The 1,153,433-nt window shown below is 44.2% G+C and overlaps 10 protein-coding genes and 4 pseudogenes across 29 annotated transcripts; 11 read left to right on the top strand and 3 right to left on the bottom strand.

Moving 5' to 3' along the window:
* The first annotated feature begins 71,837 nt into the window (after nt 1-71,837).
* On the top strand, nt 71,838-169,240 carry LRRFIP2 (LRR binding FLII interacting protein 2). Of its 8 annotated transcripts, none has more exons than XM_079712927.1 (28): nt 71,838-71,970; nt 89,937-90,023; nt 91,314-91,364; nt 97,407-97,463; nt 97,562-97,606; nt 100,934-101,002; nt 104,093-104,134; nt 105,590-105,655; nt 106,965-107,039; nt 108,563-108,610; nt 108,692-108,736; nt 109,582-109,629; nt 110,069-110,125; nt 112,589-112,657; nt 115,028-115,117; nt 121,137-121,181; nt 122,593-122,709; nt 125,449-125,520; nt 130,621-130,791; nt 144,045-144,137; nt 146,706-146,798; nt 157,644-157,745; nt 158,024-158,156; nt 160,108-160,157; nt 165,087-165,207; nt 167,756-167,835; nt 168,423-168,527; nt 168,973-169,240. In XM_079712927.1, exons 1-28 carry the CDS (start codon nt 71,881-71,883, stop codon nt 169,081-169,083), a joined length of 2,232 nt encoding a protein of 743 aa, XP_079569053.1. In that variant the 5' UTR covers nt 71,838-71,880; the 3' UTR covers nt 169,084-169,240. The 8 variants fall into 8 exon arrangements, with proteins under 8 accessions (XP_079569053.1, XP_079569052.1, XP_079569055.1 ...); XM_079712926.1 differs by having other exon boundaries at nt 108,560-108,610; XM_079712929.1 differs by lacking the exon at nt 100,934-101,002.
* A 2,314-nt stretch (nt 169,241-171,554) lies between these two features.
* MLH1 (mutL homolog 1) lies at nt 171,555-230,549 on the bottom strand (the record flags this gene model as incomplete). 5 transcript variants are annotated; one of them, XM_079713599.1, is made up of 19 exons in its annotated part: nt 171,555-171,838; nt 173,411-173,524; nt 173,824-173,916; nt 174,708-174,872; nt 178,308-178,371; nt 179,229-179,337; nt 202,821-202,969; nt 205,052-205,428; nt 211,741-211,894; nt 212,826-212,919; nt 215,764-215,876; nt 217,845-217,933; nt 218,074-218,116; nt 219,549-219,640; nt 220,751-220,823; nt 222,439-222,512; nt 227,202-227,300; nt 228,323-228,413; nt 230,434-230,549. In XM_079713599.1, the coding sequence occupies 19 exons, from the start codon at nt 230,547-230,549 to the stop codon at nt 171,671-171,673; spliced, it is 2,277 nt and encodes a 758-aa protein (XP_079569725.1). In that variant the 3' UTR covers nt 171,555-171,670. The 5 variants fall into 5 exon arrangements, with proteins under 5 accessions (XP_079569725.1, XP_079569727.1, XP_079569728.1 ...); XM_079713601.1 differs by lacking the exon at nt 173,824-173,916; XM_079713602.1 differs by lacking the exon at nt 174,708-174,872.
* A 489-nt stretch (nt 230,550-231,038) lies between these two features.
* On the top strand, nt 231,039-232,859 carry EPM2AIP1 (EPM2A interacting protein 1; the record flags this gene model as incomplete). Its single annotated transcript, XM_079712618.1, has 1 exon — nt 231,039-232,859. One exon carries the CDS (start codon nt 231,039-231,041, stop codon nt 232,857-232,859), a length of 1,821 nt encoding a protein of 606 aa, XP_079568744.1.
* Nucleotides 232,860-255,824: 22,965 nt separating this feature from the next.
* Nucleotides 255,825-256,891, top strand: LOC307059442 (induced myeloid leukemia cell differentiation protein Mcl-1 homolog; annotated as a pseudogene). The gene has a single exon. The product of its transcript is annotated as an induced myeloid leukemia cell differentiation protein Mcl-1 homolog (transcript).
* A 30,509-nt stretch (nt 256,892-287,400) lies between these two features.
* On the top strand, nt 287,401-354,241 carry TRANK1 (tetratricopeptide repeat and ankyrin repeat containing 1; the record flags this gene model as incomplete). The annotated part of the gene is made up of 23 exons (XM_079712398.1): nt 287,401-287,537; nt 292,031-292,157; nt 296,179-296,329; nt 298,640-298,758; nt 301,327-301,410; nt 302,004-302,142; nt 303,892-304,023; nt 305,964-306,134; nt 312,815-312,976; nt 313,517-313,771; nt 315,542-315,718; nt 316,366-319,254; nt 325,973-326,172; nt 326,454-326,591; nt 332,690-332,836; nt 334,165-334,321; nt 336,939-337,027; nt 339,344-339,447; nt 339,556-339,688; nt 345,853-345,998; nt 349,087-352,136; nt 352,996-353,094; nt 354,144-354,241. The coding sequence occupies exons 1-23, from the start codon at nt 287,407-287,409 to the stop codon at nt 354,239-354,241; spliced, it is 8,898 nt and encodes a 2,965-aa protein (XP_079568524.1). The 5' UTR covers nt 287,401-287,406.
* Nucleotides 354,242-370,173: 15,932 nt separating this feature from the next.
* On the bottom strand, nt 370,174-372,302 carry LOC307059039 (transportin-1-like; annotated as a pseudogene). Its single transcript has one exon. The product of its transcript is annotated as a transportin-1-like (transcript).
* Nucleotides 372,303-376,726: 4,424 nt separating this feature from the next.
* On the top strand, nt 376,727-422,467 carry DCLK3 (doublecortin like kinase 3; the record flags this gene model as incomplete). Its single annotated transcript, XM_079712555.1, has 5 exons — nt 376,727-376,808; nt 406,403-408,252; nt 417,837-417,969; nt 419,245-419,412; nt 422,274-422,467. 5 exons carry the CDS (start codon nt 376,727-376,729, stop codon nt 422,465-422,467), a joined length of 2,427 nt encoding a protein of 808 aa, XP_079568681.1.
* A 29,389-nt stretch (nt 422,468-451,856) lies between these two features.
* Nucleotides 451,857-564,516, top strand: GOLGA4 (golgin A4; the record flags this gene model as incomplete). 2 transcript variants are annotated; one of them, XM_079712032.1, is made up of 25 exons in its annotated part: nt 451,857-451,949; nt 465,031-465,120; nt 481,724-481,789; nt 490,976-491,290; nt 494,902-494,949; nt 496,197-496,253; nt 505,865-505,963; nt 506,809-506,938; nt 508,417-508,604; nt 508,892-508,975; nt 511,199-511,346; nt 522,003-522,181; nt 525,967-526,095; nt 528,610-528,765; nt 530,443-534,668; nt 535,231-535,352; nt 535,754-535,884; nt 542,209-542,322; nt 544,488-544,508; nt 544,688-544,756; nt 546,272-546,347; nt 548,353-548,456; nt 553,408-553,494; nt 560,603-560,665; nt 563,816-564,516. In XM_079712032.1, exons 1-24 carry the CDS (start codon nt 451,878-451,880, stop codon nt 560,630-560,632), a joined length of 6,741 nt encoding a protein of 2,246 aa, XP_079568158.1. In that variant the 5' UTR covers nt 451,857-451,877. The 2 variants fall into 2 exon arrangements, with proteins under 2 accessions (XP_079568158.1, XP_079568159.1); XM_079712033.1 differs by lacking the exons at nt 560,603-560,665; nt 563,816-564,516 and adding an exon at nt 477,617-477,715 and having other exon boundaries at nt 553,408-553,518.
* Nucleotides 492,506-493,052, top strand: LOC307059828 (ATP synthase F(0) complex subunit C2, mitochondrial-like; annotated as a pseudogene). The gene has a single exon. The product of its transcript is annotated as an ATP synthase F(0) complex subunit C2, mitochondrial-like (transcript).
* A 23,152-nt stretch (nt 564,517-587,668) lies between the features above and the next one.
* On the top strand, nt 587,669-941,230 carry ITGA9 (integrin subunit alpha 9). Its single transcript, XM_079713622.1, has 28 exons — nt 587,669-587,873; nt 604,424-604,551; nt 606,758-606,864; nt 617,085-617,208; nt 630,634-630,701; nt 636,623-636,752; nt 639,290-639,375; nt 642,015-642,083; nt 647,295-647,432; nt 650,526-650,631; nt 651,402-651,496; nt 655,450-655,540; nt 657,748-657,793; nt 663,877-664,031; nt 673,674-673,834; nt 763,598-763,747; nt 785,716-785,792; nt 810,872-811,022; nt 862,551-862,637; nt 866,009-866,088; nt 873,195-873,284; nt 875,384-875,492; nt 880,767-880,874; nt 906,295-906,420; nt 908,185-908,304; nt 912,391-912,492; nt 929,244-929,363; nt 940,735-941,230. Exons 1-28 carry the CDS (start codon nt 587,686-587,688, stop codon nt 940,831-940,833), a joined length of 3,111 nt encoding a protein of 1,036 aa, XP_079569748.1. The 5' UTR covers nt 587,669-587,685; the 3' UTR covers nt 940,834-941,230.
* Nucleotides 756,005-756,650, top strand: LOC307059566 (ubiquitin-conjugating enzyme E2 D3-like; annotated as a pseudogene). Its single transcript has one exon. The product of its transcript is annotated as a ubiquitin-conjugating enzyme E2 D3-like (transcript).
* A 35,858-nt stretch (nt 941,231-977,088) lies between the features above and the next one.
* On the top strand, nt 977,089-1,108,168 carry CTDSPL (CTD small phosphatase like). 3 transcript variants are annotated; one of them, XM_079713717.1, is made up of 10 exons: nt 977,089-977,190; nt 1,073,546-1,073,700; nt 1,083,267-1,083,299; nt 1,090,295-1,090,396; nt 1,093,498-1,093,554; nt 1,096,923-1,097,015; nt 1,100,852-1,101,037; nt 1,104,570-1,104,687; nt 1,106,395-1,106,465; nt 1,107,899-1,108,168. In XM_079713717.1, the coding sequence occupies exons 1-10, from the start codon at nt 977,112-977,114 to the stop codon at nt 1,107,905-1,107,907; spliced, it is 903 nt and encodes a 300-aa protein (XP_079569843.1). In that variant the 5' UTR covers nt 977,089-977,111; the 3' UTR covers nt 1,107,908-1,108,168. The 3 variants fall into 3 exon arrangements, with proteins under 3 accessions (XP_079569843.1, XP_079569842.1, XP_079569844.1); XM_079713716.1 differs by having other exon boundaries at nt 1,104,570-1,104,691; XM_079713718.1 differs by lacking the exon at nt 1,096,923-1,097,015 and having other exon boundaries at nt 1,104,570-1,104,691.
* A 1,880-nt stretch (nt 1,108,169-1,110,048) lies between these two features.
* Nucleotides 1,110,049-1,132,552, top strand: VILL (villin like; the record flags this gene model as incomplete). Its single annotated transcript, XM_079712825.1, is given in 21 exon segments — nt 1,110,049-1,110,134; nt 1,118,601-1,118,667; nt 1,118,834-1,118,908; nt 1,119,238-1,119,443; nt 1,120,715-1,120,823; nt 1,122,092-1,122,202; nt 1,122,506-1,122,705; nt 1,123,088-1,123,166; nt 1,123,270-1,123,368; nt 1,124,071-1,124,209; nt 1,124,425-1,124,525; nt 1,126,469-1,126,606; nt 1,126,712-1,126,870; nt 1,127,403-1,127,582; nt 1,128,159-1,128,304; nt 1,129,291-1,129,435; nt 1,131,189-1,131,362; nt 1,131,366-1,131,374; nt 1,131,542-1,131,613; nt 1,131,806-1,132,054; nt 1,132,308-1,132,552. Coding segments are annotated over 21 exon segments (2,658 nt in total). The 3' UTR covers nt 1,132,422-1,132,552.
* Nucleotides 1,132,553-1,132,877: 325 nt separating this feature from the next.
* PLCD1 (phospholipase C delta 1) lies at nt 1,132,878-1,152,145 on the bottom strand (the record flags this gene model as incomplete). 2 transcript variants are annotated; one of them, XM_079712733.1, is made up of 16 exons in its annotated part: nt 1,132,878-1,133,236; nt 1,133,371-1,133,520; nt 1,133,597-1,133,729; nt 1,133,822-1,134,000; nt 1,134,399-1,134,515; nt 1,134,711-1,134,870; nt 1,135,105-1,135,263; nt 1,135,354-1,135,503; nt 1,135,580-1,135,724; nt 1,135,872-1,136,073; nt 1,136,663-1,136,894; nt 1,136,996-1,137,125; nt 1,140,956-1,141,184; nt 1,144,215-1,144,379; nt 1,147,130-1,147,321; nt 1,152,112-1,152,145. In XM_079712733.1, 16 exons carry the CDS (start codon nt 1,152,143-1,152,145, stop codon nt 1,133,151-1,133,153), a joined length of 2,463 nt encoding a protein of 820 aa, XP_079568859.1. In that variant the 3' UTR covers nt 1,132,878-1,133,150. The 2 variants fall into 2 exon arrangements, with proteins under 2 accessions (XP_079568859.1, XP_079568860.1); XM_079712734.1 differs by lacking the exon at nt 1,147,130-1,147,321.
* Between the last annotated feature and the right edge of the window lie 1,288 nt (nt 1,152,146-1,153,433).

The following is a 1,153,433-nucleotide window of genomic DNA, read 5'->3' as shown; positions in this document are numbered from 1 at the left end:
GAGTATAATTGATTTACAATGTTGTGTTCAAAATGTGGGTTTTAAAGAATATGGAATAGCAAGGGAAAAAATGTGTATATAACCCCTGCAACAATGACGTGCAGCCAATACTTAGGTTCTCTTGATGTTCACCTACAAGCTGACACTCATGGTTTGATCAGCTCTGGGCATAACGCCACCCACCATTAAAGCTAAGAGAGCATGTATTTATACCCCAGCACTCTTCCCCTGCCCTGGGAGAACCCTGCTGAATATTTAATACTAGTGGGAGCAAGGCACTCAAACTGACGTTGAGCATCATTGTGCTGGTGCTTCATACCTGGGACCATTTCATCCTCGTGACCTGCGTAAACGTTACTAGTGCTATCATCACCTTCCAGATGAAGACACCAAAGGTCATGGTAGGCCTGGATTTGCTGAATGTATATTAAATTTGACCTGCAGTCCCAAACCCAACACAGATACACGATTGAGGAGGTTGACATATGGGGCCTTTCTAAGGTGGTCATAAAGGAATAAATAGCTGTGAGCACAGTTAATGACCCGTTGAAATATTGATCAGTGCAGCCAGAGTTCAGAGAGGGGTTGCATTGCGCTATGGAAAATGATGAGAAACCCAAAGTCCACAGAAATCTCACAGATGCTCTGTCTGCAGCCTTATTTAGGGCCAAATTATGGCTCTCGATTTATCTGATGAACTCAAGTAATTGTTCAAGGTCAATAACCAGCAGCACACTCAATGTCACAGCTCTGTTGTCCCTTGAATTGCAACAGAAGAGAATTGCACCACATCCATAGCATCTTTGGAAAGTAAAAAAATTATGATCAGCAAAACTGAGAAGAATGTTACCCCCTCTGCTCCCCAAATCCCTCAGAAAATGCTAAGGATCAGAGGAACACAGCACTGCACAGAACAGTAAAATAACTCAAAAGCATGATTTTTATATTCAGGTTGATTAAAGACGTCACCTTTCTTCAACAAGCTTCAAGAAGTTCCCAGATGGATCCTTTTTTTTTCTCATGACTCATAAATTACACAGTTTGCTGAATCCATAATTCACAGAAACATATCGTGGTGTCAGCCTTGTAAATGCCAATGCCAAGCCACCAGCCCCTTTCATTATATGCCATGATTATGGATTAAATGATTTCATAAGCATATTGGTTGTTTCATATTTGGCATGAGGCTACCTTAGAGCTCCTACAATCTGTCATCACTGTTAATGAGATATTGACCTCCTTGTAACCCAAACAAAGAAAAGTTCCCCTTTGAATGTCAGCCAAGAAGAAAATCCACTAGAACTTCTGCAAACTCTGCAAACCCCTCTCAAACACCATATCTGGGATGGCCTCAGGGGCAGGGCCAGCAGCGTGACCAGATGACAAGGGCCACATCTGTACAATGTGAAGCATAGGCATTAATGATGTCTGGGGTCCTTTCTCTCCCATGGCAACAAGGACTGCCAGAAACAGGGGAAGCCCTAGAGCAGGTTTCTCAGACATTCACTGAACACTCCCTAATAGCAGAAAATGCTGAAGTCAACACCCAGTGGGTCTGGAGGCACAACTGCTGGCTCCTACCACAATTTCAAACCTTCCTGGAAGTCTTGTGTGATAGCTTTAAACTTTTATTGTATATCTTGCATCCTATTTCACAGTAGGTTCAGGCTTCGTTTATTTATTTTAATTTTATTTGATTTATTTTTTTATACAGCAGGTTCTTATTAGTTATCCATTTTATACATATTAGTGTATACATGTCAATCCATTTTTTAAGTGAAACTGATATTTCAGGAAGTGGAGCCATGTCTCTCCTGGGCATTGAGTAGGCTGTGACCTTCACCCACACAAAAGCCCCAAGGATCCACATGCCCCACTTAATCCTCAGTCTTAGGGAGCTGTCTTTTTTTTTTTTTAATTAATTAATTAATTAATTTAAAATTTTTGGCTGCCTTGGGTCTTTGTTGCTGCGTGTGGGCTTTCTCTAGTTGCAGCGAGCAGGGGCTACTCTTCGTTACAGTGCGCGGGCTTCTCATTGCGGTGGCTTCTCTTTTTGTGGAGCATGGGCTCTAGGTGTGCGGGCTTCAGTAGTTGTGGCACGTGGGCTCAGTAGTTGTGGCGCACGGGAGCAGTAGTTGTTGCTCCACAGCATGTGGGATCTTTCCAGACCAGGGCTCAAACCCGTGTGCCCTGCATTGGCAGGCAGATTCTTAACCACTGCGCCACCAGGGAAGTCTCAGTCTTAGGGATTTTTCTAAATGAGCTAGTCTCAGTTGAATATGGGGAAATTGATAAGATGGAACATAGTTTGCAGTTACAGAATATTCTAAGTGTTTCCTTTCTTAGGTGAATCAAGCCCATTCCCTTCTATTCGTGCCAGATTTCATAAGAAATGTTGCCTTTGTGTTACTGTTAGTAGATCATGAGGCAAAGATATAGATAATTGGAATATACATATACAAGTTGAGTGGGACATCATGAAACAAGCCCAGAAAGCAGATCAGATGCACTGACCCTCACATGTAGAACAATGCTTGGACTTCCGACTTCAGGGTCTTTAAGGGTCTTTGTACTAAAAGGGTCTTTAAGATATACTCCTGTTCTATCTACGGTACAGTCTTCAACCTTCTTATTCACATATACCCTAAGAGAAATTTGGAAAACAATGTACATAATCACACACTTTTCTTCATAAATTTAAAGAATTGCAAAGGATATAGTATTCAGCATGTAATAAGTATTGATATTTTTGAAATCAGACCATTATATCACTCATTTAAATAGTTCTAGACCTAGAGGCAGGACGGGAATAAAGACGCAGACCTACTAGAGAATGGACTTGAGGACACGGGGAGGGGGAAGGGTAAGCTGGGACGAAGTGAGAGAGTGGCATGGACATATATACACTACCAAATGTAAAACCGATAGCTAGTGGGAAGCAGCTGCATAGCAAAGGGAGATCAGCTCGGTGCTTTGTGACCACCTTAGAGGGGTGGGATAGGGAGGGTGGGAGGGAGGGAGATGCAAGAGGGAGGGGATATGGGGATATATGTATACGTACAGCTGATTCACTTCGTTATAAAGCAGAAACTAACACACCATTGTAAAGCAATTATATTCCAATAAAGATGTTAAAATTTTTTTATTTTTTTATTTTTTTTTTTGCGGTATGCGGGCCTCTCACTGCTGTGGCCTCTCCCGTTGCGGAGCATAGGCTCCGGACGCGCAGGCTCAGCAGCCATGGCTCACGGGCCTAGCCGCTCCGCGGCATGTGGGATCTTCCCGGACTGGGGCACGAACCCGTGTATTGGCAGGCAGACTCTCAACCACTGCGCCACCAGGAAAGCCCTAAAAAATTTTTTTTAATAAAAAAAATTAAATAAATAATAAATAGTTCTAGAGGAAATTATGTATCGCGTGATTTGATAGCAACTATCATCTCATTTTTAAAAAAAATACATGAACAAGCTCTTCTTGTATTTTGATGCCTTCTTTTTTATATAAATTTTTTAATCGAAGTATAGTCGATTTACAGTGTTGTGTTAGTTTCAGGTGTACAACAAAGTGATTCAATTATATATACACATATATATCTATTCTTTTTCAGATTCTTTTCCCTTATAGGTTATTATAAAATGTTGAGTATAGTTTGCTGTGCTATACAGTTGGCCTGTGTTGGTTATCTAATTTATATATAGTATTGTGTATAGGTTAATCCCATACTCCTAATTTATCCCTCCCCCTTTGCCCTTTGGTAACCATAGGTTTGTTTTCTATGTCTGTGGATTGATTTCTGTTTTGTAAATATGTTCATTTGTATCATTTTTTTAGATTCCACATCTGAGAAATATCATATATTTGTCTTTCTCTGTCTGGCTTACTTCATTTAGTATGATAATCTCTAGGTCCATCCATGTTGCTGCAAATAGCATTATTTCATTCTTTTTTATGGCTGAGTAATATTTCATTGTATATATATATATATATATATATATACACACACACACACACACACACACATATATATATACCACTTCTGCTTTATCCATTCCTCTGTGGATGGACATTTAGGTTGCTTCCATGTCTTGGCTACTGTAAATAGTGCTGCTATGAACATTGAGGTTCATGTATCTTTTTGAATTAGAGCTTTCTCTGGATATATGCCCAGGAGTAGGATTGCAGGATCATATGGCAACTCTATTTTTAATTTTTTGAGGAACCTCCATACTGTTCTCCATAGTGGCTGCACCAATTTACATTCCACCAACAATGTAGGAGGGTTCCCTTTTCTCCACACCCTCTCCAGCATTTGTTATTTGTAGACTTTTTAACGATGGGCATTCTGACTGGTGTGAGATAGTACCTCATTATAGTTTTGATTTGCATTTCTCTAATAACTAGCGATGTTGAGCATCTTTTCATGTGCCTGTTGGCCATCTGTATGTCTTCTTTGGAGAAATGACTATTTAGGTCTTCTGCCCATTTTTCGATTGGGCTGTTTGTTTTTTGTTGTTGAGTTGCACGAGCTGTTTGTATATTTTAGAAATTAAGGCACAAGGGTACATGAATCAGAAATACTTAGAAAAGTTTAGCTCTATTCATTCAATGTGTCATGGTATGTTTTTGCTCTTTATATGAACCAAATTCAAACATGAAACATTGTGGTATACAGACACAGATCTCTGCTGGTAGTTTATAACTGGGTAGTTCTAGTAGAAGAAAGTTAAGACCAATGAAGATTAGAATGAAGATTTTGGAAGATTCTTCAATTTCACTGATAAATATCCTCTCCTCCACCTCTTAGGCACAGCTGTGGTTGCCTACATTGCGAGCCAGCAAACTCCATATTGTTCTGTCATTTCTGGATCTGGGAAGCTGGCACAGGGCTCCTTCTTTTTTTTAAAATTTATTTTATTGAAGTATGGTTGATTTACAGTGTTGTGTTCATTTCTGGTGTACAGCAAAGTGATTCCGTTATACATATGTATACATTCTTTTTCATATACTTGTCCATTACAGTTTATCACAGGATATTGAATACAGTTTCCTATACTATACAGTAGAACCATGTTGTTTATCCATTCTATATGTAGTAGTTTGCATCTACTAACCCCATTACGAGTAAGTACAGTAGTAAATGTAAGACAGAGAAATTTAATTGGATTAGACATTTAACACAGATTTTAATAATGTGACATTGCTAACCTTATCTTCAAGGGAACAGAGACGCTTACTACATCTTAACAGACACTCATTTAAACTGCCTTTTGAGAACTGCTTACTGGCAGAGTTTTGGCATGATGTCTGATTTCGTAAAGTAGCAAAAAAAAAAAAAACCTCTTAAACTATCCCATTTGTCCTAGACACGTCCTTAAGAGAATAGTCATTCTTTGCATTAGAATTGTGGCAAGATAACATACACATATGTTAACTTGTGTTTGCTTTAGCTACTGTTGGACACCTGACACATCCAGAATGGGGGGGATCAGGAAGCTGGAATACCACAAAGGAAGTGGCTACAAATGCATCACTGACTAAACTGTGCTGGAAAGTGTGAGGTCATCCCTCCCCCTCCCCCTCACTCCAGACAAGAAAGAGTCCCATGTCCATTGGCTTCAGCTACTAATTTTAGCTTTTAGAATCGATCAATAATGTGCCTTTGCTCTCATCATTCAAAATCAGTAAGAAACTTACTGATGACATCACTTCAAATTATGACTGCTTTTAGGGAAATGTGTCCTGTTTAAATGAGTCACATTAATGCAAACACCATGTAGAAGGGGTCAACATATAATAATAACTCTTACTAACCAAGTTCATTTGAATGTTAGCCCATTTGAGTTTTAGCCTCTCTCTTTTCACCTCCCAGTCCCCTGAAGGAGGTGATAATCAAAAAACTAAATCATCACTTTCCAGTAAAAATATTTTTTTGTAAATATATTTTGTATCTATTTCCAATAAATACAAAGATTTGGATATAAGATATATGGTCGTCTGCTACAATCTTGGGTTCTGACACAGTGAGAGGTGAGATGGGCAGCCCTATATTTCCTTGTAAGTAAAAGGAAGCATTGGACTGGTGGTCTCTCTCCTGAGGAACCATGCAGATATAAAGTAAATGTGTCTATCTTATAACGAGTATGGGGAGGAGAGGGACATAACCGCAGATCAGGAGAGAGAGAAGAAAATGGAAAGGACTGTCACGGTGGTGAGCCCTGCTCTAGCTGCCTCCAGTACCATGCACTCAATACATGAGACTCCAAGGGGACATTTGCTGTCAGTGCTCCACCCAGATGCCCTGGTTGGTTACGCGGGCCCTGCTCCAGCCTCTGCACCCTCACTCCTAGTGGTTTACACGTGCAGATCTCTTCAGAGAGCTTCTCTTAGGCTACTGGAACTGCACTGCCACACATAGGTAGACAACCAGAGGCTCCCAGGAGTTTACATCCCCCATGTGGCCCATGGCCATCACTGGCAGGTGTAGGCGTGTAAGAGCCTAGTTCCCTGCCCTGGAGGCTGGACAAGCTCTGCCATGGGGTTAACACTCCAGAGCCCCCCTCACAATTAAGCTTAGGCAACGACTTCCCTGAACTCACACCTTTGCTTGGCTTCCCACACTCCCTCTCCAGCTTCTCCTCGGAGAGGTTCCCTCATAAATCACTTGCACATGAATCCTTGTCTTGAAGTGTCTGTTTCTGGACATCCAAGACTCCATTCTAAACTTTTTTGGAGAAAGAAATCTAAAGTTAAATGTTGTAAACCTCAGGGGCATTTCTGATGAAAAGCTGAACTGATTGAATTTTGTGTGCAAAATTTGGGGCCTGAGAACACAGACATAGCCAATAAGCCAGTGTAAATTGTTGAGGGTACATTTACACTATGTTTTTTTAAAACCACACACAAAAAATTATTATTTCAGTGGAAATAGGCATCCAGTGGTGAAGAGGCAGAGCTTCAAGAATTTTAGATTCATGAATTATTTTTCTGTAGATATTTTAAATGAGTTTTTCTTTATAGTTGCCATTGACTTTTTTTTAATTGATGTATAGTTGATTTACAGTGTTGTGTTAATTTCTGCTGTACAGCACAGTGACTCAGTTATACACATATATACATTCTCTTTTTATATTCTTTTCCATTATGGTTTATCCCAGGACATTGAATATAGTTCCCTGGGCTATACAGTAGGACCTTGTTGTTTATCCCTTCTATATATAATTGCATCTGCTAATCCCAAACTCCCCGTCTATCCCCCCTACATCTCCTCCCCCTTAGCAACCACAAGTCTGTTCTCTATGTCTGTGAGTCTGTTTCTGTTTTGTAAATAGGTTTGTGTCATATTTTAGATTCCACATAGAAGTGATATTGTATGGTATTTGTCTTTCTCTTTCTGAGTATGATAATCTCTAGTTGCATCCATGTTGCTGCAAATGGCATTATTTCGTTCTTTTTTATGGCTAACTAGAATTCCACTGTATATATGTACCACATCTTCTTTATCCATTCATCTGTCAATGGACATTTAGGTGATTTCCGTGTCTTAGCTATTGTAAATAGTGTTGCTGTGAACACAGGAGTGCGTGTATCTTTTTGAATTAGAGTTTTGTCTGGCTATATGCCCAGGAGTGGGATTGCTGGATCATATGGCAATTCTATTTTCAGTTTTCTGAGGAACCTCCATACTGTTTTAGTGGCCTTTCACTCTTGAACAACACTGGTTTGAACTGCATGGGTCCACTTGTACGCGGATTCTTTTCAATGAAAACGTACTACAGTACTACACTATCCATGGCCGATTGAGGTTGCAGGTGCAGGAACTGCAGATACGGAGGGCTGACTGGAAAATTATCCTTGGATTTCTGACTGCATGTGTGTTGCAGTCTACCTCCCACTTTGCTCTCTACCCAGTAGTTGCAAAATCAGACATCATTGAGTGCATGTAGGATTTTATTTCATGTGCAACTAATGCCAGTGTTTCCCTTTCACCAGCAGCACCTTCGTTACCCTGATATCCTCACACATTCTTATCACCTTTATCCTGCTTATAACCCGAGCGTGCTGGGTACTCCCCACCTTCCGCTCCCCTGCTCATATCCATACTCCCCCACCCTGCCCAGGACCCCAGAAGGCTGACCTTGGTGGAATGCATCATCTGGGCTCTTTTGCCTTCTAGCTTCTGGTTGGATTTGGCAAGTGGAGGTACCATCGTGCAAGGGGAGGGGAGAGAAGTTAGGTGTCCCGGGTTCCCTCCCTGCTAGACGGCACGTTGACAGGGTCTGCATTATTCCACCTAAGGTCACAGCTCCTTTCAGACAGTCCCTCTCTGACACCTGTAGCTGCTACCAAGTCCCCACCTCTTGCCCATCGAGGGAGGCGATGACTTCTCACTGCTTCTGGTCCTGCGGTGCCTTCCCATTCCTTCTTGGCGCTCTTCACCCTATCCACGCCTTTGCAAACACCTCACTAAACTCTCCTAAGCTGCCTTTGCATGTGCCACCGGTTTCCTGCACGACCCTGATCGATTCACTACCGATAAGCTCAACCAAGCACAGAGTCATTCCAGCAACGTTTTGAGTCGTGAGCGACAAATTTTTCCTATGTGCGTGGAGCAAGCACCACGTCAGAATCAATATCTGTCTCCTCACTGTAAATCAAGCTTCCTAATTAAACTACGTCATTTCCAACCCGCATTATGAAAGTCTGTGCTAAACAGAAATGTCTGTGTTGTGAAATCCTGCCACAGAGGGCTGAATCTTCATCAAGGAAGAAGTATCCCCACGTCAGAGGAGAACTGGGGGGCAGGGGTCGGGGGGCTTGCTGGAGGGAGCCAGCCTTCAGCACCTGGTATCAGGGTGGATCAGAACCAATCGCGAAGGGTCAGTTCGGGTTGTTCTGAACGGCCGTCCCAAGAAGACAGTTCAGGACAGGTGATGCCACAAGCAGTGGAGCCACAGAGGATCCTCATGGTGATTAATGAAAGTCTTGGCCCCTGACTTCCTTAAACTCACAGAGAAAAGGAAATTTCCCACTAGATCTCTTCCCCGCCTGGGGCCAGAGAAGCCTGATGTTCATCCCCTCAGGATGCAGGAAGGGAAAAGAGTTATCTCAAGGAAATACAATTACCTGGATTTCCAGGCTGGCCTCACACTTCTCTCCAACTGCCAAGGCTCAGCTAACCCACACCAGGGGCAAAGGGGGAGGGGGCCAACCTATGTGCGGCCCCAGCGTTGTGCTGGGTACCCTGCACCCTCTGCCTCACTTACAGTGACTCTCCATCTAACCCTGCAGGATGACTGTAGAAGAGGAGCCCTCTGGCCTTCCTGATGACACAGAACTCAAGAGGCAAAGCCACTCTAATATTCCAGGGTCGTGGAATAGTATCTTGCCTTTCCTAATCCGTTTATCCAGACAGAACAAGGGGGTTTGGGGGAGAGAGTGGGAGGCATAAACAGGTGAAGCAAAGGAGATGTTTAGGCTGGTGAAATCTTTCTGTATGAAACCGTGATGGTAAATGTCTTTATGCATTTGTCACACCCCATAGAACTGTATAGCACAAAGAGGGAACCTTATTGTAAACTACAGTTGTAGAGTAAAGGCATTCCAGGGGAGGGAGCAACAGGGGAAAAGTCCTCCTGAGATGAGACCCACAGGATGGAACGACACTATGAGAAGACGGTTTTTCAGCTCATAACGTACATTTCACTACCCATCACCTAATCAGCCCTGAGTGAACCAACAGAGGGAGCTCAGTGAGGCTGAGACTCAGGCATTGGATCAGAAGATGGATGGATCTGAGGCACCCAGGGTGGTGTGAGGACTTGAAATGAGCCAGTGACTTGCCCTGTCTCAGCCTCATCCTAACTGCAGTGTGAGAACCGAGGGGACAGGGAGCCCTGATGGCTGCCTGAGGTGGAAGCCCTGGCCTGCCCCCACCCCCTAGCGTTTGGAAGACTGACTGACTTTTCTTTGCTTTTCCATTCCCAGCTCCTGGCCAAAAACAATATAATATATTTACTGAGCACACCTACTGCATGCTGGGCACCATGCAGGCTGGATGATGGAGCTTCAGAGGTGCAGTAGATCTGTGCAACCCTCCAAGATCTCCAAACCCAGATCAGCAGCCAAGAAAGGTGAGTGATAATATAAGTTCGGAGAGGCAGTGTGCCAGGGGTGGAGCTGCTTGGAAGAGGCAGACCCTGAATTCCACTGTGAAACTGGGTAGGGCTTAGAGGCAAACAAAAACTAGACAGGGTTCCCCAGGCAAAACAGTGGACGTGTTTTTTTGTTTGTTTTAAATTTTATTTATTTATTTATTTTTGGCTGCGTTGGGTCTTCGTTGCTGCGTGCGGGCTTTCTCCAGTTGTGGCGAGCAGGGGCTACTCTTCATTGCAGTGCGCGGGCTTCTCATTGCAGTGGCTTCTCATTGTGGAGCACGGACTCTGGGCACGCAGGCTTCAGTAGTTGTGGCACACAGGCTTAGTTGGTCCGCGGCATGTGGGATCTTCCCGGAGCAGGGCTCGAACCCTGCATTGGCAGATGGAATCTTAACCACTCTGCCACCAGGGAAGTCCCTGTGGACATGTTTAAGATGTGTTATCTGGAGGCAGTAGGGGAGGGCTGTAAGAAGTTAAGAGAGGATGGTGCAGGAAAGCGTCCCTTTAGACTTGAGTGCCAGGCTAAAGGTAACACAGAGCATCCATGTTTTCTGAGCATTTCAGAGAAGTGTTTCATACACTGTGGTAGATTACATCAGGGCGCCAACTTTTTACCCCTCACTATATCCATTTCCCTTCCCAAGTGACTTTGCAGGTCAACCATGTAAGCATGAATGAGAGTACTTCCCCTGTCCCTTCACTTCAGGATCATCTATAAAACTTGCTTTGGCCAACAGGATCTTAGCAGATGTGACACAAAGTTGGCGTTTGCAGTGGGACCTTCCCTCTTGTACTTCTGCCACTGCCATAATAAAGAGACACCCTGGGTGGGTCACTGGATGAGACACACTGCCCAAGAGATGCTCAGCCTTGCAGGGAGAAGTGGAGCTTCCCCAAACACTGCAGTCAAAGCAGAAGGGCTCAGCCACACCCCACTTCGATCAGTCAACCCCCAGCCAACTCGGGATGCATGAACTAGTCCAGCTGAGATCGAGAGGCGTATAGCTGACCTGCACATGCAGGAACTAAATAACTGCTTTTTGTTGTATGCCATGGAGATTTTTTTGTGTGCTTGCTTGTTACACAGTAACAGCTGACTGATACACTCAGCACATTTCTTTTCCCCCCAAAAAATTCAGGGAATTTCGTCAAGGAGACTGGTCAATTCGTGGACAGTCGTGGACACCGATGAAACTAAAGTTGGGGAATATTTCTCTCTTCTCATGGAAGGAAAGGCAGGACAGTGCTGGGAACAACTGTGGAAAAGGCAGAGCTCTGGGTAAGATAATATGCACACATTCCTCCTATGTATTTGACCTGACCTAACTCTCCCTAACCTTCTAGAAGAAACAATACATTTTCCTGGAAGTTAGCAGCATTCTAGAGGTTCTAAGAGGCTTTCAGCTAATCCTGGCAAGCAAACTCCTCTAGAAAAGTACACACTGAATGAAGTCCCCAAAATTTAGACTCTCTTATACAAACACAGATACACACACACACACACACACACATACACACATATACACCTTCCAAACCTAAAGACTTCTCAGGCTTTGCAATATGCAGGGATTAAAAACACATTTTCATTATATAAAGAGAATTTCTTTTATAACAAATTGACCTTCTTCAACATATGAAAACTCAAATTTATGAAACTATAACCAACAGTGTGTCTTGGGCACATTTAACACAATTTAACTCTTTGATTTTAAAATGTTGGCTGACCTTAACTATTTTAGTAGGGTAAAATGGTGTAGGCCTCACAACTGTCAGCAACTCTGTTATTAGAAAAAAAAGTACGATTTGAACATTTCAGTCTGAGACCTTATCTCCTCTTCATGACAGCTGGTTCAGGGCAAGCTTGGGCAAAGCAGCTAGAAGCATTTATTGCTTCTCTAAGTCAGGAATTTGGTCTGTTAGCTGTTGAGAAAGAGAGTTAGTTGTCCCCAGGACTGACATTCAAACCCTAACAAACTTTCTTTTTCTCACAGACTGAGATTTGGGCAGACATGAACCCAGACTGCTTTGCACCCTCAAGTGTGCCCACAGGCCCCCAGCTGGCTCCAGGCCCCACTCACCATCCGTCAGAGATTCAATTCCTGCAGATGCCACTCAGCTCGCATCCTGGTTCATCCTGGGAGAGATGTTCCCATAGGCAGAAGCCGCCCATCGGAGGAATCAGGACGTCTCAAAGCAGCAATCTGACAAGGTTCTTCTAATCTTTAGGACATTTGTATCCAGTCTTTTATGGCATCTATAGCAACATGCACCTGTCAAAGTGTCAAAGCACCTTTTCACAATTTGCAAAGTGTGTGCATAAGCCCCTCCCACAGCCTCGCCCCATCCTTCAACCCTGTCCTCTGACCGCCCAACAGCCTCAGCTCATCCCTCTCCTCAGCCCCTGTCTAAGCTCCAGCCCATCCCTGGGCTTGGTCCATCCACACTCCCTCCACCCTGACCTCTAGGATGGGACGAAGCTGAGTCAAGAAAACTAGATGAGAATCAGGGGCAGGGCTGCACACTTTAGAGCTTATCTGTGAAGCGCTTCATTGCCATGAGCAAGAACATCTTGTTACAGTGACATAATTTTTATCTTGTCTGACAGAAATATCCCATTTTGAGAGACTAAACCTAGCAGGGCAGAAAATGAGAAAGATACCAAACCCAGATTGTGGAGGAAAGCATTTATCAGAAGTCAGTACAACTCTAATCCCTCGGGTACGGGGTCAGGAAGCAGGCACCAGGCCCAGGCATTGCTGCATCTTGTGAAACTCCGGTCACTGCCTGATCAGAGCCAAGCTGGCTCCCCGGCCGGACCGCAGTGCCCTGGAGACAAGAACCGATTTCCCAGTAATCCTGCTTCACCGGGAGAGTCTCAAACGTGAGGTTGCTGGCAGCGCCACCTGGTGGCTTCTTGGTGATGTGCCAGCCTGTGGAGCCTGAAGACACAAGCAAAATCTCACCCAGAAAGGTTCAAAAGAGTCAAAGCTTCGCTTGGCCTTTCATTCTTTCTCCCATCTGCTCACTCTTGTTTAGCTGTTAAGACTTTTCTCTTCCTGGTAATGAGCATGATGAGGAAAAACTCCACCAAACCTCAGTTCAATTTGAAGTAGAGCAATTTACTCCTTTCCTTTGCCGGCGTGCATAAGACATCAAACCAGCCAGAACCAGTGCCGGAATGTGCCAGCTCATCATGGAAGGCAGCACTGTATGTGATCACCCCCATCTTTCCTCCCTCCGATGACTTTGCAAGGCCAGGAAATGAGGACGGGGAATGAGAGCCTTACCTGGATGCCCCTGGGACTACAACATTGCCTCACCCTTCGAATGTGAACTCTCAGGGCTGTCCTCAGCCCAGAACAAATATCTATAACTGCCAGATTATTCCAGAGGCCACTTCTTGCCTTTTCCAATCCTCTTTCCAGTACATCAGAGCAAACCTCTCCGTATAATTAATGCTCATCTCAGTGTTTAAACACCATAGGGAGGCCTTCCCTAGTGGCGCAGTGGTTAAGAATCCACCTGCCAATGCAGGGGACACAGGTTCGAGCCCTGGTCCGGGAAGATCCCACATGCCGCGGAGCAAGTAAGCGCATGCGCCACAACTACTGAGCCTGGGCTCTAGACACGGCGAGCCACAGCTACTGAGCCTGCATGCCACAACTACTGAAGCCTGCACACCTAGAGCCCCTGCTTCGCAACAAGAGAAGCCACCGCAATGAGAAGCCCACGCACTGTAACGAAGAGTAGCCCCCACTCGCCGCAACTAGAGAAAGCCCGTGCGCAGCAACGAAGACCCACCACAGCCAAAAATAAATTAATTAAATAAATTCATTAAAAAAAAAAAGAAAAAACGTAGGGAGACAATATTCCAGCTCTCCCCAAAAATCTTACTGCAAGCATGAGAATAAGGGTGGGTAACTAAGCAACAATGCCTAGGACAGCTGCCCCAGATACGATAGATGGTGTTGTGAGGATGTGGTCTTCTGCTCAAACTAGTCCAGGAAGTGACTATTTCCAGGTAAAAATACTAACGAAGTCCCCGCTATGATCATCCTGATCATGCCAGAGAAATCACAGCATACAAGAGGGACACAGAATGTTCTGGAAAGTGAGTGACAGAGAACTCTGAAATATCATAAGCCAAACAGGCCATTAGGGTATTGTAAACATTGGGCAGAATACTTTTTTTTTTTTTTTGGAGATATTAACCCACGTTTTACTAGGTGCTGTTTGTATTCATCTTGGATTTCATGCAAGTAGCCTTTGTAATTCTTTGCCTCAGGGTATTTTTTTTGCAGAGCGGGATGCAGAAGCGACTTGAGGTCTGAAGCTTCGCCTTCTCCTGTTGCGTGCGATGGCTCCCTGTTGAGGAAATAGTAGGTGTCCCAGAGGCGGAGTCGAGAGAGGAGCGGCTGTGCTGGCAAGGACAGAGTGCAGGACAGAGTTGGGAAGATCGGTGAGTCCATGAGTCTTGGGGACAGCTCTCCAGGGGGTCACAAGACCTCAAGGGGACACTATGGTTGGGGGGCTAGACAAATGACCCAAAGCCCCCGGCCTCACCAAAGATTTTGGTGCTCCAAGCTGAACTTTAATAGGCCTGATGGGCTGGGACAATGGGTGGTCTCAGCATCAACCAATGTACAATAGACCCATGGCTCATGACTGGAGAGGCCTCCCCTTTGCTTTATCTCTATAAATGACCCCAGGACCTTTGCACGACCCCAGGGTAGAAAGATGCCCACAGTAACACCCAAGGTAAAATTTCCTGTCAACCCAGCAGAGTGGGACTCCAGCATCAGATGGTAAAGAAAGGTGATGTTCCCTGCCCACCCTCAATGACAGATTCAGATTCACACCACCCTAAACATATTGGCAGAAACAGACTTTGCAGAAACCTGCCACTAGAATAAGCGGGACCCAGGAGGAAACATAAAATGGAGACTGAAGACAAAGACTCAGAAATAAGGAACTAAAATTCAAGCATTTAAAGCCCGGAGCTACACAGAGTCCCCACAGTGGACCTAGACAGGCCTGGTGTTTGCTACGTTAGTGAAAGGTGACTCCCAGATCCTTAGTGAGGGCCCTGGGAGTACAGGTCAGAGCCTGTGATTCACACACAGCTACAGCTCTTGCGTGTGTTCACCTTGTCTTTTGAGATCTCAATAAAATTGGCTTACGCATCTTCTCCCACAAGCTGCAGGAGGTCCGGGAGAATTCCCAGGGAGGTACAGTCAGGGGTCCTGCCTCTCAAGAAGCCCTGCCTCTCTCCCTCAGATACAAATTGTGCTACTCCACCTGCCTTTAGACTTCATTTGTGTTCTCAGAAAGCAATTACTCGATTGTCAAAACTCATCACACTAAACACTTAAGATCAGTGCGTTTTATTGTATGTTAAATAGCCCTTGACATTAAAAAAAAAAAAAGCAATACTTGCTATGAGTGTCCCTAAAATCTGGAAGCATAGATAAATATATATGTCATCAAAGACATCTGCAAATTATAAAATGTAATATCCTATTGGCTATACTTCCACACTTTAGGACACCCCAGATTTGGGTTAGGTTAATGAAGACTAAATATATATAATATTCTCTTTCTAGAGTGTGGTCTCAGTTGTTCTCAACACTAGAAATTACCTGAGCAGGACAGACCCAGGTGAGAAGCCCCGACACAGTGCTGGCCCAGCAGCGTGCGTAGAGTTGGAGTGGCAATGGGGGAAAATATCCATTACGGATTTTTTTTTTCTCTGTTCCACTCCCTTTATTTTTGTTATCAATTTTGTGTGTGTATGTGAACATAACGTTTATTTATTTATTTATTTACATCTTTATTGGAGTATAATTGCTTTACAGTGGTGTGTTAGTTTCTGCTTTATAACAAAGTGAATCAGTTATACACATACATATGTTCCCATATCTCTTCCCTCTTGCGTCTCCCTCCCTCCCACCCTCCCTATCCCACCCCTCTAGGTGGTCACAAAGCACCGAGCTGATCACTACGGATTTTTTTAAACACTGCATTGCGAGAGAAAAGACCTGAGCTCTCTCCCTACCCATTGTGCTCCCTTGAGCAATTTTCTTTCTCCTCCCTGGGCATTAAACGTTCAGCTGAACAAGGTGGTGGCTTAAATTTTACGATTGATTCTGTATTTTATCTATCCTGAAGAACTCAGGGTGATTTTCCTTATATAAGTGAGGCATCCTGTAAGTGGCCATTCTTTACGAACATGCTGCTATTCCAAGTTTCCGAACAGAAAACCAAGGCTTAGAGTGGTTGAGGCCACAAACAAGTTGAAGATAAAATATCTTATGATCTCCACACGATTGAAGGTAATGCATGTTGCTAAGGGTAAAATTGCCACAGATGCCCTTTTAGAGGCCCCCTAGACTGATGGAAGAGCAGAGCAGAAAGGACTCACACCCCTGCAGATGCAGGGCTCTGGAGGAGACCAGCTTGGAGAAGCCGCCTGCCTGTGTCTAAGGAGGGTAGGAACTTTCCCAGCAAGCCCACATTGCTAGAAAAAAAAATAAAACGTAGCCCAAGGACCAAACAGCAGCCCAGTCACCAACCTGTGCTGCATTGGGCTAAATTTGGCTGACTCAGCCCAGATAAGGTCGTGCAGAGGGGGTGTTTTAAAAAGATTTTAAAACAACCAACTCACTGCAATGCAACACCAGCAAATTGTATCCGAAACAGACCGATGCACGCAGTACTGAGGCCCCCCGTGTGATTCTAAATGTCATGAGCGCCACCTGCTGCCCAGACTGTGAAAAGTCTGCTTTGTCTCTTTCTTTCTCTTGAGCAACATCAACAGAAAGCTTTAATGCGGTGGGTCCCAAACTGGATGAGTAGGCTGAGGATCTGACATTCTCGACAGGATTTCTGAACTCTTTGCACGTGTTTTTGTTTCTATGATAGCCTTAAAAAGTTAATACATACATATGCCGGATCATCAGCCTGATAAAGGAAGGGAAAATCATCAAACCAAATTCCAGGCCTTTGTTTTACATTTGTTAGGATATTGCTTGGTTGTGTCCAGGACTACTGTTTTAATTGTTGCCTGTTAGTGAAAAAGAACAGAGGTGGACTGACTTCTTAAGGAAGCACTTATACTAAGAAGTAAAAGCCAAAGGACTCAGCTGCGAGCTCCGTAGCGATTGTAGAGAGGGCTGTGGGAATTCCAGCATGGCAAGGCTCTGACACACCTGACCCAGAAGAATCTGAGACAGAACAGCAAGGAGCATAGGTGCAGTGCAAAGACAATTGAGTGGAAGCATCGTCCCTCCCACTGAGTTGATGAAGGTTATTGATGTAGCTTTATTTGAAGTTAACTTGTCATTTTGTTTTGCTTTTATGGTTGTGTATGAATTATAAGAATAAGAAATGTTTGCCTAGTATTGTTTGAAATATTTAAGTTTCGTTATATAAAATGATTTACTTCTTATAACTGGTCTTCCTGTTTCTATCCCTCCCCCCAGTACACATATATATACAATATTATTTGTTGAAGGACTTATGTAAAGCATACAGAGGGTATGCTAGAAATTTCTTTCTCTAAAATGGATCCATATATGACTCAGTATTAGTCAGGTTTTGGCTGCAATAGTACTGTGCTGTGTACCAAACAACCCCCAATTTCCCATGGCTTACAATAATCATTTGTTTTTCTCATCCACTGGTCTGCAGGTCAGTTGGAGCCACTCTGCTGTGGACTGCAGGCCAGGTTCCGGTCTGCTCCTGGAGTCTCTCATCTTTGAATCAGCTCATGCTCTTTTTGTGGCAGATGGCAGAAGCACAAGAGGCCAAGCTAAACAGGTAAGCACATTTAAAGCTTCTGCTCACATCATATTTGCTCGCATCCTATTGGCCAAAGCAAGTCACATGGCCAATGTCCACAGGGTAGGAATATGTATACCTCCCACGGAGGGTGAGGGAAGCCAGGACAAGGGAGGGAAAGTAGAGTTGTGGACAAATCATACAACCTATCACAGACCCACATTTTAGAAATACTGCCTTTAAGGAAAGGGATTATTTATATTCCCATTTCCCTTTAAAAAAGTGTAGAGTCTCCCATCCACGGGGTAATTAAGTCTATGCATTTAATTCTCTTCTCCCATTTCTGAAGTCTCCATCAAAGTAACTAAATGAACTTAGGGTCAAAAATTCTAAATTGCAACAGGAAACCAGAAGGGGAGCAAACACATGCCTAAAACTTAAAAACTGGAAAATTACAGACAAAGGGGACCCTAGAAGTAGTGTCAGCCTTTTCACTGTCTGCTAAACAGGCTTCTAAGAAGGGTCCAACTGGAAGTTAAGTAATGTGATCCCAGGAACCTGGCTTTCACCCAGCTTTTCACCCAGCTTTTCACCAGTCTTTCAACTCTGAGCCAGCGTGGCTAGAGATGGGAAAGGGGTACAGTCCTAGCAGAAGCAAGTCCTAGAAGAATGGCCCCTTACCCTGCTGCCAGGGCGTGATGGAATGTGGTCCTTGGCAGGGCGACCTCACTCTCCCACAGCGCACCCGTGCACTGAACCTGTGGGGAGCCAAGCTCAGGTGCTCGGGCCCTGCTGAGAATGGCTCCCGCATGGGCAGCTGGGCTGGTTGATGAGGGGACCCTGAGCCTGGAAGCTCTGGTCAGCTGAAGTGCATGGAGGGGAAACGCCCAACACAAAGCAGGCACTCCCATGGCAAAGGGCCTCCCTCCGTGGAGAGGGGAACCTGCCCCAGGGTCCAGTCTCCTCTATGAGGATGAGCAATCAGAATAACCGTGGGATGTACAAAACAATTCCACGGTGTAAAAGAAGCAGCCTATAGTCATTAAAACATGGTGGGGCTTCCCTGGTGGCGCAGTGGTTGAGAGTCCGCCTGCCGATGCAGGGGACACGGGTTCGTGCCCCGGTCCGGGAAGATCCCACATGCCGCGGAGCGGCTGGGCCCGTGAGCCATGGCCGCTGAGCCTGCGCGTCCGGAGCCTGTGCTCCACAACGGGAGAGGCCACAACAGTGAGAGGCCCGCGTACTGCAAAAAAACAAAAAAACAAACAAAAAAAACATGGTGACTCTAGCACATGGGTTAACAGGTTAATGAAACACAGTACAGATGGTCCCTGGCTTACAATGCTTCAGCATGATTTTTTGACTTTATGGTGGGGCATAGAGATATGCATTCAGTAGAAACTTATTTTTTTACTTCACATTTTGAATTGTGACCTTTTTCCAGGTTAGTGATGTGTGTGATGTGTGATAGATCCTCTCTCGTGATGCTGAGCAGAGGTAGCTCCCAGTCACCCACCTGATCATGAAGGTAGATACACTTATAGCCATTCTGTACCCAGACAAGCATCCCACGTTTCACTTTCAGTACAGGACACTTTCCATAAATTCCATGAGATATTTGACGCCTTATCATAAAATGGGCTTTGTGTTAGGTGAGTTTGCCCAACTGTAGGCTAATATAAGTGTTCTGAGCACAAGTAAGCTAGGCTTGGTTAAGCTATGATGTTCAGTAGGGTAGGGGTATTAAATGCATTTTCGACTTAAGATATTTTCCACTTATAATGGGTTTATTGGGACACAACCCCATCATAAGTTGAAGAAGATCTGTGTACTCTAGTTACAGACTTAAAGCCTAAGGAAATTTAGTATGTAACTAATGAGATACTCTTTAAAAGGAAAAAAATGGGTAAGTCAAAAAAGCGTGTCAGGACAGCTGGCTAGCCACCTGGGGTGGGGAATAAATCTGAATTTTCTACCTAAATCCTTGCATGAAAATTAATTCTGGATCGATGAAATATTTACTGTTTAAGTGTTTAATAAAGGTACACATAGGAAAATTTTTTAATATTTAACCATGGTGTGGGAAAGGTCTCTCTAAGCAATACATCAGCCTCAGAACCCAAAACAGAGAAGACCAGGGAGGTAGACCATCAGAAGAGGATCATTTTTCCTTGAAAGGGGAGCTTACCTGAGCCATGGACAGAAAGCAGGAAGCGGCATTTAGGGGTGGCGGCAGAGAGACCCAGTATTTCCTGCCCAGCCCATACCCTCCTCTTCTTAGGAAATCCCACTGTCCTCCCAAAGGGGCAGCCCTGTACCCTGTGACCTTCCACCACCGTCAGACACAGTGGCGGGGGCTTGATGTGAACCCCTGACCCACGCTGGGCCGATCCAAGGCCTTTCCCAGGAGTTTGGAAATGGACCCCTGAGAGACTGGCCCTGCTGGCTCTGAGGAGACAAGCTATAGGGTAACGGGGACCCGGGAGCCAGAGTGGGCGCCTTGACACCCACAGATGCCAGGCAGGGAGGCCCAGGAAGCTGGGGTGAAGCTAGCTGTATGCAGGAGGCTGGGGGGTGACACCCGGTTCAAGGCTGCTGGGCCTCAGAGAGACAGCGAAGCTGGAGACTCCGTGCCATGACCCCGGGTTTTCTCAGGAAAACCTCTTCTGTGAGCGCCCCCCATGACCTGGCAACACACCCCCTCTACCTGCTCACCTTGCTTGCAACTTCGTGACATTGGTCACAGATGCAGCTTCTACAGATACTTGGATACTTGAGTTAAGAAAAGTACCTTGGGCTTTCCTGGTGGTGCAGTAGTTAAGAATACACCTGCCAATGCAGGGGACACAGGTTCGAGCCCTGGTCCAGGAAGATCCCACATGCCGCGGAGCAACTAAGTCTGTGCGCCACAACTACTGAGCCTGCGCTCTAGAGCCCGCGAGCCACAACTACTGAAGCCTGTGCACCTAGAGCCCGTGCTCCACAACAAGAGAAGCCACCGCAATGAGAAGCCCACGCACCGCAATGAGGAGTAGCCCCCGCTCGCCGCAACTAGAGAAAGTCCGCGTGCAGCAACGAAGACCCAATGCAGCCAAAATACAAAAGAAATAAATTAATTAAAAAAAATAGAATCGAACTTCGCTGATGACATTTTGGGGAACGGAGACTCTTCAGGAAAAAGCAGTTTTGTTTTTGTTTTGTTTTTTTTGCCGTACGCGGGCCTCTCACTGTTGTGGTCTCTCCCGTTGCGGAGCACAGCCTCTGGACGCGCAGGCTCAGCGGCCATGGCTCACGGGCCCAGTCGCTCTGCGGCATGTGGGATCTTCCCGGACCGGGACACAAACCCGTGTCCCCTGCATCAGCAGGCGGACTCTCAACCACTGCGCCACCAGGGAAGCCCTGTTTTTGTTTTTTAATGAGTGCAAAAGTGCAGAGCAGCCCAGGGCCACAACCAGAAAGTCAACAGATGAGCCTCAGAGAAAAGAGGAAAAGGAAACTAAGAGGCATCCAGCAGATCAGAGACCACGGACATCTCTGCTGGGATGTTTCTAGCCAGCGGGCCTTTGTTGATTGGTGAAGAATCTGAGCTGAAAAGCAATTTTAATTGCTGTTGATGACTGAGGTGGGTGAGGGAACAGGTATCTCCCTTTCTGTACATCTGTCTATGAATCACCAACTGCCATCTCATCCTCTCCTCAGTATTAGAGGCACCAGGCATGAGAGCTGGAAGGAGCCTTTGAGACAGAGCCCAGCCCTCTGCTTCTGTGTGGCCAGGTAGTCTCCTGAGATACTAATTTATGATTCATCCTCCCTGCAGGTCCCCTCCCTCTTTCCCTCAATTCAAACTGGTTTCAGGGTACACAGCAAGACAAAAAGAAATGCAAGCCGTAGGATCTTCTTCTGCTTTTGTTTCCAAAATCCGTGGCCAGGATTAGGGTGAGGCAGTCTCTTCAGCCGCAAAATTTAAGGAGCCACCACAAAACTTAATAATCAAGATAATATTTTAATGCAATAGTTTTAAAAAATCAGAATAAATGCCCCCTAAAATCACAATTTGTAAGGTTGTACTCTTAAATTTAATGGCTGAGGAGAATACCTCATTCCCCTCACCTTAATCCCAGCCCTGCCTGAGGGAGAATTTGGAGGACCTACGGAGGTTATAGGGAGGGAGAAAGGAGTTTTCAGAGAAGGAAGGAGGAAGGAAGGGCTCCTTCAAGCCATACAAAGAGATTCTTCCTGGCTTGTAGAAACACAATTCTATAGGCCCTGGGAGCCCCAGGCTTCCAAGTAGAGACATGGTAAAAGGTCAGGACTCCAAAGAAGAATAATCAGTTGACCATGGAGATAAGAATATGGGCAGCTGTACAAAGGACTCCAAGGCCCTAGAGTGGCAAGGGGGCAGCAGCGAAGTGGGCTGGGATGGTGGATGTGTCAGCAGTGACCCCATGGGACCTGGTCACTAAAGGACACTCCCCGGGACTTGACTTCACAAGACCCTAGAACGGTGGTCCAGTGTGGAACAGATGGCTGAGGTCACTGCCCACCAACCAGTAGGATGGGGATACACACTCAAAACATAATTCAACTGACAGAAAATAAAAGCATGCAATAATTGTTGCACAACTGTGGTTTCAGACAAACGTTATTAATACCTGCCAGATCCAGACTGGGAATCCAAAGTCCAAAGGTTAATTAAGCAACTTGCATCAAGATTGGATTTTTTGTTTTAAAAGACCAGATGAATCTACATTTGTTGGAGAAACATCAATTTCAACATGTCAATTTAAAATGACATCCTTAGTTTTAGGAAGGATGTTTATTAAGAGCATATTTTCTGTTTTCAGTTACCTCCGTGATGCTCCTGCATAAATCTTCTCTCTCTGTCAAATGCCTGACAGCCTTTGGTGACAGCTGATGAGAAATCAGAGCGATCTGAGAACCATCTGTCTTCCCCTCCCCCCACCTCCCACCAAAAGTTCTTTTCGGAAGTTGGAACTGAGAGTTTATACAGCATGCTTCCTTCTATCAGATCAGGAGAGAGCCCAAGATCTCGCAACTGAAATTTACTTTCAGATCATGATGAAGTTATTGGCTTTCTGTTGACATAAATTACATGGGTACCACAATACACGAAGCATCATTTTCTCTGTGCTGCACGGTTTTTATAATAGCAGCTGGATTTCTCAATGTAATTTTTCTTAAGGTCAAATTTTCTCCTCCAAGTATATTCAGTGATATGAAACTTGTCAGAACAAATCTAGATATATTTTTATGTTCTTGTGTTATTCAATTCCCAGATCCTATCAGGAAGATAGACAAGGAGAAAAACAATATACCATTAACAACAAAATAAATATCTGATGCTGCTCTGTACAGTATCTGTGTAAAACAGAAAGAATACAGCCCAAGGGAAAGAGAGAAATTTCCACTATTTATTCCAAGTACCACTGCTTTCTGGAAACCAATACAGAGTTTACATTGCAATTTACTTCCAAATTCTAGGACACCATTACTGCAGGATACACCCTAGGTTTTTTTTTTTTTTTTTTTTCTTCCTTTGCGGCACGCAGGCCTCTCACCATCGTGGCCTCCCCCGCCGCGGAGCACAGGCCCCGGACGCACAGGCTCAGCGGCCATGGCCCATGGGCCCAGCCGCTCCGCGGCATGTGGGATCCCCCCAGACCGGGGCACGAACCCGCGTCCCCCGCATCGGCAGGCGGACTCCCAACCACTGCGCCACCAGGGAAGCCCCACCCTAGGTTTAATAAGAGCTTTCAAGAGGGAAAGGAAACTATGTTAAGTACTCATTAATTGTAAAATGCATTACAAGAAGCAAGAAGAACTACAGTCCTGCAGCCTGTGGAACAAAAACCACATTCACAGAAAGATAGACAAGATGAAAAGGCAGAGGGCTATGTACCAGATGAAGGAACAAGATAAAACCCCAGAAAAACAGCCAAACAAAGTGGAGATAGGCAACCTTCCAGAAAAAGAATTCAGAATAATGATAGTGAAGATGATCCAGGACCTCGGAAAAAGAATGGAGGCAAAGATCGAGAAGATGCAAGAAATGTTTAACAAAGACCTAGAAGAATTAAAGAACAAACAGAGATGAACAATACAATAACAACTGAAAAATACACCAGAAGGAATCAATAGCAGAATAACTGAGGCAGAAGAACGGATAAGTGACCTGGAAGACAGAATGGTGGAATTCACTGCTGCAGAACAGAATAAAGAAAAAAGAATGAAAAGAAATGAAGACAGCCTAAGAGACCTCTGGGACAACATTAAATGCAACAACATTCTCATTATAGGGGTCCCAGAAGGAGAAGAGAGAGAGAAAGGACCTGAGAAAATATTTGAAGAGATTATAGTCGAAAACTTCCCCAACATGGGAAAGGAAATAGCCACCCAAGTCCAGGAAGTGCAGAGAGTCCCATACAGGATAAACCCAAGGAGAAACACGCTGAGACACATAGTAATCAAATTGGCAAAAATTAAAGACAAAGAAAAATTATTGAAAGCAGCAAGGGAAAAACGACAGATAACATACAAGGGAACTCCCATATGATTAACAGCTGATTTCTCAGCAGAAACTCCACAAGCCAGAAGGGAATGGCATGATGTACTTAAAGTGATGAAAGGGAAGAACCTACAACTAAGATTACTCTACCCAGCAAGGATCTCATTCAGATTTGCTGGAGAAATCAAAAGCTTTACAGACAAGCAAAAGCTAAGAGAATTCAGCACCACCAAACCAGCTCTACAACAAATGCTAAAGGAACTTCTTTAAGTGGGAAACACAAGAGAAGAAAAAGACCTACAAATACAAACCCAAAACAATTAAGAAAATGTTCATAGGAACATACATATCAATAATTACCTTAAACGTGAATGGATTAAGTGCTCCAGTCAAAAGACACAGGCTTGCTGAATGGATACAAAAACAAGACCCATATATATGCTGTCTACAAGAGACCCACTTCAGACCTAGGGACACATACAGACTGGAAGTGAGGGGATGGAAAAAGATATTCCATGCAAATGGAAATCAAAAGAAAGCTGGAGTAGCAATACTCATATCAGTTAAAATAGACTTTAAAATAAAGAATGTTACAAGAGACAAGGAAGGACACTACATAATGATGAAGGGATCAATCCAAGAAGAAGATATAACAATTATAAATATATATGCACCCAACATAGGAGTACCTCAGTACATAAGGCAACTGCTAACAGCTGTAAAAGAGGAAATCGACAGTAACACAATAATAGTGGGGGAGTTTAACACCTCACTTACACCAATGGACAGATCATCCAAACAGAAAATTAATAAGGAAACACAAGCTTTAAATGACACAATAGACCAGATAGATTTAATTGATATTTATAGGACATTCCATCCAAAAACAGCAGATTACACTTTCTTCTCAAGTGCGCAGAGAACATTCTCCAGGATAGATCACATCTTGGGTCCCAAATCGAGCCTCAATAAATTTAAGAAAAATTTTTTTAAAAAGCATTACAAGTGGAGAAATGCTAAAATGTGAAAAAGTAGCCATCTTAGAATGAAGAAAAACAGCTAAGGAGATTCTATCTCATTGCAACTCAACCATTAGTACTTGCCCTAGAGGGTTGGCTGTGGTGATCCCACATGGGAACCAAAGGCAAGGTCATAAAACTTGGGATCAAGATACAGAAAAGGGGAGGGATGTGCTTTTCCAGGTTCCCTAGGCAAAGTGACATGGAGGGAGGAGCCATGCCTTTGGTAATTATGGGGTCAGATCCCAGCTATGGCATTCACTACCAGTGTAATATGGGTCCTTGGTCTCCTGGTCAGGGGAAATCAAGGACTTCTTCATTCATGCAACAAATATTTATTATGAGCTTAAAATGTTCCAGGCACTGTTCTAGACACTGATGATACCTAAAGGAACAAGACACAGAAGGTTCCTGCCCTCCTGGAGCTTAGATTCTAGCAGTGGAAGCAGAGGGGGCAGGGCACACAGAGAAGTAGACAAATGGAATAAGATCACTCCACACAGTGAGACATGCACAGAAAGAGATTAAACGGGGATGGGACAGCATCTCAGAGAGGCAGCTTCTCTGAGGAGGGATGCTGGAGGGAAGTCATTCCAGAGAAAGGAAACAGCCAGTAAAGGCCCCAGAGATGCTTGGCATCACTAATTATTAGAGACATGCAAATCAAAACCACACCTCTCAGAATGGCTGTCATGAAAAAGACCACAAGTTACAAATGTTGGTGAAAATGTGGAGAAAAGGGAACCCTCTTACACTGCTGGTGGGAATGTTAACTTGGTATAGCCACTATGGAAAACAGTATGGAGGTTCCTCAAAAAACTAAAAATAGAACTACCATAGGATCCAGCAATCCCACTCCTAGGCATACATTCAGAAAAGACAAATACTCTTATTTGAGAAGATACATGCACCCCAATGATCATAGCAGCACTATTCACAGTAGCCAAGACACAGAGGCAACCTAGTGTGCATCGACAGATGAATAGATAACGATGTGATACACATAGACAATGGAATATTCGTCATAAAAAAGAGGAATATTGCCATTTGCAGCAATATGGATGGATCTAGAGAGAGAGTATCATACTAAGTGAAGTAAATCAGAGAAAGATAAATATATGATATCATTTATATGTGGAATCTAAAAAATAATACAAATGAACTTATTTACAAAACAGAAACAGACTCACAGACAGAAAACAAAGTTATGGTTACCAAAAGGGAAAGGGGTGGGGGGATAAATTAGAAGTTGGGGATTAACAGATACGTATCACTATATATACAAAATAAACAACAAGGTCCTCCTGTAGAGCACAGGGAACTGTATTCAATATCTTGTAATAACCTATAGTGGAAAAGAATCTGATATATATATATATCTGAATCACTTTGCTATATGCCTGAAACTAACACTATATTTAAATCAACCATAGTTCAATTAAAAAAAAATAGTCTGTCTTGTTGTGGCTTCTAGGAAAACAGACTCTGATTTATCTCCTAACTCTCCATCCATTCTTCTGCTGGTTTCTTGTCCTGTCCCTGACCCGCTGATATTAGTGGGCCCAGATCCTTCCGCCCTTTCTCCCTGCAATCTACTTCTAATACAGCAGCCAGAGTTAGTCTTAAAATGTGAGTCAGATCATGTTATTCCTTTGCTTGGGACCCTCCCATGGCTTACTGTTTCACTCAGAGTAAGAGTTCTTACAGTCACCCTTGAGGCCCTTTGTGACTTGCCTCCCCTAATCTCTCTGACCCCAGCTGACTCTGCTGCAGCCACTGTCCTCTTTGCTGTTCCTCCCACACATTCAGAATGCTTCTGCCTCAGGGCCTTTGCACTGGCTCTTCTGTCTGCCTGGAATCCTCTTTGTCCAGATATCTCGGGGGTCAGTCTCTGAACTTCAAGTCTTTGCTCAAATGTCACCTTTCAGAGAGACCTTCCCTGACCACTCCTTTTTTTTTTTTTTTAACTTTTTTTTCCACTTTTTTTCCCCAAAAGTTTTATTGGGGGAAAAACTACAAAACATTTACAGTACAATGTTTACAGTCACAATTTATACTGAACTGATTCCCCAAATATATTATAACTCAACTTCACTTAACCTTGCTACATTTAAATACTTACTTCTCTCCAGTAGTAGTCCAGAATACATACATACATAGTGCTCCAACTGTACCCACATACAAACAAACTAAAGCTACTACTCGTTCATCTGCTGTCCAGGAAAGCATTCCTGCCTTTCCACATGGAAAAAAAAATAGTACAAGTTTTGGAATTTTCTGTAATTAAACAAGGCATATTCATGTACTACATACCATTTTAGTACCATCCATGTACTACATAGCTCTTCACTTTATTTCTATATAAAAATGTGGTAAAACTCTTTTCCTTTTGTGCAGTTGAACCCATCCTACATTCAAATTCTCACAAGCACTAATAGACAAAATATTTATTTGGTTGAGAAAGATTTAAGGCAAGTTCTGGCCCTTCCAAAGACACTGTAAGATTACCCTCTGCCCCCCATTATTGCTACATGTCTTTATATGCAGAGTATGTCACAGTAGAACTGGTGGAATAAGCAAACAAAAAAACATTTTTTGCTAATTTATAAAGATGGAATGAGAAAAGCATGCCACATGTAAGCCTGATTGCAAAGTATGGCTGACCACTCCATTTTAAATTGCAGCACTTCCTCCCATCCTGTTACCTTTTTCTTGTTCTTTCTTTTTAGTAGCCCTTACTACCTTTTAATAATACTATATCATCTACTTATTTGTTACATTTATGCTTTACTGCTTTACTGTCTCTTTCTCCCACCAGAACATAAATTCCACAGAGATGGGGTTCTTTCTGCTTTGTTCACTGATACAATCACTGATATAATCTTCGGATGATTCTAGATACATCCTGGGGTTTTCCCTAAGGGCTCCCTTCTACCTGAAGGGGACTGTTCCCCAGACCCTGGGTGCAGAAGGTCCCTCAGAGTCTACATACCCTGGAGATGATAAGGCTATCTAGGATATGACCTTGGATTTGAAGCAGACAAGGTAGATGTGGGGCTGAGTGGCCACTTCCCAGCTCTGTGATCTGGAGCAAGTCACTTCACCTCACTAAGATTCAGTTTCTTCATCTGTACAATGAGGTTAATACTTATCCCTCCTGCCATGCGGGAGTGTGGTGGGAAGTGTGGCTTTATACCTTAAATGCTTATGCCTCAGTGACCCAGGGAAATGGCCCACACGTTATCAGGTGATGACCAAAGGTCTATGTCCATGTGTGCCAATTGACCTTTGGGGGAAAATATCAGTTCTGGGGGAGGACACATTGTGTTTAAAACGCAGAGCTCCTGGGCTTCCCTGGTGGCACAGTGGTTAAGAATCTGCCTGCCAATGCAGGGGACACGGGTTTGAGCCCTGGCCCGGGAAGATCCCACATGCTGCAGAGCAACTAAGCCCGTGTGCCACAAGTGCTGAGCCTGTGCTCTAGAGCCCGCGAGCCACAACTACTGAAGCCTATGCGCCTAGAGCCCATGCTCCGCAACAAGAGAAGCCACTGCAACGAAGAGTAGCCCTCGCTCACCACAACTAGAGAAAGCCCGCATGCAGCAACAAAGACCCAACACATCCAAAAATAAATAAATTAAAAAAAAAAAAGACAACTCAGAGATCCTGAGAGCATCTGGATGAGGTGGAGGAGGAGTGAGATTAGGGTGTTCCAGACAGAGCGGGCCATATTCACAAGGGTGGAGGAGGGCCATGCCTGCCACAGTCATGGGACACTAACATGGGAAAGCCAGGCTTTGAGAGAGTGAATGCCTTCCCAGAAGTCCTCATAGACCTTCTGGTGACTCCAGGACTTCTAACTCCCAGACCAGCACTTGCTCCATCACTCCATCTTCTTGAAGAGTGATATATGCAATTATTTTAGTAATACAGTTTACCTTTTCAGGTCCAATTCCTCGGGCTCACAGGATACATCACAGATCCTTGTGCTCCTGTTCAGCAGCATGGGCTGTGTCTGTATCTAGTTTCCAAGAATCTTACCAGAACAGGAAGTAATCCTAGGTTATTGTCCTAACTTTGCCACTCACCTGGGTCCCTGTCCATCCCATAGATCTGTGTCTCAGACCACATTTCCCTTTTAACATAGTGGTACAAGTTTATGCCCATTGGATCTTTTATTTTATGATATCGTATTGGCTTTGTCTCGGGTTTATTAGTCTGTAATTTCAGGCTGGGCCCCAGGGGTATTTCTGAAATATAATTGTGTGTTTTGTATGTGGGTGGGTATGCAGGCATGGTCTGTGGCTTTGAATCTGAAGTTTAATTGGTAATAATTGATAATTAACAATTTGGATTAATAGAATAACATTTTAGTGATAAAAATAATAACACTAGTCATCCTTTATTAAGTGCTTGGTTTTTGCCATCCACTAAATTAAATTGAGGTAGGGAGTATTTAGGGGTGAAAAAATTGATCACACAATGTCAGTGATGGAGCCAGGATTCAAATGCAGGCAGACTGACTCAGGAGTCCCTTCTATTCTTTACAAGCAATCACTGCATTCTCATATTCTCCCCTCCTCCATTGCTCTTACATCTCTTCAATAATGGTTCCCAGAACTTCCCTGGTAGCACAGTGGTTAAGACTCCACGCTCCCAATGCAGGGGCCCAGGTTTGATCCCTGGTCCAGGAACTAGGTCCCACATGCATGCAGCAACTAAGAGTTCACATGCCACAACTAAGGAGCTGGCGAGTGGCAACTAAAGAGCTGGCGAGCCACAACTAAGGAGCCCTCGAGCCGCAACTAAGGAACCCTTGAGCCGCAACTAAGGAGCCCGCCTGCCACAACTAAGGAGCCCACCTGCTGCAACTAAGAAGCTGGTGAGCCACAACTAAGGAGCCCATGAGCCACAACTAAGGAACCCTCCTTCCACAGCTAAGACCTGACGCAACCAAATAAATACATAAATTTTTTTTAAAAAATAAAAAGAATGGTCCCCAACTCTTTGCTGCCCCAACTCACCTGGTGGATGAGGCTTCCTACAGAACTCACTTCCTTGGTGAATCTCCAATTCCTAATGCATCCTGCCCAGTTCTCTGCTGCTCACTGATTACGCCTCAGGAGTGACTGCAACAACATCATGGGGACCTCTGCTCTGGGAGAAAGGCCATACTCTGCAGACAAGCAAGAAAGGATTCTCCCACTCTAGCCCCTTCCCCATATCTCCCCACACCCTGATTTCTCACACTTCCTCCCTTGAAGTTTCCCCTTGAGTGAGGCCGAGAAGAGTTCATGAGAGGATCTGCTGAGAACATGCTCCTCACCTGGAAGAAGCTATTCTTGCTGGCTCACATCCCACATCCTCCAGGAACCCTCTTGTACAAGGCAGGGTTCTCAGGCTGCCAGCAACAGAAACTGACCCTTAAATGACCTTATTGGAATCATATGGGGAAGCTCAGAGAATTTACAGACTCTGACATGATAGGCCCCAGAAAGAAGAGGAATTAGGGTACCTAAGGAGTCCAGGTAGAAGGAGTTAGTGGGCAGCTCTTTAAGGATCCTCCATCAGGGTAGGTTTTCTACCCTTATCTTCCTGTGCTCAAGGTCCAAATTCCTTGAAGAAAGAGTATGAATGGCCTGGTTTGGGTCATTTGGTCACACGTACCCCTTGGCCATGGCACTTTAAACTCCAAGATTCTATGCAATGCGTTGGGGCAGTTTCCCAAGGATAATCAAGGTGCTCCAACCAGAAGGAGAAGGAAGGGATGCTGAGCAGATGATAGACCCTAGACCACAGCCTCCCCTCCTTTCTCTCTAACTTAGATCCACGTTTCTGTCTTCCCTCACGATGGCCACTCACCCATCAGTCTTGCTTAGGGTTGTTATTTAAACTGAGTGCAATGAAATCATGGTCATAGCCATCACTGGGCCTTACGTTGTGGCTTTCTCTCTTCTGAGAGGGAAATTTCTTCTCTTAATCTTCCTGTTTCTTCCTCAGAGAGCAGAATGTTTGCTTCTAGGGTACCAAACTTAATCTTCCTTAATGGTTTTGGGGGATCACAGATTCAAGTGTACACAGAAAGAAGCCAAGCAGGAAATGTCAATTGTGGCAGACAATAGGGAGTGTTGGGGACAGTGATAAACTGGAGAGCCGAGCCCTGTGTGGCCCAAATCAGACTTTTAAAAAGTACCATGTGGGCCAAACAAACCTCATCTGTGAGAGCTCTAAGACCAGTGGACCATCAGTTTATGGCCTCTACCAATCTTTAGGAACAAGCCAGAAAGACGTGTCAAATTTTCACCCTTCACCCTGCAGCATGGCTCCCCTGAGACCACATGACGGTCTGCTTAAGTGGAGGAAGGGGAGAGGAGGAGATGCCCGCTGGAAAACAGAATGTAGGTTAATATCTTCAAATATTATCCACCAAAAAAAATTATCCAGCTATATCCACATTTGGCTCAGGTAGAAACTTGTCTTGGGCTAGACTACATAAAATTGCTATAGAGGCACAATTACTGGCTCAAACAAAAGCTGCCTTTGACCATTGAGAGAGGAGAGTCTGGGTCAGAAGGATCAATTTTCTGATGAATCAGTGAACAATTCTGAGTGGAACTAATCAGGTTGGTGTTGTGTCACCCTTTCTTTATAACCCCTGGTTGAGTGATTTGAAATCCAACAACCCTCCTGCGATTTCCCCACCTCCTCTTTTTGCTTTCCTAACATGTATGCAAACATACTGCATATGTATGCACACACAGAGAGAATAAGAGGATGTAGAAAAGTACATTTTAGGGATAAGAAGGCTCAGAGAAATGCTAGAGGCTTCCTGCACAGGACTGGAAACAGAGAGAGATGCAAGAGAATGACGACCAGTGGAAAGAATTTAGCTCTCTGCCTCCAGGGAATCAAGAAGGTCTAGGGGAAACATAGCCCTGGGTAACAAATTAACTCCTCAGCAAGGCAAATTCCTGGAGGATTAAAAGATGGGGAGCATTCCTAGCAAAACTTACAGTTACTGAAGCCAAGGGAATAGGAAGGGTAATCAATTAATTTTTCCCTCAGGATTCCAACTGATGTTCTTCCACAAAGGACTGAGTCCTATCTCCAAAGCCATGTTAGGTCAGGCCTGGATTACCCATCATACTAGTTAAGGTTATATTGGTTTCAGGGAAGGGAAATGGACTTTGGCTGACTTGAACAGAAAGGGGGATCATCGGAAAGCTCCCGGGGTCTTTTATGAAACCAAAGGGAAGCTGAACAACCACAGCTCAGTGAGGGGAAGACAGTGAGCTCCAGGAGTGCATGGCTGTGTTGACATTGATGGGGCCGTCTCAGTGTGCCTAGGCTCTCAGCTCTTTGGGGAAAGAGGATCTTATGGGCCCTATGACTTACCTCGGTTTCCCTAGAAGCGGAGGGATGCTGGTGCAAGTGATTTATTGGGGGAGCGCTCTCAGGAGAAACCTGATAGGCAGTGAGGGAAGCAGGATGGAGCAGGAGACAGAGCTGCACGTCTAGCCTCAGGCTGATCCCACCCTGGAATCTGGAGAGTGTACAGCACTGCAGTTACCCCATCTCGAAGCATGGAGCCTGCTTTTGTACCCCCATACCCATCAGTTATTGACTGTAGGCTGCCTTTGGTGGGGGAGGGCATAGTTTCTCAAGCATTTCTGGGCAAGGCGATTCAAGAGAAAGGGCAGCTGTGAGCTGCTAGCAGCCAACATTCACAGCAGCTGGGGGATGGTGCACTGCCCAGGCAAGGGGATCAGGGCAGAGCCTCGAGTGCATCCACGGCGCCTGGTCTGGGTAAGGTGGCCACCCACAAGCAGTCAGCCGTTGAGAGAGAGAGAGAGGTGGAACCTTGAGGCCTAGACGTGGTCAGGGGCTGTTTGAATTTGTGACCCCAGGTCTTAACCCCTTAGGAAAATTTATGTTAGGTGTCTAGGTATGTACCTAGGTATGTACCCAGAAGTGGAATCTGTAGGTTATTGGGTATGAATGTGTTCAGCTTTAGTAGACATTGCCCTAGAGCTTCCCAGAATGATTGTACATTTGATACTGCTTTTAACGTGTGAAATTTCTATGTGCCCCACATCCTTACCAGAACTTCATATTGTCTGTCTCTTTCTGCTTTTTTTAAATTTTTTAAAAAAATTTTTGGCTGCACCATGTGGCTTGCGGGATCTTAGTTCCCCGACCAGGGGTTGAACAGAGGCCCTCAACAGTGAGAGCGTGGAGTCTAACCACTGCACTGCCAGGGAATTCCCTGTCTTTCATTTTAGCTCTTCTGGTGGACATGTAGTATTCTCTCATAGTGGTTTTAACTTGCATCTCTCTGATGACTAAGGAAGTCAAGCACCATTTCATATGACTTTTTCTTATTGACTTATGGGAACTCTTTATATATTCTGTATATGTGTCCTTTGTCAGATATATACCTAACAAATGGTATATGTGTATATATATATATATATATATATATATATATAAAAATAGATAAGATAGGTATAGATATAAATATAGATTTATAGATATACACACATATACACACACATACAAACACATACACATATATAGAGTTGGAGGAGATACATGTGATTTATATACAAAAATGTATTTGTTATATATTATTATAATTTTATATTTAATATAAACATCAACATATTTATATTAAATATATTTATTTAAATAAATATTAAATAAAATACTTAATACGAATATATTTTTGTATTTATATAATTATATATTACATAAGTTTGATGTATTATATATATAAATCACATATATCTCCTCCCACTCTGTGGCTTGCTTGCATTTCATTTTCATAAAGATATTTTTTAATGAATATGAACACTTAAATTTAATCTAGTTCAATTTATCAATTTTTTTCCTTTGTGTTTAGCATTTTCTGTGTCTTACTTAGGAAATCTTTATCCATATCATGGTCGAATAGATATTCTCCTATTTTTTAACTAAAAACTTTATTATTTTAGCTTTTAAATTTAGAAACATAATTCATCTGGAATTTATTTTTTGTGTTATGAGTTAGAAATTGAGGTGTTTTTTCCCCCTATGGATAGCCAATTATTCATCACCATTTACGGAAAAGACCATCCTTTCCCAAATGGACTGCTGTTGGGCCATCTGTCAAAAGCCGATGATAAAATATGTATGAATCTATTCCTGGTCTCTCTGTTCTCTTTCATTGGTTTATATGTTTATACTTGAGCCAGTATCACACCATGTTAATAACTATAGCTCTATACTAAGTCCTAGGGTGACTGACGTGTCTTGGTTTTCCCAGTACGTTTTGGTCCCCACCCAACATTTTTATTGAGATATAACTGACATATAACATTGCATTAGTTTAAGATGTACCACATAGTGATTTGATATATTTCACTTTCTAGGTTTTAAAACTGAAAGTATTGCATCTCAGAAAACTCCTGAGTCCCTGGCAAAGTAGGACAGTTGGCCATCCCAGTAGATGTGATATCTGGTGACCTAGATCCTCCAGCTTTGTTTTTCTTCTTCAAAATTGCCTCAACTATTCTTCACCTTTTGCATTTCTTTATAAATTTTAGAGTCAGCTTATCAATTTCCACCAAAATAAAAAGTCTTCTGGGATTTTCGTTGGGATTGCGTTAACCTATAGACAATTTGAGGAAATTGGCTCACATCTTTTGTTATATTTAGTCCTACATATTTAATGTTTTTTGATGCTATTGTAAATAGTACCATTTTTTAAATTTCATTTTATTTTTGTTGTTATTGTGTTGCTGATACAGAAATAAGATGAAATTTATATTGACCCTCATCCAGTGGCATTGCTGAATTCACTATTAATTGTAATATTTAATAGATTTTTTGAAGAGTATATGTATATAATCACACCTGTAAAAAATGGTAACGTTTTTCTTCACAACCTTTATGCCTATTATTTCACTTTCTTATCTTACTGTGCTGGCTGAAAAGTTTAGTGCAATGTTGAATAGAAGTGGTGATAGTGGTTACACAATTATATTTTAATTTGATCCTCTAAAAGTTGTTGTTCTTTAACTTAAAAAAATTTGTCCTGAGGGTGAGAATTTTATGTACTGTGGCCGAGGAATAGTTTTATGGCAGGTGGGCCTAATTATGCCCCTCCTTTTATACTAACATGAAATGGAAATACCCCTAACTGACCCCCAGTGAGATGACTTATTCACATTTACCCATTTGGTGCTGAAGTTGGGATTAAAGCCTATGTTTCCTGAGAAGCTCCCTGTGAGCACATCTGCTGGTTTTTGTTTGCCTGGCATCCCTTCCTCCTTCTTACCTCCTCTTTCTTCTTTCTTCATTCCAACCATGGAATTCCAGTGGGTTCCCACGCACATAGCTCCATTCCCTGGGCTCCAGGGCCATAAACTGGGCCCATCAATTTATTTCTCCCAAAAATTCAAATAGAAGCCTCCTGAAGTCTTGTGGAAATGCCCCAAGATCAGATCCAGGGCCTCTTGCTGCTGGTGACCTGGAGCTTACCAGTCTGCTGTCCTTCCAAAGGTCATGATCTCTAGCTCTTCCCTCAATTCTGGAACTGCTCAAGAATCCTCTTTCCAACGAACTTCCTCTTTCCCTTACTAAAGTCGGTTTCTATTGTATGTTAGAGAATAAATGTACTACTCCCAATTCTCTTTACTTTGCTACCAACATTGAGCAAAATGAGAACATATTTTTAAGGATTTAATTGCATTCCATTTATTTATATTTTACTTATTATATAACTTTTTCTTAATTGACTCAAAACCAGTCACTGTATATTAAAACCATAACTGTGGATTTCTTTTGTTGCATATACATTATTTGAGTCCATATATCCCAAGTTTATTTATCCTGAGATAAAAAGATAACAAATTTTTTTAATTTCTGTCCCTTTGAACCCTCTATTCTGGCAATAGGCAAACTTTTCTGTAAAGAGCCAGAGAGTAAATATTTTAGACTTTGTGGACCATGTATGTGGTCCCTCTCACAGCTCCGCAACTGCCATTGTAGCCACAGACAGTATGTAAATGAATGGGTGTAGCTGTGTTCCAATAAATAAATGGACACTGAAATTTGAATTTCATGTAATTTTCATGTGTCATAAAATATTCTTGTTTTGAATTTTTTTTTTTAATTTCAAAATGTCAAAACAGTTCTTAGTTTGCAGGCCATACAAAAATAGGTGGTGGCCAGATTTATGCCATGGGCCATAGTTTGCCATCCCTGTTCTTGTTCCCCAGTTTATTATATATTATTGAATAGAAGAAATATTGATTTATGAAATTGGGATTATAAAATAATAAGCATGATTCATGGAATATGTAGCAACTTATTTGTCTCCTAAATTGATGGGCATGTATTCAAGGATATAACTATAAAATATTAACTGGGCAAGATTTTCTTATTTCCAGGAATTCCTATGTAACATAGGAGAATGCAGAAAGATCATACTATACACTAAATTTCTCTGTAGTTGTTTCTTGACTATCTAGTTTTATAATGTACTAATTAAATATTTATTACTAGCATAGAATCAAAGAAATAAGAGGCTTTAAGATATAAATCAGCTAGGGGCGTCCCTGGTGGTGCAGTGGTTGAGAGTCCGCCTGCCAATGCAGGGGACACGGGTTCATGCCCTGGTTCGGGAGGATCCCACATGCCGCGGAGCGGCTGGGCCCGTGAGCCATGGCCGCTGAGCCTGCGCGTCCGGAGCCCGTGCTCTGCAACGGGAGAGGCCACAACAGAGAGAGGCCCGCGTACCGCAAAAAAAAAAAAAAAAAGATATAAATCAGCTAGTCATTTAAGGTCAGAATGATATTTGACGTTTATATCAAATTACATATTTGAATAGCATTTTATAGTTCACAAAAATTATAGTTCCATATATTATCTCTTAAGATCCTCACAACAGCCCTGGAGGTAGAAGGGCAAGGTATTATTATCCTAATTTAAAGAAGGGCGACCTGCCCAAAATTATGCAAGAGACAAGGAAGTGGGAGGAGCACTCTGGTCACGCCACCAAATCATGGTCAGAGTCATTTCCATGTAATACAATGATAGAATCATGCAATTCGAGAACTGGGTAATGAGTAAATCCTGCCTCACCAGCTGACAAACGCACAGTGTCTCACCATAGGGATGTCTCTGGTTTGTCAATGCAAGCCCCACACGTCTAGATCAGTTGGGAAACCCAGACCCCCCCTTCTCTCCTTCTCGCTCCACTCCTTCCCCTGTGTCTAGGAATCACAGCCATCACAACCAAGGCTGATTGCTCTGGAAGTTGTTACCCTAGTGCTGTAGCAGCTGGGAGCCTGGCGTCACTGCTGACTCTGGAACATTCCATAGCTATGCCCTTGGAAAGCAATGATCGTGTCAACATCCACTGCTGCCCACAGGATTTGAGCACACTGTCCTTATACCTCTTACGTATGCCCCAGTCTAAGATAATTGCACAACAACTCAGACCCCAGCCCCAGGTGTCAGGGAGGGCTTCAGCTACCACTCCTTTGATCACCTGTGGGTACACAGGCCGTCCAAAAGAAATGATTTGGATTGAGCTTCTTGTCCTCACTGTGGCCGTTACTGGTGCATTTCCCCTCAGGGGTTCCACAAAAAAGGAAGATGCTCCTTTCCTCAGGATTACACATTTAGACAAGTGCACTCATACTAACTGGCTCAGGGATCCCAATATTATAGTTTTTTGGATTCATTCACTCAGTCTCTTCCCCAGGTAACAAGTCAGGTGCAGAAGTAAGCTGCCCTAAAGCCTTCATATATGTGTGTATGTATGTACTGATTTAACTTTTGACTTCCTATTATGGCAACTTTAAAACACACACATAAAATAGAGAATATAGTATTATATCCCATCTCCAGCATATACCCATCACTCAGCTTTAACACCTATCAACCCTCGCCTAATCTTGTTTCATCTGTCCTGCCATTTCCCCCCTTCCCTCTAGAGTATCTTAATGGCAGTCCTGGAGATCATAGAATTTCACCCTTAAATTATTCATTATATGTCTATAACAGACAAAAGACTGTTCAAAAACATAACCACTGTATGCTGTGACACAATATCATTATGACACTGACAAAATTTTTAACCTTTAAATTAATAATAATTCCTTAATATCATCTAATATCCGGTCTTTGGTCAAATTTCCCCATTGTCTCAAAAACGTCTGTTTATAATTGATTGGTCAAATCAGGATCCACATACTGTATTTGGTTGTTAGGTGTCTTAAATCTCTTTTAATTTATTAAGGTAATTTCTTTGTTGAAGAAATCCTCTCATTTGTCCAGTAGAACTTTCCACATTCTGGGGTTAACTGATTGCATCTTCTTGGTGTTGTTTGACACTTTCCTATATTGTTCATTCTCCCTTCTCTCCATAAATTGATAGTTACATTTACAGGCTTGATTGGATTCAAACTCAAAATATTTTGGGGAGTGGCAAAAATACCTTATAGGTGATTCAGTGTATTTTCGATTGCACCACCTTAGGACGTGTAGATGTATGGTTGTTCAACTCTTAGTGATGTTACAATTGATTAGTGGGTCCAGGTGTCATAAGCCCAATCCATCCATATAACTCTATCCATCAATCTTTCACTTAATGGTTTTAGCAGCTATCGATGATTGTCATTTAAATCTGATATTTTTTTTGAGTCTCCGAAATGATGATTTTTTAAATCATTCCTTTTACATTTATTAGTTGGAAATATTTCATACAAAAGGACTTTTCCTTAACAACTCTTCGGCTACCCTAAAATACAATTTGTACAAGAAAGGCAGAGTAAATGTTTTATTTACCGATTACCATTAATGTATAATTTAGCAACTTACTGTAACAACTTATAGGTAACTTGTAAGTTCTTTCTTTTCTTAATATCACTATAAACTTGTGGATGTTAACATCACTGATGTGATAAATGATTTAGAAAAGTTCTGTAGGCAGTGGTGAACCACCAAAGGCAGTTCCCAACTTTCAAATGTAAAGCACACCTGCAAATGTATCTAACAATCAAACAATAAACTTCCTTGGTTTAGGAGGAATCCTTTCCTACAGAGCTAAAAAGTAAGATCGAAATCTCTAAACATAGCTAAGCTTTTACCTATGACATTGAACAATGAATATTTCCAAGATTCTGCTTGGTCTCTGATTTTCTTCTTTCCTTCACTCTGTCTACTGGCCTTCATTTCATGAATGTCTCATCGTCTGGTTGAGGCTAGACATCACTGCTTCTGGCACACTTAAGGATTTCATCTTTACATTATTCACACTACACTTATAAGATCTGCATTTCCTATAACTAGTATTTGTACTTTCATTTTTATAAAATAAGAGCAAGTAAATACTCGAATAATTTTTTCTTCTTTTTTAAATTGAAGTATAGTTGATTTACTATGTTGTATTAGTTTCAGCACAGTGATTCAGTTATATACATATATTCTTTTTCAGATTCTTTTCCCTTATAGGTTAATACAAAATATTGAGTATAGTTCCCTATGCTATACACTAGGTCCTTGTTGGTTATCTGTTTTATACATAGTAATGTGTATATGTTAATCCCAGCCTCCTAATCTATCCCTCCTTTCCCTTTGGTAATCGCAAGTTTGTTATCTACGTGTGTGAATACTCAAATAATTGAACGCTGCTCTAATAATTGAAAACTAGCGTGTGGACAGCATTGGGGATGAGGCTCAGACTGAAGCGTGGACCAGCAGTGAGTGGCACCATGGGAGAGTTCAACATGCTTGTCAGCTGATGTGCCAAGGCCAGAATTTATTCTGTAAAAGGAGGGTTGGGTATTTTGGTGGGGAGTGCATGAAACTGCTATTGAATGTGACACACTGGGTTTGCTGTCAGCTTACTCATTATATCTCCACTAGACAGTTAGTTAGTTAGTTAGTTAGTTAGTTAGTTAGTTCTAGGAGGGCAGAAGCCGCACTTGTATTGTTCATTTACTCCCAAGCATCCAGGACATGCTTTTTTGTTTTAAATGAAAGAATAAATGATGTATGCCAAGCAAGAGAAAAATCTACAATGGTTTTGAGCAGTGAGAATCATAATTAGATCTATTTTTCAGTTGTATCTGTTGCATCTTTTTGACTCTGGGGTATTGGTATTATAAACTATCTTTTCTTTAAAAATTAATTTATCTGGGACTTCCCTGGCGGTCCAGTAGTTAAGACTTTACCTTCCAATGCAGGGGGTGCGGGTTTGATCCCTGGTCAGGGAGCTAAGATCCCACGTGCCTCTGGGCCAAAAAAACAAAAAAAAAACATAAAACAGAAGCAATATTGTAACAAACTCAATAAAGATTTTAAAAATGGTCCACATCAAGAAAAAATCTTTAAAAATTAATTTATCTGAGACAGATGTAGTACATTTCATCTAGGAATATTTTGAAAAGTAAACAGTCAAGTCAAATCACTGATAATTCCATTTCTTAAGGTTAACATTTGGGTATCTCATCCTGTAATTCTCTATGTATAATATTAAGACTACTGGAATCATCCAGAACACATTGTTCAGTAACCTACTTTTAACATTTAAATACATGGTTAACACTATCCCATGTTACCTTTTCCTGCAATAGAAAATTTAAAAGTAACCAGACCTGGGCTTCCCTGGTGGTGCAGTGGTTAAGAATCACCTGCCAATGCAGGGGATTGTCAGGGACATGGGTTCGAGCCCTGGTCTGGGAAGATCCCACATGCCGCGGAGCAACTAAGCCCGTGCGCCACAACTACTGAGCCTGCACTCTAGAGCCCGCAAGCCACAGCTACTGAGCCCATGTGCTACAACTACTGAAGCCCGTGCGCCTAGAGCCCGTGCTCTGCAACAAGAGAAGTCACTGCAATGAGAAGCCCGCGCACCGCAACGAAGAGTAGCCCCGGCTCACCACAACCAGAGAAAGCCCACGCACAGACCAAAGACCCAACGCAGTCAAAAATAAATAAATAGTGCTTCCCTGGTGGCGCAGTGGTTGAGAGTCCGCCTGCCGATGTGGGGGACGCGGGTTCGTGCCCCGGTCCGGGAGGATCCCACGTGCCGCGGAGCGGCTGGGCCTGTGAGCCATGGCCACTAAGCCTGCGCATCCGGAGCCTGTGCTCCACAACGGGAGAGGCCACAACAGTGAGAGGCCCGCATACCGCACAAAAAAATAAATAAATAAATAAATAAATAAATAAATAAATAAAATTTAAAAGTAACCAGACCCAAATCCAATTTCTAAACATGAAATTCTGATGAACAGGACTACAGAGCAGTGATTCTGATCAGAATTGTGCTTGTTAATAAAAGCAGGCTATTCCATGGCACACACAGCTCCAGGATGTGAGATTAACTTCAACAACCATTCATTTAGATTTGGTTTGATTTTCGGTCAGTCTTATGACCAACTTGAAGCAGGTCCTAGGACAGAGAATGTTATGTTTGGTGTCCAGAGAAGCAGCAAAGTAGAGGAGCCACCCCAAATTCCAGGCGAATAGATAGAGTCAACATTCTCTTTATAGCAAAGTTATCCATTAACTGCAGCAAAATTTAAACTAAAATGTTAAAAATGCCACATAAATTAGGTCAGACATCTTGTGGGGAAAGTAACCTGTTAGTATAGAAAGGAATGGAAACGGTGAACCTGAAAAGAAGCTGAAAAGACATATCTGTAGATACATTTTGCTTTCAAGATTCTACACTATGTAAATGTCCTTCTAGAAGATGAATTTAGGTTGATTCATTGTCACTTGCTTCTGCAGTGGTTTTCCAGGCACCTTAGCTAGCAGCCACCCTGCCTGCAGGCTGTTGAGGGCAAATAAATACGTTTCAGGGAGACTGACAATAGGAAATAATTGTAGGACAAGAAACTACCTGCAATACCTAGGTGGGAGTATCCTGGAAAGTGTTGTGCTGAAATATTGACCCTTCCAGCTGGTTAACTTTGAGGTCCATGCATTTACTTTTGGTGAGGTTCACTCAGCAATAACAAGTGAATATATGACAGCCTAATGATTCATGGGGAAATAAATTATTACATACAGAATCGGAAGAGATTCAACATGAGTGCACGGCATCACTAACTTCTTTTAAAAGCTTAAGGAAGGAACAATGTTTAGGCCTTTTGAGTTACCAGGTGTAGAATGCATTGTTTTTTGACATCACTATCCAGTTCCTTATTCTGGTGACAGTGACCCATTTTTTTTCCCAGGGAACCACTCGTCTTCTATAGTCCATGCTCTTTGGGTGAACCAGAGGTGAAGCATATGACTCATATTTGGCCAATCACAGCACAGGATTTTCCTAGCTCAGTAATTTGTTAAGGGATGGGCAGTTAACCAGGTTGGTTCAATTAGTGAATCCAGGACTACTGGGAAGGATCTCTTTCTTGCCGGACTTGGACTGGGGTGGAGGTACACTTGAAGTTGTTGGGAACTGTCTTGCTATCACGTGAAGTTTGAGTATAAAGCTAATACGGAGGAGAGCTGAGCCTTTTTTTTTTTTCCCCCAAGAAGGCTCTCTCTTATTCATCCAAAGTGATATGGGCATGAGGGGCAAAAGACTGAAAATTCTAAGTCTACCCTTATTTTTGTAAGTGTAAACTTACAAAGCTACAAGTGTCCAAATTAAATATTTGTAAGAAAATTGATGCTTTATGATAACAACAAACTCTACATTCCAATAATTTATTATATGAGCATTGTAAAATGTCTTTGTGATATGGCATTGTGGAGTGTGTAAAAGAAAATAGATCTTTTCTCAAGAAATGTATAATCTGTTTAGATAAGACCAACATTAAAACACAAAACCCTTTAGAATGCAAGTGAATAGCAGATAGTGATGCATATAAATATTCTGAATGGTAATATAAAGTAACCGGTAACTACAAACAAAACTAGCCTAGAACAAAAAGCACGACAGGCTTTAGGCTAAACTGAGTATTTCCATTTAATTCTCAAGGCACTGATCTTTATATCTTAGTCTTTAGGTGGATTCATACATTTGTATTTCCTACCTGGATGTTTCCTGTGAATTACTGATTTGTATATTCAATTGCCTATTTGATGTCTCCACTTAGATGGCATCTAAGACAGGCATCACAAACTTACCTTGTCCAAAAAGTCTTTTCCTCCAAGCCTGTTTGAATAGACTGCCTTTCAGATTTCAGTAGATGACAACCCCACCCTTCCAGTGGCTCAGGTCTAAACCTTAAGTGTTATCTTTTTTCTCACATCTGGCAGCCATTCTATAAGCAAAGCTTACTGGCTGTATCTTCAAAATATATTTGGAATCTAACCACTTCTTACTCTCTTCACTACTATCTGAATTATTGCAATACTGGTCTTCCTGATCTCATCCTTCCCCCCCCTAAAGTCTATTTACAATCCAGCAGCGGAAAGTCTTCTCATTTTATTAGGAAAAATTTAAAAGATACAGCAAAGTTGAAAGACTTTACAGTGATCCCTCTGTATACCAGTAACAGAGCCGTCCTTTTCAAGATGACAGATTGTGTAGCTCCTCTACTCAAAACTCCTCAACAGCTTACGTCATTCAAAGAGGAAAAGCCAATTTCTTACCATGGTCTACAAGACCCAGCACGCTCTGGTCCCTACTACCATTCCTCTTCAGCCACACTGGCCTCCTCTTTGCTCCTCAAACACGGTAAGTACATTCTTGCTTTAGGGCCTTTGCGCTTGCTTTCCCTTAGCTTGGGATGCTCTCCCCACCACAGATTTGCACAGCTTGCCTCTTTCTTTGCATCACCTCATTAGGTCTTCTCTGACTCTTCCAAATATTATGTTGAACAGTATAACACTAATGTCATCCTACCAGGCTGTACCACATAAACTTACTATCATCCTGAGGTTAAAAAGAAAAAAGATGTAAAAAGATCAGTACTTTCATATAGTTCAAACTAATAAAATAGCAACAGCACCCTACCCTCTTATTCTTACCTGGGTTCCAATATTCTTGATAGCACTTCTCACCATCTTATGTACTATTATGTATTTTCTGTAAGATCCTCAAAGACAGGGAGTCTGTGCATTTTGTCCACCACTGTGTACTCAGTGTGCAGACCGGTACTTGACCTATAGTGCACACCCAGGTCATATTTATTTAAAGAATGGATTCTTTACACTGAAGCTAGAGTGATCATTTAAAACCACAAAGTCTGATCATGTCATTCCTACTAAAACCTCTTCAATTCATTTGCATTGCTTTCAAAACAAAGATAAGAATCCTTAGGAAGCCTGTAAGGCCCTGCATGGTGGGCCTTTGGTTCTCTAGACTCATCTCACATTATCTCCCTCATTTCTTCATAGTCCCTGAGACTCTGCTTATCCCATCATGAGGTCTTTATGTTCTTCCTTTCTTTTCCCCAACTTCTGCACTGAGTTCACTCTGAAGCAGTTTTAAATCTTGGCTCAGACCATCTCTTGCTAGGAGAAGTCATTTCTGATACTTCAAATTAGGTTGAGTTCCACTTTGATGCCCTTGATTCCTGTGGTCAAAAGCTGGAAGAAGGACCTTTGTGTTTTCTTTGAAGAAATAATTCAGCAAAGAGACCAAGACTGTGAAAAAGATAAAAGCATTTATTAGAAACAAAGTACGTGTGGAAGGAACAAAGTGTGTGTGAAAAAAAAATATGTGTGGAACACACAGTGAGCTCAGAGTGAGTTGCCCCCAATAGGGGCAGCTTAGATTGCTTATTAGGGGCAGTTTTCCAGATTGTCTCTGGCCAGTCATCTCCATATCTTGTCCTGGTGTGGGCACGCATCTCTCAGCCAAGATGGACTCCAGCTGGCATCTTCTCCCTCCTTTTGTCCTTCCCCTAGCCTGAGGGCCTCTTCTGCACATGTGCTGGGCCAGGAAATCCACAAGAATGCACCCAATCAGGGCCCAATGCTCCTGCTGGTTTCCCATCTCAAAGCATCAGCAGACCAGTTACAGCTGCTCAGCCTGGGGCCTGTCTCTCCTACCTCACCCTCATGCACCACATACCTACCCTTAGTAATACCTATTAGGATTATAAAGTTAATTTTGTGTGATCATTTGTCTCCCTTACCAGACAGTAAGTTTCCTGAGAGAAGGAAACACAGCTTTCTTTTTAACTTCTCCTTGAATCCCTAGCATCTAGGAAGTATCTTGGCACATAGTAATAGCATAATACTCACTTAAAAAATAGATCCTGGGCTTCCCTTGTGGCGCAGTGGTTGAGAGTCCGCCTGCCGATGCAGGGGACACGGATTCGTGCCCTGGTCCGGGAAGATCCCACATGCCGCGGAGCGGCTGGGCCCGTGAGCCATGGCCGCTGGGCCTGCGCGTCCGGAGCCTGTGCTCCGCAACGGGAGAGGCCACAACAGTGAGAGGCCCGCGTACCGGAAAAAAAAAAAAAAAAAAACCTGTTGTGTTCCTATGTTACTAGCGCCTAACTGGGGGCCTGGTATACAGTAGATGAGTAAGTTTGCTAAATGAGGTATAATATGAAGAATGTTTGATTACTCATTTACAATGTATATACAATGCAGAAGAGCCATCACTTGATTATCTGTGATTAGGCATTTATACATAAGTGATACCTACACGAATTTCCAAATTCTCCCTTCTCATCAAACTTTCCTCATCACTAAGTCTGAAGAAAGTAACTTACACTTCTTCTCTTTCCTTTGTTTGCTCTCTGGTGGAGTAAAGGATGAGCTGCTCTGGCTAGGAGAATCCATATGGAGCTAGAATTAGCCGTAAGTGAGATCTGGCTTCCAAACCAACAGACCACAGCATTCTCATTCGGATAGTTAGATGTTTACAAACTTTTTTCTTTTCCCAATCAAATGAGGACCTTTGCATTCTTTTACTTTAATAGCAATCTCTTTGAAAACATTTCAGTGGTCAGAGGATGTATTAAAACACACACATACGCAGGTTGTATAAATTTATAGGTTTATTAGGGCAGGAAGACATGGAACAATATAAGCAGAAAAAACAAAAATCTTACAAATAAATCACTTTTAAGTGTGTTGACCCACAGAATTTTTTAGTAAACTTGTAATTCCAGATGAGTATTGTGGCAAGCTTATTGATATTGTCATCTGCTAATTAAGGAAAGGGAGAAGAGCCAGATATAACAGAAATGAATTGTTGCAAAGTGGTAATTTTCTGATATGATGAAACACAAAAAGAAACTAAAAATCTAAAGATAGCAAGATGTCAATTTCTTAGTTTTAATAATGTATTATAGGTTATGTAAGATGCTGCCAATGGGGGAAACTGGGTAGAGTACACAGGACTTGTCTGTACTATTTTTGTAACTTCTTGTGAGTCTATAGTTATTCCCCTCCCCCACCCCCAAAAATAGGAAAGCAAGAAAAAATAGGAAATCTAGATAAGAAATAATGTTTGGAAAGAGAACTTAAAGCAAATATACATAGTCAGCAGTCACAGACTGTTGCTTTGCTAGGTTTCCATAGGTTTGTAAGGAGTTAACCAAAATTTTAAAAATTCTTCCAAAGTGTGCTACATATACACTTTACTAATAAAAATACTGGGCTCTGAAAAGTAGCATCCTATTTTTAATGTTTGAACTAATGTTTTCCAGAGATGTGTGTAGAGTGAAACATAGTATTGTGTTTGCAAAAGTCAATTTTGTGAAAGCCACAAAAATGAGTGTTTGCTCTTGAGAAAGGAAAATCTGTATTTCTTGACATCATCAAAGAAAAATGTGAAGGATCTGATATGAAATGAACAAAAATGTACAAATCCTACTACCTCATTGCTCAAAACCGTATAAACGCTTCCAAATTTTTCCTTCATCTATTAATATGTCCCTAGAGCAGACAGCCCACACAGACCTGGGGGCATTCACATGTCAGAATTATTCCATAAAGATTTGGGAACACATATTTTTGGCAGAAAGAATGTGCAGGGAAAGACTGTTGGGAAACAGTTCAGAGTGATGCATTTAGTCAGGATCCCCTTGTAATGACAAAACGTTAGTGTCATACTTTATAACATTCTTGGGAGCCTTCAAAAGACACATGCCATCATGAACTTTTTTTTTTTTTTTTTCGGTACACGGGCCTCTCACTGTTGTGGCCTCTCCCGTTGCGGAGCACAGGCTCCAGACGCGCAGGCTTAGAGGCCATGGCTCACGGGCCTAGCCGCTCCGCAGCATGTGGGATCTTCCCGGACCGGGGCACGAACCCGTGTCCCCTGCATCAGCAGGCGGACTCTCAACCACTACGCCAACAGGAAAGCCCATGAACTTTTTTTTAATATTTATTTATTTGGATGCGCCAGGTCTTAGTTGCGGCATGCAGGATCTTTAGTTGCTGCATGTGGGATCGAGTTCCCTGACCAGGGATCGAACCCAGGCCCCCCGCACTGGGAGTGCGGAGTCTTAGCCACTGGACCACCAGTGAAGTCCCCATTGTGGCCTTTAAAACAAGTGGAATAGTTTTTTTGGCAACAGATGGCAAATATCCAATAGTGGGAGAAGTAAAAATACAGAGAAGTTCCAAAATTGCCTCATACCACTCTACCTTAAAGTATACTCTCATAATAAAATTATAAGAGCAATATAGAAATTTGCTTGGCCGTACACTTCATTTATATTTCCTTTTTAAATATTAAAGTACAGCAATATAGCATAAAGTAAAAGGGGAATTAGGGCCAGAAAGACTAGAGTTTCAAATTCTGACTCTCAGCTACTAGTTTTGTTACCTTAGGCAAGTCATAATTGCTCTGAATCTCAATGTCTTTGTTACTAAAATGGGTATAATAATCCCCATATCTCAAGGTTGGTCCTAGTACTGAAAGGGATAATATACTTAATAGCTTAGTACAATGCTGTGCAAATAGTAGGTAGTCAGTAAGTGTGAGCTTCCTCCCAGTTTTCCCAGAAGATACGGCAAAACCTTTCTTTCTCTGTTAGTTTGCTATGAGCCAAAACAAGTGGCTAAGGAGTAAAATTTTAAAAAGCAAGAGCATCTAATCCTAATATTACCCAATCTTTCCATTAATTATGCAGTTACATAAACTTAAACTAATATTTAATAAACATTATTGGATTTATTGGTATTATTCAGGTACCTGAATAGGTTCTCTCTTGAAAGTCTGCTTTTTATTTTATCTTTAACTGATTTAGCAAAAATATGTCATTAATCCTTTTATTCAGATCATAACATAGTATGATCTTTTTGGAATATTAAGCCCCTCTTGATCCCAGGTGAAAACCATAGTTTCAGTGTTTGCTCACAGGTCTGAGAAAAATAGTGACATGGAAAGAGAAAGTGCGAGGTTAGAGATTTTGTCTTTCAAGGCTGATGGTATGATGATTCTCCTGTGGTGAAGCCACCTGTTGATGTCTCACTGCCTAGAGACCAAAGTTCCCTAATTCATGTCTCCCTCGCAGTGCCATACTCCAGCCCTCATGAACTCGAAAGGGAGAGCAAGCCTTCTGAAATCGCAGGGGTGGGCAGCAGAGAAACAGCCCTTAGAAGGCATTAGAGCCAGGTTCTTAACATGGAATTGTGGGCTTATTCAGGGGGTTCTGGAACCTACAGTCCCTGGATGTAAAGTGGTGTCGAAGTGTATTTCGTGCCTTCTTCCCAGGAGGCTGCTCAACTACCACTTCCCTCTAGAGGTCTTCTCCAACCATCCCATTCTGCCAGAGGTCTCGCCCACAAAATCTCTCATCACCTTTGTGTATTTCCTGCGGAGCCGCATCGCAATCTGTCATTGCCTTGTTTGCTTAAATCCGTCTACTCTACTAGAAGATGAGCTTCCCAAAGCGCAGGACCCTAGTCTTTCTCCAGGGCCTTGAACCTGGTGGATCTCGAGAGATACTTCCGGAATGAAGGACAGGTCCGTGTCCATCAGATGTTTAACGGACTCTGTATTCTTCCCCCCTCGCCCCCAGCATTCTTCTACGGAAATCATTTCAAAATCATTCATTTTGGAAATAAGGCTTTCAGCATTTCGACCACACCCACCCACCTTCGTTCCTACCGTTAGAACTGCCACCCGGGCCCACTCACCCAAGCCCACTAGGCCGGACAGTTTGGAGGTGACCAGGGCAGGGGCTGCCTCGAACGGGCACGCGCATCAATTTACATTCCCGGACCCGGTCCTGGGGGCGGAGGGGTTGGGTGGGCCCCGCGGGCCCGGAGGAGCCACCTCGGTAGGCCGCCCGGGACTCCACCTTACCCGCGGTCCCAAACCTCTTCCCCACAGGCGGTGCGCAGCCGGCCGCTGGGGGACAAGCCCGTCTCGCAGCGCGCGCCACCGCGACCACAACTGCTTCCGGGTGAGCGGGTAGTAGACACTGTGGTCCCGCCCCTCCTCCGCCTCTGCCGCCCGCCGCTTGGGCTGCGGCTCCTCCTGGGGGCCGGTTCCCGCTGTCTCAGCCGCAGCGCCGAGGGACATAGGCGTGACTGATCGACCGGCTGCCGGCGCCGGGAGCCGCCGCATCCAGCCCGGCCCGCTTGGCCGGGGACCCAGGACCGAGTCCCCCCCCCCGCGCCCCTCGCCCTTCGCCCCTCGCCCCGGCGGGCTCCCGGCCGGCGAGCTGCGCCCGGCCCTTCCCGGGCGGCGTCGCAGCCATAGCCCGCGCCCGGAGACAGGTAAGGGCCGCTCCTCCCGCCGGCCTGGAGGGGAGCGGAGAGCGGGGCCGCCTTCCCGGCCTCTGCAGCCCGGCGCGGTCCGCGCCGCCGCGGACTCCTGCTGGGGGCCGGGCCCCCAGGCGGGCCCCGGCGTCGAGGTTGCCCCCTGCCTGCGGCGTTCTCGGGCTTCGCGCCGGGTCTCGAACGCGCGCCTCGGTCCGCGAGCGGGGACGGCGTTACTCCCATTGTGGGCGAAATGAATTCGGGCCGCTGTCTCTCCGCTTCGAGTGCTTGGGGCTCCTTCTCCTGCTCCCCGGACGCGGCACTCCCTCGGTTCTGTACCCGTCCGGCCACCCCGGGGAAGGGTGTCAGGCCGGTGGAGGTCGTAGCGCTTTTGTGGGATTTTTTTTTCTCCCTCCTTGACCCGAACTGAAGCGCGGGCGTAACAGGCGCTTGTTAGGAGTGTCAGGGTTAATGCTTGACTAATGCGAGGTGTTATTCACACCCAGATTGTTAAGCTATATAGCTCCAGCCAGGCCTGCTTCTCGTGCCCGTGGATATCCCGCAGGAAGCCGGAGGACCTAAGGAAACCCGTGTCTTTTTCTTTCTTCGAGGGGACGGAAAAGTGCAAGTGTTTGCTCTACTTTTTCCACCGTGGGAGATACAAATATAAGGCTGCGGAGACCTGGCCAGGGAAATACTGCATCCTAAACTAACTCTTTGTAGCGTATTTTCTTTGAGTTTCCATTTAATGACTCAGCATTTCTGCCCTAAAAAGAAAAGCCGCAGCGTAGGTTCATTGATTAAAAGAAAATATGTAAGGATAACAGTGCCCGTTACTTTTTTATGGCATCACAATGGGAAGAGAATGTGGATACAGTAATGGAACCACAGAGATGGAGAGCAGGGTGTGGATGGATCAGTTCTTAATCAGTGTTTAAAATAACATTGTTTCAAGGTAAAATGTTTATTTGCGGGATGCTTCTGTATGAAGAGGTGCAATTGTTGGAAAAGGCAAAGTGTTGCAGGTAAGGGTTAGTTGGCAGGGACTTGACGTTTGCTGTGGTTTGAAGGTCTTGCAGAATTAACCCTGTTTAACAAACATCATGCTCTGTTTAACACATGTAGAGATGATGACCCAGTATTATACTCATGTAGAATAAGAATTTCGGAAAGTGTGATTCATTTAGGAAGTTAGGTCACTCGCTTTGTGAATCATTGATATGGATCTTAAACTTGGAATAGAGGAAAGCTAGAGGTTTGTTACTGCCTGTTTAATTAGATGCCTTTGCTCATAGGAGGTGTTGTATTGATGCTTTGTTAGGTTTGTTGCTGCATATTTATTGTCATGAAGTATGGGAAGGAAATAAAAAGTGAACTTTTGCAGAAGCTTTGGATTTAGAATAGTTTGTTAGTTCCTAAGTGGATTGTTGTGATTTTACCCACTTTTTTTTTTTTTTTTTTTTTTTTTTTTGCCAAATGTGGGAAGATAAATAAAGGAAGGTAAGTGTCTAGAAACAAAATAAGTATCGGTGAAAAGGAGAGCTGCATCTTTATCGCAGGAAAAACTTCACTGAAAGAATCTGCGGTACACAGAAGAGTCTTGAGTGAAAGGCCTTACCCAATTGGGGGAATCTGCCCTTAAAAATGTGCAATGAGACTATACTGAGCTCATATTTAAGTTCTGATAAAGAAGAAAGTGTGTATTGAAGTGGTGATTCATTATTGGAATGAATTCATTTTAAACTAGAAATAACTTTTTATTGCAGAAATGTAATTTGATCATTTTGGCTTTTAAAGTGTTGCTAAGCAAAATGACTGAATCACAGCGTTCTTGATACTCTTAGCCTTCTTTTCTTTTTCTTCTTTTTGGAAGTCAGCTTATTTTACCTTGATTTTGATTTATAAGGAACTTTAGTTAGTTATCAGTTGTAACGTAATGGTAAGTTTACCCTGTTGGTCTTGCTTACTAAATTCCTTTAATTCTTTGACTAAATTTCCGCATCTTATTTCCTTGGATATCCATTCTTATATTCAGAGCGTTCCCTAATGTTGCTTTTGATTTGTGTCCAGCTAATAGTGACTTAAGAGTTTCAGTTTCCAGTGAACAGCTATTCCCTTTTGGAAAATCCCTTGTGGAAACCGCCTGAACTGACAGCCCTGATAGGTAGATATGCAAGAGAAGCCTTCTTAGGTCAGGATTTAAGCATCTCCACAATGAAGGAAAAAAGTGATACGGGGAATATATTTGGCAAAGTAGAGTCTTTTTCTCTCAAAACAAAACCAAAAACTGATCTTTACTAGAAATGAGAGAGAGGGAGCAGTTTCTGGCAAAGCTGTTTGTGAATTGTTTACCCTGCTCCTAGTTTGAAGAGGAACAGAATTGATGATAATATATATATAAAAAAAAAAAACCTCCCTATAGCGTGTTGGGAATGTCGACGAGGATCACTTTAGAGGAAACACAGTTCTTCTGTCCTCAGCATAGAAGCACTTTCCATTGCGCCTACAAAGTAGAGACCATTTCATAGCCTTTTCCTTTTAGGTGGTTGCTTTCTCTCTGGAGAATCTGAACGGAGAGATGGTCCTTTAACAGGAAAAATGTACCACCTTATCCAGTTTGCAAATAAAGACTTTATGACCATCATTCAAAACTCAACTTTTAAAACTTCAGAAGGAAGGAATTGAGCAAAATTTACCCTGTGAGTAAAATAACTTTGGCTTTTTCTCCATTCTTTCCCTTAAGGTAATAGATAGGATACCGTTAGAAATGATTTTCTGTGTGTTGCACATTGTGCTTTCACTTTAAAAACTTTTTGGCCTACAATAAATTAAGCCACACTTAAAAGGAATCAAACACTGGGCTAAAAACTGGGTTTATTGTATGCTAATACTTTTTCACTTATTCTATTATATCTTTCTTTATTTTGGTTGGGGAATGGAGAGAGAATTCCATTTCTTGTAGAAGCTCTAAGATTTGCTCCATATGTATGCTTCTGTTTTGGTCTAGTGGTGGGGAGAGCAGTAGATAAGAGTACAGGTGGTTAAGAAGAGGGAAGGGACTTCCTTGGTGGTGCAGTGCTTAAGAATCTGCCTGCCAATGCAGGGAACATGGGTTCAATCCCTGATCTGGGAAGATCCCACATGCCGCAGAGCAACTAAGCCCATGCGCAAACCCAATGCAGCCATAAATAAATAAATTAATTAATTTAAAAAAAAAAAAAGAAGAGGGAAGAAATGGCATCCGTAGAAGGGGAGTGCTCACTTCATGGGTTCAGTAGATGTTTGTGGGACTTTTTAAAATTGCTAAACATTTAAAAAGAAAATGTTATACGGTGAAAAGGAAGTTTTCTTTCCACAATAAACTTCTAACCTTCTTCCCCCACCCCCTACGCCGACTACATAATCCAAGCAACCACTCTTAATGGTTTCCTGTGTATCTCTCTCCAACTTTTCTCTTGCATATATAATCACCTGTGTTTAGGAGAAATGTCCTGTACCTTTCATTCTTACCCTTGATATGTCTTAGAGATCACTGTATATTAGCACATGTGTCCATCTAATTTTTAAAAAGAGTGGATGTCCTGCCTAGTGTAGATGAACCATAGCTTGCTCATTTTCCATAATTTATTTTAACATTCCCTATTGACAGACATTTAGGTTGTTTTTAGCTTTCCACTAACACTGCTGTAAGGAGCAACTCGTATGTAAGTCTTTGCTCTAGTGCATAAGTGTGTATATGGAATTTATTTCTGAAAGTGTGAGTGTAAGTTTGGGAATTAAATTGTGAAATTTAAAAAATTTATTTCAAGCTTATATCGGGATTTATTTTATAATAGAAGTTACCTTTTTTCTTAACCTTGTAGGAGAAAAGAGTGCTTAATTGCTTTGTATTCTTTATCCTCACAATTTAAAAATATACTGTAAATATATTTTATAAGGTAATTTTCAACATTTTAGAGTGACAGCTGGGTAATTTTATTTATACCGGTAAAGGTAAAAGTACTGTACCTTGAAGACTGTGCTATTACAGGCGAACTACTTCATTTATATTTGGTAATACTAGTTAAATGAGTGCCTTTTGTAGTAGCTTGATTGTTTTAGGATTTGATGACCAATATCAATTAAAAACATTGTATATAATTTTACTTCTTGCCCTGCCGAAGTCTGCTGCCATATTATTAGTCACATGGGAAATAAATGGCCTACCTTCTCTCTTCCTTTATCTTCCATAGCCTAGTCTATTCCTAATAAAATAAACCTCTGTGGGGTTTGAGATCCAAAAATCCTTTTGCAAACCAAAGTGCTATTGATCGATTAATTTATCAAGGCAAAAGGTAGGTACAGATTTAGTCTTTATTCTTCAAAGTGTTTGTGAGCAGAATAAGGGAGGTTTACATTTTTAATTTCAATGTTATACAGCTCACTCATGACCGGGAGGAGGTTCAGGAATCTTTGCCCTTTTAAAATGAGAGAGACTAGTGGGAAAAAAAAGTGCTGAGGGACTAACATACGAGGATGAAGTTGGAACTTGTGAGTGGCAGTTTCCCTGGCTGGTGCCCAGGGTCTATTCTGAGGCCTTGTCAAAGCTCGTCTGACAGAACCCACCACATAACCACAATCTATCCTGGCCCCACTGCAAGTCAGGAAGGCCTGCGGTTTAGGAAAAGTGGCAACAACAGAAGAGGGAGCTTATAAAGGACATTTGCCTTCAGAAGATTAAGGCTAAGTTTCGAGGTGAAAATGTGCTTAGCATGCGTATCCTAGGATCCAGTTTTTTTTTGGTCTTCCCTTTTTAGGGAATGAGCATGATTAAGGAAAACTAACGAGGCCAGCATTTTAGAAAACTGTACACAAAGAGGAGCACAGGATTGTACCAGTATTGATGTCATGTCTGGTTCTGAGAGTGTTGGGCGGGGATCAGTCAAATGTTTTACAACAGGGGAAAGACATTACTGTTACGCACGCAGGGAGGTCATGCCCTGAGTTGAAATAGTCCAACTCAGAGACCTTCACACTTGTCCCTGGGATCAAAAGGACACTGGGAATGATGGGCTGTTTTACAGGATTATTTTGAGTTTATACAGAGAAATCAGCTTCTTCCCAAATTCTCATTCTCTTCTTCCCATAGAACTGTACAGTAGCATGTGTAATATCAGGAAGTTATCTCTTTAAACTCTTGCTTATTACCAGATGCTGTGTCCCAGCATAGCTGCCTTTCTGTACCAGGTGCTCTCTCATGAAAACCTTGGTCTTTCTGTACTTAGTGAATAAAGTACTTGGGTTTGAAGTTCTTTAACTGATCTCACTTCTTAGGCTAGAAAGCTGTTAAACAGCTTAGTGTGCCAGTCTTTTGATCAAGGTTCATGTCACCATATTTATCCGCAGCCTTGGATTAGAGTGGAGGTTGTTTGAAGAATTTGGCATACAGGCTTAATTTATAGATGCAAAGCCTGCAGATAGTTTCCTTTCTTTTGCCTTTGGTTAGGTTGGCACTCCAGGAAATTGAGTTTTTCTTGCCCTCAGAAATTTGGATTGTTAGCATTTGGTGATGATGATGTATTTAGTATTCAGTGTGAGGAGAAAAAATAATCGGAATATTTTTCTCTCTTCTCTATTCCTATTATCGGGCTTATTCCTATTATCTTATTATATCCCTTCCCTGTTTCGGCCTTGCCCTCCTCCTCCTAAAAGAGTGGGATTAGAACAGAGCAGAGGGGAGAGAGTGGAAAAGAGGTTGGGAAAACTTTGGAGTGCAACGGCTTATCAGGGTGTTTTTATTTTCTCAGAAGTAGATTATTACTTTAAAATCATAGTCATCTTTTTCCAGTGCTTTCAATTTGAACCCTCTATATCTTAGTTTTCTTTCATTATGAACACCAACATTTTAACTACTTTTGATACAAAATGTCTTTATTGCTTCAGGAAACAAATTTAACTTTTAAGTTACTTGTTCTGATGACTTTGTTATTCTTTCTACCTCTCCCACTTTCCTCAATAGAAACATTTTACCAGCTAGGAGCAGTTTTTTGGCTGTCTGATTTCTGCCTTAAGTAGAGTATGCTGTGTGCAGAGGATTAGGATGTTAAAATGTTTATTTCTCTGTTAAATGGTTTGATCATTTATGATAACAAACAATATAATTATTCTATTTATTGTAATATTTATTGTATAATTACAATATAATTAGTAAGCATACATGTTGTTTCTATTAAAAAAGAAAAAGAGAAGTATTCCAGTTAAGTGATGCATAGATTATAGGACTAAAAATAGGGGAAAAAAATTCATTGTAGGTTTAGATTAGATGTTTTTCCCCCATCATGGTTATCACTATGTTTAAGTAGATAGTCAAGGAAATGAGAGGGTCGCTGTCCTCCTGTCTTACTACAGTCATCTTTTGCTCTCTATCCAAAGTGGTTTTTTAGTTGTGGTAAAATACACGTAACATAAAATTTACCATTTTCAGCATTTTAAAGTATACAATTCAGTGGCATTAAGTACATTCACATTGTTGTGCAGCCATCACCACCATGCATCCCCAGAACTTTTTCATCCTCCCAAATGAAAACTCTGTGCCCATTAAACAATAATCCTCATTCCCCCCAGCCTCTGGTAACCACTATTCTACCTTCTGTCCCTATGAATTTCACTACTGTAGGTACCTTATATAAGTGGACTCATGTGGTATTTGTCTTTTAAAAGCTAGTTTATTTCCCTTAGCATAATGTCCTCAAGCTTCATCCATGTTGTAGCATGTATGAAAATTTCACTCCTTTTTGAGGCTGAATAATATTTCATCATATAGATATAGATATACAGCATATTTTGTTTATCCATTCACCTGTTAATGGACATTTGGGTTGCTTCCACCTTTTGGCTATTGTGAATAATGCTGCTACGAACACAAGTGTATATCTGTTTGAGTCCCTCCTTTCATTTCTTTTGGGTGTATATCCATAAGTGGAATTGCTGGATCATATAGTAATTCTATGTTTAATTTTTTGAAGAATTGCCATACCATTTTCCACAGCAGCTGCGCCATTTTACAGTGTACAGGGTTGTAATATCTCTGCATCCTTGACACACTTAATTATTCTTTCTTTCTTTCTATCTTTTTTTCTTTTTAAAACTAATAGCCATTCTAATGGGTGTGAGGTGTTATCTCATTGCGTTTGTTTGTTTGTTGTTGTTGTTGTTTTTTGCGGTATGCAGGCCTCTCACTGTTATGGCCTCTCCCATTGTGGAGTACAGGCTCCAGATGCGCAGGCTCAGCGGCCATGGCTCACGGGCCTAGCCGCTCCGCGGCATGTGGGATCTTCCCGGACCGGGGCATGAACCCGCGTCCCCTGCATCGGCAGGCGGACTCCGAACCACTGCGCCACCAGGGAAGCCCTCTCATTGTGTTTTGACTTGCATTTCCCTAATGATTAGTGATGTTGAGCATCTTTTCACATGCTTTTTGGCCACTTGTATATCTTCTTTGGAGAAATATCTATTCAAGTCCTTTGCCCATCTTTGAATGGGTTTTTTTTTTTGTTGTTGTTGTTGTTGAGTTTTAGGGGTTCTTTATATATTCTGGTTATTAATCCCTTATCAGATATATGATTTGCAAATATTTTCTCCCATTCCATGGGTTGATTTTTTTTTACTCTGTTGATAGTGTACTTTGATGCACAAAAGTTTTAATTTTGAAATCCACTTCATCTAACTTTTCTTTTGTTGACTGTGCTTTTGGTGTCCTATCTAAGAAATTATTGCTATATCTGATGTCAGGAAGCTTTTTGTGTATGGACAGTTTAAACTCTTACATTTATTTCTTTGATCTACTAAGGGTTAATTTTTGTATATGGCATACACTAAGGGTCCAACTTTATTCTTCTGCATATGGATATCCAGTTTTACCAGCACCATTTGTTGAAAAGACTGTCCATTCCCCATTGACTGATCTTGACACCCTTGTTGAAAATCATTTGACCACATGTGCCGGGTTTATTTTAGTGCTATCTATTATATTCTGTTGGTCTATATGTCTCTCTTTATGCCAGTACCACACTGTTTTGGTTACTGTAGCTTTCTAGTAAGTTTTGAAATCAGGAAGTGTGATACCTTCAACTTTGTTCTTCTTTTTCAAGATTGTTTTGGCTATTCGGGGTCCCTTTAGATTCCATAGGAGTTTTAATGTTGGGATGGGTTTTTCTGTTTTTGCAAAAACTGTCATTGGGATTTGATAGAGATTGCATTGAATCTGTAGATTTCTTTGGGTATTTGACATTTTAACAATTTTAAGTTTTCCAATCCATGAACCTGAGGTGGCTTTCCATTTATTTATGTGTCCTTTAATTTCTTTCAGCAATGTTTTGTAGTTTTCAGTGAACAGATCTTTTGCCTTCTTGGTTAGGTTTATTCCTAGTATTTTGTTCTTTTTTCTTATTGTAAATGGTATTGTTTTCTTAATTTCCTTTTTGGTTTGTTCATTGTTAGTGTATAGAAATGCAACTGATTTTTTTATGTTGATTTTGTATCCCTACAACTTTGCTGAATTCATTCATCCACAGTTTTAAAAGCAGTTGTATTTGTTTTCTATGTTGTATAACAAAGTATACAAATTTAGCAACTTAAAACAACACACATTTATTATCCTACAGTTTCTCTGGGGCAGGAGCCTGAGCGAGGTTTAACTGGGTCCTCTGCTTAGGGTCTCATGAGGCTGCAATCAGATGTTGGCTGGGCTGAATTCTCACCTGAAGACTCAACTGGGAGAAAATTTGCTTCTAAGCTCACTTAGATTTTTGGCAGAATTAATTTTCTTGTGGTTTTATGACTGAGGCTTCTTGCTTACTAGAAGTTACTTCGTCATCTAGAGGCTATCTTCAAGCTCTTAAAGGCTTCTCTCAGCTTTTTAAATTTTTTTTTTTCTGGGGAGGGGACTGCGTTGGGTCTTCATTGCTGCACGTGGGCTTTCTCTAGTTGCGGCGAGTGGGGGCTACTCTTTGTTGTGGTGCGCGGGCTTCTCATCGCGGTGGCTTCTCTTGTTGCGAAGCATGGGCTCTAGGTGCACGGGCGTCAGTAGTTGCAGCACATGGGCTCAATAGTTGTGGCATGCAGGCCCTAGAGCACACGGGCTTCTGTAGTTGTGGCGTGCAGGCTCAGTAGTTGTGGCGTGCGGGCTCTAGAACGCAGGCTTAGTAGTTGTGGCGCACAGGCTTAGTTGCTCCATGGCATGTGGGATCTTCCCAGACCAGGGATCGAACCCGTGTCCCCTGCATTGGTAGGCAGATTCTTAACCACTGTGCCACCAGGAAAGTCCCAGCTGCTCTCAGCTTATAGGGGCAACCTGAAGTTCTTGACCCTCTGGTGTTTCCCAGTCTCACCATTTCATCAGACCATCAGGGAGAGCCCAGAGCAAGTCTGCAGACTAGACAGCCTTATGTAATGTGACATAATCATGGGAATGACATCACATAACCTTTGTCATATTCTGTTGGTAGAAGCAAGTCATAAGTTCTGCCCACATTCTTGGGGAGGTGTTTACACAAAGATGTGAACAGCAAGAGTTGGGGGTCATGGTGGGGTGGCCACCTTAGTGTCTGTCTGCCATAGCTGGTTACAAAATAGCACATATTTTATAAACCCATTTTGTGTAAAAAACATATATATGCACTTAAAATATCTTCAAATGGTGGAAAACTTGTTTTTTTTATCATTATTTTGTGGTATTTCTTCACTGTTTCCTCCTACTTCCTCTCCCTGCAACATTCCAGTTTTGGAATTTTAAATCTGTGTTTTCATTATAACTAAATATGTATTATTTACTACTTAAGCCAAGAATTATATTGTAATTGTTTCCTTTCTTGTTTAACTTTCTTTTTTTCCCTGGGGGTTAAGGCCTTTTTTTTTTTAGCTTGGTTTTCTATTCACCTTATTTTTCCCAAATGCTCCAACAGATTTTTCAAGTGTCTACTCTTTCTAATTTATTTTGAGCAAAATAATGAGTGGTTTATTTGTGAAATACCTGTAGAGAAATAGAAAGCAAAAATACAGCTTCAGGAAGAATAATAAAATGAGCAGCTGCAGTCTTACTACCTAGGCCAAGAAATTGAACATTACAGTAGCCTAGAAGTTTCCTGTAAATATCCTTAAATGGCACCTTTTCCCCCTCCCCCTAATCATAATCCCATTTTACACGTTAATCACTCTTTTGGGACCATTCCCTGCCTAGCCCTGCAGTCCCATCCCTCCCTCCAAATATGTATTCCTAATCAATACATGGTTTAATTTTGAGAAACTGAATAGTTTGACCACCTTTTTGTGTCTCTTAGTCAAGTTAGGCTAACCTACTGTAACAAACAAACCCCCAAGTTTCAGTGGTTTAACACGTTAAAGCTTATTTCTCACTCACATCTCTGCTGTGAGTTGGGAAGCACTGGCAAAGGAGTAGTTGGTTCCACAGAGTCACCCAGGGACTCAAGCCCCTTTCATCTAGTGACTCTGCCATTCCCTGGGGCTCAAAGACTTTCACAGTTTCACTGAGCTGTCTGCGTCTGGCTGGCAGATTCTAAGGCAGAGAGGGAGTGTGGTAGATTCCATGGGAAGTTTGATGGGCCTGGACTAATACATACGTCACTTTTGTCCACATTCCATTGGCCAGAATTCAGTCAAATGGCTGTACTTAATGCAAGGAAGGTTGCGAAATGTAGCATAGCTGTGGGCAGAAAAGGGAAATGACCTTGGTGAACAATAGGCCAGTTTCTACCATAGTATGTATCCCTAAGCAGTATCTTTTTTTGGACAGTTTTGAAAACCTGAATGGCAAATATATACCTAGCTATGGACAGAAAGGTCCATATTGCCACTATTAAATGAAGGCTCACAGGAGAAGATAAGCTGAACAGAGTCTTCCCTGAGTCCTTTCTGTTAAGTCCTTGGCAAAGTTTGCTTATGAGTCCTGGGAAACCATAAGACTCATCACAATCAGGGCACCTGGCAGAGCTGAAGTTTTTACAAGGTACTAAATATCTAGAAGAAATATGGTTGGGGACGTACACTGCTCTTTCTAAGCAGTTCCTGCTCTAGCCGTTAGGAATAGGTAAAAGCAAAATGTGTCCGTGGTGTGAAATAAGGCCTCAGCCAATCTAGGCACCTGGGGGTAGGACAGCGGGAACTTCATCAACATGGGGTCAAGGGCTTCCCTGGTGGCGCAGTGGTTGAGAGTCCGCCTGCCGATGCAGGGGACACGGGTTCGTGCCCCGGTCCGGGAAGATCCCACATGCCGTGGAGCTGCTGGGCCTGTGAGCCATGGCCACTGAGCCTGCGCGTCCGGAGCCTGTGCTCCGCAACGGGAGAGGCCACAACAGTGAGAGGCCCGCGTACCGCCAAAAAAAAAAAAAAAAAAAAACATGGGGTCAAGACAAAGTAAATTCAGATAAAAACCTGGGCCAGATCAGCTCATATTAAAAAGAAGTCTTAAAGGCTGTGGGAATTTGGGTGATGACAGCCCTCTACTAGTCTCTTGAATCTCATTGCTTCCATCTGTAGCTTTCTTCCTGGGATGTCTCACCCTCTCTGGGTATCAATTCCCTTTGCCTTTTCTGTGTTGGATTTATTTCCTGTATGCTAAATTTCCTCCCTTTTGATTTTCTCTTTTATTAGAGATGTATCTTCTAGTAACTTATTAACAAAGGGTGTAAAAGAGGTAAATTTTTGAGAACTTCTGTGTCTGAAGTGTTTTTAATAATCAAGTATGAGAATAGAACAGTGTGGCTGGGAATAGGTTGTCTGTAATTTTCTTTCAGGAATTTGAAGGCATCACTCTATTGTCTTCTTGTTGCCAGAATTACTTTTGTTTCCAGAAGACTGAAAATTCTAATTGTTAATCCTTTATATGTGACCTGGTTTTTCCACCCCTGGAAGCTTGTAAAATCATCCTTGTCCCCATGTTTGAAATTAACTATATAATAATTCACTATGAAATACCTGTGGACTCAGGACTTGTGTTACACATTCTGTAGGCCCTTTGAATCTGGTGACTCATGTCCTGAATTTCTGAGAAGTTATTTTATTAATGATTTCTTTCTCTTTGTTTGTGTGTGTGTGTGTGTGTGTTTCTGTGTGTGTGTGTGTGTGTGTGTGTGTGTTGGGGGGATGGGGGTGGTGGGTGAACAGGTATGGGAGGGTCAGTTTCTCTTTATTTTTATAAAAAAGGGGCCACCAACTGTTGGTATTGAGTCTTTTCTGAGCAGAAGTGATGTGTCTAGAGTGGACCTCATTGCCTGTGTCTTTAGATTGGAGTAGCACTTGGATTAGCTACTGTCCCAGCTGTGCTGTCAGCTCTGCTCTCTAATCATTCCCTCATGAACATTGTACTTATATCGCATTGTATCTTGTTGACTTCTTCCTTTTATGAGCCTAATCGGTATCTTGCCTACAATTTCAGGGCATTATTTTGTCTTTCTATGTAAGACAGGTTTAAGCAACACAAACCTGACCAACACAGCTCAAGAGAGGGAAAATGCTGGCATCTTCCTTTCTGCTATAAAAGTACCTCATGTCACCACTATTTTTTTTCCCTAGTGGGTGAACTACATGGTGGAAGGAATCATACAGGTCTTCAGGGAAACCCAACAATTTTCGAGAATTTTGCTCTGATAATAAAAACTTGTAGACTTGAACATTGATGTTTTCCCCAAGACTTTAGAGGACATTAATGGTTGCTTCTTTGTTCTAACTTTGACCTGTTGATTTGAGTCAGAGTTTTAATTTTATTACATTTTTAAGGTTAATATGATGGTGTTCATTCTTTTTAAAATTAGCAATGTGTTTTTCATTTACTTTGATTATGTCCATAAGTGTATTGGTTGATGTGAAATCTGTTAGAAAATAATAGTTTTACCAGAGATGACCAACGTAAATTTTTTTTTTTTTTTGCGGTGCACGGGCCTCTCACCGCTGTGGCCGCTCCCGTTGCGGAGCACAGGCTCCGGACGCACAGGCCCAGCAGCCACGACCCACGGGCACAGCCGCTCCGCAGCATGCAGGACCCTCCCGGACCGGGGCACAAACCCGTGTCCCCTGCATCGGCAGGTGGACTCTCAACCACTGCGCCACCAGGGAAGCCCCAACATAAATTTTTATAGTCATACTTTGTAGTTGGTCTGACAGGCTAAATGAGACTTTCCCCCTTAAAAGCTTATTAATATAGTGTCAAAGTTGGTTATCCTTACAAGTTTTCATACTATGAAATAGCCACAGAATTGTAGCTTTTAGCTTAAATCAGTTTTTTGGTAAGGTGATTATCAACAGTATATAAAGCTTAAGAAAAAAGAAAATTCTTTTTTTTTCTTTTTTACATGATTGCCTTTGCCATTTATTATTCATATGTACAAAATTTTACATATTTTCAGTCATACTTTACATGCCATTTTGTCATCTTTTTGTACCTTATAGGCATGATATCAAACTTGTCCCTGTCTTTGCTTGCTTCCCATGAGTTTTCTAATGCCACAGTTTATTGCATCATGTTGACTGGCCTTGACTTAAAGCTGTTGTCAGTTTGGGTCATTTTCAGCTTAGTGTTTTGTTTTACCGTAGATTAAAAAAAAATTAAAATGATTGTCTTTATTCATGTAATTTTTTTCTTTTGTTGTATTATGTTCTAAGTTTTATTTTTGTTACTATTAGAATAGAGTTATGAGTATCGTCAGTAGAATTCATTCCCAATCAGAAGGAGAACCTAAGTTCTTCTTCCCCCTTTGGGATTTAATTCTGGTCCCTTCTATTTTATTATTAGTGGCAGAGGTTAGTTACATGCTTCTATCATTTTGATTTTCATTTCTTTTCATGGAAAAAGTATTTCAGTAATAATTCCACATACCTCAGAAAGAAAACACACCCTTGTACAGTTCAGTAAGAGATGTTGCTACGTATCTAGTTAATTGGAAATAGTGAAAAGTGCCTTCCCACAAAGTATGTAGGTCTGGTGTTGGATTAGATTTGTGTTTGAAAATGTCAGTTTCCCACCCACCTACCCACCTACCTGTGGCTCAACTAAAATTAACTTTAGCCAGGGGATTTACTTCTGAGTTTTGCTTTGCCACCTCTTTTGCTATTTTGATTTCAGATCTTTTGTGGGGTTTTTTTTTTTTTTTGGTGTCAGTTATACCTTATATTTCTGAAGCATTTTACAGTTTATAGAAACGTTTATATCCATTTGATCTTTAAAACGACCCTTGTGATGTGAGAAGAAATTTAATATGAGAAGTTCAAGACTTGTTCATTGAAAATCACAAAACATTGTAGAAAGAAATTAAAGAAGATCTAAATAAATGGCAAGATACCCCATGTTCTGGTTTGGAATCTTAATGTTGTTAAGATGGCAGTACTCCCCAAGTTGATCTATGATTCAATATAATCCCTATCAAAATCCCTGCTGCCCCACCCACTTTTTTTTTCCCTGCACCAGTTTTTGGTGCAGAAATAGTCATGCCCATCTTAAAATTTGTATGGAAAGATAAGGGACCCAGAATAGGCAATACAATCTTAAAGAAGAAGAACAAAGTTGGAGGGCTCATTCTTCCTAATTTTAAAACTTACTGTAAAGCTACAGTAATCCTGATAGTGTAATGCTGGCATAAAGATATACATATCAATCAATGGAATGGAATTGAGGGTCTAGAAATAAACCCTTTTATGGTCAGTTGATTTTTAACAAGGGTGCCAAGACAATTCAATGAGAGAAAAAATTGTCTTTTTAACAAATGGTACTTGGAAAAGTAGATATCCACATGCAAAAGAATGAAGTTGGATCCCTGCATCACACCATATAAAAAGCTAACTCAGAATGGATCATATAAAACCTAAAACTGTAAAACTCCTAGAAGAAAACATAGGAGTAAATCTTTGTCACCTTGGGATAGGCAGTGCTTTCTTAGCTATGCACCACCAAGGCCGTACAACAAAAGAAAAAAAAATTAGGTGAATTGACTTCCTCAAAGTAAAAACTTTTGTGCTTCAGAGAACACTATTAAGAAAGGACATGCAGAAATAGTATAAGTACATTCTCTCTGACCTCTTCACCATTTTAATTTTCCCATTATAGTCTTTTGCCTACTTATAAGGTAGTGATTAGTATGTACATAGTACCTTGCAAATTCTCAGTAGATATTTGTTGAAAAGGGAAAAAGTAAAGGTATATGATTTATTTTATTAAAATTTCCTAATTTTACAATCTCCATTTAATTACATTAAAAAATCATATCCTGGGGCTTCCCTGGTGGCGCAGTGGTTGAGAGTCCGCCTGCCGATGCAGGGGACACGGGTTCGTGCCCCGGTCCGGGAGGATCCCACATGCCGCGGAGCAGCTGGGCCCGTGAGCCATGGCCGCAGAGCCTGCGAGTCCGGAGCCTGTGCTCTGCAACGGGAGAGGCCACAACAATGAGAGGCCCGCGTACCACAAAAAAAAAAAAAAAAAAAAAAAAAAAATCATATCCTTATTGCATGCTTTCATATTTCTCCCTCGTTTTTGGTTTTATCTTTGTTTTTGTCACCTGAGCTTCTGTTAACCCTGGTACTTCTGCTGTTTTCTTGTTTTCTGCTTTATTTCACACTTTTAAATGTGACCTATCTTCAACAATATGTAATTTTCTCTCTCCCTTCCTTTCATTCTCTGAACATACGACCATGTATTTCTGAGATACTTTAAAAGGCGTAGGGAAAGGAGGCCATTTCAGTGGTACTAGAATATGGTTTACTTTGTAGGGCAAACTGAGAATGCAATTGTTGGTAAGAGTACATCTTCCTAATTTAGGTTCTGCACAGTTGATGAAGTAGTATTATAAATCATGTTGAACATGCAGCCCATTAGAGTTCATTTATTGAATAACATTGTTGGCAAGGAAGGAAGTTCATCACTGGCATGTCATCTTATGAGAAGAAGAAATGGAAAGATTATCAGTTGTGTTGTGTATATAAGAATACTATGTATTCAAAATATGAAACTTTAAAAAACATTTTTGGTAATTCTTAGGACTTCTGAATGTGGAAGTAGGAGATGTGATTATATGAGTTCGCTTCGACCCTTTACAGGCATTATATTTTATAAAAGATGAGTTTAAATTAACCATTACAGGTTCTGATACTTTCCTGAGATTTAGTTTGTGCTTAGCATCTACCTTTCCTTGTTCTGCCAGGCCATCCAGTGTTGACTCATGTGTTTTTTGCCTCATATATCTATATTTTTTATTTTTTACTTTGCCTCAAGTTCTAGACGCTTTTTTTTGGGTCGGTTTTGTAGGTTCTGGTAATGATTTATTCATTTTGTGTAATGGTCTCATCTAGATATTTGCAGAATTGATGTTTTTAACTATAATCCCTACCTCCCTTTTCCTCCCTCCCTTCCTTCCTTTCTTTTTCCTTTCTCTCCACCCAACCCTTTGCCCTTCCCCCTTCTCCATTATCTTCTTTCAGTCCAGGAATTCCTGTTCTCTCCTTTTCCTAATCTTTCTAAGGTATACATAACTATTCGTATTCTTCTGTCCTCTGGTTACCTCTGCCTTCCATTTTGTTTCAAATCAAGATTTTTTTAATTGCAATTCCCAGTTCCCAGGCCTATTGTTCATTTAGTCATCTACCTTTCTCACCGGTTACTTTTTTTAATATAAATTTATTTATTTATTTGTTTTTATTTTTGGCTGTGTTGGGCCCTCGTTGCTGTGCGTGGGCTTTCTCCAGTTGTGGTGAGCAGGGGCTACTCTTCGTTGCAGTGCGCAGACGTCTCGTTGCAGTGGCTTCTCGTTGTGGAGCACGGGCTTCAGTAGTTGAGGCATGCAGGCTCAGTTGTTGTGGCTCGCGGGCTCTCTAGAGTGCAGGATCAGTAGTTGTGGCACACGGGCTCAGTTGCTCTGTGGCATGTGGGATCTTCCCGGACCTGGGCTTGATTCCGTGTCCCCTGCATTGGCAGGCAGATTCATAACCACTGCACCACCAGGGAAGCTCTCACTAGTTACTTTTTTCCTAATACTTTATTATAAAAAATTTCAAACATACAAAGAAGTTAAGGGAACTCCCTTGTCGTCCAGTGGGTTAGGAATCTGCACTTTTACTGCAGGGGCCCAGGTTCGATCCTGGTCTGGGAACTAAGATCTTGCAAGCCTCACAGCATGGCCAAAAAAAAAAAAGGTTGACAGAGGTCTGTGAACACTCATGTACCTACCACCTATATTCTACTATTAATATTTTATTATACTTTGTCACCTATATATTCCTTTATCCATTCTTCTATCTATCCATTATTCTATCTTTTTTGTTTCTGGATGCATTTCAAAATAAGTAGCAGTTATAAGTACACTTCAACCCTAAATATTTCAACATGTGCATCATTGACTAGAGTTCAGTATTTGTTTAGAGGACTTTTTCTTTTGAGGTGGAATTTATATAGAATGATATGCACGGATCTTAAGTGTACCATTTAATGACCTATCTTTCCTTCTAAGTCAATTGTGTTCTAATTAGAGGACTGACACTAACTAAGAGCATTATAAGGCCATACTACCAAAACTTGTGTATTCATTTGGATTTTCCAAAAAAGACTTTGAATACCACAAAGTACCTTAAAACTTTCTTCTTATTTTTGTTTTTATTATGTAAATGTGCTACAGTATAATGATTATCGTTAAAAGTGTTTTTATTTTTTCCATATTGTTCCATGCTTCACCAAACATTCTTAGTATGGCCAATGATATCACATGATGCATGCTGGAATGAATAACTTGAGGATACTTTTTTTTTTTTTTTTTTTGTGGTACGTGGCCTCTCACTGTTGTGGCCTCTCCCATTGCAGAGCACAGGCTCCGGACGTGCAGGCTCAGCGGCCATGGCTCACGGGCCTAGCCGCTCTGCGGCACGTGGGATCCTCCCGGCACGGGGCACGAACCCGTGTCCCCTGCATCGGCAGGCAGACTCTCAACCACTGCGCCACCAGGGAAGCCCGAGGATACTTTTATTTAGTTAAAAATATGAAATTTTAAAGAAAAGCTAGGATGGCCCTTTTGTCAGCTTCATAAGCTAAATATGTAAAAGAGCTAGTTAATTCAAGACACTTTGAACATTCCTGGAGTGCTTTGTGGTCTTTTAAGTGCTTGCATTTATCTTAACTCATTTGAGCCTCACATTAGCCGTGTTAGGTAGTTGGGACAGTTGTTATTTCTGCTCTGTGGATGAAGAAAGCAAGGCATAGGCAGTGGGAAGGACAAAGCAGCAGTTGGTCGTACAACCAATTGAACTCGGATCCTCTCACTTTAAATCTTGTCCAGCGGCAACAACTACAATCACACTAATTCTTTAGTTCAGGTGCTATTCTGGATCCTTGGATTTGCTTATAAATAACTAACAAATGTCTTATTGTACAGACTAGGGTCAACTGTAATGCCAATGCTGACACGAAGACTTATGCCAATATTTTGAATTCTCTATGATGAAATATTTAGATATAAGGCAACCGCAACCATCAGGATCCAGACAGAATTATCTAAGTGTGCTATATTTAGAGTATGGCACACTGATATTCTGTTCTCACAAGAGTGAACAATATCATGATTGAAATGCCACTTAATGTGGCAAAATGCCTATTTTTCAGAAATGTATTACATGAGAAGCTTATTGGAGAAGAGAAAGCCTAATTGATATACCTATTTTGGAAGGTTTATATTCCACAACATCCTTTCTTTCCTTTAGGTAGACAAATACTTAATGACAAAACCATCTGGAGAAAATCAGCTTGACTTTGGGTAAAGGACTTAACAAAAACCAGTCAGTTTTGTTCTTGTCAGTGGATGTAAAGGTTTAGCTCTTGGTTTAGTTGATAGCACTAAGGAAAAGCTGGAAGAAATTAACATGGCTCCCCATGAAAAGTGTTCTTGAGAAAACCTCCTTGGAATAGAAACTTACTGAAAGTCCTTTAGAATCAGAAACCAAAACTAATTTATTCGAGGTCACCTTTGAGTCTGTACCTTTAATTTTGTTATTTTGTTGAAAAGTAGTTTTCTATCGACTGTGCCAGAAATCTTATTTCTTTTAAGGTTTCCCCCATCATTGGTGTAGAATGTTCTGGAGTTGTTAGAAGATAGTTGCATAGGAGCTGAAAACTAGATTTTTCTGATATTAGTAAGTGTGTCTGCTTACAGAATACAAATAATATAATTTTTTTCAAAAGTACTAGATTGTTTTTTGAAATAGGTAATGGTCGATCTGCCTCACGTGCAAATGAAAAAGGTGACAGGACCTGGCCAGTCATGCACGTAAACACCTGGGTACCCTTGTAGATAGGACACGGAGGATAAGGAAGACAGATGGGAAGTTCCCATTTCCTGCTCATTAGCCTGTGCCTCTGTCCCTTTCACTGGCATCTTTCTCTCAGGGTGGGTTAGCCTGGAGCTTGTTGAAACAGTTTTGTTTTTAGGCGTTTTTAAGAAAAGATAATTCTTTATATAAATCTGCGTGCTAGGAATATCCTGGCAGCTCTAATGTCTAAGACAGTGTTAGTTGAGAAAGATGGAAATTGGATTACAGGGAAAGAGGAGAAAGAAATCCTACATTCAAAAGAGCACCACCAGCAGTGGCTTCAGATTGCATGTCTCAGCTGTGTAGTATATTGAGCCTAATTTGGGTGTGATCCACTTTGGGGCCAGTTTATTCTTTGATATGAATGTTTTTATTTTTAAATGCATCTCTTTTTCCCTTTTTCTTTAAAATGCTGTTGAAATTTTAAAGAATCAAGAAGAAAATAATGCGTCCATAATCTCGTCCTCATAACAAAACTACTGTTAAGCTTTTGCTACACTTCCAGCCAAATCTTTCTTCTGTAATTATTTTTGTGTGTCTGGAATTAGAAAATGGCTGTTTTTGTGAAATGCCTGCTTCTGTGAAATGTCTTTTAGTGAGTCCTTGGAAAGTTGGCTGAAGGACAAATACTAGATGATACCACAGTGCATCAGCTAAATTGTCACTCCTGAAAATTCTGAAAAAAGTCCTGAAAAAAGTCTGAAAAGGAACTTTGTGTTGCATGCTGCTTTTTTCTCAGTGGGTGACTAATATTTGTAGAGCATTACTATTAAATAAGTGAATGATTTTTAAAATGATGCTGAAGATGAGGATGATGGGAGACTTCTGAAAAAACTCCTCTATGCTTTCCAGAAATTGTCTTGATTTGTGGCTAGAAGTTATCCACTGCTGCTTTCACATATACATTCTTTTTTTTCTTCAATTTCCATTTAAATGAATCCTTTTCTTGTATCAGATATATTTTCTATGGCAGAATAATAAACTGTCTTCAGTCTTCATTCTGATTGACAAATATACAAGTCAGCTATGTGGGAATAAAAATGGTGTCAGCTAAGATGGGAATGGCCTGAATTTTCATTGGAGAGAACTTTTTTGGAAGAATGGATTGATGAAGTGGTTCTGTTTTATTTTGCTTGAATCAAGTAAATTCCAATACATTAAAGTCACTTGTACTTTTCATATAGGTCATACTATTAGGATAAACTTACTTGAGATTTTCTTTGTGACTCACTGTGTAATGAAATTTCACCAGCCTATTTTGATAAAGCTAGGGAAAAAAATTAAGTTAATGGATATTTCACTAAATGAGCAGTACTTCTCAAGAATGTGTATAGGAGAGAAGGAGGTCATATAAATTGGGATGCATTCTCAGGAGTATTTTCTTTTTTTTTTTTTTTTTTTTTTTGCGGTACGTGGGCCTCTCCCGTTGCAGAGCACAGGCTCTGGACGCGCAGGCTCAGCAGCCATGGCTCACAGGCCTAGCCGCGGCATGTGGGATCTTCCCAGACCGGGGCACGAACCCGTGTCCCTTGCATCGGCAGACAGATTCTCAACCACTAGCGCCACCAGGGAAGCCCCTCTCAGGAGTATTTTTAATTTCATATACCATGTGTTAGAAAGCTTAGATGGTCCTTATCATCCTTGTTATTTAATCCTGGCAGATGAATTTTTCTTCTCTCTTTTGTAAAAATACATCTATCTTATAATAATAACAATAAAAATAGACCCATAGATATATTCTTAGTTGTTGGCCTGTGTCATTGCTGTTTTGTTCATCAGAGTATCTTTGGCACCTCCCATAGTACCTACCTGGCAATAGCAGGCACTCAGAATTTGTTGCATAAAGGGTGTTGGTTATTGCTAATTGCAGAATAATAAACCTTCATTTGTTTTTTGTTTTTTGTGGTTTTTTTGATGTGGTAATGGTTTAAGTGGAATTATTTCTTGAATTACACTAAAAGCCAACTTACCCTTGTAGCTTTAAGGCTCTGTATTAAGATTTCTTGAATATGTGCTCTCAAAGTTTTAGGCTGAATGACTTTTCTGAAATGTTTTTGACTTTCGAATGGAAATAGATTTTAGAAATAGCTGTGGTAACTTTAACCTGTTAAGTAGAACTACTGCTCTTTGCAGTTTTCTGAGGCTAATATGGTAATACATTCTGTGTTTAGCATGGTAAAAAGAGTTAGGAGGTTTAGTAATTAGTATAAATTTAAATATTCTAAAATTTATTGAAATAAATTGATAGTGGAGGACAAAGTGTTTGGTGACTAATTTATTTAATTTATACATAAATATATAAATATAAATATTATTTCTCTTTGTTAAAAGTGTAAATGAGCATTAAAAATGCATAAAGAGAAGCATCCTAAATTATTGTTTCTTTTTATTTCAAGGCTGAAAACAGTGGAGTCACTTTTCACAGTTAAAAGACTATTAAGAAGACAAGATGGGGACTCCTGGTTCTGGAAGGAAAAGGACACCTGTGAAAGACCGATTTTCTGCAGAAGATGAAGCTTTGAGTAGCATTGCCAGAGAGGTATGTCTGGAAGACCCCTCTCAACACTGAGTTGTACAGATGAGAATGTTATAAAAATTCCGGGTGGGGTTTGGAGGTATATACAGACATTCATTCATTAAGCAAGTTTCAGAATGTTTACTATAAATAAGATGTTAAATATGCCCTCTAAAATACTGTATTAGAGTAAAACACAGTTACTGTCTCTTTACTTGGATATTTATTCAACTCCTTTTAAATTAATTTTTCATTTTATTTTTGTGGATTAGTTGACTTCCAGGTATTTGTCCTGGTGTTTTGAAGTTTATAATTAATCTTCATTATTGAAACTTAAGGTAATTAGAATGTTGAAGATATGATAACTATATTACAAAAATGATCATTGGGCTCTACAGTTAATATATTCCAGGAAGCACTGTATAAATGTTAACAGAAATAATCCTTATTTGATGTCTGCTCAGATTCAGTGTCTTAGCTGTTTTTTGGATAATTGCAGTGGAATTTTTATGTCTAACTTTTAGCTAGTAATAGAGCTTCTGGAGCATTTTTGTTTTGGTTTGTTGACAACTGAGAAAAAAGGAAAGGTGTGTCACCTATCGAATCTCTGGCAGCATTTCCTGCTGCATATTGAAAATTTAAGATAACTCCCAGCTGTGATTTCTTAGTGAGGAGCCAACTTTGTTTCAGCCTCTTATCTGCAGCTGCAGACCTGACCATATACTAACTGGTACAAGAATTGTTTAGAGCATTTTAAAATTGTATTCTTTGGGTGAGAATTATTCCCTCATCACTTCCTCTTTGTTATTCTTAGTAAATAACTCATTTAGGACTAGTGCTGTTTCCTTTTGACATATTACACAGTCTTTTTTTGGATCCAGCTCACTGTTACCTTTTTCCTTTTATAAGCTACTCAGCTTTTGAATTAGAAGTCAAATTTTGTAGGAGGATATTTGAAGCAGAGGAAAGTTATCTAAAAACTGATGACAAAACTGTGATAATACTTTAACAAAATTACTTTTAAAAAATCAGTGAGATATTTTTAGATAAAAAGGTAAAAGATATTTTAAAATGAAGTAGTGGATGACACTTTACAATGGTCTTAAATATTTACCCGAATGAAATATTTTGGAAGCCACGTAGTTTTAGTTGAAAATTGAAACTACTCAAAATGTTTGCTTCCAAAATTGGAGGGATTTACATACCCAGATTTCTATAAGGGGAGAAAATGCCAGTATGTTTTAGGCTCTTTTTGTACTGTCACTGGGTACTTGAACTCTTTTTTTGTATGTGATGCTTCATTTACAAAATTGGGTAGCATTCTAGCATCCAACACTTGAGTGCTTACTATGTGACAAATACTATTCTAAGCATTTTAAATGAATTAGTTTATTTACTCTCCACAAAATTCTGAAATGGGTTCTATTATAGTCTCCATTTTACAGATGAAGAAATCATTGCATAGAAAAGATAAGTAACTTCCCTAAGGTCACATAGCTAAGAAATAGCTGAGCTTGGATTCAAACACATAGTCTCACTGTGCTGGGCTGTTTTCAGTCTTCTCCATCTCCTCCATTAATATTTTGTTTTTCTGTAGCTTTTCATGATTTTAAAAGCACTTTCACATCTTGATTCTCACAATAACCTTATGGGTTAGGTAGGATAGGCATTGTTATTAGCCTTATTTACAGATGAGGAAACAGATGAAGCTGAGAGATTAGTATCTGGAAGGTATCAGAACTGGGACTCAAATTCAGCTTTTAAAGCCATTGTTTATTTTTCTGTATCATACTACTTCCAGAAGAGCTGGACTTTTGGAGAGTTATAAGCATGGCTTTGAATTCTGGCTGTACTAGTTGCTGGTTGAGTAATCTTGTTAAGTAACTACTCTGGACTTCAGTTTCCTCATCTGTAAAATGGGAATACTATGGACCTCCTGTATTATAGGGCTGCTGTGACAATTAAAGCAAATAGTGCATGTAAACTTTACCATAGTGTTAGGCTTCCAGTAGGCTATTTTGTTGCTTATTAATAAGGTGAAATAGAAAGTAAGAATAGAAGTAAAATATTCTTCTTTTATAAAAAATGTATTTATTAAGATAGGTGTTCTAAAACGTGGTTGATCATCTGAATCTCCCAGGTTGCTTTTTCAATGTACAGATTCCCAGGTGTTACCCCATACTTGCTAAATCTGAATCTATGAGGTTGAGCTTATAAATCTGTATTTAAATACACACACACACACACACACACACACACACACATATATATACTCCTTCCTAGGGGATTTTGATGGCCAATCATGGGAACCATGAACCAAAGTACTCAGAAGATCCCATCCTGGATGGTCAGGTTTTTTTTTACTTACAGGTTATTTTTCTCCCTGTACATTATTATTTTGCTATGAAATAACTAAGTTTAATCCATTTATTATAATATTTAAAGTTAAAATAATTATTTTTATTATTAGAAAAGGTTTTAAGAGGCCAGTATTTCTAGTTTTTATTTCTGTCTTCAGAACTCTGAATATGAATATTCCAACTTTAATAACCTGGTCAGAAGGCTTAGCTTAACCTGAAACATGAAAGGGCTAGTTTTTACTTTTAAGATTCAAGACTTTATTTGATAGATAGCTAGTGGGAAGCAGCCGCATAGCACAGGGAGATCAGCTCGTGCTTTGTGACCACCTAGAGGGGTGGGATAGGGAGGGTGGGAGGGAGATGCAAGAAGGAGGGGACATGGGGATATATGTATACGTATAGCTGATTCACTTTGTTATAAAGCAGAAACTAACACACCATTGTAAAGCAATTATACTCCAATAAAGATGTTAAAAAAAAAAGACTTTATTTGCAGGATGAGTGCCTAATTTGTGGTGCAATAAAACTTTAGAGGAAATAGGTTTAGCAATCTTAATAATTCTTTCATATATTCCTTGTGATTTTTTCCTCTTTCAAGTTTTCATAGCCAGTTCTTAATTGTGCATTCATTCATTAGATGGTTGGCATTCACAGATAGTCCCTAATCGTTATTTTCTCTGATAGGATCATCCCTTTCTCACACACACACACACACACACACACACACACACAATTACCTTAAGTTAGGAATAAAAACTAACAGAACCCCCATAACAATTAAAAAGGACAAATAGCTTAATCTTTCTTTTTTTAAAGTTAAATCTAACAGTTTAATTAAATTAATTAATTAATTTAATTTAATTAACAGAAGTCTTTTCCTCACTTCAAATTGTTTTTTGAGGTAGACAGGGTATACCATAAATAAAGAAAAATAGCCTCTTTTTCCTCCTGCTTACTGTCTGCTGAAGTATCCATGCTTCTCAGTTGGCCCCAAATCAGGCAACTAGAGGGAATGAAGAGCAAAAGAAACAAAAGGCATGAATATGTTCTGCAAACTGGATAATTTGCATGCTAAAATGTGGAACCGAGTGCACTTTAAAAATTGTTGTAAAATACTCATAAAATTTACCACTTTAGCCATTTTTAAGTGTACAGTTCTGTGGACTTAAGTACAGTCACATTGTTGTGCAACCATCATCACCATCCATCTCCAGAATTCTTCTTATCTTGTAAAACCTGTTTGCATTTTTAAAAGATGTTGAAATGTTTGAAGATTGCTCCATGAAGGCAGGAATGTGGATGGATCTAGAAGTCCCGCCGTGTCTGTGATAGGCATAGGCATGTTGCTGCTTTGCTGGGTGAGCATGTGTGTCACAGCTCTCTGAAGACCTCATAAGAGCAGGTGTTGGAGGAGGTCAGCAGCAGGTTCTCTAGGGTATCAGAAGGCCAATCTGGATGCTTACCTTTCTCGCTTGTTTGACTTTGATTGTTCCACAGGTTTGGGGGAAATGCAGTTGGAGAGTTGACTTTCAGTGAAAATTACCCGAAAGCACAGAGTGTATCAAATGGAGACCCTTAGGCAGCTAGCCTCGCAAAAGGAGAAAGATAGGGATGGATGAAAGCCAGTTATGCCGCCTTACCACGGTCAGTTTGGTGAGTGTTATGAAGAGTGTTCCTATGAGAAGTAGAAGCCTCTTGGAGGGTTTGCAAGCAGTCTTACTATGGCCTCACTGAAGCCTGGAATATTCCTCCTTTCCTTATTGTAGAGCTGAAATTATAAAGAAAACATGTTTTCTGCACATCTCATCAAATGGAAGTCATCAGAATGTTGCTTATTTTTGAACCTGATGATCTGAAAGCCCTTCCAGTTCTAAAATTCTGTGATCTTTTTGGAGATTTAGGACCCAAAGAAAATTCATACTCATAATGCACAACTCTCTTGAATCTAAAGAATCAATGACAGGCATAGAAACCAATCATCTTCTATAGGAGTTAGAGTCTAGTAAGTGGAATGTTTGGAGACTTTTACGTTGAGCAGAATTTACATGTATACATATTTGGTGGGCAAACCTACTTGTAATAATAAGGAAGAAAAGAAACTATGGCTGTTTAACATTTGTAGCTGCTAGAACTTGGATTTCATTTTTTAAATAACTTTACTGAGATATAATTCACATAACATATAGTTCACTCATTTGAAGCATACCATTCAATGGTTTTTACATGATTCACTTTTAATTTGTGGTTAAAATATATATAAGAAAATTTGCCATTTTTAAGTCTACAACTCATTGGCATTAATTACATTAACAATGTTTTATAACCAGCACCACTGTCTATTTCAAAAATCTTTCATCACCCCAGACAGAAATTCTGTAACCGTTAAGTAGTAACTCCATTGCCCCCTCTTTTAGCCCCTGGTAACCTCTATTCTACTTTATGTCCCTATGAATTTGTCTAATTCTAGATACTTCATATAACTGGAATTATACAATATTTGTCCTTTTTGTGTCTGGCTTTTTTCACTTAGCATAATGTCTTCAAGATTCATCCGTGTTGTAGCATGTGTCAGAACTTCATTCCTCTTTTTTTTCCTTGTAAATAACTTAATTCCTTCTTTTATAGCTGATTGATGTACCATTGTATGTATATATTATATTTTGTTTATCCATTTATCTATTGATGGACCCTTGGTTGGATTTTATTATTTTGCTGCTTAAAGAGGTAGATTCCGGGCATCTGGAATGATGAGTAGTGAGAACCAAAAGTTTGTGGTTTTGATTATAGATTAGCAGCCTGAGAAGGATACAAAGGGAAGAACTGTGCTTAGTTTAAAAGATACTGTCCAGTGTTATTGTTTTATGGAATAATAATCATAATAACTTGATAGAGCTAATGATTTTCTCATAGTTATTTAGCTATTTTATTTGAGTAATTTATTCATTTTTAGGCCATGTCGAACTAAGGATAAAAAACTTTTGGCAAGGATAGCAGTTTTTTAAAATGCAAAGAATTACCATAATCAATAATAATTATGGGTAATACCATCTTTCATTTAAGAATAGAGTAGTTTTGGGGGCTTCCCCGGTGGTCCAGTGGTAAGGAATCCGCCTTCCAATGCAGGGGTCGTGGGTTCGATCCCTGGTGGAGGAACTAAGATCCCACATGCCGTGGTGCAACTAAGCCCACACGCCTCAACTAGAGAGCCTGCATGCCACAAACTACAGAGCCCACGCGCCCTGGAGCCTGTGTGCCACAGCTAGAGAGAGGAAACCTGAACGCCACAACTAGAGAGAAGCCCGCGCACCACAGGGAAAAGATCCCGCATAACTCTATGAAGATACCGCGTGCCGCAACTAAGACCCAACGCAGCCAAAAAAATAAAGAAAAAAATTAAACACTTAAAGAAAATGATTTTAAAAAAAGAGTAAGAGGGCTTCCCTGGTGGCACAGTGGTTGAGAGTCCACCTGCTGATGCAGGGGACACGGGTTCGTGCCCCGGTCCGGGAGAATCCCACATGCCGCGGAGCGGCTAGGCCCGTGGGCCATGGCCGCTGAGCCTGCGCGTCCGGAGCCTGTGCTCCGCAACGGGAAAGGCCACAACAGTGAGAGGCCCGCGTATCGCAAAAAAAAAAAAAAAAGAATAAGAATAAAGTGGGTTTCTTTTTTAACCGTGAATTTTGAATGTCATTCACTTAGTAAGTGTTTCTTGAGCATTTGCTCTCTGTAGGTGCTGTGTTAGGTAAGGAGGACAGGGAGTGGACAGGTCTAACACGGTCATTTCCCTTTTTGGAGCTTAGGTCCTAGAGGGGAAAATTGACCCTAAAAAGTCATTACATAATGGACCTGTTCTTTGATTTGCAGCTTCTTTTTTTTCTTCAAATTTAGTCTCTACATTTAATATTGTAGTTTCTGTCTTGAAAGCTGTGATTGTCAGTGTATATCACAACCAGTGGCATTATTAGAATTGAGCAAATATAATAATATATTTATTTACAACTGTACTAAGTGCTTTGAGTGAACAGTAAATGATTTCATTAAACAGTGTGTGACGGGGGACTTGACATTTTGGGGGCTTTGGGAAGGCTTCTCTGAGGAAGTGCCCTTCAATTGAGTTTTGAAGGAGGAATGCAGTGATTTAGGGGAAGCAGTTGTCAGATGCGGGGAGGAGCTTTACAGTCAGAGGGAAGAATGTGTGACAAGCTTTGAGGCTGAAAGAGTGTGGAGAATTCAAGGAGTAACAACAGCAACAGCTAACATTTGCTGAGCTCTTATTATGTACCAGGCACTATTCTAAGTTCTTTAAACAGATTTAATCCTCTTGTTAACTCTGTGGGGTGGTCTACTATTCTCATTTTATCCGTGATGAATCCAAGGCATGGAGAAGTGAGGTAACTGGCACAAGGCCACATAGCTAGAAAAGGGTTGGGCTGAAATGTGCACTTCGGCTCCTACACTCTTAATATTGTGCCTCCCATGATATCACTGTTAACTCTGACACGTACAGCAAGGAGGAGAGTAGCCAGAGAGGTAAGCAGGAGCCAGGTCACACAGGCCGGTGGTTCTCAACTGAGAGTGATTTTGTTCAGCTGGGGGCAGTTAGCAGTGTATGAAGATATTTTTGCCTGCCACAACAGGGGGAGGGGTGTGCTAGTGGCGTGTGTCGGGAGAGGCCAGGGATGTTGCTAAAAATGCTACAGTGCACAGGACAGTCCCCACAGCAAATGTCAGTAGGGCTGAGGGTGAGAACCCAGATACAAGATTTTGGTCTGTGTCCTAAGAGCAAAGGAGAAAACATTGAAGGGTTTTGTGTACGGGTATGACGTGATCAGATTCGTCCCTTCAGAGGATGACTTTCCTGTGGGTTGGAGATGATATCACAAGGAGACGTTAGTGGTTGTGGAGAGATGAGTCATGAGACTTGCAGAGGCATTGGTGGCCTGGCCTAGAGTGATGACAGTAGGGATGGGGAGAGGCGGTTGGAGTGCAGAGGTGGGAGGAGGTGCTCAGTGAGTGGCAGTGCTTGGGTAGCAGAGAGGGGAGGTTTGGGGTTGTGCATCCTGGGGGGTGGTAGGCAACGTTAGTGCGGGGAGGAGGTTTGGAGAGGGAAGACCATGAATTTATGTTAGGACGTGTGGTATTTAACGTGTCTGTGAGGCATCTAAGTGGAGATTTTGAAGAAGCAGTTTGGGGATTTGGATCAAGAGGTCAAAGGAGAAGTCTGGGCTATACGTACATATTTGAGACTTGTGCGCATGTAGAAAGTAATTGAAATCATGAGTTGTGGATGAGATTGTCTAGGGAGAAAGTGTAGAGTTGAGGATAATCACTCCTCAGGCTGAGCCCTAAAGAACTCTGATTTCAAGGCCATGTCTTAAGTCTTTCTTAATTTTGGCACTTTTTTGATCACCCTTTTGTGTTTGGTTCCGGTTGTTCTTTGCAAACTGGATTTGTCTGAAAAATTAACTCCACAGGAGGCAGAATTACTCTTATTTAATTAAAATGCCTTTCAAATGCCTTTAATGCACTCAATGGTGGTAAACAAAAATTTATAAAAGATTATGAAATGTGAGTTAATTTTTCAGGGTTATGAAAAATGAATGTTTTTCTTTCCATTTCTATCCAGTTAAAAGTTTTCTTTAAAAATTATCCCCCTGGGCTTCCCTGGTGGCGCAGTGGTTGAGAGTCCGCCTGCCGATGCAGGGGACGCGGGTTCGTGCCCTGCTCCAGGAGGATCCCACATGCCGCGGAGCGGCTGGGCCCGTGAGCCATGGCCGCTGAGCCTGCGCGTCCGGAGCCTGTGCTCCGCAACGGGAGAGGCCACAACAGTGAGAGGCCCGCGTACCACAAAAAAAAATAATAATAATAAATAAATAAATAAAAAAGAAATGCATCTCTTTCAAAAAAAAAGAATAATCGTAAAAAAGTATATCTAATTAAGAAAAATGGTACCTAAGATTTTCTACTAAAGGGAAGTTGCTAGGAAATTGAGTAATGATTTTTATTTGTTAATTTGGAAACCATAGCAACACAATAAATATTATGTCTCTTAATTTGTCTTCCAGTGTTCTTTTGGCATGAGTGTCACGGAAGAATAAACAAAATTAAACACAGTAAAGCCTTGAGTCTTTAGCTACCTGAATTAGTCATTTGCCTTGTTTGTTTCACTTTCTAGAATTTTGTATTTCAAATTTCTTGATATTAAAGTGTAGTCTGTAAAGGTCCAAATTATACCTTATTTTTCTTTCTTATGCCAGTTGCATGGATTTTATATTATGGATGTACACGCAGGCTGCAGTTCCATGTTTGGCTCAGTTCAGTGCATTTCTGTCAAATGAAATTTTAATTTGCCTCCCTTTAAAACTGTCACATGATCACAGCAGGACAAAAGTTTAAAAGCTAGAGGTTTCCCTTCTTTTAAAGGCATTTGAGTGTGTGTTATGTTCTATTCTTTTTGAAAAATGTTAAATGCAGAAATGTTTTGATAATAATGTCAGTACCCATGAGTCTACATTAAATGATGCTAACATTTTGGGACAGTTATTGCAGACCATTTCTTATAAACATCAGAAGGAAGGGAGAAGACATTATAAACCAAGTTTAGGGCCCTTTATTTTACCCCCAGGCCTATTTCCCCTTCCCCCACCCCAACAGGGAACCACTATAATAAAATCATGAGGTATCCTTCCTGTTCCTGTTCTAAAAGTTCTAATACATATCACTATAAACAGTATTGTTTTGTGGGTTTGTGTGTGTCACTTTCTAAGTGTTCTCAGGCACAGGGGTGTGAAACAACTAGAACATGTGGGAAGCTGCCAGAATAACAGCTCAGTTTGGCTGGAGAGAGGGTGGGGGGAATGGGAGATGATGCTGGAGAGACCAGAGGGGCCGATCAGGAAGGGATTTGTGTGCTAAGGAGTTCACGTGTGATTTCGGCAGCTGTGGGGGAGCCCTTGAAGGGTGAAACCTTCTTCAGATTTAGCCACCATGTAAAGAGTGACTGGTAAGGAGAAAACTAGTTAGGAAGCTTTGTTGTCATCTTGGTGACAGTTGATGAGAGCCTGAATTAAGGCAGTGATAGTGGGAATGGAGAGGGAAGTTTGGACTGAAAAAATAGTAGAGAGAGAGAATCTTGATGGGAACTATAGCTGAGATTTAGTGACTGGGTATGGACGGGGGATATAAACGAGGGAGGAAGGAGCCTTACGGGGATCCTTCATTTCAGTTCTGGGTAATGGGACAGCTGATGGGGACATAAAGACGAAGAGGAACTTTAAGGGAAAGATTATACATTCCATTTGTGATATAGCAAATCCGAGGTTCCGGTGGGACAGCCCCAGTGTTTAATAGCCAGTTGGATCAGGACTGTAAGAGAAAAGTCTGGGTTGGACACAAAGCTTTTGCAGACTCTCAGTATCACCCAGGGAGGGAACATAGAGTGAAGAGAGTGAGATGAAACCTGGAAGCTTTGGCTATATTAGAGTTTAAGGAGCTAGCAGAGAAAAATGAGCCCATGAAGGATTCTGAGGAAGAGAGGTCAGACAGTCAAGAGGAAATCCAGGAGAGACTAGTATTGCAGAAAGCCAAGAGAGGAGAGTTTTCAGAAGAAGTTACATGGCAGTGATATAGGAAGCCAGAAAGGACAAGTGAGATAAGAAGAGAAAAATTCTATTGGGTTTGGTAGTCAGAGGTCATAAGTGACTTTGGCATGAGCAATTTCACTGAAATGATTTGGGCAGAAGCCAGAAAGCAGTCATTTGAAGGGAGTGGGGAGTGAGGAGGGAGGTGCTAGAAAAGTTGGCTGTAAAGAGAAGATGAGGCAGAACTGAACCAGGATGGGACTGTTTGTTTGTTTGTTTGTTTGTTTGTTTAAAGATAAGAGAGACTTGAACCTACTTATGATGAGAAGAACAAACCAGTAGAGGAAGAGAGTGCAGACAGAGGAGAGAGATCAGATAGTTGAGGCAAGGTGTCCCTAGGGAGGGTGGAGTTAACATCATAGCACAGAGGGTGTGTGTCTCTTTATATATAGACACATCCATGTATGTTTTATATGTATATTATTATATAACTTTACATTTGTGTTTTATGTGTATATACATATATTTTATATTTATATTGCTATGTAACTTTATAATGAACTCTCTTGCCTTTGACTCTTAGGATGATGGATTCAAACTATTTTTTTTTAAGTGGATATAACTTTGTTTCCCCCCAGAATATTCAGCACCCCCAGAATAGTTCCAAATGAAATTTGACATGTGGGTGTTATTCCAAGGAAACAAAGGGCACTGTCCAGTGGATAGGATAGATCCTGCTTTACTTGTAGACCCACAGGACAGATAGTTAAAATAGGATTGGCCTTAGCTGAGTTTCTGATTTGGAAACTGATTTGGGCTGATTTTGTTTATTTTAGCCTGTTCTGTGTTTATTTGACCTAAGCAGTAACAGAATCCAAATTTAAAATTCTGAAAGTGTAAGGATGCTTTGGGGTATTGGGCATCATAAAGTATATTATGGCTAGTCAACCACTTGTTCCTTGGTGCAGATTAATTTAACAGTGTGTAATGTGGAAATAACATGGATAGGAGGAGAGTTGGGATGGAGAAAGTGAAGTTAGAATTAGGAAATAAAGTATCCTAGGTGAAAGTGTAAGGGCCTGCTTGGAAGAGGGGGAGTCTGTAGGAATGGATATTAAAGGTTTCATTTAAGGCATATTGTAAAGAAGGTTTAGTTAGGAAGCAGGAGTCCCTGAGACTGAGTTTTCAACAAGGGTTCCATTTCTGGAGATTGAAAAATAAGGAAGCAAAAGCGTGTTCACTGAGGGAAGATGAGGTTGCTTTTATTCACTCTTAGTGTATGACAAGAGATCCACTAGACAGTTAGAAATGTAGGCTTTGATTCTGGTCAGAGCTTGAGATGCTAGATTTGAATCATTCTCGTTGGCTGATAGTTGAAAATGTGGAGTAAACAGATGAGAGGAAAGGCTGTGTGGAGCAAAAGGAGAAGATTAACTACATTTGGGGTAAAGTCCTGGTCAAAGAAAAAAGGGAACCAGAATGGTACAGTTTCACAGAAAAGAGAGAATCTATGCTAAATTGAAAAATCACAGGTTAATTCGTCCAAAGTAAACTTTTATTATTTGCCTAAGGATATGTTCTTACACTTGGGGTATAAAGATATAAGTTGTGGCAACATAGTTTAAGAGCATTAACTGGAGTCAGATTCTAAGGATGTGGATCTCAGTTCCAATACTTGCTGGCCAGGAGATATTAGGCAAATTACTTAATCCTTCTGTACCTCAAGGGGTTACTTTGTGGATTAAAGGAAAGTAAGCACCTAGCTTTGCTAAGTGTTCAAATGATGTTTAATTTTATAAATATTAAGAGCAAGGGTAAGGTCCCCCCCCCAACAGAATTAGTACAGTTTGAATTGGGTCCTGATATATTGCCAGAGCTTAATCATTATTTCCCAAATGTGTTCCTTGGAGCATGACCCTTGAAGAATTACTTAGGGCTTATTTAGTAATGTGGTTAGTTAAGTCTGAGAAATGCTTTTTTATTTTACCTTTTTTTTGGCAATTCATAATGTGTATTATTAAAGATTTTAAAAAATTTAACCTGGCATTTTCCAGACTTACTGGATCATAAGATTCCCTTTCTCCCATTTTATATACTGAGTTTTATGTGTTGGAGTTTTACATATTTTACTATTTATTTAATTCAGCGTTATATTTTTTATTCACTGTGTCATTTATTTAAAATTTTTTAATTGTGATATAATTCACATACCGTAAAATTCACCATTTTAAAGTATACAGTTTTTAGTGGTGTTTAGTGTATTCAGAAGGATGCACAACAACTGCCACTTCCTAATTACAAATTAGAGACATCTCATCAGCACAGAAAGGAACCCCATACCAATTAGCAGTCACTCTCCATCTCCCCCTTACTCCAGCCCCTGGCAATCAGGAATCTACATTCTGTCTTTGGATTTTCCTATTCTGGACATTTCATGTAAGTGGAATTATACAATATGTGAACTTTTGTGTCTGGCTTCCTTCACTTAGCATAATGTTCTTAGGGTTCATCCATGTTGTAACCTATATCAGTACTTCCTTTTTATGGCTGAATAATATTCCATTCTATGGATGATACCACATTTTGTTTATCCATTCACCTGTTGATGAACATTTGGGTTGTTTCCATTTGGGGGGGCTATTATGAATAATACTGCTATGAATACTTAATGTACAAGTTTTTGTGTGAACACATGTGTTTGTTTCCCTTAGGTACATATCTAGAGGTGGATGCCAGGTCTTATGGTCTGTGTTTAATATTTTGAGGAACTGCTAAACCATTTTCAGTAGCAGCTACACCGTTTAACATCTCCACCAGCAATGTGTTCTGACCTCCACATCCTTGCCAACGCTAGTTATTTTCCATTAAAAATTTTTTTGTTATAGCCATCCTCGTGGGTGTGAAATGGTATCTCAGTGTGGTTTTGATTTGCATTTCCCTAATGACCAATGATGTTGAGCATCTTTTTGTGCGCTAATTGGCTACTTGTATATCTTCTTTAGAGAAATGTCTATTCAGATCCTTTGCCCATTCTAAAATGGAGTTACAGTTGACCCTTGAACAATGAGGAGGTTAGGGGTGCTGACTCTCCCTGCAGTCAAAAATCCCCCTGTAACTTACAGTTGGCCCTTCGTATCTGGGGTTCCTCCAATCTGTGGATAATGTAGTTCTGTAGTACTTACTATTGAAAAAAATCCGTGTATAAGTGGACCCATACAATTCAAACCCATGTTGTTCAAGGGTCAGCCGTATTTGTCTTTTTATTGCATCTCATGTATTTTTCTTTTTTTACATCCCCAAACAACATAATACAAAATTCTGATGGTAGAGGAAAAGACCCTAATGTAGAAGCACTCAAACCATAGTACATGTTTAGTCCTCATCTTTTCCATTGTATGGTTCCTAGTTATTAGTTGAGTGATAAAGTGAACATTCAACAAATTTAGAAGGTTTATGATTTAACACAATCTAAAGCGTTTATTCCAGGGGTGATCAAGGCCCATGGTTTTTGCTGTCATTTTGTTTTTCCACTTGCCCCAAGCATTTAGTGAGAAATATATTTAATTCTATCCAAACATATCTTTATTTTTTGTGTTTCCATTTTCACTGCTCTAGGAAGAATAAATTCCTATACCTATCCAATTACATATTTTCTTTAATCAGCTTTTATGTGCCTAATATTTGAAAGCATAATGATCAGAATAATGTTTAGAAACCTGGTCCAGTGCTTACTAGATTTCACAGGTAACTTCTGAACCTGAATTTCCAGTTCCTGAATTTTCCTATTAACTTTATTTAAAAGTTTGTGTCATGTCAGCCTAAAGACCATACAAATACTTAAATGATTGAGGCTCCTGAATACTTCTGATTTCATTCATGTCTTATGCTAACTTTTAAGTTAACTAACCTTTTTTTTTTGAGGTAAAATAAACATAACATAAAATTTATCATTTTTTAAAATTTATCATTTTAATCATCTTTAAGTATACAGTTCAGTAGCACTAAGTACATTTAGATTGCTGTGCAGTCATCACAGCTATCCATCTTCAGAACTTTTTCATCATCCTTACTGAAACTCTGTACCCATTAAATAATAACTCCCCATTCCATTGTCCCCCCCAGCCCCTGGAAACCACTGTTCTACTTTCTATCTCCATGGTATTTGACTATTTTAGATCCTTGAGATAAGCAGAATCATTTAATATTTGTCCTTTTGTGTCTGGCTTATTTCACTTAATAATGTCTTCAACAACATTGTAAAACAACTATACTCCAATAAAACTTTTTTTTAAGACTCAACTTCCTCATATATTTTATTTATTTATTTATTTGTTTGTTTGTTTGTTTATTTATGGCTGCATTGGGTCTTCGTTGCTGTGCGCGGGCTTTCTCTAGTTGTGGCGAGCGGGGGCTACTCTTCATTGTGGTGCACGGGCTTCTCATTGCGGTGGGCTTCTCTTGTGGCTGAGCACGGGCTCTAGGCATGTGGGCTTCAGTAGTTGTGGCATGCAGGCTCAGTAGTTGTGGCTCGCAAGCTCTAGAGCCCAGGCTTAGTAGTTGTGGTGCACGAGCTTAGTTGCTCTGTGGCATGTGGGATCTTCCTGGACCAGGGCTCGAATCTGTGTCCCCTGTATTGGCAGACAGACTCTTAACCACTGCGCCACCAGGGAAGTCCTCCAATAAAATTTAATTTAAAAAAAAAGTCTTCAGAATTCATCCATGTTGTAGCATGTGTCAAAATTTGCTATTAAATTATTATTATTATGTAGCCTTTTAAAGGCTATATAATATTCCATTGTGTGTACATAACACATTTTGTTTATCCATTCATCTGCTGATGGACATTTGGGTTGTTTCCACCTTTTGGCTATTACGGATAATGCTGCTGTGACCATTGGTGTACAAATACCTGTTTGGGTCTCTTCTTTCAATTCTTTGTTGTATGTACCCAGAAGTGGAATTATTGGATCCAGTGGTGATTCTATGTTTATTTTTTTTTAACCAACTTTGTTTTGAACTCAGTTAAATCCTCGTGGTCCTTTAGTTCTTTATCTTTTTTATTTTATATCTGTCAGGGTGGGTTAAAACGAATTTGCAGTAGCTCTTTTACGCAATAGTGTTCTGAGGGGAAAGTGCTAGTGTTGGTACTTAGAAGTATGCTTTGTGTACCTATAGTTTGACTATTTCAAAATATGTCAGTATAAGAATAGAGTGCACGTCTTGTCTTACCAGGTTGGAATCACCGTTAGCTCCGTGCTACTCCTTCTGTCAGGCATGTGGAAGCAATGTACAGAAAAAAAACAGATAAAGTAATTTTAAATCCTCTTTACCTTTTTAAAGCTTGCCTTATTTAATACCAACTCCAAGGGAGGTAATATCTGAGTTTTGCAGAAAGTTGGCTAAATAACAAAGAGAAGGATGTTTTTCTGGCTCTGAACCCCATGTTCTTTCCGTTATACAGCAGTTAGGTCCCTTCTTTTTTTTTTAATTTTTAAATTTAATTTTTTATTTTGGAGTATAGTTGATTTACAGTGTTGTGTTAGTTTCAAGTGTACAGCTAAGTGATTCAGTTATACATATATTATACATATATCCATTCTTTTTCAGATTCTTTTCCCATATAGGTTATTACAGAGTATTGAGTAGAGTTCCTTGTGCTATACAGTAGGTCCTTTTGTTGTGCAAGAAGTTGTATTAGAGAATAGATTTCAATTACCTATAATTTAGGTTTGGTGAGAGAAGTCCCATTTTAGAATAGATTGTGCAGAATTGGCCACAGATCTCAGGAGGATGAAATTGGCATTCTCAATAAATTTCTAAGGGAAGCTACAAGTGCAAAGCTAATATGAATGTAAATGAAAATTCCTACACATTGCTGTGGCTTTCTTAAATTAAAAAAAGAGAGAGATTTGAAAATTTTTCCCAGAAAAATGATACTTTGTAATTTTTAAATGTATTTGTTATCTGCTGAAGCATAGCTTAGCCTTGAAGTCTTTTTCTATAAAATACAAACTCTGGTAAGAAAATGATGACCATTCATAGGGGGGTAAAGAAGGTGGGGAATGTAGGTTTTTTAATGATAGAGGCCAATGTAAAATTCATGTGAGAACACTAATTGCTCTGGTGATGACAGTGTGAGAGCTTGCGGTTGGCAGATTGCAGTTCACTTTGCAGCGTTTTTGCTACTTAAAGGTCAGTTAAACAGAGTAGGAAATCGCCAAAATTGGGGTAGTTGAATAAGTAGTAACCATTAAACTGTCTCCTCTTCTTAGAAGCCTGCTGTGACCTTGCCAGGCAACACTAACTGCTCCTCCCTGCATGCTTCCTTCCCTTTAAACATTGTGTTTGTCTCCCTTGGCTAGTTTGTGAACATCTTCAGGGCAGAGGTGGCATGTCTTAACTCTGTATTTTCAGTGCTCAGTATAATTGCTTACATACAGTAGACCACTTTAAACATTGGCTGAGTCTCTTCCTAGTGTGAGACTTAGGCACAAATATAATAGCATGAGAAGAAGCAACTACTGTCATTATCAGAAGAGAGGGGATCTGAATCAGAGTTGGGATGTGGCCAAGAACCGAGGAAACCACCGTAAGAGAAACCAGAGAGAAGATTTTTTTGTTTCATGTGGTACATCAAGCTGTTTCGTTGGCTCATTTCCTCGATACTTTTTGGCCCATGACCTGAAAATCTCTTGTTTATTTAGGAGGCACTGAGGCATGAAATTTGTGGGGTGACAGAAGTATGTAATTTTAATACCATATAATACCATGTAGTACATTTAATACAGTGTAATAAGCCACAGTAGGCACATGTCCATAGGGTATTACCCTGTGAAAGAGGGACTGGGGGAACCCTTCACAGAAGGTAGCACGGTAGCTGAAGAAGAGAGAAGGGAGAATACCTCCTGCCAGCAGTCTGTGAAGAGAGGCTTAACCTCCCAGCACAGTAGATAGAGTCCAGGAGTGGAGGGAGGTGGATGCGGCTGGCGCAGGTGGGGCACGTAATGGGAAATAAGGTGGAGAGATGACTGGGAGAAACCTTAATCTCTGATTTTGCTTTTCGTCTCCTGTCTTCTCTTTGTGCTAGTCTATGGAATTTTTGCTTTAACCATGAGTAATGGGGAGCCACTGGAGTATTTTACACAACAGAATGATTGACATGATCAGAAACAAAGGCAGACTGGCAATCATGTAACCACATAGAGGATGAATTGAAGGGCAGAATCTGGAGTTGGGTAGATGGATTTGGAGACGGTTGCAGTATCCAAGCAAGAGATAAAGAGTTCCTATTGTATGATTTCATTTATATGCTACGTCCAGAAGAGGCAGATTCATAGAGACAGAAAGTAGATTAGTGGTTGCTAGGATCTGGGGTTGGGTAATGGGGAGTGACGACTGATGGGTACAGGTTTTCCTTTTGGGGTGATGAAAGTATCCTGGAGTTAGATAGTAGTGATAATTGTGCAACTTTGTGAATGTACTTGAAAACCCACTGAATTGTATGTTTTTAAGTTGTGGATTTGATGGTGTGTGAGTTATATCTCAATGGAAAGAGAGAGAGAGAGGAAGAGTTCCTGAAACGAGCAGGAACAGTGAGCATAAAGAAACCTGAGATGGGTTGGAGGGAAACTCAGTGGTCGAGAATTGACAGGACTTAGAGAGGGAATACTGGCAAGGTCCAAAGTGAAATAGAGGCTGGCCCTGCAGTTTCTAATCTGTATGATTGAATTGATGGGGAAGAAAATTCTGGAAAAAGCAAGTGTGTAGAAACATATAATGAATTGTGTGAAATGCTTTGAATGTGTAATCAAGGCAAGCAGTTGACGGTAAAGGCCCAGATTTCAGGAGAGACTCTGGGACTAGAAAAAGAAGTGAGTACGGACGGGATGTTGATGGAAAGTCAGTCAGGCTGCTGGTGGACAACATCTTGCCCCCCGCCCTCTTTGGGAAGTAATGTCCCATTGGCTCCTTGTCCTCCAAGCTGATTTACAGGTGTGGTGCTGATGGTGGTAGTTTTTAAATAAAGTGGAATCTTTTTATTACTTTTCAGGCAGAGGCAAGACTGGCAGCAAAACGGGCTGCCCGAGCAGAAGCAAGAGATATCCGCATGAGAGAACTGGAACGGCAACAAAAAGAGGTAATTTGGGTGTATAACCCTGATTTAGTGTTGGTCTCAAAAATATCAATACTTGGCTAGTTTCCATCTGAAGTAAATCTGGTTTCTTCTGAAACACTGGGAATAGAATAACCTGATGTATATATTTTAACAAGCCATTTATGTCAGCAAGTTAAATGCAATATTTGTTTTAAATCACAACAGCAAACACATACATAGCTCTTACTCATTATAAGTTATTGTGTAATAAGTGCTTGTAACAGCTAAAGTAGGCTTAGCGATGACAAAGTTATTTCCTATGGTTCTAAATGTCCTAGAATTTTGATTAATTATGTTATGATATCTACATAGTAAAACTGTGAAATCATACAACCTTACAGTTTGTAAGCATATTTAATAATAGAAGAAAATATTCATCTAAGAAAATGAAAAAAATAAAAGCACAACTGTAAGACAGGTGGCGAAAATGAAAAAAATAAAAGCACAACTGTAAGGTGGCACTCCAGTTTTGTGTTACAAAAACTAGTATCTGTATATAGGTCAAAAACTACTGGAAAGAAGTGATTACTACCAGTACTTTGGTTTATCTATGGTGGAATTATGATTGGTTTTATGTTCTTATGCTTTTCTATAGTTAATACATTTCAATATGTTTTAATTATCGGAAAGAAAAGCAAAAATATTTTTTTTCTAAGTAGGCATACAGAAATTGGGTTGCTTTAAAATGAAGCAAATACTCTTTTTTACTCTTTCCTTCTGACATTGACCTAGCTCCGAAAATTCCCGTAAAAAATATTTCTGATGTTGTATTAGTACGAAGGGGAGTGGAAAACCTGCAGGGCAGTATTAAACACTTTATTTTGAGGTTGGTGGTGGATCTTCTGTTAATGTGTTAAAGAGATCTGCATAGAGTCCATATTGTCACAGCTCAAAAACAAAACCAAAAGCAGTTAATATATTGCTAAATTTTTTAACCTCATAGCTTCAAATATGAATGCAATTCTTGGCTTGAAATGAAAATGTGACAATGTATTGTCTTTTATACTCCTAAAATTATAAGGATACAGTTATTAAGTATAAGTTTTATTTATAGTTCTCTAAACTACAGAGGACCATATATCTCTGTTATTGAGCATATTTAGCTTAGTATGTTCTGTATTTTGAATGTGTAACAACTTTGAATTAACAATCATTGCTGTTCAGGGCAAATGTGATTAATTTGTGATTATTGTGTGTATGTGATTAATTTAAGACTTTTCATAGAATGCAGTATGTTGGATGCTTTAGTTTATGAAACTTTTGCATTTGTAGCACTCTTATCATTCCTTTGATCGGAAATGGGGACAGATTCAGAAGTGGCTGGTAGGCCAGGATTGCCTGCCCTGCATGTTGTGATCAGTTGCTGAAATATGCAGTCTCAAAGTAAAACACTGACTAATCGTTTGCCAAGCAGGAGTGTTTGTCTTGTTTGAACCTAAAGGTCAGAGAGTGTCTCTTCTGCCTGTAGTGGACCAAGTATGTGCTTGGAGTCCAGCCATTTGTGTTGTAGTTACAGCCTCACACTCATCTCATGAATGCTCCTGACCAGGAAAGCCTGAGTAGATGAATGTGTTTTCTTCCAGTGGGTTTGTTCTTCTGTCCCTCAGATTTGTCCCTCTACCCCTCTCATTCCTTCCACTGCCCTCCACCCCGCCTCTCCTTCCCTGTTCCCTTCTTCCTTTCTCTCTTTTTTTAAAAAAACTAAGTCAGCAGGGTTTTCATTGAGGGATGATCCAAGTCATTGTTTCATCTCCTCTGAAAATTACTTTTTTTGTTTTACCATCACTCCCAAATTTGTTAGCTACAAGAGCAAATTGCAACCAGTAGAGTATTAGTTACTGTGAATCATTCCTAAATTTGAACTTTTTTCAATGTTGATAAGTCTCCCAGCTGCCTCCTATTGCAGGGGTTCTTAGCTTGGTATGTGAATAGGCGTGGGGGATGGGGCGTGAAGCCTTAAAATCTCAGGCAAGGATTTGAGTATATGTATGAAATGTGAAATGCCCACAGGCATTTTTATCATCAGATTCTCAAAGGAGTCTGTGATCCTAAGAGGTTAAGAACCGCTATGTAATTGTTGCTGAACAAGCAACTTTCATAAACAAATCCCTTCTAGAATAGCATTCTAAGGTATAACCAGAATGAAAATATTTATGACTGTATTGACCTACACATTTAAAACTTTATCATACTTCTCATTGTGATATTTTAGAAAAGAGAGAAAAAAGATGTTTGGTTGCTTAAAATTAAGCGAATCCTCATGTATGTGTTTGTTATTTGTCCTTTCTTGTTACTAAAGCTAGCTTAATTATTTTTATTTAAAGTGTCTTCTGCATGTAACTGGCTTAATATTACTGATGATGTCTTAAAAATGTTTGGTGTGAATATAAGAAATCGGTTTTACTTACAAAAATGGAAATATTAATTTCTTCTTTTAATTATGTATAATAGTTCTCAAATTAAATTGCCTAAGATTTTAATGTCTTAGGGCAGGCAGACCAAAACATTAAATAAGAAGAAAAGCCTAAGTTAGAAGTTTAATATTTGATTCCTATGTTTAAAGGCCATGAAGATAAACATATTTTTTATCTTTGTGAAAGGTGTGCAGGTCAGGCAGTGAACGTGCTAGATTTTATGGAAGGGGGTTAAAGGCTTAAAATGCAGGTGGCAACTAACCCAAGTCTTCAGTAATAGGTAGGATTTGGACATGCAGGGAAGGTGGGGTTTAGTTTCGGATGGGAATAATTAACACTCTAACTCCTTCTGACACTTGCTTTTACTGCTTTAAAACTGATTTTTCCTCTCACTTCTTATCTTATCTTTGTCTCTCTGGCTGCTTTCTGTCTATGAGCTTATAGTAGAAGTTGGCATGTGATAGTCACAATATAAAATATAAATTACTAATAAATTTATAATGAAATAAATAATGTATATACAAACAATTGGATTGTCAGTTATTAGAAGGAAGAATCTTTCTATATTAAAAATTTCTCCTAGTTTTATTACTTTTTCGTCTGGGGGTAGGCTGTTGGGATGTGAATAGGGAACCCAAGGGTGTGAGGCTCAGGAATGAAGCTATCTTTGAGTGCCTATCTGTGTGCCAACACTGTGCTCATGCTTTTTATATATGTGTTCCTTCCCCATTATAAGATAGGTACACTATCTCCATTTTATAGATAGATGATAAAGGATTGGTGAAGTAAACAACTTGCTTCATTGTGACAGACCCAGAATTCTAAGGGATGAGAGGGCGCCCCGTGTGCTAATAATGGAGTGGGAGGTAGAAGGACCGAGAAGAAAAGGGCCTGTGTCTCTCCGGGCTTCCAGTTGGTCTTAGGTTAGCCAGTGCTTCTGTTTATAAACTGGATGTCTGAAGCAGTGGCATGTTGGTGACCTGAAAGAGTAAATGCAGCTTCTGAAGTTTCCTAATTTAAAACTGAGGGAATGGCTGCAGCCTTGAATTAAGTATTTGTTGTCAGAGAAGGTGGCCAGGTGTATTCACAGGGCTTTGGGCTTTTTTTTTTTTTTTTTTTTAATAAAACCATCCTCACTCCAAGTGAACTTTTAAAAACAGAATATGTTTTATTTCCATTCATTTAACTTAAATGTATCAAAACATAATTTTCCAGAAAGCTTTAACAGATAAATATCCATCTTTAAAGGCATTGTCCTGTTCATTCAGCTTTGGGTCCTTTAAACTAATAAGGAGACTCCCAGGACAATGAAAATGTTTTGTTTTCCTGACGTGGAAGAGAGGGATACTCTGCCTTGTAATTGGTACCTAAGAACACAGTTTGCTGAAATTTTTTCTGTTGGCTTTCTGATGCTAGTAATTCAAGAAAAGCCAATTGGCAGTTTCAATACTACTCCAGAAATACCTGGGAAAGGAAGCTTTTTTTTTTTTTCTTCTTTTTTTGTATTCCAGAGGAGGAGAAAGCTCTGAGTAAAAACCGGGATACCTTGCCATTTTCTTCATGTTCTTTCTATGTAATCAGTCTGGATTTAGCCGGTATAGGTTCAGTGGTCTGGTGAGTCAGAAGATATGAATGCTGATCCCAGCTTTCTGACTTTGTTGATTGCTAATCTTTTTGTGCTGCAGGGGTTTTTGTACTGTAAAATGAAGGGATCAGACTAGATGATCTTTAAGAATCCTCTAGCTATTAAAAATAATTCTAGAGTTGGTGCTAGGGTCTTTTCTTTTATACAAGGGTTTCCTTCTGTTTCTTCCTATTTGCCACTGTGCAGAAGTATTCCAGGTAGAGGGAGTGATTTAAAACTACCTGAATACCTGCCTTTCTGTAGAAGAGTAGCACTCCATTGGCAGACTCTTAGTAAAATATGTGCTTTGAGTCTTTTTTGGTGTAATAAAAATTTGCTTTGAGCTTCCCTTACTGTTTGTATGGTTGCCACTAGCCGTATGTGGATAATTAGGTTTGGATTTAAATTGATTAAAATAAAAAATTTTGTTCCTCAGTTGTACTTCTAGCAGTTCAAGTGCTCAGTAGCCACATGTGGCTAGTGGCTACCATACTAGACAGCACAAACATAGAACATTTCCATTGTCACAGAAAGTTCTGTTGGATAGTGGTTGTTTAAGGGGTCGTTTATGACTATGGAATAAACTGTATTCTCTCAGTTTAAATTCCAGCCTGTATGGGTTTACATTTTATTCTGTAGTTCTTCTGAACTCTTTTTAGGCCATTTTTTTCAAATGGGGCTAAAAAGAAAGCTGTGTAAATCTAGGGGTATATCAATACTTAATAAGATATTGTTATTTAGGATTATTTTTATAATAGGTATAATTAAGAATAAATATGAATTCATCTGTCTGCTGCATCTTTAATGGGCTGTGCTCTTTAGAGGCAGGTTTTTAATTTCTTTTTAATTAATTAATTATTTTTTTATTGGAGTAAAATTGCTTTACAATGTTGTGTTAGTCTCTGCTGTACAATGAAGTGAATCAGTTATATGTATACCTATAGCCCCTCCCTCTCCCCCTTCCCCCACCCATCCCACCCATCTAGGTCGTCGCAGAGCACCAAGCTGAGCTCCCTGTGCTATACAGCAGGTTCCCACTAGCTATCTGTTTTACACATGGTAGTGCATTTATGTCAAACCTAATCTCCCAATTCGTCCCACCCTCCCCTGCCCCCACTGTGTCCACAAGTCCGTTCTCTACGTCTGCGTCTCTATTCCTGCCCTGCAGATAGGTTCATCTGTATGATTTTTCTAGATTCCATATATATGCATTAATGTACGATATTTCTTTTTCTCTTTCTGGCTTACGTCACTCGGCATGACAGACTCTAGGTCCATCCACATCTCTACAAATGACCCAGTTTCTTTCCTTTTTATGGCTGAGTAATATTCCATTGTACATATGTACCACATCTTTATCCATTCATCTGTCAGTGGACATTTAGGTTGCTTCCATGTCCTGGCTATTGTAAATAGTGTAGCAGTGAACATTGTGGTACATGTGTCCTTTTGAATTATGGTTTTCTCAGGGTATATCCCCAGTAGTGGGATTGCTGGGTAATATGGTAGTTCTATTTTTAGTTTTTTAAGGAACTTCCATACTGTTCTCCATAGTGGCTGTATCAATTTACATTGGCACCAATAGTGCAAAAGGGTTCCCTTTTCTCCGCACCCTCTCCAGCATTTATTGTTTGTAGATTTTTTGACGATGGCCATTCTGACTGATGTGAGGTGATACCTCATTGTAGTTTTGATTTGCATTTCTCTAATAATTAATGATGTTGAGTAACTTTTCATGTGTAGAGGCGGGTTTTTTAAAAGTGCTCTTGTGTAGTAGGTGGAATGAAAAGAAAGGATAGAATAAAGATTGAGCATTAAACCATGTATGTCACCCTAGTACCCCAAATAATACTGGGAGGGGGCATGTAGAATTAACTTGCCTGCGTAGCACAAGGCTCTTTATACTAACCAAGCTAACTAGCCTAGATCTGGTTACCACTTAATAAGCTGTACCTACTCTGCTGGGCTAACACACATGCTCCCCAAACTTTTGTGGTATATCACCTGATAATCAAAGAAAGGGAAGAAACTTGCTTGGCTCCTTACAGATTACATGTGTGTATTACATAACAAAAATGTGAATCGGTGATGAATTCCTAAAGATCGGAACACCATATTGGATATTGAATCATTGAATCATACTGGTGCTTATAAACAGACTTCTGAACAGATTTGATCAAATGCATCAATGTACACAGCACATGACAACCAAGAGTTTTTTGGACTTGTATTCAAAGATCATGACCAAAATAAAACATTAAATTGTGGTGTTTCAGTTGAATTACTGTTTCTGGATTTGAGATGAATGGTCAGGCATAGCTGTCTGCTCTGCCTGCATGATGATAGTGCTGTATCGTCATGGGGTGTTGAAGGATTGATGCATTTTGGAAAAAGCAGTGTTGATTAGCTATGAACTCAGCTGGACAGTTTTGTGTAGATTCTTAGGCAATGCAAATTAGTTTAACCCTTGGGACTTTGAAATTCTCATCAGAAGTTTCTTACACTTGATTAGGTTCTAGTGACTGTCATTTAATTTCACGACTCTGTACTTAATGCTCCAGTGCTAATAGCTGAATATGGAAAAGTTTAGAATTACATTTAATTAGTCAACTGGAGGTTTTCTTTTTTTTTGGTCAATTTTTTTTTAACAATCTTCATAAGGCATAACTTTGAGGTAACTTTATCAATTCTGAAATATTTATTCGATTTCTTCTAATTTTAAGTAGTTTTTCATATTAACAACACAGTCAGGGGCTATTTCATTTAGTTCTCTTCTTTTCCAGTTAGAGTGGTAAAAGAAAAAGAAAAAAATTTTTTGCAATGAGCACAAAATTATAACCCAAATCTTTTTAAAGCAACACATTGTCACCTTAAACCACATCTGTAATAAAATAAACATTTCTTCCTGCCTTGGGTAAACATCATAATGAAAAAATAGATCAAAGTCTGCTTTTAATGCTGACCTCAATTTCTGTTTAAGTATACTTGCTTATTTTTATCTTGGTATATTGAACTCCCTTGGTCATATATAGAGTACCTTCTGCAAGTGGTCAGATCTATCTATCTATCTATCTATCTATCCATAAATAGATAGATAGATAGATAGATAGATACATGATAGATACACACACACTTGTTCAAATAAAAACATTGCCAAGATTATTTCTACTTTCTTTCCAACTGAGGGACGTGGCTGCCCCAAACCCAGCTTTTGAGGCTGAGCTGTCCCTACCGCCTGCTGTGGGGAAGGTGCTGCTGTGCTCAACTGTTCTGACCGACAGCCCTCCTCTGAGTGATTAACTCTCCATGTACTTTCTCCTTTCCCAGGATGAGTTGGAAAGGGCCAGGTATTCCCACCGGTCCAGTCATCATCGTCCTTCTCTGGTTTGTAATAACCTACAAACTTGCCTCTAATACTTTTCCTCATCAACTTGCCATAGTCACTCACACACCTTTACTCTGTTTGTTTTTATTTTTATCAGGGAGTTGAGGATGCGTTGTCCATTCGAAGTCTTGGCAGTCACAGGGTTGGTATTTTAAGTTGTTTATACCCCCATAGCAAAGCTATCCCTTTGCCTTTTTTTTTTTTTTTCTTTTATTTGCGGTACGCGGGCCTCTCACTGTTGTGGCCTCTCCCGTTGCGGAGCACAGGCTCCGGACGCGCAGGCTCAGCAGCCATGGCTCACGGGCCCAGCTGCTCCGCGACATGTGGGATCCTCCCGGACCGGGGCACGAACCCGTGTCCCCTGCATCGGCAGGCGGACTCTCAACCACTGCACCACCAGGGAAGCCCCTGCCTTTTTTTAAAACACAGAAATATTGGCAAAGCGATTTCATCGGAAAATGATGCTTTGAGATTATTGCTGTAAGTAAATCAGTTCTAAAATCATGAATATTTTCATCTATTAACATATATATTCACTTTTCTATAAAAGGACCTTTGATTTTGGAAAACCATCACAAAATAATAAGGTTAATTTTATAGAATAACATCAGCATGGTTCTAACTTTCAGATTTTTCCTACTTTCATATTTTTTTAAATGACAATTTATTAAATAAAATTTATTATTTTGGGGCTTGGGTGACTAATTATAGTTTTATTCAGTGGGAAAATTGAGCTTCTGATTTTAAAAATGCCTGTCTTTTCATACTTATAGAAATTATCATGCTTCAACATTTTGATTAACATTTTGTAGTTTGTCTCAAGTTTTTAGCGTACGTCATTGTAAATCAAGATAAATGAGAAATCGCTCATCAAAGGCTTGCATATTGTGCCAGGAAACTGACTCTCTTCTTAAAGAATTGTGCTTTAAACCTTAGAGTAATGCTTTTTTAATTTACACATTGATAATATTGTATATGTACTTACATCTAGATTTTTCATCAGTAAAATTATCTTTCTTGCTAAGGTCTATATTTGTTAATTCTCCCCAAGTCTAGTTTTCTTCCTATCTTGTATAATGTATAAAAATACACTATATTAAACTGAGTGTGTCCTGGTATACTAATTATTGATGTGTTTGTATTCTTAAATAGTCTTTTACTCTGGTTATATTTCTTACTGGTAAATGTAATCTACTGTCTTTTTAGAATAAGTTAGTAAACTAATTCTTGAATCATAAGTATTTTGGTTAATTATAAAAATTTAGATTTATAAGAATATTAAAAAACCTTTATAGAAATCTAATCAGTAGTGTAAGAATGATTTTGCAGGGGAAATACTTTTTTTGTTTGTTTTTGTTTTGTTTTATTTTTTTTTAACATCTTTATTGGAGTATAATTGCTTTACAATGGTGTGTTAGTTTCTGCACCCCTCTAGGTGGTTACAAAGCACCAAGCTGATCTTGCCAAGAAATACTTTAAGAAAAACTTTTCATGCTTCTCCCTGGAGATATTAGTTTTTTTCTCACAGGGAGTTAGTCAACAGAAGCTTAAAAGTTGAGCCTTGGGCTTCCCTGGTGGCGCAGTGGTTGAGAGTCCGCCTGCCGATGCAGGGGACACGGGTTCATGCCCCGGTCCGGGGAGATCCCACATGCCACGGAGCGGCTGGGTCCGTGAGCCATGGCCGCTGAGCCTGCGCGTCCGGAGCCTGTGCTCCGCAACGGGAGAGGCCACAACAGTGAGAGGCCCGCGTACCACAAAAAAAAAAAAAAAAAAAAGTTGAGCCTTAAGGGCTTTGAAAATAATCCCATCTTTCCTCTCTTTAAAAAAAGTATGAGTTTTCCCTTTACTTTTTGTTGTAATGTTCATAGTGTGAAGTTTCACACAGTTTTTATCAAGCAGGTTATTTGTAAATTTCTATGGAAAACTTGATTATATATTAGTTTAACCTGATGGTAAAACCATCCAAGTTCAACCTAATTTAGGGGCCTTTAAAACATCTTCAAACAAAGAAAAAAGAAATCTGCAATTAAATGAATAAGGAATTGTTTATCCAGGGTGTCTATAAAGTAATGAGGTTGATTTTCATTTCATGGAAATTATATCATTAAATTTAAGATATAACTAGAACTCTCACAGTATTTTATTTCATTATGGTAATTATGAAAATTTGCTGTTATGGGAAAAAGAGTAAAGCTCCTAATTAAAAAAATCAGTATGCGAACTTAAAGATTAATAAAAAAATTTTACCCTGTAGAGGAGACTTTGGAACTTTACTGTGTGTGAGTGTACATTTAGCACATTTAAAATATTTAGACTTCCCTGGAAATGTCTGATTTGAAATGAAAGCTCACTAGTAACATAGTTTAAAAGAAATGTAATTGAGATAAGATTTTTTTTTCTTTTTTCTCTTAACTAGATAATATTGGGAGTTCTAAGTTTTCATCAGATTATTTGCTTTTTAAAGTAACTTTACCGTCTACATTAAACTGAATAAATATGTAGACAACTTTTGTTCTCTGTAAAAATAATTGTGATGGTTTAAAACACTGACCTAGGGCTTCCCTGGTGGCGCAGTGGTTGAGAGTCCGCCTGCCGAAGCAGGGGACACGGGTTCGTGTCCCGTTCCGGGAAGATCCCACATGCCGCGGAGCGGCTAGGCCCGTGAGCCATGGCCACTGAGCCTGCGCGTCTGGAGCCTGTGCTCCACAATGGGAGAGGCCACAACAGTGAGAGGCCTGCATACCGCAAAAAAAAAAAAACAAAAAAACACTGACCTAAATTTTATCGGGATTTGCTATATTATTTGGGGGGTTTTGGTATTTCTCTGCCAGTTTTTTTTTAAACTTATGAGCTGTATATTAAAATGTCTAAGACTTTTGGACCTTGTATTTGACATATGAACATTAGATACATGTACCTGGATATGAGGCAGATGTATTTATGGTTTTATGCCACATTCTTAGGACTTTGATCTTTCCTTTTGTCCAGTTAACTTTCAGGTACTGCTTTCTTGAAAGGTGTCCTGCCAGAAGCTATTTGGGCTGGAGATGGTAACAGTGTTATAGACATTCTCCATAAAAATAGAAAGAGCAAAGATAGTTCAAGACTGAATGGTAGGTTTGGGGAAGGAAGATTAAATCAAAGCCCTGAGTCTAGAATTGAAACAATCTGTGTCTTTAAAAAACATCTACCTTAAAAAAAAAAATCTTACAAAGTGCTTGGTCACTGCTTTATACAGTGAAATACAAGAAGACTATAAGGAAGAGATCCAAAATTAGAAAATGAGGTGATCTGGAATCAGAGTGGTAGAGATACACTGCAGTTTTAATTGGTGGAGATTTTTACTGTTGTTTTTATCAGTTCCCATTTATATATCAATTGCCTTAGTATAATTTTAATGAAGTTAATTTTAATATGCTTGCAATTTGTGTTTTGTCATTTACTCCTACACTGTTTAATTCCATGGAAGAACCCATCGAAGGACGTAATGGGGACACATTGGAGCAGAGCCAGTACACCCAAAAGGAAAGGCATCATGGTGTGTAGCCCAGAGAAATGTGCCGTGTTAGTGTTGTGCGTTCACTGTTGACTCACAGAGTCCCGGGGGCTTGAGTAATAGGTCCATTCTAACAGAAATGAACACCTGCTGAACTTTGTTTCTACAACCTTTTTCTGTACTTTTAAAAAATTTAATTTCCAAACGAAAACTTTGAGGTAACTTTTTCTGAGTGTTAAAAAAAAACATTTTTGGAGTGGGGAAAAAAGAAGAAAAAAAAAACATTTTTGGATAGATTATAATAGCAAGTTTGGAAACATTTTATTTAGCTAGAGCCCTTAATATTTTCAGTTCTCCCTCCTTTGATGAATCATTTGTTTTTAAATAACATAAATACCAACTGGCACGTATTGGAGGATTCTTTTTGTTTACTCAGTTGTTCTAGTAGCAAATGGGGTGTCCAACTTATGGGTTTTTTCTACCAGATTCAGCAATTTTTAAAACTACCTGAGGGAATTCCCTGGCAGTCCAGTGGTTAGGACTCCGCTCTTCCAATGCCAGGGCCTGGGTTCAATCCCTGGTTGGGGAACTAAGATCCCGCAAGCGGTGCAGCATGGCCAAATAAATAAATTAATTAAATTGAACTATATGAGCTCTGCATTGTATTTTGGAAAAGGAAAATCAAAATAGGTCAATTTCAGTTCAACTTGGTAAATCTTAAGCTTTTGCAAAAGGCCATTGGTGTTACAGAGAGGATGAGAAGAACTAAGACATGACTGATCCCTTCAATGAACTTAATCTGGTTGGGAGAATGGAATAGTTTATATGCAAGAATGTGTGACTTGAGTAATACATGTTTTGGTCATGGGTTTTTTTTTAAACAAAAAAGATATTTTGTTAACTGAGAAAAGACGTTAAGTGAAACTTCCATAGAGAAGGAACTTTATTTTCAGTGAAATGTTATTCACCACAGTGACATTTTACCATTACACATCATTTACCACCAAATGCACACCCTTAGGCATTTTAGAAAATTCTGGATAAACAAGATTTTTTTTTACACATGTAATAACACTCTTTGTATTCTGTTTTCAAGATAATATAAGAAAAGCATGCAAATGCAGATATTTTGCTCCAGCACTTTTTAGTATTTATTGCAATATCATTTTCACTGAATTTACACTGGTGGTAAAATTATGCCACTTAGCCTTATACTTATGAGGTATATTTTGGGGGGGTTCTGGAATATCTTTTGTAAATGACCATCTCATGGGGCATGAAGGGAGGGCCTTTGTTCTATCTGAACTATTATTTTAATGCTTTATTAGAACTACACTATATAATTTGATCTTCTAGTGTATTTTAAGCTTTTTAAAATTGCAACCTCTATAAAAGGAATGCATTTTGCACCATAATCCAGTATACATATGCAGACATATGCCTGTGTGTTTGTATGTATATAAGTATATAAAATATATTATAGAAACAGAAGTTTCACAAAATAATATTTACTCTTACTGTACATGATAAACTCTAGTATTTTCTCTTCTATTTTTATTTTTTTTAATGTTGGTTGAACCCATAAATTGATTTTGTGAACTACTAATGAGTTGCAGTCCACACTTAGGAAAACATTACTTTAGATCAGGTTTTTGAATAGTGTTCCCTAGAATCCTAAATGGGTATAAAGTTGCAAAAGAAAGATATTTTTACCAAACTACCTGAGGAACTTGTTTATTGCTTTTGTTTTATGTATTGTTTTATTGTTTTTTACATTGCTCTTCTGGGTCAAATTGCTTAAAAAAATCTGAGCTAGAATGCTTAAAAAATAAAGTTAGGGGCTTCCCTGGTGGCGCAGTGGTTGAGAGTCCGCCTGCCGATGCAGGGGACACGGGTTTGTGCCCCGGTCCTGGAGGATCCCACATGCCATGGAGCGGCTGGGCCCGTGAGCCATGGCCACTGAGCCTGCACGTCTGGAGCCTGTGCTCCGCAACAGGAGAGGCCACAACAGTGAGAGGCCCGCGTACCGCAAAAATAAATAAATAAATAAATAAATAAATAAATAAATAAATAAATAAAGTTAGGAAACCACAAATCTGAGTAGTTAGTTACTATTTAATTCAGTTTCTTGGATTTGAAATGTGGTGTTACACAAATTATCTTTGTAAAGACCCTACGTGAAATGTGGTTTTTCTGGTCTTGTCATAAATGTATGTAATCCACACTTTACTCCGGCCAAGTTTCTAGTTTTGTTCACTGTTTTTCATAAGGAAAGTTCTTGAGGAAGGAAGTTTTTCAGGTGTGTGCACAAGCAGATACAAGGGAACTCTCCCCACCCCCCAACCTTTTTTTTTTTTTAAATCAAGCCCTTGAGGTTACCAAGGACTCAACTTTTTTTTTTTTTTTTCTTGCGGTACGCGGGCCTCTCACTGCCGTGGCCCCTCCCACTGCGGAGCACAAGCTCCGGATGCGCAGGCTCAGCGGCCATGGCTCACGGGCCCAGCCGCTCCGTGGCATGTGGGATCCTCCCGGACCGGGGCACGAACCCGCGTCCCCTGCATCGGCAGGTGGACTCTCAACCACTGCACCACCAGGGAAACCCGGAACTCTCACCCTTTTGATGCTGCAATTGTTTTCTTGTTTGTTTGCTTTTTGTTTTTGTTTTTTTTGTAAGCTTTATTATACTAGTTATGTGATCCTTCTTCATTGCCTCTCCATGCCTTGCTTTTGCCATGTTTCAAATAATGGAAAACGATGGTGACAGACACAATAAGAAAAAGTAAAACATCTTTTGACTTCAGAATGCTTAATTCCTGCGTTTAAAGGCTACCTTGGGTGTTTTGTGCTATAGTGTACTGGGATGAATCATCTCACCATTACTGATTATAAATTCTGTTTTTGAAAGAGAACATGCAGTTTTTGCTGTATGTATAGTTTAGCAATAACCTATACTAGGAAAGAATGAGAGGGAAGAATATTCTTTAATTCAAATGTCACAGCCTTTGTGTTTAATAATTTTGGGCTTTTAAAATAGTGCTGGATTTTTAATAACTTTATGAATGTTACTTTTTCCCCTCTTTATATTTCTGATTTTGGAAATACAACCAACTTACACCTTTTCCTGAAATCCAGTATGATGCTTTCAAGGATACATCGTCAAGACTTTCATCATTAGTATGTAGTGCATAACTTCATGTTGAATGTGGAGTTTTACTTTATAAACATCTGATGATGCTAATCATAGATTATGACTTTTTCATAGGTTTGTTATAATGTTTGGGGGAAATATATGACTAACAAAGCAAAATCTAGTGTTGTGTAATTGTGGCATAATTTAGCACTTGAATAACTTTGTCTTTTAGAATATCAGGATCAGATAAAAATTATTTGCTTCCCTATTCAGGACTAAGATTGGTAGTAGTATCTTTTCTTAAAATAATGAGCCACCCAGCTGACACATACTCATTGCCCTGGAAGACATGTTTCCAGCAGTGTTTTGATACGTACTGAACTATGGCAGCACAGGCCCTACTGTGTTTCATGTTCTGTGTCACAAGCCAGCAGGTGTGAAAGCATCCAGCAGTGACAGATGACACCTGAAGCATCAGTTATGTCCACTCATTTTTTGCTTGATTTGGTTTTTTTATGGTATGTCATTTTGGCCAAGGAAGTTATCGCATGTTTTTCTTGGGTTAATATGTCAATAGATTGCCTGAGTTGCTAGACTATATCAGCAGCTCTTAAATGTTCAGGGTAATGTATAAAAGGAAAGCTATGCATATTCTGAAAAGAAAAATGAGTGTATAATTACTGATTCAGGATCTAGCTGTGCATGTTTCAGATGATTTGCGTAGAGCAGACTGTTAATAGCTAGGACCCTTCTAGCTGCACCTCCTCATTACAGGCCAACGGTGCATACCTAGATTGGACTTCTTGTCTACCAATTGACCTGTTTAGTAGTATTGCTGTCCTCTATCCCCTCACATACACTTGGCTCTGTACTCCTAGGAGAAGTTATGTGTTGAGATGGTGCTATCTCCAATGGACTCAGATGTCAGATTATTGTCTAATGATGCTGCTGCTACTCGAGACAATCCATACCACGTTGGCTGCTTTCCTCTGAGCAGCACATGCGGTGGGACCACTAACTTGGGTTAAGAGGACTGTCTTGGGCAGTACAATGTTATGTTTTCTGTTCTCAATCTTGTTTTGATTGATGCACAGGATTGCTTTTTGGCCTTTAGGTAAGGAGGACTGTGGAAGGAAGTAGACTCTCTTGTCACTCATACCTTTTTAAAAAAGATAGTCCCATGGGCAGGGGCTCAAATGAGGTGTGGGGTGAGGGTCCCCACAAATATCCTGCCTGGCTCTGAGTCCTAATTAAGTTTTTAGTTGACTAGACACTGAGCTGGATGGCACAGGGGAGGTGAGGGGGAATGCAGGTGTGTAGAGAGGCTGTGTGTCTTAGCCAGTCAAGGGCAGTGAATCATTTACTAACAGGTGGGAAATAGAGTGCATGTAGACTACTCTGTCTCAGGTGGATCTTTCTGTGTATGATTTTAAGATGAATTTTATTAAATTATTTTTAAACTTCACTATATGATCCTTGTATTCAATATTTACTTCCAGAATCATTCTTACAGTCACTCTGATGGAATGAAGAAGAGATCTTCTGGTTCTCATAAAGACCCACTGGTTAGTTCTGTTGTGTCTCATACCACAGTATTTTGTGTGGCTGTAAAATTCACTGATTACTTTTACGGAACTTAAGAATTAGGACTGCATTGGTGTGCTCTTAAGGCATTATTGAAACTTGATAATATACTGAAACATGACTTATCAGAACTTATTTAAAAATAATTTTGTTTTCATTTACAAGATTTAATATCAAATTAATATATCTAACCCTAGTGGCTAGCGTTAGGAAAGTGTCCTACGATGTTCATTAACAATGTATTTTCATTTATGAACTGTCCTTTGGAGGACTATACCTTAAGAATAGGCTTAGTGAGATTCTTATACCCATTTTAGAAATTTGAATTGATTTAGTTGTGGTATTATAAGTAGTACCAAAGTCACGTATAGGTTTCTTTCTGAATGATTGTCTTTATAGATTTTATAATTTTGGGAACTTGAAATTAATTTTCTGGTAGAAACAATAAAGTACGTAATGGCAGAGTTCCCATGCTGTCTTGCAGAAGACTCTTCAACCAATAATGTAATTAAACTATGGAACTAATAGTGCTCTCCATTCCAGCCGACCTTGCTAAACATTTCTGTGGAGGAAAAAATGTCTAGAATGCCCATTTGGGGTGCTAGGAACAACTCTTTCCTGTCAGGTTGCTACAGCACTGGCAGAGGAAGTACAGTCCTAAGCTCCCTGCTAACTCAAGGTTCCCATGGGCAGGGTTCTGACCATTGGTGGGGTGGAGAGAGGGTTGGGAGGCTTTGGCTGGTAGCAACGAGGAAAGGGGAGAGAATGAAATGGAGAGGACATTAGTGAGATGCCCTGGTGGGGGCAGTGTTGGGAGCTCTGGGGAGAGGTGAGTCCTGGTGCCTCGGGCAGGGCCAGGAGTTTTGAAAAAAATAACTTTAATGATTTCTGTGGCATTGCCAAATAGATTATAAAAGTGGTAATTATTCACTCATCCTGGGTTTTTCAAGGACATTCCTAAGTATGACATGAGAATAAACCATTTATTATTTCCATTCCATTTTGTCTGAGGGTTTATACTCTTGTTTTTAAAGTAAAAAAAGAAAAAAAATAGCAATGACTTGGTTTGAAAATAGTTAATATTAATATTTTTTAATATTAATCTTTAATATTAATCTTTTTTGAGAGACCTGAAATAGTTGTTATTTTCACTTTCACCTAATATGATTCAATGCTTTAAAATCATTGTTTTGGAGGAGAAGGGGTTTGGCAATATCCCACTTTGCCTCTGTGTTTTTAGGTTAACAGCATTTAACCTAAGAAAAATGTGTTTAATTTTGCTTTTTGCAGAGTGGCCTCTACTTTGACCAGAGAAACTATAGCAGTCTTAGACATAGCAAACCCACCTCTGCCTGCTATACTCGGGTTTGTCACAAGTTTTTTGGCTTCGTGTGTTTTATCCAACTTTAACACATTTCTAATCCCCTGTTGCATTTTGACTAGTTAGAACTAATCTGTGAATGGCTGTGTATATACTAGTTTGTGGTAACTGAATTCACATAGTCTGTGTGAGTGTATCTTTAAATAACGGGAACTATTGAATCACCATATTTAAAATGAGTACCATTTTTTTTTTTTTTTTTTTTTTGCGGTATCTGGGCCTCTCACTGTTGTGGCCTCTCCCGTTGCGGAGCACAGGCTCCGGACACGCAGGCTCAATGACCATGGCTCATGGGCCAAGCCGCTCCACGGCATGTGGGATCCTCCCAGACCGGGGCACGAACCCGTGTCCCCTGCATCGGCAGGTGGACTCTCAACCACTGCGCCACCAGGGAAGCCCCCGAGTACCATTTTTTTCCAGTTTTTTTAATGAAAAATATTTAACATACAAAAAAAGTTCAAAGAATTGTATAGTAACCACCTGCGTACCTACCACTCAGATTCTACAATTGATATTTTACTATATTTCCTTTATCATGTAATTATCTGTCCAGCTGTCCCTCTATCCATCCATCAGTCCATCTTTTTGGGGGGATGCATTTCAAAATAAGTTGTGGGCAGCAGTACATATCACAGTGTTTGCCCTTTTATTAAAAACATACATGTGAAAATTTAAACTGTACGTGGGATGAGAAGAATGTAATTATATTTAATGTTAGAATCTCTTGTTTTTTCAAGGCATTTGGCACATCATACATTTAAAACACATTTAAATATATGGAGCATAGTACATTTGAAATAATTCAGTTGTCAAAGCATAACTTAGATATTTATGTATCTTATTTTCCATGTCTGATTGGGCTTGGTGAAAAAAACTGAAAATTGTGTCCTGAGATGACATCAGGAAAAAGATTTAATTCCTTCTTTAAAAATGCTGTGCCTTGTTAGTGTGTGGATTCATTGTGACCAGTACAATTTATCTAATTAAACTAAGGCACTTGGTCCATGGCTTGTTGTGAAATACACGTTTTCTAATCTATTTGGGAGAGTGTTTATAGCAATAACTCAGAGTTCATTTACCTGGTTCCCCAATAATCAGGATAAGCCCATTAGATGTCGCAGGAGCTGCTGAGGACTGGGATGTGGACACTGTGCCATACTCCCTGTGCCATGGCCCTCTTTTCCTGAGTGTTTTCTTAGGTGCCCATCCCATCTCCTAACACTAATGTTCAAAGACCAATAGGACTTACCCATTTATAGGAAACTATTCCAAGTGTTTTTCTTTCTTATCCCTTAAAATTGGTATTCAAAGAGATTTCTAATGATTAAGTTTTTCTCAAATTGTGTGTCACTGAACTGCCTTAAACACTCAAGAATTACTAATGAATTATGGAGTATAAAATAAATATGTCTTCTACTTGCATGATGGTGAGGCTGATTCTCCTTTTCTTTTTCCCTTTTTTTTTTTTTTTTTTTTGCTTGTTTTGTTTTGTTTTGTTTCTTAGCAGTCTTCTTCCCTATACAGTGACCCCCTGGCAACATCTAAGAGCTACAGGGTTAGTACTTCCTGAGGAGTATGGTGCCTTCATAGCTATCAGTTGCTTTTCTTTGGGTTAAATCGTGTGCTTTCTCCATAGGCCTCCCCTACTGCAAATTCTGGTCTTCTGAGAAGTGCCAGTCTGGTGTGTATTTTCCTCTTCCAACGTGTGTACCCCTGGTGGGGCCATTGTCACGGTGCTGACTCTGGCTTGCCATCTTTCCTCCAGAATAGTCAAGGACACATGGCTTTAATGCTATGTGTACTGCAGACTGTGCTGCCTGTGCTTAAAATACAAAACTTTGGGGGAGCAAAAATGAGCATGTCATAGCGGTAGATACTGCTGGCTGTCGGTAGGCCCTTGCTTAGAATTGGCTTCCTGTAGAGGAGGTAGACTTGCATGGGTTGCACTACACTTGCATACTTTTGTGAGATGGCTGCCCATGCATGGGGTGTCATATTTTGGGGGGAACAGCTGTGGCCTTGGCCATGTTAATACTAGGCTCTAATGGAGCCAGCTGACTAGAAAGACAAAACAGTAGCTCTGTGTAATGTGCGAGTTGGAATTGGTTGATTTCCAACTGTTGTTTGTTGTCTTGTGGGCTGTTTTAGTGGACTGGGAACCTGAGGCTTTGTACTTAATTTTATCGTAACAGTGGGCAAAATGCTTTCTGTACCTCACTTTCTTTTCTGTTCTATTTCCTCTTTTGAGAGAATAAAGTCGTAAATGTTCTCCTAATTTCATAACATGATGATGAAAGGCAGTGCTGTAACCCGTGGTGCTTTTTAAATGAAGTGTGAGTTTGAAGTTTTAATGAGGCTGACAGAGGAATTTATGCATACATAAATGAGTGTTACCACCTTGGGAGGCTGTACACGTTAACACCATTCTTCAAAACTTTTTTGGAACTAGGTACTGCAAAGAATTTATGTCATTTTCAAAATAACTTTGATGCTGAATAGATAAATGGCATTTCCTTTGTTCTTTAGGCGTCATTGTATGATGGTGGATTATATAACCCTTATGGTTCTCGAACTGTAAGTCTAAGCAGGCAGAGGTGGTGAGGAGGGTGGTGTGTAGGTGGGCACAGTTTACTTACAGAGTCATTTAATCTGACCTATAATTACAAGCTGTGATCCATCAGCTTGCCAATGGTGGCTCCCACCCAAGCTGTGAGAAGGCACCTGCTGGAAACTGTGGCTTAAAGTACGAAGGCAATACAAGTAGAGAAACCTCTTTTCTGGCTCAGTTTCTCAGGAAGAGGCTGGGAACAGCGCTTCTCAGGGCCTTTCTTCTCCCTCCTGCCGTGGGCTGCTGGATGGTGAGGGTGGGAGTGAAGGAGAGTTCAGGCCGGGGAGGAACAGTTATCTTCACCTGGGAGCCAGGGGCGAGTTAGGTCCAGGGGCCCTGATGTATTCCCAGCAGGAAAAGGAGCTAATCGTTCTTGTAAAACTTTTCTTCTTGGAAACTTTATAGCCATCTGAATACAGTTTTCACTCATCAAGAACAAGTTCAGCCCGAAGCAGTCCTGTGGTGAGCTGTCTAGTCTCTTTGCATGCTTTATAAACACTTTTGATTGTTTCATTAATCTGTACTCACCATTCAGAATATTGAGGATGTGGTGTGTTTCACTCTATTGTGCATGGATTATCATTTTCCTTCAGTACACAAACTCAAGAATTAATTTGTCCTAACTGGTGGTTTCTGTATGAATGTGACTTAAGCACGTAATTTCTTAAATGAGTCTGGAACCAGTGCCATTAGAATTTTTTTAAAATTTATATGTAACTGTAATTTGTGTGGAAATTCTTGTCTTCTCAGTGGTGATAATTTAGACTATGAGTTGGTTGCCTGATCCTTTTCCTTTCTCCTTTTCATCTCTACTTCCTACATTGAACCATTTCACTTGCTTGCCAGCCTGTCAATCAGTGGAGTGGTAGGAGAAGAAATCAAATAAGTCAGCTTTTAAAAATTGCTACAGGGCTTCCCTGGTGGCACAGTGGTTGGGAGTCCGCCTGCCGATGCAGGGGACACAGGTTCGTGCCCCGGTCCGGGAAGATCCCACATGCCATGGAGTGGCTGGGCCCATGGGTCATGGCCGCTGAGCCTGCGCATCTGGAGCCTGTGCTCCGCAATGGGGGAGGCTGCAGCGGTGAGAGGCCCGCGTACCGCAAAAAAAAGAAAAAAAAAATTGCTACAGAAAACAGAAAACTGGGACAATTCTAATCACCCAGTCTTTCTGGAGTATTAAAACATTTTTTAAAATTTATAAATGTAATATTAGCTTAAGGAAAGTACAAAATAAAAGTTATCTGACCCTTTCCTCCTATATCCATTCCCCAAATGCAACCTCTGTTCTTGTATATCCTTTCAGAGATATTTCATGTATATATGAGTGTCCTTTATTTGAACAGTATGTAAATGACTTGTATACATACTGCTCTTCAACTTGTTTTCTTTACTCAAAGTATCTTTTCAAATCAGTATATAAAGATCTATTTCATTTTTTTTTGTCAGTCTTTTTTTTTCCATTCTTTTTTTGACATTTAAAAGATTTTAAAGAGTAAACCATGTCCATTACTGTTTCCACTGAGTGCCTCTTGGAGATAGTTTTATGTCAGCACATTTTTTTTTAATGGCAGTGGATCATTCCATTAGTGCCTGAGCTGTAAATTTGAAAAATTGCTCCCGTTTTGATGGACATTTAGGTTGTCAGAGTTTTGCTACTACAGACACTTGTAAAATGAACATGCTTATGCAAGTATATTTTTGTGAAATTGTATGAGTAGATCTGCATGGTAAATTGCTAATCATGAAATGATGGGAATCAGAGTATTTACATTTAAATTATGCTATATATTGCCATATTACCCACCCAAAAACTCTAGTAATTAACATTTTCAATAACAAATGATGACTTTAGGAACTACCTTGTTATTCTTGACAGTGTCAAAATTGGAGAAATTATTAAGCAGTTTCTTAATGGTCAACATAGGGTACTTTGTGGAATGGAATAGGTGAGATATATGGACTTTCTTCTACATATGTATTTGGCTCATTTCTTCTGCCATTTCCAAGTGGCACTTATCAAGAATTCTACTCTAATAGCTGACAAAAAGTTATTACAGGGATGTTTAAGGAGATAAAAGTTATTACAGGGATGTTTTCACATAAGGAGGAAGTTTACTTTTAACCCACCGGGTAATAAAATTCCACTTGGCAATTCTTGGGCCTGGTAGCATTTTTAGTGTCCCAGCTGTGACGGTCCCTTGCAAACAAAATTATGGTAATATTTTCAGTCAAGTGTAGAATCTTGTCCGTGTGTGCTGGCTAAATGCTCTTTCATTTGCAAGTTGGGCTCAGAGGTATTATCCCAGTGATGCCAGAATGGTTTCTTAGTGATGTCAGAATGGAGGCAACCTACATATATTGAAGATGAGTCTTCCACCGCTGGTGAAAGAGGAAGAAAACTGTGTGGTGATATTAGAAATATCTCCACCTGCTGCATAGGAATGAATAAAAGACAGTAAGAATCATCATTTCAGTGTTCTTGCCGGTAGGAAATTCTGTCTTTGACTTATATTATTTCAGTTAAGAAGATTCTTTTATTTTCTCTCCCAAACTAAAACATTAAGTGTATTTATTGACCCCTGATAGGACCCCAAAGGGCCTAGAGGTTTAAAAATCATGAAGTCCCTGGCTGGTTTTGGCCAGTAGAGTCATGCCCCCCACCCCTTTTCTTTCATTTAACTTAAATAAAAGATGAAGTACTATTTTATTCTTTGTGCTTTTTGGAAATATCTTTTGGTTTTTAATGATCGTTCATTATGCCTTGAAACAGCTTTTTGGTTTAATGGTGCACAATAGATGTTGCGCATTATTATGCTCATGGAGAGTGTTTGTGTGCTTCCCAAAGCCTTACCTCATGTGCCTTCAGTCAGGGAAGACCTGTAGTGAAACTGCATCTTTTTCATTATCTGCTTTTAATATCTATAGTTTATCGACGATGACACTGCAAGCATTGCTTCTTCTGGTCGTGCCAGCCGTGGGCGAAGGGAGAGTGTGGTGAGCGTGATTTGCATGCAAACACATACGATGAGTTTTAAAATTGCAACACTGTGTGATCACGTGAAATCTGTTGGAAAATGAAATTTGCACTTGACAAAATGAGCGTTTTCTTCAAATTTAGTTTATATGAATAACTTGCCTTCAGAAATGTATTCCTGAGAATACATTTTCTTAGTGGGCTATGTAAGCTTTCCTAGTGACACCTCTTATGTGCTAGTCATTGTGTACTTGACAGATTTTCACTTTTAATTTTTTGTTGCTATTTTATGCACGTGCATGTATGTGACCAAAACCAAATTCACCAAAACCAAAAAATTTCTCAAGCAAAATTAATGCCTCCACATTGTTTAAAACTCATTACTAGAGTTTAGAAATGGATTAGAAATCATGCTGCCATTAATTAGTTGTTTTCTTCGCTGTGTATTTAAATTTAACCATAGTTTATACATCTTTTAAGGCCCACGAATACTTTGAGTTGCTGATGGCAAAATTTAAAAATTTTGGTCTTAGAATTCAATTAGAGTTACAATTATAGAGGTAACAAATAGCTATGTTAGAATACAAATTATATAATTTCAGGTTATTCTTTTGATGAAGCAAGAAATTTTACAGAGGGCTGATGACATTTTTGCTATACTTAAAAATTGATTCGAAAATTACATTGGTGAGGATGGTATGTCAGCTTAGAGCTAAAACAAAAGAGCCCAATATGTAAGAGGCTATAATTCCTTTAAGAAAATAGAAGGTCATTTAATATAAGTCATGTTTTGTGAAAGATTGTAGACACAAAGTTTTCATAGAAAAGGGGAACAGCAAGAGTTTGTGAGCTTTGTTGCCAGAAATCCAGTGATCTAATTAAGACAGTTGTGGTCCATTGGCAAGCCAGTTAATGCTCATACTCAGAGCTGCAGGAGAAAGAACAGTCCATGACACCTGAAAGCACCCCAGAAAGTGATGGAGTGGAAAGGGCAGGGGCTCTGAAATAATGATGCCTGGGCTTGAACCGTTTCTCCAACCTGTTAGTTGTGTTAATAGCGATTTCTTTTTTTGTACAATGGGCATGTAATGACTATCTTTGTAGGTAGGCTTAATATATGGATTAAATGAATTACTATATAGAAAATAACTATCAAAATTCTGAGATAGTGGGTACTGTTATATTATTATATGTAAATCTAAGTTGTATTACTGTGAACAAGAATACTATTGCTTGATTATCTCAGCTCTTAGCAAAACTTCATATTTGTAAGCCTTAAGGAAGGCATCTCTGTGGATGGGCTTCCAGATTCCTTTCTGGAAGAGAAGAGATTTTGAGCAAGGTAATCAGACAGAGCTGAGGTAGAGAACAGCTGATGAGTGAGGTAAAAAATATTCATTATTTATTAATTCAACAAATGTGTATGGAGGGAGTACCTGTTATATGTGAGGGACCATGTTAAGTGCTGGGAATAATGTGGTAAGCCACATAGACCAGATTTCTGATTTCATGGAGCTTATATCCTGGTGAAAGAAATAGAAAATAAACTGATAAAGATAGGAACAAAAAAGAAAAAGTAAACCCGGTGACTGTGAAGAGAAAAAGCAGGTGATATTATAGAAGATGTTGAGTGGTGTGTATGTTTGTGTGTGTGTGTGTGTGTGTGTGTGTGTGTGTGTGTGAGACAGAGAGAGAGAGAGAGAGAGAGAGAGATCCCTTGGATGGGGTGATCAGAGAAGGCTTCTCCAAGGGAGTTGACCTTTGAGCTGAGAGTTGAACTGCTTGAAGAGCTGCTTGAAGAGCTGGGAGGAGATCTTCCTAGGCCAGTGCCAACGGCGAAGGTGGGAAGAGACTGGGTATGTCTGGGGAACCAGAAAGAGGCCAGTGTAGTTCTTTCATTATTTTGTTCTACAGTTCTCAATCCTGAGGAATATGAAAAAGAGGGAACTGTGGAAATTGGTAAAAGGCACAGTAAATACTCTGCAGATAGTTCTGCATTCAGGATATATGTGCTAAACAGAGCTGATAGCTATAATGCATTATACATTTGTGAAATATAGTAGAGGCTTTAGGTAAATGCTATCCTAGAATCCCTCATGGTGAGGGTGATGCTGGTTCTCAGGCAGTACATGGATGATCTCTATAGCATAGAACTCTAGCTAAGATGAATAATAAGAGCTTATTTTAGGGAGCTGTGATGTCATTTAGGAACCCTTTACATTTCTTTCTCACCTTCTTGAGTAGGTAAATCACAGCAGTTTCCTCATTTCATTTCATGATACTTTATCACACACCAAAAAAAACTAAATCCCCCATATGCCAATGTTCTTATCTTTTTATTCTCTCTCTTCTTAACTTTTAAAGCATCTCATTTTTTTCCTGACTGAAAGGTTTCTGCAGCTGATTATTTCAGTCGCTCCAATCGTAGGGGTAGCGTGGTCTCCGACATGGATGATGTCAGCATCCCAGATCTGACCAGCGTGAGTGCAGCGCATGGGGATTCACTGTCTCAGGCTTGTGACTAACAGCTAACAAAATAGCTATTTTTAAATTAGGAACTTAATTTACTGCCTAGGAAATATTTATTTCAGCACACTAGCATAAAATACAGTTATTTGTTTTGTTTTGAAATGTATATATTGATATGTTCTGATTTTTTAAAACATTTTTCCTGTGGAAATTTTCCCCCATAGAACCCATCAGCAGCTCCAACAATTATCAATATTTTGCCAATTTTGTTTCATCTATTTCTTCCCCTTTCCCTCTTTTTTCTGAAGTACTTTAAAGCAAATCCCATACATCATGCCATTTCCCAATAAATACTTCAGTATGCGTCTCTAGTTGAGAACTTTTTTCTTTATTTACTGTGCCATTATCATACCTAATGAAATGAAAAATAACTCCTTAAAACCATCTAATACCTAGCCCATATTTAGATATTCCTTATCAGTCTTAAAATTATTCTTCCCTTTTCATTTTGGAGAATCTATAAATTTTTAGGTAAACTTTGAAGGTTGAACAATAAAATATCCTACTTAGCAAAGAGTAACTAATTTATAGTAACTGGGAAGAATCTGAATAGATTTTGAACATTTGGATTATGGCATTGTTTTGAAGAAATGCCTATCTATTGCTTTCACATTCACTGGGAACTGAATTTAGGAAAGCCTGTCCAGTAGAAATGCCTTGAGGCGTTTACCTTAATGAAGGAACCTAGACCAGCAGATGTCTACCTGCCTGATGTATGTAACAGCCTGATTTTCTGTCTGTGATGTCTCTCCGTAACTGGCATTAGTGTTGTTTGCCCTTGGACCAACGCTGTCCTAATTATCAAGCGCTTTGAAGCAGATGAGGCAGGGTGCCTTAACAAAAAATTAGACGGTTTTTTAATGAAGAGAGAATTATTTATATTTAGCACATCACCGATTGTATTTAAATAGCTATTTCTGGATGACTAATCCTAGAAAACAATTTTGAGTGTTGTCCTTAAGTATTCCAGATTGTTGGCACTCAAAGCTGGCTGGCTGAGCAACAGTCCCATCTTGACCTTGGTCACATCAACAGTCTCTCTGCACACAAAGTTAGAAGAGTGGCTCCCAGGTCCTTCTCTTGAAATATTGCCCATTTTATTAATTTGCTTAGTAACCTATTTTTTCATAGATATAAACAATTTAATTTATTGTGTACACCTTTTCTCTTAAAAACTTTGAATTCTTTTAGCATCTAATGTGATGTGTCAATTACTGACTATGTCCTCCTTACGTTTATTTCTTGGCAATTTATTTTAGTAACTACACAGGAATGAAAAGGTTGACAGTTTTTTTTAGTCTTCCACTGCCTCTACTAATTAAATAAAACTCTTTTCTTTTGCCAGGTAGTTATTTTGATTTGTCTACATACTTTAATAAAAAGTATACATATTTAAGGTATATAGCATAATGATTTGATATATATGTATATAGGCTGTGTATATGTATATCGAATCATGTTGTATACCTTGTAACATAAGCACAAGCTTCTCTAGAGCAGTGGTTGGCAAATCTGGCCAGCCCCCTGTTATTTTATAGCCTACCAGCCAAAGTTTTCTTTGTTTTTTGTTTTTTAATGGTTTTCTAAGTACTTATATAATATCCTTAATTTTACCTCTTGGCAAAGCCTAAAATATATGTTGGGCCCCTCTCTAGAGCAAAAAAATTTGGAATAAAATACATCTTTATTTCTAAACAACTCTTTCAAATGATGGTATTAAAATGTGTTCACGGGGCTTCCCTGGTGGCGCAGTGGTTAAGAGTCTGCCTGCCAATGCAGGGGACACGGGTTTGAGCCCTGGTCCGGGAAGATCCCACATGCCACGGAGCAACTAAGCCCGTGCGCCACAACTACTGAGCCTGCTCTCTAGAGCCCGTGAGCCACTGCTACTGAAGCCCGCGCACCTCGAACCCATGCTCTGCATCAAGAGAAGCCACTGCAATGAGAAGCCCGCACACCGCAACAAAGAGTAGCCCCTGCTCACCACAACTAGGGAAAGCCCGTGCGTAGCAACGAACACCCAACGCAGCCAAAAAAAAAAAAAAAAAAAATGTGTTCACAACTAAAATTCTGTTTCCACTCAAAAAGGTTCAAATTGTATTTTACCATTTTAGTAGGATAAAATTATCTGTCAAAATAGCCATTTGCTGAAACGAAGGTCAAAGGGCCTCTTAATCAGAGAATAAGAAATATCTTTTAAGAAGAAACCAAGGGTTTCAAAGATTTGACAAGATATGTATTCTAAGAAATATTTCTCATGTACTAATTTCAACAAATAATCAAAGAGTGTAGATTTAAAGAGAAACAATCTATACTCTGATGTCAAGAGCAAAGCATTTTCAGATTTCCCAGACATAAATAAGGCAAAGGCATTTATCACTGAAATATGGAAAAGATGATATTTAAGACTTTGTTTACGAGTTGATAATTTGAAATTCTTAAAAGAAGCATAAAGTTTGCCATCATGTGCTCTTCTTTGTGCATTAATACGAATATGAAATATTATTGATATAAGCCTGTCAGCTATCTTTCCATTTCCAGCTATCAAGGGAACCCTTTTCTTTCTTTTTTTTTTTTTTGCGGTATGCGGGCCTCTCACTGCTGTGGCCTCTCCCGTTGCGGAGCACAGGCTCCGGACGCGCAGGCTCAGCGGTCATGGCTCACGGGCCCAGCCGCTCTGCGGCATGTGGGATCTTCCCGGACCGGAGCACGAACCCGCGTCCCCTGCATCGGCAGACGGACTCTCAACCACTGCGCCACCAGGGAAGCCTGGAACCCTTTTCTTGATTGGAAAATTACCTATTTAATTATTGAGGAGTGTAATGGCATAATATTTACTTGAAAGTTTTTGAGAATAGTAGGCTGTAGGCAGTATTCATGAGCAAGTCCTGAGGGCTTTACTAAGGAAAAAAGCCTTGCTTTCTGTTTTGTTGTTGTTTTATATTTTAGTCTACCATTTTGTTTAGCCACTTTTTTTAAAGCAATTTGATGACTTATTTTCCGTATTTTTCTCTATCTCAGTTTAATTTGCTTGTTTTACAGAAGTGTGACTATATAGTACATATAACCTTTGTTTTCTGATTTTTCATATTATTGCATATTTATTTTTTCCATGTTATTCATATATAACAGTTTTTAAAAATCAGCTGTAGTCACCATGTTTTACATTAGATCCTCAGACCTTATTGATCTTCTAGCTGAAAGTTTGTACCCTTTTACCAACATTTCCCTCTTTTATACCTTAGTATATTAAACATGATTATATCTTATTCCACTTAAGAGCCTTTTGAGGATCTGGCAGACTCTTTTGGTCATCATTTTGAACACTAGCTTGTCGTTGCAATGCAGCTATGTAGACCTCCCAGGGCTTTTAGAATACCAGGTTTCAACTAGCTCTTCGTCTAAACGGAAGGCTGCACATAACGCAGCACGAGCCTGAAAAGTGAGCACTGAAGAGTCTCTGGCCAAGTCCCTGCAGCGGGGCTGATCTAGGCATTTTTGCTACCTCCACAATCCCTGAAGTCTGGCACATGATCAGCTTGGGCAGGTGCGGCAGTTGGGATCTGTCAGGAGATAGTGAAAGCAACAGAATCAATCCTGCAGTGGACTGGGTCAGTGATGCAGCCTCTGAAATGTAAGATTATTCTCAGGTGACTGTCTATTAAAAAATGGGTGGGTTTGGGGGTCATTTGTGTGAGAGTGGGATAAGAGACAGGATTTCAAATGGACCTGGAAGAATGTTTCTGAATGCTGCTTGTTTTTCTCTGTAACTCATTAGTAGAAGAGAGTTGGAAGATACTCTAAGGAAAATAAGTCAGTTTATTTAGATATGGTATTTCTTTCACTCTGAGGAATAAAACATTAAATATTAGGCAATATATTTTACTAGTATAGATGTGAGGAAGATAATTCCTTTTTATGGCAATAACTGCCAATATTAAAAACTATTGTCATCGCCTGTTTTAAAACATTTCATATGTGGTTTAAAGAAGTCAAAATGAACTAAAATCAGTTCCTTTTTTTAAGAGTATTACAGTAAGAAGTAGCAAAAAGAATTTGAAGTCTGAGATAGTATTTATATTCTGATTTGGTACTTATAATAAAAGGTGTTTAATGAGACAGAAAATGAACACAAATAAATGTGGGTGATAAAAAAAACAGAAAAAACTGTCAAATATGAGGAAGTTAGAGTGAAGTGATATGAACTGAGCCAGAAATAATGACATTTTGTGTTTTAATAATTAACTAAGGAAGGTTTTCAAATCTCTTCTTGAGATTGGGCTAGGAGGGTTGGTCTAGGAGTTGGAATCTGGGTATATTTTCATTTAGTTAAATTTTTCTGTGACTTTTTTCCCCCAGTGGTAATTGGGACAGTATATACAGGTAAATAATAAGAAAAATTCACAAAACTGAGGTCTGGATTCAGCTCTGACGTTTAGTAGTTACGCATGCTTCAGCAAGATCTTTCACCTCTGAATTTCTCTTTCCTCAGCTATAAAATCAGGGTTTTAGACTAAACCTTTAAGGTACTTCCCTTCTTGAAACACCAACTAAAACAACCGTAAGGCCTATCTGCAGAAGATAGGATAACTTAATTATGGTATGTCCAGATAATAGGGTACTATGCAGTTGTTAAAATAAATGAGGTAAGTCTATAAGTACATATGGGATATAATTCATTTATTCGTTCATCCAGCAAATTTTGAGTCCTGTATGCCAGGTGCTATTCTTTTTTTTTTTATTATTTTTAATTAATTAATTTATTTTTGGCTGTGTTGGGTCTTTATTGCTGCGTGCGGGCTTTCCTTATTTGCGGTGAGCAGGGGCTACTCTTCGTTGCGGTGCACGTGCTTCTCATTGCGGTGGCTTCTCTTGTTGCGGAGCACAGGCTCTAGGCACACAGCCTTCAGTAGTTTTGGCTCGCAGGCTCAGTAGTTGTGGCACACGGGCTTAGTTGCTCTGCGGCATGTGGGATCTTCCCGGACCAGGGTTCGAACCCCTGTCCTCTGCATTGGCAGGTGGATTCTTAACCACTGCACCACCAGGGAAGCCCCAGGTGCTATTCTTGGTGTTAGGAATACAGAAAAGAACATACAGACATAGATCTTACATTAAAGAGAGAGAGATCAGGCAATTAATAAATAAGTTTATTTATTAATAAATAAGTTAATAAATATCATGGGGTCAGGGAGTGATAAATGCCATGAAGAAAAATAAAGTACTTTCTCTGATCTCTGAAACATGGTAAGGGGAAAAACAAGATATGGAATGTATTTGGGACACTACTGTTAGAATTTTTTAAAGACTGGGTGTAGGTTGCCCTTGAAGATCTGGGTATGGTGTACCTCTAGAGAGAGGCTTACTTTGCATACCCTTTGTGCTGTTTTTTTCTTTTTTTTGGATACGTGAGCGTGTATTACTTAAAAAGCAAAAACGAAAACCAGGCAACCAATTCCTTAGTGCTGTGGGGAAATTTTTTTGATGATATATTTCACATGCTGTAGTCCAATCTGAACTTTTTTGGCTAAGTGTGCTAGTCTTAATCTGTGTGTCCTGTGTCAGTAATGCTAAGATAATAAAGTTTTTTGGCTTTTGGTTTTATCAGAATTTTCTTTTTGATGTATACACTTTTGTGTGTGTGTGTGTTAACTTTTACAATGATAAAATTTAAGTTTATATATAGTTTTCTTTAATATGTTTCAAATACCATGAAAAGAAAATCTGTGTAAAAGTTCTAAATTTTTCATAAGGACAGCTTCCTTATACCATATCTTCCTTAGATAAGAATTAAAGTTCTTAACATCTTGTTTTATGTGTCCCAACTTTTATTTCAGTTTTAGTATGTTTGCTTTTAGGTTCCAAATATCGATTGAACTTGGAGAACTCAAATGAGGTCACTTCTTTTTTTTCCCCATAAAAAAATCAAAATGCTAAGCATCTTTTCTGATTTTTATCTCTGTTCTTTTCTAGTTGGATGAAAAATCTGACAAACAATATGCTGAAAATTACACAAGGGTGAGTATCTAAATTCCTAAGGAAATTAAGTTCTCAAGGTCAATAACTTACTGTCTACTACTATTTTATTCTTGATTTTACAACAGTTTAACTGATGGAGCTACTCTTCCTCTCTTCATCTACTTCCTGTCTTTGACCCCCAGATTCCTCTGTGGTTGAATCATGTGAAGCACTGGGAAGAGAAAAGACACTGCATTTTATTTCCTTGAATGTCACCTCTTAAACTTTTGGCTGCTCTTTTGATTTTCATTCCTCTAGAATTTAATCCTTAGAAGAAGCCATTAAACACTGAAAATGAAGAAGTGTCTTTAGGAATGGTGGTGACAAACTCTGAGGGTTTTGTTTTTTTTCCTATTAGAGATAAATTATTCTTCGAAGTACAATAAAATAACTCCTTTCTAGGAGTTGCTTTGTGTTTAAAAAATTTCTAATTTTCTTCTAGAAATATTTTTAGAAAGTCATCTTAGGGAAATTATCAGGATTAATTTTGTGCTATGCCCCCAAAAAGTGTACCAGTTCTATCCAGCAGAAATACAGTGCAAGCCACAAATGTAAACCACATATGTAAGTTTAAATTTTCTAGCAGCCACACTAAAATAGTAAAAAGAAACAGATAAAATTAATACAAATAATATATTTTATTTAACCCAAATGTCCAAAATATTTAAACATAATCAATATGAAAAGTTATTAATGAAATATTTTACATTCTTTTTTCCACACTAAGTCTTCGAAATCTGGTGTGTATTTTACACCTAAAAAAAAAATTCTCAATTTGGACTAACCACATTCCAAGTGCTCAATCACTTCATGTGGCTAGTTGGCTGCCGTATTGAATAGCACAAATCCCTGCCATTTATTAATTCAGTAGCATGATGTCGCATTTAAACTCATTGTGGGAAGAGCAGTCTAAATTCATAGTGATACACGGTATTATTGCTGTCAGCTGCAAATAGTATCTCCAACTTTATCAGCAAAGTATTAGGAGAAGAAAAAATTCTGAAGAAACAGCTTCAGGAACTAAATAGGAGGACTGCTAATTAGCATACCAACTATAACATTCTAAAACTGTTTAAAATCAAGCTGATGTACTCACCCCAGTGCTGTTTACAATACAGCAAAGATAAACTTAGAAAACAGACAACTTTCACACGACCCATTTCCTTCTTAGTTATTATGAATTCTAGATTCCAGTAAAGCGAGCGAACACAGTTGTGCTTAGTATGCCTGGGCCCATCTCTGGGTACCCTCTCCCCAGAGCCAATCTAAATTGCCTGTGGATTGCATTCGGTAACTTCTTGTCCACACTGTGTTAGATCTCTCCCCACCACCCTGGCCCACTTTTAGTTTGCACAGCAAATATATTTTTAAAGAAACAAGACTTAAAAGTGCCATATTTCTTTTTCTCTAGCCTTCATCTCGAAATTCTGCCTCAGCAACAACCCCTCTAAGTGGAAACTCATCCAGACGAGGAAGTGGGGACACCAGCAGCTTAATAGATCCGGACACCTCATTAAGTGAATTGCGGGTAAACCGTGATTTTTGGTTTGTTTTTTATAAACAATTTTTTGGCTTCTTTGTAGTCTACTGGAACTATTTAACATTTAATGTGTCTTGGTAGGAAGAAAAAAGTATGGTATGAGTTCTTTAAAAAAAATTGTTAGTGCAGTTCAAGAATGTGACTAGGGTCTGGAGGGAAGGAGATTAGTTAATTCTTCCATTCTCTTTCCTGAACATTTGATGATATTGGAATGAGTTCTGCTAATTTACAAATGCCAAAAAAACTTTCTAATGTATATAAAAGTAATTCTCTCAAATAATTGGCCATATTTTAAATGGAAAATATGTGGATGTATAAGGAACCAGATTTGGGGAATTATTAGTCTTTTGAGCCGTTATGGTGTTACTTGGCTGCCTGAATACAGTTATCTCTCAGTGTTTCATGATAAGATAAGTATAATAATATTTGGGATGACAGAAATACCTGAGTAATGTAAGCTCGTTTAACCCACTAGTTGAGTCTCCATTCTTATTAATAACCCTTTCAAAGTGTATTTGAATGTCTATTTGCTGAACGTGCTCTTTTTGAGGAACGAGGGAAGGGCAGTAATAAAAATTGCATTCATTCATTCTTTCAGCATTGTTGAGCACTTGGCCCCACAGAGTCAGGCAGTAAAGCACACTTTGGACTTAAGGAGTTCGCTGTTTCATAGGGAAGACAAATGGGTATAAACCAGTAAAACCAGGTGGTGTGATGCCATGGTAGCAGCAAGAATAGGGCTGTTAAGGGAATTCAGAGAAGCATCATCTAAATTAGACTAGAAGAAGAGATTTTTAAAAAGGCTTTTCGGAGGAGACAAGGGGTGAAGGAAGAATAAAAATTAACCAGGCAAAGAAGCTGAAGGGTGAAGGCTTTCTCAGATAGTTAAATTCAGAGACCCACAAGATTATCTGTATAGCAAAGTTGCCAGAGGGTAGGATGAGAAGTGAGGATTCGCAGTGGGTGAGAGAGAAGGCTGGAGGAGTAGTGATGTCAGGTTTACCCTGACAACTATGGGATATTAAATAGCGGAGCAGTACTATCTGATTTGCATTCCTAAAGATTGACCACAGACTGGAAGAAGCATTGGAGGCAAGGAGAAGAGTTACCCTGTGGTTGAACAATGGGGATGAGATGAGCAAGTCAAAACTGTGATGGGAGAAAATGTAGGCAACTTGCTCTGAAGAGAGTATTGGAGAATGGAAGTTGTTTGGTCAGTAGAGAGAGAAAGTTAAGAGGTTTTTGTGTTCTTTTAAAGGCAGCATTAGTTGTTGTTTTCATTGGTTGGATTGAGCCAGTAGAGAGAGACTATGAAGGTTAAGGAAGGAGAAGGGGTAGCTGACTGAGAAAGTGCCTGAGTGGGTGAGAGGAACGTCCAGGGATCAGATGGATGGAAGGTGGCCGCCCCTTCCCACTGACCCAGTAGAGGAGGAGGGAGGGACCGGTGGGGACTGAGTAAGATTGTGGGCGGGGTAGGAGCAGGAGTCTGGCTTGTGAAATGGGCAGCTCGTAAAAGTGGGCTGAGGGTTAGGAGAGGGTGAGGATTGGAACAGCGGCAGCAGCACTGCAGAAGGAGGCCCAGGTCAGCCTGGCTCTGACTTTGAAGGGGTCAGTGTTATTGAACTCTTCCTAAGTACCAGGCATAAGCACAAGGGTGCAAAGTTGAATAAGCTTAACTCTTGCCTTTAGGTGCTATTTTCTAGTGGGACAAAAGGATGGGGCATTCCAGCCTCAGACTGAGCTTGTACTCGCTGTTTACTTGTATTTCTTCTTTGAGAGAACAACCTCCCTGAAGGAAATGAGATTTTTGTATCCTAGCATTTGGCTCTTAATAGGCACTTTATAAATCTCTATCAAAGGAACCAATGAATAAAAGACAAACCTACCAAGGAAGGAATGAAGGGGGCAGGGGAAATATATAGAAACTCTGTGTAATGGGCCTTTGACAGTTGATCCTGCCTGTTAATTGTACAGTTATGTTCAGGGCCCTGTAGCAGTTATTTCCCCCCTAAATCAACCATCCAGAATAGACCTCATGTAGCAAGGTCAGGTACAAGGGAAACAATATTTTCCATTTAAAATTTGACCTGCTTCACTTTTCTTATAAGGATTATGGTAACATTTGGAGCAAAGGCTCTTCTCATCATTTAAATGATGTCCTCAGGATAGACTCTCTCATTTGACATTGTGTTTAAAATATTTGTTTAATACCCCTCCCTTTACTTATCTTTCTCCGAAATTAATTGTGGTCAGTAACCAAGTCATTGAAAGACAACTTTGTTCGTATGTAGTTTTACGTTTTTAAAAACTTCCGCATGACTCAGTAGAATCTTCAGCTTATAATTAATTTGCTGCATATTTTACTAGTTATCGGTGGAGTGTTATGCTAAAAATTATTTGAATGATTGATACAGTTTTTTAAATTGTATGTTAAAAAATGTTATATAGCTTTTGTACACAGCCCCAGCCCCATTTGCTAATGTTTTTTCCACAGGAGTTAATGTCAAGGAAGTATTTGATATGTTAGATTGATTACTCCAGGCCTTCCCCAGCCCCACTATCACCTGCCTGTTTGCCCCTTTTAGCCGTTTGCAGTGGCAGTTACGTTTGTGTACCTCAGTTTCTCTGCTTTTAGTCTAGAATATGCAAAAGTAATTCACATTTCATCTGAATCCTTTGAGACTTTGTGTGTGGTTTTATGCAATGGTTCATTCCTATGTCCTGCAGGATATCTATGACCTTAAGGACCAGATACAGGATGTAGAAGGGAGATACATGCAGGGGCTTAAGGAACTAAAGGTATCAGGGCCCATTTTGCAGCCCAAGCATGTTCTCTGTACGCAGAAGTGTTGGTAATGGTGGTTTCACAAATTCTATTAACCCCACTGCACATAGCTTTACTAACAGTGTTTGTCTTTCAAGCATGTGCTTAACCTGCAATGCATAGGAAAGGTGAACTTCCGATCTCTGCTTATGTTTAAATGTGTACTGTAGTTTTTGGAATATTCAGGAAAAGATATTATGCCTTACAGTTTTTAAACCTTATAAAATACTTACGTATCCCTTGTGTCTTAGCCTTACAAAACTGAGTTGGGCAAAAACCTATAAAGTGTTCTAAGAATATTTTTTATTGAGAATTAGACCTTAAAATTCTTCCAAGATAAATGAAAGAGCATTGCCTGTTTCTGTCACCAAATTCAGTCAGTATTAGGAGTAGAAGGAAGAAGCATCTAAGAGAAAGAGCATTATTATAAATATTCCTTCTGGAGGAAGGACCCTGAAGCATGAGGACTGTGTTTTCTTTTTGTTTTGATTGTTTTTCACATAGATCAAAAAGGGTTACACAGATTTGGTGCCTTAAAGAATTTGGAGGTAAATTTAAATGGGCCTTATTTTTTCCAATCAAGGATGGCTACCAGTTTTCAGTAGAAGTGTCCATGTGAGGCAGACATTTTAGTTGTAAATGGCACTTGATTATCATGCTCTTTCCTATGTTTTCTTATGAAGTTCAAACCTAATATTATGAATTACTGTAAGTTTCTCTGAATACATGTAGGCCCCTATTTGAAATAGAAATAAACACCAGGCCTCTAAAAATGCATCAGCAAGGCATTCAGAAAGGTGACTCAGGATATGCTCAAAGGACAGAGTGTAGACCTAATGGTCAAGGCTTTGCTCAGCCGCCCAGCATGATTGGACTAGCCCAGCTACCAGCCACAAACTTCATGCAGGTGATTATGGTCCAGAAAAGGTGGAAGGCCTATGGAGAGCACCCCCGGAAAGCCTGGACGCTGCTGACAGCAGTGTGTGGTTGTTGGTAAACATCAGGAGGATCCCAGAGTTAGTGAGCTGATGTGCTCAGTTAGTCTTACTGCTCTCATCTTCAGGATTTAATCCCCCTTTTAAGGTTTTAGAGATATGAGTTGGAAATATCTTAGATCAATGGAACAAATCCAGTACATTCAATAAATACATTCATTTTAAAGTCTCGTACGTAACATAATGTATCAGGAAAGCAAGTGATTCAAAGGCATTCTTACTCGTTTTTTATTTTATCTTAAGTATTTTCTCCTTACCTTTTAGATCTACCATTTATTTCATTTTTTGAAGGATACAAAAAACAGATTAACCTTATTTGAGACTCTGAACAGATAAGTCCCCTTTTCTTAATTCATGGTTAGTGTATAATTGAACTTGACTTCAAATTATGTTTATCCTTGAAATGACTCTTTTAAATGGAAAAAAAAATCTTAAAAAAAATTATCTGGGGCTTCCCTGGTGGCGCAGTGGTTGAGAGTCCGCCTGCCGATGCAGGGGACACGGGTTCGTGCCCCAGTCCGGGAGGATCCCACATGCCGCGGAGCAGCTGGGCCCGTGAGCCATGGCTGCTGAGTCTGCGCGTCTGGAGCCTGTGCTCCGCAACGGGAGAGGCCACAACAGTGAGAGGCCCGTGTACCACAAAACAAACAAAAAAAAATTATCTGGTTGGTGGTCAAGGCATGGTGGTGTGATGTATCTATATTCTATTAAAAAAGGATGCTCGGTCTTGCTTATGACATTATTCTTAAGTATGTCTGCCTTTGAGGTGCTTTTTCCCCCCTCTACCCTCCCTCCACAGTCACCTGGGTCTTGTTAACACAGATTGCTGGACTATACTCCCAGATTTTCTCATTCAGTAGGCCTAGGATGGGGTGGTTGAAAATTTGCGTTTTTAGCCAGGTCCCAGATAATGCTGTTGCTTCTAGTCCAGCACCTACACGGAACATCACTGCCTTAGACACATTTAAGTAAAATTCATTCCTTATGGATATCACTGTGTGAGCTAGATTAAAATCATTAAAACTACCTTGAGGGAATTCACTGGTGGTCCAGTGGTAGGACTGCGAGCTTTCACTGCTGAGGGTTCAGTCCCTGGTTGGGGAGCTAAGACCCTGCAAGCCGTGTGGCCAAAACAACAACAAACTACCTTGACACTTAAGTTTAAAATAGTCTTCTGTGGTCTTTTGTTTAAAGGAAAAAGTACACTCCATACATTTTATGTCACCTTTATTATGTTATATATTGTGTCCTTGCAGCTGCTGCTTGAACTGTCTTACATTCTGGTGTTCATGCAGTCATGCCCCATTTTGTATGGGACTGAGTTGTGAGGAGGACTTTTTTTTTGCTATTAGTCTCTGAGATGGATCAGAATCATTCTAAATTCTGCATTGTGTTAAGACACCTACTATATTTGAACCATTATACAGTTAACTGGGCTTATATTCTTTATTTTGGGTGTATTTGTTCTCAATCATAATATAAATCTTACCTGTTAATACAGTCCTGGGTTGTGAAGAATTATTAAGTGTATGCATATGTGTTTGTGTGCATCTTTATTGAGATATAAATCACATACCATAAAACTTACTCATTTAAAGTGTACAATTCAGTGGGGTTTTTTTGCATAGTCACAGAATTGTGCAACCATCACCAATTTTAGAACATTTTCACTACCCCCAAAAGAAACCCCATACTAATCAGCAGATGTTCCCCACTCCTCCACTCCCACTCCTGCACCTAGCCCTGGGTAACCACTAGTCTATGTTGTCTTTCGTGATTGGCTTTTTTTTTTTTTTTTGCGGTATGCAGGCCTCTCACTGTTGTGGCCTCTCCCGTTGCGGAGCACAGGCTCCGGATGCGCAGGCTCAGCGGCCATGGCTCACAGACCCAGCCGCTCCGCGGCATGTGGGATCTTCCCAGACCGGGGCACGAATCCGTGTCCCCTGCATCGGCAGGCGGACTCTCAACCACTGTGCCACCAGGGAAGCCCGTGATTGGCTTTTTACTTAACATAATGTTTTCAAGATTCATCCGTATTATAAAACACATCAGTGTGTGTGTATATATACATATACACATATATGTATACATATGTGTGTATACATACATGTATATATATACACACACACACACACGTGGCTGAGTAGTATTCCACTATATGGATTTACTACATTTTGTTTATCCATTTGTGAGTTTGATAGGCATTTGGATTGTTTCCAGTTTGGGGCTATTATGAATAATGCTGCTGTAAACATTTGTGTACAGCTTTTTGTATAGACATATCTTTTCATTTCTCTTGGGTAGATTACCTAGCAATAGAATTGTTGAGTCATATGGTAATTCGATGTTTAACATTTTGAAGTACTGCCAACCTGTTTTCCAAAGTAGCTGCAGTATTTTACCTTCTTCCCAGCAATGTATGAGGAGTCTAGTTTTTTCATATCCTCACCAACACTTACCTTGCTTCTCGTTTTTTGATTATAGATAATAGCCATCCTAGTAGATCTGAAGTAGTATCTCATTATGGTTTTGATGTGCATTTCCCTAATCACTAATTATATTAAGAAAGTTTTTGTATTCTTATTGTCCATTTATACACCATCTTTGGAGGAATATCTGGTCATATCCTTGCCGATTTTAAAACCGAATGATGTGTCTTTTAATTACTGATTTCTAAGTGTTCTTTATATATTCTGGATACAAGTTCCTTATCAGATATAAGATTTACAAATATTTTCTCCCATTTTATGGGTCATCTTTTTACTTTCTTGGTGGTATTGTTTGTAGCATAAAAGTTTTTGATTTTGTTAAAGTCTACTTTTTCTTTCATTGATTGTTTGGTATCGTATCTGAGAAACCATTGCCCACTCCAAAGTCATGAAGATTTACTCCTGTGTTTTCTGGGAAGGGTTTTATAGTTTTAGCTTTTAATTTAGGTCTCTGATCCATTTTGAGTTAATTTTTGTGTTTGGTGTGAAGTAGGAGTCCAACTTTATTAGCTTGCATGTGGATCTCAATTGTCCCAACACCATTTATTGAAAAAACTACTCTTTTCCCACTGAGTTGTCTGGGCACCCTTGTCAAATATCAATTGATCATAAATGTAAGGATTCTGGACTCTCAGTTCTATATCACTGATCTTTTGTTTGTTAAACATTTGCATTAATATTTTAAAATTTTATTTCCAGGGATTTCCCTGGCGGTCCAGTGGTTAAGACTCTGCACTTCCACTGCAGGGGTGTGGGTTCAATTCCTGGTTGGGGAACTGAAATCCCACATGCTGCATGGCCAAAATTTTTTTTTAAATAAAATAAAAATTTACTTCCAGAAGTGATGACTTTTTCTATGTGAAATGTTTTTCTTTTTAGTTTTAAAAATACTGCTAGGTATTAGTAATCTACCAAAATAGATGTAGTTATTAAGAAACAGGCTGTAAGCTATTTTAGGCAGAAAACTTTGAAGTATATAAAAATTTAGGCATTGAGTGGTAGCTCTTTTATCTTAAATAATAGTTTTTATATTGCTTACTTACTTAAAAATGGCTAATATTTGAATTTGCTAGACAAAATGTTTATACATTTAAATTAATGTTATGCAGACCGAGAAAGTACTGAAAACGCAGGTCCAGGAAGTGGTGCAATTCAAATAAGTATGAAATTTACTTGAGTAAAGGGAGGCTGTCTTCTGTTGTATCTGTATTCTGTTGCGAATAGCTGTTGTTAAAAACTACAGAAGTAACATTTCTGAAACCATTAATGATTCTGTATTTTATGATTTTTACACTATGACTCTTATATGTTGTCTGCACACCTTTTCATCTTTCAGAGGCAACACTGCTGCTTGAATTTGTTTTCTTGGATAGCAGAGAGCCCATAAAGTGCTTATAATGATGCGTTCTTGGCTTATTGTCATCCTTCTGTTTTATGTGCATGTTACTAAACAAAGAGTTCCCCAAACTGCTTTTATTTTGCAAAAATGCATCTTTATGTGTTTGTGCCAGTGCTATAGTTTCCTGTTATATGACATATAGGCAATGAACATATTTTAGATATTAGGCTGATGACTTTGACTTTCATTTAGGAGTCTTTGTCTGAAGTGGAAGAAAAATACAAGAAAGCCATGGTTTCCAATGCACAGTTAGACAATGAGAAGAACAATTTGATATACCAAGTAGATACCCTCAAGGATGTTATTGAAGAGCAGGAGGAACAGATGGCAGAATTTTATAGAGAAAATGAAGAAAAATCAAAGGTAATTGCTCATCTTACATCATGCCTTTCTCTGGGGTCAGAAAATTAAAACCTGCCATTTAAGAAGTACTGGGTTTGATGGAAGAGCACAGCATCCCCGGGAATGATATTTCCATCACAACTGATTGGTGCAAGGAAATTGACAGAACGTAAGATTGCAGGTCCTGAAATATTTTCCTTTCTTAATTTTTATTAGATTTAACTTGTTTTCATAAGGGGAAGTTTATGACCTCCTTTAGTTTCTGAAAATAGAATACAGCTCAAATTTTATCTTTATTTTCTATCTCTTAATTGGGACAATTACAGTGAATTACTTCTTCCTGCTATAACTGGCTGGAACTCCATAAAACTCCAAAGGCTTTCAGTGAGGTGGTTCATTTTATTCTCTTTTCTTTTCTTTTCTTTTCTTCTCTTTTCTTCTCTTCTCTTTTCTTTTCTTCTCTCATTTTTCAAGAGAACCTGTTTTCTAAATGGTTGGAGAGACGTCTTTAACCAGTTATTTAAAAACTGCAGTGTGGAGACGTGGGTCAAAAATCAACAGATGTTTTCTTTAGAGGTTTGTAAGCTATATTGTTAAAATGTGCAGATGGAAAATAAAAGCCACTGCCCAAGGCCTGGATTTGCCTTTTGACAACTGCAGAAAACAAGTTGGGTTCTCTTAAAAGCTTACTGGATTTTTAAAAGCATTTTAGTCAGTCCAAGCAGAGGACAAGTGGATATTACTGTCAAGAAATGAGTTGCCAGTACATTGCAAAAGTTTTAAAAATAATAATAATAATTTAGGAAATGAGCTTTGGTGAATTGTTAGAAACAAGAACAATCTGTATTTGTACATAATAAAGGGAGAAAAGCTGTTAATATAACCTCTAAGGGACCAGCATTATTACTGTAGACTCTGTAGGGATTTCTTTCCTTGAGGACCAAAAATGCTCATTCCAGCCTGTTTTGGTCACTTTTAAAAAGTGTTAGGAAGTATTTGTAGTGGGTTTGGGGAAAGGAGGGATGAAGAGGCAGAGTGCAGATTTTTAGGGCAGCAGGATACTATTCTGTATCATAGTATAATGGTAGATACATTATACATTTATCAAAACTCATAGAATGTACAGCACTGAGAGTGAACCCTAATGTAAACTATGGGCTTTAGGTGACAATGATATGTCAATGTAGGTTCATTGATTGTAACAAATGTACCACTCTGGTTTGGGATGTTAATAGTGGGGGAAGGCTGTTCCTGAGGGGTGGGGAGAGGAGTGGGAGTATATGGAAACACTGTACTTTCTGCTCCATTTTGCCATAAATCTAAAACTCCTCGAAAAAAAATAGTGTCTATTAACAAAAATGTTAAAGTAAGAAAACTTGTGTCTAGATAAAGTGACAAAGAGGCCCCTGGGTATTTTCATATTGATGACAGTGGCTCATTGAAGATTTGGTGACAATAGATGTTTCCTCTTTGATTCTTCCTATATCTCATAGGCCAATTGTGGAGTGTCTGAGCTGTCATACTTTTCTTAGTCCTTGGACTTCTTTTTTGCCTTCGCACACATTCTTCATAGCTATTTCTGGCTCTTTGCTTCCAACAGATTAGAAGAAAATCTCATGCTAAGTATTTAATGACCAGTCCTAAAACAAGTTCTTATCTTTCCATCTTCTCAAACGTCCTTGAGCATTTTTAAAATAAAAAAAAGTCCCTATGATAAGCTATTTTAACCAACTTCATTTTTCCCTCCTATAATTTTCTAAGATGCAGAGATGTCTTAGTATACAGAGAGTTGTGGCTTTTCAGTTTGTTTTTGTTTTTAAATCTTGTGCTTTTTGAATTTGAAAAATCTGTATGCTTTTTTTAATACCCTGGGGATCTGCGTCAGGTACTGCGATGCAGAAGACTTTGTGGTCATGTCTCTCTCTGCTGTACCTTTACCCTGAGTTCTCTTCTCCTAAACAGATATTGCCTCGTGCAGTAGATGTTCCTGTTCAGAGACATACAAAGAGGTCAGGCACTCTGGTATGTTTCATTATAGCAGCAGATGGTGAGGGTAGAGAATGATATTCATACCATTTTTCAAAATGTCTTTAGTGTTTTCTGCCAGAATTATGGTAACTGCATCTTAAATATTGTCTCTATACCTACTTCAGGGACAGAATGCCTGATTAGGAATGTCTCAGGTGTATTATTCTTTTCTTAATAGCTATTCATTATAGGAGGGAATGTTTTTCCTCTTTTTTTTTTTTTTTAAGCTTATCTGAGATTTAATAAAATCTTTTTTGGCAGATTTTAAGCATACAAAAAAAAAAAAAAAGAAGAGTATAATAAACTCTCCTGAACCCATTACCTACCCCTAACAAACCATCAATGTATGGCCAATTTTGCCCTGTCTACTTCCCCCACTCACATTATTTGAAGCAAGTCCTAAGTACCCCATATTTTAATAATGAGTTTAATATGAATTTAAATGATATGGACTCTCTTTTTTAAAAATATAACCACAAGACCATTTCACATCTGAAAAATTAATAATAATTCTTTCTTGCTACATATCCTGTCATGTTAAAATTTCAGTTGTCTCAATGTCATAAATGATTTTTCTTTTTCGCACTTAAAAAAACAATCAGGATCTAGATAAGTTCCACACATTGGAATTAGTTGTCATGTCTTGTAAGTCTGTTTTTATTTATAGGTTTCCTATCATCTCTTTTTTTCCCTTGCAATTTATGTGTTGAAGAAACTAGATTGCTTTTCTTTTAACAGTTTCTGACAGTCTTGGGGATTTTGCTGTTTCATTACTGTCGTTCTTTACCATGCTCCTTTTTCCTCTGTATTTCCTGTAAATAGTTAGTTAGGTTTAGAGGTTTAATCAAATACAGGTTTAGTCTACTTCATAGAGAAGTAGACTAAACCCTTCAGGAGGCCCAGATGTATGGCACCTCTCTCCGTGATGATGTAGCTGGATACTTATATCCATTAGTTGATTAGGGGTTGCAAAATGAGATATTCTAATTTTATCATTACTGTTTTCTTTCATTTTCTTTTATTGTTTTAAAACAGCTTTATTGAGATATAATTCACATACCATACACTTCATCCATCTTAAGTGTACAATTCAGTGGTTTTTTGGTATCTTCACAGACAAATTCAACCATCCCCATAATTTTAGAGTATTTCATCACGTCAGAAAGCAACCCTGTACCCTTTAGCTGTCTCTCACTCCCCTCAGCCCTGAGTAACCACTATTCTACTTTCTGTCTCTATAGGTTTCCCTTTTCTAGACTTTCATATTAATGGAATTATATAATTTGTAGTCTTTTATAATTGGCTTCTTTCACTTTGGTTAATATTTTCAAGTTCACCTGTGTGGTGCATGCATCAGTACTTCATTGCTATTTATGACCTAATAATAGTCCATTGTATAGGTATACCACATTTTGTTTATCCATTCATGTGTTGATGGACATCTGGTGTTTTTTCACTTTTTGTCTATGATGAATAATGCTGCTATAAACATTTGTGTACAAGTTCTTGTGTGGACATAAGTCTTTCTTTCTTTTAAATATACACCTAGGAGTGGAATTGCTGGGTCATATGGCAACCCCATGTTTAACCAGTTGAGGAATAACCAGACCCTTTTCCAAAGCAGCTGCACCATTCCCTCCAGCAAGTGTATGCAAGTGTAAGCAGGTTCTGATTTCTCCACATCCTCACCAACACTTGTTTTTATCTGAGTTTTTTCCTAGCCATTCTAGCAGGTGCAGTTTTGCTTTGCATCTCCCTGATGACTAATGATTTCAAGTATATTTTGATATGCTTACTGACTCTTTGTACATCTTCTTTGGAGAAATGTCTGTTCAGATCCTTTGCACATTTTTAAATTGGATTATCTTTGTGTTACTGCATTGTTAGAGTTTGTATATTCTAGATACAAGTTCCTTATCAGATACATGGTTGGCAAATATTTTCTGCCATTCCATGGGTTGTCTTTTCACTTTCCTCTGCTTTATTTATTAGTGTAAGTCCATCTTTAAAGAGAAATTTCCCCTCATCTCTTATTACTCAATGAAACAGTTTACATAGGAAAGGCAAGATAAAAACTTGATTCTTTTCCTTTGTTTACAAGTTTTCAAAATAAGGAATTGGTTGTTTGGCATCTTCTCATAGTGCCCAATTATTTTTTAAAAAATCATTATGAAGGCAAGAATTCAAGCATTTGATGATTTCAATCCATTGTAGCTTATATTCTTATTGATTTTCAGGTTGTCCCACCTTTAACTAATGTGAACATCTTCAGGTTGATTCCCAAGTAATTTTGATCTGAGTCTAATTGGTTGTGATAGCTTCTTTGCTGTCTAGCACAAGAAAGTGTTCTGGACTCATCTGGTACATTTCCTGCTCCAGACCTGAAATCAGCTGTTAGTACAAGGAGCCCTGGTTCTCTTTTAGTGGAGCAGTGTGGGTGCTAGGGGGGCACTTGCCACCAAGATGGTAACTGTTTATAGACCTTTTTAGTGGTTATATCAGGGAAATATGTATATGGGGTATTTTTTTTGTTTTTAAAGTCAAAATATGTTATGCTTATAGTTCTAGTTTATATTCAGGACGTAGGGCTTTTACTTGACCTCCTTTGTCTTATACATGTGTATCTCCTTCTTCCCACACTACCACTCCCAGGTCTCAGAGTCACTAGGGATGCTAGTAATTATGTTATAGTCTATTTTCATTCCTTTATCCCACAATACCTAGAATAGCAATACCAACATTACCAACAGTATAATTACTGAAAATAGTTAAAAGTTTTTTTGTTTTTTTTTCTGTTTGGTTGTTATTTTGCTTCTAGGTTATGTATAGTACAACCATTGTTTTTAAAATTTACTTGAAATAGTTCCTCTGTGCTTTTACTACTAACTGGACGTATATAGCTAGGTTCACTACATTTTATTTTCAGTACTTAGGAACTGCTTTTTAAATTTTTATTATGAAATTACTTTTAATTCTGGTAAAAGCATATAACAAAATCTACCACCTTAACCATTTTAAAGTGCACATTTCAGTAATGTTTATTCACATCGTTGTCTAACAGATCTCCAGAGCTTTTCATCTTGCAAAACTGAAACTCTGTCCCCATTACACACCTCCCCATTCCTCCTCCTCCAGCTCCTCACAACCACCATTCTACTCTCTGGCTCTGTGAGTTTGACTCCTCTAGGTACCTAATATAAGCAGAATCATATAATATTTGTCTTCTTGTTACTGGTTTATATAACTTACCATAATGTCCTCAGCGTTCATTCATGTCATAGCATGGGTCAGAATTTCCTTCCTGAATACTATTCCACTGTATTTATGTACCACATTTTGCTTATCCATTCATCTGTTGATGGAAACTTGGGTTCCTTCCACAATGAATTGCTTTTAAATTTACTTTTGTTTTACAATTTTGTGAATTATTTACACAGATCTCAATCAAATCAATAAAGAAAATGTATTCAAAGAAGTCAGTCTTTTGTCTCTTTCTCTTCATCCTGATTTCTTCCTTAAGGAAAATTTTTTAACATATTAATTGGAGTATAATTGCTTTACAATGGTGTGTTAGTTTCTGCTTTATAACAAAGTGAATCGGCTATATGCATACATATATCCCCATATCTCCTCCCTCTTGCGTCTCCCTCCCACCCTCCCTAACCTACCCCTCTAGGTGGTCTCAAAGCACCGAGCTGATCTCCCTGTGCTATGCGGCTGCTTCCCACTAGCTAGCTATTTTACATTTGGTAGTGTATATGTGTCCGTGCCACTCTCTCACTTCGTCCCAGCTTACCCTTCCCCCTCCCCGTGTCCTCAAGTCCATGCTCTATGTCTGCATCTTTATTCCTGTCCTGCTTCTAGGTTCTTCAGAACCGATTTTTTTTTTTTAGCTTCCATATATATGTGTTAGCATACAGTACTTGTTTTTCTCTTTCTGACTTACTTCACTCTGTATGAAAGTCTCTAGGTCTATGCACCTCACTACAAATAACTCAGTTTCGTTTCCTTTTGTGGCTGAGTAATATTCCATTGTATATATGTGCCACATCTTTATCCATTCGTCTGTCGATGGACACTTAGGTTGCTTCCATGTCCTGGCTATTGTAAATAGAGCTGCAGTGAACACTGTGGTACATGACTCTTTTTGAATTATGTTTTTCTCAGGGTATATGCCCAGTAGTGGGATTGCTGGGTCATATAGTAGTTCTAGTTTTAGTTTTTTAACTGTTCTCCATAGTGGCTGTATCAACTTACATTCCCACCAACAGTACAAGAGGGTTCCCTTTTCTCCACACCCTCTCCAGCATTTATTGTTTGTAGATTTTTTAATGATGGCCATTCTGACCGGTGTGAGGTGATACCTCATTGTAGTTGGTTTTTTTTTTAATTTTTGAATTCTATTATATTTATTTTTTTATACAGCAGGTTCTTACTAGTCATCAGTTTTATACACATCAGTGTATACATGTCAATCCAATCTCCCAACTCATCACACCACAACCACCACCACCCCGCTTTCCCCCCTTGGTATCCATACGTTTGTTCTCTTCATCTGTGTCTCAATTTCTGCCCTGCAAAACGGTTCATCTGTACCATTTTTCTAGGTTCCACATATATGTGTTAATATATGATATTTGTTTTTCTCTTTCTGACTTACTTCACTCTGCATGACAGTCTCTAGATCCATCCATGTCTCTACAAATGACCCAATTTCGTTCCTTTTTATGGCTGAGTAATATTCCATTGTATATATGTACCACGTCTTCTTTATCCATTTGTCTGTCGATGGGCATTTATGTTGCTTCCATGACCTGGCTATTGTAAATAATGCTGCAATGAACATTGGGGTGCATGTATCTTTTTAAATTATGGTTTTCTCTGGGTATATGCCCAGTAGTGGGATTGTTGGGTCATATGGTAATTCTAGTTTTAGTTTTTTAAGGAACCTCCATACTGTTGTCCATAGTGGCTGTATCAGTTTACATTCCCACCAACAGTGCAAGAGGGTTCCCTTTTCTCCACACCCTCTCCAGGATTTGTTGTTTGTAGATTTTCTGATGATGCCCATTCTAACTGGTGTGAGGTGATACCTCACTGTAGTTTTGATTTGCATTTCTCTAATAATTAATGATGTTGAGCAGCTTTTCATGTGCTTCTTAGCCATCTGTATGTCTTCTTTGGAGAAATGTCTATTTAGGTTGTCTGCCCAATTTGGGATTGCGTTGTTTCTTTTTTTAATATTGAGTTGCATGAGCTGTTTATATATTTTGGAGATTAATCCTTCGTCCGTTGATTCATTTGCAAATATTTTCTACCATACTGAGGGTTGTCTTTTTGTCTTGTTTATGGTTTCCTTTGCTGTGCAAATGCTTTGAAGTTTCATTAGGTCCCATTTGTTTATTTTTGTTTTTATTTCCATTACTCTAGGAGGTGGATCAAAAAAGATTTTGCTGTGATTTATGTCAAAGAGTGTTCTTCCAATGTTTTCCTCTAAGAGTTTTATAGTGTCTGGTCTTACATTTAGGTCTCTAATCCATTTTCAGTTTATTTTTGTGTATGGTATTAGGGAGTGTTCTAATTTCATTCTTTTACATGTAGCTGTCCAGCTTTCCCAGCACCACTTATTGAAGAGGCTGTCTTTTCTCCACTCTATATCCTTGCCTCCTTTGTCTTAGATTAGTTGACCATGGGTGTGTGGGTTTATCTCTGGGCTTTCTATCTTGTTCCATTGATCTATGTTTCTGTTTTTGTGCCAGTACCATATTGTCTTGATTACTGTAGCTTTATAGTATAGTCTGAAGTCAGGGACTCTGATTGCTCCAGCTCCTTTTTTTCCCCTCCAGACTGCTTTGGCTATTCGGGGTCTTTTGTGTCTCCATACAAATTTTAAGATTTTTTGTTCTAGTTCCGTAAAAAATGCCATTGGTAATTTGATAGGGATTGCATTGCATCTCTAGATTGCTTTGGGTAGTAGAGTCATTTTCACAGTATTGATTCTTCCAATCCAAGAACATGGTATATCTCTCCATCTGTTGGTATCGTCTTTAATTTCTTTCATCAGTGTCTTATAGTTTTCTGCATACAGGTCTTTTGTCTCCCTAGGTAGGTTTATTCCTAGGTATTTTATTCTTTTTGTTGCAGTGGTAAATGGGAGTGTTTCCTTAATTTCTCTTTCAGATTTTTCATCATTAGTGTATAAGAATGCAAGAGATTTCTGTGCATTAATTTTGTATCCTGCAACTTTACCAAATTCATTGATTAGCTCTAGTAGTTTTCTGGTGGCATCTTTAGGATTCTCTATGTATAGTATCATGTCATCTGCAAACAGTGACAGTTTTACTTCTTCTTTTCCAATTTGTATTCCTTTTATTTCTTTATCTTCTCTGATTGCCATGGCTAGAACTTCCAAAACTATGTTGAATAATGGTGGCGAGGGTGGACATTCTTGTCTTCTTCCTGATCTTAGAGGAAATGCTTTCAGTTTTTCACCATTGAAAATGATGTTTGCTGAGGGTTTGTCATATATTGCCTTTATCATGTTGAGGTAGCTTCCCTCTATGCCCACTTTCTGGAGAGTTTTTATCATAAATGGGTGTTGAATTTTGTCAGAAGCTTTTTCTGCATCTACTGAGATGATCATATGCTTTTTCTTCTTCAGTTTGTTAATATGGTATGTCACATTGATTGATTTCCGTATATTGAAGAATCCTTGCATCCCTGATATAAATCCCACTTGATCATGGTGTATGATCCTTTTAATGTGTTGTTGGATTCTGTTTGCGAGTATTTTGTTGAGGATTTTTGCATCTATGTTCATCAGTGATATTGGTCTGTAATTTTCTTTTTTTGTAGTATCTTTGTCTGGTTTTGGTATCAGAGTGATGGTGGCCTCATAGAATGAGTTTGGTAGTGTTCCTTCGTCTGCAATTTTTTGGAAGAGTTTGAGAAGGATGGGTGTTAGCTCTTCTCTAAATGTTTGATAGAATTCACCTGTGAAGCCATCTGGTCCTGGACTTTTGTTTGTTGGAAGATTTTTAATCACAGTTTCCATTTCATTACTTGTGATTGGTCTGTTCATATTTTCTTTTTCTTCCTGGTTCAGTCTTGGAAGGTTATACTTTCTAAGAATTTGTCCATTTCTTCCAGGTTGTCCATTTTATTGGCATAGAGTTGCTTGTAGTAGTCTCTTAGGATGCTTTGTATTTCTGCAGTGTCATAACTTCTCCTTTTTCATTTCTAATTTTATGGATTTGAGTCCTCTCCCTCTTTTTCTTGATGAGTCTGGCTAATGGTTTATCAATTTTGTTTATCTTCTCAAAGAACCAGCTTTTAGTTTTATTGATCTTTGCTATTGTTTTCTTTGTTTCTATTTCATTTATTTCTGCTCTGATCTTTATGATTTCTTTCCTTCTGCTAACTTTGGGTTTTGTTTTTTCTTCTTTCTCTAATTGCTTTATGGGTAAGGTTAGGTCATTTATTTGAGATGTTTCTTGTTTCTTGAGGTAGGATTCTATAGCTATAAACTTCCCTCTTAGAACTGGTTTTGCTGCATCCCATAGGTTTTGGGTCATCGTGTTTTCATTGTCATTTGTTTCTAGGTATTTTTTGATTTCCTGTTTGATTTCTTCAGTGTCTCTTGGTTATTTAGTAGTGTATTGTTTAACCTCCATGTGTTTGTATTTTTTACAGATTTTTTCCTGTAGCTGATATCTAGTCTCATAGCGTTTTGGTCGGAAAAGATGCTTGATATGGTTTCAATTTTCTTAAATTTACCAAGGCTTGATTTATGACCCAAGATAATGATCTATCCTGGAGAATGTTCCATGAGCACTTGAGAAGAAAGTGTATTCTGTTGTTTTTGGATGGAATTTCTATAAATATCAATTAAGTCCATCTTGTTTAATGTATCATTTAAAGCTTGTGTTTCCTTATTTATTTTCATTTTGGATGATCTGTCCAATGGTGAAAGTGGGGTGTTAAAGTCCCCTAGTATGATGTGTTAGTCTCGATTTCCCCTTTTGTGGCTGTTAGCATTTGCCTTATGTATTGACGTGCTCCTATGTTGGGTGCATAAATATTTACAATTATTGTATCTTCTTGGATTGATCCGTTGATCATTATGTAGTATCCTTCTTTGTCTCTTGTAATAGTCTATTTTAAAGTCTATTTTGTCTGATATGAGAATTGCTACTCCAGCTTTCTGTTGGTTTCCTTTTGCATGGAATATCTTTTTCCATCCCCTCACTTTCAGTCTGTATGTGTCCCTGGGTCTGAAGTGGGTCTCTTGTAGACAGCGTATATACGGGTCTTGTTTTTTGCATCTATTCAGCCAGTCTCTGTCTTTTGGTTGGAACATTTAATCCATTTACATTTAAGGTAGTTATCAATATGTATGTTCCTATTACCATTTTCTTAATTGTTTTGGGTTTGTTTTTGTAGGTCTTTTACTCCTCTTGTGTTTCCTGCCTAGAGAATTTCCTTTAGCATTTGTCATAAGCTTGTTTGGTGGTGCTGAATTCTCTTAGCTTTTGCTTGTCTGTAAAGGTTTTCATTTTCCGTCAAATCTGAATCAGATTCTTGCTGGGTAGAGTAATCTTGGTTGTAGGTTTTTCCCTTTCAACACTTTAAATATGTCCTGCCACTCCCTTCTGGCTTGCAGAGTTTCTGCTGAAAGATCAGCTGTTAACCTTATGGGGATTCCCTTGTATGTTATTTGTTGCTTTTCCCTTACTGCTTTTAATATTTTTTCTTTGTATTTAATTTTTGATAGTTTGATTAATATGTGTCTTGGCATGTTTCTCCTTGGATTTGTCATGTATGGACTCTCTATGCTTCCTGGACTTGACTATTTCCTTTCCCATATTAGGGAAGTTTTCAACTGTAATCTCTTCAAATATTTTCTCAGTCCCTTTCTTTTTCTCTTCTTCTTCTGGGACCCCTATAATTCAGATGTTGGTGCATTTACTGTTGTCCCAGCGGTCTCTGAGACTGTCCCAATTCTTTTTTCTTTATTCTGCTCTGCGGTAGTTATTTCCACTGTTTTATCTTCCAGGTCACTTATCTGTTCTTCTGCCTCAGTTATTCTGCTATTGATTCCTTCTAGAGAATTTTTAATATCATTTATTGTGGTGTTCATCATTGTTTGTTTGCTCTTTAGTTCTTCTAGGTCCTTGTGAAACGTTTCTTGTATTTTCTCCATTCTATTTCCAAGATTTTGGATCATCTTTACTATCATTACTCTGAATATTTTTTCAGGTAGACTGCCTAAGGAAATTTTTTTAATTAAATTGTTTATCCTTCCATTTTTTTTAATCTTAAGAAGACATTGTTTTACCATTCAAAAATATGTATGTGTGTGTGTATATATATGTGTATATATATATATATATATATATATATATATATACACACACACACACACACACATATTTGTATCCCTCCATTCTTAGAAAATGGGAGAATACTCTATTGTTCTGCATCTGGATTTCATCACCTGATGATTGTAGTATAGAGAGCTCTTCCTCGTTCTTATCACTGTACACTTATTCCATTGTACTATAGTTTATTCCACCAGTTCCCTTTTAATGGACGTTTGAGTTGTTTGCAGTCTCTTGCTGTTAAAAATAGTCCTACAAAGACGAATGTACTGCATAGGTCTTTCTGTATTTTTGCTGGTATCTATGGGAGTCAGAAAACTGAGTTTGCCATGTCAAAAGGTGTGGTAATCCTGCTAGATATAACAAATTCTCCTTTGTAGGGGTTATACAATGTTGCATTCCCACAAATGAGAGGGTCTATTTCCTTCTCCACACTACTTTTCCCTGAGTATAATGTCAAGTTTTTGGACTCTTACTGGTGTTTCAGTGAGAAATACAGTTTTAATTTACATTTCCCTTAGTATGGGCATCTTTTCATATTCAGAGCAATTTGTTTCTCTGTGAACTGTCCATTTTTTTAGCCTATTGTTCTACATAATAGTGGGTTTTTTCCTCTTTATTTCTAATTTTAGAGGCTCTCTATATGGAAAGATAGTAAATATAAATTGTAAAAATTTTTTATAGTCATTTGTCTTTTTGCTTTGCTTATAGTGTTTTTGGCCATTCAAAAGTCTTCATTTCTAGGTAGTCTTATTTGTTACCCCTTTGCCCTTCTTGCTTGTGGATTTTTGAGTCATTTTTTGGTAATTTTTACCCATTCCTTGGTTATAGCAGTTCACTCACCTTTTCTCTAGTAACTGTATGTTCTTACTTCCTTTCTTCTTCTCTGTCTCTCTCTCTCTGCCTGTCTTTCTCTCTCTCTCTTCTTTCTGTGCATTTGTTCTGGTGTATGGTACAAAGTTTGGTTCCAGTTTTCTTTTTCCATGTGTATATCCAGTTATGCCAACATTACTCATTTAAAAGTCTATCTTTTCTCATTGATTTGAGCTGCTCTTTTTGTTTTGTTGTTGTTTAATGTACTTGTATATGTAATTGGGTCTATTTCTGGATTTTCTATTCTACTCCATTGGTCTGTATTTATGAGCCATTACAACATTGTTTTAATTGTATAAGCCTTATGTTTTAATATCTAGTAAGGTTAGCTTTCTTTGTTTTCATTTTGTGTTTTTCTAGCTTTTTTTTTTCTTGTTTTTCTTCCAAATAAACTTTATAATCAACTTGTCTTACTCTGATGAGAAAAAAAACCTGATGGTATTTTTATTTGGACTGTATTAAATGTATAGATTAATTTAGGGTGTAACAGGTATTTTTGTGATGCTGAGTCTTTTCATCCAAGAAGATGCCTTTCCATTTGTTCAGTCCTACTTCTCTGTCTTCCAGGAATGTTTTATATAATTTTCCTCATATCGATTTTGGGTATATCTTGTAATTTTACATGTATGTATTTATTTTATTTTTTGATATTATGTTTATTATATCTTCTCTCTACGTTTTATTTTGATCTGTGATGATTATTGAATTTTGTATGTTAATTTTATAACCTGTTACTTTACCAGGTCATTTCATTGTTCATAGTAATTTTGCCATTGATTAGTTTGGGTTGTCTAGATGTATAATCGTATGAGATGAAAACTGAGAATTTTCTGAGCCTTTCCAAAGAATACAGAATTTTTCTAAGTTAACAATACATGGGCAGTGCAGGTGTGTTTCTGGAGATCACACTTAGCTGCTTAATGGTATGTTGTAGATGTTCCAGTCTGTCATGTGCCATGATCTGTGTTAACTGTATCATTTGTTTAATAACAGGAGTTAGAAAGGCAGAAACATATGTGTAGTGTGCTACAGCATAAGATGGATGAACTTAAAGAAGGCCTCCGACAAAGAGATGAGCTTATTGAGGTATGTACATGAACTGTGGAAATACTTAATTTTGGAAAAAAATGCACCGAATTGGATGAGGGCATGTGTGTTGGGAGGGAAGGGAGTTAAAATTCCACAAACAAACTTGTCTCTTCACATTTGGCTGTACCCTAAAATCTTACAAACATGAAACATGAAGGCAGGCTTAAAAAATTAATACTGTGAACCCTATAAATATTTCACCTTTTAATAGCAGAAGCTTTTATAATTGTCTTTTATTCCTAAGCACATTGTTTCCTAAAGATATCTTAAGAAATGGGCAAAAGGAAACATTACAGAGTACCATGATTCTTTGGAATGTAGTGAATGCTATATTTGGGGACATGATTCTTGGGGAATAAGAAGTTTGATCGTCGCTCAGGTAGGTGCATTTCTGAGATGGCTAAATGAAAAGAAGAAATTGTGTCAAGACTCCTGGTAGTAGACAAAAGGTGAAGGTTGCCCGGGGCTGTGACTCAGGTTCCTGGGGTGGAGGAGTTCTGAGGGCCACAGCAACATTCTAGGAGGCAAGGAGGAGTGTGGGCCTCCGAGAAATCTTTGAAAGCATGTATCATCCTTTTATGCCTGCCAGCGTGCATGCATCTCTGTTTTTCTTTAAATGTGGTTTTCCTCTTGAGGTTGTCATTTTTTATAAATATGGGGTGAGGTTTGTTGGGAAGGGGTCATGCTCACTTTCTTGGTGAGGTTATCAAGCATGTCTAATGTTAACTTAGTGTTGATGCCATGGTGATATCAGGAAGGCAACTTTTTTTTTTTAATAATCTATTTCTGTTTCATTTTTTAAATTATTTTTTATTTTTTGGCTGCGTCAGGTCTTCACTGCGGCACACAGGCTCTTCTTTGTGGCGCGTGGGCTTCTCTCTAGTTGTGGCATGCGGGTTTTCTCTCTCTAGTTGTGGCACGCGGGCTCCAGGGTGCATGGGCTCAGTAGTTGTGGCACGTGGGCTTAGTTGCCCCGGGCATGTGGGATCTTAGTATCCCGACCAGGGATCAAACCCGTGTCCCCTGCATTGAAAGGCGGATTCTTTACCACTGGACCACCAGGGAAGTCCCAGGAAGGCCAGCTCTTGACAACCCTGGAGATGCCACATGCATCACGCTCAACTCAGCCCTGTCCCTCGTCCTTTAGAACCACCCCCCTTCCCTCCCTCTTTTTCTCTTCCCCCATGGGCCTGCCTCACTTGATCTCTCCCCCTATAAATGACTTTAAAGACCATTTAATAGAAGAAAAGAAGTGACTCTTTTTGTGGATTTGTGTTACTTTTTTTGTCATTCTTGAGAATAATTGAATTGAACATAGCCTGCTGAAAGCAGATAGAATTTGTGAATTCTAAATGCAAACACAGATAACCCTTTGAAAATATCAGATTACATGTGAAGTTAGTTGTCTTAGTTTTTCCATATATGGCAAGAAGCATATTATCCAAACTCTGTATCCTGCTGGCAGTTAAAAATCACATGAATTCTCCCTTTTTGTCCTCTTTTTTGTGTGTGTCAATATGCCAGCCACTTGTTATTTCTTTTTCTAATTAAAATATGTACTTTTCCCCATATGATTTCCAAAGAATAATAAAACTACTTTGGGAGCTGCTTCTCAAATTCAGTAACTTATGTTAGAATTGGTTAAGTGTTCTAGTTTTTAGTTTGATGATTGCATTTAAGAGCTATTTTAATGCTTGATTTTTACAATTTGTCAGTATGGTTTCCAATTTAAAAGTCCAGGGTGCTGGGTATACAAACTTTAAAAACCTTAGTTTTAAGTATTTTTTATGTTTAGAATTAACATCCTTCAGATGTTAATATGCACATTTACTTATAACTGAAGAATCCTGACTCTGCCAAAATAATGTTTTTTGGTCTTTAGAATGGAGAACCACGTGGTAAAGTAGATGAGAAATGTATGAGTAGGGAAAGTGGAAGATGATAATTTACCAGTAATGCATAAAAGAACCTGCTAAATATAAGAGAGTATAAATTGAGCATCAGTGCCTAGTCAGAAGAGTTAAGAATTGCTAAATGCTAAAAATCTAGTTTTTCTAAAAACTGTGAAATGTGTAATTTATGATGTTCTTGCTATCATAGATTCTGCTAACAGGAATTCAGAATGATTGAGCTATGTCCCTCTTGTAGTTTTTTAGTTCTTCTTTAAAAAATAGGGTTCAAAACTACTGCATGTTGTCTGTGATAAGGATCATTTGTTCATAAGAAAATCTGAATTTCCCTCTCTAAAAGTGTAAGTTGTCCCGTGTTTGGGGGAAAGGCACTTATGAGAAGAAGAGTACATGTGTGGAGCTGGGTGTACACAGAAGCCCCAGCTGGCTTGCTGCCTCATAGCTGTGGTTGGAGCAGCTGCCCCCAGTCCCCTCGCTTTCCGTCATACCGACACGGCGCCAAGACGCTGGATGCCATCTTTCCTGTTGATCACAGACTTTCTGCTTTTCTTAAGTTTCTTTATCAGCTTTATTTTTGTTCTGTTTTCCTCCCTCTAACCCTGTCCTCTTTTTCTTTCTGCTCTTTTATTACTTCTCTTCCCCTCTTCCTCTGCAGGAGAATCAGCGTATGCAGGAGAGAATAGACACCATGACAAAAGAGGTGTTTGAACTCCAGGAGACACTGCTTTGGAAAGATAAAAACATTAGGGTATGAGATCAAATTGGGCTTTGGCCCAAAGCTCATTGATGAGGAATAGATCAATGTAAATTTAACGTAGAGATTCCTAAAATTCTGTCCTTTGACTATTTTTAGAGCATTTATACTGAGTGAAATATGAATAAGCAGAAGACAGAAACTTCCATGGGAAAACCTGATCCTATGCCTGGAAAGAACTCTTCTCTCCAGCTGACTCTGGGCTTGTAAAACCTACAAGTAGGAACTTTCTAAGGAAGTTGTTCTTTATTTCCCCAGGATTTTTTATGCAGAAATAGCCACAGGCATTTAATTCAAACTCTCTGGGTAATTTGATATCCTTACATTGTAAGAATTTGGATAAGAAGCAAGAGGATAGGGGGTGGGGGGAAAGTTATTAGCATCCCATAACTCTTTGGTGAATAAAATAGGAAGAGATTAAAATCATTTTAATTACGGAAGTGGATAGGAATGTAAGATTTGCTGGAGCTGCCAAACTATGATGTCACCTCTAATCATATCCTTGCAACTCCCCAAAGCAGGGGCCCAGATGAGGAAAAAGTCTTCAGTGCCTTTTTGCTAAGCCCTTCAGGTAGATTCCAAGGACACTGGAGCTGAAAAAATCCCTGCCAGTTCATCCCATGTGGCCTTTTGACTGGCAGCCACCTACACCTCATGGCATATGAGCTCTCTGTTCCACAGAGGCTTAACTTGTCAGGGAAGGGCAGCGTGGAGGGAAAAGAGAGAAGGAAACCCTTGGCCTGAAGACATAGTTAGGAAGCCTCCGTTCTACCTGAGGTTAGGTGGGGTAGGGAAAAGCTGGCCAAAATCCCTGAGAGCACCTATGGTGGACAGGCGTGGATGTGAAGCCCTCCGGATCACACCCTCCATAGTTAGGGGCATTCTGGTATCCAGGTCGTTTCACACTTCCAAGGACCCTATCCTCTCAATAGACACTTGGGAAACAAAATTACTTGTTAAAGTGTGGTAGACCAAGCAGTTTTAAAGAAACAAAGCTACCATTTATTGTTTGTAGATTTTTTGATTATGGCCCTTCTGACCAGTGTGAGGTGATACCTCATTGTAGTTGGGTTTTTTTTTGAATTTTTGAATTTTATTTTATTTATTTTTTTATACAGCCGGTTCTTACTAGTCATCAGTTTTATACACATCAGTGTATACATGTCAATCCAATCTCCCAATTCATCACACCACCACCACCCCCCCGCCCGCTTTCCCCCCTTGGTGTCCATACGTTTGTTCTCTACATCTGTGTCTCAATTTCTGCCCTGCAAAACGGTTCATCTGTACCATTTTTCTAGGTTCCACATATACGCGTTAATATATGATATTTGTTTTTCCCTTTCTGACTTACTTCACTCTGTAGACAGTCTCTAGATCCATCCACGTCTCAACAAATGACCCAATTTCATTCCTTTTTATGTCTGAGTAATATTCCATTGTATATATATACCACATCTTCTTTATCTATTCATCTGTCGATGGGCATTTACGTTGCTTCCATGTCCTGGCTATTGTAAATAGTGCTGCAATGAACATTGGGGTGCATGTGTCTTTTTGAATTATGGTTTCCTCTGGGTATATGCCCAGTAGTGGGATTGCTGGGTCATATGGTAATTCTAGTTTTAGTTTTCTAAGGAACCTTCATACTGTTCTCCATAGTGGCTGTATCAGTTTACATTCCCACCAACAGTGTAAGAGGCTTCCCTTTTCTCCACACCCTCTCCAGCATTTATTGTTTGTAGATATTCTGATGATGCCCATTCTAACTGGTGTGAGGTGGCACCTCATTGTAGTTTTGATTTGCATTTCTCTAATAATTAGTGATGTTGAGCTGCTTTTCATGTGCTTCTTGGCCATCTGTATGTTTTCTTTGGAGAAATATCTATTTAGGTCTTCTGCCCATTTTTGGATTGGGTTGTTTGTTTCTTTAATATTGAGCTGCATGAGCTGTTTATATATTTTGGAGATTAATCCTTTGTCCATTGATTCGTTTGCAAATATTTTCTCCCATTCTGAGGGTTGTCTTTTCATCTTGTTTATGGTTTCCTTTGCTGTGCAAAAGCTTTGAAGTTTCATTAGGTCCCATTTGTTTATTTTTGTTTTTATTTCCATTACTCTAGGAGGTGGATCAAAAAAGATTTTGCTGTGATTTATGTCAAAGAGTGTGTTCTTCCAATGTTTTCCTCTAAGAGTTTTATAGTGTCTGGTCTTACATTTAGGTCTCTAAATCTATTTTGAGTTTATTTTTGTGTATGGTGTTAGGGAGTATGTAGCTGTCCAGTTTTCCCAGCACCACTTATTGAAGAGGCTGTCTTTTCTCCACTCTATATCCTTGCCTCCTTTGTCATAGATTAGTTGACCATAGGTGCGTGGGTTTATCTCTGGGCTTTCTATCTTGTTCCATTGATCTATGTTTCTGTTTTTGTGCCAGTACCATACTGTCTTGATTACTGTAGCTTTATAGTATAGTCTGAAGTCAGGGAGTCTGATTGCTCCAGCTCCTTTTTTTTCCCTCCAGACTGCTTTGGCTATTCGGGGTCTTTTGTGTCTCCATACAAATTTTAAGATTTTTTGTTCTAGTTCCGTAAAAAATGCCATTGGTAATTTGATAGGGATTGCATTGCATCTCTAGATTGCTTTGGGTAGTAGAGTCATTTTCAGTATTGATTCTTCCAATCCAAGAACATGGTATATCTCTCCATCTGTTGGTATCACCTTTAATTTCTTTCATCAGTGTCTTATAGTTTTCTGCATACAGGTCTTTTGTCTCCCTAGGTAGGTTTATTCCTAGGTATTTTATTCTTTTTGTTGCAATGGTAAATGGGAGTGTTTCCTTAATTTCTCTTTCAGATTTTTCATCATTAGTGTATAGGAATGCAAGAGATTTCTGTGCATTAATTTTGTATCCTGCAACTTTACCAAATTCATTGATTAGCTCTAGTAGTTTTCTGGTGGCATCTTTAGGATTCTCTATGTATAGTATCATGTCATCTGCAAACAGTGACAGTTTTACTTCTTCTTTTCCAATTTGTATTCCTTTTATTTCTTTATCTTCTCTGATTGCCATGGCTAGAACTTCCAAAACTATGTTGAATAATGGTGGCGAGGGTGGACATCTTTGTCTTTTTCCTGATCTTAGAGGAAATGCTTTCAGTTTTTCACCATTGAGAATGATGACTGCTGTGGGTTTGTTGTATATGGCCTTTATCATCTTGAGGTAGGTATCCTCTATGCCCACTTTCTGAAGAGTTTTTATCATAAATGGGTGTTGAATTTTGTCAAAAACTTTTTCTGCATTTATTGAGATGATCATATGCTTTTTCTTCCTCAATTTCTTAATATGGTGTATCACATTGATTGATTTCTGTATATTGAAGAATCCTTGCATCCCTGATATAAATCCCACTTGATCATGGTGTATGATCCTTTTAATGTGTTGTTGGATTCTGTTTGCTAGTTTTTTGTTTTGTTTTTTTTTTTTTTGCGGTACGTGGGCCTCTCACTGTTGTGGCCTCTCCCGTTGCGGAGCAGGCTCCGGACGCACAGGCTCAGCGGCCATGGCGCACAGGCCCAGCCGCTCCGCGGCATGTGGGATCTTCCCAGACCGGGGCACGAACCCGTGTCCCCTGCATCGGCAGGCGGACTCTCAACCACTGCGCCACCAGGGAAGCCCTGTTTGCTAGTTTTTGTTGAGGATTTTTGCATCTATATTCATCAGTGATATTGGTCTGTAATTTTCTTTTTTTGTAGTATCTTTGTCTGGTTTTGGTATCAGGGTGATGGTGGCCTCATAGAATGAGTTAGGGAGTGTTCCTTCCTCCGTGATTTTTTGGAAGAGTTTGAGAAGGATGGGTGTTAGCTCTTCTCTAAATGTTTGATAGAATTCACCTGTGAAGCCATCTGGTCCTGGACTTTTGTTTGTTGGAAGATTTTTAATCACAGTTTCCATTTCATTACTTGTGATTGGTCTGTTCATATTTTCTTTTTCTTCCTGGTTCAGTCTTGGAGGGTTATACCTTTCTAAGAATTTGTCCATTTCTTCCTGATTTTCCATTTTATTGGCATAGAGTTACTTGTAGTAGTCTCTTAGGATGCTTCATATTTCTGCGGTGTCATAACTTCTCCGTTTTCATTTCTAATTTTATGGATTTGAGTCCTCTCCCTCTTTTTCTTGATGAGTCTGGCTAATGGTTTATCAATTTTGTTTATCTTCTCAAAGAACCAGCTTTTAGTTTTATTGATCTTTGCTATTGTTTTCTTTGTTTCTATTTCATTTATTTCTGCTCTGATCTTTATGATTTCTTTCCTTCTGCTAACTTTGGGTTTTGTTTGTTCTTCCTTCTCTAATTGCTTTAGGTGTAAGGTTAGGTCGTTTATTTGAGATGTTTCTTGTTTCTTGAGGTAGGCTTGTATAGCTATAAACTTCCCTCTTAGAACTGCTTTTGCTGCATCCCATAGGTTTTGGATCGTCGTGTTTTCATTGTCATTTGTCTCTAGGTATTTTTTGATTTCCTGTTTGATTTCTTCAGTGATCTCTTGGTTATTTAGTAACGTATTGTTTAGCCTCCATGTGTTTGTGTTTTTTACTTTTTTTTCCCTGTAATTCATTTCTAATCTCATAGCGTTGTGGTCAGAAAAGATGCTTGATATGATTTCAATTTTCTTAAATTTACTGAGGCTTGATTTGTGACCCAAGATGTGATCTATCCTGGAGAATGTTCTCTGCGCACTTGAGAAGAAAGTGTAATCTGTTTTTGGATGAAATTCTTATAAATATTAATCAAATCTATCTGGTCTGTTGTGTCATTTAAAGCTTGTATGTCCTTATTAATTTTCATTTTGGATGATCTGTCCATTGGTGTAAGTGAGGTGTTAAAGTCCCCCAGTATTATTGTGCTACGGTCGATTTCCTCTTTTGTAGCTGTTAGCAGTTGCCTTGTGTATTGAGGTGCTCCTATGTTGGGTGCATATATATTTATGATTGTTATATCTTCTTCTTGGATTGATACCTTGATCACTAGGTAGTGTCCTTCCTTGTTTCTTGTAACATTCTTTATTTTAAAGTCTATTTTATCTGATATGTGTATTGCTACTCCAGCTTTCTTTTGATTTCCATTTGCATGGAGTATCTTTTACCATCCCCTCACTTTCAGTCTTAGGTGTCCCTAGATCTGAAGTGGGTCTCTTGTAGACAGCATATATATGGGTCTTGTTTTTGTATCCATTCAGCAAGCCTGTGTCTTTTGGTTGGAGCATTTAATCCATTCACATTTAAGGTTGTTATCAACATGTATGTTCCTATGACCATTTTCTTAATTGTTTTGGGTTTGTTTTTGTAGGTCTTTTTCTTCTCTCGTGTTTCCCACTTAGAGAAATTCCTTTAGCATTTGTTGTAGAGCTGGTTTGGTGGTGCTGAATTCTCTTAGCTTTTGCTTGTCTGTAAAGCTTTTGATTTTTCCATCGAATCTGAATGAGATCCTTGCCGGGTAGAGTAATCTTGGTTGTAGGTTCTTCCCTTTCATCACTTTAAGTATATCATGCCACTCCCTTCTGGCTTGTAGAGTTTCTGCTAAGAAATCAGCTGTTAACCTTATGGGAGTTCCCTTGTATGTTATTTGTCATTTTTCCCTTGCTGCTTTCAATAATTTTTCTTTGTCTTTAATTCTTACCAATTTGATTACTGTGTGTGTCGGCGTGTTTCTCCTTGGGTTTATCCTGTATGGGACGCTCTGCGCTTCCTGGACTTGGGTGGCTATTTCCTTTCCCATGTTAGGGAAGTTTTCAACTATAATCTCTTCACATATTTTCTCTGGTCCTTTCTCTCTCTCTTCTCCTTCTGGGACCCCTATAATGCGAATGTTGCTGCATTTAATGTTGTCCCAGAGGTCTCTTAGGCTGTCTTCATTTCTTTTCATTCTTTTTTCTTCATTCTGTCCCATGGCAGTAAATTCCACCATCTGCCTTCCAGGTCACTTATCCGTTCTTCTGCCTCAGTTATTCTGCTATTGATTCCTTCTAGTGTAGTCTTCATTTCAGTTATTGTATTGCTCATCTCTGTTTGTTTGTTCTTTAATTCTTCTAGGTCTTAGTTAAACATTTTTGCATCTTCTCGATCTTTGCCTCCACCCTTTTTCCGAGGTCCTGGATCATCTTCACTATCATTATTCTGAATTCTTTTTCTGAAAGGTTGCTGATCTCCACTTCATTTAGTTGTTTTTCTGGGGTTTTGTCTTGTTCCTTCATCTGGTACATGGCCCTCTGCCTTTTCATCTTGTGTCTCCTTCTGTGAATGTGGTTTTTGTTCCACAGGCTGCAGGATTGTAGTTCTTCTCTCTTCTGCTGTCTGCCCTCTGGTGTATGAGGCTATCTACTTGACTTTTTTTTTTTTAATTAAACTTTTTAAAAATGTTTGAGGTCATTGTAGATTCACATGCAATTGTAAGAAATAATACAGAGATCTTGTATGCCCTTTTCCCAGTTTTCCCAAAATGTAACATCTTGTAAAGCTATAGTACAACCAGTGTATTGACCTTGATATAATCAAGGTGCAGAACCTTTTCATCACCATACAGGGTCCCTCCTGTCGTCCTTTTATAGCCATATCTACTGCCTCCCCTTCACCATCCCAGGTGCTGGCAACTGCTAATCTGTTCTCCATTGCTATAATTTTGTCATCTTAAGAATGTTATATAGATGGGATCATACAGTATGCAGCCCTTTGGAGTTACATGTTTTCACTCAGAATAATTCCCCTTAAGATTCATCCAGGTTGTTTCATGCATCAGTAGTTTGTCCCTCCTTTGACTTAAAAGAAATTTTTTAAATTGTGGTAAAGTATAAAAAAATAACAGAAAATTGACCATTTAAATTTGTGTAGAGTTTGGTGGTATTAAGTCCATTGACATCATTGTGCTACGTCACCATCATCCATCCATAGAAACCTTTGTATCTTGCAGAACTGAAACTGCCCTTTAAATAGCAACTCCCCAATTCCTCCTCCTACAGCCCCTGGCAGCCAGCCTTCCACTTTCATTTCTATGAATCTGACTACTCTTGGTACCTCATAAAGTGGAATCATACAGTATTTGTCTTTTTGTGACTAGCTTATTTCACTTAGCATATATCCTCATGGTTCAGACATGTTGTAGCATGTGTCAGAAGTCCTTCCTTTTTAAGAATGAATAATATTCCAATGTATGCTTGTACCACATTTTGTTTATCCATTCATCTGGACACTTGGTTGCTTCCACCTTTTTGCTATTGTGAGTAATGCTGCCATGAACATGGGTTTGCAAAACTCTCTTGGTGATTTCTTTTGGGTATGTACCCAGGAGGGGAATTGCTACATTATATGGTAATTCTATGTTTAATTTTTTTTAACTGAGTATATGATAGAATAATGATGGCAGCTGACATTTATGGATTCTGTCCTAAGCTGGGGGTTGCCAGGAACAGAGTCAAATTTGAGGACACTTCAAGGAGTGGGAGTGTGTGACCAGGTTGCTGGGGAGGGGCAGTTATGCAGCAACAAGCAACCCCCCCAGCATGGGCTAAGACTCAAGAGTGCTTTGTTCTGTGTCTGACCACCATATTCCCAGCTTTCAGCTAAATCGCCTCAACTTGGGTTTTCTGAAGGCAGGCACAGCTGCAAGACACAGAACAGGGGCTTGGAAAGAGGAAGCCCTGGAATCTCTCTTCTGATCAGGGACTCACATTTTCCTTGCAGCACCACACTCTTGAACTTGATGGGGGAGGGGGACTTGGCCAATCAGGGCACTGCATTCCTGACTGTGTCATTGGTTCAGGGGTAGGCACGTGACCCAGTCTGGACCAGTGAAAATCCTCTGGAGTTGCTAAGCTGATGGGAAGAGGTCTGGAACTAGGAGGCCATCTTGCCACTCAGGGCGACCTTCCTTAGAGGGAGGTCCTCTTGTGGGGGGGAGCCTGTGTTTAATTTTTTGAAGAACAGCCATACCGTGTTCCATAGCAGCTGCACCATTTTATCTTTCCACCAGCATTGTACAAGGGTTCAAATTTCTCTACATCCTTGACAACACTTGTTTCCTCTTTTTTTCTTTCTTTCTTTCTTTTTTTTTTTTGATAGTAGCCATCCTAATGCGTGTGAGGTGGTCCTCCCTTGACTTTTAAAGGACACATTTTTAAATATGACCTGTGACTACCTAATATATCACTTGTCTCTAGCTTCATTATCAAGATTTAAATTTAGTAACTCCATGAAGAAACATGGCCATTATTCTCATATTAAAGTTCAGTTTTCTTTAGTTCTTTCATTGATCCTAGTGGTTGTACCTCTAGCACCAGTGTAGTTCTGAGCACCCAGTGGTCATGCGTATAATCAGTACATATGAAGGGCTTGTATATCCCTATAGCCCAGCACAAGGCTCACTCCCATTCTGACTAAAGATATTTGTGCCTGTATGTAATTATAACCTGTTGTCCAAAAGTTCAGCCTTTAGGCTTCTTGACACTAGAATTTGAGGTTAGGTCAGGGGTAAAGAATTATTTAGATCTCCACAAGCATGTACTTTTTACCCTCAAAAAAAAATCTGTAGGAACAGTTATGGAATACAAACACAAGGGTAGTGATTATATGGTCAGGTAATACAGAGGATTTCAGATCCAGTGTGAATACATTTGGTCCAATTATAAGGTACTTCAGTAGTCTTCAAACTTTGTGGTGAAATGGAAGGATTTGCAGGATGTATTTTATTTTCCCATCCATAATTATGGGAAGATGAAATTTAAAAGTCCAAAAGTAAAGATAAAATCTGCTATGAGATTGGGAAGAGGAACAAATGGCATGTACTAGCATTTGCTAGAATTCTGAGTTTCAAATTGGTCTGTTCCTAACGGGTCTTTTATCTCCAGGGGTGTTTCTACAGAGCATGTTGTGACAGTGGTTGCTGACCAAGTTACGTGTGGTGACGCATGGCACGACTATGCACACAGATACCATAACCCAAAATAGCCAACGCAGCAGCGATGAGAGTGGCTGTCAGTAGATGGGAGAATATTGCTTGGGCTTTGTTGTCCTAACGTTACACTTGCTAGTAATGTAATGGAGTGTTAATATTAGCTTGGAGTGGTAGAGTTAATGCCTTATGGTGCTAGAAACGCAGATTGTTAAATTACATACAGACTCTAGACACATCTTATGAATGTAAATTGTTGAAAGGAAGTTAGATGTTCATGTTGCAGTTTGGACAGGTAAGGAATAGGACTTGCCCTGTGAACTACTTTTCCAGTACTATCTGGGATGACAATAAGGGAACATAATTGTGGCCTTCATGGGGTGACGATAAAGAGTATGCAAGGGCTTTGGAACCAAAAAGAACTGGATTCATTTTCTGGCTTTACCAGTTACTGTGACTTTGGGTAAAAATGTAGCCTCTCTGAACCTCAGTTTTCTGATCTGTGAAATGGGCATAAGGAAAGTACAGGGTATATAAGGGAGAAATTAAATTAAAAATATATGAGAAATTATATGTATATTTAACACCTGGAGCTACACAAATGGCAGTTGCTATCATCCATTATTTACTTATTGGTTGGAAAATAGGATTATAATGATTTAAAAAGTTGTCCAGCTATATAGCAGTCAGTAACTAAGCAGTTAGCCCACTTCTAAACTCTGTAAACCAAGAGGAAAGTTACCCATTGTAGTTTAACTTCTTGGATTAATGGGAATGCTGGAAGAAAACATTAAATATAGGAACAAATGTGCAGAGAAAGGCTTTTTCACATAGCCCAGCTGTCAGATACCTGCACAGACTGCTTATCCTGGGTGGGTGCTGAAGTATGGGGTATTTTATTACATAGAGTAACAATATGTCATTGTTGACCAAACGTGTGTTCCTGCTTCTGCACTGCTGTCCTGAGCTCTGACAGTGTGAGATTTAGGCAATGGTGGGAAAAATGGAACCCAGTCTGGCTTTTCCTGAGCCTTGCTTGCATCTTACACACTGCAGGCAGGGTGCTTGACACTGAGTACTCCTTTCAGCCTGTGCCCATAGGATGCTGCTGTTATTATCCCCTTTTCCAGTCAGGAAACTGAGGCATAGGTCAGTTAATAGGTTCCAGGACTCAACGTCCTGTTTCCAAACCCATATTCTGCTACCTGCCATAGGTAGGCTGTATTTATTTTGTCCGTATTTTATTTTCGTTTTTCACATTTTGAAGGTATATCAGAAAACCAAATAACCCTTAGTTATTATTTTGTTAATTAAATTAACAAAAACAGATCCTTGAGAATTTTGGGGGGGAGATTAGCTATTTTTAATTAAGCGGTATCTGAGGAATATTTTACCATACTACTTGGAGAACAATTACTACGGCCAGTATTTAATTAAAATACCTTGTATATATACTGTTGTTTTCCTCCAGAACTAATTTTTATTTTTTTAAAAATCAAGTATATTCTCGAATGTACTTTAGTTTAACATGAAACATGGGTTTTTTGGTCTACCAAACGAACGTACTTAGGAGGTTTGTAAGGAAGACTTTATTTTAGTATTACTACTGTCTTCACTTCCTTTTCTTGACTGAAAAAGAAAGATTTGTTTTCTTGCCTGATGTGATAAGCATGTTTTGCCAAATTTATGCACGATTAACCACTTACTATTAAAACTTTCTTCTGGAGATACCCGTATAACTGTGTATTTCCTCCCATGTCTAACTGCTTGTTTCCAAAGCTTTTAATGCTTCCTTGTCTCCTATGCCTTTATCTTTTTTGAATTTGAATTAGGTACTTCTCTGCTACCTTTCACTTGCTCTTTTTCTGTGCCATTCTTTCTCTTGCTACCCTGTCTAAACCAGGCCCTAGAGAAACAGAAAGAATACATTGGCTGCCTTAGGAGTGAGCGGGACTCGCTCAGAGAGGAGCTGGCCGAGCTGAAGGCAGCAGTGGAGACGGGAGAGGTACGTGAGCTCCCCCGCGCGCCAGGCCCTCACTGCTTTGTTCCTCCTGCCTTCCGTCCTGTCCTCTTTCCAGCCTGAATACAAAGCACAGTGTTCACTCCTCAGCCCAGATTTGGTAGGTGTGAGTCCTGTCTCTGCAGAGCTAGATTCCGTGTAGCTAGTGCTGACCAGGTGTTCCCGTGGCAGGCATGTGTTGTCGCAGGGTCAGTTGCCTCACTACCGTGTCCTCCTTCGTTGGGGGCCGTTTTTTGTCATGGTGGGTTTCTTCCTCTCCGCAGAAACATGGCTTAGTCATCATCCCCGATGGCACTCCCAACGGTGACGTCCACCAGGAGCCAGTAGTCGGAGCCATCACTGTTGTGTCTCAGGAAGCCGCTCAGGTCTTGGAGTCGGCGGGAGAAGGGCCACTGGGTAAGACACCGGCCACTGTATTGACTTGGATTAATGCCGTCCTCTTGGACTTCCAGCTTGTTCACATCCTCTCTTGGAAAAGAAAAACACATCAGGGCTGTCTGAGCCTTATCTAGATCCCTAACGGGAAGAAATCTGGGCACACTGTTTTCAGACATCCTTGACCTTGGGAAACCAGCATTGGGGTGATTGACAGGCAGTAAGTGTAACTGTAAGGCCCCTGGTTGGAAGCACTGTGGGTGTATACATGTTGCTTTTTCACTTAAATACAACCTTCTGCAAAGAGATAATCCAGCACATCCGTCCGGGGGAACCAGTGGGCTGGTCAGCAGCTTCCAGAGTACATGTAAGTTTCTTCTTCCTGGAGCATCTGGTTTTCTGTTCTGCTACTCATGCCAGGATTCTGTAGCTCTTTGCCACTACATTTCTTAAGGCAACAAACAGACAACCAAGAAGATATCAGAGGAGTGTTATTCCAGAGCAGGGCTTCTGAGCCTCTTAAGGGCTAAGCCTCTTAAATTTGACCCCTTGAGAACCTAATGACACCTGTCTCAGGAAACCACTCAGATGCCCATCTATTGCCTCCACTAAGATTCCTATTCTAGAGAAGAAGAATGGCACAAGTAGATACTATATCATCAGCTCACTTTTATATTTATAAAAATGATCTTTTTTCCTTCTTTGTCTTATTTTCATATATATGTAGGTTTCCTAGAAGAATAGATATACTATAATATAAAGGGGGGAGGGCAGCCAAAAAAACGTTTTAAGGGCACATTCTCTAACGTACAGAATTCTGGAAGTGTAACTGTCGAGAACTTTGATAAAGCAGAGGATGCTGGCAAGGTGAGTGAGAGCTGCCATGGGGAATAGACTGAGTGTACAGCCACGGGCAGCTCACATGGTTTTCTCTGCCTGATGGGAGGTGCCGAAACATTTGGCCATGACCTTGGTGGATTGTGGGGAGTGCTGGCTGGGTGTCAGGTGCTTTTGTAAAAAACTCACCTGTAGGTGTCCAAGGGGCCTATTTTAATGCATGTTGGGAAGAAGCAGCCCTCCCCTCAGGCCAGGAGCGAGCCCTAGCAATCCTACTACCAAGGCTCAGATGGCTTTTTTTTTTTTTTTAGATGTTGAGGGTAGGAGTTTATTAATTAATTTATTTATTTTTGCTGTGTCGGGTCTTCGTTTCTGTGCGAGGGCTTTCTCTAGTTGCGGCAAGCGGGGGCCACTCTTCATTGCAGTGCGCGGGCCTCTCACTATCGCGGCCTCTCCTGCCGCGGAGCACAGGCTCCAGACGCGCAGGCTCAGCAGTTGTGGCTCACGGGCCTAGTTGCTCCGCAGCATGTGGGATCCTCCCAGACCAGGGCTCGAACCCGTGTCCCCCGCATTAGCAGGCAGACTCTGAACCACTGCGCCACCAGGGAGGCCCCTCAGATGGCTCTTGACGGCCCACACCTTACAGTTGGTCCCCTTCCCTCCCCTGGCGAGCTCTGTGGGCCTCTCCTCCTTCCATCATTGTGCCCCTCTGTTTTCTTTGCTCCAGCACCCCTCTCAGGCCCATTCTTAGCCCCTGCCTGCTCTCCCATAGTTTGTTTTCTCCTGCTAAGGGCTTAAGAGCCTGTGGGAGTACCCTTGGCTTCGAGTTGTCTGTCTACTGGTAAAACTTGCAAATTTTTGAAACAAGGAAATGATCTTTGTACTTCATTTTGTCGTCAGATGGAAAATCACTGCTCTTGGGAGCAAATGTTTTATTTAGTGCCCTGATAAATATCAGTTGTGTGGAAATATGTGTTGAATAATTAAGTACTTTTCCTTTCACCATTAAAGCCTTCATGTCTTGATATTCAGAGCTATGAACTATTTATCAGATAATGTTTGCTGTTTGTGAATTTGAAGAATTATTTTAAATTGTTTATATACTACAACATTACAAAATTTTCATTTGTTTTAGATGTAAGGCTACGAAAACTTGCTGGAGAAAAGGAAGAGCTACTATCACAGGTAAAGAAAGGTGTTCTTCTCATTGGAAGGGGATGTTAATTGTAACTGACTAAATCATATGGTAAAATGTTAGCAAACTAAAATGTACACTAGAAAGAAATGTGCTTGTTTCAAACATCACTACTCAAGTAAGGGTTGAAGGATAAAAAGATAATTCATCTTTGTTGTCTCCTGTTCTTTTAAAAAAAAAATTACAGGACACGAAGTTTAAGGAGTCAAATAGTTCTAAAAGCCTGTTCTGAAGACAGAAGTGCCCTGCCCTGCCCTCTCCCCGCCTCCAGCCCCGACCATCCCGTTTGGTTCCTTTAGCTGATTCTTGTGTGCACCGCCCTTGTATGCTTCTATATAACATGCTTATGTTGCTTCGTGATTGTTTTGTTTAAGGCTGCTCTGTTGACATCCCTCTATGGGACGTAAGGATTTATCTTTCCTTCATCCCCTCTCCCTACCACACGCATGTATACTTTCCATCCCCACATCCTCCTAATAAAGGAGCAGGGAGATTCCAGTCTGTTTACGTTATCAGGACTCTGTAAACACTGCTCACAGTGGAGCCATGGAGCATTCTAGGATTCATCTCCTTCACAACTCCTTAGTTCGCCTGAAGTTAGTATTGTGGTTTTTCTTGTCATTTGCTTGGTTTCCTATGTATTTGTTACTAATCTAGCTGCGGACTCTCCAATAGTCGTTTCAGTCCACTCTTGGTGTTTTCAGATGCATCAAGTATTCCCTCAGTTCCATCTCTTTTGGTTCTTGGTGCATCTGACTCACCCCTTGTGAACTTAGAGGCTCGCTCCCCCAGGACAGAGACGTGACCACCTTTCACCATCATCTAGAGTTTCCTTTGCCTGTGCTCCAGGCTCGAGCAGCATCTTATGCCTCCCTCCTTCTGTGTCCATTCTCTTATTCTGGTACATCCCCCAGTAGCTTCCTGAGGAAAGAGTTTTGGGGCTGTAAATTTTTCTTAACTTTGCAGGACTGAAATGTCTCCATTTTGTCCTCTTACTTGATTAACAGTTTGATGGGGGTATAGAATTCCTCATAGTAATCATTTTCATTCTTTTTTTTTTAACTTCTTTATTGGAGTATAACTGCTTTACAATGGTGTGTTAGTTTCTGCTTTATAACAAAGTGAATCAGCTATACATATACATATATCCCCATATCTCCTCCCTCTTGTGTCTCCCTCCCATCCTCCCTATCCCACCCCTCTAGGTGGTCACAAAGCACCGAGCTGATCTCCCTGTGCTATGCGGCTGCTTCCCACTAGCTATCTATTTTACATTTGGTAGTGTATATATGTCAGTGCTACTCTCTCACTTCATCCCAGCTTACCCTTCCCCCTCCCAGTGTCCTCAGATCCATTCTCTACATCTGCATCTTTATTCCTGTCCTGCCCCTAGGTTCTTCAGAACTTTTTTTTTTTTTTAAATAAATTGCTTCATTGTCTTCTGGCCTCCTGCACGGCTATTGAGAATTTCAAGGACATTTTGATTTTTGATCTTTTGTCTGTGACCCGTTTTTCCCTCTCCGGCAGCTTGTACCATACTCTCCTTTCTCCCTAGGGTTCTGAGATTTCAGTGATGTGGTTTGGAGTTTTGCGTGAATGCATTTATTGTGTGTGCTTCTCCAGGCACATGTAGCTGCATAGGTATAGGCATGGAGTGGGTAGAGAGATTTTACCAGGTGAGCATAATAGGGCAGAGGAAGTGAGGGCTTGTGCGAGAGTGATGATGATGGACATGGAGATTAAACTGGGTAAGGAGGTTTGAGGGAAATCCAGGAAGACATCAAGGCACAGCAGAGAGAAGATGGAAAACAGTGGACTATAGGTGCCAGTGGGGTTGAAGGATTTTTGGAGTTGGGTCCAGAGAGAATGAGCTGGAAAGATCAAGAGTAGTGGTTAGAGAGAAGATACATGGAACTGAATTCAGTAGGGACTGCTGTTGTCTAGTGGTGAGATCTAGTATATGACGGTGGGAGCGAGAGGCTGAGGGCAAGGTGGGATAGGTGGCAAGATCCTTGCTCCAGAAACTAGAGATCCGTTGTAGGAGAGATCCTACTTAGATGTATTTTGAATTTGCCAACAATTAAGGCAGGAGTAGCATGGAGAGCATGTGAGTTAGGAGCTAAAATGGTGACGAAAGAGTGGGGAGATGGCAATGATGAGGGGGGGGTTAGTACTTATAATCTGAAGCGATGCGATTAGGAACTGCATTAGGAATTCAGGGAGGCTAAAGGGAGAAGAGTTTGTAACAGCAAGGAACGCAAGAAGAAACCTGATCCATTCTCAGGCTCAGTGAGAGGAGGGCTGAAAGGACAGCCAGGCTGCAGAGGAAGCAGGCCCCTCAGGGGAGGGCAGGTCTCTATTAGAGCACGGATGGGGTAATGGGGATGCACAGAGAGGGGGGAGGATAGTCCAGAGGGTGCAGTGCAAGAGTATCAGGCTTTGGGAAAGGTGAGGAGATGAAGACAGAGTAGGGCTTGCACCGGGCCTTTTGGGAAGGAGTGCAGGAAAAGGGAGGACAAGCCTTTTCGAGGTGGACATTGAATAGGAATGATGGGGATGATGAGATTAGTCCTGGTTGACCCGAGGCAGATAGTGATGTCGTGGTTGAAAGGGCAGAGTTGTCTGGGAAGCACAGATTTAGTCCCAGTGCCCAGCTCACCCTTTCTCCATCAGGGGAGGGGCAGACCTGGTCCGAGTGCTGAGCTTTCCCTTTGACCCCTGTGGATGGAGCCGAGGACAGCAGGGAAGCCACCTGGAACTCTGAGCACGCAGACTCACCTTTGACCCCTGATGATGAAGGACGCAGGAGGCGCGGGGATGCTTGGTCTTGGTCTGGAGGTGGCCCCCTGTAGGAGAGGGCAGACTTGCTCTGATTTGTGCTCCTTCCTGGATCTCTGATGATAAGAGTTGTAGGCATTTGGAGAAACACTTCGATTTCTGATTTGGGGGTGGTGAGGGGGATTAGACCTCGGGACAGATATTCTTATTGTTTCTCTCCTGTTTTTCCATCCCTTTTCGTCTCATTTGTTCTGCTTTCTAAAAGATATTCTCAACTTTATCTTCTCATTTTTATTGAGTTTCTATTTCTGCAGTCATTTCAAGGATGCAGATATTTTCACTTATCTCAGAGGGTATTGATAGGCTGGTTGGTTTGCTTCCTGATTCTTTTTTTCTATCTGCATAGTTTGTTTCCTTCCAGATGTTCTTTTATGTATATTTAGTTGGTCTTCAGTTTAAAAGTAGAGGACTAAAATGCTGGTGGGCAGCTCTAAGCTTGTGGGTAGGGCTCGTCCAAGTTTCTGTGAAGCTTGATGTGGCTGGGTGTCTTATTGGGAACCTTAGATGTGGTTATGTTGGTCTTTTATTTTAGGCTAGTCAGAGAGTTCTAAAGAGAGAGATCCCCGTCCTGTAAAGAGAGAGATCCCGTCCTGTGCCTGAGCTACAGTCCTAGCTGGGTGTGCAGTTTGGGAACTGAGGGTGGACCAGAGGCCTCAGCATGCAGTTCATTTCTGTCCGTCTAATCTTATTTTCCACATGTGAGACCCTTGTCTCCAACTGGGCCTTCTTTTTTCCCAACCCAAAGTCCCTCCTAATTTTATTTTTTAGTTTATTTTGTAAATTAAAAAAAAAACCTTTATTAGGTTATAACTGGCATAAAGTAAGCTGCACATACTTAAAGTGTACAGATGTACATACCTATATTAGTTTCCAAGGGCCGCCATAACAAAGCACCACAAACCAGGTGGCGTAGAAGAACAGAATGTCCTCTCACCTCACAGTCTGGAGGTGAGAAGCCCTGTGTCAGCAGTGTGGGTTCCTTCTGAGGCCTGTGACGGGAAGTCAGTTCCAGGCCTCTCTTCTAGCTTCTGGCATTTTGCTGGCCATCTTTGGGGTCCCTTGGCTTGTAGATGACATTCTCTGTGTTAGCACATCTTCCCTCTGTGCCTGTCTCTTCATGTGGCATTCTTCTTATAAAGACACCAGTCATACTGGACTAGGGCCCCACCCTATTCCAGTGTAACTTCATCTCAACTAAGTGCCTCTACAGTGACTGTTTCCAAATAAGGTCAAATTCTGAGGTACTGGGGCTTAGGACTGCAAAATAAAAATTTGGGGGGGACAGTTTAACTCACAGCAATACCTGTGAAACCATCACCACAATCAAGATGGTGAAAATATCCATAACTTCGCCAAAGTTCCTGTGTCCCTTTGTAAACCTTCCTTCCCCTCCCAGCTCCCTCCCTCTGTCGAGGCAACTGCTGATCTGCTTTTTGTCCCTTCAGTTTGCATTTTCTGGAGTTTTTCACACAGCATATACTCAGTTTGAGATTTACCTTGTTGCTGCACGTATTAGTAGTAGGTTCCCTTCTTTGGCTAAGTAGTAATTCCATTGTATAAATCGACCGCAATTTACTTATCCTTCTCTTGATGGACATTTCAGTTGTTTCTTGTTTTGGGCTATTAATGAATAAGCTGCTATGAATGGCCTTTATTTTGGGTAAAATAAGGTAGATTATGTAGCCGAACTCAAAAATATATTTCCAGTTATTTCTGTGTACATTTTTTCTAAATAAGAATATTTAACCTAACTCTAAATAAGAAACTTCTAACTGCCCATGAATTTTCCATTTTTAATAAAAAATAACAAAAAGAAACCCCTAAGATGTACTTTTCCACAGACCTACACAAATAATAAAATACGGCTGTTTTAACTGGGACACCTGGTCCTGGGGCTTGCTCCTTTTGATAATTAGTTCGTACCTCTTCTCCAGCACCTGACCACAGCGTACCCCATGGCAGGCACTCCAGGAAACAGTTTCTGAATTATTTGTGGCCTTATTCTAAGATGTGGCCACCAGGACAAGCACCTGTTTCATATGAGACTGGATCTCACGGATAAGCCTTTACTTCCTCTTCAGATTAGAAAACTGAAGCTGCAGTTGGAGGAGGAACGGCAGAAGTGCTCCAGGAGCGATGGCACAGCAGGTGACCTGGCGGGCCTGCAGAACGGCTCAGACCTGCAGCTCATCGAAATGCAGAGTAAGGCTGGGCCCGGGCCGCCACTGACCTGCGTGGGGGTGTCCGGGGCGTGGTTGTGAGCAGGCTGTTAGAGCCTGTGGTTCTGAAGACTGGTTAGTTCTCAGCTGGACTAGAAAAGCCATTCTGGGCAGTCATGGAACTGAAGAGGTTTCTACGAGGCTGTGTGCTTCCTGGGGTGACAAGGCCTGAGAGGTAATGCTCCCCCCGCTCCTTGGCAAAGTGATTTCTAGAACATTTTGCAAATAGTGACATCATGACACTATCCTTTTCCACATCCCTGGGTCATCTGTAAGCACCCTTCCTAATGACATGTTTCTCTATGGAATTTATCTTAGATAACTGGAGGGGGATATTTGGAACTAACTCACACTACCCTGGAGTAGTTTCAGAATTTTCCCAGAAGTAGTCTTGTTAACCCAAATTAATCTTTATTAGATGGAATTTAAACCAAGGCCACAAAGTAAGCCTCCTCAGTTTACCCAAATTATTTCAGTTTTTCTGCCTTTCTACTTTTGACCCCATATTATTTTAAAGTGCCTACGGTATTCACAGTAATCCCCACAGCGGGGAGATTTTAGCAGCCATTCATATACAGTTAGATAATGTATAATCACACAGGGGAGACTCTAGTTTTCCAATTTGAATAAGGCTTTTCTGATAACTTATTTTAAAATATTGGTTATTCCATGGCCCTTTCATCTAAGTATTCTGAGTTAGGCCAAACAGACAAGCCTTTTTGGACCAGGCTTATTAAAACTAACTTATTACTACTAACTTTTGAGGTTAGTGTAATTTCCTCTATTGGATATCAGTTGGAACCCTTGTGATATAGTTCCTGATAAATATTTTGTTCTAGAAATACCAATTTGGCGTGGAGGGTAGATGAAAAGAGGGGCATAACAAAAGGTAGGCTGACTAGTTAGGACGTTGTGATAGTGACCAAAACAGTCCAGTGGCCGCCAACAGTCTTAGAGAGAGGGCAGTGCACAGATTTGGAAGAGTTTGGCCTAAAACAGCAAATTCAAAAGGAATCTTATTGAGGAGGAATGGGTGTGCACTGATGTGTGACATCTTCCCAGAGCAGGCACCACGACGGAGCTGGTGTCTGTGGCAGGCAGGGCAAGTGACCGGGGTGGGGCTGTGACCCAGGTGAGCAGAGCAGGGCCGGGCTGGGCTGGGCTGGGCCTGGCACGTAGCGACAGAAGCAGGCAGCTCCCCTGCGCCGGAGGCCGGGACAGGAACCTGGTGACTCTCAGTTCTGGACAGCTGTCTTGGCTGTAAGCATGGTGTTTAGGGATGGAATTTCAGAACATGCATGAAATAAATGGCTGAGACCAGGGATTTATACTTTTGAAAACAGGAAGGAATGAGTGGTTTGGTGAGAAGGAAGCAGCACATTTTGATAATAAGTTGCTGGAGTTAAGAATTAAAAAACAATATCCTAAAGCTTCAGTTTTAGGCCCAGAAATGGGAGTAAGTTCTCTTTCGCTACCAGAGATGGCTTTTGGGGAGAGGCTTTTATAACCACATTACTTTTAGGGTGACAGTAATTACCCAATTAGAAAAACCTTTTGCATTAAAGATTATGTAGGTAGTTTTAACCTTAATTTTATGGAAAAGTAGAAAAGTTCTTAAGTAGGGTAGATTTGGTTTATCTCCTGCAAGCCTTATGATATGATTCCTATTACAATGTAATTAGTTCAAAGTGACTTTTGTTAAATTTGGATTGCTGGAATTTTTCTCCCCCAGCATTTCTAAACTTCTCATTTTAAATGGTTTGCTTCTTAGGTCAGATATACAGCTAATGATTTATAGCTCTATCCTTAACACATTATCACAACATATTACTGAAAAGCATTTATTTCAGTAAATATTAAGTGTACATTACGTGCAAAGCACTTGGCTAGAAACAGAGGTAGCTTCAAGAAGCCAAAACAGGGCCCCTGTCCTTACATACCTATATAATGTTAGGAAAGCATGATGTCATAAGAGTCCAAAAAAATGCAACAAAGGAAGGAGAAGCTAGAGTTACTAAGGAGAGTCATGAAGGAGGTGAAAATTTAGCAGGACCTTGAGCAGGACCTTAAAGGTTGGTTAGACTTAGATCAGAGGTGGGGAGAAAAGGGCACTTGGGCCGTGGGGGGAGCAGGATTCCTGGGGAGATGGGAAGGTGCAGGGCTGGGGGCAGGGAAGCAGAGTGGGGGGGCCGGTCCCGTGGGCACAGAGGCTCCCTGGGCCATGGGGCTGCAGGTAAGGTTGGCAGGGGCCCTGCTGCGCTGACAGGGCTCCTTGCTTATTAAACCTCTACCTGCACACATCATGGCGTGAAAAGAGAATTTTCTTCTAAAATGCTGTTGCAGCGTGCTAGAGCTTCTTATAGCATAGATGCGCCAGAAACTGCGCTGCAGGAGATACCGCAGTTGCCTGTGTGCATTTGTGCTTTGTCTTCTTCCTCTGCACGGTCCTCTCCTGTGCTGCAGGGGGCCTCACTGCCTCACGTTCACACCTTCACCTCTGTGAGATGGTTTATTATTCTCTTCTGTTCTAGGAGATGCCAACAGACAAATTAGTGAATACAAGTTTAAGCTTTCAAAAGCAGAACAGGATATAACCACCTTGGAGCAAAGTGTAAGTCCTTCTTGTGTATGGTACCAAGTGATTTATGTCCCTTTTACAACACATCTGCTTCCTGCATCTCAGTGGTTAACCCCATGAATGCCTAGGTTTTTTGAGCTGCCTTTGCAGTTGAATCTCTATAAAAGCTCTAAAGTGGAAAAGCCAGCAGAGAACACCTGACAGGGCATTTCAGCCTTTTTTATGAATGGATGAGACTGAAGCTATAATTCTGTTTCTTGTAGCTATTTCAAGAGCCTTCAAGACAATTGTAATTTATAACATAATCCCTTACTGTACACTTCAGAAAGTCTATCGGGGAGTCTCCTCCTGCGATCTATGGCTTTTAAACAATATGGTTGTCGTAAAACTTAACATGGGAAATTGGCCCTATAATGACTCTACAGCTGTCATCCTCTCTAGGGACAGTTCTAGATGTATAAATAGCAGTTGAGTTCTGAGAGGACCTCTGACTTACCCTGAGGGTATTTGTTAGTGTTAGATTACTTGGAATCTGTCATGACATTGTATTTCCATCTTAGCTGCAAAAAAGTGGTGGTTCCTAGTGCCAGCACCAGAGGCCTATGTTCTCATATTTACAGATCAGCCGCCTGGAGGGGCAGGTGCTGAGATACAAAACCGCGGCTGAGAACGCGGAGAAAGTCGAGGATGAACTGAAAGCAGAAAAGAGGAAGCTACAACGAGAGGTACTTGCTTTTATTATGCTTCTTGGACTACTTGCCTAAAAAGAAAAAATCCTTTGGAGATAAAATTCTTTGCTGCATAAGGAATTTAATCCCGGCTCCAGTCTTAGTGAAACAGCAATGGAGTCACTGTTCTGTGTTGGTTTCTGATCTACACGGTGACTGCCATTTACTTTTATGTTTTGGTCAGATACTTTTATTATTTGGTTAAATAATAAGAAAAAGGAGAGTTTTTATTTTTGTTTTAGATGAGGTCTGTTTCTCCAGCTTCTCTATGTCCTCTCTGTGATTAATGTTCAGCACCGTTGGTTAACACCTCTGGCTGCCTGAAAAACAATGCAACTGCAGGATCACGTGCAGTGCTTCCACTTCCCAGAAACTGGAGAGGAAAGTAGCGCTGGGTTTCGTTTTTGACCATGTGAAGTGACCGAGCTCTTCCTGTCTCCAGTTACGAACAGCATTGGACAAGATCGAGGAGATGGAGATGACCAACAGCCACTTGGCCAAGCGGCTGGAGAAGATGAAGGCCAACAGGACAGCACTGCTGGCCCAGCAATAGGGAGGCTGCCCTGCCGCCCGGGCCCCGCCCGGAAGGACTGATCTTTCGTCCACTCAAACCCCTTTCAGGACTGTTTGAGCTTTGTCATTAAAATAGCCACCTTTGTATTTTATAATTTATGAGAGAATGAAACAGGTTTGAATCTTCATGAACACTTTGGATTTGTTGGTAGTTTGATTCTAGACTAAGAACTGGTCCATGCCGTTATTATTTTTTATTTCCATAATTTTAGAATCAAGTTCACTCACCATTTTTCCCCAGCTGCCTCAGTGACTGGGCACTCGGAGGCTTTGGCACGGGTTCTGGAGGACAGCGATTCAGCGCTCACCGAGGTACTTCCTGGAGACCTCAGAAAACACAAGTGCCTTCTCCACAGTGCAATTCAGACTTCAGTGATCTCCAGTGGTCAAAAGACATTTACCCTTAATATCAGGTAGCATTTATATTTTAGTGAAGAAACAAGTTCACAGGTGGGGAATATATGTTTCACTCAAATTTATATGTTTGGAGGAAAAAGCCTTTTTTTGTAAGATATTTAAATTTATATAAGAAAATGTTAGAAAAAGATATGGGGAGTGTATATAAAACTTGCTTTATTGCATGGGGCAGGGGAAGTCCAAGGCCTGTACTCTTAAAGTAAGAGTAGGGTCCTTAGTCTTCACATCAACTGTGCTGTATCTTGAAAAGTATTTCATCTGCTGCTCATCTGTGGAATGAAACCTCAGACCAGCCCAATGAGGGAGGGAGGGAGGGCAGGCCAGGCCAGGCAGGTGGGAAGTCGGCCTGAAGATTCTATTAAATACACCCTTTTGCTGACTACAGTTGGCTACTGACACATTCATTTTCTTAGAGGAGCCTTTAAAACTAGTCATTGGCAATCATGCCCGCCTAGCTCGCCCCTCTTTTCTCTCCTTAAAATAATCTCCTTAAGGAAAAATAATCTGGAATATAGAATTTCTTTTAAGAACTTTAGTTTCATCTTTAAAGGCACCCAGTTTAAGAGGATTTTATCATCGAGTCGTAGCCATGTTACAGTATTTGTGATTCTCTTTTGCTCTCAGAATTGAGGTGGTTTTATGGAAATGATTATTGTATCTTCAATGTGTTTACACGGAAAAAGTATGGGGGAAAGTCTAATGAATTAAGGCCACATAAGATAAAATTAGACTTGAAACTAGGTAATAAAGTTAACTTAAATATGAATAAAATCTCTAATAATTATTCCCTTCTTTAGAATAATTAGCTCTTTGTGTTTAAAACATGGAAACCAGGGGGCTTCCCTGGTGGCACAGTGGTTAAGAATCCGCCTGCCAATGCAGGGGACACGGGTTCGAGCCCTGGTCTGGGAAGATCCCACATACTGCGGAGCACCTAAGCCCATGCACCAGAACTACTGAGCCTGCGCTCTAGAGCCCGCATGCCACAACTACTGAAGCCCACGCACTGCAACGAAGAGTAGCCCCCGCTCGCTGCAACTAGCGAAAGCCCGGAAGCAGCAACAAAGCAGCCAAAAATAAATTAAAGAAATAAAATAATTCAGGAAATTGGTTTCCATACTTTGAGATGATTTCCTATAAGTTTTCTTTCAGTTGACGTGTGGGAGTGGGCAGTGAGGAGGCATGTTCTGAAATGCAGATTTATCCTGGAATCCCATACATACCTGGAACTGAAACATCATGTAGTCCACCTCTTGAGGCCTTGGAAGTCCCTCTTCCTCTCCACCCACGGTCAGTCAGCCTGTGCTCCTCCTGGAGCTGTCTGTTTTGTTGTCCCAGTCTTTTCCAAACGGAATGGTTCCACTTCTCGTAAAATAGACTCGACTCTTCTTTTCCACAGAACTTTCTTCACTGAGCCTTGTAATCTGGACTTTACCTCAAAACTATAGGCATTCTTCCTCCCTGTGCTGACTGCACATTTCTATTAACGCAGGCTAATATTAAGGTAGCTCATTTTAATGGTACTTACAGTTTCAGTTTGTATTTTTACAACACCCTTCAAACAAGAATACCTAGAAATTCCTTTATCTTAAGCTGGTAGTATTGATAGCCATTAACAAAGTGAGCTAACTTAAAAACTCATGCCTGTTTTGGACTGGATAAGGACTATTTTCTTCAAGTTTTTAAATTAAGAATAAATTAATTAGCTTTGGTTACTGAAGGTACAAATAGAGTGACTACGTAGAAAGCTGAATTGACAATATCATCAGCACCTCTTATAGGTTCAGGACCTCTTTTTTAAAAAGGCACCTGAACCAACATAATATTTATCACCTGATATTAGAAATCCACCAGAACACAAAGAATCGAATCAATGCATGATCTATAGACGTCTTTAAGGCCCTTTTAGAATTCTTATCAGACATCCAGGAGGCTTTCAAACTACACTAGGTGAAAATGGATCTAGGAAAATTTCAAGTGTAATGAAATTAAATAAAAAAACATGTTAGGACAAATTTGACTATTTATTTATAGTCAATCCACCATGCATGAAGGAGTGCTACTAGTTAGAATGCAAGTGTGAGTTCAACCTACCAACGTCGGGATACAGAGGAAGAACGACCCATCCCAGAGGCCATAGACGACCATAGTTAACACCTCTCGAAGACTTTATATAGATCGGGCAGATTAGCAAGCTGCAGGATGTTTCCATCTTCTGTGAAATGTTTCGGAGGCAGAAGGTGTGAGCGGAAGGCTTTATAGACGACATGCTCCACAGTCCACTTCCAGGGGTTTGGAGTAGAGGTGGGCACTTCACTCTGAAAGAGACATGTTAGATGTTCACATCCCATTCTACACTGGTCTCCTGGCTGATGTGCACTGGGCCTGGAGAGTCTTGGTGGCTTATAATGGGCTGTGTGACCTAATGCTTGTGAAGTATGTTTTCTAGGCCAGCATCTCAGGGATCCTACAGGCCTGAGCAGAGAGATGAGATGGAAGAAAAGAATCAGTAGTGGCTCTCGTGATGCTTCCTCCCGTGGAAGCTGTTTCCATTCAGGAAGAGCCTGTTTACTGTAGCAGGATCTAACATAATGTTTGGATGGCAGCAGTAGGAAGTACATTCCGTAATTACCACTAAATTTGGAGCCTCAATGTAGTTCTATTTCCTAAAAAGCTCCACAGGTAAGAAATGAAAAAATAAATGAGGACGATTTTACTCCACCCTTCCCCTCCTACATCTAAGCCTTAGGCTGCCTCATGTAAAAGAAAATGTTCTTTCCCATCCATCCTTCCTCACCTTGAAGTCAGTGTTTCCAATCAAACGGGATACTCTCAGCACAGTTTGGTAAGTGTGCTATCTTGCCGCCTCCATTGGAATGAGATGGTTCCAGGGGCTCTGGCCAACACGACCTGGGACTGGACCTCCGCTCCACCGCCCACAGGCTCTGGGAACCCTTGAGCATCCGCTGAAACTGTCCCTTAGCTTCCTCACCCATGAAGCTGGAGCAACAGCATGTCATCTCAGAGGAGGACCAGGAGCAATCACCGAGCCAGTTATGTGTATAAAGTGCCACCCTTCCATTCTTACACTACAGGCAGGCCTCAGTTTACTGCACTTTGCAGACTGTTGCGGGTTTTTTTTTTTCTTTTCTTTTTAAACACAAATTGAACGTTTGTGGCAACCCTGCATTGAGCAAGCCTATTGGCTCCATTTTTCTAACAGCATTTTTTAATTTAGCTATATACACTGGCTTTTTAGAGACAGTGCTATACTGTACACTCAACAGACTACAGTATATAGTATAAACATCACTTTTATATGCACTGGGAAACAAAAAAATTTGTGCAACTAGCTTTACTGCAGTGGTCTGAAACGGAACCAGTAAAATCTCTGAGGTACTCCTGTATTTCAGTCCCCTCTCCCCAACCCAGCCAAACCCTCCGAAATAGTTGTGGATTGAAAGAGCACTGTCATCTGACACAGAAACATGAGGAACCCAGGCTGGCCTTCCGTAAGAAGAGCTGGGGCCCTGACCCAAGTACAGCCGTGTCCTCCTGGCACAGCAGTGGTCAGAGGCAGAGTGAGGCACAAGCCGAAAGAGACTGGGGAGACTGACCCAGACCTGAAGGCTGGGGCTGCACACTTCCGGGCTCACAATGGGAGATACAGTCCACCCACTAGCCCTGAAACTTCCCATTTCTCACTGCGATGGCTTGTGTTTGTACATCTGACAGTGAGATCACTCTGGAGGTACCTTCTATATTTCAGAAGGAAATAAAACTCGTAAGAGCTGACCATTGTGTTTGAAGCTTATATGCAGCAGATCCTAGGAATTTAGAGAGGGCAAGATTGTGCCCCCAGTCCCGGGCACCAGTGCGCTCCCTCATACCTGCTGGCCTGAGAGGGTCGACTCCTCAGACACATACTGCTTCCGGATGGAGTAAAACATCGCACATTCTTTACCGAGGCTTTCAAAACATTCCTTTTCGTCATCCCAGTTCACCTGCTCCAAAGAGAGAATTCAATACCTCAACATAGGTATGTGCTTTAAACACATTTCATTTCTAAATGGAGATAACAGACGACTTAAAAACTAAATGTGACTTTTTAGGCATTAAAGCTAGCTGTAAGTTGGAACTACTGAGTATTGCTGGGGTGGGCGGGGATGAGAGGGGCCTTAGCCATGCTACCCTTTTCCTCTTCATCATTACAGACGACGGCAGGGCCATGTGCCCTCCCGACCCCCCATACACACACACACACACCCACAGGACTGTCATCAAGACTGGCTCCATCACTTGCCTCAGTGGCCAGTCGGAGAATGAAGATAGGCAGACCCTCCAAGGGGGGCACGTAGTTGTCGATCAGAAGGGGTAATCCAACCAGGTTCCCTTCCTGCTTGTGGAAAAAGTCCAGGACAGGGGACAAGAAATCATGCTGTTACAGTCTAGTTTAAACAAATTCTCCCTGGTGCTTCCTCCAGGTCTTGTCCTCAGACCTGCCGTTCTGGGCAACCAGGTGCTTGACCAGGCTAGGCACTGGGGGCAGCAGAACTAAGCACTTACAGCTTTCTGTCCTGACATGTAGCAGAGCCACCTTCTCTTTGGATCTGCTCACCAACCAAAGAACACATCAAGGAAGGCCCCAGAAATCAAGGGGTAAGAGGAAGAAACCTCTTAGGAGAGCAAGTGGCAAAGCATCATCTCCTTCACTGGGGCCTGCAGGGACTGTGGGATTCTGCTCTCCTCCTGCCTGGGTCCTGCACCCTGGGGACAGGAATGGGCACGAATGGATGATAAAAGTTGTGGAACCTAGGGCTTCCCTGGTGGCGCAGTGGTTGGGAGTCCGCCTGCCGATGCAGGGGACGCGGGTTCGTGCTCTGGTCCGGGAGGATCCCACGTGCCGCGGAGCGGCTGGGCCCGTGAGCCATGGCCGCTGGGCCTGCGCGTCCGGAGCCTGTGCGCCGCAACGGGAGAGGCCGCAACAGTGGGAGGCCCACGTACCACAAAAAAAAAAAAAAAAAAGTTGTGGAACCTAGTAATGCAAATAGGGAGTGAAGATGTCACAGAGGTCACAGGCTGCTTCTGAGAAGGGGCCCAGCCTTCTTGTCTTGATCCTGGACCAACTACAGAACTTGACTCTTATCTGAAGAATACAATGGAGGTATAAAAATAACCATCACCCACCTCATCAATCTCCAAAGAGAAGTAGTCTGCAAGCATCTCAGCCTTCTTTTTCAGAAACTCAACAATGTATTCGGCAAGTCCTTCTTTGGGACCATCTTCCTCTGTCCAGCCACTCTCAGAACTATCTAAGGCAAGCATGGCGAGGTCAAAGAGTGGTGCTGGCTCCTAGGAAGGATCAAAAACATTAGGGGTGAGCATAACAGGGCATCCAAATGCAGCCTGAATTCCCACAAAACCATCTTCACAACAGTAGGTGAGGAGCGACCAATGTAACACTCATTCCGCAGTTCCCCCAAAGAAAACACCTGAAAATCCACAACAGAAGCTCATCCTCCTCCTCAGCAATGGCCATTTCAACAGAGAAGGTGTGACCAACAAAAAGACCTGCTGAACAGGTGGGAAAGGCGAGGCCGTGAGGAGGCACTTGCCTTCTGTGTAGCTTTAAGGACCCCAATTTCGTATTTCTAGAAAATCACAAGGCAGACACTAAGCAGATCATTCATTTCTTCCTACTGCCTTACCCATAACTAAAGCAAGGGGGAAGGAGAGTACGTTAAATCGAATGACATTTCAGGTAAATCATCTGATTAGGAAGAAGACTATATAATCTATTGTGAAAAATAAGATGCCTAAATTTTCTTCCATTTCTCTCCTTCAGACATGGTAACTGTTGTCATACATTTTACTATTATAAACCCACAATACACTGTTCTTACTTTTTCATAACAACAGAGGAGTCAATTAACAAAAAGACCTAACAATCCTAAATGTTTATGCACTCAATAACAGAGCTTTAAAACATATGAAGGATAAAACAGAACTGTGAAGAGAAATAGACACAATTACATGGAGGCTTCAATATCCTTTCCCCAATAATTGACAGAACAAGTAGACAGAAAATCAGGATACAGAAGATTTGAGCATCACTATCAACTCGATACACCTGACATTTATAGAATATTCTACTCAACAAGCCCATTTTCAAGTGCACATAAAGTATTTACCAACATAGACTATATTCTGGGCCATAAAACAAGTCTCAATAAGTGTAAAAGGATTCCAATATGTTCTCTGCAAAAATGGAATTAAGGGGTTCCCTGGTGGCGCAGTGGTTGAGAATCCGCCTACCAACGCAGGGGACATGGGTTCGAGTCCTGGTCCGGGAAGATCCCACATGCCAAGGAGCAACTAAGCCCGTGCGCCACAACTACTGAGCCTGTGCTCTAGAGCCCGCAAGCCACAACTACTGAAGCCCGCGCACCTAGAACCTGTGCTCTGCAACAAGAAAAGCAACCACAATGAGAAGCCCACGCACCACAACGAAGAGTAGCCCCTGCTTGTGGCAACTACAGAAAGCCCACGTTCAGCAACGAAGACTCAATGCAGCCAAAAAATAAAATGAAATAAATAACTCTTATTAAATGGAATTAAATTAGAAATCAATACCAGATCTCTGGAAAATCCCCAAGTAATTAGAAACTAAGTAATATACTTCTAAATAATGTGAGGGTCAAAGAAAAAATCAAAAGGGAATTTAGAAAGTATTCTGAACTCAATGAAAATGAAAACAACTTATCAAAATGTGTGGGAAGCTGCTAAAGCAGCACTTGGGAGAAATTTATAGTACTTAACACCTATACTAGAAAAGAAAGATCTCAAATCAGTGACCTCAGCTTCTGAAACAGAAAAACAAATTAAACTTAAAATAAGTAGAGGAAAGGAAATACAAAGATCAGAGCAGGTAGCAATGAAATAGAAATCAGAAAATTAACAGAAAAATCAATGAAACAAAAAATCAGTTGAGATCAAACCCTCAGCCAGACTGATCAAGTTAAAACGATATAAATTACCAATATTATGAATGACAGAGTACAGTACATCAGTACAGATCTACAGACATTAAAAGAATAAAAAATATTCTGAACAACTTTATGGCAATAAATTTGAAAACTTAAACGGACAAATTCCTTGAAAGAAACCAAATACCAAGGCTCACTCAAGAAAAAGCTAACATGAATAGCTCTATATCTATGAAAGAAATTGAATTTTTAATTAAAAATCTTCCTGTGAGGAAATCTCCAGGCCCAGATGGCTTCACTGATGAACTTTACTAAACATTTAAGGAATAAACAATTCTACACAAACTCTTTTGGAAGATGGAAAAGGAAAAAGTATTTCCCGACTCATTCTATGAGGCTAGCATTACCCCATACCAAAACCAGACAAAGACAATACAAGAAAACTACACACCAATATCATTCGTGAATGCAGATGTTAAGAGTTGTAAACAAGGGACTTCCCTGGTGGTCCAGTGGTTAGGACTCCGTGCTTTCACTGCCAGGGCCCGGGTTCAATCCCTGATCAGGGAACTAAGATCCCACAAGCCACGCAGCCCAGCCAAAAAAAAAAGTTGTAAGCGAAATTTTGACAAATCAATTCCAGTAATATATAAAAAGGATAATACATCATGTATAAGCAGGGTTCACCTCAGGAATGCAAGACTGGCTTAAAATATGAAAATCAATCAATGTAATTCACTATATTAACAAACTAAAAAAAGGAAAACCACACAATTATCTGAACAGATACAGAGGAAGCATCTAAAAAAATTCAGCATCCATTCCTGAATAAAAACTCTAAGTAAACAAGGAATAGAAGGGAACTTCCTCAACCGCCTAAGGGTCATCTACAAAAAACCTACCGACGGCAGAAAGCATACTTCATAGTCAAAAACTGAATGCTTCCCCCAAGATCAGGAATAAGAGAAGGATTTCCATTCTCACCACTACTGTTCAACCTTGTACTAAGCTTCTTGCCAGTGTAATCAAGCAAGAGAAAGTAAGAAAAGGCATCCAGATTGGAAAGGAAGGAATAAAACTGTCTTTACTCACAGATGCTATGATCATCTACATAGAAAATCTGCTGGAGTCAATAAAAAAGCCACTAGAACTACTAAGTGAGTTTAACTAGGTTGCAAGATATAAGATTAATGTACCAAAACACTTGTATTTCTAGATACTAGCAACAAACAACTAGCAATTTATAAAAATGTCACTTACAATAGTATCCAAAAAATATGAAATACTAAGGGATAAATTAACAAAAGATTTTCTCCCCAAATTGATCCATAGATTCAACACAATCCCAATAAAAATTCCAGAGGGCTTTTTTGTAGAGTATGTCAAATGTAAAAAGAAGACATGAAACTACATAGATAGTAATGATTTTTAACTCTAAATTAAAATTAGGCAATGACAAGGTCTTGAAAGAAATGGACTAAACTTGTTAGCTGGAGTTGTGTTTGGGTCATGGGCTTTAAAGAATGTTTACTTCTATTTTTATCTCTTTCCAAGTTTTCTTAAGTAGATATGTATTAATTTCTATAATAATAATAATAAACATTTAAGTTGGCTACCAAATGACTGTTCTGCTTTGTATAAAACTATATGAAGATGCCTCCATATGCAAATCATACAATAAACTATTCTAAGCATATTTAGAAAAATTTAATATACTACAAATAAGATAATAAGGCAGAGCTATTTTCAGAAATGACTAGTTGTTGAAGTTTCAGAAATGAGAACCAGGAAATAAACTTACCGATAACCTCAGAACACCAAAATTGGCAAAATCATAAATGAGAATCTGGTAGAACAGTTCTTCACTGAAAATAAAAATGAAGTGACATTAAGGAAAAGCTAAATCCATGCTTCAGAGCCAAGCAGTAGGGACAAAATGGGAGAGATAACCCGAGACAGGTAGGACAGAATTGTGCTGCCTCGCAGTGGCCTTTCTAACAGTCCTGGGAACTCCTGCTCCACCAGGGCTTTGGCGGCCGGCCTCTGCACACAGGTCAGACCACTAAGACCATCTGCCTTGTCATCACCCGTGCTCTGTCCCCACCCCTCTGGTGCTGTAAAAGGTTCTAACACTCAGTAGTGATAAAGTTAAGAAGGAGTTTTTGTTTGTTCACCTTTTCCCCACTTGCAAAGAATCCTATAAATCACTTCTTTTACAACTCAACATTTAAAAAATATGGGCTGTATAGGGAGGGCAGGGACGTAACCCCGGTTTTAAATCCAATCAGTTGGATTTAAAGGGCTGAGAGTGGGCGATGCAGCAGACGTCCGCCAGAGCATCTCCCACAGCACCCTACTGTACACAGCACACGCTGCAGTGCTCCACCAGCACTAAGCCCTTTAGGGCTTTTATTGAGCACCGGGCATCTACCAAACCCAGGCGTCTCATGTAATTTTACCTTCACAAAACCCTGCAAGTTAAGTAGTAATAACCCAAATTTCTCATCTTACAGATGAGAAATCCGAGACGCAGATTAGGAAAGTGACTTGTCCATGGTCACATAAATGGTAAATGGTTGAGCCCAGGTGTGAAACGACATGTGACTCTAAAGCCAGGGCCCTTTCCAACTATGTCATCCTGCTCTCCCCCAGCTTTTCCTGCCTCTGCCTCCAGGACTACTCTTCTAGCAGCTCTGCTTTTTTCACATTCGCACCGATTTACCTAAGTTTGGTGGTGTTGAGAAGGTATAACTTGGTCTGATGCTGTGCCAAGGCCCATTGAGGATTCACACAGCCCACAAACGAGTGGTTACGCAGCACCTCCCGGAGAGCTGGAAAACAAGACACAGGTCAGTAACTGCACCCCACCAACACCTCTCTGCAGCCCAAAGCACCAGAACTAGAGACAAAAAACAGGTACCTGAACGGAACCTCTTGCTGAAAGTATACACAAAGAAGGAGTAAGATAGAACTAATCTTTCAAAATGCAACAAGGAATTGCCAAAAGACTTAGGAATGCTCAAAGATCACAATCCAAGACAAAGCAGGAAGCCAGAGAAGTAACAAGAGCTCTGAAACCAGCTTTATCCAAAGACACTGGAGGAACTGCAGGTATCAAGAACTTCAGTTTTTGCAGGCTCTGGGGTGTAGAGAAAGAAAAACAGAAGCCTAGGAATGGTGCGAAATGTGGACTGTAACAGGAGGCCACTTCCCCTCTTTTGCAGCCAGGATTCACACTAAGCAGGTTGCTTGACAACTTAAAGTGGAGATTTTAGTTTAAACTGATTCCAGGGCTGACTGTTCCTCCAGGTTCCTGATAGAATCAAATGCAAATTCTCTCTGCAGAAATTCATCTTCAACCCAGACTTCAAATAATTCCTCACAGATAAAGTACCAGGACTTAGTGGTCAAAAAGTTACAAAATACACAAAGAAACTAGGCACCAAGAATTAGAATCCAGAAGAAATCACAGAATCACATCTGCCAAGTTTTAGAGACTGGAAATACTGGCAAAGATGATAAAATAATAAGCATGTTCAGTATGCTTAAGAGATATTAAAACATTGAATAAGTGGCAGGAGACTATCAAAACTGATCAAGGAAAGACAAATACATGATATCACTTACATGTGGAATCTAAAAAATAATACAAATAAACTTATTTACAAAACAGAAACAGACTCACATAGAAAACAAATTTATGGTTACAAAAGAGGAAAGCAGGTGGGGATTAATTAGGATTATGGGATTAACAGATATACACTATATATAAAACAACAAGGACCTACTGCATACCACAGCAAACTATATTCAACATCTTGTAATAACCAGTAATGGAAAAGAATCTGAAAAAGAATATATGTATGTATGTATGTATGTGTGTGTGTGTGTGTGTGTGTAACTGAATGACTCTGCTGTACACCTGAAACTAACAATACTGTAAATCAACTATAGTGGAATTTAAAAAATAGAAAAAGGAAACAGAAATAACACCAATCTTACATAAACTCTTTCAAAAAATAAAGGAAGAATAATTCCTACCTCACAAGGTTAGCATAACCCTAATACCAAACCTGAGAAGACACTGAAAAAAGGAAAATTTTAGACCAATATCCTTTACAGTCATAGATGCAAAAATCCTAAACAAAACATCAGCAATTTAAATCCAGCAATATATTAAAAAAAAAAAGAATAATACAATCAAGAGATTAGCTCAGGAAAGCAAGGTGATTTAGCATTTGGAAAATCCCATCATATTAACAGAATGAGAAATACATGATCATTTTAGATATAGAAGGAGTATTAGACAACAATTTATAATTAAAAACTCTCAGCAAACTAGGAAGAGAAAATAACTACCTTAATCTGAAAAGGGCATCTATGAAAAACCTCCAGCTAACATCATGTTTAACAGTGAAATACTGAAAGTGTTCTTTCCACAATGGAGAACAAGATAATTAACACCCATGCTCACTCATCCTATTTGACGTTGTACTGGGGGTCCTAACCATTGTAGAGAGGCAAGGAAACAGTATAAAAATATGAAAGGAAAAAAGTAGAATTGTCTCTATCTGCACCTTTGGCAAGGTCACGTGATACAACATCTTTTGTATTTTAATATGCTAACAGGTGGGGGTCAAAATACCATGGTAAACAATGGGGAAAATGATTTTATTCTGACTCAATCTTAAAAATTTAAACCAAAGTTAATAAAAATAAGTTTATATTAAAAATGATCAAGGAGATTTCAAAAAAAACCAAATAAAATTTCTAAAAATAAAAAATATAATAACTGAAATTAAAAATCAAGATAGACTGAACAGAGTGGACAAAGTTGCCAAGGTAATTAATGGTAAGGTAGATCTAAAAAAATTATCTGAAGTGCAGCACAGAGAGACAAAGAAATGGAAAATATGAAAGATAACTTATGCAATATGGAGAAGAATAAATATGTAAGTAAGTCCCAGAAGGGGCAGGGGACAGGGAGAGACAGTAACTGGAGACTCTCAAGACAAAAGATCAGAGAATATCCCAGAAGTGATGAAAGACACCAAACCTCAGCTCCAGGAAGCCCAACAAAATCCACACCTGAGATAAGCAGGACACTAAAGAGATCTTAAAAGCTCTCAGAGAGAAAAGAGAGATGACCCACAAAGTATTAAAATATAAGACTGACAGCTGAATTTTCAACAGCAACAATAGAAGCCAACGACTGATAAAATAACACCTTCAATGCACTGAGAAAAAAATAATTGCCAATCTGGAATTTTAAACCCAGCAAAGAAACTTATCAAAATAAAGATGGATTAGACAAAGCAAAACTCAGCTTGCCATCTCAGGCCCCACAGAAGGAGGTGCTTAGGGCAGACCATGAAAGGTCTGAGGAAAAGAATTATGAGCAGAAAATATTGGCTAAACCCAAACAAACTGACAGTAACAACATAATATGGAACAATGAGATATTCACATGAAAACTGTGACTGTAACACCATATACCAAAAATTAATTCCAGGTGGACTAGAGATTTAAGTATAAGCATTTTAGGAGATAATATAAGAATACAGATTTAATTATCCCAGAGATAGAAAGAATTTCCTAAATAAGATTAAAAGGCTAATGTGTGGTAGAGGAGTGATCAAGATGGCAGAGTACTAGGACGTGAAGCTCACCTCCTCCCACACGTACATCAAAAATACATCTACATGTGAACAATTCTCCCAGGATATCTACTGAACACTGGCAGAAGACCTTAGACCTCTGAAAGGGCAAGAAAATCTCCACATAACCAAGTGGGGCAAAAAAGAAAGCAAAGAAAGAAGGAAGGGAAGGGAGGGGAGGGGAGGGAAGGGAAGGGAAGGGAAGAAAGCAAGCGAGAAAGGAATCGGGACAGGACCTGCATCCCTGGGATGAAGCTGTAAAAGAGGAAAGGTTCCTGTAACCCTGGGAAGTCCCGTCACCAGCGGGGAGATCAACCAGGACAGAGGGGGAGCCTCAGAACCTCAGAGAAGAACACAGCGACCGGTTTGCAGCAGTTAGAATAGAGAAAGACATGCACAGACAGTCAGTACCACAGCTCTGCACTTCCGAGCCTGAGACACCTGTCTGCCGATACAGGCGGGGGCTGGGTGCGGAAGCTTGAGCTTCAGAGATCAGACCCAGAGAGAGGACTGGGATGGACTGCACGGAAGCAGCCTGAAGGGGCTGGAGCCTGGTGCAACCACACCTGATGGTGTATGCAGAGGAAGCCTGGGCTGCCTTAGAGGCCAGGTGCCATTGTGTCAGTAGTGCGTGAGGGGAGGGGCAGGAACCACCATTACAGCCTTTCTACCCGCGCGAGCTCTAAGGCAACAATACACTGCCTACACGAGCTCCAGGAGCAGTCACGAGTCGCTGCTGCCCCCTGGACTTCAGGAGCAGTCTCGAGCTGCCCACCTTGCCCTCCCAGACTCCAGGAGCAGTCCCGAGCCACCTCCATTCTAATCATGTGCTCTGGGGGCAACACGTGAGCTGCCACTGCCACTGAGAACTCCACAACGAGGCACCAGCCACAGCATCTGCACATCCACTATCAAGAGGCAACGGCCAGCACACACTAAGGAAAGAGGTGGCAGGCATCCAGACTAAAAACAGCCCTCACACCAAAAAATCTTAAACCCACACAAGCTACACAGGGACACTTCCACATATAAATAGCCCTCCAAGACCACAGCAGATAATTGTTTCTCCTAAACTCATAGAGCAAGAGAAATATAAGTAAAATGAAGAAGCAGAGGAACCACTCCCAATTAAAAGACCAAGAGAATTCCCCTGAAATAACAATGAAACAGACCTCTTCAGTCTAATAGACACTGAGTTCAAAAAGGAGATAATGAAAATACTGAAGGAATTTAGAAAGGCTATTGACAGAAATGCAGAGTACTGTAAAAAGGAACTAGAAGCTATAAAGAGGGACCAAGAAAAATGAGAAAACTCATTTGCTGAGAAGAAAACTGAACCAAAGACAATGAATAGCAGAATAAATAATGCAGAAGAATGAATAAGTAACCAGGAAGATAGAATAATGGAAATGACCCAATCAGAACAGCAGACAGAAAGCCAAATGAAAAAAAAAAAAAAAAAAGAAAGAAAGCAACATAAGAGACCTATGGGATAATATAAATTGTGCCAATGTATGCATAATAAGGATTCCAGAAGGGGAAGAAAGAGAAAAGGGGATCAAAAATGTATTTGAAGAAATTATGGCTGAAAACTTCCCAAACCTAAAGAAGGAACAGATATCCAGGTACAGGAAGCACAGAGGATCTCAAACAAGGTAAACCCAAACAGACCTACACCAAGACATATTATAATAAAAATGGAAAAAGTTAAAGAGAGGATTCTAAAGGCAGCAAGAGGAAAACAAAGGAGGCAAGGGAACCCCCATAAGGCTATCAGCTGATTTCTCTACAGAAACACTGCAGGACAGAAGGGAGTGGCAAGATACATCCAAAGTCCTAAAAGGGAAACATCTGCAACCTAGGATACTCTACCCATCAAGATTATCATTTAGAATAGAAGGAGGGACAAAGAATTTCTCAGACAAGCAAAAACTAAAAGAATACAGCAATACTAAACCTATCCTAAAGGAAATATTGAAAGGTTTTCTCTAAATAGAAAAGAATCCATAGGAAAGAGAAAATCACAATCAGAAAGCAAATCACCTAAATAAGCCAGTACACAGATTAAAAAAAAAAAAATTCTGTGAAACTAATAATAACCACAATGAAACAGCAAAAGGATGAACATGAAGATGTAAATACGGACATCAAAATCATAAAATGTGGGGGAGAAAAGTAAGAAAATGTAGATTTTTTTTCATTCCCTAGAATGTGTTTGAGCCTAAATGACTACCAGTCTAAGACAAGTAGATATAGGAAGGGGTTAATATACTTGAAAAACGGTAACCACAAATCAAAAACATACAATAGATTCACAAAAACCAAAAAGAAGAGAACATAAGCGTAATACAAAAGAAAATCATCAAACCACAAAAGGAAAAACAAAAAAGGGACAAAGAAGAAATATAAAATCAAAGGGAAAGCAAAGTTTATAATGGCGATAAATATATATCTATCAATAATTACCTTAAATGTCAATGGACTAAACACTCCAATCAAAAGACAGTGGCAGATTGGATAAAAAAGCAAGAGCCTACAATATGCTGCCTACAAAAGACCCACCTTAGAGGAAAGGACACACATAGATTGAAAGTGAGGAGATGGAAATAGGTATTTCATGCAAACAGAAATGAAAAGAAAGCAGGGGTTGTAATATTCGTATCAGACAAGATAGACTTTAAAACAAAAGCCATGAAGAAAGATAAAGAAGGACACTATGTAATAATAAAAGAATTAATGTAAGAAGAGGATTATTACATTCATATATGCACCTAGTGCAGGTCAACATATATGCAACTAATACAGGAGTACCCAAATACATAAGACAAATACTAAAAGACATAAAGGGAGAAATTGACAAGAATACAATAACAGTAGGAAGCTTTAACATCCCACTCACATCAATGGACAGATATTCTGGACAGAAAATCAGTGAGGCAACAGAGATCCTAAATAATACAATAGAGGGAGGGGGCACCGGTGCCCGAAGCCGCGACAGTCGTGGGGACGGCGGGCCGGTCCTAAGTGCAAATATTAAAGTGATTTCTGAGAGGAGGGGAAGATGGCGGAAGAGTAAGACGCAGAGATCACCTTCCTCCCCACACATACACCAGAAATACATCTACACGTGGAACAACTCCTACAGAACACCTACTGAACGCTGGCAGAAGACGTCAGACCTCCCAAAAGGCAAGAAAGTTTCCATGTACCTGGGTAGAGCAAAAGAAAAAAGAATAAACAGAGACAAAAGGATACGGACGGGACCTGCACCAGTGGGAGGGAGCTGTGAAGGAGGAAAGGTTTCCACACACTAGGAAGCCCCTTCGCAGGCAGAGACTGCAGGTGGAGGAGGGGGGAGCTTCGGAGCCGCGGAGGAGAGCGCAGCCACAGGGGTGTGGAGGGCAAAGCAGAGAGATTCCCGCACAGAGGATCGGTGCCGACCGGCACTCACTAGCCCGAGAGGCTTGTCTGCTCCCCCGCTGGGGCGGGCGGGGCTGGGAGCTGAGGCTCGGGAGCGCAGGGAGAGGACTAGGGTTGGCGGCGTGAAAACAGCCTGAAGGGGTTAGTGCACCACGGCTAGCCGGGAGGGAGTCCGGGAAAAGTCTGGACCTACCGAAGAGGCAAGAGACTTTTTCTTCCCCTTTTGTTTCCTGGTGCGTGAGGAGAGGGGATTAAGAGCGCTGCTTAAAGGAGCTCCAGAGACGGGCGCGAGCCGCGGCTAAAAGCGCGGACCCCAGAGACGGGCATAAGACGCTAAGGCTGCTGCTGCCGCCACCAAGAAGGCTGTGTGCGAGCACAGGTCACTATCCACACCCCCCTTCCGGGGAGCCTGTGCAGCCCGCCACTGCCAGGGTCCCGGGATCCAGGGACAACTTCCCTGGGAGAACGCACGGCGCACCTCAGGCTGGTGCAACGTCACGCCGGCCTCTGCTGCCACAGGCTCGCCCCGCACTCCATGCCCCTCCCTCCACCCCGGCCTGAGTGAGCCAGAGTCCCCGAAGCAGCTGCTCCTTTAACCCCATCCTGTCTGAGCGAAGAACAGACGCCCTCCAGCGACCTACACGCAGAGGCGGGGCCAAACCCAAAGCTGAGCCCCGGGAGCTGTGAGAACAAAGAAGAGAAAGGGAACTCTCTCCCAGCAGCCTCACAAGCAGCGGATTAAAGCTCCACAATCAACGTGATGTACCCTGCATCTGTGGAATACCTGAATAGACAACAAATCATCCCAAATTGAGGAGGTGGACTTTGAGAGCAAGATTTATGATTTTTTCCCCTTTTCCGCTTTTTGTGAGTGTGTATGTGTATGCTTCTGTGTGAGATTTTGTCTGTATAGCTTTGCTTCCACCATTTGTCCTAGGGTTCTATCCGTCCGTTTTTTTTTTGTTTTTGTTTTTGTTTTTAATTTCTTTTTCTTAATAATTATTTTTTATTTTAATAACTTTATTTTATCTTCTTTCTTTCTTCCTTTCCTACTCCCTCCCTCCTTCCCTCCTTTCTTTCTCTTTTTCTTTCTTTCTTTCTTCCTTCCTTCCTTTCTTCTAATTCTTTCTTTCTACTTTCTCTCCCTTTTATTCTGAGCCGTGTGGATGAAAGGCTCTTGGTGCTACAGCCAGGAGTCAGTGCTGTCCCTCTGAGGTGAGAGAGCCAACTTCAGTACACTGGTCCACAAGAGACCTCCCAGCTCCACGTAATATCAAAAGGCGAAAATCTCCCAGAGATCCCATTCTCAACACCAGCACCCAGCTTCACTCAACAACCAGCAAGCTACAGTGCTGGACACCCTATGCCAAACAACTAGCAAGACAGGAACACACCACCACCCATTAGCAGAGAGGCTGCCTAAAATCATAAGTCCACAGACACCCCAAAACAAACCACCAGACGTGGACCTGCCCACCAGAAAGACAAGATCCGGCCTCATCCACCAGAACACAGGCACTAGTCCCCTCCACCAGGAAGCCTACACAACCCACTGAACCAACCTTAGCCACTGGGGACAGACACCAAAAACAACGGGAACTACGAACCTGCAGCCTGCAAAAAGGAGACCCCAAACACAGTAAGATAAGCAAAATGAGAAGACAGAAAAACACACAGCAGGTGAAGGAGCAAGATAAAAACCCACCAGACCTAACAAATGAAGAGGAAATAGGCAGTCTACCTGAAAAAGAATTAGGAATAATGATAGTAAAGATGATCCAAAATCTTGGAAATAGAATAGACAAAATGCAAGAAACAGTTAACAAGGACCTAGAAGAACTAAAGATAAAACAAACAATGATGAACAACACAATAAATGAAATTAAAGATACTCTAGATGGGATCAATAGCAGAATAACTGAGGCAGAAGAACGGATAAGTGACCCTGGAAGATAAAATAGTGGAAATAACTACTGCAGAGCAGAATAAAGAAAAAAGAAGGAAAATAACTGAGGACAGTCTCAGAGACCACTGGGACAACATTAAATGCACCAACATTAGAATTATAGGGGTTCCAGAAAAAGAAGAGAAAAAGAAAGGGACTAAGAAAATATTTGAAGAGATTATAGTTGAAAATTTCCCTAATATGGGAAAGGAAATAGTTAATCAAGTCCAGGAAGCACAGAGAGTCCCATACAGGATAAATCCAAGGAGAAATATGCCAAGACACATATTAATCAAACTGTCAAAAATTAAATACAAAGAAAACATATAAAAGCAGCAAGGGGAAAACAACAAATAACACACAAGGGAATCCCCATAAGGTTAACAGCTGATCTTTCAGCAGAAGGATCTGCAAGCCAGAAGGGACTGGCAGGAGGGACTGGCAGGACATATTTAAAGTAATGAAGGAGAAAAACCTGCAACCAAGATTACTCTACCCAGCAAGGATCTCATTCAGATTTGATGGAGAAATTAAAACCTTTACAGACAAGCAAAAGCTGAGAGAGTTCAGCACCACCAAACCAGCTTTACAACAAATGCTAAAGGAACTTCTCTAGGCAAGAAACACAAGAGAAGGGCTTCCCTGGTGGCGCAGTGGTTGACAGTCCGCCTGCCGATGCAGGGGACACGGGTTCGTGCCCCAGTCTGGGAAGATCCCACATGCCGCGGAGCGGCTGGGCCCGTGAGCCATGGCCGCTGAGCCTGCGCGTCCGGAGACTGTGCTCCGCAAGGGGAGAGGCCACAACAGTGAGAGGCCCGCGTACCGCTAAAAAAAAAAAAAAAAGAAACACAAGAGAAGGAAAAGACCTATACTAACTAACCCAAAACAATTAAGAAAATGGGAATAGGAACATACATATCAATAATTACCTTAAATGTAAATGGATTAAATGCTCCCACCAAAAGACACAGATTGGCTGAATGGATACAAAACCAAGACCCATATATATGTTGTCTACAAGAGATCCACTTCAGACCTAGAGACACGTACAGACTGAAAGTAAGGGGATGGAAAAAGATATTCGATGCAAAGAGAAACCAAAAGAAAGCTGGAATAGCAATTCTCATATCAGACAAAATAGACGTTAAAATAAAGACTATTAGAAGAGACAAAGAAGGACACTACATAATGATCCAGGGATCGATCCAAGAAGAAGATATAACAATTGTAAATATTTATGCACCCAACATAGGAGCACTTCAATACATAAGGCAAATACTAACAGTCATAAAAGGGGAAATCGACAGTAACACATTCAGAGTAAGGATATTTAACACCCCACTTTCATCAATGGACAGATCATCCAAATAGAATATAAATAATGAAACACAAGCTTTAAATGATACATTAAAGAAGATGGACTTAACTGATATTTATAGGACATTCCATCCAAAAACAACAGAATACACATTTTTCTCAAGTACTCAAGGAACATTCTCCAGGACAGATCATATCTTGAATCACAAATCAAGCCTCGGTAAATTTAAGAAAATTGAAATTGTATCAAGTATCTCTTCCGACCACAACGCTATGAGACTAGATATCAATTACAGGAAAAGATCTGTAAAAAATGCAAACACATGGAGGCTAAACAATACACTACTTAATAACAAAGTGATCACTGAAGAATTCAAAGAGGAAATAAAAAAATACCTAGAAACAAATGACAGTGGTGACACGACGACCCAAAAACTATGGGATGCAGCAAAAGCAGTTCTAAGAGGGAAGTTTATAGCAATACAATCCAACCTTAAGAAACAGGAAACATCTCAAATAAACAACCTAACCTTACCTAAAGCAATTAGAGAAAGAAGAACAAAAAAACCCCAAAGTCAGCAGAAGGAAAAAAATCATAAAAATCAGATCAGAAATAAATGAAAAAGAAATGAAGGAAACGATAGCAAAGATCAATAAAACTAAAAGCTGGTTCTTTGAGACGATAAACAAAATTGATAAACCATTAGCCAGACTCATCAAGAAAAAAAAAGGGAGAAGACTCAAATCAATAGAATTAGAAATGAAAAAGGAGAAGTAACAACTGACACTGCACAAATACATAAGATCATGAGAGATTACTACAAGCAACTCTATGCCAATAAAATGGAAAATCAGGAAGAAATAGACAAATTCTTAGAAATGCACAACCTGCCAAGACTGAATCAGGAAGAAATAGAAAATATGAACAGACCAATCACAAGCACTGAAATTGAAACTGTGATTAAAAATCTTCCAACAAACAAAAGCCCAGGAACAGATGGCTTCACAGGTGAATTCTATCAAACATTTAGAGAAGAGCTAACACCTATCCTTCTCAAACTCTTCCAAAATATAGCAGAGGGAGGAACAGTCCCAAACTCATTCTACGAGGCCACCATCAGCTTGATACCAAAACCAGACAAGGATGTCACAAAGAAAGAAAACTACAGGCCAATATCACTGATGAACATAGATGCAAAAATCCTCAACAAAATACTAGCAAACAGAATCCAACAGCACATTAAAAGGATCATACACCATGATCAAGTGGGGTTTATCCCAGGAATGCAAGGATTCTTCAATATACACAAATCCATCAATGTGATACACCATATTAACAAATTGAAGGAGAAAAACCATATGATCATCTCAATAGATGCAGAGAAAGCTTTCAACAAAATTCAACACCCATTTATGATAAAAACCCTGCAGAAAGTAGGCATAGAGGGAACTTTCCTCAACATAATAAAGGCCATATATGACAAACCCACAGCCAACATCATCCTCAATGGTGAAAAACTGAAACCACTTCCACTAAGATCAGGAACAAGACAAGGTTGCCCACTTTCACCACTCTTATTCAACATAGTTTTGGAAGTTTTAGCCACAGCAATCAGAGAAGAAAAGGAAATAAAAGGAATCCAAAGCGGAAAAGAAGAAGTAAAGCTGTCACTGTTTGCAGATGACATGATACTATACATAGAGAATCCTAAAGATGCTACCAGAAAACTACTAGAGCTAATCAATGAATTTGGTAAAGTAGCACGATACAAAATTAATGCACAGAAATCTCTTGCATTCCTGTACACTAATGATGAAAAATCTGAAAGTGAAATCAAGAAAACACTCCCATTTACCATTTCAACAAAAAGAATAAAATATCTAGGAATAAACCTACCTAAGGAGACAAAAGACCTGTATGCAGAAAATTATAAGACACTGATGACAGAAATTAAAGATGATACAAACAGATGGAGAGATATACCATGTTCTTGGATTGGAAGAATCAACATTGTGAAAATGACTCTACTACCCAAAGCAATCTACAGATTCCATGCAATCCCTATCAAACTACCACTGGCATTTTCCACAGAACTAGAACAGAAAATTTCACAATTTGTGTGGAAACAAAAAAGACCCCGAATAGCCAAAGCAATCTTGAGAACGAAAAACGGAGCTGGAGGAATCAGGCTCCCTGACTTCAGACTATACTACAAAGCTACATTAATCAAGACAGTATGGTACTGGCACAAAAACAGAAAGATAGATCAATGGAACAGGATAGAAAGCCCAGAGATAAACCCACGCACATATGGTCACCTTATCTTTGATAAAGGAGGCAGGAATGTACAGTGGAGAAAGGACAGCCACTTCAGTAAGTGGTGCTAGGAAAACTGGACAGGTACATGTAAAAGTATGAGATTAGATCACTCCCTAACACCGTACACAAAAATAAGCTCAAAATGGATTAAAGACCTAAATGTAAGGCCAGAAACAGACTCTTAGAGGAAAACATAAGCAGAACACTTTATGACATAAATCACAGCAAGATCCTTTTTGACCTACCTCCTAGAGAAATGGAAATAAAAACAAAAATAAAGAAATGGGACCTAATGAAACTTACAAGCTTTTGCACAGCAAAGGAGACCATAAACAAGATGAAAAGACAACCCTCAGAATGGGAGAAAATATTTGCAAATGAAGCAACTGACAAAGGATTAATCTCCAAAATGTACAAGCAGCGCATGCAGCTCAATAACAAAAAAACAAACAACCCAATCCAAAAAATGGGCAGAAGACCTAAACAGACATTTCTCCAAAGAAGATATACAGACTGCCAACAAACATATGAAAGAATTCTCAACATCATTAATCATTAGAGAAATGCAAATCAAAACTACAATGAGATATCATCTCACACCAGTCAGAATGGCCATCATCAAAAAAAAATCTAGAAACAATAAATGCTGGAGAGGGTGTGGAGAAAAGGGAACACTCTTGCACTGCTGGTGGGAATGTGAATTGGCACAGCCACTATTTAGAACAGTATGGAGGTTTCTTAAAAAACTACCAATAGAACTACCATATGACCCAGCAATCCCACTATGGGCATATACCCTGAGAAAACCATAATTCAAAAAGAGTCATGTACCAAAATGTTCATTTCAGCTCTATTTACAATAGCCCAGAGATGGAAACAACCTATGTGTCCATCATCGGATGAATGGATAGAGAAGATGTGGCACATATATACAATGGAATATTACTCAGCCATAAAAAGAAATGAAATTGAGCTATTTGTAATGAGGTGGATGGACCTACAGTCTGTCATACAGAGTGAAGTAAGTCAGAAAGAGAAAGACAAATACCGTATGCTAACACATATATATGGAATTTAAGAAAAAAAATGTCATGAAGAACCTAGGGGTAAGACAGGAATAAAGACACAGACCTACTAGAGAATGGACTTGAGGATATGGGGAGGGGGAAGGGTAAGCTGTGACAAAGCGAGAGAGAGGCATGGACATATATACACTACCAAACGTAAAACAGATAGCTAGTGGGAAGCAGCTGCATAGCATAGGGAGATCAGCTCGGTGCTCTGTGACCACCTAGAGGGGTGGGACAGGGAGGGTGGGAAGGAGGGAGACGCAAGAGGGAAGAGATACGGGAACATATGTATGTGTATAACTGATGCACTTTGTTATAAAGCAGAAACTAACACACCATTGTAAAGCAATTATACTCCAGTAAAGATGTAAAAAAAAAAAAAAAGTTTATAGAACTCTTCTCCGTACTCTGTAATGACGTATATGGGAATAGAATCTACAAATGAGTGGATATATGTATAACTGATTCACTTTGCTGTACAACTGAAACTAACACAACATTGTATATCAACTACACTCCAATAAAAATCAATTTAAAAAAATAATAATAATACAATAGAACAGTTAATTAGACTTAATTGATATTTTCAGGATATTACATCCAAAAAAAAAGAAATTCTTTCCAAGTGCATATGGAACATTCTCTAGGATTGACCACACACTGGGCCACAAAACAAGCCTCAACAAACTTAAGGATATAGAAATTGTCTCGAGCATCTTTTCTGACCACAACAGCATGAAACTAGAAATCAACCACAGAAATATGTGAAAAAAAACGATTACATGGAGACTAAACAACATGCTACTAAAAAAACCCCACCAGGTCAATAATGAAATCAAAGAAAATTTAAAAATACCTTGCGACAAATGACAATAAAAACACAACCATACAAAATCTATGGGATGCAGCAAAACCATTTCTTAGAGGGAAGTTCACAGCCATATAGACCTTCCTCAAAAAACAAGAAAAATCTCAAACAACATAATATACCACTTAAAAGAATTAGAAAAAGAAGAACAAAACCTAGTCAGCAGAAGGAAGGAAATACTCAAGATCAGAGAGGAAATAAATAAAATAGAGATTAAAAAAACAATAGAAAAACTCAATAAACCAAGAGCCGGTTCTTTAAAAGCTTAAACAATATCGACCAACCTCTGGCCAGGCTCACCAAGAAGAAAAGAGAGAGAACCCAAATAAACAAGATAAGAAATGAAAAAGGAGACATAACAACCAACACCACAGAAGTACAAAAAACCATAAGGGAATACTATGAACATGCCAACAAATTCAACAACCTAGAAGAAACAGACAAGTTTCTAGAAACATACAGCCCACCAAAACTGAATCAAGAAGAAACAGATAATGTGAACAGACCAATCACTACTAATGAAAGTCTATGACCAGATGGCTTCACAGGCAAATTCTACCAAACCTACAAAGAAGAACTCATACTGATCCTTCTCAAACTCTTCCAAAAAAACTGATGAGAAGAGAACACTCCCAAAGACATTCTATGAAGCCACCATCACCCATGATACTAAAACCAAAGACACCACCAAAAAAGAAAATTAGAGGCCAATATCTTTGATGAATATAGATGTAAAAATTCTCAACAAAATATTAGCAAACCAAATCCAACAACACATAAAAAAGATCATACACCACAGTCAAGTGGGATTCATCCCAAGTTCACAAGAATGGTTCATCATTCGCAAATCAATCAATGTGATACACCACAGAAAAGAAAAGACAACAACCACATGATCATCTCAATAGATGCAGAGAAAGCATTTGACAAAATTCTACATCCATTCATGATTAAAAAACTCTTATGAAAATGGGTATAGAGGAAACATATCTCAACATAATAAAAGCTATTTATGACAAATCCACAGCCCATATAATACTAAACAGTGAAAAGCTGAAAGCCTTCCCGCTAAAATCTGGAAAAAGACAAGGATGCCCACTCTCGTCACTTCTATTCAACATACTATTGCAAGACCTAGTCACTGCAATCAGATAAGAAAAAGAAATAAAAGATATCCAAATTGGAAGGGAAGAGGTAAAATTGTCATTATATGCAGATAACATGATTCTATATACAGAAAACCCTAAAGACTCCACACAAAAACTACTAAAACTGATAAATGAGTTCAACAAGGTAGCAGGATACAAGATTAACACACAGAAATTGGTTGCATTTCTTTATACTAACAATGAAATATCAGAAAGAGAATGTAAAAAAACAATACCTTTCAAAATCACACCCCCAAAAATAAAATATTTAGGAATAAACCTGACCAAGGAGGTGAAAAACCTATACACTGAGAACTATAAAACAATAAAGGAAACTGAAGAAGATTCAAAGTGGAAACATATCCCATGTTCTTGGATTGGAAGAATTAATATTGTTAAAGTAGCCATACTTCCCACAACAATCTACAGATTTAATGCAATCCCTATCAAATTACCCATGATATTTTTCACAGAACTAAAAAAATAATCATAAAATTCATATGGAACCATAAAAGACCCAGAATTGCCAAAGCAATCCTGAAGAAAAAGAACAAAGCAGGAGGTATAACCCTCCCAGACTTCAGACATACTACAAAATGACAGTAATCAAAACAGCGTGGCACGGGACTTCCCTGGTGGTCCAGTGGTTAAGACTCTGCACTTCCAATGCAGGGGGTTTGATCCCTTGTCAGGAATTAGATCCTGCATGCCGCAACCAAGAGCCCACATGCCACAACTAAAGATCCCACGTGTCGCAATGAAGATCCCACGTGCTGCAACGAACACCCAGTGCAGCCAAATAAATAAATAAATAAATAAATAAATAAAAACAGAACAACAACAAAAAAAAAACAGCGTGGTATTGGGACAAAAACAGACATATGGATCAATGGATCAGAATAGAGTGCCCAGAAATAAACCCATACACCTATGGTCAATTAATCTTTGACAAAAAAAGCAAGCATATACTATGGGGAAAAGACAGTCTCTTCAGCAAGTGGTGCTGGGAAAATTAGACAGCTGCATGTAAATCGATGAAGTTAGAACACTCCCTCTCACCATACACAAAAATAAACTCAAAATGGCTTAAAGGCTTAAACGTTAAGACATGACACCGTAAAACTCCTAGAAAAGCTCAAAGGCAAAACACTCTGACATAAATCGTACCAATGTTTTCTTAGGTCAGTGTCCCAAGGCAATAGAGATAAAAACAAAAATAAACAAATGAGACCTAATCAAACTTAGAAGTTTTTGCACAGCAAAGGAAACCATAAACAGAAGAAAGATAAGCTACAAACAGGGAGAAAATATTTGCAAACAATGCAACCAATAGGCCTAGTATCCAAAATATACAAACAGCTCATACAGTTCAATAACAAAAAAACTAAACAACCCAATCAAAAAATGGGCAGAAGGGCTTCCCTGGTGGCGCAGTGGTTGAGAGTCCGCCTGCCGATGCAGGGGACGCGGGTTCGTGCCCCGGTCCGGGAAGATCCCACATGCCGCGGAGCATCTGGGCCCGTGAGCCATGGTCGCTGAGCCTGCGCGTCCGGAGCCTGTGCTCCTCAACGGGAGAGGCCACAACAGTGAGAGGCCCGCGTACCGCAAAAAAAAAAAAAAAAAAAACCTACAATGAGATATCACCTCACACCAATCAGAATAGCCATCATCAAAAAGTCTACAAATACCAAATGCTGGAGAGGATGTGGAGAAAAGGGAACCCTCCTAGACTGCTGGTGGGATTGTAAATTGGTAGAGCCACTATAGAGAACAGTATAGAGATTCGTTAAGAAACCAAAAATAGAGCTACCATATGATCTAGCAATCCCACTCCTGGGCATATATCTGGAGAAAAACATGGTTCAAAAGGATACATGCACCCCAATGTTTATAGCATCACTATTCACAATAGCCAAAACATGGAAGCAACCTAAATGTCCATCGAGAGATGAATGCATAAAGAAGATGTGGCACATACATACAGTGGAATAATACTCAGCCATTAAAAAGAATGAAACAATGCCATTTGCAGCAACATGGATGCAACTAGATTATCATACTAAGTGAAGGAAGTTAGACAGAGAAAGACAAATATCATATCACTTACATACAGAATCTAAACAAAAATGATACAAATGAACTTATTTACAAAATAGAAACAGACTCACAGACTTAGAGAACAAACTTGGCAGGGAGGGATAGACTGGGAGTTTGGGATTGACATGCCCACAGTGCTATATTTAAAATAAATAACTAATAAGGACTTATTGTATAGCACAGGGAACTCTGCTCAATACTCTGTAATAACCTAAATGGGAAAATAATTTGAAAAAGACTAGATAAATATATCTACTCTTTAGATAGATATATATAACTGAATCACTTTGCTGTACACCTGAAACTAACATAACATTGTTAATCAACTATACTCCAATATAAAATAAAATGTTAAAAAAATAATAATAAAATTAAAAAGTTTAAAAAATATATGTATGGGGGGGAAGCAGTCATAAAAAAATACCACATGAGCCCCAAACTGAGGGAAGGTATTTTCACGTAACTGATTACTGTCTAGAATAAACATATAAAGAACTTCTAAAATCAGTTAGAAAAGACCAAGCACCCAACAGAAACATGAGCAGAAAGCTAGAACAGGCACTTAAGAGAAGAGGAAATACACCTACTCAGCTTTATCAGTGATCAGGGAAACACGAATGAAAACCACCATTAGACACCATTTCACAAACACCGAACTGGTGAAAAGTCTGACAATATCAAACACCGGAGAAACAGTGGAGCAAAGCAACTCTCCACACTGCTGGTGGGACCACACACTTAGTGACCTGTTTGGAAAACAAGCTGTCACTTTACAAGCCAGCAGTAACTCTAAGTGTGTGTCTACCCTGCACAGAGCTTCCCGGCCAGTGTGCCAAGCTCCTGATCTGCTCAGGTCCAGGAAAGGCTGGGGGCTGAGAGGCAGGGGTGACGCCCCTGGAGTCCTCCACATGTCCTTCCATAGCAGAATGAATGACTAAACATGTGGCAAAGTCAGGAAGTGGAATCTATTACAAGCAGCAAAAGTAAACCGGAACGTAGCAAGATGGATGAATTTTAGGAATATGTGTATACTTATATACACTGAAGAAAAACATAATTTCCTTTATACAAAGTTTAAAATTTGTACAAGTAAACAATAAATTTTGTAGGGCTACAAATATGGGTGGTAAGACTATAATAAAAGAAAGGAAATAATAATCACAAAATGTAGGGTCACAGTTACCCTAAGGGAGGAGGGAAGGGGCTGGACAGGGAAAGAGCACACAGGGCTGCACAGGTGATGGCAACGAGCTGTTCCATTAAGTTAGCATTCATTTGTTTTCTCCTGTAGATCCTACTTATGTTTCATAAGCATGATTTTGCATCTACTAATTTATCTGAATGTGTGTGTGTACGTGTACATACACATATATTTAATGGAAGAAGTAAACATACCACCACAAAGGGGGACAGGGGAGAGCGGGTGGAGACAGCAGGGCAAGGGTCTGGGGACAGCCATAAGCCTGTACATCACATTTTTACTGTACTTTTTTTTAAAGCTTGGACACCACACGAGTTCTCACATTGTTACATAAGTTCTGCAACACTCTCTGTTCCCCCCGCAGAAAGAGGCTTATTTTCCTCATTTTTAGAATAAGTGTTCCCCTCTGTTCCCACTGGAAACTCAATGTCTCTACAGGATGTTCTGCGTAGGTGGAAAATGATTATTTTAAAAGCTGGAGAACATCAAATAATCCTGAATAATGAGGCACTGGAGGAAAGAGAAGCAGTGTAATTTACTAAAAAAGGGTCAGAGGGGCTTCCCTCGTGGCGCAGTGGTTGAGAGTCCGCCTGCTGATGCAGGGGACACAGGTTCATGCCCCGGTCTGGGAAGATTCCACATGCCGCGGAGCGGCTGGGCCCGTGAGCCATGGCTGCTGAGCCTGTGCTCCGCAACAGGAGAGGCCACAACAGTGAAAGGCCTGCGTACCGCAAAAAAAAAAAAAAAAAAAGGGGGTCAGAGATTTTTCCATACAGATTTTTCATCAAAGCTCTGATGCATCCACAGGCCACCAAGACCCAGCCTGGCCAGGGGGCCGCGAGGGGGGCGCTGGCTCCCTGCAGGGGGCTCCATCCAGGCAGGAAGTCGACAAGGAGGACAGGCAGGGCTTCTCCTCCCTGGGCTCCGTGAGGCTGCTTGCACCCACTCCAGCCTCGTATCAGGACCTCTAGAACCTGTGCTTCATTCCTCTCCTAGTTATGCCCACAGCACTGGAGGTCTGTGGGCGTTTCCCTGCCATTCTGCCAGCAGCAAAAAAGGACCAAATCCTCTGTGCTTCAAAGCCAAACCACACATCCAAACCACACAACAGCAGCCTAGGGTCTCAGCACGTTCTCTGAGAAGCAGCAAGTAAAGCCACCTGAAGGAAGGGTGAGCTGTCCTCTGGTTCCTAAGGGCCACGTGTGGAGCTTGCTTCCTGGCAGCCCCCGGACGCCAGGGCCTCTGGCTGCTGCCTGAGCTGATCAAGCAGCTCTTCCAGGCAGATGTTACCCTGTCACCCTGGTGACGCGGCCTCTGTCTCTGTTCCAGAACGTCCCTCATTCTACCTTGTGTCACAGCCGGCGATTTACCAAACAACCCCCCCCAACAGCGTGGACTCCTTTAAGACAGGGGTTTGAGTGCATTCAATGCATTTTCTGCCTCAGGGCTCGGCGCGGTGCAATGTCTGCTGAACTGACTTCTGGGTGTTTTTTTTAAAGATTTTTTTATATTTATTTTTATTAATTATCATTTATTTTTGGCTGCGTTGGGTCTTCGTTGCTGCGCATGGGCTTACTCTAGTTGCGGCGAGTGGGGGCTACTCTTTGTTGCGGTGCGTGGGCTTCTCATTGTGGTGGCTTCTCTTGTTGCAGAGCACAGGCTCTAGGCGTGCGGGCTTCAGTAGTTGTGGCACGGGGGCTTCAGTAGTTGCGGCGTGCAGGCTCTAGAGCACAGGCTCAGTAGTTGTGGTGCACGGGCTTAGTTGCTCCGCAGCATGTGGGATCTTCCTGGACCAGTGACCCCTGCATTGGCAGGCGGATTCTGAACCAATGCGCCACCAGGGAAGCCCCCTAAACTGACTTCTTGAACCAAAAGAAGCTGTTACGTGGTGACAAACCATGGAAGAGTGTGTACACTTAAATCCAGGACTGTTCACCAAACATCAAGAAAATAAAGTTGTGGATGAAATGCTAAGCACATTTTCAGATTCAAGCGATAGCAAATAACTTATGACATTCCTCATCCTCCTTAACAGATCAAAATTATGTGACTGGCAATAAGTAACTTAGTCATTATTAATCCAGGATAAGCCTAATTCCACGGAAGGTGATGGGATACCAGGCCAGAAATTAACCTCGTTGGTTGCTCGAAACTGTCCCCAGGAGGACTGGGTAAATCCACAGACTCGAGAGTTGTCTGAGGGAGAATTCAACTCTGATGTCCCTCAAAAATAGTTTCCAGGGCTTCCCCTCCGAGGCGGCTCCTCCCAATACCTCCTTCAGCAAAGATCTCCTGAGTTCCCGAGCCAGGCACTCTGCCAGGTACCACGATGAAATAATCACACAAATAAGTGCAACTAAGAACGTAGTTAAAGGAAAGCATCTTACTTCCTTCCTGAGCCAGGGTCACAGCTCTGTGGGGGCACAGCCAGGCTCTGGCCTGCCTCCCCAGATCTGAGCTTCAGAGAAATCCCCGTAGGCATTCAACTCAGAGACAAGCAGCACCCCCGCTTGGGGCCGCATCAACAGATGCAGTGGGCAGGGCCCGAGGCAGCACGCCCCACCCCCACCTTGGCACATGGCGTCTCAGGTGTTCACCACAACAGCCCGGTAAGGGCTGTAGCAGGAGCACCATTTCACAGAGCAGGGAAAGGCCCCACAAAGGTGAACAGACTTCTGAGTGGCTACGGAATGGTGTAGCTGGCAGGGGCTTCAGCAGAGTCCTCCTGGCTCCAAAGTGCTCACCCCACTCCCCACACCAGGACTGGGACTCCCTCTGTAAGACCCTACCCTGCATGTCTGAAAACAGCCTCAATTCTGAGGGATCAGGGATCACATGCTGTGCTCATCCCAACACGTGATCTAGAGCAGCTGATCTAGTTTTGCACCTAAATACTGGGTTAGTGTCTCTGATGCAGGCCACACCAGTAACGACCCACCCTCCACAGGACAGGCACCCAGGCCAGTTTTGCCTTGTAGGGATGTTCCAACTAATCTGTCCTCTCCATCTTCCATTTCCTTATCTTTAAAACAGAGATAACAGCATCTGCTCTGCCTCCCTCACAAGACTATTCTAGAATTAAATGAGGTAGCACTCATGAACATACAATTTCAGATTTATGTGAAAATGAATTTAGATTCATCAACACTTCATCAATGAACTCCAAACCTGACCAAACTTGGTGCAGGTTAGCTTTGTACTGCACTGAAAATAGTTTGCAACTATTCAGAAATTTATTGAAATTATAACTTTAAATAGCCTGCTTTGCATAAGGAATACAAATCCTTAAAGAAAACTCAGTAAATTCCAAATCTGAGGGAGTCTGTCAATTAAGCAACTGTGAGGAAGGCTACTAAATAAATCAAGTCATGGCCCACCCTCCTCTTAATTATTTTAAATGGTTTTAAAAGCTCCCAGCTTGAAGGCCAATAACAGAGGGAAAGAGCAACGGGAGCAAATCTTAACGGAAACAAATCAGAAGCCAACTGGCAGTGCAGTCTGCAAGTTGCAAGGCCTTAGTCACAGGAAGCATGTAGCCTTCCAAGGAAACAGGCCCCCTATGCCTTTCCCCACATGCAGACAAAGGCCCAGAGTGCGAAGAAAAGAAAGAACAGGCAAGGAAAAGCAAATTGAGGCCTTCCTGCATTCATTCAAACAAGCAGTGACTGAGAGAGATGTAAGGGGCCTCTGAGTCACAGCAGCTGTTTAGGAGGCTAAGAGTCAGTGGGAAAGGCACTAAATTGCTCCCTGGCTACGCCGCACAGCTTGTGGGATCTCAGGTCTCTGACCAGGGATCAAACCTGGGCCCTCAGCAGTGAAAGTGCAGAGTCCTAACCACTGGACTGACAGAGGATTCCCCACTCATTTCTTTTTTTTTTTTTTTTTTTTTTTTTTTTTTGCGGTACGCTGGCCTCTCACTGTTGTGGCATCTCCCGTTGCGGAGCACAGGCTCCGGATGCGCAGGCTCAGCGGCCATGGCTCACGGACCCAGCCGCTCCGCGGCATGTGGGATCTCCCCTGACTGGGGCACGAACCCATGTCCCCTGCATCGGCAGGCGGACTCCCAACCACTGCACCACCAGGGAAGCCCCCACTCATTTCTTTTAGAAGTCCAGATTGTCATATTTTAAGATAAATTTCAACACTGCTATAAAATGTTAACTTGTTTAATCAAGAAATGTGTAGTAGGGCTTCCCTGGTGGCGCAGTGGTTGAGAGTCCGCCTGCCGATGCAGCGGACACGGGTTCGTGCCCCAGTCCGGGAGGATCCCACATGCCGCGGAGCGGCTGGGCCCATGAGCCATGGCCGCTGAGTCTGCGTGTCCAGAGCCTGTTCTCCGCAACAGGATAGGCCACAACAGTGAGAGGCCCGTGTACCGCAAAAAAAAAAAAAAAAAAAAAGAAATGTGTAGTACATGAATAATGGCAAGGCCAGGGCTAAACTGTGTAGACTCAAGTGCAGAGCTGCCCAGTGGAGCCCAGCAATGACGGCTCCACCTGGAGCACGACTATGACTCATCAAGTGGGGTCAGGACTGCTATTAGGGCCAAGTCACTATCACACACCTCAGTCCCTGTGTCAGTTCATCCCTGGGAGGTGATGAGCCCCCTTTCATTACTAAAACCATAAAGTTAGTTTTGGAGTAATGGGGACTCAAATGGAGTTCTATACTCAGGTGTTCTGAAAGCTATTTCTGAGGAAGATAATGATTTTTCACTTTATCTTTAGGATATAAAAATATCTATTGACTCCTTACTCTGTACCAAGTGTTTTACTTACATTTTCTCTCTAATCAGCACAATAATCTTCAAGCGCGAAATTAATCTCATTTTACAGATGAGGAAAAACTGAGTCACGGAAAAGTTAGGTCATGAGTCTAAGGTCACACAACAGAAGCAGTAGTGTCCAGATACAAACTAGGGCCCCCCAGAGCCTGTGCACTTTCAGCAACAGCACACCCAGGGCAGGCTGTGCTGCTTTTAGCTAAGACAGAAATCAAACTGAAGATTATTTAAATGACCACTTTACTCTGACTCCTCTGGTTTAACGAGAGTACCAATTAATTCTTACTAAAACCAGAGACTACTTTTTCCCTTCTCTCCCAGTTGAAAATTATTTTTCAGCTGCTGCTGCTGTGGGTTACTAAAGGAAGCGAGGTTTGCTCAGCACACTACAGAGGCTGTCTCAACACAAATGCTTCCTGCACTTCCCAAACCTTCACATTAGCAGTTCTGGCCCTGGGAGTTGCAGGCAGCCCTCAGCACTTACGTACTCTCATGTCCCCGCTCACTGATTTCTTCCTGGAGACTCAGAATGCTGGTGAGGTTAATGATCCTTCTCCGGGGGGTACAAGCTGCTGTCATTTCTTCTCGGGATGCATCCTCCACCATTTCCAAATCAGAGCCTTCCCGATGTCTCTTTCTGCAAAGTAAACGAGGAACTGGCAGCTCATAACTATCTTAAAAAAACTGTTTCAAACTCAGTCAAATTTTGTGCCTTGCATTTTGGAGAAGGGAGCAGCTTCTCTGTGCCGGCTCTCCACATCTGGGGAGGGCTCCCTGTGCTGGTAGCGGCCAGCCAGATCAGGATGTCCTCCCAGATACTGCTTCTCTGACACCCCTCAGGCCTTAGCAGTGGCCACTGCAGGCAGCAGGGCTTTGGAGTCTGGCTCAGCCCGGCGACCTGCAGGGCCTCAATCAAGTGCGCTGACCTCACCACATCTCATTCATTCAGCCCTCCATCCATCCGTCCATCAGGCACTGTTATAATACCAACCTCACACAGCCATGACAAAGTGCCTGCCCTCACCATGCTAGCTTTCTAGCAGGAGAGTCAAACAGCAACCGAAGAAAGATAATTTTAAGTAGCAACAAATACTGTGACGAAAATAAAACAAGGTAACAGAATGAAGGGGAAACGAGAGAACTTTAGATTAAATGGACAAAGAAAGTCTCTGGTAAGAGGCGACATCCAAGTTGAGACCTGGGTGACAAGAAGCCAGAGAGTTCCTGCGCCGAGGGACCAGCAAGAGCAAAGGGGTGAGAGTTCAGGGAGGTCGGGTCAGCAATGGAGCAAGCGTGGCCAAAGCGCCACGAAGGGGAGGAGAGTGATGAGCTGGGGGTGGGCAGGCTGGTTTCACCCCAAGTGCCGTGGGAAGCACTGGTTTTCAGCAAGGAGTGAGACACCCTGGTTCCTGGTTCAGAAAGATTCCTCTGCTGTGTGGTAAATGGCTCACAGCATTAAGTCCCCAAGTGATAAACAGAAATGTCACCCTTCCCAGCAGGGCTGTTAAGAGCATTAACTGAGATAATGCATATTAAGTATCTGGCACACAGTGGATGCTCAGTGAACTTTAGCATCCTTTATTATTCTCTGAAAACAAATCCTTAGAAGCCATCTCCCTAGACTAACTTGGAAATGAGCAAACTGGAGTTTAAAAACTCACCCAAGTTCCACTGGGCAATCAGAGCCAGGGTTTCAGTGGTCAGCCACCAGGGGGACGTGCGGCCTCGGGCAAAGGACTTCACCCTGAGCTCCGGGGTCAGTACCCGCACACACTGAATAAGGAACATCCACCTTACAGATGTCAGTGAGATGTCCTTGAAGCACCCACAGAGTGTACACTGAAGAGGCTCAAAATTAACTGACGGTCATTAGTACGGCTGTTCCTGCCCCCTCTCTCTAGCTCTCGTTCACCACTAGCTCATGCACTGCAGGGAGTTTCATAATTTGAACTGAGAAACTGTTCTTCTTCTGAGAGGAGTGAAAGTAGCTTGGAGTAGGATGGAAGAATCCTCCAGATATTTTAGGTCCCCCTTTCCAGACACCTCTGCTGTTGAGGCTTTATCAAAATTCAATACTAAAATTAAAGGATAAATCTTCTGATTTTTTTTCTGATGTGTTTTTAAATAATGTTTGGAATCACGGCCATTTAAGATATTGCAAAGGCCACTGTGATGGGTGACTCTAAAGCCATGGTCAAAGGCCAACAGTAGACCAGGCCAAAGCACCAACCCATTGGCGGGAGAGGGAGAATCAGGGAGAGAAGATGCAAGGGGTTTGTGACAGTCCAAGTTAGAAGGTAGTTTCATTAAAGAACGAAGGAGGACTTCCCTGGTGGCCCAGTGGTTAAGAATCCGCCTGCCAACGCAGGGGACACAGGTTCAAGCCCTGGTCCGGGAAGATCCCACATGCCGCAGAGCAACTAAGCCGGTGCACCTCAACTACTGAGCCTGTGCTCTAGAGCCTGCGAGCCACAATTACTGAGCCCGCGTGCCGCAACTACTGAAGCCTGCATGCCTAGAGCCCATGCTCCACAACAAGAGAAGCCACCACAATAAGAAGCCCGCGCACTGCAACAAAGAGTAGCCCCTGCTCACAGTAACTAAAGAAAGCCTGCAGGCAGCAATGAAGACCCAATGCAGCCAAAAATAAAATAAATTAAAAAAATAGTTAAAAAAAAAAAACGAAGGAGGCAAGCTGTGCTTTCCCACAAGGCCATACCTGGGGTTCTCGGGGCTGGAAGAGGGCCCTCTTTTCTCTGACGAGTCTGCAGTCCTCTTTGTTGCATCCTCCTCCAAGCCCTGATTCTTGGCAGCCACTTCAGCAGGAGCTGAGAGTTCAAGCATTTCCTCATCCTGCTGCCTGGCCCCGCTACTAGAAGCAGCTGTCCTGTCCTCTAGGACAACAGCCTGGGGCTGACTGGATAGGGCCTTGCTCACAGGCTGCAGGAAGGCATCGAGTTTCTGTTCCCGGCAATCTGTGCGGACCATCTGGTGGGCATACACCTTGTCGCCACTTCCAGCAGTAGATGAGAGGGTCACACCTGTTGTGGATTTAACCACTTCCCCAGAGGGGCCAGTAAGACCTGGTAGTAAAGTCTGTGTCAAAAAAGAAGACAGTGGGAAGAGCCAGTGTATGAAGGAGAGAAGCACAGGTCCCAAAATGGAGTAAAAGCTAGAACCAGGTATATCATTACAGAATTATTATAGAAGCAATTCTGACCAAAATTTGAAGTATGAAATTAAAAATACACAAATATAAAATTCAGCTAAATCCTTATAATTTAAAAACTGGTTTGAGGGCTTTCCTGGTGACACAGTGGTTAAGAATCTGCCTGCCAATGCAGGGGACATGGGTTTGAGTCCTGGTCCGGGAAGATCCCACATGCAACGGAGCAACTAAGCCCATGCACCGCAACTACTGAGCCTGTGCTCTAGAGCCCATTAGCCACAACTACTGAGCCCACGTGCCACAACTACTGAAGCCCACGTGCCTAGAGCCCATGCTCCACAACGAGAAGCCACCACAATGAGAAAACTGCACACCGCAACAAAGAATAGCCCCCGCTCGCCACAACTAGAGAAAGCCCGCACGCAGCAATGAAGGCCCAACGCAGCCAAAAATAAAATAAATAAAATAAATTTATCAAAAAAAAAAACCTTAAAAAAATAAAATAAAAACTGGTTTGATATAAAAATACTAGTGTAAAACTCTCATATTTTTGTCTACTTTTTATTTTTTTGCTGCCATAAGATATTTTTTTTTTTTATTGTGGTAAAGTATACATAACATAAAATTTATCATTTAACCATTTTCAAGTATACAGTCCTGTGGCATTAAGTACATTCACACTGTCGTGCAACCATCACCAACATCCATCCTCCCAAACGGAAACTCCCTACCCATTAAACAGTAACTCCCCATTCTCCCCTCCCCTCTAGCTCTGGCAACTACCTTCCTACTGACTATTTTTAAACATACATATTTCCTAGGTCTGTCCACTGGAAAGGCCTGAAAGCTATGACCCACCCAGTAGCAATGAGGTCCCCCGATCCCAGATTATAGTGTCTAAATGCCATTCCCCACTAAAATAAACCAGAGTTCCTTGGAAAAGTGGCCAATTCCAGGGCTTGGGCTGGGTAAGTACAGAGTGAGCCTACAAACATCCTGTCTCACCAGACACAAGGAAACTATCAAAAACTCATGGAATTGGGTCAAAAGGACAACAGCCCCAGCCTGAAGGGGCTTCTGCTGGCCAAAGGTGGAATAATTTGACTACAACTGATTGAATTATGATGCTTGTTAACAACTATGACAAAATACTAAAAGAGAGAAAAATGGAGAAGAAGCAAAAGAGGGAGGGAGAGAGGGAGAGACAGAAAAAAGTCATTAAATGTTACTGGACATTGCTAGGACACCAGCCCATTTCCCTGCAAATTGATCATCAAAGGCATAGAACTCAGCATTTATCCTTACTTTCTGGTATGAACTGTATTTCAGGATAACCTGATAGCTCTAACAAATGAGTGAAAATTTTTCTGTACAGAAAATTATAGCTTATTAATAAAGAAGAAATAATAAAATCAGAAAATCATAATCTTGCAATCCTAATGAAATAACTGATGCAGGCAATGGTCATCAATGAATGGTGAAACCTTTAAGCTAATCACTAATAGTGAACTTCATGGTGAAGGAATCAGGCTGTCACCAGCTAAGCCTGCTGAGAAATCTTAACACCAGGATGATAGAACAAGCCATCACACGCCTCCTGCTGGGATTTGATAGAAAGTACATGGCAGGGGCTTCCCTGCTGGCACAGTGGTTAAGAATCCACCTGCCGGGCCTCCCTGGTGGCGCAGTGGTTGAGAGTCCGCCTGCCGATGCAGGGGATACGGGTTCGTGCCCCGGTCTGGGAGGATCCCATATGCCGCGGAGCGGCTGGGCCCGTGAGCCATGGCTGCTGAGCCTGCGCATCCGGAGCCTGTGCTTCGCAACGGGAGAGGCCACAACAGTGAGAGGCCCGCGTACCAAAAAAAAAAAAAAAAAAAAAAAAAAAAAAAAAAAAAAAAAAAAAAAGAATCCACCTGCCAATGCAGGGGACATGGGTTCGAGCCCTGGTCCGGTAAGATCCCACATGCCGCAGAGCAACTAAGCCCGTGCACCACAATGACTGAGCCTGCGCTCTAGAGCCTGCAAGCCACAACTACTGAGCCCGCATGCCACAACTACTGAGCCTGTGCACCTAGAGGCCGTGCTCCGCAACGAGAAGCCACCACAATGAGAAGTCTGCGCGCTGCAACAGAGTAGCCCCCGCTTGCTGCAACTAGAGAAAGCCCACGTGCAGCAAAGACCCAATGCAGCCATAAATTTTTTTTTTTTTTTTTTTTTTTTTTGCGTTACATGGGCCTCTCACTGTTGTGGCCTCTCCCGTTGCGGAGCACAGGCTCCGGACGCGCAGGCTCAATGGCCATGGCTCACGGGCCCAGCCGCTCCGCGGCACGCGGGATCTTCCCAGACCGGGGCATGAACCCGTGTCCCCTGCATCGGCAGGCGGACTCTCAACCACTGCGCCACCAGGGAAGCCCCAGCCATAAATCTTTTTTAAAAAAAGTACATGGCATCATCTATCACAAATTCTTGCAAACATTTTTTTTAATCTGAATATAATCATACCTCTAGATCTAATTTTCAGTTTATAGGAAATATGGAGGATTGAAACAAGTTAAAGGACACTAAGAAGAAGCAATCGGCTAACCCAAAATGTGCATTTTTCTACAGGACACCTTCAAAATAAGCTAATAAGAACTATAAGCAAAAAAGGTAGGGTGATCTTCCTAGTTTCAAAGAGACATAACCAAATATATGAGTGGAACTTGACTGGATACAGATTTGAACAAAGCTACTTTTTTTTTTTGGCCGTGCCACACGGCTCGCAGGATCTTAGTTCTGCGACCAGGGATTGAACCTGGGCCCATGGCAGTGAAAGCACCGAGTCCTACCCACTGGAGTGCCAGGGGATACCGGAACAAAGCTACTTTTATAAAAAGATATTTTTTTGAACAATTGGGGTATTTGAATACGGACTGGATGTGAAATGGTATTATTACTATTAATTGTATTAGGTGTAAAAGGACATTGTGATTGTATAAGGAAAAAAATGTTTTTAGATGCATAATGCAGTACTAGGGGAAAAATAAGTGCCTGGAATCTGCTTTAAAATACTCCTCCCCAGGGACTTCCCCAGTGGTCTGGTGGTAAAGAATCCACCTTCCAATGCAGGGGACTTGGGTTTGATCCCCAGTTGGGGAACTAAGATCCCACATGCCATGGGCAACTAAGCCCGCGTGCCACAACTACTGAGCCCGTGCACCTCAACTAGAGAGAGAAAACCCACATGCCACAACTAGAGAGAAGCCCGAGTACTGCAATGAAGATCCCGGGTGTCGCAACTAAGACCCAACACAGCCAAATAAATAAATAAATAAATAATAAAAATTAAGAATTAATTAAAAAATACTCCTCCCCATCCCCCACCCTCAAGTGGGAGAGGGAGAGAGAAAACAAAGATGGCCAAGTGTTGATGGTTTGTTGAAACTGGGTGATAGGTACATGGAGATTTGCTGTATTACCTGCTTTTCTGTGTGTTTAGAAAGATTCAGTAATGAAGAGTTAAATAATAATTAAAAGTTACAGTAGCAACTCTGCTCAAAAAGGAAAAAGTCTCCTGGGACAGTTTAAAAAGCCCTTGCCATGCACTTACTTCATTTGCCTGTGCAACTTCCACACGTGGATTTTGGGAGGCAGAAAGTAACACAACTACTCTGCAGACAGTAATTTTAAAGTCCTGAAAAGTGAAATACCTTGTCCAATACGACAGAGTTGGAACAAACTGCAAGAGCCGCCAGGGTTCCCGATTTCCATACCAAATGGCCTCACAGCAAACCAGGGCTCTTACTGTATTAGCCCCTGGAGTGGAGTGCAAGGCACAAGCTGGGAAGCAGGACGAAGGTGACCCACAGCCAGAAGGTCAGGAGCCAGGGCAACCTGCTGTTGGCAGGGCAAGGTGTTCTGCTGACCCCACAGGAGCAGGGACAACCTGAGTTTAGAGCCCTCCACGCAGAGCAATGCACCAACAGAGGGAGGCCCTCTGATCCAGAAACCCACCTTCCTTCTAAAGACACACTGGTCAGGACGATGCAGAGATCTTTCGGGAAATAAAACATAATCTAACTAAATGAATCTGCCTCACGCAAGATCAGACAAAGAGGAAAATTGAGAGGTTCTTCTCCCAGTGGAGCGACAGACTCCTCCTGGATCTCTGGTGAACCCCTTCCTCTGGGCCTCTCCCCCAACTCCCCACCAGCCAACCCATGTCCAGGTGCTGGCAATTCCAGATTTTTAACTATTAGTGAATGGAGCCACGTCCTCTGCTCAGACCCCCTCCCCACTTGTCCCAAGTCACTGTGGGTTTCCATCCACTCTCCAGGCCACAGCCAGAGAGCTCTTCATAAAATGCAAACCAGGGCTTCCCTGGTGGCACAGTGGTTGAGAGTCTGCCTGCCGATGCAGGGGACACGGGTTCGTGCCCCGGTCTGGGAAGGTCCCACATGCCACGGAGCGGCTGGGCCCGTGAGCCATGGCCGCTGAGCCTGCGTGTCCGGAGCCTGTGCTCCGCAACGGGAGAGGCCACAACAGTGAGAGGCCCGCGTGCCACCAAAAAAAAAAAAAAAAAAAATGCAAACCAGATCCCATCAATTCCCATCAAGTCAAGGTCTAAACTCCTTACTCCTTAGCTTACTGATAAAAACCTCTCGATCTGGCCTGAATTCTGCAGTGAGCGTAGGCCTTCAACATGCAGGCTCCGCGTTGCTTAACCCCGGCTGCACATGCCAGCACCCGGCAAAGCTTTTAAAAACTACTGATGCCCAGTCCCCACCCCCTGAGATTGATTTATTGGTTTGGGGAGGGCCCAGGTATTATCTAAACGATTCCCAGGTGATTCTAATGGCAGCCGGCATAGAGAACACTGACTCAGCATGCTGAGCATTCAGATCCTCAACACCTGTTCTCTTGCACCCGCCCCGCCCCCCCACCTCTCCGAGGCCTGTATCCTCGTCCTTTCCTCTGCCAGAAACGCCCTGTGCACTCCTCGTCCCCTTCTGCCCACCTAATTCCTTCTCAGCCTTGGGGGCCCAGGCGCCACATCCCTTCTTTCACATCTCTAAGGCCCAAGCCCAGGACAGGAGCCCCTCCTCCCTCCTCCCAAGTCTCTGTTTTTCTCTCTCATGGGATGGAGACCGTACCCAGCAGCACCTTGCCCATGGGGGAGCCTCAGCACATATTTGGGGAGGGAGCAGTAAAGGATGCTGAGCAACAACAATGGATAAAAACCACCTGCCAGTTATGGAGCCCCCCCTGTGCAGCTCCTGCTCCAACGGCTCACACACACCCCACCCTCAGCCCCAGCAACCTCCAGGAGTGCGGACCCCAGGGCTGCCCCAAGTGCGTTCATTTCGCTGCTGGTCTCCCACCTAGGTTCTTTCCAGGTGGTAACCGTGAATACTCTTATGGGAAGCACTCATCTGCTTGGTCACTCGGAAAGTTTTCTGAGAAGCAGGGCTCACAGAAGCCCACTCTCTGCTTGCAGGACCCAGTGTAATTTAACAGGGAAAATGTTTCCATTTCTGTAGTTTTGGTGTCTGCTGTGCTTCTGATGAACCCATCCTCACTATGAATACAGTACAGAACTGCCCAGAAATGATGTCATCTCAGAACTGGGACAGGAGATCATATTATCAACCCACTATTTTACAGATGGGAAAACTAAGGCCCCAGAGAGGGGGAGCAGTTTATAATCAAAGCACTTAGAACCTGGATAATTGTAATAAGATGAACAGTGCCAGGTCCTGGACCACTTTCCATCTGCTGTTCACCAACCACTTGTAACCGTCCTTGGATGTGGGGGTGACCACTTCCACCTTTACTGAGGGGGACGTGGAGGCCAGGGAAGGTTAGTCACATGGCAGTAACCGAGGTCTGACACGAGAGGCCCCGCCCTTCCCCCTGCCTCTCCAGAGCCTGGCCCCTGCACTCTGCCCTAGGTATGCGGAATCAGCCTCCTCTGAACGTCTCCGGTGGAGAACGCAGGGGAGCGGCGCCCTACTCTGTCTCGGACAGCTCATTTTCCTAGGAAGGCAGTCTAAGGTCAGAAGGAGGCAGAGAGAAGAACTCAGGGCTTATGACTCCAGGCCCAGGAATAACGCCACAAAACCTTCACAGTTGGGTTCAAAGAAGGAAATGCTGCTGAAAGAAAGTCCTAAAGCAACCGTCAAAAACCTGGGCTCTCATGTGACAGGGCACATTTAAGGTGGCAAAGGCACCAGAGAAAGAGCTGGGTGAAGTGCCCCCACCTGGGTGAAATAGGTCCTGGAGGCGTTGGAGCCCAGGAGCCTACTCTCAACGTGCTGCTGCACCCGCTCCAGGATGCTGTCCTCGTGCAGGAAGTGAACTTCGTGCTTCGTGGGGTGCACGTTGACATCCACATTCTGGGGGCTGATTTCTAAACTGGCAGGAAAAAAGAGAAGAGTTACCTCACATGGTGAAGAATGGGGGCGGGCAGTTCACTCACGGTGTATGTGGTGGGTGGAAGACTTGAGGCCGAATGACACAGCGGTTAAGACTTCAAGGTCAAGTCTGAGTGACCTGGGTTCAAATGCTGACTCTGCTACTTGAGAGCTGAGTGGCTGTGGGTAAGTTACAGCATCTTTCTATGCCTCGGTTTCCTCACTTGTGAACTGGACCTAATACATGGTGGGGATTAAACTCGTGTAAAGCACTTCGCACATACCCGGCATGTTTATCAGACGTCAGCTGTTATTATCACCTCTCCAGAACTAGAGGAATTTCTCATTACATAACCCAGGGCCAAGGCACTTAACTTCTCTGGACTGGTGCTCCCATCTGTAACCATGAACCTGTCCCTATTTACTGCTCAGTATTACATGGAGATCAAAACAGTATATGTGAGAGAACTTTCTAACATTAAAATGTAATACAAAAGTCAGTTTAGAGGCTGTGCCAGCTATCAGCTTATTGCCTCAGGCCAAATTCACCATTCACTGCTGGCTCTGATAATGGAGCGTTGTAGTGTGGATCTTTGTAGGTAGAGGACACTGGACAGACCCTGGAGAAGGAAGGGTTTCTCTGCCAGGTTCGGGCAGGTTCCTCCTGGTGCAGGGGCAAGACCTTATTCACCTTTGTTTCACTAACACACTGCCTGGCACAAGGGAGCCTCTCAATGGGATTGTGCAGGAGTGAATAAATAAAGGAAAATTGTACCCTTTACCTGTGAAAAGGGAAAGAACAACCTGTGCCAGTGGGATATGGGATTCACTCTGACCAGGCTAATTAGCAAGTCCATCTCTTTCAAAGAGGACCGCTGGACAGAATTACTCTTCCTTGTGAGTCTTGGGTAAGGAGTTCAGAGCTGCATTACCTGAGGTACAGGAACGGGTGTGTGTTTTTGGGCAAATATGCTGCATACACCGTTTCTATGGCTTTTCTTAAGGAAGCTGACTCTACCAGACGATCTAGAAAATAAAAGTAATTAGCTCAAATCTGTCCCAAGGGGTGAGGTGACAGGTGCACACCTATACTATGCCATGACATCAGCTCAGGAAGAACACCTCTGGGGTGACATCCACATCAGCCCCCTTTACCATTACGACTCCTCAGCATCTCACTGTGGGATTGGGGCTCTCCTCTTACCCGAGTAGCAGGAATACGACAGGGCAGTCAATTCTGCCTCCCCAATCCCTTCCCCCTGCCAGTCCAGGTGGACCACGTGCCCTTGCTCAGAATTTCATTCTGCAAATACATCATGGGGACCTACCACACGTGCCACAAGCTGGGAGACAAACTCTGGTAAATAAACCTAATTCCAACTCCCAGCAGTAAGGACCACAGGGGAGGGAGCAGCTACCTCTGCTCAGGGACCTCCAACAGTGGGGGAGCCAAAAGGAGTACTTAAGGTTAAGAGTGCGTTTTCCAGGCATTTCAGGTGGTAGAAATATCTGAATGCACATTGAAGGTAATTTAGGAAATGAGGCAGGCTTGAGGGGGTGGAAAACAATAAAAGCTGGGAGAGATAAGACTAAAATCAGGGCTTCCCTGGTGGTGCAGTGGTTAAGAATCCACCTGCCAATGCAGGGGACATGCGTTTGAGCCCTGGTCCGGGAAGATCCCACATGCCATGGAGCAACTAAGCCGGTGCTCCAAAACTACTGAGCCTGCGCTCTAGAGCCCGTGTGCCACAAATACTGAGCCCACGTGCCACAACAACTGAAGGCCATGCACCTAGAGTCCGTGCTCCACAAGAGAAGCCACCACAATGAGAAGCCCGCATGCCACAACTAGAGAAAGCCCATGTGCCACAAATACTGAGCCCACGTGCCACAACTACTGAAGCCCATGTGCCTAGAGTCCGTGCTCCACAACAAGAGAAGCCACCACAATGAGAAGCCCGCGTGACACAACTAGAGAAAGCCCGTGTGCAACAACAAAGGCCCAATACAGCCAAAAATAAAATAAATTTTTTTTAAAAAGGAGCTGCTTTCAAAAAAAACGACTAAAATTAGAGGAAGATCTTCATACAACACAGCTCTCTTTTCTCCTCAGACCGATGACCTGCTGATGACCTGCTGTCCTGCGTTGATGGAGCCAAGGATATGCCACATCCTTTTATTTCCAATGAGAAGACCGGCCGTGATCTTAGCAATGAGGAGACTATTATTCTGAGTGCTCACTACATCACCCACAGCTGCCTCAATAATACACAGCTGCTGTACTGTGTAATCTGACAAAAGGACAGCTGGAGCCCCTCAGCTGAGATTTCTGAACCTGAGATATGCCTAAGGAGTGTTCTTTGTCCCTGCCACCTGAGTGAGCCTGCCCAGTGTGTAGATAAGTGAATGACACACATGAGAGTCTGACCTAACCTCTAAAAAGTCTACAAATAACAAATGCTGGAGAGGGTGTGGCGAAAAGGGAATCCTCCTACACTGTTGGTGAGAATGTAAATTGACACAGCCACTATGGAGAACAGTATGGAGGTTCCTTAAAAAACTAAAAATAGAATTACCATATGATCCAACAATCCCACTCCTGCGCATATATCCGGAAAAGAAGAAAACTCTAACTCAAAAAGGCACCCCAACATTCACAGCAGCACTATTTGTAACAGCAAAGACACGGAAGCAACCTAAATGTCCATCAACAGATGAGTGAATTAAGAAAATGTGGTTTAGGGACTTCCCTAGTGGTCCAGTGGCTAAGACTCTGCACTCCCAATGCAGGGGGCCCAGGTTCAATCCCTGGACAGGGAACTAGATCCCACATGCTGCAACTAAGACCTGACGCAGCCAAATAAATAATTTTTTTAAAAAAAGAAAATGTGGTGTATATATGCATATACACAATATTACTCAATCATAAAAAAGAATGAAATACTGCCATTTGTAGCAACACAGATGGACCTAGAGATTACCATACTAAGTGAAGTCAGAGAAAGACAAATATTATATGATATCACTTACATGTGGAATCTAAAAAATAATACAAATGAACTTATTTACAAAACAGAAAGACTCACAGACAGAAAACAAACTTATGGTTACCAATGGGGAAAGTGGGGAGAAGAATAGGAGCATGGGATTAACCAATACACACCACTATATATAAACAAACAACAAGGATTTACTGTATAGCACGGGGAACTATATTCAGTATCTTGTAATAACCTATAATGAAAAAGAATCTGAAAATATATATATAGATGTGTAACTGACTCACTTTGCTGTATACCTAAAACTAATACAATACTGTAAACCAACTATACTACTTCTTTTTTTTTTTGGCCGCTACGCGCAGCTCATGGGATCTTAGTTCCCCAACCAGGGATTGAACCCAGGCCATGGCAGTGAAAGCGCTGAGTCCTAACCACTAGACCGCCAGGGAACTCCCAATCAACTATACTTCAATTAAAAAAAACAAATACTGCCTGCACCTGAGATACCCCCTCCCTGTATCCTGCTGTGCAATTTCTGATGGTGGGCCTTGATATAAGGAGAGAACAAAGATCTGCCCAGGGCCTGCTGGTAAAGGCTCTGAGGCCAGCAGGCGAGCAGGCTGAACTGGCTCCCAGGGACCTGGGATACCGTCTCCTGGGCACCCTCTCACAGGCAAGAACCAGACTCTCCAACTGTCAGCCAACAATGAGCACATGTGAGAGGGCTGAGCAGACTAAGGGCAGAAATTAAACCACATTTCGGCATGAGGTTTCCCCGGGTGTAATCAAACCTGTCCATGAGGAATTTTTCCATGGCCCCCTAAGTTCCCTGTGGATAGATTTCCCCACGTGGCTCTTTCTCACTTACGATTGATGAAGAGTAAGAAGATGCACTTCTTCACCGAGTAGTTTGCATTGGATATGTAGCCATTCATTTTGAAGGCGAGGGTTTTATCCTCACACCCAACTTCTATCAATTCTCTGATTGGAAAAGAGAAATTTTGAGGCTTTGGGAAAAAAATGGAAAATTCACACTTTCTAAAGAATCAGAGTTGGAAAAATCAGGGCTCTTTCCCATAAACTGACTGCCAAATGTGGACCCCTGTGACTTGGTTCACTGAGATCCCCGGGGCCCTCCCATCCATCAGTCTGTCCATCCATCCACCCACCTACCCACCTAGCTAGTGTTTTCAAGCACTTATAATATGTTACATGCCAAGCGTCACCGTCACTGCTAGGACACAGCAAGTCCAGGCTCTGAGACCTTATTTTGCCGAAACTTTTATGTATCTTAGTAACTAAGTCCCAAAGATGAGATTCCAAAGAACTCATCTCTGCTGAATTCCTCACTCTGCTGATGGGCACCACGACGGGGCTCCTGTGTGGTGCTCCCCAGAGTGTGTTTATGGGGAGGGGAGGCTAATAGGTGAAAGGAGGTTCTCCCACAAGCCACATGCATTTCTGCCCGAGGGCCTCGCAAGTGCTGGTCCCTCTGCCTGGAAAGCTCCCACTGCTAGCTAATTAATTCCTCTTTATCCCCCGTAACTTGGGGACCACTTCCTCAAAGAGCCTTCTATGACAATCCCTCTCCCCAACCACAGGAGATCCCCCCACCTTATACTTTTCCTTTAAGGCATATAGCACAGTCACTAATGAATGGAATAATTATTTCCTGTGTCTTTCCAACTAGAATATGAGTCCTCTGATGGCAAGAATCCTTTCTGCTTTATTCCCTACTGAATATCTCTACCACACAGCACAGCACCCAGCAAGGAGCACTTGCTCATTAAGCACTTGCTGGATGGATGGAGGATGCTTTGCAGGCAGTGGTGTGTGCTCCCAATCTGAGTAGAGGGCACAGCTCGCCTTTCTTCCTTCCACCACACGGTGAACCAGCAAACCCTCTCTTCCCCAAAAAAGAGGCTGGTGTTCTGGAAACATATTTTGGGAACTGCTGCTCTCTTACAGTCCCTAGGAATTTCATAACAACTAATTCTGAGTCTTAAAATTTGGTCAATGAGCTCCTAAAAGTTTCACTGTACAACAGAGCTCCCTTTTTGCTCTGGGAGCACAGCTGAAAAAACAATTCCTTAATACTTAATTAGTAAGAAAAGGGTAATTAAAAGCAAATTGACTGTTCCATAGCTAGGAACATGGTTTTATGCCAAGAGTGAGTAATTTGTCCTTCAAAGTAGAAAACTGAGTTCTAGGACTATTGCTCCTGCTTTTAAGATTATTGGAAAAAGTGAAGTCAGGGGCTATCTAGTTCATCTGTGTACCCCACCCCACCCCCAGCATCTGGTGCACACCTGGCATATAGAAGGCTCTTAGTATTTTTCCCCTCAGATTATGACACAGGAACTTTGGGCTTTGCAAAGTCCTGAGATTTAGCTATGGATCTGTGATGGAAACCGTGGTTTTCACCCACAGAAGGGAGTGCCATGAAAAATCTATAATAATACAAGCAATTTTCCCACTTAGGCTTTCCTTGACAATGAAGGTTTGGTGACACAAAACTGCTTGCCACCAGACAGGCAAGTGTTTAAGGGCAGAAACATTTTATTTGTCTTTATAACCTTAACTTCTGACACAAAGACTGGAATATGGGAGGCAATTGATAAACGTTGAATGATAATAAATGCAATCCTAAAGTGATGATAATGAAAATACAAGGACAAGAGGGAGCACTGGAAGAATTCTCCTATACTGGAGATATTTTGAAGGCAGAGATCTAGAGAGAACACACTGATTCATAGCCAGAGCATCTAGGAGATGACATGCACCCAAGAAGGGTTGATTCCATGAAATAATCTGAAACATGACACTAAGCCTGAAGCATGAAAACAAGCCTGCATATTTGGTTAAAGCAAACTCTTAAGGCAGGTGTTAACAGATTCCAAAATAATGTGACGGAACGCAGAGTTTTAAAAATATAAATTATCAACATACCGGCTAACAGCATTTCCAAAAATGGAGCGAATGTTGTCCACGGTTGTGGCATTGGGCAGTGTCCTGACGTCGGCTACCGTCTCACCTTGCTGATAAACAGAACAGAAGATCCAACTTACTGTCTCACAGGGCTGACTGAAACACCGTAACCTCGTCTCCACGGGCAACTATAAAAAAATCCTTTCTTCTTTTACAATACATAACCATCCCCTATAAATCAAGAACTTACTTTTTTAACCGAGAAACTAATGCCTGAATTGTGTACTGAATACCTGGCAGAGAAAAAAACAAAACAGTAAAAAAAGAGTGGCCAAATGCAGAGTACATGCCCCATTTCAGTTAAACAAACCGGTGAAGTAATCTAAACAAATATATATACAAACAAAAGTATCTTTAAATGTCATATTTTACCCACAGGAAAATAAGCCAACAGAGACGACATGAAGATATCAATGCTAAATGTGGCAGAATCGAATAAAAAACAAAAAACTTTGCTTCTATACGTTGCTGACTAGACTCAAGGATATTTCAATACAATCTCCTCGTTGCCTACAGTTTTATTTTCACAAACTCAAAAGATCTGGGTTGCCTCAAAGACAGCTTGAGAATGTAGCCTGAACACCCCCTGCACTCTGTTGTTCTGTCTCAGAGTCCCCAACACACGCCCTCCCCACCCGCTTCTTCTCCCCCGAGGTCCTGTCCTAGTGTCTCCCGGCCTTTTCTCGGTTGGCTATCATTTACTATTCCTCCCTCCATGGGCCCCAGGACCTGGAGGATTGTGTCTAGCCAAACGCACTTATTCAGTAACAATTAGTTCACTTATCACACCTAGAACTAAAAACAGCCAACCAGAACTCCTCTATTTCCAGGAGCTAATTAATATTGTGATACTGATTCATACGATTCCAGGGGGAAAAAAGCAAAAAAACTTGATGTGTCTGTTCCACTTTAATAGAGGTAAATGTTTTACTGATTTTAATTTTTGTAGCAATACTGAGAAATAGTTAACACACCTCTGTTACAATTCAAGGACACGCAGGCTCAGAGAGCCATGCTGGGGCCACTGTACTAGCAGGTTAAGTCAATCCTGGACATAATGTTGTTTTCACCTGCCCTGAGTCCCTTCTCACTCTGTTAACAGCCCCTAGTCTTCCTTTGGGACACTACCTCTTCCCCATTTCACTTGATATATCCTTAGACTGCCAGTCCAGAAATCTTCTCCCCACAAATGTGGGCACACGATGGGGGGACCCAGGCTATGCCAATAAGATGCACTCTCCCGGGAGACAGGCTCTTGAGCAGAGTCAGGAAAGGAATGAAAACAGTTGGAGCAGGGCCACTGTATTAAATCCCTGAAGCCACCCTGCTTCTTGTTCTCCCCAAGGAGCAGCCGTCCACACACTTCTTTCCACTTGCTGAGTCACTCCTCGCCTTTCAATAAACGTCTTTTGGGCTCAAGTTAGTACAGTTTGTTTTGCCTGCCACCAAAGGACCCTCACTGATACAGAGACCAACTCCTGCTCTCTCCTGGGGACATGAAAGACAACCCAGAATTGGTGACTAAACCTTGACCAGAAACAATCTGTAGGCTAGTACTGCTGCTTACCATCTAGCTCAGCAACTGTTCTCAATTTCTAAGCAGCGGAACACATTCCTTTGGTGAGAGAGTGATTCAGAGACCCCCGCCCAGATTTTGGACTGTACCTGCCGACAACTTCCAGAATTTTCCCATACTCTTCACTTGGATTTTTTAAAGCTTTCCTCCTTGTGGATATGTTGTAAAAAAGGTCCTCTACCTGAATAGAAGATTAATTTTTCTTGTAAACTCACAGAAATAGATGGAAATAAAGCTGGGTCTTAAGGCAGAGAATCCAACTACATTTACCACCAGCACAGTTCTAAGCATTAGGGGAGGGACAAGAGATGGGGCAGCCTTAACAAAAGAAAGAAGGGATATTTCACCTGCCTCCCGCTTCACTCACTGATTTCTCAGATAGGTACTGGGGGCTACCTCCGTGTCAAGGCTCTTTGCCTTGTGCTGGGAATAAGAAGACAAATGAAGCACAGTACTGCCCAGAATAGCACAAGATTTAGTGGGGCAAACATAAACTTATAAACAATTACAATACCATATGACATTCAAACCTATTTTGCAAACTAAGAATAATTATCAGATCTTTTAGGGGTTCTTGGAAATTACACTGTGGTCCCAGGTACAGGATTCCCCCTTAACGTGCGCTGCGAAGTACACGTTCATTTCGGCCCCCACCACCCCCTCCACCTGCCTCATCAAGCCCAGGGCTTGGAACCTTCGAGGAGATGTGCTCTGGCTGGGGCTGAGGGTGGTAGGGTGGGATGTGTACATGACAGTGGGGTGCTTTATGGGATCTCGGAACGGGAAGAGACCAAATGTGGCACCACAGAAATAAGGCAGTGTAACAGACTTTCTCCTAATTAATGATACAATCTGTTACTCAGAGCCCTTTGAGTGGCAGATATTCTTCGTTACATCCTTCCTTGATAGATGAGCAAAGTGAGGTTAAGCGACATTAAATGACTTGCCTCTGGACACACAACCACTGAGTGGCAAGGCTAAGACTGACTTCTCAACTGGAGCCAAGCTTAAGGTTCTTTCAATGCCAGCTACCCTGCCACAGACTTCTGTGGTCTCAACAGAAGAAACTCCCAGCCTCTTAAAAAAAAAAAGGAGGCGGTGGGCAGGCTGCCATGCCACAAAAGTCAATAATCATTTCTCTTTCTTACAGGGTGATATCTTGGGGCTCCCATTAACTAGTAAATATTCATTTTTTTAATCCTTTGAGAACTCAAAGACAATTTTGTTTTTTACTTCAATATTTATACAAAGCTCTCTTTCAAAAATTTCCCCTCCCGTGTACCACTCTTACTGTGATCTGGGTCCCTTGATTGCCTGCACATGGTTTAGGTGGAGCTTTCAGCTTTCCATCTGAGTAATGTGCTCTATCAGAAAACATAAGAGATTACTGAAAGCTAACAAAAAAAAGAACAGAAACTTACCCGAAGAGTAAAAAAGTAAATTACACCAACAATAGATTAAAATATAGCCATGTTATAAGTTGTCTTAGTTACCGGTTTCCTCTATTTTTCCACTTCCATAACCATTCTAACTGGATACCAAAGGAGGGGGGAAAAATCCATTTTTTGTTTTTTGGGGGTTTTTTGGCACATATTGCTTTTTAGTTCCTGAGTTCTGGGCTACAAACAATAGTTTTGTCATTGCCTAAGATGACTGTAAAACTTTTTTCAATCATTTATTGAGGGGCTACCATGTTATCAGGCCTGTAAACGCCCTGTAATAAAGGCAGGCCTTGGGAGGTTCTTGATTTAGTGAGGGGATAGACTTTTCCCTTAAGTGTAGAACAAGGTGCTACATGATCCAGAGTAGGAAAACATTTAGCCTGGGGTGGGGGTGGGGGAAGTGTCACAGAAGAGATGACAATTCACCTGGGCTCTGAAGCAGTATAATCTCAGGTGGAGAGAACAGGGAAGACCATCCAGGAGGGGAAAAACATAAACAAAAGCAAAGAAGCTTTAGAATATGCAGCAGCTGAGGATGTGTGGAGGGGAGAGGCTGGGCAGATGGACTGAGTGCATTGGGAGGGTGCTAGTTGCTATGACAATGACTCGATTTCATCCTGCCACAGAAGGAGAGCTACTAGAGGTCCCAAGCAGGGGCATAACACCCCAAAGGCAAAGAAATGGAACCTGTGTCCCAGACTATTTCAGAAGACATTCACTCACAAGCAGCTCCCCAGTTTGTCAGAAGGGATACTAATCATATCAGCCCAGCTAGGTCCTAGGGCTATTACAATTTGCATCGAGTAAACCCGCCCTAGCACCAGTGCTGCAGACTCTGAAATGCTCCATCTTCCATTACTGCACACACTCAACTGTTAAAGAGGGCTGAGAAACAGGCAGAACTGCCCTTTGCTGAAGCTATTTTCTATATAAACTAACAATCTGTATGATAAAAAAAAAATTCTGTTTTTTGGCGTGAATTAGACACTCAGTACCCATCTTTCACTAGGGAATGGCCAGTGCTTATGAAAACAAAGGTGTGATTTTGATTCCCTGAATCCCCTTTTTGTTCTGTTCCAAGGTCATTCAACAGCCTCTGAAAACTGTGCCAACGTAAGAGACAGCCAGTGGCCACCTGTGGGAAGGTGCGGCGGGGGGGCTCAGAGCGGCTAAGGAACCAGCATCCTTCAGCACCCCAGCCACGGCCCCATAATCAGGCCAAGGCGACATCCTGACAAAGGGCAAAGGGGCAGAATGACATCACAGCTCCCACGGACTCAGAATTCCTCTGTGTAACAGACACCTTGCTAGGCACTTGTAATCTGTTACATCGTACCTTTCACGAGTCCATAAAGTAAGATTATTACCTATGATGATCCCTGTGGATTATCAACTAATCCAAAGGCAGGAAAGAAAAGTTACCCAAGATCTAGGCCAAAAAAGATAACATTGGTGTTCAGATAGGATTACTTTGAGATACAGGCAAAAAGCACATTTCAGGATGAATTTATACACATAGCAGAGGACAGCACTATACCTGTATGCACACTTCCCGTCAGCTGTTTTGGATGTAATGCTGACGTGAGCCACATGGCTTATGCTGGCCAAAGCCTAAGGAAAAAAAAGGAAATGGAATGAAAGAAAAACCCACTGCTGGGTCACCCCATCTCATCATTAACGGAGAAGTTATCTCAATTGCCTCTTCTGTTTTGTATTAACAAATGGCAACAATGAGCACTCGCTTTGATGATGTTTTTTTTTAAAAAAAAAAAAAAAGGAAGCTATTGAGTTGATTCTGTAGCATAATTACTTGAACAAGGGAAAAAATATATATATAAAAGTCCAAAAGGAAACATACCCAAGCATTTGTGTTTTGTTTTTTTTTTTTGGCTACACTGCACAGCTAGTAGGATCTTAGTTCCCCAACCAGGGATTGAACCTGGGCCCTCGGCAGTGAGAGCACCGAGTCCTAACCACTGGACTACCAGGGAATTCCCCACCCCCAAGCATAACGTTAACCTTAATAGCAATTGTGTTCAGGTGTAGAGTTATAGGTGTATTTAATAGTCTAAATGATTTGTCTTCTAACAAGTTTAAAGCCTGCCTTCAGAAATGGATAATGGAAACACTGCAAATAGATAGTGCTGTATACTATTATTCAAAACTGTTTTCTGTAAGCAATTTTATGTTTAGAAATATAAATTTAGGGACTTCCCTGGTGGCATGGTGGTTAAGAATCCCCCTGCCAGTGCAGGGGACATGGTTTTGAGCCCTGGTCTGGGAAGATCCCACATGCCGCCGAGCAACTAAACCCGTGTGCCACAACTACTGAGCCCTCGTACCACAACTACTGAAGCCCGCGCACATGGACCCCGTGCTCCGCAACAAGACAAGCCGCCGCAACGGGAAGCCCAAGCACCTCAACGAAGAGCAGCCTCCGCTTGCCACAACTAGAGAAAGCCTGCGTGCAGCAACAAAGACCTAACATAGCCAAAAATAAATAAAGTTTAAAATATATATATATAAATTTAAAATTATGCAGGGACTTCCCTGGCGGTCCAGTGGTTAAGACACCGTGCTCCCAATGCTAGGGGCCCGGGTTCGACCTCTGGTCAGGGAACTAGATTCCACATGCCGCAACTAAGATCCCACACCGGGCAACGAAGATCCCGCATGCCGCAACTAATACCCAGCCCAGCCAAATAAATAAATAAATTTTTAAATTATGCAATTAAGACTAAACAAATTAAAAGAAAAAAAAGACCATTTTTTTCCCCTTAAAATCAGGATTGTTTTGCTAGCCCTTTGGAATCTGTATCGCCTTTCCCAAGGACACCATAGCATAAAAAAAATGCAACCCAGGCACTGTGATGGGGTCTGTGTGACAGCATCTCAGGAGACAGTGAATACAGCTGTGGTAGACTCAGTTCATTAACAAGGACCATGGCTCAGGCTCAGAGATTACCAGGTCCTAGTTGGATTTCCCTGGTGTATGTAATTGAGCTAATTTTCATCATTAAAAATGTAAATGAGACTTCCCTGGTGGCGCAGTGGTTAAGAATCTGCCTGCCAATGCAGGGGATACAGGTTTGAGCCCTGGTCCAGGAAGATCCCACATGCCGCGGAGCAATGAAGCCCGTGTGCCACAACTACTGAGCCTGTGCTCTAGAGCCCACGAGCCACAACTACTGAGCCCACGTGCCACAACTACTGAAGCCCATGTGCCTAGAGCCTGTGCTCTGCAACAAAGACAAGCCACCGCAATGAGAAGCCTGCGCACTGCAACGAAGAGTAGCCCCTGCTCGCTGCAACTAGAGAAAGCCCGCACGCAGCAATGAAGACCCAACGTAGCCAAAATAAATAAACTAATTAAATAAATTTATTTTTTTTTAAATGTAAATGATTTTGTGACCTGTGGTAAGGAAGGACATTAAATACATCCAAAACTACAATGCTACCCAACACCAGGAAAAGAAAGGGCCACTGGCAGATGGTCCTGATGCTTCAGGGGCCTTTGTACCGGCACTGGAGCAAGAGGACAGGAACACAGACTCTGGAGTCAAACTGCCAGGGCTCAATTCCCCATTCTGCCACTTCCTAGCTGTGTGCCCTGGTCATGTTTCTTAAAGTCTGTCAGTTCCCTCATATGTACAACATGGTAATAATAATAATAGAACCTACTCTACGGAGTTGTTAAGAGTGAAAGGGTTAATACACACAAAGGGCTGAGAACCATGGATGGCACACAGCAATCCCTCAATAAATCTTCCCTATTTAATTACAAACCCAAAGATACCCTACAGCTGGGCTATGGCTCCAGGAGGCCATGCGCTTAGGAACTGACTCAGAAAGTTGCAAAGCCAGAATGAAACTGCTTTGCTAGGGCTGACCTGAGGCCTACTTAAAGCCAGGGGGGCCTCAGGGTACACAGTCTGATGTTGCCCCTACCTGGAACAACCTGGGGCTCACTGTGAGCCAGAGGGTGCTTGAGACTACCCGGATTTGATCGAAATTGCAGTGACTGGGTCACAGCTGCCTTTTAATTTAAAAAAATCAAACAGGGAATTCCCTGGTGGTCCAGTGGTTAGGATTCAGACGCTTTCACTGCCAGGGCCCAGGTTTGATGCCGTTTGGGGAACTAAGATCCCGCAAGGCGCTCAGAGAGGCCAAAAAATAAAATAGAATAAAATAAATAGATAAGTCAAATAAAAGTAAACTACATTCACATGATAAAAAATCCAAAAACTACAGAAAGGCCTAAAATGAAAAGTAATTGGCCCCATTCCCCTCCCCCACCCTGGCTCTCATTTCCCCCAAATAACTACTCCAAACAATTTCTCTGGTACCTCAGAAACTGAGGAAAGGAATACAGCCCTGCCAACACCTGGATTTTAGCACAGTGAGACCCAGTGACACCCATTTCCCCTAACCTCCAGAACTGTAAGATAACAAATTTGTGTTGCTTTAAACCACGAAGGTTGTGGTCATTTTGGGGGCAGCAATAAGAAACTAATACAAACTACTTGAAAAGGATACATATCTTTACTCACGAATGTTATTTCTATAAATTTATCCTAAGGAAATAACTGAACAAAACACATTGTATGTACATGAATATTCACCAGAGCATTAAACACGAAAAAAATGGCAAAGAGCATAAATGTTCAACAGGAAATTATATAAATAGACTGCAGTATGTACAAGTAATAGAACAGGGACTTCCCTGGTGGCGCAGTGGTTAAGAATCCGCCTGCCAATGCCGGGGACACGGGTTTGATCCCTGGTCCGGGAAGATCCCACATGCCGTGGAGCAACTAAGCCCGTGCACCACAACTACTGAGCCTGTGCTCTAGAGCCTGTGAGCCACAATTACTGAGCCCGTGTGCCACAACTACTGAAGCCCATGCGTCTACAGCCCATGCTCCACAAGAGAAGCCACTGCAATGAGAAGCCCACGCACCGCAACGAAGAGTAGCCCCTGCTCGCCGCAACTATAGAAAGCCCACGCGCAGCAACAAAGACCCAATGCAGCCAAAAATAAATAAGTTTATAAAAAAAAAGAACAGTATGTAGCCATTACAATTTATGTTGCCCTACATATATTGAATGATATCTTTATATCCACAGAGTATTGTCATAAAAATGTAAGATACTATTTTTATCCATTTTCTATTTAATATATCCCTATGATACATCATATAATTTCATTCACAGATATTTCAGAATATAGCTTAAAAGTTCTCAAAAAAAAAAAACGATGAAACTATTTTTATACCAAGAAAATTAACAGTACTTTCTCCTTAATACCATCAAATAACCAATCTGTGTTCAAATATCTGTCTCAAAAAAGTTTTAGTTTGTGCAAATCAGGATCCAAGTAAGATCAATACATTGGAGCTGGTTCACATGCCTCTTAAATCCCTTCTAATCTATGCTTCTTCCTCCTTTATCTTTTCTCCCCCATGCAGTTTACTTTACAGGAAACAAGTCTTTTATCATGTGATTTCCAGTCTCAGTGCCATTTACCATGCTCCCTTGCTCCTTGTATTTTTCTGTATATGGGTACTTGGATCTAAGTATTGGTAAGATTCACATTTGATTTTGGACAAGAAAACTTGGTAGATGGTGCTATCTTCTTCCATCAAGAGACCTGGGGGGTCTCTGTAGATACAGTTTATGGTGTATTAAGTGTTTATGGATAGGGAGGGTGGGAGGGAGGGAGACGCAAGAGGGACGAGATATGGGGATAAATGTATATGTATAGCTGATTCACTTTGTTATAAAGCAGAAACTAACACACCATTGTAAGGCAATTATACTCCAATAAAGATGTTAAAAAAGTAAATTAAATAAAATAAAACTAATTAATTAATTAATTTAAAAAAGTATTTATGAACAATTCTCAGTTTTGGAAAAATGAATCTAAGTTTGTTTAAATTTGCATATATTTAACAAGTAAAAAGTATCATGTCTTGGGCTTCCCTGGTGGCGCAGTGGTTGGGAGTCCGCCTGCCGATGCAGGGGACACGGGTTCGTGCCCCGGTCTGGGAAGATCCCGCGTGCCGCGGAGCGGCTGGGCCCGTGAGCCATGGCCACTGAGCCTGTGCTCCGGAGCCTGTGCTCCGCAAGGGGAGAGGCCACAACAGTGAGAGGCCCGCCTAACCGCAAAAAAAAAAAAAAAAAAAAAAAAAAAAAAAAAAGTATCATGTCTTATTGACCTGCTGAGAAACATATGCTGACAAGTGGCAGAAATGTCATCACAGGAGGATGTTTTACACATTTCTTCAATCCTCAGCTTACCTCACCCCGAAAGCCATAGGTAGAAATATGAGCTAAATCCTCAAAGGACTGCAGTTTACTTGTGGTGAACCTCTCACACACAATCTCCAGATCTTCTTTCTAGAAGGTGCAAAAAAATCAGTGAATAATTATGTCACTCGTTTTTCCAAATCTTTTTTAATTTCCCTTTTCTTGATTGAATCCAGGAAGACATTCCTCTTGGGAGAAGAGCTCTAAGTCAGCAGGAGCCTCCTCTCTGGACATCCAGAACTCCTCTCGGCCCTGCTGCTCCTTCTTCCTCTCTCGCCTCATTCCTCAGCCTCGTTTGCTGCTTCTGTCTCATCTCCCCTGAGAGTGGATAATTCACAGTTCCATCCCTGGACCTCTGCTCTGTCTACACTCACAGTCTTGATGATCCCACCCAGGCTCACAGATTTTACAAAAATCATTACTGTATTAGAAAACTTCTTTATTAAAAATCTATAGGTACAGGCTTCCCTGGTGGCGCAGTGGTTGAGAGTCCGCCTGCCGAGGCAGGGGACACGGGTTCGTGCCCTGGTCCGGGAAGATACCACATGCCGCGGAGCGGCTGGGCCCGTGGGCCATGGTCGCTGAGCCTGCGCGTCTGGAGCCTGTGCTCCACAACGGGAAAGGCCACAACGGTGAGAGGCCCGCGTACCACAAAAAAAAAAAAAAAAAAAACCTCTAAAGAGTATCCCACCTCATCCAGAGTAAAAGCCAAATATTTTACAACATCCTACAAGGTCCTACATGCTCAGCCTGGCTATCCTTCAGACCTCATTTCCTTTTAGGCTTCCACTCCCTCCACCACGCATTCTAGACACACCAACCCCCTTGCTAGTCCTTAAGCGTGTCATGCAAGCTTCCATTTCGTGGTTTTTGTGTGTATTGTTCTCTTTGCTCAGGACGCTCAACCTTTAAAGTTTCATGACTTGCTCCTTGACCTCCTTATTCTCCTGAACAGTACCCAGCAGGGAATAGGTACTCAATAAATATTTATTTTTCAAACAATCCCATCCATAAAAGCCTAAAGTTTCCAGAATAGGGAGAAGTCCTGCCACTTCCTGCAGATGTAGCACACGAAGCACACAAACATCCTGCTGCTCTGAGGTTTTCCTTACCCTGATCCCGGTGCCATTGTCTTGGATCTGAATCAACTTCAGGCCTCCCTCTTTAATAACCACTTGAATACTTGTGGATTTTGCATCTAAACTGGCAAATCAAACAAAAAATAATAATTTATTAGTCTGCAACTACTTTAATGCACATATTTTAATACGAGTCAAGGGATAAGAACAAATTCCAGACAAATATAAGACTCAGTGTGTCTTCCTTTGTCTCACAGGCTCTGTGACTACATTGTTATCAGTTTACATGCTGTGTGAGAGAGGGAAGGAAGAGAGGGATGGAGGGGGGAACCATCATTTCCAATAGGACATTCAGCAACATTTCTGTTCCTCTAGGAAAAAAAGAAAGGGAAGTTAGAAGTGGGACCTTTTAGCACATGCCTCTTTCTTACCTACTTTTTAACTAATTCTACCATCTGTTACTCAAACTTTATTCAGCCTCACGTTCCTAAATGACCCTTATAAAATGTCATTAAAAAAAACTCTATACGTTTTTCTCTACTATTTTCTTTATGCAAATATATTTATGTTGGGGGAAAGAAAAAATGGCAGTGCAGAAAATTCTTTAAGAAGTCAATACATCTTTTTATTCCTTCAAAGAGTAACCTACAAGCATAGAGCACCTACAGAGCTAGAGAAAATAAATCCAGACTGAGGCTGCATGAGAAAGAGAAGTTTCCTCCTCCTCACACAGAAAATTCTTTATTCAGAAATAAGATAGTAAGTTACTTAAATATTAAAGATCTTTCTCAGAAGCCCCTGAATTGAAGTTGTACTTAGCTGTCTTGACTTACGTATTAAAAAGAGCATAACTGGACTCCATACAAAATCTCTGCTTAGAGAATTATAATCCACTGATCTAGTATGTGTAGTGTTGTTGTAGTCTTCTGGCACAGTACAGTAACAGGCCCAAATCGTTCTGTCAGTTAATTCTAACACTGTAGAAACAAAAGCCAGCCTTTGTGAATTTAAAGTCAAAAGGAGAAACAGTCCCCAGTCTCCCTGCTCCTTCTTTTGTCTACCTTCTAATTCTCTTCCTTTCTCTCAATGGTCCTTTCAGACCCACTGTTCTTTCAGTCCCATTACCCACGATGGTTGTTTGTGTTTTCACAACAATCCCTTTACAAACCTACCAATCTTCGCTGGGACATTTTTTTCCTTTTAACGTATAGATTTTATTAACATCAATGCATTTTAACACAAAGGATCTGACATAACGTTTAGGTACATTATGAGCCTCCTTTTTAAAGTTTACACCCAACTTTCTTTCCACGTTTTTAATCTCTTCCTTCCACAAGGTTTGTGTGACAGTTCTAAACTTCAGAATCCATAAAATCAGATATCTTTAAAGTGACCCCGCAAAAAGTAAAGGGCAGGAAAATCCTAAGTGGGGTCAATCACTTGGCAATAGGGAATCACAAGTTAAACCCCAAGTCCACCGTCCTCTCCTAAAATCCCAGCAATTTATTTAGAATAAAACTCAAAATGGGGGGCTTCCCCGGTGGCGCAGTGGTTGAGAGTCCGCCTGCCGATGCAGGGGACGCAGGTTCGTGCCCCGGTCTGGGAACATCCCACATGCCACGGAGCGTCTGGGCCCGTGAGCCATGGCCGCTGAGCCTGCGCGTCCGGAGCCTGTGCTCCGCAACGGGAGAGGCCACAACAGTGAGAGGCCCGCGTACCGCAAAAAAAAAAAAAAAAAAAACTCGAATTGTACTTCTGAATGTAGATGGATGACTTCTGGAATAAGCAAGAAACTGATAACACATAGTATCCTCTGAAGGATGAAGGAAGTTTTTTTCCCTTTTTAAATTATAAAATTTTTATACATTTAAAAATTTGCACCTTCCGCATATATAATTTTTAAAGGACTTCTCTTAACGGCAACATGAAAATATTGTGTAACCCTCTCCTTGCCTCGCAACAATCCTAAAGTCTTGCGAGGGCGCTCGAGGTCCCGTGAGGGGCGAAGGCAAGACCCCCGGCCTCCGCCGCCGCGGCCCTGCGCCGCACACGCCTTGGCTCCGGGCAGGGAGGCGTGTCCGCCCTATCCTGAGCATCGGCCCGTTAAGTCGTAGCCTCTAAGGAAGCCTTGACTCCCTTCGTACCAGTTCTCTATCATCTCCTTGATGGCATTAGCCGGGCGCTGGATAACTTCCCCTGCCGCGATGCGGTTCACCACTGTCTCGTCCAGCCGCCGGATAACCCCCGCTACCAGCGACATTTTGGCGCCAGAGGAGCCCGAGTCACGGCGAGAAGCTAACTGGAAGTGCCTTCAGCCAATCCCCTTAGAGCTTCGTAGCCACATCTTTCCATCAACTCTGCTGACGCCATCCTGCCCCACCCTCTAGCGGCAGCGCCGCTTCCGGGACAGTGAGCTACTGATTGGGCAGCTTGAATGCCAGTCAAGTTCGTAAGTTCCGGTTCAGTTAGTCCCGCCCTAAAGCGGCTTCAGTTCACTTTGCGCTAGAAGGATGTGCGCCTGCGCACTAAAAATCGCTGTCCACTCTTCCTATTGGTTCATGTCTGGGGCTGAGGAATACGAAATCTCCAGCCAATAGGAACAGAGGTGTCGGAGCCGCAGGTTGGTGTCCCCAGCTGGGGTGATCTGGCGCAGAGTGGAGGAGGCGATTGCGGCTCGCTCCTGCTCCTCCCCTCTCCTTGCGGCCTCCCGGAGGTCTGCCCAGCTCCTGTGCTCTCCCGTGAAATGTGGATGACGCCCAAGAGGAGCAAAATGGAAATCGACGAGTCTCGGGGGTTCCGGGCCGAGTGGACCCAGCGGTACCTAGTGGTGGAGGCTCCGGAGGGCGAGGGCGCCCTGTGCCTGGTGTGTCGCCGCCTGGTCGTAGCTACCGGCGAACCCGACGTCAGGCACCACTACGAGGCCGAGCACGACTATTACGAGCGGTATGTGGCGGAGGGCGAGCGCGCAGCCCTGGTGGAGCGTCTGCGTCAGGGCGACTTGCCCGAGGCCGCCCCGCTCACTCCGGAGGAGAGAGCTGCTCGTGCAGGTCTCGGGCTCGCCCGCCTCTTGGCCTTGAAGGGTTGCGGCTGGGGCGAGGGGGACTTTGTGCACCGGTGCATGGAGGTGATGCTGAGAGATGTGCTGCCCGATCACGTAAGCGTTCTGGATGGCATTGATTTATCTCCGGAGATCACGCGGCAGAGGGTCCTGGACATTAACCAAAATCTACGCAGTCAGCTTTTTAACCGAGCCAAGGACTTTAAAGCCTATTCCCTTGCCTTGGACGACCAGGCTTTTGTGGCCTATGAAAACTACCTCCTGGTCTTTGTCCGCGGCGTAGGCCACGATTTGGAGGTGCAAGAAGAGCTTCTGACCATAATCAACCTGACTCATCACTTCAGTGTTGGTGCCCTCATGGCGGCAATCCTTGAGGCCCTGCAGACGGCAGGGCTTAGCCTGCAGCGGATGGTTGGACTGACCACGACCCACACTCTGAGGATGATTGGTGAGAACTCAGGACTGGTGTCATACATGAGAGAAAAGGCTGTAAGCCCCAACTGTTGGAATGTGATCCATTATTCAGGATTTCTTCACTTGGAACTGTTGAGCTCCTACGATGTAGATGTTAATCAGATCGTAAATGCCATATCTGAATGGATAGTTTTGATTAAGACCAGAGGCGTTAGGCGGCCGGAATTTCAGGCTTTACTAACTGAATCTGAATCAGAGCACGGTGAAAGGGTTAATGGACGCTGTCTGAACAATTGGCTTAGAAAAGGGAAGACTTTAAAACTAATATTTTCCTTAAGAAAAGAGATAAGAACATTCTTGGTTTCAATAGGGGCAACAACGGTCCATTTCACAGACAAGGAATGGCTTTGTGACTTTGGCTTCTTGGTGGATATTATGGACCACCTTCGAGAACTCAGCGAACTATTGAGAGTGAGTAAAGTCTTTGCTGCCGCTGCCTTTGACCATATTTGTACCTTTGAAGTGAAGCTGAATTTACTTCAGAGACATATCGAGGAAAAAAATCTAACACACTTTGCCGCCTTGAGCCAAGTTGTTGATGAGCTTGAAGGGCATATTCAAGACGACGAAAAAATACTCGATCCTGATAGGTATCGAGTGGTGATCTGTCGCCTACAAAAAGAGTTTGAGAGACATTTCAAGGACCTCAAGTTCATTAAAAAGGACTTAGAACTTTTTGCAAATCCATTTAGCTTTAAACCTGAATATGCACCTATATCAGTAAGGGTGGAGCTAACAAAACTTCAGGCAAATAGTAACCTTTGGAACGAATACAGAACCAAAGACTTAGGGCAGTTCTATGCCGGATTGTCTGCTGAATCTTACCCGATTATCAAAGGGGTTGCCTGTAAGGTGGCATCCTTGTTTGATAGTAGCAAAATCTGTGAAAAGGCTTTTTCATATTTGACTCGAAACCAACACACTTTGAGCCAGCCATTGACAGACGAACACCTCCATGCCCTGTTTCGGATTGCCACCACTGAAATAGAGCCGCATTGGGATGATCTTGTGAGAGGAAGAAATGAATCAAATCCATAAACTTTTGTAGTACAACATTGAAACACTCAACAAGAATCCAATTCTAAAAGCAAACATCTGTTTGATTTTCAAGTTTACTAATTTTGGATTGTGGGAAAGCACCACATTCATCCAAATTGATCACAATTCAAATTCTTCAGACATTTTTTTTTTCCATCTCAAGAGGCAGTATGGGACTGAAACATGCAGACACCTTTTTTTAAAACTTAATTTGATGGCAAAGTCATTATCTTTTGCTTTTATGATATAACTGTTTTTAAAGACATTTAGTACTAATAATGTGAGTTGAATTAGAAGTCTGTTTTTAAGGTGTTTCAAAGAAACTTTAGCTCTTATTTTAACAAAGTTAAAATTCTGATGCATATAGTCTGAAATTATCAACTGCTTAAATATATGTTTGAGCCAATTTGCAGAAACTCACATAGCAAGTGCAGAAGTTTCTGAAAAGGAGGAACGTACATACAGTGGAGGTATTTTGTCGAACTATCAGAATGAGACTATTTTTTTTAGACATATTTCTGAGTCTGAAGTAAATATTGACATATTTCCTCCCTCTCACGTCCCTCCCACCCGCCCTAGCGATAATAATATTACTAATACAAAAAATAAGCATGTAAAATTTTAGTCAGAGGAGCAAGAATGTTTTTTTAATTGCTAGTTTAGGAGGCTTCCTGCAGTCTGGAGGTCAGACTAACCAATTTTGGGAGGTTTCCCCTGAATTTTTCACAATTGGGTGCTGTTTTATGAGCTTGCCTACTAAAGGACTACGGTAAGTATAGACTCTTAGGGGTTGCCCACTAGTAATTCTTTTTTCTACTCTAGACAGTTTGGCCCTGTCAAAAAAGGATGAGGAAAAAAAGATGTTTGCATCCCAGGATCAGGAGGTGTGAGATATTTTAGCTAATTTGTCCTATCTGCATGAGTGTTGCAGCTTTATAAAGAAATCCTGCTTAAAGGAAACCCTTTATTTTAAAGTGATATAATATCAAATGTTGTTTGTTGCCGGAAATGGATTTATTATAAATTTGACACTATCCCACACATTTTGTATTTAAGACAGTGCACAAGTGGAAATATTTAACTCTCAAGAAGCAGCTTTATTTACAGATTGTAGCACTTCCGTATTTCTAAGTGAGACATCTGCTTTGTGCTAAAACAGTAATTTTCAAACTTACGTTAACCATGAAAAGGAAATCTTACAGTAAAGCCAAATATGTGAAATGATTTAAGAAGAGGACCCAACTTAGAGATCCTCTCAAGTACAATTTGAAAACTTGGGTTCAAGTCCTGTCTTAACTATTGTAATGCATTTTTCTGTGGCCACTAATTCAGCAAATTCAAGGAACCAGAATACAAACAAGAATTTAGAAGGAACTGAAGCCTGAGCTATCAAAATAGATGCCATAAAGAGCCCAAGAACCAAAATTCTGCCAGTGGTTCTCAACCAGAGACAGTATGCCCTCTTTCCAGAGGATGTCGAGAGACATAAAGGGGACTGTTTTAATTGTCACACTTATTGAGGGAAGTTCTGCTGGCATGTCAGCGTGAACGACACCCCATCCACCCCATCCCCCGCAGTGCATAGGACAGCACAGCACAATAAAGACTTATTCCTCCCAAAGTGCCAGTAGACCCCCCTGTGTAGATCCTCTTATATTTCGAGGGACAGGGCAAATTACCGGTAGAAGCAGAATTAGAAGGGCAAGTTGGGAAGACTGATAATACTTGATAAGGGAAACTAATTCCAACATTCCAAGTTTGGCTGGTAAGATGCAATCAAGGCCTTGCTAGGTTCTGGCAGCTCACAATAGCATTTATAAATCAGTAATTGGTATTGAACCAGATTAAAGGGCTCTGTTCTATTATACATAATTGGTTTAGGGCAGAAAAGAACGTAATACTAAGATACTTAGCAAGAAGGGTCAAGATTTGGGTTAACAGGAAGTAAACAAATATCTGGAAAAACAACATAGTGAAAAACGAAACAACAACAACAAAAGTCTACCGGTAATTTCCCAATAGTTTGGAGTATTCTCTTTCGTGGCAGGTACTTTATTGAAAGGATAATTGGAAGACCTGAAAGCTGCGTCTGCTTTCTAACCCCAGTTCCTTAAATATTGAACTCTTGTACATTTTGTGAAGTTCCACTATATATTTTGCTTAAGGTAATAATAAGATTAGATATATAGTCAGTGAATGTGGGGGAGGCATAAGCTAAGAATTTTAAATTCACCCTGAACAATAGAGAATTGCCATAAACTAGTCTTTGTAAAAAAGAAAAAAAGGTGTGTATTTTACTGTTTTCTGTACTAAGTAATTCTGTAACTGCATGGCAGTCTTTAAAATTTTCTTTTTATAAAATAGTTGTTACTAGTCCTGTTGTATCAGTGAATATAGTTAAAATAAGTACTATTTTTAAAAAACTCTATGTCCTCATATCTCCCATTCCTACTAGTATTCTTAAAAGATTTGTCTGTTTCCACTCTTCCCATATTGCTGCTGATACTGCTCTACCAAGCTTACTAAGTCCTTGTCAATATTCCTACCCTCTTTACACCACTGGCCACCCTTCATTAAATACTTGTTTAGTTTGGCTTCAGGGAGATACCATCTCCAAGTATGCTTTCTCAGTCTTCTTTGCAGGCACCTCTTTCCCTTAAACATCTGTGTCCTTGGGATTTTTTAAATTTGGTTTTACACTGTCTTATTCTACATCATCTCCGTAGCTGATCTCTTTTTTCTTTCATGGCTTCACTTACCAACTTTATGCAAATGACTCCCAAATTCATATCTCCTTTCTAGACCTTTCCTGATTCCTATATCTAATTGCTAACTTAAGTCCACTTGGCTGTCTCATAGGCACCACAACATGTCCTTGACCTTGCCCCCCAAACCTGCTCCTCCTTTCCTGGTCCCTCTCTCAGTAAATGGCACCACCACTGCCAACCATTCAGTTGCCCTGACCCAAGCCCCAAACCCAGTTAGCCATGACTTCCCTCTTCATCCATCGCATCCACTCACACACACCTTTCTGTTAAGCCTGTTGCCTAAACTTTTCTTGATTCTACAATGCTACTATCCTGATCAAGGCCATCAACCTACCTATATTATAGCACTGGCCTTCTCAGGCTCCATTTCTCTGGTTGTGATCCCTTTCACAGTGCAGCCAGATTTTTCCAAAAGACATATCTGGTCACATCACTCCTCTGCTTTCACCACTGCTCTTAGGATACGGCTGTTCAAGTTTCAGTTTATATGCTACTTCCTCTAGGAAGCCTTCATCAGTACCCTCTAGACTAGGTGCCCCTACTGTGCACTCCCTAAATACCCTGTTCTTCCCCAGCCATATACTTAGCACACTTTGTTGTTCCTTCTTATTGATCTGTGCTAGACTGTGAGCTTCACAAGGGCTGGGACCATATATATGCCTGCGCACTGCTATATCTAGTGCTTAGCACAATGCCTGACATTTCAATAAATGTTTGGATGAATAAATACTTGTATAGTGCTTTACGATCTTTACAGCCCTTTCATAGTTTCCTTTGACCTTCACAGTGGTCCTGCCTTACCTGCTTGCTGGGTAATTGTTATCCACATATTACAAATCAAGAAATGAAACTAAGTTCTTTGTGACTAGGGAATTGTATTCCTAGAATTTAGTTCAGTGCTTGGCATGTGGCTCAAATATTTACTATGTGAATGTTGTTGAGGAAACAAGCTTAGACTGCAGTTTGCCCTAGTAAACGTAAGTAGTAAAGCTGAGTATACTCACATAAATCCACCATGTAATATTGTCTTTACCTCCTTGATGTAGAAGTCTTAATTTTTTTTTAAAAAAAATTTCTAAAGGGAGGCTTGCAAAGGAACCTGGATGAGAAAGATTGGACAACTATTTAGTGGACTAAAACAATACCTCAGTAATTACAAAGTTGCATTCAGTATTGGAAAAAGATAATGCTGCTTAAGAGTTAATATCCATTTTCCTTCTGTAAGCATCAACCCTAGGAGAAAATGGCATCTTATTTACTTGCTCTTTTCCTTTACAGATAATTTCTGGCTCTTCTGGGATTTTAAAGTAAGTAAATTTAACAAAATGTTAGAAGAATGACTCAGTCAGCCCTTCTGGTCACTAGATATTCAGTTCACTTGCTTTCCTACCTGCAGAATGTCCTCATCACCTCCCCAAGGAAGGTAACCCGAAAGTGACATCTGGTCAATATGTACTTCTTAGATTTGCTATGTTTCTTTGCTTTCTTGTTCGCATGCCTCTCTGAACTTACTTTCTGGGTAACGGGCTTTCAGGCTTTGTGGGAGAGCCATACCCTTAGCCTCTTTTTCCCTGAGCCATTTTTTTCCAGTTTAAGGGATTAACCAGTGTTACACTCTTAGTTGGACTTTTAATCTGAGGCCCATTAACTAATTCAGAGGTTTTAACAGTAGGTGTGATAGTCATCCAGTGATTTGATCCTTGCTGCAAAAGTGGGTTTTAGTCAACCTTTGGCGTATAGGATTTCTCGCTTTTATCTCTTTGTAATTGAGAAGTAGCTTTTTCCTACCCAGTAAGTACTTGAGTTTGTGAACTCTCTATTCCCTTGCTTTTTTGCTTGCAAACTGATTAATTCTTTTCTGAGTTCATCTCTTTCCTGTCTATTTTGTCAAATGGGGCCAACAGCAACCATAACATATTTTGTTTTCTTGTCTTTTTTTTTTTTTTTTTCTTGAGTAAAGTATAGATTCTCTGCCTTCCAGGTTCTCTCTGGACAGTTTCATCACTCCATTAACATGCATCACCCCTGCATAAGTTATTTCTTCCATCTTCCACTAGCAATTTCCTGAATGCCTGCCAACTAAGCCAATGTTCAGTATGCTAGGTTTTTCGAAAACAGAACCAATTTCTGTATCACAATGGGCTAGGTTGCTGTGCGGTAACAACCCCCAAATCCCAGCTTTTCTCTTGTAGGTTGGCTAGGGGCTTTGCTCTAAGTCAGGGATTGAAGAACTATGGCCATGGGCAAAATCTGTCCTGCTGCCTGTTTCTGTAAATAAAGTTTTATTGGAAAATAGCCTTGCCCGTTTGTTTATGTATTGTCTGGCTGCTTTTGCTCTACAGTGGCAGAGTCGCGTAGTCGTGGAAGAAAGTATCTGGCCCACAAGTCTAAAATACTTACTGTGTGACCCTTTACAGAAAATGTTCACTGATCCCTGCTCTAAGTGGTCCTCATTCTAGGACTCAGGCTGACCAAGCAGATATCATGTATGGTGTGGCTGCTCATTTTGGAAAATGAAAAAGTCTGACAAATCACTTATAGGCCGGCCCTTAGAGCACTTTCACTGGCCAAAGGAAATCACATGGCCACACCAAAGTTCAAGGAGGAGTGTAATCCTTCCTCGTGCCTTGGAAGAGAACCTGAAATATTTGGAAGACAAAACTACCGACTACACATATAGTTATATCTCCCTATTTATAAAATTTCTTTGAAAATATTTTTTCTTTTTAATTGAGGTGAAATTACATTCAGTAAAATGCAAATATTTAATGTACACCTCAGTGGATTTTTTTTTTTTCTGCGGTACGCGGGCCTCTCACCGTTGCGGCCTCTCCCATTGCAGAGCACAGGCTCCGGACACGCAGGCTCAGTGGCCATGGCTCACGGGCCTAGCCGCTCCGCGGCATGTGGGATCTTCCCAGACGGGCACGAACCCATGTCCCCTGCATTGGCAGGCGGACTCTCAACTACTGCACCACCAGGGAAGCCCCTCAGTGGATTTTTATATACGCCCTTGAACCCATCACCCAAATCAAGATATTGAACATTTCTAGTACCCCAGTCAGTGCCCCATGCCCCCCTACACACACAAATAACCGCTGTTCTGACCTTTATCACCATGGATTACTTTTGTCTGTTTTAAAGCTTCATGTAAATGTAATAATTATATGTACTCTTCTGTTCAACATTGTGTCTGTGAGTCATCCATGTTGCTTGTAGCAGCAATTCGTTTTTTACTTCTGTGTAGTATACCATTGTATGACTTATACCACAATTTATGAATCCATTCTACCGTTGATGGAAATTTTGGTTGTTTCCAGTTTGTGGTTATTATGAATAAAGTTGCTATGAACATTTTTGTGTCTGTCAGTGAACGTGAGCACCCATTTTTCTTGGTATTCTCCTTGGTATATACCCTGCTTCCGTACTTCCCTCATAATTATTTGCACAGCAACTAAACTGATCCTTAATTTTAAAATATAAATCAGCATGCCAGTCCTCTGTTCAGAATCCTCCAGTGGCTTACTACCATAATTAGAATAAGATCCGAGGTCTATCATGGTCTGCAAGATCTGTACCCACACACACCCTTTTTCTTCCTACCCCATCTTATATCATAACCTTTATCCCTTCCCTTCCCCCAACTTGCTCAGCTGTGTACTAGACACTGCTGGTAAATTGGGGATTGAAGATAAATGGTTTGACCTCGTCCTTAAAGTGGTTGTAGTCTACATAGATAATTTTAACAAGCCATGACACTGATTTACGTTAAGTCAATTACTAGTTCTGTAGGGAATAAGAGGCAAATACGCCCTATGATTAAAATAATTAGTATAACATAATTTACAATAATATTTAACTCCTGGAAGGGATTTAGAGAAGATTAAAATGTACAACCCTGTTGATAAATTCAAGAAATGTGTAAGTTCTCGCATTTTAGTTCCACTGATTATGAATTAGAGTTCACCAACTTGGTTACGTTATTACAATTTACTATTACATGTTCACTTCCATGAGGGGTAGGTGGGGGCTGAGAGGGGTGAACACGGGTGAGAAGGCATTGGAATAAATAAATGCTGATATTAAGCACAGTCCAAAATAGCAGTCATAACAAAGACCTCCTTAAATTATTGGTACATTATTGGTTATTATAAAATAACTGAAAGAATTCGACTTAAGCACTTACCACATTTTTTATAACTGATGTATTGATACAATGAAGTAACAAACTGCACATATTTAAAGTATAAAATTTGATTTGTTTTGACATAAATGCATGAAACTCACCACAATCAAAACATTTCCTCACCTGCAAAAGTTTGCCATTTGGTTTTGACTAATGGGAAGGAAATTTCACTCCAATTTAAGGGGGAGGATGTCTCTCAGAACCACCACTGTCAACTTCCCTCCATTTGCCAGCCAGCCTCGTACACCTCCATGGCTCTCCATCACTACCCCACCCCAGGGCCATTGACCAACTAACCCAGTCTCATATGCCAGTTCCACATTTCCGGGCAGGAACTTGTGGCAGTCCAGTCTTTGATGTCTTCCCTGAGGCCAGAGTGATGATTGTGAAGGGAAGGGTCCCATAATGTATTTGATAGGGATTTCTGGTTGTGAGAACCAACAAGCACTAGCTTAAAGGGAAAGAAGGGAATGCTTAGAGAAATACATAAGTATTTTACAGAAGCCATGTGGGGGAATTGAATTCAGTGGTCATTCAGCAATTATTTAATGAAGGCCCGCTAGAGCCAGGCACTGGTCTGGACACTGGAGATTCAGATTTTGAAGCCAAATAAATTTCCTGCCCTCATGGATCTTGCGTGTTCCCTCTGCACGTCTGCTTCATTCTTCTCTCTGAACACCAGCCTCCACTGCTCATATATATATTTTTAATGGGAGAACACTGTTGTGACTGGAAAGATATTTTTCTTAAAAGGGGTCCATAACATACACTCCAGGCCCCCAGTCCTGCGGTTGGTGTGGGTTGAAGAGGAAGACTCTACAGAAGAGTTTGGGATGGGCAGACCACCAAAAGTTGTCTATCACATCTCTGGTGGTTAAGCAACCACTGATATTCAAAACCATCCCGATGGATTTATTGTCTCCTGTTATCAGAGTTCTCATTGATCCTTCTGAGTCAGAATTTATAGAACTGAATGTTAAAGAATCCATAGAAAGCTCATTTATCCCAACTCCTTTACAGGTAAAGAAATTGGGTCCCAGATTGGGGGCTAAGGTTATTCTGAATTACGCAGCAGAACCGGTTCCCCCTCAAGGGATACACATAACAATATCTTTGAGCTGTTTAGCAGATACTGAAACGCCCACCAGGTGGGAGAGGTTAAGGACGTTATGCCACCCACAAGCATGTAGACCCCAGGCTAGTTGGAACCAGAAGGTTGATGATGCTGACTCCCACTTACCTCACCACCAACCAATCAGAAGAATGTCCACAAGCTGATCATCCCCTCTTTGAACTATTACTATAAAACTTCTCACTACCCCTCTAGGTTGGGATACAGAGTTTTGAGGACATTAGCCCTCTGTGGCACCCTTTGCCTGGCAAAGCAATAAAGCTATTCTTTTCTACTTCACCCAAAACTCTGTCTCTGAGATTTAATTCAGTGTCGGGGGCCAGAGGCCGAATTCAGCTTCATTCTGAAACAGTTTAAATACTGTACATATTACCAGTTTCCGGAGGGCTTGGGTGGGGAGCAGGGCACAGCCTTTAAAAGAATGACAGAGGGCTTCCCTGGTGGCGCAGTGGTTGAGAGTCCGCCTGCCGATGCAGGGGACACGGGTTCGTGCCCTGGTCTGGGAAGGTCCCACATGCCGCGGAGTGGCTGGGCCCGTGAGCCATGGCCGCTGAGCCTGCGCATCCAGAGCCTGTGCTCTGCAACGGGAGAGGCCACAACAGTGAGAGGCCCACGTACCGCAAAAAAAAAAAAAAAAAAAAAAGAATGACAGAGCCGTTGAGGATACAACAAAACTGGTTAAAACAAACTAGGTCCAAGATGGTCAAAAATTCAACTTCCAGTAGACCTTGAGCCTCATTATGGGCTCACGGGAGCATATTAGCATATGCTAAATAACATACCCACAAGCACCATGACAGTTCCGAGCCTCCCATAAAAGGCTCAAAAGTGGATGGTGGGGCTTCCCTGGTGGCGCAGTGGTTGTGGGTCTGCCTGCCGATGCAGGGGACACAGGTTCGTGCCCCGGTCCAGGAAGATCCCACATGCCGCAGAGCGGCTGGGCCCGTGAGCCATGGCCGCTGAGCCTGCGCGTCCGGAGCCTGTGCTCCGCAACGGGAGAGGCCACAACAGTGAGAGACCCGTGTACTGCACGCACACACACACACACAAAAAAAAAGAAGGTATGTCCTTCTCTACCAGCTATCAAATATGAATAATTGTGGGTACCTGGAGGTCCTTCATCTTTTGTGTATGCTTGAAAATTCCATAAGAAAAAAGGTTTTAAAAAAATGAAACAAGTTTACACCCATTAGGATGGTTACTAAAACAATAACAACAAAAACAGAAAATAAGTGTTGGCAAGGATGTGGAGAAATTGGAACCCTTGCATACTTTTGGTGGGAATGTAAAATGGTGCAGTCACTATGGAAAACAGTATGGCACTTCCTCAAAAAAATAGAACTACCATATGATCCAGTAATTCCACTTCTGGATATATATCCCAAAGAAGTAAAAACAGAGACTTGAAGATATTTGTACACTCAAGTTTGTAGCAGCATTATTCACAACAGCCAAAAGGTGGAAGCAATGAATGAATGGATAAACAAAACGTGGTGTATACATACAGTGGAACATTATTCAGCTTTAAAAAGGAAGATAATTCTGAAATATGCTCTAACATGGATGAATCTTGAGGACATTGTGCTAAGTGAAATAAGCCAATCACAATAAGACAAATACTGTTTGTTTGATTACAAATTTGACACCTAGCAAATGAAGTTCATAGAGACAGAAAGTAGAAAGGTGGTTGCCAGAGGCTGAGGGAAGGGAGAGATGGGGGTTATTATTTAATGGATACAGAGTTTCAGGTTTGCAACATGAAAAGTGTTCTGGAGATGGATGGTGGTGATGATTGCACAACAATGTGAATGTACTTAATACCACTGAACTGTACCCTTAAAAATGGTTAATTTTATACTGTGTGTATTTTACCACAATTTAAAAAGAGAATCTAATTTGACTACCCTATAAAGTTAAAAATAACCCCTCCCCATAACTCAGAAATTTCACTCCCAGCTATTTACTCAAGAGATATGAAAATACAGGTGATAAAAATTTTCATTGTTAAGGAACGTTCATAGAAGCTTTATTCATAATAACAAAAAACTAGCAACAAACCAAATGTCCATCAATAGTAAATGGATAAACAGTATGTGTTCTGTTCATACAATGGGATACTATTCTGGAACAAACTACTGATACACATAACAATATACATGAATGTGAAAAACATTATCCTGAGCAGCAGAAACCAGACAACCAGACATAAAAGGGAACATACTATTTATATGAAGATCAAGAACAGAAGAATCCAAACTATGGTGTGTTTGTGTGTGTGTGTGTGTGTGTGTGTGTGTGTGTGTGTGTGTGTGTTATTGACTAAAAAGGTCCAAGAAGGAACTTTCTGGGTTGATGGAAATATCTTATATATTGTCTGGGGTGTTAGTTCTATAGGTGTAAATATTAATCACAACACTTAAAACTGTATACTTAAGATCTGTGCATTACTATATGTTATTTATACCTCAACATAATTTGTATTTTTTTAAGAAGTCCTCTCTCTGCTCTCCCCCTGGGGTCAATGAAACAAGTATGGAAAAAGTAATGTGATTTTTAGCCTATTCTCTGTGCTTTGATGAATATCATTTAAACAAAAGTGCTACAAATTTCTCATGAGCAGATTTGCTTGTACCAACATAGGGCGGCAGGTCATGCTGACTGGCATTAGCCCCCTTAGCCAGGGTCCCAGGCCACAGAGAGGGAAGTGAGAGATGGCAGGTGTGAGCTTCCTGCAGCTGGGCAGCTCACACAGGGGCAAGAGGTAGTTCAGAAAGGTGGCATGGCTCAACAGCTGGGTGAACAGTTTTTCCTCTGGTATCAGTGAAAAGCTGGTTTCCCTGGCAACCGGGGCCTACTTATTGAACGGTGTTGGGCTCAGACACATCCACAGCACGTGTACACAGAGAAAAAACACCTCTTCACCAAATACTCCCTTTCAGTCTGCATACTCAGGTCTATGGATTTTTTTGGTGGGGGGGCGCAACACGCAGTTTGTGGGATCTTCGTTCCCCTATCAGGGATGAAACCCAGGCCCCAGCAGTGAAAGCGCCAAGTCCTAACTGCTGGACTGCCAGGGAATTCCCTATGGATGATTTTTAAAAATCAGAAAATGCCAAAAGACATGATAGAAAGCTTTGGTGCCCTCACTCTGACCTCTCTCATAGCTAAACTGTGCTAATAACCACTTGTAATTTTTTCCTATATTAGTTCTTTGGGTTTCAGATGTATCTCTATATATCACTAACTCAATGTATTAACTCTAGACATTGTTTCTTTATTTCCCACTATGATAAGTAAGGACTTAGCAAATTGATAGCAATTCATACCACCCCATTTCTCCTTTCCTTCTCCTTGCCTCACTTTTTTATAGTTGTGCCATTGGTTTTTGTTCTATTCGTTACTTTTGCAGATTTAGATTTTATTCTTAAACTATGCGTTTGTCCTCTGTCAACATTCACCGTGTCTCTAGGCTCTGCTGCTGCCCTTGACTCCATCTCTTCTCACACCTCTACTTCCTAGTACCTCTGGCCATCCAGTCTCAGGTTAGAATTGAGGGGACTCCGCTCTCACATTTACATTGCCAAGGTTGAAAAATTTTACATTCTGTTCAGAAATAATAACTATTCCCTACCTTTGGTCTCTAGGTTGATGATACAAGTTGAAAATTAATAAATAGTAAGTGGTTATGACATATTATTACATTTTCTCCTATACTTAAAATGTCACGACTCTCGACCCCTCAAAGGACAGTGTTCCTAGAAAATCGTCAGATGGCTTTTCTTTTTTTTTTTAACTTATTTATTTTTAATTTTTATTTATTTAATTTATCATGGTTGCACCAGGTCTTAGGTGTGGCATGTGTGCTCCTTAGTTGCAGCGTGCATGTGGGATGTAGTTCCCTGACCAGGGATCGAACATGAGTCCCCTGCATTGGAGGGAAGATTCTTAACCACTGCACCACCAGGGAAGTCCTGGCTTCTCTTTTTTTTTTTTTTGTGGTATGCGGGTCTCTCACTGTTGTGGCCTCTCCCATTGCGGAGCACAGGCTCCGGACGTGCAGGCTCAGCAGCCATGGCTCACGGGCCCAGCCACTCTGCGGCATGTGGGATCTTCCCGGACCGGGGCATGAACCTGTGTCCCCTGCATCGGCAGGCGGACTCTCAACCACTGCGCCACCAGGGAAACCCCTCTCTGAATCTTTGTAGGTGTAAAAATGGCTTTAGTCTGTCCTCAATCTTGACTGCTAGCTTGGCTAGGCATAGACTTCTAGGTTCAAATTTGTTTTTCCACAGAGCTTGGAAGGTGTGCTCCACTAATTCATTAAAGACTTTGAAATTGTGAAATAGAATACATAGACAGAAAGGTGCCTAAACACATATGTATATCTTTTTGTTTGTTTGTTTGTTTATAGTGCAGGTTCTTATTAGTCATCAGTTTTATACACATCAATGTATACATGTCAATCCCAATCCCCCAATTCAGCACACCACCATCCTCACCCCACCACGGTTTTCCCCCCTTGGTGTCCATACGTTTGTTCTCTACATCTGTGTCTCAACTTCTGCCCTGCAAACCAGTTCATCTGTACCATTTTTCTAGGTTCCACATATATATGTTAATATACGATATTTGTTTTTCTCTTTCTGACTTACTTCACTCTGTATGACAGTCTCTAGATCCATCCACGTCTCAACAAATGACTCAATTTCATTCCTTTTTATGGCTGAGTAATATTCCATTGTATATATGTACCACATCTTCTTTATCCATTTGTCTGTCGATGGGCATTTACGTTGCTTCCATGACCTGGCTATTGTAAATAGTGCTGCAATGAATATTGGGGCGCATGTGTCTTTTTGAATTATGGTTTTCTCTGGGTATATGCCCAGTAGTGGGATTGCTGGATCATATGGTAATTTTTATTTTTAGTTTTTTAAGGAACCTCCATACTGTTCTCCATAGTGGCTGTATCACTTTACATTCCCACCAACAGTGCAAAAGGGTTCCCTTTTCTCCACACCCTCCAGCATTTGTTGTTTGTAGATTTTCTGATGATGCCCATTCTAACTGGTGTGAAGTGATACCTCATACCTATACTCTATGTATAGTAGTTTTGGTTTGCATTTCTCTAATGATTTGTGATGTTGTCCAGCTTTTCATGTGCTTCTTGGCCATCTGTATGTCTTCTTTGGAGAAATGTCTATTTAGGTCTTCTGCCCATTTTTGGATTGGGTTGTTTGTTTCTTTAATATTGAACTGCATGAGCTGTTTATATATTTTGGAGATTAATCCTTTGTACGTTGATTTGTTTGCAAATATTTTCTCCCATTCTGAGGGTTGTCTTTTTGTCTTCTTTATGGTTTCCTTTGCTGTGCAAAAGCTTTGAAGTTTCATTAGGTCCCATTTGTTTATTTTTGTTTTTATTTCCATTACTCTAGGAGGTGGATCAAAAAAGATCTTGCTGTGATTTATGTCAAAGAGTGTTCTTCCAATGTTTTCCTCTAAGAGTTTTATAGTGTCCGGTCTTACATTTAGGTCTCGAATCCATTTTGAGTTTATTTTTGTGTATGGTGTTAGGGAGTGTTCTAATTTCATTCTTTTACATGTAGCTGTCCAGTTTTCCCAGCACCACTTATTGAAGAGACAGTCTTTTCTCCATTGTATACCTTTGCCTCCTTTGTCATAGATTAGTTGACCATAGGTGTGTGGGTTTATCTCTGGGCTTTCTATTTGTTCCATTGATCTATGTTTCTGTTTTTGTGCCAGTACCATATTGTCTTGATTACTGTAGCTTTGTAGTATAGTCTGAAGTCAGGGAGTCTGATTGCTCCAGCTCCGTTTTTTTCCTTCAAGACTGCTTTGGCTATTCAGGGTCTTTTGTGTCTCCATACAAATTTTAAGATTTTTTGTTCTAGTTTCGTAAAAAATGCCACTGGTAATTTGATAGGGATTGCATTGAATCTGTAGATTGCTTTGGGTAGTAGAGTCATTTTCACAATATTGATTTTTCCAATCCAAGAACATGGTATATCTCTCCATCTGTTGGTATCATCTTTAATTTCTTTCATCAGTGTCTTATAATTTTCTGCATACAGGTCTTTTGTCTCCCTACGTAGGTTTATTCCTGGTATTTTATTCTTTTTGTTCCAATGGTAAATGGGAGTCTTTCCATAATTTCTCTTTCAGATTTTTCATCATTAGTGTATAGGAATGCAAGAGATTTCTGTGCATTAATTTTGTATCCTGCAACTTTACCAAATTCATTGATTAGCTCTAGTAGTTTTCTGGTGGCATCTTTAGGATTCTCTATGTATAGTATCATGTCATCTGCAAACAGTGACAGTTTTACTTCTTCTTTTACAATTTGTATTCCTGTTATTTCTTTATCTTCTCTGATTGCCATGGCTAGGACTTCCAAAACTATGTTGAATAATGGTGGCGAGAGTGGACATCCTTGTCTTGTTCCTGATCTTAGAGGAAATGCTTTCAGTTTTTCACCATTGAGAATGACGACTGCTGTGGGTTTGTTGTATATGGCCTTTATCATCTTGAGGTAGGTTTCCTCTATGCCCACTTTCTGGAGAGTTTTTGTCATAAATGGGCATTGAATTTTGTCAAAAGCTTTTCCTGCATCTATTGAGATGATCACATGGTTTTTCTTCTTCAATTTGTTAATATGGTGTATCACATTGATTGATTTGCATATATTGAAGAATCCTTGCATCCCTGGGATAGAGCCCACTTGATCATGGTGTATGATCCTTTTAATGTGTTGTTGGATTCTGTTTGCTAGTATTTTGTTGAGGATTTTTGCATCTATATTCATCAGTGATATTGGTCTGTAATTTTCTTTTTTAGTAGTATCTTTGTCTGGTTTTGGTATCAGGGTGATGGTGGCCTCATAGAATGAGTTTAGGAGTGTTCCTTCCTCTGCAATTTTTTGGAAGAGTTTGAGAAAGATGGGTGTTAGCTCTTCTCTAAATGTTTGATAGAATTCACGTGTGAAGTCATCTGGTCCTGGACTTTTGTTTGTTGGAAGATTTTTTTTTTTTTTTTTTTTTTTGTGCTGTACGTGGGCCTCTCACTGTTGTGGCCTCTCCCATTGCGGAGCACAGGCTCCGGACATGCAGGATCAGCAGTCACGGCTCACGGGCCTAGCCTCTCCGTGACATGTGGGATCTTCCCAGACCAGGGCACAAACCCGTGTCCCCTGCATCGGCAGGTGTACTCTCAACCACTGCGCCACCAGGGGAGCCCTGTTGGAAGATTTTTAATCACAGTTTCAATTTCATTACTTGTGATTGGTCTGTGCATATTTTCTGTTTCTTCCTGGTTCAGTCTTCGAAGGTTATACCTTTCTACGAATTTGTCCATTTCTTCCAGGTTGTCCATTTTATTGGCATAGAGTTGCTTGTAGTAGTCTCTTAGGATGCTTTGTATTTCTGCGGTGTCTGTTGTAACTTCTCCTTTTTCATTTCTAATTTTATTGATCTGAGTCCTCTCCCTCATTTTCTTGATGAGTCTGGCTAATGGTTTATCAATTTTGTTTATCTTCTCAAAGAACCAGCTTTTACTTTTATTGATCTTTGCTATTGTTTTCTTTGTTTCTATTTCATTTATTTCTGCTCTGATCTTTATGATTTCTTTCCTTCTGCTAACTTTGGGTTTTGTTTGTTCTTCTTTCTCTAATTCCTTTAGGTGTAAGGTTAGATTGTTTACTTGAGATTTTTCTTGTTTCTTGAGGTAGGCTTGTATAGCTATAAACTTCCCTCTTAGAACTGCTTTTGCTGCATCCTATAGGTTTTGGATCATCGCATTTTCATTGTCATTTGTCTCTAGGTATTTTTTGATTTCCTCTTTGATTTCTTTAGTTATCTCTTGGTTATTTAGTAATGTATTGTTTAGCCTCCATGTGTTTGTGTTTTTTATGTTTTTTTCCCTGTTATTGATTTCTAATCTCATAGTGTTGTGGTCAGAAAAGATGCTTGATATGATTTCAATTTTCTTAAATTTACTGAGGCTTGATTTGTGACCCAAGATATTATCTATCCTGGAGAATGTTCCGTGTGCACTTGAGCAGAAAGTGAATCTGCTGTTTTGGGATGGAATGTCCTATAAATATCAATTAAATCTATCTGGTCTATTGTGTCATTTAAAGCTTGTGTTTCCTTATTAATTTTGTTTGGATGATCTGTCCATTGGTGTAAGTGAGGTGTTAAAGTCCCCCAGTATTATTGTGTTACTGTCGATTTCCTCTTTTATAGCTGTTAGCAGTTGCCTTATGTATTGAGGTGCTCTTATATTGGGTGCATATATATTTATAATTGTTATATCTTCTTTGATTGATCCCTTGATCATTATGTAGTGTCCTTCCTTGTCTCTTGTAACATTCTTTATTTTAAAGTCTATTTTATCTGATATCAGTATAGCTACTCCAGCTTTCATTTGATTTCCATTTGCATGGGATATCTTTTTCCATTCCCTCACTTCCAGTTTATATGTGTCCCTAGATCTGAAGTGGGTCTCTTGTAGACAGCATATATATGGGTCTTGTTTTTGTATCCATTCAGCAAGCCTGTGTCTTTTGGTTGGAGCATTTAATCCATTCACGTTTAAGGTAATTATCCATATGTATGTTCCTGTGACCATTTTCTTAATTGTTTCTGGTTTGTTTTTGTAAGTCCTTTTCTCTTCTTGTGTTTCCCACTTAGAGAAGTTCCTTTAGCATTTGTTGTAGAGCTGGTTTGGTGGTGCTGAATTCTCTTAGCTTTTGCTTGTCTGTAAAGCTTTTGATTTCTCCACCAAACCTGAATGAGATCCTTGCCAGGTAGAGTAATCTTGGTTGTAGTTTCTTCCCTTTCATCACTTTAAGTATATCATGCCACTCCCTTCTGGCTTGTAGAGTTTCTGCTGAGAAATCAGCTGTTAACCTTATGGGAGTTCCCTTGTATTTGTCATTTTTCCCTTGCTGCTTTCAGTAATTTTTCTTTGTCTTTGATTTTTGCCAATTTGATTACTATGTGTCTCAGTGTGTTTCTCCTTGGGTTTATCCTGTATGGGACTCACTGCGCTTCCAAGACTTGGGTGGCTATTTCCTTTCCCATGTTAGGGAAGTTTTCAACTATAATCTCTTCAAATATTTCCTCGGGTCCTTTCTCTCTCTCTTCTCCTTCTGGGACCCCTATAATGTGAATGTTGTTGTGTTTAATGTTGTCCCAGAGGTCTCTTAGGCTGTCTTCATTTCTTTTCATTCTTTTTTCTTTATTCTGTTCCACAGCAGTGAATTCCACCATTCTGTCTTCCAGGTCACTTATCCGTTCTTCTGCCTCAGTTATTGTGCTATTGATTCCTTCTAGTGTAGTTTTCATTTCAGTTATTGTATTGTTCATCTCTGTTTGTTTGTTCTTTAATTCTGCTAGGTCTTTGTTAAACATTTCTTGCATCTTCTCGATCTTTGCCTCCATTCTTTTTCCGAGGTCCTGGATCATCTTCACTATCATTATTCTGAATTCTTTTTCTGGAATGTTGCCTATCTCCACTTCATTTAGTTGTTTTTCTGGGGTTTTACCTTGTTCCTTCATCTGGTACATAGCCCTCTGCCTTTACATCTTGTCTATCTTTCTGTGAATGTGGTTTTTTTCCCACGGGCTGCAGGATTGTACTTCTTGCTTCTGCTGTCTGCCCTCTTGTGGATGAGGCTATCTAAGAGGCTTGATGGGAGCGACTGGTTGTGGGTAGAGCTGACTGTTTCTCTGACAAATGTATACCTTAATGAATTTTTTAATACATTTATTTATTTTATTTTTGCCTGCATTGGGTCTTCATTGCTGTGTGCAGGCTTTCTCTAGTTGCAGCAAGCGGGGGCTACTCTTTGTTGCGTTGTGTGGGCTTCTCATTAGGGTGGCTTCTCTTGTTGTGGAGCACGGGTTCTAGGTGCGCGGGCTTCAATACTTGCGGTGCATGGGCTCTAGAGTGCAGGCTCAGTAGTTGTAGCTCACAAGCTCAGTTGCTCTGCAGCATGTGGGATCTTCCTGGACCAGGGCTCAAACCCGTGTCCCCTGCATTGGCAGGAGGATTCTTAACCACTGCGCCACCAGGGAAGCCCCTATCTTAATGAATTGTTGTAAAGTAAATACCCATATGACCACCATCCAGGCCATAAAATAAAATTTTGCCAAAACCCTAGAAGTCTACACCAACATTCTCACCCCCCAGCTTATACTCCCCTTCCTGATCACAATGCTGCCTTTCCCTCCTAGAGAGATCCATAATTCTTACTTCTGTGTACATAACTTGCTTTCTTTCAAAAAATAATGTTTTGGGAACCCCCTAGCAGTTCAGTGGTTAGGACCCAGTGCTTTCGCTGCCTTGGGCCCAGGTTCAATTCCTGGTCGGGGAACTAAGAGCCCACAAGATGTGTGGCAAAGAAAAAAAAAAGTTATCATTTAAGTATGCATCCCAAAACACAGTCTAGTTTTGCTTATTTTAAGCTTCATATAAATAGAAGAATATAGTATATATTATATCTGACCTCATTTGCTCAGTATTATATTTTGAAATGCATGTTGTTGCATGAGGCTGCAGCTCATTCATTTTCATTGCTGTATTCCATCAGATGAATCTAATACAATGTATTTAGCCCTCTACTGCTGATGCATATTTATGTTATTTCCAGTTTTTGTTACTGTGAATAATGTTGCTATAAAATATCCTTGTCTTGGAGATTTGTAGAAGAATTTTTTATGGGTTACTAGTATAGCATTGTTAAAATCTCCCACCAGCATTGCAAATTTCTCTTTGAAGAAAAAGTCTGACAACTTTTGCTTTACACATATGGAGGTAGTTACTTGGTACGTACACGTTTAGAATTGTTCATTCATCCTGATGACTTGAACCTTTTGTCAGCATGAAGTGGTTGTCTCTAATGCTTTTTGACCTAAATTCTGTTCTTTTGTTTTTTGTTTTGGCTGCATTGGGTCTTCATTGCTCCACCCGGGTTTTCTCTAGTTGAGGCGAGCGGGGGCTACTCTTCGTTGCAGTGTGCGGGCTTCTCATTGCAGTGGCTTCTCTTGTTGTGGAGCATGGGTTCTAGGCGCGCAGGCTCAGTAGTTGTGGCTCGTGGGCTATAGAGTACAGGCTCAGTAGTTGTGGCACATGTGCTTAGTTGCTCCGCTGCATGTGGGATCTTCCCAGACCAGGGCTCGAACTCATGTCCCCTGAATTGGCAGGCAGATTCTCAACCACTGCACCACTAGGGAAGCCCCTAAATTCTGTTTTGTATGATGTTACTAAAGCGAGACCAGCTTTCTTTCTTTCTTCCTTTCTTTTTTCTTTCGGCCATGCCGTGCAGCTTGTGGGATCCTACTTCTCCAACCAGGGATCAAACCCGGGCCCATTACAGTGAAAGTACTGAGTCTCAACCACTGGACTGCCAGGGAATTCCATTCTTTCATTTTTTAAATTGTGGTAAAATACACATAATGTAAAATTTGCACTTTAGCCATTTTAAAAGGTACAACTCAGTGGCATAAAGTACATTCACAATCACCACTATCTCATTTCAGAACTTTTTCATCATTCCAAACAGAAACTCTATACCCATTAACAACAACTACCCCTCCCTCTTTCCCCTCGGCCGCTGGTAACCACTATTCTACCTTGTCTTTATGAATTTAAGTGTTCTAGGTACCTCACACAAGTGGAATCATACAACCTTTGTCCTTTGGTGCCTGGCTTATTTCACTTGTTTTGGGAGCTTTAAACAAACTTGCTATAAGACATCATCTTCATATAAATACACTAAGCAGAGATTAAAAAAACAAAACAAAAAACACCCGCTGAGCGTAAGGTCCTGTGGTAAAGCAAAGATAAATAAAGCACTGTCCCTACAGCGAAGGGCATGATGGATTGTGAGATGAGTGGCGTGTGGTCTTCCTTTTGCTTGACCTCAGTTGCTGTAAAGAGGAGTCTGTGTATGACATTTAGATGCCACTGAAGTTGCATCCCTAAGCGTGCAGGGCCAGAGTTGTTTTCCCTTGATGGAGGTAAATCCTGAGTCCACTGCCCACGTGTAGCTGCTTGCTCCAGCCTCACGGTGGCGCATTTCCAAAGCAGCAAGGGTGCTCCTACCAAAGGAGGAAACAAACCCCTTCCCAAGTGCGGTGGCCGTCATCAGGGTGCTGCAAGAGCTTTCTTCCTCTCATGACGCCACCTCCGTCGTCCCTACACAACCCTCACCCCACAGTCCCCCTTTAAGAACCTTCCATTACAGTCACTGCCTTTCACCTGCGGTCTAAACATTTCCCCCTGCCACCCTCACCATCACAGCCCACCAGGGCTGTCCTTTGAGCCTTCAGTTTCATTTCTGGATTGTTCTTCTTTTGCTCCTCCCTCTGCCATAGGAGAATCGGTTTCCACATTGAATTGCAAATTTTTGGGCAAAATCCTGCTGAACTTTTTTTGTTTGCCCCACTCCTAAGCTCTTCAGATGAGACACTCATTGTCACAAATACCTACTTGGAACTATAGTCAGCAGCTTCGAGACGTGGGTCTCGTTACTGACATGTATTGTTTACTCATTCATTCCACAAGCATTGTGTCACTAAGTGCCAGGGAGCTAGCAGCACAGAACCAACAAGATAAAATCCTAGGGTTCAAGGTATGTGCTGACCAGGGATAAATAACAAGTAAACTGTTATAAAACAATGTGGTAAGGGCTGTAAGAAAGAATAAGCGGCAGTGAGCAGGAAGTGCTGAAGATGGGGAGGTGGGGCTGGTGGATGGTCAGCTTAGGCTTCCATGGGAAGTGAGGATGGAGATGAGTCATCCGGAGACTTTTGGAGTTTACCAGCTGGAAGAGGGCAGCAAGGCCATATCAGGCTGCAAAAAGAGCCCCTGAAAACAACATTATTTCCTCATGCCTGTCTGGAGTTCAAGAGGTCAGGGCAAACCACGTGTGGGGAGCTCCCTGCTTGCCTCGGCTTGCCAACTGGATCTGGCAGGGGTGTTTAGTTTTATTAGTGATGATAAATGTGGCTGATCTATCTGGCCCATATTGCTGCTCTCTCTCAGTATTTTTCATCTCTTGCGCACTACCAGTTGCCCCGCCGTCCACTCTAGCCTCCAGTTTACATTGCTGAGAAATGGTCTGGTACGGAAAATCGCTGTGGTCCCTGTCGGAACAGCTTTCTCACCAGTTGGGCTCAGTGGGAACTGGCCAGTCGACTATGGCTGCCATTGGGATAGGTGTCTGCCCACCCTTGTCCAAGTAGCTGTGTCCAGGGTTGGGATCTTGTGGCACAAACCATGGCCAGTTGTCCCAGAGGAAGCAGCCCCAACTGGTTTATTAGCAAGTTGCTGAGGGCAGGACAGTTGTCCCCTGCTTCTTCAAAGGCAAGGTTCCCCAGTCTTGGCACTATTGACATTTTGGGCTGTGTAATTCTTTGTCGTGGGGGACTGACCTATGCATTGTAGGATGTTTAGCAGCATCCCTTCCCTCTCTCACTGAGTTATGATAAGTAAAAATGTCTCCTGGGAGAAAACTCATCCCTGGTTGAGAACCACTGTTCTAAGGGGATAGGAGACTTCAGGATTGGTCCTTCCAGGTGGATGTAGTCAGTGGTCAGGACTGTGAGAATGAAGGCTACTGTGTATATACCTGCCCCTGCAGGGTTGGCTCAGAGGCTGAAAGGAGCAGCTCCTGCTGTGGGCAGAGGTCTGAATGGAGCATTGGTGGGTTCAGATGTGAACAGCTATGCTCAGAGTGGGGAAACCAAGACAGAGTATAGTGTGTGTGCGTGCATGTGTGTGTGTGTGTAGCTGCATGGATTTGAATGAGCATGTGCTTTGGTTTACTCTTTGTGTACCTATTTCTGAGAATGTGCAGTTCTCAGTGTGGGTGTACGTATATGCATGAGGACATAGATATCTGTGTTTCGAGGTTGGACTGTACATAGTCCACACTGCCCCTCCTCCTGTGTTATCAAGATAAATTAGTGTTATATATGACACTTAATTGGTGCTCTCAGAATGCTAAGATTCAGCTCTACTGAAGTTGAAATGAAACGTGGTTCGGAGTGGTTTTTCCTATTGTGTAGACCTGTCTATCTCTAGACATATGTAATGTGTAATGAATTGGTGATAACCCCAACGGTTTCCAATGACATCATGCTTCAGCACCAGAATCCAGGGTGGACTGAACTCAGGGTCCAAGAAGCACAGCCAAGTCCATTCTGAGCTCATCTGTGTTCTAGAGACTAGAGTCTCAGCCCTTTGACCAACTGGTTGTACAACAAACCAGTTAACTTTTCATTTCTTTAATTTCCCTTCTTGTAAAGTGGAGTTAATTAATATCCTTCTTAGGGGACTCTCTTGAGAACAACTTACATTATCATAAAGACTTAAAAAAATAGTGCTACATAAATGTTGAGTGAAAATAAATTGTTCTTCCTCATTATATAAGCTCCTCCCTTAAAAAGTCAGCTGACATTTATTTATGTACTCTGTGTTCCTGCTACTTTATCTAAATATTTGTCTTTCTTACTTGGTTAGCTATGTGGATTGGGTCTGTATCTTCATTTGGTATAGTGGCCATTGTGGCCACTAGTGACTCAATTGTCATTCATGTTCATGATGTTTTTGACAGTGATGATTCTGTCCTGCCTAATTCCCCAGATCATCAATCAATTTGAAATGAGTTCTTGGACACTTTCAAGAGAAAAGAGCTTGTATTCTTTCAACCAACCAACCAACCACATGTGAAAAGCAGAAAGATATGTGGGTCAAGACTCTGGCCCTGGCACTCGTTACTTCCGCTCTTCAAGATAGGAGTTGGGGCCTCCCCCATTTTTCTCAGTAGGCGGCGGCGGCGGCGGTTTGAGATGTTCGGCCTCAAGAGAAACGCAGTAATCGGACTCAACCTCTACTGTGGGGGGGCCGGATTGGGACCGGGTAGCGGCAGCGGCGCCTCCGCTCCGGGGAGGCGGCTTTTGGCTGCGGGAAAGGAGGCCACGGCCGGGCAAGAGGTAGGGGGAGGGGAAACCGGCGAGGTGATTGGCGGAAGCGCCGGCCCGAGCCCCCCCCCCCCCCGGCCACTCTCGCGCCCGACGCCCGGAGGGTCGCGCGGCCCTCGCCCATTGGCGCCGAGGGCCCCGACGTCACCGCGACCCCCGCCAGGCTGCTGTTCTTCGCGCCCACCCGCCGCGCCTCGCCGCCCGAAGAGATGGAATCCTCGGCCTCCGACGCCATCATGTCGCTCGAAGAGGAGCTGGACGGGTGCGAGCCGGAGCCCCTAGGGAAGCGGCCGTCCGTCCTGCCTTTGCTGGAGTTGGTCGGCGAGGCCAGTAACAGCTCGGGCAAGGACGGCTCACTCCCCTCGACGCCGCCCCCATCAGAGGAGGAGGAGGAGGACGAGTTGTACCGGCAGTCCCTGGAGATTATCTCTCGATACCTCCGGGAGCAGGCAACCGGCACCAAGGACGCGAAGCCACTGGGCGGGTCTGGGGCCGCCAGCCGGAAGGCGTTAGAGACCCTGCGACGGGTCGGGGACGGTGTGCAACGGAACCACGAGACGGCCTTCCAAGGCATGCTTCGGAAACTGGACATCAAAAACGAAGACGATGTCAAATCTTTGTCTCGAGTGATGGTCCATGTTTTCAGTGACGGAGTAACAAACTGGGGCAGGATTGTGACTCTCATTTCTTTTGGTGCCTTTGTGGCCAAACACTTGAAGAGTATAAACCAAGAAAGCTGCATCGAACCATTAGCAGAAAGCATCACAGATGTTCTCGTAAGGACAAAACGAGACTGGCTAGTCAAACAAAGAGGCTGGGATGGGTTTGTGGACTTCTTCCATGTAGAGGACCTAGAAGGCCGCATCAGAAATGTGCTGCTGGCTTTTGCATGTGTTGCCGGAGTAGGAGCTGGTTTGGCGTATCTAATAAGATAGCCTTTTAAGTGCAATAATTGACTCTTAACCAACTCCAGCCACCAAAACCACATACGCCTGCTGTGAAATCAGATGTATTTATGAAGTTGGACTTCAAGCTGCGCAGGCCATAACCTCCAGGAGTTCTACTCTAGCAGCATAGAAAAGCAAGCGGCAGGGGGCTTATGGCTAACAGGAATAAATACATGGGAAAAGTAATCCCTCTTGAAGAGTCACTGTCTGAAAGAAGTGGAATTCAGTTTCAGCAACAGGCAAACTTTGGGAGGCCACGGAGGAGGACTTTTAGATTTAGTGAAGACGGTAGGGTGGAGAGACTTTAATTACCTTGCCTAGAACAGGAAAGTGGCCAGTAGCCAGGCTAGTCATAGAGTTCATTAAATATGCCCACTGAATCCATTAACTTCTATAGTGTTAAAATAGAAGCACTAACAACGCCAGCGTTATGTGTAAAATGGATTTTAAGCTACAAGTAAGAGAACCTATGACTAGAAGCCTCAACACTGTACAACAGAATGTGAAGGGAAGCTTTATCCTCTATAATTAGCTTTCCTAGATGTGCTTCTTGAATAGAAAGTCCAATGCTCAGGATGTTTATACCTGTTCTCCTTTGGCTTGGTTTGAGTGATTCCTAGTTTATTAGCCTAGTGTCATGGCCAAGAATACTTGACTTAAGGCTCAATTACAAATCTGGAATATTCTGTTTTTAAGACAAAAACGTGTAATCGTCTGTAAAAATTGTATATATTTTTACAGAACATCTGTTTGTAATGTAAAGGGAGAAAAGTCTGAAATTAAATTAGTTTTTTCATACCCTTTGGAAATTTACAACTTCTGTAGTTAGGAACCTGTTTCTTATAGCTTTTTCTATTCTAAATTTTGTGCTAGTCAGTTCTAGATTGTATACAGAACCAACTGATGTAATTGTATGCAACCTGGTTGTAGTACAACAATTCTGATTCATAACTATGCAGGCTTTAATTTTCCTATCTGATTTTGGTAAGTATTTCTTAAATACCTGTTTGGGTTTTGTTTTTTGTTTTTTTTAAACCTGGGGCTGAGAAATTGAGGAATGGAAATTAATCCTTTCACTTTGTTACATGTGGGTTTTCAATAATTGAGTCAAGGTTTTAAGGATTTATTGGGAGGGCGGGGCACATGGGCTGATGACTTAGAAATAATGGGCTCTGATTGGGCAACTACTCATTTGAGTTCCTTCCATTTGTCTTAATTTAACTGGTGAAATTTTAACTGAGTTCATGAGCTCATCTTCAAAGCTTTTGCTAAAAGATTTTCAGCTGTTCCAAATGGGACTTATTAGGAGTATGTACAAAAAGATCACATTGGGTGGATGAGAGACATTTGATCCCTTGTTTGCTTAATAAATTGTACAATGATGGCTTGGAAAAGCAGGCTATAGTCTAACCATGGTGCTATTACTAGGCTTGCTTGTTAAACACAGGTCTAAGCCTAGTGAGTTAATAAAACGAATACTTATTTCATTTCTATTAAAAAAAAAAAAGACTCTGGCCCCGAAAACACGATAGTAAGGGACAAGGCACAGACTTGGAGGAGAGAGACCCATGGATGCTCTTGCCAGGTGACTTTCCTGCTCTTTTAAATTAATATTATTTTTTTTCCCTCCCACTCTATTGAGGTACAATTGACAGATAAAATTGTTTATATTTAAAGTGTACATGATGATTTAATATATGCATACTTTGTGAAATGATTACCACAGTGAACACATCCATCACCTTATGTAGTCACCGTGTGTGTGTGTGTGTGTTTGTTTGTGTGTGGTGAAAATGTTTAAGATCTATTCTGTTAGCAAATTTCAAGTGGTCATTGTGGGTTTTCTTTCTCTTCTTTTCTTTTCTTTTTTGGCCACGCTGCATGGCTTACAGAATCTTAGTTCCCCAAACAGGGATTGAACCCGCGCCCTTGGCGGTGAAAGCTCAGAGTCCTAACCACTGGACCACCAGGGAATTTCCTCAAGTGTTCAGTATAGTTAGTTATAGTCATCATGCTATACATTGTATCGCCAGAACTTATTCATCTTACTGAGGCTTGTATCCCGTGACCAGCATCTCACCGTTTCCCCCATCTGTAGCCCCTGGTAACCACCATTCTACTCTCTGTTTCTATGGGATTGGCTTTTTTTACTTTTGATTCCACATATAACTAAGATCATACAGTATTTGTCTTTTTCTGTGAAGCTTATTTCACCTAGCATAATGTCCTCTAGGTTCATCTGTGTTTTTTGCAAATGGTAAGATTTCCTTCTTTCTCATGGCTGAATACTATTCCATTATACTCTATCCATGTATGTATATATCTATCTATCTCATTTTCTATATCCATTCCCTATCTTGGCTATTGTGAATAATGCTGCAATGAAAATGAGAGTACAGATATCTCTATAACGTACTGATTTCATTCCCTTTGGATAAATATCCAGAAGTGAAATTGCTGGATCATACAGTTCTCTTTTTTTTTTTTTTTTTTGTTTTTGTTTTTGTTTTTGCAGTACGCGAGCCTCTCACTGCTGTGGCCTCTCCCGTTGCGGAGCACAGGCTCCGGACACGCAGGCTCAGCGGCCATGGCTCACGGGCCCAGCCGCTCCGCGGCATGTGGGATCTTCCCGGACCGGGGCACGAACCCGCATCCCCTGCATCGGCAGGCGGACTCCCAACCACTGCGCCACCAGGGAAGCCCACAGTTCTCTTTTTAAGTTTTTTGAGGAAACTGCATACTGTTTTCCATGGTGGCTGCACCACCTTACATTCCCACCAACATTGCACAAGGGTTCCCTTTTCTCCACATCCTTGCCAACACTTGTTATCTCTTGTCTTTCTGATGATAGCTATTCTAACAGGTGAGGAGTGATATCTTACTGTAACTTTGATTTGCATTTCCCTGATGATTATTGACATTGAGCACCTTTTCACGTACCCATTGGTCATTTGTTCATGGCTTTTTTCCATAGTAAATGCTACTACACTATCTGCAGTTGGTTGAATATGTGGAGGCAGAACCTCGGATATGGAGGAACCTCAGATATGCAGGAACCTCGGATATGAGGGCCAACTATAAGTTATACGTGGATTTTCGACTATGCGGAGGGTCAGTGCCCCTAACACCTGCATTGTTCAAGGGTCAACTGTAGTTATTTATTTATTTATTTATTTATTTATTTATTTATTTATTTTGGCCGTGCTGCACAGCATGCAGGATCTTAGTTCCCCAACCAGGGATCGAACCTGTGCCCCCTGCAGTGGAAGTGTGGAGTCTTAACCACTGGACCACCAGGGAAGTCCCCTGTAGTTATTTTTAATACTTTTGTTCTTTAACCTTTATACTAGAATTAAATGATTAACACACCACTATGTTACAGTATTAAAGTAGTCTGAATTTGATTATATAGTTACTTTTATTTTATATTTTCATATTCCTAAGTAGCATCCTTTCATTTCGGCTTTAGGAATACCTTTCAGCATTTCTTGTAGGGCAGGTCTATTGGCAATGAACACCCTTGGCTTTTGTGTGCCTGGCAAAGGCTTTATCTTTCCTTTGCTGCTAAAGGACAGACAGCTTTGCTGGGTAAAGTGTTCTTGGTTGGGGTTTTTTCTTTCAGCACTTTTATGTATCATCCCACTCTCTCCTGGACTGCAAAATTTCTGCTGATAGCCTGTTGAGGGTTCCTTTGTATGTGAGAATTTTTTTTTTCTCTTGCTGCTTTAAAAATTCTCCCTTTGTCTTTGATTTTAGACAGTTATATTGCAATGTGTCTTGGAGAAGATCTCTTTGGGCTGAATCTGTTTGGGGACCTATGAGCTTCATAAACTTGGATGTCTAAATCTCTCCCTAGATTTGGGAAGTTCTCAGCCATTATTTATTTAAATAAGCTTTCTGCTCCTTTCTCCCTTTCTTCTCCTTTGAGGACTCCAATAACACGTTGTTTTGTCTGATGGTATCCTATAATTCACATAGACTTTCTTCAGTTTCATTCCCTGTGATAGCTTCTTTGCTTTCTGGAACAACAAAGTATCCCAGGATCAACCTGTACATTTCTGCCCCCCAACATGGAATTAATGATTTTCTTTAAAGAGTCCTGGCTCCTTGTATTGATAGAAAGGAATGGTGTTTAGGGATCACCTCCTGGGTGTCAGGGATGCATGCTGTTATTAAACCCAGCAATAATGCATCACATCAAGGATGAATAGAATGTACAGAGCCAGACAATAAACTGCAAGTTCATACTGATATTTCCAATTTAGTTTTCAGATTATAGAATTTTCCCTAACTTCTTTGATTTTATATTTGTATTTCTTTTCTCTTACACTGAAAATCTTGATTCTGAATGAATTTACTATAATTGATTATTTGCTTCTTCTAACTTATACACATTACTGAGTAATAAAAATATTTCCAAGTAATATCTCTATATACATGTTTTTAAGAATGTTTGTAAAACATTCCAATATTACTTAGTAACAATAAGACTATGAAATTCAAGATTTCTCTGTTGATTCTTTCCTTCCCTTAGGGTATATCCTTTGGTAAACAAAACTGTGTTTTAAAGTCACTTGAAATAATTTTTGTTTGGTTGTGCTACCCACTTGATATACAGTTAAGTTCATTTGTCTCAGTATGGTTTCAATTTTAGGAACTACTCTTCAGAAATTAGATTTAACTTTTCAATTATATTAAAGGTTCCCATGGTTTCAAAGTCAAAACTATAAAACAAGGTGTATTTAAAGACGCCTAGCTTCCCTATCTTTCCCCTCTACTCTGTTCCTCCTTATAAGTAACTACTTTTCTTAGTTTTTGGTTTTCCTTCCATTGTTTCAGAAAATATAAGCAAATGCATAAAAATATCCACCTCTTGTTACTACTCTAAAGGTAGCATACTATAAACACTTTTTCCCACTTAACAGTATTTTCTGCCCACTAGCCCATTGTGTTTTATCCTACAGATCCTCCTCATGACTCAGTGCACAGTTCTCTATGGTGTGAATATATCATGGGGTTTATTCAATCATTCTCTATTAATGTACATCTGGTTCCCTCATTCTTAATCCTGAGTGGATAACCATCTGAGGAAAATCCATAACAAGGAAAACAAAACCAAAAACAGAAACAGAAAAAGGAACCGGGAGAACAGAGACTATGTAGAGAAAACAAAAACTACTATATCTGCAGGGAAATTAGAAAAGTTATGTAACCATGGAAAAGAGAACAGGGTACTCCAATGAAGGAATGCATACAGAATAAGAAAGAGCTCTTGGAAAAATCAAAGTGTGGAATCGAAATTAAAAAAAATAAAAAACCAGAAACTTCATTAAGAAGGATCAGAAGATAAAGTTGAGGAAAGCTCTCAGAAATTAGAGCAAAAAAACAAAACCCCATAAAGATGGAAAATAGGAGAGAAGTGATTTGAAAATCAGGGGACTACATCATAGAGATCAGTCCTGGAAGTCCAATATTTGAATAATAAGATTTCCTAAAAGAGAGAATAGGGAAAATGGAGGAGAAGAAATAACAAAATTATTTAAGATAATTTCCAAGAACCAAAGAGCTTGAGTTTCAAGACTGAAAGAACTCACTCAGTATACAGTGGATGGATGAATAGGCTTGCATCACAGAATATCATTGTACAACTTCAAAACATTGGGGAGAAAAAGAAGACTTTTTTAGACTTCTTAAAATTTAAAAAAAAAAGAGGTCACATAAGATGAGTAATAGGATGTTTTCAGAATTTGCAAGAGCAGAAGTGGAAGCTAGTGGTCACTGAAGTAATAGCTTCAAAGTCCTGAAGGAAAATGATTTCCAACCTAGAATTTTATACCCAGCCAAACTATATTGAGGGTGAAGGTTTTCAGACAAGCACATTCTAAAAAAAAAATTACCCGATGATGCATAAAACTGGAAAAAAATCCCCAATAACAAGAAGTAGAGTGTTATTTAGAGACACAAACACAGCCATCAAAACGATCAGCTAACAGAGGTAAAAGTGGTTGCCCCTGGGAATAGATCATGTAGGAGGGGGGAATTCTCTTTTAACTGTGAGAATGAGTAATTTTGATAAAAATATAAAAATAGCAGATAAAAAATATCAGAGAGAGAAGAAACAATTTTTTTTAAAAAGATGACTTTTGAGAACTGTTTTAAGTTGATGTGACTGTTTTGAAGACTATGATAAAAGATACAGAGGAAAAAGTATGACTCTGAGATGTTTATGGAAACTGGTTAAAGCATCAAAGTTTAGAGGCACCTTTTAAACCATCTGCACTCGCCAATCTCCTGGCTTGCCCTCCTTTATGTAAGAACCTGACTAGGCCTCTGGAAAAAGAGACTCCTTGCAGTTGGCAAAAAGAGAGAGAGAGAGAGAGAGACATGCTGGAAGAGGTGGCTTTGGCCTTTCCTAAATACAGAACTGGGAGATGTTGGGAAAAACACTGAAGAAAGGATATGTCAACTTTCTTAAAAGTGAAAGGACCAGTGATGCCAGGAAAATGCCAAATAGCTCCAAAGATTTGGAGACTAACAGTGTTTTCCAAATTTATTTCATGTTATAATCACCAGGGGAGCCTTTAAAAATCCTGAGGCCCATATCATACCCCATACCAATTAAATCAGATTAAGTAGGAGTAGGGGCCAGACATCAGTATTTTTTTTTTTTGGCCATGCCGCGGGACTTGCAGGATCTTAGTTCCCCCACCTGGGCCCTCAGCAGTGAAAGCATGGAGTCCTAATCACTGGACCACCAGAGAATTCCCCGACATCAGTATTTTTTCAAAGACCCTCAGGTGATTCCCGTGTGCAGTCAAGTTTGGGAACCACTGGGGTAGAGTGTGTGTATGAGGAGGATAAGACTGGAAGGATAGGGTAAAATTGTGAAGGGTCTCAAATGCCCAGCTACTAGAGGGCAATGGAGGTGCCACTGAAAGCTTTTGAACTGGAAGTGATGCAGTGTGGTATATGGGGAGATTAATGCATAGAAGAAGTGGGAGGAGGTGAGTTCCAGAAGCACGGAGAACACTGGCTAGACTGATAGTCTAGTTCTTAAAGTCAGAGGAAGCAGCACAGAGAAGTACGCAGGCTGTGTGCGCTTGGTGTGTCCACGGGTCACAGAGTCCTCCCTGCCTCATTGGAAACTACGGTTCCTCTCTCTCAAGCTCCACGGGGCCCGTCTGGTGTGGTGGTCCCCCAGATGGGTGGGAGAACCACCAGGAGGCAGTGTCGGCCAAAGCCCGGCCCAAGAGAGGGCGGCGAACTCCGCTCTCTGATTGGGCCAGATCCCCGGCGTGGAGGAAAGTGATCCCAGTCCCAGAGAAGTTGAGGATCAAGCAGGGGCGGTGGGTAGGAGGCTGTGCAGCTTTTTGCACCAACAGCCAAAGAGGCAATGACAGCCTGAGGTCGTCCTAACTGTCCCCCAACTCCTTAGGTCGTCACTGCCCTTCCAGGAGTTTCCTTGCTATTCCCGCCTGCGGTGAGAGGTTCACTCCTCTGCCGGCGCCATGAAAAAGCCAGTGAGCGTCTAGAAGTCGGCGGCCTCGCCGGCCTCTTCCCACCCGAATCCCCAGCACCCTTACAATGGAGGGCCGAGCGCACAGTAAGTACTCCATGTGCAAGGAAAGACTCAACGGAGGCAAACAGGAAGAGGGAGCTGCTGGGCACGAGGGGCATTGACCCCGGGCTTGTCCCCCTAGCTTCTTTGTTGTCAGGGACGGGAGGCCAGGGGCAGAGGCGGGCCAAGGCCGTGGGCTTACCGTTTCCTCAGTCCCCCCGACAATCGCGGCGACCCAGCTAGGGCGAGAAGTCACGGTGACCGAAACCTGTCGGAGGGGGGCTGTATGCTCGCCCGGTCTCTCGTGGTGACCGGCTCGAAGCACTCGTTTTCCAAAGGCGGCCGAGAGCCACCCCATTGGAGCGCTCGCCCGCAAGATGGGATACATCGAAACGCCTCTTTTGAACACACGGTGACAAAGACCCCCCTCCCACCCAGCGGCGACGTGCACGTGACAGTTTTCGGGCCGTCGCAACTACGTGGGAACTTGGAATAGGTCTGCGGCTGCACACAGCCGGGCGCCGGGGTCCCCGCACCCACACCCCGCTCGTCAGGGCCCGGGGGCCGAGCCACTGCGAGCACGGGACCCCCCCCGCCGCGCCTGTCCCCCGGGAAGCGGCTCCCGAGGCGGCGGCGCCGGACATGTGGGACCCGCGGGCAACCAGGTGCGTAGCGGCGCGGGAAGCGCGGGGGGCACCTCCGCCTTCCGGGCCCCGCGCCTCTTCCCGGAAGGAGGCGGACCCGCGCTGGGGCCGGCTACCCCCGAGGCGGCGGCCGGGCTGGCTGCACTAGCGCTCATCCAGGCGCAGACTCGGGCCTGTTGCGCGGGGTCGGGCGCGGGGGGCGGCTACGGCTTTCCAGGTGAAGGGGGACGGGGCGCGCGCTGCGATTGCGGCGGCGTGCGGCCTGCCTCGTCCCCACCCGGGCACCGAAGATGAGGCTCCCGGGCCACCTCCCGCCTCCTTCCAGGGACCCCGGGGCCGCGAATGAAAAGACCACGGAACGCGCCCCCGGGGCACGCCTCGGGCTGGCAGGCGTCTGGGAGGCGGGATTTGTGGGGAACTTGGGAGAGTGCTGGCCACTTCCCGGCCGGAGGAGGTTGGCGATTCCAGATCCAGGCAGGCCTCTCCCCCAGCCTGCTGGATCGTGAGCTGGGCTTGCCCGAAAGAGGCTTCACGGCCCACCGTCCTCGGCTAAACGAGTGGGGGGAGGGGATTGCAGTAGCGGCCCGGGGCTCAGAAGCAGAGTCCCCAGAAGCCCAGGCTTCTGCTTCTGAGCGTTTGCAAACGCGGGCTGGGAGCCCGGAGCCTGGGAGGCGCAGTCCGCCCCCTCGCCGCGCGCCCACTAGGAGCCCCGAGCATTTGCAGCCCGGTTGAAATTGTGCCTTTCTGCAGCCCCGCTCCCAGCTGGGGGCGTTTCTGGGAGGCTGCAAGCTTTGGTGCTTCCTAGGGAAAATTTTTCGGGAGATGTGCAATTTGAAAAAAAAACAAAAATTTAAAGAGGAGAGAGAATGGGGGGCTCTGAGGTCTCTAGTCCCCAGCCCAGTTGCTTGTGGTCCAGTCAGTCCATACTCAGGAAGAAAGCAGGGAGCCAAGGGCTTTTCGTTCCCAGCACCCAGGTTCTGCCCCCTGCCTGGTGCTGAGCCTCCAAGGTGGAAGACGCGTTTCTGAAGAAAGGATGTTACCCGGATGGCTTGGTCTTTTGTAGTTCACACTGTTTTGTGCTTTATAGGAAGTACTACCTTGTAGGAGAGTCAGAAGTTTGTTTCAACTGTTTTGTAGTCAACTCTGTTTTGTAGAATTGCAGGATGGATGCTTGAGTTCTAAGTACCCTGTGCCGGCCCTTGCATCCTCCACAGGGCATGGAGGTGGGATGGGTGTGTGTGGCATTCGTCCCTAGGGTCAGATCCCTCTGCTTCAGGCCTGTGATCTTTTCAGTCTTTTCCTGATCAAGATCCACAGTAGAGAAGCACACCCACCCACATACATCTATAAGTACAAAACTGCAAGAAGAGCTTCACAGGATATTTATTCTCTCTACAGGGAGAGGCACAGTGATATTTTCTATTCTATTTTCTGTTTTTTAAGAAAGCTAGTCATAATCCCTTAACTTGATTTGATGACTGACAAACCAATTCTAGGTGGCAAGCTTTCTTTGCGGCACCCAGAGGGGCTGAGGAGAGAGCATCAGCATTTCCCTGGGAACTAACTTTGGAAGGGATGAGCTGGTTGATGAGGAGACATGAAGGAGGCTGAGATTCAAACTTGAGTAAGGAAATTCATACTTGAGTAAGGAGAGTATTATAGGTTGTGGCTGCAAAGGCGGGCTGAAGGGTACTTCTGGTTACTCTGGCTCCATGTGTCTGGCCCCGCCAAGCTGGCCGCCTGCCATAAGCACGGTGAGTGGGGTCTTGTGTGAGTGGTGTGAGTGCTGGGGAGGTAGGGGAGTAATGGCTTCTTGCCATTTTGTCTTTTTTCTTTTCTTTTCTTTTTTTTTTTTTTTTTTGAGGAAGAAGGAAGGAGAGTGCTGAAAGGCTGCCACAAGCTCTGGATTCATAAATTGGAAAGGGGACTCAAGTCTCTGCGCAGAATTTCACAGCAGGGTCAGGAGCAGGGCTGAATATTTTATAGATGAAGAGCCTGAGGCCCATCACCTGGTAGTCATTATAGCTAATTAGTAGTAGATCTGGGGTTAGACCAAAAAGAGACTTTGTCTTTGTGGAATTCTTAAACTTCTCTTTGCTGACCAGTCCTGTTTTCCTGCACTTGCTACCGAAGTCCCATGGCTATGCTGTGTACCCTCTTCTTATTTTATTTTTGCTTCTTGGGATGAAGATTCTGTTAGCAGCCAAAGTAGAGCCTGCAAGCCCCATGTTTGGGTGGGGAAGGTAAGTGACCCTAAGGATGTTTTTAAAAACTGAAGTGGGGTTGGGTTGTGGGCCTCTGGTCATTGTCATGGTGTGGCATTGCTTTTATTGACCTCAAGGAACAAGCTCTCCTCTGCCTTTCCAGATGAAGAAGTGGAGCTGACAAATCAGTGCCCTGCCTCTGGGTTTCCAGTCAGTGACACAGCTGACTGTGGCTCCTGGCTTTTGTAATAAGTTTCCTTGAAGTGTAGCCTGAGGTTCTTAATGCCAAGAAATCTTTGTTATGAGAAATCTTTACAAGAAAGAAGACTTTGGGGGAAATGGACAGTCTCTTTAGCAAAGATGACACTTTACGTTACTGCTGAGATTGATGGTGTGGACAGTGGCAAGAGTGGGGAGAAAATTTGGGTTTAAACTTTATTTTTTTATTTTTTATTTTTGGCCGTGATACATGGCTTGTGGGGGTTTTAGTTCCCCGACCAGGGATTGAACCCGCACCCTCAGCAGTGAAAGTGTGGCGTCCTAACCACTGGACTGGCAGGGAATTCCCTGTTTGTTTGTTTTTTAATATTTGTTTATTTGGTTGTGCCAGGTCTTAGTTGCAGCACGGAGCTCCTTAGTTGGGGCATGCAAACTCTTAGTTGCAGCATGCATGTGGGATCTAGTTACCTGACCAGGGATCGAACCCGGGCCCCCTGCATTGGGAGCACGGAGTCTTAACCCCTGTACCACCAGGGGAGTCCCTCCCTGGGTTTAAACTTTTAAAAAAAGGTATTGAGCCAGGTAAACAGACATCCTGTGAACCCCAAAATCTCACAGTGCCCAAACCAAGAGCAGTGTTCTTTCTTCAGTTAGTGAGGTTGTCCATTCTGCCTGATCAGACATTTTTCTTTGTTTCAAATTTCCTAAGTAAGCATTGCCTTGTTTCCTTGATTTTGTGGAAAATCTGGAAGTGTGAATGAGCCTTACCTCTGACCTCCTGACCCAGCTTACCTGATCTACTCCATCTTTTGCCTGGGCGTTGAACATCAGCATCAGTGCCCACCTGCACCCCCGTGGCACATTTGTCTGAGCTTCCGTGAGCCTGGCGAGCTGGTGGGACCTCCTGTGTGTCTGTTGGAGACAAGACACGTCTGGGTTTAGCTATGTCTGTGTTTGAAGTTCCGATGACATCTAGATTGAGATATTTTTATCTTTTAAGCACTGAGTCCTCCGATCAATGGGGTCAGCACTTGGAAAGGGGGCGGGATTGCTAGGCTTAGAAAATGGTGATGACCTTTTGAAGGTGTAGGGGCAGAAAAATGTTCCCTTCTTCTCTTTTATGTTCTTTGGCTGGTTCTAATAATTAAATTGACATAAGAGATTAACAGGAAAAAAACAAATTTAATTTCCTGCATATGGGAGCCCCATAAAAATATGATACTCAGGGCTTCCCTGGTGGCGCAGTGGTTAAGAATCTGCCTGCCAATGCAGGGCACACGGGTTCGTGCCCCGGTCCGGGAGGATCCCACATTCCGCGGAGCGGCTGGGCCCGTGAGCCATGGCCACTGAGCCTGCGCGTCCGAAGCCTGTGCTCCACAACGGGAGAGGCCACAGCAGTGAGAGGCCCGCGTACCGCAAAAAAAAAAAAAAAAAAAAAATGATACTCAAAGAAGTGACCAATACAGGAAGCTTTTATACCTTTTAGGCAAAGAAACAAGACATTTGTGAAGCATTGACAAGACAAAGGGGCTTGGGGTAATAAATTGGTGAAAAAGTAACAAGGTTTGTTTACACAGCCCTCTTGGCCCTAAATTCCCTGTCTCTGGTGACAAGAATGCCTTCTACCCTCCTGGTACAGGGAGGGTGCCTTTCACATGGGAAATTTATTTTCTGCTTCCAGGGGGACAAAGGAGGGTCACAGTGTCCTTTTCACACTGGCTGTTTGTCAAGTACCTTTAATTCGAAATAATCACTATGCCAGAGGGGCATATTATTGGGTGGCATATTCAGAGGAAATCACGCCATTTTGGGGGAAACTGCACAACAACAGAAAATATAGAGAATTATGTGCTCTACTGAGCAGCTGGATTTACTGTGAAAAATACTCGGATCACAGCCTTGAACTGGGATGACCTTCATGTCCACCTGCGGCCCCTGGGGCTGTCTCCTTTGGTCACCCTCGGGCCAGCTCATCCTCTGCCATCAGAGTCCACTCCACCTGGAGGCTCCAAAATTGGTGACTTCCAAGGCTTATTGGCGTCTGGGGTCCGAACTTACTGTCCAGGTACTAAGGGTCCCTGTAATCTGGCCTCAGACTTTCTCTCTAATATACCCTTTCTTCTCCCGTCAGTATCTCACCTCTTTTTGCTTTTCTGTTTTCCAAGGCAGTTTCTCTCCTCATATACCTGAGGGCCCGTACTGGCCGATGGAGGGTATAAACACCCAAGACCTAGGCGCTGCTAACGGGGTCAGAACAGAGGCAGGGCCAGGCAGTCCTGTGAGAAAGGGTCTGCAGACAAGCCCTCCAGGAGGGTTCCCAGATCCTGAATCCTTACCAGGACGAAGTCTGGGAGGTCAGCTTTGAGCTGTGCCCGGACTGATGGAGGGCACTTCCGGCAGGCAGATTGAGGGGCGCCAGGAGGGAGAGGGGACATTCCAGGTAAAAAGGGAAGTTTCTTATGAATAATGGTGAGCACCGTTTCCTTACATACAGACTAGGGGTAATAAGACCTTGAGAGCGTGTTTGGAGGTTCTAACTGGGGAGCGCAGCTCCTTTTAAACCCTGACTGAAAAGTGGTCCTCCTCTATGGGGGAAGGGCGTCGTCGTCCACCGGGCATGCGCAGGAGGCCGTGAGGGAGGAGCCGCGACAGGAGCCGCGGCAGATGTCATTTAAGGGTACAATCTTGCAACTACTAGTTTTGGAGACCTAATGCACAGCCTAGTGATTATAGTCAACAGTATTGTATGTAAATCTCAAAATTGTCAGGAGACCAGATCTTAACTGTTCTCAAAAAAAATTATACTTGTGTGTCATAATAGAGGTATTAGCTAATGCTATGGTGGTAATCATATTGAAATAGATAAATATCGGGAATTCCCTGGGGGTCCAGTGGTTAGGGCTCCATGCTTTCAGTGCAGAGGGCGTGGGTTTGATCCCTGGTCCGGGAACTAAGGTCCCACAAACTGTGAGGAGGGGCCAAAAAAAAAAAGATAAATATCAAATCACAGTGTACACCTTAAACTTACAAAAGGTTATATGTCAGTTACATCTCAATAATTTTTTTTTTTTTTTAAAGAATAGTGGTTGGGGCTTCCCTGGTGGCGCAGTGGTTGAGAGTCAGCCTGCCGATGCAGGGGACACGGGTTCATGCCCTGGTCCGGGAGGATCCCACATGCCACGGAGCGGCTGGGCCCGTGAGCCATGGCCGCTGAGCCTGCGCGTCCGGAGCCTGTGCTCCGCAACGGGAGAGGCCACAACAGTGAGAGGCCTGCGTACCGCGTACCGCGTACTGCAAAAAAAAAAAAAAAAAAAAAAAAGCTTTTTCGGGAAAAAAAAAAAAAAGAATAGTGGTGAGCAAAAGGCCTTATACGCACCAATACAATAATAATAATAATGATAATAATAACAGGTGACTCTGTGCCAGGCTCTATATTAAGTGTATTTCATATATTATTTTATTTAATCCTCATAAAAATATTATAAGCAATCTCCATTGTACAGGTTTATCTGCACCAGAATGTAAGCTTCATGAGGGCAGCAGAGGTTTGGGTCAGTCCTGCTTATTCCCATGTCCCAGCATCCAGCAGAGTGCCTGGCACACAGGAGGTGCTCAATACTTGTTGACTGGCTGAGGAAAGAGGGAGTCCAGTCATGTAGGTGATACTGTCCCTGTTTTGCACTAAGGAAACTGAGGCCCAGGGTTAAGGGAATTGGCTACCTGACACCAGGCCTGGGAGAGCCCCGGTGGAACTGGATCCCAGGTTTCTGGACTTTCTCTTCTGTGAGGAGGAGAGACACTCCTATCCTCCCCGTGGTGCTGGCTCCGGCCCTGTGACACACTGTGCAAAGGCATGTGACAGGGAGGGAGCCAGATGAATTTGGGATCATGTGGTTACAACATGGAGAAGGCTGGAAAGGGAAGTTGAAAGGTGTGTGTGTGTGTGTGTGTGTGTGTGTGTGTGTGTAACAGCTTTGTATTTTATTTAGAAGGCTGGGAAAGTGGGTGAACCACATCTTTTCAGCCCGGCCCAAGTTCGTATTTTTTTTCAAGGCCAAGTGCAAAGCCCTGTGTTTCAGGAAACTGTCAGCTGGTGTTAGAACTTGGGCTAGACCTCAGGTCCCCCCAGCACTGCTAAGGGATCTCCCTTCGAGGGGGTGCCCTTCAGGGACACCTGTAGACTCTTATTTATGGGGAGCTCCTGGGCACCTCTAGATCCTTCCCATGCCCCAGTGGATGGTGTGTCAGGCTCTCCGCTGGGTTTGTCTTGCCTTTCAGACTGAGGGGAAAGCAGGTTGCTGTGGTCTTAGGGGTGGGAGGTGGGACAGAGGCCATTAATCTGCATCTAAAGTATTACAGAGGGGCTTGGGGAGGGATGCGGAGGTGAGCGTGACTGGGCTGCTGTTATCCAACTTGAGTTCTCCTCTGAATGAGAAAGCACTTTTGTTCATGGGCTGTCACGGGGGCGGGGTGGGGGTGGGGCTTATGCCCTGTAGGGGCTGCTCCAACTTCACAACCATCTGTAGCTCCCAGGTGTTCTGAGGGAGAGCAGGAAGCCTAAATAAAGGGATTGTGGCAGTAGTTGGGCAGCCTGTATTTAGCACAGATACTGAGTCAAGACTTATGAGCAGCCTGAGCTGGCCGATGTGTAACTTCCTCATTTATCTTGGGGCAGAGTGTGGAATGCCAGCTTTTCAGGGTTGCTTTTTTCCAGGTTTGATTTTAATTTTCAAGGCCACCCTTCCTGTTTCCCCCAGTCCCCCTGACTGCTTGTTCACCTCATCTCTCTGGGGTATTGTGAACACAGATTTTGGTATCAGACTTGGCTTTGTGCCTTGTTTGGAGAAGTCCCCTGTCTTTTTTTTTTTTGTCCTTTTTAAAATAAATTTATTTATTTTATTTTTGGCTGCGTTGGGTCTTTGCTGCTGCACTCAGGCTTTCTCTAGTTGCAGCAAGCGGGGGCTACTCTTTGTTGTGGTACGCGGGCTTCAGTAGCTGTGGCTCACGGGCTCAGTAGTTGTGGTGCATGGGCCTAGTTGCTCTGCGGCATGTGGGATCGTCCTGGACCAGGGCTCAAACCCGTGTCCCCTGCGTTGGCAGGTGGATTCTTAACCACTGCACCACTAGGGAAGCCCCCCCACCCCTTTTCTTTGATTAAACCTGTTTTCTGATCTGTAAAATTGGGATCATAATTATACTTCCCTCACTGGCATTGTCAGGGACATTTGATGAAAAAATGTCTGAGAAGGGCTTAGCATAGGGCCTGGCACATAGTAAGTGCTCCATGAATGTTACCTGTTATCACACAGCTGCCTGGGACTACTCTCATTCGAACTGAGCAGTACAAAATGGCCAATCTGTGACACACATGGAGGAGAAATTGTGCCCACCCCCAGCCACCAACTGGGAGGGTGGGGCCTCCTTATGGCCTTCCTCTTTGGAGGTCAAGTGATTGAGACTCCACTTCAGAGCCAGGAGTTGAGTTGCATCCATCTTGGCCCTTCAGCGATATTTCTTGAGCATCTTCCAGGGACCTGGTGGTTTTAGGTACTTGGAACATCTGCCTCTCAGGGTCCAAACCATCTGCACTCTATCCAAGACTAAAATGTGCTGGAAAGCTCTTAGCTCTTCCTTCCTTGAGAATGAATTTCTTTAGTCTGAGTTTACATTCTTCCTCCTATTTATATATTTATTTATTGGAGTTAAAATACCCCTTCTCTTGTGATATTATGGGGACAGCAGATGATACACCTTTATTTATTTCTTTATAAAGATGGTACACTTAAAAAAATGTTCTGATTTGGCAAATTAAGGAGTTGGCAACCTTATTTAGATTCCCTTCGATTTCTTTTCTGTGTGTGCAAATGTTACTGTTTGTCAGTTCCAAAAGTCTACCACTGATCTACAGAATTATTCTTTGCTTTTAGCATTTCTGAATCTCTGGGACTATCATGTCACAGGTGATACGTGGCCCTGTTTGCTGACTGTTGAATTTTCAACAGGTGCTTATAAATTTGGGTAAACATCTTTCTCCTTTGTTTTCCCCAAATTGCCAACAGCTTTGGCAGTTTTATTTTGGTTGCAGTCATCTGGTTGTTTTTGGTTTGTACTTTGTGTGGTTGGCTTTTGTTAAATTTGTGTCCTTCTCCGAGGGAACAATTGACATTTCTTGGCTTTCACGGAGATGGCCAGAAAGCCAAACCACCAGTGAAATCGGCTAGTTTAAATGAAGCCCCCCCAAACCTTTCTTCCTCTCCCATTTCTCCCGCTTAATCTGTTTCTGATAGGTAAAGAAAGCCAGAGAATCATTTATTCAGGCAACAACGCTGAGTCCTCGGTTGCAGAAATAATAAAACTTAGTAAAACTTAGTTTCTGCCTTAAGGGTTCAGGGTACTGGGGAAAGGCAGAAAAACAGTGTCTAGCATGGAGCTTTTGAGACCTAGCACAAGGCCTGCAATATCGAGGTTATGGGGGAAATACATGTTGAAAGAATGATTAGATCCTAACTCAGAACGTTAAGTGGTTATAAAAGCTACACACAGGGCCTGACAGAGGCGTTCAGAGCAGCAGTGGTGACTTCAGCTGGGGTGAGCGTGGCAGTTGACAGGTTTGCAGGGATGTAGAGTGTAGGGGAGAAGGTGTCTGGGGAGAAGGGCCACAGAATGTGAAAGTCCTTTGGAACTTTCATGGAACTTGTGCTTGAGAGGAGGTGGGGGTGGAGGAGGCCTCATTCATGATCCTGGAGGCTTTTTTAACCTGGGCACAGCACATGATCTGATGGATCTGGGGACTGTCTTGCTGATGGCGATGAGGAGGCTGAGCGGGAACTGGGTGAGTGTGGAGCAGGGAGCGCTAATTACAAGGCCGATATGGTAGCAATCCAGGCTGATGGGGGCGATGTCTCTGGAGGGTGTGTGTGAACCCAGCTTGGGGACACCTGTTCTGGGACCTGCATGCCTCTTTAGGGGAGACAAAGCTGAGGGTGAGGTGGGGAAAAAGTGACTTGCTGTAGGGCACTTTGGGTGTTCATGCTTGGATGCACAAATTGATTTGGGCCCAAGTCTTTGTTATGCAAACTAGGAATGGCACACAGGATTCATCTGGGGCATGAAAGTGTGGCCACCTAGAATGAATGTTGCCAAAAGGATTCTGAGGCCTCCTCAGGCCCTGCGGGCATGAGTACTGTGACCAGAGGCATCAGGTGGGAGGGGCAGCACCCCAGATAGGGACGCTTGCCTAACGCGAAGTCGTAGAGAGGGGTGAACTAGGCAAGCCATTCTCACTTCCTTCCTTTCTAGTGAATGAAAGAAAAAACTCCAACGACTTAGGCCAAAGATGGAAAGTTCTGGAAGGCTGCTGCTGTCTTTGGCAACCAGGGAAGGTGCAGGGCTCCTGCTGGGCCTCAGAGGCAGGGGAATGTGGACTTGTGGGGCCCCAGAAGGCCCTCCTCTGCCTCTCCTCTCTCCAGGTATAGGAACTGTCATCTTTCTCCCAGAGTGGTTTCTTCTCTGGGTTGGGGGTAAGGCCACACACACCCCTCTGGAGTCTCTTACCCGAGCGGCCGCCACCAGAGGAACTTTTCCCAAAGTTCCAGTCCAAACCCTCCCAGGAAGGGGGACTCTCTGGCCTGGAGGTCTGGCACCCAGAGCCCAGTCGAGGCCCTGGGCCTCCCTCCACGCACTTGGGCCCATCCTTTCAAAGGAGCAATCCCGGCTCCGCCCCCACGGGCCCGCTGGGAGGCTTAAACCACAGCCCCGCGGTGCGGAGGGCGTTGATGCCCACGCCAACACCAGGCCATGTGGGGGCTCCAGAGCGCGGCATGGAGGGGCCGGCCTAGCTGGGGCCCGTGGCCCTATGTCTTCTGGCTGCGACACCGGTCCTGCGCACGCTGTGGGGCCGCAGCCGCCGGACGGTGGGCGCCCAAGGGGCCAGGAGGCGAACCGGGGCCCCCAGGCGGGTGTGGGCATCGTATCTGCAGCCAGCGTCCTCGGGGCCGCGTTCGGGCCATGATCACCCGGTGAAGCTGCGCTGGGACAGCGCGGCCGACTCCTTCTCGCGCTCTGAGTACCTGTGCGCGGTGCAGGAATCGGTGCCTCTGCCCGCCGTGCCCGCCTCCCTGCGGGAGGGCCTGCTGGACTTCAACGCCGACCGCCTCCGCTGGGTGGACTGGACGCCGATCCTGAGGACCCTCTGCCTCTGAGCTGTATCCAGAGCTTCTTCCAGCCACGGCTTGGCGAGACAGGTTGTGTCAGAAATAAAGTTTACAGAAGTCGTGTTCCTGCGATAAGAAATAAAGATGTCACCTTCCAGTTGTGTAAAGCTCATAAATGCTGTGTAAGTGCGTCGGGTGCGCTAAGGAACATGGAGCTAAATGGGCTAGTTCTGAGAGAGAGAGACTTAACTATGTTAACAAAGGTCCATCAGAATTTCCTGTGACTGTGACAGTAGAGGGTCCTTCCTCCTCAGAAATCGAAGAGGTCGATGATTCCTCAGAAGGTGTTCAGGAAGAGCCAGAGATAATCAGTTTGAAACAAGAAGCACTGCAGGTACAAAGTTATCACTTTAAAGCTATAGAGAAGATTATTTTTCAAATGGAAGCCTGATTGCAACACGGCACAGCTTGTGTGAGGGTTCTGTTTTCTCCTCCCATCTGCATTGTATCCCCTTGAATGGTTCCTTAAGCTTAGACCAAGGTGAATGGTGGACATTTGAACTCTAAGAAATAAAAATCAAAACATGTCGTTAGTAAAAATAAACAAATAAATAAAGGAGCAATCCCAGTAGAGAAAGATTTGGGGCCATTTTCAGATGTTGACACCGCTGATCCCTCCCACCCTTCATTCAAGGCCTTGAATCACAGATTTTTCTCAGCTGCTTAACTGGTAATTTCAGGGAACCCCTGTGAAAACCGGCAAATCCTAGGGCTATGGTTTTGCCCCCCCTCCCCTCAGGGCTATGTATGTATGTTTGTGTGTATGTGTATATATATATATATTTTTTTTTCAATTGGAGTATAGTTGATTTACAGTGTTGTGTTAGTTTCTGCTGTACAGCAAAGTGAATCAGTTATACATACATATATATATATATATACACTCCTTTTTAGATTCTTTTCCCATATAGGTTATTACAGAGTGTTGGGTCAAGTTCCCTGTGCTATACAGTAGGTCCTTATTATCAATACTTACCTGTTTTAAGCCAGGACATGGAAGCAACCTAAGTGTCCACCGACAGATGAATGGATAAAGAAGATGTGGCACATATATACAATGGAATATTACTCAGCCATAAAAAGAAACGAAATTGAGTTATTTGTAGTGAGGTGGATGGACCTAGAGTCTGTCATACAGAGTGAAGAAGTCAGAAAGAGAAAACAAATACCATATGTGAACACGTATATATGGAATCTAAAAAAAAAATGGTTCTGAAGAACCTAGGGACAGGACAGGAACAAAGACGCAGATGTAGAGAATGGACTTGAGGACATGGGGAGGGGGAAGGATAAGCTGGGACAAAGTGAGAGACTGGCACGGACATATATACACTACCAAATGTAAAACAGATAGCTAGTGGGAGGCAGCCGCAAAGCACAGGGAGATCAGCTAGGTGCTTTGTGACCACCTAGAGGGGTGGGATAGGGAGGGTGGGAGGGAGGGAGATGCAAGAGGGAGGAGATATGGGGATATATGTATATGTATAGCTGATTCACTTTGTTATAAAGCAGAAACTGACACACCATTGTAAAGCAATTATACTCCAATAAAGATGTAAAAAAAAAAAGATGTGGCACATATATACAATGGAATATTACTCAGCCATAAAAAGAAATGAAATTGAGTTATTTGTAGTGAGGTGGATGGACCTAGAGACTGTCATACAGAGTGAAGTAAGTCAGAAAGAGAAAAACAAATAGTGTGTGCTAACACATATATGTAATCTAAAAAAAAAAGAAAAAATGGTTCTGAAGAACCTAGGGGCAGGACAGAAATAAAGATGCAGACATAGAGAATGGAGTTGAGGACACGTGGAGGGTGAAGGGTAAACTGGGACGAAGTGAGAGAGTGGCACGGGCATATATACACTACCAAATGTAAAATAGATAGTTAGTGGGCAGCAGCCGCATAGCACAGGGAGATCAGCTTGGTGCTTTGTGTCCACCTAGAGGGGTGGGATAGGGAGGGTGGGAGGGAGACGCAAGAGGAGATATGGGGATATATGTATACGTATAGCTGATTCACTTTGTTATACAGCAGAAACTAACACACCATTTTAAAGCAATTATGCTCTGATAAAGATGTTAAAAAATAATTATCTATTTTATGTACAGTAGTGTGTATATGTCAATCTCAATCTTCCAATTTATCCCTTCCCCCCTTCCCCCCGGTAACCACGAGATTGTTTTCTACATCTGTAGCTCTATTTCTGTTTTGCAAATAAGTTCATTTGTACTGTTTTTTTAGATTCCACATATAAGCGCTATCATACGATATTATTTGTCCTTCTCTGACTTACTTCACTCTGTATGACCCCAGGGCTATGTTTTTAACAAAATATTTTCTCTTTGCTGGGTAAACAAAGCAAAGGTTCTGTAAATGTTGCAGGGATCACCACGCCCCGTACTGCTAACCTGAACCTTCCTGAACTGGGGGCAAGACCAGGTTCTGGTCTTGGCTTTCCTGCCCACCCACAGGTGGTGTGGCCCAGGGTGCTGGGTGGGGACAGGAGTCAGCCCGGGTCTCACCCCTGGTGCTTACCCCAGTGTGACTGTGGTCAGGCCCCCGAATCTCTGAGCCTGGGGTTCCTTGCTCTGGAAAGTTTAGTCCAACCATCTCACTTTCTGAAATCCTTTCTCTTTATATAATTCTGGGAATATATTCAGAGAGGTGTTGTATTATGTTCCTAGGTCTGCAGGAAGTAGTTGTGCAACCGCAAACTGGGTGACTTGACAGAAAAGTATACTCTCCTAGTTCAGGAGCATCTTCCTCGTTTTTTTCAGATCCGCTCCTCAAAGATCACCACTCTTACTCATTTCTTTTTTTTTTTTTTTTGCGGTACGCGGGCCTCTCACTGTTGTAGCCTCTCCCGTTGCGGAGCACTGGCTCCGGACGCGCAGGCTCAGCGGCCATGGCTCACGGGCGCAGCTGCTCCGCAGCATGTGGGATCCTCCCAGACCAGGGCACGAACCCATGTCCCCTGCATCGGCAGGCGGACTCTCAACCACTGTGCCACCAGGGAAGCCCAGCCTTATATTTTGAACAACTGTAGTGTTCTCTACTGAGCTGTACATTCTTTATATAAACGTCTCCACTTGTTGGACTTTTGGATTTGTATCCTTTTTGCTTTGACAAAGAATGAGGCAATTAACATCCTCATGTACTTGAACGAAATAGGTCTGTAGAATAAATTCCGAGCTGTGTGAGAATTTTGTGCATTTCTGAAGACAGATGCTGCACCACTTAATCTTGCCATTTTAGCTGTATGTGAGAGTGATTCTCCACCCATAATCTTGCTACTTAGGGTGTTATTAAACTATTTTCAGGGCTTTTTTTTTTTTTTTTTTTTGCGGTACACGGGCCTCCCGCCATTGTGGCCTCTCCCGTTGCGGAGCACAGGCTCAGGACGCACAGGCCCAGCGGCCATGGCTCACGGGCCCAGCCGGTCCGCGGCATGTGGGATCTTCCCGGACCGGGGCACGAACCCGTGTCCCCTGCATCGGCAGGTGGACTCTCAACCACTGCGCCACCAGGGAAGCCCTTCAGGGCTTTTTGATGTACAGAAGTTTTAAATTTTTAATGAATTCATGGCTATCACTGTATGGTTTCTGCTTTTGGTATCATTAGAATGGCCTTCTCAAATGTGAAGATTACATACAATTTTTTCATTGCATTAAAACCTTTTGAATTTATGTAATTCAAGAATCAAAAAATACAAAAAGGTTACAATGAAAAGGCGGGATTAGGTCTCCCCGCTCTCTCCTCCATCCCATACCCCAATAAAGATAAATAATTTTATTTCTGGTACATCCTTCCAGAATTTCTTTATGCATATATAAGCAATTGCAAATATATATTCTTATTCAGCCCTCCCCTCTGTCTTTTAAAAATTTTGCACAAAATGGAACGTAATGTACACACTGTTCTGCATTTGCTTTGTGCAAATATATTTTGCAGATTATCCCAGATCAGTAAATACAAAGCATCTTCTCTCTTTTTTTTTCTTTCTTTCTTTTTAAAAACTTGTGTAATACTTCACTGTAGGGGGGAGCTACACTATAATTTATTAAACCAGTCCTCTGTTGATGGGCATTCAAGCTGGTCCCAGTCTTTTATTATTGTAAGCAATTTGACAGTGAATAAAGTTGTACATCTACCATTTCCTGTGCATGCAATCGGTCTGTAACATTGATTCCCAGAAGTGGAACTGCTGGGTCGAAGGCCCTATGTATGTGGCACTTGATTAGATCTGACCAAGTTTCCTCCTGGAGCAGTTGAAGATAATCTAAAGTTTGTAGCTGTGGTTTCTTTCTCTCAATGCTTTTTTTTTAAGGCATTGGTATAAAAAAATGAGATATTTGCATCTAATAAAAGGCACAGATTTTAAGGGTACTGTTCAATGAGCTTTAACCAATGTATATACCTGTGTGACCACCATCCCAATCACAGTAGAGAACATTTCCATCCCCCAGAAAGTGCACTCACACCCCCTTTCTGGTCAGTCGTCCTCCCTCCTTCCCTAGGCAACCACTCTTCTGCTTTCTTAGATATGCCAGTTCTAGAGCATCAGCCAAATGGAATCACACAGTATATAGTCTTCTGAGTCTGGCTTCTCTTGCTTAACGTAATGTTTTTGAGGTTCTTTGCATTGCTGTGTGTGCCAGCAGTTTCTTTTTATTGCTGTGGTGTCTTTTATTTTTTAACCTTTTTAAAAAAACATTAAAAATTTTTAATTTATTTTATTCATTTGTATTTGGCTGCATTGGGTCTTCGTTACCGCGTGAGGGCCTTCTCTAGTTGTGGCGAGCGGGGGCTACTCTTCGTTGCGGTGTGCGGGCTTCTCATTGCGGTGGCTTCTCTTGTTGTGGAGCACAGGCTGTAGGCGCGCGGGCTTCAGTAGTTGTGGCACACGGGCTCAGTAGTTGTGGCTCATGGGCTCTAGAGCGCAGGCTCAGTAGTTGTGGTGCACGGGCTTTGTTGCTCCGTAGCATGTGGATCTTCCCGGACCAGAGCTCGAACCCGTGTCCCCTGCATTGGCAGGCAGATTCTTAACCACTGCACCACTAGGGAAGCCCCTGCCATGGTGTCTTTTTAACACTAGCATTTTTTTCATTGACTTAAATGAATTTTGGTATGTGATGTGTTCGTTTTCTACGGCTACCATATTAAATGTCCACGAACAGTGGCTGAAAATCATGCAGATTAATTACCTCACAGTCTGTAGGTGAGACATCCGGGTTTGCGCAGCAGGTTTTACAAAGCTGAAATCAAGGTATTGGCTGGCCGGGCTCTTACAGGAAGGGTCTGCCAAGAATCCTCTTCTTTTTTTAAAAAATATTTATTTATTTATTTGGTTGCACCGGGTCTTAGTTGTGGCAGGTGAGCTCCTTAGTTGCAGCACGTGGGCTCCTTAGTGTCAGCACATGGACTTCTTAGTTGCAGCTTGCTGGCTCCTTAGTTGTGGCAGCCAGGCTCCTTAGTTGCAGCTCACCGGCTCCTTAGTTTTAGCACATGGGCTCCTTAGTTGCTGCACGTGGGCTCCTTAGTTACGGCTCCAGGGCTCCTTAGTTGTGGCATACATGTGGGATTTAGTTCCCTGACCAGGGATCAAACCCGGGCCCCATGCATTGGGAGCACAGAGTCTTATCCACTGTACCACCAGGGAACTCCCCAAGAATCCTCTTCTAAGCTCAGTCGTGTTGTAGGCAGCATCCAGTTCCTTGCAGCTATAGGACCAAGGTTCCTGTTTCCTGTCACCCAGGAGCCTCTCTCTGTTTCCAAGGCCACCTGCATTCCTCCCCACTATGCCTCCCCTCCATCTTCGAGGCATGAAGTGATGGGGCTAGTCTTTCTCGGGTTTCACATCTGCTGCTGCATCTCTCTTGCCTTCCTCTTCCCCAGCATCTTTCTGACTCCAGCCAGAGAAGGTTTTCTGCTTTAGAGGATTCATGTAATTAGATTGGGCTCACCCAATCCAGGATAATAGCCTTGTATTACAGTCTGTAATCTTGATTACATCTACAAAGGCCCTTTTGCTACACAATGCATTGACAGGTTCTGGAGATTGGGGCATGGACATCCTTGGGGGAGGGTGTGTGTGTGTGTCTATTATTCAGCCTATCAAATAGTATGAATTAGAAATTTGACTTCTTTTCCAGATATTTCACCAGTTGTGCCAATGGATTCATTCTTTCCCTATTTTAAAAGCTACCTTTTTCACACATGGAATTCTTTTATAGTGTATGTTTATTTCTGGATATTCTGTTTTGTTCCACTGATCTGCTTGCTTTCACATTAGTATCAAACTTTAAAAATTAGTTAAATTTTATAAATACATTTTAAAATGTTAGAGAAGGTTTTTCTCTTGATACTTTTCTTTTTGTTAAGAATATCTTGGCTATTCTGTCTTGTGTATTCTGAGATGAATTTGAGAATTCTTGCATTAATTTCTTTAAATATCCTGTTTTTTAATTGGAATTTTGTTGAAAATACATTAATTTAGAGAGGATTTGATATTTTATAATAGTGAATTTCTCCAGACAGAATAATGTTGAGTATTAAAAGTTAAAATTCAAGACTTTTTTTGAGTAAAGTTTTATTTGTTTTTTTCCATATCAGTTTTGCAATTTTAAGAGTGCTAGTGGCTATTTTATAAGATTTTTTTAAAGTTTCTATGAGAATTTTATGTGTAATATATACTTACATTTTTTTAGTTAAAATTTTTCTTATTACTCTGTTTTTTCTTTGAAAATCTGTGTCTGTTCCCTCAGGTTAGACAGATACAAGGTTTTTGTTTCTGCTTATTGGGGTTTTTGTGTTTTTTTTGTCCTATGTTAATTTAAGCCTGTAAACATCAAATTGTAAAGCAGTGTAAATATAACTGCCTTCCCAGGAGTCCTGCTTCTGCTTTTCTGCACCTAGTGACATGTTCCATTTGTAATCGAGAATTTAACAAAAAAAATGCTTTGAAGTACTGGTTAGTTGCAGGACAGGAGTGAGTCGATCTGAGGTGAATCGAGTCTTAATATGAATATCAGGGGAAACAGGACTTTCAGTTGGCTGTATTGACAGGTCTGAACAGTAGGGATCAAACTTGAATAGTGGACTAAAACTATTCTGTCCTCCTCAGACAGAAACAAAGCTGCTTCATGAAATCATGTCAGAACCTTTTCTTCTTTATGCTTGCTTCTCAAGGTCAATAACAGCTTAATTGACTTGTATCTTGCTTTTGCACATCTTTGCTCTGTTTAAGGGAATAAGTATGATGGAAACTTAAGGTTGTGTATTTATGGGGAAGCTATGGAACAGTGAGCTAGTTTCTAGTTGTACTACTGCGGCCACTAAACGGAGGATTTATGGCAACCTGTGACCCCACGTTCTATGCCGAATAGTGGTGCAGAAGTAATTCCATGAGAACTTAGCTCCTGATGGCAGATATTATTCATCCCAATGTGTTAGATGTTGTGTGGGATAGAAAGACAGCACGGTGCTCAGAGGTGGGAATAAGATAGTGCAAGGAGCGTGGAAATTGCACCCTTTCCCCCAAGAGAAAAACAAAGAAAAACAAAGAAAACAAATTGGAGTCCCCAGAATGAGTTCTGACTTTCGATATTTATCCCGGACTGTCTGTACCCGCCTTCCTGTGGGGAGCAGGAAGGAGTCGGTTTTAGGAATTGCTGTCTCTGGCCTCAGTCTACAATTGTCTCTGCACCCAGCTTTCCAGAGTTGATCTTGGATCATCCACTAATTTTGGGGTGTTTTGAAAGAATTGTAATAAAAAAAGAAACCACCACCAGAACCAAAAAAAGTAAACACATTTGCTGTTAGGATGTCAAGTCGTACCCAGAGAAGAGATAGGGGAAAAGCATCTCTCTGCCCCTTTCAGCTGCCCCGAGCCCACCCCAGTTTTCAGTTTTGCTCCTACAAGTCAGTTATAGAAAACTTCATGTGTATATACACAATGGAACTATAATGGAAAAGAATTGAAAAAAAAGATATATACATATATATGTGTAACCCAATCACTTTACTGTACACCTGAAACTAATACAACATTGTAAATCAACTATCCTTCGATAACCAAAACAAACATACACACACACACTCACACACACACACACACACACACACACCCCCCACACACACACAAAACTACAACAACCTGCATCTGCTTTGTTTCAAACTTGCTTGTTTCAGAACCTCCCCAGTGCATTTGCATTTTTCTTGCATCTACTTCCTGCATTGTTGCCAGGCAGCCCTGGCCACCTCCCAACAACTGGACCTTGAATCCTCCTAGGGACGTAGTGAAACTGAGCAAAAGACAACTCTACCCCTGTGAAACTGCCTTTATGTTCTAATCTTTTAGCTTTAGCCCCGCTGACAAAACTGAAAGTGCAGGGGTGTGATCGCTCGGTGCCAGCAAGTGTCACACTCTGAGGGGTCTGACTGCCTGCTGACCGTTTAGCTTCTGCCTTGGCTCTTCAGAGTGGAGTCGAGCTCCCAAAGTCAGCCCACCTACGTTTGGATTCCAGCACTACCACTGTCCCTGGGACTATGGCAAGGCATTTACCTCTCCTTGCCTCAGTTTCCCCATATTGTGTCAAATGGGGACACAGTCAAGCCCACCTCCTGGGGCTTCTTGTAAGAATGAAATGACGTGATGTTGTAAAGCATGTAGCAGGTGCTAACTACATATTCGTTCTCAAGGGTATTGACATTATGGTAAATTATTACCACTTGTATTTAACGGTTTCATCCTATAAATAGACTGCTCACTTGTTAAAAAGAAGACTCAATAGCTGAGCCCTAAGTATTCGAAGGCAGAGATATAAAGCATTCTCCCCTGCAATGAGGATGTAACTGTAAATAAATCCTACTGAGAAACAAAAAGCCTTCCCTGTGGTTGGCAATCTCCCTTTCCCCTGTCACGTGATTGCACCAAGAAAAAATAGAGATGTAAGTGGATTAATACATTTGATGTCTACTCACAACGTTAAGAGCTCACTCTTGGTTTCTAGAGGAGTATGAAAAAAAATTTCTGACATGAATAGTTTTTATTGTATTTGTAAGTACAGTGGAAAGGTTTTGGGTTTGAATTCTTCAATTAAGCCCTTAAAGAGTCTCATTTTAATAACATTTATGGTCTGATTATGAAGGTGGCACATTCTTGGGCAACTGGAAATTCAGAAAAGCATGAGGAGGAAGATTAAAACCCTGCCTAATCCCTATGGTGTGGCTGTTAACATTCTGGCATATTTTCAATACATTAGATGTGTTTAAAATTTAATTTGGGATTATACGCCTTTTTATGTAGCCCATATCTTTCATTTACTAACTTAGCCTATCATTAAGTGTTCTTTTACAACATGACTTTAAAAATAACTGTGTGGTGTTCTACCATATGGATCTTGTACAACTAATTCAAATCCGTTATACATTATGGAATATTTAGGGTTATTTCTGGTTTTTCACTGTGGCAAACATCCATGAGGCTAAAAATATATCAGCGATGTAGTGTATTTACCCTGTAAAAAGGCTATGACTGCTCCCACCATTTGGGGTCATTCTTTTAAGTATTTCCCAGTGGTACCTTGTCATTTTAATTATTCATCTCTTTGCTTACTAGTGACGGTGGACCTGGGTATCCACTCTCCGTGTATTTAGCAATTACTTGTATTCCTTTGTGAATTTTCTGTTTAGGGCCTTACGCATTTTGGTCAGGGTTGTTGGTCCTTTCTTGCAGTGAAAAGGTATTTATAAAAGAGGGGTATCGGGAATTCCCTGGCGGTCCAGTGGTTAAGACTCAGCGCTTTCACTGCCGTGGGCCTGGGTTCAATCCCTGGTCGGGGAACTAAGATCCCACAAGCTGAGTGGTGTGGCCAACAAAAAGGGGTGGGGTATTAACCCTTTGTCAATTGTTACAGCCATTTCCTTTTTCTAGCTGTCCAAAAATGGCCAGTTTAAAATTATTTATTGGACACACTGGCCTGCAATATTTGAAAGAGAAACATGTTTTTATTCTCTATTCAATCAATTCCCTAAATTTTTTTCATGTTCTACTCTGTCATCTCTGTATAAATGTGAGCCATAAAATTGAGAGATTATTTAATGCAAAGTCTAGGTGGAATTTCATATTCTGACTTGTTTAGTAATCACATGCCTCATTCTGGTACAGCTCTGCCTGAGGAATGCAGGAATGCAGTTCAAAAGCCCAATAAGCTCATATGGGCTTAAAATAAGCCACCACTTCTATCTGCTTGAGTCTGCTTCCCCAGCCCCAAAGCCTCTGGACAAGATTTGAAATAAGAACAATAAGAATTATTCTCTATCCAAGAATTGTGCTGGTGGAGAAGGCCTTTGGTAATTGTATGACCCCACAGGTGCAGGGCCTATGCAGCCACCTGAAGTGTCCTCATTTTTAAGACCCTCCCCACTGCCTTGCCTTTGCTGCTGCCATCTTGGGAGGAGAAAATTCTAAGGGACGTCTCTTCTGACCCCTACCTGTTTTTTGGCCACAGTGTGCGGCATGCAGGATCTTAGTTCCCCCAACAGGGATCGAACCTGTGCCCCCTGCAGTGGAAGCACATAGTCTTAACCACTGGACTGTAAGAATGAAATGACGTGATGGAAGTCTCTGAGCCCCACCTGTTCCCTGCCTCGTTGGCAGCTGCTTCTCAGGGCTCTCCAAGGCCTCTCCTCTCCACTACCTTGGTTCAACAAACACTTGCTGAGGCCCATCAGGTGGGCAGGGCTCCAGGCCCTTCTCTCCAACCACCCAGAGGCCGCACCAGAGAGAATCAGTAACAGAGAGTCTGTCTGAGTCTGGCATTCAAATTCATTACACCACAAATATTTAAGTACTTGTTCTGTGTTAGGCCACAGCATTACAAAATAAATAAAACAAGAGTCATGAAAGAGGCAGGTGCTTCCTGGGGGATGCAGACAGGTAAGTAGGCAGTGGCAGTCTCAGAGACAAATACTCCAAGGCTTATTTTACTAGTGTTTTTAGGAAGAGAGGAGGGTGGGAGAGGCAGTGGTGGTGGCCCCGTGTCCTAGCCCCTTGAGGCCTTTAGGACTGTACCTCCCCTCCCCTTTCCCTCCTTCTAAGAGAGTGGAAGGACTGTCAGCTCCTTGTATGAGTAGGTGATGCAAGACAGGGTCAAGGGCAGAAACTTGGAATTGGAGTCAGAATCGGGGAACGCCATTAGCAGATCCTTAGGCAAGTGACTTGAACCTCTTTGAGCCTCAGTTTCCTCATCTGAACAGTGAGGACAGAGCCTCCTTCTGGGCTGCTGTGATGGGTAAATCAGAGAGTAATACAAGTGGCGGTTATGGGAAGAGCTGCCACTACCTGCCAGCTTTATGTCGGCTTGTGCATGGAAGCAGCCTCCTTGCTCAGAGCCTAGCTGGTCATTAACACAGAATAAATGGAATCATTCTGTCTGCTGCTCCTGAGGTCAGAAGAGAACTGAGGAAGAAACCGTCTCATCAGAGCAGACACCCAGTCTGGTTCCCCGGTGGTGAGGGGTGTGGTCAGGGTGTAACCTAGGCCGGTGGGAGGGGCCAGGATGAACAACCTGCCTCTCCAGACTCAGCGATGCAGATGTGGAGAGGAAGGAGCCCTGTTTAGGCGGGCAGCCAGCCTTTCCTCCGTCTCCTCACAGGATGGACCCCATAGCTTACGCTGAGCAGTTGAAAGAATCTGGCAACCAGGTTTTTAAGAATGGGAACTTCTCTTTGGCCATCAGAAAGTACGATGAAGCCATCCAGATTCTCCTGCACTTATACCAGTGCGGGTAAGTGTTTGGATTTTCTCCCTGCCTTTTGTTTGTTGTTGTTGTTGTTTTAAGTAAAGGGGGACTCACTCTCTTGCTTTTGTTTTTTTCTCATTTGTTACCACACCACCTAGTTTCTGTTTCCTTTCTCCTCCCACTTTCTATTTATCTTCTCTGCAGTGTTAGCTCTGAGACTAGAGGATTTCAGGAAACGGAAAGTGAAACGCAGCGGACTGTTGATAAACATTACAAACTTCCCCTTCTGTCTGGTTCCAGGATCAGAGTTCCTGGGATGACTGAAGCCCCCAAGCCCCTCCCTTGTCATTCATTTCATCTTGTTTATCCGTGCCATCACCCCCCTGGCCACAGGGCACACCACCAGGAACTAAGCCTCACCTCTTCCACTGCCCCTTCAACTTCTAGCAGACCTGTTCCCAAACATTTCAGGATCACGACTGCTTACAGGGAGGACCCCAAAGAGCTTTTGTTGATGTAGTTTGTAACTATCAATAAAGCCCGTATGAGAACTCAAAACTGAGAAACATTTAAAATATGTATTTATTCATCTTTTTTAAAATAGCAGTAATAAACCCATGATGTTAACATAAGCAACATTTTTATGAGAAATAACTATTTTTCAAAATGAAAAATTTGATGAGAAGAGTTTTACATTTTCGCAAGTCTCTTTAATGTCTGTCTCAATGGAAGATGTCTGTCTTCTCACATCTGCTTCTGCATTTAGTCTGTTGTGATACCACACGCCAGGTAGCCTCTGGAAAATTCCCTGTCCACGTGTGAGAGAATGAGTGTGAAAAAGGCACACACTGTCTTGGTATTGTTGTATTAGTTTCCTGTTGCTGCTTTAACAAATGACCACCAATTTAGTGGCTTAAAACAATACACATTTATTATCTTACACTTCTGGAGGTCAGAGGTCCAAAAGGAGTCTTACGAGGCTAAAATTAAGGTGTCACCAGGGCTGGTTCCTTGTGGAGGAGACTCCATTTCCTTGCCTCTTTTACCCTCGAATGGCTGCCTGTATCCGTGGCTTGTGGTCCCTTCCTGCATCCTCAGAGCGCATCATTCCAGTTTCTGCTTCTGTCGTCACATCTCCTTCTCCTCTGCTGTGGCCGGCTCTCTCAGTCTCCCTCTTATAAGGACCTCTGGGATTGTATCGTAATCCAGGATAATCTCCTCCTCTCAAGATCCTTAAATTAATCCCATCTCCAGAGTTCCTTTTGCCATAAAAGAAAACATTATTTGACATATATACACTAATATGTATTAAATGGATAATTAATAAGAACCTGCTGTACAAAAAAATAAATAAAATTCAAAACAAAAAAAACATCATTTGGAAACCATTATTCAGCCAACTACAATTGTGAAGATATTTTGACCTTGGGAACTGCTTGAAATGGCCTTGGGGACCCCCAGAGGTTCCCAGATCATACTCTGGGGACAGCTGTAGTAGAGAGGAAGCAGAGGTTGGCATTTGTAGGGTGTATGCAGCCTAAACGTGCACCGAGGAGGGGCACTGACTTGAATTCCCGACACATGGCTCCCACCTCCTCCCTCCTTGGTGTCTACACTCCAGCTGGACTTGAATTGACTGTACTTGGCCTGAGCCTGTGTAGTTCTGTCATTCTGCCCCCTCTTGGTGCAGGTCAGAGCTGTGTCAGAGCTGGGCCTAGAGCTCCTCATTTGGGGGAAAACATTGACCTTTCTTGAAAAGTTAATGTTGTGTCGTGGTTGTGGCCATAGACTGACCACACTGTGAGTACTCAGATCTCAGCGCCACCACTTACAAGCTGTGTGACCACTAACGGGACACCTGCCTGCACCCTCACATGTCGCCTGTCATGGGACCTTCCTGACACAGTTCCCCGTGCCCATCACTGCCTTCCTGCTGCTGCCAGCTGACATAGGGGTTTAGGGACATGTGGTTAACTGAGCAGGTGCTCTCAGGAGAAGGGGACTGAGGGAGAAGCAGGATGGGGCAGGGATGGTGTCTCTGCTGGAGTCAGCTGCAGCCTGATCCCCTGGGGAGCGCTGGAGCCTGAGTTGTACTGCAGAGCTGTCCCACTTTAGGACAAGGAGGCTGACCTTTTAATTCCCATGTCAGTCAGTCACCGGTCATAGGTTGTCTGGCCCCAGGAGTTGTCTTAGGGAGTGGGGCTGGATTAGTCAGCTCAGGCTGCAGTAACGAATTACCACTGACAGGGTGGAACAACAACAGAAATTTATTCCTCACAGTTCTGGAGGCTGGGAAGTCCAAGGTCCAGGTGGCGGCCAATTCAGTTCCTGGTAAGTGCCCCCTTCCTGGTTTGCAGCCAGCCACATTCTCAATCCATCCTCGCATGGTGGAGAGAGAGAACGGAAACCCTCTGCCGTCTCTTATAAGGGCACTAATCCTATCGTGAGGGACCCACTCTCCTGACTTCATCTAAACCTAATCACCTCCCCAAAGGCACCCTCTCCAAATACCATCACTGTGGGGGCTGGGGCCTCAATGTATGAATTTGTTGGGGGAGGGACACAGTCCATAACGGGGGTGTAACTTTCTGGGGAGAAGGCAGCTCCCATTAGGCTGAGGATAAATCTCTGGAGAACGGGGCGTCAGGAGACCCTAGCTGCAGCCAACACTCATTCCTGCTGGGGTCGGCTGCACTGGCCAGGGTGTCTGGGCAGGACACATGGCGACTACTATGCTGTGGCCACGGCCCCATTGTCAGTTACCCTCTGACAGCCCCACTGCTTCTTCTGTGCTTCTGGGTCCTCATGCTTCACTGAGAGGGAATGATGGGCAGTGAGAGGAGCCGGATACACCAAGCACTACGGGTAGGGACGTAGTAGAGGAGATTTTTGCTTTGCTTTATTTTTGTGGGTATCTATATTAACTAACTTTTCTGTTTGTATTATTTTTACAGTTAAGGCATTCAATTAAAAAAAAGAAGCATAAGCCTTGCTTTTCCACCTTGTGTGTCTTGAATGCAACAGCACTTGAGCTTCTGTTGACCTCTTATGGTATATCTTGTGTTTTGCTTCTTGCACCCTGGTTTCAGTACTAACCTTGCAGCTGTGTGACCCCCTAGACCCAGGCAGGAGGGGCCCTGCCCTGCCAGGCTTTACAGGCCTGCTTTGGCCGTCCTCCAGCTGTACCCTCCCCACAGGTGGGAGTCTGGGGCCAGGGGCTTTACCCAGCCAGAGCCCTTGCCTCCTCTTTCGTCCACACTGTGGGTACCAGGCCCCTGGAATTCCTGTCCATGGACCCTGCTCCTAGGGCCTACACAGGCCTCTTACCCGCAGTCCATTCTTTGGAGCGCTGTCCAAAGTCAGGAGTGTGGACAGAGCTTGGGATTGTGCCTTCTGCAGTGCAGGATGAAGGCTGAGATGGAAAGAGAAGAGGGAGTGGGCAGGGGTGCCAGCTTGGCTCACCCTGCCCTGACAGTGCCTGTGTTCTAAATTTGAAGCTTGCCTTTCAGTTATTATGAAGTAGAAGGCTAAAAGATATTTTATTGAACATTTGTAAGCTTGAGTTATGGCCTTCAAATACTTACACTAGCACTACCCAATAGGACTTTCTGTGATGATGAAAATGTATCCAGGGCTTCCCTGGTGGCGCAGTGGTTGAGAGCCTGCCTGCCGATGCAGGGGACACGGGTTCATGCCCCGGTCCGGGAAGATCCCACATGCGGCGGAGCGGCTGGGCCTGTGAGCCATGGCCGCTGAGCCTGCGTGTCCGGAGCCTGTGCTCCGCAACGGGAGAGGCCTCAACAGTGAGAGGCCCGTGTACCGCAAAAAAAAAAAAAAAAAAAAATAGTTCTATAGTAGAGAATTTGGCTATTGAGTACTTAACAGGTGGCTAATACAACTAAGGTACTGAATTTTAATTTTTATTTAATTTTAATTAATTTTAATTTAAATGGCTACACGTGGCCTGTGGCTACTGTATCAGACAGGGATTAGCCACATGGTGTGAGGGCCTCCTTTTGCACTCTGGCCCTGGGTTCTGCACGCATTTGGGTGGCCCTGCCTATGTAGTAGAACAGCGTTCATCCTGCATCTTTCGCAGGGCCCGTGGGGACAGTGTGGTCATGTGTTCTGATGAGCTCTGCCTCCGTGCACGTGGGGTGGCTCCCACGGTGTCTGTTCTCTGCGAGGGCTCGGTGGGAACTCCCATCCTCTCCATCCTTTCGCAGCATCTTCTCCAATGGTCTCTAAAGGGTAAAAAGACCTGTGGAGATCAGGAGGAGGTAGACCCAAGGTGTTGAGAACATTTGTCACGAAAAGATGGGAACAGGATTTGGGAGTGAGGAAGGGAGATTGGGACATTGCAAACATCCCAGGCTTTCCAGGCTATGAGGGTCAGATGTCATAGGCATCATTGGGACACTTCCTGCTGAAACCCTATCACAATGGCAGCAACCAGCACCAGAGTGGTGGCCTTCAAGGTTCTGTATTTGCAGGACGAAAGAACTATTTACTGACCACCAGTTTGTCCTTTCTCACAGAGTTCCCCCCAGGGACTTGGCTGTGCTGCTGTGCAACAAATCCAATGCGTTTTACAGCCTCCGGAAATGGAACGAGGCCTACCTGGCCGCCAAGGAGTGTCTCCAGTGGGATCCAACCTACGTGAAGGTATGGTGACCGCCAGACGCTGCGGCTGCTGCCTCTTCCTCTTAATCTGCCTCCTTCCCTTCCTTCTTTTTAAAATGGAAATGCTAGGAGTGCTTCTCATTCAACTTTCTTTGCACTTAAGACAGATGTGCACAGAGCATCCGTGCTGTATCTGGAGAAGAGCAAGAAGGATGGTGGCCAAGTGTTGAAAGGCATTTGCAGGGCACAGTGCAGCCGGGCCTTTTGGCGGATGGAGTCCAGTGGAGATCCTGGTGGAGCTCATTTTGTTCTGATGTAGTTGCACCAAAATTCATAGTTTGTTCATGTTCTTTGCAGTTTGCAAGTTTCACTGTCTTCTTTGTGGCCATAAGAATTCTCCGGGAGAGGGGATTTATGGCAATCTATATTTCTTGGAGTTTCTGCTTCTAATTTTGGTTGTGCTGGGTCTTTAGTTGCAGCACGCAGGCTCCTTAGTTGCGGCATGTGGGCTCCTTAGTTGTGGCAGGTGGGCTCCTTAGTTGTGGCATGCAAACTCTTAGTTGCGGCATGCGAACTCTTAGTTTTGGCATGCGTGTGGGATCTAGTTACTTAACCAGGGAATGAACCCCGGCCCCCTGCATTGGGAGTGTGGAGTCTTAACCACTGTGCCACCAGGGAAGTCCCAGGAAGGCTTCTTTCTGCATCTGTTGAATCTCAGATGCCTTCAGCTCAAAAGAATCCTTATGCCAAAGTGTCACATTTTGGGGTGATGTATTCTGATCCCCTTCACCTCCCTCCAAAATAAAAGGTGAAACTTAGAACTGGGGAAGGCAAAGAAATGGGAAATTCTGTATACCAGCTTGCTTGGTTGGGGGGGAAAAAAACACAACACCTTTTTTTCTTTCCTTTTTCTGATAGTTATCTACTGTTTTAGACTTTTAAATGACGGTGAAAACAAATAAGTAAATAATCAGAGATTTGGTATTAAGTGGAATTTCAGGTGTTTGCTTTTTTATGAACCCAGTTGGTGAACACCTTGTGTTATCTTAGACAGAAAATTGTTTTGGTAGCTCTTGATACTGATTCATTTTTTTTTTTTTTTTTTTTTTAAACATCTGATTACAGTGTAATCGATAAAGAAACTTGGTTACAATAATCACAATTACGAATGATTACATTGAGCATACCAAATAATCCTAGTTAAATATTTATGGCTACCAAAAAAAAAGTAAGTCTTCCTTCTGTCTTTGCAACCAATCTCTTAGCGGATTGTCTGTGATGTGCATCACATTCTGGTTTGATGCTTATTTGATAATAAAACTGTTTTCTTTCTCTTCTCTCTATGGAGAGGTTTTCTGGGTTGGCAGATTTCATTTTAACTATGTTTCCCCAACAGTCTGTAACCTTAGGCAAGTTACTTTCTTTTTTTTTTTTTTTGCTTTATCACAAATTTAATCAGTTATATGTATACATATGTTCCCATATCCCCTCCCTTTTGCGTCTCCCTCCCACCCTCCCTATCCCACCCCTCCAGGCGGTCACAAAGCACCGAGCTGATCTCCCTGTGCTATGCGGCTGCTTCCCACTAGCTATCTACCTTACGTTTGGTAGTGTATATATGTCCATGCCGCTCTTTCACTTTGTCACAGCTTACCCTTCCCCCTCCCCATATCCTCAAGTCCATTCTCTAGTAGGTCTGTGTCTTTATTCCTGTCTTACCCCTATGTTCTTCATGACCTTTTTTTTTCTTAAATTCCATATATATGTGTCAGCATACAGTATTTGTCTTTCTCTTTCTGACTTACTTCACTCTGTATGACAGACTCTAGGTCCATCCACCTCATTACAAATAGTTCAATTTCATTTCTTTTTATGGCTGAGTAATATTCCATTGTATGTATGTGCCACATCTTCTTTACCCATTCATCCGATGATGGACACTTAGGTTGTTTCCATCTCCGGGCTATTGTAAATAGGGCTGCTATGAACATTTTGGTACATGTCTCTTTTTGAATTATGGTTTTCTCAGGGTATATGCCCAGTAGTGGGATTGCAGGGTCATATGGTAGTTCTATTTGTAGTTTTTTAAGGAACCTCCATACCGTTCTCCATAGTGGCTGTACCAATTCACATTCCCACCAGCACTGCAAGAGTGTTCCCTTTTTTCCACACCCTCTCCAGCATTTATTGTTTCTAGATTTTTTGATGATGGCCATTCTGACTGGTGTGAGATGATATCTCATTGTAGTTTTGATTTGCATTTCTCTAATGAGTAAAGATGTTGAGCATCCTTTCATGTGTTTGTTGGCAGTCTGTATATCTTCTGTGGAGAAATGTCTATTTAGGTCTTCTGCCCATTTTTGGATTGGGTTGTTTGTTTTTTTGTTATTGAGCTGCATGAGCTGCTTATAAATTTTGGAGATTAATCCTTTGTCAGTTGCTTCATTTGCAAATATTTTCTCCCATTCTGAGGGTTGTCTTTTGGTCTTGTTTATGGTTTCCTTTGCTGTGCAAAAGCTTTTAAGTTTCATTAGGTCCCATGTGTTTATTTTTGTCTTTATTTCCATTTCTCTAGGAGGTGGGTCAAAAAGGATCTTGCTGTGATTTATGTCATAGAGTGTTCTGCCTATGTTGTCCTCTAAGAGTTTGATAGTGTCTGGCCTTACATTTAGGTCTTTAATCCATTTTGAGCTTATTTTTGTGTATGGTGTTAGGGAGTGATCGAATCTCATACTTTTACATGTCCCTGTCCAGTTTTCCCAACACCACTTATTGAAGAGACTGTCCTTTCTCCACTGTACATTCCTGCCTCCTTTATCAAAGATAAGGTGACCATATGTCCGTGGGTTTATCTCTGGGCTTTCTATCCTGTTCCATTGAGCTATCTTTCTGTTTTTGTGCCAGTACCATACTGTCTTGATTACTGCAGCTTTGTAGTATAGTCTGAAGTCAGGGAGCCTGATTCCTCCAGCTCCATTTTTCGTTCTCAAGATTGCTTTGGCTATTCGGGGTCTTTTGTGTTTCCATACAAATTGTGAAATTTTTTGTTCTAGTTCTGTGAAAAATGCCAGTGGTATTTTGATAGGGATTGCATTGAATCTGTAGATTGCTTTGGGTAGTAGAGTCATTTTCACAATGTTGATTCTTCCAATCCAAGAACATGGTACATCTCTCCATCTATTTGTATCATCTTTAATTTCTTTCATCGATACTGATTCATTTTGATGGTTAAAGTGGGGAAAGCAGTACGAATCATTTTGTTCCTTCTCAAGAGTTTGACAGTTTGTATACAGGCAAAACTGACCATTTTCTTGTATTAATCATTGTAATTTTCCTCTTTCTCCAGAAACCAAAAAAATGTTTTGGCCTCTGGTGTATGTTGCCTATAATGTGGGGCTGGGTAAACCTCAGTGCTTGTCATTACCATTGGAAATTGTGTTTACTTTGATTGAAAGGAGCAGGGAACAACTCCTGTGCTGACATGACAATCTCATTCTTTTCCAGAACACTGTATTCGTAGGATTGGTTCATTCCTCCCTTCTTGACCAGGCTGCGATTTGAAGCATGAGTACATAAACCACACATGTCATTGGAACCAGACCTGGTCCCTTCTCTCTGGGTCCTATGTTAGATGCTGTACATGTCATGGACTTGAAAGGGATTTTTTTTTTTTTTTTTACGGTACGCGGGCCTCTCCCTGTTGTGGCCTCTCCCGTTGAGGAGCACAGGCTCCGGACGCGCAGGCTCAGCGGCCATGGCTCACAGGCCCAGCCACTCCGCGGCATATGGGATCTTCCTGGACCGGGGCACGAACCCGCGTCTCCTGCAACAGCAGGCTGACTCTCAACCACTGCGCCACCAGGGAAGCCCAAAGGGATTATTTTCTTGCCAGTTAAAAAATGGCAGGAACAATGTGGAAATCCTGTATCCAGAGCTTGTTAGAAATCTGTATGTACCTAGAAGTCAGACCCCTGCAGTCTGTTTCCTCACAGCCTCAATCTTGCCTTCAGCAGCAGGTCAGAAAAGATGGGTGTGTTAACGGTTTTGCTTTTCTTCGTTGTAGGGATACTACCGAGCTGGTTATTCCTTGCTGCAGTTGCTCCAGCCTTATGAAGCTGCTCACATGTTTTTCAAGGGTCTGCGACTCGTGCAAAGCAGCCAGGACCAGACCCAGGTTGCTGATTTCTTGGTGGGAGTCTTCACCACGATGGGCAGTAAGTCAGGACTGGGGTGAGCCCCCGCCCTCTTTCTTTCTTTTAAAGTGCTTGTGATTTCTTTGAGAGCTTCCTGGGGACTCAGGTTTCTGGGGAGATAATTACAGGGTGTTTTTCTTTGTGGCTTATTTATGTAGCTTGAATGAAACTGGTTTTTACACTAGAAAGCACATGGGAAGCTTTGTTGTATGGGGCCTTTGTGAAAACAGCTGGGTCTTTTTGCACAAATCACTTAAAGCTGTCCCAATTTTCCAGTTTTGTTTCAAACTTCTTAAGTTTTCTGTGTTGCTAACCATAGGGATTTCCCTGCTTATACTACGTGTTTTACGTGATTTTTGCATGTATCTCTCCAGTGTGTCGAGAAAATGTTCCTGTTTGCTATGAAAACAATCTGAAAAGGCTGAGGGAGGGGCCTGTGGAAGCTGACAGTCTACGAGGGACACACCAGGTTGGGCGGGGGGTGGCGGTTTGCATCACTTATTGGGTTATTAGTCTGAAGACCTGGCCTGTGAGATGGCTTTGTCAGTGGCCTGGAATTGGCAAAAATAGACAATTCTGAAACACAATGTAATATGCTCCCTGCCAGGGACAAAGGAGCTCTTTCCCTGGTTATCACAGCGCAGTCTAAAGTTCTGACAATGGTCAGGCTGTTGTTTTCAAATACTGTGTTTGGTCAAATTTAAGATTGCACTAATTTAAGATGCGCCACTAATATATGTTCTGCCATTGAGACAGCAACGATAGCAGCACATGCCCCGATTCTAGAGATGGTAGAATGTGAACAATGACACATGTTAGAATTGCTGGAAAATGCTCTCAGCTTCAGAAATGGGGAAATTACTGCCGATGATAGATTCAACTGATATAGATCCAGCTCTTCCCATTGCAATTGTGGGAAAGCAACTTTTGTGCTCTGTGGATGGGATCCTACAGATTTTTGGGAAGTTCGGCACAGAGAAGGGGAGAGAGCAGTGTCAGGCAGTGGGTGGGAAGGGGTTAGAGGTGGGCTCAGCTGTGTCTCCCGGCAGAGAAATAGGTGTCCAGACAGGTGCTAATGGGTCGCAGCTTTCCCGTCAGCCTTTTGCTGATAGTGACTAAAGCCTGCTTCCCTTTCCTCTGAACCTGATGGCTTGACCCATTCCCTACACTTCCTCATTGTTCTCTGTGTCTTTTAAAAGCCACTGTTCTGTCAGAAGCCAGGCCAGAATTATGGGAATTCCAGACAACTGTCTCTTGGTGACTGCCCCTCTAAGAAATCTGGATCCTGAGGGGGGCAATTAACAGGATTTTTAGGGTAATGCATCTCAGACTTTTCTACCAAAGTATACCTGTTTGGAGGATGAATGTTATGCCCATGGTCCAATTTCTAAATTTTGAAAAATGTATTCATGAACATTGTGTATCCTTTTTATACAATATATGTTTGTTTTGCTATTTACTCATTTTTGGAAATTGCTAGTCCTAGAAGAGGTGCCATGTTATTCTGGCCTGTGAACTGTCGCCTTGGATGTTCTCATCCACGAGTTTGCAGGGTCATGAAATGCAAAAGGCCACTAGCTTGAAAGAGTGCAAATTGACTCAAAGAGCTGCTTGACCTGGGTTCCCGTCTTGGTTTTGTCATGAACTACCGGCACGATAAGCCACGAAGCTTGATCTCATTTCTCATAGTTTCTCACTGTTGGATGAGAATGATATTTGTCACCTTTCTTTCTTTCTTTCTTTCTTTCTTTATTTTTTTGCGGTACGTGGGCCTCTCCCTGTTGTGGCCTCTCCCGTTGAGGAGCACAGGCTCCGGATGCGCAGGCTCAGCGGCCATGGCTCACGGGCCCAGCCGCTCTGCGGCATGTGGGATCCTCCCGGGCGGACTCTCAACCACTGCGCCACCAGGGAAACCCTAAAGTTTAAAAAATTTTTATACAGTTTTTAAAGGTTACTTTCCATTTACAGTTATTACAAAATATTGGCTATGTTCCCTATGTTGTACAATACTTCCTTGAGTCTATCTGATACCCATAGTTTGTACCTCCCACTCCCCCACCCCTATATGGCCCCTCCTTTTTTTTTTTTTTTTTGGCTGTACTACGCTGCTTGCAGGATCTTAGTTCCCCGACCAGGGATCGAACCCTTGCCCCGTGCAGTGAAAGCATGGAGTCCTAACCCCTGGACCACCAGGGAATTCCCAGTTCTCTTTTCTTTTTGATATCTTAAATTTATCATTTGTCTATGTGCGGTTTTAATTGGAGGACCTTTTCCTAGATGTTCTAGACTTTCCCTAAGTTAAAATTTCTAAATTCTGGAACTTTCTTTCAGGTGACCCTATTGTTTTGCAAAGTTTCTTGCCCTGCTTTGATTATATTTTCACTACTGGATTCTCAACTGAAGTATGGCAATCTGTAATGGAAAAGTTGGCAAAGAAAGGATTATGGCATGTAAGTGAAAGGAGATGGCTCTCTTGTGGGGAAAGTACATTCTTGCTTAAATGATTTCTTTCTGCTGGCACTGGGGGATTATAATTTAGTACTTGCTTATCTTGATGCCAAAGTAACTTTTAAACTTTAACCTCATTAAAGATGAAAAGTCACCGAGATATATTAGTTTGCCAGTTTCCATTTTTTAAGCTAGGAAAACAGTTTGTGGCAACCTCACTCTTTGTTGTGTCTCCACTGTCATCAAAGAAGTGTAAAGTCCAGATGCTAATGGTGATGTGGAATGAGGGAAATAAACAATTGCCTATTCATCTTCATAATCCTCTTTATGCGGCATTTGCTAGCCAGGGCCTGATAACGTGCCTGTGCTTCTCAGAGGGTTGCTGTATGATTTCAAGGGACTGTTACTCTCAGGTAGCAGCAAGGCTGTAGGACCTGAATCCAGAGCCAGGAATCCATAGGATGGAGGAGCCCAGTGGACTGTGGAAACTGGGCTTCAGTGCCACACAGGTGCCTCCCTGAATCCAAATCCTCCCCAGTCTAGTCTGGGCTAATTCCTTCCTCTCTGAGCCACATTTCCTCATTTGGAAGTTGCAGGATATAAACCTATTCCCTCCCGGTTGAGGTGAGGATTAGAAATAATGGACCAAAAGCACCTGATAATAATGTTCATTGAGGGTTTACAGTGTGCCAGACACTGAGCCAAAGGGGTTTAATAACACCTGGCACCTGTATGCTCAGTGCCCAATGAGTAGTAGCTGTCATTGATGGCAGCCTATAAGCGCCCTTGAGAATGGGCTGGCCCAGGCTGGGAGTTTGGTTAGAAAGGGCCTGCAGGCTTTTTAAAGCCAGGTAGTCCAGAAAAGTCACCAAAAGCAAGGGCAGCCTGTAAGGACTCTGGACCCAGGAAGGCTGGATGACTGTAGGATACAGGATTCTTCGGTTTTTGAGAAGGTCACAGGTGCTATTGGGAATCTAATGAAATCGATGGGACTCTCTTTGCACACACACATACACACAATTACGAGTGTAGCTTCAGGGAGTTCATGGGAACCCCCTAAAGTCTGGCCACGGGCTCCCAGAAGCACATCCCCATATTACAGTCTCGAGAACGTGGCAGTGAGGGGGCAGAAAGCAGGCTGCACTCTTGGGGAACCAGGAATCAGAAATCCGGGGCCCTGTTAACAAGAAATCTGGGATCTTCTCTTTTCCGATAAGATGGGTAAACTAAGAGATCTTTCTAGCTTTATTTTAAAAAGTGCTAAAATTCTGTGATTCCAAGTGTTAGGGTAGATCTGTGAATGGGAGGCCCTGGGCCTCATTAACAGGAAAGTAGTTCCTTTTACAGCCTCCAGGAAAGAATGTTTTACGTCCCCTCTTCCCCACGTGGGATGAACGTGAATAGAGCTCCGTAGTCTATGTGGGGAGGGAGGGACTGGGAGCCCAGTAGCTCCTGACGGGCTATCACCCAGCCAGCCATGGAGGCCCAGGAATCCAGCCCAAGTGGTGGTCCCATATCCTACCAGCAGTGGAGCCTAGGCCATTTTCAAACACTGCAGACGGAGGCACCTTATAAAAGCCAGGCCAGCCATCAGGGTTGTCAGAGCCCTGAACCTGTCATCTGGGAGAGTCTGGGCAGTGGGATCTGTTTAGGGTGAGCAGTTAAGAGTGGGCATCAAACTGAAAGAAGCTGGAAGCAAGATGTAGCCATAGACTGAGTTCCTGTGGTGCCACGCCCACCGGACAAGAACATATGTCAGGGATGTGGATTCTGAGACTGGGCCTCCAGTCATGGCCATGCCAAGCCTAGAACTCCTGGACCAGCTGGCGTACCTGGATGATCCCAGTAGGGGCCTCTCAGGATTTGCTCTCTGTGTGACCTAGGGAAAGTTGCTTAACTTCTCTGGGATTCAGTTTAGGGTCAGTGTTTTAACAATGGACTTTATGAGAAAAAAAAAAAAAAAAAAGTCCTGATCTGCGGCATTTGCCGCTTCCTGTAGTGTAAATTCTCTCGATTTCAGCGGCCAATTTCAAGCTGCTAAGTCGACTGGAGGACTCAGATTTGGGAAGAGATGTGCACAGTGAGCTCTCACTGATAGGAGCTGCCCCAGCACACCACTTGATAGGGTCTCATGGACCCCAAATAGCAGTAATGTGCTAAAGAATTAATTGGGGTGGGCTATTTCAAAAGGATTTGATTCTTCTACTTGCTAAGCTTTAAGAACTTTGCAGGAAATTACTTCTTTACCTCCCTGCTCCTGTACTGTCCCAATGCTGCCTGCCATCGGCTGCTCCTGCCATCGGCTGCTCCTGTCCTCAGCAGGCTTTGAGGAAAGGTGGAGAGAGCTTAGCTCTCAGCACCAACAGGAAGTTTGCCAGACAGAGACATTTTGGTTATCATGGCTCAGGCTGAAGAGCTTGGCAGGTGACTTAAAAAAAGAGACAGGGCTAGAGGGTGTCTTGTTCTGTTTTTTTGTTTCTGTGTTTTAAAGCTTAAGATTAATTTTGTTCTAATAACCCATGTGGAGACCATTATTGTTCCAGCTTTTTCTGTTTCTCCCCTTTCATCAGTCATTTCTACTTCTGTCAGCGAGAAAAGACCGGCTACCGAGAAATCTCCACGTCCCAAATTTATCACTGAAAAGTCTCTTTGAGGTAAGGTGGCTTCTTGACACATACGGTTTCAAGTCAGGCCACTTCCGGCCTGTGGTGTTTGGGACCTTCCCCTTCAGCCATCTCACTGCAAATTTGTTATTTATAGTAATCTTAGGCTGGTGCCACAGCTAATCAGGGTTTTACTGATTCTAAACTTCATGGGTGGGGGGTGGGAGAAGGGGGAATTGGATGAAGGCGGTCAAAAGGTAACCACTTCAGTTATATGATAAATAAGTCCAAGGGATGTCACGTACAACATGATGAATATAAGGAACACGGCTGTATGTTCTATATGAAAGTTGTTGAGAGAGCAAATCCTGAGCGCTCTCATCACAAAAAGAATTTTTCTTTTTTTAATTTAATGTTGTATCTATATGAGATGGTGGATGTTCACTAAACTTGTGGTCACCATTTCACGATGTAGGTAAGCCAAATCATTCTGCTATATACCTTAAATATATACAGTGCTGTATGTCAAACTATATCTCAATAAAACTGGAAGAAAAAGAACCCCAAACTTTATGGGGAAGGAGTTTGAAGTTTCATATTGATATGGCAACTGCCATAATTCTTCCTGTGTTTTTTTTTTCCAGAAATATGTCTTCATCGGACTTTATGAGAAAATGGAACAGGTGCCCAGGCTAGTCCAGTGGCTCATCTCCATGGGTGCAAGCATCGAGACCATAGGACCGTACCCTCTGCATGCCCTCATGCACCTCTGCATCCAGGCCAGTGAGTTCTCTCCTGATGGAACGCCCTCCACACTGCCCTCCAGCTCGGACCTCAGGGACTGCGCTTAGCTCAAGTGAAACCAGAATGTGGAATATTCAGATGATTTGAATAGTTCATGATTTGATCATTCAGATAAATGAAGGCAGCAGGGAAACAGCATCATTTTTCCTTCTCCTGGGACCTCATAGCCAGAGGCCCACACTGAAAGGATTCTGTGTTCTCAGACAGATCCTGGCAGCAGAGTGGAGCCCTGGGATTCAAGGACAGGCCTTGGGACAGACAGCCTTTGCTGGACAGAGCTCTCAGGGAAGCTGTGGAGGGAGTTTCCTCCCGGTGGCAAAGGCAGCCATGGTCTTTTTCCGAGTTCATTTTCTCTCGACTAGAGGACCAACTACTGTGGGGAGTGCGAGGGGGAAACCCCAAGGGAAACACTGGCTATTGCTGATACAGTTTGCTTGTGGTTCTTTTAAAGGAATCCTATTTTCATATATGTATATACAATTCTTCTTTTTTTAGTCTTCACCACCTGGCTATAGGATTTGAATTTTAAAACATTTTTATCATTAAAACACACACACATACAATATCCACATTTACACTTTAGATAGAAGTCTGTTTTTCTTTTCTAAGCATATGTAGCTTCACTGTTGGACACTGACCCACACTATCTTAGAGCCAGAAGGAGCCAAGAGAACTTGTCTACACTGTCTTCCTCTTTTAGGCTGTAGCATCTCCTCAAGATGGGAGTGGGAGTGGCCAGTGGCTTGAAGACCTGAGCCCCCATCTTTACTTCAGCCAGATTTGCCCTGTTATACATTTCATCTATTGGAGAATCCATAAAAGGTTTCACTCTTATACAGTGGATAAAACATTTAAAAGTATGAAGTCTGATTAAAAGCAATCTGATCCAATCCTCCCAGTTTCAAATTAGGCGTGCCTCTGGGTATGAAATTCACAATCCCTCTCTGTGTCTATTTTTTAAGTTTGCTCCTACGGTTAGAGGCAGGTGTGGATGAGATCAAGACTTCAAGTTTATCCCCGATTCATCTCTCAGAGGAAAACTGACATGGTGACAAATGGTGTCCACAGAGTTAGCAGAATTATGTGGCTTTCCAGGACTTACAAGGAAGGAGTCTGGGGAAAAAGTTTGAAATCTCTGTCCTGTTGATAGTAATGTAGTGGGGTAATGATTGTTGCCCTGCCCAGGTCCTCTTTATGACCAGTGCCCCCAGCCCCACCTGCTGCACCACAGCTGCCTCCTTTGCCAGGGAGCTGCTCTTTGCCAATAGGCACCATCTCCCTCTCTGGAGGCGGTTCTGTAGCTCTGGATTGATTGACACCGGGGTACAAAAGGTGTGCCCTTGCCTCAAGGTGGGTCAGCACTGTAGTGCAGTTCCTGCTCCACAGCTCCCTGTGGGATCAGGCTGAAGCCGACTCAGCTGAGGCCACATCTCTGCTTGCCTTCATCCCCTGCCCTGCCCTGCTTCCCTCCCTGTCTTTCTCCCTCTGTCAATAAATCACACATACAAGAATCCCTGTCTCAGGCTCTGCCTCTAGGGAATCTGACTCAAGTTTCCTATGAATAACTTTATATGACTCATCATTTCAATGCACAGACTCTGTGTCTCCACACCTGTTTGTGGCAAGTGACAATGTGTGTTGGATGCCCCTTGGGTTCCCTCGGTGTGGTGCACAGTGATTTGCTTTGCAGCTCTTCTGTGTGTTGAAAATAACATCAGTTATTTTCAGGGGAAAACCATCTTTTCAAGTGGTTAATGGACTACAAGCCCGAGTGGAAAGGTCACATCAACCAGAAGGACGAGGATGGCCGTACTGTCCTGCACGTGGTTGCCGCCCACTCCCCAGGGTACCTCACCAAGCGTAAGTGGCAGCACCACTCAGAGCTGTGCTGTGGGTGGAGTGACTTCAGGTGCTTGGGAACCCACACAACTGACCGCTTTACCCGTGCCATCCGTGACAGGCTTTAATAGTCAAAAATACCAAGTTATGCATTCCTTTTTTGGGGGATCATATTTTCAGTTTGCTTTTCAGAAAGAAGTTTACTCTAATATATTTTATCCTTGAAAGTCTTATCCAGTGATACTCCTCTTGAGCAAAACTACTTACGTAGCTTTAAATTTTAAAAAACTTTCTGTGGTTTAAGACTCTAAGCATTAATTTTTTTCTGGATTTAATTATTACAAAATTATCATTACTACAGAGATCACCAAAGCAACATAAATATATTAAATTTTCTGTAAGTAATTGTTAAAAAAAATAATTTGGGAGGGAGGTGAGAGAAGGATGTGTCATGGTGCCTTTTAAAAGGGGCTTGGCAGCTACGTAATTTTCCCTTAGGTTGATACTCTGGAGGTCAGGAGCTTTCACCTCCTTTGGGGCAATACTTTGGTAATTGCATGAGTTCTCTATACTATGTAACCAATCACCGTAAACTTAGTGGCTTATTATAATACTCTAACTCTGTGGGTTAGTAGTCTGACATGATCTGACTGAGTTTTCTGCTCAGTGTCTCTTGAGACTGTAATCAAGGTACTGGCTGAGGCTGCATTCTCATCTGGAGTTCCAGGCCTTCCTTCAAGCTCACATGATTGTGGCAGAATCCGGTTCCTTGTAGTTGTAGGACAGAGGTCCTGTTTTCTTGCTGGCTGTCAGCTTCTACAGACTGCACACATTCTTTGTCCTATGGCCTCCTCTGTCTTCAAAGCCAGCAGGGGAAAACTTCTTGCGCATCAGATTCCTCATACTTTGAATCTCTGCCCTCTTCTGTCTCTGACCTCTAAACCTTTGACCTTTAGGGCTCACGTGATCAGGCCAGGATAATCTCCCTACCTTAAGGTCAACTGCTTTGGGACCTTAAATACATTTGCAAAGTCTCATCATAGCAGAGTTTAGATTAGTATTAAATGGGTAACTGGGAGAAGGTGTGTGTACACCAGGGGTTGGGAATCTCAGGGTCTCTGAGAATTCTGCCTATCACAGTGAGGTACTTGATGGGTAAGAAGTATGACTTTTTAATTTTGTCTTATTTTTGTAAAATGGGAGAAAAGCAGTTGTGACTGGGGAGATGGGGAAGGAGAGCATCACCAGCAGGACGATACCTGGAGTGGAGGTGCTTTGTTAAGGTGGTGAATTTTAGGAAAGCACGGGTATGGAAGCTGGGAATTGGGCATTGATTCCTTTAACCCTCTGTGCTCACGTAAGTCTTGGTACCTCCAGGGATACACCTGTTACATTCTGAAATCTGTTGCACCTGTGATCACAGAGACACCTTGATGCTTGGCAAATAGATACGTCAAAGCAGCAAATGGAGCTGGCAGCCAGAGGTGGAGGTGCAAGGGTTGAAACAGTGACAAGAAGACTCTGATGCAAAAGCAATTGCCACTTTCTTCTCTTGTCTCCAGACAGGCTTTTTTTCTGGGAGTATATTCTGTTTCCTCTCTAGGGAATAAAGAAATCTGAAGTCACAGCTTGCTGTCATCCTTACAGCTGTAACTGTTGCCTAGTAACCAGATTCCCCCTCTCCTTGCTTGTTGCCAAGGAGAAGGGAGAAAGGTAGAGAGAAGCGCACTTCTGAACCTCTTAAAAGCTATTGTCCTTCCCACTCCACACAGGACTCCTTGCTCTGGGGACGTGGCTGAATTGCCCAAGGCCGTCAGTTTCTATAAGCAGAGAGGGACACTGGTCCCCTTGCCCCAGGCTGCTCAGGCCGGGAACTGGGAGGAAGTGCACTCATGGGGACGTCTCCTTATGGAAGAAGCCATGACAAACCCCACCCCGCTTCTCACTTTGGCCTGCTTTAGGACAAACAGACGATGTGCAGATGCTCCTGAGCTTTGGGGCAGACCCCACTCTGCTGGATCGACAGTCCCAGTCTGCCGTGGATGTCCTGAAGAGGAGCAAGAACTTCAGAGCCATTGAGAAAATCAACAGTCACTTGGCAAAGCTGGCAGCATGTTCTAAGGACCTCTCAGGTACAGTTTCCAGGGAATTAACTTTTTAGAGGGGGCAAAACTGGTTCTGTGCCATTAGGTATAAATCAGTTTATCTTTTCTTGGTACATGAAGATGGAAGTGAGCACCCCCCCCCCAATCTTTGGAAACCTTGTTTGCTTTTTTTGAAAGATAGAATGAGACAACTTTTACTGTGAGAGTGTCTACCACTTTCTGGAAACTTGGCAAGTCTACCTTTGGGCAGTAAGGGTGATTTTTTTTTTCCCATGCATGCACACAGTAAGAAAGAAAAAATTCAGACAGAACATGAGATAACAAAAATCAAGCCCACTTTTCAGAAACAACCATAGCTAACAATTAAAACCATACTTATAGGGCTTCCCTGGTGGCGCAGTGGTTGAGGGTCCGCCTGCCGATGCAGGGGACACGGGTTCGTGCCCCAGTCCGGGAGGATCCCACACGCCACGGAGCGGCTGGGCCCATGAGCCATGGCCACTGGGCCTGCGCGTCCGGAGCCTGTGCTCCACAACGGGAGAGGCCGCAACAGTGAGAGGCCCGCGTACCGCAAAAACAAAAAACTATACTTATAGCTCTATTTTTTTTTTTTTTTTTTTGTGGTACACGGGCCTCTCACTGTTGTGGCCTCTCCCGTTGCGGAATACAGGCTCAGGACACGTAGGCTCAGCGGCCATGGCTCATGGGCCTAGCCGCTCCGTGGCATGTGGGATCTTCCCAGACCGGGGAACGAACCCGTGTCCCCTGCATCGGCAGGCGGACTCCCAACCACTGCGCCACCAGGGAAGCCCTATAGCTCTATTTTTTGATCTGTCAGTTTGGGACGGCATATATGGACTAACTGCTGTATAAGGTAAAGTGCAACAAGTCAGCCCTCGTTGTTGAATTTTGTCTAGTAAAGTTATTTCTGTCATTTACATCCTATTCCTTAACTCTGGGTTTTCTGTGTTTCATCTATAGATTGATTCTGAACATTGAAAACCATTAAATCACATTTACATGGTAGTATGATTTCTACAAATAGTAGCATAGTTGGACCCATAAAAAAGAATCACCAAATGCCCCGAAAACTTTGCTCTTTAAATGTGATACTCTTTGAGCATCCTGGCTTGATGAACCATATACATACACATTATTGTATATGTGTATATATGTATGTACACACATATATTTTTAGACTTTATTTAGACTTTAACTTAGACGGTAGCCCCAGCACGTATATATTATGCTTCTTTTAGTTCTTGCGCTCATATGTGGCTCTTGTGGCTCACACTGTCTGTCTAGATTTTTCTCTTACTCTGCTAGGTACCAACTCCAGTAAGTTTTTCATGGAGGAGATATGCATAGTAGACTTATGGTGTTTTTGAAAATGTCTTTATCCTTAGATTGAGAATTGGTCTTCAGATAGGTATTGTATTTTATCGATCCTCAGTTGCACTTTCCCCCCACATTGTGCCATCTTTGAAACTGGAATGTGTTTCACAGTCAGTGACGTGTCACAGTTTAATGGCAGCGTTTTCTGGTGTGTCTGACAATCTGGGGTCTCTTAGACTTATGAAATACTCTGTAAAGCCTCTTTCCTTACAACTTTGTATTCTAGCCTCTGTTACTGATTAGATGTCAGTTTCATTCATTTTCCCTTTTAGAATTTTCTGTCCTTAGAGTTGTGGAATTTCCCTGGGATGTGTCTAGATGTGGGTCCTTATTCATTCTTCTTGTCTGGCACCTGCTGGCCTCTTTCAATCTAACTTTTTTTTAGCTCAGAGAAACTATTTTCTATAATTTCGTTCGCTTCCAGCATCTCTTTGTCACCACTTTCACGTGGATGAGCTTCCTGAATTTATAACATCTCTCTACTTTCCCTAACATTTTCTTTCGAGATCTTTAACTAGGACTTTAGCTTTTCCTTTTATAATTCAGCTTGCCTATTGCATTTTTTAATTTGGAAACTCAGTTTTCATTTCTAAGAACTCTTTCTGGTTCTCTGATTGTTTCCTACCTGTGACAACTTGTGCTTGATTGACATTTGCCACTTCTTCTTGAATGGCCTTTAAGAATGATGAGAATGGGCTTCCCTGGTGGCGCGGTGGTTGAGAGTCCGCCTGCCGATGCAGGGAACACGGGTTCGTGCCCCGGTCCAGGAGGATCCCACATGCCGCGGAGCGGCTGGGCCTGTGAGCCATGGCCGCTGAGCCTGCGCGTCCGGAGCCTGTGCTCCACAACGGGAGAGGCCACAACAGTGAGAGGACCGCGTACCGCAAAAAAAAAAAAAAAAAAAGAATGATGAGAATTTTTTTAAAGACCATTGTCCTCTCTTCTGTGAGTTATTTATGTTTTGGGGGGCCTTAGTTGATCCCTCTTCTTGCTTCTCTTTTGTGCTATTGCTTTTCCTATTTTATCTTCTGATCTTTGGATGGTTTGTATTTATGAATGAACAACTAGACTTATTAATACTTAATAGATGGTTAGTGTGCATTTATTGAAGTTATTTGGATGTGTTTCTCCAGAAACACTCCCCCACTGGAATGGGTGAGTAGGCGGCAGGTTGTAGGCAGCACATGGGGTGTGTGTGGTGGGGAGAGTGGGAGGCACCCTTCCAGGCTGGGGATCGTGGCAATTTTCAGGATCAGGAAAGTTTTATATGAGGGAGATTGAAGCTGCTTTTCCTTTAACACTGCCCCCTGTTTCCCCATCTATGTTTTAATTTTTATTCATTTATTTAAAATATCTCCTGTTGTTTCTGTGAGAACATGGGAATAAATGTATTTGCAGAGTCCTGTTTTTCTGGGATGTTCTTTTAAAGCTGTGATATGTCATGTTTAGTGTTTTTTTTTTTTTGCGGTACGCGGGCCTCTCACTGTTGTGGCCTCTCCTGTTGCGGAGCACAGGCTCTGGACGCGCAGGCTCAGTGGCCATGGCTCACGGGCCCAGCCGCTCCGTGGCATGTGGGATCTTCCCAGACCGGGGCACAAACCCGTGTCCCCTGCATAGGCAGGCGGACTCTCAACCACTGCGCCACCAGGGAAGCCCCATGTTTAGTTTTTAAATGACTTCTGCTTTAAGGAATTGTAATTCTGTGAGGTGGTGTAATTAATAACTTATTGTGAGAGGCCTCCTGAGAGCTTATACCTGTAACCTCAGTTTCAGGATGCTTTCTACTGTTTGAGAAATTGAAAATAACCAAACAGATTTCTCTGCCAATGAATTTCAAGGTTTTAAAATAAGCTTTTAGAGAAGGACCACCATTGAATGGTAGAAAATGGCTGATGCGCTTGCAAATTTATTGTTCATTAATTCTAATCTTAATTCTTAGAATGCTGTAGACTTTAGCATGTCATGCACTTTTGTTTTTGTTTTTAAAGTTTTGATTTTTTTCAGTTTCCTGGTATAATAGAATCTTAAATATCTGCTGATTCTGCCTTTCTCACTAGCTGCTGGGGGAAGCCAGACCCCACGGGGAGTGGGCAGGGTGGGGGTGTGAACCTGAGTGGTCAGGGTTACCTGTCTTTCCCGGCCTCTCACAGCCACCACTAGATGGCAGCATGTCCACCTTCTCCAGCAGCTGATGCTCGACTGTCCTCAAGACCAACAAGATTGGAGTCTTTGTTTTTCTCGTTGTTTGTGATTTTCTCTGATTCACTGGTGCGTGGCCTTTCAGAGTAAGAACGAATCCAAGCCTCTGAAGCCTTTCTCTCTGGTCCTCCCCTGGGCGCCAGCTGCTTTCTGCTCTGTTAAGGGGCCTCTAGCTCTGCACTAAGAGGACGCGAACCTTCTGTGTGTGTCTGTTTCCCAAATAAATGGAGCCTGTGACTCAGAGGCCATGGTGTGTCATCCTCAAATCCCTCAGCACCACACAATGCCCTGTTTTCAGTAAATGCAGATGTGCGGTATTGATGATACTTTTTCCTCATTATAAAGCAATAGATTATTTTTTAAAAAAGAAAATTTACAAAATGTAGGAAAGGAAAACAAGAAAATATTAATTCTGCATAAGCCCACCTGCCTGAAAAAATTAGTATAGTTGTGATTTAGTCATTTATTCTTATTCCATGCATTTATAGTTACACATTTTTATTTCTTTTATAAAAATGAGATGGTTACATAAATTTCAATTGATAAAATATATGTAATAAAACTTACCAGTTTCACCTTTTTTAGCTCAAAAGGAAGATTTCATGCAAAAACAAAATCTCTTTGAAATGATTTATTTCTATTTTCTAACACTTCTGAGTGCTTGCAGCTTCGGAAGATCTCTTGTAGTTTTAATTTTTAATTTCAAATCTGCTTGTATATATCTACTAAATATGATCATTGTAGAAAATTTGTAAAAATTTCATTTTATATAAAAACAAAAATGTATTGTAATTACACCTTGGCATATTTTTATCCAGTCTTTTGGTTGCTGTTCAGTACTTACGTAGTCATCTTTTTTAAAAACCTGTGATTATCATGTATAAGCAATTTTATATCCTGATGTTTCTTTTCTCTCTTATTAAGCTTATAGAAAATTTAGAAAAAAAAGAAAAAAAACAGACAAGTTCAGAGTAATAAACAAATCACCCGTACCTACCCAGAGATGCTGACCCAGGGCTACCATTGTCAGTGTTTCACACCTTTCCTTCTATGCTTTTTTATGTTGTTGATATACCACTCTCCGGTTTCTTCTCTGATTTCAGGACCCTTCTCTGATCTGACCGCCTTCTTAATTATTCTGAACCACACAACCATGCCTTTAGTATACAACTGCATCTAATTGTGTCTTTTGTCAAGCTTGGTATATTTCTGTTCAGTTTCAAGTGACTTTTGTACTAAACTAACTGCCCTGGTGGAGGAATGATGCCCTGAGGCATGAGGCAGGGGGACAAGTGGCAGGTTTGCATCTGCCTGGTGGTGAAGGAAGTTCCTCCTTTACCAAGCGTCCTATTTTCCTGATTCGTGAGTTTTCACTGTTTTCTGTGTCTTCATAGGCATTCTAGGATGAAGGTGGGATGCCGAACCCAGGGGTGCTAGTCGATCATTGTTACACCACACAGTTCATGTTCTTTGCCTCAGAATAGGCAGCTCACTGAGGTGATATAGTCTTCCTTTGCCAAGGTTTTCCATTTCCTTTTCTCTGGAGGTTAGTGCTAGGGTTAATGTTAGTTCTTGCTTCCATCTGGCACCGGAAGGTCTCTTGATTAGAGGGCAGTGGGCGTTTGCCCCAGAAGTTGGGGTGTGTGTGTGTGGGAGTGTGTGTTGCTGGTGCTCTGATCTGTTGAAAGGTGATCCAGGTGTGTATCGGAAAGCAAGCAGCTGACATCGGAACTCTGCTTGGGTCCCCTGGGTCCTTTCCCATTGTTGTGTGCTCCCTGGTGTGCCTTCACTTTGCAAAGCCAGCACCTAAGGCTCGTTCTCAAGGAGAACAGCCTATGGGTTTATGGAGCCTGTTTTGCTCAGGCTCCTTCAAACCAGAAGTGCCTGGGAATTTACATCCTCCCAAGGCAGGCTGTGGCCAGTGGCAGAAAGAGGTGAGAATCTGAAAGCCCGGTTCTCTTGCCTTGGATGGCACAGCTCTGAGGTGTGACTCATTCCAGATACCCCCAGGGGTCAGGCAAGGCACACCCCCACCCCCACCCCGTGGGACTCAGCCTGAGCTCACACCCTGCCTGGTTCCTCCCTGACCCTGACCTGATCCCCCCCACCCTCACTGGTCTCTTCCTTCATAAACTACTTGCACACAAATCCCTGCCTCAGGGTCTGCTGTGGGAGACGTGGCTGATAATGGGATGCTTTTATTTTTCCATCCCTAAAGTGTTCCTATTCTGTTAGAACTTGACATTGAACATGCGTTCACCTGTTCATCACATGATAGCACTTATGCTGTGGGCCAGGCCCATCTCATTGGGTGTGAAAACAGATGTCCAGTTATCTGTTCAGTAGGATTCCATTTTAACCAAGAGAGCTTTCTGAGTGTATAATCTGATACCAAATAAAACATTTGCCCTTTTTCAACCTTTCTTCAGTGGTTGATTTCTAATCATGACTACTTTCTCAGTAAATTGAACCAAGGGGATAATGTTTTCCCTCTTATGGCCAGAGAGGTGGCTCCTTACTCTTGGCTTTTTCCACTTGCCAGTTAGATGCATGGGTGGCTGGCATGTAGATGGATGTTGCTGCTGCAGTAAGCCACCCTCCTGCCATCACTTCCCTGAACTGTTGTATCAGTTATCCATTGCTGCATAACAAACAGCCCTCAAACTTAGTGGCTTAGAGCAACAAGCACTTATTTAGCTCATGATCCTGCAGCTCAGCCATTGAGGCTGGGCAGTTCTCATAGCCTTAACAGAACTCCTTCAAGTGTCTGCTTCTTGCTGATCTTAGCTGGGCTTTTTCACATCTATGGGGCTCAGTTTGGACAACTGAACTGATCCCTCTTTGTTTTATGATGTTTCTTATCTAGCCTGGACCTGAATAGAACTAAACAAGGCCTCTTGAGGCCCAGGCTCAGAACTGGCACAAAAATCACATCTGCTGCATTCTCCTGGTCACAGCAGGTCATGAAGCCAGGCCAAAGTCAGGGTCGGGGAGGAGAACAGGCACTTCAAAGTCTCCTGGCTCCACAGAGGAGTGGAGAGGTGTGGTCATCCTTGCAATCTACAGGGCTGTGATCTCTGCAGTCACAAGCATCATTCGGGGGTATTTTGCAGGACTGAGCAATGGCGGGGCACCAGCTAGTGAGGGCGACATTTTCCGGAAGGCCTCTGAGCAGCTAGTGACCTACATGAATTCAGGAAGCCCCTTGTTGCAGAAAAAATTTCTGAAGCAAGAAGTGGTTCAGAGGTTCTTGCGCCTTCTTTCTTCTCGGCAAGGTAAGGTTTCTCACAACCTTCAGTAGTGTTCAAAGATGCTCTATGCACCTTAAAACTCTTTTCTACTATCTGTTTAAACATTGATTAAAAAATAAATGTCATGATCTACATGTAAAACATTCAAACAACACAGAACATTCTTCAGTGAAAAGTCGATCATCCACCCCTGAACTTCAGTCTCTAAATCTCATCCTCAGAGGCAACCTCTGTTATTAGTTTTTCATGCAGCCTCCTGGAATTTGCATATACTATCCTATTTAAAATACCACAGATGTTTCTCTTTTCTGTTGGCTAGCACTCTACACTCCTTGGGTATTTCCAACCTTCCCAAGAAGCTCACACACCAGTGCTGACACTGAGGTTCACCCGTGGTTGAGTAGCATGACCCAAATAACTAAGTACTTGTTTATGGTTTCCCCACGTCTTAAAAATACTGATCTGTAACTTGGGGTGATAATGTCCCTGTGTGTTGGGTTTTGGCTGGGGACAGAAATCACGTGAATCTTTTTCTGGAGTGTGGTGTGTTCTTGTTTTTGAAAGAAATCCCTCCCGACCTGGTCTATGACATTGACCGTGACTGTGCCAACGCCTTCATCAAGTTTCTACTGGAAAAACAGAAATGGCCTGAAGTGCTTCTGCTGCTGACCCGCAAAGTGAGCGGGGAGCCACCGTTTGGGGACTGTCTCATCAAAGACTGTGACCTCTCGAACCTCGACCTCTGTGCCATCCTCCCCCACCTCAGCACCTGGGACCAGCGGAGGACCCTGCTCCTGGGCCACCTGATAGACCACGGAGGTGAGTCCCAGATGCTGAGTCAGCACCGGGGGGACATCCCAGGGGAGTCCAGGTGCTGCAGTTCATGGGGCTTTTCGCTTGATTTCAGAGACTCCTTTAAATTCTGCCTCATTCTCTTCCTCCTCCCTATCTTCTCATTGGAAACAGTGATAGGGTTGATGCATTTTTGTGAACTCTTCCCTTTCTCTCTTGTGTAAGAAACCTCAGGCCTGTGGAGGAGGCCTGGGCCCTGGTGTAGCCACAGCGGTCATTTCCTCCCAACCTCCGACTGGACTTTTCCCTGCACTCAGTATGCCGCATAGGTCCTTGTCAAACTCTGTGATATTCCTTTTTTTTTTTTTTTTTTTTTTTTTTTTTTGCGGTACGCGGGCCTCTCACCGTTGTGGCCTCTCCCGTTGCAGAGCACAGGCTCTGGACGTGCAGGCTCAGCGGCCATGGCTCACGGGCCCAGCCGCTCCGCAGCATGTGGGATCTTCCCGGACCAGTGCACAAACCCATGTCCCCTGCATTGGCAGGGGGACTCTCTACCACTGTGCCACCAGGGAAGCCCTGTGATGCTTGTTTTTTAAAGAAACAGCCAAATAATGGGTGGGTGGAAACATCTGCTGTTTTAATCGGCACAATCAGACTTGGCTGGATGTATGTCTGGAGTGTGCACAAGTCTTGCTGGATCAGGTTTTATTTTAAAACGAATCTGGAAGCACTAACCTCCTCCTTACTCTCCCCACTACCCTCCCACCACTTAGGCCACTACTAACTAGGCTTGGGCATGCTATTTATGCCTCGGTCTCCTCATTTATAAAATGGGAATGAAACTAGTCCCCCTTTCTAAGGGCTGTTTTGAATATTCAGTGAGTTCATGGATGCAGACTCTTGGTGGAGCGCCTTGGCTGTGTGGTTTTCCGCCTGCCTTGCTGTTTAAGGGGAAATGACCTTCAGAAGGAGTGATGCCACATTGGTCCCAACTCTCAAAGTGACTTACGCCTTCAGGCGTTGGCTCTACCCACGGGTTTCAGGAAATAGATGGAAGGCCGCCTGTGGTTTATGTCTTCAAACCCATTCCTTGCGTGGAGTGTTACTACCTTTGCCCAGAAACGATGGCGGTTAGGGAATTCCTCTTTTGTTCCTGATGAAGCAAGCACTTATTGAGGGCCTCCCCGGGGTCAGGTGCCAGGGCCCAAGGATGGACAGTGAACATATGGCTGCCGGTGGGTGGCAATGCAGGAGGGCTGCAGTCCTCAGGGGGTGGAGGTCAGGGAGCTTGCAGCGCAGAGGGGAGGTGTGGACTGAGCTAAAAAGAAGGTAATGTGGCAGTGGGGATGTGTCAGGGAACGTGGCAAATCAGGGCCGATGGGCATTCTCGGGAAGAAGCTTCCTAGAAGCAAAGGATGTGGGAAGCACGCTCACGTCCTGGTCACTGAGTGTATGTCCAGGACTGTGTTGGGCAAACACTGGGAGTTCCGTTGTTCATACCATCCCTACTCCAGTGCTGATGGTGGTTCCATGGCGGAGTAGGAGGGGGAGATGGAGAGACAGAGGAGGTGAGGCCCAGGGACAGGACACCTGAAGGGGGCAGGCTTTCCCTCCAAGGGCACTGGGAAACCCTTGCCTCCCAGAAAGGGGGCGTGGCAGGAGGCTCTCAGAAGTCAGGTCAGCACCCCCTCTTGATTTGGAATAAAGGGCAGAATCGGTACCGCCCCCTTCAGGTGGGCCCTGCTGACCTTGGCTCAGGGATGCTGCTCACCGGGCCCTTCTCTCTGCCTCCCCCAGCCTCGCCCGAGGGTCTCCAGGGCAGCCAGGAGCAGCCGCTTGCCATGTGCCTGAAGCACGGGGACTTTGAGCTGGCCTTCTTCCTCTTGACCAAGGGTGCGGACCCCCGTAGCATTTCTCTCACGGAAGGCGACACTCCTTTGCATGCCGCGCTCCATATCTTTCTAGATATCAAAGGTAGGCCTTTATTTTGGAAGCGGTCTTTTTCTTGAGGAGGAAGCTGGGTGTTAGAATGGATGCTGTGCTCCTTGGTCTTTCCTACTGGGAAAACTAACCATCTGGAAAAGGCCCATTTCTTGGCCAGGCCTGTATCTCCTGGCCCCTCACCCATAGCTTGATGGGAAGGAGTGACCATCACGGTGAACAGTCAGGGTGGGTTGATGGAGGAGGATTCTTAAGTTCCAAACTTAAGAATCGGCTGTCCATAGCTGCAAATACTTTCCATTTATTTACACCATTTCAAGGGTCCTGACCTAAAGGCTCTTACTGGAATATTTATGGTGATTTCTGGGTTTCTCCACCTTAGCACTATTGACAGTTGGGCAGGATAAATCCTTTGCTGGGGGCGCTGTCTTGTGTACTGTAGGATATTTACCAGCATCCCTGGCCTCCACCCACTAGATGCCAGTAGCACCTCCTAAACTGTGACAATCAAAAATGTTTCCAGATACAGCCACCTGTCCATTGGGGAGCAAATCGCCCCCAGTTGAGAACCACTGGGTTATCAAATCCTTGGGGAAGTTCTGTGTTCTGAGGACCCCCGGCTGGCATCTCTGCTGCCCAGAAAAGCTGTTCAGCACTCACAGGACTTTTGTGTCTTTCAGCTGACATCGGTTTTAACTTCCTCAGCCACCTGCTGGATCTGTTCTGGTCCAAGCCCACCGAGTTTTACTACCTCAACCCTAATATCCAGGACAACAGCGGTAACACGCTGATGCACATCCTCTTCCAGAAGGGCATGCTGAAGCGCATGGGGAAGCTGATAGATCTGCTGGTGAAGTTTGACATCAACCTCAACCTGAAGAACAAGGAAGGCAGAGACGCCCGGCACCGGGTGAAGAAGAACGACGCACTGCTCTTGGCCTGGAACAAAGCCCTGGGGGAGAGCAGGCGCCGGGGCCGACAGGACACCGCCGCCCACCCAGGGAAGCCCCCGCGCTGTGCAGCCCCGGCTCACACGGCTCCACTCAAGGGCTCCTTCAAGTCACTGCCCTGCAGTGGCACTGCAAGAGCCCCACCCAGAAGAGCCGGGGTCCCTGAAAGCTGGGAGACCCTGCCGGATGCCCAGACTACGAGGCCAGAGCCTGGGGCTGCCAGGCCCTGTTCACAGAGAGACCGCCTTGTGCAGGACATCACGGCTTTGATTCAGCAGGTGGAATTGGATCCGTCCCTCCAGGAGGACTGTCCACAGGACTCCGAGCCTCTGGAGACAGAAGCTGGCACTGCAGGAGAGAAACAGGAGCTACAGGGCGCCCCAGGGGCGGGGGGCTCTGACTGCAGCAGGAACAACCCCGCAGTCCTTGAGGCTGCAGAGGGACATGCACAGGCAGGCCTCAGGACCCCGCAGCTCGTGCCTGCTGGTCGCAGGGGGACAGAGGGCAGCGACGACCAGGACGACCAGAACATGCCGGAGATGGAGGCCTGCCTCCTGGACTTCGAGAACATGACGTGGGAGATCGAGTGCACTTCGGAGATGCTGAAGAAGCTGTCCAGCAAGGTCATGACCAAGTTCATGAAGAAGAAAATTATCCTCGCCATCCAGCAGCTCGGCAATGGTGAATGGACCAGGGGCCTGCGGAAGCGGCTGAAGAACTTGAAAGGAAGCATCCAGCTCTTTGAGGCCAAGCTGGACAAAGGGGCCCGGATGCTGTGGGAGCTCGCCATTGACTTCTCCCCGCGGTGCAGCGAGAACCCCGAGAAGATCATGGCTGCGGAGCACAGCGTGCACCCCACCGAGAAGGCGAGGCAGGTCTACACGGAAATCATCCGGATCTGGGACATCATCTTAGATCACAGCAAACTGTCGGACTCCATCAGGGCCATCTGCAGCGCCTACAACCGGGGCCTGTCCTGCATCCTGCGCAAGAAGCTGAAGGGTATCAACAAGGACCAGGTGTCCGCCAGTATGAAAATCCAAAAGCGGATACCCCGCTGCTACGTGGAGGACACCGAGGCCGAGAAAGGCGGGGCGCACGTGGATCCTGAGTACTTCCCCCCTGCCAGCGCGGTGGAGACAGAGTATAACATTATGAAGTTCCACAGCTTCAGCACCAGCATGGCCTCCAACATCCTCAACGACACGACGGCCACGGTGGAGTACCCCTTCCGGGTGGGCGAGCTCGAGTACGCGGTGATTGACCTCAACCCCAGGCCACCGGAAACCATCATCCTCATTGGGCGGAGCGGCACCGGCAAGACGACTTGCTGCTTGTACAGGCTGTGGAAGAAATTCCACGGTTACTGGGAGAAAGCCGAGCAGGCGGGAAGCCCACTGCTGGCTAGGCAGATCTGGCTGAAGCGAAGGTTGGAACTGGAACCCGGAAAGGAGGGTCCAGGTGGGGAGGAGGAGGACGAGGATGAGGAGGAAGGACCCACTGAGGTGGAAACAGTGGACAGCCTAGAAGAGGAGCAGGAGAGTGAAGCCTGTGCAGGAGGAGCCAGTGGGGAGCCAGGGGACCCCAAACAAGGGGTGGAAGGACCCACCCCAGAACAGCCCCACCAGCTGGAGCATTTACATCAGATCTTCGTGACCAAGAACCACGTCCTGTGCCAGGAGGTGCAGAGGAATTTCATTGAGCTTTCCAAGTCTACCAAGGCCACCAGTCACTACAAACCACTGGAACCCAATGTCCACAAACTCCAGGACCTGCGGGATGAGAACTTTCCTCTGTTTGTCACTTCCAAGCAGCTGCTCCTCCTGCTTGATGCTTCTCTGCCCAAACCATTTTTTCTGAGAAATGAAGACGGCAGCTTGAAAAGATCCATCGTAGGATGGTCCATGCAGGAAGAGTTGACCGTCACCAACTGGCAGGAAGATGAGGAGGAGGCTGAGGCAGACGGGGACTATGGTGAGGAGGAAACAACTGTGGAGACACGCCCATGTGACAGTGACCCCCGGGTGTACGTGACATTTGAGGTGTTTGCCAATGAAATATGGCCCAAAATGATCAAAGGGAAAACCTCCTACAACCCTGCCCTGATTTGGCAAGAAATAAAGTCTTTTCTGAAGGGGTCTTTTGAGGCCCTCAGCTGCCCCCAGGGGAGACTCACAGAAGAAGCATATAAGCAATTAGGGCGGAAGCGGTGCCCCAATTTCAAGGAAGACCGGAGTGAGATCTATGGCCTCTTCTGCCTGTATCAGCAGATCAGGTCTCAGAAAGGGTACTTTGATGAAGAGGATGTGCTATACAACCTGTCCCGGAGGCTGTCGAAGCTCAAGGTGCTCCCATGGTCCATCCATGAGCTCTATGGTGATGAGATCCAGGACTTCACCCAAGCGGAGCTGGCGCTGCTGATGAAATGTATCAATGACCCCAACGCCATGTTCCTCACCGGGGACACGGCTCAGAGCATCATGAAGGGCGTGGCCTTCCGCTTCAGTGATCTGCGCTCTCTGTTCCACTATGCCAGCAAGAACACCATGGACAAGCGGTATGCGGTGCGCAAGCCCAAGAAGATCTACCAGCTGTACCAGAACTACAGGTCCCACTCAGGTACGTCCAGGCCTTGGGCTCTCCCTACAGGGGAGGTGCTTGGGCACTGACCTTGGGCTACTTTTGAAGCTGTGGCCTAGCTTTTGTTGGGTTCTTGTAGCTAAGGATAATATTTTGGAGTTTGTTAGTAACTACCCACATGAACAAGAGATCTTATGATTTTTGCCACTACTCATTCTTTTCTTTTTTTTTTTTTTTTGGCCACTCGGCTTGTGGGATCTTAGTTCCCTGACCAGGGATTGAACCCGAGCCATCCGCAGTGAGAGCGCAGAGTCGTAACCACTGGACCGCCAGGGAATTCCCCTTTTTTCTCTTTTTTTTTTTATTGAAGTATAGTTGATTTACAATGTTGTGTTAGTTTCAGGTGTACAGCAAAGTGATTCAGTTATATATATATATATATTCTTTGTCAGATTCTTTTCCCTTATGGATTATTACAAGATGTTGAGTATAGTTCCCTATGCTATACAGTAGGTCCTTGTTAGTCATCTATTTTATATATAGTAGTGTGTATATGTTAATCCCAAACTCCTAGTTTATCCCCTCCTCCTTCCCCCTTTGGTAACCATTAAGTTCAGTAGTCATCACTACTCATTCTTAGGTTGATGATTTAAGCTGTGGTCGAATGGAAATGAACCCCTAAGTAATTACAGCTTAAGGTGTTGGCCATGACATGAAAACATTTCAGGGGAACATTTAAACTGCTTAAGAACTTTTGTTAAAGCACTTTGGAACCACCTGCTTCTAAAATGTGAAGTAATACGTCAATTATAAGTCATTAATCCTGAAAGAAAGCAGCTTTTCTTCTGAAGAGAAGCAAGAAAAGATCGGGGGGGGCGGGAGGTGGTGGGAGATAATGCACTCTCAGGTGCTTTTAATTTGTGCCTCACGTGTGCCCCTTCCCTGTGCCAGGCAGGATGCCAGGCAGTTGACATAGGTACCTGCTTTTTTTTTTTTTTGACCATGCTGTGCAGCTTGTGGAATCTTAGTTCACCAATCAGGGATTGAACCTGGGCCACGGAGGTGAAAGCCCGGAATCCTAACCACTAGGCCACTAGGGAACCCCCACGGGTACCTGTTTTTAATCCTCCCAAAAACCCTACAAGGTAGACATCATTCCCATTTTACAAAGGAAGAAACTGAGGCACAGAGAATACTTCCTTTGTGGTTTATAGAATGGTCACCAGTTCACCTCCTATGTCCTGCATGTGTCCATGAACAACATAGACTATTATTTTACATGTTTAAAAACTTTGTTTAATGGACTCATACCAGATGTACCTCTCTGCAACTTTGTAATTTTGCTTATAATAATGTTTTGGGATTTCTGCATGGTGATACCATGGAGCTGCAGTCCATGCATTTCTCAGTGCTGTTAGTAATCTAATTCATGACTGCACCACACTGTTATCCACTTTCCAGACAAAATTATTCTTCCTTTATCCCTCAACAAAAATATTTTCTTTTTTTTTTTACTTCTCTTGCTGACAACGCATATCCTACTTGCTTTACACACTGAAATGCTTCCCTTATCATTTTTACATATTACAGTTTTTAATTTAAAAGACCTTAACAAAACCAAGAAACAAGTAATTGAGCTGTTTGTTTATATCAGCATTTTCTGATTGGCAAGCTTAAGAACATAACATATTCCATAACCTCTAAAAACATATATTTTTCTCATAGCACAATTTCTCTTTAATGTGCTACAAGATGCTGTTTAAGGAACCCAAACTTCTTTTGTAGTTCTGCTAATTAACCCAAGGCTGAAGTCTCAGGCAAAGTGGGCTGTGTTTGTATTTCAAGGACATGATAAGAGTTAACTTCAAGCTTTCTCCTAGGCATATTTTTGTTCTCTCAGGGTCAGAATTCTGAAAACAGTATTTTATCAAGCTAGCTTTCTCTAACTGCACATGCAAAAAAGAACCAGTTTAGAGTGTCAGAAGAGTTTCATCTTAACCAATTTTCTCTGGAGTCTGAAGAATACTGTTGGCCCACAGTGTTAAAAAGAAAATCGTCTTTTTCTTAGTCATAGGTTCATAGCCAAAATTTTTCTTAACGAGTTGAACCTGAATTTCCCATTTTCCAAAAAGCAACAAGAATACCAATCACACAAATGGAATACACACTCACACACCAGAAGACAGAACTGTCACAAATGCACTGAGAGGATGACCGATACGGAGTCCCAGACAAACACTTCCCAACACAGATGGTCCTCAACGTCAGACACACGTCAGAACCAACTGGCAAAATGCCCAAATAGCACCTCATGCTCAAAAGAAAAGTTTGCCACATGCCCACCGGTGCCCTTACTCAGTCTTGGAGCTCGTCAGCTCGTCCAGGTGCATGTTTCCGTTGCACCAAGGAAAAGCATATGTTGGCAGCCAGTGCCGAGCAGGGAGGAAACAGGGAGGATCTCCAAAACAAATGGTTAGGGCAGCTGCTAGGAACATCCCCCCAAATCCCCCTCCCGAATCCAGTGACCCACGAGCAGTGGGCTCCTCACCGCCATCCCAGTGCTTCTTCATGGCGGCAGCTCTTCTCAGGAAAACCCCCGGAAGCCAGATATCGCGAGCGCACATCCTCACGTTGGGTGTCAAAAACTTCCTGCAAGTGGGTGCAGGTGCTCGCTGCTCAAAAGCCAGTGAAGGGCTTCCCTGGTGGCGCAGTGGTTGAGAGTCCCCCTGCCAATGCAGGAGACATGGGTTCGTGCCCCGGTCCGGGAGGATCCCACATGCCGCGGAGCGGCTGGGCCCGTGAGCCATGGCCGCTGAGCCTGCGCGTCCGGAGCCTGTGTTCCGCAACGGGAGAGGCCACAACAGTGAGAGGCCCGCGTACCGGGAAAAAAAAAAAAAAAAAAGCCAATGAAGAGGCAAGGTTGGTGGAAAGGAAAGTTTGCTTTATTTCAGAGACCAGCAACCCGGGGCTGGGGTGTCAGATTCACGTCCCAAGGCCAACTCCCCTTCCCCCCACCCTGCCAATCAGTGGGCAAGAGCTTTTATAGAGGGAGGGAGGAGGCTACATGCAGAAGCAGCACTGTCAGCTCTGACAGTCATCTTGAAACTGGTCATCGGTGGTCTGATGATTGTCTTACTTAAATCCTTCTGACCTGGGGTTAAGGTAACCTCCTATATAGTCTTTTAATGGTTTTAAATTGTGCTCCTATATTTAGGTAGGTGTCAAAATTTAGGTAAATTTAATTAATTCAATTTAAAATGTATGTGTGGTGTGACATTGTCTTTATTGAAATAACGCTTCTGTGATCTAATTTTCCTTTTTTCCATAGGGATAAACAGTTGTGCTGATGCCATTTACCTCATGGTCCATCCTTTCCCCTCATTTGCAATTCTTCCTTTTCAAATATCTGTGAGTCTGTTTCTGGGCTCACTATTTTTTTTTTGACTTGTCTAATTTGTCTATTTTTGTACTATTATCACAGTCTTATTTACTGTATTATCAAATTTCTCCAGTGACTCTTTGTAATTTTGATTGGAATTGAAGTTCTCACTCTTTGGGAAGAATTCACATCTTTACATTGTAGGGATTTCTGAACCAGGACCTTGGCATATTTCTCTGTTCAGATTTTTTTTTTACTGCCTTCAATAATATTTTATAATTTTCCCCAGACATTTTACACAGCTGTTAGATTTGTCCCAGGAACCTTATACTTTTTGTTACTATCATGGCTGCACCTTTTTTCTCTTTTTAAATTTTCTAGCCATGTCTTGCTGGTATAGAGGGTTGCTGTTGGTTCTTGTGTATTGATCTGATATCTCACAATCTTGCTGAACACTCTTACTACATTTACCATTTAGATTTTGACATTTTTATGCAGGTAAGGGCAGGTTTGATCTTCTCTTCTATACTTGTCATTTCATTTTTGTATTATATTTTATTGGTTAGGACCTTAAACAGAAACAGTAACAGGCATCCGTGTGTTATTCCTGAAGTTAATGTGAATATTTTTTTAACATTTCACCATTTAAGTCTGGTGCTTATTGTAGGTTTTTGATAGCTTCTCTTTTTCTGGGTGCATTTCAGGTAGGCTATGGTTTGGTGAAAAGAGAAAGCACACTCAGGCCACACACACGTACATACACATACACACACACATTGGTACTCTTAACACCCTTACAATGTAAAAGTAGATTAACATTCTGATTTGTTTAGCCAAGGATTCAGAAAACAATTAGAAGCCAGGTGGCTTCCCAGAGTGTAGCATACACCACACAGCTCAGCCCAGCTTTCCAGGGCTCTCACAGTCTTCCTGATGTTGCCCGTCAATTACAGGGTCTGCCTGGGTCTGAGCAGCTCAGCTTCTTGCTCTTCCATGACTTTCTACTTGTGCTGTGCAGGAAAAACTGGGACAAAGAAGTTTATGCTCTTAACAGGAAATACGAGATTTTATCCATTCAGGAAACATATATTGAACTCCTCCCCTACCTGGCACTGTGTGGGGGCTTGGTGACCAAGACGTTCACATTTCTCTGTCCCCAGGGGGTAGCTCCAGATGGCACCCCCTTTTTTGTTGTCGGACTCTGTAGAGGGGACCTGGCATGAGTAGTTGAATGAGCCCCTTATTCTGATGGTGTACGTGGGTTCAGCACCACTGGTCTGGGGCAGCAGCCTTTATGATCAGCAAGATAGAGTATGGCAAAGGGAATTGTCCTGTGAGCAGTTGTTTTTTTGTTCTTTTTTTTATGTAGTAAGCAACCCACCCAGATGAAATCTACATAAACTCCATTTTCCACCTCCTGTCAGGATAGAGGGAAGACTGTGCATAAATGTCTCTGTGTACAGAACCAGAAAAAGCCCCAATAATATGTATTAGATTTGAGAGACTAGAAAACACATAAAACATTAAAAAAAAAATTCAAGCCCCCTGTAAGGCTACTCACTACTCACATTTTGTTTCATTTCCTTCTGATCTCTTTACTGGCCATATACAAATATGCATTTATCACACACATTTATTGATTGATTATGTGTATTTACATAATCAATGTTATGATTGATTAACATTGTTTAATCAATCATAATTTAGTGAATATTTAATGAATATTTAGTGAATACTTCCCCCCATCTTTTATTCTTTTTAAATTGAGATTCACATAGCATAACATTCACCTGTTTAAAATGTGCAATTTAGTGGTTTTTTAATATATTCATAAGGTTGTGCAACCTTTACCACTAATTCCAGAACATTTTTATCATCCCCGAAAGAAACCCCATAACCGTTAGCAGTCACCCTTATCCCCTCCTCACCCCTGTCCCCTGCTCACCCCTGTGAACTACCAATCTACTTTCTGTCTCTGTGGATTTGCCTATTCTGGACATTTCATATAAATAGAATCACACAATATGTGACCTTTTATGTCTGCCTTCTTTCATTTAGCACAATGTTTTCAAGGTTCTTCCATATTGTAGCATGTATCAGTACTTCATTGCTTTTTATAGCTGAACCATCTTTTATTCTTTGAGCATGTTTGTATAAAAAATTTTATCTAGTTCCCTAGAAGGGCATTTAAGTGGATTCCAGTTTTTCACTGAAATGAACACTTCCATGCTTTTTTCTGATCCTCTCATTAATGTACATCTCTGAACCACAGTCGCAGCTGATCTGCTTAAATTCAACAGTTTCCACTTGTATTCTTGATTTCTTTATATTGCATAGTGTTAATAATAATAGCATTGGATAGTAAAATTTCCCTTTACTATTTGGTAATAGCAATGGGTACACATATGCCCATTTCATAGAATTCTAGCTGGTGTTGGGCAAAGGGCACATGGCCCCTAAGAATAGTGGGAGACCCAGGATGATCTGTATTCAGTCCAGCTTCTTTTGGAGGTGTTTACTAACTTCTCGGACCTTGGAGTCCCTGTTTGTAAAAGTGGGGTTGTCTGGTCTGTCTCACCGGGCTGTTGTGAGAATTAAACAGGTTAATCTTTATGAAGGTGCCTCTTGTTTAGTCGACATCATTGTCAGTGTTACTTCAGCACTTAGACAAAAATGGGACCCAGGGAGAAAGCTCTTTGGAAAATCCTTTATCCAGCTCTGACAATTATTTAGTCTACTCCTCTCTTTGCTGGGTATAAACCTGGTGGAAAACGGCAATGGAAGTCGAGGTTGCTGCCCCACCTAACATCCAGCTCTTACCATGTAATGTTGTTTCCAGTGCTCTAAGTACCAACGACAGGGGACAGGATAGTTCTTGTTTTTTAACTGTATATTAGCCCCTGTATTAGCATTCTAACAGCTCTAAGTGTTTAGTTACATTTCTGCCTTGACTCTTCTTCATGAGGTCATTTTCTCTCACATGAATGTAGTCCAGGAATGAGATTTACAAAACCTTCTTAGGACAGCAAACACATCTCTGCCTTTGTCCGTGGTACCCGGAGTAATACAGCTCGGAGCCAAAGTGATAATCTAACAGGATCTGGAAATTGGCTGCAATTGTATGTACTCTCAGGACCAATACTGCTTCTCAGGAGCAAAGCAAAACCAAAATAAGAAAACAAAATGCACAGGAGTTCCCTGGCGGCCTAGTTGGTTAGGATTCCAGGCTTTCATTGCCGTGGCCTGGGTTCAGTCCCTGGTCAGGGACCTGAGATCCCGCGAGCTGTGCAGCGTGGCCAAAACCAAAACAAAACAAACAAACCAAAAACCCCAGCCATGTTGGCGTGTTGTACAGTATCTGACTTTTTTTTATCCCAGGAATCCTCAATCTGGCATCTGGAGTGGTAGATTTACTTCAGTTCTATTTCCCGGAATCTTTTGATCGCCTTCCAAGGGATTCTGGCCTCTTTGATGGTCCCAGACCAATTGTCCTGGAGTCCTGTAGTGTAAGTGACTTGGCAATATTGCTTCGAGGCAACAAAAGAAAAACCCAGCCCATTGAATTTGGAGCCCACCAGGTGAGTTTCTTGAGATTGTATGTTTTAAAATAAAAGGCAGTTTGCAGTTGAAAAAGGGTTTGAGAAGCCGAGTTCTTCCACAAGGTAGAATTCAGTAGCCCCTGTCCCAGAACAAGGAAGTTTCAGAGATGGGTGAGTGACTAAGTGTTATTAATATTCCCACCACGACGGCCGCTCCTTTTCAAAGACATTACACCTCCCACAGAAATAGACTCAGCTTTACTAGATTTCTCTTTGTACAATGTGAAGTTTTTTCTCTTCTATCCCCCTTTGTTTCCTAGGTAATCCTTGTAGCCAATGAAATGGCAAAGGAGAAAATTCCAGAGGAGCTGGGATTAGCACTTGTGCTAACAGTTTACGAAGCCAAAGGCCTAGAATTTGATGACGTCCTCCTTTACAACTTTTTCACTGATTCTGAGGTATGTCATACTGAATTCTTTTTCTCACAGCGCATGTGTGTGTATGAGCTCTGCTTCCACTCCAGGAAAGAGAATTTTGGAACTGAGTAGATGAGAGTTTGTCACAGGTGACCGTTTCTCTTTTGGAGCATCATCCATTTTGTGTGGGGTTTTGTGTGTTTGGATGCGGCTTTTGACAATGTCTGTGGGTTGTTTCATAGTGTGTTGTGGGATGGCTCTCCCCGTGCCTTGCCCTTCCCTGTTTTCTTGTATTCATCTTTTCTGAATGCCTGGTACCCAAGCGCCAGCTCCGGTTTTCACTAGCTACTGTTATCCTTGACTCCCAAGGATCCTCAAGTTGGAGCAAGGTCTAAGGAGAGCCTTACAAATGAAGGCAAGGTTAGCAGTGTCCACCCTATGAGGACAAAACCAGGCAAGGTCATTCATAGGGAGACAACTGCGGGAAGACACATGAGCCTTGGTTCCTGCCCACAGGATCAGTTAATGCAGGGGACGAGAACAGCCATCCTGCCTGAGCTCCCTCCGGGCATGACTTTGCCACCACTGCTTGCCACCCTTGCCCACAGTGGCAGCAAAAGAGTCCCTGGACTGACCCCTAGTGACCTCTGTGCCAGCCCATTGTTTTGACTTGGCTCCTGAGTCCTTGTGATGGTTTTTCTTCCCGACCTCAGTACATTATAGGTAGAGCCGCCAGCTCAAGGCCATTGTCCTCAGTTTCATAGCCACTGCCTTCTCTTCACCACCGTCTCCGGTGGAGGCTCAGGTTGGCTGCTGACCATGCTGTGGGGTCTCCTTTGGGGACTTAGCTGGCTGTACCCTGGTCCCCGTTGCAGACTTCCCGCTGCGCACAGTGCATGCTTGAAGGGGCTGTTTTCATACCCAAGTCACGAGCACTGTTAGCTTTGACTCCTTAAAATCTGCCCCAGAACTGACCCTTTAAATGGAGTCCTTTGGGTTTTTTTTTTTTTCTGGTCTTTTTTTAAATGTCACATTTGCCTCGATAATACCTATGACTAATATTGCTATGGATGTTTTACAGTTTATAAAGTGCTTTTTGAAGGCATTGTCTCAATTTATCCTCCACCAACCCTCTGACGTTGTGTGTATTTTTATTACCCTCATTCTACACATAAGGCTGAGGGTCATGGAAGTTACATAAGTTGCCTGTAGTCGTAATGTAGGTGGCAGAGTTCGGAGATGAGCTCAGATGCTTTGAGTTCCAAATCTCAAGATCTTTCCACTGTACTCCCTTCCTTTTAATACCCTGCATGCAAATCGGCTTCCAGAACCTTCTACAGTGAATATATCATTACCATACCTTAAGTGCACTCCTTTTCTATTGACTTTTCTGATAAAATCAGATGCATTGGGGCTTCCCTGGTGGCGCAGCGGTTGAGAGTCTGCCTGCCAATGCAGGGGACACGGGTTCGTGCCCCGGTCTGGGAAGATCCCACATGCCGTGGAGCAACTGGGCCCGTGAGCCAAAATTACTGAGCCTGCGCGTCTGGAGCCTGTGCTCCGCAACAAGAGAGGCCGCGATAGTGAGAGGCCCGTGCACCGCGATGAAGAGCGGCCCCCGCTCTCCACAACTAGAAAAAGCCCTCGCGCAGAAACGAAGGCCCAACACAGCCAAAAATAAATAAATAGATAAAGCAAACTGTCAACAAGTAAAAATAAACACTATTATAAAAAAAAAAAAAAAAAAAAATCAGATGCACTCTCATTAATCCTGGAACCATTTTTAATCTCCGAGGACTAACTTTTTTTTTTTCTCATAATACATCCATTGGTCATGGTTGGACCGAGGCTCTCCTAAAAGAGGAAAGGGTAAGACTTTGTTGTTCATGTCCTTTATTAAGTGCCAGTTGTATGCTTGTGCTAGTAAGAAGCTCCAGGAGCTCTGGACTTATGGATCGGTAACTTGCGGTCAACTCTGTTTGTGAAAGAAAAATCTACTTAATTCTCTCTCACCTTGACCCTGGAATGGGACAATCCTGGATCCCTTGACCCTAAGCTCCCACCAATGGATCAGTGAGTTGCATGAAATTAAAACAATCACAAATTAAGTCTTGTGGTAACATCCGCTTCGTCCTATACACAGAATGAGAATTCTAAAAAGACTTCTGATGTGATGCTTCCCAATTACCAGGGAATGGAATCATGCATTCCCCAGCACAAAGCACACCCTCAGTTTATCATTTACAACCACAGGACCAAAAGGCACCAGTCAGCAAATGAGAGGAGATGCTACAATCAAAGGAGAGGAAAAACAGAGGTCACAGAAGTCCCCATGCGTCTGTGGTCTGGCTGTTCACTGGGGTTTCTTTTGGCGGTGACGGGTGAAGGCTGCTGAACAGTACTTGCTGTTTGACATGGGAGACTATAGAGGACTCCTCTCTCCATCCCTGGCCTCCTCTTCCACCCCCGTTTATGTGTCTGGCAGGTGCTGTGTGTGTGTGTGTGTGCCTTCTTGTTGCCCTGGCTTGTGATTTTTCTCTTCAGAGGATTCACTGTTAACCTGTTCAACCACATGGACACCAGGGTCATCTTCTGAGATGAGAAAGGAACCAAGGAATGGTTATGTCAAGGCCTTCTCTTGTAGGATTTTGCCTCATTTTGGGGAGGGGCAGTCATTCTCTGGTCACCTCCAAACTCTCCTCCTATGGGAACTTAGAGGGGTGCTTGCCATTGACACTCTGCCCCAGTGGGGAGTCCCTTCACACTCATGTGTGACCAGGACAGGAGAGGCTTTCAAAACCACAACTTTTAAGAGTTGCTGAACTAACCTAGAGAACAGGCCCCACAAAAGAAGCCTTGCTGGTAGAGTCTAAGTCCTTTTCCTTCATAATTATTAATCCCCAGAGAAGAAGCTGGAAGACTTCTAGATGCTTCTTCCTTTTACTGCCGGGAGTGCTGCAGGCCTGTATTCTTGCCGTAAACATATGTGCTCTCTCCTAGGAGACTCTGTCTTGAGAGTGAAATGTGTTTTATTCATGGAGACAGGTTAGTCGTGTGCCATACGAGCAGCTTCTGCATCTCCTTCGAGCAGTTTTAAGATACAGGTGCTTTGGGCTTCCCTGGTGGCGCAGTGGTTGACAGTCTGCCTGCCGATGCAGGGGACACGAGTTCGTGCCCCGGTCCGGGAAGTTCCCACATGCCGCGGAGCCGCTGGGCCCGTGAGCCATGGCCGCTGAGCCTGCGCGTCCGGAGCCTGTGCTCTGCAATGGGAGGGGCCGCAGCAGTGAGAGGCCCGCGTATCGCAAAAAAAAAAAAAAAAAAAGATACAGGTGCTTCACTGGCCCTTCCAAGTTCAGGCAGTCTGCACCTCCTGCTGTCTGCCGAACCTCCTCAGATGTTAGCATGTGTGTCTCTTGCCTGCTTTCTTTGGCAAACAATTAAGTTGTGTAAACAGCTTTACAAAGATGAAAAGATAGTCACAGATGTGTCCTGAAGATTTTTTTTTTAACTTCCAACTACTAAAATTGATTACATGACTCACACCTCTTCTCAGAGAGAAGAGATTAATTAATTCCCTAATTGGTTAGTAGCATAACCACTCTTATTTAATAGATAGTGTTTAAAGCATTTAAACTAATGTGGTTTTTTTAATTAATTTATTTTATTATTTAGTTTTGGCTGTGTTTGGGTCTTCGTTGCTGCATGCGGGCTTTCTCTAGTTATGGAGAGCGGTTGCTACTCTTCATTGTGGTGCATGGGTTTCTCATTGCTGTGGCTTGTCTTTGTTGCGGAGCCCAGGCTCTAGGCGTGCGGGCTTCAGTAGTTGTGACATGTGGGCTCAGTAGTTGCAGCTCACCGGCTCTAGAGCGCAGGCTCAGTAGTTGTGGCGCATGGGCTTAGTTGCTCTGCAGCATGTGGGATCTTCCAGGACCAGGGCTCAAACCCATGTCCCCTGCATTGGCAGGCAGATTATTAACCACTGAGCCACCAGGGAAGTCCCTAACCTAATGTTTATAGAGTTTACATTACAGAGGAACTGAAGGGAGGTAATGAACTGTATCCACTCCACCTTTCCATCATCCTTGAAAAGATACATAGGTGGCAAGTAGCACCATTTTACAAAAAACTGAAGGATAGGAGAATTGATTACCTACTCCCCCAAGACACACAATAAAGTATGAAATCTGAAATTTCATGGGAATTCTTCACTCTAGATACTGTGTATAATCTGGTCACGTTTGCCTCCCCAGGGTCTGCAAACCATGGCCTGGGGGGCCAAACCTAGCTCACTACCTGTGAGCTAAGAATGGTTTTTACATTTTTAAATGGTTAAAAAAATCAAAAGGAAAATCATATCCTGTGGCATGCGAAAATTTAGTATTAAATTCAATTTTAGTGTCACAAGATAACATTTCATTGCATCACACTTGCCCATTCATTTACTGTTGACTAGACCTGCTTTTGCTCTACAGTAGCAGAGTAGAGTAGTTGCAATAGAGACCATATAGCCCACAAAGCCAAAAATATTTATCATCTGACCCTTTAGCAAAAAAATTTACAGACCCTGATCTACAAGTCACCGTGGTTTTGCGGTTTGATTTGGGTAAAGGGGAAAATGGCTAAAATGTCAACTCTTTATCAAGCATTGTAGAGACACTTGACATTGATTATCCCCTTTTATTTTTCCAACAAATGTGGTTAGTTCTGTCATCCACATTTTACAGAACAGGAAAATGAGACCTAGAAGAGGCATTTGTTCAAGGTCACATAATAAGTGGACAGATTGGGATTTAATTTGTTCCATCTGACCTCAGAGTCCACCTTGCACAGCATACCCCACGGCTCCTGAATTTCACTCCATCCTTTTTTTGGGGGGACGGTGGGGGGGCCTTGTGGCTTGCAGGATCTTAGTTCCTCAACCAGGGATTGAACCTGGGCCCTCTGCAGTGGAAGTGCAGAGTCCTAACCACTGGACTGCCAAGGAATTCCCGAGCTCCATCCTTGATTGGATCACTTGGTTAGGAAATTTTGTCACGTGTCTTTTTTTTTTTAATCATAAGAAAATAATTTTAATTTTTTATTCTTACATTTTCTAGCATTCATATTTTCAGTGAAAATGTTTCAAATTATTTACACTTTGAATGCAATTACATCTCTTAATCCTGGGCATTTAATATAACACAAATTATGTGAAAATTCAGTTATAACACAGCTAGTAATTTTGCTGACATAAGGGCAAGACTCTATTTTATAGAATAGATGTAAAAATAATTTATGAATTATTACATCTTTATTACTCATCTAAACATGGCTAAACTATCCACATGTAACAGCAGTAATTATATTTTTATTATCTTGGTTATTTGTGACTCTTAGTCATATGAAACCCAAAGCTTAACACAAATTATTTTGTATTTACATTTTTTAGACTTATTTTTTATTGAGGCAACACTGGTTTATAACATTATATAAGTTGCTCGTGAAATACAAGATTGTATTTCTACTTCTGTATAGCCTACAGCATGCTTACCACCAAAAATTTAGTTTCTGGGACTTAGGGAACTAAGATCCCACATGCTGCGCGGCGTGGCCAAAAAATTGAAGGAAGGAAGGAAGGAAGGAAAAATAAAGTGAACCTTAAAAAAAAAATTTAGTTTCCGTTTGTCACCATAGAGTTGATATTTTGCAATTTGTGACAACATGGATGGACACCGTGGGTACCACCCTAAGCATCACCTGTGTCTTAATGACTGACCCTAAGTGGCATTTTTTAAACACCTTGTGAAAAGAGGTGAGGACACTGGTTTTCTCTCTCCATTCTGCTTGTGGACATTCTTTCAACAATAGGAACCTCCAGCCCCTAAACACTCATGCTAGAAGTGAGCATATGTGCCTGCTTCTTGGCCGTCTTAGCTGAGTGTCTGGGGGTCTTCTCGGTAGCTGCCCTGATCCCTGCCTGCACCACCTGGGCCCCAACCCCCACTCTGAGGCCATAGGATGTCCACCTCCTCACAGCTGGTGCTGAAGGCCTGGTCGCCGTGCCAGGCGAAGGGGGCTCGGTTCTCTGTGAGGCCCAGGGAGGCTGCGTGTGCACTGCAGAAGCATATTCTGCTGGTCTTTCATTTGTCTTTGTTGTTCAGGCTTACAAGGAATGGAAGATCATTTCCTCATTTATCCCTTCATCCTCTGAGTCCAGAGAGGAAAGCCGTCAGCTGATTGAGGTGCCCCTAGAGAAATGCAGCTCCTCCCAGGGCGGGGCTCTCATGGTGAACCTGGAAATGTACAAGGTGAGTATCAGCCACGGGTCCTCAGCCAGGGGTCCATGAGCTTGCTTGACAGGGAGCCAATAAGCAGGGCTTGGCCGATAAGATGGGGTTAAAGACAGAGCCTGTGCTGCGGGTCTTCCTGTCTGTCAGCACTGGGGGGTGGAGGATGGGAAAGGGAATGTGGTCGGCTCAACGCTGGCGACCCCCTCTTCTCAGCAGAGAGCCAGGCTTGATGTGGGGGGGGCGAAGGGGGAGGGTGGCACCTTCTGTTCGCCTCCGGAGCTCTGTTCAGAAACTCTGACATTGCTGATGGGGAACTCAGAAGTGAAGTCCATGACTGTAGTCAGTGGAGACCATTGTCTTCCAGCCTTGTCTGTGAAGGGACCCTGTCTCCCTTCCCCTGGGCGTCCCACTACATCACCGAGAAGTAGGCCAGAGCCGAAAAGCTCTGTGGAGTTCTAGACCAACGAAGGCCGACAGAGGCCTCAAGAGTGAGGGCAATGCCACAGAAAACCGAACCAGCAAAAACCAAAATCTTTGGGTGAAACTACTGTCCTAGTTTTATGTCTCCTACATAGTAGAAAACAAATAAACAGAAGAGCAGTTATCTGGTTATTTCTGTAACTACCTGAAAGGCTCTGTACATAGATATTAAATCATCGCCAAGCTGTGCAGACCTCTGGGTAGCCACAAATCCGTTGTTGTTTTGAAATGTGCATGATTTAATCAAGAGGTCCTCCCTGGGTCTAAGACATAGTCCCCTTATACCCAGAGTCCTCAGTCATGGGGTAGGTCAGGAGTAATATAGTGCTAATAATAGTCACAATAGCAGCGTGGGGCTGCTCCAACTTTTTTTTTTTTTTTTTAACTTTGGCCGCACTGTGCAGCTTGTGGGATCTTAGTTCCCTGACCAGGGATTGAACCCTGGCCCTTGCCAGTGAAAGTGTGGACTCCTCACCCCTAGACCTCCAGGGAATTCCCACTGCTCCAATTTTTAAAAATAAGTTACAGTAATTGCGTAGGATGTGACTTTTGGGGTAAACTGAGTGAAAGATACATGGGACCTCTCTGCAGTATCTTTGTAACCTCCTAGGGATCTATAATTATTTCAAAGTGGACAAGTACAGCAGATTCAAGGGTGGGCCTGTACTAACACTGCCCCCCCCTGCTAGAGTTCGCTTCCCTGTGCTGCAGCCGCAGTGGACTCCCCACGTCCTGCTCAGGCCTGGGCTATGCTTCATAAAACTTACTTTTTGAATATTTCTCCAAAATCAGAATAAGCCCGTTGAAGTGAGACACGTTGTATTGTAGCCTGAAGGCTCACGCCTTTGTCCTGATCTTGTCTTTAGCTCCTGAACGGGGAGCTGAAGCAGCTCTACACGGCCATCACCCGGGCTCGGGTCAACCTCTGGATCTTTGACGAAAACCCAGAGAAGCGGGCTCCTGCTTTCAAATATTTCATGAAAAGGAATTTTGTCGAAGTCGTGAAAATGGATGAAAATAAAGGTAAGCGCCCATTAAACTATTCTGGCTGTTGGACAGAAAGCATGTTACTCTCAGCTGCTCTATGGCCAAGGGTAAAGGGTATAGTTTTTGGAAAGCACTTTCTTTCCACATTCTTCTGAGAAATGAGTGTTCCTATTTATTGCTAAAGTGTGTGGGAGACTGAAGTTGTCATGAGATTGGGAGGGTTAACTCCTTCAGGGAAGAACTTTTATTTGTCCTAAAAGGTAAGGATCATGGGCAAAGAATAGACAAAATAGGCTTTGTTGGGAGAATACAAATTAACTGTGGGCTTTTGGACAGCTGTTTGGCAATATCTATCAAAATAAAAAATGCACATACCTTTTGACCCAGTAATTCTACTTATAAGGATCTATCCAGAGATACTCTTTTATAAAATCTCTAAGATAACATGCACAAGAGCACTCATTACAGCCCTGTTTGTAATGATAAGAAACTAAAAATGACTTACGTGTCCATGAAGGTGAAAGTGTCTGCAGTGGCTCCTCTGGTGCTGGGACCAGTGAGTGTGAGGTTGTTAACTAGATGTGGACCTCTTTTTAACTTTTCACCATTTTTGTGCTGTTTGCAGTGTTTTAAAAAAGAAAACCAACATCATTATGTATCGTTTTTTATAATTTACAAAGGCTAGCAAATTAAAAAATGGAATGAAGGTCTCCTGATGGGATAACTGGGAGATAAATAATCAGCCCTCACGAAGGAGAAAAGTGTTCTGTTTCTTGGGGGTTAGCTGTTGAGTTGGCTGCTCCAGGCCATGGTGAATTTCTCCAAAGTTGGGGGAAAGCCCACGGCTCTGTGGCTGCAGAGAGATTTGTTGGTTTCCTGAGCATTTTCCAGCCAGTTTTATGGAGACTGTTTCTGGTTACAGCCAGTGGCTCAGTTGGGGACCAGGATTAGAAGCTCTATTCCTGGGACCTGACTGTGGTGCTGTAATGTGAAAAGTCTAAGGCTTGGGGTTAACCTGGCTTCTCATTAGAACTTTCCACCTGTGCTGCCATGGGACTTAATTCAGCTACCACTTTCTCCCCCTGGGCCTCCACTTCCTCTACTAAAAGGAAAACGAGCGCGTTGGCCTACTGTGGTGGTTCTTATTCCTCCCCGCAGCTCCGAGTCCTTTTATTCTCACAATATGTTCTGGCAACCTATTATAAGAGATCAAGATTGACGATTTTTTTTTAATTTAAAAATTCAAAATGAAAAAGGATTACAATTAATATTATCTCTTGTTTGCATTAAGAATGCAAGAAAAAGTCCCGTCTTAATTGTGAGTTACGAGTTGCACGTAGTAAAGTCTTTGAGGGCATCTGTTCTCACTGTTCTGGGGAGCTGGGGATGAGTGTGGTGACTTTGCATTTGGGGGTCTCTTGAACGCGGCACCAGTAGAGGTCACCGGCCGGACACAGAGATACTGTGTGGGACTTTGCTGTGGGAATAAGATGTCACCTGGACACTCACAGTGCACACAGCACCAGAACAAGATGCTGCAAAGTCAGCTTTGCACACAGTGCGCGCGGAGGGCTACAAGGATTGGCGTGTGTTTTTGCACCACCTAAACAAAGCTGGCCTGTCTGCCTGGCCCCTCTGGTTGACATCTGTTGGCTGAGGGGACTCTGACCTTTCCAGCTCAGATTTGGCTTCCGCGTCGTCCTGATATTCAGCCTTTCGTGTGTTTCATGAAGCTGTGGCTCAGAATCCCCAGAGAGTGTCGCCTCCGCCCCCACCCCCAGCACCGCTGGTGGTGCTCGGGGGTCCTCGGCAAGGAGGGCCAGCACAGTCACCGCCAGCTGCTGAGGCTGACGGAACCAATAGCAGGTGGTGGCAGTAGTCAACGTCCACCAATCAGAATGTGTCAGATCGCTTGCTGTGATGAGGGCAAAGTCTGCACATTTGGAAATACTGTCACATCCTATCACCTTTTCCCTTGCTAAGGCCCCGGCATGGGAGTTTGCCAAGAGCTACATGGCTTTGGGTTTTCAAGGAGGAACTGGAAATTGCTGTCTGTCTTCTAATTCGTATCTCTAGGAAAGGAAGGCAGACCAAAGTTCAAAAATCAAACAGCATCTTTTCTTACCTCCACCTCCTTCTCCCAAAACCCACCACAACCTGGCTTGGTAAGCTACACTCTACCTTACGTGAACGCTAGACAGACAACATAGGTGTGTTCGTTTGCTCAGGCCACCATAACAAATACCACAGACTGGGTGGCTTACACAACAGAAATTATTGTCTCAGTTCTGGAGCCTAGAAGTCTAAGATCAATAAAGCTGTCAGTGGTTTGATTTCTTCTGAGGCCTCTCTCCTTAGCTGTAGATGGCCTTTTCTCTGTGTCAGCCCCCTGTGTCTCTTCATATGTGTTAATCTCCTCTTCTTATAAGGATGCCAGTCACATTGGATCAGGGCCCACCCATATGACCTCATTTTACCTTAATCACCTCTTTAAAGACCCTTGTCTCCAAATACAGTCACATTCCGAGCAACTGGGGGTTAGGACTTCAACACTTGACATTCTGGGTGTAGGGGAACAAAATAGAGCCCATAACAACAGGTTTCAGTGAAGGGATCCCCAGAGAAGCAAACCCACATTTCTCTTTCATTTTAGACCTCGATGATAGCATGTTTGTTAAAACCTCAACCCCTGCGGAGTGGATCACCCAAGGAGATTACTATGCTAAACACCAGTGCTGGAAGGTAAGGAGAGAGAGGTGTGGGTGACCTGTGGCCTCGTCAAGCCTCACCAGCAGGTTTCTCATCACTGCATTTGTCACCAGGATGGGGCGGGGTGCGGGGTCATGGTACTTGTGCTGCTGCCCCTTCTGTGACATCAGGTCACCCGCCATGCACCCCACTGCTCCCCACCACCCCCATGCGGTCATGACAAGCCTTCCTTTTGGCCAAGTGCCAGCGTGTGATCATAGGAAGAGGAAGGGTCCTGGCCTCTGCCCGCTGAGGAATCCTTCTATTGGGAGGGATGGGGAACAGGCTGCACTCCCGATGGGGGAAGCTGCAGAGTTGCTCCCTAAGGGGGCTAGGATGGATACAGAGAGGGGTGAAGGCCTGTGGTCACCCCTGCAATCAGGTGTAAGGGAGGAGAAAACAGTTTGCACTGTTGTGTGTTTAGTCGTGTCGGGATAGTGTTTCCATAAATATGCAGCTGCAGAAGGTGACTGAGTCCTGCACTGTATTCACTGCCCGTCCTTGTTGTAATTGGCAAGGAATACTAAACACCTGGCTGTTGTTATAAAACCAAGATTTTTTTTTTTCAGAGAGGGGGTCGAGCAGGACAATGTGGGCAGCAGGTGTGGGCAGCAGGTGTGGGTATGAAATTAGAAACGTATAAAGTCTTTCCCTTTCTCGCTTCAGAACACAGCTGGTGTTATACATATTGCCCATGGATTTCCAATTCTTTATCCCTTGAAAGATACCTTTTGAATGTTTGAATCTAAAATCTTTTGAGGGGAGTAGCACAGATGAGAATGTTATAAAAAGCCTCCTCCTCACCTGACTTTATTTTGACTCCGCTAAAGGGCTTTGGGACTCAGGAAGTTTATTGTTTTTGGCTGCATGTCAGTAAGTGTCTCAGAACCACCGTACAAGTGGAAACCCTTGAGATCCATTCATTCAGTATATCCTGTGGAGCTGTGGGCCCAGCGTTGCATTTAGGTCATGGGGATGTGACAGTGGGCAGGACAGGTGTACAGAAAAGTTCACAGTGCCAGCGGTTCCTGATGTCACGTGTGAATAAGCTGCCTCCAGAACCGCCTGTCCTAGACGGTGTGGCCAGGGAAGGCTACTTTGAGTGGGAGCCTTGATCTGAGACCTGTAGGGTAAATGAAGTTAAGCAGGCAGAGGAGGGATGGAAGAGCATTTCACTCAGAGGGAAGAGTGTGTGCAAAGGCCCTGTGGCAGAAAGGAGCATTTCGCATGTCACAGGAATGAAAGGAGGCCCACGGGGCTGAGGAGGCTGGAACAGAGAGCCCGGGGGCAGAGATGCCATCCTGTCTGTGTTATCAGTAAGTGCCACTTAATCCTTCTCTTGCCCACACTGAGGCCTAATCTCTACATGCTGGGCAGAACATGAACTTTCTGCCCTGTAGTCCGTACTTGGAGACATGATGTCAGCAGCTTTCTGCTGGTGGGGAGCAGGGAGCAGGCTGACTCCCCTGGGACACTTGTCTGCCCATCTTCTATTTGCTACATACAGGTCTGCATGTGCCAAGGATCTGGTCAGTCATCTTCTGGGATGTGTTGGGACACCATCTCTGTCCCCGTTTCTACCATAATAGGTGCATTGCTGCTGCTCCACCAACACTGCCCACTAGCCTTGGTTGTTACCAACTAGAGGAGACCTATGTTGAGCACAGAAAAGCCACTGGGCAACCTTGGGCCAGTTTCTCCATGTCCTTGACCTGAGGTTTTTACCAAATACATTGGGAAGGATGAAACATCTCACGCGGCTATTGAAGATCAGATGAGGGTGTTATTATGGTGACCTGTAAAAATATGTCCGATGTGCCTTTTCCATGGCTCCTAGGTGTTTCCAAAGGGAAGCTTTGAGTCCAAAGTGTTAGCTGGTAACACAATTAGGCTTTATCCTCTGGGGCTGTTTTCTCTTTTCTTTTTAAAAAATTTTTATTGGAGTATAATTGATGTACAGTGTTGTGTTAGTTTCAGGCACACAGCATAGTAAGTTATACACACACATATATCCACTCTTTTTTAGATTCTTTTCCCATATAGGCCATTACAGAGTATTGAGTAGAGTTCCCTGTGCTATACAGTAGGTCCTTATTAGTTATCTATTTTATATGTAGCAATGTGTATATGTCAGTCCCAATTGAGGCTGTTTTCTTTAGTGTTTCAGCACCTTCCTGCCCCTCCCTCTCGGATTTGGCTGGGGTGAGACCCAGTGCTTTGTCCGTGCAAACATGGAATGCATGCTTTAACTCTTGTTCCTGTGTCACCTCCGTGACCTTGCAGGAAACAGAAACCTTTGGTCTATTCCAGGTTGCAGCCAAGTGTTTCCAAAAGGGAGGTGCGTTGGAAAAGGAGAAGCTGGCTCTGGCCCACAGCACCGCCCTGAACATGAAATCCAAGAAAGTCAGCCCCAAGTAAGAGCCTCGAGGGTCATTTCAGGTTTGCTCTGATGAGAGAGAGCTGCCGGTTCAATCTACTGGTATCATATTCCATGGAAACTCTGTTCTATTTCCCCTTCCCAGGGAAAAGCAGGTGGAATATTTGGAACTGGCCAAGACGTATCTGGAGTGCAAGGAGCCAAAGTTGTCTCTTAAGTGTCTGAGCTACGCCAAGGAGTTCCAGCTGTGTGCCCAGCTATGCGAGAGGCTGGGAAAGGTATGTTTGGCCCACAGCTGCTCCTAGGAGAACTGGGCTCCGTGGGGCAGATGGAAGGGTGGCCCCCACCCTCTGCCTGTGTCAGGAAGGGCTTCCGTCCTCCCAAGAGGGAGAGGTTGGCCCTGTCAACTCTGTGGGTGGCCCTTCTTCCTCCATCTGCTCAAACATTTAGATGGTTTCAGGGACTCTGTGTGTGTGTGTGTGTGTGTGTGTGTGTGTGTGTGTGTGTGTGTGTGTCCATGTCCATGTCTGTGAATGTTTGCGACCCGTTATTAACCACAGGGAGGCCAAATGTTCACATCAAAGGGAAGATGGGTTTTAGAATATTCCTGCCTTTTCTTTCTCCATGTTCAGTCTGGAGTCAGCCTGGGTGGACGGTCTGGCAGTTACATGGTGGTTTCTCTGTGTCCCAGCAATTACTCTAGATCTGCACTGACCAATCTGGCAGCCACTAGCCACATGTAGCTACTTAATTAAACATTTAGGTTAACTAAAACGTAATAAAGTCAAAAATTCACTTCCGCAGTCTCACTAGCCACATCTCAAGTGCATGTTGTGATAGAGCATTTCCATTGTTCTAGAAGCGCTAGTGGACAGAGTTGCTGGTCCAGAGCACAGGGCTCACAGTGTGGTCTGCAGGCTGGCACAGGCCACAGACTCATATCATCCGCAACAAGATAAACTCCAAAGAGGAAAGTAGACAGATTTGTATGGCAATTTGGCATTGCTGTGACATCCGAGAGGTGATGATTTTCTTAGTGATTCATTTTTCTTCTTTTTATTGAGATATAATTGATGTATAATATCAAATTGGTTTTAGTTGTACAGCATAATGATTCAGTATATACATAAATTGCAAAATGATCACCGCAGTAAGTTTAGTTAATGTCCGTCACCACACATAGTGATGATCTTTTTTCTTGTGATGAGAACATTTAAGATCGTTTTCATTTACATGTGGAATCTAAAAAATAAAACAAATGAACAAAGATGACAAAACAGGAGCAGACTCACTGATACAGAGAACAAACCAGTGGTTCCCAGAGAGGAGTGGAGGTCGGGGCAAAATAAGTGAAGAGGATTAAGAGGTACAAACTGCCAGGTGTAAAATAAATAAGTACAGGATATAATGTACAGCACAGGGAATATAGCCAGTATTTTATAATAAATTTGTATAGCGTGTAATCTGTACAAATATCAAATAACTGTGTTGTATACCTGAAACTAATATAATATTGTAAGTGAACTATACTTCGATAAAAAATAATAAAACAAAAATAAATAAAAATTTTAAAAGATCTACTTTGTTAGCAACTTTCAAATATACAATACACTGTTATTAACTACAGTCACAATGCTGTACATAAAGCAGTTCATTTTTTAAATTTTAATTAAAAAATTTTTAATTGAAATATAGCTGATGTATAGTAATATGTAAGTTACAGGTGTACAGTATAGTGGTTCACAATTTCTAAAGGTTATATTCCATTTATAGTTATTATAACATATTGGCTATATTCCCCATGTTGTACAATATACCCTTGTAGCTTTTTAAAAATATATATATATACTTTTTAAAATTTATTTGTTTAATTAATTTATTTTTGGCTGCATTAGGTCTTTGTTGCTGCCCGTGGGCTTTCTCTAGTTGCAGTGAGCGGGGGCTACTCTTCGTTGCAGTGCACAGTCTTCTCATTGTGGTCGCTTCTCTTGTTGCAGAGCACAGGCTCTAGGCGCCTGGCCTTCAGTAGTTGTGGCACGAGGGCTCTAGAGCACAGGCTCAGTAGTTGTGGCACACAGGCTTACTTGCTCCACAGCACGTGGGATCCTCCCGGACCAGGGCTCAAACCCCTGTCCCCTGCATTGGCAGGCGGACTCTTAACCACTGCTCCACCAGGGAAGCCCCTATCCTTGAAGCTTATTTTTTACCTAATACTTTGTACCTCTTAATCCTCTACTTCTGTCTTGCCCCTACCCCCCACTGGTAACCACTAGTTTGTTCTCTAAATCTGTGAGTCTCCTCCTTTTATGTTTTGTTCACTAGTTTGTTGTATTTTTTAGATTCCACATACAAGTGATATCATACTGTATTTGTCTTTCTCTGTCTGACTTTTTTCACTTAGCACAGTACTCACCATCCATGTTACTGCAAATGGCTGAGTAGTATTCCCTTGTATATATGTACCACATCTTCTTTATCCATTCCTCTGCTGATGGACACTTAGGTTGCTTCCATATCTTGGCTATCGTAAATAATACGAAGCAGTTCATTTTTACCATATCCGTTATGGTGGGTTGGACGTCAAACCATCTAGTCCTCACCACGGGCACTGCTATAGGGTTCCTGGCTGCAGCTGCTGCATTTCCTCCTGCGTCAGGTGTTATGACCATCCAGTAGGGAGGGGGTTGTTCATGTCTGTATATGAACTGGAGGAACTCCTGGACCCTCAGAGCATCCTGGGCATTGGGCTGGGTGGGAGTGGGACTTCCTGGGAAGTTTGAAATGTGGCCCCAAGTCAGTGTCAGAGAAGATAAGGCCGTCCCAAGGCTGCCCTCCGTGCCCCATGTTTAGTATGGGATGTGACTAGTTAGCATGTGGAAGAAGGGGGTGGAATGGGGATTTCAGCGTGGGAAGGAAGTTTGGGTCATAAGATTCCGGGAACTAAAATGGTTTCTGAACTCTCCATGTTCCTTTGTCCCCCGGCCTCCATCTCCAAGGCACCCCCTTGGGCCCTAAGCAGTGACAGCGACAGGGGACAGGGCTGAACCTGTTGCTTTTCCCTCTTTGCCTGACAGCGCCCATCCCGGCTGAGCCAGAGCCCCCTTCCTTGTCTGCTCACCTTGCCTCCCCGAGGCCCACTGAGCTCCACCTCTGAAAGCGGGGTGGGGCCCAGCAGGCCAGATGTCCGGCCCGCGTTCCCTTCTCCAGGACCTCAGTGCCTTCAGGATATGGAGGCCTCCCTGGTCCTGGAGACACAGGCTGCCGGCCTTCCTCACATCCCCAGGGTTGACCACCGGTGCCAGCTCCTTCCGCCTTCTCTCGCCAGCACATTCCAGTAGCTCTGAGCCCCAGCTAGGGAAGAGTCTGGTCCCTTTCTTTGCTCAGGCCCCTCCCTGGCAGGATATTCAACCCTCAGACAGCATCAGACCTCTTGTGGTCATCCCACCAAACTAGCCAGTATGATTCAAGTTGACCACCCTTTGCAAAATCCTTAGGCCACACCGCCTCCCTGTTCACAGTCCCCAGATGTGTGCTGACCCTGGGGAGAAGGGTTTGTGAAGTGGCTGTGGGAGCAGAAGGTTTCCTTTCAGGGATTCCTCTGCCTTGCCTGCTTCCTGCCTCTCCAGAGGTCAACACTGGTTTCCCTGGAAACCTCTCAGGGCCCTTGCTCTGGGCGGCAGGAGCCCAGAGACCCAGGCAGGGGGCCTGCTTAGAGCCAGCCCTCCTCTCTCTCGACCCAGTTGGGTGCACACTTGCACCTAAGGGGGCCTGCGTTCACCCTGGGGGTTTTCTTCTGAGTAGTCAGCCTTGTCAAGGAGAGGTAAAGGTGGCTAGGGGTTATGGTTATGGGGTCTGATTGATGTGGCAAAATGGGTCTAGTAGCTCCCTGGTCTGTGAGGTCTCTGGACATAGAAGAACCTCACACCTGGATCTTGTTCGTATTTTGGCAGTTCGTGTAGCTTGTCTTGTTAAATAAAACGCAGCTGAGATTTATTAGAGAGTCTGGCTTATGCATTTTGTTTTGTTCCATTTTGATTCTGTTTTCTCTCTGGATGTCAGGTGCAGCCAGTCTAGTTAGGAAATGAAATATTCAACAAATAGGTAGCCCCCACGCTGCCCCCCCAGTGTGTACCAGGCACTGTGGGCGCGTGGCAACCAACAGGCAGCAGAGCAGGAGCCTCTGCCTTTGTAGTTTTCCTTTCTAGTGTGGGAGAGAGGTGACAGAGCCAATAGTACAGAAGATGTCAGCGGGGATGAGGGCTGGGGGAGGGGAGAGACGGTGTCAAGCGTTGCTGCTTTAGGTGTAGGCGGGGTCAGGGAGCTGACTTCTGCAGGGAGACCATGAGAACAGCTGCCTCCGGAGGACACTGCAGATAAAAGCCCCCAAGGTGGGAGCGTATGGGCGAGTTTGAAAAACAGCAAGGAAGCCAGTTTGGCCAAAGCAGAGTGAGTGGGGTCGAACGGGTAAAATGAGCCAGAGAGTGTGGCAGGAACAAATCAGGTAGGACCTTGTGGTCCATGGTAGGGACTGGATTTGTTCCGGGCTGAGGGGGAGCCAGTGGAAGGTTTTGACTGGAGGGGTGACATGAAACGAATTATTGGGATGCTCTGTGGAGAGCTCTGTAGGCAGCAAAAGTAGAAGCAGAAAGGCCAGTTAGGAGGGGTGAACAGTGGCTTAGGCTGAGATGCTATGGCTTGGATTGCCTCCATGGTGGTGGAGGGGCTAGGAAGGAGTCCTGTCTGGGAAATGTTGGGAGAGCCAAGCCAATGCGATTAACTGATAAGCTGGGCAGGAAACGTGAGAGGAAGAGGAGTGCAATATACTCTTCTGTTCACGCAAACCCACCATCGTTTTATATTCTTCATCCTCTTCCTCCTCATAGCCATTTCCATTCTCTTCTCGTTGGCTACCATTCCAATGCAGTTAATATATGTCCCCATCCACGTGCATAACTGAAGAATAAATAGTATTGTATTCTCTGTACATATTTGTTTCAAGCTTATCTAAATAGCATCTTGTTCTGTTTGCTACTTTTTCCACCCTCTGCTATGGTGTTAAGGTCCGGCCAGGTTTCTGACCACTGTTCGTGTTCCAGAATGGGCATCCACTGCGTTTGACTTACCCATTTTCCTAGTGGTGAACATCCGAGTCGCCACCAACTCCCAGCTGCCACACACAAGTACTATGACACAGCGCATCCCCTTCCAGTGCTGTGAACTGCTAGGAGTGGTTTTGCTGACCCCAGGGGGTGCATGTGTTTAATTTCACCAAGTGAAAGTAGAAAGCCACTTTGCTTTCCAGAGCAGCTGTACCACTCCGTGCATGAGGGGACCTTGTGCCCCATATCCATGACCACATTCAGAGGGTTCTGATTTTCTAATTTTTGCAGACCTCATGGATGTATCTCACTGTGGCTTTAATTTACATTTCTCTGGTTATTAGCAAGGTTGAGCATCTTCATTTATTTGTTAGTCATTTAAGTTCCCCCCACTGCAAACTGCCAGTTCATACCCTTTGCCTAATTTTCTGGAAAGTCTTTTTCGTGTGTTTGCAGGAATCCATTTTATGTTCTAGACCTGCCCACTCTAGTACAGTAGCCAGTGGCCACATGTGGCAATTTATATTAACATTAATTAAATGAAATCAAAAATACAGTTCGTCGGTTACACTATCCACACATTTCCTGTGCTCACTGTTCACACGTGGCTAGTGGCTACCATATTGGATAGATAGATACAGAACATTTCCATCTTCACAGAAGGCTCTGTCTGACAGTGCTGGGCTAGATGTTAATGTTTGTCTTCTCTCTGTTAACTTTAATTGATGTGCTCTTTGTTGAACAGTTTTGATGTATAGCTGACCCTTGAACAGTGCGGGTGTTGGGGCACTGGCCCTTCGTGCAGCTGAAAATCCACATATAACTTATAGTTGTCCCTCCATAGCCGAGGTTCCTCTGTATCCTTGGTTTCATATCAGGAATTCAACCAACTGCAGACCATGTCACACTGTAGTATTTATTATCGAAAAAAAATCCTTGCGTAAGTGGACCCGTGCAGGTCAAACCTGTGTTGTTCAAGGGTCAACTGTAATCAAATCCATCAATTTCTCCCCCAAAGTTCATGTGTTTTGAGTTTTGTTGAAGACTTTCTTTACCTCAAGGTCACAAAGATATTCTCATACATTCTCCACCAATAGCTTTCTCATTTAGACCCTTAACCCATCTGGAGCTTCCATTTGTGTATGGTGAGGTTGGGATTTCACTTTATTTTTCTCCCTATAAAGCAGTAGTTTTCCTAAATTACCTATGTTTTAGTGTTTTTCACTAGATTCTAATAAACCACAGACATAGGAACATCCTCTTTATTATTCATGGTGTTGGTTTACTTTGAAGATGAAAAGTTATATTATAAATACTCTGAGTAAAATTTTACTCTGTCCTAGATAAGAGATGCTGCCTCCTTCTATAAGCGAAGCCAGTGCTACAAAGATGCTTTCAGGTGCTTTGAGCAGATTCAGGAATTTGATCTAGCCCTCAAAATGTACTGCCAAGAGGAACTTTTTGAAGAAGCTGCTGTGGCAGTGGAAAAGTAAGTGGTTTTATTCTCTTCCTTTCTCCCCCACATCCCCCCAAGCCCTGCCCTCCTGTTGCTCCTTGAGGAGGTATTGTCTTGCTCTTCTGAAGTGACTTGACCCCGTCACCCTCCTTCCACTTGGGTGGTGGCCTCCGTGCTGAGTCAAGAACTCCTTGAATACAGCGTCATGAGGAGAAGGGGCACAAGAAGATGAAGGATGCGTTACGAGTGTCTATAACATGCCCAGCAATTTCGTGCTTACTGATAGTTCTGTCCTCTCCACCTTTACCTGCTGAGTTGACGATTTCACTGATGTGTGGATGGATAGAGGTCAGAGCACTAGTGGGCGGTCAGGATTCTGCTTCATCGTGATTTACTGGCAGATGCCCAGCCAGGCCCTGATACATATGTGTATGATATGTATGATATGTATATACACATGCCCTCAGTTGTAGGACACACAAGTTTCATACATGACCCAGTAGAGCCTCCTTGAGCCTTCAGCCTAACTGATATGCCAAAGGTGAAGTGCAGATGGGTGGGGTTAATGGATGACAAGGAATCTAGAAACAGCATGTGGTTGATGCCTGTTGGAGGTCTTCCTGGTGGAGTGTAACAGCTAGAATTGCAGAGTCTGCTGTTCTGTATTTCTGCTCAACAGCTCCTGGAAAAGTAGGCTGTGGCTTAGTTCTGTATTTTCTTTGCTTTCTACCAAATTATACATGTGACAAAATGAACATGATTGATCAGGTGTTCGAACTTTATATTAAAGTTAGCATTTATTAAAGTATATCATATATTTTTTAAAAGCATGTAATTTTCACAAGGTAAATACACTTGTGTAACCAACACCTAGATAAAGAAATTGAGTTTTATTTTTGGAAATGGAAAAGAAGGTGTCTAGTGCCAAGGTTGGTAATTGAGCATATTCCTTTATCCAGATCTTTGGTTCCATTATGTGGAAGATATACACAGTGTGTATGTATTAGTCAGCTCAGGCTGCCATAGTAAAATGCCATAGATCGGGTGGCTTAAACAACAGAAATTTATTTTCTCACAGTTTTGGAGGTTAGAAGTCCACTATCAAGGCTCTAGTCAATTGGATTACTGGTGGGAGCTCTCTTCCTGGCTTGCAGACAGCTGCCTTCTTGCTGTGTCCTCATGTGGACTTCCCCTGGTGTTTAAGCATGGAGGGAGAGAGAGATTGTGGGCGACAGAGAGCTCCCTCTCTGGTGTCTCTTCTTTTTTTGTTTTTACTTTTCTTTTTTCTTGTTTGGCCACACTGCGCGGCTTGTGAGATCTTAGTTCCCCGACCAGGGATTGAACCCGGGCCTCGGCAGTGAAAGCACAGATTCCTAACCACTGGACTGCCAGGGAATTCCCTGGTGTCTCTTCTTATAAGGACACTAATCCTATTAGATCAAGGCTCCACCCTTATGACCTCATTTAACCTTAATTACTCCCTTAGAGGCCTCATCTCCAATTACAACCACACTAAGGGTTAGGGCTTCAACATATGAATTTTAAGGGACACAAATTGTCATCCATAACAGGGTGCCCCCTGTGACATTGATTGGGCGCTCTGTACGCTGAGTAATCAACCAGGCCAATTCCCTTGTGAGTCCATATGACAAGACCACCTGAGAGGGTTTTATTTAGTTCAATTATTTAGTTAATCTGTTCTCACTTTTCCAGGAGAGCATTGAATAATCATAGATTTTCCCCAGAAACATTTTTTTGGGGTCTCTCATAATTTTGTTTATCTTTATCAGCTTTCCTGAGGTATTCAACTGACTCTTTTTAATGATATGTTGAGTTGAGATCTAATGTCGTCAGGATTAATTGGAGCCTCACACTTGATTTTTCTGAGTGTCTTTTGAATGCTCTACATAATGTGTGTAGAATTCAGTTGCTAACTGGCCTGACTCAAAATGTAATGAGGACATTTTAGATTTGAAAAGAAAATACCTAAGAAAATTTTCTTAGTTTAAGAATTTTTTTTCCTTTGGCCACACCACGTGACATGAGGAATCTTAGTTCTCTGACCAGACATCGAACCCAGGCCCCCTGCAGTGGAAGCATGGAGTCTTAACCACTGGAGCACCAGGGAGGTCCCCCAAAATTTTTAAACTTGCTGTAAATACCCCCTACTCCATCAGCCAAAGCTCACAAGAGAGGCTCATCCTCAGTTACACCCCTTCACAGAGGGCCTGTTATACGAAGGGATCTGATATTTGTGGGATGACCCTGGGGCAGCAGGAGGTCCCTGGGCACCTCTCTGATTGTGAGGAAATGTGTTTTGTCTCCTGTGAGAGTTCAAAAGTAAGCATGTTTCATTGGATTGGCCCAGTGCCTTGAAAATTCGTATGTGGGGTATACTCACTTTGATCAGCAGAGTCAAGAGGAGCTTGACTTTGGGGACTTCGGGGCTTCATTCATCTCACACTAACTCAACCGCATACATTCCTGGCAAAAGAGAAAAGTCACACGTTGGTTAATAAGAGGAAGATTGATGTAATGGCTGGTGTGTCTGCAGCCCCCATCTCCACTCTTCCTCATTAATCAGGTATCAGACTCAACAGGGTTGTGTACCCAAAGTGATTAGCAAGCTTTTATGCAAGTTTAAGGGATTTTTTTCAAGGATGATTTTGGCTATGCATAATTTCTGCCTTACAGATTGACTTTCCAGCGTAATTGTCACTTGCCTAGGTTGCAACTCCACTATATTTCTTTTTTTCTTTTTTGTTTATTTATTTTTGTTGTTGTTTTTTATTTTTACTCTTTTTTTGGCTTTTGGGAGGGGTTTGTTCTTTTGTGTGTGTGTTTCTTTTTTGTTCTTTTTTTTAGTATTTTTTCTTTTTCTGCAACGCCACTATATTTCATTAATTAAGCATACTATTGCTTGGTTCCTTCAAGGAATAAAGAATTAATTTTAACAGTGTAAAATGAAACCTTGATAAAGATGCTGGATAACTTTAGGTCCTATTCTGCAGGTCCTATCTACAAGTGGTCATTTTATGATAAGTTGTTCTGTGCTGCATTTTGTAAAGTTTCTGTTGGGTGATACTGAGTTGACATTGGTGATGTCTGTCTGTCATTGCAGGTATGAAGAAATGCTAAGGGCCAAGACCCATCCCATTTCCAAGCTCTCCTATTCAGCCAGCCAGTTTTACTTGGAAGCTGCAGCCAAGTACCTGAGCGCGAATAAGATGAAGGAGATGATGACTGTGCTCTCGAAGCTCGACACGGAAGACCAGCTGGTGTTCCTGAAGTCTCGGAAGCGGCTTGCAGAGGCTGCCGACCTGCTCAACAGGGAAGGTCGGAGGGAAGAGGCCGCCCTGCTGATGAAGCAACATGGCTGCCTCTTAGAGGCTGCCAGGCTCACCGCCGACAAGGACTTCCAGGCCTCATGTCTGCTGGCGGCCGCCCGCCTCAATGTGGCCAGGGATTCCGATGTCGACCACACCAAGGCCATCCTCAGAGAAGCCCTGGACCTCTGCCATCAGACCAATCAGGCATCCGGCATTGCCGAGGCCCACTTCCTGCAGGGGGTGATCCTGAGAGACTTTCCAAAGCTCAAGGACGCCTTCCTGAGGTTTGACACCCTCAACCACTCAGCAGGGGCAGTGGAGGCACTCTACGAAGCCGCCAGCCACTGTGAGGCCCAGCCCGAAGATGTCCTGGCCCTGGCTCCAGCGGGCCTGGAGGTCCTTCTCGGTCTGGTCAGGGCCCTCAGAAGAGTGACCAACAACGCTGAGAAGGAGATGGTCAAGTCTTGCTTTGAGTTTTTTGGGATTTCGCAGGTGGATGCCAAGTACTGCCAGATAGCTCAAAACAACCCCGGACCCATATCAAGAATCATTTCTGACCTGGATTTGAACTTGAGAGAGAAGAAAACGAAAGAGCATTTCTTGATAATGACGGACCAGGTGAAATTAGCCTTAAACAAACACCTTCTGAGCAGGCTGTGTCAGATCACACAGAGCCTGCTTGGGAAGACCTACCTGGGCGTCTGCACGAAGTTTATCGTGGGCTTAAAATGCGAGGATGGACACTGTGAAGATTTCCACAAGCCTTTGCGGCGTCATGAGGCCAAGTGTTTGGTTCAGACAAAAATACACCTGGTGGCAATCAATGGATTGCTTTTGGAAGCCAAAAAAGTATTCCCTAAAGTCTTAGCTGAAGAACTTGAAGAAATCGATTATATTTTGTCTCCGGATAAATATGGCCTTTGCAAATCCCTGCTGAATGTCCTCTTCCCTAAGCATTTCCATCAGAGAGTATTGTCAGAAAACCCCATGGCATGCAAAGAAGTCCTGAAACCACTTTACAGATCCTTCCGGTCCTACAGGTCTGCTCTGAAAGAGTACATCCATGTCCTATTTCAAAACGAAAGGGCTCAAAGCCGCCGGGAGTCCACGGACCTGTGGCTGAGCGCCATGCAGGCTTTCCTTCTCTCTTCTAGCTACCCTGATGAGCTTGAAAAGCTGCTCCACCAGGAGGAGGACCGCTACAACCAGGAACTCAAAGCCCTCCAGGCTGAAAAAGAGGAAAGGGGCAGGGGGAGAGGCAGCAGGATGAAAGGAATAGAAGGGAAATTTGGCATGCTGACACCCAACAAGGATGAGGAGAGCGTGGAGAAGACCCACCTGTGCTTCATCCGGCTGCTGGAGGATTCCATCCACCAGTTCTACGTGTGCAGGAACCCAGAAGACTACAAGAGGCGCTTTTTCCGTTTCATGAACGTCCTTGTCAAGAGGTGCAAAGAGCCACTCATCCCCAGCATTGGGAACACGGTGGCCCTGCTGGAGCTCCAGTTCATCCACTGCGGGGCGGTCCTGGCCCGCCTCTGGAAGAACGCCATCCTGTGCCTCCCCAAGAGCTACATCGCGCTGTTGCACTACTGGGAGTTCCTGTTCAGCAAGAAGGACCGGGAGCCTGGGGATGTGTTCGCCATCATTCAGGAATACAGACCCAAGGACATGACCAGAGCCATTCAGGATTTCCGGTTCCACCTGTCCTACCTCGTCAAGGTGCTCTGCGGCCGCGAGAACGAGAACTTCAATGTCCTGCTCGATGCCTTCAGTGAAATTGACTACGTGGTATCCGGGGAGGCGGAGCGGACCCTGGTGCTGTGCTTGGTGATGCTCGTGAACACTGAGGGGCTGCTGCAGCCGTCATGCAAGCCTCTTCTGTCAAGCCACTTCCAGGAGATCGAGGCCAGGCTGCAGCTGATGAGCATGGACTTCCCAGGCCAGGTCCCCGAGAGGCTCCTCAGAGTGGTGAAGCGGGTGCAGCTGGCGGTCAACGTGAAATCTGTGGCGGAGGCGCTGCAGGACCTGCTCTTTGAGCGGGATGAAGAGTACCTGATGGACTGCCACTGGCAGTGGGACAGCGGGCACACCAAAGGGACCACGGTCCGAGGCCTCTACCACGAGGAGGTCAGACTGAACCGCCTGTTCTCCGTGGACCCCATGGGCTGCTTTGTCGAACCCGAGTGCGAGGTTGGTCAGGACGAGATGGAGGAGCTGGCCTTGGAAGACCGGGACCACCTCCTTGCCACCATCCTGTCGCAGAAGCAGCGGAAGGCCTTCATCCAGCGGAAGCTGCGGAGGGCGTACCTGGTGGTGTCCCTGTGCATCAGCTGGATGAGGAGGGTGGGGGCCCAGGCCGAGCACTTCAGGGAGGAGGGCAGGGAACCCGGGGCTGGGAGCTTCAAAAAGGCCGATGTGGACAGGACCCAGTGCGACCTGTGTGGGGTGAAGTTCACCCGCGGGCCCGAGAACTATTTCAGCCCTGATCAGGCATTTGAGGGAGCGGCTCCTGAGGCTGTGGCCCTTTCCGGGGCCGAGCTGGAAGACGAGCAAGGTCGGGAGAGGAGCAATGAGTCTTACGAGCAGCACATCCGCCTGCAAAGCCACCAGAGGCAGCAAGCGGCCTACCAGAAGTACTCAGACTTTTTCCACAAGAAGGTGGACCCCGCTATTGATGAAGGCAAGCTGGTGGTGCAGAACATGGAGCAGAACGTGTGGGTCGGCAGCCACCTGGGCTCCAAAGAGCACAGCCACATGTTGCAGAGGAAGGTCCAGGAGAACCTCAAGAAGGTCTCGGACATGGTGGAGGACCTCTACAGGCGGAAGGCCTGGGCTGGCGGTAAGGGCCCTCAGAAGTGGGGTGCAGATGGTGTCAGAACCCGGGCTTTGAGAACACATGTCCGACTCCAGTCCTTTGTAGTGATGTCTGACCTGGGGATGATGGAATCTTGGCATTAGCAGAAATACAAGTGAGGACCATGCGTTCTCCAGTTACAGCAAAGCCCCATTGTTTGGACCATCCCTCCCACAGTTAACGATGTGTCATCATCTTGGGTCAGGATGGTTTCCCCTGGCACAACAGACAAGAAAAGTGTTTGCTAACCAATTCTATGTAGAGGATAGAGGGGGAATGTTTCAAGTCTGAGGAAACTCTTTAAGCGTCCCCTGATTCATTCATTCAGTGATCGTTTCTTGAGCACCTACTATGTGCTGAACCCTTGACTAAGATCTAGAGGTGTGTAGCTGGTCTCTTCCTTTTAGGAGGGTCCTCACACCATACCCAGTGTGAGCCTTTAATAAGAATTCTTATGTGGTCTGTGAATCAGATTTCCTCTGACATCCTTATTAACTACGTCTTAGCAATGCTGAATGAAAGTTATGTATAAAATCAGTGAAATTGCATATTTTTAAATCATTCTAGAATTCAGACACTCTGGTTTAAGATAATAACAGTTTGAACAAAAGCTTCCTCGAAAGGCTTGCTACTGGCAGTGTCTCCAGACGGGCAGGACTGGTAATCAGGCTGGCATCTACTTGTGGTTTCTGCTCCTGGTGGCAGACAGTGGTCTTATGCTGCCCCTCTCCACAGGGAAAGCAGAGATGAGCTCCCAGGAGCTGAGGGCTTTGGCTCTAGTACTGAGTGTCCTGGTCCCTACAGCCTCCCGTTCACTCAGAGCTCTCATTCTTTGGTTCCCTAGCGGAGGAGGTCATGGCTCGGCTGGTCAGCGTCCTGATCCATTCCGTCAGGGATGCGCGGGAGTGGCTGAGGAAAACAGAGCTGCACTTGAAGGAAGAAGGTGAGGAGTCCTTCACCCCAGGGTGATGCTCTGGGTCTTGTGGTCCTTGATTCTGCTGGCTCCCAGGTCAGTCTGAAGTAGGGCCGCCTGTGATGTGAGCAGTGGTCGCTCACCATCTAGAAGCACCGCCCCCAGTGACTCAAGTCAATAGTGATAGAGTGGCTGGGTTCCCCCATCTGACTGTGAGGGCTGTTATTCAGGGCTTGTGCCAGTTGCTTTTCCAAAAATGTTTGCCACTCATGAGCTGTTATCAGTGATGCTCTGTCACTACTCCCATGGTGGGCAAAGTGTTGCAAAGCCATCCCTAGATAAATGTTTGCCTGTGCAAACCATTCATGTAAATCCATGAATATGTATTGAGTGTCTAGAATGTATCAGTACTGTTCTGGGCTTGGGGATATAAAACAAATTTGTGAACAAAACACATAAAATCATTGGGGAAACTTGCATACATCTTCCTTCAGAGGGTTTAAGGCTGGTGTATAGTGAGTTGGGTTTCTTTCCTGACAGTCAGACTTATCTTGCCGAGTTCTATTTGATCTGGAAAGTCTCCCCCTCTTGGGGAGACCTTATTTCTTCTTCCTCCCAGTATCTCACCTGCCCCAGATTGCCCTTCTGTGAGTCCTCATAATCCAGAGGCTGCTGGAAAATCCAGACCCCCGAGCTGGGGAAAACTGGAAAGGACTTGACACAAATGTCTGTGCCAATAAAAAATCTTTAGATTATAGTCACTTCTGGCACTATGATTTTTGTGATTGTTTCAAACAGGAGAATATAACTGGGATACCAACTCAAGGCTGTGGTTGATTTTAGGCTTTGTTTGACAAATTTTTCATTTAAAGGGCCTCTAAAATAAGGCCAGAAGAACTAGCCTGTAAAAGAACATTCTGGAGAAAGGTGTTTACTTTGGCTCTGGCTGGGGTTTTTTTTCTGTAATTTAAAACGACGATTACAGAGACATCAGGTTTTACTAGGATGTTATATGTTGCAGTAGAGTGGAAAAGATCACCATCCTGCACTTCATTTCTGTTGTCTTGCTTTTTAAACAGGTGTCGTTCAAGAAGATGATTACGAAAATGAATTGGAAGACTTTGGTGAGCTCCGTCCCAGAAGGCGTTTTCGGAAATGTGCAAAGCAGAGAAAGTAGTAACATTCACACGGCTGCTGCTTCCTAAACCTTCAGGACCGTTCCATCCTGACTTAGAATCCCGAGTGCTGGGGCAGAGGAGGAGAAGAATATACATTAGCATAAGAAGTGGCGGGAGGGCTCTAACAATGTCTTTGCTTATCATTCTTGTTATTTCTCTCTCTGTGGTGGCTCAGGGTCTGACTGCTCCCTCAGAGCAGGGGCCTCTTAAGTGTTTTCCAAGTTCAAGTCCAGCAGTACTAGGTCCCCCTAAAAGAGGCTCAGGCGAGAGGAGTCATAGCTGGAGGGAACACTGGGATCCTCCCCCCGAGGCCCCCAGGTTCTCTGGCTGGTCATCACCATGACACTGGTCAGTAAGTAGCAGGGACATCCCTCGCCTCAGTGTTGCCACTGCCCTGGCCCAGGAACACTGCCCCTGGATCCTCTCATCTCTGTTCATGCTGCTGGCCACCCCCGACCCCAGGCCACACTCTGGTCATCTCTGAGCCCACCTGTGGCTTAAATCCTTCTGCTATATATGTTAGCCTTTTGTCTCGGTGGCAACGTTTCTGCCTGCCTTCCCCCCATTTTTTGAGACCATCCTCAGCTGCCCGTGCAAGTCGCGATTAGACTACCTCAGAACGTAGTCAAGAATTCCCCGTTGTTTTCTGGGCGGCCGGCCTCAGGACCAGCCCCCTAGAATGAAAGGCTGGGGGATGTTGCAGGGGGTTCCCAGCCTGTCTCTCCAAGGTTGTCCCAACTCTACCTTGGCTCTGGTGCAGACATTCCAAACAGTGTTTTGTATGTAGCCCTCTACATCTAGTTTCCTTGGGTCTCCCTGGCAAGTTAGCTGTCCTAGCTTAGCTTGACATTCCGATGAGTTTTCCCCCACTGAGCTCTCCACGGGAGCACTGGGACCTGCAGAGCTGGAGGTTGGGGACAGGTAGACAGAGGAGAAGCCAGCCTTTTGGTGCCCATCCATAAGGATTCGGCCATGAATCACTGCCCTGTGGCCAGCAGGCCTGGGAAGAAGAAGGGGCTGTGGGCCTGTTTGCAGGAGGCCGTTGCTGCCCACTGAGCCATCGGTATGTCCCTTTCTGGAAGCTCTTCCGCCTCTCTCATGGTCACTTCCCTCCCTGTCCCCCACCCTTCAGCCCGGCCTGGTGCCAAAGGTCAGGCTCACATTGGTCCGTCACTGTTTCATCATCACCACAGAACCAGCCTTCTCCCCATGCTGCTGCTGCTTTGGCTGCTCTTTGTTTTTTTCTTCATTGTCTTTCTAAATGACTCTGTTTCCTTGAAATGTATGGTATCTAATTTTTATTAGTTTATAGTTCTAATTTTTATTCCAGGTGTTTTTATAAACTTTACTTGCCAAGAAAAAAAAAACAATCAAATCTTGCTGTATTATCACATTTTTATAAAGTTAAATCATTTCTCTTACATTTCTCTCCACTTGTTTATTTCTCATCTCTACTTAGAGAGTAAAGAGGTAAATCATGGAGCAGGTTCTTTCTGGTCAGCTGGTGGACAGAAGCTTGCCGTGTCTTCTGAAACTGAGAAATCCAGGGGCCCACAGCTGCAGCTGACTGCACCATCTCTTGAGGGCCTGCCTGTGTAAATTCTTTCCCTTTGGGTGTTTCCAAGCAGGCAGGGTGTGGACTGGAAGGGGTCTTGTCCGTGCCCCATAACAAGAACATTTCCCTTGGAGACGGGAAACCAGGAATTGAATCCTGGTCCTGCCCCAAGGAGCTGTATAGCCTGGGACAAGTCAGACCCGGTCCACACTCCCTGAGGGCTAGAATGTGGCACCACCCCCGAGGGACTGGGGATCTGGTGTGGCAGGTTTGGGGCACAATATTTAATAACAACACAGCATTGTGCCTCCTGTGCTGGTCATTTCTCCTCACGCATCTGTCTCCTTCAGGGTTTTTGCAAGATGGGAATCTGGCATTCATGGGTTCTCCAGCTATGACACCATCTTAATCTCAATGCCTAACCTCTCCTCTCTCTCTCTCTCTCTCTCTCTCTCTCTCACACACACACACACACACACACACACACACACACACACACACTCACTCACTCACTTCTCCCTGGCTGTCTCCAGCAGGCTGACTCAGGGTCTGAGTTGCCTGCAGCATGTTCCCAGATCGATACCATGTAGTTGCCAGAAATCCACCCCTGGGTCGTCCTTAAGTTCCTGATCCAGAGGATGGGTAAATCAACACAGCAGGTGACGTTGCTCTCCCTCTGCTGCAAGTATCTTTCCTCAGCCCTGAGACTGTCTTTGTCCGATCCTGTCCCTCTAAACATGCTTCGGAGATTCTGCCTGTAGAGTGCAAGGCAGGTGGGGACACCAGGAGCGATCTCCCCACCCAGCAGCCCCCCGTAGCAGCCGAGAGGTCGAACGTCCACGGAGGGGTCTCCCTGTTGAACTTGACAGACCTGCCCACCTTACCACAGCAGGGACAGCAGGCCTGCCAACAGCAGTAGAGAGCTGAGCCTCACTCCCACCCGCCGCCCAGAAAAACGTGTCTCCTCGCCTGCTAAGGGGGAGGGAAAGCCATCAGCCAGGTACTGGGTGTTCTTTAGGTGGGTTGTTGTTGACAGACCTGCCTCCCGGTTCTGCAGAATCCTAACTGTACTCAGAATCCTATGTTCTCTGCTTAAGACACAGCATCTCACCCTCCTCAGTGGTGATGTGACCTGAGCATCTGATAGGACCTTGTGGGGGGATGGGCTGCACTAAAAGGAGAGCTGTCATCACGGGATCTTGGAAGTGAGCCACTAAGATTGAAATTTGGCTTCTTTTACTCTCCATGGGTGTTCAGACATGTTATTTAAAATCTCTGAGCCCATTCAGGCATTTATAAAATGGAAATAATGACACAAGCTTGGAGCTTGCATGTAATTACATTATCTTCCCTCCTCCCCTGCCTCCCTTCCCTAGTGGGACCAAGAATGCAAAAAAGATTCCAGGCATCTATTTCCGGGGCAGGGAGGGGTGGTCACGAACGATGATGAGCTCTGGGGACAGAGCTGGGTCAGCTTTGTGATGCCTGGACGGAGGTGGGGACATTCCTGAGAGGGCTTTGTTCCCAGGGGCCTAACCTTTTTAGAGACTGAGACTATTTTTAGCCCAAGTTTTTGTGATTCTGCAGGACAGCTGTTTCAGGCAAGTATGTCCACCACCCTGTGGTATTTGGAGTCATTTTAAGGTTCGGGAGTGGGATAGGGGAAGAGAATGAGAATAACTCCTGAGATGTTTCCTTTGTGGCTACTCTAGAGCGTCTGGAGGGGCTGAGCAGGTGAACACCCTTTTTTTTTTTTTGGCTGCGCCACGCGGCATACAGGAATCTTAGTTCCCTGACCAGGGATAGAACCCATGTCTGCTGCAGTGGGAGCACAGAGTCTTAACCACTGGACCGCCAGGGAAGTCCCCAGATAAACATCCCTTTTTACACTTCAAGTTGAGAGTCAATATCTGCCCTCTTTTCCATTTTTCTGCCATTCCGTTTGCCAAAACCAAATCATGATGGAGAAAAGATGGGTGACACCCGCCCTGATGAGGCTGTAGGAGGTGGGCCTACCCATGGCAGCGGGAACGAAACCAGGACGACCTTCCTGGAGGCCATGCCGACAGTATCTGTTAAGTTTAAAAACGGATTCAACTTTGGACCCAGCATTCCTACATTTTGTTTTTTAATTGCTATCATTTTTAATTGTGGTAAAATACACACAACACGCAATTTACCGTCTTCATCATTTTTCAGTGTTAAATACATTCACACTGTTGTGCCCACCATCACCATCCATCTCCAGAACTTTCTTACTTTGCAAAACTGAAACTCTGTACCCATTGCACAACAACTCCCCACTTTCCCTCTGCCCAGCCTCTGGCACCCTCCATTCCACTGTCTGTGTCTATGAGTTTGACTACTCTAGGGACCTCAGGGAAGTGGAATCATACAGTATTCGTCCTTTTGTGACTGGCTTATTTCACTCAACATAATGTCTTCAAGGTCCATCCATGTTGTAGCATATTGCAGAATTTCCTTCCCTTTTAAGGCTGAATAATATTCCATTGTATGTATATTACCAGCATTTTTACTTTTAGGGATTTTTTTTTTTATTGGTACGCGGGCCTCTCACTGTTGTGGCCTCTCCCGTTGCGGAGCACAGGCTCCGGACGTGCAGGCTCAGCGGCCATGGCTCACGGGCCCAGCCGCTCTGCGGCATGTGGGATCTTCCCGGGCCGGGGCATGAACCCGTGTCCCCTGCATCAGCAGGCGGACTCTCAACCACTGCGCCACCAGGGAAGCCCAGGGATTTTCTTTTTTTTTTTTTTTTGGCCGTGACTTGTGGCCTGCAGGAACTTAGTTCCCCGACCAGGGATCGAACCCATGCCCCCAGCAGTGGAGGCACAGAGCCCTAATCACTGGACTGCCAGGGAATTCCCTAGGGATTTCTATTAGCAAAACATTCCTACAAGTGCCCAAATAAATGTCCACTTCTGGAGCCTCAGGAGAGCACAAAATTGCAGACAACTCAAGTATTCAGCTGGGGTGTGGCTGAACATTGTGAATATGGGTCAGGTTTTAGAAAGATGGAAATGTGGCGAAGGTCAATTGCTCCCTGAAAACTCAAGCTATGAAGAGGAGGCTCTGTGGTTCAATCCACTTTTGTAAAACAAAAATTTAATTCCAAATTGTTGACGGTGATCTTGAGTACTCTGTAAGTGGGATTTTAAAAATAGTTTGGAGTCTACGTGTGGTCACAAAAAACAATAAAGATATTTATGGAGATCAAAACAGAGAGGTACAGGAGGGCAAATATTTGTTGCTCAAAGAGGCAGTCAGAGAAGAACTTGACCCCCATCGACTCAGGTGCTTACAAAGCGATATTAAGAGGTGATGATAATCCAGTAGGAAAGGATGCTCTTCAAGACACCCCTTGAGGCCTCACAGATCAACTCTGTCCTATGCTTCTCATCCAACTGATCCCCATCCAACTGGTGTGCATCTGCAGCCAGCAGTAAATAAGAGGGCACCTCAGCTTCTAAGGTTGTCCATCAATTACACCTTGAACTTTATCACCTGACCCTGCTATGTCCTATTCTTAGTAATCTTAATTCAAGGATCCTCCCCGAGAGCATCCTTGCCCTTTAGTTTCCCAAATGATGGCATCTTCCTGCTGCCTTCCTTGGCGTCTTTCCTAAGCTCTAAGGACACACTCACCTAGCTATGGGGCTTGAGACAGAGCAAACAGCAACAAGAACAGCTGTCGTTTAGTAAGTGAGTACTTCAGTGGTGGCTTATGCAGGTACCACCCTAGTGAGTACTCACAGCAACCCCATGAGGGAGATGTCATGATCACACCCATCACACAGGTGAGAACTGAGGCTCTAAGAGCTCCATCTAGCCCTGTCCCTCAGGACTCTCCTCTCCAGCACTAGCCCGTGGGGATCACAGGTAAGTTTGTTTGAACTGTACACAGATAAAAAGGGTAGAAGTTTTCTTGAAATAAAAACAGTTTTCTTCCATCTTCTAGTCCACTAATTTCCTCCTCCCTTCAGTTTTCCTTCATGCAGATGTCATCGCGTTTCCAATTTTCTGGGGTCCTTTGACCATTCTGACTGCTGATCTTTCAGGTGCTAATTTGGCAGCGGTGGGGGGAGCATCTGGTTTTTGTCACCGCTCACAAAGCCCCTTTCCCTGGGTGAGAGCTTCAGGGCTTCTTTCCCACCATGTCTTTGGTCTCATCGGCCCTGGAGTGGGACCCCGGGGCTAGTACAGGGCTCAGCCATATCCAAGGGAGGGAAAGAGCCTCTCACGTAGAATGTTCCTGACTTTACAGAGGAGGAAACACAACAGACCTGGTTGGTGACTTTTTCCGTTTTACTCAAAGCTTCTGGGTTAGAGCGAGGGGGAAACACTTTATCCCTCCCTCTGGGGCTGCGAGATGTCTGAACAGCTGGACAAAAGGGAGAAGATGCAGTGTGCCTGATGCCAAACATCGGAATCCTTGGAATCAACCACAGGATGGGTGACCTTGATCATCAGTTCTCTCAGCTCATCAAAACTCTGCTCTTAAGGACCCAAGTCAGGTTAGAGTTTTTAGGGACACCTGAGTTTGTAATTCAGGCATTTTCTGGAAGAACTCTTAATCTTCCTCCTATCAAGGGCTTTCAGATAAAATTTTGAAAGAAGAAGAAATCCTATTAGAATAAAAGTAGACTCTGGAGATGTTAGTCTGTCAGGCTGTCTGTGCTGCAGGAGGGGGGAATGTGGCCTGGCCCCAAGGGCAAAGCTGTGAGTAGGCAGGACACGTGTGTGTGTGTGTGTGCGCACGTGTGTGCGTGTGTGTGTGTGTATAGGGACCAGGACATGGAGGAAGAAGGTGCATGTGGCTGAATTTCTCATCCCTTCTGTTCCTTCTTTGTATTTAACTCAAAGGAAGAAAAAATGCACAGGCTGCCTGGGGGTGTCCAGGTGGAATGAAGCCACCGCAGTTTAGTCCAAGTGAATGGCAATCCGCAAATATATCTGAGAAAGAGTCTTTGCCAAGGGATGAACACTGTTTGTCTACCCTTTTTACAGGAGATATTTTAAAAAATCAAGTGAGAGCCTGCAATCTGAAGGGTCTACACACCCTTTTTTCACCCTGCACTGATAGGAGTAGGTGTGTGGGGTAGGTTCGTCAGGGAGGAGCAGGGGGAGTTCTGTGCACTGCAGAGGCGGCTGTCTTTTCTACATATGGAGAGGAGAACTAGAGCCCTTCTTGGCTAGGGCTGTCACCCCACTAATGATAAGCAGGTATATTAGTCTGTTTATATGGGGCTGCCATAAGAAAGTACCACAGATTGGAGGACTTAAACAATGAAATTGTATATTCTCACTTCTGGAGGCTTGAAGTCTGAGATCAAGGTGTTGGCAGTTTGGTCTTTCCTGAGGCCTCTCTCCATGGCTTGTAGACGGCCGTCTTCTCCCTGTGTCTACACATGGTCCTCCCTCTGTGCGTGTCTGTGTCCAAATTTCCTCTTCTTATAAGGACACCAATCCTACTGGATTAGAGCCCACCCTAATGACCTCATTTAAATTAATCACCTCTTTAAAGACCCTCTCTCTAAACACAGTCACATTCTGAGGTACTGGGGGTTAGGATTTTAACATACAAATCTGGGGAGGGGGGACACAACTTAGCCCATAGACCAGGTTACGGCATCAGCTTTTCTGAGCCACTCGAGGAAGAAGGAGTTTGGTTGAATCATTAGCCTCAGTTGTCAAGTCACAGAGAGCAGAGCCTGGGATGAAAGTTCTGGCTGAGTGAAGGGGACCAAAGGCTTTAGTCATCTGGTCAACTAGGATGCGGCATGTGCTGGAGGAGCTTGGACAACTGGCTGGCGGGGGCGTGGGAGCGGTAATAAATGCTGTCCTTTGAGCTCTGCCTTCTGCCTCCCTTCTGTCTTTTCTGATCTTACTCCCAAACGTCTCCATCACTCCTGGGGCCTCAGTTTCCCTGCTGTGCTCATCACTTCTCAATCAAGTCTTCCTGTCCCAACACCTCTTCCAAAGACCTGCTGATACCTTCTTAAAGTTCAAGGTGTAGGAGGTGCCATCTTTCTGGGAACCAAGTCTTTTGTCACTGATTATGTGTCATTTGCTTTCATTTTTTAGAGAAAGCCTTCTTTCAACCATGTCTTGACTTTTTCATTACCAGTAATTTCCATTTGTACTCTTCAACTTTTGTTTTCCTAAAGACTAAGATAGTGTCTGTTCCTGCAAGGCATTTGATTGATGTTAACCTTGTTTTGCACTAGAGATCTCTAGAGGTCTGAGGCACCAAGTTCTGTAGACAAGAAGGAATACAATGAATCCCGCCTGTCCCTTTAAACAAAAGTTATCTTGCTGCCAAGTGCTGTGGAATTATATAATTATCAGTTTTGCTTTGTTAGATAATTGTGATTTTTAAATGCTTTCCTGAAAATAGCTTTTAAAAAAATCTACATTTTTCTACCTTCTCTGAAACTTAGGGATCATTTAAGGTTGGTTTTTTGTTTTTTTTAATTATTTGTTTATTTTTGTCTGTGGTGGGTCTTCGTTTCTGTGTGTGGGCTTTCTCTAGTTGCAGAGAGCGGGGGGTCACTCTTCATCACGGTGCGCGGGCCTCTCACTGTCGCGGCCTCTCTTGTTGCCTAGCCCAAGCTCCAGACACGCAGGCTCAGTAGTTGTGGCTCACAGGCCTAGTTGCTCCGCGGCATGTGGGATCTTTCCAGACCAGGGCTCGAACCCATGTCCCCTGCATTGGCAGGTAGATTCTCAACCACTGCGCCACCAGGGAAACCCCTAAGGTTGGTTTTTTTTCCCCCAATTTTCTTGTTGCTAAAATGCTGCAAGAAATGACATTATTAAAAATGAACCAGAACAAAGTTAGGACATTTTTTTTCCCATCCTTATTCTCTTCTCTGACACAGAAGAGGCTCTTTCATTTCCCTGGGTCTCCTGTTCTCCACCTACTCTCAGTGTAAGTGGGATGGTCTAAAGATTCATGGAACACTTGCAAAATTCTTGAAATTTCAGACTGGGAAAGTTCTATACAAGTGTGAAAAACAAAGAACAGGACTACACACAGAACAATGGCTATCCAGACGCAGCCATGGCTGCCCTGCTTTCATAATGCAAAAATAGCTATGCTGCAGTGGCTTTTTGTTTGTTTTTAATATGCTTATTTGAGAATTTATTCTATTTTTAAATTTAGACAACTCATGGGAATTTGGATCACACCATTTACCAAATTTAGGTTCAAAAAAATCATCACAACTTTCAAATATTACAAAGCATGACATTAAAAACTCAAGATTAATAATAATAGTTTCAGATCACCTAGGAGAAGAGTATTTTTTTTTCCCTCACTAAGGTATCTATATCTGCCAGCTTGAATAGTAGGTCATGCTAACTCTCCAGCTGTTTCCTTTTCTAACTCTTTGCTTCTACTAAATCATAATTTTAGGCACACAGGACACCAGAAGGTGTACTGATAGCTCTGTTAATTGGTTTGGATATTGGAGCAATTTCTTACTGAAGGCTGTACTCCAAGGCTGCTAGGCCGACAGTTACACTGCATTAGGATCCCAGGAGGGTGAATGTTTGAGCCTGGAAGGGAACACTGCCTGCAGTCCTGTTCTGCCCTTGATTGACTTGGCCCAGGAAAGAATTTCTTCATGGTCTGGTACAGTGTTTGAATGTGACTTTTTAACAGGTTCAGTAATATATTGACTTCTTTCTCTGATGAATGAAGAAAATAATTGTTGAGGAAAAAATCCTACTTGGTGATAGAGTCTTTTGTACTACAGTTCAACCTCCTTGTGAAATTCTGATACCTCTTTTTTTTTTTTTTTTTTTTTTTTTTTGGCCATACCATACAGCATGTGGGATCTTAGTTCCCCAACCAGGGATCAAACCCGAGCCCCCAGCAGTGGAAGCACGGAGTCCTAACCACTGGACTGCCAGGGAATTCCCCTGCTATCTTATTTTCAATATTTACAATTGTGAGGTTTGAGGTTAGAAGCTCAACCGTCTCTAAGCATGTCACTGACACTTGCCACTTGGAATCACAGAAGAGGTCTTTCTTTACATTATCAGCGACATGAAAAAACCATTATTATAACCTCATCCTCCTCTCCATAATTTAATGGAAGCACACCTCTTCTTGACTGCTATCATACTTGAGTATGTTTCATATAAATCATGCAAAACAGATTCTTGTTGCCGATTTCTTCTCACAGCATGCCGAGAGGGCAGAGGCTAAGTCGCTGTGATTTGATCATGCTTGTGATTTTCAGTGGCTCACCTGACATGATACCCCGACCAGATGGCATGTTGATGACCACTGCCTGACCTCTGTCAATAAAGCTGTGTATGGACTGGCCTGCAGCAGCAGGCCCTGAACTGTACAGAAATACTCTTTTTTGCTTCAGGTGTGGCTGATGCTCCATTAACCCCGACCCAACACTTGTTTTCTAGTTTACAACAGAGCTGCCCAAACAATCTCTCCTCCTGCTCCATGAAAGTCATTGAGCGCTTCTCCCTTGTGTATGTGCCACACTTGTGTCAACAGTTAGATTACATTTTGCAGTGTTTTGTCCCAATCTAAGTTGAAGAAACTTCTATCATGCACACACACACAATACAGGCTGCTCCTTCCTCTTGTATGTCCCACCAATTTTACGAGACTTCCTATGCTGTCATTTGGTAAGGAATTTTGCCAATAACCGTCTCTTCTTTGTCTCTAGGAATAATTTTGTCCTGACTACTGTGGTTGATTTTACAAGATATTTACTCCTGTTTTTGCTGTAAGGAGTTCAAAGTGGAGTGTTGCACAAGAGCCTTAGTCTTTTTTTCAGCCATTAATTAATAATTGGTCAGTTTCACACTGGAATATGTGACTTATTCTGGGGTGAGTGGGGAGGATTTGGTTTACCTGTAACTGTGGTCCTGTCACTGTGCTTAGTTTGAGAATAACAAATGTATAGATAACTTCCTGCCAACTGTTTGACAGTTTCAAGATAGACAGCTCTTGAGCATTAGGGGTCAGTAGATTGCTGATGCAGTGATGATCAGATTTCACATATTCACTGTTGAGCCTCCTACTTGCTTATTTATTTAAATTTTATTTTATTTTTTGGCTGCACTACCTGGCTTGCAGGGTCTCAGTTCCCCAACCAGGGATTGAACCCGGACCCTCAGCAGTGAAAGCGCCGAGTCCTAACCACCGGATTGCCAGGGAATTCCCATCCTACTTGCTTTTTTAAAACAAACAACCTTTCTGACTGTGTGAAACCACATACCAGTCACTTGTTCCAGCACAGATTCACATTTGCTGTTTCTACTGGAATCTTCACTATTTATATATAAAACACTATTTAGAGTTGCAATGTGTATAATACTTTTTTTTTTTTACCACTTTGAGGATTCTATGAAAGGCTTCATACAGCTATGAAGATTCAGTGGAAAGAAATAATATAATCATCACTTAAGTAACCAGAGCAGCTGTTGTAAATTAAAGATGCTCTGTCAAGATTGTAAAATGAACTTCCAATATCTTCAGCATTAGACCAAAAAAAATTGCCCAAGACTACATTGAAGAAATAAAGACACCCAAGTTAGAGACTAGGGAATAGTGACTATGTATGTCATCACTGTCTAGTGGGTACCATGCCAACAGGACACCAGAATTAAGTCTGGTATTGTGGTTAATAGAAATTCAAAGGTAATCTAGATTTTTAAAAACTAAATTGGTTTGAGAAATTGCTTTAATTCATGAGCCAGGCAACTTCTCTGATATGATGTCAACAGTCTATATATTATGCTTATACTTCAGGGTTACAATCTAACTAGTCAACACTACATCTTTTAGGAAGATATAATCATGGAACTATCTTTCATAAGGATATGGATACTCTTAATTTTTTAATTAAATTATGGATTGAGGGGATTCTGACCTGTGGGAGGTCACATCAATCTTATTTGAAATGTAACCCTGGTCAATTCCTCTTCATTGCTTTTCGTGATCTTTGTGTCCTCGGGGTCTGACATAATGACTGAACATAGCAGATACCCCCAAAGTGCTCAGTGATTATTCACTGAGTGAATAAATGAATACATTGATCAGGCAGCAAGGTATGGTGGAAGGAGCATGTGCATTGGAATCAGACAGACCTGGATTCCAATTCTGCCTCTGCATATTATTATGCTATTGTGTGACCTTGGCTGAGTTTCTTAAGCTCTCTGATTCTCGGCTTTCTCAAGTGTTTAAAAACAGGAGACAGCCTCAGAAGAATGGCAAAAATGACCCCATCTCACAGAGTTCTGGGTTTTAAAAGAGGAGTCCCTCTGTGGAAGCTCCTGATAGATGGTTCAGAAATGTTCATCTCTCTTCCCATACTGGGCTTCTCCACTTGGTAGAGATTTTAAGAATATTCAGAGAAGGAGCTAAATCTACCAAGTGGGTTGGACGCCAAAAGGGTTAGATTAAAGCAAAATGACTGTCGCGAACCTGAGAATGAGAAACTTTAATTTTTTTCCAAAAAAGTTCTCATCATTATTCAACACATAAGGGAGTAAAATTTGGTGGCTTGCACTTCTCCATTTCAGCCAAAGACAGAACACAGAATGTGCTGACACAACAGCAGTGGCCTGCAAACTTCTCTGTAAAGGACCAGATAATAAATAGTTTTAGCTTTGTGGGTCATATGGTCTCTGCCACAACTATTCAAAAGCAGCATAGACAATATGTAGATGAATAGTCATGGTTGTATTCCAATAAATCTTTATTTACACAGCACCAAGCCAGATTTGGCTGCACTGTCTGTATAGTCTGCAGACCCCTGTCCCACAGCAGCAACTTTCAGCTAAATATAAGAATCAGGAAAGGTCTGTCTACTTTGTTTCTGTTTATCTTTGAGGACAGCACTTATATCCAAGGTGAACTTCTATCCTTTATATGATACTAAGACAAACAGGAAGAATTTATTTGAGGCCAACTGAATCACTAATATATTTATTTAAAATTTTTATGTAAGAGAATTTGAGCCCTAACTGAGGAATTTCTTTATAACATTCTCAGTTTCAGTGTGGCCCATACATAGGCATGAACCATACATCACATTTTGCAAACATGTTTGTGTATATGTACAGCTTTAACTTTGTGTGTCTATGTGTTTTATTCTGGAATCTTAGGACTGGATATCATTTACTTATTATCTCTTCTTTTTTTTGAAGGCAAGTCTGGTAATTCAAGAGAGATTACACATATTTTTGTACTACAGTCTATCTTTTTCAGACTTAAGCCCAATTTTTCTAGCTTTTATGCCTAATTATAGGCAGTGTTCTGAGAATGTCATGTCCTATGATACTTGAAATCTTGCCCTGAATCTGCTACTATACTGTAAGGGCTGGAGAATATTTCGGACTTGCCTTTTATTACCATTCCACATTTGAAGATCATTTAGTAGTTTTGCAAATGAGTTTGTTTTTATTGCTATAATACAGAAACAATTATCTGCATCTTGCTTTTTACCGCACCGAGTGCCATATTCTTGGGCATCGGAAGGGCCCAGATGGTAAGTTTAGCAGACATCGGAAATAAACTGATTCGTTTAAAAGCAGAGGCTTGTATCCAGAAAAAGTGGTATTGTATCTTTGATATATTCCTGAAATCATGTCTACACACAGCTGACACACAGTTATCTGAACCAGAGTGAGAAGAGTGATCGTATGCATCAATGTCCTCCACAGGAAATCCTTCATTTTATCTTAGGCAAGAGTTTCGACTTCTTCCTTGATTTTTGTTTTTTTGGCCATGCCGCTCGGCTTGCGGGATCTTAGTTCCCTGATCAGGGTTCAAACCTGGGCCCCAGCAGCTGAAAGCAGTGAAAGCGCTGAGTCCTAACCACTGGACCACCAGGGAATTCCCTGACTTCCTTGTTGAAAGAAGTCTACTGGAGTGAGTGGACTTGGGTCAAATGGGATGAGTCTGCTGAAGCCAACGGAGGCATTCTGACTGACTTCAATTTCGATAGGAATCACCGGCTGAATGGAATGTGCCACTGACTGGGTCACTTGTCAGTACGGGAGGGAAACCAGATTGACCACGATGCAGCCATTTCAAACACCCTACTTTCCTATCTTCCTGCTGGTAGGGAGTTAGGGCTTGAATCATGCATTGGCAGTTTACTTAGGGTGAGGAGATGATGACTGAGTAAGGGCTGCACAGGGGCAGATGGAGCAGTGGATGGAAACAGATGCTGCCCGAGACAAAGCAAGGAATTTGCACTAGCTGGAGCCCAGAGCATCCCCGGAGGACTGGCAGGAGGTGAGGGCTGAGAGGTAGACAGTGAAACTGCGTCCCCCTAAAATGGAGTTCCCCTGCTAAGTTTCTATCCAAAGCTTTATTCCCTTTCTTCTCCCGCCCCTGTACCCCTCAGGATGGAGGAGTATTAAAGAAAAGGTGGGGGAGGGTAACACTGAGCAGGTCCCTGTGGGCCCTTTCCAGATACAAAAGTCCCCTGGGTCCCCTGTTTCTTGTTTGCAGAAAAACGCTTTAGTCTCCTAGGCTTTTCCTGAGTTCCAAAGTGGACTCAAGCAGTTACTAATTAGGGACGTGAGGGAATGCAGAAACAAAGGAAAAGCAGTCAAGCAAGAAAAGTAAGGATAGCTTAAACAATAATTCAATGATAAAACAGAGCCCGGGTTCTTCCTCAAGGAATATATATAACAATCTGACGCATATCTGTTTTTTTTTTTTAACTTAACAATGATTTATTCACAGGAATACATGTAAGTAGAGAAAAATAACAGAAAAGCTAAACAAATGAAATGAAGAGGATCCAAACCAACTTTCACTCTGTAGCTTTTTACTTGCACCCTGTGTACATATATCTAGGGCACAGAGGGCCACCAACATGTGCTAGTACAGTGTAGGAACCCTGCATTACATCCATTAACTTAAACATATCTTTAAGATCATGCTTTGAACAAAAAAAGAAAGCTTAGAAGGCAATATGTTGAGTGGGAATAAACATTGAAATATAGCAATCATGTCTTCAACTTCTACAATTGTGTTTATGTGCCAACTAACATTTATGCAGCCTCTTACAGATCCTTTACCATGTAATTTAAGTTTTAGAAGTTTTGATAAAATCACTAGTAGTATATAGCCATGCAGAAAGCACATCACACTGACAGCACAGAGGCAAAGATTTTGCACAGGTTTATCAGCTTTCCACATTGTGCAGGTTACACGCAATACAATATCAATCTTATTCCTAACAGATCCTAAAAAGATATTTCAAGGCCTAGCTGTAAACTACAGTACTTTATATCTGTATTCTTAATAAAAATAAAATCCACAAATCTTAAAAAGGAATTTTAAATGCAGGGCTATATTGAATTGGTAAACTGCAACACAAACTGGCGCAACAGAGGTAACTGGATAGCAATCTCACTCTATGTGATGCAAGCATGCTACTTTCCCACTAATTTAAAGTACTTTCAATCACTGTGAGCCAGAATGCATGCTTGAACCTTAAACTGCACTTTAAAAATGACCTCTTGGCCGAGAAATTAAATCTAATGAAGTACAACCATCAAATTATATCCACTACATTAATGTCTTAATGCAAAGTCAAGATGTCAATCTTTAGTTTGATATGTCCAACCCCATTTATTCCTCCCTCCCTGCCCATCCCACAGAGGTAAAAGGAGTGACTCATTTGGCATTTCACAGGGTGCTTCATTGTTTAAATTTGTTTTGTTTTATTTCTAGCTTTTTGGGGTACCTTAAATTGTAACTTCCAAGAACCTACTTCTACTATGGGTAGGCAAGCTGATTTTAACTCTTATTAGCTTTCATTTGTGTAGTTCTTCATCAGTATGCAAAAACAAGTCCCCATCATGTGGGAAATTTTATAAAAACCTTTAAATTAAAAAAAAAAAACTTTACTGTTTTCTAATCCCCATTCTTAGGTTTCCTTTATTGTGCTATAGATTTTTTCCTCTTTCTCATCCCTATGCATCATTTATACGGTTCTTGTTTTGGTACAATTCCCCATAATATTCCAGGATGTATTGTTTTGTGAGTAGATTGAATAACTTTTTCTTTTTTTTTTTTTTTTTTTTGCCTCTTCACATCTAGTGCAGCGTTGTAATTGGAGACAGATTTCCACCCACAAAGGCTCCAGATGTTAAAACGTTTCCCAACAGCGACTTAATACAGTGACGGCAACACCTCCCTCCAGCCCCTCCCAGTAGGGCTGGGATTGTACTGTATTCCCTACTGGTTTACCCTTCCTCCCTGTAAAGGGTAACATCTTCCCTGGGTGCAGAGGCTCCCTCATAGTCTCCAAGACTGAAGGACCCCTAATTATGGGACTGCAGCATAAGTGTATGAGATTAAACACCATAAAAAGCTGCAAGACACTCTTTTAAGGGAAGTGGAAACTGGTCAGAGAAACACCTCCAATTTTCATCCCCAACTTGATTTTTAAATCCATGAAGGATCTTCTTACAGAACATGTCTTGCAGATCATCTTTTGGATTAATCCATGATGCAACAACATCACAAAAAAATATAAAATCTTGGATTACTCCACTGGGATTCACACTGATCATGGTACAAATCCCACAAAATGCTGAATCCTTTTCCTCATTGTCCCTTATGTTTCTCAGAGAGGTGCACCAAGGTCTTATAAACTGCTGTAGCATGGGGGCCACCTCTTGAGGACAAACGTAACCAAGACGACCGTCTTTGGTGTGTTGGGTCTGGTGCAAAACTGGTGCAACACCATAGGAATATAAGGCTGCATCTCTATACCCATTTGAATGGAGATTGCTCCAGTTGCCCATATGGCATTATTGCAGACTGAAATGAACTCTGGATTTAGGTAGGTTCCCAATATTGGCATGAAATCAGCTATACAAGGCTTAACATGCTGAAAGCAAGCTTTTGTCAGGTCACCTAACAGGGTGAAGGAATTCTGTCTAACCTCTGGCATTTTATCCTGCATGCACTGACATATTAGTGTTAGAATGTTACTTCGGGCTACTAGCTGTTCAATGTTGCCTCCAAGTCCTTCAGCCAGGCCACTGAGTAAATCAAGAGCCACTATCATAAAATCTTTATCTGGAGCCTCATACTGATCTCGTTGAGCATTGTTCAGCATTGCTTGTGCAAGAGTCTTCTGTACTAGGTTTACACGATGCTGATACACAGGTTCACAGTATGGAAGGAAGCCAGACTGCAGGGCTGTGGCAACTGAAGATAGGCACTCAAGTAAAAGGGAGAGATCTTTATCTTCATCCTTTAACATGTTCCATTTCTGGATCAGTGGAGGCATTAGCATCTGAATATATTCAGGTTTGTTTAAGTGACGTCCTTCTGAATCTGCTAACGTTCCTATGGCATCATAAAGAATGAGCAGGTTTTTATGCTGGTATTTACTAAATGCAAAGACCAAGGTATCAAGTATATAAGCAAGGTGAGGAACACTTTCTGTACAAGCCTCCTCTTCCAGGGTAGCAAAGGCACTGCAGGCAGCTTCTTGTACTCTCTTGTTGCTATCCAGGATACACTTTAGCAGCTCTGTCATTAATGGCTTCAGGTACGTGTCTGAGGGCTGGCTGACTACCCCGTGTGCATAGCGGCTAAGAGTCCAGCACGTTATGAAACACACAAGAGCCTTTTTATCAGAGAGGCACTGAATAAGGTGAGGAATGAGCTCAGGTCAGTATGGAATCATGCCCAGCATGCAACCTTCAGCAATTGCTCCTAAAACCAAGATGCCTGATTCTTTAACAACCCATTCATGATGAAAAAGTAATTCTTTCAAAAGGGGCAAAATGTGTGGCAAAAGCTCATCACGATACACATTTGCAAGAACATCTCGGGCAGCCGCAGAACATTTTCTTAGATTCCAGTCAGAAATTGTATCATCATCATCAATTTCATCATCATCATCTTCCTCTTCAATTCCATCTTTGTCATGCTGCTGAGCCACTGTCCTTGATCGATGAAAACGTGGCCTTGTATCCCGTTCACTATCAGGAATTGTTTCATCTTCTTCAACATCACCCTTAAGTAGGATAATATCTATATCTGAGTACTTCATGCCATTCACTAACACAGGAATCAACTTAGGAAGATGCCTTATGAGTACATCTTTGCATATTGGTTGCTCAGCCAAAGTAAGCCAAAATTCGCAGGCTTCTAAAACCACATTTTCACCTTGATCTTGGGGCCTCTGTAGCATGTACTCAACTATATTATGCATGTGAGGAGGCAGGTGATCCATTCAAACTTCAAGCAATATCCCAAGTGCCCGGCACACAGTTTTCTGTACCTCTGGTTCTTCATCACCAGCCAATGCAAAGAGATTCTTAATAAAGGAATCAAAGTGCAACATCAGAGCTTGAGTTCTACTGATGATAAACTGATTGACACATGCAACAACATGAGGCCTTATTTTTGGACTACTGTGCTTGAAGAACTGTAAAAATTTAGGAATCATGATGTCGAGAGGACGATCTAAAACATCACTATCTAAAATCTCAGCAGATAACACATATATATGGAATTTAAGAAAAAAAATGTCATGAAGAACCTAGGGGTAAAACAGGAATAAAGACACAGACCTACTGAGAATGGACTTGAGGATATGGGGAGGGGGAAGGGTAAGCTGTGACAAAGCAAAAGAGAGGCATGGACATATATACACTACCAAACGTAAGGTAGATAGATAGTGGGAAGCAGCCACATAGCACAGGGAGATCAGCTCGGTGCTTTGTGACCGCCTGGAGGGGTGGGATAGGGAGGGTGGGAGGGAGGGAGACGCAAGAGGGAAGGGATGTGGGAACAGATGTATATGTATGACTGATTCACTTTGTTATAAAGCAGAAACTAATAAAAAATTAAAAAAAAATAAAATCTCAGCAGAATCTTCACGAATCTTCACAAAGAAGGGCACCAAATGCTCCCTCACAAGTGTTGTAATCTTCATAATCCAGCAGGCTACAGAGTTTTGGTAGGAGGTCAGGCCAATTCTGCAGTTCTCCCTTGGAGGCTATAGTTGTAATCAAAATGCCTACAGTAGCTCTAATCAGAGGAGAGGAGTCACCAATATTGTTTAAACATTCAGTCTTAATAAAGTCTGTTATACCATTTGGGAAATACAGAAAGTGTGCTTTCACGTTATTCTTCAATATGAGACCACTCAATGATCTTGTGGGTTCATCTTCAGATTTTAATTTTGTAAGAACAAAAATCAGGTAGTTGTTAAAGTCTGGATATTGATTGAGTTGTTCCAGTTTCTAGAATGGTTCTCTGGATGGTGGTGTCGGGGGACTGGGACTCCTTCAGCAGCTGCAGGATCTGCTAAAGCCCTTGCTCATCAGGTTTCCACTCATACTCCATCTTGGTTTGCTGCCTGGGGCACCCTGAAGGAAGTCTGGGATGGTGAAACCCAGGGGAACTGATCCTAGCAGCTGGGCTGCCAGTGTCTGCTGCTGTTGCCGCCGTGGCCACCAAGCACAAGGAACCGACGCATATCTTTAAATTGTTCTGCAGAAACTGAGACCAACTACCCAGATGGAGGATGGTGACTACATGCTGACCTCAAGCAAGTAGACCCCAGATGGGTTGGAACCAGAAGGTTGATGATTAAGATTCCTGAAAAATCACCCTGTTACCTTACCACCAACTAATCAGAAGAAAGTCCACGAGCTGCAACCCTCATCCCAAATGTTGCCTTTGAAAACCCTTCCCTAAAAGCCATGGAGGTGTTCAGGTCTTTTGATCATGAGCTGCCCGTTCTCCTTGTGTGGTGTCCTGCAATAAACACTGTACTTTCCTTCATCACAATCTGGTGTCAGTAGATTGTCTTTGCTGCATGTTGGGTGAGCAGACCCTAGTTTGGTTCGGTAACAAAGGGAGGCTAGAAAATCTATTCTTTATTCTAGGTCGCAGTGTGGTCAGCTTAAAATTGGGGTCTGTTACTAGGTCAGAAAGGGAGAATAGGAGTAGGTAACTAGCATTTTCTTCCAGTGTTCGAGAAGATGTATCATGTTTAGGGACTTCCCTGGCAGTCCAGTGGTTAAGACTCCACACTTCCACTGTAGGGGGCATGGGTTCAATCCCTGGTCGGGGAACTAAGAATCCACACGCTGCATGGTGTGGCCAAAAAAAAAAAAAAAAAAAAAAAAAAAAAATGTATCATGTTTATCCCTCACTGCTGGGAGGTAATCTGATAACTTGAACTAAGTTGTTCCTTGTATGTTTAATGCGTATATATAATGAACATATAAATGATTATCTAGCCAGTAATTAAACATTTCTGAACTGCTGCTTTTCAAGAAAGAAAATACAAGTCATCTGAATTCTCCTCCATGAGAGTTAAACCTTTCCCTAAAACTCAGTTTTTAAAACTTTTGTTTACTCCTAAATCATAGGGCCAGGAAGAGTAGCTCCAATGGTTTCTAAAAAGGAAATATTTAAGTAGCTGAGGGGCACTTACCTCCAAGAGAAATTTCCAAATAGTTTCTTCCTTCAGGCTTTTGCTCAAATGTCACCTTGTCAGTGAGGCCTTTCCTGTCTGCCCAACTTAAAATAACAACAGTCCCCACTCCCTATTCCCTTCTCCTTCCTTTGTTTTCTCCATGTCATTTATCACCATACTTGCTATTTCATTACCTGCCTCCCCTTACTAGAGGGGAGCGACTGGGAGGCAGGTCCTTTGTCATTTTGTTCACTGTTGGTGAACTGGATTGCTGAAAATGGTCCTTGATGATCACTTTGGGTTGTCTGGCCATCCAACCAGCTGGAAGCAGAAGTTCCTTTGCACACAATGGCTTCCAGAGTTTGTTGCAGCCATTTTGTGACCCTGAGGCAACAGTCTTGAGTCTGAGGGAAAAAGGCAATATGTTGAAGGGGGCCATGTGGAAGCCTGGAAAGAGATTTATACCTAAGGTTACCCCTGAGATGCTGAACCAGCGTGGAATAGCCTTCTCCTAGACTTCTTGTTACGTGTGAGGAAGAGAAAGACAGACCCTGACATACGGGAGCAGATCTGGCCTCAGTCTTAGTGTTCTGCGGAACGTGAACAATTTCACAAAACACCAACATCAGACAAGGCCACTCTGTGACCTGATGGATCAAGGCAACATCAAGACCATTGCTGTAATCATGTCAGTGGCCATGTGGGGATGTGGATGCTGGGGAGAAACAAATTTTCCTCTACCTTCTAGGATCTTCTGGCTGGTCTCAGAATTGACATGAGACAGACTAACAGGAGAAAAATCAAGCTAAGTTTAATAACATGTATACATGAGAGAGCCCCAGAAAAACTTGAGTAACTTTCCAAATGGCTGAAGCCCTCACCTTAAACACCATCCTCAACTAAAGACAAAAGAGGATCTTGAGGGTGTAGAGGTTACCATGAAAAGCACAGTAAACAAGGGGAAGGTTGTGATGCAGATTTGTCATTGCTTTCTCCATTGATTAGAATTTCTAGGGAATTCCCTGATGGTCCAGTGGTTAGGACTCCGTGCTTTCACTGTTGAGTTCTGGGGCTCATCTAAGATCCCACAAGCCTCGCAGAGTGGACCAAAGGGAAAAAAAAATGTCTTTAAATACCTTTCCTTAGTTCTTGCACATGAACTCTCTTTTATTCCTTCTATAGAACCATTTCTTCATGATACATTAATATAACTGTGTGCTCAAATAATTTTGGAAAATAATACTTGCTCTATATCAAGGCCTTTTAAAAATGTTGAGAAATAACAATATATGTTTCATATAATAATAAAAAAATAAAAACTCAGAAACGAGGTGACAATACTCAGGAAAGACTTAGAAATGAAAGAAAAAAAAAAGAATTTTGAGAGATTTGGTTCTTCTCCTCTTCCAGGTACAGTGAAGGAGACACCTAATAAACGGAGATTTCCTTTACGATGTAAATGTTTCTTACACAGGGGTAACTCCTACTTGGTTTTCAGAGTTTTTCCCATGTCTGCTGTTTCTCAGAAAATAACCAGCTTAAAATAATATCCCAAAGAGACATCGTTTGGGGTGGCAAATTCTGCTCCCCTACATGGGCATGGTCTTCCCAGCATTAATCATCTCTCCCAGGAGGGGCCTGGGAGCCAGTCTTTGAGGAGATGGGATTGTGACTGCAGACATGGGGGATCTATCTGCAAGTGGGAGGATTAGATATGTGGTGGGCTTGGAAGGGGTAAAACAACGCAAGGGCAATTGAGCAGCTTTTAGATGGTACCAGGAAGACGTGAGGCTGGAGGGAGGTTTGCAGGCTGTATCTTTGAGGTCACGGGTGTGGACGGCGTGTGAGCAGTTCTCTGAATCTATGGGGCAAGCAGGATATAGGACGGCTGCAGGGTCAATGTGTGAGCGTAGCGGGGATGGCGTAGGAGGAAGGGATCAGTGAGGGAAGCCTGGTCTCTGAACGACCAGGAGGGGCGAGGACTGCCCGGGTCCTGGGGACGCCTTTGGTCCGCCACCCACAGAGAACGTGGGCGAGGCTCAGTTTCAAAGCCCGACCACGCCTGGCTCTAGGGCACGCCCTGCGAGCGGAGAGAGGCGGGCTGCGGAGGGGTCCCCGAGGGCCACCTCGGGCGCTCCCTGGAGAAGACTGGGGGTGCGGGAGCAAGTTCAAAGCGGGCCCCGCCCACCTGCAGCGCCCGGCTCGGCGCGCGGAGCAGGGAGGGGCGGGTGCGGGTGCGGGGAGAGAGGCTGAGCGGCTCGCGGTTGCTAAGCCGGCGCCCCCAGAGACGTTCCCTGTGGCTGTTGCCCGGCGCTGCGCGGCGCGGGGCGGGCGTCGGGAGGGAACGAGGAGAGAGGGCGGAGCGGGTTCCTCGCCGCTCACGCCGCGCCCGCCCCGCCGTCGAGCCGCGGCACCGCGCCTCCAAGACCCGCGCCTAGCTCCCGGGCCTCCGAGCCATGCCCGCCGCCGCGCCCGCCCCGCGCCCGCCGCCGCCCCCCGCACGACCCGCCCCCAGCTGCCCCGCTCGACCCGCCCCGGGTAAGTGCCATGGGCTCTGGCGCCCACCAGGTCGGGGCCGCCGCCGGGGTAGGGGGAGCCCTTCTGTCTTCCCGACTCGAGAGCCCGCTCCGTGCGCTGTGGGGCCTCAGTGCCGGTCCCGCGGGGGTGCCCGGAGCAAGCGCGGTGCGTGTGTGTGTGTGTGTGTGTGTGTGTGTGTGTGTGTGGCCACACCAGCTGAAACTCGCCTGCTTGGGGTCGGGGTTAACGTTGTCCCGATCTGGGTTCCTGTCCCTCGCTGTCCAGAGGGGTCAGCCAGGGAAACGCGGGGGCATCCTGGGAGGTGCGGTGGGGCTGTGGGAGAGGGAAGGCGCCCGCGAGGGAGCCGGGCTTTATTGAGCATGTCGGCATGTCAGGTGCTTTACCTAGAGTTGACCTCATTTCATCCATCCTCTCCACAGACCTTTAAGGAAGATGGATTTATCCCCATTTGTCAGATGAGAAAACGGAGGTTCCCAAGCTCACATGGCTTAATAGCGACCAAGCTGGGATTTGAACCCAGGTTTCCACAGCTCTTGTGACCCAGCTAAAGGAAAGGAAATTCTCCTTAGAACTAGATAAAGAAACACACAGAAGAACTAAAGACTATAGAGGAAAAGGCTAGAGGCAGAGCATTTGGGCATGAACAGAAAAAAGAAAATGAGTTCATGAAATATCCCATCAATAATTTCAAATACAGGACAGCATTTATACTGCCTTGGGCGTCTGGCTCTGGGGGCGAGGTGTTGTGAGGTGGGGAGAAGACTGTGCAGGGCTGGGCAGAGGCGTCTGGAGACACCTTTTCGGGGTATCCGCCTGCTGGGAGTCGGGGGTGAGGAGAAGTTGTGGAGAGAACTCTGCTGTTATTCATTTCCAACATTAGTTCTTCCTCTGTCTTACCCCCTTCCCTGTGGATTCCATCTCCTTTCATTTACTTGCTGTGTTGTCCAAGACGACAGCTGTCAACTTGAAGCTGGGTCCTTCCTTCCTGATTGTCTTGGCATTAAGTGGTCCTGGGCCTTTATGGTTGTGTTAGGAGCTGTGAAGTTAGTCCATGTCACTGCTCACAGCGGTGATCTGTTGGCTAGTGTTGAGCTGACAATCACAATCACAATGAATGGGGCATCTAGAGTAGTAGCCAAGCATTGTGCTTATCCTTAAGGGGCAAGGTAGCAAGAAACAGGGGCCCCAGGAAGAAAGATAAAAAGGAAAAGGATGTTGGGTTTGCCTGGCAGCCCAACTTCATAAAAGCATTTCAGTTTAATATTTGGATTGTTTTGGGTGGTGCCAGAAAATGCTTCCCTGGAAAAAGAACAGAGAGGCAGAAAACGATATCTGAAAGGTGCCCTGTAACTCATTCCATGAAGGTCTGAAAGGTCTTTGAGCCAGGTACATTAATGGTGAACTCAAAGAAATGTGAGAACCCCGTGAGGCCGCAGAATAGCTGAGATGGAGTCAGCGTTATCATGGTCAGGCTTTGGGCAAAACTTGGAGAAAGGAATACTGGACCCTGGACTGTCACAGGTACTTCAGTGTGACACAGTGTCCCCTCAGAGCCCTTTGTGCACGCTGGTACCCTGGGTGCTTTCACTCCCAGCCGCCAGCCCCTCCCCTTCGTTGGAGGATGACCATCTTTGTTGGGGCTGCTGGAGTCTGCTTGGTCTGAAGGAGCTGAGAGCAAGGCGGGCCTGGGAGTTGCCGTCTCCCCTGGGGGCAGCCCCTAACCAATGCCTGATGGGTGCCGGAGTGTATATAGTCTCGCTGCCTTGCCCTTGATTGGGACACAGCCAGGTGTGACATACTCTGTCTGTAGAAATCCACTGTGGAGTGGTGTCACATTGATCTCCAGGGGTCATTGCTGGGCTTGCTTCTCTTTCTGGACTCACTTCTTCACTCCCCTACCAGTTTCTTCCTAGGAATACTTCCCAATAAAACACTTTCCTAGGGATTCCTATCTCAGGATCTGATTCTAGGGAACCCAATCAAACATTTCTAGAGTAGGGCTGTATCATCAGCACTGGGTAGCCTGCGCTAGCCTGCAGAGTGCCTTGGTGTGAATTTTCACAAGGTGCCTCCTAGCAGATGGAGCCCTGTGCCCAGGCCATTAACTTCTCATCTGGGTGCCTTTGGCGGTGCCCAATGGGTGGCATGGTGCTTGGGTGTAATGGTCAGAAAAGCAAAACAAAATGGAGAGTTGCTTCATTGTCCCAAGATCTCACTCTTGGCTTCTCTCATCCCCCTTTTAACCAGTTCAAGGGAAATTTCCCTCCTATGTTTTCCTAAATATTTGAATATTTCAGGCAGGTGTGTTGGTTTTCTCTGGTTACACGTGGAGCTGATTAAATGTCTTAGCTTCTTTCTAAAGACAATAAAGGGAAAGAAAGGGCTGTCTTGATCAGTGGAACCACAATACCACAGACTCCAGGGAGGGTGGGTGTGTCTCCACCAGCCTGGCCTTCCAGGGGGCCTCTGCCTTGACATGGGGTCATTGTGAGGGGCTTGGACGGGCTTCGTTAGTCAGAGGCTCTTGCCTGATGATGTTTCCTTTCCTTGCATCCAGGGGGCTATTGTATCTGGTACCCAGAGTTTCCCACTTTTTCCTTTGGTAGCCTCCTGTTAATGCCTAAACCATCTGGTGGTAACACAGAGCCCCTTTTGAAGATTCGTATGTGGGGGAGTTCTTTGAAAAGGCTGGTCCATGGCCTGTTAGGAACCGGGCCGCACAGCAGGAGGTGAGTGGTGGGCCGGGCAAGCAAAGCTTCATCTGCCGCTCCCCATTGCTCCCCATCGCTCGCATTGCTGCCTGAACCATCCCCCCCCCGTCTTGTCTTCCATGAAACTGGTCCCTGGTGCCAAAAAGGCTGGAGACCACTGATGTAAAGCACTTTTCAGATATTATAACAAAGAGAAAGTATTGTTATTTTTTTCATGAGTTTTTTTCTTCTTCCAGTTTTATTGAGATATAATTGCATACATCAGCGTATAAAAGTATTGTTATTAAAGTTACCTTTCAGGTTGGAGCAATTCTGTTTGGGTGCCTTGGGCCAGTGCCTCTCAAATGTTATTGGGCATATGAATCATTTGGGGATCTTGCTAAAATGTGGATTCTGACCCAGGAGTCAGGATGGAACCTGAGGTTCTGCTTTTCTCACTAGCTCCTCAGGTCTTAAGTGTGGACCACACTTTGAGTACAAGGCCCTATGCTGCTCCCCTCGTCCCCCAACCCCACCGCCCCAGGTAAAGTCTGAGTCCTTCCTGGGGGCTGAAGAGCAATGTGTTTGGGGAGATGATGGGGTGGGTTCAGGATTCCTTGGCGTGTCTGGCCTGGGACTGGGGCAGAGACAGCTGAGACTCACTGGACTTGTTGCTGTTGAGTCAGGTGTTTCCTCCAGGGGCGTGATGGATCTAACTTAACTTTCTTCCAGTGCCTTAGGACCAGCCCCCTGGAGGAAGCTCTTCCTGGCCAAATGGCCAAATGCTGCCTACTTCTGCTGCATGCTGGTCTTGATAGTGTGGAGATGAATAAGCCACTGACCCTGCCACAGTGTGTTTGGAGGTAGGGTAGGGACAGGCATGTAAACATGTAATTATCACATGGCAAGATAAGCATTCTGTAGAGTTAATGGGTAATGGTGAAGGGGGGAAGAGGGTTGGAAAAGGGAGGAAAATGTCCTGGTGGTAATTATATCTGAACTAGGTTTTGAAGGATGAATCACAATGGCAGGATAGGGAAGAGGGCAGAAGAGTGTGGGGAATGGCATTCTAGGATTAAGGAGAAGCATGTGCAAATGTAAGGTGGTGCCATGAAACAACTTGATGTGTTCAAGTCATTGAACTAAAAGTTGTTTGCAGCCTGGAGTATGGTGGGAAGGGCTTGGTCAGTGAGGCAGATTGCTGTTCCTGAAGATGTATTAGTCAGGATAGGCTAAGCTCTGCTGCAGTAACAAATCAACTTCATCATCTAGTAGCTTCACACAACAACAGTTACTTCCCACTTCCACTATGTGTCCTTCATAGGTCAGTGGAGGGCCAAGCTGACAGAGCTTTCCCATCTTGCAGCCACACCATTTGGAAAAATTGGCCTATGTGGTCACCAGTGCAGGAAGAGATCGTGGGAGAGTTGCTCTCTGGCTCTTCTGTGTTTCAGCCTAGAGCTGATGCATCGTTGCTTATGCCACAGCCCATTGGCCAGAACCATTGGTGAGGGGGCTGGGAAACAATGAGGGGTGTGTGGATGAAAGTTCAGAGAATGTCACTGTCTCTCCTACGTATGCCTTGTTTTGTAGCTTAAACCTCATTCTGAAAGCCCGAGTTTCTCAAATGGGAGTAATATGTGAATTTATTTAAAGGAAAAAGAAATCTTATAGCATCTAGTGGTGGCTTAAATTATTTTTATTATAGTGCAATTCAAATATGTCTAAGCACTTTATATTTAGAGCTCTCATATGACCATAAAACCAAAACAAATATATGAACAAAATATCAACACAGCTACAAATCGAGTAAATTCAGATTAACTGCATGAATTTAATGTGATGGATGAAGTCATTCTTGCTAAAACCAAATCACTGTTTCTGGGTCTAAAAACAGTTGTTCCATTCTTATGGGAGGCTGTGTGCCGTACCACATAGGTTATATGATGGCTCAATTTTCTCATCAGTTTCCTTTGTCTGTATTAAGTCTGACTTGTTTTCTCATTAGCCTATGGCAATTAAAATAATAATAATAATCATATTTCTTATTGCCAACTATACCATAAATGCAGGAATACACACAGTGGAATTATGTGGCAGCACTTGGTCATAACATGCTCATTTGGATGTTCCAGAATATGTTTCTATTGATATTCTATTAAAAAGATGCTTATTGGGCTTCCCTGGTGGCGCAGTGGTTGGGAGTCCGCCTGCCGATGCAGGGGACACGGGTTCGTGCCCCGGTCCGGGAAGATGCCACATGCCGCGGAGCGGCTGGGCCCGTGAGCCATGGCCGCTGAGCCTGCGTGTCCGGAGCCTGTGCTCCGCAACGAGAGAGGCCACAGCAGTGAGAGGCCGGCGTACCGAAAAAAAAAAAAAAAAAAAAAGATGCTCATTAAAGTGAAAGCACAAAGTTAAACAAAAAATAATTTTGGAGAACTTGTGAACCCCCAGATATGTCTGAGGATCCCCCAGAATTTGAGAAACAGGTGGAAACCCACTGGAGTGTTTAGTTGGGGCAGGGGAAAGATGACCCACTTTATGGTTTAGAGACCTCACTTTGTCCAGGTGTGTGGGTAGGTGAGGGGTAGGAAGAAAAGCCAGAGACAGATGGTTCAGGTCCGACGTCATGGTGGAGGAGGGGGCATTCAAGCAGCAAGTAGTTAAGAGAATGGAGAGGAGGTGTCAGATTTGAGAGACATTTAGGAAGTAGAGGGAGTTCCCTGGCGGCCCAGTGGTTAGTACTTGGCACTTCCACTGCTGAGGGCCCAGGTTCAATCCCTGGTAGGGGAACTAAGATCCCGTGAGCCATGTGGCGTGGCCCAAAAAAAAAAAAAAAGTAAATGGAATCTCCAGGACTTGGAGTGGAGATTGACTGGATGTGGGCAGTGAAGGAAGGGAATGGGAGTCCCAGCTGACTCTTGGTTGGGGGGGGGCAGGGGACAGGGTTGATGGTGCCGCTGCCCAGGGGGAGGAGAGGGAGCACCACACGCATCCACGGGAAGAACAGATGAGCTTTAGGGCAGAGCTTTGTTCAGCCATATCCACCATCCCACCTTTGCTAACTGACTTGAGCCCTCCTGAACCAGTTTCCGAGGAGCTGTTGCATCTTGGGGTATCTGTTTTTCCTAGCCAGGACATTTAGTTAGGGTTCATTCAGATGCTCTGAGTTAGCCTGTCTCTGCTTCTGACCCATGGGAGAGGGCTCTGGCAACACTTTGCCTAATTAATCACACACTTTTTTTGTCTTCTGTATGTCTGAGGAAAGTGAAAAACATTTGAAAAATTGGGGATGGTTTTGAGATTGAAGCTGTCATCCCATATCATGTGAGCTTAGTGATCTGCCTTGTTTTTTGTTTGTTTGTTTGTTTGCGATACACGGGCCTCTCACTGTTGTGGCCTCTCCTGTTGCGGAGCACAGGCTCCGGACGCGCAGGCTCAGTGGCCATGGCTCACGGGCCCAGCCGCTCCATGGCATGTGGGATCTTCCCGGACCGGGGCACGAACCCGCGTCCCCTGCATCGGCAGGCGGACTCTCAACCACTGCGCCACCAGAGAAGCCCCCTGCCTTCGTTTTTAAGAGCACCAACGATTCACTTTCCACTCTGTGTTTTTGGACAGAGAAGCTCAAAATTCTCTGAGGAGAGAGCAGGAGTGCTGCCAGTTAAATGGTCTCTAGGTAATAACATAACAAGAAGTATGGAAACTGCACTTTGTTGAAGCAGAGGGCAGAAAACACGAGGCCACCCAAACACACAAGTAAAAATGTCACAGAAACAAATCTCTGGCGGTTAGAGTGAAATCTTGTGTTAATGAAAGTTTTCAGCAGTAATCAATTTAAAAGGTAGCTTGGTATTTCCTCTTTGTGTGAATTACTAACCTAACACACCAACGGGACCAAGCTGCTGGAAGTGGCTCCCATCCTGCCTGTCCTCATGCCTGACAAATTTCCACTTGTCTCTTGGCCTCTTCGTAGGCATCACCTTCATGGCAGCACCTCTCAGGCCCTCCAGGGATACATGTGCCCTTCCTCTGCTCCGTCTCTTTGGAACTTGTGATAAATGGTTTGTAAGCAAGTGCTTACCGGTCACCCCCAGAGACCACATACTACTTGTGAACAGGCTTGGAATCCCCCCAAACTTGTGGAGCATTTTTCCTAACAGCCATCTCCACACCCACAAACTAGTCCAGGGCACCCTTCAAGGAGCATCTTTGGACCTCAGGGCCGATTGGATGAGCAAATCTCCCAGCAATAATAGCCTTGGTTTTAGGAGTGTCTTTCCAGGAATGGGTTGGATGAAGCTGGTTGTTCAGTTTCATTCACATGCTGTGTTGGTTTCGGATTGGCTACAACCAGAATCCTCTGGAGCTTGGGTCTTTATATAGAGACAGCTGGTGCTCTCCAGATATCCACATGCTTCCCTTCTTTAGCAGATGCTATAAGTCCCTGCCCACAGTCCTCGTTCTGATGTTTCCCCTACAATGCACTGCAATCCGACTGGAGGGCTTTCTCTGGTTGCAGGGGCATGGTTGGACCATTCTTGGGGAAAGCCAGAAGTTCTGGGCAGTTAGTGCTCCTAGAAGCAGCCCTGAACCACTGATGGAGGGGAATGGGTGGATACATATCACAGTTTCCTTGCCCCGCTGGTGGGCCAACCCTTGGGCATGCTCTACTGTTCTCCCCAGAGGTTCCCAGCAGAGCTGAGTCCAGGTTGCTCACAGCAGTAACCTGCTCATTCATGCTGCTGTACTGCCTCATTTCTTTCGCCTCCTCCAGTACATCCCAGGATCAACTCCCCAATAAACCCAAATCCTTTCCCCAGCCTCTGCTTTGGGGAGAGTCGAACCCAAGACCTTTGGGTTGGTTGGGGCCACTAGACTACGGGTGGAAGTGCTGTGTGTCACTTCTCATGAAAGCAGGCACTGCCATTGTCTCTCCCACCACTGCGGCAACCCAGGAGGATGTGCTATGGAGGAAGGCTGCTTAGTCCACATGAGATTTCATAGGAACAAGAACCTTTTATTATGGTAGTCACTGAGCTTCTTGGCATTTATCAGTTGAGGCACCTACCTGACACATAGCATCAGCCCTGTCCCTGTGGGGTGCCAACACTTAAGTTAGCCCATCCTTCATTTCTCCATCCTGTTCTGATAAAGTATAAAAAGTGTAAAAATTTACAAAATTAGATATTAGGAAATCACAGATGATCACCAGGAACCGTTCTTTCACTTACCTTTATTAATTAATTAATTAATTAATTAATTAATTAATTAATTTATAATTTTTATTGGAGTATAGTTGATTTACAATGTTGTGTTAGTTTCAGGTGTACAGCAAAGTGAATCAGTTATACATCTATCCACTCTTTTTTTTTTTTACATTCTTTTCCCATACAGGCCATCACACAGTATTGAATAGAGTTCCCTGTGCTATACAGCAGGTTCTTATTAGTCATCTGTTTTATATATAGTCGTGTGTATATGTCAATCCCAATCTCCCAATTTATCCCTCCCCCCCATCCCCTGGTAACCATAGTTTGTTTTCCACATCCGTGACTCTACTTCGGTTTTGTAAATAAGTTCATTTGTACCCTTTCTTTTGGCTCACATATATTTATTGAGTGTCTACTATATGCCACTGTGGTAGGCACAGCAATTTTTATTAATTTCAATTTAAATTGAAAATAGCCACATGTAGCTGATGGCTATTGTATCAGAACAGACCTAGAGAGCTGGGGAGACAGATTAAAGCATCTGTAAATGTTGTAGAGCAAAAGCAAATGTTGTAACACCAATGGTGGTAAGTTTCCATGAAGAAGAAGCAAGATGAGTGAAGAAGGGAGGTGGAGCCAGTTGAGGGTCTTCATACGTGTTACATATACATATTCATACATATTGAGAGTGGGTTGAAGGCTTCTTGGAGAAATGATATTAGATCCATCGCAGACCTGAACAAAGATAAGAACGGTGTGTGAAAGAAATAGCTTGAAGACACTCCAGGCATCTCTGGGTAATTAATTGCCTTTTGTTTTTAATGAAACACAAGAGAAGGAATGCCTTCTACTTACGCATTCGGAAAATGCCACGAAACACAAAACACTTAGTGTTCATTCTTTTTTTTAAATTTAAAGACCTCTTGGGACTTCCCTGGCGGTCTAGTAGTTAGGACTCTGTGCTTTGAATGCAGGGGGTGAGGGTTCCATCCCTGGTTGGGGAAACGAGGATCCCACATGCCTCTCAGCGTGGCCCCCCACCAAAATAAAATAAAATAAAATAAAATAATAAAATATAAAGACCTCTCATAATTTGGGGCAGTGGTGTGGGTCTGTGTTCCCTAGAAACAGAACTTGAGATTGGGATTCTTGTGCATGTGATTTCGGGGGGAGGGCTGGCAGGAGAAGGGGGTAGGGGAGCGAGGTGAGCAGGAGACGCAGCTAAGCAAGGATGTGGTCTCAGCTGGGAGTTCTGGGGCTTGCACTGCACCAAGGAGCTGGTCTTACCGTGGGCTAAGGAGCCCGTCTTTTGTACCCTTCCTGTTGTCATCAGTCGTAAGAGCTGGTGAGTGGCAGCTGCCCCCTGGTAAGAGCATCTGGGTGGGCACCTGCAGGGTCCATGACTGTGCTGACCCCATAGTGTGTTGATGACTGAGTAGCTTTCGATAGAAAGCTACTGGGGGCAGAAACAGCTGAAAAATCCTGAGTACAGGATTTGATCACCCGGCACATTCTGAGGATTGTGAACTCAACTGCAAGGCTGTTTTCCTGCACATGACTTATGGATTTACTGGGTTCATTCATGCAATACCTGTTTATGGACGGTCTACCACACATGCCTGGCATCAGGGCTGGGTGTTTGGAATCTTGCCAAGCAAGGCCCATTTACTTAGTAGACTCCACCCCTGCAAATCGTATATTTTTGGGCAAACGCCAAGAGATAGCATTGCAGGGGATCCTGAAGAAGCTTAACCACAGCTAGAGAAGCCAGAACTGCCAAGGTCTACCCCTATCAAGGCTCGGAAGGCAGCAGTCTTTGTGGAAATATTTGTAAATGATGCTCTCAAAAAGCCTAGATGCAGGGCTTCCCTGGTGGCGCAGTGGTTGAGAGTCCGCCTGCCGATGCGGGGGACACGGGTTCGTGCCCCAGTCCGGGAAGATCCCACATGCCGCGGAGCGGCTGGGCCCGTGAGCCATGGCCGCAAAAAAGCCTAGATGCAGCAGTCGGTCTGTTTAAGTGAACCACCTAAGTTTCTGCGCACTGAGATTGGCTTCTTAATAGAAGAGCTGTAGCCTTGGTGCCGCCGTTGTCAATCTGATTTAACCACGAGGGACTGAATGCTTACTCTATGCAGGTGACCTTCTGCCTGTCATCTTGCTATGGTCTTTGTAGCCATCCTGGGAGGTGGGGCTGGTGGTGGCCGTGCAGGCTCCCATGGCAGTGAGGACCACCAGGTACTCTGCCAGCAGAGGTGTAGGAGAGGCCCCCCTTGGCTCTGGCACTCAGGGTGGATATTGAGGCCACTGGTAGAGCTTTACGGAACCTGTTGGATGCCATCAGGGTCTTGGCACTGTGATTTCCCCTACTTTCCAATGAGAGGAAAACCAAACCCAGTTTTAATTCCCTAAAGGAAGAAAAGTTTGTACCTTAATCTACTTTCCCCTAACATCACTCTTCTTTGTTTGGAATCTTAATTCACTTCAGGGAGTTGTTTTTTTAGATCATCCTGTCTACAGGGACATCAGGGACAAGCTCACTTGTTTATTGCCAGCTGCAGGAACACTGGGTGACTTTATTTTACCAAGTTGGGATGCTGGATGGCTTAATAATTGGAGTAAAGCTAAAGTGAGGCTGCTTTGCGTAGGTATTGTTGCCTGTTGATGAGTCTGAGTCCGGCTCTATTTCCTCTGGATGATCCCGTGAGCTTTGCTTTATTCCATGGTTACAAATGACTCCCCCAAACCTGTCTGAACCATTGCTCCAAAAGATTCAGGATCTGTGGAAGAATTCTTTCAGTTCTTACTAACTAGCCGTGTGGCCTTGGGCTAATTGCTTACTCTCTCTGGTCAGCAGTTGTATCTAAAAATTGAGGGTGTTGGGCTACCAGCCCTTTCAGATCGAACACGCAAAGATTTTCACCCACACAGCCTTTGCGTCCAACACACGGGTCCTTCTTAACATCCTCCTTTGCATCTTTCTTAGATTGGATCCATGGCATTACTTTTGTTTACAAAGGATGCATATTTCCACGTAAGCAATTCACCAGTAAATCCAATCAATCATGTAATGACCATGCCTTAAATATTTATGTAAAGTTCTTCCTCAGCCTGATGTTATCTAAACCTCAGATACTTAGGGTATTTATTTCTTCTTGAGTGAACTTTGATAATATGTATCTTTCTTGGGATCCATCCATTTCATTAAGTTGTCTTATTTATTGGCTCAAAATTATTCGTCATGTTCCTTTATTATTATTTTACATGAGCAGCCCCAGTGTTTTCCAAATGTGTCACTTCTGAATATGAATGAAAACCATGTATATTTTTGTAACATTTCCTCTTAAATTGTTTTACTCGCTTGCTATTTAATTATACGTTGTACGTGGAGGTTGTCTTACCAAGAAGTCAAAATCGTTTAAAAACCACTTTCTAAAGAATCCACAAGCTCTTTGCCTCCTCTGTCCTTACAATAATGGCAGCGTTTTGTTTTTTGTTTTTTCCCACACCACACAGCATGTGAGGTCTTAGTTCCCCGACCAGGGATTGAGCCTGAGCCCTTGGCAGTGACAGTGCAGAGTCCTAACCACTGGACTGCCAGGGAAGTCCCAATAATGCATAGTGGAGCTCTGTGCCTGCCCCTCAGATAAGCATCTGATAATGAGGGGTGAGAGTCTGCAGGGAGGCACGGGCAGATGGTGCAAATATTCCAGGTGTCTTTACATCAATCTAAGATCCGTTCAACCAAAGCATAGAGAAGTAGAAAAGAATGAGAAGTGCTCATCTCTCTACAAGAAAGATGATGGAGGAGTTTGCTTTTAGAATGATTTCTGCAACCTCACCTGGAGGGATGGAGTGTGGTAAAGCTCTGTCTAGCCCAGTGTTTGAATGTTGTTGTGACACAGTCCCGTGGAGATCAGTAGGCTGGTGAAGGCCTTGGGGTGTGATAATCAGACAGAAGAAGGAAAATAGGAAACCTTGCAGGCATCAAGTCAGCTGGAGACAGGTCCCAAGGTGGGATGTACTTTAGTGCTCCCTGTCCAAATAAACACACCCCCTTGAGGCTCCCTGAACAGTACTGAGAAAGGCAAAACTCAGCCCAAATCAAGGTTATTATGAATCTCTGATCTGTAACAGACAGTTGGGATTAAAAATCCAGATCATAGGAAACCACAGCCCGGCCTGGGAGCCGTGCCCTCTTGGAATTTTACTGAGTGAGTGGTGACATCCCAGGGATGCGATCGTGGGTGAGTTGGCAACTGTTGGGAGGAAACATTAAACCCAGGGGTCAGACCGAAAGAAAAGCTGTCCCCAGGGGAAGCCTCAGTCAAAGCAAACCGGTATCGGATGTCACAAAGGAGGACAACGTGAAGGACAACAGTGGCACCCAGGGCAGCAAAGCAAAAAGAGGAGTGTGAAGGCTTCGTGTGATGGAATAGTCAGAAGGCGGGAGAAGGGTTGATCTGGAGGACCTGCAGTTGGAGAGAAGGTTATTGTCATGGTCACTGGCATGTCCGAGGCCTCACCAGCCTGGGAGCAAACGAGGCCATGTTAATATTAATGCCCAGCGTGGAGTCCCAGCAGCCCCACCTGCTCTCACAGGACCTCAGCCCAAGTCCTCAGAGTCCCCCGGGGAGGACGTCACCTGTGCTCAGGTGCACCGTGGCTCCTCTTCTTCCTCCAGTCATGATGTCACTCCTCACTTCCCCTGGCCTTGCTGTCCCCTGGCTGCCGATGTGTCCCCAGGGCACCGCCTTGCCCCCTCCTGCTGTGCTGGGGAGGCAGGGGGCTGGTTCTCTGCTTACTCTGTTGTACCTCCGCATTTGGGTCCCAGTGCCTCACACAGGCTTTCAAAACACATCTCCCTCAGCGTCCATCCTTAACCCTGTGCTCCAAGGCTTGGAGGGCAGGGCATAGATGCCAAGCTGTCCCCTCTTTTGTCATTGCCCCTAGGCCTGATCTCCTCCCAGGTGTCCGTTATACCTGGGCACAGAACATCTCCTTTACCCCCTTCGCCCGCTCCCTTCCTGCCCATTTGGCAACTGGTGCAAATAGGTCCTAGCCCTGGGCCACTGGCTGCCTTGGATCCCAGTTTGGATTTGGTTGGGTCACACTGCCACGCTCTAGGGGTTAATCAAATGGACATGTACTAGTCCAAGGACCTTCGGATCCCTCCCGCTGTGCTCTGTATATTTTGGTTCCACTAACTGGTTTGATGAAGTAAGAGACAGTCCAAAGCAGTGCTCCTCAAACTTCAGTGTGCATCGGATCATCTGGGGACCTTGTTAAAATGCAGAATCTGAGGGCTTCCCTGGTGGTGCAGTGGTTGAGAGTCTGCCTGTCGATGCAGGGGACATGGGTTCATGCCCTGGTCTGGGAAGATCCCACATGCCGCGGAGCAGCTGGGCCCGTGAGCCATGGCCGCTGAGCCTGCGCGTCCGTCCGGAGCCTGTGCTCCGCAACGGGAGAGGCCACAACAGTGAGAGGCCCACGTACCGCAAAAAAAAAAAAAAAAAAAGCAGAATCTGATTCTGTAGGTCTGGAGTGGGGTCTGAAATTCTGCATTTCTAATGATCTCCCGGGGATACCGATGCTGCTGGTCCACTCTGGGTAGTCAAATCCTTCATCACTCCCTCCCCCGTTTCTGTTTGCTGTACTTGAAAGAAAACCGTTTGGCAAGGAAATCATGAGTGGATTTTGTGTTCCACTGCATGGGTGATGTCCTGTTTTGATTACCTATCACACATCACTTATCCGCATTATGAAAATAAAGATACTGTTTGTTATAATACTACTTTAGGGAATCGTTTATGGGCTGCTTTCAAAATGCTAATGGTTGACCAGCATTCCTGGAAGGATACTTGGAACTTCTCTCTATAGCTTAGCTCTATAGCTTTGCTTCTCAAAGTGTGGTCCTTGGGCCAGGAGCATTGTATCACACGAGACCGTGTTAGAGCTGCAGAATCTCAGCCCCACCCTCGACCTGGACTGACTGAATTGGGACCTGCACTTTAACACGGTCCCCAGTGGTGTGTGTGCACATTAGCATTTGAGAAGCCCTGCCCTGTAGAACACGGTATATCGGAAATGGGAGGTGCTGGCTTTGCCACTTTAGCAGGATGCTCAAAGGAGGCAGGTGAGTGACAACAGGGTACTTCGGTCGTCAGTCCTTTTTGTCTTGGTGTGACCTGGGACGTCTGGGGAGAGAGGAGAATACCTTTTGGCTTGCATGGAGCATGAAGATTCTTCAGACAAAATAAAACTAGCAGAGGAGGAATTGGAAACTGTGATGTGATTATGAGATGGGTAGCATATGCAAGACCAGATCAGGGTGAGCAGAAAACTGAGGGAGGGAGGATGAGAATTATTGAGGGTCGTCAGAGATTAGCTTTGAACACGAGGAACGACATGTAAGCTGGTTCACTTTAGAATCCCCTTGTAAACAACAGAGGCACTGCATAAAATGCATCACAATTTCAAGGTAGCTGGGACAGTAAAGGTCATCGTTAAATCAGCCAGTAGCTTAGAAAAAATGTATCAGGCATCTGTTGTAACAAGGACTGACAAACATCCCTCACTGGGAGACCATAGAGGGCTCTCGTGCTAACATGCTGAGAGGCACTTGGGGAATTGGCATGGGAAGGTCAGCAGATAAAAAACAACCCAAAACTGGGGCACCTCTGAGATGAGAACTGGAAAACATCTTTTTAATTACTCTGTTTCTGATGGCTTGGTTGATGTCCTGCTGGTAATAAAGAAGGTTAGGTAGCCATGACGTTAATTAGAGTGTCATCAGTGATGACAGACAATAAATAGCATGGCATTTCATTTTATTACCTTACCCTTGTTAATTTCCCCAGTTTCGATCAATACAGCCATTGGCCAGGCCTCCCAGTTATGAAGCAGTAGCATTTTCGAGGCTTAGTAAAGGGCTGCGTTCCAATTTTTTATTCGTTTAGGAAATCCTCCTTGGGATGTTTCCATAATCAAATGTAAGTTCGCAAATGTTTCTCCTGCCTCAGATTTGCATATGAGCAAAATGAGTTTGTTCCCAAACAAAGCCCTGGAAAAAGCCCAGGACAAATGATTACTCAGTGAAAAGGAAAATGATTTCAGCCAGTTCCACTCCATCTCCCACAGAAGAATGGAGGTGAATCGTCTCTTAGCACTGCCTACTGAGGCCATAAGTCTGATGACACCATTAAGGAATGAAAGGCTGATAAAAGGGAAAGTATTTCAAGTGGAGCTTCCCTGCTAGGAAGGGGGATTACATGTCATTAGATGCATTACATTGACTTTTATTTTCCAAGCATTTTTGTGTTGTTGCATTGCATATTACCAGATGTTTTAAAACACCAATTTCCATTTCTTTTAATACTCAGGATTAGTAAATGCTTAAAGAGTGATTATGTATTATTTATATCCTATAGCAATTTGGGTGTGATTCTCCCATTTCTTTTTCTAGCATGTTATTATAGGAGCCAAGTCAAGAATTCCAAAGTGGATGCTGACCTTGGAGGTAGTTTTTCTTTGTGGTGTAATTAGGCATATGGGTTATGGTTAAAAAATGACTAGGAAGGGGGCCTCCCTGGTGGCGCAGTGGTTGAGAGTCCGCCTGCCGATGCAGGGGATACGGGTTCGTGCCCCGGTCTGGGAGGATCCCATATGCCGCGGAGCGGCTGGGCCCGTGAGCCATGGCTGCTGAGCCTGTGCATCCGGAGCCTGTGCTCCGCAACGGGAGAGGCCACAACAGTGAGAGGCCCGCGTACCACAAAAAAAAAAAAAAAAAAAAAAAAAAAAAAAAAAAAAAAAAAAAAAAAAAAAAATGACTAGGAAGGGACTTCACTGGTGGCACAGTGGTTAAGACTCCACGCCCCCAATGCAGGGGGCCTGAGTTCGATCCCTGGTCCGGGAACTAGATCCCACATGGCATGCCACAACCAAGAGTTTGCATGCCACAACTAAGGAGCCTGAGTGTTGCAAATAAGGAGCCCGCCTGCTGCAACTAAGACCCGGCGCAACCAAATAAATAAAATAATAAATAAATATTTTTTAAAAAAATGACTAGAAAAAGGTACACTCCCTTTGTTCTGATGAAAGAAGATAAGGAAAAGATTCATTTTAGCAGAATATTTTCATTACTTTGTCTTGACCCTAAACTTGATGATGAGCAGCCTGAACAAAGGAATAATAAATGATTAGAAAAGAAACTGGGTTCATGTGATTTCCAGTCATTTTGGTCGCCTTTTCAGTGGAAAAACATAGAGATGACCGTTGTGAAACTGGGTTATGTTAATTCATCTGAATTGTGGTATCAGGAGGCACAGTTGCTAGGAGCCAAACCCATTAGAGGAAATAACAGCAAAATGCTTATGCAGTAACTGAGCTTATTGGCTCACACCAGTCAGGTCATTCTAGGATCAGTGAACGTGAAGTTTCTCTCCCCACAGGAGCCATATGCTTAGACCTGCCCAAGTGTTTCTCTTAATATCCTGTCCCTACTGGTTTTCTATTTCAGTCACTACATAAATGACAAATTCACCCTGCTGAGTCATATTTAGCATTGTGTACTCTTTGCCCTTGACATGTACGTGGATTTGGGGGAAACTCAAGGTTACAAGAGGTTGGAGAAGGAGAGGGAAGAAAATAAACACAGTCTGAGTGCCCATTCTATGCTAAGCAGCAGGCAGGGGTGAGGTACCAAATTTAGCCCATGTAGAAACTGAGGCTCAGAAATATCACATAATGTCCCCAAGGTCACACAGCTACTTAGAGCCTGGTAGGACCAGGATTTAAATTAGAGCTTCTGACCCCATGTTCACATTCTTTGTGCAACTCTAAAATGAAGCTTTCACAAAACTCTGAAGAAATACACTGCTCTTACCTGCCTGTATTAGCTGTTCTTGACAAATGCTACCTTGGCACATTTACTGGCAGTCAGTGGATATCTGTGATCGTGTTTTCTGTCAACGTTACTTGTTTCATCTAGTTAAGGTCTGTTGTGGGATGTCTACCAATGTGGAAACTAATGACACTCAATTATTTACAAGGAGAGCCAGAAGCCTGAGACATGATATATGTGCTGATGTTAGGACTGAAAATGGGTTTCCCAAATCTCATGTGCTTATCATATGTACTAGGACAGAGGAAGAGAGCTTGCATAATCCATAGTCTCTGCCTTTGGAGAGCCTGAATTTAGTTGAGAATACTTACACCTTTGAAGATAAAGTAACAGTGAGCTGAGGTGTGCAAAAGGAAGGGTCTCAAGCATTCAAATGAAATGTTTAATGAATGAACAGAGAGTCAGACGAGGGAGCTCTGACTGTGAACTTGTGAAGTCAGGGAGGGTTTGGTGGTGGACACGGGTCTCAGGTCTTACATGATGGTGAGGCTTGGATGGGTGGGAGAGTGACGGTGGAGTCGGGCTGGGATGGGTGAGGGGCCGCTGGATGAGGGAGCACCTTCCATGTCAAGGGTTTGGCCCTCAAAGCTGTTAATAAGGAGCCACCATAGGCTCTTGAGCAGAGGAGTGGCTTCGTGAAAGTTCTGCTGCATGCACGGGCTTGATGGGTGCTGGGAAAAACCCTGTAGACATTTGTATTGGGGGCGTTTGAGGCAAAAGCAGAAGTATTGTCAAGTTGAGTCAATTTATGTTGCTGTGCGAAATTAACCAAAAAATGATGCTACAAGAGCACCTATTTTATTTATTTTTTATTTATTTTTAAAATTTATTTATTTTTGCAGTACGCGGGCCTCTCACTGTCGTGGCCTCTCCCGTTGCGGAGCACAGGCTCCAGACGCGCAGGCTCAGCGGCCATGGCTCACAGGCCCAGCCGCTCCGCGGCATGTGGGATCTTCCCAGACCAGGGCACGAACCCGTGTCCCCTGCATCGGCAGGTGGACTCCCAACCACTGCGCCACCAGGGAAGCCCAAGAGCACCTTTTCCTGTACACTTTCCTGGAAGCTGCTGGCTAGTGGCTGAGTACTGGGAGCTAGGATGTTTAATTTTTACTGTCTATACCTCAATTAACTATTTATTGTTGGTGTAGGGACACAGGAGGAGTTATTATCCTAGATCATGTTAGGTTGAGCCCTATGAAATTTCCATTTTGGGGTAATTGGTAGAACTACTGGTAATTTCATATGGTTCCACTTAATTGATTTTGTAAGTTGTTGTTGGAGACGAGTGGACACAGTCAGGTTATCTGGGTAGGTCCTGGGATAGCGCTGCTTACAGCCAGCCCCAAAGGCCTTGAGGGTGCTGTTTTCCTTGGGAGATGGGACTGTTCCTGGAGACTGAGCCCAGGGCCCCAGGGACGTGCCAGGCTCTTCCTCTCCCTAACATTTGCTCTCCCTGCCTATGGACCAGGCATTCAGAATCTCCTGATTTTTTTTCTAAAGGAGAAAAATTTGCTCTGGACCAAGAACTTTAAAGGAGGAAGGAGGGTTGTAGAAGAGAGGATAAAAATAATTGCATCTTGGGACTTCCCTGGTGGTCCAGGGATTAAGACTTTGCACTTCCACTGCAGGGTGTGCGGTGGGATCCCTGGTCGCAGAATGAAGATCCCGCAGGCCCCATGGCGTGGCCAAAATAATAATAATAATAATAATAATAATTGCATCTTGAGGTTGTGTTTTCCCACGACTCCCCAGTAGCACAATGCAGACAGAGCCAGAAGTGCCATTCCTGTAGCTCCTAATTATGTTGGGAAGGAGAGGGACCGAGTTCTCACTCTGGCTCCAGATTACAGAGGCTTTAAGTGAGTTTGAGAATGCCTGGCAGTGTGGGCTGCGCATGCGTGACGGTGATGATAGAGGCTGAGCTGCACTGTCTTCACATCCTTTGTGTCCACACCCTGGGATGGGGCCACTCCTGTGGAGCGTCTCCTGGATCAGGGATGGAGTGTGCCCAGAGTGCTCTCCTAACCGCCGGGAATGAGGACAGCTTCTGAGCTAGGGTTTGCAGAAACTGGCTGGGCACAAGCATCCCAGAGCATGCCCATCCCTCCCCCCACCACTGCCCTCAGACTCTGGGTACCACAGGGCCTAGTCATCTGTCATTACAGTCAAACTGCGCAGTTTCACTATTTGGGACCCTGAGGTCTCATCACGACTTGCCTCTTTTGTCCTAAGTCACCACTCAACATGTGACCCACAGTGTCTGTTCTGTTCCAAGAGTACTGGTGTGTGTCTCCTGACATCCCATCTTGGACCTCCTCTGGGCCCCTCCTGAGCCCCCTTCCATGCTAAACTCTCCTGCATCCCTAAGTTATTCACAGAATATTCCTTTGTCCTCCTGGTTCTCCCCTGAACCTTCCCTGGAATAGAGAATTCTTTTCCCTTTCCTTAGCCTGACAAATATGTATTGAGGGTCCCACTTTGTGAGAAGCACCCTAAGGAAAACAAATGAGAAGACTTAGTCCCTTTGCACACATGCATCTGAAGGTTACCTTCCTTGGCATCCTTCCTGTTTCCTGAGGAAACATGAACTAGTGTGACTGCTGGAGACCTCTCTTCTCCTCTCTCAGCATCAACCCTCTCAGCCAAAAATGGAGGCAGATCAGAGAGACTATGAGAGGAAAGGAACAAGAGATGTACATAAATAAATAGTTTAACTGTAAACATGACTGGTAAGCTCATAAATCCTCGGCATGTGGGAAGATCAGTACCGGCCACCACTTGTCATCTAATCGGACACCTGTGTCTAGATGGAAATCATCTCAGAACAGATTGTATGTTATAATTAAAAACCAAAAAACATTCTGTGTCAATATGCTGGGCCAAATTGCCCATGCTGGCACAACTGGACTTTCTGCTACAATTCAAATGCACTTAAAAATTATCATTTTGGGGGAGACCTTCAAGATGGTGGAGGAGTAAGATGTGGAGATCACCTTCCTCCCCACAAATACATCAGAAATACATCTACATGTGGAACAACTCCTACAGAACACCTACTGAACGCTGGCAGAAGACTTCAGACTTTCCAAAAGGCAAGAAACTCCCCACGTACCTGGGTAGGGCAAAAGAAAAAAGAAAAAACAGAGACAAAAGAATAGGGACGGGACCTGCATCTCAGGGAGGGAGCTGTGAAAGAGGGAAAGTTTCCACACTAGGAAGCCCCTTCACTGGCGGAGACGGGGGTGGGAGTTGCCAGGGGGAAGCTTCGGAGCCACGGAGGAGAGCGCAGCAACAGGGAATGCAGAGGGCAAAGTGGAGAGATTCCCGCACAGAGGATCGGTGCCGACCAGCACTCACCAGCCTGAGAGGCTTGTCTGCTCACCCACCAGGACGGGTGGGGGCTGGGAGCTGAGGCTCGAGCCTCGGAGGTCAGATCCCAGGGAGAGGACTGGGGTTGGCTGCATGAACACAGGCTGAAGGGGGCTAGTGCGCCACAGCCAGCCAGGAGGCAGTCCGGGAAAAGTCCGGAACTGCCGAAGAGGCAAGAGACTTTTTCTTGCCGCTTTGTTTCACGGTGCGCGAGGAGAGGGGATTCAGAGTGCCGCTTAAAGGAGCTCTAGAGATGGGCGCGAGCCGCGGCTATCAGCGCGGACCCCAGAGACGGGGCATGAAACTCTAAGGCTGCTGCTGCAGCCACCAAGAAGCCTGTGTGCAACCACAGGTCACCATCCACACCTCCCCTCCCGGGAGCCTGTGCAGCCCACCACTGCCAGGGTCCTGTGATCCAGGGACAACTTCCTGGAGAGAACACTTGGCGCACAGCCTGTTGCAATGTCATGCCGGCTTCTGCCGCCACAGGCTCGCCCCGTATTCCATACCCCTCCATTCCCCCGGCCTGAGTGAGCCAGAGCCCCGTAATCAGCTGCTGCTTTAACCCTGTTCTGTCTGAGCAAAGAACAGATGCCCTCAGGCGACCTACATGCAGAGGCGGGACCAAATCAAAAGCTGAACCCCAGGAGCTGTGCAAACAAAGAAGAGAAAGGGAAATCTCTCCCAGCAGCCTCAGGAGCAGCGGATTAAATCTCCATAATCAACTTGATGTACCCTGCAAATCTATTCAGGAATACCTGAATAGACAACGAATCATCCCAAAATTGAGGTGGTGGACTTTGAGAGCAACTATAGACTTGGGGTTTGCTTTCTGCATCTAATTTGTTTTTGGTTTTATGTTTATCTTAGTTTAGTATTTACAGTTATTGTTCTAGGGTCTGTCCGTTTTTTGTTTTTGTTTTTTAGTATAGTTTTTAGTGCTGGTTATCATTGGTGGATTTATTTTTTGGTTTGGTTGCTCTCTTTCTTTTTTTTTTCTTTTTTTAATTACTTTAATTTTTTTATTTTTAATAATTAAAAAAATTTTTTATTTTAATAACTTTATTTTATTTTTATCTTTCTTTCTTTTTCTTCTCCTTTTTCTTCTGAGCCATGTGGCTGACAGGGTCTTGGTGCTCCAGTGGGGTGTCAGGCCTGTGCCTCTGAGGTGGAAAAGCCGAGTTCAGGACATTGGTCCACCAGAGACCTCCCAGCTCCATGTAATATCAAACGGCAGAAGCTCTCCCAGAGATCTCCATCTCAACACTAAGACCCAGTTCCACTCAATGACCAGCAAGCTACAGTGCTTGGACACCCTATGCCAAACAAGTAGCAAGACGGGAACACAACCCCACCCATTAGCACAGAGGCTGCCTAAAATCATAATAAGGTCACAGACACCCCAAAACACACAACCGGACACTGTCCTGCCCACCAGAAAGACAAGATCTAGCCTCGTCCACCAGAACACTGGTGGAGGCACCAGTCTCCTCCACCAGGAGGCCTTCACAAGCCACTGACCCAACCTTACCCACTGGGGCAGACACCAAAAACAATGGTAACTACGAAACTGCAACCTGCGAAAAGGAGATCCCAAACACAGTAAGTTAAGCAAAATGAGAAGACAGAAAACACACAGCAGATGAAGGAGCAAGGTAAAAACCCACCAGACCAAACAAATGAAGAGGAAATAGGCAGTCTACCTGAAAAAGAATTTAGAGTAATGATAGTAAAGATGATCCAAAATCTCGGAAATAGAATGGAGAAAATACAAGAAATGTTTAACAAAGACCTAGAAGAATTAAACAGCAAGCAAACAATGATGAACAACACAATAAATGAAATTTAAAATTCTCTAGAAGGAATCAATAGCAGAATAACTGGGGCAGAAGAATGCATAAGTGATCTGGAAGATAAAATAGTGGAAATAACTACCACAGAGCAGAATAAACAGAAAAGAATGAAAAGAATTCAGGACAGTCTCAGAGACCTCTGGGACAACATTAAACCCACCAACGTTAGAATTATAGGGGTCCCAGAAGAAGAGGAGAAAAAGAAAGGGACTGAGAAAATGTTTGAAGAGATTAAATTGAAAACTTCCCTAATATGGGAAAGGAAATAATCAAGTCCAAGAAGCACAGAGAGTCCCATACAGGATAAATCCAAGGAGAAATATGCCAAGACACATATTAATCAAACTATCAAAAATTAAATACAAAGAAAAAATATTAAAAGCAGCAAGGGAAAAACAACAAATAACATACAAGGGAATCCCCATAAGGTTAACAGCTGATCTTTCAGCAGAAACACTGCAAGCCAGAAGGGTGTGGCAGCACATATTTAAAGTGATGAAAGGGAAAAACCTACAACCAAGATTACTCTACCCACGAAGGATCTCATTCAGATTCAACGGAGAAATTAAAACCTTTACAGACAAGCAAAAGCTAAGAGAAATCAGCACCACCAAACCAGCCTTACAACAAATGCTAAAGGAATTTCTCTAGGCAGGAAACACAAGAGGAGGAAAAGACCTACAATAACAAACCCAAAACGATTAAGAAAATGGTAATAGGAACATACATATTGATAACTACCTTAAATGTAAATGGATTAAATTCTCCAACCAAAAGACATAGACTGGCTGAATGGATATAAAAACAAGACCTGTATATATGCTGTCTACAAGAGACCCACTTCAGACCTAGGGACACATACAGACTGCAAGTGAGGGGATGGAAAAAGATATTCCATGCAAATGGAAACCAAAAGAAAGCTGGAGTAGCAATTCTCATATCAGACAAAATAGACTTTAAAATAAAGACTATTACAAGAGACAGAGAAGGACACTACATAATGATCAAGGGATCAATCCAAGAAGAAGATATAACAATTGTAAATATTTATGCATCCAACATAGGAGCATCTCATTACATAAGGCAAATGCTAACAGCCATAAAAGAGGAGATTGACAGAAACACAATCATAGTAGGGCACTTTAGTGGGGTGCTAAAGATCATCCAAAATGAAAATAAATAAGGAAACACAAGCTTTAAATGATTCATTAAACAAGATAGACTTAATTGGTATTTATAGGACATTCCATTCAAAAACAACAGAATACACTTTCTTCTCAAGTGCTCATGGAACATTCTCTGGATAGATCATATCTTGGGTCACAAATCAAGTCTTGGTAAATTTAAGAAAATTGAAATCGTATCAAGTATCTTTTCTGACCACACCGCTATGAGACTAGATATCAATTACAGGAAAAAATCTCTAAAAAATACGAACACATGGAGGCTAAACAATACACTACTAAATAACCAAGAGATCACTGAAGAAATCAAAGAGGAAATCAAAAAATACCTAGAAACAAATGACAGTGAAAACACGATGACCCAAAACCTATGGGATGCAGCAAAAGCAGTTCTAAGAGGGAATTTTATAGCAATACAATCCTACCTCAAGAAACAAGAAACATCTCAAATAAACGACCTAACCTTACCCTGAAGCAATTAGAGAAAGAAGAACAAAAAGCTCCCAAAGTTAGCAGAAGGAAAGAAATCATAAAGATCAGTTCAGAAATAAATGAAAAAGAAATGAACAAAGCAATAGCCAAGATCAATAAAACTAAAAGCTGGTTCTTTGAGAAGATAAACAAAATTGATAAACCATTAGCCAGACTCATTAGGAAAAAAGGGAGAACACTCACACCAATAGAATTAGAAATGAAAAAGGAGAAGTAACAACTGACACTGCAGAAATACAAAGGATCATGAGAGACTACTACAAGCAACTATATGCCAATAAAATGGACAACCTGGAAGAAATGGACAAATTCTTAGAAAAGCACAACTTTCCGAGACTGAACCAGGAAGAAATAGAAAATATAAACAGACCAATCACAAGCACTGAAATTGAGACTGTGATTAAAACTCTTCCAACAAACAAAAGCCCAGGACCAGATGGCTTCACAGGCGAATTCTATCAAACATTTAGAAAAGAGCTAAAACCTAGCCTTCTCAAACTCTTCCAAAATATAGCAGAGGGAGGAACACTCCCAAACTCATTCTACAAGGCCACCATCACCCTGATACCAAAACGAGACAAAGATGTCACAAAGAAAGAAAACAACAGGCCAATATCACTGATGAACATAGATGCAAAAATCCTCAACAAAATACCAACAGCACATTAAAAGGATCATACACCATGATCAAGTGGGGTTTATCCCAGGAATGCAAAGATTCTTCAATATACGCAAATCAATCAATGTGATACACCATATTAACAAATTGAAGGAGAAAAACCATATGATCATCACAATAGATACAGAAAAAGCTTTCAACTAAATTCAACACCGATTTGTGATAAAAACTCTCCAGAAAGTAGGCATAAAGGGAACTTACCTCAACATAATAAAGGCCATATATGACAAACCCACAGCCAACATCATTCTCAATGGTGAAAAACTGAAACCATTTCCTCTGACATCAGGAACAAGACAAGGTTGTCCACTCTCACCACTGTTATTCAACATAGTTTTGGAAGTTTTAGCCACAGAAATCAGAGAAGAGAAAGAAATAAAAGACATCCAAATCAGAAAAGAAGAAGTAAAGCTGTCACTGTTTGCAGATAACATGATACTCTACAGAGAGAATCCTAAAGATGCTACCAGAAAACTACTAGAGCTAATCAATGAATTTGGTAAAGTAGCAGGATACAAAATTAATGCACAGAAATCTCTTGCATTCCTATACACTAATGATGAAAAATCTGAAAGAAATTAAGGAAACACTCCCATTTACCATTGCAACAAAAAGAATAAAATACCTAGGAATAAACCTACCTAAGGAGACAAAAAACCTGTATGCAGAAAACTATAAGACACTGATGAAAGAAATTAAAGATGATACAAACAGATGGAGAGATATGCCATGTTCTTGGATTGGAAGAATCAACTTTGTGAAAATGACTGTACTACCCAAAGCAATCTACAGATTCAATGCAATCCCTGTCAAACTACCAATGACATTTTTTACAGAAGTAGAACAAAAAATTGCACAATTTGTTTGGAAACACAAAAGACCCTGAATAGCCAAAGCAATCTTGAGAGAAAAATGGGGCTGGAGGAATCAGGCTCCCGGAATTCAGACTATACTACAAAGCTACATTAATCAAGACAGTATGGTACTGGCACAAAAACAGAGATATACATCATTGGAACAGTATAGAATGCCCAGAGGTAAACCCACGCACATAAGGTCACCTTATTTTTGATAAAGGAGGCAAGAATATACAGTGGAGAAAAGGCAGCCTCTTCAATAAGTGGTGCTGGGTAAACTGGACAGCTACATGTAAAAGAATGAAATTAGAACACTTCCTAACACCATACAGAAAAATAAACTCAAAATGGATTAAAGACCTAAATATAAGGCCAGACACTATAAAACTCTCAGAGGAAAACATAGGCAGGACACTCTATGACATAAATCACAGCAAGATCCTTTTTGACCCACCTCCTAGAGAAATGGAAATAAAAACAAAAATAAAGAAATGGGACCTAATGAAACTTCAAAGCTTTTGCACAGCAAAGGAAACCATAAACAAGATGAAAAGACAACCTTCAGAATGGGAGAAAATATTTGCAAATGAAGCAACTGACAAAGGATTAATCTCCAAAATTTACAAGTAGCTCATGCAGCTCAATATCAGAAAAACAAACAACCCAATCCAAAAATGGGCAGAAGACCTAAATAGACATTTCTCCAAAGAAGATATACAGATTGCCAATAAACACATGAAAGGATGCTCAACATCACTAATCATTAGAGAAATGCAAATCAAAACTACAATGAGGTATCACCTCACACCAGTCAGAATGGCCATCATCAAAAAAATCTACAAACAATAAATGCTGGACAGGGTGTGGTGAAAAGGGAACCCTCTTGCACTGTTGGTGGGAATATAAATTGATAGAACCACTATGGAGAACAGTATGGAGGTTCCTTAAAAAACTAAAAATAGAACTACCATATGACCCAGCAATCCCACTCCTGGGCATATACCCTGAGAAAACCATAATTCAAAAAGAATCATGTACCACAATGTTCATTGCAGCTCTATTTACAATAGCCAGGACATGGAAGCAACCTAAATGTCCATCGACAGTTGAATGGATAAAGAAGATGTGGCACATACATACAATGGAATACTACTCAGCCATAAAAAGAAATGAAATTGTTATTTTAATGAGGTGGATGGACCTAGAGTCTGTCATACAGAGTGAAGTAAGTCAGAAAGAGAAAAACAAATACCATATGCTAACACATATATATGGAATCAAAAAAAAATGGTTCTGAAGAACCTAGGGGCAGGATAGGAATAAAGATGCAGACGTAGAGAATGGACTTGAGGAAACGGGGAGGGGGAAGGGTAAGCTGGGACGAAGTGGGAGAGTGGCATGGACATATATACACTACCATATGTAAAATAGATAGCTAGTGGGAAGCAGCTGCATAGCACAAGGAGATCAGCTGGGTGCTTTGTGACCACCTAGAGGGGTGGGATAGGGAGGGTGGAAGGGAGATGCAAGAGGGAGGAGATATGGGGATATATGTATATGTATAGCTGATTCACTTTGTTATAAAGCAGAAACTAACACACCATTGTAAAGCAGTTATACTCCAATAAAGATATTTTAAAAATTATCATTTTTAACTTCTTTTTAAAGGAAGCATAAATGGCATATTGCTGCACGTAGGATATGACATACGGATCCTGTGGGGCAACTTTAAGAAGTAACTACTTTTATGGTTTAACTGAATTCCACATTCTGTCATTTTCCTGTTTCCTTTCCTGACCTGGACAAAAAAGGAAATTGAACCACTTTTGTCTCAAGTACAGTCACACCTTGGAGCTGTCATGGGTTTTGTTCCTGAGCACTGCAGTAAAGCGAATATCCCAATAAAGCAAGTTACACAAATTTTTTGATTTTGCAGTGCATATAAAAGTTTTGTTTACACTCTACCATAGTCTATTAAGTGTGCAATAGCATTATGTCTTAAAAAAACAATGTACAGATGGACCTAGAGAGTGCCGTACAGAGTTAAGTAAGTCAGAAAGAGAAAAACAAGTACCATATGTTAACACATATATGTGGAATCTAGGAAAATGATATAGATGATCTTATTTGCAAAACAGAAATAGAGACACAGACGTAGAGAATAAATGTATGGATACCAAGGGGGAAAAGTGGTGGGGTGGGAGGAATTGGGAGATTGGGATTGACACCTATACACTATTGATACTATGTATAAAATAGACAGGGAACTCTACTTAATGCACTTGTGGTGACCTAAATGGGAAGGAAATCCAGAAAAGTGGGGATATATGTATAACTATAGCTGATTCATTTTGCTGTACAGTAGAAACTAACACAACATTGTAAAGCAACTATACTCCAACAAAAATTAATTTAAAAAAGAAAGTATAAATTGGGAAAAAAGACAATGTACATACATTAATATAAAAATACCTTTTTGGTAAAAAATGCTAACTATCATCTGAGCTTTCAGTGAGTCATAGGAGTAACATCTAAGATCCCTGATCACAGATCACCATCACAAGTATAACAATAATGACCAAATTTGAAATATTGTGAGAGTTACCAAAATGTGATGTAGAGACACGAAGGGAGCAAATGCTATTTGGAAAAATAGCTGATAGACTTGCTTGACCCAGGGTTGCCACAAACCTTCAGCTGATAAAAAATGCAGTATCTTCAAAGCATAATAAAGTGAAACACAATAAAATGAGGTAAGGCTGGGTACATTTGACCAGGAAATACAGTCTTGTTTTATTCATTTATTCAGTTTATCAGGGAACACCATGAGAATGAGCACATTCTCATTATTAATATAATATTAATATTAATATGACCTTGGTTTCTTTCTTTCCTTTTTTTAATACCAAGAGGAAAAACCATTTGGAGAAGACCACCTTGTCATGTTGGCCCATGAGTTCCTTTGCTACCAAAATGAAATGATCATACAAAAGAGATATTAAGATCATAAGGACAGGGGACTTCCCTGGTGGTCCACTGGTTAAGACCCTGTGCTTCCAATGCAGGGGGCGTGGGTTTGATCCCTGGTTTGAGGAACTAGGATCCGACATGCCATGTGGCAAAAAATTTGACATAAAGTAATTGCAAAAAAAAAAAAAATGGGAAATAAATTTGAACTGTAGGAATAAAATCTATATTTAAAAAAATCATAAGGACAATATTAATAACTGGCTATCACTGTGCCCTTTCTGTGTGTCAAGCACTCCTTCAAGTGAATCGTAATCATTTTTCTCATTTACTCTTCACAAAAATCCTGGGAGGAAGGTGTTATCATTCTCACTTCATAGATGAAAAAAAAAAAAAAAAAAACAGAACGTGGGTAATTTGTCCAAGTTCACGCAAAGAATCAGTGGCCGTGCCAGGATTCAAATCCAGATCTGTCCCAAATTCTGCGATCATAACCTCTTCACATCTTGCCTCACCCTGAGTGGGTTGAAAGTCAAGCTGAGAAAACTGTTCTTGGCAAAGAAGTGGGTAAGATTTGGATTCTTTAGTGGTGAGGGGGAATCTGGAAGGGAATAGATACGTATATGTGCGTGTGCCTGGGTCACTTTACTGTGTACCTGAAACTAACACAACATTGTGGATTAACTATACTTTAATTTTTTAAAAATGGAAAAAATAAAGGCTTATTGACTTAGCAGGGGAAAAATAAAAAGATTTGGGTTTTTTAAAGTTCCAGAAAGTTCTGACCTCTTGTTGGTACTTCCTGGGCAGCAAATGTTGGACCTTTTATCTCAGCTATAGATTCTTGAAGCTCAGCCTACTTTAGGGTAGCGGGAGTTGCATCCAGGGTTAGGCCTTGCCTGGAAGGGGCCCCCAAGGCGTGGTCCGCCCTGCTCCCCATAAGGCCTGAGGAGGCACCTCAGGCCCAGTGCCAACTCCATTCTGCACTCCTGGTCTCTCTTGGCCTAACCGGTAAGGGCTCCACTGTTTCAAGCAGATCCTCAAAGAGCACACTTTTAACTTGTAACAGCATCAGTCATCTTTAGTAAAGGTTTGGTGAAGGTCAGAAGGCTCTTTTGTTTTTCTCTTTTTTTTTTTTTTTTGTGGTACACGGGCCTCTCACTGTTGTGGCCTCTCCCGTTGCGGAGCACAGGCTCCAGACGCGCAGGCCCAGCGGCCATGGCTCACGGGCACAGCCGCTCCGTGGCATGTGGGATCTTCCCGGACCGGGGCACGAACCCGTGTCCCCTGCATCGGCAGGCAGACTCCCAACCACTGCGCCACCAGGGAAGCCCCAAGAAGGCTCTTTGAACCCCTTGGACTAATACTGTATTGTCCTTTTTCCCCTGCAGGACATCGAGGTCTCTGTGAACATTCTCTAAAATGTTTAAGCTCGAGAATCACGGAGCGGAAGCTGCAGGGCACGTGGCTGTCTGCTGGCCGAGGGAGCCTGGAGAAACCATTCCTGGGGCCTCGAGGCTCCTTGGTGTCCATGTTCAGCCCCCAGGGTGGCCTTCACCCTGTCCACGCTGACAGCAGCCTGCTGAAGCCCAGGGTCGTGACCGTGGTCAAGCTGGGTGGGCAACCCCTCCGCAAGATCACGCTGCTCCTCAACAGACGGTCGGTGCAGACCTTCGAGCAGCTCTTGGCCGACGTCTCAGAGGCCCTGGGCTTTCCCAGATGGAAGAGTGACCGCGTGAGGAAGCTGTTCAACCTCAAGGGCAGGGAAATCAGGAGTGTGTCCGATTTCTTCAGGGAAGGGGATGCTTTCATAGCCGTGGGCAAAGAGCCACTGACGCTGAAGAACATCCAGGTGGCTATAGAGGAACTGTACCCCAGCAAAGCCCGGGCCCTGACCTTGACCCAGCACAGCCGGGTCCCCTCTCCAAGGCTGAGAAGCAGGCTTTATAGCAAGGCTCTGAAAGGGGGTCACCACTGTGGGGAGACCGAGACCACCAAGAGCTGTGGTGAGGCTGCCAGGTCCCAGGCTGCCGTCAGACATCAGGGGAGGACCCCCGTGGAGGACAGGGTGAGGGTCCAGAAGAAGTGGGTGAGAGGGAAGTGGGAGCCTGAACCCAGCAGCAAGGTGCCCAGGGATGCCACCCCGGAGAGGCATGCTAGCGGAGAGAAGCACCTGGGGGTGGAGATTGAAAAGACGTCGGGGGAAATAATCAGGTGTGAGAAGTGTAAGCGGGAAAGAGAGCTCCAGCAGAGCCTGCAGAGGGAGCGGCTCTCTCTGGGCACCAGCGAGCTGGACCTGGGCAGGTGCCCCAGCTATGACGTAGAGAGGCTGGTGAGGACCAGGAGCTGCAGGAGGTCCCCTGAGGAGAAGCCCCAGGATGGGGAGGAAGGTTGGAAGGAGGGCACCCGGAGCAGTCCCGGGCACCCGCCTCAGGAGCCGAGGAGACCCAGCAAAAGCACCGACAAGAAAGAGGCCCGAGACCCAGGAGGCCAGGAGGGTCATGGCCCAGCAGCAGCCAAGGCCAAGAGGGACGTTGTCGGGGAAGCCCAGCCCATAAGAGAGGAGAAAGACAGCAGGACCGTAGGCAGGAGCAAGCAGGGAGGCTGGCTCTGGAGGGAGCATCCTGCCGACCTCGACCCAGAGAAGCTCCCCAGGACCAGAGGGGATGCGCAGGAGGCGGAAAAGGAGAAAAAGCCGGGTGCGTCCGGAGGGAGGAGGATGGTTTCCCGAGATGAGCCGCCGGCCAGGGTAGAAAAGGAGCCCAAGACGAGGCCGGAGGAGAGCAAGAAGGAGCGGCCGGGCGGCAGGAGGCGGCGGCCCGCGGGCATCCTGGCGGCCGACGTGCGCAAGCAGTACGAGCCGGGCCGCGTGATCGGGGACGGGAACTTCGCGGTGGTGAAGGAGTGCAGGCACCGCGGCACCCAGCAGGCCTACGCCATGAAGATCATAGACAAGTCCAAGCTCAAAGGGAAGGAGGACATGGTCGATAGCGAGATCTTGATCATCCAGAGCCTCTCTCACCCCAACATCGTGAAACTGCATCAAGTGTATGAAACGGACGCGGAGATCTACCTGATCATGGAGTACGTGCAGGGAGGGGACCTTTTCGATGCCATTATAGAAAGTGTGAAGTTCCCGGAGCGCGACGCTGCCCTCATGCTCATGGACTTGTGCAAGGCGCTCGTGCACATGCACGACAAGAGCATCGTCCACCGGGACCTCAAGCCGGAAAACCTGCTGGTAAGCCCCGCCCTGGCTGCGGTGGAAGAGGGAGGTTATAAAACATGGGATACAGGAAGTCGGAACGGGCTCCTACTCTGGTACCCTTGTGTGCTAGAGCATTACCTTTATGGTTCTTTCTTTTTTTTTTTTTTTTTTAACATGCTCGTTTCAGTATTTAAAACTTTGGTTGTAGTTCATAAATTGCAGAGATAAATGGGTTTTGATTAAGTTATTGAGAAAGAAGCCTTCCTATTTAAACAAAATGGAAACTGTTTCCTCATGCCTGGGAGAAAAATATTTTCACCTTGACAGTGATCAGGTGGACTTCATTTCTTGGGCATTTGCACATCCTCTGGCCTAGGTGCTAGGGGTGTCTGCTGGTAGCAGCTCCCCCTGCAGGCTTTGAGCCCACCCTCCCACCAAAAGTCCCCCTGGCCCTTTTGCAGAAGAGGTCTTGCTGCAGGAATTCAAAAGGCTCAGTAGGCAAAAAACAACAACAAAAAACAAAAAACAAAACAAAAAAAGGCTCATTAGGAATTCCCAGTCGGTCCAGTGGTTAGGACTCCAAGCTTCCACTGCAGGGGGCCTGGGTTCGATCCCTGGCCAGGGAACTAAGATCCCGAAAGCCTCTAGCATCAGTCCTTTCACCTCTCTGGGCCTTTGTTTCCTCACTTATAAAAGAGAAATAGTAATAGTACCTGTCTTAGAAGGTTGAGGGAGAATTGAGCACGGGAGCTGGCCTGGCACACACAGCTCAGCTGTTCTGTTTTTGGATGTAAACAATCTCCCAAAGCACCAACATCAACTAAGGACACTCTAGGACCATGATGGGTCCAGACAAAAGCAAGACCTCTTCATCATCATGTCCAAATCCAGATAAGAACAAGATTGTCCAGACCACAAATGGGGCTACATTTTCCCTTTTGGGTGACTATGATTCACTGCCCCCCCTTCCTCCCACCTTCTAGATAAGAATTACCAAGATGCCCAATCATAGAATTACCCTCACTTCCTGACAGTATCCAGTTCAGAGCAAAATCCTGCTTTCATGAACCCTCTCCCAAATCACCTAACACAATCCACCTCTTACAAGTTCATTGAACACCCTCTCACTTAGATGCCTGGATCCCCAAGGTGTTGGGGATCTCCCTTATTGCAATGAGTCAGTCAATCCAGTGTGTTCCTGAATTTCAAGTGTGTTCCTGGTGGGCTTTGTTAGGACAGTGCACTTCACGTGTTCACTCTCTGGCCCCTTTGTCCCACTTTCTTCTTTGTAGCCCCAATCACTACCTGATACGTTCCATATTTATTCTTCTATTTTCTTTTTCCTCCTCCTGGAAAGTTCCATGACCCCAGGAACATTGTTTTATTCAGACTGTACCTTGAAAACTACATCAGTTCTGTCACATAGTGGAGATTCAATAAATATCAGTTAGATGAAAGAATGAATACAGACCCCAGTGTGCTGCCTGGCAAATAGCAAGCATTCCATCAGTGGCAGCTATTCTCATTATTACTATGTTAGGAATGAGTCTGATATTAAGGTGGACATCACGAGGAAGAATCCAAAGCCAGATTGCTGCACATGAAGCCGAGGTAAATGGAGACAGTGATCTTCATGAGCCAGTTTTTTTTTTTTTTTTTTTTTTGGTGGGGGAGGCGGTGGAGGGGAAAGGGGTTAACCTGTTTCCTTTAATTTCATGGCTGTAGAGCCAGCCTGGAAATATCATCCCAGTACATTCATCAGCCTGTAAGCTGCTCCCACAAGCAGAATGATTTCTGAGTGAGTCGAGCTAATTATCTGGTGAAGTGAGGTCTACATTGACCCCTAAATCAAGCAGCCTTGTTTTTGTCCAGATTCATAGAATTGCAGATCATTGACTGGTTTCCTGAATGGTCTGAATTACCAGGAAATAAATCTCCCTTTGAAGAATTTCATTTTTGTTTTTTGGGTTTTTTGGCCGCACTGCGCAGCTTGCAGGATCTTAGTTCCCCGACCAGGGATTGAACCCAGGCCCACGGCAGTGAAAGTGCCGAGTCCTAAGCACTGGACCACCAGGGAATTCCCTAAGAATTCCATTTTAAAATCGTATTTAAAAACAATTTTTTAAAATTTATTTTTGGCTCTGTTGGGTCTTCGTTGCTGCGCGCAGGCTTTTCTCTAGTTGCGGCAAGTGGGGGCTACTCTTCATTGCGGTGCACGGCCTTCTTGTTGTGGTGGCTTCTCTTGATGTGGAGCACAGGCTGTAGGTGCTCAGGCTTCAGTAGTTGTGGCACTCGGGCCCAGTAGTTGTAGCTCACGGGCTCTAGAGTGCAGGCTCAGTAGTTGTGGAGCACGGGCTTAGTTGCTCCGCGGCATGTGGGGTCTTCTTAGACCAGGGCTCGAACCCTTATCCCCTGCATTGGCAGGCAGATTCTTAGCCACTGTGCCACCAGGGAAGCCCAAGAATTCCATTTTTGCATGAGCTAAGTGTCCTCATCCTTTTTTCACTTGCTTTTTGTTTCTGTCTTTTGGGTCTGAGCCCAAGTTTTCCCCATGTGTGATGTGCCGGACCCTGTTTACAGTGGCACTTTGGAATCGTGACAGACCAGTGTTCTTTACGGATCCTCTGATGTTTTCACCAAATTGCGTAAGCAGGAGGAATTCTGACTAGAGGCCTGAATGGGTCCCATGAACAGAACATTTTGGGCCTGTGCTTAATAAAGCATCAGAACAGTGATACACGTTCTCGAGGATGTGGAGTGAGATCCTTTACCCTATAGGATCGTTTTCTTTTGGGGACAGTCATCTGAGCTTGCATTTTCTCCACAAGGTCCTGGAACCAATCTGTCGAGCTGGCCCATCTCTTGGGCAATAGAGACTCTCACTTGTGTTAAGGGACTGACTTGTCAGCAGTTTTTAAAATGGAAAAAGTCAGCACTTGCAGGTGGCATGGAGAGATTTGCTTCAGGAAATAAAAAATTGCAAGGTATACATTTAGTGTGGACAAGCTAGCTGCCTCTGAGAAGTCATTTGGCGACACCTTAATGGATTTAAATGTCAGTTCATATGTGTTTTAGTGCCCTTAAAGGCAGTGAAGTGTGTGTGTGTGTGTGTGTGTGTGTCCTGAGAGAGAGGAAAAACTGCAGTGGAGCTATAATTTTTCAGTCTAATACATGAGTTGTTTATTGGTGTTAATTGTAATTGATATTTTGACCCTTTTTTTCTGATTTTAAAGAAAGCCCACTTTTTTTATTGTATCATTTTTTTTACATCTTTATTGGAGTTTAATTGCTTTACAATGTTGTGTTAGTTTCTGCTTTATAACAAAGTGAATCAGCTATATGTATACATATATCCCCATATTCCCTCCCTCTTGCGTCTCCCTCCCACCCTCCCTATCCCACCCCTCTAGGTGGTCACAAAGCACCGAGCAAGAAAGCCTACTTTTTGTTTTTTTAAATAAAAAACTTTCCTTCGTGGTGGTAAGTCTCCTTCAGAAGCTGCAAAAAGCTACAGATCTGAGCCATCTTTGGTGGCATAGGGTAACATCTTTTCTCTCTTGTGGATAACCTGTCAGCTGGTGTTTTTCAGAATGAGTGGGCCTGTCACATTTCTAAATCGTGTCTGTCCTTTTCCCAGATGAGTAAAGTTGAATATATTGTTATGTCAGACTTTAAATGCTACCTAACATCAGTTTTTGGTGGTTTTTCAGACAAAGATCTGGGGAGTGTTGGATTTGACAATAGACTCATTGTCTGAGTTTAGAAAAGTGTCATCTCTAAACCTGTTGTTAGGATAATTATGTTGCAAATTGGCTGGTCTTCTGAGAGTTAATATTAGTAAATATCACCATGGTGACTACTGTCCATCAATTAATGTTCTTTAGTTGACTTTAATTTAGTGTTCCGCTCTTGTGCTGACTTTTGTATTATCAAAATAATTGTTTCTTCCTTTAATGGATGGCTACTGTCTGTATCAATACTTTGCTAAACTTAGGAGACTGATGATGTTAGAACTAACTTTTGATTACATGGCTGATTGTGGCTGCTTTTAGAGACTTCCAGAATGTGCTAGGAGCTCTTAATGGATCTAGCAAGCTTACCATGTTGTTTTCACCAGCAGAAATATTTATATCTGATAATTGGGCCCTAGAGTAAAATTTTAGGCCTGTTTTACTGAGCTTATCTATTTCTAGTGATCTCATTTCCTGATAAGATGCTAGTGCCCCTCTTCCTTTAGGGCTATTTAGACTCCTGAAATCTTGCAAAAAATTTTTTTAATTATGAGAATTTCCAGCTTGAAGAAATATCAGTGTTAATTGCTTCTTCTGCCAGCATGTGCTCCCTTGGAGAGGTTGGAATGTGCTGTGTGGTGTTGACTGGGCCCTGGGAAAAGCAAACGGGAGCCAGAGAGGTGATGATGTGTAGACACTAAAGGCATGTCACAGGCCAGTAATGTGACAGGTCCTAGGAAAACTTTGTCCCCACTGATTTTTTCAGTCATTCTTTGTATTATGCTATCTTTTGCTGTTGAAATGTAAATGGATTTTAGGCATTGGCATTTCCATGTGAATTGGTTTCTAAGATCATTTCCGTCCTCATGGCCAGTTGGAAATGGAAACTTGGAGGGAGAAGGCCAGAGGAAGTATGAAGGATCAAGTAAGAAGTCGACAAAGATAAATAAGCTCTACCCCTTTTCTTAGGGGGAGCCGCTTGCTGTTTGGTCTGTACTCTGCTTCCATCTGCTGTTCAGAAATGATCATTGAAAGATCACATTTAAATTGATGTGCCCTTGAAGGAGAAGAGGCTGTTAATGGCTCAGAAAAGGAAAGATTCCTTTTGAAGCTTTGAGACTGTCCAGATGTGATCTGGCTGCTTATGTAAATGTAGATTGTCTGGATTCAAAGCAGGGTACTTTGATGTGGCTAGAAAAGGGGATGATGGATGCAGATGGACCAAGAGTCATTAAAGTACCATGTAAATTAATCTCTAACACCCTTTCAGTTAGAGGGCAATTGAAAAGGAGCCCCAGAAGGAATGTGACCCAGAGCAGTGAATTTAGATAAACCTGTAGATAGGGAAACAGAGATGTGGGCTGAGGGCAAGGTCAGATGTGTGCCCTGGGGCCGTGGCACCGAAGTGGGTCATTTACTGGGGTCTTTGCCTTGATGGCCACCCAGTGCCTAGTCAGCTGAGGGTACTGAGGCTCACTGATTTGTTCAAATCATACGTGGTATATGGTGTTCATTTCTGGGCATTCTTTGTTAAAAGAGGCGTCAATGAAATAGGGATTATCTAGAACTTTACAGTGCACAAGAATCGCCCTGGGGTCTCATAGAGATGCAGTTCTGTTCAGTGGATCTGGGGTAGCCTGAGGTCTCCATCAAGCTCACAAGTGATGCTTGTGCTGCTGGTTCAAGAGCCGTACTTAGCGTAGGGAGGAGCGAGAAGGGGATGATGGGTCAGGAGACCTGATCCTATAAGGATAAGCTTGAGGATTCTCGGATGTGAACTTAGAGAAGCAGCATTGGTACCACCTGGGAGCCTGTTAGAGAAACGAGAAGCACCCTGGGGGGAATCCTGGTACTTGTTTCCCATCTTTGGAAGTGGTGTGTCCTTCCCAGAGGGCAGATTTAGAAAAAAGGGGTGGAGGTGGAATTCTGGATCAACGTGGGGTGAACCTCCTCACAAGTTAATCTGACTATGATCTGGATGGTCTGCCATGTGAAGCTATGGGATCTTTTCCATCTTGAGATTTCAACCAGAGGTGAACGATAGTCTGATGGGAAGATGTTGTAGACAAGTTTCCTGTTTGGGTGGAGACTTTGATGGTTTCAGAAGTTCCACACAATGTAAATTGGTGCAGCCACTATGGAGAACCGTATGGAGGTTCCTTAAAAAACTAAAAATAGAACTACCATATGATGCAGCAATCCCACTCCTGGGTGTAGATCCAGAAAAGATGAATTCTCTAATTTGAAAAGATACATGCACCCCAAAGTTCATAGCAGCACTATTTACAGTAGCCAAGAAGCAACCTAAATGTCCATTGACAGATGAATGGATAAAGAAGATGTGGTACATATACACAATGGAATATTACTCAGCCATAAAAAAAGCTGAAATAATGCCATTTGCAGCAACATGGACGGACCTAGAGATGATCATGCTAAGTGAAGAAATTCAGACAGAGAAAGACAAACATCATATGATATCACTTATGTGCAGAATTGAAAATATGATACAAATGGACTTATTTATAAAACAGAAACAGACTCACAGACTTAGAAAACAAACTTATGGTTACCAAAGGGGAAAGGGTGGGGGGAGGGATAAATTAGGAGTTTGGGATTAACAGATACACACGACTATATATAAAATAGACAACCAACAAGGTCCTACACAGGGAACTATATTCAAAATCTTGCAATGAACTATAATGGAAAAGAATATGAAAAAGAATATATATATATAATATATATATATATATAAAAAACTGAATCACTTTGCTGTACACCAGAATCTAACACATTGTCAATCAACTATACTTAAATTTAAAAAAAAAAGTTGCACAAATACCAGAAGGAAGAGTTATTCCAGGAGGATGTCAATCGTTTGAATTCAAGGATTAAGATAAGAACTGTTCTGAAGCCAAGAATGTGAGGTGCCTGCTGGAAAACAAAAAACCAAAACCAAAATTCACACTGTCAGTGTGTGACCCTAAATGTAGTTAAGCTGCCTATGTAGGCGAAGTAAATAAATCTCAAGTCACACTGACAGCTCTGAAAAATGTTACATAAATCCTGGGACTTCCCTGGTGGTGCAGTGGTTAGGACTCCACACTCCCAATGCAGGGGGCCCGGGTTCGATCCCTGCTTGGGGAGCTCCATCCCACATGCAGGCTGCAACTAAGAGTTCACATGCCACAACTAAGAAGCCCACCTGCCGCAACTAAGGAGCACGCATGCTACAACTAAGGAGCCCACCTGCTGCAACTAAGGAGCACACATGATGCAACTAAGGAGGCTGCCTGTTGCAACTAAGACCTGGCGCAACCAAATACATAAAATAAATTAAAAGATAAAATAAATTTTTAAAAATGTTACATAACTCCCGACAGCAGAGGCTGGAGACAGAAGAATTAAAACCACAGAACATTCTCACTTTCTGGAAGGAACAAATGACTCTGTGGATCCTAACCACCCTCGGGTTCTGCTATGGGTCTCATCATCCTGAGACTCAAAGAGGAAAGCTATGGAGACAAGAAGCAGCATAATATTATTTTAGGAAGGCCATCAAATAATTTTTAAAAACAGATTTGGTATTTGAAAATGTATCCATCAGCATCTGGACATTTAACATAATACATTTTCAAAATAAATATCATGAAAAACTTCAAAATAGATAGAAGACCAAGTCTCGATCATGTTTCATATGCTTCTGACTCAGTGGAGTTGGGTTTTGGAATGGGGGGTTGGGGGGATGGGGGGTTTGAGGAAGGAAATGCTCGTCCTTTTGCATAGGGATTCATAGTTAATTTTGGTGTATTCAATCAGCCAAATGCTTTTAATGCTCATCATTTGGTTGGGAATATTTACAAATATTTGTGAGGGACAGATTTTTTCAGCAGTCACCCAGCAAATGGGACTCATGTAGATGGTCCATCTGGAAACTTAAGGCAGCACACATTTTTTTTTGTCCTTGCCTTCCAAAGTAGATTTTCTAGTGTAAATTATTCTAATAATTACCTCTCCAGTCTCCTTTAGAGCTGTATCTGTCTCGATACACAGACCAAAGCAGAAGTGTGTTTTAGTTCTACATCTATGATTTGCATTAGGTTAGGTTAATTATGAAGAAATTGATTAGATTGCCCAGCAGTGACTTGGGCTCAGTAGTTAAGACACATTCTGCTTACAGAGATATAAACTCTCTGGCAGGAACCAAAGCAGGTTTGGAGCACTTACCCTTGGCTGAGGAGATCGGGGAGTGGCTGCCCGCCCTACATTTTCAGGTGTGGGTCTGATGCCGCACAGGGAGAACTGGAGCCCTGCCTAATGCCCTCCAGCCCCCCAAGTGCTGGTCGGTGCATTGGGAACCTTGGCCCCCGTTCTAGTCAGGATGCAAGGGCGTGTGCCTGCAGACAGGTTGATAATTTCTCCTGTAGCCCTGTTGGCTCCATTGAGTCTCACTTGGATGAGATCACCCAGGCTAATCCCAGTGAGTTTCCCATAGCGCTGAAATTAACCACTCAGCTCACCTTGGCCTGAGCCATCAGCTTCTACCATGAGATGCGGGCCCCGTAAAGCAGGGGAGGAGGATGGAGCCTTGACAGCAGAGGATGGACCAGGGCCATGCCTGGGAAGGAGGCTCTTGGTTTGGATGAGGAGATCCTAAAAGGGGAGGAGGAAGATAGCAAGGCTGACTTTCTGTATCAATACTTCCTATTTTGCGTGAAGTCAGTCCTGCTCTGCAGAGGTGAACTATTGTGGAGGGTAAAATTATGATATTAATTCATTTAATCTTGAAGCCCAGACAGCCCAGCAGATGCTCTGGAGGTCTTGGCCGCACAGCAGAAATGCTCCCAGGGACACGGCCATCTCTCCCCCAGGAGGGACCACTCCTGGGCCCAGCACAGCCTGAGGGATTTACTGCAAAAGCCCTTTTGGTAACAACATGGTAAAACTCAGGGTTGAGAATGGCTGGCTGTGCCCCGTGATGGTGGAGGTTTGCCTCTGGTCCACCTGCTTACGATTCTTTGGGGGGCTTTGGATGAGACCTCCTCAGCCTCCTGCAACAGAAATAACCCTTTGCTGGAAGATTCGGCATCATACACCAGTTACAAGCACAGACTCTAAAGCCCAAGTGTCAGGGTTCAAACTCTAGCTCACCATTTACTATGTAACTGTGCCTCCATTTCCTTATCTGTAAAATGCGAATGTGCATGGCCTTACAGGACTGCAATGACGATTAAATGAATTAATATTTTGTAAGATGTTATAAACAGCGCCTGGCATCAAAGAAGCACAACAGAAGTGTTTGCTAGGTAAATTATATAATTTTAGCCTCCACTGCTTATTTGTCTACTTTTTCATTCCAATTCCCACTTCTTTTTCCTTTCTTTTTTTCCTCTGCTCTGACTTTGCATTACCCACAGGCATTTTCTAATTCTCATTAAAGCTAGTCTGTGCTCAAAAATATCATTGATCCTTGCTCTAACTCAGTGCTGCCCAGTGGATTCTTCTCTACTGATGGAAATGTTGTAGGTTTGCATGATCCAATATAATAGCCCTTAGCCATGGATGGTTATTGAACACTTGAAATGTGGCTAGTGCATCTGAATTTTTAATTTAATTAGATTTTAATTTAATTAATTTAAAATAAATAGCCATCTGTGGCAATATGGTGCTACCATATTGGACAGCAGAGAAAATCTAACTCATTGGTTCTTTAGTGAGCACATGTCACTGAGATCAAGTTGGATTTGTCAGTGTTGGGTCAATCTATAAGCTCCTATGTTTTATTGTTCGCTTATCCTGAACTTGCATGGTTGTTGTCCTATTAGTTTTCCTTCTTTGTTCTCATCACAATTTTGGTCATTTGGGGATTTTGATTTCTTACAGGTTCAGCGAAATGAGGACAAATCTACCACCTTGAAACTGGCTGATTTTGGTCTTGCAAAGCATGTGGTGAGACCTATATTTACTGTGTGTGGGACTCCGACTTATGTAGCTCCTGAAATTCTTTCTGAGAAAGGTAAGAGTTACACATTGCTCCGTGGGACTCCAGCTCACTTACTAACCAAGGTTTAACTTTTAATATTTAAATTTTACATTTTTCAACATGGAGCAGTCGAAAGTCTCAGAGAGTTGGCACTAAGCTTGTACTTGGATGTTAATGGAAATATTTGAAATAGGTCTTCTTGACCAAAGCACGAGCACTTTTTCCTCACCAGGGCTGCCCTTATCACAGAGAAGGGATTGTGGTGTGTGTGTGTGTGTGTGTGTGTGTGCGCGCGCGTGCGCGCACGCATGCACATGTGTTGGCAGGATGGTGAGATGGAAGATGGTGGAGAATTGGGTGGGGAACGCAAGCAAGCAAGGCCATTTGGCCACTCACCCAAGGTTACCTCTAATGGAGACAATTGGAACGGTTCTTATGGTAATTGGCTTAAAAATTCCTTTACCAACCTTGCATTTAAAGGAAAAGGAGGTCCCATCTCAAGCCCAATGAATAATATTTATTACAGGCTCGTATATTGTATGAGGGTCCAATGGACTATTTTAGTGACACACTCTGTAAAGGATATACAAGGAAATCATTATTATTATTATTATTATTATTATTATTATTATTATTATTATATGGCTCCAAGTATGTGAATGCCTATTTAGCCATCCTTGCACTCCAGGAGAAATCAGTTTAGCCACCCTATGATGGCTAAAGATGGGAAGGCTCTGGATGGGTTGTAGGTCTGGGGGTAGGGAGGAGGGAGAGATTTTGTCCCAGCAGCAGAAGCATCAGGGAAGCCAACATGCAGAGACTAGGCTATGCATGGAGGTTGGGTGGTAGAGACATTGAGAAGACCAGCCTCAGTGGAGCAGAGGGAATTGCAGTTGGTTGGGTAGGTTGAGTCTGGATTCCCCACAAGTGAGTTTGGACTCGGTGTGGCCATCATAGTAGCTGTGGTAATGTGGTGACAGTGGGACAAGAGAGTACTGAGCGACTATAGACATTTTCATGGAGGCATTACTGAGCTGGATAAGAGAGGAATGAAAGCAAATAGTCTACATGAACTCTGGGAAGTCAGGATGGTAGGGCTCACACCAACTAACACAGGGAGTTGGAAAGGTAAGCTCTTTGGGGAGATGGGGATGGGGTGAGTTAGACTTTGAACACACTGACTCTGTAGAGATATTAAGATGGATACACAGAGTTGTCTGGTTGGCTGAACGTGTGCTTTTGAGACCCCTCGATACAGAGATGGCAGCCAAAGTGGTGAGATAATGCGTCTCTGCCTCTGCTGCACAGGTTATGGGCTGGAGGTGGACATGTGGGCCGCGGGCGTTATCCTCTACATCCTCCTGTGCGGCTTCCCCCCATTCCGCAGCCCAGAGAGGGACCAGGATGAGCTTTTTAACATCATCCAGCTGGGCCACTTCGAGTTCCTGGCTCCTTACTGGGACGACATCTCTGACGGTGAGACCTGGGGCTTCCCAGGCAGGAGGGAAGGGGATGGAGAGACGGAGCCCCTCTGGGGATCAGGTCAGATGCGTAAAACGCCACCCAGAGAACCCGCTGTGGTACCTGGGCTGTCAGCATCTTGTGCTTCATCCTTTATTTCCTGCTAGATTGGTGTAGATTTCCATAGCATTCCAAACACGACTTGCTTTGAGTTATAACGAAGGATTCTCACCACAAGTTGTAGTCACCAAATCACTTTTCCTGAAGCCAATTAAAGAACCTCAGAACTGAAAAATAAACTGAAAAATATCAGAAACGTGTAATCCTCATTTGGAAAGATCAAAGCCATCTCATTGGGAATTCCCTGGCAGTCCAGTGGTTAGGACTCGGCGCTCTCTCTGCCGAGGGCCCAGGTTCAATCCCCAGTTGGGGAATTAACATCCCACAAGACGTGCAGTGCAGCCAAAAAAAAAAAAAAAAAAAAGCCATCTGCCATCTCATATACAGAAGAGTTTGGGAATTGGACAGACTGGAGATGCTTATTTTACCTGTGAATAATCAGGGTCCTATGGGGGCATACTTGGGGCACAGGGGCTCTGGAAGGTCAAGGGAGAAGGTCTCAGGTACTTTTTAGTGGAGCAGAAGCATGTGTGGTCCTCCTCCTTTTTGGCCCTTTCAAGTGGAATTTTCCCCCTTTGTTTCTACTGATTTGTATGTACTACCCACTGCCCTTGTAAAATTGAGAACTAGATCATCGGGGGGTTTGAGTCTTTTGAGTCTTTAGCTGAAAAAGTCGAATAGGAGTGATAACTTTTTCCCCAATTTCCCCTAAACACATCATCTAAGATAAGTTATTCATCTGCCCTTGTCCTCAGCTCTGGCTCCTCATCTGGGGTTGGGGCTTGAGGGAAGGGAAGAGCTTCATTTTCTTCCACTTAAATAAGGTGGGCAGAGGGTAGCTTGCTGCCCGTAGGGTAAGGGTCTTGAGCTGGTCAAGGCAGTGGCAGTTTGGGAACTGAAGGACTAAAAATCATTTTAGAAAGTTCTATGCAACACTTCTTAGATTTGGTTATGGTGGCCCCTGCCCTGAGTCCCATGCCTTAGAGGGTCTGCTCTGGTTACACGTCTCCCCAGAAGTGAGGAGACTCTGGGGACAAGAGGCTGTGCCCCCCGCCAGAGCCCAGGCTCCCCCTTCTAGACCACTTAACCAGGACCCCAGAATTTCCTGCACAAATGGCCCAAGCCCACTTCCAAGGCTTGTGAGACCTCTTTTCCCAGCCCCTCCCCACAGTGCCCTAGGCTGCCAAGGAGCAGCTGTTTGGGGGGCGTAGGGGGAGCACAGACATATTGGTGGGGTGTCCACCTGTCCACACACAGGCACGTGAGACTGAGAATTCCGTTTAAACCTGGGCTTCTACCCCCTGAGTCCTCCGAGGACCTTGAAGGAGTGATGCTGGGATGAATGGGGAAGGGGTACATTGTGGGCGGAATCTGCCCAGTTTGAACGGGGTGGAGTAGGAGAAATCCTGTGGTCTCCATGCTCAAGAGGTGGCTGGACAGTGGCCATAGAAGCGGGGCAATTGGTGGGTGAACAGCTGACCTTGAACAAGAGGCATCCCCCAATAAAGGTAAATAAACATGGGTATCTTTTTCCCCATGCATTCTTTTTTTTAAAAAAAATATATACATTCATGCCTTTATTACATCAGGTTTTTTTTTTTTGGCCGTGTTGCACAGCTTGCAGGGACCTTGGTTCCCTGACCAGGGATTGAACCCATGCCCCCCTGCAGTGGAAACACGGAGTCCTAACCACTGGGCCGCCAGGGAATTCCCTCCCATGTATTCTTGAGTAATTGGTTAAGAGGCTCAGGGAGCCGGCCTGGGAGAGCCAGCGAGCCAGGGAGAAATCTCTTCTCCTCCCCGTCTGCCACCTGATCCACCAGCTGTCACCACATCTCTCTAGAATCAGTCATGGTCTTGAGCAAAAAATGAAATTCATTTTGAATTTGCACTATTTACTACTTAGATCTCTTTGCCCATGTTTTTCAGTTTTGTCAATCTGGAGGTATATTTGTCAATTTAGGAAGGAAGATTGGACATATTTTATTTAACAACATGATAGTTTGATTTACAAATTTAAAAATATGTAGACGGGGGCTTCCCTGGTGGCGCAGTGGTTGAGAGTCCACCTGCCGATGCAGGGGACACGGGTTCGTGCCCCAGTTCGGGAGGATCCCACATGCCGCGGAGCGGCTGGGCCCGTGAGCCATGGCCGCTGAGGCTGCGCGTCCGGAGCCTGTGCTCCGCAACAGGAGAGGCCACAACGGTGAGAGGCCTGCCTACAGCAAAAAAAAAAAAAAAAAAAAAATAGACATATGCTATGTGGCCTCCATGTGTCCTCTTGGGCTGGGCAGCGCCATGGGTGTTAGTTGCAGGCCTGACCTCATGACTCTATGTCTAACATGGTAGCCCTTAGCTGCATGTGGCTATTTGAATGTAACTGTAAATTAATTAAAAGTAAATGCAATAAGAATTCAGTTCAGGGAATTCCCTGGTGGTCCAGTGGATAGGACTCTGTGCTCTCACTTCCCAGGGCCCGGATTCAATCCCTGGTCAGGGGGCTAAGATCCCGCAAGCCACTTGGTGCGGCCAAAAAAAAAAATGTTCAGTTCATCAGTTGCACCAGCCATATTTCAAATGCTCAGTAGTCCCAAGCGGGTAGCGCAGATATGGAAAGTTTCCACCGTGGCAGGAAGTTCTCTGATCCAGCCATGGTGCTAATGGGAAAGTTTGTGTCCTTATTTCCTGTATGGGGAAGGAAAACTCCAAACCACCTGCATGCATCTCATTTTTCCATCTTTCTCTCATTCCAACAGCTGCCAAAGATCTGGTGAGCCGGTTGCTGGTGGTAGACCCCAAAAAGCGCTACACGGCCCACCAGGTCCTTCAGCATCCCTGGATTGAAACTGCTGGAAAGACCAGAAGGGCAAAGCTACAAAAGGAGGGGCCCCCCAGCAGCGAGAACCACATCCGGAGCCAGCACTCGAGGGCTGCAGAGCAGGCGTCATAGTCACGGCCTCAGCATTTGCTCAGCCCTTGGTTCTGCTTGAGGATAGATGTCAAGGAGAAAAACAGTGAAAAAGCCTTCCTCCCATAATTGGAGAATCAGGGGAAGGAGAGAAGACACTCAGTATATTTTAAAGCTTATTTTAAAAAATAAACTTGAGTCTTAATGTTAAATGTTGTAACATATTTTTAGATTTGAAGCCTTTAATACATTTTTGGGGGATGAGGGGGAGACTTGTTCTCAGTGAGGAATTTTTGGTAATAATGATGTGATTTGCTTCCTCCTTGTAATCAAGTTCATAGTATACTACATGAGTGGTGCTTACCAGGGTCTAAACTCCCCCTGTGAGATTAATAAGCTGAATCGTGGTCCTTCTGTGTTAATAAAATGTGCTCTGGATGACTGAAGTAACTGTATTCTGATTACTTCTTAATGCTGGTGATGAGAGCCAGGGAGTTATAATTCAGACATGCCTCCCGAAACCACTGTGACTACGTATAAATGTGCTGATGGACCCTTGATGAACTGGCCAGGTCTGTTTAGGATGTTCTGGTCTTGGTCTCTAGCATTTTAGCCTTACTGAAAATCAGATTTGGTACAGCCTGAAATGGAAAGAAGAAATCATTGGGAATTCCCTGGCGGTCCAGTGGTTAAGATGCCGTGCTTCCACTGCTGGGGGCATGGGTTCGCCTTCTGGTCAGGGAACTAATATCCTGCATGCCAAAAAAAAAGAAATCATTGATTTATTCCCACCCCTTCAGGACCCATTTAGACTGCGTTTCAGCCGATGATCCCTGAGTCTGAGTCCCGTCTACATGAAGTTAGGCACTCAGGTGTGACTGTGTTAACGTTTTCAGATCATGAGGGAACCATCTAGTGCATTACTATGTCAGAAACGCAGTCGATGTGTTACACCCGGGCTGGAAGGAGCTCAGAATGTTCAGGCATGTTCCTATCTGCAGGGCAGACTGTGGAGGGCATAGGACATGTTGGTTATTTCACTCCAGACTTCTGTACCAACAGATGACCCTGGGAGTACGTATGAGCTGATAGCAAAACATCATCCTGATATTTCCCAGCTTGACCTTTCTAGGTTATATGTAACCTGGTCAATGGGACACAGAATCAGCCCCAAAGTGCAGGTTTCTCACCCCTCCCATCCCTTCCCTCACAGTGTAGGTGTCATCTCAGTGGAGGAAGTGCATCCGACAGGAAACAGGAATAGCATGAGAGTTTAGTATAAGGAATTGCTGGAACAGGTGTTGGAAAATGCAGAAAGCACACAGGAAGTAATTCAGAGATGGTAACTCCTAGATGAGGAGCCAAGGGAAGAGACTGGGGCGATTCGAATGTAGAAGCTTGGAGGAGAAACCCTTGCAGCACATTCTGACTATGCCACCCAGATCCCCCCCTCAAGGCTGAAGGGAATGAGCTGCAGGGTGATGCTGGCTGATAGCCCTCAGCAATCACCAGGGACAGGAACTGCCCTTAGCTGGCAGGAGTCACCTCACCCAGGATCACACGCCCCTCCTGGGAATAGGCTGCATCCAATGATGGGTCTATATAGGGCTCGGCCAGACAACACTGAAGAGCCATCCAGCTTCACAGCTCCCCGTGGGGGTGGGCTGAGCCCTTTGCCCAGTCCTGCCGCTTTCCCTTCTCTTCCAGGCGTGATGGCCCTGAGATCACTCCCTAATGAAACTTCTGCATGCTAATCTCCATCTCAGACTTGGCTTTCCAGGGAACAGAGCCTGGGACACCCCCTAGGAACTTAGAACGACTGCAAAGAGGTACAAGATGGTGCTTTGATCTCATGGGTCCGAGGAGGGCCCCCATGGAGCTGGGACCCAGACACCTGAGGAGGGGGTGCTGTCCACAGGCAGTACAGTAGGACTCATTCTGGAAATGTGGAAAGAGGCTGGAAGCTGGAACCAATTGCTACTGGAACATCTTTTGATAGTGTCACCAAAGGCACTAAATCCAAAAGAGAATTTTCAGACCTCATAGGGCATCATTAGATTCTACTGACCTCTCCCTCTTTGAATCATTTCTCCAGTTGGCTTCCGTAAGTCATGCATTTTCCTGGTTTCCCCCCTACATCTCTTTTTACACCTTTGGGTCTTCTGAGTAGGTTTAGTCTTCCACTTGTTAAATGTTGTAGCTCCATTATTAGTCACTAGAGAAATGCAAGTCAAACCCACAATGAAATAGTAGTACACAGCTATTAGAATGGCTAAAATTAATTGCCTAAAGTAAAAAGATTGACACTGCCCTGTACTGGTGAGGATTTGGAGCAACCGGAACTCTTGTACATTGCTGTTGGGGATGTAAAAATGGTATTCCTTTTTTGGAGAACAATTTGGTAGTTCCTTCAAAAGTTAAACATACACCTACCATGTAATCCAGCTATTCCACTCCTAGGTATTTACAAGAGAAATTAGAGCATATGTTCACACACACACACTTGTACACAAATATTCACAGGCGCTCTATTTGTAGTAGCCTCAAAGTGGAAACAATCTGAATGTCCCTAAATTGGTGAGTGTAGAAAAAAATTGTGGTAGGTCCATCCAATGAATACTCTTCAGCAATAAAAAGGAATGACCTGCTGATACATGCAACAGAATGGATAAAACTCAAAATAATTAGGCTAGGTGAAAGTGTAATAGGGAAGAACCTTTGTATCCTCTTACAAGGTAATCATGAAAGGGATGTTGCCTGTAAGTTTAAATTATACATAATGGCCCATCTCTGGGAACCCTGCCTCCCAGGTAATGAGTGTTAAGCTAAAATACCCTTGTTTAACTCGCAGAAAACATCCTGACCAGACCCACCTGTGAATGACTGCAGGGAGGAAGAAATTAACACATCCCCTCCGGAGGCTGAGGGGAACCAGGAAATGTTTAACTTTACTCCCTCCCCTTTTAGTATAAAAGAAGCTTGAATTCTAACTCAGGTAAGATGGTTCTTGCGGGGTATGAGTCCACTCTCTTGTTGGTCTGCTGGCTTTCCTAATAAAGGCACTATTCCTTGCCCCAATAACTCGTCTCTCGATTTACTGGCCTGTCGTGCAGTGAGCAGTACAAGCTTGGACTCAGTAACAAATTTTGGCAAGCCAGCCAGCCAGGAGCCTTTCTACTCGTGGCCAGCTGGCCCTGGTGGGGAAATTTTCAGGTAAGGCCCTAGCAGCTACTGGGACCACTTGTCCTGAGGATTTTCCCTTCAGAATTCTCCAAAGCAGTACCAGCTGCCCCAGCTCTTGCCAGTTGGGGCAAGGAATCCACATTTGGTAGCTGATGGGCTTGATACAGCAGGGTAAGTTGTGCTGGTGTATACAGCCAGGAACTTTATTTCCTCTCCGTTTGGAGCTTTTTCTCCAGAAGAAGCCAATTTGTTCATGTACCTTGCTGGAAAGAAGAAAGAGTTGGACTTTTACCCAATTTGTGAACTTGTTCGTTTGTTTCTTTGGATGCTAGCATTTGTATGTGCCGTTCGTGTTTTATTTGTCTTGAAAAACAAGGAATGTTTCAACTATCCCTAAAGAAAGTCCTCTGACATGTGTTTTGGATGAGTGATCTGATTACAGTTATGAACCCATGGGTGAGAGGAAGATAGTACTTTATATCATTGTAACCATGTGTGGCCATAGTACCTGTTAGGATCTCCACAAGGGATTTAGGCAGGGTTACCTTGGGACCCTATGCACCATGTACCCTTGCTGTGTCAGTTACGTCATTCATGGTCTCCTGTGTCATCGGCATATGTAAAACCCAAGACCAAACTTGAGGGTTCATTTAGGATTTTGTCTGTCCTTTGGGGTTTTTGTTTCGTTTTGTTTGGTACTGTTTCTCCATTTACAGCCAAATCAGCTTTGTGATATTTTAAACTTTTACTAATATCAAATGGAGGAAAGAAACAGACAAAAAACCCAAAAACCTGTCTGTTCTTGACCAAGAACGGGACATTCCCAGGAAGAAGAGAAAGGTTCTACTTGGTTCCTAAAGTCACCAAATGCTACAAATAGAAGTATCTTTTCCCTAAATATTAGTAAAAAGGGTTTAGCCATCTGAACAGGTGACCTTGATTTGTCCCATCTGCCAGAAACCCTGTTTGAATCCAACCTCTTTTGTAACTGGTGGGTTTTACATTGCTGCACCTGATTCATGGCTGACACTTTGGAACGGGAATTGTGAGGTCCCTGTGTTTGAGTTTGTATGTGAGTTATAGATGTGTGACATTGCCAAAATTGATTTTGGGGGTGCTCTATTTGATTGGCTTGAGGGAAACTATGTGCTTATATTCATACTCAAACATGGAAGAGACCGACCAGAATGACTTTTGGGTTCACGTGATCTAAGAAATATTCAGTATTGCTTTAATATCTGGAGTTAAAGTTAGCTGAAACTTGTTGGTTTAATACAGATATGTCTTTAGAGTCATCAACATTAAGTATCGTACTTTCATTGTACCTAAGTTTACTAGAAATCAAATAAGACCTTTATTATTCCTGTTAAAAAGTTTGTCAGCAAGGAAAATAACAATATGAAAATCTTTTTAAAATATATTTATTTATTTATTTTGGCACACTGGGTCTTAGTTGCAGCATGTGGGACCTTCGTTGCAGCATGTTTAGTTGTGGCATACAGATTCCTTAGTTGCAGCATGCATGTGGGATCTAGTTTCCTGACCAGAGATCCAACCCGGGCCCCCTGCATTGGGAGCACGGAGTCTTACCCTCTGGACCACCAGAGAAGTCCCATGACAAAGACTTTAAGTAAATAAAATAGAGGTAAATGAGGTAAGAGTTTTAGGTAAACTGTATAGGAATAATTATGTTTGGGGAATGTCTATCTAAAATAGTCTCTCTAGATTTTTGTAACTTTGAACTAAGCTAAATGAAGATAATTCATTGACTATCTGGGTCATTTCAAATAGGATAAAATATTGGAACATTACTTGCTGGGCAGGTCTAAGTTTACCTACCTTTGCCTTCTCAGGAGAGGAAGACTAAAGCATAAGCTTGTTAGTCAGGAAATGCAGGTATGATAAACAGTTTACGATTGTTTGCTTCTTGATTTTCACTAGAGATTAAGGTTTCAAGGTTAAGAATTATGAGGGAAACATTTCAGTATGCAAAGATGTACGATGTCTGTTTTCAGCAAAGAGCATGAGGAATGAAAATGCATTTTGTTAAAGGGAAAAACGTGGTTTTGTCCTAGAGCTGGTTGTTTCTGAATGGAAAAGAAAGTGAGGGGCAGATTAATATGGACACAAAATTGTGGAAGGTTTGTGGAGGAGGAACACTGAAAGAGTCTTGTACATGGTTGGGATTGGCTAAGATGAGATTGAACTTAATTAAGAAAATGAATTTTAAAGGTAAAGTGGCACAGAACCTGAATTTGGTTCTCTAAGAAGACAGTTTTCTTGAAATACTGAACTGTGTTTGGTAATTAAGTTTCTTTAAGTGATCTGTATTTGTCATTGATCTTTTATCACTGGTTAAAGCTTTTTGATATTTCTGACAAAATTCCCAAAGATCAAACTCTAAATGAAGTTCATTTGACCTCTAGCTAATATTGAGGCTTTTCAAAGGGTCCCTGGAAGCCCTCAAATTATTTGTGTTCTCTCCATCTCAGAAATAGTAAACTAATTAGGCTTATTTGGTATGTTGCATTACATGGGAAGCATTGTCAAATAAGTGGCAGTAAAATTTCTTAGATTGTATCATATGGGTAAATGTCATTAACATACACATTTTAGAAATTATATGGAACTCCTAAAATTCTTGCATATCTTGGTAAATGATATCAGTCATAATTTTATTAATTATCTTAAATTGTTGTCTCACAGCAGTAATCAAGTACAATTACAGTGTAATGCCAGTGGGTTGATGCCAAAGCAAAAAGGCATCCTTTTTTTTGACAACATTTCTAGTTTTTTTTAATGGATTCTAATTTCTTTATAAATCTAGATTATGGAACAATGATTGTTGTTAACAATATTAATTCCAAAAGGCATCCTTTTAACGGTTAGAGATGATCAATTGCTATTTATGGTTTTACAGTGGCTTTTGGATGACTATAGTTATTTTGTGAAGAAGCAGGGAAGAAAGATGAAATCTTTTACGTGCAAGCGTTTGTACTATTATCAGAGAAAATAAGAAAAGGGAATGAGAGTGAGATTATGTTGCTTCAAACCTTCACTCCTCCAGCTGAGCTGGCTGTGCCAGCTGCTCTGGCCGCCATACCAATATATCTACCCCTTCATCACCTTCTGTTCCTATTCAGCCCCAATTCCTGACGCTGGGGCTCAGGACTGTCCCTGCCTATACGGATCAATTAGTAAATCCTGTGTTAGTTTCTGGGGCACAGGGACTTGGTCTGGTATTACCATCTAAGACCAGACAGGGCACCCAACTTGGGCCAGGAGCCACTCCCAGGGCAGGGAAATTTCCCTTCCCCCATTAACTCGCAGGGAACCTAAATGCAAATGATCAGCCAGCTGGGTTTCTCAGACTTGTTTAATTTGAAAGATCACGACCCTCCTTATAGGGAGGATCCTCTACACCTGAAGCCCACTTGGCAGCACCGAAATCTGAACCAAATTGGAACCCCAATGAGGGAGGAATGCCCTTATTAGAGCATGACTTATGAGTGCATCTTGGCCGGGCTTTGAAAAGGGGAACCAAAGCAAGAGTTTGAACAAAATTCAAGAAATTCAGCAAAAAAAAAAAAAAAAAAAAAATGAAAACCCCTCTGAATTTTTGCAAAGGATTTATCGGGCCTACAGACATCAACCTAATGCAGATCCCAAGGCCCCTGAAAATATTACAGAGGTTAAATTTGACCTTCTGGGGGCAAACTGCCTCAGGTATCAGGAGAAAGTTGCAAAATTTAGATGGTGCATTTGGAATGAAGCCCTCTCAATTGTAGATGTTGCTTTTAAAGTGTTCAAGAGAGAACAACAACAGAAGAAAGAAGGTGCAAAACAAAAACGCCAATTTTCTGGCAGCAGCATTGGATTCCCGGAAGGTGAATAACTCAAAGAGAGGTAAGTCCCCATTGGGGAAGGAACAATGAATGCACTTACTGTAAGGAGGAAGAACATTGGAAAACAGATTGTCCTAAAACAGCAGAACAATAAAAGACGAGAGCCTCTCATATGGTAGAAAGAGAAGAACACTGAATGAGGAGGCCCAGGGGCTCCCTTGGACTTGAGGTGACTAATGCCCCGCAGGAGCCCCGGGTGAAATTGTCAGTGGGAATGAGCTGATTAACTTTCTGATAGACCTCACCCTGAAGTTTTTCACCAGAACAGCCTGACCTCGGAGTCCCACCAGAACACTCTTTAAGCCTACAGAGGGCACCCATGAAAACTCCAGGAAAGGAGACAGAGCTCTTTCCCCCAAGGTCTGCAAAAAGATGTTAGTTTCATGTGTACAGCAAAGTGATTCAGTTATACATATATATTTTTTTCATGTTCTTTTCCATTATAGGTTATTACAAGATATTGAATATAGTTCCCTGTGCTATACAGTAGGACCTCATTGTTTATTCTATATATAGTAGTTTGTATCTGTTTATCCCAAACTCCTAATTTATCTCTCCTTCCCCCTTCCCCTTTGGTAACCATGTCTGTGAGTCTGCTTCTGTTTTGTAAATTAGTTCATTTGTATCAATTTTTAGATTCCACTTATGAGTAGTATCATATATTTGTCCTTCCCTTTCTGACTTAACTTCACTTAGTATGATCATCTCTAGGTCCATCCACATTGCCGCAAGTGGCATTATTTCATTCTTCGTTATGGCTGAGTAATATTCCATTGTATATATAGACCACATCATCTTTATCCATTCACCTACCAATGGACACTTAGGTTGCTTCCATGTCTTGCCTATAGTAAATAGTGCTGCTGTGAACATTGGGGTGCAAGAAAATCTTTCAAAGGAGAAAGTAGGTCCTATTCAGCCCTCTTGTGAGATTACAACTATAGTGAATGTTCCAAAAAGCAAATCAAGTCATATGATTAGGCTTAAAAACCTTAAGTGAATTACCACTGCCTCCAGGAAAAGTCTAAGGCAATTGTCAGGACTTATAAAGCCTTTCATGGATTGACCTCTGCTCACCTCATGCCAGGCCCTTCCCTGCTGAAGCATTTGCTGCTCCCCAAACATGCGGTGCTGTCTCTTCACACTGAGTCTTTGTGCTCTTCTTCCTTTGCCTGGAACACTTTTCTTCCCCCTTTCTTCTGGAAACTTCGCATCAGTGATTCAGGTCATGGCTGAGATGAGACATCCTCTTCGAAGTCTTCCCCAGGAATTCCCTGACAGTCCAGTGGCTAAGACTCGGCGCTTTCACTCTTACTTACACTGCTGTGGGCCTGGATTTGATCCCTGGTCAGGGAACTAAGATCCCACAAGCTGCATGGCACAGCCCCCCCCCAAAAGTCTTCCCAATTCTGAGCTCCCCGAGCCCCTTGAGCTTCCCCCTGTGCTACAGTCTCACCAGTGTGGTAGATGCTACCTGTTTACCTTCTGTTTAATCCAACAGAATTCGAGTCTGTTGAAGGCAGGCAATGTCTCTCCTTCATTAGAACCTGAAAAAAGTGCAACAGATATTTTTGAATGAATGAAAAAATAAAACTCAGCTTGGGACACATTGAGTGGAGGTGTTTATGTGACACAGAAGGCAAAGGCATCTGGTTGAACAGTGATGTGCTGATAAGTGGTTATCTGCTGACTCTTGACAAAGCCCTGATGGGTAGCCTTTGTGGAATGCCATGATGTAAATTGCATTTCAGTTTCCATGTGGCTGATTTCAAGCTCCCAATGTGACACTGCGAAATAGAGTTGGGAAGAGATGTGTACCATTGGCTCTCGTGAGTTGCCATGACCGGGCTCCAGTGCACCACTGCCTGTGGGCAGGTGGGTGTGGGGAGTGGGATGTAGGCTGGAGAGATGGATTTGGTGACCATCTGTGGAGTGATGGTCAGTGGAGCCGGGGAGCACCAAGATGACCCACAGAGTTGGCTCGAGGTCAAAAGAAGGAAAGAGGGATAGATTCTGAGGCGACACCAGCATTGACGTGGCCTGTAGAAAAAGAAGCCTCTTTGAAGAAAGAGGCAGGGAGGCCTGAAATAGAAAATCAGTAGAACTGGGTCAGTATTGTGTCATGGAAGCCAGGCAATGGGAACCAAGGAGTAGAAATTCTCAAGATCCCCACTGGCAAATAAAGCAGAGCGATTCAGTAATGGAGGTGCTACAAAATGTGTGTTGCATCTCAAAGTTAGCAGGTTGGTGTTATTGAACCAGCATTATGAGGAGAGCAGCCAGATTTGGAGAGGAAAATATTTGAAAAGAAATTGTATGTGGCCAGCGAGGCTGGCGTTTGGGGTGTTACTTTAGTTATTGATATTTATTATTTCATAACAAATTACTCTACAACTTAATGTTTATTGTTGTTTTAAACTACTATCTCGGGCTTCCCTGGTGGCGCAGTGGTTGAGAGTCTGCCTGCCGATGCAGGGAACACGGGTTCGTGCCCCGGTCTGGGAAGATCCCACGTGCCGCGGAGCGGCTGGGCCCGTGAGCCATGGCCACTGAGCCTGCGCGTCCGGAGCCTGTGCTCCGCAACAGGAGAGGCCACAACAGTGAGAGGCCCGCATACCTCAAAAAAAAAAAAAAAAAGATGCTGGCCGGTGCTGCTGTCAGCTGAAGGCTTGACCAGAGCTAGAGGACATGTTTCCAAGGCGGCACACTCATGGGATTGGCAAGTCAGTCCTGGCTGTTGGCAGGAGGCCTCAGTTCTTCCCCCATAAGGAACTCTCCATAGGGCTGCTTGAATGTCCCAACAGTATAGCAGCTGGTTTCCTCCAGAGTGGGTGATCGGAGAAGAGAATGGCAGAAGATGCAATGTCTTTGACATAGCCTCAGAAGACATATGCCATCACTACTGCAGTATCCTACTGATCACACAAACCAGCCCTGATTCAGTGGAAGGAGTGACACAAGGGCACAGTTACCAGGAGGAAAGTTCATTGGGGACCATCTTGGAGGCTGGCTACCACAGCATGGGACCAGGCAAGCCAGGGTTGTGAGGCCTGGTGGGATTAATTGGCCTCAGGGTTGTAAGAACTCTGTTAAATCTGCTTCATGGAATCACAGGTGTATTTGGGTTCCCTGACAGTTATTAGGCCCTCAGTGTGAGTACATCTTCCTGTAGACTTGAGGCTGGTCCCCAGCAATGTCGAGAATTTTTTCTGTGAGGACCACAAACCAGCAGAGGCTGAGGCCTAACATGAAGGCCCTTGGCTGAGTCTGTTTCAAACACACAGCCCTCTCTTGGAAGGTACACAATGGCTGGACCTAGAAATTTGTGTATCAAGATAAAAGTAGCATCAGTATCAGAATGTATGGAGTGTGTTTACCCTGATTCAGTGTTGTGTTTACCCTGATTTGTATAATCTTAATGATCAAGTTTTACCTCTTTCTACCTCTAAGATTTCAATGTTTTTAGTAGCAAAATATACGATTTGGGGGAAATGTTTTGACTTTGCAAGTTTGTGTGTCATAAATCTACAGGGGCTTATAATGTAAGCACAACACCTCCTATACTGTCTGAAGATCTGAATCAAATCTGTGGAAACAACCAGAATTTTCTATTCAGTCACCTTTGGGGGTGAATTCTCTGCTGCCATCTTGTGGCCACTTAGAATAATAACAACTATAGCGTTGCCTTTGGTCCAGTGAATCATCCATCAGACAATGTCCAGAATTCCTCCTCCCACGTCCCACCCAAATGTCCTCTATTCTGGGTGAATACTTCCCATGCAGGGTGCCAATTTGCAAATCAATCTATACCTATGTTGTAAAGTTTTGGTTATTAGTTCTGTCTGACACTCATCCAAATTCTGCCTGGGTCTAATTTCTATCCAAGCTGTCCTTTTTCTACTACTGTATTTAATTTTTAAATATTTGAAGGCATCTGCTCATCATATTTCCACACAATTTTTTTCCTAGACTGAATATTTCAGCTCCTTCATCATCTCTTTATGTGATATGTTTTCCAGAGCTCCTGTCATCCTTTACTTCTCTCTCAGGTCAGGTTCCCTAGTAGCAGATATGAGGCAGGGATTCTAATGCAAGGGATTTACTGGGGGAATGTCCTCAGGGCACACTTGTAGGGGCTTGAAGCAGGATGGGAGAGGGGAAAAAAGAAAAATGGAGAAGATATTACCAGCTCATTCCCAATGATCAGTGTCTTGTGAGTCTTTAATCATGGCTGTCCTTCCAAGTGTATGTCAATTGTTCTGTATGCATAATATTCATAATTTCTTTGAAATAACAATCTAGTAATATCTTAAGAACTCATTGTTCCTTTTATATCACCTGCCTTAGTTTGGGTTTGCTCAAAAAGCAGGGACTCATGAGCAAGCAGTCTTTTAGGGAGGTGATCGGGGAGCAGAAGTGATGGAGTGGAGACAGCAAGACAAGGAAGGGAGAAAAACTAAGACAGGAAGAATACAATGGAACACTACTCAGCCATAAAAAAGAAGGAAATTTTGCCATTTCCAGCAACATGGATGGACCTGGAGGGTATTATACTAAGAGAAATAAGTCAGACAGAAAGACAAATACTGTATGATATCACTTATATGTGGAATGTAAAAAATACAACAAATTAGTGAATATAACAAAAAAAGAAGCAGACTCACAGATATAGAGAACAAGTTACTGGTTACCAGTGGGAAGAGAGAAGCGGGTCAGGGATTAAGAGGTACAAACAATGAGGTATAAAATAAGCTACAAGATATATTGTACAACACAGGGAATATAACCAGTATTTTATAATAACTATAAATGGAGTATAATCTTTAAAAACTGTGAATCACTATATTATACATTTGTAACTTATAAAATATTGTAAATCAACTATACTTCAATACAAAAAATTTTAAAAAGGGAATTCCCTGGCAGTCAGTGGTTAGGACTGTGAGCTTTCACTGCCATGGGCATGGGTTTGATCCCTGGTTGGGTATCCCACATGCTGTGAGGTGAGGCCAAAACAAAAACAAAAACAAAACTAAGACAGGAACATCAGCAGTGAATGTATAATCAAGAACTTTATTTTATTTTGGCTGCACTGTGCTGCTTATGGGATCCCGACCAGGGATTGAACCCAGGCCCTTGGCAGTGAGAGTGGGGAGTCCTAACCACTGGACCGCCAGGGAATTCCCCAGGAATTTTATTTTGGATACACTAAATTTGAAATGATTATTTAGACATCCAATGAAGAAGTTAAGCAGGCACTTGGCAAGAAAAAAAAAAAGAAAGAAAAAGAGTCCTATTATTCACAATCAATAAAATCGAGCTGATCACTGTTTAGTTTCTCCAGCAACAAGTCCCTCTTCTGACGTAATGTCTGTCACCTCCCAGGCTTTCTTTTCCCTGGCAATTGATGTTAGTTAACTGGAGACGCAGCATTATGTAAGACTCTATTTAGAGTTATTCAAAAGATAAACAGCTAGCCTTTACTGTTGGTGGCAGCTGCTTTCCACATGCCAAAATCACCCCTAAGATCTTTTATTACATTAAAAATGGCCCAGGGCTTCCCTGGTGGCACAGTGGTTGAGAGTCCGCCTGCAGATGCAGGGGACACGGGTTCGTGCCCTGGTCCGGGAGGATCCCACATGCCACGGAGCAGCTGGGCCCGTGAGCCATGGCTGCTGAGCCTGCGCGTCCGGAGCCTGTACTCCGCAGCGGGAGAGGCCACAACAGTGACAGACCCGCGAACTGCAAAAAAAAAAAAAAAAAAAAAAGGCCTAGATGCTGCTTTCCACAAACTCTATCCTTATGTCTTCTTGGGTGTTTTTCAATGTGTTAGTCTACAGAGTGGAAGGCATTACCACACTCATTTATTTTTCATGGAGTGTTGTAACAGGAATCCTGGATTTGACAAGTGAAGCTGGAAGCCATATTAATGATGTATGTTAAGTACAGCCAATCAGCACTCCTGTCATCGTAACATCACGGAGAGTATCAGAGCAAAGAGGCACACAGGTGGCAATGTGGTCACGTACTGTATCCCTTCTGCCGCAAGATCCATAATGAAGTGACTAGAGGTGAATCTTTAGCTTTCAGCCTAAGTTAATTTTTCTCCAGCATTAGTGAGCCATCCCAGGGTGAATCTAACTCAGTGGGCCTCCATCTCTCCCTCCCTCTCTTCCTTCCTTCCAACAAATATCTCTTAAGCTCCTGCCATGTATCGGACAATGCCTTAGGCCTAGGAATCTGCATGTAACAAGCTCTGTAAATGATTTTCACATAGGTGGTTCACGGAACACATTGTAGGAGAAGCTGGCCTGAAGAAACCTGTAATTGGTACTGTGGTTGTCTCTCTAGCATCCATTTTATCCAGCCCCCCACCCCCTCACACAGATGTATGTTATGTTTAGGTGGCTCTGTTCTCAGCCATGTGCTTCGGGAGAGGCTGACCAATGAGGCATACATATCATCGATGAAAATAGTCAATAAACAATGTATAAGAGGAATAGAAAAGAGTTTCCTTTGAGCCAAAACTGAGGACTACAGGCTTGGAGACACAGATTCAAGAAGCCTTTGAATTGTGTTCTGCTGGTCTTCAAAATGGGGCGGGGGGCTCATAAAGACAAAAAAACTGCAAAATTACATAAGTTGTTTGGCAAGAATTAGGAGTGAAGCTGGCAAGAAGTAAGGGTGATAGTTAGCAAGGATTGGTCCAAATGGTTGCATAGTTACAAGGGGAGACCTTGAGACCAAAGAGTTGCAGCTGGCAGCAGCTAGCAGATATTGTTTTGAGACTGGCTGGTGGTGTCCTTGAGTCTGACAGAGTTCAGAAAATTCAAGTTCTCAGTAATGCAGGAACATATCTGAAACCACATCCACCACGGCCATCCAGCCCCATTTTGGATGCCTGAACCACAGTTACTCCATTTTGATTTTTTAAAAAATGCATTCTTCTCGTTAATGGTTAAAGCAGATGTACAATGTATGTCTGATAGGCCACAAAACAGGCTGTTCTGGTGAGCATAAAGTCTAAGTTAAATCATGTACAAGCCAGAATGTCTTTCTCACACCTCAGTATGTGAAAATATCTTTCATCAGTATGGCAACACAGTCACATACTGCATCTCTTATGCAGGGAGATCGGTAATGAAGGGACTAGAGGTGTGAACCCACAGGGCAGGTTTGGATTGTGCTAGGCAATCATGGTTTTCCCCTTTGTAGGGGTTGGTTTAACATGACCATGTGATGCATTTCAGATCAAGGAAACTGAGGGGAAATTTGCAAAGGGCTTCTGAAAGAGACTTTCTTGCTCCCAATAAAAGACACAGGAAAAGATGGCCTTTTTTTCTGGACATGGCTGTATCTAGATGTAAAGGATGGCACTGGGGCAGCCACCTTGTGATGGTGAGGGGGAGGCTAGCCCAAAAAGGAAGGCTGCCCACCAGGGTGACAGAGCAGCAAGATGGAAGAAACTTGGTCCTTGATGATGTCATTGAACTACTGAATTATCCAACCCTGGAGCTGTCCTATCCTTGGACTTCCAGGGATAGGTTGATCCCTTTCCTTGTTGTTTAAGCCAGATGAGTTTGGATGCTTTCTGCCAAAAACATTCAAACTGGTACTGACTGTGTATGTGCATTTTTGATTCGGGGCTTAATCTTTCTGTAACTTATTAAATAATTGCAACGTAATGTCTCAGGTGGGTTCCCGAGAAGCAGAGACTGAGATAGGGGTTCGGGTGCGCATAATTTATTGAGGTTGTGCACTCAGGAGAAAGCCATAAAGGAGGGAGTAAAATAGGATAGGAAGAGGGAAAGAAATGAGTAAGGATGTTATCTCAGGCCAAGTTGATTCTTGGCTGATCCATGGGAGGTTCTGGATCTGCATTGTCTAATATGGTAGGCGTTAGTCATATGAAGCTGTTAAAATTTAAATTAATTAAAAAGAATTAAATTTTAATTCAGTTCTTTAGTTTCACGTCAGGTGCTCAGTAGCCACATGTGGCTAAATGGCTACCATATTGGACAGAGCAGACATAATTATTTCCATCATCACAGAAAATTTTACTGGACAGTACTTTGGAGTGTCAATCATTACACAGAGTTGCCCTACCCTGATGCTTTAGCACGCCACTTTTGGGCAGTGGTTAACTGCCCCCTGTGAGGACTGGTGGCACAACCTCCCAGGAGATCCAGGAAGGTGGTTCTAATGAGGTGGCTCCAATCAGCTCCAAATTCATCATTAGGTAAAGGACTCTGGGTGGAGTTGTACCAACAGCGACTACACCATGGTGTCAAGTGGGCATGAGCTGGGATGTGGTGCTTTGGGCACAGTGATTAGGCAGCACCCCTTCCTCACTGATGCACATTGGGAATTCAGAATCTCCTTGGATTCCTCCTAGGGAGCACCTTTGATCCCTATCCACCCCAAGTGTTCAGACATGTACCAACTGTATAAGCATATCTGATGGATGGGTCACTCTAGTGATGCTCAGATTTCAGGGGGGACAAAGGAGGCTCAGAGAGCAGACTCTAAGGGATAAAGGGACACAGCCCAGTGAGTAAGACCTAGAAAAAGTGCTTGAATGTCACAGAAGGATGGTGACTCTGAGCAGAACGTGGAGCTGCTGCCAGAAGTGTCTCATCCAGGCTCTGTGTCCTGCTAGAAAGAAGAAGGTATAAGGGACTTCCCTGGTGGCGCAGTGGTTAAGAATCCGCCTGCCAATTCAGGGGACACAGGTTCGAGCCCTGGTCCAGGAAGATCTCACATGCTGCGGAACAACTAAGCCTGTGTGCCACAACTACTGAAGCCCGTGCACCTGGTGCCGTGCTCTGCAGCAAGGGAAGCCACCACAATGGGAAGCCCACACACCACAATGAAGACCCATCATGGCCATAAATAAATAAATAAAATTACTTTAAAAAAAAAAAGAAGGTATAAGTGCTCATATGCACTTTCCTGTGTTGTGTGTGTGTCTTCTCTTTGGTTACCTCTTCATATGACACCAGTTTTGTAATACCATGTTCCATAAAGAGAATAAGATAATTCAGTCTTTCCTCTTTGCATGGTTGAACAACTTTTTTAAAAGTATTATTTATTTATTTATTTATTTGCCACACCCCGAATGGCATGCAGGATCTTAGTTCCCCAATCAGGGATTGAACCTGCAACCCCTGCAGTGGAAGCATGGAATCTTAACCACTAGACCATCAGGGAAGTCCCAACAACTTCTTTTCTTAATTGCTACTTTATTTGTTTATTTTTAATTTATTTATGGCTGTGTTGGGTCTTCGTTGCTGTGCGCAGGCTTTCTCTAGTTGCAGCAAGTGGGGGCTTCTCTTTGTTGCAGTGCATGTGCTTCTCATTGCAGTGGCTTCTCTTTGTTGTGGAGCACGGGCTCTAGGTGTGCCAGCTTCAGTAGTTGTGGCACGAGGGCTCAGTAGTTGTGGCTCGTGGGCTTAGTTACTCCACAGCATGTGGGATCTTCCTGGACCAGGGCTTGAACCTGCGTCCCCTGCATTGGCAGGCAGAATCTTAACCACTGCACCACCAGGGAAGCCCTTAATTGCTACTTTAGAAACATTTCTTTTTGCTTCACAACTAGTTATGGGGAAATGACCCATCTTTACCTTCCGCCTCTATATCTTGATTAGGGGTTATTTCCTATGGGGGGGAAGTCCTCAGATAACACAGGCCTGTGATCACACTCTCCCTGGTCTCCCAACAGCTGCTGCCAAAGCGGCACGTCCAGCTGAGGCCAGGTCCTCACTGCCCTGATCCACCAGTGGCTTGGTCCCTGGGGGCAGGGTGATGGTGATGGGTGTTGGTGCAGGAGGAGGTGGTGTGGAGCTGAGTCATAATTGCCCCTGAGCAGGAAGCGAAGGAGCTTCTCATTCAGATTCTTCTGCTTGGGGTCAAAGATAGAACTCAGAAACTGAACGACACTGGTGGTGTTCCGCTCGTATCTTCTCAGTGTACATCAGCCCATCGTCCGACTTTTGGTACCAGCAACTCTCTCTGAGGCTGTTCTCTGACCACTGAAGCCCACTTTGCTCACCTGTGTGACAGGCGGCAGGTGTCCAGGAATTATTGTCCCTCCCCTCCCCCTCCCCCTCTCCCCACTAGCCTTCCACCAACAAATTTTTTTTTACGATTTTTTTTGATGTAGACCATTTTTAAAGTCTTTATTGAATTTGTTTTGGTATTTTGGCCATGAGGCATGTGGGATCTTAGCTCCCTAACCAGGGATCAAACCTGCACCCCCTGCATTGGAAGGCGAAGTCAACAAATGGACTGCCAGGAAATCCCCTACTAACAATTAATGGAAGTTAGTATAAATACCAAAGCTCCTCATCCCTCTGGGGGGAAATACCTGAGTGTAAGTCTACACTGGCTCCCAGAGTTCCCCATCATGACTGTGTTCCAGTTGTCTCCATGGTAACTGGCTTGATAATGTCCAAGTCCCCTTTATTTGGTTGCCTTTCCCATACGGTCTCACTTCCCTTCCTACTGGTGTTTCTTTAGCTTCCAAATGAACTACTTGCACTTGAGTCATTGTCTCAGCTTCTGCTTCTAGGGGAACCCAATGGAGATGCTGGGTGAAGTTGACCAGGGACAATGGTCACCAGGGACTGGGTGATGTGGACATAATGCTGGCAGCTGCCCAGCCCAAGCCCTAGGATGGTCATCAGGGTTCAGAGGCTGGGGCAGCATGCTGAGCCTCCATCTCTGCTAAATGATTAGTTTAATTCTGGTGTGAAGGTTATTGGCAAGTGTATGAGTCATGTAACAGGTCACTTACTTCATATCATTCTTAGCAGTTATGAAGCTGATACTTTGCTCTCCATCTGTCTTACTTTTGCGTTTATCTCTCAGTTGGCTCAGAACTTGAAAGGAGAGTAAGAGGTTACTAACTCAGCCTCCTGAAACTTACAATAAGCATGGCAAAAAGATAGGAATTCTAGATGAGCAAAATCCAAGGATCTGGGTCAGAGGGTGGTTAGATGCTGGCCACTGGCCTGAGGGATGGAGTAGATCTATGGTCCACAGAGGCAGAGGCAGAAGCAGAAGGGGGTCCTAGGCAGCATACCGGAATAAGAATTCAGAAACAGACAAGGCAAAAGCCAAATAATGAGAACACCTGGGGATGCTGGGATGTGATACTTTTTTTTTTTTTTTTTCGGTACGCGGGCCTCTCATTGTTGTGGCCTCTCCCGTTGCGGAGCACAGGCTCCGGACGCGCAGGCTCAGCGGCCATGGCTCACGGGCCCAGCCGCTCCGCGGCATGTGGGATCTTCCCAGACCGGGGCACGAACCCGCATCCCCTGCATCGGCAGGGGGACTCTCAACCACTGCGCCACCAGGGAAGCCCTGGGATGTGATACTTTTGATGAGACTAGAGCTCAGTGATCAGAACTGGGTCCTTGCATCCAGAATGGAGGAACACCATCCATTCTGGTCAGTCTGGAACTAGTCAGCTACCCCCATTATCAGGCTCTGATTGGACCTGGGAGCAGGAGGCTGGGCTGCAGCTGTGGACAGAAGGGAAACAACAGCCAAGGAAATAGGCTGGTACTGATGGATTTGCCACCAAATATTTAGAAGACTAGCTCAATTCTATCCTTGCTTGTAAAGGGGCAACACTGTGCTTTGTCAAGCCACAGAGAGGAAAATGCCATTGTTTATTCTCTTTTCTCAGATTTTGCAGACATTAGCCTTAAAAGACTTCCTGCCTGGAAGGTTCTTCTCCAGGACCATGGCAGCTTCCATGGTTTCACCCAACTCATCTTGGGATGGCTTCTGCATGTCCTGGAAGAGGACACAGCCGCTGCACTGGTTTTGCATCTTCAAGGATGCTGGGTGCCCTCACGCTTCTCCTCAGCCAACTTGAGAAAGAAGTGGTCCACACCCCCCAGAACCGCATCGTTGTGGCTAAAATAGAAGCCCAGGGAGAGGTAGGTGAAGGAGGCCTGCAGGTGTAGGTTGAGTAGGTGGTTGATGGTGACCTCCACCTGGGTGGAATAATTCTAACGAATCTGAGCTTATGGTTGGTCAATAAGAACCTAAGCACAAAAAAATGGTGTTGGCTAGTCCCTGAGGCAGAGGACAGCTGAGAAGATAGTCCCGGAGGTTGAGAATGGAAAAGAAGTTGATGGGTGGTCAGAGGCTGGAAGGAGGGGGCATCTCTGGTCTGTTCTGTCCAAGCACTTGAAACAAGAGACAGATCCTCGGGACGTGCAGGCACACTGCCTCTTCTATCTTCTTTATCTCTTTCTGGATCAAAACTTTCTCTCTCATGGATCTCTCCAATAAGTATTTACACAAAGTCAAGAGTCTCCCTAAATCTTTGCTTTCAATGTGTTCAGTGGACCAGCATCATCGACATCACCTAGGAGCCTGCTAGAAATGCAGAATCTCAGGCTCTACCCCAGTCTGCTAAATTACCTGCAGTTTAACATGATGCCCATGTGATGTGCATGCACCGTAAAGCTTGAGTAGTCCTGCTCTAAACCTCAACCAGGCTTCTCTTCTAAAAATGCAAATCAGTTCTTATCTAATCTCCCCTAAAAAACCCTGTTTTCCCAGATACTTTCCCTCCCTCCCTAGCTTCTGCAACTGCTAACATTTCCCCAAACTCGTTTTCCAAGGACCCTCTTTGGCAAACACTGGGCAAATGGGCAAAGTCATTGGTCCCACCTTGGAGACAGCACCTGACTCCCTTTCTCTGTGAATTTTGCCCTGGGCGAGGCAGTCTGACCAGAGTGTAGAGTCCACTTGTAGAGGATTCTGAGCTCTTATTTGTTGCAGAAGTGACCTTTTCAGAACGTGCCAGGATTTTCCAGTTTGTTCTCAGCCCCACACTCCACTCTGCGTATTGCAAGCGGCTGACCCTACAACTGTGTTTCCCAGGCTCCCTTGCCAACTGGGTGCTGCCGGTGGGAAAGCACTGGCAGCAAATTGAGAGTGGGAGGAGGGGAGTGTTTCCAGCGAGGTGGTACCACCTTCTTGGTTTCAATCCTGCTCCTGGAATGTGCTAACACTGCCTCCTGCTCTGGTTCCTCCAACCCCAAGGATGGTAGCGGCTCCCTGCTCTTGCTAATCTCCAGGTTGCCTTCCTTGTTTGGCTTTTTGGTTTTTCCAATACCTATATAACCAGTTCCCCATACCTGGCATGGATATATTTTCTTGAGTGGACCCTGACTGGTACATGGAGGTATCAGAAAATGGGGTTAGGGGGAGAAAGAACATTTGAGAACTTTTGTATGTTTGCTTTTCTATTCCAAGCAACATTTATTAAGGGTAGTGAATAGCGAGGTGTGGCAGGGCCAGGGGCTGCCCTCTGTTGCCAAACCTCAGGCTGTGTACAGGGATATATATACAGGGAGAGGGGCTGGATGTAGGGAGGGCACCATGCAGGGGTGACACACCAGTCTCAGATAGGTGAACTCTACTTGACTTGCTCAAGGCACATCAGGGAACATACTGGAAACCAGGAGGCAACGGCAGCCCACTGGTGTCATGAGCCCTCAAAAACCATCACTCTAACAGTGTTTTCCTTTGCAGTCCAATGTCCTCCACCCTAGGGATTGTGAGCAAGTTTTAGGAATAGAGAAAAAGGCCAGTTCCAGAGGGCAATCCATCTCTCTGCACATGAGTGGTTCTCTCTGGTGGTTGTCAGTTAAGTCACAAATTAGTCAGTGTTATTGGACAGCTGCTGGATGGGGGTCAGAGGAGTTGTCCCCAAGAGAAACCTCTTCATCTAGGAACAGGTTGGGGACAACTTTTTTTGGCCGCTTCCATGATCGGTCTTGGTTAGGCCAGCTGCTGAGTTGTCACAGTTGGTGACACTGAATGTCAATATTTTCACAGTCGTCCCACACAGCTGAGCTACATCTCACCCTGGCATCTGTCCCTTGGCCGTAGGAGGACAGGCAATTCTTTCATATATAATGGGAAACGATACAAGAGAGAGACTGTCTTTCTCTCAAAGACTGTTCGAGTAGCGGGCCATTGCACCCTGAATAATGCCCTTTCAAAGGGAGAAAGAATTGGATTCTAGAATCACACACTTCTAGGACATTTAGAGAGGGCAGTTTACTGAGTATGATTTTTGCGAGATGATTGTGTAATGAAATGTAAGCCTCAAAGTCTGAGAGAAAGAAAATGTATTTATTCAGAATATCTCATGAGTGTTTGTATATGTATGTTGAAACCCGTCACCCTTCAAGTGTCCTATGATCAAGACAGGGGATGAGAATTATACTGTGTCTGGAAGTGCAGACAATGCTGAGGCTGAGAATGCAAGGCAGGTGGGGATTCCACACCTGGGTGTCCCTCTGGGGAGCTGTGGAACTGGTGTGCCAGGGGTGGTCTGAGGTGAGAGGAATGCTTCTTCGCCTTTCAGCCTTTTACAAGCGAAGATGCAGCTTAGCCTGGAGGTGCAGTGGGTGGAGGTTTTGACTGAGTCTAGAGGTCCCTGGTGTCTGCCCAGTGTGAGGGGAGGTCGACCCAGCACCTCCTGGCTGCTGTCAGAGCTGTGGAGGGTAGCTGGCGGGTAATGACCCCTGATAGAAGGTGGACGCACATGCTCTTTCTCTTCTGAAGGTCTAAAAGGTGCAGCCGCGAGCATCCCGAACCCTCACAAATGTGTTCCACCTTTCCTTTTTTCTCTGGGTTGAAAAGCCAAGCCTGTTTCTTTGAATTATGCCTCATTCACTTTCATTTTCTTCATCTATTCCTAAAGGAGCCTAGTGCCTGGAACCCCTGGTTAAACTAAAGATCCTTAGCTTACATGTTGAAAACAAATCTCCATGGTTAAGAAAATGTCAGTAAAAAGTCTTTATTTTTTAGCTCTAATTTTCTTAAATTAGAAGTATGATCCTTGGACTTCCCTGGTGGCACAGTGGTTAAGAATCTGCCTGCCAATTCAGGGGACATGGGTTTGAGCCCTGGTCCAGGAAGATCCCACATGCCGCAGAGCAACTAAGCCTGTGCGCCACAACTGAGCCTGAGTGCTCTCTAGAGCCCGCGAACCACAACTACTGAGCCAGCATGCCACAGCTACTGAAGCCTGTGCACCTAGAGCCCATGCTCCGCAAAAAAGAGAAGCCACTGCAACGAGAAGCCTGCGCACTTCAACCAAGAGTAGCGCTACCCTGCTCGCCGCAACTAGAGAAAGCCCACGCGCAGCAACGAAGACCCAACACAGCCAAAAATAAATTTAAAAAAATAAACAAAGTATGATCCTTTCAGGATTATCAATGACAGAAAAAGACTTAGTGTTTAGAATGTCCTCTCTTTCTCCAAAGGAGGCAGTGCCTAGTAACCACTTTTTTGGGCTAAGTACAAAATCAACTTCCTGTAACAATTGCCTCTCCTGTCCAGGACAGACTTAAGTGATAGACGTGGGGATGGAAGACTGGGGATGTGGGGCAGGGGAAGCGCTGCTTCAGGAAAGGAGAGACAGATTGCCAGAGGCCTTGGAGCTTGTGGAGGAGGGTGGGGTCAAACAAGGCTGAGGTCGGCATGGGGAAATTAAGACACTGACCACAGAGCAGCAGGTAGGGTGGTTTGAGGAGAAAAGAGATGCTTAATAACATTATTTGGGGGGGCTTCCCTGGTGGCGCAGTGGTTGAGAGTCCTCCTGCCGATGCAGGGGACATGGGTTCGTGACCCAGTCCGGGAAGATCCCACATGCCGTGAAGCGGCTAGGCCCGTGAGCCATGGACACTGAGCCTGCGCGTCTAGAGCCTGTGCTCCGCAACGGGAGAGGCCACAACAGTGAGAGGCCCGCGTAATGCAAAAAAAAAAAAAAAAAAAAGACTATTTGGAGGAAATACTGTGCACTAGACAATGTAAACCATGACTTTTGCTCCCCCTAGAAAATCTAGACTAGAAATTCTAGATTCTGGAGTAAAATATCCACATCTTTGGTGCTGGGTGTTGTATATATTTAACATCTTAAATATTCAAAGCATGAAGAAACACACTAAGCAAAAAGCGATATTGCACTTCCCCTGTTTTAATTAATCCCAGTGTTCAGAGTTCACCTATCCAAAGCTAATAGTTTGATGTGTATCCTTCAATAGTTTTCTTAAGCATTTATGGACATGTACATGATTGATTAATAATTTGGCTCAAAAAAATGAGATTGATGGAGAAAAGGGAACCCTCTTGCACTGTTGGTGGGAATGTAAATTGAATCAGCCACTATGGAGAACAGTATGGAGGTTCCTTAAAAAACTAAAAAATAGAACTGCCATATGACCCAGCAATCCCACTACTGGGCATATACCCTGAGAAATCCATAATTCAAAAAGAGTCATGTACCACAATGTTCACTGCAGCTCTATTTACAATAGCCAGTACATGGAATCAACCTAAGTGTCCATCAACAGATGAATGGATAAAGAAGATGTGGCACATATATACAATGGAATATTACTCAGCCATATAAAGAAACGAAATTGAGTTATTTGTAGTGAGGTGGATGGACCTAGAGTCTGTTATACAGAGTGAAGTAAGTCAGAAAGAGAAAAACAAATACCGCATGCTAACGCATATATATGGAATCTAAAAAACAAACAAAAACTGGTCATGAAGAACCTAGGGGCAAGTCGGGAATAAAGACGCAGACCTACTAAAGAATGGACTTGAGGATATGGGGAGGAGGAATGGTAAGCTGGGACAAAGTGAGAGAGTGGCATGGACATATATACACTACCAAATGTAAAATAGATAGCTAGTGGGAAGCAGCCGCATAGCATAGGGAGGTCAGCTTGGTGCTTTGTGACCACCTAGAGGGGTGGGATAGGGAGGGTGGGAGGGAGGGAGACGCAAGAGGGAAGAGATATGTGTAAATGTGTATATGTATAACTGATTTACTTTGTTATAAAGCAGAAACTAACACAGCATTGTAAAGCAATTATACTCTAAGATGTTAAAAAAATGAGATTGAAAACAATTTCTCTTCAAAATTTCGAAGGTATTGCTCCATCAACTACTTTTTTTTTGCATGTTAAAATTAATTTTTGAATAGTAAGTACATGCTTGGGGGATGAATTTGAAATATAGAAAAGGATACCACTAATACTTCCAGCTGCCTTGTTTCTTGTCGCTGGTTTCTTATGTGTATTTCCAGATATATTCTGTAATATCTATGTGTTTACAAATATACATACACACATATGTTGAACCATATGAAATTGCCATTTTTGAAGTTAAAAATCAGCAACTTCATGCAATTTAACCTAACACACATATATATGAATATAATTTTTAATCACACTAATGATAGTGTGCTGTATACACTGTAGTGCACTTTGGTTTCTGACTTAATGAAACATCTTGAGATCTCCCCATAACTGTATGCATAGAGCTGCCTCATTCTTTTTTAATTTTGTGCCTATTTATTTGTTTTCATGGCAAACTTATTATTTTTAAATTTACGTATAGTAAAATTGAATTTTAATTTTGATGTACAGTTCTTTGTGTTCTAACATCTGTGTACCCACAACTACACTCAGGAAACAGAAATATTTCAAACATATCTATGTCATCACCACCAATGACAAAGAATACTACTGGCAGGCACCTCAAACCTCCCTCCCGATTGTTATGCCTTTTCTACACCCCAAGACAATATTTCTCTTGACTTCTAACACTGTAGGTTAGTTTTGCCTACATGAAGTAAAGGAGTATACATTCTTTTGTTTGCCTTCTTTGGCTCAACATTATGTAAGATTCATCCATGTTGTTATGTGATTACTATAGAACAATGAATTACACAATATTTCATTATTTTATAGCATTTTTTTGGCATGCAGAATAAAAAAAAACCTTTCATATAAACCTTGTTTGTAATGGTTTCTGGATTTTGTGCTATACTTAAGAAGGCTTTTAGCACTCCAGGGTTATAAAATAAATCTTCCAATGTTTTCTTCTAGTAATTTAATAATTTCATTTTTTCAGGTGTGAGGAATGAATCCAATTATTTTTTCAAGATACTAACTTATCCAAATATTCATTTAATCTTCATGGGAAATTTATGATGGATACAATGACACGTCTTCATTTTACAGATGAAGAAACTGACACATACAAAAGTTCAGTCATTTTCCCCCATCACTGAACTAATAAATGGCAAAGATGTGACTTGAACCCAGTCAGTTGAGTTTAATGCCTTTGTGCTTATTCATTATACTACCCAGCCTTTCCACCCACACAGTATCTTGAGTATGAGGCAAGGATCCAAACCTTTTCAAGAGTGAATTTGTTTACTTAGGAGTCTGATGATCACATAGTTATTCAGTAGGAGCAGAGAATTTGACACTTCACCTCCACTCCCTCAGCCCTTCTCTTTGTTACCAAGAGGCCTCATTCTTGAAATAAGATTTTTTTTTTTTTCTTAGCCCAGTGTTGGGTTTTTCCTTCCAAGGACTCTTCTCATTAGATTGTTGAGTCATCATCTGGGTAAACAGCCCTAGGACATGTGTGAACAATTACAAAACTGTTAAAAAATTGAGCAGGGTGTGTCTCAGAGAAGAGAAGGAAATGTGAAACATACTGCAGTTGGAGACCAGGATAAAGGGCAAGAAGCCTGAGGTCAGTTTCCACTTCGGTCACTGAGATCATATGACTCTGGGAAGGTCACTTTTTGGCTCTTCATTTTGCAAGAGCAATAATAATGTAGCCCTTCACTTTTCCTTAGTTTCCTTATTTCTGCCTACAATGGGAATTAAATTAAAAACAAAGATACCAAAAAAACCCAAAAATTGTTTAAAGAAAAGGCCCCAGGCTGAAAAGTAAGCTAAATTCCTGGGAGAGTCACAGTCAGCTTAGACACTGATGTGCAAACCTTTCTTCCATGGGAGGTCTTCCAACTGTTTTATAACTTTAATTTTTTAAATAAGTTTTTGGCCATGCTACATGGCATGCAGGATCTTAGTTCCCTGTAGAGTCTTAACCACTGGACTGCCAGGGAAGTCCCCATATAATTTTAATTTACGTAGCCATAAGATGTTCTTTTTTTTTTTTTTGCGGTATGCGGGCCTCTCACTGTTGTGGCCTCTCCCGTTGCGGAGCACAGGCTCCGGACACGCAGGCTCAGCGGCCATGGCTCACGGGCCCAGCCGCTCCGAGGCATGTGGGATCTTCCCGGACTGGGGCACGAACCCGTGTCCCCTGCATCGGCAGGCGGACTCTCAACCACTGCGCCACCAGGGAAGCCCAAGATGTTCTTTTGCAAAGTAAATATTAAAAACATACTGTGTTTCAAAGTGTTCTGGTGAAGTACATTAAAACAGGATAGGAATACAAGTATTTCAGTCTGCTCCAGATCTGTTTACTTGCTATAGCCAAAATAGGTATGCATATATATTATATACATATATATCCCCCCCCAACCTTACAAATGTTGGCAAATCTGGTATGTGAAGAACAACACAGCTGTAGCACTTTCACATTTGTGGATAAGTGCTCTCAATGTACAAAATATTTTTTCTTTTCTTTCTTTCCTTTTTTTTTTTTCTTTGCAACCATTAAAGAATATATGCTGGTGAGAACACTGGATATCAATCAGTAAATCATTTTGGAGCAAAGTATTGGAGAACATAGCGAAATCAATGTCAATGGTAGTCTATGCCACCATGGTAAGGGATCCAGAGGCAGTGTGGGTGGGTGGTGTGGGCATGGGCTTTACAGCCATGAAAGCTCTGGGTTCAAATGCTGCCTCCACCATGTCCAAGCTGTGTTACTTTGGGTGAAATTCTTAACCTCTCTGAGCCTCGGGTTTTTAATTTCCATTTTAAAGTTTTCATACAGTGAAGTTTAGTGTTTGTGGTATATAGTTTTCCAGGTTTTGACAAATGCACACAAAGTTGTATATCTACCACTATAATTATAATATGAACTGTTTCATCATCCCAAAGATTCTCTCATCCTGCCCTTTTGCAGTTAACACCACTTCTACCCCAACCCAGTCCTGGCCCACTCAACTCCTACCAACCACTGGTCCATTCTCCCTCCCTATAGCTTTGCCTTTTCATAATGTCCTATAAGTGGAATCTGTTGGGCTGCATCCCACAGGCCTGCAGGCCTTGTACTTGCCCAGCTTCAAGACCAAAGAGAGTCCAGAGTCAGCGACAGAGGTATCAGTGGTTTAATGGATGGGGGATCTTACATGTCTGAAACAAGGTCCTGGAGCGACACCCCACCGTGTGCAGCAGGACACGGCACTAGTCTTTGCTTCCAGGCAGAGGGGAGGTTACCAGTTATAGAATTGACTTCCAGTTGGCTCATTGGTTACCAAGGAAACCAGCAGAGGAGCATGCCCCACACCTCCCCTTTGGTAAACTATCATAGTGGCGAGATTCTGATCTAAAGATGAGAACTATCACTAGTTGGGGCTGGGGCAAGTATGCAGGCATTTACTGATGAAGGTCTATGATTAAGAGGGGAGGTCAGTCAAGTGAGTAGGGTGTAGGTGATGCAGGGACTGTACGGAGAGCAAGATATATATGTATGGCTTCTTTTGGGTCACTCAACAAAACTTAAGGAGATCCATTTAGGTTGTTATGAGTATCAACACTCTGTCCTTTATATTTCAGAGTAGCATTCCATGGTATGGAAGTACCACAGTTTGTTTATCCATTCATTGACCTAAGGGCATCTGGGTTTTGATAATTTGTGTCAGATATTCCCTTATAATATCTGTAGAATCTGTGGCAATAAGCCCTCTTTAACTCCTGATATTGATAATTACTGTTTTTCTTTCTATGAGTCTTACTAGGGGCTTACCAATTTTATTAATGTTTTCTAAGAACAAAATTTTAGTCTTGTTGGTTTTCCTCTATTGTCTGTTTTCTATTTCACTGATGTTTTGCTCAGTATCTTTTATTTCATTCCTTCTACTTACTTCGATTTTAGTTTTTTCTTCTTTTTCAAACTTCTTAAGGTGGAAGCTTAGATGATTGATTTTCAATCTTTATTTCCTTTGTAATACAAACACATAATACTATTATTTTCCATGTAAGCACTGCTTTAGCTGAACCTCACAAATTTTGCTATGCTCTGTTCTCATTGTCATTCTTTTAAAATATTTTCTAGTTTCCCTTGTGCTTTGCTTTTTGGCCCATCAACTATTTGGAACTGTGCAGCATAATTTCCAAATATTTGGGGACTTTCTAGATATCTCTGCTATTGATTTCTAATTTAATTACTTTGTGGTCGGAGAACACACTACATGATATTAAGCCTTTGAAATTAATTGAGACCTGTATTATGAATTAGCACATGGTCTATCTTGGGGAATGTTCTATAAGTATTCCGAAAAAACCCCGTGTATTCTGCAGTTGTTGGGTCTTTTCGAAAAAGATCAATTAGGCAAAGTTAGCTGATCCAACTTCTCTATATCCTTACTAATTTTTTTGTCTACTTCTTCTATTAAAGACTGAGAGAGACCCCCCAAGGACCTGGCACTTAGAATTAAAGATTTTTGAAGGAATATATGAAAATATACGATTTCTGTGAAATAAAAAATAAATAAAGGCGATGTCCAAAGGACTGAAATCTTACAATATCGGCCAGAAACATCTGGACCCTGGGAGCCCCGTGTCAGGCACTTCTTGAACCCTGGAAGAGTCCAGCGAAGGGAAGAGGGCCCCTCTGGGAAGCAGTAGGAGTACGAGACACTGAAGGCAGAGAATCCTAACCACAAATACTGAACAAAAGTACACTATCCTTCAGAGCCCTCGGCAGGTTCCCTGGGTCCCCTCTTCTCGCACTCCGGACACCCACACATGCGGTTCTTTGCGGCAGGACTGTTAGCCTTGCGGTCCTCAACAGAAGCAGCACCCTCCCCACCAGACTTCGCAGCGCCGAAGTCCTGATGTGCGTCAGCGTAGCGCTCAGACGAGCCCGGGCTCCGGATCTGAGGGCATCTAGGCACGCAGTGAGCATAAACAGCGCAAATCCCTGCATCTTCCGGGAGCGACCCTGGAGCGCGCATGTGCGGGCCCGACTCCAGCTTGTCCCCTCCGGCACTCCGTAGCGCTCCCTCGGCGAGCTCCACGTAGGCCGCGCAGGCGCCTTGGGCACACGCTCACCTGGTGCCGTTGTCGCCGCCGCCGCCGCCGCAGAGGCTGGATGGGGGGCCGAGGCCAACCGGTGGCACCTAGAAGAGAGAGACGCGGCGGCGGCGACGCCGACACCCGCAGGACGAGTGTGCCGACCCGCCCGCGAGGCCAAGGAGGAGAGGCGAGGCCCGGCCCCCGCGGTCCCTGGTGTAGAGAACCCTCCGTCGCCGCCGCGGCCGGGTCTCTCAGAGCACTCGCCCTCAGGTCGCATTCACATTCAGGAACCCGCGTTGCGCCATGTTCAAGAAACTGAAGCAAAAGATCAGCGAGGAGCAGCAGCAGCTCCAGCAGGCGCTGGCCTCTACTCTGGTACTATGGCCGCCGCGCTCCCCTAGTTCCCTGACCTTTGACCTCTAACCTGAGGCTTCCCCCAAACCCCGGACTGGGAAAGAGCTCAGGGCGGTCCAGGTCCTCCGTGACTCCTGACCCGGGTCCCCATCCTAAAACTCCGTTCTGGTTGGGGGTGGCTGGATTCGTGACACCTGACCTCTGGTAATTTCCCCTAATGCCCAACCCGGTCTGAGAGTAAGTGAGGGGGCTCCGATCTTGCATGATTTTTGACCCATATCGAAGGTTCCACCAACCATCCGAGACCCCACCTCAAGAGTGAGGGCGGAATGGGAAAACCAGGGTCCCTTGTAACATCTGATCTCTCGACTGAAGTCCCCTCTCTGATCCCCGACCCGAGATTGAGTACGGAGGGGCTCCTGGCCCGTGACGAAGTCTAATTCTAAACCCTGGTCCAGGCGTGAGGGCCAGGGGTCGAGCCATTCCTGCCCAGGCTGCTTGCAGGAGCATTGGGACCTGAAAGAGGTGGCGGTGTGGCCGGCGTCCAGCGCCCGAGGCTGTCACGAGTTAGGCACTTCACATAACTTGGTTGATCCGGGACGGGCGGAGGGGCTGACACTATGCGGCCCAGCAGGGCTTTGCGCCTGTCCACAGCTCGGCTCTGCTTCTTCAAGTCTCGTTAATGTTTGTTTTTCACGAACGCTGTTGCTTCAGGAAATGACAGTTTTCAGGAAAAAGGGGGCGTGTTAGTAGTGTTAATTTAAAGAAGCAGAAGCAGTTTCCTAAGCAGCTGTGATCGTGTGTTTGGGGGCTGGCAGCACGTGGTCCCTCCAGCAAAGGGGAGGGCGTCTGCTAAATTCCTTCCCAGCCTTTCAGAGTCTCAACAGATGGAGCAAATCTCTCTCTTAACTTTAGAGTTTCTACAAGAAAGGCTGAGTTTTGACTAATTTGGAGGCATTTCTAAACATCTTTAACATAACATTTATCGTATACAACTTTTAAATATAGCTAACGAATTAACAACTACTATATCAGACAACTTGAATTTATTCTGAAACTGTAAATTGAAGTTGTTCTCTAAAAATGTAAAGCTCCCGTAGAGTGAAACAGTGGTTGAGATACATAGGTACATGGGACTGAAAGCTTGTTCATTCTCCCAAGTGAAATGTAAATAGTGATTAAGATTTCAGTACTAAAATTTTACTTTTCATACCATTTACCACAAGCTTTTAAATTTTACAAAACACCCTTATTTAAGAAACAAAGGAAAAACTAAAAAATGAGGTACAGATGAGGAGTGTGGGGAAACAGGCGTGGTAGTGAATGTAAGGGACTCTATACATATCACTGATCCAGGATTCTACCTATAGAAATTTATTCTAAGAAAATTTAGGATGTATTAAGCAGTTAACCACATGGATTTTCACTTCAGTGTTGTTTTAATAGGTAAAATCTGGCCAAAAATGTTCAACGCTAGAAAATTGGTTAAACACGTTATATTGGATAGTTATTCCGCAGCCTTAAAAAAATGCCGTCATTTTTTAGGTTCTTCCTCTATGCTAGGCATTTTGCTTGTATTATTTTGTTTAATTCTCACATAACTCTACAACTTAGAGAATCTTTCATACATGGAATGAGGCTCAAAGGGGCTAAGTAACCTGCCTGATGTCACACAGCTAGAGTTAGAGCCTACAGAGATGGAGGCTCTAACTTGTAGTAAAAGATTGAAAAACAGGGCTTCCCTGGTGGTGCAGTGGTTGAGAGTCCGCCCGCCGATGCAGGGGACACGGGTTCGTGTCCTGGTCTGGGAGGATCCCGCGTGCCGCGGAGCGGCTGGGCCCGTGGGCCATGGCCGCTGAGCCTGCGCGTCCGGAGCCTGTGCTCCGCGACGGGAGAGGCCACAGCAGTGAGAGGCCCGCGTACCGCAAAAAAAAAAAAAAAAAAAAAGATTGAAAAACAGTGTGTAAGGGCTTCCTTTGTGGGGAAAGTATGTATATAAGTGTGTATATATATATACACACAGAAATAGTGAAAATAGTTTAAGAAGAATATGCTCCAAGGTGCTAATTCTTTTTCTTATTTGTAATATTATCTTTTTTCATGAGCTTTAACAAAGGGAGGTTGTCTTTAGAAAAATAGTAAAAGAGCTAGTTAAAAGATAATGTATTAGAGCTCCCAGTTTCTATGGGTTGATGCCTCTGGTGAGACAGTGCATGTGGAGCAAATAATATCACCTTGTATACAAAAGATTTAAAACATTCCTCTTTGATAACATATTTATTTATTCAGAATGCCAGAGTAAATTAAATTGTTAGTGATCAACTGCTGATAGAAACTTGATTCTTTTCTGGTCTTGATCCTCAGCTATTCAGAACTCTTCAAGTTGAGAAGTTCTGGATTTATTTGTTTATTTATTTATTTTGTTTATTTATTTTTGGCTGCATTGGGTCTTCGTTGTTGCGCGTGGGCTGTCTCTAGTTGTGGCGAGCGGGGGCTACTCTTTGTTGCGGTGTGCGGGCTTCTCATTGTGGTGGCTTCTCTTGTTGCGGAGCACGGGCTCGAGGCATGTGGGCTTCGGTAGTTGTGGCACGTGGACTCAGTAGTTGTGGCGCACGGGCTTAGTTGCTCTGCAGCATGTGGGACCTTACCAGACCAGGGATCGAATCCGTGTCCCCTGCGTTGGCAGGCAGATTCTTAACCACTACACCACCAGGGAAGTCCCGAAGTTCTGGATTATTGTTTTCAGAGTTAAGGATTTCTTTCAAGCATGAATTAAACAAATATTTTTTGATGGGACAGCCCTTTTATAACAGATTACACATATCCTTGTTTTCTTGTGCAAAGGATCCTGAATTTGTATAATATCAATGTCTTTTTTTTTTTTTTTTTGCGGTATGCCGGCCTCTCCCGTTGTGGAGCACAGGCTCTGGACGCGCAGGCTCAGCGGCCATGGCTCACGGGCCCAGCCGCTCCGCGGCATGTGGGTCTTCCCAAACCGGGGCACGAACCCGTGTTCCCTGCGTCGGCAGGCGGACTCTCAACCACTGCGCCACCAGGGAAGCCCTAATATATATATATATATATTTTAAGATTTATTTATTATTTATTTATTTTTGGCTGCGTCGGGTCTTGGTTGCAGCACGCGGGATCTTCGTTGAGGCATGTGGGATCTTTTGTTGCTGCCCACGGCTTCTCTCTAGTTGCGGTGTGCGGGTTTTCTTTTCTCTAGTTGTGGTGCGCAGGCTCCAGGGCGCGTGGGCTCTGTAGTTTGCAGCACACGGCTTAGTTGCCCCGCGACATGCTGGATCTTAGTTCTCTGACCAGGGAGCGAACCCGCGTCCCCTGCATTGTAAGGTGGATTCTTTACCACTGGACCACCAGGGAAGTCCCTCCATTTAATATTTTTCTAACAACAAATATCTACTTGGATTTTTAAATTCCTTACAGAATGAATTTGATAAAAATTATTAAAAAGTAATATAGAATACTTTCTAACTTCTTAGGATATATGTAGTGCCATGAGTAAAAATATTTTTTAACATTTTCAGCCTTTTTCGAATATTACTGAAACTTAAAAATTATAAAAAGCACAGGCGCAAATGGACAATTGTATGATTCCACTTGTGTGGGGTACCTAGATTAGTCAATGTCATAGAGACAAAACATAGAATGGTGGTTGCCAGGGGTGGAGAGGGGAGTGAGGAGTGGGGAATTACTGTTTAATAAGAACAGAGTTTCAGTTTGGGAGGATGAAAAAGTTCTGGAGATGGATAGTGGTGATGGTTGCACAGCAGTGTAAATATAATTAATACCACTGAACTGTACACCTACAAATGTTGAAAATGGTAACTTTTATGTTATGTATACTTTACCACAATAAAAAAAAAATTTTGAAAAAGCGCAAAATGTGGGCCTACCCCAAACCTGCAGAATTATAGCTTTTTTAGAGTGGGGCCTCAAAATAATAGTTTATGTAATAGAAATTTTTTTGTGTGTGTGTGATACGCGGGCCTCTCACTGTTGTGGCCTCTCCCGTTGCGGAGCACAGGCTCCGGACGCGCAGGCTCAGCGGCCATGGCTCACGGGCCCAGCTGCTCCACGGCATGTGGGATCTTCCCGGACCGAGGCACGAACCCGTGTCCCCTGCATCGGCAGGCAGACTCTCAGCCACTGCGCCACCAGGGAAGCCCAGTTCCCCTCCTTTTTAAAAAAAATATTTATTGATTTCTTTATTTACTGGCTGCGTTGGGTCTTCGTTGCTGCATGCGGGCTTTCTCTAGTTGCTGCGAGCGGGGTCTACTCTTCATTGCGGTGCACGGGCTTCTCATCACAGTGGCTTCTCTTGTTGCGGAGCACGGGCTCTAGGTGTGCGGGCTTCAGTAGTTGTAGCACGCGGGCTCAGTAGTTGTGGCTCGCAGGCTCTAGAGCACAGGCTCAGTAGTTGTGGCACACGGGCTTAGTTGCTCCACGTCATGTGGGATTTTCCTGGACCAGGGCTCAAACCCATGTCCCCTGCATTGGCAGGCGGATTCTTAACCACTGTGCCACTAGGGAAACCCTAATCATATATTTAGTTTCCACACTAGTCAACACTGGATAGTTATTTTTAGTCAGGTGCTTTCTTGGTGCATGTATTAACTAAATTAATACATGAAATAATAAAAGGTGTGGATTTATATTATCCCCATTTTACAGATAAGAAATTGAGGCCTAGGGAGGTTAAGTAACTTGTCTGTGGTAGACAGCTACTACCACACAGCTAAGTGGTAAAGCCGAGATATGAACCCAGTTTTGCTCTAAAACCCATTCTCTTAACCAGAGTACTATGCTTGTTGCTTTGTTTCAGTTTTTAGTAGCAGCTTGTGGTTTTAACGGAAACTAGAGCTTCTCAAAACTCTTGCAGGATAAGTGTTATATATTATACGTACATATATATTTAAGTTCTCTTCCTTGATTTATCTGATTGCTCTGGATTACTTGTTATACTTGTATTTCTTCATACTTGTCATCGTTTATCTTTTTTCTTTTTTTTTGAGAAAAATGCCTTGTTATTATTGGTTGTTTGTTTATATTTATGAAGACCTGGTGAGTGGTTTATTTCAGTAGCTAACATGGGTTTTCTCTGCTCTTACCTGCTACTCTCCTGTGTCGAGGGCCAGCCAGAACACAGAGTCCTGCTTTGAAAGGTGACCATACGATTTATTATCCAAACATTCTTATGAATGAATGGGGACGCTACTGGCAGTTATCTTGGAACATAAACTGGCATGAACTGGGTGGGACTGGGATTGCCTTGGTCAGACTGGGGCCTATTGTTACCCTGCTGCTTTGTGGTACCAGCCCCTGCTATTGGAGCGCTAACTCCTCCAAGGTGTTGCTCTTTGTATTTGGCTGTTACTGTTGTCTGGAGATCTATTTGGGTTGGGGGAGGCTGACCCCACGTACCTGTTTGTCTTGCAGACACTTAACACATTGCTGAGAGCAGTAATCTCCCTTTATAGTGTCTAAAACTGTGATTTTTTTTTTTTCCTGTTGCAGAAAGTTGCTGCTAGCCTCTCCCGCAGAGCTTCTCTGCGTGTTCAGGGTTATGGCTACCTTTGCCCTGATTTTTCCACCAATTTGAATCCTTTTGCCTTTGAGTCTTCAAAAATTTATTTTCTTTTTGCCTGTGGTGTTCTCTCTCTTGTTCTAGAGTGTTAATCTGTCTGCTTTTCTATTTTTTTTTAACCTTTATTTCAATGGCTTTTGGGTTTTGGGGAGGAAGAGGAGTAAACAGTGTTTATTTTTGCATTGTGCTGGACACCCAGTGGACGCTTTAAGTGTGGTGACTCCTGTGTTGGAAACTTTTAGGTATTATTTCTTTGATAATTCCCTCCCCTTTGTTTTTTCTCTTCTGTCCTGAAAGTCCAGATAGTTAGCTTTTGTGCCTTCAGGATAGATTCTCATTTATTATTTTTTACCCTTTATGGTCTATTTTTATTTTTTTGTTCTATTTTTGAGAGTGTGCTTCAATTTAACTCTTCAGTTGAATTTTTTGTTTTATATATTTATTTATTTATTGAAGTATAGTTGATTTACAATGTTGTGTTAGTTTGCTTCAATTGAATTTTTAATTTTGGCTACTCTATTTTTAAATTTCCCAAGGCTGTTTCTTATTGTCTTTTGCTTTTTCATAGCATTGCTTTTGACATACGATATATCTTTTCTCTCTCTGAGAATAATGGGGATTTTTTTATCTTTCGTTTTCTTTTAATCTTTATTGTGTTAGGGTTTTTTTTTAAATTGTTTATTTATTTATTTACTTATTTACTTGGCTGCGCTGGGTCTTAGTTGTGGTGCAGAACCTAGTTCCCTGACCAGGGATTGAACTGGGACCCCTGCATTGGGAGCGTGGAGTCTTAACCACTGGACCACCAGGGAAGTCCTGTGTTTGTTTTTTGGTTTTGGGTTTTTTTTCTTCTTGTTTTTGGCTCCCTCTTACATTGGAAATTTTCTTCATTCAGTGCTCTGGGCTATCTGTTCATATTTAAGGGCGAGGCACTAATAATCTGATGCTATTTGGAAGTAGCATGTGATTGACACTGGGGCTCACTGGTGGGTGACAAGCTGTAAACTGGTTTTATTGTTGGGAGAAATATCTACATGTTGGTAATCAGAGGCCTAGCTGCCAAGTTTCTGGAAGCAGGTCTGAGAAGGACTGCTGGAGGTTCCACTGTTCACTGTGCAGAACATCGCCTAATCCTGCTCTGTTTAGTCACGCACTTTGCCCTTCTCTCCTGTCTTACTGTGCTTGGTTTCACCCAGTTTGAAGTCTCATTGGCTCCAGAAAATAAACCTCTGTTTCCTCAGAGGCTATGTAAGGTGGGACAGGGGACCTGGGGAATCTTTCAACCAATCTTTCTGGTTTTGATCCTGTCTCGTCTTGCTTTATAACTTTTGCTTTAAGTCCTAAGTCTTTTTATGGTTCTGGGGATGAAAATAGGCTTCTTCTCATCACTATTCCCTTCTCATTACTATTCCCTTCTCCATGGGGTTGTAGTGGCTGTCAGCAGTACTGTTACTTTAGTATTCTTTCACTCACATCCAATCTTCTGAAAATTGGTTGAAATTTAACTCTTTGGGAGGGAGAGAAAATAGGAACATATAGAGCCAATCTACTATGTTTAACTAAAAGTCTCCTTAAATTACTTTTGAATGAGTGGATTTCACCATATTAAAGGGCTGTTTTTGAGAGGTAAGCATTTATAACATGAACAGCAATATTTCATTTCCGGCACTACTATTTAGATGTCAGGATATGGAAGGTACTTTATTACAGACATAATGGAAAGCTCTAATAATTTTGGTAACTAGTATACAGAGGTTTATGTGAAGCATTAACTCCCAGTTACTTTGGCCATTCCTTTATAGCTGGGATGTCGGATGGGTTTGGCAGAGACTTTCAGGAGTGCCGTGGTGAGGAGTCTACGGCTATGTCCTTGCCATGATTGATTACCATGGGTGTAGGAGGGAGAAGTGAAGCCAGGTGTTTGTTATGCTTGTGTAAGAATAACATCTCATCTATTGGGGGCATAACTTGAGAACTGAGTAGTGTCAAAAGGCCTCTAAGCAGCCAAAATGTTAATGTCACTAGCTTCACATTCCATAGTTAATGTATGTTGTTTATAAGAATACTTTAAAAAATCCCTCGCTCAGAGCTTCCTTATGCTTATTTTGTCTACAGTTCCAATAAATGTAGTTATCTAGTTTCTAAACTAGTAGCAGGCTAAAATGGACAGAGAAGATATACTACAAGTAGCATATTGATAGGAATGACAACTGACCTAGAAAATGTTAAATTATATTCAATTTCCTTTTATCTTTGAAAACTAGAATTAGTTATTTTTGGAAAGGTGAAACCTCATTTCAGAAAAGTGTAGATTCAAAATGGTTAAACCTCATTGTTATCTCCAAACCCCTTCAGGTATTAGTGAGGTTTAACCATCTTGAATCTATAACTGTAGATAGATATCTGTCTAACAATTCAGCTATTTTGAGTAATTCTTTCTATGAAAACTCCCAGATAATAGAGCCCCTTATGGAATAAACTATGATTAACATAGTTTTGACTTTAATGTAGAACTTCCCAGTAATGTGAATGTCCAAAATTTGTGTTTTTGTTATCTTTAGATTTTATTGTTCAACCTAGAATTAATGCTTTTTAATTTCTATTTTATGGTATATTTAAAATATATTAGATATATTTATATTTAGATATAAATATATTTAGATATATTTGATGTATTCTAGATTTAATAGTTAGTGGCCATGTTTATCAACATTGTACTTATACAGAACATGGTATGATGAAAGCAGTTCAGGTGGGTTGTGGAATCTGTGGATTGGGATCAGCTTTTTTTTTTTTTTTTTAATGAAAGACTAGATTAGGTCAAAATGTGGCATCTTATGTTGTAAAGGTTAAGGTTTCGTAAAACTTTTGTTTTAGAAGTGTCTGTGTGAAAAGGATGTTCTTGTTTTACTGTGGGTCCCAGTGAAAAAAATTTGAGAAATAGTGATCCAGAGAATACTGGGGAAGTGGATGAGGGGCTCAGAAGACCTGTTTGCTAACCCAGGTCTTGCAGTATGCAACCTGATCAAGCCACATAAGCACTGTGAGCTTCTTACTTTCTTGTCAGGAAATTGGGGATGATAACTGTCCTGCTTACCTTTCAGATTGGTTGTGAGAATCAAAAGAGAAAGTATTTGAAAGCATTTGTAATTTCAGAACGCTTCTTTATTTAACAGAGCCTGCTAAGGTGCTGTGCTGGTGTTGTATTTGTCTTGAAGGGTAGATGTAGTCTCTGTACCATAGGGTTGAGAGACAGTTACTCCTGGTGTGGTGGGAGTGTGAGAGGATCAGGGTGGCATCTGATAGAGTCTTGATGGGTAATGAAAAGTCATGGTGTTCAAGGCTTATTATTCCTAAAGGTGACTGTACTAATTTCCTAATGTTGCATAACACATTACCACAACCTTGCTGCGTAATAACCCAGTTATTGTTTCACAATCTGTATGTCAGAAGTCTGGCATGACATGACTGGCTTCTCTGCTTAGGGTCTCATAAGACTAAGATCAGTTATTGTCCAAACTGTGTTCTCATCTGGAGGTGAGGGTCCTCTTCCATGCTTATGTGGTCGTGGTAGAATTTAGTCCTTTGTGGTTGTAGGACAGAGGTCCTTATTTCTTGCTGGCTGTTGAACGGGACCGCTTTCAGCTCCTACGGCTGCCCACAGTTCCTTGCCACTTGGCCCCCACAGGCCTTTTGTTTTCTTTCAGGGTAGCAGGAGTACATCTCTCTGCTTTCTGCTACTGCCTCTGCACTCTGGACTCATTTGAAGGGCTTGTGTGATTAGGTTGGACCCGCCCAGACAATCTCCTTTCAATTAACTCAGAGTCAACTGGTTAGTAACCTTAAATATACCTGCAGAAACCTTTTTGCTATGTAAGGTAAGACAATCAGGGCAGTGATATCTCATATTCACAAGGTGAGGGTCATTTGGGGTCATCTTCAAATTCTGCATACCACAGTGACTAAAATGGGTTTTTTTATACTGAAGTTGAGGGCTATGGTCAATTAATAATCAGTTAGTTGGCAATAAAAATATTAATTGTGAGCCTGGTTATAGCCATCAGGTTTTTTTGGTAAATAGCCATGAGAAATCTGAAGACAGATTTCTAAGCTATGAGAATTAATTAGACCAAATTTAGTTTGAAGGAATCTAAATCCTTATATATTTTGAAGTGAGAGGTTAGCCTGTTAAAGATCCAGGACTTTGGGATAAACACTCAAGTACAGTTAGTTTTTTATGCATGTTTTATACTTTACAGTCATATCCATTCCCTCATGTGATCCTTACTTTTGCAACTCCAGAGGAAGACCTACAAGCCATCAGGCCAAACCTTGCCACGTGGTACTACTTTTTGGAGGACAGTGTGTGTTAGAACCCATTCTTTAACTTTATAAACCCCAACATTTGATTTTGCTGATTTATCCAGAGCTGATGAGGCTCCAATTACGATTAGGCTCACATGAGGCCAAAGTAAAAAGACATAGTCCCACTTAAAAAAATTCACAGTGGAGGTGTACTTTTCAAGTGATTTCAAGGTCCCTGTCTGAAGTAGCCCTGTCCTGGCATCTGGGCATTTGGAAAGCTGAATTATTAATCCCCAAATTTTTTGGATATGATGACATCACAACAGAGAGGGTTAGCTAAGAGCTATATCCTTTAGCCTAGTATTACTTCTCTAATTACTTTCCTAACTTTTTGCCCTCTCGGTGGCCCTTTTATTTTATTTATTTATTTATTGGTCTGTTTTTAAAAATATTTATTTAATTTTTTTGGCCGCGTCGGGTCTTAGTTGCAGCGTGCGGGTTTCTCTCTAGTCGTGGCACAGAGGCTCCAGAGCATGTGGGCTCTGTAGTTGGGGCACGTGGGCTTAGTTGCCCCGTGGCATGTGGGACCTTAGGTCCCCAACCAGGGACTGAACCCATGTCCCCTGCATTGGAAGGCGGATTCTTAACCACTGGACCACCAAGGCAGTCCTGGTGGTTCTTTTATTAAAGGAGATATTACATACAACAATTTAAAAGTAGATACAAATGGAGTTTCTCCTGGTCATAGTGGTAGCGTTTGAAACATCTACAGCCTTTGAAGCTGGCATGGTTTGAAGTTTATGGCTCTAGGTGTGGGAAGGGTTATTGCACTTCCCTCAACTTCAGTGAGAACTGTTTCTGAAGTGCTCTGAATACTTGTGATTTTTGTTTCAGTCCTGGGTAAACACTGTCCAGTAACTGCTTTCCCTTCCCATTTTCTAAGCACAATGTTGGCTTCATACATTTTCTAGACATTTAAAACATTGATAAGCTTCAGCTTTATTTCACATTCAACCATTTTGTTGCTTAAAATTTTAAGGCCTTACTGTTTCTGTTTTATCTTGATTGAGAAGGGATATCTTATCCCCTAAGGTAACTGCTGCACATAGCTAATTCCTTCTGTCACATGTTGATTTTTCTGGTTCATCTTTTAGAAGGTATGTGTGTGCTGGAATTCTACACTGTAAGCAACAGAACTCAGTCTAGCTAGTTAAGCAGAAAAGGGGTCTATTAATGAATAGTTGGTGACTTACAGAATTTTCAGGAGGGCCTGAAAGTCTGGGCTGATCGCTGTGCTCAGCCACACTTGGGGGGTTGCACTAATAATAAGAATGTTGCAGCCGCCTCAGTTTGGCAGCATTGCATCTTGCACTGGACAGCTCTTGTGAACGACTGCATGAAGCTCCGTGTCTCCATGTTCACCAGCTGATGAACTGTATTAATTTTGCATGTCTGTTTTCTCATATTACCCACTTATGGCTCAGACTCTCGTGTGGGTATGTTCATTGGTGGAGTTCAGGTCACCTGCCCTAGATGAACAGAAGACTGGGGTGGTGAGTTTTCTGAATTCTGACTTACAAGCACTTACAAGAGCTGTTTAGAAAAAAAGGTTATTAAACTTTGTCATGTTTTGTTGATGTTTTCCCCTCCTCCCAGTTAAACTATTCCTTTTGATTTCTGCTTCTGACATAAAAATCTCTTTCCCATTCAGAGATTATAGAAATAGACTCTCATATTTTCTCTTACATTTCAATTAAAAATCATTTAAATCTTTAATATAGCTTAAGTATGAAGTGAGGATCTGATTGATATTGCTCCCCCGTATGGATGGCCATTTGTCCCAGCACCGTTTATTGAGCATTTGTCTTGATTAGAAATTTTAGACTTATTGTAAACTGAATATGTATATGTGTGTGTAGAGTGTGTGTATGTGTGTGCACCATTCCTCGTGACCTCTCTGTTCTAGCATAGCCACAGCAGTATGTACTGACTTGACAGATTAGGGCTGCATTTGTTCATTCAATCATTTATTTAACAAATATTTATTAAATGCCTTTTTAGGTAGTGCTCTACAGACTACAGAAGGGTAAGACATTGAGACATTTCTTTGTGGAGATGAGTTAGGATCTGTCTTGTTATGGGTGATGGGGGGTCTTGAAGTTTTGGTTTTATACTTTTTGGACTGTTTTTAGCTCACCTTGGAGTACACCTCAGACTCCTAGTTTAAATTTGGGGCCCTTTCTCCTGTGGGTTTCTGTATAGGACTCATGTGTTCCTTTACAGAACAAATGGACTGGCATCTCAGTATTGGGCTATGGTGTGCATGGTGTTCTCAAAGCACGGCCCTTGACTAGAGAGATGTTTACCTGTGCAGTTCATTATATTGAATATTAGAGCTGGATGGCACTTCAAAGATTGAATTGACAACCTTATTTTTTATGAACTTTTAATTTTGGAATAATTTTGATTTATAGGAAAGTTGCAAAGATAGTACAGAGAGTTTTCGTATACTTCTCACCCGGTTTCAGTTTCCCCTAATGTTATCATCTTTTAAATAAAATTTTATTTATTTATTTTTGGCTGCATTGGGTCTTCATTGCTTTCTCTAGTTGTGGTGAGCGGGGGCTGCTCTTCTTTGCGGTATGCGGGCTTCTCATCGCGGTGGCTTCTCTTGTTGCGGAGCACGGGCTCTAGGTGTGCGGGCTTCAGTAGTTGTGGCACGCAGGCTCAGTAGTTGTGGCTCACGGGCTCTAGAGCGCAGGCTCAGTAGTTGTGGCGCACGGGTTTAGTTGCTCCACGGCATGTGGGATCTTCCTGGACCAGGGCTCGAACCCGTGTCCCCTGCATTGGCAGGAGGATTCTTAACCACTGTGCCACCAGGGAAGTCCTAATGTTATCATTTTATGTTATCATCATGACCTTATTTTTGAGGTTAATTTTAGCCCTCAAAATGTTAATTTAGCTAAGATCATAGTTCTAGTTGGTGGCAGAATCAGACCAAGGACCCAGTAGGTAGCCTGGGTCTGCTAGTTGATTATGTTTCAGTTATCCTTTTCTGTTTTTCATGTATTTGCTCTTTTCCTTCCTTTCACTGGGTTCTTTGGGCATGGACTGTGAGAAGGGCTACCTAGTACATAGTGCGCTCATCAATGTAGTCTTTCTAATTTGTGCAATAATTTTTAAATCTAGGCTTCCTCCAATTCTTCAACGCCAACGAGAACCAGGAGCAGGACGTCTTCACTTACAGAGCAGCTTGATGAAGGTACACCCAATAGAGAGGTAAGTTTGGAATTTCTTCTTCAATAAATCTCTTACAAGAAGCTTATTAATTTAAAATGTAATGCTACTGTTGATAACAAAATGGGAAATTATGTAATTCCTAGGTATTGTTTTTATTTTAGTAACAATTTTTGTTTTCAAATAGTAGTGTTGCTTTTGTAAAGTGTTTTCTTTGAATATCTTAATTTGAGAGGATAATATACTTTGCCTTTAATATTTGAAATTTTCAGAATGATTTGATAACAATTTGTTCAGCATAGCATTATGTGGGGAGAAGTCCTATATTTTCAAGCTAGTGATTGGAAACTGAAGTAACTCCTAATTCCATGTGACTTGGAGCTGGCACTATAACTCAGATTAGATTTTTTTCCAACTTTTTTTCTTTCTGTGAAGGATTATATGAGTCATGCAAGTAAAACATAAGTACACAAATCAGGGTAAAAAGAGGGTAAAAGAAAAAAGAATAAAAAATAAATGCATAAATCAGTGAATTATTATGAAGTGAATCCCTGTGTGACCACCACCCAGGTCAAGAAAAGGAACACTGCCAGCACTAGAGTGCTGCTTCCCTTCCCCACAGAAGAGTACCATCATCCTGACTTCTTGATATTTGCTTCCTTCTTTTTTTTAACTTTTTTAATTTTTATAGTACCACTTAAATATGCTTTCTGTTGTAAACCTTATAGTTAAACCTTTGGGTTGTCTAGTTTTTGGCTATTATGAATTATGGTGCTGTGAACATTATTGTATATTTCTTTTGCTACACATGTACCTGCATTTCTTTTGCTATGTACTTAGGAGTAGAATCACTGGGTTAAAGGGTATACATAGTTTTACCACTTTAGAAGATAATGCCCATTGTTTTTCAGAATAGTTGTAGAATTTTACCTTCCGACCAGGAGTTTATGAAAGTTCTTGTTGCTCTATATCCTTGCTAGTCTTTAATTTCAGCCATTCTGGTGGGTGTGTAATGTTCTCTTATTGTAGTTTTAATTTGCGTTTCACTGATGACTAATAAGATTGATCATTTTTCGTCTGTGTACTGATAACTTCTTTTGCGAAGTGCCTACTTAAGTCTCTTGCTCATTTTTCTATTGGTTTATCTTTGTCTTATTGATTTGTAGGAGTTCTTTTTTATATAGTGTGGATAGGAGTTTTTTATTGGATACATGCCTTGCAAATATCTGCTTCCACTCTGTGGCTTGCCTTTTACTCTCTTAATGGTGTCTTTTGAACAGAAGTTCTTAGTTTTAATGCATTCCAGTTTATCAATATTTTATTTTATGGCCAGTGTTTTTCATTTTTTAGTATTCTTTTCTTGCCCTTCAGAGTATTTCCCATTATTATCCTGTTTTACCTTTCATATTTGGATCTATACTCCATTTGGAGAAGATTTTTTTCAATATGGTGTGAGGTAGGGATCAAGTTTCACCACCGCCCCCCTCCCCACATAGCTATCCAGTTGTTCCATTCTTTCTATACTGCTGTACTGTGCTACCTTTTTTTCAGAAACTAAGTGTCCGTATTTGAGTGGATTTCTGGACTCTTGTTTCTGTTCTGTCATTTGCTTTGTCTTTGATCTGATCCCACACTGTCTTCATAACTGTAGTTTTATGTTAAATCTTGCCCTCATTAGAGTAGGTCTTCCCTGTCTTAGTTTTAAAACCAGAATTCCATAGACTGGGTGGCTTAAGCAACAGACATTTATTTCTCAAGCGTTCTGAAGGCTGGGCAGTCCAGGATCAAGATGCCAACAGATTCAGTATCTGGTGAGGGCCCTCCTCCTGATTTGCACACAGCTGTCATCTCATGATGTCCTAGCGTGGCCTTTCTTTGTTGCATGCACCTAGGGAGAGATGGAAGAGTGGGGAGGCAGCTCTCTTGTATCTTTCTCTTTTATAAGGACAGTAATCCCATCATGAGGGCCCTGCCCTCATTACCTCATCTAACTCTAATTACCTCCCAAAGGCTCTGCCTCCAAATACCATCACTAAATATCCTTGGGGGTTAAGGCTTCAATATATGAATTTTGGGGGACATATGCAGTCCATAGCACTCCTACCTTGTCCTTCTTGAATGTCTTAGTAATTCTTGTACCTTTCCGTATAATTCCATGTAAATTTTAGAATCAGATTTTCAAGTTGTACAAAACAAACTCAAAACAAAACAAGATAAAATATAGCACTGACAACAAAGAAACAAACCTGTAGAGATTTTTATTGGGATTGCATTGACTCTATAGATTAGTTAGGGAAAAGTCTCAATATTATGAGTCAAATTTTATAATCTTTTCAGTATTATAAGTAGTACTGGACTGAGCATTTTACATAATGCATAAGTTATAATGCTGTTATTCTTTAGGATAGATTTCTAAGAGTGGGATTGCTGGGTCATAGGGTGTATGCAAATTAAAAAATTTGAAAGATTTTTCCAAACTTCCTTGATGTTATTTTAAAACATAATTTTAAAAAACCTTTATTTAATAGATGTTGATAGCAAAATAAACTTAAAAACTTCATAGTAGTTTTTGCATTCAAAGTTAATGGCATATATACTGTGTCCTTGGTTTATGTATTTAAATGATCTGACAAAGTACATAAGAGTATAAAGTATATGCATACTTTCTTTGAGATCTTATTTTCTTATGCAGTATTTGCAATTTTGCAATTCTTTATGATTTCAAGTTTAATGTTGTTGAACTTAGTGTATATGTGTAACCAGTTGGAATGAAAGCTGCAGTACTGAGTAGTGAAAACACTTTTTGCAGTCAGTGTTAATGGCATCATTCCTACACTTACTATATTGATTGATATTATGGTATATTGGTTTACATATAATATAGTAGAAACCTTGAAAACAACTTGTTGATTGCTACTATTGCTTTTTTAAAAAAGATTTATCTAGGATGCTTTAAAACATTAAAATTGAATATATCTTTACAAAATAATCCTTTCTGAAAGGGATGGTTTGAGCATTCTTTTACAGCAGGCTAAGTAAGCTAAAGGTTAGTTTTTATTTCTTCCCAAATTTCAATACTAAAGGTCCTGTGCTTATAGGTATAGTTTAAGAAATGGTTTCTGATTGAAAGCCAAAGCAGTATCATCACTTCGTCTCCTTGCTTTTTTTTTAAAAAAATTAATTAATTAATTTATTTATGGCTGTGTTGGGTCTTCGCTTCTGTGCGAGGGCTTTCCCCAGCTGCGGCAAGTGGGGGCCACTCTTCATCGCGGTGCACGGGCCTCTCACTATCGCGGCCTCTCTTGCTGCGGAGCACAGGCTCCAGACGCGCAGGCTCAGTAGTTGTGGCTCATGGGCCCAGTTGCTCCGCGGCACGTGGGACCCTCCCAGACCAGTGCTCGAACCCGTGTCCCCTGTATTGGCAGGCAGATTCTCAACCACTGCACCACCAGGGAAGCCCCGTCTCCTTGCTTGTTAAGCATTTTCTAACAACTCTAAAAGATATTTTTGACCACAGAGTGAAATGTAAACTTTAGTTCAACTTATTTTACAGTAAATAAAGGACTTTTAAATTTCATGATTAACTTATAGATTAAAGGACATTACATAAAATTATCTTGTTACAGAGAATGGACCTGAGGACATGAGGAGGGGGAAGGGTAAGCTGGGACAAAGTGAGAGAGTGGGATGGACTTATATACACTACTAAATGTAAAATAGATAGCTAGTGGGAAGCAGCCGCATAGCACAGGGAGATCAGCTCAGTGCTTTGTGTCCACCTAGAGGGGTAGGATAGGGAGGGTGGGAGGGAGATGAAAGAGGGAGGAGATATGGGGCTATATGTATATGTATAGCTGATTCACCTTGTTATACAGCAGAAACTGACACACCATTGTAAAGCAATTATACTCCAGTAAAGATGTTAAAAAAAAGAAAAAAGCTTGGTAGATAAAGTCTAAGACAGATCCATCTTGTACCATAATCCACCTTAAGGTAAATGGTAAATACAGATGTATCATCTTAACCTAATGTAAAAATCCAGATTTACAAAACAAGTCAATGAACATATAATTTTTTTTCCTGTTGCAAGAAAAAGAAAAAAATTGTTAGTCACCGTGCTGCACGCCACCCCCACCCCCCGCCCCAGGTTTTTCATCTTGTTAAACCTCTAAGATGGAAGATACTCTGTCAGTGGTGGGATCCTCACTTTTAGTTTTAAGTTTCTTTTTAGCAAAATGTGGAAGTTTAATTCAAATTATAAATATTTGTCCCATCTCTCCAGTAGGTACAGTAAAGTCTATGCAATCTAGAATGCTTGGGAAGTAGAATGGTTTCATTAAGTTGAAATTAAGTTAGTTTCCATCAATTAAATGTTTTACCTATTTTCAGCTATTGCTGAAAATCCTAATGTCTATTTTCCCATATTAGTAAATATTATATGTAAATCTAAGTAAGTCTGTCTTTGATTGCAGTGTCTCAGGCTTCCTCATAGGGCTGTAAAAAATCATCTATATGATTGTAGACATTAAAGGCAAAGGAGCGTAGGGTGATGTGCACTGACCCTGAGATCTGCGGCTCTCTGGCGCTCTTTCATCCTGCACAGATGGCTGATCTGTCCAGTTGACCTGGTACTCTCTCCTGGGGATCCTAGGCACAGCCTCAGTACCGTCATCATAGGGCTTCCTTCCCCTTTGTGTTGCTTGAGATGAATCTTTTTTGCCTCTAGAGCGGGGTGCCTTTGAGCAATATGTAGTGTGGCATCATGTAAAAGGCTAACTAGGCAAATGACACTAACTGGCCTCCTGCCCTCTGCTCCACTCCGATTTTTTTTTTTAACTGAGAAAAAATTCCTATAACATAAAATTTACCATTTTAAAGTGAACAATTAGGTGGTATTTAGTACATTCACAATGTTGTGCATCCATCATATTTGTCTAGTTCCATGATATTTTCATTACCCTAAAAGGAAACCCCCTACTCATTAAGCAGTCACTCCCATTCTCCCTTTTCCCCAGCCACCACTAATTTGCTTACCTACTGTATGGATTTACCTATTTTAGATATTTCATTTAAATGAAATCACACAATATGTGACTTTTTGCATCTGGCTTCTTTCACTTAGCATCATGTTTTCAAGCATCATGTTTTCAAGGTTCATCTATATTGCAGCATGTATCACTACTTCATTCCTTTTTATGGCCGAGTCTAATGATTTTTCTAAGAGAATGAGAATATGTTTATTTGTTTGGAGTAAGATCTGGAATAGACTAGTGAGAAGGGGTTGGTTTTTGGAGTCATCTGGATTTGCTGGCTGAAGGATCTTTGAAGGTTGACTTTTCAGTGACTGAGGTTTTCTCATGTGTAAGATGGCAATAATAATGCCTTCCTTGTGGTGGTGTGGGGATTACCAGTAGTACAGCAGGTAACTCTCCTCACGTGGTGCCGTGCATGTGGTAGGTGCTTACTAAGTTGTTACTGGGGCAGCCACGGAAGACGGGAAGGGCTGCTCCACTTACCCTGCGTAGGTCCCCTCACGAGGGGAGGGAAACAGATGGACCATTATGCGGATTGGGGCCCTAGGGATGTTATTGCGCCATCTTTGCCTGCTGAACTTTTGAAGGAATGATATTTTCACTTTCCCTGCTACCCTGTTCTCTAGTTTGCTGTCTTGTGGAGGCACTTCCTCATAGATTGGGGGTCAAAGTAGGCATGTCCATTCTTTCCCTGGGAACTCATCTGTTCAAATTTTTCATATTATTTTAAAATTAAACTTTAGAGATCAGTTTATTTTCATATATGTTTTTTTTTTTTTTTTTTGGGGGGGGGGTACGCGGGCCTCGCACTGTTGTGGCCTCTCCCGTTGCGGAGCACAGGCTCCGGATGCACAGGCTCAGCGGCCATGGCTCACGGGCCCAGCCGCTCCGCGGCATGTGGGATCTTCCCGGACCGGGGCACGAACCCACGTCCCCTGCATCGACAGGCGGACTCTCAACCACTGCGCCACCAGGGAAGCCCCATATATGTATTTTGACTAAAAAATGCATAGAAAGAAATAAACTATTGTAGTTAATCGATGGATTCTGTTCTGTTTAGTAGATGTCTGTTCATGTATACTGTATGCTTTTTTTGCTTCCCTACATGCAGAGAGAGAGCCTGGAGTAGTAGAAGGATCACAGGATTCCATCCCTTACCTGCTGTGTGGCTTTAGGCAGCTTTCTTTAACTTCACAGAGCCTCAGCTCTCTCAACTTCAAATTGTAGTGAAATGAATATCTACTCTCACAGGGTTCTTGTGAAGGCAAGTGAATTCAGAAGTATGAAAATACTCATAATTTGTGTATCACATACAAAAGATCGTTATTATACAGAAAAGAAAAGGCTTCTTCTGTACTCACCAGCTCTTGAACAGCATGGACACTGCATTTTGTATTAAGAGTGACACTGTGGGGAAAGAAACAATGAAGTGTCAGGCTGCTTTGGAGTAGGTGCTTTCCCAGGCTTCAAGAAAGGTGTCCCTTTTTCTTTCTTATTCTCTTAATCTGAGATATTTTTCAGAAGCAAAATGCTGCCTCTTACCTTAGTGGTTGTCTTTGTATTTCCAAGTCAATTTTCACTGTTCCGTGTGATGACCCCTAACAGGGATTCTTGATACTCTCAGATTTGGACAATTCTTTTTTTGAATTTTGTTCGGTTTTTTGGAATTTATTCTTTGTTTCAGGGCTTCTAAAGGCATCGTTCTTTAGGAATTATTAAGAAGTATCTTCAGGGCTTCCCTGGTGGCGCAGTGGTTGAGAATCTGCCTGCCGATGCAGGGGACATGGGTTCGTGCCCTGGTCCGGGAAGATCCCACATGCCGTGGAGCGGCTGGGCCCGTGAGCCATGGCCTCTGAGCCTGCGCGTCCGGAGCCTGTGCTCCACAACGGGAGAGGCCACAGCAGTGAGAGGCCCGCGTACCGCAAAAAAAAAAAAAAAAAAAAAAGAAGTATCTTCAAAATAATGGGTGATAAATGTTTCTTCCTAAGTTTGGAATTAATTTTGCCCCTAAATGAATTGGCTTTCAAAGCTGGATATGCTTTTTTTTTTGTTAGATGTTAGATTATAACCTACTTACCCTCTGTCAGTTAATCAAAGGAAAAGCCATGCCTGTTAGATTGTCTTTGGTATCTATTCAACTCTCATATTTTTTCTTTTGATCTAATGATAGGACATGAATTATATTAATAGGTTTCCTAATATTAATCCAGTCATTCATTCCTTAAATCAACTCTGCTGGTCAGAGTGCATTTTTAATATACCGTTGTTCTCTGATACTCATTTTATTAACATTTTCTCTGACTCTATTTGTAAGGAGAGGGGTTTAATAAATTGGAAACTTTCTATCTTCTCTTCTTGCTCCTTTCTTTTCCTTCTCCTCCTCCATTTATTTAGGTCTTCTTTAATTTGTTTCAACAAAAGTTTATTGTTTTCAGAGTTTGTTTTGTACTACTTTTGTTAAATTTATTCCCAAATATTTTTTTCTTTTTAATGTTAATATAAGTTGAATTGTTTTCTGAATTTCATTTTCAGTTTTCTTGTTATTCTACAGAAATAAAATTGGATTTTTATAAATTAATCTTGTTATCCTGTAACCTTGCTGAACTCATTTCGTAGTTCTAATCATTCTTTCGTGAATTACTTAGTTTCTTCTTTGTACAAGATCAAGTCATCTGCAAATAGAGGTAGTTTTACATCTTCCTTTAATCTGGTTGCCTTTTATTACATTTTCTTGCCTAATTTTCCTGGCTAGAACCTCCAGTTGAATAGAAATGGTGAGAGCAGACATGCTTGTCTCTCATTCCTGATCTTAGGGAAAAGGCATTCAGTCTTTTTGTCATTAAGTATGATACTAGCCTTGGTGTTTAATAGATTCCCTTTCTCATGTTGAAGAAGTCCCCTTCTGTTCCTAGTTTGTTGAATGTTCTTAGCATGAAGCAGTGTTGGATTTTGTCAGATGCTTTCTTTGCATCTTGAGATTGACATTGTGGCTTTGTTTTATTCTGTTGATACGATGTGTTATATTAATTAGTTTTGGATATTAAACCAGCCCTGTATAGGATAAATTCCACTTGTTCATGGTGTGTAATTTTAAATTGCTGGATTTGATTTGCTAGTTTTTTTTTTTTTTTTGAGGATTTTTGTGTCTATATTCATAAGAGATGTTGGTCTGCAGTTTTCTTTTTTGTGTGTGTGTGATGTCTGGTTTTGGTGTCAGGAAAATTTTGGCCTTATAAAATGCGTTGGGAAGTGTTCCCTCTTGTATTTTGTGGGAAAACTTTGAAGATTAGTATTAGTTCTTTAAATGTTTGGTATAATTTACCAATGAAGCCATCTGATCCTGGGCTTTCTTTGTGAGAAGTGTTTTGATCACTAATTCAATCTCTTCATTTTTTATAGTTCTGTTGATATTTTCTGTTCCTCCCTGCATCAGTTTTGGTAGTATGTGTCTGTCTAGGAATTTGTCTGTGTTATCCATGTTGTCCAGTTTGTTGGCATACAGTTGTTCGTAGCATTGCCTTATAATCCTTTTTATTTCTGTAAATGCAGTAGTAATTTTTCCTCTTTTATTCCTGATATTAGTAATATAATATGAATCTTCTCTCTTTTTATTTTACTCTGTCAAACAAAATATGAACCAGTGTTTGATTCCACTTTCTTGATGAGTGTAGTGAGCATTCTCAGGATTGGAGTGGCAAGCTGATCTTTGATGACTTATTTTTCTCAAGTCCCAGATGCCCTGGGACTTAGCAGAAATTACTTGAATCTGTTTTGTTACTTTCCTGGTTTTCTGGCCTGATATGTGTTTTTTACCATCTTTATATAGCCTTGGTCTTTTCAGTGTTCATCAGTCCTTTTTTGCTATCTTTTTTGTTTAATGGCTGCTACTATAGGCAGTTTTTTTCTTGTATCTTCTGCTGAGTATATTGTGTACTTCTTAAGGTACACATTATTGCAAATAAGAAGGAAGTGAATTTGACTCAAAAAAGTAAGTGTTGCTACTAACAGCTATATATAACAGTGTCTGGGAAGATAGAAACAGGACCTCTTCTCTTCAAGGCAAATATACTAAAAGATACTAAACTTTTTAGGGTCCCTCTCCTAATAGGAGGTACATTAGTACATAGGAGACATATTAATTCATTACATATAGTGGATGCTAGGTAGCAGATGCTTTTCCGCTGGCATTAGGACTTAATTTTCTCTTTGAACTCTGGTTGAGAAGGACTAGGAGGGTTCTGTGCTGCCAGAGTTTGATTGAGTGCTGCACGCCAGAGGCTAAGGTGGGGCTCATGTCACTGGTGAAAGGAGGTTGAAAAAAGCGTTTCCTAGCTGATGCATAGAGCTCTCTGTGGCCCATTGTGAGAAGCTGCTGTCTCTAGGGAGGCTTCGTGACCAACAACTGAACCAAACCTCGCATCCACTTAGTGACTGAGTCTGTGGTAACCTCTGTGTTGTGATAGGGCAGGAAACCCAAACTGGGGCCCAGGGAATCAGATTGACTGGATAAGGAGGGATGAGCACAGGAGGAAGGAGAAGGAAAATACCTTCCTCAAAATAAACCTGTAAATGAAAATGCTAAAATAAATGCTAAGAAGACGGCCAATAAAAATCGGAATTGGGATATCAATTTATTCCAGGTGAAATTAGAATAATTAAAAGGGCAGTCTGGGGCTTCCCTGGTGGCGCAGTGGTTGAGAGTCCACCTGCCGATGCAGGGGACACGGGTTCGTGCCCCGGTCTGGGAAGATCCCACATGCCGCGGAGCGGCTTGCCCGTGAGCCATGGCCGCTGAGCCTGCGCGTCCGGAGCCGGTGCTCCGCAGCAGGAGAGGCCACAACAGTGAGAGGCCCGCGTACCGCAAAAACAAAACAAAACAAAACAAAAAAAAACAAAGGGCAGTCTGGATAAGACTTTGAAACAAGTATTTTCAGTAGGATAAATGAAGTAATAGTTTTCTTAAAAAGAACAGAGAATTGTGGGGGAAAAACAGGCCAAAAAATAGACTAGATAGATATGAAAAAGAACCAATTAGAAATCCTGGAAATAAAAAAAAATGATATAAGAATGTAAATCAGAATAAAACTCAGACTGGTCCCAGTTCAAGGGAAAATTAGGGAGTTTGAAAAGAATACTGAGTAATCCCACCAAAAACACAGAGTTAGAGATAGATAATTATCTAAGAGTAAGAGACATGGAGGATAGATTGAAAGCTTTCAACACATATCTGATAGGAATTTTAGGTAGTCGTCATGAATGTTGAGATACATAAAACTTTAGACAGTGTTAGTTCAACTGATGGGACCACACAGAAGAGGCAAATTAAATTCTTAGCAGATTTGAATTAGAATTTCAACGAAGTTTGAAAGAGTTGAGACAGACTTATTGAGGATATTTGAGAACTGAATCTTGGGAGACTTTGATAGGCATAAGAAGCAAATGACAAGGACCACAAGTGGGGAGGAAGCCTCCTTAGGCTTTGAAGTAGCTGTCAATGGAAACTAATTTCGACATACTTTGCTTTTTTACTTGGGATATGGCATGGAATGTAAATCGTTGTTTGGTAGCACCTTCTTTTGAAATGTTTGGTCAGCATGTGTTTCTATACTGGTTTCTATACAGCTTTTGTGTTTTTCTCTTAAAATTCCAAATCTACTTTTTAAAAAATTTTAATTTATTTATTTTATTTATTTTTATTTTTGGCTGTGTTGGGTCTTCGTTGCTGTGCGCAGGCTTTCTCTAGTTGCAGTGAGCGGGGGCTACTCTTCATTGCGGTGTGTGGGCTCCTCATTGTGGTGGCTTCTCTTGTGGAGCATGGGCTCTAGGCGTGCAGGCTTCAGTAGTTGCAGCACTTGGGCTCAGCAGTTGTGACTTGCAAGCTCTAGAGCTCAGGCTCAGTAGTTGTGGCGCACAGGCTTAGTTGCTCCATGGCATGTGGGATCTTCCTGGACCAGGGCTCGAACCTGTGTCCCCTGCATTGACAGGCGGATTCTTAACCACTCAGCCACGAGGGAAGCCCCAAATCTACTCTTAACTGTGAAATTTTAAATTATTTCCTTATGTGATATGAAGAATGACTTCATTTCAAAAATTAACTTTGGAAGCCTAAGAAGAGTGAATTTGTATAGCGTTTAACTTAAGATAACATCCACTCAAAAGATGACTTTTCTGAGTTTCCGGGAGAGTAAGATTTTCAGCAGGAGTGGAAACTTTGTATGATACCCTAGAGCCAAACAGGCATCTAGTGTATTTTAGTATACTACTGACACTAAATTTTAGGGTTTAGTATAAGATCAATTCTTGAATCCTACCCAAAGAGTACCAGTTATTAACATAACCAAAAAAGACTTTAAAAAAAAAAATTGTCTCATCTGTAAGGTGGCCTCTAATGTAGGACCAGATGAAGAGTTAGTGAAGGCTCTAGTCATTATCCATAACTCTAGAGCACTGAGATGAAAAGTGTAAGTTTTTAAACTTTTGCAGACATTTATTTTATGACATAATTCTTCATTATATATTATATAATATACATTAACAGCTAAGTTAATGTTGCAAAACTTTTGTTTTTTAAAGTTTTTATTTTGAAATAATCGGATTCATGGGAGGTTAAAAAATTTCTTCCTAGGGAGGCTCTGTGTACCCTTTATCCAGTTTCTCCCAAAGGTAACATCTTACATAACTATAGTACACTATCAAAACAAGGAAATTGACATTGGTAACCTCTCTGACATCACAGAGCTTATTCAGATTTCACCTGTTTTCTGTGTGTGTGTGTGTGTGTGTGTAGTTTTATGCAGTTTTATTACATATGTATGTTTGTGTAACCCCCACCATGAAAAAGTTCATTTTAATTATAATTTCTTATACACCTAATTCATGATAGCTAGTATTTTGGTGTATAGTATACAGGTTCTGAAAGAAAATTGAAGCTCAGAAGAGAATATATATCAAAAGACCTAGTATAATAGAATTTATCCTTAAAACTTATTATAAATTTGTTTCAAAAGTTTCTTCTGTATGTATTGGAGAAAACTGTATTTGTATATAAGTAGAAATAAATGATGATTTAAAGTTTTATGTGTTTATACTCCCCATAACTTTCCATGCTGTCTTTTTGAATATATAAAAATGAGTGGCTCAATATTTGTTATACTAAGGCTTTGTGTTCTTTACCATGTATTGTTCTTACTGGTATAGGCTCTCATACTGAATTGCCAGATGTGCTGTGGTGCCTGTTGCATATATCATTTGTATGCCAATAAGCAAGTTGTTTAAAGTTGAGTTTTGAGATCCAAAACAGCTCACCTCATCTCCCTTCCTGACCTTTCCCAGCAACTTACTATTTCTGTGGGTGGAGTGATGGGTGGCAGCAGTGGTGGTAGCACAAGGCCATTATAGCGTTGCGTGTGCTGTGTGGTGAGAACACTTTGCAACATGCCCTTATGATTTGTCTTTCATCCTTTGTTTTATTTTTATACCTCTGCTCATTACACTGAATGAGACAGCTCCTAGCCGGGATGATAGCAGAGCCTGCTTTTCTCTCTGAGTATACTATCTTTGCTTTGGATTCCTCCAAGCAGCCTAAAACCCAGACTGATGGTGTGGTGAGTCCTTCCACCGCTTTCTGCATTCCCTTTGTGGGGAAGCAAAGTAATTTGGTAATTCTAGAAGCACATCTCACGTTGCTTGTCACTTACCATCTCTAAAAGCATCTTCAGTGCCCTGTTGCTAACCTCCCTCTAAAAAATCGGAGAGTAAATTGCTGAATTCTGATGGCTGGTGTGTTTTCTGCTAGCTTTTTAACAGCAACAAAATAACACTGTTTTCATTAATGTAGTGAAGAATACTTTCACTTGGTCTAAACTCTAAGTTTTCTCCCTAGGGAATGTTTGCTCGTTAACTAAAAGAGGTAGGCATTGCTAGGAATCTCTGTTGGTAGGAGGCCAAGAATATTTTGAGATGTGACTCACATTTTTAGGAAAGAAAAATGCATTGTACGTAAATCCATAATTAAACAACATTGAGTAGGCAGGTGGAGTCTATACTGTAACAAGTAATTGCATCTTATTTTGGGAGAGTACCAGTTTTCTGTGTATTTTAAACATTTGAAAGGAAATAGTTACCTCTTTATTTTTCAACTGACTGAATTCATACAATTTTGAATCTTGTATATATTGATAATTTCACTTGGGGAAAGTAGACTTTCTTCATAAAGTATCTGAGTTCTTAATCTAGCAAATTAAAACTTAGAGATGTTTGATTGCCTAGTAAGGATGCTCTTGTTGTTAGAATGGACACCGACTGAACTGGGATTGAGGTTTTTTTAAACAGCGAGAATTGGGTTAATTTATTAAGTGGCTAGTAATGAAGTTAGAACACTTCTATATTTATCCATGCAGCCAGTAAAGACTTGGTCTGCATATGGCCAGTATCAATCTTATATTACATTCTAAACTTGGTTTTAGAAAAGGAAGCAGCTCAGAGTTCTCATAATGCCTTAGCTTGGCTCTCAGGTATAGTGGTCTCTCCTTGGTTCTGGCTACAAGTAACACCTCACTGTTTTCAGTACTGGTTTGTGAGGGAGACAGGAGTCCCAGTTAGAGATAACTTACCAACTTATTTTAAAAACATAAAAGGATATTACACTTCATGTAGTAGTAATAGAGCCTTAAAAAACCACAACAAAAAAGAGCTTCTCTCAGGCCCACTTCCGTTAGAGCATAAAATGATTTGTATTGAGTGCCTATCCTACTGTGAAAAATGTTAATAATTTTAGAATGGAGGCTTTAGAACTATTTAAAATAATTTAAGTAGGCTGAAAGTCTACATTAATCTTATTTAAATTTTGTTTTGTTCAGATAAAAACTTATTTCTCCTCACATAAAACCATAGCATAACCTATAGTAGAATAAAAATTTAGTGAGCGTCTAATTCATTATTTTATTTCACCAACTGCTGACTTTTCCTTAATTCAGTGTTTTGAAAAATGCATCTCTTTACCCCAAATTCTAAAAGTTGCTGTATCCTTAGTGCTCGGTAGTCAAAAGTAGTTGTTGAAAGATTGAACAAAACGTAATTGAAGGGAATTCCCTGGCGGTCCAGTGGTTAGGACTCAGCGCTTTCACTGCTGTGGGGATGGGGTTCGGTCCCTGGTCGGGGAACTAAGATCATGTGAGCCACGCAATGTGGCTGAAAATTGAAAACAAACAAACAAAAAAACAAAACACACATACACAAAACACCATAATTGAAGACAAATCTGGCAGGGAACCTGTGTGTGCTTTTAAGTTAAATGCACTTTAGAAATGTTTTCCTGTTATCTAAGAATTGCCTCCAGGAGAAAGTGTTGGTGACTGAGTAGTGACATGTGTTGAGCTAGTTCTTTAGGCTTCTTTCTTGGGGGAGGCCTTAAGAAGTCTCCTTACCCTGAAGGAAGTAACTGTATAAAGATTTAACAAGCAATTACTGAGCCTCTACTACAGTCAGGCAAAATGTAGGGTTTCTGCCCTCCGAGCGTTTATAGTTTAGTATGGAGACAAAGATGTCAGAATACACTTAACAATGCAAAGGAATTAAGTCTTCATAGAAGAAAATACAGGCATAGGAAATGTGTTAGCCCCTCAGGCCAGCCATATGCAGCTTCACAAAATAAGGGGCATTTGAAAGTTGAAAGACAAATAAGAATTTGCTGGGCAGAAATGGAGAAGGCATTACAGGTAGTGATAAAATCTCTAATTTTGCTTCTAGAGATTCCTAACATAGATTTACATGGTAACAGAGGCCAATACTTTCCTTAGCTGTCTTGCATTTATTTAGATATATAGTATAACAAGTAAATTGAAATATAGATGCAGAGATGAAAAGTTTTTAAATGTTATGCTGTTTGTTTGGTAGGGTGATATTTCAGACAATTGTAGAATAGCTTTTTTTGTATGACCACAATCATGTGTCAAGTAATTTACTTAAAATAGAATATGGACTCTCTTGCCACTCTTCTTCCTAACCGAAACATTTTATGGAGCCCTTTCATTTGCTTTCTCCATAATTTAACAGTAACTTACTTTTCGGTATACTGCGTGGCAGAGAGACTTGCTGATTTCTCTGAAGTATGTTTTTTATTTTATAGTGTGTAGTGTAGGATATTTTTAGGGCTGGAAAACATTAATTATGATGCTACACAAATAATATGCCATGTATACGACTTCTAATTCTTTGAAATGACAGAGAGCAGGAAGATAAAAGTTAATTCCTATGTTCCCCCAACCGTTCTCCCCTATGTAACTTTAAGGAAGTGTCTCGGACTGATAAAATTTGATAACTTTTTATGTCAGAGGGAGAAGGTATTTAAACTTTTATGAGGAAGAAATTCAAATGTATTGCAAGAGTGAAAATAGTAATGAGTCACATAAGATTTCTTCCCGCTTCCCCAGTATCCATTATCCAGTGTCAACAATTAATAAGTCATGGCCATCTTATTACCATCCCCCCATACCTCCCTAACCACACCACTCCCACCCTCCCCACACGTGCAGATACCCTCTGCCCATTCCTGTGGGATTATTTGAAGCAAATTTCAGATATCTTATCTAAATATTTTGGTATATATTTCTAAAAGATAAAGACTAAAAATATATAACCACAATACATTTATCACACCTAAAATTATTTCTTAGTATCAAATACCTAATGAGAGTTCAAAAATTTGAGAACACTTTTGCAAAGCTGAGTGCCTTCTCCACTTGTATTTAAGAATAAGAAGAGTCGTATATTTGACCCTTTCTTGGTTAGCCCTAGAGTTGTAGGGGAAATGTACTTTCAAGTTACTGAAACATAGTGGCTAGTATTTGGTTGAATGCTTTTGTTTAAAACATGGAAGTTATTTTATCATAAGCTGCTTCTATAGCTTTAATTTTAGTTAGACACTTAGTGTATTATGGATGCAATGTAGAATTTTGAATCTCGAAGAATATCATCCATTATGGAACTCACGCCGGCATGATATAGTCAGTAGAATGTTGTGTAACTTGGAGCATTTGTCATACCAACAAAAGAAAACAAAAAGCTTTCATATGTGGAAGAAATTATTTTTAATTATAAGTTTTTCTGAAAATTGTCATAATGGTTTCATTTAGACTGATGGCTTCAAATGAATGAGGCATTTCCATTTCTTGTTACCAAGATATTTTTCAGAGCTCAGCCCAAATAACTTTAAATATTATTTTACTGTAAGGAACAATTGACATTACTTTTTCTGGATAGTTTTCTACTTGAATGAGTTTTGCTAATTGAATCCCTGATGTTAACTTCATATTGAGGGAAAAAGCTGGGGAGATAGTAATGGGGAGAGGTATGTGATTAGCTTGAAATAAATTTGGCTGCATACTAATCTTTGCTATTTAGTTACAGATATTATAGCAAAATGAATTTTCTAAAATACTTACCATACTAGTTTTGCCTTGCATGAAAAATTCTAATAAGTGAACAATTACTAATTTTGTTTAACAGATAAATGTATCTAATAGGTTTTGGTACTTGGCCTTTCTTTGTTCTTAACAGTTTTAAAATTTTAGTTTTCTGATCCTTTCTTTACAATGTTTCTTTCTTTTTCTTAGACTGCATCTATCCAAGCCATGAAATCTCCTGACAGTGTTAATGGAAGTGAACCCACAACTCCTCAGGTCCGTTATTAATGTTATTTAAAAGAAAGAGCAAGTCATTTTAGGATGTCAGTCAATCAGTATTATTAGCATTTGACTTTACATTAAAACAGTGATGTCTGAACATTGATACAATGTCTATGGTAAATCCAGGTTTGTTGATGGTTTCTTGGAAAAAGTTTAAAATGAAAGCAATACATGTATATATATATCAGTCATGTAAGATTCCATTATTACTCATTTAAAAAACTAATGGCACTGAAGAGAAAACTTCGGACAAAAAGACTGATTTTATAGTAAAAGATTATGGAGTAAGTCATATTGAAAGACATGTTGAGTTACATATTCTGGAAGGGAGATGTGAAGAAAATGGGATTTCTTTTAAAGTTTGTTCTAATGCAGAATATCTCACTACTAGAGAATTTAGTTTATCTTTGATTTTAAAAAGTTATTTGGAGAGTGGGGCTCATGTAACATTCTGTTGACTCCTTCCAAAAAAGAAAGAAAGAAATTCATTTAAAAAAACCTTAATGGGGCTTCCCTGGTGGCGCAGTGGTTGAGAGTCCGCCTGCCGATGCAGGGGACACGGGTTCGTGCCCCGGTCTGGGAGGATCCCACATGCCGCGGAGCGGCTTGGCCCATGAGCCATGGCCATTGAGCCTGCGTGTCCGGAGCCTGTGCTCCGCAACGGGAGAGGCCACAACAGTGAGAGGCCCACATACCGCAAAAAAAAAAAAAAAAAAAAAAAACCTTAATGATAGCAGTGTCTGAGATGAACATTTATTTTCTTTGGCTTTAGTGATTATTATTATCATTAACCTGGCTGTTCTCAACAGTCTCTGTGTAGAGCAATAACATTTCTGATTCTGTGAACCTGGAGCAGGAACATAGGCAATTTCTGAACTAAATCATGTAGGTTAAACATTCTAAAGTATTGTCTAGCTTTCCAAACTCCATGAACAGGTTACCTGTGAGCTGAGAGTCTCATTCTTTTCAGGGAGGCGGGTCAGGTTCTGGGCATAGTCCATGTCCCTGGGCCTTGAGCAGCATCCCCTAAGTCCTCTACAAATAAATCATTTTCTATTAGTGCCTTGAGGTAGGGGTAAAATATTGGGAGGCACCAATTTAAATGGTACTGGACAGATCCAGTGATCTTGAAGGAATATTAATTAGAATTAATTAGATAACCAGCTTTATGATCAAATTCAGGAGAGACTTAAGTTTAATTAAGGTGAAGAATGAACATGGGTGATATTTAGGAAGTTAATTGTGTTTATTGAGTTTACTGTGTGTCAGGCATTGTTAAGCATTTTATGTATATGATCTCATTTAATTCTCATAACAAGGAGACACCTTCACTCAGAGACTGTTTACTTTTATACAAATTTCTGACAAGTTGGTTGTTGGTTATTGTTAGCAAATTAGGAACAGTGGGTATCCCCAAAGTGGGTAGAATGCTTACTGTGGTTGGGCAGCAGGAAATCAGAGTTGACACCAAGGTAGAAGAGATGGTGAAAAGCAAGCCCAAGAGTTTATAAAGTGTAGCTGCCCGTGACCCCCTTACTACTGGGTAGAGCATCCTCTGTAAACCAATAGATTTTGGCACACAATGTAATGATTGTGGTGGGGATGTCATTAAAAAGGGTTACTCACTGTCCTTATTTAAGAAGGCAGAAAAGTGCAGTATATCTATCTCAGAAAATTTTCTGTTAAATAGTTAACTCTTAAATTGTTTAATGCAGTACATAAAATTCAGCTAATCAAAATGATTCTTCATTCATTTCCAAAGGAATGCAGGTAGTTGACATTTTACCTCAAACAGACTTATAAAACTCAGATATTTGAAAATAATTAGTGTATGCCACCATGTAATAGAGAAAAATATATTTTGCAAAACAGATATGTGAGCATTCATCCTTATCTGAGAAGCTGTGAAATAGTTTTATTGGATCATAATTTTAGTGTTTTAGCAGTTTAGGATGAATCTAGGATCTAGTATTACCCTCTTACTGTATAGATGAGCTATCAGGCATGAAACTTTAAATTATTTGCCCAAAGACCAGTGGCTAGTTATTGATAGTGGGATTATCATAGATAGACAAAAACATCAGTCTACCCCACTATAATTTTTTGCTATGTATTGCCTGATTTAAGTTTATATGCTGTTAAAACAAAATGAGAATAAACTAGTGGTTGCCGGAGCTGAGGAGGGTGGGGAGGATGGCGATACAGGTGAAGGGGATTGAGAGGTACAAACTTCCAGCTATAAAATAAATAAGTTACAGGGATGTAATGTACAGCACAGGGAATATAGTCAGTAATATTGTAATAACTTTGGTTTGTAATCTATAAAAATATCAAATTACTATGTTTTATGCCTGAAATGAACATAACATTGTAAGTCAACTATACTTCGGTAAAAACAATAAAAAGTAACAACAGAATTTTGTTAAATTGAATAGAGCAAATCATAGGGATTTAAATGACCATTCTCATATGCTATTATTTTTTTTAACTATAGGAAAAAGTCTGGTTTTGAAAATCATTTATGATTTTTTTTTAAAGCAAGTCAACCTCTGTCAATTTTTTTAAATGTATTTATTTATTTTAATTTTTGGCTGCTTCGGGTCTTAGTTGTGGCACGCAGACTTCTCTCTTGTTGGGGCGTGTGGGTTTTTTCTCTCTCTAGTTGTGGCACATGGGCTCCAGAGCTCGTGGGCTCTGTAGTTTGCAGCACATGGGCTGTCTCCTTGAGGCACACGAGCTCAGTAGTTGTGGCACGCGAGCTTAGTTGCCCTGCGGCATGTGGGATTTTACTTCCCTGACCAGGGATCGAACCTGCATCTCCTGCATTGGGAGGCGGATTCTTTACCACTGGACCACCAGGGAACTCCCTATGAGTTTTTTAAAAAAGAGAAATTATAGTAGTATAATTAAAATTTGAAATTTCTGTTGCCATTTTTTGAATACTGCTTTTAATTTTATTTTCAACAGTTATGAAAAATTTCAATCATACAGAAAAGTTGAAAGAACTTTATAAAGTGAACATGTGTATACCTACCACCTAGATTCTATCATTGATATTTTACTTTTCTTTTCTTTTTTCTTTTTTTTTTTTGGCTGCACTGCACGGCACGTGGAACTTCCCTGACCAGGGATTGAACCCATGCCCCCCGCAGTGGAAGCGCAGAGTCTTAACCACCAGGGACCACCAGGGAAGTCCTGTACTTTTTTTTTTTTTAATCACAAATCTGTCCATATATTCATTCCTCTATTCATCCCTCAATCCATTTTATTTTTCTGATGCCTTTCAGAGTAAGTCGCAGGCCACAGTACTAATGTTTTAGTATGTATATCATTATCTAGAGTTCAGTGTTTGTAATTTCTATTTTGAAGTGAATTTTATATAAAACGAAATATACAAACCTCAAATGTACATTGAGTGATTTGTACATCGACACATACATTTGACAAATGTGCCAAACCCAGGCACAGGTTATAGAAGATTATCAACACACCAGAAAGTTCCCTTATGGTCCTCCCTCTCAGAGACAACGTGTTGTAATTTTTTTCCACCATACAACACATTAGTTTTGCTTATTTTAGAACTTTATATAAGTGACCTTATAAGTATGTGCTCTTTTGTGGAAGACTTCTTTCACTCAGCACTATGTTTTTGAAATTTCATCCATGTTGTGGTTATCAGTAGTTTGTTCCTTTCTATTGCTGTGTAGGATTCGTTTGAATGAATATTCTGCAGTTATTTACCTATCGATGGACACCTGGGCTGTTTCCAGTTTTCTGCTATTACCAATAAAACTATCATGAATGTTATTATAGAAATCTTATGGATGTATGTTTTCATTTTTTTCTTCTTGAGTGTTACTGATTATGTATTAATGCTTTTTGATGATGTCTAGAATAAGATATGCTATATATATAAAGTGATACATATCGTTTTGATCAAGCATTGAGTATTTAAAGATCTCCCATTAGATCATCATTATCATATTGCCAGTTAAGGTTCAGCTGAACAAATGTGTAATAACTACCTACTTTGTGGAAAGCACTGAGGCAAGACTACAGAGATAGAGAATATGAATTCTGTTCTAAAAGAGCATAAAGTCTGGGGTGAGGGTGTGTGTGGCAGATATAATGATAAGAAAATGTATTTAGTGCTTCCTGCATATGAGGCACTATTTTAAATGCTTTTGCCCATTTAATCCTCATAGCAACCTACTAGAGTAGTGTTGATTTATAGATGAGGAAATTGAAACAAAGAGGTCCTAAATCTAGTAAATGGTAAAGCTGGGATTCAAATCATGGAGTTTTGGTCAGAGTCTGAGTCTTAACCACTGTGCTGTATTGTCTCTGTAGTTGTTCTAAGGCATAAACAATTCAGTTAGTTGTTATATCAGCAAGTAAGTAACTAATGGTGAGTCAGAATGCAGTATGTGCTCCAGTAGTAGTCTTGGTAAAGTGCTTAGGCCATTAAGAAGGGTTGTTTCTGATGGGTGAGATCTGAGGTTTCCTGGAAGAGCAGAAACTTGAGCTCACTTTTGAAGGATGTCTGAGTTTCCACGCGCAGGGAAAGTTTGGGTGATAGTACAGAGGCACACAAGGATGCATTTGTTCAGGGAACAGGAAGTTACCTGTTGGAACTCAAGTTTTTGTTGCATGAAGGAGTGGTTTTACAGAGAAATGGGTCTTGGGAAGTGAGAACCTTGAGTATAAGCTAAGGATTTTGAACTTTATATTTCGTGGGAGTTCAGTTTAGGAATTGGAATGAAATGATCTGAATTATGTTTTAAAAAGACAATCCTGGTGACCATATGGCAGGGGCAGATTGGTAGGTAAGAGATTTGAGGCAAGAGAACAGAAGGCTGCTACAGATATCCAGCTGGTAGAGGCTAAAAGTCTGAACAGCAGCACTGTCGGGGAAATAAAAAGGAGGAATGCAAACAAGGTAAAGTTGGGGAGACAGAAAGGAGCTAAAAGTAACTCTGTGTTCATTTATTTTCATTTATACATTTCTCCTTCTCTAACCCCCATCAGCTTTTTAAAAAATAAGTTATAAGTCAGTGAGTGTCTTTGGTACCAGAAACCTGACAATAGTTGGAGCCAATGGGAGTTTAGTTTTTCACATAGCAGAAGGGCTAGAGACAGACAGTCATTAAAGACCCTTCTCCGTTTGGCTTCTTGTCCCCTCCCCCCTTTACCTTCTCATCCTCCCCACTGCCTTTCACCCTCACAGTTACAAGTTTGGCCTCCAGGAATTGCATCTCCATTGTTGACAGGACAAAAGGCATATTCCTTTTTATCAGGAAAATAATATCTCTCTTAGAAGGTTCCATCCATTTTTGTTTTTGGCCACACCACGCAGCTCGTGGGATCTTAGTTCCCCGACCAGGGATTGAACCCGGGCCCCAGCACTGAGAAGCACGGAGTCCTAACCCCTGGACCGCCAGGGAACTCCCGAAGGTTCCATCCTTTAGATTCCCACTTATAGTGTACATTATTGGCTGAACTTAGGCACAGGGCCCACTCCAGGCTGAAACAGAGTCTGGGAAAAGCTAATTTAAAAAAATCCTTTAATTGAAATGTAATAATATATCACAATGTAATAATGTATACAGAAAAGGATCATGTATTTCTTATACAATTTACTGAATTTTCACAAACCAAACACAACTTTGTAACCAGCACCCAAAATCAAGAAACAGAAATTACCAACACCCCAGAAGCCCTTGTGCTCCCTTCTGCTCTCACCTCCCCCTACCAGGGGTAACCACTATCCTGACTTCTAACTCTATAGATTAATTTTGCCTGTTTCTGACTTTATGTAAATGAAATCAATAGTGGTTATTCTTTTGTGTCTGGCTTCTTTTGCTTAATAACTCTGTTAGTGTTAGTGAGATTCATCTGTATTCTTGCTTGTGGCTGTAAATCTTTAATTCTCATCACTGTCTAGTATTCTGTTAGTGAGCAGATGACAGTTGACTTATCCCATCTGTTATTGATAGGCATCAGCAGTGGTTTCAGGTTTGGCGCTATTTGAAACAGTGCTGCTATAAACTTTCTAGCGTATATCTTTTGTTGAACATATTTATACATTTCTTTTTTTTTTTTTTTTTTTTGCTGTACTTTTTTTTTTTTTTTTGTCTCTCACTGTCGTGGCCTCTCCCGCTGCGGAGCACAGGCTCCAGACACGCAGGCCCAGCGGCCATGGCTTACGGGCCCAGCCGCTCTGCGGCGTGTGGGATCTTTCCGGACCAGGGCACGAACCCGTGTCCCCCGCATTGGCAGGCAGACTCTCAACTACTGTGCCACCAGGGAAGCCCTATACATTTCTATTGTGTATATACTTAGTAGTGAAATTGCTGTTCTGGAGAGTATGTGTGTGTTTACTTTTAGTAAATACTGGTAGTTTTCTGAAATGGAGTGTTCCACATCCTCACCAATACTTGGAATTTTCCATAGTTTTAATTTTAGCTATCCTGGTGGATATGTAGTAGTATATCATTATGGTTTTTATTTGTATTTGAGAAGGTGAATGTTTTAATCTGGCTGTATTGTCACCCTGCACGGAACTGGCATCTGGTGGAAAGGAAGAAGGGAGGATTGGATATCAGGTGATAGATAGTATTTATTGTTTAGCTCAAGCCAGTCATGATGCTAAGTGCTTCACATGTATTAATGTAGTACTCCTCACAAGTGCCTTACGAGATGAGTGCTGTTGTTTTCCCCAATTAACTTATGAAGAAACAGAGGCACAGAGGGGCTGTGTAACTTTCCCAAGGTCATATTGCCGGAGACTTGAGCCCAAGAAGCCTGGCTGCAGAGCCTGTGCTCTTAGCTACTGCATCTTATAACCAGAAGAGTCTGCCACATAAGCTTGCGTATAACATTCTTATTTGTAAGTTTGTCTTTTGTTTTGTTTTAGTCTTCTTTCTTTAATAATAATGATAATTGTTAATGTTTATTGAGTATTTGCTGCATTGTAAGCAATTTGCATGTACATATTAACTCATTCAGTCCTTGTGGCATCCATATGAGGTGGGTGGTATTATTATTACCATCATTATTATTTTTATCACCCCCATTTTAGAGAGGGGGAAACAAGACTAGCGAGGTTAAGTAACTTGGTCGGTGTCATGAACATAGTGGTGGAGCTGGGATTTAAACTTAGGCAGCCTTACTCAGCAGCCCACAGGCTGAATCACAACACTCAGACTCCCAAGCAGGGCTTCCCTGGTGGCGCAGTGGTTGAGAGTCCACCTGCCGATGCAGGGGACACGGGTTCGTGCCCCGGTCCAGGAAGATCCCACATGCCGCGGAGCGGCTGGGCCTGTGAGCCATGGCCGCTGGGCCTGCGCGTCCGGAGCCTGTGCTCCGCAACGGGAGAGGCCACAAGAGTGAGAGGCCCGCATACCGCAAAAAAAAAAAAACAACTCCCAAGCAGAGTAGATGTGACAGTTACTCAGTTTATGAGCTTCTGCAAATACATGTCTTTGAAATTGTTCATTACCTCCTGGCTCACCCTAAAATAACAACTGTTTCTAGTGTTATTCAAACTTACCTCACTTGTTTGTCCTAAGGCAGTTTGCAAGGAGATTGTCTGTAAGAGCTGAAAAGCACTTTTTGCATGGGTCAGAAGTGGATGGTAATGGAATAGCGGTAAAGTGGTTCTTCAAGTTTTTGAGCATGAGGGTCCCTCCTCTCCCTTAAGACTTTCTCTACCCCACCCCAGTATAAAGGTAAAACTTGCACATTATGAAAAAAATAATAATTGGAAAGTACAGGAAAATAGAAAAATGAAAATAAAAATCACCTAAAATCTTACCACCCAGACCCACTCACTGTTAACTTTTGGTGTTTGTCCTTTAACAACCTGATTCTAAGGGTGTTTGTGTAAACATGCATACAAATTCAAAAGTATATGTAACTACGTTAAATCAAAATGAGTTCACAGTGTATGTGTAATTTTATAACCTGAGTTTTCCCATTAATAGTATGTCTTGAACCTGGTTACATACATTGTGGTTTATATAATGTATCCTCTAGTGGTGAACATTTGGGTTGTTACCACTTTTTACTGTTATGAACGTCCTGTGATATATCTGTGCATATGCAGGGGGTGGGGCCCTCTTACTCCCACCTTGCCAAATACTATTATTAAATCTCTAAAATCTATGAGTAAAGTATTCCTGGTCTGAATTTTTGTTTTTTCTTGTATATTAAAGAGAATCTTTTTGTTTTCCTGTAATCTTTGCCTATATATGACCTCAGTCTCCCCTGAGCATTTCATTCCTGGCATCTTTGAGCTCTTGCAGTGATCCTATTGCACTAATGAGAATGAGTTTCTAGGAAACACCTGCAGTACTGACTGCTGTCACGTGAACAAAAAAATGCAACTTACAATAATGCAGGTTATTGAATTATTTTCCATTGCTATTGTTCAAAATAATGCATCATTATTAATATTAATATTCTAATTAAGAGAACAGCTCTTGCTTATCACTGTTTCTAACATCAGACTTACTGATCCGTGTAGAGGGACTCTAGCTCAGACTTTTTAATGGTCTTCCATGATTTTTTAATGCTTATTTTTATTGCCGGTAGACAGTGGTAAGTAGAGCAGAGTTGGATATCCCTAGTCAGCTCTGCCTGGCATTCTGTTATTGAGCAAAATGGGTTCACTAAACATTACCCTCTGCCCGAGAAGAGTGATGAGGAATCTGCGCAGGCCTTCATGCAGACTCCAGATGCAGCCACACACTTCACACTTCGCAGTACATACCCACATTTTAGGCACTGGGTGTATACTGGTGGTATAGATGACCACTGCCTCCAAGGGTCTTACAGTTTAGTAGACAGATCTCACAGCACACCTGTGAGGTTGGCTGGGAAAGTATGGCTTCCTTCTTTTTACAGATGTGCAAGCTGAAGGGAAGTGACTTAGTGAAGGTCATTCCACTGCTCGGTGACAGACCTGGGACCTACACCCCAGTCCTCTGACTCTAGGTCCAGCGCCTTTTCACAAATAAACAGGTGTCTCTTGTTTTTCAGAAAACAGTGTATTGTGTAAAATGTCAGGAATATAAATTAAATGTGTTAGCTTTCTATAGATTATTGCTGGTGATTAGGGAATTATAGAAGTCTAAATATGTATTTTAACCCACATGTTCTGATGCGTTTTGGTTGCAGTCAGGTGACATGCAGTCTCTTGCGCAGAAGCTCCAACTCCGGGTGCCTTCCGTTGAGTCTTTGTTTCGGAGTCCAATGAAGGAATCTCTATTCCGATCTTCCTCTAAAGAGTCTTTGGTACGAACGTCTTCTAGAGAGTCCCTGAATCGACTTGACCTGGACTCTTCTGCTGCCACCTTTGATCCACCCTCTGATATGGAGAGTGAGACCGAAGATTCACTAGGGAATTTAGACAGTCTCAGCAAAGAACATTTGATCCAGTGGTTGCGAAGAATGGAACGGAGGTTGAGTGGCTACAAAGGAAAATGTTCTGAGGTAAGAGCATGACTTTTTTGTTGGTATGAAAAGTTCCTCCCCGTATTCTCTAATTCATATTACTCTCTGGCCTTTATGCCTGTCGTTGGCTGAACTGTCAATTCCCTGGCTGCGCTGGATACTGATGGGGGATAGTTTGTGGCAGTATCTAATTAAAGACCTTCAGTGGTACTGAGGCCCTTTGACAATACTCTTAGTAAAATTTTGGAGCAGATTGTTGCCCTTAGCCTTTTGATTCTCACATTCTGTGCCCCTCTCTCCAGGGTTGCTTGGACACCCAGCTCAGAGTTCATTGTCTTTCCTCCTCACATCCCTTCCCTTGTTCATCTTCTAAATGTCGTGGCTCCAAAATGACCTCTTCTGCCAACCAGATTCCATTATTTCTGATCCCAAATATGTGCACATTTGGTGCATTCTCATTGGACCTACATTTACAATTTGCTTCAAGTGAATCTTTTAACTGCTGGACCCCTTCACAATGTTTGGTCTAAGAGAGGAAGGAAGTGGTGCTGCTTCTTCGCTCCTTTCGTTCCTTTAGGAACATGGCACCTTCCCTTTGGGCTGATTGTATTAGTTGCCTTCGCTGTCCTGTGCAGTTAAAACGTTCTTCCTCCGGAAAGCCTTTCTGGACAAAGTTGCCTGTGGCTTCCTTTTTTAAAAAAACAAACAAACAAACAAAAACCCATGGACTTCTCTGGTGGCGCAGTGGTTAACAATCCGCCTGCCAGTGCAGGGGATGCTTGTTCGAGCCCTGGTCCGGGAGGATCCCACGTGCTGCGGAGCAGCTGGGCCCGTGCGCCACAGCTACTGAGCCTGCGCTCTAGAGCCTGCGAGCCACAGCTACTGAGCTCGCGTGCTACAACTACTGAAGCCCGCGCGCCTAGAGCCCGTGCTCCGCAACAAGAGAAGCCACAACAATGAGAAGCCCGCGCACTGCAATGAAGAGTAACCCCCACTCGCTGCAACTAGAGAAAGCCCGAGCACAGCAACGAAGACCCAACAGCCAGAAATAAATAAAAAAAATAATAAATTTTTTTAAAAAACCATAGTATTTTATTGTCTTAATGCTGATAAATCAGCATTGTAGTTAATTTTAATTAATGAATAATAAAGTTCAAGGTTAGAGTATAAAGTTAGCTATTACTTCTATTTCCAATTTGGCTGTAATATGGGTAGTTTTACCCTGCAGCCAAAAACAACCAAAAAAACTCCTAGATGAAATATATAAAATATCTTTCTAAAAGTACAAAGTGCCCCCCTCTTTGTCTTCTCTGCACTGGGACCAGCTCTCCTGCCGTGGCCTCTCATCTGAAAACGTACGCTTGTTCCAAGTTCGTCTCCACCTCCTCCTCGATCAAGAGAACCTCTCCACTACTGAGCTGATCACTGTCTACAGTGATGCTGAAACAACAGGAGACACTGACAGATGAGAGCCACAGCAGCTTGGCAGCTGCGAGTCCCCTGACCACCTCACTTATTCCTAGGTACACCTTCCAAACCAGTGCCATTTCAAGGAACATTGACCCGGAAACCAAGTTCATTGGAGCTGGGGCTGCCACAGTAGGGGTGGCTGGCTCTGGGGCTGGAATTGGGACTGTGTTTGGTAGCCTCATCATTGGTTAGGCCAGGAACCCTTCTCTGAAGCAACAGCTCTTCTTCTGCGCTATTCTGGGCTTCTGCACTATTCTGGGCTTCTGCACTCTCAGAAGCCATGGGGCTCTTTTGCCTGATGTTGGCCTTTCTCATCCTCTTCGCCATGTGAAGGAGCCGTCTCCACCTCCCATAGTTCTTTCTCTTGTGTCTCGTCTGCCCTGTATGTTCCTTTTCCTGTACCTCCCCAGGCAGCCTGGGGAAAGTGATTGGCTCAGTGTTTGACAGAGGGAAGACAAATGAATACTGTATTAATAAGAGAGAAAAAAAAGTACAAAGTGCTGACAAAATAGGAAGGAATTATTAGGTTAAATTCTGTTGGCTAGCTGGAACCCAGAGATGTACACAGGGCATTAAGGTCATGTATCTCATAAGGCACATGTGGAATCAGGCAACTTTTTTCTTTAAATTAAAAAAAAAAATTTTATTTTTTATTTCTGTCAAAGTTAATAATGGTCCTGAATTTGTTTGTTTAGGTTTATGTTATTTTCACTAACCCATGGCTTTTAAGTTTGAAGCTTGGGCAGCCGTATAGTTAGTATTTAAATGTACAAGACACTATGCATTTTATGTGTATGGTGCCATTTAATTTTGCACCATCTCTGTGAAGTAGCTATTTATTATCTCTGTTTTGCAGAGTAGAGATTAAAGACTCATAGAGAGTTACTCATAGAGATTAAGTAACTTGCTTATAGTCACACAGGTAGCAGTTGACAGACTCTGCATTGATTCTAGGTCTTTCTGGTTGTTTCCGCTATTCTGTACTACCTCAGGTAAAGCTGTGCGGCTTTTTAGGGATGAAAAGAGCCCATCGTCTTTGTCTCCACCTTTCCTTGCTACTGTAGGTACTGAGGATGGTAGTGCTGTAAGTGCCATCTGATTGTTGTGTTACTCTTCCACTCCCACTCCTCCCCCGACCCCTCACCCCCACCTTGAGTACCGGTTTCCTAACTGGTCTTAAGTAATAAGAAGGGGAGGATCCTGGTTTAAGGTCGAATTTTGGTTTTTTACATCCTTATCCCTATCACTGGACTCGCCTTCCATTGCTGCCTGCCTCTTGACTCAAGACATCAGTAGACACATTCAAGGGCACACAGCAGCCTTCCAAGGAAAATGGCAAGGCCAGAATCGGGAGTGCTTTCTCCTGAAGCTGCAACCTGTCTCTTCAGAGCCCACTAGCACCTCTAAAGTGGGTCCAAATAATGCGGTGGAGCCATGTGCTTAGCCTTCCGATGAGAAATGCTATATAATTTATAGGTTTAAAGGTTAATTACTCTGTAATTTCATCAAGTTTTGCTAGAATGTTTAAATATCATTTTTAGGTTAAATGGTTAAATATCTCTTTAGGACCTAACATAGCAGTTTTCCTCTGTTGGTTGTGAGTTGCTTCCCTCAGATTTTCATAGAGCCACAGTCACAGGTCCTACACCAGAGGAACTTTTAGAGATCAGTTACATGATCTATTTTTTTGCCCAAAGCAAAAAATCACCTGAGGAGCTAGTCAAAACACACATTGTTGTCTCTCCGCCCTCCCTCTGCTTCTCATTCAGTTAGTTTGGGGTGGGGCCCAAGAATTTGTTTCTAGCAGGCTCCCAGGTGATGCTTTTGCTAATGGTATTGATCTGTGACCACAGTTTGAGTAACTTTTAAGCAAGTTGTCTCTAATCCCCACCTATAAATTACGTACTGAAATTTAAAGAGGTGTGTGTGTGTAAGGTGAAATCAAATGGAGATTTAATATCTTTCTTTATAAAGTCATTACATTTTATTTTTTAGAAATACATTTCCTATGTTATTTAGTTTCAACTGTATGTACATCTAACTAGGTTGAATTGTCTATAAAGGATTGCTTCGATTTATTTTCTGACTTTCATAATGAGATGTTTTAGCAGAATTTAGAATAATTAATTGCATTTATGTAGGAATGACTGATGTTATTAGTGATTTTTTCTTTATTTTAGCTTGTTACAGCTTATCAGACTCTTCAGAGAGAGAAGAAAAAGCTACAAGTAAGTGATTTGTTGGCTGTTATATTGATTCATATATAATTTTAAAAATAGAAAGGATCTTTTAATAAGATAGTTCTAACACTCACTTTTAATAATTCTTCATATGACCAAAGTATTTAAGCTGTTTTACCATTGGGAATTTTGATCAAGAGAATGATTAAGAAATCTCAGATATTTAACCTCTGGTAGGGCTGGGCTTCTTTCAGTTCTGGATCCCTGCAGTGTGTAAGAGGTTTGAATTTAAGGCATGTTTGCCTCTTTCAAGCATCATTCCTGGTGTGCCAGTGTGCAGGGTGCATCTTTGTTTTAGTGGTAAAGAGATGTACAACTTCGAAGCTTTCCCTTCTACTTTTTAAACACTTGCAGAGATCTCTGTTTCTTATTATATCAGGGTCCAAAAACAAGCATCATGTCTATTTCCTGAGGCTGCTGCGTGTAAAGCCCTTGGTTAAGTGTGTGGAGAGAAGAAGCTATTATAGCTCTTCTGGTGACTCACCTCCACCCCTCTATGTCATCCTGTTCATGACTGGAAATTTCCCAACAGGCATCTCAGGTGATAATTCACATGTCAGAGCTAAGGGGAAATACCCACTCCAGTTCACATGGTGCTGTGTTATTTATAAAATGCAGATAGTCTTATTTTTTTACAATAAAAGTCATTTAAAACAGTTAGCGTCTTGTCCCATTTAAAGACACTAATTATATAACCAAGAAGTTATTTGTAAAGTGAGATTTGGTCAAATTAGATTCCCCGTGTACATTATTTTAAAACACCGAATCTGCCATAAATATTAGTCTCCTTTGAGTACGACATTAAATTTTCTGGCTTTGGTCTGGAATATAATCAACTGAGAATGATAACACCAGTTACTTATTGCCGATTCAGTGTTCTAATTGTCCATAACAAGTGTGCAAATTAGATTATTACAAATAAAGTTTTTAGTTTAATATTTTCTTAAACATGTGGTCTATAGAAATTGTGGGTAGTTCTCATTTAATCCATTGTACTATTAATATTCCATAAATTCATTCTCAAAAGGTCATTTTATTCCTAAATTCTGTGAGTACTTTGCTTGTGTTTCTATGAATTGTCTTACGGATTTTTATTTCGAGATTACATAATTATACCACGAGGTGGTAAAGGGTGTTGGAGATAAAATTCAATGATTTGTGATCTTTTAAACTTGCTTTTCACTACTATGTCATGTGGTTGTTTGAACCAGCTTCTTTTTCCTTTTAAATTAAAGGGTATATTAAGTCAGAGTCAGGATAAAGCACTTCGGAGGATTGGAGAGTTAAGAGAGGTAAGTTGTGACTAGTACTTTGAGAAGAGTAACTAAATCTCTCATATTTATCAGAACTATTGTATGTATTTGGATAGTTTCATATCTACTACATTAGTTACAGGGAAAATTAACCAGTCCAAGCTACAAGAACAGGGATCAATTCTTATAGTTTTTATTTGTGTGGTTTCCCTAACATCTGTTGGTGGAATTACAGGCAGACCTAGTTGTTGTTGTTTTTTAACATCCTTATGGGTGTATAATTGCTTTACATTGTTGTGTTAGTTTCTGCTGTATAACAAAGTGAATCAGCTATATGCATACGTATATCCCCATATCTCCTCCCTCTTGCGTCTCCCTCCCACCCTCCTTATCCCACCCCTCTAGGTGATCACAAAGCACCGAGCTGATCTCCCTGTGCCATGCAACTGCTTCCCGCTAGCTATCTATTTTACATTTACTTGTAGTGTATATATGTCTATGTTACTCTCTTACTTCGTCCCAGCTTACCACTTCCCCCTCCTCGTGTCCTCAAGTCCATTCTCTACGTCTGTGTCTTTATTCCTCTCCTGCCCCTAGGTTCATCAGAATCATTTTCTTTTTAGATTCCATATGTATGTTAGCATACGGTATTTGTTTTTCTCTTTCTAACTTACCTCACTCTGTATGACAGACTCTAGGTCATCCACCTCACTACAAATAACTCAATTTCGTTTCTTTTTATGGCTGAGTAGTATTCCATTGTATATATGTGTATGCCACATCTTATCCATTCATCTGTTGATGGACACTTAGGTTGCTTCCATGTATTGGCTATTGTAAATAGTGCTGCAATGAACATTGTGGTACATGATTCTTTTTGAATTATGGTTTTCTAAGGGTATATGCCCAGTAGTGGGATTGCTGGGTCATATGGTAGTTCTCTTTTTAGCTTTTTAAGGACCCTCCATACTGTCCTCCATAGTGGCTGTACCAATTTACATTCCCACCAGCAGTGCAAGAGGGTTCCCTTTTCTTCACACCCTCTCCAGCACTTATTGTTTGTAGATTTTTTGATGATGGCCATTCTGACTGGTGTGAGGTGATACCTCATTGTAGTTTTGATTTGCATTTCTCTGGTGATTAGTGATGTTGAGCATCTTTTCATGTGTTTGTTGGCAATCTGTATATTTTCTTTGGAGAAATGGCTATTTCAGTCTTCTACCCATTTTTGGATTGGGTTGTTTGTTTTTTGATATTAAGCTGTATGAGCTGTTTGTATATTTTGGAGATATCTTTGTCAGTTGCTTCATTTGCAAATATTTTCACCCATTCTGAGGGTTGTCTTTTCGTCTTGTTTAAGTTTTCCTTTACTGTGCAAAAGCTTTTAACTTTCATTAGGTCCCATTTGTTTATTTTTGTTTTTATTTCCATTTCTCTTAAGAGGTGGGTCAAAAAGGATTTTGCTGTGATTTATGTTAGAGTGTTCTGCCTATGTGTTCCTCTAAGAGTTTTATAGTGTCTGGCCTTACGTTTAGGTCTTTAATCCATTTTGAGTTTATTTTTGTATATGGTGTTAGGAAGTGTTCTAATTTCATTCTTTTACGTGTAGCTGTCCAGTTTTCCCAGCACCACTTATTGAAGAGGCTGTCTTTTCTCCATTGTATATTCTTGCCTCCTTTATCAAAGATAAGGTGACCATATGTGTGTGGGTTTATCTCTAGGCTTTCTATCCTGTTTCACTGATCTATATTTCTGTTTTTGTGCCAGTACCATACTGTCTTGATTACTGTAGCTTTGTAGTATAGTCTGAAGTCAGGGAGCCTGATTCCTCCAGCTCCGTTTTTCTTTCTCAAGATTGTTTTGGCTATTCAGGGTCTTTTGTGTTTCCATACAGATTGTGCAATTTTTTTTCTAGTTCTGTGAAAAATGCCATTGGTAGTTTGATAGAGATTGCATTGAATCTGTAGATTGCTTTGGGTAGTATAGTCATTTTCACAATGTTGATTCTTCCAATCCAAGAACATGGTATATCTCTCCATCTGTTTGTATCATCTTTAATTTCTTTCATCAGTGTCTTATTATAGTTTTCGGCTTACAGGTCTTTTGTCTCCTTAGGTAGGTTTATTCCTAGATATTTTATTCTTTTTGTTGCAATGGTAAATGGGAGTGTTTCCTTAATTTCTCTTTCAGATTTTTCATCATTAGTGTATAGGAATGCAAGACATTTCTGTGCATTAATTTTGTATCCTACTACTCTACCAAATTCATTGATTAGCTCTAGTAGTTTTCTGGTAGCATCTTTAGGATTCTCTATGTATAGTATCATGTCATCTGCAAAGAGTGACAGTTTTACTTCTTCTTTTCCGGTTTGGATTCCTTTTATTTCTTTTTCTTTTCTGATTGCTGTGGCTAAAACTTCCAAAACTATGTTGAATAATAGCAGTGAGAGTGGGCAACCTTGTCTTGTTCCTGATCTTAGAGGAAATGGTTTCAGTTTTTCACCATTGAGAATGATGTTGGTTGTGGGTTTGTCATGTATGGCCTTTATTATGTGGAGGTAGGTTACCTCTATGCCTACTTTCTGGAGAGTTTTTTTTTTTTTTTTTTTTTGTGGTACGCGGGCCTCTCACTGTTGTGGCCTCTCCCGTTGCGGAGCACAGGCTCCGGATGCGCAGGCTCAGCAGCCATGGCTCACGGGCCCAGCCGCTCCGCGGCATATGGGATCCTCCCAGACCGGGGCACGAACCCGTATCCCCTGCATCGGCAGGCGGACTCTCAACCACTGCGCCACCAGGGAGGCCCTCTGGAGAGTTTTTATCATAAATGGGTGTTGAATTTTGTCAAAAGCTTTTTCTGCATCTATTGAGATGATCATATGGTTTTTATACTTGAATTTTTAATATGGTGTATCACATTCATTGATTTGCATATATTGAGGAATCCTTGCATTCCTGGGATAAACCCCACTTGATCATGGTGTATGATCCTTTTACTGTGCTGTTGGATTCTGTTTGCTAGTATTTTGTTGAGGATTTTTGCATCTCTGTTCATCAGAGATATTGGCCTGTAGTTTTCTTTTTTTGTGGCATCTTTGTCTGGTTTTGGTATCAGGGTGATGGTGGCCTCCTAGAATGAGTTTTGGAGTGTTCCTCCCTCTGCTATATTTTGGAAGAGTTTGAGAAGGATAGGTAGTAGCTCTTCTCTAAATGTTTGATAGAATTCACCTGTGAAGCCATCTGGTCCTGGGCTTTTGTCTCTTGGAATATTTTTAATCACAGTTTCAATTTCAGTGCTTGTGATTGGTCTGTTTATATTTTCTGTTTCTTCCTGGTTCAGTCTCAGAAGGTTGTGCTTTTCTAAGAATTTGTCCATTTCTTCCAGGTTGTCCATTTTATTGGCATATAGTTGCTTGTAGTAATCTCTCATGATCCTTGGTATTTCTGCAGTGTCAGTTGTTACTTCTCCTTTTTCATTTCTAATTCTGTTGATTTGAGTCTTCTCCTTTTTTTCTTGATGAGTCTGCCTAATGGTTTATCAATTTTGTTTATCTTCTCAGAGAACCAACTTTTAGTTTTCTTGATTTTTGCTATTGTTTCTTTTATTTCTTTTTCATTTATTTCTGATCTGATCTTTATGATTTCTTTCCTTCTGCTAACTTTGGGTTTTTTGGTTTTTTTTCTTCTTTCTCTGATTGCTGTAGGTGTAAGTTTAGGTGGTTTATTTGAGACTTTCCTTGTTTCTTGAAGTAGGATTGTATTGCTATAAACTTTCCTGTTAGAACTGCTTTTGCTTCATCCCATAGGTTTTGGGTTGTCATGTTTTCATTGTCATTTGTTTCTAGGTATTTTTTGATTTCCTCTTTGATTTCTTCAGTGATCTCTTGGCAGTATCTAGTAGCATATCGTTTAGCCTCCACGTGTTTGTAATTTTTACAGTTTTTTTCCTGTAATTGATATCTAGTCTCATAGTGTTGTGGTCGGAAAAGATACTTGATACAATTTCAATTTTCTTAAATTTACCAAGGCTTTTTTTGTGACCCAGGGTATGGTCTATCCTGGAGAATGTTCCATGAGCACTTGAGAAGAAAGTGTATTCTGTTGTTTTCAGATGGAATGTCCTATAAATATCAGTTAAGCCCATTGAGTTTAATGTGTCATTGAAAGCTTGTGTTTCCTTATTTATTTTCATTTTGGATGATCTGTCCATTGGTGAAAGTGGGGTGTTAAAGTCCCCTACTATGATTGTGTTACTGTCGATTTCCCCTTGTATGGCTGTTAGCATTTGCCTTATGTATTGAGGTGCTCCTATGTTGGGTGCATAAATATTTACAGTTGTTATATCTTCTTCTTGGATTGATCCCTTGATCATTATGTAGTGTCCTTCTCTGTCTCTTGTAATAGTCTTTATTTTAAAGTCTATTTTGTCTGATATGAGAATTGTTACTCCAGCTTTCTTTTGATTTCCATTTGCATGGAGTATCTTTTTCCATCCTCTCACTTTCAGTCTGTATGTGTCCCTAGGTCTGAAGTGGGTCTCTTGTAGACAGTATATATACAGGTCTTGTTTTTGTATCCATCCAGCCAGTCTATGTCTTTTGGTTGGAGCATTTAATCCATTTACATTTAAGGTAATTATCGATATGTATGTTCCTATTACCATTTTCTTAATTGTTTTCGGGTTTTTTTTTTTTTTTTTTGCAGTACGCGGGCCTCTCACTGTTGTGGTCTCTCCTGTTGCGGAGCACAGGCTCCGGACGCACAGGCTCAGCGGCCATGGCTCACAGGCCCAGCCGCTCCGCGGCATGTGGGATCTTCCCAGACTGGGGCGCAAACCCGTGTCCCCTGCATTGGCAGGCGGACTCTCAGCCCTGCGCCACCAGGGAAGCCCTCTTGGGTTGTTTTTTATAGGTCTTTTCCTTCTCTTGTGTTTTCTACCTAGAGAATTTCCTTTAGTATTTGTTGTAAAGCTGGTTTGGTGGTGCTGAATTCTCTTAACTTTTGCTTATCTGTAAAGCTTTTAATTTCTGCATCAAATCTGAATGAGATATTTGCTGGGTAGAGTAATCTTGGTTGTAGGTTTTTCCCTTTCATCACTTTAAATACGTCCTGCCACTCCCTTCTGGCTTGCAGAGTTTCTGCTGAAAAATCAGCTGTTAACCTTATCGGGATTCCGTTGTATGTTATTTGTTGCTTTTCCCTTGCTGCTTTCAGTATTTTTTCTTTGTATTTAATTTTTGATAGTTTGATTATTATGTGTCTCAGCATGTTTCTCTTTGAGTTTATCCTGTATGGTACTCTCTGTGCTTCCTGGACTTGATTGACTATTTCATTTCCCATGTTAGGGAAGTTTTTGACTATAATGTCTTCAAGTATTTTCTCAGATACTTTCTTTTTCTCTTCTTCTTCTGGGACCCCTATAATTCGAATGTTGGTGCATGAATGTTGTCCCAGAGGTCTCTGAGGCTGTCCTCAATTCTTTTCATTCTTTTTTCTTTATTCTGTTCCCTGGCAATTATTTCCACCATTTTATCTTCCAGCTCACTTATCCATTCTTCTGCCTCAGTTATTCTGTTATTGATTCCTTCTAGAGTTTTTTTTTGTTTTTTTTTTGTTTTTTTTTTTTTGTGGTTTGCGGGCCTCTCACTGCTGTGGCCTCTCCTGTTGCAGAGCACAGGCTCCGGACACACAGGCTCAGCGGCCATGGCTTACGGGCCCAGCCGCTCCGCGGCAAGTGGCATCTTCCCGGACCGGGCACGAACCCGTGTCCCCTGCATCGGCAGGCAGGCTCCCAACCACTGTGCCACCAGGGAAGCTCTAGAGTATTTTTAATTTCAGTAATTGAAATTGTGTTGTTCATCACTGTTTGTTTGCTCTTTAGTTCTTCTAGATCCTTGTTAAATGTTTCTTGTATTTTCTCCATTCTGTTTCCAAGATTTTGGATCATCCTTAATATCATTAATTACTCTGAATTCTTTTTCATGCAAGTTGCCCTTTTTGTCTTCATTTATTTGGTCTTGTAGATTTTTACCTTGCTCCTTCGTCTGTAACAAATTTTTATGTCATTCCTTTTTTTTTTTTTTTTTTTTTGATGGCTGGTGTTGTATTCCTGTCTTACTGGTTGTTTGGCCTGAGACGTTCAGCACTGGAGTTTGCAGGCAGTTGGATAGAGCTGGATCTTGGTGCTGAGATGAGGACCTCTGGGAGGCCTCACTCTGATTGATATTCCCTGGGGTCTGAGGTTCTCTGTTAGTCCAGGGGTTTGGACTCGGACCTCCCACCACAGGAGCTGGGGCTGACCTCCGGCCTGGGAACCAAGATCCCACAAACTTCGTGGCACAGTAAAAAAAAAAAAAAAAAAAAAAAGAAAGAGTAAAGGAACAGTACAATGTCAAAGAATAGAAGACAAAATAAAATTAGAAAGATAAAAAATATAAGAGGAAATAAAACTATACCTGAAACAACTGTAACAAGGTAAACTAAAACCACAACAGAACAAAGAAAAAAAGGGGGGGGGGAGCCAAAAGGAGAGATCACCGGTCGCTGGGGATTCCTCCTGTCCCCTTAGGTGTCCATGGTCCCTGACCGGTACCTGGTCAGTGCCCTAGTTGTGAGGAGGCGCGAATTCTGTGTCCTCCTAGTACGCCATCTTGACTCCACCCCACCAGACCTAGTTTTATTGCACTTCACTTTATTATGCTTCAGAGATCCTGACTTTTTACAGATTGAAGTTTTATGGCAACCTTGCATTGTCAGATGATGATTAGTATCTTTTAGCGATAAAATATTTTTTAAATTAAGGTTTGTACATTTTTTAAAAAGCAGAATGCTGTTGCACACTTAGTAGATTATAGTGTAAACATTACTTTTATATGCACTGGGAAACCAAAAAATTTGTGTAACTTGCTTTATTGCAGTACTTACTTTATTGTGTTGGTCTGGAACTGAATCCACAGTACCTCCAAGGTGTGCCTGTAATGATCTAAGAATGTCTTATTTAGCTATAGTGTATCATTTGCCTGCATAAACAGTCAGTGGCAACTTCTAAGGCTAACCTGTCCCTTCTATTAGGTATTTCAGGATCTTTTTGTTTTTCCTAACCAACAATCTTTTTGGTGAAGTAAAATGAAAATTATGTTCATTGTAATTTGGGGGTGGTTAACAGACTCTTGCAGCTATAATGGGGCTAGGGATAGAGGTGGTGAGAAATGGTCAGATTGCTATCTGCTTTGAGAGTTTGCTGTTGATTGGACATGGGGGAAAAGAGAGAGTCAAAATTGACCCCAAGAATTTGGGCTTGAGTGACAGCGAATGGTGGCATCGTTTACTGAGATAGGGAATAGTTGGAGAAGATTAGGTTTTTTGGGAGAAAAATCAGGGTTTGATTTTGCCTGGCTTCAGAGTTTGGAAGTACTATCACATGGAAGAAGGATTAGATTTGTTCTTAGTGACCCTAGGGGTCTAATCAGAACTTCCTGAAAATGGAAGGTAACCCCAGATACTAGGGTCTAGTTCTGGAGCTAGTGAGATCTCTATCATGGTGGTGTTGGACAGCTGGCTAGCCAGCCTGTGGGCTGTAGTCAGGATATAAGTTGACAGTTCTTAAGTTCCTTTATAACTGTGGTCTTTATTGTTTATGAAGTACTTATTGGTTGAATAGTTTAATGTAGCAGGAGGAGGGAGAAGGGGACATGATTAAAAGATGTTTCTGGGGAATTCCCTGGTGGTCTAGTGGTTAGGATTCAGTGCTGTCACTGCCATGGCCTGGGTTCAATTCCTGGTTGGGGAACTGAGGTCCTGCAAGTCGTGAGGCAAGGCCAAAAAAAAAAGATGCTTTTGTTGTATCCAAGGACTTCTTACCCTAAGATGAGGAGATGAAAACATTCAAAACCTGCAAATCATAATATAAATTGAGAAGTTTTTGTGGGCTGGTAGGGATGCCATTAACAGAGTCTAGTATGATAGAATGTAGAAAATTATTTGGAAGAAATGAATTGTAAAGAAAGTAAAGGACTGCATTGCTATTAAGGAGATGTGCAGCTGGTCCTTACTAAAGAATTGGCCTGTGCAGAGTCATGGGTGGGGAGACAGTGCTTTCCAGACTTTTGGATTTCAGGGACTGAGAAATTAATTACCTTCCAGTTCCTTCCAGAAATGGGGGAAAGGAGACTTGTCATAGGGCTACTTTTATTTTTTTCAAGTGAGGAGATTGAGAATAAGGAACCAGATTCTTTTATTGTCATTATTTCATGCAAGAAAGTTGTTTTTTTTTAATAATAAAAAAAGCTAGGAAGGACACAGTCTCAGAATAAAGTACAGTTGTTCAGATGAAAGAAATTTGGATCTAAGAAAAACGTGTCTTGATCTGAAGACCAGCATTTGGAGACTCCTACTGCCGGAGAAGGTCAAGCCAGGAGTCTGTAGTGAGAGGAACAGTAAATGTGCTGAGATCTTGGGGCCATGTGGGTGTGGGGAAGAGTAGAGGACAGTTAGTACCTCAGTGTTCTGAGAATTAGTAAGTTTGAAGCAATTCAGGAAGAAGGCATTGCTTATAAGTCCTTGAAAGTAGTGTTTGAGGAAAGTTTTCTAGCAAATGTGTGAGGGATGGATTAAATCAGAGGTAGACTTGAGGTAAGAATTCTCTCTAGAAGGCTACTAAAGGAAATTAATCATCAGAATTATTAGAGATTGGGATTATGGTTTTGGATGTGGAAAAAGGACCTAAACATTGTAGAGAAAGTAATGAAGGAATTTGGTTATATGCAGAGGTCAACAAAAGATAAGTAAAATGTGACTTTGAATATTTTGAGCTTAGAGAATTAGAAAAGTAGGAATCCCAGAAAAATTGTGGGGTTTTGATGGGATATCCACTATGTTCCAGGTGTTAATCTGCACCATTCTAATGGAGCAAGTGTAAGGGAGAAGCCCTGAGGACACAGAACTGAGCCCAGAGGGATATCTGCCGAGAGAATCAGTGAAGGGCACAGTGGAAACTCTGAGAGACAGGAATATACGTAGGAGCCCTGAAGCCACAGAAAGCAGGTTCCTCAGTTGAGGAGGTGATTATTAGTGACTGGTATAGTGGAGAGGTAAAGACCATTGGATTTAGTTAGGGAGGCTCATTAATGACTTAAGGAAAGCAGCATGTAAGGAAGTTGAAATTTCACTGTTTGGTGATCAACTAGGTCAACCTTTTCATTTGAGGAGGCCTCTGGTTTTGACTATTGATCACTTTCATGTATTGGGAGGAGGAAGTTTCTATTGATTATCTATTTAGTATATAACGATTCAGTTTTAGATCAAGTGAATATAAGATAGCACAAACGGTAAGATGTCTTAAGTAGGATAAAATTTTACCTTTATCTTAAGTAACTAATTTTTTAAATCCTCTCTACATAATTATCAATTCAGCAGTGATTACAGATCTATAAGTATACTTTTTCTTCTTGGATTTTCATATTCTTTAAGGAACAGAATTACTTGTTGGGGTAAGTACTAATGTTTTAAATGCTGATTATTCTTTAATTATTGTTGCTGATACCTTACCTTAAGAGTAATGCAAATCTGGATTGATCGGTTTTTAAACTTTGAAAATTTCAGGTTTGTATTTTTTGTTTTATACTGAAAACTGCTTATGAATCCTTTACGTTTTAGGAGCTCCAAATGGACCAGCAAGCAAAAAAACATCTCCAAGAGGAGTTCGATGCATCTTTAGAGGAAAAAGATCAGTATATCAGTGTCCTTCAGACTCAGGTAAAAAAAGAAGTGTGGAATTTTTGGATAAAGAAACATAAAGGGGTTTTGATGGGATATCTAATAGGTTCCAGATGTTTAAAAAATGGACTTAAAAAAATTTATTTATTTATTTATTTGGCTGCATCGAGTCTTAGTTGCGGCATGTGGGATCTTCACTGCAGCATGCAGGATCTTTCGTTGTGATGTGCGAACTTCTCTCTAGTTGTGGCTCGTTGGCTCCAGAGCATGCAGGCTTAGTTGCCCTGTGGCATGTGGGATCTTAGTTCCCTTACCAGGGATCGAACCCGCGTCCCCTGCATTGGAAGGCGGATTCTTAACCACTGGACCACCAGGGAAGTCCCAAGTGGCCGATTTTTTTTTTTTTTTTTTTTTTTTTTTTTTGCGGTACGCGGGCTTCTCACTGTTGTGGCCTCTCCTGTTGCGGAGCACAGGCTCCGGACGCGCAGGCTCAGCGGCCATGGCTCACAGGCGCAGCCGCTCCGCGGCATGTGGGATCCTCCCAGACCGGGGCACGAACCCGTGTCCCCTGCATCGGCAGGCGGACTCTCAACAACTTGCGCCACCAGGGAAGCCCCCAAATGGCCGATTTTTAAAACTCTTTGCTTTTCCTCAATTAATTTTAAGGATAAATTTTGATTTATTGTATTTTCTGGCTAAGATATCATTGAAAATAGCAAATATCAAAATCAGCAGCATTGGGAGTAAATTTTTTATTTTGATTTCCCCCCCTCCCACATTATAGCAAAAAGGGTATCTTTTACTCTATTCCTTCTCTGTTTCAAGGAAAGCACTACTGCCAAAGTTTCTCTTGGTTTTTTTCTAATGGACATTTTTTTTTTTAGGTTTCTTTGCTGAAACAGCGGTTACGAAATGGCCCCATGAATGCTGATTTACCAAAACCACTCTCGCAGATGGAACCAGAGGCTGAATGCGTCACTAAAGAGAACACAGATGGTGATGTAGAGCCAGTAGGTAAGCTTCAGCTTGTCAGAAGTTTACGTTAAAAACCAGAGGAGGATGGTGAGAGATTCTAGGGCAGGAAGTAGTAGACATGGACTGAGGTAGAAGTAAAGTGTCCCTGACCCTAATATTTCCAGAAAGATTCAACTGAGTCAATTTTAAAGATCTTATTGACTTAATTAAACCATTCATGAATCAGGCAGTACCCCTTCTAGCAGATAGAAAAGAGCTCCTGGGAACTGTACAAAATGAAAGACTTTCATAAGCAGAAGGGAGTGGGACAAGGAAGTTATAGTAGCAAAAAGTGGATTGGTTGTGACAAGGTCCCTTTCTTTTAGGGGATGCAGGGGTCTGTCAGGCATGTGACCTCCCTAGTTTGACCAGGTGATTCCTGATGCACTGGTTTCAGATTCCATTTCTGGGAGAGGCTGAAACTGTAATTAAGTCTCAGTTTGGTGATGCGGGGCTTAGCTTAAGCCTCCATTTTGGACCTATTTTTAGCAGATGCAAGAGTTTTGATGGTTTTTTGGGCTCTTTGTTTATTGTTTTCCAGGAGAAAGTGAGTAATTGTTTTGACACTTGAAAGTCTGTGAGTAGCACCACATTTTCATTGTAATTGAAATTCATTATATTATACTGTTTTACTGATAGCAGTAGCTAGATTTCATACAAAAAGGTTAAGTCTGCTCAAGATTAAGGAATATGCTCTTTGTCATTATTTGTCTCTTTTAGTTTTTAAGTATTATTGCTTACGTATTTCTACATTCAAAGATGCCAATATTTGCCCTATTATTTGCTTTGTAATTGTAAAAGAAGGAATAGTTAAATTATGTTTTAAAATCCAACTGTAGCCCTCCCTACTCTTTGAGGCTTTGTGGTACCTATTTAGTAAACTTCCCATTTTTTATTTACTAGCTTTATCACAAAGAGATTTGTGATAAACTTTTGGTCCAGCCAGTGCTGGAGTAAGGTGCTGAGCAGCCATTTATCTGAGCAACCAACCTGTAAGGGCTCCTGAAACACCCCTGGGCTATGTCATAAATGTAAGGAGGTGGAGAAAGCTGTACTTGCCAGAACTCCTCTCTGGATGAGATTAGAATGCTTTGGAAGGAATACTTTAGTGATCCTTTGGGGATTGGCGTGAAGACATGGGAGGCACTTGTAAATAGCAAAAGATGGTCATCAAACTGTCTTTGAAGGAGGGTGGATTCAGTTAACATTAGTTAACTCTTGAGTGTTGTGTGCCATTTGGGTTGGGGTTGAACCACAGAAGAAAGAGGTGAATGTACTACGCAGCTTCTTCAGCTGCAGATCACACAAATAGTGGCAGAGTAGAGGTTTGGAAGGGCACCCCTCTCTTCTCAATCTGGCTCAGAGTATAGCAGAGTATTGGAATGAGAACACAGTCCTGTGCACTAACAGAGTAGCTGTTCCCAGGGAGCCCTTAGATTCCTCACTGACTGCCCCTGCTTATGCTGCTTTATTAATAGTGGGAGATGGAGCTTCTGCTAAAACACTGGAAATACTTCAGCAAAGAGTTAAGCGTCAAGAGAATCTACTGCAGCGCTGTAAGGAAACCATTCGGTCACATAAGGAACAATGTATGCTGTTAACCAGTGAAAAAGAAGCCCTGCAAGAACAACTAGATGAAAGACTTCAAGAACTAGAAAAGATGAAGGTAAAAGAGAAAATGATTGTGGTTTAACGCAGCCCTGTGATGCTAGATCCACAGGCCCCAGCGTGGCCTGCACCTCCTCTGGAAAGCCTTCCCCCTTCCTCCGAGACAGCATGGAAAGGGCCCCTGAGTGCCCTGGGCTTCATAGCATTTACCATCCTTTTGACACATCCTGTGTTCTCTTCTCCTGTTAGACTTGTAGGAGTATTCAAATTAGAGAAAATGTTTAGAGTTCTCATATGAGGAGAAGCTTTATTAGAGATGGAAATGAATTTTTAAAATTTTTTTAGGAGCTTCATATGGCTGAGAAGACTAAACTTATCACTCAGTTGCGTGATGCAAAGAACTTAATTGAACAGCTTGAACAAGATAAGGTAAAACAACAAAACTTATGATACTAAAATTTGTCAAGGGGCACCCCAATTCATTTTTGGAAGCAATTGGAAGCATTCAGACTTCTGCTTTCCAAAATTATTACAGCTGCTTCCGTGAAAAATCTTTTTGTTTTCATTTCTAGATTTATATAACCATTAGCATTAGTTTTGTATCATGTGAAGCTGAATCTGTGATTTCTTGATCCCAGTCAGCATTTTGATTTATAGATTAGAATACTGTTGCAAAAGAAATTTGTTTACAGAACATAACTACTTTTTAGAGAAAAGTTAAATTATTTACAGTTAAGGCATTACTAAATGTGAATGATATAAGTATTGTCTTTCAAATATAATGGAAACAGATTAATCTCACAGATAAATTGCCTAAAAAGTAAAGAAGTGGTAATGTATATGTTAGCGTAAACAGAAATTTCTTCAAATAAACTTTAGAATGTATAAGTGAGACTGGCAGTTTAGAGTTGGAACAGCAACTTTAGCTATGGCAGCAAAGACAGCTAAAAAGTTCATGGGCAAAACAGTTTTGACCAAAGCCTTTCAGCACCGGGTTCTTGGGTCCTTTTTTTAAAAGTAGCTTCCAGTTAGTTCCACATCATCCACCGTGTTCTTTAATATGGTACTTTATAGCTGCAGTATTTTAAGTGGCCATGTAATTAAGAACATGTTAGAGCTGTTCTGCTATTGAAATGTATTGGCAGTTTTTTCATCCTATTCATTTTGCTGGATTCTATTCCATAAACTTCATGAAGGCCCTCTTTAAAAAAACAAAACAAAACTTTGTATTATGAAAAACTTAAAACATTTACAAAAGTACAAAGATTAATAAAAGGAATTCCTGTGAACCCATCACCCAACTTCAACAGTTAACACCTCCTGGCTAATTTTGTTTCATCTGTACATTCCCAGCCCCCAGTACCCTCATCCCAGGATTGTTTCAGAGCAAATCTAAGAAATCTTATCATTTCTTCCATGAGTATTTTAATGTATATTTAAAATAAAGGTCTTTTTTAAAAAATAAAAATATAACCACATTATCATGATCACATCTAAAAATTTAATAGCAATTCCTTAGTACAATCAACTACCTAGACAGTTTCAGATTTTCCCTTTTGTCTCTTACATTTCTTTCCCATTTTTATGAATCAGGATCCAAATGAGGTTCTTTCAGTACAGTCAGTTGATGTGACTCTTAAGACTTCTTTTAATCTATAGATTCCACCTCTCTCTCTCTCTCTCTCTCTCTTTTCCATTGTGCTTTGGTTTTTGAAGAAACTGAAGGCCCACAATTTTCTTTTGGAATTTTGTATAATAATGCCCCACTTACCGGGTTTTTAATCTGTTCATTAATATTAGCCATCTGGAAGAGTCATACCCTAAAGCAAAAGGGTTGACAAACCCTGGAAGTAAGGTAATACTCTGCTTAATGTCATAAAATAGCTGTCACAGAGTCTTATGTTTCAAGAGGGAAGTTGAACCACCCATTTTTTGTTAGTTGCAAATGACTGATTTAATAGATACTATTTGATTAATATTTTCTCCCTAGCGACCTTCATTTCTTGTGTAGATTATCCAGAGAGTGGGAAGACAGTAGCAATTAGCAAATTGGAGGAATGCCTCACTGACAGTAATAAGGAGTGGTGTTGGGACCAGAGACTGTCACAAGAGGAAAGAGAAAAACCAGGTAGCTCTGTACTGCAGTCTTGGTCCATCCAGTGTGGCAGCAGTAACCTTATACTCTCAGCAGCCTCTGGGACTTTCCCCATGTTACAGCGCAGTTCAATAATTGTAGTTCATGATTGGTTCTGAGCCAAGTACTAAAGGCTATATTTTGTTGAATATAAACTGTTTACTAAGTTAGGGAAAATTATAGTAAACATTTATAGAAAGATTATAAATCTTTTAACTAAAATGTGTTGTTAATAATTAAAAGATTAAAGATATTATTAAAATAATTTTTTATATTAAGAATACCCTGATATGCCAGGTAACTGAAGTTATTGTAGTAGATAGTGTAGTGTATACACAGGACAGACTAAATACTAAATAAACTAAATACTAAATACTAAAAACTAAATACTAAAATAATTCGTATGCTGTACTTAGTAAGAGACATTATGTTTTCTGCCCTTTAAAGTAAGTTTGATATGTGCTATTGATAATGCAGTTTTGTTACGCAAACGCTTTAGAGTCTGCACTTCTGTTTAGGGGATGGTAATAGCAGAGACAAAACGTCAGATGCATGAAACCCTGGAAATCAAAGAAGAAGAAATTGCCCAACTTCGTAGTCACATCAAGCAGATGACTAGCCAGGGAGAGGAATTACGGGAACAGAAAGAAAAATCTGAAAGAGCTGGTAAGAACTCAGGGGTTACTTGTTTTATGTTAGAAATCAAAAATCATGTAAAGTGCTTGACCAACCAACATTTAGAAAAATTAGTTAAATATGGATAAAAATGTTTAACTGTAGAGACTCTTTATAAAGACACTGTGGACTGTTCCTCAGAAGAGGCAGGGGTTGGTAAACAATGGCCTATGGGTAAAATGCAGCCCATGCCTGGCCTGTTTATGTAGAGCCCTGCAAAGCCTGAAGTATTTATTATCTGGCCCCTTATAGAAAATGTTTGCTGACCACTGCCTTAGACTATCAAAATTCAGGTTTACAACTTTGAAACTCCCCAAATAGGCACAGCGTGGTACATATTAAATAACTGCTACCTTTTGGATGCTCTAGGGTAAATAAAAAGTATAAGATGTAGTCTGCTTTTTAAGAGAATGATGGAATAATTCAGTGTTATACATAACTGCTTTATGTTTTGACCCAATAAATGCTAGACTGTAAAGTGTAGAGACCAGTATTCAGCAAGGTATGATCCTGAATAATGCTCAGAAAGAAAGTAGAGATGCTAGAAAGAGGAGAGAGCAGGGTGAACTGGTGCCTTCAGGTTAGTGAGGATGTGAGTTGACTTGGGCCTCAGATAATGAATAGAATGGGCCTAAACAGAGAGATGGGGGCAGCACATATTTCAGATTTAAGATCATAAACGGGCCCAGTGACCGTAGGGGGTGTGTGTGTCAACTGGAAACCATTCTTGCTGAAGTGGGAAATGAAGTTGGATTGTGAAGGAACTGACTGTTAAAGTCTGTAAAAGTGAGTAGCTGAGTTTAGACTTTGGTAAACAAGGAAACCAGTAATAGGAAAGCATAATGTGATGGAAGCCAGTGTTGTATGTAGAAAAGAAATGAAGTGGAAAGTCAAACTTAAAAGCAAGGGTCGAAATCCAGGCTTTGGGAACTGAGAGCTTTGGCGACCTTGACTAGGATGGTGGGTCTGGGGAGGAGAGGAAGAGTCAAATTTGCAGAATTTGGTATCCAGTTAACTTGGAGGGGCAGAAGAAAAGTAGGAGGCCAAGATGACGCCAGAGTTTTAAGGTTAGGAGACCGAATGAATCAGGTGAAGTCAGAATAGGAAGTCTAAATGGGGACACTGAGGAATAGAGTGAAATGGTGAGTTTGCTTAGATTCTTTGAATTTGGGCCTATCATGAGGTTTCCAGATGGAATTGACCTGTAGGAATTTGGAAATAAAAAATCGGAGCATCTTTTAGGAGTCGTTAGCCTAAGGTTGAAGCCTATGGTTCGATCTGTAGAAGAGGCTGATTTCTCTGAAAGATTGTTTTACTGGTAGTAGAAGTGGTGGTAGCCTTAGCGGCTGCTGCTGCTAATAGCCAGCACTTACTTTATGCAAGGCTCTGTCATGAATGCTTTGCTTGTATTCACTTGTGTATGTATTTGTATTTAATCCTCAAAATTTCTATGACTTGGGTATTACTGTTATCCTCATTTCACAAATAAGAAAGGAGACAAGAAAACCTAGGAACATAGAAGTTAAATAACTTGCTTACATTCACCCACAGAGAGTAAATGTATAGTTAGGATTTGAATCCGGGCATTTTGAGTCCAGAGCCTATGCTCTTAACACAGAGATATTGAGTTTGGCAAAGAGACATAAATGAAAACAGAAAAAGTAACCTGAGAAGTCATAGGAATTGCGGATACTTAGGCTTCTGGGGGAATATAGGAGGCATTTCCAAAAGTGGGGGAAGTAGGATGAAGATTTTTTAAAATGTCTTTTAATTTGCATGAGGATTTGATTCCCAGGATGCAGTTTCAGAAATGATTTTAGAAACCAGATTGTAAGGTTTAAGGAAAGGAGTGGGTCTGGATGAGAGAGGCAGTTGGTTGTGCTCGTAAATATCTCCTCATCTCCTTATAGTTGTTTTATTGACAAGTGGCTGGGAAATTTAGAAATTTGCTCCCCAAAAGCCTAAGATTTCCCTTCAGAGAGCATTAATGGGCAGAATCTCTCAGATTATAATCTCTAAAGATTTTGCTGAAGCAGCTGGAGACTCGTGAGACGCTGTTAAACAGGTTTGCTTTCCGTGAGCAGAAAACCTAATGCAGAGTCTCAGCTTCTCACGTCAAGCCTTTTCATTTTTAGGACTGCTTTTGTTGACTCTTGTAGCCAGCTGAGAGAAAATAATGCTGGTCAGGGATTACATTTCCTTTTAAAATTGAAGTGCATCTTGTGAGGAGGTAGAAACCCATGAATAACAAGTAAAAAGGGGCACATGATGAAAAGGCAGACAAAATATACAGTTAATTCATATGTAGGATAAAAATTTCCCAGGCTGCTGTTCCAGTCAACTCTTTTGTAATACAGCCTTCCTTCTCTTTCTTCTCCAAAGCACAGATGTATTTTGTCTTTATTTATTTATTTTTACAATTGAGGTATAGTTGATGTACAATATTACATAAGTTTCAGGTGTACAACATAGTGATTCACAATTTTTAAAGGTTATACTCCATTTATAGTTATTACAAAACATTGGCTGTATTTCTTGTGCTGTACAATACATCTTTGTACCATATTTATTTTATGCATGGTAGATTGTACCTCTTATGTATTTTGTCTTTAAATGTGATTTTCATAAAACTATATTTTTGTAATATTTCATAGCCTATTAGTTGAGAAACTTATCTGTTAATAATACTGTCAAAATATTTAAAGTTAATAAATACTTAAAGAGAGAATTAAGATTTACAGTTATTTAATAGATATATTTATTTTAGAAAGTCTTTGGATAACACAGTTATGAGTGCTTTTATAGATATTTTCAAAATTATATTTGTAGTCATAGTTATTGAGGTTTATGATAGGAAGTTGTAACAGACTGATTCCATATTGAAGATGTTGCCCTTTAAATCTATAATGAAAGTTAGTTTTGTGCATCAACTGAATTTCATCTAATGGCTTTAGTTGAGTCTGAACAGAATTGTTCTAATGTGATTCTTAGTTCAAATATAAAATGCATATGCCAATTGACAGAAAAGTCCCAATTTAGTACTAAAAGTAAGAAAAGGTCTTTGTAAAGGAAATAGAGTTTTCATAAATTTTTATAAACATCATTTGGCTCTTGGAGAATTCAATTGCTCTGTTAAATGTTTGTCTTTCTCTTTCTTAGATTTAAAATTCAAAGGCTAAAAAACACATAAGAGCTGGCCATGTGAAGGAAACACTAACATTAAAGTTTGTGGTTGTTAAGGTTTTTAGAAGTAAATGTGTCTACATAAAATAATTATCAAAGAATCTGAACTCTCCTGATGCATTTTTGATTGTAAAAAATTTAACTCATATATTTAGCAACTCTTGACATGTGGATATTAGTAAACAAATGGCTACTTTTGGGGGTTCACTTATTCTGGAGATCAAAGTGCGGCTCAAATATATTCCTCACTACTTTTCTTAGAAAACAGTCTATTGCACTGCTTCTCATAGTTTTTCTAGACAAAGCTGTGATGCTTCTCATATGTTGGAGGACAAAGGAAATCTGAGTGTCTCTGATTTTAAAAAGAATAATACTATCATAAAATACCAAGACTATGGGAATATGTTAACATGCCTACTTGATGCTGTATCAGCTTGTAGTACTTATTCTGCTCTACAGTGGAACTGGTAGGCATGTTTTCTGAAGTACGATACTATAGCACTTTTGTTAAAATTATTTCAGTGAATAAAGAAAACCAAAAATAAATATATTTGTTACAAGCATTTTACTACAACTGTTGATAGTATTCCTTCTAGATGTTACTTAAAAACAGATGGTCATATCTTCAAGTAACCAGATTTTAAATTTGGAGAATTCTGGTGATTCAGCTTAAGTATGTGATGGTGGTTTTTCAGGTACTAGGTATTATTACTAATTGTCTAGAATATTACCTCTTCAATGCAGCACCCATGCAGAATGTTAATGCTGCTAAAGTTCACGCTAGGTCTTGGGTATTCTTTGTGTGCATGTGTGTGTATGTTTTACCTGGGATAGGAGGTAGAGTAGCTGGCTAATCGTTAATGTAGTATATTACCCAAAAATTGGAAAATAGAGAAAATGAAAGCACGTTGCTGTTGTTTCAATACACTTCCATTTAGTCTTTTCTCAATCCTTATTTTATACGATTGCAATCATAATTGTCCATATAATTTTGTATGCTCCTTTTTCTTTATTTAGCATTATATTAGGAGTAGTTTTACATGTTGCTAAAGTACTAACATTTTAATGGCTTTGTCAGAATGCATGTACATCATTAACCATCTCCCTATTGATCAGCACCTAGATTATTTTCTACTTTCACTATTCTGAATAATATTGTAACAACTTTGTAATACAGCTTATTCCATCCTTGAATTTTTTCTCTGGATAAAGTCTTACCCATAGACTTTTAGTCTTTTTTGTTAATTACCTTTAAGAGATTTAAATATAGCCATTACAAAAAAGAACCCATATCATAGTATTAACACCCTGTCCTTAAAATGTTCTTGCCTACAACTGTGCAAAATGAATAAAATATTCTGCTCAGATTAGGAAAGTTTCCAGAGTGCACTGACTTTTGTAAACCCTGTTTCCCTTTCATGTACCCTGTCTTTGCTGAAGTTCTGTGTTTTATATGATTGTCTGCATTTTAAAATGTAGATTAACTCACAACATTCTTTGCTTTTTTATTGTCATGTTGTGTTTGTGCAGGAAATAAGTTTCTTTTTCATTTGTATAGTATAAACCTGATATACCAAAGACATTCAGTGGAACATTTATTTGAAGGACCCTTTAAAATAGAGTTTATTTTTAAATAATGTATAAGATTTATGCATATTTATATAACACACAAAAATCACCTGTGTATTTAAGTGCTTTGTTAGTTGTTGATAATTTATGTAACAGAGTTTTCTTGGAGTCTTAAGTCTCACAAAACATCTTACTTTTGTGCATCCACACATGCCAATAAGTGAATCATGGTGCCTTTCCCAAGCCTTGTATGAACAGGACTGGGGTAAGGGCTGTTTTTTCTTATCATGGGTACTTAGAATAAGCTTTACAAAGAAAATTCCATGTTTCTCAGGCAAAAGAGTGTGAATTAAAGTTGAATTTAAGTATGCCATGTTAGGTGAGTAGTATGTACACATTTTGGCACTGAATGAACACCTGATGGAAAATTTTATTATTTTAAATGGAATTAGATTTTAATTTAATACAGGTTTTTTATTTCATAGTCGTGTATTTGTAGGTGCTTGATACATTTCTACAATAGTAGCTGTACATACATACCTTTAGAAAGTCATTGTCAGCCTGCACTTATTTATGTCCCTGGCAATGTCAGTGTTACTGGAAAGCACCAACAACTAGAGGAACACATTTCTTTGCTACAGAATCATACTTTCCATTTAAGTAAATTTACTTAGCTTTAGCCTAATAATTTTCAAGATCATCCCGATGTTTTCAAAGTATTTGATAGTAAATTTGCATGGTTAATGTAAGGAGTGCATGAAATTTGGATAGATCTGTAAAAGTTTTAAAGGTCAAAGCATAGTTAATCCTTAGAGTGAATCCTGCTATGTATTTTGGGAAGTGGCTTGAAAAGTAGATTTCCATTGCACATGTGATATTTATTAAATTTCTGAAGGCCCCAACTTATAAGTATTGCAATATCTGGTTTATGCCACTAGGTGGTAGCATTATTTTATTTTCATTTATGTAAACTCAAGACCAGTGGTTTTCAAACTTTTTAATCCCAGGGATCTCCTTACACCCTTAAAGCTTACTGAGGTTTCCAAAGAGTATTTGTTTGTGTGGGTTATATGGATTGATATTTATTATATTAGAAATTAAAACTAAGAAATGTTTTAAAAGTTCAATTTAAAATAACAATTGTAAACCTATTACATGTAAGTATTGAATACTTTTATGAAAATTACCCATATTTCCCAAAACACAATTTAGTGTGAAGAATGGCATTGTTTTACATTTTTGCTTATCTTATTGTTTGGCTTAATAGAAGATAGCTGTATTTTCATGCCTGTTTCTACATTCAATCTGTTGTGATATATTATCTTGGTTAAAATATATGAAGAACATCTGCCCTCATGCAGATGTGTATTTAGAAACAGGAGGACCTCACAGACCCTCAGAAAGGGTCTCATGACCCTAGGGTTTGTGGACCACACTTTGAAAACTGCTGCTCTAGACTTTTGCTTTTATTCACAAAAGACACTTGATGATTGGATGGAAATTCTGATAAATCTTTGTGTTGTTTTTTCTGTTAATTTGCATTTCATTCATTTCATAGTACTAGCTGTGTTTTTTTGGTTTTATATCACATGCATTTTAGCAGCTTTTTTGCTGGGGTAAAGAAATAAGCACTGGCTTACTTATTCATTCTTGATGTTATTAATCAGCTTAGTTAATCTAGAGGTGGCAGCCTTTCCACATTTCTGCCTCTTTGCTTCTTCCCTGCAGGGGGAGTAGAGTGGGTCTTGTTATTTTTACAGTAAAGTGTCCCCTGGGACAGTGCAACAAAACAGTAATGCTGCCTAGAATCTCAATTCCGGCATTTGTTATTTATTATGATTGGTTAGGACATTGAGGATGAGGATGGGGAAAGACAGTGAAGTGGCAAAAGCAAATGCCACATTCTTCCTAGCTTAGCCTGAGGATTCGTTCTTTTATACACCTCCCCCCCACCCCACCCCACCCCGCCTGCCTTATTACTTCAACTGTCTTTTTGTGAAATATTTTCTTTATATCACCCAATGCCTAACATATGCTTGGCAGATGTCAAACATCTAATAAATATATGATGAATGAATGGTTGGATTATTGAGCTGTAGATTGCCAACCTTTCTCATGTAACTCATATAGTGAGCATTTGTCCATTTTCATAATTCCCATGGATGTGAGTAAACCTCATCTGAAGGGGAAAGTGATGAGCCAGCAATAAAAGGTCTGCCCTGTGTTTTTTCTTAACTGACAGGGGACCATTCTTAAGGTACATTCAATTTTTTCTAGAAATATTTTCAAAGTTTTTTGGTTTTTTTTTTAAAGCAAAAATTGCCTGAGATACATTGAATTTTGCTTTGGAAGAACACAACGTGTTCTTGCAACATTTGGCGGCAGTTCGTGCTTAGCCTTCCTGTTGGTGTGTGCTGTGACCATGGTTTCTCTGTGCACTCTTGCATGTTGGCAGAAGACTTGTCAGCTGGGGCTGATGCACGCTTTCTTTCTCCCCACTCACTTATCCTGTGTTGGTAATTGGAAGACAAATTATGTAGACATTCAGAACATACTTCTTTAGTACTCAACATTAAAATCCTAGCATAGTTTCATTTTGGAAAGAGTGGGGAATTCACTTGAGAATATTATAGGCTAAGGACACCACTTTACTATGTCTGGTGGTTGCAAGATTAGAAGGTGAGATGTTTCTGGTTAGTAAGTAAGCTCTCAGTATATCCTCCTTCAGCATTGAAATGGGACTCGTTGGACGCAGACTTCCTGTAAGGAAGTGGCTTCATTTGTGGTAGAGTGTAGAGTGGGTTTGAAATAAGTTTTCTGTATGTGGATATAGAAACGTGTTTTATTGCCTCTTTAAAATTTTATTTTATTTTGGGAGGACTTAAAATTTTCATAAAGCAAGATGGAGGTGGAAAGCAGTGAGTTTTTGTATGTCTGTCAGAGGTATAATAACATGCTGCATTTTGTTGAGAGTTAGAAGCCATCAGTAATTGATTGGTTCAGAAATTCTGGTTTAGTAAGGTATATTATTGCTCAGCTGAGCTTGATCAATGTCAGCATTCTTAGTTTTAAAAAATAATGCAAGGTAAGGATTGTTCCTTAAATCCTGTATATTTAAGTTGATTTATCATCTGAAGGAGAAGTTGGATGACTCAGTTCTTACATTTGAATGAGGACATCTCAAAGGTGTCTTTTTAGGTATAAAATTATATGGTTCTCTGACAAGGTGGCAGAAAGTAGGAAGAAAGGATTAAATTTAGATGAAAAGAACTTTGGAACCAGATCTGTCCTACCTTAATCATTATATGATGGATAATCAAGTGACTTAGGAAAGCTATTTTGGAGGATAAAACACTGAAATTAGAATATAATATAGGAGAATGTACTAAAATTTACTGAGTATGGTTAGAAAAGTTAACTATTAGAAAATTATATCCAAATAGGAACTTTGTGGCATAGATTTTTTTGTTGTTATTTGAGAAAGTGAGAGCACTACATCTATTTTTATACTATATTGGATTCTGGAATTTAAAGAAAACAATGAAAATTCACTTGGTATTGACTGTGTACAGTTTTGTTTTATTTTGCTTACTTGACAAAAGTTTTCCATTTAAAACTCTGTCTTGCTGGAAGAATATCAAAACTATCTTCAGGTTCTCTAGAGCCTGATTTAAGATATTTCTGTGAAGTGCTTAGAAGTGCTAATGTAAGTGCAATCTTACATGCCAAATATTAGCAGTAAGGAAAAGATTGTGATGACATCTAATAAGCATTTAAAAATATCGTCCTTCCATTTTTCCATGTTTTTCTTTCCCAGATTTAAACCTTCAGCTCAAACTAAGCAGTAAGCACTCTGTTACAGAATTTCTTTCCCGTAATTGATCAGTTTACTCCACTCGTTTTTGAGAAACTAGGAAACTAATTTCTTATTCCTAGCAAGAGGTGCTTCTTAATGCTCGACACCAGAATTTATAGGAAAAGAATATCTAACTAAAACAAAGAGCATTTCCCTTTAAATACTTTATTTACCAGCATATTTATGTCTAAGGATTATCATCTTGGTGTTTGCAGGCAAATATCAGTAAAGTTGGAGTAGGAATCTTTAAAAATAATTTCAGCTAATTAATATGCCTTTGAAATTTAGACCTTATTTGAGCTATAGTTTTATACTTTGTGCATATAAAATGAATAAATTGGGTAGATTTTTTTTTTTTTTTTGCTGTATGTGGGCCTCTCACTGTTGTGGCCTCTCTCGTTGTGGAGCACAGGCTCCGGACGCACAGGCTCAGTGGCCATGGCTCACGGGCCCAGCCACTCTGCGGCATGTGGGATCTTCCCGGACCGGGGCATGAACCTGTGTCCCCTGCATCGGCAGGCAGACTCTCAACAGCTGCGCCACCAGGGAAGCCCTGGGTAGATTTTTTTAATATCAAAAACATGGTTGCCAGAGAAGTGTTTTTGGTTTTTTTTTTAATATAGTGAGCAAAGTAAGTTGTGTTTCCTGGTTGTTACCAGAATTCAGCCTTTCTCTTGCCTTTTTCTATACCTACTACAGTTCATCATTAAGAAAGTGCTTTAGAATACGTGTTTGCTTCAGGTATGCAATTCCTTTGCACAAACCACTGTCTGTTAAGTCAAATTGTGGTTAATAAAGGGGCTTTTAAATGAGATATCATAGGTTGAAGTTCCACATTTCTTATACCACTGGGAGTGAAAATACTACACATGTCAATGAACCGTCACCTCTGCGTATATGTTTCTTAAAAGGATTAAAACCCATCTTGAAAACTGATGTTTTATTTATAGTTCGTCTCTTTGGTATAGCGAAGTCTCGTGTCTTCTAGTCTGTGAGAACTAAAGGAAATAGTCTAGGATGATAACAGCCATAGGATTTTCACAGGCTACTATTCTGTCAGTAGAGAGGGAAAGAAGGGGAGAGAGAGGGAAAGTGTATGTTTGCACACATATGTAGTGCACACATACAAACACATATATACACACACATGCACATACACACAAATATACATAAACACCCACACATATATTTTTGGTGTCAAGTTACCCAGCTCTTGCACCCATCATATCTGATTTTGTTTGATACTGGATGAGCTGTCCTTAAAGATCTTACTACTCTAGCCTAGATGATTGTTTTTTAAGGGCCTGAATTCTTACTTATTTCACCCAAGAACTCCCTGCTGGTAGTGCCTTTTTATACACGTTGAATCAGGTAAAAATTTCTTTCTAGTTAACTACACTAATTCAAAACTTACACAAGTAGTACGTTTCATATCAAAATACATTGTTTAAATATGTGATTCAGACAGTAAATATTAAAAAAAACCCTGCTGTTGTCATATGGTTAAGAGGTTTTTAAAAATAAGATTAGTCAAAGAATAATTTTTTCATTCTTAAAAATGTCCTAGTGAGTATATAATAGTATTACCTAGTTATAGATAATAATTAGATAATTATTAGATAATTGATAATAATTAGATAAGAACTCTATCACAAACAAAAAAGCAATTGGAATTATATACTACAGAAGTAGGTACAAGTCTTCATTTCTTTGAATTTGTTATCTGTAAGGACACTTGTGGGGAGAGTGGGCAATCTTTAGTAATTTAATATTTTTTCTAATATTTTTTCTAACTTCTGAGCTTAAGTTCATATAAGCAATCTTAATATCTGAATCCAGAACTCAGTGACAAATTGCTTTCAGTGACTGGACATTTCTGTGGCTTTTAACTACTCAAATATCTCTTGGCTTAAAACAGTGATGAGTTTTTTAACCTCTTCTGCTACTGCTGCTCTTAGTTCCCATAAATTGAATGTAAAACACTTTAGCTCAATGATAGTATTTCTTGAGATACTTGTTTTCTGCTGTTTTCATTATAGCTTTTGAGGAACTTGAAAAAGCCTTGAGTACAGCCCAAAAAACAGAAGAAGCACGGAGAAAAATGAAAGCAGAAATGGAGGAGCAAATAAAAGCCATTGAAAAAACAAGTGAGGAGGAGCGTAACAGACTTCAACAAGAATTAGGCCACGTGAAACAGGAGGTTGTTCATGTAATGAAAGTAAGAATAATTCTGGATTGAAATGGGCTAGTGCAGTGTTGAGACTTAAGTCTTAACGCTTTTCCTACATCTTTGATAGTAAAGAAGAGTTAATTTGTATTTTGTTTGAGACCTTGATCATTTCGTGATGTTTAGGATATAGGAAAAAAGCACTTTGATAGAGAAATGAATGTGTACCTTTTGGCTATACTTCCCAGAGATAGTCTCTGCATATAATTTCTTATGTTTTCTAATCCTCTCTTTAATTAATTAACTAAGTTATTTGTTTGGCTTCATTGGGTCTTACTTGCAGCACATGGGATCTTCATTGTGGCGTGCGGGATCTTCCGTCGTGGTGTGCAGACTTCTCTCTAGTTGTGGTGCACGAGCGCACAGGCTCAGTAGTGGCGGCACGTGGGCTTAGTTGCCCCGCGGCATGTGGGATCTTAGTTCCCTGTCCAGGGATCAAACCCACGTCCCCTGCATTGGAAGGCGGATTCTTAACCACTGGACCACCGGGGGAGTCTATTTTTTTTAAACACAAAAGATGGCATGTTGATCTGTATTTTGCTTTTCCACTTAATAATCTGTCTTGGAGGTTGTTCTTTATTATTGAGTTGATAATGATGCCCCATTTGTTTTAAAGACTGCTCAGGACTTCACTGTATGAATAGCTCATAATTTAATCAGTCTTCTGCTGATGGATATTTAGGCTTTCAGTTTTTACTGTTGGAAATTGTGAATATCCTTATTGTATTTGCTCACATCTGTGTTTCTTTAGAATAGATTCCTAGAAGTGGAATCTAGGAAAAAAGTACGTGTATTTATAATTATTGGATAGTTGCTACAAGCTCAATGGAGGACAGTTTATACTCATGAGCAGTGTATTAGAATATGTTCCCCCCTCACAAAGATGGTATTACCTGAATTTTTTTTATCTTTCCAAGCTAAGTTAAAATAATGACATCATTGTAGTTTTTTTTAATTAATTAATTTATTTGTTTATTTATTTTTGGCTGCATCGGGTCTTCATTGCTGCGCGTGGGCTTCTCTCTAGTTGTGTCGAGCAGGGGCTACTCTTCATTGTGGTGCGCGTGGGCTTCTCACTGCAGTGGATTCTCTTGTTGTGGAGCATGGGCTCTAGGCATGTGGGCTTCAGCAGTTGTGGCACGTGGGCTCAGTAGTTGTGGCTCGCAGGCTCTAGAGTGCAGGCTCAGTAGTTGTGGCTTACGGGCTTAGTTGCTCCACGGTATGTGGAATCTTCCCGGACCAGGGCTCGAACCTGTGTCCCCTGCATTGGCAGGCGGATTCTTTTTTTTTTTTTTTTTTTTTTTTTTTTGCGGTATGTGGGCCTCTCATTGTTGTGGCCTCTCCCGTTGCGAAGCACAGGCTCCGGACGCGCAGGCTCAGCAGCCATGGCTCACGGACCCAGCCGCTCCGCGGCATGTGGGATCTTCCCAGACCGGGGCACGAACCCGTGTCCCCTGCATCGGCAGGCAGATTCTTAACCACTGTGCCACCAGGGAAGTCCTGTAGTTTTAATATGCATATCTCTTACCAATATGACAAACATGTTTTTGTATGTTTACAGGAATTTATAGTTTTCCTTTTTGAGTCGCCCGATCAGATCCTTGATTCATTTTCCTCTTGGGCTGTTGGTCTTTTTCTTACTAATTTGTAGAAGCTTTTTACCTCTAGTAAGAATTAGCCATTGGACATAAGGTGCGTTTATCCATATATTTCCTCAGTTTGTTATTTGTTGTCTTTGTTTATGATTTGCTTTTGTTTTGGGTTTTTTTTGGCTATGCAGAAAGTTTTCTTTTCCTTAAATGCTATCTGGATTTTGTTCTGCTTTAAAAACACATTCTCAGTTGAGATTAAAAAAAATTTTTTTTTTTCCTCATCTAACACTTTTTTTTTTTTTTTTTTTGTATCGTTTGACCAACATCTTCCCATTTCTCCATCCCCAGACCTGGTAACTTTGCCTTCCATCACACCAAGTTTTTTGTGTGTGTGTGTGTGTGTGTGTGTGTGTGTTTGGCTGTGATGGGTCCTCGTTGCTGTGCACGGGCTTTTCTCCAGTTGAGGTGAGCGGGGGCTACTCTTTGTTGTGGTACGCAGGCCTCTCACTGTGGTGGCTTCTCTTGTTGCAAAGCACGGACTCTAGGTGTGTGGGCTTCCGTACTTGTGGCTCACAGGCTCTAGAGCCCAGGCTCAGTAGTTGTGGTACACGGGCTTAGTTGCTCCACAGCATGTGGGATCTTCCTGGACCAGGGCTCGAACCCGTGTCCCCTGCATAGGCAGGCGGATTCTTAACCACTGCGCCACCAGGGGAGCCCTCTCATCTAACACTTTTATGTTTTCATTTTTTATGGTTAAATCTTTGATCCAACTGAAATATATTTAGTGTGAGGAGTGAGGTAGGGATCCAACTTAAATTTTTTCCAAATGACTACCTAGTAGCCTTCAAATCATTTCTTTAATAACCCATGTTTTCCCTTCTGACATGCCATACTACCTTTATTACATACTAAATTATTATTATTATTTTATTTATTTATTTATTTATTTATTTATTTTTTGCGGTACGCGGGCCTCTCAGTGTTGTGGCCCCTCCCGTTGCAGAGCACAGGCTCCAGACGCGCAGGCTCAGTGGCCATGGCTCACGGGCCCAGCCGCTCCACGGCATGTGGGATCCTCCCAGACCGGGGCACAAACCCGTGTCCCCTGCATTGGCAGGCGGACTCTCAACCACTGCGCCGCCAGGGAAGCCCCCATACTAAATTATTGTAGTGCTACGTATGGGCCTTCTGGATTCTCTGTGCTGTTCCACTGCTTTGTCTGACCATGTGCTGGTATTACACTAATACCAGTTTTATAACATGTTTTAGTTTTATAATGTTCTACTATTTGGTAGCCTCTCCTTGTTACTTATTTTTCAGAAGAGATCAGCTATTCTTGCATGTTTATTTTGTCCAGTGGGCCTTCCCTCATTTTGTTTTATTTGATTATATTAAATTTTTGAATTTATTTAGGGTGATTTGACATTTTTATAAGATTGAGTCCTCCTATTCAAGAAAGAACAAGGTCAATACTTTTTTTAAAAATTTTATTTATTTATTTATTTTTGGCTATGTTGGGTCTTTGTTTCTGTGCGAGGGCTTTCTTTAGTTGTGGGAAGCGGGGGCCACTCTTCATCGCGGTGCGCGGGCCTCTCACTGTCGCAGCCTCTCTTGTTGCAGAGCACAGGCTCCAGATGCGCAGGCTTAGTAGTTGTGGCTCACGGGCCTAGTTGCTCTGCGGCATGTGGGATCTTCCCAGACCAGGGCTCGAAACTGTGTCCCCTGCATTAGCAGGCAGATTCTCAACCACTGCGCCACCAGGGAAGCACAATACTTTTTAATAAGTAGTAGTACATGCCTGGAAAGCTGGGCATAAATAGATGGGTGTAGCCAGAACACCTTGACCATGGTGGAGTGCCCTCTCTGAGAGCATCCTTATTCCCCCTACTGTGCTTCCCTATCCTGATTGGTGGGGAATATCTTTGTATGATGTGGAATTGGAGCTTCAACCCCATAGGACTGACCATTGCAGCTGCAGCTCTCCTTGTCTTAAATGAGGAGCAACACTTTACTGGTTTTTCTTTTAATTCTCAAGAGTTTGGTGACTTTTGATTTATGTGAGAAATATGTTCCAATTTTTCCTCTTAAGAAGCTATTAACTTGATTATAATGAAGTATTATATAGTTGTAGAGTTACATATTTTATTCTGGGTGTCTCACTTTAACTATTTGGTTGCTTTTCAGAAATCCTCAGAACAAATTGCAAAATTACAGAAGCTTCATGAAGAGGAGCTGGCCAGCAAAGAGCAGGAACTGACTAAGAAGTTTCAGACCCAAGAAAGGGAATTTCAGGAGCAAATGAAAGTAGCTCTTGTAAGTACCTATTTTGTTTTGGCCACATTATAAAGTTGTCAGCCCCTCACCCCTGCCTCCCAGCTTGAGGTCACACTACTGGCAGCCTTAACATTTGAGTATGCAGAGAGGGTTGGCCGTAGGCAGGAATGAGGCTGTCAGAGCTTGTTAATTTAGTATTATCTGAAAATTAAATTTTCTCATCTAACAAACTTTCATTAATCAGTTTGTTTATCATTCCTCTCACCCTGGCTGTAGGCTGTGTGATTAGGGAGAAGTAGAGGGGAACATAGGGTAACTGAAGCAGCAACTACGTAACTTAGGAAGAATGTCTAAAAACTCACCAGACTGAATGTATCAGAGCTTAAGGTTCAGAGAGTTTGCCTGAATGCATTTTAAAGAAGACAAAATGAAAATAACCAAGTAGTTTTCATTTTAAGTAGAATAATTTCAGTAATTTTCAATCCATATGATGTTTAAGAAGATAAAGTAAAATGAGAAAACTGGCTGAACTAACTAAAACAATAACCAGAAAAATGAAGATAAGAAAGATTTGTTGGAATAGTATAATTTGGAAGTTTAAAGCAAAAAATTTTTTCTCTTGAACTGTGAAGTATTAATGCTGAAAATGTAGTTTACTGTTTTTATATGAAGCTATTATCCATGAGGTAATATGTATAATTAAAAAATGCTTTTAGTGTGAAAGGATGAGAAATAGTTTTTATAATTTTAATCTCCATTTTTTTTTTTTTTTGGCTGCATCGGGTCTTAGTTGTGGCACACGGGATCTTTGTTGAGACATGTGGCTTCTCTAGTTGTGCTGTGCGGGTTTTCTCTCTCTGGTTTTGGCGTGTGGGCTCCAACGGGTGTGGGCTCTGTAGTTGGCGGCACGCGGGCTCTCTCGTTGTAGCGCGCAGGCTCAGTAATTGTGGCATGTGGGCTTAGTTGCCCCTAGCATGTGGGATCTTAGTTCCCCGACCAGGGATCGAACCTGCGTCCCCTGCATTGGAAGGCAGATTCTTTACTACTGGCCCACCAGGGAAGTCCCTTTAATGTCCTTTCTTTTACACATTTTTTTTTCACTGTCAGCTGGACCTGGGGCTCTGAGGATTTCCAGCAGCTGTGATCCTTGAACTGAGTCAGGGAGTTCTCTAATCTCTGTGGGGCCAACAGGCACATGGTTTGACAGTGCTGTTGGCTGAGGTTAGTGGTTTAGTCTGTAGTTGTGAAATGTACACCTCTACGGGTACATATTTGTATTTTGTTGGTCCAAAAAGGATTTAAAGTTGTTTACAAGAGTACTTAAAAACTATAACACGATAGCATACATTTAAAATAGGGACAAGGAAATAAAGGAACAAAGCGGGACGTTAAGGACCTAAATGAAGCTGGGAATGGTGCTAAAAATTCAAGTCATAAAGACCTGCTGTGGGTTTTCATGCTGGAGTAATTGGGGGCACTGAGCCTTGAACATAACACTGTGTTCTGGGAACTGACATACTCAGACATCTTCCCACTAGCGAGCACAGGGCATGAACACGTAAAGTACACATATGTGCACATGCTCTCGCCCCCTTCCACTCCCCTTCCTACCTAGTTTCTCAAAGGAGTTAGCTTGGAGTTGAGAATCAGAATTCTTCAGACTATTAAAATTTCCTGTTTTATATTTATGGACATAGATAGAGATGCATTTAACATACAGTGTACATTAAACAATATAACATTTTTAAATGATGTTTTTAAATTGATGTTATAGAAACTAATATTTTCTTATCAATCTACTTATAATATGGTACAAAATCTTTACTTAAGGCAATATGCTTCACCAGAGTGAAATGGACTGAAAATATTACTGTTGGCCACATGAACCCTAAGCAATAGGTATAGATAAGTATACTTAATTGGAGTCCAAAGTCACTAAATGTTAAAAGTGCTCTCTGGAGCTTCTCTTTTCAGAACAGTAAACAGTATTAATATGAATGCTGACATATACTAAGGACAGTCAAAGAAGAAGCTTGTCAGGGCCAGACCATCTGAAGAGTTATATAGGCTTTTATAAATGTTTCCTTGATCTAATCCATATATTCACATGTAATCTTCTGATTTTGATTTGCTTTTCTGTGTGGGGTTCCCTATTATAGTGAGGTATTTCTCATAAATCATATAAATTTCTCAGCCTAGAGTTGAAATACCAAACTGGCATGCAGAGAAGAGGTAGTAACAATTGTGTGACCCTGCACATTCAGTGACATTTTGCAAAACATGCTAAGTAGTGAAAAGATAGCAGACATATTAGGGTTACTGGAACAAAATTTTTCATATCAATAGTGATTGTGGCAGAGATTGGCCAGACCACACGGAAAAAGCCACAGTGCCTTATTTCTGCAGACCAGGGTGTGGGAAAAGAGGTAATGATACTGCCTATCTCTCGGGGCTGGTGTGCGGATCAAATGAAATGAATGATTCCTGTGGCAGTGCTTTGGGAATGCTGAAGATCTACGTGGGTCTAAGGTGGTGTTACTGTTTTTGGCACAGGAAAAACGTCAGTCTGAATATTTGAAGATCACTCAAGAAAAAGAACAGCAAGAATCTTTGGCCTTGGAAGAGTTAGAGCTGCAGAAGAAGGCAATCCTCACAGAGAGCGAAAACAAACTTTGGGACCTTCAGCAAGAAGCAGAGACTTACAGAACTGTAAGTTTAAATACTCTTCAGGTTCCACAGCTGTGGAACTGCTTGTATAGGAAAACTGTTGTTATCTCCACAAGTCAATATAAGGTTGTAGAGAAGCTTTTGTTTTAGATTTACATATACCTGCACTCCATTCATTGTTAGGTAGTAAGAGCTGTTCATGGGAGTGGTTTTGATGTCTGCTACATGGTGCTCCTGACCTGCCTTTAGTTGGCTGTATTTCTGTCAGCCACTTGCTCCGATTCTTTGCCCTCAGGCTGTGCAGCATCTTAGTTCCACTGCTTACTCACCTTTCATCTTTAGGAAGTGGCCTCATTTTGTATGCAGCACTTGCCCTGGCATCTTCCTGCCTGTTCAGCTTCATCTCGTGCCACGCCCTGGACATAATTCATTCTTTGTTTATATCACAGTTTAGTTACCCCATTGCTCTACTTTGACATTTAACTTTTCCCCAATTTTCCCATATTAAAAATAGTCCTATGGTGAGCATGTTAGTATATATGTATCTCCGTGTGCACATTTTTAAGGCCCTCTGTCCTTCCCCTGAACAGTGTATGAAATGTTCGACCTATTTTGAATATACTGACTGATGTTATTTAGACTTTTTAGCCTTTTTGCTCTGATTTAGACAGTGACACAGTCACACTTCTTACCCCTATTTCTAAACTGTATTTTAGTTTCCCACTTCCAACATTTCTGTAAGGTGGCATGGTAGAGAGGAATGGGTACTCAGGAGGCTTAAATCTTTCACTTACTAGCTTTGTGAATTAATTATACCTTAATTTCCTTACCTGTCACCTGAAGAGATTGATATTTGGTAATTTCTTAAGACCTTTCCAGCTTTGACATTCCTTGGCTCTGCCTTACATTCCTGACAATGCCTTGACATTCCTTAGCTCTTTTCCTTTCAGTCAAGATTGATATTTTCATGAGATAATCATTTTACTATTACTTTTTGTAAATTACTTTGGTAAAATTTGTGTAAGTTCCTTCTTTTTGAAAAATATCTTCTAAGTAATAATTTTTGGGGTAAGAGCCAGATACATTATTTTTCTTCCAGAATTAAGTTATGAAAGTAATAGAATACTATTATAGGCCTTTTAAAAAAACAGAAAAAAATACTCATCTTTCTACCAGCAGTTACTGTTATCTACGTTATGATTTATTTCTTTTTCACTGTCCATTCAGAATATTCTTGAAAAAACAGGTAGTTGAAATAGTTACCCAAATAGGTAGAAAGAATCTGGAATTGTGAGTTGTGTAAAAAATAGAATCTTTGGGGCTTCCCTGGTGGCGCAGTGGTTGAGAGTCCGCCTGCTGATGCAGGGGACACGGGTTCGTGTCCTGGTCCGGGAAGATCCCACATGCTGCGGAGCGGCTAGGCCTGTGAGCCATGGTCGCTGAGCCTGTGTGTCCAGAGCCTGTGCTCCGTAACGGGAGAGGCCACAACAGTGAGAGCCCCACGTACTGCAAAAAAAAAAAAAAAAAAAAGAATCTTTTCTTTATTATATGATTCGTTTAGGAATTGAGCACAGATTCTTTGTCCTTTCTGGTGTTTGGTAAGATATGTAAAGTTGTTTATCTAAATTTTAATCTTTAAGTAGGTGTAGACATCATGTCATATATATCATTGCTAACAAATATGTACTTTAAGAAAAACACATCTGTTTTCATTAACAGAGAATTCTTGAATTAGAAAGTTCTTTGGAAAAAAGCTTGCAAGAAAATAAAAATCAATCAGAAGATTTAACTATTCATTTGGAAGCTGAAAAAAATAAGCACAATAAAGAAATTACAGTCATGGTTGAAAAACACAAGACAGAATTGGAAAGTCTGCAGCATCAGCAGGATAACCTTTGGACTGAAAAACTCCAAGTCTTAAAGCAACAGCATCAGACTGAAATGGAAAAACTTAGAGAAAAGTTTGAACAAGAAAAAGTAACATTGTTTAATGACAGAGAGGTTCTCTTTCAGGCCCACATAGAAGAGATGAATGAAAAGACTTTAGAAAAGCTTGATGTGAAGCAAACAGAATTGGAATCACTATCGTCTGAACTGTCAGAAGTATTAAAAGCCCGTGACAAGCTAGAAGAAGAACTTTCTGTACTAAAGGATCAAGCAGATAGAGTGAAGCGGGAATTAGAGGTCAAGCTGGATGAACAGAAAAGTCATCACCAGCAACAGGTTGACAGCATCATTAAAGAACAAGAGATGTCTATCCAGAGAACTGAGAAGGCGTTAAAAGATGAAATTAACCAACTTGGGCTTCTTCTGAAGGAAAAGGACAAGCATTTAAAAGAGCATCAGGCTCATGTGGAGAATTTAGAGGCAGATCTTAAAAGGTCTGAAGGGGAACTCCAGCAGGTGTCTGCTAAGCTGGAGCTCTTTCAGTCACTGCAGAACACCATGCATGAGCAGGTAGAAACATATGAGGAGCAGTTGGCCCAGTTGCAGCAGAAGTTGTTAGATTCGGAAACAAAAAGAATTCTTCTTACCAAACAGGTAGCTGAAGTTGACACTCAAAAGAAAGATGTTTGTGCTGAGTTAGATGCTCACAAAATCAAGGTACAGGACTTAATGCAGCAACTTGATAAGCAGAATAGTGAAATGGAAGAAAAAGTAAAATCTTTAACCCAACACTATGAGTCCCAACTTAAAGATAATATAGAGCAGGAACAGACAAAGCAACTCTTAATGGAAAAGGAAAATGTAATTTTACAAATGAGAGAAGGACAGAGCAAAGAAATTGAAATACTCAAACAGAAGTTATCAGCCAAGGAGGACAGTATTCGTGTTTTGCAAGAGGAGTATGAAACCAAATTTAAAAATCAAGAGAAAAAGATAGAAAAAATTAAGCAGAAAGCAAAGGAGATGCAAGAAACGTTAAAGAAGAAACTGTTGGATCAGGAAGCCAAACTTAAGAAAGAGCTCGAAAATACTGCTCTGGAGCTCAGTCAGAAAGAAAAACAGTTCAATGCCAAAATTTTGGAAATGGCACAGGCTAACTCAGCTGGAATCAATGATGCAGTGTCAAGATTGGAGACAAACCAAAAGGAGCAAATAGAAAGTCTTACTGAGGTGCACAGGAGAGAACTCAATGATGTCATAGCAGTCTGGGAGCAGAAACTTAACCAGCAAGCTGAAGAACTTCAGGAAAAACATGAAATCCAGTTACAGGAAAAAGAACAAGAGGTAGCAGAACTGAAGCAAAAGGTCCTCATATTTGGGTGTGAAAAAGAAGAGATGAACAAGGAAATGGCATGGCTGAAGGAAGAGGGTGCTAAGCAGGATACAGTGCTGAAGGAATTACAGGAACAGTTAAACCAGAAGGCTGCTCACATGGTTTCTGTCTCACAGAATGAAGCTAAACTGAAAGCTGAACTTGAAAAGCTGGAGGTTGACCTGAATCACTCTCTGAAGGAAAATACTTTTCTTCAAGAGCATGTAGCTGAACTGAAGATGCTGGCAGAAAAAGATAAGCTTAAGGTCTCTGAGTTGACTGAGAAGCTGAAAAGCACAGATGAAGAATTCCAGAGTTTGAAATCTTCACATGACAGAAATAAGAAAAGCCTAGAAGACAAAAGCTTAGAATTCAAAAAACTGTCCGAGGAGCTAGCAGTTCAGCTGGACATTTACTCCAAGAAAACGGAAGCCTTATTACAAGCTAAAACAAGTGAGCTCATCAACATTAGTAGCAGTAAAATTAATGCCATTCTCTCTAGGGTCTCCCATTGTCAACATGACACAACTAAAGTTAAGGAGGCACTACTAAGTAAAACTTGCAAAGTTTCTGAATTAGAAGCACAACTGAGACAGCTAACAGAAGAGCAGTACACACTAAATAGTTCTTTACAACATGCTACACATCAGTTGGAAGAAAAAGAAAGTCAGATTAAGAGCATGAAGGCCGATATTGAAGGTCTTGTGACAGAAAAAGAAGCCTTACAGAAGGAAGGAGGAAATCAGCAACAGGCTGCCTCAGAAAAGGAGTCTTGCATCACTCAGTTGAAGAAGGAGTTATCAGAAAACATCAATGCTGTCACTTCGATGAAAGAAGAGCTTAAAGAAAAAAAAGCTGAGATCAGTAGTCTTAGTAAACAACTAACTGATATGAGCGCTCAACTTCAGAATAGCATCAGCCTAACTGAAAAAGAAGCAGCCATTTCATCACTAAGTAAGCAACGTGATGAAGCGCAACAGGAATTGCTGGATCAGGTGCGAGATTTATCTTTGAAAGTTGAAACTCTGAGTAAGGAGAAAACTTCTGCTCTTGAACAGGCCAACAAATTCTCAGAATGGAAGAAGAAAGCACAGTCAAGATTTACACAATATCAAAATACTAGTAAAGAACTGCAGATGCAGCTTGAGTTAAAAACAAAGGAAACCAGTGAAAAGGATGAGCAGATAACTTTATTGAAGGAGGACCTTGATCAGCAAAAGAAGAGAATTGAGTATTTAAAGGGGGAAGTGGAAGATAAGAAGAGCAAGATGGAGAAAAAGGAACGTAATTTACAGACTGAGTTAAAAACTCAAACAGCAAGAATTGTGGAATTAGAGGAGCATGTTACTCAGAAAACGATTGAAATTGAGTCCTTAAATGAAGTTCTTAAAAATTACAATCAACAAAAGGATATCGAGCGGAAAGAAATGATTCAGAAACTTCAACACATTCAAGAGTTAGGAGAAGAAAAGGACAACAGGGTTAAAGAGGCTGAAGAAAAAGTCTTAAGCCTTGAAAAGCAAGCATCTTCCATGAAATCTGAACTTGAATCTACGAAGAAAGAATTGGAACATGTGAATTCAATTGTGAAAAGCAAAGAAGAGGAGTTAAAGGCATTGGAAGATAGACTTGAGTTAGAAAGTGCTGCAAAATTAGGGGAACTGAAGAAAAAAGCTGAACAAAAAATTGCTGCCATCAAGAAGCAGTTGTTATCTCAAATGGAAGAGAAAGAACAGCAGTATAGAAGAGACAGAGAAAGCCATCAGAGTGAACTAAATACAAAATTGCAGGAAAGAGAGAAAGAAATTCATGTCTTGGAAGAAAAACTTAAGTCGGTGGGAAGTTCACCACAATCAGAAACATCAGTTGCACCCAGATCGGCAGAAAATGAGGCAGCACGTACTGAGCAAGAAGAAGCAGAATCCCCAGGCTGTGTGCAGAAGGCATGTGAAGAAAAAATCCGTGTTTTACGAAGAAATTTAATTGAAAAGGAAAAGCTATTGCAGAGGCTAGAGCAGGAAAAAGAAGACACAATTTCTTCTCATTCTGAAATGCAGTGCAAATACCAGGAGCTCTTAATAAAGATAGAACAGGCTGAAGCAAAGCAACACGAGGATCAAGTGATGATAAAGCATCTTCAAGAAGAACTTGAAGAAAAAAACAAATACTCCTTGTTGGTATCCCATCATGTGGAAGAAGAGGGAAGTAAAAATAACATAGGGGCAAAGCAGAACTTGGAGAATGTGGTTGATGGTGTCCAGAAAGCCCTCCAGGAGAAGGACTTGACCTGTCAGATCTTGGAGCAAAAGATAAAAGAGCTGGATTCCTGCTTATTGAGAGAGAGAGAAGGACATAGAGTTGAAATTGAAGCATTGACCTCAAAACTTGAAAGATTACAGGCTCTACAACAACAGATGGATGGAAAAAGTAAACCCATGGAAGTTTTGGAAGAAAGTGCTGAAGAAAAGTCCAAATCTCATGTGGTCCAACCCAGCTTGCTTAGTAACATGGAGGCTGAGCACAATGACCTGGAGTTTAAATTGGCAGGGGCGGAGCAGGAGAAGCAGAAGCTGAGCCAGGAGGTGGTTAAACTGCAGAAAGATCTTCGAATGTTGCGGAAGGAACATCAGCAAGAACTGGATATAATAAAGAAAGAGTATGAACAAGAAATGGAAGAGAAAATCAAGTAAGTTTTTTTCAGTATGAATATTTTGAAGACAGTCCTCCTTAATGAAATCTCTCTTTTTTTTTGTCTAATACAGTTAAGTTTCACAACCTAAATTTGTTAGTATCGAACATAAATATAATAAGTTAAATACCGAAGAGAAATAAAAACAATTTAAGGCAAGAGGCAGTGTCATTCCATGTCAGTTTAAGGGGAAAAAAACCTTTTCTTGCCTATGAGATCATGGTTATTAGGTACATGTCCCAGTAATTATTTTAAAAATTATTTTTATATTTTTATTATATAATATAGATGTGTATGGTGAAAAATTTTAAGTCGAAAGTAAAAATTCTCAAATCATCAGGACCATTCCCTAGAGTTAATAATAGTTTACTTACCCTTCCAGAAGTTTTCTGTGCCTGGAGACGCACACGCACACGCACATGCACGTGGATGCACACTCCCTTAAAAATGGTTGATATTGCTGAGGTCATACTATATACACTGTCGTGAAGACCAGGTAACTCTTTACAGCTTGTTTGTTGTATGACAGCAGTTAGCTCTTCATATTTTTGGTACTCAGACAGGAGCAGGAAGATCTTGAGTTGAAGCACAATTCCACACTAAAACAGCTGATGAGGGAGTTTCATACACAGCTGGCACAAAAGGAACAGGAGCTGGAAATGACCATAAAAGAGACCATTGGTAAGTAAACTTTTAAATTCAATTAAAAAACAAATCAGAATCAGCAGAGACTATTTATAATTTAAGCTTATTCTTTTCACACTGTGCTAAGTGCTTAAAGTAATTATAAAGTGGAGAAAAAAATGATTCTTGCCCAAGAAAGTTCTCTGATGGGAAACTGTGCTGCCTGAAAGTGGCTTGCCTGTCAGAGGGGAGGAGCAGGTGGAAGAACCTGAAAGCATTACCTGATTAATTACCTAACGAAGACACTTCTGCTCCGTGAGAAGGGTACATTTGGTCAATTTGATCAATTGATTTTAATCAAATTTAATTTGGAACAAGGGTTCTTACAGAAATTGGGATACAGATATTAATTCTTACCTAATGTATTTTCTTGTATTTGTCCATTTTTTATTTATTAGATAAAGCCCAGGAAGTGGAGGCTGAACTTTTGGAAAGCCATCAAGAGGAGACAAATCAGTTATATAAAAAAATTGTAGAGAAAGAAGATGATCTAAAAAGAACAGCCAAAAGATATGAAGAAATCCTTGATGTACCTTATTTTCTCTCTCTTGAAATTTAGCTGTAATAGATTTCATGGTAGTGCTAAAGAAGATTGGCTGTCAGATTTCCTGTTTTTTCTAGTGTAGAGGGTTTTTTTGGGGGGGGGAGTCAATATTATTCAAATTAGTATTTCTCTACTGTTTGCAGATTTATAAGGAGTCTAATTGATTTCTGCTAGGATTGTAATTTTCTGATCAGTTTCTGCTAACCAGGCATATAGGCCACTTGAAACAACAGTGAGTTAGTAAGGGGAAGAATGAATTCTCTTCTATTCTATGTCTTTCTCCCAAATTCAGACCAAATTGTGAGAGCACCAGGCTAAGAATGGAGAGCCTGTGCTTGGGACAGGTAGTGTGTGTATGAGCTTTAGCTGGGAACTTTCCAAGAGGGCCAGTTAACTTTATTTAATCCCTACCCAATTTGCATAGGTTTTGTTGCTCTCCAGGGAGTAAAAAAGATAGGAAAAAAAAAAAAAGGAATACGTCAGCCAAATCTTTTATATGTAGTTTGGAAGCTAAATTCAATGTACTTATTCTTCTAGTGGTGGATTAGTATTGTCATTTTTGTGTATGAAGATAAGCCATGAATGCTAGTGAGTATTTGGACTGCAGAACATTTTTGAACGTAAAGCAGTGTAAATTATTCTTTGCTGGATTGTGGATTCTTTTTTTTTTTATTTTTTTTTATTTTTGGCTGAGTTGGGTCTTCGTTGCTGCGCGCAGACTTCCTCTAGTTGCGGCAAGCAGGGGCTACTCTTCGTTGCGGTGTGCAGGCTTCTTATTGCGTTGGCTTCTCTTGTTGCAGAGCACGGGCCCTAGGCGCTCGGGCTTCAGTAGCTGTGGCACGTGGACTTCCGTAGTTGTGGCTCGTGGGCTCTAGAGCGCAGGCTCAGTAGTTGTGGTGCATGGGCTTAGTTGCTCCGCGGCTTGTGGGATCCTTCCGGACCAGGGCTCGAACCCGTGTCCCCTGCATTGGCAAGCAGATTCTTAACCACTGCACCACCAGGGAAGCCCCGCAAATTCCTTAGTTACTGCAAGCCTTATTTCACTATGTGCTAAAAACCAGTTGATGATTAGGAATGCATAAATTAGAGAGTCATGCCTCAGCTGACTCTGGCAGCAGTAGAAGTCTGAGCCAGGAACAGATTCTAGTAGTAATTATTTTATTTTATTTTTTAAAGTTTTATTTATTTATTTATTTTTGGCTGCATTGGGTCTTCTTTGCTGTGTGCGGGCTTTCTCTAGTTATGTTGAGCAGGGGCTACTCTTCGTTGCGGTGCGTGGGCTACTCTTCGTTATGGTGCGTGGGCTATTCTTCGCTGCAGTGCATGGGCTTCTCATTGCGGTGGCTTCTCTTGTGGCAGAGCACAAGCTCTAGGTGCGGGGGCTTCAGTAGTTGTGGTGTGCGGGCTCTAGAGCGCAGGCTCAATAGTTGTGGCACACGGATTTAGTTGCCCCGTGGCATGTGGGATCTTCCTGGACCAGGGCTTGAACCCATGTTCCCTGCATTGGCAGGCGGATTCCTAACCACTGCACCACCAGGGAAGTCCCAATTATTGTAAATGTATTTGAAAAAGCTGAAATTACCTGATAGATGAATATAAATGTTACCTTCGTGTAATTTTTGAGCTTTAGACCTCACTGTGAAAGAAAATTTGAACGATTTCACATTTTCCTATACTTACCTAGAGTATATTATGTGAAGCTTTAAAAAATACTGTTGTTTCTTGAATGCTTAGAGAATGTTGGGATTGGAAGATACATTACAGCTAGTTTAGGTTCATCTTCTATTTTTGTGTTTTTTTGTGTGTGGCAGAAGCAGGAGAGTGAGTTCAGCATAGTCAAATGATTTCCCTAAAACTACACATGGCGAGTGGTGGAGCACTGATTCTTCATTAGCTTCGTATATTTTATAAAGGCTTCTCCCTAAGGAAAGAACTTGGATAGTTAAGTCAGGGAGCTTCGTTCGCAGGGGATAAACTGTGTCACGGCTGTAGTGTTCCCTTTTGTCACGGCTATAGTGTTCCCTTTTGTGAACTACTTCTGTCTCTGAATGTGTGTATATGGGGGTGTGGAGGTAGCACACAGTACACTTTCCAAGGTCACAACAAGCCTCTGTAGGTGGAGGGGTGAGTGAACAGGGAGACAGGTAGCAGTTAATCTCTGGTATGGTTCCTCCTGGAAGATCTGCTGTTGATTAGAAAATAAATGGTCCTCCCAGCTTCAGGCTTGGAGTAAGTAGAACAAGTGGGCAGGAAGCGGAGGGTGGGCCAGAGGACTCAGGTGGACTCTTCCCCAGGCCCCTTCCTGCGCCTTAGACCAGCACTGTCCATTAGAAATACAATGCAAGCCACAAACGGGATTTAAGATTTTCTGATATTCACATTAAAAAAAAAAAAAAGAATCAGCTGACTTTAATTTTGATAATAATGTTAGCTGACCCGTTATATCCAAGACATTATCATTGCAAGATGTAGTCAATATAAAAATGATATATGTATTAATTCTCTGAGATTCAGTGTGCTTCTGGGTTGGCAGCCTGTCTCAGTTTGGATTAGTCACATTTCAAGTGCTTATAGCCAGAGTGCAGGGTGGCCAGTGATTAAATCAGCAGCCCCCATCCAAACACCCCCAATACATACTCTGTCTTGAAGAGTTTTTTTAAAACAGCATGTATTGCTAAAAGCGATATTACCAATTCTAGGTAAACACCATATTGCTTTGATTCTGAGACATATTCTCTTACCATTCTCCCATTTAAAATTTTCCAGAATTGGAGTTTTATATGGATTTGTATGTATTATGTAATACTTTTTTTTCCCTCTGAAAAAGCTGTTATCAGATTGATGATTTGTCTTAATGATGACATTGTAGAATGCTATATTTTTCTCATCCATTAAAATAATTCCATGATTTGTTAATAGCAAAGTGGAGCACAGAGACATTTTCGTTTTCTTGCTTTCACTGTCTTAGCTCACATTCTTACTGTTGCTTGGAGGAAACTGAGAACTTTGTCATCCTCGATTCACGCCTCCCGTCTTCCTCAGCCCCTCACACATCCACATCCACACACTTTTTAGGACATGAAATCTGCTGTCTTCCCTGATTTCCTAGGCAGAGAAGTCACCTTTCTCCCTTTAATTGTGGATCTCCAGCACATTCTCCAACATGTAACAGACTCTCAGCTGTAGTGTTTCATTGACTCCCATTGCCCGTTCCTCTCTTAACTCCACCGCTTCTGCCGTGGTCTAGGCTGCCGTATTCCATTTGGTCTGGCCTACTGTATTAATTTCCTGCCTGGTCTCCTTGCTCTTGTTTTTTTTTCCCCGTAAAGTATTCGTCTCTTCCTGTCAGAGTTATTGTCTATCTGGAAACAAAAGTGGGATCATATCCCTTCCCCTGAACACCTGCAGTGGCTTCCCTTGTCCCGGTGCCCCCATCCTCCGGGTCAGTCTGTGGTCTAGCTGAGCTCAGCTTTAGCTCCTTCTTCCCTGTATTTCACCTCTGCTCACGCTTTTCCTGGTGCTTCAAGAGTACATTCTCACACTTCATGAGTTAGTGCAGCTGTTGTCATCTCTTTTGGCAGTTTTCTTTAAAAGTTTTAAATTTATCTTGTATTCAGAAAAAAACATTTGAATCAAATGTATTCCTTGGTTTAAAGATCAAAATAATATTAAAAAAAGGTATACTTGGAGAATGGTCTTATCATGAGAATTGCATCCAAACTTTTCTCTGTATTCTACACCCCGTTCCCCTTCTCCCTCCACAGGTAACCATTAGTTTCTTATGTAATAATATTCCCATATTTCCTTATGCAAACAGAAACAAAAATGAAATATATTCTTGTTTTTTCCCTGTCCTACCCCAGAGTTAGCTTTTTGAATATGCTTTTCTGCATCATATTGTTTTCACTTAGTTTTTTTGAAACCCCTTAAAATAGAATTAATTGCACCTGTCTTCCTTTGGTACTTTATTACTTCACTTATGACATGTTACTTTTGTCATACATACATATGTGTGTAGGAATGTATTAATGTATCTGTCCTCTCCTCTAGAATATTAGCATCTTGTAGGCAGGGATCTTGCTGTTCATCTCTAGTCTTGAGGACCTAGCCAAATGCTTGGCACACACTAGACACTTGGTAAATTTTTTTTTTTTTTTTTTTTTTGCCATACGTGGGCCTCTCACTGCTGTGGCCTTTCCCGTTGCGGAGCACAGGCTCCGGACGCACAGGCTCAGCGGCCATGGCTCACGGGCCCAGCCGCTCCGCGGCATGTGGGATCTTCCCAGACTGGGGCACGAACCCGTGTCCCCTGCATCGGCAGGCGGACTCTCAACCACTGTGCCACCAGGGAAGCCCAACACTTGGTAAATTTGAAGGAAGTGACACCTGGTAGGGCAAAGGGAGCATTCATTTGGGGAGAGGGGCTGGTGACATCTGAAAGGAGTTGAGTCTCACAAGTAAGGGAGCTGATTGCCTTCGTCCCAACCTCAGAGCAGTCTCACTGGGCGAGAGTAGCTGTTACAGCTACATTAGATACAAAACTGGTTCCTTTTTGACATTTACTGTATTTTAGTGATTTGGTTTTGGCATAATAGTCTTTAAAACATAATTTCCATGTATGTGCATAAATATTCAGTTTAGTTTTTCTTACTGTTTTTACTTCAGAGCAAGCAGTATTGCTTTCTTTCCCCCTTCAAGAAGACAGAAAGCTTTTACAAAGGAAATTATAGAACTGTTTCTTAAATTAGAAACAACACATCAAGGATTCTTTTCCAATTCTTAGAGGGCTTGCTTTCTATTGGTATCTCCCAGCTGTCAAAGGCAATGTCAGACATAGCTGATTGTCATATCAGAATCTGGACCTAACTGAATAAGTAGCTATAAGAGGTGATCCTTTCAAACAAGGCTAGACCACATTGACACAGACATCCACACAGGATATGTGATGGTAGAATAAAAACAGTTAGTAAACCAGGATTGCAGGCAGTTACAGATTTACAGTAGTTTCTGATCAGTGGTGTTTTAGGGGTGGAGGCTGGGTTAGAGTGCCTTGGGCAGATGTTGAAGGAGGCTATTTACAAGAGACCCCTGCTTTGCTTATGTTGAGAGAAGGGGTTCGTTCTTTTTTAGTTGGTCTAAGTTTCATGACAAGTGGTATTTAAAGTTAGATTTTTGAGGTGTCTTGTGGTTTGTTGCTTTATTTTGTGCCTTGGGGCCTGTTTTTGTTTTTGAGAATGATGTTTCTTGGTTCTGGCAAGTCAGCATCTGTTAAATCAGATAGCCGCTTGTGGCTGTTTTCCTGTTTAGTCTCTTACTCAGCAAGCACTTGTCCTGTCTTCATTACTCAAATCTGATCAATATTCCAATGTCAAATGTTCTTTTAGCACAAAGGTTATTGCAAGATTTATAAGAGCAAGGAGAGGTCTGGACTGCTTTGTACAACAAATGATGGCAATTATCAAGACAAATGAAAAAATTTAAGGGTGGGCAACAGCCTTTTACCAGGGCAGTCAGAACAGAAGAGAGAATGATTTGTATGCCAAATTTTATAAAAAGGATTTCTGAACCAGTAAATCATGTATTACTTTTGCAGCCTTGTCTGTTTTCTGCAAAGTTCAGGGCAAATGGATACATTACGTTAGTTACCAATACATTGGACAGTAATTTTTTTTCAAAAATAGATTTTAGTTGAACATTTTACTCCAAAGAACCACTGGTATGGTTTGCAGGCAGATGTGAAGGGGACGTACAGGTTTGCTAACTAGGACAAGGAACCATCTTGATTTGTGCAGCCCTTCCCAAGGGGCTGAGAAAAAACCTCCACAACTTCTTGTGATCAGTAAGTTGCCAGCTGGTTGAGCAGTGCTGTGCATAAAACTAGTTTATATTGGATATTTTCTAGAAATCAAATCCTAGTGTAGAAAAGGCCAAAGTCTTAAAACAGAGATTCTATTTTACAGTTTTGTCACAACGCTGTTGTACACCTAAGTGTTGCTTAAACCTTGGAACCCTAGTTTAAGGGGAAAGAAACAGCTTGATGAGCTTTATGGGGTGGGGGCAGGAGGACTGAGGGTGGGAAAAGTCATCCTAGGAAGAGTGAGCAGCTTTTAAAAGGGCTTGGAGTTAAAAGTGGGGCATGATGAGGGAAGGTGTTTAGAGCACAGTAATGAATTACAGTAAAAACAGTGGTTTGTGTTTCCAAAAATGTGTAGGTGTTGGTTTCTCCTACAAAGGTAGTTTTCTCTAGATCATGTTGCCTCTTTACTGCATTCTTTTTGATATGTTTGTTAATATTTTTTTATTCTAAAGGCTCATGAAGAAGAAATGACTGCAAAAGTAAGAGATCTACAGACTCAACTTGAGGAGCTGCAGAAGAAATACCAGCAAAGGCTAGAGCAGGAGGAGAACCCTGGCAATGATAAAGTGAGGGGAACTGGACTTGGCTCCATACGTTCCTTGAAAACATTGTCGTTTTCACTGGCTCGCCTACTAACATACCTTCCTACCTCATCTAATCCTAACAGAAGCCTTTCAAGAGGGAGATTCCTGCCTCTCTTTTATAGACAGTGAAACTGAGGTTCAAAGAGGTTAAATAAAATGTTGAAGCTCACACAGTAAATATTCTATTGGGAATATAAACCCAGTCTTCCAGACTTCAGAGCCTAGGGCGTTTCTGTGATACCAGTGCTTCTCAGTCTTTCCCGTGGAAAGAACAGCAGAGGAGAGTTAACCTCATAGCCCTGGGGCAGAGCCAAAAATGGTCCATAGAAAGTATGATAATTTTAGATTTTTATATTTTGTGCTAAGAATTCATATAAATTTTACATTCTCTATAACAGCAGTCCCCAACCTTTTTGGCACCAGGGACTGGTTTTGTGGAAGACAGTTTTTCCACGGACCAGGGGGTGAGGTGGGGGTGGGGTGGGGGGAGGATGGTTCAGGCGGTAATGTGAGTGATGGGGAGCGGCAGATGAAGCTTTGCTTCCTCACCTCCTGCTGTGAGGCCTGGTTCCTAAGAGGCCGTGGACCGGTCCACGGCCCGGGGGTTGGGGGACCCCTGCTCTATAATATATCCTTATTTGTAGTCACATAAAAATGTTTTTAGTTGTATATCTTTGAGAAAAACAATGTCTCCTTTTCTCCTTGGTTAATGGACCAGTTGTAGATGCAGTGGGATTATTTTGGAAAATTGCACTGAATTCAGAGAGATCTGGCACTCCATATCTAGGCTTTTTCTTTCTTTCTTTCTGTTTTTAATAATCCCGATCTTTAAGTAAAAATGATGCTATGAGAGGCCATGTTTACCTTGTGGCTTCCTGTCCTGCTGGACACCCCAACAAGGGCACACCCGCAGGGCTTGTGGGCCCCCATTCAAGAATCTGGGCAGTGTACCGTTGTACGTCTAAAATGTTCTCACTCATTCCAGTATGGTCTTCATAGCTCTGTCATGAGGGTCTTGGGAAAGGTGGACACATTCATGGCTTCATCCTTTAGTTATAGAGGATTCATTACAGAAGTCAGTGACCAGATAGCAATTTTCTAGACAACCAATTACATGGATCACTTTTCCAAAATGGAGAGAAGAGGACTTTATAAAAGGCTTGCTATGCTGTGCTGCTTGGTACATATATCTTGATTATTAGCAACGAGCAAAGCTGAGTAGACTCTTTCTCTCTTTCTTTACTAGCTACTAAGTTCTATTGTTTTAGTTTTCTTTGGGTTTTTTTTTTTTGCCATTTGCTCACAATATCAATATACTTGGTTCTGTTAAATGTTGCTTCCTATGAGCCAAATAAGCGTATTCTACTCTGTAACATGTTGTTTTCCTTAGTATCAAATTAAGTATTAATGTTGCATAAAGTGGCACTGAGGCCTGTGTCAAGATGCCATCGAGTATTGAAACATTATGAAATTAATATTCAGGAGGTCTTTTGAGTCCTTTACCTTGTAGCATAAGAAAGGAGAAACTATCCTTAACTTTTATTTCTACTCTAAAAAATATTTTTCTATTTCATTCTTTATGAATTTTTATTCTTTTCCTTTTTGAGCATCTTTCGGTGCTTCTGGGATATCTTGAACTACAAGTCAGTGTTGAGTTCAATGAAAAATAATTTGTAATTGTTGTGTAGAGTGGATTCCCAGAAATGGTCCTTTAGAATTTTCCTTAAAGGGCCCATATGCTATAAATAGATGTTAATATGTTTAATCTTTTCAAATTGTACAAATAATAGATGAATACATTCTTGTTAAAAAAAAAGAAGTCAGATAATACAGAAGTATATAGATAAACCCTTCCTGGTGGATACCTCCTTTTCCCAAGTGGTAATCATTGTTAGGAGTTTGGTGGGTGACCTTCCAGTCATTTTTCTTTGTGTTTACCTATCTTTATGTATATTTACATTTTAATAGTTTGTATACCAACATAGACCAGGTTTAAAAGCAAATATTTAAAGTTGTCTCAAATCTAACCACTCTCTTAAGACTGTAACACTAAATTTTTGTTTCCTTGTAATTTCATATTGTTCCATTTTATTATTTCTTGTAGATTTTATTATATGCACTAATTTTTTTTTCTTTTCCATTTTTAGGTAACAATTATGGAGCTACAGGTAAGACTAGTTTTTCATTGAATTTGAGTGAAGGTAGTCTATTTTCAGGAGTGTTCTGTACTTTAGGTTAAAACATAAAGAGACTTGTTCTCAGGAGAAATTTACCAAGCAGTATAGAAATGTGTCCAGGCGATGATGAAACCCATATGCATCTCAGATCTGACTTCTTGTTCTTTCAGACACAACTAGCACAGAAGACTACTCTAATCAGTGATTCAAAGTTGAAAGAGCAAGAGTTCAGAGAACAGGTACAGGTCTAATTGGTGCCTTTTATTTTGAGATGACTTCCTTGATTTCTGTTAGTATGTTCTTGGAACTCATTTAGCTAGTTTTTTAAAAAATGGATTTAATACTCATTTATTAATTGACTTTGCAATCTTGTCTTACACAGGAAATTTTATTCCCAAACCTGAAGGTGCTAGAGCATATCTTTATAAATTTGTGATCACGTATATTTAAACAAGAACATTTGCATTCATATTATCTAGTTACAGAACATTCCATCACCCCCAAAAGGAAACCCCATACCCATTAAGCTGTCACTCCCTATTACCTCCTCCCCCCAGCCTCTCACAACCACAAATCTGCTTTTTGTGTCTGTGGATTTACCTGTTCTGAGTATTTTATATAAATAGAATCATATTAATACATGAGCTTTTTATTTATTTATTATTATTTTTTTTTGCGGTACGTGGGCCTCTCACTGTTGTGGCCTCTCCCATTGCGGAGCACAGGCTCTGGACGCGCAGGCTCAGCGGCCATGGCTCACGGGCCTAGCCGCTCCAGGGCATGTGGGATCTTCCCGGACCGGGGCACGAACCCGTGTCCCCTGCATCGGCAGGGGGACTCTCAACCACTGTGCCACCAGGGAAGCCCAATACATGAGCTTTTTAATCTGACTGCTTTCACTTAGCATGATGTTTTTAAGGTTCATCCATGTTGCAGCATATATCAGTACTTCACTCCTTTTTATGGCAGAGTAATATTTCATTGTATAGATATACCACATTTTGGTAACTTATTCATCAGTTGTTGTATGTTTGGGTTGTTTCTACCTTCTGCCTATTGTGAATAGTGCTGCTAGGAACATTGTTTACAAGTTTTTGTTTGAATAACTGTTTCCTTTTTTGGGTTATGTACTCAGGAGTGGGATTGCTAGATCATATGGTAATTATATGTTTAGCCCTTTGAAGACCCATCAAACGGTTTTACATTGTGGACACCATTTTACATTCTGACCACAAAGTATAAGAATTTCAACTTCTCCACATCTTCCCCAGCAAGTGTTTTGATTATAACTATCCTAGTTGGTATGAAGTGATATCTCATTATGGTTGTAATTTGTACTTCCCTAGTGACTAATGATGTTGAGCATCTTATTATTTATATATCTTCTTTGGAGCAATGTCCTTTGCTTATTTTTAAGTTGGGTCATTTGTTTTTTGTTGTTGTTGAATTGTAAATGTACTTTATATATTCTGGATATAAGTCCCTCATTAGATATATTTGCAAATATTTTCTCCCATTCTGTGGGTTGTCTTTTCAGTTTCTTGATAATGTCCTTTGAGGCACAAACATTTTATATGTTTTTTCTTTCGTTGTCTCTGATTTTGGTGTCATATCTAAGAAACCATATGTATTAAATTTTTTTGCCTATATCCTATATTCAGCATTAAGAAAATCTAGTGGCTACAGCAGTCTTTTTCTTACATATGATTTCCATATGAATCTTATGATATGATTGGAATATTTGTTATTTTTAGATTCACAATTTAGAAGATCGTTTGAAGGAATATGAAAAGAATGTATATGCAACAACTGTGGGGACACCTTACAAAGGTAGGAATGATCTCTCATCATGTTATCTATGGTTATCTTGTATTGGTGGACTTCTGGATGATTTTCATTTTTGTCTTTGCTAATCTCATTCTTTACAAAGAATATATTTTATCTTTGTAATTCACCAGTAACAACTAGTTTTATGGAAAGAATGGTAGTAATCTAAAACAAAATTAATGCGTATTTGTTATAAAAAAAAATGCCGCCATGTTTAAGTGAAACTGCAAGTTCCCACTTCATTCTCCACTCTCCAGCTGAACCTGGTTTACAATTTACATATATTTTTCCAGACTCTTCTGTGTGTATCCAGACATTTATGTAATCCACTACATGTACCCATACAAACTCAAGAGTTACATATTTTAGATGCTTCTGTTTTTTACTATTACAATAATGCTGTAATTGCTATTTTTAAACTAGGATTAAAGGAGAAAATAATTTTATTTCAAGGTGGGGAAGGATGATTTGGAAGTATTACTCTGTTGACTTAAGTTATGTATGTCACTTACAAAGGATTCTGAAGATGAGCTTGAGTCTTTATGTAGTTGTTCCCTTGAAATAGTCATGACTTCAAATAATCTCTGAATAACAATTTCCCATTCTCAATTTCACTGCCTCACTGCATTAAGAATAGTTTTATTTTGCTAAATGTTTTGTAAACCTTTCTGCTTTTTCATGGAAGGCACTGGGGCATGAATCTAAGCCATTTCACATTCTTTTGTGTTTTTGAAAGCTCTTGTTGTGAAATAACATAAGACATTATACAGTTTTTAATTAAACAAGGACTTTCTTTGATTCTTTCCAAAACACACTTCAAAAAGAAGAGAAAACCAACTTGGGAGTTTCCTATGGCTCATTGCAGAGAAAATTCCTGCTACAAAGACTGTTTGCCATAGCTAAGTCAACATATGTGTTTCTTAGCATAGAACTGCTAAATTAGTGCCCAGCCGTGCATAGGGAATAGTATTGATTCTTTTTTTTTTTTTAGTTTCAACTTAAGAATTTCATACTTAATTTTCCTTTTTTCTCAAACTATAAAATGAACACATATGTACAGTTTTTTAAATAACTGACACATATATAATACTGTCAGGAACTGTTATAAAACACATTTTAACTATCAACTCATCTAATCCTGTCAACAATCCAAGCAGTCTGTTTGAATTTGCACATTAATCTCTTTGCTATGCTTTTAGATGTTTCTTGGTGCAGAAGGCTTTTCAGATTACCTAGTGTGCCATACTTCTGGAAGTGGATGCAAGTATAGACTTCACATAATGCATAATTATGAATTCATTCAAATTAAAGTTTGTCACAGTGTGACTTCATATACCTGAACTGTATTTATTCTTTATTTTTAGATTGAAATGGAGCTTGATTAATAGACGAACTGTAAATTTTATGACAGTCTTTTTAAGATGTTGAATCAAAGTATCTGAAAACCACTATATTGGCATTATTATTTCATGCATTTTCAAATTATTTTATCTACCTTGTGTTTCAGAACTGTTCAGAAAACTTGATTTAAACTTCAGTGCTTTCAGGTTTGGAATACTAGAAAATCTAGAATACTATTCTGAGTTACTAAACTCTTAAACAAAATAAAAATGATTGTTCATTTTAGTCATTGTAGGGTATCTGAAGCCAACCACATAATATTTAGGAAAGAAATACCAGTTCTGAGGAATCTTTGTATTCCCTAGGTCTAGTCTTTTTAAATTGCCATGCCAGAAAGATGAAGAAGAAGTTTGAGGATGGGGGGAATGTGAGAAATAAAATTGCTATAATAATTCTTGTTTTCTCTTCCAAGGGAAAAATACCAACTGGAATGCTTAATGTATATGTAATGTAATGCAGTACAATACTTACAATATAATACAATTAATACAAGAGTGATGCCTCTCTCTTTGTTCCTTTGATTGTCTTTTAGTTTGTCTTTTTCTAAGTAATAAGTAGCTTATCTGGTTTTGTCTTTACAGTTTGGTCTGTTTTTTTTATTTGACAGGTGGCAATTTGTACCATACTAATGTCTCGCTCTTTGGAGAACCTACCGAGTTTGAGTATTTGCGAAAAGTGCTTTTTGAGTATATGATGGGTCGTGAGACTAAGGTATAAGTCATGTCTGGTGATTTGGCATGTGGTTTAATTTAAAAGGAAATATGTCCCATTTTTAATACACATATTGATGTTATATGTTTACTATTAGCAGACCATACATGCTGATAGTAGGCAATAGGTAATTGTGTTATTGCTCTTTGTTTGCAAAAGTGAATTGGCAGATCTTGCTTATATTTGTTACATTTATAAAATATTAATTTAGAAAATACTGGTGGATGATGCTAAAAAATAAAAATCAAAATTTCATTAACTTAATACTTTGTGAAGCATGTGACTACTTTTTTGACTTCAAATCTTAAAGGTAGGAGAATAGATGGAGACTATTTCATGGAGACGTGAGGATAGTGTGGCTAGTATTGGAAATGGTCCTAATTAAGAATGACTATGCAGGAATATTTAGAAATATTTTACTTTAGTCACTGTAAGAAAGTTACTCTTGCACATATGGAATATTGACCGTTTAAAAATAACCACACTGTGTAAGTAACAATGCTTGGTTAATTTGTTTTCTAGAATGTTAAATTTATTATAAGGTCCTTGAGTATAGAGTCTTGTCTTACTGTTATTTGTATCCCCAGCAGTGTTTTTAAAAGAGCCTTATATCAGACATTTTGTAAATATATCTTTAATTGAATTGATTGCATTTAGGGAAATTCATGAGCCTTTTCTCAAAGTTTTTCATTTGAAGCAATTTCTGTTTCTGATATTGTTTCAACTTTTTACCTTCATGACCTTTTACATTGTCCTTATATGTTGGCTGAGAATGGGATAATGAGTTTTCTAAGAAATTATCAGTGTTTTAATTTATGGGTCTGTGGGGATTACTGAGTGCTAAACCTGTTCAGGAATTGATTTGGTAAATATATTTAAGACCTAAAAATTAGGACATAAGAAAATCTCTTAAGAATGTTATGGGGACTTCCCTGGTGGCGCAGTGGTTAAGAATCCGCCTGCCAATGCAAGGGACATGGGTTTGATCCCTGGTCCGGGAAGATCCCACATGCCGTGGAGCAACTAAGCCCGTGCGCCACAACTACTGAGCCTGTGCTGTAGAGCCCACGAGCCACAACTGCTGAGCCCATGTGCCCCAACTACCGAAGCCCACGTGCCTAGAGCCCATGCTCCGCAGCAAGAGAAGCCACCACAGTGAGAAGCCTGTGCACCACAACAGAGTAGCCCCCACTTGCCGCAGCTAGAGAGAAGCCTGCACGCAGCAACAAAGACCCAACACAGCCAAATAAATAAATAAATAAATAAATAAAATTTATTTTTTTTAAAAAAAGGATGTTATGAATCGTAGATTCAGCTAAACACCAGGAGCTATAGGGCTAGAAGTCGTTTGAATCCTTGACACTATAGAAGTCTAACTTCACTGTATCAGATAGTTCAAATTAAAGTAATATCTAGTGTGATCCTGAACATGAATCATAGGTGGGATATATTAATTCACAGTAATTCAGTACCTTTTTTTCTTAAGGACTTTTTTTTTTTTTTAATTCAGAGGATAGCTAAAACTCATTTTCTCCTTATCTTTAAAAAACAAAGCCAATGAAATGTAACTTTCTCTTACTATGCCCTGATTGGATAGCAGCCTGTATTTGAGGTGGGGTAGATAGTTTAAAGTTACCTTGTTATTGCAGGGAAGGGGGAAAAGCATTTCTTTATGAAAAATAGCCTCTCAGGAACTTCAGCTACTCTGGTTTATTCGTTGAGTCTAAAGCTATCATCCCTGAGTTGTTGCTAAATAAATTATTTAGTCTTTTCTCGATCTGCAAAATGAAGAGAGTGTGACTGCCTCAGCCTGTGTCTTCTGGATGTTGTGAGCCTGTGTGGTGGGGTGAGATCCCTACAGAGTTTGAGTCCTGGGGAAAGGCCCAGCCCAGCATGAGATACGTTCTGGGGTGGCACCAGTTCAGCCAGGTCTCAGGGCTCTGCATTTCCTCCTAGGCTGTGACTTGGGAGACAGCTAGAAGGGACGCTCTTGAGGCACGGGCAGCCCCAGCTAACACATGGCTGGGAATCTGTATTGAGGCGGCTTTCTCTGATCTTTATCTTCAGCATTCAGTGTGCTTTTCTGGTTACCAAGACTGAGTAGTCTTTTATTCTGCCATCACATTTTATAAGTCAATATTGAAAATTGGCAGTAGATATTCAGTTTAATTTACTTCATGTTTATTGAGCACTTACTATATGTGGTCCTTTGTTTATCACCATGATGGATAAGGAGATGAAAATTGACACCATCCCTAACTTTAAAGTGTTTACCATATAGTGAGAAAGTGGAGCTGTTTACTAAGCACAGTATGGTGCAGACTGTAGCACAGTGTCCTCATGTTTACTTGTGGGAAGGTCAAGGACATCATGGAGAAGGAGATGTATATACAGGCCTTTACGAGGGGGCATAGATTTTGATAGATGAGCTCAGACAGGAGGAAAGCCCAGACAGAAAGTCCAAGACAGGAAATTGAGTGTGGGCTTTGGAATGACAAGTAGTCTGCTCCAACTAAAATACCAGCTCTATGAGGTGGAAGTGACTCTGCTTAGGGCTGCAGGGTGTGGAGGGCCTGGAGTGTTCTCAGAGTTTTACCTGTAGGTTGTTGGCGGGTAACCCTGAAAATTTTTGAGCAGGGGTTGACAAAATCAGAGCTATTTTTAGACATTTCTTTTGTTGATTTGCCTAATTTCCATACATTCACAAAGAATTTGAAATGGAGACCAGGTTGTGGTTTTAGAACAAGCTGGAGTATATTGTGGCCTTTGTGATTTGATCACCATCTGCCGTTGTTTCTTGTCCAGTAGGATCTGTATGTCATCCCACCTGTCTTTCTTCATCTGCTTTTGTACACAGTGTTCCCTATTTGGTGAGGCAGATGATTTTTTTAAGACCACATATGTGATACACATTCTTGTAGTACGAAGTTAAGTAAACTCCCCTTCTTTCTTCTGTCCTTGCACTTTCTTTTTGTTGGGTTTTGAACCTCCATGCTATTTTTGATGCTTAAATTCAGCCTGTTCTCCTTTTCAATAGAAAGTGTTTCTCATTCTATCCTTTATTGACTCCTTTCCCTAAAGAAAACACAGCAAGAGAGGCCACTTCTAAACCAGGTGGCTCATTTGAACTTTTCCTTACTTCCCAGGACCTAAGGAAACTTTAGGTTTCGGTACGTAGAGTAGACAGTCTGATTTCTTTCCCAAGATTCAGCAAAGAGCCTGGGCTTTCCATTAAAGTGTTTTCTGACAAGCCAGGGAAGAGCTTTTAAGTCTTTACTAGGTAATAACTGCAAATGCTGCATCAGTGATGAGTTTAGAGGTGGGTTTCCCATTTAACATTGTCTAGAAGTGTGAAGAGGCAACTAGCCACAGTTGGTTTTATTTTTTGTTTTGTTTTTTTGTTTTTGTTTTGACAGACATGTTTGTGCATAGATGTGCACTATGCAGTTTCATAGTGAATATAAATGGGCTTTTGGGTTTCTGAACTTGTTAAGCTACTGAAATTAAAGAAATGTTCCCTATAATTGTGAATCCCTGAATTTTAGATTTTTGGTACTTCCTAAAAACAGTCTTCATAGATAGTATACCAGAAACCATTTAAAATTTCCAGAGTGCTAATAAAAAGAATATTGAAATAGTTACTACTTCATATTTCTCTTCCCATTTCATGCCACATATACACTTGGTTTCTAGACTTCAGTTTAGCACAGAAGATTCTGTTCTATTTAGGCAATACAATTTAAAGGATGAGGAAGGAAGGAGGGCTGAAACTAAAATCTTGCTCTTTGTGGGGTTTGTGGTTGAGGAATAGTGTTAGTTGATCTGTTGGTTGAAATAAATATTAGAAATATGTAAAGTGCCTTGCCTAGGCTTAGCACATAATAAGAATTTTTTTAAATGTTAGTTCTTTTCCTTCCTGGAAATAATTATACTTTTTTTCTAATGATGTATGTTCCTAAAATTTTGGTTAATTCTATTATGTCATCTTTTACTCAGTGACCTTCTGCAGTCACACACTCTTCCCTGCCCTGCCATACACACACACAGTCTTGTAACTATGAACAAAGAATGTTAGAGTCAGCTTTCTGGTGAGCCTCCCATCCTCTGTAGCACTACAGTAAGTAGTACTACTACTAATCCTCAGGAGAGCACTAGTACCTGAATTTGTATGTAAGCACTGAACTTGTTATCCTACTTATTTCATAAGTGGTATCTTCTTTCCTCTCTGTCTCCCTCAAACCATGTCATCTTGATACAAAATAGGGAATTTCAACCTTTGAGGAGAATTTTCCACGAGCTTATGGGTGACAGTCTGACTTACGGTATATTTATTGAGATCTGCACAGTTTATGATCTTGTTTGCAAGCCACCATGTGTAATGTTTTGATTCATCCTGTTTTCTACCAAACAAAACATCTTGTGTTTATTTAAAATGTAATTTGTATTTCTATTAGGCTGATGTGCTGCATGTATTAAAAAATACCTATAAGCATGTTCATGTTCATGCAGTAGCCCGTGTTTATGAGATATATGATGTGATTTAGTTCAAGCTGAACTTGGGAGTCTCTAAATCTGATTGTTTAGAGCATATGTTTTGGCAATACATTACTTACTAGGTAGATTTCTACAAATAAAAAGCCTTATAAAATGAATGAGTAATAAAGTTTCATTTTAATAAGACAGAGGGCCAAGAGCATTAGAACTGTATATAGCTTCATGCTATTGTAAATACATCTTCTTAAAATAATATCAACCCAGACCTTGTGAGGGATCCTTTCAAATTGAAAATCTAGCGTTGGCTGTTATTTCCTTGACCAATACCTTCACATCATACTTCTTTGGTCGTGGCTTCCATTGAGAGCACTAAAGAATTCCACCAGCAGAACATGTCAGAATGGGGTGAGACCCATCTGCTCCACTGTCTAGTGATCGTCTCTTGTCTTTTTTGTAGACCATGGCAAAGGTTATAACCACTGTACTGAAGTTCCCGGATGATCAGACTCAGAAAATTTTGGAAAGAGAAGATGCTCGGCTCATGGTAAGCTTTAAGAATAGGCTATAGATAGAAGACAACTTTATCTCATCTGTTTACATTCTGTCTCACTTACAAAGATTTTGAGTTGGTAAGAGAAATTTAAAAGTTTTCATCTTTATTGTGTATGTAGCCTGAAAAATGAGAGTGAAACTACATTAAGAAAATTAAACTGAGGGCACATCTGAATGGATGCCCTCAAGGAAAGAACAGTCTTATTTAATAGTATGTATGAGGTTGACACCAGTATGTGCTATATGAGATTTCTGGAACTTGGGCTCTTTATGGGAAGGATGGAAAAGGCATTTGTTCTGGTATATCCAGTAATAATTTTTTAAGCCGAATTATATCATGATGTTAGGTGTTTTGTAGATTACAATTCCTTATTCTACTTCACTTGATTTCTAAATACAATAATTCTGAGTATAAGAGTTTAAGCATTTTTTTGAGCTTTTGACATATACCCTGCAAGGGAAATGTAGATAACTGAATTCTTAGAAACCTTTGTGTCAAGTCAGCTGTGACTGAAATGAAACAAACACACACTTCATAAATTATGCAAAATTCCCTTTGCCTAACTTCTTTTTGTGCTGAACCAATAATACAGTAAGAAGATCCATTCTAAGCATAGAATGAAATTTGTGCTGTTTTCCTGTCTGGCCCTTAGCTGTCGCTTTCTGCTTCCTTTTCTTGTCTTGCTAATAGCCTGTAGCTCTTCCACATCTTCCCCCCAATTTCTTTACTTATTTCATGATCCCAGTACTGCTGTTTTTTTCACTCTCCTATTTAAAGTAAACAAAGATCTACTCTTTAGTGATGGGTTAGCCCATGTCTGAGTATCTCCAGTAAGAAGGACTAAGTCAATAAGTAATTACCCTTAAGAATCCTGTCTTATCTCTACAGACTGTGTGTTTCTTACAAAAATTCTGGCTTATCTTGATCCCAAGTCTCCCTTTCTGTTGTGGTCACCAATCTGTTCTGGTTCTAACCCATGGAACTCAACCAAGAACCCACAGATGGCCTGGGTGGAGGGCTTTTACCTTCCAGGCTAAATAACCCCAGCACTTACCAGCCATCTATGAAGTTCCTCTCCTTTGACCCATTGCATGTTCTGACCTCTTTCTGGCTTCCTCTAAGGTCATCCCAGCATCCCTGACTTTTGTCCCAGTACTACATTGTATACTGTATTATTTACCTATTGTATATTTTCTGAGACAGTTGCAGTTATTTTGGTTAGCCTTTGTTTTTTTTGGTGAAGCATTTCTCCATGGTATCTAGTGGTCTGAAAAATATTGCCATACCTCTGTAGTTATTTCTGGTTATAGATATTTTTGATAAAGAAGTATGTAACTATAATGTATGCCCTTCATCAGTAGAGAGAATGTTGTTTTAAATATAGCAAAACATCCAATTCTATAATCTATAGTCCACTCAGAGTGGTTTTCCTCTTCACTGAGTAAACAACTGTGTCTTTGTGAAAATAAAAATCTCCAATGCAGTTTGAGCCCGTTGACACAATTCTGTCATTATAGTCCAGTTTAAGAAAATACTTTAAAATGATGGATGTAAATAGAAAGCTTTTATTATCTTTGTTCATTCTCCTGTAGCCTCTTTTTTATCTTGATGTTGGGATATAGCCAACCTCTCATCTTACTGTTGGGCTACATTTTGTCAGGATTTAGAATACAGTATAGACTCATCCTAAGTCACTGCTTTGGCAAATGTGGTAGGAAACATTCCCCCTCACCCCACACGCACACATACAGCCTTAGATTGGTTTGTCTTGAAGGAAACTAATCGAATTGATTACCTGTAAATAGTGAACCATCTAAAAACCTTTTAAGGTGGATGGAAAAGTTTCTTTCTTAAGTTTAATTAAAAAGAAATCTTTGAAAAACTTTACACTCTTCTTTTGTGAATAAAATGGTATTCATTCTAGATAGGGATGAAGTGGTGACTGACTTCCTGAAATAATCCTTCCTTATCCCAGAGGCTGACCTGCCCAGAAAGAAAGTCCCACTCTTTCCACTACTTTTTTTTTTTTCCCACTACTATTTTAAGCAGAGTCTCATCCATCATTATCTTTTGCTTAATGAATGAGTTCAGTTGACAGTCACCTACTTCTCTTCTGTTGGGTTGGCCAAAAAGTTTGTCTGGGTTTTTTCTGTAACATCTTACTTGTTATGGCAAATGTAGGAAAATAGAAGACATGGATGATACGATTGTTGCCCTTGTGGAACCTTTAATTTTAGGGGGAAGGGGTAGCATCCATTCATTCATACATGAATAAAAGATATGCTTAAGTAATGTAATTCAAATAATAAAAATAGATGCTTAGGAAAGATGAACTAAGTTATAGTGAGCATGAAGTGAGGGAGATCCCAAAGATGACTTATCAATTTGAGTCACCTTTTGTCAGCATAAAGAGATTTTTGGTACAGGATAGAGTGACTCATGATTGTTTCCTTATTTGATGGAAAATTAAGATTACTGTTGATTGAGAAAGTTGAAACATAAGTCACATTTGCCTTAAAATTGCTGTCATTCATAAAATAAGTGATAAGAATCACTGTCTTTGAACAAGCCTCCTAAAGAAATTACAACTTGTTTCATACCCCAATGAACTGTAGCTGATTAGAGCAAAACACTGCTAAGAATAGTGACTTCTCTTTTTCTATGGAAGTATCCAATAGAAAGATACCTATATGTGTAGAAAGCAGAGCTTTTTAGGGTTTTATTAAATAATTGTTTAAAAGCTATTTAGTCACATTAGCTTTAAATATATGTTCCAGATGGACCATTTCTGTAATTTGTTGTAACCGCAGCTACAGTTTCCCCTCTGTTAAAAATCAACAGTATTGACTATTTTGTTATTTTAGGTTTGGGGGCTACAAAGCTGGTATAAGTAAACCAAACAAACTCCGTCATATTGCAGAGCTCCCTCCCCTGTCCGTTAGTATTTGGGATGCTTGAGAGAGCATGGATTGCACTTTTTGCTGAGAGCGTGCGGCCACGTCAGCATTTACGTTATTTAGCAGGTATGAGAGGAGGAGTACTCTCTTAAAACTTTGCTTTGTGACCCTAATTATTATATGTTTGCTTTGTGGCATTGATCGAAAACTGTCCATGACTGCTGGTAAGGTTTTTTTCAGTATGTCCCCTCTTTACCATATCTCCCCTCTCCTTAGTGACTTTTATACTGTTTATTTGAAAAACCCCACTACAGAATACAACAGTTATTATTTAATAAGTGGTTTCAGAGTTTAACCTAATTTGAAGAATGCATTTCGTAGATGAGAAACCATCATCTGTCAAGTAAGAGTAAATTATAGAGCATAAGTAAAGTCTGGTTTATTTGAGGGTCACAATGTGTAGAGAAGGAATCCTAGTCCTTCATTTGACAAGTCTCAGAGCCTCTGTTTCTTCACAAAAGTATGTTGGATTCTTCTATCTCTAAGGTTCCTTTTCCTCTAAAGTATTAAATTAGTTATAAATTTTAAAGTTTTAGATTTCTTTCAAGTGGGAAAAAATTGTCTTCTATGCAGCAGGTAGAAGTTAAAGAAAGTGCACACACAAGTCTCAGAGCCTCTGTTTCTTCACAAAACTAATGTTATCTTGTTAGGATTGTTGGAGAACCAAAGTACGTATAGTGCCCGCACTGGGGCTTTGTGATCATGGTGGGGCTGGTGGTGGTGGTTCCTGAACCACATGTAGTGATGAGTAGAACGCGTCTTTCCTAGAAGGTGAGACTTGGAAAGGTAAACCAATAATGTGTGTAAGATAAACCATGAAAGACCTCACTACAACAGTCAGGTCACTTAATAGGAATGAAACCAGCTCAAAACATGTCCCATCTCCAGTTTCAGCACCTCTGAGTGCCACCACATGCAGCTTTGCTTGGTGAGAGCTAGCTCTCAACAGCTCAGCCCCTGTGTAACTTTGAGCAAACCTTTTTCATATTTCTGGCCCTTATTGGTAAAACAAGTATGTTGGACTATTCTATCTCTAAGGTTTCTTTTCCTCTAAAGTATTAAGTTAGTTGTAAATTTTAAAGTTTTAGATTTCATTCAAGTGGGAAATAATTGTCTTATATGCAGCAGGCAGAAGTTACAGGAAGTGCACATACCAAATGCACATACCTTTGTGTTCCCTAGAGCAACCTTTTCCCTCCTCTCAGTTTTTAGCTTATTGTGCCTGGTTTGTGATGGTTTAGGTAGTGTAAATGGCCAGAGTAGACTGGATGTTTGAGTTTCAGGGTGGGAGCAAGAGTGAATACGAAAGTCTTTTTTTTTTTTAATTAATTAATTAATTTTATTTATTTTTGGCTGTGTGGGGTCTTTGTTGCTGCACGCGGGCTTTCTCTGGTTTTGGTGAGCGGGGGGAGGGGCTCTACTCTTTGTTGTGGTGCGTGGGCTTCTCATTGCAGTGGCTTCTTTTGTTGTGGAGCACGAGCTCTAGGCGCACAGGCTTCAGTAGTTGCGGCATGCGGGCTTAGTCGTTGTGGCACTCGGGCTCTAGAACGCAGGCTCAGTAGTTGTGGTGCACGAGCTTAGTTGCTCCGGGGCATGTGGGATCTTCCTGGAACAGGGCTTGAACCCGTGTTCCCTGCATTGGCCGGCAGATTCTTAACCACTGCACCACCAGGGAAGTCCCAATACGGAAGTGTTTAGCTTGTCTAATTGAATAAGACTGCCCTGGAAGTACACCATCAGACTTTTTTTTTTTTTTTTTTTTTTTTTTGCGGTACGCGGGCCTCTCACCGCTGTGGCCTCTCCCGTTGTGGAGCACAGCCTCCAGACGCGCAGGCTCAGCGGCCATGGCTCACGGGCCCAGCCGCTCCGCAGCACGTGGGATCTTCCCGGACCGGAGCACGAACCCGTGTCCCCTGCATCGGCAGGCGGACTCTCAACCACTGCGCCACCAGGGAAGCCCCTTTTTTTTTTTTTTTTTTTTTTTTTTTTTTTAAAGAGAGTGTTATTGGGCTTCCCTGGTGGCGCAGTGGTTGAGAGTCCGCCTGCCGATGCAGGGGATACGGGTTCGTGCCCCGGTCTGGGAGGATCCCACATGCCGCGGAGCGGATGGGCCTGTGAGCCATGGCCGCTGAGCCTGCGCGTCCGGAGCCTGTGCTCCGCAACGGGAGGGGCCACATCAGTGAGAGGCCCGCGTACCGCAAAAAAAAAAAAAAAAAAAAAAAAAAAAGAGAGTGTTATTTATTTAGGATAATTACAGTAAGAAAGTTTATTTTAATCAGGTGCTAAATCATCTCTTGAAATTGAGAGGTTCTTTTGTTATATAGAAATCTCTTTTAAAATGTATTTCTAGGAATATACTTTTCTCTTTAGAGTGTTAGCAAACTTAATGACACGTTTAAACTGGATGGCTATTTTCTTGATGACTCCATTAAAAGAAAATTGTTCTATTCTGATGAGAAAGATTTGGCTTGTTTACATTTCTCATCCACTCTAGTCATTTTTAAAGATTGATCTTCTGTTGACTTTGTTATTGCTTTGCTTTCATGCTGATCCTTTGTGTTGTGTCAAGTTCTTGATCAGTCCTTACCCTAGACCAGTCTTGTATTTAAGTTAATGTTTCTGACTTCTCTCCTTTTGGCTGAAACTTTAAAAATCTCTTCCAGATTAATAAAATCGTCAGAACTTTTCAGCATCGTTAGGTATAAAAGTTCTCCATTCTAATTGAGGTTTACCTTTCCGTTTGTGTGGTCTCAGTAGATGCATGCAAGGTGGATTCAAGAAACAAACACACATAAAAATGATGCATAGTGAAAAACACTGCCTGTGTAAAACATATATTTGTTATCTTAAAAGTGGTTTTACCCCTTGATATTGTTAGAATTACATGATGTGTGATCATTGCGAAAAAACATTGCAAACAGCTCAGAAACATTACATAGAAGGGGAGATCTTCATGATTTTCAGCCTCCCAGCTGTCTCCACCTTGCCAAGGTCATGTTTGCTAATGGTGTGGTGAACATCCCCCAGCTTTATAATTATGTATTTATAATTATTCCTTTATCATTTAAGTATTTTATTTTATAAAAATGAGAGTATGCAACGGCTTGCTTTTTTCACTTATTTTTATATAATTCCACCTCATTACAAACTGATTTACCTTATTCTTTTGATTGGTTGATTATATGGATGTCCTACAGCTGAGTTCATCAATTTCCTACCCATGGACACTTAGATTATTTCAGTTTTTCAGTACTTAACAAGCATAGACACAGGGAGCATACATATATTTCACATGCTTTTGCCAGTTTTCCAATGGGATGTTAGCCTTATTGTGTTGTGTGTTGCAGGTATTTTCTACTTTGTCTTTTGATTTTGCTGTTCCTTACTAACTGTACATTAAATATAAAAGATAAATAAAGTGATGCTTCTGAGGTTGGTTCAGATTTTATAAACAACTGTTTTTGCTGATGCTGTTTTAAAGCAAACCAGGAAGCTAATTAATAATCTTGGTTTATGACCATGTTAAATAGGACATAGAATTTATTTAAGGAGGTTGCTATAGTAAAACTGTGTTTGCAGAAATTGGGTCCCCTTGAATAGAAACTTTGGTTTGGGTTATCATTCCTGAAACCATTCCTGATATACTGTTGATATACAAGAGTTATTCATTGATAAAATTGACATATTTTAGGAATGATGATTCAACATATAGACACACTGTATTCACATTCATCAACATTTCCCCCCAGATTTTTGGTGGTAAATTGAAATTATGTAAATCAAATTGTAATGTGTGCTTTAATGGAATTATGAAAGAAATCCTTTTATAAACCAAATAATCATGACTTAATTATGTCTGGCATATAAATATGTACTTAAAGTGTAAGTACATCTTTAATTGTGTTGTTTAAACTTTTAAATTAAAGTTCCAAGTAAAATCTCCACTACATAGTGTTATATTTACTTAGGATGGGAGGGAGCTATTACAGATTCCTTAGCCTATCCTCCCTTGATTTGGGGAGATGTGAGAAAAATTTAAGTACATTCTGTTTAATCCTTTGAAGTTCATATACACATATAATCTCTGTGTTATGTTGTCTTAAAACTAATCCAATAAGCTTTTTTTCTTCCTGGCTTTGTAGTATACTTCACCTCGCAGTGGTATCTTCTGAGTAAACCGTCAGTCTGTGCTTAGTTAGCATGTGGTGAGTGAAGAATAATATGTCTTTTGTCTTTTCTGCAAAAATGAAATGTATTGCATGATACTAACCATTATGCTGGAGTTCTTTTGCTCTTTTGTTTAATGAAAATATGATTATGCTATGGGTTAATATAGGGATTTTCTGTTAATTTTGCTTTATAGATTAATAATATATAGATTAATAATCACCACCAGTAAATGTTACATAATTCTAGGAAATTTTAGTTCTTTAAACAGTAGCTGAAAGTTTCAGAATTGGTCTTTGAAATTTTGCTAAAGAATCCAAAAAATCTTTATGTATTTTACATGCCTTTTTGTTTTTTATTTCTCAAGAATGGTCTTTGAAGTTAATAAAGATTGTGAGAGAAAAATGAAAAATCATTTTCTAGATAAAAGTGATGTATTTCACGAATCCAGAATGTAAAATATTGTAAAGCATTCTTAGAGTCAAGGCTAATCTGAAATAATGAGCACTAGTAAAATTGATTTTAAAATAAATGGCAGTTTTATTAGTTCCTGGGATCATGCAGTATAACAAAGTAGCACATTTGTCCTGAGGAGACCCTTAGGCAGCTTGCTCTAATTGAATGTGGCTGTTCCTAATTAACATATTATTACAGTGAGGGGGAGGCATCTAAACTGTTTGGACACAGTTGGCTGTCCTCGCATTTAAACACCCCTCCCATCACCTCCACATATTATCCATGCTGTTAGTGTGATTTTAGCACCCCTAAAAATTTAGGGTACATCTTTACCTCAAACTTTGCAAGAATTTTCACAAGTGACAAATAAGCTGGATCACAATCTATAGAACTTAATTATAATTAAATAAAAGGTTCTCTGATTATTAATTAACCTAGTGTTCAACTAACAGTATCAAGTTTTAAAACGTTAATATATAGCATTTTTTAACGTTTTTGCTTCAAATATCCTTTCTGCCTACATTTGAATCTCATTTTTATTTATTTATTTATTTTTTTGCATTACGCGGGCCTCTCACTGTTGTGGCCTCTCCCGTTGCGGAGCACAGGCTCCGGACGCGCAGGCTCAATGGCCATGGCTCACGGGCCCAGCCGCTCCGCGGCATGTGGGATCTTCCCAGACCGGGGCACGAACCCGTGTCCCCTGCATCGGCAGGCGGACTCTCAACCACTGCGCCACCAGGGAAGCCCCTCATTTTTATTTTTAATGTCAGTTGCCTTAGTGATTATCTAAAACTGTCATTAGTCTTGTAAATCCCAAATCTAATTCAGTAAGTCTTAACATTTACCTTTGTTTATAATATTATAAATACTGTATCATGCTTGTTATTGCATTTAAATAGTATCATTTATCACTTGAAAGGTATACTCTGTAGTACTTCCGTTGATTGTCTCCTCAACTTTTAGTTTGAAAAATTTCAAACAAGATTTGTAAAAATAGTACAATGAACATCCATATACCCTTCACCTACATTTACCAGTTATTAACATTTGCCAAATTTTCTCACTTGCTCTCACTCTTGCTTTCTCTCCATATATATTTTTCCATCTGTGACATTTGACAGTTGCTTGCAAACATGGTGCTTGCAAGCACTTGACAGTTACTTGCAAACATAAACTAAATACTTTACCAAGTATCTTTAAGAACAAGGGCCTTTTCCTACATAGTCACAATACAGTTACGACTCTCAGGAAATTTAATATTAATACAATGCTCTTATCTAATATATAGTAAATATCCACATTTCCCCATTTTTCCAAATAATGTCTGTCTCATAATTTTTAAAATTCCAGGATCCATTGAAAGATTGCACATTGCATTTTGTTGTCATGTTCTTCAGGTCTCTTTTGAACTAGAAAAGTTCTCCCAGCCTTTTTTGGGTCTCTCATGACATTGACATTGTGCAGCATTATTGAATCACGCATGAACTTCTTTTCCTGCAACAGTGCAAGCTAACGTTTGAAAGCAATAACTGACAAAGGGTTTTAAATGTCATAGGAGATCTTTTTCTTATCTTCTCTACGTTTCTAGGACTAACATGAGTGTTGAACAAGTTTTATAAATAGTAAACTCTTGGAGATAGATCATGAGTGGTGGATTATATTGTTCATTTACAAGTTGAGAAGACCTTGATACTTTCTCTAGAACTAAAATATATTTGAAAAGTTTGTCTCTATTACTTAATCTTTTTTGGTATTTTATTTTTATGCATTTTTAACCTCATACTTGATTTGACCACTGGCTTTTAGCATCTTAATTAGAGAAACCTTTTTAGGAAGGTTTAGCATCATGTTTCATAGCAGATTATGGTTTTAAAATTAAGTTTGTTAATTTCATGAGGCATACATAGCTTTTTCACACCAAAATGCTGTTATCCTCTGCCACCATGCCTGGCATCCTGGGAGAACTGCAATATGTAGAAAAATCATTACATTAGGGAAGAAGGAAGAACCTTTTGTCCTCTTAAATCCAGTCTGCATTCTTGTGAGATTCTGCCATGTCAGCACGTTTACTCCTGGCTTTCTCTAATCATGACCTGGTAGCCTTCAATATGTACTGAAAGGTTGCAGTTCCAGATTTCACTTAAAAATACTGCTTTCCAGGACTGCTGACTAAAAAGTCATTCCAAGAACAGTAATTTTTAGAAGATTCCTTTAGGATTTAATATTTAGAATATTTCTGCTTCAGTCCTCAGACCATAGAATATAATCTTGATATAATTTTACTTTAACTTGAAAAAATAAATCTCACAGAAAGTTAGCTTTAAAAGGTTTTTCTTTCTCCCTCCCTTTCTCCCTACCTTCCTTCCTCCCTCCCTTTCTCCCTACCTTCCTTCCTCCCTCCCTTTCTCCCTACCTTCCTTCCTCCCTCCCTTCCTTCCTCCTTCCCTCCCTCCCTCCCTCCTTCCTTCCTTCCTTTCTTTTTAAATTTTTATTGGAGTATAGTTGCTTTACAATGTTGTGTTAGTTTCAGGTATACAGCAAAGTGAATCAGTTACACAGATACTTATATCCCCTCTTTTTCAGATTTCCTTCCCATTTAGGTCACTACAGAGCATTGAGTAGAGTTCCCTGTGGTATACAGTAGGTTCTTGTTAGGTATCTGTTTTATACATAGTAGTATACATATGTCATTTTCTTCTTTCTTTATCCTCACCCTTTTTCTTTTCCAGTCATGGCTCCGACCTTCATCTTGAAGAAGTGGGGAGAGTGATGTTGGGCAGGCCTGGAAAACTGTGCACGTTTGCTGTTCTTAGAGAACGAAGCTGTTATTCAGGGCCCCTCATGTAGCCAGAAGACCAAGAAAAATCTGACATTGGCCACAGAAAGATTGCAGACTGCCTTTAAAATAGATTATATCAGTGGAGAAATGGTGATAGCTTTTTGTGGGGGGGGGATTCTTCCGTTTTTCTGTTGGGAAGAGTTTTGTGTTGTTTAAAAGATACTTTGAATAACTTAACCTGATTTGTGGGCTCATTTAATGTTCCTTTCTTCCATTCTTTTTGTCCCTCTTTTTAAAGAACTGCTTGCCTTTCCTATTTATTTTTAGGGTGATTTTTTTAAAAGACTTGTGCAATACATTTTGAGGTGGAACTTAGTGGATTTTTTTCCTGATATATTAGAGCATTTAATTGACTATTTTATCCAGATTGATTTGTTGAATATTTGCTAAAGACTAGTTCTTTAAGCTATGACATATGATAAATCCAAATGGCAGTACCTCATTGTTTACTTAGCTTTTGTACTTATATTTTTCAGAGGAAAAAATACTACTGTAAATTGTAAATAGTCAATACATAACTGTATCGTATGCAAATCTGTGACTGTTGGCAATGTCATCTCAGAAGAACAGATAAATAAAGTTTATTTACTATATAAATGTGCTTATTGTGTTTTTTCCTAAATTAAAATCTATTTCAAAATAGTTAAGAATTTATGTTGTATCTGGGTGAATATAATGAGGAACTATTTGTCAAGAGAGCTGAATGGCTAAGCATTTGGAATTTTTTTTTTATGCATTTAATTATTGAGTATTTTTCTAATGTGTGAATGGATGTATGGAAGGATAGGCCGTGTGTGTGTGTGTGTGTGTGTGTGTGTGTGTGTGTGTGTGTACACACATGACTACATTTATAATTCTGTTTCTATTAAGGCCCATTAAAATTTCTGTGAAAACTTTTTTTTTTTTTTTTTTTTTGCAGTACGCGGGCCTCTCACTGTTGTGGCCTCTCCCGTTGCGGAGCACAGTCTCCAGACGCGCAGGCTCAGCGGCCATGGCTCATGGGCCCAGCTGCTCCGGCATGTGGGATCTTCCTGGACTGGGGCACGAACCCATGTCCCCTGCATCAGCAGGCGGACTCTCAACCACTGCACCACCAGGGAAGCCCCTTGTGAAAACATTTTTAATTGCCTAATATTTTACCCTCAATATTCCATCATTTAACGCCATGTTCTCTACTGTTGAACATTTAGGTTGTGTGTAATTAGTCACTTTCATTCAGTACTCCATGACGGTCTTGCTATTCATATTGTAAGCACACTGGAAAGAACAATCCAGGACCAACCTGTCTTTCTCTCAACAGCCTTTGGTTGCCAAACACGGACACACTTCAGAAGACTGTGTGCCAGGTTTGTCTGGCACCCTTTCCCCAAACATTCCAAAGATGTGACGCATGGGTGAGCATTCAGAGTCAGTACACTCTTAGAACACTGTTTCAAAGCTGGGCTTCACCCATATTTGGTTAACGTGTTAAAGCTGCATTGAAATAGCTATGCCTGAAGCATACTCTCCGTGGTGGCAGTGGGGGGGCGGGTGAGGGTGCAGGCAAAGCCGCGACATTCCTTCCATCCTCCGGCCATTGTAATAATAACAATTTCCTGGTGCCTTCCTTTGGGATCCTCTTTAGTCAGGCTTTGTTTTTGTGGTTATGTTCTTCAGAAGTGTCCAAATGCCAAACATATGTGAACATATGACAGTAAACAATATGGCCATTTAAAATTTTACTCTGACGATTAAATGCAGTTAAAATGCAGCTATGGGTACATCTCTTATAATTTTCCAATTGCTTATTCCCCTGCTGCAGGAAGGCTGCTTCTTGCTTACCTCACACCCAGATTGGGCTGCCCTCCCCTTTTTTTTTTTTTTTTTTTTTTTTTTGTTTATTTTTTTTTTTTTGCGGTACGCGGGCCTCTCACTGCCGTGGTCTCTCCCGTTGCGGAGCACAGGCTCCGGATGCGCAGGCTCAGCGGCCATGGCTCACGGGCCCAGCCGCTCCGCGGCATATGGGATCCTCCCAGACCGGGGCACGAACCCGTATCCCCTGCATCGGCAGGCGGACTCTCAACCACTGCGCCACCAGGGAGGCCCTGCCCTCCCCCTTTTAAATGGGGAATGTGTAGTGTGTTTCCATGTCTGTCATTTCTCTTTCCACTACTGTATGTTGGGAGTGGGTAGGACATATCATTTGTCTTTTTCATTCCAGGTTTCCAAGAAAAGTTAATTCAGGATCCGGTGTGGCTCATGAGATCCTGGACGTTATGTCTGATGCTATGATTGGGTGAGACTTTTGGGAAGTCTTTGGGAGCATTAATTAATGTAATTTACGGGCAACCAGGAAGGAAATGAATCCTTGTGACCCAGTGAGCAGATTGTGGTAGATTGGATTGTTGTTTCCAATTCTTCTCTCCCTCCCTATATTTGGGTTATGCATCCACATACTTCGTTATCTGACTTTGAAGTACCTACTGTTGTAGTGGGTGGAAATACATTTCTCCACCAACACTGAGATTGGCTGTGTGACTTTAGTCAGTGAGTTTTGAGTGGACATGACTTTGCCACATCTGAGCAGCAGTTTTAAGAGCCCTTGCATAGTTCAGCTATTGCTGTTTTATCGCTGCCATGAGACTGAGGTAATGGGTTCTCCTTTAGCTTGGACCCTGGGATAGTGACACATTGACCAGACATGTAACAGAGTGAGAAATTATTATTATTATAAGCCACTGAGATTTGGGGATCATTTGTTACTGTAGCATAACTTAGTGAAAACTGACACATGCAAAAAATTATTATTTTTGCCGGATAAAGTGATGTCTTTAGTTTTTAGAAGTTTGACTATGTAGTGTCTTGGTGTGGATTTCTTTAGGTTTATCTTAGGGTTTGCCCAGCTTCTTGAGTCTACAGGTTTATGTCTTTTGCCAAATTTGGGAACTTATCAGCCGTTATTCCTTTCCTTTTTAAAAAATATTTATTTATTTATTTATGGCTGTGTCGGGTCTTAGTTGCGGTATGTGGGCTCTTCGTCATGGCATGCTGGCTTCTCTCTAGTTGTGACTTGCAGGCTTCTCTTTAGTTGTGGTGTGTGGGCTCTGTAGTTGTGGCACACAGGCTCAGTAGTTGTGGCATGTGGACTTAGTTGCTCCGCAGCATGTGGGATCTTAGTTCCCCCACCAGGGATTGAACCCACGTCCCCTGCATTGGAAGGCGGATTCTTAACCACTGGACCACCAGGGAAGTCCCCAGTCATTATTTCTTTGAGTATTTTTTTAGCCCTACTCTCTTTCTCCTCTCCCTGCTCTCCTTCTGGGACTCCAATGACACGTTAGATCCTTTGTTGTAGTCCCACAAGTCCCTGAGGCTCTGTTCATTTTTTTTTCTCCAGTCTAATTTCTCTCTGTTGTTCAGACTGAGTGATTTCTCTTGTTCTGTTTTCAAGTTCACTGACTCTTTTCTCTGTCCCCTCCATTCTGCTGTTGAACCTGTCCATTGAGTTTTTAATTTCAGTCATTGTATTTTTCAGTTCTAAAATTCCCACTTGGGTCTTTATGTCTTCCATTTCTTTGCAGAGATATTCTGTTTTTTTGGTGAGACCTTGTTTTCTCATTTATTTCAAGCATGTTTGTAATGCTCATTGAAGAATATGTATGCTGGCTGCTTTAAAGTCTTTGTCAGATAAAGGATGGGATAGAAATCCAGATTCTCTACTAGGCCTTCATTGACACCCAAGGTGGGGAGGGTCTCCTCATCACTGCTGGGTAGGGATGTAGAGTTAACAGTTGCCCACTAGACCTCCACTGAACCATGGGAGGGGTGGTAGGGAGGGAGACCTCTTTACCTTTGGGTGGTAGTGAAAGTCCACTCTCCCCTGGGCCTCCTCTCCCTCTACCCCAGCAGGAAAGGGGAGGGGACCTAGTTGCTGCTGGTGGGGGTGGAAGTCCAGGCTTCCCATATGGTCTCCGCTGACATCATGGGGATGGGTGGGATTGGGAGGTCTCATTGCTACCCACCAGGGATGAAAGTCCCAGCTTCCTGCTCAGCCTTCTCTGACATCACCCTGCATGAGTTTTGGGTCCTTCCTTATAGCTTGGCAGTTGTTAGAGGTCTAGGCTCCCCACTGGGCCTTTGCTGACAGGGGTGGGAGGGGGGTCACATTGTTTCTTGCTGGAGGTTTTTTTTTGGTGTGTGGCTAGAGTGGAGCCATGGTTGTCTAAAAACTTTGTGTCTTGCTAGGCTGCTCCTTTCCTGGTCCTTTGCTACCGGTTTCCAGGTAGCCAGTTTCTTCAGGTCCAAGTCTGCTGTATATGAGGCAGAGAAAGCCTCAGTAACTCATGGCATGTCACTCCTCAGGTCCCAAGCATCCTGGCCAGTCTGCCTCCTCCTCTCTACCTTTCAGAGTCTTCTTAGGTTTGTTTTATGTACAATGTCCAGGGTTTTCAATTGTACTTGGGAGGACTAGGGAGAAGTATGTCTACTCCATCCTCCCAGAAGCAGGTCTCCTATGCACTGTGATTATATTTAGTATATATTTATTACATATTGTTCCAGATACAAATTTTTTAAATTAATTAATTTAGTTATTTATCTTTGGCTGATTTGGATCTTTGTTGCTGCGCGTGGGCTTTCTCTAGTTGCGGCGAGCAGGGGCTACTCTTGGTTGTGGTGTGTGGGCTTCTCACTGCGGTGGCTTCTCGTTGTGGAGCACGGGCTTTAGGCACGTGGGCTTCAGTAGTCGTGGCTCGCGGGCTCTGGAGTGCAGGCTCAGTAGTTGTGGCACATGGGCTCAGGTGGTGTGGCTTGCGGGCTCCAGAGCCCAGGCTCAGCATCCATGGCGCGTGGGCTTAGTTGCTCCACGGCATGTGGGATCTTCCTGGACCAGAGCTCAAACCCATGTCCCCTGGATCCTTAACCACTGTACCACCAGGGAAGCCCAGATACACATATTTTTAATAAATATAAACTAGAAGCATATACAGTTAATTCACAATAGTGGTCACAATGGTCTTCCCTGGTCACCTCCACCCAATCTGTATTCCACATCCTCCTTTAGTTTTTTTTATGGCATCAAGTATTGCCTACCCTCAGTAAAAATTGTTGTTTTCTTTGTACTAGAATGAAAGCTCCAAGAGGCCAGGCAAATTATGTCTTGTCCATGGTTGTGTCCTTACGACCTAGCATATGTAGTAAGCACACAATAAGCATTTACTGAATATAAATGAATGAATGGATGGACAAGTGAATTAAGAAAGAAGAGAAAATGTACCAGTACCTTCTTTGTAATTAAAAAGAAAAAAATTTTTTAAGACTGGGAAAATTTTTAAAGACTTCTTTCTCTTTTGAGGAGGCATATGGGAACACAGGGGAACAAGAGGAACCCAATTATGGGCAGAACCTGGACTTTGTTTAATTTGTTTTATAAGTCAGTTAGTTACAGATGTTAATATTTTAAGGAACCGATTACTTGTAACACATCACAACTGATCAGGATACACCAGTAGAAATGAGTACAACTGGAAAGAATCCCTTCCCTGTTTTCTTTTTCTTTCTTTTTTTTGGGGGGCGGGGGCCATACTGTGTGGCAGGCAGGATCTAGTTCCCTGACCAGGGATCAAACCCGCATGCCCTGTATTGGAAGCAGGGAGTGTTAACCACTGGACCACCAGGGAAGTCCCCGACCTTCCCTGTTTTCACTCCTACTTTCCTAGATGTGTTTTTCTTTTGGGATTGAGCCATGTTGGATTTGAAGATTAGTTTAGGCCCGGGGAAAGAATCTGTCCAAAGAGCTTAATTTCCCCTAATCTCTTGGGGAGGTGGCATTGCATGCTGGCTATGAGTGCAGGCTCTGGGGCCAGCCTGCCAGGCTTCGAGTCCTGGCTTGGCCGTTTACTCACCATGCCAGGGATCTGAGATGGGCTGGGACCTGGGACCCTGTGCTGCAGTGCTTGTACCTGGACAAACTCTCCTGGAGCAACAGAATACAAGAAACTATAAGGGACTAAAAATAACTGTGTGCATGAGCCGTTGGGGCAAACTATGAACAATGTGATACAAAAAGGCCAAAACCCAACTGCCCCTTCTGAAGTGCCGGGAGCAAAAGCAGGGTACTTGCACATGCCCCCTGCGCATAGTACCACCAAGAGGATGAGCAGATCACCTAAGCCACCCCTCCGGCCCAACCCACCAGTCTGCCCCTAACCTCACCCTATTTAAGGGACCAGCCCCCTTTGTGAACAAGGGCACCTTGTTACTTGCTTTCACTCCCTTGTGCTGCAACAGGAGTCCCGATAGAGCCTTGCCTGAAATTCTCATATGGTCTCATCAATTTCTACTGATTAAACGAGTCCAAGGACCGTGGTCGGTACATAGGTACAGATGCAAGAGCAGAAATGGCAACCTGCAAGCCCTTTTGGAAGCTTCTGCTTATATCACAACCTAAGCCAAACTCAGAATTAAGGGATGGGGAAAATCACACCATCTCTTGAAAGGAGGATTCAAAAAGTCACTTTATAAGGGTGTGACTGCAGTGAGGGTGTGAAGATTTCGGGCCCTTAATGCAAACAATTTATCAAAATACTTATCAACTCAGTACGGCCACTACCAATCAGTTGAGTTCATACAGTGTATCAGATCTGTTTGCCATCACGACTGTAAGTTTCCCTGACGGGGGTGCTTCAGGGAACCTGGTAGGGGCAGGGGTGGGACAAAAACGCAGGGTTCTGGGCCTCCTTTCCACTTAGAGCTGCTTGACTTTTATTTGTTTTATATATTGAGGTTTTACATTAGGTTTTGTTTGAAAAAGATTCTGCCGTCAAAAGGCTTTAAAAAGTTTTCTTTCTTTGGGTGTATTCAGACTAACAGGAAGAGAATGCTTAGCCCATGTTTCCTTGGTCCCTGCAGAACTGCTTTTGCTCATCTGTGTTTCAGACTGTGCCTTAGGCTTTACTCAAAGGCCACCATAAGAAAGAACTTCAGGGAATCAATGATTATATGTTCTTTACACCTATTTTACGAGTCACCAATATGTAAGAAATCTGTTTTACAGACAAGTGCTGGGGAAAGTTTCAGTATATTTTCTCTTTTGGGCAACAAGAACTATTTTATGTATCATGTAACATGTTTCCCTTTTCGCTTTGGCCACGTGGAAGCTTGGTGCCAAATTTAGCTCCCACGTTTCATAACTCTTAAAACTAGAATGGCCCAAGGAGCTTTTTTTTTTTTTTTAATTATTTATTTATTCATTTTTGGCTGTGTTGGGTCTTTGTTGCTATGTGTGGGCTTTTCTCTAGTTGCGGCGAGTGGGGGCTACTCTTTGTTGTGGTGCACAGGCTTCTCATTGCGGTGGCTTCTCTTGTTGTGGAGCACGGGCTCTAGGTGCGTGGGCTTCAGTAGTTGTGGCTCGTGGGTTCTAGAGCATAGGCTCAGTAGTTGTGGCGCACGGGCTTAGTTGCTCCGCAGCATGTGGTATCTTTCCAGACCAGGGATCGAACCCGTGTCCCCTGCATTGGCAGGTGGATTCTTAACTATTGCGCCACCAGGGAAGTCCCCCAAGGAGCTTTTAAAATACAGATTCCAAGGCTTCAACTGCAGAGAGTCTGAGTAACTGGGCTGCCCCTGGTGGCTTGATTATTTCTGTTCTCTTTCTTTGCCCTGGACTTGCCTTCTGATTCTAATATATGTTTCCTCTGGCCCCAATTGTTCTTTCATACAGTTAAGTCAAGTTACTCCTAGGTCCAAACTGGCAGTGTGTGGGAGGCTGCTCCCAGGACCAGTGAAGGCACTGAAAGGCCTCTGGCCAGTCTAGGGGCCCAGCCTGGATAGGGGGCAGCTCCTCAGCAGAGAAGGGGTAGAGGCGCCAGGGCCCTCCATGTCTTCGGGTTTGGGAAGTCAGGTGTCTTTCCCAGCGAGCAGCCCTGGGGGATGCCTATTCTGGAGCTGGGGGCTGGGCCTGAGGGTCAGATGCCAAAACACCCTGGGCTCTCAGGGAAGCAGGACTCGGGCCGAGAAAGAGCCACAGCCCGCCAAGTCCCCTGCAGCATCTGAACACCTGCTCGCACAGTCTCTACGCTGAGATTTTCACCCTATTGGACACCCCCAAGTTTAGGAGGAGAAACCAAGTCTCCCACAGGTTAATTCAACACTCAGGCTTGGCCAAAAATTGTTTAGAAGGACATAATCATTCTCTAGGATGATTCTGAATTTAGAATTGAATATAAATGTCGAAGTGAAGCAAGTTCATGGTCCTAATATTTTGGGGTTATTTGTATATTTTTTTAAGTAAATAAATTTATTTATTTATTTTTGGCTGCATTGGGTCTTCATTGCTGCACGTGGGCTTTCTCTAGTTGCGGTGCGCGGGCTTTCCATTGTGGCGGTGGCTTCTCTTGCTGCAGAGCACGGGCTCTAGGCGCACAGGCTTCAGTAGTTGTGGCTTGCAGGCTTTAAAGCACAGGCTCAGTGGTTGTGGTGCACGGGCTTAGCTGCTCCAAGGCATGTGGGATCTTCCCAGACCAGGGATCGAACCTGTGTCCCCTACATTGACAGGCGGATTCTTAACCACTGTGCCACCAGGGAAGTCCCGGGTTATTTGTATTTTTAAGATAACTTGGCATACTAAATTAGCTAATAAATTAGCCTTGAATTCATTTTAAAAGTTATAATTGAAGCATTGATTTAGATTTGTGATTTTAAGCTGAAACCTTATTGTTTATAAACAACATTAGAATATTTAACATAGAAGATACATATTATTTTAAGTTTTATCAGTTAGATTTATCAACCTTGGTTAAATAAGGAAATACTTAAGTACTTGGAAGGTTTTTAGAGTCAGGTGAATACATGAAATGCTTATAAATAAGATAAAGTATGATAAATTTATTAATGTAGCAATTTCAAATATAAAGAGAATTTAATGAAGTTATAAAAACGTTCTGAAAATAATTGCTTGAAATTTGGTAGATTTATAATTAGAATAATGAGATTAATAAGCTGAACTTAAATAAGGTTCTACATTTGTGATGTTAATAACTTCAATATTTTTTTAACTGAAGTAGTCTTCTAATGAAACTTACTCTTAAATTTCTCTGAAAATACTAATTAGAATTAAACAAATTTTTTTTCTTTCTTCATCCTACAGCTCTGTTTTCTTTGGGTCTAGTTGTCCTGTTTGTGAATGTTTTTCTTTCTGTTGGTGGGGTTCCTGGTGGCTGGCAGTCCTTGGTTGACCATCAAAGGACAAGGCAGGTTGCCCTCGTGGCTGGAATGAGTTTCCCTTTGCATTTGTCTAGATCTGTTTGCCTGACAGGTGTGTCCCTGAATGAAAGGGCCACCTCTGCATCCCGTGGAAGTGGGCAGGGCTGATGTCTTTCCCTTTGATTGCCTCTCTGTTTCGTTCTCCCTCCTTCTCTCCCTCCTTCTGCTCTTACAAGACTATTTGCCTTCTCCTCTTTTACACACGCTAATAGCTAATGTTAGATTCGCTTCAGGGCACCCACAGAGCTCACTACTCCCCTTTAAAGAGGGAGGACGGAGAAGGAGGAGGAAGCGAGCATTTATGGAGCATCTTCTTCTCACAGCATGAGGGACTCAGGACCCACTGACTTGTTCAAGCCCTCCCAGGGGTGTAGGTGTTGCTGTCCTATTTGACTCATTAGGGTTTTACCTTTAGTTGTTTTAAAAGGTGAAACTGGGCTTTATTGAGCTGTGACAAGGATAGAAGCTTGAGCAAGAAAATGTGCAAGGATCAGAAAATGTCAGGAGCCTCATGGTCTTGTGGTGGATGATATACAATTGGGTTCTTTCCTTGGGAGTAATGGAATCTGCTAGCACTGCATAACCAGAGGTGGGGTGGGGAGGGAGAGGAGGGAGAGTGCATCAGGAGACAGAAAGACCAGATAAGATGGTCATTGAAACTTTTTTTTTTTTTTTTTTGGCGGTACACGGGCCTCTCACTGCCATGGCCTCTCCCGTTGCGGAGCACACCGGACGCGCAGGCTCAGCAGCCATGGCTCACAGGCCCAGCCGCTCCGCGGCATATGGGATCTTCCCAGACCGGGGCACGAACCCGCGTCCTCTGCATTGGCAGGCGGGCTCTCAACCACTGCGCCACCAGGGAAGCCCTGAAACATTTTTGATCATCAGAAGCGGTGGTTGAAACTTAAGGTGTCAGAACAGTAGGATGGAAACGAATTGGCCCTGGCTGACTCACTTTACACTCCGCACCATGCATGCCTTATTTTCTTCAACTTTCGTGAACAGGCAGAGGTGAGGAAGCTGGGTCACCATGGACATCAAGAAGCTGTAGGCCAGTAATCCAGCAGGCAGGATTTGAACCCTGAACTTAATGATTCCAGACCTTCCACTGGGCCCTCTCAAATTCACGCTAAATTGTTAGCAAAGTCACCGATATCCTCCATCTCTGCTCTGAAGTCTCCTTTTGCTTTCTTGATTTAAGTGAAACCCTTACTCTTGTCTTGTGACTCTGATTCCCCTGCAGCTTTCTCCAGCTTGTGTTGGCAATGGAAGGTGGGGGGGATGTGTGTTTTTCCCCACGCCCCTTGGATGACTGGCCTGAAGGTCCACCTTGCTCCTCATCGTAGCTTCCAGACTGCAGGACCATGGCGTCCAGACTCTGGTGAACAGGGGGCCTGTGACCTCTCGAGAAGGGGTCATTTGGGGTTGCACTGGTGATGTGAGCTCCAGGGGGCTCCTGCCTGTGTGTGTCGGGCTGGTGGGCAGAGGCGTGGGGTTGCAGGCCTGATCCGGGGTGTGGTTCGGAGGGCTGCCCAGGCGTGCCGTCCTGCATGTGCACCTCTGGGCCCACCGCACCCTTGCTGGTCCTTCCCTTGGGGCTTTGCCTTCCATTCCCACGCTTGGCCTCAGCCCACACTCTCTTGTGCCAAGAATCGAGGTTTAAAGTCTTATTGAATAATCCTTCACCAAAGATGTGTTGTCAGCCAGCGGTGACTGAATTCTTCCTGTCACCTGTGGACATCGGTTTGATGTATCAGTTAATGTTTGCTGCTTAAAGCAGCCCCACTTATCAAGCTCACAACTCTGCAGGGTGGCCCTTTGGGCTGGATCCGCTGGGCATTTTTCCCATCTCAGCTGGGCTCACTCATGCACCCGGAGTCAACTCTGTGTCCGCTGAGACTGGCTGGTCCAGGGGCCAAGGTGGCTGGTCTCTGCTGTGTGGTCAGCCCGAGTCTAGCAGGGAGCGCGTGCTTGTTCACGGGCAGCGTAGCAGGGGGCTGGGAGCAGGTAAGAGCCTGCAGACCTTGAGGCCCAGGCTCCCACCCTGCACACCATCGCTTCCACTACATTCTGTTGGTCAAAGCAAGTTACTGGGCCACCCTGATTGAAGGGCTGGGGACACAGGCTCCACTTTAATGAGAAGTGTTGCAAAGTCATATTGCAAGGGGGTATGGGTAACTGTGCCCCCCCACTTTTTTTTTTTACAAGTGCAGTATCACCATAGGCCAGCATGCAGATCCTGCAGCTGTAAGGAGAGAGGAAGAACTTTTATCCCTGGGCCATCCCATCTCTGAGTTTTGTATAGGTCCTGGCTGTGATGCTCTGCCTGCCAGTTGTGGTGGGTTCTGTGGGTTCCCCTGTCCTCTGACCTTGGACGGCTGTGTGTGAGCAATGTGGCTGCTCTCACAGAGGCTTGGTGGAAGCTCTCAGAGGCGTGCTGGGGCTTAAGAGCCTCCCGATCTTCCCAGGCAGCTGTCAGACCTGGAGCTGGTTGGCAAGGCCTCAGCCGTTCATATCTAATCTGGGCGCTGATTGATGGAGGTGGTTTTGCTTTGATTGTCCCTGGGAGGCAAGAGCTGCTCCAGGTCTGTGGCCATTTATGGGCAGAGCCAGAGGCTGGTCCTCACTGCGTAACACGACGGAGTTCGTGGTAGGGGTCACGTTCTGCCCAGTGACCTTGGCAAGTCACCATCCCAGCCCCTGCTGACTGCCTCCCGAAGCATCATTTCCCTCCTCCTAGAGGTTATATAATTACACCTTCTCTCTGGCAATCTTGTTTTCCCCTCACTGCTGGATCATCACCATCTGGGTGCTGATACTGCTCCTGTGTCAAAACATAAAGCTCTCGGATTCCGCATCTTCCCCCACCTATCGCCCCGTTTCTCTATTCCTCTTTAGAGAACACTTTAAAAAAAGAGATAACTGGGACTTCCCTGGTGGCGCAGCAGTTAAGAATCCGCCTGCCAATGCAGGGGACATGGGTTTGATCCCTGGTCCGGGAAGATCCCACATGCCGCAGAGCAGCTAAGCCTGTGCGCCGCAACTACGGAAGCCTGCACGCCTAGAGCCCGTGCTCTGCAACAAGAGAAGCCACCGCAATGAGAAGCACGCACACTGCAATGAAAAGTAGCCCCCGCTCGCCACAACTAGAGAAAGCCCTCGGGCAGCAATGGAGACCCAATGCAGCCAAAAAAAGAAAAAAAAAAGATAACTATACTCACTGTCCCTGACATGTTTGCTTCCATTCCCCTTAAACCCCTCCTTGGAAACTGCTCTTGGCCAGGTCCATTGCTAAGGCAGGTGATCTCACTGGGTCTCACCTGATTCACACATGTGGCCCCTTTGTCTTTCAGGAACCCCCTCCCCTCACTTGGAATCCACTTCTCCTGCCTCGCTGGCTGGGGCATCCTCGCTTCCCTGACTGCTGACAACCTAGGGCCCTGGGGTTCAGGCTCGAGGCCTTTCCTCTCTATTATCTGCATCCCCTCGGCGATCTCATCCTGTCTCATGGCTTTAAACACCCACTACGTGCCAACGATGCTCATTTTATATCTCCTTTCTGGTCCCCAGACTCACCGAACGGCCCGTTCAGCATTTCCATTTAGATGTCTAATTGCACGTAGACTTTAGTGTGTCCCAGACTGAATCTTGATCCCCCTAGACCTGCTCCTGCCACGTCACCCCCTGTCGGTTGAAGGCTTTCCTTTTTCCCTTGCTCACTAACTCCTAATGATCACTGAATCCTCAGAGCTCTGCCTTCAGTTTGGGGGTTTGCATTTTTTCCTTTCTGATGTAACTATTTTTGAATATGTTAAACATTTGTGCAGTTCCAAGTCAAAACAGTATTAAAAGGTATCCTTAGAGAAATCTCATTTCCCTCCCGACAGTCTTTACCCCATTTTTCAGTGTTCCTTCTGGCAAAAATAAGCACATGTATTTATTTTCCCCTTTTTCTTACACCAAAGTTGGCATACTATGTGCATTGTTCCACCTCTTGCTTTTTTCACTTAACAATATATTGTGGAGATCGCTCCATTGCACAGAGAACTTCCTCATTCTTTTTACAGCTGCATCAGAATTTCATTGCATGGATGTAATTTATTCAACCAGACCCCTACTGACAAACATTTGAGTTGTTTCCAGTTGAGCTGTGATTACAAATAGGGCTGCAATGAATGGCCTTGTGTATATGTTGTTTTGTTCTTTGGAAGGATGTTTTCAGGGTGGATTCCTGGAACCATGGGGGAAGGACGCCATCAAGAGAATCTGGGAGGTGGCACAGGGTTTGTATCCTAGTGCCGCCCCAGGGAAGGCAGAGCCAGCAATGGCCGACCTAGATATGGCCAAGGAGGACAACGGGGAAGGAAGCATCCCCCAGAGCGTGGGGCCAAGATCCCAAAAAACAATGTTTGGGGAGCCCCTTCCAGGGGGCAGACCTGGGGCCCACTCATGGAACATTCTGCCTGCTCTTTGTCTCCTGTTGTTCGCTTTTGGAAATGGCTTCTTGGTGCTGTGGAGTTCAGCTACATCCTTACTGCCTGCTGGATCCGTCCATTTCTAATGGAGGAGTGTTGAAGTCTCCAACTCTGATAGTGGATTCATCTACTTCTTTATCTTTGATTTTCTGCAGTTTGAATACAGTATGCCTAGATGTATGGTTTCTTTTATCTTTTTATCTTTTTTCTCTTCTTTAAGGTGTATACTTTATTGAACTGATCAAGTCAGTGTACAGGTAAGCTCTGGCTGTCTCCATACCTTACCCTGCTCCCGGGGGACTCATTCTCTCTTTCTCTTCCTTCCTTCCTTCCTTCCTCCCTCCCTCCCTCCCTCCCTCCCTTCCTTCCTTCCTCTCTTTCTTTCTTTTGGCATTTTTCCTTCTTGGTGTTCTCTGAACTTCCTGGATCTGTGGTTGAGTGTCTGACATTAACTTGGGGCAATTTCTCAGTCATTATTACTTTAAATTTTTCTTCTGTTCCTTTCTGTCTCTCCTTCTTTTGGTACTTCCATTATATGTATATTACACATTTTGTAGTTGTCCCACAGTTCTGGTTATTCTGTTCCTTTTTTTTCCCTGGTCTTTTTTCTCTTTAATTTTCAGTTTTAGAAGTTTCTGTTGACATGTCCGCCAGCTCAAAGAGTCTTTCCTCAGTCATGTCCAGTCTACTAAATGATCCCATCAGAGGGATTCTTCATTTCTGTTACTGTATTTTTGATATTTCATTTTGCCATCACGGGAAATCCTGGAACTTCTAGGTTGACTGCATGAATCCCAAAGAGAAAGCCAATAAGAAAGCAGGAAGGAGAAGGAGAAAATCTGAGTCACTGGGGATATCTTTTACAGTTGCTGGATCAAGTCTCACTTGAAGCCAGAACTAAATCTGGATTTTTAATTGACATACCCCATAAAAATTCTTTTATATTATGAGTCAGCTTGAAGTGAATTTTCTGTCACTTGGTGCCTCAAAGAGTCCTCACTGACTCTATACCTAATTCATAGGCTTATTGTGAGGTTTAAATAAAATTGCACTTAGCAAACGAAGCATGGCACACAAGTAATACTCAATGAATGGTTACCAATATTGTTATTATGATATATTTATTTTTACAGAGTTATGTGTGCTTTTTATTCCATATCCTAACATTGGCATGTTTCTGTTTCTCTTTTTGGTATTATTCAGTTTCTACCCCCAAAAGAGAGAGGCTGAGGGAGGGGACTGATCAGCCCTGGGCTTCTGACCACCAGCTTCAGCCTCGGGTCCTCCTTGCAAAACCACAGCTGGGGAACGACACAGAGACCACGTGGTGTGGTTCTAATTCCTCTGACATCTCATTTTCATTCTTCAATGATATTTATCTGCATCCAGCTTACACATAAATGTTTCCAGTAAAATGTTCCAAGTGCCTTTTTTCAGAAATCTGAATCCACATGAAAACAATGGCAACAAGAAAAAGGTGTAAACTTTCCAGAACAGGCCCAGATTTTGAAAATGTGATAAAGAGGTTATTGTGCGTCCGAACTTTTCACACAAGAATTGGAGGAGATTTAACACCAGGAATAATAAACCGAGGAAAACCAGCTAATGCAGAGCAGATGGGCCTGCAGGGCAGTGCTAAGCATTTCAATGTCTTTCCTCTTGGACCTTTGGACTCCAGATGACTGAGTGCTGGTTTCTCTAGCTCCAAATAAAGTTAATGCAATTGGGGAAACCATCAGTATGGCTGGTTTGATTTCTGGAGTGATCAGTGGATTAAAGTTTTTCAAGACTGTACTATGTGGTGGGCATTTGACATTCACTACTTGAATCCTGACCACAGCTCCATTTTACTGATGAGAAAACTGAGGTTTTAAAAGCAAAAATCACTTGCTGAAGGGCACATAGCCAGTATGAGAGCCAGGATCAGTCCTAGGTCTGTCTCATTGAATATGCTATGGTTCTACAAACTGGGTAATAAGAGAGCAGGGAAAAGGGGTCATGGTCACATAAATTTGAGAAACTCTGTGTATGTGTGTGGGTGTATATCTACATAGTAAAAGCCTTATTGAGGTATAATTGATCTGCAATAAGCTATACGTGTTTAAACCATGCAGCTCAATAAGTTTTGACCCGTGTCTATCTGCATGAAACCCTCACCACAATCAAGATAGTGAACATCTCCATTACTTCCAGTAGTTTCCTCATGCCCCTTTGTAATTCCTCCCTCTTCTCCCTCCCACCGTTGATCCCAGACAATCGCTGATCTCCTTTCTGTCACCATGGATTAGTTGTACTTTCTAGAGTTTTATATAAGTTGAATCATACCGGATGTAGTCTTTGCCTGTCTTCTGTCACTTGGCATAATTTTTTGAGATTCATTCATGTTATTACATGTTTGTTCCTTTATAGGACTAAGTGGTGTTCCATTTATGAATCTGCCACAATTTATCTACTCATCTATAGATGGACATGGAGGTTGTTTCCAGTTTGGAGCTATTACAAACAAAGTTGCTGTGAACATGCGTGTTCAAGTCTTTATATGACATAAGCTTTCTTGGATAAATACCTAAGAGTGGAAGGGCTAGATCATATGGTAGGTATATGTTTAACTTTTAAAGAAACTGTTAAACTGTGTTTCAAAGTGGTTAAACCATTTTACCAGCAGTGTATGGGAGTTCTCGTTCCTCCTCATCAGCACTTGGTATGGTCAGTCTTTTAAATTTTTACCATCCTAATAGGTATGTAATGATATCAGATTTTCTTATGGTTTTAATTTGCATTTCCCTAATGACTAATGCTATCGAGTATGTTTTTCTGTGCTTTACATCTATATATCTTCTTTAGTTAAGTGTTTGTTCAAATGATTTGCATATTTTAATAGAATTGTTTCTTACTGAGATTTGAGAGTTCTTTATACTTATTGGATGCAGATCTTTTTTTTTTTTTTTTTTTTTCCGGATGCTCAGGCTCAGCGGCCATGGCTCATGGGCCCAGCCCCTCCACGGCATGTTGGATCTTCCCGGACTGGGGCACAAACCTGTGTCCCCTGCATCGGCGGGCAGACTCTCAACCACTGCGCCACCAGGGAAGCCCGGATGCAAGTCTTTTAATAGATATATGTTTTGCAAAGATTTTTCTTCAAGTCTGGGCTTGTATTTTCATTCTCTTGCCAATGTCTTTTGAGGAACAGAAGTTTTTTTTTTTTTTTAAACTCTGGTGAAGTCCAATTTATTTATTTATTTTAAAATTTATTTTATTGAAGTATGGTTGATTTACAGTGTTGTGTTAATTTCTGCTGTACAGCAAGGTGATTCAGTTATACATATATATATACATCCTTTTTCTTATTCTTTTCCATTATGGATTATCACAGGATATTGAATATAGTTCCCTGTGCTATACAGTAGGACCTTATTGTTTATATCCATTGAAGACCACTTTATAGTCCACATTTCTTAACTTCTACTTCATATTTTTAAAACCTTAGGTACCTTCTGGAAGAATTCTTGGCTTGATTTTACAACTCACAAATTTGCTCTTTGGCAACCTATTCTATTCAGCCTATATGTTGAATTTTTTTCAATGATCAGATACTTAAAAATCATTCATCATGTTTGCAACATGGTAATCTTACAACTCCCTGAGAATAGCGATTATTCAGTTCCGTTCAGTCTATGAGCTTTGTTTTCTCGGAGTTAATTGTTACACTTGGTAAGAGGGTGACATCTTTCTTGCACAGCTGCTTGGTGATGCTTAGCTGAGGAGTCATGTATTTGAGGACACCCTGTTGGCTGGTCTTTGCCTGTTGTGCCCACTTCGAGGATGAGGAGTGAGAGGCAACACAGCACCACCAGAGGGTGCTTTCTTGGGGGCAGGAACTCCTCACTCCTCCCTGGTGCAGTCAGCCCCCTGGGACACTGTCTAAAGACTCATGCTCCATGGTCCTACGTGGAAGCGGACACCTCTGCTGCTGCTGCCTAGTCCCAGGGGCAATGAGGACAAGGCATGGACCTGACAGCTCCTACTCAGGTGCCCGCTCCAAGTGGCTCTTTTCCTTCTCTCCCATACATACCTTCAGGCTTTGAGCATCGTTGGAACCACCGCCCAACTTCTGTCTACTTCTATGCAAGAGTCCTCTCCCATGTGTACCTAAGTATAGGATTCCTTTCAAAATCTGATTAGACTGCCTTCCATATTTCAGGAATTTTAAATATTTCTTATCTAAAAGGAAACCCCTTCCAATTTTCCAACATTATTATGGATCAAAAACACATTTGTCTCATTTCTAGAGACTTGTGATAGGAGGAGAGGCTGTAACATGCTTCATTGTCCAACCTGAATGGAACCTGTGGGCAGTATTTACATCTGTAGAAGAATCTCAGTATTTGAAAGGCCACCAGTGCAGACCACATATGCTAAATGTTGTCATGACAATTTGGTTTGCAACTTTTTTCTTTTTGGCCTCCCCATGTGGCACGCGAGATCTTAGTTCCCTGACCAGGGATCGAACCCCTGCCCTGTGCAGTGGAATAGTGGAGTCTTAACCACTGGACCACCAGGGAAGTCCCTTCGTTTGCAACTTTGATGTTTGCACATTGGGGAAAGTTTACCAGGGCCCACCATCTGAGGGGAACGCATGACCATTGTTAGAAATGAAAATCTGCCCATTTCTTTCCATGCTGGAAGGGCCATGTATCTGTGCTACTGTTGACAGTCCCAGCCGAGCCCAGACTTTCAGTCATTCCCACCAAAGCACCAGACGTGTTAATGAAGCCATCTTGGATCCTGTAGACAAGCCCAGCCGCCAGATAAGTACCACTGACACCCTCAGGTGATGCCACGTGAAACAGAACTGAAGAATTTCCCCGCCAAACCCCAATTCCTTAGCAGGCTGCTAAGTGCTTGAGTTGTAACAGTGAAGCCCTTCTGGAGAGCAGTCTAGTGAGGGAAGCAGATGACAGACCAGATAATAACATTATGCAAGGGTTTGAAATGGGGGGAGATGGCTGGCAAAGAGTGCTTTAGGAGCACCAAGGAAGGGTATCTTTTAGCTGCACGTACACAGGCACTGCACACAGTGCACTTAAAACCTGTGAACAGTGGGTAGCAGCTGCAGGAAATCTCTAAGGAGGACATTTCTGGAGTCTTCACCAATGGCTCACATCTGGGAAACCGGTGAGAGGCAGATTTGACAATTTGCTACAGTGATTGTAGAGGAGGAAGCCCAGCTGGGGTGAGCCGTTCACGCGAGGATGAGGTCGTGGCTGCACCACTGTGGGTTATGTCTCAGCCTTCCACAAGCTGTACCCGAAGCACGTGGGGATGTGAAGTCTTGAACTTTTAAGCCAAAAAAGGCTCTAAAATGGCTCACTTAACAAGGAAGCTACTTTAAGAACAGTGCTTTGAATTTTTTCTCTTTTAATCCAAATGCAAATAGCTATTTCTAAAAGTAATTGCATAATAATAATGATTAAATCACTAACACTTATCACTGTCTTCCCATGTGCCAAATACTGTACTGTGTGCTTTAGGAGGCATATTTCGCTGAATCCCCCACAGCAACCCTCTGTGATCCTCTCTTTACAAATAGGGAAACTGAGGCTTGGAGAGGTTAAGGAACCTCTCAAGGTGACATGATGTTATGGCTGAACGTGTGTGTCCTCCCAAAATTCATGCGTTGAAGTTCTAACCCCCAGCGTGGTTGTATTTGGAGTAAGGAAGTAATTGAAGTTAAATTAGGTCATAAGAGTGAAGCCCCATCCCAATAGGATTAGTGCCTTTATGAGAAGAGACGCCAGAGAGCTGCCTCTCTCTCCATGTGTTTGCCCAAAGAAGAGGTCGTGTGACACATAGCAAGAAGATGGCCGTCTGCAACCCAAGGGAAGAGTTCTCACCAGTCACTGACCCTGGTGGCACCTTGATCTTGGACTTTCAGCCTTCACAACTGTGAGGAAGTAAATTTCTGTTATTTAAGCCACCCAGTCTGTGGGATTTTGTTTTGGTAGCCCCAGCAGGTTATATACCTGACAACTCACCACACTGGGATTATGAGCACCAGAGCCCCTGACTCATCACCCTGAACTGCCTCCTAGAAATATCATCATTTGAAAAGTTTTACATTTTGTAACGTGGCATGCTAGTTTTAATATTTAAATTGACGTGAGACATGTTTTCAAAACTTGACATTATCGGGACATCCCTGGTGGCTCAGTGGTTAAGAATCCACCTGCCAGTGCAGGGGACATGGGTTCGATCCCTGGTCCGGGAAGATCCCACATGCCGTGGAGCAACAAAGCCTGTGCGCCACAACTACTGAGCCTGCGCTCTAGAGCCTGTGAGCCACAACTACTGAGCCAGCGTGCTACAACTACTGAAGCCCACACGCCTAGAACCCATGCTCTGCAACAAGAGAAGCCACAACAGTGAGAAGCCCATGCACCGCAACGAAGAGTAGCCCCTGCTCGCGGCACCTAGAGAAAGCCTGCGCACAGCAACAAAGACCCAAAGCAGCCAAAAATAAATAAATAAATAAATAAATAAAACCTTGGCATTATCTATGCTAATATTGATGGTTGTTACTTAAAGCAGTTTAACTAAATTTGGATCTCTGGAAAAAACATTTTTTTGAGCATGGAAGCAGGTTGGAAATATTGCACCCAGTAATAACAGTGAGACTTTTGGCATATGAAATACATCAGTGGGGAAGTATTTGCTTAAATCTCTGCCTGCTATTACAGTTGAAGGTTTGGTGATAGTATTTGCCCTTCCCATGAACTTTCTGGATTTCAAAACCATGTGGAAGTGTAGCTTGTCTTATACGAAAAATAAAGTCGGAGAACTTTTAAAGAATTAACATCAAGAAATGCATTAAGCTAAGTATCAGTTATTTAGAGAATGATTATCTGGTGTGTGAATGATCTTGGTCCTTTTATTTCTCCCCCTCCTTTGACAATACCATGAGGATACTTTTCTTCCACAGGTTGGCTGCTCTCCTTCTTAACCTCTACTGGGAGTGCAAGCAGGTGTCAGCCCCTCAACAGAGGCCAGGCTGTTCTAACAGGCTTTCACTTTGATGAATGCTTTGGCTTTATGGGTGGAGCATCTTTTACATCCACTTCTGGCTCTCTGTAGACCATTTAAGCAGTACAAAAGGAAAGATAGATGATGGGTAAGTAAGTAGGTAGATGGATAGATGATACATAAATCAGCAAGAATAGCCCACAATCTGAGCTATAACCATTACAGGTTATATATATATATATATATATATATATATGATGTAGATATATAACATATATATAATCAGTTTTATATATATATATATATATATATATATGAACATATAACATTTCAGGTAAAATCCAGACCTTTTTTTGGGGGGGTTATTAATTTTATTTATTGCTTACTCATTTCCTATTTCATCAATTTCCTCTGTATTATTTCCATTCTTTTTTCTTTTAAAAAAATTTTTAAGAATTAATATAATTTTAAAGGTTACACTCCATTTAGTTATTACAAAATATTGGCTATATTCCCCATGTTGTATAATACATCCTTGAGCACATCTTACACCTAATAGTTTGTATCTCCCAGTCTTCCACCCCTCTATTATCTCTCCCCCCTCCCCACTCAGACCTCTTTTTATGAGCATGTATACATATAGATGCATGAAAATCTACATGTCAGATCATCATATTTTGAGCATATTAGAACTTGTAGGATGCAGCTCAAACAGTGCTTACAGGGAAATTTAGTGCATGTGTATACACATGTATTATATATAGTATATATTTTATATAATATATTTATTATATATTATATAAAATGTATATAATAGAAAAGAATTAGAAAAATAGTAAGGCTAAAAATCTAAGCAACTATCTCAAGGAGCTAGAGAAAAGTATTGCAAATTAAATCCAGAGAAAGTAGAAGGAAAGAAATAATTAAAAACAAATCAATAAATAAAAATTTAAAATTAAAAAGTAAATGCATTATAGAAAGAAAACCACCAAAGTTAAAAGTGGGTTCTTTGAAATAATTAAGAAAATTAATAGCTCCTACAAAGACAGATCAAGAAATAAAGACCAAAAATACAAATTACAAATAACAGGCATGAAAAACCTGACATCACTACAGATTCTACAGACATTAAAAAGGCAATGATTCTGATAGTGTGGTCAAGGAAAGACAAGGGCTTGAACTGAACCCAGTAGATGAGAATGAGTTGGTGGATTTGAAAGCTTGAGGAGGTGGAATAAACAGACTGGTTGGATTGGGTGTGGGAGAGAAATAGGTGTAACAGTTTGTGCTGAGCTCTCTCTTAGTTGACTGGGTGGCCAAGGGGCGCCACTAGTGAGGCTGGGCAGCTCAGATGGAGAACCAAGCTTGGTGAAATTCGGCTAAAACCTACTTTTCCCAATTTAATTTTATTGCTTTTTTTACTTGCTACCTAAAAAACAATCCCCCCCCCCAAAAAAAAACCCCAGAAAATAACAAGTGTTGTGAGAATGTAGAGAAATTGAAACTCTGTGCACTGTTTGTGGGGAGGTAAAATGCAGTGCAGTCACTGTGGAAAAGTGTGGCAGTTCCTCAAAATATTAAACATAGAATTACTATGTGATCCAGCAATTCCACTTCTCGGTATATACCCTAAAGAATGGAAGGCACTTATCTCGAACAGATAACTGTATACCTATGTTAATAGCAGTATTGTTCACAATAGCCAAAAAGTGGAAACAAACCAAGTGTCTTTCAAAGGATCGACAGATAAAGAAAATGTGGTGTGTAAGTACAGTCTTTAAAAAGGAAAGAAATTCTGATGCGTGGTACAACATGAATGGACCTTGAGGGCATAATGCTACGTGGATTGGCAAACATTAAAAGACAAATACTGTATGACTCCACTCATGTGGGGTACTTAGAGTAGCGAAATTCACAGACAGAATGGTTGCCAAGGGCTAGAGGGAGGGGAGAAAAGAGGAGTTACTGTTTAATGGATATAGAGTTGCAGTTTTGCAAGATTAAAGTTCTAGAGGTGGCTGGTGGTGGCTGCACAATAATGTGAATGTACTTAATGCCACCAAACTGTACACTTTAAGATGGTTAAGATGGTGAATTTTATGTTATGTGTATTTTATCCAGTTAAACACACACACACACACACACACACAAGGCTAGACCCCAACCCAAGGTTCTGATTCAGCAGGTCTGGAGTGGGATCTGCTGATTGGCCTTTCTATGGGCACTCTATTGTATTCACTAAGTTCTCAGGTGTTGCTGATGCTGCCGGTGCGGAGACCACACTTAGGGATAAGTGGTTAGGAGACCTGGTGAGTATCATGTGGAGGGGGTCCTCTGCTTGCTCCCTCGTGGCTATCGTTGTTATTGACAACAGCTGGCCTTTATGGAGGGCTTGCCTGCTACAGGTTATCTCACAGTTGGGTGAAGGGGCAGCAGATGGGCAGGGCTAGAGTAGATAAACTTCACCCGGCTTCCTTTGGTCCTTGGTGTGAGTGTAAGGCTGAGAAGGAACCAGAGACGCAAATAAAGACCCAGTACAATAGAGCACACAGCCGCGGGGAGAATTAGGGTCGCCTAGGGACCGAGCGCCCAGGGCGCGATCTGGACGGGGACGTGGGGCTCCCGAGCAGGTCTCCAGGCTCCTCCGCGGCCGCGGGAGGCGGTGGGGGACTCGTGGCCCGCAGAGGGCGCTGCCGCGCCGTCCCGCCGCCTGCCGCCCAGGCCGCCCACCCCGCGGGCGCGCCTCTCTGCAGTCCAGCGCCGACTGGCCGGGGACCCGCTTGTTCCGAGCGCGCACACTTCTCGGCCGGACTGAGGACGCCGCCAGCTCCTGGGCGCCCCTGTACTCGCCTGCGGCGGCAGCTCGGCCCACCGCCCCCGGCCCGGCACCGCGTCGCGCCCGCGACCGAGCGCAGAACTCCGGCCCCCAGGAGCCTCCCGGCCGTCGGCGGACCCAGCGGCCCCGCCGCCGGCACGCTCGGCGCCCTGCTCTCGGGGCACAGGGGAGGGCGGCGGCCGGCTGGTGATGGGCGGCCCGGCGGCGCGGAGGGGCGCCGGGGGGCTCCGCGCGCTGCTGCTCCTGGCGCTGGTGGCCGCGGGGAGCCCCGCGGGCGCCTACAATCTGGACCCGCAGCGCCCCGTGCGCTTCCAGGGTCCCGCCGGGTCCTTTTTCGGCTACGCGGTGCTGGAGCACTTCCACGACAACACGCGCTGGTAAGTGCCCTCCCGGCCCGGACACTGACCCCGGCCCGGCTGGTCCCGCTGCAGCCGCCAGGCCGTCGCTGCCGCCGCCTTTCCGGCCTCTCCACGCCGCCGTCCCGAGGGGGCGATTTAAATGTCTCCGTTGTGCGTAGCCTGGCCGCCGAGGAAAGGCGGGGAGGAGGGAGGACTCCGGTTCCCGGTCCAGCGTACTGCCCGGTGGGCGCCCGAGTCGGAGGGGTTCGGGCGCCTCCCCGCCGGGGTTGCCCCTCGCTCGGCCTCCTAGCCAGACTCGGCTTAACTCTCTAGGTCGCAAAGTAACTTGGTTCGTCTGCCCCCGTGGGCCGCAGGCAGCCCGGCCAGAATCCCGAAGGCCCCGGGCTGCGGAGACAGACTCCTCAGTTCGGGGAATTCTTGGTGACACCCCACCCGCCTCGCCCGGGCTTTAAGCCTCTCCCGCCGGCTCTGCGCAGGAAGCGGAGTAACCCCGAGATGCGAGGGGAGTGGGCTGGGTGTGCGTGGGGTCGGGGGTCGGGGATGCCGACTGTGTGGTCCCCCTTCTCGCTCACCAGGCCCTCTGCGGAAGCGAGCTGAGAGGGTCCGGAGGCAGGGAAGGGGGATGGTCCTGGACCCCAGTGACAAGTCCGGTGGGACCGTTGGGTGATTTCTGGGGCAGCTACCCTGGAGACCGGTAGAGGTCAAGGAGTCCAGTTGCCCCCTGAATGTCCCCTTAAGAGTCCCAAGAGGTGGGAGCTCTCCCCATGAGGCACCACCTGTGAAGGGGCACGGAGCTTGAGTGCCCAACCCCAGGGGAGAAGCACCAGGGGAGGTTGGTCTCCCCTTGGCCCTTTCCTACGGACAAGAGGGAATGAAGCAGCCACAGGAGGGGTCAACCCCTCCTCAAAGAATTAGGGTGTGGGTAGTTCCCCAGTGGGGCCCCAGATGACAGCTGGTCTGGGGCTGGTTTTATTGTGTGGTCACTAGTGTGGACATCCTTGGGGGCTGCAGGCTGGGAGGGCGAGGTCAGCCCTCTGTGTGCGCTCAGCATGCAGTTCTGCTCGGAACTGGACAGAGGCTGATAGAAAACGGAGGGTTTGTAGATTCGAGTCCTCTGGCGTTCCTGGAAAAGTGGGGACTCCGTGACCAGCCAGCCCTTTAACAATCATGCTGTTTAGGAGAGCTGCCTCCAAGAGAACAAGTTTTTAAGGTTTTTTTGTAGCTCCTGTCCAGTTCTCTATCTCTCTCCCTACCACTTACCCCAGTTGCTGAGTTTAAGACCAGCTGTCTTTTCTTGCACTTGCCAAATCCCCCTTTTAAAGCAAAGCAGGCTGACGCCTTTTCTGTGTCCTCTGTACTCAGCGTCCACTGTGGACTTTGGTAGAGAAGGTAGCCTGGGCAGGAGCAATTGGAGAACACATCCCAGGATCCTGGGCTGGGCTCCCGAACTGTGTGACCTTGGCACAAAGCATGTGGGGAGGGCTGTTAAAGATAGAAGGGCTGGGGCTTCCCTGGTGGTGCAGTGGTTAAGAATCCGCCTGCCAATGCAGGGGACACGGGTTCGAGCCCCGGCCCGGGAAGATCCCACATGCCGCGAAGCAACTAAGCCCGTGCACCACAACTACTGAACCTGCGCTCTAGAGCTCGCGTGCCACAACTACTGAGCCCTCGTGCCACAACTACTGAAGCCCGTGCGCCTAGAGCCCGTGCTCTGCAACAAGAGAAGCCACTGCAATGAGAAGCTCGTGCACCGCAGCGAAGAGTAGCCCCAACCAGAGGAAGACCCAACGCAGCCAAAAATAAAAATAAAAATAAATTAAATAATTTAAAAAAATAGAAGGGCTACTCTGGGCAGGGGGCTGCTGAGGAGGGGCAGGCAGGGGAGCTGGAGCACCACATGGGGTCTGCAGCTCCGCAGCCTCATGGGTCTCTGAGCTCTTTGGGCCACGAGTAAAAGCTGCCCCATTTCGGGAGTAGGGGGAGTCAAGAGCAGATCTGACTTGGAAAAAGAGTCCAGCCTGCTTTGTTTTAAAAAGGTGATGAGGGGGCTTCCCTGGTGGCGCAGTGGTTGAGAGTCCGCCTGCCGATGCAGGGGACACGGGTTCGTGCCCCGGTCCGGGAGGATCCCACGTGCCGCGGAGCGGCTGGGCCCGTGAGCCATGGCCGCTGAGCCTGTGCGTCCTGAGCCTGTGCTCCGCAAGGGGAGAGGCCACAGCGGTGAGAGCCCCGCGTACCGCAAAAAAAAAAAAAAAAAAAAAAAAAAAAAAAAAAAAAAAAAAAAAAAAAAAAAAAAGGTGATGAGGAAAGGCTGTGTGGTATGAATATTTCAAGTATATTTCAATATTTCAAGTATTTCAGGGGTCCATCCACAGCCAGGCTTCCGGTCTCAAAATCGCTCTCTCTGCTTCTGATACTGAGTGGGCTGCTCTTTTTATTGGAGCGCTTATCCCTATACTTTTTCAAGTACCAACTAATCTCTATTGCAATCTATTTAAAGCAACTTTTCTTATTCCCTGCCCCCCACTGCCTTAACTCTGTCTTAGTTTTTGCTTATCTCCTTGTCTTCTGTCCTCTTCTTATTTCTTCCTAGCGTCTTCCTCCCTGTTCTTTTCTCTCTCCTCTCCCTTCCCCCCAGTATTCTTGGTCTTAGACCTTGACGGGTATTCTCTGCTGATTATGCTGCCCAGTCTTGGTATGCCAATGGTCTTTGAAGCTAGAGACTTTCAGCATCTCCTGTTTTCTCCTTCTTACTTTTCTTTATATCTTTAGAGGCTAGGCTTATTATGAGGCTAATGAAACTTCCACCAAAGGCCTCTCACTTGCACAGGCCCCTCCCTACCAAGGCCTTGTGCCTAATTCTATATTCGTAATTTTGTATTAATTTTCTTAAAGGTAGTTGCCCTATATTTGTAGGATTCAGGCCCTGTGGAATCTGGATCTACCCTAGGTCTCTACCTTAACTCTGGGGTTGGCTGACTGACTTAGTGACTGATTGTTGGTCTCTTCCAACCAGGCAGTCCTTGGGCCCTGGATCTTTTAGCTTTGCTTGAGGGACATGCAGGTTGTTTCCAATTATTCACAATTATAAACAGCAGCAGGGTAAACATCCTTCTAACAAAAGCCTCACGGACATCCTTAATTATTTCCTTTGAATAAGTTCCTGGGCTTAGAATTGCTGGGTCAGAGAGGGAGGTTTTAAAGCATTTTCTCTGCATTTCCAGAGTGCCAGTGAAGCTGAAGTGTGCCCTTTAGGGAAATGTGTTTAACTTTGGAGTAATTTACCAAAGGGCTGCTCCAGTCTAATGGAAGAGCATAGCCACCTACGTGAGGGGGACTTAGAAAAAGATCACAGAGAGTCAAATTGGGTGTGGGAGGTAAGTGACAGACACAAAGAGGACAATGTGTTAAAACTCTGAAAGGAAAAGGAGGCAGCGGTCACTAAGCCTTGTATCTGCTGCCTTTCTTTCTGAGCAGAAGTTACTCTTAAGCTTCTTCATTCAGCCTTAGTGGTTCAATAGTTTTGCTTCGTGCTAATTAAACACCTCTGTACAGGTGGAAGGATTTGTTGTGTGTAGGGTAAGGGAGGGAGGAGAGTGTGCAGGGGGAGGGGCAGGGAGAGAGCCCAGGCACGACAGTCTGCAGGGGCCAGAACTGAAGGGTCCCCAGGTTAAGGGGACCCCAGGTGCACATCACAAAGCTCCTGCATATGCTCCGTCAGTAGGACTAGTGCTTCTTCTCTAATCCCATAACTGAGCATTCCTAGCAGTTCTTTTTTAAGCAATAATTGTCACTGATCTATCTCTCTGTGTAAGGGATGGGGTGGCCTCGCTTTCCGAGCCCTGGGGACTGCGTCCTGCATATGCAGTCATGTTGCGTTGGGAACAGAGTCCTGGACCCAGCCTCTCTCCAAGGGTTTGGCTTGAGTGGCCTCTGCTGTCTGTCATGCTCTGGGCAGTGAGCATTGTCCCCATGGCCAGGTGGACCAGAATATGGCAGACAGTGTGATAGATGTCATTTGTATCAGTTTGGATGCAAACATGCAAGTGACTCGGTTTCTTTTTTTCCAGTGACACCCCTGAGGGCATCTCCCTGCCCTGAGCTAGCATCCTCCCCTAGACCTCCCACCACCTGGGTCTTCTTGCTCCCTTTGAACAATAGCAGGAGGTGCCAGGGAACACGGACAAAGCAGATTTCTGTCCCAAGCAGATTTCTGTCCCCTTCCTTTAGACACGGACTGGTCTCTCAGCTGCAGGGCAGACAACTGTAACACCCTGTGAGATAAATAAATGCAGCCCTGCTGGCTGGCGTAGAGCCCCAGAGCGGGTTTCTTTCACACCCTCCCCTTCCCTCCTTCCTCTTGGCCCCAGACGCCCCGGAGTCCTAGGCGGTTGGGTGCATTGGCTTCCTTTCTGGAGACGTGCTTCCTCCCTCATCTCCCGGGATGCATCAAGACGGCTGTGCTCGGGCCCAGAGCAAGTGCTCGGAAATGGAAGAGGCGCCGGCGTTTTGCTTTGTTAAGGTTGTTAGAGCATCACTCAGTGAGGAACAGGAGGTGATTCAGAGCCGAGGGGACCACAGCATCCTCAGTTTGCATGAAGGTTGAGAATTAAAAGAACAAGCTAGATGGTCTGGCACTGCCAGTGCAGTTGCCTCGAGCCAGATATATTGCTGTCTAAGTTAAAATTAATTACAACCAAATAAAATGAAGAATTCAGTTGTACAGTCATACTAGCCACATTTCAAGTGCTCAATGGCCACGCGTGCCTCGTGGCTACTGTACTGGATAGCACACAGAACATTTTCACCATCGCAGAAAGTTCTGGTACTGGTTTGGAGCAATGACTTGTGTCTTAAAGGGCTAGCTAGACAGGGACTTCCCTGGTCGTCCAGTGGTTAGGCCTAGGCGCTTTCACTGCCATGGGCCTGAGTTCGATCCCTGGTCAGGGGACCAAGATCCCACAAGCCATGTGGTGCAGGCACCCCCGCCGCCTTCCGGCAAAAAAAAAATAAAGGGCTAGACAAAGATCAAAAGGCAGTGTAAGAAAAGTCGACCCTTGTATTTGAGTATGAAAACTGAAATGAGGGAGCTTAACTAAAAAGTAAGACTGGGCAGCCTCTTTTCATCCATCAAACATTGGAGTGCCTGCTCTGTACTAAGGGCTGGGTATTCAAGAATGAAAAATGCACTCACAGCCTGATGGGTGAGAAGGTTGTGGGCTTCTCGTCTTGTGTGTCAGGCAGAGATAAGATGTGGGCTCCCATGGGGGAGAGGCTGGTCCTGGGGCAGCCCCGGGGACTTGCGATGGGCAGAGGAGAGTCCCGTGAAAGTAAAACCTTCCGAAGGGGGACCCTGGGATCATGGGCCCCGCTCCTCACCCCCAGCCCCACCCGGCTTTGCGAGGAGACACCCAGAAATGATGGTGGTAGCCGGGCCTTCTCATAACCTCTGTGGTGACCTCTTTGTCGCGTTCTGTCCCGTGTCAGGCTCTCAGGTGGGGCTGTAGCTCCACTTCCCCATATGGATTTTCTGGAAGTAGCTTTTTCAAACCTCGTTCCTGGTTCTTGCCCTGCAGAGCTTGCTTTCTCAAAGCACTCAAGAAGGGATGACACATGTATGAGGCTCGAGTTCTAAGGGGACCCGGAAAGCATCCCTTGGGGTTTCCAGGACGTTTGCCTGAAGATCTCAGGAGGCTGGCGAGGGTGCTGTTTCCTGAGCTAGTGCTGAATGCTGGCCAGGGGAGAGGCAGCTGTGTCACTCAGGAAAGAGCCTTCCAGGGCAAGAAGACAGACTCTTCACAGCCAGTTTCTAACAGCCCAGAGTGTGAGAGTGTGAAGGGCCAGGCCCTGGCCAGCTCTGAGTCCCCAGCGACCTGCTGCTGGTCAGGAAATGGTCTCCTTCTGATAACTCCCATTGTGATTTGTCTGGGGAAAATGCCATATTCACATTTGTTAAAAGCAGCCATGGTGTTCTCAGAAATCATTTGTTTTCAAGGAAGTAGCATATAACTTTAAGAAATCAAAACGGGGACTTCCCTGGTAGTCCAGTAATTAAGACTCTGTGCTCCCAATGCAGGGAGCCTTGGGTTCGATCCCTGGTCAGGGAACTAGATCCCGCATGCCGCAACTAAGAGTCTGGAACTAAGATCCCGCATGCTGCAGCCAAGACCTGGTACAGCCAAATAAGTAAATAAATATTAAAAACAAAACAAAACAAAATGAACGATCCCATCAGATAGGATTTGCTGGGCATCTACAAGAGGTCCAGTGCTTTCACAAGCGTAAAAGTCCCCCAGTGGGATCTTTGGGACAACCTAGTGAGTGGTTTTCAGTTTGCCAGGTAGAGAACAAAGGCTTACAGAGTTACACACCTTGTCCAAGGTCCATCCCAGCCTTGGTGATGCATGCACATTGGGGGCCTGTGCAAGAGAATTATGGGGGTGGGCGGTAAGGCCGGTGAAAGAACTGGGGGTTGGGGAGGAGACAGGATTGGGCAGGGAGAGCCTTGGACTGTGATTGGGATCTGATTCAAGTCTGGGCCATCTCAACACGGGCACACCCACCCCAAGATTATAATCAGTCCCTGGGGCTGCCTGGGAGATGCGTGGCATCAGCTTGATTGCCTGGAGTGGGCTGCAGCTGGAGGCTGTCGGCTGACTGTCCTCTTGCAGCCAAAAGGCTTCAGGTGGTGCACACCTACCTCCACGTCGGCCACGGAGCCCATCGTGTGTGAAAGGCTGTGTTCGGAGATGTGAGGTGTGTTCTTCGGCCTGCAGTGTGGCTGGGATCATCTGTGCCTCTGCTTATCCCGCTGTATCAGCATGGGGGGCGCTGGGATTCTGGGCTGTTAGAATTGGCCCCGAGGCAGACTCCCAGGGTGCCTCTTCCTGGCCTTTGGGAAGTCTCAGGTGAGGGACGGAGGAGGAAGAGAGCTCCCACCTTGCCCTGAGCCACTGAGTCGCTGATGAGCGCTTGGCTGGAGGGAGCTGCCAGACCTCAACCCTGGTACCTTGTGAACTGCAAAGCCTCAAGCCATGTGGATTTGGCGACCAACCAAAGCAAAGTGTTTGAGCATCACTTAGGAAGTGAAAGTGAATCCAAGATTGGGAAAAATCCAGTCTTTGAAACCACAGGCTCATTTGGTCCCCAGTGTCTGCTTTTTTGGGAGAACAAAAAGGACTTGTGAGTTTAAATTTGCAGCGGCAGCGGCAGCAGCAGAAATACACTTACAGGGCGCTTAACCCATATTAACTCACTTAATGTTCTCTGCAATTGCTTCAGTTGGTTATCATTGTAGCCCCATTCATGAAGGGGAAAACTGAGGCACAGAGACGGTGTTTGCCCAAATCACATGGTGACACAGTGGTCGAGCTGGGGCCTGCACCTTTGCCTCTCAAGAAGTCAAGAGTCTGAGTTTGGAGCTTCAAGGCACCCAAGCATCTGTGTCATGAGATTCTGTCTTACTTTCTTGGAAAAGTTATGGAATCATGGTCGTGGTTGCTTCCCTGTGACACCCTTTGCAGATGCTTATTCAGGGCCCACTGGATACCTGTGCAGAGATCCTGGGGTTCTGCTTTCCAGAGATGCTTGATCCCTCAGTAAACAGGGGCCAGTGATTCCGCCAGGGACGTTTGTAGGTCCTGCTGTCATGCTAAGTCTCTATAAGACAAGTGTCCTAGGAAAGATGGAGCGTTCTGGACTATTCCGTGTGTGCATCCTAACCTCCCTGGGCTGCTTTTGTTACCATCCCTCCACCTGCTCCATTGAGTCCTCCGGGCTCCCACGGCTTATTTAAGAAGCTCTGTTTGGAGAGTAGATGGGAAAGAAAGCCATGGCGGCCCGTGTTTAGGATTTACCCCTGGGTTTGTTAAAGAAACCCACACAGGGTCAGAATTTCTGTACAGGCGGCCAACAATATGAGAGCAAATCTGAGCATAAAAAAAGCATGGAACGAATTTCCTCCATCTCAGCTCATCCCTTGGTATGTTGAAGCCCAGGTGACCTCTCCCACCCATTCTGGACTGTTTAGTGTTAAAATGCTGCAACGTGCACAGACACCAGAGCAAAGTCGGCCGTGTGTGTGGGACACCCCAAGGGCAGCACTGCACAGGGTCCTGGCACCTCTTCTCCATCAGGCTGGGTCCTGGAGTGGATGTTCCAGACGCAGGGAAGTGGGGTTCTACGTGGCTCTGCCTTCATTGTGGCCCCTGGTTCCCCAGCAACAACCAAATCCGTGGTCTGTTCCATAACAGGGGGGGTGTCTGACTTCGCCCCCATTTAGGAGCGGTGTGTTCTTGGCAAGTTACTTCAGCCGTCTGAGCCTCATTCCCTCCTCTATAAAAGAGGAATAATGAGAATTTGTCCCTCATCACGTTGTGGGGGAGATTAAATGAGATGATGTCTGCAAAGTCTGGAACATCACATGCAGAACATAGTAAATCCTGGATAAATATGAATAGCTATTTCTATTGCTACTTTGATCTGACATTTGAAGCTAATGGTCTTCATCCTGCCTTTAGATGCTAAAAGTTTGCTTTCAGTACATTTGTTGATCCATTTATTTATCAAAATTTGAGTGTCAGCACTCAATACAGAAATGAATGACAGAGTCTTGCATAAGACACTATTATGTGTGGTCTCTAAAATTTTGGTCATGGTCTACATAAATCTGCATTTTTGTGTATTCATGTGTATGTCTACTTCCAAAAGGATCTGAGATGGCTGCTTTAATTGGAGACCTGTGGGATTGTAAACCCTAGAGTTTTTAAAATCTTTTTTTAAATTGAAGTATAATTGATTTACAATATTATGTAAGTTTCAGGTGTACAACATAATAGTTCAAAATTTTTATAGATTATATTCCTTTTAAATTTATTATAAAATATTGACTATATCACCTGTGCTGTACAATACATGCTTGTAGCTTATTTATTTTATACGTAATAGTGTGTATCTCTTAATTCCCTTCCTCTGTCCTGCCCTGTCCTCTCTTCCCTCTCCCCCCTGTTAACCACTAGTTTGTTCTCTATATCTGTGAGTCTGCTTCTTTTTTGTTATATTCACTAGTTTGTTGCATTTTTAGATTCCACATATCAGTGAGAACATACTGTATTTATCTTTCTCTGTCTGACTTATTTCACTAAGAATAACACCATCCAGGTCCATCCATTGAAATTTTGCCATTTACATTCTTTTTTATGGCCGAGTAATGTTACATTGTATATATACCACATCTTCTTTATCCATTCATCTGTTGATGGACACTTAGTTTGCTTCCATATCTTGGCAATTGTAAATAATACTGCTGTGAACATTGGGATGCATGTATCTTTTTGAATTAGTGGTTTCCCCCCCCCCCTAGGAATGGAATTGCTCTGTCATATGGTAGTTCTATTTTTAGTTTTTTAAGGAACCTCCCTACTGTTCCCCATAGTGGCTGCACCAGTTTATTCAGTATATTCCCACCAACAGTGTAGGAGGTTTCCCTTTTTTCTACAGCCTCCAGTATTTGTTATCTGTGGTCTTTTTGATGATGGCCTTTCTGACAGGTGTGAGGTAAATCCTAGCATTTTGCATGCCTCTTCCTTTTCTCAGCGAGCAAGCGGGAGGTCACTTCTTTTCTGGGGAGCTCTGGCCCTCATCCCAGGCTCCAGGTAAGTCTGGGAGGTAGGTCCACACTTCCAAGGTGCTGGTGAGAATTTTACCCACCACCCCCCCCTCCGCAAAAAACGTAAATGTGAAAGTATTGACCTATTTTTCTTGGAGAAGAAAACTTTCATGAGAAACCAGCAGGGAGATTTCAAGACTCAGGTCTCCAGAGCTCTGCAGCTTGCTCTGCCTCCTGAATTTTAATGTTTACTTGATGCTCTCAGGTGGGGAAGGAAAACCTCGGCTCTTTGCCATGTTTCCTTCTCCAGGTACATCTACCAGGACCTGAGCCCCTGGACAGGGCAGCAGCCTCTGAGGACCCTTTACTCCCATCCAGGGTGGCCAGGGGGGATAATTTCTCTCCGAGCTGGGACCCTCCCCGTGGCTCTGTTCTTTCCCGGTTGGTCATGGAATTTTACCTATTTCCTTCTCTGGGGAGTGAAGGTTTTGGCATGGTAAGGTGGCTTTCCTGGCACTGGCTTTCCCACTGCTCAAGTCTTGGCTGTGTTTTGCCCAGAAAGGGATGTGGAGTGATACCTGGGGTTTCCCTGAGGTGTGGTGGACACGCAGTGATTGAATTCCACTCCTGTAACTAAAACGTGGGTCCCCAGGGAAGTTTTGGTTTGGGGATCAAATGCCTGAAAGCAAACCTAATGGGTTTAAGGTTTTGAATCCCCAGTTGCTGTCCTCGATCTGGCTGTAATTTCGCCCTGCAGAATCACTGCTGTGGTATTTGTGGGAAGGGAGGGAGCCCTTGGGACGATGTCAGTTCCGAGCCTCCTCCAGGGAGATAGCTGTGGTTCAGCCCTTTTCTGCCACCTGCTCCCAGGGGAATTGACGGGTGGTTTGCTCTCAGGAGGTGAGGGATGGGTTCAGAGTAGGATGGGAGGCTGGACTGGAGCCTTGGTAACCTGCTTCCCCACACACAGGTCAACCAAGGAAGTGGCTCTGTTGGAAATATGGAGTGCATTTAAACTGCCACAATAGGAGGGAAGGACTTCCCTGGTGGTCCAGTGGTAAAGAATCTGCCTTCCAATACAGGGGACGCAGGTTTGATCCCTGGTCAGGGAACTAAGATCCCACATGCCTTGGGGCAGCTAAGCATGTGAGCCACAACTACTGAGCTCACACACCTCAACTAGAGCCCGCGTGCCGCAAACGACAGAGCCCACGCGCTCTGGAACCTACGTGCCACAACTAGAGAGGGAAAACCCACACGCCTCAACTAGAGAGAAGCCCGTGCGCCGCAACGAAGAGCCTGCGCACCGCAACTAAGACCTGATGCAGCCATAAATCAATAAATAAAAGTGGGAGTTTGGGGGGACTGGAAAGAACATGCCCTTGGACATGGGCACCCTGGGTTCAAATCCCAGCCACTTACCAGCAATGGGACCCACCATTTCTGAGTAAAGTGCACACTAGAAGCTGCCTGACAGGATTGCCTTGAGCAGGAAATCAGACAACCCATGAGCACAACTGGGGCTGGCAGATGAACGGATGGGCCCCCATTTCCAAATAGGTGCATGAACTGCTCATTAAGAGAGGCGGCACCTCATTATAGTTTTGATTGGCATTTCTCTAATAATTAGTGATGTTGAGCATCTCTTCATGTGTTTATTGGCCCTCTGTATGTCTTTGGAGATATCTCTATTTAGGTCTTTTCCCATTTTTTGATTGGGTTGTTTGTTTTGTTGTTGAGTTGTATGAGCTGTTTATATAGTTTGGAAATTAAGCCCTTGGCTGCATCATTTGCAAATATTTCCTCCCCATCTATAGGTTGTCTTTTCGTTCTGTTTATGGTTTCCTTTGCTGTGCAAAAGCTTGTAAGTTTTATTAGGTCCCATTTGTTTAGTTTTTGCTTTTATTTCTATTGCCTTGGGAGACTGACCTAAGAAAACAGTGGTATGTTTTATATCAGAGAATGTTTTGCCTATGTTCTCTTCTAAACAACAAGGTCCTATTATATAGCACAGGGAACTATATTCAATATCTTGTGACAAACCATAATGGAAAAGAAAATGAAAAAGAATATATATGTATAACTGAGTCACTCTGCCGTACAACATTTTCAATCAACTATACTTCAATAAAATACAAAGAGAGAGAGAGAGAGGCTGACCTCTGGGTAACACCACACCAACCATGTGAACGTTCTAGGAAAGCAAGAAGATGATCGAAATTCAGCCTGATGGGGAGGAGAAGGACCATCTTTCAGTTCCAAACCCCTGTCTGTCCTCTGGGGACAGAGCTTCCAATCTAAGTTCTAAGCTCAGGGCCACCTGCAGAGCAACACATGCCTTTTTCAGACAAGGTCACATGTGTGAGTGGCTGGCACCAGAGAGGGCTCTCGATACCTGTTGGCTCCCTTTTCCTCCTTTCTGGCTGACGTGGGGTGGGCAGAGTAGGGGAGTGGGCCCTGCACCCCACTGCTGGGGTGCGTGCTGCACTTGGTGTCTTACCGTGCTCTGTGGGCTCAGGCAAGTCCCATGACCTTGTGTGGCCACCTGCTTCTCCATCTGTAAAGTGGGAATAATATCAGTGCCTCCCATAGGCTTGCTGTGAAGATGAAATGCAATTGTGCCCAGAGGGAGCCTAGCCCAGCACCTGCACACCCCAAGGGCCCATTACAGGCTGGTTGTCCTTGTAATTAGGAACCCGAGTTCTGAGTTAAGGAGGAGGCTGAAATGTCTGGGAAGTTTGTGTGCATCTTTAACTGGGGATGGGATAGAGGAGAGCCTTGCTTTTCGGGGTCATCAGTTCATATGGGCCCCAGATGAACGTGATTATTTGTAATCAGCATAGGTGGTTCTGTAACCCTTAGATTATAAGTCACCTGGGGAGCTTGTCAAAATGCACGTTCTGATTTAGCAGGCTGGGGATGGAGCCTGAGATTCTGCATTCCCATCAGGCTCCCAGGTGTTTTGCATGCTGCTGGTCTGAGGATCACACTTGAAGTAGCAAGCAAAGGTCCGAAACAGCCTGATGATTTATCACTGGGAGCCTGTTGGTGGGGAACTCCTTTAGATGGTAACCCTACAGAGGAAAGAAACATCTTATTGTCTTGTCAAGAGTGCCGGGAAAGATTTGGGGGGGGGGACATTTGAAGTGGCTGGGATGTCTCTTTGTAACTCAACAAGAAAAAAAGCAGATGGCCTCTTTCAGTGGCATGCCCTGAACTCTGGGCCATTGCCCTCTCTTTGGGATCAGCCTGGCGAATAGCCAGCTGAATTAACTTCAGAAGAGGCAAGCTCATCGGCTGGCCTGTAGAGCTGTCTTGCTGGCCAGAGGCCTAGGTAAAGAGCAGCACCAGGCTGCGGAGGAAGCCACAATGTTCTGTGAACACAGAGATACGGGCTCGTCCTCCAGCGAGCCACCACTGTGAATGTCGTGCACACAAGTGCACACACACCCCCTTATCTCTTGCTTCATTTCTTGTTAGATTTGGGGGAAAAAACCTCCTCTGAGCAGCTGATTAAGAGTTTGAACCAGATGGTTGTTATCAGTGCTTGATCAGCCCTTGTTGTTAGAATCATTGAGTACCTTGGGCTTGGAAGGAAAACATAATTCAGCAGGTCCCTTCTCCAACTTTCGGTTTTGAAATAAATTTCTGCTTCTCTGTCTCAGCTCTCGGCTGGGAAAAGCAGTGCTGGGATTTAAGCTCTCCAGGGTCCTTCCTGCTTGGATACCTGTGTATCTGTATTGAGAAGTCTGGAGCAGTGGCAGTCTGTGGAAGGTCCGGGGTTCCAATGCCACCGTGGGGGACATAATAGAGAAACAGCCCATTGTTTCTTGCAGCCATTTCCCTTCCTTTGTACATGATGAATTCTCCCCCTTGTTTAGTTCTTGTGATTTTTTTTAGTAGCATGGATTGCAATTGGCGTTTATTCGCTGTGCTGATATAAATTCGGAGTTGGTGGGAATTTCTGGACCCAGGTCTGTCCCATGGGGGTTTTCTAGTGGAGGAGGTATTTTATGTTCCACAGCTCCTCTGGCCTGCCATGTGGAAAGGCGGTGGGTGTTACAGTGTAGAGATGGCAAGCTGCTGATGCCTCTCACCTGTGTAAACACAGCCAGCATTATAGAGCCACCCTTGGCCGAGCCCCGGTGGCTCTGGAGCTCAGCCCCAGAAACCGGGGGGTGGGGGAGAAATTGACCCCTTCATGTGGCTTTCTTCTCACTTGAGTTTCATTTGGTGTGTCGTCCTGTATTTGAGTGAGAGCAGTCGCAGGCCGGCCAAGCTGCCCTCGTGTGGTTGATGGAATCAGTGTGGTCTGTGGGGAAAGTGCTTGCTAGGATTTCCAAAGGTGATGGGTTCCAGCCCCCCTTCTGCTTGGGGGTCCAGCAGCTGTGGCCCATCGTGGTGAGGCAGAGGCTGGCAGCTGCCCGGGGAGCACTGGCAGGTTGCAGATCCTGGGCTGTTACTGAGCGGCAGCAGGCAGCTTGGGGGTGCCCTCACTGTTGGGGGCCTGGCTCCTGTCACCCCTCAGTGTGGTATGATTTGATTCCTCATAGGATCAGCTCCAGACTCTCTGAGACTGACCTGGAAAGAAAGCTTCCACTAAGGAGACCCTTCCTAGCCTGGGGGTTGAAGGATTGGGCTCAGGGACCCACGTGCCTCCTTGTGGACCTGACACCATGTCTCTGAGCCAGATTAGGGTGCTGTCCCTGTGGGATCTGCCAGCCTTTGCTGAAGGCCCGTCTGAGGGTCTCAGCCCTCCGTTTTCTGATCTGGAGATCTCCACCCCTTTGCTACGCCAGAACGTCGGAGGGGAGCAGCGTCATTCTGAGGCCAGGGTTGGGGTGAACGTTCGAGATCCCAAGATGAAGGTGGCTTTTAGGACAGAGTGGGGGGAGCCTTTGTCAGCTTTCTACAGCCCCAGGGAGGCTGTTTAAGGTCCTTCTAACCTGTGCTTTTAGACACCTTTTCCAGAGATGCATGACGGAGAATGCTTTCCATTCCAAGGCCAGTGGGAAATGATCTATTTCATAACATGCCCGGTACCCTTGGGAGGGAATTGCATCTCCCTTCCAGGCTGCTTGAGATACGGGGCAGCTCACTTTCCAGTTGAGCAGTGGCTTGGCACTGTCTACTCTTTGAACATCAGCATGGGTTTTGTTTAAAGTTTCGTTGTACAGGTCCTTGTAGCTCAGCACCAATCATTCCTGGCTGGGGGTAGTTAGTATTCTTTGCTACAGCTCTTCGGTTGCCTGCTTTCCAGAAACAATGCACAAAACTGTAGGTCAGAATTGTTTTTGTAACATCTGGAGGGGAATGTGTGCCATTCCCTCATGCTCTGTACCCAAATGTGTGTCTCTGCCATCTTGGCGTGTCTTGCTCTTTTCCTCCAGTGAGCAAGGGCCCTGCTGGGGACGGCTCATTCCCAGGGCAGCTTTTCAGTTCAAGATGCAAGATGCACAACCACGTTCTTGCCCTGTTGTAGCCAAACCCTTCTATCTCCGGTTTGCTTTGGGCTAGAGGACGCAGTTTCTAATTCCACATTGCTGCTACTTCTTTCCTGTCACCCCCAAATGTACACGTTGTGTGTGGCAGGGAGGGGCAAGAGGGGGACGTGGGACAAAAGGCATTTCTAAATTTCTTTTTTATTTAGTCACTAAACTTTTTAACAAGTTGAAGTGTAACCCATCCAGAAAAGCGCCCATTGACATATCTACAATTGAATAAATTTTCACAAATTTGTATAAACACCACTCAGTTTGAAAAAGAGAACATTTTAAGCACCACCCTCCAGGAGCCCTTCTTCCTGGTTACAACCCTCTTCCATCTCCCGAGGTCGCCAACCTTTAACAGAACCGTTAAATTTCGCCTACTTTTGAACATCAGATAAGTGGAATCGGGCAGTGAGTACACTACTGTCCCCAATGTCTTTTGCTCAGTGTTTGTGAGTTTCATCCATGAGGTTGCAGTTGACTGTTCATTGATTTTCATTGCTGTGTAGAATTCTATTTCTACACCACAGTTTATTTATGCATTCTAGCATTGGTGGATCTTTGGGTTTCTTCTAGTTTGGGGCTGTTTTACACCCAGCTGTGAACATTTTGTGCATGTCTCCTGTAGACATATGTGCATTTCTGTTGGGTATGTTCCTAGATATGAGATTGCTGGGTCAGAAGGTAGGCACTGTTTTAGCTTTCTTAGGAGTTGTTGAATCACTTTTCCAAAGCGGTCGTGCCCCACAGCAGTGTGTGAGGGTCCCAGGTGCTCCATATCCTTGTCAGCACTTGGCGTTTTCAGTCTTTTTGGTTTTAGCCTTCTGGGTGGTGTGAAGTGGTATCTCATTTGGATTTCTCTGATAACTAATAGACTTGAGCACCTTTTCATATGTTTATTGGCCATTTATCTTTCTTCATCAAGGATCTGTTCAAGTCTTTGGTCTATTATTCTATAGATTTGTCTGTATTTTTTTTTTTTTTTTTTTTTTTTGCGGTACGCAGGCCTCTCACTGTTGTGGCCTCTCCCGTTGCGGAGCACAGGCTCTGGGCGCGCAGGCTCAGTGGCCATGGCTCACGGGTCCATTTGCTCCGCGGCATGTGGGATCTTCCCGGACCGGGGCACGAACCCGTGTCCCTTGCATCGGCAGGCGGACTTTCAACCACTGCGCCACCAGGGAAGTCCTATCTGTATTTTTGTTATTGATCTGTGGGAGTTCTTTATACATTCTGGATAGGAACTGTTTGGTGGTGGTATGTGTTCCCAACCAAACTCAGATTTTTTTCAAGGTATGTTAAAATCATAACAGGTTCACTGTAGGAGTCCCTCCCCTCTGCCCCCACCCCCCTCCAGCACTGTGTAATGCTGGGGTATGATCTCCCAGGGAGCATTCAGACAACACACCCATGGCTGGGTGAGGATTTAACCACTGGCTGCCGGTTGTGACCGAATGCCCTTTCTTCTTGATGTGCAGGGTCCTTGTGGGTGCACCAAAGGCGGATTCCAAGTACAGCACTTCAGTGAAGTCCCCTGGGGCTGTGTTTAAGTGCCGCGTCCACACCAACCCTGACCGGAGATGCACCGAACTGGACATGGCTCGAGGTGGGTGGATTTTCGCTGCCAAGGTGGGAATGGGTATCACACCCTCACACTTTCCTCTTTTTCTTCCTGATTATTCATTCATTTTTCCTTCCTTCCACCCATCCACCCACCACATATTGAGTACCTGTTACTTTGTAAGCACTGGGATACACCAAAGATCCTACTATCCAGGGCCTTATAAATTAGTAGGCAAAAGATACTAAACAAATAATTGAGTGTGAGAAGATCAGAGGGGAGGTGAGTGTTTGATCTGATCTAGATTGGAGGGTCTGGGGCAGTGACTTTTACAATGACTGGAAAGATGCACAGCAGTAAGCCGGGCAGGTACAGGAGGCAGAACCTCCAAGTGGAGGAAAGTTTGTGCCATTTTAAAATTCAGAGCAAGCACAGCATCACTGGAGTGGTGAGCAGGGGAGCGTGGAAGCAGAGGTTGGTGAGGTGGGCTGGGACTGGACCACACAGGGCCCGGCAGGTGGTAAGTAAGGTGTTGGGATTCTATCCTACGTGCAAGGTGGGAGGCCATTAAAAGCAAGGTTAGGTTTTATGTTTTAAGTAGGAAAAGATATGACTGAGGGATGTTTTTAAAAGCCCGCTTGGTCTGGTGGAAAATATATCATCTTTGGAGTCAGATCTGCCTGGGTTCAGAGCCCAGCTCTGCCAGTTACTCACTGGGACTTACTGGGAATGTCCCAGAGCCTCTTTGGCCTCAGTTGCCTCACCTGTAAAATCAGAAGGAAGATAGCTATCTCATAAGGATTACCTTGAGAGGATTGATGAGATAATAGAGATGAATACACAGAACTGTGCTTGGCACATAGTAGGTTCTCAATAAGTAAGAGCTATATTTTATTGTACTCATCAATTCAAGACCTCACTTTCTCCAAAGTCCTTTCCCCTCAAGATCTTCTTACTATTATTTTTTTTAAATGAAGAATTGTCATGATTTTCTTTAGCAGAAATAGGGGAGGTGTCCATGGTGTCTATGACTGGTTTGTGGGCTGTTACTGGTATATAACAAATTAAGGAGCTTACTTCGTAATATAAATCAATGTACTGCTTCCTTCCTTGAGAAAGTCTTGCTATGAAAAAAAATTGACTGAATTAAACAACATACGTGGTGGTGGAGTCAATTTACATCTTGTTACCAGTTCCTTATTTACGGGCTGGTAATGTAATAGGGGCGGGGCAGCCGCGCAGCCGTAGCCGCGCGGCCAGTTACCGCGAGACCCTCAGCGCGCGAGAACGGGAGCTCAGAGGTGAGAGGTCCCGCTCCGCCGGGTCAGCAGGGAAGCGGTCCTCGTGGCGGAGAGTGTGGAAGCGGCGGATCGCCGCCTTCTCCCCGGGGCCCTCCAGGCCCTTTGGCCTCCGCCGGTGGGTGAGCTGGGGGCCCGGGGACAGGCCGAGGGCTGTGTCCTGCAGGGCTCCAGAGCCCTTGTCACTGGGCCCCGGCCTTGAGGCAGCGGTGAACCTCTCCCCCATGCCCACCTCCGCGAGCTAATGGCGGCGGCAGTCACCCTGAGTCGCAGTCGGCGGGACCTGGCCCCAAGTTGGGCGGCCTAGGGAGCCTGAGGGCCGGCTGGGTCCTGGGCGCCTGGCTCCCTCAGCGATGACGGCTGGGCGGGGTCTGGGGACCTGGCCCTGAGGGCGCCGCCAGCTGAGATCTGCCTCCTCAGCTGGGCTGGGCACTGGCGGGAGGACCCGGGCTGGGTGCTGGACCAGCGCTCCCGGGCAGGTGACCGGCCCGCGCAGGGACCCCTCCTCTTAATGAGGCCTGGACCTCGAAGGGCGAAAGTTGAGCCTTGGGACCTTGCCCTTTCTTGTCATAACAGAGACTAACATTCGTTTGGTGGACGTTTACAGGAACATCGTGACCCGACCTCAGGAACAAAGGATCTGACACCAAGAAGCTTCCAACAACTAACCCCACCCCTCCCTCCCCTTTCCTGTAAAAGGGCTTTGCTGAAAGCTTTCAGGGAGTGTGGAGTTTTCTAAGCCTTGAGTCACCTGTCGCCTTGCAGGGCACTGCAATAAACCTTTCTCTGTTCCCAATTCCGACTTTCGTATTGTTTGGCCTCACTGTGCATCGGGCACAGGGCACTGCGTTCGGTAACAGTAACAAACACTTGGGTTGTAGACTGCCCTGTGGAAAGCAGACAGGAGAGCATCATTCCTCAGTCCAAGCCTGGCTTTTCTCTCTTTCCTCCAGGGAAGAATCGGGGCATGCCCTGTGGAAAGACCTGCCGGGAAGACAGAGATGATGAGTGGATGGGGGTGAGCCTGGCCCGGCAGCCCAAGGCTGATGGCCGCGTGCTGGTAAGGCCTCCTGGGGGAGCCATGGGGAGAGGGTGGCACCCTGGAAATGAATGACCTTGACCCCTTAGGAAAGCTGGATGGCATGGCAATAAGGGCATGGCTTTGAGATTGCCTCTTCTGGACTACTACTTGGACAAATGATTAATCTTTTTACTTTCTTCGTCTGTCAAATGTTAATAATGTCTGTCCAGGGTGCTGAGATGTGGCTATTGAAAAATGGCAAATGAAATGTAGGTGAAAAGTACTTTGCAAATCTCATTCATTACATAAGCATTTTCTTATGGGTATCTTTTTAAATTGAGGTATAACTTACATAAAATGCACAGATCTTAAGATTGCAGTTTGGATTTTGACATTTGTACACACTTGTGTGACCACCCACCCATCAAGATATAGAATACTTCTGTTGGCCCCAAAAGTTCTCTTATGTTTCTTACTAGTCAACTACTCCCACTTCAAGGCAACCACTGTTATGATGTGTATTACTGTGGGTTATTTCTGCTTTTTCAAGAACTTCATATAAATGGAATCCTACAGTGTGTGTTCTTGTGTTAAGGCTTTTTTTTCCCTCAAAAGAATACTTTTGAGATTAATCCATATTGTGCATATCAGTACTTCATTCCTACTTATTCCTACACAGTATAATATTTTATGAAATACATATACGTTGTTTTAAAATAGTCATTTATTTCCCTCCCAAAGTGCATATGATATATTCTGATCCATTAGGTGCTTTTTTTTTTTTTTTTTGCGGTACGCGGGCTTCTCACTGCTGTGGCCTCTCCCGTTGCGGAGCACAGGCTCCGGATGCGCAGGCTCAGCGGCCATGGCTCACGGGCCCAGCCGCTCCGCGGCATGTGGGATCTTCCCAGACCGGGGCACGAACCCGCGTCCCCTGCATCGGCAGGCGGACTCGCAACCACTGCGCCACCAGGGAAGCCCTCCATTAGGTGCTTTGAGGGTGATGCAAGGAAGAAGATGTCTTTGCCCTTGAGACTTGCGATATGCTGGGACTGCCCAATAAAGCAGTCATTATTTAAATTTATCAGAATTAGATAAAAAATTCAGTTTAGTCACTCTAGTCACATTTCAAGTGCTCAGTAGTCACAGATGTCTGCTGGCTGCTGTGTTGGCTGGCACGGAGGAAACATTTCCATCATTGTAGAGCGTTTTATTGGCCTCAACAAAATCTCTCACTGACCCAGAGGTCTTGTTTTGTCCATTTTTGTCTTTTACAGTTTTCTCTTGAGGTATAACACTAAAGTTCTTAACATACACAGTTTCACTGAGGAGCTGGATGGATGTTTTCATGTCCATGTACTCATGTATCTGACTTCATAGGCCTTTTCTTGGAAGCTGTATAAAGATTTTTTGTTGTAAAAGCATGAGATCAAGACGGGAAAATAATACTAGCTGCTGTTTATGGAGGGCTTCCTCTGGGCCACAGGCTATAAAGCTGAGGGTTTCACATATATTTAATCCCTGGGGGAAACAGATTTTCCTTAAGGATCTAGGCAAAATGTTTCTGACTCCTCCCTGAGGAGTCCATTTTGTGTTAGACTTCTCTGTGCGGAGTTGTTGGTCTGAATTTCACCTGCCTTGTCAGCACAAACTAAGCCTCTTGCCGTCGGACCCCTTTGGGGAGGGAGGAAGCAGCTGGATGCTGTTGCAGCGTCAGAGGGCCTCCCTACTGGACAGCATAGGTCCTGTGGAGGCCCCCATCCCAAAGTTTGCCTTGGTTTCCAGCCCTTTAATCACTGTCACCTGCTGCCCTGGACCCTCTCCAACCTCTGCCTTCCCGCAGACACGGTGGCCTGACCCTGACTGCGTGACCAGGCCCCAGGAGGCTTGTCTGCCATCCTATGGGAAGGAGGGGAAGGAGCTGATCCATCTATAAATCAGAGTGGCCCTGAGGTCAATATTAAGAACAAAGGAGGTGGTGGCCTGGTGACAGCAAAATACGTAGGGTTCCTGAGAGCCTTGAACCTAGATCCAGTGGTTACTCCCGTGAAACATGTCCCCTCCCCACGGAAGGATGACCTCCACGTGGCTGAGAGCTTATTTCCAGAGGGTTCTGCACTTTTGCAAATGAGTATCAGGAGGGGGCCATCTCCGTGGACATGAAGAGCGATGAGGATCACAGGGACACTTGAGCCAAAGAAGCTAAGAAGGCAGAGCTGGAGGGTTTGTGCCAATGGTGCTGTGATTATCCTGTTCTAATTCATTGCATGCAAAGCTAATTTTCTCATCTTTTACACAGTTACTGCATCATCTGTTTAATAAGCCACTCTGGGGGGGTGGTGGGGAAGGACGGGCATGCAGCAGCATCTGCTTTCCTCATGGCTTTTTAATATTGTGGTCAAAAACAACATGAAATTTACCATCGTATCCATTGTTACATGTATAGTATAGTAGTGTTAACTATACATACATCATTGTAGAGCAGACTTCTAGAACTTTTTCATCTTGCAAAACAAACTCTAAACTCATCGAACAATAAGTCGCCCTCTCCCCCTCCCCGCCAACTTCCTTTTCTTAAGAGTTTGGCAACTTTACATACTGCATGATTCCATTTGTATGAGGCATTTGTCTTTTTTTTTTTTTTTTGAGGCATTTGTCTTTTGTGTGTGTGTGTGTGAGTTAAAATTTTTTACTTAAAAATATTGCATACATTCTTTTGTTTTTTCACCTGTTACATTTTATTTATTTATATATTTTTAATTTTTAATAAATTTATTTATTATTTATTTTTGGCTGTGTTGGGTCTTCGTTGCTGCGCGCGGGCTTTCTCTAGTTGTGGTGAGCGGGGGCTGCTCTTCGTTGGAGTGCGCGGGCTTCTCCTTACAGTGGCTTCTCTTGTGGAGCACGGGCTCGGTGCGTGGGCTTCAGTAGTGGTGGCACGCGGGCTCAGTAGTTGAGGCTCGCGGGCTCTAGAGCGCAGGCTCAGTAGTTGTGGCGCACGGGCTTAGTTGCTCCGCGGCATGTGGGATCTTCCCGGACCAGGGCTTGAACCCGTGTCCCCTGCATTGGCAGGTGGATTCTTAACCACTGCGCCACCAGGGAAGCCCCGATGTTACATTTTTAAAGTTTTGTCAATGTGGTTAATATTCTCTGTAGTATTCTGTTGTTTTTTTTTTTTTTTTTGGTGACTGGCTGATTTCACTTGGCATAATGTCCTCAAATTTCACCCATATTGTAGCATAGGACAGGATTTCCTTAATTTTTAAGGCTCAGTAATATTTCACTGTACGTATGTACTACATTTTGTTTATCCATTCATCCATTGATGGATATTTGGGTTGCTTCTACGTCTTTTTTTTTTTTTTTGGCCATGCCGCTCAGCATGCAGGATCTTAGTTCCCTGACCAGGGATCGAACCTGGGCCCCCTGCGGTGGAAGGGCAGAGTTCCAACCACTGAACTGCCAGGGAAGTCCTGCTTCCACATGTTGGCTATTGTCAATAATGCTGCTATGAACATGGGTGTGCAAATCTCTCTTCAAGATCCTGTTTTCAGTTCTTTTGTATATAAACCCAGAAGTGGGATTGCTAAATCCTATGGTAATTCTATTTTTAATTTTTTGAGGAACCTCTATATTGTTTTCCACAGTAGCTGTACCATTTTACATCCCCACCAACAATGCACAAGAGGAGGGTTCCAATTTCTCCATGTCCTTGTCAACACTTTTTTTTTATGGTGGCCCTCTTAATGGGTATGAGATTGTATCTCATTGTGATTTGTATTGCCCTAATGATTAGTGATGTTGAGCATCTTTTCATGTGCTGGTTGGCCATTTGTATGTCTTCTTTGGAGGAATGTCTGTTCAAGTTCTTTACTTATTTTTAAATTGGATTTTTTTTTGTTGAGTTGTGTTCTGGCTTTTTGCACGTGTGCCATCTTGCCAGGAAACGTCTGTCCCCAGTCCCCTCTGTCCTCCCTGGTTTAGACTCTGCCACCTCCATGAAGCCTGTCATCAGTGACTGTGCTGTCTAGAACAAGCTTGGCATCTTTTGTGTCATTAGGAACTCAGCATTATGTCGTTACCTTATGTGCATGACTTATTTTATGTATATGTCCTTTTTAATGGAAATCACTTGGGTATAGAGACCAAATCTTCTATCCTTTTAACTCTCAGCACATGGAGAAGGTCTCTCTAAGGAGTGGGTCTGAATGTGTGTTTGAATAACGTAGGGGCTGAGCGTCAATGTTAAAACAATTAGAAACTAAGTTAGTTGCCATCTCTTCTTCGTGGCTGATTTTAAGCAGTTGATGGAAGCTTGAGGCAAAGGCTATAAATTGCCCCTAGGAAATGACAGGTGACAACAGGGTACAAGGAGTGGCCACCTAGTCCATATTCATGTTTAGGAGGCTTCATATCCATTTGCTTTTTCTTTAATGTCTTATTTCTACCTGTCAAAGCTTTCTGGGAGGCAGGTATTTATTTTAAAATTAAGAACAGGAAGATATGTGTTATTCAAATATGTTTTGAGAACTCAGGAGGTGCCTGGGGGTGTGGGTATGACACCTGTATCCCCAAGGAGCATAATATTGGATTCCAAGGTTGGGCGTGAAGAGGGAGAGGTGGGATGGCTTTTTTTGAAAATGGCATCTGGTGCTGATTTCAAAGTAAAGAACAGATAGAGGGGCTTCCCTGGTGGCGCTTTGGTTAAGAATCCGCCTGCCAATGCAGGGGACACGGGTTCGAGCCCTGGTCTGGGAAGATCCCACATGCAGCGGAGCAACTAAGCCCGTGCGCCACAACAACTGAGCCTGCGCTCTGGAGCCCGCGAGCCACAACTACTGAGCCAGTGTGCCACAACTACTGAAGCCCACGTGCCTAGAGCCCACGCTTCGCAACAAGAGAAGCCACTGCAGTGAGAAGCCCGCACACAAGAGTAGCCCGCGCTTGCTGCAACTAGAGAAAAGCCCGCGCGCAGCGACGAAGACCCAACACAGCCAAAAAATAAAATAATAAAATAAATAAATTAAAAAAAAAAAAAAAAGACCAGAGAGTTTGAAAGCTGTGACAGCGTGTCAAGTATCTCAAGGACACATGGCATTTTCTGTCCCCATGGACCGGCAGCCAGCTCTGGCAAGACCCAGGACATTGGGCTGGTCTGGCAGGCTGCCCTTGGCTCAGTACCTACCAGTCTCGGATCCACACACGTTGTGGTTCCTTCCATTGCCCCAGGGAACAAATGATACCTGGAGTGAACATAGCATTGGGATTAGAGGCAATCCCCTTCCCTTCCCGCACTCCCAGATGCAGATGACAGTTTAAGAAGTTGGGGGGAAAATATCACTTCTGGTAATAACCACCCAACAAACCCAGTACAGGCACTGAGTCGTCTCTTGGACCTGGGAGGGCACACAGTGTTCAAGTCTGACATTTCTGCTTTTCAGCAGAGTCTGCAAGCCTCAGACAACAACTGAAGTCAGCATCTAGCTGACTTCTGGGAGGAAGCGGTGTTCTCCAGCTCTATCTCTTGGCTGTTTCCTTTCCAAGCATCAGGGCAGTTGCTGTCTATTCACCACTTCTCATCTGTCCATTTTTTCAAAGCCACAGGATACACTTTTGCATTTACTTCTGTTGCTTTGTTTCCTGATTTTTTTTTTAAGTGAACTTTTTGCTGAGCTTTAACATCCATGCAGGAAAGTACACAAATCATCTGTGTACATCTAGATGAGTTTTCAGTAGGTGAACATTTTCAGAATGAGTTTCCCAGAACCCCAGAAATCACCTTCCCTGGACCTCCCAGGCCATTCCCTCCTCCCTTGGAGGGGAAGCTTCTTTGAGGGGTGGAATCTGTGGCATCAGGGCCCTGATCCCCTCCATCCCCTGCTCTCAGTGGCCCAGGGCCTGGCCCAGCCTGTGCTGGATGGACCCGAGGCATGGGAAAGCTCTGGCCATCTGTGCATGGCAAATGCACGTGTAAGAGGCTGAGGTGGGGGGGAGTGGCGGGGGGGGGCGGTGTGGCGCAGTGTTGGGGGAGAGGTACATGCCGCTGTGGCTGAGCCATCAGAAAGGCCCAGTACCCACCACCCCCAGGAAGGACATGTGTTTCCATACAAGAAAGCCCTTCGAAATATACTCATCTCTTTATCCTTTTGGGAGGAAGAACAGCCCTTATAACCTGAAGTGTGTAAGATGCTAAGATTTGGGGTGATCCGCCTAGAGGGGTGGGATAGGGAGGGTGGGAGGGAGACACAAGAGGGAGGGGATATGGGGATATACGTATACATGTATAGCTGATTCACTTTGTTGTACAGCAGAAACTAACACAACAATGTAAAGCAATTATACTGCAATAATATGTTTAAAAAAAAGATTTGGGGTGGTCCTAGACCCTCCCCCCTCTTTTGTTATAATTCTTTGGAATGCAAGTTGGAATAAGTCTTGCTGTTTCCAGAGGGTGCTCTCTTTCTCCTGTTGGTCTTGCCTGCTTTGCCCACACCCCCGCCTCCCTCACAGCAGAACTCATTTGGAGAGATTGATGGAGATATTAATGCTTTGGAGACAGTCCCTAGGAATTTTTCTTAATGTAGGAGTCAGATTGACATGCGTGTATATATAAGGATAATTGGGACTAAACAAAGTCTTTTCTTTCTGTAGTTTATGTTCAGAGACACTTTTCCTTGTTTTCTTACACGCAAACTGCCTTTGACACTTTGATCCCTGACCTCACAGAATGCATTAATTTTTGTTTCGTTTATTGTGAAATGCAATCTTTGGATCTTCTAGAAATTCACCGAGATCACTTCTTAAATAGTTTATGGCAGTTAAAAAAAAAAAGACAATAGGGCTTACCTGGTGGCGAAGTGGTTAAGAATCCTCCTGCTAATGCAGGGGACACGGGTTCGAGCCCTGGTCGGGGAAGATCCCACATGCTGTGGAGCAACTAAGCCCGTGTGCCACAACTACTGAGTCTGCGCTCTAGAGCCCGCGAGCCATAACTACTGAAGCCCGTACGCCTAAAGCCATGCTCCGCAACAAGAGAAGCCACCGCAATGAGAAGCCCGCACACCGCAACCCACACAGCCATCAATCAATCAATCAGACAATAAGCTAGACATTAAATACAGAAAGTCCGTCCTTACAAGAGTCAGCATGTGTCATGATAAACACCCGCCTCTGCCCTTTTCGGTCCCTCTAACCCAGAAATACAGTAAAACATGGTAAGCCCACGAGCTTTGCCAAATCCATAAACTAAAATATAACTAATGTACCAGCTAATTAGATGGTAAGTGATTCAAATTTGCAAACTATCAGAATTTGGTCAGAAATAACATAAAATTAAAACACTTAGTGGAGTGGAGTGATGATCCACCAAGTGATACTGTTGTTTAGCTTCTTGCCTGATACCATTTCAGTCTATTGAGAAATGTGCTAGAAGCACAGAAGAGTACCACGCGGGGAGGAATGAAGGTGGTTTGCAGTATAAGGAGCAATGAGATTAACGTCATAGGGTAGGAGGCAGAGTGTGGGCAAGCTGAGGTTTCTCACCACTCTGAGTGTCCTCATTTTCCCGTGAACAGAGAGCAGCCTTGTCAAGGGCCCTTGGGCGGTTTGCTTGAAGGGATGAAGACCAGAGAGGATGGCAGGCAGTGAATTTCTTTGTAGAGTGACCTCAGGGATAGCCAGGCCCTGGAAAGCTCCCCCACCGCCCAGGGCCTGGACATCCTGTTCGACCCCAGGGAGGTCATTTCGGGGTCCTGAGACCTGTGGAGAGGCTCTAAGGGCAATAGCTACCCGACCTGCCTCAAAGGGTGGGTTTTGATGGCTTCTCAGGTGGGCATTGGGAGTTATAAATTGGAAATGTTTTCTACTAAGACAAGGAGAACTCTGAAATGTGGGTTCCTGTGTTGTTTGCAGCACTTACCAGCTCTGGAACTTAAGCAAAGCACTCTCTGATACCCAGGGTTTCTGTACAGAAAATGGAATTCTAAGACACCTCCCCACCTTCCAGGGTTACAGAAGTGGTCAGATGTGGACCATGTAAGTGCTGAATGTTACAGCCTACAAAATCAGTGTGTTTGATGCAAAGACACGAAACACTTTGATTTTTTTTTTTTTTTTTTGTGGTACGTGGGCCTCTCACTGTTGTGGCCTCTCCCGTTGCGGAGCACAGGCTCCGGACACGCAGGCTCAACGGCCATGGCTCACGGGCCCAGCCGCTCCGCGGCATGTGGGATCTTCCCGGACCGGGGCACGGACCCGCGTCCCCTGCATCGCCACCAGGGAAGCCCCACACTTTGATTATTTTAAAATGCAGTATTTTAAGAAAATGCGTCTGTTGGCCAGAGTGGAGCAACCTGATAACAGAAGTGAGTGTGAATGTCCACGAGAAACAGGCGGGGCTAGGCAGAGCGCACACCTCTGCAGGAAGCAGCTGGGCTCCTCACCAGCTGTGCGGGTGCATTTGAGTGTGAAGCTGGGTGTGTCCAGTGCTGGTGGGGAAGGACGCGAGTCTGTGTTCCTGCTTCTGGCTCCCAGAACTGCCCTCCCTCCAGGTGTCTCCTGGCACGTTCGACCCCAGTGCTCCCCAGAGGCTCCCCTCCAGAGCTGACCAAAGGGTCGGTCTCACTTCCTCGCATGTGCCAAGCTCTCACCCACCTCAGGGCCCCTCCCAGTTGCTCCCTCACTTTCTTCAGGTCTCTGCTCAGATGTCACCTCCTCGGAGAGGCCCAGGCCACTTCCTGGCATGTGGGACCATCCTGGTGAGATGGAAATGTTCTATATCTTGCTAAGGGTTTGGTTACAGGAGAGTATATTTGTCAAAGCTCACTAGGTGGTACACTTGAGATTTATGCATTTTTCTGTACGTAAATTTACTTCAGAAGACCGTCAACAAACATTTACTTCTGATTAATGATATAAAACAGTCAAATATCAGCAACTTCATATGGTTTAACCAAATGCTTTGCCCTGAACCTGAAAAGGAGCTCCTGAAGGTGCTCCATGGACCAGTGGCCTCGGCTCACCTGGGGGCTTGTTAGAAATGCAGATTCTCAGGGCCCTGAAGACTGGCCGAGCCAGCTCTCTGGGTGGGGCCCAGCGGTCTGTGATTTAGTAAGGCTTCCACGTGATTCTGAAGGGTCTCATGTTTGATGGGGGCCAGTCGCTGCTCCTTGGGCAAGCAGGTAGCACCTTGAAGCTTAGGGTCTGTTTTGGGTGGAGCAGCACTCCTCGTCTCTGGCTTTTTCTCAGTATGTTCTTTGCTGAGGACTCGAGTCTGTCTGCTGCACCAGATGGACCTGTGACTGTTTACTGCTGCATCCTCAGTGCCCAGCTCAGAGCCTGGTGCATAGTAGGTGCTCAGTAGATATTTGATGGAGGAATGAACAGGTGCATGTGTGGGGCATGCACAACGGATCCATCGTGGCCCGAGGGCCCTGAAGCGGGTATTGGGTACTTGTCTTATCCTCTGCCTGGTTTCCTTTTCTGTCCTTTCCTGCTCTCCCCACATCTGGTGGGTCCCTGGGCCCATTAGCTCCACCTCTACATCGTGAGGTCACCCCCTTCTCCCATCTCCACTGCCGCTGTCCTGGTGCAGGCAGCAGCATCCCTCACCTGATGTTCACTTCCACCCTTGCCTATCTACAGTCTCCACTCGGCAGCCCAGTTATCTTTCCAAACTGTGAGTCAGACCATGCCACTTGCCTGTGTAAGACCCTCTGTCAGCACATCCACTAAAGTCACAGTCATCCCCAAGGTCTATAAGACTCCCAGGGCCTGGCCCCTGTCCCCTCTCTGACCTCAACTCCATCCAGAGCAGCCCCGCGGGCCTCCTTTCTTTCTCTGGACCCTCTAAGCCTTCTTCTCCATTGCCCCTGATATTCCCTCCTGGAGCACTTCCCTCTGTGCCCAGTGTGTTTGGTTCTTTCTCATCCTTTTGGCTGCCCCTGGCCTCCAGGTGAAAACTGTCCTCCCCACTCCCAGATTCTCAGTCCATAACCCAGTGTCTTTCCTTTCCGGCACTTGCTAGGATCCCCATTTGTTTGTATGTTTGTTGGTTGTCTGCCTCTCCCAGGGGCGCTCCCCAGGCTCTCAGAGTTTGCTGATGCCCACCCAGCACAGCATCTGGGCTGGATGGGAGAGAAGGTGGCTTCCTGGCCCCTCTGCACCTCTTGCCTCCTACAGAACCACCTGGCACTGCCGGGCTCTGCTTTGTGACCTCCTGAGCCTGACTCTTCTCCTCTGAACCTCTCTCTGTCCTCTAGGCCTGTGCCCACCGCTGGAAGAACATCTACTACGAAACAGACCACATCCTGCCCCACGGCTTCTGTTACATCATCCCATCCAACCTCCAGGCCCAAGGCAGGACGCTGATCCCTTGCTATGAAGGTGAGCTCTGACTGATCCTCCCTCTCGCTTTCTGACCCCATGTCACACCCCAAACAAGCCCCAACCATCTCCACACCACCATCTGAACACTTCCCCTGGCTTTCCACACTCTAACAGAAGGGCTGCACCATGTCCCCAGATGGCCCCTTGGTGTCCGAGGATCAGGTAATGAGGAAGATGGGAAGGGGCAGCGTTTCCAGGCCCTGTCCAGCCTTGTCCATCTGTGCCACAGACCCCATGGCGCTTCCCAAGCTTTATGAAGTCTCAGACTGAAATTCACCAGCCTCTTGGTTTCCTGACACTGCCAGATGTTGTACAGCCTTGGGAAACTTGCTTTACCTCTCTGGGCCTGTTTCCTCCCCATGAAAATTCAGAGGTTGGCTCAGATGGTCTCCACAGTCCCATGCAGCTCCCAGATGGTCATAACGCTCCCAAGACAACTCCCGGCCATACCCGTGGACAGATGTCCTGAGGCAGGGGGAAGAGAAGGCCCAGGGTTCAGTCACTTCATGACATCCCAAGTCTGGCTTTCCTTCTCATCCGGTCTGCACACTCTGGCAGATGCTGGAGAGTTGGGTGCACCCTCAGCATGGTTTTAAGAGTTCCTTACCAAGGGGCACTTGGGGTTTGGGAAGGAAAATGTTTCCTCAGGCTCCCTACTTAGACGGTTCTAATGCCTGGGCTGGGGACCACTGAGCCTATCATGACTTAGCTCAGTTGAATTTGAGCTTTAAGGATTCAGTGTCATTTACTGCAGTTTTATAGCTTGTGCTCTCAGGGTTTGCTTAGCCTAATTCCAAGTGAGCTAAGTGCTTAGCTGTTTATGTTTTAATTCTCCCCCTAATTTATTTGTTTGGACAGAAGTCTCCACTAGCCCGTGGCCACCTTTCCCTTGGGCCTCCCTGGGTTTTCCCATGTTTCAAATTTTGGCCATTGAAAAGGGGCTCTGGGAAAGGCTGGGTCCCTGCAGGAGGCATGGACCCTCTCCTCTGTGAGGGGGACCCTTTCTTTGATCCCATGTCAGCATCTGATCAGCTCTGGCAGGACCATGCTAGGCAGCTGAATTCTGGCCCTGTTTATCTCTGTACTGCCCCCATCAGAAGAAAAACCTCATTTGAAAAATAGATGATGATGTGATCAGTCGAGAGGAGGAGGGATAGGTCATATAAAGACACAGATGAGGGGCCAGGACCGTGCTGACTGCCCCAGCTGGTTGCTTCCTTTTTTTCCAGGAGGAAAAGTGAAAAGACCCTGGAAGAACTCGTTGGGTAGCTTGTGAGGCTGGGAGGAGTGAGGGAATCAGTAGGGACGTTGGAGGCTGTGGGGATAGAACCCAACTAATTATGCAATAGGACCAGCAGCACTCTGGTTTTCTCAGAAGTTGTCTTGTGAAATAGGACCACATTGCCATCCCTAGTGACTCCCCTGTACACCACCGTAAACGTTAGAGAGCAAAAGATGGCCCTTTGGAGAGGGAGCTGGGGTCACATGTCCATGTGTACCTGTAGCTTACACTTTTAAAGGATCTGTTATCAGGCAGTTGAGGGGGCGGTATCAGCAGTAGAATGGGGTTGGTCTGGGGACTTTATATATTCTTTTTTTTTTTGGCCATGCCATGCGGCATGTGGGGATCTTAGTTCTCCAACCAGGGATCAAACCCTTGCTTCCAGCAGTGAAAGCACGGAGTCTTAATCACTGGAAGTAGTTTGTTTTGGAAGTTATTCCAGGAGACACCAGTGGGGAGCGGGAAAGTGAGAAAAGGAGGGGAAGGCGGCCCATGAGGGGTGTGGTCCCCACGAGTTACCAGCCTGAGCCACTGGGATACAATCTCTGGGCCAGCGTAGGACACACACCTCAGAATTATCTTGCCTGAGGGATGAGGGTATGGGTCTGTATTCACTGGGCATCCTGTCCTGCCACGTTTGTGGGCAGGGAAAGCCCCCATGCAGAGAGATGAAGGTGCTGGCAGGTGGCAGTCAGGCCATGTTACAGAAATGGTAAGGGCTGGGGGGACCTGGGGGGGCCCCCTTGGTGGCGGGGGTTCTGTGTTGCCTTTCTCCTGTTACAGATGAGGATGCTAAGACTCGGCGTTTAAGTAAATTGTCAAAGGTCACTCAAAATCACATGGTGGATAGAGCTGGGTTTTGAATTTTCATTTGTCTGACCTCAGCAAATCATTTTGTCCCCTGGTGGTTAGTGGGGATTTGTTTTGTGTTTTGGTGTTTCTGGTTTAAATGAGATTTAAATAGGAGCCAGTTGTTCACCCTCTCAAAATAAGAGAGGGTGACTGAACTGTCCCAAAGGTCCAATCATGAGGGAGGGGAACATGAACATTTTGGGTGTTGGTGTTCTCAAGAGCACCTGCCTGTTTTCTTTGCTGGCAGCTCTGGCCTGACCTTGGCGGGAACGTGCAAGCCTCCGTGAGCCAAGGAGGGCACCACGGGGCCAGGTAGCAGGTTGAGTCATGTCTGCTCCACATGTCTGTCACTCACAGTAGAGTGTGAGCTCCGAGCCCACCCCTCTGGTGCTTTGGACTGTTGCCTGAACGTGTTCCCTGTAGCTCACTGGTCCCAGCAGAGAGACGTGTGGAACAGACCCAAACCCTAAAGCTGCAGCCAGAGCCCAGCTAGGTCATCCAAACCCTAGATGACCTGTAGATGTGCATGGGAGAAATAAATGCTTGTCATTGTTTGCAAGGAGATTTCCTGGTTGTTACGGAGTAAGAGCTGACTGACACAGGCTCATCACAGGAACCCACATTCCTCATGCAACAGTGGCTGTGGGATGGGCTTCGGCCTCTAGAATCACTCTTTTCTATGGCTGTTCCTTGACTTAATGATGGCCAGCTGCAGCCAGCAAGGAAAGTAGCAAAGTGGTCGTGCCCTGCCCAGTCCTTCTTCCCCACAGGCGCCCACACTTCTGTATCCTAACTCATTCAGTGCCCAGGGAGGATTATGGGGTGGGGCCGGGATGGGGAGCACTGGGGTATAAGCTGCCCCTTAGAACAATGGGGGACTGAACGGACCGCCTCTGTAGTTCTTGGTCCTGTAAGAGGCGAGGTGTGGCAGATGCTCAGATTTCTCTAGAAGAGGGACTGGCTGGTGGGGGATGCAGGCCACAGGGCCCTTGCCTGTGCTCTTGCTTTGGGATCTCCATCTCCCTGTTTGGTGGTCTAAACTAAACCTATTTAAGCTCTTAAGGCAACCATTATTTTCTCTTAATGTGGAAAAACTCAGTAATGCTGGCTGTCTGTTCTACTTGGGGGATCATGTGGTAGTGAAGTACAACAGAAGTATTTTGCAGTTTGACCAGACCTTTCAGATAGCACCCAGCCTGGCCTCTTTCTCTTTAATGACATCCAGAGATGTGGGGTGGCCTGCTCAGGCTGAGTTTTAACTTCCGTTCTGTTATTCACATGCTGCACAATCAAGAGGCCAAGTAGAGTGGCGGCTAAGAGCACAGACTCTGGGCCTAGACCGTCAGAGTTCCAGTCCTGGCTCTGCCACTTGTTTTTTGTTTGTTTGTTTTGCCATACGCGGGCCCCTCACTGTTGTGGAGCACAGGCTCCGGACACGCAGGCTCAGCGGCCATGGCTCATGGGCCCAGCTGCTCCGCAGCATGTGGGATCTTCCCGGACTGGGGCACGAACCTGTGTCCCCTGCATCGGCAGGCGGACTCTCAACCACTGCGCCACCAGGGAAGCCCTCTGCCACTTGTTAATGCTGTGACTTCAGATGAGTGACTTAACCTCTTGTGCCTAACCTACCTCACGGGGCTGTGGAGAGGATTAAGTTAAAGCTTGTAAGTTCTTAGAGCAATGGCTGGCATATGCATATATATATATATAAATACTACAGTTGACCCTCCGCATCCATCTGCAAATTTTGGTATCTGCAGGCATCCTGGAACCAAGCCCTCATGGATACTGAGGGAAGATTGTATATGCTAATAAGCACATAAATGTTAATATACCATATTATGTGCTAATGTACTGTCAGCCAAGCAAGTGTTTGTTAATTACTATAGGGCAACTAATTTGTCTACCAGGGGTAGAGTCCACTCAGTTTTATTAAGTACCTGTTAGACCGTGTGCTAAGTGCCTGATAGATAAAGCCCAAGAAATTCCCCATCTACAGGGGAAAACAGAGCGGGAACATGATGCTTCCAAAGTGGCAGAGCTGAGTGGGGAGAGAATTCTATGCCCGTGTGCGTGGCCTGGAACCTCTGCAAGGACCCAGGCTGCATCCACGTTCAAGGTGGCATTAAGGCAGGATTATTTCATTTTACAACTGGAAAAACGGAGACCCGCCTAGAGTCTAGCCTAGCCTGTTGGGGCCCATGGAAAACACAAATGGTGGGTGCTGGGCAGGGGAGGATGGACACTTCCTCTGCAAGAGTGGAAAGACCCCAGGGTGGGGCTGGGTGTGGCCCGATCTTCCAGGCTTCTGCCTCCATGGCCTCAACCCTGTGGCTGGACCCTGAGTGGGGATGGACACCATGATGCCTCCATTACATTTACCTCTGAGGGTTATTGTGAGAAGCTCATGAGAAAACGCAGGTGAAAGTGTTCAGAAAGACCACACACTGTTCTCTAATTGTGGCCTGATTGTGGGTCTCAGTGAGGGTCAGCCGTGCTCTCTCCAGAATGTTGGGAGGTTGGTTTAATTGAGGAGAGCCTCCAAGTGTGGGCACCTGTCCACAATGTCTCAAACTTTTCACTTCTTAAAAAGTCCATCTTTGGGGCTTCCCTGGTGGCACAGTGGTTGAGAGTCTGCCTGCCGATGCAGGGGACACGGGTTCGTGCCCCGGTCTGGGAAGATCCCACATGCCGCGGAGCGGCTGGGCCCGTGAGCCATGGCCGTTGAGCCTGCGTGTCCGAAGCCTGTGCTCCGCAACGGGGAGAGGCCACAACAGTGAGAGGCCCGCGTACCGCAAAAAAAAAAAAAAAAGTCCGTCTTTGGTTTGGCACAAGGACATTTTTCTCCTGGCTTTTCGGGTGCTTCCTGTTTCTGGTTGGTGGGAAATGCTATCAGAATATCCTGTTTGGAAGCAGGAAATGTAGAGGGAATGGGAAACAAAAATGAATTTAGGACACAAAGTAAAATAAACGGATGGCGTGTACCCCTAAGTCAAACCGTTTATTTGATAGGAGAATATCGTCATTACTACCATATGGGGTTTGGTTTATATCAGAATGTGTGAGAAAATGAGAAGTTTAGTGGGGTGACAGATGGGCAAAACTCTTCATAAATTAAAGAGCATGCACTGTAAAACATTAGTTGCTATTAACCAAGTTATGGTTTTACCGAGTCCAAGCTCGCTCTGCTCGCCGCACGACAGGCCAATGAATTGGAGATGAGGTGTTGAGGCAAGGAATACGACTTTATTCGGAAAGCTGGCAGACTGAGACGATGGCAGACTAGTGTCTCCGATAAATCATCTTATCGGGGTTTGGATGCCAGTTTCTTTTATAGCACAGAGAGGGGGAGGAGATGAGGCAGTAAAGTAAAAAATACCATAAGTTTTGCAAATATCTCCTGGAATGGCCAGCCTCCGGTGAAGGGATGTGTTAATTTCTTCTTTCTTGCAGCCATCCACAGGTGGGCAGGGTCAGATGGTCTCCCTGTGAGCTGAACAGGAGCACTTTAACATTCAGGCAGAGGGGGCAGGGTTCCCTGAGGCAGGCCATTCTGTATGATTATAATAACAAAAGCAACGAAAAGCAAAGGTTAAAGGCAAAGAAACAGATCGAACTTAGAAACCCATTTAATTCTTTCCTGTTACAATGGGATTTTAGGACTCCCCGAAGTGAAGTCAGTGCATTGATAAAATCAAGCGCAGAGATTTCTTTCATCCTTTGCCCTCGAGTCCACTGAGGGAAGAAGCCAGAGCTTGGCAGGAGGGGGGTTATAAACAGGTCATCTTTTTATTCTCACTAATGTAGAATAATCTGGGAGCAGCTCAGCTAAATTAACAAAAAGTATTACAAATAAAACACTGATAAATGCAATTGGGTACCATTGTATATTAGATCTAATTTCAGAATCTGGCTTTACCACTCACTCATTCCTATGATTGAACCCATAGCTCCTACTTCCTGATTGGGTGACTTTGGGTAGACGGCCCCCCGCCCCGCCCCCAGCCTTGAACCTCAGTGCCCTCCTCTGTAAAATGGAGGGATTAATCCCTACTTAAGAGGTATTTGGGACTTCCCTGGTGGTCCAGTGGTTAGGAATCGGTACTTTCACCGCGGTGGCCTGGGTTCAATCCCTGATGGGGAACTAAGATCCCACAAGACACGCAGCATGGCCAAAAAAAAAAAAGAGAGAGAGAGAGAGAGAGGTATTTGAAGTATATAATGTGCCTAACACAGCTCCTAGCTCAGGGTGAGTACTCAATAAAAGGGAATTTTCTAATTAACTTTTAAAATGGTATCATAGTGTCCTTAAACCTTCTCTGAAGACGACCAGCGATCCTGCTTTAATGAATAATGGAGGGTGGAAAGCTGGGTATTGCTAACCTGATTTTAAGACTCCTTGAAAAGATTATAATTTTAAAAATTCCTTTGAAGATTATATTTGCACAATTTATTTTCTTAGTAAGCTCTCTTTATGTAGATGATCTGAAGTTTAATTCATGCCATGTTTAAATATTCTCAAGTTTGGAATTGCTGGGGTCTTAATTTATCAAATTTTACTGTGCTTTAAAATTGTCCTATTGATTCCAAAGATTTCTGTACCATTTTCTTCGTTATCAGGGGGTGGCCAGGCCTTTAATTCCTAATTGCTTTTGCATCTCTCAAGACAGAGATCATTTCTGGAGAAGGAAATAGATTCCCCTATTTAGATGAGAAGATTCCTCTTCCCCCTTCTAATGTTGAAGGCTGTGGCTCCACAGGGGATACAAATCAATCAAGATTCATTTACAAATGAAAAGCAGTTGAGGTTTTGTTTTGTTGTGTTCTTGTTTTGGAGAGAACCATAAAAGGCTAAGTTAATCCATTTAAAAATTCAAGAACAAGCCCCATAAATTTTTATTAAATAAAGAGCTCTACATTTACATAGGATTTTATGGTTTCCAAAGAGCTTTCATAAACATTATCTCATTTAAGTAAATACAGCAAATTAAAAAAAGCAGATGCAGTTCTGTAGTATGCCCAATTAATGTGGAGGGGGACCCTGAGAGGGAGGGTGGCTGGAGGGGACAGCCAGGGCCAAGCCTCTGGCAATGGCTCTTGGAGCTCAGGGAAGACCCATCAAGCTTTCCCTTTGGTGCTAAGAATTCTTATCTTGGGCATAAATATATTCTACACTTCAAACATGTTTTCATACATTGTGTGGAATTATTGACTACTTAAACTATGTCATCTAATAGTTTCCTTATGGATATTCAAATGTTATGAATCTCCTCTTCTAAAATTACATATCTGTGTGATGGATGTCTTAGGTTTCGTTTCTTTTAGAGACACTAACAGATTCAGAGTCACCAAATATTTATCAAGCACCTACTGGGTTCCAGGTGTTGTTCTAGGTACTTAACATTTATGATCTTACTGAGTAATCACATCATGGGGGGGGTTAAGTATTCTTATCCCCATTGTACAGATGAGAAAACTGAAGCTTAGGGAGGTTGATGAAGGTCACAGGCTTATTAAGCAGAAGAAGGGTGGTGGCTTTTAAGTTCAGAACACGTTTCTTTTTTTTTTTCCATTTAGGCTGTGGTCCTTGTAACTGACGGTTGTTTTATATATTTAAATGCCCCTTTTATCACTAGATATCTGTCTGCCTGATTTCATTGTCCTCCGAATTGTTTTTTTTGTTGTTCTTTTTGCATTACACGGGCCTCTCACTGTTGTGGCCTCTCCCGTTGCGGGGCACAGGCTCAGTAGCCATGGCTCACGGGCCCAGCCGCTCCGCGGCATGTGGGATCTTCCTGGACTGGGGCACAAACCCGTGTCCCCTGCATCGGCAGGCGGACTCTCAACCACTGCGCCACCAGGGAAGCCCTGTTGTTGTTTTTTAATTGAAGTATAGTTGATTTACAATGTTGTGTTAGTTTCAGGTTACAGCAAAGTGATGTATACATATATATATATAAAGTGATATATATAAAATATATATATTATATATATAAAATATATATAATATATATATAATATATATATTCTTTTTCACATTCTTTTCCCTTAAAGGTTGTTACAAAATATTCAGTATAGTTTCCTGTGCTAATACAGTAGGTCCTTGTTGGTTATCTCTTTTATATATAGTAGTGTGTGTATGTTAATCCCAAACTCCTAATTTATCCCTCCCCACCTCTTCCCCTTTGGTAAATTTGTTTCTATGTCTCTGGGTCTGTTTCTGTTTTGTATATAAGTTCTTAAGTATAATCAAATTGTTTAATTATCAGTTGGTTAGTATTCACTCAGAAATTGAGCAAAAATTCAGACATTAAGACTGGAAAGCTATTTTTTTCCTCTGATATTTTATTTCATGGCTAAGCTAAGGAACTCTGGAAAGATAATTTTAAAATTGATCTGTTAGAAAGACTAGCTTTGAAAGATGAAACTTTCTCAAATGGTTAAAAGGAAGAGAGCTCAGTACGAATAATATATGTTACACTGTATGTAAATCTTGATCTTTCCATGGGTTGGTTTTATCCCGCCAGTATTTTGGGAAGAGTGCAGGAAGCGACTCCACCCAGCCTAATTCTTGAATGAATTAAATTCATTAGTGTACGTTCCATGCATTGAGTTGTGGGTTATGAGCATTTGGAAACCAGTATCTTTTCCTCTCTCAATTGCCTGCTGTTTAGACAGGGTTTAGTAAAACCAGCAGCTCAACCAAGGAAAATACTACCATTTTTAGACTGGAGGAGCCATGCAACTTAATGAATCAAAGTGTGTGACGCAGGCCACATAATTCAGACCCACCCACGGCAGAAAGACAGAGCTTTCCAAGGGAAAGCTCCTCCAAGGGATGTCTGGGCCCCCTCGTTCCACCACGTCTTGCTTCCCTGATTCAGTTGCCCCACATTTAACAGAGTCAGGTTTGTTACAGCATCCATGAGCTGCTGTCGTGCCAAGCCCCGTTCTCCCTTGCTGCTTCGAGGTGGGTAAACGTTTTGTTCCACAGCGGAGAGGGAGGAAACTGGCGTGTTGTGGTCCTCTCTCCCTGGCCACGTCCTCGGGGCCTTTGGAGACTGAATGGAAGTGCCCAGGAGTGGCCCGGTGCCTCCGTGTGTGCAGGAGCAGTTCTTCTTGAGAACATAGGAGGCTGGAGGTCCTGCCCCAGCCCTCCGCCCTCTACTTCCTGGACCTCTCCACAGAGGGAGGGTGTGTGACCTGGGGATGCTGTGATGGGACAGCCCCCTTGTCTCCACACTCACGCCCCTTCTCATAGCTCTGTGGTAGAGGCTCTCCTGCCTTCTCCAGTATGGGCAAGCAAAATCGAGCTTTCTAGCATACGGGAATGATAGATTGCCCTATGTATATATTTTTTTTTGAAGAAGAAAGGCCTGTACTTTAGAACTGGATTAGAGAGAAACTACAACCTGCCCTTTATATATATATATGTATATACACACACACATATATATATACATACATACATATAAAATGTATAAAATATTTTAAAATATATATTTGTATATATTTATATATTTATATATATATATATATATATATGGTTTTGTTTTTTTTTTTTGCAGGAGGTATCAGGTTAAAATAACAGTGGCGTCCTTAACTCATGGAAGTAGCACTCAACAGAGTGAAAACAACTGAAGCATGCTGTGGTCCAGGATCCAGTGTATCTGGCCAGCATCTCTTGGGCAGCCCCCCTAGCCCAGGCCTGGACCCTAAGGGCCACCACTGCACCCTGAGGTGCCAGTTTACCTGTTGTGTGGCCTTGTTCACTTTACAAAGTCTTTCTTAGATCATTTCTCACTTAATTAGGATTTTTGAGTATCTGGTAGGCCAGCACAATGTGGGTGTTTGATTTCTACTGGAAAGGAGCAGGCCAGGCACAGAACTTGACTTGGGGTTTGGGTGGCTGTGCTTGCACAGTGGTGCTGAGTCTTAAGACGTGGTTGATCAGGAATAGCTTTGAAGTGTTCTGTGAAGCCTGCTCACGTCACTTCTTCACAGGTGTTTGGCTTTTAGAAGAAGAGCACTTTGTACCAGGAGGGCCAGGCTTGGACACAGGCTCAGTGTCTCCCAGCGTGGGCCGTCCCACCTGTGTCCTCAGATCTTTGAGGACAGTCCGTGAAGGATCATGCCAGGGGGTGGGCAGGGATTGAAGAACCGGTTCTGAATATTCTGTGCAGTTTCTCTTGAGGCCCAAGAGGGAGATGTAATTGCCCAAGGCAGATTCAGTCAACCTAGGTTCGGAAAGCCCAGAAAAATCCATCCTGCGTGTCCTTGCCGTGCTCCAGTCACACCTACTTCCATCCTTAGGCCTCTGGGGTCAGTGACGCCACCGATTGGAGAAGCAGGATTCCTGGTACCCAGGACACAACTCCTCTTCAAGCAAGGCTGGGGTGGAGGTCACAGAGCCTGATGGACTGGAGGACAGAGGGTAGGGCTGGGAGGTCAGGGGGCACAGAGGTCCAAGGCGAGCAAGTTGGAGAGTCCAGGTGCTCAGTGGCTGAAAGAATGTGCCAGATCCTCTTGCATCTCCGCCTGGGGCCTCGGGTCTGGGCACGGACAGCAGCGCGCACACCTTCCCTCAGCAAAGCCTCACCTGCACACACTGTATCTTACACTGGGCTGGTGTTGGGGGTACTGAGATGGGTGAACTCATCTCGGTGTTGAATAAACTATGTGATAAACAAACACATTTTGAGATGGGGAGAGGGTATCACTTACCTTTACCTACAAGGTCACCTGGGCACAGAAGCTGAGGAGGGGTTCTGGAAGGCTGTGGAATGTGAAATGTCAGATAAACATACCAGTGGAGCCTTCCTAGACTGGAGTTGCCACAGCTGCCCCCCAAAGTGTGTGGTGCTGTGGGGAGCAAGGAGGCATAGGACTGGATCCTGTTCCAGGTTGAAGGGGTTAATCAGAGTACAGGCATTTCTGGGCAGTCAGAACATGGTCTGTCCTCTCAGGAGCCATGGGTGCTAGTCAGGAGCCCCACGTGGTTTGATTCCTTGCTGTAGAGCAAGCTGAGAAGGCAGGTATAGAGCCTGGGGTTTCAGGAATGTCGGAGCTGGTGAGATGGTGACTGCTTCCTGTGTGTGAGGCCCACAGACCTTGGAAGAGGCCATCCCAGCTTGGGGAGCTGGGCTGACCTCTGAACGGTGCCACAATGCCGGCTGAGGCAGGGGTGCTGGTCAAAGGGCTTCCCCTGCGGCCCTTTGGCCTGGGGTGGGGTTGGGACCCTCCCAGCTCCCAGAATGGCTGTGGTCACCTCAGGAGCCCGGGGCCTGCTCCTGGCTCAGCGCTCGCCAGCAGAGTGTGGGGATGGGGTAGAGAAAGACAAGTTTTCCTGTCTAGTTTTGGAGCCCCTGTCACAAAAGAGACCTTGAGACTGTTTTCTTTAAAACATGAAAGATTCCCACATAATTCCTATTCATGTCCTAAACTTACGAGGCTGAACTCGTGTGTCCTGCACTGTAGTTTCCTTCAGCTCGTGGGGGCTGAATTTCCTTTCTGTGTTTCATTTGTCTGAGACTTACATTCGGGTGAGTGGGTGGATATGCTTTTTGCCGGACCTTCCACATTTAATATGACTGTTCCGGTTGGGACATTTTGACCCTTTTTGCCATTGTGCTATTTGATATAGGATTTATTAGTTTTTATGGTTTCTTGCCATCGTACAATTTGATGCAGGATCTCTTTATGACTTTGCATAAGTCCCGCTCCCAGCCTTGGTGCAAGATTTTGCAGAGAAGTGTGTTCTACTGTCACTGGGTTGCTTTCTGGCAGGGCTGTGAGTTCTCTTTGTAATAACAGGACAAGGTAGGAGGAACTGAGTTAGCCCTCCCCTGGAAGAGGAGTAACTCCATTGACATTCTGTTGTAATTTAGCAGTTGGTTAATGGCCACTTACTGGAGAATGTTACCAGGCTCTGCAGTGAGTGTTGTTAGAAAATGAATTCCTCTGTGTATTTCCCCAGGGCCCTTCTGCTTCTCCTACAGGACATAACTCTGGAACCACAGGAAGTGGCACTGTGTTGCAATCACAGCTTCACTGTTCCTTTGTATTATTTATTTTGTGTTTCAGAATTAAGTATATTGCTTTTAATGGAACCAGAGACTTGTCAGGAGCCCAGGGGGTGACATGGGGGTCACTGGGTCATTTTACTGGGTCTCTTGGACCTGAAGGTGCCCGGGGCAGCCGTGAGCCTCTGTCCAGCAATGTCAGTTTCACATGTAATTAGAGTCACCTAAGCTGAACATCACCCCATCTCCATGCCTTTACCCATGTCATTATTTCACATGGCTTGTCACCTTCTGGGTTTTGTGTAATCACTCACTGCAAAACCTTTGATCAGCCACAGAGGTGAAAGAATGTGAATTTCCGAGTCTGCCGAAATTGGATAGAATTCTGGCTTTGTGACCTCGGACGAATCACTTGAACTTTCTGAGCCTCAGGGGTTTTACCTGTTAACAAATGGTGATGCGGGCTCCCAGGGATGAGGGATTGATGAAATGGTGAGTGGGCACAGCTGACACAGTGCCCAGAACATGCTAAGCTTAAAATGCCAACTGAAAAATGAAACAGTAGCAACAGAGTTCCCGTTTGTTGGGTTGGAGTATTAGGAGCTGAGGGACAGGTGGGGGAAGAGAACGTATCCAGTTGTTTTCTTTTGGATCCATTTGTGGAGGGAAAAAGAGATCTCCCCTTTTCCTTCCACACAAGGAAGACAAGAGGTGTCAGTGATGGTGTCACCGTGCTGTGGGGCTGGTACGGCAGAGTCCCCTCTTCCCTCAGCCCCTGGGCTCTGAGGGCTGGTTTCTGGTCGCACGGTGGAAAGCATATTGCCTTCAGCTGTATGGAGTGTCTTTTTGGGAGGCTTGGTCGTCTCCCAGGGGACTCCACACTGGGATGGCCACATCATTCCATCTCTGTGTCGTGTTTTCAGTTCTTTCTTCCTCCTGGGGCTCCCGTCCTTTCTGAAGTGAATGAGATAATTGTCACCGGCCTCCCACTTAATTACCATGGCTGCTGCTTCTCCTTTCCCACATGCAAAGAGGAAGCCCATCAGGGCACTTGGCAGCCTCACTACCTGATGGCACCAGAGCCTGGATTTTTGAGGTCTGGTGGATTCCTGAGACTTTTCTCTGCGCCCCAGTCTGGATGGCGTCCCTGGGCCGGGCCTGCGGCCGCACTCAATAACATGCCCAGCATGCTCAGGCGCTCCACACACGACTGGCACACACTGATGAGGCTGTGGTTTGCTTCTCTTCCCTCCCCTCCCCCTCTAGAGTATAAGAAGAAGTATGGAGAGGAACACGGCTCCTGCCAGGCTGGGATAGCGGGCTTCTTCACTGAGGTGGGTATCACTCTTTGGGCCTTTCTCTTCTCTCATGGGTGTTCATTTCCTGCATGGCTTCCCATCATATGGTAGATTAAAGTCCAAACTCTGTGTCTCGGCCCATGGGCCTGACTTTCTCCTTCACTCATTAGAGGACAACCCAGAGCTGTGGGAGGGGATGGGACAGTGAGGGGGAGAAAAGGCCTATGACACCCACTGGTTTCAGCTGCTGCTGGACCATGCCAGATCCTTACTACTAGCATCATTATTACAGAGGTCCCCACGTGTGGTGTTTTGTGCACAAGTGCACATATCTGTAGGTGAGCTGCACAGTAGAGGAACTGCTGTGTCAGAAGCTCTTCAAAATGTGAATTTTGACACATGCTGGCAAATTGCACTCCAGAAACATTTACCAGTTGACACTCCCCCCAGTTGTGTGTCATTGTTCCTACATCCTCTAACCAACACTTAAAAATTTTTGTCATTAAAAAATGACAGTGTGTTTTATTTTATTTTATTTTTTTTTTCGGGTATGCGGGCCTCTCACTGACGTGGCCTCTCCCATTGCGGAGCACAGGCTCCAGACACGCAGGCTCAGCGGCCATGGCTCACGGGCCCAGCCGCTCCACAGCATGTGGGATCCTCCCAGACTGGGGCACGAACCCGTGTCCCCTGCATCGGCAGGCGGACTCCCAACCACTGCGCCACCAGGGGAGCCCTGACATTGTGTTTTAATGGCCCTTTACCTAATTATTAGTGTAGTTGAGTATCCTTTTCAAATATTGGCTATTTGTGTTTATTTTTTCTGGAAATTGCCTGTTTATGTTCTTTGCCCATTATTATGTTATTTTTTAACTGTCGTTTTACTGATTTTTAGGATCTTGTATTTTCAATAGTAATCTCATATCTCTTGAATGTGTTACAATATTTTTCACCAATCTTTTACCTGATTTTTAACTTTGCTTAATGGTGTCTTTACTATATGGGCATTGAACATTCATATTTGGTCAAATCTGTCGGTCTTTTTCTTTCTGGATTCTAGACCTCTCTGTTAGGAAGGTCATCCCCATCCTAAGAGTATGAAATATTCACGTTTATTTTATTCTGCCACTTTTATAGGTTAAAAAATATTTAAATCTTTAATCCATCTTAGATTTATGCGTTCAGACATTATACGGGAGAAATGAACTTCATTGTTTTCCTAAATGTGTGGTTGGTTGTTCTTTTTTTTTTTAAATAAATTTTTAAATTTAATTTTATTTTTTTTTGGCTGCATTGGGTCTTTGTTAATGTGCGTGGGCTTTCTCTAGTGGCAGCGAGCTGGGGCTACTCTTTGTTATGGTGCGCGGGCTTCTCATTGCGGTGGCTTCTCTTGTTGCGGAGCATGGGCTCTAGGCACGCGGGCTTTAGTAGTTGTGGCTTGCGGGCTCTAGAGTTCAGGCTCAGTAGTTGTGGCGCATGGGCTTAGTTGCTCCACGGCACGTGGGATCTTCTGGAACCAGGGCTCAAACCCGTGTCCCCTGCACTGGCAGGCAGATTGTTAAACACTGCGCCATCAGGGAAGCCCTGGTTGGTTGTTCTGATACTGGTTTGTTAAATGTTTTCTTTATCCCCGTTGATTTGAGATACCATCCTGCCATATGCCAAGGTTACCCATCTTCCATCTCAATAAGCATATAGAGGGTGTAATTTCTATGGCTGTTGTTCCTCCACTGAGATGTAGCAAGTATGATTCAACGCAGGAAGCAGCAGGGAACTGCTGTTAAGTTTACAGACACAGTGATGGCAGTGCCGTAAGAAAGTCTATTTGGTCTGGGTCTTGTGCCCAGGTGTCTGGAAGTGGGAGAGCCTGGAGGAGGCCAGGTTGGAGGCTGTGGTGTGGTCCAGCCACAAAGGGACAGGGCAGCCTATGGGGTGTTTTAGGAATAAAAATGATGAGGGGAGTCAGAAAATATGAAGGCAGTATCAGTGGGCTGGGTGACCAGAGGACTGTGGTGGGGGAGGAAGGAGGTTTTATGCCAGGTTTCTGGGGAACAGTGGTACCGGTGGAAAGGGGGCTGCCCAAGGAAGAATCCACTGGGAGACGTAAACTGATGGGTCTGCTGTATACACATGCCATGTGAGGTGATGGGATGGGACACTCACATAGATGTTTCTAGAATCCAGCCTTGATTTGGCCAATGCTAGTATGTTTCTGAGGGGACTGGGTATGCTAAGCATAGGGCCGGGGTTGCGGGGCTCTGAGCAGAATGTCTCTTGTAGACAGTGGGAGGAGAAAGTCAAGTCATTGCAGAAATGAGAACTCATTGGAGATGTTGGTGGGGAGCTAGGGGAGAGGAAGAGTCCCTGGGAAGAGATGTCTCCAGCCAGAGAGTCAGGGAAGACGAGGGCACTGGGGCTAGTGGGGAGGAGGAGGAGGAAGGACAAGGGTGTGGAGGGGAACCCGGTGGGCCGTGCCAGCTCCGGATTACCAGAGGACCTGCTGGGACTCCACAGCCTGAGGGAAGCAGGGTGCGGGCAGCAGTGGGGCTGGTGTGTGGAGCACTGCAGGGAGCCGGGCAGCAGTGAGCAGGAGGGCTCAGTCCTGAGCCGGCCACTTGGGGCTTTGGCCTCTGCTTCAGTTCCCAGGCTTTTGGCCTCCCTAAACAGGAGGTCTTTGAACTCCCAGTCTCCCTTGTTTCTGGAACTTCAGCTGTTGGAGGCCAAGCAGGAAATATGGTTGAAGGGGTCAGGCAGCACTGCACCCCTCTCCTGCCCTCCTGCTGACCTTGTCACTTGGGTTTGCCTTTGCTGGGAGCTGGGCTGCCCCTGCACAGGGCCGGCAGCTGCCTCCCAAGCTGGACGTGGTTCTGTGGCCTTCCGGTCATGGCCATGTTGCCCCAGACTACTCTGGCCCAAGGCGACTGCTTGACCTGAATGTCAGTGACCCTGGGGTTATCAAAGCTGTTTGAGTTATGGACACTGCATGAATTTTAGCCCAGCGTTGAGGACAAGGGAGAACTTCCCGGGAACATATTTATTTTTGTAGCCTAGGATAACAGAGGTAGATACTTCTAAGCAGCAAGAGAAGACTTGGCCCAACCCTGCTGGTGTCGGGGCACCACTGTGAGAGCCTGGGGACATCTGGGTGGAAATCCATCCGGCACAGACTTCTGCCACAGATCCCGAGGACTATTCTACCCCCTGCTTTTGCCAACCTACAGGGCACAGAGAAAAGCCCGTGGCTCCTCTCAGGCAACTCCAGGTACCTGTGTGCCTCAGGAGGTTCTGCCCCTTGCAGAAAGGCCCATGCTGTTGATCGATGGAGTTTCGCACACATGATTTAGGCAGTGGTGGCCTTGGGCTTTTGGAGAAGCTTGCACTTCTGTGTGTTGCATTTGCGTTGTCTGTTCCTGGGCGGTGAGGAGCCAAGCATTGATCACATTTTCCTGGCACTTGTAGACAGTGTCAAAAAGGCCCAGGCTGCACCCACAGCGGATGGAAAAAGCCAAGTAGGAGGGAGTTCCAGGGAGATGCTGTTTCCTTGCCCCCAGCCACAAGGGTCTCAGGCTGGGCCTCAGTTTACCTAGTTTGAACTACAGGGAGAAGGGGGCATAAACAGTAAGAGGAGAGGGAAAGAAACCAAAAGCTGTTGGTTTTAAAGGTTTTTGAGGAGAGCGATGACCTTGTTTTATTCTCTTTGTAATGTTTAAGAGAGGGGATGCAGCGGTACGTTAGACATACATTTCTCAACTTTTATCCTGGGTTAATCTGAATCATCAGAAAACAACACATCCGCTGCCTGGTGTCCCCAAGAGCCTTACAGGCCTCTGGTGGTGCTCAAAGCTTTGGCTCGTGAAGAGCTGCTGGTGGAGAAAGCTCTCCACTGTGTATATGGCTGGCACTGGGGATACTGCTCATTTTGTCTTTTTGTGCCCTTTGTGTTCGGGCACTGATTACAGATTCCTTTCTGAGCTTAAGACCAAGGAGAAAGTCTCCCTTCTCTGATGATCATTTGTCTTTCTCATGCCCATTTTAGAACCAGCACAGTCCCTTACACAGAACAGATGAGTATAAGGGGAATGAATGAATGCACTGCCCATGTTTTCCCAGGGATGTGTCCTAAGTGCAGAAAGTGATATATTTTTATAAAACAGTGAGATACCCCTGAGGGTGTCCGGTTTCTCATCCTCTTAGCATCCTTGGAGATGGATTGGATCTCAGAACCTTAAAGTGAAGTGCTTCTCAATGGTCATTCTTGGTCCACACCTTCATGAATTATCAACAGCAAACCATTCAGGCAGGAGTCTGGTGGCTTTCCTTCCAGCCATGCTCACACCCTGTTCTTTGGTAAGGTTCTTACCCGAATTGACCATAGAACATGTATTGTTCAAAGTATCGTCCTGATACTGCTCTTGCCATACACGTGCCCTCCTTTCTGTGTGCTCTGTCCTCCTTTCTGTGCTGTTCTATTAAGATGGCTCTGGCTTTTTCAGACATGTGCTCCCAGGGAATTCAGTGTCACTTTATGAAATGTCAACAGAAACTCAGAATTCTTAGGGCGGGATCTAGCCTCCAGGGACTTGTTGGAAACCAGCAGCTTCTGACAGCGGTGAGGCCAGCTCTGTAGAGGGGGGCCAGCCTGGAAGGATGTTTCTGAAGTATAACAGTGCGGGGACCCTAGAGGCCAAGGGTGGTGTGTGTGTGTCAGTAACAAGAGCATGACCTGTACAGTGTCCAGCATCTCCATGAGCCCAGAAGGCCTGTATCTTTGGGGTTTTTGTACAGCTGAGGGGTTTCCTCTAAAACTGCCTTTATTTTAACCCTTTTGGGTAGAATTTTTTCTAAACATTCTGTACATTTCCTTGTTGCCTTACCCTGGGATTTTTTTTTTTTTTTTTTTTGCGGTACGCGGGCCTCTCACTGTTGTGGCGTCTCCCGTTGCGGAGCACAGGCTCCGGACGCTCAGGCTCAGCAGCCATGGCTCACGGGTCCAGCCGCTCCACGGCACGTGGGATCTTCCCGACCCGGGGCACAAACCTGTGTCCCCTGCATCGGCAGGCGGACTCTCAACCACTGCACCACCAGGGAAGCTTCGTGGTTTTTTTTTTTCCCTGGGAATGTTTTACAAAGGGATTTGATTGATCTGTGGATCTGGTATAAGTAGGAGATGCTTAATAAATATTGTGGAGTGAAAAGTTAATGAATTTGTTAGAAAAGTAATTTTTATTATTTCTTACTGCAGTGTAGATACTTTAGAAAATATAGATAATCAAAGAGAAGGGATTTCCTGTTGGGGAAGGCTGGGGAAGGAAAGCCTCGATGACGTCTTTCTCTATTGGACTTACTCCACTGAGCATAATGCCCTCCAAGTTCATTCATGTTGCCGCAAATGGCAAAATTTCATTCTTTTTTATGTCTGAGTCATATTCCGTTGTCTATATACACCACATCTTCTCTATCTGTTCATCTGTGGATGGACACTTAGATTGCTTCAGTATATTGGCTGTTATAAATAGTGCTGCTGTGAACATTGGGGTGCTTGCTGGGCCTGTTTTAATAGTAGTGTTGTGTCTTGCTGTCTGTGGTCTCTTCTCTCCCCAGTCCACATCTTTCCTTTAGTGGGCCTCTCTGCTCTCTTGTTTTAATTGTTTTGACTTTGCAATGAGCCTTTAGTGGCCAGAAAACCCAGCTTCAGAACCATTCCTGAGAATGAGGACTGGAGGGGATTTCTCTGGAGTGTCAGTACATCTTTATCCATTCATCTGTTGATGGACACATAGGTTGCTTCCATATCTTGGCAATTGTAAATCATTATGAATATGAAATTTTTTTTATTGCTCAGGTGTGGCGTCTTTACTTTAATTACGAGTTCTTTGTTGTGATTGTGGGTCTCACCACACCGCCTTCTCCCCTCTTCAGTTTCCTTCCCTGTTTACCTTTGGGTTTCTCTTCCATAGGAGCTGGTGGTGATGGGTGCCCCAGGGTCATTTTATTGGGCTGGGACAGTCAAAGTGCTGAACCTCACAGACAACACCTATTTCAAACTAAATGATGAAGTGATCATGAACAGGAGGTACACCTACCTGGGTGAGTAGCTCAAGGAGGTGACAGGTAAGAAAAGGGAAGTGGGAGTGATTACCACCAAGCTTGCCAGTGATTGCTTTACGGGTGGAAAGAAGAGTTCGTTGGCTTTTACATCTGCTGTTCTACTTAGTTGCACTTTTAGCCAAGGGCACCACAACATTGAGCTCCACACATAGCAGGTAGAGAGAGGAGAACAAAGAACGGGACTGAATTAAAGCTGTGTGATTTAATTAAAAAGCTGACAGTTGAACCTCCAAGGAAGCAAACATTTTCTTTTCCTATTTTAGCAATTACTCGGGTTCAGATGATTATATACAAAACGAGTGTGAGAGAATCCTGTTTTTCCATGACTTTCCTTTGGATGAGGTCTCTGCTTTCTGGTCACAAAACTGGTTGCAGGTAGAAATAATAAGAACCAGAAATTAGCATGATGGATGGCAACCTAATCCTGAGGTTTATTTAAAGGCTCAGAAAAACTTTTATTTTCTTAACCGTTTTAATCCTCTAGAAAGAAGGTAGACACAACTTAAGTTAGCAGCCACCAGGCCAGAATGACTCTGGACAAGACCATGCTTACTGGTGAACAGAGAGAGGCTGTCTTTACTTGTGTAAAAGACAATTTGACATGGCTCTTTTCTTTAATTCAGGCCCTAAATGCTGTAATTCTGGGCTGAAAATGAAGCTAAATTTAGCAAGGCCTAATGATGAGAAAACAATGTCCTTTCACACTCATTACACTTAAATCTGGGGGAGTCCCTGACCCGCTTTTTGTATGGAGATTCGCTTGTGAGTTGGCAGGAGGGACTGGCTGACTTGTCTTTTCGCCTCTAAGTCTTTTGCCCAGTAGCACGGACTGTGATACCTTTACTCAGAGGCCCAACTCCTTAAATGCTGTCATTTATTGGGGACTTACTCCATGCCAGGCTCTGCATATGAAAGAAACCGAGGTACAAAGAAGTCATTTAACTTGCCGAGGCCCCATGCTTCATCAGTAGCAAAGTGGGGGTTTAAACCTGTGGTTTCTGAGTCCAGAGTCTAGGTGCTGAGCTGCCCACCTGTGTATGCTCTGCAGACAGCCCCGCCCGCTGGTGTGGACCCCTCGCTGGGCTGGGAGCACCTCGGAGGAGGGGAGTTTGTCTGACATTTCCAGGACTTGGTATAGTGCCTGGTACAGAGGAGGGACTCAACACATGTTTACTAGGTCAGAGAATGAAGAGAAGGCAGAAAAGAGCCCAGTTTGGTTGTGGCTTTAGGGTCGATAGGCCCTCTGAGCCTCAGGGCCCGTGGCTCCTTCCTGTGTGCCAAGTAGAGGCCTTCATGCTGCGGGATTGCAAGGCTCACTTCAAGCTTTGATGTCACTCATAATAGTCTTAGGGAACGTGAGCCTCCAGTCTGAGAGAAATCAGCCACCTGGTGAGTAAGAGTTGATCATAATATGACACCATTACAAAATGCAAGCAGCTTATGGTCATAACATTAGGGTTTGAGGATGAGGAAAAGGTTTGTAGAATATACAGCAGCCTGTACAGGGTTTTTACTGCCAGTAGGGCTCTCAGAAAGCAGGAGACATTTAGACTAAGCTCAGGCAACTTTTACCTTTGTTTCTAGATTCTTTTTGCGTCCGCGGATTCTTTGCTGTCATCCATCTATCCACTGACCCACTGTCAGCTTTTTTCTGGCTCTTCTTAAGAGGGGGTGTGCATAATGGTTCACAGCAAAGGTGATTTGGAGACACACAGATTGGATTTGAATCTTGCTGTGTGATCTTGGGTGTGTTGCTTACCTACATTTAGTCCCTGTTTCCGTATCTGTGAAATAGAGTTGGGAGATTAAAAGAGACAGTGGCATCTGAAGACATGTGTAAGAATGTTCATAGCAGCTTTATTCACAATAAAGCTGAAATAACTGGAAACAACCTAAATGCCCAGCAATAGGAGAATAAAGACATTATGATACCATCATACAATGGAACATACTCATCCATAAAAAGAAACTAGTACCATACTCAACAGCATGGATGAACCTCACAGAAGTTATGTTGAGGGAAGTTTGGAACAGGCACATGTAATATATGGTGACAGAAATCAGGAGAGGGGTGACCCGTGCAGGGGAGGGTAGTGACTGGGAGAGGGAATGAGGGAACCTTTTGGGCTCGTGGTTCTGTGGTTATAGTCACTCTGGCTGGTGATGTCCATGTGTACACACTTGTTAAATTCTACACTTTAGATGTGTGTACTTTACTGTATGAAAATTGTATCTCAAAAAGGAAAAAATAGATGTGGAGTATTTAGCACAGCACCTGTTCCAAAGAGGACACTCAGAAAGCACTCTTTCCTGCCCTGGAGTCCTTGTGAATGTGTCTTTTTGTGCGATGAGCCATTCCAGCGTGAGAAGACTGACAGCTGCCATTTATTCCCTGATATTTTATGTTCCAAGAATAACTGGATCTTAATTGTCCAGATAAGGATGCTTGAGAAACATTGTCCTCTGATGGATCTTCTTTCTCCACCCCTTCCTTGGTTTCTCCCCGTCTTCTGCAGGTTATGCAGTTACTGCCGGACACTTTTCTCACGTGTCCACCACCGATGTGGTAGGAGGTGCCCCTCAGGACGAAGGCATTGGGAAGGTGAGGAACAAAGTTTATGGAATAGCACGGGGTCAGATGGGGGGAGCATGCTGCCGCTCTTTTTGAGGTTTGTCAACTCACTTTGATGTGAACATTCTGCTGGGCGGCTGGCAGGTAAGTGATGAAATACTGAGGAATCATCTGTTCATCTCCATCCAGCCTCTTTCGAGAATTTACTTGGAAAGCTTCATCCGAGTATGAATACTATTTCCAGACCTCTCCATTCTCTGCACTTTGTCATCTGAGAATGTTTTTCATGGCTGATGCTGTGTGTGTGAGAGATGATTAAGATGGACCCGTGGTATTGTGCCATTCTCCAAAGGAAGGGCGTCCAGTGCTACCCAACTTCAAACCCGGCCCTCTCCCGAATCCTTTCCAAGTTTGACTTAATGGCACCAGGTCTAGTCCCAGATATCTTTGGGGCCTTTTTATTTATCTTTAGGCCTAGATTCTCACATTTTTTTCTCCAATGTTTTAGAAACAAGACCAGTTCAGCCCAGAGGCTAGACTGGGAATATATGGGTCCCCTTCCCTAAAGTATCTGCCCAGAGTGTAGAAAAGACCCCATGGATCTAGGACCGTCAGAATCCCTTTGGGAATCATGGCATCTATGGGGCCTGAAATATGGAGGACTATGTTTGTTGGATCTTTAGCTCCAGGCTACAGGAAGTCCAGTTGAGTCGACCCAGATGAGTCAGGAATATGCATTTTAACAAGCTCCATAGTTTGTTTGATAGTTACGACTGAAGAGAGGAATGGTCTTTGGGTCTGAGCCCATAAGGGGTGGACCTTTGATAGAATCTGGCTATATCTCTGGGGGCTTGGAAAAGTGGATTCTGGAGAGGCCCAGACAGACCGAGACCACTGGTAACTGGAGCCTTCGGCCAGGATGTCAGTCTGATCAGCAGACAAGGCGTGACTGCTGGGCATTCATGAGGGTTTTCCCGGATCCTCCTGGGCAGGAGTTAGGAGTCAACACTCAGATTTCTGGAGCACATGCCTCCCTCCCTGTCAACACTGATGCTATTTTCCTTGAAAACGAAGCCACGGTAAAAACCCAGGGCCCTGAGCACAGGGGAGGTGTGCAGATGAACTCTGATAACTTCCAGCAAAGGGTGAGTCTTTCCGAGTCACATGAATTCCTCTGCATGGTGGAGGGACAGAGCCAAGGGCTGTCCCCACATTGATAATCTCTTCTGGGGGAGGAGCTGCGTGTGACCAGGCATCTCTGTAGCTGGTAAACACACCTACCTCCCAATTCACAGCAGTGTGGATGCCTCAGTGCTGCTGACAGCAGCTTTGTTTTGTTTTAAATCACCAGTTACAGAATACTTGATCTAATTATCTTCTCTTCAGGTGGTTGGCATAACTGTATAGTCCCTGTCAAGCCTTAGGATGATAGAGCCAGGCAGAGGGCATCCTGGATCTAGTTAACAAAGAGGAACATAAAAATGCTGCTTTCAGCTGGAACCCCTGAGAGGTGCTGGGGAGACTGGTCATAGTTGACAAAGTTGCTGACGGTTCCACATTGCCAGGCATGGGAGCTGGTACAGATTTGCTTCCCAAGGACCCCAGGATGGCTCTCTGGCCTTCAGGATCTTGGTGGTTATCGTTTCTGGTATTGGGGCAGGAAAGCATTCACACTAAGATGGTGATTCCTGACCCCATGGGAGGCTCCCTGACACTGGTTCTCATGGGACACTCGCTCTTCCCTTAAGATGCAACTTGAAAAAGAACTTCCACACTCATGTCATTTAGGAAGTTCTACACAAACAGTCTTTTCTGTGGTGGAGATTCATGGTGTAAATGCACAGGCTAAAGGCTTTGAAAGGTCCCCAGTAAAGGAATTTATTTAATGTTTAACTCTGGCATTTTGCAAACTAAACTCATATTTACCCAAGCAGATCTCATGATACTAACGTTCTGTGGAATCACTTTGTCTAAAATGCTCATGTCCATCCCTCCTCTTACACAGTTGGCCCTCCCTACCTGCAGGTTTCCACATCTGTGGATTCAACCAAACATGGATGGAAAATATTTGGGGAAAAAAATTCTAGGAAGTTCTAAAAGCAAATCTTGAATTTGCCACGCAACTATTTACATAGCATTTACACTGTATTTACAACTATTTACATAGTATTTACATTGTGTTAGATAGTCTAAGTAATGTAGGGATGATTGCCTAGGTTATATGCAAACACTACTCCATTTTACTTAAGGGACTTGAGCCTCTGTGGATTTTGCTATCCTGGGGGTCCTGGAACAAATCCCCCACAGACGCCAAGGGATGACTGTATTGTGATACCTGCTAAAGCTCTAACTAATAGGAAGGAAGGAAGTGTTTCGAGGAAGAAAATCCTTTTCCCAGGAGTTGACTTTTTGGTAGTAATTTGGAAGCTCCTTAGGTCTTACTGGGCATGGCTCCCGTAAACAATGTGGCTCAGGAGGCATGGAGGTGATTTCTGCCTCAGGATTGAAGGACAGTTTCTTTGCAGAGTGTGTAAAATGATTTGTCATCAGCTAGTGTAGGCACATCTGCATGTGTCTGGTCAGGCATTTACATAGAACTCCCAGAAGGATGCTGATAAATATCTTTGGTCATTGCTTCCATCTTAACTGGATTTTTTTTCCTTCCATAGGTTTATATTTTTAGAGCTGACCGAAGATCAGGCACCTTAATTAAGATTTTTCAGGCATCAGGTAAAAAGGTGAGATCCTTGGGATTAGTGTCATTGTTTGTTTGTTTGTTTGTTTGTTTGAGAGATGTCATCATGTGGGAATCAGTTCTTACTTTTTAGAATATTGGTTTAAAGGCCCATCTGTGCCCTACATTTACATGGCATGTTCAGTTGCATGTTGGAGCCTTTACCTTCTCAGCATTGTGTGTGACCTGCAGATTCCTGGGATTCACGCATGCTGAGACGGGGAGCGAGATGAGTTTGTACACAGCCAAGTTACAGCACAGAGGTCTAAAAGGTTGTCCATGGTTCAGATACTCATCAAAATGACTATGTGCTCTGTTTCTTTCTGCCTTTACCTTTCTGCCTCTCTGTCCCTCTCCATCTGTCTTTCTCCCAGCTCCAGAGAGATCAGGCATTGTTGAGTACAGATACATGACTGATTATTTTCAAAGGAGGCAGGCAGATAGATGGTTCTCACTCTCCCTATCTCACCAACCCAAAGCTGCCCCTCCTGCTTACATCCCAAGCCCTCTGCCACCATCGCCATGGGAACTGCTGCCACACAAAAAGCAAACAAATATCACCCGGTTCCTTTTAGAACTTTGAAATAGAAATAGCTGGGGAAGGCTGCCCTGAAATTAGTCCTGGGCAAGGTTTATCTGCCTGTGTCATCTTATTATCCTTACCCTGTTGCTAATTCTCTCTCCATTTCCTGCAAGTTTCCATTATATTGCACCATAGTCTGAAATTAAGTCAGGTAGGGATTCCTTTGATTAATAAGCACCATTTTTCATGGGCTTATCAGTGGTGCACACCTTGGCATGGCTTTGGTCGGCAGGATTATTTGGTAAGATTGGCCGCTCTAAGAGGAGACAAGTTTAAGTGGGGAGGTGAAGGGGGTGATTTGAAGAGTTGTCTTGGTAGAGGCCTTAGTGAGCTCGGGGAAGAAGCACAGGACTTGGGACTTGGGAGGGAGATTTGAGGAGATAGGTAAAATTGCCTTCTGACATTCTCCTACCATCACACTAAGAAGAGGGGGAAAAATGATGTTTCCATCCTGGGTGGGCCATGTGCTTCAGTTCAGGTCCTGCTGTGTTAGACCTGCCTCATGCCAGCCTGGCACCACTGCATATTGTTCTGATGGGGAGTCATAGTCTGAGTTCCAAAAATCCCACTCACAAGTAGAGCTTTTTGCAGTTTTAACAACCATCATGTGTATTTTTAGTATATAACTGTCATAACCTTTTCAATAAAAAATACATCACCAAACTCAGTTTTGTGAGGTTTTCCCTGAGAGCAGTTCTGCGTTCCCCCGGGAACTATGCAAGCCTCTGTTATTTTAACATTTCCAAAACCCCAAAGCAACAACACTGGAAAAAGACTGTGAGCAATTCTGCAAAAAAGGATTTCCAAGCACCTCTAAAGTTAGAAAATAAATAACCCCGTGCCATTTCTGAGAAAGAGTCCCAGAGAGCAAGTAGGGTGTAAATGCTGCTAAGCCTAACATTTTAGCTCTTTATCCAAAAAAAATAAATGGGTGAGTTCTCCTGTGGAAAACCCTCCCTCCCTCTGCTCCCCTTCCAATGTACCTCGGCTTGACAGCATGAAATTATTCCCCCCCCAGCTTTATTGATATATAACACATTTATAACACATTTAAGGTGTACAGTGTGACGACTTGGTACACGTGTATATTGTGAAATGATGACCACACTGAGGTTCGCTAACACATCTATCATCTTATGTAACTACTGTTTTTTTTAGGGAGTCTTTAAAATGAATTGTAGGGCTTAAACACACTTATCACCCTATTTTTTTATTTTTAAAATTTATTTCTTTTTTTTGCTGCACTTTGTGGCATGTGGGATCTTAGTTCCCCAAGCAGGGATCAAACCCATGCCCCCTGCAGTGGGAGTACGGAGTCTTAAGCACTGGACCACCAGGGAAGTCCCTATCACCCTATTTTTAGAATATATTCATGTTCAGCTGTCACCGTGCCTCCCCCCTGCTTCCTGTGTCCCCACCTCCACTGCCCGCTGCCTGTGCCCAGGACAGGCCCAGCTGATGCTGGTCATCCTGGTGTAAACAACAGTCTATAATTGGGCCCTTTCTCTTTCCCAGAACCCTCCCTGTTTGGATGATAGCTTTCATGGCTACCCATCTGTGTCTGGGTCATGGGCAGATTTGGGGGAGCAGATTTGAGAGTGGGTGATGTGAGAGGGAAAGGTTTGAGAACCTGCTTTTCCAAATTTCCCGAGGACATGATGACGTGGGTTCCAGCACAGACCAACCTGCAGGTCAGCTTGAGTGTCCTTATTATGACACGACAGGGCTCCCTGAGGAGGAGACCATGGGCCAGCTGTCTCACCTCCCAGCTCCAGAGCTGCCATTCATTTTCCTTGGGGCTCTTCTCGCTCTCACCTTGAACCATTGTAACATATGTCCTTCACTCTGCCATCTTGTTTCACCATCTTCCAGCTTTACCCTCGTCATCGTCTTTCTGATTACTCCCTTTAGACATCTTATTCTGCTCGTGCCAGAAGAAATGAGAAATTCTTGTCCCACTGACTTCTCCATTATTTCAGTGGGAAAGGACATGAGCCCAGGCTTTCAAAGGATGCCTTTGCTTTACCCCTGTGTCCGGAGCCACACATAGAGGAGGGTTCTGATTCAGGAAATCCCTGATCCACTTCTGCTTCCATGTGGCCAGAATCTGGTCAGAGAGTTCTGTCTCCTGGCCGTAAGAGAGACAAAACCCCAAATGGTTCTGGTCTTTACTGGTTGACATCCTTCGTATAGTGCACATAAGAAATCACCAATGCACGTAAGAAATCACCTATACACGTGCAATTCCATTGCTATGACATGTGTCCTCATATTTCCAGGGTGATAGGAGAGCTGTGATCAAGGAACACTTACCCCAAAGCATGTCGTTGCCCTATCGAAGTTTCATTGCAATAATTGAGTATGTGAAGTGTTTATATGTCAAAACTTAGATAGGAAACTTCACGTACGGGGATTGCTGATTGAACACCGATGAAGATGCCAAGTTAAATAGACCATTGGAATGAAACAAATAGTTCCCCTGGGACTCAGCCAGAGAGAACAGCCAGCAGCTTTGGTCTTCAGGGCCTTGCCTGGGTCTTAGCGGTTTCTTTTACTAAAGTCAAGATAGGGACATTAGCAAGGCCACTGAATTGGTGACTGTCAACTGGTTTCTGCCCCCCCACCCCGTGATTCTGAAACTTCCCCATGCCCTTCTCCCTTGGGAAGGGGGCAGGTGGGGATGGGGGTTGGGTGGAAGTGACCTCAGCACGTGACTGGGAGGGACTTGAGTCCTTTCCCAGGCTGAGCTGCAGGAAATAGACCAAAGTACCCTCCACCTCTCTCAAACTCCCCTGGGTTAGCTACCAACAAACAGCAAAAGAAAATGCTTGTTCATGTCTGTAAAACCAGAGCCCTTTTATTTGAAAACATTTATTTTAAAAGGATAGATTTTTTTTTTTTTTTAAATTAAAAACAGAGGTTGCCTCACTGGCAGCCTTTGGAAAGGCTACAGCCTACAAAAATTTTAATTTGGCCTGCATGGTATGTTTGTTCATTATTTTTTAATATGAATTAGTTGTCAGCATTTTAAAAATAGGCAATTCAAATAAAATTTTAGAGCTTTGGTTTCTCTTGAAAAATGAGATGGTTGGCCTTTTCTGGGTCAGTCAGGAGTTGACTGCCCCTGGATGGGGATTGCTCCTTTAGCTGGGTCTGTGGACTCTAGTTTGCTGCAGTCTCCACCATTCTCTATCGTTTCTTAGACACAGAAGCTGAGTGTCACTTGCCACCTGTAAGCATGCCTGCACTGTTGTTTGCTTTTTCCTTATACTTGTTATATCACCTGCCTGGATCCCATTGGATTGTGTTTGAGACCCCCAATTTAAAATAACAGGTACTGAATCAGACAGAGAAAGACAAAGCACATTATACCTCTTATATGTGGAATCTAAAAAAATGATACAAATGAACTTATTTACAAAACAGAAATAGACTGACAGACATAGAAACCAAATTTAGGATACCAAAGGGGAAAGGTGGTGAGGGGAGGGATAAATTAGGAGTTTGAGATTAACAGAAACACATTACTATATATGAAATAGATAAACAACAAGGGCCTGCTGTGTAGCACAGGGAGCTATGTTCAGTATCCTGATTGAATATAATTGAATATAGTAATTGAATATATATTGAATATAGTAATAACATATAATGGGAAAGAATCTAAAAAAGTATGTATATATATTTATATATGGAAAAGAATTTTTTCAGATTCTTTTCCATATATATGTATACATATACATGTGTAACTGAATCACTTTGCTGTATACCTGAAATAATACATTGTAAATCAACTATACTTCAATTAAAAAAATAGTAAAACATAGGGGCTTCCCTGGTGGCACAGTGGTTGAGAGTCCGCCTGCCGAGGCTGGGGACGCGGGTTCGTGCCCCGGTCTGGGAAGATCCCACATGCCGCGGAGCGGCTAGGCCTGTGAGCCATGGCCGCTGAGCCTGAGCATCCGGAGCCTGTGCTCCGCAACGGCAGAGCCCACAACAGTGAGAGGGCTGCATACCACAAAAAAAAAGTAAAAAATAAAATAACAGGTACTGAATTAAGCTATGATTAAGCCAATATAACCTGGCTGTTTTCCCTCATCCTCCAAATGGTCTTCTGAGTTGTACCTTTTTCTGTTACTTCAGCTCACGCCTTCCTAACCAGTCTTCAGCTATGCCCAGGACTGGGCGAGGGTAATCTGTTTCCCATGTAACATTTATTTTCATGCCTGCCTTGTGTTGTGAAATTCCATATTCCTAACTTGCTTGGCCTTGTCAAATGTCTGATACACGAGGCACTTTTATTATGGCTGTAACCTATGTCTGCAGCCTCAGCTTGCATTTGTAAAAGCAGTACCTTGTTCTCCAGGGATCAGTCCATTTGTTTCCCCCTTGGTGGGGCTCCAAGCCAGTGAATGTGGGTCTCACTTTGACCGGGGGGCCCACATGGCTGCCAGGAGGCCAGGGGAGTTGGGATCTTACCGTGGCCCAGGCATTCTGGTTTCCAGGGTGGCATGGCTGGCACAGCCTCCGAGGGGCTTGGGAGTTTGTCAGCCTGGGCATCTGGAGGAAGGCAGGGGCCTTGTGTGTGAGGACGGACACTGAACGCTTTGTTGCAACTTGACTTGGTTGCAGATGGGCTCTTACTTCGGCTCCTCCTTATGCGCAGTTGACCTGAACGTGGACGGCCTCTCTGACCTGCTCGTGGGGGCCCCCATGTTTTCTGAGATCAGGGACGAAGGGCAGGTCACTGTCTACATCAACAGAGGAAACGTGAGTACAGAGCTGGGCAACATGTGGACAGGGTGTGGGAGAGGGATGTTGGCCCGGGGGAGTAGTGACTGGGCCCCATCACCCAGAGGAGGTAAAAAGACATGCTTCTTACCTTCAAAAAGCTCCGTGTTCCATCAGTGGAAAGTTATACTCAGTGTTATGACTGCAAACATACAGGGGTCCAGAAAAATCTTAATGACTAAAGTTGAGTGATTCCTATGTACCAGGAACCGTTTCTCCTGCTTCCTGTGAATGATTTCAATGACATGTGCATGTGGTATCGGGGGTCCCCATTTTTCAGGTGAAAAAACTGAGGCTCAGAGAGGTTAAGTCACTTGCCCCAAATCACACAGATAAGAAGCAGTGGGGCTGGGATTTGAACGTAGGCAAACTGGCTTCGGAGGTGGCATGCTTCACCTCTCTTATTTTGTCTCCTTGGGACTATATACACACCTGCCCACGGAGGCAGAGAAGCCTTCTCAGAGGACATGATGGCTGGGAGGAATCTTGAAGAAAAATGGGAGTCAGGTAGACAGGCGGGAGTGGGCTGGGAGCTGGGCAAGTGGGTTGAGGTGTGAGGCAGTGGGACCATAGTTCAGCGTGTTGGGACTGGGAGGGGTGGATGGGGGCCACCCCAGTGGCCAAGGGCTATAGTCACGATGTCCCTTATTCTGCAGAACCATGAAAAGGATGTGGCCAAGTCAGAAAGATGTCTCTGCAGCACAGTGGAGGGTGGGTGGGGGCAGGGGCTGAGGGGCAGCAGTGCACCCATGGGTGCAGGAGACCAATGAGAAAGTAGAATCTTTTCAGGATCTAGAAGAAAGAATATTCAACAAGAGGGAAATGGTTAAATGAATAAATCCTGTGACCACCAGCCTTTAGCTAACATCAGAAAATGCTTATGAGATAATCAGTGAAAAAGCAGGATAAAGACTGCAGGTACAAACAACCTTTAAAAATGTACAAAATACATAGAGAATGTTAATAGATCTCTCTGGGTGGTGGTGCTTGGGTAGATATTTAGCTTTATCTTTATCCAAACAGTGAGAATGTAATTCTTTCATAATCAAAAAAGTCAGTAAAAGTGTACTTTTAAGCGGTGACCAAGGTGTTAGTTATCCTAATCGGGAGCGGATGGTGGTGTTTAGCTATAACTAGGTGGGCAGATGCCAGAAAGGGCAGTTATTTAAAGAGGAGCCAGGGGAAGTTAGAGCCTTGAGCTTTCTTGGATGTTTGCAAACTCTTTGGGAAGGTGGATCTAAAACCTGGGAGCAAAGATGCTTCCTGGTACCTGTTGCAACAACTCATGGCACCTGCATCTGCACTGACCTTCCAGGAAGGGGGACAAGGAAGGTGAGGGGAGAAGTGAGGTGGTCGTTATGGAGGTGAGAACAGCCGGCATTCAGTAGCTGCTGGCCACCATATATGCTGGAGACTTCTGCGTTTGCATGGGTGTTAACTTGTCAGGCAATAAGGTGACCAGCCCAACAGCCCCAGGGCATGGAATCTTGGAGCAGGATAATCCCCCAGACCTTCTGCGGCAGCTGGCACCCACACATCCCACCCCCAGTCAATGTTTCTTAATGCCGTGTGGTTACCCTAAGTACAAGGGTATTCTTATTTCTGTTGAACTTCATCTATGTGATTAATGATCGCAGGGCAGTGTGGAGGAGCAGGAATAAATGATGACTTGCCTTTGAATCTTGGTGTTGCCACTTACTAGCCTGTGTGATGTGGACAAATAGCTTGAAATCAGCAGCTCAGTTTCCTCATCTGTAAAGTAGGCAGAATCATAAGGTCTGTCTTATAGAGTCACTGTGTGATTTAACTGAGGATGTGGATATACAGTGCCTGGTACATACAAGGCACACTGATGGGAAGAAATCAACACATATTTGTGTTGTGGGGCAGAGGTTTCGGTGACTTAAGAACTCATCATATCTTTACTGTTTGCAAGTTGTTTGAACACAGTGGGAAAAAAATTTAGTTGTAACGAAAGCTTTGGGATGGCTTGTGGATGTACAGTGGGTCTGAGTGCCTCTACCCAGGGGCAGGGTTAGACAGTCTTGTGCCTCAAAACATCGTGTGTGTGTGTGTTTTTAAAAATATTTAATTTATTTATTCATTCATTCATTCATGGCTGCATTGGGTCCTAATTGCAGTGCACGGGATCTTTGTTGTGGCGCACGGGATCTTCTCTGCGCTCAGACTTCTCTAGTTGTGACGCGTGGTCTCCAGAGTGCGTGGGCTCTGTAGTTTGCAGCAGGCGGGCTCTCTAGTTGAGGCACCCGGGCTTAGTTGCCCCGTGACATGTGGGATCTTATTTCCCCGACTAGGGATCGAACCCACGTCCCCTGCATTGGAAGGCAGATTCTTAACCACTGGACCACCAGGGAAGTCCCTCGGATGGTGTTTTAACACTCTGATAGTCATGTGTCAATGATTTGGGGGTAAAGTGGGCGTGGCTTTTAGTGACACCATCACCATTGACCCCTCCCTCTGTTGGTTGGTGTTTGCTTAGGAAATCCAAACCACACGTGAAAATGGGCACAGTCGTGTGTCCTGTTATCACTGCTCCCACCCCTTAACCAAGAACTATTGGGTGTTGGGTTTTCTGAACCATGAGTCCCTCTGCCAAGATTACTAATACATGTACCCTACAAAACAGCTTTATAAATTTGTACCAGAAGGCAGAGGAGAGCAGAAATGGAAATATGTACTCCCTCTAAAACAACTTTGGGGATATTGAGGGGAGAGGAGACTGTGGGGACAAGCAGGTAGGTTGATTAATAGGTTGGTGTATAGAGTGTTAGGACAAGGGAGAGATTTAGTCATCAGTGGCCAACAGTGGGTCTCCTTCCCTCTAAAATGCATCTCAGTGATCGGGGACCTTCATGGCACCCAGGTGGAAGGAGCTCATTTGGCCACCAGCGGGTGGGGGAGGGATGTTTGGGTGCCTGGGATTCTGCCCAGGTGTTTCCTGTCCATGGGTGTGCTGCAGGGCAGGGCGGCATTCCCAGCTCTGTTTTTTCATTCTTTTTTTGGTTATTCTGTTTGTTTTGTTTCCCGTTTTCCCTCCATCCTGTTTCCCAGGGAGCCCTGGAGGAGCAGCTGGCCCTGAGTGGGGATGGCGCCTACAATGCACACTTTGGGGAGAGCATCGCCAGCCTGGGCGACCTTGATGATGACGGGTTCCCAGGTCAGTGAGCTCATACCTGCCCTCTAACTTGCCCCTGTCGTGGGCGCTCCGGGGTCTACCTGCCCATGGCAAGCCCCATCCATGTACACTGGGGAGAGGACGCCTGTTAGAAACCACATTTTCTGTGTAGACACAGGGCTGAGCCCTGAGCCCACTGGAGTTTTGCTTCCATGAAATCCCTTCTCATCAGCTCAGTGCTCTTTACTATGTGTTTGTGGTGCAGCGAACCTTGTGGCTGGTCCATAGGGGCTTCTATGGAAGCCAAGTCTGAACCAGCTTCCTCTCGCTACAAACCTTTCTTGTTTCTGAGCCTCTGATGCTCCACGGTGCTCTGAGAGCATGGAGGAAGATCTAGTTGGCAGTTTGTGAGAGTAACGTTGATTTTTTTGGTAAAGGGAATACCATTTTATATAATTCCTTTACCCAAGAATAGAGTTGACTTTCTCAGTCATGCAATAACCATTGTCTATGGAGTTCCCTTCTCAGACAGACATTAGGGTGGGTGGTTGATATTTGCGTTTCTTTTATTGGATAGATCAATGATTTATTCCTATGAGGATAAGAGAGAAATTTTCTGGAACTAACCTCTTCTCAGCTTCTATAATTTCCTTTCTACTTTTTTTTTTTTTTCCTGCTGCTAAGAGATCATGTGCCTAGTTTAATGCTTGAACAGCAACAACCAAGAAATTTCTAGACATCGTGGCAGGAATTAGAGAATCCACCATTATGTTAATGGCTTTTCTAACCCAGAGCTGCTTTTCTCCTCCTAGATGTGGCCATTGGTGCACCCAAGGAGGATGACTTTTCAGGAGCGGTGTACATCTATCACGGTGATGCCAGTGGGATGGTCCCTCAGTACTCCATGGTAATTGGTGTGAGAGTGTCATGGTTGCTGTTCATACATTCATTCCACAGATACATACAACACACGTCGTTGTTCCTGCCTTCACCTTCCCCCCCCACTCCAGTGGAAGACACAAACCATTGAGACTGCTTTTTAAATCAAAACATATTTATAGACTCCCGAGTTTGCTCATATCCAGGGAGGCATTCTGCCTACAGAAGAGAATATCCAAATTCTTATCCAGAGTTAGAATGATTTATGTAAGAAGAGGTGGATTGCTTTTTCTGGTTACTGCTTTGTCAACCATCTGTGCTAAGCCAAAGGAATATCTTGTAAAATATAATCTAGAAAGACAGTGGTCCATGGAGGAGGGACATAAAAGTTTTCACAGGGCTGTTGTCACAGTTGGCATTAAAACAGGGAGCTGGTCAAAGCCCTGGCCTCGTGCCCCAGACTTGGGAACGTGGAAGTGGTGAGTTCTGTTTTTTGCTATATCAGCTTGGAGTTCAGTCTTGCTGATGGTGTCAAGCCCAGCCCCTGGGAAAAAAGGAAGTCACTCTCTGGACAGAAGCATGGTCAGGATGTTTGTGGATGTCTGCATGTAGAGTGGCACAGGCCTGAGTCTTTCTCCCAGTGGGTCAGCAGCAGAAAGGGACTGAGCACATGTCGAGAAATTTCCAATGAGCACCTGCTGATTTACTGAACATTTACTACGTGCTTACCGCCTCCTATTCATGCTGACATTTCTCGTCACAAAGAAGCTTGCCTTGTATCTTGATTATCGTGAAGGAAACAAAACTTTGAACTGAGTCCTGTTCTTATAAAATGTTCTATAACATGAAATAGGAAAGTATTGAAAGCTGTCCATGTACTAAAGTCTCTAGGTAAGAAAAGGCTTTGCAAGTTGATTTTAAGAGGCAATGCATATGTGTAAGTTCAAGGTGTACGTTCCTAATTGTTCTCCCTGCAGCAGATGTGAGTTAGCTAATGAAGGGTTGAGGGCTGGCTGGTTTGCTGCCACTTGAGCCCAGATTCCCTCTGCTGGGCCTCCTGCTCAGCTCCGTGACTCTTGCAAGAGGCAGATGCCAGGGGAGGTGCTGGCGAGAGCAGGGATGCTTCCTGAGCACCTGCTCTGCCCTCTTGCCTTCAGTCCTCAGAATAGCCCTGTGAGATGGGCACCTTGATTATCCACCTTTTATTTACAAGGTGACTCCAGGCCAGGGAGGTTAATTAACATGCCCATGGTCACCAGCTAGGAAATGGCAATTTGACCATGAACCTTTGCCAGTCTGACTCCCAAACCTCTTACTGCAACCACCGCCCTCAACTCCACATCGGGAAAAAGGAACTCTCAGGGAAGCTCAGTTGGAAAACTCAGAACTATGGAAGCTTATTTGTCTGTGAGGCATATATACTCTGAGGGGCATTTATCTACATGGACCATCCTCTGTGCATTAGAAATGAGTATTGGTGGGAATAAACTCCTAGAGGATTTAGCTGAGGTGGCAGGAGGAAGAGGGCTCTGGGCACAGTTTGGGGGCCACATCCGTGTCCCAGGGGCTGCTCTACCTTGGGTCAGGGACGCTGTTCCCACTGCCACAAGCCGAAAGTCATTCAGGGAGCAGCCATCCTTGTGTCGCCATCAAGGTCACTCTCCACGCTTCCTCCTGGAAGCTTGTTCCCGGACCTGGGAAGCTAATCACACAGAGAGGCAGCCTGTGAGAGACCCCCAGCTTCCCCTCCTCCAGCGGCCCTCTCGTGTTTGTTGTGTTGCTGGGCGGACGCCCTGCAGAGAACTGAGGTATAAATTTTGTGGTCAGCGCGGATTGTCTTTAGTAGGAAGCAGGGAGCAGCAGCTGGACCCGTCCTGCCTTTGTCAGCACGCAGCCCGGCTCATTAGCTCTAACAAAGAGAAGTGGTTTGGGGCTCTTTAAAAAAAAAAAAAAAGAAAAAAAGAAACAACCATGATTACACGTTTCCAGACTCCTAATATGTATGTGATAAGGTTTGTGATTTTAAAGGAAGAAAAATCCTTTAACGCCAGGTTCTCTCCAGGGCCCAGGTCTGGACAGAGCGGGCATTGTGTGGGTGAACTACAGGAGGAAGTCAGAAACAAGTCTGGGCAAGGGAATCGCTTTTCTTTGGCCCAGATTGGTGTTATTTCTGCTGGATGCATTGTGAGATCAGGGTCTAAAGTTCTTCCATAGAACTCTGTAACTCATTCCTCTTTCTTGAGTTTACCATGAAAAGTGTTGATTTTAAGATCCTCGTGTGCCTTTCTCAATTTGAGAGCCCTCCAGGCATGTCACGGCGGCCCCTGTGATCTTTCTCCTGCCATCAGGACACCGCATGTAAACCTGGTGAAGTGGAGGTTTCCCAAGGCCCCTGGTTTTCATTTAGAGTTATTAGCATCGAGCAGACTTATCTTCCTGGCTTTATGGCCTAATGGCCTGCAGATGTCTGTGGGATAACTTAAGCCTGCATCGCCACCCCCCAAAAGGACCACCCCTTCACTCTTCCCTGCTTGTCTCAGCCACAGCATACCTTAGAAATGCAAACCCAGGGCAAGCTGCTGCTCGCGTCATTGGACCTCAGAGCTGAGATGGTCTGCTTCAAGATGTGACTTTTAAGAAACGTGCAGATGCATATCCGTGTTTCCTTAGAGCCATCGGGGATGTGGGGCTCTGGCTGTTATCAAGAAACACTTCTTCAGTGTTTCCCTACAGTGTTCTGATTTGTGCTTTGATGCTTGCACATTTCCTGTTGGATGGTTTCACTGAGGTGGCAGGCAGAGGGTTATTTGCAGTTATTGGCCGCTGCAGGGTGGGGGAGTCCCTGCTGTCTCCATCTGTAAACCCTGTAGGAACACCTCCTCCCCATACTTGTGACTTCTTTGCAGGATGACTCAGTGAGGAAAAGGATAAGGCAAGAAAGTCTCAAGTGAGCCACGACTATGTGTAAACCTGGTTCTGACATGGAGGTTGCTGTGTGGCATGAAAACAAAGCATTTCGCTTACCATCTACATCGAGGGCCTTGGGAGGGCAGCCTCCCCAGGGAGACTGATTAGAGAAAGGGAAGAAAGAACAGGTCAGATCCCAGAACATGGCACTTTTCTGATTCAGGAAGTTTGATATCTTTGTGAGGAACTGTGCCACACAAGCATGGATGTGTGACAAAGGCTGGTTGTACAATGAATATTCTTGGACCAACACAGCATGTGTTGTGTTAGCATCTGTTGAACTTAATGATGGAGGAGAGGTAAGTACAGGTGCTCGTGTGCCCTGTGGCAGAGGAGCTGTCAGTGCTGAATGGTCGGTTGAAGGCTGCCTTTTAGGAAGAAGGGTGGCTTCAGCTAAGTTTTTGGATTTCCTACAGTTTGTAGAAGGTTCAGGACCATGGAGTTCTAGATGTACTAGGTAGAGCTGTTTCATCCTGTCTGTGATGCTCAGGAGCCTGTAGATCTTTTGGTTGGCTTGATGGAGAGCTGTCGTGCTAATTTCTGTCTACCTAGGGAACAGATGACGTGTGCCTCTTAGGAGTGTTCCATGTTTAGTACATGTTTGGGTAGAGAGATATAAGGACAATATGTTCTTAGAATTTCAGCCAGCTATACCTGTATAAACACAAAAGAGAACCTCCCTTAGAAATGGAAGTTAACCTTGATCCATTTGGAACTTCAACACATCAAAACACTAACACACTCATCTAGGTGGCTTTTTCATTAGCACTGAGCTTAGAAAAAATTTTAAATGGTGACATTTGACTAAGGCAAGTAATAATAAAGGAGTGCGTGGTCTTCAACTGCCTGCTAAAGCCCCCCCACCCCCTGCCCCGATAAAATTCGGACTATGATTTTTTTCTTTGAACAACTTCAAGACCAGGTGTCCTAGGGAAGCTGCCCTAAAACAGTCACTGGTTCTTATTTGTGACCATGCTCCTTCTGGTGACTCAATCTCTCTATTATCTGTTTCAGAAACTTTCTGGGCGGAAGATAAGTCCGGTCCTGCGGATGTTTGGTCAGTCCATATCAGGAGGCATTGATATGGATGGAAATGGCTATCCCGGTAAGCTATTTTTCTTTAAAAGCATATGAGATAAGCAAAGATAACCAGCCTGGTAAGCGTGATCACAGATGTGACCTGGATTTAGGATTAGGAAAATTCATACAGTAGAATAGGGTATTTTGCTTGGTGTTTGACTTTTAAGATGAAAGTAGTCTTAAAGTTTATTTTTCAGTTTTAAAATGTTCTACTCCAAAGGGTTTAAGCACCAGGAAGGTGGATTTTTGCAGTGATTTCTGTGGCAAGTCTTTCTGCTAAAGACCAAAAGCACTCCCCACATTTAAAATGATAACTAGTGAAGCCTCATGTTTGCCTTGATATTTGAGCATATTTGGAGGCGTCTTCCTCTCGAGAATGAAGAAGTCACTGAGCAAACCCCCACCCCCGCTGTGAGATGAGTATTGAGAGAAACACTTGGAGCAGGAAGAAAACCATGTCATATGTCATCTCCCTGACGGACAAAACAGACCTTCACCATTCAAGGCTGGCTGGCTTGTCTTCAGGGTTAATTAATGCCTTGTGGTGACTGAGACTGATTGAAGAAAAATGTACGATTTCAAACCCCAATCCCAAGTGATATCCGGTGTAGGTAAAATTGGGCAATGGAGTAATGGTTCCTTTGCTGCCTGAAGGGGATGGAGTAGGTGAGGTGAGGAAACAAAGAGAAGAATTTGGAAAAACCCCAAATCATCATGGAATTCAGAAGAAATGTCCCTGAAACTCTAGGTCATCTTGCTATCTTGAAAAAGTGTTTCTTTGCATTTAAAATGCCTCAGAAGGATCTGTGAAAATGAATGCAATCTTGTACGAATCTTTTTAGGTTTGAGAAAGCAGTTCTTGTTCTGGGCAATTTGTAGCCATCCCTAAATAATACCTACCATTGGTTTAGCACTCTAATATATGCAGAATGCTTCCCCGTGCAATGTACATCATATAGTTACCCCATAGGTAGCTAAAGATGGGGGTGTCTCCCCAGTTTACAGACAAGGATACTGAGCCTCAGAGAACTAAGGGCACCAGAGACCACATCATTGTGGACGGGGACCCAGGCTGCTTCTCTGTAGTTGCATGGTGAGCAGGTATGGTCACACTTCACGACGGATGTGGATTTCTTATCTTGCATTTTTCCTAAAAGAAATGGCAAGTGCGTCAGGTTCTTTTATTTTCAAATATCCAGGCAATTTAAAAAGGCTATTAGAAAATAGCAAAATTAACAAGCATACCCAAGTGCAGAAATTTTAGCAGCCCTGCAATCCACAGATATGCTCTTTGTGTTTCCTTAATGAGGACGTCGTATAGATGTAGGGATTCAGATGCTTGGTTCTGTGAAGTAGTCATGGGAACCACAGGGCTGAGAGGTTTATATTTGAGGGGAGGAAAGGCAGAGAGCTGTTGGATAAATGCATACTTCCTAAATTAAATTTTTTAGGAATAAACATTACCAGCTAACACTTGTCTTGATTTATAGTTTGCCAAGTATTTTCATGAGTTTTCTGATTTTAATATCTGATTTAACATATTTAATAAATATATTGAACAAGTGTTTAATAAATATATTCTGATTTAAATATTATGAAATATTGTCAACATTTGAAGAAGACAGTGGGGATAATTATCTCCATTGTGCAGACAAGGACACAGAGAGACTCCGGGGTCACATAGAGTGAGGGGTGGAACGGAGATGATTCACATGTTCTACAGAACTTAGAGCTTTTCCCAAGAGTCATTTAATTCCAAGTGTCCCCCTCTCTGATTCCCTGATGTCCAAAAGAAAAATAATGTGAGCCACTTACATAATTTAAAATATTCTAGTAACCACTAAAAAGATAAAAAGAAACAGGTGAAATTAATTTTCATAATGTTAATTTAGCCCAATGTATCTAACACATTATCATCTCAACATACAATCAGTATAAAAATTATTAATGAGATCGTTAATGTTTTTTGGTACCAGGTCTTTAAAATTGTTTCCTGTGTTACACATACAGCACATCTCAGTGCAGACCAGCACGTTTTGGGGTCTCAGCAGCAACATCTGGTGATTGACTGCCATACGGGGCAGTGTGGCTCTAACTCCTACAAAGTCATTTCAGAGCCCAGGGGGGCCCCCTGACCTTGAGGCTGGCCTCCATTGCCGTGGAGCCCCTTGACAGCGGGTGGGTGAAATGGGCTTCAGCAAGTTTCTGAATCTGTAAACTTGTGGTTTTCAGATGTAACTATTGGAGCTTTCATGTCGGACAGTGTGGTTCTCCTAAGGTGAGATGCTTCTCTCTTTCCTCTTGGCTCTTCGTGGGTGAGGGATGGAATTTGGTGGGGAACGGGGGCCCAGGGGAGTTACTCATCATTAGTCAGCAGTCACTCTGCCCTGTTCCTTGCAGGCAGAGGTGCTTGGTAAGTGCGAATGCTGCCTTTGTTTTTTCATTCTTGTTATCCTGTATCCCAGGGTTTCCAGCTGGTGGGCCTTGAGTGGTTTACATGTGTGAGAGGATAGCATCCTCTTGGATGCTAGAAGCTCCTCTAGGAGCTTCTAGGAAGAGTTGGGGGTTTTGCCTTTTGCCGTGAACAGTCTCTTCCATAGATGTGCTCTACACATGGTATCATTTCCTGTGGGCACCATGACACTGCTCTATCCCATCTCTTCATCCCTGTACCCTTCATCCCGGCTCTCCCACCTTGTAGTCCCCAGCCCCCCAGGGCCTGGGAGCCTCCTGCCCCCTCATTCTTTGGTGGCAACAGAGGGTGAGGGACATGAGCTCAGGCCCAGTCCTCGCTGTGAAGCCCATGCAGTCTGGATCTCTCCTGCAAAGGCCAGCGGGCTGCCGGCCCACCCATGAACCCTCTCCAAGTATTTCTGTCTCTGTGACTCAGAGAAGGCAACATTACACTTTGGAGCGGGAGCCAACTCTTAGGTTTTGTTAACAACCTGATTTCAGAACTTTCTAAAATAGGCTAGTAGGATCTTAGAGCTGGAAGGGATCCCAGAGGCCATGGATTTCCACACCCTAGATTCCTCTCATTCAGCAGGGCCTTCCTCTGAGTCTCTACCACAGGACCACACAGCCTCCTCTAGAAGGACGTAGTGCCTAGGGTGGGGATTAGTAACTTCTGAGGGGACCAGTTCACCCACAGGTAATGAAAAATGTTAAATTGTTCAAGCTAGTTACTTTGCACACTTAACTGACAAATGCTAATTTCAAGGTTTGTCATATTGGCAGCAGTCAGAATTGTCTTTAAGAAAATCCATGTGTAACTTACTTTTTCAAGATGATGATCATAAAATTCCTGAGTCAGAAATGACTCTGCTACTCCAGGGATTATAATACTTCTAATATCAACCACTACTCATTTATTGAGCACCACAGTGGGCAGAGAATTGTGGGGAAACATAATATTTCAGGCATTGTCCATTCTACACCAAGGGGATTAGTTAAAGCAAGCCATAAATATATCATAAAACCTCAGCTGGGCCTCCCTGGTGGCGCAGTGGTTGAGAGTCCGCCTGCCGATGCAGGGGATGCGGGTTCGTGCCCCGGTCTGGGAGGATCCCATGTGCCGCGGAGCGGCTGGGCCCGTGGGCCATGGCTGCTGAGCCTGCGCGTCCGGAGCCTGTGCTCCGCAACGGGAGAGGCCACAACAGTGAGAGGCCCGCATACCACAAAAAAAAAAAAAAAAAAAAAAAAAAAAAAAAAAAAAACCTCAGCTATATAATGAAATATGTGATAGGTGCTATATGAACAGTATAGATAATAAATATTCTAAGGATTTAGAAAAGGTGATGAACAACACCCTAGGGATGCTCTAGACAGAGACTTGGATCATATTTTCTCATCAAGACACATAGCCTCAAGGGCCTTTGGCTTTCACGTTCTTTCTTTCCTAAGAGTTGGCTTAACATGGCCAATCATGTTGGAAATGAAATGAATAAATTTAATATGACATCCCCCCGCCCGACAAATGTTAAATTGTTAAAGAGGCAGAATAGCCTTAAAGTTAAGGGTGTAAACTCTGGGGCCAGGTGGTCTGGGTTCAAACCCTAACTCTGCCCTTACAAGGTGAGTTTCCTGGGCAAGTCTGGTAACCTCTGCTTCAGGATTGTCATCTGTTAAAAAGGCAATAATAGTACTTACCTCACTGGGTATCATAAGTTCTTATGAGAGCTCAGTGAGCTAGAACAGTGCCTGGTTTAAGTGCTCAATAAATGTTAGCAATTCTGACATCAGTTGGGTTTAATCTGCCTGCCTCCAAGTCTGCTTCTTGGTCCCCTATCTTCCATATAACAGCCCTTCAGTATTTGAAGGTGGCGGCTGTGTCCCTCGGGTGGTGACTTCAGTAAGATGGGCCCTTTAATTACTCCCCACGGGACTGGGTTTCTACTTTATCACTGTTCTTCTGGGTTGGTAGTTTTTCAGGTGGAACAGCTTTCATAGCTCCAGATGGTTGCGGTTGGACTTGTGAAGCCAGGGCTCTGGCTGGTGGCCCCACAAAGTCATTTTCCCTCTCCTCACTCTTCTGAGCAGCGTTCCCTGGCTTCTCAGGATTCCCCTTGAATAAAACGTGTTCCCTCACTTCTCTTAGTGGAAACCAGGCCCTCTCCAAACTGGGAGCTTCTGGCACAAAAGGCACATCTCATAGGTTCTGCTTTTTCATCATTCTTGTATTTTATAAGCTTGTAGCTGTGAGCTCTAACCCAGAGGGGCTTGTCTCCTTCTGTCCTCTGATGTGAGGGACAGCCCTCCCCAGGGGTTTGCTCACACATGGGTGTAAACATAAAGCGAGGCAGTGGTACGTGGATGGGAGACCACAGACCCCAGCCTGGGATGGAGGGTTGAATCGGATGAGGTGAACTCTAACGGGGCCAGATGTAGAGTCCATGGAAGAGAACGCCTGGAAGCACTCCCAGGGAGGGGAGGCTTTAGGAGCAGGGCCAAGAGTACCGGCTTGGATGGGGAGGTCCACGGAAGGCTGTGACAGCCACTGCAGGGGTGCGTAGGGGTGCCGAGCTCACCGTATCCCATTCCCTCATTCATTCTGCTCTGTGCATTGACCTGTTAAGACATGAAGTAGCTCCCTGGAGTAATGGATGGCTTTGGGGATATCCCAGTTAGTGGTCTAACACTTTCACCAGGGTGCGGGCTCATTATGTGTCCCCCCACCCCCGTCTCTGCCCTGCAAGCAACACGACCCCACAGAAGGCCAGGGTCACTGGAGCAACACCACGTCAGAAAGTATTCTGACTGGTTTTATTATTTACCTGGAAGTTAAATATCAGGATCAAATCAAATATCAGAATTTGAACTATCCGAGAAGCATCAGAAAGAAGTATTCCATGGAAAAAGAAGATGTGGTATATATATATATATATATATATATATATATATATATATATATATACAATGGAATATTACTCAGCTATAAGAAAGAATGAAATAATGCCGTTTGCAGCAACATGGATAAACCTAGAGATGATCATACTAAGTGAAGTAAGCCAGGCAGAGAAAGACAAATACCATATCTCACTTATAGGTGGAATCTAAAAAAAATGATACAAGTGAACTTATTTACAAAACAGAAATAGAATCACAGACATAGAAAACAAATTTCTGGTTACCAAAGGGGAATGGTGGGGGGAGGGATAAATTAGGAGTTTGGGACTAACATATACACACTACTATACATAAAATAGATAAACAACAAGGTCCTATTGTATAGCACAGGGAACTATACTCAATATCGTATAATAATCTATAAGGGAAAAGAATCTGAAAAAGAATAGATATATGTATATGTGTAACTGAATCCCTTTGCTGTACACCTGAAACTTGCACAACATTGTAAATCAACTATATTTCAATTAAAAAAGAAGTATTCCAGCCACCAGCTTCTTTAAAGTCTCAAGCACATTTGCGGTGCTGTCTTTGGGTGCCCCTTTGCTTTCATCTCAGACTGTGAAACGCAGTCTCCCGCCCCTCAGGGGTGTGGGTTGGCCAAGCTCTGCCCTCGGGAAGTTTGTTCTCTGGGATTAGCTCGAGAGGGCAGGCCTGGTGTTAGGGTGATAGGCGCCTGGTGTTAATGCCATTGAAGATCAAAGGAAGTGATCAGAGAGGCTTATGAAAGATTTCTGGGCTTTTCCTGGTCCAAAAACAATACTTGGAGTTGAAACAAAAAGGCTTGAGGGAACTGATCTGATGGATGTTAGAGATGTGCTTGTGAAGGTCCTGGTCTGTCATTTCAAAGGACTGTTTTTTTGTTTTTTTTTTTTTTAACAATGGCTCATGGAGGTCCTTTTGTCTGTACCACGCACTTCTGCTTCCTGCTCACCTCGCCTTCCTCTGCCAGGCTCTGCCAGGAGAAGAGGCGTCCTCCCCACGAGGGGGCCCTGGGGTGATAGGAGGGCCTGGGCTGCTTCTGTGCAGTGACTGGCAGGACACATGGGCAGCTGGGGCTCTCACAGGGTGGATGCCCTGTTTTGTGAAACTTTGGCTCCTTCTGTGGTTTTCAATCCCTTGGCCTGGAGAGGAGGTTTCACCCATTTAACAAGGTTTTTTGTTTGTTTGTTTGTTTTAATTTTTATTGGACTATAGTTGATTTACAGTGTTGTGTTAGTTTCAGGTGTACAGCAAAGTGAATCAGTTTTACATATACATATATCCACTCTTTTTAAGATTCTTTTCCCATATAGGCCATTACAGAGTATTGAGTAGAGTTCCCTGTGCTATACAGTAGGTCCTTATTAGTTATCTATTTTATATATAGTAGTGTGTATATGTCAATCCCAATCTCCCAATGTATCCCTCCCATCCTTTCCCCCCTGGTAACCGTATGTTTGTTTTCTACATCTGTGATTCTATTTCTGTTTTGTAAGTAAGTTCATATAACAAGCATTTTTGAACACTTACTCTCCTGGGAATATCAGGATGAACTCACCAGGATTCCCACCCCCCTAGGAGGGCCTACAGGGTGGGTGGGGCGGGTTTGGAAATGGACAGTGACCTTAGTTAGTAGGTGAGGTGAGGTGTGAACACAGTGCCGGGAACACAGAGAAAGAAGACATCCAAGTGCCAGGGGTGCTAAGGAACACTCGAGCATTTTCTAAGAATGAATCCAGGAGGAAGTTGGAAAACCGGATATTGGATTTCTTCCAGGCAGCGCTGTTGTCTGACTTCCTTTAGACCTACAGCTGTATCTGCTCTGGGATCCTGCAGTTCCTTTCTACCTGTCACAGCTGTTCCTCTCTTGACCCACGCCTCAAGGCAGTGCTGGCAATGGTGAAATCCTCTAACCCCATCTGGGCCATGCAGCTCCTCGCTTCCTTTTTTCTCTGAGGTTTTCCTTAACGCTTTCTTTTCTCAGAGTTGGTGTTGGTCCTGGTTCCCATCTGTCTTGTCCCCCTGGATGCTCTTTGTGGGATCACTGAACACAAGTGAGGTCATTGTTCTCAAGCTGCTAATGCCCCGTAATCTTGTTATGTCACCCCAGTGGCGTGAAGGCCGGGGCTCCTTGGAGGTAAAAGGGTCTTTTTGTGAGGCCTGGAGGGGAGAAGGTTAAGCCATAGCTTAGGTGAACCGTCCCTCAGCAGATGTTTGCAACAAGAGAAGAATGGTGTGATTCACTCTCTGCTTCTGTTGGGGAGCCCCCGGGGAGTCCCCAGAAGGCCAGCAATGATGGATGGAGTCCATCCATCAGGCCCTGGGGGGTGATCCCTGTCGGTGAGAGGAGTGTGGTTGTTTATTGGGTTTCACTTGGTCCCACGACCAGGCAGGTTGATTTCTTCAGCTCTAAAGTGCTTTGGTGTTACCAGCTGGGACTCCATTCATCAAGGTCTTTTAGAAAAATACTTAATGAATTGATGGGAGTAAATGAAGAGAGTAGGTTTGACCCACTGGATGGGACTTTGCAGTTCATTCTTGTAATGGCAGTAAATGCTTTGGGGAATTCCTGCTTGTGTATCTATTTCTTGAGTCACAGCATCCCCTATAGGGACGCCTCTTAAATCTATTCCTATCTTCCTAATATAATGGAAATCAGAACTTTACTGGTGAAATTTTAAATAATCTCTCAACATCTGGTGGTTCATTTACGGCTTCAAGCAGATAGATGAGTTTTGTTAACAACTAACTTGCCTTCATTATTGGGAAGATAACCATTCATTTATTGGGAAATAAGCTGAGAAACCGGAGAAAAGGATTTGCAGAGCACCCTGGCCATTCTCTCTTGGGCTATTTCACACTTTAATTAGAGGCTGGGCTGAAGCCCCAGGATTTGTCCTGTTGGTTTAGTTCTCATTTTGTTCTGAGTGCTGCTCTTCACCGTAACTAAGTCGCCTTCCTCTTGACCTGTAGGGCGAGACCCGTCATCACGGTGGATGTCTCCATCTTCCTCCCCACCTCCATCAACATCACGGCACCCCAGTGTCACGATGGCCAGCAGCCTGTGAACTGCCTGAATGTCACCGCCTGCTTTAGCTTCCACGGCAAGCACGTTCCGGGAGAAATAGGTAAAGAGCCACCGAGTTAGGGCTCAGCATAACCATCTTAGCTGGAGTGGGCATGTGGGGTCGTGGGCAGCCAGGGAATGTTTCTGGGGTTCCCTCCTGCTGGGCATCACAGCTGGTTTTGTAGGCAGCAGGCCCATAGGCTAGATGCCCTTTCCCCTGAGGTTCCCCCTCTTCTTTTCTTACCATTGTTTTTCCAATTCATTGCAACCTCTAGCTCTCAGACAAATAATATTTGACTCTAAGCATCCTTTCTCCAAATGTCCATGGACCAGACTGAAACCTCACTGGGCCACGGGTGGGATAGGTGGTGGGGCTTGTGGAAATGCAGTGAATAGCCTGGCCCTTCTGGAACATTCCATGCAGTTAGAAAAAAGAAGTGGTGGGACTTTGGAGGCTCTCCCTTGAGCTTGCAACACCAGTCAGATGTCAGGGGCTTGTGTTCTTTACTGTGGAATCAGAGACCGAGGATGGGTGGTGGGATAGGATTGCTGAGTTTTCCAAAGGCTCGGGCTTCCAAAAGGTGGGGAAGCTGCTTTGTTAGCTTCAGATGTTGGAGAAGGGGCAGGCGAACCCTGGCCAGTGCCAGCTGTCCCTGCCGTTTCTCTGACTGGGAGAGGGCGACTTGCTGGCCCAGCTCCAGAGACTGGGCCAAGCCCTGGAACAAGATAGGATCAGTGTGGATTAGAATTCAAAGTGTGTGATCACCTGAAGGAAATGAATCTGGAGCAACTGTGCAGATTAAGAGGTCTTTTGTTTTAACTTGAAAGACATTGAATAATAGAAAGTAGAGTTCCAGGAAAATGGAAAAAACAAAACAGAACAATAAACGCCACCACCATTAGGGACCTGGACTCATTGAATTTCTTGGACAGTTTTTGTGTCATGAGTGTCTCCCCTCCCTACTCACTGTGTAGCCGTTGGACCAACAGTATCAGCATCTCCTGGGAGCTTGTTAGAAATGCAGAATCGGAGCCCCTGATCTGAACCTCTGAACCAGAAACTGCATTTAGCAAGATCCCCACAAGATGCTGGTACACATTTAAGTTTGAGAAGCTCTGCTCTGGAGCGCATGTGTGTGGGCGCCCGGACACGCAGAGCTCACGTGCACACACTATTCCATTTCTCTGCTGCACCTTGAATGCTCTACCTTATTTAACAATATGCTAATCCTTCTAGGCTGTTTCATTGGCATTTCTCTTGATCTTCAGATGGATTGAATAAGCTCGACAATGAAACCTTGTGTTTTTTATATGGATTTTTGAAAAAGAACTTAGAAATTTCAAAACTGAATATAAATTTACTGTGAACTTGGGACTTGGTTAGTGAGAGAGGACTAACAAACTTTTTTGTGTGCAACCCAGTGAGAAAAAGATACTTGATCCGGATCATACAGGTCTCGGTGAAGCCAAGAGTTGAATTCTGGTCTGATGATACTATTGCTTTCCAAACTATTGCTTTCCAAAAATGATTTCCCACCACCTCCCTAATTGTTTAAGGCACCACAGTCCCTAGGAAAAAAATGTTCTGATGGTCTTGGGACTCATATATCTTCTGCTTAGTTAGATGGTGTGTCCTTTATCAATACTAACTTGTGGTGTAGTTGAACTCCATTAAAAAACATTTTAAAAGAATTGTTGAGTTGACGATTACTTCTGTTGTGTTTAAAAATAAGCAGAACTACTCTACAACTCTAAGAAAAGCAAGCAATTAATAGTTCATGTGTGTGTTCATTTGACAAATATTTACCGTTCGCCTGCACGGGCCAGCCGTGTCCTCACAGAGTTTTTAATGGGAATTGAAGGAGTTTCTGTTTTGATCCTGAAGCTGCATACACAGTTTTCAGACTCATTAGCTACATCACTGTGGTGGTGGAAATGGAGGTAAGTTGGTAGAGCAGGAATAGAGGAGAAGAAGCCAAGGTGCAAGTTTTGAGCAAGGGTGATTTCAGAGCATATGAGATCAGTGGGAGAGCAAACTCTGATTTGTAGGTTCGGGGCTGAGCCAGGAGGAGATGTGGGTTTCTCCTCATGCTGCCCCCCACAAGTGGATCCTTCTGGAACCCCAGTCATTGACCCCAGTCACTGGGGCCCCTTTCATTGACCCCAGTCATTGGGGCCCCTTTCATTGACCTCCAGGCAGAATTATAATTAAGGTCCAGGCTAGCAGTGGCCCTTCAGTGCTGGGGTATGATGGAAGAGACAGGCTGTCGGATGACATCCAATATTGCCTTCATGGGCAGCAACCTGGCTAATGTCCACCTTAGGGTGTGGGACGTTGAGCAGGAGCACCTGCCCCAGTGCAGGTTACTTCCTTACCCTCCATCTGCCACATAGGTTCACTGATGAAATTAGACATCCCTTGACAGTCTAAGGGGATGTTTGCCCACATATATTTAAGATTCAGGTGTGAAGAGGATGATAACTGGAGACTTTGGGTATTTGTAGGGCAAAGCAGGAAATTTTCTATCCCCAGCATTTTCTGTCTCTTCCCCTGCCATTCAGGGAAATGAGCTATATCTCAGTCTTCGCAGTAAAGGGAGAAATGTAGAAATCTGCCTTAAAATAAGCTTGCAGGGGAATACAGAGAGTTTGAGGAGGGAATGATGGGAAGTCGTGATGGTGTGATGAGGAATCAGGTGGAGGCAAAGTAGCCAGGTGGATCCAGATGTGGGTGGAGTGCAGCATAGAAGTAGCCCCGTGGTTCTGTACCACCGGGAAGATCAGGTCCCCCGTTTCCATATCCAGGAAGGATGGGAGCATCTTCAGCACACAGACATCCTCCTCTCTCCTCCAGACCCAGCAGCCAGTGCTGGCCAGCTCAGTGTCATCGCTCAGGCCTCTGCATTGGGAGCCCAGGGCTGGAACTCCAGTTACGAGCCTTCCTTGCTCTCACTGCTGGCAGCTGCACAAGAGCATGTTAGTGGTGGTTTTGGCATGGCGTGCTTGGCAAGTGGGCATCTTCCAGGCACCTCTCAGTGTCTGCATATCCAGAGCTGAGTCTGTCAGCAGAACGGCTGCATTTGGGCAAGACAGCCTGGGCAGTGCAGTAAAGAGGCGCCGGTTGTGTGCTAGGTACTTCTGAACAGTTGTCAGAAGTGGCATATATCTGCTGGCATCTTCAGCTGCGGGACCACCCTGGGGATGTCTCGGGGAGCCATAAGCGGTTGACGTTACAGTCATCTCTTTGGTTTTTTCTCTCCCTTGGGACCTGATGGGGCTGAAGCATACACACAGAGAAGGGACTCCTTTTGCCTCTTCATTTTCTGCGTTGGTAATGGAAAAACCAAAGCTCCCACTTGGTCACAGGACATTCAGGGCCAGCTGATGACCCAAGCCACTAGAGGGGCTGCTGTGGCTTCTGGCAATGCTGTGGGAACTGCAGAGGTTCTTTACGGGGGTGACTCTGCCTTGGCGCCAGTGACAGCTTGGCAGGGTCCATTCAGGAAGATGGAAACCACACCAGTTATTTTAACAGAGGGCGTTTAACGTTTGGAATCAGTTAAGCAGGTCATGGAGGACCCGGAAGTAACTGCAGGAAGCAGCCACCACTTCTGGGTCTGCACCAGGGATCTCAAAGGTGGTTCCCAGACCGGCCGCCACAGCAGTACATGGAATCTTGTTAGACATGTGAATTCTGCCTGATTCGGAAACTCTGAGGGTGGGGCCCAGCAAAACGTGTTTTTTTTTTTTTTTTTTAAATAAATTTATTTATTTATTTTAGGCTGTGTTGGGTTTTCATTTCTGTGCGAGGGCTTTCTCTAGTTGTGGCAAGCGGGGGCCACTCTTCATCGCGCTGCGCGGGCCTCTCACTGTCGCGGCCTCTTGTTGCGGAACACAGGATCCAGACGCGCAGGCTCAGTAGTTGTGGCTCACGGGCCCAGCCGCTCCGCGGCATGTGGGATCTTCCCAGAGCAGGGCTCGAACCCGTGTCCCCTGCACCGGCAGGCAGATTCTCAACCACTGTGCCACCAGGGAAGCCTGCAAAACGTGTTTTAAAGGAATTTTTTAAATATATATAAATTTATTTATTTATTTATTTACTGGCTGAGTTTGGTCTTTGTTGCTGCGTGTGGGCTTTCTCTAGCTGTGGTGAGTGGGGGCTACTCTTTGTTGTGGTGCGCGGGCTTCTCATTGCAGTGGCTTCTCTTGTTGTGGAGCACAGTCTCTAGGCGTGCAGGCTTCAGCAGTTGTGGCTCACGGGCTTTAGAGCGCAGGCTCAGTAGTTGTGGCTCACAGGCTTTGTTGCTCTGTGGCGTGTGGAATCTTCCCGGACCAGGGCTCGAACCCATGTCCCCTGCATTAGCAGGCGGATTCTTAACCACTGCACCACCAGGGAAGCCCGAGCAGCAGCTTCTTAAATCTGTCACAGGGAGTCGCTGAAACTCCTGTTGGCTCATTCAATCAACAGATAGTTATTAGGTTCTGAAAGGTGCCAGACTCTGTGCCCAGCGTTGGGCACAGAGCATGGAACAGGCCAGGCAAGGTCCTTGCCCCCATGGAGTGTGTGTGGCCAGCCCTGTGCTCCGTCCTGGGGTGCAGACACCGTGCCCAACTCAGCCCCCAGAACACATTTATAACGGATTTCATCAAGCCATTTAAAACAAGAGTTTGGCTCATCTCAAGTCTTATTAATCTTCATTCTTGACCTGGGGAGCAGCGTGTGGCTCCTGGGAGCCTCCTGGCTGTCATAAGCAAGGCAGGTGAAGGCCACGCCTGAGAGGCCTCTGCCCCTTACCCGCGGGCTGGGCCTGTACCTACTTGCCGGCCAGGCTGAAACGTAAATGCACTTGTCAGTCCTTGGAGGCTGAGACTCAGGCTGGCAATTCTGGACTCTCCCCGGAGCACTAAATAGAAACCAGCCAGGGCTGAGCCCTAAGTGGTTGTGTTCTGTGCTCTGACCCAGCTCCCTCATGTTGCTGTGGCTCTCGTATATCCTGGCGAAGCTGTGAGTGAGCAGGGGGCCTGCTCTACCCCTGGACAAGCAGTAGAGCCCAGGTCCTGAGAAATGGTACCAAGGTCATGCAAGCCAGTGGCAGAAATAAGTCTGACACCAGCAAGCTTTCCCCAGACCCTTCCTCTGGTCCTAGGGGTGCATTTCTACTCCAGAGAGCATTTGCACACAGAGAACATTCCCTGAGCTCCTTCCGGTCTCTTGAGAAGCATGGAGATGGGATAATGAGGCAAATCCATGTTCTATGAGGAGGGGGGGAACCTATTCTAATTACCACCTCATTCCTTTGGGGGAGGGCGAGAAAAGTTAGGAAAGTGGAAATAGCCTTTTTTCCCGTCTCCTGGAAAACTCCGAGGGAAGCTCAGAGTAAGTCGAAGGAGGATTTATTAGTAGAATTTCACAGCTGAAATCATGTTCTGATGGAGAATGGGAATGAATCAAAACTCTCTGGGAGCGACCAGAGCTGTGCTGATGCAAGACAGCTGGCTCGATGCTGGCCCGGGCCGGTGTGGGGGGCCCTGGGGAACCAGCTGGGGGGCAGGGAAAGGAGGAGGCTGGAAGCATGACTCTGGGCTGATCAGCTTTTCCATCAAGATGACATCATTCGACATGGCAGGGACACAAGCTGCCAGAAGGAGAGCTGAGGATGTGAAGTGCGCTGTTGGAGCAGGCCCTAATCAGAACCAGCACCTCCCCGGCCCCCGGCTGACTGGGCTGGGGGCGGCCGCTAGCAACTCCACCAGCCTGTTGCTCCCACGGGGTGGGCCGCTGAGCCAAAGGGGCTGTCAGGCTGCTTCTCCAGCATCTCCTCTGCTTCTTAGGCGGGGCTCCCTTTTAGACACACTTGGGGTGGGGGCTGATCAAAACTGTTAGCAGCGAGCTCAGGGATTTAGGGTGGTCCACACTTCTTGCCACTCCGGCAGCTACCTCCTCACTCAGGCTGGGTTTCCCATCATGGGTCTCTGGTTTTGTTCTAGAAGAGAGATTTTGCTAAGGTGCTGACTTCTTTTTGTGTAATTTAAAATGCCAAAATAAATTTTAAATCAAGGAGAAGCACTGAGTAGGCAGTTCAAAAGGGGAAATGTTTCCAAAATGATTGCACTTGGTGAATTGGGTAATTTGGTCTGATTGTACACTTTCTTGTTTTAGAAATATCTGGTAGGTGAGCGTGTTGGCATGTGTACTCTCTGCCCATAGCAGAGCAGCGGTTGTGGTCCTCAGCTTGGCGTTAGTAACTCAGCTGTTTCTCCCCTCCCTTGAGTTGCAAGAAGAATCTAGTTGGGCCAACAATTCTGCAGTGAGATGGGGTTTTGGAGAACTAAGCTTGATGTTTGTAAAGTATCTGCACAGTTCTTGGCACATATGGAGGGTCGAATTCATTCTGTTTTCTGGACTTGCCGCATTTTAATGCAGATTCTTGCAGAAGCAGAGCCTGTGTCAAGGATTTGAGTGCACATTGTTGATTCAGGAGGGGATCCCAGGAAACACCAGTAGGAAAGCAGGACCATGAGATAGGAAGGGAAGGCAGCTGTATTAGTCAGGTTTCACCAGAGAAACAGAACCAAGAGGGTGTGTGTATATGGATATTATAGCTCAGAGGCAGTCTGGAAGCAGTACTTCTTCTTTTCTGGGGGGGACCTTGGTCTTTATGTTTTAAGGCCCTCAACTGATTGGGCGAGGCCCAGCTGCATTCTGGAGGGTAATCTGCTTTATTCAAAGTCTACTGATTTAAATGTCAATCCCATCTAAAAGATACCTTCATCGTAACATCCTGATGGGTGTTTGACCAAATATCTGGATACCGTGGCTTAGTCAAGTTGACTAGAAACCATCACAGCAGCTGGACAGAGGGTGTGTTATTAAACAAGTTACCACTGTAACAGGGCGGCGGGAGCAGAATCCTGCTGGGGAAGTCTGGGAGCCAGTGTGGAACACACCTCATGGTTACCCCACCCAAAGGACCAGGGAGCTGGGGTCATGCTTTCCTGAGGGCTGCCCCAGGGGCTTTAGTCCTTGGTGCTCCTGGCCTGCCATGCCCATGGGTGGGTGCCGTGCCCACCAAAGCCCTTAGGAAAGGGAATGCAGGTGCCAGCAGTTGGAAGTTGGGCTGGACAGCAGGGAAATGGTAAAAGCCAAGAGGATGTGGGTGGGGCCCTGATGCTGTCTGCTCTGTCTTCCTGTGTTCATTTCCACCCAGGCTTTCTCTGGGCTCAGCCATTCATTGCTGACGAGATGATTCAAACCCTCTGTTCTCTCCTTGGTCACCCTTCATGCCCACCCAGGGGAGGGTGGCCGTAGCTCTCTCACCTGGGAGGACAGCCAGGTGAGGGGCTGTAGCGGGGACCCCACTCAGCAGCCGCTGCCACCACATTGGTTACCCCACCAAGGTCTTCTGGCTCATCTTCCAGCAACACCCATCTCCAGTCCTGATTCTGCTAAGTGGAACTTGGAAACTCACTTCATTTATGTTGTACATATTCTTTCTTATTGTTTGGCTGTTGCTCAGGGAAACTGTGATTAGGAGAAAGTAAATTAGCCAAAGTTCAGCTCCAGATCTCTATACTCATTTGATTCTGTTGTCTGTGCATTCCAAGAATGTGAGTTTTTTGTCTGATAATATAAAAAATGCACCAAGAACCAGTATGGTAGGAATAGCCCAACACTGGAGATGAGCAGAGTTCCAGATTCCGCTCTCTGGCCTGCAGCAAGTCTTGTTCCCTCTTGCGCCATCAGTTCCTCATCTGAAAAATGAGGGTCTTGATCTAGATGGTCCCTAGGCTTGCCCAAAAGGTTTGACATTCTACGAGTCTACCCCATTTCCTGCACTGTCACCATCAGAGTAGGTATGTAAATCTTGTACAGGTTCCCATTGTTTTCTCTGTCGAAGTACTTTCCCGTGTGCTTTCTTCTCTTCCCAAAAATATCTCCTGGGATCATCCAGGTCGCAGGTACCTCCTGGTGATCTAGCCTTGCCTTGGAAATTAGCTGTTTGCTGAAATAAACAAGCTGGGGCAAACCTGCCCTTGCTGACCAGGCATCTGCCAGCTTGGCCTGGCAACGTCCCTGAGATGGCAGAGGCCCAGGAAAACCATTAAATGCATCAAAAATATACCCTGTGGCAGCTACAGAATGCCAATCCAGGTCACTTTCCTCCTTCGTATCTCCCCTAGTGGCTGATCCCTTTGATGTTATTAAAAGCCAGAGCCATCCCCATGGCCCCAGCTTCACATACTCAAATGCCAGGAGGCATTAGGCTGATTTTTTTTTGGAGCAAGAGCCCAGCTTCTAGGAGGCTGGTGTGTGGAGCCAGGGCAGGGGCTGGGTCATCTGCTTTCCCACTGCTCAGCAGTCTCATCTGGTCATTTTAGGGACAGAAGCTCCTTTTCTCTCACTTTAAAAATACCACGTTCCGGGCTTCCCTGGTGGCGCAGTGGTTGAGAGTCCGCCTGCCGATGCAGGGGACATGGGTTCGTGCCCCGGTCCGGGAGGATCCCACATGCCGCGGAGCGGCTGGGCCCGTGAGCCATGGCCACTGAGCCTGCGTGTCTGGAGCCTGTGCTCCGCAATGGGAGAGGCCACAACAGTGAGAGGCCCACGTACCACAAAAAAAAAAAAAAAAAAAAATACCACGTTCCCCTGAATCCACAAAGCAACTGAAAGATAGTGTTACGTAAAAAAGTGTTATGGAGGGGCTGACCTCTGAATCAGGGTTCTGTGGGACAGAAAAGCAATGAAATGGGTCTGTTAATACCAAAGCCATATTTACCTAATAAAACACATTGTCCCATACTTACTGACAGACTCTGAAATAATGGAGGCGAAACCCTTTGGGTTTATTTATCCAATGTGTGTTCTCTATTGTGACCATTTTTTAAAGTCCCACATTGTGTCACAGTAGGTTCTGCCATCTAGCATTACACCTTGAGGCACAAGGTGATGAGGTTTCCTTTTTGGGAATGCACCCCAGTACAGACCCCACAGTAGTCATGGTTTTGTTGAACCGATAGGCACCATAAAACTGGTCACTGTATGGCGGCCTGGGAATGAAGTTAGCTTCAGCCGCCCCTGTGTTTCCCTGAGTGAAATCTCCATGAGGGCAGGGGTTTGCCCTCGTTGTTCTTTGATGTGTCTCCCATGCCTGCACAGTGCCCAGCTCAGTGGACCACGGATGGCTATGGTCCAGTAGATGTAGCAGTTATAGAGCCCGACGCAACAGCTGTGCAACGAGTCAGAATTATTGGGTGATTCCTCCCTCATGTGGGGCCATGTCCTGTTTCTTTATGGGAGTCAGTATTCCACGCAGCCTTGGTGGTTTCAGCAGCTTCTTATAGTATTCCTTGTAATTGTCCTGCCTTTCAGGACACTAATTATGTTGGGTACAGCTAACCATCGATGTGTATATTGGTGGCTCAGATCATAACTCGTGAGGTTTAAGTTGTGGGGAGCTGTGAAGTGTGATGCCCAGAGCATCCCCAGGAAGACAGGGCTGTCCCGGTGTCTCTGGATTCTGGGGGTGCCTGGCTGTATGTTTCTCTCTGAGATGGTGTTGATCAGGGCTGCCTGCCATCAATCCTCTGTGCAGCAGGGGGCTAGGTATTGTCTGAAGGGTGCTTGTGATCCTCTGAGGGGGTCTGGAGGGGGCCTTGTCACTGTGTCTATCCTCGCTGATGTTTTGACCTTATTCATTGGCAGGCCTGAATTACGTTCTGACAGCTGATATGGCCAAAAAAGAAAAGAGCCAGTTGCCCAGGGTCTACTTTGTGTTGCTGGGAGAGTCCGTGGGTCAGGTCTCAGAGAAGCTGCAGCTGGTCCATTTGGAGGTGACATGTCATCATTACGTGGCTCATGTGAAGGTCAGTTCTTTTTATCCTCAAACTTTGATCTCTACAGATGTTCATTTGGAACTGGTGGAAACTTTTATTGTACATTACATATGCTCTGACTTTCAAAATTTTATTTTACAAGGAGGAGAACTTTCGTTTCTTCTTTTAAAGTTGGAGTTGGGCAGCTCTTTATTGATCTTACTGTGCTGGTCTTGGTCTCTGCGGGGGGTGATGGTGGGCCAGGAGACCAGCAGTGCTCTCTGGCCTTGCCTTGTTCTTTTGGGATGTTTTTTGTCCTCTCCCCTCTGTGAGGCTCAGTAGTCTTCTCAGAGGAGAGACACAGAAGCACATGCCTCTGAGTCAGCAGTGGTGCTGGATCACACTGTGCCTGATACCTTTCTTGGTGATTCACTACATATTAGCTCATAGTCAAGGTTAAGGTGTTTTACAACTGGTTTGATTGTTCTCTCTTGATTACTTCCTGTTTATTTTAGGAGTGCGTTTTATGGTCCCTTTCCCCCTCAATTAAATAAACTTTCAAAATGTTTTTCTTCTACTGAAGTTATTTGTTAAATACACTTTGCTGCTAATTCAGGAGGCCAGGCTTCAGTTAGTTACAGAGAGGCCCCTGTGTAGTAGTCAGGTCCTGTCAGGTTGGGAGTCTGGTGCCCATTGCTGCAGGAACAACCAGCCACTGACCCCCAGGCAGAGACAGCAAAGGAGGTGGAAGGACCCCCATGACCCAAGCCACATGATGGGTAAGATGAATGTGGGTTTCGGAGTCACACAGACCTGGTTTGTGTCCAGTTGGATGAGAATTTTGACTTCTCTGTGTCTTAGTTTCTGCATCTCTAAAATAGTTACCTTAAAAGGTGGTTGTAGAATTAAACATTACATGATGGATATACTTAAAGGACCTCGCACGGAGTCTGCCACACAGCAGACACTCAGCGTTATTATTCGGTTGGACCATACGTAATTGCCAATATTCTAACATTCTTGACTTACAAAAATGATTACATGTAGTTCAGCCATTATTAATAACCAGTGGTCTTTTGGATGATGGCAAAAATAGACTACGGATTGGAGATGAAGTGTCCTTCTATTATTGTGTCGTTAGTGCCAGAGCAGGAGAATAACAGCTGCTTCTGCATGCTTCTGGGTTGTAGATAGAGAAATGCCCCACACATCCATGGCACTTTGGCTCAGAGCCTGAGTCCATGCCCCTGCGATGCTTTTCAGTGGGGCTGGGCTCTGTCTCCTGCCAGGACGCATGCAGGGGCCTGCCCAGACCAGCTGCCCTCAGGCCTCGGCAGTGAAGGCCATTTATAAAGCAATTCATGCTCCTGTTAAGCCAACAAGCCCAGCCACATCTCTGGGTCTTAGATGATGTTGGCTCGTGAGCACCCTTGGGGGTATGAGGCCGTCATGTCAAACACTGTCAGGCCTTCAAGTGCCTGCACTTGGCGTCTCCACACTTCCTGGAGGTGGGGCGTCTTCCCTTGGGTTTCTTTTCTCTCTTTTTTAAAAAAATTAATTTATTTAATTTTGGCTGTGTTGTGTCTTTGTTGCTGCACATGGGCTTTCTCTGGTTGCAGCGAGCGGGGGCTACTCTTCGTTGTGGTGCGTGGGCTTCTCATTGTGGTGGCTTCTCTTGTTGCAGAGCATGGGCTCTAGGAGCACGGGCTTCGGTAGTTGTAGCATGAGGGCTCAGTAGTTGTGGCTCTCGAGCTTTAGAGTGCAAGCTCAGTAGTTGTGGCGCACGGGCTTAGTTGCTCCGCGGCATGTGGGATCTTCCCGGACCAGGGCTTGAACCTGTGTCCCCTGCATTGGCAGGTGGATTCTTAACCACTGTGCCACCAGGAAAGCCCTTCCCTTGGGTTTCTTTATGTTGGTCTCTTCCACAAATACTTTCCTTCTGGGCTCTTGCGACTTCTTGCTTTGACTGAGAGGTTACCCCTTCCCATGTAGCTACCAGGGGTCTTGGCTGCGAGATAGGGCCACACAGAGCCTGCAGGGCTTTGAAAAATACACTCAGAAAACAACAATAATGAGGTGCAGGCTGGAGGCAGGGCTGTTTCTGTGGTGGCTTCTGAGGATTAACTGGGGAAGAGCAGAGCTGCCCCAGGCTGTTGGTCCTGCAATGTCCTAATATCTAGGGTTGCCAGACTTAGCAAATAAAAATATTAGACTTCCAGTTAAAACTGAATTTTCAGGTAAACAACAAATCAATTTTTTTTTTAGTATAAGTATGTCCTAAATAGTGCATTTACTTATCCTAAAAGAATTTTTTAAAAATTTATTTGTCGTTTATCTGAAATTCACATTTAGCTGGGCATCCAGTTGGAAGGGTCACCCTGACCGATATCCTTCCATCCCACAAGCGGCACTTCTCCCATCAATCAAAACACTGCTGACAAGGAGAGACATTGGATGGGGGTCAGAAGAATTTGGAGGATGAAGGCAGGGCTCAGGAGCACAGAGCAAGCACACACCTTTATGGGATTATTTGGGTCATTTTAAGGAAGAGCAAGAGAGCAGGGCTTCAGCAGGGCTTCTTGGACCTAGAAAAATTTGGATATAGTTATTGCTTGGCCATTTGCTCATGCAAGGAGACCGGGGTGGTGGGATCCATCAGGAAGTCACAAGCCTCTGATGCCTTTATGGTTCAGGAGACGCTCAAGGTGGATGATAATTTATAGCCGTGTGGGAAGTTTTTTTCTACCAGGCATTGTCTGTGTCATAACAGAGGACCCTGGGGACTGGCAGAGGGAGCCAGTGAAGGTGAATGCTAATGGGCCGGCTGGCTGTTCGCGATGTGGCCCAGCTGGCTTGGCCTGTGGTTTCTTCAGTTGTGGGAAAACAGCTGTGAAGGCAGTGACCCTTGTGTGGCCGAGGCAGGCAGCAATGCTGGGGGAAGGGAGTGGCAGCCTGGCCACCTCCTGGAGTGGGGCCGGGGGCTGGGAGCTGCTCATCAGGGCGGCAGGGTGTGAGAGCACAGCGCAGCCTTCTCTATGGGGCTGGCGCTGGGCTTTATAGACAGCGAAGGAAGAGAGAGAAAAGCGTTCTTGCTTATCACACGCCATATGGCAAGCAGGCAGGGAGGCAGGCGCTAGGCGCTGGGTGTGTTTTGTTTAGGCTATCTTTAGGTATTTTTTCCTTTTTTTCTTTAAGCTCATTCCAATCTTTTTTTCCCTTCTTCCTTTTTCCCCCCGAAGTTTTCATTCCATATATGGCAATAAGTATCTCTATCACAGAAAACTGCTCTGGCTGACACCTGCCTTCCAAGCTGGCTGCGTTGTCCCATTTTGTTCCTTTCACAGCCCTGGTGGGGCCTCCGAGGTGTACCTAATTTTATGATACACTACATCCTCCTGGGGGTGTGGGTCCACTCTCAAGGCCTTACTTGGTCAGCAGAGCTGAAGCAGTTTTCGCTGCTTCCTTGGCCTCTCTCCCTCAGAGTCTACAAGCCCCAGTTTGGGGGATGGGCCCCCTTCTACTAGTGAAGCGGCCTAGAAACCCTTCTACTAGTGAAGCGGCCTAGAAACCTCTGTGGGTCCCCACGGTCACAGGTGAAAGCCCACACACCTCCCCTTAGCCTCAGGGCTCTCCACAACTTGGCCTCAGTTTACCTGTCCAGCCGCATTACTGCATCACATCACATGTGCCCTGGGCTCTTGTCAAGGTGGACTGACCCCTTTACCCCTGGAATGTGTCCCTTGTGCTTCCCAGTCTTAGTTCTTGTGCTCACCCAGCACCTCTGGCACTTCAGTCACCAGAGGCCCAGGTTTTGTCATATCCGTGTACAACCACGTACCACCTGCATGGTTTTTGCATTTTTTGGTCTCATACGTGCACCACCTGTGGTATTTTATTTCCTGTTTTTTTCTTTCAGTCGTCCTTTTGCCTGAAAATAATTTAAAGCAGAAACTTTGTACACTCCTGTAAGTGGAACACCAATTATTGCCTGCCCAAAGAGAAAGTAACAGTAAACAAAATACATTGAAGACACAACAGTGTTGTTGAATTCTAACTGGGCTTCATTTTTTGCTGAAGTCCCTGAAGAAGCGGCCCGCTCTTCCTGTGTGTTAGAAGGGGAAGTTACAGAGTGCTGGGGAAGTATTAAAGACATGCTGGCACCACACTGAACTTTCTCTCTGATGCAATCAGAAGGACTAAATGGGTATTGACTGCGGAGTAACTTTCCAAATGTATGGATCCTTTTATAGAGCCCTGCCCACGTGCCGTGGGAATCCATGCCATGAACCCCGTCTGGAAAGCCCTAGGGCCTGGACACATTCTGCTTTGATTGGCTGTGCCTTCCCCCTCTTGCCTGCCGAAGGGTTATCTGTGTTTCACGGCTCAGTCAGTCACCAGGTCTTAAACGTCCTCAGCCAGCCGATGTCCTTGGCCCTGGGGAGGTTGCCATCAGCTTCCTGCCTGCTCAGAACTTGTTCCATGCTGCCTGACTCCGGCTTTCGGAATGATAGGCATGAAACAAATGCTTGCAAGACCCAATTGTGCTGAAGTGACTCACTGGGTCGGCTGGACTGTGGGGTCACCAGGAGCGTCTGATCAGGGACCTCTAACCACTCTTGGACCTCCGGCTGGGAGGTGATGGAGTGGAGGGTTTTGGATGCACGGCTGTGTTCCCTCATCACTCCATCGTTTTCTGGTCTCTGTATTTACCTGGATGGAAACTGTGCTCCATCTTCAAGTCCTGCACAGCCCCTTGAGAGAGCCAGCCCTTTGTGAGGTCAGGTGCTTATGTCTGAAGGCCAAACGAGAGCGTTTTCAGGAGTGGGGAAAGCAGGCGACAGCTTTGAGCCTATACAGGGACAGTGCAGAAGGCCAGGCGAGGCTGAGCATGGGGTCAGCTGCCTCACTCCCAACTGTGAGGATCCATGATCCCCTGCAGAGGCCTCCAGAAAACCTCTGGTGAGCGAAATCACGTGTCAGACATTGTCAAGGGAGCCAACAACAGGATTAATGTAAAAAGGAAAAAAAAAACCCACTCCACACTAGACGAGGGTATATAAAAGCACCGTTGGCTTCTCTGAGTAGCTGCAGATGTTCAGGAGGCTGTTCTCTTATGTTGCTGGAGGATTCTTCAAGGGAGTTGGAACCTTAAGCTACTGCAGGGCCTGGCCTGGCAAAAGGAGGGCAGCACACTGGCCACCTGGCGGTCTCGGAGGTTACGCCGTGGGCTCTGCCCAGATGTTGTAGTTTTTTTTCCATTTTCACATCCGAAAAAATGCCTTAGGGCCAGCTTCAGTCACATGATAGACTGTGAGTTTGCAAAGTGTTTGGATCCATCGAATGCCAATTTTCAAAGGTGCTGGAGGCTTTTATTTTCTTGTTTAAGAAACAGTTAAGGAAGGAAGATTAAGTTGGAGTAAAGAAGACCTCTGTATGAGGAAGAGAAGAAAACAGCAACGTTTTCTTCTTTATCTGGGAAGTAAAATGCTAAATCTCTTGATAAAATCTCTTAATCATCCTGATAAATCAAATAAATAGCCAAAAAAAAAAGTTGTAAGGTTTGGATACAAAAGGGGATACAGACCTTAGATGTAGGAGGTCATCTTAAAACATTTTTTAAAAATTGATAATATATGCACATAGTTAAATATTTTTTAAACTGTACTAAAATTTATAGAAGGAAAGAACATCTCTCAGCACCCCATTTCTCTCCCGAAGGCATCTGTGGTTCCAGTTTCTTGTGTGTCTTCCAAGAGCTTGTCGATGAATACACAAAGCTGTGTTTTACACAGACAGCATCATGCTGTGGCTCACTGCTGTGCAGCTTCCTTTTTCCTTTTAAAATGCCCAATAGCAGAATAGGTAAGCAGGTTTTGGAAAGGTTGTGCAATGGAATACTACTCAGCAATAACAAAGAATGAACTGCAGATATGCACAGTAACGTGGGCGAATCTCTAAAGCATTATGCTAAGTGAAGGAAGCCAGACTCAAAAGGCTGCTACTATGATTCTATGGAAAAGACCAGCTCAAAAGACAGAAAGCAGATCAGAGGTTTCCAGAGGCCAGGGATGGGGTTGGGTGGTGGCGTCCATGATTGGCTGCAAAGGGTCATGAGGGAAGTTTTGGGGGTGATGAAAATATTCTAGCAGGATTGCGCTGGTGGTTATATGACTGAATACTTTTATTAAAGCTCAACAAAAAGTTTGCAGGTAGACCAGGTTTTAAGAGGAAGATCTGGAGTTCAGTTTTAGAGACACTGAGTTTGAGGGGCCTATTAGATGGTGAAGTGGAGATGTGTATATATGAGTCTGCAGTTTGAGCAGTGGTCTGGGTTATAAGTATAAATTTGGGAGTCATCAGAAAATAGTGTTTAAAGCCATGAGATTTGATGAGATCACCAAGGTAGTGAGAGAGAGAGAGAGAGAGAGAAGGGAAGGAAAGGGGACCGTGGGTACCCAGCACCAGGAGTACCTTTCCTCTTGGTCCCAAGATGGCTGCTGAGTTCCAACCACTGTGTCTTCTTTCCATGCAGGAAGAAGGGGGATGGGCGAAATGCTCTTGCCATCTGATCTGAGGCCCTTTTAAAGAGCCTCCGATGACTTCTACTAACAACTCATTGACCATCCATATTTTAAGGGAGGTTGGGAAATGTCAGTTTCATCTGGACACTACAAACCCTAACAGTGTAGAGCTTTGCTCTCCAGTAGAACTTTCTGTGATGTTGGACATGTGCCATATCTGCATTGTCCAATATGGTGGACACTAACCACATATGACTATTAAGAACTTGAAATGTAATGAGTGCCACTGAGGAATTTTTACTTTAATTTTTTTTTTTTTTTTTTTTTTTTTTTTGCGGTATGCGGGCCTCTCACTGTTGTGGCCTCTCCTGTTGCAGAGCACAGGCTCCGGATGCGCAGGCTCAGCGGCCATGGCTCACGGGCCCAGCCGCTCCACGGCATGTGGGATCTTCCCGGACCAGGGCATGAACCCATGTCCCCTGCATCGGCAGGCGGACTCTCAACCACTGCGCCACCAGGGAAGCCCTTTACTTTAATTTTAATTAAAGTTTAAATGTAAACAACCGCATGTGGCTAGTGGCTACCATATTGAACAGTGCAGATTTCTGCTACAATAGAACACAAAGAGTCTTCATAGGACATTGGTCACACAAATCAAATGTCACAAGCCAAGTGGAAACAAATAACTGGGGTGAAGTCAAACTGACTGTTTCATTTTGCACTTACATTGATTAAAACCTGAGTTTCAAGAATGCCATAGAACATGGTCTCTCTCTTCAGGGTTCTTCTGGAGCATTCACACACACGCACACACACTTGCACACACATATCGGCATGCACATACATGTTTCCATAGGCCATAACAGTGGGGGGAGGGGAGCGGTATTAGAATTGAGAAAGTTGGATGGTTCACCCTGAGTTGATCATTTCAGGAGTGTTACAAACTTGCATCTGATGTTTTCTATTTTCTTCTCTGTGGCTTGAAACTATGTAAAAGGTGGCAGTATAGAGGATGGAGATACAATTGCTGGGTCAGGTGGGAAGACATTTTAAGGTTTGAGACATATCACAGAATTGCCTTTTAGAATGTAAAGCCCACCCCCCACCCCGATGCTCTTGCTAGTACTGGGTGGAGAGATTCCTTTTCAACTCATATTTGTGACCCACATGAAGTATACACTTCCCGCTTGGGTGGTGAGGGCTGGGCTGGGCTGGGCTGATCTGATCTGTGGTCAGCCACGGGGTCTCAGGCAAGTGCTTCAGCTGGGTCTCTGAGCTTCCTCAGATGACAATGGGAAGAATACCGACTTCCTAGTAGGGATCTGATGAGCACTGGGCCCCTTTTCGCTTCTCCTTAACCCGGAAATCTATTATTCTCCCTGGCTGCCTCTGTGTTAGAATGGATCAAGACTCATTTCATAGGTGTTTGGGGAATTTTTAAAAAAATGATTAGAAGCAGATGGTGAAAAGAAAATAGAAAGTATGGAGCAAACAAGAAATAAATGTGGGAAGAGAACAACTCTGTCAGCCAACATCCTCCTTCTCCACCTGGAACAGAGCAAGTCAGAGCCACTGAGTCAGTTTACAAGGGCTCCTCCAACTTTAATGTGTACACCAGTTACCCGGGGACCTCGTTAAAAGCAGATCTTAAGCAGCAGGTCTGGAGTGAATTTCTGACGAGCTCCCCAGTGATGCCAATGATGCTGGTCCATGGACCACACTCTGAGAAGCAAGGAGCTAGAAGAAGTAGGTACCAAGAGTTCCAGGTAAAGAGTCAAAGGATGAAGACTATGGTCTGGCAGTTTTCCAGGTGGAGCAGGCCTCGGAAGGCCAGCCACTCCCCTCACACTGATGGTGAGAGGTTCTACACCAGTGATGTGGAACCATGGTTCTGATGGTCATGCTCTGGCTTCCTTGTGACCTTGCGCAACCCTGGGGCTCACACTGATGCTTGTGAGCAGAGGGCATGCCCCTCATAGAAGGGCTGGTGAGGGCTGTGATTTCTTCCACGTTCCCTCACTGCCTGTTGCTTGAAGGACTGTGTTGTCAGCAGTCAGCTTACTGAGCACGATTTTTTCAGCATTTCTGTTTAACTTCATTGGAGTGTTTTGGGCATGACCCAAACAAAAAAGTCAGAAATCTTCTTCCCCAAAGACTAGGAGCTTCTTGAAGTACAAGCTCTTATTAAGCAGAATAATTATGCATTTTTTTGCCCCATCCATTGGGGCAAACAGAGAATGAGAAACCAACTTAGAGACTGCATAGGTTCTTTCTGCATTTGTGAGCAAATGCTGGTCACGTGCATTATTTTCCCAGGCAGGTTATAGTGCCAGCCTCCTGAGTGACCTCTATTTTTGAGGACGGAGAATTTGCTGGTTGTAGTGAGTGTGGACGGCAGAAAGGGTTCTCTTACTCATAGATAGCCAGGGAAGCCTCTGCACCAAAGAAACCCATTCCTTCCAAGCGGCTGCCTGCGAGTGGCTTTTGGGGTTTTCTCACAAGACAGACCTGGCCTCGTGACATTAGAATTGGAATAATGGTGGGTCCAAGGACAGATCTATCCATATGCATCCCAGAAGTTTTGTGTGAAGAGGGTGACAGAAAATTGCTTCTTTTTCTAAATGCATTAGGACTGTGTAAGTAAAATACTATAGGTAATAACAACAGTGATAATAGCTATCTTTTATTAAACATTTACTATGTGCTCAGTGTTTTACGTGCACATTTAGTTCTTATAAGAACCCCCCAAAGTATAATTATGAATACTATATACATAAAATTACATGTATTATAATGATATGTAATGGATATAAGTAAAATAAAACCCCATTTTAGAGTTGACAAATATGAGACTTAAAACATTTAATTTACTCAAGATCTCACAACTGGCCAGCAGCAAAGTCTTGGGTTTGAATCCTATCTGGCAGCTAAATAGTTCTCTGACCTTGAACAAATTATGTCATCTTAGCACCGTGTCCCACCAGAAGTGATGGTTACTGTAGTTGTTATTAAAAAGGCGATCTGAGGAAGAGAAAGACCTGGCTCTGGGAGGCCTGTCTCTGGGTGAATGGGTGCTTGGTTTCCCATGTTGGTTGGAGAACTTGACTCACAGCTGCTCCTGCACACGTGTCCACATTGCCTGTGCTCTGTGGCCAGAGGAAAGCTCAGGTGTGGGCCGGTGAGCCCAGAGCAGGCAGGGGGCCTGGGGCGATGGAGGTTCTCTTTCCTGCTTTTTGGTCTTCCCGGTCTGTCTTTGGCCTCAACTATTTAAAAAGCTAAATGTCATTTATCCTCTTTGTTAGGATCTTGAAGTCTGGTTCATTCATTCAGCCTCCCAGCATGTGTTGGGTGCAGGGAAATGAAGATGAAAACACCCAGGCTGGCCTTTGAGAATGGTTTCACCCCTGCCTTTGGGGCACTGTCTCAGTGCTTAGCTTTGCCGCTCACCCCATGTGTCACTATTTTCAGTTCACTTCTGCATGTGTCACTGCTATGGTGACCACTGCCCAGGTGTGCCTGGGACAGTCCTGGGGTGCACCTGTTGTCCCAGTCACAGTCATTAATAGTTACCCTTTCCCTTGCAAAGCCTTCCAGTTTGGATGGGAAATTGTGTATGCCACTGCATTTATGGAGCACCCACTGTGTGCCAGACACCGTGCTGAACCCTGGGGAGATGGAGAACGGTGGACCCTGCCCTGCCACCAAGGATGTCTTGGTCTATTGGGACATCTGTTCTGAAAGCCATGACTTGGCAAGTCAGGCAGCCCCAGCCTTCCAGGCTTCTTGCTCTTGCTCTTGTTCTTGTTCTTGTTGGCCCCCGCCCACCACCTCCACCTGTGCAGACCTTCCCTCCTCTCCAGGTCCAGCTTAATGAGGCTCCTTCTGCAGAATGGCTGCCCACTGCCTGATCCCCCTCTGCCCACCCTCCTCCCTCCCCATCCCCCAGGTCAGCTGTGGGCCTTTTCCCCACTGGTGTGACTTCTTGGTGTCTTAGTCTTCTCAGACCGTCATAATAAAGGACCACAGAGTAGGTGGCTTGAACAACAACGTTTACTTCTCACAGTTCTGGAGGCTGGAAGTATGAGATCAAGGTGGGTTTCAAGGTCAGCAGAGGTGGTTTCTCCTGAGGCCTCTCTCCTGGGCTTGTCTGTAGGTGGCCACCATCTCCTGGTGTCCGCCCACTGATTTCTCTCCCTACTTGTCTGTGTCCTAATCTCCTCTTCTTATGAAGACTCCAGTCTTATTGGATTAGGGCCCACCCCCAAAGACCCCATTTTAGCTTAATGACCCTCTCTCCAAACCTGGTCCCATTCTGCGGTATGGGGGTCAGGGATTCAACATACGAACTTTGGGAGGACACACGTCAGCCCACAGCACTCTCACACTTGCTTTTAGCCTCCTCTGTTAATTACTGGCTGCTTGGGGCCAGGAGTGCATGACACTTGGCATGGTCACCCGGGCCACACCTCATGGGACCAGCCCCCATGCTTGTCAAATGACTGATTAGGCTTTTTTTTTGTTTCCAACTTGAAGACTTTTTTTACATTGAGGTATACTTAATTTACAATGTTATGTGATTAGGTTCTTAGTGTCATTTCTTATTGTTCATTTCAAGGGCTGAGTAGAGTTAATGGATTGAACTTCAAAGGAGAGATTTTTTTTTTTTCTGATGTAATGAATCAAACTTTTCTGATCCTGGAAAGAATTTGGTGGATGAGACTTTATGAACACACACACACCCACACACCATAACCATTTTGTGGTCATTTGTTTAAAAATAAACAAACAAGGAATTCTTTCTGGACAATCTCTGCCCTTGGGTGTAAATGTACTACAGGGCAAAGGCAGGGCCCAGATGTTTACCCCACAGTGTTGGTGTGAGGCTAAAACGAGACCTTGCTTATAAAGTGCTAAGCTCTGCACAATGGAAAATATGCAAACACAGAGTCTTCCGTAAATGGACTGGGTTGGAATTTCCAGGCAGGTGTTCTCCCTGCCTCTTTTTAGTCCTTTGTGATTTAGCTTTTTACTTATCACCAAAGACCCAGCATATGGTGATGGTGGAGCCGCATGTATGCTCTTCCCAGATCAATGGACCTGCCTCAGAGGGAGAGAGGGAGGGACCCAGACAGTTTCAGGAAATGGTTCAAGGCTATATCATCTCTAAGAAAACGACAGAGAGCAGTCGCCCTATGTAGAAAGTCAGCCCTGTCACTCTCTGGGATGCCTGCTGGCCTGGGTGCACGAAGTCGATTAGGTGGAGGGGCGCCCAGGTCCCAGGGCACTGGTGCCTCCTCTACTTCTGTCAAGAAAGGGGAGTTGTCCCAGAGTGGAAACTCCAGAGCAGCTCTGTCCAATAGAAAGGGACTGCAGGCCACATATGGAATTGTAAATTTTCTAGTTGCTATGTTGAACAAGTGAAAACAAGTAAGATTAATTTTAATAACACTGAACCCAGTATATCCAAAATATTATCCACATGTAATCAATGTAGGTATTATTAGTGAGTTATTTACGTTCTTTCTGGTGCTTGGTCTTTGAAATCCACTGTGGATCTTAGCCACATTTTATGTGCTCATTAGGGAAGTGTGCGCAGTGGTTAGAGTCAAACCTGATCACTTTGGGGACGCTGGGATGGCTGCAGGGGCCTGAGTATATGAGTACGTGAATGCATGTCCTTCATCAACTGGTGGTAAAAGGACACAGTCTATTACCTGTGGTTCTGAGAAACAATATTATAAAGGATGTTTTCATACTTGGACTGGGAAGCCTGCTTCTGAATTTCCTAAACTAGAGTTCCTGGGGCCCATGTGTCCATAGCATGGTGAGGAGGTCTGCAGAATCTTTCCAGCATTTCAGAAAACCTTATGGGAGGCTCAGAGATCACCATCCAGCAATGGCATCATTGCTCTTGGCTGGGGTGTTAGTGCTGGTGAGCCCGTGCTGATCTGACCTTCTCCTTGGCTTCTGATGACACTTAGGGGTTCCTGGGGTCGTCCTGGAGGTGAGGGGTTAATTGAGTGGGTGAAGAAATCCTAGGGGCTGCAGAGGCCCACGTTTCTTGTGTCTGTGCTTCTCACCCACGGATGCAAGCACAAACCTCCAGGGACTCACTTGTCAGGCCCGTTAACCCCGAGAGGCTTTGGAGGGGACAAAAGGTTCTTGAAGTCAGTGAGCACTGTTACTGGTTCAGTGCTTCCCGGGTTGCAGTCAGGAGATAGGCATTTCCTGTGAGCCGTGAATTCTGCTCTCCACCTGTATGGAGTGCCTGGGAAAGGCAGCTTTGGCCTTCCTTCAGCTCCTCTGCAGTTGCTCTGCTGGTGGGGTGCCCCCTATTCTCAGAGCGGGGAGCCATGAGGAGGGCACTGGGGGCTGCTCCAGGTGTCCTGTGGCTCTGGCCACCCTGGTTGTGGGAGGATTCCACTGTGCTTGGCAGCCCACTCAGCGCTGGGAGGTATGGATCACCCCAAAGTCCTTCCGTGTGCTGAGCCAGAGCCCCTCCCCCTAGTTCTGCCCTGAGCAGCCATAGGCATCTGTCCATCTGTCCCTGCAACCCCCACTTCCTGTTTCCTCCAGGGCTCAGCATCCTCAGTTCCTTTGGGTTTCCAGTTTATTATTCCATCAGTGAAATATCCATCCTTTGTTTTTATTCCTTTCTTCCTCTGTGTCTGACTTTTTAGCCATCCCCCAACCAGGGGTCAGGGAAAATAGAGGAGAAGAAATTCAAACCAGCCAGTTTTACTCCTTCCCAACAACGGTGTAGGGAAGATGCCTGTAACAAGGAGGTCCAATGGATGTGATAATTCCTTCCTGTTAGCCAGGTCCTCAAATTGGCTGATCTAATCCTCTCACCTGGCACCGCAGCTGGCTTGATTATATTTCCAAAAGGCAGTGCATGTTGGTCTGGTTTGCACAGTGACATTTATCGATGTGGATCTCCTGAATCTGACATTTGTTCCTCTTTCATCCTGTACTTTCTTGGGCTTGATGTTCCTCTTCCCATCCACTTGGTAAGAAACATGTTAGCTTATAGCACAGGGTATCCTTACCTATCAATTAATGAGCCAAAAGGGTCCATAAACTTAGGTTACAACCAAGGTAGTCCTGGTTGGAAAGAGACATGGATTCAAAGAGGTTTGGGATAATTTTATTAATGACAAAGCCGTAAAGAGCTCCTAAAAGCTTATAAGATTTGGCATCAGGGACTGTCTCGTTTCTCACCGTATCGCCATCACCAAGCAGGGAAACTGACATTGACTAATTGTTCAATAAATGTTCCCAGAATGTTAGAAGAAGCTGGACTAGGTCCAAGGTGAACATATGCCCAAGATACTCGACTGTAAGTTTACCATGTTAACTTTTACGTTGAAGTCAGTGATCCATTTTGAGTTGATTTCTGTGTGTTGTCCAAGATACTGTGGAACAGATGTGAATAAAAATATTCTTTTTGATTGTAATTAAAAGTAGATGAATACCTGTCAGACCATGTGGCCTGATCGCTTGAAAAGCCGTCACGTGAGAGCTTCTCCGTTTGCCTTCAGAGAGGGTAGCCAGAACTCCCTGCCTCCCCTGCCGAATTTAGGGTTGTTGTAACCAAATCTTGGGCTGAAGCAGTGTACTTTCAACCAGCCCTTCCCAGGGACTGTGGTACAGGTGGTGCTCAGACCACACGGCTTACCTCAGGGTGGGACGTCTGTGGGTAGAGAATCCCACTTCCCCATTCCGGATGTGCCGGCACTTTTCCTGCTCATCTCCTGCCATTGAATCTTTCAGTTCTTCCTCATTTCCTCTGTTGCTGTCATGCTCCAGTGAACGTCTTTCGGCACCTGACCGTCAGGTTCAGGAGGACGAATTCCTGTTTGTGGCTTTGCTGGGTCAATGTGACGGCCGCTTGTGTCCTGTCCCCCCGCCCATGTCAGCTTTGGTCACAAGTCCACCACAGCCTTCTGAAAGTCCTGCTTTCTGTGCCCAGGACACTGGGCTTGGCTTGGCCTCTCATGTTTTCTGACAGTTCCTCGTGTTTTTTTGTCATCCTGCATGTCAGCAGCAATACACAGACTGATCATTTTTATGGAACAGTCTTTGATGACACCGAAGTGCCTATTTAAATCACACCGACAACCTAAAGAATATTAATCCTTTATGAGAATATTTCTCAAAGCATTTTTTACAGGATGGTAACAGGTTTTATGTTCAAGAACAAAACAAAGGCCTATATTCAAATAAGTTTCGGAAAATACTGTATTTAACAATGGGTATGTTTCTTTATTGGAGGACCTCCCAGAATTTTTTAAGCCAGGGTACACAAGTGGATACATTTTCCCCCTTTTGCATCTCCAGCGTTTCCCAAATGTACTTGACCACACTTTTTTTTCTCTTGAAGATTAGGAGATATTGCTACAACATAGGTGAGTTTTCTCTCAATAATTTGGCTTTACACTTTCCTATTCCTTTTTTCCCTCCTCACACAAATACTCTTCTTTAGCTTCATGTTTTAGTGATAGAAGAAGTTAGTGATATTTGACATCTAGAGATTTTTCTCTAGGTTTTTTTCATCAATAAGACCACTTTAAAGGTATGGCAGGCCTTGTACCAATCTCTAGGGTCCCCACCATTTATAGACCTCCATCCATCCTGTGGTGACTTCATTGTTTTGTTATATTTTTAGTGACTGCCCACAATGTGGAGGCCTTTCTGTAAGCTCCTATCTCATGCTAAATTTAGCTGGACTGTTAGCAGGCTTGATTGATTGCTGGTCTTTTTTTTTTTTTTTGCTATACGAGGGCCTCTCCCATTGCGGAGCACCGGCTCCGGACGTGCAGGCTCAGCGGCCATGGCTCACGGGCCCAGCCGCTCCTCGGCATGTGGGATCTTCCCGGACCGGGGCATAAACCCGTGTCCCCTGCATCGGCAGGCGGACTCTCAACCACTGCGCCACCAGGGGAGCCTGATTGCTGGTCTTAATGGGAGAAAATGTGATCCTCACTTCTCCACCCCATCATTAAATTATTACTGATTTATGACAAAAGGAAGCAGCCACTGAATAAGTGGGTATCTTTTTTTAAAAATTGTGATGCTTCACCAAGATGGATACACTTGCCTGTTTACTTCAACAGGCATCTGTTGAATGTCGACCATGCAAACATCTTGCTGGCCTGGGGCCCTGGTGCCTTCACTGAAGGGCCTTGGAGCCCAAAACAAAATTCCAGGGCCTGGCTCTCCAGCCACACCCATCCCTACCCATCCCCACCTAGATTTAATGAGGAGAAAGGGGCTAAAAGAAGCCCATGGGATTAACAAGTATTCCAAAACACCACCTCTAGAAAGGGGTAGAAATGGGTGTTGGGATTCAAGGCATCTGTGAAGTTAAAGGGTTGGCACAAAGCAGGCTGGATCTTGGGTTTTTGAAAACCCGACTGTTGCCATTGCTGACTCTCAGCGAGTGATTCTCTTGCCGTGAGCCAGCGCCGAGTGCGGACCCGGCTGGGGTCTGACTTCTGTCCCTGCACTCGCCGGCCTGGTGACCTGAGGCACTCCTGGGTCACCAGGAGGGTTTCCTCCCTCCTGGGTCCCTCAGTTTTCCTGTCCTGTGGAATGGTTGCAGCATGGGATTGTAGTGAGGATTAAGGGAGAGAAGTGGTGCAGAGCACCCCAGAGGGGGCTTCGCACACGGTTGGTTCTGCTTGTGGCTTTATGGACTTCTTACTTCCTGGTTTCCTAGGGAGCCTGGAGTGTTACCTTGGCTGCTGGTTAAAGGCTGGGTTGGTTAAAAGGAGCGGGGACCTGCCTCGTGCTGTGTCTGGAGTGTGGATGTGGGGTAGGGTTAGGGGACTGGCAGATGAACTGGTCAGACTGCTCTGGTCTCGAGATGTATAAAAGAGTGGGTGAGAGGACAAGGCCATGGAGGTAATGGCATTTGTCACATCTTTTAGTGGTTCTTATAGATGATAAGGGCCTCAAAAAAATCTCGATGTGTCCATGCCCAGAGTGGTCCATTATGGGCACATACCCACAGGGCAGTGACCCCAGCTCCCATCTCTCTCTCTCTCTGTGTCTGCCTGTCTGTCTGTCTCTCTGTATACACACACACACACACACACACACACACACACACATATATATATATATAATTATTAAAGATAAATTAGGGACTTCCCTGGTGGCTCAGTGGTTAAGAATCCACCTGCCAGTGCAGGGGACACGGGTTCGAGCCCTGGTCTGGGAAGATCCCACATGCCATGGAGCAACTAAGCCCATGTGCCATAACTACTGAGCCCACACGCCACAACTACTGAGCCCACACGCCACAACTACTGAAGCCTGTGCGCCTAGAGCCCGTGCTCCGAAACAAGAGAAGCCACTGCAATGAGAAGCCCGCGCAGCACAATGAAGAGTAGCCCCCACTAGCCGCAACTAGAGAAAGCCCACGTGCAGCAATGAAGACCCAATACAGCCAAAAATAAAAATAAATAAAATTAAAAAAAATTAAAATAAATAAATAATATAAATACATGCATATATGTATGTATATACACATATGTATGTATATACAATCTGTTTTTCATAATTTTTTATTTTGAAATAGCTTGACTCATAAGAAGTTGCAAAAGTGGTATAGAAAGTACTCATGTAACCTTTACCCAATGATAACATCTTATATATCTGTAGTACACAATCAAAATTAGGAAATTGACATTGGTATAATGCCATACATTCTTTTAAAGAGTGCTTAGCTCAAGACTAGGAATCTATTTTCAGCACAATTATTTGAGTTGCCTACTTTAGCTCCACTTTGGTGAGATAAGCACTGGGGATTTTGAGATGGATTAGCCCTGGTCCTCAGCAAAGTTTGGTCACAGGGGAGAGAGATCCAGACTGGATGGGTTTCATGGGTTTCATGTCACCTGTGGTTTACAGTGATCCAGCATGTTCTTTGGAATTGATTGCCTTATGAGGTAGTGATTTTCTCATCACCAGACATATTCAAGCATGAGCCTTAGGATCCCTGGCCCCAGCACCAAGAGGGAGCTTGGACCAGATGCTCCCTCAGTGAAAATCCTGTGATTCTCTCAATTGCTTTGAGGTGATACTCCACATTGATGTATTATAGTTGCCAAATCACCTTCCTGGGCTCTGGTTTAACTAGTTCATGTGAGTTAAATCCTGGTACTCTGTATTGCAGGCATTGTTCTAGGCCTTGGAGTACAGAGATGAATAAGACATCGTGAGTACAAGCCAACATCTAGTGGGGAAGATGTTACAAACACACAACTATGATATAAATAAGTACACGCAGGTGTGGAGTGCTGAGAGACTCAGGGGGAAGTGGTTAGTTTTGTAAATAGCCACAAGGCTGGGAGGCCAGGAGGGTGCAAGTTTTGAGAGAGGAGCTGGATCACCGGAGATGGGTTGGAGTCTCCTGGATTGAAAAAGAGTTGGGGGGTAGAATCAACGGAAGGAAAGACATTCTGGGGGGAGGAAACAGCACAAGTAAAGGCCCTGTAGCATGGTGTTTATATGCATGGGAGAAAGCTTGATGTGACAGATTGTGGGCTCCAGGGGACAAAGTACTTGCTGAATATGAAGCCAGATTAGATTTGGCCTCCACCTTATGCTAATGACAAAATGTTGGTACTACTGAGAGCTGCTTAGAGAATGTTTATCTTTGAGTCATGCCAGTGAGAGGTTTTCAGCTATCTGAGGATCATGCAGTTGTGAGGAACCAGATCCCCCAAAGTGGGGTTGATCAGTGATTTGGCAGGTCCTGAAGCATCTGCCCTGATGCTCCAGAGTCTCAGCACTTCTTCCCTGGGCTTGGCTACTCTTGGCCACCACCTCTTCAAGGGTACAGCAAAGACCCAACAGGATGCACCTCTCAAGTGCTTGGCAGCTTTTGCTGGACAGCTTTGGGGTCCTGTGGGCTCTTCTGGCTGTTGCTGTTCTTACATATTGAGTGTACAGAAGATTCACACACTGGATCTCTTGCTGGGTGTGACCCTTTGGGTCAGGAGTGGCAGAATGATGCTGCTGTGAATTGCAGTGAGCAGTTTGGGGACCCGATTGTTTTACAGGTTTCCTTGGAACCACATAGAGACTTTGTATTTTTGGAAGTGCATAGATCTGGGTTGCTAATGTCTAGCAGGTGGCTCCCTTCCCCTTTCTGTCACCCTTTGGTATCATCTGTCAGACTCACTTCGGGATATTTCATTATAGTCCAATCAAGGAACATGGGGGATTCCCAGAGGAAGAAGATCTACCTCTGTCATTCACCTGGGTGAGGACCACTGGGGACATCTGACCTTTTCACCAAGGCAAACTTTGACCTTTGAGAGCTTCCTTTGGTTTCTGAAAGTAGAGATTCTTATTTTTAGTCCTTTCTCTTTTTAACTGCAGGAGGGAAATAAGAATGGAATGGAATACCTGTGTAGAGTAGAGAGATGAGAAGACGTTAGGAAAAAATATCCCAGAAGTAGTGCTGGTTGAGAATCAAGTTATGAGAATCCCACTAATGAGAGGTGGATAGAAACAGAAGGCCCTAGTTCAGTGATTCAAATAGGGCTTAGCTGTTTGCATTGGATGCTAAGAATGTATGCAGCAGCAGTGGGCCTCTTGTGTAGTAGGTCCATCACCAATCTCCTAAGAAACTGGGGTTCTCCTGGCCAGAAACATGGCCTACTTTTTCTGAGAAGGAAATGTCAATTTGGGGGTGATAATTTTTTTTTTTTTTCTTTTGCGGTACGCGGGCCTCTCACTATTGTGGCCTCTCCTGTTGCGGAACACAGGCTCTGGACGCGCAGGCTCAGCGGCCATGGCTCACGGGCCCAACCGGTCCGCGGCATGTGGGATCCTCCCGGACCGGGGCACAAACCCGTGTCCCCTGCATCGGCAGGCGGACTCCCAACCAGTGTGCCACCAGGGAAGCCCTTAAGTTTTTTATTTTATATTATCTACAAAGTAAAAGTGTTTTCCTTAACTTAAAAGTTGAACCACCGTAGACAGTGATCACTTCATCAGACTTGATTTATAAATAATCTGTCAGCTTGATGGTAAGAATTTACTGAACCTTTGTCAAACAAATTAACTATTCATAGAGATGTGATAATTGAAAACAGAAGAGCAAGCCCAGTGGATGGACCCTGGGAGGGCTGACTGATGGGAAGCCTCTCATCAAAGGCACTTGCTGAGGGCTGAAGGGGGTGCACAGCAGTACTGAGTGTCCAGAGCGGCTGCTCCCTAGCCCAGGGTCAGCCCTGGGCAGGGCAGTCAACTGGACACAGCATATCACAGCATGAGTTGTCTAAGAGGTTGAGAGAACATGCAAGATCTGAGCTGTGCTTGCGGGTCTCACAAGACCACAGCTCTGTTGCCCGTGGTTTTGGTTCGGTGAATGAAATGATTGGACAAGAAGGCTGAGCCCATCCCATCAGCCCACCTAGCAAACTCAGAGGGGTTCTGGGGTGTGTTCTGATTCAAGCGGCTGGGAGCACTGCATAGACATTAGCCAGAGAGAGGGCTGGGACTCAGACAAGACGCACTAGAGCCCTTGTGTGTGGTCCTGTAATTCACGTCTGTGGCTCTCACTTGAAAGGAGTGGTTCTTGGATTTTGGCAGGTGTCAGAACCACCTGGATTTCTGGGTCCTTCCCTAGGGTTTCTGTTTCAGTGGTTTGGGGTAGGAGCTGGGAAGGTGCATTTCTAACCGCTTCTTGGGATGATGATGCCACTGGTCCATTGATCTAAACTGCAAAGGAGGTCCGGATCCTGTGGAGGGGATCTGCTTTCTGCTTCCATAGACACTAGGCAGCCAAGCAGATACCTGGGCTGGAAGGTGACAGGGAAGCAGCCTGTCCCACTCAGGGCTCACCATCCGAGGACCCATCATTCTTTATTTCATTCCGCTCTTCCACTTGTCCTTCAGACTCAGAAATTCAAAAAGGGGCTTCCCTGGTGGCGCAGTGGTTAAGAATCCACCTGCCAATGCAGGGGACACTGGTTCAAGCCCTGGGCCAGGAAGATCCCACATGCCAAGGAGCAACTAAGCCCGTGTGCCACAACTACTGAGCTTGCGCTCTAGAGCCCGCAAGCCACAACTACTGAAGCTTGCGCACCTAGAGCCCGTGCTCCACAATAAGAGAAGCCACCACAATGAGAAGTCCGTGCACCACAACGGAGAGTAGACCCCGCTCGCCACAACTAGAGAAAGCCCGCGCACAGCAACAAACACCCAACTCAGCCATAAGTAAATTAATTAATTAATTAATTAATTTAAAAAAAGGAATGCTGGGCTTCCCTGGTGGCGCAGTGGTTGAGAGTCCGCCTGCCGATGCAGGGGACATGGGTTCGTGCCCCGGTCCTGGAAGATCCCACGTGCCGCGGAGCGGCTTGGCCTGTGAGCCATGGCCGCTGGGCCTGCGCGTCCGGAGCCTGTGCTCTGCAGTGGGAGAGGCCACAACAGTGAGAGGCCCGCGTACCGCAAAAAAAAAAAAAAAAAAAAAAAAAAAATTCAAAAGGGTGGCTTATGACACAGCATTTTTAGTTAAAGAAAAAAGAGAACCAAAATGCCTGCCACGTGGTGTCTGGGCCAGAGAGACTCCTGGGGTTTTATAAATTATTTGGGTAGCCTGTTGAGTGCTGCCTGAGAATTTTGCCAGGATCTGAGCTGTACAAGGTGGCCCATTAATGTCCAGCGGGAAGCTGCTGGGTCCTGGTGTGTGAACACATCCAGGGACTCTGAACACGTGTACTTCAGGCACTGAGTCAGTTAGAGGTGGAAGAGAAAACGTGTCTTTGCTGTGTTCTGTTGAAAGTCCTTTTTATCATTCCCTCATGTTTCTTTAAGGGAACTCGAGTGGCAGAATATTATTTAGAGCACTTTGTAAGTTCCCAGTGATTAGATAGGAAATGAACTGAATGGGTGTTCACATTTTACCCTCAAGAAGACTGCCTTGTGGAAGCCTTGCAGTGCAGTGGTCAAAAGCAGGACCCTGTTCAGAATGCCTGGTGTTTGAATTCTGGCTTTGTCACCTCATCTCTGTGTGATGTGACTTGCCTGCACCTGTTGCCTCACCTATAAAATTGGAATAATATCAATACTAGCACCTATTTAATAGAATTGCTAGGAAGACTAACTAAGGCAATTCATGTCATGCAATTAGAATTGCACTTATAAAAAAAAGTCATCATGTTTTAGTTATCACTGCTAACCTTGAGCTGTGAAAAGACCTGTAATGTATGCCATTTGTGTGTGTACCCTTTTAGGGATGGAATTCTTAGTTTTCCTACCTACCCAAGATTATGTTTTATATAGGCTATCAATGTGCTGGAGAAAATTAGCTGGAGGGAGGAAAAATTCGTTAGAAAATTCGTTAAGCCTTGTCTGAGCTTTTACCTGCTGCTACTTTCATCACCACCTCTCGTTCTTCTATTTCAACAGACCTTTACAGGTTTTGTGGAGCCATGGAATTCATGTGTCTAAAAGGAAGATGTATGTGATATTGAAAGGAACTCATGTGGGATGTTAATAATGCCTCACACATCAAAGGGTCTTTGTGTGCTGGGTCTCATGTAATACCTACAATGATCTTATTAGGTTCTGTTAGTTCCATTTGATCGTTCATACAATGAAGGCTTCAGAGACGTGACTGGCCCAGGCTCCCCCGGAGGTTAACGACCGCTGGGATCCTAACCTCCTCTCCTGCTCTGGGACCACCCTCTTCCCGTGTGTGTAACACCTGGCTCGCTTGTGACTTGGGGTTTGCATTCAAATTTGTGGTTCTGTTCATTGAGACATGGTAGCCTGGTTACTCTTGCTCTGTAACAAACCGCTCTAAACCCTGGAGGTCTGAAACAACCGTTTTATTTTGCTTGTGGATTTTGTGGATCATTCAGATTGAGCACGGGGTGGGGGGATGCTTGTTGGGCCCTCAGCAGGCAGTTGCCCACGTTGGGGCTGGTATCATCCAGGACACCTTCCTTCACATGTCTGGCCGGCACCTGGTAGGGGCAGGACTCTCAGGTGGGCTACCAGCCAGAGCACCTGCATGTACCCTCTCAAGGAATTGGGTTTCCTCCCAGCATGGCGGCTGCGTTCCTAGTAAGAGTCTCAAGAGAGCCGAGTGGAAGCACATGCATTTTTATGATCTAGCCTTGTGGTCCCAGAGCATCACTTCTGGTGTTCGAGATAGCCACGGCTGCCCAAGTTCAAGGGGAAGGCATATAGAGCTGACCCACTCGGTAGGAGTGTCAAGGTTGCATTATAAAAAAGCAGATGACTTCAAAGAAGGGAATACATGTTTACATTGACAGAGAATGTGATGTATTCTCAGCATAGGGGGTCATAGGTGAGGATCCTGAGTGGACGATCAGGTCAGTTTGGACACAGTGGGAGTGGGGGAAGAAAGAGGGTGCTGGGTCATCAGCCACCCGACAGATATTTGTTCAGATGATCTTGGAGCCAGGCAGAGTGAGCAGGGCTCCTGCACAGTCACTTCACATGGGAAGTCCAGGACTCTGCATACAGTCTTATCCTGTTGAGAATTTGACCTTATTGAAGACCATTTTAAGATTTATTTATAGTTAGCACAGGACCTACAACATTCCATTTACTATCTAAAGAGTGAAAAGTTCATCTCAGTCAACATCCTGCCTGGCTTGTATTTAAGTGAGATGGGAAGGAAAAAAATCAGCACCCAGAGAAGATTGCTCATAAAAGTTTATTTTACATTTATGTCAAGTTTATTTTCAGTGCTGGGATTCTTCATAGGGTAGGTATTTCTTTTAAAACTGTTAATAGTGTATTTCCTTTTCGTTTGCCACTCTCCACCAAAGTAAGCTCTCTCTGATTTTTGAATCCTCTTCATGTCCTCAGAATGGTCTAACTTTCACTAATGATTGGAGAAGTTCCAGGTTAAGTAGAGAGTAAAATCCTATTGCTTTATGACCTTTGGATTAGGATCAAGTGTGGTATAATAAAATATCAGTCCCAAGAGTCACCTTTGCTGATTTTTTCCCTATTATTCTTTCCTGTTTTTCCATATCCATCCAGTTCTTGCAGCCAAGGATTGTTACATTAAGATCCAATCTGAAATTAAAACTCAGGGTTTTAACCAATAAGCTATAAAGCTGTTGAACTCCCCTGGGATGTGGTTATCTTTTCCTAAACTCCCTAAGTTGTCTCTTCTTAGCCCCACAGTTGATTTCTTATTGAGCCTTTGGAAGGATCCCCAGTGTTTCTGCCCATCAGAGTGGGGACAATTAACTGTTCAGAACTCTTAAGGTCACAGGCTTTGCAACTGCATCCCTTCAGTACACGGGGAGGGCTTCCCTGGGAGGGGGGGGCTCCAGTTGCCCTACCTGGGGATGCAGGTCTGAAGTCATGGTGGAGAGGGGCATCAGGCCCCAGCTGAATGGGAGCCAGTTGGTCCAGATTTACAGAGAACCTTCTGTAACGTTCTGGAGCACATTCTCAGAACCTTCCAGAGGACCTCGCCCTGGATTTACCTTCAATGGTCTTTTGACACAGGGACTGTGTCCTTGTATTCAGCTCCTCTGAAGGGACCCTCACATCAAGGCTAATAGAGAGGGAGGCAGGCAGCTGGACCCAGTTGCCTTTGGACGTTTGGTGACAAAAGGACATTCATTGGTGAGGCTCTTTCTGGTGAGGGAGTTGATGCCACCACAGACTGCTGTCACCCCAACCCTAGACCTGCACCACACGCCACTGGTGTAGCTCACGCTCCTGCAATCCTGTTTATCAGTAGCAGATTCTAGAACATCCTGTTCGCGGGCATAGAGATGGCTCAGAGCACTGTGAGGAGACTGGGCCCCCAGGTGACTGGCCAGCCTTCAGCAGGTGTGTATCAACATGATCCACAGGGCCTCCCTGGTGGCGCAGTGGTTGAGAGTCCGCCTGCCGATGCAGGGGATACGGGTTCGTGCCCCGGTCTGGGAGGATCCCATATGCCGCGGAGCGGCTGGGCCCGTGAGCCGTGGCTGCTGAGCCTGCGCATCCGGAGCCTGTGCTCCACAGCGGGAGAGGCCACAACAGTGAGAGGCCCGCGTACCACAAAAAAAAAAACAAACAAAAAAAACATGATCCACAGACCCATACCTGCTAGTATGTTGATCCCGCTGCTCTTTCCTGTGACTTTATCTACTGTCTCCTATTTAGGGGTAACTGAAGGTAGTGAGAGTCACAGAAGTAACATCGATGATGATGACTAGTAGTTACTGAACACTTGCCCCACCCAGGCACTGTTGGAAGCTCTTTACCCAGCTGTCTGCTAGTCCTCACCGCAACCCTGTGACAGATGGGCTGTCATCACCCCCTTTACTCACAGGGAAACTGGGGCCCAGAGAGGTGAGCGACTTTGCCTAAACTCTTATGAGCAGAAAGGAGTGAAATGGGCCCCAAATTCAGTTTGACCCCAGAGCCTGGCCCCCTACCCTGGGGCCTGGGCTGTTTTGTTGAATATCCGGGGCCATCCAGGCCCGGGTGACAAAGCACGGCTGCAGAAAAGCCCTGTGTGGATAATCCTACCTCTTGAGCATCTGCTCATCAAAGTGGGGGCTGTCTGGAAAGTGCTTTGAGCACCATAGAAGCAAGTTATTAAAAGCCAAGGAATTTTTTTATTCTGATAAAAGATCAAGGTTTTCATAATTAAGTTTGGGGGAAGGGTGCTAATTTTTAAACTATCTGAAAATCTGTCCCAAGAAACAAAACCTGGAGTCAAGTAAAAGGACCGTTTTGGAGCCAGAAGAAGAGAGGGGAGGGACAGCCGTGCCCCTGGGAAAGGCTCACTGCCTGGCAGCCCAGAGCCGGTGGACCCTCAGGTGGCTTTAATTCTGCTGCTGTTTGTGGAGCATCCACTGGTCTCCAGGGCAGGGTCACAGAAGTAAACAGGCTGCATCTGTGTCTCAAGGACCTCTCCTCCAGGAAGAACAAGAGGTGACAAAGCCCTTCTCTGGCGGGGCACACAGGGCAGGGGAAGGAGGGGGCAGAAAAGGATGAATTTGGCTGTGATCTGGGGCGGCCTCTTAATGTCTTTTAATAGGAATATTCATAACCTTCCTGCTCTGCACTTCCTGTGAATGGGGACTCTTGATTGTTTTTTCCTTTAATGAGGGAAAGTGGGCATTTGTTGGAAGTTACACCTACATGTTGAGCTCTCCATTTGGGTATGAGGGATCTCAGTTCAACGTGAGGGAGGACAGGAAAAGTCCCACCCAGGGTCATTTTCCATCTAAAGTCCTGTTGGAGAAGTTGAAGTGGGAATTGCGGAAGGGGCAAGGCTTCATGGGGCATGGCAGGAGTGCCCGTGGGAGCCAAGCATGTAGCCCCAGCCACGGTTCTTGCTTGAAAAAAAAGTATGAAGCATATAAGCAATATCATATGATATTTGTCTTTCTCTGTCTTACTTCACTCAGTATGACAGTCTCTAGGTCCATCAATGTTGCTGCAAATGGCATTATTTCATTCTTTTTTGTGGCTGAGTAATATTCTATTGTATATATGTACCACATCTTCTTTATTCACTGCTCTGTCGCTGGACATTTAGGTTGCTTCCATGTCTTGGCCATTGTAAATAGTGCTGCAATGAATGTTCGGGTGCATGTGTCTTCTTGAATTATGGTTTTTTTGTTTTTTGTTTTTTGCAGTACGCAGGCCTCTCACTGCTGTGGCCTCTCCCATTGCGGAGCACAGGCTCCGGACGTGCAGGCTCAGTGGCCATGGCTCACGGGCCCAGCCGCTCCGCGGCATGCGGGATCCTCCTAGATCGGGGCACAAACCCGCGTCCCCTGCATCAGCAGGTGGACTCTCAACCACTGCGCCACCAGGGAAGTCCTGAATTATGGTTTTTTCTGGAGTGGGATTGCTGGATCATATGGTAGTTCTGTATTTAGTTTTTTAAGGAATCTCCACACTGTTCTCCATAATGGTACTAATTTACATTCCCACCAACAGCGTAGGAGGGTTCCCTTTTCTCCACACCCTCTCCAGTATTTATTGTTTATAGATTTTTTTGATGATGGCCATTCTGACTGGTGTGAGGTAGGGATAAATTGGGAGATTGGGATTTATATATACACACTACTATACATAAAATAGATAACTAATAAGGACCTACTGTATAGCATAGGGAACTCTACTCAGTACTCTGTAATGACCTATATGGGAAAATAATTTTAAAAAGAGTGAATATATGTATATGTATAACTTATTCACTGTGCCATATGCCTGAAACTAACATAACATTGTAAATCAACTATACTCCAATAAAAATTATTTGAAAAAACAAAAAAAGAACAAGAAAAAAGTATGAAGCAAAAATTACAGAATCAATTTGGCTCAGGAGCTCAGGAACCCAAGTATAGCCATGATGCCCTAGGGTCCAGGTGACAGAGGCTGACCCCTGCCCCTCATGACCACATCCTGGAGGCAGTCCGGGCCCTGAACACTGTTCCTCTAACACAGAGCAGCTGGGCGGTGGGGGTGGGAAGAGCGGAGAGGTGAGGGCCACATCCAGTGAGGTCACTGACTTCCCAAGGTGCCCCCCATCCCACTGCCCTGTGGATGATGTGGACACTTCTGTGCCCAGTTACAGTAGTTGTACATGGCTGAGCCGCTCAGCCTCACTGCCCTGGCTTCCCTGTATTCTTTGAGTAGGGATGCCTCGAGGCTTGGTTCATTGATTTCATTTGCTTGAGTTAAAAGGAACCCTGGCTGGACATAGAGTGACTATAATCATAAAAACCAAGTGATGACTTCGGCCTCATCTGAGCCAAGGGGTGTTCACGCTCTCATGGCTGACAGTTGTGAGAGCCGCAGGTCTTTTTGTGTCCTTCAGAGGCAAAGGGCGGCCTTGGGCTCCCCAGAGACCCATAAAATGTGACCACACAAAGCCGCAGGATCAGCGATGGAACCAACTGTTTCTGCCTTGAGCAGGAATCCAAACAGGCTTTTCCAGCCCAGTCTGCCATTTTTTTTTAAGTTTTTTGTTTTTTTGCTTGTTTGTTTGTTTTAATTTATTTTTTCTATTTATTTTTGGCTGCATTGGGTCTTTGTTGCTGTATGCGGGCTTTCTGTAGTTGCAGTGAGCGGGGGCTGCTCTTCGTTGTGGTGCGTGGGCTTCTCATCGCGGTGGCTTCTCTTGTTTCAGAGCACAGACTCTAGGTGCATGGGCTTCAGTAGTTGTGGCGCATGAGCTTAGTTGTTCTGTTGCATGTGGGATCTTCCCGGACCAGGGCTTGAACCCTTGTTTGCTGCATTAGCAGGCAGATTCTTAACCACTGCACCACCAGGGAAGCCCTGCCACTTTTGTTTCTAATGTATCCTTAAAAGGCATGAAGGGGCTTCCCTGGTGGCGCAGTGGTTGAGAGTCCGCCTGCCGATGCAGGGGACACGGGTTCGTGCCCCGGTCCGGGAAGATCCCACATGCCGCGGAGCGGCTGGGCCCGTGGGCCATGGCCGCTGAGCCTGCGCGTCCGGAGGCTGTGCTCCGCAACGGGAGAGGCCACAACAGTGAGAGGCCCGCATACCGCAAAAAAAAAAAAAGGCATGAAGAAGTGGCATGGGTGATGGCTGGAAAGGTTATGTTTTTTTCAGTGGCCTCTTTAATTTTGGAATGACCAGCCTTTTTCCTGAAGCTTCTCCTGAATTATCATTTTACATTCTGTTTTTAATCAGGTTGTAATTCAAGAGGAACAATTAATAAAACCTTCCATTTCCACACCTACTGTGAAGCTTTGTAACTTCTTCCTGCGAGGTGGTGGCTAAATGAACAGAACATGAGAAATCTAAGTAGATTTGTGGAAACACAAACACATTTTAGTTTAGTTGCGAGTGTCACTTGGAATATAAATAGGGCCCTAGAGGATTCTCATATTGGTCTTTCCTCCTGGAGGCCTTCAGTATTATCTTGTGCTGTCATCTTTATGTTGTATTGGAAAAATCTGGGATTCTTTTTCCCTTGGTCATTATTTACTTTTTAAAAATAATGGTTTAAAGATTTCTTGCTATTTAATCTCAAGCCCAAACATGGTTTCTAGTGAAGAAAAGATATTTAATAAAGTTGGGTATTTTTAGTTCCAGAAAAAAAATTGGGGGGAGGGGGAGGATGGGCTGCATCTAAAATGTGGAAGAAATGTTTAGGTGGGGCAGGGGGTATACTCTGAGTCCTGTTCCTTTTGCTCTTTAAAAACTCGTTTCCCGTGGAAAAAAGAAATGTTTGATTTTGGAACTTTTTTGTGTACTGTTTGGTGGTCCTAACTTTTAATTCATTGGTGGGAAATTTTGGATGAGCTCGTTTCATAAGGATTTATGTGTCTTAAGAGATGGCAGGGGGTGGGGAAGCTTAACCTCCTTCGGAAGGGCCTGCATCCTTGGATGCTGCTACTTTTTGGTGGAAAATGTAAAGGCTGGTCTACTTTCCGATGACTTTTCAAAGAGGATAGTAGCTGCCCCCTCTTCATTCTTGGCTTGGCGTGCCCTTAGGGAGAGCTTCCTTATTACCCATCCTTCCCCAAAGTGGTCCCTTTACCTCCTTGTTTGCTTGCATCTGCCAATTCAGTCAAGAGAGACTGATCTCCTAGGCTCTAGCTCACCACTCTGATTTGGATTTAGATGGGATCAGGAATTTTGTTCGACATTCTTTTGTCTTTAAAAAAAAAGAAGAGATGGCAATCCATAATCTCAAGCCTATTTCTTCCTGTCCCCACCTGTTTCTGTGTCCAGGTCCCTGAGAGCTGCAGGGAAGAGCCTCATCATGGTGGGAGGGGAAAAGGAAGGTAGGAAGGAAGGTCCTAGGATGCTTTCTCCCCATTGCTCCTGAGGTTCAGTTGTATGTAGCCATGTACCTGTCAGCTGGGGCTGAGGAGGGAGAGCAAGCAGAGATGAGGGGAGGAGGAAGAAGGTTGTTTGGGGTGGTTTATAACTGGTGAGTGGAATCCCGATCCTGGTAAGAGCAGTGAACTTATCCTTGCCCATTGTCCCTCATCATTTAGTATCCCATCCTTCCCAGGAGAAGTTCCAAGAGCCTGTCCTCTGGTGTCTGGGCAGGGGTCTCCCCAGAGGCCCTATCGCCCTAGGGAAGCACCCTCGTCAGCCTGCCTTTCTCTTGATTCCTCTCTTGGTGCTGCTTGGTGCCACCGCTCCTTTAGACCAAGCCAAATTGCATGTAGCAGAAAATCCAAATAAGATGTTTGTATGATTCAGGTTTATTACTCTTACACAAAAGAAGTTCAGGACTGGTACGGTGGCTTCATGGTCATCAAGGGTCTAGGATCCTTATCTCTTTCTGTCCCACCACCCTCAGACCATGGCTTCCAGCCTCAAAACCATCCTTATCACCCAGTGTGACTGTTGGAGCTCCAGCCATCACATCCAAATTCCAGATGGGAGACAGGAGGAAGAGAGAAGAGTACAAAGGAGTGCATGTCTCAGCTAAGTTGTCTCCCTTTATGGAGCTTTCCCGGAAAGCTCACATGGTGATTTCTGCTTGCATCCCATGACCTCCTTCCTGCAAAGGAGGTTGGAAAATGTTGCCTGTCGCTAGGCACATGGAAGTCTCTGCCGTGGTCCAGCGTATGTGAAGTACCTTATGTGTGGACCTCAGCATACTCTGCCAAGCATTCTAGCTACTTACATAATATCCAACCCTCCTATCAGACCCTCAGCTGTTTGGAAGCAGCTTATCCTCTTCTTCTTTGTACTATTTATAGCTACCAACCCAGGGGCATGTGTGGTGGGCTCTCAGCCCATCTTTGCTGAATTAAATCGAATTCAGACCCTCCCTCTCCCAACCCCTCCCCCCCGTTGGATCTGCGATTATAAATGATTTCTTGTCAGGCATTAAAAAAAAAACTAACTTCTTCCCAGAGGGCTTTTACATAATTATCAGTTTAATATGTGATTATGATAAAGGTGCTAATAATTATTAATAAAATTGGAAAAATCTAGGTCATGAAAATTGGCACTATTGGTAAACATGTGATTATACTCTCTGATTCCAGATGTTAGAGAGACAGGAGAGAAGCATTTCATCACTAGTCAGTGTTAGTAGAATGTCAGGGAGAAATCTTTATGAAAAAATGCCCTTTTTGACTGTTTTGAGTTTGAACTTACAAAAATATAGGAAGATCAGAGTTGCCTGAGAAACTTTGTGTTAGTACTTCATATTTGTAAACGGGCAGGCAATCCTGAAAATCTAGTTATGTCAGTTTATGTTCCACCACATAAAAAAAAAAATAGGTGGATGGAAAAAATCAGAATGGTTGGAAGGAAGGGCTTTCCCTTTTGCTCTCGGAGGGAAGGAAACCTGCCTGAACCGGACATCTCAGCTGGACAGTGTCTTTGGTGAGCCCTTGCCATGTGACCGGCTGATTCACTTTGTCTGCTAGGTCCCCAGAGAGGTGATGTAAGCAGGGCCTGGAGCTTCTAGGGAGAGGAGAAAAATCAGTACTGGCCCCACCCTCTGGCCTTGGAAACTTAACAGAGCTCAGGCCAAAAGCAGATGGAGGCTTGCAGCTACATTTTGTGATTCTGTCTCAGATGTTGGTCATAGCATCTGTTGTTTCCTCTTTCTCGTTTTCCCTTCCCTTCCCTTTCTCTCTCTTACCTTTTCTCCTTTTCTTTTCCAGTTATGCTCCTATGTGCAACCATTCTGCTCTCCCCAAATCAACTCAGGTCTGATCTTTGGAAATACGTGCACGAGGAGCCATGGGCTGCTGCTGTAGTTTTGGTTTTGAATCTGGTGAATCCATGCTAAGAGGTTGAGTAGAAAGAGCCTGGGCTTTGGTGTCTGCGAGACACAGGTGTTAACTCCAGCTCCACCATCACTGGCTGTAGACTTGGGGCAAGTGCCTTCACTTCTCTGAATCTCCCAAATCTCATCTGTAAACTGAAGTTAATTCCTACTTCAAAGGGTCATTAGGAGGATTGAATGAAATATGCAGAAAAGCACAGAGAGGCGGACGAAGACCAGATTGTGTTGGGCTACGTACGCCAGGCTGAGAGGTTGGATTTGATGTGGCTGCTCTGAGAGTCAGGGCAGTGGTGTGATAGGTGTTCCCAGAAGGTCACTCTGGCTCTAGAGAGACCGGATTGGGGCGGGGGCAGGCGGGTATGGAAGCGGACGGCCCAGCTAGGAGGAGAGCTGTTGAGAAGGGGGCTGGACCTTTGGGAGGTGAGATCAGTAGGAATAGCTGAGGTCTTAGGTGTGGAAGAGGGAAGGACGGGGAGCAATCAAGCAGGAGTCCTAGGTTTGGGGATGGTGGTGCCCGTCCCAGAGCCTGGAGGAGGACTGCGCACGTGGATGGCAGCTGCAACGTGCTGGCCAGCTGGCTGGATGCCTGAGTACCTGGAGGAAAGAGGGGGTGCATGTGTTGGATGGTGAATACCGTGGGGCAGGCCATGGTCCACCTCTGCTCTTGCTTTGAAGCTGTTGTGCTCTGACCATCCACCCGTTTAGACAGCAGCTTCTAGAAGCAAGTTGGGCAGGATCCAGCGAGGCCTGGAATGTGTCACAGTCTCCTGAAAGCGTTAGGGACCCTGGATAGTCACCTTGATACCACCTTAGATGACACTGGTCCCCTCACTGGTACTGTCTGCTCGAACAGAGAGTCAGGACAAAGTGAAAGCTACCCCAGAGCTGGATTCGGGGTGGACTTTGGAATTTGAGCAGCATTCTCAAATTTGGGCACACTGATGGTGTGACCGTTATAGGTGAGTCAGAACCCCACCCCAGAGTGTGTACCTGGTAGATCTCGGGGTGGGGGGGCCCCTGGAAATCTGAGTTTTGAAGTGTTTTGAGAGACACTGTCCTGGGTGGGGGGAAGTTTCCACGCGACTCCTGCCCTGGTTCTTTTCTTCCTTTTTTTTTTTTTTCTTTCATTGAGGGAAATCAGTTTGGTGGCAGTATTTCCTCATCTTGTTTGTAATCCAGACTCTGGGGGCAATTAGGAGCAGGCAGCGTCCCCAGTGAGGAATAAGAAACCTTGCATGTATTTTATGAATATATTCCTAAAATAATGACAATAGCAGCAAACAAACATACAGTGAGGTCTTTGTGTTTGTGAAATAATTGTCATGCATTAGAGCCCAGATAAAAGGCTTTGGCAAATCTGTAAAGAATATTTCAGAGAGAAAAAGAACAGAATTTATAGGGTCTAAATATAGCAGCTGAAGTGCTGCTGTGTTTAACTTGTCAGGAAACCTGTTGCACTGAGACAGGCAGGGGATTTTATTTCTCTGGCCCCGAGGTCACTTGTCTTGTTTAAGAAGGAGCAGCAAACATTTCCAAATAGGGATGGAGTTTTAAGGGGAGGAAGATGGCCGAGTGTATATAGTATTTCTTGTTTTCTCCTCTTCCTCTTCCTGCTTCCTGCACCACTCCAGTCTTCCCCCTAAGGAAAGGAAGGCAGGCCTGGTTTTCTCAGTAGAGTAAGTGAGGGCTGCCTCGGTGGCAGAGTTTTGAATACATTGGCGACGATGCTTGTTGATGCCACATTTGGTGACGGCTGGTCTGAGGAGTGGTGGTGGCAGTCTGATTATTTGGTCTTTGTGGGTTCCCACACAACCCCACTAAGTAAGGAAATCAACCCATAGTTGAAGAAATAATGGTGTGACTTTTCCAAGGCCGATTGGCTGCTTTCCAGACCTTGCTTGTCCCATTTCTGGGCAAGGGTGGTGTCTTCGCAATTCTCTACAACCCACAAAAGAGGTGTCTGCCCCACCCCCGGCCTAGGCAATCTTCAGGCTTCTATACTTAATAACATTATGGAATTAGCATCCCCAAACTTGTCAATTAGTAGGACTTCAAACCCCTTGCCTTTCAATACTTACTGAAACCTTGGCTGAAATTAATTATATCAGTATTTATTGTGGAGACTCTGAAGGTTATGCTGTCCGTCCATTTTCTAGGCCAGTCGTTGAAAACTGGTAGCCTGGAGGCTGGATCCTGCTCAGTCATGCTTTGCTTGCCCTGCACAGTGTGGACCTATACAATTGTCAGAATTTAAAAGTGGGATATTTCGTTTACAAATCTTATCTTTGGATTCTCGTGCAGTGCTCCAAGATACATCCTTGGTTTAGACTTCCTCTGCTGAGAGTGGAGTCCCCAGACTGCTGGGCATAGATCCCTGACCACCCAAAGGTGGCTCTCCTGTAGGTCATGATGAGAAACAGCCACTGCTGCTTCTTAGAGGATAGTAAGAAAAGGGGTGAATCAGTTGTATGTTGAACAATCAGTTGTACGTATGTTCAGATGTTCTAGAAAACATCTGTGTATACAATTGGCACGTGCTCTCAGCATTAGCTGTTGTTGCTGTTATTATTATCATTGTCATCGTGGCATTCCCTGTTTTCTGTGAGGGTTCTGTTGAAGACGTTGTTCACTACATAACCCAGGGCCTTATGGGGACCCCAGGGAAGACATGTATATTAGACCTCAATTCCAGGAAATAGTCGTCCTCCTTCTGGGTTCCTGGCTCATTTATACCTTATTCATGCTACAAATCGTGTTTCTAATTTTGCCTTAGCTGCTGGGAAGCTCGGGTAACTTTGCAGCTCATTTCTAACAGAAGGACATGATTTTATGTCATGCATTTGTTTTCACATGCCATCGTTTCTCACTGCTCTGCTTTTCTCACTTGTTTATTTTATTGTGGGCATTTTTGTAAGCATCCTTAAATACTGTTTGGAACAAGGCTAGGTGTAAATTAAAACAACAGTAACAAAATGTCTGTTCCTCTGAGAGAGGGTTTATAGTATCACTGCAAATAGGCTCCCACATCAGGATAAGCCCACATCTAAGCTTTGGGATGTCACATGGTCTTTCTCCCTACTGGACACTACTGACCTTTAACTCCTTGTTGGACCTGGTTCTATCAATTGGGCTCAGCCTTTCCCTCAATCCCGGTAGCTTCTGTTCCTGAATTGGGATGGCTTATTCACCTGGGTAGAGTTATATATCAGTCAGCTATTGCTGCATAACAATGACCCCAAAAGTCAGGGCATACAACAAGAAGCAGTTATCGTTGTCACATATCATTCTGAGGGATGTCTGGACAGTTCTGCTTCAAGCCATAGTTCTCCAGTTTGGCTGGGGAAGCTCTTCTCCATGTCTCTCATCCTTCTGGAACCAATTGGCTACCAGGGCAGGCTCTTCTCATGGTGAGGGCAGGAGTACAGCAGGGGTGAGTGGAAACATGTGAGGCCTCTTAAGGGGTAGGCTCAGAATGAGTGCTGTCACATCTTCCACGTTCCACTGGCCAAACCCAACATCAAGGCAGTGGGGAAACAGTTTGCCTCTAGTGAGAGGAAGTTCAGAGTCAGTGGCAAAAGGATGTGAGCACCAGGTGGGGGTGGGGGATGCTGTCTACCACAGGCAATATGTCTATTGAAGACTGTCAGGGTGGGCATACTGCAGTGTCCGGCTCTTAGTGGGTATGTTGGATATTCTCCATTTCTCCCCTTCACATCTGTGCTCCACCATCATTCTCCCTGCTTTGTACCCTTGGAGGCTGACCTTCCCTCTGCCTTTTAGTTGGGTTCAGTCTGAAGGGAGTACCAGAAAAAGAGGGTGGAAGTGTGCCCACCCACAGGTTGGTGTGACTGTGACCCTCTGCAGAAGGCCATAGCTTCTGCCAGGCGGCTAATTCTGATAACCTTGAGGTTCTAGTAACCTTCAGACTTGGGGCCACAAGAGCTCCCTCCTCATGTACTTTGCCATGGGGGAGGGCTCCTTTTAAACCTGCCCCCTCTCTTGTAAATAGTCCCTTCACTGAACTCCTTCTCCCTGTTTGCAGGAGCCATCTCTTCCTGGCCAAGACCCTCGTGGATACATTAGGTGCTCAATAAGTGCATGGTTGAGTATCAGGGCTTCTTGTTTTTCCTCCCGTTGGCCTTTACACTGATCACTTCTTCTACCTGAAAACCCCATGGGATTTCAGACCAGGAAACCCTCCCTCTCTCCCCATTACTTGTCCAGCCACGGTTCATTGCTTCTCAGAAGAACCTGGCAGTGTCAATTCATCAGAGAGAATCCAGATAGAAAAGGTTTTACTTTTTTCTCTGGGTTTTTTTGGCATGCCCTTTGGAATAATTAGGGATCCTTTCAAGAGCAACATTTTTTCCATGGGGGATTTATTTCCCAGATATGATTTATGCCCTATCACATCCCAAGAAGGGAATGTAGGGAGTGTTTGTGGCTAAAGCAGTCTGAACATAAGGAAACTAAGTGTAAATCCCACCAGGAATGATCACCTTCATTAATTTGGGAAGGGTTGATTAACACTCCTGCGCCTGACTCAGTAGAGCAATGCATTTTGTTTTTCTAAGCAGGAAAAAAAAAGGCCCCACATTTCAATCTCCTGAATGAGTTAGAGAACCACTAGAGTATTTCCCAAACTTCCCTAATCAAGTTAATGTTTTGTCAAAAATTCAGATTCCCAGTGATTCAGGTTCACTGAGCCTGGGCTGGGGCCCAGGAATCTGTATTCAACGTGCATCCCTGGGTGAGTCATTTTAATCCCCCACACTGGGCTCAGCTAACGATTCTCACACATTTTTGTCTATTGACTAAGAAGAAATCCAATGATGACGATAACAGTAAGGGTAGTATACAAGACTATTAACATTTAGAAAGCACTGTATGGTTTGCCAAGATTTTACATATTTTGTCTCATTAACCACATTGGCCCCTTCAGGACTTGTTCTTGTCTAATATTGCCTGTGCCAACATTATTTTACCAGAATTGAAGGGAAAGAATGGTACCAGCAGGTTTTTGTTAAATATCCTAATTGATACCAGAAGCAAAGATACAGCAGTTGTCAGGTTATACACATGAAAGCTACAAGCAAACAGCCTTTAGCCCACCCTTTGAGAACCAGTGCATGTTGTCAGGATAAGATTCTTTCAACCTCACCACATGCCTGGATGGTGCAATAGGAGTTTCTAGGACGTTCTGTGGATGGTTTCCTTACAGAGAGACATTTCTAGGCAACTGACTGCTCTCTGGAGGGGAGCACAGATGTTCCCTCCTAAAAAGGACATGCTGGGCTGTTTCTTTCTTGCCAGTTAGGTCGTCTCCCTTTCGAAATGCTGTTTCACGTTTCTGTAGCAGTTTTTCAGGAAGCCATGCCTAGAAAACAGAATTACTCTGATACTAGATGACTTTGCAGCCTTTGGTATCAATGCGTTGTGATTGCTGAGATTTGGGCAGGGGGAGGTTTCCTAACTTTATTAATTAATACATTTGGGGAACCATCATGTTATTCATTTTAATTAGAGATCCTGGGCTGCCTGTTGACTTATAACTCCTCTAGTTATTGCTTCTGTGACCCATTGAGGAACGAAATGTCTCGCAGGCCAAGCTGAGTTCTCTCCGTACCTAGTCCACACCCTTTCTTCTGCCTTTTGCAAAATCTGTGGCAGTGTTGAATGAAAAATAGAAGCCCAAGGACTTGGAGGGCTGGGGAGCTCTGATGCCCACGTGTTTTAGTGTTCACACATTTCCCTCAGCCATGATAAAACCTTGGATTAAAGCTGATTTATCATCATCCCTGGGTTAGCATGTATTGCGTTGTCTATCTGGGAAAATAGTGTGATATCTATTTACTCATTCTGCACTAAATTAGCACTGACTTAGATTTGAGCTTCAATTCACTGAACCAACAATTGTGGTATTAAAAACGTTCTCCATATCCAAGGGCAGAGATGAGGCCATGGTGGGTAATGAGACCCTTGGGCCATGAACCTTGAAACATGCGTCTTCCAGAACCGAGCTTGTGACTGTTTGCACATGACCTTACAGCACATGCTTTAGGAGAATACATTTAAGCCCAAGTCCTAAGTCCAGTGACGAATTCCAATCTTTTTGTTATTTTCTTCTTGAAGACAAAAGGAGTTTTATGCCCTGGTATTTGAGGTTCAGTTTAAGGGCAGTGTTGGTGAATCATTATTGGATGGGGAGTTTTGTGAATGCTGGGTAGTTTGTAATATCCAACCAAGAATCTACCTACCTGTCCACTGTCCGTCCATCTGTCCATTCATCTACCTATCCAGCCATCTCTGCACTTACTGATTCCTACAAGGTGCCTGGCACTATGTTTACATGCTAGGGTTGCAATGATAAAGCAGTAGTAATAACCATAATTTATTGAGAACTTACTATTCTCAGACGGTTTCCAATGTTCAAAGCATCTTTGTGAGGTAAGAATTGTATCGCCTATAAGAGAACAGAAGCTAGTGTACCTTTACCCTGATCACCCAACCAGTCAAGGTGGAACAAGCCTGAGGCATCCTTGTGACAGGAGGAGCAGAGCAGCATTTCGTTTTTTCTATGTTAAACAGACTCTTCTATCTGCCTGGACCCAGGCCCATGTCGGAATGTAGAGTGAACGTTCTGTGGCAGGGTCACAGCTGGAACAGCCCCTCATTTGTCACTTCTTGTGGTATCTTCCTTTTATTAGTGAAACCAGGATAGGGATAGTCATGGGACTGAACCCCTGGGAGGCACGTCAACTCTCATTTCTCCGCTTTGCCCTTTACTGTCTTGGAAACTTGGGGTTCTTTCCAGACTCACTGTGTCATTTGAGGGTGCAAGAGTACAGAAGTACAACTGGAGGTCCACTCAGTGAATGTCTAAATATTGAAAAGTTCAAAACAAGGTAGCCGTTAAGTAAACTCTGTTCTGCCCTCCTACACCTTTATGACAACCTAGAAACCCAGGATCAAATATAGATTTCTCAGGCTCTTTGGAGTTTAGTGCAGAAATTGACAGCATAAAGATGGCTGGTCCCCAGCCCATCCCCCCACTTCTCTTTCCATCTGACTCCACCCCACACTGCAGTGGGCCTCCTGTTTGGGACACCTCAGCCATCAGACAGTCATGCATGTATGTGAACACCTGTCTAAGCTCCATCCACCCACTCCACACAAAAGGCTGCCTTTGGGCCTAGATGTATACTCGCTAGTGGTGCAGCTTGCAATTGAGGGCGCGGACCCTGGAGAAGAGCCAACATACACCCTGAAAGTAGACCCAGGCTGTTTGGGCAGGAAATCCTGGGATCCTGGGCACCCAGGGCATGTCTGAAAGGGGAGGATACGAGTGCTGCCCTTGGCCTCACAACCTCCTTGTCCTTGGGGGAGAAATATAGCTAGAGGACGGTTCTCTTAAACGTGGTGCTCAAGGCAAGGGCCGCTCTTGCCCAGGTCTCAGGCTTGATACGAGGTCTTCACAGTCAGATGATGGAAGGGACTGAAAAGGTCACATGACCCACCTCTGTCATTTTATACAAGCTGAACCCAGCTAGTAATCTCAGAGCTGTGTCTGGAGCCCTGGTTCCCTGATTCCTTGGTTCCCTAGCCAATGTGCTATTCTCATCTTGCAAAGTGAGCCTGCCACTTGCAACTTCAGAAGGATGAGATTTTTCCAGACATCATCCTAGTGCCATTGTCGGTTGTGAGGACCTGAGGCTGGCCCTGAGTGGGTGACTAGCTTACGTGGGCTCTACTGCAGAGATATGATTTCAGAACAGTTTATACAAGGTTCTGAGCTTTGGAAATAGGCTTCTGGGGTGCATATGTCAGCAGCAGTGCTGACCAGCTGTTTGATTTCTCTTAAACTCCTGGAGCCTCAGTTTCCTCATCTGGGAATTGGGGATAAAATGGAATCTGCTGGTAGAGTAGTGCAGGTGGAAAATGAAAAGTTTGTAGAAATCTTCTCACAGAGCATGACTTTGCCCATAGTGAGCACTCATGAATTGCATCTGTTGTGATGGTAGCTGTTACTGTAATTGTTCTCTAGGAGTCCTGGGCCGCACTGAGAAGGGGCTGCCATTCGTTCATTCATTCATTCAACAAATATATAGAATACCTACCATTGCTTAACACCGTTCTGGAAGCTTGAGATTTACCAGTGAACAAGAGAAACAAAGTTCCTTGTCATAATGGTGCTGGCAGAGGCATCCTAACAGGCAGAGGCAGAGATAAATCATAAGTATAATAAATATGGAAATTGCATGGAAAGTAATAAATGCTATGGGGAAAAAAATAGATAGTAAGAGGGGTTTGGTCATGCCAAGGTGGGCTGTAATTTTAAATAGGATGGTCAGGGTATGCCTCATGAGAGCAAAGACTTGAAGGAGGTGAGGGAGGGAGCCACGTGGAGAGATGTGAGAGAAGAGCATTCCAAGTGGAGGGAACAGTCAGTGCAAGGGCCCTGTGACAGAAGTGCCTGTTTCTCCAGGGACAGCCAGGAGGGCTGTGTTTGTGTGTAGATTGTAGATGAAGTCAAAGAAGTGACAGGGGCCTTACAGACCACTGAAAGGACTTGGCTTTTTCTCTGAGTGAGACAGGGCAGTTGTAGGGTATTGGTGGGGGGGATTGACATGACCCTCGGTACCTTCTTGCTAGGGCTTGACCCTTGGCTTGGGCCCTTAGGTGCCCTCTGTATTGTCAGTCTGAGCCCCCACACCTCCCCCATCTGCTGTTCCAGGCTCACTGTCCCCATCCAGTCATACGCCCCTCCCTGCCCCCAGCCGCCATGCCCTGTCCCATTCCCTCAAGTCCCAGATGTCTGCCTCCAGCCAATGATGCCAGTGATCGGATGCATTGTATTCTGAAGCCCTTTTTAAAAAAAGGAGTGATGTTGCTGTTGGGAATTCGGCGTGGGGCAGGTTGTGGGTGTTCTTTTCATTTCTGCAACCAGCTCCCCATGGAGCTTGGGGCCCATGCCCAGGCCACCCTGGGCCCCTGGTCTCCTGGCGGGCTTTGTCCTGGTGAGCAGGGCTAGAGGACAGGAAGACGGGAAGGAGGCCTGGGTGGAGGGCAGGGTGGAGGACATTGAGTGAGGGGATGTGTTGGAGCCGACAGGAAGCAGGGCTGGGTTTTTGTTCTCTGACTAGTTCCCAGCCCTGGCTCTGCCGTGGGGTTTCAGGGCTCGGTCTGAAACTGCATTGTTCCTGCGGTTGTTGCAGTCAAGCCCAAACATTGAACCACAGCCACACCAGCCCCAGTTCGGCGTGTGACTGTGGGCATCCTCCGGGAGATACCTGCCCTGCCCTTGGCATTGGCCGGACAGCCTTGCCTGCAGCCACAGGCTCTCCTGGGTCCTGTGCTGAGGTGTGACTGTGCCCCTTTGCAGCTCTGCGGTGGGCCCGGGGGTGGGGTGGGGGGCGGGGAGAAGCAGGACCTGCTTCACCTGCTGCTCTCCCAGGGTAAGAGGACCTCTTCACGGAGTCCAGGCCTCCCGCTGACAGGCCCACCCCTTCCCACTCCTGCTCTGAGTAAATGCAGAGAAGCCCCATAGCTCTGTTTCTGGAAGAATCCGCCAGTGGAAACACCCGCTCCCTTTGTGCAGCCCTGGGTTATCAGCATTGCTCAGATTGAGGAAGTCTTCACCCTGCTGCCCGTCCTCCCGTTCTGTTGTGCCCCTCCCTGCCCTGCGGAGGGGAGGCCCTGCCCGTGGGAGAGTCTGGCTGCCACTGGGCAGTACGGCTGCCCCTCCCACCCCTGACTTCAGGGCCCTGGGTTCTGCCGAGGATTAGCTTTGTGATCAGGGAAGGATCCATTCTTCTTCATTTTTTCCCCCACCTTCCTTTCATTATGTCTGTGTGAAAAATGAAAGCTATTGCTGATTTTAAAGGGCTATTTGCCTAATGCCCCTGGAATTTATTTGCTGGAGCATCTTCCATTTTCAGATTCAGTTCAGACCTCGGCTGCCGCCGAGAGGTTATGTAACCTGGGATGGAGTGGATCCCTTTGGCATCTGGGGACCCCAGTGCACCCCACCCTTAGCCTCTCCTGTGAGGGGTGAGCTCCTCTGTGAGCTGCTGGAGGTGGGGAGCTGGGGAGGGGAAGGGGTAGATAGGGGAGATTTGGCAGCTGTTAGAATGGGGTCAGGAGGAGGATTTCTTCCGGGGGCTGAATTCTTAGCTCTTCTCCGGACCTCCCTCCCCTTTCTCAGCTGTAGACCCTCCTCATGTACAAAGCCCTGGCCCACCAAATGGGCTGTCCCTGGGCCTTAACAAAAAGCCTGAGCATCCTTACCTGAGGCTTGGTGGGATTTGGGACCTATTTCTGGCAAGTTCCTTCCTGGCGAGCCTGTGGAATCTGTCTCCACACTCTGTCCATCCCAGCAGTACTGGCCTGGAGGGCCTACCCTGGCTGAGGGCCACACTTCCAGCCCTGATTTCCAGCCCAAGATCCCTTTTCTCCTCCGAAACCTGGCCTGGGTCTACGTGGAGTAACTCTGACAGGGAGAGAGGTGTTGTCCTGGGTTATGAGGGGCTGGAAGTCTAACCTGCTTCTAGATTTTAAAGGGTGGCAAAGACATAGAGTGGGATTTGGGACCCAGAACTCAGTCATCTTAGTTGTGAAGAGGCCCCAGCAGGGTGGATGGGGGTGGGGGGAGGGGGTGCAGGTCCCGCCTTCCCTCCCACACCCCCTCTTAGGAGACGGTAGAAAACCCATTCTTTCCAACCCCTTTCCTCCTCCCTCTGTGGCCTGAGATGTCTCCCTTCATATCATTTCTCTGCTTAAATTTTCTCATTAGCCCCCATTAAGAGCAAGATCACCCTGTATATGCTTGTATTCGTTAACACAATGCTAATTGCTGTAATTACCTAACAAACCCTCAATTTTCAGTGACTTAACCCACTAGAAGTTTGTTTATTGCTCACGTATCAGTCAAAAGTCTCTTCTCCAGTGGACGTAGCTTCGTCCATGTGGCAGTGCTGAGACCCTGGTTCCTTCCATTGCTGGCTCTGCCACCCCCTAGGGCCTCAGAGTCTTCTGCTTCCTGGGGGCAGGAGGAAGAAGAGCCGGTGGAGAAGGCGCAGCTCTTCCTGAACACTCCAGCCCAGAGATGTCCCACATCCCTTCCATCAGCTTCCATTGGTGAGAACTAGTCAGATAGCCGCAGCGGTGGCCCCCGTGATAACGCCACATGGCATCGGTGGGAGGAAATGGACAGAAAGGGGTGGGTGTCCTGGGGAGATGGTGGGGAGGTGACTTCAGCAGAACTTGTTGAGTGAGCGTCTGTGCAGCTAGGAAGGAGAGTCAGCCGTCCGAGGTACCCCTGGGTTTCTAGTTTGGAGGACAGGGCGCGTGGTAGGGCCACCCAAGGAGATGAAGTCTGTGGGAAGAGGGGCGGGTGTCAAGAGGGAAGGCTCCTGTCTGTCAGAGGCCCAGGAGGGCGGGTGCTCTAGGGCTATTTGGTGAATGCAGGAATGAGTAGAAACGGTAGTGATTGAACTTGAGCCCCTTCTGCCCACCCCATGGAGATGCACTTGAGAAAAACTGGTAGCTGTATTCACAGTCTAAAACCACAGCACCTGATAGGATCAGACAGACCAGTTTGCAGGTACAAAGCTAAGCATAAGAATAATCGGGGGGAAATAAAGCATCCTCAGTAACCCAGGAGAGGATGCCTCCCTGGGCCTTGTGCCCTCTTCAGTGTCTGGCTATTGTCTCTGTGAACCTAGGGGGAGCGGTGAAGGCAAGTGCCTGACTCGGGTGAAGAGGGGTGCCCTCCTGCCCTGGGCTAGCATCACTTCCTCTTTTCTCCTTGGCTTCAGGCTCATCAGTCTGGGGAGGAGGGGGCTGGGGGTGATGCCGAGAAGGGCTGGGAGCAGGCATTACTTGGGCATCGGACCAGAAGCAAGCAGGCTGCCCCCTCCTCCCCTCATCAGAAAGAAATGGGGAGCCGGCTGAAGGCCAAGTCCCATGCTGCAGCCACACCTGCTTTGCCACTGGGCTGTTCCAGGCTGTGCCACAGGTGGCACCAGGGCTGCCAGGAAGCCTGGGCCAACGGGACTCTGAGTCAATGGTGGGTCCCTAGAGCACGGACTTGGGGAGGCTCTGCAGGTGAGGGTTGAGATAGAGGCTTGGCTCCATTCCTGTCTCCAAGGTCAGACTTGGCAGCCTTCTCTTATGCCTTTATGCCAGGAGCTAGGAGAAGGGGCACTGCCTGACCGGGGAGTTGGGGAGATTCACAGCCCTGCCTGTGAGGAGACCTGGGCAGAGGGTGCGGACAGTCTATGGCCTGAGTTCCTAGCTGACATCTCCCACTGCTCTCCATAAACTCTCCTGCCCCTTCTCCCTTCCTTCTGTTGAAGCCTCAGGAGGAGATTCAACTGTGAGGGGGCACTTAGCATGTTTCAGACCAGGGAGGTCACTCTTAAGGAAGTTTGTTTTGTTTTATTTTTCCTAACTTCCAAATAAAGCATGAAGTGATGTATTTGAGGCTGCATAGCAGAGGTTAAGGGCACAGATTCAGGAGCCATATGGCCCAGGTTGGAATCTAAATTCTACCACTTACTACCTTGGGTAAGCCCCTTAACTGCTCAGTGCCTCAGTTTCCCCACATGTAAAACGGTGATCACAGTCACTGTTAGTAGGAGGACTAAATGAGTGCATATTTACAAAGCACTTAGGACAGTGCCTGGCACATAACAAGTGCCATATAGTGTGTGTAAAATTTTTTAAAATTAAATTTAGTTAAGGAGCGGGTATAGACCAGAAGGTGGTAATTCCTAGTTTTCCCCTGTCTTCTCCCTTAAGACTCTCTCCATTCCTTCTCTGAGAAGATCTGCTTCTTTTTTTCTTTAACCCCTTGGCAGCTGTGGAGTAATGATAGCCCTCTCCAGTACCGTTTCTAGATTCTGTACCAGGCAGCACAGCTGCTGGGGAAATGGACAGGAATCAAAAAGAGCTCGCAGGTGCCATGCTAGGCAGTTTGCATAAATTGCCTTTAATCCTAAAACAATGCAATACAAGAAAGCACTCAATCCTGAGGGGTGGGGATGCTATGTCCATTTCACAGATGAGGAAACTGAGCCTGAGAGTGAGTCTGGTAAGTTGATCCTGGGTTCAATACTTAAACCCTAGTTTGCCCGAGGCCCTGATCTCTCCTTGATGTCAGGCTTCTCCTCTCCCTGCAAAGGTGGTTGCTTCAGTTGTCATTTGATTGTGTGTCATCCTTCTGCTTGAACTCAAATGACCGATCACAGTGTTTATTGAATACATGCTGAATGTGGAGTACTATAGGAAAACAAAAGAGGGCTCTGGACTAGGCAGTGGTTGAGATGCAAGAGGGGTGAACCATTTGAGGAATGACCTGAAACATTCTGTGACTGCTTGAAGTTCCATGTTCCTTCTTGGCAGTGTTGCTGGGAGTCCACAGGGGAGACCATACCAGGGCCTGCAAGTGTTGGGGGAGCTTCCCCAATAGGAGAGGAGGTGCAGGCTATGTCCTGAAGGTTAGCAAGGTTTTAGGAAGGGGAGGCCCACTGGAACACACACAGAGTGGGTGAGTGAAGAACAGGTGAGATCAAGGTCTGTATAGTCAGGGGGAGAAAGCATGCTGGAATAAGATTGCAAAGTTAGACTTAGAATTGGTTAATGCCCTATAGGGCAATAAAATGGAAACCTTTGGGTGTATCTTTCCACCAGACAGACGATTCCTGGATTGTCAGTGTTCCACACATTAGCATCTGACTTTAAATAGTTTGGGCCCTATTCAAGATTAAAAAGTAAATAAAAGCTATCTTTTCCTAAATAGTCACATGACCCTTAGGCCATCTTGCCAGTGTTCTAGTATGACATTGAAAGGCTACCAATAGTATCTTTGCTTTACTTCAAATTTGGAAGGTTTCTGGCATCAGGAAGAACAGCAGTGGTATCATGCTTGAGAGAGAGCCAGGTTGGAAGAGGAAGGCAACTGGGTTTCCAGATATGTCTGGGAGGCCGATAGGAGCTGGGAGCTTCTGAGGCCTGAGTTTGGGGTGATGGAGGGACAGTAGCCCCCAGAGGGCCCCAGCCTGTGCAAGGGGACAGGCCCGTCCTCCCCAGAGCAGGTCAGCAGCCCTCCTGTGCTAGTCCCACCGCCAGGCCAGACGGTACGCTTGGCAACCCAAGCACCAGGCTAAGGGAGAAAGCACAGACAAAGTCGTAGAACCAAGAATTGCAGATGTCAGGGAATTCTGGTGGCGTGGGACCAGATTGGAGTCTGAAAACTGCGTAGAAAAAACAACCAAAATTGAAAGCAAACAGACTCTGACTTGGGAAACTCGTTCTCCTTGTCCAGAATGCACAATTCAGAGAATGGCAGAACAACATAAACACTGCAAAACAAATTCAGCTACTTAATCTCTTTATTTTAGTAATCAGAGTTGGCACTGGGAATGCTGGTAGGAGCGGATCCCCTTAGCCTCACTTGGCTTTTTCCTCTGTGTTTGAACAACTTGTTAAGTCTGCGTTTCCATTCCATTCCTTTCCTGGCCTGGTGTTTGGGTTGTCAGCCTGATGGCTGTGTGCGTATAGAGAAAGCTATGGGGTGGTTTCCTGCTGCCTGGGTTTTGAGAGCATTCCCTTGGTCCCCGTGTGTGGCACTGGAAGACCAGTCTGGCCCTCAGTCAGGATTCTCACCCTGTGGGATGCAGTGGGCCCATGAGTTGGTCCACAGCTCCATCCCCTTGTGCCACTGTGGCAGGAAGGTTGGACCACTGCTTCCTGGTTGTAGATGGTTTCTTTCTTCCGTTCCTTCCTTAATTAACCTGGTTAGTCAACAAGCATTTTCTGAGCGCCCACCATGGGCCAGCTTTGTGCAAGATGAAAAAGAGCTCAAAGGGAAGGAAGGGAATTTTAGGCTGAAGAAATAGCAGGTAAAAAGGCATGTGTACTCGCAGAGAGTACACAGCCTCTGTGAAGGAGAAGGTGGGAGAGTGTGGAAAGGGGGGCTGAAGTCTCTCTGCACTCTTGGGGTGTGGTGCCAGAAGGTTCTGATCTTATTTTGCTGGTTTGGGAGCCATGGAAGATTCTGTAGGAAGGGAGTGATTTATTTCATTCAACAAACATTTCTTTGGCACCTACCATGTACAAGATACTCTTTTAGTTGCTGAGGATACAGCAGTGGTTAATCACAGTCTAGTGGGAAAGTTAGACAGGATGGGCAGAAAATGAGCTCAGAGAAACTGGTTGGCCAGGAGAAGTACCAGCCCTGACATCTGCTTCTACTGCATGGGGTTTTGCCCCCCCACCATCCACAAGCAGCGAGCCTGCTCTTAGGTCCCAAGTGTGTGAAACCCCCTCTGCTTGTAATACTTTTATCTTTTCATGGCCAAAACCATCTCATAATGGGGGCTGAGGAAGAAGTAACTGAAGGGTGGGAAGCTCAGAGGTCTCTGAGGATCCTTCAAGCCAGGAATCCCTCCACTAGAACCAAGGGCTGGGGCACCTTTTGGTGGATATGTTTTGTGGGATCCCTGGGTTTGTGGAGAAGGCTGCATCAGTGACCTCTTCAGCCCAGTGGGCGGTGCCTTTCCTTTGTTACTTCTTATGCAGACTTCTGGGAAGAATTTGTAAAGAATTATAACAAAGAAATGAAATAAAAGCAATTATGGTGAGCAGGCAGAGGTGAGTTGAGACTGATAGGCCAGTAGAATGGTTACTGCTGAGAACCTCATTCTTGCAGGACGGATTCAGTTCTTTATCTGAGCAGAAGTGTGTGTGTCAGTTAGCTTTTGCTGAGTAACAAAACTCCCCCAAATTTAATGGCTTAAAACAATAGCCATTTATTATTGTCTGTGAATCTCTTGGTCAGCTGGGCAGTTTTGCTGATCTGGGCCAGGCTTGGCTGATCTTGGCTGGGCTCACACATGTGGTATGGCTCAGCTTGCAGGCTCACTGAGCGTTGGCTCACTCCAATGTCATGTACGTGGCTGTGGTGACAAGGGTCTCTCATCCTGCTGCAGGCTAGCCTGGGCTTTTTACATGGTGGCTGGGAAAGGTTCTAAGAGTAAGAGTGGAAGGGAGAAAGGCCTTTTGAGGCCAGGGCTCAGAAGTTGTACAGTGTCATTTCTCATGCATTCTGTTGGCCAAAGTAAATTCAAAGGATGGGGAAATAGACTCTTATCTCTTGATGGGAGGAGCCACCATGTCATATTTTCAGGACACACATGTGGGAAGAGGTAGAAAATTGGGTCCTTATGCTGTGGGCAGAGCACATGAGCTCTGGAGTCACCTGGGACTGTCAATCCAGGATTCTCCACTTAGCCACAGCCTTCATCCATGAGATGGGAACACTAGTAGTATCTATCTCAAAAGACCATTTTGAGGATTAGATAATGCATGTGTGCCTAACGTAAATCCTCAGTAAAAAGATACTCTATGAAATGAGGCTTTCAGGTGAAGAGTATTTCATTCATTCTTGTTATTCTGCCCTCCTCAACATTTCCTTAACATCCTAACTTTATAAATACAGTAATTCTAATCATTTATTTAGTCAGTAAAAACAAGCACTTATCGTACACTAGACTGTGTGCTAGGAGCCAGAGACACAAGGAAATGAGGCACTAAGGAATTCCCCCTGTATTAAAGGATTTCAGTTTCATTATCTGCTCAGAAAATTCTGAGAACTGCCATTGCCTCTGAAGTTATAAATTCTCAAGCTGGGTGTTCAAGACCCTTCACAATATGGTCTCAGTTTGTGCTGTCTTTCCTGTGCTTACTCAAGTCAAAGTGGATTCTTCCCTATGCCCCAAACATGCCCTGTGCTTCTGCATACTTCCAAATAGACCCCAGACAGGAATGGACTCCACACTGCAGGGTCAGTAGTAGGGAGCAGCCAGGCTGGGCTGGATGTAGGGATCCCGAACCAGCACATGGCTGGGATCTGTGAGGTTCAGGGTTCCATAGATATGACACTGTTACCTCCATCTCAAGAGGCCTTTACTGATGCTCCCCTAACCTTTAGAACTTGCTGTGATCTGCCATTCCTTGATGCCTACCTTAAAGTGGTCTGTGGACCAGTCTGACCCCCTTTAGGAGCTCCATGGACAGAAACACTCTTCCTCTTCTGCCTTCAACATCCTCCCACCGACAGTGCATCTCTTCCTAGGAGTTCCACAGGCAATTACAGAAACCCTCTACCCCAGTCAAACAGCCAAATACACACTACTTTACTCCTGGGGTATATCTGAAGGAATGGGAGGCTGCATAGCCTGCCCCATCCTCTTTTCCCTTAACCTGCAATTATTGGATGAAAAGAGTAGGATATAGCACAACACAAACACTAGTTCAGTAAATGGCATAAAGAAGTTGAAGTTGTCCATGGGCACCAGTCACATGGCTGTGGAAAGGTGACCTTGAGTGTGACTTCCCCATGGACCCAAGATGGGGCTCAGAGATCCCTCTGTTCCTCATCACCAGCCCTTCTAAGCCCCACCAGCAACTTTATGAGATTTCAGACCCTCTTCCAGACCTTTGAGGTCCCTGTGCCTTGTATTGCAACAACAGAGGTACATATACCATAGAGCTAAAATATAGGTAGCAAACTCTACAGACTAAAATATATTTCCTTTATTTAATAAAGTGTATCAACCAGAAACCTATAACAAGCATCATATTTAATGGTGAAATATAGAAATAATTTGCATCATAGTAGGAACTATAGGCAAGAAGGCTTGCTATCATTGCTACTGTCTATTGAAGATTCTCACTAATGTAATAAGCCAAGAAAAATAAATTAGGTATAAATAGTAGAAAGTGAAAGATAATGTCATCATTTACAGATGATACTGTCTAACTAGAAAAATCTAACAGAATAATAGATGAGCTGTTAGATTAATAGATTTCAGCAAGTTAGCTGGATCCGTACACAAAAATCAGTAGCTTTCCTATATGTACTTAGCAAGAACATATTATTTTTTAAAAATCACAATAGCAGAGTCCCTCAGACAGCTACTTGTGTATCTTTCTAGAAATATATGTGCGTATTTTATTAGTTGATTAGTTTTTATTAGTTGATTTATAGTGTTGTGTTAGTTTCACGTGTACAGCAAAGTGATTCAGGTATACATAATATATATATATATATTTTTAGATTCTTTTCAATTATAGGTTATTATAATATATTGAATATAGTTTCCTGAAACATACAGTAGATCCTTGTGGTTTATCTGTTTCATATATAGTACTATGTATCTGTTAATCCCAAACTCCTAATTTTTCCCTCCCCGCTTCCCTTTTGGTAATCATAGGATTGTTTTCTATGTCTGTGAGTCTGTTTCTATTTTGTAAATAAGTTTACTTGTATCATTTTTTTTAGATTCCACATATAAGTGATATGATATTATATTTGTCTTTCTCTGACATAGAAATGTATTTTTATGTCTTCTGCCTTGTGTGTGTTATACAGGTGAGATTGTGTTGTACATACAGTTTCACCCATCCTTCTTGTTGATTGCTGTTTAGTATTCCTCAGTGAAGCTGCACTGTGGTTCATTTAAAAAAAAAAATCACATTGGCAATAAATGTAAAGTAAGAATGAACCTAATAAAATATTTGTAAGACTCATACAAGGAAAACCATAAAATTTTAAAAGTACTTAAAAGATTTGGCTAAATAAAGAGATATACCACACAAATCTATCAATTGTCCCCAAACACTATTGTAGTAAGATTTTTTTCCATGGAACTTGACAGGCATATCTATAATTCATATGTAAAATAAAATGTGCAAAAAGAATGACTTTCTTTAAAAGAAAAAAATAGTGGAAGAAGGAACCTGCTTAGCCAGATATCAAAATATAAAACAGTATTAAAACCATATAGAAATGGTACAGCAGTAGACAAATAGATCAGTGAAACAGAATGGAGAGTTCAGAAACAGACATGTATACATGAGGTTTTAGTAGATGATGGAGATTATGTTTCAAATCTTGGAGAAAAGGCTGAACTATTTAGCCTTAAATATTAGCAGATTCCTCATTGATATTCAATTGCCAAAAAAATATTAATTACTCATATCTGTTGCTTTTATATAAAGGTTCAATGTGCTTTTATTGTAACCTTTATCTCAATTTTTGTCTTTTCCATATGAATATTAACTGTGTAGTGACCATTTATAGTCCTTTCGTATTTTCATTTCTCATTCATTAGCAAGAACTCTAATATTTTATAATATTTGTATATATGTTTATAGAACATATATGAGTATATAGATAGATAGGCTGAATATATATATGGTTCTTCAGCCATTTTATTTTTCTATTTGCTTAATATTGCTTAGTTTTCATTTATATATATATTTAATATATATTTACTTTTTTTCTTTTTTGTATGATTTTTCCATACAAAACTTATGATTTCTATAACTCTTATGCATAGAATATCTTCCTCACTGTAATATGTAATAATTTAAAAATACTTTTTACAGCTAATTTTCAAAATTCACCTGAAATTTGTTTCACATATTGAAATATAATAATCTCACTTTCTCCAAATAGTTTATCTTAATAATCCAGGCATGGCTTTTATATTTTGAAAATAAATTGTGATACAAGGTTTATCATTTATTAAAGTCTTAATTATAAAAGAACTATTTCTTTTCTTTTTTAGTACATAGATATCTTCATTTTTTCTCTCACCAATATCACTGTGCTTTAAAATGTATAGCTTTTTTTTTTTTTTTTGCGGTACGCGGGCCTCTCACTGTTGTGGCTTCTCCCGTTGCAGAGCACAGGCTCCGGACGCGCAGGCTCAGCGGCCATGGCTCATGGGCCCAGCCGCTCCGCGGCATGTGGGATCTTCCCGGACCGGGGCATGAACCTGTGTCCCCTGCATTGGCAGGCGGACTCTCAAACACTGTGCCACCACGGAAGCCCGAAATGTATAGCTTTTAATTGTATTACTATCTTATAAGGAAATTTATGTGTTATTCATTTATAATCTTTTATCTAATAATATCACAAGATTATTTTTTCCCAATAGATTTAGAACCATTTTTTGGAAATTTTTTATCATGCTGAGGTTTTGATTCTAACTGTATGTTGCCAAAAATTATTGTAGAAAGAATCAAATGCATATATGCTATAAAATGACTTATAAATCTGCAGCAAAAAAAAAAATAATATGTATATATATATTAGCAGAAATGACTATCAATTAAAAAGTAGTTAAATCCCTACCATATGCCATTTACAAAAATCATTGCCACATGGTTCGATGAGTTAAGTGTAAATGGCAGGAGAAATTTTTAAAACTATATTCATGAATTGGAGTAGGGGAAGTCTTCTTTTTTTTTTTTTGGCCGTGCTGTGTGGCTTTGGGACCTCAGTTCTCTGACCAGGGATTGAACCCTGTCCTCGGCAGTGAAAGTGCCAAGTCCTTACCACTAGGCCACCAGGGAACTCTGGGGAAGTCTTCTTAAACAGAATACAAGATGTCAGTACTATAAAGAATGGATGATACATTTTATTACGTTAAAAACCCTTTTATGTGATAATTGATATCATTAACAAAATATTACTAGTAGAAATGTAAAATGATTAGTAGAAAATATATATCATAGGCAAAGGATTCCTAATCAGAATATATAAAGAGCTTTTTAAAAAACAATAAAGAAAACCATTTACCGCCAATTAAAAAACCAAAATATATAAGGAGGCATTTTAGAGTCTAGGAAATACAGTAGCCCAACAAACAAGCAAAAAGTTACATATTTATTCTCACTTGTAATCAAAGAAGCACAAAACAATGAAATAGTATTTTTCACCCATAATATTGGCAAAAAAATTTTAAAGATTAAAAATATCAAATGTTGGGCTTCCCTGGTGGTGCAGTGGTTGAGAGTCCACCTGCCGATACAGGGGACTTGTACTGGGTTTGTGCCCCGGTCTGGGAGGATCCCACATGCTGTGGAGCGGCTGGGCCTGTGAGCCATGGCAGCTGAGCCTGTGCATCCAGAGCCTGTGCTCCACAGCGGGAGAGGCAACAACAGTGAATGGCCAGCGTACCACAAAAAAAAAAAAAAAAAAAAAAATCAAATGTTGGTGAAAATAAGGAAGTAGTTATTTGCATTTACTAGTGATAGGAGTGTAATTTGACTTATATCAAATATTTTAATTGTTCATATCTTTGAACCTAACAATGCTTCTCAATCCCCCAATTTATCACACCACCACCACCACCACACACACACCCCCGCTTCCCCCCTTGGTGTCCATACATTTGTTCTCTACATCTGTGTCTCAATTTCTGCCCTGCAGACCGGTTCATCTGTACCATTTTTCTACGTTCCACATATATGCATTAATATACGATATTTGTTTTTCTCTTTCTGACTTACTTCACTCTGTATGACAGTCTCTAGGTTCATCCACGTCTCTACAAATGACCCAATTCCATTCCTTTTTATAGCTGAGTAATATTCCATTGTATATATGTACCACATCTTCTTTATCCATTCGTCTGTCGATGGGCATTTACGTTGCTTCCACGACCTGGCTATTTTTAGTTTTTTAGGAATTCTTAGGAATTTTTAGAATTTTAGGAATCCTATTTTTAGTTTTGTAAGGAACCTCCTTACTGTTCTCCATAGTGGTTGTATCAATTTACATTCCCACCAACAGTGCAAGAGGGTTCCCGTTTCTCCACACCCTCTCCAGCATTTGTTGTTTGTAGATTTTCTGATGATGCCCATTCTAACTGCTGTGAGGTGATACGTCATTGTGCTTTTGATTTGCATTTCTCTAATAAGTAGTGATGTTGAGCAGCTTTTCATGTGCTTCTTGGCTATCTGTATGTCTTCTTTAGAGAAATGTCTATTTAGGTCTTCTGCCCATTTTTGTATTGGGTTGTTTGTTTTTTTAATATTGAGCTGCATGAGCTGTTTATATATTTTGGAGATTAATCCTTTGTCCGTTGATTCATTTGCAAATATTTTCTCCCATTCTGAGGGTTGGCTTTTTGTCTTGTTTGTAGTTTCCTTTGCTTTGCAAAAGCTTTTAAGTTTCATTAGGTCCCATTTGTTTATTTTTGTTTTTAATTCCATTACTCTAGGAGGTAGATCAAAAAAGATCTTGCTGTGATTTATATCAAAGAGTGTTCTTCCTATGTTTTCCTCTAAGAGTTTTATAGTGTCTGGTCTTACATTTAGGTCTCAAATCCATTTTGAGTTTATTTTTGTGTATGGTGTTAGGGAGTGTTCTAATTTCATTCTTTTACATGTAGCTGTCCAGTTTTCCCAGCACCACTTATTGAAGACACTGTCTTTTCTCCACTGTATATCCTTGCCTCCTTTGTCATAGAGTAGTTGACCCTAGGTGTGTGGGTTTATCTCTGGGCTTTCTATCCTGTTCCATTGATCTATATTTCTGTTTTTGTGCCAGTACCATATTGTCTTGATTACTGTAGCTTTGTAGTGTGGTCTGAAGTCAGGGAGTCTGATTACTCCAGCTCCGTTTTTTTCCCTCAAGATTGCTTTGGCTATTCGGGGTCTTTTGTGTCTCCATACAAATTTTAAGAGTTTTTGTTCTAGTTCCGTAAAAAATGCCATTGGTAATTTGATAGGGATTGCATTGAATCTGTAGGTTGCTTTGGATAGTATAGTCGTTTTCACAATATTGATTCTTCCAATCCAAGAACATAGTATATCTCTCCATCTGTTTGTGTCATCTTTAATTTCTTTCAACAGTGTCTTATAGTTTTCTGCATACAGGTCTTTTGTCTCCCTGGGTAGGTTTACTCCTAGGTATTTTATTCTTTTTGTTCCAGTGGTAAATGGGAGTGTTTCCTTAATTTCTCTTTCAGATTTTCCATCATTAGTGTATAGGAATGCAAGAGATTTCTGTGCATTAATTTTTTATCCTGCAACTTTACCAAATTCATTGATTAGCTCTAGTAGTTTTCTGTGGCATCTTTAGGATTCTCTATGTATAGTATCATGTCATCTGCAGTTTTACTTCTTCTTTTCCAGTTTGTATTCCTTTTATTTCTTTCTCTTCTCTGATTGCCATGGCTAGGACTTCCAAAACTATGTCGAATAATAGTGGTGAGAGTGGACATCCTTGTCTTGTTCCTGATCTTAGAGGAAATGCTTTTAGTTTTCCACCATTGTGAATGATGTTTGCTGTGGGTTTGTCGTATATGGCCTTTATTATGTTGAGGTAGGTTCCCTCTATGCCCACTTTCTGGAGAGTCTTTATCATAAATGTGTGTTGAATTTTGTCAGAAGGTTTTTCTGCATCTATTGAGATGATCATATGATTTTTATTCTTCAATTTGTTAATATGGTGTATCACATTGATTGATTTGTGCATATTGAAGAATCCTTGCATCTCTGGGATAACCCCACTTGATCATGGTGTATGATCCTTTTAATGTGTTTTTGGATTCTGTTTGCTAGTATTTTCTTGAGGATTTTTGCATCTGTATTAATCAGTGATACTGGTCTGTAATTTTCTTTTTTCGTAGTATCTTTTTCTGGTTTTGGTATCAGGGTGATGGTGGCCTCGTAGAATGAGTTTGGGAGTGTTCCCTCCTCTGCAAGTTTTTGGAAAAGTTTGAAAAGGATGGGTGTTAGCTCTTCTCTAAATGTTTGATAGAATTCACCTGTGAAGCTATCTGGTCCTGGACTTTTGTTTGTTGGAAGATTTTTAATCACAGTTTCAATTTCAGTGCTTGTGATTGGTCTGTTCATATTTTCTATTTCTTCCTGGTTCAGTCTTGGAAGTTTATACCTTTCTAAGAATTTGTCCATTTCTTCCAGGTTGTCCATTTTATAGGCATAGAGTTGCTTATAGTAGTCTCTTAGGATGCTTTGTATTTCTGTGGTGTCTGTTGTAACTTCTCCTTTTTCATTTCTAATTTTATTGATTTGAGTCCTCTCCCTCTTTTTCTTGATGAGTCTGGCTAATGGTTTATCAATTTTGTTTATCTTCTCAAAGAATCAGCTTTTAGTTTTATTGATCTTTACTATTGTTTTCTTTGTTTCTATTTCATTTATTTCTGCTGTGATCTTTATGATTTCTTTCCTTCTGCTAACTTTGGGTTTTGTTTGTGCTCTTTCTCTAGTTCCTTTAGGTGTAATGTTAGATTGTTTATTTGAGATTTTTCTTGTGGTAAGCTTGTATAGGTATAAATTTCCCTCTTAGAACTGCTTTTGCTGCATCCCATAGGTTTTGGATCACCGTGTTTTCATTGTCATTTGTCTCTAGGTATTTTTTGATTTCCTCTTTGATTTCTTCAGTGATCCCTTGGCAATTTAGTAACGTATTGTTTAGCCTCCATGTGTTTGTGTTTTTTATGTTTTTTCCCCTGTAATTGATTTCTGATTTCATAGCATTGTGGTCAGAAAAGATGCTTGATATGATTTCAGTTTTCTTAGATTTACTGAGGCTTGATTTGTGGACCCAAGATGTGATCTGTCCTGGAGAATGTCCCATGCGCACTTGAGAAGAAAGTGTAATCTGCTGTTTTTGGATGGAATGTCCTATAAATATCAATTAAATCTATCTGGTCTATTGTGTCATTTAAAGCTTCTGTTTCCTTATTTATTTTCATTTTGGATGATCTGTCCATTGGTGTAAGTGAGGTGTTAAAGTCCCCAACTATTATTGTGTTCCTGTTGATTTCCTCTTTTATAGCTGTTAGCAGTTGCCTTATGTATTGAGGTGCTCCTGTGTTGGGTGCATATATATTTATAATTGTTATATCTTCTTGGATTGATCCCTTGATCATTATGTAGCGTCTTTCTTTTTCTCTTGTAACATTCTTTATTGTAAAGTCTGTTTTATCTGATATGAATATTTCTACTCCAGCTTTCTTTTGATTTCCATTTGCATGGAACATCTTTTTCCATCCCCTCACTTTCAGTCTGTATGCGTCCCTACGTCTGAAGTGGGTCTCTTGTAGACTGCCTATATATGGGTCTTGTTTTTGTATCCAGTCAGCGAGCCTGTGTCTTTTTGTTGGAGCATTTAATTCATTCACATTTAAGGTAATTATCGATATGTATGTTCCTATTACCATTTTCTTAATTGTTTGGGGTTTGTTTTTGTAGGTCCTTTTCTTCTCTTGTGTTTCCCACTTAGAGAAGTTCCTTTAGCATTTGTTGTAGAGCTGGTTTGGTGGTGCTGAATTCTCTTAGCTTTTTCTTGTCTTTAAAGCTTTTGATTTCTCCATCGAATCTGAATGAGATCCTTGCCAGGTAGAGTAATCTTGGTTGTAGGTTCTTCCCTTTCATCACTTTAAATATGTCATGCCACTCCCTTCTGGCTTGTAGAGTTTCTGCTGAGAGATCAGCTGTTAACCTTATGGGAGTTCCCTTGTATGTTATTTGTCATTTTTCCCTTGCTGCTTTCAATAATTTTTCTTTGTCTTTAATTTTTGCCAATTTGATTACTATGTGTCTCAGCGTGTTTCTCCTTGGGTTTATCCTGTATGGGACTCTCTGTGCTTCCTGGACTTGGGTGGCTATTTCCTTTCCCATGTTAGGGAAGTTTTCGACTATAATCTCTTCAAATATTTTCTCGGGTCCTTTCTCTCTCTCTTCTCCTTCTGGGACCCTATAATGCGAATGTTGTTGCCTTTAATGTTGTCCCAGAGGTCTCTTAGGCTGTCTTCATTTCTTTTCATTCTTTTTTCTTTATTCTGTTCCGCAGCAGTGAATGCCACCATTCTGTCTTCCAGGCCACTTATCCGTTCTTCTGTCTCAGTTATTCTGCTATTGATTCCTTCTAGTGTATTTTTCATTTCAGTTATTGTATTGTTCATCTCTGTTTGTTTGTTCTTAATTCTTCTAGGTCTTTGTTAAACATTTCTTGCATCTTCTTGATCTTTGCCTCCATTCTTTTTCCGAAGTCCTGGATCATCTTCACTGTCATTATTCTGAACTCTTTTTCTGGAAGGTTGCCTATCTCCACTTCATTTAGTTGTTTTTCTGGGGTGTTATCTTGTTCCTTCATCTGGTACATAGCGCTCTGCCTTTTCATCTTATCTATCTTTCTGTGAATGTGGTTTTTGTTGCACAGGCTTCAGGATTGAAGTTCTTCTTGCTTCTGCTGTCTGCCCTCTGGTGGATTAGGCTATCTAAGAGGCTTGTGCAAGTTTCCTAATGGGAGGTACTGGTGGTGGGTAGTGCCGGCTGTTGCTCTGGTGGGCAGAGCTCAGTAAAACTTTAATCCACTTGTCTGCTGATGGGTGGGGCTGGGTTCCCTCCCTGTTGGTTGTTTGGCCTGAAGTGACCCAACTCTGGAGCCTACCCGGGCTCTTTGTTGGGGCTAATGGTGGACTCCGGGAGGGCTCACGCCACGGAGTACTTCCCAGAACTTCTGCTGCCAGTGTTCTTGTCCTCGTGGTGAGCCACAGCCAACCCCCGCCTCTGCAGGAGACCCTCCAACACTAGCAGGTAGGTCTGGTTCACCCTCCTATGGGGTCAGTGCTCCTTCCTCTGGGTCCTGATGTGCACACTACTTTGTGTGTGTCCTCCAAGAGTGGAGTCTCTGTTTCCCCCAGTCCTGTCAAAGTCCTGTAATCACATCCCGCTAGCCTTCAAAGTCTGATTCTCTAAGAATTCCTTCTCCTGTTGCCAGACCCGCAGGTTGAGAAACCTGATGTGGGGCTCAGAACCTTCACTCCAGTGGGTGGACTTCTGTGGTGTAAGTGTTCTCTAGTTTGTGAGTCACCCACCCAACAGTTACGGTATTTGATTTTATTGTGGTTGTGCCCCTCCTACCATCTCATTGTAGTTTCTCCTTTGTCTTTGGATGTGTGGTATCTTTTTTGGTGAATTGCAGTGTCTTCCTGTCAATGATTGTTCAGCAGTTAGTTGTGATTCTGGTGCTCTCACCAGAGGGAGTGAGAGCATGTCCTTCTACTCCACCATCTTGAACCAATCTCCCAGCTCCACTTTTTGATGTCTTCTCTACAGAAATATTTGCATGCATGCTCAAAGTAAGGATTTTTTATTACAGTGTTGTCTATGATCATAGAAAAATTGAAACCATGTAAATGTCCACAAATAAGGAGATTTAGATGAGCTATAGTGGAGTAATCCTATGGAATCTAATATGCAGCAAGTAAAAAGAATGAGGCAGGCTCTGTAATGACATAGAAAGCTCTCAGAGATCCTACTTTAAAAATGAAAATAAAGAGAAGAAAGAGCATGGTGGATGCTGTGATGCACAGCTCACAGTTCAGATCTTCCTCCAAGAAGGACTTCTTCCTCCACCTGAGACCTTCAGCTGTCATTTCCTCTTGTGCATCACCTTCAGCCAACCTTGTCCCAGGTCACACCCCCTTCTTGGAGCAGCCTGCATCCAATGGCTGATCCTTACAGAGGAATAAAGGCCTGGACCTCTTGGTACAACTTGGAACAACGCTGAAATATCATTCCATCTTTATAATTGAATAATAATAATAATTATTATTATCAATTATTTCTTGAGTAATTAATAGGTTTGGCTAAGACTTCCATTGAGACCACATCACAGCTCAACTTCCTCTGCCCAGTCGACTTCTGTCCCTTCTCATCCATAAGTGTTAATCCCAAGGGCACTCCCTAATAATCCTCATGCATACTAATCACCATCTGAATTGGCTTCCCCAGAACCCAGCCTGTGACGATGAAGTCATAGAACCATAGACATAGTTGATACTATTGACATTAAAGCAATCCCGACAATGCTATAGTATGTATATGTATCAAATATATTTTTAAAGTTCAGAGTGAGTTCCTGGCTCTCTTCAAATGCTTCATTAGATGATGAATTTTGTGGTAAGATTTAGATCCTCTGTTTGTTTGTTGTTTTTTCTGGCCACGCTGTGCACCATGTGGGATCTTAGTTCCCCGACCAGGGATCGAACCCGCACCCCTTGCAGTGGAAGCACGGAGTCTTAACCACTGGACCACCAGGGAAATCCCTAGATTCTCTTTTTTAAAAAATTTTAATCCTTTTATTTATACTTCTTAAATCAGGCGTACCTTTCTAGTTTTTGGCCTCTTCCAAGTGAGGTTAGTTACAGAGTCAATGGATTCAAACTGGCGTTGTAAGTAACAGTTTCTCTTTTAACAATGGCATTTGTATATCCTGAGGCCTTGCTTGGTGTCGGGTATTTTGTGTGCATTATCTCATTTAATCAGAACTACCATTCTGTGTCATGGGTACCACCATTACCGTCATTTTGCCGAGGAGGAAACTGAAGTTTCAAGAGGATAAATAAGTTGTCCAAGGCCACACAGCTATTATTCTGCAGAACTGGGGCAAAAGGTCCATATTACTTCAAAGGCTATGATTTTAGTCATTATTCTCTAGCGTCCCCTTATGAGAGTGCAACACTCGTCCTAGAATTTCTCTGTGGATCGTCCCTTCTCATGATGGTGTATTTTGCTCTGGACCTGTGATGTGATGATCTGGATGCGGACAAAGTTGCTAAAGCACTCTCCAACTTGACCCAGCCATTCATTTCCCTCTTTACTTCATGGAGAATCATATATTCCAGCCACTCAAGTATCTTTGAGGTTCTGGGCCTTGTTAAGTGGGGTTTATGTTGTTCAGCATTTCCCCCACCTAATGGGAACTTTCAGTCATGTGGTCATAAGAGGGAAGTGCCGTGTGATGTTTCCTGAGAATTCAGGGCTGTTGTGAAACTTTAAATGGAGTACTTCTAAGTTTTCTTCTTGGAAAATCCTGTGATTCTCTTATTAACTGATAAGGGGCCACGTGACGGGATTTTGCTTCACCAAACACATTGTGATGATTCCCCTTACCCAGTGTGCCTGACACCATGAGCTGCGTGTCCGTTCTGGTATCTTTTCCTTTGCCAGAGGAAGGAACTGAGCTCAGAGAGGCTGAATTCTTTACCCAAGCTATCACGGATGAAAGGCTTCAAATTTGGGGTTGCTGACCCCAGAGCCCTGTCTTCCTACCACACCATGCTGCCGTATTTTATTTTGTTGGGATGGGGAAAGGCAATGAGGGAGCCCAGGGCTGGATGAAAGAATCGGGTACATATTGGATTCAAAGTGTGTCCGAGCTATGTCCGAACTGCATGGGTGTCCTTAGGTCTCGTGCAGGCTACCTATTCAGCCAGGAGATGGAACATTTCCATCAGAAGGGAAACCAATTCAGTTTTAAGAGAAGTTCAAGGTTCTTCCCCTACCCCTGTCTCCCAGATCATATCCCTTCTCAGCCCTTCAGCAGAGACAGGTAAAAATAAGCTGTACTTTTTTTTCTGAGACATCTGGAATCCCAAAAGTATCTGAGATTTAAATGAAGAAGGAGCATATGGAGAAACTGACAGCTGCGTGTAGATAATAGTTAGCCTTAGAGAGACGCTAACTAAATTGTGAGGAGGTGAATTTCCCATCAACCAGGCAATCTTTTCTAGTTTTCCACTTTCTAACAAAGCTGTGTTAAATTTGGTTACAGAGATAGAAAGTTCCAACCATCAGGTGAATTCTAGAAGCAGATGCATTGGAAGTGAAGCTTTACCTTTTGATGTGTTTTAAAAGCAGTTCATGGGACTTCCCTGGTGGCGCAGTGGTTAAGAATCCGCCTGCTGGGGCTTCCCTGGTGGTGCGGTGGTTAAGAATCCACCTGTCAATGCAGGGGACACGGGTTTGAGCCCTGGTCCATGAAGATCCCACAGGCCATGGAACAACTAAGCCTGTGCGTCACAACCACTGAGCCTGCGCTCTAGAGCCTGCAAGCCACAACTACTGAGCCCTCACGCCACAACTACTGAAGCCTGTGTGCCACAACTACTGAAGCCCACGTGCCTAGAGCCCACGCTCTGCAACAAGAGAAGCCACCTCAATGAGAAGCCCGTGCATCGCAACGAAGAGTAGCCCCTGCTCGCCGCAACTAGAGAAAGCCTGCGTTCAGCAATGAAGACCCAACGCAGCAAAAAATAAATAAATAAATAAATAAATAATTTTTAAAAAAGTTCATGGAAATCTAAAGAATTTCCCTATTATGTATGCCTGGAGGGTAGCAGAAAAAGGGTTCCTTGTGAGAATCAGAAGCACGAGCTGGACACTTAGGAAAACCTTGCTTACAGAAGCAGACATTTAGCCAGAGGGTTCCCACACTGAGGACTTTGTGTGACTTTCGGGAACGGTGTGGAAATCATGTGCGGTGCTAAGTTCTGCTCAGCCCTTAATTATGCTTCACCTTTCCTCAATGTCTCCTCTCTTTCCTTGGCTCACTGCAGAACAGAAACCTGAAAGATGTAGTTTTTGGCAGGTGGCCTTGGTAGAGTTATTTCTCACCCCACCCCTTTAAAACCCTGAAAGGAGTTCATTTTAGAAAGTTGAAGGAAATCACTCGGAGGTTCTTGGATGTTCAGAGAGGGCTCCTCCCATCCGTGAAGGTGCTAAGGCCGGCTGGCAAGGCCCGAGAAGGCCTTCAGTCATCCTCCAGTTCGTTCGTTTCTTCAGCTTGTTTACTGAGCCTTTTTATGGGCTGGGTATTGAGAGGCTGATGAAATAGATGTGGTTCCCTCTACTAGGAATGCTGGGAAGTAAACACGCGATAATTAAATAAGGAGAAATCGATTGTCACAGGGGCTATGAGGGAAACGACCAGGCTTCAGTGTTTGAGGAGGGTCAGTCACGCTGAGTATAGGCGGAGGAGCACTGGATGCAGAGGGCATAGCACATGCGGTGGCCTGGAGGCAGGTGTGGGTGTCGAGAGGGGCAGCTGGGAGGCCGGCGTGACTGGAGTGTGGTGGGCGAGGGGGAGCGGGGGAGGAGCTGATGGCGGAAAAGCCCGCAGAGCCCGTTCCCGAGGGCCCGGGTGGGCCAGGCTCAGTGAGTGGGTTTAATTAGATAGCGGTGAGGAGCAGTTGAAGGGTTTTCCGTGGGGGGTATGTGGTTGTACTTGCATTTCAGGAAGATTACCCTGGCTTGAGTGGAGAATGGACAGGACAGGAGCAGGAGAGAGAGCAGGGAGCCCGAGAGGAGACACACATGGTAGGTCATGGGGAAGGGATAAATCAGGAGGATGAGATTAATATATACACAGTACTGTATATAAAACAGATAACCAACAAGGACCTACTGTATACAGGGAACTCTACTCAATATTTTGTAATAACCTATAAGGGGAAAGAATCTGAAAAAGTATATATGTATGTGTATATATATATATATATATATATACACACACACACATAAAACTGAATCACTGTGCTGTACACCTGAAACTAACATGACATTGTAGATCAACTATACTTCAATAAAAAAGATAATTTGAAAAAGAAGTCACTGTGCTTCCCAGTGGACAGGAGTGAATCTAATTTGGCCCCTGCCACTTCGTTACTGTGCAGCTTTGGGCAGGTCTCCTAATCTCTCTGGCATGCAACTGTTCACCCCTAATAAAACAGGGACAAGTATTTTCTCATGTGGTTTCTGGAAGGAATAAGTATTACAAAGTCCTCTATAAACCTGGACCGTATGCTAATATGATTCATATTGAAAGGAGGGGGGTCCTCCAGTGTGGGAAAATCACTCAGCAGTCGCCACATGAGCAACATTTTATTACCGCCTGAGGCTAAAAAGATGCTTTTGTTTCCTTACTGCCCCGTGTATCTCTAAGGGAGGGCGGCTAGTTAAAAATCACATGGTGCGGTCATTTATATGTAGTCATTTGCGGCGGTCATAACTTGGAATGGCTGAGCCTTTTTTTTTAGCTTTATGTCTCTGGTCACCACCTGAGGGTGACACACGTGTGTGATAAAGTGTGTAGTGTGACATGCTGCTGTGAATGTGAGGAATGCCTGACAGAGGACCATTCAGCCTTCCACAGCCACTCTCCACTGACATGAGACCACAGCTTTTAGCACCCTATTGCTGCTGCTAGACCATCAGGGTCCCCCAGTCCGGTGGATAGCTATATTCTCATCCCCAAGTTCCTCAGTTTCTCAGGGTAAAGTCACAGAACACTGATTTTGGCTTTGAACAAAGCATCTCTATCTTTCATCATGAGCTTGGGCCATTTGAAATCCTTATGTTACAAGGAAATATCCTGTTTCAAGTGCAATTTTCTGTTATGGCTCTGAGCAGATACTGAAATTTTGCTGCTCTGTCATCCAAGAGGGTCTCCAGGTTCCCAGAGAGACGAATTTAAAAATGTTTGCTGGACGGGTGCTGTGATGGTGGAAATGTTCTTGGTGTGTCCTGTTCAGTACAGCAGGCCCTAGCTCCACGTGGCTCCCGAACACTGGAAATGTGGCTAGTACAACAGAGGAACTGAATTTTAAATTGTATTGCATCTTAACAAGTTTAAATTTAAACAGGCACATGCAGCAAACGGTGACTGTATTGGACAGTGCTGTTCTAGAGGAATGTTTCTTCTTGTGGGAAACCGCTCCTCTAAGCCCCAAGGGTTCTGTGAATCCATGAGCTCGAAGACTCCCCTGACGCCCTCCAAGAGCCTCACCAGGGTTTGTGCCTCCCATGTTGGGGCATTGCTGTAACGCGTATTTGTTTTTGGACAGTTACAGGGGATCGCTTTGCCATCTCGGTGTTTCACTGCTGTCCGTGTGGTGAGATTAACAAAGTGATGCTGTGAGGGTCTCACCGAGAAGGTTGTCCACGGAGGGGCATGTACTCCCCACACTTTGCACTGCTCCTAGCTCCGGCCTGTCTTGTACTCTCCCTGGCACACAGCAACTCCCAGAGAGGGCATTGGTCGTTTCAGACTCTTGGTGTTTAATACTGTCACCACTAGCCTAGATACTTGAAAGTCAGTGGCTTCTTGCTACACGCCCACTCCTTGGCCTGTGTGAGAAATTTCTGGGGGACGGTTATCACAGCGCAGGGCCCCGACAACAGCAAGGCCCAGTGGGCTCTCGGTATGAGCCAACTTCCTTAGGTACATGAGTGTTATCAGGAGGCCTCTGCTGAGTGGCAGGTGGGTGGGTTGTCGAGCTAGCAGTATTCTCCAGAACCAGGATACTCCTGGATTCAGGGTCAGAAGTCGGGAGGCTCATTAGCCTGTAGAGGGAGAAGTTGAAGGTTACACTCGTGCAGATGGGGAAACGGTGTCAGGACAGATAACTTGGGAACATCATTCTTTCCAGTCTACAGGTGAGGAAAGGAAGATTGACAATTCACCCAAGCTTGATGGTAGAATGAGTGTTCATTGTGAATGGCATCTCGTTCGCTCCCATTCTGGAATTTGATGTCTGGGCAAGTCCTGCCCTTCAAATGAAAGCATCAGCATTCAGCATTTGGGGCAATAATTCATATTCTACATAGCAAAAGGCACTTGAAAGATAACAGACGAATGTTCGATGGAGGACAGCTTAGTTTTTTGCATGCCCTAGGTTTAGAATATAACTTTTCTAGGGAAGAACAGGGTTAAAATGTGCTGTCTCTCATAGTAATGAGGTGTGCAAAGTCCATGGGATCTGATAGAAACAGCATCACTTCCAGGAGCAGCCCAGACCTGGGAGTGATGTCAGGGAGGCTGGGGCCCCAGCAGACGTGGTCCTGTGAAAGGGTGGCTGGTTCTTTTTTAAAAAGTCAAGTTTAACAGGAACCATCTTTAATTTGGGGGTTAGCCCTCTTTTTACCATTGGCGGTCATTCCTCAAAGGTATTTTTGTTCCTGACAGGACGGCCAGGCATTCGAAAACCAAGCAGGGATTTTCAATTACAGGTAATTATCCGAATTGCAGCCCTGGCTTTTTCTCCTTGGCACATCTTTGTTCACCCCCCGGGTGTGAACTGATCTGCTTATAAACACATGGTTTGGGTGTGTGTGGGGATATCTGTGGGATCTTTATAGCTGTATTTCCAGAATATGCATTTAAAGATTATGGTCAAATTTACCCTGATTGAGGAGGGTAACTTATTATAAAAGCCTCAGTCATTTATGTTTCCCTTTCCAGTATAAAAAGTGGTATTAACTTACCCACTGAAAAGGTTAAGATCAAAGAAATCATAAATGCCGCAGAAATACTATTTCAAGAACATAAAATTCAGCTGTTTCTTTTAACAGAAAGGGGTTGGGACAATGTCTTTGAAGGGGAACACCAAAAAGTGTTAACGACTTTTTCTTTTTCTTTCTGTCCTTTTTTAAACGTGATCATATGGAATATCAATGCAAAAATGTAAATAGGCCGAGATTTAGTGGAAAATGGGTCAACTAATTAAGACTTTATGAAAAAGGCAAAAATTTTTCTGTCATCCTTGGCTCTAGTTATGTCAAGAATGCTGGTTCATGGACTCCAGATAATTCATGGGAGCCGTGTGAATCATTTCAGACAGGTTTGTCCTTGGGGCCCCTGAGAGTCCATCAGTGCTTATGAATCATTGTAGACGAGCTTGTCCTTGGTACAAATCGTGCTGCGTTTAGAGTTCCTGGAGACACTTCCCTAGTCCAATAAAAGGCCTTTACTGGACTTTTCAGTGGCCTGAAGTGGAAGGCATAAATGCTGTTTTATATAGTTAGCAGGACCACTCTTTTATGATGTGTTTTACAAGTCTAGAGGATTTTTTTTGTTTCTTTGAGGTTTTCTTTGAAACTTCAAATTAGGGTAGTCCTTGAAGTGGAGGCCGTTAAGTTCCCCCGTCATCTGTCCCAAGGGGAGGCAGGGGAGCTGGGGAGAGAGAGAGACCACAGACGTTCAGGTTCCTGGGACCAGAGGCTGGCATTTTGTGGGGGAGGGGCTCTGCCCTCCATGTCATGCGGCACTAAGACGTAAGTCATCCCCTAAATTTGCTGCTCCCCTAAAGTAAGTGATGCTACACCCTTACTTTTCATCCACTGAGCAAAAATTCTTGACTGGAATCACATGATTGGTCCTTCTCCTGTTCTTCCTGAGACATGGAGCATGCTCTGTGCTTTTCTGCCTCTATTCCATCTAGAATATCCTCACAGTCACTCTCTCACACACCCCACTCTTACCTCTCGCCTGCCCACACACTTTCTCCTATCAAATACTTCATCCATCCTTCAATTTGATAAGAAAGGGTTTCTTCCTATAAATTCTCACGACACTTTGTGTCTCTTTAGGTTTGTGTTAGAATTATTTGTAAACAGGTCTTGTCTCCATCTAAAGAAATTCTGTAGTCTCCCTACAAGGTAAAATGATACCTTATTCATCTTTGTAAACCCCAATGCACTCTGGCAGTCTAAAGAAGTGTTTGTTGAATGACTGAATGAAAGTTGTTCAGCACATATGTGCACATTGTTGTGCCTGATACAGTGGAAGATTTATCAAAGAATGACATGGTCTCTACCCATGACACTTGTCAATAACTGTGCATCACAAAATATGGGTGTTTCAGTTATCTACTGCTTAACAAGCCACCCTAAACTTAATGGTGCAAAACAACAGCCATTTTATTGTGCTCAAAGGTTCTATGGGCAAGGAATTTGGACAGGGCACATTGGGCATAGCTCACCTCTGCTACACAATGCTGGGGCCTCAGCTGGAGGAGACTTGTATGGCTCAGGGCTGGAACAGCTGGGGCTGGAAGATGTGCATCCAAGCTTCTTCATTCACATAGACGGCACCTTGGTAGTGATGCCTGGAAGGCTGGAGTCAGCTGGGCCTGGCACCTCCAGCGTGGTAGTCTGGAGGTTTAGGGGAGCATGCTTCCTGCATGGCCATCGGCTTCTTCCAGAGCAAGCATCCCGAGGGCATATGGTGGCAGCCACGTGGCTTACTCTAACCTGGCCTGGAAGTCATATAGCATCACTCCCATTGTCTTTTATTTTTTTTTATTTTTTTTTTTTTGCAATACGCGGACCTCTCACCGTTGTGGACCCTCCCGTTGCGGAGCACAGGCTCCGGACGCGCAGGCCCAGCGGCCACGGCCCACGGGCTGAGCCGCTCCACGGCATGTGGGATCTTCCCGGACCGGGGCACGAACCCCCGTCCTCTGCATCGGCAGGCGGACTCTCAACCACTGCGCCACCAGGGAAGCCCCTCCATTGTCTTTTAATGGTTACTAGTAAGTCCTGAGACCCACCCAGATTCAAAGGGAGCAGAATTGGACTTCACCTCTTGATGGAGGTAGTAGCAGGGTCACATTGCAGAAGTAGAGTGGGAGATATTTTGTAACCATCTTTGGGAAATACAACCTGCAACAATAAGTGAAAGCCCAAATGAGTGGCACCAATGGTGGTTGTTGCTGGGTGACAGAGAGGCACTTGGGGAAAATGTCTTGGAGGAGGAGATATTGGGATCCACCTTGACCTCTGGTTGGGGGAAGAGGAAGAGCAAGGGGTCCAAGGCAAGTTTCATAAGCAGTGATGAGGAGTCTTGTTCATGGGTGAGGAGGGACAGTTCTAGAATGGCTGGCTGGGCTGGAAGGCTTGTTATGTCTCCTAAATTAGATTTCAAAAATTTCTTCAGCCTTATTGAGATAGTAGTGACATATAACATTGTGTTAAGTATAAGGTGTACAACGTGATGATTTGATGTATGGATATATTGTGAAATGATTTCCACAATAAGGTTAGTTAGCACATTTGTCACCTCACATAGTTCCAATTTCTTTTTGTGTGTGTGCAGAGAACATTTAAGAGCTACTCTCTCAGCAAGTTTCAAGTATATAGTACATAACTGTTAACTGTAGTCACACGCTGTACACCAGATCCCCAGAACTTATTCATCTTGTAACTGGAAGTTTGTATTCTTTGACCACCTTCACCCATCGCCCACCCCCACCCCCACCTCTGGAAACTGCCAATCTACTCTCCACCTGTAAGTGAGATCATACAGTATATGTCTCTCTCTGTCAGACTTATTCCACTTAGCATGATGTCCTGAAGGTTCATCCATGTTGTAGCAAATGGTAGGATTTCCGTCTTTTTTGTGGCTGAATAATATTCGTGTGTGTGTGTGTGTGTGTGTGTGTGAGAGAGAGAGAGAGAGAGACAGACAGACAGACAGACAGACACATCTTTATCCATTCATCTATTGACAGACATTGAGGTTGGTTCCATGTCATGGCTACTGTAGACAATGCTGCAATGAACATGGCTGTGCAGATATCTCTTTGACAGTGATTTCATTTCCTTTGGATATATACCCAGAAGTGAGATTGCTGAATCATATGGTAGGTCTATTTTTAGTTTTTTGAGAAACCTCCATACTGCTTTCCATAATGGCTGCATAAACTTAACATTCCCACCAACAGTGTACAAAGGTTCCCTTCTCTACATCCTCATGAACACTTGTTATCTCTTGTCTTTTTGATAATAGCTATTCTGACAGCTGTGAGGTGGTATCTCATTGTGATTTTGATTTAAATTTCCCTGATTAGTGATTTTGAACACCTTTTGTGCACCTGTTGGCTGTTTGTATATCTTCTTTGGAAAAATGTCTATTAAGGTTCTTTGCCCATTTTTAAATCAGATTATTTGTTTTTCTGCTCTTGAGTTGTATGAGTTCCTTATATATTTTGGATATTAACCCCTTACAAGATATACGGTTTGCAAATATTTTCTCCCACTCAGTAGACTGTTTTTTCATTTTGTTGGTCATTTATTTTGATGTATGGAAGCTTTTTAGTTTGATTAGCATCACTCATTTTTGCTTTTTGCTTTTGTTGCCTTTGTTGCTTATACTTTTAGTGTCATATCCAAAAAATCATTGCCAAGACCAATGTCAAAAAGATTTTCAATTTTATGGTTTCAAGTTTTATATTTAAATCTTTAATCCATTTTTAGTTAATTTTTTTGAGTGGTATAATATAGGGATCCAGTTTCATTCTTTTGCATGTGGATATCTAGTTTTCCCAACAACATTTATTGAAGAGAATCCTTTCCTCATTGAGTATTCTTGACTTTTTTGTCGAATATTAGTTGACCATATAGGCATGGGTTTATTTCTGGGAAGTTGATTCTCTTCCATTGGTCTATGTGTCTGTTTCTATGCCAGTACCTGACTGTTTTGATTACTATAGCTTTTTTTAAAAAAAGTATTTATTTATATATTTGGCTGCGCCAGGTCTTAGTTGCGGCACTTGGGATCTTCATTGTGGCATGCAAGATCTTTAGTTGTGGCATGCAAGATCTTTAGTTGTGGCATGTGGAATCTTTAGTTGCAGCATGTGGAATCTTTAGTTGTGGCACGCGAACTCTTAGTTGCAGCATGTGGGATCTAGTTCCCTGACCAGGGATTGAACCTGGTCTCCCTGCATTGGGAACGCGGAGTCTTAGCCACTGGACCACCAGGGAAGTTCCTTTATTACTACAGCTTTGTAGTGTACTTTGAAATCAGAAAGTGTGATGCCTCAAGCTTTGTTCTTCTTTCTCAGGATTGCTTTGGCTATTTCAGGTCTTTTGTGGTTCCATACGAATTTTAAGATTATTTTTTCTATTTCTGTGAAAAATGCCATTGCAATTTTGATAGGGATTGCATTGAACCTGCAATCACTTTGGGTAGTGTGGACAGTTTAACAATATTAATTCTTCCAATCCATGAACACGGGATATTTTTCCATTTATTTGTGTCATCTTCAGTTTCTTCCATCAGTGTCTTATAGATCTTTTACTTTCTTGGTTAAACTTATTCCTAAGTGTTTTGTTGTTTTTGATGCTATTATAAATGGAGCTATTTTCTTTATTTTTCAGATAGATTTAAAATTTTTGAGGGCAGGGCTATTTAGTATTATATTTGCCCTGGAAGAAGATGAGATTTTTGTTTTCGTTCTCTAAGTTGTTTAAGTAAGACTCATAGGTCATGTTAAATTTGTACAGTGTTTCCATCTAATGCCTGGGTGGGAAAGGAAATAAGCCTTACCCAAATAGGAGAGGGAGAAATGAGGAGAGGAGAGGATAAATTATTTCTGCTCTTTTATTATCTGTTTGTTCAGGTTCCAGAAATGTAGTGATGGTTCAGAGTATTCTGCTGTGATTCCTGACAATTGTAACAGTCTCTTGGGATCATATTAGTTAACTCTAAAATGATATATATACAGACTTAATTTGTTGAAGCTTGAGTTTCACAATTTGGGGAAAGAATACCTATGGTGAGATTGTACCAGATAACTTATGAAAGCATGTAGCCCTGTCTTGGGTATTGGTGATTGATCAGTGTCAGTTGAATTCAAATGTGACAAGTGCCAATGCTAAAGAGACCAAAAGAAAAGGAGATCTCACTCATAGTGTCTGTTTGCCAATGTTTCAGCCCTTTCCCACAAATAAGAAGTCAGTGTCTGTGTCTTTTATTACTGGATTAAGATCCCACAGTATCCAGTAAAACCCAAAAGCTCTAGCTCAGAGGTATAATAAATGGTATCTATTAAGTGGTTTAAGAAGGTTTTTGTGGATAGGTGTGACACTGCTTCTTTTGAGCTTAAAGATGTTTAAAATAGCCAAGGCTAAGAAGGAGGGAAGATTTGAAAAGAAAAGCAGTAAAGAAGTGTGAGATCTAAACATTGAAAGGAAGTAATGGTACAGCAAAGAAATAAAGGTTCAGGTAAATGCTTAGTAAGCTGTTTATATGTATATTGGACATTAACTGTAGGTGTAGGATTGATCTGTGGAATAATGCTGCCTTAATAAGGGGGGTTCTTTCCTTTTGGGGTGAGTGTCCATTTCAGTTTATGTACATCTCAGGAAATGTTTATTGAGTGTCTGCTCTGTCCCATGCCCTGGGACATGCTGAGATGAATGTGACATGGCCTCTGCTCCCAAAGAGTTCAGTCTAACTGGGGGGCTGCGGATAGGTTAACCAATAAATGCCATGTGTTGCTTTAGATATCATCTTAGAGGACAAGGAACAGGGAGGACTGGAGGAGTGAGCCATCCCTTGGGGGACTCAGGGAAAGATGAGCTTCAAGAAGAAGAGATTCAACCACGTGAAATGCCTGCGGGGGTCTGGAAAGATGAGGATAGAGGAGGGGTGTCTGTTGGATCTCGCAACATGGCAACTGTTGGTGATTTTTGCCAAAACCAGTGGAAACAGAGAGGCAAGAAGAAGAAGGGAATAGACCCAAGAGTGAATGAGTTTTGATGAAATTCACTGGAATCTGAATGGCCTTGTTTTATTACAGGTTTGAAGGGAGCTGCTTTCTTCTCTTGCTAATGAAGTGAAGCTAAGCTGCAAATCAAAGAAATTGTGCTGGCTTAGTTCACCCCCAAGCTGGGCAGATAGGCCCATTGTGGTTTGAAGAGCTTGAAAATCTTGTGGGGTCAGTATTTTGACTCTCTTCTTCATCTCAGTCATGGTTCAGGGTTTTCACACACCACTAAGGTCTGGGGCAGGCTTCTCAGCTTTCTAGGTACCCTCTCAGGGCTCATGAAGCAGCAGGCCTGCCCTGGAGAGGTCAGGATTCTTTTTGTAAAGGCAGTGAACACTACATGTAGCCCAGAGAACCCACTCTCACTACCCTCCCCCTCCTATAGGCTCACACAGGGAAACAGATGCTTTCATATAACTCTCAGCATTGAAGCAGCTCTGCTCTACCCTGGCCTGAAATACCTATCCAGGACCAAATTCTTAAAACCCCAGGAGCCCTGGGGAGATTTTGAGCTCAGGCCTTGAACCTGTCATAAAATGTAATGGACGGTATATTTTTAACTGCTGAGACCAGGGAGTTCATATATCCTGTGAAGACTGAAACAACACAGCATTTCTTTCTGCAGCTTTGGAAGCATATTTTGAAGCGTTTCAGAAACCACAGGATGGTGCCTCTCATTGTATTGTTTTCCATTAAGACAAAAGTCCTTGATCATTTTTGTGCATGGACCCCTTTGGCAGCTGGGGGAAGCTTATGGCCTCCTTCTCAGAATAATGTTTTTAAGTGCATATTATAAAATACACCAATTTCTAAAGAAACCAACTATATTGAAATTCAGCTGGCAGTTGCATGGGAACAGCACAACCAGTTTGAGATGGGCTCCGATTGGAAAAATTTCCTTTTACATTGGCTTCCAGCAAAAATTCTCCTTCCACAGTGAAGAGACTGTGGCTATCAGCTGTTCCTGGTGCAAGCAGGTGTTTCACAATAAGGTGACCTGCTTCATGCTGCATCAGATTGAGGAACCCTGCCCCCTGGGGCTCACACTGTTGTTATTGTCCCACCCACCTGGATCATTAAGGTGAAGAGACCTCAGAATTGTTCCCTGAGCAGAAGCAAGAAGAACTATAATCCTGCAGCCTGTGGAACGAAAGCCACATTCACAGAAAGATAGACAAAATGAAAAGGCAGAGGACTATGTACCAGATGAAGGAACAAGATAAAACCCCAGAAAAACAACTAAATGAAGTGGAGGTAGGCAGCTTTCCTGAAATTCAGCTATCAAAATATTAAAAAGAAAACCTTCATTTATGGCATAGTAATATACCTGCTTTTTATTAATGCATTAAATAATGAGATCTTTTGAAGTTTTGAAGTATTGAGGAGCATAAACAATATTTCAAGGACTCTACAACTGTAATATGATATGCAAATATCTCAGATTTCTATTGGTGACAGAGTCACATGTCTATCTAATACTTCTGTGCTTTCCTGCCTACATACATTTATTTATTTATTGAAGTATAGTTAATTTACAATGTTGTGTCAGTTTTTGGTGTACAGTAAAGTGATTCAGTTATACATATATACATATTCTTTTTCATATTCTTTTCCACTATAGTTTATTACAAGATATTGAGTATAGTTCCCTGTGCTATACAGTAGGACCTTGTTATTTATCTATTTGATGTATGGTAGTGTGTATCTGATAATCCCAAACCCCTAATTTATCCCTTTTCTTCCCTTTCCCCTTTGGTAACTGTAAATTTGTTTTCTGTATCTGTGAGTCTGTTTCTGTTTTGTAAATAAGTTCATTTGTATCATTTTTTTAGATTCCACATATAAGTGATATCATATGATATTTGTCTTTCCCTTTCTGGCTTACTTCACTTAGTTTGATCATCTCTAGGTCCATCTGTGTTGCTGGCAAGTGGCATTTATTTTTTTATGGCTGAGTAATACTCCATTGTCTATACGTACCACATCTTCTTTATCCATTCATCTGTCCATGGGCATTTAGGTAGCTTCCGTGTCTTGGCTGCCTACATTTATAACAAAAGGAAATGCTAAATTTCAGTGAGAGGTTAATAAAAATAAAAATGTACATATTTTTCTCCATCCAAGTTCACACACCCCCTGAATTATCTTCTAGATTAAGAACCTCTGGTTTAAGATATAATTTTGGTTGAAAGTAGTAAAACAAACAAAAAAGTCTGTGGTTTATGTGGCACACAGTAATAAATCATCAGTTGTTCAGGGCCGAGGAGCTCATTAATTCTGTGGATGGGCCAAGTCCCAGTCCTTTTCTTTGCACACTTTACCTTTTGTAAAACATGGTACCTTGTGTACAAGAGACAAAGGTGCTTCATGAGCAGCTCTAAAAAGGAAAAAAAAAGGTTTGCCTTGTGGAGGCCTGGGGCCGATGTGTCTTTAATTCATGGAGTGCTAGCTCTCGTCTTTTTGAGAATAAATAAAAGAAGGGCAAAATAAAACCCCAAGTTGAAAGTAATGGAGAGTAATGGTCAACATGATAGTCTGTGTGTAATCCCCACTCATTTCCACTGGTGACATGGATCTGCTTGTGTTTTGGTCAGCCGTGAGCTCTGGGTCATCCCTCACACTTTATCTAGCTTTTCTCACCTCTTTAAGGAGATTGTAACTAACAAATTCAGTGTGGAATTGATTATGGGGTCTCTTGCATCCCGTTCCCCAGAAGCAGAAGCCAAGATGGGGATTTCTGCCAGAGATGTATTGTTGGAGTGCTCTCAAGAGTGAGGGAAGCAGGATAGGGCAGGGGAAAAGTGAGTAAGGATGTGGTCTCAGGAGAAGTCTAGCCTCAGCCTGATCCCAGGAGGGAGCTCTGGAGTATGAATCACCCTGGAGCTTGTCCCGCTAGAGGCCAGCTGTGCCAGCCAGCCAGGGGAGTGGGGCACGTACTAGTTTTCTATGCTACATAAAAATTACACATTTTGTAGTTTAAAACAACACCCAGGTCTTCCCTGGTGGCGCAGTGGTTGAGAGTTTGCCTGCCGATGCAGGGGACGCGGGTTCATGCCCCAGTCCGGGAGGATCCCACATGCCGCGGAGCGGCTGGGCCCGTGAGCCATGGCCGCTGAGCCTGTGCGTCCGGAGCCTGTGCCCCGCAACGGGAGAGGCCACAACAGTGAGAGGCCCGCGTACCGCAAAAAAAAAAAAAAACCCAACACCCATTTATTATTTCACACTTTCTATGGGTCAGGAGTCTGGGCATAGCCCAGCTAGGTCCCCGGTCAGGCCCTGAGGTGTCAGCCGGGTCGCATCTGAGGTTGGGGTCTTCTTCCAGGCTTATGTGGTTGCAGGCAGAATTCATGTCCTTGCAGCTGTGGAGCCCACGGCCACTTTCTTCTTCAAGGTCAGCAGGAAGAGCGTCTCTCCTGCCTCGAGTCTCTTAGCTCAGGGAAGAACTAAGCCCTCCTTTAAAGGAGGCCCACCCAGATCATCTCCCTTTTGATTAACTCATATTCAACTGATTTGAGACCTTCTTGACATCTGCAAAATTCCTTCACCGTTGCCATAGAATGTAGCATAATCATGGGAGTGACCTGTGTCCTGTTTACCATCCTTCCCACACTGGAGGGGAGGGGCATGGGTCACTGGGGGTCATCTTAGAATTCTGCCTATCACAGGGCATCACCTGGCAGGCGTCTCTGGAGGAGATGGCTCCCATCAGCCAAGGGCAGTCCTCCTGAGAAGATTGTAGGTGTGAACCATTAGTAGCTAATGCCTGTAGCAGCTGCAGGAGGGGGTGTACCAGCTGGTGAGGGCATCTGGGCGGGGCACTAACAGCAGAGCTTGAGATAGGGATTTGCTTGCCCAGAATTTATTGCAGGGGTGCTCTCAGGAGAGGGAAATGAGGGGAGCAGGATGGGGCTGGGGAAGGACCTGAGCAATGATGTGGTGTCAGCTGGAGACCAGCCTCAGCCTGATCCCACAGGGAGTTCTGGAGCATGAAGTGCACCACAGAGTTCTCCCACTTTGAGGCAAGGAGTACTTCCTTTTGTACCCCCATGCCAGTCAGTCATTGCCAGTGATGGGGGGAGGGGGCATAAAACCTCTTGAGTGAGGTGGCTCTCATTTAACCAAGGACACTTCTCTGTGAGAAGCAGTCGTGAGCTGATGGCAACCAACATGCAGCTGGGGGGGACACTAGCCCCACAAAGGTCCCATCCTCCTCCCTTTCCATCCTGTTGGTCCTTCAGATCCCCTCTGGGCTTCTTATCCTAAAGCTGGCTTTAAAAATTCATGACAGTCCCCACTACCCACAGAATGATGCACCTTCACCTGGTTTCTGAGGTCCTGCCACCTGGTTCCAGCCTGCTTTCCCTCCCAGTCTACAGCCCCTCTCTGCCCCTTCCTGTGTGATCTTACCTTACAGACCTTTGTCAAGTGGTGATAGTGATGATGGCGATAGTGGTAGTGATGGTGATGGTGATAGTGATGATGATGTTGGTGGTGATGATGCAGCAGATGCAGCTATCCTTCACTGAGTACCAGGAGCTCTCCATGGTGCTTGACATCTGTGATCTCTAAACTTCATGACAGCCATGCAAGGTTGACTCAGATTAAGTGAAGTGAGCAGTGTCACACAGTTTGTAAGAGATGGAGCTGGGACTCCCTCAGACCCAGGACTGTCAATGTCGAAGTCCTTGCTCTCCACCTTGTCTGTTGCTTCCATTCCTGAGACACGCAGTTGCCTGTTAGACATCATCTCCACCAACTGGTCCCCATTCCCCCATCAGCCTGCTGAACGTCTCCTTTTTCTTCCAAGGTCACCTCCTCTGGAAGGACTCTTAACGCTCCCGCTCCTGCCCGTCTCTGGGTCAGAGATGATTCCCTCTCATCAGGTTCCCACACTTCTTGTCCACGCACCTGCTTCTCTGCATCTTGGCTTTTTGCTCACACGGTCCTGCCTGCCTCTTCTCTGCTTCCCTATGCCTCACGTGGTTCCTGGTGCAGGCACATGGCAACCAAGTGTTGGCTGCAGGCAACCTAGTTGATGTTCCCCTAGAAGGTCAACCTCAATGTCAGTGCACTCACCCTTCCACTCCTGCTTACACACCTGTCATCCCCTGCCCTGACCTGAGTGTCCTGTCCTGTCCTCTGCACACCAGCCTTTCAGACACGAGCATGCGCATTGTTGCCAAGAGACCCGGGGAGCTCCAGGCAGAGCTGAGATCTGGTTCCTGCAGCTGCAGTTACCACTGTGAGGCAGCCCCACATTCCCTCACTCCCCACACGGCTAACAATGTAGTGACAGCTTTCCAGGCAGGGGTTGAAGAGGGGAAACATTCTCATAATAAACCTATTATTTTATGCCAAGTTGCATCTCCACTTCAGAAACATTGAATGGGAGGCTGAGGGAAGGCCTTAGATTCAGGGTAAGACAGCAGTAGAAGACAGAAAATAATTAAGTGCCAAACTGTGTCATAAGGACCCTGGGAGGCTATGGGACTCAAGAAAAGTCCCATAGAAGAGGCAGCCTTGAGCTGGGCTGTGAAGGGTGGATCATGTTCCATGGGGATAAGGGCACAGCAGATGTGGGGTCAGCAGAGCAGAGGTACAGGTGGGAGCAGCAGTCGGGCCTGAGCAGATGCACTTAGCACAGTTGTGCCCCCTTCCTTGAAAGCTTGCTTTATCAGATCAAGGTGCAGAGAGAGGAGATTCCAGGGCTTTCAACTGCTTTCTAAGCCAAGTCTGTCCTCCTTCCCCCTCCCTACTTCTCCTTCACTGTTGGCTCCCGGGGTCCCAGAGCATTTCTGTCCTAAAGTGAGGATTGAGGCTGACATGCCAGCTGGATAAAGGACTCGTGGCTGAGACAATGTGGCGAAGGGTGGCGGAGGAAGAAAGCCTGCCTGGGCCGGCTTGGGCCATATTTCTTCTGTTGGTTACACTGGGAGCATTTTCTTCTGTGTTAGTTTCGTATTCACCTAGAAATATTTTTATCAGAGCCACCTTGGAGGTTTGAGGATGGGACACAGGAAGAGAGAATTAAGACAGGAAAGGAGGAGCGATAGATTGGAAGATGAAATTCTGTTTCCCCTGGAGGACACATAGGCTGAATAATCTCCATGCTGGGCCAGTTCCATCTGGTGTCATGTAGCTGTCAAATGATGCATGCCATTATCTGTGATGTAATTAACATGTCTCTTTGCAAAGAACATTTTACAAGGTTGTGGCATGCTCTTAGAAGATTGTTTCCAAATTGTCAAAAGTTCTAATCTCACATTTGTGTGTTTTTGGAATGGATGCAGGGAAAAAGAAAAAACAAAAGTCACAAAACACGGCTTCCCTGGTGGCGCAGTGGTTGAGAGTCTGCCTGCCAATGCAGGGGACACGGGTTCGTGCCCCGGTCGGGGAAGATCCCACATGCCGGGTTCGTGCCCCGGTCGGGGAAGATCCCACATGCCGCGGAGCGGCTGGGCCCGTGAGCCAAGGCCGCTGAGCCTGCGCGTCCGGAGCCTGTGCACCGCAACGGGAGAGACCACAACAGTGAGAGGCCCACGTACTGCAAAAAAAAAAAAAAAAAAGTCACAAAACATACACACATATAAATTGACTAAATAAGCAGTCGCCACCTATGTACACAAACTTTCAGATATAAAAACAGACCATTTTTCAAGGATCCAGGGAGATGTTGTTTTATATTTGAAGAGGAAAAAGCATCAATAGGGTTGTGTGATTTTCATAGATAAATGGAATTATTTATGCAGATATGTTAATTGAAGTGTAACTAATGCTTTCATGCCCTTCCTGGACACTGATGCTTGCTGGAGGATCATACATTTCAGACTAATAATGATATCCATTTCCATAATATGATATTACATATAAAGTAGTATGTAGTCATAATTAAAATCTCTAATCTCACTGAGAAACTTACTGAATTTTCTCCCTTGGTTTTAATTAAAATTTTCATTTGTTTGTTTACTTTTTTAATTTACAGGACTCTAAATGAAACCACACTTGACCTCAGCCTGTTCTCTAGTGAAATGGAAAATAGGTCCTTGCTACATGCACAGTTCATAAAAAGGATTCATTTTGCAATAGGGCAGTTTTCACAGATTTTCATATCAAAGTTACCGCTTAAAAGATTATGGTAAAAATAATAATAGCCACTATTTATTGCCCACCTTTACTACACTTGGCATTGTGCTGGGTGTTTCATATAATTGTAGAGACTATTTATTATATCATTTTGAATATGTCATATCTTTCACTGTGGCCTTTTCTGAATTTAAGTACTGAATTTTCTATCCTTTTTACTCTCCATGCTTCAATCTGCATATTTTCTATTGACTTGCCTTCTGGATCAATGGTCTTCTCTCTTGCTGTGTCCAGTCTCCAGCTAACTACATCTCTTCTTGTCATCTCAGCACCTTGGCCACAGCCTTCTTCTTGGTTTCTGAGTCTCATAACCCTGTGCTGCTGTGGAATCCACCAATGCCCCAAGAATAAATGTGGTGTCAAAAATCAGACTTGCCTCAAGGTGCTTACCTTCTCTTTGGAATCTTGACCCTCAAGTCCTGGCCACCTTAGTAGCTCTGAGCTTTAAGTTTGTCTTCAGGGACTCATAAGACTTCCAGGAACTCAGCTCAGAAACTCAAGAACTCAAGCTTTTAGCCACCAGTTCACATTCGTACAGGTTCTCAGCCTCTTATTCCAGGCTGCTTAGAGACCTGTAAACAGCTCAAGGGAAGAGTTCCTTGATAGTGTTAGACAGAGGGTGTGTGTGTGTGTGTGTGTGTGTGTGTGTGTGTGTGTGTGTGTGTGTGTGTGTGTGTGTGTGTGTGTGTGTGTGTGTGTGTGTGTGTGTGTGTGTGTGTGTGTGTGTGTGTGTGTGTGTGTGTGTGTGTGTGTGTGTGTGTGTGTGTTCGTTCCAGCTTTTCTAGTTCTCAAGTGAAATGATAGATCTTCAGCAAGTCCCTCTGTTATTACCAGAAATGCAAAATCCTTAGTTTGCTTTTAGAAGAATCTTCAAGCTTATGGGAATTCTAAGCTCTCCTCTAACACTTTAACTGCCATTCTAATTGTTATGGTTATTAGATAAAGGAAAAGGCATTCCACTTTGAAGACTTCTCATTTCTAGGGCTGCCTGCAAGGTAATCACAGGCAATAGAGCTGGGTGTAGAGAGCAGAGGAATCGTGAGAAAGGATACAGGAGGGAGGGGACAAAAAGATCACGTTTGAAAATAGAAAAATACTGAGGCATCTTTAAAAAGCCCTTAGAGGGTTTTTTCCTAAACTGATTATCTGGCTTAATGCTAGCTGCTTATTTGCTGGCCTTCTGTGTTATTTGCAAATATAAAGTAAGGTCATCCTTTCCTGTTTTCATTTAGTTTACCTCTGTAGCTGCTAGTTAGCTAAGGAGGATAAAAACCCTTCATTTCTTGGAGAAAAGCAGCATGAGGTCAGTTTCTAATTCACGTGGCTGGTCGAGGGGTGCGCGGTGCTCGGGCCCTGCCTACATGGGGCTTGGAATAGAGTCCACCAGATTGTGAGGCGTATCTTCCCTTGGCCAGGTGGGTGGGGGTCCGTGATTTGAGGCTTATACTCACCAGGGAAAATTCCCTGGTTCCACAAGTAAAGGAGACAGAAGACTTTTGGGCTTCTGACCCTCACAACGACCTAGATGCCCTAGGATAACAGGGCAGAGTGACCCCTCCTCTGGTGGAACCCTTGAGTGGGTGGCCCCTGCCTGTCACGAGCCTCCCCTGCTGGGTGTTCCATCTGAGTTACTTTGATTTCACAAGCAAGTTAATGAATGAGAAGGAAAAGCCGGGACTCCCCGTGAAGGAATGGGGGTACTCAACCGCGTTTCCCTAAGGGTCTCTCTCCCTCTTGTCATCAGACCCTCCCTGGCCCTGCAGTCCTCCCTCAGGGCCCCAACAGAACAGCTCTGCGTGTGAGGTGCACCGAGGGAGGAGAATAGTGTGGTTTGAAGGACGGCAAAGCTCGTCCCTGGAGGACGGGTGGATGAGCTCAAAGTGTAGACAGAGGGTCTGTGGTAGGTCTGGATGAGCCAGTGCTGGGGAGGCTGACCTTGGACGCTGGGGCAGGGGAGCAGTTTTGTGGAAGAAAAAAGGTAGCATGGGGTTTTAGGCCCAAATCAGAGTATTCTGGGAGATTGCTTGTGGAGTTGGCATTTGGAGACAGGAAGAGGATTTCTGTGTTGTAACAAACTTTAGTATGTTCACACCTAAACAACTTGCACACTTGTTCCCTCTCCTGGTTCCCCGTGGTGATGAGGGGCTGCCAGGTCCACTCACTCACCTGAGCTGAACACTGGGGTACCTTCCATGATTCTCTTTCTCTCATCCCCCACTTCCAGTCACCAAGCCGCAGCATCTCTTCTTCCTGAGTCAGCCTCACCTCCCTTCTGTTCCCCATCCCCCTTCTGTGTCCTGGCCCAGGCTCTCTCCATCTTTCCTGTGAACCCCTATGTTAGACTGCTCACCCCCAGACCTCCCCCCATCAATCCACTTCCATGCTACAGCTAGAGGGATCTTTCTACAGCACAGCCTCCCTACCTCCAATCTCACCCCCATCCATTCGAGAAACCAGAGGGATTTTTCTGTAACACAGTCTCTTGCATTACCTTACCCCCCTCCCAGCTCTCCCTAGATTTTAGGTTGAAAACAACACACCCTTTAAGTCCCTGTGAAATCTCGTCTCTGCTTCAGCCTCCTCTCCCCTCCCACCCGCCAACTAACCTGACTGTCCCACCCTTGGGGAGCACATGTAATCCACTGGACACCCATGCCCTCTCCCCACTGCTGTGTGTACCGGCCATGCCTGCCCCCTGGCTAATGTCCTTCTGTCATCTGACTGAGCCCAGGGACTTCCCTTCCTCTGGGAAGCCCGCCAACCTGCAGTCTGAATCAGGTGCTCTTGTTTGTGTTCCCAAAGCCGCCTCTCTTCTAGTACATGTTGCACTAGGTTGTCACTGCCTGCCTGTTTCCTCCAAGGTCTTTCATCGCCGTCTCCCTGGGGCCCAGCACATTGCCTGGCATAAAGTAAGCACCCAATAAATTTCAAATTGCGCATATGTCAAGTTCCCTATAAAACCTCAGCCGCCAGTCTGAGGGTTCTTCTCTGTGCAGCCTCTTTCATTTTTCAGAACAGGAGTGTGCAGTAGATTTTTAACAGGAAAAGGTGGATTATTGGCTTTTGGTCTATCATAAGTAAGTGTGTTCAGCTTGGGAAGCTTCTGTTTGTAGTGGTGAATATTTTTAAGCAGTAAAATGTCAGCAACTAGAGTCTCTGCCCAAACCCCTAAGCCTCCATCTCCATCCTGAGGGGTCCCTTCCTTTCATTGCAGTGCTGGGCTGAGAGAGGCCACACTTCCAACAATGCAAAGGAAACCACGAAATGTTGCTGCTACTTTTCCTTTGCAGCTCAGATAAAAGAAAGCAAACACAGTGTGGAGAGAAGGGGCTGTCCTTTTTGGGGTGCTGACTTGTTTCTTTTTTTTTTTTTTTTAAACTGACTTTTTAAAAAATTTATTTATTTATTTATTTGTGTTTGTGTTGGGTCTTCGTTGCTGCGCGCAGGCTTTCTCTAGTTGCAGCAAGTGGGCTTCTCATTGCGGTGGCTTCTCTTGTTGCAGAGCGTGGGCTCTCGGTGCACATGCTTCAGTAGTTGTGGCATGTGGGCTCAGTAGTTGTGGCTCGCGGGCTCTAGAGCACAGGCTCAGTAGTCGGGGCGCACAGGCTTAGTTGCTCCACAGCATGTGAGATCTTCCCGGACCAGGGCTTGAACCTGTGTCCCCTGCATTGGCAAGCGGAGTCTTTTTTTTTTTTTTTTAATTTTTCAAAGTTTTTAGAAGGCACATTTTAATTTTAAATATACAAAACCAGATCTTGTGGCTGTGTCGTGTGCGTGAGCCCCATAGGGCCAGTGAGGCACCAGCTGCCGCGTGGGGAGGAGGCCGAGGCCGCAGCTTGAGGGAGGCCCTGGCCCCTCTGCGCCTGTGTCTGGCAGAGCCGGTGTGAGACCAAGAGACAGTCCTTCCCAGCCGCCGGGATAATCAAGAGTTTTGGCCGGAACTTTGAACACACACCGAGATAGTGAGGAGCCAGACGAAAAGCACAGACTATGGCGCTGAAACGGATTAATAAGGAACTTAGTGATTTGGCCCGTGACCCTCCAGCACAATGTTCTGCAGGTCCAGTTGGGGATGATATGTTTCATTGGCAAGCCACAATTATGGGACCTAATGACAGCCCATATCAAGGCGGTGTATTCTTTTTGACAATTCATTTTCCTACAGACTACCCCTTCAAACCACCTAAGGTTGCATTTACAACAAGAATTTATCATTCAAATATTAACAGTAATGGCAGCATTTGTCTCGATATTCTAAGATCACAGTGGTCTCCTGCTTTAACTGTTTCTAAAGTTCTTTTATCCATTTGTTCACTGCTACGTCATCCAAACCCAGATGACCCCCTAGTGCCAGAGATTGCACGGATCTATAAAACAGACAGAGATAAGTACACAACAGAATACCTCGGGAATGGACTCAGAAGTATGCCATGTGATGCTACCTTAAAGTCAGAATAACCTGCATTATAGCTGGAATAAACTTTAAATTACTGTTCCCTTTTTGATTTTCTTATCCGGCTGCTCCCCTATCAGACCTCATCTTTTTTAATTTAATTTTTTTTTTACCTCCCTCCATTCATTCACATGGTCATCTGAGAAGACTTAAGTTCTTTCAGCTTTGGACAATAACTGCTTTTAGAAACTGTAAAGCAGTTAGAAGAGAACAGTTGCCCAAGATTCAGAATTTTTTAAAAAATGGAGCATGTGTATTATATGGCCAGTGTCTTCACTCTAACTTGGTTATGACTAAAACCATTCCTCACTGCTCTAACATGCTGATGAAGAATCATCAGAGGGGGAGGGAGATGGATGCTCAGTTGGCACATCAAAGGAAGCAGCATTATTCTAGCAGCATCCATTCTTGTGTAAGCCTTCCACTGTTAGAGATTTGAGGTTACATGATATACTTTATGCTCATAACTGATGTGGCTGGAGAATTGGTATTGAATTTATAGCATCAGCAGAACAGAAAATGTGATGTATTTTATGCATGTCAATAAAGGAATGACCTGTTCTTGTTCTACAGAGAAGGGAAATTGGAAGTCAAACACCCTTTGTATTCCAAAATAGGGTCTCAAACATTTTGTAATTTTCATTTAAATTGTTAGGAGGCTTGGAGCTATTAGTTAATCTATCTTCCAATACACTGTTTAATATAGCACTGAATAAATGATGCAAGTTGTCAATGGATGAGTGATCAACTAATAGCTCTGCTAGTAATTGATTTATTTTTCTTCAATAAAGTTGCATAAACCAATGAGTTAGCTGCCTGGATTAATCAGTATGGGAAACAATCTTTTGTAAATGCAAAGCTGTTTGTTGTATATACTGTTGGGATTTGCTTCATTGTTTGACATCAGATGATGATGTAAAGTTCTAGAGAGTGAATATTTTTTCATGTTCAGTTAAAAGTGTGCAGGCTGTTACAGGTTGACACATTGATTGACCTGATTTATGCAGAATTAATAAGCTATTCAGATAGTGTAGCTTTAGTATGCTGCACATGATACTGGCAGCCCGGGAGTTCATTGATGGACTTGGGACCCAGCAGTTTTGAAACGTGTATATGGAGTTTAAGAAATTTATTTTCCAGGTGCAGCCCCCATCTAACTAAATTTTTTCTTCACCTTGTACACTTGACAGCTGAAAAAACCATAACATGGGAGTAATAATGGGTCAAAAGTTACAAAATAAAGTACTGTTTTGGTGTGGGAGTTGTCATAAGGCTATGTTGAAGTGACTTAACTATGTGGGATATTGAGTTTTTTTTAATGGAGTGAGTATCCATTAAAATGAATTTGTTCAGCCATTTACATTAATGAGCATTTAAATGCAACAGATATCATTTCAGATGACTTAACATGAATGAATAAAAGTCAATGCTATTGGATTAAAAAATATATATATACAAAACCATATTGCGCCATCTTTTTCTATAAAATAAAATTAGTTATTGATAGAAAAGCTTTTAAATTGTCTTAGTCAAACTCAAGTAAAAGGATTTAAAAAATAAAACATTAACTAAAAAGAGTTTTACCAGAATATTGAACTCTCCTTGATAGCCACAGAAATCAACACAATGTCCATTAGTGCAGAATAAAAGACATAACACAATTCAGTGTAAAAAAAAAAAAAAGCAACTTGCATCAATGGAACATTAAAATTGTGATTTAAACCCACAAAATTCAGGAAATTCAGAATTAGAACTCCCAAGGTAACTTTAACTCTGACCACTTGTGCATGTATGCTGTTTAGAAATTTGAGGTTTTTTGCCTTCCTGATCACATACCACTATGAAGAACAATTTTGAAGGGAAAATAAAAAGGTATTTTTCCTTAGAACCACTGTATATGTTTAAAATTTTATACCCACTTAGAAAATCAAATGATCAATCTTATACTGCCATATGAGCTGATTATGGAATAAGAAGGAATTTTAAAAATATACTATAGAAAGCTGTATAAGCTACAACATAATGCACATCCACTTGAAACACGATTTGAACTTTCTTTTTGATACAGCCATAAGTGCCTACCATATAAAAACGTATTCACATTGCAGGAAGACAGAGGGGAACACTATTAAAACTGAATAGCATGTAAGGAAGAAGGGTCAGGGAAGTAATTGAGCAGAGAGTCAAAAGTAACATCCTTCGTATTTTTAAATCTACACTTTGCTGGGAAGATACTTTATCTCTTCAACTATCAGTTCTTCAATTTTAAAATGAGAGGATTGAGTTAAGTAACATCATAGTTTCTTCTTACTTCAAAACTGTATGATTCAGTGACTTCATATAAATTAGTATTCTAGAGGAGACTCATAAATTTGACATCGTATTAAACCTTAAGTAATTTGTATCAGAGCTTAGTGAGATATGCCAAAAAGAAAATGATGTTGATAAACCACTGGGCCTCTCTTAGATATGATCAGCCTATCTCATCAATCCTGCCCTATCTTTTGGATCTTTTAGTCAAAAAAATGTTAACTCATCCATCCATCCAGATGTTAGTTCAGTCTTTGTGCCTGGGGTTATTGGAAGATATCTTCTAGTAAATTAAAAAACATCATCAGGGGGCTTCCCTGGTGGCGCAGTGGTTAAGAATCCGCCTGCCAATGCAGGGGACACGGGTTCGAGCCCTGGTCCAGGAAGATCCCACATGCCACGGAGCAACTAAGCCCGTGAGCCACAACTCCTGAGCCTGTGCTCTAGAGCCCACGAGCCACAGCTACTGAGCCCATGTGCCTAGAATCCGTGCTCCACAACAAGAGAAGCCACCGCAACGAGAAGCCCGTGCACCGCAACAAAGAGTAGCCCCTGCTCACCGCAACTAGAGAAAGGCCGCGCACAACAACAAAGACCCAACGCAGCCAAAAGTAAATACATTAATTAATTAACTAAAAAAAAAATCATCAGGCCTCCTGAGATATGTTTCTCAATATTATGAATGTGAGATCAAGAAGGACTACAGAGAAAGGTAGTAGTGTAAGAAGGCCATAATAATGTCACCACGGTATATAGCTCTTCAAGCAAAGTCACCATGGCCCATTTTTTAAAATAAGGAAATATATTTATTGAAAAGACAACTGAAAAAAAAGCGTATATACTTACAGTTATATAAACTGTGGCATAACAGATACTATCACAACCCCTTTGCTCTCCCAGCAGCCAGCACTTGCATCTCTGTCAGATGGCTGCCCCCAGGCTGCCAAAACCTGGTTTATCCATATGCACAGAGAATACGCATATACCGGAAGTATCTTGGAATTTACAGACCCCAAGGTGGCTGTTAACCAATGTCTATAAATACCACTGCTCCCTTGTTTCCTATGCTGCAACCTCCACTGTCTTCACAGCTTCCCTGAAAGGCTGAGGCAATGTTATCTACCCTTCAAAGGATTTACTTGAAATCACATCTAGTCCTAATATGCTGCTGGGTTGACTTTGGGATTCCTGGAATAAAAAAAAGGCCCAGTTTTTCATAATGTGTTTATTCCAGAATTGCCTTGGAAGAATATTGAGGACGGCAATCAAAAGGCTAAAAGAAATGGAGATGTGAGAAAAGTCCTATTATATACAAGGGGTGAAACTCTTACTGGGCAACCAGCTGAAGTGTGAGTGGCATCCTGCTGACCCTATTCTGCCATGAGCCCTGTAGTCCTGCACCTTCTGGCCACCAGGGCAGGCAGATTCTTAACCACTGCGCCACCAGGGAAGCCCTGCTGGCTTGTTTCTAATTGCTGTGTCCTCCCCTGCCTCCACCCATGGCTCAGTGTGGGTTAGGCCCCTTCTGCCCAGAGCTACTGGGACACGTCATAAGAAGGTGTTTCTCAAACATCATAGTTAAAACTGGTTCATGCAGTCAGTGTCAGAGCACAGCGTCAATACCGCTAGGTGTCACAATTCATTACTCACCCCAAATAGCTGTGCCCTGACTAAGACACAGAATGACTGCACATTTAGAAACAGCCCTCCCTTCAAGTTCCTATTTCTTTAGTTATTTGTCATTTACTCACATTCTTCCTTGTATGAGGAACATTTCCTTCCCCTTGCCCTGTCTCCTCCTAATTAGATAGGTAATATTTCAGGGTGATGTCAGAACCTAAAGCAATTGGGATGATTTTTAAACAGTATTTCATGGGCTTCAAGGAAAGCAGTTTTGCTTCCAGTTCTAAGTATTAGTCCGGTTCCACCACTTACTAGTTTGGGGATGGAGCACAGTTTATTTGCGTTCATCTGTACAATGGGAGCAACAATCTACCAGCTTGGGTGTGGTGCAAATTAAGTAAAAGGATGTCTGGGAGGAGGTTGGCCCAGTCTCTGGAATACATGTGGTAGCCGGGAAATGTTCCCTGGCTTCTGCCTCCCCACCCCCATCTTCAGTTCCTCCCACAAGAGTAACAGCGTGTAATACTGACTTATTTCGGCATGAAGGATTTAAATGCAAAATCTTAAGGCAGTCACCCTTAAAGAAACACTGAAGCGTTTATCTGTGAAAACATTAAGATTGCACTCCTTCACTGTTCTCTGTGCCCAGCCAGTATTTACATTCTGTTTAGGAGAGTCGGTCAGTAGGCGGAGGGGATCTGGATCCCAGGTGTGTGCTTTGCTCACAGAAAGGACAGGAGCATTAAAGATCTGCTCCTAGGGCTTCCCTGGTGGCGCGGTGGTTGAGAGTCCGCCTGCCGATGCAGAGGACACGGGTTCGTGCCCTGGTCCGGGAGGATCCCACATGCCATGGAGCAGCTGGGCCCGTGAGCCATGGCCGCTGAGCCTGTGCGTCTGGAGCCTGTGCTCCGCAACGGGAGAGGCCACAACAGTGAGAGGCCCACATACCGCAAAAAAAAAAAAAAAAAGATCTGCTCCTAAAATCTGAAGTTCTAGAGAATTTTGTGGAAGTAGCTTATCCAGAGGCTCCCCCATCACTCCCCCAAAAGGTTCTGTGTTTTATTTATGTAAATGATTGAATCTGTTCCCAGCTGAATGCTTTTCTGAGCATGTCACTCAGACTCCCACCCCAGAGTCATCTGTCCCCCACAGCCCACATTCAGCAGCTCTGCCTCCCCGCCCCGGCCCGGGCACCATCTCCTTTCCTGGGCTGCTGCAGGAGATTTTCTGTGTCTCTGAGCATGTTCCACTCCACGTACATGCCCCAAGGATCTCCAGGGAAACACAGGGTCCTGTGGCCTGGTAGACTTGGGGCCACCCTACTCTTTGTGGGAGGCAGTTGCAGTAAAAACAAACAATAAACAAAAGAGACTAAACGCCCCTTTAACTGTGTAACCTGGTGTCCCCCCAATTTGTTCGATCACAGACCCTTTCATTAACTTCCCCCTGGTGAACTGGTACATGCTGAGTGAGGAAGGCAAAGTGCAGCTTGCTGTAAGCAACCAGTTCCCCGCATGTGCTTAGACTGGACGGATAACCCGGAACTGACAGGCGTGTCTGTCTCTGGAGGGGGCGCTGGGTATCCAGGGGGTGGGATAAGAGCCAGCTCCTCACTGTGTGCCTCTTGGGAACTTTAAAACTTTCTACTGTTTTGAACACGGCACTAGTCTGCTCCCAACTCCACCAGACTTTATGTGGAGCGTAGTGTGAAGTCCTTGGATCTGCTCACGGCCTTGTGGTTGGTTGGCTTCTGCCTGCCCACCTAGCGCCTCCCACTCCTGCCTCCCTGCCAGCTCCCGTCATCTCTTCCTCACAGATGCAGGCAGTGGGACTGCAGGCCGTGGCTCGTTGGTGCTACTTCTGAGATTTACCCTGCTCCCCTTGGAAGGCCACCTTCCATAGAGCATGCTGGCCTGGGATGCGGGGATAGTGATGCTTTATTCCTGCCTCAAACTCTAACTTTTGAGCCCCGGGGGGTAGCGAGAGTACCCAGGAGGCAGCGAGACCTGGGCCAGAAAGGTCAAGAACTCCAGGATTGAGCAGATGTGACTCAGAATCCTTATCAGCCTTGTGGCCTGGGGAACTAGTGCCTTCATCTTCCTTTTATTATACGATGGAGGGGAATAAGCCCAGCTGCAGGGTTTGAACGTGTGGCTCGTCTCTGTAGAACAGCGGTCCCCAACCTTTTTGGCACCAGGGACTGGTTTCATGGAAGACAGTTTTTCCACGGACGGGGGTAATGTGGGGGGATGGTTCAGGCGGTAACGTGAGCAGTGGGGAGCGGCAGATGAAGCTCCGCCCACTGCTCACCTCCTGCTGTGTGGCCAGGTCCTAACAGGCCGCGGACCGATATCAGTCCACGGCCCAGGGGTTGGGGACCCCTGCTCTAGAAAACCTAGTGCAGTGCCTGGCATCTTGTAGGTGTTCATTGTGACTATGGACCCATCACTCCCTTGGCTCTTAAAGTCCTGGGCTCCGAAGGAAAGAGCACAGGCCAGAAGCCGGACTTCATCCCTGGCTCCATTGATGCCCAGCTCTGGGAAGATGCCGGGCCCCAGTGTCTTCAGGTCTCCTGCCCTAACACACAGTCCATATTTACCTCAAGGCAGAAGAGCTTTGATGATCAAAACACCACGGATGGGAAGGGTTAGCAGTGCACTATGAGTACAGATGTTTGCCTGCCTGCCAACTAGGTTATAAGAATATTTGGAAGATGACTAAGGTAATGTCTTCCACATGCTAAAGAGACGATGATTTCGTACCATGTGAGGTAGAGCGGGGAAAGCCCCCGCTCATTAGCAGAGTGACCTTGGAGAGTCATCACTCTCTGCCTCATTACCTCATCTAAAATATGAAAGCAATAAAATCCAGCCACACAAGGGTGGCTGTGAGGCTCACACGGGGCAGTCCATGTGGAAGGTCTTTGTAAACTGTTGAAATGCTCTGCACATGTCAGCAGCGCCCACCGCTCACGTGCCTGTGTGTTTATTGTTTCAGCGGAGAGTGCAGGACGTCATCAGCCCCATCGTGTTCGAGGCCGCCTACAGCCTGGGCGAGCATGTGATGGGAGAGGAGGAAAGGGAGCTGCCGGCCCTGACCCCTGTGCTCCGCTGGAAAAAGGGACAAAAGATTGCCCAGAAGAATCAGGTGAGAACCTGAAAGCTCACGGCTGGGACCCCAGGTGGCAGGTGCCTATGCAGAAGTAATGACCCTGGTGGCCTGGGAGCCCATGGCCAGCCACACCCCCTCCTGGGCCTCCCTTTCCCGATCTGCAAAATGATGAAATGTATGATTTAGGGGTTTGTGTCTACCAACCACGTGATTTAAACTCATTTTTTAAATGAGTTTAAACTCAAGCAATTAGAAAATGATGATCCCTTTGAGGTCATGAACTGGCTGCTTGGCCCCGGCACTTGCCTCGTGTTCCTACACTGTTTCCAGAGCTCAGATCAGCACCTAGTGAGTGCTCTACATACAGTACGTGTTTTATTGATGGGAGCATGAGTGGGGTGAAGAGGCAAGAACTTCCTCTTGCTAGAATTGGTGGTTGAGTTGAGAATGGCCGCTCAGGCATCTTTGGAAGGCAGAGCACCGTGAGCACAGGCTCTCACCATCTTCCCCCGCTTGGCAGATTCTGGGCTGTGCTGCTGTGCGGAGGAGCTGCAGGGTGACGTGGGGTGCAGGCCGTACGAGGCCATACAGGGTAGGAGTGAGCCATGAGGTAACGCCATGCAGCATCACTGGCCTGTCTGCCCCGAGTCATCTGAGAGATATACAGTGCTGACGACGATGCAGGAAATACACAAGAAATCTGGGATCCCAAGTCTTGTTCTAAATCTTTTTTTTTTTTGCGGTACGCGGGCCTCTCACTGTTGTGGCCTCTCCCGTTGGCGGAGCACAGGCTCCGGACGCGCAGGCTCAGCGGCCATGGCTCACGGGCCCAGCCGCTCTGCGGCATGTGGGATCTTCCCAGACTGGGGCACGAACCCGTGTCCCCTGCATCGGCAGGCAGACTCTCAACCACTGCGCCACCAGGGAAGCCCTGGTTCTAAATTTTTAACACCCAAGATCATCACAGATCCAGGACCTGGGGAAGGTCAGACAAAACTGTTTTTTGGCTTAACCAGACTCCTGGGTGGGGTGGGGGCAAAGCTGTGGAACCACCCACCAGCCCCAGTCTCCACAGTTCTGACTGCCCTGAGCTTATGGGAAAACTAGCAGATCAGTGACCCACGCCTTGCAGATGAGAGTTGTAAATAGAACCACAGAGAAGTGTTTGGAGTTCGAGATGTAAGATTTTTACCAAGATGTCCTCATTTTCTCCCAAAGTCTCTCCCATGTGGTCTTGGGTCAGGTTCCCCAGAAACAGAGCCTAAGACAGGGATTTAGGAGCAACTTGGTCTAATGAAGCTGTGCTCTTAAGAGAACCCTGTAAGGAAAGGGGAAAGGGTGAGCAAGTATGTGGTCTCAGCTGAAGTCTAGCTTTGGCCTGAGGCAGGGAGCTTTGGAGCATAAATTACAGCAAAGAGCTGTCCTCTCCTTGAGGGAAGGGTCTGGCCTTTTGTACCCCTTACTTGTCAGCCATTGGCTGGCTGTGGGGGATAGAACGGGAGTGTAGCCCTCCTTGAAGGAGACTCCCTGCAGCTGTGGACAGTTCTCTGGAGGAGGCTGCAGATGTGAGCCGTTAGCCGCCTGTAGCACATCAGCTGGGGGAGGGGCAGCAGTTGTAAAGGGATGTGGGCAGAAGCTGCTACCCGTATACACACAACCTACTGGCAACACTGCCCTTTTGGATGCTTCTTTTTTTGTTGTTTTTTTGCGGTATGCGGGCCTCTCACTGTTGTGGCCTCTCCCATTGCGGAGCACAGGCTCCGGACGCGCAGGCTCACGGGCCTAGCTGCTCCACGGCATATGGGATCTTCCCGGACTGGAGCACGAACCCGTGTCCCCTGCATCGGCAGGCAGACTCTCAACCCCTGCGCCACCAGGGAGGCCCTGGATGCTTCTTTTGAAGTCAAACATGAACTTTCAAAACACAAGTGACCTGTAGGGTGGCCAGAATGTCCAGCTGGTCACTGATACTTTGAGAAGGCTCTGGGGGAGTGAGGGGAGAGACCAGGAGGATGCTGGGTGTCTAAGTGGTGGGGCAGGGTAGAGGGGAGGCATGAGGAAGATGAGGACAGGAAGATAAGATGAAGAGGCGGGACAGGAAGCTGATGACTCCTACCTTGACTGAGGAGTAGAAGTGTGTATCATCTCCTGACAGTGAAGTTGGGCCAAGAGGTCAGGCTGGGGACCCAGTAAACCAGAATATTATGATAATTCCTAGATCATGAGTTCCCCGTCCTACTAATACTTTGCTCTCTAAGGTGGAATCTTGCTGGCCCAATAAAGTTGGGTTATGGGAGTGGTCCAAACTTGGGGTGCTGGGAATCATTTCAGGGTACCCTGTGCTTGTTTTACCTCTGAAATGACCCTGTGAGGTAGCGGCCTCCTCTGTTCAGCATCTTGCTAGCCCTGGGCATCCCTTCTACAATGAACCCAACTCTCATTTCTACCAATCCGTCAGTGGCACAGAGCGGGCCTTCTTTAGTGAAGAGCATCTTAGAACCTTTACTGGCATTTTTAGATTGAGGCAACCTGATCAAAGGCAGAGATGTAGGGAAAGATTAGTATGAAAATGCTCTTCTTGGTCACTTATGTTCAAGATGGCCAAGCAAGCATAAATATTTATGTCCATGCTTCCTGAGACCCCATTATAGTGATTATAAATGAGTAAATCAGAACAGGGAGGTGAATGCTGCTGGGGAAGGGGCATCAGCCAATGAGAGAGTCCAGGGATTTTTGGAATGAGTAAAGAAGAAGTAAGAGTGTTGGTGGGTGAACCTTGCACTCTACATGGAGGGGCTGGGTGCCTGTCCACCCATGGGTCCAGAGAGGCTGTAGCCACGGCCAGGCCAGCAGTTTCAGAGGGGTACAGGAGTGAGAAATGGGGCTGGAAACAGGGAAGGGGGGTGTTAAGTGAAGGTTCGTTTGTGGAAGAGTTGACTTTCTGCCCCTGTCCCCACACGTACATACTCCAGCCATGCAGAATAGCAAGAAGCCAGGCCTTTTATTTTCTAAAGAATTGAATGAACTGGTTGAGATAGTGTAGGTGGGCTGTTTCCCCAGGGGGAGGCCTTATTTCTTCTGGCATTTGGAGCCTCCAATGTAAGAGCTAGCTTCCCCTCCCACCATCCACCCAAACACCCAAATTTTCCAATCAGCTCTTTTACTTTATTCTTAAAAATGAATGGACAACCAAGGAAATCTGAAATTGAGGGGAAATGTGGTACATGGAGAAAAAAACCAAAATACACCTACAGAATAACTGACTTAGAAGGAAATAAATTTTTTAAGGAATAGAAGAGATTATAGCAATTTAAATACCAATTTATACTCTATGTAATAAACACAAGGAGATTCAAGAATATATTCTGGGGCTTCCCTGGTGGCGCAGTGGTTGAGAGTCCGCCTGCCGATGCAGGGGAAACGGGTTCGTGCCCCGGTCTGGGAAGATCCCACATGCCGCAGAGTGGCTGGGCCCGTGAGCCATGGCCGCTGGGCCTGTGCGTCCGGAGCCTGTGCTCCGCAGCGGGAGAGGCCACAACAGTGAGAGGCCCACGTACCGCAAAAAAAAAAAAAAAAAAAAAAAAAAAAAGAATATATTCTATCCATTAGAAAGTGGTTGGAATTCTATTTCTTCTTAAAAGAAAGGGAGAACAAGGAAAAGTTTCTTGAAAATTAACAATATGGATGCAGAGCCAAAAATGTAGTAGAAGATAATGATAAGAAATCTCCCAGTAAGCAGAGCTAGAAGACAAATAGAAAAGAGCTAAAGCATCAATCTGCAAGGTCCTATATCCAAGTAATAGGAATATCAGAAAAAGCAAACAGAGAAAATGAAAAACATTATGAGAGATAATGTAATAAAATTTCCCAGAGTTACAGAGAGACACTTTTTTAAATTTACAGGACCCTCAAACTTGCAAGCAGGATAAACCAAAAATATCCTAGATACATCATTTTGAAATGGTGCTACTCCTAACACATAAGGAAAATTCTAAATGCTTCCAGGACAGGGAGTACAGGATGGTGGTAGTGAGGAATATTTGTCCACTAACAGCATAATTAGAGTCACACTAAGTTGTCCATTAGACTTCTTATTAGCAAGATTGGAAGAAAGCATATGTGAAGTAAGGGCTTCAAAGCTCTGAGAGAAAGTGATTTTGAGACTAGGGTTTTATACTTAGCCTAACAGTCAAGTATGAGGTCAAAATAAAGTTATTTTTCAGACGAGCAAGGACCCAGAAAGTTTACATCCCTAGTAGCCTTTCCAAGGAAATAACCTGAGATGCACTCCAAGAAAACAAGGGTGACAATCAGAAGGAGCAATATGGGGGATGTAAGAACTAACTCCTAGAAGTCTAATGACAAGAAATTCCAGGATTACAACTGTGCAGCAAGTCTAAAAAACAGTTGATCAGTTTAGAATAGGGTATCAATGAACTTCGAGAAGAATGAAGCCAGCCATAGCAGAATGACAAGAGAGTAGCAAATATTCAGGATACAGTGGAGATGGAATATATTTTTTCTATGGATAAGAAAAAATAAAGGCAGTCAAAAATCCCCAGGAAAATAAAAACATGGCCAATATGTCATGGTTCAAATATAAAACAAATTAAAGTGTGGTGGGATTTTAAGCAAATAGAAGAATATATGGAAGAGAAGGACCTTAATACTAGAAGCATTCTCCCTTAAGCAAAAGTTGAGTATTCTAGTAGTTTAACTTTGCACCTGTAGAGGAAGATATGTAATTATGACACTTGTCTTGGCTCTGCTGTGAACAGTAATCAAGAGGCCATAATGACAACATGATTTATTGGTTGTTAGTATTTACAGTCAAGCCAAATCAGTTACGGTTATAGTACATAGTGTAAATGTCTTTAATTTTACTGTATAGAGTTTAAAATAGAACAAAACAAGTTGTTTTAATGTCTTAATCTTTTAAATTGGTGAGCCAAGAGATATTGTAAAACTTGATGAAACAAGAAAAAGTTGTGATTACTTAAAATTGCAGAGGTTACCAGTAGAGCAGTGCTTCTTAAAGTGTGGTCGCTGAACCAGCAACATCAAACTCCCTTGGGATGTTGTCAGAAATGAAAATTCTTGGGCCCCACCCCAGACCCTTTAATCAGAAACTCATGGGTGGGTCCCAGCAAACTGAGTTCTAACAAGCTGATCAGGTAATTCTGATGCAGCTAACATTTGAGAACCAGTGCAGCAGAGGAGCTGAGAGTAACGATTTGCCTGTCAAAATTAGGAAGGTGGATGGTGGGAGGGGGCCTTCATGTAGGTGAGTTCAATTCTTGTCTATCATGGAAGGAGTTCAGTGAGATAATGTCTAAATCTGATAAATCAAGAAGTAGTAGTATCAATATATTTTCTAGAGATATGGAAATAATCATCAAAAGAAACATAAATGGACATGGGTAAGAGTGGTTCCTCTTGAGAGGAGGACTCAGTATATGAAGGTGTGTGGCAGGAGGTTATTATTTTAACCATGTGATTTCTTTGGTTGAAAATAAAATGAAAGAAAAATATTGTCCTTAGATTGAGAAGATTGTCCAGGAGCCTGAGAAAAATTCTGGGAGAATGATCCTTGCTTTACTCCTTTTCCTGATTATGGCAAAAAAAAAAAAAAAAAAAAGATAATTTAATGATCTTTCTCCATGTGTCTTCCAGATGTTGGCTTAATTTAAGGGAAAGATTCTGAGAGCTAGGCCCACTCTAGGAAGCAGAGCTGATTTTTAACTTGTATGTATGTGACAGGTCCACAAAGAGCATCTAACCTCTTTCCTAGGAAGGAATAAACTCATTGAAACTCTTCATTTTGCCAGGTAACTTTAGGATTTAAGTGCCTTAGTCTCATCAACTAAAAGGCACTAAAAGCCCGTATTGGTACATAGGACTGTGCAATAGAGTGGGTTAAATTCTGGTGATCTTTTAGAGTCAGGGTCTGCCCCCATTGGTGGTCTAGTTCAGGTGGAATAGCTGCACAGTGTATATAACATGGAGTCAGTGACTAGAGGATGTTTTTTTAAATTTTTTAAATTTATTTTTATTTTTTATACATCTTTATTGAAGTATAATTTCTTCACAATGCTGTGTTAGTTTCTGTTGTACAACAAAGTAAATCAGCCATATGCATACGTATATCCCCATATCCCCTCCCTCTTGAGCCTCCCTCCCACTCTCCCTATCCCACCCCTCTAGGTCGTCGCAAAGCACTGAGCTGATCTCCCTGTGCTATGCTGCTGCTTCCCACTAGCTATCTGTTTTACATTTGGTAGTGTATATATGTCCATGCTACTCTCACTTTGCCCCAGCTTCCTGCTCCCACCCCATGTCCTCAAGTCCATTCTCTGTGTCTACGTCTTTATTTCTGCCCTGCCACTAGGTTCATCAGTACCTTTTTTTTTTAGATTCCATACATATGCGTTAGCATATGGTATTTGTTTTTCTTTTTCTGACTTACTTCACTCTGTATGATAGACTCTAGGTCCATCCACCTCACTACAAATAACTCAATTTCATTTCTTTTTATGGCTGAGTAATATTCCATTGTATATATGTGCCACGTCTTCTTTATCCATTCATCTGTCCATGGACATTTAGGTTGCTTCCATGTCCTGGCTATTGTAAATAGTGCTGCAATGAACATTGTGGTATATGCTTTCTTTGAATTATGGTTTTCTCAGGGTATATGCCCAGTAGTGAGATTGCTGGGTCATATGGTAGTTCTGTTTTTAGTTTTGTAAGGAACCTCCATACTGTTCTCCATGGTTGTTGTATCAATTTACATTCCCACCAACAGCGCAGGAGGGTTCCCTTTTCTCCACACCCTTTCCAGCATTTATTGTTTCTAGATTTTTTGATAATGGCTATTCTTACTGGTGTGAAGTGATACCTCATTGAAGCTTTGATTTGCATTTCTCTAATACGTAGTGATGTTGAGCATATTTTCATGTGCTTCTTGGCCATCTGTATGTCTTCTTTGGTGAAATGTCTGTTTAGGTCTTCTGCCCGTTTTTTAATTGGGTTGTTTTTTTGATATTGAGCTCCATGAGCTGTTTGTGTATTTTGGAGACTAATCCTTTGTCAGTTGTTTCATTTGCAAATATTTTCTCCCATTCTGAGGGTTGTCTTTTCATCTTGTTTATGGTTTCCTTTGCTGTGCAAAAGCTTTTAAGTTTAATTAGGTCCCATTTCTTTATTTTTGTTTTTATTTTCATTAAGAGGTGGGTCAAAAAAGATCTTGCTGAGATTTATGTTAGAGAGTGTTCAGCTTATGTTTTCCTCTAAGAGTTTTATAGTATCTGGCCTTACATTTAGGTCTTAATCCATTTGGGGTTTATTTTTATGTATGGTGTTAGGTTGTGTTCTAATTTCATTCTTTTACATGTAGCTGTCCAGTTTTCCCAGCACCACTTATTGAAGAGGCTGTCTTTTCTCCATTGTATATTCTTGCCTCCTTTGTTGTAAATTAGATGACCATATGTGCATGGGTTTATCTCTGGGCTTTCTATCCTGTTCCATTGATCTATATTTCTGTTATTGTGCCAGTACCATAGAGTCTTGATTACTGTAGCTTTGTAGTATAGTCTGAAGTCAGGGAGCCTGATTCCTCCAGCTCTGTTTTTCTTTCGTAAGATTGCTTTGGCTATTCGGGCTCTTATGTGTTTCCATACGAATTGTAAAAATTTTTTGTTCTAATTCTGTGAAGAATGACATTGGTAGTTTGATAGAGATTGCATTGAATCTGTAGATTGCTTTGGGTAGTATAATCATTTCCACAATATTGCTTCTTCCAATCCAAGAACATGGTATATTTCTCCATCTGTTTATGTCATCTTTGATTTCTTTCATCAGTGTTTTATAGTTTTCTGAATACAAGTCTTTTGCCTCCTTAGGTAGGTTTATTCCTAGGTATTCTTTTTGTTGTGACGGTAAATGGGATTATTTCCTTAATTTTTCTTTCTGATTTTCATTGTTAGTATATAGGAATGCCAGAGATTTCTGTGCATTAATTTTGTATCCTGCAACCTTATCAAATTCATTGATTAGTTCTAGGAGTTTTCTGGTGGCATCTTTAGGATTTTCTGTGTATAGCATCATGTCATCTGCAGTGACAGTTTTACTTCTCTTTTCCAATTTGTATTCCTTTTATTTCTTTTTCTTCTCTGATTGCCATGACTAGGACTTCCACACTATTGTGAATAAGAGTGGTGAGAGTGGACATCCTTGTCTTGTTCCTGATCTTAGAGGAAATGCTTTCAGTTTTTCACCATTGAGAACGATGTTTGCTGTGGGATTGTCATATATAGACTTTGTTATGTTGAGGTAGGTTCCCTCTATGCCCATTTTCTGGAGAGTATTTATCATAAATGGGTGTTGAATTTTGTCAAAAGCTTTTTCTGCCTCTATTGAGACGATCTTATGTTTTTTATTCCTTAATTTGTTAATATGGTGTGTCATATTGATTGATTTGCATATATTGAAGAATCCTTGCATCCCTGGGATAAATCCCACTTGATCATGGTGTATGATCTTTTTAACATGTTGTTGGACTCTGTTTGCTAGTATTTTGTTCAGGATTTTTGCATCTGTGTTCATCAGTGAATATTGGTCTATAATTTTCTTTTTTTGTGATATCTTTTTCTGGTTTTGGTATCAGGGTGATGGTGGCTTTGTAGAATGAATTTGGGAGTGTTCCTCCCTCTGCAAATTTTTGGAAGAGTTTGAGAAGGATCGTTGTTAGCTCTTCTCTACATGTTTTATAGAATTCACCTGTGAAGCCATCTGGTCCTGGGCTTTTGTTTGTTGGAAGATTTTTAATTACAGTTTCACTTTCATTACTTGTGATAGGTCTGTTTATATTTTCTAATTCTTCCTGGTTCAGTCTTGGAAAATTGTACCTTTCCAAGAATTTGTCCATTTCTTCATGGTTGTCCATTTTATTGGCATATAGTTGTTTGTAGTAGTCTCTTATAATCCTTTGTATTTCTGCGGGGTCAGTTGTGATTTCTCCTTTTTCATTTCTAATTTTACTGATTTGCGTCCTCTCACTTTTTTTCTTGATGAGTCTGGCTAAGGGTTAGAGCATATTAAGTACAGGCTTACTGATGGATCCCAGGCTTTTGGCAGAGAGTGGGAGTGAGTGAGGCAGGCAGGAGGCCAAGCCTTCCCTCTGCCGGGTGAAGAGCAGCCTTGGGAGAAAATGGGCTTCAGGGTGGGTGCCAGGCTGTATGCCAGGCTGTATGAGTGAATAGTGGGGTTGCCACTGTTGCTGAGGACCAATTGGGATTCTGGGCACTTGGAGAATATTATAGCTCTAATGCTACAACCTCTGTAGGACGTACAGCCTGATGAATGCACGTTTCACCTTAAAAATTTAAGGAAAGCAGAGACCTGCCTCTCTTGCCTCAAGAAATATTTGGTACAGATATAACAACAACAAAGTGTTTTATCCATTAGCCAGAAGAGTAATTTAAAAGGACTATAAATCTAAGAGCAATTCAGCTAATTGAGTGTCTGCTACACGTAAGATGTGGATAAAAAGATAAATGAAACATTGCTGCCTTAGTAGACTTAGAGACTGTACAGGAATAACTTATACAGAGCAGAAAGTGAGATTCAGACTAGTGTGTGTGAATTTCACTCCGGAGACCTCTTCCAGCTGAGGGTAAGGAGATGCTCTCTGGAGAAGGGAGAATTGGCTGGAGCCTCATGGAAGAAGTAGGATTTGGATACTTGGGGCTGGAGGGCTTTGACCAACAGAGAAGGAGGAGGGCGTGATGGATGCTAATGGTCTTCCATGTGGCTGAACATCTAGTGAGGAGGAGAGGGGCCATTAGGGCTAGAGGTACAGTCAGACAGTCTAAGGCCACTTGTTCACTGACCAGGGAGTTGGACTTGATTGAACTGGTAGGGGACAGCAGACCATCACATCTTCTTGAGATGGTCTGCCTGGACTGGGGGGCCAGTTAGGAGCTCTCACAGCAGCCCCAGGAAGGTCTTGCAGGTCAGTTCATGAAGGTTCTGTCTGATAACACTCAGAGAGTTGACTCATCATCAGTTCCTAGTGGGTCTCAGCTGCTGAAAGAGTATGGAATGAAATGAAACAGTCCTGGAAAGTTCTGGCTGGCCTGTGTGCTGGGAAAGCAGGAAGGCTGTCATTGGGGCCCTAATGTTTCTCCTACAGGTGAGCATACCAATGGCTATGACAGAGGCCCTGGCTTCAAACCCTATACACAGAGTAGAGCTTTGGAAATAACTGCTCTCAGCCTTCCTCAGGAGGCCCCCAAAGAGACCTGGCTGGGGCTGGACTTCCCGGCCACCCACTGTGGTAGACAGAATGGCCCCCAAAGATGTCTACACCCTCATTCCTGGAACCTGTGAATATAATGCATCACATGGCAAAGGGAAGGACTTTGCAGTTGTAACTAAGGTTATGGGCTTTACACTAGGGAGAGTATCCTGGATTATCCAGATGGGCCCAATCTTTCTCCAGCTGGAGGCAGAAGGAAGGAGGAAGAATAGGAAGTCAGAGAGATCTGAAGCTTGAGAAGGACTTGACCTGCCATTGCTGGCTTTGAAGATGGTGGTGCAACTTGACAAGGAATGCAGACAACCTTGAGGAGCTAAGAGAGGCTCCCTGGTGAGTGTCAGCATGGAAATGGGGACCTCAGTCCTACAACCACGGGGCAGTAAATTCCGCAAACAACCTGAGTAGGCCTGAAAGCAGATTTTCCCCAAGAGCCTCCAGATAAGGGCCCAGACCAGGTAACACCTTGATTTTTGCTGTTGACCCCCAATGCTTAGCACTGCCTGGCTCATAGAGGATGCTCAGTAAACCTATCTCAGTGGAAAGGGCCCTTCTGAAAGAGCACAAGGCTAGGTCCTCCTGCAGACGTTGGACATCTTATCAGAATTTCTTCACTGCAGATTCAGCAAAGCTGTATAATTAAAAGAAATGTGCTCCATGAACTCTCTAAGAATTCCTCCCAGGCAGGAGAGCAAGGTATGTGATTTAGGGTGACTTACCTACTCCACAGTACATTTGTGCATGTGTGAGTCTATTATTTTGAAGACCAAGATGGAGGAGACACAGCTGATGAGAGGAAAGGCACTGGCTATGTTGAGAATACTCACTTTGTCATCTTTTAAGGGATAGGTGAACTGTTTTACTCTAATATTAACGTTTTACTATGTTGAAGCCATAAAATCTGAACCTCCATTGTGCTGGAAACCATCACCATCTGGACCTCCCACCCCGGCCCCTCAGTGCCTGGGTGTGTGGGATGCCAGCCCCGTGCCCACAAAGACTCAGTGTTTGTTCAGCCTGGACATTAGGTAATGCTTTCCTGGCTGAGGTGCCCAGCCAGCTTAAAATGCCATTATTTACAGCTCTAAGGTTTATTTTCATTATCATATGTAAAGTCTCTGCAGAAGGATGGAAAGCTGAGGGGTTGGCAGGGAGGAGAGAGCAGAGTAACTCCAGACCTCAGAGCCGGACAGGTCTCAGAGACCATCCAACCTGCGGGTTCCAGAGTACACACCTGGATTCAAGGGAGCAGGTTGGTGCAGTGGAGGAGAAGGGGTGTTAGAGGAGGAGGTGTCCAGCCCCCTCCCTATTTCAGCCTGATCAGTCCTACTTTTATAGGCATCAGCTATTTGGCATCAGCCTCTGGCTAATCTTCTCAGAAAGGGCACCATGGTGAAACACCTGTGAAAACCATCCACTTTCAAGTACAGGTGAGGAAAACAAGTACGTAGTTCAACATTACTGACCACAGAAGTCTGGCTGTATCTGTTTCTCAGGCTTCCCGTCAAGGTTAATCCAAAGAGCAAAGGAGAGGTTACACCTACTATCAAAGGCTGGGCTGTACTTGTAGTCACCTGTTGAATTTTTACAATTTCTTCTTCAGTGTTATACTTTATCTTTGCAATTTTTTTTTAGCATGAGATTCTTTTTTTTTTTTTTTGGCCCCACTATGCGGCATGCGAGATCTTAGTTCTCTAACCAGGGATTGAACCCAGGCCACGGCAGTGAAAGCGCCAAGTCCTAACCACTGGACCACTAGGGAACTCCCGCAGCATGGGATTCTTTATTTCTTTTTTTTTTATATTCAAAGAAGATTTAATACCTATCCTTATCAAACTCTTCCAAAACAAATCAAAGAGAAGGGAACACATCCTAACTCATTTTACGAGGCCAGCATTACCCTAATCCCAAACCAGACAAGAACAACACCCAAGAAAGAAAATTATAGGCCAATATCGCTGATGAACATAGATGCAAAAATCCTTAACAAAATATTAGCAAACTGAATTACAACCGTTATCTTTGCAGTTTCTGGAAAGAATGTGTTCTGGTCCTCCAAAACTCTTTTCAGAAGAAAATAGTGGTTTTACTCCAAATCTTCAGCCTATTGAATTTTCTTCTACATTGTCCTGCTTTATTAAAAACCTCCTGCACAGGCATGTGGAGTGTGTGTGTAAACAAGCGAGGGTGCACATCCAGTGGATAGTCTCTAGCTGGGGAAGAAATCTTAGCTTCTCTGTTGGTATCTTTTGAGATGATTCAGGAAGTCAAAGGCCAGGCTCTTGCTACTTGAAATGCTACCTAGAGCCCATTCACATGATGTTCTTGCAGACAGGGGAGGAGAGGTCCCCCTGGCGTCCTCTCCAGTTTGAAGCCATCTTTCTCACTCCCGGTTGCCTGACTACGTCTGACTCAGCAGCTTTTAGAAGCATGGCTAGGGACTTCCCTGGTGGTCCAGTGGTTAAGGCTTCGTGCTCCCAATGCAGGGGGTCCGGGTTCCATCCCTGGTCAGGGAACTAGATACCACGTGCCGCAACTAAAGGAGCCCGCATGCCACAACTAAAGATCCCGTGTGCTACAACAAAGACCCAGTGCAGCCAAATTAAAAAAAAACAAAGAAGCATGCTAGAATACTCTTCCTTTTCTCTGACAGCACCAGCCCCTTTTTTTGACCTTGTTGGTTCTGTTTTCTGCCTCTTGTGACTAACAGCAACATTTTCTTAAAAAAATAAATAAATAAACAAAGAACACAAACTATTCCAGGGTAAAAATCAAGGCAAAGAAACTCTGGCCCTTTAAAAAAAAAGAAGAAACGAAAGAAATTCTGGGGCTTCCCTGGTGGCGCAGTGGTTAAGAATCCACCTGCCAATGCAGGGGACACAGGTTCGAGCCCTGGTCCGGGAAGATCCCACATGCCGCGGAGCAACTAAGCCTGTGTGCCACAACTACTGAGCCTGCGCTCTAGAGCCCATGAGCCACAGCTACTGAGCCGGCACGCCACAACTACTGAAGCCCTCACGCCTAGAGCCCGTGCTCCGCAATAAGAGAAGCCACTGCAATGAGAAGGCTGCGCTCTGCAACGAAAGAGTAGCCCCCACTTGCCACAACTAGAGAAAGCCCAAACGCAGCAATGAAGACCCAACACAGCCAAAAATAAATAAATAAATTTATTTAAAAAAAAGAAGGAAATTTTGGTTCTGGAAGGCAGGAGATCCCTAGAGGAGAGTTGATGGCTGAGCTTGTAGAGGGACTTGAAATATGGCCTGCAAAAAGCCACCAAGTCTCAGGCAGACCTGGAAAGGACACTGGGAGGGTCCAGAGGCCAGGTGCAGGCCCAGGTGGGCAGGACCTCCCTGATCAGCTCCTCCTCCCACTCAGTTCTTCATAGGGATTGAACTAGATCTTCAAAATGTTGCCTTCAGGCAGTGGGGGCTGTTCTCCGAACCACAGGGCCATGGAGTAAACCAAGGGATACCCAAAAGACAGAAGCATTTATCACTTCCAGTTTTTCCATGGGGGACATGAAGCAAAATCAGTACCACGTTTGTTGTTTAGAGGGAAACCAACTGGACTCCTCCCATGATTTCAAAATCTGAAAGGACAATTTATACAGACCCTGAGATAGAAGGAATTTCTCAGCTTTAATTTTACAAAGTATTTGTCTTTCATTTATTCTTGTGGACGTGCTATTCTTTAGAAAGCAAGTCTGTCTGCATGACCTGATTTTATTTGTTTATTATTTATTTATTTATTTATTTATTTATTATTTTTGGCTGCGTTGGGTCTTCGTTGCTGTGTGCAGACTTTCTCTAGTTGCAGTGAGTGGGGCTACTCTTTGTTGCGGTGCGCGGGCTTCTCATTGCGGTGGCTTCTCTTGTTGCGGAGCACGGGCTCTAGGCATGCGGGCTTCAGTAGTTGTGGCGCACGGGCTTAGCTGCTCCGCCGCATGTGGGATCTTCCCGGACCAGGGCTCGAAACCATAACCCCTGCATTGGCAGGCGGATTCTTAACGACTGCGCCAGTAGGGAAGCCTGTGACCTGATTTTAAATACCAAGCTATGAGACTCTTCCTTCCTTCATTTGGGTATAAGACTCAATAGAGCTGAAATTCCTGGGACCACCCAGGAATGAGGTCTTTAATGTGCCACGTTAAGGACAATTTTGCATTCTGGAAAAAGCATTAAAATGGAATTGGGACGGAGAAACCTCTTACACTCAGGTCATGGCATTTACACACACACACACACACACACACACACACACACAAATGTTTAATACTATGCTAGGTGCTGGGGGCTGCAGGCATGAATTACCTATGGCTGGGGCCTCTGGGAACTTATGTGGGACGATGGGAGGAACAGCAGTTCAGAAATGTCCCTCCTGTTGTCCAGGCAGAGACCTTCTGCAAAGTCAGATCGCCCATCAGGAAATGTCTCGCTCATTTTAGCTTACAAACAGCCTTGGGCTGGGATTTGAAAAGCATTAATTCCCACCCAATCCAATTGTCCTATTTTCTCAGGTCTCAGCATGGGACCGGTTTGCCATGGCAACCCTATAAACAGTGTCTATCCTACATCAATGATTTATATATTTTTTAAGCTAATATCACCAACTTCAAGAAACTGATCCTCCTCTGAACATGACAGCTGGAATAGACTAAGAATCCTACTTCCTGCTAGATCAGTGCAGATTTTTCCACTGTACATTTGGGTGGGAGAAAATGGGCTCTCCAAGGCCTGAGCACCTGGGCGACTGCTTTTCTGAAGTCAGCCTTGGCTAGGGCAACCATTGAGCTATCACACGCACCCAAGGTTGTTCTGGCCTTGGTAGCCACAGCTTTGTGAGAAAAACACAGCCAACTCCAGCCTCTGTGCTCTGGTTTAGAGCAAAATGTAAATTGAACTGAATTTATTGTCTTCTACCCTCCCCCCAACCCCCCTGGCCTAAAGGGAATGAGGAAACAAGTATCCAAATATTCTAGAACAGGAATGGGCAAACTACAGTCTGCTGGCCAAATCTAGCCTGCTGCCTGTTTTTATAAATAAAGTTTTACTGAGACACAACCATGGCCATTCCTTTACATATGTCTGCTGTTGCTCTAGCAACAGAGCTGAGCAGTTGTAGCTGAGACCATCTGGCCCTCAAGGCTGAAAATATTTACTGTCTGGCCCTTTACAGAAAAATCTGCCAACCTTACTCTAAAACAAGTAGAGTAAGGATTGGAGGAGAAGCTGGAGAAAGGATTTCAAAAAGAAAAGTGTATTCTCCAGGGAAAGCTGTGATGAAGACTAGGGTGTGGAAGGAGCCAGCATGGAAATGTAGTCCATGAGGCTGGGGAGGCCACTGAGTGTCCAGACTGCAAAGCCCAGGGCAGGAAACAGTCGTCTCCTGAGAGAAGGAGTTTAATCTCCTGTAAACAGAGAGGAATCGGAGATGATATCTTCTTTTTTTTTTTTTTTAGTTTATTTATTTATTTTTGGCTGCATTGGGTCTTCTTTGCTGTGTGCGGGCTTTCTCTAGATGCAGCGAGCGGGGGCTACTCTTCGTTGCAGTGCGTGGGCTTCTCATTGTGATGGCTTCTCTTGTTGCAGAGCATGGGCTCTAGGACATGCAGGCTTTAGTAGTTGTGGCGCACGGGCTTAGTTGCTCCACGGCATGTGGGATCTTCCTGGACCAGGGCTTGAACCGGTGTACCCTGCATTGGCAGGCAAATTCTTAACCACTGTGCCACCAGGGACGTCCTCAGAGATGATGTCTTCTTAGCTCTGTTTCCATTTTCCAGAATGGCTGCTTCCAGGTTTAAAAAAAAAAAAAATTGACAGGGATTTTCCAGTCAGAGGTCAAGGCTGGAAGGAGGTGGGAGAGACTGCTTCCAAGCTGGGTTGGGATTTGCCTGATTTAGGCAGCTTGTGTTTGCCCAGAGGGTTAGGGAGACGTGGAGAAGCAGGCAGAGGAGAAGTTGGAAAATTGGTAGTTTGGCCCATTGGCTTCAGGGAGAACCTGTACTCTTTCCACTTTGTACAGGAGAGATATTTTTTACTTGTTCCTGGAAACTATGCTGTCAGCTAGCATTCTGAGGCTACAGACTGCCCCCGCTTCTGCCCCCGCTTCTGCCCCAGAGAGATGTTTTTCAGTTCCTCAGGAAACAAAACTGTCACTTGCCCAGAGAGACGAATCCAGGTCCCAAGTGCAGGATCTCTGAGTTTCAGCTTCAGTCTCCAAGGTGGATGACACAGGTCTCTTGATTCCTTGCTGTCTTGATATTTTACCTATAAGACAACTTCATTCCCAGCCTGGGGAGGGTCTTGCCTAAGCCAAGGCTTTGCCAGGGCTTGGAATGCACAGCCACTTTTGTTCACACCATTACCCAAGTTAGGGGAGGCCATTAGGTTGAGGAATATTCCAGTAATCTATTTCTTTAAAATAAACTATCCCAAAATGTAGTGGCCTAAAATAACAGCAGTCATTCATTTTGTTCATGAATTTGAAATTTGGCAGGGCCTGGTCAGAGCAGCTCATCTCTGCTCCACATCATGGCAGCTTGGTGGGGCTGGGGGACCCATTTCCATGGTGGCTGACTTCTGTGGCCTTGAGGTGATGCTGCCGGTCAGTTTCTCTCCATGTGGGCCTCTCCATGGCTTCCTTGTAGGGTAGTAGCTATAGTCCAGGAGCAAATGCCCCAAGAGAACTCAGAGGAACCTCTAGTACTTTTGATGACTAGGCTTGGAAATTGCAAAGCACCACTTCTCTGTAGCCACAAATCCACCCAGATTCAAGGGGTAGAGTATTGACTCCATTCTCTGTGGGATGAATCTCAGAGTCACATTGTAAAGAGTGCAATGGGAGACATCGTGCATTGGTTTTCAGAAAGTACAGTTGTCTACACAGAGAGAGATTCATTTTGATTATCTCTCCATGGTCTTGTACTGCACTGTCCACTAGGGAGTCCTCATGGAGCTCACTCTTACCTCACTCTTACATCCATCATTGTCATTCACATTTGTTGGTGTAGACAGTGATGCACATTTGCTGGTGTAAGCAGTGATACCGAAAACAAGAACAGCGTAATAGCCACAAACTCCCACTCCCAGCTAAATGCTAATCTGGATTAACAAGAGTGTCACTAATGCTGTTATTTTCATTTTGTAAATGTGGAAATTGAGTCCTGGACTGATTTCTAAGCTTGTGCTTTATCTTCTCACTATAGTTTGTGCTTAATTTTAGCTGGTCAGTGTAAGCACTCAACTAATGTGTATCTGAGTGTGTGTGTGTATGTGTGTATATACACCCAGTTTTTGTGTGTGAGTGTGTGTATGGCAGACTCAGTGCTTGCCTTTGTTGGAAGGAAATTCAGCAGCACTGGAGGACTTAACAGCTAGAGAAGTTAGTTTCAGGGACAGGAAATAGAGAGCAGAGTACAAGGGAAAGTCAGACCAAGGACAGAGCTTGTAGCTGAGCAACAGTTCTTTGCTGGGGGGGCTACAGCTTTGGTGTTGACGAGCAGTATATTCTCATTGGCCCATGTTCCAATGGTCACCCCATCTCTCAGAGCATGTGGGGTCCTCCAGTGTGGCAGCTTCTACATGCTGGGGTCTGAGGGCAGGCACAGGGGTGAACAAGACCAATAGAGTCCTGGAGCATCATGATAAAATTAATTACTTACAATTGAGATGAGCTAGAAGGAAAAGTACATGAACTACAAGAACTTATGACAGAGCCCAAGCTCATCAGGGGCTCAGGGATGTGGTTTTGATTTGCTCATTGAAGGATGAGAAGACACATACCAGGTGAACCCGGTGGAGGCATTTGGGCTCGGCATGTGGGGAGGCCCTGAGGTGGGAAGTTATACGGCCAGGCTGAGGGGTGGCTGGCACAAGAGAGCCAGGGTGATGGAGCTGAGGAGGTCAGGCACCTGATCTTTTCAGAATGTGTGCCACGGGATGGCTGTAGGTCCCTTCCTCCTTGTCAGTTCTCACCTGCTCCCCACCCCACCGCACCCCACCTCCAAAGGCTGGAAGTCAGACTGTTTCTTGCCTGTAAAATGGGAGAAACACTTGTAAAGAGAAGACTGTCGCCAGGGGCAGAGCTGGGTTTAGTGAAGCCTAAAGCTTATATGATTTGGGAGGAGAGCTTCTCTTGGGGAAAATCAAGTAACATCATGAATAGAAAGTGAGGTGCAAGGCCCCGGTGGGAGCATTGTCAGTGAAGGCCCTTCAGCCTGAAGTTTCATCAGCTTGGCGGTAAAGTCACCTTTGGTGTTTCTCCTCATTTCTAACCTCGGAAAGCCTTCTTTTCCCACCTGAGATATTCATGCAGACCTCACATCCACTTATTCCTGTTTTCTCCTTGACTGAGGTGGCAAATAAATCACAAATGCCCCCTATTAAAATCTCCTGGAAATTTGGCTCTCTCTTTGCCCCCAGTGTTGTCCAAAAGGACATGGGAATGTCCTTTTTTTGCTCAAGACTTTCATGAGATTTTCCCCCACACTCATGGCAGGGAATGTTGGCTGGGACATATTATTCTTTTGGAAATGTGACACAGGGATATGAATTTCCATAAGCAAAGTTACTCTGCCTGGTTGGGTCTAGACTGTTCGTTGGCCAGCACGTTTGCTGGAGTACACATGTACGCTCAGAGAAGCTGCCTGGACTTGTCTTGTGGGAGGAGAATGAATCACCTGGAACTATGTTCTCTGTATGTGTTAGAGGGGGACCCACAAATATGAGTAGTGATGACAGAGAAGTTGAATAGTGAATAAATGACAACTGAAAAACGGCCACAGGCTCTTCTCTCCAAAATGCCACCAAAGTGATCAAAGACATCTAACTAGTGAAGAGTCTCTGTCAGTGTGGACTCAGGAAGCCTGCTGTTCACAGATTAGAGACATCAGAGAGATTGAGACCAGAGGAAAGGACAGACAAGCCCACCGGGTACCAAAGAGAGAAAAAACTGTAGCTCCTCCCCAGAGCCGCTCCTGATTCCTGGCTGCCCTCCACAGGTAGGCCCAGCTCAGGCACACGCTGCAAGCCCCCTAGAAAGATGTTGGGTGTGGCATAGTGAGCTTTAGGCCCCAGCACTGGGTGGAGGCCCTGGAGGCCCAGGAGGCCCAGCCTTGGTTAGAGAAAGGACACTCCATCCTGATAGCTACTGGCTGCCCCGCCGAGACAGGATCCCTTCAGTTGGCTGTGGTGCCCTTGGCCTCAGAGCCTAATTGCCTTTGACTTTCCCCTTTGGAATTAAAAATTATAGTATGAACCCCTCGTTCAGGCAGAACCCATATCAAATACGGATTTTCTGCCTCACCACGACAGTAGAGGGAAATGACCAGACTGTAATCTAAGAGTTCTTGACTCACATGGGTTATTATTCATTCCGATCTGAGAGCATTTAAAGATCATCTCAAAGATGGGAAGAACACCTACCGTGTACCTTTCTTGAAACAACTATTTGTAGAAGCACTTGAGCAGCCTGAGAAACGAATCAGACAAGGGGTGCCCTCTGTGGTCAAGGCCACACCCCTGACTTGGGTTTCCTTGTTAACTGCTGAGGACCCCTCGCCCTGCGGGAGCTGGCTCCATGGGGGTGGGGGACTTACCCGAATCGTAATAGGGGCCGGGCAGCCGCGCGGCCGTTAGCGCGAGACTCGGAGCGCAGACAGAGGTTAGAGGTCCCTCCTCGCGGCGGAGAGTGTGGAGACAGGCGGATCGCGACCTTCTCCCCGGGGCCCTTCAGGCTCTTCGGCCTCCGCAGGCGGGTGAGCTGGGGGCCCGGGAACAGGCCGAGGGCTGTGTCCTGCAGGGCTCCAGAGCCCTTGTCACTGGGCCCCGGCCTTGAGGCAGCGGCGAACCTCTCCCCCATGCCCACCTCCGCGACCTAATGGCGGCGGTGGTCACCCTGGGTCGCAGTCGGCGGAACCTGGCCCCGAGTTGGGCGGCCTAAGGAGCCTGAGGGCCGTCTGGGTCCTGGGCGCCTGGCTCCCTCAGCGATGACGGCTGGGCGGGGTCTGGGGACCTGGCCCTGAGGGCGCCGCCAGCTGAGATCTGTCTCCTCAGCCGGGCTGGGCACTGGCTGGAGGACTCGGGCTGGGTGCTGGACCGGCGCTCCTGGGCAGGGTGACCGGCCGGCGCAGGGACCCCTCCTCTTTTCTTTTTTTTTTTTTACAACTTTATTGGAGTATAATTGCTTCACAATGGTGTGTTAGTTTCTGCTTTATAAAAAAGTGAATCAGTTATACATATACATCTGTTCCCATGTCCCTTCCCTCTTGCGTCTCCCTCCCTCCCACCCTCCCTATCCCACCCCCTGTGCTATGTGGCTGCTTCCCACTAGCTATCTACCTTACGTTTGGTAGTGTATATATGTCCATGCCTCTCTCTTGCTTTGTCACAGCTTACCCTTCCCCCTCCCCATATCCTCAACTCCATTCTCAAGTAGGTCTGTGTCTTTATTCCTGTTTTACCCCTAGGTTCTTCATGACATTTTTTTTTCTTAAATTCCACATATATGTGTTAGCATACGGTATTTGTCTTTCTCTTTCTGACTTACTTCACTCTGTATGACAGACTCTAGGTCTATCCACCTCATTACAAATAGCTCAATTTCGTCTCTTTTTTTTTTTTTTTTTTTTTTTTGCAGTACGTGGGCCTCTCACTGCTGTGGCCTCTGCCGTTGCAAAGCACAGGCTCCGGACGCGCAGGCCCAGCGGCCATGGCTCACAGGCCCAGCCGCTCCGTGGCACGCGGGATCCTCCTGGCCCGGGGCACGAACCCGCGTCCCCTGCATCGGCAGGCGGACTCCCAACCACTGCACCACCAGGGAAGCCCTCGTCTCTTTTTATGGCTGAGTAATATTCCATTGTATATATGTGCCACATCTTCTTTATCCATTCATCTGATGATGGACACTTAGGTTGCTTCCATCTCCGGGCTATTGTAAATAGAGCTGCAATGAACATTTTGGTACATGACTCTTTTTGAATTATGGTTTTCTCAGGGTATATGCCCAGTAGTGGGATTGCTGGGTCATATGGTAGTTCTATTTGTAGTTTTTTAAGGAACCTCCATACTGTTCTCCATAGTGGCCGTACCAATTCACATTCCCACCAGCAGTGCAAGAGTGTTCCCTTTTCTCCACACCCTCTCCAGCATTTATTGTTTCTAGATTTTTTGATGATGGCCATTCTGACTGGTGTGAGATGATATCTCATTGTAGTTTTGATTTGCACTTCTCTAATGATTAATGATGTTGAGCATTCTTCTTAACGGGGCCTGGACCTCGGAGGGCGAAAGTTGAGCCTTGGGATCTTGCCCCTTCTTGTCAGAACAGAGACTAACATTTGTTTGGTGGACGTTTACAGGAACATCGTGACCCGACCTCAGGAACAACGGATCTGACACCAAGAAGCTTCCAACAATTAACCCCGCCCCTCCCTCACCTTTCCTGTAAAAGGGCTTTGCTGAAAGCTTTCAGGGAGTTCAGGGTTTTTAAGGCATGAGATGCTGACTCCTTTCAGGGCCCTGCAGTAAACCTTTGTCTGCTCCAAACTCCGATTTCTGGTATTGTTTGGCCTCACTGTGCCTCAGGCACATGGGAAGAATTCCCACTGATTTGGAAGGAAGTGGTTGGCTGTTATTTACTTATTTGCCACTAACCCTGTTTTGCTCTTCCTCTTGTGTCTCCCTCACAGACTGTGTTTGAAAGGAATTGCCGATCTGAGGACTGTGCCGCCGACCTGCAGCTTCAGGGTCACCTGTTACTCTCCAGGTGAGTCAGTGCCCCCTTCTTGACTTTGTTCTGGGAAGCTGTTTGTCCTGACTTCAGGCCCAAAGTCTGCATGTGCAGATTTCCCCACCGAAGAGGGTAAATAGAGGTGGGTTTAAAACGAAAAGTTGCAGTTTAAGAAAATGTATATTATACTGTAATTTTAGCAACAGGTATTATTTGGGGGAATAGTTTGGTTTTTGTTTTGTTTGTAGTCTCACATATCTCACAATTAGAGTTTTGTATTTCTAATTTCCCTGAGTATTGGTGATGTGTGTGTGTGTTGGGGGGTGTATTTTATTTTTAATGTAATGTTTTTTAAATTATTTTATTTTATTTTTGGCTGCGTTGGGTCTTCGTTGCTGCGTGCAGGCTTTCTCTAGTTGCGGCGAGCGGGGACTACTCTTCCTTGCGGTGTGCGGGCTTCTCATTGCGGTGGCTTCTCTTGTTGCGGAGCATGGGCTCTATGCATATGGGCTTCAGTAGTTGTGGCACATGGGCTCAGTAGCTGTGGCTCACGGGCTCTAGAGTGCAGGCTCAGAAGTTGTGGCTCACGGGCTTAGTTGCTCCGCAGCATGTGGGATCTTCCCGGACCAGGGCTCAAAAACGTGTCCCCTGCATTGGCAGGAGGATTCTTAACCACTGAGCCACCAGGGAAGTCCTGAGGGGTGTATTTTAGGTTTACTCATTGTATTAAGTTGAGCCATGTGAAATTGCCAATATTTAACTGTTTGGGACAACCCCTATGATTCAGTTTATTATTATATAAAGGAATACGGGAACTACTATAAAGGTTCTTTTTATTTTTTTCCCCACACTTAAAGCGTTGTGCTTTAACAACAAATAATGGTTCTGTGGCAGGAGCAGGTGGAGGAGAGGGGCAGCTGTCCTGATCCAGGGGACAGACAGCCAGTCTCCTGGAGCAGGGCTTCCTCCTACAGAACGTGAACCCTCAGCTAAAGGTGAACCTTCCATAAAGGCCTTCTGTTTTCTCTCTGCCAACCTGTTATTTCAAACTTCTTGAAGGTGCTGGTCCTGAGTCATTTAACCACATTTCAGGGAATGGGTTCCTTTCGAGACAATTCCTTCTGAGAGATTGTTTTAGCCTCCTTGCTATTTATTTATTTATTTATTTATTATTTTTTTTTTGCGGTACGCGGGCCTCTCACTGTTGTGGCCTCTCCCGTTGGTGGAGCACAGGCTCCGGACGCGCAGGCTCAGCGGCCATGGCTCACAGGCCCAGCCGCTCTGCGGCATGTGGGATCTTCCCAGACCGGGGCACAAACCCGTGTCCCCTGAATCGGCAGGCAGACTCTCAACCACTGCGCCACCAGGGAAGCCCTCCATGCTATTTATTACCATTTCTCAGAAACAGTCATCAGTGTTGATAGGTATCCTCTAAAATGCCATACTGTGTGTCTTAACTGTGAGAGTTAAGTTTGGGTGGAATGAAAGAAATATCCCATCACGAACCAGTAACTACACTAGGACACCTTTACTTCTGTTGATAAATAACCTGTTATTCATCAAAGGAAAGTAATAGTAAGAATTCTTTTTTTTTAATATCTTTATTGGAATATAATTGCTTTACAATGGTGTGTTAGTTTCTGCTGTATAACAAAATGAATCAGCTATACGTATACATATATCCCCATATCCCATAAGATTCTTTTTCTTTTGTTTACATTTATCGAGGGAAAGGTGACGTAACCGCCCCCTGTCCGCCCCTCCACATACACACAGATGCTCTTCCAAACCTCTTAAATATTAATTAGCATTACTTTTACTTAGGACTTAGTGTAGTAGATTAAAGTAGCACATGTTGTGCCAAGCTTAGAAAATTATTTCAAACTGATAACTGGGTATTGGAATTGTTTTAACATTAGTCAGAATGACCTCCTGGGATTATGAGAGAAACCAATTCTAAAGAAGGTTCATAAGTTATCAGATCATGACTTTAGTTTTAGAAAGGTCTTCCAAAAAGTGTTTTAGGGGAAAAGTAACATGAAACAAAAATACGTGGATTTGTTTTATCTTGAGGCAGACTGTAAATGGTGGAAACTTATTTTGGATTGTAGAAAACTTCATGCGTTGGGAAAATGTTCACTTGCTCTAAGGTTAAATATTAGAAGAGTCCTGATGTTCTTGCTGCCCATTAGTGGACGGTCAAATCCATCTGTATTGCATTGTACTCTTCATATGTTAAAATATAAAACTCGAGGCTCATGGTCAGTAAGGCACCTTTTCCCTAAAGCTGCCTCCACTGCCTTACCCTGGCCTCTCAGGACTGTTCTATTCTCTGGGCCCAGTAATCAATAATATGGGAACAACTGGTGTGGTGGCCAGGGCCCAGACTCCCGTATGTATCAGCTAGCTAGAACCACAAGAAAGTGCTGTATAACAAACTAGGCAAAACTCAGTGGCTTAAACCAGCAATCGTTTATTCTCCGGGAACTGCAGCTCAGCTGAGAGTTGGCTGGTCCAGGCTGGATTCAACTGGATCTTGGTTGACTTGCTTATGCATCTGGGGTTCAACAGAGGGTAGGTGGATCTCAACTAGGCTCAGATGACCCAGTTCAGCTCTGCTTCATGTGTCTTTCACAGTCCTGCTGGAACCAGTGTCCTAGCCTAGGTGTATTCTTCTCATGGCATGGCACCGGTGCAAGAGGGCAAGCAGAAACATGCGATAACTCTCAAGGCCTAGGTTCAGAGCTGGTGCGTTCTTACTTCAGCCTTATTCCACTGGTCACAGCAAGTCATATAACCAGTCTCAAAGTCAAGGGACTGGGAACTATTATTCTGTGCCCTTTTAGTGAGGAGAACTGCAGTCATACAGCAAAGGAGGCAAATTTAGGGAGGGGTGAAAATTGGAACCATAACGCAATCTATTATACCATGTAAAGAACAGGGTCTCTGTGTCGCTTTCCTGGTGCCTTATAATTTTCAGGACTATTTCAGCCTTTCTTGCAATTCCATCTTCCTACAACTCAGACATGAGACCTAGAGATTGCGGGAGGAGATTTTCCAAATCTCCGAGGTAACGTCCTTGGACCAAAGCTCTGAGCATCTCCCTCGGATGAGTTATTTCCCAGGAGGCCCCTTGGTCTCTCAAAATAGCCTTTCGGCTGGATCCCCCATTAAACAAACCTTCATTATACTCTTGGGTCCATAAATGTCCCCAAGGGAGCCATCAGAGAAACATTAACTTGTAATTGGCTAAGTAGAGATACAAAACCAAGCCCAGGGTTTAAATTACTTTGAATTTTCCAGATCTTTGCACAGAGCCAGGCACAGAGAGAGAGAAGGCACAGTCAGTAAACTGCTCATGGAAGCTGAGGTCTGAATTTGGTTGACAAAGGAAGACTTGGTAGCTTGAACCAGAAGTGAGCTGTTTTGGTTATCATGTAACTTTCTTGATTCATTACTGCCAGGGATGGGATGTACATTTCTTTATTGTTCAAGTCAGGGAAGAAATGTGGGCCCCGCTCTCCCAGGATGCCCAGTGTGGTGGGAGAGGACAGCTGGGTGCTGTCAGTGCCTGGTCAGTGCTGGAAGAGAGGTAGATGAGTCATCATGGGGCCTTGGAATAGCTTCCAAGAGGAGGAATTAAAGGCAATGCGTCCAGACATTAGGGGCAGAGGGAAAATGTGAGCAGAGGCACAGAGGCGTGGAGGGCAGGATTCCCATGCAGATCTGCAGGCATCTGGAGTGAAGGTCAGGAGGTATTTTTGCCATGAGCTTCTCTGCTGTAAACAGCTTTGCTGCAAGAGTTTTTGCTGCAGGCATTTTCACCATGTAACTAATTGGCTATAAGGCAATTCTCCTGTAAAAGATAAAAAATAAAAGAGCATCATTAAACAGGACATAATGAAACATGAAAAATGAATAACGAAGATTAAAAGACTTTATTGCAAAATAAAAATATTTGAATACATTTAAAATGTGATTCGTTTTCCCGTTCAGCATCGCACTTTTTCTTTTTTTGCTAAGATTTCTTCCTCCGTTAAGAGAGGGATCAGTTTCCAAATACTGAGATGCACATTTGTAACTGAGCTTTGTGTTGTGAAAGCCTCTATACTGTTGTGTGTTCCTGGCATCTTGTCACATGTTCATTGATAGATGTTCCGAAGTTCATGGGAAACGTGGGTTCAACTCTCCACCTTCAAATATCTTAAGGATTTGCAAACTGATATGTTATTATTTTCTAGTAGAGTATGCAGTCTGGCTTTACCCTCTCTTATTTCATAGTTCCAGTAAGTTTTATCACCATGTTTCCAATCAAGTCGACATATGTAGTTGTTATCATCTACCGCTTTAAGACTGCCTGTCTCCTTGTCACCATGTAGAGTGTTATGAGTGCTAAGATTTATGTAGTATAAATCAACCAGTTCTTTTATCTTTTATGGCAAAATTGCCTTATGCTCAATTAGTTATGTAGCAAAAATATTTGCTGCAAAAATGCTTGTGGCAAAGATGTTTATGGCCAAAATACTGAACACAGGCCGGGAGAACACAGTAAGAGATGAGAGAGAGAGAGAGAGAAACACTATATTGTGAGACACCTATGAGTTTGGGTTTCATCCTGAAGCCAGTGGAGGTATAGCAGGATTGTAGCATGAATGGATTTAACCTAATAAGAATGCAGGTAGGCACACTGAAGGGGTAGGGAGAGAGGAGTGGGGGTGGGGATTGAGATTTAGATGGTGTGGGTCATTGGGTTCTCTATTCCACTGAGTGAAAGTACGGTCCAGCTTGAGTTTTGAGTCAGTTACTCTCTCTAGCATCTCAGTTCCTGGATCCCTGGCTCAGGTCCATGGAGTGGCTGCCCTTGGTCTCAGTGCAGGAGCACCTTGGGTAGTATTGGGCTTACGAGAGATATTGTGTTGCTCTCCACCGTGGTGCCTCCCCAAGGGCTTCAAAAGGACAATTTGGACAGAATTTTTGCCTTTCGTGCTATCTTTAGAGCCTAGCTCTCCTGTTGGCTGTCATCCACTCTACTATAAGGTTGAAGCCAAGGGGTAACAGAGAAAAGTCCCTCCAACAACAGGGTAGACAGCACAGTACAAGGTGTTGTGGTGGGAAGCAGCCAAAGTACCCATAGACTGAGGATCCTTTGTCTTGAGAAAACAGAGGGAAATATATCTGGGAGTGATTGGGTCACCTCGAGTGGCCAGGGATCAAGCCAGGAAATGCTGTCTGTGACTGGGACTCACAGATGTTTTTGTTTTTCTCTCCAGAGAGCATGAATTCTGGCAGGCCTGTTGTCTCTTAAAACAACCAACTCTGCAATTAAAAGTCTACAGTCTTTAATGGTCTTGAGCCTCGTTCCAAAACACGCCATTTCCAAAATGTCCAGGAATAGGGATGAAGCTGTTTAGTTTCTTTAAACAGGACTGAAAATTCCATTTGTAAAATGATGCGACTATGTTTTGTTTCATCTGTCTGACTACTCACAGTACCTAAGAATATACCACATGTGATTAAGATAAAGAAAAGAGAAATAAACACTATGGCAGTTAAGTTAAAAAATTTTTTTCTTTGTTGCATCCTATAGGAGACCAGTGGAAATTTCAGTGCCTTCTGGCTAGCCAACTCCAATAATGAAAGAACTCTTAAGGGAGGTGAAAAGGCACAGTAAGAATATATATGAAGTTGGAAGAACCATCTAGTGGCCACATATAATAGTCTTCTGGTTGTAGCCTTAGTAAGGCTATTTTTGTGGTGTGGGTGGGGGACCAAGTGCATTTCCTAAAACGCTTGGCTGGGAGATGGGTGGCTCCATCCATGAAAAACCAGCCTTCAAGAGGAGGATCACTATACCCAGAGCGCCATTTAGAGTTTGAAACAAATTGTTCACCTTCCTAAAAATGGTACAGTGACCAAAATCATCAACTGCATAGCTTAGGGTAGAAGTAAAGTTGTCTTCTTTTATGAAAGGGAAGAGACGCCTGTTTATTGAGTTCCCATCATGTACTAGGTACCCTATACTAGGACTCCAGGTGCTAGAGTCCACTGTAGTGTCTGCACAACTGCACAGCCTCGGGCAAGTTGCTGCACACCTCTGTGCCTCTGTTTCCTCTTCTGTAAAATGGGAGAAATAATAGCAACATATTATTAAAGTTGTTTTGAGTACTTAATGAATTAAAACATATTTAAGTGCTTCCAAAAGCTTGGCTTATAGTAAGCACTCAGTAGATGAGAGCTAGCATTATTATTTCATTTAATCCGGTCAGTGACACTAAGAAGTAAGTATTATTACACTCTTTTTAGTGTGGAGGACGCAGAGGCTTAGGGAGGCAGGTGACTTGCTCAAGGACTCATGGTGGTCGGGGCTGGGGGTGGGGATTAAAGCTGGGAGTGTCCAATTCTGCATCCTGCTCTCTTCCGGTACACTGGCCTCAGTTGCTGAGGCTGGCTCTGGACCAGAAGGACCAAGGCTGGGGAGCTGGGGGAAGAGTCAGTCCTCCTCTGTGTGAAAAGCCCCAATTCAGAAAGGAGGTGGATGGGTAAAAAAAATCCATCCTCAAAGATGCCTCCCATCCATCCCCAGTCATGCTTCCCCTGTGCTGTCTGACATGTGAGGTGCTGTTCAAAAGCTTTTCTCACTGGAGACCACAGACACCAGTCCTGCTGGGCCAAAATGGTGGTCCAAGCATCGAGTCAGGATATTCTTAATACATGTAGGCTGGATTTTTCTCTCCTTGGAGGGCCTCAGATTTGACCGTGAGCTTGTGGCTGGCATGTCAGCAGTTTCCTCAAATGTAATATCATCACTATTATTATTATTATTTTATGAAGGAAGATGAGTGGGAGCTGATCAGAATCTTGGAAAACTTTTGCCCTCACCAGAATATTAGCCATGTGATTCATTATTTTTTTTCTTTTTCCTCCACTGTCTTTCTAAAATCTGGGACAAAAAAGTGCAGAAGTTTGTTGATCGGGAACAGCTGGCTTTTGTAGTGGCTGTTTCTGGAATCTCTGGAAATAGGAATGTTGTTTTTCGAAGGTATGTTCTTGAAAGAAAGGTGAAATGCTCCAATGAATAGAACCTTGTGAATGAGAGTAGGATTCCTCATCCTCACTCTCCTCTCTCCCTTGCTCTGATGGGGGTTCCCTAGGGAGGCAGTAGGTGTCTCCCCCACATTTCAGGATCACATCAAGGATGAATGGGTGTGTGGGTGGTCCTTCTGTTGGAGTTACCTAGGCGGAGGGTGAGATGTAACCCCTGGGAAGGTGACCAACAGAGTAAGGCAAACAAAGAGCCATTCACACACTGGAAGAGGTATTGAAGAGTGCAGTACTTTTCCAGAATACTTCTACTCAACTGACAAGAAGTGATACACTGCTGGTGTATTCATTTATATGGCAAATATCGATGGAGCACTTGCCATGGATGTACCAGGCTTGGTGAAAACAAATAGGGACAAACTACTGCACACTATGCTCTTGGTCTAGAAGGGGAAACACACATGAAAACAGTAATTATAATTCACTGTGATCACTATAATCATGGGAACATGAGGGAGTTCCCTGGAAGCACAAGGGAAGAGGCCCACCCTGTCTCCTGTGTATCAGTTAGTTATTGCTGTGTAACAAATCACCCCAAACTTCACGCCATGGAAAACCCACCATTTATTCAGCTCCAGATTCTGTGGCTCATCTGCTTCAGTCTTCTGGGCTCCATGGGCTCCCTCATGGACCTGCAGCCAATTTCACGTTGGCTAGGTGTCTCTGTTTGGGGGTCCAAAATCTAGAACATAGTGCACAAGGCCTCATGAGACCTGTTATAGAGCTGGTCTGTTTTCACTTTTTGCCACATTCTGTTAGCCAAAGCAAAGTCACAGGGCCAGCCGGATTCAACGGATGGGGAAATAAACTCTGCTTACTGCTGGGAGGAGCTATGTGTCATAAGACAAAGGATGTGAATAGAGAAAGGCTACCTATCAGCCCATCATACCCCGCTGCTGCAGGGGATACTGGATCTTCATCCTGCAGGGAAATGCTAGGGAATGGTGGGAAGCACACAGCTTAAAATTATTGCCTCTGAGGGGTGAAGGGGCTGGGTTGCTTGTACACCAGCTATGGAGAGTCATTGGTTGAGCACTGCTCTGGGTTTGGGTATGACCTTCCAGCCTGTGGCAGACAGCAGCTGGGTCTGGTTCTGAAGGAAGGTCCTCAGCTACAGAGATTCAGACACTGGCAGCTGGAAGTCAGCAAGATCATTTGAAACAGTCTGAGGTGGGTGGCAAGGGCGTGGACGACGTCTTCTACACCCACTTTCTCAAAGAATCTCAGTTGATGAATTCATTCTGGAATTTCCAGCAGGAGTGTCATACTACCTTTTGACACCACGGCTTCTTTCCACTAACTTGCGGGGAATGCTTTCTTTCCGCATTTCCAAACCCCTAACATTCTCCATTACTGTGGTAACTTGATTTCCTCTTGCATGTGTCTGCAACTTACTCCGTTTCCCCTTCTCTCCTGAGCAGCACTGTGTATCACCCACCTGCTGAAGGGCATTTGGCTGTAGTGAAAACCCATGAGCCAGGTACAGGGCTGGGAGCTTTGTTCCTGTTTTCCTGAGGATAGCAGCAATGGCAGGTGAGGGAAGTGTCCACGGCACATCCCAGGCAGAGAGGATCAGGCCTCTGCCCGCTCCATCATCCCAGGAGGGACCTGGGTAGAGCTGGGCCAAGCAGCTGTGCTGCTTTGCAGCCCTGGCTCCAGCCCAGCCCCAGGAGGAGCGCAGACAGCGACTCCACTGTCCTACACAGTAACTCAGGCGGGATGGAAAGAAGCCCAGCTCGAAGCCTCTTCATGGTTGGTGGTTCTCGTGGATTTCAGATGCAGAACAAGAAGCTGATAGGCAGGGATTTGAGTCACTTCTGAGGTCAGAAAGAAAGGTCAGTAGCAGTGGCAGGAAAGAAAACCTGCTGGGAGGTTCCTGAGGCCAAGTCCAGTGTTCTAGCCATTAGACCTGTGGCCTCTGTCTTTAAATAGCCTGTTTCTTGTTCCCACTCTGACGCGCTGCTTACTCGTTGGAATGACTTTGGGGAATACCCTCCTATCTCCAGGAGGATCTGATTTGTAGTTTCCTAAAGGGTGGACCAGCCTTGGTGTGAGGCCCTACCACACATGAGCAGCAGAGATCCATCTCAATGAATATTGGGTTTCAGGGAGAGCTCTCCCCCTGCTGAGCAGACACTAACCAAGATTTTCCATCTGGATGGTAAGAGGATGGGGAATCTGTAGAGGAGCCTTGAAGACAGAGCTGAGGGGTAACCATGGCGACCATAGAAGAGGCTGGGACCATGCTCACAGCTCCCTCCGCAGCCACCCAGGAAGGCTGGATCTACCTCACAGGTGTACCTAAGAAAATATTATTTGCTAATGTTTTCCTTGGCTTCCAAATAGAGCCAACCATCAGAGGTTTTATGCGTAAGCATCTTTTCAGCAGGGCCAAAATGATATGGCTGTCGTTTTCCTTCTCGCTGGACATTCAACCTAAGAAAAGGATTTACCAAAAGAATGTAGCAAATGGATCGTTCACTTCTCTCAGATCAAGAGCAAACGGGGAGTCACATGCTGTTGGGGTTTTTTTGTTTTGTTTTGGTTTTTTTGCTAAGATTTTTGCAGTTTATTCTGTGTGACTGTGGTGTTGGTCTCTTGCCACAAACGCTAGACTCACCCATCCTGGGACAGACTTAGTTACTGGAAGAAAAGCCAAATTCCAAAGATGCACAGTTGTTTTGTTTTCTGAAGTAAATCTTCCCCCGCACATATTTTTCTTGCACATGCCCTCTTATTAGCATCTCTCCCAAATTTGTTTAGAGCCACCTGATACAACCTTAGGCAAATCAGAAAGTGGCCCTGCTTCTCTTGGTAGGTAGAAAACCAAAGACCACTTTGGCTTTCTCCCGAGAGGTCACTGCCCCTCCTCCCAGGGCCAAGGTGACAGGCTTAGGTAGAACATGAGCTGTCCATAAATCACCTCATTGCAATTGCCATGAGAGGGAAGGTACTAGGTAAAGAACTTCTAGATTTTATGAGCCTTCCTCCCTGACTCCATTCCAGGTGATCTTGATCCAAAAATGATGAGGCTGGGTGGAGGCTGTTGGTGCCACGCCCAGATCATTTTATGGTACAGGTGCCCCGTTCCCAGCTGCCATTAAGTGTCCCCTGCCAAGGCTCACAGCTGCCCTTCCTCTTATCTGGGGAAGGGCCCTTGCCTCATGGAAGTCACCTTGCCTGAGAGGTTACACCCATCCTGGGCAGCCCTCTCCAATGACTGCTGATTTAAGGTACAAAAAGCCAGCCTCTTGCCTCAAGTGCCAGTAACTCTATGCTGTGTTTTGTGCTCCAGAGCCCCCTGTGAATCAGGCCAAGGCTAGACTCTACCCAAGACCACCTTGGTCTTACTTGCTCAGACTCTTCCCCACTCCAGTCCTGCTTCCCGTGGCATCGCTCACAACCACCCGAATCCTTGCTGCCAGGGAACCCCACCTGAGATGCTGGAGAGCTCACACCTCACAATCTGTTCCTTCTCAGATCTCCTGGCCAGGAAGTCTGAATCTTTTTCAGAACCATGAGTTTCAAAAGGAGACCAAATTCAATGTATTTATCAGATATGAGTGGGGCAAAACAGTTGCCGGTGGGCTTTTATCTGCCCTCTTGGAATTGGAGGGTTTTTGGATTTTTAAAAACCAGGACTGTGGAGTGATGAGTAGGAGGTCCCTTCAGGGGGTGAGTGGGACTTTGTGTCTTTTAGGAATACTTCTGGTTGCTTCTTCCCCAGGACTTTGTTTTTAAAGAGGACTATCCAGATGCAGGGATAAAAGGAGAGGGGCCCCCTGTGAGATATAGCTTTCACTGCAAAATGTCCTCCCTGTGGGAGCCAAGGGCAGATACAGTCCTCAGGGCATAAAAGTCACAAGCTGCTCAAGTGAAGTGAGCAGCCTTCCCTGCCAGGAGCGCTTGCTGCTTTTTGAGAATGTTTACTGTGATAATGAGATTTGAACAAGAGGTAAATGCCATTGTTTCAGTCCACAATTGTGTTTCTTCAAGGGAAAAAAAAGACACATTTTTTAAGTTTTCATATATTTTAAATTTTATTTATTTATTTATGGCTGCATTGGGTCTTCATTGCTGCACGTGGGCTTTCTCTAGTTGAGGCGAGCAGGGGCTACTCTTCGTTGCGGTGTGCAGGCTTCTCATTGCGGTGGCTTCTCTTGTTGAGCATGGGCTCTAGGCATGTGGGCTTCAGTAGTTGTGGCACAGGAGCTTAGTTGCTCTGCGGCATGTGGGATCTTCCCAGACCAGGGATCGAACCCACGTCCCCTGCATTGGCAGGCAGATTCTTAACCACTGCACCACCAGGGAAATCCCAAGTTTTCGTATTTTTTTTCTGGAAGAAAATTGTTCTTTGTGTGGAAGAACATGATTCATTTAACCTCCTGAGCCAAGAAGGAGAAAATTCTCATTTACGCACCTCTCTGTCCAGCTTCCCCAGGTTCGTCGATTTTAAAGATGGCTCATGGTTAGACCTGGAAGAGTAGGATTGAGATGAAGGAAACCAACAGCAGTTACAAATCTCTTATTCTACACCTTTCAGAAATGCACATCTTCCCTTTCCTCCTGATGTTGGAGGCTAAGCATGCTGTCCATCCCTCCCTTCACCTGGCCTCTCATCATCATTGGTGACTCATCAGCACTGAGTTAGTCCCTCCCTCTCACTTGCCATAGGACACAGGTTCCTAACCTGAGGATATGGGTTCATATCCTCTTGGTGGTCTGCACTTTGAATTCATGGGGTCTGTGAATTTAGATAGGAAAACAATCACAGCTTTATTTTCACTAACTTCAAAGTAAAACTTAGCATCGTAGTCAATTGTCAATGTAGACGACAAAACAGAGTAACATTAGCAGGACCTGTGACTGTCACACATAGAAATCACCGATATTTTCACATCCAGTTACAATATTGCACATATTTCAAAATATCATTCACATTCATCTCTACTTCAAAGTTATGGTAGCTATGTGATCTACCACCAAATCTTATTATTCAGTGTTATTTTAAAAACCCATATTCATAAACCACGTATTTTTAAACATAATTATCACTGTATTTTTGTATAGCTGGTTTCTTTATAACTCTATTTTTCATTTTATGCATTTAAAAACATTTTGAAAAGGGGTCCATTCACTTCACTAGACTGCCTAGAGTATCTGGTGACAAAAACGGGTTAAAAACCCCTGTCTAGAAGTTTTCCCTGATTTGGGGAAAAGACACATGTTGGAGAAACAAACATTTTGCTCTGCTTACTGGAATAGACAAAAGATTTTTATTATAATATTCCAGAACTGAGACTTTCTTATAAGGCTGGTGTCATATTATTATACCTTTTTCTCTTTTTTAACATGGGGTCAAACTTAGAAACCGCTGTAGCTCCCAGCATCTGTGATACACTGGTGATGAAGTAAACATTCATTCCTTGTTTGGGTTTGTTAAAGACACGGGTAACTGTCTATCACAGCTTTGATGAGCTCAAGAAAGCCAACGCTTCAGGCCCAAAGCAGAGAAACTGGGCATCGTGGTGAATGTGGCAGCCACTTTGTGCACAAATGGGCACATATGTGGTTGTTTGAAGTGCTGCATCTGGAGTGTCTATTCTTCTTTCTACCTTTGGGGACCCAGGTGGGAAGAGCCACTTTCCTCTGGCCCCTATGACTGCTCACCTCACAGGAAGAAGTTTCCAAATCAGGGAGGCTTGTAATTTCAATACACTTTATTGTCTGTGACCATTTACATCCCCCATTTGGTTCTTGAGCTAGAAACAGGGAAAAATGATGGCCATGACAGAGTTATTTGCAGAGGGATCACGGTGGCCCTGCCGACTTGGGCTCTCTTGAGTTGTCTGGCCTGCCAGTGTCATGAAATGCAGGTTCGCTTCTTGCATTTTAAATGCATGGTGGCCGAGTTTAACGGGCGGTGTGTGTGGTGCAGGGTGGCACTGGGCCGCTGCTGGTCAGGTCATCCATCGCTGCACACAATCCCCGTCATGACATCAGACCTCTGGGCAGCCCGCAAATTTGGGGAATTCCTCTGCCCCCCAAAGTACTCTTTGTCTTTAATCCAGTTGTTACAGTGAGTGAACCTGATTTGTTCCAGATGTTGTAAGATTTAGTGATTCCGGAAACTACTCCTCAAGTCGAGGCTGATGAGGATTTGAATTCCTCTGTTTGCTGGAAACCAGCAATTCTTTTCACAGTTAAGCCGATGGGGCAAGAGGAGGAAGCCTAAGCTTCTTGGAGGGGCAGGGAGGGCCCTCAGGCTTCTCATGTCTGCCTTGTTAGAAAGAAGGTAGCCTTTGAAGCAAATACTGATTCTATAACTAAATGAGTTATTAAATGAGCCAGAGCTGGGGCCACATTGATGCTAGCAAAATCAGTGAGGATATAGCCATGTTATTTTTTTTTTAAGTAACACATATTTACATGAATGATCTGAATGTTGCTAAGCAAACCACTATTTTAGTTCAGATCACCTTAGTAAATACTTTCCTCTTACTTTATGAGCATAAGACCATCCAAAGGGGGTACGTATGAGGGAGATAGAGGTATTTCTGGTTTCACATAAGTGGTTTTCAAAGCAGAAATTCACTCCCAGGAATCATTTCCCTGACTCGCTGTAAACTTTAGTTGACATGCCTTACAGAGGTGCCCCGTGATCTCTGTCTGGAGTTAATAGCCATGTGGGTCTGTTTTGCCTGATTAGAAGGGATTTATAAAGCATGGCAAAATGTGAAGCACATCTCAAACTCTATGTATAATAGCCCACTGTTGGAGAAGGTTGAAACCTACACCCATACAGATAGCATATTCTGTTTAACAGTATTATTGGTTTATGCAGTTTTTGAGGATATAAACAATATGAATATTAAAGCTCCTTAAAGTTATGGATTTAAAACAAAAGCAGAAATTAATTAATGTAGATTGTTGCTGTTTAGATTTTTTAAAGTGTATTTGAAAGTAGACAAATGCCCAGATAGATGCTGGTGGGGGTCTGGGACAACCTGTGTAAGTGACCCAGGGATTCAGCTGCAGTCCAGCCAGGTGACTGGGGTGTGTATCCAGGGAAACCGAAGTCAGGAGGAGAAGCTGAGTGGTGACAGAGCTATGTGGGTTGGGCACACCTGAGAAGCAGGTGGGTCCCCGATGTGGCACTGAGTTTTGAACAAAGCAAAATAGGTTGCAGGGTATAAAATGAGGGGATCCTGAGCTGGTCGGTATGAGGATCATCAAATGGGTTAGAGCAGATGATTGTGGGATGAGGCTGTAAACCACAGGAAGTTTCCCCTGGCCTGGACTTATGTGGGGCCAGCTGTAGGATAACCACAGGACAAGATGAATAGCTGGGCAAAAGTAACAGCTCCTACCATTCTAGAGTATATTAAAATATAAAACAAGATTAGATTTGATTTCTTAAATCTATTCAAAAGTGTACATTTTAGGTACAGTATCTTTTTGGGGCATTTCTTGGTGATTCTTTTGACCAAAAAATATGTTTTTACCAAAAAAAAAAAAGTGATATCTTTTTTGGTGGTCTTAGTTAATAAAATAAATTCCTAAATGTTTGCCACAATAGCTAGAGCCTTCAAAATCAGGAAACTTTAATGACTTTTCATGGCAGTGAAAATTGGTATTTGGATTCTATATACTTTGATGTTTCAGTGAGTTCTACAGGAATAGGCAGTAAAACTAATTAAACTAAGTAACTAACTAACAAAGTAAAACTAAAATGAGCCAGCAATACAAAAACAATTCCCATCCCTGTAGGAAGGAGGAACTTTGGAGCTTACACTGGAACATTCCGTGGGGACTGAATCCTTTGTAGTCCCTTGCTGGAACTCGAGGTTTCCTTGTCCAGAGTTCCATCACATGAAAACTGGGGAAAGGATAGCTTCCCTAACTTATTGCAAGCTGAGAGTAAGGGACTAAGGATCTAAAAACATAGTGCATTTATCTGTTCCCCACCTTTCTTTGCTCTGTTCATAGGAGCCTGACTCTGAAAAACTACATTTCCCAGGCTCCTTTGCCAACAGACTTCCTGTTAAGTTTGGCCAATGAAAGCACTGTTGAGAGGTTGAAGGGAGGGAGAAAGAGAAGAGTCAAGGCATTTCTCCCCAACCCCACCCACTTCATGCAGCATCTCTGGTAATAGCTACATCCCCTCTGTGGTCTCAGCCTCTTCTTGGCAGTCCCAGCTCTGGTCACAACCGCCTCCCTCAGTCCCTCCAGCTTCATGGATAATAGTTACTTCTAAATCTCTGGTTTTCCTCATCTCCCCTTGTTTTCTCTTTTGTCTCTTCTAGCACCTTTGTTCCTAGTTCCCCGTTTTAATCTCTTCCAGTGAACTACCTGGCATGGACTCTGTTTTCCTAGCTGCACCCTGACTGATACAGTGTGTTTGAATCCTGGCACTGCCACTAGGTGAACTGGTACTACCACTAACTACCCAATAAGTTCCTAAGTCACTTATATCACTTGGTACTCAATGTCTTTGCAAAATAGGGAGGAGATTGCTCTGTAATCAATTCTGAAGTCCTTTTCAGCTTTAAAAGGCCATGAGTCTCTAAACTTTGATCTTATAAAAATGTGTGTATCACTCCACGTCTGACTCAGAGATGTTTTTATCATTTACTCCCCAGGACATGGCTTAGCCTTCATAATATTCTATGTGTACAGAATATGGTGAAGGCATTCCCAGTGGCTTCTTACCTCTAAAGGCTGATGTTGGCAGCTTTTTCCTTTCGTGACATACAAATGTTGGGATTTTGAGAATGGGTTTTTATACAGTTTTGTATAGATTGGTAAGGAGTTGCCTGTGTCACAGAGGCGAGGCCTCCAGTCTGGCTCTTTGAATGCAAGTGCTTCTGTAATGAAGAATCTCAGGGGCTTTGAAGCAACTCTCAGATGCAGCAGTAGGCTTGACTGTAAAAACTCTCATCCTGTAGAGGTGAACAGAGACTGAAGACCAATCACCATAATGACATTCTAGGACAAAGTGGTGTCAACACTTGCGCCTTGGAGGTATTGACAGCTGCCTTCCTGGGTTGGGAAGCCAAGGACAGCCCCTTACAGAGTGCCTGCCCTGCAAAAATGGGTTCAGAAATTTGTGCTTGCTGCCATTTGTGTCTTCTCTAATTGGTCCCTAGTCATTCTCCCCAAAGTGAATTGCACTGGTGAAGCTCAGAAATATATACTCCTCAGATTCAGCAAGGGTGGTGTGCTATGTGACTTACCTTAAGGTGCACTGGTTTAGGGCAGGGACAATATTAAAAATAGTTAACAACCTGCACAGCAGGCATACCTACCTTTTAGAAGCAGTCACAAGGCATAGACAACCAGAACAGTGCCCCTGGTGCAACCCACTGGCGGTCAGCCCTGGGTTAGGGGTGTGTTCAGTCACCCATACCTATGTTTCCTAGAACCATGGGAAGGAACGGAGACTATGGCACCTGAGGTGGATCCTTGTGACGGTGACATGAGAAGGAAAGTGAACAGGATGTGGATCACAAGGGGTGGAGTGGGGTTTCTTGAAGGCCTGGAGCCCCTTTCAGATGGTCAGAGATAACAGGATTAGCTGATCTGACCTTCCAGAAACAGGCCTTATTCACCAGGTCATAAAGCTGGCATAGGGCCCCACCACAGGCACTGTCAACGCTGTCAAATCCCTTTACCCTTATGTGCTGGCCTGGCGTCCGGCTCCCAGAACTGCATCTCTCTGCCTACTCTACCCACCGGGTAGCAGTCCAGGTAGCAGGCCAGAGGTGCTGGGAATAGATGCTCTTGCTTTCCCACAACATCCCTCAACCAGTGACTGGAGTCGGCACATAAATTCTTCCTTCATTGCACAGATGCGATAACTCAGGACATTCCTTATGGCCTAGATCTGTGTGGTTTGCCTCCTTTTTGCACCACATCACATGTCATCAATGAGGTTCCCCTTGCCCGGTGTACGTTTGGGGCATCACATTTTGGTAAAAGTCAAAATTATCTTCTAGGGCAGAAAAGTACATATGTGGGACACCTTTTTTTTTAATTTTACAATATTCATTACAGCATTTTATAAGCAAGTGAGTTTCAGGAGCTAAATATTATCAATTTTATGTCTTTAAATACTCAATTTTATTTTTACCCCAGTTCATTTTCCCTAGACCTCTACTTTGCAAGTAACATGAGCAAATCTGTGCCATTGAAAATTAATTACAGACAACCATATTATATGTTAAAAGTACAATACATAGAATTTGCTGAGAATCTAGAACAGTGCTGACCAATAGGCTTTAAACTTTCTGGTAGCCACATTGAAAAATTAAAGTGGAACTGGTGTGACAAATTTTATTTAGTGTATCAAAAATCATTTAAACATGTAATTAATACTAAAGCAATGATTGAAAATTTTAAATCCTTTTTTGTTTTATTGCACTAAGTCCTCGAAATCTGGTGTGTATTTTACACTAATTCAGACCTGCCGCATTTCCAGTGCTGAAAAGGCACATGTGACCAGTGGCTACCATATCTGACAGCACAGGTCTAGAACATACTGTGTTGTCTCACTTAGTAGATGAGAGAGCTGGGGTAATTATACACCAGTTCCCATCAGTCATTGTTTGAGGGCCGCTACAGGGAATGTCAGGGGCTTAATTCTTAGGCATTTAGCTGGCCTGCAGCAAAAGGTCCTCCGGCTGAAGATGGGGATGCTGGCAGATGGAATTGCAGCCTTGGAGGCTGTAGAGATAAGACGCCCAGGGGCAGGAGCAGAACCACCCATACATAGCCTACTACGTTTTGCAATACCTTCACTTTGGTGCCTTATTATTTATTAACAAATTATTTGCAACACACCTGGCATTGGTGACTCAAGATAACTTAAGTTTACTGGCCTAGAGGATAAACTCAGCACTCTGACATCCAAGGTCCATGGGAATCTGGACACAGCCTACACATTCTATCAATATTGTCCTCCTACCCATCTTATTGCTAAGAATGTCCTTTTCCTGCCTCTTTCCATGTTATTTCTGAGTCACTTCCATCCCTTTATCTTTTGTTTACTTTTTTCTCTGCCTGGAATGTCCTTCCTATTTGTCCCCCCATTTGCTCCTCATCCTTTAAAACGTGCTCATTTTCTACATCTCTTAGGGAACTTCTTACAGCAGCGTCAGTCTGCAGTGATTTCTTTGCTCTGGATTTCTCTTGCCTCTTATACTGCACCTGTTCTTTTGGCATGACTTGTCTTATCAGCTTCATGGTGCATCTCCTTCACATAGTAATTTATTTGGTGCCTTGTGCTCATATTCCTCATAGGAAGACATCTGATGAACAACCATGGTTTTATGTGGTTTTTTTCATGTTTGTAATTTTAAGCACTAAAAGTTGAAAAGCTATGATAGTTGTCAACAAAGTGCCAAGAGGGAGATTGTCCAACATAGCTGCTGAAGGCATCTGGAGTCATCCTGAATGCCTCCACCAATTTCAAGGAAAATTGTCAAGAGGAAAAATAAGCACTCACAATAGCTTTTGTAAAGAGATGACACCACCCAGTATTCTAAATATTCTAAATGGTAAGAAGGCAACTACAATTTCATTTCTCATCCTATACCCAAATAAGTTTTATGTAACTTTTATACCGTTTAGTTGTATTTTTATGTACTTTAGGAGCAATGGGCACACAGGGAGAATCACTGGCCCAGGAGTTAGGAGGGCTGCCTGGCTCTGCCACTATCTTCTGTGTGGCCTCAGGAAAGTGGTTAATTCTGGCCTTTATCTGCAAAATGCTGACTCAAATGAGTCCCCATCCAGCTGTCAAATTCCATTTCTGATTTTATGATGTCTGCTCATTTTTAAGACTAGGAATTGTTTATGATTTTAAATTACAGTGGCTATAATTTATGTCACTGCTTTTATGGCACATTGTTGAGGATATCTGTGATTTGTTGGATGCTGAATCCTTACTCAGGAACGCGGCCCCCGATTTTGATATTTCTCCTATGGGAGAACATGTTCTGCTTCACAGTGTCCTTTTTAATATGATTTCCATGAATGGAGAAACTAGTGTGTGTGGGTGTGGGTGTGGACAATCGATCTTAGCCAAATTTTTGTTGACAGGGCTATCATTCCATTAATTGTAGGATTCATGGTTCACTTCCTTGATAATACTTTGTGTAATATCCCTGATGGCCCTCCCCTAACCCCACTGTCCCTGCAGAATCCCTTCTTTGTCCTCTCATCGCATACAGGGTCTTGTAAGGGTCTCATAAGGATGTTTCCTTATCCCTAAGGGTCAGCACATAGCACATATTGACATTAACTTATGTCGCACATGTTTGTTTCCTCCACTAGACTGTGAATTCCTTGAGGGCTGGAACCTGCATCCTTGGTGCCTAAATTGAGAAGGTAGTTTTAAAAAGTGATGGATGGATAAATGGTTAGAAAGAGGAAGGGAGGGAGGATGGAAGGAGGAAGGCAGGAAAGGAAAGAGAGGTGGATTTGGCTGCCCTGTAGTATTACCCTAGTTGTCATTATCAAATATAGTTGTGGTTCATAAATATAATGTCAATCTTAATGACAGTATAACAGGAAGTTTTGTGAACTCAAATACAGTTGACTAGAATGTGCTTGACTAACCCCTGTCTTAGCATCCTTTACTCAGGTTAAATTTAAACTAGCAGCAAAAGAAAATAAAAGTATTATATTCTATAAAAGATAGATTATAACCACAAGTTATTTAAATAAGGTCATTGTTTATATCTTTAAGACTTAAGGAAGGTCTAAAATGATCTAATAGAAAATTATTAAACACCAATTTAGCTGCTTTAGTTTCTTTCCTTAGCATCTTCACCAAAGAATTATCTGCATAAAACTGTTTCTGTGATGGTAGAAAAGGAAGAATTTGCTTTAGTGACCTTTAATGGTTCAGCATAGGATGATTTGGTATGGAAATGTATTGCATTTACCCAATAAGGAACTTTGAATGGTATGTGTTTTTAATGTACAGTAATGAGTGAGGTCAAAGTACAGTTTCTACAGTGATCCTCAGGTACCACACGGCCACTAAGACGCCCGTAGCAGCATCTGACATTTGGAGTATTGAATGAATTGGCGCTAAACTTCAATATAAACCCAACATGTTCACAAACAGCTGCTGTAAGATGTATTAGGACAGTTATATTTATTATTTTTGATAAAACATGAGCAAGATGTTTCCAGCAGGCTGTATGTGTGCTGTAAGATAAACTTTATAGAAACTGTACAGTTTGTACCTTATGTTAGTGACTAATCATGCTTTTCATATAAAAGTACACCAGAGTCATTGGTGTACATAGAAATCTGACCCACTTAAAAGACTGCAAAATCAAATTAGAATTAATGGGAAAATTTCTCAGAGACTAAAATGCCTTGAAAATTAGAACGATTGTTCTTCAATAAATCAGAAAGCACCCGTGGAATGTTTGGCACCAAAACACTGTGCCTCATTGTTTTACTCTTTTAGCAGTCCCGTCCGAGAGGTTGGTCTTCATGGAATCCTGTTTTTTTCAGATGTCATTAAATGACATTTCTTGCCAAAGCCCTTCCTGGCTGGGCTGGAGATTATGTAAGAGTTGTAGCTCAGACAGCCTTCATGATGAAGGAAGTTTGGCACCAGCTCCAGCTCAGCACCTCCATGGCCTGGTGATCTTGATCAGAGTGGACTCCCCTGTGGGGGGCTCAGCATCTTCACCTGTAAATGTGAAGGTTGAACTCGTGATCTGTTGTGGGAAGGTCATGCATGCCATTCATTCATTCAGCAAGGGTTTGTTGAGCACCTACTATGTGCCAGGCACCACTCTATCTCTGAGGGTTCAATGATGAGCAAAACCAGACAGAAGTCCCTGCCCCCTGGTGCCTAGATCCTAGTGGGGAGAGAGATCATCCTTAATCAAGCAGCCACACAAATAAATGTGTCATGACAACCTTGGGAAATGCCATGAAGGGCTGGTGGAGCCCTGGGGCTGAAGAAGCTCATAATAGGGAGATTTATTTCACCCAGACGGGAGACCAGAAAGGGCATCTTAAGGGTGTGACAGGCAAGGGGCTGGAGAACGCAGGCAGCGGTGGAGAGGGACGGGCTTTGAAGGCACAGGAGGCACTGAGTGCTAAGCTCAGCAACTTGACCACCTTATCTCCCTGCACCTCGATTTCCTCATCTCTAAAAATACAGCTGACATCAGGAACCTTTCATGCTGTCATGCTGTTGAAGGTTTCAGGAAAACTTGTTTGAAAGTACCCAGCACCAGGCAAACTACATTGCATTTCATTTCTAAGAATAGCTTTGGAAGCAGAGATCTACTGTTCTGTACGTGGATTTTCAGATGTGAAGAAAGAGTGAAAACAGCTTTGAGGCTTCTTTTGTTAAAACGTCTGAGTTCGCTTACAGCCCTGGAAAGTCCCTGGCTTCCCTTAATCATAGAGCCACGTTTGCCTTACTTGACTTTGAAAACCTGGGAGTGACCTTGCTGCCTGATTAAGTGACAGAGGCTTTAGGTACTGGCAGAAGGTTAGACATCCCTGGCCTGATCCCTTGCCGTTTACACACAAGGGAAGGAGGCTGATCCCATGAATGACAAAACTGGAGTGAGCAGGCAGCCCCTGCCCCATGGTCCTGGGCTTTTCTGTCTTGTCTCTCTGCTTAATATTTCATTTGGAAACTATGGATACTTTCTGAGGCTACTTGTGGGTGCTTAGGCAATTCTTTCTTGAGATAACGCAAGGCTAATGCTCTCTCATAACTCTTCAAGGCCTGAGAATTACTTCTTTAATCTTACAAAAGCAAACAGGAGGACAGAAATAACCCATCAATTGTTTAAAATGAAAATGGCCAACAATAATAAATAATTGCCGCAGTAGGTTGAGGTCAGGGTCTTCATTTACTGGAGGCCATTCAAGAATTTGAAACTTTTCTCCAAGTTAATTTTTCACATCTTGTTTGGATCCTCAGAGCTCTTGCTTCCACAAACAAGGCCATCAGATCTCTCATTGCACGTTATTCTTGTTGACATGCCAGGCGTGTAGGAAAGTGAGGTCCTCTCTTCATGGATGGGTAATGATGATCCCCTCCCCCACAAAAATGCATATTTCAAAGTTTTATAGCCTACTGAGATTTTGGAGAGTTCTCTTCTCTTTCATGCTGTATTAATGGTTGCAAACAACAATAAACATGTGCTTGTTAATTTAAGTGGAAAAGGAATTTATTGGAAGGATACGGGATGGTTCAGAGCCTAGACAGGAGGGAGAGGCAAGGCTTAGCCCAGGATGCCAACCCTGGGCTCTCAACTCCTCTGCAACCACCTCAGATGATCTCAGAGGGCCCTGGTGTCATTGGGCAGCCCTCAAAATTTGTGGCCCCAGTTGGCAGCATCCACCCCCCACACTGAGGCCACTTGACACCCTTAGATCACGTGACTGCACTTAGTTAAGTGCCCACACTTGAATGACCAAGAGGAGGGCAGAGGGAGGGTCTGCCCCTTTTCTGCTGATAGTTCTTCCACCTCTCTTGAGATTCCCCCCAAACAAAAACGGGTCAGGATGCTGAGTGGCCAAAAGTAACAACTGTCCATTACTCAAACCCTCATATGCTTGATCACATCTGCCACTAACTGGCTGGCCAGTCAAAGATCGGCCTCCAGTGTGAATTTATTTTGTCCAAAACTCACATTATCTAATAATCATCAGCCTCATGTGCATCTTCATCCTTGTCATCGTCCTCACCACCATTATCCTCATCCCGTTGATGGTCCATTCACTCCTCCGCTCTCCTGGGCTGCCATTTCCCTCCATCTCCTCACCCTTCAAATATTCCCCTCTCCCCCCTCCCTTCCCAGTCTTTGACGCTGCTTCTATTTCACTGCAAAGTGGAAGCAATCACAGGGGAACTTTCATTTGTTCCTACCACCCTTCTACTGATGCATCTGGGCCATGCACTCCACTTTCTCACTTCGTACCAGCTGAGGCCAGCCCCTCCGTTTGTTCACCAGGCCATCCAACAACTGTGCCCTGTCATGTCTTTATTAATTGTCCCCTGTCTATTAGATCCTTCCTGTAATCATTTAAATATGCCATGATAATTCCCATCTGAAAAGAAAAAAACAATTCCCTTGAGCCCACTTTCCCCACCAGCTGTCAATCCTATTTCTCTGCTTTCCTTTACAGAAAAATTCCTCCAAAGAGTCAGCTGTGCTTATTGTTTCCATTTCTTCTCCTCCTACCTCTCTCAGACCAACTCCACTTATCCCTGTCACTGCACTTCAGCAGTTCTTATCAAGATCACCAATGGCCTCCAGATGGCTAATTCCAGTGGCCAGTTTTTTTTTTTTTCTTTCTTTCTTTTTCGGTACGCGGGCCTCTCACTGTCGTGGCCTCTCCCGTTGCAGAGCACAGGCTCCGGACGCGCAGGCCCAGCAGCCATGGCTCACAGGCCCAGCCGCTCCGCGGCATGTGGGATCCTCCCAGACCGGGGCACGAACCCGTATCCCCTGCATCGGCAGGCGGATTCTCAACCACTGCACCACCAGGGAAGCCCCAGTGGCCAGTTCTAATTCCTCATGTTAGATTGCCACATTTGATGAAACTGATTACTCCTCTCTTGAAGCATGTGGCTGCTTGGAGACCGTCTCTCTTGGTTTTCCTCCCATCTCCTTAGCCACTCTTTTTCAGTCTCCTTTGCTGGCTCCTCGTCATCTTTAGCTCCTAAACATGAGACCCCGACTTCTCTAGTTACATGCATTCCCTAATGATCATTTCTAGTCCACCCAAATGCATACCTCCAACCCTGACCCTTCCTTCCACTCTAGACCCTTACATCCAACTACCTCAGCATCTCTTCTTAAAAATCCAATAGGCATTTGGATTTTCTCTGCTGACCTTCTATACCCATGGTCTTTCCCATCTCAATAAGTGACCCCTCTTCCCTTCATCCAGTCCATAAGCAAAATCTGTTGGCACAACCTTTGAGACATCCAGAATATGACCTCAGCTTCTACACTGTGGTCTGGGCTGCCATCTTCTTACACCTGAATTATTACAAGAACCTTCAAACCAAGCTCTCTCCTTCCCCCCACCAACCACTCACTCCGGACTGTTCACATCACATCCAGTGAGCCTTTAAACATTGAAGTCAGGTCACACCATGCCCTGCTCAGAGGCCTGCAGGAGCTCCTGTCTCAGAGGCAAATCATGGGCCTGGGGATGGCCCACAATGTGTGGTCTGCCCACCCCCACTGCCTTCACCTCTAAGCCCATTTCCTCCCACTCTGCCCCTTACTCACTCCTCTCCAGCCACACGGGTCTTCTTGCTGCCCTTGAATACACCAGACACAACTTTTCCTTTGCTAGTTCTCAGATATCTGGGTATCTTGCTCTCTTTCTTTCTTCCGATTTCTACTGAGAGGTCACCTCATCAGTGAAGCTTCCCTGACCAGTCTATTTAAAATTGCACCCCACTCTCCCTCCAAATCTGGTGTCCTCTATCCTTCTTACCTTTTGTAAGTTTTCTCCGTTGCTCTTATCACAATCTGACCTGTATGTTTGCTTCTTTGTGTATGTGTTTTTTGTCTCCTTGAAGCTACAGGAAAGCAAGAACTCTCTTTTGTTCACTGCTTTCTCTAACACATTAGAGTAGTGATTGGCATGTAGTAGGTGCTCAGAAATATTTGAATAAATTATGATATGACCAAATTCCATGTATAGGTTATTAAATGTCCTATAATTTTCCAAGTTGGATGCACTAGATTTCACATGAGCCACAAGACAGCTTAGTGAGTTAGGCAACACAGGACCATAGAACTCCCCGTGCTTAGATGACGAAGCTGAGGCCCATGGGGGCTGACTGAGTGCCCCAGGACGCATGGCTAGTTACTGGGCTTCCTGGAACTTGTAGTTCTGATCCCAGCAGAGTTTCTGCCCCCACTCAGCTATCCCCTGATGCCTCATGTTATATCAGCGAAAGCTTCAGAACACTCATTGCTGTTCATTTTTCCTTGCAGTGTTGATGACAGAACCCCGTATCTGGCTATGGGGGCTGTGAAGAATATCTCCCTAAACATCTCCATCTCCAACCTCGGGGACGATGCCTATGATGCCAACGTGTCCTTCAACGTTTCCCGGGAGCTCTTCTTCATCAACATGTGGCAGAAGGTAAGAAGGACCCACATCTAGTGCATTTGCTGACTTTCATTGTACCTTGGAATATGCAGTGATTCTGCAGAGATTATTCCTTTATGTGGAGGATCGTTTGGAATTATTATAATTTTTTCCTCCTGGACTTAGAAAGCATTGTTGGTAAAGCCAAAGAAGAAACCATAAATACCCACGGTGCATCAGAGCCGTATCCGTATCTCACACTGTTTCCCATCCCTTCTTTCTTGTGAAACCCTCTCTGCACAGTTTTATGTCTGGCCCCTTCTCTGAGATGATACAGTCATCGTCTCCGGCACACGCATGTTCTAGAGTATTCCCACTGTAGGTCAGTAGTTGTTGTGAAAAACCAGATAAGAAATGAGAACAGATCACTGCTTATCATGTGCATTATCACCAATGGTGCCTTTGATGTTTTCCATTCGAGGGTCATGAACATCTGCCTCTGCTTTGGCATATTGATTTAGTCCTGAGATATTTTAGTGAATTGAGGAAATTAAATTATTTCCATGAATTGAGTGAGTTTTAAAGAGCGATTTAATTTATTTGCATGATTGACGTTTAAATAGCATGACTCAGAAAGGAAAAAGGATCTGGGATTCTCTGTGGTCCCATAATCCCCCTCAGTGAACCACTTTGGGGAAGAAAGAGTAATGGGTCTCAACCGTAGGCGGCAGGAGGAACGAGTGGACTCGGATAGACCGTCTTCTACCTGGTGGTTGTCTGACTGTGGACAGCTGTTCCGATGGGAAGTTTTGCAGCTTTTCAAAGTGTTCACAGATGTGAACTGCAGCGCTTGATGTCTGTGTAAAAATGGAGCCGGAATCACTTTCCGAGGGAAACCTTGGCCCTGCCCACAGGTGAGCGCTTGGTGTGCCTTCGGGCGGTGGGCAGCCTCTGTCCAGGCACAGGTCCTGCTAGGCTCAGTTGTTTGGACAGGACTGTGCCAACCCTGCCCGGCTTAGGGGGCAGCTGGGGCATATGGAGACATCCTGAAAGGCGCTTCAAGAATGGCCCAAGCGGTCATCTCAGACTCTCTGATGTTCCATAGCTTCTGGAGCTCCAGGGTAAGGGAGGCCACAGAGGCATTGAATGCAAGAAGGGCATGCTTTCCAGCCACTTCTACACCCCCAAAATTGTCCCTGATTTAAGCCCAGTCCAGAGGGAGCCAAGAATCTTCAGGGTTCTATTACCTGGCTGTGCACCGAATCTCTTTTACAGAATGTCATGTGCGGTGATGGGTCTTCTTGTGGGGCGTAGGAGGGTGGATAGGTGGAGGGGGGTTCACTCAGGGACCAGACCTGTGGAACTCATCTTTATGGTAACTAAGAGGATGTGGCTGGTGACTGGGTCATCACATTGAATGTATTCCTGTCACTTAGGACCCATGGGAGAACTTCCTCTCTGTCTCAGAATTAGGAATAGCTGCACTTTCCCAGAGCATTTTGGCTTGTTCATAGCTGTGGACACAGTCATCCTTATAACCAACTAAGCTTCGTTGTCTCTGTTGTCTGCTAAGAAGCTCAGAGCTTGCCCCACTCTGTTAGTACATAGGACTTGGTGGTATAATTTATAAACTAAGTAGCCTCCTGCATCTTGCTTTACTTCCCTTCACCATGTTTTTCTTTTTGGCTTGGAGACTGTATAATATTCTATCATAGGATATAGTATGGATTGCCTATGAATTCCTACTATTAGATATTTAGATTCTTTCCAATTTTATTCTCTTTTAAATAATATGATGAATATCATCTACAGAGATTAGTATGAGCAAATGGTTATATCCTTAATCTTATAATTATCTGGGTAATGGGAAGTAGCATTTATTGACCATGTGTTATACACCATGGGTTTTACATACATTTTCCCATTCCCTTCTTACTGCATGTGATCCAGGTGGCCCTGATTTATTGGAGGAATGTTCTCAGGAGAAAAGAAGTGAGGGAAGCAGGTTGGGGCAGAAAGGGCTGAGTAAGGGTGTAAAATCCAGTCTTGGTCTGGGTTGTGGGGTGGAAAGAGGTGGGGGCATGCCCTAGAGCATAAATCACTCAGCAGAATTGTCCCCCCTTGAAGTGGAAGGGGAGCACCATTTCCACCCTGTCATCATCATTGACCACTGGGGGCGGTGGTGAGTAGTCTCCCCAACATTCTGGACGAGGGGACTCTGGTCAGTCAAGGACGATGCACCTGAGAAGGACACAGGTGTGTCACTGGCTACTGCAACTGATCATGGGGCCAATGAGAGCACATTTTTATCTCTTTGGCATTGAGTCCCAGCAACCTTTAAAACCTTTGGCACAGGGGACACTAGGTTTCAATTTGGCAGAAAGTTGACAGGGTATCAGGGGCTCTTCAGGATATGGTGGGCATTAGTCCAGTAAAGGTATCATGCAGCTGCTGCAGAGGCAGGACTGGCTAGAAAAGCAGATGGGTGAGACGGCCCTCAGTGTAGCAGGAGAAGGAATAATAGAGAAAAAAATTCCCTTCCTGTGACTACAACCACAACTGCAAAGTTAAGCAACTGGGGAATATAAATGGCATCACTCAGCTCAGAGCAAGATTTTAACGGCATGCAGGTGGGTAATGAGGGAGACAGGAGAGGGCCCATCCACCATGATCTACCTACCAGAACCAACATGGGCCCTACCAAAAGCTTCTAGCACATTAAGTAAGAAAAGTATACCTCCAGATACAGAGGGAAAGCATACCTTTTAAAAGACTATTAATAGAAAACAAAAGTAAATTTTACTGAGCGTCTGCTTTTGTTTTTAGTAAAATTCAAGAAAAAAATGAACCCAGCAAATGATCAGATAGTAGAACAACAGCCTGAGAAGAAAAGGGAATGGGCTGAGAGAGAAGCAAAAATAAAGGTTTTGAGTGGGATAAGGAAATATTATAATGAAAACAAGAAGGTAATGACAGAATCAAAATAAGTGTTATGGGGACTTCCCTGGCGGTCCAGTGCTTAAGACTCCATGCTTCCACTGCAGGGGGCCAGGGTTAGATCCCTGGTTGGGGAACTAAGATCTTGCATGCCGTGCAGCATGGCCAAAAAGAAAAAAAATATGTGTTATGATCAGGAAAGAGCAGAATTGGCAGTATGGGAAGTTGATTCATTGTTGCAAAGGGTGTATTTGAGGAGGTCTCTGAGAATTCAGAGAAAAAGAACAGAGCAGTGGAGAAGGCTGGCAGTGAAGACTAGGTATGGAAGGTGGAGGCTGGAGAATCAGCAAATAGAAACAGTTCCAGAATCACTGGAATAGAAGACATGAGTAGACAGCAAAGAAGGATCTCCGTTTTCTTGAATGGGTGCTGCAGACATTAGGCAAAAGTGTTAAGAACAGTTTAATGTTTACACATAGCCTCATGACATTTCTAATTTTACAGGTATAAAAATGATACTACTCGTACCTAACAGAAAACAAAGAAAGCCATTTTCTATAGATTTCTGTAACATTAATAGCAATAATTAGAAATTATTGTTCCATGGTGAAATAAGAATTCTATACCCAACCAACTTGCCCTCCATGGTAAAGGCAAAATAAAGATATCCTTGAATATATAAGAATTTGTAAAGTCTACTAACTCTCCTGTTTTGGATTCCCCCCAAAGCAGACCCAGACACACTGATGGTGGTGTAGGTAGTTTAGAGAGTGGTCTCTGGGGGTGGGGGTGGGGCATGGTGTGGGAGTGGTGAGTGACGAGAGACAGGAGAGTGTGCACAGAGGGACAGGTGGTGCTGTGGGCAGTTCGGGCTCCATCCTGCTGCAGACCCTCTGAGAGAGAGAGTCTAGAACACCCCTCAGACTCACTGCTCTGCAAGGTAAGGAAGCTGCTGGAGGGTTTATCCACCAACTCCTGCTGCTCATCCATGGAGAATCACTCCAAAGGCATTAACTGTCCAGCCTTTGCAGCCTTCCCTGGCTCTGGGCCATACTTCCTGGGGCCAGGAAACAACTCAGGCAGAGAGATGGGGGAGCTTTGGGCCTGGAAGGGGACTGGCCTCAAGTGAGCAGCCCTACGGGTGTTTCCAGGGAACACGAGCAAGGCGCTGGCAGCATCTGCCACAAAAGTCATGAAAGCTTGAATAGCCGTGAAACTCTTCCTGAGAAACAGTTACAGATACAGCGTATTGTTGAATAAAAAGTGTATTAAAGCCAAATTTTAAAAGTAAGCAAAAACAATTTTTACAAATATTGAAAATATTAAGCAAATGTAAAAAAATTATTGCCTCAGTAAATACATAATTTTAAAGATTAATAAAAATAAGCCTATAATCTGTTTTACCATAAAAATTTGAGAAGAAACTTAATCTTGTCACTCCTCCTGCTTCACATTCTTCAGGATGGAGCTCAGGCTCCTCAGCTGTTCATGAGAGGCCCTTCCCAGCCTGGTCCTTCCTGCCTCCCTTCCTCCCTGGCCTCATTGTTCACCATCCCCCACATACGTGCTTGAATCCATTCATACTTTATTACTGAAGCTGCCTTTACACAGGAATACCCCAGCCCCAGTTTGTTTAATGAACTGCTCCGACCTCACATCTCAGCTCAGAGGTCACCCATGCAGGCCCCTCTCATGGCTGCACAGGTGATGTGGGTAGATGGATAGTTGGGTGGATGGGTGGATGACTAGCTGTCCCTCTTGTCCAGAGTCACAAAGCAACTCAGGGCCCAGGCCCTGACTACAAGGTCTCCAGTCTTCTCTGTCATCACACAATTAGTGATATATCAGTTTCTGAGACTGAACAAAAAAAAATCTAACTTGAGATGGATTTTTCTATCTCATGCGAGGCTTCTTTCATGGATTTGTTCTTCCTTTAAGGGAAGACTGCTTATAAGAATGTGGGCTGGGCTTCCCTGGTGGCGCAGTGGTTGGGAGTCCCCCTGCCGATGCAGGGGACACGGGTTCGTGCCCCAGTCTGGGAGGATCCCACATGCCGTGGAGCGGCTGAGCCTGTGCATCTGGAGCCTGTGCTCCGCAACGGGAGAGGCCACAGCAGTGAGAGGCCCACGTACCGCAAAAACAGCAACAACAACAGCAACAACAAAAAGAATGTGGGCTGCACAGGGATGACTTTTCTCTCACCTACATAAAGCTAAAAGAATAAGAATGGAGAAAACATGGTTTGGAATACCACTGCATCATACAACTTTAGGGTCACTTTCACCTTGGGCTCTATGTGAGCGACACCTCAGAGTACAGTTCCACAGAATACAACATGAACGGTGCCCTCTGGAGTCATACAGCTATGTGGCACTGGAATCAAGATAAAGTTGAGTTGTCATTTCTTGCCTTGGTGCTACTTGGCACAAAGGGACTTAGCTCTTCTTGCATTCGTGGAACAGGAATGGAGTTGTTTGGACAGCAGTGATTAAGTATCCGCTAAGTGCCAGGGACTGTACCAGCTGCTAGGAGACACAAGGAGGAATAAGCGCTGGTCCTAGCTCCCAGGGAGCTCAGAGCCTAATAGGGTGAAAGACATATCAGGCAGCATTTAAAGTACAAGATGCCAGCTGCTCTACAGAGGTGCTGAGAAGTTGCTTTGAAGCACAGAGATGAAAAGATGAAGCAAGTTGCTACTGTGACAGCTAGTCTTGGGTTGGACAGAATCCTTAGACAAATGCTAGGGGTAGATGGATGGGCCTCTGAAGAGTTGGTGTCAGCCGGTGCCAACATTGCAGACCTGGGGTCAGTGGGTGGGGTGGGTGAATTTATTTGGGAGGTGAGGTCCAGAGCTGGGCTGGAGTAAGGGTGAGACAGCAGAGGAGAGCAAAGGAGGAGGGACAAAAGGAATCCAGCGAGATGGAAAGAGGTTGCCCATGAGGGACAAAGGACCAGTATGATTCCTAGTGGCAGGGTGATGTTAGGACATTTTAGGAATGCTGATGCCTGCTGTTCTGTGCTGAAGTAGCTTGTCAGGTAGGACTCCTGCACTCATGAATAACTCACATGAACGAGAGAAACTCAAAAAAAGAGGCTGGGTTCATGAGTACATCTTTATGATATTGACTGCCGTGCACACGTGGAAACAGACACAGACACGGACATTGTAAGCTTCAAGCAGGTGCGGGAGAGCTCCCAGCTGACTTTTTGGGTACAAAGGGGACGCAGCCTTGGAATTAGGGAAGCCCATGCTGGGAAAGAAGAGAGAGGAAGGTCAGGCTCCTGACCTAGTCTCTTCTCCACAGCGTGCACTCTTGATTTGGGTCTCCCAGATACTGACCTTGAAACAAGAAATTGAGGTCAGTTCATTTATTTGAGAGGTGCAGGAAACACTGGTAAGGAGGTGAAGTGATACAGGCAGGTGAAGGCAGCTAAAGAAGAGGGTCCTTTTACACCAGGTACCACAGTGGGTGATGGGGCTTCATCCTGCAGGGCAACTTGGGAAACAGGACAGAACACAAGCTTCAGGGGTGAGGGAGCTGGAGATTTACACCCCCTCCCAAAGAGTCAGTGGTTGAGGCCTTCTTGGGGGTGTTCATTCGCCAGTACTAATGTCTTATAATGTGCATGGCCAGAGCCATCTACACGGCTCTGGAACGATGTTCTCAGGCACAGAGATGCAGACCCTGGCAGCTGGAAGTGGGCTGGAGCAGCCTGAAAGGTGGAAGCCATCTGAGCAGGGCTCACCAGCACCTCCACCCTGAGCACCTCACTTTCTAGGCTTCCAGAAGTTGTAAGTTGGCCTCATAGCACTTCACTGGGATTCTGCAGGCGCACACCTCACAGTCCACAGGAGTGGGGCAAGGCAGGTGTTGTAAATGGGTGAAGGGGGCTGGGTGTGGGACAGTAGGAAGCAGTGGAGACTGTGGAAAAATGGAGGATTCCAGCCTATTCCACAGAAGGCAGCCCACACCCAGCAGCGGTCACCTGTTGCCAGGTGGGAGTGAGGACCAGTTTGCCAGACTTCCTATTTTTCAACAAAAGCCAAAAATCCACATTTTTATGTGAAATTTCATGGCGTTGGCAGCTAATTAAAATATTCTCTGAACATTGTATGGGCCAAACAAAACATGTCCGCTTGACTGCATCCAGCCTGTAGGCCACCAGTCGTGACCTCCCGCTTTGCTGTTTTCCACATGTTCTAGTCCTGTTGTCTTGCCTGCCTGTTTGGCACATGGACCTGGATTTCTGGTAGAACCTAGTTTGTCTGCAGCCTTGATGGCACTTCAGGTCTACCCCTGGGCAGCAGATCAGCTAACCAGAGACTGGAGTGTGAGTGTGTATTGAGGGGAAGGAGGGAATTGGAGAGGGTCAACCCAAATGTGGTGTTCATGAATTTTTTTTAATTTTTTTTTTTTAATTTTTGGCTGTGCTGCACAGCATGTGGGATCTTAGTTCCCTGACCAAGGATCGAACCCATGCCCCCTGCATTGGAAGCATGGAGTCTTAACCACTGGACCACCAGGGAAGTCCCCTACCTTTTTTTTTTTCAATTGAAGTATAGTTAATTTACAATGTTGTGTTAGTTTTAGGTGTACAGCAAAGTGATTCAGTTACACATACATATACATATATCTATGCTTTTTTGGATTCTTTTCCCATATAGGTTATTATAAGATATTGAATATAGCTCCCTGTACTATACAGTAGGTCCTTGTTGTCTATTTTATTTTATTTATTTTATTTTATTTTATTTTTTTAACATCTTTATTGGAGTATTATTGCTTTACAATGGTGTGTTAGTTTCTGCTTTATAACAAAGTGAATCAGCTATACATATACATATATCCCCATATCTCTTCCCTCTTTATTTATTTTACATATAGTAATATGTATATGTTAATCCCAAGCTCCACATTAATCTCTCCCCCTCCCCCCCACTGTCCTCTTTGGCAACCATAAGTTTGCTTTCTATGGCTGTGAGTCTGTTTCTGTTTTGTAAATAACATTTTTGTAGATTCCACATATAAGTGATATCATTGGGTATTTGTCTTTCTCTGACTTCACTTAATATGATAATCTGGAGGAGGGAGACAGGTGAGGAGGATGAGTAATCATGAGTCAAGTGGGGAGAACATAGACCCTCCACTGTGATGCGTTTGATCGCATTTGGAGCACTTCCTGTTTGTAAGAAGTGTAGTTCCTGCTCGTCACCCATTGGTTGTAAGTCACTGGATTCGACTGATGAGTTGTTGCATCACCTCCTAGTCTTCTGGAGGAGCTGCAATGGAGGAACGGGCCTGTGTCCGTTTATTTCCTCCATTACAGGGTCTAACATGGGAGGTGTGACAATAATATAGAAAGATGCTGGAAGGGAAGCCCAGTTTTGCTTTTTCTGAGGAGCGAGTGCTTTGAGTTCTGAATTAAACTCAGCTTTGGTGGGGAAAAGCTGCAGGGCAGCTTCCACAGCTTTCAGTGGATTATTCTTTACGACAAGACACATAGAGGGCTAACAAGTTTGTTTCTCTTGTAAAGTGATTCTTCCAGCTACGTCTGCATTTACCCCAGAAAGGGCAACCCCTTCTAAAGTTCAAGGCAAACCATTCAAGGTGGCGCCAGGCCATAAGACTGATCCAGTTTCTAACCCAGGTAGATCAGGAAAGATTAGACCCTGCCATGTTTGTATACCTTTATGTTTGTGGGAGTGCCCTGGCCTGTTCTCAAGGCAAAAGGTTCCACACAGAAGCCGCATCCGTACACAGGGACAAAATGAAATGTACTAAGTGGAGCTGGGCAGCCCAGCATCGTGTTTTGGAAGGGTTTGCGGGCGGAAGTGCGTGCACCTCATCATTGAGCGTGTAAACAGATTTCATACAGCCTTCCTGCACCCTGCCACTGCCCCCATTCATGGCAGGAACTGATTTTCATTGTGTTCTGCTTTCTCCGGTGTCTCTTGTCAAGTTAATAGTAGCCTCGAGTAAAATGCAACCCTTAGATGTTTATAGTCATCTTGGCCAGGCCATTAAGATGATGCATGAACTTGCTGCTTGCCCTTGTAAGAGAGCCCTGAGGGTGGATATTGATACTCAGAAAATAGTAAGTCTTTTCCGCCCCTTTCCTGTTTTTAATCCAGTGCCCCAAGCCCCCTGGTGCTTTACCTTGAACTTCCTGCTTAATGCCAGGCAGAAAGACCTCACCTGGATCCAAGGCCATTTGAAGCTCTTAACACAGAGCACACTCTCTCACTCTAGTGGTCTTCCCCATCCCGCTTGTCAGAGGCAAATCCCATGTTCCCTAGAGCCCCTCGAGTTTCTGACTTACTTCTGCCGGCCCTGAACTTCCTCCTGGAGAGGAGGAGCATGGGTGGTGGGGAGCAGGGACCAGGCCAGGTTTGGTCCTCACCTGGGTTACCTGTGGCCATCGCGCTAGCATTTTTCTGACCCCATCAGAGCTGTCCTAACCCAGAGTGAAGCTGTGCCTGGGAGGAAGGCTGGGCCCTTTCTGTGACAGCCAGCAGCGAGGAAGTGGGGGAGAAACCCAGACACCCATTTCAAATCACACCGTGGCCTCAGTGTTCCACGGCAGGGTTCAGTTTTCACGTATGTGAAAAGCTGCATTTGTGTATTCACTGCTTTGGGAAGGAAGGCTACATTTTGCTTGAGAAATGTCAACAGAGCTGTAGCTACGACAAGGATTTTTCACGAAAGAAGTTTTCCAGAGCTGCAGGACTTGGGCAGATATGTGCGGGGGGAATTTAGAAAACATGTATTAAACCTCTGTATTTTTTTTCCTAATGAACTGCACAACAGCAATTTAATAATTTCCTCTTTTAAGAGGAAAGGGGGAGTCTTGGATTTTAAATCTTCTTTATAAAGCAGCACAGCACCTCTTAAAAAGAAAGCCATGAAATTCATCTGCTAAGTCCAGCAAAAGAAAACTAAAAAAATCAAGAAGAATTAGGTGTTTCAGACTGGGTTTCCTGAAGCAGATCCCGAGGTGAGGATTTGTGTCAAGTGGTTTACAAGGGATGTGCTCTCCAGGGAGCTCCACGTGGGGAGTGGGGGGGAGCAGAGCAGGAAAGGGGGCGTCTCAGTCGAAGTCCTGAAGAGGGTGGCCTCGCCTGTGCTCTGAAATGGGGGCCACACCTCAGCACTGCCACATCTCAAGGCCAGGAACCTGGGCTTTGGTTCTCCCACGAGCACTGGTCATTGGTTAAGGGCCAGTTACGGAGGAAATGAAGTCCCAGGCACTTTCCACGCTCTGAGGGTGAGGTGTGGATGGAGCGGCTCCAGAAGCCAGAGGGCAGGCCTCAGAAAACCCACAGGTGCTGGCTCGTGAAAGCAAAGCGCATGAAGCCAGAGGGTGGACACATCAAGGAGACCCAGGGGATGGCGTGGACCACTAAAAGCACTTGCTACAGCAGGATTACCATCAGTGGGTGCTCTTTGTGATCTGAAAGTATATTACAAGCATATGGACAAAGATCTTTGAGCTCTTGAGGTGTTTTTGTGATGTTCTCAGTGTCAGTTGCACACAGGATATTTCTGCCAGCTCCTGAATAAGGGAATCAGCAATGGTGGAGGCCCTTGGAATTTAAGAGAGAACATGGATGCACAGCTGTGGTCCATTGCAGTCCAGTTTTCCAGAGCTGTCACTTCATACCTTTGAGGCCAGCCTTACAAGGAGCATCCCTGCTCCCTGATGGCCACTGGCATCATTCTTCCCCAGGCACCTGAGAATAACTAGCCAGCCTGTCCTGTTCTCCTAAGCAGGTAGATTAAGCAGCTGATTTTAAAAACCAGTTAGAAATGTGTTTGGCTGCATGTAAGTGATCCTAATGAGATTTCGATTTTTCCTTTGTAATAATAAGCCTCAAAGTGGACTGGTAAGGACTGGTAAGTAACTGTACGCTGCCATCAGAAACCCAGTTCTTCTGTCTTTCCACTCAGCCTTGCCTCATACACATTGCTTCTTGGTGTCCACTTCCAACACTGCAACTGTATTCCAGGCAATAAGAAGAAGAAAGATAACAGGGCTGCTCCCTTTTAAAGAGCTTTCCTGAAGCTCCACTCAACATTTTCCTTGTACATCTCATTGCAGAACCATGTCACATGGCCACCCCAGCCAGAAGGGAGGCCGGGAGATGAGTTTTGCTGGCAGGACACGCTGCCACCCCAAACACAGCCAGGTTCTGTTTACGGGGAGGAAGAGAAGAGTGGCATTGGGATGCATCAGCAGAGTGGTCGTTTGCAAGTGTCTCTGAGATACAAAGCAGAAAGGGGGAAGGAGGGATCCCTGGTGGCACAGTGGTTAAGAATCCGCCTGCCAATGCAGAGAACACGGGTTCGATCCCTGGTCTGAGAAGATCCCACATGCCGTGGAGCAACTAAGCCCGTGCGCCACAACTACTGAGCCTGTGCTGTAGAGCCCACGAGCCACAACTACTGAGACCCGCACACCTAGAGCCCGTGCTCCGCAACAAGAGAAGCCGCCGCAATAAAAAGCCTGTGCACCACAACGAAGAGTAGCCCCCACTTGCCACAACTAGAGAAAGCCCACATGCAGCAACGAAGACCCAATGCAGCCAAAAATAAATAAATTGATTAATTTTTTAAAAAAAGAAGAAGAAAGGGGGAAGGGCAGGGAATGAATCACAGACAAACAGGCAAGTGACCGGCACAATTACTCTCTTATTGTCCTTCTGCCAAAGTTTTTTCAAGCTCTGCGTTACTGCATTTAGGATTTTTTTTGCAGTCGCCCTCAAGAATACCTTTTGGGGAGATCTAGTTTGGCCATAGTCAGGTGCAGCAGAGCCCCTGGTGAGAACCAGCAGGTGATGTGACCCAGTTCTGCCTAATAAGCAGTGCCCAAGGGGACTACTCCTACAGTAGACTTTGGATCCTGATAAAGTATAAGATAATTTCTATCTGTCTACCTTATCTATCATCATTGATACCTGCATTTCTTTCTTTCTTTCTTTCTTTATGGCTGCGTTGGGTCTTTTTTTTTTTTTTTTTTTTTTTTAGTTTCTGCTTCATAACAAAGTGAATCAGTTATACATATACATCTGTTCCCATATCCCTTCCCTCTTGCGTCTCCCTCCCTCCCACCCTCCCTATCCCACCCCTCCAGGCGGTCACAAAGCACCAAGCTGATCTCCCTGTGGATACCTGCATTTCTTATTTTCACAAGATGAAACCATTCCAATCAAGATGTCACTGTATTTGGATTCAGGGCCTCCAACAGAGGTGCTCCAGCTCTACATCCAGGCCAATCTGTGCAAGAAAGGTCAAAGTCGGGCTTCCCTGGTGGCGCAGTGGTTGAGAATACGCCTGCTGATGCAGGGGACACGGGTTCGTGCCCCGGTCCGGGAGGATCCCACACGCCACGGAGCGGCTGGGCCTGTGGGCAATGGCCGCTGAGCCTGCACGTCCGGAGCCTGTGCTCCGCAACGGGAGAGGCCACAACAGTGAGAGGCCCGTGTACCGCAAAAAAAAAAAAAAAAAAGAAGGGTCAAGGTCCAGTACCCCTGTCCTTCTGACTGTTTGGTATATATATTTCCAGCCCCCTTCTTTACTGTTCTATTTATCTGTTTCCGTGCTGTATCTAGTTTGGCATCTTCCTTCTTAAAATGTAAAACTCAGGCCTGCACTGCTATCCAGTGTGCCCAGCATAGAGTTATTATTGCCCCAGGTCTAAAAATGATATTTCTGTTAACGTGGCAGCCACAGCACACTTGCATTTATTTGTGATGCCTTTATTCTAATTTTTTCTGGTCTTTTTATGCTATTTGGAAGTTGTGTCATTTATAGCCTTGCTACTCAAAATGCAGTCATGGACCAGCAGCACAGCCTCACCTAGGAGCCTGTTAGACATGCAGAATCTCCACCCTGACTACCCGGATCTGCTGACCAGTATCTGCATTTTAACACGATCCTTAGGTATTTGCCTGCATAGCAAAATTTGAGGGTGGTCTGAGCTCCTGACTTCAGGTCATCTAACTTGGTAACTTACCAAGACATTGATGAGGACCCTAAATGCACTTGGAGCAGGGGCCTGGTGGTGCTCTGGGTGTGATGCCCTCTGGGCAGACATGGAGCCGCTCACGGAGTGCCTGGGGAGGGAAGGAGGAGGCTTTTATGAAGCATCCTTCAAGCACGGGGCTGGGGGGTTTATCTCATTGAGCCCTCACCACAGCCCTGTGTGATGGGGGCTCTTATTCCCAATGTGTAGATGAGGGAGTTGAGACTCCAACGTTAAGGGAACACAATCATTTTATGTTCAAGACTCATAAAGGTTAATGAGACTGAGGTCACACAACCAGTAAGTGGCTGAGCTGGTGCTAACATCACCTTTTGGCCCAGATTTCCTTGTCTGAGCCGCCAGGAAGTCTCTCAGATGCTTTCCTGAAAATCTGGTTGGCTGACTGGGGAAATCGGTCTCTGTCTCCGTGGCTAGAGGTGATGCTGCTTCTCTCTAGTGCTAAATTTTAAAATGGCAGCCATTCCACCATGCAGGAAGCAACAAGGTGAGCTCTTCCGTAAAGGAACGTATGCTGGAGAAAACAGAGGAATTCAAAACCAGGGAGGGGTCCTGAGGCCTCTAGAGGAAGGTCTCAGGACAGTGTGCGGGGTTGGGGGGGTGGTCCCCTTCCTAGAGGTGACAGGGTCACTGAGCCGTGAGCACAGCTGCCACACACTAAGACTGAGATAAAGAGAATGTGTGCACAACTAGAGAAAAGGGGAAGGTTCCCTGAGCCAGAGAGTAGACTGTGCTTGAGACTGGCTGTGTGACTAACAGGTGACATGCAGACAAGCATCACCTCCACCTGGCCGAATCCAGGGCTCATTTCTCCGTCCTTTTTTTTTTTTTCTGGACCCATCAGCAACTATTAGTATAGTTAATTAGTTCATTTTGGGGGTTTCATTTTTAGTCTTTAATAGCATTTTTCCCCTTGAGATATAATTTACATAGATTAAAATACATACATCTTAAGTGTGCAGATCAATAATTTTTTGCATATATCTGTATCCATCTAGTCATCACCCACATCATGAATGAGAACATTTCTAACAGGAGAGAAGAATGTCCAAAGTGGGATCCTAATCCCCCCAGACCAGTTCCATTTGCAGGAAACAACAACTCCATTCTTCCTGTCTCCCTCTATCTCTCTCACCCCTCAGCTGTCCCACCATGGCCTGCTGGCTGGACCTGCAGAGTCCATCCCTAAGGCAACCACTTTTTGCCATCATCATTGCTTCCATCCTCGCCCAGGTTACCATCTTCTTTGCCTATTATTGGCTGCAGTGGCTTCCTTCCTAATTAGACTCTCTGCTTCCACCCTTGCTCTGTTATACTCCTTTGCATACAACCCTCCAATGGCTTCCCATCTCATTGTAAAGCTTCGTTCCGTTCAGTACCCATAAGGCTCCATAAGACCCAACCCAACTGCTGCTTCTGTGAGCATATCCACCCCTCTCCTCCTTGCCCTCTCCACTGTAGCCGCAATGGCCTCCTTGCTGTTCCTTTCAACACACCAAGCTTTTTCCTGCCTCAAGGCCTTTGCACTGACTCTTCTTCAGATGTGCATATGGCCCACTCCCTCACTTCCTTCTTGCCTCTGGTCAGATGGCACCTGATTAGAAATATCCTGCTGTTCCAGACATCCTCATCTCATCCCTGTACCCTAATTTTCTTCATCAAACCTGTCATCTGACATAGTAATTGTTTCTAACTGTCTTGAATGACTTTTTAGTCACTGATTCATCCCTGACACCTAAATGCCTGGGATGTAGTCAGATCTTAATATTGTTGAATGAACAAATGTATGGATGGTGGATGTATATATAGATAAATGAAGGATATTTCTGTCTTTCTACCTACTTTATGACTACTGTGTCAGTTCCATTAGGTTTTACATTGCACTAGTAGTTTTTAAGTATTAAATGCTCTTTTTAAACAACTAATAGTTTGGAGAGAGATGCTAATTTCTTATCTCCCTGGAAAGGGAAACCACCAAGAATCAGAGAAATGGAGAAATGCTACCCCCCCCCCATAGTGATAGAGTCTTGCTGTGTAAGGTCAGGCCTTTGGTGCTAAAACTCATCACTGAGGGGCAGCTTTGTGTCTGTGCCTTTTGGGGGTGACAGGCGACAGACCGAGGCCATGCCTGCAAGTTTTCCAGCACACCCTCCTCATTTGAAGCCAGCAGCTGTTTCCAGCACAGCAGTCTTTTGTCCAAGTGGGTTTCTGCAGTGGCCCCAGGTTTGCAGGCCCGTGGTAGGGCTGAGAATGTGAGCTACAGTCCCCACGGGCTTGGAAAGCATCTGTGCTATGGGTTCTTTACAAGAACCAAAAGTGACACCCATGTCTTGGTTAGGTTTCCCCAGAAGTAAACCCTGAGAGAAGAATTCAAACGCAAGTAGTTTGTTTGGGAGGTGAAGGTAGGGGAATGGGGAAGTGAGAGAGAAGAAAGAAAGCAGCTGAAAACGGTCAGGTTATGAAGCCAAGTACTACTGTTGGACAACTGGGTTACTCCCTCTGGGGAACTCGGAGTCCATAGAACAAGCATCTCAGAGTGATGCTACCCAAGCGGTGATGGGGCCGGGGCTTTACCCACCACCTCTCAACAGTCACTGGTTGAGGGCTGCTCCTGGGGGCATTAATACCCTGACACTTCTGGCCTGCCTTGCAAGGGGGACAGAGGAGCTTTGTCACTAGAGAAAGCTCTCTGGTGAGAAAATGCAGATGCCGGCAGCTGGAGAGACAGGGTGGAGTTGTGGACCAAGAGCGTCTGCTGTGACACCTCCACCCCCTCCCTCGTGTCAACCTCACAGGCGAGGATGGGCTCCCTCATCACACCACACAATCACCGGCCACAGTTCTTTCTTTTTCACTCGCTTCTTTCTGGTCCTCACTGAGATAGAGTGAAGGATACGGAACAGCAGTCCACAGGCTGTAGGATTGAAGGACATTAGAGTAGATACAGCTTTCAAACCACACAGGCTGTCTGGAAGCTTTGGCCTCAGTGAGGCCACCTCTGCTCTCAGGGAGCTCCCAAAGGCTATGGAACAGGTCATGTCCCCTCATGTGTGCACATGGACCCCCAGTGGCATGGCTCAGGGCCCAGGTGGGATTCTGGGGGGTGAATGGGTGAGTTATTTGGTGCTCAAGGGGCCTGTTTTTAGCAAAGACAGACAACATGCATGAGGGGGCTGACAGGGCATATGCGTGAGTACAGACCCACCTGTGAAACGGGGATAATAGTAATTATAATCACCCACTATATTTTTAAGCCCAATTTTAAAATGAGGAACCTGAGGCTCCAAGAGGCACAGGTGGTTCCAGGATGATGCAGCTAGGAAACAGCAAAGCTGGGATCTGAGCCTGGTCTGTCTGGAGGCCAAGCCTGTGTTTTGTCCGTTGTGTGTGCACTTCTCCAAACGAAGGTTTGCCTTGACCCGGCATGTGTCTGTGTGGCACAGCGATGGCCCCCAGTGTGTTCCTGTGGGTGGCCAGGTGGTTAGAGCTGTATGTGAAGAGGTCTCCACTGAGGTCTCAGTTTTCCTCTGGGAGAGTTAAAGGAGGACCTTGTGGAGCCTGCAACCTTTGGATAAGAGCTCTGTCCTGTTTGCCCTTACTCAACTCAGCAGGTAAAATGCAACTCTCTAAAGCTTTACCAGAGGCGGAAGGAAGAAAACTGGGCTACTGGTGTCTAGTGGAGCCCATCACCATTTCGGAAGGAGAGGTGGGGCTTTATGTGGACCGGGTAGGGACTGTGCTGGAGCCCTTGCCTTGCAGTCAGCTACAGAAAAGGAGTCACCGGCACTCCTTCCAAGGATGCCGCTCTCCTGAAAGTTGCAGTTGGGAAAGGTGTCATTGGGGTCCCCCTCAGCCAAGCATTCTCTCCTTATGCCATCTCAGAAGTGAGAGTTCCATAGACATCCCCTGAGCACCTAGGTTGTATGACGATACACCCAAGGGCCCAAAGATGGATCAGACGTTGGCCCTGCCCTGGGGGAGTGCCCCACAGAGCCTCACCTCTCAGAAGGCTCCTAGTGTGGGGATAAGAGGAGGTTCTGTTGCTCCCCGAGCCTGGGAGGGGTGTCAGTTCTGCTGGGCAGAAAGATCTTCTGTGACCCCATGGCCCAGCTATGACCACTAGGAATTGTTGGCGTATGTTTGTCCCAAATTTCTTCTTGTCATTTTTATGTACTTATGTACTTGAATATATATTATGTGAAGGGACATGTGAAGTGTTTTATGGATGTTAAACTAGACATAGTAACTCTTTGCCTGTGGCATTTATCCCCAATTTGTCCTTTCTCTTTTAACTTTGTCACAATTTGCCCAACAGAAGACTTTAACTCTTATGTAGTCAGATTCATCCATCTTTTCTTTTATGCATAGCTTCTAACTTTGGTGTTGGCTTAGAAATTCCTCCCCATCTCCAGATATCTACCCAAGTATTTATTAATGCTTCATAGTTTCCTTTTTTTTTCTACACTTATATTTTCAGTTTTTTGTTGGTGGAATTTACTTTGGTGTAAGGAGAAAAACATAGAGCTCCAACTTTTTTTTATATACATAAATTTATTTATTTATTTATTTTTGGCTGCGTTGGGTTTTCGTTGCTGCACACGGGCTTTCTCTAGTAGCGGTGAGCGGGGGCTTCTCTTCATTGTGGTGTGTGGGCTTCTCATTGCGGTGGCTTCTCTTGCTGTGGAGCATGGGCTCTAGGCACATGGGCTTCAGTAGTTGTGGCTCACGGGCTCAGTAGTTGCGGCTTGCGGGCTATAGAGTGCAGGCTTAGTAGTTGTGGCTCGCGGGCTTAGTTGCTCCGTGGCATGTGGGATCTTCCCGGACCAGGGCTCAAACCCGTGTCCCCTGCGTTGGCAGGTGGATTCTTAACCACTGTGCCACCAGGGAAGTCCAAGAGCTCCAACTTTATTTCTTCCAAATAGTCACAAATCGTCAGATGTTTCCAAAAGATTGGTTAAACCCTCCATTACTCACCCGCACCACCGCTGACTCAAGTTACTCTCGTCTTTGTGTTCTGAATTCCCATTTACATTTGGATCCATTTCTGGATTTCTCTGTTCTGTCCCCTCATCTCTCTACCTCGGGGTCATACCATGAACTGTAATTGCTTAAGCTTTATATGACAGTTTAATATCTGGAAGAAGAATTTTCTCCCTTAGCATTCAACTTTTTTTGCCTAGTGTCACATGCTTATTCTTTCAAATAAGCCGTTCGTTTAAGTTCAGAAAAATTCCATAGCAATTTGACTGGAATTATTTTAAATATGTAATTTTGGAAGAATATATATACATTTTTTAGTGTTGGGGTTTCTCCTTCAAGAACCTGCTTTGTCTGTTCACTTACTTTTTTTCCTTTCTCTCTCTCTAAAAAGCTTCATCATTGTCTCCACCTTTCCTGTGTGTTTTTATTATTCCTGGATGTTTGTTGCTGTAAATGGGGTCCTTTTCCTTTATAGCTGGCTTTTACATGTATATGAAAAAAACAAGCTTTCAAGTTTGGCATAAGTTTAACTGGTAACTTTACTAAAATTATATCCTAGTTTTTCAGTTTCATTAATCTAGGCCCTTTTTAGGTAGAAATCATGTCATATGCAAATAGTGATTTTACTCCATCATTTCTGATATTAAAATTTCACTTCTTCTTCTGGAGCAGTGCTCCTCCTCTCATTTCATGGCAGTAGGGAGCAACGCCAGACCTAGTGAGCATCCTTCTCACTCTCACCTTTAATGGTGCACGATGCTGGTTGTAGACCTGAGTTCTGCATTTTATTAATCATGTTAAGGAAGTGCATTAACATGAATGGATACTGACATCTTGTCAGATATGCTTTCAATCTGTTCAAATCTGAAGAGCTTTTATGCATGAAAAGGAATGGTTACTTCTGTTAGTCTTATGTCTAGTATCCAATTCATTTATTTTGAAGGAACTACCATTTTACAGATATTCACATAATACTTGTATAACTTGTAATAAATTAAAAACATGAACTTAAGTGGTTTACATTGAACCATATGAAATTGATATTGTTTTAGGTCAAAGATAGCTGAATATTGGCAATTTCAAAGGGCTCAACCTAATAGATTTTTCCCATTTAGCTTTGAATGCAAGCTAAATCAATTGAATTTTTTCATAAGTCTCTCTAAAATGCTTTCAATACCTTAAAAAGCAAATCATGATTCACCAATCAATAGGCTAACACTAAAAACCAATTAACGCAAGTGCTGCTACCAGGGATTTAAATTTCTTTATTATCTCTAGTCTGATTCTAATTTTGACTGTGGTTCTGACTTCTTCCTGGAGCTACGCCTGTACTGACTTTCCCAGAGGAGTTAGGGTTACCGTTTCAAGCCTGCGACGTGCACCAGGGACATGATGGTTCTACCCTAATCTATTATCCAGTTGGCCCTCTTAGCCAATAATGTTGGCGGGCATTCTACCCTGATTCTCTCCAATCCCTCCCTGCCGTTTTTGCCACTCCACCTGCACACACCCCACTTTGGTTTGCTTTTAACACCCAGCACCTGTGATCCATTTTTTTTTTTTTTTTTGGAGGGCTCACCTCAGGCTATTGGAGCCGCTTTACCTGTAGTCATGAAAAGCCACAGGTTTCCCAACCTGGGCAGCCCTTGACCAAAGACTCTCTGGGCCAGATTATGAAAGCCCAGCACCCCAGGTCGGGACAGCTCTGAGGTGTGACTCACTCCAGAGCTCCCCGTGGGATCAGGTGAGCACCACCCCTCGCCCTGACACATCCTTGCCTCATTTCCTCCCCAGCCCCTATCCTGCTTCCCCCACTGCCTCACTCGTCTCCCTGGGAAGACATTTTTATGCATCTTTTGATCATGAATCCTCATCTCAGGGGTCTGCTTCTGGGTACCCAGACCTAAAACAGGCTGGCCCTCTTTTTCATAAATAGGTTTTGTTCATTACAGCAGAAACGTCTCAAATTACTGATTGGGCCAATCAGATATGTTTTGATTTTTTTTGTTGTAACCACAATCTTTTCCCTCAAATGACCCAGTTTGGAGTAGTTTATCTTTGTAACACAACCTAATATAAATCTACTTTGTAAGTATTTGTTCTGAGTGATTATTTCTTCTGAATGAGGCTCAATCTAATTCACTTAAAATCTAAGGTTTTAGATCAATTGGGTCACTGAAGATATAACTTTTTTTCCTTAACTATTAACACTCAAAATAATGAGATATTAAGCCATTCATATTGCTTCCCTTTTTTGACATTTGAATAAGATCAATTATATTTTTAAAATTCCAGCCTCTACTTGGTCATTGTGTATCATTCTTTTCCTATGTTGCTGGATTTAAGGTCTAATATTTTATTTGGTATTGTTGTATCTATTTTCATAAATGGGATTTGTCTGTAGTTTTCTTTCTTATATTTGTCATTGTCAGGCTTTTGTTGGTTTTTGCAAAATTAATCAAGAAGCTTACATTCTTTCTCTGTACTCGCGATGTACAGGGCGTGATCCAACAGCATGAGCTAGCCCTTTCTGGAGCACTAATTAATGTGCCAGGCATTATGCTCAGTACTTAACTTTTATTAACACATTTAACCCTCACAACAATGTCCAATTATGATCTCCGTTTTCCTGGTGAGGAAACTGAGGCTTAGCAAGGTTAAGGAAGAGCCACAGCTGGTTAAGTGGCGGAGCAGGGATTCAGGCGCAGACAGGCTGACTCCAGGGTGCTGGAATGCATCTTCTTTGCAGAAAGAGGCTTAATTTACATGTTTGATGCGGTGTGTGGGCTGCCCACGTGGCTTTGTGGCTCTTACCCTCTGGAGTGCCAGGTGCTTCATGAATTAGATCTTTTTCATTACATCACTAGTTTTTGGGGTTTTTTTTTTTTTTTAAGCACAAGAGGCAATGGGCTAGGAAGCATTGATGAATTTTTAGAGACAGCTGCAGTTTGTCTGAACAAGGCTCTCTTCAGTATCCCAAAGATATTGGCACACAGACCCAGCTCCCAACCAGTTCCTCCTGGAGCGAGCTTTCCTGTGGTGCCTGCGTGTCTCTACCCTGGATCCTGTAGAGCTGGCAGCAACCTCACCCTTGGGTTTTCCTCTCTGGAATTAATTTGTCCCCAAGTGAACTCAAAATAAAAAGAAGATCACACATGAAAGCCTTGTCCTTAGGTGGGGTTAGGAAGGTGGAAATAGCACAATCCTTCCTGCTTTAACGGTTACCTGTTGAGCATTGGATGTCTGGAAGAAGAGATGCTGGTGGTCACAGTGGGTCTGAAGCTCTTTTAGGCACCAAGGAAATCAGTAGTTTAGGTTGTATCACATAAGAACTGGAATCCTGTGACATATTCTAATTTCCTAGTGTACAATGGGGTGATGCTGGGTTCTAGAGATAGCTGTGATTTTCATGGGATAAAAGCCCTTATTTTTACTCTAAATAGTCAAAGGCAAGTTCTACCAGTAAGAGACTAAATGAATCACTTAGAGCCCCTTGTTTGCATGATTTAGAACTAGATCTTGGGGAGATAACCATTAACCTATATCCTAAAGGTGTAAAGGAACCAAACTTACATATGGGACAGTGGGTTCTTAGGATGTGTAAATGGCAGCTGGCTCAATCATGAGGAGGGTGAGGATGCCATTCATTCATTCATCAGGTATAAATTGTGTGATTAACACATATTAGGTGTAGGAGATACATGAGCAAAGCAGACATAGGCCCTGCCCTCAGTCTGCTTCCAGTCCATTGGGGACTAGATATTTGCTGAATTCTTCATGAAACTGATTGTAACTGTGGAGAGTGGAGCACACTGGGTGCCACGGGAGGTTTCCCCAAGGCACTGGGGGCAGTTTTTAGGAAGAGCAAAGATGCTTGGACCAGGAGCACAGGCCACTGCAGGAAAGTTCAGTGTGGCTGCAGTGGAGTGAGTGCGTGAGAGGAGAGGCAGAGGGGAGGTGGAAGCACCAGGCAAGCCCACGGGGAGATGTCCACACGCAAATGCAGGGAGGACTATTGTGCAAGTGTTTCAGTTTCTGTTTTGCCTTAATGATGGAGCCTCCAAATTTGTTTATAAAATGCCATAAAAATGTTTATGTACTTATTTATTTTAAAGCTTTAATCTAACAATTAAATCTGGAGAAGAAACGACATACAGTTAATCATTTCTCCTTACACATTGTCCTTAATGAAAGCAGAAGCTTTTTCATTGAGACCAGAATTGTCATCATAAAAGAACCATTTACACATTTGGTCACTGCTGATGGTCATTAGCCAGTTGATGGCTCCAAGCTTTAAATCTGAACTTATCATAGGAGATTGGACGCTCAGGCTATAGAAGCCCAAAAAGGTTACCTTTCACAGATGGGACAAGACCCTGGAGAAGGAGATGGTCTACTGAAAGTCACAGAGCCAAAGAGCATATTGATTTTTTGGTCCTTGTCTAAAAAAACCAAGTCCAGGTTCAGCGTAATTCCTTCTTTCTTCAGCTTCTCTGAAAGTGTAGCTGGTGCGTGAGAACCCTGACCCCCCAGCTCTCGTTTCCCAGCCCAGGGTTATGCTGTGTGTTCCTTGAACCCCTCTGCCTGCACTCAGCATCAGCTTTCAGCCAGATTCCACGTGCAGTATTAGTTTTGGCTTTGGAAAGTGATGTTTCTTTTACTTGGCTGGAAGTATACAGCAACCATTTTCTTTTGCTTGTGCCTCATGAGTTAATCGGGCAGTGAGAGGAAAGAACCTGCCTGGTGGGCATCTGTGCTGTTTTAAAGCCACAGTTCACCCAGGTGTTGAGCACCCAGCTTGCTCTTCAGGAAGGAAGGAGTGTTCTAGCAGCACCAGGCCCCATGTGGTATCTTCCTTTTCCAAAGCCATTCATTCGTTCTCTTCTTAATGGGGACTTAAGGATGGAAGCAACAGAAAATGAAAAGATGGTCCAGCAGTTTCCATGAGATGGGCTTGCCATCAGGGTGGAAACATAAGATGGAGGTAAGAGTAGAGGAAGTTTGGTTTTGCAGAGCAAGAACCCACGCAGGTTAGTTTCTTACACCCTTGCTCTCTCTCCTTCCCCCTGCACACATACTGGCCTGTTCCAGAAGGGCCATTTGTCCTTAAGAATGTTGCCTGTGAGCCTTCAAGCTGTCAGGAGGCCTCTTCCCCATCAGCTCCCTCTGGAAGTCTCCGTCTCAGCCTCAGTTGGACTGTTGGGCCTTTTGATTCAGCTTTTTCCCAAAGTGCTGTTTCTTAGACAATTCCTCTTCCTAAGATTTACTGGCCACAGGCCATTGGCGCCTGCCACTTGCCAAGCCTGAAACGAGGATGTGGGTGCAGGTGGTTTATTGGAGCAGGGCCTCAGGAAGGAGGGAAGAAAAGTCACCATGAATGTGTGTGGTTTTAGGTTACCACCAGCAGTGATCTAATAAATGTGACCTAATAAAAGTCACCCATAAATGTTTGCTTGAGGACAGGAGACCAGAGCATTCATTCTCGGACTCCTGTTCCCAGCCAGTTGAGCGATGCCTCCGAAGGAGAGGATTATTCTCTCTTGGCAAGGGATGCAGTTGAAAGTGAGGACCCATGGAACTGTCCACCACACCAGAGCTGGAATCAGAGTTGGGCCAGGAGGAAACCACACAGGGCATCTGAGGCATTTGCTAAACCTATTTCTTCTTTTTTTTTTTTTTTTAATAAATTTATTTATTTACTTTTGGCTGAGTCATGTCTTTGTTGCCGCGCACGGGCTTTCTCTAGTTGTGGTGAGCCGGGGCTACTCTTCTTTGCGGTGTGCGGGCTTCTCATTGCCGTGGCTTCTCTTGTTGTGGAGCATGGGCTCTAGGTGCGCGCGCTTCAGTAGTTGTGGCTCGTGGGCCCTAGAGTGCAGGATAAGTAGCTGTGGCGCACAGGCTTAGTTGCTCCGCGACATGTGGGATCTTCCCAGTCCAGGGCTCGAACCCATGTCGCCTGCATTGGCAGGCAGATTCTTAACCACTGCACCACCAGGGAAGCCCGCTAAACCTATTTCTGACCCCAGTCCCAGCCCAGGCTGCCAAAACCTGAGTTCAGCCCCTAATTGCTTTCAGCGATTTGAACAAAAGCATGGGTCAGCTCTTCTCTCAGCCCTAATCAGTTGACTGAGATTTTCCATGAGCCCAAAGGGAAGACAGTCTGAATTCTAAGTAGAGGTGAGCCAGTAAGAGTTTGTGTTTTGGAGGGAAGAGGGTGGGAGTTTGAGTCTAGACCCTCACTCTTCCTTACCTATTCTTGACACTGGACATACATTAAGAAAAATAAATAAATACGAAAATATCTGGAAAATTATGACATTTAAACTATAGTGTGCAGGAAACCTTACTTGGAGCTAAACAAATAAAATAAAATCCAGACTTCAAGAAAGGTAAATAAGGAACTGATTACTTTACTCACAAGTTCCTTCTGTTTACAAGGGGATTAATACTGAAAAATTTAAAAACATCTTAACAGGTCAGTGCAATTCAAATAAAAAGCTCATTATGCTTCAACAGTTTACAGATATTTAGTTCAGGAACAGTCTTGCCAAGGAGCTATTTCTGTTTAAAGTGGGTTCTCTGGGAGTGGCTGCACCATCAGTGGATGAGGAAAACAAGTTCTTTGAAGGAATTTATGAAACACCTCTCTTGTTTTTATTACATTTGTGTTCTCCTTATATTTCTTTCTATTTGCAGTACCCTCAAGTGCTTTAAAAGTTTGGGGACAGTAAATAAAATTGATGGCCGTTTTTTGTCATCTGTCTTCTGAGTCGGGATGTTTTTCTGTGTTCAGAGGTTCATTCCTCAGCTCCCAGGGGACACAGTTAAGAGTGAAATGAGGTGATGCCAGGGCTTCTTGTGTACATTCCATAACCCCAGGCCCCATCTTTCCTCCTCGATAGTAGATAGGCTCAGTCGTGCAGTCCCACCACTCACAGCCTGATGAAATCCATGCTGCTGTTCTGCAGTTATTTTCTTACTCTTTCTCTAATTTTTCTGTTTTCACCTTTGGATATCAGTTCTTCCTCTTTTTAGAGTTTAACCACGAAAGAAGGGTTGGCCTTAGCTTCTTACAAAGTGGAGTGTGGACAAGCAGGGCCCTCCCTTGGCTCCCTTGCACGGGCTCCACATGGGTGACCACACCGTCATGGCTACCCCTTCCTGAGCAATTCCTGTCAGCTCCACTGGGCTTAGGTAACTCGCAGGTGCCCTCATTTACTCTGCACAGTGACTCTGTATCCGTTGCTGTAGCAAACCGCCCCAAAATGTAGCAGCTTCACACAACCACCATTTAATATTGCTTGTGACTCTCGGAGCAGTTGTTCAGCTTTGGGCCTGGCTCGGCTGCCCTTGGCTGACCTCCCTCAGGTGTCTGCAGTGAGCTGGCAGGTCAGCTGGAGCCCAGCTATTGTCTGGGCCAGTGGGAGCGATGGAGCCCCGAGGCTCCCATCCTCCAGCAGGCTAGCCTGGGGTCCCGTGGCTTCGGCAAGGGTCCGAGAGAGTGGATAGAAGTTCCAAGGCCTCTTGAGATGAGGATTGGAACAGGCACAGCATCATTTCTGCAGCATTCAGTGGGTCAGAATAAGTCATAAATTCTACCCAGGTTCAAGTTGGAGAAATAAAGTCTGCCTCGTGGGGGAAGCTGCAAAGTTGAGTTGCATGAGGTGTGGATGCAGGAGGGATGGAGAGCCTATTGGGAGATCTCATCATCCTCACGCTTCGTCCAGTGGGGAGAAAGTGGAGCCCACCATTGCAAGGTTTTGGGAAATCTGGGGTGGAGAGTGAGAATCCAGTGTTTCTAAAGAATCGCCCCTACTCCCTTGATGAAAATTCCGTTCTGACGGGGGAAGGAGGAAAGGATTCCATCTGACTCTTTCTTATGAGAGAGAAGACTATGTACAGGGTTGTACTTACTGTTCTGGATTGATTCTCACAGATGTTCAGCACAGGACAGTGCTGGGGAGGGCAGAACCCCCCTCCCCCCAGCTGTGTGCAGGAGCTGCAGTAGGCATCACCACCTGTACCATCTCAGGGACACTCACATAACCGGTGGAGGTACAATGACCCTCTCCATTTTACAGAGGCAAAAACTTAGCAGGAAGATTGTGATTTGCTCCAAGTCACAAAGCTAGTAAGTGTCAGGTCTGGGACCAGACCCCCCATCTGTCTGATGGCAATTACCATCCTGCCTCGTAAGTAAGGACAGAGCCTGATCCTGACATCAGGGAACTGTCAATCTTGTCAAGAAATAAATGTTGTCCTCCCCCGCCCCTACAAAAATAAAGAGATAACAATAAACGATAGTGTTGGAGGTTGAGCTCACGAGTGTGGTTCATGTGGGAAGGCATCTGGGTGAGCAGGCCTCTCGCCTGGGCACCGAACAGAATCGTTTGGGCTACAGGCTGTCCTCCAAGAGGGACCCTGAGGCCTGAATATTAGAGGTGGATTCCTTATTTCAGGGGTGAGCACGCAATCTAACGAACTAGGACACTTTGGGGACTTAAAGGGAACATTATTAATAATTAGCCCCAGGAATACAGGCATAAACTGGTGCTGTCCCAGGCAAATGGGATGCACAGTCACCCTACTTATGGCCAAAATACAAGGAAGCCTTGGAGACTCTGCAGGCTCCCTGAAGTGGACATAGGAGCAAGACTCTGGCATTGGAGCCAAGTGAATTGGGCCCTATTCAAACGCCCTCTCCCCTCTGTCTGACTCTGGGTCTCTGCTGGGTCTGATTCCTGATCTGTATAACAGCCCTAAAGATGCCCACAGTATTCATTATCCACTATTGTGTAAAAAGTTACCTAAAAACCTAGTAAAACAACAACGAACATTTATTACCCCTCATACCGTGTCAGGAATTCAGGGGTGATTCTAGCTCGTGGTCTCTCGTGCAGTCAGGATGTTGGCTAGGGCCCCCATTGTCTGAAGACTTGAGGATCTGCTTCTGAGGTAGCTTCTCACACAGCCAGCAAGTTGGTGGTAGTGGTTGGCCATATGAGCTCCTCCAACAGGTTGCTTGAGTGTCCTCACAACGTGGCAGCTGGCTTCCCCCAGAGGGAACCAGCCAGGAGAGCAAGATCCAGGCCGAAGCTCACCTATTTATGATCTCTCACAAATCACCCAACATCACTTCTGCCATGTTCTGTTCTTTAGAAGCGAGTCACTAAGTTGGGCCCATATTCAAGGGGAGGGGAATTAGGCTCCACCTTTGGAAGGGAGGAGTGTCAGATTACTTAAGGACATATTTGAAAACAACTGTACCTATTCAGGATGGATGTTACAGACTTAACAAGTTAGGTGCTGTAGGTAAAGTGCCTGCAATAGTACCTGGTACTCATTAAAAACAGGAGGAATCTCTTGGCCCTCCAAGGTCCAGCAGCAGCATTCCCAAATGTGGATGGGCAAGGAGAGGGTCTGATGTGCAGTAAGCCTGAGCACCTTGGCCAGACATGAATGAACCCAAGTCACCTTTATAATTCAGGGCCTGAGAAAATCAGGTCAGCTCTGAGGCTTCTTCAGATATAGATCATTCCTCCACGGAGTCTTGGGTGGCCAGAGGATTGCCTCAGTTTGGACTTTCACATGTGTCCTCCTAAAATCCTCTGATGAGCACCCCCAACCCCCCTTGGTGTGTGGAGCCATCATGGCTGAGCCTCCTTCCCAACCCGGGGGAGCTGGGCCCCAGAACTGTAGCCCAGAGGCCTATTCCATGGGCTGTCCTCTAGCCCACCCTCTGCTGGGCCCTTTCAAGGACTTATTTAATTCATGTCTCACAACCCTATGAGATAGGTATTTATTTGTACCTGTTTTAATGCTTTTTGTGGCAAGAAATAGAAAACTCAACCCAAATTGGCTTGAGTGAAAAAAGAATTGTTTTTCAAACTGAAAAAACCTAGGCTTGGCCTTGGCCACAGATTATTCTTGGGCCACAGAGCAGTGTCACAGAGTCTCTCTCTATTGGTCAGTTTCTCTTTCTTGTTTTGGCCCTGTTCTCAGACAGCCTGTCCCCTCAAGGTGGCAAAGTGGCTGCCAAGCCATGGTGAACAAGGAACCTCATTTCACAGAAGTCCTAGCAGAAGTTTCATTGAGTCTCATTGGTTTAATTAGCTTACACCTAGGTCATGTGGCCCACCTCTTACAAGAGTGGGAGTGAGGTGGAATGCCACCCAAAGCCCCTGGGCTGAGGGTGGGGAGGAGATGGCTCCCCAGAGGGAATTTGTATGTGTGTGTGTGTGGCGGGGGGGTCATCAGAAACCTGGATGATGCAGGTGGCAAGAAACAGATATCTGCTCCAGTCTCATTACCCCACTTACCAAAGTAGAAATTGGGCTCAGGCAAGTAACTTGGGCAAAAGTCTCCCAGCTGGCAGTTGACAGAGCCCAGTCCTCCAGTCCTGCTTATGTTGATGGAGAAAGAGGCTCTCTCCACCCCAGTCCTGATGCTCCAGTGCCCTGTGGCCGTCTTAAGTGTCCACTTAGAACTCTAAGACATGACCAGTGGCTCTAAAAGTGACTGGGTTCAAACGCCATTGGCTTGGAGGTTGTGGCATGGGATGATGACCTGCTGATGGAGTGGACAGAATTTCTAGTTAGGGAAACCCCTTCTCAGAAACCCTTGAGAGACCTTGGCCTTGTGGACAATGACACTGGGATCTTTTGTCGTCTCCAAGTTCATGCGACTTTTCCTTTCACCTTTTAGTGCTGCCTGGTCATAAGATTTAAAGCCAGAATTCTTTTCCCACGTGTCATTTTTCAGCAGTTGAAGTTTCATCTGCCAAGGAGATGCAGAGCTGACGCTCACGACACAAGGCCTCCCTCTTCCAGGCCCCCTCGTCTAGAAGGTTCGAGCTGAAGGGGCTGCCTGTTGCCTCCAAACATGGAGGAGGGCCTCACATTCAGAAGGCGAGAAACAAGCTCTATCCCCAACAAGCAGGAAGCTTGAGCTGCGAGGCGAGGTTGTTGGCCCTGGGGAGGGGTCCGGGGGTTGCTTCCACACACCCTCATGAGGTCACTGGAACGGGGCAGGAAATGTGAACCTCGTGCCAAAGAAAACTCTATTTGCTCTTTATAAAAAGCCTGTTGAGCTTTCCTCACGAGGGTTGGGACTCACTGATGGGCACACTGGCTGCTAGCAAGGGGCCTCCTGGCCATTTCTGAAGGCCTGGGGCCACTCCACTTGCGGTCACACTGCTGTTTCTGTCTGGACTAAGGACGAGCCTTGGATCCTGGAGCCGATGAGACAACACCTGACCTTTTTATTTCTGGTTGGGAAACCCCACACAGACCAGAGTCTGTTTCATGGCTTAAAACGCTGCCTGTGAAACACTTCCCTCCCTGGCAGGAACTCTGCATGGGGTCGCAGGCCTCTCTGCAGCCTGCTCAGCGCCAGCTGTGCCCGGGGCAGGGTGACCACCATCCAGACAGTCACAGGCACGTAGCCTGGGGCAGAGGAAATGCAGGGGCCTTGGGGCCAAGCTGACCTGGGTTTGAATCCCACTTTAGCTGCTTGATAGCTGGGCACATTTTGACAAGTTGCCCAGCTTCTCGGAGCCTCATTTTCCTCCCCTATAAAGTGGGGATTATGAGACCTACTTATAATGTCAGGATTGAATAAGATGGTACCTCCAGGGCCAGTTATGGAGAAGGCACTCTGTAAATATTTGTCCATTCCCTCCTCCCCCTTTGTTTCCTCTTTAGCATTTCCTCACCATAGCATCACTAGGAAGTTCATTTTCTAGCCCCATTTTGTAGAATAGTGGGTTGGAGGCAACCTGGAGAAAGGTGACATCTAGGTGTCACAGTGACAGCCGGTGGCTATGAAGGGTTCCCATACAGCAGTGGCAGGGGCCCTGCAGACTTCACAGCATCCCCACAGGTGTCCACTGGCTCAGCAGACCAAGCCCCACTCTCGCTTGTGAGACTGTCCTCCATTGTGGGTTCTCCCCGGGCCCAGTGTTTCTAAGAATCTATGTCAGTGTTTTCCAAGTGTGTTCTCCTGACATGAGCATCCACATCATCTGGAACTTGATTAGAAAAGCACATTCACGGGCCCCTCCCCAGACCTACTGAATCTGAAACTCTGAGGGTGAATCCCAGCAGAGTGCATTTTAATATACCTCCGGGTGGCTTCAATGCACAGAGAAGTCTGAGAACTAGTCAGCTTACGGCAGAGCAAAGGAAAAACACACTATCACCATGCACCCTGAGGCCCCTTTGCAGACTGACTTCTGTGAGGCAGTACGGGCTCTAGTTAGACTGCTGACATGAGTTCTAGCTCTACCACGCGACTGCTTTGTGACCTCGGACAAGTTACTTCACCCTCCTGGGCCTCCGAATCCTGATCTGCAAAATGGATAAAGTAATACTTATCTGGTAGGGTGGTTGAGAAGCATAACATAAATCAGTTCTTCCTCACAGAGTGCTTAAAGCAGTGTCTGCCACGTGGTCCAAGTCCAGTACACATTAGCTCTGTCTTAGTTTCCAGGCAGCCCAGCCAGGTTGAGGGTCGTATTCTGGAGGTGGTTTGAAGGCTAAGGATTTGCCAGCAACTGTAGGTGGCCAAGCAAAGAAAACACTTGAAAAGTCCCGCTCTGGAGCCTAATAGCATCAATAACCACTGTGGTGGCAGCTAACATAGTAACTCATTCAGTCCTTATAGAGAAATTGTGGGGTAGGAGTTACTATCTGTGCTTTTATGGGGAGGTAACTTAAGGCACCACTTGGTAAGTGGTAGAACCACTTTGATTTGAACCTAAATCGGTTTGGAAAAAAATCATGTGATCACAAGTTGAGAAGTTTCCAGGGTCTCAATTCCTTCCCCTGGGAAACTGTAAAGAGGAAAGCAGCTTTCACTCGCCATTCAGGGGCCCCTGCCTGCATCCTGGCATGGACAGTGCGGGAGGCATCCTTCCCAAATGGATCAAGAGAAAATGCTGAGGAGCAATAATTAAATGAGTCCATGTTTAAGAGGCACTTAAGTGAATTAAAATCAAGATGTGAGTCATGTAAGTCTGCACAGCCGTCTACGCTGGCATCCTTAACGTTTGGCGGCTGGGATTCTTTGTTTTAAAAGATCCTGAGTTGCTTGGAACTGCCAGTCCCAGGGAAGCAGCTCTGCTCTGGATCGTGCATTAGAGAGGGTGAGAGGTTTCCAAGACCTGGGAGGCTATTCACTCGAAGCCTGAAATGCTCCACTGATGCCAGGTTGTCATCCCCCTACCTGAGGGCCCCGAGCAAGGAGGGGAGCTGGATGTTTCTGCGATGGTCTGTTCCCACTACCTCAGTCTTAGTTCCCTAGAATGAAATCCTGAGACGAGACATCATTTCAAAGTAATTTGCTAGAATATGTTCCCAGAAGAAACCATGAGGGGGACAGGGAAGGCAGCCAAACAAAGGTATGATATCAAAGTCCAGGGGGGTGGGAGGAAGAAGGTGAGTAACTTGGGCACAATCCACAATATAGGTCATACCTCAGAGGGTCCCAGTCAGGGACTAGAGAGCTTGGTTGAGCGTCCCCCCAAGGGGGCTTGAATTCCCAAGACCTTCCATCTCTCCATGTTCACAGGCAAAGAGCGTTCCAGCAGCCCAAGGGCCCTCCTCCAACAAAAGACACCCAGATGCCAGTGAAGAGGCCAGTGGGGACCTGGAGGGAGCCTCGCCAGCACTGTGTCCCCAGCCTCCCCTCCCCCTGCTGTGAGCGAGGTGGTGTGTGTCCATCTCATCAACTGAAGCAGAACTAAAAACCGGCGGGGGAAGCAAGACAAGTGAAACACTTTAAAAAGGAGAATAGAGAATGAGTGAAACTGTCCTGTGGGGGAGAGACACAGAAAATGCTGCTCCATCACTTACTTCTGCAGGCTCAGAGCCTGGGAAGGAAGAAATAAACCAGTCCGTTCATCTCCCCCCATAACCAAGACCCCTTCAGACACAATCCTAAATTTAGTTCATTCCAACAAGTTCAGAACACACATACCAGGGCTTAGGCAGTCTTATAAACCTGCAGCCCATCCTTTTTTTTAAAGAACCAGGAAAAATCATAAATTTTTCACAAACAACTCTAGCAAGTCTGAATATAAAACCTCACCATTAAAATAACCAAAAGCAACTCCTCTTTGTAAGTCATTTTAAACAACTAACCAATTAATTGAAAATGTTGAAACCAAATACAGAGAAAACCAAGTATCATCCTAGAAAACAAAACCTGTCTATTTTGTTCTTGACAGTATGATAAGGACACATAACTTTAGCATCTATTTATGTTAGTGGGTCCTTCTTCATTCAGTGCTAGTAATTGTTGTAGTTGTGTATTGACCCTGGAGGTTCTTGGCGTCAGGCTTTTTTTTTGATATGTGCACAGTCTGAATACCTAAGATACAGCCCGTGCTCCCGACTCTGCCCTTTTCTCGTGGGCATTCCCTAAAGTGCGAACCCTCAGCTGGTATATGTTTCTTTGTTATATCAGCCGCTAAGGCAATTATTCTGTGTCTGGTATTTAAAAGAAAAGCTTGCTTAGGACAGGGATATGCCTGTGTCCCTCCATGCCTGACGCATGAGGTTAGTCTAATAGTATCTGTTGAATAAATTAGTAACAGCACAGGTCCTGCACCCACTACAGGGACCTGTTCTCAGGCTTTTAGTACACTAGACAACAGTTCTGGGTTTTCTGTATATATTATCATGTCATCTGCACATAAAGACAGTTTTACCTCTTCCCTACCAATTTGAATCCCTTTTATTTATTTTTCTTGTCTGATTGCTGTGGCTAAGACTTCCAATACTATGTTGAACAGAAGTGGTGAGAGTGGGCATCTTTGTCTTGTTCCAGATTTTAGTGGGAAGGCTTTCAGCTTTTTTTTTTTTTTTTTTTTTTGGTGGTACACGGGCCTCTCACTGTTGTGGCCTCTCCTGTTGTGGAGCACAGGCTCCAGACGCACAGGCTCAGCAGCCATGGCTCACGGGCCCAGCCGCTCCTCGGCATGTGGGATCTTCCCAGACCGGAGCACAAACCCGTATCCCCTGCATTGGCAGACGGACTGTCAACCACTGCACCACCAGGGAAGCCTGGCTTTCAGCTTTTCACTGTTGAGTATTATATTGGCTGTGGGTTTGTCATAAATAACTTTTATTATGTTGAGATGTGTTCCCTCTATACCCACTTTCTTAAGGGTTTTTTATCATGAATGGATGTTGAATTTTATCAAATGCTTTTTCTGCATCTGTTGAGATGATCATGTGGTTTTTGTCTTTTCTGTTGTTGATGTGGTGTATCACATTGATTGATTTGCATATGTTGAACCATCCTTGTGACCCTGGGATGAATCCAACTTGGTTGTGGTTATGATCTTTTTTATGTGTTGTTGGATTTGGTTTGCTAATATTTTGTTGAGAATTTTTGCATCTATATTCATCAAAGATATTGTCCTGTAATTTTCTTTTTTTGGTAGTGTCTTTGTCTGGTTTTGGTATCAGGATTGATGGTGGCTTCATAGAATGTAGATAACAGTTCTGAACAAGAGGACTCTCAGCTGGCTCTTGCTGTTTTATGAAGGGTATTTTTGACTATTGTCATAATAGCTTTTGACCCATGTGTTCACATGATGAACTAAATTTTCCCACTGAAGTCAGCACTGATGGGACTGTCTGGAAATCACTCTGTCAGGTCTTGAATTCCATAAATTAAAGAACTTGTAGGGAATTCTCTGGTGGTCAAGTGGTTAGGACTCCATGTTTTCACTGCCAAGGGTGCAGATTCAATCCCTGGTCAGGCAGCTAAGATCCCACAAGCCATGCGGTACAGCCAAAATAAATAAATAAATAAAAATTTAAGAACTGGTAGAGGTTTTTAGTTAATTAAAAGGAAAGGTAAAGCAGTGGTAATAATAATGAGTAACAATAATGAAAGTATGTAATAATAATGAAATAGGACTAATGGCAGTGAGGTTGGGGGAAGTGAAGATTCTCTTGTCAGGAGAGACCAATTTTAGCCCTGTGAGTGTGCCTCACCCAAACACTCATCACAGGAGTCTTCCCTCAAACAGCTTGGTCCTTCTCCCTCCTCGCAGGCTGGGGGCATCCCCTGGAGACAGCAAGGACTGTATTATAAAGGCATGTTATCCAATGCAGGACATCGAGGCTGCTTAAAAAATAATTATTAAGTGAGGACGTGAACAAAGGAATGTAAGACGTAACAGAAAACATACGTGTCTCATGCATAAGAATTATTCTACAGAAGCTGTTTCCCATTTGAGACAAAATAAGAAACACTTGTTGAGTGGATGGATGGGTTTCCTCCAGGGCCGCAGGGGGTGGGCACCCATGTGGGAGCTGGTCTTGGTCTCTGTAGACATCATCTCTCTGGGTCACTGCCCTGGGGGCATGGTGGGCAGGGCTCCAGTCTGAGGGCCTGTAGGCAGGAAGGGCCATAATAAAAGAAATTCTGTCCTCACCATGGTTTGAACCCCAGTGAAAGCACTTTTTTCCCTTCTGTCTCGGTCTCCATCTCTTTTTTTTTTTTTGCGGTACGCGGGCCTCTCACTGTTGTGGCCCCTCCCGTTGCGGAGCACAGGCTCTGGACGCGCAGGCTCAGCGGTCATGGCTCACGGGCCCAGCCGCTCCACGGCATGTGGGATCCTCCCGGACCGGGGCACGAACCCGTGTCCCCTTGCATCGGCAGGTGGACTCTCAACCACTGCACCACCAGGGAAGCCCCTAAAGCATCCCACTCTTGAGGGTGGGCTCAGCACTCTGCATTTTTTTTTCTTTTAATTAATTAAGCTGCATTGGGTCTTCGTTGCTGCACGCAGGCTTTCTCTAGTTGCGGTGAATGAGGGCTACTCTTCATTGCGGTGCGCAGGGTTCTCATTGCAGTGGCTTCTCTTGTTGCAGAGCATGGGCTCTAGGCTTGCGGGCGCAGTAGTTGTGACTTGCAGGCTCTAGAGCGCAGGCTCAGTAGTGGCGCACAGGCTTAGTTGCTCCACGGCATGTGGGATCTTCCCGGACCAGGGCTCAAACCCATGTCCCCTGCATTGGCAGGCAGATTCTTAACCACTGTGCCACCAGGGAAGCCCCAGCAATCTGCATCTTTAACAAGGATTTTAATGTAACCTAACTTTTGAGGGTTCTTAGCTTGGGTGTGTGTTGGAAGCACCCAGGGAGCTTTCAGCAAATGCTGGCCCATGCTGTGTGCTTCGATTCAGTGGGGCTTCCACGGGGGGCTTTTTTACAAAGCTTTCCACAAAATCATCACAGTCTGTCTAGCACCATTTTACAAATTGCAGAGAAGTGCCCCCTCTAGTGGGCCACAGCCTCTTGCCAGGGTACAGGGCTTGGGGGGAGCAGCATGGGGTGGGTTTCAGCCCCTTCCCCACCTCAGCCAGGTCTCTTGTGCAGTGAACAGCGTGCACAGCTGTGCATGGTATCTCTGGCTCCCAGGTGTTTCCATTGCACACCCCAGCTGGGAAGCAGTGACAAGTGTGGCTGTTAATAACCTTTGAAGGCTTTTGGGCAGAAGTGCACAGAGTAGTGCGTTCAGATTCACCTGGGGCAGCTTGTAGACCAGATTGGGAACAGCTGAGAACAGAGCATCCACAGAGAAGCTGTTTTACACGGGCCTAAGTGGGAGGAGATTGGAGCTGATCTGTTGTGGCAGCAAGGAAAGAGAAAGGATAGTCCTGAGCTGTGTAGAGAAGTAGTAAAGTGGATGTACCAACCTGGGGGGAGAGATTAGTAAGCAGATGCCCCCTGAAACAGGACTGCGTGAGCCCACAGAGCACTCCAGGGCACTGCGCTGGGGAAGGGTCCTCTCTCAGACCCTGTCTCTTCATATGTGGCCAAGGGAAGTTCAATATCCCTGGAACAACTCTCAACCAAGGAGAGGCAGGTGTTGGCGGAGAGGTGACACAGCTTTCTCATCCCCACTCCTTCAGGGAGCACCTAAGGTCACCTCCCAAACTACTCGAACCCCAGTCCTTGTCCCAGAGTCTGCTTTGGTGGGGATCCAGACAATGGGGCATGTTAATGGGTGGATCCCCAGCTCCAGGAAAGTGTGTCCTCACTCAGACAGGAGCCCTTAAATGCATCAGCTGTGTATATCTTTTTCTGGAGGGCAGAGAGCACAGGACGTTGGTCTCCATGGGTCAACATCATATGTTTCCTGAGTGGGTGGATCAGTGATGTGGAGCAGGGCTTCTCAAATGGTCATGTGCACAGAGGTTACCTGGAGATCTGCTTAAAATACAGATTCTAAGTGTGTGGGACCTGAGAATCTGCGTTTCTAACAAGCTCCCACGTGATGCTGATGCTGCTGGTCCAAGCACCACACTGAGTAGCAAGGACCTTAGCAGCAAGGTCCTTCACAAATGAGTTCTAAGGCTGCAGGGGTATAAGTGGGCTGGTAGGTGGGATGGAGCTCTTCACTGTAAGTACGTTTCTAATATCAAGATTCCTGGCCAGGCTTTTAATAAGTACTCCTCATACACTTGACTCCTACAAAACCTTTGCATCCAAACACCACTCATAAATTGTTTTTATGCCATGATGTTAAACTCTTTCTGATCATTTCAGGAGAGGTCACCACCTTGTAGAGTTTTCATCCAGCCTGTAGGGCAAAGGAAAAAATGATAGAAAATCAAAATAATTTGATTCATGAGATGGAATTCAACTTTGAATTCTAGTATGTTGATCAATAATTTGCAGGCTCTGGGAAATACTGTGTTTTAAATCTAAGAATAGAAACCACTGTTTAAAAATCTAAGCATAGGGATATCCCTGGTGGTGCAGTGGTTAAGAATCCACCTGCCCATGCAGGGAATATGGGTTCGATCCCTGGTCTGGGAAGATCCCACAATCTGTGGCGCAGCTAAGCCCACGTGCCACAATTACTGAAGCCCGCGTGCCTAGAGCCCATGCTCTGCAACAAGAGAAGCCACCGCAGTGAGAAGCCCACGCACCACAACGAGGAGTGGCCCTCCACTGGCCACGACTAGAGAAAGCCTGTGCGCTGCAATGAATACCCAATGCAGCCAAAAATAAATAAATTAATTAATTAATAGTAAAAAAACAATCTAAGAATAAGTCATTTGCCTCTGTGTACCAGGAGGAAAAACTACCTGGATGAAAATCAAATACTCTGATTACTTCTTAAACCTTAGAAGACACAACTTACTGGTCTTTTCACTTTGGGCTTTTCAGTTAAGGCTGGTAGATTGATTGATTGATTGGTTGATTGATTTTTAACATCTTTATTGGAGTATAATTGCTTTACAATGGTGTGTTAGTTTCTGCTGTATAACAATGTGAATCATTTATACATAAACATATATCCCCATATCTCCTCCCTCTTGCATCTCCCTCCACCCTCCCTATCCCACCCCTCTAGGTGGTCACAAAGCACCGAGCTGATCTCCCTGTGCTATCCGGCTGCTTCCCACTAACTATCAGTTTTACATTTGGTAGTGTATATAAGTCCATGCCACTCTCTCACTTTGCCCCAGCTTACCCTTCCCCCTCCCCGTGTCCTCAAGTCCATTCTCTATGTCGGCAATGTTATTCCTGTCCTGCCCCTAGGTTCTTCAGAACCTTTTTTTTTTTTTTTTTTAGATTCCATATATATGTGTTAGCATACGGTATTTGTTTTTCTCTTTCTGACTTACTTCACTCTGTATAACAGACTCTAGGTCTATCCACCTCATTACAAATAGCTCAGTTTCGTTTCTTTTTATGGCTGAGTAATATTCCATTGTATATATGTGCCACATCTTCTTTATCCATTCATCTCTTGATGGACACTTAGGTTGCTTCCATGTCCTGGCTATTGTAAATAGATCTGCAATGAACATTGTGATACATGACTCTTTTTGAATTATATTTTTTTCAGGGTATATGCCCAGTAGTGGGATTGCTGGGTCATATGGTAGTTCTATTTTTACTTTTTTAAGGAACCTCCATACTGTTCTCCATAGTAGCTGTATCAATTTACATTCCCACCAACAGTGCAAAAGGGTTCCCTTTTCTCCACACCCTCTCCAGTGTTTCTTGTTTGTAGATATTTTGATGATGGCCATTCTGACTGGTGTGAGGTGATAGCTCATTGTGGTTTTGATTTGCATTTCTCTAATGATTAGTGATGTTGAGCATCCTTTCATGTGTTTATTGGCAATCTGTATATCTTCTTTGGAGAAATGTCTATTTAGATCTTCTGCCCATTTTGGGATTGTGTTGTTTGTTTTTTTGATATTGAGCTGCATGAGCTGCCTGCATATTTTGGAAATTAATCCTTTGTCAGTTGCTTCGTTTGTAAATATTTTCCCCCAATCTGAGGGTTGTCTTTTCGTCTTGTTTATGGTTTCCTTTGCTGTGAAAAAACCTTTTAAGTTTCATTAGGTCCCATTTGTTATTTTTGTTTTTATTTCCATTTCTCTAGGAGGTTGGTCAAAAAGGTTCTTGCTGTGATGTATGTCATAGAGTGTTCTGCCTATGAACTCTGTTCCTCTAAGAGTTTTATAGTGTCTGGCCTTACATTTAGGTCTCTAATCCATTTTGAGTTTATTTTTGTGTATGGTGTTAGGGAGTGTTCTAATTTCATTCTTTTACATGTAGCTGTCCAGTTTTCCAAGCACCACTTATTGAAGAGGCTGTCCTTTCTCCATTGTATATTCTTGCCTCCTTTATCAAAAAGATAAGGTGACCGTATGTGTGTGGGTTTATCTCTGGGCTTTCTATCCTGTTCCATTGATCTATATTTCTGTTTTTGTGCCAGTACCATACTGTCTTGATTACTGTAGCTTTGTAGTATAGTCTGAAGTCAGGGAGCCTGATTCCTCCAGCTCCATTTTTCTTTCTCAAGATTGCTTTGGCTATTCGGGGTCTTTTGTGTTTCCATACAAATTGTGAAATTTTTTGTTCTAGTTCTGTCAAAAATGCCGTTGGTAGTTTGATAGGGATTGCACTGAGTCTGTAGACTGCTTTGGGTAGTATAGTAATTTTCACAATGTTGATTCTTCCAATCCAAGAACATGGTATATCTCTCCATCTGTTTGTATCATCTTTAATTTCTTTCATCAGTGTCTTACAGTTTTCTGCATACAGGTCTTTGGTCTCCTTAGGTAGGTTTATTCCTAGATATTTTATTCTTTTTGTTGTAATGGTAAATGGGAGTGTTTTCTTAATTTCACTTTCAGATTTTTCATCATTAGTGTATAGGAATGCAAGAGATTTCTGTGCCTTAATTTTGTATCCTGCTACTCTACCAAATTAATTGATTAGCTCTAGTAGTTTTCTGGTGGCATCTTTAGGATTCTCTATGTCTAGTATCATGTCATCTGCAAACAGTGACAGTTTTACTTCTTCTTTTCCAATTTGGATTCTTTTTATTTCTTTTTCTTCTCTGATTGCTGTGGCTAAAACTTCCAAAACTATGTTGAATAATAGTGGTGAGAGTGGGCAACCTTGTCTTGTTCCTGATCTTAGTGGAAATGGTTTCAGTTTTTCACCATTGAGAATGATGTTTGCTGTGGGTTTGTCATATATGGCCTTTATTATGTTGAGATAAGTTCCCTCTATGCCTACTCTCTGGAGCGTTTTTATCATAAATGGGTTTTGAATTTTGTCAAAGCTTTCTCTGCATCTATTGAGATGATCATATGGTTTTTCTCCTTCAGTTTGTTAATATGGTGTATCACATTGATTGATTTGCGTATATTGGGGAATCCTTGCATTCCTGGGATAAATCCCACTTGATCATGGTGTATGACCCTTTAAATGTGCTTTTGGATTCTGTTTGTTAGTATTTTGTTGAGGATTTTTGCATCTATGTTCATCAGTGATATTGGCCTGTAGTTTTCTTTTTTTGTGACATCTTTGTCTGATTTTGGTATCAGGGTGATGGTGGCCTCGTAGAATGAGTTTGGGAGTGTTCCTTCCTCCGCTATATTTTGGAAGAGTTTGAGAAGGATAGGTGCTAGCTCTTCTCTAAATGTGTGATAGAATTTGCCTGTGAAGCCATCTGGTCCTGGGCTTTTGTTTGTTGGAAGATTTTTAATCACAGTCTCAATTTCAATGCTTGTGATTGGTCTGTTTATATTTTCTGTTTCTTCCTGGTTCAGTCTCAGAAGGTTGTACTTTTCTAAGAATTTGTCCATTTCATCCAGGTTGTCTATTTTATTGGCATAGAGTTACTTGTAGTAATCTCTCATGATTCTTTGTATTTCTGAAGTGTCAGTTGTTGCTTCTCCTTTTTCATTTCTAATTCTGTTGATTTGAGTCTTCTCCCTTTTCTTCTTGATGAGTCTGGCTGATGGTTTATCAATTTTGTTTATCTTCTCAGAGAACCAACTTTTAGTTTTATTGATCTCAGCTATTGTTTCCTTCATTTCTTTTTCATTTATTTCTGATCTGATCTTTATGATTTCTTTCCTTCTGCTAACTTTGGGGTTTTTTGTTCTTCTTTCTCTGATTGCTTTAGGTGTAAGATTAGGTTGTTTATTTGAGTTGTTTCTTGTTTCTTGAGGTAGGATTGTATTGCTATAAACTTCCCTCTTAGAACTGCTTTTGCTGCATCCCATAGGTTTTGGTTCGTCATGTTTTCCTTGTCATTTCTTTCTAGGTATTTTTTGATTTTCTCAGTAACCTCTTGCTTGTTTAGTAGTGTATTGTTTAACCTCCATGTGTTTGTATTTTTTACAGATTTTTTCCTGTGATTATATCTAATCTCATAATGTTGTAGTCGGAAAAGATACTTGATACGATTTCCATTTTCTTAAATTTACCAAGGCTTGATTTGTGACCCAAGATATGATCTATCTGGAGAATGTTCCATGAGCACTTGAGAAGAAAGTGTATTCTGTTGTTTTTGGATGGAATGTCCTATAAATATCAATTAAATCCATCTTGTTTAATGTGTCACTTAAAGCTTGTGTTTCCTTATTTATTTTCATTTTGGATTATCTGCCTATTTGTGAAAGTGGGGTGTTAAAGTCCCCTACTTTTATTGTGTTACTGTTGATTTCCCCTTGTATGGCTGTTAGCATTTGCCTTATGTATTGAGGTGCTCCTATGTTGGGTGCATAAATATTTACAATTGTTATATCTTCTTCTTGGATTGGTCCCTTGATCATTATGTAGTGTCCTTCTTTGTCTCTTCTAATAGTCTTTATTTTAAAGTCTATTTTGTCTGATACGAGAATTGCTACTCCAGCTTTCTTTTTTTTTTTTTTTTGTGGTACGCGGGCCTCTCACTGTTGTGGCCTCTCCCGTTGCGGAGCACAGGCTCCGGATGCGCAGGCTCAGCAGCCATGGCTCACGGGCCCAGCCGCTCCGCGGCATATGGGATCCTCCCAGACCGGGGCACGAACCCGTATCCCCTGCATCGGCAGGCGGACTCTCAACCACTGCGCCACCAGGGAGGCCCTCCAGCTTTCTTTTGATTTCCATTTGCATGGAACAACTTTTTCCATCCCCTCACTTTCAGTCTGTATGTGTCTCTAGGTCTGAACTGGGTCTCCTGTAGACAGTATATATACAGGTCTTGGTTTTTTTTGTTTTTTGCGGTACGCGGGCCTCTCACTGTTGTGGCCTCTCTCATTGCGGCGCGCAGGCTCTGGACATGCAGGCTCAGTGGCCATGGCTCACGGGCCTAGCTGCTCCACGGCATGTGGGATCTTCCCAGACCGGGGCACGAACGCGTGTCCCCTGCATCGGCAGGCGGACTCTCAACCACTGCGCCATCAGGGAAGCCCCAGTTCTTGTTTTTATATCCATTCAGCCAGTCTGTGTCTTTTGGTTGGAGCATTTAATCCATTTAAATTTAAGGTAGTTATCGATATGTATGTTCCTATTACCATTTTCTTAATTGTTTTGGGTTTGTTATTGTAGGTCTTTTCCTTCTCTTGTGTTTCCTGCCTAGAAAAGTTCCTTTAGGAATTGTTGTAAAGCTGGTTTAGTGATGCTGAATTCTCTTAGCTTCTGCTTGTCTGTAAAGGTTTTAATTTCTCCATTGAGTCTGAATGAGATCCTTGTTGGGTAGAGTATTCTTGATTGTAGGTTTTTCTCTTTCATCACTTTAAATATGTCCTGCCACTCCCTTCTGGCTTGCAGAGTTTCTGCTGAAAGATCAGCTGTTAACCTTATGGGGATTCCCTTGTATGTTATTTGTTGCTTTTCCGTTGCTGCTTTTAATATGTTTTCTTTGTATTTAATTTTTTTTTTCTTTTTTTTTTGTGGTACGCGGGCCCCTCACTGTTGTGGCCTCTCCCGTTGCGGAGCACCGGCTCCGGACGTGCAGGCTCAGCGGCCATGGCTCACGGGCCCAGCCGCTCCGCGGCATGTGGGATCCTCCCGGACCGGGGCACGAACCCATGTCCCCTGCATCGGCAGGCGGACTCTCAACCACTGCGCCACCAGGGAAGCCCCTGTATTTAATTTTTGATAGTTTGATTAATATGTGTCTAGGCGTGTTTCTCCTTGGATTTATCCTGTATGGGACTCTCTGTCCTTCCTGGACTTACTTGACTATTTCCTTTCCCATATTAAGGAAGCTTTCAACTATAATCTCTTCAAATATTTTCTCAGTCCCTTTCTTTTTCTCTTCTTCTTCAGGTATCCCTATATAATTCGAATGTTGGTGCATTTAATGTTGTCCCAGAGGTCTCTGAGACTGTCCTCAATTCTTTCCATTCTTTTTTTCTTTATTCTGCTCTGCAGTAGTTATTTCCACTGTTTTATCTTCCAGGTCACTTATGCGTTCTTCTGCCTCAATTATTCTGCTACTGATTCCTTCTGGAGAATTTGTGATTTCATTTATTGTGTTTTTCATCATTGTTTGTTTGCTCTTTAGTTCTTCTGGGTTCTTGTTAAACATTTCTTGTATTTTCTCCATTCTCTTTCCAAGATTTTGGATCATCTTTACTGTCATTACTCTGAATTCTTTTTCAGGTAGACTGCTTATTTCCCCTTCATTTTTGTGGTCTGGTGGGTTTTTCCCTTGCTCCTTCATCTGCTGTGTATTTCTCTGTCTTCTCATTTTGCTTAACTTACTGTGTTTGGGGTCTCCTTTCTGCAGGCTGCAGGTTCATAGTTCCCGTTGTTTTTGGTGTCTGCCCCCAGTAGGTAAGGTTGGTTCAGTGGGTTGTGTAGGCTTCCTGGTGGAGGGGACTGGTGCCTGTGTTCTGGTGGATGAGGCTGGATCTTGTCTTTCTGGTGGGCAGGATCACGTCCGGTGGTGTGTTTTGGGGTGTCTGTGAACTTATTATAATTTTAGTCAGCCTCTCTGCTAATGGGTGGGGTTGTGTTCCTGTCTTGCTAGTTGTTTGGCATAGGGTGTCCAAGCACTGTAGCTTGCTGGTCATTGAATGGAGCTGGGTCTTAGTGTTGAGATGGAGATCTCTGAGCGAGCTTTCACCGTTTGATATTATGTGGGGTGAGGAGGTCTCTGGTGGACCTATTTCCTGAGCTCGGCTCTCCCACCTCAGAGGCACGAGCCTGACACCCGGCTGGAGCACCAAGACTCTGTCAGTCACCCAGCTGGTCTTGCTAAAGCCGGGCTGCCTGCAGCAGCCTGACCAATGGAATATTCATATTGGAAATGTTGCCATAGCACTGGGTGTTGGAGGAGATCTCCATCGCTCCATACCAGAAATAAAAAAGGATGGACAGCTCCAGCCTGAGAGGCTTGTCTGCTCACCCGCTGGGGTGGATGGGGGCTGGGATGGTGGGTTTATTTTTATTTATTTGTTTGTTTAGATTCTTTAGTTTGTTTTCCTGCCATCCCGAAGGGGGCAGTCATCAGCATTTGGGGAAGTGTTTTGATTTGTCTTCATGTTGGGAAAATACAAAGGTTAGGGGTTGATGTAATGCACAGGAGGGGCATGTGACAGGAATAAGCTTATTCAAGTCATTTCTGATTTGTGTTGGTTTTTTTAAATGCAATATTATTTTTACTCATTTTAAAGCATCCTTAGTGCCAAGAGGACTGTTTGGAAGGAGCCTCCCTTGTCTCCACTTTGATAAGAAAATTGCTCCTCCTGGGACAGCTGATTTCCCACTGCCTGTGATGGGTACAGGGTTGTTCAAAGTGCACGCTCCAAATTCAGCACTCCTTAGCTTCAGAGGGGATTTTGGCTTTAACAGTTATGTGGTTCATCTGTCTCAAACATTTGTTTTGACTCTAGCTCTTGCTTGCTTTACTTTTTTAAGCTTGGAAAGAACAAACCCAGAATAGTCTGGGCCTTCACTTCCAAATGGGGGTTTAGACAAAAGTTTAAAAAGGCACTTGCTTTGTAGCACTTGCCTTGGAACCCCCACGTGTGCCGGTAATCACCTCTATTCCCTCAGACTGCTGGTTGCCAGCCCCTATCCGGCAGGGCCTGTAAACCAGTGCCCCAGCCTTGCCAGGCCATCAACCACGATTGGCATCTGTCCTGGCATCCCGTGTGCTCCAGGTTCCTTAAAGGCCACGCGCTCCATTCATTGGGTTTATGCTGCCCACCTGCTCAGGCTCAGTTTCTGTGGGTTCTTCGGGGGATGGGGAAGAGGGGACCTTGTCTGTGCCATGTTTGGGGTTCCCCGCCTCAGGCCCCCTCTGGTCCATTCTTACATTGGCAGCTGGGAAATCCTGGGCAAGTGCTATAACTTCTCTGTGTTCCAGTTTCCTCCTTGTAAAATGGGCATAAAAAGAGGAGCTACCTGGCATGTAACAAGCTATTACTGAGTAGGGGCCATCTGTGGACTCCGTCTTTACAGCCGTCCACACTGGCAGGCCAGCCCCAGTCCTATAATGCAGATGTTATGGCTTCATTTTTCAGGTGAGAAAATGGAGGCTTGTAGAAAGGCCAGCCTGTTTGTCTGATGACCCATAGCTGTTACATATCTGAGCAAATCAATTGGCACACCGATGCCAAAGCTTGTGCACTTTCTATGCTGCAAGCCCGTGTGCTTTTCTGCATGCTGAGGAATTCCATGGGCCCTGTCCCAAAGGATTCCCCTCTAGGAATAGCACTGTTTTTTCTGGTGAGGCTCAGGCTGACTCATCCTTGAGTGGGGCCAATAAAGTATTTCTGGGGAATAAACTCTTTCTGTTAACTCACTGGGCCAGGTTATTAAGAACCCCTGCTCACCTTTGACTCCTCAGTTAATTAGAGAATTTGGGATCAAGTGCTTCCAAAATTTACCTGAATTCTTTATTAACTGAGTTAACACAGAGCTTATCAGCTCACAGGGGTCACACCTCACGTGGCTGGAAGAAAGGAAGGGGGTCTTAGATGAATACCAAACTTCAGTCAGACATAGAACATGAAGGGTCATCTCAGTTTGACAAACACAGGAGGAAGTAGCAAATGGGAAGGTAAACTTCACACTCTCCCTGGAGCCCAGCATTAAGCCCTGACCGGATTTGCTGCTCCCACAGGGCACTGCGTTGGCGGTCAGAGAAAGTGTGGCTCCAGAATAAAATTGAATGCTGTGTGAATGGGAAGAAGGAGCCTGAAGGCCAAGGAGGCTCACTAACTTCATGATCTGATTTCTTCCTGCCAGCCACACTGCATATTACAAGCAGGGCTGGAGCTTGGCTCCGCTGGCCAAGCTCCCAGGGCCAGGACAGCCGAGGTATGTCTGGAAAAGAGAGGGCCTTTGCCAAGGCAAGCATCTCCCATGCCAGGCAGACCAGCAAATAAGCTGCCTCTTGAAGTCCCTTCATCTGAATCCCCGAGGAGCCAAGGCTTGTTGAAGTACTAAGTGCAAACTCAGGAGCTGCTGAGTGCCCGGTACTGAGAATATAGAGACAAATGTGCAGAAACCAAGTAGGCTTTCATCTTGTGTTCTAAAAAAAAATGTTAATTGATGTTTTTCTGATCCTGAGAGTAATGTGTCTTAGTAAAAAAAAAAAATTTAGAAAATTTAAACTGAATCACTCAATCTCTGGGGAGAAACCTTGATAGCATTTTATGGAATTGGATGTGTCTGCTAGCCAAGGAAAAGTGGGACTGGGAAAAAGGCCAGTTTTGTGAATCTTCTTAAAATAGGGTCCAGAATTTCATATTAAAATTTTTTCTTTAAGTTTTGATTGAGACTTTACTTGAAAAATGAAACTAAAGATTATGAAAATAAGTTTATGTTATTCTACACTTAACAGCTCTTGTAATAATAATGGTCAAGGATACTTAGACCCAAGGCAAAAGTTTATTTGCTTTATTAGCATCTTTAAAATAGCAGTGCAGGGCTTCCCTGGTGGCGCAGTGGCTGGGAGTCCGCCTGCCGATGCAGGGGACACGGGTTCGTGCCCCGGTCCAGGAAGATCCCACATGCCGCGGAGCGGCTGGGCCCGTGAGCCATGGCCGCTGAGCCTACGCGTCCGGAGCCTGTTCTCTGCAACGGGAGAAGCCACAGCAGTGAGAGGCCCGCATACCTCCCCCCGCCCCCCAAAAAAACTAGCAGTGCATTAATTTCTGAAATGAAAGAAGTAACTGAGTCCTGGGTAGGCAGCTTTTGGATGTGAATATTCCTGTTATAAGGTAACATTCTTTGCTTCATATTTTGCCTTTTTTTTTTAGGACAATAACAGAAAGGTCGTTTTTATGATGGTACATTTTTCCCAAACACTTCTCTTGATCTTTTAAATTTAAAGCCTTATCTTCTCAAGCATCTTAAAGTGTTATCATCCAAGGATAATTTTGACTTCTTCAACAGTTAACTGATCTAACTCTGCCAGATCCAGACTTAATCAGAGGCTTTGAGTGGTTTGAGCAGTTTCTGAGCATCACTTTCATTGATTTCATGAAAGCCTGCACCTTTGCAACAGGTTTTAGTAGATTTGCACTGCATCTGAGTTGGATAATCAGATTCTACACTGTCTGGCAATCAGTGACAAAGGGTAGACAGTCTATTCACTGGTCCACATTCCCCGTCAGCTGAGAGCTGGTAATCATAAGTCTTGCAACAGTGCTGAAGGTAAGTTCTCCAAGCTAAAGTCAGTGTAAGCAATGATTGAGGCACAAAAGGAATCAGAGCCAAGGAGAAGCCTTGTCCTTAGAATCTCTCCCATGTACCTCCTGGTGGGGTACCATGTGCCTGGCGGAGGTAAAAAGCACTCTCTCCCCACTAAATCACTATTCCTGATGCTGTCTAAAGCCAGGGCACAGCTAGTTTAGCCACATCATACCAACATTCATCTTTTAAAGGTTCCCTGAGACTTCTTTGACTACAGGATGCCTGCCTGACTATGGAGTGGGGGTGGAGGTGGGCTGGGGTGGTACCTAGCTCCATAGTGACCCTGTTTTTTAAGGTTATGCCCCAGGCAGGATCTAAAACCAGAGCAAAGGGGATGCTGATACTGCTTTGAGATTAAGTGCTCCCTGATGGGGGCAGCTATGCTGACTTTATAACCAGTAGTTAGAAAATTTTTCCTTTGGTTAGTAAGGATTTGAACAACATTCGTTAGCATGTGAGGGTTCCTCTCACATTGCCTCTCCCCACCTGGGAACAAATGCCCAGTACTTTCCAGAAGCTCTCAGTGCCAGCAGCCTCATCTATAAAGAGTATTGTCTGAGGTCAGGTTCACCGGAGAAGAACCTGAGATGGGGATTCCTGGGCAAATGATTTACTGCAGAAATGCTCTTGGGAGAAAAGGAGTGAAGGGAACAGAATGGGGCAGAAGACAGGAGCAAACAGGGATGTGCTCTCAGCCTAATCCCATGGGGGCTCTGGAACATGAGTTGCACAGTACAGCTGGTCTCACCTTGAGGCAAAGGGGCAGCCTTTTGCACCCATGTCAATCATAGGCTGCAGAGGAAGGGTGTTATAACCTCCCAGGCAAAGCAGCTCCCATTCAGCCAGGGACTGGAAGTCATCTAGTAAAGGGGTTCTGGGTGCAGCACTTGTGCCATCCACACCAGCAGTCACAGTGTTTGCTGAAGCCCATGCTCTGGGGGCCTCTTTGCCTCATAGCTGCAGTGAAGAGTGGAAAACGGAATTAAAGCCTTTCAGTCAAGGGGACTTACATAGCCATGGGAGGGCTGTTCTGGTGCTGACAGGCGCAGAAGGGTGGTCCATGACATTCCTCCCTGTCGCAGCGTCCGGGAGTGCGTGAGTCATGACCGTACACTGAGCGCTCTCATTCCTACAGAAGTCTTTGGTTTTCACTCTTTTTGCTTGTCCCCCACCCCAAGATCCAACCAGAATTCTGTCATTTCTATTAGACTGAGTAGGGTGGAAGAGAGATGTGGAATAATGCAATAAATGCTGGTTTAAATGTTATTTCCTCGCATTTTGGAATTAACAAAAATAAGGTAGTTCAGCAGTTCTCAGACAATCAAAAGCAGTCTTAGATCAAAGCTGAGTAAACAGAGGTCCCCTCAAGTTCCAGAGTAAATTTTTAAAGCCTAGTGAGTCCTTCACATCCATGTAAAGCCTGAAGAAGTCTTCGGGGTGATAAATCTTTGAGAACGGATAGACCTTTGACTTAAATTGAAAACCTCTCTCCTGGTTTGAAAGGGATTTCCAGTGAGATGTTGAGCTTTGGAACTGGGTTGAGTAATATAATTTATGTATATCCTGGGATGCTCTTGAGAGTAATTACACCAGAACAACAGACGTAAACCAAGACTGTCCCAGGGAGTTAAGGTCACCTAGGCTTGAGCTCGCTGCCTCTAATGCCCACAGGCCAGTTAGCTAGTATTTAGAGTAGCTTGTACTTGGGCCAATTGTGGACATTGCTTCTTGGGTGAGGAATTATAAGGAAGAGGAAGGTGACAAGAGGCCACCAACAGTGAATCATTAGGACCAATCTTTAGGACCAATCATTAGGACCAATCTCAGTTCGTGAGACAGCATTTGAGAAATTATTCACTGGTTTTCCTTATTGAGATTGCCGCTGCATGTTCTCGAGATTCCAATAGCAGCCCCTCACGCTGCCCTGTAAATGTCTGTTTCTCTGCTGGAAGATGTTCCCCTTCTAAGCTGTGAGCTCTTCAAGGACAGGGACTAATGTCATTCAGATCTGTGTCCTCAGTGCTGATCGTGGGAGGTGATGTGATGACTCAGCCACTCAATGGATCCTCAGGGTCCGTTCCAAATCCTGTGCCATGCCCATATTAGATATGCAAACTTACCTGCTACCCACGAGTGTTTGGGGCAAGATGGGTGAAGGAAACCTTGGAGGAAGGGCTGAGGAAAGGTGTTCCTGACAGTGGGAGCAACTAGGCAAAAGTGTGGAAAGTGTGGAAATGAGACCAAGAAAAGGATATTTGTAGAATAGTGACATATGTGCTCAGAGAGGTAGGGGCCAAATGGATGCCAGTGTTAAGATTTTGAGTTTTATTATGTTCATAATGGAGAGAGGCATTTTAAGAAGATTCCTCAAGAAACCTGTAGAATGGACCAAAAAAAGGCAAACTCATAGCAGTGGCTCCCAAAGCATTGCACAGTGGAACACTTACTGTATCACCTATCATGAATTGAAAATGCTTATCTCAGGCCCCACAATCTCAGCGTATACTCAGGGTCTACTCAGACCACTGGGGCGTGGCCTGGGAATCTGTATTTTTTAAGGCGCTCCCAAACCAATTTTAATGCAGGAGGTCCCAAGTCCACATGAGGGATGCTGACTAAGGTCACAGAGAACCGTTAGAAAACTTAACAGTCACTGAGATCAGTTATCCCCATTAGATATCTAGATTGGATGCTGAAAGATAAGCTACAGTTCCCTTTTATATTTATATATCTCCTATGTTTTATTTCGTTGTATTTCGGGTTGTTTCGGTTGCTGTTTCTTTGTTGCTATTTTCTAAATAAAGTTTTATTGATGTTTAGAAAACAGACAAAAGTACACAAATCATTAGGCACCCAGCTCAGTGAATTTTCACAATGATCACACCTGAGAACATCCCCAGCACCCCGAGAACTCCCTTCCACTTGCCACCCGCCAATTATTATCTTGACTTCTAATCCCACAGATGAGTTATTTGTTTTTTGTCATTTCTACTTTTTGTGTTTGGTAATGTTCATAATATATTAGTGTAATAGTATATGTGTATAACATATAACTAAGTAGGTATGTTGTGGTAAGTGCTCACATTTTTTTTTTTTTTTTCTGATTAGACAACTTAAACTTTTTTTATTTCACCCATCTACCTGGAAGTGCGGGTCTGGGCTGAGGTGCAGGTCTTGGAAATTGGAGGAGGGAGCATGGGTGACATTTCAGAGCCAGAATCCACACAGGTTGGTTCCTTTTGGCTGCCATTGTGTGTTGCAGAGTTGCCAAGGCCCTCGAGAAGATCAGGGCCTTGGTAGGGGAAGGAGATAGGTTTTAGAGTCAGTCAAGAATGACCTTGGGGGCTTCCCTGGTGGCGCAGTGGTTGAGAGTCTGCCTGCCGATGCAGGGGACATGGGTTCGTGCCCCGGTCCAGGAAGATCCCACATGCCGCGGAGCGGCTAGGCCCGTGAGCCATGGCTGCTGAGCCTGCACGTCCGGAGCCTGTGCTCCACAGCGGGAGAGGTCACAACAGTGAGAGGCCCATGTACCGCAAAAAAAAAAAAAAAAAGAATAACCTTAAGGAAGTCACATGACCTCATTGAACTCCAGCACCCCAGCTTCTAGACATTCAGCCAGTGCTAGTTCTGTTCTGTGCCTTCTCCTTTTCCCAAATCTGCAAACATTCTGTCTCCCCTCAGAAGTCTTGATTTGGCCTCAGTGAGTCAGAGAGGCCCTGTGGGTTATGAAGAGCCTCCTGCTTTCCATTGACTTTGGTTGTAAACCATGTGTGCAGGTGGAAAGATGGCAGCTCCCCGTGGCCCCTTTCCTGGTTTTCTCAAGCCTGTCTGTAGAGTCCACCCAGGCCAGCTATGCTGGGAACCCTCTCCTTGCCCTTGCACCTACCCCCACCCTGGGAAGGCTTGCTGAGGGTGCAGCTCAGCCCTCATTGCTTCATGCTGTAGAAAGAATCCCTGTGTTTTCCTTGGTGCGATTTTCTTAGCGTTTATTTTTCCTCAACTAGTAAGGTTTTGAAAGGCAAGATTAGGGTGTGAGCCAGAAAGGCGACTTGGATGCCTTTTAATGCAAACCTAAGGAGGCATCCAGCTCACGTGTGGGCTGTCCCGTTTCACCAGGAGAGCACCGGGGTTCAGAGCCAAAGGGTTGATTAAGAATGAAGAGTGTTCTTACTAATAAGAACCTGCTGTATAAAAAATAATAATAATAATAATTGCTTTAAAAAAATCACATTTTTAACTCTTTTTATCCCTACATCTTCCAAACTTTTTGACCCCAAAACCCTTTTTTAAAATGTAATACCCACAGAACTAATGTTTTACGGAACACAGTTAGGGAAACTCTGATATACAATAACAAACATGATTAAAAAAAAAAAAAAAAAAGAATGAAGAGTGGTTTTGTCCTCTGCACCGTCTTCCCAGAGAACCTCTGGCAAGGGTGGCAGGGCAAGTGGGCAGTCAGAGGAGGATGGGGACTTGGCCTGTCAGAGGCTCCTCATTCCAGCACAGCCAACAGTGGCTGTTGTCTGAGAACTTCCCTAAAGCAGGACCATGTCTGCTGAAGCCTGGATTTGCCTCCCTGGGGCTCCTCCACACACCTGTCCTGGTGCAGCTGGCCCATCTGTTGGTACTTTTTGTCTTTCAGGAGGAAATGGGCATTTCCTGTGACCTGCTGGAATCGGACTTCCTCAAATGCAGTGTGGGATTCCCTTTCATGAGGTCGAAGTCGAAGGTAAGGGGCAGGGATGGGGCACTTCCTTGGCAGCACCCCCGGCCCTTCCCACCAGCCACTCATTCTGCAACTGCCTCCCCGAGGTTTCGTCCACACCCCACTGCAGCAGGGTGGCCAGCAAAGCCCTGCCTGGGCACAGCCAGCCCTGTCCATGGCCATCTCCAAGTCTGTTCCGGGGGGCCGTGGACATGTGGTCCTTCCCCTTGATCCATGTGACATACCGCAGATGTGAGACACACGCCACGGCCTTTGTACTTTGTCAATCACCATCTGGTTGGCCTCTTAACATTTTATTTTCTGGGACATCCCATGCCACTTTGAGTCCCTGGGACAACATAGGAGAAGATGTGGTCTGGGCTAGTGACCTACAGTCCTGGCTGTCACCCCCCGGGAACTCACAGTTTTTTGAAGAGGCCTCTTAAAATATAAATAATTGTATTGCACTTCATTTTTTCAGAAAAGTACAAGAAAGTACAGTCACTTTGGTATTTATAAGGAGCCACATTTTCTAAGCGCAAACAATAATATGGTTTAGCATATTTGGAGATTCATGGAACATTCTAGTATGTGCCATCACTATAAAGAGATGCAAAGACATAGAAGATGTGATTTTTGGAGGTAAAACTAGACTCTAAAAGACCAGTTCTGCCTTTTTAAATGGAAGCTGTTTTCCCTGCTATGATTTGAAGGAAATTTTATATTCCTTTGTCTACCTTTTTTCCCTTCCTAAAAAAAAAAAGAAAGTTTAATCCTTTTATCCTGCCTATGTCGTAGAATTGGATCATTTTAATCTCTAAGGCTTTTTGGTCTCAGTACATAGGAGCTGTTTTGCAAACCAGTTGTGAGAATGTTCTAGTAAGGAAGATTTGCTCATTTCTTAGCAAATCACTTGAATCCCTCCGCCTCGTTGAATGTACCTGCTCCAAACTGTGGTGGCTCTTACATATGTGATTCCTCAGCCTTTTTTTCTGGCTCTGATCCTCATTCTGTCCACATTCATCCCAGGAGAAGGGAAGCCCCAAGTGGTGGCTGTCCTCAGAAAAGCTGGCAGAATATGGGCCAAGTCCTGTGAGATTCCAGGTAGGGTGAGGATGCAGGAGGAGGACCCTGAATGCTGGGCATCATTGCCTGTAGTAAAATATGGCACGCACATGCACACACACACACACACAAATTTTATTGACATCTTTTGAGCAACAGGAAATAGACTTAATTGAAACACTTTAAAAGTAGCCATTTTGGGCTTCCCTGATGGCGCAGTGGTTGAGAGTCCGCCTGCCGTTGCAGGGGACACGGGTTCGTGCCCTGGTCTGGGAGGATCCCACATGCCACGGAGCGGCTGGGCCCGTGGGCCATGGCCGCTGAGCCTGCGTGTCCGGAGCCTGTGCTCCGCAACAGTGAGAGGCCCGCATACCGCAAAAAAAAAAAAAAAAAGTAGCCATTTTGTTGTAAAATCCAGCCTCCCTCCCTCAAACCTGAGGTGCGTCTTGCTAGTTTTAAAGATATTTTAAAAGGAAAACTTATCATTGCAGATGGATCCAGGATCACTTCCCATAAAGAGAAAGTGAATAAATGAATACAATGAAAATAAAGTAATCTTGACTTATGGGGCCTTAAATTTTGTTAAAATTCATTCTCTCTCAAAATAATCACAGAGCCAACAGAAGTATGGATGTTGGATGTTGGATTTTTTTTTCCAGCTTGGTAATGTCACTGCCTTCCTCCACATACAGAAGTGAAGGCCTGTAGCAAGGCTAGTCCTGGAGGCAGGGCTCTGGGGGTGAGTCCCTGGAGAAAGCCCCAGAAGCGACCCAGCAGGGATGGCGCTCCCTCTATCCACAGCCCGGCTTGTCCTGCCCTGCCCTCAGACCCTGTGGGTCATCAGGCTCCAGACCACCTGCTAAGCCTCATGACCACACTATCTGCTTACTTCGCTGGCTGTATGTTTCTGTCTCTCATGACCAGCCTGCCCGGTTCCTGACCTTCTGTTCTCCCAGGCCTCTGGCTCTCATTTTGGCTTTGTGCCCAAATCTTTTGCTTCTTACCTCACTTTGATCTTTAGAGGGTTTAATTCAGATCTCCTGCCAGTTCAGACTCTCTGCTGCAATGAGACCCTTGACTTTCCCTTCCTTTGGGTCCTCCAGCTCTGTTTCCTGTCCTGTCTCCATGCCCCACCCTCACTGTAAGCTGACAGGTCTCACTGCAACAGAAATTTCTGTCTAGAAAGGGATGTCCAGCATCCACTCTAGTTGATGGTCCAATGTCATGATCCAGCATTCATTACTTTCAGGTAGCATTCAGTTCAGTAGAATCCAGTGTTGCAAAGTTAGACCATTGCCTAGAATTCGTCATAAAGGAACGAAATGATGTCATAAAGGAACAAATATTTAGATGTTAAATAAGTCATAGACTCTCAGAACTTGATGGAATTTAAGGATCATTTTGTCCACCCTCTTCTTTTTTATTGAAATGCAAAGAGATCGAGTATCTTGGCCAAGATCACATAGTTTGTGGTAGAGCCTGGCTCTATAAGCCCTACCCGAGGGGTCCTTCCTGATTCCCACACTTGCCCGGTGTGTATATGGTGAAAACCATTTGCTTGGAGCAGTGTTCCCCGAATCACAGGGTGCCCACCACTGGGAGTACCTGAGATGATTTTGGATGGCTCATGAGATGATTTTAGGTGATAACATGGACATAGCACTAAACCACGTTGACTCTAACAGTGAGAAATTTATTACCTTTTCAACACTCTTTCAATCCTAACTTTTTGTGGGAGAAATTCTCCGGTAGCTCTACAATATCTCTAACACCTCCCTATCAGTCATTAATCTCCCTTTTATCAAAATAGAGCAGACCTTAGGCCCAGAGCCTTCAGCAGGCAACAGAATTCAACACCCCTTTGTTTCCGTTATGTTTATTTTTATGATGACCTCCTCTTTATGGCAAGTGATCCTGGATTCCCATCTGTGATAGTGATATAAATTCTTCTCTTTAAAATAGTCTTTAAACAGCAAGAGTGAGGCAATAAAAATACAAAGTACATATCACAGGTGATATGATAAGCAGATGTAGCAAAAAACTGGGATGATGGTGTGTGAGTGAAATTTAGGAAGTCCTGGTTTAAGAGTTCAAGCGTATCGCTTCCTAACGAAAACCTCAGTTGCTGAAAAGGACAGTGTGCCTCTCGCCAGAGTGGGCTCTGGATTTTATTGCTAAAGTTGTATCTCTGGCCTGACCATCAGAGAGAAATGCACACAGAATAAAGCTTGCCGTGCAAATGAGCAACCAGAGGTCATAAACTGCAGAAGATTGTAGTGTTTAAGTTTGGAATGCTGGCTGATGCCAAATGTCACTTTCTTTTCCCATAGTATGAATTCAGCGTGATCTTTGATACAGGCCACCTGTCTGGGGAAGAGGAAGTTCTTAGCTTCATCGTTACTGCTCAGAGGTAAGGGGGATTTAAATTTTTTCCAAAGATGAAAGATTTATGGGACCAAGAAAGGTCATGCCCTGGTCATGCTTTGATGATGATGCCCAAAACGCTGAGGAGGAAGGAACTGCTCAGTGATAAAGCCCCAAACCGCTGCATAGAATCGGGTCTCTCAAGGATGGTGCTTGTCTAGTTCCGCTTGTGCAGACACCAGCTCAGAGAGAGCTGGGAAGGACTAGGGGTTCATCCAGTCAGAGGTAAATGATTTTACAGCTGAGGAGAGACAGGCCTGGAGTGGTCAGGATTCCAGCCCAAGCTTGTGTGGTTGGTTAGTTCACAAGTGTCCTCTGTGGTCAGTGGCTTCTCATGCATGTATCCCAGCATCCCTTGATGCGAGGACAGGGCTCCTGCAGCCTGAGGGCCTGGCCAAGCCTGTTGGTGGAGGCCCCCAAGAGATGGTCCTCAAGAGAGGGCTTGTCCTAGGAGCTGAGTGGACAGATAGGGAAGGGGACAGTGCAGTAATGATGTCTTCCCTCAGGACTGTGCTCCTGCCTCTCTCTCTCCAGTATAGCCAAGGGTGCTTGAGAGAGACTCTGGGGTCGTGAGCTGCCTCCACAAGCCAGAATCCACATGTGCCTTGAAATACCATCTGGGTAGCCCTTGGCCGATAGCTGGGCTGGAAGGAGAGGTATTTAGGTGGGTGAATAGGGAGATACAAGCTTTGACTGCATAGGTTGGATACCCAAGGCAACCTTTTTATTTGAATTTTTATTTGGAAATGATTTTAAACTTAACAGAAATGTTGCAAAGAATAGTGCAAGGAACTCCTGTATACCCTTTACCCAGATTCACTCAGTCTTGACGTGCTGCCTCATTTATTTTATCATTCTCTTTCTATGTATGATTTTTTTCCACTTAACCATCTGAAAGTAAGTTGCAGATATCATGCCTCTTTACCCAAAAGTGTCTCCATGTGTTTCCTAAGAATGAGGCCATTCTCTAAAATAACCCCAGTATAGTTATAAAATTCAGGAAATTTAACACTGATACAATGCTATTATCTAATCTCTAGTCCATGTTCCAGTTGTCCCCAAAATGACTTTGTAGCCACTTTTTTACTGGTCCAGAGTCTGATCAAGGATCAGGCATTCAGTTATCATGTCTTATCTCTAGTTGCCTTAATCTCCAAGACAAACTTTCATGCCAAGGGATCTGAATCTATCCCAGAGGTGGTCTGGAGATCTGAACCAAACACTGTGAAGCCCAAGGTCAGGCAAGATCCACAGAAAAAAAGGTGAGATAACAAAATCAGGAACCTCATGGCTAATGGAGGCCGGGAAAATGGAAGGCCAGACACTAGATGAGCAGACCATGAAACCAGGGGCTGCAAGTCAACCAGAGAAAGGCTATTGTGCAGCCACAGGTTAGCATGCGGCCAAGACTGGAGACCCACTGAATCCGGGGTGCAGAGCGAGGCAAGGGGCTAAGCGTTGTAAAACTAAGGCCTCCACCCACATGGTCACCTCTGAAATGAGGGTGCTCAACCCAAGACTTCCTCCAAGGAGGACTGCACCCTTGGGCACTAAGAAGGCGCTCCTGGTCCCACATTCTGAGAGAGAAGGTCATCTCCCGGACTTTTCAGATGAGCCCCATGGTGCAAGATAACAGGTGCCGGCTCAGCCATCTATCTGACCCCCAGGTAGAGCAAGGGGTCCTGCTCTGGACCACTGCTCTCAGCCCCATTCATGTCCATCAAGTGTAAAGCACTGAGCAGAAGCTGAGAGGGAGCAGGGATGAATGAGAGAGAGTCTTCCATCTCAAACCTCATCAAGACAGGGTCAGTCTAGAGACAGAGGCAGACACGGCTCAGTGCAGGAAGTAGGGCAGAACAGCCCAGGGCAGGCACTGTCCCTCACTCATTCTACAAACCTTTGAGCACTTACTACGACCAGCTACTGTGTGAGACAAGGGGAGATACAGCAGGGACCAAAGTTAGTAAAAGCCCTTCTCTTGGGCTCCTACAGTCGCTTCAAGCCTCAAAGCAAATTCACAAATCCATAATCAAAGTGTCTCCTGTCCCATGAAATAATCAAAACTTGATTTCAAGTTAAGGCTTCCTCCCCTCTGCCAGGGCAAGGCTGCAGGAGGGAAGCCTTTCTCTGGGAATAGTCTAGCTTTCCTGCAGTGGTGCTTCTACTGGCCCTCTCCCCCTTTTCCTGAGAGCCCCCCAGGCTCACAGCAGGGGTTGTGAGAGGTAAAAGGCAAACAGGAAAGGTCTTACTTACCAGGCACTGCTGCAGGCACTCACTCAGTCTGGGTATGCAGAGCTGGCTCCTCCCCTTTGGGGACCCCCTCCACCCTCCCACTACTGGGGAGGCTCACCTGTGCTTCCTCCCTCACCACATTTTCCAACCTCAGCCTCTAGGCGGCCAAAGATGCCTTCAGTTCCTGCTGCCGAGACAGTGCCCCGAGACAGGACCAAAGGTGACCCTACCCTGGCTCTTGCTTGTAGATCCCACTCAGGAATCTTTGCCCTGACAGTCTCTGGAAAGGCAGGTGATCCTTGTGGAGTCAGGAGGAGAAAGCCAGCAGCCCCCTCCCCTTAAGTTTCCTGGGCCTGCATCTGACTGTCCTGATCAAGGTCCTCTGAAGCTTAGAAGGCAGTCACCCTCCCCTGACCACAAACCATTTTCTCCAAAATCTGTCTCCAAGAATCCTCCTTTCCCGACTCTGTTACATCCTTGACATTATAGTTTGGGTTGTTGCCACCAGACATAGTAAATCCTGGTTTAGTGCTTTCCTCTGAATTTTGGCATCTATTACGCCTCAGCCAAAACTTGGATTTTAACACCCTGTCGTACTCACCCCAGCCTGAGTGATTCTTGAATTTTCACGAAAACACCAATTAGTCAAAGGTTAGACTAAGATTCTTCCCAAGTGCTGAATCTTTCAACATCACCCTTGGTCCATTCTTGCCTCTTACTAATTAATGGCTTTGCCCGCAAAGCCTGAAGTCACTGGGCTTTTGGGAGGTTCAGGTCAGGCCCCAACATATACAACCCAACAGTAGACAGCAGCAGGACTGGTGGGGCAAACACTTAACGAGGTTTTGTTTTATTTTTTCACTGGAGTCCTTCCTCAGTCTCAGTGTTATTTAAAACTCACAGAATTAAGATTAATTTTCCTTTGGGAACCACTGTGAAGCTGGAAGGATACATTTTCAGAGCCCCTCAATCCACCACCACTGTAGCATATTTTTGCGTTTAATGCTGCTTTCTCTATTTTTTTTTTTAGCATTTTCCTTAATATTTTAGAGAATGTTCTTGTCTTAAAAATGAGAGCACAGCACGTCACAGTGGTTGTTTGACCCTCTTTACCTTGTGTTGTCATATCCAACCTCCACTCCAAAGGTGATGACTTTCTGGCCTTTAGTTCAGCACTAGTGGGACTTAACAAACACTAATTATATCCTACATATTGCAGTGGGACATGCAAACCAGATGGAAATAAGAACCACAGTGAATGCTAAAATACAGCCCAGCAATCCCCCAACTCCTGCACAACTTTCCAGTGCAGCATGGCTCCCGCTGTCTGTCAGGGTAGCATTGCCACAGGAATAATAGCATTTCAACACAGATGACAATTGTCTGAGCTTGCCAGCTTTGAAATCATGCAAGACGTGATTTTTTATTCACACTATTTTCAATATCACATCATTCACGTTTACATAAAGCATGGCTGTGGTCTAATAGAAACGCAAAGCATAGAGAAGGTAGACTTTGTTCCCACTGCTAGAATCCAAGAAGGGCTTCACTGGGGAGGTGGCATTTACACAGAGGAGTCTGTTTTGGGGCTGAAGAAGCCTAGGCACAGTGGTGAGGATGTGCATGGCACAGCCTACTCTGTCACACCCATGTGACTGGTGGGCATTGAAGTGTGTTGGGGATTCCTGACCATCTCAGAGGAAGGGTGGGGGACATACAAGGGCAGTAGAAGGAAGATGAGGCTGAAAGAGGAGATTGGGCTGGGCCACGGAGGGCCTTGACAGCCTCAACTGCATTCCCCAGGCAGTGGGGAGCCACTGAAAGTTTTTGAAGAGGGGAGTGATACAATGCAATGGCTTGCCCACAGAGCACAAGACTGTTGGACTTAATAAAGGGGGGCAGATGCTTATTCCAACCTGAAAATTATTCTGCTGTTCCTAGGATCCACAGAAAACTCGCCATTGTTGGGCAGATCTATCAGTGTGCTGTCTGGGTCTCTCAACACCTGGAGCAGCTGATATTCATGGGAAGGAACATTTGGGCAGGAAATATGACATGGAAGAGACTTTTCCTTGTCAAAAAGAGGAAACTCCACCTACTTCCCAATCCCATTTAGGGCTAATCAGAGGTGTCAAAGAAGGGGAGCAAACAACACAATGGCAGAAACTTTATCTACTAGAATCTCATGTCCATAGACCAGTGGTGTTCTGATCTTAGGAGCCCATTGGAATCACCTGGGAGCCTTAAAAACTACCGATGCCTGGTCCACCCTACAGGGATCCTGATCTAATTTGTCTGGGGTGAGATCTGGGCATTGGGATTTTTTTAAAGGTTCATCAAGTGATTACTCTGTATAGTCCCTTACTCTATACTGGGCACATTTTCACTCAACACACATCTGTTAAGCACCTACTGTTTGCCAGATGCAGTGCTGGGCATATAAGAAAACGCTAATAACTTAATTAAAGAACATCCCTTTATGTACATTAATATTTCTATATAGCATTAGGGAACACCTAGTACTGGTCGCTTAAATAATTAAATATCAGAATCTTCTAATTTCTTGAATCACAGATGTTTAGGAAGCTGTGTTATCTATTAAACTTGCAGCAGAATAATTCAGGCACCCATTCCTCTGCAGACTTTGGTGAAAATCTGGTCTTACTGTCCCAGAGGGCACCCACAGCACTTGATTCCCTACTGTGACGGAAGGATCCTTAAAGCTCCTTATCTTGAAAGCCACAGTTAAAATACCAATCGTCCTTTTCTTCCCGTCACCACCCTTTGAAGATCTCTTGCCTACTTGTGGATTTAGGAGGATAGAAAGTTGAGACTAAACAGTTTCTCAAGAGCTCCTGTCTCAGCAGCCTGGCTCTGCAGACCATGGGAAGCATCCTAAGTCACGAGCTTGCAGAATAACTGGGGGCCTTTTGATGTTCAGCCTCTTTATCTCAACTTTGCAACTTCACTCAGTCTGGAGCAGTCACCCGATGACAGATGAGACTGTTGGGCCAGAGCTGCCAGCGGCCACAGGTGGCTGGACAAATGGCAGGGCACGGGGTGGTGCTTCCATCAGGAACCAATTACTCAGACCTGGTGGGATGCTGGGTGAGGGGAGGGAGCAGGCCCGGACGTTGCCGTCCTCCCATCCATTCCGGGGTCACCTCTGGTTTGCTCTGAGCAGTGATTGTACAGCTTTCATTGTCCCCCCTGGGAAAGGAAGGGCAAGGAAGTGAGGCCAGGTGGGCACCTGATCCTGCTGCTTCTGTAAACTGTGATGGATTCACCCCATATGCGGAAGACAGATGAGGAGTCAGGGGTCAGAGTCACAGAGCACCATTGTTTCAGAACAATAGGAGAGAGGAGGAGAGGGGATGTGAGCCATTGAAGTATGGTTGCATTCAGCACTCACTGGTGGGGAGAGGAAGGCAGTGGGGGCGGAGGGAGGGCAGGGAGCCGGCAGGAACTCTGCACAGGTTCAGGGAATGATGGGTGGGGAGTGGTCCGGATGAGCTGTGTCCAAACCTCAGCGGGTCTTGGGGACTCTTATGTTCCACCCCTGGAGGGTGAACTTAGCTTTCAACTGGGACCCTGTGTTCACTCTGTGTGGTAGAACCAAGTATAGGTGCTGGGTTCGGCACCATGTACCCAGTAGCCATGCTTTTTCCCAAGGTGGTTGCTTCCCTACAATAATGATCACAATTCATATTTGAAATTTCATAAAGTAGTGAAGGGAAACTAGGTCTTCTCTCTCCTTTTCCTCCTCCTCCTCCCTTCCTCTCCTCTTCCTTCTCCCCTCCCTCAATCCCCCAAATCTGGTATCAGGAGAAGGCATCACAGTGGAAAAGCACTGGTTTTGGAGACTGTCCTGGTGGCTGTGGGTGCTTGGGGCAAGTTACCTAATCTGTCTGAGCTGCTTCTTACCTGTCAGTGGTGGGTGAGCCCCTCCCTCTGGGGTTACTCTGAGGACCCAGCTCAGTCACGCTGAGGAGTGTGCCTGGCACATGGTAGCCCTCAACAGCATCAGCCCCCTTGTGCTCACCTTTCCAGAATGACCCTGCAAGACTCCCCATTCTGTGCTTCCTCACACCGAGGGGAAGGCCTGTATGTGAACCTGCTGGAGCCAGAATTCCATAACAGGAGCTCCCATGATATTTATCAGGACGGGGTTGGCCAGGACCTCTCTCCTGGCCTTGCTTGTCAGTGGATGATGGGTGATGCCTGTAGATGGGAAATAGATGCTAAAGTCCAGCAGACCCCTTCCCAGCTGCAGTGCCCTAACCTTGCTGGTCCATTACTCATGGAGCAAGCCTTGCAGAAGCAGCACACACTGTTGGTACCCACCCATAACCTCTCAGCACTCACCTCCACCACGCACGCACTGGACAGCTCCCAGCTCCCAGCACCTGCCTCTCTGCCTGAGGCTTTTTCTGGCCACACACCCCCTCACCTGTGCACATAGGGCAGGTGCCAGGGATTTAATGCCCCCTCCCCGCCCCCCAGCAGGCCTCAGGAATCAGTGGATCAGCTCCCATGGCCTCAGTTAGGGAGACTGGGGTTGGTGCTCCACGCTGCCTCCCAGAATTCCCCGGCCAGACCAAGCCCCGCTGCCCACAGCCCTGACCTCCTGGATCATGTGCCCTGATTGCCTGCCTTCCTTCCTGTCTCCCTTCTCCACTCCCCACTCATGTCTTTGCGGGGGGAATACACCTGAGACCATAGGGCACTGGGATGCCATACAGGGACCAAAAACAGAGCCGATGGTAAAAAGGTGCAGAACAGAGACCTGTTGCAGGGAGGGGAGACGCCCTCCGTGGGCGGGCTGTGCTGACCAGTGTCCCCTCCTCTCTCCCTGCACAGCGGCAACATGGAGCGCTTAGAGTCCCTGCACGACAACACCCTCACGCTGACGGTGCCGCTGATGCACGAGGTGGACACATCCATCACTGGGTGAGTAGCCGGGACACAGATCTGCCTGGAATGGAACCCTGTACTTCTCTTATGTTTGCTTGTGTAGCCAGGAGCCAGGAGCCCTGCCACTGCTTTTGCCCAGCTTTGAAATGCAGGATGAAGCTTTAGCTGCAGTGACTCGTGTCCTCCTCCCTGATTTTCTCCTCTTTCCCAGCTACCCACCCACCTGGTAGGTAACCCAAGAAGTGTGATGACAAATATAAGCCCCATAATTTCTTTGAATATTCTGTACATCTTTCCATGCATCTCTTCCCAGTGCCCACCCCTCCAGAGTGTCATAGGATAGGAGGCAGCTTGATTCCTGGGATTAAAATCTTAGCCAAAGGCTCCTGGGCCAGAGGTTACGACCAGATGCATCCCAGTGCCCTGGCTGGCTCCCAGGAAACCTGGGCTGCTTTCTGATTAGCCTCGAGTCACCACTGACTTTGCGTGTTTCCGACCCTTCTGCAGAGCCAGCAGGCAGGGCCGATCACAGCAGGCACACCATCTGCCTGGCTGAAGTCCTTGGCCACTCAATGCTGCTGGCATTGTTGGAAAGCAGGGCTGCAGGCAGGCACCCAAAACAACCCGGGGTGGTTTTCAGCCAAAACCCAGGCCTGGAAAAATGAGAAGTCAGTTCCTGTTTCCGGCTTCAGAAACAGAGCACATACTTCTTTGATAGTGGAAAAAGGATTTGCACAATTAGTTTAGATCAAATGAGGACCTGTTGAACCCTTGCCCCACAGGCAAGCTGAACTTTCTGGAGGTTCAAAGTTTCTCATTTTTCAGTTTTCAAGTGCTTCTGGGTCCCGGCCTTGGCTGGAAGTAGAAAAGTTAATGCGTTGCAGAAGGAACCATCCCTGCAAAGCTCCCCCACTCTGCTGGGTGTCAGGAATGAGTCTCCGGTGGGCGTTCCTGCCTCTTGGCGTTTTTCATCACGTTCTTTAGACATGAGGCATTGGTGGAATATATTTGCAAATTAACACAGATTTGCCTCTGTTCATGGCTCTATTTTTAACCCTGTAGTTTATTTACTTGTCTCCTCAGAGGCACAGTGAGAATATCCCCAGGACCAAGCCCCGTCCTCGGGGGATGAAAGAGAAAACACAGGCTCACTTGATCCTGTTGTCCGGCCCTCAGAGACCTCGTTGTGAAGTGTTAACAGCACCCCCCACCCCCGCCAGCCCCCTCTCCCCCTGCTGACGAAGCCATCAGTTAAACAAACGAGTGAACTGCTGATACTTCCAGGAACATAAAACAGGGCTCATTTAAATGAACCAGCTCTTGCCATTGGGTGGTACTGGGAACTCACTGCATTTCCAAACTAATGTACGTTATGTTGAAAATAGGTGAATTGCTATCCATTCAGACTTGGTACCAAAAATCTTACATTATTGTGTTTAGGCAAGTGAGCAGCTTCTAGAATCTCCTCTAGAATCCATTATTTGTCTGGGAATTTAGTAAGTCTGGCTTTGTCTCATCTTGGGGTTTGTTTTTGCGGGCAACGTTGAAAGCATCACTACAGAATGAACCGGAATTCTTAATCACATCTTACGTAGCCACTGTTTGAAATCTGAAGAAAAAGGCTATCACTGAGAGGACTCAACTTTTAATACCTAATTCCTAGTAATTTTGGTAGTCGGAAAATCTTTATTTTTTTTAAATGAATTTGTCACAGAGTGGGGCTTAAGATGCCAAATATATAATTCATTTAAATTGTCATAATCTTTTTCAATCCACAAAATGTTTTTCAAATGACAAAACAGAACATGCGTAATTTTATAATCCAGTTTAAAAAAAAACAAAGCTACCATCGTCTTCCTTCTCATTTTAGAAATGTAATCCTGGTACATGTTTGTATACGTAGCTTATTGATTTCACCTAAGATGACAAGACATTACTGGAAATGTCTGTTTAGAAAGCATAGGTCTGGCTGTGTCCATTTACAGGAGAGGGAAGGAACGGTTCCAGAAGGGAAGCGTTTGGTGGAGGACACTGTGGGGAGCCAGGTTCTAGATTAAATAGGGACAGATGTTTGGGTTCTCAGGATAACAGTTACCCTGGGTTGGGATGACAGATTTCATGCTTTCCTCTTTCAGAATCATGTCTCCAACCTCCTTTGTGTACGGCGAGTCTGTAGATGCATCCAACTTCATTCAGCTGGAAGACCTGGAGTGTCATTTCCAGCCTCTCAACATCACCCTTCAGGTATCCACCCTTGGAGACCTTCTCTGTCACTGGGGACCAATGGAAGGACCCAAGCGATGTGCCTTCTGTGTGTGTCTGTGTGTGTGTGTGTGTGTGTGTGTGTGTGTGTGTGTGTGTGTGTGTTTCCATAATTACACACAGAATTAATCCCTTTGCTGTGTGGTACTCTGCTGTGTAGACCCCTCTGCTCTTCAGTATTTGGAGAGAGAGCTGCATGAATGCTCTGAAAGCTGAGGCCAGGTCAGCATCCCTTCCCAAATGGCCCCAAAGGACCCCTTTCAGTTCTCCATCATTCTTCACATTGTGGACAGGGCAGCCTCAAGGATTTGCCATGTCCCCTTAATCCTGGACTTCTCCACACTAACTCAGCCAGGAGCCCGCTCCTCCCACAGAGGGACAGCCTTTCAGAAGTGGGGTTTTACAAGAGCAAAGCAGTGTGAGCGATGGGAACTCCCCCAGGGGAAACATGCTGCTCTCCCAAAGAACAGGGCTGGCTCTTCCATCACATAAGCACTGTGTCCAGCAGGTCCACTCGGTGTGGACTGTGGACACCGTGAAGGACAGCATCCTTCTGGAAGCCAGGGGTGGGCACAATTTTTTTGCAAAAGGCCGGAAGATAAGTATTTAGGCTTCGCGGGCCAGCAACTATGCAACTCTGCTCCTGTAGCATGGAAGCAACCATAGGCCATGCACAAACGAAACTGTAGCTGTGGGCACTGACATTTGAATTTCATATCATTTTCACATATCATGACATGTTCATCTTCTTTTGATTTTTTTTCCCAACCATTTAAAAATACAAAACCATATTAGCTAGCAGGCTGTACAAAAGCAGGTGGCGGGCCAGATCTGGTGTACAGGCCATCATTTGCTGAGCCCTGCTCTAAGTACAGACCCTTCAGGCCAGTGCTGTTCAACAGGAGGGTCTTTGAACATAAAGTTAGAGGGACAGAGCATCGTCCAGGCATTCTCCTCGATGGACAAATGCGGGAAATGTAGGCCCAAGGAGTAGAGGACATGCTGCAGGGCACAGAGCTGGGAGCAGCCGGGCTGGGGCCGGGACTGGGCGGGCATTGCCTGGACACCCCTGTGTAGCTCAGCACCTGCCAGGAGCTGGGGATGAAGTGATGAAGACAGTGTGCCGTAATCCACATCCCACATCTCTCCAGCTCTAGCTCCCGAAACCCTCCCCTGCCTCACCTCCATCCTTCCCCACGTAGAAGATGGTTTCCTGGTCTGGCGTCTGCTGCTATGACCAAATAATTATTTGTTTTTTCCCTGTGGCCACTCCTGGGTGGACCAAGGGGATGACAAATAAAGATGGGGTGAGGGTCCAGAGAGGGAGTCAGTAAAATATTTGTGGTCTCTCACAAACAATGGTCTTCCTTTCTCCAAAGCATTCTCCCAAGCAAGAGGCCTCCAAAGCCATGATGGATAGCACACATCCCAGCTCAGAGAGGAGGCGCCTGCCGGCCAGCTAAACCCCAGCTATCACACTCTATGTTTGATTTACAGGAAAAAAGGGAAAGATGAGGTTAGCCTTGCTTTTGAGACCTTAGAGTGATTGCTGGGAATAGGGCCTCAGTGGTTCTGAATTGCTTCTCAGAATTAGTTTCCTTTTCTCCATTGCTTTTTTGTAATTGGATAGAAAACAGATGAAGGCCAGATGGAGTTATTTCATTTTACTTAAATCATTTTAATTTTAATTACTTACAAATTAGGTAAGTTTAGTTACTTAAACTAAACTTTTGGAGGTGTCTTACTTACAATAAAATATACAGTCAAAAACATTATTGAGAGGGGTTCAAATGACACACATCATGTAATGAAAAGGGTATATGCAGAAATTAACACAACACTGTAAAGTAACTATACTTAAGTAAACTAAATTTTTTTTAAAAAAGAGGGTATAGATGTTGAAAGAAGGCAAAAAAGAATAACAGTTATACAAAAACGTATTCAAAAGATATACAAAATGTTCTTTTCCTCCTCTTTAAAAAAAGAAAGAAAGAAATCTGAGGGCATGTGGTTACATCATGTTTCTCTGAACACATCTTTGCAGGGAGCTTAAAGTTTCGTATTCAGGCAAAGAGCTTTCTTCTTGTATCCTGACGTAGATACAGGCTAGGGAATAGGGTCGCCAGAAATGAGTGATTGGCATGACCCTTAGATTCTCCTCGTGATTATCAGTTGCCTGAGGAAGTACATAGCATTCCGTTCAGGATTAAGAAAGTTGGCTGGGTCTGAAAGATAGATAGTGTGTGTCATTGATTGGAAGGAAATCCTCTTGTGTTAGCAAAGCTGACAGTTTCCTTGAGAATTCTCTGATGACTAATTTTCTGGTATAACTGTCATTATTCTGACGATCCTGCAGGAAAGCCACTGACCAGGTTGATGGTGACAGTGACCCCCAGAAAAAGGTAGAGATAATGGGGGAGAATGGGGTCAGGGATATGGATAAAATTCTATGTTTCCTTATTCTGGCAACATCCTTCCTGAAGAAAAGCACAAGTCTTTCCACATAAAGATATTTTTTCTGTGTCTTTTCAAAGCTAATATTCAACAAGCTGCGTCATTGTTTAAAGACTCCACTGCAAATGCTGATGGGAGAAAGGCAGAGATATTAGTCTTGGACCTGGTTTCAAAGTTTCATCAGAGTTTTCTTAACAGAGATGTAATAATTTGTTGACCATTGATAGTTGGCTGTGTTTTTTTTTTTTTTCATCATCAGTTATTTCCCTCACCTGAAAAATGATGAAAAATAATACAGATGTTACACAAGAACATTTGCAGAGAGTCAGACATTAAGACATTTGTTAAAAATAAATAAATAAATAAGGTAATATAAGCTCTCCCATCCATCTGGTTTTGATGGATGAAATCATGCAAAACAAAATCATCATCTTCTTTTCTTCCCCCCACTTGTGCTTTAATTGGGATTTCCCAGACAGGTCAATAGGTTTCTCTTCAATTCTGTGCTCTCATGTTTCACTTCAAATTAGCTATTTCCATCATGGTTGGAAATTCCTTCCTTTTCTTGTGCCTTAGGGTTGTTGTTATGGGTGAATTGTGTTCTTGCTGAATTAAGAGTTGCCAACAACTGCTCATCCACTCAACCGTTTTTTGTGTCTGTTCTCTGAAGCAGAACTCACTATTGCAAAAAACGAAAACATGCTTTTCTAGGGAAGAGCTTGCTGGAGCTAGATCCTTATGCGTTCTGCCAAGTGTGAAGACCCGGTGACTTGTCCAGCCTGTCTCCTGGCTCTGCCCTTCTGACCTCAGCTTTAGAGATGCCCTGAATCCCTGAATTCTCTCTCTAGCCCCCAGGCCACCAAGCAGTGTTTCATTTCTTCCTCTCTCTTGCTCCTACCCATCTTTTTTTTTTTAATAATATCTCATATACATTATTGATACTATGTATAAAATAGACAATTGATGGGAACCTACTGTATAGCACAGGGAACCCTACCTAATGCACTGTGGTAACCTAAATGGGAGGGAAGTCCAAAAGGGAGGGGTCATCTGTATGTGTATGGCTGATTCATTTTGTTGTGCAGCGGAGGCTAAGACAACATTGTAAAGCAACCATACTCCAATAAAAATTAATTTAAAAAAATAACATCTTTGAGACACATACCTTAGAGTTTACCTGTTTAAAGTGCGCAGTGCAATGACTTTTTCCACAATTCTGTTTATACAGAATTGTGCAGCTGTCACCATAATCTAATTTTAGAACATTTTCATCACCCAAAAAGAAACTCCATACCCATTAGCAGTCATTCCCTATATTAGTCTCCTATTGCTGCTGTAACAAATTACTGTGAACTTTATGCCAAATTTATTATCTTACAGTTCTGGAGGACAGAAGTCTGAAAAGGTTCCACTGGGCTAAAAGCAAGGTGTCAGCAGGGCTGCGTTCCTTTCTGGAGGTTCTAGGGAAGAATCTGTTTTCTTACCTTTTCCAAGTTCTAGAGGCTGCTGCATTCTTTGGCTCATGGTCCCCTTCATCTTCAAAGCCAACAATGGCCAGTTGGATCTCTTTCACAATACATCTCCCTGATTCTGACTCTGTCTCCCACTTCCCTATATAAGGACCCTTGCCATTACATTGCACCCACCTGGATAATCCAAGATCATCTCTCGATTTTAAAGTCAGCTGACTAGCAACCTGAAATCCCCCTTGCCATGTAATATAGTCAGTTTCCACGGATTAGGACATGGACATCTTTGGGAAGCCATTCTTCTGCCTGCCACACTCCTCATTCCCCCTTCCTCCCAGCCCTAGGCAACCACTAATCTACTTTCTATCTCTACACATCTACCTATCTCTTTTACTCTCCTTCATCTTCCATTTCTTCCTTCAGTTTCATGTTCAGCCTTTGCTCCATCTCCTTTCCTGTATCGGTCTTTCTGTGGCCGCCATCTTTTCTCTCATTTCTCAGGAGATAATGGGCTGCTGGAAACAGAAAATAAGGAGGACTGTGGTGGGAATGAGAGGGGTAAAGTTTACAGGACCAAATGCTGGGACAGAAAAGAGGTGCACAGGTGTCATCAAACGGTATTAGCAAGTGATAAGCTGTAAGTTATGGAGAAATCAAACCAGCTAGATAGTATAGTAAAAACAGCCCTTTCTGTAAGTTAGGTCATTTGGTTTGGGGACAACCCACTTTTTCTTTGAGGGTCTCAGTTACCTCAAACTGTAAAAGGAAAGGCGTTGGACCAGATAAGTGGTTCTCAAAGTATGTTTCCTGGGCCAGCAACATCAGCATCTCCTGGGAACTCATTAGAGATGCAAATCCTTTAGCCTCCACGCACCCCCTCCCAACCAGACCTACAACCTCAGAAACTCTGGACATGACCTTGCCCCAATCTATGTTTTGACAAGCCCATCTGGTGGTTCTGATATGTGTTAAAGTTTGAGAAATACTGGTCTAGATTATTTCTGAATCCCCACCAAGTGTAATAGTCTATGAGTAAATTTCCAGGTATGTAAAAAGAAATATAATTTTTAGCTGGAAGAATACAAGAAAATGCTAAAGGGAAAGAAGGTAATTTGAAGGTTTGGTGATGTTAAATGCATATTCGAAAAATTTATATTTCATTGAAATCTCTCATCATTTGATATTTCACTTCACTTCAAGTCATGACCTTCTGTATCCTAAACTGTAGTATCTCTGTGTATCATTTCAAAGGATTTTAGAGTATATATTGCAGGACATGAAATGAAGATCTCTATTTCTATTAAAACTTGCTGTGTGTGTCTCACACCCACAGGTCTATAACACTGGGCCAAGCACCCTTCCTGGGTCATCTGTCAGCATCTCTTTCCCTAGTCGCCTGTCACCTGGAGGAGCTGAGATGTTTCATGTGCAGGAGATGGTGGTGAGTTCTCATTTGTTTTCACACTTGCTTTCAGGCTCAAGCCAGCCCATTCACATTTTGTATTCCACCCAAGAGCCCAGAAAGGTTAACTCATTCTACCTTTGGAAACATACCTGGAGAAGCCAGGAGACCTGCAACACCTGAATTTCTACATTGAGACAGCTTGGGTCATGCCATGAGAAGACCTCTTTGGGGATGGGCAAGCGTCAGTTATGAACCTGACTTCTGGGATGGACTTTACTGGCTCTGGGAACCGCCAGCAACTGTCTGTAGTCTTGTGCGTATCTGAATGTGTTTTTCTAAGGGAAGATCCCCAGCACTCATAAAGATTCTCATAGGGCCACTGATGCCTAGAGGGTGAAGGATTCGTTCATAAGACAGAAGTGTAGGTTGAAACTCAAGTTCATGTGCAGAATATGCCATTCAACTTGATCCTAAGTCGGCTGTAGATGATTTTCTCTCAACTAGGATATGATTGTTCCGCCCACCTCCTTGGCTTCTAGGACATCACATTCCCTTGGCTTCTCCTTTGTCACTGGTTTTCTCCTCATCTCCCCAACTTCTACAGGGCCCAGGGTCTCTTTTTTACCATCCTTAATCTTAGGGATCTCCCCCAGACTCATGGCTTTATATTCAGTCTGTGCTTATGACACCAGATGTTTCTCTCTCTAGCCCAGATCTCTCGCATGAATCCCAGACTCTGACAGTTAACTACCTTCAGGCCATCTCTACCTGGATGCCTAACAGGAATCTCAGTCTTCTGCACAGCTGAACTCTCAACAGTACCCCTCCAAACCTGCTTCCCCCCATGACCTTCTGCATCTCAGCAAACAGCTACTATGTCCTTCCAATTGCTTGAGTCACCCTTGACACCTTTTCCCCACAGTTCACACCTGATCTGTCAGAAAATCTGATGTCTCTGCCCTCTCAACAAATCAGAATGTTACCGCTTTTGACCCTTCTACTGCCAGCACCCTGGCCCAAGGCACTGTTATCTGTCATCTGGGTTATTGCAGTGGCCCCCTCACTCGGGTCCCTGTTCCTGCCTTGGCACCCCTGCCATCTGTTCTTGCCCCAGCGGCAGAGCCAGCCTTCCAGAATCTAAGTCAGGTCGTGTCATCCTCTGCTCAAAACCCTCCAGTGGCTCACTTACCCCACAGATTCTTCCAGCACCTCAGCCAGCCTCACAGCCTGTCTCTTGCCCCTCTCTGACCTCTCCTCCTCCTCCTCTTCGCCACTCTCTCTACCGCAGTCATCCTGCCTCCTTGCTGGCCCTCGAGCATGGCAGATACTCTCCCACCTCCTGAATTTTGCACTGGATCTTCCCTCTACCCAGCACTCCCTCCCCCAGAGAGCCATGTGACCTCTGCCCTCACATTCTCCCGGTGCTTACTCAGATATCACCTCCTCAGAGAGGCCCTCCCTGACCAGCCTTTGTCCCAGCACCCCTCACCCCCTTTTCCTGCTTGTATTTCACCATCACCCTCATCACCAGCTGACATACCATGTATTTCCCTATTTGACCAGATTATCTGCCTCCTCCTGGCCCCGTACAATATAAGGACGGGGATTTCTGTCTGCTCACTGCTGTATTTCCAGGGCCTCCTATATGCAATGCTTGGCATATATTATATGCTCAATCAATATTTGATATTGGACTGAAAGAAAAAACTCACAGTATGAAACAAAAGAAAGAGTCGTTTACTCTTTCTGCATGAATTCAGGAAAAGTTTCATGCTGATAAAAATCGCCTCAGTGTGCCTGAGAGTCTGGAGTGGCTGGGCGTGAGGGTGACCCCTCCTGGGAGGGAGGGTGCGTGATGGTTGAGAGAGTCACTACATAAGGAGAGGGAGTGTGGTCCACGTTGAGGGCACCACTGAATTGTTCCTTTTGCACGGACACGTGAGGGACAGCTAGCCAGACAAAGGGACAGTCTCTCCATGGATAGCTTGAAAATAAGGGCAGCAAGACCCATGGCATGTGACACATCTGAGCCCACAGGAGGCTCAGAAAGCTTCATGTGATGGCGATGATGGTTTCTCGCATTGCTGTCTTCTTGGTTCACGTGGGCTGAAACCCTGGACCACGGGAAATGTTGAACGCGGAACACGTGCCCCTCCTGGCTTGCCTGCTTGGCCATCCCCACCGCTCACGGTATTCCATTCCTGCTCCACAAAGTGCCCGTGCCTGGGTGCTCTGCTGAAACAGCGGTAGAAACCCCCCCGGCGTTCTGCACCTACAGCTACCACGGTTTGAGCTTAGTGTGAGGTTCCTCCCACCCACGTGCTCCCATTTGCCTCCTTACCTAATGTTCATCTCACCAGCCACTCCACCTTGTCCCCACAGCTAGGGATGCTATCCTCACAGAGCATGTTCTATGAGCTGTTCACATAAACATCTATAGTGTTGTAGAAAAAAATGCTCCCCCATGGACAAAATTATTTATTGAGCAAAATAGGAAATGTAAGTCACTCAGATTCTGAAAGTATCTCAGCACCAAGTCCACCCCCTTTTCTCTTTACTGATCATCAGACCGAGCAGGAGCCACTCGAAAGGACTTTGGGACGTGTTTATAAATAGCTGGCTTGGCGGGAAGGCATGAGAAGTGGTTTTTCTGACGATTTGCAGAACTGCCTGACTGATCATCCAGCTGAGTGGACTCTTGAAAACCCAAGTGCTGTGAGCTGCCTGCATTCCGTTCTCTGAGTTCTCAGAAGCAGACCCTTTGGATTTTCAGTACGGTACTGAGAATTTTCAAAAGTATGTAACAGAATTCTCAAGGACGGCCAAGCCTTTGCTTGGATACACCAGCCCGTGTTGAGGCCCTTGGCGTTTGTGTGGTATGGAAAATCAAGCTCACTGGCAAATTCTCACTAAGCAAGTAGTGAAGCACTGTGTTCTCATGGACAGTCATCACTGGAGACCAGAGTGATGATGAGACTAGAAACGTAAAGGCCAGTGCATAATGGATGCAGTGATGAGGCAAGAGTCCCAGGTACTGTTTCAGAGGCTGGTGGGCAGCACACCCTCTACCCTAAAGCCCAAAGGGCTGAGAGCAAGGGCATCCTGCAGCTCAGCCAGGTTCCCAGCCTCGGCCCCTCCCTTGCTCAGCAGCGCCCGAGAATGCCTACTGGGGCAGGTCATGCAGCTCGCGACGTCCTCCACTCTGGCCTTTTGGGACTTTGAATAGAGTGGGGCTCTTGTTCTGGGCATTTGGGTGGTTTGGTGCAAGTCAGACTCACTTATTAGGAGAAACCAGTACTCCTTCCTTGTATTACACTAGGAGGGGCCCCTAAGGCCTGGTGGCATCCCCCCATACCGCACCCTCAGCCACCACCAACCCCTAGTCTTGGACAGGCCCCTGGGCAGCCAGGAGCCAGCTGAAGCCCAGGAGCAGAGAGCAGGCATTGAGAGAGGACGTATCTGCCATCCCTCCCCACACACCACGGGACCCTCAGATTGTTTCTCTCCCTTCAGCAGTGCCCGTGGTATCCATCATCTGTATAGATTGCTGAGGGTGGGCGTGCTGGCTGACCCCACGGGTCTGAGCTATCACTCCACCTAAGGCCCCGACTCTGCAACACAGTTTTCTAACTGTTGGTTCAGAATTCATTCAGAAGTGTCTGGGGCTGCAGCCAGGGTCCCTGGACAGGACACGCCTGCCTCTACGTTTCACCAGAGAGTCTTTTGTTCTCCCAAAGTGTTTTTTGAGGTCAAGCTGCCTGTGAGTGGAGAGTGCCTTTGCTCACGTGGGAGAGATTAGTATAGGAAGCCTAGTGCAGTGGGACTCCTTTCTGTGTCCACCCAGCTGAGGTTCCTGATCTCCTTCCCTCAGAGCAAGTGTTCTAGCCCCACCACCCTGCTTGTGTTTTATTTAGAAACAGCCTTGGTGGTGGCCTGAGGAATGACCTGCAGTTTCCATTGCCTGCCACCCACTGGGATTGTGCCGAGTCCTGTGGGGACGCTCGACCCCCCACAGCACAGCCAAAGCATGGGCAGGCCACCACGACCCTAGAGACCATCAGGAGGCCTAGTGGGGAGGACCGTGAAAATAACAGAGAGAGTGAGAGAGGGGAAGAATGACAGACTTCTCCAGCCCATCTAAAATAAGAATCATCACAGGGACTTCCCTGGCGGGTCAGTGGTTAAGACTCCGCACTTCCACTGCAGGGTGCCCGAGTTCGATCCCTGGTTGGGGAGCTAAGATCCCACATGCCATGCGGTGTGACCGAAAAATAAATAAATAAAATAAAGATGAATAACTAAAAGTTACAGCAGAGTAGACATTTCCCCTAGAGGTACAGTGCATGTTGATAGTTGAAGTGAATGAATTAAATAAAACGAATTAAATAAAAATCATCACAAGTGCTAGATCATCCTTGATTTATTCTTTAGACACTGGCAGAGAAAGCACCAATGATGTTCCAGGCTCTACTAAGAGGAATAAATCACGCAACACTGGCAGAAATTCAGTCTAGCAGGAGGCAGATCTGTGAAATGTAATTGCAGTGCCATATACCAAATGCAGTCATGGAGGCATGCCCAGACCCAGGGATGTACAGAGGTATGGACCCCACCCTGGGGAGGGGACAGCAAATGCTTCACAAAGCAGGCTTTTGGAGTCAGGGCTTAGGGGATGTGTAGATGTTCACCAGGAGAACACATGATGAGAACATTCCAGACAGAGGGAGTGGTCAGCGTGTGTAGGAGTACAGTGGAGGCCCTACCTGGTTCTCCATTCTCTCTGCCCACCTCTTATACATACAGGCAAAGGTGACTGTTCTCTACGCCTTCTGCAGGGCGTACAGCAGATGGATTTCTTGGCAGTGTGACAGAGAGTGCTAAACCACTGTCATTTCCCGTGACAGTTGGTGAGGTTCTGGGGTGCATCATTCCTTCTGAGGTGCATCATCTGTGTTTGCTCATGGACCCGCACCTTCATTTCTCTTGACTTAGGATTGGGGAAGGCCAGGCGCCCTGCTCCCCAAGGCTAAGCACACGTCGTGGACATTGCCGGCAAATGATCAGGCTGCTGCAGGGGAGAGTGGCTTCTGTGGGCCTGACTACCCGTGTGAGACAAGCCATAGGCACTTGCTCCTGAGAGAAGGTTCCTGTTTGGATTGAGGATACAGCTTCTCTCACACAGCTTGATAGGAACCTGCCTGGAAAATGTAACAACCTCACTTTGTTGTGGGCCTGCTGCAGAGATGGGCCTTTTAGCAGAGCCCCTGAGCACAGGCCTAAGAGAGGGCCAAGGTAGCACATATGTCACAAGCTTTATGGCTCATGAAGGCAAGACCTTTTGAACTTGGGTGGGATCCTGCTCCAAACTTAAGTTTACTCACAGGGGATGAAGGTTCAGGGGAAAGGATGGGAGGTCGTCTCAGGACTCAAACTTCAGGTGTTGGCACTGAAAACCTGTCTGTGAGCAACTTTCTAACACTGGAGAAAGAGGCTTAGGGGTTTGGCTTCTAATAATATGCAGGAAGAAAAGAAGTCATAAATGACTTACAGAGAGCAAAGGGCTGGAACTTTATTCCAGGTGAAAGTCCTGGGTCTTTCAAAAAACTCTAAAAGTGGGCTTCCCTGGTGGCGCAGTGGTTGCGAGTCCGCCTGCCAATGCAGGGGACGCAGGCTCGTGCCCCGGTCTGGGAAGATCCCACATGCCACGGAACGGCTGGGCCCGTGAGCCATGGCCGCTGAGCCTGCGCATCCGGAGCCTGTGCTCTGCAACGGGAGAGGCCACAGCAGTGAGAAGCCCGCGTACCACAAGAAAAAAAAAAAAAAAAACTCTAAAAGTAATCTAGAAGAAACATGAAATAAATACCATACCCTTCTTTCTTCCTTCTGCAAAACTATCTGAAAAGGCTTACCTCTCTGGTTTGTTCTGTCCCTACTATTGGGCAGTGATTCTAAAGAACTGACATGATTTCCAGGAAGTAAAATTGGGTGGGAATGAGGGATAATATTCCAAGTAGACACATCAATAACTTTGCCATAGGGTACCATTAGGATATTGATATCAATATAATATCATTACCAGTATTCATTAGAATATCCAAGTTGGTGGCAAGACTTATATCTTAGTAAATTATAACCTCCCCCCTCCCCCCCGCCAGTGCATGTGCACCAGACAGGGCTGCCCATGATCTAATTTCTGCCAAAATGAGTCAGTTGATACTGGAACCTTAATTAATTTGTGATGAGGATCTCCATATCCCTATGAAGAAAAGATGCACCTGATATATCAGTGACTACACAGTAGCTTAAACTTAGAAATGGAGGACTGAATTGTTTTCCCCAAGGATGATCTGAGGAAGACAGATCTGCTTAATGAAAGTGGTGTTAGGACCATCAAATCGATCACATTTGATCAAAGGCTAAAGAGTGAAAAAATTTCTCCTGAATAACTGACAAAAAATGAATACCACTTAGTGCTGTCCTGAGGCTTTAGTGGCTTTTTTTATATGCTGTTAAATTTAATCCACACAGCAGCTCCATAAGGTAAGGCCATTATCCCAAGTTAAGGGACCAGGACTCAAAGACTTGCCCAACATCACACAGCTAGTAAGTAATAGAGCTGGATTTGTAGTCAGATCTGTCTGACTTCAAAGCACAGGTACTTCCCCCTGTACTACTGTGCACACCCCTCCTGGGCGCACTGCCCACTCCCCAGTCACCAGAGGCAGACTCAGTCAACAGAACAGACAGAAGATGAGCAGACCATCAAGAATCATCCACTTAATGAGGAGCATCTACCCCAGGACAGCGAGGCACCAACTGCTATCAAAAGAATAACTAGGGCTTCCCTGGTGGCGCAGTGGTTGAGGGTCCGCCTGCCAATGCCGGGGACACGGGTTCGTGCCCCGGTCCGGGAGGATCCCACGTGCCGCGGAGCGGCTGGGCCCGTGAGCCATGGCGGCTGAGCTTGCGCGTCCGGAGCCCGTGCTCCGCAATGGGAGAGGCCACAACGGTGAGAGGCCCGTGTACCGCCAAAAAAAAAAAAAAAAAAAAAAGAATAACTAACACCAGAGTGTATATTAATGAGGCAAACAGAAGAAGATTTTAGAATGAACAAGACTGATGTCTTCAGAGAGATGCAAAAAGACAGTATTCCCATGAAATAGAATAAACAAGAGTTTTGTAAATTTAAAATTTTGATCATTCAAATAAAAACCTTAGTATATGAGCTGTGTAGTAGAATGGATATAAAAGAATAAAGTAGTGGACTGGAAACTTGAGGGATTTCTCAAGAATGTAGTACAAAAGGACCCAAAAAAGGCCAGTTAAACTTTTAACAATCTGGAATGAAGATCCAAATGCTCTCAATATAAGAGTTAGGAGGCTGGCAAGATGGAAGTAAAAGCAAGCCAAGATTCTTGTCTTGTTTGGGGGAAAAGTTTGTGTACCAATTAACTCAAGGCTTTGATAAAAATAAAGTTTAAACATGCAAAAATTTTAATGGCAACTTAGAAGAATAAAATCAATGTAGGACATCCAAACCACTAAGAATAAGAAGCACTTAAAAAGAAAGAACTCATGAAGAAGCAGGTGAAGGAGAAAAAAAATTTTTACATGTATTTATATATATGAGATGTCAAGAATAAATCCAAATATATCAATAATCAGAATAACTGAGAATGAATTAAATGCTTTAGTGAAAGGCAGACTTTCAGGTGGGGTTTTTTTTTGACCCAGGCATAAATTACTTGTAAGAGACACACCTTTAAAAATGACCCATAATGTAAGGCATTCAAAAAAAGATAAGGCAAATTCTAACAAAAAGAAAACAGGCATAAGAATATTAATAACAAACAAAATAGAATTGAAACAAAAAAATTGTTAACCAGGCCAAAAAATGTATTTCAGAATGATTAAAGATACAATCCAATGATAATTTGTAATATAAATGGATTTTTATATAACCAATCACATAGCTATAAAAAACATATAAAGTAATACCTGACAGAAAAACAAGGAGAAATTTATACATTCACAGTTACTGCAGGAAAATTTAATACACTTTCCTCAAAAATCATGAGTATTTGAATAATGCAGCTAACAATTGTGATCTCTTAGAGAGAGAAAGACCAAAATGAGTCAGAATGTCTGGGTTTCATTAGTACTTGCCTGCTTACCAGCTTTTGGTAACCTTGAGGAAGTCACCTAAATTCTCCAAGCTTATTTTCCTCCTCTGTGAAATGGGCTATCTACTTCACATGGTGAGGATAGAAGAAGTTAATGTATATGGAGCAATTAGTAGAGTTCCTAGTACGTAAATAAGGGAATGCACATTCTTTTCAAACATATGTGAACATTCACAAATTACCCACGTATTGCACCACAAAAGCAAATCCCAATAGAATTTCAAAAGTCAAAGTAATACAAGCCACATTCTCAGACCACAATGCAATAAACTTGGAAGTTGACAACAAAAGTTTAGCCAAACAACCAACCAAAAACAGAACTACTTGGGAATTTTTAAACACCATCTTAATTTACTTTTTAGATAAAAAAGAAATCAAAGAGGAAGGGATAAACAAATTAGAAATGAAAGAGAGTGAAAGCTTGTTCATATCAAAACTAATGGTTGTAGACAAAACCCACACAGAAGAAAATGTCACTACTCATATACAGAAAACAGGAAAGACTGAAAATAAGGGACCTAAATTGACAACAAGAGCTAGTAAAAGGACAATAAAATAAATTCAGCTGTAAGAAAGTGAAGTGAAGATATCATTGAAGATAAAGCAAAAGTCGTGAAATGGAAAAAAATCAGCAGTATTCTACATCAAAAAAACTAAAAACGGGGGCTTTTTTTGGTCCAGTAAAACAGATGAACCTACAGCAAATTTGATCAGGAAATGAAAAAGAGTGGTAATGCCAAAAAACAACCTGGAAATGATCAAAGAACTACACTCACATGGAGAAGATTTTTAAATTATAAGATATTATTTTCACAATATAATGCCCACAAATATAAAAGCCTAAAAGAAGTGTTATGAGGTAAAAAATCCAACTAGACTAATTACCTCAGGAAAAAATATGAGTAGTATACAGACATCAAATTATAATGCTGTACACCTGAAACTTATTTAATTAAAGAAAAATGAAGTGTAGTCAAAGACTTGCACCTTAAAAAAGCACGAGACCCAGATAGCTATTTAGGTAAGCTCTACCAAGCTTTCAAGGAACAGATAATTTCTGTGTTATATAAGCTGTTCAAGAGAGTAGAAAAAGATGAACAGCTCATTCTAGGATACTAACATAACCATGATTCCAAAACTAGAAATGCAGAATGGGCAGTAACACAAAAAAGGAAACTGCAGGCCAACTCACTTTGAAAACAGATACAAAAATTCTAAATAAATGTTTGCTAATCGATTCCTTTTAGAAGAATCTATCCTGAGTAAAGAAGGATGTAATCCAGGAATGCTAGGTTGATTCTCCATAAAGAAATTGATTAACATTATTCACTCTATTAATAGTTAAGGGATGAAAGACGATATAACCAGATGATTGTCTTGATGAGGGCTTCTAAAAAGTCAAAAATTAAATTTAACATCCACTTATTTTTTTTTTTTTAACTTCTAGTAAGGAAGGCATGGAAGGGAACTTCCTCAGCTTGACAAAGATCCCCTATCAGAACCTATAGAAAACTCCAACCTGGTGCTGGAACATTAGGAGCTGTCCCACCTGTGGAGTGGAGGCATGAGTTCCTGCTTTTGTCTCTCCAGTTCAGCAGTGTTGGATGTCATAGGAATAAAAAGAAATGAATAACCTTTATTGTCAAGAAAGAAACCAAAGTATCCCTATTGCAAACAACGTTATTGTCTCCCTAGAAAATCCAAGGGAATCAATTGACTCAATATGAGGCTTTGTGAATGCCGCAAGTAAAAGCTTGGGCACACTTATAAACTGCCTGACCTTTGAATGCATTCCCCAAGCCACACACAGGTCCATCGGCTAAGGGTGGAAGCCTTACTGGATCAAGGTATTTCTGTGCAACCTCTGACCAAACATTGACTGATCATTAAGCTATACTGATCCAGGACAACCTCTAGGAAACCAGGTTTAAAAATAAAAACAAGTGTAGAAAAAATTAATGAGCAGAGACATCAGAGGCTACACACTTCATGAGAAACAGGCTCCACAGAATAGTCCTGGCAAGTCAGTAAACAAACAAGCAAAACCAAAAAAGAACTGAAAGAAAAGAGAATACAGCCATCCCTCAGTATCTGTGGAGGATTGATTCCAGGACTGCCCTATGGATACCAAACTCCATGGATGCTCAAGTCCCTTATATAAAATGGCATAGTATTTGCATATAACCTACACACTTCCTACCATATTCTTTAAATAATCTCTAGGTTATTTATAATAACTAATACAAAGTAAATGCTATGTAATAAATAGTTGTAAATACAATGTAAATGCTACATAAATAGTTGCTGGAAGGCAACAAATTCAAGCTTTGCTTTTTGGAACTTTCTGGAATTTTTTTCCCCAAATATTTTCGACCTGTGGTTGATTGGATCCACAGATGCAGAACCTGTGGGTAAGAAGGGTCAACTGTAAAGAAAAACAAGTAAAACCTCAGAGACCTGGGGACACCATAAAGCATAACAAAATACACATATTTAGAGTTCCAGAGGAGAGGATAGAGAGGAGGGAGCAGAAGAAATATCTGATGAAATAACCACCCCAAACAATAGAGGTATATAAACTCCTTCACAATAAATGAAGAAAATTGTCTCTCCATTTGGGAAGAAATTACGGAAAACCTGTACCTCACTTAGAAAAAAAATAGATGGATGAAAAAGTTATATGTAAAGAAGAAGAAGTATTAGTAGAAAGTGCTGAATATTTTCATAATCTTTAGATGGGAAAGCTCTTCTTCATAAGCAAGTCATAAATTCTAGAACCCATAAGAGAAGGCTGACAAATTTAAATCTATACAATTACCAAAATCTTGTGTGATCAAAATACATCATAAACAAAACTAAAAGATATTTGGGAGAATATACTGGCAACATAGTTCACAGACAAATAATATATAAATAACTTCTACAAATCAATAAGGAAAATGCCAAAAATCATCAAAATGGGTGAAGGGATAGGAATGGGAAATTCACAGAAGAAGAAATTTTAATGACAAACATATAAAAAAATTTAATGGCAAATAACCATTAGCCTCACCAGTAATCAGAGCAATGCAAACTCAAATGAAAATGAGGTCTTTCCCCCCATTAAACTGGCAAAAATCTAAAAGAGTCTTAATATCCATTGTTGGTTAAGATGAGGTCAAACGGGCACTCCCAAATACTGTTGGTGTGAAGGGCAATTTGACAGTAACAGGATTTAAAATACGAATACCAACAATTCCACTTTTCAGATCATGCCTCAGAATTCTCACATAGTATATATAGTAGAAGTTTCTAACTTTTTGTTAGTAGCTGTGAGTGGTCATCGTTCTCAGCTTAAATGTAGGCTTTTCCTATGTTGATGAAGTAGAAAATAATAATACTCCATTAGTATTCTGAGAAGGAGCTGTTAGGTTTAGGCTAAAAAGAAGTGGTAGTAATATTAATAACAATAATAATGATAATAATAAATTTTTATTAAGAACTTAACTATAGTTGAGGAACTGTACTAAATACTTTACCTGGACAAATTCTTTTAATTTTCATGATAGTTTGATGAGGAAACAGAGGTAAAGACAAAGGGATGGCCAAGATCACAGGGTCAGTAAATAGCTAGGTTGATGTCTGCTCTTGACCACTAAACTGTACAGCCACTGCAAGGCCTCATAACACCGTTTTGTCTGGACTTGTAGCTGTCCAGCAGCCGTAGCATGACCTGGAAGTGAGAAATGTAGAAAGGTAGAATCTCAGGTGCCACCCAGACTTGGTGAATTAGAAAGTGTTTTAACAAGATCCCCAGTGATTCCTTTGCACATTAATATCTAAGAAGCCGTGGTCTAAAGCATGTTACTTAATTCTCTCCGAGCTTCCCTTTCCTCATCTATAAAATGGTGATGACATCCTTGCCATGAAAGGCTGGTGGCGGGTGGGGGGTTTAATCCACACCTTCATTTATTCAGCAAATGCTTTGCATGCACCCTATGGCAAGCACTAGGTTACTATGGGGAACAAAACAGACAAAAAGTAATAATTTCCAGCCCTCGCGTAGCTTACATTCTGGTAGAGGCAAGTAATAAATAAGTAAAATGTATAGTACATTACATGATAGGAAATGCTTTGGAGAAAAATAAAGGAGGCAAGGGGGTGAGAGTGGGGAAGTTTTTGATTTTAAATAGAGATGTCAGAGCAGGTCTTGCTGAGACCTTCATTCAGGGTTGGGGTCGGGGAGGACCCAAGTTGTCGCAGGAGTTTGTAAGGTGATCTTCTTTGTTCATAAGGCCTTGCCAAGTCTGTGTTTTCTGATAATTCTCTTGCCTTGACTGTGGCGCTACTTGGTTTCTCTCCTTTGCAATTCCAACCCCGCGTGCTGCCCCTGTATGGTGGTGTCCGAGTCCGAATTGGAAACCAGGAGTCTCTGTGTGTGTACTCGTCAGCACTCACTCTGGGGGAGCTCTCTTCCCAGAGTGAATCACTTATCTCACTGGCCACAGCAGTTGACAGTAACACTGATTTTTGAAGCTGGCTGGCTGTTAAGGCACATTTTGCATGAGGAAAGTCCTGGGTTTTATGACTTAGTTATGTTTGGAGGGTAGTTGCAACAAGAAATCTCCCTGCAGCAGACTTGCTGGAGGCCAAGACATAACCTGTACATAAGCCAAGCCTGGCACTTTAAAGCAACCTAGCAAATAACCCAAAGAAAACTCACTTTTTTTTTCAGTGTCTACTACTTGCCCTCTTGGTGAACACATGCTTTTTTTTTTTTTAATTGAAGTGTAGTTGATTTATAATATCATGTAAGTTTCTGGTGTTTGGCACAAGGATTCAGTTATATATATATAAATAAATAAAAATATATATATATATATATATATATATATATGTATGTTCTTTTTCAGATTCTTTTCCCTTATAGATTATCACAGAATATTGTGTAGACTTCCCTGTGCTATACAGTAGGTCCTTGTTAGTTATCTGTTTTATACGTAGTAGTGTATGTATGTTAATCCCAGCCTCCTAATTTATTCTTCCCCCTACCCCGCTTTCCCCTTTGGTAACTGTAAGTTTGTCTTCTGAGACACAAGCCCCTTCACTCTCAGTTTTTGCTGTAGAAATTTCTTCCTCTCCTTCATTCTCAGTTTTTTCTGTAGAAATTCGAGGGCTCACCCTAAACCAGATCACTGCTCATCCTGGTTGGGAGGTTCCTGCAAACAAGAATTCAAGGCTTAGAAACCCTCCTCAGGATGCCAAGTGTTTGGGTGATATTCATTCTTTTCCCTGATATCCTGTAACTTAAATGGTGTCATGTAAAGTTAACTGTTAATAATACAGCTTATGTAACGAGGAGATAAGCGGGGAGGGGAAGAAACCCTTCTCCAGTAGGGGCAGATGGATTTCCAGCCCTGGGGTGGATGGGGCGGGGGTGGGGTGCTATGGGATCCAACCCTCTACCTTTGGACAGAATACAGTCGAGACATCTCCCCAGTACAACCGAACCGTGCTTCCAACAAGTTCTCCGGGTTAAGCCATTCTGATATCCCTTGAATCCCATTTTTTATGACTATCTTCAGTTCATCATGCTCTAATTTCCCGACCTTTTCTGAGTTAAAATGGAAAACAGTTGCCTAGCTCCCTCTGTGGAGAAGTTGAGCTGTTACTTAGTCATTCTTCCCACTTCTCTTCCCAAAAAGTATCACAGTTCCTTTAGTTCTGTTTTTCCCATCCTAAGCCATTCTCTTTGTTCTCTTAGTATCTAAATAAATAAAAATTCAAAACTGAGCCCCTCCCTGGTGGCGCAGTGGCTAAGAATCCACCGGGACACAGGTTCGAGCCCTGGCCCGAGAAGATCCCAGCAACTAAGCCTGTGCACCACAACTACTGAGCCTGCGCTCTAGAGCCCACGAGCCACAACTACTGAAGCCCACATGCCTAGAGCCCATGCGCCGCAGCAAGAGAAGCCACGGCAATGAGAAGCCTGCGCACCACAACGAAGAGTAGCCCCCACTCACCGCAACTAGAGAAAGCCCGTGCATAGCAACGAAGACCCAGCACAGCCAAAAAACAAAACAAAACAAATTTATTAAAACAAAACTGAGCCCCAAGTACTATGCCTTTTTATCCAAGCTCTCCTCATCACAAACGGTTATTACTCTGGCAGGGAGGACCTGATTTACCATTTGAAAACGTGCTTCTACTCCTAATAATTCCCCAGTGTAGCTCTCGGAGACACCCTGAGGTTCTCTGTAAAAAGATCAACAAGGAGATCTTAGTGGCCAAAACCATGAGGTCCAAAACTCTGCATGATCCTCCCACCTTTCCAGGCCATGTTCTGCAACCTCCTCTGCTCCTAACCTCACCCCTGACCCTGTCTTCCAGCCACTCTGGACCACGAAGGCTGCTGACCCACCCACCATGCACTTCCCTGGGCCTCCTGACCTTACTAATGCTTCTCCCTTCGCTCTGGCTGTGGAAAGCCCACTCATTTCTCCAGACCCAATTCACACATCCTTTCTTCCCTCAAGCCCTCCCAGATGCCTTCCCAGATTGTCCTGCCTCAGGGCCTTTGCACCTGCCTCTGCTGAGAACACTCTTCCCCCAAGTATTTGCATGGCTGGTTCCTTCTCATAATGCAGATCTGAGCCCAAAGTTCACCTTTCCAGGAAGGTCTACCCTGACCACCTTAGCTAAAGTTGCAAACCCCCTATCAACTTTCTGTCCCATTACCCTGTGTGCTGTTTTCTTCATAGCACTCACCACTATCTGAAATTACTGTTTTTAATTGTCTGTCTCCTTCCAGAAGACTAAAAACACCATGGAAGTAAAGGTCACGACTGCCTTGTTTTCTGTGCATCCCTAGTGTTTGGTGCCCGGACTCTGTGCACATATGCACTATATGCAGTATGTGCTCAAATAAATGAAAGCATTGGCTACTCCCACTCTGTTAGTATCACCATCACAAATATTTCTCTGGGCGTTAGGATAGGGTGTGTGTCCTTAGACACCTACACACCCTGCCGCACATCTAATGAGCACCTCGTACGTTCCAGGAACTTGGAAAATGTGCACTGAATTTCAATCCCTGAGTAGAAATGTTTTGACAATTTCCCTTCACCCACAACAGAGGTTGCTTTAATTTCAATGTGGGAAAAAGTAAAAATGTAAAACTTTGAAATAAGGGGCTGAGTCACTTATTAGAAATGAAGGCTTTGAAGAGCAAACTTAAACTCCACAAATTTTGATCAGAGATATTATGAAAACGTTCTCTCTCTCTCTCTCTCTCTCTCTCTCTCTCTCTCTCTCTCTCTCACACTCACACACACACACACACACACACACACACGTCTGCTGATTTCAGCGATGGCCTCAAACCATTTTTAAAATTTTTCCTTCTTTCTGCACATGTCTGAATGTGAGCTGAATAATCAGATCCTAAAATGGATCAGAATTAGGTTGGCTGTAATTTTTTTTCTCAACAGAAGCCAAACACTTAGGGGAGATGGCTGATGGAATTCTGGAGCAAGAGTTATGTTCCTGGGCTCTTGGGTCAATTTTAGTTTGGCTGGAGGGAGAAAGCGTGTGTGTTTCTGGGCAAGCTTACACCTGACCCGCACCCTCTGGAAGGTGGGGATGAGCGCCAGCCTGGGCTGCACGTGCACAGTGTGGTTTAGAGACTGCCCTTTAGCCCTTGTGGACAGAGTGAATGAATCAAGGCAGTAAGGCCAGCTCCCCATTGGCTGAGGGTGCCACCTATCAGGGGTTGCCGGGCTCGTGCGCACGGCTGCTGTGACATCTAGAAGCATTAATGCTTTGTGGCAGCATGCGCGTGATGATGCTGAGGCGCCTGTGCTCTCTGGTCTCCCAACACAAATGAGCCTTAGAAGTTGGTGGTTATGCAGTTTACTTTCCTTCTTCCTTTTTTCATTCCTTAAGAGCAACATAGCCCTGTCACTGCAGGGATGATGGGTTGTTAGCAAAGTTGATAACAGGAAATCTCACTGAGGATAAACAGAACACATCAGCCATTGCCCAGAAACACATGGTTCTCATTGAACCTGCCGAGGACTAATTGTGTGTGTATCAGAAGCACGAAAACAGGAAAACTCCTTTCTGATAGACCCACCAAGCCTCTTCTGACCAAAAGGAACCTTCTCAGCATTGTTAGATACTGAGAAGTCATTATCTCCCCAGCTGTCAGGGTGCTAACTCCACTTAACTTCTCCTAAACATATGACCGAAAGCATGTTTCAGGCCTCTCACGAAGTCTTAATAAAGCTTTAGATTCAATGAGTGACATCTAGGTTTCTCTTTTCACTGCTCTGATGCGTATCCCCTCAGAAAACCAGTGTAAGAGGTTAGACAGATGCTTATACCTGAAACATAGCATCCAGAAAATGACTGTTATTTACCTTTTGGTAAAAGAGCAGTAATAAAGTGATGCATCTAATAAATGCAGAGATAACTCAGTGATTCCATAGGTGTGTTGCTTTATCCTTTAACGTAAGATGGGTATGAGCTTCACTCTTCACTATAAGATGGGTCCAAGAGCTAGAACTGGAGCTTAAATAAGCCAGTACAATTCCAGGGACTGTGTTATGTCCCACATCAGGGCTACTGACTCATATATTATTCAAATCAGCAAACCATTCTGCTTCCAAAATGTTTCATTATCTGTGGAAGGAAAGTATTTTTGGCATGCACATCAAGTGCTCAGATAACATTCTTATGTCTTTTTTGCTAAAGAGAATCTGACCACATCTGGAAATTCTTTGGTGTCACTGCTTCTCTGAAACTACATCCCATCTGTATCACTTAAACTCCAGTAAAAGGCCATCCCCGTGCTTTGAAATGGGCCTCATGGGGCGGGGCCAGGGTGGGGTGGGGGAGACTTGGCTTTCTCTGATAAAATGTAAATGAATGCTGTTTTACAGGGCAGCCTGGTGGTGGCCTGCACTCTTGACTTTTCAGCATGTTGGCCTGTGACACCCAGAGGAAAAGGGTGTGGGGGATGGGGAGGAACACCATTATTTCAGCCAAACCCTAGAGCTGGTGGGAAAAAATCATTGCCTTTTATCATAAGAAGTGATATCTTTTATGAAATAATAGCATATTCATATAGAGGACAAAACTGTATGATGGATCGTGCTCTTTCTTTCCTCTGGAATGTTGGTTTTGAGGCTTTGCCCCTTTATTTCCTGTTTCAGTTTTGGTCTCAGTAACACACTGACCTTTCAGATCAAATGCAATTTTTCCCAGTGGTGATGGCCTTAAGGGATGGGGAAGGGGGTTGGGGAGGCAAGTCTTTTATTTAGAAGATAACTTTTCAGCTAGAAAGAGAGAGGACATCTGGAGTTGAAGTTATGGTCTTTTCAGGCTTTTTTGAGTTGCTGTCTTTCCCTTTCTAGAAATTAAAAGGCACTAGGTCATTGTTACATTTCTTGCTCCTTCTGCTCCATTTCCAGCTCTGCAGGTTTGTCAACGGGCTCTTATTTATGGACGTCTGTTCTGTGCTCTCATTTACACATTTCAGTTCGAAACCAGAATTCAGCTCTTTACTTGTGGAGTGAGGCTAGGAGGGCCTGTCCAAAGCTAGAACCTCATATTAACTTACCTTGTATTGTTGTGATCATCAAAATGCTTCTCCTTTTTGTCTATTTGTGGGAACACATTGAAGTCTGTAGCTACACACAGAGGTAAATCAGAAAATCAGAACTTGCCAAACTAATAAGCAAGGGGACCCTTTTCACAAAGCAAAAGAATTCATAACTCTTGAGAGAGGTCTACCAAAGGATGCCTTTGACAACTCCTACCTTTAAATGATGTGCACACACAAAAATTGTGTTCTCAACCTTTCAAATACATAGGTAACATAGAGCTAGGCATATCCATTATATAAGGAACTACCCAAGATGGTTATCACTGTTTTTCTGCCCTTACAGTGTCTTTGCGGTTGAAGAAATCAGAGTGAATAAATGGAGACTTTGAGCACCCAACCCTTCTAGGTTATTCTGGGTCTGCATTTTACAGTCTTGAAATGAATGGTGATACATAAAAGTATTTTTCTTAGGATTTATTATTAAAATGTCATCTTTCACTGTTCTTTGGGCAATATCAAGAAACACTTAGAAAATCATTGCAATGTGATTTAACATAAAAGATAATAAAAAGGGTTCTTTAAGGCTAAAAAAAACTATCACAGTTTACGTTTTGCTGAATGGAAAATATGTAGCTCTTACTTCTCTTTCTAGTAGTAAACATCTTAGATGGGCCTAAGTAACCAGTTGATGTCATTTCTTGACCCTTTTATGAGGGCTATATTTATTTCAAACATTGGAGTCCTAAAATTAATACCGGCAAAGCCATTGTGGTCAACGTTCAGCCTCCCGTGGCAGAAAGGGGACTTATCATCTCCGGATACCTTGGTTCCAAGAGTAGGCAGTAGGTAATTGAATTAGCAAAGTAGGCATTCAAAACATTCTCTGGGTTTTTTAAGCTCAAGGGGCATGTGAATTCAGAGGAGCAGGTGGTAAGTCAGGGGACGGGTCATGTTTACCCAGTTGCCATCAGCTGTGATCGGTGTCACATGATATGGAAAAGTGGCCCAGGGATGTAACAGAGAACAGAAAGTCAACGATTAACAGATAAATGTGAGTTAACATGAAACACATGTTATTAAAAAATGAACCTATGCCCCCCTTTAATCCAGGTCATTCCAACAAGCATAGTTTCTAGACCAAACTTTACCCAAGACCCACATTGGTGGAGACGCAAGGATTGGCTCCTGGAGAGAACTGTTGTCAGTGAGTTTATTCCTCTATTAATTTAATCTTCCATTTCTCTTTTATTTCCTATGTCCAGGGAGCATCAAGCAAGGGACACTTTGGTGACCCTTCCCATCCCTAGAACCCAGCCAGCTGGAATATGGTTAAGGAATGAGGCTGATGCTGGTAGAAAAGGGACATCCATGCTTTTGCCTGTTAAAAATATACCAGTAATACCAAAAATAATAATAATAAATATACCAAATATACCAATAACACCAAAAATATACCAATAATACCAATAATTAAGGAAAAGTGGTTCCTTAATTTTGAGACATGTTAATCCACCTTCTGGATAGCTTCCCACCTCTGTGATTTGCCTACAAGGCCCTCCCTCCTCTGTGTCCAGGCCCACCTCACCTGCCTCATTTCTGGCCACGACTCCCCAACATTCATCCAGTGCTTGACCATGTTGAACTCCCAGGCTCTCTAGACTCAAGCCTACTGTTTGCATCTCCATGCCTTTGCACATGCTGTTCTCCTCTGCCTGGAATTCCCTTCCCCTGCTCCCTTTACTCTCTAGAGGTTCTCTTTTTCTCCAGAATTCACCTGCAATGCCACCTCCTCTGAGTCAGGAATGCAGTTCATGACAGAGACTGACTTGTTGGCTGAGAGAGAAATTTGTAGACAAGATTGACAATCACAATAGGAGCCCTGCTCTGAGGGCTGTGAAAGGATAAACCGTGAGATGATGGAACAGAGGCTGTGCATCCTGGGTGCAAGGAAGGTGGGGCTGGACAGGGAGCTTCCTGGTGGAGACTTTGGAGATGGTACTCCTTCCACAGTCAAAGCTGACAGGTACATGACAGGTTCCTTAACCTCTCTGGGCCTTGGTTTTCTCATCTGTAAAATGGGGGTGAAACTTCAGGAGACCAGATGTCCCAATGTGCCTGGCTTATACCTGACCTATGTCTCTGTCTTGCTATTCTGTCTGGTTGACTCCCCGACTTCATTCTCAAAAATATCCCCGTTTAGATAATAAATTATATGTCACTTACTGATAATAGTACCCTCTGTGAGTGGGTGTTATAAGGATTCAGTGTATCCCATAGCTCTTAGAATAGCACCCACTGTTAGCTAGTATTATTCCCATTTATATCTGTGTAGAGATGGGGCCTTAAGCAGCTGGAATTGGTTTCCAGGGTGATGTGCTTGGAGCAAGAGACTTAGAAAACACATTGGAGGACTTTCCTGTCCCTCAGGCCCAGAGACAGGGACTCTATTAAGGCTGCTGTGTTCTGGGAACCTGGGAGAGACCTGTGTCCTCTCTCTCACTGTAGGTCAGCCGACAACACTAAGTACCTTGTACAGGCCCCTCTTTTGAGGCCACAACATGGAAATGCCCTGTTTCTTACAACCCCTTTATCAGACCACCACACCCTAGAGAGTCTTTAGTAAAAGCTCTAGATGTCCTTTTCCACCTGGTGGCAGGTAATGATAAATTCGACACAGAGTTAATTCCCTTTTTCAGTATTTTACCCACGAATCAGCCCCAGTTCATACTTGAAACCCATTATTTCATGAATGAGGCTTTGCCAGGCTACCTGGAGTGCACTGAGGACACTTCATCCTCAGACAGGCCTGGGCCCTTGGAGACTTCTGACTACAAAGGTTCCTCTGACCCAGGCTGACCCGGACTCTGCCACCAAGTGATGTCCACATTCTCTTGGGCTCCCCACAGTTTCCCAAATCACCACCAGTTCTTGGTTTTAACTTGCACAATGTTTTCTTTGGGGTCAGGATGAGGGGAGAGGTGGAGGCCAAATGGCAACAGCAAACCCTCAATAGCTGCCTTTGCCAAATTCAGCCTTAACACTGTGTCCTGTATCCTCTTGTCCTTTTTTGTGTGTTTGGTAAAGTTCTTTTATTCACATTCCAGTAGATACGGCCTATTCCAGCTCCCAGAGGTCCTAGAAGATGAGCAGCCATGTCATGGGAAGCATTTGGACTCAGAGAGTCTGGAAAATAGATGAGAAGTGGGTGGACAGGGATGAGCAGGGGGCAATGGCTGCAGAGTCCCTGGCCAGCCATGGAAATGAAGCTGTTGGATATGAGTGCCATAGTGCTTGGATTGTCTGCAAGAAGAAAACCTTGCATCTCCTTGATGATTTCACCACCAGACGGGGTGGTTAGAACCCAGCTGTGGGGGGTGGGTGCTCAGTCATTGCTTATCTATGTAGCAGGAGAGTAGGTGACCCCTGCTCTACTGAAAATGCAGGAGAATCCTCAAGGGGCATCATTAGCAACTGAGGACAACCTTAGTGATCACCATCCTAATTTCACAAGTGGGAAACTGAGGCCCCAGAGACCTGAACTGCATCAGCTGTTAGGAGCCTAGGACCGTCAAGTTCATCAAGGCCAAGGATTCCTTCACTGGGTGCTGCTTGCTGCCACCAACCAATCACGTGACCTTGGACGAGTCACGGAACTCGGGGCCTCTGGTTCCTTACTGTCGGCCGAGGCCATGTGACCGTATGGTCTTGGAGCTGCCTTTCAGAAACAACATTCCAGGATGCTCTGTTCCCCTTCCAGCCTGAGACAGCGTGGAGTGGCCTGGCCTCCCAGCCAGCAGGCACTTTATCTCCCATGGAGCAGAAGTGGGTCAGGGTGGAGGACTTTGGGATTCCTGGGCTTGTAGGCTCATGGTTCCTTCCCTTTGACCGGGGTAAGAACAGGAAGGGATGGTTTCCCTCTACCTTCACCTCCACCCCCCACCCCTCCATGACTCCTACCCCAGCCCCATCAGCCTCTGGACCTAAGAGGCAGGGAAGTGGTTGCAAACAGGTCTCTGGAGCTGGATGGCCTGTGCTCCAGCCCAACTCTGCTGCCTGCCCCCTGGGAGACCTGCTCCCCCACCCCCCGCCTGTCAGCTTCCCCATCTGTAAAATGCTGACAGTAACAGCACTCGCCTCACAGGGGTGCACAGTAAGGGCTGCACAAGTGTCGGGTACCATTGTGTCCATCACACATGTTCTATCCATGCACACAGAACAATCCCTTGCCCTCATGACCCTGGCCAGGGACCAAGTTGCTCATTTTAGCTGAGGGAGCGTCTACAACCAGATTAACTGGTCTGAACCACACACATGCAGCACGGAGCAATCTTCGGCCTCCTTTGAGAGAGGACCACCCTGAACCTCCCGGAAAAACATCGTTTTCCCTGATTGAAGTGATTCCCGTGTAACCACAGTCGGGAGCACGACTGGCTGAGACTTTCATTCACCACAGACTCAGCCTCCACTTCCCTCCTCCAGATTCCCCTGAGGCAGATCAGATGTCACATCAGGTCACATCACGTCCCTGTCATCACCCTGTTCACAGGCCCCTAAGACTCTAGGGGAAAAGAGGAAGATGGAGCTCCAAGCTGTGTCTGTGCCCCACGTGTTGGCACCGGTTGCTCCTCCCACCTCACCCTGTGGTTCCCAGCAACTTCCCCCAAGGTGCTGGTGTCCTGTGGGCATGACAGTGAACCTGGCTGGGTTGGGACTCTGCTCCTACACTTCCCCTCCCTGCTTGGAAACCCAAATCGCCACTGCAGAGCCAGGAGGAGCTCTGCCCCATCCCTGAGTTTAATTAGGAACGGATGCATCCTGCAAGACTCAGAGTTCCGTCTCTCTCAACCCAGACCAAATGTGTTTGGGGGTCCAGGCCTGGTCATCTCCACAGAAGAACATGAATCCCACAGGGCTGCAGAAGGACCGTTTCTCCAGCGGCTTTTCAGCAAATGTCCAGTCCAGAAGACAAACAGGAAAAGTGGAGACCCACATGCTTCCGAGTGAAATATGATTGGAATTAACGTGAGCACATACATTCAAGTTCTCAAATGTTCAATGAACAAAATGTTTTCTACCTGCGAGGTGCCATATATGCCCAAACAGAGGCAACCCCCAAAGAACACAATCCACCACTTTTCTAAAGAGGTAAATTTAACAGACTTTTGGCCAACTTGACAGGAATCAGAACTGTGATGGCTTTTGGGCTGGGGATGGGAATTGTCTGGAAGAGGGCCAGGGGAAACGTTCTGGAGGGATGGACGTGCTCTGTCCCTTGACTGGGGTGGTGGTTATGTGGGTGATTTCATTTGTCAGAATTCATCAGATTATACCCTTAAGATCTGGGCATTTTTAGGGAATGTAAATTTTAACCTCAATTTAAAAAAAAGTTAGAAAAGTAAATACCTACTTGTAATACTTAACCTAATCATGTAGTCACACACTTAAAATTATAAAAGAATACTACATTGGGCTTCCCTGGTGGCGCAGTGGTTGCGAGTCCGCCTGCCGATGCAGGGGACGCGGGTTCGTGCCCCGGTCTGGGAAGATCCCACATGCCGCGGAGCGGCTGGGCCCGTGAGCCATGGCCGCTGAGCCTGCGCGTCCGGAGCCTGTGCTCCGCAACGGGAGAGGCCACAGCAGTGAGAAGCCCGCGTACCGCAAAAAACAAAAACAAAACAAAACAAGAATACTACATTAATTTATATTACTCTTTTTATTCACACATTTCACAAAATGATTTTATGCAGATGTGGATAGCATTATTAAAGCCACTTTTTTAGTTGACAGTATTCCAAAGCATATCATCTTCAATTCATCTAATTTATTTGAAATGCACATTTTGAATCCATGTTTGATGCTGAAATTTTATTGTAAGACACAAATACCCATTTGCATAACATTACAGCAGTTGTTTTTCTCATCTGTCTTAGAAGTGATTGTTCTTGATTCTCACGACATAATCAACTAATGTTTTGCTTTCCAAAATGAGCTTTAAAATATTTATCACAACTTACAGTTGCACCCCAGGAATAATCACCACATCTATGTTAAATCTCATTGCCTCCTTCCCATTAATTCTTCTAGTGACCTCGAAAAGCATCCAAAACCAACACTGATTGAGACCATTTCAGACTGGTGTGTCCTCCCAGATTTTGTGGTTCGAATAAAGCAATTGAGAGAGTACCAAATTACTTACTGTTTTAAAGAACAGTAAGTCCCTTGAGTTCCCTGGTGGTCCAGTGGTTAGGACTTGGCGCTTTCACTGCCATGGCCCCGGGTTCAATCCCTGGTCCCCACAAGCTGAGAGACGCAGCCAAAAACAAACAAACAAAATGCAGTGCATTTTAAAGAACAGTAAGTCCCCAAACTATGAGAGACTTTTAAAGGCAACACTCTATTTTCTAAGAGTTAATTTGAGGAAATAAACCTTCATCTTATTTATCTTCAGGCATATATAGTAAATCCTGGCATATGTGTTCAGACCAAAGATAAAATAGAGATTAAATTTGGAGGTCTTGTTTTATAGTTCATTGTTCAAAGATTAGCATTGTTAGCTTAAGTTAGAAGTTTCCATGTAAAAAATTTAAACTAGACCTTGCTCCCTACCATGAATGAGAAGCTGAAACATTCTTGAATCAGTGTAAACACACTATATTTTACTCAAAGGCATTAAAGATAGGAGAGTGTAGTTTAAGTAGATGATTCTGGTTAGAAATCAGATTGTAAACACAATCCTAAATTATGAATTACTAACAATTAATTTTGCAGCTTGACCTTAAGTCATGTCAAAGCTTCAACTACACACAGTGTGATGTGATAATATATAAAGAAGGCTTTGTTTTTTTCAACATTTCCCCAGTTTAGGCATCAAAAATAGTATTGTTCTTAAAGAAACCAACATGGAAGACTATGTACGGTTGTTTTGATCTTTTTTTAATGTTGCTGTTGCTCAGCATTGTTTTTCCACTGGACTTTTAAAAGCTGTCAGAAGCAAAATCAGGTAACTCAGCAAGAGCTCCCAGGGCATATAAGCTCCTATATGGCTCAATGCAGTGGATGCCAAAGTTTCTTTTTTTTTGGATTTAAATGACATTATGTGTGGTTGATGCTCTAGTTGGAACAGAGATGAGAGCCCAGAGCAGTCCTGCTTGGTGCCCCTTCTCCTCTCTAGGGAATCCACTGAGGGGTTCCACAGCACCTAGAGGTTCCATGGAACACAGTTTGAAAACCTCTGGCAGTGGACCTTGCCTAAAGGCTGGAACTCAGAAGATCTCGGTTTAAAACCTGAGTTCTGGTCTGTGTGATTGTTAGCAAGTAATTTAACCTGAGCCTCATTTTCTTTCTCCAGACAAAGAATATGAATGATCATCTCAGAGAGCTGCTGTAAGGATGTTTTTAAAGTTTATTTTGTTCCTTAAGTCTTACTCTTCCTTGGTCACAACTCACTTGCATGTTGTGTGCCATCTCAATTATTTAACGACTTAGCATCCACGTTTTTTATTATTTGGCCTTGTTGATGCTACTACTTCTGCCTTTCAGCTTCTCAGCCATTATTGTCCCCTGGAGAATGGACCAGGGGGAACAGTTGACTTTGGACTCTACTGCAACCTCCTCTACAATAAGGGATTCCAGGTTCATGATCCGTTCTTGGGATGGACCACTCTGACAGGTTTCTTTTCATTTTCAGGTGGGCCAGGAGAAGGGAAACTGTTCTTTCCAGAAAAACCCAACCCCCTGTATCATCCCTCAAGAACCAGAAAATATCTTCCATACAATATTTGCTTTTTTCACAAAGTCGGGAAGAAAAGTCTTGGTAAGAGTTTGCTTACTGGTTGGGTTAACATGGGTGGTCCTCAATTAGGAAGGCAAGTCTGAGATGAGAAGCCAGTTTTCTATTTGGCATTTATTATTTCCCAAATCTGGTTTTAATCAATTGGCTTAGGAAGTCACAAGGACTGTAGTCAACTTCTGGTTTTCAGCCTGAGGTTTCTATCAAAGTGTTAAATTTACATTTCAAATTCCATTGGCTGGCAAAGGGAAAACCTTTGCAACCCACCAAGCACAAAGTTAAACATTTCTCCCACTAGTATGAGTCTAATCAAGAGTGATGGTTCTCGTACAACCACTTTGTATACCACTATTGGGCAGTATATACTAAAACTAAACATATCTGTACCCTATGACCCAGCAGTTCCACTCCCAGGTATATCCCCAAGAGAAATGGGTACTTGTATCCCCCCCAAAGACATGGACAAGAATGTTCACAGCAGTCTTAAAATAGCCAGAAACTGGGAACAATCCAAATATCCATCACCAGGAGAATGTATAAACAATTGCATTGTACCCATACACTGGAGTATTATGAGCAATAAAAACTGCTACACCAGCAACATAAGTAAATCTCACAGATACAATATTAAATGAAAGGAGCCAGAGACAAAAGGACACATGTTGTAATATTTGACTTACATGAAGTTCAGAAATAGCAAAGCTATCCATGGCAATGGAGGTCAGGGTAGCAGTTAATTTTGGAGGAATATTGACAGTCATGGGCATGAGAGAACCTGCTTAGGTGCAAGAAATGTTCTATATCTTGATCTGTTATAAACGTATGTAAAAATATATCAAGATGGATCCTTAAGATTTATTCTCTTTAGTGTATGTAAGTTATACCTTAACTTTTTAAAAAGTGAAGGTATTAAAGATGGAATCAGATGCTTTTCCACAACCTCACTTCTCCATGTCTTTGGTTACATCTCTTCAGCTCCTTATTTCGGCCACGGCACATCTCACTGACATTTCCTTCCTCGATTTTTTTTCCGGTGGAAGTAGTAGGACTGTTTGCCATTTGGAAGGTTGGAATATTTTTACTTACATAATGCTGATGATCACCTATTTTTTTGAAGCCCTTAGAATTGTTAGATATACTGATATATAGTTGTTTGACGGATGCAACTCTGTATCTAGCTGAAATTTTTACCCCACATGTGAAACGCCGTGAAGGTATGTTCACACATTTTGGATCCTACAATACAAAAGAATTCCTCCTTTGTAACTTAAATTTGAAATTTAGGTTTCTAGCTGTAATTCGTGTGTTTTCTTGGTTAAACGTGTTTTTCTTTACTCCTGTGGTTTCTTGAGTCATGTGACTTTGTAGCCCTTTAATTTGCCCAACCTAAAAATTGGGCATGAAAGTGTATTTGTCACTTCACAGGCAGAAATCACATAATCTGGGACATGCACCTTGTGTTCAAAACTCATAAGAGGAATGCTCCCAAAATATGTAAATGTGTTTCTTTAAAAACAAAACAAAAAAAATCCTTCTTTCTCCTTGCAAATCCAGTTTTTTGGTAGGGTGCACCAGTGAGCTTAGACTTTAGGCATGTTCTGGTGCCTGCCAGGCAGGAAGTCCCTTGATTGCCCTCTGGTGGCAAGAAGGAATGATTGCATCTTCCTATGGATTTCCTCTACCTGGAATGGCCTTGGTCCACAGAAGTTCACAGAGCCCTCTGTGCTATAAATGCTGTGCTCTTGTCTTTGTTCTTAATACGTTTTGATCATTCTCTGTTCTTCTCAGGACTGCGAAAAGCCAGGAATTTCTTGCCTAACAATGCACTGTAATCTTAGTGCGGTGGCTAAAGAAGAAAGTCGTACTATAGACATTTACATGCTGCTGAACACAGAAATACTGAAGAAGGTAAGCCCTGGGAAGCTGTACTATAGGGGTTCATTTAAAAGCATTTGAATTGGTTTCCTCAGAACAAACTCTGCCTGCCCACTTTAAAAACTGCCCTGGATAGCACCATTGGTAATTCTGTTGCAGATGATGCCAGGGAAACATACCAGACCCTTGTTATTCAAAGTCTGGTCAGAGGACCAGCAGTATCAGCATCACCTGGGAGCTCCTTAGAACTGCAGAATCTTGGACTCTACCCAGCCTTTGGGAATCAGCATCTCTGTTTTAACAAGCTCCCTAGGTGTTTTGTTTGCACAGTTGAGTTTCTCAGATTTTAGCTTGCATCAGAATCACCTGGAAACCTTGTTAAACCACAGATTCCTCAGAGGGGAGTCTGAGGGTCTGCATTTCTGAGGAGCTTCCAGGTGATGCCAATACTGCTGTTCTGGGGACCACGTTTTAGATTGGGGTTTTCCTTAAAGGGCCAGTAGTAAATATTTTAGGCTTTATAGGCTATACAGTGTCTTGCCACTGCTCAACTCTGCCATTGTATTGTGAAAGCAGCCATAGACCATACTCAAATGAATGGGTGTGGCTGTGTTCCAATAAAACTTTATCAAATCCAGCAAAGGGCCGGATTTAACCCATGAGTCATAGTTCGCCAACCCCTTGTTTAGATGACACCGTGTTTTTCAGAATTCCAACTTTTGAATCTCAGATAACTTTTGTTTTTTTAGGGTTTTTTTTAAACTTTTATTGGAGTATAGTTGATTTACAATGTTGTGCTAGCTTCAGGTGCACCACAAAGTGAACCAGCTATACATACACATATATCCACTGCTTTTTAGATTCCCCTCCCACATAGACCATTGCAGAGCACTGAGCAGCGAATCTCAGATCACTTTGCTATTATAAGTTTATAAAAGTGGCTCATAAACAATACCTCAGTCCGTGAATTGGTGGCCCTTAAGAAAATCATACACATTCACTATGATTTATTTTAACATAAACGCTGCTGAGTATGAAAGGCTACATCCAACAAGATGCTTCTAAAATAATCACATGTGAAGCTAAAACAAAATAGGCATGTTAGCCACAGAGATTCTCTTTATTTTCCTTTGGAAAAACTAAATGTGTTAGTCTGTATAAAACTGTCAGTGTATAAATGAATATCCTTAGAAAAGTCATTCCAGTGTTATTTTTTAAATTAGGCATGGCAGTAACATGTTGGCCTGATAAGTCACAGGCACAGGGGGATACAGGATGTTTTACCCACTCTCCGTCTCCAGCTGGTGGAGAGCTGTGAACAGTTCTGCTTTCCCTGGATTCTTTGGAGGGAAACTGGTTTGGGGCAAGTTGGGTGCACACAGCACTGCTTCCCTGTTGTACCTCTCCCTTTAAAAAGGATAGTGTTGAGAGAGGACCAGGCATGAACTAGAGCACCCCTGGTCACCTTGTGATTCCAGAATGTCACATCACAGGAAGTGCCTTACTGTCCTGGGTCCCCAGGACAGGTTGAGGGATTATGATTCTGTATGCTTACCCATCCTGTTCATCTTCTTGATAAATGGCCCTGGTGACAGTTTTATTCCCTATGCCACACTTGCCACTGTTGACAGAACCCTGATACGGCACTGATGGCGGGAAGCCACTCTGATTTCTCTTTCAGCCTCAACCCAGTTGGCTGCCGCTTGCACTTACAAATTAGTCATTAGTACAGATTTAATCGCAAAGCCTCAATCCTTCCTTGTCCCCAGCTCTGGCCTGGTCTTGTGCAGCTTTCTCTCTCTCTCTCAGTGATCAATGGTGACCCTTTGCCAAGGAACATGTCCCAGTGACTGCTGTCCCCGTGGGCCATCCAGCCTAGTCTGCATCCCAAGACAGCAGGAAGCCATGGGGTGTCATATGTGGATGTTGGAGAACCGATCTCCCTACTGGTTCCCTCTCAGCAGAAACCAGTAGAAGTCCCAGGTGCAGAGGAAAGCCTCTGTCGGGCCCCCAAGGGCAGCCACGCCTCCCTAAGGATGTGGAGCAGAACCAGCCTTGTGGTTCCCTGGGCCACCGCTTCTGTTAGTTTTCCTTTGACCTGAAGGTCTGGCCACAGACAAGGGAATTTGAGGTTTTATTGTTTTGACTTTAACAAGTTTTCATTTGAAATGTATGATCTGATTTTTTTTAATCATCAGAGGATTCCAGTTTCTTCCAAAGTATTTGTTTTTTACAACCACAAGGCACCTGTTCTGTGCCAGGCTCCTCATCTGCTCGGCCTTTAACTTTGACAGTTATCATCGTCATCATCATCATTATTATTATTGTCATTAGCAATGTCCGAGATGATGATGATGATGATGATCTAAGATTGAAAAGACAGTATATCCTGACCCATGAAACCACAAATCTACAGAACTATTAAACTGGTAAAAGATTGCTGCATACAAAATTATTTACTGCTTAATATGAGCTCACTGAAGCAGTTTTTTTTTTGAGTGACAAGCTTCCCAGAAGCACTTCAACTGTGTTTTGTTGCTATTTTAAAGAAGGACAATAATTAGTGTATAACTCCCAGATAAAGTACACAGAGTGGCATCCCCGGGTGTCCTCCCAGGAAGGTTTGTGGTTTCTTTGGAAAAGATGAGCTGAGCCCCTTGGAACTGTTTTCTTTAGAGAGAGTCCTCTACTTTCATTTTTTGGGGGTAGGTTTAACCAGAAGTGGGTCAAAGCTGGCATCTGATAGGTACCTCCTTGAATGGCAGGCATGCTGAGTAAATGTAGAAAGACACCTTGCCGGCAGAGCCCAGCTGCCCCCACAGGTGGGATGCCTTCTGCCCTCTGTTTCCACCATGGGAAGCAGCCTGCCTCTCCCTCCACAGTCAGTGCAGCCCCATCTGGACCACCGGCTCGACACTCTAGCCCTTCCCTAAGCCATAGTTTTGCCAGCCCCTGTCTTCTTCCAAACTCTTCCATCACTGCCTTGGAGCCATTCTCTCATTATCTGGATCGGTGGCTTTGAGCCCACACCAAGGCTTCTGCCTGCAATGGCTGGTGGGCTCTTCCTGAGTCTTTCCTGGGCCAACCTCCCTCCCCCCATCCCCTTTCTCATCGGGCCATTACCTACTTACAGTAAGTTCCCTACATACAAACCTTCCTCAAGTTGTAAACTTTCAAAGATGTGAACGTGCGTTCCATCAGCATCAGGCGTGAGTGAAATTGCAGCTTGCCCTCCGTCTCCTATTGCTGACGATCCTTCAGCTCTACCATCTCCCACCTCCTCTCCCTCCTCCAGTCATTAACTGTCCTTCCCTGTTCACACGATGCCAGACCCTGTATGCCAGCTGTTGTACTTACTGTACTACTGTACTTTTCAAGGTACTGGACTGTAAGATTAAAATGTTTTCTTTATTTTTTGTGTTTGTTTTTCATGTAATATTTTTGTGAAAAGTATTATAAACCTATTACAGTACTGTACTATTTATATAGCCGATTGTGTTAGTTGGGTACCTAGGCTAACTTTGTTAGACTTACGAACGCAGTCTCGGTATGGAACTCGTTCACATGTGGGGGGACTTACTGTATAAGCTAGATGCTTCCCCCCTCTCATCTCTCCATCAGGTACCCTCTTCCCAGCTTAAATGGCTTTGACTCCCCCAACCAGCTTCTTTTAAGAGCAAAGAAAGAGTTAAAAGGAACTCATGTGGAGAGTTTGAGGGTTGTGGTCAAGGCAGGAAGATGCTTGAGAAATGTAAATCAGATACCTTCTATGGCATGCCAGGCCTAGATTTGTTGTACACAATTAACAGCTTTATTTATTCTCTGCTCTTTGGGAATATGTCAATACCAAGATCCAAATATCTGGCTCCTGCCACTTGGAAACCACAGCACACAAGCCTGCATGTGTTGATGACTCAGCAAAACTCCAGAGCTTTTCAGTGTCCACTATGATATGAAAGAATCCTCAAGAGAGAGACTGGAAATCTCTCGTCTCATTCAGTGATAGAAATTTTTGTCTGGTTCACATGGAATCTTTGAATTTCAGTTCTGCCTGGGACCTCGGGGCCCAGCCATTGTGATTGAAAAGTCTTACAGTGAGTTGTGTTGTTTCTTCCTCAGGACAGTTCATCTGTCATCCAGTTCATGACCCGCGCCAAGGTGAAGGTGGACCCTGCCCTGAGGGTGGTGGAGGTAGCCAGTGGGAACTCAGAGGAGATAACGGTGAGTTGGTCACCCCCCACACACACAGCCGTCCTCCAAGGGTGAGGGAATCTGGGTGACTTGGGAGACTTGGTGCTGGTATTTGAGGGTAAAGGCGGTCTCTAAGCCAAGATGTCAGCTTTGTGGTAGACCCAAGACCTTGCCTGCCTTGGCTTCCAGGCCCCCATGGAGAACTTCTGTGGTCTGCTCTTGTTGTGATAGCCATGTTCTCTGGGATGCTGTTGTTATGTGAAAGCTCCCGGCTATGACCGGCCAAAGGAAAAATCTTCTGGAAGTACCCTTGACAGGGCTTGCATTTCCATTCTGGAGCCAAGACTATTTTTATTTTCTCGGACCTTTCCCTGAAATCTCATCTGCCTTCCCAGTCACATTGCTCCATGGATAAACGCTGGGTGTTTCAAAAACAAGTTGTTTGAGTAACCTGAAGGGGTCACATCCTAGTTGCCAAGTCCTAGAAACTCCTCTTTCATTCCCTACCTAACCCCGTATCCTCTATCACAGCGGTCCCCAACCTTTCTGGCACCAGGGACTGGTTTTGTGGAAGACAGTTTTTCCATGGGGTGTGGGGGGATGGTTCAGGTGGTAATGCCAGCAGTGGGGAGCGGCAGATGAAGCTTCGATGTCTCGCCTGCCACTCACTTCCTGTTGTGCGGCCCGGTTCCTAACAGGCCAGTACTGGTCTGTGGCCCGGGGGTTGGGAACCCCGGCTCTATAAAGTGCAGTCGGTAAGCAGCCTCAAGATGGAATATGTGGCAACCGGGAACTCGGATGTGGGGTGTGGGAGAGGCTGGAGGGAAAGGGGTACTCTTGGAAATTTGCTGCCTTTTATTATTTTTCAGGGGCAGGAGGCAGGGGGGAGGCTTATTCTCTGACACTCACACTGAGGTCCTAGGCACATGGGGAGACAGCAGCCTCTGAACTGGTTTGGCCAATGAGCTATGCAATGATGCTAGCTTTGTGCATCTCCTTTCCTGGAACTTCTCTCAAGGGAGACTTTACCCTCTCTTGGAAGAGTGAATATTGCTGTGACAAATTTACAAAAGTGAAAAATTCACAAAGATTAATTACTTACAAAGAAAAAATGGTTAACTTATTTTCCAATAACAATGGACACACCACATGTCTAAATGTTAGGATGAGGATCAGAGCAAAGCCCACTCTTACAAGACCCTGGTTAGGAAGGGTTCATATAGAAAATAAATGCCCGGGGACTTCCCTGGTGGCTCAGTGAATAAGAATCTGCCTGCCAATGCAGGGGACATGGGTTCGATCCCTGGTCTGGGAAGATCCCACATGCCGCGGAGCAACCAAGCCCGTGCACCACAACTACTGAGCCTGCGCTCTAGAGCCTGCGAGCCACAACTACTGAAGCCGACATGCCTAGAGCCCGTGCTCCGCAGCAGGAGAAGCCACCGCAAGGAGAAGCCTGCGCAATGCAACGAAGAGTAGCCCCTCCTCTCTGCAACTAGAGAAAGCCCGTGCACAGCAACGAAGATGCAACACAGCCAAAAAGAAATAAAATTAGATCTTTTGAAAAATAAAGAAATGCCCAGGCCCTCCATGAACTCTCAGTCCTGAGCAAGAAACAAAAGCAACAACTGGTACAGAATGAATAAGAATCTGTGAGGATGTTAAAGCTGCCCCAGGCCGTGGGTATTGCATGCCTGATGCAGGGAAGGACTGTCAGATGCAGACCTTAACTCCTCTACTTACATCAGGAAATTGTACATGCAGTCATTTTAATACCAGAAACTGAATGAGATGAAATGGAATGACGCTGGAGTCCTTCACTCCTAGGGTCAGTGTTTATGGAAGGTCAAATATTTGGAGTTGGCCTTTGCCTTTTCCTCCTTGCCTTTTGGCCATTTAACTGCTAATTCAGACTTTTACCTGGGGATTGAAAAAGAATGGAGATTCACTGCTCATTGTCACAACTCTGGTTAAAAAGTTTCATAGGATGAGATACATGCCCAACATGAGAGGTTTGGAATGTTCTGGTAGACCACTGTGTTCCCAATTAAGAGTTAACGGAAGTAATTAACAGGTTTCCTACAGGTGGAATCCCTTGGGTAAATGAAAAAAAATATCCTGGGCGCATTGCCTTTGATTAGAACACAGAGCTGTGGGATCCAGGAAAACATTGCCTAATACCCCACTGTTAGATTCTGAGTCATCTGTACGCCCCCAAAATACCACTTCCGTTAGTTACTGTTCCATTTTGAGCACTATGGTAATATTATCATTATCAAGAGTTCTTTGGAAGAAGCTCTCATTTTCAACTGGTTTTTTTCCAGTACTCTAAGAAAAAAAGGTACCCGTCGGAATCCCACAATGCCTCCACCTCCCTCCTTTCCATAACTTCGCCTTTCAGTCCGTGAGCCAAGATGAAGTACTACAATCTGTTCTCAACTTTCCTGGCAGAAAAAAAAAAAAATTTTTCTGAGTAGGAAGGTTTGCCTTTTTAGAACAAACACGTTCCACCCTACATGTTTCTTCTGAATGCCTGGCGCTCTGTTAGTTGTTCATCGGAAGGGAAATTTCCATAGAGGCTAGCCACCAAATTTAAATCAAGCAAAATATCACAGGATTTTAGATCAGACGCCACATTTGTATGGCCTTGGAATGAACAGGAAGTGTATTTGCTGCTGGTAACGAGCAGGGTGTGGGTGAGAAGAGGAAAACAATCCAGTTTTTAACCACATAAAGTGCACATGGTGATAATTCAACTGACAGGCAAATCAGATAATTTTCTTGGGACTCATTGTGTCTTTTATTTTTATGCCATGGTACAGGGAGTGCTTTACAGGGCGTACGGTTGAATACCTAGAAATATGTACTAGATATTTGAGGCATTTTCCTTGTTTACTAATAATACATTTGAGGTGCCCTTCCCAGGTGGGGTATCAGCACATGTCCAAGGCCAACCACACCAGCTTACCTGGCTTTGTACAAACCCAAACCTGAGAACTGTGGATGAGATCTGAGTCACCGCATTCAGCGCTGATTGTGCTGAGAACACGCTGAACTCCCATCCTGTCCAACCCAACCCTTCCGGCTTTTCCGGCAGTGCTGCCAACAGCTGAGGCTAGAAACTCCCCGGGGGCAAACCAAGAATCTCCAGCACACCAGCTCTGCTCCTGAGAGCCACCACCCCAAACTCCCTTCTCAGACTGTGTGAGAAGCTTGTATGAGTTACAGAGCAAATCTGTTTTCTTGATATTTTGAAATAGTGGAATACATGATGAACATGGAAATCCACAGATGGATAAGTAAGGCATTGCCATGTGGAGTGGGCACCAGGCTGAGATTCTAGGTACCAGCAGGAGAGACTGACTCCATCTCATTTTAGCGGAATCAGAATGGATTAGAAGGATATTGGGTAGCTCTCAGAATTGCCAGGAAGGCTGGGGATATGACAAACCTGCGGCGCCAGGACCACAGGCTGGGTCAGGCCCCAGGAAGAGCCTGGCATGGTACTCTGGACACTGCTTCCCTGGCTTCTCTCAGCCTCTTGCTCTGGAGTCAGGCAGGAGCCTCTCACTGGCTGAGGTTAGACCCCTGTCCCTGGGGTACCAGGCACCCCAGAAAGAGCAGGTGGCTGGCATTTTGGACTATTATAGTAGAGCCTCACCCTCACCCCAAGACTCACCTAGAGGAGGACTCCCCAGCACTGGAAGGATGCTAAAAAGTGACAAATACCCCCTCCCGTGTGCTTTTCTAATACCGAAGACAGCATGGGGCCAGCCAACACCTGGTGCATCTTAGAGCTCCCATCTGAGCCAGTCTTTGTTCAGTCATTTAGACCACTTTGTCAGCTCCATTAATGAGAGAACGTGAAAGTCTTTGTCCATGGGTGGTTTAGCAGTGTTTGTGCTTTGGGCTTTGTTTTGTTTTAAGAATGAATATGCTGGAATGAGCTACTTCTTTGCTGACATTTGCTGACAGGGCAAATGTCTGGGGCCTTCACCTTCTGCCCCAGGAATCATATGTCCAAAGAGGCGGTCACCTCCCTCCCACGGTCCTCCTCTGCCATCCCTTACCCTGCAGGTGGGGAGATGGGTCATAACTTTAACAAGTCCCCTGAGATTCCACTGTGCCCTGCCTGGATTAGGACCACAAAGCCTCTTCCTCTAGTGAACAAAGGGCCTCTGATGCTCGGGGAGAATAGGTGACTTGCCCTGGTTCTCACATCACTGAGCCAAGAATAGTGTCTGGAGCTCTTGACTCCCCAGCCTGGTGCTCCTTTCCCTGCCCTGCAGCCACTCAGTCACACGCGAGGGCACTGGGCCTTCTTGGATGAAAGGGCCCCGACAAGTTCAAGTGTCCACTCTGGAAAAGACTGACTTGTTTTAAAGTCTGTCTGTTAAAACTGCCCAGGTACCCTTGGAGCCCAGCCAGCCCCTTCAGACTGGACCTGGCTCTCCTCACCCCAGTGGGGGCTTTCCCTGCTCAGTCTCAGTCAGATTCCAGAACAAAGCCTCCATCCTGCAGCCACGCTTTCACTTCTGAATAAACCTCCCCCTCACGCACGAATTGATCAGGACAGCACGTTCCAGCTTCATTTTCTCTGAAGCAGTTCAAGTTCAGTTCCCAGTCTTGGCCCTTCCGGGAAGTCAGTACTTCTAGTTTAGCCTTGTCCTCTGTGAACAGGGAGCACTGCATTTCCCCCTTTGGAATTAGAAAAGCCTGGCTTCATATCCCATCTCTTTCACATCCCAGTGGTGTGATCTTGGGTATCAGGTAAGCTCTGTGAGCCTCCATTTCCTCATCTGTAACATGGAAACCTGCTTTCTACTTCCTGGAGGTTTCCCCTCCGTTTTGCTCCCTGCCAGTGCCCCCCAACCCAGAGGGCATCATCTAAGATGGTAAATGAGATTACTCCGAAAGGTGCCACCTATAGTTCTTTTGTTGTTTACTGCATCTTGAAGCAAACTTTACAGTTTTCTGTCACCGAATAGACTGTGACTTGTACTTTACCATTTATGTGAAAAATTACATTATACCCGGCAAGAGAGTTTTCCCCCTTCTTACACTGAGAGGTACGATGAAGAAGAGGGTCACTGGAAAGTCATCGCCCCCCCATTCCCTGTCATCATCAACAGATGGTAGGCGGTCCTCTCCCCTCACCCACTACCCCCAATGTGAGAATTAAGCTCTAACCATAAGGAACTGAGGAAAATCCCAGTGTGGTTTGCTGATTGTCACTATTCGCAGTTTCATTCAATGAATACTTATTGGGGGCTTGCTACGGGCCAGGCAACGTAGAGACACTGTGGGTGCAATGGGGAACAAAGTAGCCATGGCCCCTGCCCTCCCAGAGCTGACTGAGGGGGTGACAGAGAGTAAACAAGGAAGCAAACAAGGGTTTTATTTCAAATCAAGGTGAGTTCCATGGGAGTAACCTGCTCTAGACTGAGGGGAATCTAAAGGAATGTTTCTCCAAGGAAGCTGAGATCTAGAGAGTGAGGAGGGATTAGCTTGCCAAGCGCAGGGAAGAGTGTCCCAGTGAGGAGGGAGAGCCATATGAAGAGCCAAGTAGCTTAGCGTGTTCAAGGCTGAAACACCAGTGTGGCAGCAACCTGGTGAGTGGTGAAGCCATCCATGATGGGAGACACGTGAAGACATCCATGATGGGAGACACGTGAAGACATCCATGATGAGAGACATAGGCAGGGTCACACCATATAACACCAGGGAGCAGTTACAAAGGGAAGCCATTGCAAGCTTCTGTTTTGAGTGGGGAGTGGCATGATCCAATATATATTTTTTAACAATCACAGGCTACTGTGTGGACAGTGGATTGTAGGGGGCTGCAAGAAGTTTGTGACCGTCACTTGGCTAGAGATGATGGTGGCCGAGGAGATAGAAGTAGACAGGTAGCTTTACATCAGTAGAGGTCTAGCAGTTTGTGCCAGTCACATGTAGGGAGTATCTGTCCTAAAGGGTTGGGAGGGATCAGATCACATCTTGGTGCAAAGCCCCTTGCCTGGTGCCTACGCATGAGCAGTCAGTTAATAGTGGCTCCCATTGCATGAAGAGATGGCCAAGGATGGGAGGAAGCAAATGAAGAATAGCTTCTCCCTCCCTCAAAACCTCAAGTCATGATCAGTTTACTCTAAACCAATGATTTCCAGCTGTCATCATGATAATCATTATCATGTTTTTAAACAACACAACCCATTTCTAAATTGAAATGTGCTTTGGTTGAGTCAGAGGTGGGATGCCTGGAACTCCCCCAACTTGTATTTCCATTTTCCCTTGGGGGCCTCTGCATCCCCTCACCAAACCCCTAGGCTCTGTGGAGCCAAGGAAACCACTGCTATGGAAGGTTGTATTTTAGGACAAGGCTGCTGTCCAGTCCCTCAAATTCTTTCACTAGACATGAACTGGACCCCCCGCTAAACATGAACAAGAAAAAAAATTTTAGCCTCAAGGGGTGAACACTGCACTTGCACACGTGTGCAGACACACGTGCTCAAGCGCACACACACACACACACACACACACACACACACACAGTAGTGTGGTTTTGTGCTGGGAAAGCCTGAGCTGAAGAGGTTAGGAGAGGCTGGCTGCATGGATGGAGTGACCCCTGAACAAGTATTGAAAGCATTTTCTAAGTGGACAGGGGAAGGTCGGGCTCCAGATGGAGTCAGGTGGTGTCTTAAGATAGATTCTCAAGAAGCAGACCCTCAGATGAGGATGTGGGTGCAAGGATTTTAGTAAGGAAATGCTCCCAGAGACGGGAAAAGAAGGTAGGAAACAGGATAGGGAAAGAGAACAAGCGGACCAGGGATGAAATTCCAGGGGCCCCAGCCTTAGTGGAGCCTGGAGCACAAATACCACCTCAGAGTTCATCCTGCCTTGAAGCGAGGGAGCTGGGCTTTCTCACTCCTGTACGTGTCAGTCACTGGCCAGGGGCTGCCCAGGAGGTAATGAGCCCCAAGGTCGTCCTCTCCCCATGTGCCCTTGGGGCAGGTGGCCTCTGACAGTGCCGTCCACTTAGAAGTGAACACATGTAAAGCTGGGGTTGGACATAGAGAACTGATCGAGGGACCCGAGGGATGTGGGCGGACGACCAGGAGTGTAGGGTACAGATGGTAGTGGTCTCCACGCAGACACTGGGGGCTTGGCTCGACGTGCCCTTTGCGTCCCGTTGCTTAACGATTTTATTGTTTTCATTCGTATATGCTCAGTTCTTGTGATGTGCTGGGCATTTGATGTGATTATCGCCTATCACTCTCACATCACCCCGGTGAATGAGATATTATTACTCCCATTTTCTGATGAGGAGACTTGAGACCCCCAGGTGAAGGGACCTACCAGCCTGAGATGCCACAGCTTGTCGGTGGAAGGGCCAGGTCTGGTGCAGGGCTGCCTGTTTGCAAGCCTGAGTCTCCCTTCATCCTCCGCTCCTTGGGCCCCTGCTGTCCTGTTGCCCGGCCCTCGCACAGCAGGAGCACCACTCTGGCAGATGGTAGGAATGCAGCCATGGGTGGTGACAGCTGGCCCTTCGTCTTTGGAGCGACCCTTGGCTCCAGTGACCTCAGAAGCACATCATGCTCTGACTTAGTGGTCTGTTGATTCTGGAACTCTTTCCTGTTGTGGCCTGGTCCCTAACCAGATGCACGGCTACTCATCAAGAGAATTAGCACTCATTGAGGGCCCTTCGTAGCCTGTGGTAAAGGAGCTGCGTTCCCCTCCTCCCTTTAAAGAGCAGTCATGAGGTTTCTCAGGAGTAATAGATATAAAACCTCTTAGCACCATGTCTGGCACATGGTAAGTTCTCAACAAATGTGACCCGTTCTTAACAATAAAAGGATTAGCACCGGCCCAGCTCATTCCTCTGCAAATTCTAACAGAGCAAGGAATTCCTGAAACCCAGCACCTAGCAGGCAGGGGCAAGTTTGACATCTTTGTTTATCACAGCACAGACTTACAATGTCCGTCTTGCCAAATGCAATTTATTTTCTGTTCATTGATGTCATCTCCATAAGTCTTCGTTCTCCCCTGAGCGGGGATGCTTTCTGAAGGCTCTGTTCTGAGAGTGATTTAAGACATGGTTCTGCTGAGAACATTTCCTCCAGCTCCCACAACCCTTTATCCCTGCCCCCTTCCCCACTGGCTGCTAGATGTAATTAGAAGCAGATGAAAATGGCATTTCATTGTCCCAGATGTTCTTCTTTTCCCACTTTTTATTTTATATAAATTCCTTCCCTCTGTGAGACCTGTGTGTGATGTCAGTTGCGGAAAGCATCTTGCCCTTGTAATTGACCTTCAGGCAGTGGGGCCTGGGGTTGCTGCTGATGCTGAGCTGTCCCCTCAGCCGTGGAAGCCCTCCATCCAGCCAGGCCTGGGCCAGCTGTACCCCATTGTGGTCATGTTCTCAGGCCTTTTGGAAACCTGAGCATTTCCAGCTATGACATTGGGCATATTTACAGTGGTCAGAACATAAAAGTTTCCAGAAACATACAAGTGAATCAAAGGCTGTGGTTCAGGCTTACCAGCTGCCTCAAACTGGAAGTTGGCTCCTGGTGGTTCCCTGATGCCAGCTTGCCAGCCTCAGGTGCGTTCAAGTTTACAGTAGCAGGCAGAATGCCCAGCGTGTGGGCCTGCCATCGCCCCTGCCAGATGTCTGTCCTCCTCAGGGACTCTATTGAGGCAAATCCTCGTGCTCCTCAATTCTCTTATGTTTTATTAGTTAACATCCAACACACGAGGCCTCCAGCTTCAGTCTGCTGCTGTGTGATCATTTATCCCTTCGTTGATCAGAACTTCTGCCGCCCCATCTCTCAGCCTCCTACCACCCTCTGAAACGTGCAGACTCCCCCTCAGCCTCAGTCTTTTTTCTCCTTTCATACTGAGAGTGTGGATCTCTGCTGGGAAAACCACTTCCCCTGCAGCCCTCTTAACGGACCTGTTCCTTGAACCCCCACGTAAAGTTCTCCCTTCTAATCTAGATATGTTTTGCAGCCAGAGTGCTCTTTGCAAAATGCAAACCATGTCACTCCCTAGTTAGAACCTTCCATTGACCTCCCATGCCTCTTAAGATAAAGCGTATAATTCCTTTTTTTTTTTAGGTTTAATTCCACAGTATTTTTAATGGCATAGTTAAAACATCCCTTATTCCTCCTATGCTTATCAACAATTTTCTCAGGTAATTTTATGAATGAATCTGATGATTCTCAGGGATTATTTATAAGTAATTTTCAAAGCCATGCCTCAGGAAGACAAAAGAGGTTCTACATTGCTTTTTGGAGCGATTTCCTCTCTACTTGAATGGAGAAGGAGAGTCAGAAGCTTGAATTTCAGTGTTTTATGAGAAGAAAGTAACCTATTAAACTAAATTATTTAGGAATTAGACATTAAGATCAAAATAACTACAGGTTTGGTTTGATTTAGTGCAGCCATCAAAAAGCTAGATGGGGCCAGTTTTCAGATGGAAGCCACAAGCTTCTTGAATATAAAGGACATAATTCTTAACACAGCCTCCAGGCCTTCCCATCTCTCCAGCTTCATCTTGAACATTTTCCGGTGAATTCTTGTTCATTCCATTTGCTCCATGCCCACTGTCTGTTGGCAGTACTTCACCTCTGCCAGGCTCTCTTCTGTCACAGGGGGTTTGCACGTGCTATTCCTTTCTGGAATGTTGTTCTTTTCCCTCTTTGACTAGTTAACTTCTGCTTACCCTTTAACTCTTAGCTCAAGCAGTCCCTCAGAAAACTCTTTCTGACTGCCATGCTTATCTTAGAGTCTTTTCTAACCATGAACCTCTCCTTTGGGGCACTTTCTAAAGTTATAATTTTGCATTTATGTGTCTAACTGGCCAGTATTCTCTACAAGCTGGAAGCTCCATGAGGGCAAAGACTTCCTGTTTTATTCATCAATGAATCCCTACAGTGCCTGGCACATAGTAGGTCCTGTGTACACATTTGTTGGATGGGTGGATGGATGGATGGACGGACAGACAGACAGATGGATAGACAAACAAATGGACAGATGGGGTGGATGGGCAGATGGATGCATGTGTGGATGGATGGCCAGGACTCTCCCAAAAGAAATAACATTTGCAGATATATTTTTGAAGTAGAAAAAAGAGAAGCACACTCAGAAACTCCAGCTTCAAATCTCATCCTCTCTTCATTGCAGACTGAATCATAGTCATACCTCATCGAATGGTATGGCAAAAAGGACATTGAATTTATTAATCTGTGCCTTCATGAATCACATGATGAATCACTACCTTGGCCTAGGTGACGGGAGAACATGCATTCAAATCCTTGTTCTGTAAGAATTCAGTTTACTGGAGTCCATAGACAGGAAGATACATCATTACCTTACAGAGTGAAGAGGACTTAGGACTGGGATGATGACGAAGTGCTCCACTGTGGTTTTAAAGCTAAGCTTTGTGGAGCCGTGGGTTCCCTTGAGTTGGTTCTGGGGCTGCTGGGCCTGGGGTAGAAGGGACTGGCTTGGGAAGGGGGACCAACCAGGCAGGGCTCGAGCTTCCCACCTTCTTTATAAACAGAGAATCTCCAGTTTTTTCTGTTTTATACATTGGGGTGCTAGCGCAGATTTTCTCTGCTAAGAGAAGTTGAAAATTACTGTTTCCAAAAGCTCAGAGAATGATTAACTCTGCTGAAAAGAGCAGAGTAGGTCAGTCTTCTTGGAACAGAAGATGTTGGAGCAGAGCCTCTCCTTTTAATTTTTTTTTAACTTGGCTTTAAAATGCTCAATTTTTTTAAAAAAGTAGTTAAAAGTAGAAAAGAGAAAACAATACCCGTAGTATCAAAAAACACCTATTTACTTAAAAAATTTCCTACATTTTTCTGCAAAGCTGAAGTCTTCTGTATGCTAAATTGATATTGATTTTTTTGTATAACTTTATAGCATTTATCATTTTTTCCATTTTATTATCATGTTTTCTAAAGCATGTAAAACTTGGAAATCAGGCAAAAGATGATTGTGTGTCCTTTCACACCTGGAGCACTCTCTATCCCCTTTCTACTCAAAGTGTGGTCCTTGGCCCAGCAGCATCAGCATCACCAGTGAGTGTAACTGTGATGTGGACGCTCAGGCCCCAATCCAGACTCCCTGATTCAGAATCTGCATTTTAACGAGGTTCCTCATGTGATTCTTACACACATTAAAATTTGAGAAAAACAACACTGTTCTAATAGGCCTGCCTAACTCCCTAGGGCCCATATTCTGTGAAATTACATATTAACTTATAGAAAACTAAGTTACAAATGCCTTTAGCCAGGAAAGATGAAAATGACTTCTGTCTGGCAGAAAATATAATCCCAAAGGTTATAGTTTATTGCCATGTAGGGTATTAATCAGTTTTGTATCTGATTTCAACATTCTTCTATTCTTTTTTTTCTGTAACTACCCACATTCTCAGAATCTTTTTTTTTTTTTTTTTTTTTTGGCGTTACTTGGGCCTTCCACTGCCGTGGTCTCTCCCGTTGTGGAGCACAGGCTCCGGACGCACAGGCTCTCCGGCCATGGCTCACGGGCCCAGCCGCTCCACGGCATGTGGGATCCTCCCAGACCGGGGCACAAACCCACGTCCCCTGCATCGGCAGGCGGACTCCCAACCACTGCGCCACCAGGGAAGCCCTCAGAATCTTTTTTGAACTAGCTTTACCATCCTACTGATTCCCTCGGTCATGAATTAAATAAATTTTTTTTTTTTTTTTTTTTTTTTTTTGCGGTACGCGGGCCTCTCACTGTTGTGGCCACTCCCGTTGCAGAGCACAGGCTCCGGACGCGCAGGCTCAGCGGCCATGGCTCACGGGCCCAGCCGCTCCGCGGCATGTGGGATCTTCCCAGACCGGGGCACGAACCCGTATCCCCTGCATCGGCAGGCGGACTCTCAACCACTGCGCCACCAGGGAAGCCCTTAAATAAATTTTTAATGTGTATTTGCTGCATATTTGTATGAGAGTCATGTTTTTAACTTTTTGAAAATCATACTTTGACAGCCAGATGTATTATCATTTTAACGGCTCTGTGGTATTCTACTTTGCAATTGCCGTAATTTACTCATCTGTCACTCTATTGTTAGACTTTTAGGATATTTCTATTTTTTATTGAAGTAGAGTTGATTTACAATGTTTTGTTTAGTTTCTGGTGTATAGCAAAGTAATTCAGTTATGCATATATATTCTTTTTTGTATTCTTTTCCATTAAGGATATTCCTAATTCTGTACCAATATAAATAATTCTACAGTGAACATCTTCGAATATAAAACTTTTCCTGTACTTTTTGTTTCTTGCCTATGAGTAAATTTCCAAGTACAGAATTAATGGATCAAAGGATATGAACAGGGCTTCCCTGGTGGCGCAGTGGTTGAGAGTCTGCCTGCCGATGCAGGGGACATGGGTTCGTGCCCCAGTCTGGGAAGATCCCACATGCCGCAGAGCGGGTGGGCCCGTGAGCCACGGCCGCTGAGCCTGCGCGTCCGGAGCCTGTGCTCCGCAACGGGAGAGGCCGCAACAGTGAGAGGCCCGCGTACCGCAAAAAAAAAAAAAAAAAAAAAAGAAAGGAGGGCTTCCCTGGTGGCGCAGTGGTTGAGAGTCCGCCTGCCGATGCAGGGGATACGGGTTCGTGCCCCGGTCTGGGAAGATCCCACATGCCGCGGAGCGGCTGGGCCCGTGAGCCATGGCCGCTGAGCCTGCGCGTCCGGAGCCTGTGCTCTGCAACGGGAGTGGCCACAACAGTGAGAGGCCCGCGTACTGCAAAAAAAAAAAAAAAAAAAAAAAAAAAAAAAGAAAGGATATGAACATTTGTAAGATAAGCAGTATTGGAGTTTGCCAACTGGACAGGAATGGAAGAGTCTTCCAAGGTGGCAAAAGCAGGCTGCAGACAGGCAGGAGGCCACAGGTCCCACAGGGAGATAACTCTAACCAGCTAGAATATGAGTACAGGTCCTGCCAGGGGCTGGAAAGGTAGGAAGGAGACCAGATTGTAAAGAGCCTGGTACCCTGAAATGTATATTTGGTATAAAGGGAAACCATCTGTAGTATAAACTGAGAAGTGCATGATGAGGCCTGTGCTTTAGGAAGATAACTCTAACAGCAGGAAGGCTCCTCCAGAGCTCCTGAAATAGTGCTGGTGACAGAAGCTCAGGCTTGAACTGGAGCAGTAACTGGGGAGGTGGAGAAAAGATATTTAAAGAGGTACCGGGGATGGAATTAAGAGATACAAACTACTATGTATAAAATAGATAAGTAAGAAAGATTTATTGTGTAGCACAAGGAGTTATAGCCATTATCTTGTAATAACTTTTAATGGAGTATAATCTGTAAAAATACTGAATCACCATGCTGTATACCTGAAACTAATATAATATTGTAAATCAACCATACTTCAATTTTAAAAAAACATTAAAAGATACCATGGGCTGATTCAAAAAGTTTTTTTAAATTTTTGAATTAAAATAAAGAGGTATAAGGGCTTCACCAGGATCATCCTGCTGTTTAGTGGTGGCGACCAGACTGGATTGTCGGTGCTTCCTACCTCTCTCTGTGGTCCATGCTGCTGTTCCTGTGGGTTTTTATCTAAGATGTGACTTCTTAGAACTTCAGGCTGCTCAGATCCTTCCACTTAATGAGTTGATTAGAGTCGCGATGTGCAGGAACCAGCTTTGCCAAAGCATAAAGCACATGTCCAAGATGATGAATGGCATCACTAAAAATAATAAAAGATTAAGCACACATTCCGGGGAAGTGCCAGGGCATTCTTGTGGAATTTGCCAGACTAAACTGTAGTGGATACTCTTCACTGTCTCTGTATCTACAAAACCAGACCTCCAAGGTAGCTTTGCCAGGATACGCATTTCAGACACCGCGGGCAGGCAGCGTCCCTATGCGGCTCTCGGGGTGATCCAAGGGGCTGGACTTTACAGCTGACCCCATGGAGCCCACAGCCTATCTCACTGTCAACAGGAAGGTTCAGCAGATTTTCACTATGCGACCAGAGACCAGGAACTTTCAGACACTATCTTACTTCCCCATTTCACAGAGGAGGAAACTGAGAAGTTTGTATTGGTTGCCCAAGGGTGCCCCTCTCAGCCACAGTGCTTCATAGTTGACCTGTGCAAGACACCACAAGAGATTCTGAATGTGAGAGGTGATTTGATCCACAGCTTTTAGGGGCAGTAACTCAAAGACATGAATCTATCTGTCTTTAAAGACAGAAGTCTCTAATCTGAACCAGATAGAAAAGAGTAGGCTTAAGATGACAGACTTCACAGCCCATTTCTGTCCCACCACCTCTCACCCCCACATATTCCTCCTTCAGGATCGCCTCATGTCTGAAAATCCCTCTTTGTAATAGCCCCAAACCAGGTAGAATGGATAAATAAATCGAGGTGTATTCACGCAGCAATGAGAATGCCATGCTCCAGCCTGGAGGAATCTCCCAAACCTAATGTGGAAGAAAGAAGTCCTTCCAGGTAGAGCATGGACAAAAGCAGTGATGCTCGTCTAGGCTCTTGGCCGTCAGGACAACGATTACCCTTCGTGGGGGCTGTGACTGGAAGAGAGCGTGAAGGGGGCTTCTCAGCAGCTGGTCTCATCCTGCATCTCGATCTGGGTGCTGGCTACACAGAAGCATTTCGCATTCAGTTCGTGAAAATGCAGTGAGCTGTGCACTTAGGTTACGTAGACTTCTCTATGTATGTTAGACTTCAATAAATAGTTTTTTTAAATAAGGGTGCCAGCCAACCATGCACAACCTCAAAAGAAATCTCCCTGCCAGCAGTGCTAATGATGCTGATGGGAGCACCCGCCATGTGTCAAGGGTGGGCTCTGCCAATCGCTCTGCATGCATTAGTTCCTTCAGTTCTCTGGGGAGGTGCTGTTCTACCCCTGTTTTACAGAGGAGAGAACTGAGGCTCAGAGAGGTAAAGTACCCTGTCCAAGGTCACACAGCTAGTGAGTATGTGCTGAAAAGAGACCTTATTTCCATTCCCAGAAGTGACTACTGTGTTCTGTAGGCAGTTTTCTTTGATCTGTCCCAACATAGGAAGGAATGGTTTCTGCTCTGATTTCCCTAGAGATAATGTTTTGGATTCAGGATCTGCCTCATGGATGACCATCCTCCCCTCCCCCAGCACCCCCCCCACCTCAGCTGTGGGAATGAAGACAGTTGAGACAAAGGTGATTGTGTTTGCTTTCCTTATCACCAGGGAAGAGACAGTAAATGATCCATTTAATTGACAGATAATCTTTAAAGAACCACTGTCAGCCAGGTACTCTATGGTGTGCTAGTGACCAGCTTAGATTGGGAGTTTGGGGTTGGCTAGACCTGAGTTCAAATCCTGACTCTGCATTTTAAGCTACGTGGCCCAGAGCAAATCCCTTGTCCTCTCTGGGCCTCCATGTCCTGCTGTGTAAAACAGGTGCTAAATACCTCCTGGGGTGATTGTGTGAGTTAGACAAGAGATTGCAAGAAAAGCACAGAGCCTGACACGAGGGGCATTCAAGAAATGTTAAAGAGAGAGGGAAGCCAGGCCCTAAAAAGGTAACATAAATAGCGCTAGTATCAACTCAGTCCTGTGCCCAGTCACCGTTGAGGCTTGAGCAAGGGGTTCCCATAACCAGCGAGGCTCCCTGCCAGGCAAAAAATCAGCTGGCTTTCAGGATTGAGCCAGGTTTACATAGGCCTTCTCCAAGGAGGGACTGGGCATTCCAAGCACACGGCCTAGCTTGGACAAAGCCCTGTGGCTGGGCCAGCCTGTCTGCAGCCAAGGGAGACAGTGGCTGCCCAGAGCTGAGATTTCTGCCTCTTCAGCAAAGAGGAGCTTGAAAGGGATGGTGGGGTGTTAGGGGATTGGCTGTAGAGGACACAATGGATGCTTTGAATTCTACAAAAATAAACTCCACTGTGACCAGTGGGGTGAAAATAGAGCCAAAGAGTACAGTCAGTGTTGAGCTAGCACGTGTTAAGCTATCACTTCTGTGGCAGGAGGGTGGGGGTGCCCTGATTTGTTTGCCACTTTAGGTGGTATAAATACTCCTGTGATGGACCATTTCAAAATAGCATTGTAACATCCTTAGATGTGGAGCTGGGAAGAGATGCACACCGTTGGCACCATTGATGTGAGCTAGCACACCACTGAGATTCCATCAAAGTTGGGAAAACTTGCCCCACTGAGACATGGGCTCTGAGGACCTATGGCTCCCATTGGAGACCAGGACTCCGCTCCTCGAGTGAGTGCTTTTAGTATGCTAGGCATCGCCATGAGACCCAAGGCAAACTGTGCCCAGCCCTTAAGGTCCACAGTCTACTGGGGAAACTGGCATTAATTGAGTAATCACACTAAGTTACACAGTGCACGGAACACTCAGAAAAAAGTACTGTCTTACCTGGAGTGCACGCCCATGCCCTTGTTTCAAAACCATAATAAAACAGAGACTGTTATTGTCTGTTCTGAATCAAGAACATAGTGCGTCCTCTCAGTTTTTCACCACACTTATGTTCACTTTGTGATACTTAAATCAGGCCTGTTGTCATTACAGCCCTTTCAAGAACTGGGGCTGCGATTTCAAGTGCCTTTTCAGGTCCTTGTGAAAAATCCATCCGTATACACCCAGGAAAGCACTCAACAGAGGCAATTTTAGAGTAACAGCGGTCTGAACACATCTCTCCAGTTCAGTGCCAATGTCAAGCCCAGGCTGGGTCCCCTCATGCGGTGGGTGCTTCCATTTGGGAACCATCTCACTTCTGCTTTGCCTCCCAGGTGGTCTTCGAGGCGTTGCACAATCTGGAGCCCCGAGGCTACGTCGTGGGCTGGATCATTGCCATCAGCTTGCTGGTGGGAATCCTCATCTTCCTGCTGCTGGCTGTGCTGCTCTGGAAGGTGAGTGGAGAGCGCGGGTCCCCAGGGAGTCCCCGACCAGACACCTGGCTCTCCTGCCTCAGCAGGGCTAGAGCTCATTGTCAGAAAAGGTTTCCTGGTGGAACTTCCTTCCCAGTGCAGGTACGATGAAAGGAGGACAGGGTCCTCTCCAGGCAGTGAATGGAGTCTAGGCTCCTCCTGAGGCCATTCACACCTGAGGACTGGACCGCTTTAGAGGGAACCCCAAAATATTACTCTCTTCCCTAGCAGAGTTGCCACCAGTCCTAACACGGTGGTGGGAGCCTCACTCCAACGCACAAGCTTGGGGAGTAACAGCTGGGACTGGGACGGGGATGGTTAACTCCTTTACTTGGGACAAAAACAAGAAACTACAGAGCCATTCTTTGTTCTTTTCCCATGTGGAATATGGAAAAGATTTCTGCCCAGAAGACTCTAGTAATGGCGATGGGCTGTATGTCTAGAGTGCTGCCTGGGTAGCTTCATCAGAAGTTCTCCCAACCCCATGGGGGTTCATTCATAGGTGCCCCAGGAGTAGACTTGCCCTGCCTCCTTCAGCAGGGAGCACCTGCTCATCCTTCACATCTTGCCTCTTGTCACTTTCTCAAGAAGAAAGGGGTGTCCTCACCCCCAGTTCTAGGATGGTTTCTTTGCCCTGTGCTCTTCTCTCAGACACCTGGCGTCCTTGACTTTAGGGCCTCTGTATTCATCAGTAATGGTTTCAGAGTCATTATCTGAGGAAGGTCTGTCTCTTCCACGGGATGATAGTGTGCCACGTGAGTTGGGTCCTGTCTGTTCTTGTTTCCACCATGTCCCCAGCTCCTACAGCAGCACCAGGGACCACAGCTGGGACTTCCTGACACCAAGTCCCTGCTTTTCCAGTGTTCCAGGTTTCAGAGGCAGGTGGAAACAGCCTCTTACATGATTATGGATGGATCCTTTAAATTCAAATAATTAGTTTCTTTGGGATTCCAAAATAATTTGTATTTATTGATCAAACATAGACACATGTCAGTAAGCAAAAAAGTTCTCAGATACTCAGGAGTCCCCATCCCAGAAATAACTGTGGTGAGACCAGCGTTGTCTCTTTTTGAACTTTTTCCCTACATAATAGACAGAGACCAGGCATTCTCGTAGCACCCACTTATTTGTGAATAGTGTGTTAAATTCTCCAGTAAAATACCCAATACATTTTTAGGTGCAGGAGCTCTAAAATTAAAGCAATGAGTTCAATTATCAATCTGAAAAAAGTATAGTAAATATACTTCAGAGTATCCAAGAAATCTAGAAACACAGGGAAAATAGGGTTTTTGTTGTACATCTTTTCAGACTGACAGTTGGACTTCACCTGAAAAAAGTATTGGAGGTTGAAGAAAAATATATTGAGCATATTACTTGAAAATAAGTTTATCTCAGGTTCCCATGCTTTTTGGACATCCCATTTACTATTTTACAGCCTAGCTTTCCCTGAATGCAAAATTGTGAAAGTCTTTCCCTATTGTTAAAAACCCATGTCCAGCGCTGTCCTCAGGCTGCAGGTGTATGGCAGATCCCAGTCCTCGGATGTTGGGATTCATTCACATGGCTTCTGGTTTCACACTTCTTGTACCAGTGCCACAGTGAATATGCTTGGAGCCAAATATTTGCACAAATCCTTCATTATGTCCTTAAGATGAAACCCTAGAAACGGAATTACCGAGTCAAAAGAAATGCATATTTTAAGCCTTTTATTACATATTACCAGTTGCCCTCTGGAAAGGTTATACAAGCAGTGTATCAAAAGTGCCCATTTTCCTGTATATTTACCAGGAGCGGATATTACCTTTTTTGAAAAACCTGCCCATTTATTGTTTGTTTAATCTGCGTGGCCAGATAGAGTCTTAATTCTCCCTTTTCTCCAACTCCAACTCCTTCCTGCCAAGACGTCTGGTCTGGGGGTAGAGAACAAAGCCAGCTCAGTGTTTGGGATCTGAAGACAGTAAGGGCTTTGCGGGGGTGGGGGGGTGTTTGTGTGTGTGTGAGAGAGAGATACTTCCTTCTGCCTTTGTACGGACATTTCAGAAGAGAGGGAACACCGTCCTCCACTGCTGGGTGCACGGGACCAGACAGGGACACAGAGTGGGGAGTGGGGTGGCTGTGTCCCCCCCCGGGCCCCCCACCTGGCTCTACCACTCAGGAGTGTCCCCTCTCCTGAGCACACCCTCCCACCTCCTTCCAACTGCCATCTGCTTCGCTTTGCTTCTGCCGTGTTTCTTTAAAGAATGTGGTGTGTCAGGAGGGGGTGTCACGGGGTGGCCAGCACCCTGAGGCCACCCAGCTGTGTGTGATCCAAAGAGCCAGGGCCCGAGAAGGCAGACATCACCCGCTGCCATGGACTGGCCATGAAAGCAGAGTGGTGGCGGTCGAGGCGCCTTAACCAGACAAGGTCATCTTAACTGCTGGAGGAAGGAAGGGTCTAGAACAGCTCCGAGAAAGCTGGTGAGTGATGCTGTCAAAACTTCTAGACACAGACACAGACTGATCAGCCCCCTCTGAGTCCCAGTCCTACAAGCCTGGGAGAGAGAATCTGACTGGCTCAGCTCAAGTCAAATGTCTACAACTGTGGCAAGAGGCCAGGAGGTGGCAGAGAGAATCTGACCAGCCCGGGCTGGGTCACATGTCTCCCACATCCAGACAGCTAAGGCCAGCGCAGGAGAAAGATGCAGTGTGGAGGTTTGGGGAGGCCAGGTAGGGGTGGGGATAGGGGCTAATCTTAGAAGGAAACTAGGCAGATACCCTAAAGGCTTTCGCTCCAGCAGGGTTTCACGGTTGTCAGTGGTGCTATTGCCTAGATTACGGTCTTTTATATGGTACTGGGTAGCTATGGCCTCACAACAAATTGCCACCAAATTGAGTTCCCTTCTGCCTAACAAATGTATAGGTCAGGAATTCAGGAAGGGTTTGGCTGGATGATTCTTCCGCTCCAAGTGACACTGAGTGGTGTCACACAAGGGCATTCACCTGGTGGCTAGGCTGGTCTGCTTCACTTCACAGGACAATTTTATTCACACGCCTGGCACCTTGGGTGGAGATGGCTAGAAGGCCGGACTCTGCCAGGCCCCTCCCTGTCTTCGTGTAGATTCAGGGCCTCTACATGTGGCCCTTCCAGCAGAGTGTGCTGACGTTTTACATGGTGGCTTCAGCTCTGGGAGAGCATGGTGAGAGCTGCTAGTTCTCTGAAAGGCTGGCCCAGAACTGGCATGGCATCATCCTGCTGTACTCTGTTGGTCAAAGCAGTCACGTGCCAGCCTAGAGTCAAGGAACAGGAAAGAGACTCTGCCTCCCAATGGGAGGAGTAGCAAAGAATTAGTGGCCATCTTTTGTCTATCACATACATGATATTCAGAAATTTGGGCAAAATCTTAATCTTTTCTGTAAAACTCACTATGGCAAAGGATGATTAGCCTAACTGGAAGTTTTGTTGTTCTAAAGTAGATGAAACCTCATCTCTCTTCCATTGTGTCATAGATAAAATTATGATTGAGCTCCTTGGAGGAAAAAAAAGTAAACCTCGGTGCAGGGTTCATGAATGCACTCAACATTCAGAGTGGGTAGTCTGTTCAGGCACAGTGACAGTGCAGTAAGGAGCTCGGCAGAGGAAGTTTCATTAGGAAAAATATTTTTCTCTTGAAGGACTAACTAAATAGAATGACTTTATAGGACACTGAAAAGGGCAAATGAAATGTAGGATTATTCTGAGGACCTACATATTCCTCAAACTTCAACTGCAGACCTCTTTTGGTTTTTATTTTTTTATTGAAGTATAGTTGATTTACAATGTTGTGTTAATTTCTGCTGTACAGTAAAGTGATCCAGTTATACACATATGTACACTCTTTTTCATATTCTTTTCCATTATGGTCTATCACAGGATATTGAATATAGTTCCCAGTGCTATACAGTAGGACCTTGTTCTTTATCCATTCTATATACAATAGTTTGCATCTGCTAATCCCACACTCCCAATCCATCCCTCCTCCATCCCCCTCCCCGTTGGCAACCACAAGTCTGTTCTCTATGTCTGTGAGTCAACTACAGACCTCTTGTCAACTTGGATCCCTATGTCTATAACCTAAGAAACATGCATTATGTATAGAGGTCTAATATTGACAATTCAGTGCACAGAAATCCGTTGATTAATGGGCCTAATATTTGAGTTAGATGGGAGGTCTAACTGCTTCTGGCTTATTACCGTATTTCACATATCATTCCCTCCAATCCTTTCAAGGGGAAAGTCACTGCATGGTACCCAGTTGCCACTGCTGATGAGTAAACACTTCACTAGACCCTTTGAAGACAGGTGGGCAATGTTCAAGTCCTCTTTCCTTTCTAGAGTCACATCTCTTGAAGTTCCCTTTGGTGTAGCACCTGACACTGCTACCTATGGTTGCTTGCCATTGCCTTGAGCTCATGAGCCCAAAATGGTTGTTCCCAAAAAAGTACAAGGATGGTGGCATGGTATCAAAAACAGAACAAGGCGGCTGGCCCAGTGCGGATGGATTTTCTGTGCCATGCAGGCCTGCGGGTTAGCATGCTTTACACTTGTGAGCTGGCCGGTGCCTTCACTCAGCAAACAGATCCCTGCGAAGTGGCCGGCTTGGGGTAAAGGGACAGAGGTAGTAAGCAGCAGAGCCCTCACTCCATCGTAAAGACTGGGGAAAGCAGGTAAGTGGCCGAGGCTGAGCCAAGCACATCCTGAGGGGTAAGCAGCACTTGGCCAGGCAAAGAGCCTGTGCCACACCTCCTACATGTCGCCGTGGTTCTACCAACATGACCATCATCCCCTGTTTATCTGAAACAGAAACCCCTTATAGGGTCAGCAAATACCTTCTCCAGAGCTGAAGTCCAGGCTCCCTGCCTAATGCTCAGCCTCCTTCTCTCCTCCGGGGCCTTCCAGAGGGTCGGCCGGTGGCACATCAGGCGCTGTCTCATGCTTGGCCACAGAAGGTCCTGGCTCCGGTGCAAAATCCACAACGAGGGCCCCGAGCTAACCAGACCCTTCTTCACATTCTGAAATGGATCCTAATCAGCCTTCCCAGAGCCGAGCTGTTAGCAGACACTGGGAGCCATAATTTAAACTTTCTGTGCAAGGACTACAGTAGCCTGCCAAGCCACCGTGCAAGAAGAAAACTTTGAAATAGGAAACTCTTTTAAGGGAGAAAAATCCAAATGAGTCCCCTCTCCTTTCGTTTGGCTCCTGTTTTGGTTTGAAATGGCCTGGGCCCTGTGCCTCTTCAAGACAATTGTAAAGGCCTGTTTATAGGAGGAATTTCATTATTCAGAGGGTATATGTGACTTGCACCTTTAAAAAGTGCCTTCAACTCATCAAGCCAGCCTTTAAGTCAAGTGGTGAGAGAGTGGAGATGCTGGGATGTTTTTCCTTCAAGAGGAAAAGCCTCATTTAGGGCCCCAGGCTTCTCTCTCCCTCTCTCTCCCCCTCTCCTCGCTCCCTTGTACAGTTTGCCAAAACACACAGGCCACCACTCAGTGAAGGCGAAAACTCTGCATCCTCCTCTACTGCTTCCAGCCCAGGAACCTTTCCCTTCTCTCCTGTTGGCCCCTTTTGCCAGTGAGATGGCCTGGAGCAAAGGGCAGTGCCGTGGCCTGGCCAGCCCCATGCCCAGCCTCTTCCCAAAAGGCCCAGGACCTGCCAGCCTTGGCTTCTCACGAGTGGTATAGAGGTGGGCTGTGCAGTGGGTTTGCCACCGTCCTTCAGAAGGACTGTCTCGAACCCTCTGTCAGCCGGGCCTGTTCCCAGAGCCTGCTGCTCCAGAGCTGGTTTTGGGCTCCTGGTTTTCATTTACGAGCATTCCTGCTGACCTCAAGCAGAAATACTTGGAAAAATAAATCTGTGAAATGGCCCAGCGGATGGGTAGGTTTGGCAGCCCCTCCGGGGGTCATTGGGGTTATCACCTGCCCTCCAGCTGGGCTGTGAGAACCCATCCTTGTTTCTCCTGCAGAGAAAATGAAAATGCACAGACATACGTGCACACACACACACCCTTCGCACTGTCTCAATTAAGACCATGTGCCAGAGACGCTCCGTGGGGACTTATTTATGTTTGGAAGTAAATATTGGGCTGATGTTGCACTGTTGACATCTCGAGACAGAGACGTGCTATGTAAATAGTCAAGGAACTTGAAAGGACCCATAAACATGAGGCTCTGAGTTAGTCCAAAGAAGGAGTGTGTCCAAGGCCCTTGGAATAGCTGCCCAGGAGGCAATCCAAAAGCCAGGGAGGAGGGGGTGGGCATCTCCCCAGAGACCAGAGGCCGTGGGGCTGTGCGGCCGCCCTTCACTCACCCTAGACTGAGCTGGGAAGGAGGAGGCTGGTGCTGTAGGATGTGGACCCCAGAATCCAGTCATTCTCACTTCTTCCTGGGCCCCAGGCCCCTCTCAGAATCTTCCTAATTAGGGCCATTCAGGGGAAACCTGCTGTTTCCCTAGGAGTTTTCTGGCAGCTTTTTTGATACAAGTTTATAACAGAAAGTTGTGTGAATCTGTCAGGAGGGCTGAGGGAGCTGCCCTGTGGGGCCGCAGGTCCCCCTCAGGAGCGGCACAGACAAGAAGCCAGAAAACGCCTGCTCCCTCAGCTTTCAGGGGAGCCAAGTTTGGCTCTAGTCTCTCTTCCTGTAGGGTTTCCATGAGTGTTCCCTCCGCTACAAACAGCAGTTATAAACAGAGCCTTTTGCCCCTCAAGTGGCAAAGCAAGCCCTGGAAGGATCCAGAAAAAGTGCAGGAAAACACATACTCCACTGAACTGGAATTGCGTGAGGGGCTGCTGAGGGTCCAGCTTAACTCATCACGGCTCATTTCCCGGCACCCTCAGTGTGGGCTCAGCTGGCTGGGAAAATGTAGGTTTGCCCAGCATCTCTCCAAGGTTTTCCCCAAAGTAACCATGAGTACTAGTGATGGTGAGAGTGTAGGCCTGCTGCAGGAGAGAAATGTCTTTGAAGTCTTGAGTTATCTTAGTGTTTAAGAGTTTTAGACTTCTTTATACTTTATAACATATCCATACTTTAATATAAAAATTGGAAATTTAATTTTCCAAAAACTCTTTGAGAAAAAATGATACCAGGCGAGGACTCTGTGCCCTGTGCCTCCTGCGTGTGAGGACTGGATACACAGCTGTATGGCCTATAGGCTGCAGTCCTGAGTTTGCTTTGAGAACCAACATAAAAGCTTTCATTGTGTTTCAGGGCTAGAAGAGGTCTGAGAATGCCATCGATCTCTTGGGCAGAGACAAAGACACTGGGGTTCAGAGCCAGGAAATGACCTGCCCTGTGGCCAAGCGTGAGCAGTACTCAGAACTCCAGGCTCCCCATGCGGCACCTCTCCTGTCCAACCCTTCTCAGTAGGTCCTATGGCACTGGGCAGGCCTGGCGTGACACAGTTGTTTGGGGAACCCTGGCTTGGTAAACTAGGAGCCTGGGCTTTGGGTTCTATATCAAAAGCCAAAACCGGGCTCTAAACAACAACACAAAGGTGATTTTCTCTTTTTCTGAAATGGAATTCGTTTGATCACGTAAGAAACAATATTAATTTGACAGAACCACCTCTAGACTATATCGCACCTTTGTGCAGACAAGTAAACAGCGCCCCTTCCTCCAGAAGCTTTACTTCCATCTGTCAGAAAATTCAGAAAATCTACTGATTTTGTTAGAAAAAGACACCGGACTGCCATCTGCTGGAAAATAGTTGTAATAAGTTTACACGTCCATGATCTCTCTGATATGAGTGGCACCCTCCCCCCTTATATGCAGTGCACATCCTGCGCTACTGTACCCAGCACTCCCTAGACATGAGAGTGGTCTGTGTTTTAAGAAATGGTCATGGGCTCCAAAGAAGAAGGACAGACACCAGTGGCAGCTCCAAGCTTCCATCTAAAGATGAGACTACACACAGGTTATGTTGGGAACAGGGCTCTGGATACCCTGCCTCACTGGAGTGGGGTGGAGAGTTTGCAAGCCTGTTTCTAAGAGAAGCTCTGTGGTTACTGCCAGCAGGGGTGGAATTTTCAAGACTAGTGCTGAGGGACTTCTCTGGTGGTACAGTGGTTAAGACTCCGAGCTACCAATGTAGGGGGCCTGGGTTCGATCCCTGGTCAGGGAACTAGATCCCACGTGCATGCCACAACCAAGAGTTTGCATGCCACAACTAAGGAGTCAGCGAGCCACAACTAAGGAGCCCGCCTGCTGCAACTAAGACCCGGTGCAACCAAATTAATTAAAGAAAAAAAAAAAGACTAATGCTGACACCATACCACTTGAGACAAAAGAGCTTGCTTTTGGATGCCTACAGGAGATGATATACCATCACTTTGTTGGTAACAAGTATGACACACATAAACATGTGAGAGTTGGGCCAGGCACTCTAAATCCTTGCTAGATTGCACACGCTGTATCAAATCCTTATGCCAGCATAGCTGTGAGAAGGTGAGCCGACTCTCGTCCTCCTTAGAGATGAACAAGAAAAGTCTGTTCAGCAGGACAGGGCACAGTGATGTTCTTTCCATCTAGAGCCCTGTCAGGCTGCCCCTCTGCCACCCTTCCCGTGGGTGTTGATTCATTCAGTAAGTCAGGCAAAGAAATATGGAGTTCTGTATCAGTTAACTCTTGCTATGTAACAAACCAAAGTTTAGAGACTTAAAAACAACCACCATCTACACAGGTCGCAATTCTGAGGGTTGGACTGAGCTTAACAGGGCGGTCCTCCCATCTCAGCGGGGCTCAAACCTACACCTGCAAGCAGTTGGGGGTTGGTGGGTCTATGAGGGCCTCAGCTGGTGGACTCATCTTTCAGCAGCGAGACCAAACTCATTCACTTGGAAGCCAGGCAGCGTTCTGAGAAAGCAAGTGGAAGTGTGCAAGGCCTTTGAGGCCTAAGTGTGGAACTGACAGGGCATCACCTCCCATGCACCCAACTGTCATAGCAAGTCACGACTCAGATTCAGGGTGTGGAAAATAGACTCCGTCTCCTGATAGGACTTGCTGCAAAGCCGCAGTACAGGGCATGGATACAGGGGCATTTTTGCAACTTATCACTGGCAGTAAGTAGCGGTGAGATGCTGAGCTCTGGGGATAAAAAGCACAAATCCGTAGGAGTCCTGAGACAAATGTGAAAGATGATAGAGAGAAGACAGTTGTGAAAGAGAGAAAGAGATGATAGAGAGAAGACAGTTAAAGCTCTGCTTGATTGGTGCCACAGTAGAGAGATGTTACTTCTCTAGAATTAAAGTGAGTAACTGGAGATCACTGAAACATCACACTATCCGCAGGTAGAGTCATGTGCTAAAGAATCTTATTCTCATGCTATATCCAGCCTTCTTTCTATGATTATGTTCTCAGCTCAGAAGGTGCACATGACACATTCGCCCTGTCAACCACATCTTTATCTTTCAAGAATGAGATTTCAAGCAGTAACTTCTGAGTTAGACATTTCCATGAAGTCTTGGGTCGCTTTCCTGGCCTCCTGTGGGTATGCTTTGAGGATGACAACAACGACCTTTTTCTAATTATCCGGAACATTCAAGCCAAGCCTCCTTTCCACATCCCTTGCAGAAGGGAGAAGGTGGTAGAGATTTAATGAGAGAAAAGTATATGGGGGTGTCATAAAGTGAGGTTCTGATAGATGTGGTCTGAGGCTTGGGAGGACATATCCAGGGAACTCAATATCTGTCTGTGAAATGGGCCTTGAGGATCGAAGCTCAGAGCACAAGACCCTTGCCAGCTGTTCTGTGGAAGCTTCCACTCCCTCCCAGCCGTCAGACTGCTCTCAAAGGGAACTCTCAGGACTCCCTTGGCAATGTGGATGGAGGTGACCAGCGCTGTCTTGGCAGCTCTCTTTGACAGTTCTCATTTTCACCTGGACCAGTAAGCCCCTTTCAAGGAGTAAGAAGATGGTGCAGTGAGACTGTGGATGCTTGGTTCATGGTGAAGGAGTGTGAGGAAAGATGCACAAAGGAGTTAGATGTGCCCACAAGCCTGGGTTTGCTTGACGATTTGTTTAGGGCAGGTTTTGTATGTGCATCCCCCATTGGCAGCAGATTGCAGAGATTATTAGTCTCAAGTGTTTTCAAATATGACTATGGAAATTATACACCAGTGACGGTGTGGTACCACAGACCTGGAGCACAGCCTCCCAGCAGCGAGCCAAGTGTGCATGTCTGTTTCAATTCCCCTATTCAAGAGGATCGAAACAAGGATTTGAGGGCAAGTCGTTTATTTGGAAGATAATCTCAGGAAACAGTGATAGGGGGCCAGGGAAGAGAGGGCAGGGAAGGAAGCTAATAAAGGACGTGTTATCAAGCTGGTTATCACTGCGGGAAAGTTCCACGCGGAGCGTGCACCTCAGGGTTTCGCACCCAAGGAGAGAGGAAGCTGGGGTATTTGTATACCAACTCCAGTCAGTCATGTTTAAGGGCAGATGCAGGAGGATGTCTGATCTCAGAAACAGAGGCCACTAATGCTAGGGAGCACCGGACAAGAGATACCAGGTCTTCCTGAGCTTGGGAGAAAAGGTCAGCTTTGGGCTACAAAAAGTTACTTTTATATGGCAGTAGTGCCTATGCTGACTATGTGAAAAGAAATGGAAATTCATCTTACCCTGTATGAAAAGCCATAGACATCGGAAGGAAAGGTCTTTTCAGAACTAAGCTAAAGGAAACTGCCATCGTGGCTCAGGAGGAGTTGCCAGTTTTAGGGGAGTACACACTGCCAGCTGTGTGCACGGCAGCTCGGCAGCTCACGAGGGTCACAGATATGAGCGAAAGATCTAGAGGACAGCAAGATAGGATGCAGACCTGCAGATACTTTAAAACTCCTATTGTATGAGAGCAGTACTTATCAAATTATTCTGCAATGGCTAATCTCTCTCAGGATATTAATAGATTTATCAAAAGCCAGATAAGCTTGGGAAATATCAAGTCCCTGACTTTCTTAATCCTTTCCTAAAAGGTTGATTTGATCCTTTACTGTTCTACTGTACATTACGAATCTCTTAAAGAGTGTATCGTTTCCAAACTTATTTGACCGTGGAATCTGTTTTACTCCCAAACGACCTATGAATAGCTCAATAACTAGTTTTCCCCAGCATACAGTTTGGGAAACACTCCACCAGAAGCACATTACAAGGAACAAACAACTTATCATAAGAAAGCTTGCTGGAAGTCCATGCATTTTGAAAAGTGGTTCCACATAATGCTTTTTCTAAATCAGCCCAATCTGAGGAGTTGTGAGCATAGATCATGCCTTGTCCGGGTCCAGGTGGCTTGGGAATCAAAATGGTTGATTCCCCAGCATCTCTAACCTGGCCTCTCCTCTTTCTGCCTTTCAGATGGGCTTCTTTCGCAGAAGGTACAAAGAAATTATTGAAGCTGAGAAGAACCGTAAAGAGAATGAAGACAGTTGGGACTGGGTCCAGAAAAACCAGTGACCTGCCACCCCACCCCAGCCCGGTCATGTGGCCCAGTGGTTTGCCTGTCTTCCTGATCTTTGTATCTTCCATATTTGGAAGAAAGAATCTTCTCCAGATTTTTCGGAGGCCCCACGATGCTGTTCTCGTCCTCGTTCTCTCAAGCCCAGGTGCCAACCTGAGGCAGTCACTTCGGCCAGGTCACCTGACTGGAACCACCACCACTTCCTTTTCCAGCTGAACTCGGAACTTTGGAAAGCCGGCTGCAGAGCCAGGCGATATTTATGGATGCAACATGCGTGGTCAACCCTCAGGGGAAAACTGTTACCTAAAAGTATTTTTATAAATATAAGCCTTTTATACTGATTATGTCTTTATATTTGTATCGATGTTTTATTATTTCTATTAAATGGTTATATAGTTCACTCAAGCACTGATATCTGGCCTGAAATCTTGGAAATACTTGTATATTCATACAAATGTTAAAGGATAAAGATCTTATTATACTTTGGAACTTGCTGTTAAAGAAGACTCTCAGATGAAATCATCTGAAGAAACCTCATGTGATGAATCCACCCAGTGGGTGGTACTGTATATCAGCTGTGGTTTGGGGCTGAGCCCGAAGGCATCTCACATCTCTGTTGCCTGGAGTCAAGTGTGGAATAATGTGCTAAAGAACCGAGAGTTTTTTCATCTGTACCGTTCATTGGAAGATTCCTAGCAGGAATTTGGATGGAAAAACCTGATTCTTGAGGTCTGTTCTGCATCACCTTATAGAGCAGACATTTCACCCTCCTTCCACTTAAATTAAGACATGAAAGCTTGGAGCAATGCCATTTCACCACTGGTAAACCTCAGAATGGCATCTCATCCTGGACATCGTGCATCAGAGTCCGCAAACCACCGGGACTGAATTGGTGCCCACCAAGCAGAGACTTGTGTCTGAGTGCTGTGATGTGTTATCTTTTCATGTTAATTTGAGTCCAGAGGTCTCCATTGTCCCCGTCACTCTTGCTAATGGTAATTGCAGTGTCCTTCCCAGAGATGACCATTCAACCTGTCCTTATTTTTTTTAATCGTGTCTTAGGTGGAGTTCTTAAGAAGTGGACCCTGAGACAAGGATTTTCATGCAGTAACTTATTAAGGAAGTATCCCCAGGGCACGCCAGTAAGGACACAAGGGAAGCAGGACACAGAAGGGGAGGAAGACAGGTAAGGGAGCCATTTCAGGGCAGGTCCCATGCAGGGGGTCTTCAGCCTGATCCTGCAGGGGGGCTCTGGAGGGTAAGTTATGCCTCAGTGTTGTCCCAACCCGGGGCAAGGGAGCTGAGCTTTCATAGTCTTGTACCCAGGGGAGATGTAAACTTTCTGCTTTCACTTCCTGCCAGCAAAATAGCCCCAATAGCTCAGGAGCAGTCCTCAAAAAGAGGGCTGTGCCCCCAACCTGGGAAGCACACAGAAATAATGCAAAAGAAATGATGCAAAGGGCTCTGGGCATAGCACTGACGTCCTCGCCTATCCCCTGTACAGGTGAATGCTGAGTTATGGCCTTCACTATCCAAGCTCTCTATTTGACAGTGTTTATTACCAGACGCACAGTGCTGTCCAGGTTTGAGTGCAGTGTGATTCTCTGAAAGGGCAAGGTGTTGATGGATGTAGCAAGCTCAACACCATGCCTGGCCCGTAGTGAACATTCAATAACCATGAGCAGCCCTGGCTGCTGTTACCGCTGCTGGAAAACCATCTGGTACAGGGGAAAACGTGCCTAAGAGCAGGGTCTGACAGAGTCCTTAGTCACTTATCACAGCCTGCTCAAGCCCCGGGTACAAACAGATGGCATCAGATGAGAATGAAACAAGACCAGGCATCTTTCTCATAGGGCCTTGTTGACTGGGAACTAAGATGTGCGGGGGCCTGTGAGTATTGTTGAAAAGACACAGAACTCAACTTCAGGGGAGACAGGTTTTTCCAGACACATAGTTGGCTTATGCTTGCAAAGATATCTAAAGTTTTGGCAAAATTATGAGGGTGCTCGGCGGTTGCAAACCTGGCAGGGAGCACACGTGTCTTTTCGTTTCTTACGCAGTTGACTCTGACACAGGGAGATACAGAATGCATCATGCTCCCCTTCCAGTTCTCACTCAGAGTTCACCTCTGACAGATATGTATGGGGCCCCTGCTGTGCGTCAGGCCCTGTGCTAAGTGCGTGGGGTTCCCCAGTGAACACCACCCCACATTTTGCCCCAGGAGAGGCAGATCTTCCCACAGTGGGAGCGTGAATTCCTTTACGAGACCTCATCTGCAGCCTTCCTTGGATGGACTTCTGCTTGTTGTTTCATGTTGTCCTTTAATAAATCATTTAGGATTCTTAGGTGGTAGGCCTGGGACAGCTCCATCAGCAGCTTTGGCCAAATGCACGAATAGCCACAGCCAGCCTCCTGCAAGGGGTGCAGACACATGGGAGACAGTGTAGCAGGATAACTGGCGGGCCCGCGGTTCTGCCAGCTAGAAGGGAAAGCCTCACCAGGGGAGGGGCAGGCTCCATAGCCAGTCTCAGAGCTGGGATCCATGTGCTTCTGGGTGGTTCTGAGTGGTAGACACACGAGTGGTCACATACCCAGGAGATTACTAAGTCTAAATAGGGCAGTTTTTAAGAAAATCACGCTTGTCCTCCACTGGAGGAAATACTGGCAGCCACTCTGGAACCTGTTTGGGGAGGATGGTACATCTGCTTATCTCCTGATGCTGAGTAGGCGGGGCAGCAGGGACTGGGGAGCTGACCGTTCAGCACAGAGATAGAGAGGGAAGTTGATCAGGTTGTCAGCGCTCTCAGCTTGGCCAGTTCACCAGCTCCATCCAGTTCAGAAGCCCTCAGTAGGCTCTCGGGGGAAGCAGACAGGATGGGTTGGTGTGTCTTTGTTCCTTCTCCAGAAGGTTCTTTTAAAATTCCACAGTGCCTTCCAATTTCCATCTTCCCTGCTTCTGTGGGTTCACTGTGGAATGCTATCTAATGTTCTCTTGCACAGCATTATTTAAGTCTGCTTCAACTTTTTGGTTGTGTATTCACTAGGGTTATAATCAACTGTCAGAAGGATTGAGGTGCTTTTTAAATATTAAAAAGGGACCTTTGTAGAAATTAAGTGAAATAATGCCCCCTTTTCAAAAATGATTCACTTATGCTCAGTTTACATGGGACTCAGGAGTTTGGAACATCGCCTAAGTGAGCCCTGGACCTGTCGCAAAGGAGAGGCCATGAGGTTCAGGAACGAGGGGACGCTGGCAGGAGTGAGTGGGTCCAGTGGCTTTACGGTGACTGACAGGCACACGGCCAGAACCACTTGCTACTGAGGTCACTGAGGCTTTCTCAGTCAATTCTTCAGGAAACTTCCATCAGCATTCTGAAGTTGGGTAAGCTTTGTAGAAAATCCAATGGAAAGTCCTCCTTCACCAAATCATATGCAACCTTCAGCCCTGGAGCCAGAGGCAAGGAGGTTCAAAGCAAAACCAGCGGGCCTCCTGGAAACATCAGGGACCTGTTTTCAATGTGGATGTGTAGCAGGTCCCTTAGGTGGTTGTGATGGGTGCTGATATGCTACCTGTGGAACCGTAGCAATGTCATTTTTAAAAAAGGTTATTCTACTTTTATTTTTGGATAAGGCATCATAACAGGGCAACGCAGTTACACTCGGGTTACGTGTAAAACCTACACCTGATGAAACCTGCACCTAATTCAGACTTCCCGAAATGCAGAGGCAAAGCAAAGGATTGGTATTTGGGGGAAATGGCCTTTTAGCAGATAAAAGGCAGAAAACGAGTGTCCCTTAGAAATACTCCCAAGTATGCAAGGTTTTAGTCCATGTGTTGTTTTGCTATATAGAGCAAGAATATACACAGTGGAGAATATGTTCTTAAGCAAAGAATGGCTGAAGGGTTAGGATACAAGGCAGTAGGGCCAAAGTAAACCTTCTAGAATGTCTTCTGATTTTCAGCATGTGAGGGGGATAATGAAAAAATGCCCCACGTGATGCAATGCTTTGTAGCACAATGATCTAGATTTCAGACTGTGTTAAGGTTTTTTCAAATTCTAATGTGCACGGTGTGAACGGCAGAGTAAGTTTTAAAGCTTTAAGAGTGTGATTAATTGCATGGCAGGCACCCACGCTAACTTCACTTCCAGAACTTGATTGATGCATCCATGTACGTTTCCGTTGAGGAATTTCATTGGGAGGGGTGTTCCTCTTCACAAAGTCACATGTATTCAAGTCTGTGCAGTCACTTCTAATTCACTTGCACTGTTTGGGAAATGCAGGTTTACAAAAGTACGTGTTTGGAATAAAAAAACGGCTACAAATGATTTGGGAGTTCAGTCTGTAATTTCTTTTGCTACTGAAGAACTTGAGCCTTTTTAGGCTGTTAAAGATGGGGTTTCGGTGTAATACAACATGAGCATTTAAAGAGCCCATGCAGGTTCATCTAATTGCACATAAAGAACCCACTCAATGTGTCCGAACTGTCCCTAGTCTTTGGCCTCCATTCCATGGTCGCCCCCTTCTCTGTGCATCACCCACCTGCCCAGGGCCACACCTGGGACCTTGGTCTTAGGATGAATGTGCCCAAATTAAATGCGGCTGATTCCTCGTTTTTAGTAGACTGCTTCCTCACGTGTCCGCCAGTCATGAAGCATTTTCCCGGAAGCCTTTTGGTAGCATCCTTACACATTTACAAACATTGTGTTCTCTTAATTTTTGATCCCCTCCATCTGTCTAGTTATGTCCCTATTCTTATCTCAAATATTGTTCATTTGTGTGTTTTTCTCTTTTTTCTCTAGATGAGACCAACAAAGATCTATTTTATTGATCTTTTCAAGAATAAGCCTTTGGCTATACCAATCAAGTGTACTGGTTTTTGCTTCCTATTTCATTAATTGCTGCTTTTGTACTTGTTAAGATTTATATTACTCCCCTGTGGTTAAAATTCATACACACACACACACCCCACACAGTATAGAAGGGGGTCTGAAAAGATACACACCAAGGGGATAAAATTGGTTGTCTTTAGGTAGGATTGTCAGTGTTTTTGCTTTGCATTTTGTTTTGTTTTTACTTGTCTGAATTTTCATGTTCTACAGTGAGCATGTATGTCTTTTGTAACCATGAAACATATGCAAATTACTTTTAAAATAAAGTTACCTCTGGGAGAGTATGAATTGCTAAGCCAAAAGAGATCCCAAATTCTAGGTCTCAAAAGAAAGAGCTTTGTTTGCAACAAAGAGCATTGATGAGCCTGACGCTTAGGATGATGGTCCAGTGAGAAATCCCAAGATTTTTAATTCGGATGCTTCCTGGCTTAACAAGACCTGCCAGATCACTAATGCTGATTAAGTATGCTTCTCTTGTGTTGCTCCACCTGTTTCCTTCAGCCAGGAAAAGGCCTTGACTAACTCAAAGGAATCAAAGATACAAAACTAAGAGGAAGAAAAATGGCCAATTAGTAAATTCTGTCTCCCGTTCAATCAGGAGTTGTACAGTCCACTGTTCTTTACCTCTGGTCCTTAAAGTCTGTCTATTCATCCGGGTATTTTGCTTAGTAATAGAATTAATGGGAGTGCTTAGTTAGAGCTCTGTCTATACTATCAAACCACTTGGCAGCTATCCACCAGCAAGGCCACCCGACCCTGAGATCACGTCCATTCATTCTGTGTAACATCCAACTAAAGTGAATATAACGAGATATGGCCAGCTCTGCCCTGAAATCTGAGGCTGTGACGTCTGGGCCTGCTGCCAAACATCTGCTTCACCTCAAAGTCTAGTCCAGATCATTGTGTGCTTTATTTGATGTGATTCTTCTATAAATGAAAAAACACCTAAAAAATTAAAGCAAATCTCAATAGAGGTATAAGTACTACCTTCTGAAGACACCAAATGGATTAATAAGCAGGGGGCATTTTTAAAAGGATCTTCAGGAAAACTTTCTTCTAAGAAATGGCAGATTTGGAAAAAATGAAATCCTCTCCAATATTACGTCTATTCAGAACCCACCTTATCAGTTAGAAGACTATTTGGCTCCATATAATAGAAAAATCCAAAATAACATGGTTTAAACATACTGAAAGTATGTTCCTCTCTCACATAAAAGAAGACCAGGTGTGGGCCATCAAGTTCTGGAACAGCAGCTTCATGGATGATCAGGATACCAGCTCCTATCTTTCTAGGCATGTGGCTTCCATCCTTAAAGTTACCTCGTGGTCCCAGCTGGCTACCAGTGTACCAGCCATCGTGTCCACATTCCCAGCCAACAATAGAGGAGGATAAAATGGCAATGCCTCCTCCCTTTTAACTGGCCTTCCCAGAAGTCCCATACAGCACTGGCCAGAAATTAGTCATATAAATGTACCCATCCACAAAGGAGGCTGGGGAATGGATTTTTGTTTGTTTGTTTTTGCAGTACACGGGCCTCTCACTGCTGTGGCCTCTCCCGTTGTGGAGCACAGGCTCCGGATGTGCAGGCTCAGTGGCCATGGCTCACGGGCCCAGCCGCTCTGCAGCATGTGGGATCTTCCCGGACCGGGGCATGAACCCGTGTCCTCTGCATCGGCAGGTGGACTCTCAACCACTGCGCCACCAGGGAAGCCCAAGGGGGAATGGATTTTTAAGGAATAAGAGGAGAATACATATTGGAGACAACTAACAGTTGCCACACCCATTGGTATAAGATACTCAGAATATAGCTTCCTTAAGCCCTAAATACGTACCCTTCAAATCCTTGAGTCTGACTGGATTTGAGCAAGAGGAACACCTTTATTTGGGCTGGGTACCTAGGGTACAACAGAGTTGGTTAGTCATATTAATGTCCACACAAAGCTCTTTCTTGTTTTATGTTATTTTTCTCCTTTATCCCCCGCCATCCTCATTCACATTCCTCTCTTTCCTAGAGGCACCAGGTCTAATGAATTGAATACATGTCCTTAGAAATGTTAAGTACATAGTATTATTTTGTGTGTTTCACTTAAATGGTATTGAGCCTGAAAGCTCAGGTTGTGTTTCATCTTTTTGAGGATGTATTCATGTTGCTGTGGTTACGCAGCACTACATCCTACATTGTTTCTACGGCATTTTACTACTCCAGCCCCTCTGTAGGAGACCTTTGACTGCTTGCACCCTCCTGCTGCAATGAACATCCTCTCCCATGTCCCCCGCTGGGCCTGAGTTAGAATCTCTCGTGGTACATATTACATATATTACATCTTAACATGGTTACAGTCTCCTTTTCCAGATTCTAAAATGACCACACAGTGGATGCTGTCAGCAGCAGTGCATGTCCCTGCATCCTTGCCCATCACGGAATTATCTGACTTTCTTGCCAATCTTGTATGTACACTGTTGTATGGAGTTAGGTTTGAATGTGTTTGACAGCCGTACGCATGCATCTATTCATATTCTTATTGGCCATCTGGGTTTCCTTTTCTGGAATCAGTTTCACCTCCTTGAACAGTCTCTCCATTAGATTTCCAGAATAGTACACCTACCACCTCCCTGGCCACTTCTCAGCCTCCTTTGCAGGTTCCCAGTCTTCTTCCCAGCCTCTTGGTGTTGGAGGAGCCCAGAGCTCAGACCTTGGAACTTCTTGCATCTGTACTCCTTGGAGATCCCCATCCAGGCTCCTGGCTTTACGTGTCACCTACAGGACCCAGGTGCCTCCAGTCTGGTCCTCTCCTCTGAATTCTCCACTCACTCAGCTAGATCACAGGCCTCTCAAACTGAGCATGTTCAGAGCTGGACTGCTGCTGTCCCCATCTCAGGAAATGGCAGCTTTATTCTTCTGCTTGCCCTGGCCAAAATCCTTGCAGTCATCCTTGACTCAGCCTTCTCCCACACTACAGCCAGTCCATCAGAAATCCCTGCCAAATGGTCTTTAAAAAACAAAACCACTAATTCAAAAAGGTACATGTGGGCTTCCCTGGTGGCACAGTGGTTGAGAGTCCGCCTGCCGATGCAGGGGACATGGGTTTGTGCCCCGGTCCAGGAAGATCCCACATGCCGCAGAGCGGCTAGGCCCGTGAGCCATGGCCGCTGAGCCTGAGCATCCAGAGCCTGTGCTCCACAACGGGAGAGGCCACAACAGTGAGAGGCCTGCGTACCGCAAAAAAAAAAAAAAAAGTACATGCACCCCAACATTCAGAGCAGTATTTTTACCATAGCCAAGGTATGGAAACAACCTAAGTGCCCATCAACAGATAAATGGATAAAGAAGATGTGGCATATACACACACACACACACACACACACACACACACACACACACACACACACACACACAATGGAATGTTACTCAGCCATAAAAAAGAATGAAAATTTTGCCATTCGCAGCAACATGGATGGAGTTGGAGGGCATTATGCTAAGTGAAATAAGTCATACAAAGAAAGATAAATACTATATGGTATCACTTATATGTGGAATCGAAAAAATACAACAAACTAGTGAATAAAGCAGAAAAGAAGCAGACTCACAGATACAGAGAACAAACTAGTGGTTACCAGTGGGGAGGGGGGAGGGGCAATATAGGAGTAGAGGAAAAAGGGTTATTATGGGATTATATGAAATCATCTGTGTGGATCTTTTGAAAATTGTAAAGCACTCATTGCCAGGCAACCTTAAGAGCTTTCAGGATCACTCAGAACCATCCTGTGTCTCTGTCCATACCCACTGTGACTGTGGATTCTTCTTTATTTCCTTTTAGTTCTGTCCATTTTTGCCTTTTATTTAGGACTGAGCCTATTTTATTAAGTACCTAAAAGTTTAAATTATCTATCTTTTCCAGATCAACACTCTATCATTATGCAGTGATCTTCTTTTTCTCTATTAATACTTTGTGTTCAAGTCTATGTTGGTTAGTGTTTATACAATATATCTTTTCTCATTCTTTTATTTATAGCCTTTCTATTGATATATCCTTATATTTTGTATGTATCACTTGTAAACAGAATATAGTTGGGTTTTTAAAATCCGTTCAAACACTTTGTCATTTTATTAGAACACTTAGTTTATCTGTACTTATAATTATTAATGAAATAATTGGATTTATTTCTGTCTTATTTTGTGGGGTTTTTGTGCGGTTTCTTTGCCTATCTTAAGTTTCTTTTTCTGTCCTTTTCTTCTTTTTCACATTCCGTTCTTCCCCCCATTAGTCCTTCTTCTTACATTCTTTAAGTGGATACCCAGATACCCTAGAACTTCAAGACTTACCATAGTTTACTTGCCTGAACATACCACAGTCTAAAGTTAATAACTCTCCTTTAATGCATTTTAAGTTTATGCTTCAACATCATAAGTCTTTTGTTTTTGTTTTTGTTTTTTTGTGTTGAATATTCTATAGTAAAATGTTGCTCATGTATTTGCCACCTTCTCTGTTCTTCATTCTTTCATCTCAGATCTTTCTTCCTGGGGTCATTTTCCTTATGCCTAGTACATCTTTTAGAATTTTCTTTAGTGAGAGACTGCTGACAGGCACTATTTCCGTTCTGTTTTATTTGAAGCTTCTTTAATCTGCCAGATTCTTGACTTTTTGCTGGCATAGAATTCAGCACTTATTTTCTCTTGGTGGATAAATATATCATTTCATCTTCTTCTGGCTCCTGTTGTTACCATTAAGAAGTTGGCAGTCAATCCATTTGTCACTTCTTCTTTTTTTTTTTTTTTTGCGTTACGCGGGCCTCTCACTGCTGTGGCCTCTCCCCTTGCGGAGCGCAGGCTCCGGACGCACAGGCTCAGCGGCCATGGCTCACGGGCCCAGCCGCTCCGCGGCACGTGGGATCCTCCCGGACCGGGGCACGAACCCGTGTCCCCTGCATCTGCAGGCGGACTCTCAACCACTGCGCCACCAGGGAAGCCCCCATTTGTCACTTCTTTAAGAGGGATTTGTTTTTTCTCTCAGGCTTCTTTTAAGGTTTTCTCTTTGTTTTTGTGATCTGTAGTTTCACTAGGATGTGAAGGTGGAATTTCTGCTTATTCTGCTTGGGATTTGCTGGGCTTCTGTGGTTTGATGTCTTTCATCCATCCTCTTCATCTCTGTAAATATTCTCCATGCTTCATTTTCACTTCCTCTCCTTTTAGAACTCTGATTAAGTGTGAGACTCTCTCTGTCCTTCTTGCCTCTTTGTCTACCTTTCCTGTTTCCATCTCATCATCTCTCTGGGCAGCATCCTGGAATATCCCTTCTAGACTACTTTTGCATTCACTATCTTTTCAGCTTGTGTCAAATCTGCTTCTAGAATTGTTTATTGGGATTTTCATTTCAATTACATTCATGTATCTAAAAGTTCTATTTAGTTCTCCTTCAAATGTGATTGGTAATTCTTTGTATTTTCTTGTTCACTACATGTGCTTTCAAGTTTCTTTTGTATCATTACACATGGTAATCACAGTTTCTATTTTATATCCAGTACATGCAATGTCATTGTTATGTGTCTATTTCCGTTTTCTGCTTTCTGGGTTTTTTTTCCCTGATGATTCTCGTTCATGTTACCTTGTTTCCTTGTCTAAATAGTGGATTTTTTTGTTACTTGGTTGATTGTTTTCTCTTGGTCTGTATGTTTTTTACTATTAGCTGCTTATTTTCCTTGGAAAATTATTTGTGGTAATTCTTTGAGAGATAGGATGGAAATGTGTTCCTATAGAGAACATTTGCTTCTGCCTCTGCCAGGAGCCAGTCTGGGACCATACACTGAGGTTTTATGGACCAGCCATGTAGTGTGAATTTGAACAAATCCATGTTCAGGCCAACTTGGGGTTGTTACTTCTCAGCAGTGACATGTCCATCACCCCCTTGCCCACCCTGTGCCCTGTTCAGCACTGAGGCAACTCCCCTCAGTTGAGTACTGGTAGGAATGATGTTTCTATTTCTCTTACATGGAGGTTGTAGCCCTTTGAGCTCCCACTTTATGGGCCCATGAACGCTGCAAAGCCATGAAAACCACCCTCAACTTTGTTAGGTTGACACCTGCTGAGGACTAAAGTGACAGCAGTCCTCCACTTACCTCCCCACATTGCCACCTTCACTCAGATTTTGGCTTGATAATTTCATACTGTTACTGAGTCCGAGCTCCTACTGTTCACCACACAACAGGCCAATAAATGGAGAGACGAGTTGTTGGGGCAAAGTATAGCGACTTATTCAGAAAGCCAGCAGACCAAAAAGATGGTGGACTAGTGTCCCGTAGAACCATCTTGCCAGGGGGTGGATGCTAGTTTCTTTTATAGAACAAAGTGGGGGTGGGGGTGGTGAGGAGGTAAAGTCAAAAAGGCAGTAAGTTTTTGCAACTATTTTCTGGTTCTGGCCAGACTCCAGAGGGTATGTGTTAATTTCTTCTTTCCTGCAGCCATTCATAGGCAGGCCTGGTCAAGATGTTTGCTATGAACTAAACAAAGGTATTTTAGTTTAATGCTCAGGCTTGGGAGACAGGGTTCCCAGAGGTGGGCCATTATGTATACTTTGAGCTATAGGCAACATCCCTTGAGTAATTAACTTGTAGCAAAGGCAATAGAATACAAAGGTTAAAGTAAAAGAAACAGATCCAACATGGAGTCAGATTTGTTCTTCCCTACTACAATACATTTGCCATGTCTTCTGTGCTTTTAAGAGCATGCTATTGAAAATATTTTATTCTTCATTTTTAATATTTTTGTTGTTGTTGGGAGGCTTGATCTACCTTTATTCATGGATTAGAAGCCTAGATATTTATTTTCTAGGTATCTAATCTCATCAGTTTGTGTGTGTGTGTGTGTGTGTGTGTGTGTGTGTGTGTGTGTGACGTTATATAAAATATTTCAAGCAAACAGAAAAGTTAAAATAGTTTTATGGTAAATACCTGTATGCTCACCATCTAGATTCTGTCCATTAGCATTTTACTATAATTAGTTTATCACAGATCTATCCATTCCTCTCTCCATCCATTCACATGTCTGATTTTTACATATTTCAAAGTAGGTGGCATATACTAGTACATTTTCCCCTGAATGTCAGTTGTTTTTGTATGTTTGTTTGAGTTGTTAATCCAGTTATATTTTTCATTTCTATAAGTTCTATTTGATTCTTTTTTAATCTGTATAGTCTCTCATCCCTGCACGTATGTTTAAGCGTTTATTTTTAAAGTATGTTAAAATTATTTTATGATGTGTATGTTATTTCCAATAGCTGATGTCTTTTGTTATCATTGTCTGTTTCTCAGTTGTGGTGCCGTGTTTCCTTTGTGTTTTGCCATTTTTTCTTGTCAATTGCTTGTTCCCCTCAGAGCTTATCTGTGGGAATTTGAGGTAGTTTCCTCCAGGGAAGATTTTCATGTGCTTCTGCAAAGTGGATGAGAGAATGAATAATCTGGGACCGTTTTAAGCTAAATTCTTGCCTTGAGTTTTTTTCAGACCACCCAGGGAGTGTTGTAGGCAGCCTGCAAACTGATGTCAGAGCAGGAGCAAGGCTATAAGTTCTCTGGGGAGATATTTTTTTCTCCTCTATTCAACACCAGGATTCTAGTCTGGCCATTTTCTTGGTATACTTTGGGATGGGGCAGCAGCAAGTTGACTTCTCATTTAGCCTTATGCTGATGGTACAGTCCTTTGGTGTCCCAGATTCAGGAAGGGAGAGACCCCTTTCAGGTCGCCCTCCTTGAGTGATTCCAGGACTATGTCTCCTGTGCCCCCTTCCCTATGATGCTATAAAAATTCAGACCCAAGTTTTCCCAGTTTGGCAAATGTTTCCAAGGCACATGTCAGTTTTAGCATTCTGCCTACCACCCCTACCTGGGTTCCCCACACCCCTGAACTTAGTGCTTATCCTGGATGTGCCTTCTTTTCTTGCCGTTTTGTCAATAATTTAAGAAAAGCAACTATAATATTTTCATCTTGCCCTTTTAGATGATTTCAGCAGAAAAGTCAGCCATGCTATCGGAAATAGAAGTCCGTATTTCTCTCTATATTTAAAATATATCATAATTTAAAATAATCTAATAAAAAGAAAAATCTAGAAACTTCTCTCAAGTAATTCTCATGTGCTCTATTAAGAATTCACTTAAACTCTAACATATGTGAAAACTGATTATACGAGATACTGAAAGCAAGATGAAAAGCTCTGTTCAACATTTTTATGAATTATTTATTCCCTCTGGGTTTTTCATTTAAGTTGATCTACCTTTGAGTTGAAGGTTTTATTAATGATACTGCTGTTAATGTAGCTATTGGCAGTAACTATGTAGTAAAACTTATTTTTACTATACTTGTGATTGTGTGCTGAAACTTGTATGAACATATGAGCTGATGGAAATAAGTATAAATTAGTTTCCTATTTGTCATTGCTTAATATCAGCAGCAATAATTATTAGGATTTATTTTTTTATGGTGCTTGTGTGTCCGTAGGAAATGTTGTAAACCCAGACTTATTAGAAATGTCTAAGAAGGCTGGGATCTGAGAAGATATATAACTTCAGACAAATAGATGGTCTTTCTTTACACCAGGCTGAGAAAGTACACCCTGACAGAAGCCAAATAATTTCTTGAGTGGTCCTTAAAATCTTTTGAGACAAAAACAATAATATTTATATAGGACCATGAGGACTGGGTGGCTCTGGGCCTCTGAGAATGAGTCTATATCTTAGAATACCAATGCCCTGTGATGTGATTTTGTTTCTGTGTGGACTTGTTCTCCGACTAGTGGGCTGAGAGTCAGATCTCTGAGAGGATGGGCAAGATCGAGCAAAGGTGATTCGCAGGGTTGCGTTTTCATCCTCAGATCTTCTCTCTGACCCTCCTTCGTACCTGCTAAGTTAGTTCCTCAGTGTGGGGGCTTGAAACATGGGAATAACAACATATATTACATAACCCAACGATAGTGAATGGTATAGCTTCCTAAAGGGACCCTACATTACCTTATAGTGTCTTAGAGCTACCCCAGGGTGGGAGGTAGCTCTTAGACACTATACGTTAGGTATTAGAATATTATAACTCCTTCCACAAGTAAAATACGCATTATTTATCAACCTCTTGTGAGAAATGATGGCCGTCCGTGGACTCTCCATGTAAGACTTTCCCAGGATATTTGTAATATCAGATATCTATCATGTTCTCATTATGTGTCCAAACCTGTTGGTAGGTGATGTGTGAGTGCAGTATGGGGGCATGGCTGAGAGGGCAAGCTCTTGATTTAGGCAGATCATAGGGAGAACAGCCAACAGGAGAGAAGTACCCACGAACAGCAGAGGGCCACCCCCACAAGGGCCCTGAGGAGCCAGGAAGGAGCCCTGGTCATTGGAGAAACAATCCCACTATCAGCACCACAGTGCCGTGCCTGTAATCTCCCCTAAAGGATGGGTTGGCGGCAGGAGGAGCCCTGGTCAGTGGTGAGACAATGCCCACCACCACCACAGCCCCACCATGTCCCAGAACCTTGCTTATGGGACCTTAGAAAGAAAATGAGCTCACCTAGGACCCCCCCGACCATGCACACAGGGAATAATGCAGCTGCACCTAATCATGATCATGCCAAGGAGGTGATTCAGGAATGCTTGGTTGCATGATTCTGGCTGGAGTATAGATTCTTGGGTATTGTGTGATTATGGCTCCTCTATGCTTTTGTAATAGCAAGGTCTAGCATATATTAGTTACACTTAGAATCTGAATCTTGGAGTTGTCACCTTCTCTGGAGATCACTCGCTACAGGAATCTTTTCTTTGGCATCCTTGAAATTGCATTCTTCGAGTCTCTGCTCAAATGTTCTCATCGATGAAACATTCACCATACTTCTCTGCCCCACTGGGTCAGTGCTGCTGAACCCTGGAGCTCCCTCTGTCTCCCCAGCCCTCCCAGCCATCTGTGTCACATCTCCCTTTTTTGTTTTTTTAAAAATACTGGTAAAATACACATATCATATATTTTACCATCTTAAACATTTTTCAGTGTACAGTTCAGTGGTATTAAGGACATTCACATTGTTTTGCAACCATCACCACCATGCATCCCCATAACTCTTTTCATCTTGTAAAACCAAAATTCTATACCTATTAAATAATAATTCCCCATTCTCCCCTCCCTCCAGTCCCTGGCAATCACAATTCTACATTCTGTCTTTATGATTTTGACTACTCTAGGTACCTCATATAAGTGGAATCATACAGTATTTGTCTTTTTGTGAATGGCTTATTTCACTTAGAATAAAGTCCTGAAGGTTCACCCATATTGTAGCATGTGTCAGAACTTCCTTCCTTTTTAAGGATGAGTGATATTCCATTGTATCAATATACCACACTTTGCTTATCCATTCACTAGTTGATGGGCACTGCATTGCTTCCATGTATCAGCTATTGTGAATAATGCTGCTATGAACGTGGGTGTACTAATATCACTTTGAGACCCTGCTTTCAATTCTTTTGGATATATATATATATATCCAGAAGTGGAACTGCTGGATCATATGGTAATTCTATGTTTAATTTTTTGAGGAACCAAGGAACCACTATACTGTTTTCCACAGTGTGTTTACCATTTCACATTCCCACCAAGAGTGTACAAGGGGTCCAATTTCTCCACATCCTTGTCAACACTTGTTGTTTTCTGTTTGATTGTTTGTTGACAGTAGCCATCCTAATGGGTGTGAAGTAGTATCTCCTTGTAGTTTTCATTTGCATTTACCTAATGATTAGTGATGTTGAGCATCTTTTCATGGGCCGATTGTCATTTGTATATCTTCTTTGGAGAAATGTTTATTCAAATCCTTTGTCCTTTTTTTTTTTTTTTTTTTTTGTGGTACGCGGGCCTCTCACTGTTGTGGCCTCTCCTGTTGCGGAGCACAGGCTCCGGACGTGCAGGCCTAGCCACTCTGCGGCATGTGGGATCTTCCCGGACCGGGGCACGAACCCATGTCCCCTGCATCAGCAGGTGGACTCTCAACCACTGCGCCACCAGGGAAGCCCGTTTGTCCATTTTTGAATGGATTTTTTGTTGTCTTTGTTGTCGAGTCTTAGAAGTTCTCTATATATTCTGGATATTAAACTCTTGTCAGATATATGATTTGCAAATATTTTCTCCCATTCTGTGGTTGTCTTTTTAGTTTGGATAGTGTCTTTTGATGAGCAAATTTTAAAATTTTCATCAAGTCCAATTTGTCTATTTTTTCTTTTGTTGCCTATGCCTTTGGTGTCACATCCAATAAATCATTGTCAAATCCAATGTTGGGAAGCTTGTGTCTTGTATTTTCTTCTAAGAGTTTTATTGTTTTAGGTCTTACAGTTAGGTTCTTGATCCATTTTGAGTTAATTTTTACATGTGGTGTTAGGTAAGGGTTCAACCTCATTTTTTTGCATCTGGATATACAGTTTCCTAGTACCACTGGTTGAAAAGTGTTGAATGGTTTTGGTACCCTTGTCAAAAATTATGTGACCAAATATGTGAGGGTATATTTCTGGGGTCCTTATTCTATTCCGTTGGTCTATATTTCTATTCTTCCCTCTGTATCCCCAACCTTCCCAGCCATCTGTCCCAGGTTTCCCTTTAAAAATAAAATATCTACTTTGTCTCCATGACAGCATTCAAAGCATATGAAAAGAGCTGCTATATAACCTATAAAATTTCTCTTTCCTGCATAAAGAAATCTCTAGTTCCTAAAACTATGTTTATGACAGCTTCCACATCCTGTACCATCTCTGACATAAAGAAGAAAATAACTGTCACCCTGTAATGAAGCTACCCCTCAAATTTCCCTCCTTGCTTTGAGCTGCCAGCATAGAACTAAATTCAGTAACAAGAATTTTTATCTGTGTCTTGTTGGCAGCTTTGCTACCACGTTGACTCATATTAAGATTGTGGGCAACTCCTAGGTATTTTAAAATTCACTCCTATAAATGAAAAAAGAAAAGACCTTCCCGATGCCATTTGTTTTAATTCTGAAAAATATTTCAAAAAAGTGCAAACAGTATTATAACAAATGCCTGGGAACCTACCACCACTTTGTCACATTTGCTTCAAGTATTTAATTGGATTTTTAAAACTTTTTTTGGAAATAATTATAACCTCACAGGCAGCTGAAAAATAAGAAGCCCCATGTACCCTTCACCCAGCTTTCCCCAATGGTAACATCAAGCATAACTATAATACATACAATGTCAAAAAGGGGAAATTGATATTGGTACAATCTATAGATCTTACTCAGATTTCTTCAGTTTTTATATACATTCACTCATTTGTGTACATGTGTGTGATCTATAGTTCTATGAAATTTGATCACATGTATAGATTCCTTTAACCACAGCCACAATCAAGATTAATTACCACATAATGTTGCACACCTGAAAATAATATAATGTTATGTCAATTATATCTCAATTTAAAAATTTTTTTAAAGATTAATCACCACAAAGGGACTCCCTCATGCTACCCCCTAACCCGACCCCTAACAATCATTAATTTTCATCTCTATAATTTTGTCTTTTAGAGAATATTTTTTAAGTGGAATCATAGATTATACAACTTTTTTTCTCCATTTGTAGATTCTAGTCAGATTTATTTCTATTCATAGAAATTGTCCCTTTTTTCCTCTCTGCAGGCAGTACCCACTTTACATATGTGTGGAAAGCCCTCTTCAGCCAGGTGGGAAAAGCAGGAGGAGGGAGATTCCCAAATCCACTGAGAAAACTGAATTAATTTTCTCTGAGAAAATGCAGTTGGTATTAAGTTTCCATAGGGGTAGCACTACTATTCTTTTGTCATCCTATGGACACATTATGGATTCAATAGACGTTTTTGACTAGACAAAGTACTATTCATAACATTGCTCCTGTGAAAAAATATATCCCAAAGTCCAAACTGGAAAATAACCCATTTATTGGTGTTTGCAAACGTTGTGTTGGAATTGTGCACCCAACTTTGCTTTGCCAAACATTGTGTGGACTTGGAGTAACTTTTATCTGACCGAGGTCAGAGAAACAAAAATATTCGCATTTCTTTCAGTTGTGGTAAAAAAAAAAAAAATATATATATATATATATATATATATATATATATATGACCTTTGAGATTGGCTTTTTCACTCTGTATAATTCCCTTGAGATCCATCCAAGTCATTGCAGGTATCAATCATTTGTTCCTTTTTATTTCTATAGTATTCCATGATATGGATGTACCCCAGTTTGACCATTCAACTGCTGAAGGGCGTTTGGGTTGTTTCCAGTTTTTGGCTGCTACAAATAATGATGTATTATGACAATTGTATTTCAGGGTTTTGTGGCACATAAGTTTTCATTTCTCTGTGATAAATGCCTAAAAGTGAGGTTACTGAGTTGTAAGGTAAGTGTATATTGAGTTTTAAAACTAAACTGCCAAATTATTTTCCACCAGCAATGTATGAAAGATGTAGTTTCTCTACATTCTCACCAGTATTTGGTATCATCACAATTTGTTTTTTGAGCTGTCTAATAGGTGTAATATCTCATTGTGGGTTTAATTTGCATTTCCCTAGTGGCTAACAATGCCAAACATCTTTTCATGTGCTTATTTGTGTCAGCATATCCTCTTTGGTGAAATGTCTCTCCAAGTCTTTTGCTCATTTTCTAACTGACTGTTTGATATTTTACTGCAGAGTTTTGAGAGCTCTTTTTATATTCTAGATACTAGTCCTTTGTTAGCTACGTAGTTGGGAAATATTTTCTCCCAGTCTGTAACTTGTTTTTCACTTATCTATTTATCAATTTTTTTATGGATCATGTTTCTGGTGTGAAAGAACACGTCATCTAACCTGAGATTGTGAAGATTTTCTCTTATGTTTTTTTTCTAAAAGTTTTCCAGTTTTGTATTTTATATTTAAATCTATGACCCATTTAAGTTAATTTTGTATAAGGTGTGGGGTTTTTGCATTTTTTGTCTTTTGGCTTTTTTGCTTTTTAAATAGACTATTTTTAGAGCATTTCAGGTTCACAGCAAGATTGAGCAGAAAGTCCAGTAAATTCCCATATCCTCCCTGCCCCCAAACACACTCAGCCTCCCCCACTTTCAACACTCTGGAACACAGTTGTACATTTACTACAATCAATGAATCTAGACTGATACATCATTATCAACCAAAGTTCATAATTTATATTAGGGTTCACTCTTGACCTTGGGAATTCAGTGAGTTTTAACAGAGGTATAATTATATGTATCCATCATTATAATAAAATACAGAATAGTTTCACTGTCCTAAAAATCCTCAGTGTTCTGCCTATTCATCCTTTCTCCTTTCTCCCCCCCAACCCCTGGCAATGACCTATCTTTTTATTTTCCCCCTAATGTTGCCTTTTTCAGAATGTTATATAGTTGAAATCATACAGCACATAGCCTTTTCAAATTGGCTTATTTCACTTACTCAATTAACACAAGTTTTCTCCACGTCTTTTCATGGCGTGATAGCTCATTTCTTTTTAGCACTGAATAATTTTCCATTGTATAGATATACCACAGCTTATATATGCATTCACCTACTGAAAGACATCTTGGTTAGTTCCAAGTTTTAGCAACTATGAATAAAGGTGCTAAAATATCCGTGTACAGGTTTTTGTGTAAAAAAAAGTTTTCAACTCATTTCAGTAAATACCAAGGGGTGAAATTGCTGGATCAAATGGTAAGAGTAGGTTTAGTTTTGTAAGAAACTGCTAAACTGTCTTCCTAAGTGGCTGTGCCCTTTTGTATTCCCACCAGCAGTGAATGAGAGTTCCTGTTGCTCCACATCCTTGTCAACATTTGGTGTTGTCAGCATTTTGGATTTTCATCTTTTTAATAGGTATGCATTTTGGATTTTCATCTTTTTAATAGGTATGTAGTGGTATCTCATTGTTTGAATCAAGGTTCATTATTTTGCCTATGAAAGTCCAACTGCTCCAGCGTGTCAGCTATTTCAAATATAAAAACAAAACATTCTTGATGAAGTTGAAGCCCCTTTGTCCCCAGTCCCTAGCCCTATTCTCCTCCATTTCTCCTTTCCAGGAAACCACCACTATGAACTGAGAGTGCATCTTTTCAGTCCTTTTTTTACATTTTCAGAGACTTATAGATATGAGTCTATAAACAATATTTATATGTTTTATAGGTTTTTAATTTACAAAAATGCTGTCATGTCGTATGCATCATTTTTACTTGCTGATTTTGCTAAACATTTTGTTTTTAAGACATTTTCATGAAGCACTCTCGGATAGTCAGAGCAAACATCTTGCCCCATTGGTGACACATACAGACTGTCCCTGACTTACGATGGTTTGACTTATGAAGGTGCAGAAGCAATACACATTCTGTAGAAACCATACTTCGAATTTTGAATTTTTATCTTTTCCTGGGCTAGCAATATGCAGTAAGATGTGGTCTTGAGATGCTGGGCAGCTGCAGCCCCCAGTCAGGCATGCAATCACAAGGGTAAACAACTGATACACTTACAACCATCCTGTACCCAGGCAACCATTCTGTTTTCATTTCAGAATAGTATTCATGAGCTCTACCCACCACCAGTCCCTCCCATCAGGAAACTTCCACAAGCCTCTTAGATAGCCTCATCCACCAGAGGGCAGACAGCAGAAGCAAGAAGAACTACAATCCTGCAGCCTGTGGAACAAAAACCACATTCACAGAAAGACAAAATGAAAAGGCAGAGGGCTATGTACCAGATGAAGGAAAAAGATAAAATCCCAGAAAAACAACTAAATGAAACGGAGATAGGCAATCTTCCAGAAAAAGAATTCAGAATAATGATAGTGAAGATGATACAGGACCTCAGAAAAAGGGTGGAGGCAAAAATCGAGAAGATGTAAGAAATGTTTAACAAAGATCTAGAAGAATTAAAGAACAAACAAACAGAGATGAACAATACAATAACTGAAATCAAAAATACACTAGAAGGAATCAATAGCAGAATAACTGAGGCAGAAGAACGGATAAGTGACCTGGAAGACAGAATGGTGGAATTCACTGCTGTGGAACAGAATAAAGAAAAAAGAATGAAAAGAAATGAAGACAGCCTAAGAGACCTCTGGGACAACAGTAAACACAACAACATTCGCATTATAGGGGTCCCAGAAGGAGAAGAGAGAGAGAAAGGACCTGAGAAAATATTTGAAGAGATTATAGTAGAAAACTTCCCTAACATGGGAAAGGAAATAGTCCAGGAAGTGCAGAGTCCCATACAGGATAAACTCAAGGAGAAACATGCCAAGACACATAGTAATCAAACTGGCAAAAATTAAAGACAAAGAAAAATTATTGAAAGCAGCAAAGGAAAAATGACAAGTAACATACGAGGGAATTCCCATAAGGTTAACATAAGGTTAACAGCTGATTTCTCAGCAGAAACTCTACAAGCCAGAAGGGAGTGGCATGATATACTTAAAGTGATGAAAAGGAAGAACCTACAACCAAGATTACTCTACCCGGCAAGGATCTCATTCAGATTCGATGGAGAAATCAAAAGCTTTACAGACAAGCAAAAGCTAAGAGAATTCAGCACCACCAAACCAGCTCTACAACAAATGCTAAAGGAACTTCTCTAAATGGGAAACACACAGGAGAAAAGGACCTACAAAAACAAACGCAAAACAATTAAGAAAATGGTAATAGGAACATACATGTCGATAATTACCTTAAACATGAATGGATTCAATGCTCCAACCAAAAGACACAGGCTTACTGAGTGGATACAAAAACAAGACCCATATATATGCTGTCTACAGGAGACCCAGTTCAGACCTAGGGACACATACAGACTGAAAGTGAGGGGATGGAAAAAGATATTCCATGCAAATGGAAATCAAAAGAAAGCTGGAGGAACAATACTCAAATCAGATAAAATAGACTTTAAAATAAAGAATGTTACAAGAGACAAGGAGGGACACTACGTAATGATCAAGGGATCAATCTAAGAAGAAGATATAACAATTATAGATATATATGTACCCAACATAGGAGCACCTCAATACATAAGGCAACTGCTAACAGCTATAAAAGAGAAAATCAACAGTAACACAATAACAGTGGGGGACTTTAACACCTCACCTACACCAATGAACAGATCATCCAAACAGAAAATTAACAAGGAAACACAAGCTTTAAATGGCACAATAGACCAGATAGATTTAATTGATATTTATAGGACACTCCATCCAAAAACAGCAGAATACACTTTCTTCTCAAGTGCGCACAGAACATTCTCCAGGATAAATCACGTCTTGGGTCACAAATCAAGCCTCAGTAAATTTAAGAAAATTGAGATCATATCAAGCATCTTTTCTGACCACAATGCTATGAGATTAGAAATGAATTACAGCGAAAAAAACGTAAAAAACACAAACACATGGAGGCTAAACAATACGTTACTAAATAACCAAGAGATCACTGAAGAAATCAAAGAGGAAATCAAAAAATACCTAGAGACAAATAACAATGAAAGCACGATGATCCAAAACCTATGGGATGCAGCAAAAGCAGTTCTAAGAGGGAAGTTTATAGCTACAGAAGCCTACCTCGAGAAACAAGAAAAATCTCAAGGAAACAATCTAACCTTACACCTAAAGGAACTAGAGAAAGAAAAACAAACAAAACTCAAAGTTAGCAGAAGAAAAGAAATCATAAAGATCAGAGCAGAAATAAATGAAATAGAAACAAAGAAAACAATAGCAAAGATCAATAAAACTTAAAGCTGGTTCTTTGAGAAAATAAAATGATAAACCATTAGCCAGACTTATCAAGAAAAAGAGGGAGAGGACTCAAATCCATGAAATTAGAAATGAAAAAGGAGAAGTTCCAACAGACACCGCAGAAATACAAAGCATCCTAACAGACTACTACAAGCAACACTATGCCTAAAATGGACAACCTGGAAGAAATGGACAAATTCTTAGAAAGGTATAACCTTCCAAGACTGAACCAGGAAGAAATAGAAAATATGAAGAGACCAATCACAAGTAATGAAATTGAAACTGTGATTAAAAATCTTCCAGCAAACCAAAGTCCAGGACCAGATGGCTTCACAGGTGAATTCTATCAAACATTTAGAGAAGAGCTAATATCCATCCTTCTCAAACTCTTCCAAAAATTTCAGAGGAAGGAACACTCCCAAACTCATTCTATGAGGCCACCATCACCCTGATACCAAAACCAGACAAAGATACTACAAAAAAAGAAAATTACAGACCAATATCACTGATGAATATAGATGCAACAATCCTCAAGAAAATACTAGCAAACAGAATCCAACAACACATTAAAAGGATCATACGCCATGATCAAGTGGGATTTATCCCAGGGAGGCAAGGATTCTTCAATACACGGAAATCATCAATGTGATACACCATATTAACAAATTGAAGAATAAAAACCATATGATCATCTCGATAGATGCAGAAAAGGCTTTTGACAAAATTCAACACCCATTTATGATAAAAACTCTCCAGAAAAAAAAAAGAATGGTATTCATTAAATTACATGAGATATTTAACACTTTATTATAAAATAGGCTTTGTGTTAGATGATTTGCCCAACTGTAGGCTAATTTAAGTGTTATAAGCACATGTAAGATAGGCTATGCTAAGTTGTGATGTTTGGTAGGTTAAGTGTATTAAATGCATTTTCTACTTAAGATATTTTCAACTTACAGTGGATTTATCCAGACTTAACCTCATCATAAGTCAAGAAATATCCTTTTAAAATTAGTTCATTCCCTTTTAAAACAATCATGTTGTAGTCCATGATATGATATTACTGCATTTTATTTATTCATTCCAGTCTTAGTGGACATTTAAGAAATTTCTAATCCCCATGATATAGTTATACAATTGAATTTTGGAACCTACTTCTGAATGAATTGGGAGGAAAGCAAAGAATCTGGCTCCCGGCTGCCCCCTGGTGGTCAGGATACGTCAGGGCAGCCTTTCTAACAACTGCTCAGAAGGTATGCGGATATTTTTGGTATTTATGGGAACAGAACATTTAACTTCCTAAAACGTCAGTGGAATGGGGCTGAGGGGCAACAATAATCAAGAAATTAAGTGATGCAATTAGTGGGAGTAATGAGGAAAGGAAAGCAAGCAAGCATATTTTAAAAGAACAAGGGCATTCCCTGGTGGTCCAGTGGTTAGGACTCTGTGCTTACACAAGCCACAAGGCACGGCCAATAAACAAACAAACAAACAAACAACGAAAATACTTCAACCATAAACTTATAAAAGCAATTTTTGAATTTGGCATTAGTTTCGAGTTGCAGAACTATTGAGAAATTGAGAATTACGGTGAAACATAGAACGTGATCCTTACTGAGATGGGACTGTTCTCTGTGGACTGTTTTGTAACCTATTTTCCCCACTCCCCTCCAAAACTATATCACTGTCAAGGTGAGTCACTCTTAATCCCCTTGTAACCATGGGTGAAATGCCACTAAATCAATGGTTATCTATTGGCAACATTTTCTCTACAATGTCATTGCAATTACCAGAAAAAATTCTTAATTTTAAACACATCTTATAAAGGCAACAGAGACGAGCTTTGATTCTAAGATGTTTATATTCTTCTTGTGGTGTTTAATATAGATCCTTTTCCATGTCTGTGTCTATGTATGTGTGTATGAATGCTTCAGTGTATGCTCTGAGCCCATGAGTTGAAAACACTTTTCATTGTACCTAAGTATCTTTACTCTCAGGTGGTTTATGCTAAGGTTTTTTTTAAAATTAATATTCTTCTACTTTGAATATATGACCTTGAGCTATGGCATACTGAATTAAAACACCAGTATTTTGCCTACCAAAAATGTTAAAATTTGTTATCAGACATCTGCAAAAGTGTAAAACAGAATACTTTGCCATTTGAGAATATTTTTAAAGGAAGCTAATTACTCCAAAGAAAGAAACAAACAAACAAATTTATAAACCAAAAAAAAAAAAGGGCAAGAGAAACATTATTGAGATATGTATCCGTCCAAAATATTATTTGCCACAGCGTTAGTTCTAATTATTCTCTGGGCTCCCCAGTTTAAAATATTTTGATAAACTCTATGACAAATACAGATTCATCCATTTAATATATTTGAGTAACAGCACTCAACTTAATACATTTTCTTTTTTAAATTCATTTCACATTGATCATATGCCATGTACCAAAACCTATATTCTCTGAAGATTTCCTGACTTTGCATTTTAATATTTTAGAAGATCTTGCTTTCTATCATTCTAGAACTATAGTTGATAAATTCTTTCTTTGCTAAATTCCTAATTTCACTAGCTGAAATATTTCACTTTTTTATTGTGAAGCATTGGCAGGGGAGGGAGACTGTGGCATGGATATCACCATTCCATCTTGAAATGTGCTCTATTTCTTCACTGGGTGAAGTGGTTTATTGACTGTCAATTTGTAAAGTGCACTCTGGGATTATCTGAATGCAAGGTAGTAGGGGGGGAAACATATTTCATTGCCTTTTCTGTCAAATGGAATTAACATGCACAATATATCATCTTCTAGCAAGAATAGATGAAATACCAGTGAGTGACCTAGAGTCTCCATCACATGGTTGTCCAGACAGAGTCCTAGCTGGATAGCTGTGGTCTCCAGGGTCTAAGTGGCTTCCTCTGCTGTCCTTTTAGTTTAATAGTTGTTTTTATACATGTGTGTTGATATGTATGTATACATTATGTGTGCATATTAAGTATTTAATTTCTTTAATTTTATGGGGTTTTTTCTTTTTTTTTTTTTTGCGGTACACGGGCCTCTCACTGTTGTGGCCTCTCCCGTTGCGGAACACAGGCTCCGGACGTGCAGGCCCAGCAGCCATGGCTCACGGGCCCAGCTGCTCCGCGGCATGTGGGATCTTCCCGGACAGGGGCACGAACCCGTGTCCCCTGCATCAGCAGGCGGACTCTCAACCACTGCGCCACCAGGGAAGCCCTAATTTTATGTATTTTATTATTTATTTGGTTGTGCCAGGTCTTAGTTGTGGCAGGCGGGCTCCTTAGTTGTGGCACATGGGCTCCTTACTTGTGTCATGCAAACTCTTAGTTGTGGCATGCATGTGGGATCTAGTTCCCTGACCAGGGATCGAACCAGGGCCCCCTGCACTGGGAGCGTGGAGTCTTACCCACTGTGCCACCAGGTAAGTCCCTGGAAATATTTGATTTAAAACCTACTCCTCAGGGTCAGGGGAGAGAGAGAGAGAGAGAATTCCCCTCCCACCCCGTCCCCATCTACCCAGTGTCTTCACCACATTTCCTCCACCCTTCAACTAACCACTGCTATTTGTTCCTTATGAGTCCATCCAGATTTTCTTCATATGCTTACAAACAAATACGAATATGGATCTTTGGTTTTTTTTCCTTTTATACATAAAAGGTAGCCTGCTATATACACTACCCTGCACTTTGTGTTTTTCTCTCAGTTCACAGAAAGCATTCTTATTCTTTTTTATTACTGTATATTTGTTATTCCATTGTTCTAATGTATGAGTAAACCATAATTTATATAATCAGTCCCTTTCTGAAACAAATGTAATTTCTTTCCAACCTTTTATTATTACTGCAGTAAATAACCTTGAAAATCATCATTTTGCCTGTGTGCAAATATACTTTAGGATAAATATTTAGAAGTAGAACCACAGGGAAAGCCAATCTATCCCTTTGTAACTTTGACAAATATTGCCAAATTGCTCTCTGTAAGCACTGTACCAACTTACTCCCACCCATAATGGTTCTACTTGATGTGTTTTCAATGGTTTTTTGAAGAGAGAACACATTTTTTTATCATTTCTTGTTCCCTATATATAAACACTTATTCATTAAACAAATAATTACCAAATGCCAACTATGCCCTAAGCCCTCTTCTTAGGCCCTGGAGACACAGCAGTGAACAAAACAGACATACTGCTTTCATAATATTTTATTGTGAACAGAGAAATAGATGACTAAGTGTGGGCATGATATATAACTTTCCTGATCATTTAAAGCCTGAGTCACCAACTCAGATGCCACACAGGGGACTTAAATGTGTGAAGCTCAGGGGTGAGACATCAGAGGGCATAGTGGGCACCATGTAGTCCTGGAGACCACAATGCCTGTGTAAAGGCTGCAGCTACTGGTCTGCTCTACACTATTGGATCATGTGGGAAGAAAATGTCCTTATTGATAGATCCCCAATTTTCAAAAAGAAAACCCAGAAATCCATATTTTCATGTGATATCTCCCCATTTTAAATGTTGGAAACTAATTCAAACTTTTAGGACAGGTTATTTTTCAATGGCGCTAGATAAGTTGATACTAAAGTTTATATGGAAAAAATCATGCAAGAATATCTAGGAAAATACTGAGGGGAAAAAAGCTATTGTGAGAGTCAGGGACTGGCCTTACGAGACATTAAAACATATTCTAAAGCCTCTATAATTGAAACAATGTGGTATTGGTGCATGAATAGACAGACAGTCCAGCAGAACAGAATAGAAAGCCCAGAAATCAACTTTGGTACATATGGGAAATTAATATACAATAAAGGTAGCATTTCAAATCACTGGGGCAAAGATTAACTTTTTAATAAATGGTGCTGGGAGAACAGTGTTGACATGGGACAAAGAAAAACTAGATTCTTATCTCACACCCTACAAGAGAATAAACTCCAAATGGATTAGAAATCTAACTGTAAAAGATGAAACCATACAAGTCCTAGAAGAAAAATTTAGATGGATCCCTTCATAACCTGGGTGTAGGGAAAGGCTTTCTAACTATGACTCAAAATTCAGTGGCAATAAGAACAGATTGATAAATTTAACCACATAAAAATTTCCTCTTGGCAAAAAAAAAAAACGTAAGCAAAGTCAAATGACAAAATGGGAGAAAATATTGACAATCTATGTCACAAATAAAGGGCCAATATCCTTATATAGAAAGAACTCTAAAACATCAGGGATGTCAGATTTAAAAAATAGAAAAATGAGTGAGCGACACGAATAAACAATTTACTTTATACATAAATGAAAATATGTTCAACTCACATGATAAGAGAAATACAAATTTAAACTATGCTGAGATACCATTTTTCTCCTAGAAGATTGGCAAAAATTTAAAACATGAAAACACATTTTATTGTTGTAGCTGAGGGGAAAGAGGCATTCTCATCCATTGCTGGTGGAAATACAACTTGATATAATCTTTCTTCGAAGAGATTGGCCATTCCTAACAAAACTACACGTGTGTTTACCTTTTGACCCAAGAATCTGGGTCAAAAGTATCCAGGAATTTACCCTTAAAATACTCCTATGCAGTGTGGTTTTTTTAAAAATGAGAAAGATCTCTATGAACTGAAATGGAGTGATTTGAGGGCTATATTGTTAAGTGAAAAGGAAAGGTACAAGTGAGTATTATAGGCTACCTTTTATGTAGGACATGAGAAATAGTCATATATACACGTATCTGCTCTTTGTACAGAACAAGAAAACAAAACCCAGGAAGGATACACCAGAAACTAATGAGAGTAAACAGCTAAAGCTCTAGGGTAGAAACAGAGTAGAGAGGATATGGGGTCAGGGGTGAGGTACAAAGCGTGGGGCAGTGGCACTTCTCTGAGTATACCTTGCTGTATAGTTCTGACTTTGGGGACCATATTAATGTTTCACTTACCAAAAAAAAATCTACACAAATGGGGAAAAAACCTAACATAGAATAAACAGAAAAGAATGACCCTAACTTGAGTGTGGAAGAACAAACCCAAGTAACATGTGAATAAACTATTTTGACAAAAGACAAAGATAACTGGGACATCCCCAGTGGTCCAGTGGTTAAGACTTCACCTTGCAATGCAGGGGGTGTGGTTTCTATCCCTGGTCAGGGAGCTAAGATCCCACATGCCTTGCAGCCAGAAAACCAAAACATGAAACAGAAGCAGTATTGTAACATATTCAATAAAGACTTTAAAAATGGTCCACATCAAAAAAATCTTAAAGTAAAATAAAACACATTTTTAAAAAAAGACAAAGAGAACTGTAAACAAATACTGAACTCTACTTAGTGGGGTGGATTTTTGCTGTGGACTGGGTTAGCAATTCTGCAGCTACTCTCTGGGTATGCTAAGATTGAGCACACAGCTATATGGTGGATTACAGGAGTCAAGTTTCTCCCTGCCATAAATGGGAGTTACAAATATGGGAAGAGGGGAGGCTAGAATGAAATCTGTGGTGTTAGATAGGAACTCATGGTTTTAGCAGATTGAATATGGTTAGATGACTGGTAAAGAGATAGACTGCTTGATACAGATATAGATCGAGAAATTCATATAGATGTAGATGATATATAGATAGATAAATTTATATAGCTGTGTCCACTGAGTAAGCCTAGAATCAATAACACCCCAGTAGCAATGAACACACATCTAGCCCCCAGATCTTGGTCTCTAAATACCATTCTCCACTAAAAAGAATCAAGGCTCCTTAGACAGATGACTGACTCCAGTACTAGTGCAGGGAAAGGACAAGATGAGCCTGGAACATCTTGTTGGACCAGAAAGTGAGGAAGAGCTCAGAGAGTAATGTGGAGATGTCAAATGCACACAAAAACCAACTTGAATGGATTCCCACTGATGAAATGGGGAAAATCCTGATAGTAGTAACCAAATTCAGGCAAGAATCATCAACAGATGCTAAAGGTAGAGGCTAAACATTTGATGAGAGTAAGGATATTTGAATGGTGTCAAAGCACCTCCCCACATAAAGCTCTTTAATTAGAAATGGGAAAATACAATGGGACAAAATTTATAGTGGACAAACCTTAGAGCTGTTGCCTTAAGCAAGTGATGAAAGTAACTGTTACCAAAAATGTTACCAATCATGCCACAGTAAAGCAACATGACATGCCTCTTCATATGATGTCCTGGTAAGGATACAACATCACTTCTGGAGCATTCCTGCCAAAAATGCATAACCTGAATCTACTCTTGAAGAAACAATAGGCAAACCCTTGTTAAGGGATATCCTATTAAATAACTGGCCTGTACTTTTCAAAACTGGCAAGGTCGTGAAAGACAAAGAAAGACCAAAGAACTGTTCCAGATTAACAGAAAGAAAAGAAACCTGACAACATATCCTAAATTGGATCCTGGACCAGAAAAAATATATTTTGTTTTTTGCTGTAAAGGGCAGAATGGGTCATTTGGCGAAATGTGAATCAGGTCTGCAGATTAGATAATAATTGTGTAACAATGTTAATTTCCTGATTGGATAACTGTATGTGATTATATAAGAGACTATTCTTGTTTTTTAGGAAACATTCACTGAACTGTTTGGGAGTAAGTCTGCAACTTACTCTCAAATGGTCCAAACGATAATAATAAGGGGGGATAAAAAGTTAACATTTGGGAATCTAGTTGAAGGGTATATGGGAATTCTTTATTCTTGTAAAGTTTCTGTAAGTCTATAATTGTAAACAAAAATTTGTGAGAGTCTGTGCTCTACAAGCAAAAACAAAACAACAATAACAAACCATCTTTGCCACCAGCACGGACCTGTAGGCTGGGTGCCACCCCTGGGCTGCTAGTTTGCAGTCTCCAGTTTAAAGCTATTTTCTTGAGTTGATTTGAGTGAGGTCTTGCTGATAACAACCATTGCCAGGGCTGGAGAGTGCCTTGCTGCATATGGAACTTTTAAACCAGCTTAGCACCAACAAGGAAGCTGCCGAGACAGCCCTTATATAAATAATCAATTTGTTAATAAAGGAGTTTCAATCTGGACGCAGCCCCAATCCTCAGAGACTGAGGAAGAGCGGTTGTGGTCCAGACAGTCTTCCCCCACAGAAGTCCTGCATTTCATCAGCTGCCTTCCGAGAGGTGCAAGCAACCTTGTCTCCTGGTTTTCCTGGTCTCAGTCATACACAGCACTAGGGGGGTATCTAAGCATCTTTCAGAACCCCACTGTTGAGGAAAATATGTTTATATCAGTAAAGGGGGAAAAGAGACTTTAAAGTTGAATTAAGTTAGGAAAGAAGAAAATGTGTTTCAATATATGAGAGGGAAATGTTGTTCTTGGCACATCAAGCTTTTCTGCGTAGCAGGGCCTCCTTCAGGGGCCCCGTGCAGCATATGGGATGCTTTCATCTGAGGGTGCAGCCCAATCTGCCAGAGCCAGGATGCGTTAAAGCAGTTTGCAGACTGATCCAGGGGACATTCCTGCCACCTCTTCCTTCTCACTCTGCAACTGTACTTTCCTGATTAGTAGGTCCAAAGGCCAAGGGGAACACAGCCCAGGAATACTGAACTCAGAGCAGGCTCCCTGATGATCGGGCCTTGGAAAAGCCAAAAGACGACTGCCATTGAAAAGACAGTTTGTTATACTCAGAATTTCCAAGAGAAGGGGCTGCCCCATGCCATGGGGAGGGGGATGGCATGCGGGGAAGCACGAGGGTGGGTCAGGAGGCAGAGGGAGAAAGGGAAACTGTAGCAAGAGACTTTACTGTGGTGTCTATGGAAAGGAACAGGTGAGACGGGGTTAGTGGTTTAGGATTGGCTAGTTAGAATAATTTCGGTGGGCTCTAGGATGTAGGGACCATCTCTAGTTGTCTGGTACCTGATCCTAAGGTGATTAGGGCAATAGTGGCCTGGAGTGTAATAGCTCCAAAAAGGAGGTGGCTGGGGGAATGGGCTCTGGGTTGATCGGTTTGCATATGAAAGACACTGTTTATAAGCCAGTTATTTGCTTTCTCTAGGAATGATGTAGCCCTGGGATGGGCAGTCGCTCTAGAGTCAGCAAGGCCCCAAGATGTCAAAACATCAGAGTATAGTAAATAAAAGGCATGGCTAATACAACCATTTGTAGGTTTTCCAGCCAAGAGCCCAAAGGGCTCAGCCTTACAGCTGGCATCAATTGCAATGTGAGAAAGTGAGCCTTCAGATGATTCTGGCCCCCAGCCTTCAAGCAGCCCAGGTGACACCATGTAAAGCAGAGATGAGCTACACGTGTCAAGTCCTGCCCAAATTGTAAGTTGTATGCATAGAAATATTTTTTAAGTCACTAAGTTTTAGAGTAATTTTTATACAACTATAGTAACTTGAACAATGGTAATGAACTAAGCCGAACAAATTCTCTCTCCAGAATTTAAACTGGGACTTATGAAAATGAGTCAGGAGTTCCCTAGTGGTCTAGTGGTTAGGATTTGGCGCTTTCACTGACATGGCTCTGGTTCAGTCCCTGGTAGGGGAACTGAGATCCAGCAAGCCGTGCAGCATGGCCACAAAAAATAAAGAAAAAGAAAAAGAAAAGGGAAATGAGTGAGTTGCTAGCAGGAGACAAGTGGTTAGACCCTAAGAGAGTCTCATTCACGACACATGACTTATTCTGGAATAATAGGAGTGCTGGGCTAGAGTGGCCCTGGTCCTGAATGATCCAGTTTCCTGAGGTCAGTAGTAGGACCTCATCATTCCTGAGGCCTTCAGGTGGTGGGTTTCTCCAGGGTCTGAGCTGGGCTCCTATGCGGTCTTGGATGGGGCAGAGAGCCCTGCTCTGAGACTCCCCATGCTAATCCTTCCCTAAGACAGTCTCCATTCCTTGCAGCCAAGGGAGCCTCTCACCCTTGGAGGCACATGGTACCCAGCCAGAGCTTGGCATACAGTAAGCAAGCAGGATGGGGGACACCCACCCGCCTTCATCATGGGACTCACAGAGACAGAAAATGTTAAAGAGCTTTGTGAACACTCAAGGTCTGGACAAATCCATGTGGGTGGCTAGTATCGTCTTCATTTCTCCAAAATATTTTACTTTTACTATTTTAAAAATAATTTTAATCATCCAAAAATGTCCAGAAATTTCACTTCCTTGGTCCCAGCTTCAAGCTCAGACTCGGACAGGTGCCCCCTTCTGGTTTGTACTCATTCCAGAGCCTTCTGGCAACAGACCATCATCTGCGTGTTCCTGCCTGTAAAGGGGAGGCCCAGAGAGAGGGAGCACTTGCCCATGGCCTCTTTCAGCAGAGGCAGGGCCTCCTCAGCCCCGGTCCCCACACGCTGTCCCCTTTCTCCACCTACCCCAGCCCAGCACTCAGGTGTGGAGCACAAGACTGGGTAGTCGGTGGTGGTTCCCTGGGGTGAAGCTTCAGCGGTGCTTCGGGGGCAGCGGTGCAGGAGGACAAGGTGAGGCAGATGCGCCCGAGCGTGCGGGGGTAGGGAACTAAGGTGGGGAGGCTTGGGGGAGGGAAGAAAGTGGGAGAGAGGGAGAGTGGAGTCAGGAGACGAGCTGATTTACTGAGATCTTGTTTTTTCCTCCCTGTATTCTCCACTCCTCCAGTTCCAAAGGAGACAGCCCAGCCCTCTCTCTCCCCAGGTCTCTGGGGAAGTCTGTGCAAAAAATAGAAATTGCCTGCAGACGCTCCCTTGCTCTCACTTGTGTTCATGTGCATGAGGGATGATCCAAGACCAGGAGGGCAGAGGACCAGGGTTCCAGGGGAACTTCTGGGCTAGGGAAGGCCAGAGGGCAAGGGAGGGCAGTGCCAAGGTGGGACAAACCAGCCTGGGCAGAGACAACCTTGTCACGGGTGCGCCCTGTGTCCTGGCATGCATTTGAGCCTGTGTACGAATGAGCTTGTTTCTGTGTGTGCCAGGATGTCACCAGACCTGCCTGTGAAACATGTCATGCCACAGACTGCGGGCATGTATCTTTTCAAATTATAGTTTTGTCTGGATATATGCCCAGGGGTGGGATTGCCGGATCATATGGCAACTCTAGTTTTTTTGAGGAACCCCCATACTCTTCTCCATAGTGGCTACACCATTTTACATTCCCGCCAACAGTGCAGGAGGGTTCCCTTTTCTGAATTCAGAGAACATTTTAATTTGCCAGCCCCTGGGCCAGCCATAGCCTCTGAAAAAATGCAAAAGGCATTAGAAATGGGGACGAGGGAAGTCCTGGGTGCCCTAATCTGCTCTGCACTTGGGAGGGTTAGGCTGGGCATACGCTGGAACCTGGGCTACTTACACCTTCCTAACCAAAAGGGCACTTCGCTTCAACCTTCTTGGCTCAGCTGCCCCAGGAAATCACTATGGTCCCAAAGGAGCCAACAGAAGAGCAGCTACTCACACATGAGCGCACACCAAGGCAGCGGGCACCAGGACACACGCACAAGCTCAAAGCCAGGATGTCACTTGAGGTCCTGGATTTGGGGGCAAAACCCCTACAGCTTGCCTAACTACCTTTTAGAGCAGTTCCCTTGAAATGTTTTCCCACCTGCCACAGGAGCCCCGTCCCCTGACTGTCTCCCAGACAGGAACCCTCACTGGGCTCCACCCCGTGCAGACACCGTTAGGTCTGCTGGCTGCCCTTCGCCAGAGGCGCTTCCGGAAGTGTACATGAAAACTTTGGAGAGTCTCCTTGCTTCTCCCGGTGAGCACGTGACCTCGCGGCAACCAGCTCCGGGTTCCAGGGGTTTGGGAGTGAGAAAAGTCCTAAAGGCCTGGTTTCCTTTCAGCCACGACAGGGATGGACGTGCCTTTAACGCCTGAAGTGCGCGCGCAACCGGGCGCAGGGAGGCAGGGCGCTCCAAGCAGCAGTCCGCCCACTCAGCCTTGCCCAGCTACGTCACGCTCCTCAGGCCCGCCCAGATCCTCCTGATTGGTGGAGAGCGCGCGCGAGTGCTCCCCTCCCGCCCCCAGATCCGCCCCCCTGCGGCACTGCCCGGCCCCCTTGCTTACCGGGCTGCCAGTGCGGCTTCCAAGTTGGAAAGAGAAGGCGCGGGCGCGAAAGGGCCCAGACACACCAAGGGTGAGGGGGCACTTTCCCGTCTTGCTCGCGCTCTTGCCCTCGCCCTCGCCCTCGCTCCAGACCTGACAGTGGCTGGCTGCTCTTCAGAAGCACAGTCATTGCTCAGCTCGGGCCGCCACAGGCCCCTTCCTCTCCTCAGCCTTCGACCCGCTATCCCGGCCGGGCCCCTTACTGGAACAGCACCCGGAAATGCCCACTGCCCAGGCCCCGCTCGACGCCTACACCCCCCACGTGCCATGAGGTTGGTCCTCGAGGACCCACCGTCCAGCACGCGGGCTCTAGGGTCCAATGCTGAAACCGGTTCTGCAAGCATCCCCCACCTGGAGCCTCCAGCTCCGTCCGCAGACTCCTCCCCCCACCCAACCCCTGGTCACTCTTGGGTCCCGCATGTCCGGACCCTTCAGCATTCCCCACACTCTGGGACCCCTCCGTTGACCGGCGCACCCTCGGGTCCCTCCGAACCTTCCTCGCACTCAGGGATTCTTCCTCGCACCAGCGCCCCGGACCCCTCCGCGGGCCGCCTCGGTGTAAGGGACCTCTCTTAGCAGCCTCTATCTCCGCAAACCGCTGCCCTCCGCGCCCAAGTCCCTGACCCCTCGCTTCCCGCGCCGGGATGCCCCTCACCCAGCACCTCCCCCAAGACACCCTCTCGGGACCCTCCTCCCCTTCCCTCACATCTGCCTCCTACTCTTCCTGCCCCCTCCCGGTAAACATCTCTCCCAGGGTCCTCCTCACTCTCGCATCCATGCGATCCCTCCTCGGGCCCCCGAGGTCCCACTCCGAACACCCCTCCGAGCCCTACCCGCACCCCCGCAGGCCCCTGCCTAGCCCCCCACGCCCCTTAGCCCACTCATCTGCCAGACTCCTCCTCACGGCCCTCGCACCCCAGGCCGCTCACCCCACTCATTTTCCCAGAACCCCTGACACCCCCACACACCCCGGCCCTCTTATCTACCGCCAGGATCCCTCTGGAATCCCCTCCACCCCAAGCCCCTCACCCCACTCGTCTGCCCAAGACCCCCGCCCGCCCTCCACTCACCGCCTCGGCCTCACCCCGCAACCCTCTCCCCCCGGGGCCGGCAGGCAGCGGCGGCGGCGGCGGCGACGGCGGCGGAGGCAGGTCCTCGGGCCGAGACACACCCACCCGCCCGCCCTCCCGCTTTCCCTCGTTCCCTCCCTCGTTCCCTCCCTCTCTCCCGCCCGCCCGCCCTCGCTCCTGGCTCGCTCCTTCCCCCTCGCCCGCTCCCGCTTCCCGCGGCGCCCGGCCTCCCGCTCCGCCTCCCCGTGCGCGGCTCTCCCGGGCGCGGCTCCGGGGTTCATGGTGACGAGGCGGCGGCCGCTCCAGCCCAGCGGCGGCGGCGGCGGCGGGAGCGGGGGCGCGGGCCCGGGCCGCCTCTCCCAGAGAGCGGGGCCGGGCGGCGGGCGCGCCCAGGCGGCGGCGGCGGCGAGCGCCCCCCCGGCCCGCGGCCCCGCGCGCCCCCCGCGCCGCGCGCTCGTGCGCCTGGCTGCCGGGGGGCCGGGCCGGCGGGCTGCCGCCGTGCCGCGCACCCATGGACGGCCCGGCCATCATCACCCAGGTGACCAACCCCAAGGAGGACGAGGGCCGGGCCCCGGGCGCCGGCGAGAAAGGTGAGGAGGGGCGCGGGCGGGGCGGGCCGGGGGCGTGGGCACTCCCCGCGCGGCCGGAGTTGGCTGCCGGGCGCGGGCTGGGGGAGGGGTGCGTGTGTGCGGGGTGTGCTGCAGGGAGGCCGGAGTGCGGGTGCCGGCGGGAGGGGGAGTGTGCCCGCGCAGCCCGGGGCGCGGGAGGGGGCGTGCGCCTCTCCCGGGTGGGTGGCAATGTGGGGCCGACCCTGCGGGCCGGGAGTTTGTGTGTGCGCTCACGCCGACGGAGAAGTTGTGAGCGCGCGTGTGTGTTCCTGGCAGGTTGGAAGTGTGTGTGCCCTGTGTGTGCAGGAGACAGACGTTGGAAAGGTGTGTGTGCACTTAACGGAGAAGTTGTGAGTGTCGTGCACCCGACACGTTGGGAGTGTGTGTATGTGTCTATCGGATTATGTGTGTGTGTGTGCGCACTTGCATGTTGTGGGTGTGCACACACCAACTGAGAGACGGTAAAGGTGTGTGTGTGCACCTAACAGAGGTGGTGCGCTCGGGTTTTCCTGACAGGCTGTGAGTGCGGGTGTGTACCTTATGTAGAGGTTTCTGTGTACCTGACTAGGAGGTTGTGGAATGTATGTGTGTGTGTGCCCAAAAGAGCCTGAGCCTGAGAGTTTGTATGTGTTCACTCCTGACAGAGTTTGTGTGTGCAGATGATTGTGTGCCTACAGCACCCAACTGGCAGGTTGAATATGTTGTGTCCGTCAACTGGGAGGGTGTATGTGTGTGTGCACTCACACCTAAGAAGGCTGTGTGTGCTGTGCCTGACCGTGAGTCTGTGTGTGCAGCGTGCGCACCCGACAGTGAGGCTGTGTGCCATGCGTTTAGTTGGTTGCACAAGTGGGGTAGGGGGTCGGGGGGAGCATTGCTGAGCCATCCGCCCTCCTTGACTCTGCCGTCTCAGTGACACCAGGCTGCTGGGCGCATCTGCAAGGCCTGGTCCTCCCTGGGTCCTTTTAGGGCCCAGCTCTAATGGGCACTGGAGGAGCCCTTGGGGGCCAGGTGTATCCCTTCCCGGAGAGTCGGCACTGTGCTGCAGCACCTGGTCTGATTTCAGCACATTTTGGCCCCGTCACCCACTTCTGTTATCTTTTTTGCTCTTTTCCTTTGTGTCCCTGCCCCTCTTGGAGACCTGTTGTCCCCCTCTCTCATGTGCCCTGCTTACTGTCACTTTAGTGAGATGGCCTGAGGCTTGGACAGTTTCGAAGACCCAAGGAATCTGGCTTGTTTTGTTCTGGTGACTAAAGCTTCCTGTTATGCGCAGGGCAAATACCTGGACCCAGGTCAGGAGCAGCCCGCCAGGACACTCCCCTCCCCTCTCCAGGCCTGGCCTTTGACTTTGACAGAGTCAGATTTCCTTCCATGTGTTATTACTCTTGTGCCAGTCGGGTGAGGTGTGCAGCCCTACTGAGCAGTGGCGTGGGGGTGGGGAGAACACCCCATTGCCTCTCCCCAAGCAGGAAAGGCTGAGCAAGCCCACCAGGAAAATGCAAGAAACCACCAGAGGCACCCTGAGATTGGGGATTTGTCAACCCATTTGCACTTTTATAGACCATAAACACTGTGTGTCTGTGGACTTGTTTTCTTTTACGTAAAATTAGAAATCAGATTCCCCCAGGCATTTTCCTGTGCCTTACAAATGGGCTATAAAAAACTCTGCCAAAGGATGCTCCAGATGAATCTTCATGTCTCTCTGGGGCCCAAGTGGGCAGCACCTTGGTTGGTCTGGCCTTCCTGCCGCTGGGGCTGTTAGTTCTTGGGGCCCTGGCCTGCTGGCTCTGGGCTGGGCATGTCCCCTCAGGGACGTTTTGGTTGGAGGCATCAAGGAGATTTGATGCCTCTGCTTCTCTCCCGCTGTGGATTGAGTGCTTTGTGTGATGCTTTGCCAGAGAGAATCCACAGCTCTTGAGAGGAGAGGGGTGGTGGAAAGCAAGGAAATATTTGTCAAGGCTTCAGCCTTCCTGCTGCTCCCCACCTGGTTCCAGGAGCAGGCGCTTCCCCAGCTTTCTCTTTTCCTCTAGCTGCTAAGCTTCTAAAGTGGAGTCAGTTATCCAAAATCCAAACCATGTACAAATACTCAAGGATGGTGCTTTTTTTATTCAACTCGTTTACATTGCTCTCCATGACAATCTTTTATTATCTTTAACTGTTTATTTTGTTTGTTTTCTAGTGTCAGATTGGTTGGTTGGTAACTGATTAGAGGAATTCCTTACCTGCCGCTCTGGGATGGGGTGGCTATCTAGTAGATGCTTCTTGTTGAAGCATTAAAATCCTACTCAATTTAGTTTTTCACTTTAAAAGCTGGAAAGAATTTTGGTTAACTATAGTGTGGCAATAAACTTTAGAACCAAGCTTTGGAATAGCTTCTTCAGATTCATAAACCACTAAACAGGTTTAGCAATGTTTCTTGCTTAAGCATGTTGATATATTTAGATAGGCACAATGTATTTTATTTTTATTTCTTTTTAATTGCCAATTTTAATTTTTAATAAAATATGGTATTTATAAGGTGTCTTCCATTTGGTATACACAGTAGATGAGATATAGCTTAAGATCTCAGGACTGTAATAAAAAAACAATTTATTGGAGACAAAACAGGCACAATGTATTTTATATCATTTGAGTTTTAGGTAAATACTTAATCATTTTGGTTTTTATTATGGGGCCTGGAATGTTGTAAGTTTTTGTGATGGGAAAGAAATGCTTGGTTTTAAAAGTTTACTGTTATCATTTGTTCTTAAAATAGGAATAATAATGACTGCCTTTTGGGTTTGATTTGGGGGTTAAATGAGATGAGGTATGTTAAAGACTCTGCCTGGTTCACCAGTGTGTCACTATCCCATAAACCTTTCTTTAGGTTTAGGTTTGCAGAGAAAGTAGTAAGCATGGGCTTGGGCGGGGGTGGGGGCAGTTTGCATGAGTTGAATTACTTTTTGACACTTTGCCACGTGGTGGTGCACCACTCGGAGATGACTCTCCCTGTCAGAGGTGTGGCCTGTCTGATTTTTTTTGTAATCGTATTTGACTTGACTGATAGTATAAAGATGCAGAGACAGTTTTCCCTGTGAGTTTAGCTCAGCCTGCTTTGCTATCTGGAAATTTATTTTTACAAATCAATATGAAAAAGTCAAACAATACAGTAGAAAAGTGGTCAAGAGATATCAACAAGAAAAATCATAGAAGAGGAAATTTGAATGTCCAGTAAGTGTATGAAATGACACTTTACTTCCTGTGAAATTTTTTCATGCATCAGCTAGGTTAAATATTTAAATGACTGACAACATTCAAAGTAAACAAAAGTTTTGGAAAGGAATACTTTTGTAGTCTTTTGTGAGAGAATAGAATACAGACTTTTTAGAGAGTAATTTAGTACTGACTCATTTAGGAACACATTTGGCTGCAAGTAACAGAAAACCAGACCTAACCTGATAGGAGTTTATTCTTGTCACATAGCAAGCAGCCTGGAGGTAACTGCTGGCTGGCTTTGGTTGAGCAACTCATTAGTATCAGGGCTGACATCACTGTGATTCTCTTGACTTTTCTACATGTTGTAACATGGCTGCCACCCCTCCAAACACCACAGCCACCTTCAGGGCAGGAAAAAGGGACAGTGCCAGTCATGTCCAGCCCTTTTACTCGGAAAGCAGAAACACTCCTAGGGACGGCCCAGGAAACTTTTGCTGATGTGTAATTGGCCAGAACTGGTCATGTAGTCAGTCGAGCCTTTGTTTTGGAGGTGGGAGAGGAGAAGATGATTGGCAATAGGTGGGAACAGGTGTTGGTTCAGCCAGTCAAACAGTTTTGGCCACACCTGCAAAGCCCCGGTCTGCTTCTGGATTTCTCTCCTAGAGAAATAGCCTCATATGTGCTCCAAGAAACAGCACAAGGATTTTCACCAATGGCTACATTGCTTGCAATAGCAAAAATTGGAAACATCCTAAGTGTCAAAGGATTAGACTATGGTACATCAATTCCATAGAATACTGCAAGGTACTTGAAAAGAATGAGTAAACATAGATCTAAACATACTAACTTGCAAATTTCCAAGACATTTTGAAGCAGGGGGAAAAAGGAATTTGAAGAACAATATAAACATTGTGATCCTGTCTCTATTTTTAAAAAAAATCAGACACACACATAAAACTGTACATATGTCTAGAAATGCACAAAAAATAATCTGAAAAAAATCTGAAGGAAATACTTCAAACAGACAGTACTTCCCTGGGGAAAAGACTGGGATGGGAAGCGAGGGAACTTTGCCTTTTTGTTTAAATATTAATGAAAATGTACTTGTGCTTTGCAGAAGTTTTTTTTTTTTTTTTTTTTTTTTTGCGGTACGCGGGCCTCTCACTGTTGTGGCCCCTCCCGTTGCGGAGTGCTCCAGACGCCCAGGCTCAGCGGCCATGGCTCACGGGCCCAGCCGCTCCGCGGCATGTGGGATCTTCCCGGACCGGGGCACGAACCCGTGCCCCCTGCATCGGCAGGCGGACTCTCAACCACTGCGCCACCAGGGAATCCCCTGGAAGAATTTTTTTAACTAAAAAAAAGAAAAGAAATTTTTGTAAGCTAATACATGTCGCTTGATGGGATTTCTGCAGGCAAGTTTGTTTTGGCAGAGTTTTGGCCTAAAATGCTAGGTATACTTCCCCCAAATGTTTGCAACACTTAAGCTGAACTCAGAAACCTTTAACCTTTGGGCTGCTAACAAAATTATAGCAAGGAGAAGATTCTTGGAAGCGATAGTTATTTCAGATGCCGGAACACATTTGAAGTAGATTCAGTTTGATTAGCTTTTTAATAATAAACTTTTTATTTGGAGATAACTGTGCATTTACATGCAGTTGTAAGAAATCACACAGAGATCTCCTGACCTCCCCCCGCCCCACCCCGCCACCTGGTTCCTGCCCATATGAGCATCTTGCAAAACCTTAGTACAAAATCACTGGTGTAGTCAGGATACAGAAAAATTCCATCACCTGGAAGATCCCTCATGGGGCCATTTTATAACCATACCTACTTCCCTCCCATCCTCACCCCTTCTCAGCCCATTGGCAACCACTAGTCTGTTCTTCATTTCTGAAATTTTCTCACTTTATATAAATGTATAGGGGCTTCCCTGGTGGCACAGTGGTTAAGAATCCGCCTGCCAATGCAGGGGACACAGGTTCAAGCCCTGGCCCGGGAAGATCCCACATGCCGCAGAGCAGCTAAGCCCATGCGCCACAACTACTGAGCCTGTGCTCTAGAGCCTGTGAGCCACAACTACCGAGCTTGTGGGCCACAACTACTGAAGTCCACGCGCCTAGAGCCCATGCTCCGCAACAAGAGAAGCCATCGCAATGAGGAGCCCATGCACCTCAAGGAAGAGTAGCCCCCACTCAATGCAACTAGAGAAAGCCCGCGTGCAGCAATGAAAACCCAACGCAGCCAAAAATAAATAAATAAAATGTAAAAGAATAAATAAAATATATAAGTGTATATAAATAGAGTCAAACAATATGTGCTCTTTTGGAATTGACTTTTTTCATTCAGCATAATTCTCTGGATTTTCAGCCAGGTTGTTGCTTGTATCAATATTTTATTCTTCTTTATTGCTGAGTAGTTTTCCGTGACATGGATATACTACAGTTTGTTTAACCATTTACTCTTTGAAGAACATCTGATCGTTTCTGGGTTTGGGCTATTACAAATAAAGCTGCTATAAACATTAGTGGACAGGTTTTTGGGTAGACATAAGTCCTCGTTTCTCCAGGATAAATACCCAGGCATGCAATTGCTGGGTCATATGGTAGTTGCATATTTACTTTTTAAAGAAACTGCCAAACTGTTTTCCAGATTAAATGTACGAGTTTACAGTCTCACCAACAATGTGTGAATGATCCAATGTGGAGAACCACATCCTCGCCAGCATTTGATGTCACTTTTTTATATTAGCCATTCTGATAAGCATGTAGCGGTATCTCATTGTGGTTTTATTTGCATTTCCCTGAAGGCTAATGCTGTTGAATGTCTTTTCATGTGCTCTTTTCCTTCTGTATATTTTCTCTGATGGGATGTCCCTTCGTGTCTTTTGTCTGTGCTCTAACTGGATTTTTTTTTTACTGTTGAATTTTAAGAATTCTTTTCATATTCTAGATATTAGCCTTTCGTCAGATATGTGGTTTGCAAATATTTTCTCCTTATCTTTAGCTTGTATTTTCATCCTAACACAGACTTTTGCAGAACAAAAGTACAAAAGTACAATATATCAGTTTTTCCTTCTATTGATTGTGCTTTTGAGGTCAACTCTAAGAACTCTTTATCTAGCACTAGATCCCAAAGATTTTCTCATATGCTTTTCCTAAAAGTTTTGTAGTTTTACATTTTACATTTAATACCATTATCTATTCTTATTTAATTTTTATAAGGTGATTGACTGAGATTCACTTTTTGTCTCTGGGTGTCGAATTACTTTAGCCACATTTGTTGGAAAGGCTTTCCTTCTGCTTTTGCACTTCTTTTCCATCTCTGTCAAAAATCAGTGCATCATATTTGTGTAGGTCTCTTTCTGAGTTTTTTATTTTGTTCCACGGATTTATATGTCTATCCCTCTGCCTGTATCACAGTCTTGATTACTGTAGCTATATATTAAGTCTTGAGATAAGGTAGCCTGATTCCTCCAAATTTTGTTCTTTTTCAAAATTGTTTTAGCTGTTCTAGTTCCTTTGTCTTTCTATATATATTCTACAATAATCTTGTCTATATCTACTAAAAAAAAACTTTGCTGAGATTTGATAGGAATTGAATTAAACCTGTGTGTCAATTTGGGGAGAATTGACATCTTTACTATGTTGAGTCTTCCAGTTCATGACCACGGTATGTCTTTTCATTTATTTAGATATTCTTTGATTCTTTCATCAGAGTTAAATAGTTTTCAGCATACAGGTCCTATTAATGTTTTTGTTAGATATACATCTCAGTGTTTCTCCTTTTTTAAGTTATTTTATTATATTTTTAATTTTGGTGTTCACGTGTTCAGTGCTAGTGTATAGGAATACAATTGATTTTTGTATGTTTTCCTTGTATCCTGTGATTGCTCAGCTCACTTATTAGTTATAAGAGGCTCTGTATACTTCTTGGGGCTTTTAACATAGACAAACATGTCATCACATAAGAACACTTATATTCATTTCTGATTTGTATGCCTTTTATTTCTTTTTCTTGCTTTATTGAACTGACGAGAACTTAGAGAAGTATGATGAATAAGAGTTGTGAGAAAGTGCATCCTTGCCTTGTTCCCCGTGGGAAACCATTTCAGTCTTTTACCATTAAGTATATTGTCAGCTGTTGTTTTTTTGTATGTCTTTATCAGGTTGAGGAAGTTCTCCTGTATCCCAGTGTTTCTGGGAGTTTCAGAAATGGATGTTGAATTTTGTCATATGCTTTTTCTGCATCAATTGATATGATCATATGAGTTTTCATTTTTAGTCTGTTAATATGGTAGATTACACTGATGGATTTTGACATATCAAAACAGCTTGCATGCCTAGAATAAACCTCATGGTTTTATATATAGTTCTTATATATTAGTGAATTTTAAATGCTCATATTGCTAATATTAGCAATATTTCTGTTGCTAATATTTGAGGATTTTTACATCTGTATTCATGAGTGATATTCGTCTATAGTTTTCCTTTTTGGCATGGTCTTTATCTGGTTTGGTATCAGCTTTGTAAAATAAATTGGGAAGTATTCTCTCTTCTCTTTTCTGGAAGAGATTGTGTAGCACTGGTGTTCATTCTTCAGTGAAATCATCTGTGCCTGGAGATTTCTTTTGGGGGGAGTTTTTAAATTACAAATTCAATTTCTTTAATAGTTACAGAGCTATTCAAATTATCTCTTTCATACTGGGTAAGTTGTGTCATTTTTGTTTTTAGAGATTTAATCCATTTCATCAAAGTTGTCAGATTTGTGTGTAGAGTTGTTCATACTGTTTTTCCCTCGTTACCTGTTTGATGCTTGCACGGTCTGAAGTGATAGCTGCTGTTTCTCATATCCGCTGTTCCATTCGTAGTATTGGTAACTTGTGTCTTCCATGTTATTTTTTGGTCAGGCTTGATAGAGGTTTCTCAATTTTCTTGACCTTTAGAAAGAACCAGCTTTGTGTTTCATTGATTTTTCTCTACTGCTTTATGTTTTCAACTTAATTGATATCTGTTCTTTCTTTTTAAAAAATTTTTTTAGGGCTTCCCTGGTGGCGCAGTGGTTGAGAGTCCGCCTGCCGATTCAGGGGACATGGGTTCGTGCCCCAGTCTGGGAAGATCCCACATGCCGCGGAGCGGCTGGGCCCGTGAGCCATGGCCGCTGAGCCTGCGCATCCGGAGCCTGCGCTCCGCAACGGGAGAGGCCGCAACAGTGAGAGGCCTGCATACCGCAAAAAAAAAAAAAAAAAATTTAAATTAATTTTATTTATTTTTTTATACAGCACGTTCTTATTAGTCATCAATTTTATACACATCAGTGTATACATGTCAATCCCAATCTCCCAATTCATCCCACCACCACCACCACCCCCCGCCACTTTCCCAGCTTGGTGTCCATACATTTGTTCCCTACATCTGTGTCTCAGTTTCTGCCCTGCAAACCGGTTCATCTGTACCATTGTTCTAGGTTCCACTTATATACGTTAATATACGATATTTGTTTTTCTCTTTCTGACTTACTTCACTCTGTATGACAGCCTCTAGATCCATCCACGTCTCTACAAATGACCCAATTTCGTTCCTTTTTATGGCTGAGTATATTCCATTGTATATGTGTACCACATCTTCTTTATCCATTCGTCTGTCGATGGGCATTTAGTTGCTTCCATGACCTGGCTATTGTAAATAGTGCTGCAATGAACGTTGGGGTGCATGTTTCTTTTTGAATTATGATTTTCTCTGGGTATATGCCCAGTAGTGGGATTGCTTGCTGGGTCATATGGTAGTTCTATTTTTAGTTCTTTAAGGAACCTCCATACTATTCTCCATAGTGGTGGTATCAATTTACATTCCCACCAACAGTGCAAGAGGGCTCCCTTTTCTCCACACCCTCCCCAGCATTTGTTGTTTGTAGATTTTCTGATGATGCCCATTCTAACTGGTGTGAGGTGATACCTCATTGTGGCTTTGATTTGCATTTCTCTAATAATTAGTGATGTTGAGCAGCTTTTCATGTGCTTCTTGGCCATCTGTATGTCTTCTTTGGAGAAATGTCTATTTAGGTCTTCTGCCCATTTTTGTATTGGGTTGTTTGTTTTTTTAATATTGAGCTGCATGAGCTGTTTATATATTTTGGAGATTAATCCTTTGTCTATTGATTCGTTTGCAAATATTTTCTCCCATTCTGAGGGTTGTCTTTTGGTCTTGTTTATGGTTTCCTTTGCTGTGCAAAAGCTTTGAAGTTTCATTAGGTCCCATTTGTTTATTTATTTATTTTTTAAATTTTTAAAATTTTTTTGCGGTACGCGGGCCTCTCACTGCTGTGGCCTCTCCCGTTGTGGAGCACAGGCTCCGGACGCACAGGCTCAGCGGCCATGGCTCACGGGCCCAGCCGCTCCGTGGCATGTGGGATCTTCCCGGACCGGGGCACGAACCCGTGTCCCCTGCATTGGCAGGCGGACTCTCAACCACTGAGCCACCAGGGAAGCCCCCATTTGTTTATTTTTGTTTTTATTTCCGTTGCTCTAGGAGGTGGATCAAAAAAGATCTTTCTGTGATTTATGTCAAAGAGTGTTCTTCCAATGTTTTCCTCTAAGAATTTTATAGTGTCTGGTCTTACATTTAGGTCTCAAATCCATTTTGAGTTTATTTTTGTGTATGGTGTTAAGAGGTGTTCTAATTTCATTCTTTTACATGTAGCTGTCCAGTTTTCCCAGCACCACTTACTGAAGAAACTGTCTTTTCTCCATTGTATATCCTTGCCTCCTTTGTCATAGAGTAGTTGACCACAGGTGCGTGGGTTTATCTCTGGGCTTTCTACCTTGTTCCATTGATCGATCTATGTTTCTGTTTTTGTGCCAGTACCATATTGTCTTGATTACTGTAGCTTTATGGTATAGTCTGAAGTCAGTGAGTCTGATTCCTCCAGCTCCGTTTTTTTCCCTCAACACTGCTTTGTCTATTCGGGGTCTTTTGTGTCTCCATACAAATTTTAAGATTTTTTGTTCTAGTTCCGTAAAAAATGCCATTGGTAATTTGATAGGGATTGCACTGAATCTGTAGATTGCTTTGGGTAGTATAGTCATTTTCACAATATTGATTCTTCCAATCCAAGAACATGGTATATCTCTCTACCTGTTGGTATCATCTTTAATTTCTTTCATCAGTGTCTTATAGTTTTCTGCATACAGGTCTTTTGTCTCCCTAGGTAGGTTTATTCCTAGGTATTTTACTCTTTTTGTTGCAGTGGTAAATGGGAGTGTTTCCTTAATTTCTCTTTCAGAATTTTCATCATTAGTGTATAGGAGTGCAAGAGATTTCTGTGCATTACTTTTGTATCCTGCAACTTCACCAAATTCATTGATTAGCTCTAGTAGTTTTCTGGTGGCATCTTTAGGATTCTCTATGTATAGTATCATGTCATCTGCAAACAGTGACAGTTTTACTTCTTCTTTTCCAATTTTTATTCCTTTTATTTCTTTTTCTTCTCTGATTGCTGTTGCTAGGACTTCCAAAACTATGTTGAATAATAGTGGCGAGAGTGGACATCCTTGTCTTGTTCCCGATCTTAGAGGAAATGCTTTCAGTTTTTCACCATTGAGAATGATGTTTGCTGTGGGTTTGTTGTATATGGCCTTTATTATGTTGAGGTAGGTTCCCTCTATGCCCATTTTCTGGAGAGTTTTTATCATAAATGGGTGTTGAATTTTGTCAAAAGCCTTTTCTGCATCTATTGAGATGATCTTATGGTTTTTATTCTTCAATTTGTTAATATGGTGTATCACATTGATGATTTGCGTGTATTGAAGAATCCTTGCCTCCCTGGGATAAATCCCACTTGATCATGGCATATGATCCTTTTAATGTGTTGTTGGATTCTGTTTGCTAGTATTTTCTTGAGGATTGTTGCATCTATATTCATCAGTGATATTGGTCTGTAATTTTCTTTTTTTGTAGTATCTTTGTCTGGTTTTGGTATCAGGGTGATGGTGGCCTCATAGAATGAGTTTGGGAGTGTTCCTTCCTCTGCAATTATTTGGAAGAGTTTGAGAAGGATGGGTGTTAGCTCTTCTCTAAATGTTTGATAGAATTCACCTGTGAAGCCATCTGGTCCTGGACTTTTGTTTGTTGGAAGATTTTTAATCACAGTTTCAATTTCATTACTTGTGATTGGTCTGTTCATATTTTCTATTTCTTCCTGGTTCAGTCTTGGAAGGTTATACCTTTTTAAGAATTTGTCCATTTCTTCCAGGTTGTCCATTTTAGGCATAGAGTTGCTTGTAGTAGTCTCTTAGGATGCTTTGTATTTCTGCGGTGTCTGTTGGAATTTCTCCTTTTTCATTTCTAATTTTATGGATTTGAGTCCTCTCCCTCTTTTTCTTGATGAGTCTGGCTAATGGTTTATCAATTTTATTTTCTCAAAGAACCAGCTTTAAGTTTTATTGATCTTTGCTATTGTTTTCTTTGTTTCTATTTCATTTATTTCTGCTCTGATCTTTATGATTTCTTTTCTTCTGCTAACTTTGAGTTTTGTTTGTTTTTCTTTCTCTAGTTCCTTTAGGTGTAAGGTTAGATTGTTTCCTTGAGATTTTTCTTGTTTCTCGAGGTAGGCTTCTGTAGCTATAAACTTCCCTCTTAGAACTGCTTTTGCTGCATCCCATAGGTTTTGGATCATCGTGCTTTCATTGTTATTTGTCTCTAGGTATTTTTTGATTTCCTCTTTGATTTCTTCAGTGATCTCTTGGTTATTTAGTAACGTATTGTTTAGCCTCCATGTGTTTGTGTTTTTTACGTTTTTTTCGCTGTAATTCATTTCTAATCTCATAGCGTTGTGGTCAGAAAAGATGCTTGATATGATCTCAATTTTCTTAAATTTACTGAGGCTTGATTTGTGACCCAAGATGTGATCTATCCTGGAGAATGTTCTGTGCGCACTTGAGAAGAAAGTGTATTCTGCTGTTTTTGGATGGAGTGTCCTATAAATATCAATTAAATCTATCTGGTCTATTGTGCCATTTAAAGCTTGTGTTTCCTTATTAATTTTCTGTTTGGATGATCTGTTCATTGGTGTAGGTGAGGTGTTAAAGTCCCCCACTGTTACTGTCGATTTTCTCTTTTATAGCTGTTAGCAGTTGCCTTATGTATTGAGGTGCTCCTGTGTTGGGTACATATATGTCTATAATTGTTATATCTTCTTCTTAGATTGATCCCTTGATCATTACGTAGTGTCCCTCCTTGTCTCTTGTAACATTCTTTATTTTAAAGTCTATTTTATCTGATTTGAGTACTGCTCCTCCAGCTTTCTTTTGATTTCCATTTGCATGGAATATCTTTTTCCATCCCCTCACTTTCAGTCTGAATGTGTCCCTAGGTCTGAAGTGGGTCTCTTGTAGATGGCATATATATGGGTCTTGTTTTTGTATCCATTCAGCAAGCCTGTGTCTTTTGGTTGGAGCATTGAATCCATTCACATTTAAGGTAATTATTGAGATGTATGTTCCTATTACCATTTTCTTCATTGTAATGGGTTTGTTTTTGTAGGTCCTTTTCTTCTCTTGTGTTTCCCACTTAGAGAAGTTCCTTTAGCATTTGTTGTAGAGCTGGTTTGGTGGTGCTGAATTCTCTTAGCTTTTGCTTGTCTGTAAAGCTTTTGATTTCTCCATCGAATCTGAATGAGATCCTTGCCAGGTAGAGTGATCTTGGTTGTAGGTTCTTCCCTTTCATCACTTTAAGTATATCATGCCACTCCGTTCTGGCTTGTAGAGTTTCTGCTGAGAAATTAGCTGTTAACCTTATGGGAGTTCCCTTGTATGTTATTTGCCGTTTTTCCCTTGCTGTTTTCAATAATTTTTCTTTGTCTTTAATTTTTGCCAGTTTGATTACTATGTGTCTTGGCGTGTTTCTCCTTGGGTTTATCCTGTATGGGACTCTCTGCGCTTCCTGGACTTGGGTGGCTATTTCCTCTCCCATGTCAGGGAAGTTTTCTACTATAATCTCTTCAAATATTTTCTCAGGTCCTTTCTCTCTCTTCTCCTTCTGGGACCCCTATAATGCAAATGTAGTTGCATTTAATGTTGTCAGCCTAAGAGGTCTCTTAGGCTGTCTTCATTTCTTTTCATTCTTTTTTCTTTATTCTGTTCCACAGCAGTGAATTCCACCATTCTGTCTTCCAGGTCACTTATCCGTTCTTCTGCCTCAGTTATTCTGCTATTGATTCCTTCTAGTGTATTTTTCATTTCAGTTATTGTATTGTTCATCTCTGTTTGTTTGTTCTTTAATTCTTCTAGGTCTTTGTTAAACATCTCTTGCATCTTCCCGATCTTTGCCTCCACTCTTTTTCGGGGTCCTGGATCATCTTCACTATCATTATTCTGAATTCTTTTTCTGGAAGGTTGCCTATCTCCCCTTCATTTAGTTGTTTTTCTGGGGTTTTATCTTGTTCCTTCATTTGGTATATAGCCCTCTGCCTTTTCATCTTGTCTATCTTTATGTGAATGTCTCTGTTCTTTTCTTTATTATTTCCTTCCTTCTGCTTGATTTGGGTTTATTTTGCTCTTTTTCTAGGTTCTTGGAGGGGAACTTAGATTATTGATTTGAGGCTTTTTTCCCCCTAATGTATGCATTTAGTGCTACACAGTTTTCTCTGATCACTACTTTTGCAATATCCCACAAATTTTGATTTATTATATTTTCATCTTCATTCAGTTCCATGTATTTTTTAAAAATAGGCTTTATTTTTTAGAACAGTTTTAGGTTCACAGCAAAATTGAGCACAAAGTATAGAGTTCCCACATAATGCTGACCCCACACATTTTCAACTCATTTGGGTAAATACCAAGGAGCGCTATTGCTGTACTGTATGGTGAGAATATTTTTTGTTTTGTGAGAAACTGTCAAACTGTCTTCCAAAGTATTTGTATCAACCTTAGTTTTCAAAAGTTAAGTTATGATATGTCTTGGCATGGATCTCTTCAGGTTTATCCTATTGGGGATTCGCTCAAGTTCTTGAATTTGTAAGGTTGTCTCTTACCAAATTTGGGAAGTTTTCAGCCAGTATTTCCTGAAGTGCTTTTTCAGCACTGCCCTTTTCTCCTCTTCTTCTGGGACTCTGATGACACAAATATTAGATCTTTTGTTATAGTCCCACAGGTTTATCAATACTGACTGTTCTTTTTTTTTTTTTTTTTTTTAACCTTTTCTCCCTGTTGATTCAGATTGGGTAATTTCTGTTGGTCTATCTTCAAGTTCATTGATTTGTTCTTAGTCCCCTCCATTCTGCTATTGAGCCCATACATAAGTTTTTTATTTCACCTTTTGTATTTTTTTGTTTAAAATTTTCCATTCAGTTTTTCTTTATGTCTTGTATTTCTTTACTAAGACCTTCTATTTCTTTGCTGAGGCTTTCTATTTTCATTTATTTTAAGTGTGTTCCTAATTGCTTTTATTGTAGCTGCTTGAAATTCTTTGTCAGGTAAGTGTTACATCTCTGTCTTCTTGGTGTTGGCATTGATTGATTGTCTTTTTTTCATTCAGTTTGAGATCTTGTGGCTCTTGGTATAACAAGTGAATTACAGTTGAAACCTGGACATTTTCATATTGTTATGAGACTCTGGGTCTTAGTTCAACCTTCTGTTTTAGTTGGTTTTCTCTGACACTGCTCTAGCAGGGAAGGGGGAACACTGCCTCGTTATTGCCAGATTGAGGTAGAAGTCCAAGATCTCCACTTGTCCTCTTTTGGCAAACTGCTGGGCAGGGAGGGAGTTTTGGCTCCCACATGGTCTCTGCTGAACTGCAGTGGGAGTGGTCTCACTACCACTGGGTGATGGTGAAAGCCCTGAATCTTCCTGTCCCTCCTCTGACTCCAACCCAGTAGGTAGGGAAGGAGCATTTCATTACTGCTGGGTAGGGATAGACGTCCAAGCTGGCCACATGGTCTCCACTGACACCACTGGGAGTGGAAGGGACTCAATACCAGCTGTCAGGGATGAAAGTCTCTTCTGCCTACGTGGTTTTCTCAAACACTACCCCAGCAGGGTGGTGGGGTGCTTCCTTACACCCTGGTGGGGGTGGAATTCTACATACCCATTGGATTTTGCTAATATAGGTGGGGTTGGGGCCACAGTGTGTGTGTGTGTGTGTGTGTGTGTGTGTGTGTGTGTGTGTGTGTGTGTGTTATTCGCTGCAGTAGAGCAGTTATTATCTGAAAGTTTTCTGTCTTACTAGACTGTCCCTTTTCTGATCCTTTGGTTACAAAGAATAGGCTTTTGAGAGGACTTTGTCTGCAACTGTTGATGTTTGCCCATATCCAGCTCCTTCAGCTCTAAGTCTGGGTTATCTGAGGTAAAAGAAAACCCGGGGATCACCACCGTCGGTTCAGGTCTCAGGTCCCTCGCTGCTCTGCCTTCTCTCCGCCTTTCAGTCTTTCTACGTTTGCTATATAAACCAGGTTCTTAGTTGTACTTAGTGGAAAGAATAGGAAGAAGTATGTTTACTTCATCTTCTTGGAAGTATAAGTCCCCTGATTAATTTTTAGACCTATCCAAATTAAGTGTTTTAAGGAAGACTGGATTTGGAAAGTTGTCACTTTAAAGGTTTATTTCAGCAATGTGCTGATGACCGATGTAAAAGTCAAATTGAGTTAGTGCTTTGAGAATCTTGATTGTCCCTGAAAAAGAGAAATGATAATGAATTCAGTGTGAAATCAGGTCTAGATCAGTGGGGCTTCAGTGACAACTGTTGTTGAGCCAACCTTCAAAGGATGCATTCATAAGCTTACGTCTTAACACCAGAATTTAGATCAGAATTCTCAAGTATCCTGATTTAGATGTATTTTTGATCTAATATTCTGTTTGATTGGCAAGTATGTTTAAACCCATATCTTATCTTTCACTTTGTTTCTCAAATGAGAAAGCATCCATTAAAGTAGATAGAAGAAGTGTCTTCCTGGGGTAAACACAAAGGAGCTTACCTCTGGTTTTAGCACTTGTGACCACCAGGCAGGGCTCACTGGCCAGTGAGTGGAAAAGCCTGCTTCCAGTCTGTGCTGCACTGAAAGTAGGTCTGAGGACTTGAGAAACTTGGCCCAGGCTGCACTTGACCGGAGTGGCCCAGGTCGGAGGGGAACCCCATTTGCAATGGCAGGACTGGGCTTTCAGGGGGGGCCACACAGCTTTACGTTTAATTCTGAGGTATTTCTTTATTTTCCTTCCAGTTTTGTTGACATACGACATTATTTAAGTTTAAGGGATACAGCATAATGACTTGACATACATATGTATTGTGAGATGATTACCACAATCAGTATACATCCATTACCTCATATAGTTACCAAAAAATTGTTTTCCCTTATGAGAATTTTTAGGATTCACTTCCTTAGCAACTTTCAAATATACCCCCCAGCACTGTAAACTACAGTCATCATGTTGCACATTACATCCTTAATGCTTGTTATCTTATAAATGGAAGTTTGTACCTTATGACCACCTTCACCCAGTTCCCCCACTCCTCACCCTCTGCCTCTGGGAACCACAGATCTGATCTCTTTTCCTATGAATTTGTTTGTTTTTTTTTTAGAATCCACATATAAGTGAGATCATAAAGTATTTGTCTTTTTCTGACTTATTTCATTTAGCATACCGCCCCCCTAGGTCCATCCATGTTGTTGCAAATGGCAGGATTTCCTTCTTTTTCATGACAATAATGTTCCACTATATATTGATAATAGATGTGTGAATCTATATGTATATGAATCTTACATGTATATGAATATATATATAGATGTGTGTGTGTGTGTGTGTGTGTGTGTGTGTGTATAGTGATGTTGGGGGTGGGAGAAGGGGGACACGTGACGGGGCCAGTGGGTTCACTGGGTCCTTTCAGCCAGGAATTGGCAGAGGTCAGGAAACACTCTGGCTACAGACGATTCTAGATTTAAATATACAATACATATATAACTTTTTTTCACTTGCTTTGGCAATAATGTATGATGCTAAGGTCAGCAGTATATAACCACTAATCAAGGGAATGTAAGGATTCTCTTGGGAAATGTTGAGGTATAATATATACCTTGAAACTTATTTTCCAGATATTAAATCATGATTTATAAGACATTTGAAGTTTAGTATTTTTAATGACCTAGCTTTCTTTTAAAAATCTACTTTCGGGACTTCCCTGGTGGGGCAGTGGTTAAGAATCCGCCTGCCAATGCAGGGGGACACGGGTTTGAGCCCTGGTCTGGGAAGATCCCACATGCCTGGAGCAACTAAGCCCGTGTGCCACAACTACTGAGCCTGCGCTCTAGAGGCCACAAGCCACAACTACTGAGCCCACGTGCCACAAGTACTGAAGCCCGCAAGCCTAGAGCCTGTGCTCCGCAACAAGAGAAGCCACCGCAGTGAGAAGCAACGAAGAGTAGCGCCTGAGGGCTTCCCTGGTGGCGCAGTGGTTGAGAGTCCGCCTGCCGATGCAGGTGACACGGGTTCGTGTCTCGGCCCGGGAAGATCCCACATGCCACGGAGCGGCTGGGCCTGTGAGCCATGGCCGCTGAGCCTGCGCGTCCAGAGCCTGTGCTCCGCAACGGGAGAGGCCACAGCAGTGAGAGGCCTGCGTACCGCAAAAAAAAAAAAAAAAAAAAATGAGTAGCGCCTGCTTGCCACAACCAGAGAAAGCCTGTGGCAGCAACGAAGACCCAACACAGCCAAAAATTAAATAAGTAAATAAATAAATCTACTTGCATTAAATAGTTTCCTTTTCTTTAATTTTTTTTTTTAATATTTATTTATTTGGTTGTACCAGGTGGGCTTCTTAGTGGCATGTGAACTCTTAGTTGCAGCATGCGTATGGGATCTAGTTCCCTGACCAGGGATAGAACCCGGACCCCCTGCATTGGGAGCGCGGGGTCTTAGCCACTGCGCCACCAGGGAAGTCCCTCTTTCCCTTTAATCTTTTAACATATATTTTACTATTTTTTTTTTTTAATGAGGAGGCATGGTCAGTGCTTTTTTTAAAATAAAATTAAGCAAATATTTGCCTTTATGGCTTTGAAATAGCACATAATGGAGCAAAGGCTTAGGAACTGCTTGTAGCCCTGGGTTGGGATGTGGACATTTTTATATTTGGGATCAGGACAGAAAACACTAAAAACACATAGTTCTCTGAAACTAGGGCCTAATAAACAGTGGTCTTCATGGATACTAAGGATTATGTACTCACCTAAGTAATCGCTCATTGTGATTGTGAGTAGCTGCTTCAAGTTAAAAACTGAAAGGTTTCTTTGTAATTATAACTCGTACTAAGACTACTTGCCAAAGTGTTTTAAAATCCTGGTACTCAAAGCACTTTAAAAACTGAAGAGAAGTGGCTTAATATGTGATGGCTGATACTATTCTTACCTTTCATAGTTAGCGTTTAACCTAAGCTTTCAGTGTTTCAGGGTATCATGAAGAACAAACCGCACTACCTTGTCAACATGCACTACCTTGTCAACACGGCTTGAATAAATGTAGCCTTCTAGTATTAGAGAGAAGTCAGTATTCCAGTAAACATTCATCCTGTACTTGGCATTGTGTATAATGTGTCCCTCTGCATTCTGATCAAGCTCCAGCTTCCGTGCTTAACGTATCATAAATTTGTTCTAAGTATTTGACTCACTTATGTCCAGGTCAGAAACCACTGACTTTAATTCCAGAACCTTCTGTCAGAGCCGTATTTTCTTTCCCCTTTTTGAGGAAACAGTTCAACATATTCATTTTTGTTTGGGTTAGAACAAAAACATTTCAAGGCAGTCATCAAACAAGCATGCAGTTGGAGGAGCTGTTAACTCTGTCAAGTGTATGAGCACTTATTGGTGAGCATGAATTTTTCTGTCCCACAGGATATTCTGTTTTACTACATAGGCTTGACTGATTTTTTTTAAGTTTAATTTTTTAATGAGGTAAATTTGCATACAATAAAAATCATTCTTTTTGGTGTAACCCAAGGTTACGAAGTTCCGTGAGCTTTGACAAACTCATACAGCTGTGTAACCACCTCCATAATCAAGATAGAGAATATTTCCATGACTCTCAAAATAATCCCTGTGCCCCTTAGCCGCTACCCACCCTCCACGCTCAGCCCAGAACAACTGATCTGTTCTCTCCCCTTTCCTTCCCTTTTCTGAAATGTCATCTAAACAGAATCATGCAATATGGAGCCTTTTGAGTTTGGCTTCTTTCACTTGGTATAATGCTTTTGAAATTCCTCCAGATGGTTGCCTGTATCAGTAGTTTGTTGCTATTTATTGCTGAGTAGTATTCGATTGTATGCATGTACCACAATCTGAAAGTATATGTTTAACTTTATTTTAAAAAAACTGCCAAACAGTTTTCCAAAGAAGCAGTACTATTTTGCATTTCCACCAGCAATGTTTGACTATTCCAGTTACTCTGTATCTTTGTCAGTACTTAGCATTGTCAATTTTTAAATTTTAGCCATTCTTGTGGGCATCTAGTGGTATCTTGTTGTGGTTTTAATTTCTATTTCACTAACAGCTGATAGTGCTGAGATTCTTTTTATGTGCTTATGTGCCATTCACCTTTTGGCAAGGTGTCTGTTCAAATTGTTGCCAATTTAAAAAATATTAGATTATTTGATTTCTCATTATTGAGTTTGAAAGTTTTTTATATATTCTGGATACAAGTACTTTGTTGAATATGTGTTTTGCAAATACTTTATCCCAGTCTTTGATGTGTCTTTTCATTTTCTAAGCAATGTCTCTGATTTTCCAATTTTTTTGTGGTTAAACACACTTTACATAAAATTTACCATCTTAACCATTTTATATTTTATTTATTTATTTGTTTGTTTGTTTATTTGGCTGCATCGGGTCTTCACTGCAGCACGGGCTTCTCTCTAGTTGCGGTGCGTGGGCTAATCTCTAGTTGTGGCACATGGGCTTCTCTCTAGTTGTGGCACGTGGGCTTCTCTCTAGTTGTGACATGCAGGCTTCTCTCTAGTTGTGGCTCTCGGGCTTCTCTCTAGTTGTGGTGTGTGGGTTTTCTCTCTCTAGTTGTGGCGCGCGGAGTCCAGGGCGCGTGGGCTCTGTGGTTGGTGGCAGGTGCACTCTCTCGTTGAGGCACGCGAGCTCAGTAGTTGTGGCTCACGGGCTTAGTTGCCCCACGGCATGTGAGATCTTAATTCCCCGACCAGGGATCAAACCTGGTCCCCTGCATTGAGAGGTGGATTCTTTGCCACTGGACCACCAGGGAAGTCCCATTAACCATTTTAAAGGGTACAATTCAGTGATATTAAGTATATTCATGTTGTTGTACAAATATCACCACCATCCATCTCCAGAACTCTTTTCATCTTACAGAACTGAAACTCTGTACCCATTAAACAATAACTCCCCATTCCCCTTCTTCCCAGCCCTGGCAACCACCTTTCCACTTTCTGTCTCTGATTTTGACTACCCTGGCTACCTCATATACGTGGAATCCTACAGTATTTGTCTTTTCATGACTGACTTATTTCAGTTAGTATAAAGTTCTCAAGGTTGATCCACTTGCAGCATGACAGAATTTCTTTCCTTTTTAAGGTTGCATTGAGAGAGAGAGAGAGGTACAGATGTATTATATATCTTTTCATATATGTGGTATATAAAATATTCCAGATTTTGTGTATTTATTCATCTGTCAGTGGACATTTGGGTTGCTTCCATGTTGTAGCCATTGTGAATAACACTGCTGTGAACATGGGTGTGCAATTACCTGTTTCAGTCCCTGCTCTCAGTACTTTGGGGTATATACCCAGGAGTGGAATCGTTGTGGAATCACATGGTAATTGTATATTTCAATTTCTGAGGAACCACCATTCCTGCTGTTCCACAACAGCTGTACCATTTTACATTCCCACCAAGTACACAAGGGTGTCAGTTTCTCCACATCCTCACCAATACTTGTTATTTCTGTCTTTTTGATAATAGCTATCCTAATGGGTGTGAGGTGTTGATGATGTCATTTGAAGAGCAGAAATTGAAGTTTATTTGTTTGCATGTGAATGTCCAATTGTTTCCACGTCAGTTATTGAAAAGACCATCCTTTCTCTGTTGTATTGCCTTTGAACCTTTATCAGAAATCAAATGACTATATATGTGTGGGTCTATTTCTGGACTCTATTCTCTCCTTAAATTTTGATCAGCATCCTATTAATGTGAAGCAGTGTTAAGCTTAATATATTACCAGCCCTCCCTCAGAAGTAAATTTTTGGTCATGATTTAAGCAGAAGAGAAGACTAAGACATTTTATAATCTGGTTGGGCAGATTTACTCTGCATTTTGCAATGAAGGGTGTTCTGAAAGACAAAACCTATGACTTTCTCCACTCTTTTGGGAACTTACCCAAACAGATTTTGTACAGTATCTTTTCCCAGGTTTAAAATTGGGGCGGAGAATTTCTTCTAATCTTGAGTATCCTTCTGCAGAAAGTTAATACAAAAGTACAAGATAAGATAAACAAGCATTTGAGTTTAAAATATAGTCTCCCATAGTTATACAATAGTATAAAAATAGTGACTATCTTGATGGAGTCCAAGCGAACAAAAGAATATAATGTCACCAAAACAGAAATAAGTGTGCTGAAGCCCCAGCTCTGCAGAGAGGGTCTGGGCTCCAGAGGGCGTGGGAGACACCTTTCAGGCTGTCCACAGATAACTGCCCAAAAAAAAGGAAGGGCTTCTGTTACCTAAACAAAAGAGAAGAGCCTGGCAATCACAGGGTAGCTTGAGTTCTTTTACTACCAGGTAAATAAACCAGGTGAAACTTCTCTGAGAATGAAATCTTCATCCAGGTAGTATGACTCAGTTCATATAGAAACCACAGTCTATTTGCCACTAATTTTAAGACATCACTTAGAAAATGATGTTGAGATGATCAGCATCTCAGAGGTGGAAGACTGGGCCAATGGCTAATGTTCTTTTCTATCTTCCTGTCTCTTGTTTGGCCACTCATTCCAGCTCTTCCTCCCTGAAGCTGCTGGATGTAAATTGCCAAAGCACAGCTGTGATCACTGCTGCTGCCGGCTCAAAGCTGTTTCTCGGTGCTTCCGCATTGGCCTTAAGATAAAAACATGGTGTTTCACGGCCTGTAGCCCTTCACGGACTGACCCGAGACCACCTCTACATCCTCCTGTCCAGGGATCCCCTTCCACGCGGTGATGATCCACTGGCTGAGCCCAGACATGCTGTGCATTGTCACCCCTCTGTGCATATGCTGGTTTCTCCTACCGGATGCCTTTTCCTTTATGCGCCGGATGGATTCTTAGTCATCCCCTCAGATCCATCTCGAGCGTCACCTTCTCTTGATAGCGTCTCTCTTCCTGCACTGTCCGAGCAAGATGCAGTAAACAGAGTGGTAATGTTCAAGGGCACAGGCTTGGGTTTGAATTCCAGCTCCATCACTTTTGAGTTGTGTGAACTTTGACAAGTTACTTAATCTCTCTGAGCCTTGATTTCATAGTGGTACATAACCTAATAGGGTGATTATGAGGATTAAATAATATAATATATATGTGTGTATATATAGTGCGTATCAAAGTACATAAGTATTTAATAAGCATTTCTTATTACTATGTCTAGTTCATTTAGTCAGTAAACATTTATCAAGCACCCACTGTGTGCTGTTCACCTGTACCAGATACTTGGGATGCAGAGAAGAGTGAGCCCTGGCCGTGTAGCGGAGGTACTGAAGCACCATGCTTTAAGAAGAAGACATTTAAAGTGCCATGGAAGTTGCCATTTATTTTATGATGACTATATGCCAAGTACTTTACATGTGTATCTCATTTCATCCTCCAACAGCCTTAAGACGTAGGTGTTATAATCCCCACTGAGGCTCAGAGAGGCTAAGTAACTTGCCTGTATGGTGTAGATAGTAGAGCCAAGAGTTAAACTGCTGTCTGACTCCATGAAAAGGAAATTTAGGAAATATTTGGAGAATATCATAAGCCCTTTGAGATTTACATCTTGAAAGACAGCAACCATATTTTTTCAAAAGATGCTTCTTTCTGCTTCTGCCAGAGGCAGCATATTTAACAGGATAAATTCTAGGGCTCACCCAAGTTGACAGGCCACATTTTCTTACAATTCACGTTCTGTTATTTATATAACAAATTCTGTTTCCTTGAGTCTTGCTATTAACTCTTCATCTCTCTCTTCATATTCAGTTGTGAACTGTGAATAGTAGAAATGAGAGGAGTTAAAGTTTATAGTAAAGGTTAAGACTCCAATGGCTTTTATCTCTAAAAATCTGGCAGAAGTGACAGGCTTCACTATTAAGACTTACACACTATGTCTAAGTGTGTAACTAAATAAAAGTGGAGTTTTAAGATATTTTTAAAGGGATAGGATGCTAAGAAGTCTCTTAAAGATGCTTGAATCCCATTATATTGGTCAGAGTTCTAAGTGGCAAAACATGGAAACCGCCTAAACTATTTTAGACAGAAAGGAATTTGTCAAAAGATTTTAGTGGCTTGTAGACCCACTGGTATGGCCAAAGAATTAGATCTGGCTGTTTCACAGCCAGGAAAAAAACATTGAACTATATCTTAGAACTACTTTGGTGAATGTGCTACTGCCCTCACCTGCTGCTGATTCAGCTCAGAAGCATCAACAGACAATATTTGTCCTCCCTTAAACTTGGTGATCGTTTTCTAAGAACTATTAGAAATAAAGGGAAGCCAGTGCTCATAGGCCTACTTGATTCTCTTGAGGCATATGTTCATTTGAGGAGCTGGGCTGAGATCTAGTTAGAAGAGATCTTATAAAAACAAAATCCTAGATAAATAAATTGAGGCGTGTTCAGACAATGAAATCATATACAGCAATTAAAGGGGATAAACCAGAGCCACATCTATTCACACAGCTAAAATTTAAAAATGTAATGTCGAACAAAAATGCAGGTTCTATAATAACACATACAGTATGATACCATACCAAAAAAAGTTTGAGAACATGCAAAAATAGCCTCTATACAGTGTATGGATATATGCATATATTGTAAAGTTACAAAAGCATCCCCAGGAAGGATGAATAATGAATTCAAAATAGTGGTTATTTCTGGAGAGGGAGAACAGGCAGTGGGACCAGAGAAGGGTATACAGGTAGCTTCTGTTGTATCTTTAATGTTTTGTTTTTTATGAACTATTTTCTTGAGGCAAATACAGCAAAATGTTAAGCAATCCAAGATCTGGGTAGTTGGGTAGCCCAATATATAGTTGTTCGTTATATTTATTCTCTGTACTTCTCTGCATAACTAAGTGTTTCATAATTTAAAGTGTTAATATTGGGCTTTAGTTCAGTATTTAGGTATATTTTAAAAAATATTACCTCCTTTCCATAGAGATAAATTCAAAAGAAGTGGTAAAAATGCAGTTGTTGAGTTTAGCTGCTTCTTTTCCCAACAGGAGGGTATTCAGGAAGATATCCAAAACACTTGGTCACTGAGCTTTCCAGAGGGAGTTGGAGTGGTCCTCAGTCATAGCTCAGGCTGTGCCAGGTATGCAAGCTGGAGCCAGGTCACACCCCAGTCCTATTATGTTTCTCTCAGGTGACCTTCCAAAGGGTGTCATGAGTGCTTGGTCTAGAGCCAAGTTAGCTTTGTGTAGAGTGCTGGCAACAAAAGTCCATGTTGGTTTAAAATGTTCTATTTACAAATGTGTGGTCAAATAGCCTGGGTGTCATCAAAGGAATGGTTTGCTTGATTTGCCAATTGTACCCTGTTATCGTGGGAATTTATTTTGGGGATAAAGGAACTGAAACGCTGAGCCAAGTCCTTTATATTAAGCAAAGGAAAATCATATTGGAAGGAGAACAAAGAAATGTGTGAAATGCAAAATCAAGAGGAGTCATCTTAAAACAAATCACCTGAAAAAGTGTTTGAAGACCCCTGGCATCCCTGGTGCACAGAGGCCCTCACTAAGTCTTTGAACTGGTGGGATTTCCATTTGGATGGAACTCTGGTTCCCCCTTGGTCTAGGCTGCTTCCAGCACCATTTTTTTAGTGCAGGGATTTTTAACCTGAAGTCCACAGATCCCTAAGTGGTTCATGAGTAGAATTCAGGGAGTCCATCAACTTGGTTATGAAAAAATATTACATCTTAATTTTCATTGACCTCTAACTAAAATTTAGCATTTTTCTCAGTTATGATGTAACTGGCAACAAACCAGTATAATATTAACAGTGCCTGTAACTTTATCATCATGTCCAAAATAGATTGGCCTGTGATTTTCTTCTCTTTAAATGTCCTTGAGGTTTTGGTATCAAGGTTATGCTGGCCTCAAAAAGCAAATTAGAGACTTTTATTCTCTGGAAGAATTGGTGTAAGGTTTGGCTTCCCTGGTGGCGCAGTTGTTAAGAATCCACCTGCCAATGCAGGGGACACGGGTTCGAGCCCTGGTCCAGGAAGAACCCACATGCCGCGGAGCAACTAAGCCCGTGCGCCACAACTACTGAGCCTGCACTCTAGAGCCTGTGACCCACAACTACTGAAGCCCGTGTGCCTAGAGCCCATGCTCTGCAACAAGAGAAGCCACTGCAATGAGAAGCCCACGCACCGCAACGAAGAGTAGCCCCCGCTCGCTGCAACTAGAGAAAGCCTGCGCACAACAACGAAGACCGAATGCAGCCAAAAATAAATTAATTAATTAAAAAAATAATTCTAAAAAAAAAGAATTTGTGTAAGGTTGGTGTTATTTCTTTCTTAAATGTTTAGTAGATTACATTGGTGAAGCCCTTCAAGGTCTGAAGTTTCTTTCTGGGAAGCTTTTAAAATATAGATTTAATTTATTTAATATATACAGGACTATTTGGATATTCTATTTCTTCTCATATAAGTTTTGGCAAGTTTCCTTTTCCTAGGAATTTGTCCATTTCCACTGTTTTCAAAATACTGAGTGAAAGTTGTTCAAAATGTCCTCTTGCCTTTTTAACATCTGTAGAATCTGTAACGCTGTCCTCTTTTTCATCCTTTATATTAGGTAAAATTTTTAAACATTAACACAACTCCAGGTTCTTAAGCATTTAGGGAAATGACAACCATTGATAGGCATTTAAATTAGTACAGCCTTGGTGACTTCCCTGGAGGTCCAGTGGCTAATAAGATTTCGCCTTCCAATGCAGAGGGTGCGGGTTCAATCCCTGGTGGGGAGCTAAGATCCCAAATGCCTCACAGCCAAAAAAACCCAAAATATAGAACAGAAGCAATATTGTAACAAATTCAATAAAGACTTTAAAAATGGTCCACATTAAAAAAAAAACTTTTAAAAATAAATAAATTCATACAGCCTTTCTGGAAGACTGTTTTGTAGTATAGTATATATCAAATATGAAATGTGAGTATATTTTATCCAACTACCAGTTTTAAAGAATTTGCCATAAATAAATAATTTCACAAATGCAAAAATATTCAGCACAGTATTATCTATAGCAGCCAAAAAAAAAAAAAAAGGAAACAAATCAATAGGAGTCAGGGAAGTAATTGTACTGTTTATATTCGCTAGACTACCTTTTTTAGTTACAAAATATAGGATGTTAGTCACAGAAGAGCATGTACAGTGTAGCCTCTTCTGTGTTAAATATATACTTCTATATGTGAATGGGTACATAGAAAATAATTCGGAAGCATGGTCACCAAGTTTCTAACAGTATTGTCTATGGGTGGTAGGATGTTGGGTAACAGTTATTTTCTTTTTGCTCTTCTGTATTGTTTAAAATGTTTGCATGAACATGCATCATTTCTATAAAAATAACAAAACTTTCTAAAGAGCTTGGCAGTAACAAGAAGATGAGAGGGTGGTAGGGGAGGGAAGTGTCAAAGCATATTTCTTGGCTGATGGAGAACAGCCAGGGAAGAAAGAGAGCTTGAAGCTACAATAAAGAAGGGGTAATCAACTGAAAGACAGGAGGGCCTGGACTCAGACACAGAAGTCAGCCCTAAAGGGGCAGGGCAGCATTTCTTCCCAGAAAGGAGGGAAAGACAGTTGAAAATGTGGAGAAGTTCTGAGCATAAGGGAAGGGAAAATAATGTTCCTAACACACGGCTGCCAGTTTCTTAGTGAAATCAGAGGTGAGACTGTTTGCAAAGAGTGGGAAAAAAGAGTGGAGCAGGGGTCTTGAGGAAAGTGACAAGGGTCTCCAATAGGATTGACAGGAGGAGAGGGATTCACTGGGGTGTGGACAGTTGAGCTGACCTGGGTGCCTTACGGAAGCTTTGGTAAGGGAGCCCGATGGTATGGCTGGGCAGTTTTTCTCTAGGAGAAAAGCACAGTTGGTACCAGGTCAGAGGGTGGCTCCGCAGGCTTAGTAGCGCTTCAGAGGATGAGAGAATTCAGGATACTGATTGACCTTAGAATCCAGGATGCTTGGGAGGAAAGTGAATTAAGAAGAGTACCGAGGACTGGGGGTTTAGTTGGAATATGGACATCCAAGAAGCCAGAGGACAGGTGCTCATGGTCAGGGTGGGTTTTCAGAGTTTGACATGTTATAGGAGACACTAAGGACTGCTAGGTGGCCAAGGGGACACAGGAATGGTCATAGAAGTTGGGAAGGTCAAAGGGTTGTGACGCTGGTAGGTTCAGTGGTCTTCTTCGTGGATGGGAGCATTTCCCAGGATGATGACGGGCATTCTTTTGGAGAAGATTTTGAGGCAGGTACTAAGAGATTGCTTTCAAGGATAGAAAGACTCCTCAGAGAGGGCTTGATGGAGGGAGCTGGTAGAGTCCTGGTCTGGAGCAGCTGCGGGACAGCAGGGAGTCTATTGACCTGCTCTCCTGAGACCAGGACCCTGGACTCCAGACTCCAGGAGAGGCCTCCCCTCACAGCTGTGGGGCTTTGCAGTCCGGAAGGCTGGCAGAAGGAATGCTCCAGAAAAGGAGAAGGAATGCTTTGCAAAAGCTTCTTAGCAAAGGGACAGGGTATGGGGTGCAGATGTGTGGGCAAAAAATACGAGAACGGCGTTCAAAAGAGAAGCAGACTAGCGAGAGGAAGGGCTGAGCTGCAAAGGGGTGAAGATTTGTTTGCTGGTTTCCCAAAGGCAATGCTGAACTGTATGTTTCTTATCACAAAGCAATATCTGCTCACTACAGAGAGAACAGAAACTACAGATAAGCAAAAAGGAAAAACAAGTAAACAAAAAGAATCATAAGAATGACTCACGATCCCAGGGTCCTGGAGCTTTTCCCGTTGACATGTTCTCCCCTCCTGTTCCCACTGCCACAGATCCAGGTCAAGGCCACATTGGCTCTAGAATAAGCTTGTCCTCGGGGTCACAAACTTCTCTTCCTAGCTGAGCGCCCGGGCCTGCTCCATTCCACCTCCCAGCCTTCCCATCCTGCAGAGGCCGCCGCAGCCATCTTCCCAAAACACCCTTCCCATTGCCACTTCCCTTTTTAGGTTCCATCATATACTACCTCCCCTCCCTGGCTTTCCAAGGCTTCTGTAACCTGGAACATGGAACAATCTTACCTCCCAGACTTGTTTCCAAAGCTTTCCCTTTACTTAGATGTGCTTTGTTTCCCTCCCAACTCACGTCCCCACCTCCTCACATCCAGGTCTCTGTGATGCCCTCCCTGTCAGGATGGCCACCCCAGTGCCCTGCACCAGCCCATACTGACTGATCTTTGCCTTTCCAGGTACTCATCTCTGATCACTCCTTTTAGGACCTCATCAGTTCTGTGTCAGTGAACACCTAGGTATGATGAGTACACTTAGGTATACTTAGGAGGAAGCACAGGACTTAGAGCTGGGAGGAACCTAGGCCCCTGTTCTTACTGAGAGTCAGAGAGGCCAAGAGCCCCCCCTAAGTCAACCAGCAAGCTGTTAATGGAGCTGAGACTAGAACCCTGATTCTCAGACCTGAATGCTACTTGTTGAATTGAATATTGCTTTTAACACACAGCTCTTCTCTGATGCCTGGACATGAAGTCCCAGAGGCCCAAAGCAGTGGTTATCAGTGTTGAGAATATATCAGATTGCTAAAAATCCAGACTTCTGAGCCCAGCGGGGGGAAACCCTGATTCAGTATGTCCAGGATAGGACCTGAGTATCTGCATTAAAAAAAAAACCCAAAACCAAAAAACTCTCTGGATGATCCTGATGTAGAGAGCCCTCAGCTCAACAGAACTCTAGTCTTTGGTTTTGCTTTCTTTTTTAAGTTCCCTGATATTGTCCCTGTGGACACTGTTAAGCTTTTCTGAAGCTTCGCATCTCAGGAGCAGGCTTGGGTCACCCCCCATCCAGATCCGCATCCAGAATTTAACAGCAACAGTGCAGTACTGTGGCCTGTGCACCTTCTCGGGCCCAAAATGGCCTGGGCCCAAGCTGCTGTCTTCTTGATGTGCATGGCCATTTGGGCCCAGGAGCCAAGTTATTTTTCAAAGTCCTTTTAGGCATACCTTGGCAAAATACTGAGTGTAGTGGAATTCTTGTTGGAAGCACCCCCCTTGCCAGGGTGTTTCTGAGCACCTTCCGAAGCGTGGATGCCCAAGCTCTGTGGTCTGCCAACTCTCTGTGTCATAAGGCTTCCATGTAAACCAAGCCCAAACGTGTGCCTGGGCCAGGCTGGCGGGAGGAAGAGCCGTCTGCATGGTGATGAGGGCGAGACTCTGGGCACACCGCCTGCCTGGGCTCGTGCCTCAGTTCCACCTTTCCTAGCTGCGTGACCTTTGACATCCCTTTGCCCCCTGTTTCTTCATCTATAAAGTGAGAGTAAAAATTATAAAGTTAATTATAATTATATTATAAAAAATAAAAAGAATTCCTACCCCACAGGATGGTGATGAGGAAAACAAATAATGCATGAAAAGCCCTTGAAACAGCGTTTGGCACATAGTAAGTGTTCAGTAAGGGATTACAATTATTATAATTATTACATGAAAACTGTGATGAAATAATGAGAATCTAAAGAGATGACTCACTGCTCTCCACAGTTATCTGTCCAAAGTTACCAATTCCTGCTTGTGGCATGAGCATTGATCAGAGGAATGACTAATAAGGTAGTAATTGCTCTTCAAAATACTGCCTGGACCCCTGAAGACAATTAAAATATGCTAGGTATTTCCTAGCAATAAGGTCAAGCCTTGCATAATTTAACAGCTCTACAGCAGTTCAGCATTTTGGTGCTTTGGTAAGGTGGCAGTTACATAACAGGCTGCAACCACGCAGATGAGCAGAGCCAGAGGTGGGGGAGAGGGTGCTTTGAAAAGATGTGTTAGCACAGGGATGATGGGTGTGATAGATGAAGGACATGACAGCAGCTGCGGGCTTCATGAAGTTTGGGTCTAGGGGATGCATGCATGCCCTGTGCCATTTTGGCACATGTTGGCGTGAAAAACATCTTCCAATGTTAAATATCAAGCTAATGCCAGTGGGAGGTATGAAAGTTTGTCTTATATTAGCCATATTGCAGGTGTTTTCTCACTCCTTGGTAATATCTTAAGTTAAAAATACCAATTGCATCAGTCTCTAAAGTGACACAAAGCTGAATAAATCTCTGAAATCATGTTTTATCAAACTTTTATGTAAAAAACTCAACTTTTATGTAAAAAACTCAATTGCATCAGTCTCTAAAGTGACACAAAGCTGAATAAATCTCTGAAATCATGTTTTATCAAACTTTTATGTAAAAAACTCAACTTATAGTATTGCCAAAGCATCACCTTCCTGTATCCCATTGCCAAGTTACCCTTCCTTGGTGCTTCAGACGTAGTGGTACCATACTTAAGATTCCAAGTACAGGAGAGCCCTAGAAGGGTGTTAGAAAGCAGATTACAGTGGTTTATTTCTGTTTTGGGATGAGAGATGCTAGTCTGTGAGCCCTTAGCAAGTGATCTCATGTGCTAGCCACTAAAATACTTTTTAGACTGCCTTGTTTGAGTTCTGCAATATTTCTTTAAAAGAAGACTGACATTTAAATAGACTGCTTGGTGTTTATCAGAACGTAAGGCTTAAAACTTCTAGAGACCAGAAAGTCAGTTTGTTTCTGGAACTTTCTTTAGAAAAACAAGGATCATCCTCATCTCGTCTGAGGAGCCAGAACAGTTCTTTGGTTGCCCAAACTTTTTGGAGATAATGCTTAAACTGGGGTCTTTAGATTCATGGATGGAGAGGGTGCTACGGGGGCTGCTGTCAGCTGAGCCAGGCTAAAAGCTTGCCTCGGTAAGGCTCGCTTGGTAGCCTGCCGTTGCCTTAGTAAGAAGCAGCTGTGGAATAAGTCCCTGGAGATGAATGAGGCCCAGGAAAGCCTTGTTGGATGAAAATCCATAATCTTACCTTGTCTTTTTTTATTTTTTATTTTGCTTTATAACAAATTTAATCAGTTATACATATGTTCCCATATCCCCCCCCTTTTGCGTCTCCCTCCCACCCTCCCTATCCCACCCCTCCAGGCGGTCACAAAGCACCGAGCTGATCTCCCTGTGCTATGTGGCTGCTTCCCACTAGCTATCTACCTTACGTTTGGTAGTGTATATATGTCCATGCCGCTCTTTCACTTTGTCACAGCTTACCCTTCCCCCTCCCCATATCCTCAAGTCCATTCTCTAGTAGGTCTGTGTCTTTATTCCTGTCTTACCCCTATGTTCTTCATGACATTTTTTTTTCTTAAATTCCATATATATGTGTCAGCATACAGTATTTGTCTTTCTCTTTCTGACTTACTTCACTCTGTATGACAGGCTCTAGGTCCATCCACCTCATTACAAATAGCTCAATTTCGTTTCTTTTTATGGCCGAGTAATATTCCATTGTATATATGTGCCACATCTTCTTTACCCATTCATCCGATGATGGACACTTAGGTTGTTTCCATCTCCAGGCTATTGTAAATAGGGCTGCTATGAACATTTTGGTATATGTCTCTTTTTGAATTATGGTTTTCTCAGGGTATATGCCCAGTAGTGGGATTGCTGGGTCATATGGTAGTTCTATTTGTAGTTTTTTAAGGAACCTCCATACCGTTCTCCATAGTGGCTGTACCAATTCACATTCCCACCAGCAGTGCAAGAGTGTTCCCTTTTTTCCACACCCTCTCCAGCATTTATTGTTTCTAGATTTTTTGATGATGGCCATTCTGACTGGTGTGAGATGATATCTCATTGTAGTTTTGATTTGCATTTCTCTAATGAGTAAAGATGTTGAGCATCCTTTCATGTGTTTGTTGGCAGTCTGTATATCTTCTGTGGAGAAATGTCTATTTAGGTCTTCTGCCCATTTTTGGATTGGGTTGTTTGTTTTTTTGTTATTGAGCTGCATGAGCTGCTTATAAATTTTGGAGATTAATCCTTTGTCTGTTGCTTCATTTGCAAATATTTTCTCCCATTCTGAGGGTTGTCTTTTGGTCTTGTTTATGGTTTCCTTTGCTGTGCAAAAGCTTTGAAGTTTCATTAGGTCCCATGTGTTTATTTTTGTCTTTATTTCCATTTCTCTAGGAGGTGGGTCAAAAAGGATCTTGCTGTGATTTATGTCATAGAGTGTTCTGCCTATGTTTTCCTCTAAGAGTCTGATAGTGTCTGGCCTTACATTTAGGTCTTTAATCCATTTTGAGCTTATTTTTGTGTATGGTGTTAGGGAGTGATCTAATCTCATACTTTTACATGTTTTCCCAGCACCACTTATTGAAGAGACTGTCCTTTCTCCACTGTACATTCCTGCCTCCTTTATCAAAGATAAGTTGACCATATGTCCGTGGGTTTATCTCTGGGCTTTCTATCCTGTTCCATTGATCTATCTTTCTGTTTTTGTGCCAGTACCATACTGTCTTGATTACTGTAGCTTTGTAGTATAGTCTGAAGTCAGGGAGCCTGATTCCTCCAGCTCCATTTTTCGTTCTCAAGATTGCTTTGGCTATTCGGGGTCTTTTGTGTTTCCATACAAATTGTGAAATTTTTTGTTCTAGTTCTGTGAAAAATGCCAGTGGTAGTTTGATAGGGATTGCATTGAATCTGTAGATTGCTTTGGGTAGTAGAGTCATTTTTACAATGTTGATTCTTCCAATCCAAGAACATGGTACATCTCCCCATCTATTTGTATCATCTTTAATTTCTTTCATCAGTGTCTTATAATTTTCTGCATACAGGTCTTTTGTCTCCTTAGGTAGGTTTATTCCTAGATATTTTATTCTTTTTGTTGCAATGGTAAATGGGAGTGTTTCCTTGATTTCACTTTCAGATTTTTCATCATTAGTATATAGGAATGCCAGAGATTTCTGTGCATTAATGTTGTATCCTGCAACTTTACCAAATTCATTGATTAGCTCTAGTAGTTTTCTGGTAGCATCTTTAGGATTCTCTATGTATAGTATCATGTCATCTGCAAACAGTGACAGCTTTACTTCTTCTTTTCCAATTTGGATTCCTTTTATTTCCTTTTCTTCTCTGATTGCTGTGGCTAAAACTCCCAAAACTATGTTGAATAAGAGTGGTGAGAGTGGGCAACCTTGTCTTGTTCCTGATCTTAGTGGAAATGGTTTCAGTTTTTCACCATTGAGGACGATGCTGGCTGTGGGTTTGTCATATATGGCCTTTATTATGTTGAGGAAAGTTCCCTCTATGCCTACTTTCTGCAGGGTTTTTATCATAAATGGGTGTTGAATTTTGTCGAAAGCTTTCTCTGCATCTATTGAGATGATCATATGGTTTTTCTCCTTCAATTTGTTAATATGGTGTATCACGTTGATTAATTTGCGTATATTTACCTTGTCTTTTAAAATAAATAATTTTTTAATATTTACAAATGAGAGCAAAATTTAAGATGAATATATTCTTTTTTATTGCTGCCTGTCCAAACATTATGGGAGGTCAGAATGCTAGCCTGATGGCCAGGTGGCAGGCAGTAGCCAGGAGGCCTTAGCCGGCTATAACTTTCATTTGTTCACCTAATACCCAGTTAGTGCAGACCATGGACCACACTGTGCTGCGGAGGAAGGACGACAGCTGGAAAGTCTCACTGAGTGCATATGTGTGAAGCATTATTTTTTTAAAATATTTATTTATTTACTTGGTTGTGCTGGGTCTTAGTTGCGGCAGGTGGGCCCCTTTAGTTGTGGCTCGCCAGCTCCTTAGTTGCAGCACATGGGCTCCATAGTTGTGGCATGCGAACTCTTAGTTGTGGCATGCATGTGGGATCTAGTTCCCTGGCCAGGGATCAAACCCAGGCCCATTGCATTGGGAGCATGGAATCTTAGCCACTGCACTGCAAGGGAAGTCCCTGAAGCACTATTTTGAATACCAAACTGTTTGACATTTTTCATAATAAAGTTTTTAAAAAGTGAACTAGTATATTTGAGAATAAGAAGGAGATCTTGGAAAATAAAAGATATAACTAACTTAAACACTTTTTAAGTATAGTAGAAAGGCTGAAAAACAAAATCAGGGAGTTTCCAAAAGGTAAAGTGAAAAGATGAAGAGCTAGAAAATAGGGGAGAAATAATAAATAAAAAATTTAAATGATACATCCAGGAGTTTGAATATCTGAATAGGAGTTCCAAGGAGAAAGAACACAGAAAACAGAAGGAAATTACCAAAGAAATAATACAAGAAAAATTTCAGAACTGTAGGTCAAGGAGCTTTCAATCTAGAGCCCAGCACAATGAATGAAATAAAATTACCCACCCCTAGACACACTGTGATCAACATTCACAACCCCAGAAACAATGAATTGTAACAGCTTTTGGGGGAAAACTAGTCACAAACAAAAGAAGGAAAATCAGAATGCTAGTAGAGCTCTTAATATCAACACTGGAAGCTAGAAGTCAACAGAACAAAGTCAGAAAAATTCTGAGGGAAAATTATTTTCCATCTAGAATTTTATGCTCAGCTAAACTTTCAATAAAGTGTGAGGATAGAACAAAGACATTTTTAAATCTACAAGGACTCAAAATTTTGCTTTCTGTGGATCCTTTGCTAGGAAACAACCAGAATAAATACTTCAGCAAAATGAAATAAATAAAAACAGAAAGAGAAATAGAACTCAGAAGGCAGGGAACCAACACAGGAAAACAGCCTGGAGAAGCCGAATGTGTATGAAATAGGCCTGGCTACTTTGGAATTCACAGAGTATCTGCTGTACTTAGCCATTTGGAAAATAATATTTGTATATATATTGATAGTTCAGGGAGAGTGTTTGGAAAAACCTGAATGTAAGTGCATAGAAAATGAAGGAAATGAAACAAAGAGGGAAGTGTTAACTCCAAGGAAAAAAAATTGTAGAAGGGAAAAAAAATTATTTAACTCCTTGACTTTTCAGTGAACAATTCTTTATCATAATAATGTAAGGGAAGGAGAAATGTGGTAGGTGGTATAAAAGAGCTTAAATCTAGGCAATTATAACAGGAAGTTAATGGGTGAAGGGTAAATAGATAAACCAAGAAATGGCAATATAAACATATTATTTGATTTTTAAAAAAAGCTAAAAGCAGGCCTTCCCTGGTGGCACAGTGGTTAAGAATCTGCCTGCCAATGCAGGGGACATGGGTTTGAGCCCCGGTCCGGGAAGATCCCACATATGCCATGGAGCAGGTAAGCCCCTGCACCACAACTACTGAGCCTGCACCACAACTACTGAAGCCGGCGCGCCTAGAGCCCGTGCTCCGCAACAAGAGAAGCCACCACAAATGAGAAGCCTGCGCAGAGCAATGGAGAGTAGCCCCTGCTCGCCGCAACTAGAGAAAGCCCACGCACAGCAACGAAGACCCAACGCAGCCAAAAATAAATAAATTTATATATTAAAAACAAAAGCTAAAAGCATTGAAAGTGTTTGCCTTAGGGTACTGTTTTTTGGTTTCAGCATTTTTGAGCAGTTTGATTTAAACCATGTGTTTTTGTTTGCTCTGAGAAAAATGAAAATAAAAGGAAGAAAAGGTCAAAAGTTTGACCATCAGTGGGAAACTCAAGCCTGCATCATCTAAGCTTTTGTCACCACAGGCATCAGCGGCGTGGCGGATGGGAGCACACAGTCAGAGTCTCTGTCAAATCCAGGCTCTGTCTCCAGGTTTCTTGTCTCAGGATAGCCTCCTTGTCCATTAGTAGGTGACTGGGCCGTCTCCTGCCAGCGCCATACCAAGCTTCAGATGAGGTTATAAGGCTGAGCACGGGTGTATGCCTCATAACAGGAAGGGAGGAAAGAGGAGGAAGGAAGGAAGGAGAAAATCCCCATTCATAGATGGATTTAGAAAATGATTTGCCACTTTATTGTTGAGACAGCTTCAGGGAAACTCTATCTGAAATGCACCAACCAGCTGAATATAGCATCAGATGACGATTCCACTTCTTTACCATGTGAAGCTGGCTGGTATGACTCAACAGTGTGTCTCTAAGCCAGCCCCAGGGAGCAGAGTTCACTAGTGGGCACACTGGGCTATCCCATTCCCACCCCTGCTCCAGGTTGGAGTTGGGGTGTGGTACTAAGGGTTCTGGCTGGCCTGACCCAGTGATCTATCTAGAGAACACAGAACGGACCAGATTTCCCACACCCACACCCCTCATCCAGAGGGTGACCTCTCCATCTATCATCACTGCTGACAGAGGTGCCTTATCATAAGTCTGGGGCCTGCCCCAGTGCAGACTAATCCATGCCTGGGCTCCCTGAGTCTCGTTAGAATTGGACCACTGAGACCACAGCAGTAGTCAGGTAGCCATTCACTTCTCTATACCCTACTCCTGTTGACCAGCACTGTCTGAAAGAAGCGACTATACAGGGAAGCAGCTTTCTACTCCTACACGCAGGTGTGCGTGTACACCAGGCCAGCCACAAGCGAAGACGCAGCTGTCTGTGTAGACTGGGCTGCATCGAAGCCCAGTCTGCCCTCTTCTACACCAGGCCAGGGGTGCCATTTTATCGGGGAACCATTGTACCAAACCCCTAGCTGGGGAGGACACCTTGCACTTTCAGTTACTCGTGATTTAACCTGTTCGTGGAAGCGTTTTCCTTTGGACAGAACATCTTTCTTTTATCTTCTAGGTAGTGAGCCATTTTTTAGAATCTTGTTTATTATAGAAGTGATGCATGCTTGTAACAGATTGAAACAATACAAAATTATGTTACAAAAAGGATGGTATATATGTATGTATGTACAACTTTGTACAACATATATATGTATACATACATATATGTATCTTCACAAACAGCTGTGACCACACATATATGGTTATTGTTCAACAAAAATGAGATCATATGCAATGCAATATGTTTGTTCTGTCGACATAAATTATAGGCATCTTTTCATATCCTATAGACCTGCCTCTTTCTCAAGAATATTCTTTATATTGATACACTCTGATTTATCTAAGTCCCCTATTGATGAACATTTAATTTCTCCCAGAGTTTTGATATTAATATTAGTGTTGTAATAGTACCCTTAACTCTGAAGTCAGACAGCCTCGGTTGGGATTCCAGATACTCCATTTACTTTGTGACCTTTAGCAAGTTATTTAAACTCTTTGTGCCTGTTTCCTGACCTATAAAATGGGAATAAAACTGTCCTCACAATGTCCCTACCAAAAAAAAAGCTAAGTAACATAATATGTATAAAATGTACTTAGCATATTATAATAATCATAACTAACATTTTTGGAGTACTTACTATCAGCCAGGCACTGTGTGGGTAAACAAATACCACACTATTTCACACGTTAGCCTTATAACAAATATTTTAATATATGCACAGGCGAGTCCTCCATCATTATTATTAAAACGACATTAGCTATTCCTATGCATTTACTCCTCCAGGTAAATTTTTAAGTCAACTTTCCACCTACCTCCCATCAATATGACAAGTTTTTTTTTTTTTTTTAATCCAGTTTGAGTTTTGAAGGGTGTCTCTACTTTTGAAGGTTGCCAGAGTAGAAAGACCCTTGGACTTGGGTGAAAAAGGATTGGATAGTCTCGTGGTATCCCTCCAAGGCAATGTGACCATAGGCAGTTCATTTAAATGCTCTGAGCAACTGCAGCTTCCCTACCTGTAAAATGGGAGAGATGGTCCTTATAAGACATGGGGGGAGGATATTGTAAGAAAACACTGGAACAGGGCCTGACACTTAATAAATACGTAACAAATGTACTTGCTTCTGAGGTGAGTGTTTGTACTTTATCTTCTGACTCTTTGTCCTCAGCACCATTTTCAGTGGCAGCTCTAAGATGATCTTCAGTGAAAAGAGTTTGTGTAAGAGCAAGAGCAGCAGTGAGCAGGCAGGATGAAGTCTCAGGCCCCCGCTTCCTGTGCAGGGTGAGCTGAACATTTACGACCCGTTGAAGATTAGCCAAAAGGGAGGAAAGGGGACTGGGACAAACATAGACTGTTCCGTCGTGCCGGCATGTGCCATCAACCATGGAGTGGACTTCCTGCTGCAGGACACATCTGACCTTTAAGAGGCACTGTCTGGGTGAGGCTGCCTTTTAGCAGGACAGAACACAGCTGTTGTTTAGATATCAGAGGCTGGTTAATAACTGTATTTGGCAGTCAGCTCGGGATGTTAACAGTTTGGAAAACAGTCTGCTTCTAGGTTTAAGGAAGGCCAGTATGAAGGGAATCTTTGTGTTACCAAACAGGTTGTTTGGTAATCCTTTGAACAAAAACGAACACTTAGCAGCAGCTTTAAAAAGAATACCGAGAACTCGTAAAAGTCAGAGCAGATGTGCAGGAGAAGATCACACTTCCAGAGCTCTCTTGGGAACTGTTTCTGGACTAACAAGTCAAACAAATGTGTTAATTCAGGTTGAGATTTCTAATGCAAATATTGACTCAATGGCAACATTTGCAGTTAATTCTCAACTTGAATGTGTCCTTTCAGAATACCTTTGCCTGTCTGTTTTCTTTCTTCATGCCTGATAGTTTGCTCACCCTTCATTTTGAACCTTAGCAGGTGAGTTTTTAATGACCAGTTCTGCATTCTTTCTCTAGGCCTGAATAATGTTTAGAGGAATAAATATAACTATTTCTTCATTTTCCTAGTGGCATAATTGTAGGAAAGGAGGGAGGAGAAGAGACAGTTTAGACCAGGAAATCCTGGCAGAATGTAAATGATTCCCAGTCTTAGGTCAGATTACATGAAAATAACTTCTTACCCACTATTCAATTTAAAGGAAAACCTAAGGTGGTTTTGTTTTTTTTTCCTTCCCCCAGTTCACTTGATATTTTAATTACTGTTAATTTTAAAACATGTGTCTTACAGTTTCTATGAATTGGTATACAAACTGCTGTGTGGCTAACCAACTTTTAGTGTAAAAGAAAAAGTTTTGATTAAAAGATATGACAGGGCTTCCCTGGTGGCGCAGTAGTTGAGAGTACGCCTGCCGATGCAGGGGACACGGGTTTGTGCCCCAGTCCGGGAAGATCCCACATGCTGCCGAGCAGCTAGGCCCGTGAGCCATGGCCGCTGAGCCTGCGCGTCCGGAGCCTGTGCTCCGCAACGGTAGGGGCCACAACGGTGAGAGGCCTGCGTACCGCAAAAAAAAAAAAAAAAAAAAAAAAAACCACATGACAGATATAATGTATATTTATTTCACCTTCAGTTTTGAAAGATATTTTCACTGGATATAGAATTCCAGGTTGAAGATTTCTTTCCCCAGATGCTGTTATACCACCTTTTGGCTTCCTTGGTTTCTTATGAAAAGTCAGTGGTCCCTGGAATCATTGTTACCTTTATGTAATGTAGCATCTTTCTCTGGCTGCTTTCAAGATCTTTTCTTTATCTTTTGTTTTCTTTGCATTTATCCTGCTTGGAGTTCATTGAGCTGCTTGAATCTGTAAATTTAGGTTTTATACCAAATTCGAAGAATATTCGAAATATTCTTCAAATATTTTTCTACCCCATTCTCTCTCGTTTCTCCTTCTGAAACTACAGTTACACCTATGGCAGACTTTTTGATGTTGTCGTACAGGTGTGATGTTCTGTTTATATTTTGTTCAATCTTTTTTTTCTCTCTGTTCAGATTGGATCATTTCTATCAGTCTGTCTTCAGATTCATTGACTCTTTCCTTTATCATGTACATTCTGTTAAGCTCATCCAGTGATTTTTTTGAAAATTTTATATATTGTATTTTTTAGTTCTAGAACTTCCAGTTTGTTCTCTTTTTTTTTTTTTTTTTTTTTTTTTTTTTTTTTTTTTTTTTTTTTTTTTTTTTTTTTGCGGTATGTGGGCCTCTCACTGTTGTGGCCTCTCCCGTTGCGGAGCACAGGCTCCGGACACGCAGGCTCAATGGCCATGGCTCATGGGCCAAGCCGCTCCGCGGCATGTGGGATCCTCCCAGACCGGGGCACGAACCCGTGTCCCCTGCATCGGCAGGCGGACTCTCAACCACTGCGCCACCAGGGAAGCCCCCAGTTTGTTCTCTTTTATTGTTTCTGTTTCTCTGCCAAGGTTTCCTATATATTTCATATATTCTTTTTTTTTTTTTTTTTTTTTTTTTGCGGTAGGCGGGCCTCTCACTGTTGTGGCCTCTCCCCTTGCGGAGCACAGGCTCCGGAGCACAGGCTCAGCGGCCACGGCTCACGGGCCCAGCCGCTCCGCGGCATGTGGGATCCTCCCAGACCGGGGCACGAACCCGCGTCCCCTGCATCGGCAGGCGGACTCTCAACCACTGCGCCACCAGGGAAGCCCTATTTCATATATTCTTTTAGACCATTGAGCATAATTATGATAGCTGCTTAAAAATTATTATCTGTAAATTTTAACATCTGGGTTATCTTGGGATCATTATTGATTGTCTTTTTTCTTGAGGTTGGGTTGCATCCTGTTTTATTTTTGTATATGTAATAATTTTAGAGTGTATTTTGCACATTATACTATTATATTATGAATACCGTGGCTTCTCTTATATTCTTCTGAAGAAGTTTTTGGGGGCAGATTGTTGTTTGTTTTGGTTTTTGCCTCAGCTCTCAATTAGCTTGATTGAACTAAAACCACAAACTCTGTCTCTTGGGCAACACCTCAGTTCTTGGCTCAGTTATTTTATCTTTAGCCAGGTTGTTTACAGTCTGCTCCATACATTCCTGGTTCAGGAGTCAGCCGGAAATTGGGCAGAGTTTATCACAGAATTTGTTTCTCTCTCTTGCTGGCTCTATACTTTCTGGGATTTTCTCTTTACTTTCAGTGTCTGTGGTTGTCCCAAAATCTGTCCCCCAAGGACTGCATGCTTTCTTAGCCACTGCACATGCCACTGACTGTAGCCTGCCACCAGGCTAAGAGCCATGAAATTGACAAACACATGGAAATGTTTTCCCTTCTTCCGAGTGTCAGCCTTCTTCTTGAATCTGCCTACTTTTTAATCTTTCTACAGTGCCTTCAGGTAGTTGTGTTTTCAATTTTCCTCCAGAGTTTCTAGTTATTTTCTCCAGGAGAACCAGTCCAGTAGGAGCTTACTTGGCCATTACCAGAAGTAGAACCAAAAATACACTTTTTAAAGAACATTTAAAATGCAAGCTGCTCCTTCCCATAATTAGTTCAGATTAGCAAGTTTGAAAAATATAAGTAGATAAAAACATGGAACTTGAGAACTTCTAGAGGAAAACTGTTATTTTTAGGGTCTTGGTAAACAGCACTACTATTAACACCCAAATAAGCAATATAGTTCATTGTAGACATCAACATATTAATGAGATACCAAAAGCTGCTTTGTAAATCTTTTAGTCAGGACTTTTTATTTCATTCTAGTGAAGTAAAAGTTGCCATGCAGCAACTTACATACCAATTCACAGAATTAAAGGGAGAAACAAAAAAATTTCTCAACCAGAGTTGGAGATTTTCCACTGTCAGCAATTGATAGAATAATTATACCAAAAAAAAAAAATATATATATATATATATATATATATCAGTAAAGGCATAGATGAATGCCTAAAGCACATTGATATAGAATACTACATTCAACAACAGCAGAATACACATTCTTTTAAAATGCACATGGGGGGCCTCCCTGGTGGCGCAGTGGTTGAGAGTCCGCCTGCTGATGCAGGGGATACGGGTTCGTGCCCCGGTCTGGGAGGATCCCATATGCTGCGGAGCGGCTGGGCCCGTGAGCCATGGCTGCTGAGCCTGCGCGTCCGGAGCCTGTGCTCCGCAACGGGAGAGGCCACAACAGTGAGAGGCCCGCGTACCACAAAAAAAAAAAAAAAAAAAATGCACATGGTATGTTTACCAAGTTGGTCGAAATGCTGGACCATAAAACAAGTCTCAATAAAATTTAAAAGTTTGAAATATATAGAGAATATAGGATATCCTCTGACCACAATGGAATAAAATTAGAAATCTATAACAGAAATATATCTAGGGAAACCCCAAATGTTTAGAAATGCAACAACACACTGTATATAATTCATGGTTCAAAGAAGAAATCACAAGGTATTAGAAAATATTTGTAACTAAATGATAATGAAAATACAGCATATCAAAATTTATAGGATGCAGCTAAAATAGTATATAGAGGAAATTTTATAGCTTTAAATATTTGTATTAGAAAAAAGAAAGGTCTTAAATGTGCTGTCCAATAGAACTTCCTGTGATAATGGCAGTGTCCTGTATGTGTATTGTCCAGTCCGGTAGCCACTAGCCATGTGTGGCTATTAAGTACTTGAAATGTGGCTAGTGTAACTAGGGAATTGAATTTTTAATTTATTTAATTTAAATTGATACCCACATGTGGTTATTGGCTACCATATTGGACAATATGGATCTAAAAATCAGTGACTAAAGAAATGTACACAATATAAGTAATAAGGATATAGTAAAGATAAGAGCATAAATCAGTGAACTGGAAAGTAGACCAAAAAATAGAGAAAATCCATAAATCCAAATGCTTGTTCTTTTAAAAGATCAATAAAATTTATTATGTATAGAGAGAGCAAAGATTACCAATATCCAGAATAAGAGAGGGACTATAAACATTGGGAAAATAATGGAATGTTATGAACAATTTTATGCCAAAAAATTAAACAATTTAGATGAACTGTACAAATTCGTTGAAAAATACAACTCATCAAAACTGACACAAGATGAAACAGAAAATCTGAATAGCCCTGTGTCTATTTTTTTTTTAAAAAAGTCTAATTCAACATCAGGCACTTTCTCACAACGATTTTGAACCTCAGACAATGTTGGTAGAAATATAAAATGGTATAATCACTTTGAAAAAAGTCTGGCATTTCTTTTTTCTTTTTTTTTTTTTTTTTTGCGGTACGCGGGCTTCTCACTGTTGTGGCCTCTCGCGTTGCGGAGCACAGGCTCCAGATGCGCAGGCTCAGCAGCCATGGCTCATGGGCCCACCTGCTCCGCGGCATGTGGGATCTTCCCGGACCGGGGCACGAACCCATGTCCCCTGCATTGGCAGGCGGACTCTCAACTACTGCGCCACCAGGGGAGCCCCTGGCACTTCTTATAAAACTAAATATACACCTTCTCTTTGCCTCAGCAATTCTACTCATAGTTATGTATGCAAGGGAAATTTAAATAAACACAAAGCCTAGACGTCAATAGGAAAATGGATAAGCAAACAATAGGATATTTATACAATGGAATACTATTCAGCGATACTGAGGAGAAAATTACGTTCGTAAGATGCACCAGCACTTATGAAACTAAAAAACAGGCTGAGTGAAAGGAGCCTTCCACAAAAAGAGTATATATACTATATGATTCCATTTATAAGAAATTCTAGAACAGGCAAAACTAGTCTATGGTGGGGAAAAAAATCAAAACAGTGGTTCTTTGTGGAGGAGTAAGGGGTTTTTTAGTCAGGTGTATATATTTGTCTAAACTCAGTGAACATACACTTCAGACTTGGACGCTTCACTGAGTGTGAATTTTACCTCAAAAGAAAAAAATTAGTATTGAACTGCAGTTAATGATAGGCATGCTGAATTATTTAGGGAAAGTCTGACATCTGTAGTTTACTTTGAAATACATCAAAAAGACTAGATGGATTGATGGATGGACAGGAAAATGGATATGTATATAGATATGTGATAAAGCAAGTACAGTAAAATGTTAGTGGTAGAATCTAGGTGGCCTTAAACATACTCTGTTGTCTATATGAAATTTTTCATAATAAAATGTTGGGGAGAAAAGGTGAAGGAAAAGTGTGCTTTTAATTCCATGTACACAGAATTACTGAAATGCAGTTGAGCTGAGCCTCACTGGGATCTGCCTTTATAGACAAGAAGAATGTGTTATGCATACATTTGTTCTGAGTTTCTTGAGAGCTACTATAAGCAAAGGATCATGGAATAATTAATTAATTAATATGAATCAAGCTTTTTCCCTGTCCTCTGGAAACTTGCAATCTAATGAAGCATATAAAACAAACATACAAATAATAGAGCACAGAATGCCATACATTCTCTAAAGGAGGTAAGGACAAGATGGCATGTTGTTCAGCAGAGTGAGAGCATTTTAGGTTGGAGGAACCCTGGAGGCTGCCTGGAGGAGGGGATATTTTAGATACTAAGAGGACAGGGGCCTTCAGCACGGAAGACGGTATCTGGTGCAGAAGGGAGCCTGTGCAGATGTTTGGAGGGGTGTGAAATAAACCTGGAAAGGTGGGACCAAGGCCTTGAAAACCAGGTTTGGGTTTTATTCCATAGCTAGGGAGGAGACATACATTGTGTGTTTGGGCAAGGGAGGGAGATGAATGCTTGAACGTAAATGTTATGTACTAGTACCCAGAAATTCAGGAAGTCCAGATGAGAGCTGCCCCGCCTCCCCGCCTCCCACTGTAAGGCTTTATTCCAATCACACGCCCTTGGAGGGGTGCCCGGGACCCGGTTTTAAGTTGAAGAAAGTAGCTTAGAGGGTCTCCAAGGTCCATCCAGTTCCAGCATTCTGTGATCTGTTGGCTGGAAAAAGTTGTTGCTCAAACAGATTAAATATTTCCTCTTGCAATGTTATGTTGCTCTGTTAGCCAACTCTTACTTCATAAAGTCTGGATTGTACTGTTAGATATATTACAGATTCCATATTCTGGGTATCAGAGCTGTGAGCTGTTGCTGTGTGGTAATGTTGCTTTTCACAGACTGGTAACATTTCAAGCTATTGAACTTTAACACTGCGAAAAAAAAATGACAGATTATGTCCTTAAACTGGGTGGGGGTTACAGGGGAAACCTTCCAGTGCTTCTGCATATGTCACAGATGGGTCTGAGTAACACGAACTTGCTTGTATCTTTCTGGTAATTCCCGAATGCAAGGAAACAGAGTCTGAAAATTGTAAGGAACAACACAATTTCTTGTGTTGAAAGAAAATCTATTACTGCATGAGTTTTTAATAATGGTTTTATTGTAATCTCTGGTGTGTTTTGATCTTTGGCCCAGAAAAAAATGTCCCAATATATTGAACCATTGGGTAGGTGGTGAAAAACTAACTTTCAGCTCTAAGCATCCAGGTCTAGGTGGACATCTGCTTGTGTCGAGAGTGAAGGAAAGATGCTGGAAATATTGGGTTCAGGCATTTGATGTGAGGAAAGAAATGATATGTTGAAAAAGTTGTGTGAGGTGGAAACACAGAATCTTTGGGAGGAAAAACAGAAAGAAAGGTAACTCAGAGCACTCTCATTGGTACGTTTGCCGTTGCTGTGGTGGTTTGATGACTGGCTTAGACCTGGTTCCAAAGACACAAGTTTGATCTTTGATGGAGTGCTGGTTACACAGAGATCTCTGTTGCAGAGAAAACATGTTTCTTAGAGTTCATTCACTTTTCATCTTATTAGGGAAAGAAACCATGTCCTGACCTCATCAAAACCATTTAAACACCAAGCCACAGCTCTCCAAGGGTCTCATAGATTTGTGGTTTGTGAATGGGGCAGAGGTGGTCAGTATTCATATTTATTGATGGAATCAGTCCAGAGTAATCTCGGAACCCCCAGGGTCTTTTACAAAGAGGATGTTCTCTCAAGGAACCCAGTAAGCGGGGTCTCAGATCAGAGCTGCTTCAAAGAGGTAAGGGATGTGCCTCCAGACCAGGCCCCAGTAAAGGGAGGAAGCTGCTTTTCCTCTGCTGGGAACTAAAGACTGCCACATCAGGACCCTTCCATTTTTAAACATTTCGCTGAAATGTGCGCTGTTTGTTAGCAAACAGCACGTTTTGAAGCCAGATATCCTGTCCAAATAATAATAATGTCACAAGTTCTGTCATGAGTATACTTTCCCCTTTCTTCAACTTCTAAGGATTTTTCATATGATTATAAAAGGAACTATTAAAATCTTAGAAAATATAGAAAGGTGTAGAGCCACAAAAGTCATCCATAATACCACAACTTAAAGGTGTTAACCATTGTTAGCATTTTAAGATTTTTCTTCTTCCTTTTAAATTTCTCTTACATGTGTATATGCATAAATGTCATAAGGGCATCATCGGAAACATGCCAGCTATTTTTCACATAACATGAGAATTTTTCTCGTGTTATAAAAAATCCTTAGAGAATATACTTAATGACTACAAAATATTCATTCCATTTTGTGAGCACAGCATCTTTTTTTTTTTTTTTTTTTTTTTTCCGGTATGCGGGCCTTTCACTGTTGTGGCCTCTCCCGTTGCAGAGCACAGGCTCCGGACGCGCAGGCTCAGCGGCCATGGCTCACGGGCCCAGTCGCTCCGCGGCATGTGGGATCTTCCGGGACTGGGACACGAACCCGTGTCCCCTGCATTGGCAGGCGGACTCTCAACCACTGCGCCACCAGGGAAGCCCCCCCACATCATTTTAATAGTACCTCACTATTAGACATTTAGATTGTTTCCAACGCTCTTTTGTAAAAGTGGTAATATCCGGGTTTCAGGAGACACACTGCTGTGTCTGGGGAAGGAGGAGAAATGTGTGAGTTTGCAAGGGTGCCTGGTGGCCCAAACTAAACCGGTTCAGACCCCTCCGCGGGGCCTCTGTCTGGCTTTCTGTGCATCCAGATTGAAGGACCCAGGGGGGAGTCCTCAGATCCGCTGATCATGGCAGGGGTCACTATGTGTTTGTGCTGCTCTTCCTGGGGACAAGCAGGCTCTGGGGATGGGTGTCCATCCCAGTGGACAACCCCGCTGCTCCCAGTAGCCCTGTGAGGCCAAAGGACCTAGCCCTTCCTCGCTCTCTTTTCCTCAGAAAGAGAGACACCGTTTTCTTGGTCCCATGCGGCTGTGGTCTTAGGTCTGAAACAGAGGAGCTTTAAGTGGCTTGGAGCCTCCTGGACCTAATAACAATGGCACTAACAGTGGCTAATATTTATTGGGCATTTGCTATGATGCTTCAGGTGCTCTACATACAGCAACTTGTTAATTTGAAGACCTCCTGTTCTGAGAGCAGGCGGTAGTGTCTCCTAGTGAAAATAAGCAAGGCGGGCTCAGGGTCTCACAGACCTGGTTAGGGTCCCAGCTGCCCCACTGACCAGCAGCTCTGTGACTCAGGCAGGTGCAGCTTCTAGGAATGCATTCAGCTGCAAAGATCAGAAAACCCAACCGAGAGTGACTTAGACAAGTAGGTAGTTATTTTTCCGACATTATGAGAATTCTGGAGGGAGCCAACCCCAGGCTCACGCAGTGTCTTCAGGGACCCACTCTCTTATCTTCCCACCTGCATTATCCCCTCCTTGTGGCTTTTGTCCCCATGGTTGTGGGGTGGCTGCATCTGAGGCAGGAAGAAGCAGAAAGGGAGAAAGTGGGGCAGCCCCTGGATCAGGAAAGCAAAAGCTTTTTTTTGAAACGCTCAGCTTATGTCTCATTGGCCAGAACATGGCCACCTGGCTTTAAGGGACTCTGTGGGAGAAGGTTTAGCTGGACACATTGCCCTTCCTAAAGAAATCAGGGTTCGGTTAGCAAGGGAGACAAGGAATGTTTGATGGGTCAGCAGCCATCAGCATCTGTGTCAGCAAGTCACTTCATCTCTCTGAGGCTCAGTGGTTCCTGCTCCCTAGTCTAGTCAGGCTCTTTCAACTCACTAGAGGTATGCCCGGTTTGCCTTAGGGCTTGGGAGATCCCCAGGGATGGGGAGACCCAGACATGGGTCCCTGCAACACCCAGTCCATTCCCCGTGGGTCTCTGTGCTTCCCAGCAGGCCCTCTGGCACCTTGTTGTCAGGAAGGTACCAGGAGCTCTGGGCACGAGCTGTCCTGCCATCACTTCGAATCGGGCATCCATGGCCCCCCGCCACACCCCGCGATTCTTCCTGGCTTGGAAAGCTGGCCTCTTTGCCCTCTTCTTTCTCTTCCTTCTACTCCTCACTCTACTGATTCAAGCCAACTGTCACCTCTGCTGCCATGGCTGCATCTCACATTCAGACCCCCCAAAAGAGACAGTGTCCGGGGTGAGTCAGTAACCCCTCAGTGAGTAGCACTGTGGTCAGGCAGAGGCTTCCTATCCCAGTGGTCACTCGTCACCCTTTAGCCACAGGACACATTGTGGCTTCTTTCTTCAACAGAGAGAGCCCTGTGACTGGGGCAGGTGCTGGTGGGGCCCACGTCCTCTGCAACCTGTTACCTCGGGGAGTCTCAGGGCACAGGACTGCATAGCTCTCAGGGCGTCATCCCGTAGAGTCCATGTGAGTTGCGCTCCAGAAAACACCATCCCCCAGCTGGGCCTCAGTCTTTGTTGGAGACTGTTTGAGATGGGGGTGAGCTTCCTGTCATCTGGCTGTTAGAGAGACAGCCAGGGCCCCAGCATACTGACTTCAGGGCAAAGGAGAGAGCCAGGGAGAGGTGGCTGGTCTCATTGCCGGCATCCCTGGGGAGACCCTTGTGTTCTGTGAGGAAGACGCCTTTAGCCACGTCCTCATCCCAGGCTGCTGAGAGGTGAGGGCCAGTTGTCAGGACGAATGAGGGAATGTGTAGGCACATTCTTTGAAGCCGTGACTCACTCCAGAGGCCCGCTCGTGGCTGTTATTACAGCTGCTGCTGTTGCAAAACAGCTTTGAACCCTGAGGTGTGAGACCGCCTTTGGAGGTGGGGGCAGGGAGGGGGCAGAGTTGTTTGGCGACACAGGACAGGAGCCCCGAGTTCAGTGATCTGGGAAGGGGCGGGGGGAGGGGGGAGGAATAAGGCTCCTCTGTCTCCTCAGTAGCGCCTTTAGGTTGTCTGTGTGATTCTGGATGCAGGGAGGGCTCGCACACCTGGGCCCCGAGGGTCAAAGGCAAGAATCAGGCCAGGGGGCCCTGTCGTCACAAGAGTTATCACAGGGCTGTCCAGGTGAACAGAAGGCAAAGGTATGTCACACTCCCACCAGACGGCTCTCAGTTGGGGCCCTGCGCCGGCCTCATGGCACCAGCTCGGGGCCTCTTGGACAGAAGCCCAGGAGTCCCCCTTCTCTCCTCCACCCTGCGTTCGTGCTCTGGCCCAGAGAAGCTCCAGTGGGCCACAGCGCTGCACTGAGGGGCCAGCCCCTGCCCAGTCCACGTGCAGTTGCTTCTGGCCGGTCCCCGAGCTGGCCTGCCACTGCCGCTGCCACTAGGTAACTAGTTTATTCAAGCAGCTTATGCCTGGGCTCTAACGGTTGAAACAGAAAGTCACTGAATGGCACTGCCTTCCTCCCCAGGTCCCCACCACATGCTCTCGTGGCCTCAGGAGCTCACCTTCAGCCTGCCCAGGGCTGGAGGGCCGTGTAGTCAATCTCCTCAACCTGAAGAATTCTATAGAATGGAGTTGGCTTCGTGGGCTGGCTACCTGTTGGACCTGCCAGCAGAACAGCCCTTCACTGAAACTTTGAACTTGGTTATGTGACATTTGCTTTTTAAGCAAAGAAGCAAGGCAGAATGCTGAGCAGAGCCAAGCTAGTTATGGTTCTGTTTTTGGCTGATGAGTACTAATTCCCTTTGGGGGAGGGTTCTCACTTGGTCCCTTTCAGACACCAGGAGAAGAAGGGGTGGGACCCTCTATCAGGCTTTAGAGGAAAGGACCCACACCAGTGAGTGGAGGACCGCAGGTCCTAAACTGACCCGAGCTGAGAGAGTACCTCACAGCATGACATGCTGTGCAGAGGGAGAACCGGCTCTCGGGAGCGGTGACCCCTGGGGATAGAGATGGAAGCCGGGGAGCCCATCAGGCGGGAGGCGCCCTTCCAGCTCCCCGCCCAGAGCACTGCTGCACCCCAGGCTCCCAAGAGTCAGCACCTAGTGCACAGTGGGCTCGAGACTGGGCCCCGGGGATGGCCCAGCTCACCCTCGTCTGCGCGCTCAGCCTGCAGCTCTCTGCGCCACCTCCTTCTCGTGGAGAAAACATGTCCATGGCCATGAGTCCCTTTCCATCCCACACGTCCAGGGCAAACCTCCCTGCTGCAACATGCAGACGTGGTCCCAATCTCTGCTCCTTCCTTCCCTACGTCTCTGGTCTGGGAAAGCGGTTTTCTGCCCATCCTCACATCCTGCCTGCAGTATTGCAGCAGCCTCCTAAGCAGGCCTCCTGCTTCTAGGGCTCACCATCAGCATCCTGTACATCTTTCCGGCACAACTCGCCAAAACACGATGCACTCTAATCATGCCTCTGTTTGGAAGCTTTCAGCTCCTTGCTCGCTGCCTACAAGAAAAAGGAGGAGGTGGGAGAACCTTCCTTTGTGATTTGGCCCCCCTCTGCCTCTCTGAGTGTTGTTACACTTTGTTCTGCCCCCAGCTCCAAACTTAGGGACTCAAGAAACATTTAGAGGTGGAATGAATGAATATAAAAATTTGGAAGCCAAACGAGTCCTCTGGTGTTTTTAATTTCGTAGTTATAGAGTTGCCATGACAAAAGCTTCATGAGATATTAAGAGTATCATTGATAGTCTTTTCCTGGTTTTCTGGAGATGTCTGTTATCCAGAGAATTGAGAGGCCTGTCTTATTTCATAAAGGGGGCAAGGTTTATGGAATATATAAGGAAACTGAGAGTCAAATAACATTTTGATCTTTTGTTTTGAATTTGTAGCTCAGATAATGCCTACCAAAAGCATCTCAATAATTCGCTCTTTTTTTAGCCAGCCAGTTCTTCAGTCGAGTTTAAAAAGGCTTGGAAGAACATGTGATTTTTAAAATATCCTGGAGGATTCTTCCAGGCCTGGGCGACTCACGGGTCAATGCACAGCTATTTCTGTATGTGTGTAGAGTGGGAGGTGCTCTGCCGGTTCACGGAGGGCAGGTCCTGGCTCTCTGGATGGGGGGTTGGATGCAGGACTTTCCTCTTCCCTCCTTGTGCCTCAGCTGGACTTCACTGCAGAACCGCAGGCCCGTTTTCCTCACCCCTTTGTGTTTGCGTGCCTGCACCTGCTGCAAGGTGTTTATTCTGAGCTGGTCCCTTTAAATTGTGGGAGCCCTGACTCTGGGTCAGAGGTGTAGCGCCCAGGTGTGAACCTAGTAGGTGTCTAAGGAGTCGCTCTGGGGGAGTGTAGACTATACAGAGTAGGGGTAGCTTTGGAATACACCATCCATACATGAGAAACAAACACCTCCTAATAGCAAAAGGAACCCTCAGGTCAAATGGAGAGCTGAGGAGTGTGGACCGGCACTGAGTGCCCCGCCCAGCCCTGCAACTCATCCTTTGATTTTCTGGGCCAGGCCTTTCCCCCAGGGGCACAATCCCTTTCAAGCTAGGTGGCTGGGTGGATGTTTTCTGTCTGCCCCTCAGATCCACTCTTCACCCTTCTGTGCCCCGCCCTGAGCTCTGGAAGCTGACCGTGGGGACTGTGTGAATGGGCTCCTGGCTTCCTGCCCCCTATTGTGCTCTTTACCCGGTGGGGAGAACCAACAGGAGATGAGAGGGATGGGTGGAGGGCGCTGGGAATGGGGTGGCGGTGCGAGGCCCAAGTATTGATTCTCCTGGCTCCTCCCTGAGGCATCACCAGGTCTGGGCCCCTGGTCGGCAGTGCTCTCTACAGGGCACTTCGTCTAAGGTTCCAGTAGCCTCTCCTCCCTCACCCCTGTGGTCCTGGCGTGTAAATGTGGTACTGTTACTGGTCCCAGAACGCTGCGCTGTGGTTCCCCTACCCCCTGCTCGCCCCTCTATAAATGGTCCCTTTATTAAACTCTCCTCAGATTACCCAGCTTGAGAGTGCCATCTGTTTCCTGCCAGAACCCTGGCGGATATGGTTCCTAAGATCTTTTCCAGCTCAGAAAAAAGATGCCTGCAAGCAAGGGGGAGCTGGCCCTTTGGGGTTCCCATTTTTCATTGGTGCCTCCCTGCCTGGTTGACCAGGATCATGGGAGGGAGGGACTGGTAGAAATGTGATCCCCAGAGCACAAAGTCACTAGGACAAGGATCACCAGGGCCTTGGCAGACACAGACTGTCCGAGCCCCAATTTCCAAAGAGTGGGCAGGTGTGCTGTCCCCCTGTGGTGGAAGGGAGAGGGTAAGGGGTGATCACACCAGTGGAGGCTGGACCGTCACTCCCATCCCTCTCTGCCCTGTGACTTTGAGCAGGTCGCCTCACCCTCGGAGCCTTGGCCTCTTCCCTCCTAGTCCAGAGCTGATTGCCCCGTCCCTGGCCCACACACGAATGTTATGAGGTGCAGAGGAAGGAGTCTGTGCAGACCAAAGAGAGTTGCCGTTATAAACAGCTTTTATTGTGATGGGGTCACAGGCAGGGCACAGAGCTCCGTGGGGACATTCCCCCTGCTCCTGTCCCAGCTAAACCCGCTTCCTTTCATGCTTTCCTGCTGTAGGCACTCACGGAGACATACGTGGCTCCCAGAGTGTCAGTTTCAGGATCAAAGCTTGACCTCAGAGATACCAGGTTACAGAATCATGCCATCAAAGAGCTGCGGCAGCCTCCGGCCATCTCTGGAATTCAGATCCAGACCTCGAGGGTCTTAGGCAGCCACCTGTGGCCCTTCTCAAAGAAGCCACTTCAAACTAGGTCTAAGAGAGGATAAAAGAAATTAAGAGTATACTTTTTAATTTTATCTTTTTTTTTTTTTTTTTTTTGGCTGCATTGGGTCTTTGTTGCTGCGCACGGGCTTTCTCTAGTTGCGGCGAGCGGGGGCTACTCTTTGTTGCGGTGCGCAGGCTTCTCATTGCAGTGGCTTCTCTTGTTGCGGAGCACGGGCTGTAGGCACACGGGCTTCAGTAGCTGTGGCTCTCGGGCTCTTAGAGCGCAGGCTCAGTAGTTCTGGCGCACGGGCTTAGTTGCTCCGCAGCATGTGGGATCTTCCCAAACCTGGGCTCGAACCCGTGTCCTCTGCATCAGCAGGCGGATTCGTAACCACTGCGCTACCAGGGAAGCCCCCTATTTATCTATTCTTAATGATAAAAGTTACCACCGAGAGTTCTTGACATACAAGAAAAATACATTCTTGAAAACTACAAATGTCAAGTGCAGTTAAAAAAGTAATGAAGGTGGGACTTCCCTGGCAGTCCAGTGGTTACGACTCAGCGCTTCCACTGTAGGGGGTGCAGGTGCCTGGTCAGGGAACGAATATCCGGCATGCCGTGAGGCGCAGCCAAAAAATTTTTTAAAAAAGAAAAGTAATAAAAGGCACTTAAAGAACTTCCATCATACTCACTTGGCACTGTGGATATTGTGCCATACCATGTGCAGACCAGCGGGGGAGTGGAGGAAGGAGAAAAGGGGTGAAGGAGCTATGGGCCGGGAGAGGGCATAGCACTAAATGCCCTGGTGGAGACACACCTCACTGTGTTGCTTACACAGCAGTTGGGAATTGTGCACACGGCAATGTGAGAGATCTTAAGAACATAGTGCTCAGTGGAAAATTAAAATGAGATACACAAACCAATATTTCCATAAGTTAAAAATAGGCACACAGGAAAATCCATAGCACATCTTGTGAGCAAACATAAAGATACACCTCAAGCACATTTGACAGTTTGCCTGTGGGGTGAGGGAGATGGAATCGGGCTACAGGGAGAAAAGCACACACACAGAGAAATCCAGAGCTTTCACCTGGACCACGTTAATCTTGTGCCCAGAACTACTGCATGTGATGCAGGGAACCCTCTGCTCCTGAGGTGCAAGACAGACGAAAGCACAGACAATCCTCAGTTTGTTTTTTTTTTAAGTTTTAAAAGAAACTTTAAAAAGCTTTTACAGTTCAGTTTGCATGGTCTTCCCCCGTAGCCCTCAGTGTAGCCCCTAAACCACAACTAGTTACTGGATCAGAAGTAACCTTTGTAGGGTCAGAACACAAACACAGCACAGACGCTGCCCACAAACCACATGAAAGAAGGGATGCTGTGAGCCACCCTTCATGCTCCCTTCTGGAAACTCACTCCCTGGCAATGCCTGCCAAGCCGGCTAGTGTCCGCCACAGCAGACAAGAGTACCACCCTACCTGTGGTTCTCTTTTGTTTAAAAAGTGCCTCATGGAAAGTGGATGGTGGGGCAAATGCATGTGAACCTATCAAAAGAGACTGAATACAATATTTTTTTTTTTTTTTGCGGTACACGGGCCTCTCACTGCTGTGGCCCACCCCCACCCCGTTGCGGAGCACAGGCTCCGGACGCGCAGGCTCAGTGGCCATGGCTCATGGGCCCAGGCGCTCCGCGGCATGTGGCATCCTCCCGGACCGGGGCACAAACCCGTGTCCCCTGCATCGGCAGGCGGACTCTCAACCACTGCGCCACCAGGGAAGCCCTGAATACAATATTTTGAACTGTACACCCGCTTTTCTCTTTTTGGTATGTTTCCTTTTGTCATGTCATGGGTAAGTTTTTTGCCAAAGTGATAATCACATGTTTACATAATCACGTGTTACATAAACTATGTTATTTTTACATCCTTATTCCAGTTATTCTGTCCTCAGTATTACGTTTGATAGTATTTTTCCATTTTGCTACATAGACTCTGTTATATCGTTTTTAATGGCTGAGTAATGTTTTATTAGCTAAATATCCCAACACTTATCAGAATGACATTTAAGCTGCTTTCCCCGTATCCTCCACTTGTAAGTAATGCAGAAAGAAGGTATCCATGCTGCATAAAACTTCTTCATATTTTAAATGAATCCCTTAGGATAGACTCAGGAAATGGAATTACTGGGTGAAGGAGTGAACAAAAGCATCTATGACTCTTGGTACAAATTACTAAATTGCTTTCCAAAAGGATAGTAGTAATTTACACTTCCAATAGCGTGTTCTTGTACCAGCATTATGTTTTATAAGTTCTTAATTGCCAATTTAATAGCTTACATACATTGATTGAATTTTTTTTTATTGTGAGGTTGAAATTTTTCCAAGTTTGTATTTCTGTTTATATATTACTATTGGGGGGTGATCTTTTTTTTTAGTTTTTTAAAAATTTTATCGGAGTATAGTTGATTTACAATGTTGTGTTTCAGGTGTACAGCAAAGTGATTCAGTTGTACACATACATGTATTCATTCTTTTTCAGATTCTTTACCCATATAAGTTATTACAGAATATTCTTTACCCATATAGGAAATTACAGAATTCTTTACCCATATAGGTTATTACAGAGTTCCCTGTGCTATACAGTAGGTCCTTGTTGATTATTTTATATATAGTAGTATGTGGTTTGGGAGTGACCTTGGGCTGTTCTTTTTAATTTGTATGCAGCCTTTACCCAATATTTAATCTTTATCACAATTTTGCAACTGTTTTGTTTGCCCTTTAAATTTTTTGAAGTTTTACATAGAAAAAAAAATTTTAAAGAAACTGATACTGATTCACTGGTGTTTTTACTTATTTTGTTGGCTAAATAAAAATCAGGATACCCTGTTGGTTAAATCTGAGAAAGAATTTTTACAGCATGGCAGGATGAAAAAATACATCCAGTTGAGGCCTTGGAAGGTAGACAAAGCCAGGTTCCAATCCCTGCCTGTGATGTTCTGGCTGAGCAAACCAGTCAAGCTCTCTGAGCCTCACTGCCTTCATTTATGTCAGGAAATTACCATGCCCACTTTCCAGGTGTGGATCAAGGTCATGAACAAACACTGGCACAGTGGGAGCCCAGTAAACATGGGTCCCCTTCCACCCCTTGCCCTCTAGAACTGAGCAGGTTAGGAGGACCACTCTGAAGCTCTCGCCCAACACTGCCCATGGCCGTGCTTTTCTCGCCAGTTGCTGGGAACAGTAGAGTTGTTGTTCCGGCATATCTGCTAACCAGCTTCTTGTTTTTCCTGGTGTGGTGGTGTTCCTTCAGTCAGCAGCGGGAGGGAAAGAACTAGGCCTGGATGGGTAACCTCAGTTCTCGAACTCCTCTTGTAGCGAAAGAGTCTGGCCCTTTCCAGCAGGGATTCTGTGATGGTGATTGTGGGGCTGTGTGATCTTGAGCAGGGCTGAGGTGCTACGTCCCATGTGTGGGGAAGTAAGAAGGGGATGACAAGTTACCGTAGCTGGGAATGTGGGACCCTGGTGCCCATGAACTAACACTAATGGATTTTAAATGTAAGCTGATTAAACTTTAAACTTTTATTGCCCACAAAGTGAAGTATCACCCACTCCCAGTCTCTTCACATTCCGGGAAGAACGGTTAAGGCATGAACACTGGAGCCAGACTGCCTGGATTCAGATCCCATCTCCACCACTTATTAGCTCTGTATGTGACAGTTGGCAAGTGACTTAACCTGTCTGTGCTGCAGCTTCCTCATCCAGAAAATGGGAGGATAATAATACCTACATCATAGGGTTGTTGCAAGGATTGAATGAGGTATTGTGAGTTAAGTATTAACAGAATTCTACACCACGTGGTAACCTTACAGTAGTTAGCATAGGGTCCTGAGATTTTCTTTGCTAAACTCCGTTAGAATCTATGGTTCTGAGAGGCTAGCCTGCATACTTTTTGTCAAAGATCTGGAAACTCAGTCTGAAGGTAATTTTGTGAGATTTCTCAGTTCATTAGAAGTAGATAGTGTTTATGAAGAATATGCATCAAGAGTATAGAAGACATATTCCTAAAAGAGTTGTTGTAAATTATTATAAATATTTTATTCTTATTGGCTTTGATTTTTTAAAATTCAGGGCTGTATTCCTATGGAAAAAGTTTGCTTGCTGCTGAAGTGGATGTCCCTTTGTCTCAGGGAAACACACACAGAGGCTGAATTTCTCTGTTTCACAGGGTGGGGGCCAGGGGCTGATGGGAGAGGTGTGAGCTCACTGCATGTGAATGTGGGCCCTGATGTCTGGGGGAGGTGAGATGGTGGGTTACAGCCCCTCTCAAGCTCCTGTGCTTCCAAGGTCAAGCCTCCTGCCATGTGTGCTAAGTCTAGGCCTCTGCCCTGCTTTATGGCTGTAAATAGGGGTTTGTTGGATGACATTGTTGTCCTGTATCTCTCAAGGTGCTAGGACGATGCAGAGCTTACAGTGAGCATGTAGGTAATTTAGATCACTTAATACTCCTGCTTCTTTCAAAACAGTTTATCATAGAAGACTGACATGGTTAATTGCTGTACTTAGGAAATCAAACAAAGGGTGAGCCCCAGAGGGGGTTATAGCAGCTGCTACGTTTGCTTTTCTACATCTGCTTTGTTGAGATGACTGAATGTTAAGCCAGAGTGTAGTCCTCTTTGCGTTTGAGAAATTGGGATGATCACAGCTTTTGGTAGCAATTTGCAGGGCATTGGGAACTTCAGACCTGAGTCAACGCAGAGTGATGAGTTCCCTCTTGTCACTCAGCAAGATCTGGGAGGGAGGACCCAGGAGGGAAGTATTGCTGTGTGGCTAGAACACAGAGGCTGAGGACTGGAGGAATGACGAGCTGTTCTTTACCCACAGGGTGCAGGTGAGCTCTTTCTCATTCCACTGAACACCCAACCAGAATAACCTTTCACAAGTAACAGGGATTTCACTGGAGAAAAATGTTTTTTGAAAACACTTTAGTGGATTTCCAAGATAGGTTTCAGATTCTCTTCCTGGGAGAGGGAAGAGGAGGGGTAGCAGCAGGCATCAGGAAGCTGTCCAAACACCTGGGGGGCAGGTGGAACCCTCTCTACAGAGAGAGGGAGGAACAAGAGTCTGATAAGCTTACAAATCAAAAACTGCCATTATGGGCTTCCCTGGTGGTGCAGTGTTGAGAGTCCGCCTGCCGATGCAGGGGACACGGGTTCGTGCCCCGGTCCGGGAAGATCCCACATGCCGCGGAGCAGCTGGGCCCGTGAGCCCTGGCCGCTGAGCCTGCGCGTCCGGAGCCTGTGCTCCGCAACGGGAGAGGCCACAACAGTGAGAGGCCCGCGTACCGCAAAAAACAAAACAAAACAAAAACCTGCCATTAGGAAAACCCCTTCAGTTAATTACAGGTTAGCATATTCATCTGTGACTTTCAAAGCTCCTTGATTTATGGTATCTTGGGTGGCCGGGTCCAGAGGTGCTCTGACTTTCCCAACAGGGAAGGAAGGACCGAGAGGGCTGCAGCCCCTTATGGCGTCAGCCTTGTCCGTTCCTCCCTTCCAGGCAGATGTTTTCAGGCCAAAGTGTAAGTTCTGGAATAAGGCTTTGTAGTACCCAGCTTCTTGTTGGTTTTGAAATATTTCCTTTATAGGCAGTTTTGTATTGTCTCTGGGTAAGGTAGACCCTCATTAAATCAAGTAGGCGTTAGCCAGGCTGCAGGTTCCCCAGGTACAAGTTGACCACATGAGGCAGAGGGGCCCTCAGAATCTCAGGATGGGAAGAAAGGGAAACATGTTAACTGAGGCTGGGGGTGTGTGTGTGTGTGTGTGTGTGTGTGTGTGTGTGTGTGTGTGTGTGTGCGTGTGCGTGTGTGTGTGTGTGCGTGTGTGTGTGTGTGCGTGTGCGCGCGTGTGCGCGCGCGCGCGCGCGCGTGCGTGCTGGGGACATGGGAGCAAGCCGAGTCTTCAGTAGTAATGGGAGGCAGAAATTATTAGTAATCTAGTTATCATTTCAGAGGGAGTCTGACACTGTAAGCAAGAGTTTGTGAGAGTCCAGGAAATTCATAACTTCCCCATACCACACATATTTATTGAGCATTAACCATACTTTAGACACTGTGGTAAATCCTCACATGTCTAGTATATTATTTTTGTCATCCTGTCTTCATCACCACCACAGCCCCAACACCCAGCCCCAGTATATTTTCAACTTTCATTTATGAAATGCTTACTGTGCGCTAGACACTCTCCTAAGTGCTTTACAAGCATTATTCAATGTAATCCTCACCATAACTGTCCTTTCACAGATAAGGATAACTGAGGCTCAAAGAGCTTAAATAGTTTGATTAGAAACTTTGATACGTGTATAAATGAAAAGCAGGATTTTAAAACCAAGGTCTACCCATTCATCTGCTACCTTGTATGCCTCCTAAACGAGCAAACACTGCAAGACTCAGCAGGCTATACTCTTTTATATTCAACTGACCAGAATATTTTGGAATCAAATCTGTAGGTGGCAGGACACAGGGCTTAAGTCACTGCTTTTCCTTTTTCCTGGAAAGCAGAGGGGGAATGGTTTCAAAGCAGATTGTCTTGCTTTTAGGTGGAAGTAAGACCTGGGGACACCCTGCTAACTGGAAATGCTTATTAATCTGTTTATTTCAAATCAGAATTTTGTGACCTAGTCCAAATTATAGATGTTATAGATGAAGAAACTGAGATCCAGAGGAGGGAAGAGCCTTGCCCAGGATTACTCGAGAGTAGGGCTGTTGTTCCAGGAATCTGGCAACATTGGTCTCTCCATGTGTGAACATATATGTGCCTGAGACTGTTTCTGGGCTTTCTATTCTGTTACATTGGTCTGTTTGTCTATTCTTTTGCCAGAATTACATTTTCTTACTTACTGTTGCTCAGTAATAAGTTTCAGTATCTAGTGGAGCAAGTCTGTTATTGGCCTTTTGCATTTCCACATAAATCTTAGAATCAGGTGATCTCTTTCCGGTTTTCACAAAACGAACAAACAAGAACTGCTCTGGTTTTCATTGAGACTGCATGGAATCTGTAGACCAGTTTGGGGAGAATTGACATCTTTACAATACTGAATCTTCAAAACCATGAACATGGTATGTCCCTCCATCTTTTATGGACTTTAAAAATTTCTTCAAATCACATTTTAGAATTTTCTACATACAAGTCTTGCATATCTTTCTGTTTATTTCTAGATATTTTGTATTTGGATGTTAGTGTAAATTATAACTGAATTTTTTTCCTTTTCTAAGTGTTTATTTTTAGTGTTATGAAATACGAGAGATATTTTCAGACCAACCTTGTTATCTCCCAAATAATTGTTGATGGTAGAAATTTATCTGAAGATTCTTTTGTATTATCTATGTACACAATCAAAATATCTGTGAATGGAATGTTTTCCCTCTTTCTTTACCTTTTCTTTTCCAGTATCATGTTGAGTAGAGGTGGTGATTCAGGCCTCTTTGCCTTGTCTTTGATCTCAGCAGGAAGCTTTCAGCATTTCACCATCAAGTATGATGAGAGTGCTATAGTGATTTATAAATACAACTATCAGATTCAGGAAGTCTCTATCTTGTCCTAGTTTGCAAGGAGTTTTATCATAAATAGATGTTGAATTTCATAAGATTATTTTTCTGAATCTACTGATATGATTTTCCCCTTTATACTGTTATGTGATGAATTGCGCTCCTGCGTTATTAAGCCCATTTGTTTTTGATGTACTGTATTATCATTTTTTTATACATTGCTGGATTCATTTTGCTAATATTTTATTCAGGATTTTTACATCTATGCTCATGACAAGGATTGCCTGTAGTTTTGCTCTTTTGTAATGTCTTTGCCAGATGTTTATGTCATGGTTTGATTAGTCTCATAAAATGAATCGAGACGTGCCGTCTTTTTTGTTCTCTGGAAGGATCTGTGTGGGATTGATATTATTTCTTTGTTAAAGGTTTGCTTAAGATTGGTGTATTTGTTCTTTAAACATTTGAATATTTTCTTTCAGTACTTTGACAATATTCCAGAGTCTTTTGGCTTTCAGTATTTTCATTAAGAAATATAAAGTCCATCTTATTGCTCCTCCTTTGATGCCGATCTGTCTTTTTCCCCTCTGTCTGCTTTTAAGATTTTCATTTTTTCTTTGGTGCACAGCGATTTACTATAATATGCCTAGGTATAGTTTTCTTTTTATTTATCTTGTGTGGGGCTCATTTAAGAACTTGGATCTGTGCTTGATGTCTTTCTTCAGTTTTGAGAATTCTTGGCTGTTATTTCTTTGGCCCAATTCTCTCTCTTCTCTCCTGTGACTCTGATTACATACCTGTTAATCCTTCTTGTTACATCCCTGTGTATCTCTAATGCTCTCATCTTTCTTTTCTATCCTTTTGTCTCTCTGAGTTTCAAACTAGATATTTTCTTCGGCCCTATCATTTAGTTCACTTATTTTCTTTTCAAGCTGTGTTTAAGCTGCTGTTAAACCCACCTATTGAATTCTTAATTTTAGTCATTTTATTTTTAAGTTCCAGAATTTCTATGTGTTCTTTTTGTTTTGTTTCTAATTCTCAGAGAAACTTTTCAGTTTCATCTTTCAACTCTTTGACCATATTAAGCGTCTTTTTTTTTAATTCTGCATCTGATAACACCTTTATTTTTAGCCCTTCTGAGTTTGTTTCTATTGCCTGTTTTTTAACTTGGAATCCATTCACATTGTCTTATATCTTCATATACCTGGTTAGTTTTGATTGCATGCCAGACATCAAAGATGAAAATTTACAGAAAGAACTAGAGGCCTTGGAGGATGTTCTCTTCCTTTAGGGGGAATTACTCTTTCCTCCGGCAGGCCCCTGGAGCACCTGCTGTCTGTTGTCACTATAAGCCAGTTCCAGGGACTGAGAGAGCTCTGCCCCCGTGAGGACCAGTCTGCCTTTTGTTCATCTTTACTCATACTTTGGGGATGGGACTCCAATTTTTGTTTCTCTGGTTTCACAAGCTGTCCAGAGTGATGCTTAGCTTTTCAGCCTCTTAACTAATTCTTCCAGAAGTGGCAGGCATTCTTAGAGGAAGAACAGCCCCAAATGCCAGGCTCACCTCTCCAGATTTCTCTCTTCTCCTAAGTCTTGGCTCCGTTCTTCACTGCCTGCTAATTCTCCATAGCTTCAAGCAGAACTTTAAAAATATTTTTCCAGCTTTTCTTGTTCTCAGCAGGAGGATTAGTCCAAATTACCTAGTTTGACATTATGTCGGTGGTTTTTAAATGTGGTGCTTTTATTCACATGGTGTTTGTTGTGGATTACATTGTGTCCCGCCAAAAGATATGTTGCAGTCCTAACCCCCAGTTCCTCAGAATGTGACCTTATTTGGAAATGGGGTCATTGCAAATGTAATTAGTTAAGGTGAGGTCACACTGGAGTAGAGTGGGCCCTTAATGCAGTGTGACTTGTGTCCTTATAAGAACAGGAGAAGAAACAGAGACAGAGACACACAGGAAGAAAATGGCCATGTGATGGATAGAAGCAGAGACTGGGGGGATGCGTCTACAAGCCAAGGAGCGCCAGGGCTTGCCAGCAAACCCCAGAAGGTAGAAGAGGCAAAGGATCCCCTGCAGGTTTCAGAGGGCACATGTCCCCACCAGCACCTTGAATTCAGACTCCTAGCCTCCAAACCTGTGAGACAATACATTTCTTTTGTGTTAAGCCACCCAGCCGGTAGTACTTTCATATGACAGCCCTAAGAAATTAATATAGTGCCTTATAGTGTACAAAGTACTTTCCCATTAAACTACTTTGTTCTGCACAACTATTCTGACAGGAAGGCGGGAGGACAGGTGATGTTAAATGAGGTCAGAGTTAGAGAAACTGAGGCCCAGAGAGGAGGCATCAACATTCTGGGTACCACAAGTCCCAGGCGAAGTCTGAATGTACCTGGGCATCCTGCTTCTTTCTATCCCACTGAGATGCCATAATTCTTCTCCAAACTCATCACATCTTTCTAGGGTCCTGGGTATGGCGAGGCTCCCAGTGACCCTGTGCCAACACCCATTGCCTTGTGTGAAAAGGACAGAACATTTATTTGACTGGGCAGCACACACATTCATTTGTCTGTTTATTCATTTGTTCAGCAGACACTTACCAAGTTATCACCTGGTCCTATTTCTTTTATATATATATATATATATTTATTTATTTATTTTTGGCTGCGTTGGGTCTTCGTTGTTGCACGTGGGCTTTCTCTAGCTGCAGAGAGCAGGGCCTACTCTTCGTTGCGGTGCGTGGACTTCTCACTGCGGTGGCTTCTCTTGTTGCGGAGCACGGGCTCTAGGCGCATGGGCTTCAGTAGTTGTGGCGCACAGGCTTAGTTGCTCTGCAGCATGTGGGATCTTCCCAGACCGGGGCTTGAACCCGTGTCTCCTGCATTGGCAGGCGGATTCTTAACCACTGCGCCACCAGGGAAGCCCACCTGGTCCTATTTCTGGGTGAGGGCAGGGGCACAGTACAGGGAAGGACAGATTCGAGAGGGACAGAACGAGTGCTCAGTCTCTTTCGCGAGGAGCTCACAATCCAATAGCAGAGGAGTTTCACCCTTAACCTGTTGTAGCTTTTTAGATAGAACTTAGCAGAGTATGAATAATCTTACTCATGTAAAGTGAGTTTTCCACTCTGCTTTATATACAACTGAAATGGCAGAAAGCATTTGTGTAGCCTGTTTAATATTGATGGCACATCTTTTGCTTTAAAGTGTTAGACACTCTCATTGTAATTATTTAGAAAATTATCTGCTGATAAATTGTCCTAAATTATATCCCAATATAGCTGAATAAATTTAGACCTTATTAGGTTGATGTCATCCAGTTGAAAATGTAGCCCAACAGCAAACGCCAGACCACAGAGTAGTATTACTATTAAATGTTTCTGTTTGGTACACAGTGTAACTCAGTCATCAAATTTTTATTTAGAACTTTGAAAGGAGGGTAAAGGAAGCATCAGGCAGTTCCTGTCCTCAGCCAGAGACAAACTGTAAGCGATGAAACCTTCATTCTTTCATTTGTTGTTCAACCTTATTTTGAGTGTCCAGGCAGTGGGGATATGGTGTTGAATAAGACATGAAAAAGCCAAGTATAAAATTGAGTGCTGTTGTGTTTGACAGCAGAAATTTGAGAAAAGAGCTGGATGAGCCAAGAGCCCGAAGGCATAGTAGGAGTTAGAGCAGAGGAGTGTGGGTTGGAGACTTGAGGGAAGAATTTCAGAAAGTTTCTTGGAACTGGGCCTTTTTAGTGAGAAAGAGGAGCGGCTAGAGGAAGGCCTGAGAGGCATCCCAAGTGAGGGGAGATGGGAGCAGATGCAAAGGCAGGGCCAGGGGAGACACCGGAAGCTCCAGAAGGGACATATGCTCAGTAGACTCACATGCACACTTACGTCATTGAATAACAGTCCTCAGGGCCTGGAGATCTGGTACAGCCTCTCTCTCCGCTAACCAACTCTGACTTTGTGCAGGTCGCTCCATTCCCCTGTGCCTTAATTACGGAACTCAAAAGTCCGCCTAGCATGAGGACATTCCTCAAAGTCTAATTTGTCAGAGCCCCTTCCATCCCTGCCCACCCCGCCCCTGCCGCTTGCCTCATCAGGCCAAGGCCTTTGCCAGCTTTGGAAGGCCCTGTCTGCTCGGGCTGCCTGCGTCCTTGTGGCCCCCCGCCCTGTGCTTGGTCTTCTCTTAGCTCCCTGCCCCTGCTCCCAGGTTGGCTCACTATTTTCAGGGACACATGTGGAATATTCCAAGCCTTCTGGCATTTAACATATATTTCTTGGAGCCCTCCAGCATATAAATGTGGTCCACCTCTCCCTAGGAATGTCATCTGGGCTCACATTTCTAGAAGACTCTACCTTCATTGTCCTTCCAGTCACATTCTGTTTTCAAATCAATGAAGCATATCAAGTTCCCCCATCACATGTTCTCTTGATTTAATATGATCACAGCCCAGGTAGGCCAAAACTTAAATTGCCTTATGGTGACACTAAGGGATTGTGTTCTGTAATTGTGGTCCAGTTGTTTTTTGTTTGTCTTTTTGCATCTCACAGATAGAATCTTAAATAAAGGACAGCGCCTGGAGCTTAGAAACAATTTGATTCATTCCCCCAACAAACATTAAGGGTTATATGTGATCTGGGCCCTCTGCTGTTAGCTGGTCAGAATCATGAAGAAAACGCTGTTCCCTGCCCCCAAGGAGCTCCCAATCTAGAAAGGGAAATGGCCCTAAAGAATGATGAGAGTGGTCACAAAGCACCGAGCTGATCTCCCTGTGCCATGCGGCTGCTTCCCACTAGCTATCTATTTTACGTTTGGTAGTGTATATATATATACAAGGTGGGATAGGGAGGGTGGGAGGGAGGGAGACACAAGAGGGAAGAGATACGGGAACATATGTATATGTATAACTGACGCACTTTGTTATAAAGCAGAAACTAACACACCATTGTAAAGCAATTATACTCTAATAAAGATGTTCAGAAAAAAATGAGAGTGGAACAGTAAAGGACATCGTGGAAGTAGCAAGAGCACCTTTTATTGTAATAGGATTTGTGTCAATGGAAGTGTTTATTATTTGAAAGATTATGTGTAGGGCTTCCCTGGTGGCGCAGTGGTTGGGAACCCGCCTCCCGATGCAGGGGACACGGGTTCGTGCCCCGACCCGGCAAGATCCCACATGCCGCGGAGCGGCTGGGCCCGTGAGCCATGGCCGCTGAGCCTGCGCGTCCGGAGCCTGTGCTCCGCAAGGGGAGAGGCCTGCGTACCGCAAAAAAAAAAAAAAAAAAGACTATGTGTAATATAAACAGTAGATTGTGTGTAATATCAGTGGTTTTCAGGTGGCTCTAAAATCCGTCTTGGGCTGAGTGGGTCAGATACAGTTCTTCCTGCCTCCCCTCTCTCCTCTCACTCCCCCTCCCTCTCCGCCTCCTTCTCCTTCTGCCCGCCCCCTCACCAGAGCGGCGCCCTCTCAGCTTTTGGTGTTTTAGATTAGGGGTCCTTGTAAGAGTGCTATTTTTAAGTGGATATCCAATGATATTTTACAGTTTGAAAACTACACTTTTCTCTAGAAGTCACTTCACCGTGGACTCCTGGACTCCTGGGAAAGCGCACTTAACGGATCTCGTGAGCAGAGGATCCTTGATCTTTGGCTGCCCCAAGATAAGACCCCTCACCTTAGGACATTCAGAGCAGTTTCCTCAATATAGACTTTAAAGCTTTACCCTTCTCTGGGAAAACAGTATTGGAATTTTGCTTCAAGTTGATAAATAACACATGACAGGACAGATTCTCTGAATGGATTTTCACCTCCATCTTTATTTTAAAAGTGAAGTGTGAGGTAGAAACTGGAATAGGAAAACAGGTGGGGCAGGTGTTGAGGACCGTTTCCAGGAGGGGTTATTTAATGACAATAGGTATTTTTCTAATCCAAAACCAGGTCCTGGAGAAGTTGAGGAATTGCTGGGTGGCTGCGGTTTCAAGAGCTGGAGAGCTAGTTAGCAGCTAGGAGGAGCCGGCAGCTGGGGAGGGGTCATCAGGGCTGGAATGGGAGGGGGGCCAGGGCTCCCATTCCTCACGATGATGGGGTCTCCATTAGCATCTGTCCCCAGGGTGCCTCCTGGGTTCCTGGAGCTGTGCTTGGCTGGGCCCCAGGGGAAACCGAGAAGGAAGCTGGGTTTGCAGTGCGTTCTCCTCGGTGGGGAAGCCAAGTGTAGATGCCCACAGGATAGCTGGAGAGGGGAGCCAGCAAAGTGGTCAGGGGACCAGAGAGCTAATTTAAGAGGGTGCAGAGCTATGGAAGCCCTGAGGGTGCCTCAGTCTCTGCTGGGGGTTGTATTAGTGTCCTGTGGCTGCTGTAACAAATTACCACAAACTTGATGGCTTGAACAACGCACATGTGTTCTCTTACACTTCTGGAGGTCAGAAATCAAATCAGTTTCACTAGGTTAAAGTTAGAGTGTTGTCAGGGCAGGTTCATTCTGGAGCCTCAGGGGGAGAATCGACTTCCTTACCTTTCCTGGCTTCTAGAGGCCGCCCTCATTCTTTGGCTTGTGACCCCTTCCTCAAAACCTCTCACTTTCATCTCACACCTCCTACTTCCTACTGTGGGCTTCTTGGCATCCTCTTATAGCCCTGTGATTACATCTGGATAATCTAGGATCTCCCCACTCCAGATACCTAACTTAATCAAATCTACGGGTTCCAGCAATCCCACTACTGGGCATATACCCTGAGAAACCCAAAATTCAAAAAGAGTCCTGTACCACAATGTTTATTGCAGCACTATTTACAATAGCCAGGACATGGAAGCAGCCTAAGTGTCCACCGACAGATGAATGGATAAAGAAGATGTGGCACATATATACAGTGGAATATTACTCAGCCATAAAATGAAACGAAATTGAGTTATTTGTAGTGAGGTGGATGGACCTAGAGTCTGTCATGCAGAGTGAAGTAAGTCAGAAAGAGAAAAACAAATACCATATGCTAACACATATATATGGAATCTAAAAAAAAAAAAAAAGGTTCTGATGAACCTATTGACAGGACAGGAATAAAGGCACAGACGTAGAGAATGGACTTGAGGATACGGGGAGGGGGAAGGGGAAGCTGGGACAAAGTGAGAGAGTGGCATGGACATATATACACTACCCAATGTAAAATAGATAGCTAGTGGGAAGCAGCCACATAGCACAGGGAGATCAGCTCCTGCTTTGTGACCACCCAGAGGGATGGGATAGGGAGGGCTGGGGGGAGACGCAAGAGGGAGGAGATATGGGGTTATATGTATATGTATAGCCGATTCACTTTGTTATACAGCAGAAACTAACACACCATTGTAAAAGCAATTATACTCCAATAAAGATGTTAAAAAAAAAAATCTACGGGTTCCCTTTGCCGTAGATGGTAATGCTCATGGGTCCAGGGATGGGTATGTGGCTCTTTTGGGGGAGGAGCGTTATTCAGCCCTCCCTAGGGCAGAGGGATTTAGCTAAAGCAGAGGAACAATTTCTGGATCAAAGACGGGAATTCGTGATCTCTGCTTGAGGTCTTTGAAGAGGTGCCATAGTACCCTGTCTTGGGGGCTGGACCGGCCTGGCTGCCAGAGCTGAGCTCCCCAGACCTTCCTTCCAGCAGGCGGAATGTTCCCTGACATGCACCAGGTCTTGGTGAGGCTGAGTGCCGTGGGGGCAGCTCTCTCCAGAGGTGACTTGTCTGGTGCTGGAAGCCGGGATGTGAGCTGCTGGAGCTGCGCAAGGAGGAAGCAGCCTTCCCCCCTTTTATTTGGCAGCTTGGGCTGTTCTGTAGCTTTGGTCCCCCTCAGAGCAGCTGTGTTTCCCAGGCTGTGGAGCATCTGCCCTGAGGGGTACCATCAGAGGTGGGGGCCGGAGAGGCCCTGGCAGGAGGTATGGGCGTCCCTGGCCCTTCCTCGCTTGGTCCCTGGGTGGTGAAGGGCCATGCACTGGTGGCATTCTCGGTTTGGAAACATCCTCCTCAAGAGTGAGATTTTCAAAATAGTGACCTTTTGTGGGGGAAGAACAGCATCTGGTTTAAGATCCCACATCCTCTTCAACCCCAGTATCACAGGGCTTTCAGTAATGCCAGGGGCTCTACTGTGGGTGTGTTGCCCTTGCTGTGTGGAATGGGGCAGATGTTTGGGTTTGATTAGCTTGCTTGGGTTGAAGAGGACCTAGTCATGCACTGGTTCTGGTCTCTTCCCGACCCCCAGCCCCCCTGAGCCCTCCTGCCCTCTGCACTTCCTCAGCCGTGTGGGCCTGGGTCCAGCCTATCCCGAGACCTCTCCTCTCCCCATGGGTTTGAATCAGTGCCCCTTGGGCCTCTATGAGCCCTGGAGCCAGAGCCCTCCCACTGGGAGGAAGAAAAAGAGGGATTTGAGAGAGGAGGGCTGAGAACCATCCTCCCTGCCTCTGCCTGGTACAGTTGTCCCAGTACTTTCTTATCTGTTGTGCCATCTTCTCAAAGCATCTTCTGGATGTGGCCTGCACAGGACCACCTTTTTTTCCAGATAACAGGGTTTAACTTCTGATTGGCTAAATGACTTGCCCAAGCGAAAGGCTCTGAAGACTGGCTGCTGTCCGGGATTATTTCCACGGCTCCCATCCAAGTGGTGACACCTCATCTATGCTGGGCTGACTGTCACAGCGGGGGGCCCCTTCGGACTGTCTCCTCCACAGTCAGGACAGAGGGTATGAGAGACCAGAGCCTGTTTTGGAGACATGTTTGACCTGTGTTATGCTCAATACCCCCAAGTTCAGAGATACTGTTGTAGGTAGTTAGATGTGTACCTTTCTCCTCCCACTGGTTTGGGAGTTTCCTAAGGACAGAAACATTTTCTTATTTGACTATTTTTAATCTCGCAGTGTCTAATCAGTACATGACACATAGTTGGTGTGAGAAAGCCATCGCAACCATCACCACCACCACCACCATCACCAGCACACACAGATACACATGCACAGAGTATGTGCATATTTTGTGCTGAGGTAGACTTATTATGACTTTCTGAGGCCTCACTCTATAGTAAGGGGATGTACCCGTGTAAGCAAATGGTCATTACAAATTCGGGTCATCCCAGGACATCCTGTTTCTTCCCTCTCTGCCCTCTTGTCGTGGGCCTTGCCTCCACGGAGTTCAGATGTGCTGAGGACTTTTTCCCAGGTTGTGGAATATGCAGACGTCTGCCTGGGGGAGCAGAGGTAGCCGGCAACCCATGGAGAAGAGCCTGAGGGCAGCCACATCTAGCAGCCCCTAGAAGTTACTCTCTGAGTTTGATTCTTTTTTTAAAAAATAAATTTATTTATTTTATTTTATTTTATTTATTTTTAGCTGCGTTGGGTCTTCGTTGCTGCACGCGGGTTTTCTCTAGTTGCGGCAAGCAGGGGCTACTCTTTGTTGCGGTGCACGGGCCTCATTGCAGTGGCTTCTCTTGTTGCGGAGCATGGGCTGTAGGCGCGTGGGCTTCAGTAGTTGTGGCACACTGGCTTAGTTGTTGCGCGGCATGTGGGATCTTCCTGGACCAGGGCTCGAAGCTGTGTACCCTGCATTGCCAGGCGGATTCTTAACCACTGCACCACCAGGGAAGCCCTCTGAGTTTGATCCTTAAATGCCATCCTCAAACTGAAGGCTCGCACTGCTGTGCAGCATGAAGGCCAGGGTCTGTCCCCAAGCTGAGCCCAAGTGGTCTGGGAAGCAGCACCCCGAAGCCCCTGAAGCAGGGGCAGCGGTGACCAGTCAGATTCCCAAAATGAAAATGGATCTCAGGGCAAGAATTGGGCTGGAGCTCAAATGGCTCCAGCCCCTGGGGAGATTCTCCCTCCTCCATCCAGAGTGGGAGGATCAGGGTATTACTTTATAAAAGGAGCTAGCAGGCTTCCTTAAATTCGGTGCCAGGTAAATCTTTACTAAATACATTGCGCCTACTTTTCCTTGCAAATGTGGCCATGTTGCGTTATGGGTTAAATCAGCCCTTTTGGGCTAGCATGAGCACCTTATCTCTTTAGTATTTATGGGAAATAGCCTGCCAGCTTCCAAACAAGTGATTGGCGAGTGAGGCTTGTGACCAGGACCTGCTCACCAGCTGGGGCCTTGCCACCTCCTGGCCTGAAGCACTGAAGTGTGTGTGTGTTTCTGTGTCAGGGCCATCTTCAAGGCTGGAGCCCAGCCCAGGCTCAGAGCCCACTGGCCTGGCAGGACTATTCCAGCATGTGGGTGTTTGGCAAGCCAGGGCAATGTGACCCTCATGGACAGTAAGGGGTGAGTTCACTGGGCATCCTTGGCTTCCCTGTGTTACCTTATCTCATCTAACATTGCAACAACCCAGTGTGAGCCAGGTCGGGCCACCGAGGGGCTGCATTTTAGAAAAGATGACTCTGACAGAGTGGGTGAGGAGAGACTTGTCATCATCAGACTGTTACGGAGGTCCCAGGGAGGGGATGATAGTGTGGGCCAGGATGACGACTCACCAGATGAAAGATGAAAGATGAAAGAGCCTGCGCCTGGTAGCTGACTGACTGCAGGGGATGCAGGAGGCAAAGCTGAGCTGGGTGTCCACCTTTCTGGTGTTCTTGTAGTGACATCGAAGCAGTCAGTTGGAGGAAGGAGCCCTGAGCTCTTCTTTTGGGGAACCCTGAAGATGATGTGAAGACTCCCGGGGAGACTGCCAGCCCAATGGATAGTTCAAGTGTGTTCTTAAAATACCCAGTCTTGGCAGAGTGGAGCTCTGTGTAGGAAGAATCACATGGTACTTCTTATTCCATGTGCAGTCCCCAAAATGTGGTGTTTATTTTGAAGTGTGTGGTTTATGCATTTTTATCTAGAGAGGTTTCTTGGGATCATTTGTTGCTATTTTTCCATTTGTAAAGGTTTCATACCCTAGAAGATTCCTGGTTAAGGACCAAATAACTAAAAATACTTCTTACAAAGTCACGCTCTTACGGGAATTCAAATTATAAAGGTAAAAACTCTAGGCTGTCAGCGTCGACATTAGAATGTGCATATTTCCATCCAAATTATTAAACTGTTGGCCGGTTGATACTAACAAGCCTTCTAAGTATTCCTTGATTTTCTCAATTTTTTTTAAATGAAACAACACTTACAAACCAATTCAAAATCCAAACAGTATTAAACCACTCATCTAAGGCTGTCAGAAAACTATGATAGTAGGAAGGAGACAACACAAACGTGATTTGATGGGATTTTCAAAATTAACATTAAAACATCTGTCCATATCTGTGAGAAATGATGACTGTTTTAATCAGAGTGTTGCAAGCATAAACTCCTTCCTTTCACTCTTCTCTTGTTAAAACAAAACAAAACAGGGAAGAGTTTCTGTGTTTGAAAATGGGGGACGAGAACAAGCCTCTTGCCATGTAGTCCGGGGTGAGATTTCCTTTGTCTTACAATCCTTGAGGTAAGAATTCCGAGTTCATTTTGATTCATACTAAAGCTGTTTCCATTATTTGGCCTAAAGAGAGAGAAGGAGCACTGTGTGTCCTGTTCATAGGATGAAAATAAATTTCGCCAGTTACTCTCTTGTCCCTTTTGGTTGTTGTCCCATGATTGGAAGGCTTGTTTATCCATGTGAAAAAGGAATTCAAAAGGGTTATGAAGTCCAGAGCTGATATTTGAGAGGCTGAAAAACAGTAAGGAAAGACCCAATGCCAGCAGCTTTTCCTTGTCCCCGGAGACCCCTGGTACCGTGATTGCCAGCTTTTCCAACAAGGCTTTCGCGAGGGCACCTTGAGCAGCTTAGCCTGGTGGGCAGCATGTCAAATGTCCCGAGGCTCTCGCTGATCTTCCTGCCTCCACAACTGCAAAATAATGACAAAGGTAAATATTTGGGGCCAGGTTTACTTTGCTCAGACAAGTTCCAGTCTGGTTTCTAAAATTAGGAATTCTGTGGGATGCATGTGGTTTGGGCACCCTGCCAGAGGACTTGGTCTCAGGGATGTACAGTGGTCTTGTCTGTTGTTGCGTGCTTGGAAATGTGCATCTAAACCCTGTCTCATGTCTGTCCGTCTGTGCAGACCCGCTGCCCGTGGCGGGAAGGCATCTACCCAGCTCATGTGAGTAGGCACACCCCACCCCCACCAGCATGACCCCGCTTACATGAAGCTCTGACCCCGTGTCTGTCCTCCATACACCGCCAGCCAAACCTCCCAAGAGGTCAGCTCTCATCCTGTCTCTGTCCCTCCTCAGATCATTCTCTCAACCCACCCCCACTGCCTTCAGGGTCAGGCCCTCCCCACTCTGGTCTCACCCGGTGGTACATCCTCTGCCCCCAGCCAAACTGGCCTCCTTGTTGCCCCTCAGGCGCCTCGCCTGCTTGTTGCTTTTGTAACTTTCCATTTCTCCCATATAAACGTCCCTTCACCTGCCCTCTGTCCATCCTTCCGGGCTCAGCTGTAGTCCCACCTCCCCAGGGAGACTGCCCTGCCCAAGGGAAGCCTTGGCCAACCACTGTGAACGTTTGCCAGCATCATCCAGCATTGTTTCTTTCCCTCAACGCCCAGTGCAAAGGAGGCACTTGAGAAACATTCCTGTTTAGCCTTGGTTTTTAGTGTCCCCTCCTGGAACCTGTCCTTGCCCTGTAAAAGGCTGCCCCCCCAGCGCTGGCTCCTGGGCTTGTCTTTCTCCTCCACCCAGACTTGTGGAGCTCCCTCTAGAATGAAGCAAGGGCTGCTATCACCCTAAGCCTCTAAGTGGGGCCATGGTGGTGGGGAGCGGGGGGCGGCCTGCATTCCCAGGGTCTTCTTTCTTGGGTCGAATGGGAATAAGCAGGGCCGGCTTCATGGGCATGCAGCCTGCATCCCAAAGAGGACCCACACTTGGTGTAATACTCTGCTGTTACTGTCTTAATTTTCTTACTTTTTGAACAAGGGGCCCTGCATTTGCGTTTTGCACTGGGTCCTGCAAAGTATGTATCTGGTCCTGGGAACAGGGCAGGTATTAACAGACAGGTCGGGGTGGGGACACAGTCCAGGAGGAATGCTGGCTGAGGTCTGTGTGGAGGCCAGTGGAGGATGGGAGGAGACAGGAGGAGAAACATCAGCTCTTTCCTTGCAGGGGTGGCAGTTCTCCAAAGGCAGGAGTGTTCCTCAGGGGTAGTGACTCCACAGGACCTGACTTTGGCCCTAAATAGCCTTACTGAGGTCCTGTCGTAAGCCTGCCGTTTTTATAGTGCTGTTCCAACAACTTTCCCATCTCAGTCAGAGGAAAAGCCAAGTCCTTCCAGTGGCCTGCAGGCCCCCTGACCTAGCCCTTCATCACTGACCTTCTCCCCTACCACTGTCCCCTCAGTTATTCCGTTGCAGCCACACTGGCCCCCTGGCTATTCTTGAACATGTCAAGGATGCTCCTACGTCAGTCAGGGCATTTACACCTGCTGTGCTCTGAACCCAGAAGGCTCACCCTCACCTCCTTCAGGCCTTTGCTCAGTCACTTAATCAGTGTAGTCTTCCCCAAATACCCTATTTAAAATAACACACACACACAGCAGCCTTGAACCTTTTTCCTGCTTTATTTTGATCTACAGTATATATCACCATCTGACCTACTCTATGTTTTACATGTTTTTATTGTCTGTTTCTTCCCCCCGGAACATAAGCTCAACGAGGGCAGGGATTTTTTTTTTTTCAATTTTATTTATTTATTTATTTATTTATTTATTTTTTTGGCTGTGCTGGGTCTTCGTTTCTGTGCGAGGGCTTTCTCTAGTTGTGGCGAGCGGGGGCCACTCTTCATTGCGGTGCGCGGGCCTCTCACTGTCGTGGCCTCTCTTGCTGCGGAGCACAGGCTCCAGACACGCAGGCTCAGTAGTTGTGGCCCACGGGCCTAGTTGCTCCGTGGCATGTGGGATCTTCCCAGACCAGGGCTCGAACCCGTGTCCCCTTCATTGGCAGGCAGATTCTCAACCACTGCGCCACCAGGGGAGCCCGAGAGCAGGGATTTTTGTAAGCTTTGTTCACTGCTCTATTCCTAGAACACTACCTGACACATAGCAGACACTAAATAAACATGTGCTGGATGAATTCCCTTCCCTTTAGGGGCTGAGAGTCCTTCCACTTGAGCCCAGAAGGAGGACCAGCAGTAGCTGGGGAGAGGTCCATGAGGCCACGGGAAGTCACAGAGAGACGGCAGGCTGGCAGACAAAAGGAAATTAAAAGGTACCACACAAATAAGTGGAGATAAAACTAGAAAAGCCAAAACGAGCAGAGCAGCAGGAGATAGGAAGAGATCCTCATTGAAGCCACACCAGCGAACTGAGAGAAACAGCTGTGGTGGGTAAGGTCATAGGTTTCCAGCCCACACGAGAAACACTATTATTTTTTTCATTCCTGACCCACCGTGGATCCCATATCCATCTATCAGATAAGCTATTAAGAAATTAATTTCTGTTCTCATTTGTTAATAGAGACATAGATGGATCCCTCCAACATTGTAAATAAGAAACAGCCACTGACTGTCACGAGCCACGTGGGTCTGCGTCCTCCCAGCAGCAGCAGAACTGAGTCCGTGCAGCCGTGTTGCTGCCTGGGCTCCCAGAGACCCTGACTCAGAATTTACATCCCAGGGCCCTCACTTAGGAACCACCCACTTCAGTGCCCTCTGAGAGCCCTCCAGCTCAGAATCAGGTCATCCCGAGAGATCTCTCAGTGCCGTCCCTGGGCAGCTGAAGGTCCAGGTGCGTCAGTGGGACCAACGTAGGAATGTCAGTCCCTGTCGTCAGGTACACTGGCCTGACTGATAAGTGTGGGAGGGACCTCCGATCAAGGTAACCCTCTTGTCAGAATAACCAGACATCCAGGTCTTGCCTCATAGAGAACAGAGACTCTGGGGACAAATGACGTATATACAGAGTTGATCATTAGCAAAACTGAGGAGGGAATTGAAGAGTGAATGACTGGCAGACTTGAGCTTTTTTGTTTTTATGTTTTGGCCTCAGGAAATGTCTGTGCTGTGAGGAGGATTAGTGAGGACTCGTGAGGCATTATTTGTGGTGATTATCCCTTTGTGCGGTTGTGAACCAGTATTTGGTGTGACTGGATAGAGACCAAATGTAGAAATGGTTACATTTTAATCGTAGAACCAACTTAGAAGTAGAACATTCTGGATGAACTGGCTTGCTGCTTTAGGAGTTCTTCTGGAAGGAGTTTGACCCAATAATGGCAGTTTTTAGTGGAATTTTATCAGTGAACTGTGGCTCTAGTCCAAAAGAAGAAGCAAATGCATTCATTACCTAGAAGATACTTGCATTGTTAGGCGACGGTGGCAATGAGCCAGGAGTGAAGGAGCCCCACCACAGCACTCGGATCACCCACAGCCCAGAGGGAGCGAGAGAGATGGCCCGTGGTGTGCCGGTTGTAATGACGATGGGCAGAAAGGTATAGGCTTTGCAGTCTGACAACCTGAGTACAAATTCCGCTTCTACCACTTGGTACATAACTGTGCACTCTTGGGCCAAGTCTACGTGCCTCTCTTCTAGGCCACCAAAATGAGGATGGTGATACCTACGTGAGGAGGAGATTGTGTCAGGTCGAGCATGTGAGGCACTCGCCCAGTACATGAGGCATTCAGCGTGAGCTGTGGCTTCCTCCCGAAACTAATCTTTTTTTTTTATGTTGTTAATAAAACCCCCACATGGCATGAAATCTACCCCTTAATGAATTTTTAAAGGTACAGTACGGTATTGTTAACTGTATGATCATTGCTGTACATCAGATCTCTAGAACTTTTTCGTCTTACATGATGTCCTCAAGGTACATCCGTGTGTAGCACATGACAGTATTTCCTTCTTCTTTAATGGAATGGTATTCCATTACACACACACACACACACACACACACACACACACACACACTATAGTTTCTTTATCCATTCATCCATTAATGGACATTTGAGTTGCTTCTACCTCTAGTCTATTGTGAATAATGCTGCAGTGAACATGGGAGTGCAAATATCTCTTTGAGATCCTGTTTTCAATTCATTTGGATGAATACCCAGAAGTGGGATTGCTGTATCATATGCTAGTGATATTTTTAATATTAAGTATATGGGATTTTTAATTTTTTGAGGAACCTCCATACTGTTTTCCACAGCAGCTACCCCATTTTACATTCCCATCAACAATGCGCAAGTGTTCCAATTTCTCCATATCCTCACCAACACGTTATTTTGTTTTTTGTTTTTTGGGTATTTTTGGAGCAGTTTTTAAATTTTTATTTATTTATTTTGGGCTGAATTCGGGCTTTGTTGCTGTGCTTGGGCTTTCTCTAGTTGCAGCAAGCGGGGCTACTCTTTTGTTGCAGCGCGCGGGCTTCTCATTGCCGTGGCTTCTCTTGTTGCGGAGCATGGGCTCTAGGCGCTTGGGCTTCAGTAGTGGTGGTGCGTGGGCTCAGGAGTTGTGACTCATGGGCTTAGTTGCTCCACAGCATGTGGGATCTTCCAGGACAAGGGCTCAAACCCGTGTCCCCTGCATTGGCAGGTAGATTCTTAACCACTGCGCCACCAGGGAAGCCCTGTTTTGTTTTGTTTTGTTTTGATGATAGTCATCCTTACAGGTGTGAGGTGATACCTCATTGTAGTTTTTTTTTTTTTTTTTTTGCGGTACGCGGGCCTCTCACTGTTGTGGCCTCTCCCGTTGCGGCGCACAGGTTCCGGACACGCAGGCTCAGCAGCCATGGCTCACGGGCCCAGCTGCTCCGCAGCATGTGGGATCTTCCCAGACGGGGCACGAACCCGTGTCCCCTGCATTGGCAGGCGGACTCTCAACCACTGCGCCACCAGGGAAGCCCTCATTGTAGTTTTAATTTGCATTTCCCTGATGATTAGTGTTATTGAATATCTGTTCATATACTTGTTGGTCATTGTGTGTCTTCTTTAAGAGAAACGTCAATTCAAGTCCATTGGCAATTTAAACAATCTGATTACTTGGGGATTTTTGCTGTTGAGTTGAAGGAGTCCCTTATATATTTTGGATATTAACCTTTTACCAAATATATGGTTTGCAGATATTTTCTCCCCTTCTGTAGGTTGCCTTTTCACTCTGTTGATTGTCTCCTTTGCTGTGCAGAAGCTTTTTAGTTTAATGTTGTCTGTTTTTGCTTTCGTTGCCTGTGCTTTGGGTATCATATCCAAAAAATCATTGCCAAGAGCAATGTTATAAAGCTTTCCCCTGTGTTTTATTCTAGGAGTTTTATAATTTTAGGCCTTAACATTTAAGTCTTTAATCCATTTTGAGTTGATTTTTGTCTATGGTGTAATATAACGGTCCAATTGTATTGTTTTGCATGTGGATATCTAGTTTTAAGAAACACCATTTGTTGAAGAGACTATACTTGCCCCATTGTGTAGTCTTGGCTCCCATTTTGAAGATCATTTGACAACGTATGCTTGGGTTTATTTCTGGGCTGTCTACTTTTTTCAGTTGGTCTATATATCTGTCTTTATGCCAGTACCATACTTTTGTAGATCTCTAATATGTTCTGAAGTCAGGAAATATGAGGCCTCCAGCTTTGTTCTTCTTTCTCAAGGTTGTTTTAGCTATTTTGGGTCCTCTGTGATTCCATATGAATTCTATGATTGTTTTTTCTATTTCTGAAAAAAAAAAGCCTCTGGGATTTTGATAGGGATTATATTGACTCTGTAGATTGCTTTGGGTGGTGTGGACATTTTAACAATATTGTCTTCTAACCCATGAATACAGGCTGTCTTACCATTTTTTTCTGTCTTCTTTAATTAATTTCACCAATGTTTTGTAGTTTTCAGTGTAGAAGTTTTTATCTCCTTAGTTAAGTTTATTCCTAAGTATTTTATTCTTTTTGATGCTATTGTAAATCCAATGGTTTTCTTTATTTCCGTTTTGTATTGTTCATTATAAGTGTATAGAAATGCAGCTGATTTTTATACATTGATTTTGTGTCCAACGATTTTGCTGAATTCGTTTATTAGTTCTAATAGTTTTTTGGTGGAATCTTTAGGGTTTTCTACATATAAAATCATGTCATCTGGGCTTCCCTGGTGGCGCAGTGGTTGAGAGTCCGCCTGCTGATGCAGGGGACACGAGTTTGTGCCCCGGTCCGGGAAGATCCCACATGCTGCAGAGCAGCTAGGCCCGTGAGCCATGGCCGCTGGGCCTGTGCGTCCAGAGCCTATGCTCCACAACAGGAGAGGCCACAATAGTGAGAGGCCTGCGTACCACAAAAAAAAAAAAAAAAAAGTCATGTCATCTGTGAACTGAGATAATTGTGCTTCTTCTTTCTGATTTGGATGCCTTTTATCTCCTTTGCTTGCCTGATTGCTGTAGCTAGGACTTCCAGTACTATGTTGAATAGAAGTGGTAAGAGTAGGCATCCTTGCCTTGTTCCTGATCTTAGAGGAAGAGCTTTCTGTTTTTTACTTTTAGTAGGATGTTAACTGTGGGCTTTTCTTTTTTTTGTGGTACGCGGGCCTCTCTCTGTTGCGGCCTCTCCCATTGCGGAGCACAGGCTCCAGACACGCAGGCTCAGCAGCCATGGCTCACGGGCCCAGCCACTCCACAGCATGTGGGATGTTCCCGGACCGGGGCACGAACCCATGTGCCCTGCATCGGCAGGTGGACTCTCAACCACTGAGCCACCAGGGAAGCCCTGGGCTTTTCTTATATAGCCTTTATTATGTTGATGATTTTTTCTTTTAATCCTAGTTTTTAAATTATTTTTATTATGAGGCAGTGTTGAATTTTGTCAAATGCTTTTTCTGCTTCTGTTGATGATCATGTGATCTTTATCTTTCACTCTGTTAATGTGGTGTATCACATTGATTGATTTTTGTGTGTTGAACCATCCTTGCATCCCAGGGATAAATCCCACTTGTTCATGGCATGTGATCCTTTCAGTATGCTATTAACTTTGGTTTGCTAGTATTTTGTTGAGGATTTTTACATCTGTATTCATCAGGGCTATTGGCCTGAGGTTTTCTTTTCTTGTGATGTATTTGTCTGGCTTTGGTATCAGGATAATGCTGGCCTCATAAAATGAGTTTGAAGTATTTCCTTCTCTTTAATTTTTCAAAAAAGTTTGAGAGGGAATGGCATTAATCCTTCTTTAAATGTCTGGTAGAATTCTCCAGTGAAGCCATCTGGCCCTGGGATTTTCTTTCTTGGGAAATATTTGATAACTGATTCAGTCTCCATATTCATTATTGGACTGTTCATATTTCCTATTTCTTCATGACTCAGTCTTGGTAGGTTGTATGTTTCTAGGAATTTATCTGTTTCTTCTAGGTTATCCAACTTGTTGGCCTATAATTGTTCATAGTTTTCTCATAATCTTTTTATTTCTGTGACATCAGTTGTAATGTCTCCTGTTTCATTACTGATTTTACTTATTTGAGTCTTCTCTCTGTTTTTGTTAGTCTAGCTAAATATTTGTCAATTTTGTTGGTCTTTTCAAAAAACCAACTCAGTTTCATTGCTTTTTAAAATTGTTTTTCTATTCTCTATTTTGTTTATTTCTACTCTACTCTTTATCATCTTCTTTCTTCTGCTAACTCTGGGCTTACACTTCTAATTCCTTGAAGTGTAAGGTTAGATTGTTTACTTGAGACCTTTCTTCTCTTTTAATGTAGGCATTTACTACTATAAAATTCCCTCTTCATACTCCTTTTGCTACATCCCGTAAGTTTTGGTACGTTGTTTTTGTTTTTATCTGTCTCAAGATATTTTCTAATCCCTTTTGATTTCTTCTTTGACCCATTGGTTGTTCAAGAGTGTGTTGTTTAACTTCCACATATTTGTGAATTTTCCAGTTTTTCTTCTACTGTTGATTTCTAGTTTAATTCCATTGTGGTCAGAAAAGATACTTGGTATGATTTTAGTCTTCTTAAATTTGTTAACACTTGTTTTGTGACCTAATATGTGATCTATCCTAGAGGATGTTCCATGTGCACTTGAGAAGAATATATGCTCTGCTCTTGTTGGGTGGAATATTCTGTATATGTTTGTTAGGTCCATTTGCAATATAGTGTTGTTCAAGTCCTTTGTTTCTTTGTCTTTTCTCTAGATGTTCTATCCATTACTGAAAGTGGGTTATTGAAACCTCGTACTGTCATTGTGTTGCTGTTTGTTTCTCCCTTAAGTTCTGTCCATGTTTACTTCATATATTTACATGCTCTGATGCTGGTGCATGTATGTTTATAATTGTTATGTCTTCCTGGTGAATTGACCCTTTTACCATTAGATAATGTTCTTCTTTGTCTCTTGTGATAGTTTATTTTTTTTTAAGATTTTTTTATGAGGACCATTTTTTAAAGTTGTTATTGAATTTGTTACAATATTTCTTCTGTTTTATGTTTTTGGTTTTTTGGCCCCAAGGCATGTGGGATCTTAGCTCCCTGACCAGTGATTGAACCCTCACCCCCTGCATTGGAAGGCAATGTCTTAACCACTGGACCTCCAGGGAAGTCCCATCTTGTGACAGTTTTTGACTTAAAGTCTATTTTGTCTTTATAAGTGTAGCTACTGTCCTTTCTTTTGGTTACCATTTGCAATGAATATCTTTTTCTCTCCTTTCACTTTCAGCTTATGTGTGTTCTCAAATCTAAAGTGAGTCCCTTGTAGATAGCATATAGTTAGATCTTATTTTTTTAATCCATTCAGCCACTCTATGTTTTTTTATTGGGGAGTTTAATCTATCTACATTTATAGGAATTACTGATAGGAAAGATCTTACCATTACATTTTTTAAAATAGATATATTTATTTTATTTTTGGCTGTGTTGGGTCTTCATTGCTGTACACGTGCTTTCTCTAGTTGCAGTGAGTGGGGGCTAGGCTACTCTTTGTTGCAGTGCACGGGCTTCTCATTGCGGTGGCTTCTCTTGTTGTGGAGCACAGGCTCTAGGTGCACAGGCTTCAGTAGTTGTGGCTTGCGGGTTCTAGAGTGCAGGCTCAGTAGTTGTGGCGCATGGGCTTAGTTGCTCTGCAGCACATGGGATCTTCCCGGACCAGGGCTCGAGCCCATGTCCTCTGCATTAGCAGGCAGATTCTTAACCACTGCGCCACCAGGGAAGCCCCCTTACCATTACATTTTTTAAATTGTTTCTGTCAGTCTTGTAATTTTTTTGACCCTCTTTTTCTTTCTAGCTCTCTTCTTTGTTTTTTGTTTTGGGGTTTTTTGTTTTTTGTTTTTTAGTGACATGCTTTTATACCTTTTTCATTTTCTTTTGTCTCTCCTCCATATGTATTTTCTTTGCTGTTACCATGGGACTTACATTAAACATATTATAGTTATAGTAATCTATTTTAAGCTGATAACCAAGGCCACTTTTTTTTTTTTTTTTTTTTTTTTTTCCCGGTACGCGGGCCCCTCACTGCTGCGGCCTCTCCCGTTGCAGAGCACAGGCTCCAGACGCACAGGCTCAGTGGCCATGGCTCACGGACCCAGCCACTCCGTGGCATGCGGGATCCTCCCAGACCGGGGCACGAACCCGCGCCCCCTGCATCGGCAGGCAGACTCCCAACCACTGCACCACCAGGGAAACCCCCAAGGCCACTTTTAATCTTGGCACAGTTTTTAGGAATAAGGTACAACAAATGGATTTTTTTAACTTTTTCATTTTAACCTTCCTTTAATTACTTTAATGGAATTAACTAGAATTAGTGCATGCATATTTTATGAGCCTAATGCAACTAAATCCAAGTGGTATTTTTTTTAAAACTTGATAAAGTGATCCTGACATTCATCTGGAAGCATAAAGGGTTAGACTATCCAAGCTGTTTTTGAAAATAAATAATAAAGGAGGACTGGTACTATTAAATATAAAACATTAAATCTACAGCAGCAAAGCTATGTGTTACTGGCACAAGAAAAGGAGTGGGATGAGATGGGATGGGATGGGATAGGGTAGAACAGAATGCCCAGATCATTGTATAGGATGAATTGTTCAATAAATATTATTAGTATATTTGACTAATCTTTTGGGGGGAAAGGTAGATTCATATATCCTACTGTGTACCAGAATAAACAGGTAAAACCGATAAAACAGATTAAATGTTTACTTTAAAAGATATTTACTTTAAACTAAAAGAGAACTAGAAGAAAATATAAGTGAATAGTATATTGTATTAGGTTGGGAAGGAATCATTTGAAAAATGGTTAGATTTGACTTCCTAAAAACTAAAACTTCTGCACATACATAACTACTATTTTAAAAAAGTAGAAGGTTGAAAACAAACTGATGCAATTTCCAATGTACAGAACAGTCCAAGAATTATGTCTCTAATATGTGACGAAGGAACACTTACAAGTCAAAGAAAAAATATAGAAAAATAGGCAAAAATATATAAGCACAGTTTTCAAAAGAAGAAATAGAAATGACCAAAAATTATATGAGAGGGACTTCCCTGGAGGCGCAGTGGTTAAGAATCTGCCTGCCAATGCAGGGGACACAGGTTCAAGCCCTGGTCCGGGAAGAGCCCACATGCCGTGGAGCAACTAAGCCTGTGCACCACAACTACTGAGCCTGTACTGTAAAGCCCGTAAGCCACAGCTACTGAGCCCACACGCCACAACTACTGAAGCCCGCACGCCTAGAGCCTGTGCTCCACCACAAGAGAAGCTACCACAATGAGAAGCCCATGCACTGCAATGAAGAGTAGCCTCTGGGGCTTCCCTGGTGGCGCAGTGGTTGAGAGTCCGCCTGCCGATGCAGGGGACACGGGTTCGTGCCCTGGTCTGGGAAGATCCCACATGCCGCGGAGCGGCTAGGCCCGTGAGCCATGGCCGCTGAGCCTGCACATCCAGAGCCTGTGCTCCGCAAAGGGAGAGGCCACAACAGTGAGAGGCCCGCGTACTGCAAAAAAAAAAAAAAAAAAAAAAAAAAAAGAGTAGCCTCTGCTCACCACAACTAGAGAAAGCCCGCGTGCAACAACGAAGACCCAATGCAGGCAAAAATAAATAAATTTATTTTTAAAAAAAGTATATGAGAGATTGTAGAACTTGGATGGCAATCCAAGAAATGCAAATTAAAGCAACAGCAAGTTACCATTTTCACCTTTCAGCTTTGCAAAGGCCAATTAAAGTCTCAGAGTTTGCACAGCCTAAGTGGAACACCCCATGAGGGGGTGCGCATACACACTGCCTCTCTAAGTGGCAGATTGTCCATAGATATCAAGAGGCTTGACATTTTTTTCAAAGACTTTGGGCTTTGAAAAGCAATTACACTTCTAGGTATTTCTTCTAAGGGATAAATCAGATGTGCACATAAAATTATGTATGCTATGCTCACTGCCGTATTATTTTTGATGATTTAATTTTTTACTTATAATGCATGATATACAGTATACAATTATTATTTTAATACATGATACACAATCCAAAGGATACTAAAGAGAATAGAGTGAAAAGTAATTCTCCCTCCCTTCTGGTGTGTCCTCCATTCCTCTCCCATGGGGCAACAGTTACTTATAGAGATACTTTTTGCACATATAAGAATATGCACACACTTGTGCATTCTATTTTGTTAATTTATTTGATTTTGTATTTGAAGGTTGATAGTAGTGCACTATATGTTCCAATGTCCTTGCTTTTCTCATTTAATGTATCTCAGAATGTGCTCCATTATCAGTAGGCAATATAAAGCAGAGGTTAAGAGCCCAGACTACCTGGATTTGAATAAAGTCTACTACTTACTAGCTGTGTCATCTTGGGCAGGTTTCTTAACTTCTCTGGGCCTTAGTTTCTTCATCTATAAAATGAATATAATAGTAGTCCTAACCTCATAAGATTACTGAAAGGATTAAATGAGCCAATGTATGTAAAGTGCATAGAATAGTGCCTGGTACATCTTAGGTAAGATAAGTGTTGGCTTTTATCAGTGCCCATGGAGCTGCAGCCTTCTTTTTCACAGCTGTATAATATTCCACACCAGGGATAGGTAGATAGATAGATAGATAGATAGATAATATTTTGTCCCACATTGATGAACAACTAGTTTGTGCTGAGATCAGCATTGCTGTTGCAAACAAATTGCAGTATTATGACACAGTTTGAAGGAAACAACATAAATGTCTGAAGTTAGTTTAATTATGACACAGTGCACATCCATACTGTGGAATCCAATACAACCAATCAAAATAAGGTTGTAGAAGGATATCTGATGAAATGTGAAAATGTTCACATATTAAATAGAAACAAACATTTTAAATATTTACTCAGTTTTTTCCACTATAAACATGATGTAGATTGTAGAAATTGAGAAGCAATAAAAAACAGTGTAAAGAAAAATAATAATTAACCTAGTCCTACGATCCAGAGATTGCTGTGCTTACTTAACATACTGGTGAATTTCACATAATCTCTCATGCAGAAAACTTGCATTAATTACTTTATAGGAAGTAGGAGTTGCCATCTTTGCTAAACATGGCAGGGAGCTGTGAGTTGGGTTCCCCAGATGAGGGTTGGCCATGTGTGGGTGGCACAGATTAAAGCTCTTTGGAGGAGGGAGGCTCAGTGTGGGCAAGAGGGCTTCCCAGGAAAGTCATGCTGCTTGGCTGAGCGTGCTCTTACAGAATTGCAAGAGCTGTTCCTTTTTTTTTTTTTTGGCGGTACGCGGGCCTCTCACTGTTGTGGCCTCTCCTGTTGCGGAGCACAGGCTCTGGACGCGCAGGCTCAGCGGCCATGGCTCACAGGCCCAGCCGCTCCGCGGCATGTGGGATGTTCCCGGACCGGGGCACGAACCCGTGTCCCCTGCATCGGCAGGCGGACTCTCAACCACTGCGCCACCAGGGAAGCTCAGAGCTGTTCCTTTTTATCAAATCAGTCATTTTCATTGTTCTCTGTTTCCTTTCACACATTCATTCGTTCAATAAACATTTGTTATGTCAGGCCTATTTTGTACTATCATGTTTCTAGATCTTAAGGACTGAGACATGAACAAGATACGTTCCAAGCCAGTACCCCTGGAGCCTACCTTCCCCAGCTTGTCCAGAAGCACATGACAAAGTTACAGACATCGGGCAGCACAGTGTCTGAGGTGCCCCGCCTGACCACAAGTGCTTCCCCACATGTCTTCATAATGGTCATTTCTTGTGGCTGCACAGTATTCGCTCCAGTTGCTGTGCACTGATTTAACTAAGCACCCTGCTCTGTTGGACGGTCAGATTACCGGCATAAATACCTCGTGGTCTTTGACACATCACTCACCTACTTGTCATATGGATTGTTCCAGTTTACAGAGTTAGCAGCAATGTGTGAGTGAATGGGCCCAGGCCGTCAAAGCCTTACCACCATTGGCTATATGTTTTTATTTTTATCATTTCTGCTTATTTCTTAGGTCCAAAACTGGACCTCGTTGTTTAAACATTCATTTATTTGATTACTGTTAAATTTTAACCTTTGCTTCCTCTAAATAAGTGTGTCATCTGTTTAAATCCTTTGTTCCGTTACTTATTTTGGCTCTCAGTGTGAAAAACAGATTCTATATAGTGATGGTTAAGAGCTCAGATTCTAGACCCACACAGACCTGGTTTATCTCCAGCCTTGCTACTTCGGAGCTGTGTGACGTGGGGCACAGGGGTTTGGGGAAGTGCTGAGGCCAGGAAAGGCATTCCCAGCCGAGGGGCTCTCCTGGGAAGCTGAGTCACAGAGTTTGGTGGCCTGGGTACATTCGGGGGATGGCACAACAGCCACTGTGTCTGGCTGCATCTAATACGGTTGCCGGGAGTATCACTGGTTCATTTTGGAGTTTTCAAAAGTGTGATATTTGGAGTGAAGGCAAGTGGCATAAGGCTTCATATTCAGAGTTTCTCCCTGGAAACAAAACCCAAACCCATCAAGTGCTGGGGAGAGGCAGGGAAGGGTGGTAGGAAGACTGGGAGCCCTGCAGCCAGGCTGCTCTGGCTTTGAACCCCAGCACCCTCATTGCACAGTTATATGTACTCCTGGTCTTGTCTTCTCATCGGAAAGTGGGGTGATCATATCGGCACTGCACATCGTGAAGGCCACAAGTGATTTATGTCAGGGGCCTCACACAAACAAGGCACTCAACTAACGTGGGCTGTTACGAACCAGCTGTGAATGGGGAAGCACATCCTTCCATCTCAGAGGATGAGATTAGGATTTCTCTGCCCAGTTTTTAGCCATCAACCCTTACGGGTCCTCCCCTTGATTTCTCGCTGCTGGAGGAGCCACTGCCAGTTACAGGCTGCAGTGGGGAAAAGAGCTTCCAAAGGTACATGTCTTTCACAGAGTGATGGGTGGAATTCCCTGAGCAAATCGATCACTTGGGAATAAAGTAGGGATTGATGGGACATCTTGAAAAGTGACTAAGTCCTTTTCCTAGGAGAAAAGGACGTTTGGATTCTCAGCAGCTACATCTGCTTTTGAACTCTGTGCGGTCTGTGCCCTGGCCTCTCCCCACCCCCAAACCCCCCCTTTTATTCAAACAGGGGAAAGTTGTGTTTGTTGACAACTGTTTCAGGGTGGGAAAGGAATGTAATGTATGCATAGACTGCCCAGAATTTCCTGTTAGACACCCATTCCAAACCTCGGCCCTGGGATGCATTCCAGAGATTGCAGCCCAGTTCTGGAAGAGAAGAAATGGTGCATTCATTTAAAAGCTGACCCTCAGAGGAACTCCCCCTCCTCCCTGAAAAAAAGGTGTTTAGCATTTTCTGTGTTAAAGTGGTTGTGAATTCAGCTGTACAGTCTCTTCAGGGTTGTAATGTGCTCTGACATCCCCATGTATGGAGAAATAGCCTTACTTTGGGAAACTTTGGTATCCAGTTTTGCAGCTGTAACAGCATTGGTGTCCACATATTTTTAATGTTCTGCTGTAAATACGTGGATGACACAAATCTGCTATGCAATACCTTTCTCACTTCTGCTCGTGGCATGAAAGAAGCTGGTTCTGATGGCAGTTTTGGTGCTATGACACATTAGCAGTAGACTTCATGTGTTAAGTCAGTTTTCTCCTGGAAATTCTGTTACTCGGGGTCTTTGGTAGCCTGGACCCTGAGTCGGCATGTAGGCTGGCTTGGCATTGTGGAAATGAAAGGTAAACCTTGTTCTCTATAGCGGCCAAGATGCAGTTTCTTCACTTGAATGATTGGGGGTGGAGTCATAGTTGGTAGCAAACATTTCCACCTGTGTTTCAGCTACTTTCATCTTGACCCTGAAGCACTCCTTGGATCTATAGAGATGGGGGAGGGGGTCGCCGGGAGTTCGAGCTCAGATCAGAGATAAGGACGGATGGGTGGGTGGGGTGCTCACAGAGGAGAGTGTGCAAAGCTCTGAATCAGTGTAGACCCCAGAGGTTGTGATTCTGCAGCCAGGGATTCAGGATGGTTCCTAAGCCTCTCCACATCTGGAATTGAAACCAGGTCAGAATTGTCAAAGGGCAGTGGTTCTGTGACGTGGGCAGCTATCACACTAACTAGGAAACGCAGGCTTTGGGGTTAACATTTCCATTTCTGGATACAGAAGGGAACCAGTCAGGTCAGGAAGTAAGTATAAGAGGATGATCAGAAATGCCCCTCTCGGCCTGTCATACCACCCCATTGTGGGTTCCGTTGTGCCTTCCGTCTGTTGGCATAAACACAGTCCTCTTGTCCCAGTGAAGGGCCAAACCCCACCGTCAGCCTTGGTGGACTTTCTCCAAGACTTTCCATGTTTTTAACTACAACACTTTATTTCTAACCATATTTCATATAAGATTTCCTCGAAAAGGCCTGAATCCTAGGGTTTAAGTTTCACATGTAGAGCTGCTTCTTACTTGTTTGTTTACTTTCTAACGTTATTATGATTATACAAAGAAACCTTCACTAGATAAGAGGTAGAGTTTGAAAGAGCTACTTCAAGTTCTAAGTTTAGAATTCACATAACCAGAACCAGGATGGGTCTGCCTACGTGTTTTCTCCTAAAGCCAGGCTGTTTTTCTGAGGACTGTTGTCTGGATACAGTCACTAACTTCTGTTCACAGTGAGACACTGCACTGGACCTAAACCAATCATCAGTTTTTGTTGCTATATCTTAAGCTGCTGATAGATTTTCTCTCTTACACAAACATACATGGTTTTGCTGCATCCACACAACAACCCTGTGGGGGTAGGTGTTATGATTCCCATGTTACCTGTGTGGCTTAGGTAGATGAATTCACACTGGCGAACAGAAGGCAGGGTAATTCTATGTAAATGTAATTCTAAAGCCCATTTTCTTTCCGTGTAACTTGTATTTAAAGTCAGTTTTCAGGGCTTCCCTGTGGCGCAGTGGTTAAGAATCCACCTGCCAATGTAGGGGACACGGGTTCGAGCCCTGGTCTGGGAAGATCCCACATGCCGCAGAGCAACTAAGCCCATGCGCCACAACTACTGAGCCTGCGCTCTAGAGCCCGTGAGCCACAACTACTGAGCCTGCATGCCACAACTACAGATGCCCATGTGCCTAGAGCCCATGCTCCGCAACAAGAGAAGCCACTGCAATGAGAAGCCTGCCCACCGCAACGAAGAGTAGCCCCCGCTCGCCTCAACTAGAGAAAAGCCCACGTGCAGCAACAAAGACCCAGTGCAGCCAAAAATAAAATAAATAAAATAAATAAATTTTAAAAATAAATAAATAAAGTCAGTTTTCAAATAAGAAATTCCATTCTAGGCATGTTACATAAAAGAGGCCACATCTGTGATTTTTAAACATCCTGGAAATCTGTGATGTATATAGATAGCCTACATTAGTCATAATCTAAAATTTAAACTCAGTAGTTCCAGTTACAGAAGTCAAACCATGACGTGTGTGGTACAGATCTGGTCACGTCATTCCCCGGGTCCATAGAATCAAATCCAGACTCATCACCATGGTTTACAAGGCCCTTGCTGTCATCATCCCCATCTCATAACACCTCGCCTCTTTGATTTCTCAAATATTTCATGCTCCCTCTCACTTCAGGGCCTTTACACGTTGCTGTTTCCCTACTTCCCTGCCCCCTCCAACAATTTTTTTTTTTTTTTGCGGTACGCGGGCCTCTCACTGTTGTGGCCTCTCCCGTTGCGGAGCACAGGCTCCGGACGCGCAGGCTCAGCGGCCATGGCTCACGGGCCCAGCTGCTCCACGGCATGCGGGATCCTCCCAGACTGGGGCACGAACTCGCGTCCCCTGCGTCGGCAGGCAGACTCTCAACCACTGCACCACCAGGGAAGCCCCCGTCCTCCAACAATTTTATACAACTGTCAGCCCAGTTGTCAGACTACTTTCTTCTAAGAAGTCACTCCTACCCACCCCCTGCCAAATCTGGACTTTGTGCCCTTCTCTGGGCCCCAGCAGCGCCCTGTGCTACCCCATCATAACAAGACTCGTACTGTATCAGAATTGCTTATTCTCGTGTCTCTCCTCCTACGCATGCGTGTCGTGAGGTAGGGACGGTGCCTGTGTGATTTATCAGCGTCTCTGCCCTGCCTCGCCTAGGAGCTCACATTTTCAGGGATAATCCTTTCCATTGCAGATAGCATAAACCCAATTCGTATTGGCTTCAAAGAAAAAGAGATTCACATAACTGAAAATGCCAGAAAAATCTGGTTTACTGAAATCAAGTCAGAGATCTGCCCCTCTGCACATCTCAGTTTTGGCTCATGTGATCAGTCAGGTAGGTGCTTCTCGCTTGGTGGCCAGGATGGCCGCTGGTGGCTCCAGGCTTACATCCTGCCAGCTAAGCAAACCAGCAAAAAGAGAACATTTCCTCCAATAGCCGTAACATGAATCCGGGGGCCGACTTTCCTCAGCCCAGCTTGGGTCATGCGCCCCTCCCTAAGCCAATCACGTGGCTCTTACTGGCCAGGCTTTGGTAATGGACTGAGTGTTGGTGAGGTGAGAGTGGTGGAACTTTTACCAGAGGAAGGGTAATGGATCTTGGCAGGCAAAAATGTCACACATCTACTACACTCCCCATCGGCAGCTGGTGCTTTGAAGATACTGGTCCTTGCTACTGGATCAGCAGTCTGCCAAGAGAGACCAGGGAGGTATTGGGGAGGCTTCCTGTCTCACCTTTAGGACTGAAGACTCAAGGAAGGCAACCATCTCTGCACTCATATTAGCTGCCCCATTCATAGGCCCTCTCTAAGTCCCTCATCTGCTGTGCTGGAGGATGGGAGGTCCCCAGCCATTGAAGGAGAATGGGGCGGGGGGTGTATGAGTGGGAAGCAGGGTGTTCATCTGCTGGCTGCAGTGACATCAAGTACAGGGACAAAGAGAGAGGCATTAGCTCCCAGGGTGTATTGAGGAAAACCGGGCCACGTGTCTGTTTGTCCTCAACGTCACACACTCCCCACATGGTCAGAGGGCTCCAGGCACATGGGTGAGGCCCATGCCCAACGTCTCCAGCTCTTCACAACCTTTCCCAGGATTTCTGCTCCACGCAGGCCTGCTCAGAAAAATGGGGGAAGTCTTAGGATCACCCCATCTGCCCCTGCCGGGGATCTCCCCATCCTACCCTGTAGGACGCCATTTTCATGGGCCAGCCATCTGTGTGGAGAAAAGGGCAGCTGCTGGGAGCAGCCACAGGCATGTCTTCATTAGCAGGACTGAGGAAGAAGAAGAGGAGTTCCTGCTGACGGGCCTGCACTCCCAGAGCCTGGGGGAAATGGCAGCATACAATGGCCCAGTAGGGGAGCCTGCAGGGGAGACATGATGGGTCTGTTGGCCTCCTTACCTGGTCCTCACGCGATCCTCCTGCCCCGGGAGGGTGCTCCCTTTTGATGCACAGCATGGGGCAAGGAGCCCCTGGATCAGATGCAGACAGGGCAGGGGCAGAGCTCAGCAGAGGAGGGTTGAGCAAGTGGGCAGGAGAGAGTGGATGCTTCCTCCCCTCATCTGGAAAGCAGTGTTCTTTTTCTAAGGGGAAGCAGGTGAACAGTCCCCAACAGCATTCATCTGGATGCTTCACCCCTCCCTCCCTTTCCTTTCCTCATCTCTGCCTCTCCAGGTTTTAGAGCAGTTGAGTAGAATCACTTCTGAGATTTTTCTAGTTTTGCTTTCTAAATTACTGTTTAAGTAACCAAGGTCTGTTATAGTAAGTTATGCCTCCTAGTTGTCAGACACCAGGGAACAAATGTGGACCCACAGGATCCAGCCTTTGATCTGGGATTTACCAGCAGAACCCCTACTCCCTTACGAAGCAAAAGCTCTTAAGAAACTAATGATAATGATAAGAGCTGACATTTATGAAGTGCTTACCCTGTGCTGGGTACTGTTCTGTGTACTTTATACGAACTCATTTAATTCTCACAACAAGCCTATTGTTTCCATTTTACAGATGAGGAAACTGAAGCACAAAGAAGTCATATAACTTAGGTCCCGTACATTTGCTGGTCGAGCCAACACCTAGGAGGCCGACTTCAGAGGCCACACTCACAACCACCAGTCTCCTCACTTGTTGGGCTACACCTCGGTGGGTCATGTCAATGATTAATTATAGGACACAGGATCAGCAGCCGCGAAACAAGTTCTACCGCTATTGTCGCTGTCTGGGGACAGAATGATGAGGGCCTCAGCTGGGATGTGAAAGGGACACAGCATTGCTGAGGACAGATTTAAGAGCCACTAAGGATATCAAAACCAACAACTTAATGAGAGGGAGAAGGGTAGATGTTTAGACTAGGAGATTGATGCCCCAGGTGAAGAGGGGACCTGCTGGGTGAAGCACTCCTAAGAGGCATCCAGTGGAGATGTCCATCCGGCAGGCAGGTGGATAAACTGGCCTGGAAGTTGGAAAAGAGGAATGGGCTGAAGATGTAGCCCAGACAGACATGTGTTTATTTGGGAGTTCAGTGGCCAAGGAACAAATCCCTTCCACTGGAACAGGCTTCCTCCAGGAGGTGGGCTTTGAAACAGCCCCTGAAGAACAGGAATGTTCTCAGAAGTGGGGTATGAGCGGGGGGGATAGGATGTCAGCGTGATGAGGAGTCTACCATGAGGAGGAAACGGACATGTGCACAGGTGTCGATGTGGATAGGAACAGGAAGATGATCAGGGAAAGCAACAGAAAACTTCGGAATAATTTTTGATGTTTTCCTCCTAAATCTGATAAAACATGGAAATCTTTATGAAATGTTCAAGACTGATGTTCAAAGTTCCTACTCTCTCCTTTACTCCTCCAAAGTATTCTTAAAACCAGTGTAACTGGAAGATGTGTATATTAAACTGATTTTCATACCCTACTGTTACAATTCTGATAAAGACCTTCTTCTGGCTCCCTGGGCCACCAGGGGGCCTCTGGTGTTATCAGTAGGGACATTCAAAGGGGCGAGTGAGGCCAGGTGGTGAGAGGCCGGGTCTTGATTAAGCACAGAGAAGAAGCAGGACCACCTGTGTGTCCAGGGAGGGTGAGAGGCTGGGTGGGCTGCCAGCCGGGAAAGCCAGTGGGAGCACTATGCTGGGGCAGATCATGGACTCGGTGCCCTCTTTTCACGTGGGCCCCTCTGGTTTGGGTTGGTGGGCATGTTCCATCCCGGCAATGTCACGGTCCGGGGCTGAGCCTGGGCCACCACAGCAGTGACATTTACCTCCTGCAAGGCTTATGACGCTGCTCTGGCCTGATTTTGCCCTTCACAGGCATGGAGTGGAAAGCGGAGGAATAGGTGTAAGGGTTTAGGTTTGGGAGTAGGATATGGTTTCTCCTGAGCTTTACAGAGTTGCTGAAAGAAAGCTTAACGAGACTATTTTCTTTCCCCATTGTTAGAGTAAAATGTAATGACCATAAAACATCGGGAAAATATAGCAGGAAGAAGTGTAAATACCCAGAGTCTGACAATTACTGTTAACATTGCGATATATTTTTGCCAATCTTTTCTCTACTACAATATCTTTTCATTTGTTTTTGCACAGTTATGATCAAGTCAGATATACAATTATTTATCTTGCTTTTTTGATCTAATGTTATAAACATTTGTCCTTTAAAACATAGATGTTGGGCTTCCCTGGTGGCGCAGTGATTGAGAGTCCGCCTGCCGATGCAGGGGACACGGGTTCGTGCCCCAGTGCAGGAGGATCCCACATGCCGTGGAGCGGCTGGGCCCGTGAGCCATGGCCGCTGAGCCTGCGCGTCCGGAGCCTGTGCTCCACAATGGGAGAGGCCGCAGCAGTGAGAGGCCCGCGTACCGCAAAAAAAAAAAAAAAAAAAAAGATGTTGATTTCGTGTATCAACTGAAACCCTTTTACCAGAAGTTTATGAGTAAATCAAGGGCCTTCTGGTTTGTAGCTGGTGGAGAGGCAGCAGCTGGGGTGGAAGGCAGCAGGGTCATGAGACCCATAACAGCCCACCTTGACCTTTCAGGAACAGTGAGTGCCGTGGGCAGGGTGGGCTCATGCTGGTCCTGAGGGAATCCAGCCATTTCCCCAGCTAGCCTGCTTTTGAGAGCACCAGCCCAACCCAAGGGTGATTAGAAGATTCGAAAGCCCCCAGCTGCCCGGAGGTTCCTACGGGCCCTAGTAGTGACCTTATTTAGCAGGAAGATGCCTGGACCCTCCCACAGCCATGAGCTGCTTCACCTCTTCTTACACAGACGGGGGAATGGAGTGAGCTGCCATTGTCAGGGGTGATGGCCTCCCAAGTGACCTGAGCAAATAGTGACCCTGCAGCCCTCTTTGTGGCTGCCACATGGCAAGTAACCATATGGTGGAATTATAAGTAGCTCCCTGGCTCCATGGTCAGGATTTTTTTTAGCACATAAGTTAGCTTGTTAATTTGTTAGTTAGTTATGGGGAAGATTTATGTGACCCAAGGATGAAAATAGGATCCGGGAAAGTGCATTTTGCAGAGCTATTTACTGCCCGGCCTGGGCGTTGACGGCTCAGTGTCACCAAGACATGAACAAACAGCTTGTTTACTTGCAGAGAAATGTGCTCTCAGCCGGGGAAGAGACAATTTTTTCTTCCTCTGACTAAATTATCTGAGTGAGGCATAAAAAACTAAAATACCCAAAGTGACAACAAAACAGCTTAACCAAACATTTATATTAAATATGAGTTTATGGCAGTGCTTTTCTCTCCGTTTGGCGTGTTCCCTCCTTCTTAATCTGACCTGAGTTGTTTCAGAATTGTCTTCAGCGTGGTGCATGGGGAAAGCACGCGCTCTGGAAACTGACCCACTTGGGTTTGAATCTGGGCATGTGCAATTACTAGCTGTATATTCTCAGCAGTTAGATGGAAGCAATCACACCTATCTCCTTGGGTAGCTGCGAGGATGACATGAGATGAGGATTGTAAAGTACTAGAACCCAGAGGGCTGGCCCCAGGAAACAGTGGTCACTGTCGCTGCCACCAATGCTGTGTGGGAGGCCTCTGTGCCTAGTGGTCCCCATGGTCTGGTCTGGCTGGACGAGTGGGGCCTGAAATGAGAAGACGGGTGCCCTGTGACATGAACCTAAGGATTCATAAGGAAGAAGAAACAGCCAGCTTTTCCAGAGATTTATGGTTCTAAAGATCATCTTTAATTAATGAAGGTTTTTTTTTGTTTGTTTTTGTTTTTGTTTTGCCTGTGCTAGGCAGCTTGCGGCATCTTAGTTCCCTGACCAGGGATCGAACCCGGGCCCCGGCAGTGAAAGTGGCGCCAAGTCTTAACCACTGGACCGCCAGGGAGTTACCAGTGATTATCTTAAATTCACACTTCCTGGGCCATTTGCCTAAACCCAGGCTAAAGACCATCCAGGCCTGTGGAGCTGCTGGCAAAACAGCCTTTCAGTCCCTTCAGAATTTCTGAATGCATTTGGTTTTGCTGCTGGCAGAAGGGTACCTGCAGACTTTCAGCAAAGGTTTTGTGATCTCTTGAGAGGGCAGGTGCTATACAAATCCCTCAAGTGTACAAAGAGGAATCGTGCCAGAATTGCTTTGTGGGAAAGACGGATTCCAACAGTTATCATGCAAACTTAATAATTTCCTACAGTGGTGATCTTCCCATCAACCCCAAGCATGGTCCCTGTGCCCGTAGCCTGTACCCAGACGTGGTATGTGGTGAGACTGCATTCCCAGGGCTAAATGCTCCTGCACCTGCAAGTTGTCAGCCTCCTCCCCTGAGGTGTGTTTCTCATCTGTACTAACTTTTGTCTTTTATTTCTGACTTGTGGCGACTTGTCTTGAGCCCTGGATAACAGAAAGGATCCATCCCTCCCTCCGGAGCCTCAATCCAGGACAGGACAGGGAATGAGTCAGTGGCACAGTATTGCCCTGGGTCTCGTGAAGATAGGCTTTGCCCTGGCCAGCCCTGATGTTCCGTCCCACCTCTCCTGCTGTTTCTGTTTTAAGTGTGATGGAAGCCTCCACCCCTGAGCTCTGTGGGTCCAGGCTCCTATCAACTTCTTGACAAATGGCAGAGTTTAAGAAGAGGGCTGCTTTGTGCTTTCACACATCTTATTTCTTAACCCATGAAGTTAGTTGTTTCCATGGTGAGCAGGGAGTGTCCAAGAACCCAGTTTCAATGTGACTCTTCCTTGGTACCCTTCACAGAGAAATGCTTCTCAGCGAGGGACAAGTCTGATTTGTGCCTGCAAGGATCTGTGTTTTGAAGTAGCACTTGTGCAGGGTTGGAAGACTTTATCTGCTGGTCTCAGGAAGGCAGATGGCCCCGGGGATGGGTCAGCTAATGAGCAAGCAGCCCCCACTGGGCCGAGATCAGGGGAATTCTGTCCAGCCAGCAGGACTGGACTCCATCGACTGTCTGGCCCTCTAGGAGTCACGTAACAGTCTTTTAGAGGAACTTCCTGGCTCCCCTGGTCTTCTGGTCCTGAGTTGGTCTCCACACGTCAGGGCTCTGTGGCGGCTGCACGTTGGAGTTTTCCCGTAGTAGTACATTTGGCCACACTGTGCTTTGTTTCTCTTCCCAGCATCCCAGTGCCACGTCAGCCTGAAGAAGCAGAGGAGCCGCAGCATCCTCAGCTCCTTCTTCTGCTGCTTCCGTGATTACAATGTGGAGGCTCCGCCAGGCAGCAGCCCCGGTGTTCTTCCGCCGCTGGTGGAGGAGAACGGCGGGCTTCAGAAGGTCAGTGCCGACGCAGAACTTCCGCCGCCGCGCGTCTCTCCCATCCTTGACAAGCATCCTTAGTCAGAATCTGTGACAGTATGTGCACAGCCATTTACTTAAAGATTTGAAATTACCCAAAAAGTCATCTTTTTTGTTACAGGATATGTCAGTCATTCCCATTTAGCAACTGAGGAACATATTTGATGCGAGTTATAAGAGTCACTTCACATTTTTGTAACATTCTGTCGTGGGAAGTTGTATGAAAGGGAGTTAAAGAACCAGGAGCAGACAAAGAAATGGAAAGACCAGAGGAGACACAGAGACTTGGAAAAAAAGCCAATAATAAATATAAGTGAATTTAACTACCTTGTTTAATAATAAACGTATTTGTTATATATTCTTTCATATGTGTCAAATAAAAAATTTTAAGTCAGATCATCACAATAGGTTAAAAAAGAACAAATTCTACCCACATGCTGTCTAACAGACATCATATTCAAAACAAAATGATTCAGAACAGTTAAAAGTAGGAGAATGAGCAAAAAGACATCACACAAGTATAAACAAAAAGAAAGCAGGGATTATAATAGTAATCTCAGTCAAAAGAGAATTTCAGGTAAAAATCACTGAAAGAGACAAAGGAGATTATTCATTATCAAGGACACAAGAGTTATAAAACTTTATATCCCAAATAACGTGAGCAAAAGACATGAACTGACGTTTCATAAAATAAGAAACACAATTGGTCAGTAAACATGAAAAAATGTTCAATATTGTTAGTAATCAAGGAAGTACAAGCTAAAACAATGAGTATCCTTTTCCATCTATCAAATTATCAAAAGATATTTTTAAAAATAATATTTGGGTTTGGCATGGGGGTAGTGAGAGAGAGTAGAGGATGTAAATTGGTTATTGGTAGGAGTGTGAATTGGTTACACCTTTCCGGAGAGAAATTTGGCAACGTGATCTCAAAACCTTAAAAACATACCTATCTGTCCACCCAAGCAGTTCCTCCTTATTGACATGAGTATGGATGTGCAAAGATTTAACCATAAGATACTATCCAGCATAAATTAGAATATTGCAGGATTATAAGTGAGCTGATGATCGACAATAAACAATAAAAGACCTATACAGTAACCATACAATCAAATAGCATGAAGCTATTAAAAAGGATGTCTCATAAATATTACTGATATAGGAAAATGTTCACAATATATCACTTAGGGGAAAAACGGTTAAAATATAGTAGGCAAATATATTTATAAGTATGTATATGGTCATAAGCGCGCGCGCGCGCACACACACACACACACACACACACACAAGCATTTACAAGACCAGAATGATGTATGCCAAAATATGAAGAGATTATTTCAGACTGGTGGAATCTGTGTAAGATTTTCTCTTCTCCTCTGTGCCTTCTTTTCCTTTTTGCTTTTCCCAATTTTCACAAAAAAGCTTAATTAGAAAATAGATTAGATTAGAAAACAGAGTATTTTAAAAGTGCATACGAACGTAAGGAAGAGGATTCTGGGAAGACTACAGCTTGAGCATGTGGCTCTGACCATTTAAATTCCCTCTCTGGATAAACCCAGGTGAGCCTGCTGATGGAGCCTGGGAAGTACATCAAGGCCTCCACTTTTCCTGACATCTCCAGGGGAAAGACAGGGCACAGAATTCATTCTCTCTGATACTCAGTAAGAAGCAGGGAACCACATCAGAGGAAAATGCTTGCCTCTCTTGCAGTCCTGGGATGAAGACTTGAAATGTGAAGTCCTGTGAGGTCAACAAGCCAGCGGGAGCCTATGGATCCCCTTGGAAAGGGCCTGCATTGCCCACTTAATGTGTGTGGTCCCTGGAGGGGCTGCACTGATGAGCTGAATTGCTTTCAGTCTAGTGCCCTGGAGGAGCCCAGTAGTACAGGGACTTTCTTCATCTCTTTATGCTTTGTCAACTTGGGCTCTGCTGGACCATGAAAACAGCTCTGCCTCGCAGTGCTGGGCCTTGCAGTGTTCCCTCATTTACCACTGCTGAGGAGATTCCAAGTTGAAAATCTAGAATGTGAGACTCCCACTGAAGTAAAACTAATGGAAAAGGTAGAAGAAAATGATAGTTCAAGAAATGAATTTGTTTTTTTGACCCTGCCTCACGGCTTGTGGGATCTTAGTTCCCCGACCAGAGATCGAACCCACGCCCCCTGCATTGGAAGCAAGGAGTCTTAACCACTGGACCACCAGGGAAGTCCCAAAATGAATTTTGAGTATACAAATAACTTTTAGAACTTAAAAAAAAAAATCCCTTGATTTCTAAATACAAAAATTCAGTAAATGAACTGAGAAAAATAGTGGGAATGATCACTGCTGAGAACTGCATTAATGTTCTGGAGGAGCAAGTGGAAAAAATATCTTACAATTCAGATCAGAATCACAGAGTCAGTAATTGTGAGAGGTGGGAAGAAACATCTAGGAGACCTAACATGCAAATAATAGGATTTCCAGAAGAGAAAAAGTAATAGAAGAAAATTTTCTTGAGCTGAAAAAAAACCTTGAATGTGCAGATTGAGAGGATTTACCAAATCTGCAGCAGGATTAGTGGCATCAAGGAAAGGAGCACATGTGGGCTTCCCTGGTGGCGCAGTGGTTGAGAGTCTGCCTGCCGATGCAGGGTACACGGGATCGTGCCCCGGTCCGGGAAGATCCCACATGCCGCGGAGCAGCTGGGCCCGTGAGCCATGGCCGCTGAGCCTGCGCGTCCGGAGCCTGTGCTCCGCAACGGGAGAGGCCACAACAATGAGAGGCCTGCGTACCACAAAAAAAAAAAAAAAAAAGAAAAGAAAAGGAGCACATGTATGCCTAGATATATACCATTGAAATTCTGAAATTTAAGTATAAAGAAAATCTTACAAGCTACCGGAACAAGATATTTTCAAAGAAAAGAGAATTATACTAGCACCAGACTTCTCATCAGCAACACTGCAAACCAGAAGACTATGAAAAAGTGTTTGCTACTGAGAGAAGAGTTACAAACCCAAACTTCTACATGTAACCAAGATATCATTTATCTGCTAAGGCAAAAGAAGTACATTTTCAGACATGGAATGATTCAGAAAGGGGACAAAAAAACAATCTGGGTGAGACTGATATTCAGTTATGATATAATTGTAGAAAATGTAGGAATAAATACAATTATTAGGAACAGAACTGTGACGAGTAGCACAATTAGAAAATAGATCCTCAAAATTCACAGAGGGTGAAAGGGGAAGTAAACAGAATTGTGAACAAGCCATCAAAATTAAGGAAAGGGGGGACTTCCCTGGCGGTCCAATGGTTAAGACTTCTCACTTCCAATGCAAGGGGCACAGGTTCGATCCCTGGTCGGGGAACTAGGATGTTGCATGCCGTGTGGTGCAGCCAAAAAGAAAAAAAAATTAAGGAAAGGGGAAAATAAATAACAATAAATAGGAACCTAACAAAGAGTAGGCATAAAAGCAAGTTTAATGAACCAAATTCTCCTAACAAAAGACCAAGACTCTATCAGATTGGCATGACAAATTCAGCTGGATGCTGTCTCCAAGAATACACCCGTATCAGATAGGAATGATTTTGGCAGCAAGTAAAAGAAAAATGACAAATAATAACTTAGCTAAATAGGAGATTATTTTTCTCACATATAAAGCTTGATGCTGGCAGTTGCTGGATTTAGTTTAGATGCATGGTGATACCATCAGGGTCCCAAACTCTTTCTGTTCTTCTATCTTTTGATCTTTCTGCTCCACCGTTCTTGGAGTGTTTGCCTTCATCCTCATGTTTGTTGTTTACTATCATCTCAAAGTCACAGGCTTCGGATATCATATCCACATTTAAGAGAATACAAGAGGGAGGAGTAGCACTAGCCATGTCTGTCCGTTTTATGGAAATGCTTTCACAGAAAGTCCCAGGAGACTTCTGCTTATGTCTTATGGGCCAGAACTTTGTCACCTGGCTGCCCTCCAGCAGCAAGAGAGGCCTGAAAGGGGAAGGATTTATACCTGCAGTTTCCTGCTCTCAACAAAATCAGACCTCTTTTCACAGAGGAGAAAAAAGGAATCACTACTGAGTAGATTTAGGGTCAATATGAGTTCAGTTATGCTGTAGTAACAACTCCAAATCCTCAGAGGCTTAACATAATGAAAGTTAATTTTTCATTCATGCTACATGTTTATCATGGGTTGGCTAGGCCATCTGTTCTGTGCCAATGTCCAATAGAAATATAGTGTGAGCCACATGTGTAATTTAACTTTTTCTAGCGGCCTCATTTTTTAGAATCTTTTTTAAAACTTGAGATTGATTTTTAAAATTTTATTTTTATTTTTTATTTGTTTGGCCATACCATATGGTTTGTGAGATCCCAGTTCCCCAACCAGGGAAACCCAGGCCCTCGGCAGTGAAAGCACAGAGTCCTAACCACTGGACTGCCAGGGAATTCCAGAAATTGATTTTAATAATAGATTTTTATTTAACCCAAAATGTTATTTCAGCATGTAATCAATAGAAAAAATTATCGATGAGATAAAATTTACATTCTTTTATCTTACTAATTCTTCAAAATCTGTTGTGTATTTTATACTTACAGCACATCTTAAATTTGGACTAGCCACATTTCATATGCTCAACAAATACATATGACTAATAGCTACTGTTATTCTATTAGATAACTCTGTCTTATCCTCATTCATGGACCAGACTAAGGAGGGCCCATCTCTTTGCTTCCATGATTGTCACGTCAGCAGAAGGGGAATGTGGTAAATCACACTGGCTCTTAAAATTTTCACTCAGAGGTAACAAGACTTATTTCAGCTTACATTTTATTGGCCAAAGCAATTCACATGATTACACCTAACCTCAAGGAGTGTGGAAGTGTAATCCTACCATGTGCCCAGAAAGAAAACTGGAATTATTTGGTAAACAGTGCTAATGACTGTTACAGTATGCAACTAATAGCTCTTGAGCCAGCCAGTGATACCAAAAAAAGGTAGAAAATAAAGAGATGGGCAAAATGTACAAAGCAGATCAAATAAATAGAAAGTACAAGTGGTGATATTAGTATCAGACAAAACAGAATTCAAGGCCAAAAACATTAAGAGAAAGAGGGATATTTTATGATAAAAGAACTAATACATGCAGTGTACAGTAGCCATAAACCTTTACATACCAATCAACAGTATAGCCAAATACGTAGAAGAATATCATTTAAACATGATATAAAGCTGTCTTCTAAAAATAAACAACATAGGAAAATCATTGGAAGTTCTGGCTAATAAATAAGATAAGAAAATGAAATAATTGATATAAATATGGAAAAGATAGAAAACCAGTTTTATTTGCAGATGGCATGATTATTTACAGTGAAATCCCAAAATACTACCAAAAAATGAGAATCACTAAAAGATTTTGATGTGGTGGCTCTTATTTCTTGAAAAGTGTGTTGTGTTTCTGAATAGGAAGACTTAAAATTTATACAGAAGAAAAAAAATGTCTAAGAACAGCTGAGAGGGCTTCCCTGGTGGCACAGTGGTTAAGAATCCACCTGCCAATGCAGGGGACACGGGTTCAATCCCTGGTCCGGGAAGATCCCACACGCTGCAGAGCACCTGAGCCCGTGCGCCACAACTACTGAGCCTGCGCTCTAGAGCCCACGAGCCACAGCTACTGAGCCCACGCACCACAACTACTGAAGCCTGCGCACCTAGAGCCCGTGCTCTGCAACAAGAGAAGTCACCGCAATGTGAAGCCCACGCACCGCAATGAAGAGTAACCCCTACTCGCCACAACTAGAGAAAGCCCATGCCCAGCCACGAAGACCCAATGCAGCCAAAAATAAATAAATTAAATAAATAAATTTTAAAAAAAAGAACAGCTGAGAAATTTTCAGAAAAATATTAATATAATGAAAGATACCTAGACTTAAGAGATATTAAGCCGTACTGTACATTGGTGTAGAAAAACATAAGTGGAATTTGTATGATGAGATTTCACTGTAAACCCTATCACAGCCCCGAATTCTGATATCTCCCCTCAAACTCTCAATTTTCCCAATTTGAAAATCATTGCTGAGGAGAATCCCCATTAGTGAAGGGAACATAGTTTGTACCTTAGGCCTGTAAAGGATTTAAAAAGTGAAGAATCACTGCTGTCATAGTAAAAGTTATTTTTACCTAGTCTGCCTAGATGAATGACTTGAGAAGATGGTGGTGCAGCCCTGGAAGGTTTCCTGGAGCCCTTAGCCGTATCTACCAGAGAATAAAGCCCTTTAAAGGGAGCTCCTCTGGCAGAGCTGGGCTTAGCTGGACCTAGTGTTCACTCAAGGAAACGTCCTTTGGTTAACACTTGTCAGAGTGGCTTTTTAAAGAATTAAGTTAACTCTGAGTAGTGCATCGTTTGCATAATCCGTGACCCTTCAGTGTGTGAGACCAGACCTTGTAGAAAGAGCCTGTGTCAAAGTGGGGTGACTCTGCCCTTTGCACTCACCTGGTCAGGCCACCTGGAACGTAAAGCCCAGGCTCAGTAGATGTGGAAGCCGATTCCAGGCATGTCTCTACTGCTGCCTCCTGGGCTCTCCAGCCTCTTGGAGCTCAGTCTGCCAGAGGAGGAGGGAAGGCTGTGGACAGAATGCAACAGATGGTTCCACCCACCCTGCATATTTACTGTCCTGGAGAAAAGCTTCAGAGCAGTGGTCTGGGGTGGCTACCACTGTGACCGTCAAGTTACAGCCTGGACTGGAGACAAATTGCCCAAAATAAAAGTGTCTGCATCCTCTGTCTGGAGGCTAGAAGGAGTCAGCACTCAGAAGGCCCCAATGGCAGAGACCATGGAGGACTTCTAAGTGCAAGGAGAGAGTGAAAGCCATTGCTGGACGCTCACTCATACATGCGTACCCCATGTACATACACACGTAAACCTCTAGGGTAATTTTCAAGCCCACATACTTGTCTAGGGTGGCACCTTTGGTTGTGGTCTGTGTTTTGTCAAGCCCTTCCCAAATAACCGTTTGGTGGTGTTATCTCTCACCTCACTGATGTGTTCACCTGTCTGAAGGTACACCTGTGTGTTAGGGCTGTTTGCCATCTTCCACTAGCGCACTGGTTCTCAAATGGAGATGACTTTGCCCCCTAGTGAACATTTGGCTGTGTCTGGAGCCTTTTTTTTTTTTTTTTTTTAACATTTTTATTGGAGTGTAATTGCTTTACAATGGTGTGTTAGTTTCTGCTTTATAACAAAGTGAATCAGCTATACATATACATATATCCCCATATCTCTTCCCTCTTGCGTCTCCCTCCCACCCTCCCTATCCCACCCCTCTAGGTGGTCACAAAGCACCGAGCTGATCTCCCTGTGCTATGCGACTGCTTCCCACCAGCTATCTGTTTTACGTTTGGTAGTGTATATATGTCCATGCCACTCTCTCACTTTGTCCCAGCTTACCCTTCCCCCTCCCCATGTCCTCAAGTCCATTCTCTAGTAGGTCTGTGTCTTTATTCCCATCTTGCCCCTAGGTTCTTTATGACCTTTTTTTTTTTTTTAGATTCCATATATATGTGTTACCATATGGTATTTGTTTTTCTCTTTCTGACTTACTTCACTCTGTATGACAGACTCTAGGCCCATCCACCTCACTACAAATAACTCAATTTCGTTTCTTTTTATGGCTGAGTAATATTCCATTGTATATATGTGCCACATCTTCTTTATCCATTCATCTGTTGATGGACACTTAGGTTGCTTCCATGTCCTGGCTATTGTAAATAGAGCTGCAGTGAACATTGTGGTACATGACTCATTTTGAATTACAGTTTTCTCAGGGTATATGCCCAGTAGTGGGATTGCTGGGTCGTATGGTAGTTCTAGCCATTTTATTGATGCTACTGGGGTTTCTACTGGCATCTAGTGGGTGGAGGCCAGGGATGCTGCTGAGGACCCTACAGTGCACGAGACTGCCCCCCACAGCAAAGAGTCATCAGACTCTGAACATCAGTAGTGCGGGGTTGAGAGCCCTGCTCCACAGGGACCCAATGGGGCTTGTGAACTTCTGGTTAAAATCTCCCCCACCAAGCTCCAGATGTTGGGAACAATATTATTTAAGAGCTTCTGAAATGAACGTCTCCACATAAGCTCTTGAAACCGAGATTTGATTTGATTGCACCGTTGTGTTGGAGAACAGCACAGCTCTGCCTTGAATGATGGCAGAAGGTAGTTTAGAATCCTTAAGACAAGCCCCAAGTGTCCTGAGGAAGGAAAGAGCCATCAAGAGTATCTCAGGATGAAACACCAGTTGCTGCCACACTGCAGAGGTGATGACTAGGGGCTAGAGATAATCAAGAAGTTGCGAATTGGTTCTTAGAGGCAGAGCAGAGCTCAGAAAGGTACCAGCCACCTGCCACTGTTGACAGTCCTTCCTATGAGACCCCTGGCACCAGTGGCCCCCTCAGTAAAGGTGGGTACACTTTCACAAATCCTTCGATGCGGGAGACCGACCATGAAACAGTGCATCTCTTTGTCAGGGACCGTGACGCTGCGATTCATTGCCTCCCATCCCACCAGCTGAAAAAGAATAAGAAACACAGAAACTGGAAATTCTCAATGGAGATAAACTTGTTCTTGTATTAGCTTTTCTTGAGGATGCTAAAATGAAGTGTTTCCATCAACCAGGTTTGGAACGGCTGGCATTCCAGCTAAGGAATGGTTGAGGCCCTTCCTTGGGGCCTGAATTTTCTGAGCACTCCTTATGAATACAGGTTCTGTTTGCCTTAACGGGAAAGCTGTCCCATGCCTGTGGCCTTGGAGGGAACTTCTTACACCTTGCCTGTCCCCTCTGCCCAGTTCTCCCCTAGAAGAGGACCAGAAGTGGGTTCCTCATAATCTGCTGAAACTGTCCTCCTTGCACTGTGCATTGTATTGACTTAAAGCTTTAGTCTTTTAGGGGGAAAACTTACTTAAAAGAAGAAACAAGCCAGTTATTAGAGAGATTCATGGATCAAAGTAAAGTAGGGGTTTTCATTTTTACTTTTCATTTAAGGATTAAATTCCTGGGAGTAAGGGAGGCACTATTTATTTATTTATTTATTTATTATTTTTTTTTTGCAGTATGCGGGCCTCTCACTCTTGTGGCCTCTCCCGTTGCGGAGCACAGGCTCCGGACGCGCAGGCTCAGCGGCCATGGCTCACGGGCCCAGCCGCTCCGCGGCATGTGGGATCTTCCCAGACCGGGGCACGAACCTGTGTCCCCTGCATCGGCAGGTGGACGCTCAACCACTGTGCCACCAGGGAAGCCCAGGAGGCACTATTTAAATAAACAAGATCATTTATGAGCTTCAGGAACCTGGCCTCGTTTCTCAGGGGAGGGGGTGTCTGGGAGGCAGAGTGCAGCCCAGTGCCCTAGCTGTGGAATATCTTTGAGTTCCTCCTGTTCATCAAACCCCACCAAGGTACAGAGAACAGGCAATCATACGGCCGCTGTACTCAAGAGTGCTTTGAAGTTTCTTTTGAGAATATGATCTACTTCTCTTTGAACCTGACAGTGATTTTTTTTTTTTTCTTTCTCCTCAGGGTGACCAGAGGCAGATCATTCCCATACCAAGTGTATGTATATTTATCCAATTTTACTTAAACAGTTATAGAATCTTGTAGCTTTCGGCCTACTAATATAAAAGATTTTTTAATGTTCTTGCTTATATTGCGTTTTTATCGTGTGGTATTAACAGCTCTGGTCTGTTGAAAAAAAAAGTGAAGCTACATTTTAAACCGAGATCAGGAAGTTCTGTACGAGTTTCCTTTCTTAGGAACAGCAAGGCAATCAGCATCTATTAACCCAATTCTCACCTTTCTCTCTGCAAAGGGCCTCCACGTCTCTTAGTAAGCCGAGGCTGCACTCCCCAACTCCATAGACTGCAAGAACATATTTTTGCCCCGACTGGGTTCTTTGCAACAGGTTCTGCCCCAATGGGGCTAGGTTCACCAGACCCCCATCCCAGGGGAGCAGACCATCCCTGACTGTTCAACAGTGTCGGTAGCTTGGCCATGGCTCTGATCAGAAAAATCTCCTCAATCGTATTCCCTGAACTTGCAGAATCACCCTACCATCACCACCATCCTGCCCTCTGCCCCGCAAATCCCACAGGCTGGCTGTACTGCAACTCTGCCCCAGCCAAGCACTCCCTTGGGCCACCAACTTCTGTTTTCAGTCCTGGATTTGGGATACTAGCTGCACCGGTGTCTGCCCCAGCACAGGCCTGGACCGGCCACCCCTCAGACAGCTGCTCTGCCCACCGCTCCTTTGCTTCCTTCTCTGCCAGCCGAGCCGTGTGGCCTGAGGCCAGTCAGCAAGCAAGAAGCAGACCAATGACCGACTCCCAAAAGAAACTTGCAGTGGAGATGTCTGTATCAAACAGGATCTCTCAAACAGTCCCGTGTCCTTAGAGAAGGATTTAGGTTTTTAAAAATTGTCCAGAAATTGATTTTTTTTTTTTTTTTTTTTTTTTTTTTTTGGCCACACCGCATGTGGCTTGTGGGATCTTAGTTCCCTGACCAGGGATTGAACCCTGGCCCTCGATAGTGAAAGAGCAGAGTCCGGACCACTGGACCGCCAGGGAATTCCCAGAAATTGATATTTTAATCCATATAGAGTCTCTGATTCAGATTGTCTGATTCAAATCTAATCATCTATCTTTACTTGGACTTTTTCACGTTTTCTGGGAACATCCAAGAGACACAGCAATCTTACATTGAAAGAAATGATGGATTTCATTAGTACAGTTTGACTTCAAATTTGGCGATGCATGTCACCCATAAATTGCCCAAAATATTTTTGTTCATTTCACTTATTTTCACAACTTTAACTCTCCATTGATTAACAAGCTGCAAGGGTTTGTGGAGTGATTCTGACTTTGCTAGTGTGCCTGGGGGTTGGGCTTTGTTGGGAACTGACTGATCAAAAAGATGGATCAATCAGCACGACTTCTTATCCAGTGTTTGAGTAGGATACCCAGTGGGATTGATACCAGAGGCCTCCTTTTAATCTTTATACAAAGTAGTTTCGTATATTTTTCCTGCAAAGGTGTCTACATTCAACAGGTGGCATCTCTCCCCCTACCTCTGAGACTCCAATAGTACTGTTTTTTTCCCTCAAAGTTAATTCACAGCTACCTGTAAAGTTAAGTGCTGAATCAAAGCATTTGTCAGAGTAAACGCTTTACTGGGCACCCACAGTAGAGAAAAATGACCCTTTCTTCACAAATCTCTTTCTAGAGTCCCAGAATAAAATAGCCAAGAGGAAAAAGATGCTTTGTGTAATTTAACCCAGTGTTAGGTCAGTAAACCGCAGACTGCTTCCTGCATGTGAGACACTGGGTCAGGCCTTATGAATCTGAAATATCTTACAAGAAAGCAAAGCCTAGCTAAAGTAACTTGCATCTTTGAATAAGTACTTCCAGAAAAGCAGTTCCACCAATGGGTACCGTGTGATCTCCACTGTCTGCTTAGCATGCAGCACTAAACCCAAGTCCATCTGGAGAACAGCTCTGCCCCAGGATTCGAGCCTTGGGGTCTCCTGCAAAATCTGCACCTACCTGTCAAGACTGCAGATCACATAAACAGTAGCCCTGCCTTTTCTGGACCACGGGGGACCTGGTTAGTGCTAGGAGCCCCTGAGAGCTTGGAGGGCTACCACACAGGACCAGAAATCCAGGCTTGTGCTGAGCCTCCAAACCAAGTCCCCACACCCGCTGAAAGCTTTTTCCAGGCCCAGAAGACGAAAGGTGCCCCTAAGCCTGTGGGTGCCCAGAGGAGATCCGGCTGGAGTTCCCATCTCTTGCCGCTCACCTCATGAGCCCTCCATTTTTTATTCTCATGCTGCTGTTTATATGTGCAGCCTCCATCTTTTGATTTTTTTTTTTACTAAGCTCATTTTTTCATTATTCACTTTTCATTATTCATATTTTTTCATTATTCAAACTCATGGTTTAAAAAAATACTGCAAGATTAAAATAGGAAAAAAAATCTCCCAACTTGATCCCACTCCCTAGAATAGCCTTCTAACATTTGTTGTATATCCTTGCAGAAATTTTCTAAATCAACACAGGCATATTTAAACAAATGAGAGTGTTGCGAGTTGCTTTTTGCTTTTATCAGGGTACCTTGAACATCCTTCCAGATATTAGTACATAGCGAGCTGCCTCATTGTTTTACATGTAGTTGATGGCATTTACGTTGTGTCCACTTTTGTGCTATTACAAATATTCTTGTGCTTGTGTGTTTGTCAACCTGAGTGATAGTATCTGGGTGATCAGTTCCTAGTTGTGGAAATGCTAGGTCAAAGGGTATCCTTTATATTTTCTGGTAGATTAAAGGCAAATTGCCCTCCGAAAACATAATTTACATTCCCAGCAAGAGCCCGTTCCCTTTTCAAAAATGGTAATTAGCAAGTACTTTGATCTTTGCTAATCTGAAAGTAAAGATTTATTGCTTAGATTTGCATTTCTTCATGAATGAATATGAACATCTTGTGTTCACAAGTTTATTGTCCATATGTATTTCTTCTTACCTATTCATTTCTTCTAGATTTTATACTATTATCTTTTTAAATTACAAGGAAATTAGCAAATTTAAATTACAAGGAAATTAGCAAATCTCCCCCGAATTTATGATATATTTTTTGGTCTTGTTTATAATCATTTGGCCACAAAGAAGTGTAATTTTATATAGGGAAATGTGCTCATCTTATCTTTTATGGCTCCTGAACTTTATGTCATGCTTAGAAAGCTCTCCCCACTCTATGACTATGACCCACTTGTCTCCTAGTATTTTAACAGTTCCATCATTGCACTTAAATCTTTGATCCATCTGGATTATGTTGGTGTAGGGCGTGAAGTCGCAATCCAGCTTTATTTGCTTTTCCAGGTGGCAAGTCAGTTGTCTCAGCATCATTTATTGAGTAACCCATCTTTTGTACACCTATTAGAAATGACATCTTTATCTGGACTTGATCTTAAACGTTTCTCTTAGTAATATTTGTCTCCCAACTGGGAGCTGGGGTTTGGGGCCCTCTATACCTCTTATCGGAAGCCTCATGTTCTGTCCAGTAAAAGTCAGGTGTTGAAGGGTAAGGAAAAATGCAGAGGGACAGGCTTGGAAACCGTGAAGTTTGGTGGTGACTCTGAAGGTGAACACTCAGATGCTTTGGCCCCAGTGAGGACCAGACCCCTACCGTTCCCACATGCTCGCTGGGATCACATACGTCCCTGGTGCTTCCAGCTCAGGGTTGACAGTGCAGCTGAGCCATAAAATTGCTGAAAGTGGAGAGGAGAAATTTGTTTTCTAACAGTTACGTTTCTATGCTGTCGGCCTAAGCCTTTTAGTAAACAGTAGTATACTTTTTTCCATCAAACCTTATGAAGATCATATAAGCAGAGCAACTCCTCTAGTTAGAGCTGGTGTCCAGTCTCCTTTGCCCCTCCTGCAGCAGCCCTGAGAGTTCTGCCCTGAGCTCGGGAGGCGTGAGGGGAGCGGGATGGGCAGTGTGCAGACTTGGAGCCTGAGAACTCAAGTGCACAGACAACCATCCAGCATACCAAGAAGAGGCACCGCTTTGTAAGATTTGCAAGGGTGTGTTATGGGGTAGATACCTTAGATTAACTATTCCTGGCTGCCCGCTCATAGCCAAGGACAGGAACTTTCACATCCACTCCCAGAAAGAGCAATGGCATGAATGCCCTTCTCAAACCTCCCCCTCCCCCCATGCTTTCTTACTCCCACCCCACCCCCCTGGCAGTGCCCGCCTGTGCTTGGGAGCAAGTCATTGTGTTTAGAAAAGGCTCTTTTTGATATAACTGGTGTTTCTCCTGTTCTTCAGCTTTATGATGACCTGAGAGAAAATTTGCATCAGGACATTTTTTAGTTAGTGATTCAAGCATCACCTGAGCAGATCAATTGAAGTCACAAAACACTATTGCAATTATCTAGTATCCTTGCATGTTCCAAGGACACAGCTGTCCAGAAGAATTCTTACCACTGGTCTGAGGAATTTGCATTAATCTAAAGCCAAGCTCTCAGGGAAGCCGCGTGCATTTAGGAACTGGGCTAGGGATTAATGGACCGCCCCCTGCAGCGTGTCGCCCCAGCCTGGCCTTGTTCTCTGCAGCAGAAATGCTAAATCAATAGCTTGCTTATTATGCCTGTCACCCCGCTTGCTCTTTTCTCTCTTAAAATAGTGCGGGGAGGCTTTTTCCTTACTGTTAACTCAGAGAATGCTTGTAAAGTGTGGGTTAAACCTGCGAAGAAAGTAATTTTCATTCTCTGGTTTGGAAAATAACTGAGCCACTTTTGGCAGAGCTTTGATGTTTTCAGATATGCTAGGGAGAGAAGTTCTAGATCCTTATTTTCCAGACTAGCAATTACTTAAAGTTAAAATGCTGTTTTAGTCTATAAACACATAGAAAAAGGGCTAGACAGATACACACCAAACTAAAAAGGGGGGGCACCTGGGGAAAGGAATTGGGGAGGTGAGCATGGAAGAGGGAATACTTGTGTTTTATATGTCTATATTCTTTACAATGAGAATGTGTTTTATTACATAATTGTATAATAGAAAAAACAAATTTTATTCTAGTCACAAGCATGCTTTCTGCTATGGCTCACACAACAGAAATAACCCCAATCCTCTCTATTATGTTCATTTATTGGGCTCATCACACCCTGCCTTTTTAAACCTCTTTTGAACTTCTTGCAAGTTTATTTTAATTTTTTTAATAAAACCTGCCTGCTTGATGATTTATAATGAAGGACATAGTCCTTTCCGGGACACTGGGTCCCACGCTCCAAGTCTAAGGCACGTCTTTCCCAGTGCCACATTCTCAGGGATACTGCCTGGTGAACATTCATTAGAGCCAAGGGAGTTGGGAGGCCATAAGGGCTTTTTCTGCAGGATGATGCTGGAGAGGATGAAACACCCACGCTTACTAGAGATAGCCCCCCAGGAATTAGAAATGCTCATGTCTCCACACATTGCTTCACCCTACTCCGCCCCGACAATCCCTCCAGCCAAGATGATCATAGCACTTGCAAATTTACCTACCCTGTTGACCGCCTGCTTTACATTCACTATTGAACCAGCTCAAGTCCAAAATTAACATGAATTCCCTAATGTTCAACTGAAACCAAAAAAAAAAAAAAAAGAGAGAGAGAGAAAGAAATAGCCATTTAAAAGGGAATACTTCTTTTTTTTTTTTTTTTTTTTTTGTTTTTGTTTTTGTTTTTTTGCGGTACGTTGGCCTCTCACTGCTGTGGCCACTCCCGTTGCAGAGCACAGGCTCCGGACGCGCAGGCTCAGCAAGCCATGGCTCACGGGCCTAGCCGCTCTGCGGCATGTGGGATCTTCCCGGACTGGGGCACGAACCCGTGTCCCCTGCATCGGCAGGCGGACTCTCAACCACTGCGCCACCAGGGAAGCCCTAAAAGGGAATACTTCTTGATTTCATTTTTTTCTTGTTTTATTTGATAAGCTAAATTGTCCATTCTTCAGTGGTTAAAGACAGATATTTTCTTGTGTTTTGTTTTGCATTAAATGTGGAACAGAGCTTGACCTTCCTCCAGGACAGAAAATTAGCTAGTTAACATTGGATACTGAATATGCCACAAAGTCAACTGAAATCCTTCAAATCATTTCTAGAATGAGGCAGGGCCCAAGAAATAAATACTCTAAATCAAGAATGAGGTTGGCTGAAGATATCTAGCATTTTATTAACTCTTTATGACTTTTTTATTATAACATGAAAGTCAGCTACTACAAAGACATATAAATGGATTTTCTGGTTAACACGCATGTGGATTAAAGTATAACTTCCAGGGACAGAGACTCCAAGGGATAAAAGTGCCACCTTCGCTCGATATTACACCACAGTGGGGCACATACAATGCAGGGCACTGTACATGGACCAGTTTTATTTCTGTTTCCTATTATTGGAGGTCACTTTGGATTGCATTTTGCTGGTAGTTCTATAGTTTCTCTTAAAGTTTTTGGAAAGCTTCAGTCACTTAAAAAAAAAATACGAAATACGATGATCCAATAAAGCTCTAAAATATGCTTATATACCACAGTGAATTTCAGATGAAATATGACCCCGGAACATAGGCTGCATGGTTAGAGTAGCTATTATAATTTAACATTCATTTTCATGTTGTCCATTTTAATAATAACAATAGCCACCACATATGTGCCAGGCAGAATGCTGGATGTTTTACTGCAATTATAGCTGATAACAACCTTTCGTGGTAGGTATTATTATCCCAACTCACAGCCAAAGAACAGACAGAGCTGATATTCAAACCCAAGTTTGTCTGGTTCCAAAGCCCAGACCCTCATAATAGCCGTTCAGGCAAGTGGCACAGCATTTGCTTGGTAAAACTTCAATTGCAAACTGCTTATTCCTATTGTTTTTAACAAAATTCCATGATGTGCTTGACCAGGCATTTAAATGTTTGGTTTCATTTCTGACCTCATTGACATAGTGTAATACAATAATAAGGGATTTGGTTTGTCTTTTACATAAAGGTAATAATATTGATTTTTTTCCCCCCTTTAGCCACCAGCTAAATATCTCCTTCCAGAGGTGACGGTGCTTGACTATGGAAAGAAATGTGTGGTCATTGATTTAGATGAAACATTGGTGCACAGTTCATTTAAGGTAAATCAACATAAAAAACAATCAGTGATCTTTGTGATTTGGTCCCAGTTGTATTGGAAAAGGGAAAATTAAAAGGATGAAAGCTTGTGGTTGTTGGCGTATGACCTCACTGTTCATGAAATCCCAATAACAGTTGCTTATTAACTCAGGTGAACATTAACTCAAGTAGCTGAATATTAACATGATTAGTTTGGGGCTGCCGATATCCCTGAGACTTCATTCTTACGTATGCAATTTGAGTTTTCCAACACTCTGCCCCCTGCAGAAATACTTTCCAGGTGGCACAAGGCAATCAGTGCCCCCAGGACACTGCTATGTGTTTGTCAAGGTAACCGGAGCGCTGTACGTGCTGCAAGTTGTATTGGGAGGGGCAGGGGAGGCACTGTTGAAAAGTGTCAAGCAACCGACTATCCTGGAAATTTTCCCAGACCAAGTTTTGGAAGATGCCCAACTCTGAAGAAGACTTCCAGAGTTAACGGCATCTGAACACATTCAGCCATTTACCTTGACCGTTTTCATGACAAGAGGTTGCTGGAGTTTTTCCTAAGCTTCACGGCTTAATGTGTATCCACCTGCCTGACCTCCCTCCTGATGGCTGCAGGGCCGCAGTGAGATCAGCTTGCTCTGCATCTCCATCTCCATCTCCCCGCCAGAACAACAGCCAAGATAACAAATTACCCGAGGGCCTCTATGCAGGAACAGCTATGGCTACACTCTAGGGAAATGAGTTAATTAATCATTTTTCCATTTTTTGAAATTGTTTAAAAGAAGCAAATGATTAAAAAAAAGTTTGGAAATAGGGGACTGGTGTGTTGGGGAGAAGAAGCAGGTGTGTAGGGTCCTTGTCCTGTTTTCCTTGGGTGTTTCTGGCGATGGAACTGCTCTACTATTGCTGGCCAGTTAGACCACATTCTTCTTTTTACCCCCAGCCGGTGACCCCGCTTACTTTGCTGAGAGACGTGAAAGCACCACCTAAGATGGAGTGTGTGTCTGACACCAGCCAGTCACTCCTTGATGGTTCTATGGGAAGTGGGAGAGCCATCAAATTTTCCTGAAGACCTTTCTGCCAGAAACATCCCTCCTTGGGCCTGCTTCTCACTAAACAGAATCCTCCTTGACAGGACAAGGCCAGGCAGTTGTCCTAGAGTCCTTTGGAGAGTGGAGGCGGGGCCACACTTACCCCTGGCAGTGAGAAATGGCCCGGCTGGCAGCTGGGGCACGTAGGTACCACTCATTCCCCAGCCCCACAAGGGCCCTTCCAGGATTGGTCCCAGGGCTGCAGTGACCTTATATCCCAACTCAACCCTGAATGGCATTGAAAGCCTTTTCTCCCCCATGGGCAGGATGCTCAAGACTTTTTCAAGTCCCTGAGGAAGAAAGCCCCTTAGGACAGGGGTCAGTTGCCATTACAGCATAGACCAGCTTCATTCCAAGCAGCTCTGGGAGTGTGGGCATCGCTGGCCAGACTTCCCGAGGTTAGTGAGGGTTCCTGCCTCCAAAGGCGAGGCCTTGGCAGCCCCTGGTATCTCCAGGGCCTACTCAGAGGGCGTTGATGCGACAGGCTGATGTGAACAGCATCTCTTCGTTTCTTCCCTCCCTGGCCTGCCTACATTTGCGAGCGGAATATTCTTTATCATATGATTTTTAAGGTTCTGGGCATTTCAAAGCCCTTTGAGAATCCGGAAGCTGTGAACCTCTCTCCTTGAAACTGTGCACCTGTACAGCACTCAGGGTCAGGACCCAGGTTTACAGCCCTGGCTTTGGCCCGGTCTCACGCAAGAAAAGATGGGGGGCAGTGCTTGCTCTGAGCTGGGCAATGGTTTTCTCTTGTTCTATATACTCTGTGGAATATGATTTCACAATCTAATGCCTTGTGAGAATTTCTTCCTTCAGACTTTTGTTTTCTAGCCTGATTCTCTATTTTAGTTGTGAAATTATAAAATACCGAACTCATCCTTGGTCTTCCAACCAAAGCAGTGAAGACACTATAATCTTAAGCCTCAGGGGCTCTGCTGAGTGCTTAGTAATGGTTCTGTGATCTAGTATTTTCCACCTTTTTTTCAGTTTACATATCAAAGAACAATGTGTGTGTACAGTAATGGGCTTAAAGGCAGAGACCCCAGTTCAGATTGTGACCAGAGCGCCCTGTGGCCACCACACACGTGGTCTCCCTCCCTCTGTTTCTCTCCTATGTGTCCCGAGGATTTGTGGTCTCATGATTCTCCTGGGCCTGTTCATTTCTTCCTGATTTGTGGAATTCCATTTAGAACTGTATGTGAGTCTATCATTGAGAACGTAGTGACTGCCGAAGCATCCTATTTGAATTTTAAGTTATTAAGTGTCAGAGTTACTTTAAATATGCAGAGGTTTGTGAGTGTGCTACATATTGTCTTACACAGAGCAGAACAATCTGGGGTGGGCTGGCTCTCCCCACCTCCCACAGTAGGAGATGGTGCCAGGCAAGGCCTGAAATCACTGATGCATGCTGGATGGAGGTAGGGGCACTCATCAGATCCCTTGCTCTAGTTGTGGAAGAGAGGAGAATCCGAGGTCCAGAGGGGAAAGAGCCTGCCCAAGGTCATGGCTGTGGCCTCTGACTTCACCCCACATATCCGATGGCCCCACTTGGGGTTCATGTGTTGAACATCTGTCAAGCAGCCCCTCACAGGGCAGTCTGCACTTGTGGGTCCAAGACAAATTCTTTTCCCCTGAGTAGCACTGTCCTCGGGGATCGTCAGGCTCTCACCTCCTCCCCCTGGTGGCCAGCAGTGGTTCCTGCCATGCTGGGAGGGCTCTAGGCAAGAGCGGGGAGTTTGACAAGCCCTGTTCCCAAGCCAGGTGCACCACTCTTTGTGGTTGGGGCCAGGGAAGTGATAAAAAAGTTGCACCAAGATGCTGAAAATGTAACAATATTCAGAACAGAAAATAATGTGCTTTTCTGCTTTTTCTTATTTTGAGGAGCCATAGCATCCTTCAACATCCTCCTGAATTGTTTTTTCCAACAATAAAAACATTGGTCCAGGCAAGCTTTTTTGGTGCTAAAGTTTCCAATTTTATTTTGTTCTTTCAGACATACTAATTATAGTTTCTTTTTTCTCTAGCCTATTAGTAATGCTGATTTTATTGTTCCCGTTGAAATCGATGGAACTATACATCAGGTAAGAAATCAAAGCTAAATCTGAGTTTCAGTTAGCATTTTTCAGTAATTATGTTTCCTGTGAACTGTATTTCTAAATTCCCATTTCATAGTCTTTTTTATTCCTAAATCAAAAGGAAGTAGATTTTATTAAAAATGCAATGATGTTCTGCTTTTTTTTCACTCAGTTGAATTTTATACTTAGTTTATAAGGGAAACTATAATCTATTTGTAAAATTAGATGTGGTTGCAAGTTCAAATAGTTCTTTGATTTGATGCAGACTTTTAGAAGTTTCCATATCTCCCACTGGCCTAGCTTGATGGTCTAATTAACTTCCCTGTGTAGTTGCTTCAGCTACTCTCCTAGCAGACAACAGGAGAATGTCACAAGTCACCTGCTTATGGTAGATTCTCGGGAAAAGTTGTCCATTTCCAAGGCCAGCCAGTCCAGACTCACCTTGTCACTCCTGCATCGTGTTCTCCAGTGAATATTTAGCAAAATCCAACCCAAAAAGGAAAGGAGGAAGGGTGTGCATTTTTTGGATCAGCAGGCAGCTTTGAATAAAGATGCCCTAGTCAGCTGGCATACATCTTTGTTCTGATTTTTTTTTCCCTTATTTTCCTTTTTTCTTCATGAAGCTGCTCTGGAAATAGTTTCATTTATGAAATATTGGAAACATTGTAGGAAGACATTGTAGGTTTTCCACAGGGATGATCCAGTCATCTTCCTTGTCAATCCCAAGATCTAAAGGGAGAGTCTTTGGCCTGGTGTGTTTATATCCCAGGAGGAAAACTCTCCCTTGGTGCTTGAGCCGTAACAGGATGTCTTTCCTTAATGATGTCGGTAGTCTCTTTGGCCCTTGAGTGCAGGGTGTCAGAGCTGCGGGATCGGCTGATCCAGCCACCTCATAGCACACATGGGGAAACTGAGGCTCAGCCAGGGAGAGGGTTGGTTCAAGGTCATACAATAGGAAGAATTAAAATGAGAGCTCCAGTCTCCTGTTCCTAACCCAGGGCTCTTTTTGTGATACTCGAGTCCCTCTCCTCCCCTGCCAGGAGGTCCTGCCAGGAACCAGTCCAGTCCCTGGGAAAGGCAGCTCTGTCCCTGGTGTCTCCACACGTCACACTTTTAAAAGCCATCAGGGAGCCAAAATGGCAGGCACTTGGGCATTTAACATTTGCAGAAGCGTCAGCAGAATTAACTTAGCATCTGAGAAGCAGTTAAGGCTTCTGCATTTATTATCTTGGCTCGTGTTACAAGATAATGAGACAAAGGAGAGGCTGCCCACTGGCATGGCAGGAATTAGGAGAGAAATTAATCCTTCGTTCCTCGTGACCGTGAGCCTGGCCCTCAGGACCTGACCTGCTATGGCCAGCCCATTCTCGAAGGAGCCGCCCAGCTGCCCCAGCCCTCCAGACTGTGCTATGATTCACTTGGTGGTAGATACGCCAGAGCTGGGGTCAGAAACTCTCTCTCCTGAGGGAATGAAGCCACAGGCACCCAGAGGAGGACCAAGGCCCTGGCGAAGGCCGTGGCCTCGTTCAAGTAATCCAGGATAGGCTGTGCAGGTCCCAAGGGGCCTATTCTTGGTTACTTGCACGCGGACGCGGGCCTGGACGCTGGCCTCCGGGCCCAGGACCCTCCTCTCTGCCAGAGGCACCAACACCAGAGTTCCCAAACCAGTCTCCTGCCCTTCGCGTGTAGCAAAGCTTCCTTTCCAAGCAGTATTCCCAGGGAGACTGAGGACCGCAGGCCGGATCCGTTCCTGGCACCAAGCAGCCTCGTGGGCAGAAGTGGGGCCTGGAGCTACTACAGCCACAGGACCAGCCACCCTGCTCCTCAGAACCCTGTGGGCACCCACGCTGAGCCGTCCTGCTCCTCTGGCCCCTCACTCCACACACCCTTTCACTCAGCCATGTTTCCCACCAAGTCCTGGCTCTGTGTAAACTCCTTTACCAGCAGCACATCCTCCGTGTGGGGCAGAGCCCCATTCCCCTCTGTTACTCGTCCTGTCAGGTATCCAGCCTGCTTCGTTTATGGCCCCATGCATACTCGCCCTGGCCTGCTTTTCACATTTCATCTTCAGCCTTTTCTACCCCCATTTCCCCCTCTTTTACTGCTGCCTCTGAAGGGCTGGTCATGCAGGGCTCTGGCCATTCTCTAACACCCCAAGTGTTTTCAGGCCAGGTCTCATGCTCATACTGTTTCCTCTGTCTGAAAGCTCACTTCTCCTTATCAGCCTGGTGAACTCCTATTCATCCTTCAAGGTCCAGGCCAAATGTTCCCTATTGTGATTCCCTCCCCTTGAAAGGGGAGTTAATCATCCTTAATTTATCCCTCTATTACAGCTTTCATTACACATGTTTATTTTGATATATTTTTCTGTATGTCTGCTCTAGACTGTGAGCTCTTCAAGGGCAAGGCCTGTGTTTCACTCACCTTTGTAACTGCTTCAGGCTGAGCCCAGAGCTGGGACTGAGCGAATATGAATTGAATTGAATTTTAACAAGTTTGAATTATTTTAGGGAAATGGCTAATTTCAGATGGAATTTATTCAAGTTTTAATTAGTTCTTCCCTCCTTCCACCTCCTCTGTCTTCTCTTGCCAGCTCTGCCTTCTCTCCCCGCTCCCATGTTTCCTCACATTTGTTCAGGCTCCCCAGTCAGGAGCAGAGCCCAGCCACTCTAGGAAAAGCTGCTCTTTGCCCCCTTCTGCTTGGAGGCTCCTCCTGATGGCTGGTTTCTGGGGCCTGGGGTAGGCTGGCTTCAAGTCCCCTGAAGCATCTGTTTCTGGAGCAGACCCAAGCAGAGTTACCTTTGTGGGGTCAGGTAGATGGTTTCCCAAACTGACAAGGAAGGCCCTTCCTTCAGCTTTGCTGGGCCTGCGCCTCCACCCCAGGCCTTCTTAGCGAGGGAGGGGTTCCAATCAGAGTAGGTAGCAGCTGGAGCAATCCCAGGCCTGCCGGGCAGGGGGCCAGGCCCTGACCTCCCGACAGGACTACCCCAGACCACAGCCTGTGTCCACAAAGGGCCTGACTGAGAGCATGTGCCACGAAACGCACGTGAAATGAAGGAATTGTGTCACACAAATGCGGCACAACCCTTCCACTCACTGGTTCTGAAAATCCCCAGGACCTTCAATACCATGGTCAGCTTCCCTTTCCCCCTTGGGAGGGGCGTCTGCTCCGAACTCAGACCTGGAGCCCAATCTGAGGTGTGTCTGGCCTCAAGCACCATATCTAACTGCACAGCCCTTCGTACGTACCACGTTAAACCAAGGGGCAGGAGGCAGGAACCTGGTTAGGAATTCTTCCTGTGCAGGGTGTCCGGGCCCCAGGCCTTTCCCAGCGGCTGCTGTGACTGACCGGCGTGCTGTCCCTGCCGTTGCAGGTGTATGTGCTGAAGCGGCCACATGTGGACGAGTTCCTCCAGAGGATGGGGCAGCTGTTTGAGTGTGTGCTCTTTACTGCCAGCTTGGCCAAGGTGGGTCCTGCCCCCAGCCCTGAGCGCCCAGCCCCTCCACCCCTGCCCCCTGTCAAGCAGCCCTTTGTTAAGGTGGGGGAAGCTGTCTCCATGGTGACAGGTTCCCACCCCAGGTGGGGTGGATGCAGGCCATGTGCACAGCACCAGCCTGAGAGGCTTCTGGGTTACCATAGCAACAGCACTGGGAACAAATGCTCCGTGAAGTTGCTCCCTGCGGCCGCTGAAGCTACTTATCCACAGGCCAGGAAACCACACATGTGTGCAGTGTAAGCAAGAAAGGGCGTATGTATCTCATCTGTTGACTGGCTACAGGCTCAGGCCTCTTTGCCCTTGGGTTAGCTCACACGGGTTTCAGGGAGAGATAAGGGTCAAAGATTCATCCACCTGCTGGGGCCAAATGAGAGTTGTGACTGCCCTCATGAGCCCTGGGACCTCAGGCCAGTTGCTTCGCTTCTCTCGCCTCAGTTTCTTCTATAAGATGGGGATGATTCCATCTCCCTCATGGGGTGGGTCAAATGACATAATGCCCATAAAGAGCTTAGCACAGGGTCCCACTCCTACTCAGCAAGTGTCCGTGGAGCACCTGCCGGGTCCCATGTGCTGTGCTGGGCGCCGTCACATGGTAACTGCTACTGGTGTTCGTTCCTTATTATCATAATTATTCATGATGATGGAATAATTCACACACGTTCTGGTCCTGTGGTTTGGTATGAATCTCTGACCCGGCATCTACACTGGCTCTGACCAAGGAGAGTGGTTTCTTGGCCCTCTCCTAGTGTTTGAGGGAACTGGCCGGCTCACAGGGCCCCCAGTGTGGTTTAGCCTGTCCCTTCACAGGGGAGCGGAGGTACGTGCGTGGTGTGGAGGGCAAGACAGGGCAGGCCCTGCTCCTCGGAAGAGATCCTTGCCACGACCATGTCTCAAACCCTGACCCCGATGGGGCCAATGCCATCCATTTGTTGATGGCACTGCCGGTGTCTCCGTGGGCACCTCAGGGACCCTGAATGGCCCCAAAGATGAGCTCTGTCTGCCTGTCTGCAGACCTGCTCCAAGGACCCACAGGCAGCTTCCTCCCCCGTGTTCTGTCTCTGCGCGGCTCCCTTCTCTGCATGTCGGGGACTCTGACCCCGAGTTCCCACACATGCTGCTTTGCCAGGTTGGGCATTGCTGGTTTGGGTCATCTCTCTGTCATGGCCGAGGGGAGAGAGAACCCCACTTGCTCACATTCTGCCAAGCTCATCACCAGGCCGGTAGCGAGGGAATCCAAAGCCTCGGGCTGACCTCTACATACTGAAAAGAGAGCGTGGCCTCAGGAAAAGCATAATCTTCCCCGGTGGGTACCGTTTCAGATGAACGGTACCAAGGCTAATGTGCTGTGGTGCCGATGGCTTTTCTGACAGTGCTCTGGGCTGCCAAGGAGCCTGAAGTGATAACCAAAGAAATAACAAACAGGAAGATTACACAATGCTGGTGGATTGAGAGCTGTTTTTTCTTTGGCAAAATTGAAAGCACTCTTTCTTGGCATCATCCCCAGCACTTGCTTAAACATCCTTGTTCAGTCGCTCTTCCTGGATGGCTCCCACCTGCCCCTCCATCTGTCTCTCCAGCCCTTCTCTTGCTGCTACCTCAGGCTGGCTCTGCCGAATCAGCCCTCAAGTCTAGCCGTCCAGCTTCTCTCCTCCCTGGTGCACAAGCTCTGCTGACAGGTGGCCGCTCCCCCATGCTTGGCTCTGGGCTCAGCCCCAGCCAGCACTGTTGGTGCAGGGGACCTCCTGGCCTGTGGCCCGGGGGCCTAAGCACCCCTCTGCTGACTGTCAGAGCCCTTCGGTGTCTGCTTCCCCATCTTAGTGTCCTTCTTGCATTCACTCACCCAGCAAGTATGTACTGTGTGTGTCAGCCACTGTACTAGGCACTAGGCATACCACAGAGAACAAGAGACAGTCCCTGCCCACATGAAGCTTATATTCCCCACCTTCGTCTCCAAGGCCTGGAGCCCCCAGACTCAGACATTCCCTTGAAAGATATATGCCGCTGCCACCGTTAATGATTATGAAGAAATTAGCTAGAGTCAGCCCCTTAAAAAAACCCACGTGGGGGCTTCCCTGGTGGCGCAGTGATTGAGAGTCCGCCTGCCAGTGCAGGGAACGTGGGTTCGTGCCTCGGTCCCGGAGGGTCCCATATGCCGTGAAGCAGCTGGGCCCGTGAGCCATGGCCGCTGGGCCTGCGCGTCCGGAGCCTGTACTCCGCAACAGGAGAGGCCACAACAGTGAGAGGCCCGCGTACTGCAAAAAAAAAAACAAACAAAAAAAACACCCCACACACACAAAAACAACAACCCACGCGGCACTTGGCTACCCTCACCAGCAGAAAACTGCAGAGCCCTGAGCTCACCCCACTTGGCTGGCAGGGAATCCAGCCTCCTCCTGGACTCTGCTCCATCAGGATGTCTCTGGAGAGAGGAGGACTCGCCCATGGAACCAGGATGCTGCTTGTAGCCCTGCATCCTGCAGCCGTGCCTGCCTTGGCTCTGCACTTGGGCTGCTGTGCGTTCCGCCACTGGCCTTCCCAAGACCACCAGCCTCGGGTGCTTCCTATCTCCCTGGCAGAGCCTCTGGGCCCCTAGGGAAACTGGCTGTGCCCCTCACTTGGGTCTTGGCGCTGAGGCTTGACCTAACATCGGGCTGGGAGCTGCCACTCTTTTGCCTTCAGCCCTGGCCACTCAGTCTGGATGAAGATTCTCCCTCAGGGATAACCCCTTTCTTTCTTTATCCAGTTCAGCCTGCTTTGGGGGAAATTCCCCCAGGCCATGGAATAGGGCCAAGCTGGATGAACCCCAACTGTGAGTGGGGCTCAAACTCCCTCCCTTAAAACTCCTGGGCTCCAAGTAAATGGAAGTGCTGTCTGGGCACCATCCAGTGACAGTCGGGGGCTGGGCTGGCCCAGCTGCCCAGAGCACCTCTAGGGGGCAGTGTGGCCCCATGCACACAAGCCCGATCCCAAGTCCGCTCTTTGGTTCACTGATGGAACTAGTATTTACTGAGCCCTACTATGAGGTAGGCACCCACAAGTGCTAGGGATGTCATGGGGAACACGACAGGCAAAGCCTGGGCCCTGACAGGTGACAGGAAGGTAAGGTGGCAGCAGGTGGTGGTGAGCTCTGTGGGGGCAATGGTTGTGAGGCCAGAGAGTAGCCAGGGAGGAAGGGCTGGATAGGTGATAAGGGAAGCCAAGATCTGAAAAATGAGCAGACAGAAGGAGAAGTCCGTGCAGAGAGCGGGGGAGAGAGTGTTCCATGCAGAGGGGACACTGGTGCAAAGGTCCTGACCATGTGCAAAGCCAGTGTGGCTCAAGTGACTTGAGATGGAGCTGAGAAGCGGCTGCAGCCGTACAGGATCCGGCAGGGACCAGGGGGGCCTCGTTCCAAATGCTGCGGGAAGACAGTGCAGGGAGTGATGTGGTCTGACAGATGTCTTCCAGCGGCCGCTCTGACAGCTGTGGGGTGAATGGGTGGAAAGGAGGTCCAAGGGGAAGAGGGAAGCTATTCTGGAGGCTCACGCAGCCACTGCAGGCCAGAGATTACAGAGGCCCAGCGAGGCAGTGACAATACAGAGAGATCCAGGTGGATTCAAGATATTTTTGGAGCTGGAACTGACAAGAATTTCTGATGGATTGGATATGAGAAGTGAGAGAAATGGAAGAATCCAGGGTGTCAGGGAAATAACCAGGATCTTGAAACACATCCCTTTTTAGAAAAGTAGTACGGATCTTGCTACAGGAGGTCAGGGCTTCTGGGCTCTTCCAGGCGCTCAGGCTTCACTGTAACACCTGCTTTCCAGTACGCAGACCCTGTGGCTGACCTGCTGGACCGCTGGGGCGTGTTCCGGGCCCGGCTCTTCCGAGAATCGTGTGTTTTCCATCGAGGGAACTATGTGAAAGACCTGAGTCGCCTTGGGCGGGAGCTGAGCAAAGTGATCATTGTGGACAATTCTCCTGCCTCGTACATCTTCCATCCTGAGAATGCAGTAAGTAGCCCCAAAGCGAAAGGACGCAGAGCTCCATCTGAGCTCTCTTGCCAGATAGAACCACTTTTGCACCTTCAAGCACCTGTGCAGGGTTTCTTGGCCTTTTCCTTGGTGAAATCCCAACTCTGCTACTTAGCAATTACATGACATTGGCCAAGTTATTTATGCCCATTGAGCTTCAGTTGTCCTCTCTGTCAAATGGGGAGTACAGGCATGCTGATCTCATAGGATTCTTGGAGGACTGGGTGGCAGTACGTGAAAAGCACTTAGAGCAGAGCTTGCAGGCTCAATGAGCCTGTATCTCCTTAGCATCTTTAGGATTGTGACCGAGAAGGTTCTGTCATTAGCTTCCTGGAGCTGGCTGTTGCCCAGGACTTCATGACCCCTGTAGACTTAGAAGGCCTGGGTGACCTCTTCAACAGAAGTATTAAGAATGAATAGCACTTCAGTGAGGTCTTCAGATAAGACTGCCAGGCTTTACCACCTCATAATGAGGTGGTAGACAACGGGAACATTTCCTACATAAAACTCCATGGAGGGCCTCCCTGGTGGCGTAGTGGTTGAGAGTCCGCCTGCCGATGCAGGGGACACGGGTTCATGCCCCGGTCCGGGAAGATCCCACATGCTGCGTAGCAGCTGGGCCCATGAGCCATGGCCGCTGAGCCTGCGCGTCCAGAGCCTGTGCTCCGCAACGGGAGAGGCCACAACAGTGAGAGGCCCGCGTACCGCAAAAAAAAACCAAAAAAAACACAAAAAAAACCAACAAACTCCGTGGAGCGTGGCAGTTCCCAGTGCCAACTCTCTGGGTGCAGCACGACTCAGAGCAGGAGAGATGCCCTCCTGCTGCCCGCCCTTCGTTTCCAGGGGAAGAGAGACCAGCCCCATTGGTGATTGCTCACCCCTCCACGGTGGCCACCACGCCAGGCCTCAGCTCAGGCCCTGGAGAGGATGTTTCTCCCAAGCCCAGGTTTCTCAGACTCAACAAAACCCCAAACAGGGTCCTTTCCTTGAGGCCAGAACTCTGTTGCTCCACTTAATAACCAAAAACTGAGTTCAAACTAGATTCCATTAGTGTATAATCATTACTTGAATAAACATTCAAAATGTATTATATTTAAATATGCTCCTTTTGATGAGTTAATCAAATTCAACATAATGCATTTTGTAATGTGTCTAACAGATAAGGGTTCTTTTTAGTATAATCCCAATTCCAGGAACTTTCCTGGCAGTCCAGTGGTTAGGACTCCACGCTTCCATTGCAGGGGGCATGGGTTCGACCCCTGGTCCAGAAACTAAGATCCCACAAGCCTCGCGGCATGGCAAAAAAAAAAAAAAAATCCCAATTCCATTATCACACCTGATAATACTAACAGTTTCTTAATATTATCTAATATCCAGTCTGTGTTCATCTTTTCCCTATCATCTCGAAATATTTTCTTACATTTGGATTGTTTGAATCAGAATCCAAACAAGGTCCATACATTGCTTTGGTATTGTGTACTCACTGTGGTATCACATCAGGAGGCATATAACATCAGGTTGTCCCACTTTTAAAGATTTTGAATTGATTTTTGGATTCAGGTGTTGTCAGCTTGATCCATCCATTTTTAAATTTTCAATCGACCTTTCACCTAAAAATGTGAGCAGTTGTTGATGATCCTTACCTACATCCACATCCAATTCCGTTAGGAATTGCAAAATGGTGATTTCTAAATCCTATCATTCTTTCTGCATTTATTGGCTGGAATTCTTTTTTTTTTAATTGAACTTGTTCTCATTGACTACTTGATTACCCTAAAATTCATTTTGAATGTTTGAATAGGGAAGTCAGAGTAAAGTCTTGGTTCTTTTTCTTTAATTCTGCAGTTTTCAGAGTCATGAGTTGGTGCTCTAGCAGCCTCCAAAAGTAACCAGTGAATGTTTTTAGGTACCATTATGAACTCATGGATTTTTTTTTTATGTTATAACTTAAGTCCATCTATTATCCTCTTGTACACTCAAATGTTCACCTTTGGCCAGTGAATGCCCCTTCAGATAACAATAGTCTTTGATAGCTTCCTGCTTTCTGGTCCAACAAGATGTTCCAAGCTCATCTTGTCCATTTCTTGCTCCAGCCCTGGAATCAGCCATTTTTCTATGGAACCTGGTTCCTAAGAATGAAAATGGTATCTAGAGACCACAGTTTGGGTGGGTTCTCATTGTTACTGGGATGTCCTTTGCTTCCAGTACTTTCTACTGGACAGAGCCAAAGTACACTTATTTTTATCTTTAGAATGAAAACAAAATCATAAATTCACATTGGTTTTTCCAATTCTGTTATAACGGTTTTTATTTAATTTCTTTTTGTCTTTGTATTTGTGTCTCCTTCTCTTATGCTGAAACTCTTGATTCCTAAAGATACTAACATCATTACAGATTTGATTTATTCTATAGTATACATTTAATAGCTTCAGAATTGCATTGTTTTAATATTATTACTAATAATAAAACAATTGAGTGCATTTAGAGGTTTTGTTTTTTTGAGAAATCTACAAACACTATGTTTCAAAATCACTTGAAATAATCCTCTGTGGTTATGTCACAAACTTATATACACTAAGGTTCATCTTTTGTTGCTTTTTTTCTTAATGATTTAATTTTATTTCAATTACGTAACACATTTACATAGTTTAACATCAAAACTATCAGCAAAGATAAATTCAGAGAAGTCTTGTGTCCATTTCTGCCCTCTCACCCGTTCCTGCCCCTTCCCCAGGTGTAGTCATTTTTTGGTTAATCCTTACCTTGTTTCTTTTTTAAAATTACATGCTGAATTGTTATGTTTCTAAGCAGTCTTTAGATTTGGAAAATGGTCAAAAATACTGCTTTTCAACTTTTTTGGCTTCCCCAAATTTCTTTTGATATCTCTTCTTTGCACCCCTGGCTACCACCCACTAGCAGCCTTCCCCACCTCTCTGTCTAAACCTAAGGGAGAATGCTGTCTTGCCCACGGCTTCAGAATGTCCTGAAATTTTATACTTCCCCTTTTACCTGATCTCTGCTAAGCGTGGGAGGAAATGGTCCACTTCTCCTTGCCGTGCAGTCTGGCACAGTGACCCTAAGTGGAAGCCCTCTGATGCCCTCTACGTGGGCTCCCTGATGTCAGTGCTGGCTGGTGACCTCTGGCTCCAAGTGCTCTGAGGTACAAGAAGCTGTTTAATGCAGTGGCAAGAGCGTTTGGAATTAGCAAGGTGCTAAGCTAGTTACATATTCTGCGCCCTGGCCACCTTTTCTGTGGCAGGAAAACAAAACAGGCAAATGCCTGCAAAGTGGGTACACTTAATTTTGCCTTCCTGAACCAGGTAGATCTGGATTGATTTTAGTTGGGACAGGAGAACAAACAAGATGATGAAGAGGAGGAGGAGGAGGAGGATTTCCAGGTACCCATCCTCCTTACCAAAGAAAATGTTAAAGTACAGGGACCCAGTCAGGCTAGAAGCAGCCCCCAGGCCTGGATACAGTTCTGCTGCCCCTTCCATGCACTGTCTTCCAGGTGCCTGTGCAGTCCTGGTTCGATGACATGACAGACACGGAGCTACTGGACCTCATCCCCTTCTTTGAGGGCCTGAGCCAGGAAGACGACGTGTACAGCATGCTGCACAGACTCTGCAGTAGGTAGCCCCGGCCTCCGCCCGCCTCCCGCCTGTGCACCCCGGAACCTCAGCCTCGGGACCTGCCTGGCCTCAGCTCCCCAGGAGCTAAGAGTGAGGACACGCCATACTCCAGGCCACGGGGCGAATGTGGCCATACCTACCTGGTTTATTTTTTAAGAACAGAAACAACTATTTTAAAATGAACTCTTTTAATGAATTTCATAAAGGGACATGCATTTTACTGGATTTGCTTTTCTTAAAACATACCAAAAAGGAAAAATGGGGAAAAAAAAAGCTTGATATCTATCAGACTTCCTTTCAACTGTCCTCCCCTCCAGCAGACAGCCTGTCCCCTTCTCCCCCAGCTCAGAGTAGCTGACCCAACTCAGAATCTCTTTCCTACAGGATGAAGTGCCTTTTTGAATGTTATTTTAAGCTGAGAGTTAATTTTTCTATACAACGTATTTCCAGACATCTTTTAGTCTTTTATTGTCTTAGCTTCTCTAAGAAGATAAATACGACAATTTTCTAAAACCTGGAAGGTGGGAGGGATGTGGGTGGTAAGGGATGGGGGTGAGTCATAGGAGCCTGTCTCCCAGCGGGTGTGCTGCTCCGACTGCCTGTGGCATGCCGCAGGGTCAGGCCCCTGCGAGGAGATTTTGTGACGGTGTCAGTGTGTGCATTCATTTCTGACCCAGTTTGGAATGTATCCGCAATCGTGTGGCTCAACGCTTTAGGAAACGATGGATCCTTTTATATTACTCTTATTATTTCTGACGGTGACAAATTGGTCTTGAGGTCACAGTTTCCCCTTGAAAAGTGGCATCATGTCACTTCCGCTTTCACACTACTGCCATACTTCTGTATGTTTTTGGTTTGGTTGTTGTTGGTAGAGCAGTTCTAAGAAACTCTAAAACCCTTGGATAGTTAAAAAAAAATCTGTTGATTGATTTTTAAATCTGTCCTTTCCGAAAGCTGGATACCCGTGGAGCTGTTTGGGAATTTTCTTTGCTGCTACCGCGCTGCCACCAAATGGAATTGACCAGCGGCTGTTACACTGTTCTTTGCCACTGTGCCTACGCTCAGAATCTGCTCACTGCTAAGCTGCAGACTTGGACAGGGTCAGAAACATAGGTGTCCCACCCCGTTGCAGACTGTGGACTGCGTTCCTTCCCTGGCACCAGCCTTGGGAGTTCAGAAGGGAACAAAAACAAAAGGGCCAGCGCACCTGACCGGTGTGGCGTTCATTTCAAACTGCAGTCAAGCTCAGAGTTTCTGATAAGCCGACCGTTCTCTCTTGAGAACCTGTGGCCTCAACCCACCAACCACGCTGATGTGGCCCGAGTCCATCTCTTGGTCTTCTCTTTTGAAGCACAGCCTATTTCTGAGCCGAGGGTTGGGGAAACGCATCTAGATGTGGGACCCATTGCCCAGAGCCAAGAAGAGGAAGGGCCCCCTCCCTGAGCCGGGGCTCACTTTGCAGCCTCTCCCAGTGAGATCTTTTAAGCAGTGCCATGTTCCTCGTTTGACAATAAGACAGTCTATAAAGTATTGCTCTTAAAGATAATTTAAAAGAACCCTTTCACATTGGCACCATTGCCTTAGTCCTCTATGGGTCGGGCCGGAGTTCTGGTGGGAGTGACTGGCACTAAGAAAACTGGAAAACGGTGGGGGGCGGGGAGCTGTCAAAGTAAAATTTCTTTTCTGCTTTCATTCATAAAATAGTGAAGCCAGCTGCCAATCACGTCCTCCCAACAGCACTTTGGTCTGCAGACTGCCGTGCTTTCAGAAGAGAAGTAAGTATTCAGGGGTAACCAGGTCTCCCCATGCTCTGAGTGTTCCAAACCCAGTAATCCACATGCCAGTTAAAATAGAAACAGCCCCTTGCAAGGCATGACTACAGAAAATCACAGTTACGTGGCAGGTCTGCACATGCCATACACCTTGATTTGGAAAACTAGTTATTAAATGAACCCACTGCCTTAAATGTCTTGAATGTTGCAGTCAAGTGTCTGACATGTGTTGACATCCACACAGAAATCAGTCCTGATGAGAGCCTTAGAACCTCACCTGTGCCCCCTTCTTTGTTGGCATCCCAAGGTCTTATTTGGAATAGGGGGCAGAGAGGACTGAAATTCTAGAATATTCCAGGGGCATCAAACCTAGGAATCGTGCCCCACTTCCGATGGAGTGAAGACACTTGGCAGGCTTGAGCCAGACACTTCACCTGGTCATTCCTGAAACCGTGAGCACCATTGCACTGAGCCAGTGCAGAGCTGCCGGGGGTGGAACCCAGTTCCTGCCACCACAGACACAGAATGTCTCAGGAGGGCAGCAGGCCCTCGGAGGGTTCTGGATTCTGTGCACCTTATTTGACCCCACTCCAAAAGTCCGTTCTTATTTTAACCCTTGATTCTGCTTTATGTACATAATCAAAATATCTATATCGATATATATATTTTTAATCATCTACATGTAAATGAAGCAATAGAATTCTAACATAAGGCCAAGAAATGAGATGAATGTTTGGGGTTTATGTTTTTTAAGGTAAATACGGGTATTGTTTTTAATTATTACCTTTTATTAAATTGTGGGCTTTAAAACCTAATGAAACCTATCAGCAATTTCTCTGTGCCATATACTTCCCATTGTTACCAAAACACCCCCCATCTCTTTAGCCAAATGAGAAATCTGACCTCTTGAGTTTCCATGGTCCTTTTGGTACCAGGTTAAAATATAGTCTCCTGGAAAAATATTTTTTACATTAAGATCTGGAACAGGATTCTGTGGATCGTGGACTATGATGTTATCACATCTCTGGCCGGGCCTTGAGTGGAGGTGCCCAGGCACACCTGAGGTTGTTACTGCTCTGTCTTCCATTGCTCTGGAATCCTACATGTTGGTCCGTGGTTTCACCCATTAGCTGTTTGTAAACAATGCATCTGTATCCTAAAAAGAAGCACCACGTGTCATAGCTGATGGTTGATGGGGAAACTCCTTTGATGTGGTGCAGTTTTGATGAGATGATTTTGGAGACATGAGGATGCCCTAATGACACTGATTTGTCATGGTTGCAGCATTTGAACTTGTATAAAAAGGAAATCTGTATAAGTCTATAACCTGGCAACATTTTATGACCCTGTATATTAAAGATGGCTTTCTCATAAAATCAAGAACCACACAGCCCTATGGTCAAACACTCGTGACGTTTGTGCCTCTGCTTTTAAAGGTGCTGTGATGGACAGTTGGCATGCCAGGGTTCGAGAAGAGTGGATGGTTTGAAGTGCTTGCATATACCTGTGCAAAATCAACTGGCTGCCTCTGTTCCTATTTTACTGTAAATTTGATGGTGTCTGTTCCTGTTCCATTCTCTAGGGAGTTTCTCTATAGACAAACACACACACACACCCCCAAGTGGTGGAGATGCTGGTGTCTGGGTAGTCATGGATTTCTGTTGGACATTTGAATGTGTAAACAATCCAGCATCACTGGGGAAATACTACAGGTAGAATGTGCACGTTTCCAGGGGCGAGCATTGTCAGTCAAGAGATTTGCAATGATTTCCTTCCTGCCAAAAATAAATACATGAAACTGCGCTCTCTGGTGGGTGGACTGCTTCTTAGCACCTGTCCTCACTCTGTTCTCTGTTCTCTCCCAGCTGCACAGCCTCACACCGGCACCTTGGGTCTCCCGGTGCCCCAGCTTCCGAAGAGCAGGGGCCAATGGGAGCAGGATCTCAGGAGCCATGGACCTTGACTCCAAGGGGAGCTAGGAAACCACTCTGCCCAGTGTTAGGACCACAGAAGCGGTCTGGCTCACCATCCTCCCCCAAGGATTCCAGCCCTACCAACAGGCTTCCAAGTGCAGCCTGAGGAAACCACAGCCCCCACCCCAGCCCCTCAGAGCCACAGGCATTGCGTGTGGTACCTAAACCCATAGCCCTCGCATACGCTGGCTGAGGTGCTGTGCTTATCAGATGAAGCATGGCAAAGGACCCAGGAAGAGAGTAAGGATATCCAAAACAGTTTTCTTGCACTGGGACATCCAGAAACATTGCCCTCAGCCCAGCCCCTCTGTATGAGAAGGTAAGGGGCTACCAGTTCCCCGCCCTGCCCCTCTGCTAGGAAGTCCCGGCAAAGCCTTGGGCACAGCCTCACCACTCTAAGGACTGTCTCTTCATAATAATACCTAATTCAGATAAAAAACACCAGGGTCAACAATCTCAGCAGATGGGTCTTATCCCCATTTTGTGGATGAGAAAACGGAGGCCAGTGAGACAGTGCTCTGCAGTCTATTCTGTCACAGGGATACAGGGTTCTGCCAGGCATGTATATTCATCCCAAAGGACACAGGGCACAGTGTTATATCAGGCCAGGAAACCTAATATTTACCCAGAGACACACCCCCCACCCCCCCACCCCCCAGTTAGTCTGTGCCATGCCCCTAGGTGCCCTCTCTGCAGTAGAGCTCCTGGCCAGCCAGAGCGGTCACCCCAGCTTCCTCCCTGGTTCTGGATTCCTAGGCTGTGTCCCTCTCTGTCCCTCTGTCTCTCCTTCGCTCAGCTCCCTAGCCCTCTCCCTCCCCTTGCCTTCTCTGGCATTGCCCCCAGGCCCCACCTTTGCATACAAGCAAACAAATAGTTGAGAACTGTCACTGCCCCTGAAGCTGGGTTTAAATGGTCTGGGGTGGACTTGAGGATCTGTATTTTTAAGGGTCCTCAGGTTTCTAATGGGCAGCCAGAACTGAGAATCACTGGGTTAGGAGAGGGTACTGTAAGGGAGGTGTGGGGTGGAGAACCTAGAGCCCACATAGTCTCCTCCTGAAGGCCTGAGGGTCCAGTGTGTTCTCCTTGGAGATCAGGCTAGTGGCCATGCCAGTTGGTGAATCTGGGCCGTGAGCAGCCTGTTGATTCACAGGCAGCCCTGGCACAGGAGATGTGTGCCACGCCAGCATCCCAGGTTACACAGACTGTGCCGCTTATCCATAAGCTCAGCAGACTGTCTTCCCAGGTGGGCTTTCCCCAGCCACTCCTCCCCAGCCTCCTACCCAGGTCCTGGAATAGGTGCTCAAACAAGAAAACATCAGGAGGTGAACTCTCAGTATGCCAGGTCCCAAGCAAGTGACCTCTTGATGACCTGTTCCCTTCCCACCTATTCAGAGGACCCGTGCCAGCCCAGGTCTCTAAGAGTGGGCATCATATTTTTACGTGCCCAGATGATACAAAGGTGCAACCAGGGCTGAGAACCCCCACTCTGACTGGCTATGGAAGAAAAGAAAGTCCCCCAAAACTCTTCCAGGCCTGACACCTCCAGGTATGGCACAGGGGCTATGGGCAGGGCTTAGGGGGAATGACATATATTGCTTTACCTGAAAGATGTTATGGATTCATTGCAAAAAAATCAGGAAACTCAGAAAAGTACACAGAAAACACCATATGGACACTGGGAGTCTTTCCCAAGGCAGGGGTGAGGAGGGGGTCCCAATAAGAGCCCCAGCTGCCTGACAACTCCCCGCTTTTACAGTGAGGTGGGGAGCAGAGTAGCTACCCCCACTTCACGTTGGAGCAGTGGATCGCACAAGCCACCGGGAACACCTCACCTGGCGGGAGGAGGGGGGAGGGAGGGTAGCGTCCTGGCCCCAGCTGTCTCTAATTGGGGTGGGTGCACGGCGGCTGCGCAGGGCCACGCATTCCCCGCCACGGAGACGCAAGGCAACGGCACCTTCTCGTTCGCAGAGACCTAGGGCTGTTCTCTGGACCGTCCTCGGCCTCGGGCACTCCACGCGGCTCATTAGAGTGGTGGCCCCCGCAGGCACAGGACAGGCTCCATCTCCTCGGGCCCTGGCCGTTCCCATGGCGCCCTCGGGGGAGTCGCTCTCGGACCGTGCGCGCTCCGGTGACCGTGTCACTGCTCCTCCGCGGCCTGCAGCCAGGTGGGGCTCGGGAGGGGACCCACGCGGGCCCAAGGCCGCTCTCCTCAAGGGCGTAGGACCGGACGTTTCCAGGCCGTGGGATCCAGGACACTGGTCAGGCAGCCCCGGCCCCGGCCCAAGTCCTGTCCGCGCTCCGGAAGGGCGCCCCCCCGCCACGTGGGACCCGGTCTCCACGAGAGGCAACATCCTGCACCTGGCTGGGAGGGACTCGGACGAGACCTGGGACACCAGGACGCCGAGGTGGGAACCAGAGCGCAGGTAACGTGGGGGCGGGGCCTGAGGCGGGCTAGCGTCCAGCGCCTGCCCCGCCCACTCCAGGCTCTCCTACGCGTTTGTCAACACTGATGCCGAGGGGGCTGGGCCTTCTGAGATAAGCCGGTGGGGGGGTGGGGGGCGGGGAGGAACAGAGTAGCGCTGAGAACCCTGGGAACCTGCGGGGCGAGGGTGGAGGCGGATCGCGGCGTCCCGGGGCAGGAAGAGGTCAGTGGTACGAGGGGGTCATGGCCAGGTCGGTGCTGGATGAGGCAAGCCAGGCTCAGTCCCCTTTTGACTCCAAGGCCGGATCCGTGGGAGGGTGGCCGAACCGGAGGAGGGGTTGACAGAGCTCCATTCTCGCTCCGGAGGATGAAGGGAGAGGCCGGGTACCCTCTCGTCCTTGTAGCATACTGGCTGTCTGTGATCACTGCTCTGGGCCTCAGTTTCCTCTCTCTGTGCCAAGGGCCTGATCCCATGGAGCCTGTCCACACCAGACACAAAACAATGCTGCTCATCTGGACCCCAGGCCAGGCCCTGGGCCCACTGCCACCGCTCCGGGCCTCGGGTCACAGATTACAGGGTGGGGTGGTTCTGGAGTAGGGCAGTTATGAGAGACTTCCTAGAGACCCAGAGAAGTCTAAGGGGAGAGGACCTTGGAGAGGTCCTTGTGCGCCCCCCACTAAGCTGCTGAGGGTGCATTGTGCCAGGTGGGGTGTCCTGCCCACAACGAGGGCGGAGGGAGGTGCCATTTTGGTTGAGTCCAGAATGTGGAAAGGGAGCCATGGGAAGATGTAGGGGAGAGGCTTCCAGGCAAAGGAAACAACAAGTGCAAAGGTCCAGAGACTAGAATGAGGTCGGCGTCTTAAGAGACACAAGAATCCTGTAGCTGGAATGTAGTGAGAACTGGGAACAGTGATAGGAGATGCAGTCAGAGGGACAGGCAACTGGGGATTTGATTTTAGGGAAGCCTCTGGAAAGTTTGAAGCAGGGGAGTGGCATGATCTGATTTAGGGTTGAAAGATCCCTCTGGCTACGGCAGGAGGATGGATGTAGGGACGAGGGAGATCGAGAGAGGAGATCGTGCTGCCAGCTGGTTTGAGAGGCTGCTTCCCAGAGCAAGGCAGGAGTTGTGAGAGGGCTGGCCAGGCTCAGGGGCCCAGATGAACCAGCTGCTGGCTGGTCTGCTGGGTGTGAGGGGAGAATAGGAACCCAGGATGGCTCCCAGCTTCGGGGCCTGAGCAACTGGATGTTCCTGCCATTTCCGGAGGCTGTGAGGAGGTAGATCTGAGAGAGGCCTGACGTGGATGTCAAGCGTAAGGGCAGACGTGCCAGGACAGATGGGACGAGATAAAGGAGACAGATGGAGGCTGGGGGAGTTCGGGAGGGGTGGGAGTTGGGGTCAGAAGAGAGCGTTTCCATGGTGTTTATAGCCTGGGGACTGGAACTTAGGAAAAAAATAGAAAGGAGATGGGCGAAGGAGCGAAGGCTTGTGCCTGCTGACACTTAAAGGCCCCAAAGGAGGCGGCCAGTGCGGTCGGGAGAAAACTTGGGCTGGGGGAGGTTTCAAAAGGAAGAGTTGGTCAGCGCAGTTCCTGGATGGTGGAGGGGAAAGGTAAGGTGAAGACAGGGAGCCAACCCCCAGCTTTTGGGCTCTGGGGACTAGGAAAGGGCCATTTCCAACAAAGACCAACCAGGGTGGACTGAGAGAGAAACTGAGATGAGGTGGGGAGAAGTGACTGCATGTGATTTTGCTGGGCCCCAGACAAAAGGAGTCGGGAAACAGGTGTGCACAGGCAAAGAGGTGGAGCCAAACGCAGGCACCTCACAGGCACACACGCACAGTCACAAAAAGGAACAGAGGCTCAAGAAGGCATTCTCCCACACACGAGGTCAGACACACAGACACACACAGGGACTGGCCAAGTGCCTTGTGACACGGGTCTCCCTTCACACACAGGGACCCAGTAACTCTATCTGTTAAACACAGTCGCACACCGGCAGTAGGTCCTCCTGGGCACAGCTGGACCCAGATTTCCTGGAGTCCCCCCACCCTGTGACAGAGAGCAGTGGGGGTGAGGACTGGACATGGGGAAAGGGTCTTGGGACTAATGGCGGCTTTTTTTTTTAAGGAATTTTTTAAAAATTATTTATTCATTTATTTTTGGCTGTGTTGGGTCTTTGTTGCTGTGCACGGGCTTTCTCTAGTTGTGGCAAGCAGGGGCTACTCTTCGTTGCAGTGCGCGGGCTTCTCATTGTGGTGGCTTCTCTTGTTGCAGAGCACGGGCTCTAGGCGCGTGGGCTTCAGTAGTTGTGGTGCACGGGCTTAGTTGCTCCGCAGCATGTAGGATCTTCCCGGACCAGGGATCTAACCCGTGTCCCCTGCATTGCAGACGGATTCTTAACCACTGCGCCACCAGGGTAGCCCCCAATGGCAGCTTTTAGCAGTGTTCCCGCACTGGAAGGGGCATCCACACCGGCTGCACCATGGCTGGGACTGAGGCCTGTGGTCTAAGTTGATGATGGCTGTGCCCCTGGAGGTTCTGGAAGTCTCTGTTTTCTAGCTCTTCCCCCACCCCACAATCAGGAAGGAAAGGAGGGGGCAGCCTAGGCGTGGAAGCGGCGTGTTCCCTGCAAGGGCTAGACTGGCCTCTCCCACGATGGGTATCAGGGCTCCCTGGGGAGGGCTGTGCCGGGCAGCGAGCCCGAATTGGGGTGGGGAGGGCCGCAGAGATGCAGGAGGGAGCCCTGGCCACCTTCCCCCACCTTCTGAAGTGACCTGGGTCTCGCAGAGCCAGACTGCCAACCCCCCGAGCCAGCCTTGGTGCTGCTTCCTCCTAAAGTTTGCTGGGGTGGCCTGGCCTTCTGGAGGTCAGGAATCAGGGACTCTCAGAAGGGAAGTCACAGTGGATTCCACATCGCACATCTTGGTGCAGCCCAGGCCTCCATCCCCCGCTCTCTCTGGCCACCGGTACCCTGGAGGTGAGGCCTGGCAGTCCAGCCAGGGGAAGAGGTTGGCTCTCAGAGAGCTGGGTCAGTATTTGTTGACTGACTAACTGATTGACTAAGTGTGAATGCCGCAGCCCGACAGGTGCTGGGGCGTGTCCTGCTGGGCGGGAACAGGGATTCAGTTACAGTGTTGGGGAGGGCAATGGGCAGAGCCTGGCCCCGAGCCAGGCCCAGCACTGCCCACAGGCAGGGTGAAGGAGCGAGCAGTTTCCAGCAGGTAGGCCGAGCAGGGAGGGGACTCGGGGGGCCAGGGTGGGGAGGGCCGCCCCAAATCGGGTGTACCACATGGGGTCACTGGGCTCGGGGCTGCCGAGGGGCCGGCAGAACTGGGAAGGCAGTGAGCAGCCCAGCAGGTGAGGACACTGGTGGAGGCAGGGAGGCTGCGACCAGAGCGACCCTCAGAGGCGGGAAAGTGTCAGATTTTCTATGGGGGGGGGCGTGTCTGTCTCCCAGAGTCCATACACCTGGGGCCGGGGCCCTGTCCCTCCCTCCCACTCCAGCAGGCAGCGCCCCCCGCCCACTTCCTGGAAGTCGGGCAAAGTGACCTCAGGGTCCGCTCCTTCGCCCCTTCGCAGGATCCTCAGGAGGCGGAAGTTACACACCTGGGGGAGAAAAAGGGGCACCAGAGGAGGGAGGAGGCTCTGGGTAGAGGGAGGGGCCGGGGGTGTGGAAGGAGGGGGCCCCGAGGGAGAGAAAGGGGCCCCTGGGTGGGAGGGGAACCCAGGGAAGGGAAAAGGAGGCCAGGGGAGAGAGGGTGCATTGGGGAAGGAAAGGGGTGTGAGAGGGCGGCTCCAGGGGGAAGAAGGGGGCATCTGGAGGAGGCAGGGAGCTCAGAAGGGTGCAGGGGCAGTCAGGAGAGAAGGGGGCGCTGGGGAGAGGGAGGGTGCATGGGGGGAGGCAAAGGGTACCCAGAAGAGGAGGGGGCACCGGGACAGAAGGGCTCGTCAGAGGAGGAACTGGACATCTGGGAGAGGAAGGGGGCCACGGCTGGAGGGAGTGAGCCCCCGGGGAAGAGAAGGGGGCTGCCAGGAGGAGGAAAGGCTACCTGGTAGAGGGTCCCCACTCGGGGTGGGTGATGGAAAGGGAAGAAGGGACACCCTCGGGTGGGAAAGCCTGGTGGGTCAGAAGGGACACTCTGGGGAGGGCAGGGGCCTCCTGAGGGAGAAGGGACCACCTGGAGGAAAGAAGAGGGTGCTGGGGAGAGAGGGCCCCCACCCTTTGACATCCCTTCTCCGTACCCCCAGAATCCAGTTGGAAGACAGGTTACATGGGCTGAGGCCTCAGGCCCTGGGAGCCTGAGAGTTTGGCTCCGCAGGCTGGCACTGGATATGCGGGCACCCTCCAAGCTCCCTGGGGATGATGCTGTCCCCACCCCGTGAAACCAGCCCAGTCCCAACTTCCTGGCCGCAGTCTGACTTCCCTGCCCCACAGGGAGCCCTGGTGACCCCTGTGCTGAGCCAACCAATCTTCCTGTCACTCTGTCACTATTTCACAGTTACAGCTCCTAGTCTGTACCTCTGGTCACTGCCTGCCTGTGCCCTGGTGGTTGTCACTAATCACTGCTTCTGCCCGTCACCGCCGAATGTCACTACCCCTGTCACTTGATGTCATCACATGTTTCCTGTTGCTTGAGACCACCGTTACATGGTCACCGTGTCTGCCTGTCACTCATGTCACTGTCACAGCAACAGGCCATCACTGCGACAGCAGTTCTGGGTGCAGTTAGAGCACGTGGTGGCTCCCTTCTCTGTCCGCTTTCACTCCTGCAGTCATGGACTGAGGACCTGCCAGGTGTCAGGCAGCAGGAGCCGGCAGTAAAGCAGGAGGACAAGCCCCTGGCCCCGGAGTCCTCCTCTCTAGTGAGGGAGGCCAGGCCATCAGCACACAGGGTCTCCAGTACGGGTTCAGGGGGCGGCTCTAACCCCGGCAGGAACCCCCTCTGCCCGCCCTGTTCTGGGCAGCTCCCTCTTCCACCCCACCTCACCTCACATCCATGGCCATCTTGGCCCTCTTTGAGAGGGCTGGGTGTTTCCCACTGTGAGCTCACCAGGGCCTGGGCCCGGCCTGGACAAAGGCGTAAGGAAGCTGGGCCACTTGGTGCCACCTGTCACGCTATGCCTCTGATTCTGTAACTCTGTATCTCCCCTCCCACTTCATTTCCCCTGATCATGCAGGGTCAAGGGTGTTCCTCCTGCTGATATAGCACGGCTAGAGTGGAGTGGGGAGGGGAGGGGAGAGGAGTGAACACCACACCAGGGCCTATTGGGCAAAGCAGCAGCAAGAAGGAAAAGTTGCAGCTGGCAGGATTTAGGTTACACGTCGAAAGAATTCCCACGGATGAAGGAATGACCAAACCTCACGCAGAGGTTTCTGAAGGAGGGGTGCAGGGAAGCCCGGGGTCGTTGAGAGTCACCTGCCAACATGTAACAAAATCCAGAGCCCCCTTCTTCCCCAGATCCCTCTCATTCCACGCTTCTCTCTCCTGTGCACATTCAGAAGCACAGAGCACGGCAAAGTTGCTGTTTGCAGAGCCAGTGGCTGTTTGCAGTCTGTGTGTATTAAGTGTTCAGCTCTGTTTCAAGAATTTGAGAATGTTTTGGTCTGACCTATGCAAACTGCTCATGTTAGCTAAGCCTGTCACTTGCTGCAGAGTCTGTCACCTTCAGAGGCAGTCCGTGTGTGCAGAGTCTGTCCTGGGCTTGCAGAACATTTGTCGTATCTGCAGAGCTTCTTTCTGTCCTGAGCCTGTTTTGAGAGTGTCTTTTTTCAGCACCTGGGTCTTTTTAAACACTCTCTCCCTCTTTCCTCATGGATAAGATACGCTTTTATTGCAGAAGCGGCCCTGAACGCAAGCCTATCCCTGTCTCCCGAGCTTGTCCCGCGGCCTTGGCTGGGACATCTCTTTCTGTCTAAAGACACTGTCCCTGTCTATAAAGCATTGTCTGTTTACAGTTCCTGGCCCTGTCGGCAGAACCTGTTTCCTCTGCAGGGCGTATCTCTGTCTCTAGACTCTGTCCCTATTCACAGAGTCTTTTCCTATTTCAGAGCCTGTTCTGTCTGCAGAACCTGAGCCCTATTTGTACAGTCTGTGACATTTCCCAGGGCCTTTGCCTATTTGCACAGCTTGTCTGAACTTCCCTGGATAGAAACTCTTGTCTGCTTGCAGGCTCTACTCCTACGGAGAGTTTCTCACCACCACGGGTCACCGTGTCTGGGAGCACCCCTGTCTTTCGACAGAGCACATCCCTGTTGGCAGAGCCCATGCCTGTCTGCACAGTCTACTCCTGATTCCATGTGTACTTGTTAACAGAACCTGTCCCTATGCATGGAGCCTTTATCTCTCTTTAGAACTCATCCTTTTCTAAAGCCTGTCCCTGTTTGCCGAACCTGGGGTCTCTACAGAACCCAGCCCCGTTTTAAGATCTTGCCCATGTCTGGGGCATCTGTGCTGGAACATGGAGCTGATTTCCTGGCCGGCTCCTTTCAGCAAATCCTGCCCTCTCTGAAGACACTGTCACTGTTAACAGAGGCTGTCTGTTTGCAGAGCCTGTGTGGGCTTACAAAACCTATCCCGATCTGCCAAGCCTCTGTCTATACAGGCTTTGTCTGCAGAGCCTGTGTCTTTTTGCAGAGCCCGGATTGCTCTGCAGAGCTCATGATTGCTTGCCCAGCCTGTTCCGATCTCCTGTTTGCAGGATTTGAGGCTGTTTCCCAAGGCTGTCTCTGCGTGCAGAGCCTGACCACACCTAGAGAACTTTTGCCTGTTTCAGAGCCTGCCTCTGTCTGGCAAGCACTTCTCTGACTGGTGATGCTGTGTCTCTTTGCAGAGCCTTGCCTATCTATGTGCCTGTTCGTATCTGCAGAGCCTGTCCCTTCTGCAAAGAGTCCCTGTCTTAAGGGTTTGTCTCCATCCACATTTGCAAAGCCTTTCCCAGTTCTGCAAAGCTCCTCCACACCTGCAGAACCCGGGACTGTCTGTAGAGCCTTTCTCAGCGTTCATAACCTTTGCCTGTTTGCCCAGCTTGTCTGAATTTCCCTGGGTCCAGTTTGTGTCTCTTCACGTAGGTCATCCTTACAAAGGTGGTCCCTGTCAACAGAACTCATCTTTGTCAGGAGAACCTGTGCCTGTTGCATCCCTTTCTTGGGTCTGAGGAAGCTGTCCCTTTTCTCTGCAGGTGCTGTGTCTCTTTGCATGGCTATCTCCTGTCTGAAAGACCTACGCCTATTTGCCTTGTGTGCAGAGCCTGTCTTGTCTACAGGATTCTGTCTCACTTCAAGAGCCTGCCCCTGTTTGCAGAGTCTGTCCCTGCCTACAGCACCTGTTGTGACTAGCAGAGCCCTCGCCTGGCTGCAAGCCTATCACTGTCTACAGTGACTGTCCCTGGCTGCAGATCCTGTGTCTGTATGCATAGCTTGTTTCAAACTCCCTGTCTGTTTGCAGAGATTGTCCATAGACTCAAAGCCTATCATTGTCCACAGAGCTCAGCCCTGTTTCAAGTACACAAGCACAGACGACAAGGCAGGTCCCTGTTTGCAAACCTCTGTGCCGATGTCTGCCGTACCCGTCCTGGTGTGCTGGCCCTTTTGTTTACGCAGCCCTCCTCGTGAGAGGCACAGGCTATGATGAGGGGTCTTTGGAGAGCTGTGCGTGGGGAGAGCTCTTGCTTAGAGCCCGGAGTACAGGCGGCCAGGGCCTGAGGACTCGCTCCTGTTCCCTCCCTCACTCTTTCCTGATCTAGGATGGACACCAACAGGGGCCTCCCAGCCATCGAGAGCCACAGGGACCTCCACATATGGATCACTGAGGTGAGCTGCACGACCAGACAGAAGAGCTGGTGAGAAAGACAGCGTGCAGGTCTCTGAGACCAGTCTTCTCCCGCGCCCCACTCAGAGCTCCCTCCCCTACGCCACAGGGTCATGGCTGGGGGGAACGGGGTCTCCCAAGTTGTCACTAGGCACTCTCCTCTCCCAGGACCTGAAGATGGTGCCGGTCCCCGAGCGGGCTTATGGGAACTTCTTTGAGGAGCACTGCTACATCGTCCTGCACGTGAGCACTTCAGGAGTCTGGGGGGTGGGGGATGGTGGTGGCTGGCCCTCTGGGGGTTCCATGGTGCAGACTAAGCTCCGCTCTGGGAAAAGGCAGGCTGGGAGCTCAAGAATCGCATCCCATACGGAGGCTGCTGCCTTTGAGGCCTCTTCACCCTTCCCTCCCCGGTCTCCGTCTCCTGTCGCTGGAAGCACCTGACCAGTCTCCCCACAGCCCTTCGTACATCCTCCACCTCGGTCTCCCCTCTCTGCCCCAGCCCTCGGGCCCCACCCCACTCCTGGGACCTCAGCCCCTCACCACACACACGGACGCAAACACCTGGGCCCTAGGTCCCCCAGAGCCTGAAGGCCACGTCGGGGGTGCCCAAAGACCTGCACTACTGGGTCGGGAAGGAGGCAGGTTTGGAGGCGCAGGGTACGGCGGGCTCCTTCGTGCAGCGCCTGCAGGAGGCGCTGGGTGGCGCCACCGTGCAGCACCGCGAGGCGCAGGGCCACGAATCCGCCTGCTTTCGCAGCTACTTCCGCCCTGGAATCATGTGAGTGAGGCGGGCAGGGGGCTGGGAGGGACAGGAGCCGTGGGGTGGCTGGCGGCCTGGGGCAACTGTCTCCCTCATCACAGAGTGGGGGGTGGTTTTTTTGAGGGGGGGCGGGTATCAACTTGTTGACGTACAAATCATACCATACAACCCACCCGTTTAAAGCATACAATTCAGTGATTTTTAGTGTATTCGCAGACTTGTGGGATCCATCGCCATAATTTTAGAACGTTTTCAACACCCCCATAAGAAGCCCCGTACCCTTTAGCATCACTCCCCATTTCCCCCAATACTCCCTTGCCCCAGTCTGTATAGATTTCCCTCTTCTGGACATTTCACTTAAATAGAATTATACAACACCATTTATGGATATACCACATTTTAATTATGTATTCACCACTTAATGGACATTTGGGTTGTTTCCACTTTTTAGCTGTTATGGGTAATACTGTTGTTAACATTTGTATACACGTTTTGGGTAGTTTTTCCCCCCAGTTTTATTGAGATATAACTGACACACAGCACTGTGTAAGTTTAAGGTGAACAGCATAACGGTTTGACTTACATATATTGGAGATGATTACTGCAGTACGTTTACTCACCATCCAGTGTTGTACACAAGTTTTTGTGTGGACATATGTTTCTCATTTCTCTTGGGTGTATACCCAGGAGTGGATCCCAGTGTTGTTTTTCAGTTTACTTTTCTGTTACTATGCCCAATAGAAATATGTCTTTTGCTGTAAATTGCTTCAACTATTTATTTAATTAACAATTACAATATATTAGGTCGAACCATAGGAAATTGCCAGTATTCGATCATTTCTGTTGAACCTAATACATGTAAATAGTATATACATAAATGCGCACACACGTATACATGCACATGCAGAAAACATGCCACCCCATGTATGTCCACCTACAGATGGGCACCCACATACATCGGTGTGTATTCATGTCCACCTACACACATATACACGGTTGCGTGAATTTCATGCACACACATCTGTACTCACACGGATAAACAGATACCCGTTATTCCCCACATGCATACATGTATATACACATTCATGTGTCCACGTATCTACACATGGATAAACACATGCACGTTACTGCCCCCATATGCTTGTACACACGTGTCCATATCTACTTGCACACACGTATTAAACAGGCACATGTGTGTCCCCACATGCGTGCATGCAGGTGCGCACATCTGCACTCAACCCTGCGCATGGCAGCATATGGTCTCACATGGGACCCCATGCTCTCCTCAGCTACCGGAAGGGAGGCCTGGCCTCTGCCCTCGAGCACGTGGAGACCAACGTGTACAACATCCAGCGACTGCTGCGCATCAGAGCAGGGAAGCACGTGTCAGCCAGCGAGGTGAGAGCGGCCAGGGATGCCACCTGATCATGGACTCAGCTGGACTGCGTGTCCTGAAGTGTAGGGAAGTGTGGAGGGCAGTGGGGACCGTGGGGCGAACATGGGAGATCGGCATTCCCTGATGGCCCATCCTGATGAGGAAAGAGAAGGCAGAGCCAGGCTTCCAGCCCCACCCGTCCCACAGCTCCTTTGACCCTCTGTTTCCTCGTCTATCCCATGGACACACTGAGAACTAGGGGGGTGAGGCAGATGAGATGATGCACCTGGATGGCCCTGCTAAGCAGCACAATGGGAAGCAGCATGATTTGGGGAGGTGCACAGCCCCACATTCTCATACATATCATAATTGTCACCCATAGGCACACCCAGTGTCTCCACTGTTAGCCCTAATGCCACTCGGTCCATAGAGTGCCCTTGCGCAAATTAGACTGGAGTGCCCCTTATTTCCGTCTGTCAGGATATTGATGGAAAATACTGATCTTGTGAGAACAAGACGGTTTGCTGCCATCAGTGTCATGAACAGTCAGAAGTTTGACGCCTGCTATGTGAATAGTGACACTGAGTTGTGTACGTCACTGTCTGCATGGTATGTGGCAGCTCTGTGACTCACAGACAATTCCACCCAGGCTCACGCAGTGTCACCCACAGATTTAGTGATCATACATCCCTGGTCATGCAGCGCCACCATGCAGCCCCAGGTTTTGCCTGTTAGCCTGGCATAATTATTCAGAGCTCCTACTTTTACTCTCCAAAGCATTGGGATGATAATTGCCCTTTTCCACAGATAACACACTGTCCCCCACACAGGTACACATGCACTGTCAGCCAGGAGCTCATACACTTCTTCACATTTCATGTTCACCTACACACACATCTACACATGTGGATAAACTGGTACTTGCGCCCCACTTGCATCCATGTGTCTGTGTACACATGTACTCCTGTAGACTTGCACTGAGTGAGAAGTGTCACACTCGGTCACGGACACTCTGTGAAATGCAGCATAACCTACGTTTACACATGCCCAGAGATGCACCCAGCCACATCCACAGTGACGCTCAAGGTCTCACACGCTTACATGGATGCGTGCCTGCACACCATCAGAGTGGTGTCACACTCACACATACACCCAGTTGCACGCAGCTTCATGCACATAAGTGACACACCTGAGCTATGCGCACGTGGGCAAGGACAGGCTGCAGTGCCCCTCCACCTGGGTGCGGGTGGTATGACACACTGTCTCCCTCCCTGACGCCTGGCTCTGGCAGGTGGAGCTCTCCTGGCACAGCTTTAATAAGAGTGACATCTTCCTGCTAGACCTGGGCAAGATGATGATCCAGTGGAATGGGCCCCAAACCAGCACTGCCGAGAAGGCGCGGGTCAGTGTCTGCCCCAGGAACTAAGGGGTGCAGTGCTCGGGGAGAGGGGTGGTCCTCCAGGTGCCCATCCTCCAGCTACCCCAAGAGGTGGGCTTCGCTATCGCCTAAGAAGCTGAGGAGCACCTACAAACTGAGTCCAGATCCTGAACTGGTGGTACCCCTGGATGCCAGGATAAGAGGATACCTCCCCTGGCCCCCAGCCTCTGGGAGCTGAGCAGTGACAGGAGGATTCTGGGCTGGACTGTCTGAGAGGTGACGGGGGGCATTCTGGGGATGCTCTGACTGCCAGGTCCTGTCCCGCAGGGCCTGGCCCTGACCCGCAGCCTCCAGGACAGGGAGCGTGGTGGCCATGCACAGATTGGCGTGGTGGATGATGAGGCTGAAGCCACTGACCTCATGCAGATCATGGAAGCTGTGCTGGGCTGCAGAGTGGGCAATCTGCACACCGCCATGCCCAGCAAGAGTATTGACCAACTGCAAAAGGCCATTGTCCGCCTCTACCAGTGAGCAGACCTTGGGAGTGGGAAGGGTGGGTGGAATAGCCCAGGCGTGCATGTCCGGCATTACTGCAATAACACGGTGTCTCTAGGAAGCCCTCTAGAAAAGGTTCATGGGTTTCTGGGGCAGGCCATGTGGGACCTTAGACCCAGCCTGTGCTCTTGCATGGCTGCCTTTCTGAGAACGCATTGTACAGACAGGGTGACTGAGGCCCTGAGAGGGCCAGGGAGCTGCCTAAGTCTTCACAGTAAGGCTGCAGTGAAGACCTCAACCTGGGCCCCCAGCCCCCAAGCCTTCTGCCTCTGGAGGTGCGAGGGGCATTGGTAGCTGGAGTGGAGCCAGGTCTGGAGGAGCTGAGCTGCCCACATCTGGATGCCTGTCCCCTAGTGTCTACGAGAAGGGCAAGGATGTGGTGATCCAGGAGTTGTCGACCTGCCCTCTGGCCCAAGACCTACTGCAGGAGGAGGTGAGGCAAGCCTGGCCCCAGCCATCCCGTCCATCTCCCCACCCACTCCACAAGCCCAACCCAGTCTGGACCACCTACTGACCAGCCCCACTTTGGCTCCCAGGACTGCTACATCCTGGACCAGGGTGGTTTCAAGATCTACGTGTGGCAGGGATGCATGACTAGCCTCCAGGAGAAAAAGGCTGCCTTCAGCAGGGCTCTGGTGAGGCTATGGGGCCCTGGCTTAGAGGGACATAACGCTGCCCTGGTTCCTGGGTAGGGAGGAAACCGCCCTACCCTGCAACCTAAGCTGGGAGACATCCATGTCCTAGGGTCTAAAGAGAGAGGTAGTCCTGCCCTGGGGCCAGAAGGGGGATACCTCCTGCCCTGGGAGCCCTGTCGGATGGAGGAGGACATAACCCTGCCCTGGGGTCTAGGCCTGAAGCCCACCGCCCTGAGGGCAGAGACACAGCTCTGCCCAACGGTCCGAGGGGGAACACAGGGCCCCTCTCTGGGGTACCACGGGCTGTGGCCTGCCTTGGGGGCCCTGACGGGGGAGGACCAGATAGCTTCCAAGAAACCACGTGTAAAAGGGGGATGTGGGGGACCCACCTTGAGGTCTGAGGATTCTCCAAGCACTGGGTGCTCCCTCCTTTTCCAGGAGGGGAGACAGGGCTCTGCCTGGGGTCTGACGGGTGGTCACAGCTGGCCCTTCCCGAGGCCCAGACTAACGGGACCCTGCCTGTCCTCAGGGACATCGGAGAAGTCGGTAGTGCCGGAGCCAGCTCCTTAAGCCAGTCATGAGCTCAGTTAATTAACGCTGCTCAGTGCACTGTCTGGCCCCACAGCGTGAGCGGCAGGTCCTGCGGGTGGAGCGGAGCAGTGGGCCCTTGGGCCACACGCTTGACAGAGCCCCCCCGCCCAGGGCTTCATCCAGGCCAAGGGCTACCCGAGCTACACCAATGTGGAGGTGGTGGACGAAGGCGCCGAGTCGGCCGCGTTCAAGCAGCTCTTCCGATCGTGGTCTGGGGAGCAGCGCAAGAACAAGCACCTCCGCGGAATGGGTGAGGGGGCGTGGCCGGACGGCGGAGCGGAGCTCAGAGCCGAGGCTTCCTGAGCGATGGGCGGGGGCGGGGGGCGGGGCCTGGGCGGGGCCCAGAATCTCCACGGGGAGGGTGAGGGGGCGTGGCCGGAGGGAGCTTCTTGCGTGATTGGCTGGGCGAGGCGAAGTCTGGGACTGGGCAGACGTCGCCAGTGACACCCTCTGTCCCACCCTCAGGTAAATTACTTCAGGTGAAACTGGACGTGGGCAAGCTGCACAGCCATCCTGAGCTGGCGGCCCAGCTCAGGATGGTGGACGACGGCTCTGGGAAGGTGGAGGTGAGGGGCACTGACTTGGCTGGGGGAAGATGGGCGCACAGGTGCAGGCTTTGTCTACAGCTGAACCTTATGGCTGCTAAAGTGACCCAGGTACGCACAGGTGCACATCTACACACAATCAGGGACACACGGGGCATGTGTACGTGTACACGCACCCTCCGCCCTGCCAGCTCATACGCATCACGCGTACAGTCCCACGCAGCCACAGCCACTTGCTCGCTGACACTCATGGCACCCAGAACAGTAACATTCGGACAATTAATTGTGCCCTTTTGTCGTATGTATGACACATACATATTATAATATAGACACACATACACCTTGTGATTGCACTTATTCAAACAATTGAAAACATGTAAGCATACAAACTCTACATCACACATGATCACAGCCCCACACGCCCAACCCAAAGTCACACCCTGTCAGCCACCCGTCTGGTCTCAGACCAATGTTCTGGGAGATGCAGGGGTTGGGGGCTCCTTCCAGGCTCTGTACAGGGCAGGGTTGTATCTTGACTAATTGGGTTACCCCCAGGCAGGGCCCTTAATTCCTTCAGGGCTCAGTTTTTTATATGTAAAATGGGGCTAAAGCTGTGGTCCCACCTGGCCCCGAGGCTGGTGTGTGGGTGCTGAGAGCTTATGGGAACAGGACAGCTGGGCCTGTGTGAGGCGCGCTAGTTCTCAAGGTAGGCCGAGGTCAGAGAAAATACTGTTTCTCCAAGGTGCCCTCTGACATTTGCCCTACTATGGATGGACAGTGGCAGTGAGTGGGGAGAGACTGAGATAGGAGAAGACGGGGCGGAGGGGGAGGAGGGGGAGGAGGGAGAGAGGATGACAGGCTGGGGGGACAGGGAGAGACAAAGAGGAGGAGACTGAGAATGAGAGAGAGAGGGCGGAGGAGCCCGAACAGAGGGAGGAGGGGATGGGATGCAGAGCAGGGAGGGGTGAGGGCCAGGGAGAGGAGAAAGGGGGTCAGGGAGAGATGGGGTACCCAGGGAGAGGCAGAGGGGCAGCCAGCGAGAGAGAGAAAAGGAGAACCAGGAAAGCGGAGAGAAGGGCAAGGGAGGAAGGAAGGAGAGGTCTGTAGCCCAGGCCCCAAGCACAAAGCCAGGGAGGGGACATCCCCCGCCCCCCCACACAGCAGGCTCGGGGACAGGCAGCCAGAGCGGGGGCCCGAGCCAGGAGGCCTGGCTGCCAGGTGAGTGCTGCTCCTGGAGGCGAGTGGTTGCAGTCAGCCTCTTCTGCAGAAGCAGGATTCTCGGTGCTCTGGTCTTTTCCAGAGACTGCTGTCAGGCTCTGTGTGGCCACGGGATGCCCAGATGTTGTTTCTTGCCATGTTGAGGTGAGCGCTGTTACCCCCACTTCACAGGTGGGAAAAACTGAAGCTCAGAAAAGTCTCACTGCCAGTGTGGGTGACCGGGATTCAACCAGGGTTTGCCTGGCTCCAGGGCCCATGCTCGGCTACCCACAGGAACAGGACATCACATTAAGTGTGACTAAGTGTTTCCCTTTGAACAGGGTTTGCTTTTTTAAGTGACACTTGAAAAAAAGGAAATTTTTCCAAGAGCCCCAAGGCCTTGCTTCTGCCCAGCTTCTGCCGCCCTGGCCTGAGCAGAGAGCAGCTGTGCAGGGCTGTGGCTGGTGGGGTCAGGCTGGGGTGGCATGTGGCAGCCTGGGCAGCCTCTGGAGTCCTCAGCGCTTGTTTGTCCCAGGCACCACACACCAACTCAGAGTCCTGGCTGAGAACAGGCTGGCACAAGTGTGGATCCCAGGGGTCTCTGGGGGAAGCACAGAGTGTGGGGTGCACAGAGCTTGGTGGGGAGCCCCTTGTCTGCACAGATGAGGCATGCCCCCAGCTGCAGAGAGCTTCTTGGCTGGACACACGGTGGGTGGACTAGTTCAGGTGGAGGCACCACCCCTGCCTGTTGGTCCTCTGTTCCCCAGGTGTGGTACATCCAGGACTCATGCAGGCAGCCCGTGGACCCCACGCATCACAGACAGTTGTGCGCAGGCAACTGCTACCTTGTCCTCTACACATACCAGAAGATGGGCCTCGTCCAGTACATCCTGTACCTGTGGCAGGTGCGCCGGCCTGAGCAGGGTGGTGGGCACCCTCAAGCCCCAGAGCTCAGGAGCTGAGAGTGGGGTCTGGGAGCCGTGCCAGGCCCTCACCACCCCTGCCCGCAGGGCCTCCAGGCCGCTGCACACGAGATCAAAGCCCTGAAGGGCAACGCTGAGGAGCTGGACCTCCAGTACCACGGAGCGCTGGTGCAGGAGCACGTGACCATGTGCAGCGAGCCCCCTCACTTCCTCGCCATCTTCCAGGGCCAGCTGGTGATCGTCCAGGTAGGGCCCACCTTGCTGCTGTGACCGCAGCCTCTCCACTCCTCCGTGCGCCCATGGCCCTTACACGCATGTGCTAAGCACCTTCTCTGCAGGTCAGGGGCCCAGCGGTAGCCCCTGGGCTTCCTGGTGCTTGTCTGAGGCCCAGGAGCTCCAGGGTGACCCCTGCCTGAGTTTCTTCCCCCATCCCCAGGGGCAGCCACAGAACAGGCACACAAGTGCGGAAGCAGAACAGAAAGGGAGCCAGGGCCTTGCCTGGGGTCACACACAGGCAAAGCTGCTCCCCACTTTCCATCTTCAAGGCCTGCGGGGTCCATGCTCTGACCCCTCGGAGATGGGGTGAGGGGTCTGTTTAGAAAGGGCCTGGTTCCCTATTCTAGACCGATGGCATCCTCACACTCCACACTCACAGGGTAGAAAACAGAGGTGGCTTCAAGAGAGGGGGTCCTGGGTGCCGAGGCAGTTTGGCCCCCACTGGGAGAGGGAGGCGGCCCCAAGAGCCCTTGCCGCAGCCTGAGGCCCAGCTCTCTCGTAGGGGAGTGCTGGGCACAATGGGAAGGGGCAGCCAGAGTCTGCCACAAGGCTCTTCCACGTACGAGGCACCGACAGCTACAACACCTGGACCCTGGAGGTGCCAGCCCGTGCCTCAGCCCTCAACTCCAACGACATCTTCCTGCTGGCCACAGCTGGCCTCTGCTACCTCTGGTTTGGGAAGGTACCCCAACAATGACCACTTGACTTACGCCTGGGGCCCTGCCGTTATGCCAGGGAAGGGTCTACTCCGCAGTGGAGGCTGATTTCAAGTCCAGCCTCAGGCCGGAGGGAGGTGGGGGAGAGGCCACAGTGTCCCTTCTGGGACCTGGGGGAAGTTATGGGTGGACCTGGGCATCCACGGGTCAGAGCCAGGCCAGGCCCAGGCTGCCTCCCCTCCTTCCTGCCTCGTGCCAGGACCATGTCCCTTCCCAAGTCTCTTGGGAAAAGGAGGCCTAGTTCAGATCGCAAGGGTTTTCTCTGATCTTCAGCATAAACCGTGAATGATCTCCAAGCCTGGAGAACCCCATCCTGTGCTCTGGACCTGGAGAGGGTCCCAGTCCCTGTGACCTTGATCAGCTGAGGAGACAGAGGGAGGAGGGGGAGGAAGGGAGACACTTTTTCATGTGTGCCCCGCCACGAGCCCAGGGCTCCTGTGACTCAGGCGCGGCTCCGCACAGGCTCCTGTTAGTAGGGGATGTGGCGCAGGAGGTGAAGGCCCCTCCCTGTGCAGGGCGTGACCCAGCTCTTTGCCTGCCAGGGCTGCAGCGGTGACCAGCGTGAGATGGCACGGACAGTGGTCACCGTCATCTCCAGGAAGGACAAGGAAATGGTGCTGGAGGGTCAGGAGCCTCCCCACTTCTGGGAGGCCCTGGGGGGCCGGGCGCCCTACCCCAGCAGCAAGAGGTGACAAGGCTGGGAGGAGGGTGCTCTCCTGACCCAGAGGAGGAAACTGAGGCCCAAGAGGGTGGGTGACTGATTAAGGGTCACACAGGGAGGTGGAGAGGCCAGACTGGAGCTGAGAACTCATGGCTCCTCAGCCCAGGGACTCCCAGGAGCACAGCCCACCCTTCCCTCCTCCCTAACTTGGAACACGAAGGTGCCGGGGACAGGGTGGTGGCGCCCTCTGCTGGCCGAATGTGCTCCCTGCATGGTCCCCGTCCTGGACCGTCCTATCGGCAGAGGGCCAGAGGGCAAAGTGCATTCCCCCACCCCACAATACCCACGGGTGGTGTCCCCGTTGTAATATGACGTATGGGTAAACAGCGTGTGTGGAGTGTGCAAGAATAGTGTGTGGGGGGTGTGTAAATGGATAAGGGTGTGTAGGGGAAGGAAGGGCAGAGTGAGGCCTCAAAGGGAACTGGGAGCGGAGGACCTGCCGCCCTTTATGTCTGTGCGGCCCGGCTATGCGCTGTGCTCCGCGCAAGTCTCCTGAGCTCCTAAGTGCTGCTGTCGCCCTCTCTCAGCCTGGCTTCCGTCCTCCCACCTTGGGCCTGAGGCCGGGCTCCTGGGCTTCTCCCTCCCAGGGCGGCAGGGCTCCAGCTCGGCCCTCCCTCCGCACTCAGCCAGCCACCCCCTCCTTCCTCGTGCTCCTTCCCCGGGAAATTCATGGGGCAGCTTGCACCCCGGCTGCCTGTGGGAAGACAGACTACCTAACCTGCTTCCCCCACTGACACGAGGACACGGAGGCCCAGAGAAGGGCAGGCGTTTGGGAGTGGATCCTGGGATGGGTGGAACTCAGAGGGGAGCGGGTGCCTCCTGCTCCAGGAGGCATTGTGTCCCGGCCCCTGGGGGGCAGTAGAGGGGTGCTGTGCTGGGGGCTGGCTTGGCCCAGGCTGGTCAGAAGCCCAGCTCTCTCTGCGCCCCTCATGGCCTTGTGCCTTGCTGGCCAGGCTCCCCGAGGATGTGTCCGACTTCCAGCCACGACTGTTTGAGTGCTCCATCCAGACGGGCCCCCTGGTCCTCACGGAAGTGGTGTTCTTTAGCCAAGAGGACCTGGACAAGCATGACGTCATGTTACTGGACACCTGGGAGGAGGTGCGGCAGCCTGGGTGCCTGGCTGGGTTGTGAATGGGGGGTGTCTGCACCTGCGTAACTGGGTGTGAGTGTGTGTGACTTTGTGTTTCTAGCCACGTGACTGCATATAAGGCTGCGGGTGTGTGACTATTTACGACACTGTAACCCTGGGTGACTGGGCAATTGTGTGACTGTGGATAAGACACCAGGGATGACTCTGTGACCCAGGGAGCCTGTGGGAGACTGTGGCTGTGTGTCTGGGACTCATGTGTGGTTGTGACCGGTTGTGTAGTTGCGTGTAACTCTGTGTGCCTTATAAGGGCATCTGTGAGTCCATGCAACTGAGTGCCCATGGCTGACATGTCAGTGCTGAGTGGGTGGCCATAAAGTGACCGTGTGTGTGTGTGTGTGTGTGCGCATGTGCATGATGCCTCTGTGTGACTGCATTTGATCTCTATTTATTTCCTCTCTGGTCTTTATTATTTCCTTCCTTCTGCTGACTTTTGGTTTTGTTTGTTCTTTTTCTAATTCTTTTAGGTGGTAGGTTAGGTTGCTTATTTTGAGATTTTTCTTGTTTTTTTGAGGAAGGCCTGTATTGCTATGAACTTCCCTCTTAGGACTGCTTTGGCTGCATCCCATAAATTTTGTATGGTTGTGTTTTCATTGTCCTTTGTCTGTCTGTGTGCCTGCATTTGCCTGTGTGTGTGCAGCTGTGTGTAATGGCTGTGAGGTCAAGGAACTGGCTATAAGTGACCAGACCATCTATAACTGGTGACACTGAGAGACAATGTAACTGGCTGCAGGTGTGAGTGCCTGAGTGACTGAATTCGTGTGACCGTGTAATCATGTTTCTGCGTGGCTGGATGTGATGGTGTTTCAGGCTACTTGTGTTTTCAGGCTGCGTGATCCATTGTAACTGTGCTTAGGTGCAACTATGCGTGAGTATGGGTGACAGTGTACAGCTGTGATTTGCCGTCTGGCTGAGTGGTGGTGGACAGCTGTGTCTGTGTATCTGTGGTCGTGTGTGTGTATATGTGTGTGTATCTGCATCACTGTGCCTGGGACTCTGTGTGACTGTGGCAAGGAGGCCTTTGGGCTCGCATTCCATTTAGAGCGCAGCCAAAGCCCCTTCCCCAGCCCTGTGACCCGGGCGGCCCCAACTCTCCCCCTCGCTCAGTCTGCTCCAGCCACTATGGCTTCCTGGCCGCTCCCTGAACATGCCAGCGTGCTCAGGGCCTTTGTACTGGTTGTTTCCTCTGCTCAGAACACTTTCCCCCCAGACATACATGTGACTTGCTCCCCCACCTCCCTCAGAGCTTGACTCCAGTGTCATCTTCTCAGTAAGGCTCTCCCTGACTCTAATTTAAAATGACAGTATCCACCCCACCACCACCCCACTTTTCTTCTTTCCCTGCTTTATTTTTCTCCATCTGATATACTACATATTTTACTTATTTTTGTGCCTCCCCCAGCAAAATGAAAGCTCTACAAGAGCAGGGATTTTGTCTCTTTCTTTCTCATGGTTGAGTCCCCCGTGCCTAGAACATTATCTGGCACACAGTCGGTGCTCAGTAAATATGTGTGGATTGATTGCACACATGCATGCCTGAGACCTCCTGGCACATTTACGGGTGTGTGGGTGTGCAGCCAGCCTGCTGGGTGGGTCTGGTTGGCTGGGATGTGTGCATCGGGTTCTGAGACCACCCGATGGGCAGGGCTGGGAGGGAAGTGGTCAGCTCCACCCGCCCAAGGCCAGGCCCCCTCTGTGGCCCAGATCTTCCTGTGGCTGGGGGCAGCTGCGAGCGAGTGGAAGCAAGAGGCCGTGGCCTGGGGCCGGGAGTACCTGAAGACCCACCCAGCAGGAAGGAGCCTGGCCACGCCTATCGTGCTGGTCAAGCAGGGCCACGAGCCTCCCACCTTCACTGGATGGTTCCACACCTGGGACCCCTAGAAATGGACCGTGAGTGAGGCCTGAACCCCCCATGCCCACCCTAATCCTAGGAGAGGGGCCTGCCCTGGCAGACGGTGGGGGAGCCATTGCCCTGCCCAGGGACCTCCAGTGTGTGTGGGGAATCTCGTCCCATTGGTGCCCCTCCATCCGGCCCCCACCCTGATTCTTGCCCCCAGAACAATCAGTCTTATGAGGACGTGGTGGAGGGCGGCCTGGCAGCAGTATGTGCCATCTCAGAGATAACTGCAGTGAGTATTGGGGCCTCCCAGGGGTCTGGGCTCAGCTGGCATGGCCCAGAGGGCAGGATGAGCAGGGAAGGAGCCAGGCGCCGGTAGAGGGCAGGGGTGGCAGTTGGGGGCAGGAGGGTGGGTGGGCTCAGTGTGGCCTCCCATGGGAGCCCATCCCCCAGCTTCCCCAGCCTGAGTCCCCTCTCCTGACAGCAGGTCAGCAACTTCCAGCTGTCCAGATGGCCAAGCAATGGCAGGGCAGGCCCGTTGGCCCTGTGGGCCCTCAAGGGCTCCAAGGACAGCTCCGAGAACGAGCTGGAGCTGGGCCCCAAGGCGGGCAGCGGCCGCAGGAGCACCGGCAGCAGCCCCAGATCCATGGCCAGCGGGAGCCTGCCCCGAGAACAGCTGAGGCACCAGGCTGTTGAGGACCTGCCGGAGGGTGTGGACCCGGCCCACAAGGAGGTGGATGCCTGAGACCCCCGCCCCGCCACTCACTGCCCCAGCACTAATGCATATAAAGCTGAGCTGCCGGTGCCCAGGGCATGACCCACTGATGGTGGGCAATGGGCAGGCTGCCCGGGGAGATGTGTGTTCCAGATTGGGTGATGGGCAGAGAGATGTGGGAGAGGATGACACCTCTGGGTGAGTGGGACAGGGTTCTGGGCTCAGCTGACACCCTTCCTCTGCACCCATTCCCTCCTCTCCCCCACCCCAGTCCTATCTCTCAGACTCTGATTTCCAAGATATCTTTGGGAAGTCCAAGGAGGAGTTCTACAGCATGGCCAAGTGGAGGCAGCAGCAGGAGAAGCAGCAGCTCGGCTTCTTCTGAACCCTGGCCCTGCCGGCTCCATCCACGTGGCCAAGACGCCTGCCTGCGGGCACCTCCCCTACACATATATGAGCCCCCCGGAGAGGCCCTCCTGGCGCACCCTGCTTGGAGACTCCTGGGTCACTAAAATAAAAGCCTGTGGCCTTCACAAGATGTGGTGAGTGGGCTTTCAGGTCTGGGCCACTCAGCAGGTCCGCCTCTGGGGAGAGTGGGCCTCTGGGGTTGGAGGGGTCGGCCGTGACATTCCAAAGACTTAGCCCTCCATACCCTCCGCCATGCAGGGGTTTGTTTCTTGCTGGTCCCTCCTGCCCAGGGGATAGATGTGTGAGGGTGCTCCAGTGTGAGGATGGAGAAGTGGAGAGTGAGGTGCTGGGGCTCCAGTGCTCTGGGGCATGCACACACGCACGCATGCTTTACAGGGATTTTTCCGGTGTCCAGGTAAAGAGACCACAGTACTTAGTCTTATGATTTTTATAAAAACCCTCAACCTAGGGCCTGGCTGGAAGATGGAGCGGGCTGCAGTGTCATTCCTAACGGAATTGAGGACAGCTCCAGGGACTGGGCCAGCTCCTGGGCTCCCGAGAGGCAGCAACACAGACAGTAGGTTGGAGCTGAAGGCAGTGCGGGGCTGCCAGCTCTGAGCGAGAGGTTGGGAGCAGCCCGTCCTGCCCCCAGATGTAGACAGACGGCCTGGTCCGCTCGGGGCAGCCCTCACCAGACTCCCCGAGCCTAGTCCTGGAGGCCCACCTTCACAAAGAGGGTGGCAGACGGGTGCTGGTCTCCGTTCTTGGACAGGAGGTGGATGTGGCGGTATCCTGGCAGGCGGATGGGCGGGGAGGGGCGCACAGGGGGAGTTCTGGTCACTTAGGGAGGATGCTTTGAGGAATAGCCGGCCCCTTCCCAAGAGATGCCTGCCCTCGAGTCGTCCCCTCCCTCCACAAACACTCACCCTGCTTGAGGCTGTTCAAGGGGATGGTGCTCTGGCCAATGAAGTCGTTCTTGGAGGAGGCATCGTAGTCCTCCACCACAAAGCGCACGAGGGCGAGCTCAGGCACAATCACCTCGAACTCAAAATCTGCGTCCCACCATGGGTTGAAACCTAGGGGTGCAGGCACCATGTCAACAGCATGGACACCAGCTCCAGAAGCCGGGCCCAGCCCAGGCCCAGCATGTACCGTTATTGGTGACCACAGCGGTCTGGCGGCTGGCCACGTCCTGGCCCACACCATGGATCTCCACTGTCACCTTGGGGTCCACAATTGAATTCTTATTCTTGTTGACTTTTGGCAGCTGCTGCCCTGAGATGACCTGAGGAAAGGCGGGGGACAGTTAAGGGTTCAGGATGGTAGCGAGGGGGAAGCGAGGCCCATGGCACCTGTCCCTCCGGTGGCTGGCCATACCCTGACATTGAGCCGCTTCCGAGTCCACCAGGGCCCCTGAGCCAGGGCACGGGAGTTGAAGGTGGAGTTGGGGTCTCGCAGGAAGGCAGGCTTCAGCACATACCCACAGGCCCCATTGTCCTGGAATCGGCCCTGGTATACGTCCATCTCTGGCCCAGGTGTCTGGAAGTTCAGGGCCACTACAGGCAGGACGGAGCAGTCACAGGCTGTGGGCTGGCCTCAGGGGCCCCAGAGCCCAGCCTGCTTGGGGTACACTGAGGCCCAGAGTCACACGGTGAGGCAGAAGCAGAGTCCAGGATCACTCCAATGCCTACTGCCCTCCTGCCACCCTAACTGACCCACCACACCACCCTTGCATTCCATTTCTGGTGCCAGAATTCAAAGGACAAGTGTGCTAACAGTGGGATTTCAGACGCTGTATTTGCTGGTGGGGGATATTTCCAGACTGAGATTACCAGCTCCTGAGCCCACAGATCCCTGCATCTGGCTCTGCCTGGGTCCCCAGAGGCTCCTGGCCCCTGGCCCTCCAGGCGGAAACCCTCACCCAGGCCTCCTCCAAGCCCCAGCCAGCCCGTACCGATCTGGCAGCCCCCATTCCACATCTCCACAGGGCTGTAGTTGGAGGAATCTGTTCTCCACCCTGCGGGGTAGATCCTGCTCAGGTGACTCACGTTGTGGCGGACAAAGCTGTTTCCTGAGGGGGATGTGGGCTCATCAGAAGCGGAGGCCTCCTGGTGAGCCCAAGCCCCTCCCTACCAGCTCTGTCTGGTAACAGCGTGGGGTGCCAGCTCTGGGCGATGTCCGGAGGGGTGGGAGCCAGTCCTGACCCTGGCCAGCTCAGGTGGTCAGACAGATGGACAGCACCCTGGGGGGACAGGGCCGGGCTCACCTGATTCTTGGAGCAGTCGGAGGGCGCGGTTCTCGGAGAAGGATGCCATCTCATAGAAAGCCTGCCCAGGGGTGCCAGGAGTGGAGAAGCCCAGAAAGTGGACGCTCTTGCAGTAAATGACCATATCTGAGAGCTCCTTTGCTAGTCTGAGCTTGTCCTCCTGGGGGCCATGGGGAGGCCCAAGTTAGATTCAGAGGTTGGGGCAGGTGGGCACTGAGAGAGCCAGAAACCCAGATACAGAGAACAGAGAGGGAGACAGAGAGGGGGTGCAGAGGGTCTGAGTGACAGCCACAGAGACCCCGGACAAGGCGAGCAGCCCACAGTGTGATGGGGGGTGGGGGAGGGCCCCGGGGCTGCCCCCTTCCCCTCCCCGCACCACAGCCCCCCTTCAAACCGTGGACTTGTGCTGCACTTGGTTCCTCACTGCCTCATCCTCCATCTCAGCAGCCTCATCCTCGTCTGACACCGCAGTGGCCTCAGGGCTGCCTTCCCCTCCAGGAAGGAAGAGCCCCCCAAGCTTCTTCCCCTTCAGCAAGATCTTCCCCTTCAGTTGCTAAGGGTGGAGCGGCAGCCGGTCAAGACGCAGCCGGCCTCGCGGTCGGTCCCCTGCCCTCTCCTCTGGGCACCCCACCCCATCGGGCACCTCAGGGGAAGGCAGGCTGGTGGTGACCCTGTCCAGTGGCCGATCCAACAGCATGGGGCCCAGGAGGGTGTGCAGGTGTTGCGCCATCACACGCTGCTGCTCCAGGCTGCAGTGGTTCTCCAGGGACAGGATGACGGGGTAGGGGGACGCCTGGAGGCCCAAGGGCGGATTAGGAGGGGTGGGTGGGCCCGAGCATCCCCTTCCTCAGGCCCAGAAGCGCGCCCACCTTGAAGGCGTAGTCCCGGATGGCCCTGAGCACGTCGCAGAAGAGGATCTTGGAGGTGAAGGTGTATCCGTGATAGATGACTGGTTCCTGGTTGGGCCCATCCCAGCAGTCGAGCTCCAGGCAGCGGCAGCCTTTGCACAGCGCCCTGCGAGTGGGACGGCGGCTAGGCCCCTCGGTCCCGGCCGGGTCCCGCCCAGGTCCCGCCTGCCCCACCAGGTCCCGCCCGGCCCCGCCCCATCACGACCAGGTCCCGCCCACCCCGCCCCATCATGCCCAGGCCTCCCGGCCCCACCGGATGTAGGCTTCGGTGCTGCTGGGGCCCGTGAGCTGGTCTTCCAGCAGGTAGGTGTTGTGAGAGGAAGACACCAGGTAGTGACTGAGCGGCTGGCCCATGTCCTGGTAGACCCGCCGGTGCGCCCGGTTGAAGGCGCTGCCGTCGGCCGAGAGCAGGTACATGAGGAAGCCGTCCTTGGTCATCTGCCGCCGCGCCTTGGCTGGGAGGCGGGAAGCCGGCGCCCGTCAGAACCCTAGGCTGGCGCCGCCGCTCTCGGGGGAGGGGCCCCTCCCCCTCCCCTCCCCCTCCCCTCCCCCCTACTCCCCCTGCCTCCCGTCCTGAGCTGGTCCTCGGTACCTCTTGGAAGCGGCTAAGCTTACAAGTCTCTTGACCAGACCGTGACTACCCCAGGGTGGGGCCCTGTCTCCTCCTCCTCTGTCCCCCATGCTGTGAGGCCCCCCGCTGAGGGCAGGGCCTCATCTCCTCCTTCTCCAGGACTGGGCCCCCATCTGACGTCTTAAAGCTTTGTGGCCAGCATGGGCACAAAGAGGGAGGCAGGAAAAGTGCCTGCTTTTCCAGCCTTCTCTCTCTCCATTTCCTGGGGGAGGGGTCCTCAAATCCCCTGAAGGAGGAACCAAGAGAGGGTCCCTGCCTCCCATCTGCTTTCCTGGGGCAGAGAGATACGGACCAGGGGCCCTGGGCCTGGCTGAGGCGCCCCCTTCCCTCCAGCTCCCTACTCTTGGGCTGCCGTCTCCCCAGGGGTCTCCCCACCCTGTGTGGCCCTGGGACTACAGGTCACAGGCCCTCACCCGTCTCGCTGGGCTCGTAGCGCTCAATGAGGGAGAGGGCCAGTGCAGGCCCCGCCGCCTCCTCCCGCTGTTGGTGCTGCAAGAAGATCACTAACTGATCCACTGACAGGGTCTCCTCCGAGCCCGCAGCCTCCTTGAAGGTGAGGTCAATCTCCTTCCTTTGGGTCAGTATCTTGTAGAAGGTCTCGATCTCCTCATCCTCCAGGGAGTCTGTCTGAGAGTGGTCACATTCCTGCAGAGCCAGGACGCCAGGTGGGCAGGGTTCAGAGCAGGTCTCGGGCTTCAGTCAAGGACACACTGCCAGGCAGACCCAGCCCTCACATCCTGCCTTACCCTGAAGATCTTTCGGGCATAGCTGTCGTCCACCTGGATGTTGAGCTCCTTCAGGAAGTTCTGCAGCTCCTTGAAGTTCATCTTGTTGTCCTTGTTTTTGTCAGCTTTTCTCAAGCAGGAATGAATCCAGCTGGGCAAGAAGTAAGGAAAGAACCCAGGAGCACTGGGACCCCCGAGGTCCCAGCCACAGCCATGATCCAAGCTCAGGGTCAACTCCCGGGCCCAGGTGGACTGAGGTCCCCTGTAGACACAGCTCCTCACAGGCCTGACTTTTGGCACATCCTCATTTCAGAGGGAAGACCTGGTGGCCTCTTTGGAGGAAATGTGACATCCAACGAAGGAGTCTTTTTCCTGTTTTCTGGCTTTGAACCCTTTCAAAATTTCAAAAACATTTCTTTTCTCACTCTAAAAGGGTTCATTACAGACAATTTAGAAAATGCAGAAAAGTAAATAAACAAAGCCCCCATAATCCTATCACCCAGGGGTAACTACTGTTAACATTTCAAGGTATGTCCTTTTCGGTATATAATTGTTACCCAATTATAGATATAGTATATATCTATACAGTATATAATTATACTATACACTATATAGTATATAGTGCTTTCTGACGAAAGCACTTGAGGCTTATTTAGTAGGAAACAGCAAATTTCAAGCCACTGATCAGAAGGTGGGGACATCACATGCAAAAACAAAGCCTGGATCATGGTGTCATGATTGGGGCACTTAGGCCTCCACTTCTCCATTCCCTCTATCTCTCCCAACAGAATTGACCTTGAGAACTAGAGAAGGAGGAGCTGCACACTACAGTCCACAGAAAACAGAGAGCTAACTGTAGAACAAGACAATGGGAGCTCATGAGTACAATGAAAACATGATAGCAGGTTTCAGAAGAAATCACAAAAGAAACAGCAACATAAATCATGCCATATAAACTTTTTAAAATTCTGAGGATTAAATAAAGAAAAACTAAAGTCATCTATCTGACAGACTGGAGGAAGCATTTGCAGCAAAGCCTTTGAAGAATTAATTTAAAAGAAAACAGTAGGATGACCCTAATAACTAAATGAGAAAGGGATATAAACTGACCTTTCGCAAACATTACTAGTAGTCAAAGTTATTAACAATTTGGAAATGAGATGCAATTTCTTAAACTAAAATTTAGCAACTTAAAAGTATATTACCTAGTGCAGGTAAGGGTGAGGTGAAATGGACACTCAAATCCATCACGTGGGCAAAAAGTAAATCAGTACAACCCTTAGGAAAATGATGGAGGGATAGCTAAAGCTTTAACCTGTTACATCAGTTGACTCAGTAATTCCACTTCTAGGAATCCATTGGTAAGGAAATACTCCTAAATACTGAAAGGTTTTATGAACATAGTTCTTTGCAATGTTATTTATAGTGGTGAAGGAAATGAAATGTTTGACACTAAAAGAATGGATCACTAATTTATAGTCCATCCATTCAGTGGAATAGTACACAGTCATTAATAAAGCTCTTTATGGAGACTATACTAACACAGGGAAATAATTATGATATAATGTTACACAGAAAATGGATACAAATGTATAATCTCCACTATTTTTGGCAAACGCATCATTAGGCAAAATGAAATGCAGCCAGAAAAGATTAAAGGGAGAACCCAAATAGCAGTTTCTGGAGGAGGTGGGTTTTCTGGGCCTTTAAAATTTCATTCTAACCTACCCATATTTTAAAATCTTTATTTATATATATGTATGTTTTATGTAAATATATGTATTTACATTAAAAAAATTATAGTAGAATTGCAGGTTAAAAAATCAAGTTCAGAGTGGTGCACCCAAGCATGAGGTCCCAGTGCCAACTGCTCTTCAGCAAGCTGGGATGGCTTTATGATCTCAAGGTCTGGGCTGCAGAAGCCTGCAGAGGCCATGAGATTGTCCAAGTGCATGCCTGTGCGAAAGGAGTGACTATCACAAAAGTGCCACAGAATTGGGCTTTTAAGAAAGCTCAGGGACTTCCCTGGTGGTCCAGTGGTTAAGACTCTGCGCTTCCACTGCAGGGAGCACGGGTTCAATCCCTGGAAATCCCGCATACCTCGAGGCATGGCAAAAAATAAATAACAATTAAAATTTAAAAAAGAAAGCTCAAAATCAGGCAGACATAGCCTTGAGAAAAGACACTTAAAAGTCTTTGAAATGCTGAAAAGCACACAGTAAAGGGAGCTAACAGGGTTCAAAATGTGTCCCCCAAAGGAGCTGGATCTACATTAGCAATGAATAATCAGAAAATGTAATAAAATAATTCCATACAGTAGCATAAAAATGAATAAAAATACAAATTCTTTTAATGCATAACTTATACTCTGAAAGCCACAAAACATTGTTCAAAGAAATTAAAGATCTAAATAAATGGAAAGATACCCCATATTTGCTGATCAGAAAGAAGACTTGATATTGTTTAATGAGAAATACTCTCCAAACTGATCTACAGATTCAACACAATACCTATCACAGTCATGCTGGCTACTTTGCAGAAATTGACAACCCAATCCTCAAATTCATATGGAAATTCAAGGGACCCAGAACAGTCAAAACAATCTTGAAAAAAAAAGAACAAATTTAGAAGACTCACACTTCACGATTTCAAAACGTCGTACAAAGTTACGGTAACTAAAACATTGTGGTTCTGGTGTGAGAAGAGACATTTAGGTAAATGGAAGAAAACTGAGAGTCGTGAAATAAACCCTCATATTTATGGTCAGTTGATTTTTTGACGATGGTGTAAAGACGATTCAATGAAGAAAGAATAGTCTTTTCAACAAATGGTGCTGGAACAGCTATATGTCTACATGCAAAAAAATGAAGTTGGATCCCTCACCACACCATACACAGAAACTAACTCAAAATGGATCAAAGACCTAAATGCAAGAGCTAAAACTATAAGAAGAAAATATATGAGTAAATGTTTGTGACTTTAGGTTAGATGTGACATCAAAAAACACAAGCAACAAAAGCAAAAAGTAAATGAATTAGACTTCACTGAAACTAAAAACTTTTGTGCTTCAGAGAATACCACCAAAAAAAGAAAAGAACCCACAGAATGGGAGAAATTATTTGCAGAGCGTATATCTGATAAGAATATTTTTAAAATATTAGAATATTTTAAAAATATTTAGAATATTAAAAAAAAAAACTCTTACAACTCAATAATAAAAAGACAACTCAATTAAAAAATGGACCAGAGGGCTTCCCTGGTGGCACAGTGGTTGAGAGTCCGCCTGCTGATGCAGGGGACACGGGTTCGAGCCCTGGTCCGGGAAGATCCCACATGCCGCGGAGCAACTAAGCCCGTGTGCCACAACTACTGACCCTGCGCTCTAGAGCCCGCAAGCCACAACTACCGAGCCCGTGTGCCACAACTACTGAAGCCCGCCTGCCACAACTACTGAAGCCTGTGCTCCTAGAGCCCGTGCTCTGCAATAAGAGAAACCACCGTGATAAGAAGCCCGCGGACTGCAACAAAGAGTAGCCCCCGCTCACCACAACTAGAGAAAGCCCGCGGGCAGCAACGAAGACCCAATGCAGCCAAAAATAAACAAATAAATAAATAAATTTATTTTTTAAAAGAGAAATGAAAAAAAGAAGAGACACCAGAGATCTTGCGCTCGCTCTCTCTCTCGCTCTCTCTCTCTCTCTCTCTCTCTCTGTCTGCCATGTAAGACAGTGAGAAAGAAGGCAGCCATCTACAAGCCAGGAAGAGAGCTCCCACCAGAACCCGACCCTTCTGGCACCCTGACCTTGGACTTCCAGCCTCCAGAACCGTGAGAAAATTAATTTCTGTTGTTTAAGCCACCCAGTCTATGGTATTTTGGTATGATGGCCCAAGCTGCGTGTCTTCCATACCCAGGTTGTCCTGGGGACGACCATAGCCAGTATCCACCCGCTGGGCCTGGACCCACTGCCACCAAAAGGATACTGCCGCAGCTTCTGCTGCTGGTCCATGGAGCCCGAGTGATGGACGATCTTGCGCAGGCCCTGCACCCAGTGCTGGGCGTCGGTGGGCGATGGGGCGATGAGGTCTAGAGTGCTGCGCTGGTCCTTGAAGACGATGGAGAAGCAGCGGTCCTCAGGCACATCCCGGGCAAACTTCTCCAGGCCCTCTGAGCGGTGCCCCATCCGCACCTCCTGAATATCCTCGATGGAGACTGCAAGAAGGGGGTGGAGGTGGGCAGAGAGAGCCGTGAGGGGCAGGAGGGTGGGCAGAGCAGGGGACAAAAAGAGACCGAGGTGAAGAAGGAACGGGACACAGCTATAGCATGCAGAGTGGAAACACCCAGGCAGAGAGAGATTGACTTTAGGGTGGGAAGGGCACCTAGGGTCCCAGGCCTCCTGTTTCTGTGCTGGGAGGAAGCAGGGCCCCTGGGAGAGGAGTGGGGCAGGGCAGGGCTCTCAGACAGAGATAGGGAGAGACCATTCTGGAGCTTGGGGCCTGTGACGGAGAGGAGGCCACACACTCTCCTGTCGTGCTTGACTTTGGGCCCTTCGCCTCCCTCAAGACAGCCATGGGAGACTCCAGGCCCCTCTCCTGGCAGAGGGAGAAGTGCTTGTGTCAGGGGAGCAGCCAGGGCCTTGCCCTGCATGTATCTGTGTGTCCTGATCTCAGGGAGCCCCTTGGCAGGAATGGTGCTCCAGGATCCCAAGAGGTAGACTGCAGGGTGCTCCTGGGGGTCTGAGATGACATCATTCTGCCCTTGGGAACCAGGGGCGGGGGCTGTCCTGTCACAGCCCAACCTTCCAAGCTTCAGGGAGCAGCAAGGCCCTGCTCACCTGCCTGGAACCCCAAGGTGCCCTCCCTGGCCTGGCTGGGAGGGGCTTATGCTGGGCCTCCCCCACATCAGGAGCCAGGCTCTGCCCCTGCCCCATCCCCATGCCCATCCTGAGCCATCCATGTCCACCTTTCCTGGGTCTAGACCAGCTCTGGCTGAAAGCCTGCCTGTCCTTCCTGGTGGTGGCCTCCTGGCCACCTGCAGGCCCCAGATGTGTGGCATGTGCCTGTCCGGGAAGCAGGCTCTGAGGTGTGAGACACGCGAACCCTGGGCCTCTGGGATGCAGAGGATATTCCTGCTGAATCGCTCCGCTCACAGCCTCCCGTGCCCCTCTAGGTCCCACACCAGCTGCAGCTGCCCCAGGCTGGGACTGGAAACAGGAAGCCTGGGCAGCGGAGGCCAGCTCCCGCACCGGCACCGGAGAGAGAATCCAGACGCCTTCCCTGCTGATGATAATCTTTGTCTGCCTATGGGAACCAGAGCTGAGGGAGGCTAGTGGCGTCGGGATGGGGGCAACTTCCGGACCCTTGCGCTCCCAGCTGTGCCGGTATGAGGTTCCCAGCTCACCAGCCCAGGTCTGGAAAGGCCCACATCTCCCACTCCTCAGACTGCCCCCTGCCCACCCCCACCAAGTGCTTGGCTCACACTGGGAACCATGCATGTGTACTGGCTGGGGGGTGGGCTCCCAGGAGTCCCCAGGGCTCAGACAGTATGATGCCCCATTCCCACGGTGCCGCCAACCGCCAGCGTCTAACAGGAAACCCCATATCAGGGCAGAGGCCTGTGAAGGAACCTGGCTGGAGCCACAGACAGAGGCAAGGGCCAGGTCACTCCTGTGCTACGTGGCCAACAGGCACGCAGGGTAGTTTCCTGAGAGCGCTTCAGGCTCCATCCCCTCCCACCCTGCCCTGCCCTGCTCAGACCTCCCATGGCCCGCTGCCCCCAGGACCCAACGGGGCTCTCTGCATCCAACCCTGCTCCTGTCCTGCCTCCCCTCTGACCTGCCACAGGCCACACCTTCTCAGGTTTCTGTCCAGTGTCCTGGGGCCTGGCAGACCCTTCCTGAGACACCCTCAGTGGGCTGCCCCTCCCTTTTCTCCTCCCCCTTCCCACCTGGGCCCTGTCACCTGTGTCTGGTCCCACTCCCCAGAGACCTGCCAGTGGGCTGACCCTGCCTGCCCCATCTCCACAGCCGAGGGCAGGTGCGTGGGTGAGGGATTTCCAGGGACTTGGACTGTGTGAGAAATCCAGCTGCAGTGATCCTTCTGTACCACCAGCCACACGTAGTTATTTAGATATAAATTAGTTAAAGTTCAGTAAAATTAAGAATTTGTGGGACTTCCCTGGCAGTCCAGTGGTTAAGACTCCACACTTCCAAAGCAGGGGGCTCAGGCTCAATCCCTGGTCAGGGAACTAAGATCCCACATGCCGTGCAGTGACACAGCCAAAAAAAAAAAAAAAAAAAGAATTCAGTTCCTCAGTCACACTAGCCATAATTCAAGTGCTCAGTGGCCACAGGTGGCTAGTAGCTGACATATTGGACAGCACAGATATAGGACATTCCCATTATTATAGAAAGTTCTTTTGGATAGCTTTGGTCTAAAATTTTCCCACCAAGTAAAGGTGCAGAGGGAACCTCTCATTTTACAAAATGTTTAGGGCATTCTGTGTAAGAGGGCCGCAGCAGTTGGCAGAACTTTCTTCCTAAGACCTTGCAGGAGGCACTCTCCATGTGCAGGCCTGAGCTCTGGCTTCTTGCACCTTTTCCAAAGCTTCCAGAAAGCCCTCAGGCCCACAACCCCAAGGGAGCTGCCCAGCCAAGGCCTCTCTGTGCAAGTCCCAGCCCTGCTCTACCCCAGGCTCCCTGTTCTGGCCCCAGCCCAGGGAGGAGCTGCCTCCTGCAGCCCCACCTCACATCCTGGCCACTGCTACCTGGAAGGGCCTTATCTGCCCCTGGACTTTGGGCCTCACCACACCTGGGCCCTATTCCCACAAATGTCTGGGTGGATACCTGGGAATTCAGGCAACACTGTCCAGCTCCCTCCCTACTTGGGAGCCCGGCTTTCCCCATCTGTGGTCATAGCTGTGGAGTCCCACCCCCAAAAGGCTTGAGCATCTCCATCTGTGGTCCTTGGTCCATGACTGCCCTCTCTAGCCCAGGCTAGGCCTCAGTTTCCCTATCAGTGATTTAACTGGCTCCTCTCCCCAACCCTAGCCAGCCTGTTTCCCCATATCTGGTCCTGTTTGCATTACCGACCTCTGCCCCACCAGGCCAGGCCTCAGTTTCCCTACTTTTGGTCCTGGTCCACGACTGACCTCCAGCCCCACCCCACCCTGACCAGTGTCAGTTTCCCCATCCAAGCGCAGGTGCAGCACCCTGCCCCTCCCCCTGCAGCCCAGGGCACTCACACAGCTGGGACTCTGGGGTCCGCATGACCTTGTGGGACTCCTGCCAGATGGTCCTGCAGTCCTCCTGCAGCTTGTAGAAGCGTTCTCTCCGCCATGAGTTGGACTTCACCTTCAAGAGTTGGCTACCCTTCAGCAGTGCCTGTAGGTCCTTGTCATCCTGTAGGCCTAGGGGGCAGAGCTGGTAAGATGCTACCTCCTCTAGGGTCCCTGCTGCCCCAGGCCCCATGCTGGCTATGCCCACCACTGGACCCTCTCAGCCCATTTTTCACCAGCCTCATCCTCAGCTCTCTGTTCACTTCTCCCTCCGTCACCCTTGTTCCAACCTGATTCTGGAGCTCTGCCTTCTCCAGGAAGGCATCTCTGATGCCAGCTGAGGCCATGCAAACCGTTGGACACCCACCCACTCATGGCCACACTTTATACACTATGACCTGCCACACACAGCTGAATGGACAAAGAGAGGGCAGCTAATTCAAGAACACCTGGTTCCTGGGTGACCAGATGCCTAGGAAATGGCCTGGCTCCGAAAGACTTAGTGGGCTCCTCCTAGGGGTCAGAGTGACCTGAAGGAAGCTGGGACCAAAAGACCACCCTAGCCTATCACCCTGGCCACATGGAGTCCAGCAGCCAGCTCTATTCAGAGCCGATAGACTACCTCACCTCACTTCTGGCCCCTAAACAAAAACTCTGTGGCTTTTCAGCAATCTTTATCCTTCTGCTCCAGCAGAGTGGTGGCAGCAGGGACCGTGCGGGTCCAGTCTGAGGGGCCTGTGCCTAGGCCTATAGGCTTTTCCTTTCTGATCCCAAATCCCCAGCCCCTGATGGGCTCTCCCAGTTTATCCATGACCCCACTCCCTATGCCCCAGCCAGCCTGCTCCACACACACTCAGGACCTACAGAATCTCTGGACCACTTCCCCGGGCCTCAGCCACTCACCCCCTATCCCTCCCCAACCTCCTGCTTCCAGTGGAGACACAGCCACGTGCTAACAGGCCCCCACACCCGTGGCTTCAGGAAACCTCCTTCTCTCTCTGCCTCTGTTCCCCCAACAGCACTGGGTGAGGAGGTGTCTCAAGGCCTCCTCAGAGGTGACAGTCTGATGTGACCTTCCCCCACCTTGGTCCCAACTCTCTCCACCCCCTGCCTTAGTGTCAGCAGTTTCCCTCCAGCCCCAGGGGAGGCCCAGTGAGGGAGGAGCGGGCTCCTGCAGGATGTCCTCAACTGGTGGCTGTGTCTGTGGGGCTCAAGACGAGAGGCCGGGAAGGGTAGTTCCCAGCCACCGGAGGAGAGAGCTGCCTCAGCCTCAGCTCAGCCGGGGGATTCCACTGTCCTTTCCGAGGCTGAGGTCAGCTGGGGGGTGGGGGGGGCAGTCATCTCCTTACCCTCCGGCTTTGGCTGCACCGCCCCTCCCCGCCCCCAGCACACACGGCACAGATGGGAGTGGGGGTGGGGGGAGGGTGGCGCACAGGGGCGGAAGGTGAGCCCCACCCTCCGGTTCTGGAAAAGGCTGTGAGCAGATGACATGTTCATCCTGTCCTGGAGCCAGACTGCAGCCTGTCTGCGGTCAGGCAGAGATAAGTCCCCTGGCTGCCAACATGGCTTCCTGAACACAGACCTCGGTCCCAAGGTGGGTCTTGATATTAGTGGCCCTCCAGGCCGCTGGGCAACCTAAGCAGACACCTCCATCTCTGAGCCTCATTTGAGGCCCTTTTGTTTCTGAGGCCTCTGGGCTGCCTGCCCCCCCACCCTTGCTCCCTTAGCACCCAGAAGGTCTATGGGCACCCCTTCGCCCAGCCCCACTCACTCAGCTGTAGCACCTTCTCCTCCTGCGGGAGGGTGGTGCTGAGGGGCCTCTGAGCTCACAGGCCCCTGGGTTGACCTTGCAGCCTCACCAACCTGCCCAGGCTAGTGGCACATATGGGGAGTGCAGAGGGGCTACAGTGCTAATAGGAGGCTGGCAGTGGAGGCAGTGCCAGGAGCCCTGCCCATGTACCTAGGGTGAGGCCTAATGGAAACAAACTGAGTCTGGGACTCACAGCAATACACAGCTACACAGATATAGCCACACACATACACAGTCACACACACCACACCACCGTACGCATCACACACTGCCATACACAACCGGCAAGAGACAATGGGCCACACACGGTGACACATATTGTTACATGGAGTCACACACAGCCACAAAATGTACAGTGCCAGAACATCATCGTTGTCATAATAGCAGTCACCATAATAATAATAATAGTTCATGTTTGAATAAAATCCTGTTCTTAGCACATGTATTTAATCCCTCCAACAACCCTGTGAGGAAGGCACTATCATTATTCCCATTTTACAGATGATGAAACTGAGGCTCAAGGAAGTTACATGGTAGAGTCGGAACTCAGAAGCTTGCCCACAGGACCAATGCTAGGGAACATTACCTTATACAGCCACAACTCAGGGGCATGCTGCCACAAAGAGTAACAGCAGACAACCCACAGAGCACACACACACCATAACAGAGATGACAGAATCACTCTGTCACCTAGGTCACCCACAGTCACACATGGTACACAGCATCACCCTGGATCGCACACTGTCACACTGGTGCCACTTGGTTACACAGCATCGCATATCATCATTGCTGCACAGTGGCCCCCACTACCATACAAGTGACAGAATCACCACTAGGTTTGTAAACAGGATGGTTTGGGGGTGGCAAGGCGCAGGGTAACCAATCCCCCCCCCAGTACTCACTCCACATGCCATGCCCGCAAACACAGCCCCACCGTGGGTCACACACTCGCAGAACTAAACAGGTCCAGTCCCCGAGATCAGGAACATACAGTCTGCGTCCTGTCCCAGCTGCCTTCCCAGCCTCCGCAGATCTCGGGGGTGGGGGTGGGGGCGCGCCCTGCATCCCTTACCCAGCCTCTGCTCATTGAGAGCTGCCACCTCGAGGTTCTGCTCCTGCAGGTAGAGCTCTCTGGAGCGGCTCTGGCTCCGGCTTCGGCGCCTGACCCCCAGGCACTGCATGACGTTCCGAAGTGCCCCCGCCGCCCGCTGAGCCTGGCCCGCCTGGCCCGGGACAGTGTGGCGTCCAGAAGGCAGCCCTGGCCCTAGGAGCGGAACGGGCTCCTTAGAGGGGAGCAGGGGCGGAGACCTGGAGTGGATGGGCGGGGCTAGAACCCGTGGGGGCGGGGCAGTGAAGGGTGGGGCCATGGCTCTAGAGGCGGGGCGGTACATAAATCTGTGCTGAAGGGGCGGGGCCATACCCTAGGAGGCAGGGACAGTTCTAGAGGGGAAGGACCGATGCCCCCAGGAGGTTCGGCGAGAGCGGAATCAAGGCGGGGAGAGGAGGAGGAGGAGCCGCGGCCGGGAGGTGAAGTGGGACAAATTCATAACCCGGGAAGAAGATCAGTGGTGAAAGTCAGAGCCCAGAAAGCGGATTGGGGCGGAGCCAGAGCCAAAGAGGTGGGGAGCGGGAGGAGCCGAGTCTGCGAGGCGACGTGGGGCAGAGGTATCCAGGAAGACGGCCGGGGGCGGAGCCAGGGCCCAGGGGACAAACCGGGGGAGGGTCCCTCACTGCAAAGGCCTTTTGTTTTAGGGCAGGGAGGGCGGAACCTCGACTTGTGGAGGCAGTCCTACCAGGGGGCGGAGCCTGTCCTACCAGGGGGCGGAGCCTGAGCCGCGAATTCTAAACACTCAGCTGGAGGCCTGGCGGAGGACTGGAGGGCTGGGCAAGACTGAGCCGGGAGGTAAGCCCGGCCGGGCGGCAGCCTGGGCTGCAGAGTCTAGCGGACTACCGGGTGGGGCGGGGTAGGAAGGAGCCGGGGATGGAGCCCGGGCCGGACAGTGGAACCCGCCAAATATTTCACCTCAGTTCCTCAACGAATCCATTGTGACTCAACGGGCTGTTGCCTCACATGTAAACCTCAGGCAGGCCTGTTTCCTTCTCCGAAAATTTCGCTACCTGAGTGGGATAATCTCCGAGGCTCCAAATGCGAATGGAATTCTTGAAAAAATGCTGGTCTTAAAAATGAGTCCATTAACACAGGCTTGCTTTGATAAATAGGTGAGGAGGACTCCCAACTCCATATGAAACTGTGCTGCCAGTGTGCTCGGAACAGTGGGCCCTTTCATGTAAGTTACGTCTTGCTTTTCATTCACCCAGCAATTATTTATGGAGCCCCTACTGTGTGCCAAGGTCAGGACACCACCCAGAGGCCTGACTCACTCCTCTCTTTTACTCTCTGCCTCTGAATAGTTCCTTCACTCGCCTCACGGCAGCTCCAGTCACCAGCATCGACAGTGAGTCACTGGCAAAGCCAGTTATTAGCACAGACAAGCACAGCAATAATAACAATAAACTGAAGTGCAGAGCGACTTGCCTAAGGTCACACCTCGGAGAAAAATAAATCATGAGAATGTGTGTTAATGTAGATGAGCTGGAATATGGGCACAGAAATATTGTTCTTCATTTGGAGCTGAGGGAGCTGATTGTAAGGGGAACATCTGTTTTAGAGAAACCACGTGATGGTTTAATGGTTTAATCAGAGGGCCAAGGATTCCCCGAGGACCTATGGATAGAATCACATCTCAATACAATTTGCTTCCTTTTAATTCTTATGTATTTTATTTTATGTATTTTATTTTATGCATTTAAAAACATGATCCTGAGAAGGGGTCCACAGGCTTCACCTAACTGCCCAAGTGGTCCAGGGCACAAAAAAGTTAAGATCAGTGTGGATCAGTGTGTGTCTGTGTTGTGTGGGCATGGAATCCCAGGGACAGACAGCTTTGAAACATAATTGAGGAGGGTAGGGGGCTGGCCACCCCAAATTGCTATGATGGATCTGGAACCATTATCTCTTGGGGGTACTGGCTTCTTTGCCAACCTAGAATTCCTTTGCCCACTAGTACTTTGTCCTCACAACATCCCCTATCAGTAGGTATTGCTTTCCCGTGGATGAGAAAACAGGCCCAGACAGGCAAAGGGATTTGCTCAGGGTCACAATGTAAGTAGAGGCAAAGCTAGGACTGGAACCCAGGTCTAGAACTGCAGCCCAGGTCTCCTGGGACCAAGATGAGGCCCCTCATACACCCTACCTTGCACTTTTACTAATGCCAGGTTTTACAGTGGGGCGGGAGGGATTCAGTGTTTGAATAGTTAGTGTAGGTGGAGGTGGATGTGTTCAGTGAGGAGAGAGTTTGGGAAGTTAGGTCTTTTTGGGTACATCTGGGAACCTGCTGGAGAAGCCAGTGCAGGCCTGGGTAGAATGGAGCAAGCAAAGGAAGTAGGGTAGGGAAGGAGGCCAGGGGACTACAGCGTCAGTCTGAGGGCTTCAGAAGCACCAGAAGGAGCCCCTGATTCTTCTTTTTTTTTTTTTGGCCTCACTGCATGGCTTGCAGGATCTGAGTTCCCCGACTAGGACTCAAACCCCGGCCCCTGGCAGTGGAAGCATGGAGTCTTAACCACTGGACTGACAGGGAATTCCCCAGGAGCCCTTTGATTCTTAAACCCAGTTCTGGTCCCATTTTTCCTGGCTAGGGACTACCTTATTCCCCCTCATCTCACAAAGTACTCACATGACATGGTCACTTGGGGGGTGGGCCTCCTGTAGGAACATTGTACCTGCTGGTACTAGGCACTTTTCTCATTATTGCCTTGTATGTGTTAGCTCATTCAATCCTTACTGCAATCCATGAGGGAGGTAGTGTTCTTATCCCCCATTTTACAGATGAGGAAACTGAGGCATCAAGAAGTCAAGGGATTTGTCTAAGATGAAAAAGCTAAGACCTGAACCCAGGTAGTCTACTTCCATAATCCATGTCTGTATACTACAGTGCCTCTGCATGCATCTGGGGCGAGGACAGAAGGGACATCTCTTATCTAGGTGGCCCCCATACCCCCCCAGGCCAATGGAGGGAGCCTTTCTGCAGCAGACCCCCAACTGCCCAAGCCAGAAAGTGTGTCCAGTGCTAGAGGACCCAAAATATGAAAGAGATGCAGACTCTCCAGTGGAAGTGTAAACAACCTGGAACAGCACAGGGCACAGTGACTACACCCTTCCACCACCAATTCTCCTTGACAGATTCTTGCTTGCCGATATGTTTTGCAGGGGGAACAAAAGGCAGTTAAGGGACGTAATTTTGGGTGATGAGCTAGAAGCAGCACGGCCTTCAGGGAGACAGCTTGGGATCGCACTGTTCTTGCCAGCTCCACAGGAAGAGCTGGACTGTCAGGCACTTGGGAGGCAGGTCTCAAACACGATGGACCAGGGCTGCCAAGCCCATGCCACAAAACTGGGAGGCACTGACTGAGCCTCCACATGGCTTCCTCTCCAGGGAAGATACCAGGGCTGCCCACGGACAGAGACTGGAGAAAGGCACAGAGGCCTGAGGATGGAGCCCATTCTAACATGAGCTGAGGCTACAGCTGTAGCCAGAGGTGATCAGAGGGCTTGTAGGAGGTCTGAGTGTGAAGCTGGCACGGAAGAGGTGGCAGTCTGCAGGGTACACAGCACTAGCTAAGGGATGATGAGAGAGAAAGCAGAGATCTCTACTGTGATCCTCTGAGCTGCCCAGCCTCCCTTCCTGCCAGTATGGCAGGAGCACTGAGACACCTCTGTCCTGAGAGGAGAAGAGGGAGCCCTGGAAAGGGCAGGGATCCCATGACCCAGCGGAAGGAGTTTGCCTTGAGGCTACTGGTGTGAGGGTAACAGCTGTGGGCACTGAGTAAGGTCTCTCTGGGCCATGGGGACCAGGTCTGGGCCAACCAGGAAAATGAGACAGACTGGGCACTGGCTGAAAGGAACGTCTCCGAGTGTCCCTGAATTCCAGAGGGTCTCTAGTGGACAGCTGGAGGGCTCTGCCTTTCTCTTTCCCTTCTATTATCTCCATGCATGGTTTAGGTGGATAGGTGGTGGGCACTAAAGTCTCGGACTCCAGAGGTACTAGAAAACAGAGGGAGATCGGGTTAAGCAGTGATTGGTGCAAGAGAGGCAGGGTTTGCTGAGCTGGCAGATGACCTGGGGGGCAGGAGGGCAAAGCTCGCTAAAAGTGGGTGAGTCCCCAGGCTGGAGCAAAGAGATTCCAGGTCCAGGTTGGGGGCCCCGTGCAGCTAGGAGACCTCCAGGCCCTGCAGTCCGGAGCCCGCGGCTGCTCTCTCTCCTGGAGAGACGGCGATAGGGCAAGGAGCTGGCCCAGACTGTTTTCTGGTCGGTTGGAGGAGACAGAGCTCGGCTGGACAAAGCTGGGGAGCAGCAGGCAGTTAGAGCTGAGACTCAGGCCTGTCCGGCCAGGAGGGTGCGCAGATGGGGGCGATCGGGCTGCCCCTCCCAGTCCGGGCGTCGCTGACTAGGATTTCTGCGCTGGGCAGTTACTGCGGAGCGGCCCGACCTCACCTCGCACACCTCCTCGCCCCAGCCTTCCCACCCCGCCACACCTACGCTCCCTGACGCGGTCCAGGCACGCCTGGGCTTTGGGGAGCCTCTCTGGGCGGCCCGGACTGGGCGAAGATAACTCAGTTATTCGTGGATGCTGGTTCCTTTCCTCCTCGGTCCCTCCGAGCGCGCCGGACCCTGGAGCCCACCCTTCCGTGACTAGGATAGGGAGAGGGGGAGTCCCCGAGGCGGCAGGGCCGGGGGTCGTCTTTAGGGAAGTCTTCAGACTCGCACCCCTCTTCTCCCCACCGGCCGGGTCTGGGGAACAAGCCTGGAAACGCCCAGGGTTGCGCCCGGCAGTCCCGGGTGGAGATTTCCTCCGTGCGACCAAAGGGACGAGGGGCGGGCCCGGGGCGGGGCGGAGGACGGCCGAAGGAACCGGGGGTCCTCTGCCCTGGGCCGGGAACGGCTTTCCTCGAGGTCGGCCCAGGCGGGGTCCCCCCGCGAGCCGGCCGAGTACTCACCGTGCAGGGTCAGGAAGTCCCGGCCAGAGTCCATGCCCGACGGATGGGGCGGCGGGAGGGGGGCGCCGCGGGACACTCGTCCGCAGCGACAGCGCGGGCGGCCTCAGATCCGAGAGGAGTGCAGAGGAGGGACCCGAATGGACTGCGGAGGTGCGCCCGGGGCTCCGCTCCGCCCCCCGCCCGCCCGCGCCCCCGCCCCCGCCCCCTTGGGCTCTCCAACCAGCGCCTCTCCCCGCCCCTCCTGGGGGTTGGGGAGGAGGGCAGAGGTGGGGGCCGGGAAGCCGGGCCATCCCTGGCCCCGGCCTGTGGGCGCGTCCCGGCCAGAAATAGCCGGATCCCTCTGGCTTCCTCAGCCGCCGCCACCCACAGGCCGCGGACCCTGTCATTATCGCCGGCGGCCCGGCCCCATTCCCTGCCTGTGAGCGCCTCGCCGGGGTTGGGGTGATGCGCGAAAGAATCTGGAGTCCTCCTGGGGCAGGGACCGCGTAACGTTCGACGCCCAGCCGGGCTGGTGCGAAAGGGAGCCTCGGAGTCCAGGCGCCAGCCGCGGCTCCCCGGATGTCTGCTTTCCCTTCTGCAAAATGGGTGCACCGACGCGAGTGAGGAGGTCCTTGGAGAGGCATGCCTGGACCTAGTCTGGAGAAGGGTCCCCTCCCGGCTCGCTGGGAAGTTTCTAACCCCAGAAGTGCCCTTGGCGGGGGGGGGCTGGGGCCGAAGCCGTAAAACTTAGAGCAGGTAGGTACAGAGAGCTCTCCTTTGAGCCCCTCACACCCCAAACTCCTGGCGATCTCCAGGGTTCCTTCTTTGGGTGGCCTCCCAAGGGGCTGTCTGGACAAGGGGTCCCTAATGGACCCCCCCCACACACACACACACACACTCCCACCATCAATTCTTGCAATCCTGACACCCTTTTTATAGGTACCCAGAGACCCCCAGGGGAAGTCCTGGGGGATCCTGGAAGTATCCTGCTGCCCACCAACTTTTGGGAAAGGCCCTTGGGAGAGCCCCCAGAAGACCTCCCAGGATGCGGGGTGCTGAGCCCACCAGTGAATCTTGCAGGCCTCCTGGGCTGATAAAGCCAACATGAGAGTCTGGCAGAACCAGTTGGACTCCAACCCCTCCCCCTCCCAGCACAAGCAGGCCTAGGTGGCCTTGAATACCTCATGAAGGGATGTAACCAGCTAGAGGGCAAGTCTTCCCATCCTGACATTTGAGCCTGGGTCAGGACTTTGGAGAGGCTCCCTCCCTCTGTATGTCTCCCCTATGCAGAGGGGGGCTGCCCTCTGTCTGGCACTCTCCCCAGTTGGCCTGCCCTCCAGCAG

The sequence above is a fragment of the Hyperoodon ampullatus genome, assembly GCF_949752795.1.
Source record: "Hyperoodon ampullatus genome assembly, chromosome: 10".
Lineage (NCBI taxonomy): Eukaryota > Metazoa > Chordata > Mammalia > Artiodactyla > Ziphiidae > Hyperoodon > Hyperoodon ampullatus.
The sequence above is the reverse complement of the archived record's forward strand: the minus strand, read 5'-3'. Positions and strand labels throughout refer to the sequence as shown.

Bases quoted from the DNA above. Each gene is read 5' to 3' on its own strand.
- ITGA9 (XM_079713622.1), top strand. From the start codon at position 587,686: ATGGGCGGCCCGGCGGCGCGGAGGGGCGCCGGGGGGCTCCGCGCGCTG. The intron at 630,702-636,622 runs GTGGGTATCACT...TCTCTTCCATAG, and splicing joins TAGCGGGCTTCTTCACTGAG to GAGCTGGTGGTGATGGGTGC. The intron at 862,638-866,008 runs GTAAGGGGCAGG...CTTTTCCCATAG, and splicing joins TCATGAGGTCGAAGTCGAAG to TATGAATTCAGCGTGATCTT.
- CTDSPL (XM_079713716.1), top strand. From the start codon at position 977,112: ATGGACGGCCCGGCCATCATCACCCAGGTGACCAACCCCAAGGAGGAC. The intron at 1,083,300-1,090,294 runs GTATGTATATTT...TCCCCCCTTTAG, and splicing joins AGATCATTCCCATACCAAGT to CCACCAGCTAAATATCTCCT. The intron at 1,104,692-1,106,394 runs GTAGCCCCGGCC...TTCATAAAATAG, and splicing joins CTGCACAGACTCTGCAGTAG to TGAAGCCAGCTGCCAATCAC.
- LRRFIP2 (XM_079712926.1), top strand. From the start codon at position 71,881: ATGGGGACTCCTGGTTCTGGAAGGAAAAGGACACCTGTGAAAGACCGA. The intron at 122,710-125,448 runs GTAAACCGTGAT...TATGTCCTGCAG, and splicing joins CCTCATTAAGTGAATTGCGG to GATATCTATGACCTTAAGGA. The intron at 158,157-160,107 runs GTAAGACACCGG...CATTTGTTTTAG, and splicing joins GGCGGGAGAAGGGCCACTGG to ATGTAAGGCTACGAAAACTT.